We start from the raw sequence: 1153433 nt of genomic DNA on the forward strand, positions 1-1153433 counted from the left end.
ACCCTCATTGCCTATATTTTTTACTCAACATATTTAATGGGACTCCTTCAGGAAGATGAAACTGATGCAAGAGGGAAGCCCAACGATAAAGGAAAAATATTTGGAAGAGCAATATATGTGGAAGGCATAGGCAAACCTAAATGGATATTAACAGTATAAAGGAAATAAAATGTTTTAGGTTTAAAAATAACCTAGTATTTAAAGGTCACTGTAGGGTCTTGAAAATGTTAACAAATTAATTTATATCTGACTTTAATTAGCCAAAAAGCTGTGTGAAAATCTCTAGAGTAGATGTTGATATGTCAAGGAATGTTGTAATAGTAAAAATAGTGTAAGAATGTGTAACTAACAAACTAATGGATGTTGAGTTTAGTAAACACAAACACAAAAAGTCTAATTTAAATAAAAACAAACAGAAGAAAAAATACACAAAGAAGACTTGGAGAAAACAAGGTACAGAGAACAGATAGAAGAACTAGAAAACAAATCGAAAGATGGTAGATTTAAACACTAATATACAAATAAAATAAGTGTAAATGAACTAAAATTATAATTAATAAATGAAGATAAAATACTTTAAAGAAACTAAACTAAATAAATGTTACTTATAATAGACATACTCTCAGTATTAAAATTCAGAAAAGTTAAAAACAGAATACTAATTATTGAACAACACTAAAAGAAAGATTTTTTTAAAAAAGAATAATAATAAAAATTATTGAACAACACTAAAAGAAAGATTTTTTAAAAAAAGATTTTATTAATTTATTCATGAAAGACACAGAGAGGCATAGACACAGGGAAAGGGAGAAGCAGGCCCCATGCAGGGAGCCCGACGTGGGACTCTATCCCAGGACTCCAGGATCATGCCCTGAGCTGAAGGCAGATGCCCAACTGCTGAGCCACCCAGGCATCCCTAAAAGAAAGATTTTAAAACCACATTAATATCAGACAAAGCAGACACTAATGCAAGACACATTATTAAAGATCAAAGAGACATTTCATATTGATAAAAGGGTAAAACCCCCAGGAAAATATAATAGTTCTAAGTTTGTACACACCTTATAACATATCTTCAAAATGATGAAAAATTTTACAGAACTATAGGAAAAATAGTTTCACAATGATACTGAAAGACTTTATTTATTTATTTATTTATTTATTTATTTATTTATTTATTTATTTGAGAGAGAGTCAGAGAGCACAGGCATGCCAGCCGGGGAGGGGCAGAGGGAGAGGGAAAGAAAGGGAATCTCAAGCACACTCCCCACTCAATAAGAAGCCATTGTGGGTCTCTATCTTATGACCCTGAGATCAGGACCTGAGCCAGAACCAAGAGTTAGCTCGTCAATGGGCTGAGTCAGAGTCAGCAAGACACCCTTATATTGAAGGACTTGAAACAACTCTCAGCAACTGATAAAACAAGCAGATAAATCGGTAAGGTAAACATAATTAACCAACTTGACATAATGACAAATATAGAATATCCAACCCAACAATTTCAGAATACAAACTAATTTAAGCTAAAAGTAGAGGGAATTTATTGGCTTACTATTATTTATTATAACAGACAGGTATGTGCTCGTATCTTTGGGTTTCAGACATTGGACCCAGGGAGTTAAAAAATACCTTATAGATTTTAAATTTGTTTTCCTAGCTCAGTTCTGCTTTATTTTACATGTTTGATCTCCTTCTCTTCTGTTGCAAATAACCTGTCTTTCTCAGGCCTAGGAATATGGACCCAAGCAAGTCTAAATTTACATTTTAGCACTTAAATTCCAAAGGCAAGAGATGGTTATCCATATAGTAGCACTTGTTAAGATTTGGAGAATACTCTTATTGACCTGGCTTTGGTCTCATGCTAACGCCTGAATTAAACATTGAGGACAAGAAGATGGGTCCAGGATCTAATTCTACAGCAGCCTTATTAAAATCTCATGTCACAAGAGAGGAGTTTGGCAAATAAAAATGTTTCATGACTTCATAAGAACTCCTAAACTTCTGTTTACCAGAACTATGATCACCAAAGACAGTCTTTGATAATGTATCATAATGGAAAAATTACAAGAAGAATTCTAGTTGGTCCATTTTGGGTCACAAATGCCTCTTTGAATAATGTTAGCCAAGGGCATATAATATTTTTAATTTTTTCCTTTAACTTTTTATTTGGAAATAATTTCAAATTTAAAGAAAGTTAAAACAATACCATAAAGGATCCTCTTATTTCCTTACTCAAGTTAAATAACTTAATTAACATTTTGTCACACTTTTTAAATTATTATAATGTGTGTGTGTGCATATACATGCTTATGTTTCTAAACAATCCCAAAGTATGTTGCAAAAATCATGCCTTTACCCTTCTCAGCAATCATTTGCTAAGTACAAGGGCATTTTTTTGCTTATTAGAGTACAATTGTAAAAATCACAAAATTTAACATCAACACAATACTATTGTATAATATATAGTCCACATTCAATTTTGATTAATTGTCTCATTGTATTTAATCAATTTTACAATGTTGGATATTAAGGGTCCTCTTTTTATTACATACTAATTTTTTTAAAAGATTTATTTATTTATTCATGAGAGACACAGACTGAGAGAGAGAGAGGCAGAACACAGGCAGAGGAAGAAGCAGGCTCCACACAGGGAGCCCGATGTGGGACTCGATCCCGGATTCTGGGATCATGACCAGAGAAGAAGGCAGGCACCCAACCGCTGAGCCACCCAGGTGTCCCTCACATGCTAATTTTGATCCTATACCTTCTGTACCTCTGTATAGATAGTAGACTATTATTTTTCTGTGTCTCCTTTTCCTTATTGCCTTCTGCTATTTCCTTTTCTCATTTCTTCTCTGTGTTGCCTCCATGAGACCCAAATTGGTGTCTCCTCCTTTCTCCTACTATACATAGCTGCACCACTGTGTTTATGCCCTTCTGATGCCAACAGCTATACCTAGGTCTGCATGGACTTGGGGATTCTACGAGTCTACGGACATAAGATATTATTCACCCTAAGGAAAAAAAAATTTCCTTCAGAAGTAGAAAGGAAACTATGTTCCCAGGTCTTCACCAGTGTCCTCCTAAGCCCAGAGTATGTTTACATGTCCCTGTAGGTAGAAATAAGTCAATTACTTGAATATTCAATAAACCATCCTGAACTTGCACTTACCTTAACTGAAAAAACTTCATTGATTTGTTTTTGCATGGTTACCTTTTATTCAGGAATATGGCTTTGTTATTTTCTCTAAAATGACCTTGACATGATTTTTGCTTAAACTTCAGTAAAAGTTAAAATAATGGCACAACAGCATATCCTGTGACCCAGAACTTTCACTCCTGAGACTTTAAACCCACCCTCAAAAAACGATAAGATAAAAATACAAAGATAGTCTATCTGAAATTTATAATAATGTAAAAAAAATAGAAGCAACTAAATGTCGTTATTGGAAAAATAGTTAAATAAACCATAGAACATCTATACAATTAAGTATTATGTAACTTTTAAAAATCACAATGTAGGGCAGCCCCGGTGGCACAGCGTTTTAGCGCTGCCTGCAGCCTGGGGTGAGATCCTGGAGACCTGGGATCGAGTCCCAAGTCGGGCTCCCTACATGGAGCCTGCTTCTCCCTCCATCTGTGTCTCTGCCTCTCTCTCTCTCTCTCTCTCTCTGTGTCTCTATGAATAAATAAATTAGAATGTTTTTAAAAAAAGAAATTAAAAAAATAAAAATCACAATGTACAATAGTACTTAAGAACACAGAAAATTGTCCAGGTCAACAAATCAGGTAATAAACTATTATTCTAGAAAAACTCTATGTTAGGTAGCAAAAATTGGGATTAGATAGATTTCTTACTCTGGAGACAAAAGAAAAACAAAGCCTAAAGCAAAAATTAGAAACGTTCTTGAGGTAAACGATAAATGAAATATATGAAGTCCAAAAGCCTTCTGTTTTCTGTGCCAAAATCTGTCTTGATGCAGTGTCTTCTTCTATATTAATAATCTTCAATAATACTATACATTGATAAGAATGGCTCCCTCATGACTGCTTGTCTGTCAAATTCAGAACCTCCTTATATTTAGTCTCTGTGCCTGTCACACCAAGGATTTATCCCAGGACCATGCCAAGCTCAGTAGGAGAGCCAGATTCTCTCAGTAATGTATACAGTTTATATTCCTCTTCTCTAACCCAATACTATTGGTCAACTCAAACACTCTTGCTATCTGGCCTAAGCATAGTGGCGAAACAAGGAACATAACAAAACTCTCCCTTGCCCTTTCTCCAGCCCACAGGCAAAGTTGGGGTATATCTGACTCCGGAAATAAAATGACTAAGTTCTCAAAGCAGGAAACACTACATAGTATGGGCTCACAGCTGATTATCCTCAGCAAGGTAAAGAAGAGCAATCAGGTCTAAAGTACCCAGTCAACACAGTCCAGGATGATTTTGCATATGATCTTCATGATTTTTATATTTTGCTTCAAGATGATAAATGCAGAGAATAGTAACAGATTGGTTTAATGCCCTATTTGGGCCACTTGGAGAGGTAGCAAATGACTCCAGACTGCTTATCTCATTTTATCCCTGATCTTCTTCATGTTTATATACATAAGATACTTGGAATCCCATTGCCCCAATGTCCTCTTGCCATGTTTATCAAACTAGCAATAGAACATGATAATTTTTTTAAAAAAGGACATATTATTCAATGTTTGCTTAATGTTTTATAAGTACATCTTATAGAAGGTCAATGTTACACAAGTTATTATTTCAATTAGTTATGACATACTAATACAGAGTAGAGCTAGAACTCGAATTTCTGTAAATACTAGCAATATTTTTATCATAACATACTGTCTCCCTGAAGAGGAAAATTTGCCCATTCTGATCTGAAATATGGGAGGCATGACACGAAGGTTCCTTCCAGTGTTCCTGTGTTAACCTACATATGCATATGAATTGACTCTGGCTGGATCAAGCAAGCTTTAGGTCCTATTATGATCCTTCCTATTCCACTGGCTCTACTCACTTTGATGATGGGCCTTGGATAGTCACTCATTTTGTTTGGGCTATTCCATTCCTTGTCCAGCCCCCATCCACTCCTGTTCATGCTGCAATGCCGCCAAACCACTTATCTGGTTTCCACTGGCATCAATGATTTTCAGATATCCTTTTTTTCCCTCAATATCAGTTATTATAATATACCCTAGTTATTATAATAGAGATAATTTTGTTGTTTTAACATTCTGGTTCCAATCTCTTTATGACTTGTAATTGGGGCATTGGAAACAGAGGCCAGATTGATTCACTAACTAGCTGGCTAGAGATCTTCAAATATATGCAGATGCTCTATCAAATAACGTATAAAGGGTCATCTCTAAATATACTCAAAGACATTCTATTCAATAACAAATAAAAGAGTCATTTTTCTCAAGCTGGAAGCCCCCTAACCTCAACTCTGGAATCTTCTATTAGAGCAATTTGATGGACCGTGATGCGCAAAGAATTAAGGCACACTTTCAACTCCCAATCTGCAAGCCTGTGCAGTATTCTACAGTAAGTTGCAATGCTGAATAAGTGCTTAAATAGACCTGTCCATCTAAATCTCTTCTGTCATTTATAAATGAGCCAGGATGCTACCATTGAGCTGATTTGTGGGGCAGAATTTAAAAGACCTTCTGTCAGCTTGTTTCAGATCTGGGTACACTGATCTCTCCAGCATCATTGGTGATGTATTTAAAAGCAGTCTCTCCACACCAGGGTACCACTGCTCTTATTCTAGACCAACCCTGTACTCAGGACCTTCCCATACACATTTTCTTGATTTGTTTCTTTTTGTCTTGAGAAATGTCATATTTTAATATCCTTGAGAACAGAAATGAAGATGATACTTTTATATTCTCCACAATCAATTTCCTTGTGCTTTTAACATAGAAAGCAGACAATAACATTGGATTGGGGACAAGGAGGAGCCGAAACCTAGGGCCCTTCCTTCAGGCTTTTCCCAGAGGAACTCACAGCTCCTAGAAAATGAGGCTCCAGGGTCTAATTACAGTCCTCTTCTATCTCTTGTGTCAACTAATTGCATCCTAATTGATCAGCTTGCCTCCACTCTTGATAAGCCCCAATATAGCCTCCACATATCTACAAAGGAACATTTTTAAAACAAAAATATCACTCTTCACCCTTCTACTTAATAGTCTTTGATGACTCACCTTAGCCAAAAGCTGCATTTCTAAAATGTGCTTTATATTAAGAATCACTGGAGTCTTATTTTATTTTATGATTTCAATTAGCATACAGCAAAATTGACTTTTTTCTTTTGGTCTCCAGTCTATGAATTTTAACACATGTCATTGTAGGCAGAATAGTGGCCCCAGATTTATAGGCACCCTGAACCATTTTTCTTGCCAGAGAAGAACATCAAACTCTGGTTTCAGCCCCTCTCAAAAACCCTTAACCCCGACATACTTCCTCCTATCTTCCATCCCATATAAGGTCAGTGGATCACTTATAGCAGAATCGTATGGGATTAGGATTACTAGACCCAATCCCAGACCTACTGAATCTGAAACTTAGGCATCTTTATTTTAAAATAAAACCCCAAGTGATCTTACCTGACTGCTAAAGATCCTTGTTTTAGTAGATCAAAACATAGAAATGTTGTGGTGTTCATCTAGGTTGAAGGTACAATCATCTTGGAAGCTTTATAAGAAGGACGTGTCCCAGCTCTTTTGTGTGTTATTGGTAGTTGGAGATTGAAGCACATATCTTAAGAATGTTTCCCAGGAGGGGCAGCCCCAGTGGCTCAGCAGTTTAGCGCCACCTTTGGCCCAGGGCCTGATCTTGGAGACCCGGGATCGAGTCCCACGTCCGGCTCCCTGCATGGAGTCTGCTTCTCCCTCTGCCTGTGTCTCTGCCTCTCTCTCTGTGTGTCTGTCATGAATAAATAAATAAAATCTTAAAAAAAAAATTTTTTTTAAAGAATGTTTTTCAGGAGATTCTGACAATCCCAGGTTTTCTTTCTCTCTCTTTCTCTCACCTGCCAGTCCCTATTATCTACCTGAAATTGTCCACCAAATTTATATGCTAGCATAATATATCATTTCATCTATAAAGATGTCTCCATATCTATATTCAGGAAAGATTAACTGCTCTCATAACTGTACTCAAATACTTATTAGATATTTATAATACAAAATTTCACCTACTGAATTATAGTCAGTGATCTGTTTCTTTCTTCCTCCTGCACTGTGAGTTCATCAAGAGAAGGAGCCGAGTCGTCTGTACTTTGTCATCTCCAGAGCTGGTTCAATGAGTATGTGTTGAAGTAATTACAAATTATGCTTTATATTTTTTAAAGATTTGTTATTTGTTTGAGAGAGAGAGAGAGAGAGAGAGAGAGAGGGAGAGGGCACATGCACAAACAGGCAGGAGGGGTAGAGGGAGAAGCAGACTCCCTGCTGAGCAGGGAGCCCAATGTGGGGCTCAATCCCAGGACCCTAGGATCATGACCTGATGCTTAACTGACTGAGCCACCCAGATGCAAATTACATGTTTTGTAAACACGGCAAAGCAAATAGCTCAGTAACAGCAGCAGGAAAGTCACTGAGAGAGTTTCTAGCATGACAAGTCTAATTCTCCAGTCTCCAGAAAATAAAGCAGCTCTGTTCCATGTTTTCCTAAATTTCTTTGTTTTTTTTTTAAGATTTTTTTCATTTATTCATGAGAGATATACAGAGAGAAGCAGAAACATAGGCAGAGGGAGAAGCAGGCTCCCCACAGGTGGCCGGATGAGGGACTCAATCCCAGAACCCTGGGATCATGCCCTGAACCGAAGGCAGACACTCAACTGTTGAGCCACTCAGGAATCCCTTCCTAAATTTCGTATTATAAATATCAGTGTAATAAGTTTCATCTCCTTTAAAGATGTCATTTCCACTATGGGAAACTTTATGATAAATTTCAATATTATTTTCCTTGGAATTCAAAAAGGATAGTAAGGGCTGATGGTAATTTGTTTACTCATATTAAATACCCCTCCCTGCAGAAAGGTTATATATTCCCACTTTCTGGAACTCAAAAATGGGTAAGTCCATTCTTTGGCCATTGACTATTAAGTGCTAGTTAGTGTAAATTCAGAGCAGAAGCCAGGAGATGGTTACCGTGTTCTTTTTCCCGATGCCATAACAACCATCAGTGTTCCGGCTTGAGACTGTACTGTCAGTGGTAATTCTGACACAGCACTGCAATTGACTCATGGTGGGTATATATAGAGAGAAACATGGTTTGTGTAAAACACTTAACACAATCTGGAATAAACTGGCTGATACAAGGCTCTTGTGACGTTGTATCCTTGAACAATCACAGCATCTGTCTTTGAGTTCCCAAACGGGTATGACAATAAACCTGAATATTGGGGTTGCTATGGTGAGTGTGCTTAAAAATTTGTTGAGCTTTTTTGGGGTGGGGGTTACATTAGGGGCACTTAGAAATGTGTGCATGTGGGGGGGCTTGGCTGTTATAGTTACTGTAGTTCTCACTGGCATGTAGTGCCTTTGGGGTTCCAGAGGCTATACATCCTACAATGCATCAGAATCTTGCTCAAGAATTATCTAGCCCAAATATTCATTGTTCTGGTGGAAAACACTGGACCACACCAACTACTTAAAAACCTGCAAGTTAATTATATTGAAAAATAAAAGAAAGAGTGAAAGAGAGGAACGAAGGAAGGAAGGAAGGAAGGAAGGAAGGAAGGAAGGAAGGAAGGAAGGAAGGAAGGAGAGGGAGAGAGGGAGGGAAGGAACATGCAGATTCAATAGTTATGTTTATAATGGATAAATGAAAGGTGGGTTTATCAGAATTTGAATTTTTATTCAAGAAGATTATTGAATCTGTTTGTGAAGAATATTCTGTTGTTCCTGACAAATCCTTGTTCAGAAAGCTATTACATTTCCAATTTTATGGAATATTCTTGAATCAGTTCTTTAATCAAAGGCTGAAATTTGAGGACTATCTTTCAGACATATAGTGTCTCCCCCCTCAGGATTTCAATTTTTACTAATATGGTTATGAATTTATTTATTATCTTTTTTCCCCATCGAGTGTTTTTCCTGCCCTTTACAGAAGTATTTATTCTATTTTGCTACTCTCCTTAAGAGATATTATACATCTGAAGACAAATGTTATATATAGTTCTTTCGCCTTTGAACATACTGTACACACCTTGATCCTTCACCATGAGCACTTCATGGTCATTCTTTATTACTAGGCTATGATTTCCCTCTGTACCTTTTTGTTGTTCTAGAAAAGGATGTTTCCAAAGGGAATAAATTCAGTCAGAAGGGACTTTAGCATTGCATTCAGAAACTGATGAATCTTTTTCAACCTCATCTATTAGATCAAACATCATGTTACATCTCTCGGGTGATGGCTGACATTGTAAACTCATATGCGCGTTGCTGTTCCCTGTCACCTTGTTGCATCCTTTGGCATTACTGCTGAATTTCTCTCCTAGTCACTTCAGTGCTTTGCATTTGACACAAGCATTTCTCAGTTGTGCCAGGGCACCTCTGTCATTTTTTCTTTTTTTTTTCTTTTCTTTTCCTTTCCTTTTTTGTTTTTTTTGTTTTTGTTTTTGTTTTGTTTTTCATGATTTATCCATTTAAGCACCACCGTCATTTTACTGGCCTCACTGCTTTTAGCAGTACTTCCTAATTTAGTATCAGCTGTGAATTTCAGTGGAAAACATCTACTCCTTTCTATTTGTTTAACTAGGTATCGTATTTAACTTGCACCTTGCGGGCAGTTTCTATCATGAGGCCCATGCACCATAGTAGAATTCAAGTCTACCCAATGCTGAAGAGTCCGGCAACAAAGAGTCGTGTGCTATCTGGTCAATCTTTTGTTTAAAGCTAGGCAGATTAGATGATAAAGCATTGGCTTGTCCTGAGACTCAGAAAAAGATCAAATAACAGCATCAGGATAGAATCTTGGAACGCTAAGTGAATTAAATGATCCAGTGACATAAGTAACTATTTTCAAAAGCAACATAAATGTTTGAGGTCAAATCTATTTTCTCCTTCCCCTAAATCTGGATTTATTGTATACCTTGTCTGAAATCCTGGGGTGCATGCTGAATCTTTTATTCCATTTATTTTTATCAAGCCTGAGAAAGCTGTGTGAATGTTAATATGTACTGAATAAATCCTGTGATCACTGTAGCACCTTATAATGATGTGTTCCCAAGCTGCCATATCACGGTTGATTATTACTTCTTTTTCTTTGCAATCCTTCATTTAATTACCACTCCTTACATCGGTGTTAATATTCCTGACTATTTGAATTCATTTTTGAGTTCATGAGATGCTGTATCAAATATTTTGCTAAAATCCAAACGTATTACATCTCCCACATTGCATTCATCCACTAATCTTGTAATTTAATAAAAAAAGCAATCAGATTTGTTTGGCATGATTTGTTCTGTGTAAACCCATGCTGCTTATTGCTCAATGGTGCTTAAATGATAAGTAGTGCTCAACGCAAATTTCCTCATCTAACTTCTCATTTTAGCTCGGAAAAGTCTATAGTGTTTTTGTTCATAGATTTTCTCCTGGCACATAGTTAGTTTCTAGGTCCTAAACACCAGAGAACAGCAAGAACATATTAGTTTTATTACAGTACCATTTTTCTTTTTTCTTTTCTTTTTTTTTTTTTTTGCTTTTCCATTATTTGTTTTTCCCATTTATTACCCCTGCATTTCCTCATTAGATTTTCCTTAAATTTATTATGTGAGTAATCCCTTTATTCTCATTTGCCTATAGCATCTTTTGAGGAAGGTGGTAACTGGTGGAGGGATGAGGACACTGAGAATAAAATATATTTCAAACATCTTTGAGAATAAAGGTCAATGCCTTGGTTATATTTATGCAATGTCTTTATCCATTTTAGTCATGTAATATAAGAAAGACATAGCTGTCTTTTACCCCTTAAGTCTGAATCTCATACTTACCATATAATATTTATTTCATTTTAATGGATTCTTTCATCTTCATTTGACCATAATTTAAATACTTGTTATGGGTTGAATTGTATCCTCTCTCCAAAACAGAGGGCGGTGGCAAGCTAACTGCAGTGCTCTGGAATGTGATCTTATTCAGAGAAAGGGTCTTTACAGAGAGAAATTAAATTGAGGTCATTAAGGTGAGCCCTAATGGAATATGACTGACATCTTTCTGAAAAGGAGAACTTGGACCATGGGGCAGAATCAGAGGGAAGACAATGTGAAAGGCACAGGGGGAAAAGGCCAACCACAAGCCAAGGAGAGAGTCCTACAACAGATCCAGCCCTCAGAGGGTACCAACCCTGCTAGTACCTTAATTTTAAACTTCCAGGGCAGCTCCGGTGGCTCAGCGGTTTAGCACCGCCTTCAGTCCAGGGTGTGATCCTGGAGACCCAGGATTGAGTCCCGCATCAGGCTCCCTGCATGGAGCTTGCTCCTCCCTATGCCTGTGTCTCTGCCTCTCTCTCTTTCTCTCTGTGTGTGTCTCTCATGAATAAATAAAATCTTTAAAATTAAAAATAAAAATAAACTTCCAGTCTCCAGGACTTCCACCACATTTCTGCTGCTTGACCTACCTAGCCTGTTTGTGTGACTTTGTTATGGCAGCCCTAGCAAACGAATACAGTACCTGTCCTCTATGCATATTGGTTTGTTCTCATCATTATTCCTCTTAGATTATACTTTTCAAGAACCTGCTAAACATTTCCACTTCTTGCTAATCACTGCTTTTATGTCCATGTACTACATCAGCAGCCTTTAAGGGCCTGTAGGAATCAAAGAACTCTTGAAGGAATGGGAAGAACAAAAAGGACATTCTATCTTCAGCAGTTTCCCCATTTGGGAGATGAATGATAATATTATTATTTGGGACTGTGAAAAAGACTGGACAATTCTGTTTCTTTTTCAGTTGCCAATGACTTGGGAGAATTGCTTCTCATCAACTGTACAAGGGCATGATGGGGCTGGTGGAAGAAACCAAACTAAGGGCCAACTCTTGGGTTTTCTCCTCAGGGCTCTGAATCGTCAGTAAAGTGATGTTAGCATGGGAAGATAGTTGGTAAACATTTATTTCAGTAGTGGTGGCCTGCAAAGATTTATCATTATTTCTTGCTTTTGGGATTTTTTAAAAAAACGAAGTTCTTTATCATATCCATTAGTTTTGCCATCTTACTATCCTACTAAGCTTCTTTTCCACTTAAAACAGGTAGAGTCGCAGTGTATTCATTTTCATGGGGGTGTAGCTAAAATTCAGAAACCTTAAAATCTATCCGGCTCAGCCCCACAGATACTCATATAGATGCCTATGCCTCTCATACTTATAAACATCCACCATTCCCCGACTGATAAAATAGAAGATACAGGAATCTTTTATCTTGATAAACACCACAGATATGGAGGGGAGGGAGGTTAATTTTGTCAGGTCCAGGAAATAATCCCTCAAGTATATCTGTCCTGGAGGAACGGTATGATGCTTCAATCACAAAAAGTCATTCTGTGAGGCAACCCAAATGGAGCATCTTAATCATGCTTTCTGATCTAGAGTTCAGGTAGAGTGAATTTACTTTCCAAAGTTTGAGAGTGAGGAGTGGGCGCTGTTAATAACACACAGGGACAATAAGTGGATTGTCCCAGGCAAAAGGGGATTGATTATCTCAGTATCCCAGAGGTTCTTAGGTGGGTATCAACCTATGAGCTGTCTGCTACGAAATAGTCATTGCCACTGTGAATTTGAAACGGAATGTATCAAAGACTAGAAATAACTCCATCTCAGAAGATGCTTTTTTCATTTCTATTGACCTTTTTAAGCATCAACGGTAGGTTGGGAACAGGGGGGCACTTGTCAGGGCAGATAACAAGGAAAACTACAGCATCTATAAAATGGGACCTCTTTGACTTGAAAACCTTCAGTTATTGTTGCTTGGAACCATCAACCATAACTAATACAATAACCCCTTCATAACAAAGGGAGAAATCCTAGTATGTACACATACACAGCAAGTAGGCATTTGATTAATGCTTTTTTTTTTTGATTAATGCTTTTAATCAAGATGTTTGAGATCAAGGCAGTCCAGAAGTTAGAGTCAGCAGTCTTCCCTGCCCTGATTTATAAATTTTGACCATCCCCTGCATTATGGGCCACATTACACTTAGTGACTAATTAAATGCTTCATTTAATGGTAATAGGCATGATTGAACATATAAACTCATTATATATATATTTTTAAAAGTATTCTTGCTTCCTACTGTCACTAGCATTCTTAAGGCTACTTCTTTACCACACTCCATTTGCATAGAATCCATACACTAAAGGATGGATATATCACATCCACTAAGTGATACACCAAACCATATAATTATCTAAGTGTATGTTAGATTTACATGGGTTAGTCTTAGTTTAAGTGCGGGGATCACTTTTTATAAATCTGTTGTATATTCCATATGGCCTACCTATGGAATGGGGCATTTATTTTTTTCTAAAGATTTATTTATTTATTCATGAGAGACACACAGAGAGAGGAAGAGACAGGGAGCCCCACAGGGAGCCTGATGCTCACAAGACTCGATCCCAGATACCAGGATCATGCCTTGAACCGAAGGCAGATACTCAACTGCTGAGCCACCAGGCATTCCTGGAACAGGGCATTTAATTTGAATGCAGAAAATGCACAATCAGCTGATTTTTAAAGCAGTGTTTAATACCAATTTGTGGAAAATTCTTATTAAGGGACTCTGAGAGATTAAATCAATGGATTTCCCAAATTAGAGCAAATTGCAATGAATAATCTCAAGTCTGTTCTAATATGAATTAATATTTACTCAATGAATAAATTAGTGCACAATGTACTTTTCCTTTGGGATCTACATATCCAAACATTTATTTTAATTTTTTCACTTGCTTTGGTTTTAGAAATATTGCCTCGGGGTTTCTACATAATCACAAATTTTTGTGAAAAAAAGTAAACAGCAAGTTGTGGGGAAGAAGTCATTTTTCAGTTGGTTCTATTTCATAATTTTCTTGATACTGAATTTCAGAGGTAAGCAGGCAAAATAATCAGAAGGGCAATTATGTGTGTTATTTGTAACATTTACTATTTACAAGCTATTCACAATACAAGTAAAAATCAACAAACAAAATTGGAATGTATCACATTTGGGCCTGGTATTATATATCTGAGAAAAATTTAAATATAATAATAGAATCTTATCTCTTCACATGCTACCCTTTCAATAATGAAGTAAAAGTTTATTCCATAAGTGAATGATTCTAAACAAGCCACCCTAATCTATATATGATCGAGTACCACAATGCAAGAAATAGATTTTGAAAGGAATCTTTAAGAGACTTGGAGAATGCGAGAAAAATATTCTATTTCTTTTCACGTGGAAAGTTTTTAGTGCTTATACCTAAAAATATGGTGAGAGGACAGTGGAGAGATGCCCATTTTATCTTGATAGCCTACTTTAATTAAATATTGTTATTTAATTTAGGATGTTTGTGATTTTAAAAAAATTATCTGAAATTATCACTGTCTTAAAGAGTTTAATCATAGCTTCAGTATGTTTGTGTTTTTATGATGTTAATCAAATCTATCATTTCAAATTTAAAAACCATGACGGCAAAATAATTTACTGCTTGACATGGTTTGTGTAAAGGGATTGTTTTTACTTGTTAACCTACACCTAAATAACGGAGTTATTTTCAAAACAGCCAGTAAGCTTATTATCTAAATGAACTTTTCTCCCTGCAACAATAATTGGGGCTTTGTAGATACACTGTTTATACATGTTTATTTTTTTTCTTTAATAAAGCCATTAAATGACAGGGTAATACCAGAAACAATCTATTAATGAAGAAACTGCAATATGAATTATGAGAAAGCAGAAAAAAACTGCATTTTTACCTTTCAATTCTAATATATGATAAGGTATTTTAATACTTTAAGAATAGAAGGATCTAGATGTTTTGGAAATAGTGGTGATGGTTGTACAACATTCTGAATGTAATTAATGCCACTGAATCACACACTTAACATGGTTAAAACTACAAGTTCTATGTTATATATACTGTACATTTTTAAAACAAAACAAAGAATTTAATATTTATGATTATTTTTAAGTATAAAGTAAAATATTTCTGTAGTATTAAAAGTAGAATAGTATTTTAAATTACAGAGTAAAAAGCAGTGCCCCCTTTTTGTCTCCTTTTTTTTCTCCCTTTTTCCCCCCTTTTTTATTCTGCCATTTAAATTTGTTAAACTATAGGACAAGTACTTTTACTAGCTTTTCATAAAATTAAAATGTATATAAGATGTCACAGTCCCCTTTGTAGTAATGTGACATTAACAAAAAAAAAAATCAAGATTTCTTTATAAAATAGTTTCTATGCTTTCAGTTCTTTCTAATTTAAACATCTGTCTCTTGCTTCTTCTGAATCATGTAAATTCAAATTTACTGTGCCTTAAAAGTTTTCTGGAAAATCTATTACTTTCAGAAGTCATGTCTAATAGCATAAATCACAGGGGCAGTGTTTACAACTTTCTGACGAATTTGATCAGTACATCTGTCTCTTTTGGGAGCGTTAAGCTGTATCCTTCTCTAGTAGGGGGGAAAAACCCACCACCAACAAAGTGGTACTTCAATCATTTTGATTTCTAAATGCTTAAAGACTCAAAAAAAAAAAATCACGGTTTGATGTTGCTGTGTTTAAATAGCACTTGATTTCTTTGTCAGATTTTTCTATAAAGACTATTCAAGAATGGTTAAAGAAATGTTTTAAGTAAGACTGTGTTCAGCAAAATGTGAATCATTGTTACATACATTTTTAAGTATTAGAAATTTAAATCGAGAAAGTAGTTAGGTCCAAGTAACAGAAAAAAAGTACAGCTTATGAATTTGCCTGTGATCACATGACATCTTGACACAAGGACGTTTTTGTTTGCCACAAGCCTCACTAAGCTTCTCCTCGAGTGAAGCCAATCAGTGATAGAGGCAGTAGCATATGTCATGCATGGTTGCTGGCTGGCACATGGGAGTCACTGAAATAATTTGGGTAGCTCCCTTCTACAAATTTCTTTCCGATATAGTTGCTGAAAGGATTAAGTGAAATAATATATTAAAAGAAATTAGAGCTTACAACTAGAAAAAGATTTATCAGATATCCTGGGACCTAAGTTACTGGAAAGAGAATAATACATGGGAAGTGGTAGAAGGGTAGCAAAGACATTACTCAAGTGTCTTGGTCATAAACTAAATGATTAAAATGATTCAGATGATTAGGAGCAAGTCAAAAATTTAGACAACATTTCTCAGTTTTAGATGTGCCACCATTCAGAGTGATCACAATAATACTTTCAGTTTCTGGGCTTTTATTTCAGATTTAAGTTTTGAGCATATTTAATTTGCTATAATCACAAATTTCATAGTATGTATTTCCAAACCATAATTTCAATACATCCAAGTGGATTGAAAATGTCTTCTCCATAGAAATATTAAATATCATTTTAGAATGGAAGAATATTGGAGTCTACATGCAAAATAAAAACAAAAACAAAAAACTGTACCCAATATATGAATTCCTGAACCATAGCTATTCTATATATAATTTAGCATTCTAAAATCATTACTTCTATAAAGGTGTCTGTCCACTCTCAAACTCTATTTTTCCATATTTTTTTATAAATAAATCTTTCTAAATGAGTCTTACTTTAAAAAAAAAAAAAAGTTATAGTCAAGCCCTGAAAATACCAGTTCAGTTCTAAGTATTAGGCCAAATTCCTCAGGATCCCGTCCAACAGTGATATCTTAGGGAATCTTGTTATGAAATTCTTATCACAATTGCTTAATATGCTCAATAGGCTTTTTAATTCCCTTCTCTTATTTTGAACCAACTTTTTTTTTTGTACTACTCTATTTTTCTCATCTTCACATCAAACTGCAACTGGAAAATAGCTCATTCACTTATTTTTAAGTTTTACTTTTCCTCTTTTAAGATACCCAGTATGAAACATTCAAATGGCCTTCTCCTCTAATGTTTTGTCACTATAAGTTCTGAAAGTGTTGCTAGATAGACAAAGTAGCTTATTTTAGATACGCCCAAAATCTAGTTAAATGCTATTAACAGTGGGTAGTAGATTTCTGTCTTTGTCATATAGATGACTCATACTTTAGAACTAAATAGTAATCCCTTGCAGATGTTGAGATCGTATAGTAACAACTCATACTAGGACAAAAAGAAATTTATTTAAAAAATATAACTCTGGCTTGGACAACAGATTTAACTGAGCTACTACTCTGTAATTATCACACTTTTTTTTTTCTCTCATTACATAATATTTACATGAGCGGTTATTCAAATCATGTAAAAGCTTGATGCGATTACCAGATGCTTTAGTGGAATAGGTAAACTTGAATAGAATGCTTTCAGTACCATTTATGTGAACTAAAACTATTTCAATGGTAAACAAAAATGTTTTTCAATAACTTCCAATCCTATCTTCATCAATAAGACTTTTTGCCCATAGGTAAATCAATCCGTATTTTTACAAGTGTCTTCATCTACATGATAGGATGAATAACACACCCTCCCCACACCCCTCCATAGCCCAGTCCTGTGAATGATACTAACTTCAAAGATGTCATCAAGTTAAAGATCTTGAGATGAACAGATAATCCTGGGTGGACCCTAAATGCAATCACAAGTGTCCTTAGAAGAGACAGGCAGAGGAAGATAGTAGACAAAGGGATGTGACCACAGAAACAGACTGGAGTGATGAAGCCAGGAGCCAGGAGCTGGGAGCCAGAAATGTCAGCAGCCTCTAAAAGTGGAAGAAGTTAGAATGAGATTCTCCCCTGGAGCCTTCGAAAGGAACAAGCCCTATACACACCCTTTGATTTTAATAGCTTTTGACTCATTTTGGATTTCTGATCTCTAGGGCTACAAAAGGATAAATTTGTGTAGTTTCAAACCATTAACTTTGTTATAGTAGCTATAAGAAATTAAAACAATCTGTAAAAAGGAGGTTCAAATAAATGACCTCCAAAATCCTTCTAGGATTTGAGAGAACTGCTCTGCACTGTTAGCTTTGTGAATTTTTATTTTTCAGCATAACTTAAGAAAGATCATTTTTCATTAGTTATTTAGGATATAACATTCTTTGTTGTAATTAGTCTGTTGGGTAATAGGCAGCAAACTCTAGGAGGATATTTCTTTTAGTTTATTTTACCAAGTTGAAGAAAAAAATATTTTTAATTAATTTTCTATGAGTAGCCAATTAAATTAGAAATTCAAAACACAAGAATCTTGCAGAAATCAGCTGCCAGATTTATTAATCTATCTGAAAATAAAAACACAAGCAAACAAAAGGTAGGATAAAAACAGAACTTAAAAAAAAAAAAAAGAAAACTTTAGATACATTTCCCAAAAGAGTTTATAATGCAATGTTTTGAACCCTTCCGTATCGGAAATATCCTTAATGTTGGCCAATTACTTATTTTGTTTTGTGATTCACTACCTTAAGCAGAAAAATAATTTGTCCTTAAATATTATATAATTAATACTAGTTCTTCCTTTGATCCCTTAAGATAAACTCATAGTCCAATTCCTTCCCAACGGGAAATTAGAACTTGAAATTTGAAAAGAAAAAGAAAAAAAGAAAAAGAGGAAAATAAAAAAAAGGAATCCTCAATACAATTTCATTTAGATATTTTAAAGACCCACTTTTCATTTCTCCTTTAATTTCTCCAAATATGTTCTCTTTCCAATAAATCTTCAGCTGAATATGTTAAAATTTGTTTTTATTCTAAGTGCTGTAAATGGCCACATGAGCATAGTGAGGGGAAAAAGTTCTCATTTTTAAGGCATTATTAGCCCAAATGGGCCAAATGATATATAATGTATATGCAGAACAATCATTGAAATCACAGGTTACATATATATGTTGAAATTAAAATCGTTTTTTTTTTTTTTGTAGGATTAAATGTGAGTAGTATTGATTATGGTATGTAAGTTTCCCAATACCTGTTCAATTTAGATACAGAAGCTGTGACCTGTGTGTGCCATGTTGGAAAATCGGTTGCCAGGCAATCATCTTTCATCAGTCTTTCCTGTGCTTGTTAAGAAATGCTTTTTTAAGTTCATTTTGGCTTTGTGTTTAAGATATTTTTCTTAATATTTCATTATAGACTCTTAAAAATGTTGTTCCTCTGGGATATTGATGGATTGAACAAAACTCACGCTTCTTGTTTGAACGGTTTTAGCAAGCTATTCAAAGATATTATAACACCACTTACTTTTTTTTTCCCAAGGTGAATGAAACAACATATCCTGCTTTCAATATTTTCTCCAAATGCCAAACAAAAACAAAACAAAACCCTTTGAAACTTTAAATCTTTAAATCTTCTTTCAAACAATCCAATCACATTTACACAAGAGTCCCAAACAAGATGAGTATCTGTGCCAGCACTATGTCATACAACAACTTCCTCAGATTCTTCGACAGTTTGTAAATAATTTTCTATTTCACCAAAAGTTACAAAAGTTTCCACAGTTTCCCTTAGCAAGCTGAAGCTTACTCTTCATTTGTCAATGTGCATAAAAGCTGCTTATAGCATAGCATGGCATAAGCTATTTTTTAAGCAATAAATGGTTTGAGTCATCTATTTTGTCCTGAAATGCTATCTGTAGTTAACTGCATTGCTTATAAATGGTCATAGTAAATTCAGCATGAAAGAGAATATTACAGAAAAGACAGCAGCAGAAGCATTAGCATTATCTAATATTTATATATGTTATCAACATAACACAGCAGTAAAAGGTTTAAATGCATATCAACGGGTACCATGTCTAAAAATTACTATAGTACCTATTTAGTGTATTGGATATTTTTCTTAAGGAGTGCTTGCTGTATCTAGAACAGCATAATACGTGATTTAGTACAGTTAATTCTTATCGATTAAATAATGTTTCTTTATGTACTGAAGGAAGTGAGATAGATATTTTTTGCTTCATTGTGATCCCAGATTTAACATTTAAATGAAGATCTCAAAGGACCATGACATATCGTTATTTAACTGAAACGGGCTTCAAAATATTTAAACAAGAGTATGATGTGTGTCTAGACAGCAAGGTGGCACCAGGTACATGGGATGCTACTGGCCTGTGACTCGATTTGGAGCCAGAGTCCAAAACTGTGCCCCTCATTTACAGTCATGGTGATCATCACTCAACTTCAGAGAGAATGACCCATTTTATGGTTATCCTCTGTGAGTCATACAGAAAGCAAAACAAAACAAATAACAGCAAATGCGATCTCTAAATACCTTTTTACAACAGGAGCAAAACCAGTCATTTCTAACAATTAAACTGCCATTTACAGTAGGTTTTTTTTGTTGTTTTTTTTTTTGTTTGTTTTTTGTGGATTTTTTTTGTACACCTTGCAGAGACTCAGAAATGACAGGGGAAAATGCCCAAGGCAAATAGTCTCCAAGTGGATATTTACACAATGTGAATTAACTGTACCATAGATACCCAGAGAAAATGAACATTTTCTTATGTTGTTATGAAATCAAATAAACATGATATAGCTTCATCATACTTAAAACCTGTAGGACCCCATCCCAAGCCTAAGTAAAAAGTAATCCCCATATCCCCCCACCCATTCACCCATTATTTTCCTGTTACACAGAATAAATGTTTAGATTACTCCCACCCACCCTCAAATAAAGTGCGCAGTCCATGGCAGACCATAGAATAATGCAACAGGAAAGCCCCTTTTTGTGTATTATTATTTAAAAATAAAATACAAACAACGAAAATCAAACAAAGATTGAAGAGAACTCAGAGATTCTCTGCATCCTGCAAAAAGAGGAGAAGCGCGAGGAGGCCCTGCGTGACTGTCACTTGGGTTAATATACATAGCCTTCATTGTAGGGGTGGGGGTTGCAGCAGCCCCCTTCAGGCATGTAGGCCATGCTCTCGTCAAAGTGAGACAGAGGCACTGTGTCCTCTTCATTGATGTGACGTTCCATGTCTGTCTTCAGCAGTGGGCGCTGATTATCTGGAAAGGCCATGGAGAACAGGGCTTCTGGATCACACACAAATTTGTAGACATATCTCTCTCCGGCCACCTGATGAAAACACAGAAGAGAAAAATCGATCCTTACGTATAGTGTGGGATGTTAACTAACTAGCTTCCTGGGGTGATTATGTCATGATATATGCAAACAGTGAATCCCTATGCTGTACACCTGAAACTGACATAAAGCTATCTGTCACTTAACCTCAGGTGAGCCACAATCTTGACCATCCCCAAATGGTAAAGAGCAGAGAAAGAAAAGAACAAAAACATGGTTATACACCAGAAAGGATGCATAACAAAAGGAAAGTAACCAAGTGTTAGCAGGTATCCATAAAAGAAAAAAAAAAATCTTACTTTGTGGAATACACTTCAGTCCAATAGAGGGAAATGAGACCTTGAGCAATGATTGACCTTGAGTAATAATTACATTCATTCCAGGCACAGCTAGAAAGCTTAGCAGTTTGTTCATTTTAACATAAAGGTAAACTTACATTGTTATTTGGGGGGGGAAAAATCAATGATTTCATGCAAGCATCTCACAGTGAAATTTTTTTCCTTTGCCTTAGATAGTAGTATCTTTATTAAATAATTGGACCTTTACAACATAGTGTTTCCCTCTAAATATTAGATTTCTGAAATTCCTTAAAAGAAAAATGTGCTGTGTTCCTAATAAGACTAGACTAGTGACTCACTGATTCAAAAAAAGAACTGGTTCTTTTTTCTTTTCTTTTATTTGGGGGGTGGGGGGAATGACTGCATATTTCCATCTAAAAAAAAAAAAAAAGAAAGAAACGAAAACCATAAGATGCATAGCCTTATTTAAATGAAAGATGGATCAAGAGGACAGCATGATCCTGGGTACATCACTTTTAAAAATGAAGGCAAGATGCATTAGACAGAAGTTAAGGATGTGTGTAAAGTGTCAAATTGAAGTAAGAGGTGTAAAAAAGTGAAAGGAATTTAAAATATACAATGATAGGGAGGAAATGAGAAACAGAAATGTGACAGCTGCCTGAAATAAAGGAGAAGTAGCATAATTTGTAGGGAATGACATGTCCCAAACTTAAATTTTGAAGAATAATGTTTCTCTAGGAAATTATAAACAATTGAATGGAACAAATATGCACCCTCCTTCCCCATTAATAGACAAAACAGAGGTTCTCAAAAAACTGGGGCGGGTTGGAGATGGAGGGTGGGAGTAGGTGTGTGTATGAATACAATTCTTCGTATTGACATTGAGGTAACTCTTCATGTAGATGCAGAGATTAGTAATTTTAGAAAGGTGAAAATTATTCAGTGCCTCTGGGTTCCTAATGTATCAAAAAAAGGCACTGCTAGCTGCTTTGTGATGTAGGAGAATGCTAAGTTCATGGTTCACAAACTATCTGTATATGTTTGGAAAATAAGAATCAACTACCAAAGACTGCTACTGTTCTGGACTTAAGATTTATAACATTTTTTTGTCCTGGATTTTTTACCTTGGAACAGGAACCAATTTAGAGGATCCAAGTAATCTGAATAGTCTTAGGTTTGAAAACAGTGAGCATTTAGTTTTTATGAATTTGGATGTGTTTTTAACCGGGCCTCAGTTCCTCCTGTTCTGTGAAATAGAGGTGGGAACGGCTCCCTTTGGAAAGCCTTTTGTAAAACTGAGATGGACAGCTCTCCGGTACATTGCATGACAAACAGAAGAGTTGGCATAAATTTACTTACTTCAGCCCCTTATAAAAAGGAAATTAAGTTCATAAAGGTGAAATTGCCGTAAAAATAAAAATTGGCAATGTCAGAAACAAACCCAAGATATGAAATCCTGGTTTTCCATTTTTTCTTTATTCAAACCAATTTGAGAAAAAAAAATAAATGGCCTGCATATCTTAGAACATTTAATAACCTGCTTTGTTTTGTTTGGAGCTGCAAAGAAAGAGGTATTTGCTTTACGCTACTGGTAGCTTTTTTATCCAACCTGTTGCTATTGGTTATAATTAGAACTGATTTGAAAAATCACTATGGGGAATTAAATGTACAACATGCAATCAAGATTATAAAATCTCTTAAGGAGTCTGCCTTGACTCATTGCTTCCTACTATTTTTCTTATGAAAAAACATTTTTGGAACTACTACTATGTTAAATGTCAGAGTTTAGAACAAGGGCTGATAATTACCATGGGAAATAATGTCTTTCATTATTAGGAATACGATTACAATCTAGAAAATGCTGTACATTAAATATACCCAAAGTGCAATGCTGAGATAGATAAAACATGAATTTTATAGGAGAGATGAATCAGAAATTAACAAGGAAGTATCTTTTGAACTGTGTTTTGAAAGACTAGATATTCGAATTAGGTGTTAACTTTTTAAATATCAGAAGTAACAGAAAAACTGGAGGAAAATTAAAAATTACAGATCAAGCCAAAAGAAAATAATGATCTATCCTTATATTATCCAGAAATAACTACTGTTAAAATATTTGCATAGATTTTCCTGGGAATTCCTAGGTTTTGAAATAGAAGTGTGCACATATAGTCTAAAAGCCATATTCCAGGCACCTAGGTGGCTCGGTGGATAAGCATCTGCCTTTGGCTCAGGTCATGGTCCCGGGGTCCTGGGATTGAGTTCCATGGAGCCTGCTTCTCCCTCTGCTTATGTCTCTGCCTCTCTCTGTGTCTCTCATAAATAAATAAATAAAATCTTCAAAAAAATAAAAAGATAAAAAATAAATAAAAGCCATACTCCATCATTTTTTATCTCTTTCAGAGCTACTGAAATAATCAGGGTTTTTTTACATGTTTAGATTCATTTGATTATTTTTATTTCAATGTCTCATCTTTCCATTTAATTTTCCCTAACATACACCACATACATACATAATGTTAAGTTTATAAACAAGTGTGGTCATATAAACATTTTCCCCTACACACTGAAATATAAAATTCCACATCATAGATTTTTTTTTTTAAGGATAGCATAATTTTCCTCTGAATGGCTCTGTTAGAATTTATTTAAACATTAGATTGGTACAGATGTTAGGTAAAAATCAGAAGGTAAGATACTATAGAGAATCATAGAATCATAGCAGTGAAGCAATGAGGGAGTCACAAGCGTGTCACACAGTAGCAAGTAGAATGGCTCAACAAGTGAAGAAGAGTAAACATACTGTAAAAACTGTAAAAAGCCTTCCCTCCTTTTGTGCTAGTTACAAGTAGACTTCAATTTTATATGTTTCAATCATCAAACAACCTATGCTTTCTTATATTATGTAGCAATACCCCAAAAGGTCTGTCACATACAGACACTTTGCTATTCTATATTAGCTGATAAATAAATAGTTGCAAATAGTTTCTTTTACCTTATTTCATTTAATAATGACAACAACTTCATGAAGTAAGAACACCACCAGTTAGCAGGAGAGGAATCTGTTCAAAAAGTTGATTCCTTGAGAAGGCAGCATGTAAACTTAAATCATGACTGTGTTTTCTGTGACAGCACCTCAACACTGCCCAGGGAAACTGGTGAGCACCTACAGTGACAGCCCACCTGACTGCCAGAAGCATCTAGATGGTGAGGGAAATGGAAGGAATGGAATGCATCTGGAATGATGCACTGAAGGGGTTTGGCTGCAGATGGGAAAGGTGAATGAGAGGAAGGGAGGAATTAAAAACGACCCCAGTGTTGAGGTGGAGAAGACAGGGGAGCAAGTAAGAAACGGTTACACATCCTGAAGGTGAGATTCAGGGAAATAGGAAGGGAGAGACTAATTGAGACTTATCTTTCAAAGATTTTGAGCATTCTGACTTGTGAGCCAGCAAACTCCAGAGCATTGATTTCCTTTGGTCTAAAAACTCAATGATGCTGTTCCCTCTAGTCTAGTATGTTTCGTGTAGCAACTGGTCTAGTTTTTCTTGGCATAACTATAGTGGTATAAAAATATGCCAAATCTGCAATATATAACTATGTTTGTGTCCCCCAACTGAACAAAGGATGCACAATAAAAGAGTAATGTTCACAATGGATAGATCATAAACTTAGTTCACAATCTAGACGTTGGAATGAATACACATGCAAGGCTTAAAACATGTAATAATAACAAATATCCAATGTTTGATCTTTATTCATGTATTCATGACCTTATTCAAAATTTTATTTTGTTCTACGTGTACTTCATTTGTTTTATCTTATTCTTTTTAAAGCCACCTTCAAATATTAAAAGAAGCTCATTTGAAATAAAATAAAATACATTTAACTCAACTTCATTCACCAATGAAATAATATCAAATACCGATTTTGAATAAATGGTTTAGGTTTCTGAGCTGTCAAGCAGCAAAACTGGGCAAGATTTCAAACAAGAAAAGATTTTTCAGGAGAACAAAAAATGTTCTGAATGTTTTAAGCATCAAAACACGGAGGGGAAAAGTAAGAATTCAGTTAGTATCAGAATCTATAAACAAAGGCATTTCAAAATTATGTCATTGGGGAGAATACAGCAGACTACCAAAAACTTCTGGGAATATGTGGGAATATTAGTACTGAAACAACATTTTTTTACCAAATACGGTAGAGTTGGGACCTCCAGAAAGTCCACTAGTTTCTATATGACATTATTACATAGGACTATAATGCTCATGAATTTATAAATAGAAAGGCTTGTCATACCAAAACCAAGAGCTAAGCATATGTTAAAATGAGTGAAAACCTTGCTTCAGCAATGCGATGATATGTGGCTTTTAAAGTATGACATGCAGATTAATGTGCAACATTTCAATGAATTTTAATGCTGTTGTAGCTGCTCACCTTTTGCATGATTCCTTTCTCATAATAATAGCGAAGCGAACGGCTAAGTTTATCATAGTTCATAGCTGGCCTGTTTTTCTGAATGCCCCAACGCCGGGCCACCTGTCACCAAAACAGAATTACATTGTAGTGTTAAGCATTACCTCTTCGAGATATTTCCTAAAACATTAGTAAATTAATCAAGGACTTCCAAATCTTCCAAAAACACATCCAAATTAAAGACATAAGTAAAGAGGCAAAAGCTCTCATGATCTGAATTTTCCTGTGTCCTGGTTTGCTTTTAAACCAGGCGTGCAGTGATCATTCTGAAACTTCACAATAGAATTCTTTGTCACTATTGTTTTGGATACAAAATTAAATGGAAATAAGGGGATGTGTTTACAATGGGAATGAACAGGCTGCAATTCACTAAAATGAGGCAAGTTTCCCATTGTGAGATCTACTGCCTGTTGTTTCCTTCTATAGTTTTTCAGATAAAACCTATAGATCAAGCACAGCTTAGTGATTTGTGTAGGTGTTTTCTGAGGTTATGATAAACTAAAGAAAAAATACCCTGTTAGATACTCAATGAAAGAGTAAACAAGTGGCACTGTGTGTGTAGCAAAGGAAACAGTATACAAATTCATAATCTGAACTGCAAATAATTTTTATTGCCTGAAGCAGCACCAGAATAAAACTGTAACCAATACTGAACTGAGGAATTAAGCATTCATTTAGAGAACAGTAATTGGACACTAAAAATAAAAAGGAAGTGGAAAAGGTCACCATGTACATGAGTCCACAAACAAAAACTTCTAAAGCAGAATGTCCACTTTGTTGTTTAGTGAAAAATCTCAGAGTTTTTGAGAATGTGGCCTTGGAGGAGCAACCTCTCTGGCAAAGCAGAGCTCTTCAAGGAAACCTCCTTCTGCAATGTGTCTGTATCCCCGACCTCACCACCACCCTAGGCTGCCTGAAACGCTACATCCAACAGTGTAGCTTTGACTTTGCCTCTGCTACCCCAGTTAGAGACGTGTTCTCATTGATTTCCATATTTTATTACTCTGAGCAGAAACTGCAGCTGTCATGCATACCTAGGTGACCCCAAGAGGACGTTATCTAATAGGGTTAGGGTTTTCCTTCATTTCTATGAAATTCCAAGTTGCTGCTATGCCACATCCTATACTAAAAATAAAATGCTTTTCAGAGAGATCATTTCTGTCTCCTCTCCTCTTTATTAGCAATAACCTTTCCCCAGGGTTTGTTTTTTTTCTTTCAAAAATACTGATCCTTGCTATTTTCTCCCCCTGCTAATTTGTATTTCCTGAATGAAGATACAATGTAATTTAGCCACTTGCATCAGTAGACTTTTTTAAGAGCAGAGAGATGTGATGTAACAGGAACATGATTACATATCCAAGCAGTCAGCATGGCAGGTACATCTGAATTTTCCAAAGATAAACTTCATTTTAATGTAAGTGTTCTTAGCAATAGTGAAATAGGAGGGTGGCAATAAGAAATGAAAGCAGTACTTTCTAAATAAAATGTCTTTTAAAAACCTAACAATGGGGGTGGGGCACCTGGGTGGCTCAGTGGTTGAGCATCTATCTGCCTTTGGCTCACATCATGATCCCAGGGTCCTCAGATCCCACATTAGGTTCCCCACAGGGAGCCTGCTTCTCCTTCTGCCTATGTCTCTGCCTCTCTGTCTCTCATGAATAAAAAAATTAAAAAAAAACAAAAACAAACCATAAAACGTAACAATGGGCATCAGCAAATCTTTAATAGACTTGGCAACTGAACAGCACGCAAACATGGAAGGGACATAAAAATAAACTACTAATATTTCCTTAAATTAAACACCAGTTTCTGACTACCTTTTCATTTATAAATGATTCTCCTCTAGAGATTCACCAGGATGCATATAGGAAGTCAAATACTTGCAACCAACTTTGAGACAACCCAGTGGAAGTCTCTAGGGAGAGAAAGATAATTTTTTGATACCATCAGCAGAGTCTGATTTTTAGGATGCCAGTTAATTCTCAGCACAAGTGGGTGTTAGTAGACATTTTTAAACAAAAAATATATTCTTCGAGCTGTTTTTATTTGTTCAATGTCACATTTATCATAAAGGGAAGTGGGATACACCACTATGCCTATGGGATGGTCATGCAAGGTAAATTCTAGAGATCTGCTCTACCTCAGCATGCCCATCGTTAACAATACTATATGATACATTTAAAAATTTGATAAGAGGGCAAATCCCATGTTAAATGTTATTATCACAATAATAAAAATAAAAAAGATTGAAACTTAAAATCAATAGGTAATACAGATAATTTCCTAGATAGCTTAGACCACGTACCAACACAGAAAGCCCAGTCGGCCCTCATGTATGAGCCACCAATCACTGCTACCTCCAGCACCACTAAAAGCCAAGGCAGCATTCTCAACATGGAATGGGTGCAGTGATGGCAACACTTTCAGTAACTTCCTTATGATACTCCTTCAACTCCGACTATTAATAAGGAAACTGAAAAGGCAACTGAACTATAAAAATCACTCTAGGGATGCTGGAGTGGCACAGTCAACAGGGTCAGACTCTTGATTTCAGCTGAGGTCATGATCTCAGGATCTCGGGATCAAGCCCCACATTAGGCTCTGTGCTTAGCAAAAGTCTGTTTATCCTCTTCCTCTGCTCCTACCATCATTCATGCTCTCTCTCAAATAAATGAAGAAGGTCTTTGAAAAAAATCACTCATATTGTCAAATGAATTAGAAGAAAAATATAATAGCTCAAATATTAATTTATTTTTAAAAATCATGTTTGAATACCCAACAGTAAACCTGGAAACCATAACTAGGTCCTGGTTATCAGACTTCCTAGTAACTCATGTAGCTCAACAACTTTGAATATCTTTGAAAGACTTCACTGGGTCCTAGAGATGTTGTACTATGTGAACAACTGTTCTCTGAGACAATTCCCTCGGATCCATGATTAATTTGAAAATAACATCTCATTATCTCAAATATCTCAAAAAGAGAGCTGTTAAATAACATGTGCTTGCTTGAGTTACTCAAGCACACTGAGCAGATCATCAGCACAAGACAACAGGCTTCCTCAATATCATTTTAAAATGCAAAATGAACTAGAAAGAAATGAACCAATGAGTATTTCCTACAAGGATGGCTTCAGAGGCACCTTTCAGGAGCTGTATTGACACAGACACTCAAGGAGCTACTGTGTGGTTCAAGAAGGAGGGTGACCATGGGCCACAGAGGCTAAAGGGATTTCACAAATGCTTTCCAAAAAATAAATGTAAATGGTACAGCCATTGTCTAATGGGAGCGACTACAACAGTGAGCAATGCGGCATTAGAAACATGTTTTATTTTGAACAAAAGCCATAGGAGACTTAGTACTTACTGAACAACTATCATTGAGTCAGTTACTGTTTGGAAATGGTCTACTGCCTCTGAATTACTTGGCCTTTTTAGAAGCCATGAGTCTACTGCAGAAAAGGTATCTAAATGTTTATTGTATTGAACAGATGTAACTGTGTCTTTCTTGCAATTAAAAATCACTGAAATTTAGAATCTGATAGAAGTTAATGGTCATCTGTTCAAGTCTTCTTATTCATGATTAAAATGAAGTCAACAATTGCTAAATAAAAACCTTAATGATGTACGTAAGAACTTTATTCTTCAGAGATGAGTAATTACCAACATAATTCAGAAATTTTTCCACCTTAACAAATAATATGGCAGGAAAAAAGTTCTGTTTCTGCTCACTTTATTTTAGTCCTAGGTAGAGGAAAGAACTAATAGAAATTGCTGTTGGATATACTCAGGTCTAGGATAAACCACCTCTTGCAGCGATTATTAACATGTTTGATGAGGTGAGGAACACACACTCCCATCATGTTAAAGGGCTTTCAAGTTACTTTACATTAAGTGTTTCTAGACTCCATTTGTTAGTGCTTCACATTTTTATGGGTCTTTCACTTACATCATTTAAGTACATCTACATAAAAATGAATTTCCTTTGAGAGCCAAATTAAGCCTTAGACACACTATGAAATTCAAACACCCAAACACTTAGCTCATACTAGATAATGGATATTTTCAAAGTCTGATACTGAGCCCTCTGTGTGTTTGGTGGAGGGCAATGGAGATACAAAGCTAATCCCTCTAGACTACTAGTATATTCATGTCATCTGAAGTAGACATAATTATGCTAACTAGCTCCTCTTATTTCAAACTTCTTTTAATACAAATTTGAATCAGAGAATCTCTTAAATAAGGAAAGTAACTTATTTTCTGGCTATCAAATGAGGACATGTCATCTGATTATGCATGAATACACGGTTTCAGAGGGCAGAAAATTGAAGATGTAAAGTCCTATTAGCCTAGATTGCAGATGTCCAGTCTATACTAATCGAAAATAATCACTTTGGGTTCAAAATTAGCTGGATATCTTACTAAGTTTTACATGTTTCTGAGGCATTTAGACCCTACAGCCAATATGAGCCATTATAGGCATGCTAATTGAAAGTCGTCCATTGCTTTCTTGGCTAATGTAAACTAAAGTCAATTTTAATAGTAGCCGAGAAAGCACCTTTAGTAAGATACAAACATTTTACGTAAAAGTCACCTTTCTATAGAGGTCCAAAATGATATTAGTGGGTTATGCTGTAATAATGGTAGTAGTATTAAGCCTCAAGCTAGACCTGGGGAGAATAAAAATTGAACTGAGAAGATCTTCAGGAAAACTCCATTTGTACATGCATAGGGGTGGGGAGAAGGCAGCAGTAAGCCAGGTGAATAGTTAGTTGAAAGTGTGTTCCATTTATCCATATTCTCTCTCTCTCTAGAATTATCTCATTCTGGTAATTTCTTAGTTAATATGGCGATACTCTCTCCTTACCCTCCAATGGAGTGTAAACAGCCCAGCTGACTTGAAAAGATGTTACCAAAAATCAAAGAGAAACAGTGTTATTATTAGGTTGGCATTTCCTAAGAAATACTTCCTGACTGAGAATTGTCTACTGTGGCCTTTGTGTGCCTTTATCCCACAGCAATTTCTCCCCCACCTCCTCTTGTGCATGACTTTGGTCTCTAAATGTTCCTCTCTAATCCCTTGACAAAATCAAGATTATCCAAATAATAACTTTCTCATGAACAATTCCTTCATGTGCAAAACTAGCTGTCAACAGACAAACCCTCTCTTCTTCCAAGAATATCAAACATCCACAATTTAGATATTCTTTTAGAGACTTCCCAAGAATCATATTCTTGAATCAAGTCTAAAACCAAGTCTAGCTGGTTTTCTACAACATCAATCCTGTAGGATGTCATTCAACTGGAAAAATCGTGCAACATATTTATTGCTTATTTTAAATGTAGACATACTTTTCCTTTGCCCAACTTCTCATTCAGAAGGTTTCCCTAGAGTTTTAAAATTAAAAAAAAATAGGGGATCCCTGGGTGGCTCAGCTGTTTAGTGCCTGCCTTCCACTCTAGGCATGACCCTGGAGTCCCAGGATCAAGTCCCACGTCGGGGTCCTTGCATGGGGCCTGCTTCTCCCTCTGCCTGTGTCTCTGCCTCTCTCTCTTTGTCTCTCATGAATACATAAATAAAATCTTTAAAAAAATAAATAAATAAAATAAAATAAAATTTAAAAAATACATTTTGGCACATTAATCAATATGTTTCTTTATATTATAATATATCTGATTTTCCTAATGAAAATCTATTAGACCCACCTCTTCAGGCTCAATCAGTTTAAATTCCATGCCTCGCCCAGTCCACGCAATGAAATGAGAATTTGAAGGGTCATCCAGAAGAGCTACCAAAAACTGCCAGAGTTGAAGTGATCCCCGCCGCTGGTATGTGGGTCCTTCCCGATACATTCCTGGCTCCTGTTTGATGTCTCCTAAATTAAAAAACATTAAAGTTTCTATTACTAACACTATTATGGCATTTACGTAAAATTTTCATTAGACCAATCATTAAAATGGTTAAATCACAACCACTTTATGGGTTTCTATGAAATAAAATATTACCACTAAATAGGGCTTTAAAATAGTTAAAGGATTTCATGTAAACCAAGAATCTGTACAAACTTACAAACAACTATATATAACATATAAGGGTCAGAAAAAATGCACACAGATGCAGAATAAATTCACATATATAATTTACTCATTAAAATTTTGTGTAACTATCTGTTTGTTTTCACTTATTTATTTAAAAACCATACCATCTAATCACACTTCTTTTTGTTTTATTGTTAATGACATTATTCACTGCTCTAAGCAACTCTGAAGAAAAAGTATTCAATTTTAAGCTCTGGGCACTTTATTCATACAAATTCTGCAAACTATAATTTGTAATACTTCACTGGCATGCACACGAAAAATGCAAATTTTAATGCAAATATTTCAAAGCAAATTTGTTTATTCATCCATTCATTCATTCTAAAAGATTTATTTATTTGTGAGAGAGAGAAAGAGAGCAAGCAGGGGTAGCGGCAGAGGGAGAGAGAGAGAACCTCAAAAAGACTCCAGGCTGAGCACAGAGCCCAATGTGGAACTCAATCACATGACCCTGAGATCATGACATAAGCCAAAATCAAGAGTTGGAAACTCAACCAACTGAGCCACCCAGGTGTTCCATCTCAAAGGAATTTTAATAGCATCTTAAACTCTGAGTTAAGTAATCTGTACTTTATATAAATTAGGAAAATCTCATAAGTAAATCAGGGCATATTGGATTATCATCACACCATCTTTTTCCCACACCTTCATACTGGTACTACTACTTTCTTAACTGGGGGCAAATAAAAATTCCTTCGTTTTTCTTTGTCTTCTTTGCACTTCAATCACATGAATTTAATTTGCTAGTCTCTTTCTAAAAGTGCAATCTAAAAACACATATACAAGAGCTTTCTGTCGATCTATATTTTTAATCAAGAAATGTTGCTTTGTGTTACATTTATGTTATTTTTATATAGTATAAAAAACCTATTAAGTAGATTACAATAAGGGTGTTACTGTTCTAATTCTTCTGGTATAAATCTGGCCAGTTATCTTCCTTATACCAAACAAACAAAAATTCAGTCATAACTCCTGATTATTTACATCTGCCTCCAGCCAACCATCCCCAAAAGTATGTGGAATCGGTCACACTGGGGACTGAATGTCTAGGGCCCTACAAACATATCATTATTAATGCGCGAACTTCTCTATGCCATGATAGAAACAATTCAGAAAATATATTCACAGTGTATGTGTGAATTATAAAATGGACCAGATCAGAAGCTTCTTAAAACTTTCCTTTGGTTCGGGCATCCCCGGTGTCTCAGCAGTTAAGCGCCACCTGCAGCCCGGGGTGTGATCCTGGAGACCCGGGATCGAGTCTCACGTTAGGCTTCCTCCATGGAGCCTGCTTCTCCCTCTGCCTGTGTCTCTGCCTCTCTCTCTCTCTCTCTCTCTCTCTCTGAATAAATACATTTTAAAAGTCTTAAAATATATATATATATAAAACCTTTCCTTTGGTTAACAGACAGAAATGTGCATCTTAAAATAATTACAAAAAGAAAACACAACACTTTAAAAACCACAACCAAAATAAAATTATTCGGCCAATTGCTGCTAGAAATCATTATGTCATTTTGGTCTAAGCCAAATAATACAGAAGTGTCTCTTCATATTGATTTCAATGACAGTTTTATTTATCTCAGTTTTTCCTTCTGAGACTTACAAATTTTTTCATGGGGGTAACTGAGCAATTATGCAGAGTGAAGCACTATCAAATGTTTTAATCTCTAGATTGCTTCTGCCTATAAATGTGACAGGCTATCCTAGCCTTGTCAATGAAAAAATAACTCTGTGCTTTTCTAATCTCTTGCTCTCTATTCCTTATAAAATTTAAGACTATCTTCTAAAAAAATATTTTCTTAGTACAAAATTGAAGAATATTTAGTAGTCAAAGGGAATAAATAATCAAGATAGACAGCTCCCCTAAATATTAGTGTGACTTAGGCTTGTTAGATTATATCATAATCCAATTGGTAGTTTTGAGCTATTTTTTCTTCCTTAGATGCCCATTCTGGTCATCAAGAGTTTTTTTAAACGTTAAGCTCACTAAGAATGAAAAACAAAACAAAACAAAACAAAAAACTGATGAAGGTCATTCCAAAAAGTAAAGGCTTTATGCTTTGTCTTAAGAGAAAAGGCTGTATTTTAAGAATTGTGATGCTCTGCTAATGATGCTAAATAGCACATATCACACTGAAACTCGAAGCTTAAAAAACTAACATCTATTTAGAATAAGGCCAAAAAAGTGACTCCTAATGGAGCTTAACCCTGTGACCTTGAATGAATTTAGCCATTTAAAGGAAGACTAAGGAAACAGATCTTTCCCAAATTATCATTCTTTCTGAGAAGGACCAGAGTAGCAAAAGCCTTAGGAACAGAGTAGTCTTCAAGAAACTAATTAGAGATGGAGAAGCAATCTGAGCATGCACTTTGCTGTTTAAATAATGACAATTAAAAACTTCTGAGAGCTACCAAGTCATTACAGCCATGATCCCCAAAGTTTGTGCAATCAGCTAATCAGAGGGTCCCTGCTCATTTCCTGTTAAACAATCAAAGCAGGAAATATGGAGACCACTCTGAAGAACCACTAAATCAATTAACTGTTCACTTTTTACCCAAGCTTCCTCGTAGATGCTGACTTCTACCACCTTTGTCAAGGAAAAAAAATATTTTTTTCTAACTTGACACTCATTTCTAAAATCTGGGACTGTTTCACTGCAAGAGACAGTGATAAAAAAAAAAAAGTAATGCTTTCCTAACTCCATTTTAAGCAATTACAAAGTAATTGCACATTAGTAATGAACATCTTCCCAGGGAAAGAAAAGGAAAAACAAAAAAGAAGGACTAACAATCACTAACTAAATGGGCAGCTATGTTGTTCCTGTGTTCCATAATGCATCTTTTCATGAACAATAAAAGGAAAGAAGCTGCATTAGTCATCTGTGCATCCACAGTAGCATGCTTTCTGTTCTGCTTTGTTAATTATGGGATCAGCTTTCAATAAATCTCAAGCAACAAGCTGCATGTGCTCTGCAGGGCAAAGGAAAGACCCCTCTTACTCTACACAAAGCTCAGCAAGAATGATACTCTCTGGTCGGATCTTTAAAAATGAGACCTCTCATGGGACAAAAGAAAAAGCTTCTGAATAGGGGAAGGAAGAGAGAATTTATAAAAGGCAAAGTTTAGCAAGAGTTAAATGCATCGTAAATGATGTGCATAAAAATCGTTAGGGCGCGATGTCAACTGTTTTCAGGGGAGTCGAGGGTGATCTTTCCACTCCTTCTCAGAAAAATTCAAACTTGAAGCACAGTGAGAAACCTACCATCAAATTTCTCTGGGACAACACAGGTGTCATCATAAAACTGCCTGGGGCCCTTCTCAAACATACAGCCTGTGGGAGGAAAAGAGGATACATTTATTCATGATAGAAATGAAGCTCACAAGCAATTTAAAATATAGCCATTAGCACAAAACTTGGGGTAGAAAAGGACTCTGCCAGTTTTCAGCTCTGTGACCTTAGACACACTGTTTAGCCTCACTGTCTCTGTTCCCTCACCTATAGAATGGGAATAATGATAAATCACCTATCTCAAAGGGTTGTTGTGAGGAATAACTGGTTTAATATATGCAAGTTTAGAATAGTACCCAGCACACAGTGATACACGACAGATATTTATATTATTACCAACCCAAGCACAGAGCGGTTAACACTGGCAAGCCTAGAAATTATAAAGTATCATCTCCTTTTTCATTTTCTTCCAAGTTTTGTTATTTATGAGATAGTAGGAAAATCAAGATGAGTTACTCGTATTTACCTTGCACAATTACTTCCTGATAAACTGAAACACATTCTGTTTACCCCTTACTTCCCTGGAAAAATTTTTAGCCAGGTTAACCTCCTAATGTTTTCATCTTCAACAGACAAGATAGTTTTAATTTTCTTTTTTTTTTTTAGCTTTTTTTCCCTGTAATAAAACTAAGTCCATGGAAAAAAATGCAAAATAAATCAACAGCTTTTAGCAATCATTTTCTCCCCCATGTATTCATGACTGTGACCCTCACTGAATCATTGTCGTCCTTAATCACCAGTAAGAAATTTCATATACTTTAGCCACAGTTTTCTTTCTCAGATGTACTGGTCTCTACAGTGAGTGCATAATATTAACAACAGTAGTGACAATAATCGCACTGCATTTTTGCTAAATTTCTGGTCCCAAATATTTTGGACTTACCAGCTTATTATATACTCTTCTTTAAAGACAAGCATTTACTTCTATCGATACCACTTATACAAAATAACCAGTATTAGACCTAACCTAAAAAGATGCATCTGTGTCATCTTCCTGAGGACACAGAACGTTTATGTCATGAACTATGCACACATTTCCAGAAACTCCTTAATAGGGAATGTATCTAAAGAAGATTATTCATTACTTTGTAGGTTATCAAAGTCCGTTAGATCAAAGCTTTCCCACGTGATTACCATGAACACATCCACAAAAACTCCTTCTGTAGGTCTCTGATGTGAAATTCCATTCTAGCAATTACTTATATAAAAATGAAAAATCCAGGATATTTAAAAGCAAATATATTTAAAACTACTCTCTTTTATTTCAAAACACAGACTTGGGTCTGTAAAGCAAAACTGAAATTCCTCGAAGATACATTTCAGTAGAGAGTAGGAAGGTAGGCTAATCTATAAAGCACATGTTCTATTTTAAAAGAATGTGGTTGTTGGCCAAAAAAAAACCCCAAAAAACAAAACAAAAAAACCCCACAGAAATCCACTTTTCAGCTGTTTATACACACATGACTCCTGTTAACCAAATTCAAGATAACATGAACTGAAACATCTTCCTTTTACTTTAAAAAGATAAAGTTTTTTAATAGTGGTTTAGGGAACATAAAATATGATGATTAATCAAATGACTGCATCTTTGGTACATCTGATTATTCTGATCATATTTACAAGGAATTTCAGTAATAAAAACTTAACTTCTGTTCTGCTGGGATGAGCCAGGAAGCCTTCTTGCCTCATATAAATGGAGTGGCAGCTAGGCACTTCTGAAAGAAGAAACATCAGTTAAAGAGCAGTTTGGAGCTGAAAATGTTATCAATAGACAGAGCAGTGGGAAAATAAAAGAAACTGACATGAATCTCCATGAAGGGAACTTGTCAACACTCAGTTAACATTTCAGGCAGGGCCCACACAAGAAATGGAAACCTGAGGGGCGCCTGTGTGGCTCAGTCTGTTAAGCATCCAACTTGATTTCGGCTAAGGTCATGATCTCAGGGTTGTGGGATCGAGCCCCATGTGGGACTCCATGCTCAGCAGGGAGTCTGTCTGAGATTCTCTCTCCCTCTCCCTCTGCCCCTCCCCCACTCACATACTTGCACACATGCTCTCTCTCTCTCTCTCAAATAAATAAGTAAATTTTTTCTAAAAATTGGAAAAATGAGAAGCATATCATGGCAAACACTGATCCTCTCCAACAGGCATGTAAATTCAAAGTTTTACCCACATTTACTGAAGGGTGGCTCTCCTGTAACCCCATGTGAGTATGAGAGTGCCCTTAAAACAAACGGTGTCATGAGTTTAGATACGTTTGGGGGCATTTATGTGATACATTTGTATGTCCCATGGTATTCAAAGCAAAGATCAACAAAGACTCATTCATGGTTTATTTCATGAACACTGGCAGAAATTATTATGAAAAGATGAAAATTGCCCCATCTCTTGAAATTACTCTAGCCTTTAAAGGTGACTGCTATTTTTCACCCCCAGATAAAAGTATGACTGCTGTTTAAGCACACAGATCACATTCATAACGAATGAGGCTATAAAACAGAAACCCAACAATTTCATAGCAAACACCATTATTACAGCAGGAATGAGGCCTTGCCTACCTGACCAAGTTAACTCATCACTGAGAAAATAAACTTGGTTAATGGTTAAACTAGAGTCATAGTGACAGCTGTGTATTTAACATGTTTAGTAGCTTACATAAAGGGAAAAGGAAAGAAATATGGATGAGGAGGCAAAAGATTAAAATTCAAGTCCTTAATTTACTACTAATAAAGCTACATGACTTTAGATAAGTCATTCTGTATCTAAGATTATATAAAATAAAGGGTGGGATCAGGGTTATCTAAAATCTATTACAGGCTCCAGTTCTTTGATTCTGAAAATAAAATGTCATTCACAGGAACAGAGGTTGATTTCTGGTGAAGCCAATGCAATTCAGCTTTAGGCAGGACCCTCCACTTACAGGAATCCCTTCTGATGCCCTATACCTCATTTTGTATATGCTATTTCTTTTTCTTTCAGAAGGTTCCCCAAATTTTATGTTTTAGTTCCCACAAACCTGTATATTACATATATAACAGATCCTATAGGAATTTATAAATATATATGACTAAATTAATTCTATCCTCTTTATGTATACTCAAGATTTTGAAACTTTTAACACATACAAAACTTGTAAGATATATATGACAAATGTCCTATTTAATATAAAAGTATGTCCTCCATTCTGCCATTTGTAGTAAGCACATAATTTCTGAACAAGTAATAAAGAATATTTAAATGACTTGGGGTCTAAAGCCCCTTATCTCTTCTTAACTATCCAAACATAGATTTTCATGTTTAACAGATAATTAGTATTATTTCTTTGACCTAGAGGTCATTCTTTCTTGGTATGGAGTGTTCCATTTTTAAAGTCTACCTGATTTTTTCAAAATTTGCCTGGTGACTAATATCAATCAAAATATGAGATGATGTTTTCACAGAAAAAAAGTTTACGTGGTTTGAGTCAAAAATATCTTTTTTTTTAATTTTTATTTTTATTTATGATAGTCACACACACAGAGAGAGAGAGAGAGGCACAGACATAGGCAGAGGGAGAAACAGGCTCCATGCACAGGGAGCCCGACGTGGAACCCGATCCCAGGTCTCCAGGATCGCGCCCTGGGCCAAAGGCAGGCACTAAACCACTGCGTCACCCAGGGATCCCCCGGAGTCAAAAATATCTTAATTGTAATTCCTAATAGAAATAACACTTAAAAATATGTAGAAATCAATAGCTTATGAGTTGAAAACAATATCAAACTCATTATCAAACATTTTAGAACACCATATCTTTTTTATATAACATATTATCTAGTATGTAATTCTCACCCCGCAAAAGACAGAGTTAATCTTGTTTCCTGATATCAGGAAACTTAAAATGGGGTTGCAGAGTAGTTGAACTTCTGTTACCAAATTTAGCAATCCACTTTATCCATACTTTTTAACCAGTGGTACTTCAAATTAATTTTTAATGTTACGTTGATTTATTGCTAGGCAAGGACCCTCAAAGCAGCTGGGCCTAGAAGGGACAGTGTTAATGACTCTGCCATCAGCTCAGCAGCTGTTTAGAGGTAAGAATTTTGTTGTACCAATGTTGACACCCTGCCACAAAATACTTTTACTGACTGCAGCCCAGCTGGAGTATGGCTGTAAAAACAGCTGGCTGGCTCTGGAGGCAGCTAGAGGAAAACATATAGATTAAACTCTATTATATATAAGTGTGACTAAATGTAGTCTTTCCTCCCCAGAGAGGGAGAGAAAGAGGAGGAGAGGAAATGCAAGCTTTTGTAAGAAACCCACTATTCAAAGTCAAAGAATATCTTATAAAAGTACTCTAACATAATACAAAATAAGCATAATCTTGGACATTTGGTATCAAAGACAGAATTTGATGATCATTTCACTAATCCTCATGTATCTATTGACCTTGCTGATTTGTTATTTATTTTACTAATTCTGTAATATTTTTCATAAATTCCATTATCGATATGACATTTAAAGAATACGAATTTGAAATTCATAATAAATTAATGATTTACAATAAGGTTAAAGCCAGAACCTCCATTATGGTTCCAGAGGCCAAACTTTGATCTAAGTTCTAAGAAAAGCCATGAAGGAAGGGCAACTTAAGAAAAAAATTATATACATATATATACATATATGTATATAATTTTGTTTTTGCCATCCTTAATACTACTTATTGCACTCCAGAGTAAATAAGATTAACATCTAGCTCTTGAAATTGAAACACGTGGCTAGCATTGTTTAAATCCAGTCTAACCTCAAAATCGGTATCCTTTATACAGTCCAGAGAAGCCTGAAAAAATATGGCTAAGAGGAGTTTATTCCCCTAAAGTAACTAAAGTCATGTTATCCTAAAGTGGTATCAGTTAATTTATGACTATCAGAGTGGGTCAGACTCTAATCAAATTGTAGAAACATTTCCAAAGTGATTATTCAATCAAATGACTAACATGGTTAATTAGGAGCCATAAACATTGCTCTGAAGTTCATCAAAGTAATGACTTGCCCAGAAAAATTACTGCTAATTAAATTGCCTGCTGCTTTCATTTCTACCTTATCTAATAAAAAATCCAACCAATGAAGTTTGGCATTACATTTTAACTTTTGCTAAATGCTCAACTAAGATCCAAACTAGCTAAGTGGTGACTTCAAAGGCAAATGTTTTGTAGCAGGGAATGGAGGCACTGCATACATATGCATTTGTGTTTTTTTCATGGAATAAGCTCACAAATTCAGCAACGTTAATAAACTGCAGTTTAACTTATGCATAAATGTTACTATGACAGCATATTTATACTGTTCTATTATGTCCGCAGCTTATAATTTTAGGATTGTGAGCACAGCACTGTGATTACAAATGTGCACCTTGTCTTCTAACACACCTGGTTTTGAACCACAGTTCAGGTGTTTCCTGGGAGTATGACGTTTTGTTAGTTATTTGACATCTCCAACTCTCAACTTCTATATCTATAAAATGGGAATAATAAGGATTTCCTTCAAAGGGTTGTGGAGAGGGACCATAAGGGCAACATTTAACTCAATGCAAACAGTGAGGATTCAAGATATGGTGCTTCTCATTAATAACAGAAACTATTTTAAAGTGACCCTCACGGGACACCTGGGTAGCTCAGCAGTTGAGCCTCTGCCTCGGCTCAGGGTGTGATCCCAGGATCTGGGACCGAGTCCCACATCGGGCTCCCTGTGAGGAGCCTGCTTCTCCCTCTGCCTATGTCTCTACCTCTCTCTGTGTGTGTCTGTCATGAATAAATAAATAAATCTTAAAAAAAAAAAAAAAGTGGCCCTCACAAGTGAGTGAACCACAGGACTTAAAAATAATTACATATTTAAACTATTTTATATTGTAATTTGCTGTTCTTAAAACAATTATCTACTGAGAAAGATGAGTTGTTGCTTATTAGTGTACTTAGTGATATTCTTCACAAATCTATTAATCTATGATATTTAAAATATATTGTTTTAAAATTCATTATAAATTTATGATTTACCAGGTTTAAGTGAGAATCTCTATCACATTTTCAAACTATTTGGAGGTATCTCTTTTGAATTTCTATTTACAATGTCATACTTTGATATTTACTGCTAAAAGACTTTTGTTTACAAAGTTTTAAATTCAGGGGTGCCTGGATGGCTCAGTTGGATAAGCATCTGACTTTGGTTCAGGTCATGATCTCAGGGTCATGGACCGGAGCCTGGGATGGAGCCCCCTGCAGCCCCCATTGCACCGTGTGCTCAGTGGGGAATCTGCTTGCCCCTCTCCCTTTACCCCTCCCTCCCACTCGCGTTCTATCTCTCTCAAATAAAAATATAAATATAAAAAGTTTAAAAGTCAATCTATAAATTGCATTATGAAAATTTAAGACAAATGATTTTGTATCTTTTTGAAACTTAGGTAGGGATCAAAAAAGTACTACAATGTGACACTTAGCATGGGCCTAGTCAGCTTGCAGAAACTAAACTGCCTATAATTTGTCACACATGAATTCAGGGGATGCTTAGCCAATTCAATATGCTACAAAAATTCAAAGCAGTAAAGCACTGTTCTCATTGTAATGCACCCGTGAATGTAGGGGCAGTTAAGAAGAAGAGTAAACGAACACCCCAAACTATCTGATTTGATTAGTCTGCACCTTTAGAAGCAGGGTTAAAATTGCCTTTCAATTTGCAGGTATGAAACTAAAAAGTTGACTTTTCTGTCTCGAATTTTAAAGCCATAATGGGAAATACAGGGCTGACTTGGGGAACGTTACCAAAGGTTTGACCACAAAGCGGAGTTTTGAATTTGCACACCTTATATAGCCATACACTGCTCTGATTTGCAGATTCACATACTGCTGCCCAGAGGTACAGAAGGAACGATCACCTTCAGGGCATGGTTTGCCTAAACCTTCTAGGAGCTGTATTAGGCCAGATCAGAGACAAAATATTTGCCACGACCATCTGAACCATCCCTACAGTTGGCTGGAATTATTATCAAGTAGTGTGCAAACCTAGAAATATTTGATATTGTAAACTTTGAACAAGGAGGAAAAATGCCTCTCACTGGATGCTTTTGGTTAAATTGTTGTAGCAATAATCAGTGTGATAATATAATAATGCATTCAAGTCTCTGAGAGTAAATGAGAAATCCCTATAAAACAGGAATAAGTCCAATGTTGTATTTTAATGTGATTTTACTTTCATATGAATACACAATGGAAAAAGATCGATTTTCTGACCTCTTGAGGAGGTGATATGACAAAATCAAGTCTACCTAAACTTTTGTGTAATACACTAATGATGGTGGAAAACTTGGCACATTAAATGTCCAGGAGAAAATATGTTTGTGGACATACATCTGAAATTATGAGATATTTAGTGAAAAATGTGTGTGGATATGTATTAATTCAGTGCATACAGAAGAGTTCAAACAAGTTTTTCAAAAACATATATCTATTATCTTAAGAAATACTGAGTTGTACCATGAACTAACGACACTATTTGCATTCAAGAAAGATGAACATTGTGACATATCTTGCCAAAGTTTTAGCCATCTTAAATTTCATGTTTTACAGTTTTGTTTGTTTCTTCCCATTTCTTGGCACAGAGTTTAAAATCCAAAGCTTAATTAATTAATTAATTAATTAATTAAAATAAAATCCAAAGCTTTTCTAGAGTGCATAAATAAGTTTTATGAAGATGTATTTAAATGCAAATACATTCACATATACGGTAGTGTAGCATCCTTTTACTATGCATTTCCACTTGCCCCATGAATAGATTTCACGTATTTAATTGAGAAAATTATATATCGTAGAGTTTCTGAAAAGGATACTAAGGGGAAGGAATTATTCTTACAACCATATGATCTGTCCATGATAGAACAAATCTAAAAGCAATAAACTCTAAAAGTAAGGCCCAGGCTGAATATGGCTGAATTTGCTTGAGAAAGAAGGCAAGTGGGATGACACAAAGATGAAGTTTTGTAAGACTTGTTTGCCTTCAGTCACAAAAGCTCTACATGGATGTAATAACATCTTAGTCACTGGACCTTATTAAAAAAGGCAAAAAAGTTGGAGTTGGCTAAAATCTTAAGAAGAGAATGATGAATTTACTATGACCTCATTCACACTTAGATGGAATCTTTTACATTAGGATTTTTAGTCAACTGTGAATATAAATAATGTAAAATCTGCAGAGATATTCTCTTCCACCGCAGCTCAGAGATCTATTGTTGATACATTATGAGGACAGAATGATTACCATGTTAGTCTTTATATGCCTAGTGTACTGTTTGCAAAAAAAAAAAAAAAAAAAAGTAATGCTGTTATCTGCATTCAGGTACACATAAAGGCTACTTAACATGAACTAAACAGTATAGAAAAGTGTAGCTATGAGACCACAAACTTCTCTTGTAAGCATGTGGGTTTCGAGGGGGGACCGTATCCTCCACAAGTAATGGCCAGATTCAGGTTTCGCTCATATGATCTAGTAAGCTGACAATTTTACAAGTTTTAGAAGCCTGTGAAGGTTTTATTAAGTTAGAGTTAAAAGTAAAATTGAAGTGATAGGAAATATAAGAACAATTGTAACTGTTTATTAGGTATTATTGTACTCTGACAGTTCACCGAAGTTTATAAGAAAATATTGCCATTAGCTGTTAAAACAGGGCTACAAAAGAATTCTGAAGAAGGGAAGGTTGTAATGTTGAGTTTCAATACTGAATTGTTCCCCTTTGGAATCTATGTGATGTGAAGCAAACGCATCACGAATTGCTTTGTCCTCTCCCTTTCATCTCTCCTTGGATCACTGTAATATTCAGATATCTATTTTACTTGTTCTGAGCATGAATAATACTAGTGTGGAGTTCTGTGTGATGGCTTCACTCTGTTGCAGACACTGTAATAGTACAGTATCCTGTTGATCTTGCACAATAAGATGGTCTTCCCAGAAGAATCTCTCTCTCACTTTGTCTTATCCACTAGCCCCCAAGAGGGTATTGGTGAATGTTAGAAATAATAATGGCATCTTATTCAAGGACTGGCAGTCTTTCAGGAAATCTCTAGAAGTAGTCAAGATAAAATTACATCTACAGAAATCCCATACTATTACCTGGATTCCTGCTACTATACATCTTAGTAACTTTACAAACATAACCATATCCAGTCCTTACAAAAACAGAAAGGCATAGGAATCATCTGCCCCTTTTTTATAAATGAGGAAACGGAGGACAAAAGGTGCAACAACACATGCTTAGTATGACAAAGAGAGTAAACAGTCATCAGGCCCAGAATTTAGTATAATATTTCCAGTGTCATACAAAGTGGGTGGTTTTGTTTTTTTAATGCTAAGAATAACAAAAACATGTGGATGAAGCAGTACATGGTGGAGGCTCACATTGAAATGAAGGGTCACCAGAATGAAGTACTCAAACCTACTTCTCCAAATTCAAGAAAATGGTAAATAAATCACAATGGCACATGCTTGCCATCCTCTCGGTTTTGTTTTGGTTGATTTTCACATCTATCTTTGAATACCACTCTTTGTAAAATTTTCCAGACTTTATTCAAAACAATTAACTAAAAATCCTAACACACGATAAAAACAATTATCATCTATTTAATGTGACAACAATTTCTTGAGAATGTTTCAATTAAATGATCTATGTGTTAGTTAAAAATAGTTTATGGAAATAAAGTCTTCCTTTTCCTCTAAACTATTAAATAGTTAACTCACTTAAGTATACAAATCCTTTAAATGAAAAAAAATTCTGTAATGTTTTATACCTAAAAATGCATATTCAAATACTTTTAAAAAATAAATAACACTTATCTTACCTCTCTCGTTCTCATTCATATGAACACACACATGCATGCATGCTCACACACACACACACACGCACAGATCCAAATATGCATCCATAAACTGTTTCATTTAATTTCAAATCTCAGTTATACATATAAAAACAGTTGTCTGTTCATTCCATCTACTTGCAACAAGCAGTTCTAGGCCTAACCATCCTAATGGTCTTCTTTAAAAAGAAACTAAAAATCCTACACCACAGAAGTACTCTCCCCTCCCCCTTAAATTTCCTTTTTGACGCTAGTATAACTCACAAGCAGATTATCTCTCCCTTCCCCCTTTCCTGCCTGCAAAATCCAAGTTAGACAAACACTGTGTGGCTGAAATGACATATTTGAATGGAATTCAGACCCACCAGTTCCTGTTTATGTTTCTGATTTGAGAATGTTGTCTTCTCATTCACTATACATTAGGAACACTGCAAGGCCATAAATAGTGTTGGGTTACATGCAGGCAGGACCAATGAGCATTAATCATTACTTCCAGTCAACTGGCAAAAGCAGCAGCTGACGGAACACTACACCCTTCAGCTCCGTGTAAATGGACATTCCAGAGAGTAAGAGTGTGTGTGTGTGTGTGTGTTTCCTTTCAGTCTCCATTTTATGAATGAAACTCCAGGCTCTATAGAGTCCATTCATGTAAGACAAATGCTTACAGGGCTCTTCCCCCAGGGATCAATCAGTCATGGGTAAAACTGATATGATTGGTTTAAGACAGGCTTCAGCCTTCCATTACTGACTTAAAATGCAGTCCCTGTCCATTTGACCTGTGTTAATGCATAAAGAGTAAATCCAGACCATAGTCTCAATTCTCAAATCAAATCACTAGCCAGTGCCACTTACTGTAACTGTAGATTTAGAGCATATTTAAGTATTTCTTAGAAAAAGCGAGAGTGGACCTGAGTACTGTTTTGGGAGATTTGCTATTTTAACTCGGAAAACTGAGGAAAACCCGTATGTGGCATGCTGGACAATAAAAAGCAAAGTCAAGTTGTGAGGCCAATCCCTGACCTTTGTAATAACAAAATCAACTAGGAAGGCATCACTGTCACTTTTCACAATTGAAGCACCTAAAAATCTGAGATTAAATGATCTGCTCGTCCACAAATCACTGGCTGAGTAAAAGAAAATTATCTTTGGATGTTAGAGAAACAGAATGTTAACATTTTCTGAAGGATCAATAGCTCATTCCTTTAAATTCCCAAGTGATTCTCCAGTTGAATTTCTTGAAGCAATAGTTTTAAAGTTAGGATGGGGAGGAAAAAAAAAAAAAAAAAAAAAAAAAAGAGCTGCCATGTTTCAGGAGAAAATGTAACCATAAGCAAATGATGCTTGCTAATGGAATAGGGCCAAGCGTTGGCCTCTGGGAGTGTTGAGTATCAGGTACAAAAAGCCAAAGTTCATGAAACTGTAACCATCACTACACTGGAAATTACTAAAGATGGTAATGCTTAAAAATATCTAGAGTTTTTAGAAGGAAAAAAGCTATTCATGAGCAATTATGGGAATGATTTGTGATGAGTTAGCCATATACCAAACACTGTTATACACAAAATAGGTTTTATCAGCCATCCATCTGTAACTTGGACATTGACTCAAGAGGGTAGAGACCACTTCTCTCTTCCACTGACTTGAAGCCATCTCGGAAAACAGTTGTAGTCAACAATCTCTATATATATCTTTAAACAATTTCTCACAAAATCTTTACCATGCCTATTAAAGAAGGAATGAGGAGAAATGAAAAAGATGCCTCGTCTTTGGCTTTAAAACTGTGAAGGACTGTCTACTGTGGCCTAATGACTATTTAATACATATCTTTCAATTTCTAATATCTGATTAATAAAAGAGCAGAGAATATGTAAAGTTACCAAGATATTTTGGAATTCAAAATTGAAACACCTGGCAACATCAGGCAGGAAGATAATAAAGAATTCTATCATCTCCCAGCCGAGAAAACAGGGAGCAGAGGCAAGACCACTGAAGAGTGAACATATACTGAATTATTAATTTCTAAATAACACTCTTTATTCAAGGCTTTAATTTTTTTTCTTCTATTTCATGTAGTCAAAAGACATGTAAATAAATGATGAAATTAAGCTGAATAGTTTCAAAGGTAATATTTCATATTTAGAAATTTTAAAAGTATAATTATTGGCCATAGAACCTTCCATTTTGGAGATGAGGAAGCCTGCTGGTTTATGGCAAGCCCGGATGTTTAAAATAAGTATCAGGAGCCCTTACTCCCTCTGTTCCATCTGACTTTAATTAGCATTTTTCGACAGTTTCCTTTTGTAATCACTACATTCCTTGTGTTTCTGGAACAATATGTTTGGTTGTTTACTTATGTGTAACTCAATTGTTCAGAAAAAAATGTATAAAAATTTATTAGAAAATAATGCATGAGGTCAGTATCTCTAAAATGTATGTCTCCACTTGTAAATAAATAATAAAACATCATTTTAAAAAATAATAAGCACTGATGACAACACTTGGGAGATCCTACTCTCATAGTAGTAGTAGTAGTAACAATCATTCTAGTAATAATTTAGAGATAAACTACTAGGGAACTGTGGTCTTCTGAATTTTGTTCTTTTGTTTTCACTTTTTTGAAATTTTGTATAAGTTGAATCAATTGACTGAGGCCCTAACGAATTTTCTCTGAACTCATAAAGCAATATTTACTTATATTTCCATGTGGTTGCAGAAAATAATCATGTTCACCTTGCTCAGTTATCCACTTATTTCAACCTGTATCTTTAAAAAAAAAAAAAAAAAAGATTTTATTCATTTATTCATGAGAGACAGAAAGAGAGGCAGAGACACAGGCATCCCACAAGGAGCCGGATGCAGGACTCCATCCTGGAACCCAAGAATCACGCTCTGAGCTGAAGGAAGACGCTCAAGCACTGAGCCACTCAGGTGGCTCTCAACCTGTAACTTTCACTTTAAAACCTTATAAACGTTGCAAAGGGAATCCCAAACAAGCCTCTCTAGAAGCAGCATAAGGAATTACTTGACTACTCTTCCTATGATTGACTAAGATGCGTAGCCAGCCACCAACACAGAATAACAATGACAATCGAAAAATCTTCCTCCATTGCCATTTGAGAAACCAGAGAGTATTTATATTTAATTCTCTTGTCTAAAGTGCCAGCTTGGGCCCATATAAGTCCCAGATATATCTGTCAGCTCTGACAGCTGAAAGTTGAACGTATTCTTAGTTTTCACATACTAAACATGAAGTAAATATGTTTTCAGTACTTATTTCATCATTTCTATGCCTATATAATGTTTCTACATGCTAAAGACAGAAAATCTTTCTCTAAATTTAAAGATTTGTCTATTGGCCTTTGTCAAAGTCCTAAGGTGACAAAGAAGGATATAGGGAAACTCGGGAAGGCTGCTTGGGTAAAGAATGGGTTTAAAAACAGAGGATGGAAAAGTCCTACCTTATTTTTCCAAATGTAAGCTTTCCTTATATCTGTTTTATATAATGTGGTCCCTTATAAGCTTTCTGGTGAAATGTGGATTCAGCTGATCAAAGTTTGAAAAGACTGGTCTAGTTAAATTTTAAGCCTCTGAGAGCAATCAAAAAAAGTTTTTTTTTAAAGATTTTATTTTTAAGTAATCTCTGTACCCAACATGGGGCTGGAACCTGCAACCTCGTGATCAGTCCCATGCTCTATTGACTGAGCCAGACAGGATAGCCCTGAGCTATGAAAAATTTCAACAAAGTGGGCAGCCCTGGTGGCTTAGCGGTTTCGCGCTGCCTTTGGCCCGGGGCGTGATCCTGGAGACCCAGGATCGAGTCCCACGTTGGGCTCCCTGCATGGAACCTACTTCTCCCTCTGCCTGTGTCTCTGCCTCTCTCTCTCTCCCTCTGTGTCTCTCATGAATAAATAAATAAATTTTTTTAAAAAATTCAACAAAGTATGAGTGATACCCAATAAATAGGCCTATATAAGTCTAAGTCCATATATAATCCAAGCATTTTAGAGCTGGATGAGCTGTTAATTAGCTGACTTTTCCTTCCAATTATTACTAAGCTTTTTCCAGAAGGCCTACTATGAAAAGTCACTTCCTTGACAACCTCAACTCTTGACAATACTTCTATTTTTTTAAACAGGAAACAATGTATTTTAATCTCCTAAATGTCATTGGAGGCCCCATGTTTTCCTACCTTACAACAGTGAGCACTTAATAATTAGATATGAATTTCAGGATCAGCTAATGTAAAAAGTACACCCCCCAAATTAGGAAAAGCACACCTTTAGTCTCAAAGCAGATGCTTTCATTGCTCTGGATCAGGAAGAGCTTTTAAAAACCATATAGAAACTTGGTCTGGGGGAATCCCTGGTGGTTTAGTGCCTGTCTTCAGCCCAGGGAGTGATCCTGGAGTCCGGGGATCGAGTCCCACATCGGGCTCCCTGCATGGAGCTTGCTTCTATCTCTATGTCTCTGCCTCTCTGTGTGTGTCTCTCATGAATAAATAAATAAAATCTTAAAAAAAAAAAAAGAAACTTGGTCTGAAAATTAGAGCATAGGATCAATAATATATGTAAGAAATGGTGGATTAAAGTACCTTATTTTCTATAACTGTGTAGAAAAATGGTGGTGAACAGTGTACTAAACTAAGACTAAGAAAATGTTGTTTCTAGTTTTGTTTCATGAAATCCCTGTGTCCCTGGAGGTAAGTCAACAGGAGTGAACCCCAGGCATTTTATCTGAACAACTGAGGCATGGGGAAGGAATGTTAACTAAGTGACCTCCAAGAGCTTTCAGGAGTTTAAAAATTTCTAATTTTCTGAAACAACTATTTGTGTCAACTTCCTAATTTAAAATACTGTTAACAACCTTTACCACCACATACATGTTACATGCCTCCAAACTGAAGGAAGGCCTCATCAGTACCTGCAGATTGGCCCTAAAAAACACCATTAAAAAATATAAAGCACTTTCTTTGGGAGACACATGATGTCCACTTCCTCTACTACCCACTCCTTCTAATTCCTCCTTTCCTGAAGGTCAAGACTTAACTCCCATTTTTTGATGGGACACCTTTCTTTATGTCCTTAAAAGGTTCTCCTATTCCCCTCTCCATCTTGTAGATTAAACAGCTCCCCCACATGGCTGGGAGGCATCTTTTAAACTAATTAGAGTAATAGAATAGGCCCTATTCTACATAGAATAAGACTAAAAAAAAAATCTTATTCATGTGATTGCCCTCCAATCAACTCCTAGGTTGAGCTTTTTAGTGCACCCCAAAATGCAAAGGAACAAAGCACCAATCATGGATTGCAAACAACGTGCAGAAATGAACCAGAAACCCACTGAGTAGCGTATTAATTATGTTCCCACCTTTAAGGCAGTCCTGGACACAAACTAATAGCAAGCCAGCTGGGTTTGCAACATGTGGGACTTTAATATCCTTTACTTAGCACTTTTTTCACTTAAAGGACTGATGTAATTAATTTGGACACTTCTTCAACCTCAACTAGGTTGATATTTTAAACTATAGTCCTTATTCTATCTGATTAGAAAAGCAGTAGCTAAACTCTACCAAGTACTGTTAAAATGCAAAGCACTTTATAGACCTAATAAAATTGTTTAGACTATCACCACCCATATCGAGCCACAGTATATCCATACTGGGTCTTATTTTGCATGAGTCCTACCTTTTACGTGTCATATTCTTTTTTACTCAGGTCTCACTTCATTATTTTTTTTTAAAGATTTTAAGTAAACTTTACATCCAACATGGTGCTTGAATTCACAACCCTGAGATGAAGAGTCACAGGCTCTACCAACTGAGCCAGCCAGGTGCTCCTCATTCAATATTTTTTAAAAACCTGACTTCAAATGGCTGCATAATATTTCTCTTACGGAGGGCTATAACTCATTCTACCATTCAATACTATATATTTATAACACTTCTCTCTCACTCCAACACTCATTGTGCCCTCCACTGCTTAACATAATTTCCAGAGGAAAATGACCTGATCACAGTGTATGAGTGTATGAATATCATGTGCTGATACTTTCTTGAGTCAAACTTTAGTTTCATGTGCTCATCACTCCCTTAAAAATACTACCCTGTAAACTATCAAAAAAAAAGGAAAGGAAAGGAAAGGAAAGGAAAGGAAAGGAAAGGAAAGGAAAGGAAAGGAAAGGAAAGGAAGAAAAAAAGGAGAAGAGAAAAGAGAAGAGAAGAGAAAAAAGAAAAGAAAAGAGAAAAGAAAGAAAAGAAAAGAAAAGAAAAGAAAAGAAAAGAAAAGAAAAGAAAAGAAAAGAAAAGAAAAGGAACAACCACCAACCAATCAACTAACACAAAAAACTCCACAATGAAATATGTTGCTCTGGGTGTGGGTGCCTGGGTGGCTCAGCTGGTTTAAGTAGCTGGCTGCCTTCGGCTCAGGTCATGATCCTGGAGTCTGGAACTGAGCCCCACATCAAGCTCCCCGCTCAGTGGGGAGTCTGCTTCTCCCTCTCCCTCTGCCTGCTGCTGGTGTTCTCTCTCTCTCTCTCTCAAATAAATCAATTAAATCTTTAAAAAAATATGTTGTTTTGAATACATAAAGCACTTGCCTCATTGGGCATTGTGAATCTGCAACACCTCATATGCAAACATGAAAACGGGAAAATAACTATGATTCTATGAAAATGGGCCATTGCATACGGCACTCGCACTGACTCAACCCTTTTAATGTAGTCACCTGGCCATTAGGGCAAGAAAGAGAAAATCACGTTGGATTCAGGTGAAACTAACCAACTAACAAAAAACCTGTGCATTGCTTTGTGCAGTACTATTAGGCTAGAGAAGAGGAGAAAGAAAACAATAATAACAGATGTAATTGTTTAGAACTTAATATCCTAATAGAATCATGATTACACTGTACTGGGTCACCAAATTGGTCCTAAGTATCATTTTTTTTGAGTCTTCTTAGTGTCTTCTGATCCAGGTTTTCTTCTCTTTTCCCGAAGAAAAATTTCTACTCTACTAACATAATATTTTGCATTTTTTAGCTTGAATATTCGGCAATTGAAATTGCATTCCTGTAATTATAATTATAACTAATAGACCTTCCATTTCCCATGTCATAATTAATGTCAGGCTTTATTAGAGCATAATCATGCTGCCTTTTCACTTACAAAGCTTCTTTTATTTTCACAACATTTATGTTATATTGAATTAAGCAATAAAGAGTTCTAGAGGCCTCTTGAAATGAAAATCTCTGGATCACAGATGCCGAGTAAACTATGAAACGTTTTTGCATTGTTTTTAAATCACATAAACTATGTTCTAATGTCCCATTTGTTCAATGTTAGTAAGTGAACCAAGAAATCAATGATCCAGTGATAAATACATTAAATTCTCTAAAAAGGTTATTGAATGTGCTCTCAGCAAAGATGAAAGAACTAATGACCACAAAACAAAATATCTGGAGATCATACTTGCTGACTGCAGTGTATAAATGTATGACATATGCAGATGTGTCACTACTGAACTGCAGTGATTTGGTGGCCAGGAAAATACATTTTGATACTTGTATATTAATTTTTCACAGGCACTGGTTACAAACTGTTACTTAAGTTTTTTTAGACCACAACCAGAAGATACAACTTTGCAATTTAACTACTGAAACAAGGCAGCCCCGGTGGCGCTGCCTTCAGCCCAGGGCCTGATGCTGGGGTCCCAGGATGGAGTCCCACATCGGGCTCCCTGCATGGAGCCTGCTTCTCCCTCTGCCTGTGCCTCTGCCTCTCTCTCTCTCTGTGTCTCTATGAATAAAATAAATAAAATCTAAAAAAAAAAAAAATACTGAAACAAAACACAACTGTATCTTATTGGCAATACTGAAATTAGAATTCAAAGGTGCTATTCAACTACTTTAGTGGCCTGCAATAGAATTTAGCGAGAAGAAAGGAATATAAATTAACAGCTTCTCAAATATTAAACAACTATTCTACAAGTAATTTGCCAGATATATGGTACACCTAACAATAGACATACCCTATATACCTTTAAAACAGGATACTAGACAGTTACTGACAGAATGACTATGTCCCCCACAATTCATTACAGATGCCCTAATGCCCAGTATGACCAAATTTGGAGATGCAGCCTATGAGGGTTGAATTAGGTCATGAGGGTGGGACCCCCATGATAGAATCAGTGCTGTTATAAGAAGAGGGATCAGAGCTTGCTTACTCTCTCTCTCTCTGCCACATAAAAGGACACAGTGAGAAAGGAGCCATCTGCAAGCCAGAAAGAGGGCCCTTCCCAGGAATTAATTCTGCTGGCACGGTGATCTTAGGACACCCCAACCTGTAGAATTGTGAGAAATAAATATATGTTGTTTAAGCTTCCCGGTCAATGGTAATTTACTATTGCAGCCTGAGCTAAGACATGGACTATGCTTTTTTGGCTAGAGCTGTGCTTTTGAGGGTCAGACAGTGACCAGCTCTGAAGTTCATATTATGTATGACCCACAAATAATGCATCTTCTCAAGAAAAGTTACACATGCTCAACACCATGTTATACATAATTTTGCATGAAACATAAATGTAAGGCAAAGATACATATATATATTTATATATATTTATATATATGGAGCTAACTACAGAATCAAGAAAATGGTTTCAGTGTAAATCTTGCTATACATAAAAACATTTCTACAACACACAGAGATACTCTCTAAATGCTATGCTTTATAAGTCCTTTTGAACAAATTATTTTGGCTATTTTATATGATTTCCATGTAAAGATTCTTGAAATCATGGTGACTTCAAAAAAATGTGCAGCCAATAAAAATAGGGTTTTGGGGAAAAAAGAGAACATCAGTTAAAAGGATTTTATATTTACAGAGAAAAATGAATCCTATCTATAATAAAATCCATTATATTATAGGACTCTTACTTATGGACATAAACTATGGACAAATATAAGAAGTTCTAAACTGAAACTGCTATGGTACATTTCAGGTACATTTAGTCCCCAAATTACAGAGCATTACAGACAAGCATTCAAATGAAGGCTTCATGCCATATGTTTAAATTTTTTTAAATTGTAAACCAACCAACAGATAAGTAAATATGTCTTCTCCTCTGATGCCTTGGAAATATATCATTTACAACAACCTAGAAGGCCACATCAAATTTAGAATTTGAGGAAAACTCTAAGATTAGCGTTAGAATAGAATGGTATAGAACCAGTTTCTAGTCTTCAGAATCTAGCTCACCCTGTTTCCTTTCTCTTTTCCCATCCCTTAACCTCACATTGTGCCATATACCATGAGGGCCTCACACACAGTGACATGGGCACATCCAAGCTCCATCCTCATTCTACTACAAACAGCTACCCGGTGGACCTAGAAGTGAACACAAGAATGATGTGTTCTGCCTTCAGAAAACTGAGCCTGGGATGAAACTGTTCAGGCTCTGGAAGTGGACTTAGGGCCAATTAGGCAGGGGATTCAGGGGCCCTTGGTAGTTGGTGCTCTTTCTAGAAGTGGAAGTATGACCTCTGAGTAGGCAATTCCTCTTGCAAAGAAGAATAGTGGCCAAAGGAAGACTCTGAGTTGTAGGGCTCCTGCTTGCTGAGCTTCAAGGGCAGTTTATAATGAAGTAGGGAATAAATAAATAAATAAATAAATAAATAAATAAATAAAGCAGGTAACTTTATGCAAGTTAAAAACTCAAATTAGAGACAATTTTTTCCTCAAGTAGATATGATAGAAAAATCAGCAATTATTCCTAGAGAAGCAACAGTTTCCTCACAGAGAACATCCATAATGTTGCATCTAAATGAGAAAATTATGCCATTTTCAAGTATTTCCAAGTTCACAACCATCTATTACAATGTTAATAGTGTTTTGTAGGAGCATGGTACCCTTTTTATAAGCATTAGCTTTTATTTCATACTTTCTTTCAAAATTTCTGAGATGTCTGAAAAGCTGGCATCCTGATTTTGAGATTATAACAGGTAAAAATGAGGTGAGTTAAGTAATTCTTCTAAAGTCTCAAGGTCACATGTTGGTGAAGTTGGTCATCATACTTATAACCGACTTGCATTTCCTTACTTTCAGAAGACTCCTTTTCTCCATCTTGATATATTATTCTATGGGAGCTTTCTGGTTCAGTGAGACCAAAGCTAAGCTCTATGAATTAACCATTTTGAAACTCTTCTTCTAATATGTAAGAATCCTTACTTCTGGACCATTGGAATCTTGCCATCAATAAAGGAAAAAACAGTTATAAGCAATAAATTGAGCCAATACAAAAGAATATTACTTTCTGGAAGCATTGTCACTAAATAATGCTACAGTAGCAAAATGGAAAGAAAGCTCAAAATTAAGAGAAGAATTACAATGTTACTCTCTTGGACTGAGAGTGTGCCTAATTTTACAAATTACACTTCTCGTTGGACTGGATTCATATCTAGACACTATTTCAACCATTGGCTCAAGCCAAAATGGTTTAATAGTCCAACTTCATATAGAGAGGATTCAAAGAAAGGATAAAATCAGGAAGATTCCACACCAAATGGTCATGTGCTGCTTATTCTGATGCCAACACTAATCAAGTGACAAGCAAGTGTAAAGATGTTTTAAATGTCACTTAAAGCATGGGCCTACCTGAATCATATGCAAAGTCTCTGGGTTCCTGTTTAATCATCAGAGGAGGAGGGAAGCTTTGGCTGGCTGCACCACCAACCATGGTGTTGTGTTCGTACACTGGGTCGTGGTACTCCTGCTTAAAGCCTTGAGGTGGGAAGGGGATGTTTGGCTCAGACATCTGCCGTTGGTACATAGGACGTCCTTCCCTTGGCATTGTCGGCAAAGGAGGAAAAGAATTACAGGGTTCAGAAAGCTGGCGGCGAAATCTGGGAAATAAGAGAGCATGTTTTAAATAAAAAGGTAAAAACCCATACTGCTTAAAATACTGATACAATTTTCAACTGTTTGATTAATGAGCATGATACCAACTGTCCCGAAGTGCAAATCTTTAACAAGGACTAGATTTCTCCTTCCTAGGGGCACCATGTTTTAAAATCATAATATGACTTGTGTTCCTTGATAATCTGTCTCTTGAAGCACCATTTTAGTACACTACAGTGAATTAAAGGTGTGTTCTGAGTAGGGATAGGAGAACAGTGTACTGTTTTGAGGAAACACACATCCTAACAGCTAAAATTCTAAACAAACTGGATCATTTACTAAATTTCCATATTAATAGAGTCTCAAGTAATTATATACAGAAAAAACAAACCAGGAAAAACAGAATCTGATTCCAAATTGCATCCTTTGTCCCTTAGCTGTTACCAAGCTAATCAACAAACATACCAAAGATCAACCAGGTTTTTATTAACCTACTTATTGGTTTTCCTTCCCTTACCATCAGTTATTGAGGAAGCAAGAGAGGAATGACCTTCCTCTCAAATGGCAGGATTCTTAAATCACCAATAATGTTCTAAAAACATTGTATTCTGGTGAGAAATAAAATGGGAAATTTTACAGAGACTAAAATCTAAGCTGGTTTTTAAAAGACCACCTCTTTAGCATCAAACAACAGCATGGAATACATCAGCTTCCGATACCTTCAAAGAAGATATCGGATTGATAAAAAAAAAAATAAGCATCAAATATACAGCAGGCCTCCAAAGATGAAAACAAGATGTATGTGTTGAGTAGACTTAGGACAGGTTGCCCTGTAAGGTCATGAGAAAGTTCTGAGGCCTCACTAGAAGGCTGGCGGCGAATCCCCATCTTCCTTCCTTCTTGGTTATGCTGTGTAATGATTGGCTAATCACATAATCGTTTGGTTCTGTGTTTCTCATCCATAATATCATTGACCCACCACAAAGATGTGGATTAATTAAAGATTTAAAAGTACTCTAAAATGCCCCAAGAGTGCTTAAAAATAACCTACCCAACATTTCTCTGAGCAAATATAAACCTATTAACTGATCCCCTGCCCCCAACACTAAAAGCATTCCTGAGACTTTAATTTGGAAAGTTAACATTTAATTTTGGTAACATTAAATGAAAATAAGGTAAAAGCTAAAGAATGGCAAAGCAATCACTTCAGCATTTCTACAAACGCTCTTTCCTCTCTATCCTGTGATTTAACTCTAAGTTTACTGGCTGCCATAGAAAGCACTGAAATTCCACCTACACCTGCAGAAAACAAACTTAGAAACTCGGATATTGCAAAACAGGCTGACTGGCACTGCATTCATTTCCCTTCTCTTGCTTATTTCATTAGCCAAAAAAAGAAACAGAAATTATCATTAAGAACTGTCAAGGAGTGAATCAGAAAATTGTAACTTGAAGTTAAAATAAGAAACCAGCTCACTCGTGAAGCCTTAAATGGAAGTTAATAATACTTATATTGAAAGCTTTGTAAGGAATCAAGCCATTTGTTATTACGAGTCAACCCCATTCTGGTTGGTACCTGCTGAGGACTGCATATATATGTAACATGCATGCTGCATAGGAAGCTACAAGTGTCTCGTGCCATTCTTAGGAGACACTGGGCAATGATAAAGGTAAAGGGACTCAAGGAGCTTCTAGGAGAGAGTTAATGGGTAAGGAGAGCACACTGATGATTCTTGGATACAGAAAAACAGTGTATAAGTGGAGGGAAACACTGACAAAGAGAGACAGGGCTCCTGCACAGTGGGTTTAGGAACATGTGCCAAAGGGCTGGCCCAAGGAACAGAATGAGCCTGAGGAAAGGAAGCAGGGGTGCAGCCCAGTTGGCCATAAAGCATTCCCAGAGTGAGGTGGGGTGCCTGGGCTGGAGGGGGCTATTTGGAGAAAGGATCTGTTCCCAGAGCAAATTTGCTATTTATAACTGAGGGACTGTCATTTGTTGGCTAGAACCCTCCAAGAAATCCTCCTCAGAAACATACGGCTTCAGAGATTTTCCTGGGATTGGCCAGCTGGTTCTGTCCTCAAAACTCAGTAGGGGGCAGTGGGAAAAGACCCTGAGCTTCCCTCTTCTAGTTCCGGGCCGGCTGTTCTCAGTCTCAAATATTTGACTTCAAGTGGAGAAACTAAAATGGATTTGGCTAAAGCATTTCAAGTTAGGTCACCTAAACACAGGCATTCTGCTGGTTCAGCAGTCACCTTCCCTAAGAAATAAGTGCTCCACGCAAAGGGCCAACATCACAAGCTGTAATGCCTATGCTCACTGCAAGCCCAAGAGCCTCAAGAATTGGGGACTCTGGGAAGTCACCAGAAGTGGACAAAATAAAACTGGCTTTTCTTGTTTGGACTCCTTCTTCCTTCCAGTTCTGCACAATGTGCATCTGTTGAATGGCCCACCCTGCAATAAGATTTCTTTCATCTGTATTTACAAAACTGTTTACACAGATGCACATACCATCATGCGCTGACAAGGTCTCAAGTCTACGGAGTAAAAAGGGAAAGATCATAGGAGGCATTTCATAACCAAAGCACAAGAGGACTTAGTGATGGAAACAAAGGTAGAAAAAATCCGGCTTAGTTTCACATTATAAAGAATGCTTTTATCTTATCCATCATACCAAAAGAGATTTAACTGCATTTGAGATTGAATCACATTAAATAACCTATAAAAAAGTAGATCTGAGTATTTCTGTATTTTCAGAAAGTTGCTAGTGACACATCTTCTGGTTTCCTTTGCTGATCCAGAGGATTCCTTTGGCTGAGTTATTTTTACAATGGTGTGTCAGAGCCAGTTTGCACTGGCTTATTGTTAAATTTTCAGAAATACTGTGAGCCAATTGTTAAACACAGGATTATTAAGAATTAAATGATGTCAATGTATAACTTTCTAAAAATTATATTAAAAACAAAGACAATAAGTACTCAAAACTCACCGCTTACAAATTATTTTACTACATCTTACTACTAATTATGCTCTGGAGCTTAAGTCTATTTTATCTAAACAGCAGAAATACTAAATAAAGGTATCCTACTACAGATCTCTTTCTGACTCGACCTTCAGGGCTGTCACAAAGACAGCTTGGAATCGGAATATTTACATCACAGACTTATCAAATGCTACAGATGACGTCTTCTGGCTTTTGTCCCATCAAGCCCATTGTTAAACATTTCCCAGCACACCACTGGCTCTATATAATTACAAGGCAGAAGGGAAAGGAAGGATGCTGTATACAATCAACCTGTGTTTTAAGCTGTATTATTAAAAGTGCTAAAGGTACTCCAATATTTTATTTAAATATGAATTCATCTCTAGGAGTCCAGAATTATCCACTGCAGCAAACTCCTTAGCTCCACGTTCTGGCTCTTGCCTTCCTTCTAAGTAATAATAATTCAGTCCCTATCTCTTTACTTTATATTCGAAGTGTCCAGGGTCATGCATCTAGTGACATTAAATATTCATCACTTGGAAAGGATGGAAAATAGTTTTAATCAAGTAAGTTCTATTCTGCAAAACTATGTACAGCTAAACCATTCAATCTAAGGTAAAGAACCTAATTCCATAAGCCACCTACTAAAATTAGTCTCCTAACTTTATAGAACAAGTACACACATATGCTCATAAAAATGGGATGATCTGATTTAAAGTTTAAGTGAGGCAATTTAATTCAGGCAAAGCGAAAGGGAAATGTTCAAATGTCAGTATATAGATTAATTTTCCACTTTAGCAACCAATTTAAATGTTTATAAAAGGAATGTTTATAAATGACCTTCTCCACAAATTATTTATAACTACAGATAGAGCAAGCTCTTTCTAAAAATATTTTGCAAAGATGTGCAAAATTAATATGCTCACCTTAAATCTACCATAGGTCCTAAGAATTGGTAACAGGAATTTCTTTCAAGATGCTAAAAACATTAAAAAAAAAAAAAATAGTACTTGCAGTTTACCTGTGGTCCATGGGGTAGCTGCTGTCTTGTATGGGCTGCGAAGGAGGGAGGTGAGCTGGGAAGGTGCGGTCAGGCTTCGGAGTGTGAGTGGAGTTTGGAGATGCATGATGTAGTGGGGACACTGGGGTGCTGGACGGTGTTGGGGGATTGGAGGGCCTCATTCCCACTTGTGGCTTCTGATCATAGGCACTACCCGAGGAACAAAAGAGAAGAGCACATTTGTTTCTTTGGAACGATTAAACAATTTTTCTTCCAACCCAAGAAAAGCAAAAAATATTCCAGGCTCAAGTTATAAGAAAGTGAGAATTTTAAATCTAATGGTTTTTTTGTAATCCTAAAACACATAATCTTTAGAATCACCCAACACTTAAGCAGAGAAGAGGATAATCAATATATAACTCGGTATCAGCATGAAGAGAAAAATGTGTGTTTCAATTACTACACAAACAACTTTGCATATGGAAAATCACTAAGAGAGAAGTGGAACTATGGAAATAATTATTGATGTATCTATTCTTGATATGCCTTCTTAAGCAAGTTGGATAGAGCTTTCCTAAGTCATTAAATATTTCTGATATTATCATTGTTCCATATCACATAAGATTTTAGAACAAGACACTAACCTCAGTTTCATAAGATGGAGACCATTCCTGGCTTGCCTTTATTTGTGATATAATTTTAAGAAGGCATTCCTTTTGCCTTATTTTCATTTTTTTATATAAAATAAATGATGCCTGTCATTAACTTCCTCACATGGGATAATAAAGAGTAATGAGGCAAATTAAAATGTCTCTGATATAGTTAAATTTTCTTGGAGTATAAGAATAGGTACAAAATGAGGTTCTTAAAAATAAAATCCTATTATCATAGTCTAACTTCTAAACACAATTACCAAAGAATAAAACGAGTAAGCCTGTTTTTACATACACTATGAATTTAAGTTGCTTTCCTGTGTGTAGCTCTTGGGAATATGATTTAACGAATTTTCCTAATCTAAAAAACTAATTTACTGAGAATAAATTTTACTAATATTACTGAATAAGAAAGGTATTTCTAGGTTAAAATAATATATTTTCTTTCAAAATAAAAAGCAATTATCAATACATAGTTTTGCTTCTTAAAAAAGAAACATTCTTTTTGGATTAACTTATGTAATAATTTATTCAGTTGCCACATCTATACCACAGAATTACATCCAAGTGCAAAAATACTTCACAGAAGTGTAGGAGTGTGTGCTGGGTAAGTCAACTGTTGGTTTTAAAACAAAGTCAACAGTACTCATATTATGTTTGGTTCTACCTATTTCCCTTACCAATATTTCTGAATGAGAAACCACCTCTTCTACAAAATAGTTTGCCTGTCTCGTGCCCTATAAAGAAAAAAAAAAAAAGATCTATCTTCTGCCCTGGGACACTACTTTTTTTTCCTCTGTGAAATACTGTATTGAGTTATCTTGTTTGTATAGAGATGGAAGTACTAGAATTTAACCCATACATTGCTGTGGAAATTATCGGTCTCCAAGAAGAACCTCAAAATATTCAGGTGAGGAATGTCAGGTATGTCATCCAAAGCAGTAGCAATTTCACAGTTACACATCTGATCAGTACCGAAATGCAATGACAATTCTACATATCTGGTTCATTAACTTGAAATTTTTCAGTATGTTAAATAATTATTCTGTGAATATACTACTCTAAAAGAGAGAATGCAAAAATAAAAACACTATAAATAAAAGTCAGATTGATCAATATGATTTTTAACTGAACTCAGTATGCTTTATGCTTTAAGAGCTTCTACAAGAGATCTTTTTAAATAAAAGCTTTGCAGTTTTAAGTAAGCTGGCTCATAATTCCAGGCTCTGGTAATCTTCCTAAAAAAGCATATATAAAAGACAAGTTTATAAGAACAAATAGCAATAGAATATCCCAACACTGGTCAGCTGCCATGAAATTGCACCATTCTAAGTTTCTTGAATCTTATATATCTTGGATATAACACTACATGCTGCAAATAGATGAGAAAATAGAACACTTTTTGGATCATAATGTATTATGAACTTGAATCTATGTAACTTCTAAAACTGCAAATATTTGTAGTCATTTTTATAAGTTTCCAAATGAGGTCCTTTTAAGAACTAAGTTTCTACTGTAATTGAGAATAATGATGCTCAATATACAGAGCCAACTTCTCCTCATGCAATTAGAGGACAATATGAAAAGTAACAGAATGCAATTTACTATGAAGGGTTTTTAATGAACATATATGTTATCAAATCTTCTAACAAATGAACAAAGTAATTTTACTGCTCCACCCTTTATTATCATCAAAAGGAACAACTGGCTTTTTAATAGATAATAGCCTGTACTAAGCCTTATAAAATTCTAACTTTATTGCAATTCTCCAGGAACACATCTTATAGATCATCTGCAAAGCCTGTCAGATAACTAATGTACTGCTCAGACCTGCCAAATGTTTCATTTTTTTCTACAGACTCTATCTAAAGTGCATAATGCATTCATTCTAATGAGAACTTTCAATAGCTGTTCATGCCAAGGAAGACCCTCTTTTCAAATCCAGGATGCATTACTACAGTAGAAAAGCAACTAATGATTTGGATGAAAATTATTGCTTTAAAATGATTCTAAAAGGTACGATCAGATAGTGTACAGTTCTTCAGAGTTTGGCTGAACACATTACCTAATTAGCTTGTTATCTGCTAAAGATGTAATTCATATAAAATAGAACTTGAGAACTGATACTATTCTGGATTTTTAGTTCTAATTAAAACCACCACCCTCTATATCCACCTGATGGCTTTACCTGACATTATACAGGCACTTCTCTCCATAGCTGAATTTAAAGGGCTGCTCCTGACTGCAGGCAGACCCAAGTTCTGAACATGGACTGTGGGGTTCCTTCTTGATTTTCAGTGGTAGGCCATGAAAAGCCACTAGAAAACAAAACAAAAATATCCACACAAATTAAATGTAGTTAGAAATTAAGTAATCTGTTCGACTTCTCTTGGTTAAAATGTCACTAACATTTCATACTGAAAAAGAAAAATCACATTTAGTGAATTTCATGGAAGAAAGATTCTAGAGAATCTCTGTAACTACATTCTTTTTCTGCTTTTACTGTTTAACAAAACGCATGCTTGAACTCTCATTACTTAAAGTGAATTACTTATAATTTGCTTAGCTGTATTAACAAAATTAGAAGCTCAGTTTTCAGAAAGTTTTAAAAACATTTCCAAAAAATTCAGTGATTAAAGAAGAAAACTGATTATCTAAGAATTAAGTGAGGACTAAAACACAATTTTCAGTGTCTTTGAAAGGAAAATATCTCGAGCCCATCAATAGTAATGGTTTCATGGAATGGCAATTGAACTATAAGAAAGAAAATCAAAGTGCAGGTCCAGTGGTAACTGATGAAAGTTTGGGCAAACAATTCAATGTCTCTGAGGCCAATGCTCATTTATAAAATAACTCTGCTAACTCTACTTAGAAGAATTATGAGATAAAATGTGAGAAATATGTGAAAATGATATGTCAAATGTAATCTACCACAAAATAATTCTTCTGTATCAAAGGCTATTTTCTCCTTTTTCATATGACTTAATGGTTATACTTATATATATTAATGCTTAATATAATATAAAGATCATATAAAATATGAAGGCTAGAGGAATATATATGTTTGGGAAGAAACAGCTTTAAAGCCAATACATAACACTATATATATTTTCATTCTTCTTTATGAAATTGAAAACAATTCCTGTTAGAGATCCTATTAGAAGTTTTAGTATAAAAGGAAAATTAGTAAAAAGATACACATGAGAATGGATTTTATTTTCATGTATGATATACACAAATGATTAATCAAGAAAGAGACACAAGAAGAATAAACATTTGGGAGATTAATTCTAACTCCTTTAAGAATTGGAATTAAAACACAAAATACTAAGTCTGTATTCTATAAAGGACAGTATGACAAGAGAAACTTCATGGTTTATGATGCCATTCAATCTTGATTGTGACATAACAAGCATTATAAATTTGTACTCGTTTGAATGTCGTATATAATTTAACATCATAATTTGATATCAAGAACTACCAAGCTATAGGCAAATATATGCTACTTGTTAAAATACATGTATATGATTTTGAAAGAAATGTTCTATGGTATTCAAAAGCCATCTGAAACATTGTAGAGTATACGTTTGCCAAAGAAATAGGCACATTTCACCTAAATTAGTTATCTAAGAAAAATTTAACAAAAAGTAATAAAATAATTCCAGTGGATGGTCTATTTGAAAGTATTTTCTTGATATACTCTGAGTTTAACATGCCTACTTAAAATAGAGAGTAGAGGAACAGAAACAAAGGAGAAATTACATGTGTTTTCACATGTCAAGGGATTCATGCTCACTAACTTTAACAAGTCAGAAGTTATTGAGACAGAAGAGATATGAGAACATGAGGACTTGTTAGGATTCTAATTGGAAAAAAAAAACTATAAAAAGGCAATTTGGTAACAAGACATCTAAATATGGCCTGGATATTAGATATTTAAGAAATTACTGTTAATTTGTTGGATGTGATAACGGAATGGTAATTACACAAAAAAAGATTTAATGTTAGAGATTCATATAGTGTTTAGAGAAAATAATTAGATGTCTGAGATTTTCTTTAAAATAGTCTAGAGGGTGGCTGGGTGGCTCAATAATTGAGTATCTGCCTTTGGCTCAGAGCGTGATCCCAGAGTCCCGGGATGGAGTCCCATATCAGGCTTTCCTGTGTGGAGCCTGCTTCTCCCTCCGCCTATGTCTCTGTCTCTCTCTATCTGTGTGTCTCTCATAAATAAATAAATAAAATCTTTAAAAATAATAGTAAAATAAAATAGTCTAGAAAAATGTATGAAAGATGAATCAAATTAGAAAAATATTGATAAATGTTTAAAGCTGATTGATGGGTAGGTGGGAATTCATTACATTATTCTCTTTACCTTTAACTCTCAAATTTGCATGATAAAAACTTTTTAAAATGTGAAAAAATCCACAAAAGATTTAAAGTAGTATTGAATAAGAAAATTTTCTGCCTGTGTGGGTTTGTGTACTGCTTCTTAGAATGACAAATATTGTATGATGAAACCACTGACTATACATTTGTTGCTTTCTTAACAAATAGTTTTCAACTATTTACTACTTCTTTGAACATATACAGTAAAATGGTATGCCCAAGTTCAGCACTTTGGGTTACGTATTGGGTTTTACACTTTTCTTAAGAAAAAGCAGTAGCAACACATCAGGAACTCAATTTGTCATTCAAAGTAGTACCAAATCATTATACCTGAGAGACTGCATCTAACTTGTATGGATAAAATAGGTGAGACTTCAAGAATAAATATACAGTATGATATAAAGTGTATTATATTTATCAAAATACCAGATCTATCACAAACTACTATTATATCCAATAGTAGTGTATCTTAAAAGTCTTTGAGGCCTTGAGAGAGAATAGGGTTAGTGAATGGGACTCTAAAAGCACTAACCATAAAAGAGAATAACCTACAAATTATGCTTCACTGAGATTAAGAACGTCTCTTCATCAAAAACACTATTAAAAGACTACAGAGTAAGCCACAAACTCCAAGAAGATGTTTTCAATAGAGAGATGACAAAAAGTTCATATTCACCATAATAAGAATCACTACAAATTTAAGACAAAACAAATGACCCAATTAAAAATGGTCAAAAGCCTTGAACAGGCAGTTCATAAATCGTAAAACAAACAAATGAACAACAATAAAAAGCCTATGTAAAAAGGTATTCAACATCTTTACTTATCAGGAAAATGCAAATGAAACCACATAAGATTATCATTTTACACACACTGGAATGGCTAAGCTCCAAAAGACTGACATTACCAAGTTTTGAAGAAGACCTAGAGCCAACAGGAACTTTTATATATGTTGCTGAGAGTATAAATTGGTATTAGCACTTTGGCAAACTCTTTGGCAGCATCCACTAAGGCTGCAATATAAATGTACCCATGACCCAGTCATTTCACTATTAGGGACAGATCCAAGAGAAGGGACTGCATATGTTCACACAAAGCCATGTCTAAGAATGTTCATGGCAGCTTTATTCAAAATAGCAAAAACTGGACAAATTCAAATGTTCGTTAGCAGGAAAATGGGTAAATGATTCATGGCATATTCATACAATGAAATACTATGCAGGAACAACAATGAACAAATTACTGACTCATGTAGAAATATAGATGGTCTCATAGATGTGGAGTGGAGTAAAACAAGTCAAACACAAAAGAGTATGTAGGAGTAAAACAAGTCAAACACAAAAGAGTACGTAGTAAGTTCATTTCAAGAACAGACCAAACTGACAGTGAAAAAATTCCCTTCCATTGGTAGATGGGAATGTTAATCACTAAGAAAGGGCAATAGTAACCTGCTACAGTGCTGGGAATACTTATACCTTGCTCTGAGTGCCACTTCTATGAATGTACAAATATGTAAAATTCATCAAACTGTGCAGTTAAAAACTTACATAATAATGACAGCATATCCCAACTAAAATGCTAAAGAAAATATGAGGGCAACAAGCAATGCTACACAACTTAAAATACTTGAACATGTCTGGCCTCTTCTTCCAGCAGACCCATCTGAGAATGGATCTTAGAAGTGTGTTTTATTTTTAACTGGACAGGATAAATCATTCCAGATGAGTCAGGGGAGGAATGACAAATCTGGGGTGCCATCAGGAATGGTTGCTAGCATAACGGTAGACTCCTATCAAAGTATCTACTGATATCAGCTTAGAAGAAAAAGTACTATCCATCCTAGTGAATACACTGCCTGCAGCTCTACTGCTTTCAGACTGGTTCCATGAGCTTCCTCAATTGACTTAAGATGAAAGGATGTAAGGAACCCTCCAAAGCTATCAGAGGCAAGTTGATCCCAAATCTGACCAATCATAAAATTTAACCAGGTACTTTTGAGAAAAACAAAACAAAACAAGACAGAACTGGGACTCCCAGGCCTGAGATGTTATAGGTTGAATTAGGTCCCCTCCAAAATTCATGTTAAAGTCCTAATCCCAGTACAACTCATGATGTAACCTTCTGAGAAGATTAGTTAAGATCAGGTCATTAGGGTGGAATCTAATCCAATATGATTCAAGTCTTTATAAAACGGATTTAGGATATAGAGACCCTCACAAAGGACAATGCCACAGGAAATAAAGGCAGAGATGCTGTGATGCTTCTACAAGCCAAGGAGTGCCAAAGACTGCCAGCAAACCACCAGAAGCCAGGAGAGATGCATGGAATAGCTACTCTCTCACAGCACTCAGAACCACCCTACCAATACCCTCATCTTACACCTCAAGCCTCTGGAACTGCGAGGCAGTAAATGTCTGCTTTTTAAGCCTCTCAGTTTGTGGTACTTTGTTATGGCAGCCCTAAACAAACCAATACACCACTCTCAGAGGTGATGATTCATTAAGGCTGGGATATACATCAGGATTCTGTATCTTATAAAAATTTCTAGGTGATTCTCCTAACTGGGCTAATTTCAAATCCACTGTGATGCTTATCCCTACCTGGATCCAGTGTGTGTGGCACTGAAATAGATCCAGTACTTGCAAAGACTTAAAAAAAAATAAAAAAAAAATCTAACAACCTCTTTCTATTTAGTAGATGCGCACACTTGAGGATTTTCACAGGTTCTCCAAATCCAGAAGTTTGGGGCTCCCCTACTCCTAACATAACTCCACAACAGGAATGTGTCTCTAACACATGCAACGTGTGTGGGCCTCTTAATCATCCTGGGCCCTCGGAACTGTGATTTTTTTTTTTCCTAAATGTAAAACAAATAAGTAATCCAGTGAATTTAAGTTGGCTTGGGATTTTTAATTGCTGTGAGGGAAAAAAAAAAAAAAGGCGGGGGGGGGGGGAGAGCCAATCTGAAGATCTCCAGCACTCTGCACAAGAACCACATGTGACTTTATTCTCCCCATTTTCACTTTCCATCTCTTTCTTCCTAGAGATTCCAGATCACCAAAGTGACTTCTCCTATTTATTCTTAAGGGAGGATAGTAGGAGACTCCCCCCAGGGCTGAGCCGAGAACGGGTCGGGTGTTTCTTCACAGGGCTGAGAGGCTGAGCGTCTGCTAACAGGCAGTTTTCCAGCTCACTGGCACTGGCACAAGTGAACGCAGCACATTCATTTTGTGCAATTTGCTTTACCTTCCCACATGGAGTTGGTGCATGTAAAAGGCTGTTAAGTACTAAATTATTCCTTATCAAATCACCATCATCTGGAGTCATGATCAACACTAATTAAATTACTTTCACTGAACACGGCTCCAGCCTGCTGCCGGGCTGCTAGGTACATTTCATTTCGCTGACTGTACGGACCTTGCTGGGTCTGACACAGACAGTGCCACGCATCTGCATTGTTTGTAAGTTTTAATTAAAGTGAATCTTTCTGTCTTCCACCGTGTCAAATTGCGGGAGTTAACTCCTTCATTTCATTTACAAAGAAAAGATCATTCAAATAATAAATACCATGTTCTATCTTTACCCCTGACTTTGGACAGTTCGGAAAACACATCTGTCAAATCTGCAGCCTCCCTCAGGCATTCCTCAGGGGCGTTTCCAGGCAAACTTTTATGACCCCCGGCTCCTCCGGACAACCAGATCTTTAGGAGGAGGAGCCGCAGAAAGAGTTGCAAGAGCTGCATCTTGCATTTTTTTCTTTGATGGAGGCTTGACCTTTAAAACCACATCTTAAGGCTGACTAATGATGACTGGGTTCTTCTAATGGTTAAATTTAAGAGCTCCAAAATACCAGGACTTTTAAGAGTGTACTTCCAAAATAAACTTAACGACTTCTTAATTTTAAAGTTTACTTGGGGTTATGGTACTCATCATAAAGGATTGGTTAAATTAATAATGGTTTTCATTTTAGAACTATGAACTGCAAGGCATCATCTTGCTTCCATTTTTTTTTTTTTTCCTGTCTACATTCTAGACAGAGGCAAAATCTTGTCCTTGTTCTACTGGGGCGCAGAGATGCCCTCCACATTTCTAAGTGCCAACAATGCTTATATATAACCATGTCTTTGGTTCAAAGTACATTTGAACACCTTAAAACAGAGATGATGATAATGAATTTAAAAATTCACTCATAGGAGAATAATTTCCTAAACAATCGTGACACTGGAACATTTTTCTAGCATTAAATTGAAAACAGACCATGTTTGTTTTAATGGACTGGTTCATGTTAGTCTGGAGAATAAACAATTTAATCTATACATTGAGTTTCTGCTTATATTTCTAGAGTGAAGATGATGATGTCTTCTGATACATTTAAGAAAGATAATATGTTTAACTATAAGTAGTGACTTATTGAACTGTGCTTGAACTTAGAATCATGATAGAAAACTCTAGCTACAATGCTTTTTAAAACCTTCAAATTTATATAGTATTACAAAGTTTTCAAAGAATCTTCACCTACTGTATTTGATTCTCATCATTCAAGACAAGAAGGACCTTTATTATACCTCCCACTTTTGCAAACATTTTTCAAAAGGTATAAAAAAGCTAAGATTAATACCTATCCAAAGACCTAGGACTAACTTATAACAGGTTAAGAATAAAAAGCCCTAGACTTCTGATGACAACTCTTGAGCACATAATTCAAATGTATTTTGAATAAACACAATTATTATCCTTCACATACATAAGCCCCACTATAACCTCCTATCAGATGTTTATCCATTCATTCTTTCATTAGTTAATTCATTTACTATGGCCTAGATATGATGCCAGGTGCTGAGAGGAGGAAAGACGATAAAGCTGTAGAATAAGGATGAATGGTAAGACATTCTTACCTTCAAGAACTCAAAGAAGGCCAATCAGAGCTTTATTTTGTTTTTTAAAGTGTTTTCTCTAATAAAGGTATTAGCCAGTGTCCTTTAAGTTTGAGTAATTCATATGTGTGGAATGCATGTTTACATATATATGACTTTAATAATATATTCATGCCACTTGTATCTAAAACACTTCTCAGACTATTCATGCTTACTGCTAGGCATTCTGCTTTCTTTCAATTTATTACTGTGACCAAAAGCATTTAAAAATTCACACCACTCATATGGAACTAAGGAAAAATGCTGCTATCCAGCCCCTAAAGCTTCCCCTAGAGTCTGATAACCAAAATGTCACAAGTGATGGGTCCCCTTCTATATGTGGACAGTGAATATAATTACAGTGATAAGTTGCCTTGGCTCTGACCTTTCACTCTGCTTTCTTCACAATCCTTATCATAAGAGTGAAATAGTGGAGCAATTTCTGTGAGTACAAAACAATTTACTCTGAGAAGAGAAACCCATCACATTTTTAATTACTTCTTCACTAAATAGAACTAAGTCTTTGAATCCAATCTGTAGGTTTAAAAAATTTTTTTGAATGTGTAGTTCTTAAACAAAAATAACCTAGGAATACAGAGCCTTTTGATGTTGAGATTTCTGATCTGCTCAAAAATTCTGCTTTAGAATAATCTACTTTTCGATATTCCAGAACAGGGGTTGCCAAATTACAGCACACGGCTTCCCACCTGTTGTGGTAAATGAAGTTTTACTGGAATACTGTCCCATCCTTTCACTGAGGTGTAGTCTAGGGCTCCTTTGAAGCTACAACGCAGTATTTGTGACAGAAACCCCATGACTTGCAAAGTCTAAAATATTTACTTTCTAGGGGCACCTGGGTGGATCAGTTGAGTATCTGACTCTTGGTTTCAGCTCAAGTCATGATCCCATATATTTACCATCTGACTCTACAGAAAAAAAAGTTTGCTGACACTTGTTCTAGATTATGCTAGATTATGGTCTACAATGAAAGAGGAGAAAGAAAATGTAAAAGTGAATGGTTAGAATAGTGACACCTGCTACTGACAAGGTTTAGGTAAATTAGTTAACAAAGGCCCATTGATTTGCTTTATTAACTCTGTTTACACTGACTCTCAAAACCAAGTATGCAACCCTATGCAGCCAATTTATAGGAATATACATGAACAAGATGAAAAATGACATGTTGTTGAGTCTCTAAAACAATACAAATTTATGTTATTTGAGGAATTTTAAGGCATTTACATAGACCGTGGTTATGTATCATGTATAGTTTTTTACACTTGTCTACAAAATATAACTGAGAAAATCAAAACAAATCATCCCGTGGACACTAAAGTGCTTATAAAAAAAATACTTTCACTTGGCTAAGCAGCAAATTAAAAAAAAAAAAAAAAAAACAACACTGTAAAAGTGGGAAAAAAATCAATGGTATACATAAATTAGATTATTTAAGACCAGATACAAGCATGGCATGAAAAATGCATGCAGCCTTTTATACAAATATATGTAGTTGGGAATACACTCACTAGATGAAAAGCATTCACTTTAAGTTAATATCATTTCAATTTCAGGTGATAAATGGATGGCAATGACCTCAATTAGTACTCAGTTAAATTCCAGAAGCAAAGGGGAAGGCCTGTGTACAAATAAAGACAATAGTGTCACATGTTCCGTAAATCCATCTTCCAAGAGACACAGAAAAACAGAAGGCACTTCTGCTGCAACTGAGCCTCTCAAAGAATCTTTTCCAGTACATTTACCTCTTGCAGGCCCTCCCCGCCCCCACTGTGCACACATACCACTCACAAATACACGCACCAACATCCATTACTAACGGACCTAATCTCAGATATCAGCAGAGTGCCTTTATGGGGCCATTAAACCATTTCTCTTGTTTACAGTGCCTGAAGAAAGATGTGAATTACGTCTGTGACAAAACAAGCGATAACATTTCTAAACTGCTATCAAAATGCAAACTGAAACACATTTAAGGACAGGGACCCTGATTCGAGTTTTCATGATTTTCCATTATTTGCAGCTTCTGGAAATACATTCAACTATACTATTTCCAAGACAGGAATTTAGACTGTAGTGCAGCAAGGTGATATTTATTTTTTTTCTTAAATAATACTCTTGAAGTGTAGTGGTTATTTTAGAAAAGATGATATAATGTTTTTAAAGGAATATTACCAGCTGGCCTAGGTCCCAAATCTAGTTTGCCCTCTGATGTTATTTTGGCAATATACAAGATGTCACTTAGTTATAATCAAAAGGCAAAATAAGGGAAACTCTCATTCTTGTTATGAATCTAAGAATTTTTTAATTATAGAGCATATTAGGTAAGATCCAGTTTTAGGGATTAAGCTAGTGTTTGTACTTAGAAACCACTATACTAAAGAAATCACAAGTAGAAAATAGCTGATTGGGTAACAAGATTTTTTTAAAAAAGAGGAGCTATATTTATTAGAGGAAGACAAATGATCATGAATCTGTCCATATCTTGCTCCTGGAAATACATATTCAGCACCTGCAAGGAAATTTCTGGGCAGGCTGAAAACCAGAACTGAGCTCAGAGAAACGATGCATTTCTCAGAAGAAGGTATCAAACTATTTTTTTCCCTAATACCAAACTCTTCTATTGGTTTCAGTGACCACACATTCTATTGCAGATTCTTGAAGGGTCTCACCGGGGCTGCTTCTGAATAAAAAGAGATGTACTTGGACAAAGTCCGGGAAGTGCTCCTGCACCTCACGGCCCCATTCAGAATCAGCAATTCACAGACTTGGAAACCAGGGCTGCAGTTGGAAGCCACAAGTCCTCATAATCTACAGAATAAAACCTTCTGATGTTAGAGGTTCACAAGAAAGTTATTTCTTAAAAATACACTTAATTCGACTTTCTCTACATTATAGAGTGCCATTATGCCATCTTAATAGGCAGAAGAGAATGGACAAATCTTCTGGGTTTGGGCCTGTGTTGCTTCTCTTCAAAATATAGCATTGATACAGAGATGTGGCCAACTCTTACTCACCTGAAGGTCATTTATCTACCAGTCCTGATTATCTAAACCACAGATTGCCAATGTTTCCATCTGGCTCATGGAATGGTTTCAAGTAATTTCTTATTGCAATGCTTTTAAAATCACCTTCAAAATCTCTTTCTGGTTTAAAAATCCAAACTTCTGGCTTCTCTAGGGAAAAATACAACATCCAGCAATACTGAGTCTACTTTCCAGCCTGAAAAGCAGGACAGGACTTAGCTGAGCCCAGTATCAGTTGCCTCTTTGGACACGATCTGCATTTTCCTATTTGCTGCAGTCCCTATCATCCCCACTACTCCACATCCCATTATCTCTTGCATGAAATTTGCTTCAGTCACTTATATCCTTGGCATGCGAGTTTCCTACTTCTGGAGAACACATAGGAAAGAAACCAAATCACTTCTAAACAACAAAAATACTATAAAACTCACATCACTCTGTGTGTTAGATACTCAGGTTCTCATTCTCCAGCAATAAGGCATAGTGGAGGAGCCAACAGACACACCAAATCTTCCACTGTTGCTGACCAACTATAAGAAGGGGCAAACCAGTTAACTTCTGTGTTTCCCTTTCCTCATCTATTAAATTAAAAAATAAATTAAAAATAAAAAAGGAGATACTAATAGTATCTGCCTCACAGAGTTGCTGATATGATTAAATGAGCCACTATTGTAACAGGAAGTACTCAATACTGTGAGCCATCGGTGCTGTCATCATTCAAACCGATAAAATCAAGAATAGAGCATAGACATCATTCAGAAATAAAAGAACAGAGTGGTTAAGAGCATGAAGGCTTAATCTTGGCTTTGTTATGTACATGCTGAATGACTTCTGGTAAACTGAGTAACTGCTTACGTGACTCAGTTTCTCCCTATGTAACATGAGACCTTCCCCTTGGGGTTTGTGTCAGAATTGCCTTAGGTGAGGCACACGAAAACTTAGAAAAGGACCTGGAACATGGCAAATACTCAGTAAATGTCAGTCACTATGGTTATTAGTTCAACCACTTCCTTTCATGGAGGTTAAAACAAGACTCGAGGAAGTAAAGGGACATTCCAGAAATATGACTACCACCCATCCAACTAGTATGTTACTACTTCTTTTTCGTTTTAAGATTTTATTTTATTCATGAGAGAGACAGAGAAAGAGGCAGAGACATAGGCAGAGGGAGAAAAAGGCTCCTTGTGGAGATCCTGGTGCAGGACTCAATCCCAGGACTCCTAGATCATGACCGGAGCCGAAGGCAGACACTCAACCACTGAGCCACCCAGGTGTCCCTATGTCATCACTTCTATTTTGCCCTGTCCCCAATTTTATTTTGCGCTCATTACCCATACACCAAGAGCAAAAACAAATATTACATATGGAGAAAAGTCTGACAGAATGAAAGAGCAAACAGGGTGTCCTGGAAGAATGAGCACTAAGATCAGGAATCAAATACAGCTGACTCTTGAACAACACGTGTTTGCACTGTGTAGGTCCACTTATATGTGGATTTTTTGACAAATACAGGACAGTAGTGTATTCCCTGGTAATTTTCTTTAAAAAGTAAGATTTATACGACAAGAGAGAGAGTGTGCACACAAAGCAAGGGGAGTGATAGGCAGAGGGAGAGGGAGAAGCAGTCTTCCCGCGGAGCAGGGGCCTGATGCGGGGCTGGATCCCAGGACCCTGAGATTGTGATCTGAGCTGAAGGCAGATGCCGAACCAACTGAGCCACTCAGGCACCTCTCTTATAACTTTCCTAATAATGTTTCCTTTTTCTCTAGCTTTATTGTAAGATATAATACATAAAGCATAGAAAATATGTCTTAATCAACTAATAACAGAAGGTTTCCAATCAATAGGAGGCTATTCGTAGCTTTGGGGGAAGTCAAAATTTATATATGAATTTTCCACTGTGCTGAGGCTCAGCCTCCCTAACCCCTACGTTGTTCAAGAGTGAACTGCAATATCTACCTAGTTCCCACCTTACCCGTAATTAGCTGTGGGCTCATGGATAAACTGTACAGCCTTTCTGGGCTTCCATTCCTACCTATAAAATGAAGACACTAGGCTAAGCAATCTTTCCTTACAGCTTTAAAATTTAACATCTGGGTGTAAGTACCTGCTTACTTACTGTCAGAGTGAAGAGGGAAATGTAAAGACTTGATAGAAGAATTCAAAGGGCCTAACATTCTAAGTCCATATAGAACTCCACACACTTCATTAATAATTGAGGGCATTGCTGCATTTTAGCAAGTAGTAGTCAGTGAAATTTATAATCATGAGCCTTAATCATCACGAAAAAGCAAAATTAGGTGTAATCTACCATAGTCAGAAGGGAGGGTATGTAATGCATATTAGAAAGGTGTATAGGCGGTAAGACAGCATTTTAAAATGCTCAGTGCTTTAAAAGGTGTTTCATGGACCACCTACTTTCCAGCTGATGCAAGTAATATGTTATTATATTAATAAAACAAAAAGTAGAGTCAAAAGACAGAAAGTCATATTCCTAATTGTAAAAGCATCACAGCCACCATTAATTGAAAAATAAAGTGAGTACAGATCGTATTGATTCATTCCTCTAAATTTTAAAGCCCAATCGTATTCTAATAGGACTTTAGTAGTAGTGGCACTAAACGATCCTCATCTCCGCAGTCTAATTGCCAGGAGAAAGTGCTCTGGGGGGAAACTGGTCTTTCCATCTGGAAAAGGGTAGGAATGGGGAAAGGAAGGCCGAATGTATGAACAATCCAAATCTAATCAGTTTGCATTTTGCATTGGCTTCAAATCAGATCTTCCTACCCCTACTGGTCCAGTAGATGGAAAGCAGCACGACACTATTTTTTTGGAAACAAATTCTGTACAGTGAGCCCAAACATACAGCACTTCATATCCAACTGGCAGGAATAAAACCTGAACAAGCTGCAGCTATTTGAGAAACAGATCTAATAAAATGAAGTAAAGTTCTGAATCAAGATGCCTATCCAAATCCATACCTCTCAAAAATTGCTCCACTTAATAAATTACCTAATTATGACCTTTATGAATATGGAAAACACCTCTAGTGCAGAAACTGTTCCACTTCGCTTTAATATGGATACTCTTTAAGCCCTACAAAGTTATTAAAATAAATATTACTTCTCTGCCTAGCAATTCTGTAATTCCTTTCTAATAATGCAGAATGTTATTTGGAAAAGACTGGGCAGTACTTACTATTCCTAGCTGAGGAGAGGCTGAAAGAGCCCATCACTACCTGGTGTTTCTCGGTCTAGCATGAAGAAGTTCTGAGGAATGCTATGACAGATGGGCCCTGCATAATACCCAGACACCAAGAGTGCTTTGTCCGGTCACAGACCATGAAAACAGGTCCTTCCCATAGGAAGAACATGTTAAAAAACAAAACAAAACAATGGTAGGCATCCTCTATCTTGCATCCTCTGCCCTCTCCAGGACAAACCCCAGAGTGCCACCCTTTGTAGACTATCAATCTAGAACTCTAACAAATAGTTTAGGGAAAAAAAAAAATCCACTGATGAAAAAAGAAGAAGAAGAAGACAGGTAATAGCAAAGAAGAATCAGTGTGACTGGTAACATCCAGAGATATTTACTAAGATGTAAGAAGTGATAAATGTGATCTTTAATTTTCTCTTTTTATTACATCATAAACACAGGAGCTCTGACCTAAAATTTTACACTAATTACTCCAGAGTCCATAGTAACATAAAAAGACAAAATGAAGATAACGTTTCATTGCCAAAGAAGACTGCCAAATACTAATCTGCCTGTCATCACTTTGGAATAATAATTACTAAAAAGACCAGTAGTTTCTAGGGTTTGTAAGTTTCACTAAGAACAAGTATTCAAACAAGTAAGTTTTTTTTATGAAATAAAGTATAACTCTTGTATCCAATATTATTTTAAAAGCAATGAAGAATTAGTGAAGCAAATAGTTGCTTGAATCAATTTATTACTGTGTTCTTCAGAACTAAAACAATATAATTCTAAATTTAGAAATCATCTCACATGCCTCAGATGATCTGAAAGAGTCTTTAAATAAGCCCAGAGATAAGAAAAATGGTACACAGCCTTCAGAGTCCACCAAGCCAACTGAAACTCTAAACCTGCACACCTCCCTGACAAAGCTAATAAAATTCTATTATTGTTCCACTTCCTCAAATGTTTGTGGTTTACTTGTTTTAATATGTAAAACCCTAAAAAGGATATTTTCATTTTTAATTTGGTGAACCTGTACTGCTTGGAAAATTCTAGTTTCCTTCACGTTAGTGAATCTTCACATTTCATTCATAATTTCAACATATTTTTCTTCCAGGAGGTATGTGAAAAGAGCCTGTAATTTGCATGGTCTTAAGTTGACCACGTCAGTACTCCAGTACTAAAATAACACACTGGATAAGGAAGAAGCAACACTCAAGTGCTCAAGTACACCTGCAGCATTCTGATGTCACGCACTGAAGACATGATTGAGATCAATTCAGTTATTATTAGCCACTTGGCTCCTTGTTCAAAAAGATCCCACTGGTAGACAATCAAAGTTGAAAATATGTTCTGAATACCAGAGCTAGAAAAGTTTGCCCAAAAAAAGCAAGCCAGCTGGCTAGCACGAAAAAAAAAAAAAAAAAGTACCTTTTCAGTAAATGCCAATAAAACTTTACAGGCTGCCAAATAACAATGATAGAATAATTACAAAGGAAACTTTGCAATTTTCATGACAGTAAACACGTTCTTAAAAAGAAATTATCTGTCACCTGGCCTCAATTGTTAGAGCTGTTAATACTAGCTAAGGTAAATCCTACAAAAGCAATTTATTTGAACCAACTATGAATTTGTCACAAAAATTTTATAATGTCTTCCCTAAAATAAATTTTTGGATTTTCATTATTTTTTTAAAGATTAATTAATTTGAGGGAGAGAGAGACAGAGAGCGAGAGCATGAGTGGGGGAAGGGGAGCAAAGGGCGGGAGGCAGAGGGAGATGGAGAATCAGACTCCCAACTTAGCAGGCAGCTTGATGCAGGGCTTGATCCCAGGACCCGTGGCTCATGACCTGAGCCAAAAGTAGATGCTTAACCTACTGAGTCATCCAGGCGCCCCTTAGATTTTCTTTAAAAGTAACTTGTTATATTAATTTCAATGTATATTAGAGCTCTTCCCATGAGGAACCATCATTTCTACAGAAAAGCTTTTGCCCATCATAAAAAATGTTCATTTAAACCCCTCAGATTAAGAAGCCTCCCAAAAGGAAATGGGAGATAGAAGAGATGTAATAGTAAAGACTATGACTTAGAAGCCACATTTTAAACCCCAAAAGAGTTTATAAGAGATCATTGTGCAGGGGGAGAAAAGATTTATCGATATTACTTAAAACATTTAGAAAAGTGCATTTCATTCTTCATACAGCAGATAATATTGATATTGGCCAAATTTTCTTATAAAAGTCCATGAGACTTTCTTATAAAGACCCACCACTAAGTACCAGTGTTTGCTTCCTCAACTGTGACAACACCATCATCACCTTCAGACATCAAGCAAGCCCTTTTATTCATTTCTTAGCAATATTAACTTAAAAACATCTACAGCTCAAGAGTTATGTCAGAATAATGAACTGTGAGAAGTCTCTACTGACACAAGCTCAGCCTTCAACAATAAAACAAGAAACAACTGAATGGTTATAAAGAAAACCAACCCAGGGAGTTATGCATAGGCTTAACCACGGCCGTAAATCCCAAGAAAACTGTCACTGGGACAAAGAGTTTTCAAATTATATTTGCATTTGGTGAGTAATTTTTGAGATTTCTTAACATTCTTATTTCTTAATAGATTGTTTCCTTTGAATACAAGTTTGTTTTAAAAAATGTGTTATGTGTTAGATTAATTTTTTTTTCACCTAGTGGAACACATCTCTAATTTTTGACTGGCATAACAGCTGGGAGTTACAAATTACAAATGAATAAGTCAGGTAACAGTATTTCATAAGCAGTTGAAAAGATTGTTCTTGTCCACCTTTACAAACTTTACAACGAGCAGTTATTGAGAAGTACTCTAATCATGGATAAATACTTTAAGCTTGTTAAGTCTGATTTCTCTACCCTGAAGCCCAATTTATATTAAAACATATTTGGGGTACAACTGGGTGGCTCAGTGGTTGAGAGTCTGCCTTCAGCTCAGGTTGTGATCCCGGGGTCCTAGAAATGAGTTCTGCATCAGGTTCCCCGCAGGGAGCCTGCTTCTCTCTCTGCCCATGTCTCTGCCTCTCCATGTCTTTCATGGATAAATAAACAAAATCTTAGAAATATATATTTATAGAAAATTACAATTCTATTTGATTTAGTTGATATGGATCTAGGAATATGCAATTATTAGAACAGCTCAAAATATAAAATCAAGTTTTATGTCACTATTCTTTAATTATAGAGACTTGTAACTAAAGACATTTTCTTCATTTTCACTCTATTTATAGTATTCCAGAAAGGCGTCTTAAATGTGTAGAAAATGATCCTTAAATTTTTATTAAACTCTAGAGAGTTCTTGATGTAACTTCCTAGCTAGTAGTTCCAAAGATGCCTGTTTCTGTTCTGTCGACTCTAGAGCCTCTCTACTGCACTATCATACAAGTGCATTCTTGAGGCTTCAGAACAGGAGAAAACTCCTCATAATAAGATCATTGTGATCCTTCAGGAATCAAGCCCTGTCTGATGGCAATCAAGACAACTCACCAGTTACTAAATTTGGCTCCGTAACAATAGTGTCATGGCAACATTCCAATGTATATTTTTTTACTTTGAGTTGCCAACTGCAAATAAGGGGAAATCAGATTATCACATTAAACATAAAATAAAAAGCGTAACTAGGTAGCAGTGTTGTACAGGTGCTATTGGAAACAGAAAATCACAGTACGAAGGCAATAATATTTGAAGATTACAAATCTTTTTACTTCTGTCTTCAGCACAGCGTTTCATGGTGACATTAAAATACATACCAAATCCTACTCATTCTTACACAATGCAAGTCTTTATGTTATTCAAAATATACAAATGTACTAACTAGGATGGAAAGTTTACATGTGATTTGATTTTCACATAAATTTCACTTAAACAAATATTGCATCACTAATCCTTGTGGGTTTTTAAAATTTAGAGGTAAGGTATATATAAATGGATCTGTATTCTTCAATGAAGCATTGTATCCAAACACTCAATGTAGTCTCATATTTAACTGCTTTCGTCTAAATAGTCAAACCTGTATTTACTGCTGTCAACCTAAAGCACTATTTAAATTTCACCTTTTGAGACCCTCCAATGTTACCAGCATGCCTATGCGAATGAACAGGTATTACAAGGCCTGCTGTAGGTCATAGGTTATAAAAGAATAATCATGTTTCTGTAATTTAGTGATCAAAGAGGATGATAAGCAATGACAACAGAAATCTTCCAAACCCCTTAATGGTTTACCAACAGAACACAATGCAGTAAACTCATGAGTAGAATGGGTTTCTTTTTTACATTTCCCTTTAATTTCATATTCTAAAAAACACTCTAATTCTTCAGAACACAGACTTCTGCCTTCGGGTCTGCTGTTAACTCCGTGTATAAGGGGACCAGTAGGTGTGTCAAATACTGTAGCCAGATGATATATGCAACAGCTTATATTAGCACTTAAACACACAAAGAAGATTTATACAATCCTCCTTTGTAATTGATAGTTCCAAGAAATGAGAAAAATATGAAGATGAAAGAGTCCCTCTGCTCTCCTTCCATGTGTGCAAATAGAAATGAACTTTGGAGAAACACATGGATACCACCTGCAAAACGACTGTGTGATCACAAACATAATAGGCCTGGTTTGCATTCTCTTTCTTGCCCTTTGAAGTTAATAGAAGCTTTGTAAATTGAGGGTGTGCACAGGGCTAAAAATTAAATCAGATAAAGCATGATTCAAAAAGAGTCTTCCCTTACAGTGCATGCATAAATTCTTAGCCAGTAAACATTTGTTTGAATTACCACATTAGATTAAACAAACAGAATTATAAAATTTCTGATATATGTGCATTATGTTATTTGTTTTAAATATAGTTAACTACAGTGTGCCTATATGCTAAAACACATTTGCCCCCCTCCCAAATGTATTTTCCCCTTTGGGTTTTTTTTTCTCCACTTTCTCTTGCTCAATAATATGACATCAAATTTCATGCTTAGGAATTTCCAGGCTGGCCCATTTGTTCTTAGGATAAATCCAAAATACATCTGACTGACTTTTGCTGACCCATAAAAATTGACTTTCTCTGACCTATCAAACTTCATCTCCACCACTAGCCAACGCACATCTCTATCTCCAAACACTGCTGCATTCTCTCAAAGGACAGAGAATACACCTGCCTATTTCATAGCAATTAACACTTGGTCTTTATCCCACCTAATAGGTCCTCCCTTCATTACTGTATAAATCACACAAATAGTGAATGTGGTAAGCACAGATACATTGAAAATTAGACACTAAGGAGGATTAAATTAAGTTCCACTTCTATAACTAACTACTCAGGTACTAACTTTTTGTCACCTTGGGCAAACTAACCACCTTATTTTGGGCACACAGCTTTATCTGTAATAGTGGTTAGGAATGTAAACTCCAGAGTTGTATCTGCAACTTGGTTGCTGTGTGACAAGAGACAATCTATTTAACTACTCTGGGCCTCAATTTTTTCACCCTCCAAAAAACGTAGAATAACTCCCACTAATGGGGCTGTTGTGAAAAGCTTAGAAGGGTTTAACAGAGCATCCACCAAATAGTGAGCATTATACAAATAGGAGCTATTCTTACCCACCAAATACAGAGATACTGGGGGGATAATCTCTAGGTTCATTTCATTTTGAACCATTGATGAGTCTGGGTTTCCACTTCAGGCCATGTTTAATTTTCTTTATGAAGCCATTCTCAACTATTCCAATCTCTGTTGATCTCTTAAAACACACACACACACACACACACACACACAAACACACTATAGAAGTTACTGTCTATACCATTCATTTAATTTGTAGTCAATTTTTTTGTTAATATTATAATAACAATGGTATTAAGGAGCATCTGGGTGACTCAGTTGGTTAAGCACCTGCATTTAGCTCAGGTCATGATCCCAGGGAACTGTGATAAAAGCCCCACATAGGGCTCCCTGCTCAGCTGGGAGCTTGCTTCTCCCTCTCCCTGCCACTCCCCCTACTTGAGCTCTCTCAGTCAAATAAATAAATGAAATCTTAAAAAAACAAAAACAAACCACAATAGTCCTAATAATTTTGAATGTCCTGACTTATCCTATCCTTGTTTCACATCTATGGCATCCTTACTACTGTGAGCCTCTCAATAAGATGAGGAAATGGAAGTATTCAGAGATAAAGTGACTTACCAAGGTCTCAGAGCTAGAAAACAGTAGACAGGGGGCAACGGACTTCAGAACCTGCACTCTTAGCTGCTATGTTAACTCCTCCCTCTAATGTATCCCGCCTATCTCTATCATGTTTTCTCCTCTTCTCGAACTTCCCAGTATGCTTTTTGAAGTCAGAAATCATTTGTCTGGGAGAGGTTTTGTTTTGTTTTGTTTTTTAGTGTATATGAACTGTATCCTAATTTAATAAATATTGAAGTATTTGTCTATCTTTATCTTGGCATTCAAGTAATGTATACAATTATTTAAATGGAATGACTTAAAACATGGCTTAAAAATGGTTAGATCTGTCGGACCATTTTTTTTTTCTAATTGTGAGTTATGAATAGTCATGTGTGTTTTCTACAGGGCACTATGCAAAGACAAGCTACCATACAAACTAGAGAAAGAACTGGGTCTTTCACAAATTTGTAAAGTATATGCTGCCACAACTGTAGTGTTTCCTTTTTGGTTGGTAATGGAGCAAAATGGAAAGAAGGCTAATGATTACTTTTTGGAGAACAACTGACTCACTATAGTTATCTACATTATATATACTAGAAACATTTGGTAGGTAGACTAAATGACATTGCAAACCAAACTTTTTTCACTGCTAGATCAATCAATTGCAACCATTTTGATTCTTTTTAACTGTACTGTTGATTGTACTATTTTGAAACCTGTAACTTATGAAATCCTCTGGCCTCAAAATAATATGTTAAATATATACTGACAATGCCTTTCTTACTTCTATAGAACCACTGAGTTCTCAAATACTAAACTGTGTACCCAAATGTTGACATAAAATACCTCATTTAACCACATTGACCCATTTACTTTCCCTAACTTTTACTTAAGAGGCTCAACAGAGTTACATAATTAGCACAAAATCACAAAAATGGTAAATTGTAGAACTACGAAGTGAACCTATACAAGTTGGCCTGCAAATCCAACCGGTTGTCTCAGGAGGTTAGAGCAACTTCTGGATCTCTTCTACAGTGCTGAACAATGCTCTAATGTTGGTAATTCTAGGTACGGCTAGAATCTATTTTTCTTACATTTAGTGTGCAGAGGCCAACTGTTGAAACTCTCAAATTTGAATTTGTTTTCCCATGGATTTTGATTGTCTTTAGGAAACTTAAAATACAGGAATTTGTTATCCCAGAAGAATGAATACACTAATACCTGTAAAATGCCTTGAGTCAAACACATCCAGTCTCGTAGAAGCCAACCATTGTCTAATAGCTACTTCACTAGAGTAGCAGCTTATTTTATAAGAATGATCTTAGGTCATTTCACAATTTCATCAGCCAATTACTTTTATATGGGCTTCCAGAAGGCCATCTCTAAAGCCAAATATCATTTTATCACAAGTGGTGTTACAGCAAGGGACCCGTGGATTAATTTTTATTATTTAAATAAGAGATGATCATAAAATTAGAACTCTTCTAATACAGTTCTCATCTTGATTATTGCTATTTAACTAGTGAATTTTTTTCTTCAGTCTGAGTGAACACTATAATTATTTATTGCTTTGCATTGTAAAGGTTGCATCTTAATTGAAAAATCAACACTTTTTTCCCTTTCAGTGAATACATCAACTTCAAAATCACAAAAACATTGAAGATGCAAGCAATTTGCTAGACCCACAAATTAGAGTGTCCTCGATCAACCAAAATTCATAACCCATAATCTTAAACGTAAGTTGTTAACTAATCCTATAACCAGGCCAGTATTATAAGCATGGAATGTTTTCAGCTCAACTTTCTGGTTATAAATCCCTATGGTCAAAGCAACAGTAGATTTGACAAACACTTTTGAGTGTCTTCTGACAGTGTCACTATGGATAAGTACTGAACTGCACAGTAAAAGGTCAAGTTGTTCTTACAATTATTTTACAGTATGTGTAGAGAAAGCCTAGAAGTCAGTAACTATAGATATCATTTTTGAGTATGGCAAAAACAAATACAACACAGAAAAGTAAACTGATCAAAATGAAGGCATTTCATCATAAAAGTTATAATATAAATTGTAATTTCATATACATATTTGTATATGTATATGTAAATATAATAAAAGCTTATTCCATTGCCTTTTATGCCTAAACACATATGTTTAATACATATCATATGAACTCACAATGTTATGCATGTGTGTGTGTGAGAGAGAAAGAGAGAGAGAGATACTTATTTAATATTCAAGTTATGCGAGGGGAAGGTAATAATACTATTCCTGGTTTATGCAGGAAGGAGTTAAGGCACAATAACATGCCTTTATACAAGGTCACATACTATTAAATTGCAGAGATTTGAACTCCAATTCGCAAGGTCCAATACCTTGCTCATATGCAGTACACTTACTCAGTCCCCTGAGAGAATCCCATCACTTCATATTACACGACACTAGTGTTTACAGCAGTAATACCATATAAGAGCTTGAAGAGGTGTTTAAAAAGTACTATCAGACAAAATGCCAAATGTGATGTTCAGCGTAATAGTAGCACATCTTTCTGACCTACTTATGTGATGCTTGTTGATAAATAGTCTACCAACCAAAATTTAAAAATTCTCTTTGGAGAGCATCATTATTTTGTTAAGCAAACATTCAGGATTCCTGAAACTGAAGGCTTATGTCTACACAGAACTTAACCATACTCTACAATTCAAAGCATGAGGATGAAGATTTTCATAAAGTAATAGGGAACTAAGAGAGCTATCTACTCCACCCTTGCTTTCCATATATGTGTTACTTTGTACATTATGGTAGAAATTAGAAGAATTTATAAACATTTTATGTTTTTTATTTTTCCTTAATTTATATCATATAAACATGCAAGTTTATATATGGCAAAAATATCTATATGATTTTTTTTAACTTGTAAAATCATAGCATTTCAAAAAATGAGTGGTTGCCACATTTTGCTGTGCACTATCCTGTGTACAAGAACAAATGTTTCAAGATGAGTCTTGTTCTGCCATCCACTATTTATAAAACTTTGGATATTGTACTAAACCTGTAGGATCCTTGTCTGCTCTGCCTATGTCCCAGGGCCACTGTGAAAAGCAAATTAGATGACGGATGTGAAAATAATCTATGAATTCTAAACTGTAGAACCAAAAAGAAAGGAGAAAGAAAGAAGGAAGGAAGGAAAGAAGAAAAGAAGAAAGAAAGAAAGAAAGAAAGAAAGAAAGAAAGAAAGAAAGAAAGAAAGAAAGAAAGAAAGAAAAGAAAAAGAAAGAAAGAAAGAAAGAAAGAAAGAAAGAAAGAAAGAAAGAAAGAAAGAAAGAAAGAAAGAAAGAAAGAAAAAGAGAGAAGGATGCCTGGGTAGCTCAGTGGTTGAGTGGCTGCCTTTGGCTCAGGGCGTGATCCTGGAGTCCCAGAATCAAGTCCCACATGAGGATCCTTGCATGGAGCTTGCTTCTCCCTCTGCCTGTGTCTCTACCTCTCTCTCTGTGTCATACATACATACATACATACATAAATAAATAAATCTTAAAAAGGGAGAGAGAGAGATTGGTATCATCACTACTCTTGTTTTTATCTTTCATTCCATAGGATCTAGTACAATACCTGGCATTATGAATATTTGTTGTCCAAACTTATTTTTTCATTAGGAGGGAAAAAAGCCTTCTGCTTCTTAACCAAAAAAACATGCTACATTTTACCAAAATAAAGATGTCAGATCTCCATATTCTAAAATTGTTATCCACTTATGCAATTAATAATAATCAAGCATTTGTGTGTATTTTACTATGCTTACAATTATTTCAATTTTGTGTGAAGGGGTTAGGAGGCACTTTACACGAGTCCTAACAAAAAAGAAGTGTTATACATATTTAGAGAGAAAGGGGGGGGGGGGGTGGAAGTTGCTGATGAATAAAATTAGACAAAAACTTAAGAATGCAGTATTTTTTTAAAAAATACAGAAATTTGTATATGTGGGTCTCCTTATGTGTATATCACACATATATAAATTCATATGACAGCCTCAAAATAAACAGATAGGTCTATACATTCCATAAACACATTATCCAAACCTTCAGAAATTGCCATTTAAGAGCCAAGGGCCTAAATTTTCACTTTGATCAATGAGACAGCTCTATCGCAAAATGAAATGACTGAAGTTTATTGATTAGCTGATAACCTTCTAATGCACCAGCCTTTAATCTGCAATAGAACAGTGAATGTAAGGAAAGCTTTCAGAAAAGAATACAGGGTTTGATTATCCTAGAGGAAAACAACGTGGAGAGGCTCAGGATGGCAAAACATCCAGAAAAACAGAGCAATGACATCCAGTTACTTGGCTTGCCCAGCAGATCTGTGAGTTGAGACAACTGTGTCACCTGACATTCTAGCCCCAGTGCCAAGAACCAGAGTGAAATCAAATCAACATAATAAGGCTGTTGTGTCCATGAGGATAGAGAAAAACAACCTCAAACAGCAGTAAAAGTTCACTTCACAGCATGACTGCCATTTCAAAGGAAAAGCTAACACTATTGAAGTTAACATTTCAATATTATCCATACATCTTGATAGGACCGAGCCATTTTTAACAGAGTCCAGGGGCCTGAATAGTATTTTGACAGAATTTTTGCTGGCTACTCTGTGGCTCAAAGAAAATCTAAGATGAAGATCTTATGTTTGGGCCTTAAAAATCAAGACAGAAAGGTTCAGGGGGAAAAAGGGCAAAGGGGGGATATATTTCTTATCAAAATGTATCCAGAATTTGGTATTGGCTTATAGATCTTGATCATAATCAATGTGAAAAAACTAAATAATAGTAAACTGTGAATCATACACAAATACATTAAAATTGATAAAGTAGATTTTAAAAACTGGTATAAAGATATATTGAATGAAATTCATTCCCTCCTACAACAAAAATATATTTGTGTCACAGAAGTAGCAAAGTTTAAAGTACCTTCTGTAACAAGAAAATGGCTGAGAAAAATATTTCTTCTTCCAGTGTTATGGAGTATTTGATAAAGAAAAGGTCATCACTAAGTCAAAGAATCTAAGTTTGTATAATTCATATTTGCTATTTTCCCAACACACAGGTAAAGACATACAATCGTTCTTGTTTGAAAGTCACAAAACCAACTAAGCTTTCTGGATTTCACCTTTTCATTGTGAAAACAAGAGCTCTGATACCATTAATGTCTAATGTCCTCTTCAAGTTGCAGCTCTGGAATTTTTGTCGGTATTTACTACCTCTGTGGGAACTCCATGAATCCTACTACTCTGACTAGTACTAACACTATTACTTCTGCTATTGCCACTACTACATTTGCCCGAAAGGTTCTTCTCCCACAGTGGGGAAAATGTACCATGTCTGAAACATTCTTAGAACAAAAACTGCACAGAAGCAACAAATATATGATATACTGTAAATCTCTCTCAAATTCAAGATAAGAACCCTCGAGGCAGGGAAAAGTAAACACTATAGCCTAGATGAGAAGTGGAACAGTTCCAAGTACCAAGTCCTCCATAGCTATTAGCTCAAATATGTTCACCAAACATCTTCCTTTGGACAATCCCCTATGGGAAGGTTCTCTTGGTCTCTCTCAATCTATCATGCCTTGTTATGAAGAATTTTCAAACAATATCAATGACCTGTACGAAGAACATTCTCTGTAGTGATGAAGTTCTTTCTTTTTAAGAGTAGGAACAGTTGGTGCCCAAAGTTGAGGTCTTATATTTTCATCTTTTGGGGAGCCTGGCCAGCTCAAGTTGGTTAAATGCCTGACTCTTGATCCCAGCTCAGGTCTTGTTCTCAGGGTCAAGAGCTGGAGCCCCCATAGAGTTGAGCTCTGTGTTGGCCATGGAGCCTACTTAAGGGAGGGGTAAAAGAGCGCTACCAAAAAAAAAAAAAAAAAAAAGTAGTGAAATGTTTTGAAACCCTTACAAGCAGACTGAGTACTGGCCCTCAGGGAAGGGAGATGTCCCCAGACTACACAAGTACGAGCTGGGGATCTGACCTATAGAATTTCAATCATCCTAGGCCTTAGTTAGTTGATTACTTTATGCCCTAGGTTTCTCTCTATAAAAAAAATGGGGGGGGGGATCAAGTTATTTCAAAGTATTTGTGTTAAATAGAGATTACTGAGAAATGTGTTATGATATATAAGTATCAAAGAATATTTATTACAGAGGCCTAATCTGATAAAAAAAAAGACTGATCCCTGATAGTGTTACATAAATGCAAATGGCTTTCCATTCTCCCTCAAAGACAAAGCATGGGAAAATACAAGCAGAATAGTTGCATGAGATTTCAGACAACTTAAGCCATCTGTGCATGAATATGTTTTATGACATTTTTTAAAGACTCTAAATATCCAAGAAGCTATTCATTCAATTCACTGAATACCCACAACATGTGAATTATACAAAGATGTATAGGACATGATCCATCCTCTATAAGCCATATAAAATAATATTAAAATTGAGATACATCTCAATATATACTTGCCACTGGAGTTCATGATTTATTAAAAGACATAAGATCATCTTGGTCTCTACCACAGGAATTTAGGCATGGGCTAAGATAGACACTTATGGGAAACATAGACATTGACAGTAATCCAGTGGCCCTACCTTTGAAGAGTGCTTTTTGTGGAAATAAACATAAAATTAAAAAAAAAAAAAAACCCACCACCTAAGCACATCTTCTTCAGAATGTAATAGATCAGCGTCTGAATACACAATGACGATGCATACACACTGACCCCTGCAAAATTTCACATCCCTTGGCATGGGATGAATAAGACTATTTATCAGTTGCATGCAGATTGGAAGGTAAGTTCCATGAGAGCAGAGGTATTATTCTCATTTGTCCACCACTGTATTATCAGTGCCTAGACAGAACATGGCATATAATAAACTCAAAACATGTTCATTAAAAGAATAAACCTTTAGAGTCTTGTCAACCTACTTAGCATCCTCAATAAAAATATACAACTATGGGTATTTGTATCAATAAATAATTTAAACTAAAATCTCATTAAGTGAGAATTGTTATACTATTAAGGTTTATTATTCAAATTTTAAATAATAAAAATCAAAATAATGGATATGCTCACATTTCTAAGAATATAATCATTCCAACTTTGCAAACAATTATGAATATAAGATTTCCCTAGTAAGACATAAATAAAGGAGCAATCACAATTCAAGCCTCTTTCAGGGATCTAAAAAAATCACCCCTAACAGGATTGTAAAGCCAGAAACTAGGAGTAACTATGAAACAAACCTCTGACTGGTTTAACAATGTAGTAGCTACAGCAAAATGAAGTTCTTTGCTAAACCTTTGATTTAAATAAGAGTCAAAGATTGCATATAAAATCATTACACAGGGATGCCTGGGTGGCTCAGTGGTTGAACATCTGCCTTTGGCTCAGGGCGTGATCCTGGAGTCCTGGGATCAAGTCCCACATCAGGCTCCCTGCATGGAGTCTGCTTCTCCCTCTGCCTATGTCTCTGCCTCTCTCTGTGTCTCTCAGGAATAAATAAATAAAATCTTAAAAAAAAATAAAAAATAAAAAATAAAAATAAAATAAAATCATTACACAAAGGCACTCTTTCTACTTTACAGTTTAATCAGACATTGTATAAACAGGATTTTTAATCCAGTTGTTTCTGATATATTATCAATAATTGAGTTTTTGAGTTAACATTACCTTCAGCTTCTGTCAAGTGCAGGTAATGCTTGTTGGGTGTAATTCATTAAATTTTTAAAAAGCAACACAACTGGTTCATTACTGGGTTTTGGCAAAAAAAAAAAAAAGGCACCCAACCATTTTTACTTACTGAGTGAGACACAGCACAAACTCTTGTTAAGAAAAAATTTAATAACAGAAGCAAATAATAAGCACTGTGCATCTTAAGTAGATGTTTAGTGCTATAAGGGGAAAAGTAGAAAAATGATAAAAATAAAAACATAAAAACACTAATCATGTAAAAAAAACACTAACCATGTAATTATGACATACAGGTTCATATGTACTACTTTAGCTCAGATTACTTCTTCTTTAGGCCTGATTTCATAAAATTTACATGTTTTATGAAATGGTGGTCCAGAAATGTAGTTATTTTCATGACTGCTTTGGCCTTATTTGCAAATACTCGCAAATGTTGTCTTTGCAATTTGTAATCACCACTATACGTAAGTATATGCATACATATTAAAAATACAGGAACAAAGAATGTAATATTTGGTTCTGCAAATAATTTCCTGCCATCATCCCCTACCTAAGCTTTCCAACGAGTACTGTTTGGCTTTCAGCCTCATCAGTCCAGGACTTGCACAGCAATATGCTTATTTAATATTAAGCAAAGTTTAACCAAAGATGGCACAGATCACTTGCCTCTAAATAATTTGTTACTAATTATAGGCAGGGTAAGTGGAAAAGATTTGTTGGCATACTTCCTCTGATCATGTTTCTGAAGTCAATTTCTAGGATAACATATTAAACTAAAGGCAAAATTTAAGAGGATAAATAAAATAGGAAAGAAAAAGCTAAAACTTGGGGTGAAATATATCATTTTGGCTTTCAGCTATAATAAAGCTGCAAACTCCAGTTTTGTGAGGGGTTTGGCACTTCTTTGCTTTTTGGTTTTCACTTTGGCATTAAATCTTAATTGTCTACCTTAGGAAGAACAAGCTGCTAAAACTAAAAGTTTTGAAAAGGATCTACCTGAACAGACTTTACAAAAATTGATGCAATCTTCTAGCTATAAGTATATACTCACTTACAGGAATTTCTATTTATACGTATTTCCCCATTAATGGTGGGCTTTTTTCTAAAATCTACCTTTTTATATTTTGCAAGCATTCACCATCTTTAGATATTATCTTTTCTTTTTTTCCTTGAATGTGGAAGAAGTGCCACTAAATCATAATGTGTTCTGGGCCTGAGAGATTATTTCCTTGTCATTTTACAGATAAGTAAATAAAGGTTAACTGACATGCCTGAGGTGTGTGATTTAGAGTTTGTTTCTTCTATTGAACTTGATCAATTTTCCAGGATGTTACCTAAAACAAAATTTCTTCTGAGGTAGCTTTTTTTCCACTGGGTTTCTGTTTTCATTTTAAAAATATGTTCTTTGTCAAACAATCAAGCACCAAACTGTTTGTTTTGCTTAAAAGGTGGCCACTGGACTGTAACCTATGCCAAGCTTAGGTCAGGTGTATGCTACCAATGAAAGAGTAGATGGTCTGATGCCGGGAACCCCCAGTGGATACACCTGGAAGGGTAGGGCCACCGATGCTTGGTTCTCATTAACGCTAAGTGAGGATTGATTCCTTATAAACTAGAAATGATTCTAATATGATAGGAATCTAAAGTGAGCGATCACTTCCTCAAGGCAAAGGTAAGAAAAAATAAGCAAAAAAGAGTCTTTGGAATTGGGTAATACAAATAACTCTAACAAAGATAACAAAAATTAAGGAACTATTTTAACAATATCATGTCTACGTATACTTCATTTTTTAGTTACCTAGTATTCTTAAATAACAAAATGACAGTGTATTACTTACATAAAAATTTTCAGAAAGTCTATCACATAATGAATTCTATATGTGTATGAATAATAGAATCCATCCTACAACTTAACTGCCGAAGACTGATACAACTGTCATTGTTCCCCAAGTAAATAAATGACAAGATAAGCAATATATCTACATTTGTGTTGTATGGAAAGCCTGCATCAGAATCATCTAAGAGCTCATTAGAATTTTGGGGGCCCAATTCTAGACCTGAAAGTGAAATTCTCATACAATACGGAATATATGAAGCTGCATTTGAACAAGCTTTCCAAATGATCCCTGTTCATACTCAAATGTAAGATTACTGGACTCCTGTAGAATTACATAGCTGATTACTTTCAGTAAAATAGCTAAAACACATTTCCAATGCTTACTTTCCTGAAAAGGATGCCAGATAAAAATCTAAAACTGATATATCAAGAAGTTGCAGGGTAAGGATATTATTTAGTATGTGGGAAAAATGAAAGACATTTAAGAAAAAAAAAAGGTCGCCGTAGAGAATAAGAAAGACTGTGTTGAACAATCTTATTTGTGTTTTTTTTCCAACTCTGTGAACATGATGCTTTGATAAAGTATAAAAAAGAAAAAAACAAAACACAAAGAAACAAACAAACCCAAAACAACTGAAACAACAAAAAAACCCACACAAAGGAAACAGAACCTTCAAGAGCTAGCTGTAGCTTAGATCTCAAGCAATAATATCTAAGATGAGGAAGGCACCAGGCTATTGATCCTTGAAGTGGACAGTCTGAGGCTGACTACAATGGCAAGTTTAAACATGACTCAATTTTTTTAAAGAAAACAAAACACACTAACAAACTTATGTTCTCAAATCCCAGAAATGGACTTACTCTTTGAATGTATGTTCACTTTCTGGTAAAAGAAGCTGTAGGAATGAAAGACAAAGTCTTCCCAGCCAGTCATGACACCCACAAATTTCATCAGGCAAGGAAGGTTTCAAAATTAGTAATAAAAAGCAAACTTTTACCAAGGACTCACTATGTGCGTAAAAGGGAACTCAATGCAAGAAGGTAGCTTAGTAGAAAAGTAAGAAACACAAACCACAAATGGAACTTCCCAATCCAGGGCAAGGACAGGTTAATATAAAAGAAATATTTAGCCAGGTTCTGCATATAGACGTCTCTGACTTTGGTTTCTTAAAACATATTTGTAGTCGTAATCTGTTAAGGTGTCCCTCCCTACCCCTACCCAATGTTACTGCAGAAAGGACCAAGTACTACCATTTTTTTTTAAATTCCTAAGAAAATGAAGTACAGCTATGAGTTTTATTTACTTGAACAAAGAATCACCCATGTAATAGTGGCTTTAGACAGTTGAGATCCCACACACTGGTTTGCCCAGATTCTTTTCAATTGGGTCACCAGCACCATATATTGAATTTCAATTGAAGCATACAAACTTGAAAAGTTTTTAATATTTACTTTCTGACATATAAACATATCAGAGTCAAGGTTATTATTCCTTTAATGACACTATTCTGACTGACTTGCATTCCAGTGTTCTTTCTTGAATATAAGAGAAAGGAATAGAGTTTCAAAGACCTATTCTGCTGGGAATTTTTACATAACCTTGGTTATACCCCTGGGAATGTTCTGGAAGAGGTAAAAGGTAAATGTGAACATCATCTATCCTGTGAATCACTGTAGAGAAAACACTGAAAGAACTAATGTAACCAAATGGAAACAAATTAGTTGGAAAAATTATATTACTGTAATGAAAAAAAATGAGAGGTAGTGCTATGATTGCATTTAAAGTATGTGATTTAAAATAGAAGATTATTAATGTATTAAACTTAAAACACATAATTTACAAAAATTCAGTTTATATACAAATTTATATCTATTTTGGAACGATAAGGCTAATTTATATTCTAAGTACTCTTTAAATCCTCCTTTCTGAAAAGAGAATTCTACTTCCTCTAGACTAAAGCATATCTTAGAGTAATTCTGCTTTTTTTTCAGCAGAGTGTCTGAGTTCTGAAAAGATCTGTTTCTAAGAAATAAACAATTTGTTAGAGCCAAGTAATCTTTTCTTTTAGCCTCTACTCATTCCTAGGATGGACTCGGAGGGAGTATTTTGTTTTCATTTGGCTTCAATGACTACAGGTGCTTCAAAAGTCAGCACCCTTCAAAGGTTAGCAGCAAGCTATAGATCCTTAGATTCTAGATTTTCTACTGACATATTTTATAAGTAAAAATAAAGGATGTTTGGGAATATTTTTAGAGAATACCCAAGTGTTATGGTTTAATCTCATTTTTCACAATTCTGAATGCTCTGCTCTCTACTCTTCTACATAGATTTACACATTACAGTCAAATATATGTTCTATAATGCAGTGTTAAGCAGACTTAGGCTGTTCATTCTCCTTACCTACATTTACCAAAGAACTAAAGCAATAAAAAAGAGAAGCATTTTACTTGATTGAGGTATGTCAGGAAATCTGATTATGCTTGAAAAAAAATAGTCCCATAGAGTTTACAGACAGGCCATACAGAGGAGGTGGGGTTTCTTTCTATTCTTAGAGATAGCATCCCTCTGCTTCACTAACCATTCCCAGAGAAGAATCAAACATTTGTAAAGGCATTTAGCAAACAATCTAACCTTTCAGTTCCAATATTTGATAACCTCCTCTACCCAAAAAACTTAGAATTTAATCCATACACCCAATTTCTCTTTTTAAATCATTTCCCTTTGTTCTGTTCTCAATGAATGCTGAAATTAGATGTTCGCCATCTGCGAACAATAGTCTTTTATACGTCAAAGGAAACATGAAATAAAGCACACCTCCATTTTCTTTTTATTAGGCTATTTCAGATTTATTTTTACCTTTGTTTAGAGGTTTCCTTTAAAATTAGGTGTTGTATTCACAAGTCCCAGAGCCAGATTTGTTAAACTGTAAATATTCACTATTGGATAAAAATAAAACCTCAGCCTTCTGAAAATGTTTGGTTAAACATTCATGGTTTTAGCATGTTTTTCTAGAATGAGACTCTATCTAGTGTTTTAAGGCATGATCATGTATTTTCCACCTTAAGAAGGGAATTAGGGCTTTGAAAACACTTAAGAGGAAAGGAGCATTAAGAAGCTGACCACATTTATGTGATCCAAGTTTACTTACTGTGCTTCTATAACATGCTAGGACATGCTCCTAATCTTCCAGAAGTTTGCAGTCTTATTGAAGAAATATATGTGTCTAAAATGTTCTAAGTACAAGATACAAGATACTGTACAGTCTAACTCTGTAGGACAATAGGACAAGGATGGCAAGGAAAAGCCAAGAAAGACTTCAAGGTGGTGAAGTCTAAGCTGAGTCTGAAGTAGGAGGTCTACCAATACCACCAAGCAAAAGTAAAAGTTTATAAAGCAAAATGAACAACACATGCAAAGGCAGAGAGACATAAAACAGCTCCATCTGTTTGGATAACTGAAAAATTAGAAGGGCTCAAATTCAGGGTACAGGCATGGCAAGAGTTAAAACTGAAACAGCAAGTCAAGGCCCAGATGGTAGAATAATGTTCTGTAGAAGTTTACTCTGAAGGAAGTTTAAGGAGAAAATTAACAAGGTCAGACAGCGATGCATTAATGCCACTGCAGAGAATGGACCCAGAGGAGGGAAAATTGAAAAGAACATCACCAGTCAAAAGGCTTACTCACAGGATCAGTCAAGGTAGAATGCAGATGTGAACTCAGAGACTCAGAGACAATGAGAGACCACAAAATTAAGATATTTTTGAAAGGTAGAATTAACAACTTGGTAAGCAAGTAGAAGGGTATGCTAAAGAACCGGGAGGAATTGAAGACAAAGATTTTCAGCTTAGATAGTGATGCCATCAATGTGGAAAGGCAATAGAAGTGCAAAAGAGACGCTGATCAGGAAAAATAAAAATAATAATTTCCGCATCGGCCTGGCTGAGTGGGAATTGTCCATGGAGCATCATGCGTAATGGTGCTTTATGCCGACACTTAGCTAAGGGCTGAGGGTTGACTCCCAAGGTGTTGGTTTTTTCTGACTTGGCACAAGGATCACAGTGGATCAGGGGAAGATGTCCAATAGACAGGGGCAGGAGAACACCCAGGCCAGCAAGAACAACATTGGAGACACCCTACACAGAACTGTGCTGACCACTACAGCAACCAATAGCCACATGTATCTCTTTAAATTTAAAGTCACAGAAATTGGGCAGCCCCGGTGGCGCAGCGGTTTAGCGCTGCCTGCAGCCCGGGGTGTGATCCTGGAGACCTGGGATCGAGTCCCACATTGGGCTCCCTGCATGGGGCCTGCTTCTCCCTCTGCCTGTGTCTCTGCCTCTCTCTCTCTCGCTCTGTGTCTCTCATGAATAAATAAGAAATAAAATATTAAAAAAAAAATAAAGTCACAGAAATTAAATTTAAAAACTCATTTCTTCTGTCCCATTTACTACAATTCATGTGCTCAGCAAGCAACATGGTTAATGGCTACTATATTGAATGGTACAGAAACAGATTATTTCCATCATCATAGATAGTTCTATGGGACCATACAAGGATGGCCCAGGTTAAAGAACAAAGACTCAGGGACAGAACCCTGGGGAAAAAAGAGGGAAAGAAGATGAATGGAGTGAGAAGAAGTAATCCAAGTAATTAAAATAGAAAGGAAAATTCATCCCACTGTGGACCAAGAGAAGAAAGAGTTCAAGAAAACGAAAGAGTCAAATATGAAAAACTAAAGAGGTCAAATAAGAAAAAGAACAAAATTTTCTTTCTGGTAGTGATTTTACTCTGGCATTTGGTATGGTATTGGAATCATTACCAATTTCTTCAGATGTGAAATGACTCAATGAGAATAATTCTCCCACTCAGATGACAGGTTTAGCTTTTAGAAAGAACTCAAGTGTCCCACAGAAAGAGAAATGCTGGAAATGTGACCATTCCCTTCCCACACTTTAAAGAAGAAAGGAAGGCCCTGCCTAGCTGTCATCCTTGGCTGTCATCTTTCTAGAAATTTCTAAGGGTCTCTAACTAAGGTCTATATCATTGCCGAATAGGTGCCTTGACATCATGTAATAACTAGAGTCGACATCAAACAGCACACAGAATTCTCTTCTCTGATCAAAAATCAAGCTGATAGAAGAGCAGTTACCAGGGGCTCGAGGCAGTGAGGAGTTATTTTTTAGTTAGTACAGAGATCAGAATGAGATGATGAGAAAGTTCTTTAGGTGGGCAGTGCTGATGTTTCCACAATGTGAGTACCACTGAACTGCACACTTAAAAAATAGTTAAAATGGTAATTTTTCTGTTAGGTATATTTTACCCCAAGTGAACAAAAAAATTTTTAACAAAGCTGAACTAAAAACACAGGAGGGAATCTGGACATTACCTCTTACCACCCTTGACACTTGGTAAATTTAAAATAGCAAACGTAAAGGGGAAAGCATCGCTCACAGACCTCAGTTCCTCAAAGTCACGTATTTGTGTGAGATTCCATGTGAGATAAGGGTTTGATAAGCTTTATAAGGCACCAAGCATCTCTAGTTGCTGTTGAAACTGCCCCCTGTGAAACTGTCAATGGTCTGGAAAAATGAAACAAGTTAGAGCTCTAAATGGTACTATCAGAATGAAAACGTATCAGGTCACTTTCATCATCAAGATGGCATTTATAGGGATGCCTGGGTGGCTCAGTGGTTGAACGTCTGCCTTCGGCTCAGGGTGTGATCCCAGGGTCCTGGGATCAAGTCCCGCATCAGGCTCCCCCAAAGGAGCCTGCTTCTCCCTCTACCTGTGTCTCTGCCTTTCTCTCTGTGTCTCTCATAAATAAATAAATGAAATATTTTTTTAAGAAAGATGACATTTATACCCCCCTTCTTTACTATTTACACATCAGGTCAACAGCTGCAGTTAGTTGGTAGAAGGGAGAGCATAAATAGGTGGAGGAAAGCCCGAGATAGCCACGTTGGTAGATGCATTAATGCTCACTCAGGGATTACGGGGAGGCCACCGTCCCATGAATCATGACTCGCGTTGTCTGACAGGCCCTGGAACAAAGCTCAGGGAAAGAAACACCCAAGGGATCCTAAGAGAAGTCATGGGCTACTTCCATTTGTGTTACTGTAACCAGGAAGCAGAAAACGAAGCTAAAAATTACATCAAAGTAGGTGAAAGTTCATGAATATAAAACAGTACAAGCCAACAAATTTTTCAAAGTCATTCAATAAAGTCTCATGTGGATCTTTACTGGCTTTCTCCCATCAACATTCAGACTTTATCTCGTGAACATACCAAAAAACTGGAAGTAAACATTTGTGCATTCATCGATCACTGCCTATTTCTTCTCCAAAGGTATTAGCCAAATACAGAGAATCAAAATCAAAACGGTTTTCCTTAGCTACTATTTGGAGCTCCGCTCAGATCATACAGGGATTCTGCTAATGTCACTACCTGACACACAGAATCACCTCATGACTATAAGCTAAAAAGGTACCAACATAATACGAGAACAGACACTGGAGGTAGAAACCAACCAAAGAGAAAGAAGGAAAGAAGGAAACAAGGAAGACAGAGAGATTCAAGAGATGAGTCATACTATACTTACAACTTTCAGCCTGATAGTCTGGCACAAACTGCTCATCATTGTCAGGTACCTGAGCTGAAGAAAAAAAAAAAAAATTAAAAAAAAAATTAAGAGAGAAACTGCCAAGGCATAAGGAATGTCAAGCAAGATCTTTCAAAGTAAGATCTTTTTTCGGCTCAGACCAAACCTATGATTATTTGCCAATGAGCTCCCATTTAAAATGGTATTGACAGCAATACTTGGGAGGGAAAATAGAAGCAACCATTGATGTCAACTAGAAAACATAAGTGTCAGAAATCTAACTGTGGCAGTTGTGTCCCTCTGAATATCACTTGCCAGACAGAAATAAAAGAGACATGCAAAATAGAAGAAGCTACAGGATTTCTATTAGCTGCAGTGCTTCTTTGCAAGAATGGAGTAAGAAGTATTTCAATTCACCCACTGCCAGTGCTTCAGCAGCCCATCGAAATTAACTACAGCACTCTTTCAAATGATGTGTGCAGTTACACACATCCCTCTGCTTTTACAGAAATGCCTGCTTTTGGTATATTCGGTCAAGTGCAAATTAGACTACCATAATTAAAGGTGTTCCATCTAAACTTGGCCAAGACATGCTACAAAGATTTTTTTAATGAAAGCATGTCCATTGATTTTGCTCATATAGAAAATAAAATATTTTAGTGATTATGTCATAAGAATAAAATTATAAATAACAAAAATAAACTCCATCTTTTCATGCAAAATATTTTCCGGGCAACTATACAACACTAAAGAAAAGAGTATCACTATTTCATCAATCCTAATGTCAAGCAACTTCCCTATTTTTAGTAAAGGAAAAAAATACTGAATAGCAAGGACTTAATGCATTCGGCAGCAATCAAAACATAAGTACACTTTTTCGCTTCTAAAATATTTTCATCACGGCTGATTTACACATCAAAATAATCTATTTCGAATTGATAGGATATTAGTAAAATACATCTTCACATGCACACATAAGTATACACACTCTCACACACACACAAACCTCATAAAATAGAAGTTAGTTCCTTTTAATTTGGTGAAAATAGGAGTTAGCTCATTTAACTTTAGCTATGATCTGATGACTAGTATTACTTTACTAGTAATATTGAACACTGAAATGCTTTATCCAGTCAAATTATATTAAAATAGATTCAATTAATTTTTTAAAAACAGCCTACTGTGAATAGGGAATGTTTATGAAAATAATCATTCTCTATGGAAAAAGTTTCGGGTAGGTAGTTGAATGAGTTAAGAAAAATCACCTATAAAAAGAAATTCTATATTCAAAAGAAATACAACATAAATAGTATTAAACATCCTTTTGTATCAGCTTATGGAATCACATTTTTAAAAACAGAAATATGTGGCTGAATAAAACTTGTGTCCTATTATTAAGAGCAGAACAAATGATAACCTTGCAGATTGTTAAAATATACATAGTCTGACATTAAATTTTTTCCTAACGATCTATGTACACCCATACTTCAACTTATTAAAGACAAATTCTATCCTCTGTCACCAAAAATATTAAGAACCTTCTTCCAAGTTATAAATGATCAGCATATAATGGAAGAAAAATTTTTTTTCTCTTTATATTCCACTGACGTCTGCTACCATGGGTAACTAAAGCCATGCAAACTTCAAGTCATAGTTTTATGACTTTCTATCTGTAAACTGTGTACACTATTTAACCTATTTGAACTGTATTTCATTCATCAGTTTAATAATGATAATACAGGGGCTTTGTGACAATTAAATTAAATCCTCAATGTCACTTATCTTTTTCAAACTTTCACCTCCCACCCATTTCTTTCAATTTACATACACAAAACTACGTCAGTCATTACAGTAAAAGTTTAAAATCTTCACTTCTCCTAAATTATACTGGAAACAGATAAAAATAACAGCTAAAATTTGTACATTAGTACTCTCTTAACTATAAACATTTTTGACATTACAGCAAGCTTCATTTTTCTCACAGATTCATGTAAGTGGGGAAATACCCTTTAAAATAAGTCTTCACACCAAAAAAATACAAAAATGTTTTCAATATCTATTTAATAAATAACAGCAGGTAGACAGAACCAAATCCTACACATTTTTTCCATCAGACCCACATGTTTTGGTTTTCCTTCTAAATTAACAGCTAAACAGACATAACTATTGAGATGCAAAATTATCAACCACAGCAATTTACTATGCTTTTAAAAAGCCAACATTTACAAGAATCTAATAAAAATGTAATATCCCTTTACAGGAATAGTTAAAAATAGCTGGTGAGTAACAAAAATATATTTGTAACTAAATATGCTGGTATGAATGTCCTAAAAGCCAGACATTATTTTTTCCCTACTATCGTATCACAAGACAAAACTGCAACTCTGTGATATGTATCACTGCAAGAAAGACATAAAAATCACTGTGTTGGGATAGGTGTGAGGGGAGGAAAAAAAGCAAAATTTTAGAAGAAGCTGGAAGTCATACTTCACAAATATACAGAAAATAGGTCCATAACAATTTGTAAAAAGAATAAGAATTGCTATAAGAATTGCTATTTCTGTTCTAACTCCTTAACATACTGAATAAATACTTCACACTTATGCCTGAACATATTACAGCATTTTAACAAAAAACATATGACTCACATTTTCACAGAAGCTAATCTTAAGAAACGGAATAGACCAAATGAAGCAGCATGCTACTTAAATAGACAAAGGCTTAAGTATACTTCTAATTTCAAGTTAGGGTAAAGGGAAAGCAGTTAACGAAAAACACACGTTGGATCTGGGCAAGGAAAATATGACAAAGTATTGCCACACTCGTATCATTCGCTTCCTCTTTTCCTCAATTCACGGGAATTCTGTGAAGTAGCAAACTACAGCTGCCTGAAAATTTGTGGCAAGCCGTACCAACTCCAAAGTGGAAAATTAACAATAGAGGCCAACCTTTAAAAAACACAATTTCCACTGCTATCTCTTATAAACTAGGCTTGGAATAATCACCTTTGGGGAATGAAAATGTTTCCCCACACTATGTAATTAAAGAGGAAGGGGAAGAGTAAGAAAGGGCAAGGGGGAAAAGTACAGACCAAAAGACCAATAAAAGGCTTTCAAGAAGATGAAGCATGTGGATTTTATTGGTAATAGCTGGAGCGGCTCTATCAGTTCATTGCACATTAATAGACAAGTTGCCATCAAGTCTCAGGACTCCGGCTTTAAAAGGGTAGTATCTGCTCTCTCAGCTATTTGCTTTACCTAGATTATTATCCAAAGTTGTTGTGTTTTCTCTCTCTCTCTCTTTTTACTGCAAAGCAATATATATTATAAGAGACAAACACATGAAAATATTAATCATGATCTAGACATCACAGAATCACTAACCCTCGTTTTCAGCTTCAACATACTTTCTTAACACTTCTGGGGGTGGGGGCAATTTTTAAACAGGGTTCCTTGATTTTTATGCTTAAACTTCCAGAAAGAAATTATAATTACTTAAGAAAAGGTGGGAGTTTACATATTTTCCAAGCCTGGCTGCAGCCAAGTAAAAAGCCCCTGGTTCCTTACAAACCAGGGGTCTGCAGAGTTTTCTCCCAGAGGTAGGGGTGAAAAAAAGCAGAAAACTCACAAATGGAACACACGTCAAGTATAAAAGGGGTTAATATTTAATTAAAACCAGTTCTATCCACTGTAACAATGACCTGGAGCCAAACAAGGCGGAAGATGTATGAGTCATTCTTTCTGCCTGTGAATGAGACAGCTGATCTCCTCAGCAATTCCTCCAGACAAGCAGGCAGAACTGGAGTTCTGCCTCCATTCACAAAAACACAGTCCAGCATGAGCCATGTGGCCCAACCGCAATCTTTTCATGTCACACCCTTCCAGGGAGCTAAAGCAAGTCAACTTGAACTTGCAATAAACACAGCGATTTTACTGCTCTGTCTCCTATACAGCTCAGATCCATTAAGGTATATACATTTAAATAAATGACAAATTTACAAAATTAAATCAATCTATAGCTAGATAGACAGATATAGATAGACAGACAGAGAAATAACCCATCCTGCTTTATACAGTAACTTACAACAAAAACTTAAATGTATAAAACTAGGAAGGAAGGAGGAGAGGGAGGAAGGAAATAAGAGGGGGGGGGAATCATTAAAGAAATGTCTTATTTTTCTTGCCTATTATTCAGTTTCTTTAGCCTGAGATGATAATAGATTTTTGCTGACCTTTGTGGCATTTCTCTTTGAATCAAAGAATTAGAAACAAGTTTCTCTAAATAAACTTAAATTGTATTTTAAATAAAAGTAAAACAGCGAGAAAATCAACCTTTGCGTGGTATTCTATTTAATCATGAAATGAAGCTTCAGGCCATGGAACAAAATAATCATGAAGCCACGAAGCCTGGTTTTATACCACATCCGCTTTTAAAAATTAAAAATGATTGTCCTGCTGTATGAGCATTAATTAATACAGTAATATAAACATATTTAAAGAAACAAAAAATAAAGGGGGGGAGGGGGAGCTACTTCCCCATGACAGAAACATCTTTAATTCTTGATACTCTAGAAAAAAGAAAGCAGTAAGTTCCGGTTGTCTTCAGTCTCAGGGCAGCTTCAATGGTAATTCTACTCTGACCTGGAGTGACTTAGAAACAAGCATAGCTTACAAGCTGTTGTTTCTATTACCTAATACTACTACAGAGGCCTGACATTGTTATTATTATTATTGGTGGTGGTGGTGGTGGTGGTGGTATTATTATTATTATTATTTTAATCATAAGCTTGTACACAGGTCAAAGGAAATAAAATTATATTACCAAATTCAAGAAATGACACATTGCTTGTCACAGAACCAGAAAAGCAGTATTTCATGAATCCTGATTAGGACCCTCTGGAAAACATAGATCTAAGCTATACTACAACCAAGTTCTATTTTTAACCAACTTTTTATTTTTATTTTTTATTTTTTATTTTTTTAACCAACTTTTTAAATTTGCTAGTAGACCCTACATGAAAAGACATTTATATAATTCCAAAAATATTTTAAAATATAATATACTTACTCTACTTGCTATCTTTTAATCAAGTCCAAGTAATAAGCAGTCTTCCTTTCGTATTTTAGACTATTTCCTGGTGCAATAAAAAAAAAAGGAGTAGTAGCATGCCCCTCCCCCCCATACAAAATAATTCATACTGAGAAAGAGTATGGACTTCTGTAATTTAATCCTTAATTCTCATTTCATTTTTTATGTAAGCCACATAAAATAATGTAGTTTTTAAAGTCTTTAGCTCGTACCATATCACATAAAAAAATTAACAAGCACATATCCAACGTATGTGCGAGAAACAGTATAATTGTTGAAAAATAAAAATAAGTACATCAGGATTATGTGCATTGTGGATGACTAGTAACAACAGTACACGTTATTTAAATGAACTTCATAGTAAGCTCTTCTGAATGTAAATTTAGTATCAGCTACTGAAGTAAATGGAGAAGATACAATGACATCTCTACTGTTAAGTCAACCTTTATTTGAAGGTCACACAAAACAAAAGGAAAAAAAAAAAGCCTTATCTGCATGAAGTAATAACCTGTGGTGTAGGGGGGTTGTTCTTGGACATAAAACTTCGATTCAAGTGGGGAGGCTGCAGGAATCCTACTTGCTATATAACACCACTGAAAAACATCCTACCCTGTGGCAGCGAATCACTATGGACTTTTGTCCTTAATACTACTGGTGAAAGGGAACCTCAAGAACATCTAGCTCCACACCAAAAACAATGTTCAAAAGTTGCTGTGAGTTTGCATTAGACACGTATGAAATTTATTCTTTCTCTTCAAGCTGCGTTAGTAGGTAAGCTCTAGTCAGCAATTTTAGAAGAATGCAATCCTTTTTAAACTCAATTCTATATCCTTCTGTTTGTCTCCTTCACACACAAAAGAGTCCATTTTAACCATGAATTTCTAGGACACCATTCACTAAAGCACCACGTAAAACAGGTTGTTAAGAATAAGACGTTACCGTGATGCTGATAGGATTGCTATATGAACTCATTATTTCATGGGATCAAATAATTGAAATCGCCTTTCTGTCAGTAGCAATCTAACTCAAAAGACAAAAAAAAAATCAATAAAGAATTGTACATAGTAAAATAATGTAAAGTAGCTATGGCAAAATTTAAAATACACATATTTTTTAAGTGCTATGGTGGTCACTGAAAACCTCTTCATCAGGAGGAGGTGTGAATGGATTTCATCGTGGTAGATACGTTAAAAACATTTAAATTGCAGTGTTAGTACTTAGAAAGTGATACTAATACAAAGTTACATTCTTTGCAAACATATTTTATCTCTTCTTCAGGATGAGGTGTGAATAGATTTCATGGTAGTAGAGATGTTAAAAACATTTAAATTGCAGTGTTAGTACTCAGAAAGTGATACCAATACAAACATATTCTTTACAAACATACTTTTGGATCCCTGTTTGGAAATTAAAAATATACTTCCATGCTTCCCCTCCCAAATTAGAGGACTTTAGCAAATTGAAAATAGGGGCTCCTACCCTCACCCTCAAATATTCCTGCCTTATCTACCCTAATCTGTCCTTAGACATAAAACACGCTGCATAATCCACAATAATTTACCTATGACTAATCCATATGTTGCACTTTGAGTCTAATTTATCAAAAACTCTTATAGGAAAAAACAAACATCTTGGGACAGATCATTTCCCAAATATTCAGGGCTTTGATCACTTTTTAAAAACATGGTTTTCATATGACACAACTTGACTCTCATGTCTAATAAGATTTTTAGACCTGTTTAACTTCCCAGTGGGATGCTAACTCATGAGAGAAACTTGGTTAATTGCCAATGATCTTTTCTAAAAGGGTCAAGATGCCTTAAAATTCCACGGTCACTTTCTTGGCTACCAAGCATTATGAAAAGAAATATATAAACAGTCCATAGTCTGCCAATTTGGCAATGTTTTAATTTCTAGATGTCCAGAAGGACAGAAATGGACAAATCTAGCTACAAATAATCTAATGTAATTTTAAGATCTCTTAATTCAAGATGTGAGATAAGTCAATTAAAATGCTAAAACAAAAACATAATTATATAGAATTGCCAAAAATAAAAATAAATATGCAGTCTATTAACAAATAGTAAAAAAAAATCTCCATTATTAGATTTTAAAAATCATAATAACAACATTTTGCTTATATCATGATAGGATAAATTAATGTAAGCTATTTTGAAAACTGTTTACATTATCCTAAAATGCAGTCTTAACCATAGTTTGTAAACAGTCGCCCACCTGAGTATTCAATAAAACACCTCCAGGATTAATTCCTTAAAACTAATTTAAGCTTCTTAATTATTTTCTGAGTAAAAGCCCATGTTCCTCCAAATACATCAGTCATTTTCTAGATTTGTTTTATATAAAGTTAGATCTTCAGATCTGATTTACAGGTGCGTTAATAAACATGGGTAAAAATACATTCAGTGCAGTTTTCTTTTTTTCAGTGCAGAGTTTTAAAAGATTAACTTGGATAAGTTATTCAAATCACTTACCAAGCGACAAATAAACAAAACAAGTCAAAAGTAAGAGACTGTACTAAAACTGATTATAAAATGGCAAGAGTCTGTCACAGAATACACATTTTAAAATTCCAGAAACAGAGTTGCTATGCACATGCAAAATCTGCCAGCAAGTCCAATGACTTGGAATCAATGAGACTTAAACATCTAAGAACTAACAAACCTTCGAGAACAATTAAAATAGACATTTCAAGTTATTTTAGATAAGCGAATAAATGTCCTCATAAATGTAATGTCCTTACAACCTTCAACTTTGCAAAACTAACAGATCAAAGTTAACACCACAATCTCTGTGTAAATTTTTCTTGAAAAAGTTAGGTTTGGATATATAGTTTGTGTTGCAACAGTAAGTAACCTATTGCAATAAGTTTCATTTACAGAGACAAGCAAAATGACCTTTAAATATAACTAAAACTTTCATTAATACTTACCTTTTTTTGAACATGCAAATACAACCACCCTTTCAAAAGGCTACTGGGAAAGCTACTTAACTTAAAAGATTTATAAAGACTGCAAGAGCTTTTTGGAGAACCAGAATATCAGCAAAACAAAGAAACTTATTTTACATGCTAACAGCAACTTGATGAACTGCAAGCAAGACCACCGATCAAATACTGCAGTCTGTTTCAAAGTAGCAATAGCAACACTTGGGTTCCATTTAAAGAGACCCTCTCTCTTCTTTTAACAACCTTAAAAAATCTGTTCCAAAAATGCCATGTTTCCCATTTAACATACAGACAGAAATATAAATTATACTCAATGCTAAAATGTGTATAATTTTCTCTTTGTGTTTCCCATAAAACACATCCTCGGATAAAATTAATATTTCACATTTCTGACAAACCCAAAAGAAAAATCAAATTATGGACACCAAAAAGAGCCCCTCAAGATTAGGCATTTCTCAAGTTGTATCAAGCTGTATTGAAGCAATATCTCATTGTTCCTATAAAATAAAGTTCCAGCCAGTAAAAGATCCGATAGACTGTAACACAAAATTTTACTAAAAAGTAATTAAAAATAAGAGTAAAGCCTTTAGATGTCACATTGCTGTAGTAAATAAATCCTAATAAAAGTGACACAAAAGCAAAAATCAATTTCAGCAAATATCACATAATAGCAACAAATAGAAAACATTTTTTTAAATCCTCAAATCCCCCAAAGATTTCTTTTAAAGCCATAGATTTCCTAAGTATTGCATACACACCTAACGTTCTGTGTTGTGAGCAAGGTGGAAAGAAGACACTTGCACTTAAATCTTGAAGCATCCCGTCCTGATGAACCCAGAGAAACTAATTTCTGCCATCAGAAAAGTCCTCCACCAGAACACCAAATAATGATATGCGCTGCTCTAAAAGAAACAGCAAGCCGGGATCTGGCTCTAGTAGGTCTCTCGAGGTACAATAATATAAACCTGATCAATTGCAATTAAAATCTGAACAGAGGCTTAGAACTTGAAGTCTTGGTGCATTAGTTCTTGCCAAAAGCAGATGTGATTGTGAGCTGGAAGCAATTTCTCCTGGTAATTTGTGATGACACTGGGTAGTGCAGCCCCAGATTCCCCAAAGACAAACTCATCAGAGACTCTAATGTATGCATGACACATGAGGTGGCTCTTTTAGAGCTCAATTAATTGGGCTGAACATTAAGACAGCAACTTCAGGACTTTTTTCCCCCTTCTAGAGTTGCTTTTCCCCTCCTTTTAAAGCTTTATTTTTTTTTTTTTTTTGCCTTACCTTCTGCAAGCCATGTTTCCTGTAATTGACTTAGATCTTGAAAGAGTTCTAAAAAACAAGTCAGAGACATAAACAGAAGATTTGAAAAACCTTTAGGCTCCATTAAATGGAAATGTTTGTCATGAAATTGGTATTAAGTATCAATTTAATTTGGGGAGGGGAGTCAATACAAAAAGAAAATAAGATTCATGACTTAAATAGCTCAATAATCCTGCCCTGTTAATGGCTATTAAGCAATACTTCTTTAAGAGATTCTTTTAGTGAATTAAATAACGAAGGCAATATTTTCCCCCTTTTAACAACGTAATAATAAGCTCAGGGACACACATACACTAGGATTCAAAAAAGGCTGAGGTGAAGGTGTATCTGTCCATGTAAACCTTTCTTAAATAGAGTCAATTCTTGCAGAGGAAAGAGGAGAAAGGCTGACAATCACTTTCTTTTTATCTTCTGAACCTTATATAAAAGATGTAACAGTACCTGGTACAATTCTTAAAGCACCGTATGTTTTGAGTTTCAATGGCTCAAAATTAAAAGGGACAACTTTTAAACACAAGATCTTAGAGGAAAATTTCTACATGAATAGATTTACAAAAGTAAAAGTAAGATAATTCCCTGGCACCTGTTTATTATCAAGTCCCAAACTCTGAATTCTGTCATAGTAGGAGGGAGAGGGTGTCCAACATGTATGAAGATTTGAGTTAAGTTTCAGAATTCAATATGCCTCATCAAAATGGCAAACTGAACTTTGATAATTAAATCTCAGTATATTAAGTTCATTATGAATGCTCCTGTATGGCTGGAATAATTTATAAAATATTGACCTCCTAACCAACAGTGCCTTAAAAAAAAAAAAAAAAAAATCTGTAACCTAATTTCCCAAATAGGTATTATAATTATAAATTAGGCCTTAATTATGATTCAGTGAACACTCAAAGGCCTATAAACAAGATACTATGACCTCACCATGTAGTCATCAAAATTATCCATGAAAAGTTTGATAACAGTAAATGGTTTTAGTGTAAGAGGAATGGGAAATCAAACTACCATTCACATCGTTTAACTTCTAATAGAGTAGAAATGAGAAATTAAGTAGTATACCTAGCTGCTTACTTTGTCTCACTGTGTTGGATATTTTAAAATTGTGACCTCAGTGTATGGAATTAGTTATGTGCCATATGGACAAGAGTATTTAAACACAAAAGAACGATTAAGAGAAGGATGTCACTGTTAAGTTTTTATTTCCTTCTTTCATTAGTTTGTGACAGGGCCATAAAATATCCTCCAATGCAAACTGTCACATTATGTGAATTGCTCCAAGTAAAAGTCTCAGTTAAATGCAGTAATTTGAAAGATTGTTATTTTTAAGCTAAGACTGAAGTACTCCTCTGCTTTATGAAGGTGGGGAGGATAGGTGAAGAGGGAGGAATTCAGCCCAAAATCAAACCTCACCTTCTGAATCATGAGCCAGATCTCTGTTAATGAATTTTCTTTTCCTGACATTTGTTGGTTTCTCGTTACAATTTCTCCCACGCTGATTCTACAAAGGGAAAGATAAAATCCTTTTAAAAAATGTAAACCTCAGATGTCACACACAAAAAAACACATGCAACCATAAGCCTACCGGATCCTCTCTCTAAATAGAAAAATAAAAGTCCATAGTATCAATTCCAATATTCATTTTCTGCGTTCATCTGACAGTGAGAGCTTAGGCTGAGAATTCAACAACCAGGGAGAGTTGCTTCCCAGCGCCAAGCGTAACACACTACTACTTATCAGTCATATATTCATGGCATCTCAGCATCAAAACAACATTAAGCAATCACACTTAAAGTCGTTTTTAGCTGGATCAAAGCTGGACTAAAATACAGTGAATTTTATTCTCTCTGATACCACCCCCCCAAAACAAAAAAATAAAAATAGAGTGGTGAAATTAAAAACATGAGGAAAAAAAGGAGACGACAAAAAAAGAAACAAAAACACCCCATGTAAACAAAAAGTGTCAGCATTTGTCTCAACTTCATTCTTTTCAATGTGGCAGACAAACCCAGCCAAAAACTTTGAGTGCAGCAGCTGCTGCTGCCCTGCGTCTCCTCTTCCACTCATCTTGGGCACTTTAATCAGAAAAGAAAAGGGGGGGGGGGGTCTTAAAAACAAAACTATGCCTTATCCAAATCACTGAAAGGTAAGCTCATTTTGAAGATTGGGCTTCTAGAAGCAGAGTCGCCCTACAGTGGCAACAAAGCAGATAAAGTATCTGCAATCCCAACCCCCTTACCCCCTCCCTTCTCATTCTCTCCCTCCTCCTCCCCCCCCCCCCCCCCGTTGGAGTCAAGTTTATAAACAGCAACTTTCGAACTGATCACTCACATTGGTGACCATGTAAGGCACTTGCTGGTCATAAAATCCATCCATTCTGCTGCTCTTCGCAAATCTCAGCTGAGTGTTTTATATTTTGAGCATTTAGCTGGAGATTTCCTCGGGATCTGGACTTCTATCAACCTAGAGGGGAACAAGATGGCTTTTAGGCTAAAAAAAAAAAAAAAAAATCATGAATGAAGCTCTTGAATTTGCATAACTAATTACCCTCCGACAGTCCCATTCACAAAAATAACCCTCCCTACACCGCCTCCTTCACCTGGATCCAAAGAGAGCCAACAGAGTTCACAATTTACATATTTTCGGCAGTAGCAAAAATCCGAACCAGAGGCGATGTATTTATTTACACTCTCGATGTTTCCCTGCGCGGTCGGTGTACCCCGGGCAGCTCTGATTCGCAAACGTGTGCAAAACTAGCAATGGCGATCAACGAGACTTGCTTTGCACCTAACGGGACTAAAGAGACGGAGACACCTCTTTCATAAGGATAGTTTTTGCAACCCACAACCATGCAATTATCTGGAGAGACATAAAAAGTTGTTGGAAAGACCCACCTGAAGGCCACGCTAGGCGAACGGCTGCAAAAAATTCCCTCCAAATTTAATAAAAACATTAATTATTGCCCAGCACTTCCCCTTTGGAAGCCGAAAGCGCCTCTGACAGAGCTCAATTCGGTGGTTTTTCCTCTACTTCTCCTCCAGGGGCCTCCAATCCAAACTGATGGATCGCTGCCTCCCATTGGCTCCGCGTCTCTTTCACAAGATCAGATTTCGAGCTGTCAATCAGGCGGCTCGCGGCCCCTTCTCGAGGATCCCTCGCGCCCCTCTCCCGAGCCGATGCTCCGCGGGCGGGCGGGCGGGCGCCGGAGCCACCGCCTGCGAACGCCACCGAGGACATCAGCTGCCTCCCTACGGCGCTGCGGGCTGTCCGGGCGTCCGGGACACCGAAGCCATGTGTGTCGAGTCGCTAGTGTTCCTCGCCGGTGGTGTGTTTGGTCCACTACGGGGCTAATTGCCTACATCACTTTTGCTCGGTTCGGGTGTACACTCTCAAGTGCGACCCATCGAGCCCGTGCCTCCTTCCTCCCCCGAATCCGCTCCCTCAACATCTCCAGCACCCCCCACCCCCACCCCCTACTTTTAACCTGATGGGGAGCCCCCCTTGGCTCTGGCAGACTCGTTCCTACTAAGCTTTTGGCCCAAATTCTTTTCCCGTTTTCCCGGCATCCAGCACCACTTTTGAACCGCCAGCCGTCACGTAAAACGAGATCGTATCGCTCATGGGGCAGTAAAATAAAGAAAAAGCACCCGGGAACTGAGGGATTGCTTGTAAGGAGCGGCTGCGTTGGGAGGGAAATTTAGCAGGACCCCAGAGCAATCAATCTAGGCGAGGAAAAGTATAAAAAACAACACATGTGTCCCACGCGTGCACTGGGGCAAGGTGCTCCCAGCCCGCTGTGGAGGTGGGGAGGACCAGGGAGGGATGGGGTGGCTCGGATGTCCCGGGCACCCGCAAGTTTCCTGAGCTTTTGTTATGTACACACGGAGGCGGAGGGTGTCACTTACTGTACTTGACGCTCTCACTTCCTCTCCAGCTTTTAAACAGCCGGAGCCGGGGGCGAGCGGCCGTAGGGCTCGGGTTTCAAGGACCAGGATCTGGACGTTACCAAGTGGGGGCTGCAAGTCTGAAACCACTTGCCCTGGCGCGCCTCGGAGGCTCGGAGCGGCCAAAAGTCGCTCAGAAAGCAGCCTCGGCCCAGCAACAGTCGATGGGAGGCCGTGCGGATGGGACCAGGGACTTAGTGGTGTTGAAATTCACTTGTGATCCTGATGGCGTCCAGAGCTGGAGACCAAAGGACGTTTCCGGCAGCTGTTCCGCCCGTAGAGAAACGTGCTGCAGTTCTCAATTTCTATTGCAAAGTTTCCTGCCTTAAATGGAACGTGAGAGAGACGCATTTAAATGGGAGTGTGAGCCCACAAGACTCCATTCCGGACCCCATGGAGGGAACCTAGGAGGGTAATGTAAAAAAAAATAAAATAAAATAAAATAATTTTAAAAAGTGTTTTTTTTTCTTTCTTTCTTTCTTTCTTTTTTTAATAAGCAGCAACAGCAAAAGTATTACTGGGTAAACACCCAGTAACTGTGGACACCCACCGTGCATTCCCTGACACTAGTAAATGAGAGAGCCGGTGCACACGCGAGCACCCACAAGCATTTTGAGCGGGAACTGCACTTAAACCTCGGCCCCAGGGAAGGGTTCCCTGGCCCTCGAAGCGGAATAGTGAGGCTCTGGGGTACATTCTGAGGGTGTAGTCAGGCGGGGAGCCAAGAGCTAGGGTGCCCCGCCGCCCAGCATTCCCGGGATAAACCAGCCTCTGTAACGTGAGCAACAGTTTCCAAAGACCTTCTCGGCGGCCAGAGCCTGACGGGTATCCAGGGTAACCGGGAGGGGGCGGAGCTTCCCGCCTCAGCCAATCACGTGTCGTATGTTCCCAGCCCATTGTTGTTTATTGCTGACCCCGCAGCGCTCCGCTAGCAGATTGGCCGCTCCGGGGAAGGGGGCGGAGCTTCTCCCGCCCCTGCAGCCACCTTTCGGCTCCATTCACAAAATTCCGGCCTTTCTTGGTCACGTGGTTGGGGGCGTGGCGGGGCAGGGGAAATGACACCACAAAGGCCCAAGTTCCCCAAAGCCAAAAAAAAACTTTTTCCTACCCCGCTACCTCGTCTGTGATGCGTCCCTGAACAAATACTATCTGAGGAAAGGGAGGCTTAGGTCTGAGAACAAGAGGGGGAAAAAAAAAAAAAGTCGGAAATTCAAAGAAGGGCTCCCAGGGCGACAATCTCAGGGTGCACTGTCTACCAGAAAAGCTGCAAAAGAGGAGAGGGAGAGAGCTAAGGCGAGTGGGGAGAAAGCCCAAGGACAGACTAGTAACTCATTGCCAGCTTCAAGCCGCCGCTTTCAGAAGTGCCAACAGTTCAACTGCAGATAGATTTCAGTTTTCTCACCCAACTTTCCATTTTTACCTTTAATTTATCCCACAGTTGCTTGTGAGCTTCTTGAAGTTTCATGGAGGAACACTGCAGGGTTTTTCTGGCTGACAGTGTTAGTTTCCATTTCCCAAGTGCTCCCTGTTTTACAGGCTCCCCAAAGCACTCCCCCTCCTCCCCACCAGCGCTGGACTGGCAGACAGAAGCAGCGCCCTAATCCTCCCGATTTTACTCCGGAGTGAGGGGGGATCTGTATTTCCGCCTTTGGATTCTCCAAACGCACTCAGCTCTGAACTATTTGATCTTAACAGTAATTGAAAATGATGGTATGAGAATAAGCAGACAGTCAGTCTCACTACAGCTCAGTTTTGTTGAGACAGCACAATGTTTTTCTGAAATAAATGGACCCTTCTAAGCAAGTGAACTATTGGACCATGCTCCTCTCTCTCACTTTCTCTTCTGGCCTTTCTCTTTCCTTCTGTGCTGTGATACCTAGTGAAACACTAGAGCTTTTCGTTGGGCTCCTGTTTATTTTCTATGCTTGGCCCTGGCGGTGGGGAACCACCAATAGACCTAGTTGCTGAGGACACTGCAAGGACTGAAAATTCGTTTTTCAGAAAAAAGTGCCATTGTGGGAAATGTCCACAGAGGCAGCTGTTCTATCCACAGAGAGGAACGTCAAAAGTTGCACAGAATTTCCACTACTTTTGAAAGTGAGTCTTTAAAAAAAAAAAAAAAAAAAAAAATCAGCTTAGCAAATGCCAGTCCTTGAATGGAAAATTTCATTTTGGCAGGATTTCAGGCAAAGAATGGCAGAACAGAGGCCAAGAGGCTTTGACATTTATTTACTTGTATTTTGAAATCCCATCTGGGTTTTGAAATAGGAGCTCTTGAGAGAAAGCACCCCCCCCTTCAAAAAAAAAAAAAAATCCATTTCCGAGTTTGGAAAGTTTTTAACTTTCATATAAGCTACTTAAATCCTTATAGTTCCTTTGCTGATATTTAATAAAATAATATTCATTAGGGCTTTTCTGCAGTTTCTTATTATACCATTATACTGAAAATGCATGATGTTAAATAGAGTGAGTTTCTAAAAGCAGCAAAAAAAAAAGAGAGAGAAATGATACTGCCCGTTTTATATGATTAATATGATTAAAACGAAATAAAGTTTGTTCAAATTGGGTTGATTATTAACTAAGATAGTACCTTTTATAATTTGCTTCTTAAAAATATTGTATAAAGCAAATTGTTAATGGCCTAATTTGCACAGAGCTACATCAAATAGGTAAGGAAAAAATTGACTATTAAGTAGCCAAATGTGCAAAGGAAATAAACAAATGACTATAATTCCAAAAGAAAACTTAAAGACCTGCCAAAATGGTGAAAAATAATTAGTGGCTTAGTAGATTCCCTGTGAGAAGAAAAAGCAGGGATTTAATGGAAGGGTGGAGCCTAGGAAGAAGGGAAGGGTATCAAAGAAATTGACATTGTGTACAATGTCTTGGCTCCCACTTTCAAACCTGCCATTGTCAGCTTGAGGATATCTGCAAACTACCCAAGAAGAGGAATTGCAAACATGTGATTATAAAATTCTTAACTGCACCAGAAGTCACAACATTATACATTTAAAAAATAAAGAGCATTAAAAAAAATTTTAATACCTGGAGATGTCAGTGTTGGGATAAGGACACTCATATATATTGCTGGTCAGACTGTGACTTTATGCAACATTTTTAAAGTAATTTTACAGTATCTACTGGATCCTAAAATTTACAATATTTTTTAGATCCTAAAATTAGACCCTATAATCTGATTTGGGATCTACCCTATAAAAATAAAAGCAGTGTGCAAAAGAGCATTTATTGAAGTATTATTTATGAAGGAAAAAATTTAGAAGCAATTTTAATAGCTATCAATAAGGGAATGGTTTTTGTTTTTTAAGTTTTTATTTTTGCTCTCAATAGTTAATATACAGTGTTATATTAGTTTCACGTGTACAATATGGTGAATCAACACTTCCATCCAACAACCACTGTTCATCACAAGTGCACTTTTTAATTCCCATTACCTATTTAACTCATCCCTCCCCCCAACCCTCCCCTCTGGTAATAATCAGTTTGTTCTCTATAATTAAGAGTCTTTTCTTCTATTTCTGTCTCTCTTTCTTATTTCTCTTTGTTTGGTTTCTTAAATTCCACATGAGTGAAATCAAATGATGTTTGCCTTTCTCTGACTTATTTTGCTTAGCGTTATACTCTCTAGCTCTATCCATGTCATTGCAAATGGCAAGATTTCATTCTTTTTTATTGCTAAGTAATATTCCATTGTATAAAAAGCTTCTCCACAATGAAGGAAACAATCAACAAAACTAAAATGCAGCCTATGGAATGGGAGAAGATATTTGCAAATGACATTTCCAATAAAGGGTTAGTCCAAAATATATAAAGAACTTATAAAACTCAATACCCAGGCATCCCTGGGTGGCTCAGCTGTTTATCGCTGCCTTTGGCCCAGGGCATGAACCTGGAGTCCCAGGATCGAGTCCCACATCGGGCTCCCCTCATGGAGCCTGCTTCTCCCTCTGCCTGTGTCTCTGCCTCTCTCTCTCTCTCTGTCTCTCATGAATAAATAAATAAAATCTTAAAAAAAAAAAAACTCAATACCCAGAAAAAATCTAATTAAAAATGGCCAGAAGACATGAACAGACATTTCTCCAAAGAAGATATCAGATGGCCAACAGATACATGAAAAGATGCTCATTATCACTAACCATCAGGGAAATGCAAATCAAAACCACAATGAGATATCACCTTTTACCTGTCAGAATGGCTAAAATCAACAACACAAGAAACAACAAGTATTGGGAAAGATTTGGAGAAAAAGAAGCCCTGGTGCACTGTTGGTGGGACATAAGCTGATATATCACTGTGGAAAACAGTATGGAGTTTCCTCAAAAAGTTAAAAAGTGAATTACCTTATGATCCAGAAAAGAATCAAAGAATACAAGAATTCAAAGGGATAAATGCACCCCTATGTTTATAGCAACATTATTTACAGGAGCCAAAATATGGAAGTAGCCTAAGTGTCCATCAATTGATTGATGCATGGATAAAGATCCTGGTATAAACAAGGAAATGGTTTTAGCAAAGTATGATAGTTTCATGCTTTAGAATTCAATTCTGGTTGTGCAGCTGTTAAAAAGTATGCAATGTCCTTGGTTCTCAAACTTGAGATTACATAAGAAACTCCTTGTTAAAAATTCAGATTCCTGGGTAGATCCATAAACTTTCTAAATCAGTAGGCTTGAGCTGGGCCCAGCAAGTACATCACATGCAAATTCTGTTGCAGGGGATTTTATTGAAAGGGGTTTCAGAATCTTTCTTGAGAAATCCTGGGTTGGACTTTTACTAAAGCCCGAAGGAAGGCCTGTTATAGCGCTGCCTTCAGCCCAGGGCAAGATCCTGGAGACGGGGGATCAAGACCCACGTCGGGCTTCCTGCCTGGAGCCTGCTTCTCCCTCTGCCTGTGTCTCTGCCTCTCTGTGTCTCTCATGGGTAAATAAATAAAATCTTAAAAAAAAAAAAAAAAAAGTTGGCTCTAGAAAAAATATTGAAGATGTAAAATCTGGTATTTAAAAAAAATAGGCTAAATAAAAATAGACTAAATCCCTTCATGGCAACCATTAGCTAGAGCTAAACATTGCTATTCTTAAGGAGTAGAGGGTAAAGAGGCATGGGCTCTCAATTTTGCTATGGCTCACATTCTTCTCCAATCCCTATTTTTTTGTTTATGTTACCCATCTGACCCCTGTAAGCATTTGTATGTGCCAACCCATTATCATGTCAAGTGAAAAAATCTGGAGACAGAATATAGAGAATAATATAGAGAGAATTTATAGAGAATATTATATTCTGCTTTTGTTCAAAATAGAAAACAATGCATATAAAAGTGTACCTATATAGACATACACAAATATATATACACATATATATAAGGTGTTTCTCAACATTGTTTCATTATTTCCCCCTAAGGAACCTTTTCAGATATTTTTTATTCCTAACTGCCCTTCTCCCTTTAAATTTTAAAATCACAGATATACTGTAGGTTTGTTCATGTGCTGTATTCTTTGGAGAGTCACAAACTATTGTAATACCTAACATCCATTACTCCAAGATTCAATTTTCAACATGTGGGGGCAATATCATCCCCACTGAAACTGTATAATATAAATATATACTTCTTTTTTCTTTTTGTGAATACTATATTTACCTAAACTTGTTGATTTATCATCAAAAAGAAGGATATACCCATCTTTTATTTTTAGTCACATGTACCTTTAGTAGATCTGATTAATGTGAAGTAAAAGATAACTAAACTTTTCTCCTAGAACTCAGAATGGCTGGTTACAATACGCATGTATTATAGTCATTTTTTTAATCCATTGAAAGAATTAATGAATTAGTAGTTTAAATTAGAATTAGCTTTCTAAGAACCAAAAAAGTCTCCATTTCAAAAATAGCAATATATGTAGGTGGTCAGAGATCATAATTTCTAAGTGATACATAATTGGGAATAACTAATAAGCAAAGAACCAAATACAAATCCTTTACTTTCTTTTAGAAAGAGGAAAACTTGCATTTCTTTTACACCTGAAGGCATGTCACTGATAACTTTAAAATAAACAGCAAAAATAATAAAATAAAATAAAATAAATAAAATACAGCAACAAAGTTCACCAATCTCTACTCTTATAGTTCTTTTCTTTTTTTTTTTTAATTTTTATTTATGATAGTCACAGAGAGAGAGAGAGAGAGAGAGAGAGAGAGACAAGAGAAGCAGAGACATAGGCAGAGGGAGAAGCAGGCTCCATGCACCAGGAGCCCGACGTGGGATTCGATCCCGGGTCTCCAGGATCACGCCCTGAGCCAAAGGCAGGCGCTAAACCGCTGCGCCACCCAGGGATCTCTCTTATAGTTCTTTTTTGGACCATAGCAAGAAAATCAGGTGTGGTTGCTACACTTTCCTCAAATGTAAAAAGGGGTTAACTAACTAAGGCAAAAAGGGTTCTGAAGGTCCATTTTAGAAATGGAATTTTAGGGATGCCTGGGTGAGCACCTATTTCAGTTCCGGGTATGATCCTTGAGTCCCAGGATCAAGTCCCAGGATCAGGTCCCAGGATCAAGTCCCTGCACAGAGCCTGCTTCTCCCTCTGCCTATGTCTCTGCCTCTCTCTCGGTATCTCTTATGAATAAATAAATAAAATCTTAAAAAAAAAAAAAGAAAAAGAAAAAAGAAAAGAAACGGAATTTTATTCTCCTGAGACACAACTTGATTTAGAACAATCTAAATCACTAACAAGTTAACCTTTTTTGTGTATTAGACATTGAGAGGAATAATATTTCCAGGCTGGCTTCCCCAAATCCCTCCTCTAGAATGTCTTCCTGGAAAGAGTTTATTTTACCCAGTTATGATCCCCAAAGTAGAATTAGGAGAATTCCTCCTTGTGGGCTTTCAAAGCTGACATTTTTCCATAGCTCTAAAATTATGTGTAAAGGTTTCTTACTGTCCTTCATTTGATAAACTTCTTAGGATCTTGATTACAATTGTGTTCTTAGTCATTGGCATAGAGAAGGTGTTTAATGCTTGTTGCAGGATGAATGAATCAGTAAATGGATACCATGCTCCTGAACTGCCTTGCTCTACAAATATAAACAGATTATAAATATTTAAGCAATGTTATGAGCAATGACTTTCTGAAAGTAAATAAAAATTCACTGGACAATTGAAGAGGGCTAACTACTCGCGTACAAATGGCTTTTAGATAAAAGTTGGCTCTTAAAATTATTGTCAAAAAGAAAAAGCTGAATTCAACGATATATTTCTCATATTTGTAGGTTTTCTCATCTTTTTTTTTTTTTTTTAGATTTTATTTATTTATTCATGAGAGACAGAGAGAGAGGGGGTGGGGAGCAGAGAGAGAAGCAGGCTCCATGCAGGGAGCCGGACGAGGGACTCGATCCTGGGTCTCCAGGATCAGGCCCTGGGCTGAAGGCGGTGCTAAACCCCTGAGCCACCTGGACTGCCCAAGTTTTCTCATCTTAAAAAAAAATTATTTGTGACTTCTAAGGCTGCAACGTAAAGTATCCGAAATACATAATTCAGAATCATAGCTTATATGAATGTGACCTTTTTTAAAAAAATTATTAAATGAAAGGTTTGTACTTGATGCCCTTAGATCCCTTATGAAAGCAATCTCGATTTTCTTATTTTTAATCAGTAACTGTGTTGAACTCAACCCCAGGCAGGAGAGAAAATGAACAGTATAGTAGAAAGAAGATTTGGTATCAGAGAGTCATGGATTTGAATACTGGCTCCAACACAAGCCAAATCACTTTATCTCTCTAAGTCTCAGCTTCCACATCTATATAATGGATATAAAATCTATTTTTCTAAATTGCTGTGGGGAAGAAATGAGCTAATGTATTTAAGCTGCAGAATTGTTACTCTATAAAAGCCACCTTTCTCATCTGTTGGAACTTTTCTCTTGTGTAGGACGATAGATCTCAACTCTCAGTCCTCATTGTTGTCGTAGTTCTATCCCTCCAACCTTTTGGATGACTTTTAGAAATGTCCTTGACACCTGGGAACACCAGCCTGGCTTCCAACCCATGTTTAAAACAATTTTCTACCTTCCCATCTATGCGGAGGCCAATTTCTGGTCTCCAATACTTATCCTGCTCAGCGGGGGAACTGACACATCAGAATCCTCTCCCTGTCCTCTGGTGGTTGGCTGACTTGATGGTGACACAATGGACCAGGGATCTTGTCTTTAAGGTCTCATTACTGAGTTCAAAAAGTCTAGCAAAGTAGTTGAAGGAGAGAGAAAATGTTGCTTGATGAGAACGCACAACACAAGAATTCATCTCAAGAAATTAAAAAAGAACAGTTGTCCAAAACAGAGCAGTTCCTGAAAAGGGGGGCAAAAAATGGCCTTATGTCCATAACTTCCTTAAAACCTAGAAAGTCTTCCTTGAATGGGGGTCACCAAAGATACTTAAGTCAGCTTCTTGGTATTTGAAGAACAATGTGTCTTTGAACTCTGTAATAGTGATTTCACTTCTTTGTGATCTTCCTGAATTCCCTTTTATATTTAAAATGTTCCTTTTGTCCTGAATTCCTTCTCAAGTTTAAAAATAGCCTTTGACTACAGGCATTTCATGTAAGCACATCAAAGAAAGCTACAAATCTTCTTTGTATCTGTATGACACACTCTAAATAAAACTCAGGTTTTTATTCTTGGTTCACTTTTATATTCCAAACTGAAGTTACTCCCTGTTTCTCTTCTGTCAAATATTATCAATGCTTATTGGCTTATCAAATATATTTTGGGACAACATAGTCCACCCAGAAAATAAGTTATTTATGAATGAAAGCCTTACCTTTGTTAGGAAAGATGGGTACTTTGAGTCAGTAAAGTAAGTAAAGATGGGTACTTTGAGTCAGTAAACTTTGAGTCAGTAAAGAAAGGCATTATGAGAAAGGCATTCAGGAAGCAGAACCCCATTGCTTCAGGTATGCGTATGGATGAGACCTAAAAATAATTTTCCCATTTAGAGTTAAAACAGATATTTTTTCCTATACATATATACATTCTTACACCCCCTCCTACTCAGAATTCTTAAAATAAAAAGTGTTATCAATTAAAATAGAGGAAAAGGCCATGACATTCATTATAAATAGCTCTTGTTATTGTTATTTGACTCACTTGTGACGTAATTGGAAATACCAGTGCTTGGATTCTGGATAATTTAGTCTTACAGCAGGAAGAAGCATCCATAGCTCACCTAGTTTGTTATCAGTGCCATCCATAACTGGTCTTATCCTCCAACACACCAGCCATACTTATTAAGAATTTGTTAGTTCTTACTTAAGCCTTTGATAGCTAATATAATTGTCAAAAATGCTCCACACCATTGATTCTCAAACTAATTGCATTAAACCCTGCAGTGACCCTCATCAGTCGTCTGCAGTGAGTATCAAATGACCCCCAAATTTAGCAGCTTAAATCAAACTACAATTATTCTCTCCCAGTATCTATCAGTCAAGAATCTAGAAGTAACTCATTGAGTGTTTCTGGCTCAAGGTTGCTTTTGAGATTGTAGTCAAGCTGTGGGCTAGGGCTGCAGTCATCTGGAGGGAAATCTGCTTCTAAGCTTGCTCATGTGGTGGTTGGCAGTCTCAGTTCCTTATGACTACTGGCTCTACAGCTCAGGTTTTCACCATGTGGGTTTCTCCATAGGGCTGCTGCTGACATGACTTCCCAAGTGCAAATAGTCCAAAAGAGAGAAAGCTCAAGATGGAGGCCGCAATCTTTTATAACCTAATCTTGGAAGTGACAACCCATCAGCTCTGCCGTAAGCTATTGGCTACATAAACCAATACAACGTGAGGGAGGGATGGCACCGAGCTGTGAATATCAGGAGGCTGTGATCATTTGGGGATCATTTAGAGGCTGACTATAAGAATTATTATTTTTTTAAGATTTTATTTATTTATTAGAGACAGCACGAGTGGGGAGGGGGTGAGAGGAGAGGGAGGAGCAGACTCCCCACTAAGCAGGGACCTTGCCATGGGGCTTGATCCCTGGACCCTGAGATCATGATCTATCACAAAGTGAACAGATTTATCTGCCATTCTAATATATGCAAAAAGGCCTCCATAATTAGACCTAAGGCTCTAGGGCAACAGCGATTTGATCTTATTCATGGTTATATTTCTACACATAATTGATTGATGACTTGAAAGATTTAGTAAACACATACTATTCTTAAAGCTGCTAAAACAATGTTCTTGGCTAAACATTTATATCCCCCTCAAAATGTGTATGTTGGAGCCCTAACTGGCACGTGATAGCATTGGGAGATGAGGCCTTTGGGAGGTAATGAGTTAGATTAGGTCATGAGAGTGAGGCCCTCAAAACAGATTAGGCAGCTTTAAGAGAAAGAAAGAGAAAGGGATCTCTTTCCTATCACCCCTCTTCTCCACCTTCCCTCCCACAGACCCCTCACCTTTCTACCTTCTCTCCTCTCCCCTCCCCTCCCCCCTTTTCCTTCTCTCTCTCTCTCTCTCTCTCTCCCTCTCCCCACAATTAAGCCATGTGAACACACAGAGAACAGCCAAACCAGGAAGAGAGATCACCAGAACATGACCATGTTGGCACCATGATAGTGAATTTCCAGTATTAAGAACTGTGAGAAAATAAATTTTAGTCATTTAAGGCACCTATTCTGTAGCGTTTTGTAATAACACCCTGCGCTGCGCTGACTAGGACACAAAGGAAATCCAGAACTTCAAATGACAATACCATTTAGGGATTTAACATTTTAGGGTTGAGATATGTCTGGTAATAACTGAACTAAATCCCTCATGCTGAATTTAAATTTATTTCCTCCTATTAAATTCTCTACTCAGCATTCATTACCACAGCATACCAGGCATTGAATTATAGCAGAAATACACAGGTAATATTGCACCCCCAATCAAATGGAAAGCATAAACTAATGTAGAGATACAATAACAGCAAAACAGGGCCTTTGGAGGGGCCTTTCATGATATCCCCCATGTTTCTCCTAACTTACTCTCCTCTAGCATGTTAAGCTGTTTTATTTTCATTACAGGATTTAGCTTGTAAAAATTTTCCTACTTGGGTACGTATGTACCCCTAGTTTTTCTTTGCTTCCCTACCCCTCTTCTCTCCCCTTCTGCCGACTACAGATATAAGCTCTGGAAAGTGGGGTGGCTCCCAGTGGTCTTGACTGTTATTTTATTTACAGATCTACCTAGAAAGGGACTTGGCTTAAACTAAGCATGTACCACATACATGTTGAATAAATGCAGTTAACTAGAGGTATGTTCAAGGTGACAAGGAATCTTTTACTCTCTTCTATAAATCTTGTCTCAGAATGTCCATGACAGGGCCTTGAATTCTACTTTTTTTCATTTATGCTTTCACTTAAAGTCTTGCCTTTCAGTGTTTTGATCACAGACTTCTTTTGCCACTGAGTCCCCTTCTGCTAGCTTTTTCAGTTGTGAGGCCACACAGCATGAGCCCAATATTCTTGCTTCTGTGCAGTGATTCTGCTTTTATCATTTACATTACCTAATTTAGTTTGGAACTAAGTGATGTCAATGGGAGTTTTGCATGAATAAGGACAGCAAATGAATCTGTTCCAATTAAATGGAAATTAAAGAGACATTTTCGAGGACATTTATTCTAAAAATTTATCTGCTTTGCAATTAGTCTCATGTAAAATTATTTTTTTCGGTAGTCATGGAAATCACAGGTAGCCCACTAACCCAAGATGAGTAAATTAGATGAGTTCCTCAGAATTTATAAAAACTTGGATGGAAAAGTTGTTTTTTTTTTTTTTTAAATTAGAATTTTTTGTTGCTAATTTTTAACTGTTCACTTTTGAAATGTAGCAGGGTAAGGGATGGTTGGGAAGAAGCACTGAGTTCTGCTCTGGGCACTGGGCACTTTATATACTGCTTGATTTTCTCCTGGATCTTGAGAACAATACTGCCACAGCAACATTAGTGCCCCAGTTTATAGCCGAGAAACCAATACTCAAAAAAGTGAAAGGCATCACCTACAGCCACAGAGCCCACAAGTGGAGAAACAGGGCTATAAACCCCAGTTCATTGGACTCGCATTCACCTCAAGACCATGAATGAATGATCTCTGAATAATTGTTCAATCCTGATTTCAAGCACTTTCTAATGTGTCCTCTTGACCACTATGATTACACAATAAAGGTAAAACCAAAGTTTGCCCTGAGGGAAGGATATTATCTTGGAATACAAATAGCTGCTATCTGGGGCGGGAGGGGTGAAGCTGCTGGGGAAAGTTTGTGAAATGCTGAGCTGAATTCAATTAAGTCAATTTAAAATAAAACAAAACAAATAAACCTTTGGCACTTATCAGAGCTTTAAGATGCTAATGTTCCCAATGAAGTAAATCTCAATGGAGGTGGTTTAGTGTTGAGACAGAATAAACTTAACAAAAGTTTTTGAACATCTAATATTTTCCTCTGGCAGAACACTGTATAGGGCTAATGCTCCATGGATTAGAGTGTGTGAAATGCTCATGTAAATTATCCGAGCAAAAAACAAAGTAGCAAAGCAACATTTGAAGGAGTCAACCAGGAGGGTTACTAATTCTACTGACATTCTTTCCTAAAAAAAGGTTATAATAAGAATATGAGAAAATTGATTGGTATTGATGAACTGATTCCCTCCACCCACACTCCTGCCCTGTGCTTCTTTTCCCATCTCCATTTTTGTTTTATTCTTCCTTAGTGACCTCTTTCAAGTCTCCCAGGCATCTATTGCCTTAATGAGCTCATCACTCAGAAAAAGGAGAAATCGTTCCTCACCTAGAATACCAGAGCATCCTTTACGAAGAGTTGAAGGTTCTTGAGTAGTTCATCAGTTTGGTCTGATTGGGGATTGGTAAAATTAAAAAAAAAACTATATAAGGGTTAACATAAAGTTAACAGTCTTTATTTCACCAAATAAGAAAACAAGTATAACAGAAAAGGCAGGGGTGGGGGCAGGTGGATATCAGCGAAGAGGGAAAATACTTACCTTTGACTGTTAAATTCTCCATAAAGGAAGAATACATTTTAACAAAACACTTAAAAAGTACAAAGAGCATATACTTGAAAACATTCAATAAATTAACTACTACTATCTCTCACACCACCTATGTATCATATATATACATGTTTGTGTGTAGGGTGCCTTTGTCTATTCAAGCTGCTGTAACATACACTGGCTGACTTAAAAACATTAAGAATGTATTTCCCATCGTTCTGGGGGCTCCAAGTCCAAGATCAAGGGACCAACATGGCCATATTCCAGGGAGAGCCCTCTTCTGGATCACACACTCCCTACTTGTATTCGCACACAGCAGAGGGCGGAGACAGCATTCTTGCAACTTTTATAAGGATGTTAATCCTATTCATGAGGGCTTTACCCTCATGACTTCATCTAATTCTATTTATTTCCCAAAGGCCTGACCTCCTAATACCATCATATTGGTGGATAAAGTTTCAACATATGAATTTGAGGAGGACTAAATATGCAGTCCATAATAACTTGTGAAAAAATTTTACTCTATAGGCACTTGACTGTGAGCCAGAAGTAGGGGACTATTATCCCTACCTGAATCCCCAAACCAAAGCATGGGCTCTCAACCTCTTATTTGAAACCCTCATTATTTTTCAGAGCATAGAAAAGAAATATGCACTTCAGTACACTGCATGTTATATAACACTTCACAGGTAGAGAACTCTGGGATGTAATACAGCACTATTTCTCTAATAAAGCATGAATATTCGCAGAAATAATCAAGTGAATGTAGATTGTAACAAGGCTTGACGTCAGAACAGATCAGGATGCAACATTTCAACTACCTTTTAACTTTCAGAGTATTTTCAGACCTTTATCATCAATCCTCGACCCCCACCCCCAAATATGGCTTTCCACTGAACTAATGAAGCTCAGTGAAATAACGTACTTGATTTCAGTCTTCTGTTTTGTGAAATTGACCTCAGTTACATTTTATCGTCTACAAGCACTTTCTCTTCTGATTCTGAGTATGGGGTTTAGAAGTAATGAATGAAATCTACAGAGAAAGGAAGATTCATATTTCTTGAACCTTTTTGGTTGGGAAGAGTTGATGGAATGCTATTAGCTGGGAAATAGGAAGAGGGCTAAGTAATAAGTAGGTAACTATGAAAGAAAAGTATTCCCACAACTAAACTGAAGAATAGGTGCCTGTGAACTTTATTAATAAGAGGGAACATAGCACAGCATTTAAGAACATGGCTGTAGTTTGACATGTGGGGGCCACAAATGCATTTGCTTTCGTGGGCTGCTTTCATTGAAAAAAAGAAAAAATTTAAAAATATGTATATATAATTTTGTTATTGTATTTTAAGTCTGTGTTGGCATAAGGAATCATTACTAGACATCCAATGTTATTATATTCATAATATTTATTATATAATCAATGTTATTATATCAATTTTTTACTTCTGATTTTAGAAGAAATTAAACTTGAAACATTTTTTTGCCCCCCCCCCCCAAAAAAAAAATAAGGTAGGGCCTTAGCACTGCCTAACGGAGAAGTCGGCCCCTGTTAAGAACACAGATTCTGGAGCCAGACTGCCTTGGTGCCAATCATAGCTTCTCTGCTTAGCAGATGTGTGACCTGAGGTAAGTTACTTTACTTCTCTGCACCTTCGTTTATTCTGCAAAGTAGGGAAAATACAATACCTACATCACAGTGTTGATAAAAGGATAAAAGGAATTACCTTTTGTCAAGCAGTTAGATCAATGCTTGTCACATTCACTTTCTCTAAGATTATACACATTTATTTGATTATTAAAAAAAAATTTGCTATCACAACTGAAATTTTTCTGAATGGAAACAAGCTGCTTCTTGCCTAGGAAGACAAATAATAATAATAAAAAAGATATGTTGGATACAGCTGAGCAAAGATGAGAGGGGAGAAAGAAATTGAGAAGGGATACATTCCTGGGGTGAGATTGCCTGATTCCAGAGCTTGCTTCTGTCACTTAATAGCTGTGTGTGATCCTGCACAGGTTGTTTAATCTCTCTAAACCCTGTTTCCACACTTTTGAAATGTAGATTAAAAATAGCATCCCGTTTATAAGGTTACTGTTGGCTTAAATGACCATGTAATGATTTACTTAATAATAGAGGCTACATAATAAATAATAATAAAATCAACACTTATTTTTATTCTTAACTTTTCCACTTCTCCCTTATAACTGCCACCTTTTTTTGGAATCCAGCTCATAGTTCCAACTCTAAGGAGTGACAGCTGTCGATAGGAAGACTGCAGTGGTCTCCTGTTCCTCTTTTGATCCAATGTGTGTAAAGAAACATACACAAAGATAAACTCAAAATGGATGAAAGATCTAAATGTGAGACAAGATTCCATCAAAATCCTAGAGAAGAACACAGGCAACACCCTTTTTGAACTCGGCCATAGTAACTTCTTGCAAGATACATCCACGAAGGCAAAAGAAACAAAAGCAAAAATGAACTATTGGGACTTCATCAAGATAAGAAGCTTTTGCACAGCAAAGGATACAGTCAACAAAACTCAAAGACAACCTACAGAATGGGAGAAGATATTTGCAAATGACATATCAGACAAAGGGCTAGTTTCCAAGATCTATAAAGAACTTATTAAACTCAACACCAAAGAAACAAACAATCCAATCATGAAATGGGCAAAAGACATGAACAGAAATCTCACAGAGGAAGACATAGACATGGCCAACATGCATATGAGAAAATGCTCTGCATCACTTGCCATCAGGGAAATACAAATCAAAACCACAATGAGATACCACCTCACACCAGTGAGAATGGGGAAAATTAACAAGGCAGGAAACAACAAATGTTGGAGAGGATGCGGAGAAAAGGGAACCCTCATACACTGTTGGTGGGAATGTGAACTGGTGCAGCCACTCTGGAAAACTGTGTGGAGGTTCCTCAAACAGTTAAAAATAGACCTGCCCTACGACCCAGCAATTGCACTGTTGGGGATTTACCCCAAAGATACAGATGCAATGAAACGCCGGGACACCTGCACCCCGATGTTTATAGCAGCAATGTCCACAATAGCCAAACTGTGGAAGGAGCCTCGGTGTCCAACGAAAGATGAATGGATAAAGAAGATGTGGTTTATGTATACAATGGAATATTACTCAGCTATTAGAAATGACAAATACCCACCATTTGCTTCAACGTGGATGGAACTGGAGGGGATTATGCTGAGTGAAGTAAGTCAGTCGGAGAAGGACAAACATTATATGTTCTCATTCATTTGGGGAATATAAATAATAGTGAAAGGGAAAATAAGGGAAGGTAGAAGAAATGTGTGGGAAATATCAGAAAGGGAGACAGAACGTAAAGACTGCTAACTCTGGGAAACGAACTAGGGGTGGTAGAAGGGGAGGAGGGCGGGGGGTGGGAGTGAATGGGTGACGGGCACTGGGGGTTATTCTGTATGTTAGTAAATTGAACACCAATAAAAAAAAAAAAAAAAAAAAAAAAGAAATATGAAACCTGAACACTAAGGAAATCCTACAGTAATAAAAACTCGTTATCATTAAAATATTATCTTTGTCACCATTTTCTCACTAATCTCTACAAACACAAATCCTTTCTTAATATGTATTATCAATTTTGCCATTACTAAAAAACTGAAAAAGGGGAGCCAGGGAGGTAAGGAGAAAAAACAAGGATGTAGGAAAGAAAAGTTAAGTATAACTTCCAATTAATTTGCTGTATGTATCATTGGTTCTAAAGAAGAATCTTAGATAAATGACCATTGTCAAGAAGAACTGAAATATTTATATGCAAGCCAATCCCTAATATTTTCAAGATAAAATAATATTTTAGGAAAAAATTCCAAATGAAGGCCCATGTAAGTGTTGGGTCCTAGAAAGTGCTGAGTCCCCTCTTGTGTCAGGACAGGACTGCTTAGATGTTTCATAATTCTCTCCTGATCTCTTCTATTCTTCCACACTTTTAAGAACGAAAGGGGTAGGATGTATATGTATAGTTAGTATTCATAATCTCATTTTAATGGTTGGCTTGTGTTCAACAAAAGTCTCTAATTCAATGAAGTGGCATATCTTTAATGGAAGAATAACAAAGAAGGGGAATTTGCATTTCCTGTTTGGTAAAGTGAATACAATATATGGAACTTAGGAAGTGGCCACTAATATTGTCAGGAGGTGGTTTATGTACTACTACAAAAGATTTGCTTTCCAACTGAAGTCATATATACTGGCATCATTTTTAGGTCTGTAAAGCAAAGAGTTGAAAATTTTAAATCAGATTGAAAACATGCATACCTTAGGATAAACTTCTACGTATATGTAAATATATAAATACTTCTTTAAAATATTGGGCAGAGGAAAATATTTACAACATATTTGTCTATTCATAAGAGATTTTCCTACAGTTTGACTGGTTAGCTTATTTTCTGTGGGTTAAGGAAACCAAGGATGACTTCTGGTGATGTCAAGATTTCACAGACACTTTTTAAAGGCAGGCCGAATCCCAACACAGTATTATTTATTTGGGGTTACTTATATTTGTATTTAGCTATTTGTATTAATATTTCCTTAGGGAGTGGGTGAAAACTTACTTTATAGGCTAAAAATTCTTGTACTTTCCATAAGTACAAAGTGTACCCAGGAAGTTTTACTAAGAGGATTAATTCTTCTGACTTTATTTTCATAGACTGAAAAATAATGGCTTAAGATTCTTTATGTTCTAGACTTAACATTGCCTACTCTCTAACTTTGTGGAACTCACTTAATAATGTCTCAGCTTGGGGCACCTGGGTAGCTCAGTGGTTGACTATCTACCTTTGGCTCAGGTCCTGGTCCTGGGGTCTTGGGATCAAGTCCCGCATCAGGATCCCCACAGGGAGCCTGCTTTTCCCTCTGCCTATGTCTCTGTCTCTCTCTCTGTGTCCCTCATAAATAAATAAATACAATCTTAAAAAAAAAAATGATGTCTATTCTTTAGTTGTGCTAACTATAAAACAGAATTACTCCCCTTTTTTGCTTTCTTTCCTGCCCTCAAATCCTGTAGACAAATCTGAGGTGTTCAGAGTTTCAGCGAATGCCTTTATTTTAGTCTCATTAAAGGAATTGCAGGGCTCCCTGGGTGGCGCAGCGGTTTGGCGCCTGCCTTTGGCCCAGGGCGCGATCCTGGAGACCTGGGATCGAATCCCACGTCGGGCTCCCGGTGCATGGAGCCTGCTTCTCCCTCTGCCTGTGTCTCTGCCTCTCTCTCTCTCTCTCTGTGTGACTATCATAAATAAATAAAAATTAAAAAAAAAGGAATTGCAAACAATTCCTACTGATAAAAGCTAATGTGAAAAAAATGTATGCACATTGTAATTATACAGTTATTGAATTGATTTCCAGAAAACATCCCAAATCTTTAAATTAAAAAAAAAATGCTGGCCCTTTGATAATGTGGGGCTTTGGTTAGCAATGGGCACATGCCTAACAGACACCTCTTTAAAAGGGTATTTCTTGAAGAAAATCATAAATAAGGGTTCTGGCCAAGATGGTGATGTGGAGAGATCCTGAACTTACCTCCTTCACAGAACATACCGTATTATACCTATTTAGAGAGTAATTCCTCCTGAAGAACTGAAGGCTGACTGAATAGCTTCTGTACAACAAAAGATAGAAAGAATGACAACAGAGAGTAAGTAGCAAGAGAGACCCAATCCATTCCTTCAAGTATACAAGTAGATGTTCTATCTAATCTACACAAACACAGAACTCAAACAAACTGGGGAGGCAGAGAAATATGCTCCAAAAGAGAGATCAAGAAATATTGTGAATAAAAAGATATAAACTATATCAGCATATACATAAAATATGGAAGAGAGAATAAAAAACATTTTTTAAAGAATATGTTCAGGGACACCTGGGTGGCTCAGTGGTTGAGCGTCTGCCTTTGGCTCAGGGCATGATCCTGGGGTCCCGGGATCGAATCCCACATGGGGTTCCCCACAGGGAGCCTGCTTCTCCCTCTGCCTTTGTCTCTGCCTCTCTCTCGTGTCTCTCATGAATAAACAAAATCCTCTAAAAAAGAATATGTTCAAACTTAAATGACCATGTGATATGCTATATCAACAAAACCAAAACATAAAATTATGTGATCATCTCAGTAGATGCAGAAAAGGCATTTAGCAAAATTCAACATCTGTTCATGATAAAAACTCTCAACAATGTGGGGGAATAGGGAGAACGTACCTCAACATAATTAAAACCATATATGAAAAATCTGCAGCTAATGTTATACTCAGAGGTGAAAAACTAAGAGCTTTTCCTTTAAGATCAAGAACAAGACAACAATGTTCACTCTCTCCACTTTTAGTTAACATATTACTGGAAGTCCTAGCCACTGCAATTGGATAAGTAAAAGAAAAGGCATGTTGATAAGGAAGAAGTTAAACTGTCACTATTGGTACTATTATACATAGAAAGCACTAAAGACTTCGCCAGAAATCTGTTAGAAGTAACAAATGAATTTAGTAAAGTTGCAGGATTCACAACAATTACCCAGAAATCAATAGTGTTTCTATACACTAATAACAAAGTAGTAGTAAGAGAAATTCAGGAACTATTTTATTTATAATTGTACTAAAAATATTAAAATACCTAGGAATATATGTAATCAAGGAGGTGAAAGACCTATACTCTGAAAACTAAAAGATGTTGATGAAAGAAATTGAAGATTACCAAACACATGGAAAGATATTCCATGCTAAAGGGACTAGAAGAATTAATATTGTTAACATGTTTATACTACCCAAAGTAGTCTACAGATCCAACGTATCAAAATACCAATAGTATTTTTCACAGAACTAGAATAATACCAACATTTGTATGGTAAGCACATAAGATCCTAAATAGGCAAAGCAATCTTTCATTTTTTTTTAATTTTATTTATTTATTCATGAGAGACACACACACACAGAGGCAGAGACACAGGCAGAGGGAGAAGCAGGCTCCAAGCAGTGAGCCCGATGTGGGACCTGATCTCAGGTCTCCAGAATCACACCCTAGGCTGAAGGCAGCACTAAACCACTGAGCCACCCAGGCATCCATAGGCAAAGCAATCTTAAGAAAGAAGAACAAAGCTGGACCTACCACAATTCCAGACTTCAAGATATACTACAAAGCTATAGTAATTAAAACAGTATGGTACTGGCACCAAAATCTACAACAGAGATCTATAGACCAATAGAACCAAATAGAGAGCCCAGAAATATGCTTATATCATCAATTAATATATGACAAAAGAGGCAAGAATATATGATGGGGAAAAGACAATCTCTTTAATAAACTAGTCAGCAACACACAAGAAAATGGACTGGACCACTTTTTTTACACCATACACAAAAATAAACTCAAAATGGATTAAAGGCCTAAATGTTAGACCTGACACCACAAAAATCCTAGAAGAGAGCACAGGCTCTCTGACATCAGCCATAGCAACATTTTTCCAGGTATGTATCTTAAGGAAAGGGGAAAAAAGCAAAAATAAACTATCGGGTTTACATCAAAATAAAAGGATTTGCACAGTGAAGAAAATCATCAACAAAACAAAAAGGCAGCTTACTGAATGGGAGAAGGTAAATATATATACTATTTATTGTTATGTATAAGATATGTTATTACATATTATGTATTATATATATAAATATATATCATTGTAAAAATTATATATCAGATAATAGTTAATATCCAAAATTCATAAAGAACCTACAAAACTCAACACCAAAAAACCAAAACAATCCCATTAAAAAATGGGCAGAGGACCTGAAAAGATGTTTTCCAAAAACACACAGATGGCCAACAGATACTTGAAAAGATGTTCAACATCACTAATTATCAGGGAAATGCACATCAAAACCACAATGACATATCACCTTATATCTATCAGAATGGCTAAAATAAAAAAGATAAGCAATAACACATGTGGAAAAAATGTGGAGAAAAAGGAACTCTCCTGCACTGTTGGTGGGAATGTAAATTGGTGTAGCCACTGTGGAAAATAGTACAGAGGTTCCTCAAAAAATTAAAAATAGAAATACCATATGATGCAGTAATTCTACTACTGGGTATTTTCCCCCAAAAAACCCCACTAATTTGAAAAGATATATGCACCCTTATGTTTATTGAAACATTGTTTATATAATATCCAAGATATGAAAGCAACCTAAATGTCCATTAATAGACAAATGGATAAGGGAGAGATCACACACACACACACACGCACACACGCACACACACACTGGAATATTACATAGTCATAAAGAGGTTGAGATCATGCCATTTATGACAACATGGATGAGCCTAGATGGTATTAAGTGAAATAAGTCAGACCAAGGAAGACAAATACCATATGATTTCACTTATATGTGGACTCTAGAAAACAAAACAACAAGTAAACAAACAAAAAAGTAGAATCAAACCTATAAATACAGAGAACAAACTGATGGTTGCCAGAGGGAAGTAAGGATGTAAGTAAAGTGTGAGGATGAGCAAAATGGGTGAAGTAGAGTGGGAGATACGGGCTTCCAGTTATAGGATGAAAAAATCATGGGAATGAAAAGCACAGCAGAGGGTATGCAGTATTTATATTGCAATGGCATTATACTGGGACAGCTGGTAGCTACCCTTGTGGGGAGCAGAGCATAACACACAGAGATGTTGAATCACCATGCTGTATATCTGAAACTAATGTAACACATGTGTCAACTATATTCAAATTAAAAATTGAAAATATATACATGATTTTGCAGCTTCTCTGGTGCGTTTTATTGGTTTCAGTCATTATCTCTTCTAAGATCTAGATCTTTTCTAGAAATCCTTTTTTTAAAAAAAATTTATTTATTTATTCATGAGAGAGACACAGAGAAATAGAGGCAGAGACAGAGGCAGAGGGAGAAGCAGGCTCCATGCAGGAAGCCTGATGCGGGACTCGATCCTGGGACTCCGAGATCACACCCTGAGCCAAAGGCAGACACTCAACCACTGAGCCACCCAGACTTCCCCTTTTCTAGAAATCCTAATTGAAATTGGCATTTCCATAAATATTGGGATTTTTTTTGCTTACCATGTCTTCCTGTATACTTTGGTATATTGTTTATTGTCTTACTTGGAGTCTTGCAAGCTATATATATAGTTTTTTAGTTCTTCTAGTACTGCTGTTACAAATTTAATTAATATAAATGCATTTATATTTGTCATTTACTACTTATAAAGTAAAAATAAACAAAAGGAAAAATAAATAAAAGGAAAATATTTAATGTATTGAGAAAAAAAATTGGCTAGAACTGCTATTTTTCACTTTTTGATAAATTAGTTCAGAAATTCCAGATCAGTCTCCCTACATTTCTGAAGTATAATCTGTTCAGTTAAAAAATGTACGTATGCAGAAAAATGCAGTCTCTTTTGCTAAAAATTGATAGAAGTATGGTATCATTACTTTTGATTTTGAGGAAGAGCAAGTGACATAAGTATATACTTTTTCTGGCCTCAGGCTAATACTTTCTATAATTAATAAAACCTTCCTGATATTTCAAAAATAAAAAAATCCTAAATAAGGCAAAAATATATTCCTTACATTAAATGAAATGAATACAATATATAAGCTAAAGGTAGATACTTATTTCAAGACATTGTCATTGCCTAAAATACTTTCAGATTTCATCCTTTGAAGATGTCACCAATGTTGGCAACATATTTTTGTTGAATAGTTTTAATATAAGAGAGTCTTTGAGTGTGGGTTTTCTTTCAGACAACTTAAACCATTTAGAAGGCATCTTCTGAATAAAAAGAGGTGGGTAAAGTTGCCTTTGTTCAAATATTGGTGTGAGTTTAAAGTCATAGTATTGATACCTACTTTGTTGTAGAACTCAAATAGACTCTGAAAACAATAAGAAAAGGGAATTCTGAAATTGTTAGCTGATGTAAGAATCATAGAGAATTCTTTAATTGGTGATATTGATATATGAATGGCAGTGAAGATGGTAGATTTTAGGATATTTGACTAAAGCCCAGGAAAATAAGGTATTTGAAAATTTTTAATTATAATAAAAAATCTGGGATCCCTGGGTGGCGCAGCGTTTTGGCGCCTGCCTTTGGCCCAGGGCGCGATCCCGGAGACCCAGGATGGAGTCCCACATCGGGCTCCCGGTGCATGGAGCCTGCTTCTCCCTCTGCCTGTGTCTCTGCCTCTCTCTCTCTCTCTGTGTGACTATCATAAATAAATAAAAAAAAAATTTAAAAAATTATAATAAAAAATCTGAGTTAGCTAAAGCCTTGGCATCTCTCATAATCTTTCTAATTTGCACATGATACCACTGAGAATCAGAGAAGTTAGGCAATTTAACCACGTCAGCAGAGTTAAGATCAGAAACTGGGAAAAAAGTCAGGGTACCTGACACACAATAGAGTGTTTTTCCCACTACATCATGCTGACAAGTTCACTGAACTATCACTCAACGTAACTAAGCTTTGTAAAGGCAAATCTCTTGAATAGTAGTGATGTACACCCATTAAGTACTAAAAATGAATGAATGAATGAATGAATGAATTAATTAATTAATGAGTAGGGGATGCCTGGGTGGCTCAGTGTTAAGCATCTGCCATCTGCTCAGGGTCATGATCCTGGGTTCCTGGGATCTAGCCCCATATCTGGCATCCGGCTTTCTGCTCTGGGCGGGAGCCTGCCTCTCCCTCTCCCCTTGCTTGCACGCAAGCACTCTCTGTCAAATAAGTAAATAAAATATTTTCTTTTAAAAAAGGATGATTTAAAAATGTTTACCCCTTAGGTTTGTAAAAACAAATTTGAGAGCTTTACATTTTTCTGTGCACTACAAAATCCTAGAGAATTTATATCTGCAGTGATCCATTCTAACAAACAATAGCACTATTTTCACTCTCTAGTTTGAACTTTGCCTTTCGATGCTTAGAGGGAAGGAAAATAATTCTAATTTAATTATTCAGAGTTATGTTTATAATTCATTTTCAAGGAAATTTTTACTGCTCAATACTTGCTGCCGTTATAATTTTTGGTTCCTAAACTCACAAGCAATAAATGTCACATTATCTTTCTTGTCATTAAATCAAATTGAATCTGACTCCAAGCTCCTTCTTGCTTGGTTGGTGAGATTCAACTTCCAAGTAATTTTGGCAACATCTATCTACCTCTCTGGGACCACACAGGAATCCAGCAGTTTTACAGGATAACTGGAAAATGGTGCAAGACCTCATTTCTTCATGACTCTGAAGACATACTCAATATGCAAGCTTACTTCTTCTTAATGGTAGGTAGTAACCAGTCAAAGGAAGCTTTGTCAAGTATTTTAAGGCCAGCCTCCTTAGAAGACCCATGTCCTCAACCAACCTCTCCCAGCTTTTTCCACTCTTTTGGGTTTTGAGCAAGGAATGATGTATAGACCCCTGTAATCATGGGTCCAAGAGCCATCCATCACCTTCATAGTTGAGATAATCTTCTTACTCTACTTTGATGCTTCTGTCTCTCTGTATTTTCTTCCATTCCTCTCTCTCCAGCCTCTGGCATAACTCCTCAATAAACTGAGACTTTTAAAACAAATGCTGGGAGGGAAGTCTATCTTTAGGTAACAAAAGGAACACAAATTCTAGCTACTTTCTGGAATGAGGAAGGGAATAAGATAGAAATACCAAAATAAAAATAGTTCTTGTTTTTTCTGGTCCTTCAATAGCAATGAAAATGAAACACAAATTAATATCTCAATAAATTATTCTGTTACATGTTCTGTACTCAAGACCAACACAAATATGCTATTTTGACCATGATGCATACTGGTATATAAAAATAGTGACTAAACACAATTCTCCATCACTACAATATCCTATTATCAGAGGTAACCCTGGAGCGAATATAATTCTAATTCTTCATTTTATAAAAAATGAAATTAAGAACCAGAGTTTTAGTATCATCACATACATACCTGGGGAAAGGTAGTATTATCAGTCCAGCATTCTTTGTACTGAAAAATTCAAACACTCTTCCTTATGAGTATGAATAAACGATGGTAATAAAAGCCAGATAATGTTTTAAAGCACCAACCTTGTCAAAGTTGACTACGGTTTCAGGTAATTTGCACACAGCTCTTGCCTGATATAGATCTGAACCCTCATTAAAAATCCAATACGGGATGTCTGGGTGGCTCAGCAGTGAGTGTCTGCCTTTGGCTCAGGTTGTGGTCCTTGTGTCCGGGATCAAGGCCCACATCAGGCTCCTCGCGGGAAGCCTGCTTCTCCCTCTGCCTGTGTGTCTACCTTTCTCTCTGTGTCCCTCATGAATAAATATATAAAATCTTAAAAAAAAATCCAACAATGCAATATTGAGTAATCATATGGAAATAAATGACTTATTTTTATTACAAATTGCTTCAGGTTAGAACATATTGCCAGCCCCTCCATCCCACCTTATAAAGATAGCAGACAATAAAATGTTTAGACTTGGGTAAGTGAATTTTTTTTGTTCTCTCTTTAATGATAGAATAATAGTTTGGGGGTGGGAGGCTCCATCCAGTGGTATTTCTCTTATCTGTCTCTATTCATGGCAAGTGGGGGCAAACAACACATGTGATAAAAACATACTCTTCAGAATTCCTGGTAAAAAGAGAGAGAGAACTGGCAGTTATTAAACCTTATGTGGCAAAAGAAAAACAAAGGCTGAAATGCAAGGCTCATTTTGACATGAAATTAACAATAAAGCCAGGCTAAAGATTTTTGGTAGGTGATCTAAACAGATATAAAATAACTAAGAGTTAAAAAGACTTCAGTATTAGATCTTTAAATTTGCAGCAATAATACTTTTAAAACAACTTTTCATGTTAAATTTTCAGACTCAGGCTCTTAGTATAACTATTGTACTAGTTTCATATTAATTTTCAAGAAGAAAAAAGTGAAACTGTTCATTTAACACCCGAATTTTCATTCTAAAACTATTCTATCTTGTATACAAGAAACTAGAAAGGAATTCAAAGTTTTGACCATTCCAGAATTGTTAAGAAAATGTATAGCTAAATGCATAGTTATAGATCTTATTAAGTATCATAGCAAAGTAGTAAACTTTTTGAAATAAGATTGCATAATATAGCCTAACAAACAGTTGTATAATATTTTGCTTAGACTATAGACAATCACTGGTAAGCACTCAGGGAGGCAAAGGTTTGGTAAAACTGATAAATGTTGGATATTTTGTTCAATAATGTAATTTTCACATGGAAGTCCATTTAAATATGTAAAATATGCTGCAGTGTATTTTTTTAAAAAGATTTTACTTATTTATTTCAGAGAGAGGGAGAGAGTGAGAGTGTATGAGCATGAGCAGAGGGAGGGGCAGGGGGAGAGGGATAAGATGATTCCCCACTGAGCAGGGAGCCTGAGGCATGGCTCCATCCCAGCACCCTGGGATCGTGACCTGAGCTGAAGGCAGACCCTTAACAGACTGAGCCACCCAGGTGCCCCTGCAGTGTATTTATATATACATGCTCCATGAAATTTCCTTTAAGGAAGTGTTTACTGAAACTGATTTTAGGCCACATGCATTAGATTCAACCAGAGTAATTATTAAAAATTCATATGTTAAGCAATTTTCTCATGAATTTTATCATTGCAGATTAAAAATTATACCTTTATATTCTTCTGTTTAATGTTGCAAACAGGAAACAAAATCCAAATTCCTTAATATTTTTAAGTATAGTTTTACTCATTTAAATTGCTAGCATGAGGGAAATCATTGTAATTTCTCACACCGGTAGAATTATGAATAAGATAGAATGATTAGCACAGACCATTCTTACAAAACTTTTGTCAAGTATGAAGACAAAATTAAACATATATATTTTTTCCACTTTCATACTGGAGATACAGCAACTAAATTTCAACAGTGCTAAATTTTCACTTATTTTCAAGTTCCATTTGTTACAAGAAGTATCTATAATCATATCTTTAGAAATCAAATATTTTAACATACATTCCTATTTCAGATATGAACTATAAATGTAAACATAATAAAAACTAATCATAAAGACACATGTGGTGGGTAGATCACTGTTCTTTATTCTTCGTATTTTTCCTGTGCATCCATGAACTTTGCCATGTCACTATGGAGTTCTTCTCATTAGAGGCATTTATTTTGGGTTTTGTCAAATTACTTTCTTTGGCGAATGAAATGTGGGCATACATGATAGTGTGACAGTTCAGTTTCTTTCTTTTTTTTTTTTTTAAGATTTTATTTATTTATTCATGAGAGACACAGAGAAAGAGAGAGAGAGGCAGAGACATAGGCAGAGGGAGAAGCAGGCTCCATGCAGGGAGCCTGATGCGAGACTCAATCCCAGGACCCCAGGATCGCCCCAGGCTGAAGGCAGGTGCCAAACTGCTGAGCCACCCAGGGATCCCCAGTTTATTTCTTGATAACTAGTGATATATCAAGAAAGAAATGCCTTAAAGAAAGAAAGAAAGAAAGAAAGAAAGAAAGAAAGAAAGAAAGAAAGAAAGAAAGAAATGCCTTGAGTAGCTGCAGCCCCATTAGCTTGGCCCCCAAAAGAAGATGCATGAGGAAAACCTAAACCCAACAGTCAATCTATAGCTAAGCCTAGCTCAAATGCATCCTAAAGCAGAACTCAGTGTAGTTCAGCTGAAGCACAATCAACAACAGACTCATAAGCATGAGGATCAATGCTTCTTGTATACCAATACAAATTTGTGATTGCTGATGATACAGCATTATTGAAGCAATAGAATAAACTTATACAAGCTTATACAATATACTTACACAGAGTGAAAAATGATTATACTAACTCATGATAAAATAAATGTATAAATCATTTGGACAGAGAATTAGTCCAATATACTACTGGACGCAGTGTCATCCTTAACGGTATGATTTGGGCAAGTTATTGTTGCTCTCAGATAGCTCAACTGCACAGCTAGTTGGATGGATGATTTCTTTTCTTTTCTTTTTTAAAGATTTATTTATTTTAGAGAGATAGCACAAACTGGGTGAAGGTCAGAGGGCAAGGGAGAGAAGCAGATTCCTGCTGAGCATGGAGCCCACACAGAGCTCACAAACCTATCATGACCTGAGCCAAAACCAAGAGTCTGATGCCCAACTTACTGAGCCACCCCAGACACCCCTGGATGATTGATTTCTAAGGTCCATATACATTCAATAAAGCAAGAATGGCTTTGTATTCCAAGAGTAATTAAAAGTGCCAAGAGATAAATATTTTATAAGCTGGGTATCTCCAGAAAACCATTATGGCAAATGACATGTTACTATCATTCATTCATTCAGCGGTTACTGTAGAATAGCCATTTTAAGACCAGAATTATGTCAAGCACCACAAGGGATGAAGAAGAAGAGATGATGTGTTCTTTTGTAAGAAACAAAAAAACCTAACAGAGGACATAATACAAAACAAGAAGAATCCGAGTGTTAGAAGAGTGTTATTGACTAAGGCCTTCAAGAAGGTAATCTCATCCAGCTGGAGAGATTAGCAAAAACTCTTGGGAGGAAGTCGTGTTCAAGCTGGATCTTGGTGGACATGATTTCAACAGGAAGAAATTTAAAGTCATTTGTTGACTGAAGGAAGGGCACTGGAGCAGACAGAATTAGTTATTTGAAATAATGAATTTTCTCCTTTCAGTGGAATTCACTGTGTCAGAGACAAGATGGAGATATGGCTAAAAACAGGGGTAGGGGACATATTTTTGAGGATTTTAATTTCTACATTCAGAGGCTTAGAATTTACCACTTAGAGAATGATTAACAACTCAAATATTTTGAAAAGAGTGCCTATAATGAGTCCTTTAAAGAGATCGAAGTGGTCAAGTGTTGGGAGAAATGAGATAAGGGAGCCTCCAGGCAAGTTGGAAGAGATTTTGAGAGGGTCTGAGCTTGAGGGAGTAGGTGGGGAAGGGCATTTAAAGAGCAATGTGCTCTTCCCTGCAACATAGTATATTGAGGAGATCAAAAGATGGAATTACTAAAGAGTAAACTGTTATATGATGAGAAAAGAGCAATTAAAGAAAAAAAGGAAATTCTGAGATTAAGTAATATTTTTCGAACTTTATTGTGCAAAAGAATCACCTGGGGTTCTTCTGAAAAAATGCAGACTCCTGGGTCTCAAACCCAGAAATTGGGAAACAGTGCTGAGAGAGACCTAGAATTTGTGTTTTATTTTTATTTTTAAAAAATTTTATTTATTTATTTATTCGAGAGAGAGAGAGAGAGAAAGAGAGAGAGAGAGGGGCAGAGACACAGGCAGAGGAAGAAGCAGGCTCCATGCAGGGAGCCTGATGTGGGACTTGATCCTGGGACTCGATCCTGAGACTCCACGACCATGCCCTGGGCCAAAGGCAGGCGCTAAACCACTGAGCCAGGGATCCCCTAGAATTTGTATTTTAATAAGTACTTCAATTGATAATGATGCAAATGGTTGGTTTGTTAGGTCATTCTCTGACTCTGGTTGGAAAACGTAGTAATAACAAAAAAAGGAAATATTTATTGCCTACTTCCTATGTGGGGACACTTGGCTAAATGTATGCATATAATATCTCATTTTACCCTCATGATGAGCCTAAAATGTAGCTATTAATACTATTCTCCAACTTATAGAAACCAAGGACTACAGGGATTCCACAGCTCTCTGAAAGTCATAGAGCTAGTAAGCGATGAATTCAAGATATGATTCAAAGACTGTCCAACTTAAAAAATCACATGGAGAAGTTCATGACATTGAAGACTGGAGCTTTTGTCTTTTTTCTGATATTTTTTCTTCTTAAAACTTTCAAATGATTGGGACCAGTGCCACATTTAACAAGATTGTCTGATTAAATTTACTCTAGTAAAAAATTTCATTCCTAAGTAGAGAAAGACCAGCTGGAACATAATCAGTCATCATAGTGGGATGCCCTAGATATGAAGATGCCCATCCTACCAAGAATAATGCATATGCACATAGCAGTAATTCTAAAATAAATATAGAAAATTTCTACAGCATGTGTTATTATAACCATTTAAGCAGAAACACAAGAACTTTAAAGTGGGACATTATCATTGCCTTGAACATCTTTCCTTCACGATCTTAAAACTGACATCTCAAAATAAATCATGATTGTGAAGCCTAAGCATTAATTGTCTAAAGGAATAGGCCACAGTAAAACATGCTAAAAGTCAGATTTAACTTTATTCTTCTTAAATGCTTTGTGACTCAAACTCCTGTATTTTGTTTTCTTTTTTAAGATTGAAGGGCCTATCATTTATCTGTACTTCCTATAATAATGGAAGTAGTAGTAACTTACGTTGCTACAAGAAAAGGAAATGAATTAAATATGTTACATGACACAAAGTACAATGAACCTAGTACTGGCATTAATTCTCCCCACTTTAAGAAAGAAACCTAAAGAGGGAGCCAAATAGAGTTTTCCTCACAAAACTTAAGGAGAAATGAATATCAAAAGTTTCCAGAATTGGAGCAGAAATTGATATTTGCCATCAGTTGTAATTTTCCAGTTTTAAACCTAGTAACTGTTCAATGTTGTTATTTGTTCTGGAAGATATGACTGAAGAAAAGGTGGTGGTAATATATTATCACTATAAACTGATAATAGAATTTTTATTTGCTTTTCTTATCATTGATAGTCTTTCATTTAGTGACATTTCTCTTTTGCTCTGAGAGGTGAAGATGATAGTGTTAGAAGTTCTTTTTAATTTTAGACTTAGCAATCCAAGTCAATTTATTAAGTTATATTATTTTTCTAGGCCTTTTAGAGGTGGCCTTTATTTTATTCTTTTTATTTTATTTTATTTTATTTTAAGATTTTATTTATTTATTTATTTATTTATTTATTTATTTATTTATTTATTTATTTATTTATGGGAGACATGGAGAGAGAGGCAGAGACACAGGCAGAGGGAGAAGCAGGCTCCCTGCAGGAGCCTGATGTGGGACTCCATCCCAGGATCCCAGGATCACAACCTGAGCCAAAGGCAGATGCTCAACCACTGAGCCACCTAGGTGCCCCTTGAGGTGGTTTTTATTTAAAATTCATGTGAAACTGACTCTGTCCCAGACACTAAGCTAAACTCTATGCAGGACATGCATGGGGACTGATTTCTCTGCCTTCCATTCCAGCTTGCTCTGTATCTTTTTATATCCTTAAGGAATTTACTAAACCTTAAAGAATAAGGGGAAAAAAAAAAAGCCTACTCTGAACCAGAGCAGAAAGTTTCTTATAGATAAAGAATATATATTTGAACAATATTGACTTAGGATATGAATACTTATTGGGAAACCAAAGAGAATCAACTGAAATTATTTAAAACCAATGTATAAATGTAAAGAGTGCATACAAAATAAATATAGCTACATGAATAATATTCTTCCACTTAATAAAAAGTACTTTGAGAATAAAAATAATATCCCATTCCAATGTCCACCCTCACCACTGTTATTTAACATAGTACTTGAAGTCCTAGCCACAGCAATCAGACAACAAAAAAGAAATAAAAGGCATCCAAATTGTCAAGGAAGAAGTAAAACTTTCACTATTTGCAGATGACATGATACTCTATATAGAAAAACTGAAGGAAAAAAAAAAAAAAAAAAGAAAACCTGAAAGATTCCACCAAAAAACTGCTAGACCTGATTAATGAATTCAGCGAAGTTGCAGGATACAAAATCAATGGGCAGAAATCTGTTGTGTTTCTATCCATCAATAATGAGGCAGGGGAAAAAGAAATTAAGGAATCAATCCCATTTATATTGCACCAAAATCAATAAGATACCTAGAAATAAACCTAACCAAAGAGGTAAAAGACTTCTACTCTGAAAACTATAGAGCACTGATGAAAGAAATTGAAGAGCACAAAGAAATGGAAAGACATTCCATGCTCATGGATTGGAAGAACAAATATTGTTAAAATCTACACTACATTGTTATCTGTCACCCCATTGATCGCCAGGGTTGATTTGACTGATCTGGCTGGCTAGGCAGGTGTCCCCTTCCTACCTCACTGCTCCATGTAAGTCCCTCCTGAAGCTGCGCGCTTGGTGGAAGAGGACAACCATCCTCCATAGAGGAGGACCGTTCTAGGTCAAGGGTATACGAGTACCTGAACTCCCCTGTTAGAACCTCCAAACAAACTCTCAAAATCTACACTACACAAAGCAATCTACACATTTAATGCAATCTATATCGAAATACCACCAACATTTTTTTTTTTTTTTTTTAGAGAGCTGGAACAATTCTAACAGGGTTTTTTTTTTTTTTTTAAAGATTTATTTATTTATTCATGACAGACAGAGAGAGAGAGAGAGGCAGAGACACAGGCAGAGAGAGAAGCAGGCTCCAGGCAGAGAGCCTGATGTGGGACTCGATCCTGGGTCTCCAGGATCACACCCCAGGCTGAAGGTGGTGCTAAACTGCTGGGCCACCGGGGCTGCCTAGAGCTGGAACAATTCTAAAATCTGTGTGAAACCACAAAAGACCTGGATAGCCAAGGCAACCTTGAAAAAGGAAAGCAAATCCGTAGGCATTATAATTTCACACTTCAAGTTATATTACAAAGCTGTAGTGATCAAACAGTATGGTACTGGCACAAGAAAAGGTACAGAGAAGAAGGAAGGAAGGAAGGAAGGAAGGAAGGAAGGAAGGAAGGAAGGAAGGAAGGAAGGAAGGAAGGAAGGAAGGAAGGAAAGAAGAAAGAAAAGAAAGAAAGAAAGAAAGAAAGAAAGAAAGAAAGAAAGAAAGTTAGAAAACCCAGAAATGAACCTGCAACTATCTAGTCAATTAATCTTTGACAAACCAGAAAAGAATATCCAATGGAAAAAGAAAGTCTCTTCAACAAATGGTGCTGGAAAAACTGGGCAGCAACATGTGAAAGAATGAAACTGGACCACTTTCTTACACTATCTATAAAACCAAATTCAAAATGGATGAAAGACCTAAATGTGAGATAGGAAACCATCAAAATCCTGTAGAGGAAAACAAAGGCAGTAACCTCTTTGACATCAGCCATAGCAACTTCTTTCTAGATATATCTCCTGAGGCAAAGGAAAACAAAAGCAAAAATAAACTACTGGTACTACATAAAAATAAAAATCTTCTGCACAGCAAAGGAAACAATTAACAAATCTAAAAGGAAACTTATGGAATGGGAGAAGATATTTGAAAATGATACATCCAATAAAGGGTTAGAATAAAAAATATATAAAGAATTTTACGATTCAACACCCAAAAAAGGAATAATCCAATTAAAAAATGGGCAGAAGCCATGAATAGACATTTTTTCCAAAGAAAACATCCAGATAGGCAACAGACAGATGAAAAGATGCTCAACATCATGATTATCAGGGAAATGCAAATCAAAACTACAATGAGATATCATGTCATATCTGTCAGAATGGCTAAAATCAGCAACACAAGAAACAACAGACGTTTGTCAAGAATGTGGATGAAGGGAAACCCTCTTGTACTGTTGATGAGAATGCAAAACTGGTACAGCCACTCTAGAAAAACAGTATGGAGGTTCCTTAGAAAGTTAAAAATAGAACTACCATATGATCCAGCAACTCTACTATTAAGTATTTACTCAAAGGACACAAAAATATTAATTCAGAGGGATATATGAACCCTGATGTTTATAGCAGCATTATCTATAATAGCTATATTGTGGAAACAGCACAAGTGTCCATCAACTGGTGGATAAAGAAGTGTGCTATATATATTTGTTACATTTTATTTATACGCATTTACATATATACTATGAAATATTACTCAGCCACAAAAAGGAATGGTATCTTGCCATTTGCAAAGACATGGATAGAGCTAGAGAATATTATGCTAAGCAAAATAAGTCAGAGAAAGACAGATACTATATGATTTCACTCATTTGTAGAATTTAAGAAACAAAACAAGCAAATAAAGGGAAAAAAAGAGAGTGGTAAACTGAGAAACAGACACTTAACTATAGAAAACAAACTGATGATTATCAGAGGGAAGGTGGGTGAGGGGCTGAGTTACATAGGTGATGGGAATTAAGTAGTGTGCTTGGTGTGAGGAGCACTTGGTGCTGTGAAAAAGTATTGAATCAGTATATTGTACACCTGAAATTAAAATTGCACTCTATGTTAACTAATCGGGATTTAAATAAAAACAAACAAAAAAATCCCACTCCCAATAAAACCGAATAAAATACCCTATAGTAAACCTAAAAAAGGAACAGAATGTATGTGAAAGACCCGTAGAAAAGTAACACCTTTTTATACTACAACTTTGCATAAATGGAGATATGACAGATATGAATACTCAATGTTGCAAAGATGTTGATCTATTCCAAGCAAAGCTATACATTTAGCAAAGTTTCACTCAATATCCAATTATATTTTCCTATAAGAATAAACAAATAAGAAAATGTCCAGATATTTTGTCTTAAGAAGAGTATTTGAGGTATAACTTAAAATGCATTTAATATTATTTATGCAATGTGGTATGCACACAAGAATGAACAGATAAGTGGCATGTAAGAGAAAAATTTAGAATTATACCCTAACATATGTGACTCAGAATATAATGAAGTAGCACTTGAATTAGAAAGGATTAAAATTAAATATTTGGTATCAAGATAATGAGAAGGAACTGCAATTAAATATTTGGTACTAAGATAATCATTTAGAAAAAACATACATCTAGTAGTTCCCAACCTCATACCTTACCATAATAAATTAAAAATATATGAAGTAAAAATACAATGAATGTGATACTAGTTTTCTATGAATTGGATTTGACAAAAAGTAAAAACAAGGTTGGCAAATATAAATCAGTTGAGAAGTTTGAACAAGGAATTCGGTAACATGTACCAAAAGCTTTAAAAAATACACACTTAGACTAGCAATTCAAGTTTTAAGAATTTATGTTAGAAATAAAAATAGGCTACATATGAAAATGTTTAAAGATTTTATTTTATTTATTTATTCATGAGAGACACAGAGAGGCAAAGACATAGGCAGAGGGAGAAGCAGACTCTCCACAGGGAACCTGATGTGGGACTCAATCCCAGGAACCCGGGATCATGCCCTGAGCAGAAGGCACATGCTCAACCACTGAGCCACCCAGGCATCCCTGAAAATGTTTATATATAGGAATTTAATGTACTATTAAATTAAATTAAAATTTTAAAAGGTGTTATTTATTTATTCATGAGAGACACAGAGAGGGGCAGAGGGAGAACCAGGCTCCCTGTAAAGAGTCTGATGGGGACCCAGTCCCAAGACCCCAGGATCACAACCTGAGCAAAAGGCAGACGCTTAGACCACTTAGCCACCCAGGTGCCCCTAATGTACTTTTTTAAAAGGAGAGAATTAGAGCCGACTAAATGGTCAACAATAGAGAAATCCTTAGTTGAATAATGATACAACCATGCCACGGAATGTTATTGATGATATAGAATGATGATTGGAATGTTTATTTGATCATGTTTGTACGATGTGCCAACATTTTCATCTGTATGTAAATATAAATTTTAAAATATACTTGATCTCTGAACAATGTGGGGGTTAGGAGTGCCAACCCCTGTGCAGACAAAAGTCCACATACATCTTTGGACACCCACCAAAACTTAACCATCAATAGCCCACTGGTGACCAAAAACCTTACTGATAACTTAAACAGTTGGTTAAACCTATTTTATGTTATATGTATTATATACTATATTCCAACCATAAAGAAGCTAGAGAAAATAACTTTATGGTAGTGTACTATCAAAAATTCTGTAGAGACCTGCATAGTTCAAGCCTGTGTTGTTCAAGGGTCAACCGTGTTTACAAATAAACATTTCTTGAAGGAAATACATAGTTTAATAATGGCTATCTTGTTCGTACAAATACTAATAATGTTCCTCATTTTCATCATCCTGCTTCTCTGGATTTTTTTTTTATTTTCAAAAATAAATAGAGCATATTTTTATAAGTGAACAAAAAGGGCAGCCTGAGTGGCTCAGCGGTTTAGCGCCGCCTTTGGCCCAGGGGGCGATCCTGGAGACCCCGGATCGAGTCCCACGTCGGGCTCCCTGCATGGAGCTCCTCTGCCTGTGTCTCTGCCTGTGTCTCTCTCTCTGTCTTTGTCTCTCATGAATAAATAAATAAAATCTTTAAAAAAAAAGAAAATAATTTTTAAAAAGTGAACAAAATATTCATTATTCCCTTTGTTCTGAAAAATAGAGCAGAAGGAAAATTAGGGAAATAACTACCCTGTCATAGAAGCTAAAATTTTATTGCCCACTCTTACAGTCTTGCCTACCAAACCAGTCTTGGAGGAGTTAATTCCCAAGCTACCAGACTGGGACTCATTCACTGAGTTGTAAGTGCCACTTAGAGTATAACACAGAGGAAGTGAAGGCTGTTTGACTATAAAGATCTTAGAAAATTCTGTTAACTATGTTGTATAAATTTTGCCATGGGAGTTGAACAAGAATTGTGCACAGACAAACTTAGAGGGAGCATTCAAAAAGATTTTTAAAACAGCAATATATAATACCTTCTCCAGTCTCTCCCAAATTTAACTTTCTTTCATTATAACCCACAGAACAAAAGGGCAAGTGGAAAATTTACTGATATTTATCACATCACAGGCACTAGTTTCTCTTTGTTATGTCATGGCTAGTCACATGGACATCCCATGCCATGCATTTCAAATCCAAGATATCAGGTATAGCATCTCTGCAACCAGTATATCTGGATTGAAATTATGGCTTTGTCTGTTAACCATTTGTGCAAACTGGAGTACCTCATGCATCAGTTTTCTCTTTTGCAGTGAGGATCTTAGAATCATTATGAATTTTTCTGATTTTTAATGGTAACTCAAGTTTCTTTTGTAAATGTGGTATTGTTTAAAGCTAGCACATAGATCTGGTCCATAGACATCCACTTATGTGACCTCTTGGGATCTTCAGAATAAACTTGAGCTCCTTAGTTTGGCATAAGAAATCCATCTTTGGAGGTATCTGGGTGGCTCAGTCAGTTAAATATTTGCCTTCAGCTCATGTCATAATCTCAGGGTCCTGGGATCAAGCCCCACACTGGGGTCTCTGCTTGGTGGGGAGCCTGCTTCTCCCTCTCCCTCTGCAGCTCCCCAAATGTGCTTGCGTGCATGCTCGCTCTCTCTCACTGTGTGTGTCAAATACAATAAATAAATAAATAAATAAATAAATAAATAAATAAATAAATAAAATCTTTAAAAAAAGAGAAATCCATCTCTCTCTCTTTTTTTTTTTATAAAAAGGATTACTTATTTATTTATTCATGAGAGACACACAGAGAGAGAGAGAGAGAGAGAGAGGCAGAGACATAGTCAGAAGGAGAAGCAGGCTCCTCACAGAGAGCCTGATGTGGGACTCGATCCTGGGACTCCAGGATTACATACTCGGCTGAAGGCAGGTGCTCAACCACTGAGCCCCCCAGGAGTCCCTCCATCTTTGATCTGGACATTTATTTCAACCTCGTGCTGCTTTCAGATCTTCACACCCAGCACATACCTCAATGGCTGTGCATGTGATAGCCCTCAGTATATGTTCCATTCCAACTGTTTCCTTTCTGAGCAACTCTACATTCAGAACCCAGGATTACCTCACCCAGAAGTGTTTTCAACCCCTACCTTAGTCTAAACTAGATCCTCCTAGTTGCTCTCAGAACAACATATATATTACTGAATCATAGCACTTAGCAAATTATGTAGTAAACTCTTTGAAGACAGGCACTGTGTCTCATATTCTAAGTTTCTAGTGCAGTTCTTTGCCCACCAAAAACATCAATAATTTTATTTTCTTATGTCCTTTTGCACCTCGCAACAATGAACAAATTCACACTTTGGTGTGAATTTCTCGCAAGGCTTGAATGTTGCTCATTATAGGGTATTTGGATTTATCATGAGTCCCCACCTTCTATTCATGTATAACACTAATGGCCAAATTCTTGTTACCTCATTTTTTCTTCCAGACCAATTATTCCATGCTCTACAAACTTTATTACCCTTGAAGACACACAAAATATGAAGAATTCTGAATTTCTGATCACAGGCATTTTTTTTTTTCATGTTTGCCTTTTTTCTTCTTTTTGTTCTCTGGTAGGCTACCTGTTAGAATGCATGGAACCTACATAAAAAGGATAGAAGAGGAGCCACTTCTTAGGAATATGGGTCATTTATAAAGTGGATAAGCTGTTCTGAATCTAGGAAAATTGGCTACTCAACATTCCTGAATTAAGAGCCAATATTTGTAGTGGTATAAACTGCTTTATATGTCTATTGATATGTGTCACCCAGTCATTTTGGTATAAAATGAAGATCTATAAATAATTCTCTAAACTCATTCAAGACTAAACTATTCTTTTTGGTGTTCACAGGCGATAAGGAATGAATTCAAAGAACAAATAGTTAAAACATAAAATATGCCCATATTTTAATCTAGTAGTAGCCTGAAGCAGGAGAGCCAGGGAGCCTTCCTTGGATTCACCATTTTGCTCGTTATCTGGCCCCCAGCATTAGAGCAAACCTGACCCAACATCATAGCTCAACATCATCTCAAAAACCTGCTAGTATTCTCAATGTAAGTTCCAGAAGACAAGCAATTTGGAATCAGAGTCTTCTGTAACCTAATCTTGGAAGTAATGTCACATGATTTTTGGTATACTGTCTTCACTAGAAGCAAGTCACTAGGTCCAGTCCATTCTTAAGGATGAATACAGGATGCGTGTAGCACTGGGAGCCAACTTAAAAGCTGCCCACCATGAACAAACTGACCACCTCTTCCATTACACATCTGACTTTCTCTTTTGCAATTTTTTCCTTAGTCATTTTGTTTCAATTACCTGGGATCCTTTTCTGGTTCACAGGAGTTATACCCTCCCAGGCCATCTGGGCTAGAAACATGAAGTGATTTTTGATTTTTAAAGGTTGCATCCAAATTCTAAGAAGTTGTCTGGAGCAACAAGAATGATAGTGACCTCATATAAGCTCCACAGGAATCCATTGTCCTGAAATCAGTAGCATGTTTAGAGTCTAGCGCTGAGAGTCGGCTATATAATATATTGTCATGGATTTATAGTATTGTGCATGATGGAAAGCATCTGAGGAGTCACGTGGAGCTGGCTTTGAGAACTACAGGATTCTCTCTGACTAGTTAAAATTTCATCAGCAGGAAGGAAGTGAGTCTCAGTTATCCCAGAGTTTGTTCATTAGTTAAGATAAGAATGTCATGGTGGCTGCAATGCTCAGAATAATCAGAAGAGAAATATTATGTAAAAAGTCAAAGTACAAATTCAGATGGAAGATAAAAAACATAAGGCTAAACATTAAAAAAAATAGAAGAAAGAACTACTATGAAGATTAACCAGTTTAGCTTCACAGGAGCTTGAAGCTAAAACTACAGGCAACTGGCAGAGTATTCATAAATGAAAAGAGATCTTAGTATATAGAATATGGGTAAAATATACCATTATTATAGAAGCAAGACCAGAGCTAGGAACCTAAATTGTGATTATAAAACAATATACACCATTTATCTGCCTTGATGGAACAGTGATAGAATGTAAGAAAGCAAAAAGGACAAAAATATCATGGGAAGAAATCCATTTTGATAAAAACTTAGCCTTTGTTCCACTAGATCTTTCATTAGTAGCTCTTCACAAAGGTTGGCTTGTGTTAGCATACACCTCTACAGACAAAGATCAAGCTTTGTGGGTTTCCAGTGAACTTTATAGATACTTCATAAATATTAAATAATTTTGATTCAGTAAACAATGACAGGATCCTCAACAACAGCACTACATTTTCCTGACCATTATATTGCCCAAAGATAAACAAATCTGTAAAAAAAAACAAAACAAAAAAAACCCAAACTGAATAGTATATTTATTTAGAGTATTTCTTTTTTATTAATGTACTATCTCCCACAAGACATTTAGAACTAATTTAATATGAAATTATATTTTCTACTTAAATATCAAGATAAAATTTGAGTATTATAATTACTACTGTAAATATAAAATACTAAGAAAGAATATTTGAAAAGAAGTAATTTTACTGTTTGATTAAAAGGTACAGACCTTTTACAATTCCTATCCTGTAAAAAGTTAACTATAAGTTAGATTACTAAGGCAAACATTTCCAACTGCTACATAGTGCATAAACAGTAAGGTTTTTAATATTATATATAATAGGAAGAGGTCATGGTTTTGATTAAATGTATCTAATACTAACTAATCATATTCAGAGTTCTCTTTACCTAACACTGTTTACCTGACATTTAAAAATTAAATAGGAAGAAATGCATCTAAATCTATGCTACACATTTGAAATTGATAGTTTATATTTGGTATAAAAGGGATAAAATTTATAGTCCTGAGTGACAATTTTATGTAACAAGGCATGAGAATGTAAAATTCCATTCAAATTCCTTTCTTATCACTATTCATGAAAACAGCATTTCTCAGCTGGGAAAGCTAACAGTGATATTACATGGTGACATTATTTCAGAAGAGTTGTCTACGATGCAGAATATCTAATTTTTTCACACATGAGTAAGGACTATGTAAAATTTAGCATTTAATTTGCATTCTGTATGCAATATTTTAAAGGGCGAGGTTAAGTATTTTTTGAAATATTATAATAACCTAAAATTAATTTAAGAACAAGAATTTCATATTTATGTACCTCTTTCTTTCCAAATAGCTTTTTCAAAAAGAATAGTATATCTTGATATACTAAAGATACAAACACTATTATTGCTGTTTTAGTAAAAAGGAAACTGGAGCATGGAATTGCATAAATGATTTTTCTAAGGCAATCCAAATAAAGTATAAAAGTAGAGGAATCATAATATAGCCACAGCTTCGTATTCCTCATTTTAGTGCTTGATGCTTTTTCTTTTAAATATTAAAGCCAGTGGAACAGCCTAATAACAACATGTGCAAGGGACAAAGCTGTTAGCTGCCCTCTTTACACAACCTTACAGAAACAGTCAATGCAAGACCACACAATTTAATCCCTTGTCTTTATGGATAAGGAAACTTAAATCTAGTAGTATTGTGACTTGCCCAAGACCATAGAATATGTTAATACGCAGATGAGATTCAAACTCAGGTGTCCTTTATTCCCTGTGTAGTGCTGTGTCCACCATGATTAAAATGAAAGAATTTAATCAAGTTCCCAGACACTTTGTAATTAGATGGATGACAGAGTTTTGTTACAAGCAATTTTGACTTTGTTTCAAATATAATCTATAGAACAGGCATTGTTTTCACTTGCCTATTCTATTTAAGAGGCAACATAATTTTAATAATCTTAATTTGGAAATAAAATGTTGGTACTCTTTATATCTGATTCTCCACTTACTTCTTTTTTAACAAAATGGGCACGGACTCTTGTTCCTGCATCTTAGCTAACTAACTTAGGTGTCAGCAAATGTTTTCTATAGACAGCCAGGTAGTAAATGTTTTCGTAATAACTCGATTCTAGCGTAAACACCAGTGTTTGTACCACTGAAGCAGCCATAGATAATATGTGAATGAATGGAAGTGGCTGTGTTACAATCAACAAAACAGGTGACTGGCCAGGGGCTACAGTTTATCCACCCTGATTCCCACAGAATAAAGGGCCAAGATGGTGACATCCTGTGGCACTTCAATTATGGTATACACCCGAAACTAGCATAATATTACTGTCAACTATACTTCAACAAAAAAATATGACAGTGAATATAAATCAAAAAGAGAACTCTATCACAATCCTGTGTCCTGTCAATGGCTTTGTATCAGTGGGAACTGGAAGTTCACCTACAGAAACTGAGCCAGAGAATCTCAGGGCCCAGGGATAATCAGCTGACTTGGGAGTTGGAGAGGGGAATGGAATAGAAAGCAAGATCAAGGTACAGTCAGGATCGTGAATTTGAGATCCTTTATGCTTCTTTTTCTACCTTGCTCCCAGAATACCAGACAGAGAGCTTAAGGTGACTTCTCTTGAGAAACTAATAGTCCCGTAGAAAAAGTAGAAAACAAAAACCTCCCACAATTTATCGACAGAGGAGGATTCCCCATGACCCAATGTTAAGTACTCAAACCTCCTTTGTTCTTCCTGTCTCTTCTTTCCAATCTCCCTTCCCATCACTGTAGCTCCTATTAGCTTTTTAGCATCTTATTATTAGATGTGATTTGTCAGCTAATGAGCACCATTTTAAGAAAGTCTCTGATATGAGAGAAAAAGACACCAAACAACAAAAAAATTAAAACAAAACAAAATAAAACTCGAAATAGGAACCAAGAAGAAATAGACCCAATACAAAAAATAGGAGGAAACTAACATTTATATCATGAGAAAGATAGGAGTACTTATTACATCTCTAAAATGGGAATAGAATGCTATTACAAAGGAACAAGACAGAATAAAGAGAAATTTCTTAAAATTAAAAATATGGCTGAGAATTCAGAAATAGTAATTTGAAAAGATATATATATATACAGTCTGATATTTACTGCAGCATTATTTATAATAACCAAGATATGGAAGCAACCTAAATGTCTCTTGAGACATTGATAGATGAAGGGATAAAGAAGATGTGAGAGATAAACAAATAAACAAATAAATAATAAATAAATGTAATGGGATATTACTCAGCCATAAAAATAATGAAATTGTGTCATTTGTGACAACATGGATGGACCTAAATAATTGAGACTGAAAAAGACAAGTAAAACATTGTTCTTATGTAGAATCTAAAAAAAGAAAACAAATGAACAAAACAAAAAAATAGAAACAGAATCATCAATACAGAGAACTAGTAGTTGTCAGAGAGGAGAGGGTTGGGGGAATGGGTAAAATAGGTGGAGAGGATTAAGAGGTACAAACGTCCAGTTAAAAAACAAACTAGAGAGATGAAAAGTATAGCACATGGAATATAGTCAATAATAATATAATACTGTTGTATGGTGACAGATGGACATTGTGCTTACCATGGCGAGCATAGCATAATGTATGGACTTATGAAATCATTATGGTATACACCTGAAACTAGCACAATATTGTATGTCATCTATACTTTAATATAAAATATGACAGTGTATATAAATCAAAAAGAGAAAATCTCATAAATTAGAACAAAGAAAGAAGTATTTAAAATAAAGGAAAAAATAAACTTAGAGGATTGATGCTAAATGACCAATATCCAACTGATGGATTTTTCAGAAAGAGATGAGAAAAGAGAATGGAATAATTTATCAAGAAAACAATGAAATAAACTTTTTGAGAAATTATTAATATTTTGAAAGAAATCCACAAAGTGTCTTAAATATCCTTTAACACTTTCTAGCCTATAGTATATTAATACCTAAAGAATGTTGTAATAGAGATTAGAAAATGTGATACTATAAAATTTAGAGCAACTTTAACACTTTGGCAATAGAAATGAATTATTAATAATGTAGGAAAGGCTAATTTTGATCCATCCTAATTTAGTCAAATTGTAAATGGAAAAACTTCTTTCTGTATTGGGTGTCACACTCTCAAGGGAATAGATACTTCAAGGGATGGAGTAATGAAACGGGTAATGGACAATTTACTGTATCATTTTTTGCTGGGTAACAAACCACACCCAAACTACATGGTTTCAAACATCATTTCATTTGCTCAGGACTGTGGAGTTCAGCAATTTGAGCTGGTCTCAGCTGGGCAGTTCTTGTCCTGGTCTTCTCTGGGGTTATTCATATAACTATAGTCATCCAATAACTAGATTGGGACTGAGTACCTCCTTTGTGTGTCTGAGAATGGGTGGGGGTTGACAACTGAGCCATTCTCATCCTTGGGAAAACAAATCCAGACTTCTTCACATGGATGTGTCAGATTTCGAGAAAGTGAGAGTGGAAGCAACAGGGCCTTTTGAGCGTTACACTCAAAACTCCCATAACATAACTTCTGTCACACTTTACTGGTCAAAGCAGGCTGCAAGACAAACTCAAATTCAAAGTAGTGGAGAAACTATATCACCCTCTGGTGACAAGCTGCAAAAACATGTACATATAGGGGTGGGAAGAGTCTGTAACCATTATTTTGCAAGTTACTATATGTACCATAATCCATATCACATGAAGAATGGTTACAAATTTACACATGATTAGCCTGCAGTGTAGTAAAGTATATAGCCTGTCATTATTATATAGCCAGTAGATAATCTGTCATTATGTTTGGACATCTGAAGTATTGTCATGTGGAGAGATGTTACACTTCTTTTTAATGGACCCTGTGGATCGAATAAAATATGTACAAAGAAGTTCCAGATAGCCAGCTTTTGCCCAATACAAGGAAGAACTCTTCCTTTTTTAAAAGTTTATTTATTTATTTATTTAACTTGAGAGAGACAGAGACAGAGAGCATCAGTAGAGGGGGGTAGGGGCAGAGGGAGAAGGAGAGGTAAGCTCCCTGCTGAGTGGGGAGCCAGGTGTGGGGCTTTATCCCAGGATCCTGGGATCATGACCTGAGCCAAAGCCAAAGGCTTAACCAACTGAGTCACCAGGTGTCCCTCAAGGAAGAACTCACAAAAAAATGTGAAATGTCCTGTCCTGGGAAGGCTTTAGGTGTATGTTCAGCCATCATTTGTTTAGGATGTAGCAGAAGGAGTTTGTGTTATAGGACTTACAGTGTCTTTTCAGTTCCAGATCCTGACTCTCTTCACAATTTGTAGGGAATATAATGGAGTGGTTGGGACTAGATGTGATGTTTGCAAGCAGCCTGTGAACAAATGACTCACCTCAGTACCCTTAGTTTATAAATAGGGAGAAGAGCTAAGGAGAAGAGAAGCGAACCCTCGGGGGCTCCGAAACTCCAAGGGCAGGAAAAAGGAGTATCAGAGAAAGGAAACAAGCAAAAACTGAACCGAACCTGAATCACTGATTTCACATAGTTATGTCACCTCAGCCTTTATCTCCACGTGTAAAATGTACTCTGTTCAGAATATCTATTTCACCTTATTCCCCTCTGATACATAAATCTTTCCCATCTGAAATTCCTATTTGTGAAGTTATTACTTGGTTTCAGAGTTATTCAGATTCAAATGGCTCCCTCCCCTCAGAGTTGTCCATTTATAATAGCATCCTAACTAGTCTATCTTTCCTGCGAGGATAAATTACTACAGCTGCGGGTTTAAAATCTATGGTTACCTTCCAACCTCCTGCATTTTTAACTGAGTTTATATTCAGGCTCTTCAGAGAGAAATATGACTCAACAACCAGGAGAAGGTTGCATTACCTAATCCAATTGTACATTAGTGGCAGGATAAAGACACACACACTCTAGGTCCAAGAAGCAAGGCAGACGATTTCCTGGAGACTCTCATGTCTCTTCCTTCTGTATTCAGCTTTTACCTGGAACTACACTAGTATGAAAGTGGTGAATGTTATCGATAGAAAGACATCCACCTTTTTATGAATCCCTCCCGACTCCTATAGCAACAAGACCTCTATATTATAAATTTAGTAGACGGAAGACCACAGAAAGAAGAAACACAAAACTGTCAATAAAAGATTAGTTATAAGAAAGCATTTTCAAATGCAATCGTGAAGCCTGCAAGTAAACGAGGTCAATCTACAGCACTGAATTTAGTATGAGCAGGAAACATTGCGAACAAACAAGGTCTGAATGGGGTTCCTTCCACAATCGGACTTTGCACTGAATATCATTTGATGGGGGCCTGCCGCTTCGCTGAGGCCGGTTAAGCAAGAAGGGAATCACTGGGGCTAACGAAGCATCCCCGGCTCAGTCCCATTCATCTCTCCAGCTCGGCTGGGGAGCAGAACAGCGTGCATGTATGCCTGCCTGCCTGGGTTTTCCCACCTGAAAATCCCCTGGCTGGAACAACTGGTACTTATTTCCTTGAGGAATTTCTACTTATGCAGATGTATGTCCTAATATACCCATTACTGATATTTTCTGGTATTCTCCAAACTAGACAATCTGTCTATGGAGCTTAACATTCTTCTTTCCAAATTCTCCTAGATTCTTATTACAGCAATCTTTTGTGACAACATGACCCCCGCAGGGCTTTTTTTTTTTTTTAACTAGCTTTTTACATTTAGAACCTCTAATTTGAAACTTTACATATATAACAAAATAAATATTATGTGCATATTTTTCAGTTGTATCATACAGTATATAGAAGTATATATTAACCTGGTATAGAGACATATAGATGTGCTCACATGTATTTTCTAATATATATGTATATATTAGAAATATTATATATATATAATATATATAAACTATTATTTCTAATTTATTTTCCTACATCTCTTGAGGCCTTCAAAAATCAAAATAGGTTTTTTAGGATTCTCTAAATGCAGTTTCCTTCCTGGCTACTGTTGACTTTGGCATTTATCTTCAGTTATCAATAACCCAAATACTTAGCATTTTATTTATGTTCACAAAACAGAAAAAAATATTGGAATTAAGTTGATAACATTTCAGTAACTCCAGGCCCTATTGAGTGTATCTTTTTCCAACTCTTAAGCAAACCATGCTTCAAAAATTTACTTCAGAGTCCTCAGAATCATCAAGCACACTTGTTATTTTTGTTAGTCCATGTTTGTATATATTACTACTAATTAATAACTTTCCATAATGATAACCAAACTGGAGAAAATATATCAAGTAAAAAGTGAAAATTCCCTAACTTTTCCTCTACTCTAAGCCACAAAGATAATCACTGTAACTGTTTCATGTCTACCAGAATTTCCATCTCCCACCACTCTGTTCTTTTATTCATACCATTAACTGTCAGCGTGCTGTATATTTTGATTATTATAACTTTATATCACTGACATTGTTCCAGATTAACAGAAGTGGCTCTGTCTCGTTATTTTTAATAGCTTGTGGAATGTGTCTCTACTTGATTTAACGATTTCTTTATTAATAGACATATAGGATGTTTTTGTTTCATTTATCTGTTACAATTAACGGTAAAGTGAACACACATACACAGACACAAACATACTACTTTTGCCATGGAATATAGTTCTCTAAGTGGACATGCTGAATAAGAGAAAAATGTACCTGCCAAGAACAAGACTGTCAGTTCATAATTTCACCAAGAGTTATTGAGAGTATCTTTTCGCCAATAATCCATGCCAAGATATTTTTCAATTTTCTAACTCCGATGGGCAAAAAAAAAGTTCAATTGGCATTAAATTTTTAGTTTGAGTAACCATTGCTATGTAATCTTTGCCCATTTGTAAATTCAGTTGCCCTTTTTTTGTACTGATTTTGCATTTCTCGATTTGGCAATTTCCATATCTATATTTATGTCTTAATAGTAGATTCGTTATACTTCTTTTTTTTTTTTTCGTTATACTTCTTATAAGTATTTTCCACTTGTCTATTTTCCCATTTATTTTACTTATGAAAAAGCACTGCATGCTGTTTCCTAATTACATCCTCTTACCTGCTCCCACTTCAAAAAGATAATCATTTTATTTTGAATTTTTCTCATTCTTTGTCTTTTACAAAATAGAGCTTACCACATACTTTCCCAGGAAGTATGGTGCTGAATTTTGCATGTTTTTGAACTCTGTAGAGACAGAGTTCTACTGTTTGTATTCTTCTGTATCTTGCTTTTTTCAGTCAATGATATATTTCTAAAATTTAACTCATGTTGATATTTGTGGCTGTAGTTTATTTCTTTTTTAGCAATTACATGTTTAAAAAGTGCTGAATGCAATGTCCACAAAATGTTCCAAAACTATGGAAAGAGCCCAGATGTCCATTGACAGATGAATGCATAAAGAAGATGTGGTAAATACATACAATGGACTATTACCCATAAAAAAAAATAAAATATTTCCATTTGCAACGATATGGATGGAACTAGAAGATATTATGCTAAGTGAAATAAGTCAGAGAAAGACAATTGTCATATGATCTTACTCATACACGGAATTGAAAAAACAAAAGAGAGGGGCATAAGGGAAGGGAGGGAAAAATAAAAGAAGAAAACTCAGAAAGGGAGACAAACCATAAGAGACTCTTAATCATAGGAAACAAACTGAGGGGTGCTGGGGTTAAGGGGGGTGAGGGCACAAGGTAACTGGGTGATGAATATTAAGGAGGGCATGTGATACAATGAGCATTGGGTATTATGTAAGACTGACAAGTCAGTCACTGACCTCTACCTCTGAAACCAATAATACATTGGTTTCATGTTAATTAATTGAATTTAAATAAAATTTTAAAAAATAAACTTGAAAAAAAATTAAAAATGCTGAATTCTATTTTAAATTATAATAGATGGCCTATGTATCGGTTGTATTTTCTCTCTTGGCAATCATAACATTTTAAGTAATGTCTGTATTACCTCTTATGTCCCAATTGCTATTTCATTTCTTTCTTTTTCTTCTTTAACTGCTCTAACTTGGCCCTGCCTTCAATGGTATTCTGACAAACCAGTACCCTCCTACTCAATCCCCCTTTACCACTCCCATCCTTGATCTGTAGTTTGACAATTTCCATAATGCAACTAGTTCTGTGTGGGTAATTTCAAGCTACCAGCGGTATCTTGGAGTCGGAAAGAGTTGTGCATAATGCGCTCTTTGAGTTTGTATGAGCAGGCTCCATCAGGCCATTGGATTATAGCCACTCTAGTCTAGTTCCTAACTTTTTATCATTGAATCAGATGACTGCTGTGTTGTTTTTCAGAGATACCCTTGCTAAATTAGAGTTCTGTCCTCTTTCAAGTTCACTAAGGGATCTCATTATGGTTTTTGAATGTTCCAGCAGCTTTTTAATTTTTTTTTTTTTGCACCTAGTAAGAAGATATTTTAATTACTTCTTCATCTGTTAATGTGTAAATAAAATTTGGGACTTTTTTAGTGCCGATACTCTTTTATCCCTAGGGTAACCTAACTTGATATTTATCTATTATCTTCATTATTGACAGTAAGATTTAGTTTGCTAATATTTTGTTTGGGATATTGCATCGTATAAGTGTGGTAGTTGATTTTTTGTTTTTGTTTTTATTACAATTGCCATCTGACAATGTAATGCCCATAGTCTGAGCATAAATTGAGGTGCTTTTCTTCGTTATCTGAGTGAGTCTATGAATGTTCTAAGTTATATTTCAGAAATATTTGATAGAATTTGCCTAAAAACCTGATTGGGACTGGTGTCTCCTCTGTGAGAAAATTTTAATTAATAATTGACTTTTTAACTAATGGGCATAGGAGTATTCAAGGTTTTGTTTCATGCTTTGTGAGTCAATTCGGGTAAGATTATTTTTTTCTAGGAATTTTTTACTTTTTCCCTATTTTTAATATTAATGATGTATTTACTTATGTTTATTCACTAAGTTTATCCTTTATTATATCCCTGAAAATGTCCTGTTTCCAAAACTTTTTTTTCATCATTCTTCTTGGAAGACTACATTTAATCTACATTTAATCAGTTTTTTTTCAAAGAATGAACTTGATCTTGGTTGAGCTTCTATTTTTTTTATTTTTTATTTTATTATTTTATTTTTTTTAGCTTCTATTTTAATTTCAGTTTTCTTTCATTAAGTTCTGCTTATAGCTTTATTATTTTCTACATTTTTTGTTTTTTTGACTGCTTTTTGATAAATGTAATCATGGTGTATTTTATTGTACAGTTTATTTAATTTTTATCATATCAGCTGGCCAGACTGCCAGAGCTTTTTTTTTTTTTTTTTTTTTTTTTGCTGCTGAGGTGAGGATTTATTTAAGGGAGATAAGCACCTTGTCCGTGGATTTGCGCTGTATTACATGAAGGAAGGCATCATCGACCTTCTCCAGCTTAAAAACTGCTTCGATGTGTGGCTGGATGCGCCCTTGCTGGCAGTACTGAAGAGCCGAGGACAGGATTCTGGAGATGATGGGAAAGTTCTGCTTTTTGTATCGTCTCCAGTACAGCCCCATGGCAGAGACATTCTTCAGGAGCAGAAGGTTGGCGGGCACAGAAGCAATGGTTCCTCCAGCAAAACCCACCACCACTATCCTGCCCTCCCACACCAGGCTGCAGAGTGCCTCCAGGAAGACATCTCCTCCCTCTGAGTCAATGACCACATTCACCCCAGCACTGCCCACCAGCTTCCTCACAGCCTCCTTCAGGCTGCCCTGACTACAGTTCACAACAGATTGTGTGCCCTTCTGCATCACAAACTGGCACTTTCTGTCAATATTTCATTTTCTAATTTTTGAGTTTTATGTCATTCAAAGGAATCTATTTTACACACTTAGGGTAATAAAAGAGGTATATATTTTCTTCTAGTGCTTTTGTCTTTTTTGGTGTCCTTCATGTATTCAATCTACTTGGAATTCCCTTTAAAGTGTGTGCTATTTTCTTACAAACTGATAGCTAATGGTCCCAACAAAGTTTAATAAATAGTTTCAATTTTGATAGGCTTATTTGAAAATCATACACTAAATTCCCATCTCTACCTAGATTTATTTCTGAATTCTACCTAGCTAGTTGTCTACTTGTCTTATGGGAATATGCTATTTTGATTACAGTAGCTTTAGCAATTATTTGAACATTTAGTAATACATATCCCCTCTCATTTTTTTAAAAGATTTTATTTATTTATTCATGAGAGACACATGGGGGGGGGAGAGAGAGAGAGGCAGAGACACAGGCAGAGGGAGAAGTAGGCTCCATGCAGGGAGCCTGATGTGGGATTTGATCCCAGGTCTCCCGGATCACACCCTGGGCCAAAGGCAGGCACTTAACTGCTGAGCCACCCAGGGATTCCCATCCCCCCTCATTATTTTTGTGATTTTCCTACAATTTTCTTAGCTATTTCACATACTTTTCTTGATGAACTTCATTTCCTTTAAGATTTGGTAATATGTATTTGGTATGTGGTGCATGTATTACAAAATTTACAAAAGGAAATACAGATAAATGTAAGTAGATTCCTTTGCTGTAAATCTCACCTCTGCTCCTCAAACTTCTTACTGAAGACAATTTCTCTTGTCTGAGACAGTCAACTCAATAATGAACCATATTTACCTTTTATGCTCATAAAATAATAGCAGACATGTCCTTTCCCTTTTTTCACTTACTATCTTGGCCATTTAATTGTCAATATCAGATATAAGGAGCTATGCCCATGAACTTCAAATACAATTTGGCAAATTTTCAAATAAGTCTATATCACTGAAAACTCAAAAGTATGACTGTCATTTTTCAAATGCTATTTATAACAAGCTAAATCAAGGAAGCAATATTTTATCATATCATATGAGGTCAACTTTTTAATTCAATAATAAATTGAGTCAATTTGTGGATAATATTCTTTAAAAGATGAAATCTATCAGCTTTTGTGTCATCACATTGTAGTGAGGTATAACAAAATATATATTTCATAAATTTGGGCAAAGTATTTTCTCTATGCTTTAGTTTTCTCATCTTTAAAGGTATGAATGAGATAGCTAAGATCCTTTTCAGCTCTAAAAGTTTACAATTTTATTCTGTTCTCAAAGCAATTACTTCTTGCTAACTCAAACAGAGATTACAATATATTGGCAGATGATGTAATCTGTTTTGATTTCTTAGAAGAAGTGAACAACTGATATTTAAAAAGCTTTGTAATCATGGCAGCTTCAAGTGGCCTCCACAGTAGATGGCCATGGGCTGCTTAACAAAGTATTGCCATTAATATAATTCAAATCTCTATACTTTTCTTTCCATATCTCTGGGTTCAAAATTGCACATTCTTAGGCTAGAGTGTCCAGATTATCTTGCCTTGGGTCTCCAGCCACCTCCAGTACAAGACGCTGAAGGTAGCAAGATCTATAGAGTAGATCTCATTGCTGAAGCATTTCACTGTGAATTGAAAGTTTTCTGAAAAAGACGACGCTATTGTCGTGACCCTGGCATCTATACAAAGAGATATTCATGCTATATAAAGGGTACTTTGAATATAATTCTGAATACTAGGCATATTCTAGTTTTTGTGTTACACTAGGTGAGAAAGTACTGGATGCCATTATTAAGTAAATAGTTCAATTTCACAAAGGCAATCCAATAGTAAACACTGGATTTGCAATGCTTTTTTTCCTACATATATAAAATTCAAGGATTTTCTTTTGAGTTCAGCTCATTCTTGTTTTGTTGAGGGATTACTGCCAAGATGTTTGATTTCTTTAAAAGATATTGGAGTCTTATTGAAAATGGAGTAAGCAGTATTGATCTCACTAGGAAGTTGAAGAATATAATTTCTAAGATAATGCATTCATTTTTGTTATCATATAGCTCTTTATTTAATGGATATGGCAGTAGATTAAAAATGAAGGCATGCTACTTTTCTATGAATGGGGACTAATAATTTTGACCCACAGGGGGAGGAGAGGGGAATACTCTGAGGATTAAGTAATTTATTTAGAAGAATTTAGGAATAAAAAACTCAAAAAATATGACATTGTAAAAGTTTATTTGTGGGCTAGCTTTTCCTTAACAGTTTTACTGGATGATTGCTAGGTTGTAAGCTCCCTAAGGACAAGAATCAAATTCTTATCACTTATTATCCCTAGAAATTGTGGCAAATGATTAGTGTCTGTGTATTTGATAGAAAACAAAGTGTTCCCGGGGGAAAAGAAAAATGGAATTATAATACAAAATATACTTAAAATGAGACCAATAAAACCATAATTGCAAAGGTGAACTGGCATAGAACCTAAACAGGAATGTGCACACAGAGCAAAGGGAATAGGGGGAAATGGAGGTCAGAGCCAGGCTGGGGCAGGAAACAGGCACATGCATTAAGACTTGACCAGCCCTCAAACTCCACTACCCCAGGCAGCTGTCGCTTGTTCTCTTGTCCTTCTGCCAGTCTGTCACTCTCCTCTGATTCTTTGAAACCAAGTAGATTCTACCATAGTCCAAGGAACATTTTCCTTTTATGGCTTTTAATCTCTAAATCATATTTGGTTGATATCTGACATACTTGTTGACAGCCTAAGTGGATTTTTTAATAGTGTAACTTAGATAAATCTTTCTTCTGTTGTAGGAGAGCCAAAAATGTTTTTTTATGGCTAACTCTAGCTTAATAAGCAGCCAGAGTTCTAAAAAAAAAAAATGTAACCATTTAATTTTTAATATGGATGTGTTCTTTTTGGTAATTAAAAACAAACATTTTGTAAAACTGCCAACATATTAATCAAAATAATACAAGGTTATATGTGTCAGACATTTAAATATATTTTAAACCTTTCTGAGATGAAATCATGAAACAAAATTAAAACAGATTGAAATGACTTTTTATTGCTTATGCATGTTGTAGACCAAAGGTCATATATAAAGTTCAAGTAGGCCATATTAAATTTCAGTAGATTCTAAGGTTTACTTGGGGTAAGCCTTAAATGCATGTCTCACTACTACCATGTAGCACCAGAAAATAAAATAAGTATCACTTTGTTAGGTAGGCCTAAAAGTTTTTGCCACCAGCCATGTTTGATCAATGATGATCCAAATCTCTTCCATTTTTTTTTTCTTGTTAGTAGCAATGCTAAATGGTGATTTTAAGTCAGGATAGCAATGTAACCAGAACTTTCTTGGCCACTTAGAGCTAAAAACTCCCTTTTAGCCAGAGTCCAAATAAGAGAGCCCAAAAGGAGAGTTTTCTTCCTTTTTTTCTGTCTAGAAGGTTATGACATTAGTAATCATAAGGATTATAATGTATCATTATGTCAAGGCCCTTGAAATATTATGTTTTGTGTAGTTCTTAGCAGAGTGGTGGCATTTCATTTCCTTCTATTAATTCTGAACTGTAGACAGAGTCCAGAATTTCTTCTGCCATCTTAGCTAGTATATCAGTAAAATAAAAGTCAAATAGTGATTATTTTATACTGGTTTGAAATAAAAATCTACATGTTAACATTTTAATCTCAATATTAAATATCAAGTGTCTTACTATTTTACTAGTCTGTTACTAATTTTCCAACATCATATATATATATATGTGTATATATATATATTTAAACATATATATATGTTTATCGACATGTAAATTTGTATCTATCTTTGCCACTCTGGCTGGCACGTCCTCTGGCTTAATCAGAATCTTAGACTGTTAGAATATTAAGAATGACCAGACATTGTATGGGACCCAAGATCTTGAATACCCAAGCAATATTGAGAAGAACAAAGTTAGAGGCATCACATTTCCTGATTTAAAAGTATATTCAAAGATACGGTGATAAAAAAAGGGTGTTATTTTTACAAAAACAGACACATAGATCAATGGAACAAAATAGAGGTCCTGAAATAAATCCATGAACGTATGGTTAATTCGTTTTCAACAAATAAGCAAAGAATATACAACAGGGAACGGATAGACTCTTCCAGAAATGGTGATAGGAAAACTGGAACTCCAACTTACACTATACACAAATATCAACTCACTGTGTTTGATTAAAGACCACACAATAAGACTTAAAACCATAAAATTCCTAGAAGAAAACTGTGGATAAGCTCCTTGACATTGGTCCTGATGATGATTTTTTTGTATTTGTCACCAAAAACAAAAGGTGACCAAAAGCAAAACTAAACAAATGGGACTACATCAAACTGAAAAGCTCTGCACAGCAAAGGAAACCTTCAACAAAATGGAAAGGAAACCTACAGAATGAAAGGAAATATTTGCAAACCACACATCTGATAAGGGGTTAATACCTAAAATATACAATGAACTCATACAACTCAATAGCAAAAGAAACAAATAATCCAACTAAAAGTGGGCAAAGGACCTGAACAGATATTTTTCCAGAGAAGACATCCAAAGAGCCAACAGGTACATAACAATATCCTCAACCTCATTAATCATCGGGCAAATGTAGATCAAAACCGCAATGAGATATTACCTCACACCTGTTAGGATGCTATTAAAAAACATCAAGAGGAACAGCCCTGGTGGCTCAGCAGTTTAGCGCCGCCTTCAGCCCAGGGCTGATCCTGGAGATCTGGAATCGAGTCCCACGTCGGGCTCCCTGCGTGGAGCCTGCTTCTCCCTCTGCCTGTGTCTCTGCCTCTCTCTCTCTCTGTCTCTCATGAATAAATAAATAAAATCTTAAAAAAACATCAAGAGATAACAAATGCCAAGTGAGGATATGGAGGAAAGGGAACATTGGCACACTATTGGTGGGACTGTAAACTGCTGTGGCCATTATGAAAATCAGCATGGAGTTTCCTCATGAATCAAAAATAGAACTACTATATAATCCAGCAATTCCTATATATATCCAATATCTTGAAGAATACCTAAACATACACACACACATACACGAGTGCACACACACACACAGGAATATTATTAAGCCTTAAAAAAGAAAGAAATCCTGCCATTGTAGACAACATAGATGCAACTGGAGGACATCCAATGAAATAAGTCAGAGAAAGACAAATACTGTATATCACTCCTTTGTGAGACCAAAAAAAAAAAAAAAAAAAAAAAAGCCAAACTCTCATAGAAATACAGAGTAGAGTGCTCACTTTGGCAGCACATACACTAAAAAACACAGAATAGAATAGTGGTTGCAAGGAATTAGGGATTTGCCATAATAGGGATGGGATGGGAAAATAATGCAAATTTTCCATTATAAGATGTATAAGATCTCAGTATCCAACATATAACATGGGCACTATAGTTACTAACACTAACCTGAAATTTGCTAAGGAAGTAGAACTTGAACATTTTTTTCAAGGAAAAAAAAGTAGAAATGTCAAGTGATGTATATACTAATTAGCTCCAAAGTGGGAATCCTTTCATAATGTATATGTACATCAGGTCATCATGTTATATACTTCAAATATACAATGATTTTATTTGTCAAGTATAAGGCTGAATAAAAGAGGATTAAATGTATGTTGACTTCATCAATCCCATTCTTTCAAAAGGTTGAGCTTACAATGTGATAAAGTTCTTAGTTCTGAATTTAATTTTCCTCAGAAAGTAAAGCTTGCTTGATAATATTAAAGGACGGTCTTCAGTTAACGGATAAACTCAGTAAAGTGAGTTTAACAAACTGAATTCAAGAGAACATTCCCTCTACTCTAAACAATGCAGCACCATTAATTTTTAGAGAATAGGTTTCCAGCGTCCTACATAACGTTTAGAAGTTTAAAGTGCTTTGAAATTATATGAAAGCATATGTGGAGATGGAGTTTGGACTGAAACTTCAACTACGGTATAGATTTGTCTGCTACTTCGTGCCTGTAGTCTTTCCATATATTTCTGCAGTACTATGAAGGTGAAGATCACTAGACTCTTATTTTTTTTTATATTGATGGAGCCACTGAAAGCCCCAAACTACCACAAAGTCAGGAAATGCAAAGTGTGGTCACTTTCCACAACCTATTATGAAATAAAATTGCTTTGTATTCTTGCGTTATGTGAGGTTTCAGTTATTGATTTGGAGCATACATCATCAACAAGCAAATAAGTGAATGTGGCCCTCTTTCTCCCCTTTATTCTCGATAAAGAATCAGTGGGGTGTAACAGCCAGCCACAAAGTTCTCTCTGCTCTCTGAGATATTAGTGTAGGTGTGCTCCAAAAAGCAATCATTTATGTGTTTTTATTATTGTATATTATTAATGCATAGTTTATTTTTGTGATGGGATTCTAGAATTACTTTTTCAAAAAGGTTTTCATGTAGTTCCGTTTGGGAAACACAAGTACCAACAATAAGAAATGCTTCGACTGTAATACAATGTATTAAATTTTGGCCTTGAAAGTATAAGGCCACTTTATTGATGCCACTGAACTGAAATGGTCTTCAGCTACTCACTGGTCAAAAGATCAGGCTTACGGTTTGCCACTTACTTCTTCAGTTCTCCAAGTGACAATGTACAGACTGAGAGAAGCTAACATTTAAAATAAGTTTTCTCCACAGCATCAGTTGAGTATGTTCTTCAAACTTTTGATGTTTTCTTAAGAAATAGTTTGGCCAATTTTCCCCTCAACTAATCTGTCTCATTTGCAGCTATGAACCAATATTGTTAAGAAGCATGTGAAGATTTTTTAAGTTTCTTTAAGCCCTCCGAAAAGTCTATAAGGTAAATAATCTAGGATTTAAACTTGTTCCTTTAGAAGTACATTCTTTTAAAAATTTGTTCTGTTTTCCTCATCACTGCTTATTTTTACTAAATAAATAAATAAATAAATAAATAAATAAATAAATAAATAAATAAAACAAATACAAAACCCCGAAGTGGAAAAATTCTAAACAAATTCTGTGATTATAAAGTAGTTGTTGGGCATGTAGAATTTAGAACCAGGCATCTTGGATTTGAATGTCAGCTTTCTTGTATTACTTCAGACAAAATATTAGCTTTCCTAATCATAATTTCAGGTGTATAATTTCAGACAATGATGGTGTCAACCTTTCAGGATTCTATGACCTAGTCAGCTTGCAGAGCATCTGCCAACAGGAGATGGTAGTTATCAGGCAAATGCTTGTTAGGACTCTATCTACTGTGGATTATGGTCCCTCCCAAGTCTTCAGCTGAAGTTCTAGCCCTCATAACCTCACAATATAAATGTATTTGGAGATAGGGCCATTAGAGAGGTGACTAAAGTAAAATGAGGTCATACAGGTGGCTTCTGGTCTAGAATGACCCCCCCCACGAAGAGGGGATTTGGAGTCACTGCTGAGGGTACAGAGAAAAGCCTGAGAAGTCAGCTGTCCTCAAGCCAAGCTGGGAGACTTCAGAAGAAACCAAGCCTGATGGCACCTTGATCTTGGACTTCTCCCTTGCCCAGGTCCATAAGAAAATAAATGTCTGTTGTATAAGCCTGTAGTATTTTGTCATGGCAGTCCTAGAAAACTAATCATATGTCTCCCCAGGAAAACACTTCCCTTGTTTTGGAAACAGTTCTTACCACATTCGACAAAAGAGCTGGGCTCATGAACAGAGTTGGCCATGCTCAGAGCTCCTTTGAACAGCCACAGTCATTTGCAGGCCCCAAAGAGGGCCACTCAGAGTCCTCCTTTAGGCTTTTTCCTTTTGCCAAAGGAGGGGGGATGATTCTCTAATTCCTTACTTAAAATTATGATTCTAGAGCTTCTGACAACCATAGCTGGTGAGGCGAGGATTGCCTCAGGGGACACAGCGGGTACCCAGAGAGAAGCAAAGGTGAGAGGCAGAGAGGGAGATTCTCAGAGCTGCCTTTTGATTCAGGAACTCTTTTTAATATTGTGAGCTTCCCTGCAAAAATTTTTCTTTTTAAGTTGGGTTGCGGTTTCTTTTAGTTAAAAAATATTCTGACCATTCTTTTGATTTTTGTTATAAAATTGAGCACATGGTTCCATGAGGAAAAATAATTCTTAGATCAACAGACTTGATATGTTATGAGCTAAATTGTGTCTCCCACCACTAAAAAAGGAAAAAACAAAACAAAAACAAAGACATAAAAACGTTGACGTCCTCATCCCCACTACTTGAGAACATGACCTCACTGCAAATAGGGATTTTACAATTATGATTAGTTAAGATTAAGTTGTATTGCAGTAGGATAGGTCCCTAATCCAGTATGATTGGTGGTCTAAGAAGATAGCCCTAGGAAGACACAGAGACACAGAGCCACACAGGAAGAAAGCCACGTGAAGACGGAAGCTCAGATTGGAGTGATGCATCAATGAGTAAAGGGATGCCAAAGGCAGCTGGCAAACTGGCAGAAGCTCAGAAGAGGCAAGGAAGGATTCTGCTGAGTATTTTAGAAGAAACATGGCTTTGGCTCTCCTATCTGTGTGCCTCCACCCTTGCTTTTAGGCTTCTAGCATCCAGAACTCTTGAGACAATACATTACTGTTGTTTTCAACCTTACTGTCTGTGATAACTTGTTATAGAAACCCTAGGAAGCAAATACAGCCAATGAGAAAGAGGTTAAGATCCATAAGATCTCTGAATCTTTCCTTGAGTTCCCATGTTCTGAGCAAAAAGTACCTCTACTCATCTTCCCAGGTCCTTTATTTGTAGTCCTCATTTTTTAATAAATAATGATGCAATTTGTATTGCTATCTTAACATATATCCTCTTTCATGTAGTTGATAAACCTTTGAGATCAGGACATATATCTTTTAGCTCCCCGTAGCCCAGCACGGTGAACAAATATCCACATCCTGCTGTTGTTACTGTTCCCCGCCTCCTCATCACCATCAATCAACACTGTTAATACAGCTACCATTTACTGATCACCTATGGCACTGCTTTGCTTACAAGGCACATTCCATCCAGTACCCTATTTAATTTTCACAAGACTGGTGGAAATAGGGATTAGCCTATTTAAAGAAGATGAAACTGCTACTAAAAGAGAGGCATGGAGCCTCAAAGTTCTCATGGGCAGTGGGTGAGGGGAATTAAGCACATTTCTATGTGCCTCCAAAGTTAGAGCAGCCTTGTGGTAATGTGATTATTCTTTAGTGAAGCTTTTCTAATTTTGCAGCTGTTATACATTTTAAAATTTCATCTATGCTCTGAGTCACTCTGATGCCCTTATACTTCTTTGTGGAGGCTGTGTTATCCTATAAAATTATTTTAGTAATTAGCTTACTCATATCGATCTCTATCTCAATTTACCTAATCTCTTGCTCTTGTTGTAATTTAAGGTGAGGTGAAATGAAATTACCTTTCAATATCATATAGATTTAAAATTCTGAAAAACAAATTTTCATTGAAAGATACATGCATTAACTTTTTTTTTTTTTTAAGACTATTCATTAAGTGCAGTGGTGAGAAGGGGGGAAAGAGTAGAACAAGGAGTTTGATCTGTGACTGTGAACAATCAATTGAGACAACTTACTACTTTCAGACCAGCCAATATTAGGTATTCTTATAATTTCCAGGACAAAATGAGGGCTCCCTTAACCATTGGAGCAACCTTGACTTACCTTCAGTCTCAATTATGAACTATAATGATTCTACCTAAATGTATCTTTCCCTTGACACGATGCCCTTGTGCCTCCATGCTCTTCATCTCTCCTCTGGATTCTTGTCTTCTTCCCCAACTATTAAGTAGTGTGGGCATTTTCACAGCCTATTTCCCCCTTCCAACGTTTCCTATTGAACGATCACACCCAGGTGTCATCCTGACCTACCTTCTCACTCAATTTTTTCTCTAGTACCTGGTTTGCAGCCTGTACCAGGTGCAGATTTCCATTATGGCACTGGAATACTCCATAACAGACACTTGGCTCAGTGTGTCTGCTTACCTTCTCATGCTCCCTTAATTGATGGGAAGGATTTACATCCTCTTTGTTTTACCAAGTAGGATGCCTCACACAAATATTTGTGAAAGAATGACCAACAAAACGACTCCCTGCTCACAAGCCTCCAATTGTGTCCAACACACTTAGAATAAAATGCAAAGTCCTCCACATATTCATCAAGGCCTTACCCCGTTTCCCACATTTCTGCTCTCTCACTCAGTTCAAGCAAAAAATGGCCTTCTGGCTAATCCTTGGCACTCTAACCACATTGACATTTCAGGGCTCTTGACCTACTGCTCCTTTAGCTTTGAATCTATGGATAGATTTTTAAGGCATCTGTGAAGTTGTTTCTCTCAGACATTGCCATGGCTTTTCTCATTCAAGTCTCCACTCAAGAGTAGTTCTCTCGGAGACCTTTACTGATGACATTATCTAAAATAGCATTGTACTTTACTTTTTTATTTTAATATTTTATTTATTCACGAGAGACACACACAGAGAGAGAGACAGGGACACAGGCAGAGGAAAAAGCAGGCTCCACGTAGGGAGCCTGATGTGGGACTCAATCCCGGAACTCCAGGATCATGCCCTGAGCCAAAGGTAGACGCTCAATCACTGAGCCACCCAGGGGTCCCTGTACTTTACTTCCTATCCCATATCCTGCTTTACATATATTGCTTTTCATAGTTCTTACTGATGGCTACTATTATGTTTATTGCCTGTTTATTGTTTGTCTGTGTTACTAGAATGCAGGCTCTGAGGAAAAAGGGATGTTATCTACTTTACCCATTGCTCTGTATTCTCAGCATTAAGAAGAGTCACATAGCAGGTCTGCCACAACTGCTGAGTTAATGAGTCAAAAAATAGTCTCAAGCTTTTCAAAGGCAGCATCATGTCACATTCCTTTTTCATATCACCAATTAGCTGATACTCTGTCTTCAGTACAGGTTTCCAAAAAATACTTGTTTAAGCTATTTTCATGTGAAGGTCTCAATTCCAATGACAAGCAGTACGTCCTGTTTGAAAACTTGGATTACTACACTATTAGGTATTAGGAGAGCCTATATCTTGAATTGTTGATTCTGAATTTAGTCTTTACTTTTTGTACTATCACATTGTTTTTTAATATTTTATTTATTTATTCATGAGAGACACACAGAGAGAGTGGCAGAGACACAGGCAGAGAGAAGCAGGCTCCACGCAGGGAGCCTGATGTGGGACTTGATCTTGGGACTCCAGGATCACGCCCTGGGCCAAAGGCGGCGCTTAACCGCTGAGCCACCCAGGCTGCCAATATCACATTATTTTATTTCACTTTTCTATCTTATTTTTCATTTTATGTTATCACTTCCAACATGCTATAATATTAACCACATGAAACATCCTAACAAATGAGCACATTTTAGGCCTGTAGAAAAACAGGTTCTTAACTGGGACTTCTGTAGTACAGACAAAAATTACAAACATTTCCATGATTCTCTTAGAAACAGCCAGAGGAGATAAGTTACATATAATTAAGGAATAGAATGGAGTCTCTTATGTAATCATTTTGGCTAATCATTATAATTTTGTTCTTTATAGACAAATGGAAATCATGATATAGTAGACTTTTGATACCGTATAGATAACACATAGTGATCATTCTTGGGGAAGGAAGAAAACACAATTTCACTGAAATGTTTATAATTTGGGGAAATATTTTAGAAAATCTTTTACATAATACAAGCATGAGTCCCTAGATTGAATTTCAGAAAATCAGATTGAGATTTAACTGCATAATAATTATGATTTAGAACCAAATGATTTAAATTCTTAGCATCTTAGCTTTCTTCCTTACATACTGTCTTCAAAATAATTCATTATACTAAACGAAATGGGGAGCCTTATTTTTCTCTTCTTTTAACAAAGTGTTTATTCATAATTGCATGTGAGGATTTAGCCCTTTTTTTGAAGCAAAAATTCATGGCACAGCTAGTCTGTGGAAAATTATAAAACTTTGTAGAATGAAAAGTAAAACAGATGTGACTGGTACGCAGTAGGAATCCAAGCTATATAGTCTCCTCACTTAACTATTATGTGCTGCTCAGGCTATGTAAAGTGAAAAAAAATGAGACAATTTTTTTCCCCTTTCCAACTGGCCATTCAACCAGCATTCAGTTTTCCAGTTGAGTCAAACATATTACTAGCTGAAGGAATGAGAAGAGGAAAAAAAAAAAGGAAGGAATCAAAGCTGCATCTGCTATAAAAAGAAACTTAAAGACTAAATGATTTAGTGTAAGATACTCTAAATTGCAGCTATTACAAGGAAAGGCACTTTTTAATAAAATTCTACATCAGTGGTTCATAAGCTCACATCCACCAACCCCAGTATCCAAAAATAGATTTCAAGGGCTGTGTTAACTTGTATGGGGAAAATTATATCTTCACTTTCATTAGTCTCCTACTGAAATTTAGCATTTCCTCCAATTTTGAAGGTAGGCAACAATAGTGGTAGTAATACCTATAATTTAATCATTAATAGAAATCAGAGATGTTTTAAAACCACATTACAGTTGCTGATGTCACAAATTATTGTTTATGCTCATCACTGCTTTGGTAGATATTTTACATATTGCTAGGTCTTGTAAACTTAGTGTGTTGTTAAAGTCATGTAGCTTTAAGAAAATATTTAAGTTACCGAATTTCAATATAATAGATTCTGTTTATAATCCTCAATCTTTTGTTTCATGCACTTTGAAATATCATTCTGAGAATTTAGTCTTCAATTGACTACCAAAAAGGTCTATGGCACAAAAAGACTTATCTCTGATAGGTTGTTATTTTGTTTAGATTAGTATAATATGCTAAGATACCTCTTTTAAACCCATTCAAATGGTAAAATAAAAATAAACTGAGGGGAGAATGACCCCCCAATCATAAAAATTGTGTAGTGAGGTCAATTCAACAAAGCTGTAGTGAAATAATATAAATTAAACTTAAAAACATTGTATATTATAAAATGGTGGGAAAGTAACTATCCTACAATAAGGTATACCAATATAATTCTGAACACTGATCCTATGATTTCTTACAACACAAGTTCTATAGAATGGAGATGTGTCTGTTGACAACAGGTAGCAAGACTTTTCGTTAACACTGCCTTTGAGTTACATATGTGAAAATTCTCTCATGGATGATTGAATTTTTGATATGATTAACATTAAGCACTTGCACATTTTGCTAAGAAGTTTTGAGACAGCATTTTCCTCATGATAGAAACATAACACACCATAGATTTTCTTTCATAAATCTAAAAAAAGTTTTAAAAATAACATCAGATTTTGAATACCACAAATAGGATGGCTATCAATCTTGACGTTTAAGGGCATCTTGACTTTTGAAAGAGGTGAAAATTTTTCATTTTCTTTTTTTTAACTTCTGACAAATGAGTTATTGTTTCTTTCCTGGAGATTTTTTTTTCTTTTTCGAGTGGAGAGAGGTACAAGGCATTTTATGTTACCTTTGCATTTTAAAAAGCTTTATAGGCAGTGAAAAATCACCAGACAAGTTCTGAACCTGACAGAGTAGTACAGTGACAGAGAAAAATAAACCCCAACATCAATAACAAAAGTGATTGATAGGTCAAGGAATTACTAACCTACTAAAACAAAAACAAAAACAAAAACAAAAACAGGCTTAAAAATAGGGTAAATAAATATAATTTATTTTAGAAAAACAAGGTTTTGCTACTAAGTAATTTGCAGATTAGTCATGATTTGTACATGAATGTGACCCCGAGTTCCTCTAAATTTCTTTTTCTCTATGTTTATCTCTCTTGAATTTGTGGGATGGGGTAAAGAGATGGAGAGGGAAAATAATGAGATATTTTTAAAGTTCTCTTTAGTCCTGCATGAGAATTTTATGGCAGAGTGGATACCATCTCTTCTACCTATAATCTGTATATGAAAACCAGGTACTCTAATAACCTTCAGTCTCCTCATAGGATTTTTTTAAAGGTGCATTTTATGAGAGGTTAAACTACCAATAAATATTCCCTTTAAAAAATAGTGTAAATACATTTAGAAATTATGAAACTAAAGCCACATGTATTAAATAAATAACCAACAACCTATGAACCACAAGCTGACAGTAATATACAGGGTGCTCACTAAATGGGTTACTGTGTATGCGCAGTGAAAAGATGTCACCTTGAAGTATTACTAATTAATTCTTTTTCACCATATTACTTATTGCCGAAATGAAAAGAGTCTTACTATTGAATGATATCCAATATTCTAAAAATAACAGATTCCTGGGGGTACTTGGCTGGCTCAGTGAATAGAGCATGCAACTCTTGATGTCAGGGTGGTGAGTTCAAGCCCCATGTTGGGCATGGAGCCTACCTAATACATATATATATAATAAAACAGAATTAAGTGAAATTAGGCCCTTAGAGGGTGTTGGTCCTCCAATGGCGGGTCCTGTGCAGGGCAGCGGGGCAAGAACCCTGGACCTGCTCTGGGCCTTGCCCCGTGTGAGCTTGGCCAACCTAAAACCGAATCCAGGCTCCAGGAAACCGCTTCAGACACCAGTATCAGCCTTTGAGTCTCAATAGATTGCAATATCTTATTGATTTGGGTCGAGTGGATCCTACTCAACCTATTGACCTAACTCAACTTGTCAATGGGAGGGGTGTGACCATCCAGCCACTTAAAAGGGATTATGGTGTCCAGCTGGTAGAGGGGAAATTCTGTGCAAACCTGTTCCATTCTTTCTGCGTGGACAACCTATTCCAAAACGAATGCTTCCTCCTGAAGCACTGGAACCATATTATACCAATGCAAAGAATCGTGGTTACCTGGTGGATCCTGCCAAATTTCCTGAAGCAAGACTTGAACTTGCCAAGAAGTATGGCTATATTTTACCTGATATAACTAAAGACAAGCTCTTCAAAATGCTTAGTACTCGAAAGGATCCAAGGCAGATTTTCTTTGGTCTTGCCCCTGGATGGGTGGTGAATATGACAGATAAGAAAATCCTAAAACCTACAGATGAGAATCTCCTCAAGTATTATAGCTCATGAATTCTCTTTCAAGAAAGCAGAGTTGTAAAAGAGTTCTGGAAGAAAAGGGACTGAAACATACATATTTCTCATGGTCTCATCTTGATTTGTGATTCTCTAGATGTTGATGATAATTTCCCATGTAACCCTATTTCCATTTTTATCTAAAATTGAAATAAAAAATGTAATAAGCAATGGCTGCATAGAGGAACTGAATCTGTGCCTGTTCTCTCTGTTAAAGAAACAAAATCCCTGGCATTCTGCCAGAGGAAGATGATAACTTTTAGGGTATTTCTTGTTCGTTTTTTTCATAATCTTTTCATCCAAGTCTTGTGTTATCATTGTTGCAAATCAGAGTGATTGTGAAGGTGGAAAGAGATTGATTACTAGGCCTGTTCAGTCAAGGTTAAAACACTTACCAATGGTGGCCCATCTTAATAGCCCCAAGGAAGCTCTGCTATCCAGTGTAATGGTGGAAAGCCTTCAACTCTGGATTATTAAGATGTGGGATATGAATTGAAAGTTTAAGACCAGTGAATAAGTAGTACAATATTCGCTAGCAAAACAAGCAAAAATTCTAAGTGTATTCATATTCTCAACTCATCTGATAGGAATAGATAATGATTAAGCCATTAATCTTTTTCTTGAAGAAGGTAAATTTCGAACTGATATTTTGCTTATTTCGGAGATATTGGAGATCTTTGTTTTTCAGTCATTTTAAATGATTTTTGAAATATTGTTCAGTGATTATATAACCCATAAAAACAACTGGTAGTATGAAAATAAACTCAGTAAATGTAAAAAAAAAAATAAAGAATTAAGTGAAATTAGAAAGACAACTGACTCATAAAGGAATCTTTTAAACGTTTTCTAGCTTGTCCTTCTATCTACAAAGAAAAGCATATTTAAGCAGCAAGGTTACAAGACAGGAAGAGATTAGATTGATTAACTTTTTAAACCCTGAGTGAAAAAAAAGTTAAAATGTTCATTTTTATGGCCATAACATCTTTTCTCTGTCTTACCTACATGGAAATTCTACTTTTAATCAACTTTTCAATCATTCTCTTTTTGGTGACCTAGTAAATTCTAACACAAATAAGGCAGGAACTGTATCTTTTGCTTTTCTTTCTCTAAACACCTCAAAATAATAATGCTTGACATTTATATAGCTGTTTAACAAATTTAAACTCTCCTTCATACATTATTTAATTTAGCCCTTACTAAAACTTAGGAGTAGATGCAGTAATGTCCTAGAGCCACCTGTTTCAGCTCCAGAGAATTGACTGTCAGGTTTTCAGGGATACGTTTACTAAAATGAAATATTAAATTATGTAAACTTACAGTTACATAAATTATATTTTAAATAAAGGCACTAACTATTCAAGATGCATTTCCTAATTTCTTTACCACAGAGTCTATCAATAAGAGCTGTTTCCTTCTACCAAGTATCTACTACTAGCTTAATGTTACTAAGGAGAAAATTGAATCTTAATAGTGGTAGAGTGACTTACTTGACACAGTAGGGACTAGAGTCAGGTCTCTAATTCTTATCTACTCTCTTTTATCAGTTACAAAGTAAACAAATATCGAATACCTGCTAGGTGAGAGGCATTATGACTAGAAATATATAGTGAAAGCCTTAAACCTTCTCTCTCCTTACTCAACAGATGAATTTTCTTTCTGTTCCAAAAAGCAAACAGAAACTCTCAGTGCAGGGACACCTGAGTGGCTCAGTGATTGAGTGTCTGCCTTTGGCTGAGGTCATGATCACAGGGTCCTGGAATAGAGTTCCACATCAGGCTCCCCACAGGGAGCCTGCTTCTCCCTCTGCTTATGTCTCTGCCTCTCTCTGTGTATCTTATGAAAAAATAAATAAAATCTAAAAAAAAAAAAAAAAAAAAGGAAAAATAAAAAGTCTCAGGAGGGAGAACTTCAAGTTCCCTCAACTATGTTTGATCTACCTGTGTATTTGCCTTCCCCAATCTTAAGTGATTTATTAGCATTTTTTGATAGAGAGGGGTATTTTTCTATGAAACACTTTCTTCTCTGAGATTCCACAATGTCAATGTGGATTAGTTTGTCTTTCATACTACAATATCTCATTTGCTTTCTTTCTCATTTCACTGGCCTCTAAATGTTGGACTATGATTAGGGGATCTCATTATGTTTAACAGTATTATAATCTGTCCATCTGTCTGACTATCTGCTTTTCTGTTTATGTGTCATATTAGTGAATATCTGTTCCAGAAAGCTCCCCAGAACTCCAGATCTCTGTCATTGGCCTATTTGATATTTCTACTTAGAAGTCCAAAAAGCATCTCAAAGTTAACATGCCTTAAGCTTAACACTGAGCTCCTGATATACCTGCCGTCTACCTAATCCATACGGTTTTCCCATTCAGGCCCCAAATCCTGATTACTTTCCGTCATTCACATCCCAAATCCACCTAAAAGCAAATTCTTTCAATGCTATTTTCAAAACATATGCATAATTTGATTGCCTGCAAACACCCACGTTTCTACCACCTTGGTCTCAAGTGACCATTCAGAAGTTACCTCTATTACACCAGTCACTTTTTAAAAAACATGAACTAATATATCAAAACCATAACTGGCAGATATATGACTCAACCATTAGTGAGGTTTTAAGATTTATACCTTCTTTTAATTTTGTCATTAATACTTTGAAGTGTCCCAATTTGTATTTTTTAAAGATTCATTTACTTATTTGAGAGAGAGGGAGAAGGAGAGAGAGTCCCAAGTAGACTCTGCACCGAGCATGAAGCCTGACATGGGGCTTGGTTTCATGACCCTGAGATCATGACCTGTGCCAAATCCAAGAGTCAGATGCTTAGATGACTGCACCGCCTAGGTGCCCCTAACACATAGAAAATTTTAATTGCAGACAAAATAATATTCCATTGAGTTTCTCAACAGATCTCTATCCTAGGATTCATGACTGCTAGCAGCAACCTGGATTTAGAATTTTCCCCACAATGTCTTACTTTTATAAAATAATAACAGAAATGCTACTATGTCCTTTTATATAGTCCATATAACAGTATTAGGTTAATTCATTTAGCTAAAAATATTTACCAGTACTTATCCAAAGAGTTGAGATATCCTGAGGAATAAGACAACACTCTAAGGGCTCTCTAGCAGAGGCATTTAACAAGGCATGGTTACTTAAAGAGAATCACTGGCCAATTAGGACACTAAAACTACTGTATTCAGTACAATGTAATGACATAAGAAACATCACAATTACTTTAAATATATAATTATCACAATGCATACCTGAGTGTTCACTTAACACATATTCATTGAGCAACTTTTCCAGTTTTGTCGGGAAATGATTGATACGTATCACTGTGTAAGGTTAAGCTGTACAGTTTAATTTGATTTGTCTATATTGTGAAATGATTACACAATAAGTTCAGCTAACATCCACCTTCTCATATAAATAGACTAACAGGAAAAGAAAAAAGAAAAGAAAATCTTTTTATTCTCATGATAAGAACTCTTAGGTTTTATTTTCTTAACAACTTTCCTGTATGTCACACAGCAATGTCAGCTGTATGCTGTCATCATGTTATATATATTATAAATAGTCATCATGTCATACATTACATCCCTAGTGTTCATTAACTTATAAGTGGAAGTTTATACCTTTTCGCCACCTCCCTCTGATTACCTCTACCCACCCTCCACTTCTGTTAACCATAAGTCTTATCTCTTTTTCTGATTTCTTTTTTCTTTTCTTTTTTAAAGATTCTATACATGAGATTATACAGTATCTGTCTTTCTCTGACTTATTTTAGTTAAATTAATCCCTCAAGGGCCATCCATGTTGTTGAAAATGGTACAGATTCTTCTTTTTTAAAAAAGATTTTATTTATTTATTCATGTGAGACGCACCGAGAGAGGCAAAGACATAGGTGGAGGGAGAAGCTGGTTCCCATGGGAAGTCTGATGTGGAACTCAATCCAGGAACCCTAGGATCATGACCTGAGCCAAAGACAGAAGATATTCAACCACTGAGCCACCCAGGTGCCCAAGTTCTTCATTTTTTATGGCTGAATAATGTGTGTGTGTGTGTGTGTGTGTGTGTGTATGTGACCTGTAAATAATGCTCCTATGAACATAGGGGTGGCAAATGTCTCTTTCACAAAGTATTTCATATCCTTTGGATGTATTCTCAAAAGTGTAATTGCTAGATTACACCGCATTTCTATTTTTGTTATTTTCTGATGATCCTTCATATTGTTTTCCATAGTTGCACCAATTTATAATTCCACCAACTTTGCACAGGGTTCCCTTTTCTCCATATCCAAACCAGCATTTGTTATCATGAATAGACACTGAATTTACTCAAATGCTTTTTTGCATCTACTGAGGTGATAAGTTTCTTTTCTTTCATTCTGTTAAGCTTATGTATCACATTGATTGATTTGCATATTTTGAGTCTTCCTTGTAAGGATAAATCCTAAATAGTCATGGTCAATGATCCTTTCAATATGCTGAATTTGGGTTTATTGATAATTTTACATTCATATTCATCAGGATATTGACCTGTAGTTTGCTTTTCTAATACTTATTTTCTGGCTTTGGTAATAAGGATAATGCTTATCTTTTAAATGAATTTGAAAATGTTCTCTCCTTTTCATTTTTTGGAAGAGTGTGAGAAGGATTGGTGTTAATTCTTCTTTAAATGTTTGTTAAAATTTATCAGGGAAGTCATCTGGTGCTGGGCTTTCCTTTCCTGGGAAATTTTTGATTAGTTATTCAGTTTCCTTACTAGTAATTGGTTTATTCAAATGTTCTATTTCTTCCTGATTCAGTTTTGGTAAGTTGCATATTTCTAAGAATTTTTCTGTTTTTTTCCTCAGTTGTCCACTTTGTTGGTGTATTATTGTTCATAGTATCAAGTAATTTTTATCTCCACACATTGTTCTAGGCACTATGCTGTGGTAGTGAACAAAATAGACAAGATCCTTCATTGTATGATAATGCTGGAGGATGAGATGAACAGTACACAATTAAAGGAAGACAAGTTTTAAATTTTCTTTTTAAAGATTTTAGTTTTTGTTCATGAGAGACACAGAAAGAGAGAGGCAGAGACATAGGCAGAGGGAGAAACTGGCTCCATACAGGGAGCCCAATGTGGGACTCAATCCCAGGACTCCTAGGATTATGCCCTGAGCTGAAAGCAGATGCTTTAATGTTGAGCCACCTGGGAGTTCCAAAGACAAGTTTTAATTGCAGTAAATGCTATATAGAGAATCAAAATAAGGTTCCAGTTACTATTACAGATTGAGAAATAAAGTCTCTCTCAGAAGGGTGTTAAACTGAGTTATGAATGACACAATGATATGCCATATGAATATCAAGGGGATAACATTGCAGGTCAGTGTAATAAACTCAGTAAATTTGAGGAAAATTAATGATAGTGTGATTGGAGCATAATGATTGAGGTAAGTATAATGAGTATAAATGTTCCAGATAGGAACTTTTCAGTCTAGGTGGGATAGAAAAACCACAGAAAAAGTTCTTAAGGGCAATAGCATGATCTTTTTCACATTCTTAAAAGTCACTTTGGTTACATATATTGTAGGTAAACATGAGTGGAAGATGGACTAGAAATAAGTAGACTATTGAAATCAACAATTTTACAGGTGAGAGATGATGGAAGCCTAGTCAAGGAAGATGTCAGTGGAGATGGCAAAAAGAAGAGGCATAGTATAGTTTTAGAGATTCATTGATAGAACTTCCTGATGGATTGGATAAGAGTTGTATAGGAAAGGAATAAAGTCAATGGCAAACCAGAGAGTTTGGCTTGAACAACTAGATGTTTTATTCACCCAGTTAGCAAGACTGGAGAGTTAGGAGTTTGATTGTATCTTATTATTGTTTATTTTCTCAAAACCATCTCCACTCTTAAATTGTCCTGTGTACTGCAGTGACTGAAAACATTTTTCCGACTCACTTGTCAATAGTTACTGGTTTTGTTTTTGCCAGGGAAGCACTCTTGTGGGAGATATAAGGAAGATGAATAAGAAGGAGAAGGCATTTTCTTCCATGGGGACTGCAGATACCTGCATGGGCATTGGAGACAACAGATGAAGGATTTTTCCCAGTGCCTTCCAGATGTCCTCCTGAGGTCACCCACTTCAGCGCTGCAGGTAACTGAGACTATTAATTGTAGTTTCTGAGTTTCCTGCCTATCCATATTTATCCTTATTTGGGGTTTCCCAGACTTGCTAATAGTTGAACAATTCTCTGGTTCTTCAAACTAAGTCATTTGCTGTATGAAAAGCTTAGAATAGTTAATATTTTCTGGAACAAACTCTAATATAGGGAGACTAATTAATAGTTCTGCTTTCTGGCTTCAACAGAGAGAGTCAGAGCTGGAGATATAGATTTTGGAATCATTGGTGTTTAGATAATAAACACAGGACAGGATGAAGTTTCTTTGCAGATAAAATAAATGGGGCAGGAGAGAATCCTGTGGGTTCAACTCTTTTGAAGTTAAATAAAAAAGAAGTCAGAACAAAAGAATGAAACTGGACCACTTCCTTACACCATACACAAAAATAAACTCAAAATGGATTAAGGGCCTAAATGTGAGACCTGAAACCATAAAAAAAATCCTAGAAGAGAGCATAAGCAGTAATTTCTCTGACATTGGTTGTATCCTTCTAGATATGTCTCCTGAGGCAAGGGAAACAAAAGCAAAATAAACCAGTGGAAAAAGCATCAAAATAAAAAAAAAATGTTAGCACAGCAAAGGAAACAACCAATTAGACTAACAGACAACCTACCTAATGGGAGAAGATATGAGCAAATGATATATCTGATAAAGGGTTAGTATCTGAAATATATAAAGAACTTATACAACTCAATACCCCAAAAGCAAATAATCCAATTAAAAAGGAAGAAAAGATATGAACAGATATTTCTCCAAAGAAGACATTAAATGGTCAATTGGATACATGAGGAGATAATCAATATCACTCATCATCAGGGGAATGCAAATCAAAACCACAATAAGATATCACCTCACACCTGTCATAATGCCTAAAATAAAAAAAATACAAGAAACAAGTGTTGGTGAGGATGTGGAGAAAAAAGAAGCCTTGTGTGCTCTTGGTGGGAATGAAAACTGGTACAGTCACTGTGGAAGAAGACAGTATGGAGGTATCCTTCAAAATTAAAAATAGAACTGTCCTTCAATCCAGTAGTTGCCCTACTGGGTATTTACCCTTGAAGTGATATATGCACCCTTATGTTTATTGTAGCATCAATTATAGTAGCCAAACTATGGAAGCATTCCAAGCATATCTAAACATTCCATCAAAAGATGAATGAACAAAGATGTGATATGTATACACATGCACACACTCACAATGGAATATTATTTAGCCATAAAATAGAATGAAATCTTGTCATTACAAAACATGGATGGATCTAGGGAGTATAATGCAAAGCAAAATAAGTCGGAGAAAGACAAATACCATATGATTTCACTCATATGAGAATTTTTTAAATTTATTTTTTATTGGTGTTCAATTTACCAACATACAGAATAACCCCCAGTGCCCGTCACCCAATCACTCCCACCCCCCGCCCTCCTCCCCTTCTACCACCCCAGTTCGTTTCCCAGAGTTAGCAGTCTTTACGTTCTGTCTCCCTTTCTGATATTTCCCACACATTTCTTCTCCCTTCCCTTATATTCCCTTTCACTATTATTTATATTCCCCAAATGAATGAGAACATATAATGTTTGTCCTTCTCCGTATGACTTACTTCACTCAGCATAATACCCTCCAGTCATATGAGAATTTTAAAAACAAATGAATAAAGAAAAAAAAGAGACAAACCAAAAAACAGACTCTTAACAATAGAGAACAAATGATTACCAAAGGAGAGGTTGGTGGGGGAATGGGTGAAATGGGTTAAGAGGATTAAGAGTACATTTATCTTGATGAGCACTGAGTTATGTGTGGAACTGCTGAACAATTATTGTACACTTGAACCTAATATACCACTGTATGTTATCTACACTGGAATTTTTAAAAATCTGGAAAAAAAGAAGTCAGAAAAGAATACTAAGTAAGAGAAACCAATGTATTAGAAGTAATTTTATGTAGGTATGGCATTATCAATGATAAGTTAGTATAAGTGTTTCAACAAAGGTGGTCATTGTAGTCTAGAATGGCCAGGAAAGGTTTAACTGTGGATGAGGGGTCCTGAAAGGCGAACTTACTTCAGATTAAGAAGAAATGACTTTTTAGCTAGTTACAAAAACAGCAAGAATTAGAGCATGGCAACAGAAATGCTAATATATGGGGGTTTTGTAGATGGAGTATGGGGGAGGATGGTGGAAGACGGTATTAAAAAAAGGAGAGCCACTACAGATTTTGGAGTTTGTGAAAATTATTAAAAAGGCATGCCACTGAACAAATTAGGTGAGATAACCAAAATGACTTTAAAAAAATAACTTCTACTCCCAAGCAAAAAGACTTCAATGGAAGACATTTAGTAGACTGTGAGGACATTAAATATTGACATAAACTAGGATATTTTGGGCAGTTTTATGTTGAATTGATCACATTAACAAAAAGAGAGGTTAGGAAAGGAAACAGATTCTGCCTTTTATGTAAAGGTAGCATTTTTTAAAAAAGATTTTATTTATTTATTCATGAGAGACACAGAGAGAGGGGGGTACAGAGACACAGGCAGAGGGAGAAGCAGGCTCCATATGGGGAGCCTGATGTGGAACTCGATCCCAGGACCCCGGAATCACTCCCTGAGCCAAAGGCAGACGCTCAACTGCTGAGCTACCCAGGTGTCCAGGTGTCCCTTTTTTTTGTTTGTTTGTTTTTTTAAGCAGAGTGACCATCATTGTTTATTTCCTTTTTTCCTGTCCATAAATATTTTTGCCTGTGCCTAATTTTCCAGTATGAATAATTTCTATTTATATGAGAGAGAGAGAGAAAGTGCAAGAATGAGAGCTGAGGGGAGGAGCAGAGGTGAGGGACAAGCAGACTCAACTCTGAGGTACAGGCTCAATCCCGTGACCCTGAGATCACGACCTGAGCTGAAATCGAGTCAGAAAATCAACTGACTGAGGCACTCAGGCATCCCAAGGTAGCATTTTTTTCTTCCACAAAGAGAATAATGGTCACTTGATGGAATCTAAGAAGTAAGAGTCATTTAATAAAAATTTTATTTGGGGCTACTCGAGTGGCTCATCAGTTTAGTGCTTACCTTTGGCCCAGGGTGTGATCCTGGAGTCCCAGGATCAAGTCCCATGTCAGGCTCCCTGCATGGAGCCTGCTTCTCTCTCTGCCTGTGTCTCTGCCTCTCTCTCTGTGCCTCTCATGAATAAATAAAATCTTTAAAAAAAATAAAAATTTTATTTGGAAAGATGTTATTGTACTAATATGAAAATTCCCTACATATTCCGAATTAGAGCAAATCATATGATAAATCTTAAATGTCTTGCTTCACCACAATACCACCTGGATTATGTTGGTGCAAATCCCAGGCATTATATCACTAAGTCATTTGGATCATCATTTAATATGTAAATATTTTAGGGTATCTCTCCAAAAGAGAACTCTAAAAAGATAACCATAATACAATAGACACCTACAAAATTAACAATAAGCCCACTTACTGTTTAGTCAGAGTTCAAACTTCCCTGATGTTCTCATAACATTTTGTTACAGGTTATTTGAATATCCATATTGGGTGGGCAATTGTCTTTTAAAAGACAACATGTAATATTAATACTCACAAACTAACATAATATGACATATATGTAAAATATAAAGCAAGAAAAAGAAGCACTATGAATCCCAAATCCCAGCTCTAGAGCTTGAATTTATCAATACTAATTAATCTGTTTCCTCTGTGCTATTCAGCCCCTGTGCCATTTCATCAAAAGTTAGTACGATTCTGAATTTTCTATTACCTTGCTTTCTTTCCTTTTTTTAGGTTTTACTACATATATCTGTGTTCATGATATGTTGTTTATTTTTACTTGTTTTTAGTCTTTTGAAAAATATCATATACTATAATTTGATTTTTTCTCCCACTGAACATGTTTCTAAAGTTCCTCCATGTTGTTTTGTGCAACTGAAGTTCATTGTTTTTCTCTGCTGTATAATATTTCACAGAATGGCTGTTATTATTTCCTCTTTTCCTGTTTACAGACAATTTTGCCTGTGTCTAGTTTTCTAGTATGAACAATTTCTATGCACAGTATAGCTCCTATTACATGTGCACAAAAGATTTGCAATTAGAAGTAATGGAATTGTTAGATCTTTGCAAAATAATGCTGAATTGTTTTCCAAAGTAATCATACTGATTAACATTCTCACTAGCCATTTATTAGAATTCTTGTCACACAGGGATCCCTGGGTGGCTCAGCAGTTTAATGCCTGCCTTTGGCCCAGGGCGTGATCCTGGAGTCCTGGGATCAAGCCCCATGTCGGGCTCCTGGCGTGGAGCCTGCTTCTCCCTCTGCCTGTGTCTCTGCTTCTCTCTCTCTAACATGAATAAATAAATTTTAAAAAATCTTTAAAAAAAAGAATTTTTGTCATACATATTTACCAAATTAATAATTTTCAGACTTCTGGAAATTTACCAAATATCTGGTAAAGCAAGTATCAAGTCTTGGTTTAATATGTATTTTCCTGAGTACTAGTGAAGTTAAATATTGTTTTTGTGCAATAATTTACCATTAAACTCTTCCATGAAGAGGTTGATTTTCTATTTTTGTACTTATGAATTGACTTTTTGAAAGTATTAATGTAAATGTTTCCATATTATGGATAGTAATCCTTTACTATTAACATGATTTGAAATACTTCCAGGTTATGGCTCCTATTTTCAATTTATTTGTAGTATCTCTAGATGAACAGATAATTCTTTCATATAATCAAAAAAATCAATTATTTTAGTGTTAGTAATATTGGAGTTAAGAAATCCTTATTACCTCAAGTTTATAATAATTGTCTTAGGTTTCCTTATAAAAGTACTATTTTACTTTTCATATATACATTTTTATTTCATCCAGATTTTTCTGAGTAGTTCCAGAATAAATCAAATTTTAAAAATTTAATGTATTTTATATAAAATAAAACTTCTAATAATTATAAACTGAGTGATTACTGTGGGTCAGACTCCCTGGGAAGCAGACTCTTGAAATTCTGAGATTTTTGACAAGAGGTTTATTTTGGGAACAATACCTGTGAGGGGTGAGACTAGCTAGATTGGGCAAAGGGCAAGGTTGAGCTGTGATGAAATTATAACAGAAGACTCAGCTACTCCAAGAAGGAATTCTGGAAGCCAGGAGGCCATTCAGAATGCTCCCAGTTGAGGTGATGCCAAGGCCTTTGCCATATCCCATCAACCAGTACTAGCACAGCTGCTAGAGGAGCTCTAACTTTAAAAAAGCAGCCTCCTTAAACCAAAGGCAGTTTTTAGAGAGGGATTAAGGTTTGGGGCCTCAGTAAATAAAATTCCTGGAAGTTGTGGGTGGAATGATCACCCTGAGGGGTATCTGCAGCGGCACAAAAGACTACAACAATTATTTAACGACTATAATAGTTTACCAAATAAGGTGAGAAAACTATGTTCAGGGCTGTGTCACAGGTACCAATACTGGAATGTTAGAAACTTAGTAGGCAACCAATAAATATTTTCTGAGAGAATAAATGTAACATGAAGTAGACACAATGCAAAAAGATCTTTATTGCCCTCAAGTTGCTTTTAGCCATGTATTAAATAACTGAATATATCACATTGAATAGATTTTTGTCGAAGTCTAAGTTTTGATCATCTTAAATGGTAATTATGGTCTTCAGTAGGATTTACGCATAACAGAAGTTCAACTGGAACTAGCTTAAGTAACAGAAGGGACTTTAATTCCATTTATAATAAAAGTCCAACAGACATTTCAGGTATACTTAGTTCTAATGACTCACATGAAGTCAAAATGACTCTCTTCCTTCATCTTTTGGTTTTCCTTTCCTTTGTATTAGCTTTTCTTATTTAGTCTCTCTTCATATAGAAAAAGCCATGGTCATCAACAGCTCGCACTCAGATCCTACTATTATGACAACTGCCTAAAACTTGAACTCTTTCCTTAATAACATTAAAGGAGGTCTAAGGAAGACTTGAAGTGATATGGCTTGAGTCACATAGCCCACTTTTAATCACTCACTGTGACGGGCTGAATAGAATGCCTTGAATGATGAGACCTAAATCATGTGTCTCGTCAGGGAGCCTGGAGAACAGATATTCGGCTCATTGCAATTATACAGACAGAACAGCACTGTTTTCACCTCACTGTAATCATACAGATGAGAAGGCATAGTGTCTATCTCTCCCCAGCCACATGGGCTGAACATCACTGTGTCCACCACACTCCATCCATATGGACTGAACAGGATTCTTATGTCATGAGAGAGGAATGGTTCTTTACATTGATGCTAGAAAGATGTATAAAAATATTTAGGTACTTAGATTAACTCATTTGGAAAAGGTTAACTTATTTGTATAGTAAAGGAAACAAATATTCCTTACAAAAATCAGTGACATGCTATTATTAGTTCTTTGAGGGGTTATGCATGTTCAAAATAATATATTAATTGTTATACTTTTTCCAAATTGGGCACTTTATACACCTGCTCCAAAATAGTATATTAGTTAAGTGTGTATTTTCCTGTGATAATTTTTCATTTATTTTCTATTTCAAATAGAAATATGTTCATATGTTCTAAGTCAATTTTTGACAAATTGTCCAGAGCTTAGAGCTTACATAGATATTTATCTACCTTACTGTAGTCCCAACCTACTCACTCACTCAAGTCTACCTCTTACCAAGTGTCCTCCCCTGAATTGACTTGTGCCTTTATCATTATGTTAAACAGTCATAAGATTTAGATTGGAGGCTTTTCTTCCTTTCTAATAAAATTATATGATAATGATTATCATTAAGATAATTATCATCAAGATAATGATTGAAATATTTTACCTTTGGTACTTCCATTAGGCTTAATAGATGTCTGTGTCAATTAATATATACAGAACATGATACTTGTCTGAAATGTTTCTTTTCTATATGTGCTATTGATATAGCTGGGGGAGTTTTTACCATATAATTTTTCATTTTTTTTAATATATCAGCCAAGCTTATATCAATTTATAAAATTCTATATTGGAAAGAAAGTTCTTCTATAGTTGCTAATGAAGTTCTGTTTCAGAATTTGTGATAAGTTGGATAAATATAGCTAGATTGAACTTTATTTTTATTCTCCAAAGGAAAAAAAAAGACTTATTAAACAAGTGAGCAGTATGCATTATGTTACAGAGGAAAATACTTCAGAGTATTAACTGTCTTAAATTCCTGATAAATTTTCCAGTAATCTGAATTATATCTTTATTATAAACCATACAACTTTAGTCTTAGATGGGTACTGTGCAGTGTAGGCTGTTTTTTTTCCCATACACATTTCAAATTATTTTCTACCCACTATAGTAAAATAATGAAGTTACTTGGTTAAGATTGTGTTGTGCTTAAAATGATTGAATAGTCAACTATTCAGGTTTTATAGTAGTTCAAATAGGCCTTCTCCAATTAATTTGAATTCACAGAATATTTTTACACTTCTTAATTCTTTTGTATGTGGGAGGAGAAGGTAAAAAAGAGGTGATATACTGAGAAGAATAATTACCAAAGCTTTGTAAAGAGTATTTTTACCCAGGACAATCAGGTAGTTTTTTAGTCAAGTTCTAGTATACAGGGGTCTAAGGTACATATCATACAGAGAGAGGCACAGGCGAAGAGGGAGAGTAGATGGCATGATTACATAGAACAAGGCTTCTTAACCTCAGCACAGTTGACACTGTGAGCCAGAAATTTTTTTGTTGTAGGCTGCTATTTCCCTTGTAGGATGTTTAATATAATTTTAGTCTTTATCACTAGATTTTTGCAATCAATGGCAAAGTGGCAGTAAGTAAACCAGATAGTTTCCAACCCAATTTAGATGGTATAAAGTGTGCATCCAACTTATTGAAAGATTATACACAATGAATCTTTATTTATTAAATAACTAACTCCCCCTTCAGAGTAAAATAACTCCCCTTTCAGTTAAAAAGATGGCCACATATCTATATACAACCTAAAGAAATCCACATAAAATAAAGTGAGCAAAATATTTTATATTCTGCTTTTATATGGGCAATTTGACATTTGTCCTCCTAGGCTTCTACTGCTGACCACCATTCCTATTGGCAACAACCATTGCCTGTAATTGCTCTGACATCTGTTAAAAATGACAAAATTTTGTAGTGAAGGCCATCATATAAAATGAGACTATAGAGAATGAAGCCATTCATTCAGAGGAAGGAGGAGTTGGGAAAAATGGGTACCACTATCTGAGTGTGGGAATCCAGCAGTATTTTTCATATACATGAGATATTGAATTTTTTAAAAGATTTTATTTATTTATTTATTTATTTATTTATTTATTTATTTATTTATTTATGAGAGAGAGAGAGAGAGAGAGAGAGAGAGAGAATGGCAGAGACACAGACAGAGGGAGAAGCAGGCTCCATGCAGGGATCCCGACGTGGGACTTGATCCCCGGTCTCTAGGATCAGGCCCTGGGCTGAAGGCAGTGCTAAACCGTTGAGCCACCAGGGCTGCCCAGAATTTCTTTTTTTAAAATCTAAACTTAGTTGAGTTGGGCTTTCTTCTATACTCAACTGTAATGATCTTGAGCAATGCAGAAGGGTCTAACAAAGAATCGGGATATAATTCTTTTATTATAAATTCTGTTTTTAAGATCCAATTTGATTTCCTTTAGTTTCTAAGTTAAAAAAAAAAAAAGAATTTATGAAAAAACTGAAGGTGATCCAGTGAAGATGATCCAGTTCCAAAGAAACTGTTTTCTGTTTAGGCAAAAGGAATTATAAATAAGCATAAAATATAAAACTGCTTAGACATAATTGCTTCCTATGAAAAATTTTGTCATATATATGAATATCACCCAAATCCAATACAGACATTATCAGCCATTGTGTGTCAGAGTCCATGGTCCCACCACTTGCAGTGGGGAACTGTCTATGACTCCTGCTGAAGAGTCTTCCCTTGTTTTAGAACATGTGACCCAACTCCCAGGTACAAAACCATTTAGGCTAGAAGTAGTCTCAAGGACAGTTAATCTACACATTCAATGAAGTCTGTGCACAACAATGAACTTTGCTAAATAGATTCCCTTTTTCAAGACTTGGCACATTAAGTCCTGAAAGAATGCATGTGTTAGGAACGGGAGTTGAAGCTGAACACAGAACACAGTTACAGAGATTGTGACAACCATATACAAGTCAAAATGATAAAGAAGGAACCCAAGATGAGGAGAGAAGTGTAGACTTACTAAGAGATAACTTGAAGGAAGACAGTCAGGAAAAAGAGAGACAGAAGAAGGAAGACTGGTCCCCAAGTGCAGATTTGATTTCTTATGATTATCTAGTGGCAGTTATAAGATCATTCCATTCTCATTTGTGCCAACTACCACTTAACTGCCACTCAGATCCAAATTCACCCATCAGTACCTGCCCTGTAATAATGGTCTGGACCTCAAACATTTTTCTAAAACAGTGACACATTAAGTTGTGTCAGTAGAGGGGTGCAGGAGAGACACTGAGGGAGGAAGACGACTTCTGATTTTGGGGTGCTACATTGTACTTTGTATTTTCCTTTTTGCTTCTGTTGCACATTCTGTCAATAGTGGGTATATAGGGATATCCACTGGCACTGTGTCCAAGTGGTGCCCCCAGAACATGAAGTCCTTCAACCACTTTGAAGCTATGCACCCCCCCCCCCCCCGGTGACCACTTTTCGTGGACCTTCCTCCTGGAACACCATGCCCTAGGCTCTGGGCACCTGCCTCAGGCTCAGCTCATCTGTGCACATGGAAGACCAATATCCTAGTTCCCTCTCTTAATGGATACCACAGATTCCATTGCTCTAGAGAAAGCCCCTACCCACTTCCTCTGTATGCACCTGCTTACTAACCCTGGCCAGCTATGGCATTGGATCCTGCTTGCCCAGACACATGAACTAGCAAACTAGTTCAGGGTTTTGCAATGATACCTCCTTCAACCAAATCTAAGGCTCACCTTAGAATCCTTTCTTCCAACCCTGTCCTACAATGTATATACCTTCCCTCGTGTGACGGTTACCTGCAGAGTTCTCTTTCCAACCTTATAGTTACTCCCTACTCATAACTTTATAATTCTTTATCCTAAAATTTTCCTGTTCAAGTTTCTGTGACTTCTCCTTATTGTACTCAGATGGACACCCTCCTTTATAACAAATTCCATTTTTCTTGGACTAACTTGAATGGATTTCTGTTTCTTGTGATCACAAGAGCTGGATTCAAATAGCCAGGACACTCCAACTGATTTTTCTCTCTGAGATTCAGATGCTTCTGCCCTTGTTGTTTGATTCCCACAGAATTTCATGAAATTGACCATACAGCCTATATCTGACCATACATATGGTGCAGAACCCTCAGATCAGTTTTGATGAATACAAGGTTTGACATATTTGTCAATAGTACCAGGAATAGTTTTGCATACTATAGTATTTAACAGCCATGGGAGAAGGACAAACCAATATAATTAAGGTTAAGGGTATATAGAATAACTGACTCAGAGAAGCTTAATGTGTCCCTATTTCTATTTTAACTCTGTTCAGGCTTATGAATCAATGAGCTAGAGCAAAGATATGTAAAAAGAATAAATATCCAAACAGAATTTGCTTGAGTTTCCCCAAATGGATCGTTAGTCATGCAAGTTAATTTATCCTTTGAGAAAGCATGTCATTTCTCTGATATACCCATATGCTCTGGGGATGCAAGTCAATTCCTTCATTTAAGAAAAAAAGTCACAAAATATCTTCACTAGTTATTTAATGATTGATTTTGTTAAGATGCATGCCTAATACATTTTTGCAAAATTATTTTCACAGCTGCTGGTCCTCTTTGGCACAAAAAACTTTAAAAAAATGGAGAGTAGGAATGAGGCTCCTCAAATATCTCAACCCATTCTACATTTAAATGTGCTTAGTCATTAGTTACATCACTAATAGGCTACAAATTTGCTATATAATTTGTTTTTCTGATAAGCATTGATATAAAAATATTGAATGGAATTAAGAAAAAAATACTTAATGGATATAATGCAATCCTTTCTGGGATTTTTAACATAATAAGTATTTTTAAATGATGTAGTCTATACTAGCAAGAGAGAATTAAAAGCAGTCCAACAATCAATAATTACACAATAATACTGGAAAGAGCAAAGTACAATGATTTTCAGTATAGCTGACTCTTTAATTACAGATAAAACGTCTTACAGAATATGAAAAGATAAAGAGCATTTCTGCTTAGAAAAGCTGATTAAACATTCTAGTGTGCAATCAATATGGTATTTGCAGAACATCAAAAATTAGTACCTAAATATTAACCTCCTCCAGGAAAATTATGGCTAGGTCATGCCATGTTAGAGAGTGACATTGAAAGGAGACACTAAAAAATGTCTTTCTGAATAATTTACTTTTTTATAGTTGAAAATTACGAGAGTAGATTATAAATAAAAACATAAAATGTAAAGAAAAGCTTTTAAAATGCTTTAAGATACAGTCTTGAAATAGCATTCAGCTGAGATGAACACTTCTACTATTTTGAGGTGAAAAGAATAAAGATGTGAGTGTTTTTGGTGAGGAGAAGTAGAGAACCAATTTGGACTACCACAGAAATGAGTTCTCATGAATTAAGTACATAAATATTATTTAACTATGTACTTTATGTATAATGAATTACTAAAGGGAGTATTCTTATTCTAATAAACATGTTTTTAAATTTTGTGGGTTTTCCTAACCTAAACATATTATTTATAAGTAGAATTATATACTTATAGTATAAATCAAATATGTTCAGAAAATTTAAGAGTTCCACAAAATTAAACAGAAAATATTGTAAAAAATAATTCCCCAAGGAGTAAGCATTATAGATTGTTAAGTGAAAATTACGTGAAAGCAAAAAGAAAAAAAAATGTTAGGGGAAAATATTAAATATCTAACTCAGGCTCTATAGGAAAAGGAATTTGTGGAAAGAACACAATGAAAATATACACAGAAAAAAGAGAAGTTCTTATACCTTGTTTTTTATAATTGAAGTCCTGGAGAATATAGTTCAAGAGCTAATAGATGACATTTGGGAGAAAGAGCTCAGGTATTTCCTAAAGATGCTGAACTAGAATTTGAAGTATTCTGTATAAGAGTCCAAATGTTGTCCATTCCTGCTCTTTTGAAAACTCTTAAAACCCTTTTATTTCTACAGTACCATGGAAGGGTAGCACAAAGTATTGGTTAAGAGTAGAGTTCTCCTCAGCATTACATCCTACCACCTAAATAAACTTGGATAATTTCTTAGTTCTCTCTCTATACCTCAGTTACTGCCTATAAAATGGGAAAATAATACCCATCTCAAAAGGTTATGCAAGCATTACATGAGTACATATAAAGTACATAGAATAGTGTTAACCCCTAATAACAATTCCTATATTATTATTAGAATACAATCTGGGCGGGGACCAGGGGGGCACCTGGGTGGCTCAGTTAGTTAAGTGTCTGCCTTCTGCTCAGGTCATGATCCCAGCATCCTGGGATCAAGCCCCACAACCTCTCCCTGCTCGGCAGAGAGTCTGTTGCTCCCCCTGCCCCTGCCCCTGCCCTTGCCCTGACACTGCCCTTGCTCATGCTTGGGCGTGCACTCTCTCTCTCTCTGAAATAAACAAATACACAAATAAAATCTTTAAAAAATAAAGTACAATCTGGTTTATTTGGTATCCTTTCACCAATGTTAGTTTTTATCCCCTACGATGGGGATAATTAAAGACGGTAATTATCAATTTCATCAGTCTACTCTCTACAGAATAATTTTACTTAAATTCTTTTTATCATTTTACTTCATTGTTCAAGAACCAATAATGCTTCCCTATTGCCTAGGCCATCAGAGGTTAGGTTCTATCTGCATTCTAAGACTCTGTAATTGACACTGATTTTACTTCTTTAAACTTCCTTCCTTTTTACTCCACATTATTTCCCCTTCTGTCTCATGAGAGATTGCTCGCACTTCCGTACACATGCCATGCCTCTGTTCATCTGTCCTAGTGCCCTGAAACAGCTTTTCTCTTTTCCATTCCTTCAAAGACAATTCCGAAGCATTTTATGGAGGAGGCTTTGTGCTTGGGATTTCCTTCCCCTTCCTTCTTCTTCACTCAGAAATGTATTTGAGTATCTCATCTTTAGTAGGCTCAGCCAAATTAATAGCAAGGGGTTAGCCAGCAAGGTTGCTGACCTTGTTGACTTCACAGATTTGTACAGGAGATGGAGAATGAAATAAGCAACCACACCATACCTGGTCTGGCTAGATTGTTCCTTCCCAATCTCTTCACAAGCCCACTTTCTTCCCATTTACCTTCTCTGTTTTATCTAAAACAGCCTCTGCTCTACCTACAGTCAATATCACATTACCTGCTGAATATTCTTTACAGTATTTATTATTATCTGCAAGTACCTTTCCCACAGGTAGATTTACTTATGAATAACAAAGTTGTATAGTCCTCTCTTTCCTCTCCATTATCCAACGACATTAGTAACGTGATTATTTGGCACTGAACTCCTTAGATCCAGTGTAGGTCCTGATTGGCACAAATATATCAGATCCATTTCCCCATCCTTGCCAAAGTCAACTGTCCAGGAAAGAACAGTAACCTAGGTCTAAGCCATCAGTGCCATCATCCTCCTGACCACAACTGTACAACTCAGAGTCAAATATGTAAAAGGTGAAGAAAGATCTCTTGCTCTAGACAGTGTGATGTACACAAATGAAGTCTGGAAAGGCTACAGCCATTTGGCCACAAATAGGGCAGTTTTAATTTTTTATTTCAAAGTGCTATGCCTTCTGTATCCTTTTGGGACCTATTGTTAGTAACTGAGGCTTCCAGTAATGTTGAACCTGAGTGATGAGAGCAGATATTCTTGTATTATACCTGGTTTTAAGAGGAAAGGATCCAGTCTTTCATCATTAAGTGTGAGGTCAGCTGTAGGCTATTTTAAGGATGCTCTTCGGCAAACTGAGGTGATCATCCTGTAGTCTTAATTTGCTGAAAAATGTTATCCTGAAATGGTATTTGATTTTGTAAATTCTTCTTCTGGGCCAATTGATATGATCATATGATTTCTTTTTTAACCTACTGATATGATGGATTACATTGCTGTATTAAGTATTTAACCAATCTTGCATACCTGGAATAAATACCATCTGGTCATGGTAGATAGTTCTTTAAATACATTGCTGGATTGGGTTCACTAATACTTTTGTTCAGGATTTTTATGTGTAAATTCTTGGGAGATATTGGTCTGTAATTTTTTTTGTGCTGTCTGACTTCAGTACCAGAGTAATTCTGGCATGATAAAAAGAGCTGGGAAGTGTCCCTTCCTCTTCTATTTCTGAAATAGATAGTGTAAAATTTGTAAAAATTGGTGTTAATTTTTCTTTAAATGTTTGGTACAATTCTCCAGTGAAACCAGCTGGAGCTGGAGATTTCCATTTGGGGAGCTTTAAAAATATGGATTTGATTTATTTAATAGTTACAGGACTTGCTCAGATTATCTGTTTCATCTTAGTTCAGTTTAGGTATATGTTTTTAGTTTTTGAGGAATTGATCTATTTTTTTCTAGGTTGTCAAATTTAGGACTGAAAAGTTTTTTGTTATATTCTCTTATTATTATTTTTTCATGACTTCAGGATATGTGGTGATATACCCATTTCATTCCTCATACTGGTGATTTGTGCCTTTTGTTTTTACTATTGTCAATCTTGCTAGAGAGGTTTGTCAATTTTATTTATTTCTTTTGAAGAACAAACTTTGATTTTTCTCTATTGTTATTTTTTTATTTCATTGATCTCTGTTCTCTATTTTACTTATTTTTTTCTTTTTTCTGCTCTCTTTGGGGTTTTGTTTTTTCCCCAGTTTCTTCGTGTGGGAAACTAGATTGATTTGAGACCATTCCTCATTCCTAACATAGGATTTTGTCTAAAGATATTTTTCTCACACAGTTGTAGCTGCATCTCACATATTTTCCTATTTATATTTTTATTTTCATTCTTCTTTCATTCATGGATTTTTAAATATAATTTGTTGTTTAATTCCACATGTATAGGTACTTTACTGTTATCTTTCTGGTATTATCTTTCTAGCTAAACACCATTTTAGTCAGAGAACACGCTCTATGATTTCAATTCTTTTAAATTAGTCAAGGTTTGCTTTAAGGTCTAGGATATGGCTCATCTTGATAAATATATCATTGGTGTTTGAAAAAAAAATGTTCAGTAAGCTATTTTAGGTGGGGGGTTAAACTATATATGTAAATGTAAACTTCTTGATTGATTGTGTTATTTTTCCCTATCCTTGCTAATTTTATGTCTAGTAGTTCTATCAGTTGCTGAGAGGAGATGTTGAAGTCCTCAACAATGATCATGGATTTGGCTACTTCTCTTTTCAGCTTTATAGTTTCTGCTTCATGTATTTTGAGACATGGTTGTTTGATTCCTATGCATTTAGGATTATTTGTCTACCTATGATTTAACCTGATTTTTTAAATTGATATGTCTTGTCCCTATTTGTCTTCAGTATTTTTCTTTGTTCTGACCTCTATGTCACTGGCTATTTGTATATTCATTCTTCCTTGTTTTGGATAAATGTTTGCACAATATGTTTTCTTCCATGCTTTTAGTTTTAACTTACCGGTACCTATGAATTTCAAATCAGTTTCTTGTAAACAACATATATTCAGGCCATTTTAAAAAATACTTCCCATCAAACTCTCTTTTGGCTAACATTTCAGGTAATTATTAACATTTAAGTTAATTATTCCTATGTTAGGGCTGAAGTCTACTATTTTATTATTTGTTTTCTGGTTCTCATTCCTTTATTTCTCTTTTCTTTTCCTCCGATGGGTGCTTGAACATTTTTTAGTATTTCATCTTGATTTATTTGTAGTTGTTTGTTTCTTAGTGTTTTCTCTGTCTAGCTTTCATGGTGGTTATTTCAGGTATTACAATATACAAATGCTACTTATTATATCTACTAGTATAAACATTTACCACTTAGAGTGAAGTGTGGAATCTTCACTTCCTTTTAGGTTTCCTTACCTTCCTTACTTCAAATATCACTATCTAGAATATCAGATGGTTTTACAATTCTTGTTTCAATATTCCAATATAATTTATAGGATTCATAAGAAAAGGATAGTCTATTATATGTATTTATATTTTTGCTCTATTTTGCTTTCTTCAATTCTAAACCTCCAACATTTTCTCTTTCATCATTTCATTTGTTTGAAGGACTTATTTTTTAGACAATCTTTAAGGATAGGTATGCCAGTGAAAAATTCCTTTAGTTCTTTTTCATCTGAGAATGTTTTGTTTGCCTATAACTCCTGAAGGATGATTGTGTTAGACATAGAACTCATAGTTGACAGTTCTTTTCTCTTAGCGCTTGAAAAATTTGTGCCACTTATTTCTTCTTTGTGATTATAGCTGAGAAATCATTTGAATTGATATTTCCCATAGGTAATGTGTTGCTTCTGTTTGTTTTAAAAAATTACTTATGATATGCCTTGGTATCAATTTGTTTTTTTCCTCTTCAAGATTCATTTGAATTTTTAGATCTGTAGGTTCATGTCTTTTGCTGAGTTTGGAAAATTTTCAGCCATCATTTCTTTGAATATTCTTTAATTTCACTCTCTCCTCCCCTACTAGGAGTAGACTCCAATGATATTAATGTTGGATATTTATTATTATTGCCTAGGTCCCTGGGGCTCCATTATATATAATTTTATATAATATTATTATATTATATATATTTCTTTCCCTATTTTTCTGCCTGATATTCAGATTGTGTATTCTGTCCTTAAGTTCGTTGATTCTATTTTCTATAATCTCAACTAGTAATAAACAAATCCAGCAAGTATTTTTATTTCCGTTATTAAATTTTACTATTCTATATTTTACATTTGTTTCTACTGTTTTCTTTAACTTCTATTCCTCAATTTTCTGTATTTATTTAAGAGAATTTATAATTGATGTTGAAGTGTTTTTTATGATAGCTGCTTTAAAATAGGATCTTCAGTAATTCTAATATCTGACTTATCTCCATGTTACCATCAGTTGATTATTGTTTTTTCACTCAAGTTTTGATTTTCCTAGTTTTTAGTATGATGGGTGATTTTTAAAATTATATCCTGGAGGTTTAATATACTAAGAAATTCTGGTTCCTATTTAAATCTTTTATTTTATCAGTTTAGCTTTAGCCTGCAGGTCCTACCTCATTTTATCCTAGCCTATTCTTTCAAAGATAGCTTCATTCTGTGGTTTTTTGAGCCTGTATAGTTTTATTTTGATCTGCTTGGCTTATTGTGTGCCACTGGGGCTCTCACTACTCCTTGTTAGTACTGCCTGAAGAAATGGAAGGAGTTGGGATTTAAGTAGGCCAGTTCTGCCTGGTGTCAGTCATTGGGATAGGAAAGCCTCAGGCCCAAAGACCCCTGCTATTTGACTCTTCACTCCAATAGAAATGAATTCCCAAATGGTATACCTGTCCTCCATCCAGCTCATGATTATACTATAATAAAAACAATCTCATTAGTAAAGCACTGTAAATGACTTTGTTGTTGGGATCATGGGGGGTATAAAAGAAGCAGTCACAGATCTTTTATCCTAGCTTTCTCATAGGGGACTTCAAGATAATAAAAGAGGGCAACTATTCAGGATCTCATCAAATAGAAGTCTTAGGATGGTTAATTATAAATGTATAAAAAAGGAGAAGATTGACAGTGTGCTTATCAAAAGCTTGGTGGAACTTTATGGGAAATTCAGAAACTTACAAAGTATTTCTCCTCAAACTTCCTGGATATCAGAACACCTTAAGGCAGATATGCTCCATTTATGTGAGCTTAAACCAATTACAAACAAAGAAAAGTTTTGGTCAGTCTCCAGTATTGGGTGGCAAAATACCGTCTTTTAACATTATGTTTGTCATAGAATAAAATTGACATGAAATTCAGGGTCTCCTCTCTCAGTCTCAGGTAAGTTACCCCAATATGGATGAAATGACTTAGGGTTGAAGAGAAACTCTTTTAGATCTATTGGATAAAGGACCACAGCATATAGTACTGTCTAGAACAGTTAATAAGCCTCTTGGGGATGGTAGAATTAATTGACAAGGATATGGAAATACTACTGCAGTTGGGTAAAAATTAATGTCTGTTTAACTTTTGGAATGTGTGAGGAAAAAAAGTATGTCCTGATGGCAACTACTACCAGGTAGTTATGAATACTATTCATAATTAGCATGAATTTAATATGTGAATGGAAATTCTTCCTCTTAATCAGGTATAAATTTGTCAAATGCTAATTAGACAAGCAAAACTGAAGCCATTAGAGTTACTTAAGATTTCTCAAATGGTAAACTGAAACAATATCAGATACCTGGAAGACAAGAAATTATGCGTTAATTAAGGAAATGTTAGATTCAAGTATATTAGTGCTCATAAACTTATTGTTCAATAGCCTGGTGTGGACAATGGAGGCGGCTGGTGGAATTTAGAGGCAGACAGAAAATTATGAGACTCAGTACAACAGTATTCCCAATAGCCTCAGTTTGTGACGTTGATATATTATTCAACTAATACAATGAAATATAATAAGGGCTGGTATTCTGTAATTGATCTGGTTAATGTGTTTTTCTCAATATCGGTTACTATGAAGAATTAACAACGATTTAAATTTACGTGAAACTGTCTCTAGTATATATTTACTGTATTATTACAAGGATATTTGAACCCTCCTTTATATTGTCACAATCTAGTACAATTAGCAGTAATATAAACACTACAGGCATTATAAATTAACCCTATAAAAATGCAGAACCCCATATAGACTGTTAAAGTTTTGAGAATTATAAGAACTGAAGCAACCTGTGACTTATCATAGACCACTGAAAGCAAATTATTTTCACTGCCTATCTCTCAGTGTGAACAATACTTACTGAAATTTCTGGACTTTTGGAGAAATCCTTTCCTCACCTTGGGATACTGTTGACTAGAATCCTTAAAATAATTGAAAAAAGGCAATATTTGAGGGCTGGGTGACTCAGTCAGTAGAGCATCCGACTCTTGGTTTTGGCTCAGGTCATGATCTCAGGGTCGTGGAATCAAGCCCTGTGTCTGGCTCCGTGCTCAGCACGGAGTCTGCTTCTCTCCCTCTCTCTTTGCCCCTTTCTACTTGCTCTCTCACTCTCTCTAAAATAAATAAATAAATTTAAAAAAAATAAAAGAAAAAAGGCCATATTTAATTGGAGGCCTGAACAAAAATATGTCTTTTTAGAACTATAGAAGACTGTAACTCAAGCTATTCTTATACCACATAGTCCTAATGTTGAAATATTTTTTAAAAGGCTTAAAACATATTTTAATAAGCTGATGCTGCATTACTGCTCCATTTCTCAGAAAAACTCCAAAGGTATCAGGGACAAAGCAAACATGGTACACCAATAAAAAAAAAATGCACAGCAGAACTACTTAAGATAGGCAAGGCTAAGAGCTACTGTCTGACCTTCAGCATATAGCAACCCTGTTCCCAAGATTGTACTAGGCCTATCAAAAGCTGTTAACAGCATCATAGACATAAAAGGGCCATTTCTGGGTTGTCCTTACCCAGAAAAAAGATGGAGGCAACACAAGATTTTTTAAAGATACACTAAAATGAAAATCTCTAAGAGAAAGGTCTTCCTTAGGACATGAAGGGGTAATATACTGGATATACCAGAATTGTATGTATGTTGTCTGTGACCTCTGTGGACATTTGCCTGAATTCTCACCTGTGAGTGAATGGAATGGGGCTAAGGTCATTGGTGGATGTTTGTTTTTGTGGCCTATGTGGCAGTGTGTATGGAGTTGGAGGATATAAGAATGAGAAAGCAAAAAGAACAGGATGGACAAGAATGGAATGATCAAGATTAATGGGGGCTCTAACTGGATCCATTTTGCCATGGTTCCCCCACCCCCCAGACCCTCAACAATCACATAAGACTTCAGGAATGCACCACACAGAATCAATTAGTTAAATGATATACCACACAGAACTGATTTGTTAAATATCCTCCCCCCCCCCGCCCCCTGCCACCCCTTCCTTGCCTTCAGCCTCCAGTAAACTCCCTCTGAGTAGTACAGGCAAGGAAGACCTAATGGGAGGCATCCCTAACACTTTTCTAGGGCAGAATTCTGGCTAGTCCAAAAAGGGTCCTGCTTTTAAGGGTTTTTGGGAAACTAGACATTGACATTTTTATTAGTATCAGCGACGTTTGTTTGGAGCAAATTCAGCTCTAGGAGCTGCACGGTTGAATGCAGGAGGGGTTCCACCAATTGCCCCAATTCCTTCCATTGTAGCAGCCTGGCCAAAGCATTCAGTTGTTGGTGGGGTCAATCCCAAGGTTCCATCTGGCATCATAGTGGCAGGTCCTGGAGGAGCTGGGGTACCAGCTGGCACTGGAGCAGGGGGCATCGCACCTCTATTGTTTATGCCCACAGCACCTCCCTTAGCCATCTGCCCCATCCGTATCTCCCGTTCTCTCGCATCAGGGAATGTTCCCTTGAATCCTTCCTGCTGTTGCTGCATCATTTCTTCCTGTTGCTGTCACATCTCTTCCTCTCGGTGCCTGCGCTCCTCCTCTTGCCTAAGCACCAGTTGCTTTCGTTTTTGCACTTCTTGGTTGTGCAGCTCTTCCATCCTCCTAAGCTTTCTTGACGCCTCATCAAATCCTGTCTCATTAGCATGACCTGGTGCTCATGGCGAGCAGCCTCCATCTCCATCTCCTCCTCACGAGCTTCCTTGATGTTGTGGTCCACTCGGGCCTGCTGCTGCTTCTCCATCTCCATCAGTGCCTTCCAGCACATGGCATCCTCATACTCAAAGGAGCCAGGCTGTGCAAAGCTGGGTGGCTGCTCTCGCTCCTTGTGAAATTGCTGATTCTTTATAACCAGTTTCTCTGGAAGTCCCTCTTCATCATCCAACTGGTCCATGGGCTCCACAGTCACAGGCCGAGGAAACGTGGTTAGCAGGAAGGAGCCCTCCCTGCACTGTCCAGAGCTTTCCAAGCAGCTGGCTTCCCTGAGAATTCAACAATGCCTTTTCCTGAGGGCCTTCCTCGATCATCCATGATGACTACAGCCCTCTCCATCTGGCCAAACACGGAAAAGCTTCCTCCAGCAGTTCATTGGAAACATACTGAGGAAGGTTTCAGACTGTAAGGGATACACCATGGCAGGCAAAGCGCACACGCAGCTGCTTTCCACGAAGTGACATGTAGTCCAATTCTACCCTGGCAATCTCTGCTAAGGTTCGTGTTTCCAAGCAGGTAAAGCCAAAGCCCTTATCCTTATGAATGAAGATTTCACCTGCTTTCCCGTATTTCTCAGTTTCCTCATCTCTTCTTTAGTGACATCAGGAGGAAGATTGCCCACAAAGAGCCGGCTACATTGGGTGAAGGTCTTCTCTCCTGGTTTCCTAAAATTCTTCAGGTCAATAGTCAAGCCTTCATTTTGGCTGCTGGCTTGTTGCCCATTTGCAGGTATTGGTGGTGGTGGTGGCTGCTGCTGTTGTTGCTGGTGGTGCTGCTGGTGGTGATGCTGATGATGCTTCCTTGAAGTATAGTTTTGCTTCTCCAAGTTAAAGGTTTTATTGCTCTGCATTTTTGTACCCTGCTACTGACTGTTCTCTCCTCAGAGTAACAGCGATGCTACACGGCCTCTACCATCCCGAGAAAAACTTGAAATGATATTAGAAATGTTAGCAACCTACACTCATGGCAAGTGGAGTCTCTTACAAATTCTCAAACCTACTGTTACTTACTGGTGACTTCTAGTCTTTTGAAGTAGAAAATTATCAGATGAAACTCTCTGGTACACTGCTTTTGAGTAAAGCCAGTTACTGGCTTCTTCTTGGGTAGCTATGCAGACAGCCAAAGTAAGTAAAGCCTTTGGACTACATTAAGATGTGAAATGCCTATCACCATTGGTGGTTCTAGAACAACATTCTAAAAGACAGGGTGATGCTCAAATAGTTCCCTTGTGAAGTTAAATAGAAATGACATATTCAAGAACATCCAACCAGGGATTTACAAGAAAGGGTCCATTCTAAACAAATAATCTCTTCCTCCTCTGATCTACTGTAGACCTGCCCAAGGACTTGCCTGCTACTATTGCTTAATGGGCATGCTTCAGATCAAGTACCTGTAGAGGTTGGCATTTGGTCTGCTTTATAGAGGGTGATTATAGAAGTAAGGTCCAAGACTCAGTGTAAAACCAGGTACTTTGAATCTAGCAAGTAGTAACATTCTCATGGAACAGCTAAATTACAGGCTGTTTCTTGCAATAATAGAAGAAGAAGAACAACAACAAAAAAAGCCCTACAAAAAAAAAAAAAAAGCCCTACTGTTTGGGTATAGTAACTATTGGGCTTACAATGGACCAAATAGATCAGTAAAATGGACCAAATGGATCATGAAAAGATCCTTATATAAGATATTGCTCTTAAAAAAATCTTTCTGGAAATTCTGAGATAAAATCAAAGTAAGACATTTTGGATGCTTATCAAAACAGCCCTATTCTGGAGTTGAAGGCAATTGGAATCAAGCAGCTAATGCCCTACTTTGATCTTTTGAAGTGGCAACCTAGGTCCATGGCATGAATGGACACAAAAGAATTCCAACCATTCAATGATTTGCCAAATGGTGACATATACTGGTGACTCCTACCAAAGTCAAACTTTTAACAAAGCAGAAAAAGCAAAGTGTACAGTTTACTCTTTCCAGCAAGTAGTTGGCAAGTACATTAATTTGGCTCTTTATCTATTGCTGCCTGGAAAGGGAGGTACTTCAATGGACACTGACTGGACTTGATCTATAATCTGGGTTTGGATTGCCATACACAGTAACTGAAACCAGTGCTGCTAATACTATCAAAATACTAAGATAAAAAGAAGTCAGTTCTGCTAATACCAAAAAGAACCAGGACAAACAAAATACTGTACCAGTTTGGGCCTCCTAGTTAATTGGTCATCAGATCAAAGCCTTCACTTCTCCACTCACCTAGTGCAACAATGGGTTCAGAAACATAGGAATAGCACTCTCAATTGACTTTATATTTCTTATCACCCTTACGATAGTGGGTTAATAACTGATATGGTCAATTAAAATACCTGTTTAAAAGGATGGAGAGTGACAAAATATTGAAGGATGAATCTACAAACTTCCAACCTTATATTTTGCAAGTGAATATCAAGAGCACTAATGATATGTATCTCTTAGATAAATTGTTACATTTTTGTATTAAAATTGGGAAATACAGTATAAAGGATGATACGGAAGCTTATATACAAGTCTTCTCATGCATATAACCACAATTTTTTCTCTCAGTAGCAGATCCAGTGGTCCCTAGACTACAGCCACTGTCCCAGATCCTGGTAATATTCCAAAATAAGAAAGTATGTCTATTAATCAGAACCTAACTGAAAGAATTCCAAAAGAATTAATGGGATGGATTATTTTTTCCCTTTCCTTGCCAAGTTGGAATTGATGGTAGCAAATATTTTTTTGCCTAGTAAGTGTGATAGTACCATTTCTGTATATTTGTCCATTCCACTGGGAATGGAATACAAGAGGAAGTCCTGGTACATTTCACTTTGCTACTAGCAATATGGACTTGACTAGTGCCTGATCCTATCTCAGCAGGAAAGGTTTAGGTAAAAATTAATGATAAACTAAAGAAAGGTGAGATTGTTACTTAGGCAGAAGGGGTCAAGGAATGTTATATGTTACAACAAAAGGGAAATGCTAATATCATTTGGGTGCCTGGGAAAGACTTGGAGAAAAAGAATAATCACTCCCTTGGCTTTGACTCAGATGCACTTGGAGTGAAACATTCTGCTGAAGCCATCTTTTTACAAGAACCAGGAAGTGAGCTGGATGATAGCCATCCCAACCAACATACATTCAAGAGCTATCTATGTTCTCAAAATGAATAATGTGTTGGGAGCTCTATGACCATATGAAACATTATTAATACAGTTATGTACTTGACTCTTTTTCCAAGATATGTCTTTTATGATGGACCCATGAAATGAAGCAACTTACAGCGAATATTTACTGAATGGAATCTGGAAAACACAAATTCATACTAATCTCCATGAACACTGTGTGCTCATTAATTATGATGGTAAAAGTTTAAACCAGTTGCTGGGATTTGATCATATAAGATTATCTGCTGCATATTACATCTGTTATAATATTACATGTAAAGTAGCTATTTGTCATGTTTCATGGGTAAAAATTAATATTGTAAAACCTAATAAAATTATGATAAAACTGATATTAATGCAACACAATGACAAAAATAAGTAATCTGATCATAAAATGGGCAACAGACCAGAATAGACACTTCTCCAAAACAGATATACAAATGGCCATTAACTATATGAAAAGGTGCTCAATGTCTCTAATTCTTATGGTAATGCAAATCAAAACCACAATGAGGTATCATTTCCATCCATTATGACCACTATAAACAAGTGTTGATGAGTATGTGGAGAAATTGGCACTGCAGTACACTGTTGGTGAGAATGCAAAATTGTACAGCTGCTATGGAGAACTGTATGGAAGCGCCTCAAAAAACTAAAAAAAAAAAAAAGAAAGAAAGAAAGAAAGGAAAGAAAGAAAGGAAAGAAAAGGAGGAAGGAAGGAAGGAAGGAAGGAAGGAAGGAAGGAAGGAAGGAAGGAAGGAAGGAAGAAAGAAAGAGAAAGAAAGAAAGAAAGAAAGAAAGAAAGAAAGAAAGAAAGAAAGAAAGAAAAGAAATAAGAAAGAAAGAAAGAAAGAAAGAAAGAAAGAAAGAAAGAAAGAAAGAAAGAAAGAAAGAAAGAAAAAGAACTATCACATTATCCTGCAATTCTACTTCTGGGTATATATGTATATCAAAATTGATAGGATATCAAAGAGATATCTGTACACTTATGTTTACTGTAGCATTATTCATGATAGCCAAGAAATGGAAGCTGAAATATCCATTGACAGATGAATACAGAAAATGAAGTTTATACATACAATGGAATATTATATAGCCTTAAAAATAAGGAAATCCCATCAAGCTATAATATTGATGAATCTTGTTGCCAATGTGCTAAATTGAAATGAACCATTTCCTACAAAAGGACAAGTACTATATGATTCTGCTTATATCATATTTCTAGAGTAGTCAAAATCATGAACATAGAAAGTAAAATGGTGGCTTCCAGGGGCTGGGTAAGGGGGGGAAATTAGGACTTGTTGCTCAATGGATAGAGAGTTTCAGTTTTACAAGATGAAAAAGCTCTAGAGATCTGTTACACAACAATTGAATATAGTTAACATTACTGAACTGTACACTGAAAAATGGTTAGGAGGGTGAATTTTATATTATGTGTTTTTTAACCTCAATTGAAAGAATTTAAAATCTTGATATCGAGGTCAAATGTATTGGTAAATTAAAACGTCCTCAGGTCATTTCATGTACAGAAGAGAATTGGCCTGAAGAAGATTCAGACTTGATTACTGATGTATTTGTTAGACTTATTATAGTTCTTAGTCACTCAGACTCTGTATACCTTAAAGTACAGATAGCTGAAGATCAGAGATGCAAAAGAACTGTGAAGTTAGCACAAAAAATACAAGGAAATTTGTGCAGATGTTATTGGATAATCCAGCTGTTTCTTTAAATCCATATCAATCTCAAGTGGCTATTACAAAAGTACAAAATGTAATCTATATGGCATTTTGTTTATCCGATTAGCAATATTGTCAGACAGGTAAATGGTTAGTGACTAATGGAATCACTATCACCTCTAGATCTATTATTTCACTATAATAAATGCACATTTGAACCCAAATTGCATACTTTGTTTCCTAATACGAGGAAGTTTTGTGAAATGACATATACACAGGAATAACTGACATTTGTAATCCATTTTACTATACCAAACATATTTCTAATTTGTAGATCTATTTTTCCTCTTAAGGACAGTGGATACCGACTGATTTGCTAAGAAGTTTTCAGGTTTTAAGGAATAGAGGAGAAAGGTCCATTGTTTTTTTTTTTTTTTTTTTTATACTCAATGATTAACACTGGCATGATCATGATGTAAAAATCTGTAATTCTTCCCATCTTTTCATAATTTTTACAACATGAAAGGTAGAATTCCAGTAATCAAAAATCCTAGAGGAGAACACAGGCAACACCCTTTTCGAACTCAGCCACAGTAACTTCTTGCAAGATACATCCACGAAGGCAAAAGAAACAAAAGCAAAAATGAACTATTGGTACTTCATCAAGATAAGAAGCTTTTGCACAGCAAAGGATACAGTCTACAAAACTCAAAGACAACCTACAGAATAGGAGAAGATATTTGCAAATGACGTATCAGATAAAGGGCTAGTTTCTAAGATCTATAAAGAACTTATTAAACTCAACACCAAAGAAACAATCCAATCATGAAATGGGAAAAGACATGAAGAGAAATCTCACAGAGGAAGACATAGACATGGCCAACATGCATATGAAAAAATGCTCCGCATCACTTGCCATCAGGGAAATACAAATCAAAACCACAATAAGATACCAACTCACACCAGTGAGAATGGGGAAAATTAACAAGACAGGAAGCCACAAATGTTGGAGAGGATGTGGAGAAAGGGGAACCCTCTTACACTCTTGGTGGGAATGTGAACTGGTGCAGCCACTCTGGAAAACTGTGTGGAGGTTCCTCAAAGAGTTAAAAATAGACCTGCCCTACAACCCAGCAAATGCCCTGTTGGGGATTTACCCCAAAGATTCAGATGCAATGAAACGCTGGGACACCTGCACACCGATGTTTCCAGCAGCAATGGCCACAATAGCCAAACTGTGGAAGGAGCCTCGGTGTCCATCGAAAGATGAATGGATCAAGATGTGGTCTATGTATACAATAGAATATTACTCAGCCATTAGAAATGACAAATACCCACCATTTGCTTCAACGTGGATGGAACTGGAGGGTATTATGCTGAGTGAAGTAAGTCAGTCGGAGAAGGACAAACATTATATGTTCTCATTCATTTAGGGAATATAAATAATAGTGAAAGGGAATATAAGGGAAGGGAGAAGAAATGTGTGGGAAATATCAGAAATGGAGACAGAACATGAAAGACTCCTAACTCTGGGAAATGAACTAGGGGTGGTGGAAGGGGAGGAGGGCGGAGGGTGGGGGTGAATGGGTGACAGGCACTGAGGGGGGCACTTGACAGGATGAGCACTGGGTGTTATTCAGTATGTTGGTAAATTGAACACCAATAAAAAATAAATTTATTATAAAAAAATCAATTATCACCTTTTCTATAGTTCCACTGATCAGTTGCCTTTATGGTTTTGAGATCTTTATTCTAAGTTAGAATAACTAGTACCATATTGGATCATTAATATTGACTATAACATATTTTTTAAAAAACTGACAAAATGTTTATTGAACACATTAGGGATTCTCAGAGTGATTCTGAGAAAAACAGAAGTGCTGTAAGTATGTCTACCAGCTATCCTACTATCTCCCTACATATGTAATTAGCCAGTTCTTTTTTATATATAAATTTATTTTTTATTGGCGTTCAATTTGCCAACATATAGAATAACACCCAGTGCTCATCCCATCAAGTGCCCCCCTCAGTGCCCGTCACCCAGTCACCCCCACTCCCCCACCCACCTCCCTTTCTACCACCCCTAGTTCGTTTCCCAGAGTTAGGAGTCTTTATGTTCTGTCTCCATTTCTGATATTTCCCACTCATTTTTTCTCCTTTCCCCTTTATTCCCTTTCACTATTTTTTATATTCCCCAAATGAATGAGACCATATAATGTTTGTCCTTCTCCGATTGACTTACTTCACTCAGCATAATACCCTCCAGTTCCATCCATGTCAAAGCAAATGGTGGGTATTTGTCATTTCTAATGGCTGAGTAATATTCCATTGTATACATAGACCACATCTTCTTTATCCATTCATCAAGGGAAACACACACAGACATACTTCTAAAATTGAAACTATAGTTGTCTATAGTCATCAATCTTTTTCTCAAAAATTGAATATTTTATTAACGTCTCTGAAAATTCCTTATGAATTAAAATGATGGTATAAATGTAGTGCTTTTTTGTATTTCTTTAGATATTTGGATGCTTTCTCAGTTCTCTAGTTGGTCCATTTAAGGACTGTAAAATATAAAGTTAGGAGAAACTATCCTAATTCTCTCATGAATTAGATGTGTGTTAGCCTCTGAAAAAGACTTATCATCTCTAGGTCTCTTTAATCTCTAGAGTGAGTCATTGATAATGTCAATGACTTCAATTTTTTTTAAGCTCATGGGAAAGTTTATTCAAATCAAATCTTACAAAAAACCTTAACATGTAAAACAGATGAAAATCAAGCTTCTCTGATCATGGTGGGAAGGCCAGTAGGAACCTTACGTTTATTTATATTTTCAACACTCCCACACCCTCTTTTCCATCAAACACCCACCCAAAAGGACTCTGAAATTATCAGGAATCAACTTAGCTCAGTTTGAAAATGTACGGATTCAATTATAATCCAATTTCATTTATTGACCTACAAGCCTAAGTATACAACATAGTTCCATTTAAATGATTCACCTAAAAATCAGTCTAAAATGAGCAAATTCCTAATCATTTAAGGGAGTTAAATGCCATTTATATTTCATCCCTGCATGATTTCAAAACAAAGTAACATAAAAGAACAGAAATATGTTTTATATTTCTCTACTGAGAGTCAGAATTTGAGTTATAGCCTAAAGCCTCATAAATTAAAGTAGAACCTTTTTTTGTATGACAGCCAAGAGAAAGTATGAGATTCCTAAATCACTGCATTTAACTCAAGTCAAAACAAGACTAGATACACAAAAGAAATGTGTTGTTTTATTAAAATTCAGACTCATGTAAAGAACTCTAGTCCCATCAAAGCATTTAAATTTTAAAATATTGTTGAAAGGACATTGGTTCTCACTTTGTGTCAATGGCAATTCAGCAATATGGAGTAAAAATGCACTCAGCCCAAGAAAGGTAAAACAAACACGTAGGTGAAATAAGGTACAGGGATGCTTGGGGCGACCATGCCATGAGTATTCTGATGCTCAGTTTTAATTTCTGTTTCATTAGACCCAGATGGTGCCGCTTCTCTACATACCCAGTAGAAAGGCAAGAAGATGTTCACAAACTAACAGACTTCCAGTGATGAAAATGTGACTGTTAATTGCAAAGTTTTATTTCCAGATGTTCAGATAGCTGAGTGCTTTTCAGACAGCACAAAACGCTTGACAGAATAGCTCCAAGAAAGTAAAATAAGACAAGAGATCAAAAACTACTGTAGTTTGAGAAATATGATGCCACCATAAAGGAGTAAATATTCAAAAAATCTTGGTAATGGGAACATCTGGAAGATATGTAGAGGATGCACTAGAAAATAGAACAACCAGTTTAGGCACATTTTATGGACAATAAAGCCCATGATAATTTATTTGACTTGAATAGTAAAATATAATATCTTTCCTTTACTAGGCCATTAGTTGTGGACTTCAAGAATTCAACAAGAAGAAAATTAATTTTATATGTTGGTATTTCTTTAAATATGTAAAATGATTCTAAGTAAAAGGAAAGGTGGTCTTTTGTTTAAGTGCTTCTAAAGTTCATCATTCTTACAAAATAACTCCTCCAATGCAGATTATTGCTATACCTTTATTTAAGGACAGTTACAAATTTATGTAGATATAGACATCTCAAAAAAATTGGATTCTACATATTTATAAATATTTCTCAGTAAGAACCACTAAAAAGCATGATTTCATTTGCAGATTTGTGAACATGCTAAGAAATTAAACATGGGTATCTTTTGGAGCAGTGTAAGATAATCTTCATTAACTAGGATCTCCAAACACTGCTGATCATATACCAATATCTGCTAAACATTTTTCTGTATGTACGCTCAGTATAGGTGTATTAATTGTGGTAATGAAGAATTAGCTCATTGGGGGTCCCTGAGTGGCTCAGCGGTTGGGCGTCTGCCTTCGGCCCAGGGTGTGGTCCTGGAGACCTGGGATTGAGTCCCATGTCGGGCTCTCTGCATGGAGCCTGCTTCTCCCTCTGCCTCTCTCTCACTCTCTATGTGTCTCTCATGAATAAATAAATAAAATATAAAAAAGAATAAACTCATACTGCTATTCTAACATTTAAACTATATTGTAAAATATATTTTAAAAGGATGCTTTCTGTGTTGGATGTAAAACATTGTGGTAGACCAGTAGTCCTGCTGTAATAACTAAAAATAAGAAAAGATAGTACAAATATGATTGCCATTTTTAGAACACCAGAGTACTCTGGATTAGTGAAGAGGAGGTGAAAATTTTGGAAATGAAAGGATCCTTCTGGAGAGCTTCAGACCTCTAGTTGTTTTCTCCCTGAGGCATTTGCCAAAATGGATATAAGCTTGGTTTAGATAGAGGATCATTGCTGGGGGGGAAGGGCAATCAGTAGAACTTTTAAAAATTGTGCAGTCTTAATTATGAATTGATATTTGAGGAATCCCAAATGCATGGCCAACTTTCATTCTAGGATATTTGCTGATGTCTGGGGTGATATGGGAAGCTGGAGACTGGGATGGAAACATTTTAAAGTCAAATAAAATATGAGATAGCTTTGTGGTGCTTAAGAAACAAAGTTCTGCTACAGGGATTGCTTTAAACTCACAGTAATCTCTGTCTCAAGAACTGTCATATTTTGACAAAAAGTGGATGGTTAGATAACTAAGCTTAAAACCTAAAAATAGTGGAAATTAATCTTCCTATGTTTCAGGACCAAGGAAACAGAGATCTGCCAGGTTCTCAATCACACTTCAGATGAAAGTATCATTACAACTAAACTCAGTCAGACCTTTTTTTTTTTCTCTCTCAATGCTTAACAATTCACTCCCCTCTACTCTCGCTTGCATTGTTTTTGAGGAGTTTGATGTAATTCTCATCGTCTCTCTGTGTGTAGGGAAAGCAATATCTATCCCCTCCACATTCTTCAAGATTTTCTGTTTTTCTTTGGTCTGGAGTTTAAATATGATATGCCTAGGTGTTAATCATTTGATTTTTATTTTGCTTGGTATTTTGGTATTTTTTAAGCTTTTTATACTATAAATGTATAGTTTATTGTCTGTGATAAAGTTGAGAAAACATTCAGCCATCATTGTCTCAAATATTTTTTCTGCTTTTTTTTTCCTTCTGGTATTTCCACTGTATCTATATTACACCTTTTGTAGTTGTCCCACAGATTCTGCATCTTCTGTTATATTACTTTGTTGTTCTTTTTGTCCCTTGATTTTTCAGTTTGAAAACTTCCTATTGACATATCTTCAAGCTCATGGATTCATTCCATTGCTGTGTTCATTCTACTAAATAGGCATGAAAGACATTCTTCATTTCTCTTATAGTAATTTTTATTTCTATCATTCCATTTTGATTTTTGCTAGTGTTTCTAGCTCTCTGCTTACATTACCCATCTGTTCTCATGTATTGTCCATTTTTCCCCTAGTAGAGCCTTTAGCATATGAATCATAACTGTTTTAAATTCCTTGTCTGGTAATTCCAAAACCTCTGCCATACCTGCATCTGGTTCTAATGCTTATTCTGTTTCTCCAGACTGTTTTTCCCTGATTATTAACATGCCTTATAATTTTTTGTTTAAAGCCAGTCAAGATGTATCAGGTAATAGAAACTGAGATACAGTTTCTTTATTATGAGGTTTTGTCTTTATGGGGCTAGGTGTTGGGCTGTGTTTAATGTTTGCTGTAGGTGTCAAAGCTCCTTCTAGTGTTCTTGTTCTTGGGTTTCCATAGAAACTCCTTTTTAAATATGACATGTGTCTTTTACCTCTTAGTTTTTATATTGGGCTCTGTTGATGGTATGGTAGGCATGGGGAGACAAAACATTCTTATGATATTTTCTTTAAATCTCATGTTTTTAGGGGGCCTAATTCCTGGGATGTGGTCTTCAGAAGAGTTTGTTAAGCCTTTGTTTTACTTTTCTACCCTTATGTGAAACAGGAAGGCTACTGGGGCCAGAGCTATCTAATAGCTCTTCCCCCAGGTTGGAATAGGTTCTGAGAAAGTAGTTTACTTTGAAGGCGAGTCATTGATATGGAGACCTAAATGCTCTGGGCATATTTTGATCATGGTTACCTTTAACTTTGTTGAACTTTAAAATGATTACTTTCCTCCCTTCCCCTTTATGGAACAGAAGAGGACTTCTTTCTGATCTTTACCATGAGAAGCTGGTGGGGGTCTTAGAGGTACAACTCAGGAAAATGTGGCCAATGCCCCTAGGACTGTGCTCTTTTTAAAATATTTTTTTCATATTTGTCTATATAGTGAAATCATTCCTCTAGGAAAACACCTCCACATATTTGGAATAAAATACAAAATCCTCTTTTGGTCCCCATCAATTGCATCTTCTTAGAAGTAACCACAGATCAGAGTCTGATGTGCTTTAGATTTCTAAGTAGGCAATCATACATTCTGCAAACACTGTTAATTTTACCTCTTCCAAATATTTATACCACTTGCATTAGGCTTGATATGGTACTTTAGAGCCTGTTTTGCTCACCCATATCTAGTTTTGTTTAATGCTTCCACTGCTCACCCCATACTTCAGGCATCAGTGTTTCCTTCTTAATAATATGAAACACTGTCGATTCCTAAGAACGTGAAAACAAAAAGTTTGGGTATGTTAACTCCCTATGAGAGACCAAAAGAACATTGTTAAATTTTTATTCCATTTTCCTCCCAGACCAGATTTGTTGAAGATATCTCTATGAGACTGAGCAACTGGTTATGCTTGGCACAAAGTGGTGGCCAGCTCAATAATGCAATCTTGTATTGGCTACTTTTTCTTCTCTGCTTTGCCTCATTCCCGCTTTCCTGAGATTGTACTCCTAAAACAATTAGGAGCACAAGAACTTTTGCCTAGGTTCTTAGGCAACACAGGCAAGGACACCACATTTTCCCTTTTTTTACCATATCGTATCTAATAGAGCCTCCACAAATACACAAAAAAAGATGGTGATGATATAGATTTCATGTATGTTTGAAAAATCTTTATTTTGCCTATGAAACCTATTTAAGTAATAATTTTCATGTATAGATTTATAAATTGACTTATGTAACTGATAAATTTCTACACCAAAATGTGAAGAATAGGGATCCCTGGGTGGCTCAGCAGTTGAGCACCTGCCTTCAGCCCAGGGAGTGATCCTGGAGTCCAGGGATTGAGTCCCATGCGGGGCTCCCTGCATGGAGCCTGCTTCTCCCTCTGCCTGTTTCTCTCTCTCTCTCTCTCTCTCTCTCTCTGTGTCTCTCATGAATAAATGAATAATTTTTTTAAAAAATGTGAAGACTTTTTTTTCCCCAGTTTTCATCTAACTTCTTGCTTGTGATGAAAAACTCAATTTTACTTATGTATTTTTTGAAGGGATCATATGCTATTCATTTTTAAGATTTTAGAACCCTGTTCTTATGTTTTTTATCTTGTACCTCAATAGTATAGTACCCATATGTAAGTTTTTCCTATATTCTAATTTTTCCTCTGGTATGTTTTTCTACTTTAAGACCCAAGTCTTTCTTCAACTTGGGGAAATATTCTTCAATTTTTCTCTTTCCCTCTCTATTTTTCTCCCTTAGAATTTTTCCCTTTTGTTTTTTTCCCCTCTTCTCATTCTCTGGGATGAGATTCTGGAGTTTCTGGAAATATTCTTTATGTCTTTTAATTTGACACATAATTTGTTTTGTGTCTCTTGCTCTACATTCTAGAAATTTGATCAGCCTTCCATAGTGTGATTTATTTTTTGTCTATTTATTTTATAATTCCATTCTAGTAAATTTGTACTTTGGATATGTGATTTTTAACTGTTTCTTATTGTACATTGATTCTTTTTATAACTCTATTTTCTCTTTTATGTTTTTATCGTTGCAGTAACTTCTCAAACCATTTTGAAAACATAATTTTTAAATTATCTTTTATTTGTTGTATGATATACTTTTCTATGGGATTAATTGTCACATTTATTTGTTTTTGTCCTCTTTTCTACAAGTGATTTTCCATGACATAAATTTTAACCTACTTTTGCTTAAGCAATAAATGCAATATGTTGACATTCATAAAAGAAATGTCTAAGAGTGATCAGTCATTTTGAAACAAGATCTCTTTCTTCCATTTCTAATCTGCATTTTCTCATAGGTTCTTCTTAATTACAGGCAACAATTTTATAGTAGAGAGAGCCACAACAATTCTAGGGTAATATAATACCATCTGCAACCCCAAAACACCAGCCCTGCTTTTGAAAACTTCAGCAAATGCCCCAGAAAATAATCTCTTTTGCTTTATTTAGATCACATGCCATAAGTCCATTTTTGAAGAATTACCATGGAAGTATATGTTAATTATAACACATTTCAATCTTAAATCAAAAATAATATACTTTTTATAAATAGACTGCACTCTTATTTCAAACTATAAGATAGATTTTTTTCAAACTTTTGGGTTATACTAAGTTAATTTTTTTTCCCCAATGAGATTTGAAAGCAAATTCTTTTTTCAAATTGCTGTCACCGTTTTGCATGTAACTACAGGCTTTAAAATTCTTCCTTGTGATATATTATGAAATCATAAGGAAGCTTTGTATTCTTTTAGAAGAATATCAAGACATTAGACAGCTGTCTTGGCGGAACACAAATGAAATGGTGAGATCCCATGAAAATGCAAACATGTTAATGTTTATTTACATCTTTTAAACTTGGGAGTTCATTTCCAAATATATATGAAATATTGGAGCCAATATAGAATGCAAACTGTAAGCAGCATTTATTTTTTACTACAATTGGTTCATAAGTTCATTTTATTATGGGGTTTAGTTGGAGTCTTGTAAACTTAAAAAGATTGTATATAACTTATGAACTTGAAGAAAGGCTATCTATACAATGTACTCTATGTACTACCAAATCTTTAAATTCTCCAAAGTTCAAAAGACCAATCTAGTCATAGATTAAATTGTATTGATACAGGATAGGAGAACACTGGCCTATTGGAAAGAGGAATATTTTCAGTTCAAAGAGATCACTACCAACCAGTGAGAAGTAGAATAAAAAACCATGAAGATCAGCATGAACCTGAGACAATTGCATTGAAGACTGGTAACCCAGAGATAAAAAAGCCGATTTCAGAAAAGGATCAAAGCCCCCAACAACAGAGAGAATAACTGTAAAAGGAAAATTTTTGGAGGTGATCACAGAAATAAGCTCTCTCCTCTTGGAATGAACTTGCTGAAATTTTGTTGCATCATTCAAAAAAATACTTTGAATACATCATTAAAGGGTTTCTTCAGAGACTTAATCTAACAAGTAAAAGTTCTTTAGTTGAAAAAGGGAGAAGAAAGAGTTTTGTTATGTAATGTGCTATGCTTGATTTGGAAACTTTTGCAGGTCTCAAAATGTCTATTGTGTATATGTACAGATTAAGAAAGATATAGAGGGACACACTATATTATCAGACTTAATGCTAACTTAATTTTTACCTGTGAAATGGGGAAAACTGCACTTTCTGAGGTGTAGGCTACAAGATAGATAGAATAAAGATACAGGGTACTCTCATATTTATAGTATGTAAAACTCTAGTATGACAAAACTGTTTCTTTGTGAAAAAATGACTTGAAAGAAATCCAGCTGCTACTGGTTGAGATTCATTAAAAGTATTAATGTGTTTATCTAGAAATTCACATTTTAGGTAAATTATGAATTGTCAAGTTATACAGCAGCTTGGAAATTTGAAGTTGTCAAGGCCACCGTAAGTTCTATGTGAAAACAAGAAAAAGTGATTTGTGAATCTGATTCAGCAATGTTCTAAATAGTCCAAAATTTGTTCTTACTCTGAAAGAAAAAAAACTGTAGTAAAATCTGAAAAAGCAATTAACTCATAGTATGAAACATATAATGTTGGAAGGAAATATGCTTTGGAGCCATTTATTTCCATAGCTGTATAAACAAACTATAGTCCTGTGTTATAGATGCCTTAGTAACCTGAAGGTATTATTAGTATTTCCCAGTTATACTCTATTGTATTTAAAGGAACAGAATAGGTGTTTGGAGACATATTCTTGAATTTCAGATGGTCTCAGAAAGCATTTTACCAGAATATGAAGACTCCTCTATATTTCACTTATAATTATCAAGAAGAATTTATGATGTAGTGAAAATAAAACATGATTGGTTTCCAAAAAATTTGGATTCTAGCCTTGATTTTCATACCAGATAGATGTATGATTTTGTTCAGGCATTTGATCTTTCCAGGGTTTGGATGCTTTCTAGTTGAGAAGTGGAGTAGTAAACCCAGGTGAGTCACTTCCTTGATGTCCTTTCTCCACAAAACAAAACAAAACAAAGTCCCCAAGTGTCTGCAGATGACTTTAAGTCATTTCAGCTGCTTCTCACTTTACATGTTGGCAGCATTACAAGTAAAAAACAGCATTTCTACATGAAATGTGTGTGTGTGTGTGTGTGTGTATGTGTGTATGTGTGTATGCCACATCTTCTGTGTACATGTGTGTAGCACATCTTCTTTATTCATCAGTTGATGGAAACTTTGTTTCCATAATTTGGCAATTGCTAATTTGGATTTCAGAGGGAGGAGAGGAAGACAGTGGCAGAGTATGAGTACCTTATGCTTATCTTGTCCCAGGAACACAAGTAGGTAACTATCAAATCATCCTAAATACTTCAGAAATCAAGCTGAAAATTGACAGAACAGACTCCACAACTAATGGGAGAGAAGAGGCCACAGTGAAGAAGGCAGGAAGCATGATGTCTTTTAGGAGATGAACAGATAGTGGGTGCTGCAGTAGGGAAGGAGTTGTGGCAGTGGAGAAGAGGGAGGGATAGAAGAGCACACAGGGAAATGCACAAGGACACGGTCTTAAATTCTTTATGTATATTAACTAATTTAGTCCTTACTCAACCATGTGTGAAAGAAATCATTATTATTTCCATTTTACAGATGAGGCACAGAAAGGCTAAGTAATTTCATCTAAGTTCCACAGACATTGGCAGAACCAGGATTCAAAGCCATTCAGTCCTTTCAGTGTTCAAGTTCTTGACCATTATGCTATGATCCCTGGACTGTATTCCATTTTCAGTCATACAAAACTATATTTTTAAAATTGATAAACTGATTTGGTCAATTAGGATTGGAATACAGCAGCCAAGGGAATCCTTAATCAACTATACTAGTTAAAAATATTCCCTTTGGCATTGTTTTTATTATTTAAAAAGAAATAATTAGCTCTATAGGATAAACGTAAAGGACTGCCCAATTAGAGACTGATTTTTCAAAAATCTCTGGCCATTGACTTTGATTTTTTAAGTCTGAGAGAGTGTAGTACTTGGCTCTCTCACATAGTTCCATTTTAGCTAACTAAGTTGGTTGAACCAATGAGCAAACTTGAGGAAACTTCACAAATTTTTATATGGCTGGCTGCTTGTGATTTTTTATTTTTCACATTGCCTCATTGACCTTCCAATTCTTTATTGACTGTCTAATGATCCTTGCCAAAATAAGAACAGTAAAAGAATGATAATATAGGTTTCTGTGGTCAAAAAATTAAAACTAATCTGGAAAAACAGTCTTAAAAATCTGGTATCTGTGACTCCTTGTAAGCCACACAATCAGATCGTTCTATCACATTTCAGTAGGGAGATAAATATATTATAAATCTAAAGCTGAAATGGAAAAAAAAAAAAGTGGGGAGAAAAGTCTTAAAGTAGACACATACCTGGCATCAAGTCCTTTGTTGTAAAACAAATTTTGAATTTGCCGAGTCCAGAAGTCATTACAGTATGAGGCAAATAATGAATATGCATTTGTGCTGTAATTTTTGTTGGATCACAAAAGTCGTGTTAATAAAACTGTCAGACTTGAGAGAGGCATTTCCTAAATTGTCAAAGGATTTCCTGTGGCTTCAACTTCAGCTTCTCTTTGGTAAATTCTGATTATTGTAAACTATCTGAGGACAAAACAGGATCAACAGTAGTTTTGTTAAATCTTTTTTAGTGAATGAGTTAACATCTTCATTACTTTTACTGATACCTATTTTTAGCTTTTGAAAAAAATATAGTCACTTAAGGTACATTTATTGTTTATGTAATTATTTTCTAATAATAAATGAAAATTTATATTACTAATTCAAAAAGTCATGTAATAAATTCCCATAGATACTGTATTTCATAGAGGTGATGTGCTGCACAGTGATCATCTGTGATGGATTATTTTGCTTTATAAATTATTTCTCCACTATTGACGAGTAGAGTATACTCAAAAAATGGAACTGTATCTATACTGAAAATGGCATTTTCAGAGGCTGATATATTAGTTCTGATATTACTATAAAAATATCTGATAAGAGTATTTAAATTGCTATATCTCACACAAACAATATTTTAAAAATAGATTACATATACAATGGGGAATTAGTTACATTTGAATATCATGGAATGATTTTTTGGAAATCTAAAAATGTAGTAGGGTCTCATTTCAAAAAATTCTGGTCATCTACAGAAGTAGGAAATATGTATGTCTTCTATTACAGAAATCAGTTGACAATTTTAATCTTCTGCTTATTTACCTGTTGGCATTTTTTTCACCCAACTGATTTAACCGTACCTCTTATTGTATGGCTTTTATAATAAAGTCCCTGGTAATTTTACTTTTAAGTCTTTGGATGTTGCTTCTAAGTCTTTTTTGCCATAACCCTTCGATGATAATATTCTTCTTTATCTACAACCCAAACATCTCTCCTGAATTTCTTCACAGACATTTAACACAACACCTCCATCTTCAGTTGAATGACTAATACATCTTTTTCCTTTTTCAAAATCAAAAAGAGACTATGACATCTCTGCTCCTATGGTAGGGTTTCCTATATTGGATGATTACACCAATAGCTATTTTGTTGCTTAAACCAGTAATGAGGAAGTAATTTTTTAAATTTCTTTTCTCTTATTCCTTCTAATCAATCACCAATAGCTCTTACTCTTTCCTTCAAATATTCTCACACCTGTCCCATTTATTTTATTTCCTCTGTGTTCTCCCTCCATTCTAGGGGCAGTCTCCTTAGAGAAGAGTACAGAGTAATACTAAGAGTACTATTTTCATGCAAGCCTAAAAGTGTGTCATACTTTCTATTTCTGTTCACCCCAAGCACCACCAGGCGAGTGTGCTCCAGGGTGTCATTCTAGTCTCATTTCACACTACCCTTGACAGTCACTCATCCGACCTATGCACCCACACACCCTTCCTCACAAGCCCTCCCACAACAAATACTGGATCAGCCACTCTTAGATCAAAAAGCTCCTCAGTATCTGTAACCTCTTCTTAAAATATTCTCTTGGCCTTTGGTGAACCCCAGATATCTACCGGGGCAATTTCTTCCTTTTCCTAACTTGTAGTTGTTTCATTTCTCACTTACCACAGGTCTACATGGACTACTTAGAATTCCTTATTTCCCATTATTACTTACAACCCTTTACTTCAACCTCATTTTTTGAGAGTCATCCCTGTGGATAAAATACTTTTTCCACCATTCATGCTGTCATCTAACAATTTTCTTCTTACTCAACTTCCTCATTGAAAGCTAGAACTTACAGTTAATCGTTTCTCCTTACTGGTTATTTTTCTTTATGACTTCAATATGCACAAATCCTATCCCCTGGCTTTTCATTTTTCTGCTATCCCCCTTTCTAATGATCTTTTATCCATTATACTACTGCCATTCCTTTTTATGAATATATGTATAAACCCCGTTATTACCAGAAACTTTAAAAATAGATATTTAAAGCAATCTGAGATAAACACTTTCATTTTTATAGCATTTCCATCAAATATGTATATGGCTACAAATCTTTGACTTCTTTCATATCCCCAGTGTGTTAACTCCATTATTTTTTTCAATATCCACTTGCTTCTGAGATCAGCCTTGTTTCTATGGTCCATAGACAACATTTCTCATTTGTAAATATTTTCAGTTGGTCATTTGACTCTCCTACTATTTTACTTATTGGGGAAAATATATATGGATGAAATATATCATCCCTCTTTTCTGTATATAAACTGAACTAATAACTATATAGGAAATCACCCAAATGAAGCTAGGAGTTTTTGCTATGCATTTTTTAAATTAAAATTTCAACATTGATGTAAGATTTTTTGTGGCACTTAGCATGGCCCAACAATCATATTACATCTCAAATAGGCAGATTGCCCTACTACTTAAAATTATTTCATACCACTATTGAGGTAGAAATTGGTTAGCTGCCCTCCAAATAATTTTCTTTTTCTCCTAGACTCATAAGCTGACTACTTTCTCCAGCCTACTTTATTTTTTTTTATAAATTTATTTTTTATGGGTGTTCAATTTGTCAACATATAGAATAACACCCAGTGCTCATCCCGGCAAGTGCCCACCTCTGTGCCCGTCACCCAGTCACCCCCACACCACGCTCACCTCCCCTTCCACCACCCCTAGTTCGTTTCCCAGACTTAGGAGTCTTTCATGTTCTGTCTCCATTTCTGATATTTCCCACTCATTTTTTCTCCTTTCCCCTTTATTCCCTTTCACTATTTTTTATATTCCCCAAATGAATAAGAACACATAATGTTTGTCCTTCTCCGATTGACTTATTTCACTCAGCATAATACCCTCCAGTTCCATCCATGTCAAAGCAATGGTGGCTATCTGTCATTTCTAATGGCTGAGTAATATTCCATCGTATACATAGACCACATCTTCTTGATCCATTCATCTTTCGATGGACACCGAGGCTCCTTCCACAGTTTGGCTATTGTGGACATTGCTGCTAGAAACATCGGGGTGCAGGTGTCCCGGCGTTTCATTGCATCTGCATCTTTGGGGTAAATCCCCAGCAGGGCAATTGCTGGGTCGTAGGGCAGGTCTATTTTTAACTCCTTGAGGAACCTCCACACAGTTTTCCAGAGTGGCTGCACCAGTTCACATTCCCACCAACAGTGTAAGAGGGTTCCCCTTTCTCCACATCCACTCCATCATTTGTGGTTTCCTGCCTTGTTAATTTTCCCCATTCTCACTGGTGTGAGGTGGTACCTCATTGTGGTTTTTATTTGTATTTCCCTGATGACAAGTGATGGGGAGCATTTCTTCATGTGCTTGTTGGCCATGTCTATGTCTTCCTCTGTGAGATTTCTCTTCATGTCTTTTGTCCATTTCATGATTGGATTGTTTGTTTCTTTGCTGTTGAGTTTAAGAAGTTCTTTATAGATATTGGAAACTAGCCCTTTATCTGATATGTCATTTGCAAATATCTTCTCCCACTCTTTAGGTTGTCTTTTAGTTTTGTTGACTGTATCCTTTGCTGTGCAAAAGCTTCTTGTCTTGATGAAGTCCCAATTGTTGATTTTTGCTTTTGTTTCTTTTGCCTTCGTGGATCTATCTTGCAAGAAGTTACTGTGGCCAAGTTCAAAAAGGGTGTTGCCTGTGTTCTCCTCTAGGATTTTGATGGAATTTTGTCTCACATTTAGATCTTTCATCCATTTTGAGTTTATCTTTGTGTATGGTGCAAGAGAGTGGTCTAGTTTCATTCTTCTGCATGTGGATGTCCAATTTTCCCAGCACCATTTATTGAAGAGACTGTCTTTTTTCCAGTGGATAGTCTTTCCTTTGTCGAATATTAGTTGACCATAAAGTTGAGGGCCCACTTCTGGGTTCTCTATTCTGTTCCATTGATCTATGTGTCTGTTTTTGTGCCAGTACCACACTGTCTTGATGACCACAGCTTTGTAGCACAACCTGAAATCTGGCATTGTGATGCCCCCAGCTATGGTTTTCTTTTTCAAAATTCCCCTGGCTATTCGGGGTCTTTTCTGATTCCACACAAATCTTAAAATAATTTGTTCAAACACTCTGAAGAAAGTCCATGGTATTTTGATAGGGATTGCATTAAATGTGTAAATTGCCCTGGGTAACATTGACATTTTCACAATATTAATTCTGCCAATCCATGAGCATGGAATATATTTCCATCTCTTTGTGTCTTCCTCAATTTCCTTCAGAAGTGTTCTATAGTTTTTAGGGTATAGATCCTTTACCTCTTTGGTTAGGCTTATTCCTAGGTATCTTATGCTTTTGGGTGCAATTGTAAAAGGGATTGACTCCTTAATTTCTCTATCTTCAGTCTCATTGTAAGTGTATAGAAATGCCACTGACTTCTGTGCATTGATTTTGTATCCTGCCACACTGCCAAATTGCTGTATGAGTCCTAGCAATCTTGGGGTGGAGTCTTTTGGGTTTCCTATGTAGAGTATCATGTCATCGTCCAGCCTCCTTTCAGTTAGAAGTAATCATTTTCCCGAGTTCTGGCCAATGGAACTCAGGCAGAAGGTATAACTATCATTTTCAAGCCTGGCCCATAAAAAATCTCGTACCTGCTTCTCTTACCTGATCTTCTCACTGAATGGAAAAGTACTCTGAGGATCTAGCAGATGCTGAAGTCACAGCTGGAAAGAAAATGGATTAAGAGTGACTATGAAGAAGAGAGCTTAGCTATCAGGAATATTCACATTGATTGTGTATACATAACAATATATTTATCACTTTTAGCTGCTGAGAATTTGGGATTTGTTTTGTTACACTAATGCATATTACTTAACCAAAGCAAGAGTCTTTCCTTCTACTTTATTCTCAGATAATGACCTCCTGACATAATTTGTTAAGAAAATTGAAATGACTAGGATCAAATTCTCTCCATTTTCCATCCCGGAACATCTAATCTGCTTACATTCGTGCCCATATTTTTCCTTCTCTTTTGCTACAATGGAATAGAATGCTAAAATGGAATGACTGGCCCTCTTTAATGTACAAGGACAATCACTCAGCTAGTGCTCTGGGTTCTACCCTTTATAACCTCTTTAAAGAATGATGGTTCTTCACTTAGTTATCTCTGCCATCACCTACAGCATCAATTTTTCTGGCTACATAGGATCTTTCATATCAGCATAGAAAGATGTTCTACTTTCTGCTATTTTCATGAAAACCCTATTGTTAATCCACATTTCCTTCCAATTATGGCCTTTTCGAGGTCCCAATGGGCCAAACATTTTCAAATAGTTTTCTATATTTACTTTTTCTGTGTATATTTTATAATGTTTTTATGGTGAAATGGGGGTGAAGGAATTGTGACCCATCCGAAAAAACACAAAGAAGAATAATCATTCATATATCTATCATCCTTAATTAGTCTGGTTCACATTGCAAAATTATTGCTTTGGAGTTTTATTATGTTCTATTTTTTAAAAAAATCACTTTGTTTTGCAAAGTGATAAATATGAATTATAAATATTTTTAAATTTTGCAGAGAAATTATAAAGACAATAGTTTAATCTTTTTTTTTTTTTAAAGGTTTTATTTATTTATTCATGAGAGACACAGAGACAGAGAGAGGCAGAGACACAGGCAGAGGGAGAAACAGGCTCCATGCACCGGGAGCCCGACGTGGGATTCGATCCCGGGTCTCCAGGATCGCGCCCTGGGCCAAAGGCAGGCGCCAAACCGCTGCGCCACCCAGGGATCCCTAAAGACAATAGTTTAAAAAATCTCTAAATACCACTCCCCTAAAATTGTCTCAACACAAAGCAAAAGCATATATCATTGCACACATGTAAACAAATTCACAAGTGATATTTTTATAAAAATAGAATACTGTGTATTGTATTTTAAATAAAATGTTTTATTTGAATTTTACTATGAATAGTTTATACTGTATACACCTCTGCAAGCATATGACTTACTTCTATAAAAGGAAGAATTCCCACTGTTGTTTCCAACTGGTTTTGTTTCACTTGTTTAATGTTTACCACTAATTATTTTGTCCTTTTGTGTGTTTTTTTTTTTTAAGATTTTATTTATTTATTCATGAGAGACAGAGAGAGACACACACACACACACACAGGCAGAGGGAGAAGCCGGCTCCATGTGGGGAACCTGATGTGGGACTCCATCTGGGTCTCTAGGATCAGGTCCTGGGCTGAAGGCGGCCTAAACCGCTGAGCCACCCAGGCTGCCCAAATTCCTCGGTTTTATCTTCCTCCTATTTTGCTGAATTTCTTCATCAAACATTTTTCCTTGCAAAGAGGATTGTTTCTTTTCTGAAACTTCCCACATTTGAGGATATATCCCTGTTGCCTTTAATACTTGACTGATTTGGCTGGCCATGATATTACTGGGTCACACTTACCTAAGGACATTGTGGAAAGAACGTCATTGTATTCTGGCATTGAAGGTTACTGAGGAGAACTTTGATGTGAGCTTGATATTTCCCTGTTGTAGATGATTTGAATTCTGTATGTCCCAAAAAAGACTTCTTTAAAGTAACACTTAAATATCTGACTCAGCCTATAGTTTGTTCTTAAGGTTTCTGTATCAAAGTATCCTGGAATATAAGGCTTTCTTTCAATTTGCAGATTTAATTATTTATTTTAGGGAACTCTCTTATACTAAATTTTAAAATAATCTTCTGTTCTATTGTTAGGTTTTTCTACTTCAAGAACAAAAGTTATATTTACCTTGGCTTATCTTGCTCTACCATCCATGTCCAATTGTTTCATTCCGTTTCTTTAAGCTCTTTTATATCTACCGTGATTATTTCAAACACTTCCTCTAAGTCAGCAATTTTATTTTTAGTTGTGTCATTTTTGTTCTTTGCTTCTAATTAATATATTAATTCTATTATGATGATTTAATCCTCACTTCCCTTACAGTTGCAGTTATTTTCAAACTACTTCTTATCTTACGTTTGATCTTGGAGCTCTTATTTTACAGAAATAACATTTCTTAATTTGTTCTACAATGTGAAACAATTGTGAATAATTGCCTTTGTTCAAGTTATAATTTCCTATTGGATGAGCTCTTTTTCAGGCTTTAATATCTTAAGTTGTTTTGCCATATTATATTTGCTTAATTGCTGTGTTGGTTTTTTTTTCTTTCTTTCCCATTTCTGGTTGTCCCTGTCTAGACACTCCATTTGCTTAGATAATTGTGAGACTAACTGAGCTATCTTCCAACAGTATCAAAGCCAGTTTTGCTTTATTTTCTCCCAGAGATGTTGTGAAGACTGGATAAATGGTCTGTATGCATTTTTTGTGGGATAGGAAGCAGCACCTTTTGTGGACTTAGTGGTGTCATTTGTAGTGGAGTCTCTGCTTTTTCCTTTATGAATTTTTTATGTATACTACCAAGGTTTACTTTTCCTAGTTTTAGGCAAAGGTAGATTGAGGTTTAGTGAATTTACACAAATTGTAGGGCCTTGGTTAAAGAATACAAAATTATGAAAATGACATTAGGTGTAGTTCCTTAAAAGGGACTCAAGTAAGTGAGGAAAACCTGAGGTTTAATCTTTATTAGCTTCTACTACATCTGCCTTAATGAGGTGCATTTTGTAGCCATGCAATTCAAGATTATTTTTCTTATGAAATGTAAAGTTCTGATGTCTTCCTTTCTATCAGAGTTATCTTCTTTGTTTCTTCCCCACTTTACAGCACTCTTTTTAGATGTCATTTCCTTCACTTCATTGTCACAAGAAAAAGAGATTATGCCGCCTTGGGTTATCTAATCCATGCTTTGCTCAGGACTGTTTGTGCAAATACCACATGTACTGGTCAGGGTTCTCCAGAGAAACAAAACCGGTAAGATTATATTTATGCGTGACGCACGTATGTGTATATGTGTATAGAGAATGAGGAAAGAGTTCTATAATTCAGTCTGAATACAAAGGCTTGAGAACTGGGGAGGCCACTGTTTTAAGTTCTAGAATCTGAAGGCTGGAGAATCATGAGCCCCAAGGTCGGAAGATAGAAGATGGATGTCCCAGTCCAAGAAAAGACAAATTGATCCTTCTTTTACCTTTTTATTCTATTCCAGCCCTCAGTGGATTGGCTGATGCTGGTCTACATTGGTGAGGGTGGATCTTCTTTATTCTGTCTCCTGATTCGAATGCTAATCTCTTCCAGAAACACCGTCACATACCCTGAAATAATGTTTTACCAGATACCTGAGCATTCCTTGGCCCAAACTGACAGGGAAAACTAACAATTACAGGAAGGGATAGGACCCATGCCATACTCTTTCTCTTTTTACTCTGGTAAAATGTCCTATACTTTTTCCTTTTCCCAGTTTACTGATTAAAGTTAGTATTGCTTGTTTGGCTACTACTTATAAGTTTTGATGTGGGTTTTACTTTATTTGAGGAGACAAGATAAATTCTGTGAGGAATTTCTTATGGTAGATTTCTTCATTTACTTCTCAACTCTTCCAGCGGCTCCCATCACTTCCCTGCTCCTGTCAAGGCTACAATGACCTCCTTGTAGAACAAACAGTGCTTTAAATATGTCTTTCTTAGTCTCTCAACAGAATTTACTAAGATTTCCCATTGGCTTTTTCTTGAAAGATTATCCCCTCTGGGCTTCCTTGAAACAAACTTTTCTAATTCATTGGAAGCCATTTTTCTATCTCTTGGTTAGATTCTTCTATATTTCTGAAGGAAAGTTCTCAGTACAGTCTCAAGCCATCTTCTTTTTCTCCACAGTCTTTCATTCCCTGGCTTAAGTATAAATTACATGCTGAAGATTTCTAATATTATATCTACAGGATGAATTTCTACCTTGAGCTCCAGAAAGGAATGTATATCTGCACTTGGATACTTTACAGCTATTTGCAACTTAAGTGAAAAAAATGGAATTTTACTTTTTCCTTCTCAAATCTTTACCTTGCATTCTGTATGAGTTTTGCATATTAGTAAATTTAAATAAATACTTGTGCTCATCTAAAGTTGAAAAGTAAAGGATATGTATTAAAAAACAAAATATGCATAATGTAACAGCTATTAATAAACATATATGTACATGCTACTGACCCTAAGAAATAGGTCAAAATTAGTAGTTTTGAAATCCTTTGTGTGCTCATCTCAGATTCATTTCCTTCCTCCTTGTTGCATGTAATCACATTTGGATTTTTCTTGATTTTCCTTATGGTTATTGCATATATGTATGTACTACAATATAACTGTATAATATATGCATATATAAACAGTATATATGTATTTATATAATTTTATATATGTTTTTTAGAAAAAGTGATAAAAATACAATAGTGAGTTCTGAAGCTGCTTGATGTCTATACAGAAAGAGCATACATAACAGTATTAGAGATCATAGGGATAAGACTTTTGAATAAATGTCACTGAGACAATTAATTATGCAGATGTAAAATTTAGACCCCTATCTCTCTATACTAATACCAATTACTTGAAAGAGTAAATATAACAAGGCTTGGGAAATATAGGCAACATACACTAGAATAGGAAGATCAAAGAAAGCGGTCATCCTCTGACACATGGTGGCCACTCTCTTCATTGTTCAGCTATCATCAAGGTAAGTCACAAAAATAAATAAAGACCCAATAACCTTAAAAAGAGGACTATGGGTATTAAAAAAGGGAAACCTTAAATAGAAACTGAAGAAAAATTTTATGCCAAATAAAATTGATTTTTTTTTAAAGATTTATTTATTTATTCATTCAGAGAGAGCGAGAGAGAGGCAGAGACACAGGCAGAGGGAGAAGCAGGCTCCATGCAGGAAGCCCGACCTGGGACTCGATCCCTGGTCTCCAGGATCACACCCCGGGCTGCAGGCGGCGCCAAACCGCTGCGCCACCAGGGCTGCCATAAAATTGATTTAAATGAGAAAGACCAGAGACTAAAATTTGGAAAATTATAAGACTAAGCATTTAATAAGTTAGAACAAAACATTATTAAAGGTAAGATAAATACTAAAATATATTATTAAAATTTTTATTTTATTTATTTATTTTTAAGGTTTTATTTATTTATTCATTCATTCATGAGACACAGAGAGAGGCAGAGACATGAGCAGAGAGAGAGAAGTAGGCTCCCTGGGGAGCCCAATGTAGGACTGATCCTAGGACCCTGGGATCATGACCTGAGCCAAAGGCATGCTCAACCACTGAGTCACCCAGGTGTCCCAATAGTAAAAGCTTTTTTAAAAAGAGGAAAGTTTGAGATAACTTGGCTATCTGAAAAATAAAGCTTAACATTATAAGAATGGAGTTAAGAGCCAGCAGAAGGGCAGCCCGGGTGGCTCAACGGTTTAGCGCTGCCTTCAGCCCAGGGCCTGATCCTGGGGACTGGGGATTGAGTCCCATGTCAGGCTTCCTGCATGGAGCCTGCTTCTTCCTCTGCCTATGTCTCTGCCTGCCTCTCTCTCTCTCTCTCTCTCTCTCTCTCTCATGAATAAAATCTTAAAAAAAAGAAAGAGCTAGAAGAGGAGAATATAAAAAGTAACAAGCATTAGATAGCAACTGGAATGTGTATCATGGAAATATTTTTGAGGGCTATCTAGCTCCCTGGGGTGTAATATGACTTGCTATGTATTTCATTATTTCTATGTTTTCTTTGGCAATGTGAGGGACAAAGAATAATTTATTGTCTTTATTTTATCTTTTATTCTATGGCAGATCACAGAAATCTATTTTATTTCTGGTATACTTCCATTCTTATATTGTCATTTTACACTTCCTTTTCTAGAAAAGAAACTTTAGTACATTTGTTGACTTTGAATCTCCAAAGTTTCAAGATTATTTTCATGTACCAATGATGCCATACTCAGAAAACTTTTCCAGCATGCTAAACATAATTTGGAGTAAGTATTTTCTCCTCAACACTCAGGAGCAAGAAGCATCACATTATTATTTCAAAGCAAATTAAAGTAGACTCAGATTTCCAATTATAAGAGGTTTGGATCTCTCTGTCACTTCACAGAAGAATCCTTGAGGTTTACAAGGTGCTCAGAACACCTCCTTATGTCACGGGAAATCCCACTGTCGCTGATTCTCCTTCCAGTGCACAACCAATGGTGCCTTCCCTTCCTAATTCTGTCAAGTGGTGATGCTTCTCAGAGGCTCAGATATGAATCTCACTCTATAGCACACTTAGAAACAAAGAAACTTGCTCCTGCCATCAAGGGCTTATGTTTAGGAGCTAGACTTTATAAGCATCCTGTCTCCACCTCCCTTATGGCCTGGAGAGAATGACCACAGTCCGAAAAACTGTGCTAACCCTGTAAAACCTCTTCCCTTCCTAGTCTCAGTGAAGATTTAAAGTGCTGACTTTCAGGGGTGCTTGGGTGGCTCAGTCAGTTAAGGGTTTGTCTTTAGTTCAGGTCAGGATCCCAAGGTCTTGGATCCATTCCTATTTTGGGCTCCTTGCTCAGTGGGGAGTCAGCTTCCCTTTCCCTCCCCCTTTGTCCCTCCCCTTGCTTGTGTTATTTCTCTCTCATTCAAATAAATCAAAAAATCTTAAAAACAAATGCATTACTCTATGGGATATCTGGGTGGCTCAGTTGGTTAAGCACCTGTCTTGGGCTCCGGTCATGATCCCAGGCTCCTGGGATCAGGCCCTGATTTGGGCTCCCTGCTCAGTGAGGAGCCTGCTCTCCCTTTCCCCCTCTGCTTCTGTTGTGTTGTATTGTTTCTTGCTATTTCTCTGTTAGATAAATATATAAAATCTTTTTTTAAAAATAAAACAAACCTAAAGTGCTGTTTTTCAGGTCTACCACTCATGTTCTACAGATCACCCCCTATCCCCACAATTGAAATCTTGATGATGGAGAGTTGCTATCTCATAGGTAAAAGATATTCTGTCTGGATTCCTGAAACTTAAAAACTAACCCCCGAGAAAAGGACGGAAAATACCCAACAACAAAAATACCATACCCTTCCTTCTTTTAGTCTCTTACTGCAGTAAAATCAACATCCTAAGGAAGAATATCTATATAAACATGATTGATCACCTATCTGAATCTTTCTTTTATCTTGTCCCTGACTTTCAGACTATTGGTCAATCCGCTTATGTGGTTCTCAGTGTCAATATTCCAGGACATTTTATTTCTGCAATTGCTCAGATGTTGTCACCCATATTTCTATGGTTCTAGCTGCTCTGGACACTATTGGGATTAGTGACCACACATGCTCCTACATTGCACACTCTGCTTGACATTCTTCTGTTCTTTGGCCTTTGGCAAGTGTAAAGTTCTTTCTCTTTGCCTGCTTATGTCTTCACTTGGACTGTTTTCTTTGCTCTCTTCTATCTTCTTCTCCTTCTCAGGAAAAAAAAATGAGAGGACTAGTATGATTTGACCTGCCTTTTAGATGAAAGAAAGAAGTTTTCAGGTTGACTTTGACCTTAAGCCTTCTGTGATACTTCTTGAATCACATTATCAAACGGTATCTCCATTCTCCACTCCATCCGAAATAGCACAAAATTTGATAGCATAACTGTTTCTTGCCCGCTTCCCTGAGGGCTACACCGATAGATTCTAGCGTGCTTCCATATACAGCCAAATCATGAAAAGATGTTAATTAGAAACTCAGACTCATCAAGAAAGCTTGATTTCATTAGCTGATTCTCTTCTCTCAAGATGTATATAAAGAACTGATGGCAATGTTTCCTGTTAGCAATGAACTGAGCTCTTACTGAGTCTGACAAAACTCAGGTAGGGCTTCTATTTTCTGTCTTATGTCACCTATTCTTAGGTTTTTCATTCTTCCATGTTAGAAAAAAAAAATAGAGGAGAAAAAAAAAAACAATGGAATTTATCTCCTGGGATTTTAGGAATTATTTAAAACTTTGAAATTTTTGGTTTTATACAAGTAGTTTTCTAGGTGAGTAAATTCTCACTTAGTTCAGATAATATTTTCTTCCATAGAATTTTACACTGAAATCTGTCTTCTGACAAATGCTTAAATTTAAACTTAAATTTAAACTGACATACTCCTATCAATAGTCTGCTCCAGCCCTCTACTTGAAGGGGCTACTGTTCTTTTATTCTTTAGAAACATTTGTTTTTAAAAAATTATTTATTCATGAGAGACACACAGAGAGAAGCAGAGACATAGGCAGAGGGAGAAGCAGGCTCCCCAGGGGAAGCCTGATGCGAGACTCAATCCCAGGATCACGACCTGAGCCAAAGGCAGATGCTCAACCACTGAGCCACCAAGGCACTCCTCTTTAGAAACATTTAAATGAAGCTTTTCATTTCTCTATAATCCTTTAAAATCTAGAGCCCTAGAAGGGAGGATGAGTCTGCAAATCAATTATCAGCTGGTAAGTTCTGTAAGTCACAAAACTGTTATCTGAAACTATTTTATATTACAGTGCACTACCCCATAACACAAATTAGCACTGCTTTCATGCTCATAGGCCATTCCTATTTTTGTAATTGCATAGAACAAACAGTGACAATCATGTTGCTTTCCAGCACTCGAGATTGAAGTTATTTTTCATAAGAGACCACTAAAAATTCTTCCAATGCAAGCTGAGATGAGACTGTCTAGTGTATAACTAAACTTTGAGAAAATTATTTAGTTGTCTGGATGTACAGTAAACACATTCTTAGATAGCACCTTTGTGTTATTTCTTATTCTATCAGCACTATTTTCCAAGTTTCTGACCTTCAATGTCAGAGAAAGTTCTCTTGATGTCAGTCTTTGATCCATGAGCACTGAAATTCAGATGGAGAGTAGAGTACATATCTAGCTTGAGAGTAGCAAAGATATTTATAATTTTGAAAAGTTTTTCTATTCTTGGCTAAACATTTTAGCTTTCGAAATGTAATCCACTGGAAATTAAATACGAAATATGTTAGTTGTATATAGTATTGAAGGGTGACTATATTTGTATAGCTCAGCTATGATATTCTATGAAACTCTGAAGTGATATTATTTTCTTGCTCTATTTCATAATATACAGAGCATGACTTTCTTAAACCCTGTCTCTGCCCACTACATAACTTTACCTGCTTAACTCAAACAAACATGAAATGACTTCATCTCTTTGCATAAGACAACACTGTATCCTTTTGTTGTAGAGAGGTTCAAAAAGTTAGCCACACTAAATATGATTTTGGTTTTTATTATATAAGAAATGCCACAACCTATATTGACAGCAGAGTAACATCTCTGTTCTGCAGATAGAAAATGAGAGAATTGGAACTTGCTGTGCTAAACTGCTGAGATCATCATCATGCATTATTAATTAAAATAAATAAGAAATAAAAGAAAAAATGACTTTTGCTCCTGCTATTTGAAAGGTCTGTAGTACATTATCTACTCATCAATTCCTTTTACCACATCATGCACCCAGACTTATACTATGTGGGTGACAAAATTCTCTCTATGACCTTGTCACTTCAAGTTTTCATAAATTCCCCCCCACGCCAGTATCTGTCTCAGATTCACCAGGAACGCACTTCCCTGAATCTTAAATTCACAATCGCAAAGCCTTGGAATAAACGTAAAGCTGCTGTCATTAAGGGGTTATTTCAAAATAACTAAAAATAATATGAGTGACTCTGTCACTTGGAAAACTTAGATTGAGTCCTAGTTAGTTGGGTGACCTTGGAACAAACATTTAGGCTATGCCTACTGGATTCCAAAGTAGAAAACTGAGGTGATTGATTGAGCTACACAGCACATTTTAAAGGAAGGAGGGGAGAGGAGGGGAGGGGAGGGGAGGGGAGGGGAGGGGAGGGGAGGGGAGGGGAGGGGAGGGAGGGGAGGGAGGGGAGGGAGGGGAGGGAGGGGAGGGAGGGGAGGGAGGGGAGGGAGGGGAGGGAGGGGAGGGAGGGAGGGAGGGAGGGAGGGAGGCGGGAAAAAGATCAACGTACTGAAAAAGTATGTTTAGTGAATTAACTAGCTGTTAGACTAAAATTTACCTGCTTTTAGACTTAATTAAGAAACAGGCAAATTTTAATTTTCCATTTGGTCTTTGGTGATTCAAAAATATTTCTGAAAATTCACTGACATTTCTTTCTTTAAAAAGAGGAGCCTAATTTTCCTTCCTTTGAATGTAGGCTGGATTTATGACCCATTTTTAATGAATAGAATGTAATAAAAATCAAGGTTTGGCCATAGAAAGGATGGCTTTTGTCTGGCCCTAGCTCTTTTGTCACTCCTAAGTAAGCCAATTGTCATTTTGTGAGGACATTCAGGTAGCCCCGAGAAAAGTTATATGAAGAGGCTTCTCAACAACAGCCAGCATCAACTTGCCAGTCACGTAAGTAAGCCATCTTGGAATTGGGTACTTCTGCCTCAGTTAGGAATTCAGATGATTCCAAGCTTAACCAACATCACCTCACAGCATCATGAGAAATCTCAAGCCAGAACTGCCTACCCAAGCTGTTCTTAAATTCATGATTCACATAAACTGTGTGAGAGAAACAATGTTCATTGCTCTTTAAAGTCATTAAAATGTGGGAGAACCAGCCAAGGACATCAGAAGAAAAGAAAACGACACACCAATATCCCTGATGAACACAGATGAAAATTTTTCAATAAAATATTAGCAAACTGAATTCAAAAGTACATCAAAAGGAGCATATATTACTAAGATCAAATGGGATTTATTTTAGGAATGCAAAGAATACTCAACATCTGAGCAAGCAACGTGATCTACCATACTAACAAAATGAAGGGTAGAATGCATATGATCTCGATAGTTGAAGAAAAATATTTTTAAAAAATTAACATGATAAAAACTCTCAGCAAATGGTATGGGGAAATATATATCAAAATAACAAAGGCCATGACGACAAGCTTACAGCTAATCTCAAACTTAATGGTGAAAAGCTAAAAGCTTTACCTCTAACGTCAAGACAAGGATGTCCATTGACTCACAGAGCATTTATTCAACATAGTATGGAAATCATGGTAACAGCAATGGATAAGCAATGGATAAGAAGGCTCTTGGAAATGATGGACTAAGAAATCTCAAGAAGAGTGCTTTTTTATTTCATACCTGCCACATGTGGTGGATGAAAAATAAAATCCTGTAGCCACAATTTTTTCAAGAATGGTTTCTGGGGTTTTTCATTTTATTTAACATTATATCATTTTTCTTTCATTTATATAATCCATTATTTCTTCTATCATTCTTTCCTAAGATTTATATTGTTAAATATTAGGAAATCTGTTATAATTTTGATTATTAAATATCTTGAAAATGATTGGGAAAGAGAAATATCTAGAAGAAGGCCATTTTTTTTTGCCTGGCATTGGGAAAAGATCGTAAATTTTATCATTCTTTTATTTACTATCAGCTTTCATTTCATTGTTTCATTTGCTTTCTAAAACAAAAACAATATTTATATACTATTACTTGTTGGATTTTCCAATTTTCAACTACATAAACAAATGTAACGTTTGAATACCTCAATGCACAGTACGTATAAAGGAAAGATATTTAAATTTTTTTTATTATTTGCCTTGTCAGTAGATTAAGATATTAGAATTTGAGAGTCAAGATCTCAAGATTTATCTGGTCCTGACCCTCTTAGTTTCCATATAGGAAAGATCAAAACCCAACAGGTTTGAGTAAATAGCAGGGGAGTAACACTAGAACTCAAGTCTAGTAGAGTGTCCTTTCTACTTTATCTTTGCTTGCTCTGAATATATTTTTTACAACTTTCCAAATATGCATTTGATACCAGAACTGCTGTGCTCTCAAAATCTCATACCATTGTTTTACTTTCCATCTGACTAGGCTAATGGAACATAAGCTTTGCTCTATCATGAAGACATCCTGGAGCCACAGAAGTAAAAGTGGTTCATAAAGCCCAGAGGCTGTTCTGACCCTGTGCCCCTGAATCCATCACCTGGATCACTAGTACATAGTTCCAAGTGAGTCATTAATACAACTGAACTATGGTCTGGTTCAGTAATACCTGCAAGTATGCGGGTTATTTCTCCTCTACATCAATTTTCTTGGATATGTAATGCAATTACTAAAGCATGGAATATGAAAATATTTAATTGATTGTTCCATTCACAGTCCTCAGCAAAATTCACATTCTTCACACCATTGCACTATGTTGAAATCTGCCTCTTCCCTAAAGTTACTGCTTCCCCTGCCGTCACCTCATATGGCACAGGTCTGCTCCTTAACATGCTGTATATGCCTCTCTCATAAGTGTCTTAGGCCTTCTTGCTCCTCATTATGGTTTGCAGACAATTCCTGTTTCTTTCTCTTTAAAAAGTATCCAGTTTTTGCTCTTTGAATTCTATATGACTATCCTCTCTGATAACCCTGCTTCCTGCAGTTGGTATGTGGCTCTTCTGTCACTTTCTTTCCTTGAAAATTTTCCCTCCTGATTCATAGTCACTCTCTTATCACTACTTCTACCATAATTATAAGGAATTTTAATATCTACCTAGATGATATGATTCTTTCAATATTTTTGCCTGCAGTTCTCTGATCTCCTTCCCTCTAATGCCCATGTCCCCCCATACTCTCTCTCAAGGTCACATCCTACAATTGTCATTACCTGTAACTGTAGCCCCTCCAAATTTCATTTACAAGCATCCTCACCTCCAACAACTATATCTCAGTTTTCCATTTCACTTGATCTAAAATCCCAACTCCAAAAGCCTCTTTAACTCAGGGATTCTACAATCCATTGACTGCACCACCTCCTATTAACCCTCATCCACCTTCCTGTTTCTATTTCCCTCCTTATTCTGCTTGAATTCCATGTTGAGACAATCTAACCACTCCCTGATCCATATCTCTAACTCCCCTGCCTTTCACTCTCTTTGCTCTATTCTCTTGGCAATGCCTGCATGGATTCTGTTTACATTCAACTTGTCTCCCTTTCCACTCCTGCCCTGACAGTACAGCTGAACATACTGGAGAAAAACACACCACATCACTTTAAATATGACCACAAAGATCAAGTGAGCTTTTAACGATGCCTAGAATTCACGTTGTGTTAGCCCAATGTAGTTTCCTCCTCTTTTCCTTGATGACTATTTCAAATCATCTTATCACTTCTCAAATCTTCCACACCTATGGTTTCATGCTAATCAGTCTATGACCTACCATACTACTTTTCTGAGATTGTTGAAGCAATAAGAATTCCATTTTTTCCTCTTTTTCCCTATGATCCTCAGTTTTGTTTCTTATATTAAGCAAGATGAAATCAGAGAGGGAGACAAACCATAAGAGACTCTTAACTATAGGAAAATCAAACTGATGGTTGCTGGAGGGGAGGTATTGGGGGGATGGGGTAACAGGGTGATACACAGGATTTGAGCATTGAGTATCATATAAAACTGATGAATCACTGATCTCTACCTCTGAAGCCTATAATACGTTTTATGTTCATTAATTGAATTTAAATAAAATTCTTAAAATGCAAAAAAAGAAGATAATTTCAGAAAGTCCCAACAAATATACCCACTTACCTCCCTTCATGTATGCCTATGCAGTGACCAACTCTTCCACTTGTGTGCCAGTTTCTAAACCACCGAAGAACACTTTCCACAAATCTCCCTCTACTCCATCATTGTTTTTTTTTTTTTTTCCTTCTATATTGAGATTTTCTTATAAACATAAAAAAACTATCAAGTAGGGGCACCCAGGTGGCTCATTTGGTTGAGCATCTAACTCTCAGTTTTGGCTTATGTCATGATCTCAGGGTTGTGGGATCAAGCCCTGTGTGGGGCTCTATGCTCAGTGGGGAGTCTACTTGAGATTCTCTCCCTCTACCTTTGCCCCTTTCTCCGTGCTCCCTCTGTTTATAAATAAAATAAATCTTAAAAAAAATTTCTCAAATATCTCCTGTCCTGTAGTAATTCTCCTTGGGTTTCTCCTCTCTCCTGGTTACTACTTCAGATTTTTGTCTTTAAAGAAAAACTTCTCAAAACAGTTGTCCTCACTAGCCCTCTCCAAATTATTTTCCTTTATTCTACCTAGAAGATACCACAATGAGGTTTTTGTGCTTCTAACTTCATTGAAATTACTCTTTTCAATGTCACCCATGACCTCTGCCTTGCTGTTCTTAGTCCTCATCTACTGACCTATCAAAAGCATTTGATAACTAAAGGGTCTCTCATCCTGAGAGCACTGTTTTCACTTGGCTTCCAGGATGCTTCTGTGGCCTGGTTTTTCTTCTGAGTAACAAGTTGCTCACTCTCAAGCTTTATTTTTTGCTGCGATCTCCTTTACTTGCCTATTTCTAAAATTGAAGTGTTTAGAGCTCAATTTTGGATCCTCTACCTTTTATTCCATGCTTTTTAAAATTAAGTCTCAACTTTAAATATCATTTAAATCTTGACAAATTATAAGTTATTATCTCCAGCCCAGACCTTATCCCTGAACTCCTACTTTGAACAACTGTCTACTTGACATTTTTACCTGGTTAACTAATAGTCTAATGGGCACCTTAAATTTAGCATATTACAAAATGAACTCCTGATTTTCAATCTTCCCAAACTGGATTTTCTTGCCATTCTTCTTATCACTTGAAGACAATCTCATTGTTTCAGTTGCTCATGCCAAAATTCTTTAAGCAGCCTCTTTCTCTTCCACACTAATTCAATCAGTAAGTCCTTCCTTTAGCTTTACCTTCAAAATGTATCTGAAATCACCATTTTCTAATACTCCTTTAATTTTTTTTTTTTACCATCTTCGTCCCAGCCTCTATCATTACTTACAGAAATTAATGCTCAAGCACCCCTCACCAGTCACCCAGCATCTGTCATAGACTCCTCCACTCTATTTTTAATCAAAACTGGTAGAGTACTTCTTGTAAAACATAAATCAGGTTAGATCAACTAGCTTATGATCCCTCAGTGACTTCCCACATCATCCCATGCACAAACGACATTACTGGAAAATATCTGGACTCCTGTTAAAAACTCTGGCTTCACTTTTTAAATCCCCTTTTTTTTTGTTTCAGTCCCACTGACCTCTTTCTCTTTCCAAACAAATCACCGTGTTTCTTCAAGATGGCCTATGTGCAATGTTGCAGAGGATGTGGAGAAAAGGGAACCCTTTGCACTGTTGGTGGGAATGTGAACTGGTGCAGCCACTCTGGAAAACTGTGTGGAGGTTCCTCAAAGAGTGAAAAATAGACCTGCCCTACGACCCAGCAATTGCGCTGCTGGGGATTTACCCCAAAGATACAGATGCAGTGAAACGCCGGGACACCTGCACCCCGATGTTTATAGCAGCAATGGCCACAATAGCCAAACTGTGGAAGGAGCCTCGGTGTCCATCGAAAGATGAATGGATCAAGAAAATGTGGTCTATGTATACAATGGAATATTCCTCAGCCATTAGAAACGACAAATACCCACCATTTGCTTCGACATGGATGGAACTGGAGGGTATTATGCTGAGTGAAGTAAGTCAGTCGGAGAAGGACAAACGTTATATGGTCTCATTCATTTGGGGAATATAAAAAATAGTGAAAGGGAATAAGGGGAAAGGAGTGAAAATATCGGTGAGGGTGACATGAGGGACACCTAACTCTGGGAAATGAAAAGGAGTAGTGGAAGGGGAGGTGGGCAGGGGGTGAGGGTGACTGGATGGCGGGCACTGAGGTGGGCACTTGACGAGATGAGCACTGGGTGTTATTCTATATGTTGACAAATTGAACACCAATAAAAAAAAAAAAAAAAAAAAAAAAAAAAAAGATGGCCTATGTGCTAGCTCCTTCCTCTGATGGCAAAACTCTTCCTTGAGAACCACAGGTCACTTTCTACTTCCACCAAATCTTTGCCATTTGAAGGAAATCTTTGCCATCTCTACCAAATCGTAGAGTAGTGACATTTTAAAACTGCACCTTCAATGTACCCCCTTTAATCCTTTTTTTTGTTTTGTTTTGTTTTGTTTTCAATAGGATTGTCTATTTTACTATTTAATTTATACAGTTCATTTATGATCTGTATTCAGTCACTATAAATAAAAGCCCTGTAAAGTAGGGATTTTTACTTTGCTGACAACCATATTCCGAGCACCTGGAATCTGATACAAAATACAAATATTAGTGGTATTTATATTATTAATTATATTACATAAAGTAATAAAGTAGTTGAATTAATGTTGCAAACAGTTATATTTCTTTTGTATTCATGATGATATGAGCAATATATACTAAAAAAGAGTGTTCCTTTTATCCTTTAGGGGTGTTTAACGTGGGTGGTTCATAGCACAGAGTACAGATGAGTAAGAACAGGAAGTACAAGATCTTCTCAGACTGGATAAATATGGCAGGCCAGCATCAAAGTGGTTAAGAGGAGAAACATGAGGACAATTAATATTGGAAAAGAAAGTATCATTTCGGTGGCTTCAAAGTTAAAGCTGAGATTGAATAAATTCAAGGACTCAGTGGGAAGCACCAAGGAATGGAAGATTATTTTCTGAGCTACACATATGTCCAGTAATTCAGAATAAAAAGGACCGTCATATCAATATTTATAAATAAACAAGCAGGAATTGTTACTTTTTAAAATAAGGTGTCAAGGATTAGCAATTACTGATGGGGGCTACTTTCACTCTTTTCAAAAATATAATTACATGTGTTCCCTTACATAGTCCTCACAACACTTGGAAAAGGGCAAAGACTCATTTCACTTTTATAGAAGTGATGTTTAGAGGTTATGTGTCATGCCCAATGTCACATGGCTTCAAATGAGTAGAACTAGTCATCTTTGCCAGTCTTCTACTTCAAAACATTTCCCTTTGCATCATTCCAGGCATTTAGCCAGGCACTTTGGTTGGGCTGAATTTATGCTGAAGAGGGCCTCTATCTATGTTGCATGATGTTACTGTAAAGCCTTTGGGTTGGGACTTCCTGTTCCAAGGGGCCAAAGGCTAATTAATGTGGCAGATTCTTTCAGTGAGGCAGGGATCCACAGCTATTCAAGATGGGGTATGGCTGCTATAGTATTCATCCACTGTGCATGGCAAGGTCTTCCCAAATTAGTGGCTTAAAATGATAATATCAGTAATATCAGTATCCTTTTTTAGTTTCTGTTTCTCATGGATTTGGGAGCAGCATAATTGGGTGGTTCTGGCTTGAAGTCTTTCATGAGGTTCTAGTCAAAGTATCTGGAATTATCTGAAAACTTGATTGGAACTGAAAGATCTCCTAACTCACTTTAGATGACAGATTTTTGCTGACTCTTGCTAAGATGCCTCATTTCCTTGCCTCTCTACTTCTCCTTAGAGCTGCTTGTGTATCTTTCTATATTTACAAGTGGCTTCCCCTAACAGTGTGGAGTCTCAGAGAGCAAGGCAGGAGTCTTGTTGTCTTTTACCACTAGCCTTAGATACTCTATTCTTATAATTTCTGCAGTATTTTGTTAATGATACAAGTCAGCCCTACTCAATGAGGAGGGTACAAGACAAGGGTGTGAATACCATCCAATCAGGGGCCATTTGGGAAGCCGGCTGCTGCAGCTGTCCACCAGACATCCAGATTTCATATTTTTAGCAAAAGCATCTCATGTTTGAGAGAATCCATGTGAATGCTGAGTCCTAGATAAATGGACTTCTCTAATATTATAAAAATAGTCATTTTCACTTAGCTATTTATGCTAAAAAAATACTTTCCAATTCAGACTTTCTTCTCTGCATTCAAAATACACCTCAGCATTTAATTCTTCAGGAAGCTTGGGCAGATCAATCAGTATAAGAGCAAAAGAGAGAAGATAGATTCTCTTTCCTCACATGATAATAAAGCATCTGTTTACTGGCACTCCAAGAGTAGTAATGGTTACATACTCTCATTAATTTAACATTAAATATCTAGCAAACGTTACCTCATCATATAGATCCTATTGCTATAGCAATGTCACTTCTGCTTTCTAATCCATTTAAATGTATTTTTGAGTGGAAATAGCGGCAAAAGGCAAGTAATCTGCAGGTTTATAATGTAATTTTTTTTAGTTTGGAAGAAAAAACATTCATGACCCAGCTGAGAACTTATCACTGTCAGGGTTATTTACTAACAGGTAAGAATACAATTATCTACATTAGTAAAACAATTTGCTCAAAATGAAATAAAAATACACAATAATATAAAAGGACCATATAAAGAGCATTATAACCTAGTATAACATTTGACCCAGTAATCCCCATTCCACATGAGCAACAGGTGGTTATGTAGTTCTATTATTCAACAAGCTTTTTTTCTGTAAAGAGCACAATAGTAAATATTTTAGGTCTGTGAGCTAGTCTTTCAGTACTCCTCAAATTTTCTCTTGCAGTGTGAAAACAGCCATAACGAGCATGTTTGTGTTCAATACAACTTTATTTACAAAAAGACAAACAAAACAAAATAGGCAGCTAGCTGGATTTGACCAATGGGCCATAGTTTTCCAACCCCTGATTTAGACTATGAATGATATACTGAGAATCCAGGCCTAAATATGAACAAGACAGTAGTTTTCTTTCATTACTGTTGAATCCAGGTTTCCTGGTTGTTTTTTGTTGTTGTTGTTTTGGGTGGTTTTAAGACTGAAATGCATTAAGCAAACATGTTCTTAGAAATCTAACCATTTAGACTTTGTTTTAAATTCACTCAGCTTTTAAACAATTATGTTTAGTGTACATGTCCAAATGCATTTGAGTCCAATTCACTTTTGGCTTGAATGCCTTTCCTACCTGAGGTCTCAGTACTTCTCAAGGTAATTCGTTAACTAATTGGACATATTTAAATGAATTAATCACCACATTCTCTGTACTCCAATTGGACATTTTTAAATGAATTAATCACCACATTCTCTGTACTCCCTTAGTATAATGTATTACTTTACCATGTTATTAATTTTAATTTAATTTAATTTTAATTTTAATTATTAATTTTAATTTTGTAAATACTGGTTTCTTCTACCTGACTGAAACCCTTTGAGAATTGCTGTTGTCTTTCATGTGCTTTTGTATACTTGTATCTAGCACATTGTGTAGCATCTAATAAATGCTTAAGATATTTTTGCTGTTGTTGAATTAAGAGTGAAAGTTCCTTACATTCTCCCTCTTTAATTTCCTTATGTATGGGCCTCTCCTGCTTTTGGATGACTGATTCTAATTTCATATCCATATAAAATATCATGTAGTCATGTCATGTGTGATTATGTCACTTTCTTATTTTCTCTGAAGCTTAATAAATTCAGTTTCTGTGATTCTCACATGGCATGGTCTTTGGACTCTTCATAGTTTTGTCTATCAATATATGTGCTCCATTTGTTGGCATTCCTCTTGAGATGCCATGACCACAGTGGTATGATATTGTTCAGTCAATCTTTATCTAGCACTTCCTGCATGTGCTGGCCAGGGTACTAGTAAGCCCTGTGCCTAACTGGGGACAAGTACAGGTGGTGCTCTTTATTACTCTCTTCCTCTTTCCCTTATGCATGTCCACAGATTATTTTAAGTATTCTGCAATGTAAGTAGAGATATTAAGTACCTTTATCTACCATCACTTTTGGACACAATTCTCACCTTTTGGCCTCTCTGCTGATCTTCATACTGCCTCAAACATAATGATAGGGGCTCTCTAAAATTTGTTTAGAACCTTTGGACATTATGTTTCTGGACTACAGATGCAACTTTTTTTGGCTTCATGGAAATATAATGGACATGTATAACATTGTATAAGCTTCAGTATACATTGTATTGATTCGATACACTTACATATTACAAACCAGTTATATACCATAGTGTTGACTGACAACTTCATCACATCACCTAATTACTATTTCTTTTTTGTGGTGGGAACAATTAAGACTTAGTCTCTTGGCAACTTTGAAATATATAATACACGATTATTATAATCACCATTCCGTACATTAGATCCCCAGAATTTATTCATTTTATAACTGCAAGTTTGTACCCTTTGACCAGCAAGAGATAAAATTTCTTAAAATAGTGCCCCCTTTAAGGGTCCTTATCTATTTTTGACTCAAATTCAGCCTGGCAAATGAAGAGTGTCAGATGCTACTGAAACTCTTTTGGAATGCTAATGAAGTAAGACTCCTTCAACTGTAACTCATATAACTGACAGATTACTCTTCAGAATATGTTAAAATAATTTCTGCAGGTCCATAGAAAAGAACTAAGCATCAGATTGACTATTTGGCAATAAGGATAAGACTCTACAATTCAGAATAGAAATCTGTATGACCAATGTACCTTCTTAGTGATCAGGAAAGCCCTAGAACAACTATGTGGATATGTATAGTTACTTATGATAACATCTCATATTTAGCTTCTTTCTCACTCCTTTGGTATTTGTGCATAAGAATCTGATGCTAGGGATGCCTGGGTGGCTCAGCGGTTGAACATCTGCCTTCCGCTCAGGGCATGATCCCGGGATCCAGAATTGAGTCCCACATTGGGCTCCTTGTGGGGAGCCTGCTTATGTCTCTGCCTCTCTCTCTGTGCCTCTCATAAATAAAATCCTTTAAAAAAAACAATCTGGTGCTAAAATTTGTGTTGCTGACCCTCTTCTCAGCTTTTTGTGTTCTGGTTAGTCAGGTTTTTGTTTTTCTTCTTTTTTGCTTGTGTATTTCTTTTTCGATGATTTTTTATTTCAGCCACCAAATTTTATTTAAATCTCTTTTCTGATCATGAACACCCATTTCTAATTTCTCTATTTCCCTTCTAAATTCTTAATTTCCTTTAACAAAAAAGTTCGAAACTATTGGCTATGCCCACATAACTGCAATTAAAAAAAAAAAAAGATTTTGAGAGAGAGAGAGAGAGAACACGAGCAGGGAGAGGAGCAGAAGGAGAAGCAGACTCCCAATTGAGTGGGGAACCTGATACAGAGCTTGATCCCAGGACCCCAGGATCATGACTTGAGCTGAAGGCAGACGCTTAACTGACTGAGCCACCCATGTGTCCCATGACTGCAGTTTCTTAACACTGAAGGGTGTTAGATGTGTTTTGGCTCTCTTCTACAAATATTCCTGACTTTATCATTGTAGAAACTCAACAAATATTTGAGGAATTAAATTTAAATGTGTGATATACAGTCTATATTCTCATGAGATCACAAAAGGAGTCATCAGAGGGAGGGGTTGATATATACCAGAGAGAGACAATACTTTCTTATTAAACATATTACACTTGAACTCTTGAGTACCATTCATCATTGATCATTGGGCATTTCACAAGATTCTCAAATCTATATGAGAATTCTTTACTGCTACCGTCACCTGGGTTCCCTTGTTTCTCAAGGCTTAGATCACTGTTTTTCCAATTAATGTTAAAGGGTCATGAAACCAATTCATGGCCAGCCATGTTTTAATGAAGATATGATGTTAGTTTGGGTCTCTTCCCCACACGCAACATAACAACAACAACAAAAGTAAGTTCAAGTTAGAGTACATGAATAAGCAGTTTATTCGTAATTTGATCCCAAGGTATAGTAATCAGGGACTGAGAGTAATAAAATGGAGATAAAGAACAAACCAATCCACAGGAGTGTTATTCTGATCATTGCTATGGGCATCCAGGGCTAGATCCCTCTAGCATAGTTTTAGAACATTATGAGTCCTGTGCCTCAGAAGAAGAATAAAAGAGAAGGATTTTACCACTGGTTCCTGTTCCCTAATAGTCAAGGATTACTTAAAAAAATGTGTTACCTTATACGTTTTTTTTTTTTATATATAAGTTTTGTTGTTTTTGTTTGTTTGTTTGTTTGGGTATGTTTCTTGGAATGGTGGATGGCATTTCCATGTAGTCCCAAGCAGGGGTGGTTGAGAGGTCCCAAGGCAGAAACCAAGAAATACCTGATGCAGCTGAGGCACTTACTATCCTCTATAGATAGCAAGGATTATAGTTATATTTGAAGCACAAAACTTGCCCCAACACAAATGAAAAATAGGAAAACAGAGGCTATTGCCTAGGATAGGTTAGAAAAATACTAGAATATATTTCATTTAATATATTTGGAGGTACCAAAGGGTATTGTTTTATGAAAATTATATATCAATTCTTGCTCTTAATATACACAGGAGTATGTGTGTTCACACTTGTGTTAATAGATGATGAAGTAAAATATGCTTCTTGGCTTTGTTCTATGGTCAAAGCTCAAAAGTCACTTGAGCCATGTCCTTCCTTTGCACATACTGCTCTATTTTGACCTACTGCCTAGACTTATCTGTTTTTTCCCCTATTGCCTCATCATTTTGTGTTGAACCATAATAGTCTCCAATAAACAAAATCATACAGAACATTTCCTCAGCATTGTTCAGCTTTCTTCTATTATTTATAACTGAGTGTTTATAGTTTGAGGATCTTGAATTAAGTACAAATATTATTTGGACAGGAGTATAGTTTACCCAGGAGGTTAGTCAAAAGCTATATATTGTACTTTGTTTATTGCTGAGGAGCAATGGCTGCACTTTGAAATATACTTACAAAAAAACCTAATAGTGCATCCATCAGTTGTTAAAAAAAAATTAAACATCTGGAGTTTAAAATCCGTTTCTGCGAACAAATCCCATATTATGTACTTGTTTGATGCCCAAGGAGAAAACACAAGCAAAATAATGTTTAGAGGCCTACATATGAGGCACAATCTTTAAAAAAAAATTGAGTTTTGATTATTACATGATCTTCTCTAATATCCTTCATGCAATGGTTTTCGGCTGCAGCTAGGATATTTTCCAGAGGTAAAATGTTTGAGCCTACAGAAAACCAACGAGGCAGATCTTTTCACTATTATGGCATTCATGTTTAAAGACTGCATTATGGTATATGAATTGACCCCTTTGTATAAATAATTCAGAACCCCTCTATTTTTTTGGTTGAGGGGTATAAAGCCTTTTTCAGCAAGGTGTTCTTCACGGCCTTCCTCAGGGAAATGTCACAGATGTTGGGGGAAGTGTGCAGCACGGAATGGAAGTTTGTATTTCATGCTTAACATTTGATATTATTGGTAATGCAATCACTGTCAAGTAGCCTTAGAAGGTCATTTGTGAATTTAAAATTTTCAGCCTTAAAATATATACATTTATCTTTATTTTGTAAGTGTCACCTTGTCACCTCAGCTTTGCTTGGTTTAGAGCATTTGATTTGTTTTGAAAATCTTAAACTAGTGATGTCTAGATAGCTAAACATTTAAACTATAATTTCAAGTGCTCCAAGTCAAAGTTACATTGACAGAATTTTCTACTTTGGATTTCCACACTCATGTGTCATCAGTGGACATCTTAATATTGAGCATCACTAGATTTTAAATGAGGTACTATTTTCTTGCTTTTCATTTTCTATTAGTTTTAACAGCTTGAATGCTATTGAAGAATAACAGCCCTTTCTTCGGAAGAGGAGTTTCCATTCTTAAATAATTGCCAGCATTACTCATACACGGCTAACCACTAATATTCTAGCTTTGGGTATATGGCTTCTTTGGCCTCTTATTACATCAACTCACCAGGAAAAAGGGCCAGAAGTTTTGGTAATAAAATTCTCTCTGCTGGGAAAGAAATAATCACTTGAATATAGATATGTACACAGATGAACAGATGACGGAGAGGAAGGAGGGAACTGGGAGGTGGGAAGGGGAAAAGGAGTAGGGGAGGTGGTTAGAGGGACAGGAGGAGGGAGGGGGGACAGGGAAAGAAAAATAATGGCAATTGAAGTGCTGTGTGTAACTCAATAAGGGACCTCAACCTTCCATTTTCAGTAGTTTCCTGTTTAGGAAAGTGTAAAATAAAAAATGGTTTAGAGAAGTGTAAAATAAAAAAATGAAAAAAAAATAAAAAATGATATGAATAACTCCAAATCGCTATTTGTTCTTCCATCTTAGTTAAATAGGTTGGAACTCATGTGAACCAAGAAAATCTGTTTTGCTTCTTTAAGTCTCAAAGTCAAGCCCAACAGTCTACCTTATTTATTTTCCTGATCTTGGATTAGGTGCTTTACTGTCCCTGTATGTTGAGAAAACATGGAAGATTTAACTCATAGAAAAAGAATACCTATCTCCTTCAAAAACTTGTGTGCACAACCTACCACCTCTCCGACTTGTGACTCTGAAAACCATCTAGTCCTGCTTAGTCTTTTCAAAGGCAGAGAAGCACCTCTAGGTGTCTTTTACTATACTCTCCATCTGAGAGGGAACATAAAGACAGGAAGTGCTGTCCCAATTCATACAATAACCAATATGTTCTATAACTGATTATGCACCAGAGACTGTCCTAGGCTACTTATATTTAATATTTTATTCCTCATAATGTAATAACTATTTTGATACTCATTTATAAAAAGAACTGAGAGTATTATGAGTTGAGTACAATTGCAATGTCAAACAGCTAATAAGTGGAGGAGCTAGAGTTCAAAAGAGAAGTGTATAGAGGTACCAAAGGGTGAAATGTTTTATTCCCCTCTTTTTTCCCCCATCCAATGTCTTGTCGTCCAGCCATGTGTCCCATCATGCAGACTTCTTAGAAAGCCCCCCTCATCAGGGCATTGTAGAGACAGTCCAAGAATGTGGCCCACAGAAGGCAAGTCCTTAAATGTTTTATTTTAAATCTTTGGCGTCTATAATTATAGTACTTCTAACTACAGTCTCTCTAAGATTTCCAAGAAGGGAAACTCAGGTTTCTTGAGAACGAAATCTGTTGCATTATGTGTACCTACTGAGGTGGTTCTACAAACATTTAACTTCTGTTTGATACTGGTGTCAAAACATCCATGTATGCTCCCAGAATCATGCTCAGCTAATCATCTGAAATAGCTATTCAGAGCCTATGCAATTGAGAGTTAGTGTCCTATGGGATTGCCTTACTTAGGATGCAATTTTGAAGGTGAGAGATATTTTTACCAACTTTGTTTTTACATTTATTTCACTCTCCTGATGAACTTGCTTTTCCCAATATTCTCTAAGGACAGGATAAATTAATAGTAATGAGCTCATTTGGAAAGAAATGGGCTCGTGATCATTTTGGCTTTGTTCACTGTGCAGTAATGGCTCCTGCTCATTTTATTTTAAGGAATTTTGCTTAGGCAAGATGCTGAGTACAGCAAGGTGGTTTTCGCTAAAATAAACCTATTGAATTTTGGTGAGCCTTTGGGACAAAAAAGGAAAGACAATTGCCTATAAAATGTGGAATTGTTATCTTTTGGCGAAGAAGAACAGTAGGTGTGTGCAGCTTCTAAGTGATAAACATGTACGTTTCTAACTTCATTTGTACACCTGCCAAATCTCCCCAGCAGCTGTCTTCATTACAACCATCTGAGCACTAATAGAATGAGCCCAAAATTTCCCAAACAACATGCATCATAACTAAACTTAAAATAAGGTTTTTATATCATCAGTTGGAAAGCTTCTGACAGTATGTATAGCAAATTTTAGAGTGTAAGGTTTGTGGAGATTTTTATTCCCTTTGTTTTACATAAACATCATGATTTCAAAAGATAGCACATTTAATAAATGGGAAGGAAAATGCCAACAGAGTTTCTTTCATGAAACAAACTGCCTGGTGTGGCATAGAGAGACTACTAAGACTGTCTTGACCTAATAGTCTTAAGCAAATAATGAAGTCCTAGCACAGATTCCTATTTTCAATGTACCTGATTCCTTATTTCCTTGTTGGAGAAGTTTGGAGAACATGGAAAGAGGAAAATATTCCCTGTGTTTCTTGTGGAGATTCATCAAGCAGATGATGCTAGGCTTGTATCTGACCAGCTCAGCAGTTTGCTGACCTAATGTATGCTTTGTAAGGAAGCATCCCTACTAGTTTGGTTGTAATCCTTGATCTTCTATTAATGCTTCTGCTTTACCTTGGAGTCTACTCTTTTGAAAATAGGGATAAGGACTAGCATCTGTTGCATTCAGTTGTTGGAACTGTTAGATCATATAATGTGTGCAAAGTGCTTACCATATTACCTGGCATGGACTGCTAAAGGAAGGCGATTCATCATCCCACTCATGTGAAAGTTAAAGAAATTTCTTTATGAAATGATTTCAACATTTGGATATTAGGACTTATCTAAGCAGGGTTTATGAAAGTTCTGAGGAAGTGTCCTGAAGGCTGGCATGCATTCTGATGTCATCCTTTAAAGGGTCTTGGTGAGAGGGTAGGCCATGTTGCAGAGCGAGGTACGATTCTCATCATAGGAAGAAAGCTCTAGTCTCTCAAAAAGAGAACAAGGCAGATGATTCTGAGTGCATGCTTGTGTCTCTGCACATGTACACATGCGCAGTGTTTGCATCTGGCTCCTGATTGGGGGAAGAGTAGCTGACAAAACTCCGGAGTCCTACCTCTTATTTTGTAGTCCTGCAGATTTGGGATCAACATTTAAAAATTCTTAGTCTGTTGCTCATGGATGTTGGTGAATACATAAGGATGAACTAGTGTGTCATTTATACAAAATTAGTTTTTCTAGAATAAATGAAACATTTTTAAAATTTTAAAGTTACATGGTCTGTTGGAGTTTGAAGCTGTCTGATAGACTAGGAAACTGATGGGATTTAAAAGCAGATACAGTTAAGTTTGAATTCAGCTTTTCTCATATTGTTATGAGTTTTTGTGAGGTGTCTCCAAATCAAGTATCCATGCTTTGATAATCAAGTGGTAGGTAATTAATAACCTTATAGGGTTCTTAAGAACATTACAGTGAATAATGTAAGGAACACCTGCAATAGCACTGGGCTTAGCACAGAAATGGCGGAGAAATAATATAGGAGGCTATTTCCCTTTAATGACACTATCCTTGATAAACTAGGGAAATATGGTAGCTAAAAAGTTTACAGAGATGAACAAGAAAAGATGTTCCATGTAAGAGAGAATAAGTGAATCAGGTAATATTAGAATATCACGATTCAGTAAATCCAATCACTTAATAACACTAACTAAAAACCAGTTTATTGAACTCCTATGATGTGCCAGGTACTAAATTAATTTCTTACATGCATCATCACAGCCCTAGAACCTTAGTAATTCCCTCACAGAAGCCCTACCATGGCAGTAATTACCTGCATTTAATAAAGGAGCAAACAAGCAGAGGTTTTGCAATGCCGTTAAGTATCTCTCTTGTTACATGTAGAGGAAAAACAGAAAGTAACAAACCCATATATCTATATAAGTGAACAAGTTCTTCCTCAGTTTTTTAAACTTCTCCTGTAATTTCTAATTTAGACAAAAATTCAAGAATTCCTCATATTTGGGTTTCAAACGTATAGGACATTTAAATGACTGATAGGTTACTCTTTTTGAGTACTGTGCATTTTTAATCATTTACTAACATCTTTATCTTGTCAGTATTATATTTTTTGTGAGTTTTTTTTTCTTTTTAGAATTTCACACACCCTCTCTAAGGAGGCAGCAAAGTAGAAAGGCCAGAATGTGCTACCAGAACCCTGAGGATTTCTTTCCTGACCTGCTGAAATCTACTTTTTAACTTTGCAAAGTGAGAACTTTTTGAACTTCAATTTTCTCAATCATTAAAATGACATTATGGCTAGATTTTCTGCTATATCTTTATATCTCTATCTGAAAATGATTTCAAATTCATGTAAGTAAAACTAACAGAACTGTTTGAAATGTCTGCCATTTTAAAAAAAAAGGTTATTTTATTTGAGCTGGAGGAAGAGGGAGGGAGATGGGAGGGAGGAGGAGAGAGGGTACCCACACACGTGAATGGAGGGGAGGGGCAGGGGGAAGGAAGGAGAGAATTCTCAAGGTGACTCCCCATTGAGCACAGAGCCTGGGGACTCTATCCTAGCATGGTGAGATCATGACCTGAGCTTAAATCAAGAGTCAAACGCTTAGCTGACTGAGCCTCAAAAGGCTTGTTTTTGGCATTAAGAAATCACAGCAAAATAGCAAATTTTTTTCCATTAAAGTGAAAAATTCACTGTCTCACCTTCACCATCTACTGGAGTGAACATTTAGGATTATTCCCAAGACACTGTTGTAAGAAATATCCAATTAAAATTGCAGTTTTACTTTTTCAAGGTCTGTAGTTTGGTTATATACATATTGACTCAAAATGCATATACATTTTTAAAAATACATACAAATTTTAATTCTTTTACATTTTAGATGCTATTGTTGAGTAACCCATCAATAAAACCCTTTCTAAATCAATCCATATTGAGTTTTCATATTGTCATTTGTTCTGGTCATATTAAGCACAGATTTTCCTATATGAACTGCATCTAGCAAGAACATTATATTGTCACTAGTAATAATATATATAAAAAAGTATTTTATAATCAATCATACTGGATATTTAATTTATTCTTCTACCCCTGGCCAGAAGAATGCTTATAATAGCATTTTAGGAAGACTTTTGTTTATTAGAGGGCAAGTGGAATGATTTTAGATTTTGATTATATGAGAGAAACATTAACAAATAAAAGAAACGTGATTTGGAGCTTTCTAGCACTTAATGGCATAGTTCACTCTGAACTCTAAATTATTTATGGCACAGAAGGAGACACTTGGTAAATAACAGGAAAAGCACAGAAATCAAATACAGATTGCGGTATTTGCAGACTTTAACACTTGGGTGACCAAAATCCAAGACTAGTGATTTATTTAATCTAAACTACTTCCTAAAGGATAGTTACATTTCTGAAGGAAAAAATAAATTTGAACATTAGCAAAAGACTTAAAAAACTTCACAAATAATCCTTCTGATTGGTTGTTAAAGCCAATTGTATACAGCTGCCAGGAATCTGGAAATATTTTTTCTTAGACCTGCTGAACATTGAGAAATAGCCAATCTTATTTCAGTACAAATTAATGATGACCTGTGTTTGTGAAATGTAATATATCATCACCAAGGCAGTAAATAAACAATCACAGGAAAGTTGGAAATCTAGAGGTGTGTTTGTGTATACATGGGCACAAATATGTGTATAGGTATGTGGATTCACATGTATGCACGTATGTTTATGTCAAAAAATGTGAGAAGCTATTCTTTAGAAAAAAGAAGCAATGAGGGGCAGCCCGGGTGGCCCAGTGGTTTGGCGCCGCCTTCAGCCCAGGGCGTGATCCTGGAGACCCCGGATTGACTCTGGCATCAGGCTCCCTGCATGGAGCCTGCTTCTCCCTCTGCCTGTGTCTCTGCCTCTCTCTCTGTATGTCTCCCATGAATAAATTGATAAAATCTTAAAAAAAAAAAGCAATGAAAACCACACTTTTTGTAAACTATGATTAGAGTACCTACTCCAAACTAAGATATAGAAAAATTGAACTCCTGAATTATCTTTCATTTAATGCACTACAATCTTTTCTCTGATATGCAAATAATTATCCTTACTTTTTAAGCATTTTATTTTAGTACTTCTCAAGAGTTTTCCTTATGTTTAAACTGCTTCTACTTGTAGATTCACTTCAGACTCCAATGGCTTGTAACCCAAGTATCTGCTTGGCCTCTTTTTCACAGAGGGAAATGATCACAGAGAATGCTTCCTTCTATTGAATTCAGTAGCAAAACCCTTCACTGGCATCGGCTCTGGATGACATCTGGTTTATTTGTTATGTAACAGATTTACTTTTTAAAAAGGTTGAAATTGCAATACTTTTTTCCTGGAATTTCCCTTAGAATTTTACTGTGCATACCTTTTTAAAAATTCAATATTTCTACCACTCAAGTTCATGGCCTACTCCCATTAAATATAAAAGCCACATCATTCATTTCAATTTCTAAGTGGTAGAGTCCAAATAACCGTAAGCCCTAGTCCAGCTTTTACTTCTTTCCTCATTCATCATTGCACACTTTTTCTGTTCCTTCTTTTCCTTCTCTTGTAATTTTCTTTTTCTTGGGATTTTGGAATTGAATATTCAGACTGACCATAAATCCAGTGAGTTTCCTGCTATCCAAGTCTGTCACCCAAAGGAAGCACTTTGTAAAAACTAAACTCCTAAATGTCAAAGATCTGGTTAGGCCTCCCCTACAATAATGGATTACATTATCAATTTCTTTACCTCTGAGACAGTAAGATCTTTTCAGGAGGAAACATTAAGGACTTTTGGAAGAAGGCAACCATTGATAGTTGTCAAAGGGACCCTGAAAAAAGATGAAAAACATTGAAGGAAGGTAATCTTATTGAATTTGCAATTGTGACCAAGGCGAGCCCAGTATACACATAAAAGGTGCTTAATTAGGCAAGATGTATGCATATATGTATTTATTCTCCAAGAGAAGCATAGGTAAGTAGACACAAATTATGGGAGGAAGGGAGAGGGGCAGAAAACCTGTAAAAGCATTTGATAGAAACTTTGGTGACTTCACCATGACTGAGTTCTTGAAGTTCTTGCTCTTTCACACTAGTCACAGGAAATAACAAAGAAGCAATGGATATAATTGTAGGAGACTGTACAGAAATCTTAACCTCTGGTTCCCTGAGATTTAAAGGTAAAGAGACCAGAGACGAACAGAACGTTTTCACAAAGATCAACTAGCAGGGAAAAGAAACCAGATACCTAAAATAAAGTAACTGTGAGAAAAGGTAGATCTAAGCTGGTGTTTATGCTTAAGACAAAGGTCTAAACAGTCACGAAGGAGAGTTGATATGTGCACAACTTTAACCTGAAGGAAGAAGCCTATTCCAACAAAGCAAGTACAGCATGGAGTTATATTTTGGGGAGGAAAGGACAAACATCTTGAGTAATGGAAGAGAAATCTAACTCTAGGAGCTACATTCCTGGTGGAGTCACTCCATCAACATACTGGAGAATCTGCAACAGCAAAGTCATTATTACTTTGTTGACAACCTTCAATGGTGTCACCTAGTGGCTACAACAAATAACAGCATGATTTTCCGTGTCAAGACTCCTCTTGGCCTCTCTCTACAGCATCCAGTAACTTCCTCTAACTTCTCATAACTACAGGATCCTGGCGATTTCTTTACCAGAAGGAGATAGGAATTGGTTTCTGTGCTAAGAGGAAAGATTGAAAGCATCAGCCATCAATTGTAAAAATAATATGTAACTGTATTTGGGTCCTGAGTTGAAGAGAAGATCAAATATTAAACACGTGCCCACTGCCTTCTGCCAGAACAGGACTCTTAATCTACTGAAAACACATTAGCAGGTGGTCCAGACATAGCAGTAGAAGAGAAGTAGAGTAAGGAATAACCATGCAAACACAAGCAATGATGTAACAGACAAGAATATACTTTCCTGTCATTTCCATGCAAAACCAAAGGTGGAAGACAAGCATTGTGGATGACTCTTGACATTAATTTAAAATCCATGTTATGTTGGTAGAGGAGAGCTAAAAGTGAATGAATCTATTACAAAATATATCTGAGGTATTTACTCTCAAGTGTTGAACTATATACTTTATTGCTAAAAAAGACTTCAAATCAATAGTTTTTCCAAATCCATTTTAAAATACATTTATTTTTTGGTTAAAATAAAGGAAGAAAAAGTATGTTTCTGCCTAAAAAAAAAAAAAAAAAAAATCAAGTGGTGCTAAAATTATAGTCTTATTTTTTTCAGACCATTGTGGCTAGATAACATTACATCTTGTGTATGGTTTCTAAGTCAAGGATTTTAAACCAGAAAAATTTGAAGGACACTGAGAGCCTAAATTTTTAAAATAACAAATAATATTCCAATTAATGTAAGTATATGCATGATTTGGTTTTGTTATTGTTAGCTATTTCAGTTATAACTTTTAATCACTGATGTGACTTAGGGTATTGTATTTCATCCAAGACATATATTAAAATCTGAAAAAAAAATTTATCAACTCCTGTCAACCCCACTCCTTAATTATCCCTATTATCATCAGGCATTGTTTATTTAGGAGAAGAAAAATGATTCTAATATTTGCCTAATAAAACATAATTATGCAAAATGTGTCTAAAATTAAAGTATTCTCTAATATCAAGTATTTTGGAAATAACTATTCTATTATACACATACTTTTATTTTGTTGAATAGTTCAGATTTGACTATAGTTATTTAAAAAGTTACAGATTTTTTTCCCCAATCTGAACTATTTACAGATATCAGAGTAGTCCTGGAATACGTGGGTGTTCTATTCTTAGTTAACTGAGAGCATGTGGCCGAAGAACTTAAGCTATGCAGGTATAATGAAAAAAAAAAGAGAGGTTCTTATAGCTCTAAATATTTTTTGATTCTAAAATGTACAAAGTGTTACTAGAACTTAGAGAATTTAAACATATAGAAAATACTTCTATGCAGATACAGATACCAGAAAATGGACCATATTCAGATATATAAGATATGCATTCCCAAGACACAAAAAGGACTGAGGTAATTTAAAAATGAAATTGAGAATATATTTAAATTTTCCAAATTTGAAAAAGTCAAATTCTAAAATAGCTCTAAAATGAAATAGATATTCCAATAATTTAACAATAGTTACAAAATCAGAGGCTATTATGCTTTTCAAAAAATACACAGATTAGAAACCAGTGGAAGGGGCTGCTTGGTTGGTTAAGTGTCCAACTTTGGATCAAGTCATGATCTCAGGGCCCTGGGATCCAGCCCCACATGAGACTTCCTGCTCAGCGGGCAGTCTGCTTGTACCTTTGCCTCTCCTTTCCTGCTTATGTGTACTCTCTCTCGCTCATAAATAAATCAGAAAGAAAGAAAAGTAGAAAAAGAAAAAAGAAAAGGAAAAAGAAAAAGGAAAAAGAAAAAGGAAAAAGAAAAAGGAAAAAGAAAAAGGAAAAAGAAAAAGGAAAAAGAAAAAGGAAAAAGAAAAAGGAAAAAGAAAAAGGAAAAAGAAAAAAGAAAAAGAAAAAAAAAGAAAAAAGAAAAAGAAAGAAAAAAGAAAAAAGAAAAAATCAGTGGAAGATGGAGTTCTAGGTAGGAGAATGAGGAAGGCATTTTCTTTCTTTTTTTTTTTTTAATTTTTATTTATTTATGATAGTCTCACAGAGAGAGAGAGGTAGAGACACAGGCAGAGACACAGGCAGAGGGAGAAGCAGGCTCCATGCACCGGGAGCCCGACGTGGGATTCGATTCCGGGTCTCCAGGATCGCACCCTGGGCCAAAGGCAGGCGCCAAACCGCTGCACCACCCAGGGATCCCAGATATTTTCAAGTGCCTACTCTCTCTTCTCTAAACTTGACATGGGTTTTCAGTTTAGGAGCACTTATAAACTAGAAGAATAAAATCAATGTAAGAACAAAGACCTCAAAGTTTATTCTTGAGTTTACAAGTTTCCATGTTCTCAAATGTTAATACTATGTGCTTGATAGGAAACATAAAAGTTATTTGAAACCAAAGGCTCATTTAGAAACCTAGTTTATGCATTTATTAAGAAAACCTTTTTTACCTAAGAGTCACCAGTGATCTTTCAGCTTTGTGAACAATACAACTTCAATTTTGCCTGTGTTTTCTTGAATGAAAAGAAACAGTAACAATCAAATGAGCATTGCCCAATATGGGCTGTTCATGACTCTCCTATTCAATTAAGTTTACTTTCCCAAATTATGTGTGAGGCAGCATGTACATATTTGTCAATAAATGAGAGACAGAACTTGTCTCTTTTGCCAAAGGGTGTCTAAAAGGTAGAATATACATATTGAAAACAAGAAAAAAAAAAAACTATGATAGAACAACTTTAAAAGAAATACCAGATATTTAGAAGTACATATGTTAAGGTAATCTAAAACACTACAAGCCAAAACCCACCTAATTCTTCATGGATATGAAAATGGAGCTCACAGCATGTAGTTACTAGAGAGCATAGAAAAGTTACAAGCATCTATAAATATTTGAAAATATTATTTAGCCCATCTGCAGATTTTTATAGATGCTAAGTGCTTCAAACTACTATTTTATCCATTATTTTTTATACCAACAAGATTATAAGTAACAATTTGTTTAATGATTTGATGCAGTGAAATAAGCTTTGAATGCATCAAGTTCTCTATTAAACAATGAGATATTTGAAGCCATATATTTTTCTAAGATTGCAAGGATATTGGAGGAGAAAGGAAATATAAGGGCAGAGGCCTTGGAAATCCTTGGAGAAGACATGGGCTAAAAGTCTTCTAGGTCTGTTATCATTCAGCATCTTTCTCCATCAATTTGATAGTAAAGGTCCATGCAGCACTACCATATGCTTAACTCAACTCTGGACTGTGTAGTTTGTTTGTTTTTAGGTAGCCTGGCTCCCTGCTCAGTGTGGAACCCAACATAGAACTTGAACTCACGACCCTGAGATCAAGACCTGAGCTGAGATCAAGAGTGAGACACTTAACTGACTCAGCCACCTAGGCATCCCTGGACTGGGGTCTTTGATAAGATATTCTTAAGTGGACTTCTACTATTCTTGTCCTTTCTTTCCTTACTCAAAGTAGCTTATTTTAATGCAAGAGAGCAAAGACACATTCTTATGTAAGAATTTTGAAGCTATTCATACCCGTAGGAAAAATAATTCACTTTATTCAGTATACACTGTAATTTCTCAGTATATGTTTAGTATATTAATAATATCTTTGTGTTTTAGAATTTTTTTTTTTTTACAACATGTGGTAAGATCAAGTCAAAGTAGACCAAACTAAAAGCAGATAGGTTACTGAAAAAGTTCAAATGATAGCTAATATTTTGTCTCAGTGTTTTGGAATATTTAATTGTAGTTGAAACAACTCACATCAACAGGATAGATCCAGAATGGAGTCACTTATGCTAAGCCCACATCACCAAATGAGACTTACAGTTTCAGCTCTCCTGGAAATGGAATCTTAAATGAGTCCATCAGTAATTGCCTGACCAGCACTAGTTAGGGAATCTGTCTGACAGATTCCTGACATCCTCCTCTAAAGTAAAGTAGCCATGCCATAACCACCTACTCTTATGCCTCATGTAATTTCCCCTTTTGTTTCTGCTCCCTTATGCCTATAAAAGTCTTTCATGTTGTACAGCTCCTCAAGCTTCTATCTGCTGGATTGGATGTGACCCAATTCTAATCAATTTTGATTCAAATAAAGTTTTTAATGAGTCTCAGTAGGTCTTTAACAGCCTCTTGCCCTCTTTAGGCATTTGGTTTGCAACTTTTTCTTTGACACAGGTCTCTTTGAAAGAACAAGTGTAGGTGGGTTGCTAATACTGTCTTTGGGGTCAAACAAGACTTCCTCAGAACAAAACTTCCTCAAAAGCTGAGCCTGAGACAAAGATTTGGCTGTTGGTAGTTTCTTTGGAAGACAATGCCAGGAGGCAAAAGGGAGACAGAGACACCAAACAAGTCAGTAAAGGTCACAATAAGCATGGGCTACTGCATCTCAGTCCTACCAAGAAGCCTTTAAAAGATTCAGTGGACCATACTTCTGAATTGTCAAATCTCTAAGAACAAGGGAAACTGGGACATTTATCAGTGGATTCCCATCCCCAATTGGTTGAGGGTTGAACTGGGGGTATTTACTCTGCCATATTTCAGTGTTCAGCCTAGACAAGGAAGCAAACATACTGGGGAATGCAAGAGTTTTCTCAGGTAGAGGTACTCTGTGTGCAGCAAACTTTCTAAAACTGCAGGTAAATTCAAGGTAGGATCTGGGACAATATGGCTCTCTTACAACCAACTTTGTTATGGAATTGCAAATCAATTTTTTAAAGCTTCACACGGGCAATAGTAATTATTATTACATTCTGATTTTTTAAAAATTACTTTTTTGGTTTTTAATTTGTATCAATTGGAATGCAAGGTAAAGTCCTTTAAGAGAATTTTCTTTTTTATGATTGGAATTTTGAAGCAGTCCTTAACCTCTGATAATATGCTGCCCTTATACTGATTTCCTTTTATACCAAAAACTAACATTAAAGAAAAATTCGTCAATGACACTTGTTAAAGCATGGTGAGAAAGACTTTATTCAAGTGGGGGAGGGGTGCTATCAGAGCAGCTTTAGGGACTACTGAAATGGAATTTGACAATAGAATAGAAAGATTGTTTCAACTCTAAACACAGCATGGGCAAGTGGGAACTAATAGCTAAGGTGCAAGGAGGGCTCAGTGGATAGAAAATTACTAAGAGAAACATCAGGGGCAAAGGTAATCAGTTATCACCTAGAGAAGGTGGAGGCTGAGAAGCCTGGTTAGATAGACCCTAAAGGTGATCAGATATGGAGGATGGGGGACTCCAACTAAATTGACTTAGGATTCCTGCTTAAATTGGACAGTACACAGACAAAGAAGTCCAGAAGTTGAAGCCGAGATGAAACAGAGTTCAAGAGAGCCTGATAGAATGAAATCAAAGAATCTTTGAGACTCAACTGTACTGAAAATACCACTGAATTAGTTAATTTCTCCCACATGTGTGGATGGTAATGGAGTCTCTAATAGATTTAAGGTTTAAGGTCTGGAATAGGAAAAGGACTCGAGTTAAGTGTCTGAAAGACAGGCTAAGTTTTAATGTGGCTGGCAACCTTTCAATGATTCAGAAAATTCTATCCTATAAACAAAATAAAAGACCCAGAAAATTGTTTACACTGTAAAATATTTGCAAAGTACTTTAATTTTCCCCTCCTAACACCTAGTAATTTACACATAAGCCAGTTTAAACTCATTAGCATTTGCCAAGCACACTCCTCTTCAAAAGCTTCAAATGGGGATGGCAATCCAAATAGCAAAGTAGGGCTTTGACCCAGCAGGTAGGGGTGGCTTCATTAGCTGACTGTTCGGCTTTTTTTCCAGCTGAAGCTCAACTTGTGAAACGAATGTGCAGGAAAATGTGGGGCAGACATATATAAATAATTTAACTTGAGAAGAGTACTCTAAACCTCTCATTTATAGTCACCTTTTATTATTTTCTTATTCCTACAGACCAGAGTAGAAAGTGTCTTAAGAGTCCCAAGAAGGGTAAAAAGCATTAATACAAGCAAATGTCCAAATAACTAAAACCAGGATTAAGCATATAATCTGAAAAAAATAAATTATTGAGATTGTTGTCTTCAGTGGCATACATCTCATACGTCAGACGCTTTTGGTTTTCTCTTTTCCCTTATTAGAGTGCTACCAATCAAAAACTAATGAACTAGGAAATAAAATTTCTCTCCCTTTCCCCACCCCCCATCAGTTTATCTGCACAGAGCCAAAGGTGAGGTATGTGTACTGGATTCTCACAATTCAAATGCATTTAAGGAAGGATTAAACAATTCAAATGCATTAAAGATTAAGCAACAGCACTTTTATTCTATTTTAAAAGGCATCAGTATTTTAGCAACAGCTCTGAACATGGTATTGTACCCATCTTCCTCTCTATGTTAGTTTCCTACTGCTGCTGTAACACAAATTACCACCAATTCAGCAGTTTGAAAAAACGCGAATTTATTATCTCAGTACCCTAGCTCAGAAGTACAAAATGGGTCCCACTAGGTCAAAATGAGTCCCACTAGGTCAAAATGAAAGCTTTTTGCTCCTTCTGGAAGCCCTGAACTAAAATCCTTTTCCTTACCTTCTGCAGAGGCCCCTCACATTCTGTGGCTTGTGGTCACCCCTTCTCCATCTTCAAACAAGATGGTGTTAACACCCTCCAATCTCTGGCTCTGATCTCTTCCACGTCTCTCTTCTCTTTAAAGGATCCTTGAGATTACATTGAGCACACCTGGACAATCCAGGCTACCTTTTATCTTAAAGGCAGCTGATTAGCATCCTTAATTCTATCTGTAACCTTAATTCCCTGTGGTTATGTAACATAACATATTCAAAGGTTCCAAATATCAGGGTGCAGACATCTTTTGGGGGCCATTAACCTACATACTACCTCTCCAGCATTCCTTGGTGAAGACAGCTATCCACATTCCCAGCCCCACAAGGCATGCAGACCCTGCACCGGACCAATGATAACCACTTGCCAGTTAAATTGTGTATCATATTGTTAAAGTGTGTGCCATGTTGGCTATGAATTAACCGAAAAGTTGGAAATGCTGTACTACTGGATATGGGAAAATGACAAGAGAAGGACATAAGAATGAAATGTGTTTATTCAGCCAAAGTTTATAAGGGATAATAAAATCGTAAAAAAAAAATAAAGGTCATATTTTAGTGATTTATTGAATACAGACTATTTTTATATAATATCTTCTAAAAGAAATTAATACCTGTTATGGAAACTTGGGAGTTTTGGTAGCTGTGATTTATCTATTCAAAGATTATTGGATATCTTATAGGGATGGCCCCAGGGGAACATCAGGGACTAGAATCCGGGGTTGGCTTTCAAATAACTCACCAATTTGTAAGACAATCAGACAAGGAACCATTTAGAAACAGAATGAAAAACTTTAGCATAGGTCTTAGAGCGTTAAAGGGGCACAGCAGAGACTCACTGGAACCACTCTGATGCAGAAATTCTCCAAAACAGAAGTGAACCAACCTTTGAGAAAGGGAATGTGCCAGGGAGTATAAAATTTGCCGAAGTACATCACCAGGAAAAAAAAAAAATCAATAAACATGGCATATGCGGTGAAATCCAGGTAGAACAATGTGGCTGCAAGTCAGTTTGCACAGGGGATTAGGAGGAATGTGGGTAGAGGAAAGGTTAAGAAGATCCAGCTCATGAAAGCCCTTGTTTGCCTGAGGATTTTGGACTATTATCATGTAGAACAGGGTGATGTGATGAGGAATATCATCCATTTCTAGAAAACTGCAGATGGTATTATAAAGGAAGGACCAAAATGGGGGCGAAAAGGATTATCCTGCTTCTTCCTTTGCTACTATGGCTACTACGTTAAAATTGCAGCCAGAAAAAAATGTTCTGAATGTTTGCTGATAGAAAATTAGTTAGAAAATCATCTCTACTTAATCCTCACTCACAACATCCCAGACACAGATCCCATGTCTCTGTCCATTGTACAGACAAGAAGACTGAGGTTTAGAGAGATTAAGTAACTTTCCTCTGAACTCTATTCTGTCAAATGTGCATCTAGGATTAAAGTTGACACCTCTGCTCTCAGAAGCTTCTTAGAGCTCCCAGAGGCGGATTTACCTTGAGGTTCTCAAGCTGAATCTTCTAGTTATCTTACTGGCATGGGCCCATTGTAAAATTTGACAGATGCAAGGAGGAAGCAGAAGCCTGGTCAGGGACATGACACAGTTATAGAGTGCTGTCCCAGCTCTGGGGGCCACCACATCCATGGGGACACAGCAGAACACCCAAGGTCGCCAACCTCAAGTAGAAGGAACCCGAAGAACTGCTGCCCTTTAACTGCTGAAACTCCTTTGTAAGATATCTTGTACAAGTTAGTGCCCATGAAAGATGTACTGAAGTCTGTTACATAAAATGAAATTACAAATGGGTTTCATCCAGAGAATTCAGTGTAAGTCCTCACAGAACCCCTGACCTACTCTTTCAGGCTCCACGGGTCTATCATCCAGTCTGTTGGTGTTCCTGGGATCTCTGAAACTGTTGGAATAATGTTCACAGCAGCAAGTCAGGGCCAAAGCAGCACAAAATAGAATGGTTCAGCTCTTACTGATAGAATTCAGTTCCTCAAAGCCCAGACTCCTTCCTCTCTGACAGGAGACCGAATGGCTGGCTTGGTATTCGCCAGAGATTTGGTGGGGTAGACTGATGGCAACTGCTTCAAAAAGTTCAAGTACAGACAAAATCTGCCCAAAATGGCAGGAAGGAATGACACTTAACTGAGAGGTTAACATTTTTATTTCAAAAAGCACGATACTGTATATAACACCTTCTAAAAAATAATAAGGTACTGTAACGAAGTGAATTCCTTTTTTTTTTAAAACCACAATAAGGATGTATAGAATCCTTCAACGTGAGTTTGTTCAAATTTTACCTAAATAGAATGTAATATAGTTGGGAGACAAAAGGGGTGATTTCTGCCTGTCACAAAATAAAAGCTCTTTTGCGGGTTTTATTTGTTTATTTATTTATTTAAATTTTACATCCTTAACATATATTACAAGGGCTTCATTGTTTAGTTTAGAATATACATACTGTATTTGAATAATTGTTTGGGGGTTATATGTGCCATGAAAGGTACATTTTCCTTTTTATAAACAATAAACAACAAACTGACACAAAAAGGAATGGAACCATTTAAAAGTTTTGTCTCATTCAAAATAGAATACAGTCTGAGATTCAACACAGATTCTTCCTTGAAAGCTGCAATTATTTCCCATCCCCCTAAAAAAGAAAAAAAGAACAAAATGCAGAAACATATACACAATTCATCGGATTTAAATTTCTACCTGCAGTAGACTACACTAAACATCTGAGCCTTCTGCTTTGTTATGGCTATAATCACATAGATAGTTTAAACATGAAAACTGTTTTAAAAGTTTGCTTTTATTCACCTTCTACAAGATGCCTCCTTTCTCCACAAATAATCTGACCAGCACTTTTTGCTTCAAATACTCATGGTATACATATGTATGTGGAAAAATACATTTATGTCCTTTAAAATTTCTGGGTCCATATAGACATGTCCATTCCTATTGGAAGCATGGCTGATCCACCCAAGATTCTTCTGGAGTGTGTATCAACTTGGTGTATTGCACTGTTTAGCAAAAAGCCTATCTCTTTTCCCCTGTTCCTCTGTCCCCTGCAAGTCCAGTGTTAATTTTTTACTTTAGAGTTTCATCTACTTAAAACTTTATACTACAATTTCTACTATATTTAAAAGAGGTTGACTCAACAACGCACCCACACACAGAGAAGAAAAAATTCCATCTTGAAAAGCTAACATTCATTATTCAATATTTTAATATACCATAGAACTTTCCTTTGAGAATTTTCCTTAAAATATATATTCTTCACTTGAAGCTGTCATAAAAATGGAAAGAATATCTTCTCTGATTTTTAAAACCATCAAAGTCAGGTTTTTAAAAACTACTTTCCAAACCCCAGGAGTAGTGTATTTGGAGGGCAAGCACATCAGTATCTTTAGAAAATGAGTTGAAGACAGTAACATTTGATTCCTATTTGAACATTTATTATTTGTACCAATGAATTCTGACTGAAAAATGTAACTACTATTATCACTAATTATAGTTACGTAGCTACACTGAAGTAAAGCTGCATCCCTTTATTTCAACTATGGAAATCTGATAGGCAGGGTGTTTGATTTGTCCCATCCCACTGTCTCTTCAACAGCTTTCTACTGCACAGATTGTTAAGAATGATTCACAAACTGTTGCTGCCTTCACACTACATACTATAAAAGGTAGCCAAGACATAATTGTATGTGTACTGAACATAAAATAATTTGTGGCTTCAGAATATGTTTTGATACAAAGCCTGCCGGCCCATTGTAGAAAATTTTGTCAATTTATGTAAAAATATTTATTACCTGTAACCATAGATACACAAAATCAATGTGTGTGTTATGTAACATTATGTCAGTAATGCATTTGTTACTGTTTAGAGATTTCTTTTGCTCCAGATTACTGTGCTGCCAAATAACTTTTTTTTTTTTTTTATTATACTAGGGCAAGTGATTGCTGTGCTACATTTGCAATTGTAATGATAATTTTCCTGGGAATGCTAAATTATGTCTTAATTTTATTCAAAAGCTTTTATTTTCAAAGCAATTAAACTTATTGTTGATTGATATTTACCATCTAATGTTCCTGGAACACTAAAATAATACGCTTTATACAAAATCTTCCATTATAGTACATTGCTTGAGAGTAGCTATTTGATATAACAGCATTCAGTTGAGTTTTCAAACCAAAGAACAAAAATTATAGCAATTTCACTTGAAATCCATAAATCCATGCACAGGACTGTGTTCAACAGAATCACTAAATGCTATTTGTTATTCAAAGATGAATGAATCAATAGAAAAACAGAACTGATAAATCATTAGTACTTTAATGCAGAGTGGAGGGAAAAACTAATAAATCATGCATTTCAAGCACTTGTTTTCCTTATGGCATGTTTAAAAACATAAAACATGCAATGATGAGATGCAGGTCAATATGAGTGAACAATACTCAAACTGCCAAGAATAGCATTTCATCTTATCACATAAATTTAATGAAACACTAAGAAAAGTACATATTCCATGATTTCTTTCAACAGAGACTCCAACCATACCATGAATACTGTAAACAATGATCTGGACCAACATTTCCAAATAAACATTCGAAATGTCGTAGAGATGGGAGTGGTATAGACATGGGAGAGTACTAAATGCATGCATGATTGGCTTCAGTGAGCTTAATAGTCCTTAGAGGTATCAATTTATACTAGAACAAAACTGATACAATCATTTACTTTCTCAAGTGCACTTAACTGACCCATTAAAAATTACAGATACCTATATTTATAAAAGACCCAAAAAAAGCAAGAAATCAGCGATTGAGCTTTGATTGTGTTGTATGGCCTATTGTCTGCATAAGGTGACAATTTTAGTTATAATGCGTAATTCACTCTCTTCCAGAGTTTAAGTCATTAAAAAATTAATCATGAGAACAATACATTTTCTCCACAATGCTAATTAATTATACATTAACCCATTTCTCTCAAACATCTTGTTCTGAATCTTTGGTGGGAAATAGTATATTAGGCACATAGTTTCAAAAATATATTTGGTTACTGGTGTGGTTATGAATTTTCTTCTAGATCTACATGCAGAAAGGAATAAGGCTTGTCATATTACCACACTTTGCTGCCAAGTAACTTGTTTCTGTTTTCACTTATTTCAGGAATGAGAAACAAAATGAAACAAAATAAAAATCACTTTCTATTTTTTAGCACAAGAAAACTTTATACCTGATATTTTAAATTCCACTCAGAAGCATTAAGATGTTGAAGAAAAACTATTTAGATACAGCAAGGTGTTGTAGTCAACTATTTAATAAAGCCTTCCTAGTAAAAGTTTCTCTTCAAGTCATAGTTCAAAGATCACTGATACACTGAATTTAAAAGGGAAAAGTATCACAATCTGTGGTTATGATCATTGTAGCAATACTGATTAGTGCTTATCAATAATTGGAATCACACAGAGAATTAGCTTTCCCATGGTATTTCCTTTATGTTTCACAGATTTCTCTCATAGGGTAGCAAATGGAAACTGAGGGAGGAATGAGTGGGAGACATAAAAATCTATGGGAATGCATGCAACAAAAATATGCAGTACCACTTCATGTAAACTTCTGCCTTCTTCATGCAAAGATGCCTATAAAAACTGAGACAAATTTTCTAATAGCTGAATTGTACATTAGCTCAGTAACAAAAACTGTTAAACCAATTTTATGATTTTGCGTGAGCAAGAGAATTGAAATGGTTCAAAGATTTCCAGCATAAGTTTCCATGGCCCAATTATGCTAATTAGATCTCTAAGAATAAAATGAGACAGGTTTATTCCTTGCTTCGGTTTCTTGTCCTTTTGACGAGGGAGCAGAACAACCCGGTTTTTGGAGGAGGACCCATCAGCATTGGGGCTTGGTTCTTGTGTGTAATTTTTATCTAGGGAAAGAAAGAGAAAGAGAGTAATCTCCAAACATAACACCAATTTCAGAGAATCTCTGTTAAGGCTAATAATATTCCATGAACTACTGGAACATCACAAATATAAAATGCAGTTTCAGAGCTTTTTTTACTTCAAAAATATTTTTTTTAAAAGATTTCATTCATTTATTCATGAGAGACACAGGGAAAGAGGCAGAGAGATAGGCAGAGGGAGAAGCAGGCTCCCTATGGGGAAGCTGATGTGATTCTCTATCCCAGGACCCCGGGATCATGACCTGAGACAAAAGCAGATGCTCAACCACAGAGCCACCCAGATGCCCCACTTCAAAAAGTATTTTTAAGGGAGACAAGAATTTGCATTTAAACCATATTCTGATGCTCAGGGTATTAAGAAAAATAAAAATTAACTGAAATCACATTTTAAATATCATGTTATCTCTAACCTCATTTGTAACAGCCCAAACTCTCTTTCAGCCACATGTTATCTAGGATAATTCACTGACCATTTAAGCAGGAAAGGACCCACCATTACAGTATTCAGAATCCCAGTTACAGTCCAACATCAAGATGTACTGGAGATCAAGCCAAGCCTTATTTATCTTGCTAATCAGATTGTTTCTTTCTTTCAACATGAACTGCAAGGTTCAATTTCAAAACAATCATTAGGAATAAAAGTCAAAAGTTAACGTGCATAAAAGGTCAGAAATGATGAACTAGCTTTCTAATTTGTTAATTAATTGGTAATAGAATAGAATCAAATATTGAAAAGCCTGCTTAAAACACTTTGGGAAACTGTTCTGAAGCTACTCGTTTTGATTTCTTTGATATAAAACTACGAATCACCTTAAATGAGACAACCTTAAAGTAGATTATGTCTGCAATTTTCTCTAATTCAAGTCTAAATTAGAGAAGACATTTTATGAATATATGCTATGCTCAAAGCTAATTGAAAGCAATTATCAAAGTGGCATTTTGTCTGTGACTTTAAGATACATTGTAAGATAATAAATGATTCTCATTATGTAATAAAAAGGTCACATCTTGCCTTTGGGCTAGTGACGCTAAGAGTTTTTCAAAAGCAATCTGAGACATTTTCTTTAGAGAACTGCGACTAATACAAGAACCATCGCTTATTAAATATCAGTTGTCACCTGCACAGCACCCGCATCAGAGATGAGTATTTCTTTCAAAAAGAAACACCACCTCATTAAAAGCTGCAAAAATATATCTCTTAAAGTGCATCCCTGACATTTTCAAGTTAAAATGAATATCCTTCACTTGTCATTCACTAATAGCAATAAAACACATGCAAAAAAATGTATGTCACGTGGACTGGATCATAAAAATCGGCACTGGGGCTTTTGGGAAATGGAGATTCACTTCACAGTCTAGAAAGACAGAAGTATGTCAAAAACCTGGAAAAATGAACAACTTTATTTAAGTCTGTTGGAATCAGGTTATTCTGGGAAGATGCAGTGTTCTTTTTACTGTAAAAAGAAATTGCACCTGTAAAAGGCCAGTAGGCTAAGCTAGCCCCAAATGCTCTGGATGTATGGTTTTGTTTTATTTTTATTATCTTATGAACTGTGGATTTGTTAGCCAGATAAGATCCCAGAATGTAGGCATCTATGTGGATTAAAAAAGATCTCTGCCAGATTTTCTTTCTTTTTTCTCTTTTTTTCTGCCAGATTTTCTCTCTTAATAATTCAGCTTTAGATTATGCCATTGATTTTTTTTTAAAGATTTTATTTTTTATTTACTCATGAGAGATACAGAGCAGGAGAGAGAGAGGCAGAGACACAGGCAGAGGGAGAAGCAGGCTCCATGCAGGGAGCCTGACGTGGGACTGGATCCCGGATCTCCAGTGTCATGCCCTGGGCTGCAGCGGTGCTAAACCGCTGCACCACCCGGGCTGCCCTATGCCATTGATTTTTAAATCCCCCTGAATCCCAATTTGTACAGTATCTAACACAGTATCATCCATTCATTTATTAATTTCACAAATTTATGGCGCCTCTACAATGCTTCAGACACTGTATAAGAACTTTTAATGAATAATGCACAATCTGTGTTCCCAAGAAATTCTAGTCAAGTAAGAAAAAGTAATTTAACAGGCAAGTTCAACATATCGTAGAAACTGAAATTAAGCAGAAAGGCTCTATTTTTTTTAATGCTGAAAATGAAAGTGATTTTTTTTACACAAAAACACTAAGTTTAAATGAATTCCTGGGGAAGCACTTATATGATCACCTTAGTATCAAAAAGAACATTAACAGGCTAAAGTAAGAAGATACGTATTTCTGACTCACAGTTGCTGAACTAAATTCTTTGGAGGGTAAGGTAATATTAAGACATTTTGGAAAATAAGTTAATTATTGTTAAGACTTTGGGAGAAATATTTCATCTAGTTATTTATATAAGCTTAGTACCAATTTATGATGAAGTGTAACCATAATATCATAAATTATTGGGTATGAAATTTTGTTCATTCTTCACATTATCTTGGCATTTGAAATTTTTTTAATCACGGCTATCTTTCTACTGGCAATTTTTTTTTTTTAAGAAATAACTTGTTGTTATTCCTTTGTTCAGTGCTTTTGATACAATGGGATCCTTAATCCATGTTCTAGTTTTCAGTTTCTAAGACAGATGGTGGCCACTCCTATTTTTAAAACGATCTAAAACCTGTCCTTTAGGTTGTTTGATCATTCCTATGATCTAAGTATACAACTCTTTCTTTAACCTAACATTATTTCCACAAAAATTCAATCTATATATTCATTGTCGATTGTTTATGGAAATGAAAAGACTGGCTCTGTTTTCCTCTTAGGAGAGAGAACATGAAGTAAACTAGCATTCATGAAATGCCTATTATGTATCTGGACACTTTGCATAGGTAATCTTATTGGATAATTAAATGTCCTTGTGTATTTGAGCAGAAGCAAAAAGTACTCTATTAAGAATAATTCCAGTTCAGGTGAGATGATGGTGTGGTCACCGAAAGTCAATGGAGGCTCCAGAAAGCTGTAGAGACATGAGTATGTTTAGGTTCAGATTGCCCAGTAGGGTAACCTGGTTAAAAGATCCTCCCCAGGAATGAAATAATGATTCAGATGCCTATTTTGTATATATTCCATACTTTTTGTTTTAAAGATTTTATTTATTTATTTGTTGTTTGTTTATTTGAGAGAGCATTTGCGCACACAAGTGGGGGAGCGGTGGTGGGCAGAGGCAGAGAGAGAGAATCTCAAGTAGATTCCATGCTAACTGTGATGCCCAACCTGGGCCTTAATCCCACGATCCCAATATCAGGACCTGAGCCAAAATCAAGAGTCAGATGCTCAATGACTGAGCCATCCAAGTGCCCCTACATTCCATACCCTAGTCTTATTATTTTTATTTATTTATTTTTGAGAACCTGATAGCTACCAGAAAAACAATGAGTAAGGAGCAGATTTTATGCCTAAAAACTTTAAAATATACTAAATTTCAGCAATCTGAAGACATAAGCCAAATATTCAGCAATCTTTGCTTCCATCTTTCAGCAATCAGGAGGTTGCTTCTTAGCTGTTGCTTAACTACATCAAATATTTATTGAGCACTGGCTATAAAGAATTTGCAACTTGATTTTGATTGATTTAAAGATACTTTATAATTGAGAGAGAATTGTAGGCACTCATAAGCAATGGTGATGGGGCTTCCACAAGTTGGGATGGCTGCATGAAGGCAGAACATTGCTTTAAGAATGCAAGATAAATATTGTTGGTCATACAATAGTGTCCTCCTATAAAAACTTTTCATTTCTGCATATTATTTATTCCTTTGCAAAGCAATAGTGGCAAAAGAGAGGCACTTCTGTTGCATGACTTTTTCTACTTCTATCATCCTATTACATATTAAGATTGGCTATCTCTAAAAATGAAAAAATTTGATTGCAGTTTCTGTTTTATAAGGATTCAATACAAAATAAAGATGCACACATGGATACCAAATCAAGGATTACAAGACACAGTTTTCTTGTTTCTAGTGTATAATCAGTATTACATCCTGTGATAGCTTCACTTCATAATTATAATATTGAGAGTAATAACAAGATAAAAAAATAAGATTTGACTTTATGTGCTGAACATTATGCTAAGTGCTTTACATAAGTAATTCAGATGCTACCTGTTTCGTATTTTTGACTTTCCCTCACCAAAAGTCTATTCCCATAAAAGTATTATTATTTAGATTTGTAGAATTGAAGTATAATTTCATAAGTGATAAATAGGAGGTTAATATCTCATAGAAGTAAACAGTATTTACTCCCATTAGATATTTATGTTCTCTATGAAGCACTTCCTTTAGCCTAATTAAAACTGAGGTAAGAGATGACTCATTCTCCAGGCAAGTTTCATACGACTCATTGGTATTTTCCTTCCTAGGTCCCCATTCCCTAGTATCGAATATTCTCACTACCCTTTATTATAACGGGCAATGTTTCTTTTCCTCAGGTCATCTGAACATCTTGTTCAATATCCAGTTTCTAGGGGCTTTGGCTACCCATCTAAAGGCTTACCAGACTTTCTGATAAGAGAAGTATCCAGGATGGCAGTGTAGGAAGATTCTGAACTCACCTTCTCCGATGGACATACCAAATTTGCCACTACATATGGATCATTTCCCTCTGAAAAACATTTGAAAAATAGATGAACTGCTCTCCACAACAAAGGATAAAAGAACTATATTGGGATAGGTAGTAAAAGCCCCACCCTGGCACAGCAACACAGTCAGAAGGGATATCACCAGACAAATACTTCTCCCAGAAAAGCAGGAGGCAGGGATTGGTTCCCCATATTGGATACCCAGCTCCTGGGATATGCACTGGAGAGATGATCCCCAGAAAGTCTGGCTTGGAAAACATTTTGGGTTTTCCAAGTGGGGCTGACATTTTGGGTTCCCAAAGTGGTACAGGAAATTGAGATTTCCCTCCTGGAATGCTTACATGCTATCTTGCTTGCCCTGAGACCCAGCAAAAAAAAAAAAAAAAAAAAAAAAAACAGCTATTTGGAAAGCAGCTAGACTATATGTAAGGAGATTCATTTGTTGATCTGGGGACATTGGCTGGAAGGGCACAGAACATTTGAGGTGCTCTCTGGAGACAGAGGCACTGGAGAATGACATTGTTGCACTCTCCACATTGCCTACCAGCCTGGGTGGATGAGGCTGGATTTGGCACCCTCCTTTTGTCTTGTTGGGAGGATAGGGGCAGGTGGTTGAGGTAATTGCTGAGGCAGAAGGGCATGGGTGGTTTCAGTGCTCCCCGTCTCCCTGACTGAGAGAGGCAAACATGAATGGCTACAAAATTCTCCTGCTCACTAGCTAAAGTCTGCAATAATCCTCTGCCCTTTGGCTGGGATTGGTGAGTATAAGTGATCTCAGAATTCTCTCATTTCCAGCCTAAAGCTGGTGTCCATGCACAGACAACACACTCTCCAGCTGCCTTGTTAAAACCAGTGGGCACATGCAATGCACAGATTTGGGACCACCCTGTGATTGGCTGGCCCTGATGGCCAAGAGGCCTGGTATTCCAGAGCTCCACAGGACTGTAACAACCGGAAAGACAATTCTTGGCAGTTCACCATCCCTGGGCACTGCACAGACAGTAGACTGAAACACAACCCCAGTCTTCCTGTTAAAAAGGCCTATTCATTTAGATTGGAGTTTCAGCTTTAAACCTTCAGGCTTTAGATTTCCCATATATCTAGAGGCTAAAAAGCACTTTCAGGAAATATAAGTGGAGAGATACTATCCTTAAGCACCCCACTGACCTTGCTACAGCTCCACAAAACTTTCCAGAAAGGAGCTACACACAGGCTCATCAGAAGCCTCAGTTTTTGCAGCTGTTGCCCAGGGGACACCTCCAAATCTCCTGGTCTACAGACTAGCAATGATTACAAATGCAGCCCCATAGACTAAATATTAGCATCCTTTAAAAGCTGTTGCCTGAAAGTTGATGCTAAATGAGATTCCTCCTCTTAGATTACTGATAGATCTTGGCATACACTTAACAATAGAGATATATTAAGAACGAATTATGTGGCTTAGAAAATAAAAAAGGTTCAAGAGACAACCAAAATTTAGAAAAAGTTTCAATGAGAAGGATCTTCAAGTACACAAGGCCAACCCTCCAAGACTGAGAGAGGTAGCTAAATAGCTATTTAGGCGAAATCACCTAAAACACAGAAATAAACACAGAGTTAAACAAAATGGGAAAACAGAGATATATGTTTCAAATGAAAGAACAAGAGAAAACCTCAAGATAAAAACCTTAATGATACAAAGGTAAGTAATTTACCTGATAAATAATTCAAAGGAATGATCACAAAGATGTTGATGGAACTTGAGGAACAAAAGGTGAACAGATAAAAATTTTAACAAAGAGATAAGAACATATGGAAAAAAGTAACAAATGGAAGTCACAGAGATAAAGGATACAATGATTGAACTGAAACATACATTAGAGGGGTTCAAAGGATTGAGTGGGGTAGAAGAATACATCAGCAAGCTGGAAGATAAAGCAATGGAACTTAGAGCCACAAAAAGAAAAAATAATTTTACAAAGTGAAGATAGCTTAAGGGACCTATGGAACCACATCAAGTGGAATAACATTTGCATTATAGGGGTTCCAAAGGAAAGGGGCAGAAAACTTATTTGAAGAAAAAATGGCTGAAAACTCCCCTAATGTAAAAAAGAAACAGGGATCCCTGGGTGGCGCAGCGGTTTGGCGCCTGCCTTTGGCCTGGGGCACGATCCTGGAGACCCAGGATCGAATCCCACGTCGGGCTCCCTGCATGGAGCCTGCTTCTCCCTCTACCTGTGTCTCTGCCTCTCTGTCTCTCTCTGTGTAACTATCATGAATAAATAAATAAAATCTTTAAAAAAAAAAAAAAAAAAAAGAAACAGACATCAATTCCAGGAAGAACAGGAAATTTCACATAAGATTAATTCCAAAAGAGCCAAGATAAGACACATTATAACTAAAATGTTAAAGGTTAGAGAAAAAATTTAAAACCAGCAAGAGAAAACAACAACAACAATTTGTTATATACAAAGGAAATCCCATAAGACCATTAGCAACTTTGCAAGCCAGAAGGTGGCATGACATATTCAAAGTGCTAGAAGGAAAAACCTTCCAACTGAGAATACTCAGCAAGATAATCATTCAGATTTGCGGGAGAGGCAAACATGAATGGCTTGCCTCAAAATGAAGATTTTTCCAGACAAGCAAAACCTAATGTTGTTTATCAATATTAAAGTGGCCTTATGGGATGCCTGGGTGGCTCAGTGGTTTAGCATCTGCCTTCAGCTCAGTGCATAATCCTGGGATCCAGGATCAAATCCTGCATCCGGCTCCCTGCAGGGAGCCTGCTTCTCCTTCTGCCTGTCTCACTCTCTCTCTCTCTCTCTCTCTGTCTCTGTCTCTCATGAATAAATAAATAAATCTTTAAAAAAATAAACAAAAAATAAACTGGCCTTATAAGAAATATTAAAGGACTTCTTTAAGCTGAAAGGAAACAGCAGGAAAACATACAAAAGTAAAATTCTCACTGGAAAAAGTAAATACATTGTAAAGGTAGTGGATTAATTAGTTATAAAACTACTAAGAAGGTTAAAAAGACTTAAGTCATAAAATTAAGACTATAGTAATTAATTATATCAAAGAAAAAAATGTAAAACATGACATAAAAAACATAAAATGTGGGTAGAGTAACAATGTAAAGTCTTCAAATGTGTTCAAATTTAAGTTGCTATAACTTAAAAATAAACTGTTATATAAATAGAATGATATATATGTGAATCTTATGGTAACCACAAAGGAAAGACTTATAGTAAGTACACAAATGTACATAAGAAAGGAATCTAAACAACACTAAAATCATCAAATCACAAAGAGAGAGAGAGTAAGAGAAGAAGCAGACAGGATCCACAAAAACAACCAGAAAATAATGAACAAAATAGGCAGTAAGTAAATACCATCAATAATTACTTTAAATGTAAATTGATTAAATTCCCTAATAAAATGATACAGAGTGGCTGAATGGATTAAAAAGCAAACAAACAAACAAACAAACAAACAAAAAACCCCAAGATACACTTATCAACGGTCTGAAAGAGACTTCAGAAGTATGGACACAACTACACCCACAAAGACTGAAACAAAGACGTTAGCAAACTGCATAATGATATAGGAGTCAATCCAGCAAGAAAATATAGCATTTATGAATGTATATGCATATAACATAGAAACACCCAAATATATAAAGCAATATTAAAAGACCTAAAGGGAGAAATTGATAGCAATACAATAATTTTAGGGGATTTTATACCCTACTTACATCAATGGATAGATCCTCCAGACAGAAAGAGACTTTGGTTTTAAAAGACCCACTGGACCAGATGGACTTAATAGATATATACAGAATAGACCATCAAAAACAGCTAAATACATATTCTTCTCAAGTGCACACAGAGTATCCTCCAGAATAGATGACATAATAGGCCATAAAACAAGTCTCAATAAATTCAGAAAAAATGAAATCATATTAAGTATATTTTCAGAACACAATGGTATAGAACTAGGTATCAATTCAAAAAGAAAACTGGAAAAAAAAAAAAAAAACTACTTCCAAATGGAGATTAAACATGTTACTAAACAACTATTTGGCCAAAGAAGAACTCAAAGAAGAAATAAAACAATACCTAGAGACAAAAACAGAAATATGACATAACTAAATCTAAGAGATGCTGCAAAAGTGGTTCTAAGAGGGGGAAGTTCATAGTAATTCAGGCCTACCTCAACACACAAGAAAAATCTCAAATAAACAATTTATACCAAAATGAATTAGAAAAAGAAGTGCAAATGAAGCCTAAAGTTAGAAGAAGGAAGGAAATAATAAATATCAGACTGGAAATAAATGAAATATAGACGTAAGGCAATAGAAAAATATCAATGAAATTAAGAGCTGCTTATCAAATAAACAAAATTCACAAACCTTTAGCTACACTTACCAAGAAAAAAAAGAGAGAAGACTCAAAAGAACCAGAAGTAAAAGAGAAGTTACAACTGTTACCATAGAAATACAAAGGATCATTAAGAGATTACTTTGAACAATTATATACCAACAAATTGGGCAACTTAGAAAAAACAGGTATATTTCTAGAAATTTGCAATCTTCCAAAATGAATCTTGAAGGAATAGAAAATCTGAATAGACTGATTACAGTAGAACTGAATTGGCAATTAAAATTTTCACAAGAAACAACAGTCCAGGACCAAGCAGCTTCACTGGTGAATTCTACCAAATATTAGAAGACTTAATACCTATGTTTCTTAAACACTTCTAAAAACTGAAGAAGGGTATGCTTCCAAATTCATTTTATGAGGCTAGAATTACCCTGATAACAAAACCAATGACACCAAACACAATTTACACTAAATTCAATACTATATTAAGAAGATCATACACCAAGGTCAAGTGGGATCCAGAAATGCAAGGATGGTTCAACATCTGCAAATAAATCAGTGGGATATACCACATGAACAAAATGATTAATATGTGATTACTTCAATAGATGCAAAAGGCCATTTGACATAATTCAACATCCATTTATAATAAAAGCTTTCACTTAACTGGGTATAGAGGGAACATACCTCAACATAAGAGAGGCTGCATATGAGAAGCCCACAGCTAACATCATATTCAGTGTAAAAAGCTGAAATCTTTCTTCTAAAAGCAAGAATGATACAAGGATCTCCACTATTTCCATTTTTATTCAACAAAGTATTAGAAGTCCTAGGCAGAGCAATTAGGCAAGAGAAAGAAATAAAAGGTATCCAAATTGACAATGAAAAAGTAAAATGGTCACTATTTGCAGATAAGATGATACCAAAAATAGAAAACCCTAAATATTCCAACAAGAAAACAGTTAGTACTAAAGAAATGAATTCAGTAAGGTAGCAGGATACAAATTAATATACAAAAATTTTTCTGTGTTTCTATACACTAATTATGAACTACCAAAAAAAAAAAAAAAGAAATTGAGAAAATAATCCCATTTACAATTGTATCAAAAAAAAAAAAAAAAACCTTGGAATAAATTTAACCAACTGGATGAAAGACCTGAACACTAAAAACTGTAAGACACTAATGAAAGAAATTGAAGAAAACACAATGAAAAGATATTTCATGCTTATGGATTGGAAGAATTAATATTGTTAAGATATCCATACTACCTGAAGCAATCTATAGATTCAGTGCAAACCCTATCACTATTCCATGACATTTTTCACAGAACTAGAGTAAATAATTCTAAGATATGTTTGGAATCACAAATAGTAAAAAAATAATCCTGAGAAATAAGAACAAAGCCAGACGAACTTCACTCCCTGATCTCAAAGTATATTACAAAGCTGAAGTATAACAAACATTACGGTAGAAAAACTGACAACTGACACAAAGGGTCAATGAAACAGAATAAAGTGTCCATAAATAAGCTCACATATATAAAATATGTGAAACAGAATAAAGTGTCCATAAATAAGCTCACATATATATGGTCAACAAATTTACAACAAAGGAGGCAATAATACACAATGGGGAAAGGACAGTCTGTTCCATGAGCAGACATTTCTCCAAAGAATGGCCACAGACACATGAAAAATGGCCAGCAGACACATGAAAAAAATGCTCAACACCACTTGGCATCAGGGAAATACAAATCAAAACCACAATGAGAGAAACCTGGGTGGCTCAGGGGTAGAGTGCATTCAGCTCAGAGTGTGATCCCGGTCTGGGGATCAAGTGCTGCATCAGGCTCCCTACGAGGAGCCTGCTTCTCCCTCTGCCTGTGTCTCTGACTCTCACTCTGTGTCTTTCATGAATAAATAAATAAAATCTTAAAAAAAAAAAAAACAAGCACAATGAGATACCACCTCACACCAATTAGAATGGCTAAAATGAGCAAGTCAGGAAATGACAGATATTGAGGAGGATGCAAAGAAAAGGGAACAATTGTACACTTTTGTTGAGAATGCAAGATGGTGCAACCACTCTGGAAAACAGTATGGAGGGTCCTCAAAAAGTTGAAAATAGAGCTACCCTATGACCCAACAATTGCACTACTGGGTATTTACCACAAAGATGGAAATGTAGTGTTATGAAGGGGCACCCGCACCCCAGTGTTATAGCTGCAATGTCCACAATAGCCAAACTATGGAAAGAGCCCAGAAATTCATCATCAACAGATGAATGGATAAAGAAGATGTGGTATATATAATATATACAATGGACTACCATCAGCCATCAAAAAAAAAAAATGAAATCTTGCCATTTGCAATGATGTGGTTGGAACTAGAGGATATTATGCTAAGTGAAATAAGTCAATCAGAGAAAGATAATTATCATATGATCTAACTCATATGTGGAACTTAAGAAACAAAACAGAGGATCATAAGCAGAGAGAGGAAAAAATAAAATAAGACAAAATCAGAGAGGGAGACAAACCATAAGAGTTTTTTTTTTTTTTTGTAAATATTTTATTTATTTATTCATGAGAGATACAGAGAAAGAGACAGAGAGAGAGACAGACAGACAGAGACAGAGGCACAGGCAGAGGGAGAAGCAGGCTCCACGTAGGGAGCCCCACACAGGACTCAATCCCGGGTCTCCAGGATCAGGCTCTGGGCTGAAGGCAGTGCTAAACTGCTGAACCACCCAGGCTGCCCAAGAGATTCTTAATCATAGGAAACAAACTGAGGTCACTGGAAGGGAGAGGTTTAGGAAGACAGGATAACTGGCTGATGAACATTAAGGAGGGCACAGGATGTAATAAGCACTTGATATTATATAAGACTGATGAATCACTGACCTCTACCTCTGAAACCAAAAATACATTATATGTTAATTAATTGAATTTAAATAAAATTTAAAAAAAAAAGAAAAAAAGAGGACAGTCTGTTAAATACATGCTACTGGGAAAACTGGACTGCCACATACAAAAGAATAAAACTGGGCCACTGTCTTATAACACATACAAAAATAAATTTAAAAAATAGTGGATTAAAAACCTGAATGTAAAATCTGAAACCATAAAATGCCTAGAAGAAAACTTAAGAAACAAACTCCCTGATATTAGTTTTAGCAATGCTGTTTTTGGATTTGACTCCAAGGCAAGGGAAACAAAAGTAAACAAAATTAAACAAGTGGATGACATCAAACTAAAAAGCTTCTGCCTAGCAAAACAAAAAGACAACCTAAATGGTAGAAGATATTTGCAAATCATACATCTGACAAAGAGCTTATATCCAAAATATACAAAGAACTTATAAAACTCAGTAACAAAGAACAATCTGGTTAAAAAATGAGCAGAGGATCTGAATAGGCATTTTTCCAAAGAAGAAATACAAATGGCCAATAGGCTGATCAAACGATGCTCAATATCACTAATTATCAGGGAAATGGAAATCAAAACCACAATGAGATATCACCTCACACCTGTCAGAATGACTATTACCAAAAGATAAAAAATAACAAAGGTTGGTGAGGTTATGGAGAAAGGGAACCCTTGTGCACTACAGGTGGGATTGTAGATTGGTGCAGCCATTCTGAAAAACAGGATGGAAGTTCCTCAAAAATTTAAAAATAGAATTACCATGTGATCCAGAAATTTCACTACTGGGTATCTATTTATCTGAAGAAGGTGAAAACACTAACTTACAAAGATATATGCAGCCCTATATTTATTGCTGTATTATTTACAATAGGCAAGAAATAGGAACAACCTAAGTGTCCACTGATGAATGGATGGACAAAAATTATGTGCTATATATGTACAAGGGGATGATACACAGCATTAAAAAGAATAAAATCTAGCATTTGTGACAACACAGATGTATTTTGAAAATATTATGTGAGGTGAAATAAGTTAGAGAAAGACAAATACGATATGATTTCACTTATATGTGTAATATAAAAAACCTCACAACTAACAAAAATATTCCAGGATTCATATATATAGAGAGAATAGATTGGTGGTTGCCAGATTGGAGAGGGCTTAGTTGGGTGGCAAAATGTGTGAAGAGGATCAAAAAGTATAAGACCTCAAGTTATAAAATAAATAATTTAGAGGGATGTAATGTGTATAGTCCATAATATTGTATTAACTTTGAAAAGAGACAGATGTTAACTAGATATTGCGGTGACCATTTTGCAATATATACAAATGTCTTATCATTGTTGTACATTTGAAACTAATATAATGCTGTATGTCAATTATACCTCAATAAATAAAAAAACAAAGAGCAGAAAAGCATTCTATTATAATTAAAACAGAAGTGGATCTGTTCTCTCCTCAAGGAGTTCTCAGACTTGCTAGAAAAGGTATAATTTTTTTCATAACTTTTAAATTATTTAATTTTATCTTCCACAGCCCTTGGAGGGTCTGTGTCAATATCCTTAGTTTTCAATATATGGCACAAGTTTGGGTTCTGTAACTTGTGTTACACAGCTCATGTTGGTGAGTAAAGAACTGAGTTTGAGAATTGACACTCCAACCTCCCAGCACTCCTCCTGAACTCCCACCTCAGTGCCTAGTGCCAGCTATTGCCCTGGAGAACTTTCCCTCTTTTTCTGCTAATGAAACATTGATTCCCATCCAGTTCAAAACATGTATTATTGTGAAATTTCAAAGCACAGGGATAAAAAGAAGATTCTTAAATGCCCTCTGAAAGGAAAAACTGATGACTTACCAAAAAAATAAAAGTCAGCATGGCATCAGGTTTCTCAAAAACATTAGTGCTAAAAGAAAATGGAGATACACCTCCAAACCCCAGAGGAAAAGTTAATTTTATCATAGAATTCTATACTTAGTTAATGTATTGATTAAAGACCAAGGGTACAATGGAGACATTTTCAGTCATAAAACAATTGACTTTACCTTCTGTATGCCCTTTAAAACATATTTGAGCAAAACAAATGCATGAGCTAAGAAAGAGATTAAAAACAAAACAAAACAAAACAAACAAAAACAGGGGATCACATTGCCAACACCAAATGCTGGCAAGGGGGATCCCTGGGTGGCGCAGCGGTTTGGCGCCTGCCTTTGGCCCAGGGCGCGATCCTGGAGACCCGGGATCGAATCCCACGTCAGGCTCCCAGTGCATGGAGCCTGCTTCTCCCTCTGCCTATGTCTCTGCCTCTCTCTCTCTCTCTCTCTCTCTCTCTCCTCTATGTGACTATCATTAAAAAAAAAAGAAAAAAGGAAAGACCTCTCCAAATGCTGGCAAGGATGTGGAACAATGGGAACTCTCATACATTACTGGTGGGAAGACAATGTGGTACAGCCACTTAGGAAGGCAGTTTGGTAGTTTCTTATAAAACTAAACATACTCTTAGCATAGGACTCAGAGATTACACTCCTCAGTATTAATCAAATGATTTGAAAACATGTTTGCACAGAAAACTGCACATGGATGTTTATAGCAGCTTTATTCATTATCACTAAAACATTGAAGCAACCAACATGTCCTTCAGTAGATGAATGGATACATCAACTATGGTAGTTCCCGACAATGGAGTATTATTGAATGCTAAAAAAGAAATCAGCCATCAAGCCATGAAAAGACATGGAAGAGCCTTAAGTATATATTACTAAGTGAAAGAAGCCAATGTGGAAAGGCTGCATACTGTTTGATTTCAACCTACTTTATTCTGGAAAAGGCAAAACTATGGGGAAGTAAAAAATTAGTGGTTGCCAGGGGTTATAGCAGAAGAAGGATGAAAAGATGGACCATACAGAATTTTTAGGGCAGTGAAAATATTCTGTATGATATTGATAGACACATGTGTCCAAACCCACAGACTGTACAACAGTAAGAGGGAACCCTAATGTCAACTATGGACTTTGGGAGACTATTTATCAATGTAGGTTCAGTGATCATAACAAAGGTACCACTTCGGTGAAGGAGGTTATGCACATGTGTAGGCAGGTGGTATATGGGAAATCTTTGTAACTTCTCAATTTTGCTGTGAACCTAAAAGTACTCTAAAAAACCAAGTCTATTAACAATAATAACAACAAGAACAACAATAAACCAAGGGATCCAACTGAGAACCAGGATGATAGATTTGCAAAAAACCTAGAAAGAAACTCCCAGAGAAAAGGCTTTTGCCATATAAAGAACAAGGAGGTGGGTAGCACTGGGGTAGTTCAGTAGGTTAAGAGTCCTGACTCCTGATTTCAGTTCAGATCATGATCTCAGGGCTGTGAGATGGAGCCCTGTGTCAGGCTCTGTGCTGGGTATGGAGCCTACCTAAGATTCTTTCTTTCCCTCTGTGCCCCTCCCCTGCTCTAAAACAAAATAAATAAAAAATAAAGGACAAGAGTGGGCTCAATAAATAAACTGATATCTATTTTTAAAAATGAGAATTATTATGATGATGACTTTAAAAAGAGGAGAAAAAGAGATTCCAAAATCTTTATAGAAAAGAAAATGTAATTGTGTGTGTTTGGTTCTGCAGTTGACAATATACTCATAATCTCAATGACTATATATTTTGTTTCGATTTAAATAAAATCATTAATTTTTTTGTTCAGAAGCAGAACAGCATAATGGTTAAAAATCAGACTGACTGGGCCCACCACTTCCTATCTGCAGAGACTTTGGCCAAGTGACTATGATTCACTTCCCTCATTGGTAATATAGAGACTTTAAAACAGTATCTGTTTCATTGGTTTCTTGTTAGGACTAAATGAGTCAATGCACACAAAATGCTCAGAATGTTACCTAGCACATAAAATCACTCAGTGCATATTCACTATTAGTAAAAAAGTTAAACGGAGTAATGTAAGTGTTAAAAACTGCCTTTCTATACATGAAGTAAATAGAATACAACTAAAACTAATAGGTGGAAAAAAAAAAGATCCAAGCATATTTTTTAAAGATTTTTAAAAAATTTCTTTACTCATGCAGATGTACAGAGAGAGAGAGAGAGGCAGAGACACAGGCAGAGGGAGAAGCAGGCCCCACGCAGGGAGCCCGATGCGGGACTCCATCCCGGGTCCCCAGGATTGCACCCCGGGCCAAAGGCAGGCGTCAAACCGCTGAGCCACCCAGGGATCCCCCCAAGCATATTTTTTAGATATAGAGTAAGCAACAAGAAAAAAGCCAAATAATTCAAAGAACAAACCCAGTGCCAAAGAAATAAGGGGATAGTAGCTTTCTATTTTTCTTGCAAGTCTACACGTTCTAATTTTTTTCAGTATGCATTTATTATTTTGGTATAAACATTTAAAAAATTAACAAAAACAAAAATCCCTCTGCAGGTAATTATCTTGCATTCTAGTGTTCTGGTTTTCCAAATGTGGTCCACAAACCAAGAGAACTGTCTTCATTGTTAGTAATGCAAACTCCTGGATCACAACTCAGACTTTCTGAATCAGCTTCTACTGTGTAGCAGGATCCCCCAGGTGATTCTTATGCACTTTTAAATTTGAGAAGCCTTGCCTATTTACTCTTGTCACTTTACTTCTCTTCCTAAGGCTCAAAGCTAATAACAGTCTGTTGACTATTCTGACAGACTGGACGGCACCTTCTTATCTTCACTCCCAAAACCTATGGCTAAAAAATAACCTAATTTATCCAACTTTAATTAGCTCTGTTGTTAATCCGCTAGGTACTAGCTTATTTCAGTTTAGCGCTTGGGCTTCCAAGTTGAAAAGACATTTTTAAACATAATTAAGGTGCTTATATTCTAATGATGATAGCACACACAATGGTAGAATGTGATATGCACTGTGTCAGAGATATTCTCAGGGTGCAAAGGGAGCACGAAACAATGCCATTTATATCATGGTGGAAAGACAGGATATATTTAAACTCAGGTCTTAGCAATGTTACTCTGGAAACATAGATTAAGGGCTAGGTGTCACATGAAAGGCAGGGAGATCAGATGGGAAGTTAATATAATAATCTAGGAAAGAATTAAAATGTATTTTAATTGTGGCAGTGGAATGGGAATGGAGCAGGGGGTAGATCTCAAGAGATAGAAAGGAGGCACAATCTATAGGACATGACTGAATGTTTGGAGTATTGGAAAATGAAGATTCTAGTATGACCTCTGTGCTTTTAGCTTTGTTTGTTATGTGCATGGTGATGCTTTTTAAGAGAAGGGGATGCATTTTGGCAGGAGCGGGGACCAAGAAGTTGGTAAACTCTGTGTTAAGTGTTACATTCTGAAGGTGGTTTTCAGTATCTTTTGGATATGTAGGTCTAGTGTTCGGAAGGGAGAACAGGTCTCGAGACAAATTTGGGTGTGATGAACCTATAGTAATAAAATAATAATAAAATTCCATCCAGAATAGATTACTGAAGGCCAATGTGGCAAATACAAATATCAGATATTAGATATTTGTCTTCCTCTGCCAGTGTCTCTGAGGAATGTTGACATTTAAGGGTGAATCAGGAGAATGATATCCTGTGAAGGAATATGAATACAAAGGGCCTGAGAGGTAGGAGAAAGACTAGAAAGAAGCACCGTGATATAAACATTCCCAGTCAATCTTCAGTGTGGCCTATTCCTCTTCTATTAATGAGGGCAAGACCTTCAAATTATGTGTATTTAGGCTAGTCATGGCTCAGGTTATCACAAGAGTTTTCATGTAAGTGGTATAAGCTACTGAACTTTTATACTAGTTCTAAATCCAGAAATGATCATATTTGAGAGTTATATACTGTAGGCTATTTAGGTAGTGCTCATTTAATTTAGGGGTTGGCAAACATTTCCCGTACAGCATCTTCTGTTAGATAGCAAATATTTTAGGTTTTGTAGGCTGTGGGTTCTCTGTAACTACTCATCCCTGCCACTGTAGCACAGAAGTGTCCATCAACTACATGTAGATAAACAGGTGTGTATTCCAGTAAAACTTTATGTTTGACAACTAAAATTTGGATTTCATATAATTTTAACACTATGAAATATTATCCTTCTTTTGATTTTTCAACCATTTAAAAATGTAAAAAAAAAAAATCTTAACTCTCTCACTATACAAAAAACGGCAGCTGTCTGATTTAGCCCAAAGGTCATAACTTGTTGACCCCTGATATAATTATAGTCTATATAATTACATCTAGAATTATGAGGCATAAAGTAGAAGAAAGAAATTTTAATTTAAAGTCATGATGTAATGGATCGATAGCTGGAAGATGGATAAAAGTGAAAATAATTTCATATGGTGTATCTTTGATATACTAAGTGACACCATTCAGAAATCATTCTACAAAAGTTCTAAATTATAATATATATGAACTTTCTCAATTTGGGTAATGTATCAACTGATCACGTTTGGCTCAGCTCACATGTATAATCTCTATTGCTTTGAACCAAGGTAGACTTAGTAATACTGTAATTCTTAGAAAGTACCTCAGCAGGTAGTATTTTCCTTTTAATATTTTCTCCCTGTATCTAGCCAACAAAATGCTCTTTTCCTGCTTCTTTTCTTTAAGAGTTTACTATCACTGGATTTATTCAGCTACCTTAGAAATGAATGGAGTTTTCAGAGCAAAATAAATGCCATAAAATATCTGTGGGGAAAGCTTAATTTTGAAGTTATCTGGAACATTAAAAGCTACCTAGCTTGGTTCTGGAATAAGATGGTGGTGTCCTTCCAATAATGGAAACCATTTTGAATTCATGCATGTAGCTGAGCCATATGACAGCGGGAATAAGGAGCATGCTAAATTTTTCAGGTCGGTAACTGCCAAAAAGCAAAGCAATGGAAACATAACAATTTTCTAAAATCTCTATGCCAGCTTCTTTATGATTCCAGTCATTATTTTCTGGAATGATAGTAATAGCCAAGTTTAATGTTAAAGTCTTTGATCTAACAACAAATTCAGAAAAATTGTTGTAAAGATTTACAATAAAATCTTTAAAAAATGGGTTTAAGACATTTACTCACTGATGAAATTCACAGCAATTTTAAATATGCATAGTAATGAGAAAAGAGAAACTTTTTCTTGCAAGTGACAGGCTCTTTGGCTACATTAGGAAGGAAATACTTATACCTGGATTTGAAATCTCTTTTAAGATATAAATTTGGCTGTCCTTTCCAAAATATTTTATGGTTATAAATTGGTTGTCAGGGAAGGTCAGCAGCATTTTAAAAAACCTTTTTATGATTTCCATATCTCTATAGAGAGATTATACCCCACAACCTTAACCTATTAACTGTTTTTCTTTTCCCAGGACCTCTCCAAACCTTTGGTCATGTGGAAAAAAAACAAAAAAAAAACAAAATAGCAAACAAAAAATAAACAAAAATAAAAACAGAACATAACAACAGAAAAAAATTCCCCTCAGGGCAGCCAGGGTGGCTCAGTGGTTTAGCGCCACCTTCCGCCCAGGGCCTGATCCTGGAGACCTGGGATAGAGGCCCACGTCTGGCTCCCTGCATGGAGCCTGCTTCCCCTTCTGCCGGTGTCTCTGCCTCTCTCTCTCTCTCTCTCTCTCTGTGTCTCTCATGAATGAATGAATAAAATCTTAAAAAAAAAATTTCCTTCATTGACTATAGCCAGAGAATATTCATAATATTCACAACTTGTGACTATATTTTTCTTAATAAATAATATTTTGTATGTCCTTTCCTATGTGGTTTTTTCACACAGCTAAAGGGTTAAAATCATGGACTTGGGACAGGAGGCAAGAGTTTGAGTGTCAGCCTAGCCACCGGCAAGAGGATCTCTTTTTTTTTTTTTTTTTAAAGAGAGAGGGAGAGAGAGAGAAAGAGAGAGAGAGAGAGAAGAGAGAAGAGAGGAGGGGCAGAGGCAGAGGAAGAGAGAATCTTAAGCAGACTTCATGCCTAGTGCAGAGCTGGACATGGGGTTCGATCTCACAGCCCTGAGATCATGACCAGAGATGAAATCAAGAGTGGAATGCTAACCAACTGAGCTACCCAAGTGCCCTAAGATCTCACATTTTTGAGCCTCAGTATCTATTTATTAAAAGAGGAGAACAGTACACCTACTTTATAGGACCACTACAAGTAACAAATGAGGCTGTGCATTACATATAAGTGCTTAATAAATATTATCCGTTATTTTTAGTGTAATTATATATAGAACAGTGGAAAACACATTTTCTTCACCCCCTTCTGAAATAACAATGCTTTCAGGATTCCTTGGGTGGCATTATGAGATCGCATATTACGGCCATCTGCCTTCTCTCTGAGGAGGCCAGAAGCACCTGGGAGGATTCCAGTGACATTCCAGGCTCCATTTCCACCCAAAGAAAATACCAGAAAAAAAATCCATGTGAGGCATTTACTAGCCCACAGAATTTTTTTTTTTTTTAAACCAAGGGAGACCAATAAGCTCATACTGATGATATGTAAGATCAAACCTCTTTAATGACCCAATTCCCAGATGCAGCTGTACCCTTTGACTATTTGGAGCATCATGGCATTGATCTGAAAGAGTTTCTCATCAATGTTAAACTATTTCAAGGTAATCCAATGAGCATTTTGACATCCATAAAAAATTGCCATCCTAGGGATGCCTGGATGTCTCAGTGGTTGAGCATCTGCCTTCAGTTTAGGGTGTGATCCCAGAGTCCTGGGATTGAGTCTCCCATTGGGCTCCCAGATGGAAGCCTGTTTTTCCCTCTACTACCCATGTCTCTGCCTCTATCTGTGTCTCTCATGAAAAAATAAATAAAATCTTCAAAAAAAATTGCTGTCCCACAGTGTAATAATAATTGACATTCATAACAATGTCCTAGGCCATTGATTAGGGGGCATAATTTAGTTGAGTTAAATTGGATAGAGAGGAAATAACTTGATTGTTTCCAGATTCTCCTATTTTAATGAATTGTTCCATCATTCATTCAGTTGTTCAGGCCAGCTATCTGGATCACCTGTGGTATCTTCTTAACACCCATAACCAATCCATTACTAATTCTGATCAATATTATCCCTAAAATATTTTCTGTATCTCTTAACTTTTTGTCTTTCTACCTCCACCACTTTAAGGCCTAAGCAATTGCAGAAGTTTCCTCACTGGTTATTGCCTTCCCTTCCAATCCATTTCCCACCCAGAATGATCTTATCAGCATGCACATCTGATCACATTGTTCTCTTGCTTAAACTCTATTTATAGTTCCACTTGATTCTTAGACTAAAGCTAACTATCCTTCCTGTGAGTGTCAAGGTCCTGCAGATCTGACTCCCACTGAATATCCAGCCTTGATTCACACCTCCTTTCCTTCTGTTCCACATCCATCATGTCATCTTTCAGATCCCTGTACACATGCTCCCTCCTTCCTTATGTAGTTCCCTCTGCATAGGACACTCTTCCTTCTTTTTATGCTTAGCTATATACTCCCCGTCCTTTAGGCCTATTTTGAGCTTCTTTGAAAGTCTTCTTAGACCTCCTTTGATGAGGTCAAATCCCTCTATGATACCCTCTAATAATATCATAGTATCACAGCTGATAGTACCACAAACCTTTCACTCACAGACCTCCTCATCATTACTGAAGTTTTGTGTGAAGCCATGGTCTTGTATGTTTTATTTTGTTTTGTCTCCATTTTAACACTAGGACAAAATATCAGAAACTTCATAGAGAAGGAATTCAATAAATATTTGTTGAAGAAATGGAAAAATGATTTGCTAATATTCTTGATTTGGCTTAGATGAAATAGTTGTATTCTTTTATTTAAATCATCTTTAATAATATCCATTTAATTCAACCCATGGAATTGTGTCATGTGTATAAACAACGTGATATGTTAACATTTTTTTTTTTTAATTTTTAAAGTCTTGGTTTCATTCGTTTGGGGAATATAAAAAATAGTGAAAGGGATTATAAGAGAAAGGAGAGAAAATGAGTGGGAAATATCAGAGAGGGTGACAGAACAGGAGAGACTCCTAATTCTGGGAACGAACAAGGAGTAGTGGAAGTGGAAGTGGGTTGGGGGTTGGGATGACTGGGTGACGGGCACTGAGGGAGGCACTTGATGAGATGAACACTGGGTGTTATACTATATGTTGGCAAATCAAACTCCAATTAAAACAATATACAAAAATTTTTTTTAAAGTCTTCTCAAATGAAATATGTGCGATTATGTTCTAGATATCCAAGAAAATAAACAAATACTATTACATTATACTTAGTGTATGTTTATTATGAATTTTTTTATATTCAAATTTCTGTTTGAAATGGGTAAGCCATCCAGTGACTATCTCTATGAAACACTGGACCCTGTTCTCTGTTCATTACTCTTAAAACTTTCAACACTACAGTATGTTTCCTAAAAAACTTAGAATATGTTAGCTATATTTTTAAATTTTAATAATAAAGTCAAAGGAAATGAACAGCTGGATAAGATATGAACCCAAGGCAAATGTGGGAGACAAAGTAGGCCTTGTGATTCCATAGTTTGTATCTACCAGAAGGGAGACCTCTAAGTGTTCTGGAAAGAAGTCAAGTCTGTGTATTAGTTTGATGATGCCCATCAACTAGGAGACACTAATAATTACCCATTCTAAATGATGTCTTCAATTTTGAACTAGATGTATATATAAATAAAATAACTATTAGTCCTCTTAAAATCTAATGACAAAAGTCTAAGTGCATACAATTTGACCATTTTTAGCATGTTTAACAATCCTGGATCACATCAATAGACATGTGTAAGGTATTGCATTCTTAGTATATTTCTTATTTCAACTTTTCTTCCTTTATGTTTTTGGACATTGTATCCAATTTGGGTTTTGGACATTGTGTCCAATTTTGGGTTTGAGTTATTATCAAAGCATATGAATATGAGAGACATTATCAACTGAAGTGAAACAAACTTTTCTAAGTTTAAACTAAAAACTAGATTAATTCAGATTTCAATATGAAAAAAAGAAAGAACAATTTATGATTATTTCATAGTATTTAGGTAGAATGTAGATAGAAAAGTACAAAAAAGCTAAGTCCAACCATAAACATAATATTTAATATTTGGGTAACTTTTAAAAAATATAATATGGTAAGAAAAAATTGTTTAAAATATTTTAGTGCAAAATGCAATCAAATCTAATCAGTTTGGCATTAATTAAGCTCTAATAATGTACTTCAGTATCTCTCCTAAGTAGTGTGATCCGTTTCCCCTTCACCCAGGTCGATTTGTGCACCTTATGGTGTCATCATAATTTTAAAACATACTGAGAAAATGACAGAGCTGCAAAATTAAAATAAATGATTAATGGTATTTTTTTTCATGTTTTGTACTAATAGGTATTACTGAGCCTTTAAATTAATAGAGCTGTCAAGCTCATGGGTGTTACAGATCCAGCAATGAACCAAAATGGAAATTATATATTCCACAGACACCCAAAGATGACACTTTGGAATATTTTAAAATTTAATTAGTAGGTACAATTGTTTTGTTCCCCATAACCACTGCAAATTAATTGGAAATTAGTCACAACCAATCCTTTTTTTTTAACAATCTGAAATGAAGAGATTGGTGCTTTACACCTTAACATTCTTGTTTGGGGGCCAGAATGCACACATGCAGTAAATTGCATTGTCAATTACAAAAACAACAACTGTTGTGAAATTAGGAAAAATTATGCACAGGTAAACAAAACTAATTAATGCATAAGTAACAGGGGAACACACAAAATAATGCCCAACTAAACATTAACATGCCAGTCTTTGAAAAAAAAAATAAAGGCTTGGAAATGCAAATTTATGCAAAAGCAGTTACCATTGAAATCTTAAGTAAAAGATGCTTTTAGTTTATGTTTTATTTAACTGCATTTGGAGTCTCACTATCACACCTTAAAAAATATATCTTCTACAAAAGCAGTCTGCTTACTCAAATATATTTTAAGATGGTATGATATTGTTAGTTAATTTTCTATTCTTCAAAGTATCTACATTTAGACTCATTAAATAACAAATGATGGTATTTCCTTCTTTAACACTCCTATTGTGTATTTAAATACTAGACAAAATGCAATTTCCAGGCACACTAAGAAAATATTCAATATCTATGTATACTGGTTAAGCATTTTCCTACTAATAATTAATAGGTTACCCCTTTTCTCCTATCACTAAAACTATGCATGTTCTTTCATCACTATGCTTTGCCCATCCCTTTCTAAACAAAGCCATTAGAGCAGTTTAAGATTACTTTAAAACAGTGTGTTTACAAAGTCAGCAAGCGTCGAGTTACAATAGCTGCATCATTTTTAATGAGAAAGTATTTTATTAAATTTTCAAAACAAGAATAATTTCTAAAAAAAGTCAACCTGGTGCGTTAAATATTATTTAATACTATTTAAAGTTAATCTATTTAACGCATGAGTCTTGGGAGATTCAAGAGTTACGTAAATCTGCAGATAACTTTCATAGCACCATTCTATTTGGATGAGTTTTAATATAATTTTCCTTTTAGATCATAATTAAAGATGCTAAATGTTATGGGGAAATGATATCTTTTTCCGATATAAGTTTATCAATAAATGATTATGGGAAAATAAAAAAAAGTGTTTGCTACATTTTCTATAACACTACGGCCAAATCTCAAAAAGATATCAAATTTTGTCCCATCATAAAATAACATTGGTTTAACTTTTTTCCCTGTATGGCTTAAGATAACATGGAAGCTAGTTTAAACAATAAAAAAGAAGTAAATCCAAGTGCATTATTAAATATAACAATACTTAATATACACCATAAAATAATTAATACTGTTGCAAAATATGATGTACAGTAATTTTTAACAACTCTTCAATACTACCTTGAGATTTGTAGATAGCTGATTTTAGGAATAAGGAAATAGTTTCAAGAAAATTAAGTAATTGTCTGAAGTGTAGTGGTCACTAATATAACAAATATGAAACCTTGGACTCTGGCCTTTATTCTTGTTTTCTAACCATTGGCATATACTTATTTTGCATGGGTAATCTTCCTAAGTAGTTTTTTTTTTTTTTTCCCTTTCCCTCCTTTTAGAAATCCCATATAACATTGCTTTTAAGGAGTGAAAAATATTTTTAACCCTAGACTACACTGAATTCCTGCTAAGGTGCTAGAAAAGTTTACTATTTCAGTTGTAGATATTAGCTTGTTCAAAATAACCTTTAACATATTAATCTTTAGAATGGGTTTCAGATAGAAAGCTAATATAAAGAAGTTTTAATAAGATGGTTGTGATTCTATAATAAAGAATGGTAAAACTATTTCACCTCTAATCAATTTTTTTGTTTCCAGGTCTGTGATAAGTTAATTTAGGTGGTAGGTATAAGGGGATCCATCTACCATAGAGATAAGTAGGTTTCAGCTATTTTCCTACTTCCTAAATTTGCCCCATTCTCTTCATAAGTATTCTCATGTACTGTTTATAGTTAGGCTTTAGTACATTCTGGTCAGGAAATCCAGGTCCATGCACAGTTTGCCTATACCCATATTTGTTATATCTGTAGCAATCAAGAGAGGTATAAGCATATAAACTATAGAGAAGAGCATTCCCTCCAATACCATTACATTTTCTTTTTTTTTTAATTTTTATTTATTTATGATAGTCACAGAGAGAGAGAGAGAGAGAGAGAGGCAGAGACACAGGCAGAGGGAGAAGCAGGCTTCATGCACCGGGAGCCCGATGTGGGATTCGATCCAGGGTCTCCAGGATCGCGCCCTGGGCCAAAGGCAGGCGCCAAACCGCTGTGCCACCCAGGGATCCGCCATTACATTTTCTAATATAACATTATGTGAAATGCTCCTTTAAATAGTATTCCCACATAGAAAAGATTGTCATGGTATTTAACTTTATGAGTAGGTTGAAAGAGCCATTAAACAATCTTTTCTTAAAAAGGTTTATTTTGCTTCTCAAAACAAGTGTCCTACACTGTTTGCTGTGGTTACAGCTGCTAGAGAAAGTCAAAGTGTCAAGAAATCTTATTGCCTAGCTGCTTGTTTTACACTTAGACTCCTTTACTCAATATTATGCATTACAGAAAGCTTCAGAGACATTGTATTTCTTCTCTGAACTTTTTATCCTTAGGCAGACAAGCTTAATCACCTTATGACCAGTTTGGGAGTAGAAAAACAAGTTAGGAACAGACCCAATCTTATAACTTTTTTGCTTGGTGACCTTAGTTAGACATTTAACCAATCACATCTCCATAGTCTCCATAGCCTCCCATACAGCCACATAACTCCCATACAGCCACATAACTTATTTGCAGTAGTCTTAATATATGTTCTCCTACAAAGTAATCTAAAAAAATTAACTCATGTAGTCATCCACATCATTCCTAGCCTAGAGAAACACCTAAAACTTTATCCTTACCTTTAAGTAGAAAACTGTAACTTTTTGATCCAATATTTTCAATCAGACAAGGTAAATGCTTTCTTAACTACTTAATGCAGGACACAAGAATGGAAAAAATAATTTATGAAGTTTTCTCAATAAATAAGATTTAAGACTCAAGGTTTAGTGCATTTCTTAGACTTAACATTTTTTTGTGTGGAAGGAATATGGAAATGGAGATTATGCTGGGAAGTTTCCATGTTGGCAGATAAACAATCTGACCAATAACATGCCAACCTGATGAGGACAATTCAGATGGATTTTATTTATTTCATTTAAAATTTTTTTTTTCAGATGAATTTTAAAATAGCCATACACAATAACACCTAAGGAGAGTGGTGACAGTTTAAGTTCTAGTCAAGAAGTAAGCAAACTCCACCCTGTCTCTTCCCTTAATGGCAACTATAAATCCTACATAGGACACATAGAACAGCTATCTGAGGATGCTGAAAGCAGATGGTAGTAGGTAGACTGGAGAAGAAAGTTAAGAGCAGAATGTGCCAAGGAACCAAGATGAGTTCCCCCCCTCCCCTCACATATCCTAGCCAAAGATCTTGGAGGAGAGGGAGAGCACAAAAAAGCTATTCCTTAAAGTTTCATACAACCTCCTGCGTACACACAGATTTGTCCTTAAGAAGCATACTGACAACCTAAAGAAAAAAACTGGGGGTAGACCACCATCCAGGTTCCATACCAGCCTATGGATCTTGTACACGTAGAATGAATCTGAATAACACTGTGAAGACCTAGAAAGTTGAACTAACATTGGAAACAAAACTCACAGGAAGCAGCTCAGGATTTGTGATCTGAACCTAACTGAATCAATGACCTGCTAAAATAGCAACAACAATGACAAATCAACATTCTCCATAAGAATTAAGCAAAACCCAGAATTTCATAACATGATATTTCAAATGTTCAATATACAATTCTAAATTTCTCAACATATGATGATCCAGGAAAATCTCAAAAATGCGCAAGGGGAAAGACAGCCAAAGATGCAAAACCTGAGATGATCCAAGTGTTAGAGTTGTCACATAAGTCCGTAGAGGAGCTCATAAACCATTCTTCAAGAAGTAATGATTGATACTCCTGAAATGAAAGCTAGAAACTATTGGCTGAGAAATATAGGATATTAAAAAGAGGAACCAGTTTGAAATTTGTGACTGAAAAATACAATGACTGAAGTAAAACAAAGATTACTTTATTGGGCTCAAGAACAGAATGGAGATAAAAGAGGAAAAAGTCAGTGAACTTGAATATAGGTAAATAAACTTTATCCAGTATGAAAAACAGAAAGAACAATGAGGAAATAAAACAATATATCAGACTCAGAGATCTACAATTAATACATAAAGTATCATAAACAAGTCATCAGAATTTCAGAAGGAAAAGAGAGAGTGTGGTGCTTAAACTAATATCTGAAGAAATAATGGCTGAAAACTCTAACTTGGCAAAGCCATAAACTTAAAGGTTCATGAAGCTCAGAGAAACTAAAACAGAATAAATACAAATAAATCCATGCCCAAACTCATCAAAATCAAAGTACTGAAAAATAAAGACAAAGACAAAAAAAAAAAAAAAGCAGCCTGAGAAAATGATGCATTACATATTGTGAAGCAATGATTCAAATGACTGTGGATATCTCATCAGAAACCACATTATGTAAAAGACACTATGTGAGATATGAAGGGGAACTAAGGATGAATCTTAAAATACTTACAATTAAGTCAGAAGAGTGGGATACATACATGCATAGCCGAAATACAAGGCTGTGCATTGCCATGGCATTAAGAAGATATCAACAGAGAGCCACAGAAGTACAAAGGATAAGACAAATATTTCAGACAGATGGGGAGTTAAAAAGGCTTCATGAGGAAATTGCTGCTAGGCTTGGCTTTGAAGAAGGAATTTTATTTTATTTTTAGTTTATATGTATTTATATCTCATTGCCTTTCAGAAAGAATTTGTAGTAAATTATAAAAATACATATATCCCAACAGGACAGAATAATTAATTCAGGCAATCTGAATAAAATGGAAAAGTAAGTATATCAAAATAATAAACCATAAGTTGACTGAAAGAAATGCCAACCATGGGTCCATCCTACAGAAGTGCTGGAAGAAACCACAGATTTGTTGGAGGCCAGAAGAATGAGTTTATTACTAAAACATAAAATAGGAAATGGGGATTTTAGGCTCAAAATTAATAGGTAGGAGTAGAAAGCTCCTAAGAGATGGTCCCTATGAAGCATGGCAGCCTTGGGAGAATTATTTAATGCCACTGCAAGGATTCTGAACTTTATTCTGTGTGAGATAAGGAGGCACTGAACACTGACATCCAGGAGTAAAATGATCATTGTCATTCAGTAGACATCTTGGTAGCGATGTGATGGATGGCCTTGGCTACACTGGGAAGCAAAAGATAATATATTAAGAGAAAAATGTAAATAAGCTGAAAACAATTTGAATTCTGTTATAAATGATAGAGTTGTCATTGATTACTAATATTAGAGCTACATTAAGGGCCAAAAGAGTGAATGAGCGAGGCAGCAAAGCATCATAATTAAGAAAAAAGGCATTTGAGCCCAATGACCTGCTCTACCTCTTACTGTGTGGCCTTGGAAAACTGGCTTGATTTATCTGGATCGTTTGTGTTTATTTGTTTGTGTTTAATGTATCATATGGGGATTGTAATAACCTTACTAACTTCTTAGGACTTTTGTGAGGATTAAATAAATAATAAATATAAACATACAGAACAGAAACTGGTTGGTGGTAAGCATTTAATACATGTTAGGCATTGTTAACATGGTTTCCTCCAAACTTCCAAACGTCGTTTCCAGGACATCCAAATGTCTTCTATCAGCCTTCATCTAGTTGACACTAAATTTCTAGAACTGGAAAAATTTTAGTTTAAAAAATTTTTCATTTTCTATCTTAATCGTCTGAGATTAATGTGTATTTAGCAAATAATTTCAGACTAAATAATACTCTTAAATTATGATTATTTTTAATAATTACAACAACAGACAACATACAAAATAAAAATTTAATGGACAAAAGAACACTGTTCTGCTTTTTAAAGACTTTGCATTTAAAGTTGTGCTGGATATATTCTCTTAGCAAAAACAAGTCAAAATTAAAATAAGCTTCAGATAACTGCAGCATCTAGAGCAATAGGAAAAAGATAGTCTTCCTAAAGGAGGGTTAAAGCAAAGGCTAGGCAAGTAGCCAGTGTCTGAATCAAGTAGATGCTAGTGCCAGGGGAGAAAACTGACATTCAAGTAAAAAAAATAGCATCTCAAAGAATGGCCTACCCAGTAGAAATGGGACAGGGGGAGATAATTGCTCTTAGGACACTAGATGGCCAAGTGTCTGCCTCAGAAATACTAGGGATCAAGCTGAAGGCAACAAGACAACCAGATTTGGTGGGAATTGGCTGAGGACCGGGTCAGAGCTGAGTTGTGTGTTGAAGGTATTCAACTTTGGAAGATGAGATTGGGCAAGTGGGTTTAGGGTGCTGAGAGGTAAGTAAAAAAAAAAAAAAAAAAAAAAAGCAAAGAAAGACTAAAATACATGTAAATGCTTTCCAGAAGTTGCTTTGACTTCAGCTACCCTTTTGAGAAGTCTTCATGTTTTATCCATGGTCATTTCACCATTTAGCTTATGATCTGTTCATGACTTCCTTCCCGTTCTGTACCACACAGAAGAGAATTTCAAGAATTCCTTCATCTCAATCATAGGTGAAGCCCCCGAAGTGATATAGCATTACAACCTCTTTGGCATTATTTTCATAAAAGTATCACAAGTAATGACTCACATGACTATTCATATTTCAAAGTATTAACAGAATACAATCTTTATAATATGTAAAATAAATACATAATTGATAATGCAGAGAGAAGTGGCCCAAAGAATCTTAACTATACCATAACAAGAAACAGAAAGATTAAAGTTTTGAAGGTTAAGGATGTATTTCTTCTTTGATACATTAAAATTCTTTGCTTTGAGAATGTAGTGAATAAAGATAACTCAAAATAACTTTTACATGTATTTATATATGAAAAATATGTGAATGAATTGCTAGCCAACCTACATTATGTTCAGTGAAAGAAGGTTTAGTAGAAAGCATTTTTTAAAATTGTTATACTACCTCAAGAAGTATTTAAGAAATTCACAAACTCAAAATGCACTTGGCATTGGCAGTGTAATTATGTGTAAGGCACAGTGCTATGCTTCCAGGGGTATAAAGATCATCAAAATCATGGCACATGACCTCAATAACCCTATGCCTATCAAGGAGATGGCAGATAAGCTCATAATTTCAATGCAATATCATTAGTGCTTTGATACAAGTATGATGCACTGAGGCTGGGCTTTCAGACTAGCTGGGGTTAGAGATGGGGTAGGGGAAGTGGCATTGCTCAGGAAAGGCTTTATTAGAGAGGACAGACAGCATGAAATGAGTCCCAGGCTAGGTTGTGTGACTCAACTAAAGAAGAAGAAAAGCTTATTTGGACATGAGGGAAGTGTATGAAGAGATTAAAAAGAAGTAAAGGATGATATTGGTGAAATAGGAAGCCTGATTCAGATTATATTTTATCAGAAAGAAATTAAGTGATTTTAAGTAGAAGAATATCATGGTGAGCTTAGTATTTTATCATGATCCTTCTAGTAGAAAGGTAAAGGAAGGATTTAAAGGGGAAAAAATGGAGATGGGGCAGGACTGATATGGTTATTGCCAAGAGTGTGAGAGAAATGAAGTGGGTGAAATCTAGGAAAGTGGTAGTGGGAATGAAAGAAAGGAAAATATTCCAGAAAGATGTTGTATTGGTAGGTGGACATGGCATTTGAATTTGAGAGTTTTGAGAGAAGTTTAGAATGCCTCTCAGATTCCTAGCTTAGGAAATGGGCACATACTGGTTTCACTAAGTCAGTATGGCAAAGGGAGGAGCAAGAATTTTGGAATGTTAAGAAGTCAGTATTTGTTAGCAAGGAGGAAAAAGAGGGAGGCAGGTGATGAATCCATTTCAGGTATATTGAATTTGAGGCTTAGTAAGGTTACTCCTAACTGAGCAGAACTTTATTGGGCACCAATCACTTGTAATGAATGGATACAAAATGAAATGTGACCTGGTCTATTGTCTCTCATATTTAACTGTTCTCTCCTCTTCCTTCCTTCCCAAGCTGCTCTTTTTTTTCCATCCCCATGATAGAAACATATTGATAACAGAATCAGTATGCTTGACATGCTCAAGAAGAAGAATTATGGAAGGAAGAAGACAAAAAGGGAAAAATAGGCTCTGGAATCTAGCCTAAAGAAAGGTCTTCTTGAACTATTTCAATATAAAGTCTTCTGCAATTAATTGTCTCTATTTGATGCACTTGTTAACATGGCCAATAGTTATATGGCTAAAATAGTCTCAGTGACTATTATGAAAATGTGAACATAAGAGTACTTACACATTTCTATTGGCTACTTTACAGTGAGCTAATTTAAAAAGTCATAAATATAATTATTAAGTATATATTGGAAGTTTTAAGCTCTTTGGTTTGGCTTTTCGTGATATCTTAACTCTGGATTTGTAAAATTTCTAAGTAAATATAACCTTAGTTTTTTTCAATTTTCTTTTTATTGTGGTAAAATATATGTAACAGAAAATTTAACATTTTCACCATTTTTAAAGTATACAGTTTCACGGTATTAAGTACATTAACTGTTGTGTAGCCATTACCACTGTTGATCTCCATCCAGTACTTACATTACGTTATTTTTAAAAATTATTAATTGATGTAAGAATCAAGACCCACTTATCATCTGCCTTTCTATTTAATATATTATACTTAAAGAAAAACAAAACTTCTGCTGTGTTCTAACATTATATCTAAAGCAATTCCTTCATAAATTGGATATCAGCTAATGGATATTTAAATTCAGCAAAGAATTTTAACATTCTATCAGTTCTTATGTTCTGTGTGAAAAAACATTTTGCTATTCAATTGAAACAAAGAACATTCTTTAGTTAAACCATACCAATGCTATGAAGACTAAATACTCTCTTCATTTAACGTGAAATTTAAAGTTCAGAACTCCATGTGGTTCTAGAAAAAGTAGAGTATGCCAGAATGTGAAATGACAATAATGAGCCATAGTCTAGTACAGCTCTTGGCCCACTATAGACTGGAATAAATGTTTTAAAGGAATAAGAGAGTTTAAAGGAGATAAAATGAAATATAAGTTATATAAAGTTATTATTCATTTAAATTTTTATAGATCATGATCATCAGTAGCCAAATATCCTGTTACTAATTGAAAGATAAGTTAACAAAACTATCTTCAGAAGTGCTTGTGTAAAATAGGCTAAAAATTATTCTAAAATACTAATTCGATTTTCATAGACATAGACTCTTTAAAGTTGGAGGAAGGCAGTAAGTGATTTACCAGAAGTCACTCCAGCAGGAACATCACAAGGATGGCCCGGACGTTTTCTGGTTGAGATACATGGTGGGGAGTAATCATGAAGAGTGCAGATTGCTTGCATTTTAACTTCTACCTTACCACTTTTCATCAGTGTAGAATCAGGCAAACTATTTGACAACCATTGTCACCACCACCACAACCACCATCACTACATCATTGATAGCACCTCCACCAGTTCATCCCAACCACCGTCACCACCACCATCACCACTACCATCATCACTACCAACACTTATAGCAACAACAAAAATTTTTCATAACTCTTGTAGTCTGAAGTTACATTTATGATACATCTGCTTTTATTTATATATGTAATCTCTTATCTGAATAGGAGTTCCTTGAAAACAATTACAATATTGATCATGTTCTATTACCTGTTCTATTATTGATCATGATGTATACATTGCTGATCACGTTTCTATTCTTGGTGCCAAGTACAGTGCCTAGCATATTTTTGAAATATAATAATATTCACTACAAAAATGGAAATTGGAATTTTGGGGGTTCTAAATGTCTGACTTAAATGATATCTCATTCTGGAGAAAACAATGGCAGGAAGTTTCCTACAGAGAAGGACGCCCTCAAATCCCCAAATGGAGGTAAAAGAACAGATGGGAAAAACACAACAAACAAACAAACAAACAAACAAACAAACAAACAGATGGGTAATGATTCAGGGGGATTTATGTCTGAAGGCCCCATAAATAAATTTCTCATAAGGAGTTCTGAAACAAGTACAAAAAAGATTTAAAAATCCTTATTAATTTTGTCTAGTTTCAGAGTTTATATTATGGCATCTAAAAGTTGTACTTAGACTAACACAAACATTCAAAAGTTAAATCATTGCCAAGGGCATATAATGCCCCAAACCTGAATGCAATAGCTCTGTCACATTAATAATAAAAAGAAAAAGGTACTTGGTGATAGATCAAAAGCTTAGATGTTGTGGTTATTTAGTTATGGGAGTATGTTATTAGTTAATTATAAAAGTACATGATATCTGGAAAGCAAAAATGAAGTGACATAGCCTTTCAAATATTCTGTACTCACTGTGCATGGGGTCTGCATCCATGGTTCTCCATCGATCTGCATTGGCAGAGACTTGCTAGTCCTGGAGGAAAATATTTCATTTTAAGTATAATACTGAAATACATTATATAAGATAATGAGACCAGGGAATGCAAATATGGTAAGAGCTGGCTTTAAATTGATCTTTTCTGAAAGGGACTTCAATTCTTGACTATTAATGAGTACCCTGAAAGTACCTTGGTCACAGGACTATTTAGAGCTTCCTGGTAAATATGACGGTGTTAAAAAATTATGGATGGCAAATGAAAAATGTACGGTTTATGTTTTTTTTTTTAATTTTAATTGTTATTTATTTTGAGGTAGTGTATGTTTAATGATGTAGTCAGAATTCTTATAGACAAAAGAGCCTCCTTGTTTTCATGGAAGCCTACATTACAAACCTGAAGGGAAGATGTTTGATGTCTCAGATTTTCCAGTACCAACATTTTCACACAAATAACACCAATTATATCTGTTATATAACCCATGGTTTCACTTTGGGGTCAAAGTAGACCTTTTTTTTCCCAAAGGTAAAATTCTGGGAAAATGTTTCTTGAAAAGGTTTAAATGTGATATATATATATATATAAAACCTTACTTTACAATAAATTGATTATTTGATTTTATAGAAACAATGGTGCACTTTAGTATGAAAGAATTTACGTTAATGGTGCCTCAACAGTGTTTTCATTGGGTAATATGCCCAGTAGATACCCTCCACGCCTCAGCAAACTAAGCTTTATGGGAACCATTTTAGAGGGGCTGAAGTTCATATGTTAGAATTGTATCTATGGTCTGAACAAGAGAATATCAAATTTCAATAAACCTGCTAAGTAATAGCTAACCACAACTTTGTAAAATCTGCCAATTCCCATTATTTGGAACTATATCAATATTAATTACTGATAATTTGAGCCACAAATGGGATAAATGTTATCAGAGCCCTGCATAGTTTTAATTAGCTTGTACTTATATCATATCACCCTCCCCTTTCTCAACTGTACAAAAACAACTACCTGATGAGCACAGAGGAGCACTGAGCCAGCCGCCTCCCAGCACTTTTCAGACCTGTGTATATTTGTCCCATCTCCATGGCTCCTTCCAAGCCGACCACCTCCAGCAGCTGATCACTCAGATCTGAAAGAAAACAGAAGCCTTGTAAGTTGCAGTGTAGATCCATATGTGCACAATTTAATGCCATTAGTTATTATGAAGATGAAAAATGAAAGCTACTTGACAAAGAAAGCTTGTCTTGGATTCTGAAAGTAATGAAAAGATGGCCCACGTCTAAAGCTCTCAGTTTAACTAAACCTCGAGGTGCTGTGGGAAAAGATCTGCTGTCAGCTTGATCTAAAACAAAATGGGAAGAATGAATTCAGAGCCAAATAATGCCAAAAAATATACCAGTAGTTTTTTAACATCAACAAACTTAATGTTATTCCACATGTATATATGGAACGCTTATACATTTGGCAGCAAATACACATTTCAACACTATAAATAAAGAATGAAAATATGCTGTCAAACATGATTTTTTAAATTACTCGAACAAAAGACCCTAGAGCTCATGGAATTAAAGTTTCTCATTTTAGAGATAAGAAGATTGAGTCTCTAAATCATTGAGTGACTTGTCCATAGTCATAGGCAACTTTGTGCAGAAGTTCAAGAAAAAATATTAGTTTCTTGAGATGTTTTTCTGATGATAAGAAATAGGGACTGAAATACTATTTGGGAGCCACCTAGATAATTAGCATAGTGCAATTATTTTTTTTTAACAGAGGACAGTAGAAAGAGGCTAATAATAATAGCTCTTGCTTGATCAGTGTTTACCCTGTCACTGGACTAATCACTTTACATCATCTCATTTGCTTCCCTTTAAAACCGATTGAAGGTAAATATGATTATTCCCTTTTACAGAATAGAGAATCTGAGCCCTAGAGAAATATGAATTTATTCATATTAACATACTTAGGAAATCACAGAGCCAAAATTTGAACCCAATGGCTTTGGCACAAAACTGCTACATTATGTTTGATAAATCAACCATATAAAAAAGAGATACTTAAACATCATATAAATGCTTCTTGTACAGGGAAAGAGGTTGGTTTGTATGAGCTTCAAGGTTCCTTCCCAACTTGAAGACTTTTGCTCAGCCAGAAGCAGAAGTTGTGCTCACACCAGAGGAATTCCACAGAGCCCAGCCCTGACACACAGCCCCTACACAGCTTACCTATTTAACTCAGAGTGCCTGGATCCTTGAGAGGGAGGCAAAATTCTAGGTGTATATATATGGTCCCTTTATATTTTAGCATTCCCACGTATTTTCAAGTGCAAATAAATAGTTTATATTATTTTAGTAGCAGAAAGAGCTGGAGATTTTAGCACATAGTGGGAGGGCATGATGATTTTACAAGATAATAACCCAATAGCTGGTCATAGCTGAGGCTGGAATTGCAGAAAAACAAGCAAGTATGTATGTTTTGTATAGACTCCATTTTGTATGGAAAACCCTCATTCCCCACTAATGAATCTATTTTAGCATGGAGCTCACAAATGTGTATGATCCATTTTTAATGTAGTTCAAGTGTATGGTAAATAAGCACTCTGAAATCTCGAAGTTTGTTAGGCTTATGATCATTGGCAAATATAAGCCCTTAAAGCAGAAAGTGTGACCAAGCCACTGTATTTCTTTTTAATGAGCTGCTTTTGAAAAACCCCAACTATTATTTTTTTAAACTTTAAGCTATAGCTGTAGCATGAGATTTCTCCAACAGAACATTCTAGCTACAAAATCAGATGTTAACAAGTCATAATAACTTAGAGCATTCACCTTGCTGTTCTAAACCCTATTTAGACTTATTTCTCATGAAACTTATTCTGTGTTTCTAGTTTAAATTTATGTTGCCAAGAACAGATGGACAAGGAATGGAAACATATTCTTTCAGCTGTAGCCCACACTAAAATGTACTTGGCTCTATAGCCTGGGTGTTAATATACGCATTTCTTAGATATATGTCAACCAGAAAACTACTCTGTGGCAAGCACTAAAACCCCAGATGTGTGTCTGGTGATATTTATAAAGCAACAACAACAACAACAACATTGAAGTTCATATGAAGTATTACATATTTTGCAACTGCATGATTCCTAAATAGGAGAAATTTTGGGCTAATCTTGTAATGATCTGGTTGATGGGAACTATTCTACAAGATATAAAACACTTTTTCATGACAGTTAATCTGTGAGCCCGAACTTTTCCATGAATCACAGGGATTGTCTATACCCACACCATATTGCTGCTGTCTACCACCCTCCTCCTGATTTTTTTCTTTCTTTTAATTTGTCTTTGTTTTTCTCCCTGCAAAAATGCCCCGAAAATCAATTCTACCATTAATACTAATGAATATATTTCTTACAGATTTAGAAGACAGGTTTTCAAATTTTCACGTTCTTGATAACACAAAGAAATAGTGGAATATTTTCTAACTCCAGTAAAGGTATATTAATGCCGTATTCCTTTAATTAGGTATTATGGGAAATTTTTTTAAAAACCTCTAAATTTGTGTTGCACAAATTTGCTTCCATAACATATCCACATTTTAAAATATAATATTTTCCAATGTTTGTGTAAAATTTATGCTTCTTACATATTGCCCTTGAGAGCTAGATCCTGATTGATTTCAAAGATAATTTCCATCTATATAATTTTGAATTTTGTTTCTATATGTAGTATCATCTAAAAACATCAAAGACTTCCTCACTTCATATTCTAGCTGAAATTATTTTACATGCAGGTCCCACTGGGATGTCATAACCAATCAGATAAACCTACTTAATTGGTTTGCTACCTGGCTACAGATTTCATACATAAGAATTGAAGTAGCAAGCTACAGCCCACGGACCAAGTCTGGTTGGCTGCTTGTTTTTGTATGGATTGTTAGTTAAGAATGGTTTTTACACATTTACAAAGTGGAAAGAATTTAAAAAGAATAATAGACTGTGACATCTGAAGATTATATGAAATTAAAATTTTAGTGTTCATAATTTAGTTTTGATGGGAGCACAGCCACATTCGGTTAGGTTTTATCTGTGCTTTCACACTACAGGGGCAGAGTAGTTGGAACAGAGACCATATAGCCCACAAAGCCTAAAATATATACTATCTGGACCTTTAAAGTGCCAACATCTGCTTAAGAGAAACAATTAATTAGGCCATTGAAATTTTCATGTTAGTACTGTCACTATAAATGCTAAATGGCATCACAGTGACCTGAAAGGCATGATGTTCTTCATTCTTCAGCATATGTATCCCCGAGGAAAACAGTGTTCTCAACCATAGAGCCTCACCACCTTTGTGTACTGTAACATTATCATCAACAGCTTGTTATTAATCCTGAAGTACTGAAGTTTCCAAATAATCTTATCATAAAAGAAATGAGCATTTAACAGATTAATATTATGTGCAGTCATTGCATCCTGGTTGGACTTTTTGAATATTAAGGGGGAAAAAAAGGAGAGTAATACATAGGAATGCACAAATTGCAACCAGACCTGTAGATCCAGGTCAGAAATAGCTCTATCTGTGAGAGTTATCCATAGATGGTACTGAGACCTCCTAACATCCTGGTATTCAGAAGTATGCATCTATCCTGAGGAAGAGATTGATTTTGTTCAGGGGAAAAAACATACATTTTTGAAAGAGTTAATACGTCTTTCCAAATGACTCTATGGGGGTAAGAGAGGCAAGAGAATCTGCCATATTTGATATTCTCATATTTAAAATAGCACAGAAGAGATACTTCAGAGGGAAGAAATTGAATGAAATAACCCAAATTGAGTCGTATTAGGGCAACATTCTTAACACGGGTCAGTGACTCTTTAACAGTATTTCAATATAATTGGTGTCCTTCAGTACCCTACATATTTTATTTTTATGAATTTTAAAACATGTTCTGAATAGTCAGTAGATTTTACCAGACTACGGCACAAATATGATAAGAAACACTACTTTAAAGTTTAATTTGCCTTTGACTTTATAAATCTTTTTCTGAACATTATTAGTGCTGTATCATTTTGTTATACAGGCAATTGGGGGGGGATGAATGTAAAATCTGAAAGTCAGGAGTAAGGTATAGATTCAAGAATACAGGAGCAGCATGGCTAATAAGTGGGTAATATGTATTCACAGCTCAGTCTCTTCATTTTTGACAGTTATGCCCTGATAATATGTCTCATTATGTAATTGTTTCAGCCTACCATATGTGAGGGAACAGAAGAGGATGCATTACAAACACAGACTGAATGTGGGTTGTAGCATTTTAGCATTTCGTAGAATAGAATGTGTACTGGAGTGAAGGGAAGGAGGGGCAGGGCAGGGCATACTTCTTCATGCATGGTGTCCAGCAACATGCTGTACTGTGGAGGGGGGAGGCCATGTCCTGGGGTACACTCACAGACTCAGCAGGGACATTTTGTAATCACCATAAATTGCTAATTATATCAACACCTATTAAGTCCTTATTTGGCCAGGGCGAGTCCAGGATATCTATGGAATGGAGTTGTACCTTCTGAGTGTGGGTAGACTGTATGCCTTCTAGTGATGCTTCATAAATCTAGCAACTATTTGAGACATGCCTGAAGATCCAGAATATACTTTTTAAAAACCAAGGTATATATGAAATTCATCCACCTAAGTGAATGCTTTGAGGTTTTTTCTTTAACATGTCCATCTATTGTCCCATTGAGATGGCTCCTCCCAAATATAAGTAGCTGTTTTCCCTGACCTCCACAAATTAGAAAATGCAAGTAAGAAAAGAGGGTGATGAGAGAGAACTAAAGCAACAGTTTATTAATATGGATTTTGTTTCACAGCACAAGTATGTAAGCATTAAAGAAGACTTTTAGCACCTAAGGTGATATATCATGTAATTACAGGTCCATCAAGGAGATGGGGAGAGTTACCATATACACTCTATGCCCACTGTGGGTAGGCTTTCTGCTCAGGAATTTGCAGGCATGTTTTCATTTAAGACTCCCAACAATCCTTAGAGGCTGATACTATTCTCCTCATTTTATTGATGAGAAAATTCTGTTACTTGTCCAAGTCTTCATGAATTTGGTTTTGAGCTAGATATACATGACCCAAATTCCATGTTACTGTAAACAATACTGTACAATACTGTTACTGTACTGTATTATGTTACAACAGTAGGAACTAACCATTCAATGTTATCAGTGATGGGAGAGAAAAAAATCAACACCTGATAGTACCATCAATAATCCTCCCACTAAATCATTTCAGATGTTGTCACTAAATTAAAATACAGCATAAAGGGGTGCCTGGGTGGCTCAGTCAGTTAAGTGGCTGTGTTTGGCTCAGGTCATGATCTCAGGGTACTGGGATGGAGCCCAGCATCAGGTTCCTTGCTCAACAGGGAGTCTGGTTTTCCCTCTTTGTCTGCCCCTCCCCCTGTTTGTGCTCTCTCTCTCTCTCAAATGAATAAATAAAATCTTAAAAAAAAATAAAATACAGTATAAAACTCTCATTCACAAAGACTATTTCAGGTCATGTGTGAATTACACTCTAAAGAATCTTGTAAGAAGCCTATGAAATGCAAAATGCTTTTTGGAATAATTTCCATCCAAAATGGTTAAAATGAAATTAAAAAAACCCTAGAAAATTACAGTCTGGTACATAAATGGATTAACTAGAGTTATTTGGAAAATCTAGCAGTATGAAATACCCATTCCCTTTAAAAAAATCTGAAAAATAAGGGGTTAAGGTACACATACAGAATATATATATATATATATATATATATATATATATAGTGGAATCACATGCCTGCTTTTTAAAAATGACTTTTAAAGAATGGATTTGATCATCTCTTTTAAAGCCATCTGGTTTTTGAAAACAACCAGCCAGAGCTGACTATAACTTTATGTATTTTCATTCTAAAATTCTGAACTTCCCTAAATGGATCCAAAAAAAGTAAAGACCAGAAATCACAGTGTGGCATATTGTCAACAACCTCCCTTACTGGGACCAAAGTGATTCTGGGCCTGCAAATCACTTTGTTACATGGCACACTTGAAAAGTGATCTTCACCCCGGGGCACACACAACCCAAGAAATAGTAAGCATTTCATTCACAAGGCCCAGAGAGAATCAGCTTAAAGACTTCCCTTGGCAATCTATTGCTGCAATTGACAATGTGTATCCTGAGTAAATGTAAGCAGAGAGTTTGTGTGAACAAGCTAGCAGTGATTCTGAACGCTGCTGCTTCTGGGTCCTTGAGTCAGTTTGTTCTCGTTAAGCTTTGTGGAGGGACTGAAGGCTGTTGCTTGTTTTCTGTGTGAATGAGCCATTAGTGTGTGGGGGATGTTTTCACAGCACCATGCCTCCACTGCCCTCTTCCATAAACCAAGCTACTTCACGTGTCTCTTCATATTAGCACCATCACTAAACAAAGCAAGTGCTCATGAATGATGGCTGATGTCAGCAAGTTCTGAATAGCTTCTGGAGGGGCATTCTGCGCCCCAACAATGATGCCTGCTAAAAAGGTGAAGTCACCACGGAGATGGCCAACTGCTGTTCTTCTAAGAATTAAGCAGCTCTGATAATTAAAAAAGAAACCACCCCAATTACAATTCAATTTATTAGAAGGCAGTGCCAATATGATTTTACATATGACTATGTGGTTTTTACATTCAATTTCCAGAAGCACTAGGAAAATGTTATTTTCTTGACATATATTATAAAATATAACGGCATGTTTTATTGACCTTTATTTTAGCTTCAATGGAGCATGAAATCATTTGTGAAAAACAATAACATTTTAAGAACATGGTCATACCTGTGACCTCACTTATAAACTTAATGCTGAAAATTGAAATATGGACAAAATATAGTGATGAAACACAGTTATTTACTATATGACAGAGCTGGCTTTTACGTTTAGTTTATCCTGGTCACATATTAATATTGTGTTCTTAACAAGAGATTCAAAGATTCCATTATACTGGGGTTACTGTGTGTTCTCTGACCATTTGCATAAAACCCTGCTGGTCAGAAGCAAATCTTACTCCCTCAGCAGTATGTCTTCAGAAAAGAGGTTACATGACTAAATAGAATTAAATCCTAGTAATCCTCACTTGGAAATTTTTGGTATTGGTAAAATATAGGATTATCTCCTGAAATTTGATGTCCTGCCAGAGAATCCTTGAAAACCTGCTGACTTCGGGACTCTGCACAACAGGCATACTACAGTTGCTGGTTAGAACAGTGTGTGTGTTTAAGGAGTTTTGCTCTTCTGCAGGACTGAGGAATCCTCTCAACTGAAAACAGGACATGAGAGCAGAACTGAATCAGGAACTCTCATGGTCTCAAGTTCTACCAACATATTTTATATTATCATTGCCTCACTATTTAAAGATGAGCCGCTCTGGACTCATCAGTGCTTCTAGGAAAGAATGATTCACGTCAGAGAAGAGTCTGCTTAATTTGTTTTTTCATTTTTTTAAACTTATAATGGACTGTAGACAGACCATCAGATCTAAGAGATTACCTTTGACAAGTTAGTGTAGCTTAGTGTATACCTAGATTCTTATATTTTGTATATATCCTTCCTTTTTTCTTTCTTCTGTCTTATAAGATAATCTTATTTTATAACCTCATGCTACAGAAAAAGAATATTATGTCTTGGATTACTAAATTGAATTAATGTTGACCTAAGTAGTTTTATTTGGATGGGATTTTAAAATTAATCCCATTTGTAAATACTTGTAAGAAATACCCTCTGTCATGTCAATTACAAAGTTAGCAAAGAGATCCTTTCAACACATGAAATCACTTAGAAGACAGAATTTGCAATCAACTACTGTATAGGAGATTTTCAGTATCCAATCACCTCATGATAGCTTATTAATCATGTACTGACAAGTTTCCAAAGAGCTTGAATTTAAAAAAAAATAAAGAATAAGCCCTTGTATGTGGACATGTTGAGGGATTCAGATAAGTACAAAAGGTCTCTGTGAGAAAGTTTTCCTTTACATTTTAAGAAGCATGTCATTTTATCTTTATAAAAGAACTGCACTGATATTAATCCAACTCTTAGAAAATACAGCAACATTCATGACTAATAGTTATGTGAAAAGTAGAAATGGAACATTCAAAGTACCTTTGCCCCTAACAACCTTTGAGTACATAGGAGAAGTTTAAAAGCAAACTTACAGATTTTCAACACTGAAAAAACTAAGGACTTTATCTCTCCTTTCAAGGAGTTGCTTTGTGGGTAGGGAAAGCCAAAACCTCTTTTACGGTCCGAAGTTTCTTAATATAATTCATTCTTTGCCTACCTCTCCTTGTAAGAGATATATTCTTTTTTAAAATAGTTTAAAATGCTTTTGCATTGATACTCTTGGTACAAAGAAAAATTATTCTATTTAGTTGTATTCTTTTAAAAGTTATTTGTTTAAAAGGGCTTCACTGTATTGGTCTTGTAGCCCTTCATACAACAGAACAAAAGCAGTTCTATGAAAGAAGTCTAAACTTGGACAAACCGTAAAAAAAAAAGCAAAGTTCCTCTCTGTTTTTATCAAATTTGATTGCTGCAGCTGTTCCCAGTTTCTGTATTTTAAAAATAGCCTTATTCAGTGCCTTGTTGGCTAAAGGCCAGAGTGCCATTAGAACATGCTGTACGGAAAACCTCTATTCAGTTACAGATACAGAAATATATTTAAGATCAGTGGGGGTCATCTGCAGCAAACACTTGTAAAAGAAAATAGAATTTTAATGTGTTTAGACTGATCGCCACTTTTGCTACATAGTTTAAAGCTCCTGTGCAGAATCTTCCTATTAACTTTTTTAAAATTTTAGTCAGGTAAAAATGCAGAATGAGTATCAAGTTCATTGGAAAATATTATTAGAAAGGCCTTGTTTCTCAAATAGTAGTTGGATAGCTGAGATACACATTTCAAAGGATGTTACCAGTGGTTTCTGTTCAACAAGTTCACAGGTATGCATTGATCCAGTGTATTACTGAGCAAATGCTATGAATGGAATCGCAACTTCTCTCTGATGTAGGCCACCTAATCAAGACTACCACATATGAAACAAACCAAGGTGCCCAAGGAGAATGGGTCTAGAAACTAATTTTGGAATGAAAAATTTATACCTTTGGCTCCAAGTGTAGGGGGACAGGGTCAAAGAACTGAATTATTAGTAGAGTTTCAGAGCCCAACTCTACATCTATTCAATTCTTTCCTTTTTTCCTCAATAAATCACTGAAACTAACATTTGGGACTAAACAGATTCATAAAAAATATTAATTTGAGTTGTAAGTAAAAAGAATCTGTTCTTCATGGATCATTAATAAAAAAGAAGAGATTTTTTTTAAGCATGGAATTGAGAACAGTAAGAAAGAATTAGAAAGCAGGGGTCTAGGGAGAACATGGGTGAGAAGAGATTTCATTAGGGAAGCATACATTATTGTCAAGAGGTGAAACCTTTCTTGAAAACCAAAATGTTAGCCTTCCATAATTTTGGGAGGGCTGGTACAAGACAGAAATCTCTGGAGTCAGAGACCTAAGACTTCATAACCTACAACATTTACATCAGTCTTCTGAACTTCAATTTCCACAGGGTGAAGCAAAGAGCATTTATATCATGGAATCAAAGGGGCATAGAGAAACTAGGTCAGCATTCTTCAGGCTTCTTGGGGCAGGAAAAGACTCACTGTGAACCTTTGGGCAGAAATAAGACATGGACTGCTCTTATTTCCACAAGGAAAGGGGATGAAGAGACAGTGCTCAGGTATTCTAGGTGTAAAGAATAGTAGAACCAAAATTCAGTGAGATTGAATTGGAAAGGATAATAAAGTTGCACTATAACTGGACAGGTGGCAGCTCACTATAATAAAGATCTTTATTAGGTTTTTAAATTAATACAATTATTTTACTATGTCATTGCTTTATAGTTTCTGCTATAAAAGCAGTAGTGATGACAAAGTATATAGCATCTTAGAACTCTGGATAGCAATATTACCAAAAAGACATTTGCAATTTACCACATCCTTATTATAATCTCAAAAATAACAAAAACAAATATGTCAAAACAAAAAGAAAAATATTAAAATCATATATATCAGTTGCTAGGCTTGATGTTGAGTATATATATCCAATATATATACATATTTGGTGGCAAGCAAGACTAAACAGAGACTCTTAATACAATCATCAGAATGGAGAAGTTCACATTTTATACATTCAGAACTGGGCATACATCCGGAGCTCCTGGAAGGCAAGTTGCTACTGCACGGGAGGAGCCATTCTGGTTTGTAAATTGTTTGAGCACTTGGATTCAGCCATTTCCAAACATAGTCATGGATTTTTCCATTACATGAGCAAATACATCCACTTTGTCTCTCTTAAAATCACTTTAAATTTAAACATATAAAATAAAGACAGACCAGTTTTGTTTAGTCATTCGATCTGGTTTTCTCTTACAGCTAAATGACACCTGAGTGACATGACTTCTAGTTCTAACTACTGCCTGATTCATTGTCCTCAATATACTTTGGTAGTGTCATTCTCCTTCACTGTCACCTTTAATTGATTTGAATTCCTTAAAGAGCAAGAACCTTGACATTCTGTGACCCATAATCTTAACTTTATTTTCAATTCTCTTTTATGCAAATTCTCATACCTTGTCCAAACTACTATTTTTCTATTCCCTTAAGTGGGTCTGATTGCCACTACTCTGTTGCCTTCGAATATGGAAGCTTTTTCATTCCCTCCTATTTAAACCCTGTCAGTCCTTTAAGGCTTAGTTAATAACATCTCTTCTGTAATGCTTTATCTTATGTCATCAACCCACTGCTAAATGTTACAAAAACATAGTATCAGTATTACCCTTTTGGCCCTCAGCTTACTTGGGAAGGCAATGATCACAAAATAAAAGATTCAGAGAGTGTGAATCTTTTCACACTTTTCACTTTTCACTTTGGTGCCCCCAAAGTGTGACACCTAGTAGTTAAAAAATGATACATATCACTTTGCACTTTGATCATCTCATTGTCTAGTGGTCTACATGAGATTCTTTACTGTTGGGCTTAACCATTATCAATATTTTAGTCCAAATCTGGTTTTTCCTCCACATCACTCACAAAAGTAGTCCCCATTTTGACATAGCTTTATGAATCTCCAATTATCTCATTTTGTTTCATCATGATTAGGGATTTTGGCAAGAATTTTTATTTTCCTGGCTTAAATTTGATCTCCATATTTATTTTGTTATATCATACATATTGTTTCATAATATTACCTAACTTCCGTTTGTTCATTTATACATTTACTTCATACAACATAGTTACATGGTGCACAAAGTAGATGCTCAGTAGATCAATATATGCCAGATAGTGTAGAAGGTGAGACAGGTGAATGAATTTATAGTTCCTATTCTCAAAGAGTGTATTATCCCTAAGAGAACGGACTTGCAAAAAAAAAAAAAAAAATGTACCGTAGTATAACTTGTGCTATAAAAGACATATTCAAAGTATGAACTGTGAAAAATAGAATTTAGCTCTACAGATGGTGACTGAGGGTAGGAAGAATTGGGGTAGGAAGAGTTTAGGGAAAGTCTTTCTGGAATTGATAATATTGAAGGTCAATTTTAGTTATCTGATGTTGGAGTGCGTGAAGCTCTCCCAAGATGAGAAACATGTATGAAAATAAAATGATGTTGCAATCACATGATATATCCAGTAATTTATAAAAAAAAAAATCTCATTTTTTTCTGGCTTATAAATAACAAGGGAAAGAATTGTGAGAAATTAGATAATGAAGACTCAGTCATAAAGGACCTTAAAACTTTTGCTTAGTTGCTTAAATTTTCGTTGTAGTTGACTGGGGACCAGTTAAGATTTCTAAGTGAAGTAGAGAAGTGATTGGATTGCATTTTTAAAAAGAACATCTAGGGAGTCACATGGAAGGTGGATTGTAAGGAAATGAGGGTAAGAAGCAAGATAGTCACTTTGAGAGAAAAGCACTGAAGTAATACAGGTGAGAGATGACAAGAAATTAAGTAAGGCTGAGGCCATGTGCAGGAGAGGGAAAGTTGTTTATGAGGCAGAACCGGCAGTACCAGGTGTCTGGGAAGTGGGGAATGTTAGAAGGCAAGATGGTGTCTAGATTCAGGCTTTGGAGACAAGCCAATGACAAAGCAACCAATTAATACGGGGAGGGGAGGGGGCTGGGGGAGGGGCAGGCAGTTGAATTAGAGGACAAGTGGGGAAGTAGAAAACATAATGAGTTTGATTTAGGATGTGCTTATATCATGAGCTCTGTGGGACATTAATACAGAGCTCTCTGAAACTCTATAGAGAGGATTGCTTGGAGAAAACATATCTGTACATATGAACACTATTTCCAAATTCACTTAGAATTTTTAAGGGTAAGAATCATATATTGTGTTGCTTTACAGTTTGTTGTTGGTTTGTTTGTTTCTAGATCCCCAAATGCACAAACCTGGCATAGAATGATCAATAAGCAAATGTTGAATTAGTAATAATGTACTGTATTAAGTACACTTGAAGCTTTCCTGATAGACTTCTTTAACTGTTGCCAAAAGATAGATTCACCTTTGAATTTGTTTTACAATGAGTACTAGCTGGGAACAAAAATGGCTCATGACTTCAGAGACAATTTCTTGAAGTGACAAATGTATTCCTTTTGATTAAAGGTAAACATTGATGGGTTATTTTTTTTTTAAGATTTAATTTATTTATTAGAGAGAGAGAGAGAGCAACAAGTAAGCAGAGCTGCAGGCAGAGGTAAAGGGAGAAGCAGACTCCTGGGATCAAGACACGAGCTAAATGTAGATGCTTAACTGACTCAGCCACCTGGGCACCCCTGAATTATCTTTTATATGGAATAATTTCTTTCATTTTTTAAAAAAAGATTATTTATTTATTCATGAGACAGAGAGAGAGAGAGAGAGAGAGAGGCAAGACACAGGCAGAGGGAGAAGCAGGCTCCATGCAGGGAGCCTGATGTGGGATTCGATCCCGGGTTTACAGGATCAGGTCCTAGGCTGAAGGCAGCGCTAAACCGCTGAGCCACCCAGGCTGCCCTATGGAATGATTTCTTATATTAATGTGGCTCTATTTAGTTTCCTGAATTTTTTTCCCCAAGATTTACTATTAAGGTAAAATTTAAAGGCAAAACTGTTGTCATCTAGCCCTACTGTTTGTTGGAAACTCCTTTGTCATTATTAAGTCTTCCCTATTCTCACCCTGATTCAAGAATGTTGATAATTTTGTTGCTGTGAAATGAAACAGTTGCTGTGAAAATTGACACCAATTTGCTTCATTCTTTGTTATCATCACAATAGTGTAAAGAAGTAAGGATTTTGTCTGTACCAATAAAGTATTATATAACTACCTACTAAATATTTTATTTTCAAATATTTCCAAAAATAATTACAATTTGATAGCATGTTAATATTTAAAAATTATTTAAATCAGATGTTTATGATTATTTAACACACATTGCGGGTTACTTATTGTCATAAGATGCTAATCAGACCATCACATTGTTAGTTGTTAGAAGTATTTTATGAATTTTGAATTCTATTAAATTGATGATTTATTTTTTCCAGATAAGTCACCATGCAAGAGGCACTTACTTATTACACGTTTTTCAGCATATGTTGCAAGTTTATTTTAATGCTGAAGAGGCACATTATGATCAAAGCAGAATTCTGCCCAATTTAAACTGTTCCAAGCTATTTTCATACATTCACTCATGTAATACTGTAAAATTTACATTAAAATGAATGCTCCTCTACAATTAAGTGATTCAGTCAACATTAAAAAAAAAGGTGCAAATGTGTGCAACGTGAAAAAAATCAACAGATGTGCGAATAATCTCTGCTTGGGGATTAGTATCAAAAAGAACAGTAGCCAAAAAAAAAAAAAAAAGTTCCAACATTTATTCTCTCTATACTCTGAAGTTTTTCTGCACCCATGTTAAAGGACATACACAGAAGTCTTAAGATTTTCCCCTATGATGATAACTATTGACTAATCAATAACAAATTGGAGTGAGGAGCAAACAATAACCTACAAAATCAACAATAGCTCTTAAAGATGGATATATATTTTGATTTTGCCTCTTTCTTATTTTCCTCTATCCTAATAGTGGATACATTTCAAAAGTAGCAATGATTCATCCACATCTAGAGAAAGTTCATATGTATAACCAGAATATTTAGCATTAAAGCATTTAAATAGGGATTACTTAGCTAGGATACAGTAACAAAGAGAAAAGCTTGTCGTCCTGGAAGATCTGGCCAATCCATGCAGTTGTCCAGATTGTATACTACATAACTGTAAGGTGATAATTCACATTCTAGCGACATGAATGGCATCTCCTTAAATTCTACAGAGCGTACCCTCCGCATTCACATACACTAGGGCCCTGGCAAATATGATAATGCAATAGGAAATGTGAAGAGATTTCTTTTTATAGGATAAATGAGATCAAATTGCATCATAAAGCTTCATTTATGTTTTCAGAAGGTGTATTATAGTGATCATGAAGAATGTCCAGTATTCATCTACTTCAGGTGTGGGACAAAGAATAACTTGATGTGTCAATTGACAATCTGAAGTATTTAGACAATTTGAAGCTTCTTGTCAAATAACATTGATAAAAGTTACTTAAGTGTCATCCTTATTTTCTTCTCCCCCTGGGAAATGCCAGATATTTATCCCTCCATCATTTTAACTGAGCTCCCTCATGCTATTTATTTGAGAAAATAAAAAACTGAAAATGGCACTGACAAGGATATTCCCAAACAGGAGGAAAATGAGTTGATGTAATTGTATTTAAAATATTGTCCATCAATGGTTTTTCAACTAATTAACGTTTACAGAAATCACTGATATAAATCATATTAAATCACATACTCTAAAACAAGGGCACTGCTCTTGTTCACAAATTTCAACATGTTCTATTAGAGTAGATGAAATTTTAACACATGGAAACTTGTATATTGAAGCTTAATAAAGGCATCCATGTTCAATTCTAACTCCACTCAAAGTTTCAACTGTTCTGATTCCTTGAAATTCTTCTACACAGTTCTAACAAGTAGCACGGGTGAACAGGACCTTCTAAATATGTCTGTATATGTGTCTATCTAGATAAATATGAATGAGGAAATGATTAGCCTGAGGTCTCTGGTTAAGCCACTGACCATACTTCAATCCATTACATATGACTGACTCTACGTAGATTTTAAGTTGGGAAATAGAAAACTGCTGAGAAAATACAGGGCTTATAATATGGTGAGGAGTTAACATGACTTAAATCGTCTCAAAAATCTTCATTGGCTCTTTGCCCATGAGAACTAAAAGGATCAAGTTCTTAGTCAACTGGCTAAAAGGAAGTTAGATTTTTTCTGGAACATTATGAAACATCCAAGATCCAAGTTATGCCATCAGGACAGTGATTATTTTTACAAACACACACACACACACACACACACACACACACACACACACACATATATATAAAAGGATGTTAATAGTAGGGTCATGGACATGGGAGGGGAACATATGCTCAGGTGGATCAAGTCAAGGAGAAAAGGAAATGTATTACTATGAATGGGTTCTGTTCTTTATCTCTGATAGTTATGTGCATGCAATTCTTTGAATTTGGGGAATTTTTATTTAGAAAAAGTTTAAGCACTTGAATAAGTTTTTATAGTATGTGCATATGTATATCAGCCCACATTAGGTGTTCAACAAAAATAACATAATTTTAATTTCCTGCTAACCAATGTAATTCTGCTTCTCTATTCTCATTACTCTATCTTATCAGCAAATTCTATCTCAGATATTTTAAAGGCCAATTTCCTCTCTGAAGCTTGTAAAATAGCCAGGAAAATTTAAAAACAGCCTCTCATTCTTAGTGTGTTACATTGCCACTGTTATTTATGTCATATAAGCTGGCTTTCTGATGCCATGCACCAGTGGCTCCATCAGTGTACATTCCCACCAATAGAGTACAAGGATTCCATTGCCTACACATTCTTGCCAACACTTTTGTTTATAGCCATTCTACCAGGGTGAGATGATATCTCATTCAGTTTTGATTTGTATTCCCTTGATTATGTAATATTGAGCACCTTGTCATATATCTATTGGTCATTGGTCTTTGCTGGAGAAATGTTTATTCAAGTCCTTTTTTCAAGATTTATTTATTTATTTCAGAGAGAGAGAGGAGAGAAAGAGAGCATGTGAGTGGGGAGAGAGGCACAGGGAAAGGGAAAGAATCTCAATCAAATACCCCACTGAGCACAGAGCCCGACGTGGGGCTCAATCTCATGATCCGGAGATCTTGACCTGAGCCAAAATCAAGAATCAGACGCTCAACTGACTGAACCACTCAGGTACCCCTCAAGCTCTTTATTAATCAGGTTATATCTGGGTTTGTTTGTTTGTGCAAACAAAGGAGTTGCAGGAGTTTCTTATAAATTTTAGATATTAATTGCTTATCGGGTATATAGTTTACAAGTGTTCTCTCTCATTCTAGCTAACATATTAAAAACTAAGTAGATTCAACATAAACATGTAATTCTGAGACTCCTGAAAGATTGCAGGATCTTGCAACATTGAGCCATTTTGCTCTCCTTGCAAATCTCCTCATCTTTGGGCAAGGCAATGCCCTTTCCAATTCAACAAAGTCCCTACCTAGAATACTTCACTTCTGGCCACATCAAGCATTTCTGATTTTGTCTTTTGAGCTTGGAATACTAACTGCACAAAGTCCCAGAGCCAGAACGTGGTAGAGCCTTACTACACCCATAAAACTTAGAATGGCAGAATATAGGCAAACTAAATCATAATAAGATGTACATCTACATATTATAGAGATGCAGACAGATGGACAGATAGATAGATAAGGCAAGGAAATCTATAGACTGAATAAGATCATTTCTGATATATAACACTAATCAGATGATAATTTAATAGTGCACATACTCAAAAGAAAAAATTAAGTGCTAACTATAGGCGGCCAATTCCTTAAAGAATTGACATTACTGAGATGAATTAGAAAGACATGGTATGTATCATAGAGACTCTAGTGTCATAAAAAGAGTAGGGGGTGTATAGAATACTTATAGGCAAGCAGTTCATTAAAACACCAACTGAAGGGATACCTGAGTGGCTCAGTGGTTGAGCATCTGCCTTCAGCTCAGGGCGTGATCCCACGGTCCTGGGGTCGAGTCCCACGTTCAGCTCCCTACATGGAGCCTGCTTCTCCCTCTGCTTATGTCTCTGCCTGTCACTCTCTCTGTGTCTCTCATGAATAAATAAATAAAATCTTAAAAAAAAACCCACCAACTGAAAAACGTGATGTGGGTTATAACAATGCCAAGTTCAAGATGCTAGGTTGGGGAAGTTCAAGATGCTAGGGAAGGAAATTGACCAACCTCATGGAAAAAATTCTCAGAGGAAGTTACCTGTCAGCAGCAACCTAAAAATTGGATCTCAGCCAGGTCAACAGGTAGGTGAAGGTGGTTTCAGGCAGCAGAGTGGTGTATGCAAAAGAACTCTGAAAGGTAAGATAAATGCTGACGCTTAAAATGACTTAGAAATTTTGAATTTGGCTGCAACACGGAATTTCATGGCATATGAAGGAAAGGGCAGGTAGTCAAAGAGTAAGTGCATGAATACATAATTTTATAAACCGTTAAAAAGTTTGGATGTAGGTGAAGGGCTGTTGGTTCCCCACTAAAATATTGTATGCAGTGGAAAATACAATCAGATTTTTGGTGTTGAGAAATCATACGATCCCTCCAAAATCTAGTTTATTTGTAAAGTGGAAATAATTTCGTATATTCTGCTTGCCCCTTGGATTATCACAAAGATCAAATAATATGATATATGCTAAAGATTGGCAAACTCTGAGATATAAGTAAGCCTTATAGTGAATAGCATTTAGTTAATGTTTTAAATGTATTTGTAGAAGGGAAGTGAGCAGGATCTCTAATAGATAAATTTTATTATGTGGAACAATTGTAGTAAAGTATAATGTATATAAGTTACTAGCAAATAATAATACAAGTACAAAGTATGTAAGTTAGTAGCAAATATTCAATTAAGAGAGGGACAGATATGATACAGATAAGATGAAGATTAGAGTAAAAAGATGAGATGGAGGCTATAGATGATGCAAATAATTTTTAACTAACCTTTTCTCTTATATGGCTTCTCTTACTAAGTGTTGAAGACATTTGCCCTTTCTTTCTGCCTAATACTCTTTTAAGCTTTTATTTAAATTCCAGTTAGTTATGTAATAAGCACTGGATATTATATAAGACTGATGAATCACTGACCTCTACCTCTGAAACTAATAATACATTACATGTTAATTAATCAAATTTAAATAAAAATAAAAAATAAATTCCAGTTAGTATAATATTAGTTTCAAGTGTAAAATACAGTGATTCTATGCTTCCATACATCACCTGGTGCTCATCAGAATGAGTGAGCTCCTTAAACCCTATCCCTCCACCGACCTCCCTTGCTGGTAACCATCAGTTTATTCTCTATAGTTAAGTCTATTTCTTGGTTTCTCTCTCTCTCTCTCTCTCTCTCTCTCTCTCTTTTCCCCCTTGATCATTTGTTTTGTTTCTCAAGCTCCACATATGAATGAAATCATATGGTACTTGTCTTTCTCTGACTGACTTACTTCGCTTAGCATAATACTCTCCAGCTCTATCCATGTCCTTATAAATTCTGCCCAATACTTTTTAAGCAACCTCTCTATGTTTCATGAATATAAATTCTGCCTTCAATAGACCTCTTTCGGGGTCAACATGTGAACTATCAGCATGTGATCCATCAGTGTGTAACCCATCAGAGTGTGACCCATTAGATTGTAATCCACCGGCATATGACCTATGCTTTGCCAATCAAATGCACTAATGTGAGACTTTAGTTTGGAAGTCAATTGCTTGAAAGAGGAGGTGCCAGGAAGAAATTATTCTGGCCAGGGCGGCCTGGAGACATTCTATTCTCTGAAGGAGTAGTGTCAGAAGTCCTAGGGGTTGCATCCTGTTTCTGATGTCTCTATGCTAAAGTGTTATACTCGTGCACAGAAGCAGTGACAGTGAAGTTCCCTATGGATCAGTCAGGTGATGTACTTTGTGTGTGGTTTCTGGCTGAGTGGCTTTTAAGCCTGATCTTCCATCACTTGAAGAGACCCTGGGGCTAGTAATAGTATATATGTTTCTCTTCTTCTTACACGTGAGACATGATTCCGTTGTTTGCAACTAAAAACTCTGGCTGATATCTGTGTCAAAGTAAAACTATGATATTTATCCTGAAATGGAAAACTTTTTAGTTCTATTCCCTTATTGTATTGAGAACTAGGACATGAACACAGTGAGGGTGACGATATAAATGTGGAACAAAAGAAAGAGATGGATTCTAATACTATAACCTCAAAGTAAAATGGATTTTTTAAAAACTAACAACGTTGAAACTTAATATGACTTATCATCATAATTTCTCATGTGATCTTTGGATGCTTCTACAACATTTTGTAAAGCTCTACTCTATAATCTTCTCAGTAAAGTTTTACAGTGATTAAACATGCAAGTTTTATAATAGGAGTCTGGGTCCAGATTGTTACTCCTTAAGTTGTTAATTGTGTGATCTTGAAAAGATATTTAATCTTTGCAAGCACCTGTCCCTTTGCCTGTAAAATGAAATAAAAATACCCAGTGAGAATATTTTCAACACTCTTAGCACTGTGCTTAGTATAGGACCAGTACTCAATAGTTGCTTGTTAACATAAATAATAATGACATTGTGTTGAACTAGAAAAGTAGTCCAAAGGTGAAACAGGAATAGTGAGTACTGGTGCTCTGGGTTCTTGACCTGTGATGGGAGTGCAGTATTAGAACTCCTTAAAAACTTGAAGAGAACATAGACTAGTCTAAGAAGCATATTCTATTTAACTCTCACATTTTACATAGAAGACAGGAACAATTCATGAGAGTTCAAGTTCTATTTGAAATAGCTCTCACCCATTTTTTTTGGATGCCAGGGATTACCAGACAGCCCCAATTTCTCCCTTTTTATAAATTTCCTTCTTCCCTCTTCCTTCTAAGTTATAGATTGATGTTTCTTTGTGTCTGTGTGTACACAAATGCTAGTATTTCTGTACTGAACACAAAAGTTCAAAATGAAGAGTTCAAATAGTCGCATTAATTTAGAATATCTTAAGAAACTGGCTTTTATTTGCTTCTTTTTCTGCATTCAAGCCTTATGCATTTAATTTTGGAATACAAGAATAGTTGATAGTCTCAGCAGCTAGTTACATTCTCTACATACTCACTGAATTCCCTGCTAATGTGTGCTCAGTCCTATCCCAGTGCTCCAAGAATCATCAGAAATAAACAAAAGGACATTCAGAACCACCTGGATATGGCTAGTTTTTACTTTTTTCATTTACCTCTTTGCTTCTTCATTCTTTTTTATATTCTCTTCTTTCCGTTCCATCCCTTGATTAGGTGGCTTCTTGGTAGCCTATATATTCTACAGCATGTATTAATAAATTACCAGAGTAATACTTATATAATGGCATATTCTCTTTTCCCTGATGGGTGCATGTGTAACTCCCAAACAGAATACAACTGTGGCTATATGCAGAATGGAAAACAAGAGGACATGAGTATAAACCTGAGAAACTATTACTACTGATGAAAAAAAAAAACATTAAAAAACAATAACCACTCATCAATTTTTAAAATGTAGCTCATGTTTAAACATTTATTTGTTTCAAATGAATAATGAAAGACAGTTCCATCTCCCCCAAACCAAAATTAAGTAGAACTGAAATTCCTTTTCATAGAGCAATATATTTCAAAATGAGGTATTTGGAAAGACACAGACACTGCTTGCAACTATAAAAACAAGATCAAAACGTTTTGATGCCCTTTCTCCACTTCAGTAGGACAGCAACTACACAAGGCTATTCTCTAGAGTAATGATCTTCCCTCCCTCCACAGGTTTTTTTTTATCCCATATTCAGGAGGTCATATCCAGTCTTCAGCTGCACAAAGCTCCACTCCTATTAATTTAAAATGGGGGTTTCAGAGGTTCACATACAGGAAGACCTGCTTCTTAAGAGGTAAGCTCTGTCAAAATCCCATTTGAAGAAAAAAATGAGAATATAGCTTTGAGAAAAATAATCTATTTATATAATCTATCTTCTTCACTAATAAGAAAGAAAAGCTTAAAACAGAAGTTAATATATCTTTTGCTTAAACAAAGTTCAGTTTATCTCCATGTTTTAGTAACATTGTTTTGTTTTGCTTTTTTGGTGATTTTTGTATTTTGGATCTGGTATTATTTTGATCATCATCATCATCATTCTGTTAAGCTATCTGACAGATACAAAAGGTTATTCACCCTATGACTGTCTCATTTTAAAAAAATGTTGCACATTCATCGAAAAGAATGAAAGAAATCTGGTTGAAGATGCAGGTGCAGTAATAAATGGGTGGTCTTTGGATTATAGTATTTATGTGTACTATGGCAAAGCTGAACAGAAACCTAAATGTTACACATACAAAGTGGTACAACAAGAACATCTGTGTTGGGGGGATTGAACTGGCATGGCTAACACCTCCAGTGCCAGGTGCAAAGGAAATTTCAATACAGCTTGAGTAATCTTGACTGCTAGCATCTGCCTGCATCAGATTATCTCCTCTGTTCCTAGTCCACCACTATCCATTAGAGTATTTATATGATACATCTGGTGGTGCAATGGCCAAGCAAGAAGTAGCAATGCTTCCATTACTGGGGGCAAATGCCTGACTCTTTAACTCAACATAAAGGCAAACAGGAATTCTTTTCAGGTCCAAGGGCAGCCAGCCAATTCTACAAGACTGATTAGCAGACAGCACTCCAAAAAGATGGCTGCTCTGTCTTTTCATTATTAGCTAGATACATATCCATGTGCATAATGTGGAAAAGGTTAATTCTGTAGTCTAAAATTATGTCTTTAAGTATTATTGCCAGGAAAATAACAGAGGTTTAATGTGTTGCTAGAATCATTACTGAGTTTTAATGTGACTTGGCTCAAACCAAAGTCCCAACATACATTTGATTTTCTGAATCAGTGTGGTAGGGTGAGGAAGATGGAGATCCTCCATCCAGTAGTCTCTACATGAAGCTTCACATAACCAACAGACCATTCTACACAAGAATTATGCCTTTTTCTTCAAATCTGCAAATCACCCTCACCTTCAATATATGCCTGTAACACCTACTGCAGAGAGTGTAAAAGTCACCAGATGGGCCTGACTTCAACATTCTACTGTCTTAGAGCCTACACAAATCAGCACGTACCCATCCCCCTTTGCTTCTGCTTCCTGCTAGAAAAGATTTACGGATCCCTTTATCTTTGTAAAGCAACCCCATCACCTCCTGACTTATATCCTCACCTTTTTCTGATTTTTTATGCACTCTTCCGCTCCCCTGGATCCTTCCCATCTGAATTTTAAGCTGCTTAGGATTCTCTCCCTAGAAGAAAATCCCTGAATGGCCTATTCCCTATAATAGTCACCTTCACCATTGCTCTCTTCTTTCTCAAACATCTTTCCAAGTTCCTTATCTTGTTCCCCTTCTATTCACCTCCCACACCATTCAATTCTGGCTACTTCCCTCAAAACTCCATTAAAATTCGTCACTCATAAGTCATGTCCCTTCATGCTGCTAAAATCAAAGGAGCTCATTATCCTTCTAGATATTTCAGCAGCATTTGGCCTGTGTGAACACTACTTCTTCATGCAGTTTCTTTCCTTAGCCTCTGCTTTTGTGACACTCCCATGTGTTGTTTGGTTTCACTCATTCCTACATCCCTGGCCACCTACTCTTGATTTCCTTTTATCTCCCCTTTTCTTTAACAATTAAAGGATAAAAGGCTGAAGAGCTCTGTCTTGGGTCCTTTTTCCACTATATCTTTAGAAATTCTCGTTCACCTGCGTGGCTTCAGTTACCACCGTTTTGCAGTTGACCTACACATTTTAGTCTCCAATCTTCTAAAATTCAGTCTCTAACAATAAACTGTTCATCTAGCATCTGAATTTGGATGACTCAGAAGTACTTCAAATCCAACACTTCTGAAGTTCACTCCTCATTTCCACTCTCCCCAAAATATCTGTTCATTTTCTAAAGTTCTCAATCCTTCCAAATTTCACTACCATCCACCCAATTGATAAAGCCACCTTGACATTTTTCTTTCTCTTTTCCCAAATCTATCAATATCCAGGAATTTCCAATTTTAGAAAGCAAACAAGTTTTACGTGAATATGTACTTTACACAAAATGGCAAATTTCACCGTATCCCAATCCCTATCCATCTTTTTCTTTCTCTACCCAAGGGGTAAAGTTAGCTATGAATTTGGTATATATTCACCCAAATATCTTGTCTATTCTTACATGTACTCACATACATACCAGTCCAATTTCAAATATATAGATTAGTTTGCATGTCAGTTTTTACAACAAAACAAAACAAAACAAAACAAGGTAACATACACTGCAATATGGTTTAGTCATACAAAAACATGTCCTGGGGAGCTATTTTTGCATATATAGATCTGCTTCACTTTAATGCAGAAAATGCCACAGTGTGAACATTACACTATTAGACTTCTATGTAAGTCAGACTTTCTCTTTTTTTCTATTAAAAATGCTGCAATGAATATCTTTATATAGAGCTTTCTCTATGAGTGTTTCTCAGGATTGAAGAATAGTTTTAAAAGATACTGCCAGGTTATGCCCTCAAGTTGTATTGGAAAATTATTCTCCCTGGATTTGTCACATTTTTGTATGTTTGGCAAGTAAGGCTTTGTCCTTTGTCTGCACTATCTTTCCAAAGATGAATAGTGAAGAGCCTTGAAAAATAACATGTCTCCTTCTGGAGCACAAAGGAGGCATGCTTACTCCACAATATGATAATGTTTCCTCCAATCTCAGTAAAATTCTCCTGCAGTACAACCCAATCCATTGGCAGATGTTCTCTGGCACTCTGTGTTGCCCTGTGGGAATCAGAGTTTGGGGAACCAGTGCATAAAGGCAGATATTCTGGTTACTGCTATTGTTGTGAGTAATATACTATACTTCATCTCTAACTCAGAATTTGTGGGTCTTCTACCAGCATTAATGAAACTGTGGCAGTGGCCATACAGTTTATATTCTCACCATAAGGGTATGGAGAATATAATATTCTTCACATTATAACCAATAACTGATAGGAATAAACTTTTCTTTTTTTATGTCCAGTAAAATAGAAAAAAGATGATATCTCACTGTTTTAGTTTGCATTTCCCTGGTTATTAGTATAGTGGTGTTACACATGTTTCTCTCTTTCCCTTCCTCATACTTATTTACTTTTGTTCATCTCTGATACCACCATACTACACCAAAGTAATTGTAATAGCTTCCCAAATGGTTGCCTCACATCTGCTGTCTCCCTCCAAATGCAGATCTGATCACATTACTTCACACCTTAATAACACTTAGTTTTTTAGAGTACCTTTAGGGTAAAATCCCACACCTCTGACAGGGTCTACACAACCCTAGATTATCTTCCTCCTGTTCACCTCTTCTGCTCTGTCTGTTGCCATTCTTGTCTTCATTTTCAACAGTAAATGGAAGTGCTTAAATATGCCTTACTCTTATTTTGGGGATGTTCACTTATTTATCTTTTTAAAGGTTTTATTTATGTATTCATGAGAGACACAGAAAGAGAGAGACAGAGACACAGACAGAGGGAGAAGCAGGCTCCCCGTGGGGAGCCTGATGCAGGACTTAATCCCAGAACCCCGGGATCACGACCTGATCCGAAGGCAGATGTTCAACCGCTGAGTCATCTAAGTGTCCCTGTTCACTCATTTACAAAATCACATTTCATGTGCCATTTTGCGTTCATGTTTTCCACAAATTTGTTATAATTTCATGTTTTGGAAAGAAATTTTTAAGAACCAATGTGTTTTGGTTGTGCACTGCAACACAGATAGAAGAAAAAGTATAGGAAGAAAATATACAGAAATGTTATCTGGCAGTTATTTCTGGGTAGTAGTGAATGTATTTATTTCTCATTTTAGTTTATATTCTTCCCTTTTATGCAACAAACATATTTCATTCTATTACTTAGAAATTTTTTTTCTAAAAACTTACTTCTTGTCTTTTGCTCTCTTCTATCACATAATTATAACAAAACAAACAATAAAGTTTCAGAGGTGGTACCTGATTCTTCCCATAAGAAGGTAGCACAATTTTGAAAATATCAAGAGAAGACTAAGTGCATGAACTGCTTTGCCCTCACTTAAATTAGTTCTGTATCAGTAAGTTGTAAGGAAATATGGCACTGAATTGAGAGGAAATTCCACTGATGGCTTTTTGGATTGTAGAGTCACATAGTATTTTCTTGGCTTCCATTTATGTCTCCCTCCCTCTCACATTCCTTTGCTCTTCCTCCCACTCAACATATAATAACCACTATCTGCCTGCCGAGATACTGCTAAACAAGTCAAAGGAGTTCATGGTGAAATGGAGGAGTGGATCTATAAAGACCTACCCATATCATGATGGCAACTGATAAGAGAAAACATGAAGACAATAATTATAACTAGAGGTAGCATGTGAGTGGAATCTTGAGGAAAACATGGACACTTGCTTGGTGGTTGAGGGATGTAATGAGGTAAACATCCTCATTATGGAGGGTTCAAACAGGGTAAACAAGAATATTTCAAATTATGAAAATATAAACAATTTCACAAGACAGTTAATAGCAGTATTGGTGTGCATGCACAACAAAGTGGTTAATGACAAACCTTGGAGAAAATTAAAGTTGTGAGCCACATTTTCCTCAATGGTAAAATAGGAGTAATATGTTAAAACCACCTCAAAAAGTACAGGGGCCTGTAGCAAGAATATTTATTAGTCATTTTTCCTCTTCCATCTCTTATATGAAAATTGCCTTTCTCTCAGATTTTCTACCAGTCTATTTGTGCAGATGAGCCCAGACTAATAATAAGGATGGCAATAATAACAATAATTATCCTAATATTTTGAACATGTAATAAATGCAGTTATACAACTGTTTTACATGTTTTATCTCATTTAATCCTCAAATAATCCCATAAAGTGGGTATTCATATATCTCCTTTTTTACAGAGGAGACACAGAGTTAACTAACTGGCTTAATTAATTAATTAATGGTGCTATTAGGATTTGCAAGGAGGAATTCTGATTTTAAATTCAAGCTCTTATTTAATAAGATTACTACCAATGTTATTTCTCTGTGCACTAAAATAATATGGATATGAAAAAAAAAAACACTTGAAAGGCATTCATGTTATTCACAAAAGTCAAACATTTTCAAACATATTTGTTTATACAATTTTAGCCTTGTTTCCCTCTATATGTGTGCCACAGTGTACATATGGCCTGGATATTATTTCTTTAAGCAGATTGATGTGCAGATTCACTTACCACTAATAACCAAGCTCTTCCTGTGTCAAGTCTTGTGCTAGAACTTTAAAGGGTTGAAATGGTAGATACCATTCTTGCCTTCCTGGAGTTTGCTATTTAATAACGATTACCTATTTAAAACAGAACCTAAGATATACAACTATAAATTAGAATACTCTGAAGGAAATGAAAAAATAATGCCATGATAAGAAAAAATAATAAAGGAAGAGAATTTTGATACAACTTCTTTCTTAAACTTGTTAACCTTATTAGAAGTTGGAGATAAAGGGATGTGTTTCAGAAGAAGTAAAATGACACTGGTATGATATCATAAAATACTTAAATCTCAGTCATGCCCAATTTTTTTGGGCTTCTTAAGTCCATACTAGTGATAGCATGAGTAATAAATCTGGTTTAAAACAGATTATAAAACCAAATTATAGAAGGAAAAACATGGATATGAAAATACATATGGTAAGTTACCACTTCTGTCAATGAATATGTGGGGAAGGGGTTTAGGGAGGGAGATGTGTATGTTCAGCAAATAAAGTCAAAGACCTGTATCTTGAAAGATGTGCTGAGCATGGTTGGTTATCCCTGAAATATGGAGTCATGAATGATATTTTGTTCTTTTGCAGCACTATATGTTTTCTATCTATTTAATCAGTTTCATATATTATATTTACTAAAACATAAAAATGTATTGTTTTAAAAAAAATTCTTTTGCAGCTCTAACCTAGCTTATTGCACTTGCTCATTGAATGAGAACTTAAACGGACAGATAGAGTTGCTTTTTCTTTACATTCCAACCTATACATCAAATGATGAGGAAGGGCTAGAGGGTTTCTCAGATTCTAAAATGACTTTTTATTAAGATGCAAGATTTTTTGCCACTTTGATATGATACTGAATATTATATAATCAATACATTTCTCCTAAATATAAACCTGTAAAAAAATTCATGATATGGACCCATGTTCTCCATTAGCACAGGTTATTGAGGGGCTGGATAATGGGTATGATAATGCCTTATTTTCAGACTGTAAGTCTTTAGGAGAGGAAACCTTTTTTATTTATTATTTTTTATTTTATTTTTTATTTATTTATTTTTTTGGAAAACTTTTTTTAAATCGAAGTATAATTAACAAAGTATTATATTAGTTTCAGGTATACAATATAATGATTCAAAAATTCTGTACATTTCTCAGTGCTCATCAACGTAAGTGTACTCCTAATACCCTTTATGTATTTCACACATTCCCCCCACCCCTCTAAACACCAGTTTGTTGTCTGTATTTAAGAGTCTGGGTTTTTTTTGTTTATCTCTTTTTTTCTTTGTTCATTTGCTTTGCTTTTGCATGAGTGAAATCATATGGTATGTGTTTTTCTCTGACAGACTTATTTCACTTAACATTATATCCTCTACATTTATCCATATTATATCAAATGGCAAGATTTCATTCATTTTATAGCTAAGTATTATTCCATTGCATAATATATATATATAGATATATATATCTTCATCTATAGATGGACACTTGGGTTGCCTCTATATCTTGTCTACTGTAAATAATGCTGCAAACATAGGGATGCATATATCTTTCTGAATTAGTGTTTTTGTTTCGTGTAAATACCCAGTAGTAAAATTACTAGATCTTATGGTATTTCTGTTTTTAATTTTTTGAGGAATCTCCATATGGCTTTCCACAATAGCTGCACCAATTCACATTCCCATCAACAGTGCCAAGGGTTCCTTTATCACCACATCCTCACCAACACTTGTTATTTCTTGTCTTTTTTATTTCAGCCATTTTGACAGATGTAAGGTTATATTGTGGTTTTGATTTGTATTTCCTTGATGGTTAGCAATGTTGAGCATCTTTTAATGCATGGCCATCTGTATGTCTTCTTTGGAAAGATACATATTTAGGTCCCTCTGTCTTTTTTTTAAAGATTTATTTATTTATTTTAAGGGGGACGGGGAAGGGAAGAGGGAGACGGAGAGGGAGAAGGAGAGAGAGAGATTCTTAAGCAGACTCCATGCTGAGTGTGGATCCTGATGTGGTGCTGGATTTCAGGATCCTGAGATCATGACCTGAGCCGAAACAAAGAGTCAGAAGCTTAAATGAATGCCCCACCCAGGTGCCCCAACTTCTGCCTGTCTTTAATAGAATTATTATTAGTTTTTGGTGTTTAGTTAATACATAAAGTTTTATGTATTTTATGTATGTATAATATTTTATATTAACTCCTTACTGGATATATCATCTGCAAATATCTTCTCCCATTCAGTGGGCTTTTTATTTTGTTGGTTATTTCCTTCACTGTACAAAAACTGAATTTTGGTGTAGTCGCAATAGTTTAGTTTGCTTTTGTTTCCCTTGCCAGAGGAGACATATGTAGAAATGTTTTTCTACAGCCAGTGTCAAATAAATTATTGCCTGTGTTCTCTTCTAGAAATTTTATGGTTTCAGGTGTCACATTTAGGTCTTTAATCCATTTTGAGTTTGTTATTATTTTTTTGTATTGTGTAAGAAAGTGATGCAGTATCATTCCTTTGCATGCTGCTGTCCATTATAATCACCATTTGTTGAAGAGTCTGTCTTTTTTCCATTGTATATTATTGCCTCTGTTGTTGTAAGTTAATTGACTTCATATGTACGGGTTTATTTCTGGGATCTCTGTTCCATTGATCTATTGTTGTATCAGTACCATACTGATTTGATTACTATAGATTTTTGGTATACCTTAAAAAACTGGGATTGTGATACCTCCAGCTTTGTTCTCCTTTATTTAATTTATTTTTTTGAGATTGTTTTGGTTACTTGGGGTCTTTTGTGGTCCATGAAATTTTAGGATTATTTGGTGCACTTCTATGAAGAATGTTGTTGGAATTTGAAAGAGATTGCATTATATTTGGAGATTGCTTTGGGTGGTTTACATGTTTTAACAATAATGATTCTTCCAATCCATGAGCATGTGATATTTTTCCATTTGTGTCATGAATTTCTTTCATCAATGCTTTAGTTTTTGGAGTATAGGTCTTTTACCTCCTTGGTTAAATTTATTCCTAGGTATTTCATTATTTTTGTTGCAATTATAAATGAGATTCTTAATTTATCTTTCTGCTACTTCATTACTAGTCTATAGAAATGCAACCAGTTTCTGTACATGAATTTTGTATCTTACAACTTTCCTGAATTCATTTGTCAGTTCTAGTGGAGTCTTTTGGGTTTTCTATACAGAGTATCATGTCATCTGCAAATAATGAAAATTTTATTTCTTCCTCACCAATTTGCATACCTTTTATTTCTTTTTCCTGACAGCTGTGACTAGGACTTCCATTACTATGTTGAATAAAACTGGTGAGAGTAGACATCCTTGTTTTGTTCCTGATCTTAGAGGAAAAGCTCTTAGTTTTTCTTCATTGAGTATGATGTTAACTGTGGTTTTTTCATATATGACCTTTATTATGTTGATGCATGTTTTTTTGAAACCTACTTTGTTGAGAGCTTTTTATCAAGAATATATGTTGTACTTTTTCAAGTGCTTTTTCTGTATCGATTGAGATGATTTTATAGTTTTCATCTTTTCTCTTGTTAATGTGATATATCACATTGATTGATCTGTGAATACTGAACCACCTTTGCATCCTGGAAATAAATCTCATTTGATGGTAGTGAATGATTTTTTTAATGTATTGTTGAATTTGGTTTGCTAATATTTTGTTGAGGATTTTTGCCTCTATGTTCAAGAGAGATATTGGCCTGGAGTTTTTGTTTCTTTTGTTTGTTTGTTTGTTTTGTAGTGTATTTGTTTTTGATATCAGGGTAATGCTGGTCTCGTAGAATGAATTTGGAAGCTTTTTTCTCCTCTTCTATTTTTTGGAATAGTTTGAGGAGAATATGTATTAACTTTTCCTTAAAGGTTTGGTAGAATTCACCTGTGAAGTCATCTAGTACTGGACTTTTGTTTTTGCAAGTTTTTTGATTACTGATTCAATTCCATTTCTAGTAATGAGTCTGTTCAAAGTTTTCTATTTCTTTCTAATTCATTTTTGAAGTTTATACGTTTTTAGGAATTTATCCACTTCTAGGCTGTCCAATTCATTAGTGCATAATTTTTTCATAATATTTTCTTATAATCCTTTGTATTTCCAAAGTGTTGGTATTATTTCTCCTCTTTTATTTCTATTTTATTCATTTTAGTCCTCTCTTTTTTTCTTGATGAGTCTGACTAAATGAAACCAGGAGCTCGTTCTTTGAAAAGATAAGCAAAATTGATAAATTTGGGGCACCTGGGTGGCTCAGTGATTGAACATCTGCCTTTGGCTCAGGGCGTGATCCTGGGGTCCTAGGGTCGAGTGCCAAATCGAGTTCCCTACACAGAGCCTGCTTTTCCTTCTGCCTATGTCTCTGTCTCTCTTTCTGTGTCTCTCATGAATAAATAAATTAATAAAATATTTAAAAAATTGATAAATCTAAAGTAGTATTTGGATATTGAATTTTAAAAGGTGAAAATAATTGTAAGTTTTATTTATAACTAATATTAACTTTTCCAGTAATAATTTAAATAATTGTAACTGTCAACTAATTTTCTCTGCCTTTAATTGAATTTACTGATTATATTTTTGTGCACTTCCTTGATACATGGATATTTTCTAGAAGCCATATCTCTGAAGCTAGTACTCTAGTGTATTCTCATAATTTCATCTTTTACCATTTTCATCAACCCTTAAGAAAAGAAATTATCAACAATATTCTTTGTGGTTAATCTGAACCAGCATTCTAAAGTATTACAAACTTTTCTGACCACTGTCAATGATTAATCATATCAGATTTATATAAAAGTCTATTTAAAACATAAATGGAAAACAGCAGAAGAGATCTCAAAACAAGCTGACAGCTTGAGAGATGCAAATAAAAAAATGATGGCATCACTCTTCCACATATAGACTTGTATGAAATGTTCCACATAGGGCTCAGGCTATCTATATCCTCCTTTTCTCCTTGTGAAAAATCCCCCCTTTCCCATAGTTTTGCTAGGCCCTTGATGGAAAGTTATACATCTTTCAAGGCAGCTGATTCTCTACCATTCTTTTTTTTTTTTTTTTTTTTTAATTTTCCTTTTCTCTTTGTCTTCCTTCATCCATTGAAGTAAGGGGGTGACAACTCTACTACATATGACTCCATGTTCCTGCCCATATTCTGTAATAGGTCTCTTTGTAAGTAAACTCCCCTCAAGAGAACCTAACTTGAGTGTTTATCCTGTTTTCTATTAAGACTTTTACTAATAAGCAAATAATAGATTTTATTTGGCTTTGAAACAAAGTTTTATTTGGTAGGGTAGATTCATATAAACACACAGATACACCTATGAAACAGTTTCAATTTCATGTTATAAGACTTCAGCCTTCAAGACCAATTAGAGTAAAAAGAATAATCATTTTCAATATGAGGTATTCTAATATTAATATGTTCCAGATAGATAACAGAAAAACAAATGTACTGGTTTATTTAAAGGAAATATTGAAAGAATTTAAAATAGTTTCCAAATAGATAATAAATTTAAGATCTAGCCTAAATTAGCTGTGACAAAGTTTTATTTACAAGGTCACAAATTTATAAAGTTATAATTCTTCATCAAGATTACTCAGTGGGGCTCAATGCTAAATCCATCTTGCAAAAGTACTTGATACTTAAGTAAAAATATCACTCTAAGAAAAAAATAGTAAAAACCACATGGTATTTGCTTAACTTCATAGGTGAATTTGTTGGTGGTCTAAGATGTCTGCCAACAAAGTATTTTTTTTGTGCTGTGAAGTGATCAAAGGCCAAATGCTAATGGAAATAAATACTTGATCTGTTTGGAAGTACTTCTTGCTGATAATGAATAAGAGATGGCTTGAAGGATGATAAGGGGAAGTTAATCATGCTTTTGTCCATTTATGGACTTTCTAGACTAATACATTACATTATATCCTTTTAAGAAGAAGTTTACCCACTATTCCTGGGACAGAGACCTTTTTTGCAGCCTTATTGTAATGTAATTCACATATTATACAATTCACACATTTTACAACTCAAAGTTTCTCAGTTTATTCAACATATGTGCATCAAAAAAAACACATAATTTTGTAACATTTTTATTGCCTCAAAGAGATTCCCCCTATCATTTAGATATTATCTCTTTATTACTCTCCAACCCCCAGTCCTATTATCTTCCCAGAAACTACTAGTCTACTTTCCATTTGTATAGATTTGCTTGTTCTGGACATTTAAGTATAAATAGAATCATATAATATGTGGTCTTTTGTGACTTGCTTGTTTCACTTAATATAATGCTAATAAGTTTCATCTATGTTGTAGTACATATAACACTTTATTCCTTTTTATGGCTAAATGATATTCCTTTACATGATTATACTAAATTATATTTTATTTATTCATTGATGGACATTTTGGTTGTTTCCATCTTTTGGTTATTATAAATAATGTTGGTATACACATTAATGTACATGTCTTTGTGTGGACATATGCTTTCTTTACTCTGGTACATTTGCCTAAAAGTAGAAATGCTGGGTCATATACTAACTCTATGTCTAATCATCTGAGGAACTGCCAGATTGTTTTTCAAAGTGGCAGAACCATTTTAAAATCCAGCTGTTGGGAACCCTGGGTGGTGCAGCGGTTTAGCGCCTGCCTTTGGCCCAGGGCGCGATCCTGGAGACCCGGGATCGAATCCCACGTCGGGCTCCCGGTGCATGGAGCCTGCTTCTCCCTCTGCCTGTGTCTCTGCCTCTCTGTCTCTCTCTGTGTGACTATCATAAATAAAACATTAAAAAAAAAAAAAAGACTTAAAAAAAATAAAGTTTAAAATCCAGCTGTTGGGGCGGGGCAAGATGGCAGAGGAGTAGGGATCCTCAGCTCACCTGGTCCCACCAATTTACCTAGATAACTTTCAAAACATCCTGAACACCCGTGAATTCGACCTGGGATTTAAAGAGAGAACAGCTGGAATGCTACAGGGAGAAAATTTCTTCTAACAAGGTAGGAAGGCAGAAAATAATAAATAAATAAATAAGAAAGAATAAAATGTGGGAGGGGCACCTCAAGTAGCAGGGCTAAAGTGGAGCAGCAAGAGCTTCTAGGACAGGAAAGCTCAGCCCTAGAGAAGTGGGAACTTTAAAAATCTGTCCCGGATTTTTCCCAGATGGAAAAGTGCTTAGCAGGGAAATTGGGCAAAATCCCAGGAGTGCCAGTGAAGCCTCAAGATTCCCGGAGTTATGATTAGAGAAGGTGCGCCTGGGGGAAAGCTCACTACAAACTGAGGTCCCATATCGGTAAAGGCCTGAAGGGCCAAAGCCCTCCGGGGCATTTATTAGAAGCCAGTTGGTTAGGCCAGCTGGAGCCAGACAGAGGTGGCTGTGCCCCTTTCGCTTTGGGAGAGGTGGCACCTGGGAGCCTGGTTCCAGCAGCACAGGGCCCCGATCCCAGGGCGCCCAAGCCGATAAAGCTGGCAATCCTGCACTACCGCCGGGACAGGCGGAATCGGGGAGGGCACAGCACAGCGAGGACGCTCCTGCCCCCAAACTGTGCAGATCAGCACCCCGCCGCCTGGGAGCCTCTAGGCCAGTGTGGACTGGGAGACTGCCATAGTTAATGGTGGGGAGCTGACTCCAGGGCTGGAGACCTGGCCGCTGTCATTGTTGTTTTCCTTTGTTTCACCAAATGCTTGGGAGAGGCGAGGCCACCAGGTAACACGGGCCTCATGGGGTAAAAAGCTCCCACTGAGCCTGGCACCCAGAAGAGGGCGGGGCAGCTCCCCCAGGTGCTCACACCTGAAAGTCAGCACAACAGCCCCTCCCCCAGAAGACCAGCTGGAAGAACAGGGGAAGAGCAAGTTCTTGATCAAGCAGTGCTGGAAAGCTCCAGGACCAAGGGAAAATCGAGGGAATATGGTACATAAAACTAGAGGGTCTCCCTCCTTCTTATTTTTTTTCCTTTTTCCATTACAACTCTTTTTTATATCACACTAAATATTTCCAATATTTTTTCTCTCTTTTCCGAACTTAACTACAATATTTTACCAGCTCTTAATTTTAAGTTTTTTGCTTTTTGACTTTCATATTTCTACAATTACATGTCTTAGATATATTTTTCACTTCTGGGTTCCCTTCAACATACTCAATTTAATTTTGGGACATATATGAGATACGGGTTTTTGTTTTGTGTTTTTTTCTCTGCCTCATTTTGTTCTACAATGGTGGAAGTTGATACCTTCTAAAACATGACCAACATGCACCCAGAACCAAGTGGAATACCATGCTGGTCCACTCTGTGAGATTGTATTCTCTCTTCCTTCCCATTCTGCCCCCTTCTTTTACCTTGTTTGTGTTTTGGTGGTCAGTGTTGGGGCCCTCTACAAGTACTGCTGATTTACATAAATTTGGAATTGAGCATCTTCTAACATATAGAACTTAATACACTCAGAAACAAGATGATCACCCTCTAGGACCCCTCAGGTGGACTACATTCTCTCTCCAGTACAACTCCTTCACTACCACCATCCCTCAGGTCCCCCTCCTTTTTTTCTTTGTTCTCTTTTTCCTCTTTACTTTTTTTTTCTTTTATTCTTTTTCTTTTTTCTTCTTCTTTGGGATTTTTGGGCTTTTATTTTTTACTACTTTGTTTTAAAATTTGTTTTTCACATTAGTGGCCCTTTTGTTGTATTTTGTTCCGATCTTCTTTTTCATTTTCTGGCCTCTGACCTGTCAGAATCATCTGGGGTGGAATTTACTTAGGTTGTGGTTGATATTTTTGACTCAGCCCACTCATATGGCCACTTTGCACTGCACAAAATGACTAGGAGGAAGAATTTACCACGAAAGAATCAAAAATAGTACTCTCTGCCACAGAGTTACAGAATATGGATTTAAATTTGATGTCAGAAAGCCAATTCAAAAACACAATTATAAAGCTACTGGTGACTCTAGGAAAAAAAAGTATAAAGGACTCTAGAGGCTTTGTTACTGCAGAATTGATATCTAATCAGGTTGAAATAAAAAATATATTAAATGTGATGCAATCCAAACTGGATGTCCTAAATACTAGGGCTAATGAGGTGAGAGAAAGAGTGAGTGACATAGAAGACAAGTTGATGGTAAGGAAGGAAGCTGAAAAAAAGAAAAACAATTAAGAGACCATGAGGAAAGGCTAAGGGAAATAAATGATAGCCTGACAAGGAAGAATCTACATATAATTGGGGTTCCAGAAGACGCCAAGAGGGAGAGAAGGTCACAAAGTATATTTGAACAAATCATAGCTGAGAAATTCCCTAATTTGGGGAGGGAAACAGGCATTCGGATCCAGGAGATAGAGAAGTCCTCCCCCCAAAAATTAAAAAAAAAACATTCAACACCTCGACGTTTAATAATGAAACTTGTAAATTCCAAAGATAAAGAGAAAATCCTTAAAGCAGCAAGAGACAAGAGATCCCTAACTGATATGGGGAGAAATATTAGATTAACAGCAGACCTCTCCACAGAGACCTGACAGGCCAAAAAGGGCTGGCAGGATATATTCAGGGTCCTAAATGAGAAGAACATGCAGCCAAGAATACTTTATCCAGCAAGGCTCTCATTCAGAATAGAAGGAGAGATAAAAAGCTTCCAGGATAGGCAGAAACTGAAAGAATATATGGCCACCAAACCAGCTCAGCAAGAGATATTAAAGTGGACCCTGTAAAAGAAAGAGGAAGCCCAAAGAAACAATTAAAAAAAACAAAAAAAACAAAAAAAAACAGGGACTGAATAGGTATTAGTTGACACTAAATTCATACCTTTCAATAGTTATTCTGAATGTGAATAGGCTAAATGATCCTATCAAAAGAAGGAGGGTTTTGGACTGGATAAAAAAGCAAGACCCATCTATTTGCTGTCTACAAGAGACTCATTTTAGACCTAAGGACCTACAGCCTTAAAATGAAAGGTTGGAGAACCATTTACCATTCAAATGGTCCTCAAAAGAAAGCTGGGGTAGCAATTCTCACATCAGATCAGTTAAAGTTTATCCCAAAGATTGTAGTAAGAGATGAAGAGGGACACTATATCAAACTTAAAGGGTCTATCCAACAAGAAGACCTAACAATCATGAATATTTATGCCTGTAATGTGGGGGCTGCCAAGTATATCAATCAATTAATAACCAAAGTAAAGACATACTTAGATAATAATACACTAATACTGGGAGACTACAACATGGCACTTTCTGCAAATGACAGATCTTCAAGCAGAACATCACCAAAGAAACGAGGGCCTTAAATGATACACTGAGCCAGATAGATTTCACAGATATATACAGAACTTTCCATCCAAATGCAACTGAATACACATTCTTCTCAAGTGTACATGGAACTTTCTCCAGAATAGACCACACACTTGGTCACAAATCAGATCTTAATGGATACCAAAAGATTGAGATTGTCTCCTGTATATTTTCAGACCATAATGCTTTGAAACTAGAACTCAATCACAAGAAGAAACTTGGAAGAAACTCAAACACATGGAGGTTAAAGACCAGCCTACTAAAAAGATGAATGGGCCAACCAGGAAATTAGAAATGAATTAAAAAGATTTATGGAAACTAAAGAAAATGAAGATACAACCATTCAAAATCATTGGGAGACAGCAAAAGCATTCTTTTTTTTTTTTTTTTAGCAAAAGCATTCCTAAGAGGGAAATGCATCGCAATACAAGCCTCCCTCAAAAAATTGGAAAAAAAAAAAAAACCCTCAAATACACAAGCTAACCTCGCACCTAAAGGAACTGGAGAAAGAGCAATTAAAACTGCATCACAGAAGAAAGGAGATAATAAAGATTCAAGCAGAACTCAATGAAATAGAGACCAGAAGAACTGTTTTGTTGAACAGATCAACAAAACCAGGAGCTGGTTCTTTGAAAGAATTAACAAGACAGATAAACCATTAGCCTGCCTTATTACAAAGAAAAGAGAAAAAGACTCTAATTAATGAAATCATGAATGAAAGAGGAGAGATCACAACCAATACCAAAGAAATACAAATGATTTTTAAAATGTATTATGAACAACTATATGTCAACAAATTAGGCAGTCTAGAAGAAATGGATGCATTTATGGAAACCCAGAAATAACCAAAATTGGAACAAGAAGAAACAGAGAACCTGAACAGGCCAATAACCAGGGAGGAAATCAAAACCTCCCAAGATACAAAAACCATCAAAAACCTCCCAAGATACAAAAGTCCAGGGCCAGATGGCTTCTCAGGGGAATTCTATCAAACATTTAAAAAAGAAATAATACCTATTTTACTAAAGCTGTTCAGAACAATAGAAAGGGATGGAATACTTCCAAACTCCTTTTATGAGGCTAGCATCACCTTAATTCCGAAACCAAAGACCCCACCAAAAAGGAGAATTATAGACCAATATTCCCGATGAACACAGATGCAAAAATTCTCAACAAGATACTAGCCAATAGGATCCAACAATACATTAAGAGGATTATTCACCATGACCAAGTGGGATTTATCCCCGGGATGCAAAGGTAGTTCAACACTTGTAAAATAATCAACGTGATAGATCAAATCAACAAGAGAACAAACAAGAACCATATGATCCACTCAATAGATTAAGGGAAAGCATTTGACAAAATACAGCATCCATTCCTGATCAAAACTCTTCAGAGTGTACGGATAGAGGGAACATTCCTCAGTATCTTAAAATCCATCTATGAAAATCCCACAGCCAATATCATTCTCAATCGGGAAAAACTAAGAGCCTTTCCCCCAAGATCAGGAACATGACAGGGATGTCCACTCTCACCACTGCCATTCAACATAGTACTAGAAGTCCTAGCCTCAGCAATCAGACAACAAAAAGAAATAAAAGGATTCAAATGGGCAAATAAGAAGTCAAATTCTCCACCTTTGCAGATGACATGATATCTATATATATAACTCAAAAGACTCCACCCCCAGATTGCTAGAACATACAGCAATTCGGCAGTGTGGCAGGATACAAAATCAATGCACAGAAGTCAGTGGCATTTCTATACACTAACAATAAGACTGAAGAAAGAGAAATTAAGGAATCAGTTCCATTTACAATTGCACCCCAAACCATAACGCACCTAGGAATAAACCTAACCAAAGAGGTAAAGGATCTATACCCTAAAAACTATAGAACACTTCTGAAAGAAATTAAGGAAGACACAAAGAGATGGAAAAATATTCCATGCTTATGGATTGGAAGAATTAATATTGTGAAAATGTCAATGCTACCCAAGGCAATTTACACATACAATGCAATCCCTATCAAAATACCATGGACTTTCTTCAGAGAGTTGGAACAAATCATCTTAAGATTTGTGTGGAATCAGAAAAGACCCTGAATATCCAGGGGAATATTGAAACAGAAAACCATAGCTGGGGGCATCACAATGTCAGATTTCAGGTTGTACTACCAAGCTATGATGATCAAGACAGTGTGGTACCGGCACAAAAACAGACACATAGATCAGTGGAACAGAATAGAGAACCCAGAAATGGGCCCTCAACTCTATGATCAACGAATATTTGACAAAGCAGGAAAGACTATCCACTGGAAAAAGGACAGTTTCTTCAATAACTAGTGCTAGGAAAATTGGACAGCCACGTGCAGAAGAATGAAACTGGACCATACACAAAGATAAACTCAAAATGGACGAAAGATCTAATGTGAGACAAGAATCCATCAAAATCCTAGAGGAGAACACAGGCAACACCCTTTTTTTAACTTGGCCACAGTAAATTATTGCAAGATACAATTATGAAGGCAAAGGAAACAAAAACAAAAATGAACTACTGGGATTTAATCAGGATAAGAAGCTTCTGCACAGAAAAACAGTCAACAAAACTAAAAGACAACCTACAGAATGGGAGAAGATATTTGCAAATGACATATCAGATAAAGCTAGTATCCAAGATTTATAAAGAACTTATTAAACTCAACACCCAAGAAACAAACAATCCAATCATGAAATGGGTAAAAGACATGAACAGAAATTTCACCAAGGAAGACCTACACATGGCCCCAACAAACACATGAGAAAATGCTCCGCATCACTTGCCATCAGGGAAATACAAATCAAAACCGCAATGAGATACCACCTCACACCAGTGAGAATGGGGAAAATTAACAAGGCAGGAAACCACAAATGTTGGAGAGGATGTGGAGAAAGGGGAACCCTCTTGCACTGTTGGTGGGAATGTGGACTGGTGTAGCCACTCTGGAAAACTGTGTGGAGGTTCCTCAAAGAGTTAAAAAATAGACCTGCCCTACGACCCAGCAATTGCACTGCTGGGGATTTGTCCCAAAGATACAGATGCAGCGAAATGCTGGGACAACTGTACCCCAATATTTATAGAAGCAATGTCCACAACAGCCAAACTGTGGAAGGAGTCTTGATATCCTTCGACAGATGAATGGATAAAGAGATATATGTATATATATACACACATACACACACACAATGGAATGTTACTCAGCCATCAGAAAGGCCGAATACCCACCATTTGCTTCAATGTGGATGGAACTGGAGGTATGCTGAGTGAAGTAAGTCAATTGGAGAAGGACAATCATCATATGGTTTCACTCATACAGGGAATATGAGAAATTGTGAAAGGGATTATAAGGGAAAGGAGGGAAAATGAGTGGGAAAAATTAGAGGGTGGCAGAACATGAGAGACTCCTAATTCTGAGAAACGAGCAAAGAGTAGTGGAAGGAGAGGCGGGGGGGGGAGGGTAACTGGGCGATGGGCACTGAGGAGGGCACTTTATGGGATGAGCACTGGGTGTTCTACTTTATGTTGGCAAATCGAACTTTAATTTAAAAAATAAATAAAACCCAGCTAGGAAGATAGAAGGGCTATTAGGTTTCTCCACATCCTCATCAACACTTGTGATTATCTGACTTTTTGATTCCAACTATCATAGTGACTATGGAATGGTATTTCATCGTAGTTTTGATTTGCATTTCCTTGATGAGTAATGATGTTGAACAGCTTTGTGTGTGCTTTTTGGCTATTTGCACATCTTCTCTGGTGAAATATCTATTCAAAACCTTTGTCTATTTTTGAATTGGGTTATTTATCTTTTTGTTATTGAGATATAAGAATTCTTTGTATGTTGTACATATAAATCCCTTATTAGATATATGAGTGACAATTATTCTTTCTCATCTATGTGTTGGCTTTTCATTTTCTTGATAGTGTCCCTTGAAGCACAAGTTTGTAAGTTTGATGAATTCCAACTTATGTATTTCTTTTGTTGCTCATGCTATTGGTACCATATATAAGAATCCACTGCTGAATCAAGGAATCAAGATTTACCACTATGTTTTCTTCTAAAAGTCTATGGTTTTAGATCTTACATTTAGCCTTTGGTTCAAGTTAATTTTGATGTGTGGTATGAGGTATGGGGTCCAACATCACTGTTTGTATACTGCTGTCCAGTTGTTCCATCACTCTGTTGAAATTACTTTCATTTCCTATTAACTGGTCTTGGCACTCTTGTCAAAATCAGTTCAACTTAGACACATAGGTTTATTTCTCAACTCTCATTTCTAGTGCATTAATCTATGTCTATCCTTATTTGAATTCCACAGTGTCTTGACTACTAGTGCTTTGTACTAAGCTTTGAAATTGTGAAGTGTGAGTTTTCCAATTTTATTCATCTTTTACTTGACAGCTTTGGCCACCCTGGATCTTGTACAATTTGCTATGAATTTGAGAATCAGCTTGTAAATTTCCACCAGGAAGCCATCTGGGAATTGGATAGTGATTACATTGAATCTGTAGATAAATTTGGGGAGTGTTGCCATCTTAATAATTTTAAATTTTATAATCCATGTATGTGAAATGTTTATTTGTTTAGATCTCCTTTAATTTCGTTCAACAATGCTTTACAGTTTTCAGAGTGTGAGTTTTGAATTTTGCTAATTTTTCCTATTTTATTATTTTCTGATGCTATTATAAATGAAAATATTTTTAAATTTCATTTTTTATTATTAATTGTGTGTAGAAATACAACTGTCTTTTATATATTGATCTTATATCTATGCTGAACTCATTTATTGATTTTAATAGTATAATAAAATATTTCACTAATTTCTGTTCTATTTACTTTTTTCCTTACTTTTGCTTACTTTAAGTTTAGCAGGCTCTTCTTTTTTCCACCATCTTAAGATGGAAGGTTAGCTTGTTGATGTGATATCTTTCTTCTTATTTTAAATATGTATTCAGTGCTACAAATTTCTTTCTAAGCATTGCATCCAATAAATTTCATATTTTGTATTTTTATTTTCATTCATCTAAATTTCCCTATTGATTTCTTCTGACCCACTGGTCATTTTTTTAAGATAGATTTATTTATTTATTTATTTATTTATTTATTTATTTATTTATTTATTTCAGAGAAACAGAGATAGAGCGAGAGCAAGAGAGCACACAGAGGAAGAGAAAGAGACAGAAGCAGACTCCCTGCTCAGCAGATGCAGGGAGATGTGGGGCTCCATCCAAAGATCCTGGGTGCAGGTGGGGATCCTGGGGTGATGACCTGAGCCAAAGGCAGATGCCCAACTGATTGAGTCACCCAGGTGCCCCTCAACCCCCACTGATTATTTTGAAGTGTGTTGCTTAACTCATATATTAGTGACTTTTCAAATTTCTTTTGGTATTGATTTCTAATTTTGTTCCATTGTAGTCATAGAATATACTTTGTATTCTTTCTTTTTTAAAAAAACTTTGTATAATTTCTTTCTTTTAAAACTTACCAAGGTTTATTTTATGGACTACTATGTGGTTTATAATGAAGAATGTTCCATGTGTTCTTGAGAAAAATGTATAGTGTACTGTTATTGCATGTAGTTTTGTATAGATATTATATAGATGTTCTATAGATATTTGTTAAGTAGGCTTTTGTTCAGATGTTATACAGTGGCTTATAGTGTTGTTCAAATTTTCTATTTCCTTGTTGATCTTCAGCCTAGTTCTACCATTATTTAAATTGACACATAGAACTCTCTATTAGCGAATTATCTAGTTCTCCCTTAATCTGTTAGTTTCTGCTTTATGTACTTTGGTATTTTGCTGTTAGTGTATATATGCTTATAATACAGCCTATTGATGGGTTAACACTTTATCATTATAAAATATCCCTCTTTACTGCTAGTGGTATTTTTTGTTTTAAAGTCTGTTTTTGGTGCGACACTAGTACAGCCACTCTAGCTTTCTTGTGATTGCTGTTTGTATAAAATGTCCTTTCTCAGTCTCTTACTTTCAATATATTCTCATCTTTGACTCTAAAGTGTTTCTCCTATAGACAGAATATAGTTGGATCTTGTTTTGTTTTGCTTGTTCCAATCTTATAATCTCTGACTTTTGATTCAGTTGTCTTATTCATACACATTTCATGACTTTTTTTATACAATTGAATTTATGATTGTCATTTCATTGTTTGTTTTCTGTAGTCCATCTTTGGTACCTCTTTTTCTGAGTGGGGAGGGGTAGAGAGAGAAGTGGAGAAAATCTTAAGCAGGCTCCATGTCCAGTGCAGAGCCTGATGAGGGGCTCGATCCCACAACCCTGAGATCATGACCTGAGCCAAAATCAAGAATGTGATGCTTAATTGACTGAGCCACCCAGGTGCTTCGATGTTTTAGTGACTCTTTGATGCTTTTTTTAGTGATTGAATGTTTTTATAATACAGCATTTTAATTACTTTAATGATCTTTTCATTATATTTTTGTGAGCAATGTCAGTGTTTGCTCTAAAGCCTACCAAATACACCTTAATTTATCAGAATCAGCTTCAGAATTATACTAACTTAATTCTAGTGAGATATAGAAATGTTATTAATACAACTATTCTGTTTTCTATATTTTGTTATATTATTTTTATAATTATTATATATGTAAATGTTAAAAACACTGCATTTATAATTTTTACTTTATATAATTTTATATTTTTAAGGAAGCCAAGAGAAGAAAGGAGAGGAAGTAAGAACAGCTTTTGTCAATTAACCATATTTATCATAGCTGGATCTCTTCATTTGTTCCTGTGGATCTAGTCACTATTTGGAGTCAGCTCCTTAGCTAAAACAGTTTATATCTCTACTCACTTCCTTTGTGTTGTTATTGCCAAATATATTATGTATCGATATGTTATAGGCCAAATAATACATTATATGTATAACATTTTATCTAATAACTTTTTAAATCAGTTAAGAGAAAAAGGAGGAGAAATATGCACTTATATCATATTATATAGCTACATTATTATTAGCTTTATCATTGCTCCTTGTAATTTCATATGGATTCAAGTTACTGTCTGGGGTCAATCGCTGTTAGCCTGAAGATTTTTCTTTAGTTTGTATGTAAAGTGGGTTTGTTAGCAGCAAATTTTCATGGTTTTCCTTATTTGGGAATATGTTTAAATTTTGTCTTTATTTATGAAATAGAATTTCTTGATTGTCATTTATATTTCTTTGAACACTTTCGGTGTTTTATCTTACTTCTTTCCAGCCTCCAGTGTTTCCAAGTCGGAGGTACCTATTAATCTTATTTGAATTCCCTTGAATTAATAGGTACCTATTAATCTTGCTGCTTGCAAGATTTTCTCCTGGTATTTGGCTTTCAACATTTTTTTCTGTGTTGTGTCTGATTGTAAATCCCCTTGTGTTTATTCTACTTGGAGTTTGTTGAGCTTCCTGGATGTGCAGATTAAAGTTTTCAACAAATTTGGAGAGGTTTTAGACATTAAAATCATAAAAATCATTTTCTAATCCTTTCTCTCTCTCTTTTCCTTATGGTATTATGCATATCTTGGTGCACTTGACAATGTCTCATATTTCTCTGCCCATTGCATTTTTCTTTATTCCGTTTTCTCTTAATTCTTCAGATTGCATGTTTATCAACTAATTTTCAAGTCACTAATTTATTTCAAACCTACTGACTTTTTCACTTTGGCTATTGTACTTTTCCACTCCAGGATTTAAATTTGGTTCTTTTTTTATAATTTCAATTTCTTTTAAGATATTATATCGGAATTGTTTATATAATGTAATATTGTCATCACACCTTCCTTTCCTTCTTTGGTTATGGTTTCTTTACTTCTTTGAATGTATTTATAATGGTTCTTTGAAGACTTTCTTGAATCCTGCATCTGGCTGCAATCATAGGCAGATTCTATTGTTCACTTTTTACCCTTTGTATATAGGCCATATTTTTCTGTTTTTTTGCAGTTCTTATTTTTTTTTTTTAATTTGAAACTTGACACTTTAGATCATATATTTTTAGCTACTCTGTGTACTTCTTCCCACCCTAAAGGCTGGTTACTGTTATTATTTGTTTATTTGCTTAGTGATAATTTTAGTGAGGTCTATTTTACTATAGTTATCAACCTCTCACTCCTACTCCCTGTAGCAAGAAACCTTTGATGTTCAGACAACACAGTCTTGGATAAGCCCACAGTCACTCTGAGATGACAATGGATTTTGCAGGGCTTTCTTTGTATCCTACCCTTAACCACAATCAGGTCCAGTAATTATTTTCAACAATGCTCTGGGTAAATTGTTTGACAGACAAATAAAATCAAATTTGGGATCTTTGGAAGATATAGTTCCTGAAATCCAGGTCTGAAATTTGTTCTCATCCCAGTTGTGTACTTCCCAGAAGCACACATGCCTGGTTCTCTCCAGCAAAGTAGCTAATTTTCAGGTTAGAGTGTGTCTCCAATGAATCTACCAATCTCCTACCAATTTCCTTTCACCATAACCAACACTGTTTTTTGAGGCCATCCTTCACCTTGTACTTCTCCACATGCTATTGCAAATGTAATCAGTTCTTATTGAAAGAAATATGAAACTCTCTATGTTACAGTCTATTTTTCCCTATTGCAAAACATGTCAGCTACAGCTTTGGAGCAAGGGGTGGGAATAAGATTACATTTTTTCTCTGAGTCACGCCTCCAATTTAGGAGTTGAATGTTCAATTGATGGGGGAGGGCATGGTAGTTTTAGCAAGTTTCCTGGAATCGTTCTTAATTTATTCATTATATGATCAATATTTGCCTTCCTTGGAAATATTTCAGAGACTTTGAATGTTTCCCTAGGACCATTCCTAGAAACTTGATTTTTTTTTTTTTTTTGACAGTTTGAACCAGTTTCACTAGGGAGTGGGTCCACAGAACTTATATTATCATGCTGAAAGTAAAACTTCAACTTTTCTTTCTTTCTTTGGCTGAGTGTTGGAGGCTGGATTTACATAATTCAGCCACATGTATTACTTGAAATGTCTGTCTTCTTTTTTAAAGCTTGGAAGCAGTTAAGGCCACAGAACCAAGTAATTATTATATAATAAAGACATTAAAAAGAGACTGACTAGTAGAAAACTGTAATAAATTAGTTTGGATCAAGTGAGCTAATGAAATCATTATCACATGATCTATTAAGAGAAAGTGAAAGAAATCAAGACAATAATAACAAGGAGTGAATTAAAAAAAGATTACTGTCCTCCATACTTAATAGAATTTCTATTTATATTCCCCCTCATCAGTTGTTGATTTTTTACCTTCTAGATTAGTTACTAACTTGGAGTCTGTAATATCTGAAGGTCAAATTATTACCTGACTACAGAGATCCAAGGATTGAGAAAATGTCTAATCCTATCATAAATAACCTTTCAGAATCCCAATAAGGTATAATAGAAATGAAATAAGTAAAAATAAATCCACACACAGAGACAGGAGCATATCAAAAATTATTACAAATGGTTGAATTTCAGGGAAAAATGCTATTACAAATACATAATCCCTAGTTACTCATTTTCCCCCAGATTCTTAGATTTAAAGCCAGATTCCTTCATTATTTCTGACCTGATATGAAACACCATCTGGCATGTGCATGTTAAGAGGATTATATGTAAGCAGAATAGATATTTTCTCCCTTTCTGACTATAAGACTTTTTAAAGGCATGCAGATCATTTATCTTTGAAATGTGAATTAACAAAACTGATGAAAAGAAAAGATGGTTTTTAGTTTCTATTTTTTAATTAAAGCAATTATACATTTAACTATTTTAATTGGCATTCTGTAATTTCACTAAAATTTTAGCATCATGATTATTTTCTTGAACAAAGAGTTTAAAGAGATTCCATAGGGCAAATGGTAAAGTAAATATTTTTATACTTATCTTATGATGTCATGCCCGTGTCAAACTGAATCACATAGTTCAGCAAATCTGTTGGCTAAATTCTCCAGATAATTAGTAAATATTTATCAATACCTAGTATTTTACTTTTAATGCATGAAGGGAATCATATGTGAAAAATATAAGATGGCATTGGATTACTTTTTTTTAGATGACTCATTTTTGCCATTTTTAACATTTACTTAGAATCATAAATTTTTAAAGCCAGTAGCTACTAGGTCTGGCAGTTAAAAACTATAATGTTAAAGATAAGAAAGCTGAAGTCTAGAAAGTTTACTGAACTTAGCTAAGGGCCTATAGTTCTTTAGTGAGACATCCAGGGTTAGACTATAAATTGCCAAACTCTTGGTCTATTGTACTATGGGCCCTACTGTTCTTCTTTTATAAATCTGATGAACTACTGCTGTCCAGCAAATGTCATTTTGTAAGGTCTTAGGTATACAGAGTTACCCCATCCTCAGGCATACCACACTGGAAATTGTAACTAGAGTCACAGTTTCAAAAGTTTTCTTAAATTTTTATTCAAACATTGTTGATAAGTGTTTGAGTTTCAAAACATTTCCCAAATGTGCAAGCTACTAGAGAAATCTATGAGCAAATAGCCAAACAAAACTAGCCAATTCAAATATAACAAGAATAGGCTGTAACTTATGTAACCAAAAAGGATTTCCTAAGGTCAATTCATCAGGAAATAAGCATCAATTAAATTTCCATTTCAAATATGGAAGAACTAAGGCTCATTGGGTCTACCTTGATAAAATTACACAAGAAGAAGAGGAGAGAAGGAAGGGGGCAAGTAGCAAACTTGTTATCAGTCCAATCCTTTATGCTGGAATATATAAGAAAGAATACGCAAACATCAGAAGCATGGAACAAGGGTATATAATTATGTATACATTTCACATATACCTATGTAATATATATATTCATCATTTTATTAAGCAAAGCAAAAGAAAAAATAATAGGACACTTAAAAACTTGAAGTCCTATTAGAGTTTGGTCTACTCTTCCACCTTTTTTAATTTTTTTAAAGATTTTATTTATTTATTTATGAGAGACACAGAGAAAGAGAGAGAGGCAGAGACACAGGCAGAGGGAGAAGCAGGCTCCATGCTGGTAGCCTGATGTGGGACTCCATCCCAGGTCTACAGGATCATGCCCTGGGCTAAAGGCAGTGCCAAACTGCTGAGCCATTCTGGCTGCCCCACCTTTTACATACAAGATCATATCTCTTCAGAATTCTGGACAACTATGTGTGCTATTGGAAAATATTAAATAAAATAGTTTCACAAAGTTCATTTGTTACTGTTAGGGTGTGTCTGCCAATAATATGATCAACTGAGAACATTTATTAAGTCATTGTTGATGCTAAACTACCTACAGCACAGGGTGATTTAATCATTCTCATTCCTTAGGCTTGGAGAACTCAAATTAAGCATAATAGAGAATTTCTGGCTTTGAAGACAAAGGTTATTATATCATCAGCTTCTGTGGCTCACTAATCCTGTGACAACATGGTTCTTTGTAATTTATTTTTATTTTATTTTACAACCAGTGCCTGTTTGCCTTGTAGACCGTAGGATAGAAACAATTGCAGTGCATGCTACTGATTATTTCCTCAATTTGAAGTAACTAAAAGATAGAGGCTGACAACAATGAAGGATAAAGACTAAGTTGTTGCTGGACATGCTCTGGCACACAGGCCAATTCCTACTGCAACATGCTCTAAGTTAATGCCTAAATGATTTTATATTATTGTTATTTTAATTCAATAACCTTCTGAAGTGACCCATATGTTGTAATTAGAAGTTTCACTTCCTTTTTATTTTTGTAAAACCAAAGACTCTAATTTGAAAAGACATTACATTTAGTATGAATAGTCTGCAAACATCTTTAGGCATATGTTGATAGCATGAATGTGCATGTGCACAAATACAAACACACACACACACACACACACGCACACACAGAGTTCACTACTACACTGGGTGCATCATGATGATGGCCATCCAGAGAATACTACCCACAAAGCAAGTGGTTTTGCCCATAACAGTGGATGTGAGAAAACATGAAACTAGCAGATGATTTTGCCCTTTGGGGCAGTCAGAGAAATCATAAGAGAAAAACGAACACTCAACTTGTGTCACTGTACAAAATATGTCAAACATTTTTAAAACTTGTCTTCTGTTTCAAAACTCATTACTCTGTCACCACCAAAGAGGACTAAAATTTAAAACTACTTGGCATGAGGGTTTTTTTTTTTTCTTTTCTGTTTATATGTGTGTTATTTTCCTATGAATCATGGCAATGATTTAAAAAGAAAAGGATTTAAGGTTACTTATTAAATTTGATGATTAAAATTTCATTAAGAATATGATCAGATGGTACTGAAATCATATATACATATATAATCTGATTACATATATATATATATATACACATGCACACATTTTACTATAATAATTAAGTTTTGAAAGAAGCCTTAGAGATCATCTAGACTTATCCTTATATTTTATAAAGGAGAAAACCAAGATGTATAGTATAAAAGTAAAAGTTCATACTGTATATTCCACAAAACAGGGGCATAATGCATTTTATATTACACCATACATTTAATCTTCCATAAAAATGAAATTTGATTAATTAATAAAGATATTCTCCAGTTTTAATCATTCTACATTATTTTACTTGTTTACAAATTTTTCATCATTACTGATACATATATAAGGATATGTATACATATATGTATATACATCTCATTCATTCCTTTTATTCTGTGGAATTTATACCATAATAGAAATTCAGGAAAATTAAGCCATCCAAGATTCTTTAGGTTAAATTTTAGGGAATATTTCTTTATTAGTAACTACAAAATTCTTCTGTCTTTTATTCAGTGACTGTCATTCATTCCTGAGAAAACAGTCTCTACCTGAAAAGCTGCTAAAAAAATTTTAAGAATTAATTGTAGTGGAATAAATCATGATGCATTCCACCCCAAGCCAAGATAATTAAATAATTTTATTAGAAGAAAATAAAATAATAGAAAAAGAATTTAATGTAATAAACGATAATTCAAAAGTAATAAGTATAGTCTGCATATAAAATGCAATGTACTGAGATTTTATTTTCTTTGCCAAAAAACGAAATAACTTCATAGTGAAAGATGGTTGGTGGAGGAAGGAAAAAAAGAGAGTTGATTCTTGAAAATTCATTCTTACTGAAATTAAGTCATACAGGTTGGAGGTTTTTTAGTTCCATATGTGAGGAGCTTGGAAGTCACCACTCTGTTCTAATAAGTAAAAAGCTGAACACATTGAAAAGTCAACAACTCTTCTTGGATCCATGAGAGAGGAAACACAGGGTAAAACATGGCCTTCAAGACTAGAGAGAGACAGGCAAATACAGGGAATCTTACCTAGGCAGGCTCAACTTACATGCAAAAACTGCTCTTGTAACCAATACTGGGGTAGAAAAGCCTGGACTGTATGTAATTGATGAGCTGCTGCAGACTCAATGCAGACAAGGCTCAGAGTCAAAGCTTCAAGGGGAGACAGTCAGAGGGGACCACCACAATATTGTGAGGTTTACCTCTAGGTGCTTGATCAGATCCCACAGTAAATATCAGAGAAAAATCCCCTCAGTCTTCTTGCATGGAGAAAGGGGAAAGGAACCATTTATAAATATACTAGGGTATTCCATTCTTTTTAACAAGGCCTGCCTTCAGGAGAAGACAACTACAGCCTAACTTGCTACAGTATTATCAGAGCCTGACAGCCCCAGGGAAGGGAAATACCCAATTTTAGTCCATTCTAGCCATTCTGATCCCCTAAAAAGGAGGAGGAGGAGAAGAAGAAGGAGGAGGGATGGAGGGGGAGGAGAAGGAGGGGGAAGAGGAGGAAGAAGACAGAAGAAGAAGAAAGAAGAAAGAAGAAGAAGAAGAAGAAGAAGAAGAAGAAGAAGAAGACAGAAGAAGAAGAAGAAGAAGAAGAAGAAGAAGAAGAAGAAGAAGAAGAATAGTAGGAGGAGGAAGAAGAGGAGGAGAAGGAGAAAGCAGCAGAAGGAGCAGAAGGAAAAGAAGAAAACAACTAATACTCTTGAAGGTCACAGTACTTCAGAGGCACAGGCTCTTTATAAGACCAAGACCTAATTGTAGGACTATAATAGAATGCTCCCTTCCCCCTACCCTCATCACCACATGACTAAAAGCCTATTTGTTGCAGTTCCTTTTACTTGGTACATCATGTCTTGCTATCAAGAAAAAATTACAAAGCATAGAAAAAAGCAGAAAACAAACTTGGAAGGGACAGAGCAAGCATCAGAACATCAGGGATGTTGAAATGATCAGAATAGGAACTTAAAACAACTATGATTAATATGTTAGTACTCGAAGGCAGACAATATGCAAGAACCAAGAATGTAAGCAGAAAAATGAAAATCCTAACAAAGAACAAAAAAGAAATACTAGAGATTAAACAAAACAACACCACTGTAACAGACATGAAGAGTGCTTTTCATGAGGTTATTAGCAGACTGGATATAGTTGAGAAGAGAATCTCTGAGAAAAGACTGGAAAACATAGAATAATATATACAAGGACTACAGGGAAAACTAACAGAAAGGTATAACTTAAGTGTAATGGTAATGTCAGAAGAAGAAAGGGAGAAAGGAACATAAGAAATATTTGAAGATTGAGAATTTTCCCAATTAATGCCAGACACCATCAAAGAAACAGAAAACTCGAGAATGCTAAGTAGGATATATACCAAAGAAACTATACCAAGGGATATCATTTTTAGAAAATCAAAGACAAAAAATCCTGAAAGAAGGCACAGGAAAAAAATCTTACCTATAGAGAAGCAAATATAAGAATCATATCTGACTTTTGCTCAGAAACCATGCGAGCAAAAAGAGGTGAGTAAAATATTTAATATGCTGATAGAAGAAAACAATACAAAGAAACCACCAAGCTAGGATTCTGCAACCTGAAAAATTACCCTTTAGAAATAAGGGGAAAAACGACTTTCTTAAACAAACAAAAATTAAGGGAATTCGTTGCCAGTATACCTGCTGTGTAAAAATGTTAAGAGAAGTTCTTTAGAGAAAAGGAAAATAATATAGGTCAGAAACTGAGATCTACGTAAAGGAAGATCATCAAAGAAGCAATAAGTAAATATAAAAGAAAAACTTTACTTTTAATCTAATAGATAAATTTATTCAAAATAATGCTAGTAATAATATATTTGAACACACACACTTATATATGTGAAATCAATAACAGCAATGCCACAAAGGACGGGGGGGGGAGGATTAAGATTATTTTTGCTATTTTAAGGTATTCACTCTTCCCATGAAGTGGAAAGGTATCATTTGAAAGTGGACTTACAGCAACCACTAAAAAAGTAAAACAAGAAGAATATCTGCTATGCTAAGGAGAGAAAAAGGAATCATAAAAACTGCTCAATTAAAAAATGCTCAATTAAACCCACTGGAGGTGGACAAAGAGTGGAAGAATAATTTAGCAACAAAGAAAAAGGGCAAAAGATAAAAAGCAGTAACATATATGGTAGGTGTTAATCCAACTGCATCAACAATCACTTTGAATGTCAAAGATCTACATGCACTAGCTAAAAAACAGAAATGATCAGAATAGGAAAGTACAACCCAGCTATGTGTTGTCTATAAGAAAACCCCTTCAAATATGAAGACATATAAATTAAAAGTAAGTGGGGGAGAAAAATATGCCATGCTAACACTAAATAAAAGAAACCAAGAGTAGTTATATTAATATCAGACAAAAGATACTTCAAAGCCAGGAAAGTTTTCTGGGATAAAAGTATATTACATAATGATAAAAGGATCAATTCTCTAAGAAGGCATAATAATTTTTAACTCATATGCACCTAAGAAAGCGTCAAACTACATGAAGCAACAATTGATAGATTAGGAAGGGAAAATAGATGAATCCACTATCATAGCTGCAGACGTCAACACTACTCTCTCTGAAGTGAACAAATATAGCAGGCAGAAAATCAGTATTGACATAATTGAACTCAACAATACCATCAATCAACTGGATATATATACAGTACTTCATTTAACAAAGGCAGAATACATATTTTTCTCAAGCTCACATTCACCAAAACACACAATATTCTAGGCAATAAAACATACCTTAATAATTAAAAAAATCTTAAACACACCATGTCTGCTCTCAGATCGTAAAAGAATTAAGATAGAAATTAATAACTGGGAGATAACTAGAAATTACAAAATACACGGAGATTAAACAATATTCTTTTAAATAACACATATGTCAAAAGAGAACTGAATGAAAATATAAATATAAGTTATAATTTGTGGAATTCAGCAAAAATGGTGTTTAGAGGGAAATTTCTAGCGCTGAATTCATATATTAAAAAATAATTATCTAAAATCAATAACATAGTGTTCCACTTTAGAAAACTAGAAAAAGAAGAGCAAAATAACTTTAAAGTAAGCAGAAGAAAACAACTAATAAGAGTTGAAGTAAAAAATTGAAATTGAATACAGAAAATCAACAGAAAAATCAATGAAATCATAAGCTGTTTTTTTGAAATATCAATAATAAAAATAAGCTTCTAGCCAGGTTAACTAAGAAAAAAAGAAGAGAGAATACAAATTACTAATATTAGAAAATGAAAAAGAGGTATCCTACAGATGCTATAGAAATTAAAAGGATAATAAAGGAATACTATAAACAACTCTATACTCACAAATTTGGTAACATAGGTGAAATGGATCAATTTCTTTAAAGACACAATCTGTCAAAACTCACACAAGAAGAAATAGATGATCTGAAGAGGACTATATCTAATAAATACATTGAATCTACAATTAATAATCTTCTAAGACAGAAAGGTTCAGATCATTTCAGCAGTGAATTTTACCAAACATTTAAGAGAGAAATTATACCAATTCCCTATAATTTCTTTCAGAAGAAAGAAGCAGAGAGAATATTTCGTAACTTATTCTGAGGCCAGCATTATTCTAATACCAAAGCTAGACAAAGATAATTCAAGAAAACTACAGACCATGATCCTTCAAGAACTTAGATTACAAGAAAAAAAATCTGAAAAAATATACATTATGACCAACTGAAATTTATCCCAGTTATGCAAGGCTGGTTTAACATTTGAAAAATCAACTAATGTATTCAAGAATATCAACAGAAAAAAAAACCTACATGATCAAATTAATACATGCAGAAAAAACATTTGACAAACTCCAACACTTATTCTTGATAGGAATGTTCAGTACACTAGGATTGGAAAGCAATTTTCTCAATTTGATAAAGATGATCTACTAAAAACCTACAGCTAAATTTAATTGTAGGAAATTCAAAACTTTCACTCTAAGATCAGGTACAAGGCAGGGATATCTATTTTCATCACTCCTTGTCAACATCATACTTAGTCTTTACAAATGAAGTAAGACAGGAAAAGGAAAATAAATAATATACAGATAGGAAGGGAAGATATAAAACTGTCTTTGTTTTCAGATGATATGATCATCTATAGAGAAAATCTGAAAGACTTTACAAAAACAAACAAACACTCCAAAACTCCTGGAGCTAATAAGCAATTATAGTAAAAGCGCAGGACACAGTGTTAATATACAACAGTAAGTTGCCTTCCTATATACCAACAAATGGTATATGAAATTGAAAACACAATACAGGATGTTTAGGTGCCTCAGTTGGTTAAGTGTCTGCCTTCGCTTCAGTTCATGATCTTAGGATCCTGGGATCGAGTCCCACACTGGGTTCTCCACCCAGCAGGGAATCTGCTTCTCCCTCTTCCTTTGCCCCTCTCCCCTGTTCATGCACTCTCTTACTCTCTCTCTCTCAAATAAATAAATAAATAAACAAATAAATAAATAAAATCTTTTAAAAAATGCAATACAATTTACATTAGCACCCCCAAAATGAAATATTTAGGTATAAATCTAACAAAACATCTATATAATCTATATGAGGAAAAACACGACATTCTGATGAATGAAATTAAAGAACACATAAATAAATTGAGAGATGTTCTATGTTTACAGATAGGAAGACTCAGTATTGTCAAGGTACTAACTCTTCCCAATTTGATTTGTAGTTACAATGAAATTCCAATAAAATTACTAACAAGTTATTTAATGGATACTGACAAACTGGTTCTAAAGTTTATGTGGAGAGACAAAAGACTCAGAATAGCTAAACCAATATTGAAAGAGAAGAACAAAGTTAGAAGACCAATCTGCCTTTGGGATTTTTTTTATAAATCTACATTAACCAATAGAGGGATATTAGGGAAGAAATAAACAAATAAATATAACAGTAAAACAGATTAGGGAGCCCAAAGACAGACTCTTTCCTCCAATAAATATAGTCAATTGATATTGGACAATGGAGCAAAGACAACGAAGTGAAGCATAGAAGGTCTTTTTAAAAAATAGTGCTGGAACACATGGACATCTACCCCCCCACACACACACACACAAATAAAGATCATATACTCTTCATGACAATTGACTCAAAATGGATCAAAAACCTAAATGTAAATTGTACCCTTATAAAACAACTCGAAGATAACATGGGAAAAAAACCTAGATGACCTGGGAGTGGTGGTGCCTTTTTAGACACAATTCCAAAGACATGATCCACGAATTAAGCAACTGAAAAGCTGGACTTCACTAAAATGAAAAAAAAAAAAAACTTTTGCTGTGCAAAACACAATATTAAGAATATTGGAACACAACCACAGACTGGGAGAATCTATTTGCAGAAGATATATCTGATAAAGGACCATTATACGAAATGAATCAAAAACTCTTAAAACTCAATAATAAGACACAAATGATTATGAAATGGGCCAAAGATCATTTATAAAACATCTCTTTATTAATTTATGAGGAGGAGAGGGGCAGAGAAACAGAAACCTCAAGCTAACTCCCAGTTGAGCCGGTAGCCCAATGTGGGGCTAGATCCCAGAACCCCAAGATCATGACCTGAGCCGAAATCAAGAGTGAGACACTTAAATGACTGAGCCACCTAGGCACCCCTTGGCTAAGGATCTTAATGAACACCTTAAGAAAATAATACACAGATGATAAATAAGCCTATGAGAAGATCCTCCACATCTTCTTATGTCATCTTCAACTTCATCTTATGTCATCAGGCAACTGAAAATTAAAACAATGAGATACCACTGCACACTTATTAGAATAGCCAAAATCTGAAACAATGACAACATAAATGCTGATAAGTAAGTAGAACAATAACCGTAACTCATTGTTGGTGGGAAGACAAAATGGTACAGCCATGTTGGAAGACAGTTTGACAGTTTCCTCTAAAACTAAACATACTCTTACCATACAACCATACAATGCATCAATAATGATCCTTGGCATTTATTCATTGACAACTTATGTCTGCACATGGATGTTTGTAGCAGCCTTAATCATAATTGCCAAAACTTGGAAGCAACCAAGATGTTCTTCAGTAGGTGAGTGGATAAACAGTGGTACCTCCAGACAATGGATAACTATTCATGTTAAAAATAAATGAGCTGTCAAGCCATGAAATGACATAGGAGAAACATAAATGGGTATTACTAGGTGAAAGAAGACAATCTGAAAAGGCTACATACTATAAGATTCAAACTAGTATATTATAGAAAAGGCAAAACTATGGTGACAGTAAGAACATCCATGAAAATAACTGTACAATATTGTAATGGTGAAGACATGTCATTACACACTTATCTGAACCCATCTCATTATACACTTATCTGAACCTACAATATGAAGGTGAACCCTAAGGTACGTCATGGACTTTGAATATTCATGATATGTCAGTGTAGGTTCATCTATTTTATAAACCAAACCATTTTAATGGGGGATATTGGCAAAGGGAGAGGTTCTGCATGTGTAGAGATTAAGGAGATATGGAAAATCTCTGTATCTTCCTCTCAATTTTGCTGTAAACTTCCACTAAAACTGTATTAAGTGTTAAAAAAATAAAGTCATAGACCAAAAGCCAGAAAACATTATTAGGACAAAACGAATACATAACACAAGACTGCCTTGAAACTGGAAGACTAAATTGAAGTGTTGTAAAAGATGCTTCCTCTTCAACTCTTCACCTGGCAAATTCATACAATTCAAATTAATTTATGCTTTATTAGGAAACGTGACTTCCCATAAATTGGTAAATGCACGTTTGCCTAAAACACTAATGTCAATGTAATACTTCTTTTGTTCTATTATTTGATCAACTTTTTGGGAAAAGGTCATTTCCCTGGGAAAAATGGAAATCCTGTCTGAAAAATGGAATATATTTTCAAAAGCTGGTAAAAAGTCATTAATTGAAGAATTATTATGTGATGTAATCTGTAAAGTCAAAAGTCCTCCACAAATTAAGAAAAAGGAATAGAAATTAATGACATCAATTTAAAACAGAACAATAACGGAATGATTTCAAATGAAAAACTGATATAACCTGAGAATTGCTGTAACATTAACAACTTTGCCACATTTTATTATAGCAACAGACTCACAAGTATTTTAAAATGTTAACTTAAATTTCAGAATAAATTTGTCACATCAGTACATCACCCTCACTAATATTATCTCTTTCCATTCTCTTTTATGTTTACTTTCCTTACTTCAGTTCCTATAAAGAACCAATCTCCTATATGCAGTGTAGCTCACATATACTATTATATCTGTCTGGAATATGACCGTCTCCATAATTACTGCTATATCCAAAAACCTCAGGGCAGTTTCCTTTCCTTCCGTATCAGATGAGATATGTATCTAAGATGTAGTCTCTCACAGAATCTTTACAGCAGTTAGGGCAGCCCGGGGGGCTCAGCGGTTTAGCACCGCCTTCAGCCCAGGGCCTGATCCTGGAGACCTGGGATCAGGTCCCACATCAGGCTCCTTGTATGGAGCCTGCTTCTCCCTCTGCCTGTGTCTCTGCCTCTCTCTCTCTGTGTGTCTCTCATGAATAAATAAATAAAATCTTTAAAAAAATCTTTACAGCAGTTAGATAATTACTATATAATTATTTATATCTTCATTACTATGCTGTAATCCTCCTAGAGGACAACTCCCCAGTCTCTGTTGTTCATTTTCAGTTGACAAATTGAATTAAGTAGGAATCTACCTTTGAATGACTATTTAGGTAATGCTATATTTCTTGATAAAGTTCTATTTAAAAAACTATTCAATAAAAAGTACTTAATTAGCACATTGAAGAAGTAATTATATCAGAAGTTCATCAAAAAACTTCTGTAGAATAGTTTGGTATACTGTAAAATCAATTAAATTTTGTTATGTGTATATGCATGTGTGTGTTTGCATATGCACAGAGTATGTTGGTATGGGATGGAAGGTAATTTTCTGCTATCCAGAAAAAATTGCTTAAAATTAATTACTGCATCATATTCCCTGACAATTTCCGAAGGTTCACTATATTGTGATTCTGATTGAGGACAATCATGTGTACTGGTTTTGAAAGGGGAAAAGGAAAAGACTAGCTGATGTGCAATTGAGACATTTCTAAGGAAAAGGGTATATAGTGTTGGAAGTATATCAATATTATTCAAATATCCCAAATTTATCAAGTCTTGTATAATGTTCAATTCAGCCTAAGCCCCATCTTATGAGTTTTGAGAGAAGTTGATGGAGTTTTATTGAATTTTCTATTAATGCTTCCAATTTAAGAATTCCTGGGATTGTTTCATGTCACACAAATCTGCCAGGTGCTTATTTTCTGTACACTGCCCCAATTCATCTGCTAGTCTGCTCAGTAGCTCTGGACCACTTACTAAGACTGTTGTACTCTTTGTGCCTCCTTCTGTCTTTCCTTGGATTCCTCCCGTACATGATAAAATTAAATAAAGATTTAAGAGAAGGGAATTAGATGAAGAAAAGTAAAAGTTTAAAATGGATATAGATATTCCCTCAGGAGTCTTGCCTTCTCAGGGACCCCTTATCTATTGGCCTCCTTCATGCCCAATGCTTCAGTGTTTGGGAGTTTTATGAGTCATGTGTCCTCAGTAGGTGAATGACTGCTCAAAATTCCTTCCCTTCAAAGTTCAGAGCAAGCTTGGGAGAAAAAAATATGAGAGAGTTCTTCCCCTCAGCAGTCCAAGGCTAACTTCTCATTTTTCTGTGAATTTGGGATAATTGACAGAATGACTATGCATGTGTTACAGGAGAAAGTTCTCATCCTACCATATTGGGTGATCTGGACCCTGGACACAAAGGCAAGATAATCTTTTAAGTAGACCAGATGCTTTTTAATATCTGTGATTCAGTCTTACCTTACCTGGCATGGAGCATGCATTAAGACAGGACCAGCTCAACTTCCTAATTTGGAAAGCATAAAACTAGCTTATTTAAGGGCATAGTCCAGCTAAGGAAGCAGCCAAGATACATTAAGAAAACTTAATATTTTTTATAAATTGTCCGATATTTTACCAGTTCAAAGCCATAAAGAGGTAATTCTAAGCACTTTCATTGAAATGGCAACTCCCAGAATGATGAATGTGTCTGCTTTAAGGATCAATTCCAGGCTCTATCTTATAAGCAAAAGTTCTTTAGAAGCCCTAAGAGATCAGTTTCCAACCTCCAACAATTTTAAGATCTAGACTATATCCAGAGCAACAGGAAGAATCTGCTAGCCACTTTAAAATAGCATTTTGTCCTTGCTACACAAAGACAACTCAAGCTTATTATTCATGATTGATAAAGTGCCTTAGTGGTTGCAAAAAGGAGGAGTGATTTCTTGAGGTGTTTTGGCTAGAATTGGAAGACAGGGAGTGTACATGAAGAACACTCAAGACAATGCAAGCCTGTGTATGAAAAAAAGGCTTGCCTTAAGCTATGTGCAGGCAAAGAAAGAAGATAAAGGACATAAAAAGGAAGTAATGGGGAAATGATTTTTTCAGACAATTCTCCACCCTAGTCTGGTTAGCCAGTGACAAGTGGAGCTAACTGAAGAGACTGAGTATGGAGCTGTGTAAGTCACTCTGTATCCTTTTTTCTTTGGACTTTATATCTGAGCCAACGAGGATGTTCACATTTGCTATTTTGTAAAGCAAGAATTTGGTCTAATGTGGTTTCTTCTTTCACATAAATTGAGTCCCTTTGATCCCCAGGCCTCATTTTTCACCCACTCTGAGTTCCAAACTTCGCAAGGTAAATGCTTTCATTTGCTCCTTCTGTTTTCTTAGCAGGTGTGAGAGGGTGTGACTGGTGAAAATCTTCCCCTAACGGAGGCCCATACTGCTTGATACTAACTATTCTTAGAGGAACTGTGCCCAAATTTCTGAGGTGAAGGTAATTAAGTAGGAATGCATTTGTATTCCCTGAAATAACTGTTCTATGCTACTCTATAAATCATCTAAAGATGATGATCATTATCTAAGAATACTAAGCCAAAGCTACGGTGAGGTGGGAGGAGGGCAGGTAGTCCCATAGAAAAATTATCTATAGAATTAAGAACTAAATGCCAAGAAATAGGAACCAGAGTGTGGGGAGAGTAAGCAGGGTGAATCTACAAATAGATGGAGAGACAGTGCCTGCCACCCACTCCTTATCATCTCCACTACTACCTCTCAGGAAGGGAAAGAGAGTTGAAAATAAAGCTTTTGTTTGTCACTCCCCACATCACAATAGAAGAAAGGCCTGGCTAGGCCAATTTTAACTGTGAAATCCAGGATGTAATGCACACCTATTTAGAATTTAAGAAACCCAACATGCCTAGAAGGCATAGTATCTTCATGGTGCTCCTCAGCCCTTGTGAACTATACAGATCTCTGCCTCTGTGTTTGTCACTCTATGTCTTCTTGGGGTGAAAGTGTCCAATGTGGAGAAAAACTAGCAAACCTTATGATGGACTTTGAAATTCAACATACTACATAAATAGTAAAGAAAAAAAATGATCTTCTACCTCCCTCCCACAAACATAGTTATATATACTTTTGTTGCTAATTGGGAAATGAAGGTAAGGTATTAACTACAGATTTAAAAGGAAAAGAAATATCATATACTATTCTCCAAAAGTAAGTGTGACTTCTGAAATATGCAAACACCCATATTATTTTATGCTTCTTAAATTATTTGTCCCTATCTTATCACTATCTCCCCTGCTAAAATAGCCTTTTCCTGCAAACATGAGCCACACAATGCTAAGTGAAATACTTATTGTAAATATTTTTCTCCACTGGTATAAATGTTCCAAATGCCAAATATGTTTCTAGGAAGGAAGATAATATTTTTGAAAATAGTTTCATGTGAACTGATTGTTTACGCCAGCATAGATTTAATAATCTGAATCCAAACAAAAAAAAAATCAGTCCAATATCTTCTTTATGTATTACCACCCTATTCAGTTTTTATCAACACTTATAACCATGGAAAGTTACTTTCTATTAACACTTTTCCACTAGCAACAGTAAAATCCAAAAGGACTCAGAAAAGGTGATGGAGGGGGTGTATGCTCAATCTTATATCACTGCAGTATTCACTTTAAAGCAATGTAATCCATTTCTGTTTCTGCCCCAACATTTCATAATTATGTCATTTTACAAGAATTGTGTAATTTACATAACCACCTAAATTGTCATAATTGCTAGAAAGTGCTGAAAAAGCATACGTTAGGCATTTCAGATTCATTTCTGCTCTGTGTTTTAAACTCATTCGAAATGCTTTTTGCATAAAAATTCTTTTGGTCAACAAAAAAAGTAGCTTGGGTGTGATTTGGGAGAACCATGTCTTCTTGGGCTCAAGCCCTTTTCTCCTCTTCTTCCAGGAGCCCTTGGCCAGGTAGATGCTGAGGTTCTGGCTGAGTACTCAGGGGCCACTAGAGGAAATAAGCCCCTCCTCTTGATTTTACAGGAGAAACTGAGACCTTAGAAGTCAGTGGACTTGATTGGAGCCACACAGGCCATCTCTACAGAATCAAGGGTAGCACCCTTGTTTTGTTTTTGTTGTTGTTGTTTTTTTTACTTGCATATTTTGTTTACTGTCCCATTGCATTTAGAAAGAGGAAAAAGGAAAGAGAAGAATGGAATGGTCTCTCCACAGTTTTCTCAGCATGCCATTTCCATTATAATTATCTTAACCATCTGTTTTGCTTGGAACAGGCAAAAGAATTTGATATTAAGAAACTAAACTGTCATGCTGTACAACAGAGAAGAGCTTCAGGAATGAGACTCTATTTCAGGATGCAGGAGTGAATATCAATTTTATCAGAGGTTTCACCAGCATTGGTAAAGTACAATGCCAGTATTAAGTTATTCCTTCTGAAAAATTAGTGGCTCATAATTTTACAAATACGATTTTATAACTAAAAATCATTGCAGCATATTATAGTTGCTAAAAGTGTAATCAGGAAACATGTGAAGTAAAGCACCACTAGGCAGTTAAGCCAACTAATTTTTTTAATCTAACTCTGCTTCAACTTCTCTAAAAAGCAAATCTATCCTTGCGTACTTAAAAGACAATGTACTAATATTTATCTTCCTGTACTAATTTGGCTGTTATATTAAGCTATAAAGTTTTGTGGGGATATAAGTGAAAGGTAGAAATAGCAAACCAGCATGTTTACTTCTTGCACACATATGTGCACAACACACACACAGAATTTATGATACTACTAATTCATGCTGATGTATGAAATGGAATACATAAAAAAGCTCATTTATTTATTTTATGATTTTTGGTCAAAAGTTACTGCAAAATATGCATTTTAATTCTTATTTTAAAATAAAATTTTAGGGATCCCTGGGTGGCTCATTGGTTTAGCGCCTGCCTTCAGCCCAGGGCGTGATCCTGGAGTCCTGGGATCAAGTCCCACATCAGGCTCCCTGCATGGAGCCTGCTTCTCCCTCTGCCTGTGTCTCTACCTCTCTCTTTCTCTCTCTCTCTTTCTCTCTCTCTCTCTCTCTCAGTGTCTCTTATGAATAAAGAAATAAAATCTTTAAAATAAAATAAAATTTTAAAGAGTAATGTATCTATTTTGTAGTTACAGCCTTAGAGTTCAAATTATAGATTATATGAAAGAACCAATAATACTTCATGTTCATTATTTAGAGTGAATTAGAACTGTTACAAACTAATTGAGCATCAGAACAAGTAACTATCAAAAAAAAAAACAAGTAACTATCAACAAAACAGACAGCTTATCATTTCTCAAATAAGTACAGAAGACAGAGCAATTTTCTAGAAAAATGAAGAAAGTATTCAACTCAATTAAGAAAGAAAAGGAATAATAAATTATTATTTATGCCCCCCAAACAAAATTAATAGGAAACAGAGACTCTTTGAATAGCAGTATCTTTCAGAACATATAACTTATCATAAAGACACAAAGAAGAAAAAAAGAAAAAATATATACATTTAGACAAAAGACAATTTTGGGTGTTCAATAAAAACTAAATTAAGAAGCAAATTTTATATAGCTGATAGATAAAATACAGTCCTGTAATTTTAGCCAAATAGTTTTAGAGATGATGGAAAATGTTCATCTGAAAGAAACAAAATTTCCTAAAAATCAAAGCAATTAAACTTTTCCCAACTATTAATTACATACGAGAAAGAAACAATTCCAAATTTCTCCTTTCTGACAGTTACCAAAAGATGTATCAACCATTGACTTGAAACACTTAAGCCAATTCAGTTCTTACACCAGCAATACTAGTAGCTTGATTAAATCTCAAAAATTAAAATTAAATGGGAAATTTTTTAGGGAAAGCAAGCGTGTATAACATGAAACATTTTCAGAATTTAACATTTTTTTTTCCCTCCTGGCCTCTGTTCTCTTTTTCTTTCCTAATTCTTAATGTAATATTTATCTTCCATTTTCTTAATTTTTTGGCAATATGATGGAAAACCAATAAATCAATCTGGTGTGCTAACCCTAGGAGTACAGAAAAACATCTTTCTGAGATTTCTTACATTTATTTTCTTCTTGTAAATTACATTCATTTTTAAAGCCACAGGGCATATCCTACAGTTTAGCATTATACTTGCTTAACATTCTCCTATGTTAATAACTGATAATAACCTGTTGCTCTGTTTCAAATATATATATATATATTTATATTTATATGTAACTGTTATATATGTGTAGATATGTAACTTATATATAAACTTAAAAATAAGTTGAAATTGATACCAATGGAACAAGAAACATGGATATGAATCATGTGCTCAATTTGTTCACACTTTTCTTCTTTCTTCCTTCCTACTATCGTTCTTTCCTATTATTTTTGATTTCTGGTTTACGTATTGTCTTATAAGTGCCTAGCTGTGAATGTGCTAATAAATGAGGCACTATTATTTTTTTTCTTTGGGGGGGTAAGTTTTTATTTATTTATTTGAGAGAGAGAGAGAGAGAGAAGAGAGCTTGTGAGCCAGCGAGTGGGGGTGGGTGCAGAGGGGTAGGAGAAGACAAGCATATGCCCCACTGAGCATGGCTCGATCTCAGGACCCTGAGACCCAGGTGCCCCAATGTGGTACTTATTCTTTAAGATAGTTTGTTTAAACTACTAATGTGCCTATATAGCCTCCAAATAGCCACTACCATGAGAAAATGTTGTCTTGACTATGCATAAATAATACACACTTTGGGGATCCCTGAGTGGCTCAGCAGTTTGGCACCTGCCTTCAGCCCAGGGCATGATTCTGGAGACCCGGGATCGAGTCCCGTACTGGGCTCCCTGCATGGAGCCTGCTTCTCTCTCTGGCTGCGTCTCTGCCTCTCTATCTCTCTCTGTCTTTCATGAATAAATATTTTTTTAAAAAATCTTGAAAAAATAATATATACTTAAATTTTCCTACTATTTTATAATTATTCAAGATAATTTTTAAAAATTCCAGTTGAGGGGTGCCTTGGGTAGCTCAGTTAGTTAAGTCTTCAACTCTTGATTTTGGCTTAGGTTGTGATCTCAGGGTCATGAGAATGAGCCCCATGTTGGGGTCAGCACTGAGCATGGGCTCAGCTTGATTCTTTCTTTCCCTCTGCCTCTCCCTCCCCATTGATCTCCCTCTAAAATAAATAAATAAATAGATAAATAAATAAATATATATTTAAAAATTTCATTTGAATTTTAATTCATATAAGGTTCATGAAATTTACCTAAGATATTTTGAATTAAAGTCAGAAACAGGGCAGCCCCGGTGGCGGAGCCGTTTAGCGCCTCCTGCAGCTCAGGGCGTGATCCTGGAGACTCTGGATCAAGTCCCACCTCAGGCTCCCTGCATGGAGCCTGCTTCTCCCTCTGCCTGTGTCTCTGCCTCTCATTCTCTCTCTGTGTCTCCATGAATAAATAAATAAAAAATCTTAAAAAAAAAAAAAAGTCAGAAACAGGTCTGATGGCAACAAAATCGTTTGTAGGGAGGAATCAACAAGGTGGTTATCTGATATATGGAACAAGCCATTATTAAATGCATCTTTAACTTGTTAACAAAGATTAGAAATTATCATCATCTTAATTTCACCTTTTTAAGATGATATAAAAACAAGTTTGTTTTTAATCATATACATGTATTTCTTGATAGTTTTCTTTGTGGAGTTGAGTGAATCTTAATGATTCATTCAAAATCAATCAAAACAAACAAAAACAAAACAAAACAAAAACAAAAACACGAAATCAATTAAAACACAAACATAACCAAGAATCCTGTAGTCCCTAGTAGAGTTTATAAGTATTAAAGACTATTTTAATTACTACATATGCCACTGAAACCTAACAAAATAATTCTGATGTTAAAACATTTTGAACATATCTATTACATTGATTAGTATCCTCCATAGACAAGCATATCATAAGTACATCTCAGAGGTCTGGTAAAAGAAAAAGTTTCTCTTAAATCCATGACCTTCTTTTTATAAAAAATAAGCTTAAAAATTGTGTTACTTTTGCCTTGTTTTCCAGAAATCCCAGGGCTAAATTGTGGCTTACTTACAATAACTTTTCTTGGAGTGCATTTTCTGATTTAGTAAGAATGAAACTTAGCAATGCTATCACAAGTTATTCTCAAAATAGTACAGGACAAAAGGCTAAAGTTTTATCTCCTGGGGGAGCAGAGAAGTAGGGGGTGAACTTGAATCCAGGCAGAAAAGTTATAGGCAACATTCTCTATGTTGGGTGTCTGGATAGTGGTGGGCTGGTCCTCATTCCTCCGCAGCCTCCTTGCCTAGATTAGCTTGGTGGGTGGAAACATTCCTATCATTACTACCACTGGCTAGGAGTCCTCATGAACCACAAGACTTGTACCACCTATGCTGATATTTAAACCAAAGGATATAAGTGTCTTCATGTGCCAATTCATCACATTATGGTGGGAATTGACAAAGTTTATTTTTTTATTTTATTTTTTTTATTTGTGATAGTCACAGAGAGAGAGAGAGAGAATGAGGCAGAGACACAGGCAGAGGGAGAAGCAGGCTCCATGCACCGGGAGCCTGACGTGGGATTCGATCCCGGGTCTCCAGGATCGCGCCCTGGGCCAAAGGCAGGCGCCAAACCAATGCGCCACCCAGGGATCCCAACATTATGGTGGGAATTGACAAAGTTTATTTCCCTCCTCCACAATCTATCATTTTATCTTTCATTTTGGTCCTCTTTCTTCATACTTTAAAGATTTTCAATTGTATTGCACCTGTATATTTTACTGTAAATCCCAAAAATCTTATGGAAATGGGTATAGTCTAAATTCAGGTATGATAATAAGCTTAAAATAATAAGCTTAACAGCTCCTGAACTATTATGTGTGTCAGAGACCTTGCAGAAGATGAGAAGGAGAAAATCCAAATGAAGGGCACATAGTAGGTTTTCAGGAAATGATTATTATGGCTATTATTAATCTGACTAAAATAAGAATTATCTAAATTTATGAAAAATTGTACACAGGGTGAATTCAGTTAATCAAGACAGGTAATTACTAGTAACAACATACATCAGAGCAGGATTTGAGTACCATGTGAAGAAAATATAAGTTGATATACTACATGTCTACATATATACAGTTTAATTTTTAGAAGCTTGTTGAAGTATCACAGGAATATAGCCTAAGAAAGTTACATGCTTTGTTTTGTCTAATTTTTTTTCTTTTTCCCCCTCACTTGTCAAAAGGAGATAGAGACATATAAAGCAATGATTATATTACAGTGAAGAAGGATTTTGTTTTGTCAGCAATAGAGCATCTTCCAAGGGAGACAGATGAATGCCCACTCCCCAAACGTAACTTTGTAACTGCTTTTGCTGTTTGTTTCCTCTCATTCATTTTGCATCCGAGTTAGGCTTGCATCTGTTTATGCACTTGTCTATTATTCATCTACAGGATAACTGCTCAGCAGTCGCTACTTCCTTTCATATCTTTTCTGCATCTTTTGTTTCCATGGGTTGTTTTGGCAATAAAACCAAGGAAAGGGTACAAAGCTTATAAAAAAAAAGTGCAGTTGGAACATCATGTTTTTACAGCTCTAGGAACATTATTGCTGATTTCAAAAAGTTTTAAAAAAATGTTAAAGTGTATTCAGCAAAGTTTAAAGCTCATAGGTATGATAAATTTGAAAATTTGAGAAAATGGAATTTAAAGAGTGTTTTCTAAAATAGCTCACTACTGTTTGATCTTTACATGGCAAACTGCCTTGTGCAATTTTCTATAGATTGTACATTTTAATACCAAAATCTCAAGCAATGCAGTCACAGTAATTCCTTATATAGCATGTCATAATTTTATTATGTGTTTAGTCATTCATTATGTCCTCTGATCTTCCCAGGTAGATAATTAGCATTTTCATTTTAAGAGTAAAGAAAGGAAAGTGGCTATGTTAAATGATTTGCTCCTGTCAAAAGGTCGATGGATTTCTGAGCCTACACTAGAATCTACATTTGCTTGACACCCACTCAGCCTGGTGTGGGCTAGAAGAATCCTCACAATATAGATTTGCCCCAGACTTTCTGTGGGCACAAGGAGGCAAAATATAAATTGGGAATCTGTATGTGATTTTTAATTATGATTGTGCTTATAAGTCCAGTAAGACTTTGTTGTTACTTAAAGTCCATTACCCCAGAATACAACAATTTTGTCTGCTATATCAGAGGGTTCATGGATTCTCTGAAGCCCTTCCAAAAAACCCGAGGATAAAAACTTCAACTCTGTATGAATAATTTGGTCTTCTCAAACTATATTATTTCTTAAGTATCCAGCCGAAACATGCTAGGTTTCGGCTGAGAGAATACTTCTTAATGTTATTTTCAGAAAAAAAAAAATGAAGATATGTAAAACTAATTCAAAGAATCAAAAGCAAGACATTTGCATTAGCCCATGCATTGAGAATATGCTTATATTTGTTTCTTGGTGAAATCTTAACATAAGATGATTTGTAGACTTTGGGAATAATTGCTTTTTCATCATTCAAATACTTGTTAATTTGTTAGGTAAGTTTTCATAACTATGAAAAACATAAAGGACCATCAAAAACAACCACAATGTCATTCCTTCAAATGCAAGGCATGTGAATCATGAAAATAAAAAATTCTTTAAATTTTGATAAGCACAATAAAAGAAACAATAAGAATCATAATAAAGTTCTTGTGTACTATTTAGGCTTGGTTGAGTTTAAAATGTTGAAAATGAGCAGCAGAATTGGTTCAGGTTAGAATGGGGACTTTTATCTGAACAGTGCAAAATATTTCATGGCTTGGGAAGCCTAAAGAGACTTTTCAGATTTAAAGCAATGCTGATTCTTTTGTTAAATGCCGAAGACTTCCATTGAAGCCTATTAATATATGCTATAATTTCCAAAATAATGCTAAGTTAGGGTCTCTAGTGAGAAGGCCATCCCTCCAGGTGGCCTGATTATTAAGAGATTGGGGTTTAATTAGCATAGAGGATTAATATGGAATTGGTGTTTAAAGATAAATCTATAGAGATATATGTACTTTACCTATGACTATTTATAGACCCTGTAGAACACATTTTAAGTTTAAATGTTGACATTAGATATAATTTAAAAACAATTTGATCCTATTATCTACGGGACTGTACAATAAGTTTTGTTGACAACAAAAGAAAAAGTGAGGACATAGCACACAAGTGAAGAGGTAACAATATTAGGTACACATATGTCCTAAATCCTGCTTAACCAATTACATATTGCCAATTAACCAGAAAACATGTTTCTACTACAGAGATTTCATTATTAACTTATTAAACTTATTAACTTATTAAATTATTTCAACATCCTAGATCCCATAGTTGTAAAAGAACATCAAAGCAATCCTCTAAAGCCTAGCTTCCATTTAAAAGAAATTTTCTTTGAAATATATCTAGTATTTGTGAAAAATCACAGAACTGTTACCCAAAATAACAAGAAGTGCCAATGTTTAAACAATTGTGTAATTATTTTAAAAGTTATTACCTTTGGAGGGATTAATGATAAATGGCAAAATAATTTTATCTTGACCTATGCCATCCAGGATTCTCCAAAGAAACCTGTGTACATCCTTCCTTATCATCAGAACTGTCACTGTGGCATAACATGACTCATAAGGGAAAATAAACTACCTCCCTCTTTCAATCCCCTCAAGCAGAAATGTTAAAAAGTGCCCCCTTACCTTTTTTTTTCCCTCCCCAAAAGAAAGCTCTTTGGTGAAAGGGCTTAGCTTCTGCCATTTGGGTCTCCTATTTACTTACAGCAATAAGGAGAGGAAAAAAAACACGCAGCTAGAAGAGACTGCCTCTCTGCTCTAACATCTTGCTCTCCATTGCTTTCATTCACTGAGTAATTAACTCTTAATACGCTAACTGACATTTTCAGTAAATTGTTACAGTATGGGAAGATTCACAGAACAAGCTATTAAGAAACAACTTAATAAGGTCTCTGAAAATTTTTACATGTGCCCCTTATTGAATTTGCAGAATCTGTGAGTTAATCATTTCATAATCATTTTTGGGAGGGTCTCTCCAACTCTCTTTCAAGTAGTTATGGTCATAGATATGATCTTAATGTCTATCTTTCAAGTAGTTATGGTCATCAATACAGCCTTAATGTCTATGTGACCTTTGTTCTCCTCTTTGACTCTTGCTAATAAATGCCTACTAGTGGTTAGAAACTCAAACACCATCAAGAAATGGTTTGGGAAGTGGGACTTAACTGTATTCTGACTTAGTCTTTCAAAACATTAATTAAATATATACATCTTCTAACCTAGCTCCATGGTCATTTAATTAAATCATTATTATTATTTTCATAAATCATAATATCAATAGTACCTATGCATACTGTATGTAAGATAAAAGTTCATGATATAAAAATAATCAGTAGCTTTATTTCATTTAGTAGTTTGAACATACATTTTCTCCTAAGATTTTCATCTTAGCATTTCTTTCCATGGCAATCCATAATTCTATAAAGGTTATCAAAATTCTGACTACACTGACCATCCGAAGAAGGGTCCGGGATAAATTCTGATATATTAAATTAAAGATGTGAGTGTTATGCTCCTAAACCCAATTCATACAGCTTATGAAAAATGTCATATAGGTAATATTCTATAGCACTTATGTGTGTCCTAGAACTGTCCTTAAGAAATTAGCTCACTTTTAAGCAGCTTATTCACATTTAACAAGAAATAGCCAAAATTAAAGGCTTTTAAAATTTAATTGAATTTAAAAATATTTTGCTTGAACTGGTTGGCTTTTATACAAAAGTAGGAAAACAAAGTAAAATGGACAAGTAAAACTGATTTACCTGAACTCCAAGAAATTTATATCATGAGAACACTTATGTAGACATAAGAACAGAAAGGAGGTGAGTCTTAGGTAATATGTAGAGCCCAGGGGAAATTATTCAGAACAATAAACAATTTTACCAATATGATAAAGTGAGTGCAAACTAATGTTTAAACTATAAAATATAGAGAAAACTCCTTGTAATAAATTACTTTTAGAAATAACATTTATAAAATAACTAGTTGAAATAATAGGATAAATTGCATTAGGCTACTGACCTGCAGTAATTTATATATTTCAACACATCTATATAAAAAGGCAAATGTGAAGTGAATTGACATTCTTTCGTCTGTATTTATTAGGCAAATGATGCCCAATGAATGAGAAAACCCAAGCCAATTTCATTTGATCCCATCAGTCCCTGACCTGCCTGCAGGCTGACATAATTTTCCTTCACAGAAACCAGTCTCTGGTGGTTACCAGTCTTGATCTCATCCACTGTGGGATGAGTTCTCTTTGAATTACTGGAGCAGGGTGTTTGCTAGGATGGATAAATCAGCCAAACAGAAAGGCCCAACAGGGCAAAAATATCAGTAGGGCAACTGTCCTTGTATTGTCCTGAAGGTGACCTCAAGAGTGACTTTCTGCGAGGTAAGAGGTAATTCTGTCTCTACTTTGGCTTAGCTTATATCACTCACAGTAAAGGTCACAAATCGTGACAGTTTTCTGTGCTTGAGAATCAGATTACTGTTTGTCTGAGAAGGAGCAGAGAGCTGTGAGGCCTGCTTCTCTCAGGAATCTAGGTCAGAATTCATCCAGTAATGCCACCCAGGCCCTTCAAAGCAATATCTTACATTGTGGAAATACTTTGAGCAAATCCTGATGGTTGTTCATAAATTATATTACAACCTGAAGGGAGAAAAAGTTATTCTGTCCCTTTTTTTGACTCCAGCTTTTCATAAGATAAGTCATAAAATTTAATTGGTGACCTCAGAGAAAGGTCATAGTCCTTAAATTCAACCATACCCTTCATAACTTCCAAGTCAATAATAAGTGAAGATGATGTTAGTGCTTCTAAATTCAATAGAAGTGTCAGCAGCAGTAAATATACAAGAACCACATCCAAATATATGAAAGCTTTTGTAAAAAAAAAACAGTGTTTAAAGCTTTCCGGGTGTACCTGAAATACTGCATATGTTTAGAATTTGGACTTCATGCAAATAGGGAGTATATGCACACTTCTTAACAGAGGTGATAATATAAAGACTGGAGATTGGAAGAAGAGAGAGGGAGAGAATTGTTGTAATAGAAGATTTTTTTTTAAAGCAGCTTTAGATATTAAGTATAAAAAATGAGAAAGTCCATAAGCAAATGCAATAAGAGAGATGAAAAAGAAAAAACACACTAAAATAGAAACGTAAGACATGGGGAAATTTGCTTATTGCTCTGGGGTTGCCAAAGCTATACCCATGGCCTACTAGAGTGTAGGAAACACAATTGGCACTTAACAGTATTTTTGCAAATGCAATTCCAAAGTCTGGAAGGCCACTGCTTACAACTTTTAGTTCCCTCCAGGAGCAGGCGAATCAAGGAAGGTGAATAAGTGATGATAGAAATTGGTGGTGAGAAACAAGCAATTCAGGGACATTTTAAAATTCCTATAACCATATGGGTGCTAATTATTAGCTTTTAATATTGAGTAACTAACTCAAATATACAATTTTATATTTAAAAGTCAAAGTCATATGTCAAAATCCCCAACATTTCATACACCTAAGACAGTATTCAAAATAGAAGAACCACACTTTAGACCCTGGTATGACATTTCAGTTTCTAAAACAAATATATTCAGGAATGCCTTTTGAAGCATTAGTTTATCAAAGCACACTACTATTCAAATATTGCATTTAGGGATAAAATATTAATGTTACTATTTGCTTAGCACACTGTAACTGATAAATAAAAATTCCCTCTCTTAATATTACCACAATTCTCCCAATAAAGCTGAAACTACAATCGCCTTTGAGTAAAGCCTCTTGCTCAAATTACTCCATGACATTCTTATCAGTTCTTCCTTCAAAATGACTCTCACTTCATCTTTTTTATTTCTACCACTACTGCGAAAATTTGAAACTAAAATGGGATCGTAATAACTAATTTCTGGCCCCATTTTTATTATCCTCTCCCTTTATTCTCTAATTGTTAAATGCTAAATCTAATGTTCTATTACTGATATTTTTCTTCTAAATGCATAAGATATTATGAGTGATTGTGTGTATGGGTGGGAGGGTACTTTTCAGGTGCTTATTATCATATAAGGAGAATAAAGTGACCTCTGGCAAAATGAGAATGATTGGGGAAGACATAAAGAGGAGATGGAGCATGGCTCAAACCTTAAATAATGAGAAAGATGTTTAAAAAAAACTAGAGGAGAGGAGGAAAAGAATGAATTTATCTATCATTTCTGTTCTTAATAGTTTTCTCAAAATTTGTTTTTTTTTTTTTTTTCATAAAATCCAGCACCAGGTCACTAAATACCAGCCACTCTTACACTTATGATTCTTATGCCTTTACTTTTTATACCTCATCTGCAGAGAGAGAAACGTGTATGAAGTAATTTTTGAGTGAAAAGAGGAATAAGATTCATGGAGATGTTATAGAAGAGTCTTCCCCAAATTTGAAACAAAGTTAGCCCTCAAATTTACTTATACTAGAGAAATACACATAAACAGATATTCATACATACACATACACATACGTTCACACACACTGGGATGAACTGGGGATAATAGAACAAACAATCGTCTGCTATAGTAGCTATCTACTGAAAAGTTTACTTGTTAAGACCTTGATTTCTAAGTATGATTATATGATTATTCAGGGGGAAATGTCAGATGAAGAAGATGGAAATTTGACTACAATTGATTACTCTGAAACATAGAAAACATGCCTGTGTAGTTATATTCCTGTTGGGAAAAAGACCTCACAAACTAAAAGAAGGAAGTTGAATAAGTTAGGTAAATTAGGAAAATGGGAATCCTAGAAGTAGGTGCTGCCCAAAAGGTGAGGAGCCTGTCTAGTGGCCTCAACCTTCCAAATATGGGGGTTCCCTTGGCAAGACTAATGGTATAATGAGCAAGAGTGCCCCAAGCCATTTTAACAAAGGGACAAAGTGCACCAACAAAAATTATAATAATTTTACCCTCCTTTTAACATGTCTTCATGAGGGACGCCTTGATGGCTTAGTGGTTGGGCATCTGCCTTCGGCTCAGGGCATGATCCCAGGATGCCTGGATCAAGTCCCACATAGGGCTCCCTGCGTAGAGCCTGTTTCTCCCTCTGCCTGTATCTTAGCCTTTCTCTCTGTGTCTCTCATGAATAAATAAATAATTAAAAAAAAAAAAAACATGTCTTCATGAAGAGACCATGTTGGCTAGATCAAAGTGAAAATAGATTTATTTGTCAATTATATCTCATCACAAACAAGAACTAGCATTGTGCTTACAAATTGGATTTCGACATTAAAAAAAAAAGATTTAAGGGACTTTTTAAAAAAGATTTTTATTTATTCATGAAAGGCAAAGAGAGAGAGAGAGACAGACAGCTAGAGAGAGAGAGAAAGAGAGAGAGAGGCAGAGACATAGACCAAGGGAGAAGCAGGCTCCATTCAGGGAGCCCAACATAGAACTCAATCCCAGGTCTCCAGGATCAGGCCCTGGGCTGAGGGCAGCGCTAAACCGCTGAGCCACCCAGGCTGCCAAGGGACATTTCTTAGCTAATTTGTTTATATGTTCATGAAGACTTCAATCAGCCCAGGGATCTATGTGTAACACTGCATGATTTTTAAAATGTATATATCCACATATAATAAAAAATTTCATTCTAAGTGTCATGACTAATATTTATTGGATGGTGATCACTTGCCAGGTACTACTCTAAGTGTGTCACATATAATCTTGACAATAACTTTATGTTATGATGAGGGGACTGAGGGGTGGGAATGTGAAGTATCTTGCCCAGGATCACACAGCCTGCATATAGGAGCCATAACTCAAAAGCAGATAGTCTAGTTCCTGTGGCCATGTTCTTAATGACCATGCCAAACTGTCTGTCAGATTGTACTGAAAATGCTTAAATCCATCTTCTGTGCTAAGAAGGGTATACAATTCACTATAAAGTGCTACAACAAATTATACAATATCTAGTAGCTTCTGAAATCAAGCTGTATGGTTTTTTGACTAAGGAGCTGGGAGTAACTTTAAGAAGGCTGACACACACTCTTAAGAGTGACACAATGCCACCTGGGTGGCTCAGTCGGCTGAGCATCTGCCTTCAGCTAGACCCATGATCCCAGGGTCCTGGGATTGAACCTCTTGTTGGGCTCCCTGCTCAGTGGGCAGCCTGTTTCTCTTGCTCCTGTTCCCCTGCCTGTGCTCTCTCTCCCCGCCCCTCCCCCATCAAATAAATAAATAAAAATCTTAAAAAAAATTAAAAAAAGAGTGGCACAGAGATCAGTTCCCTCATTCTTGGGTCTGTGCCCCTCTGGTTCTCCATCTGTCTGGACCCAGGCTATTGGAACTGGATTGTCTACCATTTTTTTTAAGAGCCATAGTACCTAGTTTTAATAATAGATTATTAGATACTGAAATAGCTATAGCTCTCTCTCTATCCTTAATACTCTGAGGTCTGAAGTCTCTTTGGTAACCAATGTTTTCTCTCTTGTGTGGACAAGAGTTTTGAATACTGTGATAAGGACAAAAATTTTTAACACCTTTGATAAAATCTTCTTCTCTTTGGAGTTATAAATTAAAATAACTCTCCCTTCCCTTTGTTTTCTCATTGTGCTCATCAACTCTATAGAGGCAATCTGACACTACCACACTCAGGACTCAATTTCTCTAGCTTTCCTTTGTCTGTCATTCCTCTTCATCCTCCTTTTCAGATTCCACAAAGCAAAGATCCAATTGGGTCAATGAGTCACCTACTGAAGTGTAACCTCTGTTAGGCAGTATCTTGTGTTAGGTTGCGTCTAGGTCCACTCTTCTCTCAAATGCACTGTACAGATATGTGACTTTGGCTTAAGAACTAATGCTCATCCAATACTAGTTCTGAATAATGTAACAGGATTATATGAAGAAAAAAAAAAGACATTTTATGCTCAGAGAGCAACACAGCTGCTTAACTCCTGAGGGTTATGGGCATAAAGTTCTTGAGTTACATATGGCTATTCAATGTAACTATTAAACATTTCCCTAACAACAAGCTGTTTAGACTCAATAGCATGTGAGTTTTACTTTAATTTATGAAAGAGAAGGAGGAAGCAGAGGAGGAGAAAAAGAACAACATTTTACAGATGCAAAATCTGAAATAGAGAGGGAATGAGTAACTTTTATTAGGATATGGAAGAACCAAAATTTGAGCTGAAAGCATGATGCTTGCCTTACATTATCATGCTGAATTCTAGAGTAGATTTCAGGTTCTTTAATGATAAAATTTATGGACAACACAAGAGCATAGAGAGGAAATTTTATAGAGTTCTTTATAAAGACCTTTTTTTTAAAGAAGATTCATTTTTTAGAGAGAGAAAGAGAAACAGCAGGTGGGGGGAGGGATAGGGGGAGAGGTAGAGAAGCAGACTTCCCGCTGAGCACAGAGACCCACGTGGGGCTTAATCCCAGGACCCTGAGATTATGACCTGAGCTGAAATCAAAAGTTGGTTGCTTAATCAAATGAGCCACCCAGGCACCCGAAGAACTTTTGTTTTTGAAGATTTATTTAATTGAGAGAGACAGAGTGCACACACTAGCACACAAATAAGGAAGGGACAGAGGATGAGGGAGAGAGAATCTCAAGCAGACTCCTCACTGAACACAGAACCCTACCTAGGCCTCAATCTGACCATCCTGAGATCATAACCCTGAGATCATGACCTGAGCTGAAATCAAGAGTGAGATCCTTAACGGACTGAGCCACCCAGCATCCCCTTGTAAAGAATTTTTATAAAGCCTCAAGTTCTTCTCTACATGCTTTTGTATTCTCCATGTTTTACCTTCTCTATCCCTCTCTCTATTTTGATCTCTGTCTCTCTCCCATGCATGCACATACACATAGAGTATATATATCATTTATTATTATTTTAAGCTACTTTTAGACATTTTATTTTTTAAAAGGTTTTATTTATTTATTCATGAGAGACGCACACACATAGAGAGAGAGATTGAGAGGCAGAGACATAGGCAGAGGGAGAAGCAGGCTCCATGTAGGAAGCCCAATGTGGGACTTGATCCTAGGACTTCGGGATCATGCCCTGAGCCAAACGCAGATGCTCAACCACTGAGCCATCCAGGCATCCCTACTTTTAGACATTTTAAAACCTCTTCTAAATATCCAGAATTGTTTTTCTTTTTTTGTTTTCCTTTTTCTTCAAGGCAAACACAACGAATGGTGTGTTAGCAAGTTTATCCTAAAAGATAAGAAATTAAAAAAAAACCTAATAGAATAGGATAATGGAATAAAGTAGAAAATATAGAAAAATAGAATCTTCTTTTTTACCCCATCCCAAACTTTGCCCTAATACCTCATAAAGAATTCTTCCTACAATAGGTATTTAGAAATACTGATGATTTCCCTGGAATGAAAAATGTTTCTTAGCACCTGCAAGTATAAACAACAGGGCTTTGCTTTTCTACTTGGCAGGGCAGCCAATGGAAGCTGAAGGAAGTCCCGTATTTCATTCATTATATAAACTTAACACAAAAAATTCAAAACTTTTTTCAGGCAAAGAATGAGTTACACCAGGAAAGAAGGTTACAAAAGAAAAGACAGATGTGGAGGACAATGTGATGAAGTTTAAGTGTGGTGTCAAACCAATTAAATTAGCCTTCTGTTAACACTGCTCCCCATTGCCTGTCTAAGAATTATTTGCAATCAACAAACTTGAAAAAGATAGATGTAAACGTTGCAACAAAAATGAAAACATTCCCATATTAAGCCGTGGAAAAAATAAAATAATTTAATTAGAGGTGTTTTAATGATTACAATATTTTAATATTCATCACCCTCCTATTGCTACTACACATAATGCAATCAGCAGAGTCAATACGTGTATACTCATGATGATAAAGACCAAGACACAGAATTCAATTACAGACATTTCACTCTACTCAAAGCATCTCCCTTGGCCCTTAATTAAGTGAGAAGAAAGAAAAAAATATAGACTTCTTAAAATAATTTCACTGAACAGTAAAACAGGAAGCATATCCAGAGCTTACTTGGAGACCTTTATACTGTTGCAAAGGTAAGAGTGAAAAAAAACAAAACAAAAAACAAACAAACAAAAAAAACAGAGATATAAAATAATGTCCTTGACAAAAACTTTCACACACATGATAATACTATCAGTACCTACTCCTAGCTCTGGAACTTCTCTCCCAACAATTCTTTCACTGTAGTTTGTGAAAAGTCCTTCATCGTCATTGTATCATTCTCCCAGGGTTTTTTCCTGCTTCCTCTCTTCGCAGCTCAGCTTTTAGCACAGTTACTTGCATTTTATTTGCTACACGTCTTCAACTGCCATTCACTCTTCTGTAAACTGCATCCAAGCTTTGACTGTGTTGAACAGTACCGGCAATGATCACTGAGGGCCTTCTAGTGTGAGACGTGATGTACCTATCAGTCAGTCCCTCTTCTCTTCTCTTATTTAAGTATCTTTATCATAATGGTCTCTTATGATTCTCCTCATTCCTCAATGAATATTCTATTTAAATCTTTGCAGCATTTTGTATTTTATTAATTTCAAAAATCAGTTTATTTGCTTATCTATTGGGATCCCTGGGTGGCGCAGCGGTTTGGCGCCTGCCTTTGGCCCAGGGCGCGATCCTGGAGACCCGGGATCGAATCCCACGTCGGGCTCCCGTGCATGGAGCCTGCTTCTCCCTCTGCCTGTGTCTCTGCCTCTCTCTCTCTCTCTCTCTCTCTCTCTGTGACTATCATAAATAAATAAAAATAAAATATTTGCTTATCTATTGAATCTTTGCTATTAATTTATTTCTTTCTTTCATAATATTTCTCATTCTTCTTTCTTTCTTTCTTTCTTTCTTTCTTTCTTTCTTCTTCTTTTTTTCTTTCTTTCTTTCTTTCTCTTTCTTTTTTTGCATTTGTTCTATTTCCCTAGCTTTGTTTTTGTTCTTTTAGGGATTTTTAATTATTTATTTGAGAGAGAGAGAGAGAACAAGGAAAGGAAGGGTCAGAAGGAGAGGGAGAAGCAGACTCCCCACTGAGCAGGGAGCTCAATATAGGGCTTGAGCCCCAGACTCCAGGATTATGGCCTGGGCCAAAGGCAGACACTAAACAGACTGAGCCACCCTGGACCCTAAGGTCATGATCCAAGTCCAAGTCAGATGCTTAACCATCTGAGCCACCCAGGTGCCCCCTATTTCCCTAGCTTTGTGAGTTGATTTTTTAGCTCATTAATTTTCAATCTTTATTTTTTTCCTAGTATTTTTATATTAGAGGTAGATATTTTTTTTCTCTCTACATACCACTGAAGCAGGTAGTCTTAAACTCAGCCTACAGTATTTTATATTTAATTCCATTCTAATATTTTCTTAATTTCATTTTGGTGTTTTAAATTTTCAAATGTATAGATATGTGAAGTGCAACTTTTTGTATTTTATGCAAAAATACTTTAAGTTGCAGAATGGAAATAATCTGCTTTATGCACTTTAAAAGATTACTCTGGCTTTTGCAGTGACAGTAAATGGAATATAGCCAAAGTGGGGATTGGGAGGTAAACTGGAGATTACTGCAGTAGTTTGAGAGGGAATGAAGGTTTTATTAGATACTCATAGTGAAGATAAAGAAGTGGATTGATAAAAAATTGAAGGTAGAATGGAACAAGATAATGAAAATATAAGAAATTTTCACATAATGAAAAGCATTAAGAAAAAGTGAATGAAGAATAATCAAGGGCCAAGAGTAACCTTCTTTCTGCTTTGTCTATGTGTGTCCCTTCTAATTAAATAAGAGGAAAACTCATATTGGGTCTAGGCTTTAAGTTATCTGAGCAGTAACTGCACTCATGATTTCTGCCATTAACAAAAGCACAGATATGATATTTACTATGAACTTAATAAACATACATTAAATGATGTCAATACAAAATAATGACATTTCCTTATTTGGAAGGGTTTCTGAGTAGAATAAACAAATGAAATAATGGAATATGATAAACAAAAGTTGACAGATATGATAGTAAGAAAACTTTCATTTAACTGTGGAAAGGCTTAATAAAACCCTTTTTAACATTTACTTTTTTTGTAGACTAAACAAGATTTTGTGATACCATTTACTCAATATATTTTGTTGCACTTATTTCTTAATGGACACCTAGAATAAGAAGACTTTGTGTGTGTGTGTGTGTTAGGAGTAGGGAGGATTATGCTTGGAGAAGTTATTTCAGATAAGAAGAGGAATACAAATTCTTTTTGTTGGAGCATTAAGATTTTTTTCCATAGGCAAGAATCAATTACTAGTCTGAATTAAATAATATTTTGGTTTTGTTGCCTAGAGAAACAATATATTTCCAAAAATCCCAGATAAAATTTACGGGCAGTTGAAATTAGAGTGAAATGCATTAGGGCATTTACTACAACTTTGTCCTATAGCTTCCTTGCATAATCCAAGAACATTTAATCAGTTCAAATTTGCCTGAATGGAAGAGAACAAAAATTGCTGGAGGGTGAAAGGGATGGGAGGGAACAGCCCAGAGATGGTGACTGCAGCTGTAGCTCTCCAATGGCAACAAGTGTTATGGAAATACACATAAGCACAATCAAGTCTATGTACAGCAGGAACTTGGTCTTTGGGGCAAGGAGGAATAGACTTTTCACAGTTGATTTAATTTGCTCATGTTACAAAATGGAATAATGACCATATAAAGGAATAAAAAAAAAGAATTTGTAGCTCTAGGGTAAGTATCTTGCTTCAACTAGGGCCCATTCTTTTAAAAATATGTGATAGTCTCAGGAAAATCTGCAGCTTTTAGATTGTTATTGGGAGGCATTTATTTTAAACCAAGAAAATTTTGATTCTTAAAGCTTTGTTCAAATCTTGCCCTAATTTGTAATGTGGACATCTGAGGTATTTGTCTATGAAATTTGTTCAAGACGTTTGAAGCAACTATCCTATAGCACAACTTCCTTTGTAAAAAAATGTTTTTAACTCTATACCATTGCCTGTTGAACATGGTTTTAAAAATCCCTAGGACACAACTTCTTTCCTACCTGAAGTCAAATATAGATTCACTAATGTGCATTGACTGTCTCTGTCCTAATGTTTCATTGAAAGACAAAAGTTAAATATAAGCCCCAAAGAGGAAAATGCAACTATGTGCAGTAATTTTTGACTCAGAAGGACCATTTTATATATTTATCAACAAGAATTATTTTTAAAAATGCAATGTTGGCAATGTAACTAGGTCTGTCAGTTAACCTCAATGAGATTTTTTGCATTTGCTCAAAAAAATAGTAAATGTTCTTCTAGTGAAGTGAATATATATTAAAATGTTCATTACTGTCATTGCATTTCACTTATAACTGTAGAGCATGTGCAATTGCCAATGGATTAACTATAGTTTATCTTTTTTGGTAACTAATAGGAATTTCTGATATTGTCAGTGAAACATTAAAATTACAAAAATTCCTCATTGTGTTGTTTCCTATATTTCACCTTTGATCTAATGTTAAATGGTTTTTTAATTTCATAAGCATCCTATTATGGAAAATAAACACATTTCAAATTGTTGAACACTTTTATCTTCTAGGTTTGTAATTATGCATGTCCTGACTTTGAAACTTTACTGCAGATTAAAAACAGATTAACACACACACACACACAACCTTGAATTTGCTTAGGAAAGAAATCCATCAAAATAAATAATTCATGTTGGGATGGACTGAAATCTAGTCTTTTAGAAGGTGCCAACAGATGGTTTACATTTATAGAATGCACACTTGCTGACTTCCAAACAGAAATTAAAATTCATAAAGTATATCATTAGTACTCCTTATAAGCAGCATTATGTTTATGATATGAATTTGGATTTTCCCAGGTGAACAGTTTTCCATCATAATTTTACTAAGAAAAAAAAGTGAAACAAAATGCTTTCCAGTTACTATTTTGTGTTAGCAAGTTTAAAATTAAACTCTGCTGGTGATCATCCAGCAACATAAGCCAATGGGCTCAGAGCTAGATGAGGCTGTTGTTTTCATGATATTCAAGATTTTATAAGAACCCTTAGACATTTTCATCCTTAAAACAATAGGCATTATTACAACTAATAAAATAAGGCAGCCTCTCTAGCTTCCATTTCTATTACATCAGTTAGGTTAGGAACTTTCAACCAATATAATTAAGCATGAGGTTTCGGCTCATTAAAGTTCAGGCAACTAGGCAGTTTAGTTAATTTTAGCAACTCTTTGGCTTAAGTGTGGCCACTTAATACAAAGAATTACAGTAACATTTCATTTTTAGTGAAACTTGCTACCAACCAAAATGTTAACATTTAACTTGGGTAAGGTTATGGTTAAAACTTGCTTTAAGATCACAAAAGAAGATGATTCATTGCTCATTAAGATTTTGTCTACATAGAAGAAAGGAGAATACTGACAATTATACAATTATATATTTAATAAAAAATCAAGAAAACAATTTTAAAAATTTAAAAAGCCTAGACTTTATTTACTAAGTATAGCTAGTGGCTTCCTTGATCAAATTAACTAAACGAATGACAAAGCCTCTTTAGAATGGCTATATTTATACATGTAGAATATAAGAAAATTAAGTGAATTGAACAATTGCTGGATGTTCTTAACCATGTTTTAAATGCTTTAAATTATGCATGCAATTACTTTCATTCTCTTTTCAACATGTTGGGCTGCACAATGCCAAAGTAATTAAGAAACTATGATAGTGGTAAAAATCTGTCATTTTAGTAAAACATTAAAAAATAAAAAATAAAGTAAAATATAGCTGTTTTCTTATCACAGAAATAACGTGCTTAAGCTTTTAAGATTTGTTGCTTTTCAAGCAGTAGTTTTAATAATGTATAGTTCCGTTCCTATTTCCTATTTTTATGCAGAAATATCTAAGTGCTGGCATGAATCATCCTGAGAAAATATAATATTTTCCCACTGTAAACTTTAGATATCATATACCCTATGGTGAATGATGAAGGACAGAAGTTTTGGATATATCTATTCAAAAGCACCTAGAGTTGAGCTGATATTTTTGCCTTTTCAGTGATTGATTTGATATGCTCCACCAGGGATAAAAACAGACGTCATATTTAGATTCAATTAATCCAATAATAATTTAGCATATAGTATACACATGGCCAAATGCAAAATAAGTTTAAGTAAGATCTTCTTCCTTAAACTGGGTAAAGGAAAAAAAAACAAAACATATTTTATATTTTATACTTAGGATGAAATTTAGAATATAATTTTGATACTTTAAAAGGAATATGATGAGGGCATCTGGGTGGCTCAGTGGTTGAGCATCTGCCTTTGGCTCAGATCACGATTCCGGGGTCCTGGGATCGAGTCCTGCATCTGGCTACCCACAGGGAGCCTGGTTCTCCTTCTGCCTATGTCTCTGGCTCTCTTTCTGTGTCTCTCATAAATAAATAAATAATATCTTTTTTAAAAAAAGAAGGGATATGATCTGGTGGCATATTTAAAATTTTACATACCAAAATTTAATTTTTATCAGTCTGATTCTTTTTCAATTAGGTATACAATATCCCAAAATACATTCTATATTCTTCTTTTTTTTAAAAAAAGATTTTATTTATTTATTCACGAGAGACACAGAGAGAGAGAGAGAGAGAGGCAGAGGGAGAAGCAAGCTCCATGCAGGGAGCCTGACATGGGACTTGATCCTAGGTCTCCAGGATCACACCCTGGGCTGAAGGTGGTGCTAAACCACTGAGCCACTGGGGCTGCCCCCCCTATATTCTCTTTGAAAGCAACTAGCATTTAATGACCTTAGGAACACAAAAAGTAGAAATAAATTCTCCATGTAGAGCTTCCTAATTAAACAAGTTAAGAACAAACTATGAGAATGAGATTAAGCTTAGTGAAATGTATTTTATACATTACAGAAGATCTTGAATAAGTCCTGGGTTCTCTGATGAATAATTAATAAAATGGATTTATCATCTCTGACTTTATGTTAGGAAAGGGTACACTGAGGGCAGAGGGAACCCTCTGGAGAGTAAGAACTCCCCAGATAATAATATAGCAGTTGAATTTTCAGCCTAGCAAAACTCAGAAGTCCAATGGTGTTGGGTAGTAAGAGTTTACATTTTTTTAGCTATATCTTTTACCCTACTGTGGCCTGTGTAGAACTCAGATATACTCACTGTGCCTGGTGGAATGGCTTGGAAGATTCTGGGGTTCAGAGTCAGGGACCTGCCACTGGGCCATGGGAAAGGACAGGCCAAGCAGATTAAGATAAAACACTCAGATAGGGAGTGGATATGGAATGACAGACTCAGACTTCTGGACAAACCATCAGTCTTACCAGTCAAACCACATTAAAGTGAATCACAGCACAGAACAAACTGGGTAAGCAGCAATTAACTAGACAAAGGTCGTGGTCCCAGGAACCAAGGGAGACAAAGAATATCTTATCCAAAAAGTTAAATTTTCCATTCCCAGAATGAAGTGACTTAGACCATACCCCCATCATACGGTAAGATGACATACTGGAATAAATATGAGGCAGGGGCCAGGTGGCTAAAAACCCTGAGAGGCTACACATTTTATCTTAGAATGACTGACTGAGCACTACATAAAATCACATTTTAAAACAGATAGGACTATACTATGTTTTTCTTTCCTGCTACATAGCAGATGGTGATAAATTGGACTCGATTAATTATTGATAAAATGTTTTCTGTATACCTGAGTAACTGGAGTAAGTGGCAACCTGCAAAAACAGGTAGTAGTATTACAGTTTTATGGTCTTTATTGTATGATGTCATATCCTACATCCAGGTGATAGAGGGGACCATGAAAAGACTGACTTTTTAGTATTTATGTATTTTATCAGAAATACTTCTGAAATACACATATCACATGCTCTAGGGCTGGGTTTTCTCCATTAAATACTGGATGCTAAATGAAAACACCTGCTTCTGGAGATCTCTATGGTCTGATTGGGAGGCATCTAAGGATGCTTCAGGTGCTTTGTTTTCCAGGCAGGGATCCTAAGAAAATGTTCTTCTATTCCAATCATAATTAAGGATCTCACTCAGAGTATAGGCTCAACTTTCATGAGCAGTAGGAATCCTCAATGAACAGGCTCTAAATCTTTAAAAAGCCTAGTAGTTACTATTTTTGCACTTTTTGGAACTCTGAGTCACTTTCTGGAACTCTGGCTATTCTTCTAGAGTGGCCATTAAAGAGGACATATGGAGAATAAGTCTCTGAGATAACTTGGAAAGAGAGCCCAAGGTGTCCAAGTATCCCAGCATGGGTGAACTGTGTGAGTGCGCCATCTTGGACATTTCAGCCCATTTGTACAAGAAGTTGTTTTAGCACCAGCCTACATCATGAGGAGCAGAAAAATTGCCAAGCAGCTCAGTAAATGCACAGAATCATGAGGGAAAAAAAAAAAAAAAAAAGGTCTGTTGTTTTAAGCCACTGAAATTTGGGATGATTTATCATACAGCAGTAACTACACCTGAAACTTCATCAGAAGTAGGGTTTTGCTGAAACCTAAAGCAAACATAACTGGCACTGGCTTTGTGATAAGGACTGGGGAGAATCTGGGAGAATTTTGAGGAGGCTGTTAGTAAGAACTCGAAAGGCTCAGGTTTTCAGCTTTTCATCAATCACCTAATTGAATTTATGCAGCAATCTTATGATCTTCTCATCTCCAATCCACTTTTTCCAAGTTAGAGATCATTCTAAAACCAAATCTGATCAGGTCAAATTTGAAAACCTTCAAAGAAAAAAAAAAACCTTCAAAGATCCTCTACTAAGCATTGCATAATATTTTTCATTTTCATACTGAGGGTTTCATGATCTGGTTCACATTTACCCCTCTGGTCCTCATGGTTAGCATATACTTTTTGGATTTAGAAACATTTCTCTGTTTCAAATGCTTCCCTTTCTCTTGCATTCTCTCTTTTAAAAAAATTTTTGCTTAGTAGTGTCAGTTCAGATGTTACTCATTTTACCACTTAAATCTCCATACGCCTCTGCTACCCTCCCCATACTGTGCTAATTGCTCCAACTAACACATTTTTTTTTTCTAATCTCCTGACATTTTCATATTCCTTTCTTTCTATTCTGCCTTCCATATCTTTTCTTGGCCAATCTAATTCTCAAATGTCTTGCTGGTACTTCTTTTGGGAAATATCTCCCCATTTTCCCAACATTGAGTTAGATATTCCACCTATGGATCCCATGGTGTCCCATCCTTATCCCAGTAATTGTGTTTTTCAAACTATGTTGTAATTACCTGTTTACATCTATCTTTCCCTTCAGATTCTCAGTATATGGAAGGCAAGAACTATGTATACTAAATCTCTACCCCCAGGATTAAAAAAGTATCTGACACAAAGTAGGCTCTCTCTCTCTCTCTCTGTCTCTCTCTCTCTCTCTCTATATATATATAGAGAGAGATAGGTAGATAGATACAGATATAGATATAGATATATTCTCTTTCTCTCTATATATATTCTCTCTCTCTCTCTCTCTCTATATATATATATATATATACTGAATAAATGAATGCATAAAAACTAAATAAATGATTGGGTCAAGTACTTTTACCTAAATTCATTTTTATTCTGGCAAAATAAATATATATAAAATATCTTCCAATCTGAGGTGTTTATGTGAGTTTTAGTTCGCTTTTTGCTTTTACTGCAAGGGGATTATATAGTGAGAATGATGGTAAATAGGGAGTCTGGGTTTTTATTGAAGTACCCTCTTGCCCTTGGCCCAGCCTACATAGGTAAATGCTATTGAGTGCATGTTAGTAAAAAGGCAACCTTTTCTATGGTAGTCTATTCTCTGTGCTCATTCAATTGTTATTTTTACAAGGCAAATAGCTATCAGTGTATAAAGAAGCCATCAAGCTCTTATAGATGGTTTTAAAATACTGTTTTTAGTTTGTATGCCTTCAAATTGCGCCTAAATAACACAGTTATTTTTGACTGATTGATTCTAAGAATTTTGCTATTACAGCCAAACTATGACATTTTGCATCATATATTTTTAGCATTTTTGAAGAATGAAATGCTTTTCTATTTTTTAAAATGATTTTTCATTTTGAGTTTCAGCCAAATATCTGAAAAATCCATAGCTCCTAGAACTCAGAGAATATTAGCAAGGCCAAATAAAATATATGTGGCTTGTTGCTGCAGTTGTATATTTTAAAGAAAGTTAATATATTGACTAATTCTTAGAAGAGCATCCATAAATTGCTGTCATTGAAAAATGTTTGTAGCTATAAAGGCTACAGATGATGTCATTTTGCTGCTACAGGTAAAGAGGCTTCTGTGTGTTTGACCTTTTAAGTACTTCTATTGAGATTCTAAATACCAATGTACCAAAATATATCCACCACTATTTATCCAACAAGACTCAAAATAAAAAGACAACATTCCACCGTATCAATTTATATCCTTATATATTTTTACTCTCCAATTATTTTAAGGGTTCAATCGCTTTTTAATACACAAAGGAATATACATTGGTTTAACTAAAAGGACTATACTGTTCATTTTAATACAGCCTCATAATTTAAAATGACTGCCGATTGTCTAATCAATTTCCTTGATATTAATGGTCACTACTGACATTAAGATACCTTAATACTTAAGCAAACAGATTTGCTTCAGTGTAACTGAAGTTTTTTTGTTCTAATTTCTTTGTCATGTGAACATTACCTTACGTTTCATTTGAAATATAGATGGTGGATAATTTTAGTTTTTCTCTAGTGATATCTGTGATATATGAGCCATTTTGGTATGTAAATGTGTATCTTTGTATGTCATTTAGGGTGTGGCAGGTTAAAGATGTCATACTTTTTTGGATGATTTTTTATCAAGTCTCAGAAGTTTCTATAACAGTTTTAACCAAAAGACAATGGCAGAAGTACTACTGTAGGAATTTCTGGGCCAGCCCTTAAAAGGGATTGGCAGCTTTCATCTCCTGTCTCTTGTAACTACACAGAGAACTAAATGGATTCATATAAATCCATCCTTTCAGCCCTCCATGCTAAGGTGTCAAGATGAACACCACCAAGTGATGCCAGTCATTCCACATGGGCCCAAGAGTTACCTGCCAAATTACTGACCCATCAAACCATGAGTTATAATAAATCATTGCTGTTTTGAACCACTACTTTTTGAATGGTTTGTTATACAATAATAGATAACCATAACATAGGGTAAACGGCAGATTCTCTCAGCTGATGCTTTATTTTGTGATTCCCTTTCATCAGAGTATTTCAGAACCATTCTCCTACCAGAGGTACAACAAGACAATCAGAAAATGATTCACAAGGGTACATGGAAATATTGAAACTAGTAAGTCTGCAATCCTAAGGCTAAAGAAGAAAATCAGGGGTACTAGCCACATATTACCTAATTATTATATATGTTTTAGAGCTAAGTCAGGTCAGGTAGGTTCTAGCCCACTGATAAAAGCACTGAGTAGAACTATCTGACTCTATCTTACACATTCACACACATACATGCAAACACACATACACTCTCAAAATCTTTCTTTTACATCATCAGATTATAAAGTGCTTTATAAGTCATCTTAAAAAGAGTCTATGAGATAAGCAGTGAATTTACCCACCACCCACAGGCAGCTGCTTCTGGGGAGGAATTAATCTACAACAGCAATAAATAAATAAATAAAATAAAAGTGTAATGAAAAATATATGCATTTTAGTATCCATATATATGTACATAAATACAGAGAGATACTTCAAGCGTGTGCAAGGTTATTGATTTAGAATTCAGCATGAAGAGGGGCCCAAAGAATTCTCAGAATAACAATGTAGAAATGTGTAAGAAATTCTTCCATTTGCTTTCTTTTAAATTTAAAATTGAAACTAGTGCAATTTAAGAAATGAAGAAAAAAATGTTAGAGGATGTAGAATCTTTGGGGATTCCTAGCGTTACTAATCAGTTTTGGAGAAAGTTAATTTTGCTTTTCCTTTAAGAAAAACATGTAAATCTTCTGTTGATTGAACAATTTAATCCATTTAGCCTCTACAAAGCATAACACAGAATACACACTAAGCATTTTGAGAATAAGTTATTTTATGTGTAACTTATGATAGAGAAGGAGTTAGTATAAAATAATTTGAATATTAGAACTTTAAGTGACTTTCACTTTGATGGTGTCTGTGTCTGTCAGGATAGTATATTAACTATTTTGGGTAACAAACGACCTTTAAATTTAGCACCTTAAAACAGCAAATATGTATTAGCTCACAGTTTCTGTAGGTCAGGAATTTGGGTGTGGCTTCACAGGGTGATTGTGGCTTAGAGTCTTATGAGATTGCAGTGAAGTCATCACCAAGTATCTAAAGGTTTAACCAGGGGCTGATCTTCTTCTGTGATGACTCATAAACATGGTTATTGGCTAGAGGCCTTGTTCCCTCACTGGCTATTGGCAGAGGCCTTAGTTCCTTCCCATGTGGATCTCTCTGTAGGACTGAGTGCCCGGGTGTCATGGTAGAGTGAGGAATCCGAGAGAAAGGAGAAAGCTATCATGTTTTTATGACCTATTTTTTGTGATCACACACCACCACTAACACCTTATCAGAAGTTAGCCACTGAGTCCACCCCTATTCAAGAAGAGAAGAATTAGGCTCCACCTTCTAATGGGAGCAACATCAAAGAATTTCTGGATATATTTTAAAATCTCCACTGGCAGGCTCAAAGACTCAGTAAGAATGAACATCTTTGGTCTCAAGTTAGAGGTGACAGTCTAACTACTATACATTTCACGGATGTGGACAATAGTTCATGTATATTTCTGAAGATTATTTTTTTTTAGGAAGCTTTTTCTGAATTCACCATTTCTCTAACTCCACCTCTGAGTCTCACAGAAATCAAATATATTCTCTCAAAATGCAACTTCATATTCTGGCAGCATGGGAGCAATCCAGGTCAAGGTATTAGCTAGATCAGAGGAAAAATAGTACATGGTTAAAAAAAACCAGCACTGAAATGCAGTTCATGGGTTTAGAAACTTCCTATTTAGATGCAATCCATTTGACTTCTTTACTTTATTTGTTAGAGTAACTTTATTTATAGTACTGAGAAATACTGTAACACAATTTGAATCCAAAATAAATCCTAAAATCAACTAGATAGAGAAGATTCCATAATACATCTTTAAATAGGTGACAAATATTTAATTATCTGTGCCAAAAGTCCTGTAACACTCCATAAGATGGAGAATTAATACTTAGGCATGTGGAATAATGAAAATATACTAACTTTTCTGAGTCAGAGGACATGAATTCCTAGCCTTTTACTAGCTTTATTAGTATTATCATCACAAGAGAAGGATATTCCTCAATTTACCCCACGAGAAAGGAGTTTAATTTTCAAGATGCATGTGGATAGTTGTGGAAACAAAAAAGTAAAGCTGTCAAAAGTGATGCTGCTCCAGCTTCAGGCTTGTTCTCACAGTTTCTCTCTCATATAGGCTTCATACTCTGTCTCTCATGGCATTTCCACTTTTTCCTGCATTGATTCTCCTCTCCTTCTTCCTAACTAGGTTCCTCTGTCTGCTCATAGATTCTACACTCTCCCAGCATTAGATGGTGCTTGGCCTATTGTCTCTCCCACCCCTCTGTATATCATGCTTCTTAGCTTCTAAGTCACTGGTCAGCCTATGTCCAACTCCATGTAATTTGAGTTGGGGGGCCTGCCCATCCTTTCAACCTATCAGCTCTGATTGGAGAAGACAGGGGCACGGGGGTTGCAAAACAAGGCTTCTTCAGGACTAGCTATGACAGAGCTGTTCCTCTCAGAGTGGATTGTTGGTAATATAGGCATTCTGAGTCCTTGCCCAGGTAGTATAGTGTTAAATAAATGAATACGATATTTTAGTTCTATTTCTTCTAATGCCTATATGACCTTGAGAAAATATTTCTATATGTACATTTTCTTATCTGTCAAAGAGAAATTCATTTATTTATTTACTAAATAGACACATGAAGGCCTATTTCTGTGAAGCCATGTGTTAGAACTTGTGGGGTCTTGAAAGATGCTTAAGAAGTTTCCTTATCTTAGGGGCCTCTGGATGGCTTAGCTGGTTAAGTGCCTGACTCGATTTCAGCTCAGATCATGATCTCAGGATCCTGAGCTGAAACCCCAAGTGAGGCTCCACCCTGGATCTACCCTTCAGTGTAGATCCTACCTAAGATCCTTTCTCCCTCTCCCTTAGGTAATTCTCTTCTTTTCTCTCTCCCTCTCTAAAAACAAACAAAAAGAAGGTTCCTTACCTTCAAAAGCTTTTAGTAATTAATAGAAGGGATGAAGCATGTAAGCAAATAAGTAAAATATGAGATGGAAAGTAATTTTTAAAAATAAGAGTTTAAACATAGCTATTGGGGTTCAGATTAGGTAAACCAGAGATAATAATATTGTCTTTCACTACTTTAGAGAACTGATAATGTATTATCTGATATAAATGGGTACAAACTTTGAAGGTAAAAATTCATAGGGACAAGTTTTGAAAAGAGAGTCCTGTAGGAACACAGGCTCTCTTATGCATAAGCAATCATTTACAAATTGATAACTGACCAAACATTTTTAAAAGCTGCCTCAAATTATTTAAAATATTTTAATAAGGGGATCCCTGGGTGGCGCAGCGGTTTGGTGCCTGCCTTTGGCCCAGGGCGCGATCCTGGAGACCCGGGATCGAATCCCACATCGGGCTCCCGGTGCATGGAGCCTGCTTCTCCCTCTGCCTGTGTCTCTGCCTCTCTCTCTCTGTGACTATCATAAATAAATTAAAAAAAAATATTTTAATAAGACTCTCAGACCTTTTTCAAAAATGTTTGTGGCCAAATTTAAACTCATTTTCTTTACTATCTCAGTAGATATCAGAGATTCTATTCAAAGAGAAATAACATGGGAAACAGAATGTTCTGTGGTCAAAATGATGTTACTTGCTGTTTTTATGTTCTTATGCAAGTCTTTTAATTGGTAAGGCCTCAGTCTTCCTTGAAAACATGAGTTGAGCAAGACCAAAGAATGTGAAGATCTCTGTAGCTCTGTGATTCTCTTCAGTCTGGTCCAATTAGTCAAACAGTTACCTGTCATTACAGAGGCTGCGGTGTATACATTTTAGCACCAAACCACAATTTAATAACAGGGCACAGGAGCCGCAAAGCCTCCTATTCTGTTCCATTACTAATTTATCAGACTAAAAGCAACCAAACTGAGGAAACCAGTCAGACAATGGTGCCTTTGAGGGGCGAAGGAAGCATCATTTAAAAAGAAAGCATTACCATTCTAAAATAATGGCAAAGCGCATGGCCTGAGTGCTTTGAAAGAGAGCACTACAAAAAAGGTATTCTTGGCTTAAATGCCCCAAACATAAAAGCTTTTGGTTGGGACTTTTCAGGGAAAAAGAAAATAGCTCCTAATAAATTGGTTTCACCAGGATCCTCTTGTGTGTGTGCTGGTGCCAAGGGGGCGGAGGTAAAGGCAGAGTATGATTTTCCCCAATTTAACAATATTATGTTTCTTATTTGGAACAAAAACTCAACAGTTTGCTAAGGAGGATAAAGAAAGCAGAAGAGATATTCTTGTGTTTTTGCCTGTTTTGGTTATTGAAAGATCATGCCTACAACCTTATTTGTTCAGTGCATTAGCAATATAGTTACATGTTTTTTGCCTTTTACTTTCCTTGATACTTTGATTTAAGCAAATAAGCATACAGTACTATATGTGCATGTGATTTAATCTGATCTGGTTTGAAGGACAGCAATAAGACTACAAACCAATTAACTTGCTAATTTTGTCATTTATGTGTTACTTCTCATAAACAATATATAATGATAAATTGCTTATTTGTAGAATTAGCTGAATTAATGGTTTGTAAATTTAAAGAAATATGAAAGATATATGCGAAAATAACCTTTTAGTAACCTGATCAGTTTGGAAAGGTAGTTGTTCATAGATACTCAATACTAAAGTTGTTTAATTGTGAAAAATTCTATACATATGCCAAATATTATTATTACTATACACATATATGCAAAACTGTAAGTTGAAAGAAAAATCTCTTATGATAAAAAAGGAATGTGTTTTCTAAATCTGTACAAACTATGAAAGAACGTTTAAAGATTTAGATCAGAGGGGTGCCTGGGTGGCTCAGCTGGTTAAGCAATTGACTTGTTTTTAGCTCAGGTCATTATCTTAGGGTCATGAGATTGAGCCCGTAGTCGAGCTCCATGCTTAGCATAGTCTGCTTGAGATTCTCTGTCACTCCCTCCCCACTCCCTCTGCTTACACACTCTGTTTCTCTTTCAAATGAATAATTAAAAATCTTTAAAGACTTAGATCAGAAGAATATATTTTCCAATCATTTTTCTGTTGAAATTTATGTCACTGAAGAAGCTATGCACTCAATTACTCGACAATTACATTGTACAAGAGTTAGCTTTATCTACCATCTTGTTAGAACCTCCTTAACTATACTTTTTGTCACTGTCACTCTGCTTCTGTTACTTAAGCCAGATGTCATCCATGACTAAAAACATTTTCTGTCTGACCCATTAGTGTCTTCAAATAACAAAATTAATCCCAGAAGAACCAGGAGATGTTCATAATGTACACTGCTGATTTTTAACTATTTAACATCTTGAATTATTTTGCAGAAGCTGTGCTAGCATCCTTAAATGAAAGATAGATTCCAACTGCAAATCCCTTCTGAATAATCAAAGATTTAAAAAGGAAAGGATTGTAGATTGTAGAAAAGTTTGTAGATTTTGATATTAAGGGAGCCTATTGGGGGGGGGCAGTAAATGGAAAAGTTGAATGAAAGAATGTTTCTGATAAATCAGGATATCTGTAACCCAATATGTTTGTCCCACTATGGGTTCTATATCTGTAAGAAGGGTCACAGTTTTCCTCAAAAGGACATGTAATAATGTATTGGCATCATTTTAGATGTAACAATAGAGTAAGGGCATGAAACTGATATGCATGCGTAGTTTATGTATTCAGATTGATTGCCTTACCCTCATAGCCAATATATGTATATTGAGCACTGTGTGTTCTGCAGTTTACCATATTGTTGTAATGACAGTAAGGCTGGAGTACTAGGTTTACAGTTGATTTAGAATCCTACTATTTTGGTTAGCATGGTTTAATGGTGGGTCTTCATGTGATGGTTCAGAGAACAGATTTTAACTGAATGACAACTATATACAAATGCTGTGGATATATCCATTGGCTAAGCCCATTCCTCTTGTTTTGAAGAGGCATGTTCTGAAACTATAAAGACATGATATCTCTCAGTTGTTCCTAGTAAGCAGCTCTAACTTCATCCTTTCTTTCCTTCTTGCTTTCACTATCTTTCATATGTTCATGTTGAGGTGTGTGTATGCATTCCAAAAATATTAGAAATTTCTCAATATGCCCACTCAAAATCAATATGATAATATCCAGAATTATTTAAAAATTTTTACTTTCAGAATTATTTTTCAGTATGATTTAAATTATTGAAAACATATTTATATTTCACTGTTTTGTGGAAGACTGTACTAGACTTGAGCAGCCATGTCTCTTTTGGATGGACTTAAGCAATGAACTTCAGCTAATATGAGACATAGTATCATGGCTTGCATACTCAGTTGCAGTAAGAATCCAGGATTTGAAGTAGACTGACTATGTGGTTACTGACTACCTGCTTGCTCTAGAACAGCTCCTCAAAACAATGTGACAGTCCCATTCTTCCTTTGGACTTTGTCACTGTATCCAGAATTTCCCTGCAGGTGGTATGTGGTGATTAGTTCTGTTTGGCAACAACCTCCAAATTTTATTTTACTTTTTTTCTTGACAACAACTAATTCTACCTTTATAGACCTGATCAGAATTTTCCTACTACAATGAAAAACTCAAGTCACTTTTACCAAAAAATCTTCAATGATTCCTACTTATCCAAAATTCAGATTTGTTGCATGGCATAAAGATTCTTTCAACTGACTTGTCTCTACCTGCCTTTTATTGTCTTTATTACTTAATACCTTTGGTCATTACCTCAGACTAATAGTTTCTATCTCAATTCTGTTTCTACCTGTGTGTGTATGTGTGTGTGTGTGTGACAAATGTAGTTCCTTCTACTTCAAATGGCCATCTCCACTGGCTTAGATAAATTCCTCATCATTATTTAAAATTCAGATTAAACATCACTACCTCTGAAGCATCCCTCTATCAACATTGGGCAGAAGTAATTAACACTTTTTAATGTTATGGTGCTTTGATTATACTTAACTTCTATGTTAACCTGCATTGGATTATAGACTTGGTGCTGTTTTTCAATGTGTTTGTCTTCTTAAATCTTGAGGCAGGTACCGTATCTCATACCTCTTTACAGTTCAATTCCTACCACAGGCCTTGATATAGGGTTGCCACTCAAAGAAAAGTCTTTGTATGAAAACTTATTGAAGTAATATTTAATTATGAGCATTTTTTCCCTATGGATGGATAGAATACAAAGTCCTAGGTTATAATTCAACATGAATCTATTTCTTCAGCTAAGCCAGTCTTACACTTTAATCTTTCCACATTTTCCCCTCAAATTACTTTTCATTCAGAGAGGAAAGCAACATTTAGTGAGCACTTAATTGCAGCATGTATAGAATGAGTCAAATGGCGTCCATGTGTGGAAATTTTAATAGCTTCCCTTTACACAGGGTCTCTGCCAGCTGCAATGGCCAAGGTTTCCTGGCCTTAGATATTTGACAGAAGACAAGAAACAGCTAAAACAAATGTCTTAACAAAAATCAACTAGCAATTCTTAATAGCCCTTAACAAATCTAAAATGTCAGTGATGCCCTACCAGTAACAGATTAGAAAAATTCAATAAGTTTGAAAACACATGTCCAAAGCTAGTTCAGATGATGAAGCTAATTAAATTTTAGGACAATATAAATTTCAGTAACAAAATAAGTTGTCATTTAGTTATGTCTTTTATAGCATGTGAATATTTATATAATTCTTAATTCATAAAAAGTAATTTATTTTTATGAATATAAATACAAGAGGTTCTGAAATATTCACAATTTTAGTTGCTAGCTTCATCTGCACTGCTATAACTATTAGTATGCAAAATATTCGTTGTCTTTTTTCAAATTTTCAAAAATTAGATGGTAAAAATTCATATTACTCTAAAATTAATAGTTGAAACTATTAGCACTGTTATATGAGATCTATCTCTGCTAAGAATTACAGCTTATTTAGTGATTTTTTTTTAATTTTTATTTATTTATGATAGTCACAGAGAGAGAGAGAGAGAGAGAGAGGCCAGAGACACAGGCAGAGGGAGAAGCAGGCTCCATGCACCGGGAGCCCGATGTGGGATTCGATCCCGGGTCTCCAAGATCGCGCCCTGGGCCAAAGGCAGGCACCAAACCGCTGCGCCACCCAGGGATCCCTGATTTTTTTTTTTTTGATCAATGGTACCACAGAGCTCCCCCACTCCCCATAATAAAGGTAAGTAAACCTATTCATCATTCTTGTTGAATCGTAGAATTACACATTTTCTTATATCCCTTCCACTCTCATCCCAGGAACATCTTTAATAGGCACCATTTCTAGACATTCTATTTTTTTCAAAATTATTTCTTAGTTGATAAAGACATAATAAAACATGAGGTGAATCAATTATAGAAGATCCATATGATACAAATTTAAGAACCACTGAAATACTATCTTAAACACATATTTATGGTATGAGGTAAATACTCAAGGTACATTTTAGTGCAAATCTTAGTTTTTCAATATTATATCCAAGTTATCATTCCAAATTTGTGCCATATGTATATGTGTATATCATAAACTAATTAGAAACATTACTGTAAAACACATACTAAATTATTAGAGGGTTTATGTCCAGATCATCTTTAGTATGAAGTGTTTATAATTTTTTGGTGCTTTCCAGTATTATAAAAGTATTAATCATTTACATTCAGAAAATATTATATGCTGACCACTTCGTTAAAATCTTTCCTGATTATCTCAGTTGATACAACAACTAAATGTAGTAGGCACTATTATAATCTCCATTCTACAGATGAAGAAATAGAATATTTACATTTTTTAATGTTTATTATTTTGAAAAACTAAATTGGAAAGTTCTACTCCTAAACATTACTTAGCTATACTTTCTCATTCTGCACCCACACAGATGATTATTGTTTTATACTGAATAAAAAAAAAAAAAAAACTTGATTTAATCCTAGTTCCTAATATATATATTTTATCAATTTACCCATATATGTATACCCTACCCTAAATGAGCTCCTAAAATGTATTGCCATTGTATGGGTGCTACAAAATTGAACAAGACATGGAACTTGCTTGTTTGTCAAGAGGCAAGTTACCGATTGATTGTACCACAATTACTGTCATAAAAGAGGGGTTAAAAAGTGCTAATGGAGCAAACTAGTGGGAGGGATATAGTAAGTACATGTTTCAGTCTTTTCTACTGAGTGTTTAAGCTGCTCATCCTATTCATCTTTCTTGTAGGCATTCTAAGTACAACAGACTGAATAAGAATGAGAACTAAAATTAAATATACAATGAGTTAGCAGGGACTAGGCAAATGTTATTTTCAGACAAGAAAGTCTCACAGACCACTCTGTGGATGACATATCAGTTGGCTGTCCTCACTGATGGTTATACCACATTGCATCTTATAATTCACATTGTATATTAAGTAGACATCAATAAGTGCCAAAGGACAAATATTAAATGCTCTTTTATTTTAGGAACCAATTGTGATACATATTTTTGGAAGGTACATTTATATATGTGGGAAGATGTTATATAAATAATTTAGAGAAACAAAGAACACATACATTTATGAGACAACTTCACATTTAGCATGTTTGAGAAATCTTTGACCTTAACAGCCCTAATAGTTTTCAGCCTTTCTGGAGCAGCTTCAAATACTTAAATATCACATTTTCTTTGTGTTTAAAAAGACTTAAAAAGGAGACTTATGTTTGAAACTTCCTTTTCTGTATTACTAGTAATTGTATGCATCAATGGACTAATATAGGTCTTTGCATTTTTTCAAATTCCCCTTAGAGGGTGACAGCAATTAGATGCTAGAGACCTTCTTGCCTACTGACCCACAAAGTTTGCAATGTCAGAAATCATTATTTATAATTAGTGCCAGTGCACAGCCAAGTATTCTCTACAACCACTGTGGGAAGCTCTTCATGAAATCTATCTTACATAACACACAATACCTGTGAGCCAGCTTTTCCCAGAGCTGTGTGGTATTGCTTCCTACCTATCCAAAAAGTGTACTTCACTGAGCACTGAGGCATAATACTTTGGAAAGGCGGAGTACAGGGCAAACTTAGGAAACAACATAGTCTCACATGCTGGCATGGTGATGATACAAACTTTATGGGATCTGGATTTTGACAAATTAAAGAATAATGAGAACGTATTACTTGAGCACTAATGTCTTGCACTAAAGGTATAAGAGCAATCAGGATTTGGAATTGGATTTCAGAATCTCCTATGATACTACTGATCTTCAAAAAAGGGAAAGATATCTGAATTGGGACTTGGGCAAATGTTCATACATGAAAAAGCTGACTTAATCACTTGAACATTTCATTGCCCTAAATTCTCATTCTTGCAGTCCTTTAAGTATGTTTAAGACAACTCTTTTTTTCCAGGTTTTTCTGGTAAGAACCGTTCATAAGTTCACTTAACATTAGATGTCTGGATAATTTCTAAGATTCCAGACTGTGTTTCAATAACTGCAGTTATAAATACATAAGCATATTATAATTTAACATATTTTAGTTATTATTAGAATATAAAATGTGCCAAAGCCTAAGACAATGTTAGAAAAATGTTCTAATGGACAAAAAGATACCAACAACATAAGTTTTTCTTCACCTGCAGCCAGTATTTCAGTCATTTAGAACCTTATATTATTTTTATTTGTCACATCTTTGCATATAAAGTGATAAGTACCCATATGAACGTCTTAAAAACATGTTTATTTTTGGTGTGGGAGGTGGAAGAAAAATAGGGCCAGGTGACTCTACCATCTCCTTCAGCACTAAGTTTCTGTGGCTGTGGTCTGAAATATGTTATTTTTATCCATTAAAAAATAGATTTTGGATACAAAAACAGATACGAATGGAACAGAACAGAGACCACAAAAATACACCCACATTTATATGGTTAGTTAATCTATGACAAAGGAGGCAAGGATATAAAATGCGGAAAAGACAATCGCTTCAGTGCATGGTGCTGGGATGAAAGAACAAAACTGTACCACTTTCTAAAACTATACAAAAAAAAAAAAAAAAAAAAAAGAAAAGAAAAAGAAAAAAACAAAACAAAACACAAAAACAACCAAACCTCAAAATAGATTAAGGACCTAAAAGTGAGACCTGAAACCATAAAAAAAATCCCAGAAGAGAGAACAGTGATTTCTCTGACATTGGCCATAGCAACATCTTTAAAAATATGCCTCCTAAAGCAAGGAAAGCAAAAGTAAAAATAAAATATTAGGACTACATCAAAATAAAAAGCTTTTGCACAGCAAAAGAAACTACCAACAAAAAAAAAAGGCCTACTGAATGGGAGAAGTTATTCGCAAATGACATATCTTATAAAGGGTTAATATCTAAAATACATAAAGAATTTATACAACTCAACACCAAAACTGCCCCAAACAATCTGATTGAAAAATGAGCAGAGTGCTTGAATAGGCATTTTTCCAAAAAATATATACTGATGGCCAACATATCCATGAAAAGATGCTCAACATCACTTATCATCAAGGAAATGCAAATTTAAAAGCTACAATGAAGTATTACCTTACACCAGTTAAAATGGCTGTAATCAAACTGATAAGAAATAAGTGATGGTGAGACTGAGGAGAAAAAGGAACCCTTATGTGCTATTAGCAGGAATGCAAATTGGTATAGCTACTGTTAAAAAACAGTATGAAAGTTTCTCAAAAAAATTAAGAATTGAAATTCCATATGATTCAGTAATTCTACTACTATACATATTTACCCCCCAAAAAAGAAAAGCTAATTTGAAAAGATATATGCACCCCTATGTTTATTGCAGCATTATTTACAATAGTCAAGATAAGGAAGCAACCTGTGTCCATCAGTAGACAAATGGATAAGGAAAATGTAGTGTACACACACACACAATATTTACATATATACACACACACTGGAATATTATATAGCTGCATAAAAGGATGAAATCATATCATTTGAGATAGCATGAATGTACTTAGAGCATATAATGCTAAGTGAAATAAGTCATACTGAGGAAGACAAATACAATATGATTTCACTCATGTGAAATCTAAAAAAAAATAAATAAACAAAAAGCAGAATCAGACCTATATAGAAAACAAACTGGTGTTTGTCAAGGGAAGGAGGTGGAGGATTGAACAAAATAGGTGAAGGGAAATGGGAGATATAGGCTTCTAGTTATGGAATGAGAAAGTCATGAGAATATTAGGCACAGAATAAGGAATACAGTCAATTATATTGTAACAGCGATGTAACTAGACAGATGGTAGTTTCACTTATGATGAACAGCATGATATATAAATTTACCAAGTCACTAAGTTATACAACTGAAACTAATATAATATTGTGTGTCAACTATACTCAAATTTTTAAAAATTAGAAAAGCAAAAGGTGAACAGATAAACAAATTTTGATATGTCCATACATTGGGATCATCATACCCCAATAAAATAAACTACTGATGCATGCACGACATCAACATATTTCAACATAATTATGTTGAATAACAAAAAATGAACTATTGGGACTTTAACAGGATAAAAAGCTTTTGAGCAGCAAAGGAAACAAAACTAATAGGCAACCTATACAATGGGGGAAGATATTTGCAAATGACATATCAGATAAAGGGCTAGTATCATAATCTATAAAGAATTTACTAACTCAACACTCAAAAAATTAAAAATCCAGTCAAGAAATTGGCAGGAGACATAAACAGACGTTACTTTTAAGACCTATAAATGGCTAACAGACATATGAAAAAACGTTCAACATCACTCATCATCAGGGAAATACAAATTCACTTAACAGTGAATCTCATTGGTCAGAATGAATAAAATTACCAACTCAGGAAACAACAGATGTTGGTGAAGATGTGGAGAAAGGGAAACCCTCTTACACTGTTGGTGAGAATGCAAACTGGTGCAGCCACTCTGGAAAATAGTGTGGAGGTTCCTCAAAAAAGTTAAAAATATATCTACTCTTTGACCCAGCAACTGAACTACTAGGTATTTATCCAGAGGATACAAAACTAGTGATTTGAAAGGTCACACCCCCCCAATGTTTATAGCAGCAATGTCCATAATAGACAAAACATGGAAAGAGCTCAGATATCCATTGAGAGATGAATGGATAAAGATGAATGGATAAGAACAGAGAGAGGAGGCAAACCATAAGAGACTCTTAACTATAGGAAACAAACTGAGGGTTGCTCGAGGGCAGGTGGGAATGGAGGAGGTAACTGGGTGATGGGCATTAAGGAGGGCACATGATGCAATGAGCACTGGTTGTTATATGCAACTGATGAGTCGCTAAATTCTACCCCTGAAACTAATAGTATACTATATGTTAACTAACTTGAATTTAAATAAGAAATATGGTGAATGAAATAAGCCATTCGGAAAAGAGTATATAAAAACAGATTTTATTAACTTCTCATTATGGTAGAATGCATTGTTCAGAATCTACAGGTTCTGAAACTCAAATATGGCATAAAATAAAGGTAGATTTTGAGTATGTTATGTTGAAAAGATCTAACAAAATACAAAAGGGAAAGTATAGGTTTTAAGACTATATTGGCTTCTTGTTTTTTTAAATGCTTTAATGGTTTCTGGAGTCTACATTTCAATATTTCTCATCTGTTGAGGTTGGGTTAAACCTAACAAAGTAGGGTTTGTGATGCCACCTTTACTTACATTTTTAACGGAAATTTTCAGTGAAAATCTATAGGAACTTCGAAGTTGTTCTAAATGTCTGTCACCGAGGTTGGTATTTAGTAGATGCACAGGGGGAATTTGTTGAACTAATATTTATTTACCTGTTGTGTTACTTTTTATCTACTTCTATTGCATGGTTTATAAATTTTAGTGTCATATCTATGATTTATACATTGAGTTCATATACAAATTCAAATTCCTAATTTGAAAAGAACTCAGTCAGGTATTGATTGCAAGTATACATTTTAGTATTTAGGCTTAATTGATAATGTTGTTATTTACTTTTGACCAGTTATATATTCCCAGGAATAAAATGCCCTCTGCATTTTTAACCACTATGATCTCCTGTCTTCTTCCTTGTAACTTTTTTCCTGCTTTTCTGTGTTTTCCTTTTCTGCATCCACCTCATTCACACCCTTCTTTCTATTCTCTTAACCTTCATCATTTTGTCCTTGTAGAGCAGCCAAAGTCAGCCTTTGGTTGTTAGTCAGACTCCATGGGCAATTCCCTCAATGTTTTCATTGTTTACACAAGAGCATGCAAATGTATAGCAAATACACCAGCTGGAAACCTCTCCATAGACAGATGCATCCAAATAGGAGGTTTCTTGATGTGTTATGGTAGGTCAGTTTGGTTCTGCTACCAGAAAGAACAGCCTACACCCATATGCACTTTTGTTCCTGAATGCAAGGACTGCGTTAGCATCCACATGGGCTGGGCCTCAGCCAAACCTTAGCCCTTAGCTCATACAGTGATATCAAAAGATGTGACAATGACAGAGTTTTGGAATACTGTTTGTTGCATGCTGTTCTTTGGCATAGTTCTTCAGAATCTAAGAACAGATTTCTCCTAATTATCCCAAGTCACATTGTTTATTATAGAATCAGACTTTTAAAATGACTATAGATTTGAAGGCGGTTGATCAATTTAATAGTAAACTCAATATTTATTGTAGGTATTTTGGAAATTGTTTTGAAATGTTGCAACAGAGACTCATGCTTGAAAACACCACCTAATTTTTAGATTTTTTTTTCAGAACAGGACAAAAGGAGAACTAATAATGGGACAAATACAATAATCTTTGACTCTAATTAGGAAAATGCAGTGAAGATTTATCAATAAAAGCAAGTTGCTTAAAAACTGAAGAAAATATACTTAAATACAGTTCACAAACATAGGCAGTTCCTGAGCAAAAATATTTGTGTATAAGTATGTATTTATATTACTCAGGATACTAAAATTCTGTTAAAAATTAAACACTTCATGCCATTTTGATAATAATAAATACAGGCAAATAACACATCAAATCAGTAAATATTTTTTTGTTGTACGTGATTTAAAAGAGTAATCACTCACAAATTTCTAAGTCATAGTAATATGCCCTAACAAAGAGATAGAAATATCCCTTCCTATGTCTAATACTATACTTTGAAAATAAAATGAAGCAAAAAAAACCCATGAAAATGTCTAAAAAAAACCCTCAATGAAAGCAATTCTGTAAGCATAGTGTGGTTAGAGAAACAGATCTCTAGTTTCTTCTAAGCAAATGCCTTACAGAGAGACAATGAGATTTTGCTTACCTGATATGATTACTGTCAAGGAAAACACAGCTGTATTTTTCTGTTCTTTATTTTGTTACTCGAGGATGGATAACCCGAACCACAAACTCAATAAGGGACACTGAAGAAATGTACAAAATCAAATGCTATATCCATGTCCAAAATGTATGTAACACTTTTATAAATTTGGCATAAATTGCAACCAACATGGAACTACCAGTGTGGATGATTTGGAACTACCTCCTTGCTCATGCTCACAGGCACACTGTAGGAAAGGGAGGCCCTGGCCCAACCTCAAAGCCCATAAAGGGGTCTGGGTAAAAAGCTGTGTTCCTTCTTCCAAGCAGCCTCAGATTTTCAATGTGTTGCATTCCAGGAAAGAGTTTTGGAAAATATAAGAGTGAAAATTAAATAGTCCTCTTTGTGAAAGACATGAAAATGAATCCCACAGACTAACTGAAAGTTAATTATTTAATGTGCAATTTGAATATCTAGTATAAGGGTGACTCCTCAGACTTTACTTTTGGCCTCAGAAAACCTATAAACTGTGGGATGAATGTTCTATCAGTCAAGGAAGGCTAGGCTACTTCTGTTTGACAAACAACTCAATGTCTCAGAGGCTTATAAGCATAAAGTTTTATTTTTCATTCATGTATGTATCTGAGATGACTTGTAAGTTGGCTATATATTTACTTCAATCTATCTGGAACATTGCTAGTTCTTTTCACAAAGGGAAAAAGAGACTCATCAACTACACAGATTCTGCCCAAAGGAGATGCCAATGCTTCTGCTCACATGCTATTAGGCAAAGAAAGTCTTCATGGCACATTGGAGGTCAGTACGTTAAATGAGGAAATATAATCCTTTCTCCTATCAGGAGAAAGTCTTTATGAACAATAGTCCAGTTTACCAGAGATAGCATCAGGGGACATAATGCCCAAGGGTAACATGGAGGAATTGCCTTCTACTGTGGATTAAAGTAGAGAATGTTGAATGAATAGGCACTTGGATGGACTGTGACCTCCTGACTAAGCAAAATGACCACAAAAAACCAGATTCATTATAACACCCCTAAAGTATTGGGGAGGAAGTGCCAAAATAACATGCTATCTAAAAGTAGACGAATGCTGTTCATTGTTAGGCATAGGGCAATGGAACATTAAGCAATTTCCTAACTTGTAAATTCAAGAAATTTCCTTAGTACTGGCCTAGGTATAGAAAAGAATTTATGTCCCAAATAGCCATGAGTTAAAAATGAAATGCATGTTCTAAAATGTATCTTCTCAGATTTACGTCCTTTCCCTGCTAATCTCATAATTGGTTTGGTTCAGGAATCCTGAATCTTCCTCAGAGTGAATTCTCCAAGTACTTTTATAAGGAATCCATAGTTTTGGGGACCTGAAGAACTAAGCCTAATGGAAGCTTGAAACTCTTTCTCTGAGTTTTTTGTTTTAATGAGAAAATACTTCAGTGTAATCACTTTCATGGGGCCCAAATAAAACTTCCAATTCAAAAATTTTATTATCAGAAAATTTTTATAGATTTTGAAAATAGTAAATAACAGTAATAAATCCAGGTGAATTATTCAATGTAAGCAGAAAATTCTGCCATTACTAGTAAAAATCACAAACCCTAAAAATAGGCAACAAAGATCTTGTTGCCCTAAACATTTTGCTTCTCTAAGCAGCAGACCATAATGTCATTTTAGACAACAAAGCAAACATTGGCATAGAAAAGCAAGAGCTAATCTCAGGAGTTTCAGATAGAGTAACTTCTGGAAATTGTTAGTGGCATCTAGTATTTACCTCCTTTTCAATTTTCTCACAAAAGAGGCATAATCTCTGAGGGACAAGTGCTCACTTTTGAAGTTTGAATGTTATGTTTATCAGTGCTACAGAAGGTAGTGGAAATTATGACAACTTGTTTGTCCTGTTTCTGAAAAGTCATTTTGGTCTAGCATTTTTTGTTTTAAAGAAATAATTGTGAGTATCTGTTGGGAAGATATTGCAGTGTGTAAATACAAGAGTGCCTCTCTGTGAGAGTTCTCATTCACTGCATTTTCATCTATGGTGGATACAACATGATTCATTTATGTTGTCTTTTCTCCCTCCTGCTGGGTCTTCCCTCTCAAAATGGCGCTGCATCGTCAGCACTGACTCAGAATGAGGAATGTGGTGAGGCTGCCTTTCTCACAGCATTTATGTGTTCAAGCTGTGAAAAGTGTCGCAGCAATACTCCCATTCTGTGTCAGCTGAACTCTGTTTGCTCATATTCATATCTTGGATTGACTACAATTCAAACCTGTTTATTTGTTTTTTTGGTGTTGTTGGTTTTTTGCGTTTTTTTTTTTTTTAATTGTCACAAAATACAGTTGATCTTAGCCAAAAGGCCGAGAAGCGATATAAATTGTCACAAAATAAAAGGCATATTTCAGGCATATTTCAACATTGTTGGGGACCCCTAAATAGGAAACCAATTTTTAGACAGATCTATACCATTCCCTCTTAGGGAGTATCAATCCTTAAACCAGCAGGTGAGAGCACATTTTATTAAAGGGCTCATTCTAATTCAGGTCCTGAGTGGTCTTACTTATGGATGAATAGTGCTGCCATCCCAAGAAAGGAATCTAATCTTTCAGAAATGAGACGCTTCTGGTTTTGAAATCAGGTTTCTCAGAGGTGCTGATTTTGACACTGGCTACTACTTCATTAAAGAAAGAACAAGATAAATACACAGAGCTTTGACCACTTTTTATGCCGCATTAGGCCATTTCTACAAGACACAAAATGCCTGATCATAATGAATCATCCAAGTGTTCTGCACTTTCTGGATGGCCAACCAAACTAGAGAATGAAAAAAACTTAAATAATTTGCATAAATCATTCTTATGATGAGAAGGAGAAAATAAACAGAAAAAGAAAAAGAAAACCTTCATTGGATACCTATTAACATGTCCTTTATTTTATTTTTTAAAACTTCCTGCCAGGACTACTTGTTTTTTGTTTTAAAGATTCTATTCGTTTATTCATGAGGGAGAGAGAGAGAGAGAGAGAGGGAGAGAGAGAGAGGGATAGAGAAAGAGAGAAGCAGGCTCCACACAGGGAGCCCGATGCGGGACTCGATCCCAGGGACTCCAGAATCACGCCCTGGGCCTGAAGGCAGGTGCTAAACTGCTGAGCCACCCAGGGATCCCGGCATGCCCTTTATATGTATGTTTAAAAATAATGTTCTTTATATTTTACTAGAGATATTGGTATATATTGAATATGTACATTATAGTTAATACATTATGCTTAGCAAAATAGCAATTATTGAATAGTCTGGAAATAAAGCTTCTTGTATAAATTTGCTCACACAAAAATAGGAAAACTCTTCAGAAATCATGTCAAGAAAAACAGTTTACCTGAATCTGCAGGTGCATGATAAAAATATCTCAGTGCCCAGCTTCTATTTGTACCTGCCAAGATGAAGGCAAACAGGTAAAACTGTGAAATCTTCTCATGGTTTCTGTGTTTTATTCCATCTTCAATCACCCAATGTATTCTTTCTTCACAGAATAGAAACTAATATCTTATACCTGGGGCTGATTTATTCTCCATGTGGTAGGGCCACTGTTTGTTATTTTTTTAAAAAATTACTATTTAAAATGTGCTCAACAAAGAAACTTGTGGAATAGAAAGAAATAATAAAAAAGAGAACGCATAAATTATCTGTCATGTCACCACCCAAAATAGCTGATGGTAACATATGGTTTGGCCTTCCAGTAATTTTTATAAGTCTATTCCTCATCTCTTCCTGGGCTCCCTTCTTTTTTCTGCGTACTTCTAGGTGATATCCTCCTGGCATGCTTATAATCCATCCTCCACAGAGCAGACCGAGTTTACTTTTAAAAACTCCCAGTTTAAAACCTTCTATGGCTTCCTACGGCACTTTGAATAAATATCAAAGTCCTTATGCTGTTCTTGTGGAGTCTTTACAACTTTCCTCTATGACTTTGTACAGTCTGGTTTGTCTTCTCTTTCCCCTGTTATCAGTCTTCTATTGCTAAAACAATTTGTTTCAACAATAATTTAGCAGGGACTTAGTGACTTAACAACACAATTTTTTTTTTTTAATCTTTCAGTTCTGGAGGGCAAAAGTCCAAAATGGGTCTCACTAAACTAAAATCAAAGAGTTGGCAGGCTAAGTTCCTTTCTGGAGGCCCTAAGGGAGAATCCATTCCCTGCCTTTTCCAGTTTCTAGACACCATCTGCATTGCTTGGCTTGGGCCTCCTTCAAAGCCAGCAATGTTGGGCCAAACTTTCTCAGGCTATCATCTCTCTGATTTTCTCTCTTCTACTTACTAATTCCAATTATAAGGACACTTGGAATTGCATTGGACCCACTCAGATAACCCAAGACAATCTCTTTAAAATCAGTTGATTAGCAACCTTAATTCCACCTATAACCATAATTCTCCTTTGCTATGTTAGGACATATTCACAGATTATGAAGATCAGAATATGGAAATTTTGGATAGAGGAGATGGAGTGTGGTGTTCTGTTTACTATACTCCCAAACATTTCTTGGATGGGTGAATATGGCTAATCGATACCTCCAATGTCATCAAGCATGCAGACCCTGATAGCCCAGTGATAGACACTATGATGTGAAGAGTACCATACTGTATCTAATGAATAAAACTGAGGAGTTAGAAATGTTGTACTACTACAAAAGAGAAAATACAAGAGGTAAGAAGAACATTCAGCTAAGGATTATACAGGATATAAAAATACTGCTTCAGCAAACCAACATCCATTTGTTTTGATTTACCAAATAAACGCTGCTTATTTTTCTTTTCTTTTCATATAATTTCTTTGAAAACAAGTAATATATTTTGTTTCCACTTGGGAAGTGATTTGGTGGCTATCTAAGATTATTGAAAATCTATTATGCAATGGTCCTGGGAATGCCGTATTGAATAAAACCCAGGACTAGCTTTCACCAGTTTGAGAGAATCATACAAGTGATCAGAAAGTAAGAACTTTAGCATAGGTTTCAAAGTTTCTTATTGGAATTCAAGCGTTTAACCAGGAAGAGTCACCTAACCTTTGGATTGGGGAGGTTCCAGATACCTTTCCAAATGGAGACGACCACCTGTTGAGGGAGGGGATTTGTCAAAGGGTCTCAAATTTCTTTCGTTGTTGCCATTTTCTTCCCATGAGCTTCATGAGAGAAATAGTCTTATTTCTCTTGACCATCACTGTTTCCTCAGCATGTAGACTAGTTCCTGGTACACAGTAGGTTCTGTACACATATCTAATGAATATAAGAATCACCAAATGCTGGTAAAATATGCCATTTTATTTATTAGAAAAACAACATACTGAATGAACTACTGGGTAGCATGTTTTGCTTTCAGTTATAAGCATATGACTATCATTGTCTGTTCACTATTTTGACAAAGATTCAATTCCAAATAAATGCTTCTTTAACTAGGCCTTTTTATATTAGGGATGCTTTTACGCCTGTCACCTCCCTTATATTTTGTCATACATTCCCATGCGGCACGCTTTCCACTCCTCATTCCAGAAGTATTTTCTATTGAGCTACTATGTGTATTATATTTGGGAAGATTACTGAGCCAACAGAAAAACAAAATGAAAACAAAACACCAAAAAAGTCCCTATGGTTGGAACTATAGGAGCAAAATATTTGAAAATGGCATGGTCCTCTATAATATAGGACATATGGTCACTATAGTAGTATAACAGCTACTTCCAAACACAGGTAGAAGAGTGTGTAATTGCACTTTTATGATTGCTGAAAGAAATCTACCAAGAACTATAAAATAGCTCTACTCTAATTTCCAAAGTCCACCAATATTTTTAAATCCTACGTGATATAAATACTTCCTAGCAAAATTTACTCAACAAATGTTTGTTCCTATTTTAGATGTTAACATTGTTTTAAGTATTGCCGTGTAACAGCAAAGTATACTTCCTTCTTCCTATTTCACTTCTTTCTCCACTAATGATTCTTATGTCATTTCTTAAATGGCTAATGATTCATGAGTTATTATATAGAATGATACTATTATAATCAATCAGTATATCACTTACTCTACATTTAAAATGTCTGCATGAAAATGATCACTTATTTTTATTAGTAATTAATAATTACAAGCCCATCTGATGAAGTTAATTATTCTATAAATCTCTGAATACTTTCAGTCAAGTCTATAATATTCTCTTAACTTTATATTTCCTTCCTTATTTATTTGAAGTTTTTATTTAAGTTCCAGTTAGCTAACATACAGTGTAATATTAGTTTCAGATATGCAATATAGTCCTTTAATTACTTCCATAGAATACCCAGGGCTCATCGCAATTTCCCTCTGTAATTCCCAGCACCTATTTAACCCATCCACCCATCCACAAGAAGGTATATATAATACAATATTACTCAATCTTAAAGAGCAATGAAATCTTGCCATTTGCAATGCAGCGGATGGAGGTAGAGAGTATTAGCTAAGTGAAATCAGTCTACCATATGATTTCACTCATGTGAACTTTAAGAAACAAACCAAACAAAAAAAGGGGAAAAAAAGAGAAAAGGAAACTAAGAAACAGACCCTTACCTATTTTTTTTTTTTTTTTTTTTTTAGGAGTTGCCATTCTGGATTTTAAACTTAAGCATATTGACTTTATGAAAGACATCCAGAATCTAGTTTTAACAAACATACCATCCATAAAAATATTTTCTCTATGGCTCTACTCTGTCAGTTTCCTAGTATTTAACAGTTTTATTTCTATCATCAACAATGAGCTTTAAGGTACTTCATTTCAACTAGAGCAAATGGTTGTTAAATTCAATGAGTCATTCAGCAGAGAAATTCATTAGACATTGGTTTATCAGTCAAAGATGACATTTGTTTTGAGCCAGCTGGGTTTTCTTGAGGAAATCCTTTAACGGGAGGCAGATTTGATTGGATTTTAACTTTCCTACACTATTAGGCAGCAGTTTCATATGGCACACACAGCCTGCAATACATTTGTATACAGTTGAAATGATTAAAATAGCGAAGGTTTTAAAAATAAAAGATTGTACTTTTCCTTAAGTCTATCTGTGGTATTTGACATTTTAGTTGTTTAAACACATGCATCATCTTATAAATGTATTTTGTAAACCTAAAATTTGAGAATATATTTTATTTTATTTATTTATTTTTAAGATTTTATTTATTTATTCTGGAGAGACACAGAGAGAGACAGGCAACATAGGCAGAGGGAGAAGCAGGCTCCCTATGGGGAGCCAGATGCTGGACTCGATTCCAGGACCCCTGGATCATGACCTGAGCCAAAGGCAGACACTCGACTACTGAGCCACCCAGGCATCCCTGAGAATATATTTTAAAGTCAAATATTAAACAATAAAAACAAAGAACAAATATCATTTGGCTGGGCTACTTAGTAATGAAATAGGAATAGTTGATTCTGAAAATTCCTGGATAATTTTCCCTTGGATAATTATCCTCTACTTCCCACATCTTACATATATATCCTAACAATCAGCAACTCCTGACATTTATATCAAAAGAAGGGAAAAAAAATCTGTTCATAGTTATCATACTCAAAGACATCTCTATCTATAATGAAGACAACAGTGGTATTGATATGATTTACATTCTGTCTTCAAGTCTTACCACTTAACTCCATTCTCCTCCAGGCAGCGAGTAATCTTTTTAAAAACATAAAATGGGAAGACTATGTACTGTAACAAGAATTAGGTAATTTGAGCCAACCCACAAAAAAACCCCACTATATAAGCGCATATACATAAACACATACATGTACTTATATGTACACATATACAGATAGATGTGTATATATATGTGTGTGTGTGCGCATGTGTACAAATGTATATATCCATCTATTTGAAGGTTTATAAAGTTAATAAGAGAGTAAAAAGAAAAAAACTGGGCCACTATCTAAGAGTGGAGATTTCTCAGGGAGGTGGACTACTTTTGCCCTGTGGGCTTTCATTCACTCTAGAAAGTGTGGCTGATAAAGTGGAGTGTAGTTGTCAGACTCGCAGGACTGAGTTTAGGGCCACCAAAGTAGATGACTTGGGAAATACCCCTTGTCTTGGGTTAAGACCCTAAATGGCGGTACCTTGGCAATCAGAGTAAACCAAAATTAAGCAGACACACAGTGACTACAGTTCTGTTTGATTCAGTTTCTCTTACATGATATAGCAAAAAACTATAGCCAAAAACAACTAAATAAGCAAGTTCCACAAATAGTTGAGTAAAGGAATGCAAATACAAAAAAAAAAAGTACTGAACAATTCTATTTATTTTAACACACAAATTACAGTACTTAGAAATGCATTCTTAGGTGCTAAAATCAGATGGAAAAATCAAGAAACCATTTATTATCAAAGCCAGGATAACGTTTCCTATGGTGGACAAAGAATTGCAATTGACTATAGGGTGTTAAGAAATTTTCTTTGGTGCTGCCAATGTTCTATTTTTGGTTGATATTTACACAGGTGATCATTTTATCTGTACTATATTTTATTCTAAAACTATTAAAAGTGTTTAATAGGTCATGTTGCTCTCTACTGAAAACCTTCAATAACCTGCCATTGTCTGTCTTCTACTCTCATCTGGAAATAGCCTGCTTTCCCCCTGCTCATTTCACTTTAGGCACATAGTTTTTTGCTCCTGCCCAAAATGACCAAAAAAAAAAAAAAAAAATCTTGCCTACTTTAGAATCTGTGTTTGAACTTCCTTCTTGTCTTGCAATACAGTTTTTTTGGGTTGTCACAAAAAAGTTTTTTTTTTCTTTGGCCTCAAAATAGTTGTAGCTTTCTCTCAGATGCATTCCTTGACCACTCATTCTAAATTGAAAGCCATCCATCAATTATTCTTTCTCACTTTGTTTATTTTCTTCAGATTGGGAAGCTCCAAATGATTAACTGAATTTGTAAAATTTTGCATACATTTTTACTTAATGTAAAATATTCATTATACTGTAAGATCCATGAGGGTGAGTATATTTTTGGTCTTTGTTGTCAGCACTGAATGGATCAGTGTCCAAGAAAATTATTTTCAGAAGGGATTTTGTCGAAATTCTAAAGATTAATCTATTATACTATGGATGGAAGGAGAAACCTAAGATTTAATTATATAATCTGGTTATTGTAGTTATGCTGCTAGGCAATAAGGAAACACTTATTTGTCTCAACTATCTAGAATTATCTTAGATAAATTTTCATATGTATCCAGTTCTAATTTTCAAAATCCTCTCACCTCCCTTTTTTTTTGCTACACTTGAATGAAGTATTTCTTTCAGAGACATTATGAAAACGAGAAAAGGAAATGCCTTACTTTAGTTAGTAGTGACAACTATTTTTCTTAATGATGATGCTCATTCATTTATAATGTAATATAATGAAAATATTATTTTATTTCATTTTATTTCAAAATTCCATATGCCCTTTAAGAAAGTTAGCCTTATGTGGTTATAACCATTTTGCCACTCCCTATTTAGCTTTTATTTTAGAATGTTTCACATGAAAGTCTTCACACAATACTATTCACCCTTCTACAATACTAAATGGATATTAGCCTTGAATTGAGAATTTATGGTTTTCTTATCAATTATTGATCATTTGAAACTGTGCCTCTTTATATGTCAGTCAATAACTTACCTGCCATATTTATTAATTGAACACTAGTTTATTTTCCCACTTAAATTGTCTCTTGCTATTTGATATTTCTTTGCTCAGATCAAATCCAGTCTTGAACCAGCTGCACTCTGCTTGTGTTCCTGTTCAAATACACCCACTGAATCATGGCAGCACTTCCTGTTAAATTACAAGCATCAAAAAAAGTCATCCAGAATAGAGATAAAAATTTCAAAGGTCAATTGCCACTTATGTAGGACCCAGGCTCCAGGTAAACACTTAGTCATTTCTGTAGTCATGAAGAGCGACATGGCCCAGGAATCTTTACAATGCAGGTGGCTTAGTGCAGCAAGTGCTTTCGTAGCACTTTGCTTGCAAATGCTACTTTGCCACCCTGAAAGACATCTGAGGATTGAAAAATCTATCAAGTATTAGAAGAGGTAGTCTATTAGGTAATCAGATAATTTCATGTTTTAATAAAGCCCTGGCTTGGAAAAAAGGCTTCTTCACTCTCATTTTGTCTCATTTTTTATATTACCAGCTTGCTATTCTACACAACTTCCTCTTGGAGAACATCACACACATGCACACACGCACACATCCTCATGCACACATAAGCCTCAGGCAAATGAGGTGGTTGCAAATTTCTTTTTCAACAATAACAAATGAACCTGTAATTCTTCATGTGTAAGATATGGTTTCTATATTTGCTTCAAGTTAAAATGACTACCTTTCGAATGAATTATCTTTTTATTTTTATGTATTTTTTTTTGAGACCCACCTAGGCTGTCAAGGTTCTACATTGGCATCATTACACTCAGTTAATGTAAGACAGCTTATTTTTATACTGCGGTGTTTTATAGATTTTTTTCTTATTACACCATTAAGAGCATTTTGATTTCTGCAATATTCCCAGATTTTCTTGTCATAATACACAACATTCTACAGTGCCACTTTGTGCTAAGCTGCACAACATTCATTTACATTTGGTTTTCTGCCTCAGAGGTCAGGTAATAAGATGAGTTTCGAAAAAAGAAATTGCTGGTTCAGTTTTTTACATTAGAACCTGTGCAGATTATTTTCTCTTCAATTGCTAGCCAAAGTTCAGTTCACAATTATTTCCCCTGGTAAGTAATCATTGCCAGTTTAGTGTCTAGTAGTGAGCTTACAGTTTATCAATGTCATTTGATTTTCAATTTTTAAACTGAGAAATAAAATGTCTATTTCAATATTCTGTGAATCTGAATAGAAATTTTGCGGAATTTTTCAATTTCTCAATAAAGTAAAAAATTGTCCATTTATGACATGGTAGGTTGGTCTATTTTAAGCCTAATGAAACCCTTTAAGGGATTTATATTATTAATGTTGATTAGTTTGGGCAGTATTACAGAACTATTTCAATGATGGGCAGCTTCCAGTTTTGAAGTTTACAGTTTATCACTGTCTTATCTGTGGCTTTTCACTCAAAGTGCATATATAATTCAAAAAATACCATTTGAGATTTTTACCTCTAATTTCTTTCTTTCTTTTTTTTTTTTTTTTGGTTACTATTATTTATTAATGTACTGAGTTTGGTTTGTTTGGGGGGATTGGTTTTTTATTGTTATTGTCATCTTTTTCTTATCTTTTTTGGGGAGCGGTTTAGAGAAAGAGAGGGAGAGAGGGAGAGCGGGAGGAGGGACAGAAGGAGAAGGAGAAAGAATCTCAAGTAGGCTCAAGTAGTGCAAATCCCCATGCGGGGCTTGGAATCATGACCCTAAGTCATGATCTGAGCCAAAATCAAGAATCGGACACTTCACTAAGTGGGCCACCCTGGTGTCCCTCTTAACTTATTGCTGGTACTATTACACAGAGGTCTAATCTCTGGCAGTCAGGTTTCACATTGACTTGCCAAGGATCTTACAGTGGTAATCACTGTAGTCTTTTCGATTTCTTGTTTTATAACATGAGCAAAAAGCAGAAGGTTCTATAGTATTTGCCCTAGTTTGAGCAGTTCTTAATAGATGAGATGACTAGACTGCTAACCTGCTGGACTGTTATTCCAGAGGTTCATATTTAAACTTTTACTCAAATGATTAGTGTCAGTTTGCATGAAAAGATGAACTTCCAAGGATTAAAAAATAGATGAGACATAGTTTAGAACTTAATTTTGAAGATCAGATGTATTCATCTATTTGGTTTGAAATCTAAGTGATTTCCTACCTTCCTTCCTTCCTTTCTTCCTTTTCTTTCTTTTTCAACTGATTGATAGTCCTAAGTAGGATTTTTAAATTAATTCTAAGGAAGTTAAAAATTTTGATAAACAGTTAACTTATTTGGAATCATTCAGTTTTATCCCAGGGACACTAAGTCTCAATAGATGACAGACAGAGAGACATACAAACAGGCAGATGGAAATGAATATTGTCAGTAAAGCAAGATAATGAAGTTAAATAGATTGGAATTTTTAAAAAGGCTTAATAATAATGTATAAAACTAAAATGAAGTGAGCAAGAAGGTAATAGAATAAAGTATATTAGGGGAAAAGCAGAAAAGTGAGTGAAGAAATTAATAATTCTACCTTTGGTGTCTAAGAAACAGCTGCTAATTAATGTTGTAAGACTTTGGGTTTTGAACACTGTTTTTTTTGCTTTTTGTTTTTGGCCGATATTAATAACAATATAGACACTGGTAGAATATTAGCCATTAAATGGTTATTCTGTGTTCACACTTGGGCCTTCATCAGTGATGTCTTTTCTCAGAATGTGTGAATAGCTTGGTTGAAAGGTTAGAGAATTGAATGAAATGTTCCCCGGATCTTTTGGGTTCTGTACATCAGCACTAGACCTATGGTTTTTCTTTTAAGAGTTGTCATATATTTCCTGGGAAACAGACTGAGGTGAAGAAAAAGAAAAAAAAAAAGAGTTATCATAATGTATTGGAAACCACACTGGCTTTGGTTCTTATCCCTACTTTCTATATATCCACTTTGTGAGTTTCAGCACTGTTTTAAAAGCTGAGTCAGTTTCCTCACCTATAATAGGATGTTTTTTTTTAAATATTAGCATGAATATCTCCCTGTGATGTGCACAAAGTTTGTCCTCAGGCTGTCCAGTTGTCCATTTGTTTTTTTCACAGATAAGCGTTAGGCTACCACTGTGTGCCAGAAACCAAGTTCAGGCCTGGGAACACAAAAGGAAATAAAACAGATGCATTTCCTACCCTCATGGCATTTACAGTTAAGTAGGAGAGAAAGGAATAAAATCCAAGCATTCAGTTCAATAATTAGCTAAAACCATGTTGATTTCATACTAAGATGGCTTTGACTCTTCAATGTGTCCCCTTGTCCTACCAGAAACCTGGAAAAATATGAATATCTCTCTCTGTCTTTGTGTACCTAATTCATTCTCATTCTATAATTCTCAACTTAATCTCACTTATTTTCTAACTTCCTAATGTCCTCAATAAGATTTGGTGTTCCTAGTATGTATTTCTGTCTCCAGTACTTCCCTATCATAGCAGTGACTATACTTATAACATTACTGGTTTAATTTTATTTTCTACCTTCTTTCTATTTGAATCTACCACATTGCTGGCACATAATACTGTTACGATAATATTAGTGGAAAAGTAGATATACAATTGTGTAATATGCATGATTTTGTATTTGGAGCATAACAGGTATCCAATACCTAACGACTATTATCAGTATCTCAAACTGTACCTCTCTCTAATTTCTAAAACAGGAGACTTTTGTTAATATAAAAAATGCTTATAGTCATTTAATATTTTCAGACTTCAATTAATTAAAGTCTTTTTTAGAAAATGATGTGGCATTATAAGCTTTCATTCAAGACATTTAATTCTAGTTTTAACATATTTCTAATGTATGACTGGGAATATTAATTGAATAGTCAAATAACAGTAAAGGTTAAAGACTGGAGGATGTTCCAAATGAAAGATGAGCAGTTGGTTGTTCTATATGCATATAGGAAAAGAAAGCTGGAATTCCTTAGGAATAAAGAAATGTGGTCATATGTTTATAAATAAAATACAAATCTTTTCCAGGTACCTTATTGAATTCTAACTTATAAATAAACTAATCTGTGGACAAAAACTCAAAATCAGTAGTTAATATGAATAACAGCAATCTTGGCAGATTTAAAGCAAGTGACTTATTTCACTTAACATGTTGCTAACTATATCTATCGTGCTTTTCCCTAAATATTGTATTATTGACCTAGCTTTTCTTTTTCTTTTAAAATCATAATATATCACTCATAATTTTATTTAAGATCATTAGTTTCTTTCAAAGCCATTCAAATACTCCCCAAATGACATTCTTAAATTATATGAAAGCTTTCCTCATTTCAGTTCAAATATATCAATAAACTCATCTAATGATGGTACTGTCTTAAGACTTTAGGGATAAATATCAGTAAGAATTTTTTTTAATGGTTTTTGAAATAACACATTTTCCTGATTTGAAAAGTACCACAAATTACTTTTAGAAAATCTAGGAAAATAAAAATAATCTACACTATATGTTAACCAACTTGAATTTATTTTATTTTATTTTTTTAAGATTTTATTTATTTATTCATGAGAGACACACAGAAAGAGAGAGGAGCAGAGACATGGGCAGAGGGAGAAGCAGGCTTCCTGCAAGGAGCCCGATATGGGACTCCATCTCAGATCCCATGATCATGCCCTGAGGGGAAGGCAGATGTTCAACCACTGAGCCACTCAGGCATCCCAACTAACTTGAATTTAAATAAAAAGTAAATAAATAAAAATAATCTATTATTTCATTGTATGAAATAATTACTTTTTATAAACCTCATATTTATGTATATACTAAAAATGAAATAATAATAATATTGCCTATGTAGTTTAATGATAGTCTTTCTTAATGTAATTCTATATCATAAACATTCTCAAAAGTTATTAAAATTCTTCAATCACATTGCTATATATAAATGTATCAAATCAACATGTTTTATAGTTTAAACTTACAAAATGGTATGTGTCAATTATATCTCAATAAATAAGATGAAACAGGGCAGCCCTGGTGGCTCAGCAGTTTAGCGCTGCCTTCAGCCCAGGGCGTGATCCTGGGGTCCCGGGATCGAGTCCCACATCGGGCTCCCTGCATGGAGCCTGCTTCTCCCTCTGCCTGTGTCTCTGCCTCTCTCTCTCTCTCTCTCTCTCTCTCTCTGTGTCTCTCATAATAAATAAAATCTTAAAATAAAATAAAATAAAACCTTTAAAAAATAAAATGAAACAAAACAGATGATCACAGAGGAAGAGAGGAAAAATAAAACAAATTGAAATCAGAGAGGAAGACAAACCATAAAAGACTCTTAATCATGGGAAACAAACTGAGGGTAGCTGAAAAGGTTGGGGGTGAGGGGCTGGGGTAACTGGGTGACAGGCATTAAGGAGGATCCGTGATACAATGAGCACTGGGTATTATATGAGACTGATAAACCGCTAACCTCTACCCTTGAAGCTAATAATACATTTTATGTTAATTAACTGGATTTTTTGAAAAGATTTTATTTATTTATTCATGAGAGACAGAGAGATGCAGAGACTCAGGCAGAGGGAGAATCAGGCTCCCCACAGGGACCCGGATATGGGACTCCATCCCGGGACGTCAGGACCCTGGGACTAGCCTTGAGCCAAAGGCAGGCGCTCAACCACTGAGCCATCCAGGCATCCCTAAATGATTGCATTTAAATAAAAAAGTAAGTAAGGTGAAAACAGATGTTAAAAAAAACAAACAAAAAAAAAAAACAAAAATAAAACAGTAATTTAACCTATACTTTTTAATGACTATGCCACAATTAATTTAATAATTCTAAACTTGGAAACTAACACAATTTATCTTGATGTGATGAATATTTTGATATAAATAGTTTTTATATTTACTGACTAGTAATTTATTTCTTTACCAATTTTTACTAAATCATAAGACCTGAATTTTCTTATATGTCTAATATTAAAATACTATTTAAAGGAGCAAAGATATATACTCAAAAGGATAGCCAAATTAAATATAATTTATCTTTTAATTACAAATATCTTTGCCAAATCTTAAAACCAAAAGGGAGGTAATATTGAGGCATAAGTATCTGCTTTAACATATGATATGACCAGGTGAGGATACAGAATTAGTTGCAGATCACAAGCATTAGTTAAAAAGGTATCATGTACATCTAGAACCAAGTGTGAAACTCTAAGACTTACATGGAGGGGGAATGTATGGGCTACATTAGGTCATGAGAGAGGGTCTGGAGACCATTAAATGTTGTAGAAAGCTTAAGGTAAGAAAACTGTTAGAAGATTGTGCTAGAGTAGAATGAGGTCTTGTCTATCGACTACAGTAGAAATGTGGGACACATTTTCTTCAGTTCCACAAGCAGGTCTCTAACAGTCTTGATGCTCTTTGTTCTACTATTTGAAATAAATGTTCTGAGGTTTTTTTCTCCTTAAAATTGGCAAAATATTGCTGTCTTTGCAGGACTGTTGTTTAGATTAAAGGAAATAAACTGCTAGAAGTAGAGCACCATCTCTCTTATTCACTGTGTATTTTCAGGGGCTAACACATAGTAGATCTTCAATACAATTTGAGGATTCTTTTTGTTTAATGGCTGGATGTGAAAGCAAATACAGCATTGATAAATCACCAATTCCAGGCAAAAAGTGGAAGCTAAAGGGCTTCTTTTTTAAGATATAAGGAAATCTAATCTTCTACAGTCAGAGAATAAGAAGAACAAAGAACGAGGCCATGTACTTAATGATAAAAGCAGCAGACTTCAGAGAAGTCTGGTCTCCTATTCTAAGATCAGAACCTGAGAGTTACAATAGTGATAAGTGGATATCTGGATAAATGCAATTCAGAAATAAAATTGCCTAGATTTTCTCTGGGTCTGCAGAAATGACCCAATCCCTCCATTTACATGATATTACCCTCCCTATCCACTCTTGAAGATCATGGAGAAACCTAGAAAGAGGCAGATTTCTCAAAGATAATCCTTGCTTTTTATCAGTATTTGTTGCCATCACTTCCCTTGACAATCAAACAAATATTCAAGCTCAAATACCAGTAAACCAGAACAGTGATGCTATGAGACAAATAAGAGAGAAGTGGTGTTACCTCTTGAAGTTGCTAAAGGATGCTGGGAGATGATACATATGTAGATGCTAAGGATCTTTAACAACCAATGTCAGAATATATATTTTGATATAGTAATTATTGATATGGAGCACTCTCCTGTGTTTTGGGATATAAAACCCTGCCATATACCCTGAGAGATAATGTTAATAGCTGGTAAGAAGCTTGGAAAATTTTTTAGTCATGCTAAGTAAGGTAGAAATTCCAGAACTGCCATGGAAGATAAAGGAAGAAAGGATCAAAAGACTCAGTGTACTGGGTATGCATGAGAAAAAATACACACAGAAGACTAGATATCCACCCAGCTAGCTATAATTTATAGGATAAACCATGTAGCACTCCACTTACCAAACATTAAGGAATATTCTTTGAGGAGGGATTCAGTATCATTGAGAAGCTCAGTAGTAGCCACTTCTATACGCAGGGCAAGAGATGATATTACAGAACTGGAATTGTTGATAAAAATGGGAATGATAGTCTCTAAATAATAGACACCAAAAGATAGCACTTACTGATCAGGAGAAAAATTAGTGTGATTCTTACAATGTACAGGAAGACAAAAGCAAAAAACTTGGGGCTTAAACTTCAGAAAAAAAGATAAGAGTAAATAAATAGAATATAGAGCTTTTCTAGGCAACACAGATGGGCAAGGGATTTATACAATGAAAATAATTTAGAATGCAACCTAAGGGCAGGTTTCCCTCCTCTCTTTCCTCTCTTCCCAACCAAAAGACACCATCTTTTGCCCAGTTTCCAGACCTGAGCTGATATTCAGACTTTTGATTGAAGACTCTTGATTAAAGGCTAGAGAAGATCTCAAAGAGGAAGCACCCAGTTATACTATGAGAGTATGAAAGCAGTAATTTCTCAGTCCTTTTCCAAAGGGACCTTAAGTCATTAACTCAAGTGACTATGCATGAAATAAAGGAGAACATACACAGCTTTTTAAGGATTGTTGAATTCAGAGTCAAAACTGAAATTGAGACTTTGAGACCCAAACTGATCGAATAATCCCCCTAGTAAAATGAAGGTATATGGGAGCCAGATAATGAATGGAATTTTGGCCTGCAATTAACTCATGGTAGTCCACAGATCCACCAGGTGGACTTCTTTTTTAAGATAGCTCAAGGTATATCACCATGATATGGGTGTGCATTACCTTGATATAGGCAGTTTCCTCATACTTGTTTCTCATCCTATATACAAAAGCTATCAATTCTTGCCATCCATAATGATTTAAAGAAGGGAGAGGTGACAGTCTATTGTATACCCTATTTATAGCACTAGTCTTGCACCTATCTAAAAAATGGATGGATTATGGTATATGACTGGATAACTGCAAACTTTACCAAATAATAACTCCGATTGCATTTGCTTTATTAGATGTGTTTTTTTTTTTCTGGAACCGAATAAGATGGTATGCAATACACAGCCACTGAAGTGGAGATGCATTCATTTCTATTCCTTTAACAAAGGAGAAGAAAAATAAGTTTAGATCCATGTGGAACATATATAGTCAGCAACATACAGAGGCTTAGGCTGGGGGTTCTATAACTCTTTGACTGGAAATCAGAAAAGGAAAAAAATCTGAGCATAATTCAAGATGGTTTGTCCTGTTATGTTTATGTGCCTCAAAAATGGGCTACTATTCTACTACAAGGCCTCTCAGGGATGTCAGTAAAAGAAAATTCTCTGAATGAGCAGAGCTCTGCAAAGCATGTCTGCTCTTCCTTCATGTGAAAAGAGGAGTACCTTAAGGTGAAAAAATACACGAACTTACATATATCTGGACATCATGTTCCAAAGAAGATCCTAGTGCATAGATTTTTTAAAAGATTTTATTTATTTATTCATGAGAGGCACAGAAAGAGAGAGGCAGAGACACAGGCAGAGGGAGAAGCAGGCTCCATGCAGGGAGCTTGATACGGGACTCTATCCTGGGACTCCAGGATCACATCCTGGACCCAAGGCAGGTGCCAAACCACTGACCCACCCAGGGATCCCCCCTAGTGCATGGATTTAAAAGAATGGGAACAATGTCTGAAGATCTCTGTATCATAGATGAATACCCACCACAGAGCTTCCTCCACAATATATATAAATAAATAATAAATAAATATATATAATATATATATTTAAAGATTATTTATCTATTTATTCATGAGAGACACAGAGAATGAAGATACATAGGCAGAGGGAGAAGCAGGCTCCCTGTAGAGGAACTTGATCTCAGGATTCTGGGATCATGTCCTGAGCCAAAGGCAGAGAGACACTCAACCACTGAGCCACCCAGGTGCCCCTAATAATACATATCTATATTGGATATAGACATTGTAGACTCTTCAATGTGTAGGTTTCTGACTCCCATCATTTCATTTTCTATTTATATCATTTAATTTTTTTATTCTATTACCATCTTCAGAAATGAAGATGAACCAAGATAATTTCGGCTAGAGATATGTTCTAGGAAGAAAAACCAGGATGATGGACAGTGTGATTGTCACATAGTAGATCAAGAAAAACTTCAGTATTTTTTACTGAAGTCAAAAAAAATTTCCTATTAAATTGAATTTAATGACCTAAAGAAGCCATTCATCCAACTCTTCTTTCTTTGTCACAGTTCACATAGAATACTTCAGAAAATTCTGCTGAGTATTTATGAAAGTAAATTTAAAAACACATCTTGAATCAGATCACTTCTCACCACCTTCACTGCTACCACCCTAGACAAAGGTGCCTTTCTCTCTTAGGTCTTTCTGCTTCTACTCTTGTGCCTACTTTTCTGAGTCTACTTCTCTCTAGCATCCACAGTAACTTCTGAAAAATTAGTTTGCACTACAGCCTTGCATAAAACCCTACAATGGCCTCCTATGACAGAGAGTATTTTAGGTAGGCACAATTCTCAGTCTTTCTTGGAGCCAGTTTTGACCACCTATCCAAATTCTGGCCTATGGGATAAGAACAAAGGTAATATGAAGATTTCTAGGATTATGCTCACAACAAGAAAAGAGGTGTCCTCACTTTCTCTTTTCTCCTAGTTCTGTTGGCTGACATGTGGACCCATGTGGTCCATCTACCTTCTGCCATATAAAAGATGGCAAACTCTAGGGGATAATGAAATAATAATAAGAAATGTGGCTCCTAATACTGTGGATGCTCTTAGGCTGCTTACCCTCAGGCTGTTACATGAAAGAGAAATAAACTTCCATATTATTTAGATCATTGCTATTTTGGGGACATGAGCAAAAATGATGTATAGCACTCCTGGATTACATCATTAAAAGAAGAGATCATCTTGTCTTTCCCTGACTTTGCTGTCTAGGATGCAAACACAGTGTTAACAAAGGAAATAGCTATCTTGAACTCAGAAATGGAAGCACCATCTTGAGGATGACAAAGCCACCTACTAATCTTAAACTGCCCACTTATGGACAGTTACATGAGAGAGAAATAAACTTCTAATCTGCAGGAACCCTATACTTTGGGGACCTCATTGTTATAGCATCTCATATCCTATCTAACTGATATTTTTCCTTTCACACTTAAATTTAATCTAAAGTCCTTAAGATGAAGATGGATATGTCTATCTTATAGGAAGGATAATACCTAGCACAGCATTTGAAACTAAGTAAATATTAAAAATATATCTGCACTTCTCCTCCCCTCAGTTTATTCAGTACATCAATTTAATGCCTGGAAGGCCTAAGATCTGTGTAACTACATTTAATAGGAAATTAAACATCTGTAACTAGAAAAGGTTACTCAGCCTGGGTGGCTCAGTGGTTGAGTGTATACCTTTGGCTCAGGTTGTGATCCCAAGGTCCTGGGATCGAGTCCCACATCAGGATCCCCACAGGGAACCTGCTTTTCAGTCTGCCTATGTCTCTGCCTCTCTCTGTGTGTTTTTCATGAATAAATAAACATAATTTTTTTTTAAAAAAGTAGAAAAGGTTGTTCTTAAGAGTAAAGCATCACAGAGTAGGGATGGGGGTGGGGAAAAACGAGGAAAAAAAAGGAAATACTCAAAAGCCCAGTCATCTTGAATCAATTTGGGACAACTCTAAAGGGTTGTCTCAGGTTCAGGAGGATCACTTTGCAGCTTCAGCTGCAATGCCTTTGTGGATTTGCTTCTCTATCTTTCCAAACTTGGTTTCCTCACTTCTTGAAGGTGTTACTTCTGAAACTCTTCCCCAATAAACTTTCTGCATGAAACTCTGTCTCAAAGTGTCCAAGGAAGACAATCTAAGACACCGTACATCTGAATTCCAGGAAATATGTTGATAAAAGTATAGGGAGATTGATGATAATAATAATAGTGTTTTATGATATGTGAATAATTAAACATGACAAAAATATCATACAAGTCAGTAGTAAAAAAATACTAATATATTTTAGACTTCTATAAATCAAGGATATCAATGTTGCCATAGAATGTATCATTAAAAAGACAAAAGAGGAAAATGGAATAATTAAAATAATGTATTAATCCAAATGAAGAGGAAATAAAAGAGAAAAAGTAACATAAAACAGATAAAAACAATGAAAAAAACCAAATATTAAAATATAGTGGATATATCAATAATTACATTAAATATGAATGGATTAAATACTTCATAATAGTATTGTCAGTCTCATTGGAAAAATGATGCCTATAACAGACATACCTTAACATGATATAAAAAACAATAAGAATAAAGATAGAAAAGGATTTACAATGCAAGGATAATCAAATAAAGCTGGTCTCACTATGCCAATATGAGATAAAATAGTCTTAAGGAAAGCAAGATTACTATAGTTAAAGATGGATATATCATAATGATAAAAGGATTATGCCAACAAAAAAGCAACCATTCTAAGTATGCATATCCAAAATATCTATGCATGTAAAACATAGCATTGGCATAAATAAAACAAAAATTGACAGAACTAAAAGGAAAAATATATTAAGACAGTATCATAATGAGAAAATGCTTCCAGACATAACTGATCAAAATTAGTATAGATAAAAAAAGCTTTGGTGAGCACCAACATTATATACTGAATAATCATGTGCTGGACTATAAAACAAGCTTTATCACATTTTGAAAGACTGAAATCACTAACAGCCATTCCTCACCACAGTGATGTTAAGCCAGACATCAATGACAAATGGCAAAAAGTTCTCCAAATTATTAGAAACAAAGCAATGTTATAGTTAGCAATTCATGGATCAAAAGAGAAGTCAAATTACAATAAGATAATAGAATAATGATAAAACAATTTCAAAATCTGAGGGATCACACTAAAGCCATGTTTAGAAGGCAATGCAGAGCCATCACAGCATATATTTAAAGAGAAAAATAGCTAAAATCAATGAGCTAAGTATCCAACTCAAGAAGTTAGAAAAAGAAGAGCAAACTAAAACCAAAGAAAATGGAAGGAAGAAAAACAAATTAAAAACATAAGTAATAAAAAGGGGTGCCTGGCTTGCTCAGGTGGTTAAGCATCTGCCTTAGGCTCAGGTCATGATCCCAGGTCCTGGTATCGAGCCCCCACATGGATGTCCCTGCTCTGTGGGAAGCTTGCTTTTCCCTCTTCCTCTGCATGCCCCTCCCCGTGCTTCTTCTCTTTCTTCTGTCAAATAAATAAAACATTTTTTAAAAAGTGCATCAATAAACATAATACAGGTATTAATGGGAAAATAAGAGGATACCAGGAACAGTTTTATGCAATAGATTTGAAAATGCACATAGTACAAATTCCCAGAAAAACAATGCTTTCCAAAAGTGACACAGGAGAAAATATGGAAATTTATACAGTTTTAAAGATATATTTTGAATAACTGACTTTTTATACAGTGTTAAATATATTTTTTAAATAACTGTTTAAACCTTCCCAAAAGGAAAACTTTGAGTGTAAATGGCTTCAGAGAATCCAGAGGGATTGTATACTCCCTAACTTGTATTTTGAAGCCAGCACAATAACTTTAGCTAACCTTGTTAACTAAACCTAATGATGATACTATAAGGAAAACAATTACTGACAATTCTCATGAACATTGATGAAAAATTCTAAATTTATTATTAGTAAATTCAATCTGGTGCTGTATAAGGAAGGTAATACCTTATGCCAAGTTAGATTTATTTAAGGAATACACAGTTGCCTTAAAATCTATAAATAAATAAATAAATAAATAAATAAATAAATAAATATTAATAAGCAAGGTAATTCAGCACAGAATGGAAAAGAAAATTTATGGAGTTCTTTCAATAGATATAAAACAAGAATTTGATAAAATCCAACATCCATTTATAATAGAACCTCGTAAACTTAAAGGGAAAATCTTTAGTCTGCTAAGGTGTATCTATAAAAGTACATGGGAAACAGCAGATGAATGGTGAAATATTGAAATCTACCCTCCCACCTTCCAATGTAAATGTCTACTATCACCACTTATATTCAGTGTTGTATGGAAACTTTAGGGAAACAAGAAAAAGAAAAATGATGACAAGATGCAATAGTAGAAAAAGAAAAAAAGTAAAACTTTCATCACTCTTTTAGGACATGATTACCTATATTTAAAATCCACCGTAATCTACAGACTTTTTGTTAGAACTGATAACTGGCTTTAGAAAGTTCTGTATCTGTATAACAGCAAAAGAAAATTACAAAATAAATGGTGAAAAAATATTATCTAGAATAACACACAAAAATATAAAATATCAAGGCAGGACTACTACATAGAAGACTAAAAACCACTATCATGAGAAATTAAGACCTAAATAAATGCAAAGATACAGCATATCCTGAACTGAAAAACACAAAGTGTAAAGATGTCAATTTTTCCTAAATCATCATGCAGTTCCAGTAAAATTTCTGTTATTATTTATTTTTTTTAGAGGGGAGGAAATAACAAGCTAGTTCTAAAATGTGTCAGAAAAAGATAAAGTAAATGTTCTAGAGGAATAAAACATTAATTAGGACAGTGCTGATTGGCATAAGAATTGACAAATAGACCAATGATGTTGGACAGATTCAGCAAACTGTGGCCTTGGGCCAAATCTGCTCTGCTTTCTGTTTCTGTAAGTAAAATTTTATTGGAATACATCCATGCCCATTCATTTAGGTATTGTCTCTGACTACTTTTCTGCTAATGTGACAGAGTAGAGTAGATACAATAGAGATCATATGATCTCAAAAGTTAAGATATTTACTATCTGACATTATAGAAAAAGTTTGCTTAATGTTAGTGTGAAATACAGAATCCAGAAAAAATCAACACACAAATGGACATGTGAATCAAGATTATGTTACCAGTGATAAGTGAGGTAGGAACTTTTTCAGTAATCAGTACTCTGTAAATTGAATGATCTTAAACCATGTACAAAAATCAATTTCATTTAAATGTTAAAGTTAAACAAATAAAGCATCTCTAAAATAACACAGGAGATGTTAAAAAATTAAAAAAGAACTAACCACAGATTTAAAAGTAATAATCTCCAAAGAGTAAATCAATACACTGAACTTCAATAAAATTAAGATGTAATTTTCTTTTTTTTCTTTTTTTTTAAAGATTTTATTTATTTATTCATTCATGAGAGAGAGAGAGAGGCATAGAGACACAGGCAAAGGGAGAAGCAGGCTCCATGCTGGGAGCCTGACATGGGACTTGATCTTGGGACCCCAGGATCAGGCCCTGGGCTGAAGGCGGTGCTAAACTGCTGAGCCACCGGGGCTGCCCAAGATGTAATTTTCAAAAGATGCCAATAACAAAGTAAATAGGCAAGCCCAAGTGGGAGAATATAGTTTCAACCCACAGAGCCAATAAAGACTCTAGTTCTTTCAAGTACAAATAGATAAATAGGGAAATGCCAATTTAAAAAAATGGGCAAAAGATTTTGACATACATTTCAAAAAAGAGAACATCCAATAACCTGGTCATGTAATATGGTACTCCACATCATTAGCCATCAGTAGCATGCATATTTAAAAGACAATACACTAGAATGGCTAAATTTAAAAGACTCGTCATCCAAAGTGTTGCTGAGGATATGGAGCATCTGGAAGTACATATACCACTGATTGGAGTGTAAATCTGTACAACCACTTTTAGTATATCTAAGAAAATTGAACATATATATATACTCCATGGCCCAGAAATTTTCTTTCTTCAGTCCATACCAAGAAGAAATATATATACACATCCAAAGACCTGTACAATAATGTTCACAGTGATAGAATTTAAAATAGCTCCATGCGGGAAAAACCCCCAACAACTGGACATTCATATAATGGATACTATCAAGTAATGAAAATATTAAACTAAAGAAGCCGGACATAAATGAATATATGCTATATGATTTTGTTTATATAAAATTCAAAAACCAGCAGAACTTATTCATAGTAACAGAACTTAGAAGTAGGACACGTGTAGGGGAGAGGTGCTTCTGTGGTCTTGGTATTATTCTATTTCTCAATCTGGGAGAGTGGTTAAATAAATGTGTTCACTTTGTCAAAATGCATCAACTATACATGTATGACACTTTTCTGTGCAAATATTAGAGTATTATTCTCAGATGGCAAAATAATATGAACAATGATTAAACTTTCTATATTTTATGAGAATGTAGACATTCCACACTCTAACTCTGTGAGTTTTTTTCCTTTTTAATTTAAAAGTAGTAGCATCAATGTTACCATCAACAATAAAACAGAACATGCAAGAACAATTCAAAAATTCAAAGTCTTGAGACTATGCAAAAGGCTTCCCTGAGAATTGTGAATGACCCGCAATGAAACTGCAGCCCTGTAGCCTAGAAAGAGTTGTTCCAAAGCAGGATACACTGAACTCTAAACAAAATCACAGAAGTCCTTCAACCTTCCCTTCTTACTGAGTCTATGTGAAAGGGCCATAAATCTCGTTGACAGTTATTGCCACATCTACTGGCACACAGTCAGCACCAGTTTGAAAAGAGTTTTGCAGCCTTGCTAGGGCCCATTACCTATCCCCTGTCCTCCCTTACAATTGATTTTCACCCCAGCAGGCAGCACCTCACAAGGTCATTAATTTGTTAGGCAGTTTGTGCTTTCCAGTACAGCCTACTTAGAAAGGGCTCTTAGAAACATCTTGGTGAATCACAAGTAATGCTTTGTACCACCAAGAGGTAAGCAGAAATTTAAGAGCAGCAAGCACAGTCTGAACTGGTTGCTAAGGTGACTTGGTCTTTACTGCAAAATCAATGGGGAGTGGTCATGAGCAATTGGCTTATGAGGCTCCCAAGGAATCAGTACTATGGTCACCACAATTTTACAATCTCTATAAGAAAGTGAGAGATGAAAGACCTACAATCAAAGGCAATGCAGAAAGTAAACACTGTGTTCCATGATTCACCAGGAGGTAGAAAGTAACAAATGAGGAGACAGAAAGAGACTAAACTAACAGGCATAAACTAAATATTTCAATCATTCTAACACACAGGGGAAAGAGTCAACTGTATTTTAATCAACTTCCATTGGTATAAACATTCTAATAGGAATTGTGCCTTTCTTGGAAAGGGATGATAACTTTTTAAAATATTTTATTTATTTATTCATGAGAGACACACAGAGAGAGGCAGAGACATAGGCAGAGGGAGAAGCAGGCTCCCCACAGGAGCCTTATGGGAGACTTGATCCCAGGACCCCAGGATCACGACCTGAGCCAAAGGCAGATGCTCAACCACTGAGCCACTCAGGTGTCCAGATAAACAACTTTTAATTCAAAGGAGGCTCAGAACGCAGTCAGTACCTTACTTCCACAACAGAGCTCATTTAAAGATTTCAAGTATTGAGAACTCTGCTGCTTAATCATAATGCAGTTTTTCAGAAAAGGAAACATTTGTCATGATCTGAAATAAAGAACCTATTTATTTGTAATTTAGTGGGATCAGGAGTCATTCTTAGAAAGGTTACCGTTCCATAGATGGAGAAATGACCTCTTAACCTTTGCCACCTCTCTCACAAATGCAGGCCAAGTGTTAGAAGTACTTCACACTAAATCTAGTGATAGTCTTCTGCATATTTTTAAGTTGATAAAATAATAATAAGGCCATCTTAGATTTCTACAGTAAATTATTTGAAATGTATTGAAATGTACAAATCACCCTATAAGGTAAAAAAAAAATCAGAAACGATTATCTCCATTTATACAGGTTAGGAAACAGACTTGCCCAAGTTAATAACTAGTCTGAGATCACGAATTTCTTTCTCTTTTTTACCATAGAACTTATTATGGCCATGCACTTATTGAATTGAAAACCAGAAACTAAAGCCAGTCTGTAAGAAATTCACTAGCCTTCAACCTCCATGTCAAAAGTCTTTTCTTTCAGAGGCTTCTGACTTGAAAAGAATATAGAAAGAAGACAGCCCAGATGAAAATGAGAATTCTTTGTAAGACCAACAACTGGTGTAATATTAATTCTTGTTTCTTTTCTTCTCATGGAACATAACTTCTTTTTATCACAGGAAGACAGAAAACAAAAAGGAAGAAAAATCTGTATAGCATAGTCCACAGTATTGCCCTATAAACTTCAAAGTTACTAAGAGACTGGATCTTAATCATTTACTGTGATAGAAGTGTTAGCTAACTCTACAGTGGTAATCATATTGTAATACATAAATGTATCAAATCAACAAGTGTTATAACTTAAACTTACAGAATACTGTGTGTCAAGTATATCTCAATTTTAAAAATACAAAAAAAAAAGTTATCACACACAAAGTCATCACAGTATTAGATTAAAATAAGTCTGTAGGAATACAGACCTTCAGAAGCTACTGTCATCTGATCCATGAATAGGTGTAAATTTGCTAAAAGGACCAATCAAGGGAGTAAGTTGGTTAGCTACCAGGGCAGGATACTTCTAGGATGGGCCTTCTCATATTGAGGGAGAAGAAGGATGAAATATGAAGAGTACATTATTCTCCAAGGATGACAAGTAGTAGAAGAAAAGAAAAGGAAGACAAAAAAAAAGAGAATTCCCTTCTACCTATTTTCATCCTCATTTTCCCTTGGTATAATGATTTCTATTTTCCCTGGGAAAATGTTTAGAGAATATTTTGTACTACCACTCTCTCTTCCTCTATTCAAACAAAATAAAACTTATCTTCCTTCGTTTGGTTCCCTAATTTTGATTGGCACTTCCAAAACCATTCGTGTTCCAGTGATGTTCTTCTACCATGCATCATTTTGTAATCCATCTGCCCATTATTCTTTCTCCATAAGTGAATTCAGTATATATGCACATGCATACACACACGCACACACACACCACGCAAACATGCATGCATGCCCTTACACACACAAACTGTGTCACAGCACTTAACTGATAAAGGCTTTGTGGGTACTCACTAGTAAATATCCTGATTTATTAAATTCCATCAGAGAGATTTAAAATGTCATACTAGGGTAGCCCTGGTGGCGCAGCGGTTTAGTGCCGCCTGCAGCCCAGGGTGTGATCCTGGAGACCCGGGATCGAGTCCCACATCGGGCTTCCTGCATGGAGCCTGCTTCTCCCTCTGCCTGTGTCTCTGTCTCTCTCTCGCTCTCTCTGAATGGATAAATAAATAAATCTTTAAAAAAAAATGTCATACTATTTCTTTTGGTTTAATTCAAGTTTTATGCCAAAACTAATGAATTTATTTTATTTTGTTTGTTTGCAATATTTTGGAAAACTGAATAGTTTCTTGATTTGTACAGGAAGTTAAGTTTCAGGATCTACCATAAATACCATAAATTTCAGGGTCTACCATAAACCTACCTTACCATATTCATGCCTTTCTTCAAGAATGAAATCAACTGAATAGTTTCTTTTTAACTGCTGACTTCTGTATGAACATTTGGATGAAAAGTTTGCAAATGTAACATTTATAAAACATTCAGAAACCAAACAGCAAAAATGAAAAACAAAAATGCAATAGAGATCTAACTGATCCATTTTATCAAGACAAATAAGATAAAGACCTTATAGAATTCCCGTAGAGGAAACAGTTTTCATTAATAAAAAGAAAACACATGAATGAAGAATTTAGAAATAACACCTAACTACAAAATGTACAAAATCTCAGATTCAACCTCTGACTCAAAGCAGCACTGCCAATATGTCAGCATATTTTAGTTACACACTTTTAAAATGATACAGTTAATGCATTCTGTATCTCTGAGAGCTCTTCAAATCTAACACATTCAAAATTACTATTTAAATTTGATACAATTACTGTCTTTTAAAAATCAAATAATATTTTTTATACTTTTATACTGGGTAAAAGATGGGTTGACTCCTTTCCTTGCTTCTCACCATGCACACCAGATATCCTCGGCACTTCTATTTTTGTGAGCTGGCAGGGCAATGCTAAGAAAAGACTATAATGCAAGGACTCTTAGGGAAGAAAGTGCTTATGATCAAACACACAAAGCTTGGCAAAACCATTAATGATTAATATATTATTTCATTACTGCTTAATTATTTGCCAGAGAACTTTAAGAGTTAGGGTATTTACTTGCATGTGACCATGGATAGCTTTTTTTTTTTTTTTTTTTTACAACACCAACATGTTTCAATATGAAGTGACTTCTGTCAAATCTAATTTTTATTGAAGTCACATATTTGTGCACATGACTCTTTTTAATTTTGAAAAGACATTTAATTACAAATCCCATGAACCTTTCTTACAGTAAATTTAAAAACTATATGTTTGTTGATATTGGTTGATTTTCTATCTCTTACTATTCATTTAACAAGATACTCTGAAAATTTGAATGCTACATAGTTAGAAAATGTCTTCTGTAGTTTTTTGGATGGAGAAGTACATATCCTCAGGCATCATAGGTTGGGAAAAAGTATGTTAAGGGCTTTAGGTATCAGAAAAGACATGAATTTAAATCATTGTGCATAAAAAAGATAGTTAAATATATTTTGTTATTCAATATTTTGAAAACACTGTGTTTTTCTCAGCCACAGAAATTGAGTTCTACAAATAGCAGCTGATTCTTTCATTAAATCAGAACCAAATTACTAATTTCAGTATTAATGGTTAGCTTTGACATGTTTAAAAAGGGTAGAAGGTACTTAATAGACCTGTCTTCCACCTTGAAATGAACAACTGTTCAGGGAAATGGAATTGTTCAAAGATACATTTTCTTTCAGCCAATCTGTGAAATATAATATAATTATTCTCTTTTAATGAATCTCTCAAGGAGGAACAATCTTTCAGAGCTTGAACAGGTAAAATATAATGATAATGGGAGCAGCTTTGTAAATAAAAGGATGAAATGAGATTGTTATTTTATGCCATATTACAGGATAATTAGAATAACAGTGTAGCATTCATCAGGCATTTGAACTTTCTAAAAAAAAAAATTCCCTAGGGCTCATTTAAATTAGTCATGTTTATCCATGGAGATTATTACTCTTATTTCAAATGACTGTCACCTTATAACATTCAGGCATCAATTTTTACCTTACTCTGATTAATAGTTGTACTCTACAGCAGCCAACAGACACTAACTGTCTAAAAAAGACATCAAAAACCGCTGAGTTGGGCAGCCCCAGTGGCCCAGCGGCCACCTTCAGCCCACAACGTGATCCTGGAGACCTGGGATGGAGTCCCACATCGGGCTTCCTGCATGGAGCCTGATTCTCCCTCTGCCTGTGTCTCTGCCTCTCTCTCTCTCTCTCTCTGTGTCTGTCATGAATAAATAAATAAAATCTTAAAAAAAAACAAAAAACAAAAAACAACAAACCCTTAGTTTATAAATCCACAGGTTACCAAAAGAAGAACAACAGAACATTAAGCCAGGAGAATACTTATCCACAATGGAGGGAAAGATGATCTATACGAATCTTTATTAATTTCCACGAAAATAGTTGCCTGGATGTTGTCCAACAAACTACTATTGATATGTTAACTAGCTCTATACAATAAAGGACTTTATTTATATAAACTAAATTCATGGCAATGGAACTTCTTTTTTTTTTTTTAATATTTTATTTATTTATTTAGGATAGTCACAGAGAGAGAGAGAGAGAGAGAGAGAGAGAGAGGCAGAGACACAGGCAGAGGGAGAAGCAGGCTCCATGCACCAGGAGCCCGACGTGGGATTCGATCCCAGGTCTCCAGGATCGCGCCCTGGGCCAAAGGCAGGCGCCAAACCGCTGCGCCACCCAGGGATCCCTGGCAATGGAACTTCTAAGGTTAGCTGCTTTGGTTAACTCAAATCCATACAGCTCAAAGATAATTAAGTAGGTGGTGGAATTTGACTCTTTTTAAGAAAGAAGTCTCTTTGCTCCCTAATGGACCCCCTAATGGACCTCCTTCCAAAGGCCACCCTTAGGAAGTTCAAGGAACTAGTGCAAGAAGGACCAGGTGATAGATTGTTGTGGTTTCCTCACATCCATTAAGGCAATTAGAAAAACACCCAACAGCTTATAAATAAAGAGAGGCAAATACAAGTCTAATACTTCTCCCTGAATGACTTGAAATCTTTAAATAAGGTGTCATTCCACAAGATGGTGCAATTGAAATTCCAATCTCAGTGAGATTAGTTTTTTTGTTTTTTGGTAATTATTTTCTATCATGACAGAAAAGAAAACATGATTTTTAAAATACCAATGGAAAAAAAAAAGAACTATGACTCATGTTTAACAATTTTTGTAGTTGGTTTTATATCTTGTTGATAGTTCTTTCATACTTAACTATTTTTTTTAATTCTCCCTTATTGCTATATATCCTGATTATAGGAAAAATTATTTCAAGTTCGCTGGGGTACATCTATTACATGAGCTTTAAATTATCATTGTCAAATAGCAAGATTACTGTAGAGCTTTATATTTAGGAAACTTCTAAGAATGGCCTCATATTTGGGAACTTTATGTCACTACTATTTGAAAGCAAGCTCTACAAGTGTTATTTAATTAGTTGAGGCTTATGTAATCAGTCAATATTTATTTAACTTGGAAATGTACTTTATATTTCCAACACTGCATAAGTTAAATTTATTTGAAATTATAATGCATCCTCAGCCTGGGTAGATGACCTGCTATTGTTTTCAACAGACTCAGGATTGGATACTATGTCACAGAAACAAGTAAGATGGTCCTTTTATCACTGATATTAGACATCAACATCGTAGAGAAAATGACCCATTAGAGCATTTATATTTTCCATCTTTCTCTGAAATTACAATTAAAATCAATAGCTAGAAATGTAGAAGGGTATCAGTATAGCATTAGCATTTGAAAGTAAAGGAGGTATTCTGCCTCAGAAGTCAGAGAAGGTAACAGCTGAGCTTTAATTTAAAACCTCAAATAAACAAATCCCTTTCCTTCTTTTGCATTTACTAGATTGAGTGCCAGGTCATATATTTTTCTAAATGCAACTGCTACAAAAATCTAATTTGTTTCAAGTTTTCCCAGATTCATTAGGTGGAAGCTATGTGCTCCTTGTTCTGCCTTTTCCTACCTACCTGTTATTCGGATTTTCTCCATTTTCTTATTTCAATTTGTTTTCCAGAATAAACTCTTAATAGCAATTATCTAATTTATGTATTAGAAAATACCATTTCATGTTTAAATGATTACTTGTCTGCTTATATTGAAATAATTTTGTGGACTTACCAATTTCAGTATAAGAAGTTCTAGAATTATGCTGCATGTTAGATTTTGTTCCCAGAATTATACTACACATCAGACTTTGTTTCTAGAATCCTGCATGTCAGATTTTGAAAATTTCACTGTTGAACATGAGGAAAAAGGGCAATGATGCTAATTCTAAAGACTGCCATCTGATGCTTCAAATGTTCATAAATAATAACTTACTCATACTTATGATTTCTTTTTTCCAAATTTCTAGGAGGCTAGCAGTTTCTCTGCAGTCTTATAGTGCTGTGACAAATAGGAAGTTCATAAATGCTTCTTCATAATATATATACTTTTATAGGACAGCTAGAGCAAAGATAAGAGTAGACAGACTTATATTTCAAAAATACATATCTATTTTTACATACAATATGTTTTATATCCTTTAATTCTTTATTACTGTTTTATAAACTTTAGAAGCATGCCTTTTGTAAAATAGAGCTATCACATTAAGACATTCAAGTGTATGATTCAATATTCAACTGCAAACAGAAACTTTGATATTTAGATAGTTAAGTATGTGATATTATTTGCATTAGCCATTGTGGGAAATTTTTAAAGGAGTTAGTTTAAAAACATACAATTAGGAACTCATTTGAGATATCTCCTTAAAGGTTACTAGATAGCAAATGTTTGGATCCATTTTCAACCAATAAAAATTATCAAGGTATTAGTGTATGCATATATTTTTGTGAAATGTAAGATCTCAAATGCTCTAATCTTTTTTCAACAATTTTAAGATCCAGGTATAATAATGCAGCATGAAATCCTTTCCTTGTTTCTAAATTTAATTGATTTAATCACTGAATTTAAATGCTTGGAAATTGTTCTGCTTGCCGGTGTTTGAATGCCAAATACATCATCTACAGTTCTAAAATGAATATTGCAGTTTATATTTAGACAACTTAAAACACTGCCTTCTAAATCACCCCAAATAACCCATAGAAATGTCTAGAAAAATTGATAATAATGGATGACAATATTCCTTACAACAACTTTTAGAGAAGTATAACTTCTATAAGGCATAAAAAGTGTCAGGGTCTTACTATTTAAATGCTATTTGTGCACTTATCCAGGCAATACAATGCACAGCACACATAGATTAATCTCAACTCTTCCAGAACTCACCATCCCTGTTTTAAAGACAGACACGAAAAAGCCAGTAACCTCATTTATCTTCAGAGGCAAAGAAATTCACATTTTGCCAAGTTTTCACAAATACCAACTCATTTATTCTCTTTGATCAGTCTTGTTTGGACTGACTTGTTCTTCCCATTTCCTCAGAGTTTAAAAAAAAATAATAAAGTCATTTGATGAGGAGAGACTCCTTGTCAGCCAGTCAGATGCATAGTCCCTTTCCTTTGGCTTCTAAGAAGAATCAAAGATTTAGTCTTCCCCAGCACAACTCAAGAACATCAGAGAGGAAGGGAGAGGAGCATTAAGCCCAGAGAAAAGCTTCTTCTTGGGGAACTGAGACACAGTAATTTTATGCAAGATGATGAAGAAGAATGTTCACGATAAATATTCAAAATTAGGGCTATGTGAATGATAGGAAGTGGTGAGAGCTGTCATGTTAGCTTAGTGTGACTTTCTAAACTACTCTTTCCTATCTCACCTTTGCAATCTTTGCCTTATTCAAATACCTCCTGTATCATTCAGATTTGTTTTTTACCACATTTTTGCTTAAATAGATTTATTTCAAAACTAAAATTGAGGATACAATTACAAATTAAAAAACAAACAACAACCCAGCATCCCCTACAACAACTATAATAGTACATATTAAAACTACTAAACTTTAAAATATCCATCTGTGTACTGCTTAAAGCATTTCAATTTTCCCAGTGGAGTCTATGTCTCACTTCTGGGAAGTTCTCCCCAAATAAAATAATTAGCATTGGTAAATGGGAATGAAATCATTGAGAATTTCATGGTTAATATCATATGTAAATTAGTTTTTAAAATAAACTTTTGTGGTACCTGGCTAGTAGTATCCATGTGTGTGGTGGACAGCCATCTAGCTAATGAGGTTTCAAGCAGGAGGTCCAGCTGCTTCCACATAGTGTCTCCAATAGCTCCTGGCAAATATCTGAACCTCTTTTGTTTGAATATCATTACTTTTGCTTAGTGGTTTCAAACTTTTTAGAGTAGTTAACTTTTTTTTTTCAAATAATGTAACATTTAAAAATCAGTAAATGAAAGAAAATGTAGATTTTATTTGTACAAATAAATTTTCAAGGTTCAATCTGCTGATACTTTTAGTATACTCAATCCATGAGAATAACAGAGTTTTTCTGATCAACAGTTGCAGTGTCACTTTTTATCCTATTTTCATAAATTTCTGCATTTTATTTTGGATGTGCGACTTAAGAATATACTGATCCAGAGAAGTATGTGATTGTAAATGCTATGATATTATTCCATCTCATGTGGCTGTCTTAGACCATTCTGCTTTCGTTTCTGGAAAGTGGAATAGTTGGACTTGTATCTTCAAAGCTAAAACCATTAGAATAACTGTAAACTGTTCATATTACTTGAGAGGTTTTCACTGTTTGGTTAAAAGATACTTTTTAAAGGTCTTTTTAGAATACATGCATCCTTATGTTTATAGCAGCATTAGTTACAACAGCCAAGATATAGAAGCAGCCCAAGTATCCTCGATTAATGAATGGATAAAGCGAATATACAATGGAATATTATTCAGCCATAAAAAGGGCTCTTTAGCTGCAGCTGGAAGTGTGTTTATACCACATATCTCTAATAAAAGTACACTTGATGTATAAGCTAATACAAGCCTATTTTTGTGAGGTAGTTAGCTAATGCAATTTCTCTATGAGCAAAAATTTTTCTAAAAAGTCATTTCCATTTTCATTTAAAATACTAATTATTATAACTTTGTTTTCACTTCCACTGATTGTTATGTACTATTTATTACTTATTCCAAACAGACATATTTGAGCTCACGGGCCTTTTAATTGTGTGTGATTCACATGCACTGTGGTGGTAATGTACCCATCTGTACAATGATCCTCATGAAATACGCAAAGATATATATTTTAAAAATGATGATTGCAGAGCTACAGACTTTCTAATTAATGATATTTTTTACTCACTTTATTTATGTTTTCATTTACATGTAAATGTGTATGTCCAGCTATGAATATCTATCTTTTTATCTATCTATGGAGAATGAAGAAGATGAGGAGCAAGAGGCAGACAGGAAGCTCTCTTTATTTGGTAGCAGAATTTAATGATGTTAGAGTCATTAATACAACAAAATGTTTTTATAAAGCACACCTTAGTGTGTTTTTATTATAGTTTTTTCTATATTTCCCAAGTATAGCAATAATTAGTTTGAGCCAAGTTTTTACAGAACCTCTGAAGAACTGCAGTTATAACTCAGTGAAACAAAGTTCAAAAAATAATGGTTTGAAAAAAAATAATAATGGTTTGGCTGAAGGCCTTTATTTCTTTTAAAATGCAAATACCTCTACTTTGATCTGCAATCAGTCACTTATATATTAATGTGACTGACTTTATTAGATATCTTTCCAAGTCCTACATTTATTTTAGAAGAGGGGGAAGCAAAGATAAGCTCAGCAACCAAAAATCACGAGCAACCCTGAGTGTGAATAACTACTTGGCCTACTTTACGATTGTGCTTAAAGACCATGCTGACTATAGAGATCACACTTATTTGTATTTCCAAAAGCAAAAATGAAACAAAACACAAAAGATAAATCTACAAAGAAAATATCTACTGAATTAGATGAATCTGAATATGTTTCAGAATTGCATCCAACGGTTTCAGAATATTCTGCTAGAATGATACTGCAATTAAATGAATTACTTATAATTTTGGTCAACTTGAATTAAACCAAGCACAACATTTCCAACCAGTGAAGTTGTTAACTGAAGATACTCTGATCTTATGCTGTGAGTGTCCTCAAAAATTTCAAGCAAATTAATTGTGCTGGAATCCCAGAACATGTAGAGCATCATATAGACGAAGATTTAATTCTCTAAAACCTGATCCTGAATCTTTGGTCTACAATATGTTTTTAAATCGGAAAAAAAAAATTGTAAACCTTTTTTTAATTTAAATTCTTCTACTAAATAAAATGATTTATCTTTGTTATAAGAATCTAGTCATGGGTGCTTTCCCTATTCTTTGCTACCCACCTGAAGCTTTTTAAAGTTTATGAAAACAAGCATCCATTTCAATACAGTAAATATTTAGTTTAAACTTCAATTTTTTTGCAGTGGTATACCAGAAAAGCTGTTAATATTTCAAGAAAGTACTTCTTGAAAAGGAAATTATATCATAAAGTTTTTTGTATTTCTTTACATATTTTTAAGAGTGAAAAATATTAACGTGAATTTGGGCTAATAAACATGTTGAACTAGAATAGTATTTTTCATAATTCATTCTAAAGTCAATACTCATAATCATTTTATGTAAGTTTGAAAGTTTGAAAGGACATTTAAATTTGAAATACTGATAAAAGAAGAAATATTGATTGACTCTCACTTTTAATACTATTGTTTTTGTGTCAAGATACTGAAGACAAAATCAAAAGATAGAAATATGTACCATTTAGGAAAGGGATTTATGCAGATATTTTAAGTAGTAAATTTCACTTATTAAGTATGACATTTATGAGTTAACAAAATAAATCTGCAATCAAATCTTCAAAGGATTTTGAGTTACTTCTGCTTATTTTGTTGCCAAATATATCGAAATGAAAAAGAAAAAATCTACATAAAATTAATAAAAAAGAAATACTGGTTAATATATTATAGTCTATTTTTTATATCCAGCTGATAAGGTCATTTTTAGAGATAAAATTGTCCTTATCTTGGAATAAAACTACACTCAAACTACTACCATCGTTGTTTTCAAGAGAAGGAGCAAAAAGTTGAGCCAAATCAGTTATGAACATACACATCTGTTATTGCTCATACAATGACCTTCAAAAACTCTGATTTCCATTGTTTTCCCCCATGTTTGTACTGAGAAAAAATATATACCTGTCACAAATCCTACTGGTTCCCACTTTATTCTTTACCAACTCTATGGAGATATAGCCCTAATAGTTCCACAACATTAAGTAAGAAGACAAAATGGGAAGAGAGGTCTTTTCATACAGTTAAAGGCAATGACAGTCTATGACAATACTTCTGGTTGATTTGTCTATGCTGTTTTTCAAATGTGTATTCCTGAAAAAAGCATACAGAGGGCCATGAGTGAAGCAGCAAAGAGCAAACCTGCAGTAGCTCCATAGGGGTTGTATAGAATAGACACTTGTCCTGGTTGAGCATAATCATGAGTCTTATAAACTTCAATGGCTCAAAAGGTGAATGCAGTTGGCAGATGAACATTGAGAATAATTTAGATTTATATATGGAATATCAACATGCAAAGGACGTGCCAACTATTGGTATCTAGTAACCACATAAAATTGGAAATTGTTTTATATATATAGAAATTATATGGATTATTTTACTAGGTTTTACTAATCTTCATAGAAAACTATTAATGTTATATCTAAATATGAATATAACATTGATGTCAATAACCCCTGTGAAATGATAACTATGTCTCATTTTCTTCCTTTAAAATTCATATGGCACAAACCTACTCATTTCTTCTATGTACTTCTCCTTCAGAAAAAAAAAATTTCTTCATGTTTCCATATAGTTATACTCATTCTGAGTATGAAGCATTTTAATTAAGTTAATATAAATTTGCTTGTACTAAATTACATGACTCTTCAGAATTTACTTCTTTAGGATTACCTATATATTTAAGGGGCTTCAAAAGCTTCTGTCTTTGACAGCCTATAATAAGCACTTATTTCAAGACAATAATAACTAATACTTTCTCTATCAATCCTATCAATCTTTGTTACCCTCATGATCACCATATTCCATATAACAGAAGTAACTGCCCGCTATGGGAACTTGAATCAGATACCTGAAGACACCAAAAGATAAAGCTGTTTCCACCACCATGGAGCCTACCAACCATCTTCGCATTTTATTTTGCTATTTATTTTTAAAATATTTGTATTTATTTTTCTTGGGCCCATAAGGAGGCTAACCTCTCCATATTTTGTCTTTGTTACACTGAGCGGGCCAATATGCTTTCTTGGCTGTCTGAATGCCATTGATAGTATTAACTAGGTATACTCTGAAAAATAAAAGAAATATACATAAATTATTGGAAAATGACCAATTATTAGAATAGTACCAATTTGATGTCTTTGTCTATAAAATCTATCAACAAGAATTAGTTGTCATGCCTGAGTGTGACCTAAATTACAATGAAATTGAAAATTTGGATCCATAGCTATTCTATCCCATTTTATTAGTCTTTTATGATCTGTTTCCCAGGTCTCTCAATTGTTGTTATAAAATTTCTGGAAAAATAGCCTCAGATAACCAAAATTTCTTGTGGGGGTATTGAAACCTGTCATTATACGTGGTACCTAGAACAACAGCTTTATGTAAGATAACTTTGATGTCACAGCCTGAGTGAACAAAGCCAGGAATAAAAAATCTTGCAACACAACATTAGAAAAGCTTTAGCTTTAACAGGCCCTTGTTACAACAACGCAAACATCCTGACCAAGATGATCAGATTTCAGAACTTCTTGTGCAATATATTCCATATTATTATCCACTAAATACCCAGACGTATTCTCTTTTCTGTGTGAAGAAGAGTGAATAGAGTGAGATCCAAAGAAGGAGAATAAAGGGAAAAGAATCCATGAAAAATATAGCCAATTTATATATAATTTTAGAATATATTATGATCTCATTTAACCACATACACATATCTAATATTATGAAAAATATAACTGCATAAATATATAGACTACAGTGCAATGGAAAACTCTTTAATTTTAAAGCAGCCTTAGAAAGTGTATTAGAAGCAAGCTAACACAATTAAATTTGAGAAAAACTTACCCTGACTTGCAAACTTCAACTCTTTCGCATCTGTGAGTGTGGTCCTTTTGTCAGACCCTTTTTTCTCTATTCGGCGATGGCTTCGTCTTTTCTTAGACTCTCCCCAAAGATTGGATCCACCATGCATACTTGGTATATTCAAAATAGCAATTCCTTCCAGGGAGATATTTATTAAATCTATTTGTACTCCATCACACTAATCAGTAAAAAGGAAAAAAAAAAAAAAAGAAACAATAGGATGTTTGATCATTCCTTCCTTGATTTCCTCTTTTGCATTTCCTTATCTTTCAATTAGAGTTTTTAAGTCCAAGATCCTTTCATATTTAAATAAGCCTTTTGAGAACACTCAAATAACTACTCTAAATGTCAGTATAAAAGATAAAGTAGCCATGAACATTAATCAGTTATCGTTTAAACATGATCAAATTAAATCATGAGTCTATCATTGTTTACAGAAAACCATTGGTAAGGATACACATTAGTGTCTGTATAACCAGCTACAAATTTCCCATGTGTTACAAAGAGGTGGAGTCTAGGAAGTCTAGTCAATGTTCAGGCAGAAATTTTAATAACTGCCTCCTGATTAGAACACACTGCAACCCACTAATGGGGCAAAGTAAGGAAACAGAATTCATATTTCATGGTCTCACTTGCTTGGGCAGAGAAAGAAGTAGTTTAATAGTCTTTGAAGAAAAAAAAAAATAAAGTGAAAATCACTAGTTCAAAGAGACCTGAATTACATCAGGGTGGCTAAGGATGCTTTCTTGTACTAGATTAAGTTCTAAGCACAGTGTTAAAGGCAATGAGAGGCACCATTGTCTAAACGGATATGGAGAACTAGTGAGGCTGAGTGAGAGAAATGCCAAGAACAACAGTAAAAGCAATCTCTAATCCACCATTACTCCATAGCTACTGTAACAATAGATTGAGAAATAAAAAATAATTATTCAGCCAGATTTTATTTGTTTGCATGGTGACAAAACACCTTTTTGATTATGAGAAAAATGAAACTTGCAAACAGACAATGCTTTGTGATATTCAGAGTGGCCACTTTTTAATTTTTTGAATTTTCTGTTTGATTCCACTGATGCACCTGGGTGAAGAGTGGTAAGGCCATACTGTATTTTTGGAATTATTATTTATTTATTCATTTGCTTTGAGGTTTCTAAAGTGGTACTTATTATAAATTTATCCCAGATATCATTCTCCCTTTGTCAGTTGTAAGTAAGCTGATATGAGAAGCAATGCAAACACATAACACTTTGTTTTACAGAGAACTTTGTTAGTGAGGGATATACATTTCATAGATGAAAGTATATTTGTTGTGGGACTGTTTTATTTGCCATATCTTATTTCAGAAAAAAAAATCAAAACACTGATAATGACTTCATCTTTCTCTTTCTCATGGCAGCGATGATTTTTGGACCTAGAAGAGATAATGCTCCACCAGAATGAAATAACAAAAAACAAACAAAAAACATCTCTTTTTCCATATTTGCCTCTTCATACTAAATCTAATACTGCATCTTGTTCACTAAAATATAAAAACTGTGAAATAAAGCAAGACATCTTGAGTCTACTTGGCAGGGCTAGAAACAAATCTAGAGAAGGTGCCAAGTTTTCATTCAATTTGTTTCAAAGGGGGTGAAACCAAGGTCTGGATGATGCCTTTTTTTTCCCTAGAAACAAGTGATTTTTTCCTCCTTTTCATGTATTAAATTAAGATGATTTCTTTTTACTAAAGAATTCTGCTCATGTGTATACTCACTTACCGCTATATATACTAGATAAACAGATATTAATTTCATAATTAAAAGTAATCTTGTGTAAATACCCTGCAGGCCTCAATGAATCAAACACATACTGTGTGTCAGGCCTCCCACTGTCTTCAAGTGGAATGTACTGGCTGGATAATTAGATAGTACATATTTTTTAACCTTATTTGCATGCATATTATATCTTTTGCACACTGACAAGCAGCAGTAACAACAAAAGTCAGATTACCACAGGGAATTCCCACAAAGAAGTCTTCATTCCTTATAATTTGCAGCCTAAATTAAAATAATTTGATCTTTGACAAGGATGAAATGTCAAGCAGAAGGGGGTCCTCTACAAGCCACGGCCTGTGGCTTCTGAAATCTGCCTAATTTATGTCAGTCACTTCTTAATACATATTTAAGTATTACACGAAAAAGATGATAAATATGCAATCTGACACCTTTGGTATTTCCCTGCTGTTAATTTATAAAGGTCTGGCTTTCCCCAAACTGACTAAAATCATTTAAATAACAGAAGAATTGTGAAATAAGCTAGAGTTAGGGCCTGGCTTCCATTTTCACTCAATATTGAACACAGCAGGTAGTACACTAAGACAATTATTTGACTAGGCCTTAGAACCCCACTGTGACAAGTTACTTTCAGAATTAGTGAAGGAGTATTCCTTTGTTCATCTGCAGCAAAGGAGAGCAGTTGCAAATAGGCTTTTTGTTTTAATTGAACTAGGGGAGTTACATGCGACAACTGAAAAACATCAGTGTATACTATTATTCATGTTTTCACTCTTCAGAGTCTTATCACGTGTAGTTTCAAGGAAACAGAGTGAGTAGCTTTAGGAAAAATGAAAAAAAAAAAAAAAGTCCTTAAGTTCCCAAAGAAGGACTGATGAACAGTGAGGTTCCAAGGAGAGCAGGACAATGTACTTACATAAATTGCTATTTATTAATGATTTGTTTCCACTAGTTCTTGACCCCAGGTTACCTTCCTCTGTTTGCTTTAACATTATGTTCATTAGTCTGGAAAATTTCAGAGCTAGCTGTGATGGAGAGCAGGAATTGTAGCACACCAATTGAGTGCATGGAAATAAAAGCTGAGGTGAAGGCTATGAACTATAAACAAGTTATAATACTATGTCAGATAATATTTTCACCCGCTTTGAAGATTTATGATTTTTAAAAAGGTAGCTACAGAGGAAAAGAATATAAAAGCTTAAAAGCTAACGGCCTCAGTTAGTCAATAAATCCTGAATATTTTTATTATGTAGAAAAAAGGTCGTTAACATATAGTACTATGGGAGCTATTTGAAGAGGGCAATGTTGTGAGGCCATTGTCCATTCTTTTCAGTATTAAAATGGAAGATCTTATTCCAGACACAAATTCGCTTAAAATAAATGAAAATGGTTTAAATTCTTCTGCCAGTGTATTTAATCTGCATTTACAAACATTGCATCATACTTTTTAGAGGTGTTAAAGACAAACTTTGAAAAATAAGTGCATTGTTTCAGGTTCAGTTAATATGTTATTTGATAGAAAAATTCAAATTGTGAAGAACTTTGGACAGCTGTTAAGCATGGATAAATTTGATGAGGTTCAATTAATGATACACTGTAAATATTTTTTTCCATAGCAAGTCTAATTCTATGCTCAGGTCAAATAAAAGTTATACACAATTTTATTTAATTAAACATAAAAACATTGCTTTGTTCATTACATAAAGTAGCATGGAGTAAAATGACTTACATAAGCCCACTCTTAGAAGAGTTTCTGCAAATTCATTTGTAATTCTTAAGGCAAAATTATGTATGTGTTTGCAGAAAACAACAGTAGCAAATCTACAGATTAAAATAAACATGTACACATAAGTGGCCTCAAAGTTTCTCTTCTGATATTTGAAGGCTGTGTGGTGCTCTGTATCTTCCCATGAGTAAGCTTGATGTTTTCTGAAATGCATTTTATAAGTTTTATCTACAAAACACAGTCTGATACAGGGGCTCAGGATATGCCTTTTAGGTCAATTTACTCTGAGCTGGCAGTCCAGGGGTGGTGATGGAAGGATTAATTGTAGGTAAACAAGATATCTTTCAGAGCAGAAGGGAAGCCAGTAGGTGCTTATAAGCAAGAGAAAGATGGAAGCAAACCCATAAAACAAAAAATTGAGGACTGAACACAGTTGTTGAACACATTGATAATAATAAAATACTGCTGGCTCAAGATATCCAGTATTAGCCTTAAGTATTAGCAGAAACTAGTTTAGTTTAACATGTTTTTCTTTTGTAGTATACGCTGTGAAGACTAAAAACTATTGCTAGGATATTAGAATTCTTACCAGAAATTATCTTATTAAAAATAACTTCTGGGCGGCTCAGTGGTTGAGCATCTGCCTACAGCTCAGGGCGTGATCCTGGGTCCTGGGATTGAGTCCCCCATCGGGCTTCCCGCAGGGAGCCTCCTTTCCCTCTGCCTGTGTCTCTGCCTCTCTCTCTGTGTCTCTCATGAATAAACAAATAAAATCTAAAAACAAACAAAACAAAACAAACAAAAAACTGGTAAACACAGAACGGAATATTCACTTTTTGGTCATTCAGCCCCTTTTAACTTGTTTCATTTCTCCCTCATTCTCCTAAGAAATATTATGATGATTTTATCATAGTAAAATAAACTATGCTCTACCCTCACTACATTTCTTATTTTTTTCTGAAATAAGAAGTTATATTTTGTTTTGGATTTAATGGGTTGACTCCTGTTTTTATTGACCAACTTTGTGAGGTCCACATTTTTACTGTTTGCTTTCATTATTGCTTCTATAATTTCACTGACAAAAAAAAAAAAAAAAATCACCTGAGAAGCTTTAAGTGTTCTTATCAAACACACACACCAAGAGGGTATGATGGTTATACTGATGGCACTTATTGTGGTGATGGTTTCATGGGTACATACATATCCTCAAACTCATCAAGCTGTACCAATTAAATATGTAGAGCCCTTTGTATGTCAACCATGCCTCAACAAAGTGATTTAAAAAAAAATACCCATTCTCAGTTTCATCGCCCTCTGTCTCCCCACTCCCCATTTCAGACTGTGGTTTGGTACTGCTATGACCAGACGGAGGGGCTCTAAACATGTGTTGAAAGAGTATCCAGGGTAATTGTGATACACATAGAGCAGGGACTGAGCTGTGGAAGTCTGCTCCCGGTTTTCCAGATTACTGGGCAGTAACAGTCTTAATTGTAGAATTCTCCTAATTTATTTTGTAACCTGATGCTTTTTGCCCTTTGTTAATTCATGAGATCATTTTGGTTTTATAGAAGTAATTAGTCATTAAAACAAATCTTAGTATCTTGGAAAGGAAATTCTAAATCTTAAAATATTCCATCTTTCCCAGACTAATTGACAACCAAAAGACTGGAATACTTTGGAAAGTGGGCTGTTTTATTCTCTCATGAATTTTGCCTTGTCCATGGAACAAATTATAAGTTCACAAACTTTATTGATGTTGTGAACCAGATGTTGACCTTAGTTTCTTAGGTGTACATCTATGCCCCAAATAGTGTAATACAAACTGCTTTTAACATATTATCTGGTAATTTTAAAGCTTTTCATTTTATATTTCTTTTTCTTCTTTAACAAAGTTAGAGAATAATTGAAATTTTTAATTCTGAAAATTTCAACTTTGCTAATCTCTCTTTCATACCATATATATGTATTCATATATGTTATATATCATATATATCTTCCCATATTATATATCTGTATATATATTATAGATATGTACATATAATTTCCAATTTATTTGTTTCCTTAGATTTTAACATTTTGGCAGTAATGCAATTCTTGTTACTCTTAAATTATTAAATAAAATGCTCATCTGCTTATCTCTATAGTGGAGATATATTAGGAACTCTGATAGGATTTTGACAAAGACTTAAATCAGATAATGTACATACATTGCTTATACCAAGAACAAGGTATAGTTAATAATAGATGGAACATTAGGTATTATTATTATCAACTACTTTCCTATGATATTCAATTTTTTCCAAAAATGCACCCTTCTGGAAATAGTTTTCTATATGAAAGAAGAAAGTGAAACAAAGGATGACATGGCAAATAGTTTGTTTTGAAGAAGCTGCTGATAAAACATACATCTACTTGAAGTACTCTCATACTTTTATTCTCTGTTATATTTTTTCAAATAATAGTTGGTATAATTTTAGGCCAAGTAGGGAACAACAGCAAACAGAATCAAATTTCCAAATTGATGTTTTTGCTATATTTAATTATAAAGTAACCTTGAGGGCAGAAAGGCATATTTTGCTAATATGATAGACTGGATTCATTAAAAAATGAGTAGAGGAGCAGGTTTTTGCATTACTATCTATTCTATACACACAAACACACATACACTGCCACCCACAAGTTTTAGAATTGATATAAATATGTAAAAATTACAACAGTATTTATAAGATACACAACAATAAAGTGAGGAGGGCACAGTGCTAGTTCTGATTTATAAATGCTATTGTGCTGGACGCCAGAATAAGCCAGCAAATGCAGAGCTGGGAAGCCAGATTTGGAGGGCTTATAGAAGCATGATCCTAGGAAGAATAACTTATTCTAGTTGCCCAGATTACTTGGAGAAGCATTCTAAATAGTTTTTCTATAAAATGTAAAAAGCTCTGGGGAACAAAACCACTCAATTTTATCATTATAACTTTTTTTTTTTTTTTCTGAGAGAAAGAGAGTGTGTGTGTGCATGCAAGAAGAGGGGGGAGGGGTACAAGAAGAGACGAGAGAGAATCTTAAGAGAAGAGAGAGAATCCATGGCCAGCATGAAGCCGGACCAGAGACTAGATCTCACACTCCTGAGATCATGACCTGAACCAAGGTCAAGAGTTGGATGCTTAAAAAAAAAAAAAAAAAAGAGTAAGACACTTAATGGAGTAAGCCACCCAGGTGCCCCAAAACTTTTTATTTTCATAAAAATGTCCTTTTATTTTCATTCAAATGTCCTTGGCTATATTTCCTTAATCTGTTTAAAATTTTTTTTGACATACATAATATTATACTGTAGATCTAGACTTTATTATTATTTTTTAAAGATCTTATTTATTTATTCATGAGAGACACAGATTGAGAGAGAGAGAGAGAGACAGGCAGAGACACAGGTAGAGGGAGAAGAAGACAGGCCCCACGCAGGGAGCCCAACATGGGACTTGATCCTGGGACTCCAGGATCACACCCTGGGCCGAAGGCAGGTGCTCAACCACTGAGACACCCAGGGATCCCTCTAGACTTTATTATTTTAGAGCAGGTTCAGATTCACTGCAGAATTGAAGGGAAGGTACAGAATTTCCCGTCTAATCCCTGCCTCTACACATGCACAACCTCTCCATTTATCACCATCCCAACTGAGTGGCCCATTTGTTACAACTGATAAACCTATAATGACACATGACAACCAACTAAAGTCCATGGTTTATTTATGGTTCACTCTTGCTGTTCATTCTTTGGGTTTGAACAAATGTATAATGACATTTATCCACTATCACTGTATTTTACAGAGTATTAGAATTGCCCTAAAATCTTCTTCACTCTGCTTATTCATCTAACCCTCCCTCCACAACCCCTGGCAATCACTGATTTTTGTACTGTTTTACAGTTTCACCTTTTCTGAATGTCATATGTTGGTATTATACAGTATGCAATTTTTTTCAGATTGGTTTCTTTCACTTAGGAAAATGCATTTCAGATTCCTGCATGTCTTTTCAAGGCTTGATAGCTAATTTCTTTTTAGCATTGAATAATATTCCATTGTCTGGATGTACCATAGTTTATGTATCTACTCACCCACTGAAGGACCTCTTGTTTGTTCCAAATTTTGTCAATTATTAAACTGTTATAAACATCCATGTGCAGGTTTTTGTGTTGATGTTAAGTTTCTAGCTCCTTTGGGTAAATACCAAGGAACGCGACTGTTGGATCATATGATGAGAGTATATTTAGTTTTGTCAGCAAACCACCAAACTGTCTTCCAAAGAGGTTGTACCAGTCTGTTTCCCATTAGAAATAAATGAGAGTTACCAGCATTCAGTGTTTTCAGGAGCCTAATAGGTGTAGAGTTGTATCTCATTACTGTCTTAATTGCATTTTTCTGATGACATGATGTGGAACATCATTTCATATGTTTATCTGCCATCTGTATATCCTTTTTGGAGAGGTATGTTGAAATGTTTTGCCCATTTTTTCAATGGGGTTGTTTATTTCCTTAGTAAGTTTTAAGAGTCTGTATATTTTGGATTAACAGGCTCTTATCAGAAATATCTTTTGCAATTATTTCCTGTCTGTGGCTTGTTTTCTGATTCTCTTGACACTGTCTTTCACAGAGCAGGTTTTTTTTTTTTTTTTTAAATTTCAGTGAAGTCCAGCTTATCAATTATTTCTTTCAATGATCATGCCTTTGGTGTTTTGTCTAAAAAGGCATCACCATACCCAAGGCTATCTAGGTTTCCTCCTATGTTACCTTCTAAAAGTTTTACAATTGCACATTTCACATTTAGATCTGTGATTGATTTTCAACTCATTTTTCTTAAGAGAGAATTCATTTTTGCAGTTTTTTTTGGGGTCCATGGATGTCCAGTTGTTTTATCACCATTAGTTAAAAAGACTTCCTTTGCTCTGTTGCATTGTCTTTCTTCCTTTGTCAAAGACAGCTGAGTAAATTTATGAAGGGGGTCTATTTGTAGGTTCTCTATTCCATTCCATTGATCTATTTATCTGTTCTCTCAATGATACTGCATTGTCTTGATTGTGATAGCTTTCATAGGATGTCTTGAAGTCTGGTAGTGTGAGCCCTCCAGCTTTATTTTCCTTCAGCATTGTATTGCAATTCTGAGTCTCCTGACTCTCCATATACACTTTAGAATCAGTTTGTTGATATATACACAAAAAATTGCTGGTATTTTGACTGAAATTGTATTGAATCAACTGATCAAAGTGGGAAGAACTGACATCTTGACAATACTGAGTTTTCCTATCCATGGAATATCCATTTCTCCTAGCTAATTTTTTTTCAATCTATATTCATTGGTAGGGTAAGGAAAGGAGAGGTGCAAGAGGTTTCAGAGTATTTACCCTACATTCAACCAGAAGCCATATTTTTTTTTTTTTTTTTGCCTTCTGCTACAGATTGTCTTTGAGCATAGGTTTCTGAAGGTAAGAAATGATCAAAATCCACTATGTTAAGAATTTTTTTAAAGTTTGTTTTGTTTTTAATTTTTATTTATTTATGATAGTCACAGAGAGAGAGAGAGAGGCAGAGACATAGGCAGAGAGAGAAGCAGGCTCCATGCACTGGGAGCCCGACGTGGATTCGATCCCGGGTCTCCAGGATCACGCCCTGGGCCAAAGGCAGGCGCTAAACCGCTGCGCCACCCAGGGATCCCGTAAAGTAATGATTTTGAATGTAAGGAGATATTTTTATTTTTTATAAATATATATGCACATATGTAACTATCTAAATATATCACTCTCTACAGATGTATATAAATATATACATATATAAATCTTGATAAATAGTAATCACAGAAAGTCCGTGTTCATCCCAAGTCCTTCACTTTTGTGATCATATTCCTTTTCAGCATTATGATCGGATTCAGTCATGAAGGTTATTTTCCATTCCATGATCATCCATTCTACTTCTAAGACTTCAATTTATCCACTACAAAAGTCCAAAAAATGTTACATTTTGAAGTACTATCACTTTTGCCTTCATTATAATTAACAGGAAATTAGAAAGTCAGAATGAAAAACTTAGCCAGGCCATTATGATCCAATAGGTCCATACTACTTTTGTTTACCAAACTTATTAGCTGAATATATGCCACTAATGATTTAGGTCTCAGCCGACAAGTTATACATTTATTTTTAAAATAAAAAATATTGAAGCCAATATTTCACAATTCATATCAGCTAGTCATTAGGTGTTCTGGTTTCATAATTCTGTTCCAAGGGTTTATCTTTGCCACTCATCAAGACATAACTTTTCCTTTTCCTTTATCCCCTAAAATCTCTCAATAAAACTAAGTTATTTTCTATTATAACTCATCTCCAAAAATTTTAGTCCTACTGTATCTGTATTTTTTGGTAGACCTATTTGCTCCAAATCTTTTCAAAGTGTGTCTTTTCTTGCTTTCTTTGCTCTCTTTTTGTAGCTTTTCCACTTCCTACAAATGTAATGGGAAAATGGCAACCTCAGGAACTGAGAAAAATCTAGTTAATGAATGGGAATGGAATGGAAAAGTATATTTTTTTAACCTTTATTCATGAAAGGAAGTACAATTTCAGTGAACTGTGTTTTAAAGGTTATAAGATATTGAGACCCCAAAATAAAGACTTTTTAATGTATCTTGCAAATTTTTTCTCTTCAAATACTTTCCTTTATTTTACATTTTTCTATGCACACTATGTCTAGTAACTTCCCCATTGATTTCTAAAGTTGTGTTCCACCTCCATCCTTTTATAGTGTATTAAAACAACTCCTACTCAAAACTTAACTTTATACTAATAATTCAGAGAATGCTAGAATCCCAATGAGCGACAGTAATGAAATTTTAGAATTGTGAGGTAAAGCTATGTGGATTTCTCAAAGTATAACTCTATAACATATTGATAATCAAAGTCAAACCATTTCATTGTATTGTAAAATATAACTCATTTTTCTTACTTCTATTTCTACAGATTCATGTAGCTTCTTGCAGGTGGCTGAGAAAGTTTCAGATGTGCCAAACTCAAAATACCAAAATTTGTTCTTCATTCTGAAAAAGGAAAGGAAGAAGCAGCTTAGGCAATTATCAATAGCAGAAAGGATTTTTTTAAATGAAGTTGCCCTGTCTTATATTATATGTCATAAAAAAGGTTTGAGGACATATAACATCATTCATAATGTAATAGATGGTCACATAATTTTCGAAGCTTAAATGTTGGTGTCAAATTGTATGATTGCCCCTGAGGAAAGTACAGGAATGTGTTGATCTGACAAGTTCAAGTATATCTTTGACTTTTCTATATATTGGTCGCTCAGATTTTAAATATGATTTTAGTTCATATAATTCTTAGCTTGTTCTTATACAACTTGATTTAGACCAGCCATTCTGTAATCATAAAGAGAAAAAAACCTGATTGGCGCTTTTTATGAGAAAAATGAGACTAAGCTAACTATGCTAAATTTTTCCAGATGGTTATGTATTCATTAGAAATTGGTAAGATTGAATAGCATATTAAAAAGAAAAAAATAGTGATTATCCCTAAAGCTAAAATTTAGTAACTTTGGGATAACTATTCATTATTTTTTTAAGATAAGGTCCTCCTTTCTGTGAATAATAGTGGGAAATTATGATACAAGATGGAAAAGCTAAAGAAGCACTAATAGTATTTATTAATATAACAAGAGTTACAAAGAAAATACAGTTTAAAATATTTCAGTATCAAAACTTATTGTCTCCCTTGACCCAGTAACCATATCTTTCTTTGTACCAGGTGAATAAGTTTATGATGATATAATGTAATTTTACAAAGACTGACTAGATTTTTATATTACCCAATACTGGATTTAAAAATTAATTTTCATGAAAAAATGCAGTTTTTAATTATACATATTTTAACAAGGTTTTATGCCCTCAATTAGAAGAAAATACAGGTATAAAGAGATACATACTTTCACACATAAAGGCAAAACAAAAATTTTTGTCATACTCAAATATACTTCTCTCATCAAATTAATCTTTTTGACTTACAAATGATGACATGTGCTTTTCACAATAGAATGTAAAACAGTTCAACAACTTAAAATACATGTGGTAAGGACCTTACTACTTAATTCAGCCCTATGATTAGTTATGGAAAACAACATGGAACCCAATACAGTGTTTATTATTATACTGTGTTGAATAGAGTTCTCTGATATGAAATTACAAATTATAAAAATAATCTCATCTACTTAGATATATTCAGTAATATAGTCTCATACAAGATCTTGTTTCTTTACAAAATTTTCACTAGCTTTTCTTTCCTTTTTTCTTTAAGATATTATTTATTTATTCATGAGAGACACACACACACAGAGAGAGGCAGAGATATAGGCAGAGGGAGAAGCAGGCTCCATGCAGGGATTCTGAAGTGGGACTCGATCCCAGGACTCCAGGATCAGGCCCTGAGCTGAAGGCAGATGCTTAACCGCTGAGCCATCCAGGCATCCCTTCACTAGCTTTTCTTGTATCAATTGCCATAATTGTGCCAGTAGTCTGAAAGTTTCCTATTCCTAGTATTCTAGTACCATGAATCCTCATTCTTTTCTAGAGAATATTTTCCTTGAGTTATGAATGAGTAGTTAAAAATAGATGATAGCTAATTAGATAAAACAAGGGTAAACATTTAACACCAAGATCTGTGGGCCTGAGCCTACATACAAATTTATATTAAATTAATGCAAATATCTACTTCAGAGAATACATGTAATTTTGCAAATTTACTCGCTGTCTGAAGTTACAAAAATTAAAAGTATTTTCCTTTTGACTCACTCTGATGAAAACATGTCATTCAATAAATTAAGAGGGAAATATTGGTCATATGCAGTAGTTTCGAGACAATCTTAGGATAATAAGAGGATGTTTTATGATTATTTGGAATTGTCTTTCTACGTCCAGCAAGTTTTCTAATAACATTTTTGTGTTAGTTTTATCCAGACCTTCCTGGATTCATATATTCATCCACTCATTAATTCAACAAATATTTAATAAGGATATCAACTTCCATATGCTACTGTGATAAATTCTAAATATATAAATATGAATACAATTATCTTTATCACCAAGGAGCTCGGAATGCTGTAAGATTATGGGCATACAAAATCATTAAAAAGTTAATGCTCTTCAAAAATATGAGCCAAGTGTTATGGGGAAGTATTTCAGTGAGTCAACTACTTTTACTCAGGAGAGTGCAGAAAGCTTTAGGAAAGAAGGCAACATTTTAATAAGTAAGCAGAAGTAGGCCCTCAAACGAGAAAGACAAGTTCTGGGAAGTTTTAGGAGTGCAGAGTAACTTAAGAGAACACAGGGTATGATATAATAAGGGTCTGTTTCAGGATATGTATGTCAAGTTAAGGGGTTTGGATGTGATATTCTAGATTAATAGGATGCTGACAGAAGTTTATTACCAGTCGAGTGGCATGGCCAGCTCTGTTATATGAGCAATAAGTTTAGCAGAAATGAATAAAACGGCTAAAATGTTGAATGCTAATAGTGAACAGAAATGTGGCTGTTGGAATAGAACAAATGAAACATAATTGAAGGCCTCAACCAAGTAGTGATGGAAACTGAGAAGAGAGATTCAATCTGAAGAGCATACGTGAGGCAGCATCAATAGGAACCTAATTGTAATATTAAGATTGTACTAATTTCTGCCATACCAAAGTTATTTCTGGTGTACATGTCGGAATTTCAGAGCATTATCCCAGCAAAAGAAGAACTTTGGATTTATATGATGGTAGGTTCTGTGACCTAATGTATACTGTGCTGCAGTTAGAAAACTGAATACACATGCACACACTTATACACACATGTATATGTATGCACACAAGACTTTTTATTGCACATAATGATTACTCTCTATTTTTTTCCATTCTGTCCATCAAAATTCTTCAGTTTAATTAAGATGATGGGGAAGTTGTATCAGCTAACCAAAATATACCAACTTTAGTAAATACATAAAAAAAGAATTCTGAGAATTTACATTCAGCCTTTATTCACCATATTAGTTAGCATTACTGCTCATGTGCAAAAGCTGCTTTAAATTCTCCATTATTACAACATTTTATGTTTCACTTAGATAAATATATGGAGGTAATAAAAAACACATAGAATCAGATTCCACATGACAAATTAAGAGCTGTTAAATTTTATTTTTTCAACCAAACTGGTCTTTAGGTTGTAGAAATGCAAAAAAGCACATTTAAACATGTATGCTATTTATTTTTATGGCTCACATTAGAAAATGTTCCAAATAATTCAAACTCAAATTTGTCAGAGAAAACCTATCTATAGCTTTGGACTTTAAGAATAAGGAACTGGACATTTAACACACTATGAAATATCCCACACCAAAGTCAAATATATTGTATTCTTAGACAGGTTTTGTGATCGCAGGTATGATGACAAATGTCCCACAAAAAGTTATTCATATTATTGTAATCTTTTTCATTAATATATTAAACTCTATTTCAATGAATTTAATTGTAAGTCTACAGGCTTCAGTTTAATATTTAAAGTGTTTGGCTACCAGATGTTCAGGTAAAAATTTAGAAAAAATTAGCTCACCTTTATCAAGATTTTCTTACTAATAGTAACTTTGCCACTTTTACATATCCTCAGGGAAATCAGAGATTTTACTCAAGCAAAAGATCACTCTCTTCATTATGAAATTTAGTTCTAAACTTGGTAATTTAATTTCTAGCAATATACTTTCCTTAGAATTTTTCTTCCTGGTACACATCTCTTGATTTGGTTTTTGTCTGCTAAGTATCGTAAATGCAGCAAACATAAAACAAACAAACGGAACATGAATTGCTAGTGCATTTCCCAAAAAGAATAACAAAGAGCCTAATTAGATATTAAGTTCATTGCTAATGAAGATGCAACATAAAGAGAGGGGTCAAACTGCCTCATTTATCTTACTGTAGAAAACTCAAGTCATAAATACACAGAAAGTTTTAATTCAGTAAAATTACTCAAATTAAAGGTCAACTTTTTTTCTCACAGATGTCTTTTTTATTTTTATTATATTATAAATATATATTATTAATATATTACTACTTAATGTGTATAAAACTGAAAAGGCTTCTATTAGACACATGAATCCTTTTTTCAAGCACCCTTAACTAAGCTATTCTATCCACATTGTATGGAAAACATGCTCATCAGATAAGAAAATAAACCCCTTTTGAGCATTGCTTTTCTTATGAAAGCAAACACATAAGGTCTTAAGTAGCTAGTTAAAAAGGATTTAAAGCCAATATGCTTTTCTACTCATTAAGGATGTTTCAAAAAATGTCATCTTTTTCATTAGCTTTCTTTCACTTTTGTCCTGTTCTGAAAACATTTCAACAGTTACTTCAAATCTGGTTTGAAAATTGTTGTCTTGTGAAGAATAGTGTTTCTAACAACTCACTAACTTTAATGTTAAAATTCAGTCTCCTAATTCTATGGAATATGGTAGGAACAGAACAGGAATTGTAAACTTGTCTAACATATCCGTGATAAGACATGCAGCACTGGTGGCTCGTGGCAACAGGGTCAGTGCCAAAAGTGGTACATTTAGGTCATAGAATCAATTCACTTTTGTTTTTCATTATCAAAAGACATTACACTAAACATTGGTTATAAAGTTACTCATTTATTCCAAAACACAGTGAGGTATTATTTTTAAAAAGAAACCACAAACCAAGTGGTTGGGCCCCAGTGGGACTTGGTTTCATGGGTGGACCAGCAGCCATCTGAGAGCTGCAACTCCAGCAGAGAGAAGCACTCATGGGATAAGGGCAGCGAACAGAAGGGTGGCAGGGCAGCAGGGACTTGTCCGTGCCACAACCATAGATTAACAATGGGGTAAAAGCTGGAGAAACTTGCAGTTACTTTGTCACCTCTTGAAGGCTGTAAACCATCATCTGTATGGACTACAGTAATAGGTATTTGTTCATAACGAATGCCATAGCCAACCAAATGAAATGAGAGATTTAATTTTTGCTTTTGACCGGTAACTCTAAATACACTAATACATGGTTATGAAAAAGGTTGTTCAAAGTTTGAGATTTTGGAATAAATGGCAAATTTTACTCCAGTTTATAAAAAATCATAGTATCAAGCATTTAAGTATGTAAATAATTATATTTGCTTATAGCAATTTGAAACTATAATTTTATGGCAATTACTATCCTTAGGAACATACTAGTAGCAGAAGTGACCCTATATTCTGTGTCATCAAATACTACATATTTTACTGATACCCTGAAATTCATGTTATTTTTTAAAATAGCAATTTATACTCCTTTCATAGCAAGTGAATACTGTTGATAATATTATTTCATAAGGAAGAAACAGCTGTAATGACTACAGTGGGGATATTTTATATTCATACCAAAGAGAGCAGATATTTTACACATCTCCAAACAACAGGTAAAGCTATAATTTTTTTTAATGACATATAAAAATGCTTGTATCTAATGCTGATTCGTAAGATATGCTTGGTAAGTCCTCAGGAGATGATGAAACAAGCTATAGAAACCTCAGACAGAATCATATAATACTCCATCTTAGTTTGTGAAAAAAGATGGATATTTTAAAAATACAATTTTTAACCTGAAGTACTCTTACATAAGAAAAGAAATCTCTCATACAAAAGGACGCCTCTAAGGATAAAAAAATTGTATGATTTTTCAATTTTTTTTTCAATTCTCTATATAAAAGAGAAACAATATGTGGTCTAAATGAGCAGTTTCGTCTATAAGAATTTCTATTGTGATGCTGGTAATTTCTTTCCTAAATGTTTTCTCTGTTTTTTCTTTTACCAGAAATAATTAGGAATGTAAGAATGGAAAAGTATAAAAGGAGTAGTGATGCCACATTGCAAAATCTATACTAAAGAAGTATGTATACACACAGTAAGTTTCCAAAGAGCTGTGATAAATTAATAATCATACAAAATGTAAAACTAAACCTATAAAATGTTTAAATTATGTCCAAGCATGTTTACAATGCAATCTTTCAGTAATAGTTAGATCTTTACTATTAAATGTTTCATAATCATAAAAGTTACCCTAAGAAAATTGTTAGAAAGATTAAATGAAATTTGTAAAAAAAAAAAAAAAAAAAAAGAAATTTGTGATAGCAATAATTGCTACTCTTATTGAGCATGGCACTGTCACAGGTGAACCCAATGAGGCTGAGAACTTCTCCCCACATCATATGGAAGGAGCATAACCTAACTCAAGAAATTCAAGGTTTTTTCCTATACTGTCTCTCATTAAATAAAATAATGAATGCAGCATCACCTGAAACTTTTTTTTCTAAGCCAAAAGGGAAATGTTAGAGTTCAGATAGGTCATCATTAGATGACTCCTTTGTTCATATTTCTGTTTTAAAAGAGCTTTTATTCCTCTCTCCTGAAATCAGCAAACTAAAGATAACAATGTAATCTAGAGTTGACCGATGGGACCTGAGGGTAGTATACTATGGGCTTCCATGAAAGATTTTCCACTCTGGTAAAGAGGCACACGCAAAATAAAAGCTCTGTCCCTCCTTTCCTGTTTTTGCATGTTGCCAAATAAGGAGATTATAATTGGAGATGGAGCAGCCAATTTGCCAGTGTGAAGGAAAAGGCATGGGAAATCCAGAGATGCTAACCCAGATCCCTGACAGAGTTAAATGCCTTATCAGCCAACTCTGAAAACAGTCTGTCTCTGTATTTTACTCTTGTGAGATTTATAAATAAGCTTTTATTTATCTTGTGTATTTTGTTACTTTCTGTATTCTGAACACAGCTCATTATTGTTTATTAGATAATTTTCACACAAATTATTATGAATGAGATATTTGGAAAATCTAAATGAGGTGATCTATTTGTCATACAATACTATTTTTCTAGATGTGAAACTCTGTGGGAACAGATAAAGGAGTTAACATGGAGGATATCTATTCAACATAATTACTTGTGCTCATCATTTGACTAGACTTGACACTACCACTAAATTTGATTTTGTCATCAGACTTGGTGTCCTCTTGAATTTTCTAAAAATTATTTCCATGTATATATATTTGAAATAATCTTTGAAAAAATTCATAAAACAATCCTTTTTGAAGTATCTCTAATTTGCATCTTATGCTTTGATTGTCAATGAAGTCTGTAATGACTATTAAGCAGCTCAGAAGTCCGTATGTCTTTCCTTCACCCATCCCACTTATCAAATAATTTAAAAACAGTCATCTGTTGATATGTGAATTGATGAAATACACCATGAGATCACTGGAGAAATATTTAAGATACAGTATTTCTCACTAATATGAACAGGAAAATGTAGAGCATAGCCGAAATTGATAGTGAAAATGTAATTATGCTTTGTGTGCCTTAATATAAAAGAAAGCTATATCTTATTTAAATGGATTATTTTATTCATAACTAGAAAGCATCTATTACATGAACATTGCCTTCCATATGTTTAAAAACAAAAAGAGGAAGGCACTACAAATATGAGAATTAGCATATCTCCATGCCTAACTCTGGAAGCTAAACTGTTCTTCTCTGGTGGGATAGGAATTCATTTATTCCATACCAAGCACCTACGCTGGCCATGGTGCTACAAAAGGCATTGTAATTACATTTGTACATAAAATTAAAGAAGTCTGTGCTTGCACAATACTTAATCTCTATCAGGAAAATATCTTAAATGATTTCATATTAATTGTTGTAAGAGTTAAAACAAAGGTTTACAGGTTGCCATGAGCACGTACATAATAAAAGGGAAGAGCAAGACTTCCTTAAGGAAGGAAATGACAGTTCCTCAACCCATCCCTTTGCCTTATTTTAATTCATGATTACCAAGCAATCTGGGAGTTAATTTAGTTTTCGTGCATTTTGATACTACGGATAGGATATCTTGAATAATGGAACCGTATTCTAATTCCTGGAAAGGAATTACCACCTCCTCCCCTCTATTTTAAGTGATATATAGATTTTATTACTTAGTAAACTTGAACAAATGAGTAAGAGCCTGATCACTTCTGAGAGCCATGATACAATTATGTTTTTGCATTTACCAAAATGAGGATGAGACTATCATCACAGGCTTAAAATACTGCCCCCTGGGAGGGCTACTTGCAAGCCCAAAGAGCCTTCAGAGGCAGCAGGGACAACTAGTGGGATGAAATGAATTGAGTATGTTGAGCTAGATGGTGAAAGAATTGCTTGCTCATCCCCTCTCTTTCTACCTCTCACCAACTGACTTTTCTTCCTTCTCTTTCATTTTTTTCTGTCTCTCTCTGTCACCCTCTCTCTTTAATGTTCTAAACCAATCAAATATTTAAACACCAGTTATAAGAATATAGAGTTAATATAAGAATATAGTGTTAATATAGTTCAACAGATATTTAAAAAGTCCCTACTTAGTTTCAGGGAAATTAATTAAATGCAAGAGTTTCAGCAGACTTACAGTAAAAACAGTTCCTGTATTCTGTCCTGACACATGGACAACTCTCTACAACTAGAATATAAATTGAACGGTAACTTCAAACGCTTAAGAACTACAAGGAGTTCACATTATTAAATAACTCTGAATAATGACATTTAAAATATGTTTGCATATTAAAATATGAATGACATCTCAAATCACTAGACAAAGCAGTTTCATAATACAACATAAGGAGTTCATCTTGAGGAAAAAGATATTATACAAATATTTTTGAAAACACATTTACTTTCCATCACTAAAAGGCCAATTAATACTTCTCTATTGCTATCCTCAGTATTATAAAATAATTTTAAATTACTAATTATGTTCATTAGAACATATTATACCTTGCTGCATTTTACTGTTTCTCTTAACCAATTTTTAGGTGCTATATTTTGAAAAACTTGCAAAAATAAGAAAAAAATTACACCTTTCTAGCTCCTTCACACATTATTTCCCTTACTTTTATTCTGTGAAGACTACCACAGTTTCACAAGTTAAAAAAAATACTTCTAATAAAACTTGTTTCTATTCTTTTAAAATTAGTTAAGTGTTTACCTTTTGTTTTTCTTGACACATCAGCAGTCCTTTTCTAATTCCGTGACAAGAAGCATAACTTTGCATTTTTAAAACGCTGTTCACCTTAAAACTTCTCTCACACTACAACTAAAAAAAAGGGACAAGTTTCCCTTTTCCCAGTGTTACTGAGGAGTGGTTTAACAAACACATTACTTATTGTGTATAAAAATGATACAGATAGGAATCAGATACTTGAGATATATTGAAAATATTGGTATTTTTAATCAAATTGAAGAATTATCTAGTCTTAACACCTGAGTCAGTAAATCTATTCTTATTTAGATTGCATTTTTTTTTGTCACTGATTTATATCTTAAGGGACCCAGATGACTCCCTGAAATATCATGATCTATTTTTGTTTATAGTAAATATGCTATAATTTATATAAAATATTCAGGCTGACTTGTACATAAACTAATTGACAGAAGTAGGCATTATAATTTGGGGATTAATCATTGTGCTGGTATATTCAAGTACATGTTGAAAAATCCCAAGACAGATTTGAAAGAAACATTTCCTCTCTTTTTCTCTCTAGTATTATCTGCAGTTTTATTTTAAAAATATGCCCAGTCCATATACTATTTCCTTCTATTTGAAATCATGCTCGTATTAACAGATAATAAATGAAGATGAAATCCTCTTGGAAATATTTTATAAAATAAAACTATTTTCAATTTATATTACCATAAACAAATCAATAAATCACCAATTTTTGCTATGTTGAAATACTTTGGAATATGTTGCATTTAAATAAAACGTCATCTGTACTTTTTCAATTGAGGCAAAACATGTCCACAAAAATAGTACTAAAATCTGAACTTACATATAGGGTTGAAGTGATTACATTCTGAATATTATTGGATATTTATAGTCACTCATTTAGGTTAATGACTCATTTAGAGATGTCTCTTATTCTCAACAGATTATACAGATTAGAGAGAATATCTCATTGTCATTTTGTATCCATCAGTATGAAAAGAAAATTTCTGGGAGGCACTTTTTAGTGAATGGTCAAATACTCATAAAATAATCATAAGATTATTCATAATTATATAATATGTTTCAGTGTCACTAAATCTTAGCCAGAGTTCATTATTATGGATTCATGAAATCACATATGTGAGTAGGAACTCTATTTCCTATTCAGCTATTTCCCTAAAAGTTTAGAACCTAATCATTTGAGATAGATGAAAACAAAAACCAACTTCCCGAGGAACGAAGGAAAAGAGCAAAGAAAGGAATGTCTCTTAGTTGTGTTCACTCATTCATTTAACCAATACTTACTGAAAATCTCTTATGTTCCAAGTACTGTTCTAGTTACTGAATATTCATCAATGATTAAAATAAAGTTTCTATTCTCATATTGCTCATAGTCATTATTTGTCTAAATGTGAGATTAGATTGCTTATTATCCCTTAGAATTAATAAACCACTCTCTGCCTCTCTTCTCATTCTTAGAGCAGAGTATATATGAAATAAAAGCCCAAAACAAATATAACAAAATAGAAACATTTTAATCAGCCAATTTCTGGACTTCCAAATTGAATTACAATTGTATTAATAATTAAAGTATTACTGAACACAATGGTAGATTATTTAACTGGACACGAATTTTTCCCAGTCCTTTATGTATGCCCCTATGCAGTGGGGCTATGCCACTTTTCCCTTCTACAGACAAATCTCTTTCTCCAACCCCTTGAATCTGGGCATCACTAGCTTTAGGGAATCACTGTGACCAAAAGAAATGTAGCAGAAGTGGTAGTGTGCAAGTTCCAGAGCTCAGGCCACAAGGGGCTTGTAAATGCCACTTTTCCCTCCTCTTGGAGCACTGTGCCAAAGACTCCATGTTGTGAAGAAGCCCAGGATGGAAGATGATGTGAAGAGGAAGATCCAATCAAAGAGTTGAGCCCTGCTCATTCATTGGTTTACTGCAGCTGAAGAGCTTCCCAGTCAATCCACAGAAACAGAAGACATACTTAATTGCTCTTGTTTTAAGCCACAAAGTTTGGTGTGTTGCTAACCAGAAATGGAGAAGACACCCCAAAACATGCTGTATATCTTATAATATGCTAAGCACAACTTATACAAAAGTCAGTAAAACTTTCCATTGCTCTGTCTATAGTCCTTGCCATATAGTGTAGTAGGAAAGATAGGAATTCCTCAAATACACAAATACTGTGAAATTGCTATGATAAGACAGAAGGAAAACTAAAGATACCTCATGAGAGGTTATAACTACTGGGAGGGAAACACATTTCTGGCACAAGTGATTATAAGTACAAAGGGCCTGTGGTAGAAAGCAGATACCTAAAACAAAATGAAATGAAAGAAGGCTAAAGAGTTAAAAGGCAGAAAGTTAGCTCAATATAAGATTGTACTAGCATGTTAGGGGCAGGTATTTAGCTTCACAGCCTATGTGTCTTATGATGTATGTTGTTAGTTGCAGTACACATACAAAATTTATATTTCTTTGGTATGTGGATGTTCTTTTGATAAAATTGTAGGGTATATGAACATTCAGGAAATGGCAGCAAAACATGTTATGAAAAGATCACCAAAGTGACAGCTGAATTTCATTCTTCAGAATTCTTGTGTAGTCAAACCTTCAGAGTTGAAACTAAGTAACCTAAATAAATGTAATAATGGAAATGAATGAGAGAGAAAAGAGCTCTAGTGATTGTGCTTGTATTTGTCTTTCAATTGAACAACTAGACTTTTACTTTGAAGAAAAAGAATATGATAGGGCAAATAAATATAGTAATAATCAGGGAAATCAACAAGTTTCTCTTATATTTGTTGGCTTTATACTATGTGGTCATCAACTTTATTAATTCAGTATAATATAAAGAATATGCAAAATTCTTAAAGTGTGATAAAATTTCCAAACTACTGCACTGTTTTCACAAAATGAAAGTGTCTTGTGAAAAAAGTAAAAATTATTTTTGAGCAGATAAAACTAGTAAAATATTTCTGTTAAAAACAAAGTTCTGCTTTCCTCCTAGTTAAAAAAATATAGATTTTGCCATTAACAACCCTGGAGTTCCCTTCCTTTGCTTTCTAGACTCGCAATAATATTAATGTCCAAAGTAGAAGCAAGTGACCATGATGAGGAGGCATTTTGAGGGATTATTGATTTAAGCAATAACTCCATAAAGAAAGGCAAACAAAAAGAAAAAAAGAAAGGAAAGAAAAATTCTGAATTCCTTTTGTTACATTCAATAGTCACAATAGAGTAATTTTCTCTCATCATCCATAAATCTATCATCTTGCTAATACTTCAGTAAAATCATTTCATTGTAGCATATAATATATATTAATAAGCTACTAGACTTTTTCTAATAATCTACTTTCCTTTCCACTTTAGATTTAAAAATCATATAATAATCACTGTTCTGCTTGCAAATGAATCATACGCAATAGTAAGGAAATAGCTACGAGAGAGATGCAGCCCAGGAGAGATTTAATCATAGGAAATGGCTGACTTTTTATTTCCAATAACCATCTGCACTCATGGTAAATCAGGTGCTAATGAAGCTCAGGACCAGACTGCACGGGAGCATAAATCTCAAGAACCAAAAGTCGTGGAGCAACAGACTTAAGAAAAACAGAATTTTCTAAGGAAATGCACCAAGATTATCATATAGAAGGTCACCATCTGTACATGTGTCACATAAGTGAATATATTTGGTAGTCCTAACACCACTTTATGACACTGACTGTAAACATTAAATATATATCTTTCTTTTGAAACTCACCACTTTAAAATATTATGAACATTTATGGGTTTCCTCTCAGACAGTCAACATCTTGAGGGTAGGGGCTCTCCCTGCCAGTTTCGTTGTAATCTTCACAGTGCCTTAGAGTTATAAGCAGTCAATACTTGAAAAATAAATGATGGGAATGAAATTATTAATTGTGGACTTCCACTTTTAGAACAGAGAAATATTGCAGTTTTTTTTTTTCTAGTGGACGAGGAAGCTAAATCTAAATTTGTTGGAAGTTATGCCAGAGATGAGATTGGACTCCAGACTTCTAAGCATTAGTCAATATGACTATGTTTTTTAAGATTTTTGTCTGTTATTGTAATCCTCAGTGTCATGCCTTAGTCATTGTTGGAGTGATATCGAAAATATGAATTAGGATAGAAGTATAGTGGCACAGGCTAACCCAGAACTACTAGTATAATTCAAATTCTGTGTCACAGAAAAAGATTCAAGTCTGAGGACTTGACAAAACATTGACCTTTTTCTGTATGCTAGTGTAAAACATGGACCATAACTGTTCCCATGATTATTAATGATTGCATCTTTAACTATCTGCAAATAATACAAAAGCAAGGGGCCTGGAATCACAGGTAAAGATGAGGTATGGGATTTCTATTATCACTTGAATCAACCTGAATTCCCATCATTTAGGACTTAATATGACTTCAACATTCTCACGTGTTTACTATGTATGTAGAAATCCTAGTGAACTGCTAAAAAGTCCTTTCTCTCACTTTTGTAAAAATAATCCTGTAAAACACCAAAAAAAAGAAAATCTAGACACTTGAGCCAATTAGTCTGTAATTACTTTATGAATTACATGAGGTAAATAGAGCAGCAGTTCTTAATTTCCAGTGGATCATGATACTTTGAGAATTTGATGAGAGTCAAGAACCTTCTTTTCTAAAATATACACATGATGCATATGTAAAGGATCATGCCTAAAATTTCAGAAGTTTAACAGTCTCCTTGAAATCTATTGATAGCGCCCAGAACTATGTAAATCAAGTTAAAAGTCTTGACTATGGTCATATTTGCAAACTCGAGAATTAATAAAAAGCCTCAAGGTGGTATGGGTAATAAATGACAGATCTTGAATGTAAATTACTTTTATCTCCTTTTCAAAGTTATTTGGTAGCCAGAATGTATCATGGTAGATCACAAATGCAATTTTCAACTTGTGTTCATATATCTCCATGAAATCCATGTGAAATAAAATTATTGTTCTCATTTAAATTGAGAAGACAGGCACAGTTTACCATCTAATGGATGCGACAGATTGAGAACAAAATATATAGATGTATAGACATATATTTATTTTGCTATTCTAACAAGAATTCATAAAATTAGAGTTGATTACATTTTATGCATGGGTTTTAGCTCTCAGTCTGTACTCCTGCATCCAGTGAATTTATATTGCTGTATCCCCAATATGTTGCCATATTACTTACTGAAATCTAATTTGCTGTTAGGAAGAGGAACATTTGTATATACCCTACAATACATTATTTTCACATTTACTGTTTTTCTCTCTCATTTTTCTTCATACATGGAAAAAAATGACTAACCTTTGTCTCATAATACAAAGTATTTTACCTGAAGCCAATTCCTAGTCTTTCCTCAATTCCACAAATAATATAAACTGAAGAAGGATTTCATGGTGTCTCATATTGTTTTTAGGCATATTTTAAAATAATGAATTATTATTAAAGATAGATTTGAAAGCTAAATATTAAATTTAAACTTCAAATTTCCTTCAAAGACTTCCTCTATAATGGAAATTATACTTTCATAATTATATCCCTATTGGGTTAAAAAAGTAATAGAAATACCTTAAAAACAAAATGTGAAGGAACATACAATTAGCAATATAGTCTGTAATGCAAATACCTTGTAACTTGTGGTAACAAGCAGCAAATGAGTCAAAGAAACACATGCTAAGGCACTGTAGTCATAATTACTTGCATCCTTGTGACTTTGTTTTTACTTGTTTTGTGATATTGTTACCATTACGAGGATTGTATATAATAGGAGGATTTACAGATAATGATGATACCTTAGAGCATTCCCTTGAACAATCAGCAGGTACCAAATCATGTTTATATGTATTAATCTATCACTTTACATATTCACGTTATTTAAGGACTCATATACTTTCTTAGAAAACAAATAAATGGTGCATATTTTTAACTCTGAATATTATTCAGCCATAAAAAGAATGGAATCTTACCATTTGCTAAGTGAAGTCGAAGGGAGACAAATACCATATGATTTCACTCATATGTGGCATTTGACAAAGAAATGAGCAAAAGGAGAGCCAAACCAAGAAACAGAGGACAAATGATTATGAGAGGAGACGCAAGCGGAGAGATGGGTTAAATAGGTGATGGTGATTAAGGAGTCAACTTGTGATGACTATCGTATATTGTATGGAATTTTTGAATCGCTACATTATACACCTGAAACTAATATTATACTGTGTGTTAACTATATTGGCATTTAAAGTTTTTAAAAAATGACTAAGATAATTTAATAAAGCATATCTTTTGAATCTACCCATTTAGTTTTGTCCATATCTATTTATACTACATTAATCCAAGTTATTATCACTTGTTTTGATTATTATATGAACACAATTTGACAAAATTGTCATCTTTTTGGGAACTATATGGGATTATACCTGCTTCCCCTCTTTTGCTGGGATGGGGCCATGTGGCTACTTTTGACAAATGAGATGTTAGTTAATAAACATGATGTGAGTCATTTTAGGACTGGAACATTTAATTGCCAAACTCAGCTCTTCTGAAATTCTCTTCTTAATAGCAAGGTTCAAATATGTGGCTATTCTATCAACTTGGATTTTTAAAATATTTATTTATTTATTTGAAAGAGAGAAAGAGAGAGGCAGGAGAGAGAGGGGCAGAGGGAGAGAATCTTAAACAGACTTCCCACTGAGCCCATGTGGGGGCTCTACCTGGGGCTGGATGTCAGAGATCATGACCTGAGCCGAAATCAGGAGTTGGACACTCAACTGACTGATTCACCTAGGTGCTCTTCAATTAAGATTCATGATTAGTAAACAATGCTGCCCTACCCCTGCAAAGAACTTGGAACATAATAGAGATATTTTGTGATTTTCAATCACCCTTATTTTGGGGTTATTATCTTGGTATAACACTTTCTATCATTGTTGCTCCATTTCTAGTCTCCAAAGAGGAGCCATGTTTTGTCCATTGTTTCAATTTGTGAAAGTTACTGTTATATTTAATTAAATTGATGGAAGCAATGTTATAATATACTAAATTATTTTTGAAATTTTTCTTTAAATGTATTCTACAGAATTAGTTTTTTGCTCAAAATAAAGTTTGAGTTCATAAATTAAAATGTTAGTTGCATCAAAATTCCTAACCTAAGGTTGAAATGTCTTTCCTGTCCTAGCTCATGACTGATGAAAGAAGAAAATTGATAATAAGGAAGAGGGGAAGGTTCTTCACTCATTTCTCATGCAGGACTTCTTCTCTTTCTGCTCCATCTTATTATCCATGTTCTCTGACTTTTCCAATTTTGACCACCAGGTAGGATAAGAGATAAGGAGATAGTTCTTACTTGATTTGTACCACAGCAGAAAGCTTCAACTAGTACATTCTAGTTTTGTCATACTTTTAACATTGTGCACCTGAGTCCCCGCTTTCATTTTTTTTTAAGAGATTCCTCCCTGTACTGTCCTCCATCCTTCACCTCTAGTGGTGAAGATATTTCTGCTGCAATTCTTGACATGGTCAAGTGCTTTATCACTCCTCATTTTGAGCTCCTCCACATCCTCTGGATGGCTGGCCATCTAACTTCCTCTTCCTTATGCTGAGGCAACTTTGTTCTTTCTGGAAGATTTAAAACAATCCCAAAGCAGCTCATGGTCTCCCCTTTCCTCCCTGCAGAACTCACACATCTAGCCTTCAGGCTACATGTTTTCCTATCAAACTCAGAGACCACACACTGCAATCTTCTGCTCTACTATCAATAGCCACTTTAGTCAGCTTCCCATCCTTTACCTCACTCAGATCTGACTCATACACGATGTCCACATATAAAGATTTCTAAATGAACTTCCTAAACCTTTTCTCCCAATTTTGGTTTAGGTGGACTTAGCAGGGATTGACTTTACTGAGAGGAGAGGAGTGAAGTGCACCTGACAGGGTATCTCCCTCCAAAAGAAATCCTCTTTGAAACTCTTCCAATCTCTACCCATTCTCTGTCTTATATCTTTGGTGTGGTGGAGTGCTTTAACTGTCTTAAAACTGGTTCTGTTCTTAAAACTACACCTGTATTTGGAATTTACCTCAACTGAAACTCCCATTATAATAATCTCTTCCAAATATAAATCAAGTTTTACCAACTCCACCTATCCTCTAAACTCTCACCGACACCTTATTAAAATTCTCCAGTGACTTTATGTGAATTTAGGATACAATCAAATTAAGTCTATATAACTCCTTTATGATCAAGATCCGATCTGGGTTTTTAATTTTTTTTATTTAAATTCAATTAATTTAGATCCTACCTGTTTTAACAATTCTGTGATAATAAGAGCTAGTCACAGGGGTCTTCTTCGATTCTTATATGAAAGCACTTTTTTGCCTTAAAACAAGGTTTCTCAATCTCAAGACTACTGGTATTTCACTGTCTGTTAATTCTTTATTGTGAAACTATCCTATGCATTGTAGGATGCTTAGTGGCAGACCAGTCCTATCCATACTATATGCCTATTGCACTTCTCTGCCTCATGACAATCAAAAATGCTTCCACACACTGCCAAAAATGTCCCTTGAGGAGAGAGCAAATAATCCACCTATTACCTTAGAAACTTCACGTGATACTCCCTCTTCCTAAAAGTTTCTCTTTCTCATTCTTCACTTAGAAAAGACTACTTATCTTTAGCCCTGGATGATCAAGACTAAATTTTCTTATTATAAAGCATCCTATACTGCACTTTTTCTTTGTGACCAGACAGGTTTTTAATAATCCCCTGATCCTTTCCAAAGAGATAATTTTTTTAAAAAGATTTTATTTATTCATTCATTCATTCATTCATTCATTCATTTAAGAGAGAGAGAGAGAGGCAGAGACATAGGCAGAGAGAGAAGCTAGCTCCTCTCAGTGAGCCCAATGTGGGACTTGATCTTGGATCCCAGGATTATGCCCTGAGCCGAAGGTAGATGCTCAACCACTGAGCCACCCAGGTATCCCATAAAGAGATACTTTTTGAATGTTGGTACCTGGCACATGGCACACACCAAGGCCAGAACAACAAAATGAAGCCATTGATCATATAATTGAAGGGTGAGGAAAAGCCAAGTCTCTGTTGGGAGAACTTTCCAGGTAGTGTAACAGTTTTTATTTTATTTTAAATTTGCAATCTGTTGAATCCAAAGCCTTCACTGATGTTTCCTCTGAGAGCGGAATAGATACAACTGAAGGAGTAACCAGAGCTAACATTTATTGAACTATATGGTTTACACAAAATGACAGGTTCATTCCTCACAATGAATTTATGACTAGTATTACCTTTATTTTTACAAAAGACAAAACTAGAGACTGAGAAAAAATAAATTATTAGTTAAAAGTCAGGTATTGGCTTCACTACGGACCTCACTTTGCCCAGGCCAGGCATAAACCTGCCTTCAGTCTTTATACTTGCTCTTCTCTCTGCCTGCAATTTTCTTCCCTTAAATAACCGCATGCCTTTCAGCTCTCTATTCAAATGCTACCTTCTCAGAGAGGACTTCTTGACTATTGTGTTTAAAATTCAACCCCTGGGATCCCTGGGTAGTGCAGCAGTTTAGCGCCTGCCTTTGGCCCAGGGCGCGATCCTGGAGACCTGGGATCGGATCCCACGTCGGGCTCCCAGTGCATGGAGCCTGCTTCTCTCTCTGCCTGTATCTCTGCCTCTCTCTGTCTCTCTCTATCTCTCTGTGTGACTATCATAAATAAATAAAAATTAAAAATAAAATTAAAAAAATAAAATTCAACCCCTGTTGAATTCTGGCATTCCCTGCCATGTTTTTTTTTTTTTTTTTCCATAGAACTTCCTACTTTCCCAAATACTGATGCTTTAGTTGTCGATTATCTGTCTCTCCCAAAAGACTAGAAATTCCTTGAAGAAAATGATCTTGTTTAATGGCTATATCTTCAGTGCCTACAACATGTTTTAAATTTGGTAAGTTGTCCATAATATCTGCTGAGTAAATTTAATACATTTCCAGCCTCAACATGGGGTCTTAGTATTTGATTCAAACCACATAGTATAGAGACCTGGATTGAAATGTTCTCTCAAACTTGTCTTAAGCATGCTTTAATTTTAGTTTTCCACAAATAAGGATACCAACAGTGAAAATGTTATACAGATAATACAGGATACAAAAGTATAGAAGTGGCCTTCTCCCGCCTCTCTAGTTTCTGTTCAGAAAGTAAAGCCCAGAGGCAGAAAGCAAGTGGACACCCAGCTTGCACTTGAAGGAAGCTGCCAACATGAGCTGTGGCTGAAATCAGAGGTAGCCTGAGAGGATTCTTCATGAGGCACCAAAATCACCTGCTATGATAATCCACCATAGTAACCTTTTATATTTCTCAAAACCCTCTTTAATTTCATAACTAACCTAATTCATCATGTAATATTTTAAATATATTTTCTATCCTTCTTGTCAGAGAGACTGTGAAAACAGATGCTTACTCTTATCACAAAAATAACCTTATATCAGATGAAGATTTTACAGCTCCCCCCACCAAAAATTAACGAAGTTACTAACTATGCAATTTTTCATTTTAAATTAAATCATAGGAATAATTTTCCTCTCTCCCTAAACCCATTAAAAGTCCAGTACTTTATAGCAGAGATGACATTGAATGATTCACAAATTAATGAAACCATTGTTACAGTGCTCTAAACTTTAGGGAATAGAGTTATAAAAGCCTTATAAAATCCTGACTGCCCCCCTCCTCTGCCCCTTCAGCAGCACGTGTGTTGCTTATTTAAATACTAAACCTATGTAAAGCCACTTTACGAACACTTTTGCACCAATTTTCTAAAGTGAATACCCAGATATTTCCAGGCAGGCAGATTGTCAAGCTTGATCAGTCAGATTGTAATCTTGTTTCCTGAAGCAAAAGTAGGGCTTTCAATAAATGGCCAAACTTGGAAATTTCTCAGATAGTGTGAGAGTATGGAGTCCTTTCCTTGCTCCCAAAGCCATGGGGAAAATTTCCAGGAAACCCATCGCATAAGGCTACATGTGGCCTTTGAAATTTAAGGCAATACTTAGAATGTGTTAAAACAGGACTGTTTTGCAGTCCATGTTGTGATGTTACAGCAACCAGACTGTAGGAGAGGGGGTTCAGAACCGTGAGAACCCCTAAATTTGAGATACTTTGTGTCATGATAGTCTGACTTCTGTCTCAAGGGATTTTATCCTTTGACCCATTGTGCAGAATTGTTTCCTGATTAGGCTGTTTCAAGGCTAAAGGGACAAAAATAGGGTTGAGCAGCCAGCCAGCCAAATGTACCTTTTATAAATCTATCTCTAAACTTGTAGAGAACTCTAACAATGGTTTCATTAATTTAGCAATCATTCAATGTCATATCTATTATAATGTACTAAGCTCTTAAGAGAGAAAGAAAAAAGAAAATTGTTTTATTCTCATGATTTAATTTAAAATGAAAAATTGCATTGATGGTAGTCTTGTTAAACTTTTTTGATTTGCTTTATGATTAAAGTATAGACTTTCTTTTCTTGAGGCCCGTACTTTTGTCTACTATTCTAAAACTCCTCAGTGAACATTCTTATCTTTCTAGGACAGGTATGAAAACACTTAAGTGATTTTAATAAAACTGGTAATATGTACTTAAAACTTGGTAACAAATGCAGTCCCAAAAGATACTTGTACTAAAATAGTATATATAAAAACAATATACCTAGACAGGACCCCAAGTTATCTGTGGTAACAATAAAGCACTGTATTCTCCATCAATAATCATGCACTTTATCTTGTCTGGGCTCCTCTCCTAATCCCTAAGGCTTCCTGGGGACATCTGCCAGAACCAGTTCCTAGCTCCCAGAGTGACCTGTGTTCCCCTTGGCTGTGTGCAAAATTGTTCACAGCTGAGGCTTGGGATTTTCCCTCTGAAGTATCTTCATAGACAGGCTAGTATTGTTCCTTCCTCAAAGAAATATGATGGTCTAAACCATCTAATGATGGTCTAAAATTTCTGTCTGATTTCTAAACAAAAGGTTTTCCTAGAAAGGAAATTCCTTGGATCTGCCGGCCTACTAAGTGTCCCCTACGAATCCACAGAGCAGTTGAAGTATATAAAAGTCAATCAGACACTCTTGGCATAGCTTAGACTTTACCCAGGCTGGCCCAGCAAAAACTGTGTAAATTGCGTGGCTTCAGGAGAAAGATTCTACTGAAAGTAAGAAATAGTGAAAAACAAATGAATTTAATTCTGGCTTATGAGGCCTCTACTAAATTTGAAGCTGTCCTCTTTATGAACATGGATTCTCTTTAGAGGTTCAGTCATTTTTATGGGAAGAGAAGATGACATTCTAATCCATCGGCCTATATAAGCAGACTCAAAAGTATAAAATTGTTAATTTTGTAGTTTTGAATGTTCATTTCTTAGTATGATAAATGTATCATAACTATGTAAGATTAACTTAAGGGGAAATAGATAAAGGTATATAGATATTTTCTATACCATCTTTGTAAAATTTCTGTGAATATAAAATTATTCCAAAATAAAAGTTGTATTTAAAAAATCAGTCGTAGAGGAGATCTCTAGTAATTCAAAAAGTCAAACATACAGTAGGGAATGGTGTAATCAATCTTTATAAAGCATGGAAAATTACCTGATATCTATTCTAGAACCACTGACTATTTTCATTAAAGACTAACATTAAATGCTTTTAACCAATTTGTTTCTTTATAAAAGATTCATAGATTTAGGAAAATGTATATGGTAGGATATGTACTGAAAACTTAAAAACTCAAAGGGACCATAAAGATCCCTTATTTTAAATAAATGATATACTTGAAAGCATTTACATTTATTTTCTTTAGACCTCCTTTTACTAGGTGATATATAAGCAAATAGAATTAAGAAGGGAAAACAAAAGAAACCAATCTATATTTTTGCTCTTGTTCATTATAAATATTTACACATTGTGATGAAGTATGAAAGTGGTTGTTAGGAAAACTAATTTGGGAGGATAGGAGGATATTTTTATTAAAAATAAGGTAAGACATAATGAGCTTGGGGAAAATGTCAACTGAAGAAAAAATTTTATACATATGTGTATATTTATATTAGTTTATACACGTGTATTGTTTATATATTAGTTTTTATATATATTAGTTTTTACTAACATCCTTTTTAAAAAATACATTTTTTTAAATTGTAGACAATTATGCCACATAAACATTTTAAGACTTTTTCCTATTACACCAGATTTCTTCATTTTCTAAATTTAGTATTTATAAATCCAATTCATTTCTCTGGCTTCATTTTCTTGTCACATTTTGCTGAATTCAGTGAGTATTTGTTTTCAAATCCTCTTTAAATAAGAGTTTCCATTCCTTTTCTTCATCTGTAAGTCCTTATCCATGTACAAAATCATTTTTGTTGAACCAACTCTCCAGTTCACATACCACTGTCACCAAAAATTCTACAATGAAATCCATCATTAGATGCCTCAAAGAAATTGTAGATTCATTTTTTCCCACTTTCTGTATCTAGTCTGTACTTAAGCTTATAGGGAAAGAAGAAAGAGGGTGGCAGGAGTCCTGATTAATGTCAGGTGTTGGGGAGTTCAATTGGCTTTAAATAATTGCTTCTAATATAATAATTCCTCCTTTAAACTCTGCTCAAATAGGCCCCTATCTACTTCTAGAGCCTGGAAAGTCCTCTTTTCTGATGACAAAATATACTAGTGTGTACCCTGGGTAGGTCCTAGATTGGCAAAGGGGCTGCAATGCACAGGAGATATGCACAGACTGTGCTGTAGATGAAAGTGAAGTCCCTTTGATAGAGCTAGGGGTGGAAAAGAGTAAAAGGCCATCGCTTATTGCTGAGGCCAGGGGCTCATTCCCTCTGTGCTATCACCTCCACATAAGAAACTCCAAAGGGTTAGAATCTGGCTTTCTCTGTTGTGGCACCAAGGTAATCAGAGAGTCTATTTACTTAACATCAATAAGCAAGCTGGTTAGAGTGATTTAAAACTTTTAAATATTTGACATATAGTGTATGGACCACCATTTGTACTTTTGCTCCAGGTCCTAAAAACCTCAGGATAAGAATTCTAGTGATTAAGATTTATGGAATGACTTCTCTATGTCAGATACTATGTAAAAAGCTTTACATGTACTATTTAGTTCATGTAATAATCTTTTGATGTAGAAATAATTCATATACACATCCTGCAGATGAGAAAATAGGAATTAGGAGAGAAGAGTGATCTCACTAATAGATTCTCCTTTTAGTCACAGAGTTTTCAAGAATGTTCTCTCTTCAACATTCAGGAAGTGGGCATCCATACAATTTCTTCCTGTTTTTGGCAGTGTCCTAATCACACTTTTTTTCCTAAATTATATTGGTCTTAGAGGAATGGTGATGATGTTTGCCAGTTTCGGTTTCTATCTGTGCTTAAAGTGGAATAGCACCCAAACTCAGCAATCCATGGCTTTGGTTATTGATTTTGCCAAATCTTGGTAATAATGCAATATTTTCAATATGTCAGGGTGATTTCTTTTTGGATCCTGAGGTGTGTGTTTCATATGAGCTCAAATTATCCATCTTTCTTCTCCATCTTATTTTTACAAAACAGTTTATTCTAAGGACTGGAAGAGTCTTCATCTCTGATTTCGCCCCTGATAGGCTGGTAACAATTGCCTGGATGGTTCTGCCAAGAAGGATCATGGGGCTGCATGTGCATGCAGCAGAAATGAGCAACTTAGAAACGCGGAGTGAGAGTACACCTTCTGTAAATTTCTTATCCACAATTAACAGAGTTCCTTTGCACAGATATACAAAAGGTAGCATTTTTGTCCACCAAAGTGTTATTCAATGAGGCACAAACAAAAGTACAGAAGAAAATGCCATGTATTCTTCATAGGTACTTTTCTTTTGCATTTCTCATCATCCACTCCCAATGATCTCTTTAGTACTTGCATACATGTGCACGTGTATGCATTCCTGCACACATCACAAAGTCTGTAAGACATAAAGTGTAGGTGGTTTTATAGAAGGAAAAGCCTTGATCCTGCTCACAAGAGTGTTCCTATAGATCCTACTGATAGGCATGACTAATTAAGAGAACTTACTAAGGGAGAATCAAAGACCAGAATAGCAACTCTTAGGAAATTAAGCATTCCATTTTAAAAGATAACTTTTAAAAGATGAGTGTTTACAATATGAACTTCCATAAAGTGTATGAGTTTTTATTGCCATGGGCTTTTCCCTGTAGCTACAGATCAAGAGGAAATAACAGAAGGTTCCTAAGGGATAAAATGACAACTTGGTTGGAACAACATTGAGTCTTGGAATGCCCAGTGGTGGTGAGTCTCAGTGAGGCCAACTGTGAAGCAGCAATGGAGCATGGTGGGCAGTGACAGCAGAATAGAGACTGAGGAAGGTCTAAGAGGGGACCCTTTAGGAAGCTGAAAATATGAAAAATATGATAACAATGTGCTGATCAGGCCAAAAGAAAACCCAAATACATCATTCCTCTCCTGATTGTCGATTTGGTCATATTTTGATAATTCTGAGCAAGAACTACTTCCTTCTCCTTTTTTTTTTTTTTTTTTTTTTTTTTGAGTAGAATGAAGAGGAAGATCTGTGATAAAAACATAATTCAACAGGAACTTTTTTTTCAGTAACAGTTCCTATTTATAATGACTCCTCTCATGTCATATGAGGAGTATCTGAGGAGAACAAGGGGTCTCTAAATACCATTCCATGTCTCTTCACCTCTTCTTTGGAACTGTACCTCAGGATTTTATTTTAGATATAGCAGTTCCTGAAGAATACTTAGGAACTTTACGTTTCATATGATCATCAAATGAGTATTAGAATAACTTTGAATCTTATAGCTAATTTAACCAAATATGATATTTTATAGTATATAACATCAAATCCCAAATCACATAAGCTTAAAGAAGATGGGAGTTTCCTCATTTTTCCATTTAGATGGCAACAGGAGGCACACAGTCCTATGTGCTGGCCTCTTGGACACTGATTCCTATCTTTTGCTCACCCATCCTCAGTGTGTAGTTTCTATGTTCATGGTCTGAAATGGCCCCTGTTTCTTCAGTCCTCATATGTTAATGTGCCAGGCTAGCAGAATGAAGGAGCAAAGAGGCTCTTCTCGAATCAACATTTTTTTAAAGCATCCTTCATGTTTGTCCCACACAACACATTTGCTGATGTCTCATAGGACATAGGCTCTCCTATTCACATAACCACATGGAATTTCAGAAGAAGCAAGAAAGTATAGTCTTTTGACTGAATGTACTATCACCCTAATTAAAGCCACTGTTCTAATTCTAAAGAAGAGGAACATGGCTATTGAGTTGTGTCATTTAACACAGGCATTTATACTGGTGTTTTAATAAAGCATGTAGTTTGTGTATAAGAAACCAAGACTGACTACCGTTTGTGGCTGTCTTTGGTCATCATCAATCATGAACTGAGAGGCTTTTATTTATTTTTTATTTATTTAATTTTTTTGAGAGGCTTTTAAAGATGAGGTATGCACTGCCTAGCGTTTCTATAAAAACCCACTTAGTCATTTCAATGGTAATTTCAGACACAAGATATCAAAATGTTAACAAATTTGTGAGGAATAGGCCAACCAATTCATTAATTTATGTAAACAAACTCTTAGATAAAAGGCAATGCCAATTTTGATAATTAGTATGTTTTAGTGATTAATTAAATGTATATCAAATACATAAAATCATATTTTCTTAGAAAACATCTTTCCTTATTCTAAACCTAAAATTAACTAATAGTATTTAAGGCTACGGTTAGCAAATACAGGTTGCTGGCCAAATTTGGCTTGCCATGATGTTGTGTAAATAAAGTTTTATTAAAATGCAACCACTCTTGGGCACCTGGGTGGCTCATGGTTGCATGTCTGCCTTTTGCTCAGGGCATGATCCTGGGGTCCTGGGATCGAGTCTCATAGAGCCTGCTTCTCCTTCTGCCTGTGTCTCTGCCTTTTTCTTTGTGTTTCTCATGAATAAATAAGTAAACTCTTTAAAAACAAACAGCACTCTTAAATGCTTGCATATGATCAGTGGCAGCTTTCACTATATAATGGCAAATTCAGATAGCTGATCAGATTGTCTACCCACAAAACCTAAAATACTTACGGTCTAGATTCATACCAAAAAAATTTGCTGATACCTAGCATAGGTATAACAAAATAAATACAAGACATATTAAATTTTCCTCATATTTAAAGGACCCACAAAACTTTATTGAAAAATATTATAGCTATATTTTTAAATTATATAACAAATTAATCAGTTTTTATTTTGGTTCTGACTTGTTCCTGGAGAATGGAAAATCCCTTCCTCTTAATAAACTAAACATTTGGGCAGCGCTGGTGGCTCAGAGGTTTAGCACCGCCTTCAGCCCAGGGCCTGATCCTGGAGACCCAGGATCGAGTCCCATGTCAGGCTCCCCACATGGAGCCTGCTTCTCCCTCTGCCTGTGTCTCTGCCTCTCTCTCTCTCTCTCATTCTCTCTCATGAATAAATAAATAAAATCTTTAAAAAAATAAAATAAACATTTATTCTAATGGTTCTCTATTGGGGGACATTTTTCCTACCAGTGGACATTTGGCAATATCCGGAGACACTTCTAATTGTCACAACCAAGGCAAGAAGGAGGATAAGCAGCTGCCACTAGCATCTAGTGGGTAGAGGCCAAGAGAGCTAACCATCCTACAAGACCCAGCACAGCTGCCCACCATAAAGAATTCTCTGGCTCAAAATGTCAACAGTGCCAATGCTCAAAAACCCCCTGGCAATCAAGAACTCCCCAGACTGAACAGGTGGTTGCCATTAACCAACCATTTTCTTTGAAAGAAAAGTGTCTTACAGTTTTCCACCTCAGGGGTAATATCTTTGCCATATCCCCTCATCTTTTTTCTCTAAATGAAACACTACTTTTATCTGCACTTAGCAATTCAAATTTTTTATCACTCAAAATGTACTGACACTGATGAATTAATGAACTCTAATTCTGAAATTAATGATGTGCTATGTTGGCTAACTGAATTTAAATAAAAAAATAAAATACATTGACACAGTATTTCACACATGAGTGTCACACTAAAGGCTAGCTACTGAGCTCTGTTCTGAAAGAGAAAAGGGTTCCATGGACAAAGAACAGGGGGAAGGATGCCTATAATATCATCTTGGAGATTCACTGTGAACAAGGCTATTAAAGGTCTGGTGGTGAAGACACCTGTGAACTTCAGGCTTGTTGATTCTGTTAAGGAAGCCAGTTATAGACAAAGTTCTAGGGCAAATCCATTAGATCAGTGGAGTAAAAATACTGCCAAAATTTTCCAAACAGTATTCCCTAGATGACTCATTCAAACATGGTCATTAAAAAAAAAAAAAAAAAAAAAAAAAAAAAAAAAAAACATGGTCATTAGTGGGAAAAATACAAGGATTCCTAGATAAAGAGGTTTGAAGATTACTAGGTTGGACAAAGTTTAATGAGTTTACTTATAGCAAGGGCTTTTGACTATTTTTTTTCGTGAAGATAGATCCTTTGACAGTCATAGTTCCCTTCTCAGAATAATGTTATTAAATACATAAAACAAAATGTAAAGGGTTTTAAAGGAAATTAATGGTAAGGAAGTACAATTATCAAAATAGAAAAATAAATTTGTGGCAAATTAATGGAAGTATTTCTTTTTTAAATATTTTATTTATTTAAACAAATGATAGGGAGGAGGAGGGAGAGAGAGAAGCGGAGGAGGGGGAAAAAGAGAAGTAGATTCTCCGCTGAGCAGGAAGCCCAATGCAGGGCTTGATCCCAGGATCCAGAGATCATGATTTGAGCGGAAGGCAGATGCTTAACCAACTAAACCACCCAGATGCCCCAATGCAAGTATTTTTTTTACTAACACACTAAAAACAGATCTGGTAAAAGGCGAAAGATTTATACGATCTGAAGAGAAACCGGAGTATGTGCCCCGATGTTTCTAGCAGCAAAGTCCACAATAGCCAAACTGTGGAAGGAGCCTCGGTATCCATCGAAAGATGAATGGATAAAGAAGATGTGGTTTATGTATACAATGGAATATTACTCAGCTATTATAAATGACAAATACCCACCATTTGCTTCAACGTGGATGGAACTGGAGGGTATTATGCTGAGTGAAGTAAGTCAATCAGAGAAGGACAAACATTATATGGTCTCATTCATTTGGGGAATATAAATAATAGTGAAAGGGAATGGGGGGAAGGGAGAAGAAATGGGTAGGAAATATCAGAAAGGGAGACAGAACGTGGAAGACTCCTAACTCTGGGAAACGAACAAGGGGTGGTGGAAGGGGAGGAGGGCGGGTGGTGGGGGTGACTGGGTGGCAGGCACTGAGGTGGGCACTTGACAGGATGAGCACTGGGTGTTATTCTTTATGTTGGCAAATTGAACACCAATAAACAATAAATTTATTATTAAAAAAACAGATCGACAATAACTACCATAATTTTGGAATAGTAATGAGTATAAACAATATTTCACAATAGTTAAAATGACAGTAATGATAATGAAAAGGTGTGATTTTTAACAGGGACAAAGTCTCAGGTACTGCTATTATTACTGGTGCTTGTCTCCATTCAAACTGAAGGAAATAATGCCATGGAAAGGTTATTAAAAACTAAGATGGAAAACATCACAGAGCCTTTAAAAATGTCATGTTGATGGTGAATTTGCAAGAGTGATGGTTGTGGGACTTATTTGAACTTGCTTGAAGATAGGAACTATTAATTTATTTTAAAAATACAGTTTCACATGGCATGTGGGAGATTATGCTCTGAACTAGGACTTTAGGCCTGGAAGCTTCTGTTGCATTTATAATCATTGTCTTAAGCTAGCATTTTCAAATCCAGTTCAGCTCCATGATAACAGCTGTTGTTTTCTTTACTGATGTATTTCACTTTCAGAAGGGACTTTTTTTTTTTTTTTCCTTTGAGCTTCATACTTGTTCCTAGCAAGTATCTCCACTTACATTCCAAGGATGAAAGGAAAAATGAATTGTCTCACACCTCTACACTTAGGAAATCTAGGCTGTTTGTGAACTTTTACCCTGACACGTGACTCAGTATCCAGTGTAATCCCCTTCTCATTAAGTAACCTCATTTGTCAAGAAAGATCTGTGGTGACGAGGTATTTTTTGACACAGGAATCATGATACAACCATGTGCCAGTTGCTGAAATAGTTGCACAGATTTTAGTGAAAAGCAAGAGATAAGTGAGAAAGAAAGTGTAAATTGTCAGCCCATAAATTACTGTTGCCCTCGGTCTACAGTAATTACAGCAAAGCTGTGGCTAACTGTCCCTCTGGTGAACTCCAGCAAACATGGTCTTTCAAGCTTATCAGCATATACACGTACAGCTCCTTTCCCAGGAGGGCTGGCCTCTTCTAAGTGATCAAACATTTTGATGGAGGAAATAAAGGGCAAAGAGGGGTAGGGGAAGAGAGACAGAGAAAGAGACACAGAGAGAAAGATTAATTAATTAATTTTTACATTTATTTAAACAGTCCTTCTCTTAGGAAACTTCTATCTATTTTATGGTTTCTCTAAGTGGTGCTTACCATTTTAATGACAATTAATAGGCATGACAAAAAACAGAAAGCTAGATTTTATACTGTGGAAGCAAAATATATGAGACTCATGTAAACACTTTCTGAACTACAAACTAAAATGACTGATCACTATTCCAATTATTTCTTTTTACACTTTTGTCCTCTCAAAAGTCACATGGAGGTGCTCTACTATGATTCCCATTTTACAGATTAGTATTGTCAATTGAAGAAGTGTCCTTTTCAAGCTCCCATTGCTAGGAAACAGTGGAACTATGATTTGAAGGAAGACTATTACTGATTATGTAAAATGCTCCTGAAGCAGCATTAAGTAAAACAATATGCAGTTGTGCCATCTTTTCTTTAACATTGAGCAAAAATGCATAAATACCTGAGCAAAAAAAAAAAGAAAGAAAGAAAGAAAAAAAAAGAAAAGAAAAAAGAAGAAGAAAAAAAAAGAGAACAGTGTTTACTGCAGCCTGAAGGGATTTTGGGTGTTCTTCTCAATATTTAAAATTTTATGTATTCTCTAAATTTTCTACGATACTCAATTATAGTTTAATTGTCAAAAATATTATGAAATAGAAGTGACTGTATCTTTGCAAAATGTAAGAATAGGTAAACTGATAAATGTAAAGTTGCAAAGTGATTTTTATGGATGACATGATTTTTAAAATTCTTTCTTCTTTAAGGTGAAGCCAATTAACAATAGTGACAACTTTCCCAAACAACACTATTTCATGAAATTTACAAAATGGTGGATGCAGGGATGACAACACAAAAGAGCAGAGATGAAATCAGAAGCTTACCACACTCCCTTGTCCCTCTCTTGCCAACATGGAATAGACAGCTTTTACAAAGAGTTTCAAGTGCTGTCCTTTACTCCTTTGTTAACTCATTCTAAACATGAAGGCAAACACTCTTGGAAAGATTATTTAAAACACTAACTGACCTTTCATCAAAGCCTCTTCACATCTTGCTAGCATGAAGAATAAATCACAAATCATTTTCTATTGTTATTGTTGAAGCATATCTTTCCATATTATCACTGATTTAAGAGTTGATGTCTTTTTGAAAGTCAGACTAACATGGTAGCATTTGGGATGAGCCTTCTTTTGTGTGTCTGCTTCATTCCTTTGTTGGAGTTCTACATTTTACGTGTGTGGGATTGAGGAATCATGGAAAATTGCCACTTGTGTGATAAATTACTGTTTTCACCCATCAAACATCGAAAATGCTCCATACGAGCCTTGCACACCATTATGTTGTCCCATCTAGGACCCTTTGAAAGTCAGCAGGGTGCATCTGGCTGAAATTCAGTCAGGCGATTAAATTTATTCAAGCTTGGTGAACTTGAGAGCTTTCAAAAGGAGAGTAGCTGAAGGGATGAGATTATAGTCCTGACAGGGCTCTGGAAAGGTGTCTGACATCTGACTGCTCATAGTGAGGCATGATACCTGTTCCCATTGATTTGCAACAAAGTCTTTCTCAATAAGTATTTCCACTTAACATTTCCTCTCAGGGAACCTGTGCAGTTGAAGATATTTACGAGTTGCTTTCAGCTTAAAAATAAATCACCTCTAATTCCTCTAAGCGAAATCAATCAAAAACCTGTAAAAAATGGACTGGTTGTTTGGTCGATTCTGGCAGAAAAGTAAACAGCACTTCAGCTTTTCTCCGCCATTAAGGCCTAAATGGCCTAGAAAGTAAATCAATATTTCTAGTCAGCCTTCTGGCTATTGTTTAGCCAGTAGATATAGATTTGCTCTGGCTTACTGCACTCCTTTGGGACTAACCTATAATCCTCCGAGAGGAATAATAAGTTCGTTATCTAGTTCAGCCCTCTGTTGTACATTTAAATGGACCACATCCATCAGCGGTCCTTGTTAAAGGTAAAAGATGAGGGCATCTCATTCAAGCCCCTTTAGAGTGAAACACTTCCAACAGAGTGAGGGGGCATTATAACTCAAAGTTGTACTGATTGGCAAATAACTGAAAAACCCTAAGTGGGGGTGCAGGCAGCAATCTGAGTGGGAAGAGGCATATATCACTGTTGTTTCAAGACAGGAGATACTACTTATCCATTTCTGAGCAAACTATGATACATTCATAAAGCTATAGGCTACAGAATCTTTCATTCTGCCTTCTAATCCTTCTTTACTATTTCTGTTCAAACACTGGTGTGATTCCAAACAGTAAAGCTAGTCAGAACTTCCTTCTCTTCTGATGTGGCAGACCAAAATGTCTCCCTATCTTCATGACAGCAAATCAAAGACTCTCGCACTCTTATGAATTTCACATTAATAATTTGTTCTAATAACCTAATAATAAAGGTCTTGGGAATTTTGGAAGAGAATTTTGGAGGAAAAAGGTAATTGTTTAAAGGAATTAATTTTTACTTGGTTTTTCAACTTTCTTCTTTCAAGGCCATCCATGTTTCCTGGATTTCCTGGCTTAATATGAGAATGTTATCATGAAGGAATAATGTGTCTTTGAAGTATTTTAAACACTTAATCCTTGTGTCACTTTGCTGATTTCCAGATAAGAACCACAAAGAAGATGAATTCTGAACAACTGACATTGTCAAATGCAGATATTTACAAAGTCACATGACCTGTCTTCAACAAAACAACTACCACCACAACAACAAAACAGAAGACATTGGAGTTATTTTTCATTGAACCAAGAGTCACGGGTATCTGTTACTATGCCTTGGTCTGGTTTCATTCACAGATCTTTTTCACAATTTTAATTAAATAAAAGCATTACAGCAGATCAAGAAGAGGAAATACAATTATTTAAGTAAAATATCATGACAGAATTGACAAGATGGAATATGTTCCAAAATACACTCATTAGGAAAGGAAGTGCATTAATGAATGAATATTTAGAGTAGGTAAAATCTAAATTTATGGAGAGACTTTTGATGCTTAGGGAAAATATTTGATTCTTTGGAAATTTACTTTGGGAAAAAATTAAATTCAAGAAAAATCAACATAAAACTAGTATATATTCAATTTGTATGGAATTGTACCGCTTTATCTATTTTGTTTTTCACTGTATTTTGAGTAAGTGTATGGTGAGAGTATGTGTCAAAACTTGCTACTTGCAAGCCAAGCCAACTTTCTCTCTCCCCAGCCTATCATGTTTTCCAATCCTACTCTAATCTGGTGTGAGGGTCTAAGGAGGAGCAAAGGTAACCTGAAAGATAATGCAAAAGGGGTATTTTGTGCCTTTCAGATAAAATATATGAAAACTTGAAATTCATACTTCTAATTCTTCAGCAATGTACACGTTAAAGATAAAATGATTGCAGAATGTTAACTGTATTCTCATTGCATCATTGGATTAGAAACATAATATTGAGAGACTCTACTAATCATATAAATGAGGATCAGGCAAATACTTGAATTTATTTAGAAAACTGAGTTTTTATCTTTGATTTTATTTGAACATCCCCCCATTAGAAGAATCTTAACTAAAATTTTCCTGAAAATTAGCATAAGAGAAATCACTCCTAGCATATTTATAATATAAAGTAACATGCTTCCCCAAGGAATAGGGTATGAAGAGCCTGACAGAACCAAAGGCCACCTGATTATTTTTTGTCTATCAAGAAACTTTTACTTATACTTCTGATATTGACTGATATGGAAATGTTAATCATATAAATTTGCTGTTATATTTATTTGTTTCATTTTTATCTTGATGTTTGAAAAAACAATAATTGATATAAAAATATTTTCATGTCAATAGGGTTGAATTTGCCAGTCAAAACTCTTTAAGATTATAGACTTTATCTGGAAATTGTCACAGCTAGAAGACAGCTAAAAAAAAAGTGGCAAGAGCCTAGTTTACCTTGATATCCAGTTAATATCATGGTAAAATCTCCTGTTTATGAAAAATATTAATAAAATATTTCTGTACCCTCAAAATTATCAGTGAGTGGAACATAGCATGTATTGATTGTTGAGTAAATGTATATTTAAATTAATAAGTTAATGAACATGTATGAATATAAATTTACATTATTATTTTGTTTCCACAGCATAAGTTTAGACTGTTTATCAGCAGATCCCTCAGATCTCAACAGGGTTTCAAAAGGCACCTGTCAGAATGAATTCATCCAGTGAAGCAGACTTGGTAATGCTATCTGCACTCAGAAAGTGAAGAATGGTTGAAAATAAATGAGTTTGGTCAAATCCTATCAGAAGGAAATTCCAAATTCCACTGGCAAAAAGCAGTTCTCAATGGCAATTACAGCTAAAAAGCACAAGTCAAGGCTATTTGATTAGTCAGATTTAATTGATCAGAAAAGCTTTATTTTATACTTTGGGGGTACAGACATACTTTGGCATATAGATACCAATACTCTAGATAACTTGGGGTATGAATTTCCCTAATATACAGGAGGATAAAACCTCTGCAGAAATAACTCTACCCCATGTCAAAAGTGTTTTGAGACAGGACTTGGCAAATTATGGCCAAAACAGCTCTGCTTCTGTATAGCCTTTGCTTATGCAATTGGCTTGATGACATAGAACACCACCTTTGAACCCCAATCAAGCAAAATGTTATGGCTTTTGCACAGAAATCCATTATTTGCATTAGTAAACATATATCACCAAAAAAGCATCCAATTAGTCTTTTATTTTAATGTTATCAATAAAATATATGGAAATTTGTTTTCCTTTCTGTTGTATAATAATCTATATAATATCCTTAATTTTGCATGTTGGCCTGCAAATATTAAGTATTCACTCTTTGGCCTTTACAAAAAAAAAAAAAAAAAAAGTCTGTCAACCCCTGTTGCAGGGTCTTGCACTGCTCTCTAAAAATCATAGAACATTTATATTGCTAATTCAGCTGAGAAAAACATCTTTGGGTCTTTCTATTTTTTCCCTTCCCCTCACCATTTATTTACTTATCTTTTTGGTCCACCACTTGCTATGGAGTAGCCAAGGATAATGCTTTCATAATTTCTAACAACTTACTTGTTTCTAAACCAGGACAAGAAACCCTGTGTCTACTATTTTATTCTAGAAATACTATAAGCAAGCTCTCTGACCTGATTTACTTAATATGAACAGTGTGTCCACCAACTCAGGGCCACACGACTAGGAACAATGAGTCTGATGTCACAGGCAAAAAGAGAAAGGAGACTGTAGACACAGCCTGATGCTGAATTTAAGAGAAAAAAAAAGTAAGCATTTATAAGTTCAGTTCATTTCTTTTTATCTTAAACAGCAAAAAATTAACCTTTTTTCATTTAATTCATACTAGTATCTAAAATCGGTGATGGAAAAGAAGATCAATTAGGTCATTTAGTTCCTTTCCTAAGGTTTCAATTTTCTCATTCAGCATAATAACTTTGGCCTGTCCAAATTTAAGTGACTGAAGAGATGAGTTTCCACAACTTAACTTGGGAGATATTTCTAAATCAAATTCATCTGTACCAAAGCATCATTAAAGACTTTGCTATTAGAATTATACTAAATTGTTCTCTGCTTAATTGCATCTCATTTGTCCTCTATTCCCCTTGGCTAGCCAAAGCAAACTTTTTTTCTCACACTAGATTTATTTTAGACCAGATAGTCCACATATATTATTGATAAAGAATATATCATTAATGGTTTCTGTTTACTGGATATATTATTTCTAAATGTTTGTGTTCCTTTGCTTAAACTGGAGTGGAAAGGAGAATCTTTTATTAAAAATTAATACATTTCATAGGAAAATTTCTGAAATTAGCAAGGATTCCAGTGGCTTATGCACAACCCCTCTTAGCTTCATTTTTCAACACATCAAACCATGAACACCCATATAATTTGCTATTATATGTGCACTTTCTTCCTGCTATCCATTTCCCCATCAATTCTCGCATTTTGATTTTCTGAAACCTCAATCACATTAAGCTTTTCTTTTTTTGCAATAAAGCATAGCTCCCCTACCCCTCATTGATTAAGACTAACTCAAGAAATTGTAAGGATGTTAGGTTCAACAGCATATTGTTTGCTCTTCCTGCCCAATTGATGGATATCCTGTAACACAATCTTGAATCCAAAAATGAGCTGATTAAAGAAGTATTAAGAAAATCCATATATACGACTAAGTCAATCCATCAGTGTTTTGCTCAGTAAGGTCAACTTTTTCTGTATGTACAAAATACCACTGCCAGGAGATAGTAATGAACTACAACCTTTGAGAGTGTTGCAACAGGAACTAACGACAAGGAAACATTTGCTATTAGAGCAAATAGACTCCTAATCAACATATTATTGATCCTTCATTTTTGTCAAGGTCATTTTGTGCTTTAAAAAATGATCCTACGGTATGGCTTTAATAGGAAAAGTGGACTAATTTGATTTAAAGAGTAAATGCTATTAATTATGAAAGACAGTCAATAAAAAGCTTGTTCTTCCAAACATAAAGGCAAATCTTGTACTGCCTTTGATTTATGGTAATGAATACAATGATGAAATATTTTCACTAGTATCCCTTACTCACTTCCATCCCACTTTTTGCTCTTTTTCTTGATCACACATTAGAAAAATCTCATCTTGGTAATTCAAAATGAATTTTGGTTAATTTTATTAGCAGGCATTTTATTTTCAATAGATAAATCTGTTATTCAGGAGTTTGAAATTATTTGTGCAACAAATGTGTGAAAAAGAAAAAAGTCCCATTTTATAATTAAAGTTAGGTAAAAATTTTAAAGTAGCTTATTATAAATTGTTGACATCTAAACTTACCATATAGTGATAAGATTTAAGAATCCTAGCATTCTAAAATCTAGGAAGTATAGAGTTTAGAGAACAATATGTGTAAATAATATCTTGCATATATACAAATATGTACCTTACCATATGTATAAATATGTACAAATACTAATTATGCAATATTTTAGATTTTTGGACCTATTAAAGTCATTCTATTTTCAATTAACTTATTGTTCATAATATTTCACCCCAAAGAAACTAATATATAAATTACTTAACTGGTAATAAAATAAACTAAATGAATTTATGATAAGTAAAATCCTTTTAACACCTAGGCCTAAACTATTGAGAATTACTGTTTTCTCCAAGAAGGGTAAATAGTTTTCTTCTGAAAATTACTTCATTGTAAGCAACACAGGCTCCTCTATACACCACTTCAATAACATACAATTTCTTTGTTATAAAATATGCATTTGAAAAAATGCCTTCAATAAGTTTTCCCATTGTGGGTCATCAATATGTGAATTACAGTTTGCCCTCGTGGAATGTAGTTACGTGACTGTGTCACCAGAGAATGATAGGGCACATTTAACCTTACCTATATGTAATGATGCTATTTTCTTCTTCTTTTTATACAAAAGTAAGCTGATTGATTGGGAAATAACACATTTTAAATATGACTGAAAATAAGTAAATGCAAATTCCCAGAATCTGCTTTGCTTGTAAAGTGTTACCTGAGAACTCCCAAATGTTATCCTAAATTTTACTGCAGATTTACTTATTGAAAAAAGCAATTAGCAGCAAAGTGGAAATACAATCGTTTATCTTGTAGGAAAACAAAAGGCACAGAAGTCTAGCTTTGCATGGTGATTAAATGATCAAAACTTTACATAGAATAAATATTTTAGGCCACTTACCTAAATTGTTAGAAGAGTTTATGTTCAAGAAACACAAAGTATGTGGGTTTACCATTAGTTATAAATTCATAGACATTATTAGTCAAACTTTACGTAGTGAGATTTATGGCAAAGACAATACTCAAACTCACGTCAAAGCAGGAAGAACCCCAGCTTTATGTGGCCATGGACCCAAAAGCTGTTGTGAGCTTTTGTTTGTTGATGGAGCTTCTTCAAATAGCATAATATTTAACAATTCTGGGACATGTAGGTCAAAGCAAATAACATATTTAAACAGAATCAGTATTTTATTTTTAAAAATGCTACATGCCTTGTGTTTTATTGTGTTTCTGGTTATATTTCATACTAGGGTGACAATATACTTCAATCACACCCAGTTCTTGCCACAGCTGAATCTGCCATGCAGTGCAAATATCTATTAAGTTTATAGAGTCATAAAACTCTAAAGACCAGGACCAGAATGAAAACATATAGGTTTTCAGTGAATGAAAGAAGCAGAATATGTTGCCCTCTATCTGACTGATTTAGAGAAGGGAGAATTCCCAACTCTGAACTGGACTTAGAAATTATCTAATTGATTACCATGCTTCTTATTATAAAAATTATGTTATACATAAATATTGAAGGGATAAAATATTCTGGACAAGGTACTTTTCAAGAATCCTGAGAGAGTTCTGTGTTTTGTTTTGTTTTTACTGCACAGACTAGAACATGGAAATCTCAGTAAGAGTTATAGTTTTCCTTGCAAGTTCACATAGCAAGACAGAACATGATTTGAATTTTTTTTTTGATTTGAATTTCTTAATGACAGAAGATGAACATTAATACTTGGGCTTTACTATATGAAAAGTTGAAGTTACAAATGTCAGTGTTATTGGTAAACAATGGTCCCAGCACTGAGCTGTGGATGTTTACTGACTTAGACTACTGAACCACACAGAGGTTATTTGGGGGATATAGTAATATCAGTGCTTATTCACCTCTTTCCCCTTTTCTATAAACTCAGTCACTGGAAATATTCTTAGTAGATCTTCAAGTTTCACTATGGTTAGTTAGCTCTTTCCTTCTTTTCTCCTGTTAAGGTAGTAATGATCACCTCTAGTATATGGTTTCTGCAAGTTTTGTAGTCAGAACCATTGAATCCTTCTACTAACATAGCTGCTTTTCCTACTACACTTCTTCATTGTTTATTTTCTTCAGCATTACAGGCTCATTCACTCTTTCCATCATTACCGTTGACCTGCATCATTACCATCATGGTCCAATGGATCTTTCCTTGCTGTATTCTCTCTCTTCATTACACATTTTCCCTTCTGTTTGGTTATATTTTATTTAATGTTGCTGCTCTTATGCTCTCTAGCTTTCATATGAAAAACTGACTTGTTCTTGTCGGCTACCCAGAGCACTTATTATTTGGCTGCTTTCTTAAATGTAATCTTTGGATCTTGAGGATCTTCCATTTCTTTTAGAGAAATTAACTGTTCCTGGGTGCCCAACAACTAGACATTGCTTTAAAAAAATTGGGAGGCTTCTTTGTGTTTATATATGTTTAAGATGAATGGAGGTGCAAGAAGCCTGATTTTAGATAGCCAAAATTTTACTGCAATCTCTGAACACTTAACATTGATATAAATATTGGATTCACTTCAAAGAATGCTTTACACATTGGGGAAAATGTGACGTAGGGACCATAAATGCTTACCTACTGCAACTACCTAAATATCTACTTTGATCTCATCCTCCTGAATGATTTTGATCAATGATAATGACCGGTTGAAAAGATTAAAGATGGTAAAAATAAAAAATGCCAAGTTTTATGGTACTCATTGTGAAACATTATGCTAAACCACATTTACCAATAAATAGTCTCCTATGTTTCCTATGAGCTGAGGCCTTGAAGATGTCCTTGTAAACACAAAATGAGTAATTAGGAAAACAGAAAGGAAACTTTATAATGAACATCAGTATGATTAGTACATGATTCTAAAGGACATAATTCATTCAAAAGGCTGAGAAACTGACAATCAGTGCTTTAGGGACAAATTCACATTATAATATTGACAAATCTACACTATTATTTTGAAAATGAATAGTGTGGCAAAACTATGACCACTTTTATAAAATGGAAAACTAATTGAAATGTGTGAAGGTAAAGTCTTAGTCTGCTTATTATTTTGTTGTTCTCAGATGAGTAAATCATCTACACAAGTAAAGACTTAGTAGTAATTTATTTCCAATGAGCTAGAATGAGGGTGTAGCCAGAATAGTGTTCAAAAACACATCATGGGAGTGGAATTAAAGTAAAAAGTGGTTGATGGCTTATTATCTGGAGTTATCTATAAAGTAATGTGAACTCTGACTCTAACCCATAGAATATGACTAAAAAAGTACAGGAACAAAGATAAAGCAAGGTATTTGTCTATGGAAGGCCCTGATTTTGAAAGTTATTTAAGGTTTTAAGTTGGTTATCAGTGGTGGACCCAGTCTGAGGCTCAGGAACAAGATCTGAGATCTACTTCAGTGAATCTTCAGCAAGTCATCTGAGATGAGACATGTCTGCAAATCCTGCATATCTGGAAATCCTACTCAAATTTATACTCGGTGGACATGGAGGAATGGTATGGTGAAATCAGTAAAAAATTTGTAATCAAGAGATATGAATCCATGAGTTTGCTCTGAAACATGTGAAACAAGAATCTGAATGAATATTTGAACTTCTTTATGCTTTGTTTTCTCACTGGTAAAATAGTACTATCATTCCTTAAAAAGTTGGTCTCAAGCTTTTGAGAATAGAGAATATATCTGAAAGCACTTTAGTATACAAAACTATATTATTATAAATAAATAAGAATAAATCTATATCCACAATGTTTTTGGATATGGATCTAATTATCAAAAAATTAACACTCAAGTAACACTCAGTTATCCAAGAATTACGTATAACTATTTATTGTCATAAACATAAATATTAATTAGACAAAATATTTAACTTACCTGACACTAGTTAAAATCAGAATAATTATATTTTATCACTAATACAAGATTACTCATGTATTTTCAATTATGAAGAAAAGATATTTCTATAATATTAAACAAAGATGAACATTTAGAATCCATATTGAACCACATTATAACCTTTAATTCTATAGCCAAGCATTAAGGTTTGAGGAAAAAAGTGAATTGATTATCATGTAAGTGATTGTCCTATATATTTGTTTCCATGAGAAAGTATCTTTGATTTTGGCCTAAGAAAAAAGAAAGCTTAAAGTTGATCAGGCTTTAATTGAGTCAGACTATGGGATGACATCCAAAATATGTGTTTCTAGAATGGCAAAGAAAATCACTTCAACAGGGCATTCTTTGAAAAAGCCATTTCTCTTGAAGTTCTCAAAAGAGGCAGAACAGGGAACAGACTCTTCTGAGGCCTTTGAAAATAATAAAATGAAAAAAATTAACAATCCTCAGACTGCCAGATTTTTTCCCCTTTGATAGAAGAGATATATAAAGACAATAATAACAAAAATTTTAGATTATTAAAGAAGCCACCATGATTTTTGACAAAAACAATAGAATTTCTTTTCAAAGTTTTCTAAGGAAGTTCTACACAGTATTTAACAGACTCAAAAAAAGTGCATTTGTAAACTCAAGTCTGTGTAAAAATATTTTTTTCTAAAAATCCATTTTGAAGTACCATATAAATCTCTTCAATTAAATTGGGAGTCTAAGATAAAAACATCCTTAAGGTTGGCCTCAGAGTCAGGACCATGATATTACTTCCTTCCAACACTCAGTAATGCCAAACATAATGCATATTCAATAAATAGTAAGAATAACCCACATATTTCCTTGCATTATGTTTAATAATTTGTGACTCTCAGAAAAGGTAAGCAGCAATTCCTTAGAGAAATCACCCAAGTAATCCAATCAAAAATTTTATTATATCAAGACTCTTCTGCTGTTTCTGCAGTGGCCAAATACAAGCATATATCTTGGCATTTGGACAAATACCGGTGCCTATAGAGAAAGCACCATATTCTCCAGAGATCTGGCAAGTAACAGACTCTATCTTGCCAGTGTAGAAATAGCATTAGAGCAAGACTAATTGCTGGAAAGCTTGTTAAGAAAGATTTGTCATTCAGGATGATAAAAATAATCCCACTTTTCAGAGTACATTCAAACTTTTTTTTAAAATTTCCAGTATTTAATACAGATCAAAACATTTCCATTTCTACAAGCGAATGCATTTTATGTAATACAGTTATTTCCTTTGATTTGAGTTCAAGCAGGGAAGCTGAAATGAAAAAAAAAAAATTCTGTCTAGACGTACCATGTTTGTTCCTTGTATAAGATGAAATTTATTAAGCCTGAAATGTGGCTTAAAGAAGTATTCATGTGTTCCATAAATATCTTATTGAAAAGTAGTAATTCCAAGAGGAATACTTATATATATATGTGTATAAATATAAGTGTATATAAGTATACACACACACACACACACACACACACTTAAAAATACAGTAGAGTGTAAGCAGTTTAGATTGCAATGATGAGTCTAGAAGTTTATAGTGAAGGAAGAGTTCCCAGGAACCACGTTCTAAGCTATCCTCAATTGCTTTTCAGTGCAATGTGCTGCCCTGAACCAGAGGTAACGTCTTCTAATTTATAAAATGTTTGTAGCAGCAGCAGCCAGCACCTCTCATGACCTTAGTAACCTGATTCCATCAGGGACAACATCTCTAAAAAATCCACTGCCTTTGACTATTTTAACTTTTGGTTCAAAGTTCTGATTTTTAAAAAATGTTCTTCCCTTAAGTTAGAGTCATAATAAAAATGTATTCCATTGTGCAGGGCCAAATTGCTAGTCTTACCCAAACAAAGTCTAGTTAAGCCAATTTCTCCACTCTCAAACTTTAATAGTAATGTCAATATAGTTGTTGGATTTCCAGCATCTAGTTTCCTTAGCTACCCTCCCATGAGCCCAAGAAAGCGTATCTGTAACACAAGAGAGCCAACATAACCACAGTAAATAAAAGAGAAACATGTTATGATGTTAAGCCATGTGCACTGCTTGGCATTCATTCAGTTCACTGTAGCTGAAAAAATAACTGTGAGGCTCCATATCCCATTAACACAGTGTTAATTATTGTCATTGTCTCATCAGTGGTGTGTTTATGACAGCTCTGGCTGACAGGAATAGTGGGATGTTCTGTCAAGGCCATCACCTGATGAGATTTTTATTGGCAAAAGATCTTTCTGTCCTTTACTCAACTATGTTAGGGGAATCAGGGCTTCATTAACTCCAAACATAATCGCTTGCATTAGGCCAGTTTTTAAATGTTTCAAATAACTGGTATAATAGCCCCTTTCTAGCATTATTAGTTAACCAACTCACTCTCTAAAAATGAAAGAGACTTTTCAATCTTTCTCAGCTCAAAAGGATTCCATTTGATGGTGGCGAAAGGGAAATCCTGCCTCACTGGGGGAGACTTTTTAAATACTAAGAGGAATTTTAATTCCCTTATGTGTGACACCTGTGAGTAAGAGTGATTCCACAGGGGGAAGAATTTACATCAAGAAAAAAAAAAAGCACAATAATTTGTACACACACACACACACATCCTATTCAACTAATATGAATCCCTGCCCTGCTGCTTTTTTAAGATGTGGGGAAAAAACTTTTGAATTTTTCTCAATTAAAGGGGTACTTCACATTCTTTGGCAGAAACTAATATTTACCACTCTCTACCTCTGTCTCTCTAGACATAAAGATTATATGAGAAAAGTACATCTGTTTCATTTCTTATATGATTTTAATTTTTAAATAAAAAAGAGTATCATTCATACCATTTAAATTGCTTTATCACAATTTACCTATTTCTATAGGTGAAAATATCTCAAGCTAAAGGAAAGTTACTTATAATTTCAAATTATTATCATAATTCTAATTTAATGATAAAGATGACACTCCTACCCACATCAAATAATGCCTAATTTTAATCCCAAGAACATATTGCTTTTCATTTTTTCTTTTACTGGTTGCTAGTTTATGTGGTTGGGGGAGTACTCACAGTATAATAAATGGCTTATGTGAATAAGTTCACTTGGTCATGATCGTGTATTCACTGAATATTGGTAGAATGGGGGTGGGGCAGGAAGTGTTCATATGTGCTGTATAGGTATGGTGAAAGAGTAAAACCCTCAATTCCTCTAGTAAAAGTGAGGAGATAATATCTCACATAAAAAATCAAGAAGTAGCAATATGAACATATTATCTGGAGATCTGGGGAGACATACCAAGGAATAAACTGAGGTGGTAGAGGTGACTGCCTCTGACAAATATGAAATGAAGGAAAAACAGGAACCTGATCTTTTTCTAAAGCCTATTATTTCTTAAAGCTCTTTAAATTTTTATTTATAAGTACATACTTATACATATGTATGTATGTATTCTTTTACAAAATAAAACTAAAAAAAAACTATATATTTTTAATGATTCTGTTTTCTCATTTATGTCACAGGAGTCAAATTTGCTGCCTTGCTTAACCTGCAATTCCATCATGAGAATGTGAAATTTATGACTATGACAGTGTGTAAAGACAATTACCAAAATATGAGATTATTATCAATAGTACAGAGCTAGGTGATAGGTACAATAACTGCAATAGCTAATTTTTTGTATCAATTTGGCTAGTCTATGATACCCAGCTATGTGACCAAACACTAGTCTATATACTGCTATGAAGGCATTTTTTAGATGTGATCAACATTTAAATCAGTATACTTTGAATAAAGCAGATAATTCTCCATAATGTGGGTGGGCTTCACCCAATCAGTTGAAGACCTTAAGAAAAGACAGAGGTCCCTATAAAAGAAGGAATTCTGCTCTGCAGATTGCAACATAGAAATTCTGCCTTAGTTTCTAGTCTTTGGATTCATTATTGCAACACTAATTTTAACCAAAATTTCCAGACATCTAGCTTCCCCTGTAGATTTCAGATGCACTATTAGAACCCACAATTCAATTGCATAAGCAACTCCTTAAAAAAAATCCCCCTCCCTCTCTCTGTGTGTATATATATGTATATATATTAATATATATTATAATATATTATTTTACTATATGTGTGTGTATACAGACACACAACTACCCTATTGGTTCTGTTTCTTTGAAGAATAATATATATTATAATATATTATTTTACTATATGTGTGTGTATACAGACACACAACTACCCTATTGGTTCTGTTTCTTTGAAGAACCCTAATATGCTATTTTCAGAAGAAATTGCATACATTTACAAACCCTTTTTATAGAGCAAATTCAGAATATCTCCCTTAAATAACAAAATGCCATATACTCTAGAGTAAGGTCTCTTATTGTGTCATAATCATTTTATGCTCCTAGAGAGCAGTACATTTCTGCCAAGAGATGCCACCTCCTCCTTCCTCTAGCATTATGCAAGCATGAAAGTAATTAATTCTCATGCTTACTTGAGTTTGGTTTGGCTTTGGCACAGCATGCTTTCCCTAGCAAACCATAATTGATTCTAAATAATTGATCAGTGACGAACATTCAATTTTCTTTATCTTCTCTTCCTCTCATTCTTTTATGATATATGTTTCCATTGGGGAACCATTTTCACTTGAAAAGAAGCCCCAAATGCAAGGCCTTTTAGTGATCAAATCAATTTATGCTGCTCTCTGCCAATTCACATCAACTCCACTGCGACTCCTCTTGGAGAACTCTTAGGGAACACTAATGAGTATCCCACAGTATGCACTAGTTTTCAATAAGGAAGTAAACTTCTCATGTAAAGACCTTGGTAACTATTTACATATGACTGCTCTGCCATCTATCTAACCACCACGCTGATTTGCTCTTTTCAAATATCCTTTGATAAGGATTGTTATTGAAACCACTAAACCCTATGTGAGTCATGGTACCTGGCAGGATAAAGATACCTAAAATCAGGACCTAAGATACTCATCTAAGCATTGTTAATTTGCCCTGTGATTATGCTCTTCAGTTTTCTCTTATGTAAAACTAAGATTACATTATAATAGTGCCCCACTTACCTAATTATTACAATTCCTTAGCTAGCAGAATGAAACCCCTTTCTCCCAGAGAAGTAATAGATTCCTTTGAGGAAAGCAGTTTTCAGGAAGTCCATATATTTTATCATGTCAGAGAGAAATGGGTGGCTTTGCAACCAAAGGCATGCTTAGTGAATTATGCAAAGTTGATTTAGAAAGGCTGAGTTTCTACATTCCTCTTATAGTCAAACACAGTAGATCAAAAGAAAGAGTGTGGTAGGTTAGAAACTGCTGAATGCTGACAGTGTGAGATGTATCACACATTTTCTCAGATATCTCCTTTTAACCTAGTGTTTCCTTCAGATGCAATGCCCTTCCTTCCTCCTTAAACTTCTGAAACAAGAATGTCCTCTGTACCTTCCTTTTATTGAATGCTACGCTTGCTATGCTATGTCATCCACATTTCCCAATTCATTGGAACCAAATGTTAAAAGGGCAAATCCATAAATGGACTTTTTTCACTGTTCATTCACCCTAAGAGCAAATTAGTATGTACACTCAACTGCTCACTCTGCTGTAATTCCTCAAATCAAATTTTAATTCGATATTCAATTCAATCTTGTGTGAAATCAACATTTGCTGGGTAGGTACTATGTGCCAGAAACTGAGCCTAGTGATGAAAACAGAGCTGGAGCTTTATTGTGTGACAGAACTTCCCAATTCAGTGGTCTCAAGTCACTTTTTCTATGACCTCACCCCAATTCTCACTCAATTTTGTCCCTTCAGTAGAACTTCTCTAGTATGCCAAAGTGTTCTTTTCTGCTCTGCTCTTATCTTGCCTTGCCTTCATCAAAATCTATTTTTCTTGAATCACTCCTTCCTGTTCATGTCTATGAATCTATACCTCCATTATTTTCCTTTTACTTTGCTGGCTGTTCCCTCTTGGTTCCCTCTGTTCACTCCCCCTTTTCACTTCAGCCACCAAATGCTAGTCCTCCAGTTTCAGTCGAGTGTTCCAGGGCCACATTCTCTCCCTGGATGGTCTCTGGATGATCTCATACAGCTCTGAGGCTTATGAAGCATCAGGAAGAAGTTGATCATTCTCAGATTCATATCTAAAGCCCCAAACTCCAACAGATTACTTGGTATCACCATTCAGATCTCATATCTAATGTATCTAGGCCTAGATTCTTAATTTTTACATTTTAAATCAATTCCATCTCTAGCTTCTCAAAATCAGTAATTGTATTCATTATGGCACATCTAGATAGCTAAGACATTATATATGAAAAAAAGGAGAAAAATTATTTTACATCGCCTTGTCAATATCTTTATTTTAGATGATTTTTCAAAAAATTAATTCTGGTGAAGAGTACGAGTTAGGGAATCACAAAAATCTGTCCTTCAATACAGAATCCACCATTTATTAGCTTCTTAATAAGTTACTTAATCTTATGACTTCTGAAATAACTCATGACAAGCTATTTAATCTCTATAAATGTCAGTGTCCTCACTTGTTAAATTGGATAATAATAGTAATTATGACATTGGCTTGCAGTAAGAATTAAATAAAATAGGCTTCCTAACGTCCATAATCAGATTTTATTTATTCATTTGTTCTTTTGACTCATTCAAGAAATATGTAGTCTAATTTACTATGTGCCATTCTAGGTGTTAAAGACAGATAATCAAGACAGACAGGTTTCAGCCATCATGGAGCTATAATCAAGTTGAAGAAGTCAACATTCAAGTTAAACAATAATCATGTAAGTTATACAGATTGTGACACACGGAATGAAAGGATTGCATGTGACAGAGAAAAATAAAAGCCAGGTACAGCTTTGCAAGGATAATATACTTGGGATGAAACCTAAAGGAGAAGCAGCTCTCCACTCGAAAAGTGAAAAAAAAAAAAAAAAAAAAAAAAAAAAGCCATTCTACATCATGAGCACTAGAAAGGACAAAGGAACTATGGGAAGAAAGAGCTTGGTGTCCTTTTAGAAATTGATGTGACTTTAAATGGGGGCTGGGAAGCAAAGCAAGATTAGCAAGAGCAGGAAGCTACTACTACCTCCAATCTGCTGGAGCAAAAAAGGAAGGTAGTCCAATCAGAGCCCAGAACAGTCACTCGGAATAGGATGAAATTTTAGGTGGTCTGCCCATGGGAATTTGGAACCAATGAGGAGATATAGCCACTCCTAGAGATGCTGGCCCAGAGAGGGGAAAGGAGAAATAAGTTTAAAATTCTCCTTGTCCTCCCTCCATTATCCCATTATCAATGAAAGTCTGCATTATCAATGACATTCAGCAGCTGAACCAAATCAGATGCCAGAGGACAAAACTGGCCTGGCAAACACAATCCAAGAATTCAGCCTCCTTTATGTCAGGAGAAAAAGCAAAGGACAAGGAATTGATCTGAGAGCAAGTTGGCTCAGAACTAGAAGATCCTTCAGATTATTAAAGGTTACTTTCTTTAACACTTTGGGAAAACTCAGAAATGTTATTTTTTAGGGATATAAAGAAAAATTATGCCTGGGCCTGATATAAAGAAATGAGGAACTAAGGCGAAAGATTTGGGTCTATAAGTTGGTATCCTCCTACTCAAGACCACACTTACTGATCCTATCGGGTTCACATCAAGAAAGATGGCTATGTATATAAAACCAAAAAGAAAATTTTTCAGTGACTATAATTTTTTATAAACCAAAACAAATTAGCAAGCAAACAAAACAAAATAAATGACTCTTAGGTTGAAGAGAACTGACTCATTTTGGGAATATCTATACCTAGGGATCTTAGAAAATACACAGAGTGAGAGAAATCTGTGAAAGATTCTAAAGTTTCTGATATTAACCCACTATTATTTCTGCTAAGTGAAATCTTGAATGATTAATTTGTATGGTATGACATATAACCATTTTCACATCTCATTTTGTGGAATAATTTAAGTTATACACAATTTTCCCAAGTGCTATTACTAGTCTGAAGGAGTAAAGAGCATAAAATGTGGGATGGATCCATGCTTGCAGTTTTCAGGTAAGCTATAGCCAATGAAAGAATAATGAATTGGTTGAGGATATAATCAAGTGAGGAACTATAGGTTCTGTATTGAGCAGAAAATCCAGTTCAAGAAGATGCTGATACTTATGAAACAAACATGTAGGAAATTTGGAAAATCCTTCTAAATTCATGGAACAAATACTATTTCTGACTTATTTTATAATTCTATTCCGGTTCACTATTTTTTTCCATTTTATTTTTCAAAATTTCATCTTTCTTGTTCATTATAGTAATAGTCATTGGATTTCCATAAATAAAACTGTGTACCACAATTAACAAAGTCTCTATTCATACTCAGATCTCTTAGATATTCTTCCATCAATCTTTATGAACTTTTAATCACACTAATGCTGTTTACACCAATAATGTATATATATATATATATATATATATATATATATATACTTTTTAAAAAATAATCTTCCAGCAGAAGCTTTTAACATATTTTAAAATTTATAATGTAGCTGTATATTTTTATAAAGTCTGGTTCTGGGTAATTTTCTTATCATTTTGCTCCCAATTCATCTTATGTGTATACTCATTCTATTTCTAAAACGCTTTGCTATTCCTATCTCTAAGACATTTTTATTCAGAAAGACACATCTAAAATAGATTTCATCTAAATTCACTTATATAACCAACCATATTTATAATTTATATTACCAAGCCCTTTTTTTTTGAGAATTATTTAACCTTTATCCATCATTAAGACATTTTCAAAAGTCAAATCTTGAGTATGGTAAAAGATTACGGCTATACAAAAGATTTAAAATGACTGTCATTGAAAGTATACACACAAATGCACATACATACCCTATAAAGAAAACCAAAAGCTAATTGGCAAAATGGGAAAATATTTGCAATATATGAGGTACACAGTTGATGTCCTTAATATAGAAAGAGCTCTGGTGAATCAATTATATTAAAAAGTATACCAATAAAAATGATAAAAGGTAAAACCAGACAAAGCACAGAAAGACACAAATGTATTAAGCCTTACTCATATTTAAACATATAAGGTATTAAAAATGAATTCCTATATTTTTAAATGTCAAAACATTCTTCCTTATAGAACAATAATACTTGAAGCAATAATAGTGATGGCACAGATAGAGATGTACAGACTATAGGTTAATAAACCTCTGGAAGGCATCTGACAATAAAATCAAGAAATTCAAATGGGTAAAGTTCAATACATTCCACAAGTGAAATGATATTGTATTTATCTTTCCCTGATGCATTTTGCTTAGCCTAGTACTCTCTAGCCCTATTCATGTTGTTGTAAATGGCAAGGGATTATTCTTTTTTATGGCTGAGTAATATTCCATTATAGATATATAGATAGATAGATGATAGATAAATAGATAGATAGATGATAGATAGATAGATAGATAGAAGATAGATAGATAGATAGATAGATAGATAGATAGATAATATAGATATAGATGGATAGATCCCACATCTTTATCCATTCATCACTCAATGGACACTAACAAATGAGCAAAGAAAAAACAAAAAGACAGAGTGGCAGACCAAGAAGCAGAATCTTAACTATAGAGAACAACCTGATGGTTACCATAGGGGAGGATAATGGAGGGATGGGTTAAATAGGTGATGAGGATTAAGGACTGCACTTGTGATGAGCACCAGGTATTGTATGGAAGGGTTTAATTACTATATTATACACCTGAAACTAATGCTACACTGTATGTTAACAAATTAGTATTTAGAGGATCCCTGAGTGGCTCAGTGATTTAGTGCCTACCTTCTGCCCAGGGCATGGTCCTGGAGTCGCAGATCAAGTCCCACATCAGGCTCCCTGTATGGAGCCTGCTTCTTCCTCTGCCTGCATCTCTGCCTCTGTCTCTCTATATATCTCTCATGAATAAGTAAAATCTTTAAAAAATCAATTAGAATTTAAATACAAACTTAAAAAATAAAACTATCTCACAGTACGATCACAGTTTTGTCCAAAATAAAGATTACATTTTAGTGCATGAAAAATATTGGAAAGAAATATATATATGAATGTTAACAGATTACATTTGGATGGTAGAATAGTAAAAGTGAAATGTGAACAAGTACTTTGTAAACAATAAATCACTATACAAAAGTAAAGAAAAAAATAACATAAATGAGTGCAGTTTATTAAGTCTAGTGCAATCATATAATCCAGGGATCAAGTTGTTGTTGGTCTTCCACTTGCTTGTTACATAATCTTAGTAATTTACCTCATTCTCTGAGTCTTAAACTATGATCCTGTATAATGGGGATCATAATAACCATTTTAGAAGGTGGTTGTAAAATAATAATACATATGTAGATCTTAGCACATTTTCTAGCAAATGATATTCTTCCAATGAAAATGCTAGTACCTTATCATTCTCCTCTACCTTCTTATTCTCCTCTGGAAATAATTACAGCTAGAAACAAAGTTTAATATACAAAGATTTTTTTAAAGATTTTATCTATCTATCTATCTATCTATCTATCTATCTATCTATCTATCTATTCATGAGAGACACAGAGAGAGAGGTAGAGACACAGGCAGAGGCAGAAGTAAGATCCCAGGACTCTGGGATCACGACCTGAGCCAAAGGCAGACACTCAACCACTGAACCACCCAGGTGCCCCAAATATACAAAGATATTAACCAAGTTATCATCTCTAACAGTTAAATAGAGCATTGATTTAACATATCTTGTCACAATTCCTACAGTGCAAAAATATGTGGCCACTTAAGCATTATTATAGAAAAAATAATGAAATCATTTAGTGAAAATTGTCAGGCCATATTGATATAACAAAAATTCAACTGTATAAATTATATGTTTTATTATCACAATTTTGTTTACATGCATATATGAAGTATGCATTATGGCAGATATCTATGTATACAGATCACATGTGAACATAATATATATATATGCATGTATAATGGTATGTATGTATGTGTGAACATAGAGAAAGACCAGAAGTCTATGAACACTCATCCATTCAAAAATATATAATGAATTCCTGCTACAAAGTAGATATTTTACTAATTTTTGGTGATAAAATTCTCAGAAGATAAATACAAAACACAAAGTCAAGCCTGTTTAATGAACAATATATTGAGGAAACATACTGTTAGAAAATCTCACAAATAGATTTCAAATTGCAAGTGGAATAATGCTACAAAGGGAATATGTGTGGGGAAACATAAAAGGAGGATTAATTTCTAAAAGGAAGTCAGAGCAGGCTTCCCTCCTAAAGACACAATTGAAAACTGAAATTTCAAGGAAGAGCGGGAAGAGAGACAGTAAATACTGAAGAAAAGATAGTTCAAGGAATGCCTTAGTGGAAAGGAGCAAAGGAATTAGGTTTTAATACATGAACATGGTACCCAGTGAGGCTGGAGAGTCAGGTGGGTGCCAGATCCCACATAGTTTATAGGGCGCTATTAAGGAGATTTAAGGAGGTGGTCATATAGGTGATATAATGAGAGACCTGTTCAAAAAACATCACTCTGGCTACAGATTAAAGATCAGCAAAAAACGATGAAGCATACTTAAAAGTTATGTGCATGATGCAAGTAAGAGATTACAGAAGCCTGAATTTGAAAAAAAAAACGTTGGTAGAAATAAAACGATGATATATGAGCTACTTACAAAACTAAAAACTAAAATGATGTAATAATGAATTGGATATAGAGAGGACAATGAGGAGACAATATTAATATCTTCCTCATATGGTTATGAGAGTTAAAAAAAGTAAATCACTTAAGCAGTCACTATAGGTCCAGACACCTTCTGATGGGTATTAAGTGAGAAGGTAGTTTACGGGATCCTAACTGGTACAATGAGATGAGCAGCACTTCATTCATGAGATGGAAAAATGATAGAACAGAATTGAGTTTGAGGAGTGAGTATAAGGAATCTAAAAGGGAGTGAGAAGTTTATCTTCTAAAGGAGAAAGGAACAGGTTTGGAAAGATTTAAAAACATACTTGGACAATTAAAAATAAAAGGCATGAAAAGAATACCGTAATATCAAGAAGACCATTTCACTATTATGAGACATACAAATTGTTCTGCAGAGGTACAGTACGGTAGAAAAGGCCCTTTCCTAGAATTCAGGTACAAGGGTTTGCTCTTGTTTCTGCCAATAATAAAGAGAGGTACTTTGGATTAAGTCATTTAATAAATCCAAGCCCTAGTTTCTTAACACGTGTAATTAATGAATTTCCCTCTATTATGTCTAATACTCTTACAACATTCAAATTCTTTACTTCTGTTAGTAAAAGAAGAGGAAAGGTATGCTAAAAGAAAAAATGCATCTGTGTAGCATATTATCAGAATTTTATTATAAATTCCCATGCAAATGAAGATAAAAGCTCTACACATTCCTTGAGTTAATTCTAATAGGTTGGCAGGGGTGTGAAACGACATTCTCCAGCCTTGGGGATGTGTAAGGGTACTTCACATTTCTGACAAGCTGAATCATTTGACATTATTCACTATTCAACTTATTCATTAAAATCCTATCTCTTGTGCACATAATTTTTAGCTACATAAAATTTAAATACTCTGAATAAAGCAGCTACTCATTTTTGAGACTTTTTTTATGTGATCTATATTGAAACAAATAAATCAAAAAAACGTAGAAGAGGATCAGAATAAACTTAAAAGTAAAAACAGATTTCTAGAAGTAAACATATTAAATAAGTAAACATATTAAACAAGCATATAAAATAATGATTTGTAATATATAAAGTGATTACGTGTAAATTTATTCCTTTCAGAATTTGTATTTTCCAGTGAATATTACAATAGGTTTGGCTTAATGCATCAAACTAATGATTAAAATTGAATTAAATTATATTTATATATCTTTTAAATAGGATTTTGGTTTAATTATATCTACGAATAAAATTCTATGGTGTCTCTTTTCAGCTATGTTTTATAACTTTAGATAAGTTCTGAAATTTTGGAAGATAAGAGGAACTCACTTCCATTCTTAACCAGTACTGACCTTCTAACTTTGTAAAAATATATGCTGTTTAAAAATACATACTTTAAAATTTTTCTACATTATGGATCAGAACCAAAATCTTACTCTTGGCCTCAAATTCTTTCCTGAAGGGTTTAAATTAGTTTCCAATGACTCTAAGTAATTTTTTAAAAAGATTTTAATTTTAATTCTTACTGTTGCCAATAGTAGGATTCTATTCCTTTTTTATGGCTGAATAATACCCCATTATATATACATATATATGTGTATATATACCACATCTTCTTTATCCACTTTTCTACTGACAGATACTTGGGCTACTTCCATAATTTAGCTGTTGTAAATAATGCTGCAATAAACATAGGGGTGCATATATCCTTTTAAATTAATGCTTTGCATTTTTTTGGTAAATAAGCAGTAGTGTGATTACTGAAACATATGGTAGGTCTATTTTTAATTTTTTGAGGCACCTTCATGCTGACTTGCACAGTGACTATGCCAGTTTACATTCCCACCAACAATGTATAAAGGTTAGTTTTACTCCATACCCTTGCCAAGACTTGTTTCTTGAATTTTTGATTTTAGCCATTCTGACAGGTGTGAACTGATATCCCATTGCAGTTTTGATCTGCATTTCCCTGATGATGAGTGATGTTGAGCATCTTTTATTTATCTCTTGACCATCTGTATGCTGTCTTTGGGAAATATCTATTCATGGCTTCTGCTCATTTTTTAATTGGATTATATGATTTTTTTGGTGTTGACTTCTGTGAGTTCTTTATATATTTTGAATACTAACCCTTGGTCAGATATTTCATTTACAAACACCATTAAATAGGCTTTTAGTTTTGTTGGTTGTCTCCTGTGCTATGCTGAAGTTTTTTATTTTGATATGGCCTCAATCATTTATTTTTGCTTTTGTTTCCCCTGCCTCAGGAGACATATCTAGAAAAACACTGTTGTAGCTGATATCAGAGAAATTTCTGCCCGTGCTCTCTTCTAGGATTTTTTAGTTTCTGGTCTCACACTTAGGTCCTAAATTGTTTTGAGTCTATTTTTGTGTATAATGTAAGAAATTGTTCCAGGTTCATTCTTTTGCCTGTAGAGCTCCAGTTTTCCCAACATCATTTGTTGAAGAGACTTTTTCTATTGCATATTTTGCCTCCTTTGTCAAAGATTAATTGACCATAACCCTGTAGGTTTATTTCTGGGCTTTCTATTATGTTCCATTGATCTATGTGTCTATTTTTTGCTAGTATGATAACATTTTGATGACTACAGCTTCATAATACAACTTGAAATCTGGAATTGTGATACCTCCAGCTTTGTTTTTCTCATTCAAAATGGCTTTGGCTACTAAGGGTTTTTTTTCAGTTTCATACAAATTTTAGGTTGGGTTGTTCTAGCCCTGTGAAAAATGCTGTTGGTATTTTCATAGGGATTGTATTAAATCTTTAGATTGCTTTGGGTAATAAGGACATTTTGATAAATGGGTTCTTCCAATCCATGAGCATGGAATGTCCTTCTATTTCTTTGTGTCATTTCTTTCATAAGTTTTATAATTTCCAGAGTACAGGTCTTCATTTCTTTGGTTAGGTTCATTCCTAGGTATTTTACTATTTTTGGTGCAAAAAAAATAAATAGGACTGTTTTCTTAATTTCCGTTTCTGCTGCCTCATTATTTGCCTATAGACATGCAACCGCTTTCTGTATACTGATATTGTATTCTGCAACATTACTAAATTCATTTATCCATTCTGGTAGTTTTTTTGGTGGGGTCTTTAGGGTTTTTTACATATAATATGTCACCTGCAAATAATGAAAATTTTACTTCTTCCTTACCAATTTAGATGCCTTTTATTTCTTTTTGTTGTCTGATTGCTATGGCTAGGACTTCTAATATTATGTTGAAAAAGCTGCAGAGAGTGTACATCCTTGTCTTTTTCCTGACCTTAGGGTAAAAGCTTTGTTTTTCTCCTCTGAGCATGATGTTAGCTGAGTGTTTTTCACATATGGCCTTCATTATGTTGAAGTCTGTTCCTGCTATACCAACTTTGTTGAGGAGTTTTATCATGAATGGATGTTGTTTGTCAAATGCTTCTTCTGAATTTACTGAAATGATCATATGGCTTTTACCCTTTCCCTGATTGATGTGAGGTATCAATCACATTGATTGATTTCCAAATACTGAGTCATCTTAGGATTAAATCCCGATAGATCAGGGTGAATGATTTTCTTTAATGGATAGTTGGTTTTCTAATATTTTGTTGAGGATTTTTGCATCTATCTTCATCAGGGATAATTGGCCTGTAGTTCGCTTTAGTGTGGTGCCTTTATCTGGTTTTGGTATCAGAGTTATACTGGCCTCAGAGAATGAGTTGGGAAATTTTCCTTCCTATTTTATTTTTTAGAATAGTTTGAGAAGAATAGTTATTAACTCTAAATGTTTGGTAGAATTCACCTGTGAAACTGCCTGGTCCTGGAGTTTTGTCATTGGATTTTATTTATTTGAGTCCTTTCTCTCTCTCTCTTTTCCTTTTTTATTTTGTCTTAATAAATATGGAAAAGGTTTATTAATTTTGTTGATTTTTTTCAAAGAACAAGCTCTGATTGCATTGATCTGTTCTATTGGTTTGCTTTTTTTGTTTGTTTATTTTGTTTTTGTTCTATCTATAACTCCAAGTAAATTTACTTAACATTTCCTTTGCTGATTGATTCACTCAAAACTTTTCGAAGTTGTAATCCATGTCTTCAGTTGACAAGACTGGACTCTGTTCACCAGGCATCACTTCCTGGATAATTTTCTTTATTTGTATAAATATTCCTATAATATCACATTCTAAGTTATCATGAATATCAGTGATTTTAAGGATACACATTTCTAATGGGAAGAACTAGTATCATACGGAGAAATATATGTTCGTTTTTCCATTAACTCACTCTTTGACCTTGGGGAAAACTGTTAAGTTCTCTGCTTCTCTATTCTTTTAGTATAGATTCAATGTTTTCTAAAATCCCTTTCCCTATCAAGTTCTAGGGTTCTACATTTTTTAGTATATTGTAATTATGATGACTGATTAGATGATATCAAAGATTTCAGTATTTATTTTGATACTGTTCATACTGTTAATTATAGATACTACATTGGAATAAAACAAAAACTGAAATCACCAACTTCAATGTTCCTATAAAATACTTCAAGAAACATAGCAAAGGTGGGGTTATCATGGTTCAGTAAGCTAAGCTATAAAATTTTTGAGTAGTAAGTACTGTTGGAATTATGACACAACCATTAATTCAGAATATAAAATATATAATATGCTTTCTGAATAGTTTCTTTACTTCACCTGGGAAAAATTATTCTCTAACTTAAACAGAAAGATTTGATAAATATATTAAAAATACTTAAAAATCATTTATCCAATTTAAGGAGCTTTGTAAATAATGATCTATAATTCATTTGTGCTTAAAGTTTTATACTGAAATGTGAAAACTGGAAAATATTATAAATTACTTCTGGTAATTATTTTTCTTCTTTTATTTGCAAACTATACATTTATCCTACTAAAAATGCCAGGAAGTAATTAAAAATAAATTTCATTAAAGTCATCTTCCCCAGAATTGTGGATGAGAAGGAAGTTTGAATAGCTATGTCTTCTATATATTTGAAAGTATGTAACATTCAACAACAAAGGAGAGAAAACAAAAGCTTTTCACTTAGTTTGAATAGAAACATGAATGTATCATGTTTAGTATTTTTAGAAAAAATCAGTGAATCTCAAACATAAGTAAATTGGGGTTTGTTTATGCCAAGTCTTTATTTGTTTATGAATGGCATAAGCTGTCTGCATCACAGAAGTGTTTGTGGGACTCTGGAGAACTTGATCATCATTAAGTAGCCTCAGATTATAATGCTTCTAGATTTTCCCCTGAAATATATCTATATTATATATGTCATATATATATAACACTGTATAGATCTACACAAATCTATACAAATAGATACTTTTCCTTTACAGTACAGTGTATAATATCAATTCTTCTAATTAAAACAAACAAGCATACAAGGCAAAATGAAAGTATCTGGTACATAGTAACTACTCTATAAATGTTATCATTACTACTAACTACAGAAAGCTTGACAGTTTATATCAATCCATTTATTTGTTTTTAATATACTATTGTTCTGTTGTAAAAAATAAATAAGCAAACAATCTTGAACTATCTACGTTAAAAAACAATCTGGTTTGAAGTAAAAAAAAATCTTGGGTTTAAGATGTTGCTTAATTGCTGTGTTAATTTCATTAGCTTTGCTATCTCTCTGAGCTTCTTGTCTTACATTATCAAGTAGGAGCAATAATATTTACCTCAAATATTTGTTATAAGAAGTAAAATAGGGATGCCTGGGTGGCTCAGCAGTTGAGCGTCTGCCTTTGGCTCAGGGCATGATCCTGGAGCCCCGGGATCAAGTCCCACATCGGGCTCCCTTCTGCCTGGGTCTCTGCCTCTCTCTCCCTCTGTGTTTCTCATGAATAAATAAGTAAAATCTTAACCAAAAAGAAGTAAAATAAAAATCAATTTGAAAGCAATAAAAATTGGAGAACAAATTGATGTTTACCAGAGAGAAGGTGGGTGGGGAAGGGAGGGAAGGAAGAGATGGGGAATAAAGAGAACACTTAACATGATGAAAAAAATAAAAATAAAATGAAAAACTCAATTTGATAAAATATGTGAATTGGCCTATCATATATATGGCATTAAATAAGAGCTAGCTGAATCTGAAATAAAGAAATAAGGTTGCTTCTAGAAATGCAAACATCTGTAAACATTTGTGATAATCCAGGCCATATGTTCTATATAGCTCATCATAGAAAGAAGACCCATTTCCACTAAGAAGCCCATCATTGAATATGTTTATTGCAATTTAGAAAACAGAATAGAGGGTATGTTAGAATCTTTACTCTGAGGCAGGAGAAGTATCATGTATATTAAAAAAAACTCAACAAAATTATAATAAATTATTATATTTGAAAAAATAAATTCATTATAGTCAATAAAGTACACAGAAAATAAACCTCTACAAAATTATCTTTCTTATGGGAAAAGGAAAAGAATATAGAGTGAGAAAGGAGTTTGAATAAATTCTACAGTTAATATGATACATAACACATTTCTTAGTTCAGAATCTGTTAAAAATATGAATAAAGTTATGCTCTGATCAAAACTTTACTAGGAATACATATGGAAAGACATTCCAAAATATTTTTTATCCAATTCTCATAAATTACGAAACTACTGAGTTTCTTACAAACTGGTTTTTCAAAAGCTCAAATCATCATTCCTTTTTTGGCTTTTAGTTACACTGAAGGAAATTATGATCATCTGTTTGTTGCTACTGGCTATGTGGCTAAAGGCAATGTAAAAAAAAATGTCATTTTGGCATGTCTTGGTGATTATCACTGAATTCAATGTTCTCTTTGAAGAACATTGTTGAGATTATGCAAAATAAAGTCACTTAATTTGAAAAAAAAATTATGTGACATTGATGGTATTCCAGTGAGGCTGAATGAAATTATGAGCAAAAAAACTGTTCACTAAAAATTGAATTAGATTTAGACTCCCAATAAGCTGTAAAAAATGCCCCCCTTCCTTATTAAGACGTAATGTATGTGGAAAATTAATGTTAAATACCAAATTACAGGGCCCAAAGACCCTGCATTTCATACTTTGGTCCATGGGGTGCCAACAAGAAATATGCTTGGCCAGACCAAAGAGCAAAACGGGTAATGTATCTGGTATTTGGGACCTGAGATAGGAGGGGAAAGTGAGGAGATCAGTCAAGTTCTTAAATAATGTCAACCTGTAGTGTAGCACTATCACTTGGCAATATATTTGACACGTTAAATATATCCAACCTGAAATGTCAAGGGACAAACAACAATATTTTTGTTTATTTTATATAATTTAAAAATTCAAAGATGCAGTGTTTGGCAGGGAAAACTAGTTTTTAAAAGGTTTGTCTTTTAGACTTGCCAAATGAGAATAAAGCCCCTAAAAATTATTTCATGAGAAAAAAGGGGGGGGATCAAATATTACCCAGTCTATATTAAAGATGAATTTAGGTAGCAATATTTTCATTGTGATAAGACTGAAAGATATTTGAGTCTTGTGAGGAAATCCTTTTCTCAATGATCTTCAGGCTTTAAAAATAATCTGCAGGAGGGCTTTCAGATTTCAGTTTCAATTCATGTGCCAATATAACTTCTAGAAAATCACTTTAGAGAAAATCCGGGTAAAATGTCTCTCTGCTTACTATAAATTCAGTGAGCAGACTTTTTGGGTCTCTGCCTATTTATATCAATATAGCTTTCAGAATCTGTTCTTTTTCCTCTATACTTCTGAACTGAGAAATGAATCATCATGGTAGATTTACATGTAAAAGGGCCTACACTGTCCTTAACCTTCTGCCTGACCCATGATATAAACTCAGAAGACTCCTTTCATTTGGAATCCTTGAAGGCAACAACTACTATACATACTCAACTTCATTTACCTGAAACTTGAAATTTAAGTTTCAACTATATATGGCTGAGAAGATGATTTATTGCAAGTCAAAATCTACCTAACTAAATCATTATCTAGGCGATAAGAAAGAAACTCACGAACATAGAGGGAGATTAAATAAAAAAGAGAGGTAGGACAGGCCAGGTAGCTCAGGGGTTAAGCACCTGCCTTCAGCCCAGGGTGTGATCCTGGAGGCCCAGGATCGAGTCCCACATTGGGCTCCCTGCATGGAGCCTGCTTCTCTTTCCGCCTGTGTCTCTGCATCACTCTCTACCAGCCCCCCCCAACCCCGCCCGTGTCTCTCATAAATAAATAAAATCTCAAAAAAAATAAAATAAAAAATAAAAAAAGAGAGGTAAACCTAGAAACAGACTCTTAACTATAGAAAACAAATGAGGGGTGCTGAAGGGGTGGTAGGCAGAGAGGATGGGTTAAATAGGTGATGGGATTAAGGAGTGCATTTGTAGAGATGAGCACTGGGTATTGTATGTGAGTGATGAATCACTAAATTATACATCTGAAACTAATATTATACTGCGTGTTAACTGACTGGAACTTACACATATATATATACACTCGTTTTAATTTTTAAAACGATTCCATGGAATTCATGTACTCAGTCAATGAAAAGTCCCACAGTATTTTGGAAATATTAACACAACTCTGAAGAATAGGGACTCTCATGCCCAAAGAGTTTCAGTTAAGTCTTATATCTGCCATTAATAGCTGTTTGACCATCAACAAATAACTTTCATCATTTCATCAACTGACAAACAAATAATGATAATAAAAAGATATCTCACAGGATTTTGCTCAGGTTTAAAGTAATTTACTGTAAAAGTACTTAGTAAACTATAAACTATTATGTAATGTATCAGGTGTGATCATTTTTTCTAGTCAGATAAAGTAGAAGGTAGATATTTGATCTAGAATAAGTTTTTCAAATGACATTGCTCAATTGGCTCTTGAATTTTTAATTAAAAAAGAAGGAAACATTTTGCCTTTCAACCTTTATCAATGGAAAATATTTCACTCAATCTCAAAATACAATTTCACAGTTGTTTTATTGGGTAGAATACTTTTTAAAAGCTCTAAAATAAGAATATGGTGATAATGGAAAACAATGTTTAGTATCAACATTGAATAGGAATAGAGCAATTCTGTAATTAGATACACTTAGACATGTAGCTAAAGAAAATATACCTCTGGGAGAAACTCTAACTACTGTTACTATTTTCAAACAAATATGGGACTTAAAATATCTATTTCAGTGCTGATATTAAATGTCTCACCATGTTTCCATTATAAACCCTTCTTTTAGGAGTTTATAACTTGGCCATAAAAATTCACTTCAGGCACTCCTTAGCATCCAAAAAAGCTATTACAGTCTCCTGAGAAAATAATAAGCATATTTATAGAATATATATAAAAATATTGATATATTGTGTTTAGCTATTTTTAAAAATGGACTTGTGACAAGTAATCTCCTTTATCAATTTGCTGAATCATATTACCTTCTTCAGTTCCATTAACCTAAAAGGAAAAATACAATTAAATTCAGTGTCCTTTCAATTGTTTCTAAATATGATTAATCTCATGTCAACAAAGTATCACTGCAATTCAGAGTTTGGTTGCTGCTGGCCTCTAAAAAAAAAATCAAGAGAAGAGCCAATCCCTTCAAAAATAATAAATTCATATTTATTTTCCTCAGGTTTACTTTATGGTATTATTGTTGAGAACTGCTATTGCAAAAATTGTGTGCAACCAGAAACGCTGTTATATTAAAGAAATTTAGACTTGATAAGAAGTACATATGTTGCCTTTGGATGATTTCTTTAGAATCGAGAAAGCTTGAAAACCATGAATAGTTTTTTCAGGGTAAAAGACCATTCAATTTTTCCACAGTTAATCACATATAGCACCAAGAAGACACAAACTTCTTAGGCTTTATTTCAAATATCAAAAGGCCCTCTTGAAAAGAAAATGTTTTTATTATATTTTACTTGATAGTGTAATCTTTAGATTCTATGTCTCTCACAAGATATTTTTAATCTTAACTGCTGAAAAGTTCTCCCCATTAAGACATTTTAAAGTGCTTTATCCTGTGATGTTCATGCATGAGTCTGTGTCATTAAATATGCTATAAATATAACTGTCCTCAAAATAGAAGAAGAGGGAGGAGAAGAAGAAGGAGGAGGAGGAGGAGGAGGAGGAGAGAAGAAGAAGAAGAAGAAGAAGAAGAAGAAGAAGAAGAAGAAGAAGAAGAAGAAGAAGAAGAAGAAGAAGAAGAGAAAGAAGAATCATTATCAGCAGAAGCAGTAATAATAGTAGTAATATTATAAAGAATATTAGCAGGAAGCACCCAGTACTGATTACTTTCTCTATATCTGACAGGGTATTAGGTTCTTTGTAGGCATTATGCCACTAAATTCTCCAAATTACTCCATGAGATCAGTCATATTTTTTTAAGATTGATTTAATGATTGATTGATTGATTGATTGATTAATTGATTGACTTAATTGATTAATTGATTGATTGATGATTGATTGACTTGATTGATTAATGAGTCACACAGAGAGAGGCAGAGACACAGGCAGAGGGAGAAGCAGGCTCCTCACAGGGAGCCTGATGCGGGACTCAATCCTGATCCTGGGATCACACCCAGGCCTGAGCCAAAGTCAAACGCTCGGCCGCTGAGCCACCCAGGTGTTCCAGATCAGTGATATTTTGATGGGTTTACTCTCTAAAGAACAAAATGACTTATATTATATAGCTAATCACTGACAATGCTGGAATGCAAGTTTTATTCTGAGGATAAAACCTATGTTTGATGATAATGCTCTACATATTTCTCTACACTAGAAGTATACCATTATGATTTGGTACATTAAGTGTTCTAACAACAGAAACAATATAGCTGACCTAAGTAAAAGATGAATAACTAGATGGCAAGATAGCCAGATGGCTTGATAGTAAATAAAACTATCGGATCTCTCTCTTTTTTTAAAATTCAGAATACATTTTTGCCACCCTAGTAATTAGTCTCTAAACCTACTACAAACCTTGTTATTCTAGTCTGAAATGTAAGATTAAAAAAAGGCCTCTCTTTAAAATAACTGTCAAAAAGAATAATGCTATTTATTTTTTGAAATCAGCAATGGAATATTAATTATATAAAAATGATAAAATTATCTGACATTTAAAAAGTTGTAAATGGCTTTATAACTCTCACACTTTTAGTCTTTACCAAATAGGTGCTCAAATATCATCTGGTCTATAATTAGTATATAAAAGCCAATGAATCTAGTTATGCATAACTTTTTTATGTAACTGTGTAATTACTCCTTAGCAGTTCATAAAATTGGCTTGGAAATATTTTAAAAGACTTAGAAATAGCTCTATATATCTTTTAACTCCTGAGACTGAGATTCTATATAAAGTTGGACTAAAATTCATAAAAGAGTATTTCTGAAAAAAAGTTAACAGAAATCATTGATATTCCACACAATAATGGTTACATTAAAACCACTGACATACTTTTAACATTTATAACTGCTCCAATCTTTGAAATTCGTACATGGAAATATATTGAATAAAAGTCTTGATGTCCTCCTTATCAATCTGTCTGTCCTACAACATTTTCTTCTTAATAAATGGTAACATTATTCTCTTAGTTGCTCAGGCTCAACTATTTAAATTTATTTCTTATTTCTCTTTCACATCCCATTTAGTCAATTAGCAAATAGTTAATATCACCTTTAAAATATTCCAGAATCTAGTCGCATCTCACCCACTTCACTAATCACCATCACTGCAGTCCAACCAATGTCACTCCCTGCCTGTCCTTTGGCAGTACTCTTCTAACAGGTCTTGCCACTTAGATCCTTTTACCCCCCCTTCAGTCTTCCATGCAGAAATCAGTTGCCCCCATAAAACTTGCCAAACCCCACAATTAAGTAAAACTTAATCCTCATTACTATCTGCAAGTCCACATGTGGCCTGGACTTCTGCTCTTTTGTCATTCTCCCCGGTCCTCACTTTTCCATTTGCTCACTCTGCTCCTACCACATTGTCTTCTCATTTTGATTACACTTAAGCCTGGATTTGTTCCTGGGCCTTCGTGTCAGTTCTCTTCTATGCTTAAAACACTCTTCCTAAAACAAACAAAACAAAACAAAACAAAACAAAACAAAACAAAACAAAACAAAACAAAACAAAAAAACCACTCTTCCTACAGATTTCTGCATGTCACACTCCCTCCCTTTTTCTAAATCTCTGTTCAAATGTCATTTGGCTAAAAGCTTTCTCTGACCTCCCTTAGACAAAAGAGTTGGCTGCATCACTTTCTGAAAGCTTTATTATATTAATATTCTAGGCACTCTGTTACATGTATTATATACACTACCTTATAATCTTTAAAATAATTCTAAGAAGGTTTTAAATTTTCTCATTTATACTGGAGATAGAGAACTTAAATAACTCACTAAAATTTACCCAACACATCTAGACACATGGCTAAGATTTGAATGGGTCTCAGATTCTTCAGTCCTTATTCTTTATCACATATCTAATCCCATTTATTCATTATTCATTATTCATTAGGACCCTCCCAATTTTACAAACAGGGGTGTGAGGGTCAAGGGTTTAATATAATTGTCCAAGATCACATAGTTAGTAAATGATAGAATAGAGACTAAATGCAGGTCAATCAAATCTGGTGATTACTCCCCTGCATCACACTGTCTTCCTAATAAAGACACAATGTCACTGTTGCCAATCAAGTGCCAAAGATAAAGCATTTGTTCACCATGCGTGTATTTTGGGCTTTGTTTTTAGTCACTTACTCAAGCTCTCACATGAACAAATGTTCACTTCATATCTACAATTTGGTGTAGAAATACAAGTTTACACATGATATAGAATATTATCAATACTGACATTATACCAGAAATTATTTACATGGAGATTTATGATTTCCATTGATCATCTTTTCTTTGATTTACTAACATTCTATCCTCTTAGTAACATAACTGCAAAGCTTCTCATTTTTCAAAGTTCATGCTAACCTATTAAATTAAAATCCCTCTTAAATAATAGCTTGGATATCCTTTACATATACTTTTAATTATCATATAAAGCACTTTTTTTTAGAATCTTTGTAATGAACCCTTGTACTAACACCAAAATAAAAATTCCCTTTTATTGTTTGTGTATTCAGGGGAAGATAGAGATCAATTGTCATATATTCATTTGTACATGTAAATCACTCTTTACATATTTAACTGCATGTAATAATGGTCACGGGTTAAAAATGCTCTTTACATGCTGGAATCAAATATAACCTAACACAAAAGGCATAAATCTACAAATTTATGCAAAGGTATACTGAGCTACTCCTGGTATATCTATATCCAGCACATAGAACAAATCAACCACAAGCAGTAATCTGACAGTAAGTATTAGATATAGTCATTGAAATAGAACTTGGTTATAAGATTAATGTTTCCAACTCTGAGTATAAACATTTCTAGTTTATCTCAGCATTTATCCAATAGCAGGAAAAAGAACAAGTTGTCTTTTGATGACACTCTGCAGTATCATTGATATTACTCTATAATCAGACTTGCATTAAAGATGATTAGGAGTGTCTTTGGGGTCTAATCAGTGTAGTCCCATGTCAGTGTATACAAAATGGAATATTTTACATAATTTTAAGCCAATATTAGTAATGGCAGTTTTATTCCATTCCCCTCAAAGCCATCTCAATTTTAGATAACAACAAAGCATTTTCATGAACATTTTTTTGCAATAGTTTGAGAGGAAATGCGACAAGTATTTAGTATTACTGAGGTTTGACTTTTACTAATTAACTTCAAATTCCTGTAGTTTTTAAAAAATCCAGATTTGGGGGCACTGGATGGCTCAATGGTTGAACATCTACTTTTGTCTCAGGTCATGATTCTGGGGCCCTGGGATTGAGCTCCCCTTGGGGAACTTGCTTCTTCTTCTGCCTATGTCTTTTCCTCTCTGTGTCTCTCAGGAATAAATAAATAAAATCTTTAAAAAAATCCAGATTTAATTACTATTGCAACACAGATACTATTTATGAGTTAACAGAAAAAGGGATATGTACTTGAAATATACCACAGACTAGTTTTATGTGTAGTCTACATAGTTTCATGAATTTCCTAATCCAAGTTATCTGTTGGCATGGGAATGTGGTTCAGTCTACTACTGACAATACAAACCCAATGCAGTAGCAATTTGTTATCTGCGTATTTAAAGAATAAGATTGGAATTATAACTTCGTAAACTAGCTAGGCTAAGTGATTTAAAATCATGCAATCTGCATCTGAGAGATATGAAATCAAAACCAATGCTTTGTTGTAATGTAAAATTGCTGAGGAAGTAACATTCATGTTTGCCTAGTATACAGTGGAGAATCCATAAGTGGTGTTCGAATGAATTCATGAATGGAGGGACTGGCTTCACTGCACATGAAAGCCATGCATCACAAAAGTTAAGGGGTACTGAGAGAAATAACAAGCTTTTACAAGGTGACTGGACTTAAAGATCTTTAATCTCACCTACTATCCATCAGCTCTGCTTGAGATTTAAGTGATTTCTTGATAATGAAGTATTCCAGTCATCTCCGCTAAAATTATGAGTAGAAGAAAAATAAACTCTTAAGCAGGCTACAGATTCTCATGAAGGCTATCACTGAGCCTTGAGTTTGAAGTTTGTTGAATCTATTACATTTAGTTCCACTAACTCTGTATTAAGCAATACTACTACTATAACATTTTTTCTTTTTCTTTTTTAATCAAAAAGACTGCCCTATTTCCATTATTGATATACTGATCAATAACTGAAAATTAAAGTAACATTTTTTAAAGGTTTATTTATTTATTCATGAGAGACATAGAGAGAGAGAGAGAGAAGCAGAGACACAGGCAGAGGGAGAAGCAGACTCTTCGCAGGAGCCGGATGAGGCACTAGATCCCAGATCCAAGGATCATGACCTGACCTGAAGGCAGCCGCCCAACTGCTGAGCCACCCAGGCATCCCAAGTAACATTTTTAAAAGTGATTAGAAAAAGTCTATCTACAGGAAAAATGTAAGGATTCAAAGCCTAAATAATTAAATATTTCTTAACTCACTAAAAAGTATCACTTAAGTATCTTCTCAATTTAATGTATTTAAGTCTTTTCCTTATTCTATTTATTTTACTTGATTTAAATTTTTTAAAAAATATGTTCAAGTTAATTTACTTGTATTTGTTTCTTCCTTAATTCAGTTTTATAATATTTTATTTCTATTTGGCTGTTCGGTTTGAAAAACTCACATTTCTTCAATGTGAAAATTAAAACTGACCATAATGTTCGTATAAATGCTAAAACAATGGTGACATAAATAAATGGTCATTTGGATGTTTCTAAAGATAAATTTGTTATTCTACTTTATTTTATTAATGATATTTATGTGAATATCTTGATGTTCTACATCCAATTCCTCTCTATTCAATATAGAGTAAATGAAGCTGGGCTAGCCAGATAAAGGAGGCTCAGTGCTCTGGTTTCTCAAAGCACTTATTTGAACAGTGTTACTGAAATGTCTGTATATTTTTCTGACTTGCTTATGATTTCAAGCAAACTTTTAACTAAAGTAAACTAAAATAGTTAAGCTTAAAAGAAATATATTTATAAAAATCATTTTGTAAATTATTAAATATATTTTGACCTTTATTTCTTATTTTAAAGATTATCTATTAATTGTGCAACTTGTATTCATTTTTATTCATGCTTTTTTGTTGTTGCTGTTAAACAGTATGTACAGAATTTCATAGGAAATTTTTATTCTTAGGCTATGGTTAAATTATTTGAAGTAACTTGCAACTCTTTCATTGTAGCATCTCTAGTAATGCTTTTTTGCATATTCAAAAATATTTGTTTAATATTGATAGATTTGTGTCCAAATGACATTCTGGCTGGTTAAAAATTTTGGGGTTCACCCTTTATATATCTAATAATTTTGTAGCTAAATTTATATATCTAATAATTTTGTAGGTAAATTTTTCTTACTACCTGTTAAAATTGTTTGTGAAAAGTCTGAGGCCAAACAAATATTTTTCTTTCTTTCTTTCTTTCTTTCTTTCTTTCTTTCTTTCTTTCTTTCTTTCTTTCTTCTTCTTTCTTTCTTTCTTCTTTTTCTTTCTCTCTTAAGATTTTATTTATTTATTCATGAGAGACACAGAGACAGAGAGGCAGAGGGAGAAGCAGGCTCCATGCAGGGAGCCCGACGTGTCGATCCCGGGTCTCCAGGATCAGGCCCTGGGCTGAAGGCAGCGCTAAACCGCTGAGCCACCCGGGCTGCCCCGAAATATTTTTCTTTAGAATCAACTTGAAAATTTTGGCCCAGACTTTTTTTTTTTTTCCAGATTCTTATTTTTTATATATTTCAAATCCATTTAATGTAACATATGTTTCAGTGTTGGTCATTTCATTTTAATCTTTGAACACATTGGCTCTATAAAACTATAAATTCAAGTCTGCATTCATTTCTGGGAAGTTTTCTTGAAGTATATTTTTGTGTTATTTTTTTCTATCTGTGCAGTTGTTTTTTCCAGAACATCAACTTTGTATAGGTCTATTCCTTTGTTCAACTAGCAATTGGCAATAATAGGCAATTATTTGATGTTAATAAGAACCATGCATGTTCTAGGTTGTATGTTTTATAAAGTTTTCATACATATATATGAAGAGAGTGTATATATATATATATATATATATATATATATATATATAGTGTTATTCAGTTTCATTTTCCTTTCAATTTGCTTTGCTTACTTTATCAACTCCATTCTCTGCATCTCTTACTTCTTCTCTATCAGTGCCTTTTTGTGTTGCTCCCATTTTGGGGTTTAATTTCTGTAATTGTTTTATACCCACATCATTCTTAATCTCTCCTCTCATTCAGGTTTTGTCTTTGTCTCTCATTGTACATTCTGAGGTACTGAAATTTTATTTGATCTGTTGCTCTGAGGCTTTTGGCGGGCCTGAGGGAGTAAATGGTTCATGATAATAAGACAGGTGTGATTACCTTCTGCTCATGGTGATATTTTTTTAGTGGGTTTTTTCTGCCTGCCACTTTTTCCTTCTTTCTTTTCCTTCTTTTGCTATATTGTTGTGTACAGTTTGTACTGGTTTATTTTCTTCATTATTACTCTTAAATGACATAAGTACTTCTTTGACCCTCAGGATAAGTGGGGAATGCTAGTGCAAGATAGCAGAAGATTTTCTGTACCTAGAGAAAGCTAAATGTTAAGACAGAAACAGATGTTTGTAAAGTGTGTGTGTGTCTGTTTGTATGCTATATTGTAAAGCCCCTCCTCATTTAACCTTGACAATTACTGATTTAGTTTAAGCAAAGACCTAAGAGCAAAGTAAAGGGTGCCCTGAAGCCAGATGCCTTTATAAAATTACTAACCCGGGCAGTTATGTTGGGAAGGGAAAATTATATTTTGAGGGGGGACATAGGAATTTTTGTGTTCCTGACAGTACTCACTTATGAATCTTTTGGATATCTTTAGTCCTTGAAGTCTCATTAGGATCTATCCTAGAGGGTCTAATCTCCACTTCACCCTGGGCCCTTTCTACTACCTTACAGGTTCCAGAATACATATAAAATATCATTTGGGAAAAATCCCTGCAAGCCTGGGAATACCTATTGGTCTAGCCTCACTTGGTAACTTATTGTTTTTTTTTTTTTTTTTTTTTTCGCCTTTTCTAGACTTCTTACTTTTATTCTTTCACAGGAACTATGTTGAGTTGGAGGAAACTTATTGTTGTTAATGCATCCCTGCAAAGTTCCTTTTTTGGTCCACTTTAGGTCCTGGCAAAATGATGGTTGGCTTGCACTTCGACAGACCAATGGCACCTTTCTGAGCAAAATAAAGTAAAACTTAGACAAAAATACATGGTTTCATCGAACTATAAATTAATCTTTCAAAATATTATTTCAAATCATAATTCCATCTTAATGGCTAATAATTTGTGTAAAACTTCCATTACATTTTGAGATTTGTGTGACTTACATATATATTTTTGAACCATTAAAATAAATCACTACATAATTAGGTATCAAATGTCTTAATCTATCAATTTATCATTCTTTCAATGACATCCAAAATCAAAATCCATGATTATTTCCATGTGCTGTGGTTCCATTTACCTTATTCAGAATAAAGTATCAGAAGCCACATCCATAGCTTTAAATCTAAAATTTTATAGTTCTCTTTAAAAAAAAAGATTGTATTTATTTTGAGAGTGAGCAAGAGCACGAGAGCATGGGGGAGAGAGGCAGAGGGAGAGACTGATTTCAAGTAGACTCCTCCCTGAGTGAGGAGACTGACTTGGAGCTTGATCTCATGGCCCTGAGATCATGACCTGAGCTGAAATCAAGAATCAGATGCTTAATCAACTGAATCAACAAGATGTCCCTAAAATTTCTCTAATTATTTATAAGTCACTCGAAACAATCTGTAAGACATTGAATCAGAAAATGTTTATTAAAGTTATTTCCAATACTAAGACACTATTAGGCTGTACTTCAAATGAGTATAATATAAATTGAACTAGTGATTAAATATTTATTGCATAGAGTATTAAAATGTTCAGGTAACTCTATTCAGACATATAAATTTTATATACATCAATGCCTCAACAATTCTGAGTGACTTTATTTGCACATTTCCATGCTTCAAAGAAACTCTTTATAATTTGATGAAAATAATAATTATCTAATTTTATTCATACTATGCCATACCATACATAAGAATCTGCATTTATTTTCTATAACAGCCTCCCTGTGGATAATTCTACCTCTAGATTTATTTTCAATTCTACCGAGAAATATGTACATGCACTTGCCCAGCTCAGAAAGGAATTTCTTCTAAAGCATCAATTCTTTGGAGATGATTCTGCCCATCCCCCATCTCTTTTTTAAAATTCGTCAGTTGACAAAACTTTCATAGCTATAGTTGATTTCCTGGATCTCTAATCATCTCACAACATAAAAGGTTCCTTCTCTTTTGTACCACTTCCTGGATTTCTACTTCATTTTTATGTGTCCTCTGATTTCTCCTTTCTTGATTGGTTGAATTTCTTCCCTGCCCCATCTGAGTCAGGTGTCTGTTTTCTTGGACTCTTACATGGCATGTAACCATTATTATCTGTTCTATAACCTCTACTACCTTTTGGGGTCCCTTAACTTCACATTTTTATCTGCCTCTAGTGTGATGCCACTTTAAACTTAATGTTTTTTTCAGGTTTTATTTATTATTTATTTGAGAGAGAGAAAGCACATGAGATGGGAGAAGGGACAGAGGGACAGGGAGAGGGAGAAAGAATTTCAAGCTGACTTGGCACTGAACATGGAACCCAACTTGGGGCTTAATCTCAGGACTCCAAGAGGTCATAACCTGAGCTTAAACCAAGAGTCGGATGCTCGAATGACTGAGCCTCCTAGGCAACCCTGGAATTTTAATATTATAGCTTGTACTATTTACTTGAAACAGAAATTATCTGCTTGCACAAGTGAAAAAGTGGTTGAATAACAGCAATTTACTTGGATCAACCCAATACTAAGAGTAGGCATAAATTATGGTGCTGCTTGTGTTTGGAAATTCAAACTCTCTACTAAGTTCTGACATAATTTCATGAACCAAAGGAACAATTCAGTATCTCTTACATATTAAACTTTTAACTTATCATCAAATAACATTAAGTGCTTACTTTCTTTAAGGCAATGTTTTAGGGGCTTTAATTGTTAAAACTTTATCTGTAATTAAATACTAAACAAGAATTTTCTAACAATATTTAAATAGTTTTGCATTTAATTCAAAAATTAAATTAAGTTATACCTATACTACTAAAGAATTGACAAATTCTTGAGAAAAAAGATGTACACATTGATTTACACAAAACTTCTCATAAAATTATATTAAAGCAAAAGAAAATATTTGTATGTAATAATAGGAAAGCCACACAATTAGCTATGGCATAAGAGATCATGTGCTTTTTATCATCTTCACTTACACATTTATATGATTACATATAAATGTACCTTTTGCAATGTCTTGACATTTGTTAGCCATGAAATTATGCCAGATATGCTTCAGTGGAAAATGAAAGTGCTTGCTAAGAAATATCAAAATTATGATGTCTCTTCTCTTAGTACTTACCCATTTTTATTTCTGTTGATAAATATACAGCTCAATATGCTTTCATCTATATATGCAAAATTTCTGACTTATAAAATCTCTCATAATTATTGGTTTCTCATTGGTAAGTATAGAAACTGCTACTACCATCAAATAAAAATGTATCCCTTTGGACTTTCTGTCCTTCTGTTGCCTTATCATCCATCCCTATAAAGGGTCATCCTTGTCACTCTAAGAACTGATCCAATTTGCAGGAAAGTAATGAGAAGGAATACACAACCTCCCTATAGCCAGGCACTTGTGTACCACCACTATCTTCTTTTGGTGGAAAAAAAAATAAGATGCTAACACCACCAATGTCTGTAGCTGCTTTTCCCAAGATCTTTGCTCTTTCAAGATATATTCCTAGATTGACTCAGCCCCAAACTATTTCTAATTCTTCTGATTCTACTTCTACTTCCCTATCTACTTCCCTAGGTTTGGTCTATGGTTCTAATTCCTCTGTATAGTGACTTTTAAGTTACTTTTTGTGGCCTCTGACTTGAATTTGACCCACTGGATTCCCTGGATTGCCACTACTTTTTAAAATTTATACATAGAAATTGACTCTAACAACCAATCCACTAATCATAATCCCAAGAAGGACATTTGAGGGGTGGTTCTTATTTATGTCTCCACCTCTGCCTGCATTCTGACTTCTTTAGCCTTGTTCCAGTCCTGATTTCATTTCTTCCATTCCCCTCACTTCATATGTCCCTCTATTCCTCCTCCTCTCTTCTAGCTACTGTAGAGTCATTGTTCTTTCTCAAATGACATGTTCTACATGTGTCACCTGGAAGTAGTAACTATTAAGCCCAGAAATCACATCTTAGAGAATAAAAATTAAGTGCAATAAATGAAAGGAATTCTAACAAGCATTCATGGATAGAGTACAGATGTAGTGAACACTTTAGTGATCTTCCCAGACCTCTCCTTGGAAACTACTGTACTCATTCCTCTAGCTGCTGAAAACATTGATAGTTGACAACAGCTGGGCAGGGAAGTGCCTCTGTGAGGTCACAGTCTCTCCCAAGGAGCCGCTCATATCCACTAAATGGCCAAATGAGGATAAAAGACTTGGTCCTTTGGTTTAAGGGCCATTTACGGTTCCCAAGGGATAGGGTGAAAGCCTTTTTTTGAGATTTTATTAAAATTCAAATATACCCTATCCAATTTCCTTTGGTGGCTCACTGATGCTGATACCCATAAACTTTCTGCATGAAAATCTCCACTCAGGATCCCCCCCACCCCCCCAGGGAACTTTATGTGAAAAAAATAGGCTTTGGGGCCACACAGATCTGGGTTTGAAGTCGATCACTTTAACTTGCTGTGTAACCCTGAATTCTTTAGTTTCTTCAGTGTCTGTTGCCAAAAAAATGGTACTCTGTGGACAACAATGTTGTGTTCTATGTGAATGACATCACTGAAGTTGTGCAACATGATTCCCTAAAACAGTTACTTAACTGGAAAATTAAATATTTATTTGTGTATAGAGAGGTTAAAAAATAACAGAACTGAGATTAAATGACCAGGTAAGTACTGCATATATATACATAGTCTTTTAATTTAATTTAATTTATTTTTTTATCTTTTAATTTCAATAGACATTCTTTATTATATAATGGTGATCTAGAGCTACAAATAGAGCCTTTTTAAGGTTATTTATGATCCTTTAAACCAGCAATAGAATTTTATATTATCAATAATCTAACTACAAAAATTAGCTAAATATTTAAAGACAAAACTAATCTCACTTGAAGATAATATATTTTAAATACCTCAATTTGCAGAATAGATGCTCAATCAATTTTATTTTTCATTTTTTAACTCTGAGAAGATTGAGCCAAATGAGAAGGTAATTAAGAACAAATAGTTAACTAAAAAATCTAATTACCACGTTAGAGTATTATATAAGCTAGTCATCTCAAAATCAAAAAGATCCTTACTTACTTTAATTGGACCAAAAAATTAAAGCTAAACAAGCAAACCATTTCACACTACTGGGTTATATTATTTTACCCTGCAAATCTTAAATGCTTTGTACTGGGCAGAATAATACCTACCTTTTCCAAACATATCTTACTTTTTTTTTTGGTCCTAACCTTCCAGAACTTATGAATGTGTTACTCTATAAAGGGAGCATTGCAGATTTGATTAAATCTAGGTCTTTGAAATGGGGAGATTATCCTGGATACCTGGAGGAGTCTAATGTGATCATAGATGTTCTTAAAAGTAGGAGGCAGAAGAGAATTAGAGGGGCACAGGACTACAAAAGAAGTTGGACTGGGGTACCTGAGTGGCTCAGTGGTTGAGCATCTGCCTTTGGCTCAGGCTGTGATCCTGGGGTCCTAGGATTGAGTCCTGCATCAGGCTCCCTACCGAGACCCTGGTCTTCCTCTGCCTATGTTTCTGCCTCTCTCTCTGTCTCTCACGAATAAATAATATTTAAAAAAAAAAAAAAAAGATTAGACTGATGTAATGTGTGAAGAACTCAGCCTGTCTTAGCTGGCTTCGAAGACAGAGAAAAGGGGGCTATGCTGCCAAAGACCTAGAAATGGATTCACCTGTAGAACCCACATTCCCAGAGTCTCTAGGAAGGAATGTATTTCTGTCAATATCTTGTTTTTAACCCAGTTGTCAAGTTTCTGACCTAAAGAACTGTAAGATAATACATTATATTTTTTTTGTGTTGTTTTAGGCTACTACATTTGAGGTGATTTGTTATAGTACCAAATAAAATAAATACCTCTGTGATTCATGGAAAGGCCCACAAGTAGACCTGGTATAAGTTTGTGTGCAGGGACCAAAAGGCCTCAACCATGTGGAAAGAAGTGCATTCTAGTGAATGGATGTCACTTTCACAAAAAGTCAAAAAATCCTAAATCAAAGCTCCTGCCCTTCCAGTGTGCCCTCTCTTCCTGACCTCTCCTCAAATTCAGAAAAGTATGTTGTTTCCAGTGTATAAAACTATCACATCAGAAAAGTTTATTTCTCTAGTTTTACACTATTATTGCATTTTTTGGCTTAATATTAACACCTACTTAATTCAAACTAGCTCCCTGTTTAGATCTTTAACTCTTTTCAACCTCTACCTAACTTAACCTATCTTTTCTTACTTCTTGAGACATAAGTACTGCTCTTGCTTTTTTTTACTGTTTACCTATTCCACAAAGAAAAACTAAAATCATGATTAATCGTATGTTGATTCATCAAAATAAAAGAAAGAAAATCTCTGAATTTATGTGATTTGGGTATAAACAAAGTTCAAGATAAAGGGGCAATATGTTGAGAACTAAATGAAGTCACAGAAACTTGAGTTCAGCCTCTGTTCCCCATTCATTTTCAATGTGATGTCAAGAACATTTAAGTGTCTAAAGTACAATTATCTCCTCTGAAAAAATGGGTTGTGCTGATCCAACAGGGTGGTTTTGAGTAAATACACATAAAGCACTGTAGCAAGTAAATAGAAAAATAAGCTTTCAGTAAATGTTACTGATTATTTTTATTTCAAGAATCAATGGCATTAATAAATAATGCCCTGACAAAGTTTTCAACATCATATTCAACGTCATATTGTCTTCAGTGGTCTATTTGCTCATGTCCACGCATTCTTCTAACTTACATTTTTCCCACATGTAAGAGATAGGTGAAATTAGTTGATTTTACCAATTTGAAAATTCATCCTTGCAAATACTATATAATTTTCTATTGTAAACAATGACAGAAAGCAACTTAGTTTACTTATGAAAGCTATCTCTGGAAATATGTTCTGAGCTCCCAGCAATTATATATAGTTGCTGAATTTTTGTATATATTGTACTAATATCTCTTTTATGGAAATATAGGACAAATGAATACTGTAACGGAGTATGATTTATAATAATATCAAAGTAAAGAGCAACAGAAATCATCATTGTTGTCTAGTCAGCAAATATTTCGAGTGGAATTTAATGCCTTATTTTCCAATTATATAAGTATTAGCGTGTGTGTGTGTGTTTTAATTTATTCATGAGAGACAGAGAGAGAGAGATAGAGAGAGAGAGAGAGAGACACAGGCAGAGGGAGAAGCAGGCTCCAAGCAGGGAGCCTGACAAGGGACTCGATCCCGGGGCTCCAGGATTACACCCTGGGCTGAAAGCAGTGCTAAACTGCTGAGCCACCCAGGCAGCCCTAGTATTAGCATGTTAATTTAGAAACTGTTGAATCAAAAAAAATTAATTCCCAATACTAATGACTGTTTTCTATTTATTTTAATAGTACTATTTAGCTCTTTGAGGAAATATCATTGATTAAATAAAAGCTAGATATTAAATTCAATAAACTAATATTAATTATAAGAGTTGGATTCATTTTTTAACACTATCAATATTCCACCTCCTGTAGGCTGTGGCTGAGGATAGAGAATTCTTATTTACTATTTTTTGTTTGTTTGTTTTTTAAGATTTTTAACTATTTGAGAGAGAGAAATAGAGCATGAGAGAGAGAGAGAGATAGAGAGATCTCAGCAGGAGGGTAGGATAGAGGGAAAAGCCGACTCTGCTGAGCAGGGAGCCTGATGCAGGACTCAATCCAACGACACAGAGATCATGACCTGAGCTGAAGGCAGACACCTAACCAACTGACCCATTAGGTGCCCTGTTTTTTTTTTCTTTTCTTTCTTAAAGATTTATTTATTTGTTTGTATGTGTGTACGTGTGTGTGTGTGACAGAGAGAGAGAGAAAGAGAGATTGAGAACACAAGCAAGGGGAGGAGCAAAGGGAGTGGGAATGAATCTCAAACAGATTCCCTACAGATTGCAGAGTCCAATGTGGGGATCAATCTCCTTGACCATGGCCTGAGCCAAAATCAAGAGTGGGCTGTTTAACCAACTGAGCCATCCAGACACTCTGCTCCCTCTCTTTAAAAGTATTTCTGACTCCCTGGACAGTTGTCTCCGCATGCTATCCACTTGGGGACAGGTTGCTAGAGCCCTGCCTAATCTCTGGCCTTCTGTCAAAGAAGCCACTCTTCAAAAATGTAGTATTTTGTTTTTAACACACAATCAGTAATTAGATACTTAAATGCTATTAGATGTTCTTTTGGTTTTTTATTTCACTCTTAGTGACTTCCCAGCAATTCATAGTTTTGCACCTATTTCTATCATAAATTCATTCAAGATAGTCTAGCCGTACCTCAAATTCTAGAAGCTTTATCACTTAGAGTTTGCAGAATCATATTACTAGAAGCACTGGAATCAAAAAGGCAAGCATAACTTTTGAAAATATTTTTTTAAAGATTTTATTTATTTTAGAGATAGAATGAGAGAGAGAGAATAAGCACAGAGAGGCAGAGGGAGAGAGAAAAACAGACTCTTGCTGACCAAGCAGCCTGAGCAGGGCTGGATCCCAGGACCCTGGAATCATAATCTGAACCAAAGGCAGACACTTAATTGACTGAGCCACACAGTGTCCCCATTATAATATTTTAATGAACCTCAAAGTAAAATTACCTAGGTGAACTATTAAAGATTATATTATTGTTAAAATGCTTTCACAGTGTTTACTAATTAAGATAATTAATTTCACCTTTCAAAATGAACTGAACTCATTTAGCATTTTGGCTTTTCTTTCTCTTTTTTGGAATTTATTGGGGGGTCTTATTTGTGTGTTTAGTAGTAAGGAACTGCAACTTTAGCAAATCATAAATTTTATTTTTTATATACAAAATATTTTTCTGGGAATCAAGACTTATTGACTTATGGAGATACATTTCATTTTCAAATATATAAAAGAGATGGAATAATGACAACAATAGAAAAAACCCTCATATCAGACCCAGAAAAAGTGATTATAATTAAAAATTAAACTGGAGTTGATTGATTCAATAACCAATCCATAAGCATAGAGATTCAAGTTTTAGATTACTTACAAATACAGAATTAACATAAATTAGTTTATGACTTTAGTTATGACTTTGATAATTTTAATCTATTCATGCTTTTGTGTTTATTTGAGTTTCCTACATATTTACTTATTACTTTATTAGTTCCTGGATTAGAAAAAATAAAATTTAGCATGAAGTGAGGAGCAATACTGACTCTACAGAAAATATGCTCCACTCTTAAAAGTATGCTAAACATATTCCTTAAAGTTTCTCATTAAAATTATTTACTTACCAAATGTGATTGCACATGCCAGCTTTATTTAACTGATTTATTATTTTGATTACATACCTCCTAAATATGTTTTCAGCTAAGATAATTGTGTTAATTTGCATCTTGAAAATGAACCTTTCAAAACAGAGAATTGTCTTTAAGATAATCTCTGGAGAGTAAAAAAAAAAAATTTCCCATAATTTGTCATGAGATTTTTTAAAATTAATTCCCCACTTATTCTCTAACCCCAAGATTATCCCCTCGAGTTCTTTTTTAAACCTTCTCAGAAAATAACTGTAAGATTGTGCCTTAGAGAATTCTAGAGAAAGTATTTTAAAGGCAGAACTTAATGGTCTTTAAGTAAATGAAATACAAGACAAAGAAACGGAAGCTGAGAGTTTATTTTGTTTCCCGTCAGCATGGAAAAGATGAAATTAACCAAAAAAAAAAATGGATCTTTTTTGCAAGATTACAAAATGACAAAAACTATTGATATGTCATAGTATCTAGATGACAAAGCCCTTGTAATCAAGCCTGAGGTGTGGAATGTTTCAAAGTTTTCAAACAAAAATTTTTCTACTCTCAAGTAGCTATCTGAATCAAATAAAAACTCAGGGATACTAGAACAAATTAATTCAGACTTGACAGGCTGCTCATGCAATTTGTCAGGATAACACTAGACTAGCCAGGATTAAGAAAATGAGGCTCAAGCTCTGCCTTGTTAGCAGATTGTGTTGTCACTCTTTAGTGAGGCTGATGGAGTTGTATTAGTAGGTCAAGAGAGACAAGCTAGTCATTTAAAAAACAAAAAGTCTAACCAAACATGGAACATTTGAAAGAGGACTTAGTAAGGAAATTTCAGAAACATTTTGTTATTTTTATACTCATGTTCTAAAAAAGAAAAGTAAATGTGGATTCTCTCTTTAAAAGGATACTATCAATCAGAACTTTTATCTATTTATTGAGAACAATTTACTGCTCAAACCCTCTACATGGTTAACAAAATAAGTTAAATTAAAAAAAAAGATATAAAAGTGCAACAAATCTTGCTTGCTGGAATGACAAAGTTTGGAGCACTGGCGAGATTTCAATGAACTATGCTATGAGTAGCCATGAATTACAGATGACAGCATAGTTAGACCCATTGTTTTATTTCAAATTAGAACTAACAATGTAAAGCAAGATGTCCTTCTAGCAATCTTAATAAGTGTTGGCAGCAAGAATAGGTTTCAATCAAGCAATACAGTCCTTAAAGAAACAGACAATAAGTATCTCCTAATTATCTTCTCTGTAACTTTTTTTTTCTCTGTAACTTTTGAAAGGAAAGGCTAACACTTCTATGTTTTAAAATCTAATAAGAAAAAAAATATTCACATACAGTGACTTGAATATATTCTTTAACCTTTATTTCTAGAATGCTTTTTAACATTTCAAGTCCTATAATAATTGAGAAATTATATAATAATGGAAAAAATCTTCCAAGTTTTAACTCCAGTCTCTTTCTAAAAATGCCTTGTATTTTATGGAAAGATAGCAGAGTAAAATGTGTTTAAGGGAAACAAATAAATATGAAAAGGAGAGATGTGGTTTTCTTATGGGGGATTTGCTTTATAACATGTATTTATATCCAAACTTTCTCTTTACATTTTTTCGTCATACACATCCCTGAGTACCGGCTGATGTATTGTCAATGACTTCTATTTCAGTAGAAGGGAAAACAGGGCATCTTCTAAAATTTGAAAATATGTGTTTCAGCAGAATTTCCATATAAAGAAATTAAAATGTTTTTATTTCTAGTGAAATATCATTACAAAGGATTTTAGATATACAATGATGAATAAAAATACAAGAAAAACCTGTTTCCTTCACATATTGAAAAAATAAAATATAACATGTGTGAGTGAAGCTCTCCATGACCTCCTCTTCACTCTTACTCCCCACCTCTCTCCACAGATATAACCACTTTCTTCACTTTGAGATTATATGAATTTGTTTTCGTGGATTTCTAAAATATATAACAATTTTTGCAAGTTTTAGAACTTTATAAAAATGGTATCAAAGACATATTTTTTTCTCAATTTTCTCTTTTAAAACCCATCATTGGAGTTTGTGAGATATATTGAGTTTGATAGACATAAATTAAACTCATCACTGTGGAATGGTAATTTTATTGTTTGAATTTGCTAACATGGTCTATTCTACTGTTGATGGCACAGTAGGTTGACTCCAATCTGTAAGTATAAACAAAGAGCATTTAATGTTTTTGATCAGGTTTCCTGATACACATGTGAGAATCTCTACAATGTATACCTAGGAACAGAAGTTCTGGTTCTTAGTATATGCATATCCTTACATTTGTATGATTAACTGGTTCTTAGTGTATGCACATCATACATGTGTATGATTTGGTGCTCTTCAAAGTGTTCCTATCAATATTTATGATCTGCCTTTGTTCCTCAATGCTTGCCAACACTTAGTACTGTCAGAATTTTAAATTTAATGATTTTCATAGCTGTGAAATGGCAGCTTTTCATTTGCTTTTTCTTAACAGAATGTAGTTAAACAGCTTTTCTTCTGTTTATTATGCATTCATTTTCTTCCTCTTTAAGAATTGCTTTCTTCCATATCTTTTTGCCCACTTTAATACAAAGTGGCTCATTTTTTCTCTTTAAAATCACAGAAGTCCTTTTCATATTCTAAATAATCATCCTTTGTCAGTTACAGACATAACACTGATTCTCTCCCTAGCTGTGGTTTATCTTTTATTTTGCTGATGCTTGATATACAGAAGTTTTTCACTTTTAGGAAGACAATTTTTTTAACCTTAAAATAATATATAAAGTTTTGTTTATTTTTATAAATATTTTATTTATTTATTTATTTATTTTTTTAAAGATTTTATTTATTTATTCATGATAGTCACAGAGAGAGAGAGAGAGAGAGAGAGAGAGAGAGAGAGAGAGAGAGAGGCAGAGGGAGAAGCAGGCTCCATGCAGGGAGCCCGACGCGGGACTCGATTCCCGGTCTCCAGGATCGCGCCCTGGGCCAAAGGCAGGCGCCAAACCGCTGCGCCACTCAGGGATCCCCTTATTTATTTATTAATGAGAGACACAGAGAGAGAGGGAGAGAGAGAGGCATAGGCAGAGGGACTTGATTCTGGGACTCCAAGATCATGCCCTGGGCTGAAGGCAGGTGCTAAACCGCTGAGCCACCCAGAGACCCCCTAAAGTTTTTGTTTATTATATTACATTACATCGTCAGTGCAGTAAGAATTATTGTGCGTGTGTGTGTCTCTGCATGTGTAGCATTAAACAGAGAACCAATTTAATCTTTTTTTTTTTTTTTTCTAAATGGATAATTCATCTCCCATTACAATTTAAATAATCTCCTTTGTGGGGCACCTGGGTGGCTCAGTGGTTGAGCACCTGTCTTTGGCTCAGGTTGTGATCCCAGGATCCAGGGACTGAATCCCGCATCAAGCTCTTCTGGGGAACCTGCTTCTCCCTTTATGTCTCTGCCTCTCTCTGTGTCTCTCATGAATAAATAAATTAATTAATTAGTTAATTATCTCCTCTAATTTGCAATGCCACCTCTCTCATATAACCTTCTTTCCTATGCATGTAGGCATGGTTCCAGCATTCCTCTGTAATGCACCAGTATTTCTGTACTTGCACCAGTACCACATTCCATGTTGGCTTAATTATCATCGATTCATAATAAATATTGGTATTCAGTAAGGTAAACTTGGCTTTGTGTTGATTTTTATTAAACATTTGCCTTCCATACGCATTTTAAGATAAGCCTATCTAGTTCCTTTAAAAATTTCTCTTTTAAGATTATGAATGGAATTAGGATGAGGAGAAGTGACATTTTTATGATACATAGTCTTCTGATAGGGTTTCACACTCCATTTATTTAATTCTACTTAATGCCTTTCCACAAAAGCATCATTTATTTTTTTGTCCTTGACGGTTTTGTGCAACTTTGTTAAATTTATTCCAATGTAATTTGTACTTTTTTTGACATATTTGTAAATAGGATCTAGCTTCTTATTCAACTATATTTCATAATTACCTGTTAAGTATCAGATTGGGGCAGGAGGTCAGGGAGACCAGGGAGACAAGTTGACTGAAGTAAAGCTATTTTTGGTTTTAGACTGACCCTTAACCTACAGGTCAGCAGGTCCTATAAAGAGTTACAAGATCTGCCTCATGGAAAATCACAAGACCCCATTCCCTTTGGCAGTCACAAAGGCTGGACATTCTTAAAATTGCTCCCTGTGGGTAATTCCGCAACCTTAAGACAATGGAAAAACTAATTGCCCAATGTGAATGATAAACCCAAAGTTAAAGAATAAGCCACTCCTTACACAGTTAGCTAATAATTTTTTTTTTTAAAGCTTAAAAAAACCCATTAGAGGCAAAAGGGTTGGTCCTCTTTCTCATTGGAGAAGAGAGACTGCTACTTTGTGAAGTAGCTCCTTTCTTACTTCTATACTTAATAAATCTCTGTTCCTTTCTCTAAATGGTTTGCTCATGAATTCTTTCCTGCACAAAGCCAAGAAAACTCTTGGCAGTGGGCCTGAGGCCCTCCCTCTTGGGGACTCAACCTGCCTGGCATCAAGAGACTTATGCTATTTCCAGTAATTTGAATGTAGATTATTTAGTGTTATCAATATAATCACGTAGATGACAAATAAAGATAATCTAGTTTCCTTCTGAATTTTATTTTATTTTGTTTCACTTGATGTTTTTTACTTCTATTCTGGTGATAACTTCCAGTACATAATTTTTAGAGAAATAATAATTGTATGCATCTTCATTTTTATTGACAGTATGTTAAGAATTTTAATTATGAGTAGATATTTAATTTCATTTACTGCCTTTTTTATTTCAATGAGGAATTTAATAAACTATTTCTAAACATATTCTCTTTTGGTATATCTCTTCTATAATAAATATGCTAATTTTGAGCTATCTTGTATTAATGGGATAATCCAACTTGGTTGTGAGGCAATAGATATTTTTAAACTTACATGTCTCAGGATTTGATTTCCTAGGATTTCCTTAGAATTTTGCATCTATGTTAACACTTGAAATTAGATTTAATTTTTCTCATTCTGTTTTGGAATATTTTTATCAATTCAAACTTGATAAAATGAGTGGGAAGGGTTTCCTCTTTTATTTTTTTGTTCAAAGATTTTATTTATTTATTCATGAGAGACACAGAGAGAGAGAGGCAGAGACACAGGCAGAGGGAGAAGCAGGCTCCATGCAGGGAGCCCGATGTGGGACTTGATCCCAGGACTCCAGGATCACACCCTGGGCCAAAGGCAGGCACTCAACTGCTGAGCCACCCAGGGATCCCCCGGGTTTCCTCTCTTATAACCTCTGTTTAAGTTAACTCTTCCTTTAGTATTTGCTCCAAGTTATCTTTAAAAAATTAGTGAATAAAGGAATGTATTAATTTTTAACTACTAACTCAATGTCTTCAATAATTTTTGCCCAATAAATTTTTCATTTCTTTTTTTAGTCTTATACATTGCATTTTTAAATATTTATTTATTTATTTATTTGTTTATGAGAGAACTGCATAAGCAGGGAGGAAGAGGAAAGAGGAAAGAATCTCTTGTAGACTCCTCACTGAGCACAGAGCCCCAGGTAGGGATCAATCTCACAACCCAGAGATCATGACCTGAGCAAAAACCAAGAATTGGAGACTTAACTATCAGAGCCACCCAGGCACCTCTAAATTATTTTTTCTTGAAAATTGTTCTAGTTTTCAAATGTATTGAAATAAAGTTCTTTATTATATTCTTTTTTATTGTTTTGATTTCTGCATTATAATTTGCAAATTATATTCATAAAATTCTTTATCATATTTGTTGTGACCTATCTTGCTGGAATTTCTATCATTTCAATAAGCAAATATTTAATTTTGTTTATCCTCTCAAATTTAGGTTTTATTATGTTGCTTTAGTATTATTGCTTACAAGTATTTTAAAATCTCTTCAAATTTCTTTTATTTTAATCTTTAAGTTAAATAATTGGCTTACTAATATTTTAGCATTTCCTTTCCCTAAAATTCATGTTTAGAGCTCTATTTATCAACTCTATCATAAAATTTATATAGTGTTTTTTTACATTTTATTTATGTATTTTTAAAATTTCTTATTTATTTATTTGAGAGAGAAAGAGAGAGAGAGCATAAGCACGGGAAGGGGAGAGGGGGAAGCAGACTCTCCGCTCAGAGGGGAGCTCAAAATGGGGCTTGATCATGGGACTCCAGAATTATGACCTGAGCAAAAACTGACTGAGCCACCCAAGCACCCCATTACACTTTATTTCTAAGTATTTTCTTTCTAACATACATATGACTTTTTTCTTTGATCTGTAAATTTTATCTATGATTCTGAACTTCTAAATAAGGGTTTTATATTTTTTCTGTCTATTACTCAGAATAATTAATATTGATATTTGTTGATTTTTGGCATAAAAATATCACATGATAATAATTCTTGAAAATATAGCATCATTTACATATTGTCAATTTTATAACTATAAACAAATCATCTGTTTTCTACCTGTCAAATTTAATCCAAAATGATATGCTGGATATGCTTCATTTTGTGCTTCCCCTATTTATTGTCTTTCCTATAGACCTTTTACAAATCCTGCCTTATTTTCCTTTGCCTCACTTGAGATTTATTGCCTTATTTTTCCCTTCAGTGGTTTGAAAGTAGGGTCCTAGTCCTGAGGCATACAATCAACTTAGAACCTGTGAATTGCATCATTTCTCTTTCAACTAACGTTTGAATTATACTTTATTGTCTACCTCTTAATTAGGCATTATTTATTTATTCAGCTCGCTTATTTTAATGTATCTACTTTTAAACACATTTCTTATATGTTATTTTTTTTATTCTGAGAAGAAATAAATTTTAGGATGTCCCAAAGTGAAGGTTTAATGCAGGTAAGCTCTCTTACTTTTCATAAGAACATATTTTCTTTTGCTTTTTGGTCCCCAAATTTTAAATTAGCTCATTTTCAAATTACGAGCTGACAAATGCTTCTCAGAACTTTGAGGATACATTCTCTAGCACTTGGACTTCTGTTGTTGATGCTGAATAATTCAATTGTTTTTGTTGTGCTCTTTTGAAGGTTATCTATCCTTTCTCTCTGACTCCCAACCTTTCTCTTTAACTTGCTCTCTCTAGTCCTCTGTAGTTTTACTAAAACGAGTCTAGAAGTTTTGCTTGTTTCTTTGTTTCTTCGTTGTTGTGTTCCTGCATAGGATTTATTATGATTACTTGATTCAGAATTTATGTTGTCAATTCTATAAAATTTTTATACACATATTTCCAATATGAGCTCTCTCACTTTTTGTTTATTATCTACTTCTGGAATCCAATCACATATTTCTGTACTCTGCTTTTCTTATCATTTTTAAAATCTCTTTTTTCTTATGTGTTGCTTTACCATTTCACTAACACTCATTTCAGTTGTGTTCTAATATTTTATTAATCCTTAGATTTGGGTGTTTTCCAGCCTGATTAGTACTTTTCTAAATAATCATGTTCTTTTCTCAAATTTTTATTTTTCTTACACTTAACCTTCTAAAAACATTAATTTTATATATTTGCTTCCAGCTAAATTTACATCTTTAGCTTTCCTCTTCTTCTTAGTTTATGGGGACTAGGAAATTCCATCTAATTTGCAACATAGCCATGATTCAGATTTTATATTTTACCATTTCACCATAGCCATGCATTTATATTTTATCCAACATTTTTATATGTTTTATATATGTTTGCTTTCACGTTTGTCATAATACCTGTCCACCATAATGTCAAACAATAAAAGACCACATTTAATTATTTGCATTTTTGACTTTGGAAAAGTTTACATGTAAACAATGGATTTTATATGAAAATAATACTTTATACTTAAAATATATCTTAAAAATTGTCACTTTCATTGCAAATACATTTTCCACATACATACATGTTGGATGATGTTGCCAACATTACCTGAATTCTATAAATCCCTCTTATATCTACAACTGCAGTAATTTTATAATAATGGTTGTTAACAATAATGATTGGTCATCTGTAAAATAAGTCGTATGAGTATTATTTATTTTTCTTCCCTAAAACTTCTAATTTTTGCATGTCAAATTTTGATTGTATATGATATTTACCAGTTTTAGTATTACTCAGTATACTTAATAGTGGCATATTATTCTTCTTAGGACAATCATAATTTAATGTTATAGCAATGGTATGTGTGACAAAAAGAGACGCTGTGTGTTCATTAACGTTATAGCATAGTTGCCAAATGCAGGGACTTTGAGGGTACACAGATAAAAATTCAAATGTGGTATCCAACAATTACAAGTTTTAGAAATGATTTGACACCTCATCTTCAGTTTCTTAATCTGGAATATTTGGATAGTAGATACTGTAGCATTAAGTGCTAAAATAACGTTGATGATGATGATGACAACAACAAAACAGGTAACTTTGGACATTCATTAAACATGGCTTTAGGCATTTGGTATTGATCAAACATTTTCATCATTACAGGAGAGTATAAAGGAGGTCTATTATTACCCCCACTTTACAAATACATGTGATGCATGCAAAGGTCTTGATATAGTACATATTAGGTTGTAAAATGCCTTAAATAATTATAGGTAATATTATTAAACTTGAAACCCTGTAATTTCAAGATGAACTTATGAATATTGTGTTCTTAAGAATGGCATGACAAAGGCATAAAAATAATAAATAATATACTATCATAACTGAAATGCCCTGAACCACTAATGAATATATTTGCTTATCCCTGTGGCCAGTTGAGAAATACTACACTTATTTGATTGCTAAATTAAAAATGCTTCTTTTCCAATTAATGAGTGATAGAGGCATGGCAATAATTCTTAATATATTTTAGATTGTCTACCAGTATCACTACGGTTCCTCACCTCTGTCATTTGTATATTTTTAATTCTTCTTTTAGTAGCTATCATGATGGTTCCTTTATTTGCATATAGAATCCAAAGCTGAATATTTTCTGGTCATTATGGTTACCTTATACAAAAATCCTAGCTTTTATTACCGTGTTAAAAAAAACGCATAGTGGTGTATTTTTTAGGATCAAAATAATAAAAATCAAGAAGAGAAGTTAATTTTATTTTTCTAAATTATAGTTTCTATAAATGATGTTTTTTTTATGAAAGATCTTGTCCCATATTTTCTATGTTATAGATGGAAAGGACTGCATCTATCTTTTTTTCTCCTCTGAATGAGTTTAAAATATTATAAAGTAAAAAAAAATATTATAAAGTACATCAAAATGCATACATACATATTGGTTGTAAAATGGAGACATAGAAATTATAAAACACAAAGACAAAATAAATTTTAATTTAGAAGACTAACATATAGGATCATACATCTGAATAATTTCAATATCCAAAACATACTATCATAGAAAACAAAAGTAACTACCAACAGTCATTCATGTCAGTCCCTAAATGATTCCTTACTTTGCATTCATACAACCATGTAAACGACATTGGATCTTCATTAAGAAGATTATTTGCAAGTAATTATTCAAAGATAAATGAGGATTTAAAGGTTATTATGATCAAGTTAATAACAAAAATTGATTAAACATTCAAATGAAAAATTTGTGAGGGCAAATTTTAGCAACATCCTTTAGAAGACAACCATTGTGTAGAGATACTTAGTGAAAAAGAAATTTGGGTAAATGTGCTAATGCCTCAGGTATATGCAAAAATCAGTTTAAGTTCAAATCAACTCATTAAACACTTTAAAAATATTTCAGAGAAAAGAATTGTAAGAAATTAAATTAAACTTTTCCCTATCTTGTTTCATTATTCTTGCTGTTTCTTTTCTTTGTGGCCCCTTGTCATGATATATAATTCAAAACTACCATATTGTCTAAGATGACAAATACTGAAGAAAGTAAAGAAGTAAAGGCTCTGTCTGACCTTTTGATTTGTTCTATTTTCATATTTTAGATATTTCACCTCAAAGACTGCCCACATTCCATTGCATTATTTTGTGCAAAATCAAACTAATAATCATTATCAAGCCAAAGTCAATCAATACTTAGAAAAAAATACAAATAGAAATATTCTCCAAAATTTGCAATAGACTTTATTACGAATTTGTCGATTCTATTTCCTTTTACTTTCCCAAATTATATAAAAATGTTTACTAGGACATATAAATTCTTATTCTATACTTGAATAAGAACTAGAAGAAAGGAGATAATGGAAAGATGGCCATAACAATGGAGCCCAAAATAAAGCTAAAATGCATAAGGTGAACTTTGGCTGTAATTAATCATGACTATAAGATTAATTAAACCCTTTCTGATCTTAACGAGTAAAAACTGTTTCCAAGGATCATAAAAAGAACCTTGTATCTTAAAAAGAAATGTGTCCCTAATGACATGCATATGCTAAACCCAGCCACAAGTTTCACATTTCTTAGAAACAATGGCATCTATGAAAATGCTATTTACTTTTCTCCAAAAAAATCATCATTTGCCAAAAGCAAATCCTAAAGTGCTGTCTTCCATGAAACTCAACTAATTTTGCTGAAGTAATTCTCTAGAACTCCAAATCCCACCAGAAGAAAATATCTATACAGAATTGTTCAGAGGTGTTGTTTTGCTGATGAGTTAAACTTCAATCACTATAATTTGTAACATGAGGAAAACTTGTTTCATTGGCTTCCTTGGCCATTTAGTCTCTCTTTCGTTCACATTACGACCAGTTTCTCCAAACACTTCTTGCAATCTTCTGTTTATGCAATGTATAGAGTTTCCCCGTATTTTACGAAAGCAATTCCCTTTGAAATCAATTTGTGCTCTAAAAGGCATGTAGGAAGTCCCATCAATAATGGACCTAAGAACCATACAAATTTTTGTGTGTGTTTTGAAAAGCAGCTACTTAACTAAAGTTACGTTCAAGTAGAATGTGTCTTCTTTTAGAATGGTTATTTGCAAATCCTTATAAACTCTTTTAGGAATCTTATTAAACCTTCCTGAGAACTTAGATAAATTATTTTACTTTTAGTTTTTTATCCCATTGTTGTATAACTCCTTAAAAGTGATATAATAGGATAAAAGGGTATAGTTTGCTTCAACTGAAACTTGCCTCCTTAGCTTTTACACATTCCACATATTACTTTAATACATGCCATGCAGCCAGAAATTGAATGCTATCATAAATGGCAAGTTAAAAAAATGATTCAACTATATATTGACAAATGATCAAACTTTCAAAAATAATGAATCCTACAAAATATAATAAAAAAAATTGTATGCCATGCATTGAGATCTCTGAATGTCTCTCTTAGCCAGATCAATATTTGCTCTATTTGTATTTAGGGACATGTTTAAAGTAGTTGGCTTAGGGTACTGGTAAGAGTTTTGTCTTTGAACACAGAGGCTCATATAAAAACAAGCTCATAAATTTGGCACCATTAATGCCATGCTTGGTTCCAACAGCTTCCAAAATGCAGATCATGGGTGGATAGGAGACATCAATATATTATAATGGGCCTGCAAATTCGTATATGCAGAAAGATAACTGTAGAAATACTGTTTTGCATTTATATACACTAATAATTTTCAAAACCACTTATTTTTGAGTAAGATTATAAAACGCACTTATTTTGAAGCATTGGTAGATTCATATTACTTTGTATCATTTTATATTTTCTCAGTCACTGAATACTAAAAGTATAACTACCAACATGTGTAAATCTCAGATCTGAAACACTGAAAACTCTTTTAGATACCTACTTTGACAATCACATAATGGCTACCATAGCTGCCTCTCCATAGCACACCCATTAGGTATCAGAAAGTTATAACCCACCAGTTGTTCATAAGCTTCTTTGTATATTAGAACATTTTCCTAACTTTGGTGATCTCAGGAGACAAATATTTGGCGCTTTCATTGGGAATTTTAGACTATTTATCCAATTTTTAGAGGTATCACCTAAAACCTGACAGAGTGACATTGGTATTCCAAGAACTTTAGACCTTTCAGTCTCTTTAAACCACTATAAATCCCTCCCCCCCCAAACAAAACAAAAAACCCACAATAAATCTCTTTGATGGATAGTCCAGTTTATTCATGCATTTACTTATGTGCTCATTAATTTTCTCATTCATCATATACTTATTCTTGAACACTTCTTGTGTTCAAGTCCATATACTGGGTGCTGGTGCTTGGTGCTGCTATGTTTGCTAAGAATTTAGCACCTTGGGAGAGATATTATGAATTACTGAAACAATAACATAATGTTACATACATGGCTTAAGCTCATAGTGTTGGAGGAATCGAAGTAGGAAAAATTTGAAAAAGGAAAACATTGCATGGAAGGAGAGATTAAAGGAGGACTCTGAAAGTTGTGCATGATCGAATGTATAGGCTGGGGGTTCAGAGATGGAACGTCAATCAGCATCCTAGTTTGCAGAATGTGAAGGGTTAAAGACGCAAGCAAGAAAGCACAAAACAAATAGAATACTGACTGAACTGAACACGTGCCTCTAGACATAAAGTAGGGTAAGACTCTAAAATGGGAGGCAGATGGTTGAAAAGATTGAATGACTAAGAATTCTGAACTTTCTGTTATGTAACAGGGAGTCCTAAAGTCTCCTGAGTATGATCAAGACCATTACTTAAACACTTAGAGCTCACCTGCATGCGTCCACCACTGCTTAAATATTTTGCAAATAATAACTAATTTATTCTTCATAACAACATTCTAAGGTAGATAATTTTATTACTCAAGCCTTTTATACTTGGAGAGCTGAGAAACTGAGAAGTAAAATAAGCTGCCCAAGGTCACAACAAGGAAGTAGCAAAGCTGGGAATCAAATGTAAGCAGTCTGCTTCCAGATTCTGTGTTCTTACTCATGACACTATCAAGTGAATGAGCGAAATCAAATTTTAAGAAAATCAAACTGAGAACATATGTATGTGTTTAAAGAACTGAAAAGACTGGGAAAGGAATTCAATTAGAAGAATTTTCAGCAGTATGACCATGAGGTAATGTTATTTAAACCAGAACGGTGGCTGAAAGAAATAGATTGGATAGGTTAGACTCAGGAGTCCTTCCTGAACTTAAAACTAACTATAGTGACTATGCAATAAGTTCAACCACATCATTTTTAAAGAATCTATGCCTACCAATATACATATAAAATATTAGGGTTTAAGGCACATCTTTTAAACACGTGATGAAATTTATTCTTTTAAAAATCAGAAGTAGTTTTAGTATAGTTTTTCTTAATTAGGAAATTATTGTTTTTTTTTTTTTTTTGTGGTTGAGCAGTAGACAATTGCTAAATGTGAAAATATTGGCCATGGTTGGCTTAGTTCTATTTTATGTGGTGTTAGCTCTCTGTTTGTATAATTTTGCATTTTACTGATTCCTTACAGACAAAACTCTGTCTTTGTGAATTGTCTGTAAGCTTTTGGAGATAAAAATTCCAGGTTATTTTGAAGTTATGCCTGTTTGTATCATTCGCCCACTCAAGACATCACACATTCTTCCAACCACCCCCTACACTTGGAACAGGCACTAAGTTAATATACGCCAGGCAGGCCACCTTGCTCTTCTCCTTCAAAAACTCCTATAAAACCATCTGCTCTGGGAGTCATTCCAACTACAATAACCACCTACTACTTTCAATTGCCTATAATATCTACATCCACTTTCTTGAGCACTACTGACATATTTTATCATTAAAAAATCCATAAGATTAGATATTTTCTAAATATCTTATAGTAATATTTAACCTCCCATAAAATATCTACATTTCCTAAATGTAACAGCATACTCTTGTAAGCTTTTTGACAGATTAAGAAAATACCAGCTTCAAAAGAGTAAGAGAATTAACATTTAATTTGTATGTGACTTTTGGATCAAAATGTTTAGCCAACCCAGTTAGTTATCCTGATTTGGGTTTTGTGCCAAACTCTCATGGAGAATGTTCAGTGAAACTATCTAATTAGATACTTTATGAACATACTATAATGTAGAAAGTAAATAATGTAGTGAATTGTTTTTAAATTAGTAGACTCTGATTTTCAAAGTTCATTATAGATTACTTTCTAGGCCACAACTAATTTTGATCTTATGATATTTTAAAGATTTTTATTTGTTTGAAACAGAGAGAGAGAGAGAGAGCATGAGTGGGGGGAAGGAGAACACAGGAAGAGGGAGAAGAAGACTTCTCAATTAGCAGGGAGCCTGACACAAGGCTCAATCCCACGACCCCAAGATCATGACTTGAGCCAAAGGTAGATGCTTAGCTGACTGAGCCACTCAGGTACCCCTGATCTTATGATACTTTGATAAACTATTTCATGTAATAATAAAATGTAATGAAACACATTTTATCATTATGCAAAATAGATATGACAGAGATAATTTCTTTTGATTTTTGAGATAATAAACCTATGTATTCTCATCCTGCTTAATATCAGAATCCTGTTGCTCATGAAACCCATACTAATTATATCAACAACATGCATATCATCATTGGGATGACATTAGCCAGGTAATAATCTGAAAACATGCATTTTGACTTTTGCAAAAGTCCAGCCTCGCTGAAAAATAAAGGGCCTTTCTTTATATTTCCACAGCAAGCATCTACAGATCAAGAGACAGGTACCAGAAGACTGAGAACAGAAGAATTAATACACTGAAGCTATAGCTATAGAATAAGGAAGCACAGTGGGGGATTTCTCCCAAACTAAAAGGGCAAATCCCTGCTGTTTCTGGGTGGAGGTGGTGGGTGGGAAGATATGAACCATAATACTGGAAACAGGAAGACACGGTATTAGATATATTGGCCTCCTCATTCTTCTGTTGGAAAAGGAAAATATCCAAACAGGGCAATGCAATCAAAGAATCCTAGGAGTAACCTCTGGTAGACCCTATCTGTGACTGAGAAGAACAAAGCTGTCTTCATAATTCTGTGTCTTATATGGCATGGGAGCAGTGAAGTAACAATGGCTGAAGGAGATGTCCAGTCAAGTGGATCTGAAAAAAGCCCTTGCAGGGACACATAGACCTAATTATGGTGAAAAAGGCACTCAGAATTACAGAATTACAACAGGGACTCAAGATAGGATGAAATAGGCTCAGGACAAGTAGGTGGTTGAGTGTGGAACACTAAGAATAAACACAATTAAATGGTCCACAATCATTGGAACCAAGTATAAGAGAGATGCCCAAAATATCAGGTGGGTATCCGCAGTGGGTACCAGTGGAAGATGCCCAATGACCATGCGACTCCTGTCACACTTCAGCAGAGACAGCAGAGACAGTGTCTTCCTCTATGTTAAAGGAAAATGTACCATCCCCTTTGTACACAAAGATTTTCTGTGAAAGAGAGTAAAGGCAAAGCCAATGAGTAGATAAAGATACACGGAAACACTGGTAGTTAAATGAAATAAAAAGATTTTTAAATCGGAAAAGATGCAAGTAAAAAAAAAAAAAAAAGGAAAAGATGCAAGTATTTTAAATGACAAAACCAGTTGTTTATTCCATCAGTGAGAGTGGTAACTCCAGAACAAGAAAAGATCAACCATAGAAATTAAAGCACACCTTTGCAAAGTTTGACTTTTAATTATCTTATATTTTACTGCTTGTATTAATGTGTTTCTTACCAAGGCTAGTAAGTTTTATGTAGTAAGTGGAATTAACTTAGCTACTCTTACCATTACTCTAGCCCACAAACAGTAGATAAAAAATGAAAGAGATAATTTAAACTTCCATCAAAAGACAACTAGAGAAGTTTAAAATGCCTTTCATGTGATACGTATTGAATGTCTACTGTGTTTTGGGTTCTTGTGAGTAATGAAGGCACAAAGATGAATAAAGTACAATTCTTATCGTTAAAAATTTAACATAATAATTATTTCTAACAATATTCCTAATCTGAAGCTTTTCAAGACAATTTCTACTTTATTTTTTGAGTTCTTTTCGAAGTCATTCAACAAGTTTGTTTTGAAATTTATGTGGATTTATTTGGAAAGGTACACCTGTTTTTTGACTGTTTAGAAAATATTAATTATCATCATCAATATGCTTGCAATATTTCCTGCCAAATAGAAAAGAGCATGCATGGCATACATTTCAGTGCTTACACATCTCAAGACCACATAAAATAATGTACATAAAAGCATTAGTACTTAGTACCCAGATATTTAGGCTTTACTTTATCTATTAAAACCTCAAAGAAATATTTATATAGCAACTAACATTTGGATAAGTACTATTTACAAATAATTCTATAATACAATTTCTTGACTTAAAGATTCCATTTGTCCAAAAGAGAAATCTGTTTGAAGGTAAATTTAAATCAGAGCCCTATAAAGACAAAAATGAATCAAATGAGACTGACTAAACTCACACTATATGCTAAAGCTATTATAATATATAAATGAAACAGCTAATATAAGCTAAATTATGTGGAAATTGAAGTAACAAAGACACATAATATGATTACTACAGGTCAGGAACTATTCTTTGAGCTTTACATGTATTAATTCATATATCCCTTTATACACTTTAGGGTAGGAATTACTGCTATGCCATTTTACACGGAAGGAAACTGAGGCATAGGCAGAGTTAAGTCACTTGCTCAGGGTCACCAGGTTGGATTTAGATTGAGATGATCAGGTTTCAGAAAGTGATCTCATCATTCCTACAGCCATTTCAAAGATCAGATTACATAGTTCTGGTGTGTGTCACCTTTCCTAACAAACAAGTAAGAAAAGCTGACACAGCTACAAGAGTGTCTACTCAAGAATTTCTATTTAACATATTGTCCTGGTTCACTGTTTTGTGTAGCACATTATGAGTCTGAACTAGAATGCATTACATTTTGCAGAGAAGCTCAGTTTCTTCACATTACTCAGGATTCACACACGTGAGATTAGATTTTTCCTAAAATTCCTGATCCACTGTATTTCTCAATTATATCTATTGTATACGTCCCTATATTACAGAACTTGAAGTTTCTACTCCTTTCATATGCTCTGAAATCTATCTACACTCTTCTAAATACTTTCTCTCATAGTTACAGATTTCCATCTGTAGCAGGGGTAAACTTTCTATATAAAAATACAGAGAGTAAATACCTTAGACTATGTAGATCATATATGGTCTCTGTCACAGCTTAACTCTGCCCTTGTAGTTAAAAGGCAGGCAAAGAGAGCAGAAAAGCCAACAAGCTTGGCTGTGTTCCAAAGAATCTTTACTGACTGACTGATTGTACAAAGGAAGCATAAGATTGGAGTTGGTGTGTGTGCATCATGGTTTTCAAACCCCTTATCTCTCTTGTTATACAACACTGGGAAATGTTTATACTTTGCTGTACCTTTTGGAAGTGAAGTATGATTTAAAAACTCTCTCATTTAAAAAATTCACTTAACTCTACGACAATCTCTGGGTGTCTCTATCAAACCTGTATTTTCTTCCTGACCACGATTTTGACTGGAAAACGGTCTTGAGCCAATTCTTGGGCAGCCTGTGTCTTTACAAACATTATCATACTCATTAGCCATAATAACCCTGTGAGTTATCTGACTAAAATCATTCCAATTTATAGAAGATGTAACTTCCACAACCAGTAATTATAAGATGGCTTCCTAATCAAAATCCTGTGCCCTTTTTACTAATAACACACCTTTTGCATTACATGGAAGAAGCATAACAATTATTATCAGACACGCATTACCTCTTAAATAGTAAAATTTTCAAAAACTTCCAATTCCATTTCCCATTTTCTACAAATTATTTAATATTTCTGACCTGCCTTCCTAATAAATTCCAGAGAATTTCTGAACCCCTGCATCATGACATCAATGTTCCTCATGAACATGAGTCAGATGATAGTTTTGATAGTAAATTCTGATGGGGATAAAAACGAAAGGAAATGGTATTAAATTAGCTACATTATATGCATTATTAAATTTAACTTAATCTTATAACAACCCTGAGAACTAGTCTAGTAATTTGTAGTTACTATTCTGTTGTTATAGGTAATGAAACAGAGGATCATAAATTCTAAATAATTTACCCAAAGTTTTAGAGCTGGTAAGAAGCAGAATCAGAACTCAGACATAAATAGAACTGAAAATTTGTATATTTTGTATGACATATTGTGTTTCATGGTTGAGTTATTTACGGAACCCAATATAAGATCCAAACTTCCAAATCATCAGTGTACTTTTTCTTGTGTAAACTCGGCTTAGAATTCTCTACATTTCTTAATGAGGACCAGAAAAACTTGCTTGTATCATTTGAACAGTAAAGTTAAAAATCACAGAAATAACTTCAATATGAGTTTTATTACTGTTTATGTCCTAGAGAGCTTGGAACATTCTGAATGAAATTAAAATGCATTTCACTGGTGTGGAATCATGAACATTTGTCAAAATAGTTTTGTACAAAACTCCCTAGGTTTTCACAGCTGTATAAAAGCTTCTTCAAAGAAATAAGTGCAGAATGAATAAAAACAGATGTGCCTTTTTTGCATATTATCAACAAAAATTTCTTTTTTATCTCACCAATGTCTTACCATAACTTCATTTATGTCATAATTCTGTACACAACATGTGCAAAGAAAGTACATGACATTTTCAATTCATATAATGGTCTTCGATGAGATTTCTTGGTTACGTATATTTCTCTAGAGATTACCTTTGCACAGGAACTAATTTTGTATGTTTTCTAACTAAAACCCAACCATTCATGCTGTGCACTCAAATTTACACCAAACATTCTCCATTCTGTTAAACGTAATTGAGTCTGAACATTTAAAGATATTTTAAATGAATGTGCACTGAACATTCTCCAACTTGGTTCAGGAAATAGATTCGGGGAAGTTTTAATACTCTGCAAACCTGAAGAAGAGGAAATTACCTTTGGTTATTTAAAGCTAGAGAAGATTGGGCTTTATAACTTTAAGACAATGTGCTACCATCAACCCCAAGGCAATGAAAGAGTCTTTTTAAAAAGTCAGTTACTGGTTTGTTTTTACAAACAATGCTTCCACTGTTGGAAATTCAAACACTATAGAATACTTTTTTAGGCTTTCAGATGTAGGATCTAGTTAATATTGTTAATATAAGGCTAAAATTGAAATGTAATAATTTTAGTATCTAACAATAATTTAGGCTCGCCACAATATTAGAAATTGAGGGTGTGAATATACATGCACAAAATGATTTTATGTGACTTTTCAAAGATTAAATTGCACACTCTGTATAGACAAAATAAGAAATTAAATCAGTATATGAATGAGTACTATTTTATTAGGTAGATGTTCTAGCACAGCCTAATACCACTGCTTTACTTGACAGGATAATCACTTTTTATATTTCTCAATCACTTTTTATTTTTCAAATTGTTACCTTTTCAGAGTCACACTGTCTTAAAATTAAGTTGGTGTATAAGCTGTGCTCACCTAAAAGTTCACATAGAAAAATATTTTACAGCTTTTAATTGTTTCAAGTTTATATAGAAGATTAAATATATTTTAACAAGCATCTACATAAGTGACATGATTATTTTATTATAATCTGAAAACCTAATTATCACCTTTTTATGGAGGACAAGGAACAGCTTTAGAGGCAAATTAATGTATCCTATCAGTGGGACAGTTTGTCACTTTATTAAATAATCATCATTCTGGCAAATAAAATTGTTATAAGCTTCATCGAATGAAGACAAGAGATGGGACCCCCTCACACTATTACACATTAAAATTAACTTCCCACAGGTTTTTAAACAGTTTACTACACTTTCACTGTGTTGGATCATAAAGTAGAAATGACAGCATTAATATCTCTTTAAAACATAAAAAGCAAATATATTTCATATCAACTTTTAAACGTAAACATTTCTGAAATTACATAGATATATATTTAATTGTAAATAAGTTTAAAACATGCTATGTGTTACAAGAACAAGAAATTATGGTGTGATTATAAAGATATATATAAAAGGGTGTCCATCATTAAAAACAAGTCAATATTAAGTGATTGCCTAAAATATACAGTTGCCAATTATTTCTGCACATTAAAGAGCCACTCTGTGCTTTAAAAATTAATGTATTCTTTATCTGCCTTAGCTAAATGAGAAATATGAGAAAAATTATAACCATAAATGTAAATGTATGTAAATATAAATGTATGTAAAATATGAGGTTTGTTAAAATGGTTTTAAAAGAAATATGGCATTCCTTGAAAATCTGAGATATCTATAGAATTTTTTAAAAGATCATTAAATACTTCTAAGCCAGATACATATATAGAAAACGAATACTTTAAATAATCTATGCATTATACCATAGTAACACTATTAGTACTAAATTATCTAAGAATTTTTCTTAATAAGAATTTTTTCTTAGAATGCCCTCAGTTCCAATTAGATAATTGTTTCGGACATTTTGGCATTTATTTAATTAGTAATGCTACAATTACAAAGGAGCTCAACACTTTGACTTTTAGTTTCACTGAAGTAAAGTCCCTTCCACATCAGATTAAAACTGGTCTTGTTCATCAGATGTGATCGAAAGCTCCTTAATTAGTCAGCAGGACTAAGGTAACAGATGGCCTTTGACCTCCCACTACAGACTGCTCAGATTTTGGCATTTTATTTTAGACTCTCAAGTGTGCTGTGGCTGGCCCTCAAATACAATTCAAAGTACACTTTGCTAAAAGACATGCAAACTTCCACAAAAGAAGGACTACTGGCATAAATATCTGAGTTCTGACACTAACACAACACTCAACCAGAACAATTGCTCTGCCAGTGTGCTTGTTAAGAAAGGACTCTTCCCCTGTTTTCTTGATAACAAGGAACTTCGCGAAGACTGAGTGCATGTGCGCTAGCGCCCTCTGCTGGTTGGATTCTTCAACTTCATTAAATTAGAAAATCTTTTCAAGCCTTCCTGATAAAAAGGATGCCCTAAAGCTTCTTTCTCTCTGGAATTAAGAATGTATGGAAACTTCATGTAAGAAAATACATTTTGACCTGAATTGTAGGCATTCTAACAACATGAATTTTCTGTGTGGGACACCAAAATTAAAGGAACAATTTGATAAATTAATATGCCTAAATAATCATATACCTCTAATAGTCTAAATAAATAAAATGCTAAAGAAATATTTCTGATAAAACCCATAATTAACAATATCTATGTAGTTATAATACATTATATGTGATATATTTATAAATCATAATATATGAAAATATAATTCACCATTGATTTTAAGTCACTGTCTTCGAAAATCGTAACTAGTGTTTATTATAACAAGTATAGTTCAAATCCAGTCAAATAACCCGGTTATCACTACTCTGGATTTTATCGGTGCCCCAGTTTACAGACGATGGAGCAAGAATGGCTCCTTTATTCTACTAGCTCTTCATCTCCATCTCAGACATCTCACCTAAATCCTAGGCTAGTAAAATGATCTACTGTCTATGTAACTGACCTGGCTATCCCACAGATACCTCCCATTCAATAGACACAGAAGCAAATTCATTCCTTCCACACACCATCTCTTATTCTTTTTTAAAAAAGATTTTATTTATTTATTCATGAGAGACACAGAAAGAGAGAGGCAGAGACATAGGCAGAGGGAGAAGCAGGCTCCATGCAGGGAGCCTGATGTAAGACTCGATCCCAGAGCTCCAGGATCACGCCCTGAGCAAAAGGCAGACACTCAACCTCTGAGCCATCCAGGGGTCCCCGATCTCTTATTCCTAAGGTCACCTCTTAATTAGTATTGCTATCATTCTGCTTTCCTTCACATTCACATTTATACCCATATCAATTACTAAACCTGGGAACCTTAACCATTTTTCTATTCTAAAAGTACATTTGCGGGATCCCTGGGTGGCGCAGCGGTTTGGCGCCTGCCTTTGGCCCAGGGCGCGATCCTGGAGACCCGGGATTGAATCCCACGTCGGGCTCCCGGTGCATGGAGCCTGCTTCTCCCTCTGCCTGTGTCTCTGCCTCTCTCTCTCTCTGTGACTATCATAAATAAATAAAAATTTAAAAAATAAAAAAAATACATTTGCTTAGTCTTACATTGTTTAAAACCTGTAATTATTTCATATTAACTCAAACATAAAGTACATGTTTCCCATAGGACTACCCAAGATCTCTGTGATATGAGTATTATCAAAAAATCCCCTTCAATCTTCCATTTCTCACATTTCAAACTGATTTTCCTTTCTTCCTTCCTTCCTTCCTTCTTTCCTTCCTTCCTTCCTTCCATCCCTCTCTCCTTCCTTTCTTCCTTCTTGGTCCCTACCACTTATTGATAAGTTTTCTGTCACTTTAACATGATATTCCTTCTATTGACTCCAGTTGTTTGTAAAGTAACTACTCATCTTTTAGAATCATATCCAGGTATTATGTCTTCTATAAAGCCTTCCTAGCACCAAACATAAGAATTATTTTATCCTTTGTATCTTTATGTGTGATAACTGTGAGTATTGCATTCATCTCACAATACTATATGCATATGATTGCATGCACCTTTCCCCATAATAAGCCATAAACTCAGAGACTGAAATGGTATCAAACTCATCTTTTACGCTGAACAATAAAAATCTTTTTTGGTTAGCAGATATGCATTAACTGATTTTTTACCTGGACCATTTTTGGTTACAGAAGGGCAAGTTACTTATACTTCTGATTTCTAATATGTAAAGAAAGGATAATAATGGTCAACGATTTCCTAAGTTTGTGCATTGATTAAATAAAATAATACAGCAGAACCATCTGGAATACTATCTGAACACTATCTAGAATATGATCGAGCTTTTGGGAATTATTAATGATAAATTTTAGTATAATATGCTGGTATAACAAAAGGTGACTATTAGATCTATAACTATGTACATGGCTACAAGAATTCACAATAAAAATAAGATAGGTACTAAGTATTGTGGCATTATCGTTAGTCTTCATGGTAACCCAAGTCCTTTTTTTCTGTCCAAAATAATTTTTAATTACAAAATGGCAATTATTAGATACAGAGAAAGTAATACAAAGCTTTTTTTTAAATACAAACCTTTTATAAGACTGTGCATTTCCTTTATGTTATTACATAATAGTTTCAATTAGTTTAAATATATTTGAATATAACTTAGATAATTGGGTGAATATAAAACAGACTAAAACATCAAGTTTGAAATGTAAAAAAGCCAATAAAATTAAAGTAACTGAGTACAAACAGATTTCATATTCATAAATTCATAGATTACATGAATCATAGTATATGAATGTTTCTGTGCCTTAGACATTATTATTAAAGTTCTGAATGACCTTCTTAATTTGAACATGCCTTAAAAATTAAAACAGAATGAAGAAAAATGTTAATGATAGTAAGATGAAAATATTTAAAAAACTACATGTAAATAATTGAATACATCTATGTGTAGAAATAAAACACAACAAATTATGCCATCACAGTGAATAATAAACCTATCAGCAAGTTTGAAGGGTAGCAGAAGTGGTATGTGCCCTGTTCAGAGATACATGGACCTGTAAAGACTAAAACTTACAAAGCATATAAATGCGGGACTGAAAAAAAAAAAAAAAGATACAGATGCAGTGAAACGCCGGGACACCTGCACCCCAGTGTTTACAGCAGCAATGTCCACAATAGCCAAACTGTGGAAGGAGCCTCGGTGTCCATCGAAAGATGAATGGATAAAGAAGATGTGGTTTATGTATACAATGGAATATTACTCAGCCATTAGAAATGACAAATACCCACCGTTTGCTTCAAGGTGGATAGAACTGGAGGGTATTATGCTGAGTGAAGTAAGTCAATCGGAGAAGGACAAACATATGGTCTCATTCATTTGGGAAATATAAAAATTAGTGAAAGGGAATAAAGGGAAAGGAGAGAAAATGAGTGAAACTGTCAGTGAGGGTGACAAAACATGAGAGACACCTAACTCTGGGAAATGAACAAGGGGTAGTGGAAGGGGAGATGGGCAGGGAGTTGGGGTGACTGGGTGATGGGCACTGAGGGGGGGCACTTGGCGGGATGAGCACTGGGTGTTATGCTATATGTTGGTAAATTGAACTCCAATAAAAAAATAAAGAAAAATAAAAAAATAAATAAATGCGGGGCTGTTTATGCTACAAACAGGATTTATTACATATGGTGTTCTCATTCTACCTATAAGTAATTTTATTACATTATTAAACAGATCCATTCAATCTCATCTCAGTTGAAGATGAGGGCCTTAGAAATTTATGTGACTTGATTAAAGCTGAGAAAATGAATTAAGAAACCTGAAGTCTAGGAAAAGCCCAACTCATTTTTATAAAATATGAAAGTTTTGGTAGACATTGCTGACTGGCCCCTATTGTCCATTTTTCTTTCTTTCTGTGAATACTAATACTTCCCAGGCTTTAGGTGGGCACATAACCACCCCCCCTGAAAAAAAAAAAAAAGGAAATGACATTTTCCTGAACTCCTTCTGCATGTAGGGTGGGTGCCTCACAGTGTGAGGCATTATGTGTGCAGAAGTGACATGTGTGACTCTGGTGGAAGAACTTGGTGACAATGTTTTAAGTAGAAGATAGAGGTACAAGAACACTTTTTGGAGGGATGTCTTCTCTCCTTCATACTTCAGACAGAAATAGACACTTCTCCTGGCAACACATCGCACTCAATTTTGCACTTAACCTCAGTGACAGTCTTTACCACAGTTTATTGTGATTACATGTTTGGTTTGTCTTCCCCACTGGCCTACAGACTTTTCAAGGGCAGGGAGAATATTTAATTATTAACCTGACTTATTTTCCAAACACTTTCATATGATAATAAATATTTCTCAAGTTACACATTAAAGGTAATGGAAAATAATATAAAATGGCATTATGGATGCATGTGTTAAAGTTGTGGGCTTTGTTTTTGTTTTCCAAAATTTAGCAGTAATCATTTTGTTTTCAAAATGAAAAGAATATAAATATGTAAATCTTTAATTCTTTACTGAATAAATGATGTGTAAATGAGTATTCTTAGAATATTTGAACATTAAGCCATAAAATGAGAAGTAATTAATTTCTTATGAGTCAATATTTATCTAAGAAAATTATATATTTTTTATGTATGTACATAAAACATTTACATTTTGGGTATGGGGTACATCTCCTTGTGATTATTTATATCTTGAATACTTAAACCCAGTTTTCTCTCAGCATTTATAAAAATATTCAGAGAAGAGCAGTGGCCTAGTTTTAAAAGACACATTACATAGCAAGTTTAAGAAATACTAAAATAAGGTAAGAGGCCCATATAGACTACAAAGAAATATCAGTGTTGAACAAATACTTCTCTTTCTGTTATACTCCAAAGATGGGAGAGAGAAGGGGAGACAGAGAGGGAGAGAGAGAGAGAGAGAGAGAGAAAGGAGGTTGAAATGAATAAAGAAAGGAAGGAAAGAAGGAAGGAAGGAATAAAATCCATAAAACACAGAATTATTTGATTATTGAAGCACCCACACGTCCTAGACCCTATCTAATGTCCTTTCTGGAATAAAATTATTTTAATGTAGATTGTAACTCTTTTTAAACTTGATTTTCAAAGAGTTTAAAATGCCTTTAAAAATTAGCTTAGGAGGACAGCCTGGGTGGCTCCATGGTTTAGCGACGCCTTCAGCCCAGGGTGTGATCCTGGAGACTTGGGATTGAGTCCCACATCGCGCTACCTGCATGGAGCCTGCTTCTCCTTCTGCCTGTGTCTCTGCCTCTCTCTCTCTCTCTGTTTCTCTCTCTCTCTCTATCATGAATGTACATACAACAGAACATTATTCAGCCTTAGAAAGGCAGGGAGAAATTGTGACACATGCTACAAAATGGACTAAACTTGAAGATTCTATGTGAAATGAAAGAAGCCAAAAAAAAAAAAAAAAAAAAAAGGACAAATATTTCTGGTTCCATTTACAGGAGGTATCTAGTGTAGTCAAATTTATAGATATATAAAGTAGAATAGTGGTTGCTAGGGGCTGGGAGCAGGGCAAGGAGTGGTAATGGTTGCACAACACTGTGAATATACTTAATGCCATGGAAACCTATTCATAAAAATAATTAAAGTGAAACATTGTGTTATATATGTTTCCTACAATAAAAAAGAAAATATAGTTTACTAAACATCAAATTGCAAAGAAACAAAAAAAAAAAACAAATTGCAAAGAAACTTCTAAAACAAAATAAACATCTGAATCCATTACTTTAATTTTAATAAAAGCCATATATGTGTGTCTACACCAACAAAAACAAACTATTTTGCATAAAGAATTCTATAAACTTGCTAGCCTTCATATTGTAATGAAGCCTATATGACATTGAGAATTTTGAGAATCTGAAAGTCTGACAAAACCATAATTAGATTTTTAAAAATAAAAATGAAATACTCGGGAAGCCTGGGTGGCTCAGCGGTTTAGCGCCGTCTTCAGCCCAGGGCCTGATCCTGGAGACCTGGGATCGAGTCCCATGTCGGGTACCCTGCATGGAGCCTGCCTCTCCCTCTGCCTGTGTCTCTGCCTCTCTCTCTCTCTCTGTTTCTCTCTCTCTCTCTATCATGAATAAATAAATAAAATCTTAAGAAAAAAAAGAAATACTTTAACAATTAGAAACAATATCAGAAATAGCAATCAGGAAAATCCTCCTTTATTTGTAATATTTGCATGGCCTACTTCCACTATCATTCTTTCCTGTGTACCACCAGTTTCAAAGTAATTTCCTAACTAGGTACTACTTAACCTTTATTGCCAAATTCCTTGGAGGTGCCATAAAAAATAAATAAAGCTTGTCTATTCTTTCAGATAGCCTCAAGGATTTTTGATATTAGAATCATAATTTTAACACAAGAGTCCTTCAGGCCTCTACTTTTTATATTTATAAGCCAGAATTATGATATTTCCAAATTTCCAAAACTATTCTCAAACTTTTGTCCCTGACATGAATTTTAAGTCTCTTGAAATTGAATAACTGAGGACTGTGATCTCTTTCTCCCTAACCCAATCATGAAGTGGTAAATACATGAAAGCATAGTTTGGAAAAGGATGCACTGTATAATTAAATCAAAGTACATGAAGGAGTGAATCTAAGACAACATACCACGTAATTTCCAATTATTAATCCTCTACAAATTCTACCAAAAAAAAAAAAAAATAAAGGAAGTACAGGGTGGTTTGGGAGCCTGATGTAATCTGGTGGAACAAGGGAATACTATCCTTAGGAAATAGCATCTAAGCAAGTATCATCAGTCTAATGAATAGCAACAATTTAAAAGGCTGGGAGGGGCAGATATAAGACAGAGAAAAGGTCAAAAAGTTCAGTCCAGGAACCAGATTGTGGAGGGCCTAGGAAGGGTTTGAGAAATTAATGGATTTAATAAAAGAAAGTAGGTTAGCATTTTAAAAAGATCACTCTTGATGAAGTTTAAAGAGATGTGAGAAAAGAGGGTAAACTGAGGAAAGGGTATCTCAAAATTCCAAGGACCACTAACAAGTATAGATTCACTAGACAGAACAAGTCATAAATAAACTCAAATTGAGTAGGAACCGTTAAAATGATGTATTTTATAACAATAAATAAATGACAAATTCAAATACAATTTCTGTAGAGGCCAAAAAAATCATATATATATATATATATATATATATATATATATATATATATATAATTTAGTGACTTAGAGATATTTTCTGACCTTAATGTGAACAGTTTAACTTACATGTAAAGAGAATCTGATTGAAATGGTTTTCAGAAGGGAATGAATGAGCAATGGGACAGTACTGAAAATTTATTCAGAATTTGTGAAGAGGCTAGGGTACAAGAGGTGAAATACCAAAAAGCAAGATCAGGAGACTTTTTTTTTAAACAATGAAGAGAAAAGCTACATAGGGCTTGTTTGGAAGTTGATAAAAGAACTAAATGAACCTATAATAGTAGAGTAGGAAAGATCTAGGAAAGAGGGTAAAAGTCTGCTTGAAGATCAGGAAGCAAAGCGGGGTGGTGGTACAGAACAGATATGGGTCACAAGGTAAAGTGGCCCTAGACTAACAGATGGCTACCTTATCTGCCCTGTTAGAAGGATGAGGGAAGAATGGAAGTGGATACAACACATTGTTGCTTTGGTATTAAGAGTTAAGTTAACCATTTTCTATTGGATGTTTTTAATTTTTTCTTATTGAAGTAGAAGAGTCATCTCTAAGAGTAAATAAGGAATCTTGAACAGAATGGGGAATGTTGGAAATGGGTGTTGTGAGGATGGAGAGAGGAATGTGATAAGAAAATATAGGCAGGATTAATTTTCAATGCTGAATAGTCTAAGTTTGGTGATCATGAAAATCTATAAATTAAAGTACAGTGTGGGTAGCCCGGTGGCTCAGTGGTTTAGCGCCACCTTTGGCCCAGGGTGTGATCCTAGGGCTCCCTGCATGGAGATGGAGCTTGCTTCTCCCTCTACCTGTGTCTCTGCCTCTCTCTCTCTCTCTCCCGTCTGCCTGTGTCTCTGCCTCTCTCTTTCTCTCTCTTTTTCTTCCGGTGTCTCTCATGAATATATAAATAAAATCAAAAGAAAAAGAAAGAAAGAAAAAGAAGAAAGAAAGAAAGAAAGAAAGAAAGAAAGAAAGAAAGAAAGAACAGTGAATGTGAAACTAAGACTTTCAAAGAAAGTGAAGAAAAGCACACATAACGAAAGACCTCCTGTTTTCTTGAGACACTGATTTGTGGAGGCCTGAGCTGTCATTTACACTTAATGGCTCTCTTAGGCTATCACACTGTGAGAAAGCCCAGGTGACATAAAGAAGTCATCTGTAGGTGCTGTGATAGTTAATATTATGTGACAACTTGACTGACTACAAGGTGCTCAGACTAAACATTCTCTCTCTCTCTCTCTCTCTCTCTGTGAGAAAGTTTCTGAAAGATACTAGCCTTAAGTTGGTGGATTCAGTAAAGTAGATGAACCTCCTTGGTGTGGGTAGGTGTCATCTAAACTTTTAAGGGCCTGATTGGAACAAAAGACAGAGAAAGGGGAGGACACTGACTAGCACAATGCTCCAGGTATGGTCTCAATCAACAACCAGTCTCAGCCACCAGACATGAGAGTAACCATGCCTCCGGCCAAGTCCATCTCCCAGATAATCCAATCACTTCTAATCCTGTCTCCCCAGCTGAGGGCCTGGACATGAAAGACACAAACCAATTCTGCTTTGAACTGTTTGAATTGCTGACCCACGGAAACTATGCATATAATAAAATGGCTACTTTATACTGCCAAGTTTTCGGGTAGTTTGTTATGTAGCCAGAGCAAACAGAAGAGTATTTGATATATGTGGAAGTGGAATATTGCCACAACAAAAACAGAAAACATTTGGAGCTCAAGGATGAACAGAATCTAGAAAGGACAGGTGGACAACAACATGCCTTAGGAAGCCATTACTGAGGATGTGGACAACATGGGAACAATGTTAACGGGCAAAGGAAGCTGAACCCTAGTTATATGGTGGCGAATGGCTTGTTATGAAACAATAGTAACAGGGATGCCTTAACAATTCTTAGCATATTTCTGGCCCCTTACAAGTGCTTGTCAAATAAAGTCTTAAAAAAATACAATAAAACTATATAGAGTTTCTGGTATTTTTCTTGCTAGAAGCAGAGATGGGAAGAGAGAAAATTCAGAGAAATTAGAATTAAAAGGCTTAATAAGTCAAGATGTTATACTTCTATTTTCTCATTCTCTTTAGAAATTTTACCCATTAAGGAAATTTCTTCATATCTTGGGATGTGTGTGTGTGTGTGTGCGTGTGTGTGTGTGTGTGTGTGTGTGTACAGAAGGGTTGTTTCAGTAACATTCTCTACTTTGTGAAAGCACCAGTCATATAGACACATAAAACAGGATATGCAAACTTCAAAATGTTGCTTAAGTGAGAATAGTATTTTTCTTTTCAAAGAAAATTTATATCAATGAACTCTTTTTTTTCAGTGTATCAGCCATTTTAGGTTAATATATTAAGATTAATCATGCTCAGTTAGGAAATAATGCTGATCATATCTACATAAGAGTATCTATTCCAAAAGGAAAGGCATTAGTAACTAATGCTCAGGTAGAGCAAGAGGCAATGCAGAGCACCAAATTAGCTTCAATTAGCCATGCCAGAGGATTATTTTAGGTAAAATTACCTTATAATGAGGTGATTAACCTCTTTGGAAAGAGTTCAAGATAGGCTTACTTTATACTTAATATGTCCTATAAAAAGGTGATATAACAAGGGTTCTCAAAATTGTTCCCAGGAATATCGTCTACCAAGAATCAACAGATTTTATTCTATAACAACCAAAAAACACTTTTATTATGTTATTGATATAGTAAATTTTAGAGCATATGGATATTAAAAATTAGAAATTTAAACTTCCTATTAACTAACTTATATGGCACTATCTGTATTTATACTAAATAATATAACAATTAAGTGATACTCAATTCTAAATATCTATGAATATAAAAGGAAAAATTTCTGTCATTGACATTAGTCAATGTCAAGGCTCATTCCCAAAGTCGGCTGGCTGTTGTCTAATTAGTGTAGTGGATCCCCTCAGTCCCCAGAGCACTAATGGTGCTTGTTAAAGTTCAACAGACTTATCTGAAAAAGAGAGTAGGCATGAACACAAAGGAAATGGGAACTTCAGTGTTTTTAACACAAAAGCACTTCGTAAACTGGGATAAGGTTCCCAGAAATAGCAGCTTTAACTGCTGGCTAAGCTTATCTTTGGTTTTTGACTAAAAATTGATCATTTATTTTCTATGCACTAATTGAAATTTATATATACATATATTTATATATGTATACTTATACACATATAAATCTAAAAATGTAAATAAAAAGTAAATATTGAAATCTAAAAAATAAAACTCATGCACAAATATATATATGTGTGTGTATATATACTGTCATCTTGTAACAGACAAGAAATAATTTACTTAAGTGTTTTAAATTTTTTTTTAAATTTTTTTATTTATTTATGATAGTCACAGAGAGAGAGAGAGAGAGAGAGAGGCAGAGACACAGGCAGAGGGAGAAGCAGGCTCCATGCACCAGGAGCCCGATGTGGGATTCGATCCCGGATCTCCAGGATCGCGCCCTGGGCCAAAGGCAGGCGCCAAACCGCTGCGCCACCGAGGGATCCCTACTTAAGTGTTTTAATTTCACAAATATTTCCCAGAAATTTCCATGTAAGCACTGAATCTGTAATAATGGGTAGAAATGTTTTCCCTAAACTCCTTTCTTACTATTTAGTGCTCTTTCCCTATAAGAAAATATACTGTATCTTGGGTTAATCAATTGTGATTTTGTAGACATCTTTGAATTAACTACTGTTACTTTACAAATCTCTTTTCTTAATTTGCTCTCCTAGGAAGTGACTGTGTGATTGTGTGTGTGTGTGTGTGTGTATGAAACTTTTGCATAGAACACATGCAAATTCATGTAAAGCAAAAACACAAATCCTAGGGAAAAAAGGCAAAATCAAACAAGAAAGTTTTTAGAATATTTGCATGAAAATGATACCAATAAAACAAGTATCTCACAGAAACTAGAAACAAATATTTCTTCTTCAGCTAAATCAGAGAGCATTTAAGCAACCCCTACTTCAATATATATCCTTTAGAGCTCAGTGGTCACCTTAACTTGGGAGCCCTGGGAAATATCCTCCCTTTTCTATTAATACAATGTAACTTTTTCTTCTTGTATATATTTTTCTGCAGAACCTATCACTATCTAGGTTTTCTATGTAACCCCAAATTCATTTTCCTCCTTTGCTTGAAAGATTTAGTGTCTAGCTGGATGCCATCATATAAAAACAGCTCCTTTAAGTGTCTGCAGAATAAATAATAAACCAAATCAAAGCAGATGAGCACCTATTTTATCCAGACGTCAGGACATTCATTGATATTTTTATTATCCCACTGAAGTGACAAAAATAAATAAATAAGAGAGAGAGAGCAGAAATAATAACTTTAAAGAGTAAGTGGCAAAAAAGGAAGGAAGAAAATCGTTGGATCTCTTCCTTATTTATTTACCTTTAAGTTCTCACTCCATTCCAAAGAACTATCTTACACACATGATTTTGAACAGCCTGGACACATAAGTGAGTATTCTGGTTTAATGAGATCAGGAAATAATGCAGGAAGATTCAGGTAAATTGAATCCCCTGCATCAGTGTGCACACAACCCTTACTTATTTAACCATTCATATTTCTACCTGTTCAGATGAAATATTCAAATGCGTTTCAACATACAAATGAAAATATATGAATAGAATGACACATCTACTAGTAAATTATTTTAAAAGCCTTATATTATAAATACATGTATAACAAGAATACATATAATTATGAAAAGTTTACATAATACAGTAAAGTGAAACTCAGAAAATATATATGTACACATATATAAATCTATGCATCACAAATATATATGTATACATATACATATGTCTATATATTACCAATCTACCTATTTACCTATGCACTAAATGGCTTATACATAGATCATAGTTTAGTCATCTGGAAATACTGATTTAGTAATACTGCTGACAAAAAATTTCAAGAAATGTTATTTAAAAGGTATAATTGAGTAGTCCTTTGAAGTCAGAATGAAAGGTGAGTATGTTTCTACTTTTATAGAAGACCAAAACTGGTTAGGAATACAGAAAATGAAAACATAAAAGATGATTTAGGATATGGAATTCTCATGAACATATAATTTTGTCCAAAAATCCCTGCATAACACTAACCTTTCTAATGAATACAGATTTTATTTAACATACTAAAAATGAAAATGTTTAACTTTTAATATCAGCAGTACTATTTCCTAAGCTTATAAAAGATGGTACCACTTACATAAAGTGGAAGTTTACTTTAAAACATAATTATGTGCATTCTTAAATGTTAATGTGATAAAATGTTTGACTATACACCGATGAAGCTGTGTTGACTGATGGCTACAAAAGTGAGGTCAAAAGCCTAAAAGACAATGCAGACTTACATTGTTTTTTGTTTGTTTGTTTGTTTTTTACTTACATTGTTTTTGATGGAGTGTTAATATGTCAATAATTTAAAAATCAATTATTCTACAGATTTAAAAATACCAATAAGTTCTTATGTAAAAAAACTAATTTCTATAATTTCAAACTGTAAGAAGATTAATTCCTACAAATGAAGTTATATACATATATATGTATATATGTATATATACTAAATATATATACTAAATACACACACACACACACACACACACACACATATATTAAAAACCTCCAAAGAGAAAAGAGAAGGACTATCTTCTTTGTTTTATTTGTCATATTGTGATTGACTCAAAATATCTGTAAGATACATTTGTAAGACACTATATCATGAAATTCATTGAAATATCTTTTTAATTGGCTTTTATTAAACACACATTAAAATATTTACAATATAGGAAGAAAACTATATATATGAATATATCATTAGGATATAAGACAGAATTTGAGCACTGCTCTTAAAGATTTGAAAAACTAACTTTACTGAATTCAGAAAAACAACTGCTCAATGGTCTTTAAAAAATAAATAGAAATAGCTGGTTATGATATAACATTTTTCCATCACTACTGAAATATTATTTTATTCTTAACTCCACATTTTATTTTAGAACTTTAGCTAGATCTTCTCTGTCTAGATAATAATCAATAATTTTATTTCATTATTCTTGTCTGTCTGCCTTGTCTCTACAATACCAAGTTAGAAGTTTAAAAAAAAAAAAGATTCAGAGGTTTGATTTCTTTATTAACTTGCACATTATAGTATCTCCCATATAATGAAGTATGAAATATATGGTAAAATATACTTTTCAAGTTAAGAAAAGATATACATATACACAGTTTAAAATAAATAATAGGTATAAAATTGGCATTGCAAGAATAAGAATATTTTATGAGTTATTTTGACCAATAACAATATTTGCCTCAGGAAAATACCTTTTCTTATCATTTATGCAAAATTTATTTTACTGCTTTTAGGTGAATATCAGATGATATGCAACTTACAAAATTACTACAGAGACAGAGAGAAAGAGAGGGAGTGGCTTTTTTATACTCAATCTTCAGTTCACCATCATCAGGAAAATATTAATAATTGGCTGATAATCACGTCTTGCTGACATACAAAATTGATGATAACAAATGCTGAACAAATCTACAAAGCTTGTATTATTCATTAGTAAGACACAGTGCTCAGAGGTTTATACTGTAGAATTTTTACTTATTAATTAATATTGCTGGGGTCTTTGGAAATTCAGTACATGAATATTGCACTGAAAAAACAAAAATGCATTATTAGTACCTAAAAGAATAGTTATTTAGAATGCACTCATTTTAAACATATTTCAACTTTATTTTTTTCTATTACATTTTTTGGCACTATAGAAAAAGTAAACTATAAAAGAAGTTAGGTATTTAAAGATACTGAGTGAAAAATATCAGTGAGGGTGACAAAACATGAGAGATACCTAACTCTGGGAAATGAACAAGGAGTGGTGGAAGGGGAAGAGGGCGGGGGGTTGGGGTGACTGAGTGATGGGCACTGAGGGGGGCACTTGGCAGGATGAGCACTGGGTGTTATGCTAAATGTTGGCAAATTGAACTCCAATAAAAACATTTAAAAAATAAAAATTGTTAAAAAATAAAATAAAGATAAATATACCACTCAATAATAAATAATTTAGTAAATAAATTTAGCAAATATCTACAAAGTGCTCATTATGTCCTACGCTCTGTATAGATACTAAAGTCCCAGAGTCTCGTCCCATGATCCCATCAAGCCTACTGTCAGGGGACAAAAAAAAAAAAAAAAGACAGAGAATCACTCTACAGAAAGTGATTTTAAAGGCACAGGCAATTTTTCTAAATTCATGACTGCTCTTAAATTTTGGGGGTAATTTGGAGAGTCTAGTTTCTTTTATATACTAGGGTTTACTAATATAGTGATGAAGTTAAGTCTGGAATACCAATTAGTCAGTTTTGTTTCTGCCCTTCACAAATGTTCAGGGTAAGACCCTTTGACATATCTGATACCACTATGCAGATTATAAATTATACCTGTTTTAATTCACACACCAATTTCAGTTTTCTAGTTGTAGGATTCCTTATAAAAAGCAGAAAGTAGAACAGGAATGAAGTATATTCCTCCAAAAAGGCAAAGAAAATGATCTTTGTCTCATTCAGGGTATTTGAGACCAGATACTTTTTTAAAATTTTTATTTATTTATTTATTTATTTATTTATTTATTTATTTATTATTTATTTATTTATTTTTTTGAGACCAGATACTTTTAAGTAAGTACTTACTTGTGGACTTTGTGAAATAGTAACGCTGTGGAGTATTGCTGGCCATCAGTATTTGCTAGCAAATCGTATCAAGTGTTATTAAAAGCCTGAATTAGTTCTTTGAAAATAAGCTATAACTACAATATTAATAAAACTTGTAAGATCACCAATAATTTTCTTATAATTCCATTTTGCATATTACTTGTAAGTTCTTGTCAGTGTTGCAAGATTTTACTCATGGAATTAAACAGCTTTTTTTTTCAAAATTATTACAAGCCTTCATAATTATCATTTTAATGGGTACATATTTTAGTGTCAATATACAATTGTTACATTTTTTAAAAAATATTTTATTTATTCATGAGAGAGAGAGAGAGAGAGAGAGAGAGAGAGAGGCAGAGACTGTAGGCAGAGGGAGAAGCAGGCTCCATGCGGGGTGCCAGACCTGGGACTCGATCCTGGGCCTCCAGGATCACACCCTGGGCCGAAGGCGGGCGCTAAACCTCTGAGCCACCCAGGGATCCCCTTATTACATTTTTTTAAAGTAAGAACTTACAATGCTGTATTCTACATTTAATCTTAGCCAAAAGGATGAGAAATGATACAATTCTCTATTTTCAATAAACCAGGAAAAACAGTAATATATGTGAATCATAAGAACATAAATGTGATTGTTAATAATACTAGTCAAGTTAATGTCAATACTGATATTTTATAATAAATGGTTTTAAATAATAATATTATAAGGATTATTTCAATCTAAAATAATAAAAAAGATTTCATTTTGAAGAATATCTTAAAGTTTAGAAAGTTAAACAGCATATTTCCTTTTAAGAGTTAACTTAGATTTACATAAAAATTTGGAAAGGAATATGATATAAACCTCCCAACTAGCACTTTCTTAAGCACCGGAAAAATCATTATCTTTCCCAGTTCTTTCAATTTCTGTCAGAAGAAGCATAGAGAGAACTATATATTTTGGTAATTAATTTCCTTAAGATAATGTTAGAAACATCAGGTTCTTTAAAATATAAATGAATTTCAAGGTGAGCATGCTAGAGGATAATATTAATGGCATATGATTTATTGTGACAAGAGATCTGATCTGAAACACCATTATTAGGAGTATTTAAAAAAATCCATTTGCCAATTCCTCAAAATATGAAACAGTGCTTTGGCTGAATGTGTCTCAAAGTTGAAATCTGAAAAGCTGTCCTTGTAAGTATGAAATTGCTTGTGCACAATATGCGGCCTAAAGATTTACTAGAAAATGTTCATATTCTGAATATGTTGCATTATAGTTTAGAGAATTATGTAAATGCCTGTAATTCTGAGTGAAGACAGTTTACAAAAGTATAAATTGAACTGTATATGCCAAATGACTTGGTAAGACATGCAATTTTAGAGCTGTTAGCTGAAAAATAGATAATACACTGAGCATCTACTATATACCTGACATTCTTTGAACTCACAACAGAAATCTGACCTGTGTCAATCTAGAAGGTATTTTCTGTTATTATTGTACCAAATGAAATATTCCTTTAGACTATGAAATATTTATTTATCTCTCAGATTTATACATAAACTTCAAGAGGATTTACATTTTACAAATACATTGGGGTATACAAACACATTGGTGTACATATTTAACCACATATTAGGCAGTGAAGAATGCCATAAATTAGTACTCCAATCAATAATAAAAAATTAAGTAGGTATATGTGAATAATAGAAGTCTTATTAAGAAGAATTAAAATTATTCTGGAGAACAGATTGCATTAGCCTTTGACACTTGAAAGAGGATCATAAATTTTGGCATTCTTTTATATAGTATGTCAGTTTGATTATCACATAAATGTATTGATACACTTTCTCTCTACTTTTGATTATCCTTTCTTCCCTCCACCTCTGGTCTTTTACGTTTCTCTCTCTCTCTCTTTCTCTTTCTCTGTTTTTGTTAAGTTTGGGACAAAAATCCTTTAAACATCATCAATTTTCCCCATGTATTTCTTAAAGCCTTCAGTGGACTTTTAAATTGTGAAGCTCCTGAATGGTGGCAATGCATGTCCCATTCTCAAACTGAATTTATTTTTTTCTTGAAATCTGTTTTAATATATAAATATCAACATACAAATGCTTCATGGAATGGCATATGAGTAAGCACAGGCTAGCTATATTTTTTTAAAGATTTTATTTATTTATTCATGAGAGAGAGAGAGAGAGAGAGAGAGAGGGAGGCGCAGAGGGAGAAGCAGGCTCCGTGCAGGGAGCCTGATGTGAGACTTGATCCCGGGTCTTCATGATCAGGCAGGCCCTGGGCTGAAGGCGGTGCTAAACCGCTGAGCCACCCAGGCTGCCCACAGGCTAGATATTTTAATATGGTTTTGTGTACATTAATAAATATATTCATTTACAGGACATTCAAGGTATATATATTATCATGTGTTGAAATCTACTATAAAGTGAATATAATTACATTGCTATACCAATTTATATTCATATATTTCATGAAATAAAATTAAATCTTATAAAATGAAAATATTCTACATTTATAGAAAATTAATAGGTGCAAAATTTTAATGAGATTTTGACTAAATTTTATAATACACATGGCACAAAATTCACATAAAAAAGTATACAGTAAAAATTTAGTCTCCACCCCCAACCACTTAGGTCCCTTTTGCAGGAGGAACAAAAGTTAGGAGATTTTTGTGAATCTCTCTAAAGATAGTATGTGCACAAGAACATACTCGTATATACACTTATTACATTTTCTGAAAAACAAAAATTGTGCCTGGCTGAACTATGAGAAAAAGACAAAACATAGTATCATGATTTATGATTTCTAGACTTGTTAAACTAACCAAATACAGGGAGCACAGAGCCTTGGGCTTTGAGCATTAATATATAAATCATTTAAATATATTCATAGCAATGCTGTTTATTATTTTGAAACTTTCTGAAATGAACACAGTAGAAATTGGTATAATTGAAGCAAAAATGATTCATTTCTTCAGTCCCATTTTTTCTAGGGAGTGTAGTGAAGATAGTCTTATTTCTGTCTAGAAATGGGAAAGCTACAAAATCAAAGTTTTCCCTATGTCCCTGAATGTCCAAAAAAAGTCAACATCTACATTTGGAAGGGAAAAATGTGTATTATTAGCTACAGTAGCAAAACTAATTCTGATCAGCAAGACCTTCTCCTTGAAGAAAAAATCTTTAAAATTAGTTTATGTTAGCATTGATAATTCCCCAGTTTATTTTCCATTTAGCTGAGGCCAATACTGGATAGACAGTAAAAAAAAAAAAAAAAAAGAAAGAAAAATGAGAGACGTTACTTGATATCTCTGTAATACTCAGTTACTCAGTGTTATCAAATCACAGTTCCATATTTTTCTTTGGGACTTAGGATGATCACCCCTCATATCCTTAGCCATGTAAAGACCTTCCCATATCTATTGTCTATCTATCTATCTATCTATCTATCTATCTATCTATCTATCATCTATCTATCTATCTATCTATCATCTATCATCTATCTATAGATAGATATAAATATAGATATAGATAGATAGATAATATTATTTTCACCTTATACTTGAAATTCTTCTTTTCAACACATAAGAATGGATAAGAAATAACCACTGTACTCCTCATAATAGTCTTTTTTAAAAACAAAGAGGAAAAATTAAATGCATTTACACTTTTGTCTCAATACTTAAACACACACCCAATTTTATTCAGCCATAATATGTAAAATGTTTTATACCACATAGTGATCCTTCTCATGACATAATCCATCAACAGCAACCACAATTTATAATTTCATCATTGAGTACCTTACCTACTGTTGAATTTTTCTGGGTGTTTTTCTCTCATGATGTGGAATCTGTGTGCAATGGAAGCATCCTAAGGACAGAAATAAAAAAGAAAAAATGAGACAGTTTTTGGTCCTACTATCTTACTGAAATAAAGATTAAGAAATAAAATTAATAAGTAATATTTTAAATTAATTCTTTCTTAACAATATTGTTCCCAAGAAGATATTCTAAAATTAAGAAAAAAATGAGTAATCTAACATAAATTCAGTGCAAGTGTGATCCATGTCATTATTTCACCACTGGTTACTTGTCATATTGGCTTCTAGGAACTGATTTCTATTTAACTTATATATCTCCTTTATTAAATGGTTTTGATCTCATGGCCAAAGTATGTTTATGGTGGTATATATGAACATAAATGTTAAAAAAGTAGTTGAAAATATTGTTACATGTAGCTGGAAGGATGGCCTAAGTAGAGCAATAATCAGGTGGAGTAGTTTCTAGTCCTTTGAAATTAATTATGAGTAAAAAGATAGTGTGAGGGTGCATATATAATAAAGGTAAGTATAATACAGGACTTCAAAGTTTGTTAAGAGTGTCTTGAATGTGTTAATTATCAACTATTCACTCCATAAGCTACTTTCAGACATATCTTGCTTATGGAGAAAAAGAGGCAACAAAGAGAAAAAAAATATTTTTGGAGAATTGGTGACAAGTACAACTAGGCTCTGAGACTCCAAATGTACCAGTTCTGAAGCCTAATGGATTTCTTTATTTTAAGAAACCCACTCAGAGTTTCTATGAGACAGAATCACACTCAGCATGTGAGATTGGTAGAATATTGTGATTCAAGCTTTTCAAACACAGACTGTTCTTGCTGACTTTAAACAGTTGCCCCTGTTATATTCCAAGCAAGAAGATATTTTCCCATTCTTCATTGACACATGATTAATCACTCCAATGAGAAACTAATATATTTACCAGTCATCTCAATAGAAACAGGGCTATTGTTGCAATTAACTGTTAATTTTGTTTCATAGTGCAGATGAAAAAAAGAAAAGAAAAACTAAACACAAAAGAAATAAAGAAGTTGTGTATTTGAGAGAATCAAGAAAACACTAATCAAGGATTAAAAGTCTAATGAATGAAATGAAAAGGCTAATGTGCTTACTCATGCATAACAAAGCATGAAGCACAACAAGAGAGGGACCAATGCCCACTGCAGATGGCAGACCTAGTTGCTTTTCCCTACAAGATAAAGCTGTAATAGCACTGCATTTTTTTCTGCACATTTTAACATCTAAAAATCATTAAGTAATTGAATTAATCCACAAGAGAAAAGGATACAAAGATACAGGTGTACAGAGAAACACTTATTAAAAAGTTACCCTCAAAACCCTGTACAGTTTGATATTCTAAGATATCTTTACTATATCTACATGGTCAACTTACAGGTTTGCTAAGAAATAGGAATATCAAGATGGTTCACTTTTATTGGTTCAACAACTCTCAAATCCAGTCACAGAGTTTCTTTTTTTTTTAAATTCTCACTAGTAAGTCATAAATATATTTTATATTGGAATATTGCCTTATTGTGGTATGAAATTATAGATAAAAGAGTGAGCTGGGCTATTTATGATATATTATGTGACTTGATCATTAATTTTTAAAAATAATTTATTTTGACGTTTTCCTTAATCTGGTTCAAATCAATTTGTAATACCTCGTAATGAAATGCATACATCCAGTAGGCCAGTTGAACAAAACGCAAAGGAATATGATTCAAGTACAAAGAATGTATGATCAATATTGGTTATCCATAGGGAGATTATCATTGAATTTACTTCTGCTTGAATTATTTGCTCCTGCTAATGTAGAGAACTGAGACTTTTAACAATATATTGTGTAGCATAATTTGCTTCACAAGCTTATATTTTTGCAATAATACATCTCTTCTTTATGTTTCCAAAGCAACATAAAAAGGACAGAAGGGAGAGAAGAAACAAGAGAATAGGGGATGCAAAGAGAGAGGATATCTAAAGAAGATCATTTAATTAGACTGGACTATAAACAAGTAAACTACTAGAAATATAGAACACCAAATAGCCAAGGATAAATTGAATGTTAGCTCTATCTCCAAGATACTTGGGCAATGGATTATGTAGTAAAAAAGGGGATAAATAAAAACTAGTGAGGAACACTGGCATGTCTTTTCCATGTGTTGAATGGGTTTCACCACAAAAAGAGTTGGCATTGCTAACTACAGGATTGATAAGACACAATGACAGCAGGTGTTCATTTGGATGAGAATTCAGACCAAATTCCCATGGGACCCTGTCCCTTTGGCATAACCCCAAGAGGCTTAAAAGAGAAATGCCAGACACTGTAAACGTATCCAGCAGCCATATTTCAGAGACATTTAGGGCTCTCTAACAGGAGGCCAAATTTTAAAGAGCTAAAATAGTGTCATTTTTTAAACACAAATTTTGCCCTTTCTGTCTCTATATACAGCACTCTTTTTTTTTATTCAACAAGTTATTTAATCTAAGTTTCATTATACATTAAAAAAACAACACTGATCTCACAGGATGAATCTGAAGGTTGATATAATTATGCATATAAATTTCCCTATGTATAGCACTCTTAAGGAACATAAATTAATCAACATTTCTTCCATACCTTACAATGGACAAACTTTAAATTTAGACAGACTTTTACTTCCAAGACTTGTAACTTTGAGAAAAATTACTTATTTACTGTAAGTCACAGCTTCTATATCTTTAAAAGAGGTAACTGATACTCCATTATAGTATTTTGGTGAATATTTTTTGAGGTTATTTTGTATAGCTGAGGTGTTCATATATTTTATATCCACATCAGAATTTTATTGAAAGTAAAAGGGGATGCTAAAACATAGTTGAAGTGCATAATTTTGAAATATATATTTACTGACTCTCAAATTGGTTTTATTATTTCCTGAAATTATAAAATACTTTTATCTTAAGTTAATTTAAAACTTAAAATCAGATCTAAGAATTAAAAATATATATATCCATCTTTATTAAAGCAAAACGAATTTAAATATCACATTAATTTTCTATGCAGCAGAAAGTAGTAATTTATAAATATATATACACACAGAGTACATACAAATATTCATATATCAGAGAATCAGCTTCTTAGTCATATCTGTCTCTAATACTCTGTCACTAGTATTTTCCTGATGAGTGATTTTTCTATTCCTGTAGGGCTTATTATTTTAATTTAAAAAAATAAAGTCATTCTAAATCTTGCATTTTTAAGTCATTAATTTAAAATTTTGACTTTCTGTCAATCATAACATTTTAAATTGAGAAAATATAAGTGCTGAGATACCTGAGCCTATAACAAACTACATATTTCCAATTGATTTTTTTGAGGTATTATTTACATATTACAAAATTCATTATTTTAACTGTGCCATTCAGTGAGTTTGAACAAAGGTATACAATAGCCACTTTCACAAACATTATATAGAATATTTCTATCACCCCAGAAAGTTCCCTAATGCCGTCTGCATTTATGTACTTTTACACTTACACATATCCCCACCACCCCTTTTAAAGGACACTGACCTGCTTTCTATTACTGAGATTCCCTTTTATAAAATTTCCTATCAATGGATTTAAAAGTACTCTTTTATGTCTGGATTTCTTCACTTATTGTAATACTTTCAAGATTCAGCCATTTGTTCCAGTATCAGTGGTTTGTCACATTTTATTGCTAAACAGTATTCAATTGAATAGATATACCACATTTACTTGCCGGCATTTGACTATTTATAAATAAAGCTGCTATAAACTTTTGAGCATAATTATTTTCATAAACATGTGTGATTATATCTTTTGAGTAAATACCTAGGACTGAGACTGCCCAGATGTATAATAAAGTTTATATTTAACTTAAAAAAAAAAAACCCTACCACATTGTTTTTCAGAGTAATTGTACCATTTTGCATTTCTACCAGTAATTTTCGAGAGCTCCAATCACTCCACATCCACAACAACCCCTGGCAATCTTTTTATCATTCTAATAAATATGCAATGGCATCCTTGCTTATTAGCCTTAGCCATTTGAGCCAGCGCCAACTGCTTCATTAGAGGGATCTGTCAATTCTGATGAAAATATAAGATTTGAAAGTTCTAGTGTAGACTTAATGGATGTTTCCAGTACTACCACATCTGTTCATCCTTGTAGCTCTTATACATTCTCAGCCAATGAGCACTCTCTGAAATCCCACTTGTGGTTTCTATCCCATGATCACCCCACATATGGCCTCAAGGGTTTTAAATAATTATTTTTCTATTAAATTTCTCCAAGAGATATTCAGACACTATATGCTTAGAGTCTCCCTTAAATAATTTTAATCTGTCAAACTGATATGATCTTTTTCATTGATTAAACTATAAATAAAAGAAAAAAGTTAAAAAAATTCATCATACCATTACTGTTTAAATACATTTTCCTTATTGTTGATTGAAACTGATTATCTTTTCATATGCTTTTGTCTATATTTATTTTTGTGTGGAGTATCTATTCAAATCTTTTTTTCATTTTGTTCGTGATCACTAAAAATATTTATATTAATAATCATAATGATGGTAAATAGTAATAAGTACATATTTACTACTCTTAAGGCACTATTTTAAGCTTTACATGTAGTATTTCTTTTAATTTTCATAAAAAATTAATGAACTAGCTACTGTTATCTACATTTTATGAATAAGAAAGCTGAGGATTATGGAGTTTAGAATCCTTCTGACCATACAGGAAGAAGCTGTGGAATTAACAGGTGAATACATGTATTGTTTGCTAGCGTTGAGAAAGCCACGCAATTGCAACTATTTTCTTTCTTTTTTTTTTTTTTTTTTTACTTTTTTTTTTGGTTTACCTTGTAGAGTTTTAAATTTTTATATTTCAGAACATATCAATCTTTTATTTGAATTTTGATTCATTATTAAATTCTTTTCAACATAATTAAGTAGAATACTTTTTGTTTTTGCTCTTATAACTTCATATTTTCCACTGTATTATTTGAATCATTTCAGGTTTAAAATATTATATATATATATGTATATATATATATATATAGAATTTGTTTAATAATAATCTACTTTTACCTCTTTGTTTGAATACACAGCTAATTCTATAATAAATTTCCATCTCTATCTCTGTATATGTTACCTCTGAGCTATACCAAATTATTTTAATTATTCTAGTTTTGTAATACATTTTCATACTTGGTTGGGCTAGAATCACCTTAAGTGATTCTAATCATTGGAACTTGGCAAAGTTTCTGCAAATGTGATCAAGTTAAAGATTAATATTGCTTGAGTGATTCCTTTCTGCCTTACACTTTCTTTCTTTTGGAAAAGGAATGTCTAACTATTCTACTGTTATTTTGAAAGCAGATAACTTGTTTTCTAGTTTCACAGGCCCACAACAGAGAAGTTTGCCCAGTATGAACCCTGCTGAGTCTCACCTATAACAGATTTCAATGATTTAAATGATAAGATTTGGGACTTGGAACTGATGATATTGACATAGACCTTTTGATTTGAGTTGATGATACAACAGATTGAGACATTTGGAGATACTGAAATGAAGTGAAAGTATTTTGCACGTGGGACAGAATAAATCTCTGAGGGCCAGTGGGAAGATAGTAGTGGAATGGACGGCAATCCCTTAAATATATCTGTCCCTAAGCTTAAACCTTGGAACCTGGAAATATCACCTTACATGGTAAACTCTTTACGAATGTGATTAAAGATCTTGAAATGAGGAGATTGTTCTGAATTACTTAAGTAAGACCTGAATGCCTTTACAAGTGTCCTTAAAAGAGAAAGACACAGGGAAATTTGACAGAAGAGGAGGATGCAATGTGACTATATACCATATAGGTAGAGATTACAGTGATGCAATCAGACATCCAGCAATACTGGCAGCCACCAGAAGTCCAAAGTGGCAAAGAACAGATTCTCCCCTATAGCCTCTCAAGAACCATGAAACTGTTGACACCATGATTTCTGCCCAGGCATATGAAATTTGGACTTCCAGACCCTTGAACTGTGAGAAAATACACTTCTATTGTTTTAGGCGACCAAGTTTGTGGTAATTTGTTACAAGAGACAAAGGAAATCTGTACACCACCTATTCCTATAGTTTCTTTCAGGAAAGCATTATCTTAATTTTGTCTGAATACTTAGTTCATTTATTCTCTCAATTTTTATTGCATTATTTTTTGTATTTAGCATGTTTAGAGTTAGTAATTTAACAAAAGCAATATAAGAAGATAAAAACAGGCATCACAAATTCTATATGTCAACTACATAAAGTGGACATGAAACAAATAGCAAAAGCTTAGAAAGGTAGAACTTCTTGCTTTTCTGGAAAGACTTAATTCAACCCCAAATACTCCCACTGAGTATCTATTTAACATGGCATTAGAGGTCTTTAGAAATACAACAGATAAAAAAGAGGTATACGTATTACAAAGAAAGAGAAAAACTATCATTATTTATAAATAACATCATAAACTCTATAGAAAACCCAAAGGAGCAGCCCAGATGCCTTAGCAGCTTAGCGACGCCTTCAGCCCGGGGCATGATCCTGGAGACCCCAGGATTGAGTCCCACGTCAGGCTCCCTGCATGGAGCCTGCTTCTCCCTCTGCCTGTGTCTTTGCCTCTCTCTCTCTCTCTCTCTGTGTGTGTGTCTCTCATGAATAAATAAATAAAATATTTAAAATAAAAAATAAAAATAAATTAAAAAAAAGAAAACCCAAAGAAATCAAATGAAATCCACATAACAAGCATTTAAGGAGCTACCCAGATATACTAATAGCATATAAAATTAGTAGAAGTAAACAAATTAAAACAAAGTAATAGAAAATTATCACTTTCATAATAACAAGAACAATTACAAACATCAGGGGAAACTACCAATGTGAGTCCTACAGAAGCAAATGATAATTACTAAAGACACAGATGCATGTCATCCTTGAGTTGCAATGATTTAAAGAGGTGGGAGTTCAAGGACATGAGAAATGGTAGTTTCTTCTAAACTTGAGTTCAATGGAAGCGCATGAACTTTTCTCTATTACAGGGCATTTACTGTCTCTTGGGATTGGTTTTTGAGGTGTGTGTGTGTATCATTCCACAGGAACTCTGAGGCATCAAGTTGCACATCTGCAACTTAACCTGCTATGAAAACCTCAGATGCAACCCATTGTGGACTTCTGTTAGTTAGCTTTTGATTATATTCCTGGGACAACCAGGGCATTTTTCTAGAATTAAAAATTTAGACATAGAGAAATACATTACTGAAAGAAAGATGACAGGTGTTAGTCATTTAGAACCAGTCTCTGGAGTAGGAGATGAGATTTGCTGAATGGTAGATGCAGGCTCAAAAGCAGAGCTTTCAATGAGGAGACTTTTGCAAAGAAGTAGCTTCACTGTGAGCAGACTTTTCATGAATTTCTTAAATATAAAAATTTCTTTAAATTACCTTCTCTTGGATGATGGCAAAAGTTATAGTTAAGTTTCAGTTTAAACTATTGCTCTCAAATTTTATAATTGTCTTTTGCTTTGTTTTGTTTTTTTCTCCAATTATTCAGTGAAGTTGGAGAGAACAGTGCCTTTCTCTCTGTCTGTCCATGTTCTAAAGGGAAGTGTGACTTGGGGTTCTATGTGAGATGAGGCCTGTCTCCACGTCAGCATCTTCCCACTCTCCTTTTCATTTATCAAGAGACCCTTTAGGAAGTTGGCAGTTTTACACTGAGAGAAGCTGTGTCATCAGTGTCCCTTATAAACCGATGACACACTCTAATCTGAGGAAGTGCATTATTCTAAAGGGAAAGAAGTTTATTCCTGTTAAAAGACTCTCAAAAAGTCTTTGAGAAGCCGATATGGTCATGCAGAATACTGAAATAAGTAAATTGAAGCTTTTACAACACCTAAGTCCTTCTGGATAATGTGATAAGATAGTTGCCAGACCCAAAAGGATAGGGTGACCTGTAGAAGATGGCCTTGGGAGAAAAAGACATCCAGTCGCAACACTTTTCATTGAGGTAGCCAGGGATATAATTACCCTAACCCACTTTTCTCCTTCCCATCTCTAACTGGGGCTCTCAACTGGCAAAGTCAATGAGAAGCAAAAGGACAAGAACAATCTGATACTATACAGGATATTGCCCAGTCAGACAATACAATGTAGAAGGGTAGAGAGGGGATCCAGACAGGCAAACAGAAGTAATCCAGAATAGAGGAATTACAGTCCTTAAGATTCAATACTCATATCAGACTAAAAATCTTTATGTAAAAACATAGAATTCTAAGAAGCATAGCATCAAATATATGGAAAAGGATTGATAGTTAAGGTGACTATTGCTATATCACCAAAGTATCAACTATGATACACAAATATGTATGTATACATATGAATATAAAGTATGCATTTAAAAGTTTTAATTAAATAAAATAGTTATTACATGCTACTTGGAGATAAATACTAAACTTTCTCATTTTAAAAAGCAAAACACCTTAAATAATTTGAGTTATTATTTCAGAAAATAAAACCAAAACCAAATTTGCCATTATTACCTGAAAGCTCCTTATAAGTTTAGATGTATGTATTAAGAATGAAGTGTATACAGGGTTGCCTGGGTGGCTCAGTTGGTTAAGTGCCTACCTCCTGCTTTTGTCTCAGATCACGATCTCAGGGTCGTCAGATTGAGCCCCACATCAGGTTCCATGTCCAGTGTTTAGCTTGCTTGGGATTCTCTCTCTCCCTCTCTTCCACTCTACCCCCACCTCCCAACCCCAGCATGCAATCACTCCCTCTCTCTTAATTAATTAAGTGTATTCACAGAAACTTTTCCAGCTTTATCAGAGTGATGTATCCCACATAAATATATTTCCACTATATGTTGCACACTAAACTTTTACATTTTATTAATTTGGGCTAAAAACTATTTTTTATGTATGTAGATTTAACCTAATTAAGCTTAGTTAATAGATTAATCCCTTTTCTCAATAAAATTGATAAATAGCATCAATTTTAAGCTCCTCTTAATGGCTAGGGTTATCTCGTTAGGTATCACAGACCTTGCACAACAACACACATGACCCTCAGTGTGCGAAGGGCTGTTCGCTCTATGCTCAATCACTTCAGACTATTATGTTGTGCTTTCTGGTTTTCTTAAGACGTTTTTACTCCTTTTCTCTTCTATCAGATCAAACTCGTAACTTTTACTTTTTGCTATAAAGAGCATGTCTTTCCTTAGCAGTTTCCTCTTGTTTCACTGATTCTAATTTTCATATTTTGAAAATAATGGAACCTTAAAATCTAAAAACTAGAATTGACCATAAATATCGTTCATAGCCTTCATGAGCGAAGTGGATTAAACAAAACCAATACAGGTCTGGAATATGGCCAGTAAGCACAAAAGACATATAGTCTATATGTTCTTCAACAAGTGAATCTCAGAAATTTTGTGCATAAACTTTGAGATAATCATTATAACCTAAGTATTTTATTATACATAATTCCTAATTGGCCATTTTAATCCAAAAGTCACAACTGATAGAACAATTATCTTTGATAAATAAATATTATTGAGATGTAAGCATTATATTTTCATCTGTAAAAATTTGTTAAAACTGTAAGAGATTATGGCAAGAGTGAAAAGAAATGTACAAAATATTAGAGCTTCAATTGGGAAACAGAAAACCCATACTTAAAATTACAAAGTAAAATGAAAAGATTTTACTTAAACCTTAATAATCTCATTAAACATTTCTTTTTCTTAAATATATTTTATACAGAAGATATCATGAAACCAAGCCGACTAGTTCAAGTTATTAGGAAAAAATATCTGATCTTGGAGAATCTAGAGAGACATGCCAAGAGGAGAACCTCTATCATAAATCCCACTCTTGCTCTATAGAATATAACACATGGAGTTAGTGCTAACAAAAAAACTTCTAAAACAGTTTCTTCCCTTATCCTTAAACTTTGTGAACAAAATTGTCAAAAGAATAAACTTAGTATACTTGTACTATTATCAGAACTATATAATTTCTATGATCAAAATGCTCCTTTAAATACAAATTTTGTTCTCCTAAGCAAATTGCTAACTTGTTTTCACTGAATTAAAAACAACTACATTCCTCTCAAAGTGCTTCTTTCAATTAAAGTAGATTTGGAGGCCTAGAAATCTCAAACGAACCAAACAGTATAGACTACATAATTAGTGACTAAAGTGCGATTCAAATAAATTGCTTTATAATTTTAGTTTTATTCCTAATGTGGAACAATCTAAGAAGATCTTAATTACATGAAAACCTATGAAAGTTAAATTTATAACAGTTTTACTAACAGTAAATCTTTAGATCAGAAGCTCCCTTTTTATAGAGCCTAAGGTTAAAACCAAAGAAGTGTGCAGTAATACAGGCAGATTGGCTAATATTTAAATCAAAATTATTATTTTTAAAAGACTGTACAATAAGATTTAAAATTTTTTACATTTCACAGTTTTGGTGAGGCAGTGATTAAATTGGTCTATAGTAAAACTCTCTACATAGTACAGCTCAACTCAAACCACAAGGTAAACCTGAAATTCTGGAGAAAGACTAGTGTTACAGTGTAGTCCTGGAAAGGGAAACTAATCATTCCTCTTCAAAGGGTACAGATGGAATCCAACCCATAAGAAAATGTTCTGTTTTGGGTCTACAGAGGAGGATATAGGTCAGTATGAAAAGATACTCTTCTCATGCCTAACAAGAGAGAATCTACACCCTTCTGACATTTAAGGTCTAGGATAGGCCGAAAGTCAATGAAAACAAGTCAGGGCTCCAGGGAATGAGGGATTGGAATGCTACAATGATGTTAAGGCATAAGGACATAAAACAGTGTCCAATTTACTGAAACTTCTAAGAAAGGCAGTGGCTTGCTCCTAGCCAGGCAACACAGTAATTAAAAGCACATGTTCTACAATCTGACCAACAGCTCCTATACTCATGCATCACTACATTGATGTTTTTTCATCTAAAAAAATGAAATAACCCATATCTACCTCATCAGTTTAATACTAAGATCATTTTTCAAGGATCATTTTTATAGGGATTTCTATACCTTGGCATAAAGCCTAATAGTGAAAAAAAAAAAAGAAAAAAACAAGAAAGGTATTATTCCATTGCTCAGGTACTGGGCAAAAACAAACAAACAAACAAACAAAACTACTAGTCTAAGAGAAGAAGAAACAAATTGATAGCACCGTAACAAAGAACCAATCCAATTCTTTATATATCACCTGACTAGAAAATATTTACAAAAGACAACTTTGCAAAAATAAGCAAATGCCTAGAATATTTCACAAATCCTGCTAGTGTCCACTGAATATTGAATAATGCGTTGGTTGTTATTTTTTAAAAACTCTCCACAGTAGAATTGTTATAATTTGCACTCTTCTTTACCAATTTGGAAAAAATAACAAGTATATGAATTTCAATAATAAAATATTTATTATAAACTTTTTTGAAATACTGAATTGAGAAAAATCAAGTCAGTATCATATATTTCTTTCTGTTCACAGTAAACTAGATTCTTAGCTCTGTTTTCGTTTTTAGAAATCTTAAGTATTTTGCTATTATCTATTATCATCAATAATCATGATTTTTTCAGTTAAAACAGAAAGATTGGATTTGTCAACTACATTATGTCTGAGGTTGATTTGGTCATTACAGTACTCATTCAATCTGATAAAAGCTGCAAATGTGTTAACTGCTTTGATGTAATTTCAGCAAATGCAGAAAGAAAGTCTTGGTGTCTTTGAATACTCAGGGGTTTCGAATGCATGTAGCATTTTTCGTAATATCTGAAACTAGGCATAATTCTTGCATTTGCAAAATAAAGTTGGCACCTGCTGTGTGATTACCAGTCATTATACTGGCTTGGTAATGACAAAGGTGGTATGAGTGCCACCAGTAAATTGAGGGAGATGGGATGAAGGAAGAGTGGTGAAACAAGTAGGAATGAGGGCTGAGGTAGAGCAGAGGGGGCAGAGAACTGAGATTGAAGAAAATAAAAGAATTTCTGTTTACTCTCTGTAGGTAGAAATGGGAGTAGGTCTCAAAGGTGAGGGTGAAAATAATCCTGGGGTGTGGGAGGATACTGGAATACCACATTGGGGCAGGGACATGGACAGTTTATCAGAACCCAAAATAGGATAATTTGTATGGGAAAAATATAAAAATAAGGCTCTCTATAGAATACTCATAAAGCCAATGAATGCCAACAGGCTGATGACTGGTGCAATTGCACTTGTCTGGTGCAATTATATCATCTTTATCCCATTTAAATCTGCAAAGTAAGTACTACTGTAAAGAAAAAATGGAAAGGTCATTGATTTACACACTCTACATAACTCATCAAGTTGGAGTAGCCAAAACATAAACCAGAATATCTATGTCTGTATGTAAATAGCTTATAGTCATGTAGTTCATTGTTCTAAAGGCCTTATCTTAACAACTGCTTCAAAAATGACTCTAACTTTATTGCAGGAATGGTTTCCAAATAGGACTATATTCTTTGTGTCTGAAACACAATTGATAGCAATAGTTTGGTTGATTTCAAAAGATATCTAAAAGTGACACCATATGATCTATTTATTATATTTATTAGCTTCATCTGAGGGAAGAAATTCATGGAGTATTAGACCACACTTCATTCTCTTGTTCCTTCTTCTACTTCCATCACTCCACCTTCTCCTTCCTATCTGTCTTCATTCTCCGTCTTCCCAAGTATATACCAAGGAAAGTCCCTTCGGAAGAGTTCATCATTTTTCTCGAAAATATTCCTTTCCTAGAAAGGTATACCTACTAAAGGCATTTACAGGGTAAAACTGGGCTGTGGCAGGTGCTGCTTGTTACCTTCCAATACCTATTTCCTCGTCTTTCTAACCAAGAACTCTTACTTCATCTGGGTTGCCATATACCAAGCTGAGAAACAATCAAGCAACCAAACCCTAAATTCTGGGTTCTTTCGTAGCTAGGAATGGTGATCTATAAATTCCCTTTTCATCTTCTACCTCCATCATCACTACCATACTCATAAGCATATGGATATAATACCTAAAAGCTAGAACAGATAACTCAAAAAAAAATGATAAAGGGAAAAAAAAATAGAAGAAGAAGTATGGTCCTATCAAACATCTTGATGGCCAAGATGACTTCCTCTAGAAGAAGAAAGCCATATAAGAAGCCCCTGACTTGTAACTCATGGTTATTTATGAGTTAGAACTTATTGTTCCACGCAGCCAAACACAATCTTAACAGAAACATAAGTGACTACTTAATGCCCTAGCAACTCATTCCTCTGAAAACATAAAGATACAGAGTCTGTAATGGTGATTTCTGAGAAATATTTCACCCGATTACTTTTCTTCTTTGGCTAAAATTACAAAACTTTGTATTTTTGTACAGACCTCTGTGATTTCTAAAGTGTGTCTTGCAAATTATATATGTTGACCTCATTTCTAAAGTGTGTCTTGCAAATTATATATGTTGACCTCATTACTTTTACTAAATTAGATATTTAACCTTTTTCGACAGAAACAAGGCAGAGAAAATATCTTTATTTTAGAAAAAAAAAAAAGTCTTTCTGGGTTTAATGGCTTTCCCGAGGTTACGTGGCTTGCCTAAAGGGCACATGAGTTTGTCTTTGATACCTCAATCCATAACACAGGCTGTGACTTCCTTGTTTATCCCTGTAATATAGACAGTTGACTTGACATTCATTTGGTTGATGGTCTTGTCTCTAAGGTATCCCAATATTAATTGCTGTCAATGCCATTAATAGCCCATCTTTTCTAAAACAACTAATATTATTAAAAAATAATAAGAAGAAGCTGCTTGTGTCCATGATTCTATTCACAATCTAATGATAGGTTTCATTTAATTAGTGATGTATTTCATAGATAGTATCAGAAAACAAAATAATGTTGAATGGTTCTCACTAAATAATAAGAAGTCGTACTTATTCTCTGTTTTCCAGAATAAATATGACTTTAAGTGTCCTTTCCTGTAATCATAGTCCTTAAAGAAAATGAAATCAGTAAGTCAGTAGTTTGACCATAATCGGACTCCTAATTTAAGTTAGAACTTAGGTTCAAATTTCTTCAGCAAAAAATAACCTCATGCCTCAATGCTACAAAGAACATCATACAAAGTGACCACAGAAAACACCCACATCAGTAAACTAGTACTTTAAAGAGGATAAAGAGCTATGATATCATACTCATGAATGAATAATATTGGTAAGTGAATTTGCAGCAGACTCCAGATATAAAATTATATTGCTTCTAATGTAATATAAAATTAAAATCTACTCAACAGCTAGAAAAAATTAAACTTATAAGGAAAACTTGTTCCTGTTAGCCTACTTTTACTATCCCCAAACAAGGCTATAACTAGTCTATTAAGAATCTTCCTATGGGCAGCAGAAAAAGAAACAATCACTTCAAAAGGTTTTATGTACTGGACAAGGGAGCAGTCCTAATGGGGAGTGAAAGGTGAGCAAAAGTCTGAGATAGAGGTGATGGCTCTAGCTCAAAGACTTGGGGGGAAACCCATAAATAACAATGAAAGAGGGGCCCTGGGAGGCTCAGTGGTTGAGTGTCTGCCTTCAGCTCAGGGCATGATCCTGGGGTCCTGGGATGGAGTCCCACATTGAGCTCTCCACAGGGAACCTGCTTCTCCCTCTGCCTATAGTCTCTGCCTTGCTCTGTGTCTCTCATGAGTGAATAAATATAATCTTAAAAAAATGAAAGAGGATATATCAAGCAATCCTTCAGTAACATTTAAACTACTTAGTCATTGAAGAAAGAGAAATTAAGGAGTCAATCCCATTTATAATTGCACCCAAAAGCACAAGATACCTAGGAATAAACCTAACCAAAGAGGTAAAGGATCTATACCCTCAAAACTATAGAACACTTCTGAAAGAAATTGAGGAAGACACAAAGAGATGGAAAAATATTCCATGCTCATGGATTGGAAGAATTAATATTGTGAAAATGTCAATATTACCCAGGGCAATATACACGTTTAATGCAATCCCTATCAAAATACCATGGACTTTCTTCAGAGAGTTGGAACAAATTATTTTAAGATTTGTATGGAATCAGAAAAGACTCCGAATAGCCAGGGGAATTTTAAAAAAGAAAACCATATCTGGGGGCATCACAATGCCAGATTTCAGGTTGTACTACAAAGCTGTGGTCATCAAGACAGCGTGGTACTGGCACAAAAACAGACACATAGATCAATGGAAGAGAATAGAGAATCCAGAAGTGGACCCTCAACTTTATGGTCAACTAATATTCAACAAAGAAGGAAAGACTCTGCACTGGAAAAAAAACAGTCTCTTTGATAAATGGTGCTGGGAAAATTGGACATCCACATGCAGAAGAATGAAACTAGACCACTCTCTGGCACCATACACAAAGATAAACTCAAAATGGATGAAAGATCTTTTTTTTTTTAAATTTTTATTTATTTATGATAGTCACACACAAACACACAGAGAGAGAGAGAGAGAGAGAGGCAGAGACACAGGCAGAGGGAGAAGCAGGTTCCATGCACCGGGAGCCCGATGTGGGATTCGATCCCGGGTCTCCAGGATTGCGCCCTGGGCCAAAGGCAGGCGCCAAACCACTGCGCCACCCAGGGATCCCTGGATGAAAGATCTTAATGTGAGATAAGATTCCATCAAAATCCTAGAGGAGAACACAGACAACACCCTTTTTGAACTTGGCCACAGTAACTTCTTGCAAGATTCATCCATGAAGGCAAGAGAAAGAAAAGCAAAAATGAACTATTGGGATTTCATCAAGATAAGAAGCTTTTGCACAGCAAAGGATACAGTCAACAAAACTAGAAGACAACCTACAGAATGGGAGAAGATATTTGCAAATGACATATCAGATAAAGGGCTAGTTTCCAAGATCTATAAAGAGCTTATTAAACTCAACAGCAAAGAAACAAACAATCTAATCATGAAATGGGCAAAAGACATGAAGAGAAATCTCACAGAGGAAGACATAGACATGGCCAACATGCACATGAGAAAATGCTCCGCATCACTTGCCGTCAGGGAAATACAAATCAAAACCACAATGAGATACCACCTCACACCAGTGAGAATGGGGAAAATTAACAAGGCAGGAAACCACAAATGTTGGAGAGGATGCGGAGAAAAGGGAACCCTCTTACACTGTTGGTGGGAATGTGAACTGGTGCAGCCACTCTGGAAAACTGTGTGGAGTTTCCTCAAAGAGTTAAAAATAAATCTGCCCTATGACCCAGCAATTGCACTGCTGGGGATTTACCCCAAAGATACAGATGCAATGAAACGCCGGGACACCTGCACCCGATGTTTATAGCAGCAATGTCCAGTATAGCCAAACTGTGGAAGGAGCCTCGGTGTCCATCGAAAGATGAATGGATAAAGAAGATGTGGTTTATGTATACAATGGAATATTCCTCAGCCATTAGAAACGACAAATACCCACCATTTGCTTTGACGTGGATGGAACTGGAGGGTATTACGCTGAGTGAAATAAATCCATCGGAGAAGGACAGACATTATATGGTCTCATTCATTTGGGGAATATAAAAAATAGTGAAAAGGAATAAAGGGGAAAGGAGAAAAAATGAGTGGGAAATATCAGAAAGGGAGACAGAACATGAAAGACTCCTAAGTCTGGAAAACGAACTAGGGGTGGTGGAAGGGGAGGTTGGTGGGGGTGGGGGGGTGGGGGTGAATAGGGGACGGGCATTGAGGTGGGCACTTGATGGGATGAGCACTAGGTGTTATTCTGTATGTTGGCAAATTGAACACCAATAAAAAATAAATTTATAAAAAAAAATAAACTACTTAGTCATGTTTCCCAACTTAAAAGTAAAGGCTTAATCCTTATGAAGGAAAAGCATCTTGTATTGTGGTTCAATTGAAGTAAATACAGTGGCCACACCTATTAACACAGATTACACAGATCCACAGAAGTAATGGACATTAGGAACATTACTTTCTGCCTTATACAAATCATGAACCCCTGTGAAGTGTCCTTGCAAAGTCCATAATAGGAAGAGTAACAAAGTCTTAAACTCCTAAATGTCACAAAATTACAAATATCAAATTACACATGATTCAGAACTCTGTGTACTACAAACGATTTGTCATGGTGGCAAGTTGTTAAGACATGTAACATTTAGGGATGCCTGGGTGGTTCAGCGGTTGAGCGTCTGCCTTTGGCCCAAGGCGTGATCCTGGAGTCCCAGGATTGAGTCCCATGTCGGGCTCCTTGCATGGAGCCTGCTTCTCCCTCTGCCTGTGTCTCTGCCTCTCTCTCTCTCTCTCTCTCTCTCTCTTTCTCTCTGTCTCTCTCTCTCCTCTCTGTGTAGTCTCATGAATAAATAAAAGAATCTTAAAAAAAAAAGAAAGCCAGGACTCATAGCTCCTTCCTCCTCTATTTGCCCATTTTCCTTATCTTCTCTTGTTTGCTGTGAAAACAAAGTTCAGATGCCTTTGATCTGATTTTTCTGGAGAAAAGCACTATAAGAGAAGGATTTATATACCTCTTATATGAGGTATCTAAAAAAGACAAATTCACAGAATCCAAAAGTAGAATGGTGGTTGCCAAAGGCTGGGGGAAAGGGGGAAAAGGGGATGTGGGGAGTAAGTAATCAAAGGAGATAAAGTTTCAGTCGAGTAAGATGAATGAACTCTAGATACCTGCTATACAACATTCTACCTATAGTCAATAATATATTGTACACTTAAAATTTTGTTAAGAGGCTAGCTCTGATGTTACTGTTTTTTACACAATATAAAACAAAACAAAACAAAATAAAATTTAAGAAAGGATTACAATCCCTAAAGGGCTACTTATTGAAAGAGAATATAATTTATCCAGAGAACTCTTGGTTGGGCTGTGTCATTAAAAAGAGAGAAAAGATCATGATGTTACCATAGTCGAAGGGAAACTAGTGAGTTCTGTTTATGGTGAAGAGTTTAGAGGTGCTAGGGATTAAGAGCAGACAGACAATGTTTGCAGGATTTGCTGTGTTCGAGGCAAATATGACTACAGATGAAAGACTGTTTGGGCCACCCTTTAAATTCAACTCTGTTCCAAAACAAGACTTCAGAGGTTATTTCTTTATAAGCAATTTGGGCATTTTAGCTTTTAAGTAGTTTTGAAATACTTAAAACTGTTGTTCTGTAAACTTTCTTCCATGACCACTTATTTTTCATGATGAAAATTCCTAGAAGGAAAAGATTATAAGAAGATTCTCCTTAGAACAGAACTGAGTATTTATAACCTTATGGTTTTGGAATGCTAATCAAACCTGTGCTTGACAGATACTTGGGCCAACTCTCTGAGCTGAAAGTACAATTTTCCACAGTTGTTGTAAACCTGATGTCTTTCCAGGTCTGATCTTTGATTGATGGCATTTTACTGGATTCTGATTTGGGCTTGCAATCTGCTCAAACCCTCTACACACTAGTTGGCCAAGAGAGTTTCACATACGGACTTTGACCTTTTGGACATAATAGACATTCTCACTCTTCTCACATCTGTGCAGGTGGCCTCATCTCCTACACACACACACACACACACACACACACGAATGCACACACACACAAAGTTAAATCAAGGGACTTGCCAATATCCTGTCACCAAACCTAACACATAACTGTTTCCAAACACACTCTGTTCTTTCATTTGTTACAACAGAGGTTCCTTTCCTTCATTCTAAGACCAATCTCCTGACCTGTGCTTGGATCCTATTCCTTCTAAATCTCTCAGGAACCATAATATACTAGGAGTTTATGTCCTCTCTTGCACCTCATTCTCTCTCTCTCTCTCCCTCCCTCTCTCAATAGAAACTGCTTAGGTATCAGTAAGTATATATATATATATGTGTATATATATATATATATATATATACATATATATATTTGTTTTGTTTTGTTTTAATCTCTTGTGCCTGAAAAAAATTGGCACTTTGCTTTCCAACTTTTACCCAAACTTCTTAAAAATACTGACTAGAATCTCAAACCTTACTTCTACCTCTGACTCTAACCCACTGCAGTCAGGCTTTCTACTTTACTACTTAAAAGGATGAGCTATGTCTCTTCACTTCCTCTACGAACTTTTACTCCTTACCTACTGTAGTCTGGAGTGTAATTTATCAGCCCATTATAAATTGCATCCCTGACTTGTTGGCAATTTTTACTCTATTTCTTTTGCTTCCTTCCTATACTCTTTTGCCTTGATTTGAATCAGACCAAGTCTTGGTTTTTCTCCTATTTTCCAGGCCATCTATCTCAGTTTAGTTGGCAGGCTACTCCTCTGTCTGTATCGTCAATAATGGTTTTTCTTGGGATTCTGTCCTCATACTCTTTTTTTCTAACACTACACAAGTGGGCCTGAAAAGGAAATACCTGGAATCATATGAGGGAGATGAAGCTTCATTCAAAAAGCAAGAAACCACATATATGTTTTAAACAAGGAATCAGGGGCTTCTGGGCGGCTCAGTGGTTCAGTGTCTACCTTTGGCTCAGGTCATGATTCTGGGGTCCTGGGATCAAGTCTCGCAACAGGCTTCCCACAGGGAGCCTGCTTCTCCCTCTGCCTCTGTCTCTGTCTCTCTCTCTGTGTTTCTCATGAATAAATAAATAAAATCTTTCAAAAAAAGTAAATGAATAAGGAATCATATTTGCATGTTAGAATAATCACATGGTGATTTATTTGGTAGGCTCAATTTTGGGGAGCAATAAAATAATTGCTGAATTAGAACAGTAGTAAAAGTATGGATAGAAAGGAAAGTTCTTGTTCATTAAATATTTAAGTGGTAAGTATTGAACTTGATTATTGATTATGCATTGAATGATTGACTTGTAAGAGGGAGGAAAGGATGAGAAATGACTCTGATCTTGGCTTGGCTAACTAGATTATTATGGTACCTCCAAATGAGATCGAAAAAGAATAGCAGAGATGACAGTCTCCTTAGACACACTAAAGGTCTTTATATTGATATTTAATATCTAATTTTAGATATTTAGTTTTAGGAAGTACACACAATGAATAAATGGATATAACTGCTAACCACATCCAGAATTAAAAAAAAAAAAAAAAAGAGTACATTTGTATGGTCTCCAAAAGCCCAGTTCCCATAATAAGAAGTTTTAATCTTTTCCTAATTAGCCTTGACTTTGACTCAAGTGTAGATCATATATAAAAATTATACACACAGAATAATTGCCTTCAGCCAAATATTATGGTAAACATGACATTTGACTATAGTCACTGTCTATGTCTTTAAAAGGTTGGATGACTAAAGACGTATCTAAAGCTATTTCTGGTGTCCATAAACTTACTTGTTGTACAATTATGTGATGACATGTGTTAATAACTTTCAACTAATTAACCAAATAGTAGAAGAGATTGATGGTTATGAGAATACTTAAAAAGACTGTGATAATAAAAAATATTTAGAACATTAGAATCTCTAATAAAAACTTATGTGATATGTTGCTAGAATATTAACATTTCTTTCCAGAATATATCTTTCCTTAGAAAATTATCAATAATTATCAATACTTAGATAAAAACTTAAGAATAGATGAACAAATTTATGGAATGTTTACATATGACGATGAATGATTCGGATTATGCTACTTCATTTTTCAACAATGCTGATTTCTTACTTTATTTGGTATAATTTGAAACAACCATTCAATCCTTCAGTATGAAACAATCACATAAATTAGAGATTTTGAATCAAATAGTCCTTATTTTGAATTTTTTTTCGGTCACTTGTAAGCAATGGGATTCTGGGAAAACTGTTTTCTGTCTTTGAGGTTATGATAAGGAATAAGTAAGAAAAGAGTTTGGTAAAAAAGTCAAACCAATACCTGTCAGATAGAAAGAATTCAACAATGACAATTATTCTTTTTTTCAAAGTATTTGGATTTGCTAATGTAATGTGTGTCATCACTGGAAATTTATTATAAAAAAAAGTATCAGATTTCTGACTTCATAAATTGTGATATTTTCATATACCTACCTATATTATCTTTTATTTTTATTTAACTTTTAAGATCTTACTTATTTATTTTAACGAGAGAGAGCAAGCAGGGGGAAGAGCAGAGGGTGGAAGAGAGAGAGAGGGCAAAATAATCTCAAGCAGACTCTACAGAGTGCAGAGCCCAATGCAGAGCTCAATCTCATGACCCTGAGATCATGTCCTGAGCAGAAACCAAGAGTCAATTGCTTAACCAAATGAGTCACCCTTTTGTCCCAATATTATCTTTTAAATATATCAATCAAGAAAACTGTTTTTGCTTGTATGTTGCATACAGTCTATTGATCTAATTAAAAAAATAAGAACTAGAACATTTTCTTTAGTACAAGATGAAAATTCGATACAATTATTGGTTTTGTCCCTGGATTTTCTTTATCTTTCCAATAATTCTTAAAATTTCAGCATTTAAAAACATGTCATACATTTGTTTCAAGACCTTTTTGATTAATACTGGGACATTTCATTGACAGTTCACAGCATGAGAAAATGACCCAAATCACTAAACTCTAAAAGGCTTTTTTAGAATTGTTCTCTGGATCCGTGCAACATTCAGCACTGCCTTCCATTTCTTCCAAACTCATAATCTTTAAATCTCCACATTTTTGGTGACATTCACTTCTATCGATTTCAACTGTTTTGATAAAATCTAGTTAATTCTTTGCAGCCTGACTGCTCTTTTGATATTCAGTTCCATTTTTTCAAATCTATGTTTTATGTCACTATGCAGATATCATGCTGATAATTCAAACTCAGTATTATCTTTACCCAAAAGTGGATCTTCTTCTCAAAACCATTACTTCTTAAAAAAAAAAAAAAAAGATTTTATTTATTTGACAAAGAGTGAGCACAAGCAGGCAGAGCAGCAGGAGAGGGAGAAGCAGACTCCCCACTGAGCAGGGAGCCAGATCCTACCCAGCTCCCTAGGGTCATGACCTGAGCCAAGGCAGATGCTTAACCTAATGAGCCCCCCAGGTGTCCCAAAACTGTTATTTCTAACAGTCATGCCATCATCTTACTCCTGGTGATCCAGATTCAAGGTTAGACTTATTTGAATCTTCCCTTTTTTCCAACGACTTGTCTATAACCAGTCCTATCAATCCACTTACATCTTTTCATTTCATGCCCATGACTTAACCCAGGTTTGATCACATCACAGCTAAACAGCCACAGAGGTGCTCCAAATGCTTTTTCCTGCTACTAATACAATCCATTCTAAGTGATAATTACTCTGGGCCAAAAAAATTTCAAATTTCAGAACCAGCTTTCAAGGTCCTTCTGCTTCTACCCTCTGGTTACTCTCCATTCAAAAGTTATCTGCCTCTAGAATTCTATTCAGATATTTACAGATATTTAAAATATAATCTGTATATTTCTACCTCATAATTCATCTGTTTTTATGTAACAAGTATTTAAATCTAATCTACCATTAAAGTAATTTCACAAACACAAAACTCTTTTGAACATCCCATATAATTACTGAACCTGTAAAATGAAGATACATGGGTCACCTCAAAAATAATAGGTTGAAGAAATTTCAATCATTTTCATGTTTCCCATTCACTAGCCGTAAAAAAACAAAAAAGACATATTTATGGTATACAGAAATAAAATAAACTATTATAGTAGTTATATAGTAATAACCATAGTCAAATTTTGCAAAAGATAAAACTATCCACATTTACTTACATAAACATAACCATTTTTCAATACATCTACTTTGAATGCTAAACCTATGCAAACTCTTTTAGAGGTATATTTGTGTAGCATTGCTATTTCTGATAAAATAGTCTTATATTAATGTTTTTAGCAAAATGGTTCTATGATTGGGTACAAAATAAGTTCAAGTATGATTATTTGAATAAATTATGTTAAAAATGGAATTTCATGTCCCCATTGCTATCTTAAGGCTATAAAAAAAAGAGACACTAATGCTGGATAAACTCACAGTAGCCTTCTAAGACTCTGTATTTATATACCAGGAAAACCTCTCACAAACAAAACTATTACTTTTAAATCTAAGAAGAAAAAAAACTGTCATAGAATTACATAATATTAATATGTACGCAACAGAGTAATTAAACAAATACAAGTTTAATCAAATGCTATAATCTAATATATGATCTATAAACACATAAATTTCACTTATTTTGGTGCCAGCATATCAGTTTCAATCTTTAAGGGCTCTGGGGATTTAAAATGTATAATAATGCTCTTCAAATAAGATTATAAAGTTCCTCTGCTTAGAACAGATATATAACTACAATGTATTGTCTTATGGACATTTTCCTTTAAAAAAGTGTATTTTCTATTACATTAGGTTAGTATTTTATCACATTTACCATTTGCCTTTTCATTGTATATGTTAATGTAATATTTTAGTTTAATGTTTTATAATATGACCAGATTTTAGATGTCGAACTCAAAATGTATGAACAGCTTGAGACAAGTTATATTTAGTATTTCAAGTGGGATAATTTGTTTCTGTTTTATGCTGATCTTAATTCAGGACCCCACTCTCCAAAAGGGGTACAAAATCACTTTGTTTTTGCAAATATAAAAATATAAATTTAATCTAAACTTTGGTCCAACTCTTTTCAAATAAGCAACATTTATAAAAATGATTTTCACTTGTTAAGAATTAGAACCAACTTAGTCTCACAAATAAAATATTATGGTGTACCTTGGATTGAAATGTTTTGCTAGGCAAAACATCACTGACTCTCTCACATTGAACATGCAAAGTGAATACAAGGATGAAAGCTCATATGACTTTTTAAAGATATTCAAAATTTTACATTTGTAAAACACTACTTTGTTTCCATGATTTAGTTAAATCATTCTATGTATGTCAAATTATAAGCCATTCTTTTGCTGTAATGTGAAATAAAAAAAATATACATAGACACTAAACCAGTATCTAGTACTATCAGTGTTTTCAAGCCTAGTGAATGTATGTGATATGGCTTCATGATAAACAGTTAACCTCCTATGATTAACAATCCTGGTTAAAAAAAGGGGGGGGGGAGGGATCTTGAGAAAGGCACAGGAATGAAAAGATAATATAAGTCAAATTTGAAAGTATTATTGTATTATTCCAATCTAATTATTTATTTTCATTGTTTAAATGAAAAGTGCAAACACATTCCTATTATATTTCGGGTTGACCCTTGAGTCTGTAAATGTAGTCACCACTAATTAGCGGCACCATGGAATTCAGAGACAAATCCTTCCTGATACACACAATGGAAAAGACTTTAATAAGTGAACACCTAAGAATCTATAATACCATTACACAAAGAGACCTATAATAATGGTCAACAAATGGCTTTTTAAAAATGTACTATTTGTCACTAAATACACTGCCATTGTAACAAGAAACCTTTTGTGCTTTAAAAGGGTATGTTTCTCTCAGTAAAATATTTATGTTTTTAGAAATTACCAGACTATATAGCTCATCCACAACAATTTCACTGTTATTGCATAAAATTGTAAATTATTTCTTTTAAATTATTAATGCAATAGAAAAAATCTTCAGGCTTATAGTCTTTTGAAAGGACAGCAGAATAGATGAAACAAAACTAAGATGACAATTTCAGCATTTTAAATCTACTCATGATAATTCAAACAAATGTTATGACATTTAAGATAATGAAACCCTTCATTTATTCTACTATCTGGTATGAGTTTTATTTCACATATAAGGAGTCAGAACAGATGTCCAAATATTGTAATGCCAAAAGAAAGTTAGGGCATATCTTGATTAATACCCTCAAAGCAGCCTGTAGTGTCTCTTTAAAACTGGCATGCATTACCTCAAAACAACTATTCAAAATCCATTCTAGGAAATAAAGCTAGACAAAGCATTCCCAAGACAAAAGGAAAACAATAAAGCTCAGTATAACCCTTTTAGCAATGTGAGTTGCATATTATTGACAGACCATTCATTGCAATCAGCAAATGATTAATTGCAAATTTGTTGCTAAATTGACCACAAAAGAAAGAAAAAAAAAGAGACAAGCTTCAGGCTACTGTTAAAGAGGAAAAACTTATGTTAAAAATGATTGGAGACTTTTTGTAGTGAATTAATTCTAATCAATATGCTTGTTGACTACACAGTGGAATAATGACTTCCTTAAATAGCAGAAGTACCCATTATTGTAGACATTCAAATTAATATTTAACCTACGGACTTGAATTTTTGAAGTAGTATTTTCTTGCCTTACCTTTAATAAATAAATAGTCCATGTTTTATCAAATATGTGCATAAGATGTGTTTTTTCCATTTCAAATGTAGATCGCAGAAGCAATGCCCATATGGTCAAACTTACAATGATGGCCTGAAGCAATTTGTTCTTCGATTTTTAAAGATAAACCTCACTGGAATATTACAAATATATAAGGTGATAACATAGTAAGGTGGATGAGTATTTTTTTTTTTTAGCTACAAATGGCTGTTATTTCTTTACAAACATAGCACCTTTCAGGTCCTTTTACTCAGAGCAGTGATTCAAACAAAAAAAGAAAGGTACAGTGGGATATTATGATACTTTGTTCAACATGACCATTTTCATCCAATTAACTTTCAAGGTAATTTCCTGAATAAAGATTTACCGAGAACCTACCATGTGCCAAAAACTGTGCTGAGTTCCAAATTGACAAAATTAAATAAAACAAAGACTTGCACTTAGGAAAATTTACTATTTGTAAATCTTTTCTTCCCAGTCCTACTTCTCCTTGAATGTTACTAGCTATGCATTAATGATAAAGAGGCAAAAATAATATTCTGAAGTTCCTGAAAACAGGAGAAGCAGATTTTTTTTCAGTAAAGCTAAAAGTAGGAGAGAATAGAGTGTTTTAGATATTTCTAATAATTTAGTTACTACTAAAATTATATTGGTGAGTATGTAGTCTCATTTTCAAGTAAGATATCAAAATCATAATATCTAATAGGAATATGTTTCTAAAAATATGTGAGGGTGCTTCAGGGTGCAGATTGTACATGGAGGAAGAGTGGTCGAAAAGTCAGTATTCACTTTTCGTTTTCAACACTAGCCTTCCATAACACTGCATTATACTTTTGGAGAAACTACACCAAGCTCTCAACTCCATTCCCCACATCACAGAGAGTATCCTTTTAGGTTCTTCATCAGAGCACTATATAGAATGTGTCACTATATTCCTTAGTACATATCCAGTCATGTACAAGGGAGCATAAAGAACCTCTGCTAAATCACCTAGAAAACACCAAATGACCAGGAGCTAGTAGGCAAGAATCAAAACTAAGCTGAATCATTTGGAATTATAACTTATTGAAGTTATCAAAGTTTAGATGTTTTTACATATAGAACGGAGCAAGCTGAGGTTCACCAATATTTGGTAAGTTGGGTAATATTACAAAAGCATATCTGGTTTCAATTGATACTTAATTAAACCCAGTTCAAATGCCTCTCTCTGTCCCAAGAGATGACTTTCTATCTTATTTACGCAATATTACTGAATGGTGCTTCAAGAACCACTGTGTATCACCAAGTGCCACTCAAAAAAAGACTACTGATATTTCAGCACTAATAAAACTCAAATGCTGTTGTACATTTAACAAATGCATACACTAAATATGTCTTTACTTATTTTAGATTTTTATTTTTTATTTGTATTGAGTTAAATTCTTATACTCTTAAAACACGTGGAGTAAATAATCATGCTTTATTCTTTCTATAGACTGTAAGTCAAGAATGGGAATATTTTCGCATTTTAAAAGTATTTTTGAAGAAGTATGTAATTTATATCTATTCCTTTTAATTTGCGATAAATGTCTTTTAAAGCAAACAAACATTGTCTTAGTGAAGCAAATTTGCCACCTTATACATTCTCCTTAGCAACATTTGTTAAAGATGCTTACCTTGCTTAAATGTTTTTAAATCTCATTAAAATATATTCACAAACTAAGTTCTCCATGTTTTAAAATTGCTAAGGATACATTAATACAGCCAACTTGCCAACTTAATTAACACACAGTATCATAAAGTCATAGCAACATAAATTTAAACAGCACAGGTAACAAGCCATGGAGTTTTAAAAACCTGGAACAGTTTTGGAGATTCAAGCTCAGAGATTCAAGAGTAAAATAGCCTAAATGTCAGTGCTGAACCAGGAGAAAAAGTCTTTCATTTTCAAAAGTCTTGAAAATTAAAATGCAGGTGTCTTTTTCATTTTATGATAAAGCGTCCAAATTAAGGTCTATTGAAAATAATTTCGGGGAGTCACCAATTTTGTTAGTTTTTTGGTGGTGGTGTTGTTTTTGCCTCAAAATGTGTACGATTACGTCAATGAGCACTAGGATATTTATCCATAAGCACTTCTCAGATTTTTGTTAGCAAGGACAAATAGGATCAAACTAATCTGGATTTTATCATGATAAAATATTCATCTTAACAGACTGAAAATGCTAAAAGTAATTACCTTTACAGGGATACAGTTTACTTACTTGCCTTAAATTTACTAATTGTTTGCATGTGGAAAGTAGGTCATAATTGGTAGGGAAGTGGAATCATCACCTGGAGACAGAGCTAAAAGAAAAGTAGGTTTTGAAGAGGACAAAAAGACACTGTGTGTAAACATGAAAGCCTTAATAATGTAAAAGTAAAGGGTTTTAATTTGATGTGATTGACCACTGAATCCTCATCATAAATTCTGGAGCAGGGGGAGGGAAAGTGTATTTCTTAGAGATGGGCCTCATTCTAAAAAGGTAACTGTGATTCTGCTTTAGAGACCTTACATTATTACTACATAAGAGAAAAGTTCTTACACAGGTTTTTGAAGTGGTAAAATGTAGCAAATAATGCCGCAAACATATTTATGCTCAAAGTTATTTTCTGTCCTTTCTACCAGTTTTTAGCCAGAAATATAACTCTGTTCTGGGTTGGCATCTTGGAGTTGTTTGGAGAGAATTACCAAATTTGGTGGGAAGCAAGGCTTCATTTTATTAAAAAAAATATATAGATGGTTTGATTTTTCAGTATGCTTTCCTCATTTGGAACTCTTCAAAACAAATGTAGAGAAGTTCTTTGCTATCCTAATCTATAAATACATAATCTATAATTTTTACAGACTATCACTCTCCAGAAGATTCATTTTGGTCTGACCACTCTCTCTTCTGCTCTGTGTTCTCGAATGCCAAAAATGAAAATGAAGACATCTCTGATCAGGGATAGACTAACAGAATCACAAAATCATAAATTTCAAATATCCCAAGTCTTCCTGTTTGGAAACTTCTCTGATAAGCAAGAAAACTGAAGTAAACATCTTAAGAGGAATGATTTGCAAATAGTGTGCTGTCTCTCTTGATTCCCGTTGTATATCCTTTATACTATATAAATCTAAATTGAATGCCAAGTAATAAAGAAATGACATACTTTCTGGAAAGTGAATGGCAGAAGTTGCTCAAACATGGCCTTCTGTAGTAAAATAAAGGCTAGAACGATTAAATGTTTTTCTACATACTGAAAAGAGAAAATCTAATAACTGTCATAAGTGGGTCAGACTCAATATTTTCTCTCTGGCAGTGGCAATGAGAAGAGGTCATATTTCCTCTCCCAGGTCAACCTCAAAAGTTAGAAATTAAAGTAAGTTGAATCAAGACTAACTCAACATCTTACTTACCCCTGTCGGGTTATTATTAACAAATTTTGTGGCTTTAAAAAAATTTTTATATATCTTTCTGTTCCCCAATTTTATGATTCACAAAAATATTATTTTTTTAAAATTTTTTAAATTAATTTATTTATTTATGATAGTCATCAGAGAGTGAGAGAGAGAGAGAGAGAGGCAGAGACACAGGCAGAGGGAGAAGCAGGCTCCATGCACCGGGAGCCCGATATGGGATTCGATCCCAGGTCTCCAGGATCACGCCCTGGGCCAAAGGCAGGCGCTAAACCGCTGCGCCACCCAGGGATCCCCACAAAAATATTCTTGATTAAGTTTTCATTTGCTGTAAACTAACTTAAACTTTTAAAAATCAAACATTGGTCCTTTTTCTTATATTTTTAATTTGTTTAACATCTTGCCTGTATAACTATTGACCTAGACTATAAGTTATCTTAAGCTTCATCCTTTTGAATGAAAATATCCAAAAGTTTTCATATTATTTTTATTGAAAAGCCTTTCAAATAAAATTATTTAAACTTCCTCTGCATTTAAAATTGCTAATATTTTGCTATTAATTAATGAATTTATTCATTGAATCCTTAATATATGTTTGATACTGGAGTAAGAGCTTAAGAAAAAAGACATAACTGAAAAGGTCCTTGTTTTCTTTCACTGTTATAACTTTTCTAAATAAGTATACAAGTAGTATCTCTAGCAACATTAGCGGCATTTCCATACACTCTGTAAAATCATGTTAACAATAATACATATAAATCATAAATGATATATACAACTCCTAAACATAAGCAATCTAGTGGTATTGTAAGCATGATACCTGGAAGTGGGGTATGATGTTAGTTTTGGAACTGACTGATGAGCAGAAGCTCAAAGGGCTTCAGGGAGTCTACTGGGAGGATTTGAACCACAGTGGGGAAAATGCTACTGGGAGCTGGAGAAAAGGGGCCCTTGTTACACAGTGGTGAAATGCTTAGTGATACTTCTTCTTGTCAAATGGAAGACAGAAATAGGATATAATGAACTTATGAATATGGCTTCAAAAATTTCTAGGCAAAAGGTAGAAGAGTACCTACTCACCATATCTTCTAGATGTCTATAATAAAATAAAGGAGATTAAATAACAAACTTAGCAAGCTTTAAAGAAAAATTTAAGAAAAGAATTAAGCCAGGCCTTAAGTGATTTAAAAATAAAACTTCTTTATTCAGTCCTTCTCATCAAAAAATTCTCCAAAACTGACTGTCTTCAGGGAAGAGATCAACTCTGGGCACTATGAATTACACATGGGATCAGAGTTAAGATCACGAGGTTGTGACTAAGATTTTTTGTTATGACCTCAAAGATGTAGGGGTGCCTGGCTGGCTCAGTCCAGAGACCTCACTACTCTGATCTTGGGGTCATGAGTTCAAGCTCCAAGTTAGGTACAAACCTATCTTTAAAAACAGAACAAAACAGAACATCTAAAAAAATGCTTAAGGTCTTGCCTGGAAGAACTTCTAAGGCTCTTAAAAGTATACTTTATGGACTCTTTCAGTTAATAGGGTTTCTAAGAATCTTAAGGGCATTGTCCCACAGCTTCCTCTAAAGCAACCCAAGTTAGAGAAAAGTCTATCAGGAAAAGACATATGTGAAGAACTGTTGTCTAATGGAATAGATTTATAGTTTGACACACGGGAAGCACGCAAAGCTTTTAAAGGAACTCTTCCAGTTGGGCTCAAAGGGAAAGAAACCATACAAATTGAAAAAGGTTGCTGAAGCCCCAACCTACTATGGGAAGGTAGTAGGTGGAGTAAATTATTTAAAAGAATACATGGATTGCCTTTTTCTGATAAAGAAACAGTGATTCTGATGGCAGAACCAAGAGCTCTGAGAATCATCTCCAAGAAGCTGAACTGGGTACCAACCAAAAAATGGGTAATACATGTTCTGCTGGATTTCAGAACTGCCATGAATCAAGTAACTGCTCTGTAGTTTTCATTCCCTCCTTTTTTGTATGAAAGCATATACTGCTGTTATCCTAGCTCTGGTTATGTTGGGTGTGCTGACAGAGCATAGATAACTTGTCTCTACAGTTAACAGGTTTTTATTTCAAGATAAATCATACTCAAGAAGCTGGACCTGAGGAAGTATACCCAGGAACCCCATCTATAACTAGACCTAATACAAATATGAAGTTCTGGACTTTGAGCTGGTGCTATAGTAGAATAAGACTTTTGAGATCTTGGGAGACAGTGATTATATTTTGTATTGGGATGACCACAAATTTGGGGGTCAAAAGAGTAGATGCTGTAGTTTATCTCAATAATTGTCATTAACTCTATTCATATCTAATCAAATATATCATACCCTTAGTGAAAGGTACAACCTATTTCTCTCTTCTTGAATCTGGGTCTAACTAACAGAATACAGTGAAAGTAACACTTTAGGTTATAAGGCTGCCTCCTGTGCCTATTGGACAGCTTGCTTTTAAAATGTTTGCTTTGGGGATTCCCTGGGTGGCGCAGCGGTTTGGCACCTGCCTTTGGCCCAGGGCGTGATCCTGGAGACCCGGGATTGAGTCCCACGTCGGGCTCCTGGTGCATGGAGCCTGCTTCTCCCTCTGCCCGTGTCTCTGCCTCTCTCTCTCTCTCTCTCTCTCTCTCTGTGACTATTTATCATAAATAAATAAATAAATAAATAAATAAATAAATAAATAAATAAAAATGAAAATGTTTGCTTTGGAAGGAGTCAGGCTCCATGTAAGAAGCCCAAGTAACGAAAGACCTCCATGCTGTGATAAGAGAGAAAGGTTTTCACATATTGGAGACAGAGAAAAGACCAAGGAGAACCAAGGTATCTTGTGGCTGAAACTATATTGCAATTATCTCCAGCTTCAGTTGCCAAAGCCCAAGTCAGAAATAAGTCACCACTTACCAATTTCCAAATTTCTGCCCCAAAAAACTGTGAGCTAAAGAAAATGGTTACTTTAAACCATTATATTTTGAAGCAGTGTGTTTATACAGTGCAAGCCAAACACACATATACTGTCATTTCAGTATTCATTTATGATTTCAAATACTTTTGGAATAGTCATCTTTCTGGTACTAAATTGTAATTTACAGAAGTCAGAGCCTTAAATTACAACACAAATTTTGAGATTAGGCTGAAATCTTAATTCAAAGTTTGGTTTGATCATCTTGGGTTTTATAATTTCAGTTAAAATGTCAATACATAGTCTTTGAACATATGATATAATCTATACCACTGCTCTCATCATAGTGTATCTCAACTGCAAAATCCCACCATCTTAGACTTCCTTACTCCTCTCCTCTACCTAAGAGCTTTATATTACCTCCAACGTTAACTCTTTCCAATCTTCCCTTTAAGGATTAGTTTACATATAGAAAACTGGAATCAATGAAAGCACCATTAGACCACTTAATACTAGAAAGGCCTTGCTCTGTCCTTCTTTGACTTTTTACCTTCACTCTTGTAGTTAAGTTCTTAACTCATGTGATTACATGCCTCTCCAGGATCTAATTTATGTTAAGTAACAATATTTTGTTAAGAGTTCTTGCTTTAGAAAAAGCAGCACACCGGTCCTCTTCCATTTTTAGCAGCTCAACTTCTCAAAAGCAACAATAAAAACTTCTTATGTACTTCAACATCTGTGTAAGATCTCCTGCTGAACCTACCTGATATTAATTGTTCTTATGAAAAAAAATTCTTCGTAAAATTCGTTGCAAAAATAAGGCCCTGAATATGTGACTATCTTTTCCAGAATCTTGTCAATCCTTGTCTATTGCATTGTGCTGAAGAGGAGATAGTGTTTTTAACAAACTGCTTTTGCTCTCCTATAATACTGCATGGATTACTTATAGAATCTGATTTTTCATGTTTTTAACTTATATCATGAACCATATTTTGGCTTATTTTAAATAAAATTGTTAATAATTTTATTAAATTGGGAGTACCTTCAAGGCAAGAATTAGATTCTTATCTGTGGCATCCTTATTATAGAAGTAATTTTCGGAGATTCATATAAATAAAATTAACTCAGACTAATTCAGTGGGTCTGGAATGGAGCTAAAAATCTGCCTTCCAGTTACTTCTGGATTCCAGCCGATTCTTCTCGTGCAGATGTCTTGAGACCAAAATATAAAACACAGGTGTATGCAATGGAGATGTGATTTAAGACAATTTTCTGATAGTAATGTAGGGTAGTGAGACACTAGAGGAACAGGTCCAGTTAGAAAACCTACAAAAGTACAAAGGAGAGCTAACAGAGGCCATATCTAGACAGTGAGTGGCATTGGGAATAGAAAGGAGGGGACAGATGGAAACTAAACTAGCTATTAACAAGTTCCTGAAACTGTTTTCTATTAAAGCTGCCTTAGAAAATGAAAATGCACTGTTGTAAGCACTAAAACAAACACAACCAAAAAGATGTTTTCTTAACTGGGAAATTATGATGTGCAGTTATGTTTGGTATCTAAATGCAAATTTTGCATGTAGGCTGCATTTATGGAAGAACCGAAAACAACCACAATATACTATATCATAGTAGAAACAAAACAAACTAGCTGTACTTGGCATAGTAATGATAAGCCCTTTAAATTAAATCTTTATGCAGATTCTATTTTATACTCCAAACTTTTCATGGAGACTTGTGTAATTCTGATGTGTAAACCAACAAATAGATATGCTCTGTGTATTGAGTAGCCGGTTTGGGTACCAGCTGGCTTGGCTGTATGCCTTTCTAATGGTAATGAAGTCACACAGCTGCTAGGACAATCAGCTGGAGTTCAGATTATCACTAGCTAAATGGATATCCATTGACTAGCTTCTTATCCGGACTCATTAAAGTTCAGTATTGACAAATGAAGAGTGGCTAGAGGTTTACAGCTAAGAGGCATCTAGAAATGAACTTGTTGACTTTTTTTTCCTATAGCTCTCTCCTTGTGATTCACACAGTATCATTCATCTATTTGAGATGTGAGATTACTAATGTACTGTAAAATTTTAAGCACTCTTCCATTTACGGTTTTTAAAGTAAACAAATGCTCTGAAGCAAGTAGTCCCATGCATCACTAGAAGCTATCAATATCTGAAAACAAAAGAATTACCAAAAAGCACTCTTTTTCTTTAAAACAAACTGAAAAAGACACGATTCTACAAAAAAGTCTAAAGTTAACTTGAAATTTATTTATGTTTCAGAGACTCACTTATAGGCATTTGAGCGGATAATTTCCAAGATTTGACTCCATCTATCGTGGTCAATAGGTCACTAAAAACTAAATTTTCTCTCAACTAATCAATTACATAAAGTGCAATCAGTGATAAGTTACTTAATCCTATAATCATTCACTGAACAAGCTACAACTCTTCGAAATCCTCAAACTAATAAGGACTAGAATTCAATGCCTATTACTCTCTGAAGGTTGGAAACAGAGAACAAGTCTTCCAATTATGGTAATGCTCTTCATGTATCCCATTCTGCAAAGTAGACAGCTTAAATATGATGTTCATTCTCTGCACTCATATCCTATTTATCCTATTTAATTGTTTAACAAAAACATTATTTTTGTTTTATTTTGTTTCAAAATTTCCTAACCTTATTTCCCATTCTCATCCTTATCCTCCCATATATTGTAGATGACTTTCTACCTGTCACAAATATACTGCCTAGTGAAGGTTTTGAAAATGCATAGCCCATGTTATCCAACTTTTGCCTTCAAAAATCAATTAAAAATTGTCTCCTGACTGAATACCTATTATTTGCCTTAGCATTTGATTAAATACTTTTTAGACACTTCCTCTTCTTGAAACAGAAAACACATTTTAACAGGTCTTCCTCAAAAAAATATGTAAGTCAAAAGGCTGACACATTACAAATGTGACTGTCGCTCAAAAGCACAGGGTATAGACTTTTGTACAATGTCTTCATGAAAATTCTCCATCCCCTCTCTCAATCTGCAATAGACTTGTTTAATTTCCAAGTCTCTTTACTGGTGATAATAAAGACAGAGAAACATTCTTCCTTTGTCAGTAATGAGATTCAGATGCCTTCAACTCTTGGCTATGCCAGGTATTTCTGTAGATCGCCTAATATTTTCAACTGTTCCTTCTTTTCAGCAGAAGGAACATCAGCAATGTTAGACTAAGAGTGATAAGACAAATATTTTACAGGCAATAAATATGGCAAATCTTTATTTAACAACATGGTAGTGGTTTAGTCCCTTTGAATCCATATCACTCCTGGCTTTGGTGATTCTACCATATATTTTGCCTCTTAAAATCATCAGAATCTCATTATCTGACCCATACTCTACCCGCTAGTAACATACTCTCCACGGAACCAGTAGCTGAACAGGCTCCCATTTTGCACGAGCCACAATGATAAGTTCCACTACTCAGATATGCAACCTGAATTTGCTTGTTGTAGGTAGATCCAGATCCTATGAAACACAGGATTTATGGGGTTATTAAATACATATTCTCTAGCTCACAATGTGCATTACACTATGACTAACCACACTTCTTGGTAACGCAGACTGAAGATTTTGGCAGAATCCTCTTATTAGAGAAGAACGAAATTCTAGTCCTCCTACAAACCCATAAATGTAATCTCACCCACATGAAGGATGTTGTCGGGACTCTATAGAGCATGTTCACAGCAAGTCTAGAGCATCATATAAAGTACATTTTGGGGGAGACAAAATGACAAGTTCCTATGGTCAAGAACTACTTCCTAATCAGTATTTAAAATTTCTTAAAGGGAGCAACTAGGTTGTCTAGATTTAAAACGCTTATGTGAAAAAGGTAGACAATATGTAAATGAAGTGTTCCAAGATTGGCAAAGAGCTGCACAGAGTCAGATGATCTAGATAACTCTGGGAATTTATGAGAGTCATTTAATCTTTTTTGATCTCATATGTAAAATTGGAGTTTAGATTATATTCATTCATTCACAAAACAAAGATGTGCCATAGACTTAGCAAGGCACCATGAACACAAAAGTAGAAAGCCATGCACAGATTCCTGAGGAGATTGTATCCAGCATCCCCAGAATCCCTGATGATGAAGATTCTGTAAGTAGGTGAATGGGTGGAGATACCATAACTTCCTTGGATTTTCCACACACAAAAAAGATTTATTGCTGACAGTCTCGGCTACAGGGAATGCTGTTGTCAGCCACCGATAATCTGTGCCTAGCTGTATTTCCCAACAGGTTTGCCATTGACCAGCTCTAGTCAGTAGACTCTAAGTGTCCAGGATTCCTTCTTTTTGCCCTTTTTCCCATTCCATTTTTGGCTGGATGATGCCAAAGGTGACACTGTACTTATAATATGACAGAAGTACTAGCTGCAAGTGTCGGTGCTTGGATTACTTAAAGGATAATTTAAGCTGCCTGACCCTAGGATAAGATATAACAGCTATTGTGTTAAGCCCTAGAGATTTTGAGTCTTGCTTGTTGTTGCAGCATAACCTAGCACAGCATGCCTAATTCAAACAACTGTAATTATTAAGTCTCACTCACTGAAATAAAAAACTAAGATCAATGTATTTTCAGTGCTTTTCTAGACAATTCCAAAACCTAGCATCTCATTCACCTCAAAATGTAATAGTAGCTTTTAACCTCTGTTATTTTCTCTAAGGAATAGTGTCAATTTTAATGAAATATTTAATTCCCCAGAGCATACCGTCAGGGATGTTCCTAAAATATTAAGTAAGCCATGTAAAAATCTTAATGATCTCTTACTAATCATTTTCATGGAGAATCCATATATAATTTAATGTTAAATATGTCAAGCCATAAGGTGTGTGAGGATGTTTTCATTTTGTACTTTGCACAGAGATTTTCACAGTGTTCTTATTTTTGTTGCCATTTGGAAGTATCTGTAGATTCCATGTCTTTGTTCACCCTTTCTCCTCAGGTATCCATAGAAGGCCATATGTTGAACCAATGTGGTGCCCCCTGAAGCAGGTTTTCCTTTTTAATATGCTATATTTGCAGCATTCTATGTACCATCCATCGACATTCCATTATGTTGGCACAGGTCTGCCCAACTTGCTAGCAGGCATAGTGCCAAACACGCAGATGGCATGAGGGGAAAGAGCCAAAAAAAACATGTGAATCAACTGTGGGTACTGATGGCATAATTCCCAGACATGGAGGTCCAAACACTTGTCCATCCTAAGCTTATAGTACATACTTACAGATACACAGATTTGTCAACAATATTCTAGTACTGACAGATTAATTTTTTAAAAATATTTTTAAAAAGCTACCTTTGGCTACAGAGGATAATTACAGGGTAATAATTTGACAAAGGTTAATGTTTGAGCTTTTGCATTTACCCAGGTGACTCTTCAAAAGACAACCAGGCAGCATATTTTAAAAATATTTATTTCTAACTAACTTAGTGAAATGGGGTATTTTGGCTTTATTCATGTAAACTGTACAATAAAAAACTGAAGACTAATGTCAAAAAAACTGTATGCTAGGGCCAAAGACAGTTTGCACAGCAGGCTTCAAATTGTGGCTCTATTAAATATTCATCTTTGACCCTTCTGCCTGTATGTTCAAAAAAATATATAAACTAGTAAACTTTATTATCAGGATTGGACCTCTGAGCACATAAAATGGATAATATATGATATGAGGATCTTTAAAAGGATCATCCACTTAAAGAATCCCCTCCTAGCTCTTCTGGAAATTTGCCTGAAATTTCTTAAATTATTGAGCCACTTTAGTTAGGCTAAGCTATTATATCTACGGAAAGTACCTATGAGAAGAAAAATATTTTACTAGGGAAAGGAAAATAAGTAGATTTAGGATTCTTGGGAAAGATGATGTGAGATTATTCAGAAAAGGTCCTTTGGACCTAAAAGACCTCTAAAAGATGAAGATGTCTTCATCTTACTCATGGGCTTTACTATTAAATTAATTTTAGGAATAATATCTATTAGAGAAGTTGGCACTGGCCTTCTCAAGGAGGAAAATACTTATAAAATTAATTTGGGACCTAAATAATCAAATTAATATGTCCAGTGAGTCATATATTTAACCCAGGTTCTTGACCCCAAATCAGGCACTACTGTGATTATCCTATCATCTTGCCATTTTAAAGTTGAACTAGTTCATTTATATAACTTTTAAAGTTTAAGATGTGAGCAAGAATATTACATTCAATTTTCAAGTGAGCACCCATTACATGACCACTGGCATATAAGCTCAGGATTTCAATCTAGCATGGAGAAAATAGTTACCCTTTCTAAGTGGGTGGTTAAATCAAGTTACATTCTGTAATTTACCTAAATTCCATAGCATTTAGTACACACAGACATCTTGTCTCTTCTATGATCAGAGAGCACACCACCACTTTAGTCTTGATTCCTGGTCAATTTATGACCATTTCCTATGCATTTACCTATCCTGCTCATCAAATGCTGAATACATATTTCCAAAACAACATATTCATGTTTGCAGAACATCAAACACAAGCATAGAAACTGGTTTTGGGGAAGTCCACTTTATCCTTATTATAAGATGGAATATCTGGCTTGCTTTGATTACAAAGAAAGATTTTAATAACTGTTGCATATATTCAAAGGCTACCCGTAGAGATAAATTTCTCTATCATATCTATTTTTTTTCCCTGAAAGACACCAAAATGTTAAAAGGCTTACTCTTGAAGTTTAAGTTGGATATAAGACATACCTGTTAGCTTACTGGAACCTTCTTTCTAAAATCTCATCCTGATGGGACACCTGGGTGGCTCAGCAGTTTAGCGTCTCTGCCTTTGGTGCAGGGTATGATCCTGTGGTCCTGGTATCAAGTCCCACATCAGGCTCCCCACATGGAGCCTGCCTTCTCCCTCTGCCTATGTCTCTGCCTCTCCCTTGTGAATAAATAAATAAAATCTTAAAAAAAATTAAAAAATAAAATATCATCCTGAATAAAATCTCATCTCACTCTCTTTTATTTTTAATTTGTCTTAAAACTGTCAGCTCAGGTTTTGGAAAGCGACTAGAGCCATTCCTAAAACAAAGAAGTGAGTACAGTACTATATGGTTTTCTCAAATTATAATTAGGATATACAACTTGTAAAAATTTACTATTTTATCAATTCTCCCTTACAAAATGAAACTGAGAAATTCTCTACCAATATATTACAGAACTCAATTATGACACAAGTCATCGTTACACAGGTTTTTAAACACCACAAATCATAAAATCTCCCTGACAGCAAAACTTTAAACACCAAAACCTGAAACAGCCTATTTGAACTAAATACAGAAGTTTTGCTCTATGTCAACTCATGTATTCATTTTATCCCTTCCTTCAATCATGTGGTCACTTACTTATTTACAAATAATTGTTGAACATGTATTACACATCAAGAACCAGGGCAGATATAAAGAAGATATGGCATGTAGTACAAAAAAAATCCTTTGGTACAAGATTCGGAATTGAAAAGATTATATAACTTCTGCAGTGAATACATGAAAGGAGATGAGGTTTTCATTCAAGGTAGAAAATGACATCCATTATAAAAGTGCTATTAATAACAGCCCTTTAATATTTAATAGAGCAGAGTGATTAAGACGGAATCCATACTTTATTATTCTATCTTCTACATGTATTAAGTAGGTTTAACCACATTTGGGGGTATTACATATAATTAAGAATAAAACTAAAAAGTTTTTTTCTTTTTTTAAATGCTTATGAGACATAGTAGATGGTCGTGTCCATTTAAAACAATCCTATTTATACCAATAGCTTTTTGTGCTTTTATTGAATGTAAATTCATTGTGGAATTTCCAGTTTCTTAAAATAAATAAATAAATAAATAAATAAATAAATAAATAAATAAAATGAATTAGCCATGTGATCAAGAGCATGGGAGATCTGAGAGTTTATTCACCTGACATAAAGACAGAGTCAAACTTACCTTAATTATAGCAGTAATTAACTCATAACTATTACCTATATCTTCATATTACACTAACGAATAATTTTTATTAAAACAAGACATTTTGCTACAAATACAGGATTTTAAATACTATCCTTGAAGGTATTTTTTATTACATCATAAATATTTTATATTGAAATACAAATGAAAGACAATGCTTTCCTAGATTATATATGTTTTTACATAGAGCTATATGTTGTTCATCTTGTATACCTCCCTGGACTTGGTATAATGTTTCATTTAATGAAAGAGTTAGAAGTAAATGAAAATGGTGAACATATGGATGGTTTTCTAAATATAAAAGTATTCTATGTAGTTACTATGTTCTTCTGGTTACTAGTGGCTAAAATGTTCTACCTGCTATTTTGTACCTAAATTTGCTGGCATTGCTTTTGGTCTACAGACATTTCTAGGCAGTTAATTACTGAAAAAAGTACTATGATTCTCTTTTTAAAGTTCCATTTCTTTTCAATGTAAATTTAAACCTTTAAATCCATGATAAATGTTAAGCATGTATAAAATGCCAATGAAAATCCTACTAATTAACTGAGAACTGATTGTATTTTGGGTACTACTTAAATCACAAGGTTTTAATAGTTCTAGTAAAAGAAATTCTTTCTATAGTAGCTTTTAACTTACGATGTAAATAATAAACTGGAGGGATGGGGTGACTGGGTGATGGGCACTGAGGGGGTGCTTGACGGGAAGAGCATTGGGTGTTATGCTATATGTTGGCAAATCAAACTCCAATTAAAAATATATAAAAAATAAATAAATATATATATACAAAAAATAAAAAAATAAAAAATAATATACCAAACTTGGATCTTATTGAATTGTGCAGGTCCTCTCTCACCCCATGTACAAAAATGAATAAAGGTTGCTTCCCAAAATTCAAAAATTTTAATTCAGCATTGATAAATGGAAATGTATATATGAGGGTCATATTCCCACCTCAAAATAACTTTTAAAAATAGTCTATAAGTTAATAGTTAAAAGTTAAGTTAAAAGCTACACACAGGGATCCCTGGGTGGCGCAGCGGTTTGGCGCCTGCCTTTGGCCCAGGGCGTGATCCTGGAGACCCGGGATCGAATCCCACGTCGGGCTCCCAGTGCATGGAGCCTGCTTCTCCCTCTGCCTATGTCACTGCTTCTCCCTCTGCCTATGTCTCTGCCTCTCTCTCTCTCTCTCTCTGTGACTATCATAAATAAATAAAAAATTAAAAAAAAAAAAGCTACACACAAGTAGAACTCTAGATATATCAACTGCATTATATGGAAAATGTGTGCAGATTTCCAATTATTACTTGTACTTTGTAAAACTTGACTGTAACTGCAAATAATCCCTTATCTAAATATTTGAATATAAAATTTACTGTGGGTTAGTAATCTAATTATAAAACAAATGATTAAGTGTTTCTGCATTTAGCAGAACAGAAGCCTATCAGAATCATAAAGACATTATTCAACATGTATTTAGATAATATTTTATATCAAGTGAACATAATTTTAATCTTGCCCTGTATCAAATATAGTATAAAATGAATTTTCTCAACTTTTACCACAACATTAGAGAAAGGTACTATGAATTTTCCATTTAAAAGATAAGTAGAGTAAGAATTAGTGGCCTCAAGATCCCCCATTCAGAGCTGAGACATTCTTTCAATAATAAAAATGTCTTATGTAACAATTCTCATGTTTTGAGCATTAGACAGCAAACATTAAAATCAAATAAGAAAATAAAAAGCGGAAATACTCATCACCACATAAATATATACTTTCAATATTTCTATACCATTAGTAACTGCAGGAAAATTATTCAATACCTTTGAGGATACTGATTATAGCAGATTTTGTAATTATTTGCCAGGAAAATAATGAAATCAGTGATGGCAGTGTTCAAGATTCCATAATAAGAAAAGAAGTTGTTTGCTTTCAGATAGATTGTCTCTTAGGTGTTCCTGACAGGCGGACCAAACACTTTCCCCCCCCCTCACTATTATGAATAAATCAAAAACTGATTCAAACAATCTAGTTTAATAATTTAAAGTTATTAAAGTATTTTTTCATTTATCTATTAACTTGCATATCAACTGGTTTCAAAAAGGATTTGAGCACCCTGTCCAAAAATGTATGAATCAGGGAGAGAAAAAAATCAATAAAGTTCACATTTCAAGTGTCTAATAACAAAGTATTCACATAGCATTGCTACAATCTAAACAACATACTCAACATTCTGCTTTTTCATCTGGAAATGAGAACTTATCACTAAATTATTTGAATAATAACCTTGGCCATTTTTGCTAAAGCTACTTGGATTGTAAATTAAGTGACATGGTTATTACAAAAATGCAAGAAGACTTCTAATTCTAAATTGCTGGATTTTTCTTAGAAGAAAACAATTGTTTCACAAGAGAAGTAAACAAAATAATCTATTACTCTAGAATGAAGAGACTATTGATGGAATTCCCAGCAGATGAAACAGAAGTGTAATCACAAAAGTGAACAAAAAGTAGATGAAGAAGTGCACCATTTGAACAAATTGAACTAATTAAAACTATGGTTATAAAATCAAACTCTATATATACTTTTGCTAAGTACCATTATAGCAATACTATTTTAAAATATTTTCTCACATATTTTTTGATGAATTAAATGTTCTTTACAAGTTCTGTAATTTGCAATCAAATAGTTCAGAATTGTATTAAGGATCAGGGTAAATAAATTAGAGCTAGAAGGTCCATATAAATAGTCGAGATGAGTGAAGAAAGCTGTATACACAGAGGCACACTGAAGAGCCCATGCCACCTCAAGGGCTACCTAGATCATCCTTTGGCTCAATATTGCTATGGAAGGGAAGATGGGAAAACTATCACCTCATCTTGTGATTTTTCAAAAGAAACATGAAATTTAGAATTTTATAGATAATACTTCTATTTAAAAATATTTGCCTAGAGGAGAACATAGGCAGCAAATTCTTTGACATCTTCTGTAACAGCTTCTTAATAGACATGTCTCTGGAGGGAAGGGAAACCAAAGCAAACACAAACTATGGGGACTTTGTCAATATAAAATCTTCTGCACAGCAAAGGAAGCAACCAACAAAGCTAAATGGCAACCTTCAGAATGGGAGAAGATATTTGCAAGTGGCATATCTGATAAAGGGTTAGTATTCAAAATCTATAAAGCACTTATCAAACTCAATAGCCCAGAAACAAACAATCCAGTTAAGAAATGAACCAAAGACACGAACAGACATTTTTCCAAAGAAGAGATACAGATGCCTAACAGACACAGGAAAAGATGCTCCACATCACTCAGCGTCAGGGAAATATAAAACAAAACCACCATAAAATACCACCTCACACCTGTCAAAATACCTAAAAATAACAACACTGGAAATGACAGATGTTGGTGAGGATGTGGAGAAAGGGGAACCTTCTTACACTATTGGTGGAAATGCAAACTGGTGCAGCCACTCTGGATGACAGTATGAAAGTTCCTCAGAAACTTGAAAAAAGAACCACCCCACAACCCAGCAACTGCACTACTAGGGGTTTACCCAAAGAATACAAAAATACTAATTGAAAGAGACACATGGACACCAATGTTTATAGTAGCATTATAAACAACAGCCAAATTAAGGAAAGATCCCAAATGTCCATCATCTGATGAATGGATAAAAAAGCTGTGGTATATACACACAATGGAATATTACTCAGCCATAAAAAAGATTGAAATCTTGCCATTTGTAATGACATGAAAGGAGTTAAGAGTGTATTTTGCTAAAGGAATTAAGGTAGAAAAAAAAAGGAATTAAGGTAGAGAAAGACAAATATCATATGATTTCACTCATATGTGGAATTTAAGAAGTAGAACAGATGAACATATAGGAAAAAAGAGTGGGAGTCAAACCACAAAACAGACTCTTAACTACAGAGAAGAAACTAAGGATTACTGGAGGGAAGGTGGGGGGTGGCTATGGACTAAATGAGTAATAGGTATGAAGGAGAGCACTTGTGATGAGCACTGGATGGTGTGTGTAAGTAATGAATCATTCAATTCTACTCCTGAGACTAGTATTATACTATATGATACTGGAATTTAAATAAAAACTTGAAATAAAAAATAAGAATAAAAATACTTGTCTATTCACTTAAAAAATGTTAAAGCATTTTGTTTGTGGGGATATAGGAGACACAAACTTTTTCTCAAAAAGAGAGAGAACCATACTACTACAAGAATCTGAAAATAGGTGGCTCTCAAATTTTAGCATGTACCAGAATCACTTAGATGACTTGTTGAGAGACAGATTGTTGGACTCCACACCAAGAGTTTATGTTTCAGTAGGTCTGGGTTAGAGTTTGAGAACTAGCATTTCCACATTCCTCAGTGCTGCTGCACATGTTGGGTCTTCTCTTTTAATGAAAAGGAATAAATCAGGGTCCCTTGATGGCTCAGTTAAGTGACCAATTGATTCTTGATTTTGGCTCAGGTCATGATCTCAGGGTTATGAGATCAAACACTGTGTGGGGCTCTGCACTGGACACGGAGCCTACTTAAGACTCTCATTCTCCCTCTCCCACTGTCCCTTCCCGCCAACCACCAATCACTGCTATCTCCTCCCGCCCCCCCCCAAAAAAAACACAAGAAAAGAAACAAATAAATCATGAGACTCCATTAACTTTTTAAACACTATTTAGGTATAAATATACACACAAATATTTGCTTAGACATGAATTTTCATGTTCTTTGTATGTATTTGTAGGTGTGGAATTAATTTTCCAAGAAACCACAAACTGTTCTTCAAAGTGGCTATTTTACTTAACCTATCAGAAATTAATGAGAGTTCCAGGTTTTCCACATTGTTTCCATTATTTAATATTTTATCTGGCTTTTGATTATACTTTTCTTAGTGGGTAAGTAGTGGTATCTCATGCTAATTTTAATTTGTATTCTCCTAATGATTAATAATGATGTGTTCTTTATATGCTTATTAGCATTTTAACAATATTTTTGGTGAAATGTCCATTCAAGTCATTTTTCCATTTTTTAATTTGGCTTTTCTTATATTCCTGGATCAGATTTATTTCTATAATCTGGATACAAATCATTTATCAGATATATGGTTTGCAAATATGTTTCTTACTTTAGCTTGTCTTTTCATTTTCTTAATGCTGTCTTTTAAAGGGCAAACATTTTAAATTTTACTGGAGTCCAATTTATCATTTTTTTTAACATATGGGTTATGCTTTCACTATTGTGTAGAAGCACAGTGTGTTTAACCCAAAGTTAGATTTCACCTGTTTTCTTCTATAAGTTTAGAGTTTTTGTTTTTATTATTCTGGATTTTGGTAACTTGTACCATAATTATCATAATTTCTTGGTCAGTCTAGCTAAGTTTTGTCGGTTTTGTTCATATTTTCTCAGAACAAATCTTTAGTTTCATATTTTTTCCGATTTTCTATTTCATTGATATTTGTTCTAATATTTATTATTTCATTCCTTCTGTTTACTTTGAATTTGCTTTCTTTCCCCCCCTGATTTCCTAAGGTGGAAACTTAGATTATTGATTTGAGACCTTTCTTCTCTTCTCACACAGATGTTTAAATCTATAAATTTCCTTATAAACACTACTTTAACAGCATAAATTTGTATCTGTTAATTTTCATTTTAAAATATTTAAAAAAATAAATAAAATAAAGTATTTTCAATTTCCTTTGTGATTTCTTTTTTTGATCATGGGTGATTATATGTGTGTTGTTTAATTTCCACTATTTAAGATTTCCCCAGATTCCTTCCTATTGTGAATTTTTAATGTAATTTTGCTGTAGTCAAATCAAGACCTTGTATCCGTCAGTATTTTTACATTCATTGAGACTTATTTTCTGGTCCAGCAAATGATTTCTATTGAAAAATATCCCCTGATTATAAATCTTTAAACAGAATGTGTATTCTATGGTCATTTGGTCAAAAGTTTTATATAGCTCAATTAAATCAAGTTGGTTGATAGCACTGTTCAAGATTTCTATATATTTGATATTTTCCTACACATTTCTAAGAGTGAAATACTGAAAACTCCAGGAAATACTGCCAATTTTTTCATTTCTTTTTTTTAATCTTTCAGTTCTCACATTACATAGTTTAAGGACTATACATTCAGAAATACATATATTTTTATAACTTATACTCCATAGACTATATACATTTATAACTATTATATTTTCCTGATGCACTGACATTTGTTATTTTGAAACATTCCTCTTTTCAGTATATCTCATTTATAAGCACTGTAGTTCTCTTATGGTTATTGTATGCATGGTATTTCTTTTACCATTAGCCAATTTACACATTTGAATTTAATATGAGTATCCTATATACAACATATACTTGAATTTTTTTTAGTTGATTTTTTAACTTTAGTCTGACAAATCTCTGCTTTTTGTGTTGGGTATTTAATCCATTCCTATTTAATGTAAGTATTGATATGTTGGATTTATGCCTGCATTTTGTTATTGTTTCCTATTGTCTCATGAATTTTTGTTCTTCTGTTTCTTCCATACTGCTTTCCCTTGTGATATTCTTAAGTGTATCCATTTAATCTCCGCTGATTTTTAAAATTAGGGCTCTCCTCTTAATGATTTTGCTAGTTATAATACTATGTATCTCAATTCTTACCAAGAGCTAATTCAACTTAATTCCAATAAAGTATAGAAACTTTGCTCCAATTTATCTTTTCCTCCCTCAGTTTTATATTATTATTGCTACATATCTTTATATATTTTAATGAATGTTACAATATTTATTTACACTGTGTTATATTCATTGCCATAAAGCATACTATGTATTTTAAGAGGAAAAAAAAAGAAAAAAATTAAAGAATATTTTATATTTACACATATATTTACCATTTCCAATAATTTCTTTCAGTGAATTTGAATTATTAGCTGGTATTACTTTCTTCTACCCTGAAAGACTTCCTGTAGTATCTCTTGTATGGAAAGGAATCCTATATGAAATATATCAGCTTTGTTTATCTGAGATCTTTATTTACCTTCATTATTAAAATACAACTTTGCTGAATATACTATTCTTGTTCGACAGGATTTTTTCTTGTAGCACTTTTAATGTTATTCCACTACCTTTGCACTTTCACTGTCTGATGACATGTTAACTATTTCCCGGAATATCATTCCGTGCTACATGAATAGCTGTTTCTCTCATACTACTTTCAGTATTCTCACTTTGTTTTTCAAAGGTTTGACTATGGTCTCTATATGGACCACTTAGTATTCATCTTACTTGCACTTTGTTAATTTCTGTCATCTGTAGACTTACATACAGTTTTTCATCAAGTTCAAGGAGTGATCAATGGTTATGTCTCACACTTTTCTACCTTTTCACTCGCTTCTCCTGGGACTCTCATTAACCTGTATGTTGGTGTCCATGATTTCATCCCAGAAGTTTTGTACTCTAAATTGATCTTCAAGTCTTTTTTTTCCATGTGTTCTTCTAATTAAGACATTTCTACTTATCTGTGTTCATATTCACTGGTTCTTTTTGTGTTGCATAGAACAACACATACCAGTGCATTTTTCTTTCATTTTTTAGTTATTGTACCTATCACTTCCACAGTTTCCATTTATTTTTAATACTCTTTTTCTTTTTTTGAGATTATTCACTGATACACTGTTTTCATATATGCTCTTATTTAAACAAGATTTTTTTTAATTTTTTATTTATTTATGATAGTCACACAGAGAGAGAGAGAGGCAGAGACACAGGCAGAGGGAGAAGCAGGCTCCATGCACCGGGAGCCCGATGTGGGATTCGATCCCGGATCTCCAGGATCGCACCCTGGGCCAAAGGCAGGCGCTAAACCGCTGCACCACCCAGGGATCCCCAACAAGATTTATTTTTAACATATTTACAATAGCTGCTTCGAAAATTTTTTCTACTACTTTCAAAATCTGGAAAAGAAAGTTTCTACTGATTACTTTTTTCCTGAATAAGTCACGCTTTCTTATTTCTTTGCCTATCTCACCATGTTGGAATATTGGAGATTTTAGATATTATAGTAATTCTAGATTATGACTCTGCCTGTTTAGGACTGCTGCTTTGCTGTCTTTGCCTGGACCACTCCTGTTAAGTCTATCTCTCTAGCAATACAATGTGTAACTCTGCTTAGTTTCTTTGTTTGTTTTTATTTTTAAGTCTGACATCCTGGAGGATGCCTGTGTGACCATAGAGCTTAGTGTTCCATCAAATACTGGTCAGAGTCTGTGCTCATCTATCAGCCAGTAAGTGTTTTATTTTCTGCTGATGGATCTCTTTGTGACCCAGACAGTACTTTCAAACTTTAAACTGTGTTTTCAAGACTGTGTTTTACTTTCTATACAGGTCTCTGTGTCTGCAACACAGACATAGGCTTTATAGTCCACGAAGGTGTGAATTCCAAACTCTTGTCTGATCACTGTACCCACACCTGTCCTTGCTCAGACACATCTGTGTGGGGTGGTGGTGGGACAGGGGAGTTCCTGCTTCTCGTATCAGTTAGCAGTATTATTAAATCGATTTATTTAAAAAAAGTTTATCAAGCCTTCTATGAGTATCTGATCTCCCATTATTCTTTATAAAGTTCTTGGTTCTAACACAGTTTCTTAGGAGATACATTAACAGTTTAAATTTAAACTTGAAAAAAAAATCCAATGTTTCAGGGAAATAGCATTCCCAGTGAACTGGTTACAGTCCCTTTCTCTGAGTTTAGGTAACTGCTCTCACTCCTCACTGAATTCACGCCAGGGGAGTGTAGGAAGCAACACTCTCTTCCTCCAGATACAAGCCAGGCTACTGAATTATCCTGTCCTTTTGTTATCCTCTAAAGCCTGCCTACAGCTTCTGAAATAGTTCATTACTAAACTCTGCTTTAAAGGATCCCATCTTCAATGTGGGATCCTATTGGGACTTTGAAAATATTAGGGGTTATTAAATTTGTTAAATATGATAAAATCATGTAGCTATATAATAAATAAAATGTCTATAAGTTAAACATACATACTAAAATATTTATAGATAAATGAAGATTGGCAAGATGTTGGGAATTATTGAAGCTGCCTAGTAAGTACATCACCTTTATTATATCCTTTTCTCCATTTTGTAGTATAGTTGAAGATTTACATTGCAAGAAGTTAATTTTATTTACTTTGAATCCCTTTGAATCCCTTTGATTAAGTTATAAGTTAGTCTTAATTATTATCTCTGGTTTAGTGGCCCTGCCATGAATACAAAGAGAACAAGCATTTCTAAGACAAACAGGTCTAGGTAACACTCTCACTTAGTTAAAATTTTGTTTGTACATGATCCCAACCTTCAGTTTCATTTGTTCCAGGGCAACTCTAAGATGTACATGTGTCCCAGATGATAAAGAGGATGTTCTATGTGGTTCAAGTTAGATTTTTTTGGAAATGAGAATGACTGTTCTGGAAATTATACTCTTTTGCTCCATTTATATCATGTATTGAGAAGAGTGTTATCAAGTTGTCTTCATTAAGCAGCAGAGGAAAAATCATTCTGTCCAACAGGGAATTCTCTCTCATTTGGCTAATGATTGGGTACACGTCCTTGGTAGGTCACTTAAGTGACTTAGTCTAATGACCTTTAAATTAGAGTCATAACATTGCAGATTGTGGGCAAGACAAGATCCAATCACTGTAATGGATTTAGAGGCCTTGATAATTCAAAAGAAATATAGAGCAAAATAGTTTGATTTGTAAAAAAAATATATATATTTTAGGTTTTTTATTATTTATTAAGCTAACTATCTCATCTTATTCTAGGACTTATTAATCTATATTAGTAGCATCATACAGTTAGGTCCACAGTTGAGTTATGAAGTAAAAATTAATGAAAAAGAAAATACCATTAAGGGTGAAATTTTGGAATTTTCAAGTCATTGAAAATAATGATTTAGTATAGCTTTTTACATATACTGGAAAATATGTGCTCACTCTTAAATAGCTAGACAAACTAGGTTTTATTTCATATTTTATTTAAAATATTTTTCAAACTCAATTGCAAGGAAATATTTTCTCTTCACTTTTGTATGTTTTAATTAATTTTGAGGAAAGACAAACATTCTGCTAAAATTCCCTATAATTAATTATAAACTATCAAGGTCCATATATCTTCATTACTTTAAAGCTAAATCTTCATTACTTTAAAGCTAGGTTTTCCAACTTCTGCCCAATGGAAATTTGCTGGGAGGGCTATACTGTATACTGTAGGATATTTGGCAATATTATTGGTCTCTACTTAATAGAAGACACTAATATCCCCTTTACCAAGCTGTGACATTGCCAGATGTCCCCAGGGAGGCAAAATCAACCTCCCATCCCAATTACAAACCTATGTTTTAAAGTGAATTTTGCTTTACATCTGCCTAAATTCCAATTACTCCCAAATGACTGCAATACAAATAATGGGAAGAGTCAAACAAGAAACAGAAATGATGACACTGGGAAAGGGAGCATGTTAAGAGACAGCTTTTCAATTACAAACATTTTTTTAAACTAAATAATTTCAGGTAGCATGTGCTGAATATGAGGATGTGAGAGCACTACAAGGAGCTGCTGCTTAAAAAAATCAAGTTGCTTGTTAAGTCTGGGGAAGTGGTAGGATGGCAAACAAAGCAGTTTTCATCAAATTGCTCTGATCTTTCTTCATGTATAGCAGTACACCATAGAAAGAAAACATTTTAAACTGTCTTAAATGCAATCCAAAATTGGTCAGATGTACACACACACACACACACAGAGTTTGATGCAAATGAACACTTTTTATTTACCAGTTCACCTAGTTCTCTCTCTCCCCACTCCTTAAAAAAAAAAAAAAAAAAAAAAATCAAATGATAAATGGGTTACTTGAAGACCTAATTAACCTTTTTCTTATGTAATTACAAAACTTACAAGTAATAATATATTCATTATTTTTTCTAGCTTTCAAGGATTTTTATCTCTTTGTAAATATTCTCATCATTCATGTTCAAAGATGGTATAAAATTACACTGAATTTGTTTGCCTATCTTAACATTGATCTCTGGTTGATTTATTTCCTCTCTACAACCACATATACATAGGAAGCTCCCTTTTAGCATTGCCCACTGTAAACAGAAAGGCACTGGGGATAGACTAAAACCTGAATAAATATTTGAAGACTTAAATTGAGGGATTTTTTTTTCTGTTCTGTGGTCATCTTAGCTTTAGCATCTCCATCAGACAAGCCAAAATTAAAAAACAAAAACAAAAACAAAAACAACAAAACAAAACAAAACAGTAAAATCAAACAGCCAAATTGCTGGCAAACCAGCAACTGCAAATTTTGGCACTACAGAAAGCACTAAAAAAATTGAAGTTAGAATTATTTAAATTCAAAGTTGTCTGGGGACTCATATATCCTTAACTCTATTTAAATCACCTTTGGAAGTTTCTGACACAGTCCAGGAAAATATTACCATAAAGTATTATAACTCTGGTTGGCTCTAAGGTGTATCTGTCCCTGTTAACACAAATAATTCTAATTTCATTTAATAAAATTGGATTGTAATGAAGACAAACATGTAGAAAATAAAACATGAGAGAATTAAATAAATTACATAGTTCAGTAGGAAAACTACAATCATAGAAAACTATTTCTAGAGCAACAACTTTTATTGAACTCTTCTAGTGGAAAATTATCAATTCTTGTCATGCAACAACTCAATAAAAAGAAAATGTGCTATGATCTTTTGTTGAGGTGCCGGGTGCCGGCACTTTAAACTTCTTGCTAGATGGAAGAGAAGTAGAAATTTTTAGTGTGAACCTTCTACTGTATAATTTTAAATGGTCTGTTAGTAGCCGCTTCCAAAAAGTAACTTTGGGTAAAGTGAAAAGAGATACTTTAGAGAAAATGACTTACTGAAAAGAGCAAGTTGATAGATTTTTTTTTTGAAATGTCAACAGTTAGTATAAACTCTGGACTTTCTCGTTTTGTACATCTTTTGTATTTATTAACCACACAAATATATCTTAAAACCCAGTTAGCACTACTCTCCTTTAAAAGGCTTTTCCACTGCCCTGCCACATACTCTTACCTTTACAAAATGGCCCTCTTTCTCAGGCAATTTCCCCAATACAGCCTGCAGTGACCTTTCTATGACTGAGTCATAAATCCCTAAACATAGGGGATGAAATCACTGACAGTGCCTTACATATGGTGGTGTGAATGCACTACAATAATTGCTTCGTAATTACATGGTAATCATTGACCATTTAAGTACATTTAAGAACAGGGTGAGTACTATATAATCAAAGACTAATTATCTGATTATTTCTGTCTTTTAAACTACAGGCTTACAAGATATAAAAATTGCAAGTAACATGGTGATTAGTCATTGAACTACGTGGTAACTTGAAGTGTAATTATGAAGTAATCCGTAGAAATTGTATTTGTATTGTGGTCCTTCTGAACAGTAATTGCAGAGTAGTTATATTGTAATACACATTCTATGAAGTGATAACAGAAAAAAAATCATCAATACATTACACTAATAGAGTATAAGTATATAAATACCAAAAATATTACACAATTCATTAGAGAAAAATATGAATGAGTATATTTATTTTGCACCACAGGTAAATGATATCTTAAATAGGGACAATGACAGTATGCATATAAAATATACTCCTTTGTAATTTCTGTGTACATTCCTTAAAAAAAAAAAAAACTATGACAAGGCAAATACATGAGACAAGGATAGGGAAGTAGAATTAATACTGTAAGGTCAAAAGAGATGAAGTTCAGAAATTGGTCAACTGCACTGGTTTAGTGGTTATATTCAGACCAAGACTGTAATTTAACTTCATTAATAACTGGTGGGACCCAGGTCAGAGTCATTTACAAACCCTTACTCTATTCTTTCTGAAATTATTTTTTAAAGATTTTATTTATTTATTCATGAGAGACGCAGAGAAAGAAGCAGAGACATAGACATATGGAGAGGCAGGCTCCTTGCAAGTAGTCCGATGTGGTACTCAATCCCAGGACCAGGATCACGCCCTGAGCCAAAGGCAGAGGCTCAACCACTGAGCCACCCAGGCATCCCTTCTTTCTGAAATTATTAAGTCACATGAGAACTGTTTGGATAACTATTTACAATAATGCTAAAATACTCTAAAGACATTAAAATTATTTTCAGGGACACCTGGATAGCTCAGCAGTTTAGAGCCTGCCTTCGGCCCAGGGCGTGGTCCTGGAGTCACGGGATCAAGTCCCACATTGGGCTCCCTGCACGAAGCCTACTTCTCCCTCTGCCTGTGTCTCTGCCTCTCTCTCTCTGTGTCTCATGAATAAATTAAAAAAATATTTTCAAAACTTCTTAAGCTTGAAAGTTAATAAAGAATTCTTTCCTAAAATTTTACCTGATATAGGCTGAATGTAGATACTTCCCAAACAAAACCAAAATTGCAGAGTGGTAAGATGGGCACCAGGACAAGGACTGAGGTGGAGGAGGGTGGGAACACTACAGTTAACACATGTGTTTGTTATAAAAGGTGATGATCAACAATTTTGATGGGTAATAATGCTAAAGTTAATAATCCGTAAAGTCTATTTAAACGAGTAACCATTTATTTGGTAATATTGAAAACACTAATAATATGAGCCGTGAAATAAAGATCTTATTGATTTCACCACAAAATAATTATTATGATATTTTGTAAATAATCATGGCATAGAACTCTGGAGCATGTTATTATCATCCCTCTCCACCAAAAAAAAAATGTCTTTGAACAATATATAAATACTCCTTACCTAAGGAATAAGTGATTTGACAGCATCCAAAGAAATGATAATGCTCAAAATACAAATTGGTAACTTTCAAATTCTTTCCAATATTTTTCAACATAAGCTTAATGTAGTTATTTTTAGCATTTGTCTATTTTCGCCCACAGGGCTATGCAACACAATATAATTTCAAGGATTTTTTGCATGTTTTATTTTAGATTAAGCCTTGATTTATATCATCTTGCTTGCTATGTTCCTTCTCCATGATATTCTACACTACAATAAATTGCAATCTGAAGTACTTTCAAATACTATCTTGTACAATTAGCTGGATACAAATGCATAGTCAAGTGGAATGCTATTAGTAGTCACTTATGAACTTGTTAATCTTTTGACCTGAGCGCTACTCATAAAGAGAAATCCAAAATGGACTGGAGTAGATTTATATGATCACCATCGATTAATTCATGTATCATTACTGAAGTATTTCTTTTGATTGAGATCTCATTAAAGGTCTTTGCCTTATATCAAAAAGTCAATAATCTTTCTAAGACAGGAATACCATTTTATTAAGACTATATTTTCTAATGTAGTAACTAAAAATTATTTATAATTGCTTTCCTGAAAGTGAATCTTTACATTTTTAACTTTTAAATAAATTACTATACACTGTCTTGTGAAGTATAAAAATTAGGAAGTAATGATTAAAGATCATGTATTGAGCAATGCCTTTGGTCAGCCTGAGGAAAGGAGTTAGTAAGTATTTAACATGGCCTGCCATTCTGTAAGAACAATAACTCAACTTAAATTGGCTCCTCCTTTGATCACTTCTTCATTGATATAGCTCCTGTATTCATTGATTAAAACTCCTGTCTCCTTTATAGATGGATGAAAGTTGAAAAGTGGCTGGCATATATATGAAACATGAAAGATGCTTAAAGTGATTTTGTCATACAATTTTGGATGTTTCATGAAAATTTACATGAGATCAACCTACCTATTATATTAAGTTCCTAAGGAGAAATGTGCCATCATACGAGATACAGCAAGGTGGTTCAAACTGTCTTAACAATCTCACCATGAATCATTTATAGAATTTACCATTAAACCTAATATCTCCTTTTTCTTTCTTCCCTACTAATTGTCCTTGTATATAATATTACTCATACAATAAAGAAGCTAGTCAAAAGTATCATAAATAAATATAAACTAAGCTTCCCAGTTAATTTTGCCTAGGTTTTTCCTCTATAAAATAACTAAAAATATATAGTATAGTTAAATAATCTAAATCTAAAGCATAACTTATAAAAACTTGTTATATAATAGAGATTAAAAGAAAGTAATTTTAGGCTATTTTATAATATTACTAGTGCTATCACAAATATTTCCCAATAGTTTCTACATCTTTATATTGACAAGCATATAAAGAGAAACATATGTCTCCCAGATATGCTTGAATCTATCCCTTGAAAGACTGCTTGGACCTGGTGTGGTGCAATGGCATCAGCCGAAAGAAGTGTTGGGTCTTTGTCCCTAAAGGTTAAAGACTGAGTGATGCACCTCAAAAGTTGACGGAGAATAGGGTCATATCCTGGCATGACTGGGCCTCGGCTTTGGGTCAGCAATGGGTTGAATTTCAGGCACTGCTGAAGGAAGGGAAGAGACGTCAAGGGTCGGCAAGTACCCTTTTAGGGACAAGTACACTAAAATTGGGGAGAAGGGAATTGCACTGGGAGAAAATGACCATGAGAAAAGAGAGTAGGCTCTGAACAATGCAGAGATGCTTTTGCTCCTGAGCTTCTGGCCTAGTCTGGGAGCCCAGGCAAACGCTGCAGTTTGGGAACCAGTGGGAACCTTAGAGGCCCAGAGACCATGAAGCATCTACATATCAGACGAAGGAGGGAAAAAAAAAAAAAAAAAAAAAAAAAGATCAAACCCTCCCCTTCCCCCAGACTCCCTACTCAGTGGGGAGCCTGCTTCTCCCTGTCCTCCCTCTGCTTCACCCCTGCTTATGCTCTCTCTTGTTCTCTCTCAAATAAATAAATATAATATTTTAAATAAATAAATAAATTCAGAGACACATATAGGCTGAAACAAAAAGAAGGAAAACAACTATACCAGGTATAGAGCAACTGTAAGACAGCTCGAGGAGATACAGTAAAATATAAGAAAATGAACTTTAAAACATGAAATCTTGTCAGAGACAGAGAATGAGGTTCCATACTAATAAATGGCTAAACATAAAGAAAATATAATAATCATAAATGTATACACACATAAAAGTCGATCCCAAGATAGAAGTAAAAAGTGACAAAAGTGAAAGAAAAAATGAAGACAACTTAAAAATTACATTTGGAGATTTAAATACCCCACTCTTAATATTTGACAAAACAATTAGAAAAATCAGTAAAGACATGAACAACTAAAACACACTACCAACAATATGAGCTAGGCAGAGGTTTTGTGAACACCTAACTACAGGAGCTACACATTCTTTCAATAGAGAATTGAATTCAATAGAGAATTATCCAGGATAGACCTTACATTAGACCATTAAAAGTATCAATAGTTAAAATTTACTGTAATCATCTACAGAATGTACTTCAAACCACAACAAAGTGAAGCATTAAATCAACCACAGGGAAAAAAAAAATTGAAAATTCCGCAAATATTTGCTGAATACTTCACTTCTAAATACCCGCTGATCATAAAGGAAATCATGAAGAAAACTAGAAAATTCCTGAACTGCATGCATATCAAAACTTAACAAAATGTATGGATTGTAGTTAAAGCAGTGCATAAAGGGGCACTGCTAACTTTAAAATGCTATCATTTCAGTATACACGGAAATACCATTTAATAAATCTAATAAAACTCATCATGATAAAACAATATTAGCAATCTAGTGTTAAAAGTGAATTTCCTCAGCTTTACAAAAGATACTCCTAAAAAGCTAACCTCACATTTGATGGTGAAAGACTGAATACTTTTCCCTTAACAGTGCTAAAGGCAAGTACTCCTGTCCACTGGCATTTCCAGCCAGTGCAAAAGGTAAAGAAAGGAAAGAGACAAAATGAAGACTGGTGGCCTGTCTAATGTTGGAGGTAGAGGCAGGGACTGACTGCTAAGGATCATGGAGGAACTTTTTGGGATGATGAAAAGGTTCTAAAACTGTTTTATGGAGATGGATGCACACCTGTTTAAGTTTACCCCCCAAAAATCACTGATTATATTCTTATGAGTTAATTTTATGGTATGTAAATTATTCATCTGAATTCTATTCTAAAAATATTGCTGAGGGGTGCCTGGGTGGCTCAATTGGTCAAGGGTCTGACTCTTGATTTCGGCTCAGGTCATGATCTCAGGGTGGTGAGGCTGAGCTTCATATTAAACTCCACATAGAGTCTGCTTGTCTCTCTACCTTCCTCCCACCTCTTCCCCTACTGATGTGCACTCTCTCCCTCAAATAAATATAGTCTACTAAAATATTTCTGAGATACAAAACTTTGAGCAAGTTACAACTTTCATCTGCAAGAATTTTTAAAATTTTCAATTTTAAATGGGCAGCTACATGCAAAAAATTGAAACTAGTTTCTAACACCACACACAAAATTGAACTCAAAGCTAAAGACCTAGTTTGAGACCTGAAACCATTAAAATCCCAGAAGAAAACATAGCCAGTAATTTCTTTGACAATGACCACAGCAAAATTTTTCTAGATAGGTCTTCCAAGGCAAGGGAGACAGGCAAAAATAAGCTATTGGGACTACATCAAAAGAAAAAGCTTCTATACAGCAAAGGGAACAATTAATAAAACAATAAGGCAATGTACTGAATAGGAAAAGATATTTGCAAATGATATATCCAGTAAGGAATCAATATCCAAAATACATAAAGAACTATGCAACTTAACACCAAAAAAACAATCCAGTTAAAAATATGTAGAGGATCTGATTAGACATTTTTATAAAGAAGACATACAAAATGGCCAAAAGGTATATAAAAAGATTCTCAATATCACTAACCACCAGGGAAATGCAAATCAGAACCATAATCAGAACCCGTCAGAATGGCTAAAATTAAAAAAGAAAAGAAATAAGTGTTGGTGAGAATGTGAGGGGAAAAAAAAAAAAGAACTCTTGTGCACTGTTGGTGGGAATAGAAATTGGTATGCCACTAAGGAATAGTCTGGAGTTTCCTCAAAAAATTAAAAACAGAAATACCCTGTGATCCATATTTCCACTATTGGGTATTTACCTAAAGAAAACAAAAAGACTAATTTGAAAAGATAGATGCACCCCTATGTTTAATGCAGCACTATTTACAATCTCCAAGATATGGAAGCAATCCAAGATAGATGAATGGATAAACACACACAATGGAAAGTTAGGCAGTCATAAAAAGGCAATGAGATCTTGTCATTTGTGACAACTTGGATTGGCCTAGAGGGTATCATGCTAAGTGAAATAAGTCATATTGAGAAAGATAAATACTATGTGATTTCACTTGTATGTGGATTCTAAAACTAAAACAAATGACTAAACAAAATCAGAATCAGACTTATAAATACAAAGAACAAAGGACTGGTTGCCAGGGAAAGAGGGTAGAGAAATGGGCAAAGTGGGTGGAGTAGAAGACTAAAGCTTCCAGTGATGGAATGCATAACTCACAGGGAAAGGTACAGAATAGGGAATATAGTCAATGATACTGTAAATAGGATTGTATAGTGACAAATGGTAATTATACTTGTGGTGAGCACAGTATAGCATATAGAGATATGAACTACTAGGTTGTACCCCTGAAACTAATGTGATATTGTGACTCAACTCGATTCAAATTTAATTTAAAAATAAAATTTTCATTTTTAATTTCAAAAGCTCATGCAAAGAACATTCTTCATGAAAGCCATAGTAGTTCAGTAATAAAAGCACAATACTAGAGTTGGATCCAATTCTTCAATCAGCACGCTAAAAAGGTTTATGCTTAGTATATATCTTTTGCACAATTTCACACTACTGATTTGCTTCATTACTTAATCAAGATGCAGAGAATCCATGTGGATCAACTTTCAGGGGTAAACACTTCAGGATATAATATTCAGACCTTTTCATTGCTGATCACAATATACCTTGTTATTTCTCTATAATACTTTGCAAAATAATGTTGACTCCTCTCGTAACATGAATTTTCATGTGACAAACCAAAAAAACATCATCCGGCCCATTTCCCTCAGTTACCACCCATTTGTGGACCTACCACTGAGTGGTTTCACTTAAGTGAAATATTTGATAGTATGAACACATCCTATATTTGCTCTTCCAAGGTGTGGGACAATGATATTATGCCAGAATCAGTAGTGTTATCTGATAAAGATTCCCATACATCATTTTTGGGGTTATAATATTTGTTATTAAACTTGCAGTTGTTATGATACTCTCAGCAACCATGGGACATACTTACTATGAAAATGTGACTTTAATGATGCTTTTGAAGTGCTGGTCTCTTCCTTGCCTTTGGCAAAAATAACAGTAATCAGTTTTGTAGATGCTCTATTATGATTGTTCTGAAATAACTCAATTGGTTTACCAAAGAGGTTATTGTGCTTTGCTTAAAAACTAAGCAAAAGTTCATGACCCAAATTAGCAGAGATCTCTAACCTGAAAAGCTCTAGGATAAGGTAAAAATATTTTTCAAATCAAATAAAATCTAATTTTAAAGATTTTTATCTTCATACTTCCCATCATATCACTTTCTGTTGTGGCTACTTGTGCAAAGTCATTACACTTGCTAATTTGTTTCCCTGTGAATATAGAGCATTATGTGCCACACTTGTAATATAGTCTGGTTCACAATTTGAATTACAACTTCATGACTGATTTTATCATTACATTTATATTTCAATGGTTTATTTCAAGGCTTTGGTTCATTTTCAATAAACTGTGGATAAAACAATAATAGTAACAATGGAAAATGCATATTTAAAACACAAAGGCAATAAATGAAAATAGTATGAAAATATTAGGTGAGAGGAAACAGCCCATTGTCTGAACATGGTCTGAGACAAACTAATCAATACTGTCTTTTTAATATGGATATAATCATGAGAATGTAGTGATGATTAACAGTATCATATAGTATGTATAAATATAGTACTTAAATCTACTTTTCAAGTTTGTGCAATATATGTGAAAAAATACTTTATTGTGGTTTCATCTGAAGCCATCAGACAGCTTATTGACATTTGATAGAATATAAAGATACACTAAAAGTCCATGGTTTACAGTTTAAGAAACAACACATTAAAAGGTTGTCTTTCTTTTTTTTTTTCCCCAGACACCCTCATATGACAATTGATGTCCTATCCATACATTTGTCATAGTCCTTCCCTCAATGGGATTGCCAAGTAATAGGAGCTACAGTAGTATGATGATGACTAGGATTAAAATGAAAATCATTCATAAACATAGCTCATTTATAGTGTCATTTCATATGTGAGGCACACTAAAGTGCTTCTACACTTGATAAAAATATTTGGCAATGCCATAGAGCCCAAATGGAAATAGAATCATAAGCAATATATCCTGCCACTTAATATGAAACAGGAATGAACTGAGTCCACTGAGGATATACAATAAAGGATAAAATATTACTGAGATTTCTCCATAAATACGTGTATAGAATAACATTTTAAGTAATTATTTGTGGTTTGGATGTCTTATTAAGAAACAATAGACTGACATATTTGTAGAGAGCTATAAAGAAGTAGCCTACTATAAAAATATACTTTTAATTTCCCAAAGCATATAACTGATATTCTCTTACTCAGTGTCAGACTTTTACAATCTATAGGATTTTTCCAGTAATCATATCTACATCAATCTACTCTCAAATTTTTCTCACCATATCCTCTTTTCTGTGTTACAAACCTAAAAGAGTTTTAAACTGGACATAAGTATGTCAGAAAATGTTTCTGATGTCATAAATTTTTTAATGGACATATTAAACTCAATGTATTATCAAATTCTATCAATTGTTAATTTTGCCCTTAGCACATTTTGACAATATACCCATTCTAATAATTCTATTCTAGTTTATTATATTATCATCTCGCACCGTGGATACTGTGCTAGCCTATAAACTTGTTTTTGGCTGCCCTGCCTCCATTTTAAAATACATTCTCTTGGCTATAGTCATATTGTTCTTCCTAAAACACCATTCTTTTCATATGACCAACTGTTTCTTCAAAATCTTCCAATGGTTCCTTATAGACCACATCTTAACCTCCAGCTTCACATCAATTTTTGAAGGCACCATACTGCTATATTTGAAGTCTTTTATGATCACTTACTTCTCCCCTGCAAGAACCTCATCCCAGTCACAGCAATCATTCTCCCCTAAACATGGCTTATACTAACTGGATTCTTGACTTCAAAACTTTGCTGGTATCATTCCTCTTATTCAGAAAACTTCTGCATATTTTATTTTCCTATTTAATTCCTACACTCCCTGAAATGATCCTTGAGAAGATTTTCTCGGTTTTAAATTTCACTACTTTGCCTGGTCACCTAAACCAATCTGAAGTGCCTCTCCTGGAAGAAGCAAAGGATTCAGATATCCAAATATGAATATAACACTTCCGCTTGCCAGTGATCCAAGCACAAAATTCAAGGGTTCTCTTAGGGGAGGACTCTGCATAGGAATGTCTTCCTGAGACTTCAACCATGCCTCTTCTCTCCCCGCAGATAGCCAGCTCAGTTACCACCATGGCCAGAGGACTTTAGGCAATTTTGGTGCACAAAGAAATGCCCTGTATCTATAACCATACTACTCCCAAATTTATGTTTACAGAGCCCCTAAAGAATAGTGTTTTAGCTTACTTTACTATAATGACTTTGAAAAAAAGTAAATATGTCCATCAAGGTCATTTAAGGATTTTTTTTTAAGATTTTATTTATTTATTCATGAGAGACACACAGAGAGAGGCAGAGACACAGGAAGAGCAATAAACAGGCTCCATGCAGGGAGCCTGACATGGGACTCGATCCCGGGTCTCCAGGATCTCACCCTGGGCTGAAGGTGGCCCTAAACTGCTGAGCCACCCGGGCTGCCCAGGATTTTGATATAGATTTATTTGTAGTTTCACATTGTAACACATTGCTGGTCCTGTCATGTTTTATTCTGTCTTAAAAATGTCAGAAATTAAAATAATTTGTAAATATACAATGATGAATTTATTTCCACTTTATCAGTGCTAGTCTATAAAAAGCATGTTTATAAAGAAATAACTAATTATAATAGAGTTAGAAGAGCTACCTGAAACAACTCAAAAAAAAGTCTGAATTTTTGTACCATCCTCCCTCTTATGCTAGCTGCATGAACTTGGGAAAATTTGCCTAACTGAACCTCAGTTTTCTCATAAATGGAATGAGACCCAAATAATAGTCACCAGCTCACAGTGTTATGAAAATTATTAAGTAAAACCACATTTGTAGTGCATCCAGTACAAAGTAACTCTACACATAGCAGAAACTCAATAACTGATAGCTCACTGCTACAACCATAAATTTTAAAATCAAGACTTACTAGCTCAGAAGGTACTGATTGGCTATAAATTCTAAAGAAGCAGATCCATAAATCTTTTCTAGACACCTACATACACCTTAGGATTTTCTAGGAAAGGAACATGTTATTATTTTTTTAAGATTTATTTATTTATTTGAGACAGAGACAGAGACAGACAGAGAGAGAGAGAGAGAGAGAGTGCTTGTGCATGTGCACAAGCAGGAGAGGCGGAGGGAGAGGGAATCTCAAGCAGACTCCATGCTGGAGATAGAGCCCAAAGCAGGGCTTCATCTCACAACCCAAGATCATGACTTATGCCCAAACCAAGAGTTGGCCGCTTAACCAACCACACCACCCTGAAGCCCCAAGGAACGTTTTAAAGTGTAGGATATCATGCGAATCTTAAAAAATAATTTCATTGTGATAAAAATGAAAACATTAAAATTTTATTTTTATATAGTATCAAACATATTATATGGCTTTTAGGATACAATTTTTATTTCTCTATAATCCAGTCATTATTTTGAAATTTCAAATGACCTTAAGATAATTAAAAATATTCTTTGGTTACAATTGTAAGACAATTATTAGATGCGTGCAAATCACATATATTTAGGGCATTTCAACAGTACATCAAAAGAAAGCCTTTGAGATGATGCAGGTTGTAATAATGAAACAAAAAAAATATCTGTATTTAATTGCTTAAAATTGAACTAGGTGCAGTCACTGAGAATAAGAACTAACTGAACCCATGGAATAAAAAATTACACAATGTGTTTTTTGTGATTTTGTATTTGTAAATCATTAGTTGGTGGGAATATAAATCAGTGCAGTCGCTAAAGGAAAACAATATGTAAGTTCCTGAAGAAGTTACAAGTGAACTATCATATGATCCAGCAATTCCATTTTGGGGTATATATCCAAAGGAAATGAAAACTGTATCTCGAAGAGATATCTAGACTCCCACACTCACTGCAGCATCATTCACAATAGCCAGAATATGAAAATAACCCCAATTCCTATCTATGGATGAATGGATAAACATGTAGTATATACTTGTACATACATAAATATACAATGGAATTTTATTCAACCATCAGAAATATGAATATCTTGCTGCTCGTGACAACTTGGATGGATCTTGAGAGCATTGTGCTAAGTGAAAGAAGTCCAAGAAAGACAAATCCTGTATGATATAACTTATATTTGATATCTAAAAAGCTGAGCTCATAGAAACCGGGGCTAGCATGATAGTTACCAGGAGCTGTGGGTGAAATGGAGGGAGATATTTGACAAAGAGTATACACTTTCAGCTATAAGATGGGTAAGTTCTGGGGATGTAATATATAGCATAAGGCTTATAGTTAATAATACTGTATTGTATACTCACAGATTGCAAAAAGAGTAGATTTTGAATTTTCTCACCACAAAAAAAAAAATGGTAATTATATAATGCAGTGCAGGTGTTAGCTAACACTATAGTGATAACCAAATGCATCAAATTAACATGCTGTACATCTTAAATGTATACAGTATTATAGATCAATTGCATCTCAATAAATCTGGGGAGAAACCTATGATTTTGTATTTGGAGATGTCCAGAGAAAGTGCAGTGGTTTTAATCAGTCTTGAATTGGTGGGAATGTGAACCGGTACAGCAACTCTGGAAAACTGTGTGGAGATTCCTCAAAGAGTTAAAAATAGAGCTGCCCTACGACCCAGCAATTGCACTGCTGGGGATTTACCCCAAAGATACAGATGCAGTGAAAAACCGAGACACCTGCACCACAATGTTTATAGCAGCAATGGCCACGATAGCCAAACTGTGGAAGAAGCCTTGGTGTCCATCGAAAGATTCACTTATTTTTGTGCATAAATGTCAACCTTTTATTCTCATCAATCTCTAACAGTTTCTAATATGCAAGTCAAATTTTTGTCTCTAATGAAAAACAATCCAGGTTATTTTTCAAAGAAAGAATATCTAAATTAAAGAAAGATGAATGGATCAAGAAGATGTGGTCTATGTATACAATGGAATATTACTCAGCCATTAAATGACGAGTGCCCACCATTTGCTTCGATGTGGATGGAAGTGGAGGGTATTATGCTGAGTGAAATAAGTCAATTGGAGAAGGACAAACATTATATGGTCTCATTCATTGGGGAATATAAAAAATAGTGAAAGGGAATAAAGGGGAAAGGAGAGAGAATGAGTGAAAATATCAGAGAGAGAGACAGAACATGAGAGACAACTAACTCTGGGAAAAGAACAAGGGTTAGTGGAAAGGCAGGTGGGTGGGGGGATGGGATGACTGGGTGACTGGCACTGAGGGGGGCACTTGACGGGATGAGCACTGGGTGATATGCTATATGTTGGCAAATTGAACTCCAATAAAAAATTAATTAATCAGTCTTGAAGATATTTATCAAGATATAGATAGATCACAAAGTAAATAAACCTAAAATTCAAGAATCATTCAAATAATAAAAAATCTTCAGTATAGGAATTTAAAAATCATTAACATATTTCTGAAGATTCACTTATTTTTGTGCATAAATGGCAATCTTTTATTCTCATCAATCTCTAACATTTCTAATATGCAAGTCAAATTTTTGTCTCTAATGAAAAACAATCCAGGTTATTTTTCAAAGAAAGAATATCTAAATTAAATCAGGCACATTTATAATATGGCTAATCAAAAATACTGGGGCATGAATAATAGTAAAGATAAAAGCTTTACATAATGTTTTGTGTCAGGAGAATTCTTTTAGTACAAGGTGTTTTAACAAATTCCTTAGTGGTGTTGTTTTCTCTTATAGAAATCTGTTTTTGCCTTTCAATCCCAGCACACTGGGTTTTTTCCCCCATAAGTCAGTTATTTCTCTGCTTTCTAGGCGTGCTCCCAAATGTCAATTTTCCCTCTCATTCACTCCCACTTGTATTTTTCTACTATCAGATGCTTCATGGAGATGCCAAAATATCTTTTTTTTTTTTTAATTTAGCTTTTGAAAATCTCTCATTTCCTTTATACCTGCTCCTATTTTATCCCTTCTATCACCATCCTTTCCAACTTCCATCCATTGCTAAATGTTTTATCTCTGGTCAGATTTTTCTAAAATTGCATTTACTGCTTCTCCTTCTACTGCTTCTCCTTCTCTGTGCATCCATGCTAGGATAATCATTACAGCCATTTAGTTTGTCCAAATTTCATTTCATATTTCAGTTCTCTTCTCTCTGGGCACTTTCAGATTAGGAGTGGCTTTGTGATTTGCTTTAGGAAAAACAAAAAAAAAAAAAAATGAACCAGAGTGATACATGTCATTGTCAGTCTGATGCTTGAAGAGCCAGAGTGTGATTCACAATACATCCTTTTCTGCTGCCAAGACAACCATCAACTTTCCAAGTTGTGGAGACAACATCCAAATGTGGATCCATGAATAAGGATGATATGGATCAGAGAATCTTGGTAACACCTACTGGACACATAGCATGAATGAAAAACTAAACTTTAATTCACTAAAATCTAGAGTGTTTTTGGTTTCCACATCCCAGAGGAAATTGTTATCTTATACGGGATGCTGCTATCATTTAAAAAAAGAAGTAAAAAGAAAACATATGACATTGGCTTAGCCATTTGGTCTAGAATGGTCCATAGTGAGGAATCTACCATCATAGGCAGTAGTAAAGAAATAGATGATTCACTTTATGCCTTGGTGAAACAGAAGTGGACTTTGTGCTTAAATATCTTGAGTTCTAGGAGAAAACATATATATATGTGAAAAAAATATATATATGTAGTATGTCTTCATTGCCAGTGGTGGTATTTGGCTACGTATTTCAAAAAAGAAGTGAACAAAGAAAGAGGTGAGCACACTAAAGAGTGCCATTAGGAATTTAAAAAAAGTGAATTTATTAGAGCTGGAAGAAGAAACTTCTCCTTAGCCCCATGAAATACAAGATAAAGTCTAGACAGCTTTAGGGAAACAAAAGTAGATTAAAACTCAGCTCTTATAAAGAAAAAAGTATTAATTCATACTTGTTATTAAAAACTTCAATTTATTAAACTGCCTCGGGATAAGGATGTGATTAAATTTGTGGCCTTCATTTCCATTGTTAGAACCTTGAAGGATTAAGATGCATTGGAGAAAAGTTAAGCTAATGTGGCCCATAGTAAATTCTTTTAATGGTAAAAGATGACTCAAGGAAAAAAAAAAAAAAGATTAAGTGTGAATGTCTCCAGTTTAAGTTTCTATAATTGAAGTATCCTCAATTAAAAGGAATTATGGATGTGGGTATTGGATCATGTCGCTGAATGGCATCAAACAGTTAACTAGCCAAATAAGTAGTCAAAATATACTTCCAAAAGCATGACCTAGGGGATGCCTGGGTGGCTCAGCAGTTTGGCGCCTGCCTTTGGCCCAGAGCGTGATCCTGGAGTCCCGGGATCGAGTCTAACATCGGGCTCCCTGCGTGGAGCCTGCTTCTCCCTCTGCCTGTGTCTCTGCCTTTCTTTCTCTCTCTCTGTCTCTCATGGATAAATAAATAAAACCTTTAAAAAAAACCAAAAACAAAACAAAAGCATGACCTACAACAGACTAAGTATACAAGACTTGAGATTACCCATGTGGTCCCAACAATCTATGAGCAGAAAGCACGCTGAAAAAAACCTCTCTCAAAAAAAGACATATCACCAAATGTCTACATCAGATGTGGCCAAAGAGGATAATAAAGACTAGAACAAAGGAACTATGAACAATGTGCAATGGGCACTCTAGCAGGGGAAAAAAGGCTTAATTATTTTCCATTACACCTTTCCAGAGTTGGGACACGCTCACAGTTGTATGTTTAGCAGTCTTTAAGAATTGCTACAAACCATCAGTCACATTACTCCCATTCCATTCCTTCCTGGGAGCAGGTATTTTTAGTTATCCTATTCCTGATCCATCTTAACTATCAAGTGAGAAAGAGGGCAGAAAACTGTTACTTTTAATTCTAGATCTTTAGCTCAAAAGAGGCCGCACCAAGAACTGAGATAGACTATTTTCCTCACCTTCTGAAGAGACTAGTATGATTAATGCAGATTCTGAACTTTTGAAATGTCTGGCTGTGAGTGTCTAGGACTATCACGCAGCTTCCTTTATCAGGGCATGAGCATAGTGTGTGTTGGGCAGAGATTAAACAAAATTTTCTAACAAGAAGAGCTCATTCTGAAAGTCATTTGATGTGTTCCTCAATATTCTGGTTCTTCTCATGGGTACATAGAAAAAGTAAACTTTCCTGGTGCCCTGAAATTATCTGTGGCTGTAGACTTCTTTAACTAACAAAATGTAAGAAGTCATTGGTGTCAACTTTGGGTAAAAGCCTTTAAATACAGTGGTGAGTTCACTATTTCTTCATCCCCCTGCCATTGTGAATGGTGTTCCAGATGGGAAAGTTCTATCAGCCTGAGTCCCCAAATTAGCACACCCAGAATATAGTCCCTTCTGGACTGTGATGAATGAATATTACCAAGAAATAGACCTTTTTTTTAAAGCTCTAAAATCCTGAGAATCTATTACCTTAGCGTAACCTAGCCCATTCTGATCAATGAACATATTACTTTAACTTGTCTCTCTGTCTTTTATCTAGTAACTGTATCTGTACAAATACTAACAAGTCAAAAATTACTTTTTTTTAAGTTTTTAAATCTTCTCCACTAGATGACAAGCTTCTTCACAGGAAATATCATTTATTATGGTACTTAGGAAATACAGCAACAAAAACATTTACTTGCATATATATAGAACCCAACTATTTGAATTAAATTTTACTTGAATTAATCTTTCAGTTTCTTTCTTAAGTGACTTCCCAAAGTCTGAAATGACTTTGGTTGGGGATCTTTCTGGCTTGCCTGTCAAGTACTCCTTTTCTCCCTTTTCATAACAAAATCTCTCTCTACAAGGAACTTATTCTTTGTGGCTGAAGTAGAAATAACTCAGCATCATCAGCAGTACTCTTCTGCATTGTGATCATTGCTCAGAACATAATGATTACCTCAGGAATGAGTCTATGCAGGACTGGCTTCAGGGACATAGAACTTGCATAGTCAAAGAGAACCTCAGTCTTAACTCGAAAGGCTTTTAAATAAATTTAATGTTCAGGGATGCCTGGGTGTCTCAGGTGGTTAAGCATCTGCCTTAACCAATTCAGCTTGGGTCATGATCCCTGGGTCCTGGGATTGAACCCTCCCCCTCTGTCTGTCGCCCCCCCCCTGCTTGTGCTCTCTCTCTGTCAAATAAATAAAATCTTAAAAAAATAAGTCTAAAATCTTTTAAAAAATAAAAATAAGTCTAATGCTCTACTGCTACATTCTTGAAACTCTTAATAATTCTGAGCAAGAGAGTCTTCCCTTTGACTTTTCAATGGGCCCTGTAAATTATGTAGCCTGTTCTGAGTGCATATACAAAACTTTTTAAAAAAATATTTTATTTATTTATTCATGACACACAGAGAGAGAAAGAGAGAGTGAGAGAGAGAGGCAGAGACACAGGCAGAGGGAGAAGCAGGCTCCATGCAGGGAGCCCGACGTGGGACTGGATCTCAGGTCAGCCCTGGGCTGAAGGTGGCACTAAACCACTGAGCCACCGGAGCTGCCCCTATCCAAAACATTTGAACCAATTATCTCTTTAGAATTTGCTGCTAGAAATATGGGGTAAGACCGTGTTTTTGCGCTATGGATCCAGAATTTCAGGAAGTGATTTTCTCCCACTAATGACAGGAGTCTGAGGTAAGCAAACCCAAAAATGAAGAGAGAAACTATCCATAAATTGAATCCAAATTAGATTCAACTAGAAAAGAAGTCAAATATTAACAGAACCAAAAGACAGAATGAGTAATATGGTATTGATAAGGCTGTCAAGCCTCTAATTCCAGCCTAAAGCCTGAAACACTACTGAATCAGTTATGTGAGTCAATACACTTCCATTTTAGCTTAAACTAGCATGAGCAGAGTTTTGGCCATGTGTATCCCAAGCAGTTCTCACCAAAACATGTTTTATTTTTGTGCTAAGTCTCATTTGTTTTCCTACTTCTCTAAAGTGTTCTTGGCTATGTCTAGAAAAGCATCACACTTTGCATTAAATAACCTCCTTTTCTGCTTAACTAATACCCATAGCAATCACTGAATGCCTAAACCTGTTACAGATTCAGCACTCAATAAGGAATGATCAGTATGGTACAAAAACTTAGATATAAATGCCAAAGGTCAAAAGTTCCTTATGGTATTTCTTGGTATTTTTCTTACAAACACGTACTCAATGCAGACCAAATGTGATACCTCTTTATTTTGAAGTAATATCTATTATATACACCTTCACATTCTCAGAGAATCAAACCTGCTAAATCAAGTAGCAGTGAGAAACTAACCTAAACACAAGAAATCAGGCTATATCTTTAAGGTAATCATTTCTGTACATCCTACGTAAAGAATACAAATTTACTTCCGATTTTCAAATAGAAACGGTAAATGGAATTAAATGAAAATATATGACAATTTTATTTTATTTTTTTTTTTTATATGACAATTTTATTATGATAATATGACTAAAGTACTAAGATGAATTGTTAATCATTACTTAGCAAATTACAACTTTCATATGGGGAAAATAATACCTTACATATATAATGAATAATATTACACTTGGACTAATACGGTTGTAAGTTAATTATAGACTACACAGCTGATTTAGTTTCATTTACCTAAGGAGCTGTTCTGACCCTGTTGCAGATTAATTACATCTTCAGGAATACACTCTCATTTATCATTGTCACTTGCAGCATTCTAGCTCTTAGCAAGAGTGGAGTGTTTTGTTTTTTTTTTAATGTAAAAAAAAATTCCTTAGCTGTGATACATTTTGTAAGTTTACTCATTAAAAGCACATGACAGGTAAAACCAGGTAAGATTAAATTAGCTATGGAACATTAGGAAAGTTCATGTCGCAGAAATTAAATGACTATAAGAAAATCAAAATTCTGTTAAAAAATCATTCAAGTCAGACAAAGGCTTCTCCTATATTATACAGCTTTTTTTTTTAGAAGATCTTATCTTTTGAAATGTATGTATAGAAAATGCATGGCACAGTAGGAGTCCCTTTATGCTTAGGTAGCTTTTTAATATTCCCATTTTCTAAAATTGTTAGAAATATTCAAGAGAATAACATGCTTACCTTTATATACCTAAGGAATGTTATTAATTATGATGGGAATTCTATACTATTTGCTGTTCTCCAACAATGAGAATGTCATTAATTAAATATGAGTAAGAGAAAGAACCAAAGACATCTGTCTGTAGGTTGGAATAGACTAGAACATTTATTCATGCATAATAAATGATCATTTAATATCTGCTGAGAACTGCTATATGCTGATGTATGTGCAGAGACTAAGCATACTTGAAAACTTACACTCCTGATCTCAAGGAGCTCAGATGTTAGGGGAAAAAATACAAACAGATTACTATAAAGTGGAAATGTGATTAACATGAAATAAAGATATGTGAAGAGCAATATGAGGTACCAAAGAGGTTTGGCAAACCCAATTTGGTAGATTAGGAAAGACTTTTTTTGTAAAGAAGAGCAGCCAGAGTTAATTACTCAAATATGGACAGCAGCTAACCTTATAATTTGTGAACAAGAATGAGTGAATATATTTGGGTAAAATTAGAGGAGGGGAAGATGACAGTGGTCAGTTTCATCCAGAGTTGATGACATGAGCAAGCAACAGAGTCAAGAAAAAGATTTTGGAAACTAAAAGCAGAATTCAAAATGGAGAGGAAGAAAGGCTGGAACATGGTAAAGACTTTGGAATTCATCTGTATCAAACAGTGGGCCAGTAGAAGCAAGGCTGTCTAGGCGTCTGAGGGAGCCCAAGGAAGACAAGAAATGGAGGAAATAGAAAACAATGCAAGGTTAAGTGCAGCAAAATATTGAGAGATTGTGTTACTGGAATGGTAAATTTGAAGATCAAGAGTGAGAATAGTCAGAGAAGATTTAGCAAAGTGGTATGGGAGAGAGTAAGTACAGCCAGTTTGCATTGGTTCAGCAAAAGGGTGATGAAGCAGTGGCAACTAAATATAATTGTTTAATACTCAAAATTAGATAGGAATCAAGATTAAAAAAATATTTGATATGTTTTCCATTTTAGTATTTCTCTAAATATTTTATATATTTTAAGAGTCTAATATTTTGTATTTCATTTTAATTAAACCTTGCATTATGTCATCTTCAAAAATCAGATATTCTTGTTAATAATCAAAACCCACCATAAACTTTTTTGAGTGACAAAGAAAATAGAGGAAAAATAACTCCAAAGTATTGAGTCTGAACATTTAAAAAAGTTTTTACCTGGTGAGGAAAAAGAGGCAAAGGAAAAATATAACAATCAACTGCTTAATAAAGGAACAATATTTTGCAATTTTATTAATAAAATATCAACAACAATTTTGTTTCAGCCTCTGATTTGATAATCTAGTTTTGGGTTTTTAGTTTATAGGGTAAAATCAAATTCTAGTATCCACTATTGGTTTTTATTTATTTTTTTTAAATATTGTATTTATTTATTCATGATAGAGAGGCAGAGACATAGGCAGAGGGAGAAGCAGGCTCCCTGTGGGGATCCTGATGTGGGACTCAATCCCATGACCCCGGGATCTTGACCAGAGCCAAAGGCAGACACTCAACCACTGAGCCACCGAGGTGCCCTCCACTATTGGTTTTTAAATGATGGAGCTGTTTGAAAAAAAATCCCAATGTTTTCTATCTGATGCTTAGTGAATAATTTATCATTCAGTAAAGCAGTTACGTATTTTTCTAAAAATAATTTACTAAGCAGTTTAATGTGGCCTGGCCAGCAAAAGAGAAACACTATTGTAATTGTAAGAAAATGGTTGGAATTATTTGCATTAAAATTCCGTAAGTAAAATAAACTGTTTTAAGGTAAAATTATCAAGTATTTTTTTTAATTTTTTATTTATGATAGTCACACAGAGAGAGAGAGAGAGAGAGAGAGAGGCAGAGACATAGGCAGAGGTAGAAGCAGGCCCCATGCACCGGGAGCCCGACGTGGGATTCGATCCCGGGACTCCAGGATTGCGCCCTGGACCAAAGGCAGTCGCTAAACCACTGCGCCACACAGGGATCCCAAAATTATCAAGTATTTGAGATTACTAATCTTTCTGTGATTGACCATTCAAAGAACATTAAACTCTCTTGATATAAATAACCTATTTCAGTAGCAAATGTCCTAGGAGACAGCAACTTTCAACAGAAATATGAAGTTGACTTTACAGGAAAAACACTTTATACAAGTATAGCATTAAAGTCATTCTAAATTTCTTCTTGTCACAAAATGGGGAAAAATGCATTTCAAAACAACGTCTTTCTACAATGAGAGTTATAATCTTTATTTGATTAACTTTTAATTTCTCAAATACATAATCCAAGTTCCTCATTTAGAAATCACATAATTATTCTTGTCTGTATTGCAATGGAATTATCTTTAGACCAACAGAATTAGCCAAAAAAATTTAAAGGTGGTAGCTTTGAAATTATATAATGTTTATAATAAAGAGGTAGATGAAGTGGACAAATCAAAGAAAATAAGATTGAAAAAAACAGATTTTGATCATGTTCAAACCCAATTTTATTGATTTCAGGACCAGACAAAGAACTCTATGTTCCTATCCAGCCTGTGATCATAACTAAATTTCTACAGTTATTTCCTTTGTATTTTCAATAAAGGCATAAGAAAATATATAATGTAAGAAAGGGCTGATGCTAAAGGAATTCTGATTGGTAACTATTCCACTAACTTGAAATTTATGGTTATGAGAATTAAGCAGTCATATTTTTCCTACACTGGCGGAATAAGAGGCTCTTAGTGACTGAGTAAGGCTGAAGGATATTAAATCATAACCATGCAAATATCTATTTGATAGAACATTTGGGTGGTGATGTATAGGGTGCACTAAAAGTCCACTTGTCTTTGTCAGATTTCTTCCAGACGCGGAGAGTAATTCCACAGTGAGTATAGACCCATTTTCATTTTCAGATGTACTGATGTGGATAAGGTTTTCATTTTCATGTTGGCTTTCACTTTTTACACAGTGTGTGATACTAATTTGTTTCTGGATATGTTCTACAAAAATCGGAGGACCCTTCCAGAAGCCTTTGAAATTCTTATTGCCTTGCTTGTTTCTGCTCACAGTGCTGACTTCTGTGTTGAAGAGTGTCCAAATTGGAACTTACTGGGATGATTAACAGCTGCTACAAAATCAATACTCTATGTAAGGAAAACAGAATTGGGCTAAGATGGTCTTACATGAGCACTATTCTGTGGCAGAGTATCTATCTATGTCAGCAAGCCAAATATAATTTATGTTGGTGGAAGCATTTCCATGGATATTATCCATGGGCTTTTCAGACTCAACCTCAGAGACCTAGGCGGTGAGAAAGATAATTCATAGGTTTTAATTACGCATAATTATGCATATTCTCGGGTGCAAAAATGATCTTCTTACAGTTACACTCTGTAAGAAATCAGTTTACTTAAATTTTTCATTATTTTAACATTTATTATGGTTGAAACACTAAGTCGTACTATTATTGTTACGCTTCAAATAGAGTCTTATATTTTTTCTTCACAAATTAATTTGAAAGGTAATACAGATGTTTGTGTTTTGGTTTATGATACCTTGATGCTCTAATTACAGAACAGTAAGGAAGTTGTTGACATATGCCCTAAAAATCCTTTATATTTCTGTAGGACGAAATAAATTTTTACAATAAATAATTACAGTATTTACAATAACTTAATATTATAACTTTACAATAACAGGATAAATATGCTAATAGTTTAAGGGAAAAAATTCCCTGAACAATTACTTTTTTTTTTAAAGTTCACCTTCAAGCAAAGATACATTTGTCTAATATTTTGCCTCCAATATACTGGAATTAACACTTCTTTCTGGCATAATGTTCATCTTTGTATCTACTATAATGCTTATCCCAGGAGTCAGATCAGGCAGGCAGGCAGTATTTGTGGAATGAACTAATGGATAAACTCCTTTGGGACTAAAATACTAAGTAGCACTAAACCATAACTCAGTATTTTAGAAGGTAATACCTTCCTTACTTCAATACTGCATGTGTTGCCTAGGTGAACGATATATCATAGGGCAGGAAAAAAAATGATGCATGAAGGGGCTTAAAATACTTTGTGTGTTGTCTAGGAGGCATCTGTTATTAATTTGAACTATACTTCTTGCATATTAAATATGTAATATCTCTTGCTTTTTGTGCTGTTGGGAAAGTGAATACTTTTGAACAGAAAGCAAGCATGGAGCATGGATTCTATTGTTACCAGATGTGTGGGATTCCCATCAGCATTTTATCCAGAAATTGACACTCCAGTCCAAAGCCAAAATGACAAAAGCATGAGAAGTCAGGGTCAATGTTTTAATGAACTGGGAAAACCAGCTATCAACAAAAGCAGAAAGCTGGAAAATTAAATTAATGTGCCAGTGGTCTTAAGGCTAATACTGAGGGCCTTGAGACCCTTGGGATGTATAAGGCCCAATCCCCAAAGGGCATTGAAGGGCATGAAGAGAATGTGGCAGATTAAGAAGTAAATGTAATAAAACACTAATTCAAAAAGACACATGTACCCCCGTGTTCACTGCAGTGTTATTTACAATAGCCAAGATATGAAAACAACCTAAGTGTCCATCAATGGGTGAACGGATAAAAAAAAAAAAATGTATATACACACACACGCGCGCACGCACGGATAATGAAATACTATTCAGTGATGAAGAAGAATGGAATCTTGCCATTTGCAAAAACAAATGGACCTTGACATTGTGCTATGTGAAATAAGTCAAACAGATTAAAACAAATACATATGATCTCACTTATATGTGGAACCTAAAAAAAAAAAAAAAAAAAGACAAAACCAAACAAAAAACAAGCTCATAAATCCAGAGAACAGATTGATGGTTGCTGGAGGAGCAAATGGGTGAAGGCGTTCAAAAAGTATAAACTTCCGGCTATAAAATAGATGTGGCAAGGTAAAATAAAGATGCTATGTGACTCTCTAAGTCACTTTCGATCACAGTATCTGATCTTTTCTTTCATAACATGTATCACTATTGGAAAATAACACCTTTTGTCTCACTCCTTAGGAAAATGGTGACTAAATGAGAACTCAAGTTTTGCCTGCCCTATTTTCCAATACTGATTTCCATGTTATCATCATAGAATGTTTAGAAGAGTGTTCACAACACAATGGCTATTCACATAAACAAAATGAAATTGCTGTACAATGAATGAGACATAACAATGTGCAAAGTAAAAAAAAAAATCAATAGAATAGCAATTATAGTAGGATCTATCCACTTAAAATGTGACCTAAGCAAATAAAATCACACCAAATCTCAAATAATTATTAAATTCTATAAGAGGTGAAGATAGAAAGCAGGTCAGAAGTGAATTTGAATGAGAATTTAAGTATCATTGTAGTAGGTTTGAAAACACTTAAATGCATGTTAATAATCCTGTGAAATTTTAAATAACTTATTTTTATTATTTATTTTTAAAGAGATTTTTAAAATTTATTTATTTATTTGACAGAGAGAGAGTGAGAGAGCACCAAAGGGGGAGCTGCAGAGGGAGAGGAAGAAACAAACTCTCCACTGAGCAGGGAGCCCAATGTGAGCTCAATCCGAGGACCCTGGGATCACAACCTGAGCCTAAGACAGCCGCTCAACTGACTGAGCCACCCAGCCGCTCCTAAAGAATTTTATTTATTTACTTATTTGATAGAGAGAGAGAGAGCAAGAGCATGTGCACAAGCTGGTAGAAGGGCAGAGGGAGAAGGAAAGGGAGAAACAAACTCACTGCTGGGCAGGGAGCCTGTCTTGGGGCTCGATCCCATTACCCTGAGATCATGACCTGAACTGAAAGCACACACTTAATGGCCTGCGCCGCCCAGGTGCCTCCATCCTGTGAGATTCTAATGATTACCCATTGTCCCATGATATTTTTGAATTATATTAAGAAGAGAAAGTTTCATTTCCCTTTCCATACCTCCACACTCCAGAAGTTAATATTTTGAACATATATTTACTTACTCTTTTTAAAATATTTATTTATTTATTTGAGATAGAGACACAGAGGGAGGGACAGAGGGAGAGAATCTCAAGCAGATTCCCTGCTGAGCAAGAAGCTTTATCTCATAACCTTGAGATTATAACCTGAGCAGAAATCAAGAGTTGGATGTTTGACTGATCCACACAGGTGTTCCTATTTACTGACTCTTATAAGCTCTTAGACCCAGAGCTATATAAAACCATTCATATTTTGTCACCATCATCATTACTAATTATTAAGTACTGGTGCTATGTATTGTTGTGAGAGCTCTTGGAGTCCATAACTCAATCTCACAACCTCCTTAAGGAAACCTCTAAATCATCCCCATCACAAAAGAAAAATAAAAGAAACAGTTCTTACTTATGGACAATTTGCTTTTGTGATTTAACATTTTACTTTTGGGACCTCTTTTCCTGTTGTATAATATCTAAAAATTGATAGACTTGTAGGTTGTTCACAATTGTATGTCATTATATATAATTGATGTAGCTTAGGCTTTTGTATCATTCATTTCTGTAGAATGGATTCTTAGAAATGGGATTGATGCTTCAAAAGTTATTCTCATTTTTAATTTTAACAAATGCAATCAAATTATTCTCCAAAGATTAAATTTACCAATCACAAAATTCCAAATGTGCCTATTTTTTGTACATACTATCAACATCATATATTATCAATCTTTGTGAATTTTAATAGTCTGAAAGACAAAATATGATACCTACTGCATAACTTTGCATTTCCTTGTAAACTAATAACATTTGGAATCTTTTCATCTGACTATTCTTATAATGCTCACAATCTTAGTAGATTTTTTATTAGATGCTTATTTTTTAGTAAGAATTCCTATTTTTGTTTAACCCCATCTTTATTGCTTGTGCTGAAAATACTTTCATTGACGTTTAACTGTTAATGAATTTTAACTTTTTTTTTAAATGAAAGGTTATGAAAAGTAATTGTAATTTCCTTTGCTTTTATGGGTTTTAAGTTTCCTGTTTGCCTGAGACAGTTTTCTCTTATCCTAAGCAGTACACTTCCATATTTTCTTCTAATATCCATTAAGAGTATTACATCAATTTATAATTTATCTATTTGACGTATATTTCACATGGATATGAAGAGGAATATAATTTATCTTCATTCAGTTAGTAAGCAGTTATGCAACCTAAGTTATTATGCATTTAATTCTTACCCAATGATCTGAAAATTCAACACAAAACAAATATTAAAACCCCTGCAATGTAGCGATATAATTTTTTGATCTAATTTTTTATATTGCCTTGTATTTATCTGTTTTTTGCCACTATATTTTAGTTACAGTAACTTGGTAGTATTTTGTACACAGCAAGAAAACTGGCCATTATAGGATATTAATTGTTATTCAAAAAAATTTATAAAGACAGTATTTCCAATTGTATATTACCATTTATCAAAACAACTTCTAGTAATCTATAAGAATTCTCAGTAGCAATAGACTAAATGTATAAATTAATTAAGGAGACTTGATCTCTTAATAGTATTAAATATTCCCAGGTAGGAACATGAGGTGAATTTTTATTATTCAGGTCTTAGTTTATAATTTTGAATAAAATTAGTTTTCTCCATATAGGCTGGATACTTTTCTTATTAAATATAAATTTTGCAAAAATAAAAAATAAAATAAAATATAAATTTTGCTATTTTATAGTTATCTGATATTTTAAACTAAATTATGTTTTTGACTAAATTGTATTTATATTAATATATTAACTGGTAATTTCCTAAAGGACAGCTACATGGTCATATTTTTGTACCTTTATCTAGTATTTGGCACCCTATATTGATTTACTAATTTTTAGTTTATGCATGTCTACTATATCACCATATAACTTTTAAATAATAGTAATCTTGTCTCTTACTTTTCAACATGTATAACTTTTTAAAATTTGTTTACATTAAATTAGCTCACTTTTCTAAAAGTGTTAACTAAGTAGTGATAGAAAAATTCCTAAAGTGCACCTGGGTGGCTTAGTCAGTTAAGTGTCTGCCTACAGCTCAGGTCATGATCCCAGGGTCCCGAGAGGGGGTCCCAAGTTGGGTTTCCCACTCGGGGAGACTGCTTCTCCCTCTCCGTCCTGTACTACTCGTGTTCTTTCTCTCTCAAATAAATAAATATGAAATCTTTAAAAGGAAAAAAAAAGGAAAAATCCTGTATTCTTCTTGATTTTATTTGGAATGCCTTTAGTATGCCCCTATTAATATGATATTAACTATTAATCTGTAGAAAAGGTTTTACATATTGTCAAGTTTTTAATCATGAAAAATGACAAACCTGGTTTTTCCTTAAATTAAATAATTATGCTAATATTTATCCATTTGGCTTTCTTAAAATCTTAGTCAATAGATTTTAGTCATTAAATATAATACTTAAATTTATTTGCTAATTATGTTGTTTGTAACTGTAGCATTTATATTCACATGTATATTTTCTTTTTTGGGGTTGTTTATGAAGTACTGATATTGAGATTTGCAAGCTATGTAAAATGAATGAGAAAATATTCCATTTTAATATCTTTATTTTTTTAAGATTTTAATTTAGTTATTTGAGAGAGAAAGCATGTGAATGGAGGGGAGGAAGAGGGAAAGAATCTCAAGCTGACTCCCTGCTGAGCATGGAGTCCTACCACAGGGCTTTTGTTGTCACCACCCTGAGATCATGACCTCAGCCAAAACCAAGAGTCGGATGTTTAACCAACTGAGCCACCTAGACATCCTCATTTTAGTATATATTCTGAAATAACTTATAACTTATAATAATTGTTTCCTGTGCAAGATCATCTTAAATGGCAACAGTACTACTAAAGCAGTTATTTTACTACATTTTACTTTTTTGTCTTTGTCTACATTTTTAGAGCTGGGGGTTTCTCAAAGCATGATCCTAGAAATGCAATACTGGGAACATCTGGGAACCTGTTAGAACCATAAATTCTTGGGCTCCATCTCAGACCTAATGAAATAGAAAGACAGGGTATAATGCTCATAGCTCAAAGCAAGCCTTTCAGCTGATTCTAATATATACTTAAGTTTGACAACTACTAACTAGCTTAGATTTGCTACTCTTTTCAGCAAATTTCAGATATTTGTATTTGAATGCAAAATATTCAATTTCTTGCATATGATAAAGTTTAATGACATAAAGATGAAAATCACATACTCTTACAATTATTTAAATATTTTCCATAGTTGTAGTTATATCTTCAAACTTTTATGCTGTGTATTTAATTTCTTTCTGTTAAAAAAAAAAAAAACAAAAAAAAAAAACATCAACATATTCTTGGAGAGTAATAGCATCAAGAGACAGAATAAGAGTTTTCAGTTATCAGCCCCCAGCCCCACACCTGCCCCCAGAACACTGAAAATGACAACCACTGATAGAGGAGTACCTTTGTGGGAGTCAGTCCAGTGAAGTTTTGGCACAACAGCAGAGCAAAAAATCCGAAAATAGAGGGAGGAGGGCAAGAAGAACAATTGACTTCATCCGCACTCCCCTCCCCCAAGAACCAACAGCGAGGACCCTCAGCAGGGAGATTTCTCTCACCAGAGAGTGTTGTGAGGGTGCAGTTTCCCCAGCCTTGCCCCCACTGCAGGACACGCCACTTCTTTTTTGCCTCACCCAGAATACTGAGAGCATTGGCCCAGCTGGCTGGTGATGGAGGCTGGGAGCAGGAAGGAGAGGCAAGGCCTCAGAGCCAAAATGCACTTGGAACTCAGCAGAAAAGTATGGAACCTTCAAAGCACGGACACATCAGGCCTGCCCACAAGCAGTTTGTTAAACCTCAACTGGGGAAACCCCAAGTGGCCCAAGGCGCACCCACAACACCTTGTCCCAACAGCACTCCCCCCGGGAGCTTGCTCTTGTGTGGGGACTGGATGGGGGCCGGGGCGGAGGCGGGGTAGGGAGCCTGGCCCACCAGTCCCTGAGCATGTGCAGACTGCCAGGTCAACTCTGCAGTATTACAGGAAGGCACACAAATTTCAGGATTCCAGGGCACTGCTCTAGGGAAAACACACAGAAGCCTCTCAATAGCCAGCCAGGATTTGCAGATGGAGAGAAGGCCTACAATCAAGAATTAGCTCCCTCTCCCCACCCCAACATGTGGGGACTGGGCCATCTATAGAAAAGCTCTGAGAGAGTCTTAGACTCCCTAACTGGGGTGCCTGAAGACAGTGAGTAGAGAGTGGAGCTGACTTCTTCAAGTGTAGTCTGGGGTTTGGGAAGCAGCCATGTATACTCTTAGCAGAGGTCTGGGAGTGGCCCTGCCTGCTCCGGACACTGAGGGGGACATGCCCATCCAGTCCACAGGCCCACAGGCCAGCATGCCAACATCCCTCAACTGAGGATACTGAAAAGCAGCCCTGTAATTCAGTTCTAGTCCCTCTCAGCTATGACTTTTTGGTAAACCTGCATGTTTGTAGTTCCACATTTTGAGGTTTACACTTACCAAGAATGATTTTTGTTGTTTCCAACACTGTTTATACCAATTTTCGTTTTTTATTATAATTACATAATTTAATCGCATGCTATATAAAAGGCAAAATATGATTACAGGCAGAAAATGATTTTGTTCTATATAAAAATGAAGATGTGGGTAGATTTGATATAAATGCAATGCTGAAACTGCTGTAGAATTATATAATCTTTGCTAGAAAATTACCTGCAAGAAAAATCATTAAAAAGCATTTAACTATTGTAAAAATCTAGACGGATCTTATACTCAGATTGCATTTTAAGTGTCTTTTGGATTTTTATTCCACATAAAAGAAACTACAAATGGAAATTTTGGATGGATTAGTATGGAATGTGACTTACAAAGGACCGACGTTGTAGAACTCCAGATCCATATTCAAAGAAATGATATTAGCCTGGCCTATGAGGGAAGATTGGCTAATTCAATCATATTTATTATAAGTTTTAAGTTAAAATATTTAAAATACTATGCATCATTTTTATGACACTTTACCTTTCTGTTAAATGTGTAGAAGAGCTCCTGTTGTACTTAAATTGGACTACTTCATTTCCTCATTATAATTATTAAATCACTTAATGGTCCCTTTTGGTTCCAAGACAAACACCACACTTTGGCTTCCAAGAGTCTTCAAGACATGGCAGCAGCCACCTCTGCTACAGCCCTTTTTTGTCATTCACCTCTACCTTCCTCACTATGTTTTGGCACACAGACCTTTCAGGTCTTTGAACACATCAAGTTTTTCTCACCTCAATCTCTTCACTTATAGTTACACCTGCTTGCTGCTCTGTCCATCTCTTTAGTGGCCAGCTCACTTGAGTATTCCTCAGATGTTTTCTTAAATGCATCTTCTTTTCTAGTCTTTCCCTGGCCATGAGATCTAAAGTTGTCCTTATTCTAGCTCATAATAACTTAGTTTTCTTTCACTGAATTTATCATAATTCTGAAAACAAAATCTGTATTTGTGCATTTGTTTTTTAAGGCTTCTCTCTACCGTTAAACTCTCAAGTTCTAATAATGAAGTGATCTCTTCAACTCATTCCTGTAATTCCTGACCAAAAAAAAGGGGTGGGGGGCTTAGTTTTGTTTATTAATTAAACAAATGAAGAATCAACTATGAGGATAAAAGTAATGGCATATGTGATATGGTGGTGATGCAGCGTGTGGACAGTTTTCTTCCTGGGATTTTTGAGATTATCTATAGTTTTTTCAAGTGCAAAATCAGGATGGTTTTTATTAATACCAGTTGCTTTTTATTAATTTCTATAATCTGTGCTTCTAATTTCCAGCTATTCGGCCTTTCGTGACAATTCTCTCTCACCTTACTATTAATGCAAAGTTAGCGATTACAAAGATTTCTTCTATCTAGTTCACTGCCAATCCTCAAACAGTATTTGGCACATAGTAGGTGCTTTAAAATTATGCTGTTATTGAAGGACAACCACTGTACAAGAATATCTATTTTCAGAGTTAATTATGATTTGAAGATTATTTCCAATTGTTTTGGCTAATATTGAAAAGTATTACACAAAAGGAATTAGCAGAAATGGGCTGGTTATTTACCAATTTCCCTTTTCTTCCTAGCCAGACAGAGTTCCTTCCCCAGCTTCCTTAAAATCAGGCACAGCTAAATGATTAAAATATAACCAAGGGGTTATGAATGGAACATTTTCCAGACCTGGCCCATAAATATCCTCTTCCTACAACCTACTCTTTCTTTGTCACTCAGTTTTTGACTAGATAGGGTGCTGAGTAGTTACAGTGTGGTGCCACAAGATGGAAGGAGCCTGGGTCACTGACTGGCCAAATGGACTAGAACCTCGCCCCAAATATTAACCTGTGCTGTTGTATTATGTAAGGGAAGAACTAATTTTTAATTGTCAGACCACTGATATTTTGGGATTGTTTGTGCCAATACTCAACCCACTCTAATACAAGGGGTATATAATAATGTATATGAAGAAAATATTTATGTCTTTCCATCATAGGTTTTTCTAAAAATTTGAAGCAGTGTGTAAAGTGTAAAACACTTAAATAATAAATAAATAAATGGAGGGAATAAATGGAGGGTCAATAAATGGAGGGAAATAGTTGAAATAATGGAAACCATGACAGTATTGTCAAACTTTGAGATCACCTTGTAACTATCAGGTAGTGAGGTTCCAAGAGCTAATTTCAAGTACAAAGTGTATGCCATCTTAATCTTTCCCATTCTGGCAATAACAAAAAGTTGAAATGTCCCCTCATCTTTCCATACTCTAATTCCACACTTCTTATATATTCAGGAATAGCTTGAGATAAATAATTCATTTCATTTTATTGTTTTTTGGATTTACTGATTGAGGCAGAAATACAAGTTGCTAAATAGAAGGAGGCCTTACTGAATGGCAGCCAACACTTGAACTCTTTGATTGCTCTGATTGTAACCCTGAGTGTTGAGTCTTTGGCCCACTGGGAAGCCAGTCCCAGGGAGGGATGACTAAATACCCCTCCTTCTGATGTTTTACTCACTGAAAGAGTCTCCAAATCAAATGAAACAAGACCATTTTAAAATAAGCTCAATTAAAATCCACTATTATTTATTTAGTTCTGGTTTACTTCAAAATCATAAATATATTTTATTATATATTATTTTATTAGGTTCTAAAGTTTGCATTTCAAATTTAATACTTTAATATATCTTGTGATTACGTATGTAATGTAAAGTAGAGTTCTAACAAAATTTTCTCTTCCTGGGAAACTAATTTTTAAACATTAAGCAATTTGCAATCTAAACTAAGCAATCTATGATTTTTCCAGTGAATCTTGTGCCACATTTATACTGATTTCAGTTATGTGTCTCTCTACTCTAATTCATTCATCTCTTCATTTCATGATACCATTCTATTTTCATTTCCAATCCACTTGTGACATGTCTAATTTGGTAAAACAGTTCTCCAACTTCTTTTTATTAAAATTGACTTTCTTTGTCATATGCATTTAGAGTAAGTTTTTCAAGTTTGTCATAAAATCCAGCTCTACATTAGTTATAGGTTAAATGTGTAAATTAATTTATATATTATATTAAGCTATCTCACCTAAGAATAGGAAATGTCTCTGTTCTGATCCCTTATGTCTCTGTAGAGAGTTATAACATTTTGTATATGTAGCTCTTGGATATTCTTTATTAATTCTTAGATATTTTAAGTTTTTTATTGCTGTTTTTAGAAATCCATTGATTATTATTGCAATAATGGGATACCATTGAATATTTAAGCTGTCTTTATATTTGGCATTTTTGCTATTCTTCATATGTAATCCTAATATATTTTAAATTAGGATATCACATTTTGTATTTATGGGTTTTATCTTTTGTTTTTCTGGTGTTTTTCACTCTACATTGTTTGTTTGCAATTCTTTTTACAATAATTTTATGAAATCAATTTTGCAATAGACCTGGATCAAGTCTTTTCAATAACCCAGTATTTGGTTTTGCCAACATTCTCTATTTTTTCTTATTCTTTGCTATATTTCCCACCTTATTTTTATTAGTTACCCCTCTCATTTCTTTGGGTTTTAGCTATTTCTCCTTTTTCAACAACTTGAGTTCTGCATTTATTACATCTCTTTCTTTATATCAGTTTCTCAACTCAGCACTATTGAAATTTTGAGCTATATAATTTTTTCTTGTGTGTTTAGGGGCTTGCTTTGTGTACTGGGAGTGTTAGCAGCCTCTATCCACGAGCTGCCAGTAGCAATCCCCTTTCAGTCATGACAATCAAATGTATGTGCAAACATTGCAAGTATCTCCTGTGAGGGGGGAAGAATTATCTGCTGTGGGGACCACTGGAAACTGACTAAAAGCTTACAAAATTTGAAGTGTTCAATCAAGAAAATCTACGAAACCTCAGGGTTGGACAAGCCATGAAAGCAAGCACCTTCACTGTCAGGGAAACTGATTTGATTTGGAGTGGAAAGTAGAAAAACTCCATGACCCAGAGAGTTATCTAAAACAAGAGCAATCTCAGTGGCAAATGGATAAGGAAAGCCAGTGTCACAGCTTGCCTGAGTCTGCAAAACTGATTAAGGCAAACAACTAACTTTCCAACTAGCCAGAAATTCCATAGATCTTGGGAATGAGATAGCCATAATGGGCCTTGATAATTTACTACATATTCCTGGCTGTCTAAAAGGTTATATGTGTGTGCAAGGCTGCACACCTGTTCAGAAAAGACCAAAATGGGTCCTAATAGTCTATACATGTTTGGCTTAAGTGTGAATTCTTATACATGGGCAAAAGAGACAAAATAAGGGTCAGCTCATATTAAAAGCTGAATGCTTAAAGTTTTTGGGTATTCAACAATGAACACACAGATCCAGTGGCAAAGGGAGGAAGACGTACTGGCTCAAACTTACTGAGCACAAACTGATCAATCATGCTAACACAGGGGTGATCCCTAGGAGGCCAGGATTAAGATAAAAACAAGAATTAAAAAGACAAAAAAAAGCAAAACTGAGTTAACAGTACCCATATACTCCAGGAGAGAAAGGCTCCACATAATTAGTGTCCACAAGTCACTTAGCAAACACAGAGACGACCATAACCACTGTAAGTGGATCCAAATCCAAATTCTTACAATAAATTATATAAAATATCTAGTTCTCAACAAAAAAATTAGCAGACATACAGAGGGATTCCAAACTGTGGCACATACATTGCAGAAAAATTGTCTTAGATGTGGTTCAGATATTATTAAACTCTCTGACAAGTTTCAGATGTTGAACTTAGCAGACAAAAACTTCACAAAAGCTATTTTAAACATGTCAAAAGAACTAGAGTATGAACAAAGGAAAATATAATAATAATGGCTCTTTAAATAGAAAATACTAATTAAAAATCTAGAAATTATAAAAAGAGGACCAACTGGAAATTATGGAGTTAAAAAGTATATTAACCAAAACAAACACACATTAAATACACTAAAGGGACCCAAGAGAATGGCATTATTTATAATATTCAAAGACTCAAAACAATCTAAATGTCCATTAACCAGTGAATGGCTAAACAATATGTGATATGTCCACATAGTGGGATACTACTTATCATTAAAAGAGAATACAGTATTCACACAGTTCATATGGGTGACTTCAAAAATATTATGTGAAGTGAAATAAGCCAGATGTAAAAGACTATATGATATACGTATAATTTCTTATATGAAATATCCACAAAAGGTAGAACTTAGAAGAAAGATTAGTTGTTGCTAAGAGCTGAGGGAAGAAGCCAGAATCGACTACAGATGGGCATGAGTATTCTTGTTTAGGTAATGAAAATCCTCTGAAATTGGCTGTATTTAGTAAAATTGTTGAAAGGTTTACTTTAAAGGGTGAATTAGGTTGTATGTAAGTTACATGACAGTAAAGCTGTTAAAAACATTATTATGCATATTTATATAAAAAATAATAGGAGGGCTTTTATAGATCAAATACATTACATTTTTCTTGAAAATAATAGTAACTGTCATAGTACTCGTAATGACTGTATATTTAGCCTGAATTTTGTATGATTATTTAAGGCTCTTTAAATATATAAACACATTATTTATAGCAATGAGAGAAAAAATTATACCATCATGATACGGATAAGTAAATGGACACTTAGAAAAAATACTGCTAAAGGATCATTGCTCAGGTAGCTTGACATCCTAAATTCATGGATTCACTCAATGCCTTTTATAATCTACTAGTGGTGTGTGTGTGTGTGCATGATAGAGAAAGAGATGAGATTAATATTGACTGCTTCTGTTAAATGGAATATAATTTTTTACACAATATATTTTAAGAATTCATAACTACCAGGTAATATACGTACACGTATATACACATATATATGTATGCACATGTATAAAATCACTGTTAAAATAGTTAATTACTTAAGGATTAAAACTACAGTAACTATTTTAATTGCCAAATGATATTTTGCTTGCAGTCTAAGATTTTTCAAGAAATTAAGTAAAAAAGTTAGCCCTTTAACTTATTAACCACTTGAAAGTCAGAGTAGCATTTTTCATAGACTTCAGACCTAAGCATAAATTATAAAATAATGTCTATTTGTAAAAACCTACTAGGTTATAATATTTTAACACATATCTCAAAATAATATAAAATTTGATGCATCAATTTCACATTTTAGCTAATGTGGAGCTTTAGCCTATACTCTAACACATAACTATCTTACAAACCACTCTACCCTTTATTTTAGTAACATGAATAGTCAAATCAATTACAAAGAAAAAGTTTCTTTCCTTTGTTTAACACATGAAAAATTTATCTATTGCTGATTCTCTGACTTTGAATAAATTCATAAGCTTTATTATTGCCCATTAGAAGAGATGTTTGCTGACACAAAAGTCAAATAAATTATTTATAATCAGTAAATCTTCATAGCATAAGAGTTTAAACACAGTGATTATTCTGGACTGGTTAAAAGAACAGTTAGTGTAAAATCTTACCACGCCAATGGAAAAGTAATTATTGATGATACTGTAAGGCACTGGGTCTCCCTTCTCATCTTTGTCATTAGGTATGACTTCAAACTTCCACCTGTCCAACATGATTTCTGTGCTGTTTTCAATGTCTTTTAGGATTTTCATCAGATTCTCACCTTCATAACCTAATTGAAAAAAAATATCTTGAGAAAAAATGTAACAAAATAACAAAAGCTGTATTTATATACATTTTAGAGTGTGTGTATGTCTCATTCTAAAGCCAAACAATGCATTTTAAAACAAACTAACACAGATAAAGAACTATAATCATAAGATCATACAAATATTTTAGTTATAGCTTTAATGCGCAACTCATACCCCTCTCCTGTAGTGCAAATTCTCAGTATAGTCAAATGCCAAATCAGCATCTCCACTGCATATCCCTACAAAACTTTATATCTATGTATTCAAAATGAAATTAATGATCTACTTCCATATCTTCTTCCTGTTAACTCCCTTTCAGACAGGCAACACCCTCTACCTAGTTGCAGAAGTAAAAAGCCTGGATGTGATTTCAGACTTTTCCCTCTTCATCTCTCCCTGGTCCTCACACTTTGCCCTCTAGTGATACAGAAAAATGTTCAGGTTAAGTAGAAGGTCCTTCTCTTTTTCATTTTATGTCATATCATCTCTTATTCTATATCCAGAGTATCTCTTTTCTTTTGGCTGACTTGTTTCTGCTCCTGCTGCAAATTTTATATTTGATAGTACTTTTTTCCAGAAGCCACCCTTCCTACAGTTCCACAGCACGCAGTTCTACAAACTAGCCCTACCTTACAACTAGTACCCTGCCTTAGAGTTTTGTTTTGTTTTGCTTTTATTCATGAGAGACACAGGTGGAAGGAGAATAGGATCCCCACAGGGAGCCTGATGTAGGACTCGATCCCAGGACCCTGGGATCATGCCCTGAGCCAAAGGCAGACATCCAACCACTAAGCCCCCCAGGTGCCCTGCTTAAAGTTATTTGCATCTTTCTCACTACAAGTTTCTTTTCCCAAGTCTGCCCTAGAGTAAATGCTTAACAAATCTAGTTTTAATGAATCTACTGCAGATCATCAACATGGCCTGAAAATAAAGTTATTCCTTAATATTATATTTTCTCTTAAATGTATCTATCTATATAACATTATAATTCAGACTATAGCTTAATCCTGGTTGTGTTATTTAATTTCGCTTTTACCCTCCCTAAATAATGCCTTCCTCTGTAAAAATTTCTGTTTATTGTGAAAATTAAATGAGAAAATGCATAAAAGTTCTCAGTACATGAAGCATAAGAATAGAAAGTTTTCAACCATATAATGATGACATAATTCGAAATACTGTACGAAGTTAAATAATATCTCTTACTCTACACACAGATACATACACAGATTCTTGAATTGATATTTTAAGTTGGGACAATATTTTCATAGATTTTTTTTCTGTGTCCAACTTTGGTCGATATTTTAATAATGTATTCGTTGAACGAGTAAATGCCAGAGGCTATGAGTCCTCATTAGAGGTGTTAGCACACATAACACTGTAAAACTAATTGGGTTAAAAGAAAAAAAAAAAAAAAGAAGAGGCACTGTACTATGCCAACATTCTCTAAGGATAAATAAATTACTTAATGGTGTATTTGTTGAATTAACTATTAGAAGTTCAAGGCACCCAGAATACAGGAGTGCCTATTTAGGCACCCACTATTATCTTTTATCTTACACAGGTAAAATAATTATGTACTAGCTAATACATACAGCAGAGCACAACAAACAATGACTAGACAGATAAAAGTATTAAAAGCACCAAATATTATTTTTTAAAGATGTCATATTGTATTTTTGTAGCATAATTCAAAAACAATGAATATACACAATAATGTGTATAACTATACTCAGTACAAACACTGAATTACTTAAAGTATGAGATTATAACAAAACTTACAAATATCTCACATTTTTAATAGTTCTACCCTCATTCTCAAAGTTTAATTTCTTCTAAGTTTTTAATTTCTTTTAAAAATAATAAATTTTAGCCTCCAAATAAATTTTATATATATTTTCCCCATTGAACTGAATAAAAAGTTAAGTATATTCCCCTCTTTTGCAAATTCTACTAATTAGAAAATAAGTATGATGATTTTCAGACATAAATGAATTTACATATATTAACAGAACAGTATAATATAGCATGGAAGTATGCTACAATATATAACAAAATATAATATGATATCAATATATATACACTCAGCATATACACAAGCAAATAACAGTATTTAAATAAAATTTTAAGTTTGTCCCCAGCTACATCAAGTTAATAGCAGCATAGTTCAGTATAACACTAGAAAAATGTAGGAACAGCAACTGACTGGGAGAGAATAAAGCAGGAATGGATTTAGTGAAAATTAATTACCACAGCTAGATTCTAGTAGTGCCACTCACCTTAAAATCTTTAGCACTGGTTATGTTCTCAAAGTTTTTATGGATTAGCATGAAAGAGGCTAATATCAATCAGCCTTCTAGCCAAATAGAAATGGAAAGAAGTAAGCCATAAATCTATTTTGAGTATCACAACATCTGCAGTTCAGAGCTAATTTCCAAAGGTGACAAATTCCAAATTGCAGTCTCCAATTTAACAAATATTTACACCCTACCTGTTTGCATTTATCTATGTTCAAGTTTGTTAAATACCGATTCATAACTGTAAATAGTATTCCAAAACTCAAGATCATGTATTTTTTTTAAAAGACATGTTAAACTAACTAAATATACAAGTAAAAGCTTATGCCCAGAAAAAAAAAAAATGATGGTGTTTTGCTTCCATTATTTTGATTTAAACCTCTAATCCCTCTAGGCTAAGAAACAAAATAAAAACATAATTAATATTTATTTTCTATGGGATGCCTGGGTGGCTCAGTGGTTGAGCATCTGTCTGCCTTCAGCTCAGGACATGATCCTGGGATCCGGGATGGAGTTCTGCATGGGGGTCTCTGCGGAGAACCTGCTTCTCCCTCTACCTCTGTCTCTTTCTGTGTGCACATCTCATGAATAAATAAATTTAAAAAAAATAATTTCTGTGTAAAGGTATGACGTTATTACCAAATCTATATAAAACGTCATAGAAATTTTTAAAAAGGAAAGCAAGTCACATAAAGGAAAGCAACAATCTAGATTTGTCAATGTATGCTTACACCCTTACTCTTCATGACACATTTTTCCTGCAATAATCTTAAATTTTAGAGAGATTAATTACTGCTAGAAAAATTGAAAAGATCATGTAAATTAAGTATTTGCAAATGCCTTAGGACTTCCTACATTCTTACAGTCTTATATTTTCCCAAACATATCCTTGTAAAAAATAAATTTCAATATATTCCAGTGAATTAAATGATTATTGGTTGAATCAAGACCTTTATAAGCATGATGATAATAGCTACAACTACATAAAGTACTCAGCACAAACACTAGGTAAACAATGTGATCGTTTGGTATAAGAACCTACAAAATAGGCACTATCATTTTTTCAAACTCTAATGAGGAATCTGAAGCACACAGTAAGTAAGCAACTTGCTCAAAGATAGTTGCACACCTGGCAAGAAATAATCACACTTCACAGCATGTTAATTTTTAATAAACTTTACCACATCGCATCTCCATTTTCCTAATCACTAGACTTAAGCATTTTGCAGTCCCCCTTAATACCTTGGTTTCCCCAAAGCCCCTATTCAATCTACCAACAGGATCTACCAGTCCTTCCTTAAAAATAGAACCCCACTTTATCTACCTGCCCCATTCCATTATCACTACCCTGGTCCAGCAACTTTATTCTCTAATCACAAAAACTATAACACAAGTTCTGAGTTGGAAAAGCATGATTCTCTACATTTTCACAATTTCTTAATTTTCTTCAGTTTTTTTATACCTCCCAATTAATTTATTTTTGAAGACATTAATGTCATTGTATCATGCTGTTTTGAAATGCTTTCCATACTTCACTTTTTGCTTCAAATTCAATAAAATAAAATTCTTAACAAGACCACCAAGACCCTGCATTATTTGGCTCTTGATTGTCTCTCCAATCTCACACTAATCACTGTCTCCTCCACCCCCCCTCCATTCCAACCCACTGCCTCACAGATGATTCAAAAGATAATTCAAGAGTCATCAGCCTTGCTTCAGCCCTTTCAATTTCAGAAGCTATTTTCCTGCCTTATATTATAAATATAGCTTATATATTACCTCCTCAGAGTGGCCCTCAACTATGTAGCTGAATAGTTTCCCTCCATTATTTACTAAATATGTTTGAGACTTTCATAGCTTTTATCTAATTTTGTTATTGTATATTTTATTGTTCCTTGATTTATTGTCTGTGTACTCAATGAAAATATAATCTCCAAAAGGTAGGAACTTTTCATTTATTTTTTTTTTCACTCTAAATCCAGCACCTAAAACAGTATCAACATATGCAAGGCAAGCACAGGAGTTTATTATTAATATATAATTTGGCATATGCCACAATTCATATGTCATTGACTACTGATAATAATATATTTTAATTGTTTTATAAGGAAATCATGAGAAGATGCCTTGAATGGAACTTTTATGTCAATTTTGAGATTGAAGCCCTTTATGAGTTTGGAATTTAAATGAAATGAATAATTTTAATATCAAAAATATTTTTCAAAGAATATACAAGAAACCACATGTGTGATTCTCTTCCTTTTAATTAATATAGATATGTAAGCACTGGCATACAAGCATATATACAAGCATCTTATAAGCAATGTTTCTATGTATCTGTCTGTCTTTAGATTCTATGAGATTTAACTCCGTGTTTCAAGTTATTCTTTTACTAAATTATATTCTTTTTTAAAAGATTTTATTTAGGGGGATCCCTGGGTGGCTCAGAGGTTTAGTGCCTGCCTTTGGCCCGGGGCCTGATCCTGGAGTCCCGGAATCGAGTCCCACGTTGGGCTCCCAGCATGGAGCCTGCTTCTCCCTCCTCCTGTGTCTCTGCCTCGCTCTCTTTCTCTATGTCTATCATGAATAAATAAATAAATAAATCTTAAAAAAATAAATATTTTATTTATTTATTAATGAGAGACACACAGAGACAGAGAGGCAGAGACACAGGCAGAGGAAGAAGCAGGCTCCATGAAGGGAGCCTGACGTGGGACTTGATCCCAGGTCTCCAGGATCACGCCCTGGGCTGAAGGGGGCGCTAAACTGCTGAGCCACCTGGCTCTCCTACTAAATTATATTCTTAATGAAAATTATAAATATATCATTTATCAAGTTTGTAATTTAGGCCCCAATTCTGCCTGTCGTATACACATATACACATATACATAGAAATATACACAGCTTAAAGTTTACCAGTTGTCCAAATACTCATGGAAAAACTGTTTTCAAATTTTTGTTGTTGTTCTCAAATTTTTATTGTAAATCAGAGTTACTCATGGAGTTTGTTTAAAAAGAAAATCATCTGCCCAGTTCCCACCCCAGAGATTTCCATTCAGCATATTTGGGGTGAGGTCAGGCCACTGTATTTTTAACAAGCTCCCCAAGGGCTTCTCATTCACACTTAATAGACACTTTTTAAACTTCTCTAAGTAGAGACTTTTTAAACTCTAAGTTAAAGTTACTTAGTTTCATTTCTGACTTCTTTAGCAAAATCTGGTTTTCTTTTCTTTGGCATCTTCAAGTAGAGCCTATTAATGAAATTTCAAATTATTTTAAGACCTTTTGATATATTCCCCTCTTACCCTATTTCATCCACACTATTCTATTTTGAGTTCCTTGAGTATGTCAAGTCCCTTCCTACCTCTGGGCCTCTTACTTGAAATCGTTTCTGCCTATTAAGTCTAGTCTCAGTTCTGTATGGCTATTATTTTTCCATCTATTAGGATTCTCCCGATGTTATCTTGTCATTTCCTCAATGAGGCCTTCACTATATTGGTTATAGGTTATCTTGTTAGTAGGATGTCTCACAACTTACTTATGACTTATTTGCCACTAGAATCCAAGGCCTCTTTGAAGGTAGACCTTGTTTTGCATCCTTACTCTATATCCCAAGAACAGAACATACCAATTGATATAAAGTGGGTCTCAAAAAGTAAGTGTTCCTTAATGTATTTATTCCTGGACAAGTTATTCATTAGTCTTTCAATTTTTCCTTTGTTCATGATTTTGTTACACAACTCAGAGACTAAAAATCTTAAAATAATAAATAAATAAATAAATAAATAAATAAATAAATAAATAAATAAATAAATAAAAAATAAATAAAAATCTTAACAGGGCAGCCTGGGTGGCTCAGCGGTTTAGCGCCGCCTTTAGTCCAAGTCGTAATCCTGGAGTCCCAAGATAGAGTTCCACGTCAGACTCCCTGCATGGAGCCTGCTTCTCCCTCTGCCTGTGTCTCTGCCTCTCTCTCTCTGTGTGTGTCTCTCATGAATAAATAAATAAAATCTTTTAAAAATATCTGAACACTACTTAAGAGTCAGCCCATGTTTATCTCATTTCTTAAGCCAGAAACCCCAAACCAAAGAGGTTTAGAAGCTTGCCTTGCCCCATCAAGTCTATAATTAACATCAGAATAAAAGCCAGCACTCACACAGTCTAGCTCCTGGGCCACTATTTCTTTCTCTACCCTGGACGATTGTTCAAAATTATATACTGCATTTTTCAAAGCAATTATATTTGCTAAATTCACTTGGCAGTTGTCATGTATTAAAAATGATGGGTTTAGGATTATTTTTAAGGAGGGGATGCTGTCCACTGTATTTCTTTCTTTTTTTTTTTTTTTTTTTTAGTATTTTCATTATTATGTTAGCTGTTTTACCTCCTCCCCATCGCAGGCATCTTGCTAGATCATTGCCGGTCCCAAGAGGCAGAATAGCAACTGGAGGATGCTTGACAACATTAGCCTTTTCTGTGGAATCAAAAATTAAAATAAAATAAAATTTTGATCACAGATGGAACAACAGTATAAAAGACAGCTTGGCATAAAATGAAGGCATTCCACTAGGTACTTATAACCAGAAAATGTTACATTTTATAGCTATATAAAATTATAAACTAAGATTAATTCATATGTATTTGTTGCAATTTATAAAACACAAATAAATACCACAATACACAAAGCAAAAGGAAATTTCAAGACCCATGTCTGAAGAAAGACTTTTAAAATCTTAACTCAGTTAAAAATGGTGGTGGGTATGATTTAACATTATTGAAATCTCAGAGATGCAGGTATATGTGTCAGTCATATAATGTACTAGAGAGGCATTACCAAAGTGGAGGTGTGGGTTCCTATAAAAAGTTATTTTGCAACACCAACTCCAGATACATTTCACTTTAAGGAATAAAATATTTTGAAAAATCAAACTCTAAAAGCTAGTAAAATGCTAAAACAGTTTTATTTTGTTGTTCCTACCCATGGTGGATCAGAGTAAGCAACATAAGAACCGGGTAACTCTGAGATCATCAGGTTTTCTTTGAGATTAAGCTTTACACAACGTAATGCGTTGGGCTCAGAGCAGTAAAGATCTCTGCATCGAAATTCCACATAGTTTCTTTTTTTTTTAAGATTTTATTTAGTTATTTGAGAGAGAGAGCATGAGCAGGGGGCAAGAGGAGCAGAGGGAGAGGGAGAAGCTGACTCTCCACTGAGCAGGAAGCTTGCCACACCAGGATCCATCTCAAGACCCCAGGATCATGATCTGAGCTGAAGGCAAATGCTTAACCCATTGAGTCACCCTGGCACTCCAAAATTCCACATGGTATGGAATTTATTTATTTATTTATTTATTTATTTATTTATTTATTTATTATGCACTTGAATGAGATGTGGAGCCTGACATGAGGCTAGATCTTACCACCCTGACATCATTACCTGAGCCAAAACCAAGAGTCCATGCTTAACCAACTGAGCCACTCAGGTGTTCCAACATAGTTTTGTTTAAACCATCATATGCCTTCAATGACTCTCACAAACATATATTACCTTTCTTCATTTTTTTTTCTATTTTCTCAGCATCTTAAAGTGATTATGTGTTTGTGTGGAAGAATGGGAAGGGAATTGATTATTTTGGGATGGATGTGTTATGGTGTAGTAGATAAGGCTTGGATTTGAGCTAAAATTAACTCATAATATCCTATTGTTTTCACTAAAATTCTCAAGTCCTGAGACTTTGTTGAAGCAACTAATTTCTGCAGTTCTCAAATTCTGTTTTTCTTCTTAAATATTGCATATTTACATCTTTTGTTGGAAGGCCAAGGAACACGATTTTCACTGTTTCTTAAAAAAAGGGGGGGGGGAATCCCTGGGTGGCTCAGCGGTTTAGCACCTGCCTTTGGCCAAGAGCATGATCCTGGAGACCCAGGATCAAGTCCCACATCAGGCTCCTCTTGCATGGAGCCTGCTTCTCTCTCTCTGCCTCTCTCTCTCTCTCTATCTCTCTGTGTGTGTGTGTGTCCCTCATGAATAAATAAATAAAATCTTTGAAAAAGAAAACAGACTAGAGTCATAAGATGCTCACCAAAAGCTCAGCATAGGATGCTGACAATATGCACTCACTTTTAATTGAGTACTTTTATGTGCATGAAAAGATAGAATATGTTCACCTGCATTTACTAAATATAAGTGTTTTAATTTATATAGATAGTAAAATCTTTTTTTGAACCAATTCTTTCCCTTTTCTGAAAAGGCCCATTTAAAAAAAAAAAAAGATTTATTAGAGAGAGAGGGAGAGAGAGAGAGAGCACCAGCATGAGAGGCAGAGACAGAGGGAGAGAGAATCTTAAGCAGACTCTGTACTGAGTGCAGAGCTCAACACAGGGCTTGACCCTGACATCATGACCTCAGCTGAAACCAAGAGTCGGATGCTCAGCCAACTGCCCCCTCAGGCACCCCTGAAATGGCCATTTTTAACAAAGAATTGGTCCAAAAAATGGATATTTGTTTGAGATATCTCCTAATGAAGGTCAATTAATGATCACTCTACTGATAGTAATCAGTTTTGACAACTGTCTCTGAAAAACCAGATAATTTTTCTCAATCATCAAGCTTTTGTGATACATGTCTACATTTTATCTTCAATCATATATCTTATAAAACTAAAGTTGTAAAAACTTAATCAGAAAAACAAGCTAGGTTAAGGGTAAATGGTGAGCTCTAATCCCAGTTCTATCAACTCACAGCTCTCAGATTCCACTCTAATTATTTAACTTTTCCACACCTTAACAGCTTCTTTCTAAAATGGGATTATCAACACTGTGTTACAGTGTTGTGAGAATTAAGATGAATGCGGTAAAAAAACCTTAGTACAATGGCTATGAAAATAAAATAAGTACATCTATTTGACACAAATTTTATCACAAATGCTAAGAATCTCTTTGGCTCCCTCCCCAGGGCACTTAAACAAATGGAATTTATAGAGCCTGATCTCAAAATAGCTCTGAGGGTTTATTAAATTCCATGAGAAATGGATTAAAAAAGAAGTATCTCTAGATACTTGCAAATTATTTTGTCAATTATAACTTTAAAATATAGAAAACATATTAAACCAGTAAATAATCTGCAACAACGCCAGATATCCCATTGCATCACTGTAGCATCCAAAGATATCAATGCACTCATAAAACAAATAAAACATACAGAATTTTAGGTTTCCACTTGCATCCCAGCCATGTTTAAGTATGTGTCTTCATTACCTATGCAGTCCAAAATCCACCCCACGGTTCCATCTCCACCACAGGCTAACACTCTGAAATCAGGAACATCACGGAAAAAGTTTAACCTGAAAAACAAGCACGTTTTAGCACATAATTGATATTTTAAAATTCGGATTTTTAAAGTTTTGTATTCTTAGCATTTTATCTAATAAAAGACATTTTTATATTACGGAAATTATAGGATAATCTCAATGATTTTATTGAAAAATATTAAATTCTTATCTAGAATACAATTCTAAAATTAAAGAATTTACATCTTGATTTAAACATATTTTAAATATATAATAAATATATTTTATTTTTTATCAACTCTAAAGTTTAAAAAACAAAACTAATACAATATAATAATTTTTATTAAAATCTCTCACGTGATCAGCATTTCACATATAATGCAAAGTGACATATACTACAATATTTCATTTAATAATTTTTATTAAGCAAAAATTCTCTTTTGAATAATTGTGTAAGTATAACTATTATGCCAGCAAATATGTCTTTGAGAGTTTTCAACCTTTTCCATTACTGGAAAAAACTGATTACACCACTTCTGGGGTGTTTCAGTGTTTCCTTTGACTTAGAATTGGCAAATGAGAGCCAGCCTTTCCCTTGTGTTTTGACATGGCCCTCAGTGTTTTTACCTAGGAATACTCAAACCTAATTGCTAAGTGGGCTGTAATAAATGCCCATAGCTTCTGTTGCTACTGCAAACAGCGCTGTACTTATTAATGCAACCTACCTTAGGAGAAAGTTAAAAAGGCAGGTAATATAACCAGTTACACAATAGCACATGCCTATTTTCTTGCAATAAAAATTTAAAACAAAACAGAAACATGTGGCGTGTGTCTGTTCACCTCTCTTGCCCAAGGATAACCACTGGTCGTAATGTAATATGCAACCATCCAAGAAATGTTTCTATACATTTACATATGTGAATATATACATATGAATGTTATTATACACATATTTTTAACATGAATGTGATTATGCTATACATTTTGTTAATTTGTGTGCACTTTTTAATTTAAAAATATCTAAGAGGGATCCCTGAGTGGCTCAGCGGTTTGGTGCCTGCCTTTGGCCCAGGGCGTGATCCTGGAGTCCCGGAATCGAGTCCCGCATCGGGGTCCCGGCGTGGAACCTGCTTCTCCCTCTGCCTGTGTCTCTGCCTCTCTCTCTCTCTCTGTGTCTATCATAAATAAATAAATAAATCTTAAAAAAAAATAAAAATAAAAATGTCTAAGAGAGCTTTCTGTGTCAGCTCATATAGTGTTGCATCATCATTTATAAGTGAATGTATTACATAGGGTATAATTCTGTGATCAAATAAACCATTTCTCTTCAGGTACTTTTAAGCTATTTCTAGTATTTTACTGTTACAAAAAATAAGTATTGTAGTTAACACTATTCAAAGGACATTTATGGGAACATATACATATGTTTTGAAGGCTAATTTTCTAGAAGGGAAGTGTTCCACTGTATCACCATGCTACTCTCTGAAGAGCTCCCACTATAAAAGATGTGTCAATTTCCTTCAACTCCAAAACACTACATGTAAACAGCTTTATGATATTTCTTCAACAATAATGAAAACTCAAATTATTGTAAAATCACACATTCTTGTTTGGCTAGTGGTTTAAGCTTATTTTTGTAGGTTTACAGGTGTGTGATCTCTTCTGTGAACTGCATCTTCAAACTCTTGCCCATCTTTTCCACTGAGTTGTCTTTTGTTATTACTATCTTATAAATTCTACATGTTATGAATGTTTTTCATTTAAATTAGCATTTTTAGAAAAACATCTTGTTAAAGTAATACAAACAATGCATAAATAGAAACATATAAAAATTAACTAAAACCTCACCACTTGATAATAGGAACCATGAGTATCTAGAATATCAAACTTCCATGTATTTCCCAAGGTTTTATATTGTGAATATTTACCTTCTGTTAGACATGCTACAATATTTTCTTTGAGACTATTTCCCATTTGTTTACCTATATTATGCATCATATAAGATGATACATAATTTAATTACCTATGTACCAATTGCCCACCCCCAGGGGAGAACATTCCCAATAACCTCTGTGCTCTTTCCCTATAGCAGCCTTCTTCCTCAACCACAAATGTGAGCACTATTTTCAATCTTCAGTTATCATGCGTATGCCATAGACAACACATTGTTCACTTTTTGCTTTTTCCACTTAGTATTGTTACTAAGACTCATTCATGTGATAGCTGAAGCTCTCTCCACATATAGTGAACTTATTTAATTTCTATTGCTAAATATCATTTATGTGAATGTACCTTTTTAAATCCATATCAATGGACATTTGGATTGGTTGGTTTACATTCTTACAAAATCTGCATTATTTGACATTCTTCCTTAGTGCTCATGAACAGTGGCTACTTTTAGAGGATGATATGTGCAACTTTTTGCTTCCCAAAGAAGTTCTACCAATGTATGCATTCATTAACAATACAGATATTTGGCTGAAGTCATTCTCTGTAACACTTTTAATGTCACACTTCTCAATTTCATGTGTTTCCTCTTTTGTGAAATGGCTGTTCATGGCTTTTGTTTCCTTTACTCCTTTTTCTCTTGCTGATTTGTAAAAACTTCTTTACTTGTTCTTAACTTTAATGCTTTTCTGCAAATATCTTCTACAAACTGAATTTTTTAACTTTAATTGACTTCTATTTCAATAAACAAAATTTGGTTTTAATGTATTCAAATGTATCAATCTTTTCATAAGTGGTTAGCACTTTGGCCTGTATTATGTAAGAATAAGTTTGCCTACTCAGAGGTCAGAAGATAACTCATATCTACTCTTTTTAAAATTTCAATTTTACTTTTGACAATTCTATGTGGTGGTGTGAGGTAAGGATACCTTTATTTGTTCCTTTCCCTTCCTACCTCCCTCCATTTCTCTCTTTCCTTTTCCTTCTTTCTTTTTTCCCTTCCTGCCTGCTTTCTTTCCTTGTGAATGCTATACACCAACATTTTCTTGTCTTTAATCCATCTTTTTATTTATTGGATAACTTCTACTTCCTACCATGCATCATAACTCAGATTTCCATATATGAGTACATTTCTTTTTGAACTGTTTAATTTTATTCATATTTTGTCCATCCCTTTGCCAGTCTCACATTCTTATAATTCTTTGAGTAGTTTTATAGTAAGTCATTATCTCACAGAGCATGAAGAATCTAAGCTATATTCCTTCTGTGATTTTCCAAATATATTTTAAAGCTAACCAGCCCACAAAAATAAAAATAAAAACCAATTATGATTTTGATCTATTAAGCCTATAGATCAATTTTGGTAGAAATAAAATCTGTATAATGTTAATTAGGTTTTCTCACCCATGACTATAGGATATTAATAATAATGGTACTATTACTGATCTTCAATATTTATAATTATTATTTCTAATTTTGTTGTCTAGAGCTCCAATATGTTGCTGAATTCGGATATTCATAGGTAATGTCCCTATCTTGTTTCTAAATTTAAATGGGATATTTCTATATTTTCTCCATTTAATATGATGTTTTTGTACAGATTTTCCTTTTCTTTTTTGACTGACACCTTTTTATGGTAGTAAAGTTTCCTTTTATTTCTGATACAGTAAGGATTTTTACTATGAATCTGTTAAAAAGGTTTCCACATCTTTTGAGATGTTGATATATTATATCTCATTTAAACAGTACTGTGGGAAAATATATTTACATATTTTTGTATTATTAAAGTAACCTTATGATACTTTTATATACCGAAATTGGACACTTGAAATTTTTATAGAGAACTGGACTTGGTTTGCTAATATTTTGTTTACATATTTTGAATCTATATTCATGAATCCAACAGCCTTACTATTTTTCTTCCTGATACCATCTCTAATTTTTTTGTCTAAATTAGTCTGTCTCATAAAGTGAGTTGCAGAATATGCCTTCATCGTACATTTTTGGAAGCATCTGTACAATTCTGGAAGTTCCTTAAAACTGGTAGCACTTGCATATAAACTATTCTATTTCTGGTGAGTCTTTGACTTCTTTCTTTTTTAAATAACAATTCAATTCCTTTAATGATTATTAAGCAAAATTTATATTTTGTAATTCTCTCTAACTCAGTTTTTGCCGGTTGCATATCCTATTAATTTGTCTATCCTAAGTTTCAAATATTGTCTTATTGAAGCCTAGAAAAGCTTTTCAAAATATGCTGGCAGCTGGAAAGTTTACCATAGAGCTAATTGTTTTTGGTGAAAGCCTAACCATCCATTTGACTCACCATTGTTCTTCTACTCCATGATGATGTTTCATCTGTTATTCATTCTTGTTTCTTTTAAAATTGTCATCATTGGTTCTTCAGCAGCATCCTACCCCCAAACATAAACCCCATGTGACTATCAGACCAGCTTACTCTCTGCAAATTGATTGCTAAATGGATTGAAAAATTGACCTCTCTATCTCAGCCTCATAATGCACTCAATCCATCCTGTTTTCCCTAGAGATTCATTCTTTCTTTATTTCATTCATTCACTGAATTGTAGTCTTGGAAAATTATTTAATCATTGAGCCTTGGTTCTTTATCTTTAAGGAATACCTTAAAGATAATACCTTTTGCTGCTTTGGACTATTTTAAGAAATAATTTTTGTATGTAAATTAAATTGTACTATCCACAGATTATTACTAATTCAATTATTTTCCCTTCGTTAAAAGTAGCATATATGCTTTATAGGTCAGAGTGCCACTCCTCTATTTTCACCCCTCTTCCCTAGTGTTCTGGCAAAATAATCACAAAGAGAACTTCCTATCAAGCAAAGATAGATGGACACTGAGTTTTCCTACCCTCAATCTGAAAGTGTAGCCAGTGAACTACTGGGAGATCTGCTTATGGCATTGCATTAAGGACAGAAAATGCAGAGGAAAACAGGACTGATAGAGAACAAACAAATCCAAGGAACTTGGCAAGAACCAAAATGCAGGGTCCTGCAAGGGTACTAACTTTTTACTCTTAAGCTATAAAGACCAGCAGATGAGAGGCTCCCACTTCAAATGACATCCTAACAATGAGAAAGATGAGGGAATAAGGAGTGTCTGGAAAGATGCCTATTTGTGGAAACTTTAGTACTCTGAACTATACTTTCACCTACCAATTTCAGAGGTTCATTTGCAAAATTAACATGTATAAACATTTTGCAATGAAGTAATCATCCATGGCTCCAGATTTACTAGACTATTTCTATGGAAATTTATGAAATTAAAACTTAAAATGACTTATGAGGTAGATTAATAGTTTTTGAGTTACCAGTGTTGGTCATTAATGGTCTTCTGGAGCAATAACTATTTATCTACAATAGCTATATTTGAAAGAGATCTTATATTTATGTACAGGTTTCACAGCTCTGTGTCAGATGCTTTCCTATCACATTTGCTCAACAGCCACCCCCTACAGCACACCCTACAGTGAGTGGTGAGATTTTGAACCACTAAAAGCAAATCAAGGTATTTCATCTAAGATTTAGAAGTCCCCTTCCATTTCTAAAAAGTGAAGAGTTAAAACTAATATAGAGGGATGTCTGGGTGGCTCAGTGGTTGAGCATCTGCCTTGGGCTCAGGTCATGATCCCTGGGTCCTGGGATTGAGTCCCGCATCAGGCTCCCCACGGGACTGTCTCTGCTTTTCTCTCTGTGTCTCTCATGAATAAAAAAAATTAAAAAAAAGAAAACTAATATAGAAATTTTAGGAAGTTTTAATTAGTACCTAACAGTAGTATTTAAAAACTATTTATGGGGAATCCCTGGTTGACTCAGCGGTTTGGCGCCTGCCTTTGGCCCGGGGCGCGATCCTGGAGTCCTGGGATCGAGTCCTGCGTCAGGCTCCTGGTGTGGAGCCTGCTTCTCCCTCTGCCTGTGTCTCTGCCTCTCTCTCTCTCTCTCTCTCTCTCTCTCTCTCTGTGTCTATCAATGAATAAGTAAATAAATAAATCTTTAAAAAAACAACTATTTTTAAGAAGTTTTAAAACATTTTTAAAATGGGAAAACATTTTTAAAAAGAAGAAAGAAAACCTACAGTCTTGATTCCAGAATCTTAGAAAGTGTCTTATAACTAGATTTCTCAAATGATGATATGTGGGGATTCCTTCTTATTCTAATCTCATACTTTATCATCCAAAGAAAATGAATGATCCAGCCAGTCATTTATACATGATTGGGCAATATCAGAAATGAGAATGAACATATAAAAATAAATAAATTAACTATCAAACAATGTACATATTATAAAACTATTTTGTGATATTTAGAAGAAACCAGTATGAGACTCATAAATATTATTATCATAATAGCATAGAATGAATGTTCATTAATTGTACCTATTCATATTTGTTTGTATTAAAGAAATACAAGGTTGAAGGATTGAAAATGACTTTATTATACATCTTCAACTTTCCTTTTCCTCTTCTTTGTTTAGAAAAATATCATTTATATCTAGAGCTTCTCTTAAGAAAGATCTGCATTCTGACTTAAGCATTTTGAGCCAGAAACAAACATACTTAACTCTTATTACTCAGCTCAGTTCATATTGATACCTGAATGTACATAGTTACATATTACTCTACAGTTACAAGATTAAATGGCTTCACCATTGTCTCACTGAAATCAGGTTGAAATTTCTGGTTTGTGATGTTGTTATTGTTTTCAAAACCAAATTTAACCAATTATTCCTAATACCTTCCACCTTATTTCCTAATACCCAAACTGCATCTGTCACTGGATCACTGGTATCACTGGATAATATTATTGGTATCACTGGATACTATTATTGCGTCTGCAGTCAGATTTAAAAATCTATGCATGGAAAAAAAAAAATCTATGCATGGGGAATCCCTGGATGGCTCAGCGGCTTAGCGCCTGCCTTGGGCCCAGGGCGTGATCCTGGAAGCCCAGGATCGAGTCCCATGTCGGGCTCCCTGCATGGAGCCTGCTTCTCCCTCTGCCTGTGTCTCTGCCTCTCTCTGTCTCTCATGAATAAATAAATAAAATCTTTAAAAAAATAAAAAAATAAAAAATCTATGCATGAAGCCATTATGGCCTCCCAAATTTTCCTCCATACTATATATTACTAAATTAAGAGAATGTTTTATTTGATCTTTTCCTGTGGATCTTGATAATGCCAGCTTCAAAGTGATACTCAATTGTAATGTGCCTCCCCCAACATTTCAGCTTGCTTTCTCTTTCTTTCTTTCTTTCTTTCTTTCTTTCTTTCTTTCTTTCTTTCTTTCTTTCTTTCTTTCTTTCTTTCTTTCTTTCTTTCTTTCTTTCTTTCTTTCTTTCTTTCTTCTTTCTTTCTTTCTTTCTTTCTTTCTTTCTTTTTTTCTTTTCTTTCTTTCTTTTTTTTCTTTCTTTCCTTCTTCTTTTTTAAGATTTTATTTATTTATTCATGGGAGATACAGAGAAAAAGAGAGGCAGAGACACAGGCAGAGGGAGAAGCAGGTTCCATGCAGGAAGCCCAATGTGGGACTCAATCCCAGGACTCCAGGATCACGCCCCTGGTGGAAAGAAAGTGCTAAACCATTGAGCCACCCAGGGATCCCCAACATTTCAGCTTAAAGTAAAACTAATTATAACAATGTCCTCTTCACTTGTGTCTTAGTTATTCTATTTTACTAATAAGTTGTAAAGGTTAGGCAAACTAAAAACTGCACCTGTTTTTAACAAATTTGGCTATTCTTTTGAGGATATTATATGAAAGATAAACTTACACTGTGTTAGGCAACGGGACATTTCATGTAGATAAGTTGGTCAGTCATAAAAAATATAATTTGGACTTGGGCAGTCCTGGTGGCTCAGCGGTTTAGTGCCACCTTACGCCCAGGGTGTGATCCCGGAGACCCAGGATCAAGTCCCACGTCGGGCTCCCTGCATGGAGCCTGCTTCTCCCTCTGCCTGTGCCTCTCCCTCTCTGTGTCTCTCATGAATAAATAAATAGAAATCTTTATATATATATAATTTTGACTTATTCATATGAACTCAGTATGACTTAATGCTGTTACCACCACAGCCAGAAATAACTTCCAGAGTACTTGAGAAAATATATATTCCAGTGTACGATTAATAACTGAAACATTAATTTCATTATCTCTGGAAATATCAAAAACATATTTTATGTCTATGTGCATTTTTACAAGAGAAGGAGAGAGAAAGAGTAAGGGAGAAAGCCAGTGAGAAAAGTCAAAATGATAATAAGAGAAAGAAAATGAGAGAATATTTGTTCCTGGGAAACCTCTGTTATCTTATTAAATAGCTTTAATGTTCTTCTTGGCATAAAATCAGTTAGGAGAAATCAGGAAATAATAGGCTCCACAGTGTTCCTTCTTGATTAGTGTACATAATTCTTGGAAAATTAATGTGTTAAAAAATATCAAACTCTCTCAAATCATTTGTGAATTAATAAAGACAAAGTAATACTTAGCTAAAGCAGTCTAACCTTTTATTGAAATGATTCATGATTTCATTTGTGTAGTAAAATGCTTTTATAAAGATGTTACTTTAAGATACAAATGTATGCTGGTATGTAGAAAGTAGCAACCCTTTCAGGATGTCTTAATATTAACATAAATTAATATTTAAGGACCAAGTAACCAAAGAACATAAAATACCTTTTTTTTAGACATTTTCTCTCATCTATACATGTTAAGAGTTTTTTTGTTTTTTTTTTTAAGAGTTTATTTATTTTTTTGAGACAGAGAAAGAGAGAAAGAGAGCAGAAGCAGGGAGGAGGGTCAGAAAGAGGGAGTAGCAAGCTGCTTACCAAGCAAGGAGTGTGATCTGGGGCTCCATCCCAGGACCTGGGGATCAAGACCTGAGCTGAAGGCAGATGCTTAACCAACCGAGCCACCAAGGCACCCCAGAAGGGGGTTAATTTGACTCAATATTTACATAACCATATTTAGCACTACAAATATGCAATCAAGTTTGTGACCATATACATGTGTCTTCATCCCTTAAAGTTCTAAAGTATATGTATAGAGTTTGGATACCAACATATATGTATATACATGAAAATGCAATTTAGATATTTCTCCAAAATCCATAAATTATATGACTACATAAGTAAAAAGATTTAAAATTCTGAAGTGAAGAATGAAAAGAAATATATGATAAAGAGTTTTAATTAAACTAGAAGCCACACATACTTCCTGATCATTCAAACAAGAATTCATTCTTAATATTTACATTTGGAAAATACAAAGACATCATCTGGCCAATGGACACTATCTAAAATTAACTCCTAAAATGTAATAGCAAAGCGATTAGGTTGCTTAGTTCTTTTTGGCACATGTACGCAAATCTATTTTGTCATCCTAATGATTTTATTGTTAGTAATTAGAATGAGTTTTTATTTTATATTAGACAGATCATTCCACCAAGTTAATTTCATAGTGTGAAGCTTTGTGAATTAGTAAATAGATATGAACTTCTATAGAGAAAAAAAATACTTTCACAGGGATCAAATATAACATAATACCTATAAATGCCTAAGAAATAGCATTACATTTAATATTTATATACTTAGAAAAGTAACTTTATAAATGATATAGCACCCACATCAGTTCATTTATTTAATATGCATTTATTAACTATAACTTTTTACCAGAAACTGGGCTAAATTCAGAGATTGAGAAGTAAGAATAGAGTCCTTGCCTTCAATATCTCAATGGTTAAATTGAGAAAGCAAACAAAATAACACACAGTTCATGTCACAACAGAATGTTCTTTGGAAGCAGTTGATGCAGATTAAATAAAGAATATATCAAGATTGGCTTAATAAAGGTGGAGACAGACACCTGAGTTGAATTGTGAAACTGTAGTAAGTTCATCCTCTGATGAACTGGAACGTGAGGAAAAGGAGGAAGTGAATGAAGGTTTAATATATAAGAAAACAGGTGAATATAGAAAACCAGGAAAGTGATTAGATGAGGAATTCTGGACAGTGTGAAATAATGCATTTTGTCAGGAGAAAGGGGAAGGTGAATGATCTTTCCCTTCATTATATTATGAGCTATAAATTAGTGAATAAGTTTGGGAAAGGGCAAAAAAAATCAGTTTCATATTAGACATATAAAATTTTAGACACCTATGGGACATTATTAATCTGGAAATGTTGCTTCATAGTTAAATAAATCTATATGCAGCTGCAGAGAGAAATCTGAGATGGAAGGCAATATTCAGAAGCAATCCAAATGTATTTGATGATCAAAATCAGGAAAGGAAGTAAGAAGGAACAGAACAGAAGTTAAAATGGTCATGATGGAATGCAGCAAAGATTTGTTCTTTTATGGGATTAAAATCTTGAGCAAATTATTTAAACTGTCTAATCATGAACTTCCTCATCTGCAAATGGAGAAAATGCCTAACTCATAAGGTTGCTATAATTTGGCTAACACTTGACCTATGCCCTACAAATCTCTATTATTTTATTATTATATAATTAAGGAAGTGTGTGTGCAGGAAATAGAGTTCTGGGTATGACATTCTAGGAAAATATGACCTTTGAGGGACTTACCAAGAAGGATGTGTCCAATTATATAAGAAGAAACAACTCTAGAGATAGGAAACAATTATTTCCTAATATCCAAGGGAGAAGAAGGTGGTTGGGTGGCTCAGTCAGTGGAGCATCTGACTCTTGATTTGACTCAGGTCATGATCTCATGATCAGTCATGAAATGAATACCTCAGTTAAGCTCTGCACTCTGCAAGGAGTCTATTTGAGATTCTTTCCCTCTGCTCCTCCCCCTGTTCTCACTCTGTCTCTCTAAAGATAAATAAATAAAACTTATAAAAATAATTTCCAAGGGAGAAGAGACTTTCAAGAAATATAAAAATAAACAGGACTTTAATTATCACACAGAGGTTTACTACTGGCAATAGCAATCTCAATGGAGAGTAGAGTCAAAATCCCAACTACACTGAAGAGGAAATGAAAAATGGAAAAATACCTCATTTTATTAAAAAATTAGTTGTGAAGAAAACAAATGAATGGGAAGGTAAGTAGATTTACATTTGCACAAAAATTCTTCAAATTAAATATAGCAGCTTCATCAGTTTTATATGTTGCTCATTTTTTTGCAACATTGCAATAACCTAGGAATCATTTCCTTTGGCCTTAAATCTATCCATTCCTATTGTAATTTATAATAACATTTTATTCATTGCATGTTTTTGTAAACTAAATCAAATCACTTTAATACAGAGTGGGTTTATATTAAGAGGACTTACATAGGGGCACTTGGGCGGCACAGATGGTTAATCATCTGACTCCATTTCAGCTCAGATCCTTATCTCAGGGTTGTGAGACCTAGCCTCAAGTAGGGCTCCACACCCTGCATGGAATTTGCTTGAGGTTCTCTCCCTCTCCCTCCACTCGAGCTCTTTTTCTCTCTCTCTCAAATAAATAAATAAAATATTTTTAAAAGGGGCTTACAAAAAAAAGGGGGTTACATAGTTAAGGTAAAAAGGCAGTTGAAGAGAACTGCTCAAGATGTAATAGCAAAGGGGTAGGATAATGAATGAAGCGTCAAAGAAGCAAGAGGAGCAGGAATCCAGAGAAAAGTTGAATACACTTTATTTAGTATAGATGCCACATCTGATTATAAAAAGAGGGGAGGGAATCAAGATAGATATGACTATTGGGGGGTTCATAATGGTAGGAATAATAAACATAACTTGAAGTAATTTGCTTTTCATGATCTCTCATTCATAATTAGGAGCAAAGAAGAATAATGGTTTTGTGGGATGTGATATTTATAAAATTTGATGCCCTCTTTGAAAAAAATATGTAAAAATCAGGTTTTATAAATTATACATAAATGTGTATGCATATTTATTTAGACTAAGAAAAGAAAATAGATTAAGAAGCAGACAGACACTACATCATAAGGTTGAAAACTGCCTGATAGACTTAAAAGTTTTTAATATCTGATTGGCTTTTCATATGACAATAATTTTGAATAGTATGTTTTATGAAGAGATGACAAGATGAAATTAAATTGTAGATTTCTATAGGCTGATTACCTCTATGTTAAATTATTTTAAACTTCACCCTTCTTCAGTGATAGAGTTTTAAATGAAAGTAAAGTTTATAACCTGAAAAAGATTTTCTGTAGTAGTATTATCCAGACTTTAAGGACTTCATTACTTAAATGACCTGATATTTGAGTGTTACTTATTTTTTCCAGAAGGTTCATTAGAGATTATAGAATCAGTAGCAGAATAACGAGTTATTTGTGTGTGTTTGTGTGTATTTTCATGTGCATATATGCATACACACAGAATTTGACAATTAAGGCCTATATTTTAATTAATAAAATATAAAAATTCCTTTGGATGCAATTATGATTTATGTGTATACCAGAATCAACTCAGAGCATATGGTTTTATCTACTATTTTTTCCTTTAGTCAAAACCATATTATTGCCATGATTATTTGCTTCAAACAAAATCTGTATTCAAATTATCACCACAAGAGCAAGTAAAATCATTAGTGCTTTACCTTTTTATGGATTATCTGTTTAAAGCATTCTGATTACTCTGATATAAAAATGGCATTGCTTAATCTTTTTAAAGTTCTTTAGCCAATGAAGGTAAAATATTAACAGTTAATCACTTCACTTATAACACACATAAGAAAACTTGGAATTGAACACGAACACTAACTTAGAACATTTGATCTAAATAAAAAGTCATGCTTCAAAGAGTGATATGCAAAGAGATTTTCTGCAGTTTAAATGGTTGCTTTGATCAGATACTTAGCTATTAATTTTGAAGTAGATCCTGATGTTTCTACAGCATATTTGTGCTTATTAGTTTCAATAAGGTCAATGATATCACTAGAGCTCCCATTTTTGGTGCTACATGTTGATAAGAACTCCATAAAATCATGTATTCATCATCAATTAATTCTAATTAAATAGAAACTAAGAACGGAATTTTTCATTTAATATGCATTTTTATTTTTTGCCTAATTTTTGCTGAAAAGTTTTACTGCAACACAAAAGTGTTATAAAACACAAGTATTTATAGATTTAAACTACATGTCTAGTTTTTAAAAAACACCGAATAAGAATATTCAAAGTAGGGGGATCCCTGGGTGGCTCAGCGGTTTGGTGCTTGCCTTTGGTCCAGGGCGTGATCCTGGAGTCCAAGGATCGAGTCCCGTGTCGGGCTCCCTGCATGGAGCCAGCTTCTCATCTATCTGTGTCTCTGCTTCTTGCTCTCTATCTGTCTCTCATGAATAAATAAAGTCTTTTTAAAAAAAGAATATTCAAAGTATTCATTAAAAATTATTGGGAGGACTGCTCATCTTCTTTTCCTCACATTTATTTAACATACATCTAATGTATGATTTCCCCCCAATCTCCACGGACATTGCTGATTGGTATGTTTGTTCTCCTGTGCATTTCACAAGGAGATGAGAGTCAGTGGCCAAGGCATAATGGGCTGCTATACCAGTTAGCCATTAGGAGTTTTAATGCATATTTAATGTTTTCTTTCAACTCACTATATACTGTACTTCAGAAGAAACTGTTGCTTGTCTTTGTGTGTGGGAATGGTTGGGAAAAGACAGTTAAATTTTCTGATAATGTTTCAGATCTAATGATTATATGTTAAAGTGAGAACACCATTCATTGAACAGATGTGTCTTAACATCCTATTAGAGGGTAACATAGCAGAGACTGGATATACACACTGGAGAGATCCGAAACCCATCATCATCAGAACTTATTATAATGCACCCATTAATAACAATACCTAAATTAAAAATACAAAATTCCTGGCTAAATACTAAACTGGTATAGATGCCAGAAAGTCAAGAAGAGACCAGAAGACTCAAGAATAAATGTGATTCTTATACTCATGGGAATCATAAAACTCTATGTGATTGGGCCCCTCAGTACCATTTTCATATGCTACTTCTAACCATTCTTCTTCAGCCACCTGGCCATCTTGCTAATGTCCCCCAATCATGTCAAATATTGTCCTGTCATGATGCTTAATTTCTGTTCCTCTCTCTGCCTCAAATGCTCTTCTATGAGATGGCCAAATGGTGTGCTCACTAATCCTTCATGTCTATACTCAGGAAGTTCTTCCCTACTCAGCCTATATAGAAAAACAACAGAGCATTCACTACCAACGTATATTCTATTTACCTTCTCCACTGACATAATGTATCTTTTATTAGTTTAATCTGTCTTGAAACTGAAAACATAAGGCCATGTGAGCAGAAAATGTTACCGGTTTTGTTCAAAGTGGACTGAAGTTCTAAAATTTATCCCTAACAGCTGTTAGCCATTTAATAAATATATGCTTAATCAATTTATGTTACTATTATGGTGGTTATTATTAAGCTATCATTTACTTATACTTAGTTGTTGCATTGTTATTCTATTTGTTTGTAAATTAAAATGTCCACTTTTATTCTTTTTAATTAATTTAATTTAATTAATTTTAATTAGGAGTAAGCTACATGATCATCATTCTTAAACGATTCTGAGGTAATCATCTACTATGAGTTTTCTTATATTCATTCATTAGTAAGGACATGTCCTTTAACTGCCTGGGGCAGATGGAAAGATGTGCCAGGGAAAGATGCTGGGCAAGCTTAGCAAACGGTGAATATTCAAATAAAATAGTTTATTTATTAGAAACTTGACTTTTGTAGAATAAAATAAGAAACAGGTGAAATCATATAGACAAATGAATTGGTTATTTCTAGCAGCCAATTCAGGTGAAATTATTCTTTTCAGAGTGTTCAGGGAATTTAGGTAAGTAATAATCTCTAAATAATAACAGAGATGTCTAGTCTAACTGCTATTTGGCTAGCTACTATTGCTTTATTTGTGAGATGAATAAAAAAATTCCAGATTTTTCAACATCTTTAAAGTCATAATGAGTTGTAATTATGACTTCTACGGAAAGTTCTTCTACAGGGTAGGCGATTATGTGACTTTGTTGATTATAGCAACATGTTAATGTTTTTGTGTCATTTACTAACCTATAAATCTTTAATATAAAAACAAAAAATGATTTTCTAATTCAATTGCTCTAGTGATAAAAACAGAATTATGGTCATCCATTTAGTTGCATTTGGGTAGCTCAGTCAGTTAAGCATCCAACTCTTGATTTCAGCTCAGAGCATGATCTCAGTGGGGAGTCTACTGTAGATTTTCTCTATCTCCCTTGACCATACCCCTTAAAAAATAAATAAATCTTTAAAAAAAACCCACAGAATTATGCTTACACATTTCATTGAGGGGTTGTGGCTCACAAAATTATCATAAAATATGATTAATCATAAGGATTGAAAGGGTGAGCTGACTGCTTTATTTTTACATTACCAACAATTTTTACAACTAACATTTTTTTTCTGGAAATTTCCAGTAAAGCTATATTGAATTTTGATAAACTTTTTCTAAGTCTTCTGAGGATTTTTTTTTAGCTCTCTGACATAACAATATTCCATAACAGGAGACATTATGTAGGAGGTCATAAGTTCTGATTCAAGATGGCTTTTATTTACATAAAATATGGTAGAAACTTTGTTATATAAAATAATATCTTAAATTAAGAAAGTAATAAAATCTGTGAAATCTGTTATATCTTTCCTAAGTTACACATTTATCATAATAGAACATATTAAAAGATTTCCCTATGCAAATATATATGATACTTAGAATATGTGAATTTAAAGGCTGTTAAATTTTATTTTTAATATTATATATGTTTTGCACTTAGTTCAGTTAGATGAAACCAAAGATTTCTATAAAGCACCTTTCATGAAAAATTCATTATACCTAATTATGCTACCAATATGGAAAATAATTTACATGATTTGAAAAGATTTATTTTACATTTTGTTTCAGTTCAATAAATACCTGATATTTTTTCTGAATATTTTAGGGATGATATGAGAATAAAATAAACCATGTGTATTTTCACAAAGCATCAAGTTAGAAATGAAAAAGCTATCTCACAAGTACACAAAAACTTGATATTGACTTTTCATAGGCCACATTAGCATACCCAGTTGTTACAGCTAGATATGTGCATGTTTACTTTAATGTTCTGAAAGAAAAAAAAATACATTGTTCTCTAACCAGAAAACAATGCATATTTTATATTTCATCTTTTCCAAAAAGCTTATACCTCCAAATAATTTATTCAGTTAGATCACAATATGCATTATCAGGAAGAAACCAATTTTATGACATAGATATTAGTTTTAGAGATCACAAAAGAGAATAGAATCAGAGAGAATCTATTTAAGGAGATACAATGGAAGCAAACAAACTAGCCATTTCTGCCTTGAAAACAAAGACAAAATGCTCAGAGAATATGGTATTTACTAAATAATTCACACTAAGGATTAGCATAGTTTCAATACACTAAGAAAAGTTTCTACTCTATAAACAAAGTGTCAGAAAAGAAATAAATAAATAAAGATAGGATAAGAGAAGACATGCATACAAAAAGATTAAAAATTTGGTGTCCTAAAAAGGAAAAATGGGAAAAAAAGGATATTAAAATAAGGAATAATTGCAGGCTCATGTTGGCAGATAAAACACATATATTTTTAAAGTACACCTATTGTAGCAGTGAGAAAGTAATATACCAGAAACAAATATGAAACTAAATCACAATGAATATTACAGTAGTAGAGACCTTACAGAATGGAACAGTTTCCAAAGCAAAACACTAAAAGGGAACCACTACAAAAGTAGCTCTATCAACAAAGCTTAATTAGAGTTAGCACAGCCAGAAATAGGTATGGCAAGAGTCATGACAAGCAAGCAGGTCAGCCATGGGACTAAGTGGAGGCTTAGAGCATAGCCTGGCTACAGTCCCCATTAAAAGCCACCTGTGGCATTCGCCTCCAAGATAACAAGGAACAGCTTTCCATAGAAGCACAGGTCTACCACTTGTGACACAGTGCAATAGTATCAGAAACAGGGCATTCACATAGTGATCCAACTGAAACTAGAAATTCAGTGCGATTCCATTCAAACTCATTTTTTTTTTGAAACTTGAGACATGAACAAACAAGGGAGGATACATGTCATTAAATCACTAGAATCAACAAACAAATCAACAAAGCAAAGGGTAGCAATACTCTAGCATATATATTATTTATTCATATATGAAATATGTCAATTCAGTGGAGAAACAGTGAACTAATGAATAGCTTTTGTTGGGACAATTACATTTTTTTAATTATTTTTTTAAAGAGAGCAGGTGAGGGACAGATGGTGGGAGGAGAGAGAATCTTAAGCAGGGCTCCACATCCAGCATGAAATCCAACATGGGCTCAATCTCACAACCCTGAGATCATGTGACCTGAGTTGAAATCAAGTCAGACACTAAATGAACTGAGCCACACAGGTGCCCTGGACAATTACATTTAAATGTAAGGGGGAAACTGTGCTCCATCTCTACTTAATCTGTATCTTTCAGTGAATTTCTAAGAGAAAATGTAATCTTTAAAGATGAAACATCAGAAATTTAAAACAAAATATAAAAGTAACAAAAGATATACAGGAACATTTCATAATCTTGGCTTGAGGAAAGATTTTCTAAAACATATAAAATAGAGAAATCATCTTTCATAAAATTAGTAATTGAAAATTTTCAATGTTTATGTGGATAAAAAAGAAGAAAATATATACATTTAAGGTATACAGAACAAACTAGAAGAAAACATTTGCAAGGTATAGAAAATGATGGTGTTAATATTTATGAAATGAGATCCATAAATGAACATTAAGAAGGACAAATAAAAGGAAAATGGGCAAATAAAAGAGCATATGCTTTACATAAGAAATATAAAAGTTTAGTATAATAAGAAAAAAAATACTTGTTTGGAGCATCTGTACTTTCGGCCTTATTTGATTATGGGAAAACAGTGCTGAGAACGTTCTTGATAGATCTATTAAACAAGTAAACCTACTGTATTGACCCAAATAATAGGGTAAGCATATGGCCAAAGTGAGGACAATGAGACAGTTTTTCTCTGAAATTTGAATATGAACTTTGATCTAAGAGATAATTATGAGTTGCTGATTCATCCATATGTGACAACCTGTAAAAATGGTAGTGCAAAAGACTGACGATTTCCAAGAATTTACAATGATTAGTAGAAATGTTATTGGGAAGTTACCATATTTGTACCATATCAATATGGCCTATAATACCTTAATATCTATTATATCTATTATATGCAATCAACCTATTTATTCTGTAATTCTCCATGCTGACTGGATAGAATCGCCTGGGGAGGTTTTAAGATATTCAAATGCTTGGTACCACCCCTAGATATTCAGAATCTGCCTATATTCTGCACCACTGCTTCAACCCATACCTATGTCCTCACAGAGATTTTTTTTTATTCTCACTCCGTAAGGAAAAAAAAAATGGTTTACCATTGCCCCTCTATGACATACGAGAAGTAGCAGACTGCTGTGCCAGCACAGCTATACTGGGAGTATATAGGGAGGACAGGAAAGAAGACCAATTGACCAGGGGGCAGGATTTTAACCAGTAAAACTTGTTGTCTACTTGATGTTCAGAGTTTATGAAATACACCAATGCAACAGTACTGGCTAATAATATAGCTTATACTTTGAGGGACTCGGAAAGAACAAGAATGGATAATTAGTGCTAAAAGAAAAGCTTATATAAGCGAACTGCTCAGGATGAACCCATAGTTGGGACTATAAATGACCCAAAGGAATCCCCATCAGCATTTTTTCTTAGTTACTCCTAGTGAGCATGCAAAAAAAAAAAAAAAAAAAAAAAGGCTCTAGTTCATATTGGTAGGAAGAGAGGCTATGGAGGATGCTTGGGTGGCTCAGTGGTTAAGGATCTGCCTTTGGCCAAGGGCGTGATCCTGGAGTCCCAGGATCAAGTCCCTCATCGGGCTCCCTGCAAGGAGCCTGCTTCTCCCTCTGCCTCTCTCTGTGTGTCTCCCATGAATAAATAAATAAAATCTAAAACAAAGTTATTTTAAAAAAGAGAGAGGCTATGGAAGAAATAACACTAATTTATTTTCAACAAGAAGGGTAGTTACTGACTCTGGAGTGCTCAGTTGTCATCAAAGAAACCAATAAGTAAACTCCAATATGTTGATTTACTTTAGGGACTCAGCCAACTATTTAGGGACAGTCTAAATAACCTGATCCTTTTCATAACTGCAACTGAAGCCTTTTGTCTCACTGCACTAGACATTTATTCTAGTAATTGGATTTACTTTTCCTTCCCATTATATCTTGTCAATGTCATAGCAATTGATTTATTGAATGATTTAGACACTATCATAATGTCTCACACTGTTGTCTCCTTTCAAAAAGTTTCTTTCACTGAGAAGGAAGAAAGACAGTGGGTCGATCCTCCCAAGACTTAAAAGTCTTCTCTTGTGTTTTATCAGGCAGAGGCAGTTAGTCAGTATAACTGAAATAGCCTACTAAGGATTCAGTCACTGAATCAGTGGTAATACTTAAATGGTGTTCTACAAGCCACGTAGCATGTGCTCTAAACTATATGATGCTGCTTACTCGTGTCAGGAAAAAACATGGTTCTGGGGCCAAAAGGTAAAGTTTGGGTGATGGAAATTACAATTACATTTAATACACATTGTGATTGTTAATTTTATGTGTCAACGTGGTTGGTCCATGAGGTGACCAGATAATTGACCAAACATTATTCTGTGTGTTTCTGTGATGGTATATTTAGATGAGATTTACACTTAATTTGGTAAACCATGTAAAGGAGATTGCCCTCCAATATGTGGGTGGGCCCCATCCAATCAGCTGAAGGTCAAAATAGAATAAAAGACTTACCCCACTCCATAAAGAGAGAACTCTTTAGCTTGATGCCTTCAAACTAGGACATTGGCTCTTTCTGGTTCTAAAATAGCTTGCCAACCTTTAGATTCAAACTGAAACATTGATTCTATAGATTTTGTACTTGCCGGTCCCCAGTAACATATAAGCCAATTCCTTATAATACATCTCTCTATATATGACCTATTGGTTCTGCTTCTCTGAAGAACACTGACTAATACATCTACTTTCAAAATTTTGCTTCCCACCTCCTTGATTTTTAGTTACTATGGTTTACATGATTTAACACCAAAGTGAAGAATGCTGCCATATGAGACAATAAAGTTTTCATTGAGTTAGTAGCTAAAACTGACACCAAGACATTTTTCAGGCTTTTCAAAGCACTAGGTAAACAAGCAAAAAAAAAAAAAAAAAAAAAGGAAAGAAAAAAGATTAGGTTTGCTGCTATACAATGGGAATAGAGAATTGTAATAGGATCTCTCCTTCTAGCATTGGTTTACCATGAAAGCCTAGGTTAATATATAACAACAAAAATCATAGGGGCCTAACCTTACAGAGGTTTATTTAGCCCTCATTCTTTGGGGATCATGGGTATAGTGGTGTGTGGGAAGAGGAGGCCTTTCTACCTCTCTTCACTCTGTGATCCCAGTTAACAAAAGAGGCAATCTCTGAATTACTGCTGGTTACTGCGGCAAAAGATAAAACACGGAAAATCTACTTTCTGCCTATAGTTTATTGTGAGAGAGCCATATAAACACTCTAAATTGCTACAGTTAAAGGAAGTTAAATAAAATCAAGTGCCTGGGAGGAGACCTGGAAATATTTGATAATAACTCTAATACTGCCATGTACCACCATGCCTTTCAGTAAAGGTAAATGAGGGACTAATTCAGCCCTAGGCAAATAATACTACCAAAGTCTCAGGACGATCAGTTATAAACAGGTCACTGCACTGGGTAAAAATGTTTAGGCAGCAGAAATATTTTAAGTTTCAGCTACAACTTCCAACCAGTTGTAAAACCAAGGCCACAGACTTTACACGTGTTTCATTCATAAAGAATGAATTAAAATCATCAATCAATTAAATTCATATTTGCAGTTAAATCTTTAATTTTCTCATTACATTTCTGTATCTTAAGCCCAAATGTATGGAGACTGAGGAGAAAATAGTCATCTCCACAGATGTTTCCAGCAAACCCGGACTTGGAACTGGATATAGTAACTGTATGAAAATTTAGGGTGTCTACAATTTAGGAGACTGTGTGTTTTCAGTTGTACATTTGGTAGTAGCAATATAATGACTAGTATAATTCTGTTTTTCAATTGTTATGATCAGAAAAGAAGAGATATTGGACATCCCTATGGCTGGATTATGCTGAACACCTATTGTTTATTTCCTTCAAGAATTCATCCTTGGATTTTAGCACCTTTGTATATCTTTGAGGGAACAAACCTTGCCAGGACTATCAGTCAAGATCCCTCATCCTAAATAAGCAAAGGCTGTGGTGTGGGAAATAAGAGAAACCAGTAAATATACTTCTCCCTGCGATCTGAGTGCTGAGCAGAGAAATAAGAATACCAAAAGCAACTGGAATCAATTCCTCTCAGCAAAAACTACCATGGACTTTGTCCTTTTATTCCTACTACTCCATTTCCTCATATTGTCCTGATCCTATCCTTACTGAAATAGTTCTTTATTTTTCTACTAAATCTAGGAGTAACTTCATAATGGTACTTTATATTGGATACTAAGCCAGAGCAGATTTCTGTTGTTTATAGAAAAGCATATCTAATTAATGCCATGTTATGCTTTATAATTGATCAAAGACATGTGAATACAAATATATTTATTTTTTTATTCTCAAGTATATTTTCACCTATCACATTAAAAAATTGAAATTACTGAAGATAATCGAGTTAAAGAATACTGGGGGGAAATAAGCCTTATATGCTATTTCTGGGATTATAATTCAACTCAAAATTTTTTTTATTAGAACTTTGGCAGAACCTTACACAATTAAAATGGAAAATATTCTCAATCAAGCAATCCTACCTATATCAACCTATTTGATGAAAACATTTGAACATGCTTTTGAGAAACAAATACATTGATAAACATTAACTTTGAATATTTGATAATAATTTAAAAGTACAGACTATCTCAATGCTTATCAATAATTCAATAGCTAACAAAACTATGGAATATAGTGCAGCTCTTAAAAATAATCAAACTGATCAATATCTGGACTCAAAAAATATCCATCATACACTTTTGAGTTAAAAAAAAAAAACAAGATGCAGAGCAATAAAAGATCGATACTTCAAATTATATAAAAAACTACTTATTTATATAATATACATATGCATGTGTGTATGAATGCATTATACACATGAATACATTATATTTAAAAATATCACATATACACAGGAGGTTTTATGTTCATATAAGGAGTTCTGGTATAATAAACACAAACAATTTGCAGTGCTATTATCTGAGGAGTGTTAGTGCTTCAAGGGAGGCCTTTAACTTACTTACTAAATGATACTTATTGTAGTGTGGATTTTCTCAAGTACATATATATCACTTTTATTTTTTCAATGTATTAAAATAGAGTACAGGATAATAGGATGCCTAAAATTGAGAGAGTGTAAGCAACCATGTGATACATATTTATAGAGTGGGAAAAAATGAAATGGTGAAAACAAGGCTAAAGTCAATATTATTGCAGTATATTTACATAGAGCTATAAACATGTAATTATCAACTGATATTACTATAAATAGTATTGATAATAATGAACATTAATTTAGGACATATGTAATAAGCATATTTTATATGCTTCATAGGAATGATCCCATTTAACTTCACAACTATCCTATAAAATAGGTAATATTTTTCTCATTTTACAGAAAAAGACCAAGAAGACACATAGGCTTATAATAAAGTTCAGTAGGCATTGCATTTAATTATGAAATATGGGAAAATCCTGGATTTATTGGTCTGAATAGAACTACAGAGGTCCTGGAATAGCTAAACTTTTGAATACATCATTGCTTAAACAGAATAAGAGCTACTGCTTTGAAATTCAGAGAATATTGAAGAATAAGAAAAAGAGCCATCCTGACTAAGTTTCTGTGTTAACATAAAGGTTTTACTTTTGCTTTATCTAGATTGGGACTTTTTTGGTTTTTGCTTTATCTAGATTGGGACTTTCTGCGTGTGGCTCAATAGCCAATAATCTGATCATGATCCTTTAGATTCTGGGGTCTGGAACTTGACAAAGACATTGTTCTGAACTAACTGCTTATGATGATCCTGCCTTGTACAGCAAGGGTGTACTACAGATAGCTGCTCTGCTGGCACTGGCCAGCAGGTAGCAGGGAGTGAAAGAAAGAGATGAATATATGAGAGCCTGTGCTAATTAATTGTATTTTATTTACATTTATTTAACATTAGACACAATGGTATACATTTTGTTCTGAGCATTTAAAAGAATCCAATTTCAATATCTGGCTTCTAGTTTCTGAGAATAACCTAGAAAACTTATTTTAATTACACTGATTTTTTTTTTTTGCTGTTTTTGTTGTTGTTGTTTATAAAGAAGCTCATGTAAGCACTTTAGAGCTTCTTTCTACTTCATCTGATCTAATGTTTATTCGAGTTGACAGAAAACAGGTCAGTGGAAGATGATATTGGTTAGTTAACGAGGCTAAATTAATGACGATTGATTTCAGTATATACTTGTGATATTAAAAGTACATTGTTTCTGCTGGAAAGAATAAATTTATTTTGCTATGTCTTGCCTATTAATAAAATATCTTGTAAAAGAGTGATGGTCACTAGATTTTGTGAGTAGTAAATGAAAAAATACTATGATTTCTATTCTTTGTTAACCAGCTTTTCCTCTATAGTAGATCCTCATTCTGTATTTAAAAAAAAAAAAAAAGAGGGAGTGGTTCTGCAAACAGTTGGTTTGGATGTTTAAGTACACAGCGAGTGTGTTTGTGTGAGTAGTAGTAGTAGTAGAAGTAATAGCATAGTAGCAGTACTTCACGATACTTAGAAGGGAAAAACATCTGGTTGAAACAGGCTATTCTGAAATATAGCATCTGCACTGGTTACTTTTATATGGTTGATGCTCAATGTTTTTATGTATAATAATCTGGCTGTTGTATTCAAATAACATTATTTCTAGGTACATCAAGCTGCTTATTTTATTAATTAATATTAAATGAGTCGATGTAATGATATTATGATTATGCTTGGACTTACCCTGGCATTGGTCCATTCCCAGAAAGACTGTAAACCTGACGAGGATTTAGTAGATATTGGAATTTTCTATAAATTCTATAAAGATGAAAACATGGGAAGACAAGAAAAAGAAATTTAGTGATACTCCCCAATTTTTAAATAAGTAGCACCTCTTAATCTTTTAATTATATGCATGGTTGTAACTAAATATATTTGATAAAATTTAGACTGGTAATATTAGAAGTATTCAATAAGAACTTATGGTTCTTTGAAAAAGAGGCTTAGTAGCCATTATAAAAGGCAATAAAGCTTAGAAATTAGAAATAATGATATTTGCATTCTAAACATGCATACGCATTTAGAATATTCTTTATCATGCTTTTGAATATTATTTAGCTAATTAGATTTCAAATATATTTTTTAAAAATATCAGAATTAAATTACTTACATACCTTCTCCTAATTGATCCTTGTGAAGTTAACAGGTTATTGGGTCAATCTAATCAAGATGAAAACTATCCCACATATAAAATGGAACTGTGCATGTTGTATGTATGTATGCAATCAGAGACTGTGACCTCATCTGCTTAATTATTTCACATAAGCAATCATCTGATAAGTCAGTTCACACAATTGCTAAACTATTTCAACAAGCACATATTAAATAATTCATTTTTTTCTAAAAGAAATCAATCATTGTACAACAAATGCAACACAAATATTTCTAAGTAGATACACATCCTATATTGGTATTCTTAGACGAGATATTAAAAATGAAGGAATATATTTAGTTTTTAAAAGTTAGTTTTTAATCAATGTAAAAATATTACCATATATTTTACAAGTACATTCATACTATCTTTACTGATAGAAACTGCCCAAATTTACTACATAGTATCTGTTATATCACCTGACTCCCAAAACTGCAATAACCTCACATTCTAGGTTTCTATTAACTATATGAGCTACTGTCTCAAGAAAGTTCATGAGTCATGCTCAGTACTTCTTTTTCCGCAGCACCTGACCCTGATTGGAGAACAGTCCTGCCACCTTCTAACAGTAATGTCTATTAAACTTGGCAATTATATCTCACTGCCTTTGCTCAGGCTTTCAAGCTCTCTCATTAGCTCCATAAAATTCTTACCTATCCAGCACTCTTACATAGTGCTGGTTAAGTTATTTATCCTAAAAGATGTTTTATTATATTTAAAATAGGTTATACCTTGTCTTTTCACCTTCTTTTTCCTTAAACTTTAAGCTCAGGGATTATTTCCTGGTTCCCTAAAAAACACTACACCCTTTCACAAATCCTTCTTTCCTTCAGCTGGAAAACATCTACTTACATCAACTCAAAAGCTACCTCTTGTCCAAAGACTTCTCAGTCTTCAGATAGCCATTTCTTCTTCTGAACTTCCACAGCACCTTTATTTTAAACATTTCTAGTTTAGCATTCACCTTGTGATTTGTGGTATATCTGCTTGTGAGTTTGGATTCATTCAGATGTTGCTGTTTGAATGAATGAACACTACGTGAACATGTTTACACCTATTGACCAGTATGGGAAACTTGGTGTGAATATATAATTTTGTAACCTTTTGCTACTTATCTAACATATCAACGTCAGGAAACACAAATATTTTCAAAGGAAATCTTGAATGGAATATCATTTTTTGTGAAAGATGACTTTTACTCATTCAGAAAGATTTACATTGCACTCTTAATAGATTTCCTTCACAAGTATACATATTTACATTTCCTTTGATTGGTCCCTATTTATGTATAAAGAACAAAACATATATGGGTGTACATATAAAAGTACTCAAGTATCATCCCTCCCCCCCATTAAGTTTAATTTACTTATGACTTTAGTGTTTCTATGTTTGTTTGTTTTTTTTTTTTCTTAATGGGAGGAGGGAAAGTCAGATATTCGGTATGGGTCATCCTGCATGATCCATGTTCTTATTCAAAGGGAATGTTTTCCTTTTGAAAATATACCTTTTCTTTCTTTCTCTTGATACTTCATTTGTCTCTAAATTCCAACATGAATTTAATTCTTATCTAATTCTGTGTGAAGACTTTACTTTTTTCCTAAATATCCATAACATATAAAGTGGACAGACTATACATAGTAAAGGAGAAAATAATTTTAGCATTATTATGAAATTACTATTTTTGTATCTGTAAAAGTGAAGCAACTATTCCCTTAAATAAAACAATATAAATATTTCTAATTAAGCCACTAATTATTTAAAATAATTTCTATCAAAAAATAAAAAATAAAAAAAATAAAAATAAAATAATTTCTATCATGTTTAGCACAATAAAAAATATGCAACTCTATGTTAATAAAGGAAAAAAATTCTAAGCAGAAATAATATTTTGTTTATTGGAAAATGAATAGTAATATTCATTTCATTGAAAAAGCTGTGAAGTTAGATAGTAGGGAAGGAAATTATAAAATTCCACTTATCATGAAAACATTTCAACTTTCAATTTCATTATTTGATGAACCACAATGGAAATTTCTGCTTTATTATCATAGTGTTTATATGAATGCTTTTATTTGTTCATTTTTGGAATGAGATTAGTAAAGATTTCTAGAAATTATTAAAGCAAGTGCAACTGCATTTTTCTGACACCTCTTTTAAAAAGGACATAAAATTTACTCTTCAGTGTTGCGATTTTCTAATTTTTTTAAATCTTATGATTTAATCACTAATTTACTACAAAAATGGAAATTTTGTGTTGTCTGCCAATATATTGTGATACCTGATAATACAGCTCATTATAATTCAGATTAAATATATTGTGCTTCTCCAGGATATACAGCATCATATACTCCAAAAACACACATGCAGAAAATCATTATAATGTAATTTGTCTAGAAGCTGGACATAAATTCTGTTCCTCACTACTGAATGATGAATTACTTGAAGTCACCATGTTGACCATTTAGAGAACCAATTTTAATGCAACAGTATTTATGGAGCCATGTTGTATGCAAAGCTCTTTGCTAAGGTCTAGGTGCAATAGGTAGGGTAAAGAGAATTCAGATACCCAAGCTATGATAATACAAAGGCCATTATTATATTAATATTTGAACAGTAAAAATAAGGAGAGATCCTATCAATATATTACATATAGATGTAGAATTATTTATTTCACATTAAAATTGTAAACCATAGGGAAAAATGTTTTAAAATGTTTTTATCTTGTAATTTTAGTTTATCTTTTTACATACAGATGACACGGAAAATACACTGATTTCTAAAAACATACCGCTCTCCTTGCTTCCCACCACTTTTGGGGTTCACGAAAACTAAAAGCGGATGAGTACCAGGAACAGGAGTAATCTAGAAGAAAAGTTGGATAGATGGACACATTATTCCCATTATGTCTGAAGAGAACGCTTGTTATTTATAATTCATGAAATACCAATTAACTTCAAGAATATGTCTCTTAAATTCTGTAATATGGATGGATAGACAGATCTATTTAGCAACTCAATCCCTATGCTTTGACTATGTACATTAATAGGCATACTCATTCCACAAAGAGAGGTAGGGTCTAGTTAGGTATAGGGCAGATAGGAAGGCAGCTATAAAGACAGATTGGTGTTTGAATAGCCATGAGACAAAAACAAAAGGTACGATTTGTGGGGCAGCCAGAATAAAGCAGAATATGGTGGGGAGAAAAAGATTAGAAGAAAGAGATAAGATGATAGAGGCCCTGACTTTACAGATGACACCTACTTTAGAGCTTTGTGACAATTGTGGAATCCATCTACCCAATGACTTGTCAATTAGAATCTCAATAATATGGTTTGAAGTCTCTTTCAGCCTAACTGTCCCCCTCTGCACAATGTTTCCTCAATGTATTCTTTCCCTGCATGGAGAGTAGAGGACAAGTTATTTGAGTCTCTTTGCTAAACAGGAATTCATAAATTGACTGTGCTCCTACTCTGAGTCATGCACTGCTTTTGTCACTACTGATTTCTTGATTGAACAAGAAAAAAATGTCTGTCCTAGTGGAGCTTATATTCTAGTAGAGAAATAGTCAAAAAAACAAACACATATACAGTTAGCAGTGAAACATGCCATGAAAGGAAATAAATTTTTTAAATGATAGCTCTTTATTGGTGTGAGGAGGAAAAGTTGGTTTTGATAGGATGGTAGGGAAGAACTCTGACATTTTACCTGAATTTAATGTTAATAGATAGACTCTTAAATACAAGTGTTCCTATTCAATCTACCACCATCTAAAAACAGTTTGACAAAAAATATTTAGTAACAAAGTATACAACTACTGGAGCCCTCTTAAGATTAAGTTGAAAAGTTCTATATCAGTTTGTTTTTTAAATGTAGATTAAAGGTATCCTTTATTGCTATGATTTTTTCTCTTTGAAAGTACTCTTAAATATGTAATTAAAAACAACCATTTAACCATATGATGTCCTTTCTTCCTGTTTGTTTAAACAACATAAAATATTCTTCTAATATATTTTCCTCCAATCTTAGGTGAAATGTAATTTTTCTAATAAGAATATAGGCACTAGGGAAATATTAAAATCTTCATATTAGTTATAGAAGAAACCTTAGTAAAATATTCTTAATTTTTCTACTCTTATTCTACTTGTCATTATAGCCTATTGTCTGTTTTACCTTCCTCTGTAAAGAGAACAAAGGTTCCTTGTTCCTAGTTTGGTTCTAATTCAGTTAGGAAGTAAGACAGATTTGTGTTAACATCCCAGTTCTCTCCGGAACCAAATGTGCTCAGTCAATTAATATATAGAAAGTACCTACTAGGTTAAGCTACTGACTTGTAATGTCTGCCCTTCTCCCCTCATTTAAAAGCTAAAATAAAGAAACACCAAAACATAACTTGATCTAAAGACTTGTAATTCAAATTTCTTTATTTTTTCATATAATTATAAAATCAGATAGAACGCCTGAAGTTTGCACTTGCAAAAAGAGTTATGTTAACACATGTGGATTTTAGTTGATTTTTGCACTTAAATAAGGAATTGTTATTCCTTATTTTTAAAGAAAGGTAAGAATCTCAAGGTAAGTAAAGGTTTCTGAGGAAAACATTAAATCTGAACCCAAACTCACATTAGGATGATCTTCCCTAAACTCAACATTCAGCTTATCATTCAATTAAAATAGATTATATTAAATTCACACTGGGTTCAATATTTACAATTTATTTGAAAATATGCTTTGGAATGCCTTTCAGAAATACATATTTACTAGAATATTTAAAGGCATAATAATTATTTATCAAATAAAGGCCAATCCATGGAGCCCCTGGGTGACTCAGTCAGTTAAGCATCTGCCTTTGGCTCAGGTTATGGTCTCAGCGTCCTGGGATCAAGCCCCACATCTGGCTCCTTGATTGTCCTTCGCCTTCTGCTCCTTTCCTGGCTCCTGTTCTATTTCTCTAAATAAATAAATAAAATATTGAAAAAAAAAGGAAGAAAAGAGGAAAGAAAGAAGAAAGAAAGAAGAAAGAAAGAAAGAAAGAAAGAAAGAAAGAAAGAAAGAAAGAAAAAAAGAAAGAAAGAAAGAAAGAAATCCAGCCAGCCAACCAGCCAGCCAATCCAGCAGAGTAAATTTGGGAGCCATAAGGCCAAAGATGGAATTTTTTTAATTTGACAGCATGAAACCTGCAGTATCACATAGTCATTTTCAAGTCTGTCAACCTAAAAATAAACAGCTACTCTGTGCGCCAATACTCCTGAAGGAAGGAGAAACGACTTATTGTTGAAGACTGCTACTATCACTTACTCTTCATATTCCTCTTTACAGTTAGTAAAAGAACCCTGAGCAAAGGGTAACTTTGAAAGATTGGCCCCTCCCATCACAACTGTATTTTGGAAGCTGTTGCTATTCTTTGCAGAATTTAAATACGGATTTCTTTTAAATACCTTTAAGAAGGTGTGACTTTTGGTGTCTTGCCATATAAAAATGCAAATAAATAGTCTAAGTAGAAAAAAATGTGTCTATATTTTGTCTATTTGTCTATAATTGGAAATTTCTATGGACTGAATTGTGTTTCCCCAAATTTTATGTTGAAATCCTATTCCCCAGTGTGATAGTATTTGAAGACAGGGAAGCAAGGAATGTTAGATGAAGTCATGAGAGTGGGAGCTTCAGATAGTAGTAGTGCCCTTATAAAGAAAGATCTATCCCTGCATCTGTGCACCACAAAAAGAAGGTCATGTGAGAGATGACTGCCACCTGTAAGCCAAGAGAATAGAACTCATAAGAAAATTTAACCCGTCACCTTGATCTTGAGCTTTCCAGCCTTGAGAACTGTGATAAATAAATACCTGTTGTTTAAGCCACCCATCTATAATAATTTATGCTTATAGCCCAATTTGACTACTACAGAGGTGTTTTATGAAAACTCAAGATATGCTCTTTAAACAGGAAGAGTGAGAACTTCTAGTCATCTTCTGGATACCAGCATGAAATTCAATATTTTAAGGACCAGCCATCATCTTTGATAATGAGGTGGCCTTGAAGATACCACAAATGGAGGACAGGAAAGAGCACCAACCCTGATAAAAATCTGGAACTGTCTTATTAGCCCTATTTCTAGAGATCTACTTCTGGACTTTATTTAAATGAGAGAAAAATTTATGGCTATCTTGTCTAAACCAATGTTATGTTTTGTTTTTGTTGTTTCCCTGTTACATGCTGCAGAACCTAATTGTAACTGGTATGAAGCTCAAGACCCACAAGGGCACAGAATTGAACACAGATGGAACCAGGCATAGAAATTTTATACTTCATCAAACTGGAAAATAATTCTAGACCCTGAGTGAAGAACAAAAACTTAATACCAAAATCCCCAAAGAGAATCTGTATTTCATTTTATTTTACTTTATGTTATTCTCCTTACTGAGTAGGGGCATAATCATTTTCAGTTAATCCTTTTGTAACCTAAAGAGTCTGAGATAAGGGAAAAATACATAGGCATTACTAGATGTGATATTTCAATTATTTAATTCAATCTATTTAATTCTAGATTTTGTTTTTCAGAGAGGTCAAAACCAGGTAAGAACTAACTTACAGAACTCAGTCTAGCAGAGCTAATTTTTATTATAATGTAAATCACATATATCTAAAATAACAAGTAGGTTAAAAGAATACAAATTTTTCTTGGTTTCTTAAATTTGGTATATCTGATTTTGATGAATAAAGTTTTATGGAAATATCCAACAATATTTGTTTATATTCTGAAGTGATATTTTTATTTGTATAATTTAAAACAATTTCAAATTTACAGAGAAAGTTAAAAGGACTGTTCAGATAACATTTTTTCCCTGAACCTCTTGAAACTAAGATGCCAAAATGTCATTTTTTATCACTCCTGTTTACTTTAGGATAGCCTATATATAGGAACATTCTCTTACATAAACACAGCACAACTATCAAAACCAGAAAGTTAACACGATTCTGTACTCCCTGCTCTTGTTATAAGTCATTACTGGGACAACTAGTAAAACTTGCATAGGACCCAGTAATTAAATAACAGTAATAAATCAATCATATGTTCAAGTTTACTAATTCTCTTTGAACTATATCTAATGTAGTCTTTACTGTGATGAATTTTCTATTTTTATTTCATATAAAATTTTGAAATAAGATGTAAAATCCTGTCATTTTGAACATGACTTACTGCCATCCTTAAATATTATACCCTTTTTGTTACAGCTTTTGGTGGAATGGAAGGGAAAGCTAAAACATACATAAAAACATTTGTCTGCCTAAACCTATTTGTATTTGGAAGTAAATATCTACACAGCTTTTGAAATAATCTGAAGTGGAACAGTATATAAGACAGATGAAGAGCAAGTTGCTCTGCTTGAGGCATAAAAAAACTGGCTTTGGGTCTCAGTTTAACAATCCTTAATCTATACATTCTCTCTCGGTAATCTCATTTTATCTGATAGTTTTAAGTGCTGCCAATATGCCTTTCACGTCCAAATTTATATCTATCCTTTGCCCTGAATTCTAGATTCACATATCTGTCTGTCTACCTAAAATCTCCATTTAGATGTCTAACAGCAACAGAAATTTCTCTCCAAAACCTATTTGTCCAGACCCTTCTTTATCTTCATCAATGGCAACTTCATCATTTCAGGTGAATGGGCCAAATATCTTTAGAGATGTCCCTAGTTTCTCTCTTTCTAATAAACCCTATCTCCAATCTATCAGCACATCCTGTTGGTTCTGTCTTCAAAATATGTGGATAATCCATCTCTTTACCTCCCTTTCTCTACACTGAATATGCCCCCATCCTATAAACCCTAAATAACTGGGGGCCATTACCAGACTTGACTCTATGCTCCCTAACAATCTAACCTCAACAAGGGTAAGCCTTTCAACATTTAAGTCGGGATCATGTTGTATCTCACCATCTCTCTCAGATGGAAAATAAGAGTTCTTATATAGGCCTTGAACGCTCTGTAGTATCTAGTTCCCATTACTTCTCTAAAGTACTCTTCCTCATGCTTCAACCATGCAGTTGTTCTTGCTGATCCAAGAACTTACTAGGCATGCCCCTATCTCAGTGCTGCCCATCACCTAGATATCCATAGACCAAAGGCCTCAACTAAGTCTTTAATCAAATATCACATTATAATGAGGCCCAATCTGACCATGTTACTTAAAATTAGAGACAACTCTCTCAGTCCTGCCACTTACTACTGAGCTTCAAAAAAATGAGCTCCATTTTTTTCCTTATTATTTACAATCTAGCACATCATAAGTTGGTAACGGGAACTCAGTTTAAAGGTTGTTATATTAAAGTGTAGAATAATAACTATGGACTTAGAGAGTTAAAATGACAATGAAGAGCTTATTATGGAAGAGCTAAGCTGCTTGAGGATCCTAAAGTCATCAAGGGGCACACACATGTACACACATATACTCGCACACACACATACATCAATCAAATAAAAGGAATTAATTGTATACAGATATTATATAGTTGTATATAGTACACATGGTGACATACAGAGATAGAGATATAGATAGATGATAGATAGATAGATAGATAGATAGATAGATAGATAGATAGATTTAAAGTCTTGGTGAGCATTAGAATGAGATATTGCAAATAAGTAAGACAATAAGAATAGGGAGAAGCAGCTGTGGTAGGGGATGGCACTGGCTCAGTTTTATGTGTTTAAGTATAAAGGCTCCTTCTTTTTTCTAGTGTAAAGAGTACTACAAACTAGACTTTTTTGATCGTCAAGTGACCCTTTTATTTGTAAATCCTTCTCAGAGAATAATTAGGGACAAGGTAACTTCAGTTTAATACAGTTTACACGATGGTTCTATTTCACTTGTTTTTTCACATGTGAATAGTCATCTTCATTTTTACATCTTGTACATGTTAGAAACTGTAGTTTCAATTACATTTGATCATATGTATTAAGTGTAAACCTATGGTGCGAGCAGTGACAAAGACAGAGTGCCTAACCACCTCTATTTGAAGTCCCTTAGGACCTGGGTTAATTAATGAGACTCATCCTAAGGTTATACATGATCTATTACTTCCTCTAATTAGAAATAATAATCCTGATCATTATGCTGGTTAGCTGGAAAGAAGTAAGATGAATGTGCTTAACTATGATTAATAGTCTTAAGCAGTGTAGATCTCCTCTGTCACGGACTTATATGCAAACCAGGCTGCAACTCAATGCTTTTCATGGTATACATTTTTTAAAACACACAAAAAAATTAATTTTATGGCATATCTTTTTACCTTTCCTGATAAAGAATGACCACTTTATTATTTTAAAGTTGATTATTACCACAAAATTTATTTATTTTTGTACTTTGTATTAGTTATCCAATAATTTATTCTCTTACCATTTTTACATTTTCCTCAAAACTATGTGAATACATATGGGTATCATATTTCAGTCCATTCTGCTGAGGTGAAACAGATTATTGCACATGACTATAAACCAATATTTAAAATTCAAAAAAATGATGATGATAATAATCAGAGTATTTCTTTACTGCTCTTTTATAAGGGCTGATGTCTATCCTGTGCTTACTAACAACTTTACCAGATAAATTCATATGCAAAAGGAAGTTACAAAAAAGTTATTATCTTCTTTGAGAGATATAATACATTTACAGAGAAAAGCAAGCGGTCAGAACAAAGTGATCAGAAAGTTAGGTTTTTATGCCTGTTAAACTTTTTTTAACCAAAAAGACCCAGTATTGTAGGAGTAAAACCCATACACTCAGAGTTAGATGGTCATCACTAAACTTTGGCTTTACCACGGACTTCACTGTGAGGCTCTGGGAATAACTTTACCTATGAACATTTCGAAAGTGGTGACAATAATGCTATTTATTATAATTTATTGAGAGAAGTAAGAATATTTATCTCGCTTGTTGAGAAGATTCACTTATTTAATAGGCATAAAATACTACCATGGTGTCTAGCATATACTATTTAACAAATAGTACATGTTTCCCTTCCATTTCATACATGGCTCGAGAAGTGTTGAGCCATGTGTGAAGTGTACCTGGATTTTAAAATTCAATGGAATGCAGAGTGACTAAAGATTTAACTAATCAATATTTGCAACTGAAGTACTAAATTTATAAATGTTGATTTTTTTCTCTAAAAATTTTATAGGATCACTTAATTTGTGCCATCATTTCAAAAATATTTCTATTCGCAATGTGTTTTATTAGATCAAAACAAATAAGTAATCTGGTTATCAATATTTAAGAAATTATTATTAAACTTTCAATAAGATACTCAAAACAATAAAGAAACATGCATTTAGGCAACTGCTATGTGCTCTGAACTCTGCTTCCAAATTAAGGGAGATAAGACACATAATCCATAGTATCATAGGTAAAATAATAAATGAAAATGAAATATAAAGTTATGTATATTAAAGGTAAGTATGTGACAAAATATATTTTTCTTTGATAAGTGGTTGGTAAATTTCCTGGAGAACATGAAACTTGAAGCATATTGTTAAAGAAGGAAAGGAAAATTAGAAGAGAGAAATGTAAAAGTTAAAAACACAAAAATAAAATCAAACACAATTTCATTGATTCAGGCAACTTCACTGATTGTTTTTATGTTGGAGTGAAGAACAGATGCAAATCAAAGCAATACACACAATCTACAGTGTGTCTTAAAATGCAGACTGAAAAAATCTTACTCCTGATGTCAGAGATTCTAGGTATATTGTAGAGAATTTTAAAGTACTGCAAATATGATTTTGAGCTACCTATGTTTATTTAAAGTAGAAACATATACGGGGTTTCAATTTTGAATTAAAACTTCAGAAGATATGGATAAATCCTAATAAATCCTTTATTTTACTATTTACGTAGGAACAAAGGTATCCACAACATGAAATTCATTTTATTTTTTCTAGACATTTTTTTACAACTAAATTGACTCTTCTAAGTATATAAACAACATATATGGAGAAAATAAAATATAAATAAATAATATATATGCACATAACAAATGTGTATATTTAGTGATTTTGCAAAACCTTTAGATTGGCAAAAGATTTCTTACCAATTTGAGTTCAAATGCACATAACATCAGAAGTGATTAATGTAATTGGAGTGTCACTCTGTCAATCACATATAAAACTGACATCTTGATAAATTAATAAGGATCTTTCTGGAGTCCTCTGCTGAGCTAATCTCCACATTAAATAAATATGTTGATAGCTGAACATAGAAGAGCATAAAAGTAAGAAATATGAAAGCTACTCAAATTTGGATTTAAAAAGTCATACCTGTAAGCCTTGCCCATCCACCGTCACAGAGTTGGCTCTTTGCATTTTGTTCTTATCTATCACTTTGTTTGACTGCTGGGAACCACCTTTTTCCTTTTTCACTGTTGCTTGTCTTTCCTGTGAGGAGGAAATCTTTTTTAAGAATGTTGTTTTACTAAAAAGGGCAACACATAGAAAACTTTTGTGGCTATAAACTAGGGCCCACATTCCTAATTTGGAGTTCCTATTGAATACTAAGAAAGCTATTGCTTTCAACTGGCTTAGTCCATGTGATAGATGCATAATAAAAATATCAATTAAAGAGACTATGAGAAAGAAAACCAGATGGCATTCCCCCTTTGTGCCCAATTAGGACTGTTCATCATACATTATCAAGAACCACTAAAGCTAATTATTTTCATAAGGAGTGGCACAAATAAATAATATGGAGCTATAAAAGATTTGGTATTGAGCACTAAAAATAATGCTTATAAATACAGGTAATATTGAAAATGCACACATCATGAACTTTTAAACTGCTATTTATATCCAGGATGACATACAACTTAAAATACATGTTCCATCCCAGTTAATTCTTTTGTTCACAGTGGAAACACTTCATACAGTTGTCTCCTTCTTGTTTCTGGTTTCCTCTCCTCTCACTCTCCCTTCCATCCAACCCAATGAACTTTTTTCACCATTTATCCACCAAATCTGCTCTTCTTAAAATCATCAATGATCTTTTCATGGGTTGGCCTTCCTCTTTTCCACTTTTTTAGCAGAATTTGACAGAATTGACCTCTGTCTTCCCTCTTAAACACTGGCCTCAGTAGGCTTCTGGACACAGCTTTGTCTCACTCATAACTCTCTTCTTATGTCACTAACTGCTTCCTCAGAGGCTCTTCCATTGGTTCTTCCTCCAGATGTATGGTCCATAACATTTAACCTCTTCCTTGAACACTTCATCTTCACTCTCTACACTCAGTCCCTAGGTACCTTCATGAAATCTCCAGACTCTGAATTTCAACTTCATGAGGAGGACTTCTAAATTTATAGTTTCTGCTCATGTTTCTCCCTTGAAATTTAACTCCTATACACAAATGCCCTTTCTATCTTTCCACGAGTGTCTAAAATACACATTCATCCTAAAACCGCCAATTTTTTTTTTTAACATTTCCTGCCCACCCTTCTTAAAAACAATCCCAAACTGAATGATGACTCACCATCTCCATCATTACATACTTTAGGCCTATCTTCTTCTTTGCTGGGATTATCATAACCATCAGGTAATGGGTCAATCTGCTTTGATCTTTGTCTCCCTATAGTCAGGTCTCTATACAACAGCCACATTTGTGGATGTATGTCCAGCTACCCCTCTATACAACAGCCACTATTTGTGGATGTATGTCCAGCTACCCCTACCTCCTCATTAATCCTTGATCACAACAAGCATGCTCTTAATTCAGAGCTTTTGCAATCACTCTTCACTCTGCTGGAAAGCTCTTTCCTGTATATTTGTTGAGCTTGCTCCTCACTTTAGGCTCCTGTTCAAATGTCAGGTAGATTTCTCGATTCTCTTTAGCCTCTTTTTATAGAAACATAAATAAATAAATAAATAAATAAACAAATAAATAAATAAATAAATAAATAAATAAATAAATAAATAATAAAATGTTATGTATAATTTCCTACAACTTGAAATGTTTTCTATTTAATTAGTTTAATGCTGGTCTTTCCCCACTTTAGTCAAAACTCCACACAAGAAAGTACTTTGTTTGCTTCACTGTTCTACATCAGATCCTAAAGTACCTGACAAAAGTCAGGATAAGTGAATAGAGAAGTAAATGAATTAACATAAAAAATTAAGTTCCTGAAGTATTGTATTGAGAGGGATTCTTGGGTCATGTCTAGATTTGGTATGAAAAGTTATTCTGATCCAATAACACTCTCTGCCATGTGTGCTTAAATACTTGTGTGACATATTTTCTGGTCCCTATATTTGCTTTATAGAGCATCATTTCAACTTCTGTAATTTTGGAACATATTTTAAGTGGACTTAAAACCAAAGTCGGTGGGGTTTTTTTGTTGTTGTTGTTGTTTTGGTTGTTGTTGTTGTTGTTGTTGTTTTGTCTTTTTAGTAGGCTCAATGCCCAGAATGGAGCCTAACACGGGATTTAAACTCACACCATGAAATAGTATCAGACACCTAACTGACTGAGCCACCCAGGTGCCCCCAATGTAAAGTTCTTTTTAAGGACCAGATGAATCAGAAAACTTCTCAGACCAAAAATGATGCTAATAAATATAGTCCGTTCACCTTGAAATTTCATGGTGTAAAATCACTGAATATATTTTTGTGTGGCTAAAAATGGATGGTGTAATAAGATTCCTGAAATTCACTTTCTTTGGAGAACGACATACTTTCATTTAAGCATAATTTCTGGCAAAAATATTGATTTTTTTAAAGATAGATCATTCTTTCTAAACTTGCAAATTATAATTTTGTCCAAAGAGTGTTAAGAGTATAATGCATAGAATAAGTGGATTATAGGCTGAGGTTTGGAGTCAGAAAGCCTGAGCTGAATCCCATCTCTGCTATTTAAATATTATGTAACCTTAGAGAACTTAACTCTTATTCAAAAATGGAGATAGCAATACCTATTTCTCATAGTTGTGTAAAGTTTATGAAAAAAATACATTAATTCCTAACATTGTGCCTATATTAGAATATGTGCTCAATAAATGAAAGTTATTATGAATAATGAAGTGTGGCTCTCCCATTAGGGTGCTCATTAGTATTACAATTATGCAAAGTGTTCATTATATTTCTAAGTGCATATACATGAAAAAATTACACTTAGTTATACTTAAGTATATGTTTAAATAAATAAGGCTCAATATTTACAAGTAAAAATCCATAACTTGTATTAACCATTCAAAAATGTAATACTTGTGGAAAGTATGGGAATAATTTCTTTCTAGATTCTTGGATGCAGGAATATAAGACATGGTAACAATATTCCATAAAAATCTACAGTGTAGAAGATAAACATTATCTCAGGTATCTTATATTCCATCATACGTTATATACCTTGTATAATGCCATATAATCCAACAATCGCTATTTGGAATTTAATTCCTAAAATGTTTAGGTTACAAGAATTAAGTAAATATAAGTTGGCTGGTAACATTAAAACTGGATATTTATGACCAAATTATTTATATATATAGTGCTGGAAATTTAAGACATGTAAGTATATGTCTGTAAAGAGCTACCAAATCATCTGTTAACATGATTGTATTCTTTGCTATGCTCATAGCTAGGAGAATTCCTTTGCTGGTAAGAATCTCCAACTAGCAGAAAGCAGTTGATTAAGTAGCTTCATGACTCTCATGGGAGTCATCTTCCTGAGTAAATTGGAGTAAACAAATGGTTTATAGAAACCTTTATAAAATGTAAAAACAAAATTTTAAAACCTAAATTGAATGTTCAACCTAGGTTTTATTTTTGATATCTAAAATTATAAGAGAGAAGTATATAACAAGTTAATAGAAAAAATCCTGAATACATCCTGAAGTTATTGAAAAGTTTCGGGAAGAGATCACCAACCTGAGTTTGCATCATTATTAAAACTAAAGTTGCTCCCTGGTCAACAGAGGGGTAGTGCTTACACCCTCACTTTTTGTTTCATTTTTTTGTTTGTTTTTGGACTCTAAACCACAAAATAAATGTGTGAATTGTATCATATGATATAGATAATAATAATAAATGTTTGTTTAAACACACACACACACACAAAGAAAACCAGGTGGTTCTTTGGCTGGGGGAAGTATGTCTACTGGGTGGAATTCGTGGAATTAATCAAGGCTGACAATTTTAAATAGGAGAAACATGTAGGTATTTAGTTTTTCCCAGAGTTTTCTTTTTATTACACGCATTTGTTTTATTTTTATTTCAAAATTGAATAGAGGTCTCTCTAGATATTTACTATACTTAAGCATCATAAGCTCACAGGATAGTTGGATATTTTTTTCCTATTTCAAGAAGAAAGTCTTTATGTCTTTCATATTTTACATGAAGGACAGGAAGGCGGAAGCAGCTGCATCCTTGGAAGATCTGCGGTCCGCAAAAATTTCACTAGCCTGTTTGGGGGGTTAATTAGCTGCTTGGCAGAGCTCTATGATGATATTTAAGAGACTCATTCCCAGTGTTGGTGTTATTGAAAAGTTTTAGGAAGAGATCATCAACTTGATTTTGCATCATTATTAAGGATAAAATTGCTCTCTGGTAATAGGGGGCAGTGTTCACCACTTCACCTTCCACTTTTTTTTTAAGTTTTTGGATTCTAAACCACATAATAAATTACCTTATTATAATTAAGGCAAATTTTGTTCTGCCAGATAAATTATCCCAGATATAAAAAGAGTTGGAAAATTATTGCTATAATCAATAAGAATTATTCAAACACTGAAAAGAGCTACTCTAACCAAAATTAAAAAAAAATTGAAAATCTAACTATGAAATATAAAATATAGTTATTGATATTTCAGCATTTTCAAATATCAGCCATTTGTGTTTGCTGTGCAGACATTTTAAATATATAATTTAATGTTTTGTGATCCTTAGACTTTATAAGTAGCACAACATATCTTAACTGGGGAATACATTGTAGCAGAATTCCAAAAGCATAATCACCATAATTAAAGAAGAAGAAAAGCTGAAAAGGCCATTCACAGAAAACAGAAAGATGAAATAAATGACACAAAAAAAACCTCACTTTAAATATGTGCTCCAAAAATAATTTTTTTTAATATCATGCTGATTCTCAAAGGTAGGGTATTTGTGCATTGCTGAAAACTGCTTTCACAAAAGGGATGTTTACCACAATACTTCAGCCTGCTGTTATCGATCACTCGCAAATGACAAGCAGCAAGTGATGATTACCTCAAGCACAGGGTTTTCTTTTTTGTGTCCAATCTCAGCATGAGAGATAAGCAGCAGCAAAGCATTTTGATTGGTACAAGGCCACAAAAGGATGGGGAGGGGCTGCATTGCTGTGAAGTATCCTTCACTTGAGTCCTGGAACTCGCTTTATCTGCTCCAGCACCACTTACTTGCCTGAATGGAGACTTAGCACTTTCTTGCCACTGGAGCTACACCACAAGAAGTTCCCAGAAACTCTACATTTTGAACCCACGGTAACACTTGGGTATTCCTAGTATAAAAGATCTTACTGAAGCAGAAGTGTCACCAAATTCATAATGTTTATAAGGGTTATGGGCTCTAAGAAAGCAAGGCTGACAGTTGCAAAGCTGCACTTTTAATTATTGTGACCTTATTGGGAAATTGGAGTAGTTTCCTGCTGGGAGAAACTAATTCATTTGGGAAAGAGCAAAGGCTCTAAGTCTACTAGAAATCCTCGGAAGTTGCAGCAAAATTCATTATTGCTGAGGAGCAAAGTAGTCTTGATTAATATATATATATATAAATATATATATATATGTATTTTTTAACATAAATAATTGATATAAAGATTTTCATTTCTCTTTTATTTTTTTATTTTATTTTTTTTTCATTTCTCTTTTAATTTAGTTAAGTAAGTGCTTACTAAAAACAAATTACTTTGGACAAAGTCATGAGTATGGGCTTAGAGGCCAAATCCCAGCTTTGTCTCTTATCTGCCGAGCAAACTTGGGCAAGTTATTTATTAGCTCCAAGACTCCACTTAATTCATCCATAAAATGAGAAGATCTGTGTGATGATAAACTGCGAAAATGTAGATAAAGATACCAGCATAAAATAAGCACTCAGTAAATGGCAGGGATTCTTAAAATATAAAATAGATACTTTGTTATATTTTATTAAGTTTCATATGTATGCAGCTTAGATCACAGTAGTTAAAGATGGGTGTTATGAAGAAGTACTTAACTTACTTTGTAGTACTTTATGTGTCTACTGCATCACCGTAACTGGGGATAAGTGGTGCAATCAATGATCCAGGTTGGGTCTTTTGGGGCAGATGGGAAGCAAAAAATGAGACAGAATGAAAGCTAGTCTAAAGTATCTGGAAGCACTACTCAGCCCCTAAATTTAGAGGTACAATTTGCAACTTAATCCACAAGTCCTGAGGTTCACACATCACAACTGATGTGAATATTTTCTCTTAGGATAATTTCATACTGGGTATAAACCACTTACAAGATTTCTGTTCAAGAAATCCTGATTGGAATAAATGAAATTTAGGAATGTGAAGGCCCTTGTCAAAATCTTTTACTTTGGGCTGTTTACCAGTATTATGGTAGTGACTTTATAAAAGTATGTGTGTGCATAGGTACCTCATCTTCACTCACTCTTCATTCCCTTTGTAATCACCATCACTGACACAGTAAGCCAAAGGTTAAAAGCAAAGAGGTAGATCTCTTATATATACATACTCATCATGTCTTTTGATCAGTTGAGTTAAATGCTCAACATAGTGATTTCTATGAGTCCCCCATCAGTTTATGCTAGTTCCAAGTAAAATTTGTTATCTTATTATTATATTATGTATTTTTATTATTACTCAAACCATTGAACTGTGAGTGTAAAATGAGTTGTCTCCATGAAAATTAACTTGCATGTTTTGGAAAGACACAATAATACAAGATATGTGTGTGTGTGTGTGTGTGTGTTTGTAAATGCATGGATTTGTGTGTGTGTGTCTTTATGTAGGAGTAGTCAAGTTGGGTTTGGACGTGACAACTATAAAAGCTTTGAAAATTAATAAAAACTGAGAGTTACTTTACACTCAAATTGTTTTACACATGACCTTGAGTTTCTGTTATAATTTTTAAAAATTGACTTTATACTCAAGTTGTTTTACATATGGCCTTGAGTTTCTGTTATAGTTTTTAAAAATTGAAAGTAATTGAAGACAATTATTTTCATTAATAAATGAATATCTTTTCATGAAATAAGGAATGCTATCCTTATACCTTAAAATAAAATTGTAACTGAAAATTTTCATGGGTGTTAAGACTGTTATATATGAAAAAACGGCTATATACTATTTCCAAACAGTACATGCATATGTCCTCATAGAAAAGCCTTGAAACCTATGTCAGGAGTGTAACCCATAAATATATGTTTACATATTTTAAGTAAAATGTTTACATATCTCTATATCTTTCTATAAGTTCCCTCACATACATATTAACTACATGTTCAATTAACTAACAAGCCATAGTTCCTAATGATGGAACATAGGATTCTTGTGCATGCACTCATATGTATATATGTGTTTGTGTGTGTGTGTGTGTGTGTTCACACACTTACCAGTGTATATATTCATACATGGGCTTAAGAAAAATTTTGGAACAATGTAGCTGAAGAAAACTTACATGATGATTTCAGAGGATGGTGACAAGTCTAAGTTAATATAAACCAATATATCTTGCCAGAAAAAGTTTAAAAAGCAGTGTAGGAAGACTTTTAATTACTTTATAGGAGAAGAAATATTTTTTTTAACAAATCAGAAAAGTGTATTATTAAAACTGCAATTTTGGTCTCTTTATTCTATCTATATGATACAGATTTTACAGTTGGATATGGGAAACCTATGGAGACTAACAAATCTAATGAGAAAAGTTTAAATCTCAAATACAGCTTCACACAATGGGCTATGATAGGGGCAAACATAAACTCTGATGCCTGAATATACAAAATCAATTCTATTAAAGTTAAACAATTAAAATAGGTGATAAACTTTTTAAGTACCTTTGTTGCTTGAGTGTGTAATTCAACTTCTATTTTATAATAACTACCAAAATAATGGTATCAGTGACCTTAAAACATACAAAAATAATTAAATATTTCTCTTAGATTAGATATCTCCAGTGTATTTTTAAGTATATCTCTGGTTACAAAATGCAATTTTAAAAAGTTTCATGAGGCAGTCTACACTAATTGGAAAACTTTTTTAGGGGGGAGGGGAGAGAGGTTATTATATTTTTGTGGAATTACGTTTTCCTTTAAATAAATCATATTCTAATATAGTATTCATATGTTATAAATAATTTTCCCGAAGCAAGCAGATTCAGATTATAAATTTAAGGGAAACAATACCATCTGAGCATATCCTTTTTATCTTTAGATAAAAACAACTGAATAGGATAGGGCCACAGAAAAATTGGAGGAGTTGTTTCGTTAATGCAAAGGTAAAGCTATAGCTTTAGTGAAAATAAATGGTGTGGCAATGCCTATATTTATTTTTGAAATAGAAGTCATTTATTCTGTCACTATGTTTTATTCCAATGACTTTCTATATAATGTCATATGCTAAGTGATAAATGCAGATACACTCTTTTTAAAGTGATGGGCATTTGAAATTGATCAAGTGTTTCTCAACCTACTATCACTGAAAACTACATTTTAATGGTACAGAGGATTTAACTGTTTGGGCTTTTTGTAAGGTATCTACATTTTAACTTGAAAAACAGGAATGATGCTCTTCTGATACACAGGGCAAAACTCTTTGCAAAGTAACTTTTATTTTTCTCTGTATACTTGGTTTACATAACTTTTTGCTTTCCTAATGTTTTACAAAGGTAGGCTGGAACCGTTTCAAGGCTATCTCATTATGAAAAGAAAAAGGTTCCAATTTCAAATATCAAATATGAGATTAAATAAACTATGCAAACTGATATTAGTAGGTCACTGATATAGCCCCAAATGTTCTTTGTAAAAATATAAGACCTATAATTCCAAGGGTGAAAACCTTTTTTGCTTACGCACCTCAGGGACTGAAACTCCTGAAGTGGGCAGAGTCTGCTGAAAAAAGAGAAGTTCATATTAAAGCTGAAAAAACCAAAGTCAAACTGAAAACAAATGCCAGTGAAGGTTCTTATATCACTATTCTCCTGTGAAGTAAGTGATTAAATAAAAAATGCATTTCTCTGTCATATTTTTTCTGCTTAATTTCATTAGATGCATGAATAAATATATTTTCACAAAATAAGTAATTGGTCCAATGCAATGAGTGGGTTCGATTGTGAATTACTTATCCAAATTGCAATTTCATCCACCCAAAGCTGATTGATCAACATCCTTGGTTGGCTTCACAGACCTCTCTGAAACAACACAAATCTATTACATTTATATTTTGCAGTAAGACCTCATCTCCAAGTTCCATTATCTTTCATCAACCATTCCTACTAATTTATTAAGTTGCCCATTTACCAGGCCCACTTTTCCATTTTCCAGTCCAACTCTCATTCCTTCCTAAAAATACTCAGTGTCTTTTTGATGGAGACATAGCTTATGGTGTTGGTTTTATTTTGTGTTTTTTTCTGGAAATAAGAAAAAAAATATTCCATTAGTATCAGTAAAAAGTAAAATATTATTAAATAAGTAGAAAAATTTTACTGGAGAGTAATTAGGAAAAAATGAGGAAGTTAAATACACTGAAGCTGGTCTTCATGACAGTGCATCTTCAATAATTCACCACCCCTCCTTTCCTGAGCCACAGTGGAAAGCTTTTTTTCTAGCAAAAAACAGAAAAAAAAGGTTACCAAATTCCAAAAGTCTATGTCCTATGGGTCTCAGAACAAATTTGGAAAATTTTTGACGACTCACACGCATAATACCAGACAAAGTTTTCCTATTGTGGGGTGTGTGTGTGGTGAAGGGAGGTTCGAAAATTGGATATGAAACTAAGAATTTTAGACATTTATGTGTCTCTGAAAAGGAGGGAGTGGCCAGCATTTCATTTCCTCCCCAGGACTGAGCTATGTGAAGGCAACTCTAAATGGATCTCCAAGGTGGGTCTGAACAATCTGAGAACACAGATATAGTTCACTCCCATATATACTGTATATAGTTATTGAAGAAGCAGGCAATTTCACAGCTACTCAGCACAGAGATGGACTAAAAGGATCCAATGCACCCAAAAGTGGATCGGAAGAAGGGTCTAGGGCACCACTAGAGAAAATTAAAATGTCCGAGAATACACCTCTATTTAGAAGATATTTTTATAATATAAGTAAAAAAAATGTTGCAGCTGCAGATTTTTCATCAAAAGAAGTCATCAAGTCTGGGAGGATGAACTTGGGTTAACTATCCCATTAACAGGAGAACCCTATGGAAGTAATTGCTACTTCTCAGATGGATTGAAAATAGATTTAATAGAACTTTCACTGAAGCTTTCTGAGTTCAGTAATATTCTTGACTTTTGAATCAAAGTCAGTCTACATAAAACCTGGGGCAATGGAGTGGTGGGAAAAACATGCTAGCCTCAGTCTAGCTCACCTCAAAAATTTTTTTCAGCTTTCCTATTTTTCTTTCTCATATCTTCATCTAAGTTTATATCTGAATAAACATTTGAAGGCATGAATGCAGTTCTTCTATCTTTATTATAACAGATAAAGGTTTGCTCTCCTTCCAATCCAAATTAAGTGACTTATCCTATGATCCCCTATCCTATCCTATGCCGTGGCCCCAGGAAGATCCCAGAGACTCTCAAGCAAGCATACTAGGATGCCCATCAAGCTGTCTCCAAAGCATGAGACAGCTTCCAGATGCCTTCCACTGTGACAAGAATCTATGTTCACTGTACTTATGTCCATACAGAGCAAAGCAATGGAAAGCCAAGTGAAAAGATCATAGTTGTCAAAATGGTTCATAATAATAGCCAAATGTGATGTAATATCTTGAATAGATACTGTCCACCTCACCTTAACCACCAAAAAAATCTATAAAAGGCATTTTTACATGCTTTTAAGCATTTGAATATAGACAGGATAATGACTAGTATTATGGAATTACTGTTAATATTCCTAGATGTGATAATAATATGGTAATTTTGTAGAAAACTGCCTTAATCTTAGAAGATGCCTGCTGACATATTTAGAGATATAGTATCATACTACCTGCTATTTATTTGCAAAAGGTTCAACTTAATAAAATATGTATTTCTCTATGTATGATGGCAAAATAATAACAGAGGCTGGGGATATATTGAATTCATGTGGCCTGATGTCACAAAAAGCAGAAACCATGTCAACTCAGATAATAAAAACAAAACCCTTTTCAGGCATTCTCCCCTCCCTCCTCAAAAGACATAGTAGGATGAAATTAAACCTTGGCTGGCACTTTGCTACCACTTGTATGGAGAACTGAGAATATATAGACATTCATGCTTGTAAGCTTCTTCCTTTGTAAGGTAGTAGGAATATTGGGCATCGAGTGAGAATGAGCAATGTTGGCAGTGAGGTAGTGACCAGAAGAAAGTAAGGGAATAGAGTAGAGAGAAAGTAGAGAATTTGTGTCTACCTCTCTGAGAATGGGAGAGCAGATGACATAGAATGAGTAACAGAATCAAGCAAAATTCAGAATGCAGTGAGGCTAGAAGTCATAAATATGTAAGAGAGTAAGCCACCAGCTCAGAGAATTTTCTCCAGTAACACTCAGGCATCTTGAGAGCAACACTAAAAATTCACTCCAGGAATAGGAGTGATGAAACAATGTATATATAAGCTTACTCATAATCAAGATGTGCAGACAAAGAGTATATATTAAATTAACAAGCCCATCAGTGGCTTACCCTCAAGTCATAATAAGAAAACTATGGTACCTCGAAAGGAGATAAGCAAGCAATTCATTACAGAACAAATTGAGATATTATATTACTTCAATTATACTCTTTTGTATATGATTTTTAAACATCAAGGATGAACAGAGTAAATGTTTTAGTTTTTTGAAAATTATCATGAGTGTATAATTCTAAATGTAATATATTTTTAATCAAAATTAATACAGGAACTGTATATTTGTATTTAATCAAATGTGAGGTGTGACTGCAGAGGAATGTGATTGATTTTATTTAATCAGTATCATTTTAATATTAAATAGAATACACAGTACAGATAATTAGTTTAAAAGATGCATTTGTCTTCAGGGCACTTATTAAGTTCAACCGAATACCAAAGAATTTTTGAAAATCCTATTATTCTAAAATACTGAGATATTTCTTGTCTTTATAGTTTCTAACATGTAATCATTTTAAATTGACAATTTAATCCAAATTGTCACAGGACAAAGAAAACCCTTTAGTGGAGAGATTGCTGGAGGTTTGAGGTAAAAATATAATAAGAGCATAGTATTCACATTAAAAGGGTCATTAGTTATTTCAAGACTAAAGCAAAATTAACAGAATTACACGCTATAACTATATAGGAATGTTTATGTTTTTGAAGAATTACTTTTATGTCTATTGTCTCATTTAATCCTCCCCCTAAACCAAGATATTCCACTTCTCAGACTGAGAAACTAAAAATCTGAAAGATTAGATTACTATCCTAGGAAAAATAAGTATTACTAACAGAATCCTACTATAGTATTTCCCTGTCCCAGGCTCCATTTATTCAAACAAGTTCAATAAGAATTATTTCAGGCTTCTTTTTAGCCACATCTCTATTTTTTAGGTGATTTGAAAATCAAATTATTTTAAAACTGGGAAGTATTGAGAGACCACAATATATATCTGTTTTGCCTGAAAGAAGTGGCTTGAATATCAATAAGGGTTAATTTAACATAATAACGTCTAGTACCCTGGTAAATTAGAGTACCCATATAAAACAATTTTAAATAGCTGCCTTCTTTATATACAGTTAGATCTCTGGGATCAAAAAAGAAGTGAGAGAAAGAAAAGCAAGTTAGGGAAAAGGACAATTTTCTTCCTAAAATAGTACACTGACAGGTTTAAGGGCAGAAGTTTTTCTCTCACACTTGCTAATAAAGTGTATCAAGGGCATCTCTACCAAATAGAAAGTAACCAAGTTTGGTTTTGGTGAATTTTACTGTCACATTCCAGATTCATAACTTGTTTACCCTATTACAATTTTGTAGTTCCTAAGTGTGTATGCCAGACATTTGAACACAACACAATTTTTTTAAAGTGAGAATGAAGTAATTTTTATGCTACAAATAATTTTTATAGCCTATGATTACTTCAATGTATGGCAAGTATGTCAGTTAGAAGGATCATTAATTATTTTTTCCAGCAGCACTTTGACATATCTAATTATAACCATCAAAAATAAAATATTTTAGAAGTCACACGTTATAATCTTACTTAGGGTCCCTTGAATAACCACTTCTCACTTAAGCCAAATTTTTAAGCTTGCACCAACATAAATTTAATGGTAAGAATATGTTTAATTGAGACAATTTCATTACCTTTATAATTTTAAGTGCTCACAGAAGTGCCCATTCCTATTATTGGATTGTTTACACATATTTGCAGAGTTTAGTTCAGAAGATTTTGCACAGAAGGGATTGTGAAGCTCCCTCCTTAATGGAGGTATTCCTGTATGCTTGTATCTAGAAAGGAAACATCCTGAGCCTTCGGGGAAAGTACACCTAGTGCAACGGATATTTGGAAAATTAAGGGGCACCAAATGTTTTCAATAAGAATGTTAAAAATTTATCTTTATAGAGATATCCAAGTTTCAAAAATGGATATCTACATATAAAAGCAATCAGCAACAGTGAAACTGTTTCTAATGTTATTTTTATTGTTGTTGTCTTGCCTACTTGACCAGCGAGTGAAATAAAACCATTAGAAATATTATCCTACTTAGCTAGGTCTCATAAAATCTTCAGAAGCCCATACGGTTGAAGAGAGTTCTTCAATTTATTTTTAACTCTGTTCCATAGTAAAAATATGTGTATATTTACATAATTGTAAAATAATTTCACAAAGACCACCTACCTTATATGCCCTACTCTCTGATATGTTCTATTGTCTTCTCCACTTCTATTCCCTTCTATTTCAGTAATGGCTATTTTTTTCCATTCCTTTTTGAAATGCTGATCTAAATCCCCTAAATAAAATCATGCTTCACTAATTGTTAGGGAATTCAGCATGGAAACTAAAAATGGGTTTAGAACATTGAATTTGGGGAGGGCTTGTATTGCTTGTGCCATCTGCATGTTGTGTGATTTTAGGTAAATTTCTTAAATCTCTCTATGCTTCACTTTCCTCATATGTCTAGTAGGCATGATAACTATAGCTGCTTTCAAGATTAAAAGGGCATCTAACAAATTTAAGTTTCCAATAAATAGTAACTGTCTTATTAACTTTAGAACCTAAAAGACTCTCCTAATTTCCAATGCCTGCCTAGAGCTCAGCAAAAAAGGACTAATCACATTTCCTTCATCTCAAACTGTATTTGTTGCTCATAAATAGATGGAAACAACAGATTTCTTTTTTTTTTTATGAAATGTATATGTTAGGGCTGTTACAGGACAGAGAAAGAAGGAAAGATGCAGAAAGGGAGAGAAGAGATCAGAGAGACAGCAACACAGAAAAAGGGAGAGGGAGACAAGAGAACCTAAGAAAAAGGAAAGAACAAAGTCTTCCTTGCAATACTCCTCAGTCCTCAAATGGACCACAGGTATCATAACTATGCCTATCATTTTGGAAATGAATGTCCTTTCATTCAAAGAAAATAATTACATTGAGCAAAGGAAGGATGGGAGCTGATATTTAGAGAATGACTCTAGTTTTTGTGTTTTTTTTTAAGGTTTATTTATTTATTTGAGAGAGAGAACGTGTGTACGTCCTCTCATGCTCCCCTGAGTGGGGGGAGGGACAGAATCCTCAAACGGACTTCCTGCTGAGTGCAGAGCCTGATGCAGGACTCAACCCCAGGACCCTGAGATCATGTCCTGAGCTGAAATCAAGAGATGGCCGCTTAACCACTGAATCACCCAGGCACCCATGGCTTTAATTTTTGTTTGAAATATTGCAAAATCCTTAAACATCAGATTCAACTATCTTCAAAATATATTTCAAGAAGAAATGCACATGTCTTACTGATTATTTGTGTCAGATAATTCTTCAGAATTCTTACTTTACATAAAGATAATTAATACCTACCTATTTATGAGTACATACCTATGATTCTGTTTGGGATGTTTGGGATAGGAATATGAGTGCAGTTGGTGGTTTTAAATAAAAAAAAACACCCTCAAAAAACCACATGTTTCAGTGTGGCTTTCTAAAATATGGAAAAAATCACTGTGGGTAGCGAAAGAATATTGATAAAAATATTTAGAATTAAGGCATTAGGCTGTTAAGTTTTCCTTTTCATCAATCTTGGAAAAGACCTCAAATTAAAAAACAAATAAGTTATAATGAAATTTGTTCTTATCCTTTGCCCCTCTAAATATCCACTGATCTCACACCAAAGCATTTTCTAACCAGGTTAAAGTCCAATTCTGCACTCACATTAGAGTAAGATTCAATTGAGTTAAAATTTTACACTGACTGCCAGTCAACCTTATCATGAACTTTCATTATGTGCATGTAATTAATTGGGTCCAACGAACAATATCAGTACTGAGTTATAGACTCTTTTCCCCCGACCATATAATTAGAATATAATTACCCACAGGATATCAGAATGATGCAAAACCTTTCCTCTAAATGCGCCCTCATTAGGAAACAAGTCTCAATGTACATTTATTCAATCAGTGTGAATTAATTAAAATGTTACTGAAATAAAAGAGGGCAGCAATAAAGAGTATCTGACATCTATTAAGAGACTATCACTTGAGATCTGCATGCACAGTTTATATTTAAACCCATTTAGCTCAAGTAGGAACTTGGCCATGTAATGTTATATACATCCAGCATACTAGGAAATCTGAGTAAATGAATCAGTGTGTGTTAGTGTTTTTGAAAAGAACATAATATGTAATGCACACAAAATCTTAAAGGGCCTGAGTAGGATTCTACTTTATTCCTTGATGAGTCCATAAAGATGTTATCATTACACAGGACAAATCATGTTTAACTCCCAAGTATCCAGGAAAGTAGTTGTTCATCCCATACTTTCTATTACAAATCTAGCATCTCTATTTTGCTATGGCTTAGGAGAAATTGATCAGAAAAGCCTAGATTTACCAAAGAATTAATTATTATTCTTTTTAATAAAAAAATAACCTCCATTACTTAAACTAGCTCAAAGCATTTCAATAGCATATTTTCTTTAGGCAGAATATTCATATCTACCTAAGACTATATTCTTTTTAAGAGGATGCATAATATAATATATTCAGATTATATAAAACATGGAAAAAAACAGTAAATGCATAAAGAAACCAAAGGGGATATGCTGCATATCCCATAAGACGCTGCTGGTTCATGGAAAAAAATTCTTCCTAAAAGCTATTTTTCTTGGTTTCTCTAGTACTTGGCATACTGTCATATGCAATCAAAGATTACTGAATAAACTAACAAATAAATAACCCTAACACAAAAGAATATGTACCAATATTCAAGAACAATATCATAAAGAATAGCAAAAATTTTAAAAAGCTACATGTAATATTTAAAGTAAGATATGCAGAGATCTTCAAGTTTTCTGTTATTATATAATTCCTCAGTTTTAGGTTGTGTAAAACAGTGCTGATAATAAATATTGGGCATTCATTCTTACATATAAACAAGCACCACTTTAAAATGGAAATACCGATGAGCACCAAGTTATATAAGGATATTTACAAATTGCTACTTTTCATATGCTCTTCAGGAACAAACTCTAATAACCAGTTTTTAAATTATTAATTAAAATTTTTAATTATTAATTAAAATAATTAAATTATTCTTTTAATTTTTAAAAAAAATCTAAATTAATTAATTTTTAATTATTAACTAAAATGACTCCATAAGATCATTTTTAAATGTTCTGAATGTATGTTATACTTTTACATTCAGGTATTAGACTGGTTTTGATAGAAACCAACATATGAAAGAAATAATGAACTCATTCTAACTAAGAAGGAGATTGTCTCACACAGGTCTGCTTTATTTTTACATAAAATTTTCTGTAGAATTTCAGTGACAAAGACATGTCGCTCTAATTTTTTTCTGAAGATGCTGTGATTTGAGTAACATTAACTAACGGTAAGCATCACATACACAAAAAATACTACTAATAGAATATGAACAAATTTAGAGTTACATTTAGTAGGAAACATCAATTTTCATTTTCTGAGCTAGACTAAGAATGAATATTTATGATACTTTACATAGACTACTGTATTGCTTAAGCTATCTTTTTTAAAAATCAGATTTTGAATATAATTTGATATCCAAAGAAAAATGTCTTGATTATCCTTAGAATTCTGAAATATTTCCTTTAAGCTTTCTACCTGCAGTGCCACTTTATTTTAAAAATTAGGCATTTTACAGTACCATCTATTGGATATTTTATATAACTACAATAACTTAACAATCTCAGGTTTTCTGAAATTTAGTAATGATTATAAAATACTTCAAGTGCCACTCCAGAAACACAATGCTCATTAGATGTCCACTAATATTACCTCATCTTCACATACTTTAGACTCAATTTTATTAGCTTGTAAGAATAAGATTTATTTACCATGTATTATGAATGATTTTTTAAAATAAGCCTCCCTGCCACATACTCATTTTAATTTGTTATATGCTACTCATGTCACTGTCTAATGTATTTTCTTCTTGACTCAAGAGAAAGTAATAACTGATGGGGATAAAAAGAGACATGTAATTGTAATTTATTAATTCAGTAAATATTTGTTGAGCATCTACTATTCATCACACTGAATTAGGTGCTAGAGATAAAGAGATTTACCCTTTTTGTGTGAGTGGTGAGAGTGGAGGCAGCATTGGTCATTGAGCAGAGAAAAGAGCTTCACAAGAAATATTTTAAGTTCAGCTCCTAGTGTGATGTTGAAGCCTCTATGGGATATCCAGAGGAAATTCACAAGGTGAAGCTGAGTATTTGGATCTTGAGGGGTCAGAGAGAACAAGGTTACACAGATGTATTCAAAAGTGGTGGTTGTACTCATGGAATCAAATGAGCTAATTTGTAGAGAGCATAACGACATAAGAATATAGTTAAAAATGGAAAGAGACCCATATTTAAGAATTAAAGGACTAGGAATTTAGCAATATGGATCAAGTGTGGCTAGCAAGGTAGAATAAAACCTAGATGAAACATGTTGGGTGAATGCCACGGTATGAGAACGGAGCCCTTAAAATACGCTGCAGGGGATTCAAAAAGAGGATTCTTGAAAAGGGGGTCTAGTGGATATTGTTGGTAGCCCAAAGCGGAATCCTTTGTCACCTCGCCAGAGTACCTATCTCTAATTGCTATGAGTGTGGACTGCTGAGAACTCCTAATTGTTCCATTTTCTGAAGAATTATTCTTTATTCCAGGAGTGGCTCTCCAGGGAGCAAGCACCCACTACTCTGGAGGAAGTCACAGCTAATGAATGAGTGATAGGGGTTAGAAAAAGCCAGCCCCTTGTTTTAAGAACAACCCCTTGTCTTCAGGCCCCTTGTCTTACGGCCTTTTATAGGCCATACCCCATGGTATGATTTTATGCCAGAGCTCTCAAAGTTCAGGCCAAGGCTTACATTCTCCCTGTGACCTCTTCCTTGCTTAAAGCCCCTTTTCTTTCCTGCTTCCTCCCTCTCTTGCAGATGGTTTTATAAAGAAACATTCCTACCTCTATAAGTCACAAACAGCTAAATCCCTGGTTCATGCTCTACTCCTTGGGAGTCCAACCAAAGAGTGCTTCTGGATTTGTGATGAATAACAAGAACAGTTTCCCACCCATTTTATAGTCAGGAATTGGAAGAAGTAAGGAAGGAGGAAAGTAAGTTGAGGTAGAAGGAGAAGGAAAATTTGACACAGTGAGTGTACCTTCACAGCTGCACATACTTATGGCTACATTAAGAAGTAGACAAAGACCACATCCGTTTACAAATATAGAAAAATAGCAGAAAGGAACAGCTAAATCTTTAATATGGGTTTAAGGGCAAACATACTACCAAGAGTAGAAACAAAGTAGTTCCAGTACTGGACTCAAATTGTGCTGTCCAGTGCTGTCTAGTGCTATCTAGTGCTATCTATCACAAGCAGGTTAGGTTACACCTTATTTAAGAGTTTCAATTGTAAATCAGTGAGTCGATATATTATTACATATTATGGCAAATGCCATGAAAGGAGAAAAATGGGGAGAGATGCAGAAAGTGCCACAATTTAAGAACTGGAGGGATACAGGCCTTTGTGACTCAAGGATGGTGGAATAATGGTAACTAAATGGAAGAATTCAAGAATAGTTGAGGTTGGGGTGAAATAGGAATATTATAGGGAATAGAAAATGCAGGGTGAGCTGTATTACTCCAGGACTTGGGTTTCTGTGGGCAAATGAGGCCAAATTGGTTAAAGCTTCTGTGAGTATTAGCAACAGAATTTGAAACAATGTATTTTATCATCTAGACTGGGAGGTGAGGAGTGAGTATGGCAGCCTCAAAAGAACTAAACAATCCTTAGTCTACAAAAAAGGGAAACAGAGTTGAACTAAGGGAAAAAAAAAAGTGAGTCAAAAATCACTGCACTGTGCATGAAATTGGTATATAGATCAAAAGTTTTAAATGAATCAATTTTTTGTTCAGGTTTCAGGTTGAAAGTGGAGAACAGTAAATTATATTTAATAGTAAAACAGAGAAAGGCATGCATATAAATACTTCATGATCACCACCACTTCATCTGGAATCATTAAAACCACAGGTTACCTTTACAAGGTGGAATTTGTCCTTAAATACCTAGTGGTGAAGGGACCTGATTTTTATTGCACTCGAAATTTAAAAGTTAGAAGACAGACAAGATATAAAGTATTTATTTCTACTGTGATATAGTTAGTTCTGAATATATGCCCCTCCCTAACCCCAATCTTCCTCTGGAGGAAACAAGCAGAAATATGAATACAGAGGTTCCCATATTTGGGAGCATTTATGCCAATTTCTGGCAATTGTTTTCTGGCAATTGTGTCTCACCAGATAGAAAAAGTATGATGTCTGACTTGTTTTAATTTGTTTTTCTCAATTATTGATAAGAGTTAAGGTTTTAAGTTACTTTATGGTTATTTGCATTCATTTTACAAAACAAGGCATTTTGTTATGATGCTTATGTTTGCCTTGATTTATGAATTTTGGTCTTTATCATTTTAAAAATAATTTTTGGATTGGTCAAGTCTATCAACATTTTCTTTAATCTTTTCCTTTTAGAAAAAAGGTAAAAGGCAAGAAAAAAATATTTTTAGGCCAAAAATAAACATTCAATCCATGTTTGATTTATTTTGGAATAGGTATAAAGTGGAGTTTATCTTAATTTAGTTTCCCATATGGCTATGCAGTAATATCAAACCACTGATCTCCATCAGATTTAATAGGTGACCTTCGTCATATACTGCATTACTACATATAATTTACTATGTTATAGACTTTTTACAGGGTCCTTATATTTTCTAGAGGCGCTTACATTATTTTGATCACTGTAACTTTAATAAGCATAATCCTAATATTTGTTAAAAACAGGTACTTCCTGGGATGCCTGAGTGGCTTAGCAGTTGAGCATCTGCCTTTGGCCCAGTGCGTAATCCTGGGGTCCCGGGATTGAGTCCCACTTCAGGCTCCCTGCATGGAGCCTACTTCTCCCTCTGCCTATGTTTTTCCTCTGTTTCTGTGTCTCTTATAAATAAATAAATAATATATTTCTTTAAAAAACGAGTCCTTCCTTATTGGTATTCTTTATAGTTCTAGGAATTTATATTTGTACATATTTATTCATCCAGGGAAAATGTGGGATCGCATTATGTAATATATATATTACATGGGAATCATACTAAATAGATGAGTGAATTTGAAGAGATGTAGGTTCTTTTTAGCTTAATTTTATTTTCTTCATTATACTTAGACTTTAAAAAAAAATCTTAATTTTTTGTTTAAGGATAGCACCTTATTGCCATTCTCCTTTCACTAAAGGAGATTTTCTTAATCTTCTCTTTCAAATTACTGATTCAGTGTCCTCAAAGTTGATTCTCTCCTATATAGACACTGATATACTTCAGTTTCTGCTAAAATATTATTTTTTTCTCTGCATCTTTTCTTAACCTTGTAGTTATTCCTTTTAAGTCAGTATTTATAAAGTAGATTTTTCTTTAGTATTCTTGATCATGTAAAACAATTGCTATTAACATTTTCTTCTGCTCAATACAATAAATCTTCACGTATGAGACCCATCTAACTTAACTACAATGCTTGTTTCTTTTTCTTGTGGCAGAATTATTACTATTTTATTTTGGCAACAGGTAGACTTCTTTATACTAAAATGCACTTTGGCCATAAGCCATCAGTCTGCATTGACAGTTGTTATAAAAAAGAAAAACCAAAGGAAACAAACACTACTATGATTACAGCAATATTGTTGAGCCGTAGTGCCTTCCCGATACAATTTGGTATGGAAGAAATTAATCTGAGATCTCAGTAACAACAATAACAATAAAAAGTCTTTCCGCTAAATGAATGATTTGTTTTTATGTTGTCAAGACTGTCAAGACTGTATTTCCCCTCTTTTCATATGGATACTAAGAAACTCAGGAACAAATCTGCAAACTACCTCTGTCAATTGTTTTAGAATATTAGTGAATTTTTAAGTCTAATTTGATTTTGGTATAAATTTATTGTTTTAGATTGCTGCTTAGTTATACAAGCTGCTTTTATTGTTATTGGTAATAAATTGTAGAATAATTTAATTCATTAATGGATAATCACATATTCTTACTTTTGAATCAGGTACATAGAGGGTATTCTTTACTTTATTTTATCCTATTTCCTAGATTTTAGCTTTCAAGTATTTTTTATCCTTCTTTAGATAAAGCTCATTTTTGCCTATATGTTTTAGACTTCCATCAGATTTTCAATTAATTAAACTTCCAGTTTATGTCATATCAGGCTTTGTTTTTGCTTTTCCATAAATCATGACAAATTAACAGAGTACAGGTTTGTTTCCTTAAAATAGTGATATAGAAATATTATAGAAATGTATTATCTTTGCAGCTCTATTTAAAAAAAACTAAAAATAATATTTTAGAATCCTAAAAATAACTCTACCATATTCATTTAGGTAGAAACAAATATAATTTGCCACAATATAATTATTTTTTTCTTCTAGATTAGATCTTATTTATAACTATACATATTCTATATTACAGCCTAAGCTACTACAAAGACAGGTTCTTCAGAAACCCCTGAAATCAATCTAACTAAGACAATGTAACAGATAAATGGTTCATCTCACAAGTGTAGATGACGGAGTCATAACTTAGTGATGCAGGTTCCTTTTCCCATTTCTTATACTATGTACATTTAAAATATAAATACATGAATACTCTGCCCAATTAAAATGGATATACACATATTTTATAAACATTATAGGGCTTTAGTGCTTAACTGTGTTCCTCACTGGAATTTGAGTCAGAAAACCATTGGCAAAAAATATAGGAAGGTTCAGAATTTAATTCTACACATTTTTAAAAATAAATAAATAAAAAGCAGCCATCTTTTATGAATAATACCATAAAAATGAGTCTGAGTTAGATTTTCAAAGTATGGAAAAATTAGATTCTTTTTTGCCTATCATTACTATGATGACAATTATGAATTGATCTATAATGAATATTAATTAAATGAATATTAAGTAATGACATTGATGAAACATTTATTGAGCACTGACAATGGGCTTTGTCCCCACTCTTTAGACAAAAAAGAAAATTGCACAGGCACAAACCCATGGTACATTACATAAAGAATTTCAAGAAAATAGATGACTTCAGTAACTGTGGTTAAAGGTTAAAGAGGTAAATGCAAAGAAGGGAAATGATGTTAAATAAAAACTGAAGCTCAGTGCAGCAAGTCACATCCTTAGCCAACTGTTCACACCTCTCCACCAGACTTCTGGGAGCTCTACAACTAGTATAGGAAGTAAGGTTACAGAGCATTCAAAATTCAAATTTCAGAATCACACAGAATTCAAACATTTCCCTCTCTCCTTTAATTGGCTAATGTTTACTACTGAAATTGTCATTATTAACTATTTCTGGTTACAGTTAAGGGATAGATAGAGAGTACAGAAAGAGCCCATAGTAACTGGACTGTGAGGAAAACTCACACACCCATACTTCCACTCTCTAACAGAACTTTTGACATCGCTAAAGAGTAATGACTTGATTAAATACATACTTTAAGGAAAGACTTAACATATTCAATGCTATGCAAGACTTAATCACCATATCTACAATGCATAATTTAGTAGAATTCTTATAATTGTAGAAGAGCAAGCAAAGATTGGAAGAAGAGAAGGTAATATAGACATATGGTTCCCCAAGGGTGTTATATGTAGAGATGTGTGGACTGGTATTTCAGCAACACAACTTTGTCCAAGTTTTCAGTCACAGTAAAGAAGAGAGGTAGTCGGAAAAATGTGAATCAAGTCTAAGAATATGTCTAGAATTTATATTTTCCAAATAGTTTTATTTTCCTTTCTCTCAGCTAATAGCTTCATTCTTGATTTTGTTGAGATTCTTTAAGGTTTATTTAAGGTAATATAGAATATTATAGAATATTATAACAAGAATATTATAACAAGACTATAAAGTATTCTGGGGAGAAGACACCACAATTGGTCCAAAAGGGGCACAATAATGAACATATACTTTATTTTATATCACTTTCTGCCAATAGATACTATTTTGACTGTATATTCTGATAATACTGTATTTGTTGAAATATAAGATAAAATTATCATCTAAAATTAGTTATTTAAGTATTTAATAGTTTATTCTAAAAATTATTTTGGTTTTAGGAAACATTCCAAACATTATGTTCCTGATTTAGAAATATGTTTATAGTGCAGAAAGAACTAAACAACTGTGAAGTGTGATTCATGCAGAGAACAAAATAATACAGTATGAGTGAAAAAGGATACTTTGCAATATCTATTACAGAGTAAACAGGAAAAGTCACTCTTCTTAAAGATGTTCACTGAATAAGAACAAAATAAATAATTGGAAACATGCTAGACGTAAATATTGTTTCAACTAAATTATGTTATCTTCATTTCATAAGATATTATGTGGCCATGAATAACAATGTTCCATAGTATATAGAAACACATACATTTAATGATATTAGTTTAAGTGTAAAAATAAGGTGTCACATGATATATCAAGTTTAGTTACAAAAATGTAAAAAATATGCACCTAAGAATCAAGAGGAAAATTTTAATAGTGCTTCCATTTATATATTAATAACTGCTCTTATATAACTTATTACAAATTTTTAATTTCTTTCTCATTTTTATGTATTTTTTATAAATTTTATTTTATAATAAAAAGTTAAAATTTACTTTTTAAATTCCACATAATATTTAAAATAACAGTAATATTAGGTGACATACACTGAACACTCACTATATGCTGGGCATATTTCTAAGCAATTTTCATGAATTAACTCATTTAATTCCATTTTACAAACTGAGTACAGATGTATGAAATATGAATATGAATAATTTGCCTCATGTCACAAAATCAGTGAAAAGGCCAGGATCCAAATACAGAGAGTATATTATCAAACCTTATCCTAACATGGCTGAGCCGATTTATCCTCCCACCTGCAATAAATGCAGTAAATGAACACTCTAGTTGCTTCCTGTCCTTTCCATAGCTTAGGATTTTTAATTGTCTTAATAATTTTGAGGGGTATATAATGTTATCTAGCAAGATTTAAACATGTATTTTCCTGATGAGTAAAGATGGTGTCATGAATTTATATGTTTATAGGTGATATATATATTTTATTCAAAGGCTATTCAGGTCTTTTGCCTTTTTGGATTGGGTTGTTTGTTACTTATTATTTATTTACATAAATTACTTTTATATTCTGGACACTAGTCATTTGTTACCATTCTGTAACCCTCTGAAGGAAACAACTTGCCCAAAGATCCAGAGTTCATGTGAAACTTAAGTTTTTAGTTTCTATCCTTTCTGGTTATCAGGATCCCAAACTTATTTCTGCTTTCTTTCTTCTAAATTGATCTTCCATATTTCACTTCATTTTTAAAACTTTTCATTGAGCTTTCTGAACCTTTGCTTAAAATAAACAAATGATAATTTTGCTTTCTAAGTCACTGCCACTTTCTCTAGTATGTTTCTAAAAAGAGGTTGCTCATTTTCTCAACTAATACTTGTTCTATAGTTTTTATGGACATCTCTTGGCTTTCCAACCAAATCATCATTCCTGTGGATCCAGAGTAGAATATCTCTCACTCTGTCCTCTCTTGCTGCTGAGACTACTCATTCACTTTACATTTGGCAGCCAAATCCCCACATGTTCTTCAAAATTCAGGCATCATTTCTTCAATAAAGTTTACATTTACTCTTTGAATTACCCTCAGGATGAATTAAGGGTTTGTCCTCTAGAGCCTCTGTAAGTTAATATTTATCTCACTATAATATGTAATCTGCTTGCCTGTTTTAATCAATAGTCCAATTTGTAGGAAATAAGATAAATGTTCTCATCTGAATTTTTAGCTCCAATAACTTGAAAAGACAATGGAAAGAAGAAGAAGGGAAGAAGTAGAGAGAAGATAATAAAACCTAAAAAAATCCAGCATTGCAGATATCGTATATAAGAAAAATGCACATAGTTTATCAGTAATGATCTTAAAATAAAGACATTGTCATTATGGTATGTAAACCATAGGTACTTATCTCTAACATAAACTCCAGTATAGGGGCACATGCATGGCTCAGTCAGTTAAGCATCTGACTCGCAGTTTCAATGCAGGTCATGATCTCAGGGTGGTGAGATCAAGCCCTGCTTCAGGCTCTGTACCCAGTGCAGAGTCTGCTTGGGATTCCTTCCTTCTTTCTCTCCTACCCTGTCTTCTCCTCTCCCTGCTCGCATGTGCACCTTCTTTCTCTCTCTCTCTCTCTCTCACACACACACACACAAATAAATAAATAAAATCTTTAAAAAATAAACTCTAATTTAAAGTAATCAACATTATATCATCCCTATATTTTAACTTATTAGCTTTACTAATATATATTGATACAGAAAAGGACTAATCAATCCCTTACTTAGAAAGTAAAAATCTTGCTTTTAAATAGTAATGTACAATAAGCATTCTATGCATGGAGAATACTAAATTAAATCATGGAGCTAAATATAATAAAAATTATTTTTATGAGGATCTGCTTCATTTTACTGTTCAAACATAAAGTTTAAAATGCCACTTCCTCATGAGACATCTCAAGTTCTCTTTTGTTGATAGTGAAAGAATCAATGTAATAAAAGCTTCCTCAAACTGAAGAATCATTATGAAAACATGTATACTCCTAGAGACCCAATTTGACTGATCATAAAAAATATATATATATAAAACCTGGAATGAATGTACGGATGAAACTACAGTTCTAGAGAAGCTGATCAAATTTATAGCTCTATGAGATTACTCTAAGAATCAGAGACTCTATCTAGCCTATTGCATTGATTTCTTTTGATCTAACAAATTTATGTACTATTAAAAATAATTTTAAAATTTCTAATTGAAGCCATTATAATGAAGAGAGATTTATGGAAAGGATAGTAAGAAAGTTATGGATTTGCACATAGAAATAAACAACATAAATACATGCATCATTGTCAAATGTGGCATGCATTTACCTCCGTGCATCCTAAGGATAGAAGACAGAACGTGACAGTAACAGATCCAGGGATCGTGTTTTATCCTAAACACATATATGGAATCTTCTTTTTATTCTTTTAAATATTTTATTTATTTATTCGTGAGAGACACAGAGAGACACGCAGACATAGGCAGAGGATGAAGCAGGTTCCCTACGAGGACCCCGATGGGGACTCGATCCCAGGACCCCAAGATTACGACCTGAGCCAAAGGCAGATGCTCAACCACTGAGCAACCCAGGTGCCCCTTATTTTTATTTTTTAATTTAATTTAAACACAATGCTTGGATCTATTGTATTCAGCCTTTCTGGGGAGAGAGGCTAACATTTATGTGTACATATATGTTAAGGTATAAATAATAAATACATAATATAATAATAATAATAATTAATAATAATAATAATAATAACAACAGTATTTGGACTAATAGGGTCCAAAAGATAATGAATCATGATAAAGAGAACTAAGAGGAATTTCTTTTAGGTAATTAGAACATCTCAAAAAATAAAAAAAAATAAAAAAATAAAACATCTCTAAAAACAGGGTTTTTGTTTTTTTTTTGTTTTTTGTTTGTTTTTTGTTTGTTTGTTTTTTTTTTTTTTGCTGCCATTGTTACAATAAATAAGGAGTCTTACATGAGTTTTAAAATGTCTTTCAATATAGGTTAATGACATAAAAGTAAGTCCGAAGTTAATTAAACCAATTCAATAAGAGACTAAAACAAATGGACCAAGTCTGTCTTTGGTTGGGGGTAAAATTTAGGACATAAAAGAACATAAAAGATGGCTCTCATGCTTATCAGGCCATGTCCTACATAAATTATTACAATTTTTTTGCATTGTGACTTTGAGATTAGATGGCAAAATTTCTGAGTTCAATCTATATAGAGAATCAAGAACATATTTTTAATGGATTCCATTCAAAGGAGTATTCATTTTAACAATCAGTTGGGAAGGATTAACGGCCTTTTTTGAAAATTACTTTGCTTATCAAGAGTCCCCTCTGAATGGGCAGGAATCACTTTACATTTATTTGGAGGTAGGATGAGGGAAGGCCTTCAAGTAGTCTGCCTTTGTAAGCAGTTCTGAATTTTCTTCAATATGGCAGTAAATGGACCATGAATGTCATCATTTTTGCTGGAAGATTTTTCAAAGAAAGCATTATAAGTATGCAAACACAGTCAGAGAAGTAGCTTAATGGAATCTTTAAATTACATAAATGTTAAGCAATATGGCGTTTTGATAATATTCTCAAAACATGCTGGATACCAATTGTAATCCCAGAAAACAGTGATTTCATCTGATGTATAGACAGACTCACTGGTCACCTTTCAGTTTTAATTTCAGAGTAGTTGGTTTTAACCCGTTTTTATGGCAATAGGCACTATCAAGACCAATTATGTGTGGAAGCCCTTTATAGTATATGCTAATGAAAGCATGTCATCAGTGCAAAGAAGGTGCTTACCTTGCTAATCTCCATAACAGGTAAGTACATAGCTACTGAATCATTAACTTAAAGTTAATAACAAGTGTTGGGGAGCAATTGGGAGGCTGAGAAATGTGGTGTACAACTTTTTAAAAGATAAATAACACCTAAAAAGAGGTTCTAAAATATCAAAAGACTGCCGCTAGGGATCTTGACCTTATAGTACTTTATTTAGATGCTTCAACCAGGAGTTAAGCTCCATGTTAAGTTTATATCACTCATTCAATAATCAATTCCTGACTATACAGTCAAGGTAAAGGAAAAAAATCCTCAATAAAAACAGACATCTTAAATTCTTCATTTTGTATTTCCTAGAATGTGATAGAGAATCTTCTATTCATGGCCATCTTGCAGTTTCTGAACCTCACCTGCTCTTCTTCAAGAACATTAGCACAAGCAACGGGACTCATAATTTTTAAGAAGGAAATAGTTGTTGAAAATTTAAAAAAACAAGATGATATCATTTGTGAAAACTAACGATTTTCTTTAAACAGAAGTTAAAATTTTATTATGGGTGATGTGCTGTGGAATTATTCCTGAGATGTCAAGTGAGAGTTCACAAATTAAAAAGTCTTAGACCCCAGAGTAAGCAATTTTGTGGGCAGAACAAGAACTGCATAATTTATTTACAGTAGTAGTTTTTAAATGGTTAATGGGTTTAATAGTAGTATGTGTATTTTCTTCATGATAAGAAGGTAACCTTTAATTTCTACTTAGCAAAGAAGGGGAAATTTTAAAGTAAAATGATTCAGGCTGATTTATTAACATATACAAAACTCCAAAAGCTTTAGAGAGTAGGTTTACTTGCTATAGTAGTTCAAATTATCCTTGATTTCTAGTGTGTAATTGGCATATGAGGGATTGCGTGAATTGATTTAGTTAGAGACTTGCTTACCATGCTGGATAGTTTGGAATTCAAATAGAGAATTACCAAATATGTACTTATTTTAAATATTTTAAAATATTTAAGCAGGAAAATATAATTGCATTTGAGCAAGTGGATCCAGAAAGCAGAATGAAGAATGTATAGAATGGAGGTAATTCAGTAGGATGCCATTAGGACATTCCTGGAGAACAATTTGTGATGGCGACATGTGAGGCGATTACTGTTGAGGTGAAGGAAAGAAAAAGGATTGAGACCATTAGAATAGGTTACTCAGTGATTAATCTGATACTCAAGATGAGGCATCAATGATAATTCCTAGGCTTTTGTGTTGGGACAGCTGTGATATGAATGTTCACATCACCAAGATAAGATAAATAGGATAGGGCCTGTTTTGGGATTTGGAGAAAGGGTGAGAATGATGAGTTCAGTGCACGAGTTCTGGAGTGGTACTCCTTGGGTTCCAATTCTCGTTTGCCACTTCATAGCCATGTGACACAGGAAATTTACTTAACCTCTCTGTTTCTTAGTTTCCTCAGATATAAAATGGAGATAGTTATAATATTTATCTTATGGTGCCACGGTGAGGATTAAATAAATTCACACACATCATTACCAGTAACCCCAACCCATCAAACTCTCTATGTGCTACCCCACTCACTCTCACAACCTGACACTAATAACCTTAATTTCAACAATCTTGGATTCAACTCTAATCCAAAACATATCCTTCCTAACACCAATTATTGTACCTCCCTCTTCATGTCATTACTTCCTGCACCTCCCAGCTTAAACTCCATGGTCACTCCTTATACTCACTCTATTGCATATACTCTCAACTCCATAGCAACTCTCTTTTTAAAATATATTTAGCAAAACAGACTCCTCATGGGTAGGGTATGCCTATTCTAGTCCTAGAGCTAGAATGAAACTGGAGAAATAAGATTGAATGTGACCAAATATATTCATCTAGGCTTACTGGTCTTATTCTAAATTTATGGTGATTAACAGGTGGCTGCTCATTACTCCCTGCAAATCAAATGGTGTTTCCTTGATCCATTAAGCTCACACTTTCCTCAGTGTCTGTTGTGCAACTTCTTCCCAATATTCAAAGGTCTCATACAGTTCATACCACACTTGCTCTCAGCAATGACCTCAGGTAACTAATTCTCTGAGAAAGAGAAGTAAGCATCACATATAATTTTGCTCACTGCTGCCTCCTCAACAGTTACATTGTTCTTTTTAAAATATAAGTCAGGTCTTTCCCTTTTCTGGTCAAAATCCTCTAATGGCTTCCAACCTCACTCAGAATAAAAGCTAAAGATCTTACAGTGGCCTAAATCGCCCTACAGGATATGAAAATTTTATGACATCTTGGACCTTCTCCTCTCTTCTTCTTCTTCCTTCTCACTTACTCTCAGCCACTAATCTCCTTGATGGACTGCAGATAAGACATTTTTGTCCTGACTCTGAGTCTTTTCTTGTCCTTCCTTGGTGACTTGTCTGTGCAGTTCCATCCCTACATAGTCGTGTGGGTAACTCCCACACATTCCTCAACTCTTCATTCAACTATCCCCTTAGACATCTCTTTCTTGACTATCCTTTTCATAACTACAACCCCAACATTCCTTCTCTTCTTTTCCTGCTTCAATTTTGTATGAACCATGTACAAAATAATTTTCTTATTTCATTGTTTATTGCTGGAATGAAAACTCTACAAAAAAAAAAGATTTAATTTAGCTTTTACCATTTTACCCCACCACCTATAATACTATTTGGCATCAACTAGACACTCAATAAATACTTGATGAATTAATGAATAAATATGCCTAGCACAGTAGCTGGTAGGGTATATGTGCTCTCTATAAATGAGCTACCATTATTACATTAAATAAATATAATAATACATTAGGCATGTAAGACAACATGGCCCTTCAAGTTGCAGCTTTATAGGTTTGCGATTCAAACCTATGGATGAAGGATGCACTGAGTATAAATTAACATGATAATGAAGTCAACGAAATAAATAAGATCCCACTGGGAAGAATGTTAACAGTGAAAAGCTGTGACATATGAGGGTTGAGCAAAGGGATGCACCAACATGGAGCAGGATGAAGTCATGAAAGCCAGGAAAGATAAAAAGGAAGCATCCAGAGAAACAGAAGAAAGCCCAGGAGAGTGTGGTATAATGGAAGTCAGTAAAAAGTAGGCATTCATGAAGGATGAAGTGGTCAATAGTGCCAAATATTTTAGTATAGGTAGTACTAAGGATATGATAAAATAGCAAATGTTGAGATGCAAATCATGATTAAAGCTGTAGGAAGATTTAATGATTGAAAATAAATCTTCAGAATCAAGATTATTTAAAAAAATAATGAGAAGGTTTTGTAAGATTGTTAGAAGACAAGCATATTCATGTAACACATGTTCTTTACCTTTGATTCTCTCCAAGAAAGAAAAGATAGGATAATAAAAAGAATGCATCTCATGCTTGACTTTATCTGACCAGAGGTTGACATAAATGGACCAAGGAAGTAGTCCCCTGGTTCAATGAACTGGATAGGGTTTAACCTTGGCAGCTAGATGGTAGGGTGACATAATGAATTTCTTTCTAGGGTTAAAATCTGAGATCAAGTTTGCATAAAACTAGTAAAATTATGATAATTTTAAACAGAATGTAAATATGTAAAACTTGTACAAGTCCTTTCTCTTTAAGACAACACTATGAAAGAATAAAATAACACCCAAATTCATCTAAAATGTAAAGTATTTTTATGCAGCATTCATTATTTTTAATTAATTTTACTTAGTGCAGGATGTCTAATGAATCTCACATGAAGAAAGGAGATTTAGAATTAGTTATTGCTATCCTCAGCAATGTGGAGGTATTTTCTTTTGCTCTATATTTGTAGTTCAAGAAAATGAAGAGTTTGAAATAATTTTTTAAATAAAGACATTTAAAATACAACCAGTATTTTACAGATAATTACAAAATGAATCACAAGTGGGTGCAAATTGAGTAATTTGATTAATTTCTAGGTTGACCTTTAGAAAAGTATTTGTCTAACATTTCTTAGCTGTTGTATTTTTATTATATCAAGCTAAAGTTCCAGGCACTTAATTTCCATGTCGTTTTAAAAATGCGAACTGCATTTGGATATAAAATAGTTTGTTTTGTAAAACAAGTGTTCACTTTAGAAACAATTTGGATTTCAAAATGTAATATGAATATTACCTTTGAATATTTACTTCTCTTTCTATCAAGGTTTGTTCTTTAGTGGGTTACTTCAGTTATTAATTTACCACGTACATATTTATTTAATCATTTTGCAGGAAGTTAAATTTATTGTTCACTAATAAAAAATAAAATACACCTAATGGCAGTGCATAACTTTCTTCAGCATATGTGTCCTCATTCTAGGTGGCCTCTGACCTAGATAAGAGAACTCAACATTGCAGATATATAATGTGCATCCCCAGCAAAATCACCCATAAGAATAACTTCATTATTCTGGGAAGCGAGATCTATAAAACATGTAAAATGTAGAAGTGTTCTGCCTATATAATTTCTGGTAAGTACAGCCTGACTAAGTGGTAAAGCCTGAGTCAGCTTCAGTTAGAGCATACCTTACTAAAACGTTTATTGTGCCACGAAGAAGAAAAAGGAAATATTGTGGGCAAAGGTGTCTACTCCGCAGTAATGAGGTATTTTAGATCTATAGAGCTCTACCTTGATCAATGGAAAATCAGCCCTGGAAGTATTTAGTGGTATAGCATACCAGTGAGTCATAGAAACCCCAAGTTATAGCAGAATGAAGAGAAGGAAAAACTCACCAGCACTACTGGACAGATTGTGGTGGGTGGCAAAATATGGTCCTTCAAAGGTCCGCAGTCACATTCAGGTTTGAGATGAGAAGCACATTTATTATGCAGCTAGGGAAAGAGAAAGAAGACACTATCATTTGGCATGCTAACAGCAACTATGGAGCAGGTATTTCAACTGAGATAGAGCAAATGCATTAAAAATACATCAAAAACAATTCCAAGAACAATTAAGAGGATCATAAAGGGACTGATGTTACATTTGCCCTTATATATCTACCTTAAATACACCATTTAGCAACTTCTGTGACCCAGCCAACATATTTTCAAATTCTGAGAAATGTTTATATTCAAAATGTACTTTAGATTTTACACCAGTAAAAGCCTGATTTCTTTGACAAATGCAAATTATTGTATCTTCCTTTGCTTATCTGTTAGCATAATCTTGAAACCACTGTGCACTGTGGATGCTTTTTTTTTTTTTTTTTTTGACCCTCCTGTTTTCTCAAAGTCATTCCAAAGTGCACAGCTCAGTATGGGGCATAATTGATCCCATCATTAGTTTTAACTTTGTAATTCAATATGTAAATGCAACCAGAGATTCATCGCAGTAGGAGCAGGATATAAATATAAGAAGATGATTATGATTATAAAAATTTATCTTTATATTGTATTTATCAGCTCTACATTAAGTTAGTGTATAATCACATAATGTGTTATTTACTTTTCAACATGTATGAACCTAAACTGGTATTTTTATCCGTCTTGGCCATAAGTTTAAATTAAGGTTGTTATAGCATAGTACATTAAATAGTGATTTTCATTTAACTGAGGTGGTAGTTATTATTGGAATCATACAAATTTGCTAAAGGCATCTAGGGATTTCTCCCTCTCCTACTTCATATTGATTTAATATAAAATTTAATATAAAATTTTAAGACTTTAGAACAATTATACATGTTAATAAAATAACATGTTTTATTCAAAACAAAAATAGAGCCACAACATGTTTCAGTTGTGAACAAAAGTCACTCCATTTAAGTCATGCCTACATTAATTTCCTTATGGTTACCTTAGTAGGCACTTAATATGGTTACCTTAGTAAGCACTTAATTAGGAATCAAACATAAACACTTAACTAAAGAGTGTTGATTTATTATTGGTGATAGAATTCTATGGAAGGGATTTTTCTGTTGTCTTTCCATCTAAAAGAGCTGTCATTACTAACTTCTTGCCCTGAGCTAAGGCTACTTGGGCTATGATGACTGCACATTAGGCTACATTACATGAAATGAAAGAAACTTCTACATATTCATCCATAGTTATCAGTTGCTTCTCAGTGACATGTAAACTCTTTCTAAACCAGTGGTTTATATCTTATCAGGCACTGCTGATCTCTGTCGAAGGCAAGAGGCATTGAAGATAAAGAAGTTCAAGCCACATGTGAAAAAAGAACTAAATAAGTGGATATTCTGATTTGGCAAGTGAAAATTTGGTGATGAAATATATCATTGATTTATTGGACTTAGTTTCCTCAGAATAAATCACAGCTCTGGATTATTGGATTTAGACATAGTGGACAATGTACTCCTCAGAAAGGATGGTGAAGTCCTAACTCTTGGCACCTGTGTATGTGAACTTATTTGGAAATAAGATCTCTGTATCAAGATGTGTTCAAGTTCAGATGAAGTTTTACTGGATTAAGAGGAGCCCTGATCCAATGCCTGGTGTTCTCATAAGAAGAGAAAAATCTGGACATAGAGGGACAGAGATGAAGGGAAGAGGGCACATGGCAACAGAGACAGAGATTTGGTGATGCAACTACAAACCAAGGAGCACCAAGGTTTGCTGGCAACCACCAGAAGCTAGGAAGACCCAAGGAAGCTTTGTCCCAGACAGCCTTCAGAGGGACTATGATCCTACTGACATCTTAATTTCAAATTTCTGGCCTCCACAGGTCAAGGAGAATAAACTTCTATTGTTTTAAGCTACTAATTTTTGTGGCATTTTGTTATGGCAGTCCTAGGAAACTTATATCTCAATCATAAAGAAAATGAACCAAACAATAAGTCTTGAACCTCTTCTGTACCAAGGTGTCACAGGAAAAACAACAACAACAACAACAACAACAACAACAAAAAACAAACAAAAAGACTTCTGCTTTTTGATCCTGTACAACTTCTTTAAAACTCAGGATACAGATTCCAAGAAGCCTCTAATTTTTAGAGGCAAGTTCTACAATAAAAATCCTCAAAAAAAAAAAAATCCTCATGTGCACAGATTGAGAAAGTACTGATTTTTTTCTCTTGATTGAAGTTAGTGAAGCCTCACATATGGCTCTGGAAAGGACAGAGGAGCAGGGCACTCTGACTGCCAGCACTGACCACAGATACACCATCTGAGGGCCTCAGCCTCTTTCACATCTCCTTCCATATGTTTCCAACAACTTGTAACTGATATGGTAAATGACAACTCCCCTTTCTGTGTAGTTATTTGAGGGTTACCAGATGTAAGAAGAGATGGCCAACATAAAATGAACTTAATGACAGCTTCTTTCTTTCTTTTTCTTTTTTTTTTTTTTTTAAAGACCTGTTTTCCAGCCAAAAGGAAAGAACTAATGACTCCAATTGAATCACACTTGATGAGCTGAACAGAGTATGTGTATCGGGGGTCACTCTTCAGATTTGGCTTTGAGGATTTCAGAGTATAAGTACCAAATAAAACTAGAATTGGCCTTTTTAGTTTATCTGTCTTGTTGCCTCTATCCCTGAGGTTTGTCCAGGCAGCTGAAAGACAGAATCCTGCAGGACCATGGGCAACGAGCAACATCTGTAAGAAAGTCAGTAAATAAGATGATCTGATGATCTTCAGTAAAACAGAGACACAGGCTGCAAGAAACATCTCCTACCCAAAAGTCTATATTAACTAATAATGTACAATGATATCTTATACTTTTTTAAAGACTAGAATCTGACAGCTATAAATATATTCGGGTGGCCATCAACACTATGACATTGTATGAAGCCCGAAGTGTCAAAACTGAGGACACCAGGAACTATTGATCATTCTAACCATTCTAAAAGCTGTAAGTCAAATTTGTATAGTAGGTCTAGTTTATTCACCAAAATGCCTAGAGACACTTGAAGAAAAAGTGCAGAATGTGAAAGCAAAGAGTAACTTAAATTTCCCAGTACTATTTATCAAGATTAAAAGTGACTATCATTTGGGGCACCTGGATGATTCAGTCAGTTGAGTGACCAACTCTCAGTGTCTGCTCAGGTCATGACCTCAGGGTCACAGGATCAAGCCAAGTGTCACTTAGAGACTTCCTTGGGCTCCCTGCTCAAAGCCCAGACTGCTGGAGTTTCTCTCTCTCTCTTTCTCCCTCCGCCTCTGTCCCGCCCCCACTCGTGTTCTACCTCTTTCATAAATAAATAAATAAATAAATAAATAAATAAATAAATAAATAAATTCCTTTTTTTAAAAAGGTGAGGATCAGTTTTTGCTGTGAACCCCAAACTGCTCTAAAATCAAGTCTATTAAAAAAAAAACTGAATATCAAAAAATACAAGCCATATGATAGAATTTAAAAGCTCCTTCCCTCCTCCCCCCCACCACAATCTTAGACTACTGGTAATGTTTTATTTCTTAATCAGATGTCTTCTTTATGAGGTGTTCATTTATGCAAAATTCATTCAGCTCTACCCATAGGATATTTATATTCTCTGCATGTACGTTATTTTCCAATACAATTTTAAAAAAGAAAAAAAAGTGAACATAATCCGCAATAAAAACAATTTGCTTAAACCTGTCACCATGGCATTTTACAGACAAGCGTATAAGAAAAAGATACAGCTGAGTCCTTTTCAGTGTCAATAAGATGCTGAAGACTGAAAATTGCCTTAAAGATAACCCAGATCCCAAATCAGCAAAAGTGTAAATGCAAAAATCTTCATCAAGAATAGTAATAAACTAGAGCATTGATGAATCCTGCCTCTTCAATAAAATGGCCAATGGAGTCCCGGAGATAAGAAATCGTTACCTTCTTTTAAGTGTTTTTACTTTCATTCATGGCTGTCTGCATTTTTTAAGAGTAAGGAAGAGAAATCCTTAGGCCATTTTATTATATGTACAGAAATTCTCTTTTGTATTAAAAGAATCAATCCTATATCTAGAAAATTCATAAAATATGAACCAGCTTTTCCTGGAAGTGAATTAAACACTTGGAGATAATTTCAGAGTTTATGACAATTTCCAACAGCACCTAATTTACAGCCAGATCTATGTTTATTGGAAAATGCTGTCTCAAGTTAGGATGAAAAAGAAAATATGTGAGAGTATATATGTATGTGAATACGTGTGCGTGTGTGTATATTTACAGGGTGGAGTTGCAAAAAGAGTTGGGGTACTATATTGAGAGGAAAGCACTGGAATCTAACAAGTCAAAGGAGGAAAAAATAGAAAATAAATTTTCATATGTATTTGGATTAAAAGACACAGAAGTCATTCTTCTGAAGAAAAACTAAGTGGCCTGATTTAAAGGAATACTGTTGGCTTATACATTCTTTCATTTCTAACATTTTGCAATTTCAGGGTGCTGCTTTAATGCAGGCATTTGCTAAAGCATGAAATTGCTATTGGAAAAGCATTGGAAATCTTTAAAAACTACTACTCGTAGCCTAGTATTTTAGTAGCCCTACATGATACCAAACATAAATAACTCAGAACCATATTAGGCTTTCTTTTGTCAACTTCAAATGAAATGTATCACCCTCCTATCCTGATGATTCCTACCTCATCAGGGACATTTTACTACAACCAGGAGCAAATTATAATTTGTTTTAAATAGAATGTCAAGAAAATACACTCTCATCAGAAAAAGGCTCATGTAAACAGTGGCATTTTAGGATCAGAGAATATAAGGAAGAGAGAACCAATGAAGATATTTAGCCTGGCTGATTGAATTATAAAACACAAGAAAATGGTTGCATAAGTGCTAGCAGATAGCTCACAGCCTTCTTAAAAGTTTTCTGTTTTTATTTTTTTAAGTGGTTAGATTTGCAACAGGAGATAAAGCTGTTTCCTAAGAGCTTAACTTTATATCTACAGGATAGCAGATTAGTATAATTTCAAAAAGCACAAGTGCTAACTAAAAATGGGGTGTTAAAATGAGTTCTTATCTTTAATATTTGTCTAAACTTACTTGTATACTTGATGCAGATATAGGTATTACAGGATATCTTTTAAAAAATGGAATTTAGGGCACCTGGGTGGCTCAGTAGTTGAACGTCTGCCTTTGGCTCAGGGCATGATCCCAAGGTCCTGGGATCGAGTCCTACACTAGGTTCCCCACAGGGAGTCTGCTTCTTCCTCTGCCTATATCTCTGCCCCTCTTTCTCTGTGTCTTTCATGAATAAATAGATAAAATATTTTTTAAAAAACTCAGATTTTATGATATTCATCTAAATTTAATATTTAACATTAAGAAGACTAGTATAACAGTCATTAAAGTGAACTTATTGAGGACCTCCCCTAACCTCTATACTCTCTTAAGCATTTTAGGTGATTAGGAAAAAAAAAAAAAAGGCTATTTTTGACCAGGATCTTGATCATATTGTAATCTAAAAGTGTGCACAACTTTGATATGCAGACATGAAACCACTGGAGAGAATTCACTCTTTCCTTCTGGTGTGGAACAAAAGTACAGATAGTATTCAAAAGAAAAAGAGAAATATTCATGTCAAGGAAAATTTAAAGGCAGATACAGAAGTTAATTTGGTTTTGGGGGTGTAGTTAGAATTTAAGGTGGGTATACTCAAGGGTATAGAGTAAGCAAAGTAACAGGTAAGGGGGAAGTATGGCCTTCCCAAGGGAGTGCCAACAGCTCTACACAGCTCCAGCAGGCTGTGTGTAGAAAGGAATAACATAGACGTCATGTGCTTAGGTTTGGTCTGATATTTGAGGAACTGAAAACCAGGTCGGGTAGGAGGAAGTGAGGGCTGCATTTATTATCACAGAACTATTATAGGGTGCTGAAGGTGGCATATGATAACAAACTCATATTTTCAGAAGATGATTCTGGAGGTGGTTTGCAGCCTGCATTATAGGAAAAGTACCTTCTGTTAGGGAGATAAGCCAAGAGATTCTGACTCTAATCTAGTTAAGAGGTGCTAAGAGTTTGCACTTGGGCTGTGAATGATGGATACAAAAACTCAAATCCAAGAGAGATATTTTAAGGAGAAAATGTCAAGGCTCAGTGATAGGTTGAATATATGAGAGAAAGGTGAAAGACAAGAATAAAAGAAATTGACTTCTAACTTTATTTCCAATGACTGCAAGCATGATGATACCATGTCTGATAGAAAAGAGAGAGCTGGAATACTTTCTTTTTGTGAATATAAATAAATCAGCTTAGTCTAGGATTTAGTGAGATTCAAGACCACATGGTTCTGGATGATTTTAGAATGTACAGATGCTATTCTATTCTGACTTAAACTGGGCAACTAGATCCTTCCAGAGGTGAAAGAGAAAGGGCATGAATAATATTCATGGAGTTCCTCTGTGAGCCAGGGTTTGGATTTTTGTGCCCCTATGATATTTTACCTTGTTTTCACTATGATAATAATTGTCAATTACTGAACACTTATTATGTGTAAGGTTTTGCCCTAAACCACCTACATAGATTTTTCTTTTTTACTCATTTAATTCTTATAACAATCTTAAAAGATAGGTGTGGTTAGCTCCATTTTACAAATTAGGAAACTGGGACGCCTGGGTGGCTCAGAGGTTGAGCGTCTAACTTCGGGTCAGGTCATGATTCTGGAGTCCCGAGATCAAGTCCCGTATTGGGCTCCCTTCATGGGGCCTGCTTCTCCCTCTGCCTCAGTCTCTGCCTCTCTCTCTCTGTGTCTCTCATGAATAAATAAAGAAAATCTTAAAAAAAAATTTAGGAAACTGCCCAAAACTTCTTATATACTTGGCCCAAGATTACACAACCACTATTCTTAGTTGTTGGACAGTGAACATATTAAGAATCTGGTCAGGCCGACTTATAAGACTTAACCCATTTCCAAAAGTAATACATAAAAGAAAGCAGTGACATTGGAAAAAAACCTATGAAATGAAGCCACGTTTCATTCTCTTCGTTTCCCTCTGCAATCTATTCCCCACACATTCCATTCAGATAGGTCTTCCTAAATCTCAGCATTGCTGGTGCCACAGCCCATCTCTTTCACAACTTCTGCTAGATACTTGCTATATTAATAGAACCTTCTGCGAAGTATGAAGACATAAGAAAGTAGATTCAGTCTGTTTAGGCAATCAGTAGTAGTAGGTAAGTACTGGGATGGAGAACAGATCAGTTTATACTAAAGTATTCATATAATGGTTTAAGAAGAAACTATATATTATACTAAATCGATAAATATTCTGAGGTAAATGTATTCCATCTAACCTAGGTACAAAATCATTAAATTAATAAATGTGTTCTTAAAATAGCTACAGTTAATAAACCAAAAGTGCATAGAGGATGAATTTATTTTTGAGAGAACTACATATTTTTCTGGATATACAAGAACTTCTTTAAAAAAATTATGCAAGTCTTGTTTCATGAACCAAAAACCCATAGGACTTCTATAGATCATGGTTTGCGAAAAATAAGGCTGAAGCTCACCAGAAAGCTCTGAACTTTGCAGAGCTTAGTAAGAGGGTATCCTTTTTTTTTTTTTAACTCTTCCTTAAACCCCTCAGTGCTCCTTTGTTTCCTAAGCAGAACTAAAAGATTTAAAGACATTTATAGTTTATATTGTGCTCTGCCATAGTAACAAATAAAATCATCTTCATGTATACATTGAACTTTACTTAAGAATGTGAGGGTCATGTTGTCTGAATTGATTTGGGTGTGAAATATTGAAATTTTTTAAAGTACAGTTTATTCAGAGGTAACACCCTGTTTCCTACCAAAGAAAGGCCCAATTTCTTTTGAAATTGGTGGTGGAGCAGAAGGAGAAGGACAGGGAGACTTCGTGCTGAGTGAGATTCATGATCTGAACCAAAACCAAGAGTCTGATGCTTAAACAACTGAGCCACCTGGTGCCCCAGGAAGGCCCAATTTCTTTCAAGGTTGAGGCTAAGATTAAGATCAAATGTAAATGTACAACTGCTAAGTGGTCAAGGTAGCAATGCAGATTTATGGTATCACACATAGAGGATCATTAAAATATAAGAAAGAAAACTAGGAAAACAAGATGGAATATAAAACAAAAAAAGAATTTCAAGATTCCTTAAATATCAATAACATTCCTAGCAATGATAACTTCAAGTATAGTCATTTCCATAGAATGGAAAAGGCAAAAAACACACTTCGTGGAGATTTAAAAAAAGAAGAGATCAGTCAAATAAAATTCTAGGGGTGGCTCATTTAGTTAAGCATCGCCTTCAGCTCAGGTCATGATCCCTAGGTCCTAGGATTGAGCCCCACGTTAGGCTCTATACTTTGTGGGGAGCCTTCTACTCTCTATGCTTGCTTCCCGCTCTGCCTGCCACTCTGCCTGCTTGTGCTCATGCTCTCTTTCTCTCATAAATAAAATATTTAAAAAAAGAAAATTCTAAAAGCTCAAAAGCTTTTGTATTAGGAGAGGTAGCAATGCATATTAAGAGTATTCAAAATGAATACACATTTGGGACACCTGGGTGGCTCAGTAGTTGAGCATCTGTGTTTGATTCAAGGGGTGATCCCAGGTCTTGGGATCAAGTCCTGCGTCAGGCTTCTCACAGGGAGAAGAAGCCTCTGCCTATGTCTCTGCCTTTCTCTGTATGTCTCTCAGGAATAAATATATAAAATCTTTTTAAAAAACAAGTACACATTTAAAACACATTTATTTTTTGAGAAATAAAAAAAGAAAAGAAAAATAATAAAGCTAAGACATTACATTTGAAATTTTTGAAGAACCGGAAAATAATTTGAAATAACAAAGAAGAAATAAATTCTGATAGTCTTCAAATTCAGCTTATGCTAAAGTAAAGACAGAACTAATTAAAGATGCACTATATGAAAAATAAGGGAAACAGGCTTTTACAAGATCTGAAACAAAAAATTATTTTTTTTTAGATGTTTATGGTATCACACATAAGAGGATCATTAAAATGTAAGAAAGAAGACTAGGAAAACAAGATGGAATATAAAACAAGAAAATAATTTCAAGATTCCTTAAATATCAATAACAGATTCCTAGCAATGGTAACTTCAAGGATTCTTTATAGATGTTTAGCAAAAATACATATTTTTATAGATGTTTAGCAAAAAAAAAAACAGACTAATATAATGTGCACAAAGTTTCTAAAAAATTAAATAGTTGTGGTCTTCCTAAAACTGAGGACTCAACATGTTTAAGTAATCCATATGTGTAATTTAAATCATTGTTAGACATTTTATTATAACAACCAAACACTTCAAAAAATAAAACTGTTTTTCATAATTGAGGAAATTTCAAATGTAAATGTAATTTAACCAAGAAGTAGCTGAAAATGATTGAATAAAATGTGTTCATTTAAAAAAATATGTAATCGTATTTTTGAAATGCAAGTCATAGTTTGTTTTTCTCATTATTCTGTGTGTATGTATATGTGTGTTTAAGTAAAATTGTAAATGGTTTATGCGGAATGGGGTTGAGGGGCACTACAGAAAAACTTACTTAACTGAAACACTGCTCCCTACTGTTTTGATTCCACAAAAGCAAGAACAATTTCTCCTATAACAAGAGTGCTGACACACTAGCTGGAAAAATAAAACAAAATTAATGTGTGTGTGTGTGTGTGTAAGGGGAAACAATCCCCTAAATATTTTTGTACTATATTGTAAAAATGGCATTGTAATTAACTAATTAACTTCCAGAAGTTAAACACAAATAACTAGCATTACCATCTAACAACTGCATTTATTCCAGAAGTTATTTGAACCAGGCATTGATAATTTTGCAAACTAAGCAAAGTGCTAAAATTTCCCAGAAAAGACCTATTCATCTCTTCTTTCTCAATTGTCAACATCACTATAAAGACTACAGTTTACATCTATAAACACTATATGTAAATACCATATGTAAAACCTTACCCCTCAACTTATGACATAAGTGAACAAGCAAAGCAACAACATGTCATGAAGAAGGGCAAAATAAGTCCTTAGAAGCATCAAGAACTAAAATATGGACCCACTTGCATGTCCACCTAATCATGTGGTCAATAATAATTTGCTCTGTTTCTCTTGGTCATAGTGTCTTCACTATATAATTAAGTCTTTGGATCACATTATTCATCCAAATAATTTTGTGATTAAAATAAATTTACAACATATAAAATAGAAATTTCTTCCAAAATAGCATTAGGGATAGAGGGAGAGTTGAATTCTACTCAGAATGTGTCCCATGCATGTCACCCACCCCTAGCCATGGCTTCTCATCACCTTCCTGATAACTCCTAGAGCTCCGTGGAACATAAGTGGAATTTGCATGATGGTATAATCTCTAAGGCTGTCACTAGCTCTAAAAGTCTGGATTCTGTGAAGACAGATCTGACTCTAGCTCTTATCCCTTTGAGAGATACATGGTTTTATGCTGATGTAGTCTAAAATTCAGGATGATCATCCAGGGTAAAACTCTTGTAGAGTATGGGATACACAGTCTCCATTGTGCGTGAATGCTAGAGATTTGTTTTCCGATGTTACTCACTGTGATCTGACACCAAACACAATGCAGTCCTGTCAGGCCCTGGTAACATTTAACCGTTTTGTGGCACTTATCACATTTGGTTGGGCAGTTACCTTCAACCCAGTAATGATGCATGACCTAAAATAAAATAAGAGCATTGTGATAAGAAGAAGCATCCATAAACACCACCCTAAGAAAGCAAGCAGAACCACACACTTACATCAGTGTTCTTCTTGGACTTCACATAAGTCTTGATGCAAGAAGGAGGCGCTCTAGCCACACAGCGCTCATGGACTGTGTACTTGCAAACTGAAAAGAAACATGTACACACATTCAGAGCTAATCCTGGGCCTGATTGCAATTTTATAGGGAAAGAATGACATTAACAGAACCTCATTTCATATCCACTGGTCCCTAATCAATCCAATCAGCTACATCAAGAAAAAGTCTAAGTTGACTGTTTTTACCATGGAATACAAAAGGCCAATTAGTACAGGAAATATTATGCATGTGAAAAACCAAGACTCTTCTATCATGGCATAGCAGGAAATGCTTAATTAAATCAGGCCTCACTCAAATTTTTCACAATAATTCCCAGATGACAGAAATATTAAAGACAAATTGATGACTGCCAAATGGCTTGGTATCATTTGCTAGAAGGAAGAAATCTATATTTTACAAAGTATAGGCATGAGAGCAGCTGGAGGGCATGGAAATAAAAGCCCACGAGTTTATGCTATTTTCTCTATTGATTTATCTAAACCTTAAATGGCTGATTAGTCCATTTCCAGAGAGTAGATTTCATCATGCATGCCAGGCCTTCAGTATAAGTTTATCCCCCATTTTGCCATCATGGTACTGTTTGTCCAAAAGGAACAGCCTTTTCTGAAAGACTTCTAAATGTATAAATATACATAAATCAAAAACTAAAGAAAAAATGATCATGTAGCTTTCTCAATAAAACAAAAACAAACCACACTATAGAAATAGAATGAAAAATACTAAATCCACATACTATTCATATTGTAAAACTGTTCCAAAATATCCACATTTATAATTTCCTTTAGTGACACTGAGAAAGAAATCATACTTTTTCTTCTTTTCCATATTGGTGATAATATCGAGTATTGCATTTGTCACACTTGTCAGTTAAAATTTGTGAACAAAATTCTCACACTCTATATGACATCATTCACATTATTTGAGTTATCATTTTGTTTCATATGCTCCTATCAATAGAATCTACCATGAAAAAATCCTTTATCTTAAAAACAACAAAACTTTAAAAACAAGTTACTTCTTTTATATGTAAAGAATGTTCTAGCATAACTAGCCTTTCAAATGTGGCCACCAGAAACTGCTCTCTGAATTGACATATTGTGATTTCATATAACTTTATTAATGTCACCTAACCATGGTTAATTAATATCACTAAAACATGGTTTTAATGTCAAATAATACATCTGAAAGGAATTGAAATCTCAGATATACTTCCAAAGAAGCTGCTACCTAAAAATAATATCAAAAAACTATATACTATATGGAAGCCATGTAAGAAATTCGATTTAATACAAATGCACAAAAATGGGATGTGTCTAATAAATGATAGTTTCAGTAACTCCACACATAGCAGAAAAGGTGATGAGAGGACAAATTGCTGGGCGAAGAGAATGTCCTACTTTAGTGAGGAGGTCACAATATCCCCTCTGCTTTAACAAGGGCATTAGAGAATGTAAGATTTCTCAGGCATAAATCTTGTTTATTTAAAAATACTTTAGTGATTTCTATAAATTAGTTGTTACATAACCTAGCAGAAATTTCTAGGGGGCAGTATTCACTCAACAGAATACAAAGAAAATTGCAAAGATAAGTGTACTTAAGTCAAAATAATGGTCACAACTCATGAGCAATCTTTTGGGTTCCAATATCCACTAATCTTATAAGAAGGCTTTCCTCATGATAGCATTAAAAATCATGTAGCTGAGGTGTAAGATTAGTTTGTATTCTTAATCTGAATGCAAATTAATAATCCTTAATTCAATGGTTTCTTAAAAGACCTAGAAGAATTGGCTCATTATAGAAAGACAATGTGAATAAAGTACTTGAAGAGGAAAGAAGAAATATGAGTAAGATATAAATATAAGAAACTGGTGGCAATTTTCATAATAATTCCAGAAAAAAATGAGGCTCATATGACAATGGACACTATAATAGAAAGAAAATGGCTAATGAATTGGAAAATGTCCCTAGCTTTGTTCCAAGGGGAGGGTTTCCTAAAACTGAAGAAAGTTAAAGCTAGAGTGACCTAAACATTTAGGAACATACTGCAGGGAAACATAAATTCTAGGCACAGGAAGGGTCAGAATGATTTCTTAGGTCTCCATCTACAAATAGGACTATTCCATGAAATCAACCTTTTCCCACTGGAGGTGATGACATCCAGACAAAGCGAGTGTACTCACAGGAACAGCAGAGGCCCTGCTTCCCCACGCCGATCAGCATGTTCAGGCAAAGATTGCAGTAGGCAGGTTTGTTAAAGTGCTTGAGTCGCCACACATGCTGTCCATCATCTTTCACGTTCTGCACAGGACGTAAGAGAAACAGATTTCACTTAATGAAATAAACAGTGGAATATGCAAGTGCCAATAAAACTCAGAGCTGGACTGAGGCATTTGAAGACAATCTGTTATTTCATCCCTGACTTTCTCCAAGATCGCCAAAGAGTCTAGAAAAACACATGTGCTCTAGTGGAATGAGATCCTGCTAACAAATCTCGGATACTATAGCAACGCATGCATTCTTGTCTAATGTCAACAGTCCAACAGCATGTCCCAAACCATCATCATGACCTGCCAAACTGAGCACTCCCTAAGAATGGGGGCATGTCTGCCTCCCCTTTGAATATTTTATCCTTAGCACAATTCCAGAAGCAAATAAATGAATAAAGAGAGAGAAAACACTCTTCAGTGGAAAAGCCCGACAAATAAAAAGTTGGAAAGGATATTAACCCTTGCTTAGTAGTAGGAATGTGCAAATTTCATGATGGTGGGGTCTTAAAGGAGGCAGAGAAATGGGACCGAATGGCATGGGAAAGAACAATACTTAAAAGTAAGTTATTGGCGATATTTTAAGACATCAGTTGGGGATTACTTACAGCTTATAATTTACAATGGTATATTTTTGTAGGTCACAAATTGCAAGTTTTAAAAGATAAACTTTTTAGGGATCTAATTATATTATCATGTTACTTGTTCCTCTTTTGTAAAATGTGATTTTAATCTCATAGAAAGGTGCTAAAATATTAGAACTGTATCACTGTATTTACTTATAACAATTACTATGGTTATTTGCTGCAATAAAACCTTAGGTTTAAATTAATTCATGTTTTAGCATAGCAACTATAATTATGATTTATTTTTCTAAGTAAAACTATATAATATCATAATAGCTACTTCTCTAATAGGTATTTAATTACATCTATATTGTTCAGATTGAAGTAAAATGAAATAATATGATGCTCATGAGTCTCTTGAATTCCTTGCAAGAAGGTCAAGATACTAAATGAAGTTATTATATATCATTTTCTGCATTAACATGTAGCCCTTGTATACCATCACCAAGCTGTATCAAACTCAGATTAATTGAGACATCACTTACTCTATAGAAACCATTATAGGGCGTGATTTTTCAAGTTAGCCTAGTTGTCATATTTTTCAGAATACATTCACCTAATAAAACTGTTTGATCACCTACTGTGTGCTGAGACACTAATACAATTTCTGTAGTAGTGGGACAGCATAAACATGTCCAGATAATTTAATTTCCCTTCATACTAAAATATTAATAATAATGCATCCTGGCCAGCTTTTCCTATTTCTAGTCAAGAGATAAAACACCAAATCTGAAGTACTTGATTAAATCCATAGTAACTAATTCTTACATTAGAACTAGAAATGTCAAATTTGCATCATAATATGAAACATTAATGAAAATGCTTCCTGGGACATAATTCTCCATGGGTGTCTTGAATTTCTGCACATTTTGTAAGCACAAGAACTGTCATTTTTTCCAGGCTATCTTTTCAAAGATATTTGAAAAACAAACAGCCTTGAGCAATAGAGATGTACCTCCCTCCAGAGGAGAGGACAGGTTTACTTACTGTCTGGCATAATAAAAATAAACTGTCCTTTCTAGGAAAAAGTTAAGCAGGTTTCTTTACTGCACATTATAAGAGAGTTAATTTCTCAAAGCCAAGGGTTTCAAGCTCTGATGCTGTGCACAGTGATTCTTTGGGCAATACTCCTGATCATCCTTGTGAGACTCTATATACCAGGAGAACCGGCTCAGACATGCAGCTCCTACATCTTACTTTGCTATAAATAAAGAAGTCCTTTGCTTCTGTCCTAGGTGTCTCCTGTCCTCTGCCATTACTCATGAAATGTTAGCAAGCAAGCTTGTTATCTTACAAGTAGGGTGACTCTCAGACTCTTCACAGTTCTTGACAATGCTCAGATTTTTTTTTTTTTTTTTTTTTTGGATGAAAGACTAACAAGCTCTCAACAAAAGCAGTTATGTAGAGAGTGTCATGGAGAGGACATCAGAAGACAGTGGTGTTTCAATTTTCTTCCACAACTTAAGAAATAGGTTTTATAGTAATTTCTGAATCCATTTCTGGTTTGTTTGAATCACAAGATTTCTAATATCATTATTATGTGAATGGACCGTTTTACATATTTGTTTAGCATTGCTCTATTTTTCAAACTGCCAATATTTTAAAATTTCTATTCCTTCGGCTAAAAATAAAACATCCTGAGTGAAAAGTTTAAGTAATGGGGTTGTCAATTTAATATACAGATAGGGAGATAGATATAATATATAGATACAGGTAGATAAAATCAGCTTAAACTAACATTCCTAAGTGAAAAGAGGGAAGGGAAAAAATCTAATTTTCATATGTATTACTGTTCTTATAATCCTTGTCATTTTATTTTTAAATGAGTGTCCATTACATGTGAATAAGCCTCATCCTGTTGAAGAGCACATATGGACTAAGTTAGCTGGCATTTTCCTTATCAAAAAATAAACAAGTCGGAACGTGGGTGTTCTGTCAATCAGAACACTTAGCCATGTTACAGGCTGCAACTGAAGTACAAATCCATTACCCAGACATAAAATACTTTACCAAAAAACAAATTAAATAGCTTTATAGCTCTTAACCGGATACATTGCCAAAATATGCAAAGGATGAAATATGTATGTGACTTCGAGAGAAGAAATTGAAACCAGGAGCCAACTATTTCTCAGCAGTGCAAATTATACCCCAGCTCTCTGTATTTTCATGTCTTGTCTTGTTTGTCTTATTTAGATGGTAAACTTAGTGGGGGGTGGGGAGAATCTGTCCCTTACTATATTCTATCAGCCAGTAAAGCGTATTCCTATTAGTACTTCTACTGCAAATAAATATTTATTGCCATCAAAAAGAATTCATTTTTTTAAACAAGAAATGATGAAGAAATCCAGAAGGTTTGATTCTTGGCCTACTATGAAAATGTGGATAAGACATTTCACCTCTCTTCTTATTTTCCTCTCTAATAAAATGAAAGCACCCACTTTCCCCTCCCAGGCCATGGTGTGAGGTTTCATTATACAATACCTGTGAAGTCAATTTAGCTCCTCAGAAGACTGGTGTTATATAAACAGCAAATATGATTACCATCATTGGGTTGAGTTGTGTAACATCCCAACATTTCGGCCAAGGTTTGAGAAGAGTGTTTGCAGGTTTACTATACTTTGTTTCTTAAAAATTTTGTTCTCACTTTATCATTATTACTAGACATCACTCTTAGTAGAAATTTATTCCTGGTATTAGTAAAACACTATGTTTCAAATTTAAAGCAGTTCTGTTCTGCGAACCAATTACGACAGGGAAGTACTTTATGAAACGTAGGCAAGTTCGCGCGGAGAAGAAGCTCCAGGTTCTTCCTCCCTTTTATTCCCCTAGAAGTCAAAAGGAGGTTTCGAAGGCAAGAATGCCTTTTGGAACTTTTTGGAACCTACTTCGTTATCCTAGAAATTTCTAAAGTTTTAGTTTTTCCCTAAATGCATCCAAGATCACAGATCATGTTCAAGTGAACTAGAGCTATTATAAATAATGTCATTTTTTCAAAAGACCTCAAGGAAAAATTTCACTAATGTCATGGCCAAAATGCTCTTAATGCCCATACTTGGCCACATCCCTGTTTCAACTGACTTCACTTAAAACACATTTAAGGGCTAATGTTTCAAATTAATTCCAACACATTAAATAATAAGGACCATTAAATCACCTTACTTTTCTGCTCAAGGTCTCTAAAAAATTACAACAATGTGAAAGAAACTGCTCTTTTAGACAGAAAGATGAGCCACATCAGGTCTAGGCAAAGAGAATACACAGAGACATTTTAAAATTCTGAGTGCAGTTGTAATCAATGGCATATCTCCAGACTTTCTGAAGTTAGGCTCAGGCCCTGCCATTCTTGGGTTCAAATGCAAACTCAACAGCATGGCACATCACATAGTCATTTTCCTGGAATGACCCAACCTGGAATCTCAAGAATTGTTGCATTTATCCAGCTTCCTAATTTCTTTCTAGATTGAGCAATATATAAACAGCAAAACAACATCTCAACAAAATTAAATTTTAAAAAATAGAGTGTGAAACATTAGTCTTCCAAATATAGCTTAGTCTATTAAGAATGCATCATCTTCAGCTCTCCATTATACTCAGAAATTTCATCAGGAAATAGATTCCATCAGAAATCAGGAGGCATACCAAAAGATTACTTTTACTTTGCTGAGTCAGGTGAAAAAAAATATGTCCTGAAACATTTTGATCAACAGCAAAGTTTAAATTACATATAGTGTTTAAAGTCTAGGAATCTGAGAGCACATATAGAGAAATCAAAACATATATCCATTCAAAAACCATACATGCCAGATGTGGGGACTACAATCTAAGATTAAGAAGCTAAGGTATTCTTATATTAAGCCAAGCTCCTACTAAAATGTGTATTTCTGTTTTTATGATAATATGAATTCAGGAATTTTCCTGGAAAAATCTAATAATGATCCAAGATTACAAATACTAGGAATTGGGACATTATTAATTATCTTGTTCATCTAAGAAAAGGAATGGCTAAACCAATATTAGAAAAGGAAAAGGATATTCTTGCCTAGCTTCTTCCTGTGTGTCCAGAGAGGATGACTGGCTAGCACAAAATGACCTACTTAGTTTATAACAGAGCCAAGGTAAAGATACCGACTTGATGAAGTTCACTGCTACCGTACTATCTCTTCATTCATCTACATGTCTTGCTGGGGTTGTCTAAGTGAGTGAAATAAAGAGTACTAGATTCCTTTCTCCTAAATGACTAAAAATAAATTGAAACTCTTTCTGTTTGTAATAGGATTAGTGACAGAATAAATTAGAAGTCAGAAAACTATGGCCCTTGGGTCAAAGTGGGCAACCTACTTTTGTAAATAAAGTTTTATTGGACCACAGCCTTGTTCTTTCCTTAGTTTAGTGTCTGTGATTCCTTTTGTGCCACCATAACAGTGGAATTGAGCAGTTGCAATAAAGACCTTACGGTTCACAAAGCCTAACTTACTCTCTGTTCCTTTATAGAGACTACTAATTACTAAAGCAGAGTTTAGTGCTAGATATAATTACTTTAAAATGAAATATTTTCATTCAAAATTGAATTTAATTTTTCAGTGACATGAAAGGAAGAATAAGTCTCCCGTATAAATGACTATGCCTCAGGTATGATCAAAATCACAAGTGCCATCCAAACTCTCAGTATTCCTTAGATGTAAGACAGTGTACCATTTCATGTTGGGTATGCTAAGTTTGATAGACTTCTTTTTTTTTTTTTTTTTTTAAAGTTTTTTTTTTTTGTTTTTTATTTATTTATGATAGTCACACAGAGAGAGAGAGAGAGAGAGGCAGAGAGAGAAGCAGGCTCCATGCACCGGGAGCCCGACGTGGGATTCGATCCCGGGTCTCCAGGATCGCGCCCCGGGCCAAAGGCAGGCGCTAAACCGCTGCGCCACCCAGGGATCCCAGTTTGATAGACTTCTTATAAGAGAAATGAAATGACTCTTATTCTCTAGCATTTGATATAGAATCAGGTTCTGATAAACTACATTTCCGATTTTGGTGCCAAAACAGATAACATTTAAAATAGAATAGCTCTTAAAATTCTGTTGATAGAGAAAAATAAACTACACTGAAATCACAACCATTCTGCTTTGTTTTAGAAGTAAGGATTACTCTCTCAGGACAATGTTCTTATCTGTGTAATTTGGCTGGTACACCATAGTCACTTTCAAATACACCATGGTATTTAACTTGCACTATCAATTAGAATCTACTCCCTGAGCTCATAATTGACAGAAGACAAGAATATATAGGACAACATAACAAGATAGGCTGCACAATAAATGGCTGGATTCAACCTAAAGCTTCTAGATTTCCAATTTGATTAGCAAAAATGGGGTGGGGAGGGTTGGGGGGATTGAGGGGGGAATGGCATCATGAATCAAATTCTCTACAGGTAATAACATAACACATTAACTGCCTACAGAAAAGGAAATAAATCTCAATTACTAAAAAAAGGCCCTCATCACTCAGTTGTCATTGTGTCATTCTTGCTTTGTAAAACACTTTCCATGCCTTGGAATTAAAAATCTGTTTCTAACAAATAAATGCTCTGTTTTGTGATCATAATTACATGGCTTATACATTTTATTAAAAGACAATTGCAATGATTATTGGCTTATTCTTAAAAAAAAAAAAAAAGCAGAGGAAAGGGATTTAACTCTGAATTCTTCACAAGGGAAAAAAAAAATCCCATCTCATAGTTCAGCTGATCTGTAAATGTTAAACGATGTCGCCCTGCCATCTAGTGGCCTTCTCTGGAAACACAGCTTCAAAACTACTGGTTACTACTTTGAAACCCTGAATTGATTTTTCCTGTTAAGCCCAAAAGCAATCTCGTATCACTAAAAACACAAACTGTAAATTTAAGAATATTTATAAAGTAAATTAGATATATTTACTATAAATCCATGACAAACACGTAAATTTATGACAGAGAATTCTCAGTCAGTTGAAATAGTTACTACTACACCAGAAACTGATGAGGTATTGTTTCTTTAAGAGTTTGAATTAAATCCGTAAAGATCGGTGGAATATATTTACCCATGCTATTTTCATAACTTTACAAATACCTACATTTATTAATTTAATTATTTTAAAAATCTAAACAATAGCTTCGAAAGATGAACATCATTTCAAAATCTTTCTGTAATATTTTAAATACAGATGACTGAGTCTTCACTTCTGCGTTTTGCTGTCTAGCACCCCAACTACCAAATTGTTTACTTACTCATTCCCGCATATTCTTTCACACTAAAATTCCCACAAATATTTAGAATAAGCACACCTTTAGCTTTAAAAATATAAAATTCTCTTTGAGAGAACTATTATCAGAACCTCCTTGATGAACATTTGACAGCTTTTTCTGTTTAGAGTGTACATGGAACCTTAAAATGTTAACATTTTCTTTATGTTTGTCTCCTGACTGACTTACATATACTTTTATCAGAAGGTGTATTAAACAATTAAACATTAAATATTTATAAAAATTAAATATTTATAATATAGAGATATATAACAGATTATTACAAAAGATAACAGGTTACATATAGTATGAGAACATCATATGCAAGGAAATGCTGCTTCATTTATTTTCAAAATGTAGAAATATACATCTATTAACAATAAGATCTATATTATCTTTGTTTTAATATTTACTTGAAGGAACCATCCTGTATATCATCTACTAGTAATTTTTCTCCTCCTTCCTCTGGCCATGTCTAAAATCCTACGCGCCTCATGAAGGGTAAGATTAATATGGATGGAAAAGGATTTGAAGATTCAGGTGAAAAAGAAACAAATGTTACTTTCCTGAAGCCCACTTATATATTCTCAAACTCATATGTAAATATGTACAAACATATTTGTATATAGTCTCACATGTTTTACAAACACAGACTGCAAGATTTCTTGAGGGCTTTTAAAAATCTGGTCTCTTAAGTAATTGTGGTATAGTCTTGAATCTGCAAAATTGCTATCTCTGGTAACAAGAAGTATGAAAAGTATTGGAGTCAGCAGCAAAGAGGTGGACATTATATTCTTGCATCTCAAAATTCTAAATATTGTAGGTGTGCTTTCCATCAGTAATGCTCTTTGAATCTTAGTATACATTTTACTGCATGGATGTTATGGTTAATTCTTGTTCATTAAGGCTAAATACAAAAATTCAGTAGTGACTCACTGAGTTTGAAATTAACAATTACTGAAATTTACATCAAGGCTGAGCAGCAAGATTTGGTTTCTTTTTATTTTATTTAATTTTATTTAATTTTATTTTGTTTATTCATGAGAGACACAGAGAGAGTGGCAGAGACACAGGCAGATGGAGAAGCAGACTCCATGCAGGAAGCCCAATGCGGGACTCGATCCCAGAACTCCAGGATCACGCCCTGAACTGAAGGCAGACGCTCAACTGTTGAGCCACCCAGGCGTCTGAAGATTTGGTTTCAAAGTCACTCATATATATTCTAAACTTAGGTTAATTTCTTTTCCCCAAACCACTATTTAATTACCACTGGAGGCACTGATACAAGAAAACTCTTGACAAGCTAGAATGTAAGGCTAGCTGACTTGATATGTAAGAAAAAATTATGTGTCATTTATATATAGTATATATATATATATTCTCAAATACCTCAATATATAATCGGCTTCTCCAAGTACTGGTTATCAATAAAACAGATTTTTTTTCATGGGGAGGGTGATTATGGAATGAGATGAAGTACCACAAGAGGCACAGAATACAATAATATTAGGGAGTTTCTTACAATAAGTAAAATAATGAGAAGGTCAATTTTTTTAACTAGATCCTAACTTTAAATAGAGAAATTATGTATTAAATAAAAAGGTAATGCCTAAAATGAATCAATGTGTTTGTGGCAAATATTACTACATGACTTATGAACTCGCATTGTGGCATGCTTATTAAAAGGTCCAGGCACTCACTACATGCTTAATGACAGAAAATGGCCAGATCAATTTATGATCAAAATGTGTAATAGAGAACCCCACTGACTTACCACCAGGCCACCCTCTTTGTGTAAATGCTTACATTTTCCAAGCCTAGCAGGACAAGAAGTGGAATTGTTGTCATTCCTCCTTGGATCCATTCCTCCAGAGAAACTGTTCCGTCATGATCATAGTCAATTTCTTCCATCATTTCATGGAGGATCTAGAGTAGAGAAGATGAGGAAAAACTTGCAATGAATCAATAAAATAAATTTCATATGAGAGAATAAAGCATTTAATGTAATTGGTTACAACAAACTGGCAGCTAAGCATGGTATACAAATAAATATCTAGGTAACCTGGTACAGTGTCAATCCAATAACTGAGTATATAGTGGCTTCGTAATGATTTCTAGAACCTGACTTCTTATACTATTCAACTTTTAGAAATAATTGCTTAACTTTTTAATACTTTCTCACTGAATGGTACAGCTAAAATGAGAAGGTATACTTTAAGGGTGAAAGTGGTCTTTAATTGCTTTTTCTAGATTTTTTTAAATTCATATATATGCCAGATAATGTCTGAACAAATTAACTTCATGCCAAAGAGCTGAAATGATTCTTTGCTAAGTGGTAAGGGGTGAGGAAATTAAGTTGCTTTTAATTGCCTATCAGAACTTAATAAAGCCAAGAAGTTAAACCATCAAGTCATTTTTGATTAGATTTCTTTTCTAAAGAGGACTTGTACAAAGTGCCCCAAAATGTTCTCCACAGTATTCCTTAGTAATACATTTGTCTCTCAGTTTGATAGCGGTAATATCCGTATCGAATCCAAGGGATTGTCATGAGGCTTAAACGTGTTAATATACTGTAAATGTCTTCAAAGAGTAACTAATATGTAAGGTAAGTGTCATATAGATGTTGTTAATGTTATAGTAGCAGAAACTATATGTGAGTTGTGAACATATTACCCTTGGTTGCTGGGAAGGTGAAATGCTTCCATTCAACAGCACCAAAATGGAAACATGGTACAGCCCCTATAAAGAAAGTATTTCACCACCCTTATCTAATACAGAGATTTTAATAAATTCAGGGAAAAAAAGAAATACAAAGAACAGTAAGACAAAAATGTGAAAGGTGCAATAAATGGAATACTTGACATGTTGACAGAAGTGCTGTTTGCTTAAAAACTCCTGAACTTAGTAGGTTGGTGTCTTTCTTCATGAAGTATTTGAAAATCAGGTTATTTTCCTTCATACAAATTTAAATATAGGTAATGAAAAGGAAGAGACTTTTTGGAACAAAGTGGTACTGAAATATTTTATTATTCCCAAAATGAAAAATGAGAAATTATTTAAAATTTGGAAAACTGGTATAGGATCTTGTTAAAGGGCTGTCTGGATGGCTCAGTTAGTTACCATCTGGCCTTCAGCTGGGGTCATGATCTCAGGGTTCTGGGATGGAGTCCCACATTGGGCTCCCTGCTCAGCGGGGAGCCAACTTCACCTTCTCCCTCTGCTGCTCCCCCTGCTGTGCTCTCTGTCATATAAATAAATAAAATCTTTTTTTTAAAGTTCTTGTTAAAATGTCCTGCCCCTTGAACACGTTCTGATGAACTAGTAGAAATGAATAAACGAAAATGAAAACACAGAGCATTGTTTCAGATGGTTGATGCTTTCATTTGGTACCCAATAAATCTAATGTAAGAGCTTGGGTTTGTTTTTTTAAAGATCTCTTCCAAGGACATCTCAATCTTCCCTATTGACTGCCATGGACCTTAAATGTTCAATTATCTTTATTCACATATGCAAATTGATCAGGTCTCTAACAACATGTACAAAGGTACACACTGGTTTAAAATGGGCCTTAGGCAGGATGAGGCAGTCGCTATGAAAGCAAACATACTGCCCAAGGTAAGTCTTTTTATCTTCACTTTCTACAATTTATACTACTCATAGAAGTGGCAGATTTATCAGTGTGTGCCACAAGTGACAAATAATGCTATGTAATTTATGATTTGTATTTTCCCGTAAGTACTTGTCATAATTCGACTGCCTAGCCAACAACTGTTCCCTTCTTCAAATCATCCAAATCCCCTATTTTCTCAAGCGAGAGTCCCCTGGTATTTTTCGTGGGGAAGCGCTGGTGCCCCCTTCTGTTTTGAAAAGTGATAGAAAAACATCTTACTTCCTCCATCCCTCCAGGAAGACAAGAGACTTGCCTAAGTTGGACAATATTCACAGGTATTAGGGTGAGTAGGTGGAAAAAGCTGTTTTGGATGAACATAACCTTAAAGGATAACAGAACTTAAAAGAAGCCCCTTGATTTCAGTGAAAATAGTATTAAGATGATTCAAGCGGTATTCTTAGAATGAAATACATGTTACCACTACTTTATTATTTCATAGATAAACAACAACTCTGTGAGCAATATCTGCATTATGCACACAGGATATCTATTTCCACATCCCCTCAAAAGCAAAACCAGTTGAATTAAAACTTGGAAAACCCCAATCCCGTAAGAATGGTGTTCCTCCCTTCGGCACAATATTGCATATGTTTGTTGTACTTTATTGGCACTAGTTTCCAAAGCAAAGGAAATGCTATCACAGTTCTCTTATCATACAGTCATGCCACTGTCATGCTGTTATAAGGCTTTTAAAATTCATATAAAATGTAAATATAAGTAATTTCTATTTGCTTAATTCATTTACAATTTACTCAACTTGGTTGGTTTCAAGAATAAAGTAGTCAATAATGTACTTACCAACTCTCCCCAAAATATTACTTGTAACTAAAGTCAAAGTTTCTCCTAACCAAGCATCTTTTAATATACATTTGAATAATGTTGTACCTCTGGAATAAATCTATTAAAAATAAGAAGTTTTTTTTTATGTTTTTATAAGCCTCTTGGATACTATTTCTTCAAACAAATTATTACAATTTTCTAGCTCTATCTTTAGCTGAAGAGCTATCGGGAAGTTACTTTAACATTCTGGAGGCCCAATTTCTCTATCTGTAAAATAAACAAAACAGTAGTCTATGTCTCAGAGAGTTGCAAGCACTGAATAACACAAATATAGGAACCAACACAGTGTACTGTACCCACTAAACTGTCATCATCTTCTTAATTGACTTCATCTTCCTATAGAATGAATCTTTAGCTATTTCCATAAAAGGAAAATCATAGAAGATCATGAATAACATATATTAATTCTAACTAGTTTATTGCATGGCATAACCTTGGCAGTATCCATCAGCAGCTTTTGTTACCTAAAGATATGTGAGACCACCATTCAAATAAATTTCCATGAAAAAGAAAAGCCAAAGTTACTGCTAAGAACACCACATATATCTTTTCTTGTTCAGAAGACACTTTCGCTATTGAATGTAAATAGTCACTTAGGGTCATAAAAGAAAATATGAAAGGGCCTTCTAGAATATAGCCAACAGTTAAAATATCCATATACCTACTGGATTAAGTTCAGTGACATCCCACTCCAGGTACTCTGCCACATGCATCATCTGACTGATGATATTTTCTAGCTCCTGGAGAGGAGAAAGAGAGAGAAGAGGGAGGGTGAGAGAAAGAGAGAATGGATACAGGGTCTTTGTAAGTCTTTCAAACTTTGACTTGTAAGAATTGTTTTAACATGTAGCTAAAAAACTAAAAGTTACAAGATTTATTAATATATTATATAGAATTTATATATATAAATTAATTCATATATATAATATATCCTTTTAACAGTCTGATTAACTCTACATGAAAGAAGCACTTGAATATAAATTTATTTTGTATTTTGTCTAGAAATTTTCACCAGGAGAGGGCGCAACTACACAAAAAAAAGATTTTCTTTCAGTAGAAGATTTCTTTAAAGAAGAAAATCTGTCTTTGGAAATAAACATCTGATGAAAGTAGAAGCAGGCATATTTTCACAAGATGTGATGTTTAAGTCACTGAGTGTCCTGACCCTTTGGTTTGGAAACAGGTGTGGAAGGATGGAAGGAAGTGTTTGAGGGTAACTGAGAGGTTTATTTTTATTCTGACACAGTGAAAACGTATATTGACTGTTCTAGCCATTAATTGGTATAATTTGCTCTGCTAGAGGCGTGTTCAGGGTCAAGGTTTGGAGGGTAAGTACATGTAGAGTTTATTTTATGAGGAAATAGAATTTTAGTTGGAATTTTCATATTAGTGTGCTCAAGTGTCAACTCTTTGAAGAATGATTAGTTAATACATATGCCTTGACTAAATAAATTAAGACATTTGCTCATACCTATTTATTTAATACTTTAGTTTTCCCCTATCTCCAGAAAAGATTAAACATACTTTTGTACAAGATAGTAATTTAAAATATAATCCCTGACATAATTAAAAGTGGTGTCTTACAGTATAATAACTTAAAATACAAAAAGTATAAAAGAATAAGGTTTGAGAGCATATTAATAAAAAATTATTCTACTCAAACCTCTAAATTAATACATATAGTTAATATTCATAGAGTGAGGAAGGAAATATCGTAAAAAGAGGTTTTCTTCTGAGGGACAATGGATCCATCTGAGAAACGGGTGAAAAAAATGTAATCATGGGAATAGTGCTTACATAAACAGATTGCCCCAGAAAAAAATATGAATATAAATATGTTTACTTATAACAGTTAAGAAAATTTTTAAACTAAAATACCTGGAATTGTAGGTTAGAATTGTGTGTGTGTGTTACTCTTTTTCTTGCCTGTTTATGCCTTGGTGGTTTGGAGTAGTGAAAGTCCCTGGACATGTTTTTATGAATGGAAACTCTTTTAGTCGACTATTATGTAAGAATGTGACATTAAATAAGTCATTTAACCTAAGACTCCGCTTTCTCATCAGTAAAATGACTATTCCAATCTTACCTAGTCCGTAGAGTTGCTACAGAGTAAAAAAACTATAATATGAAATACACTTATACTGCTTGGTATACTGCAAGGGATCAATAAACATTAACTAGTATTATTACACATAGTGGTCAATTTTCAAAATGCCAATTTTCCTTTGTTTTGCCTCCAATATGTAAAGGGTTACACCTTTAAATTTCCAAGATAAATGACATCAGAATGTGCAATTTCAACCTGATAGTGAAGGAAATATACTGGAGTGGTAAGTTGTCTGGAAAAAAAACATAGAAATGAAATTCAGGCTTTTAATTACATAACAGATTAGTTTGATCCTAAATAAATTTATTTATGCCCAACTTATTGTTTAATATTAGGGGCATAGTTTTCAATATTGCAATATACTATATGTTAACAATAATAACAAAAAATGGCCAGAGACCAAAAAAGCATTTGACTGAATTTTCCAATCAGTTGTCAACCCATGGCTAAAAGCCTAATAAAGAAACATCCTTTTAATTTAATTAAAAAGAAACATTAAATAAAACAAATTTGCATTTAAATATAATTTGCATCAGTATAGTCAGAAGTGCTACAATAAGCATATGGAAATATATAGAAAGTCTAAACTCTTAGCTGTGAAATGCCACCAGAAAATGAGCAATATCATGTAGCCTAATATTCCTAAATGGATAACCGGACACTACAAGGCACTTAAAAATGATAGCATTTGAAAAATTGAAGAGACTTAAACATAAGGAATTCCACAATCACAGTATCAATTTAGATTGGTGGCCATTTCCTAAAGTAGGAATTATATATTTTTCTCTCTCTCTGGAGAAGCTAATGTGCCATTATCCTACTCAGTGTTACATAAATATGTATCTGACTTCATCGCTTTGCTTATAGAATTCTGTTTGGCTTCTGACGAGGGAGGTATATTCGATGGGAAGGGAAACGCACTCATTATCAGAAGTAATCTTCACTTTAATCAATTTAAAAATATCAAAATGTGTTATTTAATGTACCTGTGTACTTCAAAATTTCCATAACCTGACTACTATTTTTTTTAGTTTTATTCTATTTCCTTTATAGAAAAGTCAATAATATGAAAAAGATGTCATTAACAAATATAAAATACATAATTGGATGGAAACTGAAATGGATTTATATTTGAAGCAGTGATTTGTGCAGTAAAACTAAGAATCTAAGTACTCCTCTGAAAACTATCAATGATTTGTGTATATTACAAATACAATAAATATTTAATTATTCCTTTCATTTAAATCACATGGAGATGGTATTTTTCTATTGCTTTTTATGACTAAAATGATAAAGAGTACAAGTTGCATTTAAATTGGATGAGACATTTTAAAAAGTGGAGTTTGTTAAAGCAATTTGTAAATATATATACTTTAACAGCATAAATGACTAAAAGACTTTTAAAATGTGGAAAATGATAAAATGATTAAATAGAATAAATAGATTTTTATAATTCCTTTCAATTTTACTGGTATTCTGGTTATTTTTCTTAGTATCAAACCTCAGATTTTTTTTTTCTTTCTAGATCAATGGTCTCAACTTTCTCATGTATTATTCAAACAAGGTTGGAGTCTTTTTTATCTTTCCATGCATTAAAAAAATCACTTTTTTTTCTAGTAAAATTATTCAATAGGACAACTGTAATCCTAACAGTTTTTTTTTTTTTTTCAGCTCACTCTTTCAAAGAGTCAGATGAGCAAAATGCTGTGTGAGTGCATGGACATTATATTAAGTCTGTCTTCTGTGGTAATAGCTATAAATTTATTCATTGCATTTTTCAGAACAAACTCCTTTGAAATTTTCACAGAAAATTTGAAGAGAAAAATTACCGAGCTGTCCAGGAAGCCATTCCCATCTGTATCATAGAGACGAAACATAACTAGAAATAAAAGAATTGTTGAAAAAAAAATTAGAGGCGAGTAAGAATAATGTTAGTATAAGACATATTCTTTACAATTTCTATTGTGTTGACAGCAAACATCCAATCCTCTCCTATTTGGAGAAATTGATTTATAGGATCATTTCTCAAGTTAATTTGAGGATAAATTAGTTAATAAAAATATTAAATATATATGTCTATCAATGTTATATATCTAGAAAATGAAAATAGGTATTATTGCTCTATTTTTTAATTATAAGATCTTTAAATGACAACTCAAGAATAAAAGAAGAGAAGGAATTTTAAATATTCAGAGTCTGGATATGTAAGGGCAGAGAGTAAGAAAAAACAAACTGATTCAGAGGTCTGGGAACCAAATTTGGAATCTGTTATCCACTAGTACATGAGCGTAGCTGAACACTATCTTATCTGTAAAATGATTTTCTTATCTGTAAAACCTGTCATAGGACACACTTGGGAAAGTTAAGGGAGGTGATACACACAAATGCATATCCAAAGCTGTAGATCACTACACAAATATGAGCCATTGTTTTGATTGATCCCTAAGCAGCATAGGAAAGGATTTGTGCAAAATAAGGGGATTTTCCTGATAGAGGACAGCAAGACATAAAATGCATTATTATCATGGTTATAAGGGTGTACTTGTTGCAATCTGAGGTGTACATTCATAAGGTAACCACTCTTTGAACTAAAGAAGGAAGAAAAAGAAGAGTGTTGCCTCTGTCATAGTGAGCACAGGAAAGCAGGAGGATGGAGGGCCTCACTAGCCTGAGGATTCCCTCATAAATTCACACACCACCAGGAGACTACAGAAGAGGCTGCAGGTGCCATTTTAAGATAAACAGAAGAATGACACAGCTGTTAAAACAGAGGAGTGGAAGTGAGAGTTTTTGTTGGGTTTGTATAATTTCTGGGAGAATCTTGATGTCTGGGGTCTGGAATATAAAATAAAGACATTGATAACAAGGAGGAATAATTATGCAATAACCCTGATCATATATCTGTTAACTAATTATTATCTTTGTATTTAAAAATAATTATTATATCTCACCAGTCTAAGATATGACTATTTATTTATAAGATGCCATAGCGAGTCTGCATACAATTAATAGGAAAAAAATGCTTACAATCTAATCATCATGTTCTATTTATTGTAAAATGCAAGAAGACTTTAAAGATGTTAAAATGTAAGGGGAAAATGTGTACCTATCAAATTAAGGGACATAATGTTATGCTGGCTAATGACATAAATATCTTCATTTGCAAACCATAATGATTACCATTTCTCATATACCCAATAAATAACAAAAATTCATGAAAAAAAAAAACAAGAAAACTATCAGAACATGGGTACTAAGTAAGCACTTCAAGATTTTCTAGTAAAGCAGAATAGTAAAAATCACTTTATAAGCGACAAGAATTCACACATCACTCAAAGAATGGATTCAGTACCAGGAACAAGGCAAGTACTTTAAAAAAGTCTAACTGTATTGTAGAATGAGGGGCACTGGTGACTCTATAACTTCTCATTGTAATAAATGACTGCTAAACCATTTTTAGATGATTAGATATATGGAAACCCTATTGGTAAACCTTCTTGGAAACATGAGCTCAAAGACATACACACTAGTGGACTCTGTGTGGGGGTATGTGCCATTCACTTTTGGCAGCATCTGAAGCTTCCTCCTATGCTCTTAAAGCCACACTTTACAAAATACAGTGACAGATGAAACACCAGAAACCCTTTTTTACTAGCCTGACTTGAAGGTAGAGTTTGCACATAACCCAGGCCCCATTAATCAGAAGAAAAACCCAATTGATCAATCAGCTGCTAGTGACCCAAGAAAAAAAGAGGCTACAAAAATTCATGTGAGTAGCAGTAGTAACAGTGATCAGAGAGAGAGCAACCAGGGTCCTGGTTGTGTCACAGGTGTTGGCAATGAAGTGTTCTGCTCATACACAGAGAGGCAGCAGGGGGGTTTTCCCCAGTCCAAGTTTGTACTTAATTTCATCACTGATTCTAGAGAAGCATCCTCCAGATCTGGTTCTCTGACTCTCCTGATGATTCTCAGATTTTCTCAATATGATTTAAAAAATAATAACCTGGGGGGCCCCTAGGGGGCTCAGTGGATCAAGCTTCTGATTCTTGACTTCGGCTCAGGTCAGGATCTCCAGGTTGTGAGATCAAGCCCCCCCATCAAACTCCATGCTGGGCATGGAGTCTGCTTAAGATTTTCTCTCCCCTCTCCCTCTGCCACACATCCCTCTCTAAAAAATAGAATAAAAATAAAAAACAATAGCTTTACTAAAAATAAAATTAACTAAAACTACACTGATTTTCTGACCCCCTAGTGATACTGTGCACTCAACATTGGCACTTGTTTCACATCAAACATAAAGATTAGGTCAAAATAAATTTTAAGTTTAAACTAAATTTAAGTTAAACTTAAGTTAAACTTTAAGTTTAAACTTTAACATTAAACTATAAGAGTTCTAGAAGAAAATATAGGAAAATATCTTGGCAACCTTAAGATAAGCCAACATGAACCATAAATGATTTTTAAAAGAAAAAGGTAAATTAAGCTTCATCAGGGTTGGAACTTCAACTCATCAAAAAATAAATACATAAATAAGTGAAAGAAAAGAATTAAAAGAAAAAGAAAAAAATAAGCCAGCCACAGACTTGAGAACTTTCCAGAACACATGTATCTGACAAAGGGCTTATTTCTTGAATCTATGAATAAACTCTGTAACTCAGTAATAAAATGAAAAACCACCCAAATAGAAAAGGCAAAAAAAAATGGAATAGATATTTCAAAAAGTGAAGATACAGGAATGGGGAGTCAGAATAAAGTGCTCAACATCACCAATAAAATAAAAATTTAAACCACAGAGACCATCATATTCTATTAGAAAAAGGGCCTGGAATTCAAGTTTGTTTGTATTTTTCCCCCTCAAGACCAGCTCCTCAAACCACTTAGCTTCCCAGCTTTAATTATTTAGAAATAGTGGCAAAGTCCAGGCTCTCCTCTCTCAGAAATTTGACTCACATATACAATATGCCTTGACAATTCCCTGAAGTTTTCAAACACTTAAAAAAAATACTATGTCCAAACTTTCTAGTTGTTCCAGTAGGGATGTTGGTCTGAAAACACTTTGTTATTATCTGAAGTAGAAGTCCATATATTGAACACTAAATATAATGTACTCTAAATCTGACCAAGTCAAAATCAAGAATAAAAGTTTTCTTTGGTCCTGAATAAGAAAGAGAAATTCTAGGATTTTGATTTTCAGAGATAGGTCTATTTTCCTATTTTAAAACTGTAGTGGAGTCATGCAAAATAGGAAGTATTGAACATGCCGATCCACCTTGGCTTTTCATTGAAATGTCATTATAGTAAGGTACAGGATCGGCCTAAATCAACAAGCACAAAAAAAAAAATGTGAGAGGAAAAAACCATCAAGTTTAAGAAACTGGGAAACAAATGATGACTGATTAGAAACCGTAAGCTGGTAATGAAATAGCAAAGACTTGCCCAGAAAGGGTGATGAAATGGAAAACGAAGTGATATTCTTCACAGAAAGAAGACAGACCCTCCAATACCACTCTTCACACCTTACAGCTCACAGTTTGCCAGCTCCCTACCCCAGCAGAAGACTGGATGCCTGGGCTCAACAGCACTCAAACCAAGGGATGCTGAGCTCAGGATGCCCAGGACTTTTGAAGGCAGGGGTACTATACCAAAAACAAGGTATTCTGTGAAAGTCTAAATATTGAATATTGAGAGTAAAAGTCCACTCTTCCTTATCTCCAGGGAGCCCCACTTAACCCTCACCCATACACCCACCTACAACTCCACACCAACCAAGGAGTCCTTTCAAAACAACTCATTTGGGGAAAAACAACAGCAACACAGCAGAGAGGAAGAAAAAAATCCTGTAAGAGGAAAGTTGCAATCCCCAAAACAAGAAGAGGAGCACATCAGAATCACGCTGAGAACAAAATGAATCCTCTGTGAAGATAAAAGCATAATAGAAAAAGTAAAACAAAAAATTATCACAGTTGTTGAAGATGTCCCAGATATAAACAAACAAACAAAAAAGATACAGGAGAAGATAAGTTGGAAAATAAGAAAATAAAGAAAAAGGGATGCCTGGGTGGCTCAGCGGTTGAGTGTCTGCCTTTGGATCAGGTCATGATCCCAGGCCCCAGGATCGAGCCCCACATCAAGCTCCTTGCAGGGATCCTGCTTCTCCCTCTGCCCATGTCTCTGCCTATGTCTCTCTCTCTCTCTCTCTCTCTGTCTCTCATGAATAAATAAATAAAACCTTCATAAAAAAAAGAAAGACAAAATAATTCAAATTCCTGTCTTGAAGTGTCAACATCCACAAATAATGGTTCCGGGAAGACAGAACAAGTAAAATAAATGAGAAAATAAAAACGAAAAGAAAAGAACAAAGGAAAGGCATAAATTACTAAACCAGAATTTATGGTGGAGGATTTGGAAATTGATTAATTAAATAGAAATAAAGAAACTAAAAAAAAAAAAAAAAAGAAATAAAGAAACTAATGAAATAAAGAAAAAAGTTATCAGCACCATGGAAAATACCTATCTTCAAATATTATTATAAGATTATTTCTTCTGAGAATTTCAAAGTGAAGTTAGGCTCCAAGGCCAAATGAAACATTGAACAAATAGTTCTTATTCTTAAAACTAAAGTTACAAGGATATAGATTTTTAGGTGCAAAAATATTTTAAGCTCAATATTAAAATTACTCTGTCAACATGATAGCTTCCAAATGTGGGTACCTTTTTTAAAGTTCCAAGCTAGTTTAACCCACTTTTTTTCTATTTTTATATTCATGTAATTTCCCTTTATATTGGAACAATTATGCACCCACACATGAATTTGGTTAAAAGATCAGGGCAAAGGCATATTATGCAATATAAGGTTCATTCTTTATATCTAGAACTTCTTCTCTTCCAAAAGATTTGTAAGTTTTCAATCTGTCTATTTTCTCCTTGAATATCCTACTAAATACACTCTGGTGTTTTTATACTTGGCATAATATATTACTGACAATAAAGATATTAATATTGACTTTGCTATTAAACATTAAAAAGTGTATTTTTAAAGGCATTTAAGCTGGAATTTTTTAATTCACAATTTTTTATATACTTTAAGACCAATCGAATAAGTATTCTGGGCAGAGGTGAAAAAAATTAGCTGCTTGAGTTTGTGACATCTAATGTAATGAAGCAATATTTTCTCCTTTGTTTCCTTCAGAGAAATGATAATAAAGATAAGGACAGGAAGCTTTTCAAAATAAAAAGGGCACTTATACAGTAAAGCAGAAATCTCAGGTATTAGTCATAGCCAGCTAACCTAATGCTATAATTAATAACCAGTCTCTCTGGGCTTTAGTTTTTTCATTGACACTATAGGGTGACTGACGACCTGATCTTTAGGATTTCTTCAGTGTTAAACCTAACGGTTCTACAATTAATACTATACATAACAGTAACTTTAACATAAAGATTAGTCTTCATTATCTGTGAGTCAATTATCTATTTTTGGGTTATTTTCCAATCTATTTCTCTAGTGATACATTTTCATTAAATGTAAGCTAACAAAAATTATTCTTTTTAAGTCACTAATAACTTATAAACACCAATCCGAATGTGAACAGTATATATTGTAAAGTCACAGTTTAGGGGCCTGGATGGCTCAGTTGTTTAAGTGTCTGTCTTCAGCTCAGGTCATGATCCCAGGGTCCTGTGATCCTGCTTTGTGTCAGTAGGCTCCCTACTCAGCAGGGAGTCTGCTTCTCCCTCTCTCTCTGCCCTTCCTCCCGCCTTGTTCTCTTTCTATCTGTCTCTCAAAAAAATAAATAAAAACTTTTTAAAAAAGTCACAGTATAAATTAATTTAGTATTATTTCATGCCTTAAATAATTCACATTATTTTTCTCTTCTCAAGCACCCATTGATTTCAATACAATTCTATTTAAGTATCATTTACTGAACATCTGTCTATTGAAATATACACACACGTGGTAGGTGCTAGGGTGGGAAGTTAGACACAGTGCAAGGGTGTAAGAAAATGTAAAATGAATTTGATTAGGAGGTTGCAAGAGGATTCATGACATGAGCTGGGCCTCAAGTGTATACTGGACTGGGCCTGATATATACTGAGAAAGAACACCCCCAGCAAAAGGACATTAGAAGCAAAGGTATAAAGATTGAAAAGTTCGGGGTTTGTCTGATGATTGACAAGTAGATCCATGTGATGGGGACACTGCCCATGGTTATGTGTGCAGGTCAAAGCCAAATGCAAGATTGGCAAAGTAGATGGGGGTCAAGTTAAGGGCTCCAGTTTATGTCTTATTCAACAGGGAACTATCAAAGAGATTGCATTCACCCTGAGTCAGAAGACAAAGAGGAAAGAACATGTCTGGAAATTGACAAGTTTTAGGTAATTTGAAAGGAAGTTAGAAGAATTCACACCTAATGAAAGAGATGATGATTAATAGGTAGGTGTTGGAAAAATGAAGCATCTGGATTAACTTTTACCTAGAAGAAGTTGACGACTACAGAAATACTGAAGGCACTGTGGGCCAGCTGAGGTCTTGAGCATTCTACCACCCACAGAATTATCTTATTTTACTAAAGCTCTGCCACCTTGGCATACAAGCAAAGAAACTGGGTGCCTAAAACTAAAGTGTCAAAGAATGATTGGCATCATGGATTATAGGGTCAGTCTACAGTTGGAAGGATGAGGGTCAAAATAGCACCAGGCAAATTCAGGAGGAAGGGAAATGGTTAAGAGACAAGAATACTTATTTATATTTCACTGAAAAATCATTTATATGAATTAGTAAATGTGAAGGAATTTATGTGAGCGAATATATTGCTTTATTTAATCTTCATAGTAAACATATGAGATAGATATTACTATGATTCCCATTTTACTGTTGGAGAAACTGAAGCCTACAGAGTTTGCTTGTTTGTTTTTAATGTGTCCCAGTTCCTCATAAGTATCAAAGCGAGGATGCATTCAATTAGTGAAACCAAGAGTCTAGGCTCTTAAGTACTGCCTATGCTATATTTAAATTAAAAGTAAGAGAGGGAAAAGTTAAGTGACCATAGTCTGTGGTCAAAGTAAAACATCAGAGTTTAAGATTTTAGAATGAAGGCAGTCTATGGAAATTACAAGGCATGGGGTATTGTAGCAGAAGTGGGTGGCTAAAATAAAATGGGAGTGAGGTCACAGAATTTGAGGATTGCAAGGAAAGTAAAAAAAGAGAGCTACTGAATGGCTCTCAACAAAGTATTATAGCAGGTGTAATGTGAAGAGGGCAAGTCAGCCTTGGTAGAGTGTTCTCATCCATGCATCAGGATAGTTGGTAACTGACACCAACAAGGACAGAGAAAAAATGGAATCCTCCACAACCTCAACACATACACACAAAAACACGCATGTGCATGCACACATGCCTAAACACTCTATGAGGTTCCATGGCAGCAGGTGAATAAACACCACCTACTTGATAGGGCCTCAACAGAAGCAACGTTCTCAGTGAGAAAGTATGATTGGAGGAAGCAAAGTAATGTGAAGAAACGGCATACTATCAGTGGAAAGTTCAAGAGCTTTTGTTTGTTTCTTTTCATTGAAAAAAAAAAAAAAAAAGATCTTTATTCTAAACATTGTGTAAATGCCTGGCAGAAAAGACAAGTGGGAAGAGGAGAGGTGACAGTTAAGTGACGAATTGATTTACAAGACATTATTTTGGGGGGAAAAGTATTCCTTTTATAAATATTTACAACAATACCATTATTTTACTGAATAACCCAGGTAAAAGAACCTACCAAATTCAGCAATTCTGAGAAACAATCGTCCTTTCACAGAAATTGTGTGTGTGTCTGTTTTCATGGAACAGAGGAATGACAGAAACCAGTGCTCCTCAAAATGTGGTCCCTGGAGCAGCAACATTAGCATTACTTGGAAACCTGTTATAAATGAAAATTCTAAGGGCCTCCCTCTAGGCTTGCAGAATTGCCTATTTGGGGACCAGAATAAGCTGTGTGTTCATAAGCCCTGCAAGTGATCTTATATATGATAAAGTTTAAGAACTTCTGCCTAAGCCAATGTGCAAGCATTCTTTTCTATTTAGGTACCTAGAAATTAAGATCCAAATTTAGCGTTCGCCAGCCAAAGTTAATTACATTAGGCACTTGCTTATATTTATTTCTGTGTTAATTTTAATTACTTTATCCTATTTTTTCTTTCCTCTGGTTTATATTGGGTTTAATAAGTCACAACCCTTTCGGAAATAGGCATATATTAAATTAACCACAAACATTAAAATTCTTTAAAGTATTACTGAAAATGAATTTAAGGTTTAAAATATAAAAATCTAGGACTCTAGAAGAATTCTTTGATGTTCAGAGTTTGTAAATGTTTTATTGTATAAGAGGAACAGTGTCCGGTTCATTGACAAGAGAGCGGGTGAGAAGAATGGATTCTGATTTTACTGACGCAGAAAAAAGCCAGGTAAAAAAGCCATTTAAAAAACAGACAAAAAAAAAAAAAACCCTCTAGAGAATTAAAGATCAGTTTAAGTGCCTCCAAATCGGAGGACAGGAGAGATGAAAACTAGAGCAGAGCAGGGACAGAGGCACAGTCTTCATGTGTTCTAAAGCTGACATTCATCTACTTCGAAGACTCTGATGAAAATCATAGTGATGGTGCCAGGCCCTAATAATTCTACCTATGACAAGAGTCTGAAGCAACAGTTAAGGAAACGGGCAAACATGCATGGATCTGATGCAGGCTTGAAAAGGAGCTGGAAACTTTAAAGACAGAGCAGAGGGAAAGGGGTTGAAAACAATGAAGAAATATAAGTGGCACATCGGGTTTAATCAAGTGTTTTTTGGTTTGTTTGTTTGTTTTAAAGATAGATTTATTTATTTATTTATTTATTTATTTATTATTTTTTATTTTTATTTATTTATTTATTTTTTTATTTATTTGAGACACACACACAGAGAGGCAGAGGCATAGGCAGAGGGAGAAGCAGGCTCCTCGCAGGTAGCCCGATGTGGGACTTGATCCCGGGACCCCAGGATCACGCCCTGGGTCGAAGGCAGACGCTCAACAACTGAGCCACCCAGGTGCCCCTCATCAAGTTTTTTTAAATGATTTGTGGGTTAATATTCTGCCTGCAGTTGTGGACAAAGGTTATTGACTCATAAACTGAAAACTTAAATGCATGCCTCTTAGGAATCCTACCTTAAAAATAAAACACAGTTGACATAAAAATAATTAAACTGCAAAATAAAGAGCATGTCAAAGAAGACATGCCTTCATTCGGTCTCAGACATGGAAAAAAAAAGTGCCTTTGTATTTTTAAAATCATCCCAAACATGGACCTGATAACACCTGAACAAACGTTCTCCTTGGCTGTCGCTTCAATACAAATTCCCTGAAAATTAATATTTATTTTGGAACGAGAGAGATTTCTGTATGTCCTTAGGAATACAAATAAATCTTGAAGTGCAAATATTCAACATTTAAGAATAATAAATATGTATTTTAAGAATGATGTTAAAAGGTTTATTCATAACTTACATAGGTATGACTTAGTCATAGCAAATTCTTTATTATTAAGAGGAATATGATAAACATGTTGCTATTAGATTTAACTAAATATGCTTTCAAATCATAATTCTGAGATTTCACAGTGTTCCACTTTTGCTTGAAAATATCAGATTTAGGATTTACTATCTCCACTATCATTTCAATAGCAAGATTTTTAATTCATTTTAATGACATCCAATATAATCAAGTTAATCAGATTATTGAACAAGCCACCAGCTCTATGGTTAGCAGGGGCTTTGGAGACAGATGAGATTATTAAATGTTCAGGCTTAGAGTAAATATTTGAGAAATATTTTCCTGCATTGCAATGAGTATAGCTTGCCACCAGAGAGAGCTCAGACACTATACTTTATTAAAGACAGCAATTATTTCCTTTTGACTAGATAGAAATTCTTATTTGAAGTACCTGCTATATTGAAAAAACACAGAGCTATTGTTTATTTATAATATCCAGAGTCACCTCCTATACATGAAACTCGTTTTGGCATGTGAGAAGTCATTTATCCTTGGCAAAGAAAGCATTAGTGTTAAAGTTTTCAAGGAAGATTTCCAATAGAGACTCACGTGTGTGTGCATACAGTGAACCCTCTTGTTAACTAAGGGGACAACCTGCTCATATACTAGAAATAAAGCGTTTTTCAAGACAACTCAAATGTTCAACTCAAAACAACTCAAATAGTTTCCAATATCATTGTGTTACCAGTCAAGAAAAAATCATTTGACAGACCAACATGCTCAAAAACCACTCCATAGTCAAACAGAACTTGAATGAAACCTGAAATGGATAGATTCATAATATCATGTGTCTGATTTCCAATTGAAGGAATTTTTATTTTGTAAACAAAGTCACTTTATTTAATGGAAATTTAGACAACTATAGTAGATACAGTTTTAATTCATCAATATCTAGTCCCTTCCCAGCCCCCTGTCATGATAAGTAAACTAAATAAAGAAACACATACACTCGAGTTTATCCTCAGGTCTTCCTCTTTCAAGGAGAGACAGATAACAGACAATGTCCTTCAGATGGATTACTTCTGGGGAACACGTATTTGCAGGAGAAGTACGGGGAGGGGTGATGGCACCTTTATTCATTCTCAGACCTGGAAGAAAAATTTGCTTTTATATTCTTAAAAATATCTACAGTGTTTTCAAAGAAAAAGACAACTAAGAAAATAAGGTAACACATAGACCATGTAGGGAGCTATATATATTTTAGGTATATAATAACTGAATTCTCTGGAACTAGTATATACTCTAGGATAGCAGAGTCAGACATATTCTATGATTAGTGTAAATAATTCAGAATTTTTGGGTATTCAGGGACATGGAGATTGCTCTGCCTGCCTATAAGAGTGTGTTAGGGTCAGAATCCTTTTGTCCAGGGTGAGTTGGTAGACAGATTTGAATGCATGAAAAACCACTTTCCTCTTCCACCTTTCTCTGCTTTAGGAAGTAACAACTATAAATCAGCTAAGAAGATATTTAAAAATTGGCCTTTAATGAAACAGTGAAGAAGAGATTTGAGTCTGTCACAATATGATTTATATGTTGATAATCAGGAGTCATTCATTCATAAAAGCATATATTTATGTCAAATATTTGCAGGCACCACGAATAAAAAAATATATCCTTTTTCCCATCAAGAAATCTGCCCATGAGTAAAAAAGAGAACATAAACAAAAATCTGCTTGAACATGAGAAGCATTTACTTAGAAAGGTAAGAACATATGACTATACTTTAGTTTTAATATGGTCATAACTTTATTTCTGAAACCCATTCACTGTGCTTATTCCAAGACAAGTGTAGAGAACTCTGATGATTGTAGATTATCCGGCCAGATACTGATGGAACTGAAACTCGTTTACAATACATGGTTAATTCCATCTAACAGAGAAGCCTGTGTACCTGACAAAACTTGAAGGCAAACCCCGATTATCCTTTAAGATTCATTTGGCAACAGGAGATGTTTGGGTGAAATGGCTAACGGGCTGAAGTGGCTGCTAGATTCCTAATCACCCGGGAGTAACTAGAATGGAGGGAATAATCCCAACCAAATAGAGTTCTACAAGCCTATCAGTCCATAGCATGCCTCTATGTAAGCCACATCTCTCGCTCTTGTCTATGTCCTTTGATGAATAACTGATGGAATACCTGGCATCTCCTCCAGCCGTATCAAGATAGCCAGCATATAATTTAATGGATTGTGAAATTACTTTCATTGTTCGCAGTGGTAGTAATCAAAGGTACCATTTATTGAGTGTCAAATATGTGGCAGGCACCGGGCTGGAAGCTTAAAATGGATCATCTCACTTAATTCCCATTAATTATGTGAGGTAGATTGCAATATTCCCATTTTCCAGTCTTAGAGTTCCACAGCTCCTAAATCCATCCTTTTTATTTTACACTAATGGATTACACACAATTTTTGTTCAAGATCAAGAGTAAGAAAAACAATTAAGTTAATCCAGCAGAATCCTTTTATCTTCCCTCCCTCCCACCCCCTCTCCTCTGTCTCTCAACATTAGTAGGTTCCATACCAGGCCCCAAACTGTATTTTCTATGTTAACCTATTCTCTTTTCTTCTATTTCATTCTTAAAATTCTGTCAAAGAGCCTCTCAACTGAATTCACCACTCCTTATTGGGTCACAACCCTCATTTTGAAAAACACTGCTTTACATCTTTCAGTTTTTTGTTTTGTTTTGTTTTTTGTTTTTAAGATTTTATTTATTTATTCATGAGAGAGAGAGATAGATAGAGAGAGAGAGGCAGAGACACAGGCAGAGGGAGAAGCAGGCTCCCTGCAGGGAGCCCGACATGGGACTCGAATCGGGCCTCCAGGATCATGCCCTGGGCTGAAGGCGGCGCTAAACCGCTGAGCCACCCAGCGTTCCTCCCCCCCCACCCCCCGTTTTTTTAACCAGAGTTGTACTTATTTCAAATACAGCTCTATGCTTCACATTAATTCTACTTCTGTTTATAACTATTAAAAAAGGGATGTAATTATAAATTGATTTTTCTTAACAAAAATGTCACTATCTAGTACAAACTAATATAGATATTTTTAAAAACAAAAGAAGGCAGAGAATTGAAGACAATTCTGAGTTTAAAAAAAAATATATATATATATATGTATATATATAACCAATTCTACCTAACCAACTAAAGCTTGGCCAGCTGCAGGAATAAGCAGTTTTGACTCATGGTAAAAGACATTCTGGCGCTGACCTTTGACATGACCATAACTTCCAGACTTGGAAAACACAGCACTTGAATTATGATCGGATAAACTATGACCTAACTCATCCTGCCTGATGAGCTAATCCTCTCTTCTCTCCTTTCCTCCCCCTTATGGTACTGAAATGATTTAATCAGCTTGATTTAACTCTTATACAAAACCTCAGAACAAAACAAGAAAGAGGGAAAAGAACATGTTATGACATTCATTTGAAAGAATGCCAACCACATTATATATTTTCACTGATTTAGAACACCTCATGATCATTTGTTTGTATAAAACTAAAGTGTATGGTATTCCTTTATCAGCTTTCATAATATTGAATATAAACAGTTTGGAGACTGTGAGGACCACAGAATTTTCTGTTTGCCTTTCTTGTAAGTAATATACATATTGAACAGAAGCATACAAATATAATTTATATTTAGCCACACCTTTTTGAAAAAGCGTATTATCATACTAAAATGATTTTTGTTTGATAAAATGAGTAAGCATTTTTCATTTTCTGTTCATGACATGTTGTAAACTAAAAGCTGGATCATATCCACATCACAGTTTTGTATTTAAAAGAATTTAAACTATATATTTCTTTAAAATCATGGGCTTATATGGCAACACACATTGAAGAACTAATCAACTCTTCCTCAAATCCAGACAAGGTGTCCGTTTTGGTTCCATATTAAGTGATAAAATATAGAATTTTTGCAAGGATGTATAGGGTGCACCAAGGGAAAAAATGGCCAAAGACCTTTTTCTCAAATAGGTCATATCAAAAAATTTCACAGAGCGGGATTTGATTAAATCTTGCAGTGTTGAACTGGGGAAAAATCTCCCAGGTTTGTTCCTGTTCCTACTCTTGTCCCCAAAATCAGCTCACTTTCTCTCATGTGGTGAAAATGTTTCTTCATATTTTCATTTAATTTTCTGAAAGCCTGGGGCCTTAACCTGTCTTCATAGAGACATTTTCTACCCTACTCTACCATTTATATATATTTTTTTTTTCCTTTCCTGAAATCTGGCTGGAAATCTTTTCCACTACTTATCCCCTCCATTGTTCTAGAAAAGTTCTTTTTTGTTCAAGCAGACTGCACTAAGTTTTATGTGGAAAACACAGGAAACAACACAAGTGGCAAACAAGAAATTGAAAGCCCCATTTCTTGACTATAGCTTTTCAAGAAGATACTCAATGGAACTCTACATTCCTCTTTAGCAGTAGTAGCCTCTGATGAAGAGGCTCAATGTTCTATGTTCCACTAAGGAAGGCCATTTTAATCCATCCTATCTTTGATGAAACTTTTTAGAATTGTGACCAAACACAAAGCTAAGCAAAACTTTTGCCTCAAGTGGTCAATTTTAGTTTTAAAGAAAATGAAATTAATTGACACTCAATAAGCAGGTTCACTGACTTGCCCAAGGTTTTGCTTTTTTGAATATTTTCTTATAAAAGTGAAGCAAGTGAGGGCCCCTGAGTGGCTCGGTGGTTGAGTGTCTGCCTTTGGCTCATAGTGTGATGACAGGGTCCTAGGATCGAGTCCCACATCGGGCTCCCTGCAGGGAGACTGCTTCTCCCTCTGCCTATGTCTCTGCCTCTCTCTGTGTCTTTTATGAATAAAAAAATAAAACCTTTTAATAAAAAGTGAAGCAAATGTATACATACACACACACCATTTATGTCCACACACAAATATAGATCTATAATGCATACCACAATGAACAAAGCACAAAATAAAGTGAAAAAATAAGCATTTTAATTAGAGTATATTAGTGTTATTAGGAAAATTATCTTGTACTTTGAAAGCATTTATGTCTTATGATGATTTTAGAGTGTGTTTGCACACCTTCTTACATAGTATAAACATTCTTCTAAGTTTTAACCACAAAAATAGTTATCATTAGTCAAGTTGAGCATTGCCTACTATGATCACATTTCTCAAACACATGATTTTCATTATACTTCAATCTAGACACTCCATTTCTTGAAACAAAAACCTAAAAAGTTTGTTTTAATAGATACTTTTAATTCTAGTTTCAAGGTTCAATTATTAGCAAATATATTTTAGGTACATGTTTAATTACTGCCTCTGCTCCAGTTTGTTTTATTTTCAAACACATGTAGCTTAGATAATGGAAAGGGTATTGTTACATCCTTTGTTTCCCTTTACCTATTAAAATGGAATATTCAAAACTAATACATTAATTACAAAAAAAGGCAAAAAAATCACTCTAGCAATTTGGCTTTCCCACTTTTTAATACTAGTTCAATTTTCAGAAATTTATCAGGCTTAAAAACAATTTGTCTCATATAATCAAATTTCCAATATCCGTATTAATAGTCACAGAAAGTAGCACAGACAATCAAGAGTAAAAATAATTGTCTGGTATTGTCAGACATTTCATGATTTTCAGAGTTAACCTTCCAACTATGCTTGTCTTAGGATAGAATTATAATTATTATTATTTTTTTATTTTTTATGCATATACAAACTGGCAGCAAATAGAAATAGACTGGGTTACAAATCTACAAAGAACATAAAATATGCATAAAGTGAGGACAGGCAGTGGGATACCTTCCCTGACAAGACACTGAGGTCAGCAAAGTATCTGTAAGAACATTCTCTGGATTTCATCTGTTTGGACATTGGCAAAAACCCCAAACAAGCAATCATAAGGAATAGGGTTTGAAGCACACGTTTTTGAGAGTGATATCCTAGAAGCAGAGCAACCTCTCTGAAGAAATAGTAATAATAGCATCCCTGACTGTGTGCCAAGAACACTTAAACACAGTGGTCTGATGTGACCCCACGATTCTATTTTAGAGACAAGAGGGTGGAAAATAAGAGAGTAAAGTAAACCTCTGATCATCATGTAGCAATCTGGAGAGTCAAGAGTTGAAGACAGGATATCTAATTCCAAACTTTAGGGTCTTTCAAAGCAGTAAAATCAAGATCTGTCTACATCAATTATCTCCAGTAAAATCTTCTGCAATGACAGAAATATGCTATATATGTACTGTTGAATATGGTACCATTAACCACATATGGCTGTTAAGCACATGAAATTTGATTGGTGTGGCTGACAAATTGAATTTTTATCTTATTTACTTGCCAACTAATTTAAATTTAAATTAAATAGGTACACTGGGCTAAGGGCTACCATATTAGACAGTGCTGGCAACAGGTAGACTAGTGAAAGTGGGTTGAATTTCTCTGTTCCGTAAATATACCTAAATATGAGAGAATAAACCTACCGTACAGTTTTTAAAAGTCATGATAACAATTTTAGTTTTTGTCACATTAAAAATAAATTAAAATACCACCAATCAGCATTTACCCAAAGAAAATAAAAACAGTAATTTGAAAAGATATATGCATCCTTATGTGTATTACAGCGTTATTTACAATAGCCAAGACATGGAAGGAACCCAAGTGTCCATCCATAGATGAATGGATAAAGGAGCAGTGGCTTTTACATACAATGGGATATTATGCAGTCATACAAAAGGGTTGGGATCTTGTCATTTGTGACAACATGAACAGACCTGAAGGATATTATGCTAAGTGGAATAAGTCAATCAGAAATACCATATGATTTCACTCATATGTGCAATATAAGAAATCAAACAAGCAAACAAAAAAGCAGAAGCAGACTTATAAATAAAACAAACATATGGTTGCCAGAAGAAAAAGGGCTGATGAGAAGGTGGCAAAACAGATGAAGAGGAGTGAGAGCTCCAGGCTTCCAGTTCTGGAATGAATTTGTCACAGGAGTAAAAGGTACAGCGTAGGGAATATAGTCAATGGTATTTTAACAGCATTGTATGGTGACAGACGGTAGCTACGCTTATGGGTAAACATAGATAGCATAACCTGTAAACTTGTTGAATCACCTTGTTATATACCTAAAACTAATAAAATGCTGTATGTCAACTATGCTTCAACAGAAGAAAAGTACAAATCATGGGGATGAGGTAGAGGGAGGGGAATTGCAGAAACATGGTTAAAAGATACAAACTTCTAGTTATAAGATAAAAAGTACTAGGGACTTAATATACAACATGATGACTCTAGTTAACACTACTGTATGGTGTAACTATATATGCTAGTTAAGAGAGTTGATCCTAAGAGTTCTCATCATAAGGAAAAAAAATTCTGTTTTTGCTTTTGCTTTTTATTGAATCTGTATAAGATTATGGATAGTACGTAAACTTATTGTGCAATCATTTCACGATATATGTAAATCAAACCACTAAGCTGTACAGCTTAAACTTACAGTTACATATGTCAATTATATCTTAATAAAACAAAAACAAACAAAAAGAAATCCAATAATACTCCATAATTTTTAGTGTACTCTTTCAGAATGATGACATCTTAGGTAAGTAAAACCTACATTGAATTTGATCTTTCCTTTGTCTGCAAACTAAAATGCTGGAAAGTAATCTGTTTAATGAAAAATGGTAATAGCTGACATTCATTGAACACTCATATTGTACCTAGTACATTATGTTTTTGAGTCCCACAGCACCCAGTAAGATGCATGCATCTATTATTTCTATTTTACATTTGCCAGAACAGAGACAAAGTCAAGTGGTATAGTCATAATTCAAAAGGCAATCTGAATTGAGATTTTATGCTAATTCTGTGGGGCTAGAGAGAAAACCAAATCAGAGGAATTTGTCTCTTGTCTCTTAATAAATGACCTTTTGTTTTTGGAGTCTGGTTTTCAAGACTCTTAAGAGTATGTACATTGATTATTTCATAAACCTTTGGAATGAAATTAGAAATCCTAGTCATAGCTGAGAGCTCTAAATGTCAATGTTCCACTTAGGCCATTCCTTGGGCCATCTATAATAAATAATATACATATGAAATATATATTTATAAATAAATAATTTATATAATAAATATATAGTTGAATATAAAATTTATTAATATATTGCTATATATTAAATATCAATGTATATTTAATATACATGTTAAATATAAAATATGTTTTATGTTTGCATGTATAAAAATAAACATACACACACACATCCCAAATCTTTACCATCATTTTGTTATAGGGAAATGGATTATGGATACTTTTTCTTTTTGCTTATGTATTTCCTAAAGTATACAACTAGAATCCCCTTTATAAATATAAACCCAGAAGATATTAAGAGCTTTTTTAAAAAATATTTTATTTATTTATTTGAGAGACAGAGTGAGTGAGAGAGAGAGACAACATACGAGCAAGAACAGAGGGAGAGGGAGAAGCGCACTCCCCTGATGAACAGGGAGCCCAATGTGGGACTTGATCCCAGAACCCTGTGATCATGACCTGGTCCGAAGGTAGATGCTTAACCAAGTGAGCCACCCAGGTGCCCTGATATTAAGAATTTTTAATATTAGTTGTGTAGAAGTTCTAGGATAAAGCAGATAGCAGCAGATAAAAAGAAAAATACCATTTTTATAAGGGCTTTCATTCTAATGGATCAAAGCCAGTGTTCAGTACCATTACATTTTTTCTAGCTATTACTAGGTATTTTAGAGCATATCACAAGTTAAATTAAGTTATGACTGATTTGGGGGCACCTCGGTGGCTCGATGAGTTAAATATCTGACTCTTGATTTAGGGTCAGGTCATGATCTCAGGGCTGTGAGATCGAGTCCTGCATCGAACTCTGCACTGGGCAGAAAAAGCTATGATTGATTTTGGACCCTGAAAAGTACTAAATATCATATTTGCCTTTATTGAAATAAAAAAACTATAAATAATATTCATGAACACTACAGTGCAATAGTCTTAAGGTAATGCTATCATTTAATATGCAATCATTAACATGTAACTGAAAATACAAAAATCCCTTTATACTAGATGAATAAACCTAATGGTAAAGATGGTAAATTTGAAGACCAACATTTTACTTAGAATATTCAGATAGAAAAATAAAGAAACCAGTATAATCAAGTCCAATATATTCAAACCCATTTAACAATTAAAGGGGAGGTTTTGGGGGAACTTTTCCTTCACTAAGTTTATCATGAATAGGGCCTTGAAATGTAGATTTTTCTTTGGTTTTGGTGAACAGTTTTCAGAGTTTCAGGATAATAGATTTATTGAAGTAAAATAATTTGTGGATTACTACTACTAATAAAAATAATTGAAAGAGTGAATTTGGTACTATAAAAGCATACAAAATGTAATAGTTGATGTAAATAAATGCTAATTGGCCAATATATAGGATTTGTCTTTATTTCTAGAACACTTTTATGTAGGTATGTAAGTATATCAACATTAACAAATGTACAAACGTATTTTAGATGCCTACTATGTGACAAGAAGTTCCCTATCTCAAAGTCACACAAGCCTTGAACTCTGTCCAGTTTGTGTTTGGAAGACCTTGTCTGCTCTTTGTTGCATTGTGGAAACTTTAGAAGTTTATTAGACACAAAAGACCAATAAGCTACCTATGGTAAAAATATGCATTCACATACACACACACACACACACACATGCAAACACATATTTTTAATAACCTCAAGACACTCCTGATAAGAATAATAATTTCGGGGCAGCCCGGGTGGCTCAGCGGTTTAGCGCTGCCTTCAACCCAGGGCGTGATCCTGGAGACCCGGGATCGAGTCCCATGTTGGGCTCCCTGCATGGAGCCTGGTTCTCCCTCTGCCTGTATCTCTGCCTCTGTCTCTCTGTCTCTCTCTCTGTCTCTCATGAATAAATAAATAAAATCTTAAAAAAAAAAAGAGTAATTCTTCTCAGCACAATTAATGAAGTGTGTCTTTTGGCAAGAACATCCAATAAGGGCATTTGGCAAAACATTTTCCCAAAGGTTCAAATACCTCATTTTCGTTGTACAATTTTCTATTCTTAATTTGATTAACTTCCTCATGGACAAAAAGAAATCCTCCTTTTCTGCCTAAAAATATTGCCTATGGTATGACTCTCTGGTTGTAGCAAAAACATAAAAAGAATTATATTCACTAAAGGTATTGTGGCTTAATAGCATACATCAATTAACCATTGCTATATTGGATGGACAATGAGAGAGATCAAAGACAAAGGCATTAACCCTTTCAAAAGTGGCTGTTATTATTCTCAATTCTAAATATCTTCTTGACTCTTTTGCACCTTTAGTCTCATGCCCTTTCATGATAGCTTCCACACCACTAACTTAAAACCATGTAACAGCTCTCCAATTTCCAATTTCACCACTTGGCCTTGGCTCCCTCCTTGGCCTTTTCTCCAGCCACTCTCTTCCTGTCACTTCATCTACCCCAGTGCAAGGATTCAAGGCATAGACCCAGATCTCTCGGCACTCACCAAATCTACTTCCCTCTAACTCTTAAGACCATAGGACTCTGATTCTGCCATTACCACTCCCCCAACCCTTCCTTCAAAAGTGCTGACACTTCCAAGGTCATGACTACCATCTGAGACCATCAAAAATGATATTTGGGGCACCTGGGTGGCTAAGTTGGTTAAGTGTCTGCCTTTGGCTCAGATCATGATCACAGGGTCCTGGGATGGTGCATGCTTTGGGCTTTCTGCTCAGCAGGGATTCTGCTTCTCCCTCTCCCCTTCCCCACCACTTGTACACTCTCTCTCTCTCTGTCTCAAGTAAATAATAATAAAATCTTTAGAAAAAAATGCTCTCCTTGTGATCCTTATCCCAGTTTCAGTCATTTGTGAGAAATTTGGGGTTCCTAGTCATTCTCAGTTTCAGCCTGCACTTTCTATCTAACCAATGTTTGCTAATAGCATTCCTTATCTTACCTTCTGACATGCTATGTACATTTTTACTTATTTACTAAAATGTAATTGACTATAGGGGAAGGGAAGTAGTTCCATTTTCCTCACTGAAATTTGAATTGTGTGTGTGTGTGTGTGACACATTGTAAGTGATCAATAAATATTTGTGACTAACATAAAATATTACTCAGCCATTAAAAAGAATGAAATCTTGCCAACTGAAACAACATAGATGGATCTGGAGAGTATAATGCTAAGTAAAATAAGTCAGTCAGAGAAGGACAAATAACATGATTTTACTCATATGCGATTTAAGAAATAAAACAAGCAAAGGGGAAAAAAGAGAGAGACAAACCAAGAGACAGATTCTTAACTATAGTGAACAAACTGATGGTTACCAGAGTGGAGGTGGGTGGGTGAGGGGGTGAAATAGGTGATGGGGATTAAGGAGTGCACTCATTGTCATGAGCACTGAGTAATACCCATGTACTGTCAAATCACTATATTGTACACCTGAAACTAATATAACACCGTATGTAAACTATACTAGATTTAAAATTGATTTAAAAATAAGTAACCAGCCTTGCACATCCTGCACTGGAGGAGACACACGCAGCTAACCTTGTCTCTTCACACAACTCTTACAGCCGGTGGTCTCAGGACACAATGGCAACTCTTAAGGAAAAAACTGATTGCACCATTTGCAGAAGAGGCAGCGATCCCAAACAACACGATCACTGTAGTGGGTGTTGGACAAGTTGGTATGGCATGTGCCATCAGCATTCTGGGAAAGTCTCTGGTTGATGAACTTGCCCTGGTGGATGTTTTAGAAGATAAATTCAAAGGAGAAATGATGGATCTACAGCATGAGAGCTTATTTCTACAGACACCTAAAATTGTGGCAGATAAAGATTACTCTGTGACTGCCATTTCTAAGATTGTGGTGGTGACTGCAGGAGTCCACCAGCAGGAGGGAGAGAGCCGCCTCAGTCTGGCGCAAAGGAATGTTATTGTCTCAAATTCATTATTCCTCAGATAGTCAAGTACAGTCCTGATTGTATCATAATTGTGGTTTCCAACCCAGTGGATATTCTTACATATGTTACCTGGAAACTAAGTGGACTACCCAAGCACTGTGTGATTGGAAGTGGGTGTAATCTGGACTCTGCTAGATTTCGCTATTTTATGGCTGAAAAACTTGGCATTCATCCCAGCAGCTGCCATGGATGGATTTTGGGAGAACATGGCGACTCAAGTGTGGCTGTGTGGAGTGGAGTGAATGTGGCAGGTGTTTCTCTTCAGGAACTGAATCCAGAAATGGGAACAGACAACGGCAGTGAAAATTGGAAGGAAGTGCATAAGATGGTGGTTGAAAGTGCCTATGAGGTCATCAAGCTAAAAGGATATACCAACTGGGTTATTGGATTAAGTGTGGCTAATCTCATTGAATCAATGTTGAAAAATCTCTCCAGGATTCATCCAATGTCAACAATGGTGAAGGGCATGTATGGTATTGAGAATGAAGTCTTCCTGAGTCTTCCCTGTATCCTGAATGCTCGGGGCTTAACCAGTGTGATCAATCAGAAGCTAAAGGATGATGAGGTTGCCCAGCTCAAGAAAAGTGCAGGTACCTTGTGGGACATCCAGAAAGACCTAAAAGATCTGTGACTTCTGGCTTCTAAGCTATAGGAACTTAAAACCATGATGTGATTAACTGTGAGCCTTTAATTTCTCATCCATATACATGGATCACAGTTTGCTTTTATCTTCCTAAATATGTGAATCTGGGCTCACAGAATCAAAGCCCATGCTTGGTTTAATGCTTGCAACATGAGCCTTGAACAAATAAAATTAACTATTGTAGTGTGCTTCTATAAATAAATAAATAAATAAATAAATAAATAAATATTTATGAATGAAATAATACTGAATGTCTTACAGTTCACACACTATCCTTTCATTGGACTTTTTTAATTTGAGTAGAAATGTACATGTTTTCTTTTTTTGAAACTCCCTTCCATCCTCTCCTACATGTACCTGTCCCTACCTCTACTTAAACTAGATAATTTTAGTTTATGGTTAAAATCTCACTCAGATTAACTTGATAAATAGATGATAACTTTTATTTTAGTGTAATATAATTCATAACCTACTTGTCTGTTGTCTGCCTGGCTCTAAAGGATACTCAGCTTTCTGGTGGAATTTCTGGCACATAAGGTGTTTAAAAAAAAAAAAAAAAAAAGAATGGTGGAGGGGTACCTGGGTGGCTCAGTAGGTTAAATGTCTAACTCTTGATTTGGCTCAGGTCATGATCTTAGGGTTGTAAGATTGAGTCCTGCATCTCTCTCTTTCTCTCTCCCTATGCTCTTTCCCCAGGTCTCTCTCTCCCTCTCTTTAAAAAAAAAAAAGATAGTGGAATGCACGAAAGAAAGAAAGAAAGAATTAAATGTTACAACTGGCCAACTCTCTACATGATATGATATAAAAGGTGCTAGGAAAATATTCTTTTTCTGTTTCTGTCCTATAAAACTAACAATAACAACAACAACAAGAAAACTTACCCTAACCTATAGCTAATAACAGGCATTTACTATTATAACGTCAACATTTTAAATATTGTGGAGTCAAACAGAAATATAGTATGTTTCTGAACCAGTTAACAAATCAATTACATTCTCTATATTATCAGAGAATGTAGAAGTTACTAATAACTACTGTTAACTGCTATCCTGTACAATAAGAATAATAATTTAGCTGAAGGTAGTTAATTCCTAGAGTTGCTATGAAGAGTTGGTCTAGGTGAGAGTTGGGAAGAAGCACGGATGCACCAGCTATTCTACAAGAGGCAGAAAGTGTGACTTTGACAACAGTGCCTTGGTTGCTTCCCAGTTGCACAAAGTATCTCATGCCAGCATGTGCTATGCAATTAGAGCAACACATTAGCCAAGACTTGAAGGAGTTGGCTTTTGCTGTGAGATAAGGAACCACAGAAGACTTAAATCACAGCAGACAATTTGTTATGTAAAGGATCTGGGCCACATGGGGCAAGAGGCAGAGAGAATTGAGCCTGGAGGCAGATCTGCAGGTTACATGGCATTGTGCTTACTGCTATGAAACTCAGATTTTTTTTAAAAGATTTTATTTATTTATTCATGAGAGACACATAGAGAGGCAGAGACATAGGCAGAGAAGCAGGCTCCCTGCAGGGAGCCTGATGTGGGACTCAATCCCAGGACCCCGGGCTCACAACCCAAGCCAAAGGCAGATGCTCAATCACTGAGCTACTCAGGTGTCCCAACATAGTGTTATATTAGTTTCAGGCACGTTTGTGGGGAGCAGGGAGGTGAGTTTGGGTGTGGGAAGGCCAGTGACTAGAACTTCCTGTACTTAATCTGTCCTGCACTCTCTCCCTTCACCAAAGCAACTCTGCTTTCATCTGCTTTAAATATTTTTTTAAAGACTTTATTTATTTATTCATGATAGACACAGAGACAGGCAGAGAGAGAGAGGCAGAGACAGAAGGCTCCTGCAAGAGCCCCCTATGGGACTGAATTCTGAGACTCTGGGATCATGCCCTGAGCCGAGGGGAGACACTCAACTGCTGAGCCACCCCAGCGTCCCCTCATCTGCTTTAAGTACTAAGGATTTAAGTTTACATGAAAAATAAAAATTTAAAGAACTTGCCACAAGGTGATAGTGAAGGCCTGAAACTTAGAAACCGAAGAATAATCGAATCAGGTTTCAGCATTAGAAAGTACAGCATTGGGATCCCTGGGTGGCGCAGCGGTTTAGCGCCTGCCTTTGGCCCAGGGCGCGATCCTGGAGACCCGGGATCGAATCCCACGTTGGGCTCCTGGTGCATGGAGCCTGCTTCTCCCTCTGCCTATGTCTCCGCCTCTGTGTGTGTGTGTGTGTGTGTGACTATCATAAATAAATAAAAATTAAAAAAAAAAGAAAAAGAAAATACAGCATTGAGATAGGAAGTCAGGGCCCAGCCAGGAGCCATGCTAATGGGCAGTCTATAACACAAACAATGATAGATCAAACTGACAGTAGCAGAATGTTTGAGAAGTTATAATGAGCAATGGAGAGCATTTTGTGACTAACTAAACATGAGGCATGAGGCAGTGCCGAGTGGGAGAGTCCAAGATTTTACAATTGGAAAAATGATAGATACTTGGGTTCCCTTCACCAAGAGACAAGATAGAAATAGAAGCAGGTGTGGGTAGATTATAATTATTTGACTTTCAAACACATTTAGTTCAATTCCTTATGGGACATCCAGATGAAGAGTTCTATCTGGAATAGAGTTAATATATATTCTCTGTGAGCTGAAGAAACAGTTCTGGGTTGTATGGGGAATAATGGAGGCATTTTATGTTAGACAGTGCTTGGGTTTTTTTGTTTTGTTTTGTTTTTGGTTTTTTGTGTTTTTGTTTTTGTAGGATGTGAAAAAAATTCACCTGTTGAGGATGAGGGGAAAGATTTGAATAAAGAAGTTTGAGGGGGATCCTGGGGTGGCTCAGCAGTTTGGCGCCTGTCTTTGGCCCAGGGCACGATCCTGGAGTCCCCGGATGGAGTCCCGCGTCAGGCTCCTGGCATGGAGCCTGCTTCTCCCTCTGCCTGTGTCTCTGCCTCTCTCTCTCTCTCTCTCTCTCTCATGAATAAATAAATAAAATCTTAAAAAAAAAGAAGTTTGAAAAATTTAACCTAATTGATCTAGGAGACAGTATTAAGAATAAATATGGTAAATAAATATGAAAATTTTATGGTAGATTTTTTAAAAAACTGAAGAGGTCTTAAGGCCATGTTAATATTGTATGTTATAAACATGTAGAGGCAACAATCTGCATATTTATGAAATTTCTCTTTGGTTATATTCAGTGTTCAAGTTGTAGGAACTGAAATGTGAAATCATAATATTGATTCGTGGTCAAGGGTATATGAGCCACTTGCAAAAAAAGAAGGTTCCAAATGATTGAACCATTCTGTAAAGAAAGTAGTTCAAGTGATAGATTCTGGGGATGAAAGTAAAATCAGAAGTTAGTCGCTGAGCTGGCAAACATATGAGGCATTAGGGACCTGACATTTACAAGGAAGCAAAAGAGGTTATGAGAGAGCTGGAAAGATAGAGCATTAGGGATATCTTCAAAAACTAAAAGTCCAACTTGGGAACAGTAGAAAGAATCATATTACATATTAAGGAGGCGATAAGAGGCACTTTCATGCAACAAAATATTCCAAAAAAAAAAAAAAAATTCACTACACAAAATACCAGATGGATCAGTAGCTACTACAAGTTCCAACAAAAGCCAACTATAAACATACACATACTCAACATTTATGCCTCTTTATAGCTATTTAAAATTTTTATTCTATAAAAACTAAATGTTTTGCATTTATTTTATCTCCAATAATTGAATATTGTTCATTAACAAGAATAACATTTTTCCCAATTTAGTTTTGCTTTTTACTGAGAAACCATTATTCAGTTGATATACAGAGTCAAGAACAGCTATCATATCCATATTGATACTGTAGTAATGAAATATGGTGAACTTTTGGGGGGGGTGGTAAACAAAACATTATATAGCTCCTTTCTCTTCAAAATTTATTTGTGATTTTTCAGCCACAAATATGTATTGTGTAGATAATCTAGATTATACAGAAGGATCCTGAAAATAAAAATGCATTTATATTTTTTATTAACAAAAGTAAGTTTGAAAGAATATGCAGTTGAAAACAGTCCTACAAAGGACACCATGCACTTATGTTTTAAAATGTGGATCAAGGTTTGAAAGAAATTCCAGTTTAAATCATTTTTTGCTGCATGAGAGCTACACAGCCCATCTTGCAACTCCTTTCAAGTAGATCTGTGCAGAATATGTGGCTGTCCCAAACAAAGTACAAGCTGTTACCCTTTAATTTTTTTTTTTTTCCATTTTGGAACCTGATTTGATTTCTACTCCTTGTAAATTTGGCATCTTATATGTAATACTTACTACATGCTATTTGAAGACAAGAGAGTTTGAGATTTTAATTTCTTACGAATCTAATTAATTAGAATCTCTCTTCCCTCTAAGTCTGACATAATTACTCAGACAGGAAACCTATAAAAAAAAATGTCTCCCCTTCTTTCTCCATACACAAGAATAATACTGCTTCATATAAAATGAAAGAAGAGACAATTTTACTATTTTATTCAGTCTATGTGCAATCCATTTATAGCATGAAATGGAGAACAGGGACGTTTTAATTTCTAGATCAAAGTAAGGAATTGTCCCATTTTTAAATGTTCAGCCCAGGACACCAGTAAGCTCTGATAGCACACTGTAAGAACAGACTAAACAAGACTCACCTGGGGAAAAACCAAGTGGGGTGAATCCTTTCAATTCATGATATAGGGGAATTATTTAAGGAACTAAAAACATTTTAAGGGTAGTTAAAGACTATGATAAACATATTGTTATGTATTTTGAAAGGATCAAAATATATCATGTGGAAGGTATACACTTGTTTTAAAAAAGCTTGCATCAACATGTGATTGCTCTTGGAAAGATCATCATTTCATTAACAGAAGGAGAAACAGCACAACATAAAGCATATGTCTATGGACCCTCATCAGATTGCCTAAACCTTGTTTATGGTTCAACTATTTCTTAATTAGATGTTTTATTTTTAATTAATTAACTAAAGTATATTTAATTAATGTTTTAATTTTCTTAATTAGTTAATTTTTAAATTTTAAATTAATTAATTAAAGTGAGTTTAATTTATTAATTTAAAAATTAAAAATTAATTAATTAGTACCGGTTTTAAACATCTTCTATACCTTTATTCACATTTTGGTATTCTATTTCATAATGCTAGAGCTGGAAGTCTCTAGGCCAGTGTCTCCCCTGAGATCCCAGGTCCCTTTGCAGAGAATTTCTAGGTCAAATGATTATTAATGATAATTCTGAGATATCATTTGCTTTTTTAACTCTAATTCTCTCATGAGTGTAGAGTTTTTAAGAGGATGCATAATATATGATACAGCAACAGGAACACAGAAGCAGTTAGGAAGCCAGAGGTTAAAGAGATTGGCAATGATATCAAGCAATGCCACTCTTCTCATGAATTGTTTTTAGTTTTGAAGTTATTTTTCAGAAAAAATGTTATTTTTCTTAACATGTAATGGATTGATTGTTGTTTATTTCTACAATATCTCTTCTTTAGTATGGATATAATAGGTATTACCCCAGCTCTTTGGGCCCTAAATAATTTTAAGAGCCCAAAAAAGTCTTGTGATCAGAAAGAGTTTGAGAAATGCTGCCTTAGACCATATTTCTCCATTATGAGCTGGATTCCTATTAACAGGCGCACTAGAGACATGACAAGGAAGGAAGGGGTAGGGGCTGGTTCCTGCTAGTCTGTCTTTACTTCCTATTAGATCTCTCCAGCGCTTGTTTCCCAGAGCAACAGGCTCTAGTCTCTAGCTCATTTCTACACTGAGAAAGGCACAGTCTGGCCCAAGCCATTCCTAAAATGTATCACTGCCAGGCAGCAGGCCCCTCTTGAGCTCTGGTACTACCTACCAAACCCAGAAGGAAGTATCCCCTCCACAGAAATTCCAGGGTGAGAGATCTGCCAGGCAACACCTTCCCCACAGAACCCTACCTCCTAGTTCAAAGGAATCCTTCTTCCAGTTTTGATTACTCCAACCTAGGAGTGGCACATGACTCCTGCAGTTCTACCTCTCCATCATCTTGGTATTTCTCTTTGATTTTTCAACCCTCCAACACTGTTTAACCAATCACCTATTTTATATTCTCTAAGGTAATACAGTGGGATTTTTGTTTTCCTGACTGGATAGAGCTAGACACAATTAACAATGGATTCATTAGACATCTCTGAAAAGCTACCCATAATGACAGAACCAATCATCTCCATGGTGATATCAAATTTTTAAAATGTGTCTAAAAGAAAAATCAAAACTGTTCTATGAAAATATGTTAGAAATTTACACAAGTGATATAAATATTATGTTCTACACATAACTGCTTTGTGACTACATTTTCATATATAAAGTTATCTATATTTAACTATTCATTTAGAAGAGCACTTTTCCATATTTGATGGAAGTATCTCTTAAAATTATTACCTAAACGTAGACTTCTAAGACTTTGAATGACAAGTGATGGATAATGATAAAGTATATTTTCTGTAATGTTTAGCTATTACTATATTGGAGACACTTTAAATATTTTGCACAATCTTAGTATGAAAGTATAAATCCTGAAAGAAAGATATTTCTTAAGCAAATCATCTCTTCTCTTATAGAGAACTTGATACCGATTTTCCTTTGGAGGTTTGCATATTTAAAGTAAATAATTAGACTTACCTCCTGAAAGGAGAGCAGGTTTACTTTTTACCATTGGACTAGAATGAGGAAATTTGTTGCTAAATGACATGAAAAGGTGTGCTGTGAAATCATCGGGAAGTTCTGCTTCCAAGAATGTCTTCATAAATAGCTTGAAACCTTCAAAATCTATTGTCTGAAAAAAATTAAACATATATTTTAAGTGTCAGCCAATGTTAAGATTATGTGCTATGTCCAAAATCAACAGTAGTAGAAATGACCTCAAACATTTCTATATCCAAGTCTATAAAAGGATGATAACTATTTGAGAAATACATGGAGCAGTCCTTGGCTAATTGTGGTGGTTAGGTATGTATACATCTTACCTGTAGTGGGACAACAGGAAAGGAGAAGCTTTCCAGTCAGACATTTCTATTTCCACAGTATATGTATCACCATAAAAAAATATAGTCTTTGAAACTCGGTTACCTTCCCTGTGAATTGGGAGTAATATTCCCAATCCTGCAGAGTTGTTGTTATAACTAAATTAGGCAACTAACGTGAACATGCTAAGGCAGAGTCATGAACACAGCATTAATACTCTGAAATAAAGAATTTCTCTCATCTCCTGTCTTTGTTTCTCATAGTTAGTCTTGTTTTTGACCCCTGGAGAAAGGGGCTAATGTAAAAGTCTCACCCTGACACCAATATCAATTGATGTGAAATTCCAAAGTGAAATTCTAAAACTTCCCATGCAAACTTCCAAAGAAATCTTTTTCAAGATCCTTGTCGACTCATAGTCACTGCAGGACTATAAAAAATAAACAATCAGACATTTGTTTGGAAAGAACCCTTGCTACATTGAGAGACTCCATCTCTGGAGTTTGTTTCCTCTGTTTCCAACAGGGAAAGGGTGATGGAAATCACCGTCTATTCTCCATTTAAGTAGAGAATTTCACCAGAGCCACCTGGAGAGCTTGCTTTCTCTGAGCAGAGGACAGTGGACCAGAATCTGACTCTTGCCTGGAAAATTGAAGACAAGGGTGCAGGTACTTTGAGACAAAGGCAAGTAAATGGTACTGTACTGGGCTTGGCCATCACCCTCATGACTATAGGGACAATGATGCATAAATGTTTCCTGAGAAATCAATGTAGATCACATGGAAGAGGCCAGTGTGGTTGTATTAGGTCCTATCCAGGTGGCCATTTGAAAGAACAAGGATATCTATAGAGAAGAAGCTGGGATAAAGCCACACCTGTCCAGATCAAGAAAGTCCAAGGTTGATGGGTCTCATAGGAAGCCCTTGAAGGGCTTTTTTTTTTTTTTTTCTTTCTTACCCAGTTCAATGTAACTAAGATAAAACTAAAAATAGGGCAAAAATGAAATTTGGTAGACGTATGCTCTTAATTTTGGTCAAACTTCTGGTAAATGAGAATAAAATCAATTCCTTAAACTGCTATTTTGAATAGAAAAGTATTTGTTCCATGTAATTATACTTGGGGTAAGGTGGTACAGAATGACCAATTTAATTTTAATATTGTTTTGAATAAATCCTAAAATGGAATAGGACATATAAGGATATTACTAGAGAAAGTAAATTTTTATAGATTAGATTATGTGCCAATTAAGAATATGTACCATGTATGCTTCTGTACCTAATAGAATCTCAAGCCAATTAAAAACCAAAGCAAAAAAATAAAAAATAAAAAATAAATAAAAATAAAAATAAAAAAAAGAAAAAGAAAATAAAACTTCACTTTGTTTATTTCTGATTGCAAAACTCTACACCATATTCTGACATTTTTAGGTAGTTTAATCTTGTTTTGGTTATTCATGAAAGGCACTTCAGACATTTACATTGGTGGCAGTAAAAAGAGTCCACTTTCTTACATATATAAGAAATCACCACCACCATAAAATATTATAAATTCTACTAGTGGAGTGAACCACATAATTAAAAACCATGAATAACATAAAAATATACGAATAGCCTCAGGTAGCAGAAGTACTTATGAAAAGCAATTTGCCACCATGAATGAAACCGAGGTTTCAAAATATGCAGATAAGGCCAACAGCCAGACCACTGTATCCAAAGGCACTTTCTTGAGCAGAGACACCTACTCTTACTAATAGGGTTCCTTAGTCCTGGCCTGTGGCAAGAGAAGTAATCTGCACTCAGTTGGATGAGTAACCAACTTCGACAGAAAATCCTCAAATGTGTGAAGCCTCATGGGACACTAGAAGTTAATTTTATTAAAAACTATAGGAACTTTGTGTAACAAACATAGTCATAGGCATTGAGATTAGAGGTGGTTATTAATATTCACTCTTGCTTCTGAGCCCTAAGCCTTCTGTAGTCAGTATTGTGTTTGCCAACATAACCAATGACAGGAACATGGTTTTGAAGTTAGAGTACCTGGATCTACTCTCAGATCCAACACTTTCTAGTTATATCCAGGTGGACAGTTTATTAATCTCTCTGTGCCTTAATTTCTCCATCTACAGGTAAGAATAACAATACCTACCTCTGGGTCTGTTAGAAATTTCAAACAATTTTTGAAGAATAAGCCTCAAACCACGTTACCTTAAAATGTTTTTATATGCATTTAACAAGTCATTACATGGTTCATCCTTTTTGGTTATTATTATTATTTTTTTTTAGAAAGCTGGTAGCAAAATATGAACAAAGGACTAGAATTGTTGACAGTTTTTCTCTGGATCTTCTGTTGGAACATGATTATCTTTTAAAACAGAACAATTTCAAGGCAAGAGTTTAACATGATAACAAAGGAAAACAATAACAACCAACCAGCAAATGAAAACAAAACAGAGACTTGAGAATAAAAAAATATTTTGTGTCATATTCTATATCTTCACTTGCCATCTGAGTGATTTGGGGCAAGGAATTTATCTCTTCTTTTAAAGAAAAAAATCTGCCACATCCCAAGTGTGTGCTCTTTATAGAGCCTTACATAACCTAAATAGAATCTCTTTGAAATCTGTGCCTGTAATTTAATGAAGAAACCAGAAAAATAAACAACCAAAAAGGAAAAAAAAAATGTATGGCATCCCTGTTAATAAGGACTGCATTACTCCTTGACTGTTCTTTTTCAGTGGTCAGGAAAACTTTCTGAAATTAAATGCTGCAGCTTTGCCTTGCTCACTAAGCAAAAGGCAGCTTAGTTATATTCTCTGACAGCTCTAAGCCTTAATTTTTTTCATATAAAGTGCTATATAAGATCAACCATTCAGGGTTGTCATCTAAATGTAATAATAAATCAATATAAAGCACTTAACATGCCCTTGGGCTCACAGCATGTAAAATAAATGAAATAATAAAATAATAAAAGGAAGTGCTGGTTTGAGGTTTAATGGATTTTTTATTATCTTAATTTGCCCTCCTCTTTATTAGTCCAGAAAACCAGAAAACTCACTGCATCTTCCTGAATCAAGCCTGCAGTTTTTGTGTTTTAGACATTTTGCAATTATTGTTCTGTACCAGGCAACACTGACAAAACACTGCTTTTAGAATGTGAGCATTTATACAGATATCTTATTTAAAAAAAAAAAGTCTATTAACAAAATAAGAATGACGCTTTCTATGCAATGATGTTATCCTATTTATTAAGTTTTACCGATGATGTAAATAAACTTCCCTTTCAAACTTCTTCACCGTTTGGGTTGGAACAAAATTTGCCTCCCTTACATTTCAGTCATTAAACATAGCTTACAAAGTTGTAAAACTCAAACTTCTCTGAAGCCTAAATTTAGCCATTTCTGTGTTTCCAATTCACAGAGGAATTATTCTTTAATATCTTCTGGTTAACTCATCTCCTGCTTTTCTTCTTGGTAAAAGATTTTCAAATTTCTTTTAAAATTCTATGTTGTCCAAAATATCAGACATTTCTATGAGTGAATACTATCTTCCATCTATACATTTTCCTTATTTCATGATTCAGTAGAACATTGCCAAATTTAAGTATCTTGCTTTCTACTGCTGTCCTGTAGCAGCATTAAAATTGGTTTTTGAAGATTGTGACCTTTAAACAGAATGAGATCACTTATATGCACATCAATGGAAACACTAATGAACAAAGTTGGGTTGGACTTAAGTGAATGAGTGTTCAAAAATCAAACTGGCTCAGAGACACACACACCACACAATGTTTAAAATTTTGAGAACTGTTTTTTTTTTCATTTTTTTTTCTTAAGGAGCAGCCACAGACTATTTAGGGAGATAACATAGAGAATCTGCAAAGAATTCAGACTGAGGGAGCTGTTCAGATGTTGCTGCCAAACTGGCATGAATTCAAAACACATTTCTATATGCCTTTCATTATTATATCTGACCATCTGGATCCTTTGTTTTTAAATCCCTGTTAATACTAAAGAAATAACACTAGTATTCATCCAAGTAGACTCAAAGTGAATGAAAATAAATGTCATCACTCTATCATTAATTTATTCTGGTGGTTTCAGGATGGAGATTTTCTCATATTCAGCAAATGTTCATGGTATATCCATTTTGTACTAGTCTCTGTCCTAGCTGTTGGGGTAGAGATGCTATTGGAACATGCAAAAATCCTTCCACCAGAGGCTTATTTTCTAACAAGGGGAATAAGAAAATAGAAAAATAAATAGGCCTAAATGTACAAGGTTTGACAGTATTAAGTGTTGTAGGGGAAAAAAAAGATAGAAAATATTTATACATTTTGGGGGAGGGTACCTGCTTTAAATCTGATGATCAGTAAAAGAAAATCTGTTCTTTGAATAAAGATTTAAAGGGGATGAAGGAGAAAGCTTTGCACATATTTGGAGAAAGAACACCTCAGATAGACAAAACAGATAGTGCAAATGTCCTTTCTGAGGCATAAAAATGCTCCTGTTTTAGAGGCATTTCTATAAAAACCAGTGAGGAGGAGTAGGAGAACAGAGCAGGAGTGAAGGCAGACAAGGGTAGTAGGAAATACACTTCTGAATATTTGTTACAGAAGGTTAGGGGAGAAATATATCAACTGTGAGAGATATCACCTAGCCACTCGAAACAGCCAAATCATTAACTTTTCAATTTAGGACACAATATTGCAGATGGTCCATTCTCAAATTCTACATGTTGTCATAGATACAAGACAGTATTTTTTTGGCAATATCGAGATTGGATCCCTAGTGCAGTTACAAGAAACCTGTAAGACGCTATTCAAATTGATGTGTTTAACTATCATAAGATGTAGCTAATTAAACTCATCAGTATCTATGTAAATTTCTTCTCAGACTGTTTTTACATGGTTCCATTCTAACTGCGGTCACATAATGAAAAGAAAGTTACTATATATTTCAACAATATTTAATACAGAGTCAATATAGGTCACTGATACAGAATTATAGAAGGCACTTTATTATTCAGTTTGGTGGTATGCTTTCAAAACTGTGCTCTGGTTGTAGGTTTGATAAGATGAGGAAAATGACAGAATTTATGTTGAGAGTAATGGGGAAGAGAAGCACAAATACTGGTTAACATGGGACTTCCATTCCTTGCTAACTCAGTGCCCTGGCATTTATGCAGTTGTGGGAGGTAGAACAGATACAACACAATAACTCTGATACCAGGACAGCATTCTGGATTGTGGCCAGGCTTGGCAGGGGAAACAAATCACATCTGATGTCCTCCACTCATACCTCGTGGTAGAAAGAAATCAATTTAGAGTTGGAAAGACATCCGAGTTATATTTTCTCACTTTAAAGTTGAGAAAAGTGAGTCTCAGAAAATAAAGGTGACAGGATTGGTTGGTGGTGTATCTCAGATATTCCCACTTTTACTTTTCATAGATATTCTAGAACTTTTGTATGAAACCATGTTAGTCATTGAAGTATGACCAATGGCCACTGCCTTTAAATGTCAATGGAACACCTCTACATCAGGCACAGAGATAATTATTTTATATACACTTTGAATTTAACCCTTTAAACAAGCCACTAAGGCCAATATTCTTTTCATTTGATAGCTTTACAAACTGAGGCTGGTAACTTGTCCAAGATCTGCTAATATGTGGCAGATGTGGGATTTGAACTCAGTTCAGTTGGACTGCTAAGATCACGTTTTCTCTGTTATACTTTCCAGATGCTTTCTTTAATGGAAAAGGTTGAATTTGGTTCTGGAAGGACAATTATAGCTTACAATAAAAGGTGTTTATATCATTGCTAATAATTATATCAGTGTCAATATCCTTGTTAAAGACACTTAAAATATTACATTAGGCAGCAGCACTACCAAATGTAGGTTATGGATTCCCAGGTTTCTTATTAAGGGAATGAAGCAACTCACTTGTCTAAATGTAAAGGGTATACACATTAGCAGAATCTACAGTACAGAGCACCAACTGCAAAGATAAGGGAGGCCCAGGGAATTATGAAATGTAACTCAACCTTGGGCCAAGGATCAGCTACTAACAGGAAATGTAAAGAGAAAATCCTACACTGATAGACCAGGAACAGTATAGAGCAATAAATAGGCATGCGCTTCCCCACCGCCCCGCCCCCCACCACCACCCCTTTGGCTAACCGCAGCTTTCCTTGTTCTTTCTATTCTGCAACTGACATTGCTTGCCTACTAAACATTTCCATATGGAACAAAGACTGAGCAAGGAAAAGGAAGAAACTCATTCTGCTGACGAGGAAAAAGGCAGGGCTAATTGACACCAGTTTTCAGACAGCCTCTAGTAGGGATGAGGTGATGCAGAAAGGTGTGTCTATGGACCAAGGTGTTCAATAAATGTCTTATAATAGCTAAATCCTGCTGCACAGAAGCAGCCATTTACTCCGAAGGTCTGCTTCCTAAAACCAAAAAGCCCATGTAGTCTGTCCTTAGGGGAACTGGTAGGTTTCCATAGAGGTCCGGGATAAGATCAGGGAAGTGTCATCCTCTGAAAGAGATTCGTAAAAGTCATCACAGTCAATGAGTTGCCATCAGTCCTGCCTCATCATTGGAGACTGTAATATGTATGTATGACCTGTGTCTAAGTCAGTCAAGATCATTCTGGGGTAACCAACTGTACTTTAACATGCTGGTGATGAGATCCCAGTGCTTGCTGTCATTGAAACCACAAGGAAATTTGTGAATAAAGAGCTGCTAGTACATATCCATTACTGTCCAAGGGAGACAATATCATGATTTTAAGTATCTCATGCATTTTGGTAAGAGATATTCCTAATATGATAGAAAAATTCATTTAGAGATCCCCCAAATGTGTTGTAATTGTATGCACCCAGCTGAACAAAGTCCCAAAACTTGCTTTATAAAATGGGCTTTACTGGGAGATAGTGACTGAAGCAACAGATGGGTTTCTCTTTTTCCCAGAAAGGTAAAGATTAGTGGCTTTTCAGTTCTATTTCCCTCACAAATTCTAATATCAGCGTAGATACATACTTCCCCCCAAGCAAAAGAAATCCCTATCAATTGCATTTAAATGCAATTATAGATCTCCCATTGTAAATTAATAAATTAAGAGTTTCATTAAATGAATTATTTTGTCATTTTGTTGAAGTCTGATCATGTTTTGGTGAAATTAAAAAATTAGATTCAAGAGTTTACAAAACTAAAGCCTACCCTCTATATCCTCTTCAATTCCATTATGGTATTAGCCCTCATTTGAGACTGATTTGAACAAATATCAGTCAATTACAACTTTATAAGTATTACAGATAGCCTTGCATAGTATACAAATCTTAATGGTACAGAAATACAGGTCAATGACAGGGATGAGAAATTCATAGATTACATCAGAATAAAGAAAGAAGACAGATTTTAATAGAAAAGAAAATGTCTTACTTGGTTAAGAATGTCTTGTTTCTGTGCATGCAAGGAAAGAAAGAATACATGTGTTAATGTAAGATAATTTATACTCATTATCTCATATTGCTGATAACTAAAAGGTCGGTTTTACAGATTGATTTTAAAACATACCCTAGATCCATGAGTCTCAGAATGTGGTCCTGAACAGCATTATTATCATCAACTGGGAAACTAATAAAAATATATACTTTTTTGAATCTCGTCCTAGAAACACAGAAACTAAGGAGAGGGCAGGGGGGTAGGCAGCAATCTGTGTTTTAAGGAGACCCCCAGGTGATTCTGATAGAAGTTAAAATTTGAGAATCATTTAGATCAATCATGGAGTGTAATCAGCAAACAGCTCTAAACGGATAAGAGATAAATATAATGAATGACACATATAAGATGATTAAAATCTTCCAGAGAAGATTATGAAAACACAACAGTATATATAAATATATATTAGGTTACAAATGTTTATTTCCCACTCCTAATGCTTCTTTTAGAATAACATGCCAGCCCATTACCATACCTTTAAATATAAATATTTCCCAAACATATACCACTTCTTAATTTCTTCCCACATCTTTAGATATCAATGGAACTATTTAGAGTTGAATTTGAAATTCAGGGGTGAAAACATATAAATAGCTATAGTAATATAGCAATATATTAATATCATTAATTAATACTAAATAATATTATTATATTAATATGTATTTACTTATACTATAACATACTATATTTTACATATATAAAATGCAATGCCAAACTGGTTCTTTCTCATGCTATCAAATTTCATTAATTTCATGAATTATTTATATTTGAGATATCCGGACTATATTTTACTATAAACCATCTCACTGAGATTAGATGGGTACTACAAACTAGCTATAATCATACTCTTAACATTGTATCATTCATATAAGATTAGCTGGAGACAAGTAAGAATCTCTTACCTTTTTGGGCACGACTTAGTAGTAATTACATGTACTAGAATATGCCATACTCATTACATAAGAAATGCCATTCAATTCATGTGAAATACATATCTCTTCCCCTTACTCTCATCTCCCACCACCTTGCCTTTCAATCTAAGACCCAGTCAATGAAGTGAAGAGGAGAAGGCATCATTCTTAAACTGGGATTCCAGACAATTAGGTTTTAATTATGACTCTTGTTATAAAACTAACTGGTTAATCTTGGGAAAGTAATTTTACTTTTCCTACAATGACTTTCTTCATTTAAAACTTTATAAACCCATCTGTTTGGCAACCTCAAGACCTTTTAAAAGTTCTTATCCTTAAGGAATCTTTAAAGATATTGTTTAGGCTTATATTTCTTTTTGATTCTGGGTTTTTTTTTTTCAAAGAAAGATTATTAAATGATCTTTAAAAGATACAAATTAAAAATAAAAATGATTTATCCATATAATGCACTTAATATTTCTTCTCCATTAAAATAGACTTAAGCGGTCACATATTCATTGTATTAAGTTTTTATACAGAGAGCTTTTAGAACTCAGTAATTCAAGTAAGTGATAAGAAACACAATGCATCTACTTCTTTTTAAGATTTTATTTATTTATTCATGAGAGACACAGAGAGAGAGAAGCAGATACATAGGCAGAGGGAGAAGCAGGCTCCATGCAAGAAACCGGAGGTGGGACTCAATCCCCAATTCCGGGATCAGGCCCTGAGCCAAAGGCAGATGCTCAACCGCTGAGCCACCCAGGCGTCCCAGCATCTACTGTTTCTAAGAGGAGAAGCAAATAAGAGATGTTTAGCCTGTTCTTTCTTTGCAAGAACATTTTATATGGATGATAATGTTTATTTTAGAAAACAAAGGATTATTTATTCTAAAAGTAGTATAGATTAAACATTTTCCTAAGTTTTCTTGTATAATAGAACATTAATTAAGTAGTCATCTCTGCCAACAACTTGAGGATTACCTGACCAGCCAACAGAGACTGAGAATTTCTCAAATGAACGAATGGACAGTATGAATTCTGTCAGTGTCAAAGTAACCTTTTATAAACTACATGAAGTCATGTACTGAAGAGGACCTCAACGCATTAAAGATTTCTTTCTCAACATTGAATATTCCTAATTACTTCCTATTGGCTTTTGTAAAATACATACTAGTATTTAAGAGTCATGTAAGCTTTAGTTTAGTTTTGTTTTGTTTTGTTTTGTTTTTCCTGAAGCAAAAGGACCTATCAGTGTTTGAGAGTGATTTGACTCTTAAATTAGAATTACTTTGGGGTTATAATGAGATCTAACTTTTTTTGTTTTTCAACTGTTCATTATTTTAATAATGCATTTCAAGAGGAGATCTGTGCATTTATGGAGTTATTACAGTATTGAAAAGACTGACATCATATGTGTGTCTTAGAACGAATCTAGTAATTACCTCAATAAATCCAGTATACAGTGACTGATAATCCTCATGAAATATATAATATCAGTAAGACTAAGTCTTGAGTCTTTTAAATAAGAAATCATCAAAGGAAGCAAAAAGGCTACTTTGCAAACAATATCACACTCCAATTTATAGCCAGTAGCTATCTTTAGGGAGAAAAAAATAAAACTGGTCTTAGCTCTGTGTATAGATTATATAACATGCACATTTCCAAATTCATTGGGTTATGAATGTATATATTAATGGCATTTTGGGGTCTTACAACAATTCCATAAAGTTGTGATGTTTAGCTTTCCTGCTCTGCTTCCTTGGTCTTTGAGATTTTCAGTTCTACAAATTTATCTGGCAAAATTTTCTTCTCTCACACTATGGTATCTAGGAAAATAAAATATGAGGGAAATCTGGCCAGGCCAGATATCTGCTTTTGTTCCTGATATAGGAAAATGGGAATGGCTTTAAATTGCTTTGTTTCCCCCATCATTTGTAAGTTTTAAATATTTACTTGAAAAAGGAAATAAATCTTAGGTTAAAGACTTTTACAAGGTATAGTAATATATCAGAATAAAGATAGAATGAGAAAATATGGCAGGAAAATAGATATTAGAAATACTGGGAGGAAATCATAAAACAATATGAATGTTTTAAGGTTAGAATTGGAGATTTACTTTTGACTAAAATATAAATTCTATAAGTATCCAAGAAATATAATATTGAAGGGTAGCCAGTAACTATGCTCTTATAAACAATCAAAACCATAATGACAATGTTAATAAAAAAAAAACAAATCACTTTTTAATCAGTAAACAAACTAGCTGGTTAGATAATATATTCAGGGGAAAAATTATTTTGCAAAGGACAATTTGTTTTAACAAATTGATGTGAAACTGCCAAAGGACTCACAGCTAAGATGCTCACTTAAAATGTAACATCTCTCAGCTAACATTAAATGGAAGGTGATTTAACAAATAATTAGGATAGATACTCATTCAAGCAAGGTGTTCAAAAGCCATCAACAGGACAAGAAGGTTTTTATAAGGAAGGAATTTCAGGGACTTGTTGGCTTACTGGTACTAGGTTAAAACAAGATGGTGAAAGAAGTCCCTCACTTTTTTTTTTTTTCGTATTCTTTTTTTTTTTTAATTTTTATTTATTTATTTATGATAGTCACAGAGAGAGAGAGAGAGGCAGAGACACAGGCAGAGGGAGAAGCAGGCTCCATGCACCGGGAGCCCGACGTGGGATTCGATCCCGGGTCTCCAGGATCGCGCCCTGGGCCAAAGGCAGGCGCCAAACCGCTGCACCACCCAGGGATCCCTCACTTTTTAAACAAAGCTGTTTTTTTTTTTTTAATTATAGGCCAGTTATATCCATAGCAGAATCCTTCTTTAGTCAAGGGAATAATTCTCTGAAAGGAGTAACCCTCCTGCCACCACCAGTGTTCATTTGGGGTTAAAATTGTTAGGTCACTGAGTGAGCAGCAGGCACACTTGGTTTTCTCTTCCATCAATCTTGTTTCCTGATTATACCTGACCAAGCAATCTCAGAATTACAATACATTCAACATCTAGGAAAAGAACCTAAGGCTATATTACAGATGATCTGTACTCTTTCAAGCACATAACAGAGAAATATTATTTTCATTAGCAGACGGTTTTTGAATGAAAAAGGTAGTACATTATTTTATGTGTTTTCCAGAATAGCATTTCATTATGAATTCCATTTTGTTTATGATATGGTATATGGTATATATATTTTCAAGGACCCTTCATTAAGAAATCCCTCCTCCAAGCATATATATAAAAGCAACATTAAAAAAAAAAAAAAAAAAAAAAAGCTTTACCCCTTCAGGATTATACTTTGCAAGCACGCCGTTACCATGGAATTCTTCAAGAACATCCTTTAATTTCTTTGTGGAATCTAGAAAGAAATAGAGAACACACAAGTTGTTTACATATGACTACTGTGGCTAAATAACCCAGTTTGGAAACAAAGATCTATTAAAATATAATCAACAGATATTAAAATTAAAAAACAAAGTTTAGGGGGAAAAAAGAAACAAAGTTAAGGAAGGATCTCTACTTTATAGAAGTGATGCTGCCCAATCCATGAACCACTTAATAAAGCCATTTATGTCTCCAAATTTAAAAAAAAAAAAAAAAAAAGTTTAGATGTGTTACCAAAAGATCTTTTAAATTACTTTTTCAATTATGAAAGATTTTAAAATATTTTTAGGACACTCATCATATTAAGATTGTAACAAAGAATCTATTGATTAATAGGAGAAATAATGTCATGAAGGAACATAAATATTATTAGAATAATATATATAAATAGAATACAAATATATGCATTCAACCTAGCATTCAATCAATGCTCTCAGTTATCAAAATATAATTTGATTAAGCAATCCCATATTTATAACATATTTAAGTTAGAGAAAAACAACTGATAAATACTGATAAGTCATCTAAAAGACTGATAAGTAATCTAAAGCTTCAAGGAGTTTGACTAACAGTGATAAAACAAGATTGAAACTGGGAAATAAACAGAAGATTCTTAGTTTTCCATTAGGAAACAAGGCATAGATATTATTTCCTAGCATTTGATTATCATCCTCCCTGCCTTTCCCCATGATTCAGTGATATTTGTGCCACCATAAAATATTTCCCAGCTCCAAAAATACTAATTTACAAGTCAGCTTTCGAGGCATCCTGTTAGAAAGTTAACTCCTAGGTGCCCATCCAGTGCATCATGCCTATATTTTGTAAATTATACTTTGATTTTGTTTCTTCATGTTGTAACTTCTGTTGAGGGTTTTGTGTGTGTGTTGTTTTTATTGCATTAAAATTCCCATAACATAGATTCATTACTTTAACTATTTTAAAGTATACAATTCAGTGGGTTTTCTTAGTATATGCACACTGCTGTCCAAACACCACAACTATATTCACCTCAAAAAGAACTCCTTATTCTGAGCATTCCATACAACTGGAATCCTATAATTTGGTTTAGTTTCTTTCACTTCAAGGTCCATAGATGTTGTATCATGTATCATTCCTTTTTATAGCTAAAAAAATATTCCATTTTATGGATATACCACATTTTGTTTATCTACTCATCAGCTCATGTACATTTGAGTTGTTTCCATATTTTGGTTATTATTAATAATGCTGCTATGAACATTCAAATATGCATAATTTTGTGCAAATTTATGTTTTAATTCTCATGGGTACATACTTAAAAGGAGAATTACTAGGTCATAATGAAAACTCTACATTTAACATTCTGAGGAACTGCCAAACAGATTTTCACAGAGCTACATATTATTTCACATACCTACCAGCAATATATGTGAATTCCAATTTCTAAAATCTTTGTCATACTTGTTATTCCCTATTTTTTTTAATTACAGCCATTTCAGTGGGCATGAAATGGTTTTGATTTGTATTTCATTATATATTTGTTAATAACCGATATTGAATATCTTTTCAAATGCTTATTGGCCATTGTGTATATTCTTTGAAGAGATGTCTATTCGAGTCTTTTGACTATTTTTTAATTGGATTGTTTATCTTTTTGCTGTTGAGATTGGTGTGTGTGTGAGTATGCTATAATATGTTTGAAGACTGTACAGTTTCCTATATATTTCTTTTTCAATATATATTTTGCTAGTATTTTCCATACTATGATCAGAGTTAATTTGTTATCCTTGTCTCTTGCTCAATTGTATGTTGCTCTGGGGAAGGAAATGGTACATTTTCATTTTTGCATAGCATTCAAATTTATAACAAAGATGAAATAATAAAATAATAATAAGTATAGTAATTCAATTGATCAGAGCTATTCCTAAACCACAACAAATTACAATAATTGCTTTGACATTTATATTGGCAGAAGTATAAGCTACGTTAGAAACTACGTTCTATATTAAAGAGAGATATGATGCTGATTCTTTATTCCTGAAACCCTTGTCGATAATAAGGTCTTATTCTAACTTAGTAGAACATCTTTTACTTCTTCTCATTGATAGATGTAGAGACAGACCCCTCTGTACATACCCATATAAACATATACATATCTAGATGTACAAATTCTGGAATAACATATCCCAAAGACTATGTTTATTTTAACCATATCTGAGCCCCATGAAAAAATGGAAGAGGGAAAAGAAAATTTGCTTTCTGATATCATAAAATTTGCCTTCCAACGAATGTTAGAAACACTGCCTAAAGACAGGCTTTTCATTTCAGGCTTCCAGAGGGTAAAAAAACACATTCAGTAATCACTTATAAATGTTCCAGAGAAGGCAATAGTCCTTAAAATTATTCATGTCATTTTTTAATGTTTTCTTTGACACAGTTTATATTAGCATATTCTTAGTGGGGATGCCACTAGGAATAAATTAATAAATTAAGATAAAATTCTCTGGGTCTCAATGACAATCTTGGTCTGGGACAATTTAAGAAGTGCTAATTCATATTTAGATGGAACACCATTAACTCAATTTACTATTTTTTCAATTCTCAAGTCCTATTTTAATATCCTGGTATCTGAACTTTATTCATTACCCAATCTCCACTTTATACCCTAGTTTAGAAACTGGAAAATTATATTATTCTTCTGTTCCTGCCCCGATAACCTTTCCTGGGCCCAGTTTCTCAAAGACTGAGGACTTGACTTATTCATCCAATCCTCTCTAGATTAATATTTTAGTGTGAAACACCACAAGAAAAAAAAAAAAAGAAAGAAAAAGAAGAAAGAAAGAGAAAGAAAGAAAGAAAGAAAGAAAGAAAGAAAGAAGAAAGAAAGAAAGAAAGAAAGAAAGAAAGAAAGAAAGAAAGAAAGAGAAAGAAAGAAAGAAAGAAAGAAAGAAAGAAAGAAAGAAAGAAAGAAAGAAAAAGAAAGAAAGAAAGAAAGAAAGAAAGAAAGAAAGAAAGAAAGAAAGAAAGAAAGACAGACCACAGCATTCCAGATATCCTGCCTGGTTCCCCTAACCTTTAATCAGAATTCCCTTATGCCAATAGTCTACATATCTGCATGGATTCCCAAACTGTACTAGATGGTGAAGTAAGTTCCTGCTGTCGTGTTCAACCTACCTTCAAAGAATAGTAATTTATTCATTTTATAATTCAGCCATTTTTCTGGATTGGTTCATATTACCTATCACCATAAACATTCCTATCAGTTTGATTATGTCAACTTTGGATCATGTCTGTTCGGATAACACTGGGGTAGTGGAGAAGAGGAAGGATATATGCCTGAATCTGACCTACCCTCTAGTAAAAGAGAGATACCAAGGAAGTCATGCCTGAATGAACAGATAGTAGGTAAGTGTAAGATATAATCTCAATCGTATTTCAACTAATACTGGAGCTTCAAGTACGAGAGCACAGTGACAAATTCTCGGCTGAGCAATGCTAAGAAATCCAGGCAGCCAGCCAGCCAGCCAGCCAGGCAGCTGTGAACTGAGAGATCAATTCACAGGTAATACATATCTGTAAGGGAACAAAGGTCTGGCATCAAAGAAGATTGGCAACTAAAGTGCTAGGCAGCCAGCTTCTAAAATCTGGTTTAATCCTTGGAAAAGGGATCAGGACAGATGCTCAGTACAAAGTATTGGGTCTCCTAGAAAGCAAAGGAGGGTCATGACATGAGATACATGTCTAATTCCAGAGGAAGTGATGCTTACAAGGCTTGGCTAATAAGTCAGGAGACTTGGAGAAGAACACTAAATACCAATTACTGCCCATGGCTATAGCATATTCGTCTTACTGGAAAGTAATTTAATATTAATAGCCATAACAAAGGCAATGGGGTTATTTTAGGTTGCTCTGCCACCATCAGAATCACCTAAGAACTAAGGTGGTACTGAATTTAAAAAAGAGAAGAATCATTTGTTCAGCGAAAACCTTGGTTACATGCAAGGACAGAGGAAATGTATATAGGGACTGACAGAGTAGATTTCATCTTATGGCTTGTCTTTCTAGCACCTGCTCAAGCATATGAGTCATTCTAGAGGCCCCCTACAGTGCTCACTCTCTATGAATCCTCTCCTGTTTGGCTGAGTCATGTACCATATAATGCCATGAGTGTTAAACTAGCTACACTTTAGGAATGTACGGTTAGGAATATTTTGAATTTTTACATGACTATTAAGGAAAATTTAAATTCATTCTACTAATTTTGAAATAAAAATAAATCTACAAGAGCATCAGCAATGTTTAGAAAATAGAAGAATCAAGCTTATGGGTGTGTCCTAAAAAATGTTACAAAAAAAAAAAAAGAAAATGCTTTTGGCTTCCCTCCCATCTCCTTAGGTGTCTGCTACATCTTGAATGAACTTCCTTTGTGATTTCACAGCCTCTTTGCCTCTTTATCCCAAAAACCGCAACACACATTTGTCTGATTAATGACAAAGGTCTCATGGAGTAATGGAAAGATTTAAAGCCAGAGAGTCTTAGATTTAAGTCCTGGCTCCAGGATTCTTGGCTGAATATCCCTGGGCATATTTTTTTAAAAGATTTTATTTATTCATGAGAGGCAGAGAGAGAGAGAGAGAGAGAGAGGCAGAGACACAGGCAGAGGGAGAAGCAGGCTCCATGCAGGGAGCCCAATGTGGGGACTTGATCCCGGGACTCCAGGATGATGCCCTGGGCTGAAGGCAGGAGCTAAATCACTGAGCCACCCAGGGATCCCCCCTGGGCATATTTTTAATGTCTCTATGGCTCAGTTTTTTAATATGTAAAATAAAAATAATGAAATGGACCTTGCAGTACTGTGTCTAGCAAAGTATCTGGTGCCTAATAAATTCCTATTCCTTTGTTCCACCCTCAACATCACTTCAAACATATCATCACCCTTCAACAGTTTCCTATTGTCTTTAAATTGCACCACAAACCCCTCTTTTTGGCATGATAGATGTGTCAAAATATAATCCAGACCCTATCTACCAATAATTATTTTTGATGCCTTCCTTATTTAGAGTTCAACATCCATCGCAGTATGTCTCATGATTTTATAACCCTTCCTTTGCTCGTGATGTCTTCATTGCTGGGGATTCTCCACACTGTCAAATGAAGTTCAAACATAATGCATGCCAGAGTTTACTGATCACCTTGCTCACAAAACCTCTCAGGACTTCCTTCAACCACTTAAGATAGCAACTAACCTTCTACAGAGCTCCCTATAATAACACTCTTAGAATCTACACCTGATTGATGCATTGAGTACTATTAACACTGTTAAAATTTGCATGGGTAGATTCTTTTAGTAGTTAGAAAGTGTTTTATCTTGTTGTTTAGTGTTGTCTCTTATTATTTCACTTAAAACTCATGATTACCTTACGGTTCTTTTCAAACTCCTTCCCCATTAAACACATGAAGAAATCAAGATTAAAGGGAGCATTATTTATTCAAACTCACACAACCCAAAGAGAGTGAAGTAGTGATCCAAACTTTTGTATATGGCCCAAATCTGTTTTCTTTACTTTGTAAACAAACAAACAATAGAAGTTTCCATTAGAGCCAAGGCATCTACTTTGGAGTCCACAATTTCTGTTCATTTAGTTCAGGGAATTTTGTTACCTTTTACTAGTACATTCTAATTCTTTTTTTTTTTTTTTTACCAACTTAAATTAACATATGAAAAATATCTTCTAAATATACAACAAATATAAGCAAAAGTAAAGCAAAAATGTCATATGGATATTTTAAGTGTTTATAGCATTTTATTTTAGTTTAGAATTATGTTTCTGTTGATAATGGAATTAGAATATATATGTACAATTCTTGTCAAAAACTTGCAATATATGTAAGTTCTACATGATATATATATTTCATAGTTATGATTAAAAATCATCTTAAAGAATAAATATTAAAATTGCTTGTGCTGTATTATAAAGGGGAAGTACATAGAAAAGATAACTATTGGAATAAAATTATAAGAATGTTTTGCAGATAACACATTCTCATTATGCCTCATAAGAAAATCTTTTTTGTTTGTTCTAAAGTCTATTCTTCAAGTCAAGGCCAAAAGCTTTAACATCCACATAGTAGTCCTAGCTCCTGTGACAAGGTGATCATACTCCACTGTTACCACCAAGACTTTCTACCTTATGAAGTGCATTTGTCCTTTTTATAAATAACAAATAACCTCCTGTAGATTAATCATCTAGTCCTTTATTTGCCAGAGTAGACGGAACCATGGGTCCCTGTTTCAGTGAGGACATTAGTTTTCCAGGAAAAAAATGCAGCTCTGACATTTTGAGAGAGGCAGTCAATGCTGTAATCTCAATGTGGGATCCTGGAAAAGTCCTTTTTTGCTCCTCCCTATTCAGTGCTTCAAAAGTTTTCTTCAAAATTTAAGCTTCCAGACATAGTTTTTTTCCCTCTCATCACAGAGGATATTTGTGGCCTAGAAATCTCTTTCTGCACTCCGCCAAAGGCATCTTTGCAGTGGCTATTTTAACCTTGTAATATATAAGATTCATAGCTCCAACTGTCTAAAAAAGAAAACTTTCGGGCAGCCCGGGTGGCTCAGTGGTTTAGTGTCGCCTTCGGCCCAGGGCCTGATCCTGGAGACACGGGATTGAGTCCCACATTGGGCTCCCTGCATGGAGCCTGCTTCTCCCTCTGCCCATGTCTCTGCCTCTTTGTCTCTCTCTCTCTCTCTCTCATGAATAAATAATTTTTTTTTAAAAGAAAGCTTCCTAGTCTAATATTGAGCTAGCATTAATGTACACATATTAGTATTTAGTAAAAGTTAAATATGATGATTAAAGTTTCCCTTAGCTATCTAGTATTTCAAATTAGCAAAAGAGCTTTATCTTTGTCTAAGCCAGTTTTGTGTCTAACCCAGTGGTACTCAAATTGGAATTCATATTAGGATCATCCAGGTAGCTTTTAAAATACATTGATGACAGGCTCAAAGCACAGTGGTGATGAATGAATCTACTAGAGCGGACCCCACCAGACAAGGGGATTTTTTTTTTTTTAAGATTTTATTTATTGAGAGAGAGAGCACAGATCCGCAGATGAGCACGGGGAACAGCCGACGGAGAGGGAGAGAGAATCTCAAGCAGACCACATGGCAAGCACAGAGCCCACGAGGGGTTCCTTCTCAAGACCCTGTGATCCTGACTTGAGCCATAATAAGGAGTCAGCTACTTAATCAACCAGGCCACCCAGGCACTCCAAGACATGGGGTTTTTTTTGAAAGTTCCTCACATGATTCTTATATGCAGCTAAAGTTGAGTTAACCACTGCTCTTATCCTTAAAGAGATGCTTTAAGAAACTGAGATATAATTAGCAAAATTTTTGCTGCTACATTTTCTGACATGGGTCCCTGTTTAGGTGAGAACATTGGGGTTTCAGGGGGAAAAAAAAAAAAAAAACCTCTGACGACACCAAGAGGCTGCCAACGACTTTAATCTGACTGAATACATATTTAATCTGGTTGTAAAGATACATTCAATTTTTAATAAATATATATTGAGGTTGGCTGTTGCTCATGGGGGTTCTACTGGGAAAAAAACAGAGCATTTTATTTAAAAATGACTTACCCTCATCTAAGGTCACAATAGCCAAAAATAGTATTTTAGATATTAAGAAGATCCAGAAATGGATATTGCTCTTAATGTAATTTCCCGTGATACTAAAAATGTCCTATTTAAGTTGTAGTTAGCAGCAATAAATAAATACCTATAGCATTATAAAGTAAAATATTTGGAGAACTAGGTCCCTAAAAAAGACATTCATATCTACATGTGTTAGAATTATAATAAATGTACAAAATATTGAAAAAAATAATGGAACTATTGTTAAAAATAAGCCACATTGTAGCAGTTTATATGCTAACTAAAAACTATATACCTGTATTTTTAAAAATATCCCAAGAATACTTTAGAGATACAGCTACACTAGGAAGAGTTGTTAAAAAACAAAGAAAGTAAGAAAGCTATTAAGCAGTTCTGAGTGCAAGTGCCCTCTGTACATGTGTCTGCTAAGCTCTTGGGATCATTAACTTGAAAAGATGAAGGCCAAATATTTTAGAGAAAACTGTTATGTGCATTGCAGTAACTGTTTCTATTTATCTGGAAAGACAACTATCTAACTTCAAAATTACTGCTGATGTGAGACTATGAAGAAAATTTCCTTTCTTCTTTTGATATTCATTATTTACTGATAATACTCTTATATAACCAATTCTTAAAAAAAATTCTGAAAAAAAAGAAAAAAATTCTGCATTTGCTATTCTTTTTCTCCCTTATTCAATCCATCTATACTTAGCTTTTTGATATGTGCATTAATCCAACGCCTTGGACAAAATATTTGTAAGAGCAATTCCTTGGATAGACAACATATCTGGTAATTTATCTTCCAGCCGGACACTGTCCTAGACACGTATGAGATAATTAACATTTTGTACAGATTTTCTTGTGTAGAAAATTCATTAAGAAATTACATACTTTCATTAGAAACATTCATCTATAAAACAACAAAAGATTAATACTGAAAACATAATTTACTTAATAATTAAGAATTATAATCAGTGCCTAAATATAATCAGTGGTATGCTGGTAAATATTTAATAACTGTTGAGGATGCAGAGTGCTGGCTTATAGTGTTTGCTGTTTACCTATTGTAAACATCTTCCCAATTTGGCGATTTCAAGCCTCCAACATGCCATCAAGAGTGTGGAGTTGGGAAGAAACATTAACATTTGACTCACATGAATGTTAATTAATTAGTTAATCAACATAGAATTTTATATAATTTAGGGAGAATGAACAAGTCTTTTGGAACAAACAGAGATCAAGAGCAGAAACGAAAGGCCAGTTGTAGGGGCACCTGCCTGTCTCAGTCAGTAGAGCATGCGCAATTTGTGATCTCAGGGTCAGGAGTTCGAGCCTCATGTTGGGTATACTGATTACTTAAAACAAAAGGTCCAGTTGTGATCAATCATTCATGTAAATAGTTGAGAGGCATGTATCGACTTTAGAACAAACATTGTTCCAAGCTTATATTGGAATATATCGATGCACAAAACAGAAAATATTCTTGGCTCATGTAGTTTGTAGTCTAGTGCAAGATAGAAAATAAAAATAATAAGTAAGTATAGTATATTAGAATATGTAAAATGCTATGGAAAAATAATAAATGATAAGGAAAAATATCAACTTGTAGGACAGTTTGCAATTTTAAATAGTAAGAGTTGATTTCTGTGAAAAGGTGACATTTGGGCAAAAGTTTGAACCTTAGAAGGACTCTGTTCGTGTAAAACTGGTGATATCTCAATAAACTCTGGATTATAGCAACATCTACTTTCTATTTTGATGGTATTTTATAAACTGTAGTTACGCAATTTGTAACCATCTGTTACCAGTTTGCGGGGCCTCCTCATACATATTTTTTGTTAGCTCCTGTGAATCTATCATTCTTTCAAAATGTTTTTTAAAAGGAGTGCTCTGGCTATGGTATTGAAAACAGACCATACAGGACAAAGGTTAAACTAGGGAAATAATTATGGATTTATTACATTAACTCAGTGTAGAGATTTGATAACTTTATATGAATGCTTTAGCATGGTGGAGTAGGAAACCAGATTATTTTGAAAGTGGAGCCAAAAGGATATCCTGATGGATTGGATATGCGTTTTGAAATTGGAAAAAAAAAAAGAAATTGAAAAATCAAGAGTGTTCCTAAGGTTTATGTTTCAGTAAGTGGTGAGATTAAGTTGCCACAAAGAGAAATGGGGCACACTGAAGATGGTGCAGATTTGTGATGGTAAGTTCTCGATTTTAGTTTTAGGCAATTTGTAAATGAGAATTCTATCAGACATCCAAGTATAGCCAATAAGAAAGCAGTTATAATGGGAAAGAAAAGTACAACATAGGGAATATGTTTAATAATATTGTCATGCACTTGCTGTGATGAGCATGTTGTATGTAATTGTTGAATCATTATGTTATGCATCTGAAATTAATTTAATGTTATATATTAACTATATTTCAAATAGATTTTATAATTAAAAGATAAGGCAGTTATAAATGAGTGTAGAATTCAAGAGAAGATCTAGGCTAAAGAATCGAATTTCAGTGTCATTTGTATAAATGATATTTAAAGATACAGAACTCAGTCTTACATGGAAAGTGACATAGAGAAGATAACAAGGACTGAGATCTCGAGCACTCTGAAGTTCAGATGTTAGGAAAAGATGAAGAATCTGCAAGGAGACTAAGAATGAGTATCTAGTGAAATAGCAAGAAAACCAGAAGCAATAGGTCATGGAAGAAAGTGTCACACAATGCCAAGTAAGATGAAGAGCAGAAACTGATCACTCAATTTAGCAAGAAGATAGTCATTCATATCCCTGTCAAGAACTGGTTCACTTTCGTGGCTGGGACAAAAACCCAGAGTCAGTTAAGAGAAAATAAAATGGAAGGAATAAAAAGCAGCAAATAATAGGCAATTCATTCAAAGAGATTTGCTGCAATGGAAGCAAAGAATGTGTGCAGTAGCTGAACTGCAAGAAGTGGACTCAAGATGACTTTTCAAATAGAAGAAAAAAAAAACAGCACTCTGACAAAAATGATCCAGTGGAGAAGGAAAAATTAAAAATGAAGGAAAGAGAAGAGAAAGCCACTAGAATGATGCCTTTTTAAATGGGTAGGAAAGAAAACAGGCTTGTTCAGAGCAGAAGGTCTGTATTAGGACAGGGGCATGGACAGGTCTCCCCAGCAAGAAGGCAGAGTATACAGGTTCAAATGTGAGGGGCAAGTCAATGTCCAGTTGGTGTGTGTAAACTTCTCTTGTGATAGCTTTGGTCAGTGAAGGAGGAAGAGAGACTATCAGCTGAGAAAAGATGAGAAGTAATAGCAATTTGAGGAGAGTCCTGAAGTGTTAAAAAGCCATCCAGGACCAGGGAATGTGATTGGTTGCCAGGCCACATTAAAGGCCAGTCAGCTATAATGTAAATGCAGAGTTAACATTAAACATTGTTATGGGGGCACCTGGGTGGCTCAGTTGGTAAAACACCTGCCTTCAGCTCAGGTCATTATCCCAGGGTTCTGGGTTGGAGCCACACATCAGGCTCCATGCTCCTCCCTGCTCATCAGGGAGCCTGCTTCTCCCTCTCCCTCTGCCGCTCCCCCTGCTTATGCATTCTCTGTGTGTGTCTGTGTGTGTGTTTCTGTCAAATAAATAAATAAAATATTTTACATATTATATATATATATATATATATATATATATATATATATATATATATATATAATGCTGTTATGGTTCGTTCATCCAAGTGCTTTGCAGTGAGACGAGGGCAAGGAAGTTGAGGTAGGAAGCAAGGGGATGGTTTTAATGACTTTTCATGGGGGATTATACTCAGGTTTTAGATTATGATTTCAACTCAGGAAGCGTCCATTGTGTGACTCGCTGGTCATTCTCTCTCATTTGTGAGAGAAACTCCTCTGGTAGTTATTGTACTTTTCTGAACTTTATGTCACTCCTCAGATACCAGCCTCCTCTGTACCACCCATAAGGGGATGTGGAAAAAGAAAACTCTATAATTCACTTTGTTTTATATGTGTGTTTCCCAAGAGTTAATAGTACCTCAGTAATTCTTGTTTTTCTTTTTCTTACTGCCTCCTTCATTTTCCTCTCCATTCCGTAAAGCACCTAATTATACTTGGACACATTTAGTTCTGGTTAATAATTGTCTTTCCAGCCTTCTTCCTTGTGGAAAGGATAAAACAGAAAGCCCAAATAGTTTAGCTCTATGTGGAGCCATCATTATTAGTAGTGAAAAAGTTACTTCTCTAGAGAGACATCCTAAGCTCATGTCCCCACTTCACTGCTTCTGCTCCTCCCTTCCAGTCTGATGATGCTCTCACCATCTTCAGCATATACCCACTTAACTCATTTTGGAGAGGTTGAAAAATAACAGTGAGATTATTCTGGAGACTTTCTGCCCTTTGACAACACTTTCTAACTTATATGGTTTAAGTTACATGTTTTTTCCAGCTCCTTTGGCTTAAAGATGGCTGATTTATTCTCCATATTTTTTCTTTCTTTTTAAAAGTGATTTTGAATCATTTGTTAGGTTTGGTGAGGGAAAGCTCTACAAATTGTACTCTTTGCATTTTCCTAGAAAGACTAGATTAAAAAGTATATATTAACACAAGAAATTCCATCTTATACAGTATTATTCAAGCAGATCCCTCACAAATATCATGCAGATTCTCCAATATAATGAGCTCATTTTCAATGAAATACCCAGATTTTAGAATGACATATGCTACTTAGCTACCGACTACTTGTGGTGATATTACTGCTATGGGTAAATGGGGATAATAATAATAATAATATCTTCTTTGGATTTATTTTTTTTTTCTTCTTTGGATTTATGATGGAATTAGTACCTGATGCATTAATAAATATTCATCAACTGTGAGTGCCTATCATCCATCCTGTCAGATTTACACTGTACTCTGGGTATTTTTTCTTTCATTACCCTTTTTATTTTTTTAAAGATATATATACATTTTTAGAGAGAGAGAGCATAAGCAGGAGAGGCAGAGAGAGAGGAGAGAGAAAATCTCAAGCAGACTTACACTGAACACAGAGCCCAACATGGGGCTCAATCCCAGGACCCTGAGATTATGACCTGAGCTGAAACCAAGAGTCAAGCATTTAATTGACTGCACCAGCCAGGTGGCCCTCTTCCATAACCTTATTTCAGATTATTCTCAATTTTCTTCATTTTCTTTAGCATTTTCATTTGTTGCTTTAAATTTCCTCTATATAACCAATAACTAGGATGTAATACAAAATGTTTTAAATTAAAGTTAATTAAATTATCAATCTGAAATGTTTTGTTATGAGTAATTCAATTTCATAGAGAATAGAATTAAGTACAGCCATTATATGTCCTTCAATCAAATAATTAATGAAATGCAACTATGAGTTAACAATTTTGAATCTGTACATTATTTAAAAATTTTAAACCCACACTAGTTCAGAAGATGAAAGTTTTATTTATTTATTTTTTTAAAGTTCTTGTGTGGGTTGCAAAACACTTAACTGAGAAACCAGACATTCTGGCAACAACAGTGTTTTCTCTAGTGGCAATGCTAATAACATCCTGTTTTAAGACAATACAAAACTACTGAAATTTTCAATTCATTTCTGACCATAAAAATTTTCAGCTTTCTGTATATTTACCAACAAGCACAGTATTAGGCAATCTGAAAAAAACAAAGTCTATTTATTTTGCTGGCATACATATTTCAAAGACTACAATTTGCTCACATACATATTTTAAAGAACATAAAACTCTAAAATTTTGTCCCCAAGTTTTAAATTCAAAACAGAAGTCAGGGAAATGTGTTATATTTATCTTGTGGCTGTATGTATCTCATCTCTGCCATGCCTCTGGGGGACTGTGAAAGCTTTATTGTGAAAAAGTAATCTCTGGCTCTACATGAAATTAAAAGTAGTTGAAAGATTTGCTTCCAGACCTTGGCTCTTAGATGATCTATAACTTAGTCCTCTCATAAAATGGACTTGCATCTTCTCTCTCTAACACTCAGGAAACCAGAAGAAACAGTATTGAAAAACTCTTCCAGTCATGACATTCTGTGATCCAAATGATAAAAACATCTCCAGATATCATAGAAGGATAATTAGACCCATATTCCCTAAATACTCCCCTACTAATACCCACTACTCTAATTCTTACGTCCTTTAATTCTTACCTAACTTTCGAACAGAAACCTCAGATTGAGGAAATTGGAAATTTCTTTTTTAAAATTTTATTTATTTATTTGAGAGAGAGAGAGAGAGTGCCCATGTGCACAAGTTGGGGGAGGGGCAGAGGGGAAAAAATCTTCAAGCAGACTCCCTGTTGAACACAGAGCACCATGCAGGGCTGGATCCCATGAACCATGAGATCATGACGTGAGCCGAAACCAAGAGTTCCCAAGCACCAGAAATTGGAAATTTCTAATCCCACTACCAGATAAACTGAAAAGGAGTAATAATTCCAGTTCAGAAAGGCACAGGTTTCCTGGCGTGTCAAATTCCCGAGTGATATTGGAACCTCTAGTAACATTACTGCTAGTATTATTTTTGAGACATATATTTAAATTTATACTTACTACTCTGAAAAGTCATAAACTTTGATTAAGATCCCTTAAAGCTTAACTTGACAATTTTAAATGGAAAATTTTACCTACAATATAATAATCAGTCTTTATATTTTCAAAAATTATCAAGTGAAGAGTAGACTGGAGATGAAACACTATGAGCATGGATATTGTCACTTAGTTCTTCTAAATGTCCCTGTTGTGAGGTATTGAGAAAGGAAATTAATGGCGTTTTTTAATTAAATAATATTTCTCACAATCTACATTCTTACATCAGAATATTTGCTACAACAACTTCCAAGAGACTTTGCTATAATGTGCTGTAAAATAAAATGACCTCCTAATATGCTAGCAAAATGCACTGGCTATTCTGAGAGTTAAGATTTTCCAATGCACCTTTGCTGTATTTCAGCCATCCATCTATCAGGATAAAGGCTAATCACATGCTGTTTAAACATTTTTGAAGTTCTAAAAATGAAGGGAATAATTAAGGGTGATGATTTTGTAAAGGAATTTAGTTACAAAGCAAGTCTGAGATGATTTGGGGGATTTAAGGCTCATTGACATAGCCCAATATAAAAATCAGGAATGAGGAGATTCCAATGAGTGAGGCTATAGCAGCCTCCCCAGTGAATTACAGAATTCCACTGACCAATGCACTTCTCCTACAGAGGAAATTTTCCATCATGATGAAAAACAAAAAACAAAAAACAAAAACTTATAAGGAACATAAAAGCTCCAAAAGTAAGCTAACACTGTTCATTAGTTTCTTATAGCTGCTGTAAAAATCACCACAAACCTGATGGCTTAAAACAACAGAAAATTTTGGTCACCTGGGTCACACAGTCAGTTAAAAGCTCCCAACTCTTGGTTTTGGTTCAAGTCCTGATCTTATGGTCATGGGATCTAGCCCCATGCGGGGCTCTGTGCTTAGTGAGAAATCTGCTTGAGATTCTCTCTCCCTCTCCTTCTCCCTGCCCCTCCCATTTGTGATCTCTCTCTCTCTCTCTCTCAAAATGAATAAATCCTTAAAAAAAATTAAAAAGAAGACAAAACAAAACAAAACAAAACAAAACAAAAAAAACAGAAATTTATTTTTCCATAGCTCTGTCGGCCAGAGGCCTAAAACCAAGGTATCGCAGGGTTAGTCTCTTCTGGAAGCTTTAAGGAAGAATCATTTTCCTGCATCTCCTTTAAGCTTCTGGAGGCTACTGGAAATCCTTGGCAATCCCTGGCTTGTCGACTCATCACATTAATCTCTGCCACTGTCATCACATGGTCTTCTCCCCTGTTTCTCTGTGTGTTCTCCCCTTCTGTCTTTTATAAGGACACTGGCCACCAGATTTAGAATCACCCTAAAACCAGGATGAGCTCATCTTAAGATACTTACCTATTTTGAAAAATCCTTTCCACAAATAAAGTCACCTCCACAGGTTCTAGGGATTAAGACTCAGATATATTTTAGGGGCTGTGGCCACTATTCATCAACAATACACTGGCTTTAGGCCAGAAATTTTAAAGGTGGGTGTTCAGCCAAGACTTTTACTAGTCTATTACTCTGAAAAACCTAGGAATCTTAATGAAATTTTGTGAAGTTTATTTTTTGTTGAATGGTATACTAGCTCAGGTCCCGTGAGGAGCACATGCAAGAAACCGGAGAGACATCTGTGAGGGTCAAAGGGGAACAGGAGTAGGCAGAGAGAAGCATCAGTCAGTGAAGCACATCTAACATTTGGTAAAGGGGACAAGAAGAAAGACAACTGGGTAGCAAGGCCTCAGATTAGGTGCAGCTCTGAGAAAGTATCTACCAGGTCAATGAGGAGCTCCTGAGCAAACACTGCCCATCGGAAGAGCACTATATTAGAACTTGGATTTAGCACCTGCACTGTGCTTCTTCATTGCCTACCAGCAGTCCAGGAAGAGCATGGCCTCAAGCATTAATACTGTATTAAGTCCAAAGTGTAATGCCTAAGTGATGAGGAGCTGGTCAAGGCTCAGACGAAAAGCTTTCTGTCACCATTCATCGAAGTTCCAAGAAGAATTCAAGAAGAAAAATTTTGTAAACACAGCTGTTTGGCTTATGTCTAGGGCATGTGCTGCTCTAAGGCATCTTATAGTTGTTGAATATGAGATAATGCTCAAGTGATCTTTATGTTTCCCAATACCACTATTATTACTACAGCCAAGGGAATGAACATCCTTGAGGACATATCATATTATGGTGATGCAGTATCTGGAGTGGAATGCTGGTGCAGATGACTTTGCTCTAATGAAGGACAAACTGAATGGTCACAATAGCAAGGAGGTACTCAAATTGATGAAGTGGGCTGCAAAAGAGACCTCATGGCTAATAACAAGAGAAGTATGAAAAAATACACCATCCTATACTTTCTTACTAAACTTGCAAAATTTTTATGAAGAGAGCTAACCAAACAGACATCTTAGATCTAGTACAAAAACCAAATTTGCTACTGTGGACAGTTAATAGTTCAGCAAAGGATTTTTTCATTTAATTATTGTGGTGAATTGGAAGAAGAAAAAGCATAAATGCCTGATGCAAATCGTCCAAAACATTTTGGATTATACAGGTCAAAATCACTTGGCAAGCGTATGTGATCATGACATGAATAAGAGCATCACATATTATCATTTTATCACCAATCCTACTGGCACAATCAATGTGAATGGAAATAGATGTGGAATTTGAGTTTTATGGAACCTATTACTGTTGTCTATGACATCAGTTGATAGTTCACAGCCATCTGTTTCCAGAGTCAACGAGCCAGCAGCAGAAACCGTCCACTGCTTCCATGTACTTGGACATGACCTTGTGCTGAACATGGCCAAACCTCAGGCATTTATTCTTGCCTCTTTTGCCCCTTTATCTGTTTCCCTTCTCCTCATTCTTCTCTTCAGTCAGCAGCAGTGTTGACTAAATCTCCCATCTCTCTTTTCGCCACTAACCCTCAACCGGGAAGTCTGCAAGTATTTAATTTTTAAAACTGCCCTGTTTCTTTGCTGTTTTTGTTTTGTTTAATGTTGTTTCTATTCACCGCATCTTCAACGTATTATTCATTCTTCAAGTTTTTGCTTAGAAGGAAAAGTTTATTTGTCTCTAATACTGAATATAGCAATATTATTGTATACTGTACACATATGCACCAAGAAGCTCATAAAGTGCTAAATAATTAAGTGATTAATGACTAAGTCATTGGTGCTTTAGTGTTTTATATTACACAAAAGTCTCTGTTTAGTTTTATGTAAGTCTTTCAGTATTTATTATTACTTGGAAAAATTTGCTTGGGTATTTTCATAAGCAGGAAATGCATTCCTATTTTCCCTATTAAAAATAATGCCATAGAGGACTCTATGATTAAAAACAATCCATAGTCAACATATTTTCAATAATAGATTAGATTCAGATTATAAGGGACAGTTGCATTAAACTTACTAGGTAGGGAAAGAATGTATATAGTTAGTGAATTTAGGCAAACTAACTGAAGAATAACAAAGATAATGTAGAAGAGACAAGAGAAAAGCCTAAAATAGCACTGGAATTGAACTGAGCACATCAGAGGATTCAAATAAATCTGAAGAGTACAGTCCTCAACAACAGCTGCTGTAAATAAGGCTCATACCCTTAGGTTTATTCTGAAAAAAAGGTGAAATAACCAATAATAAAGAGCAAAGAAACACATAATCAAAATGCCTACTAAAAGTCCTGGAAAAGAGTATGGGGGAGCTTTTTGCAGTAGACAAAAGATGAGATCATCCGGAGATGTAAGTGGACCATAAATAGAAATGATTATACTGGCCAACATCTATCAAGAACTCTTTTATTTTGTGACTTGTCAACATCATGATTAAAGTGTGTTAATATTAGTTACATTTTCATGAACTTGTACTGCCTCACAAGTTTTTTGTAGCATCCAGGGCGAAGGCCAAGGGGGGAGAGGCCTAGACAATACATTCATTCTCCTGAGGATGTAACTTTGGTACATTAGCTTAAGCTATTAGATTGTGAGACAGCCAGTTGCCTCAAGGGTTTTGTGGCTCTTACATGCAGGAGTGTTATTTGCTCTCACCTACAGAAGAGGGGAGAGTACACAGAAGAGTTAAAAGTGTGTCTGAGGGGTGCCTGGGTGGCTGAGTCGGTTAAGTGTCTGCCTTAGGCTCAGGTTGTGATCCCAGGATCCTGGGATGGAGTCCACATCAGGCTCCCTGCTCAGTGGGTTGTCTGCTTCTCCTGCTCCCTCTGTAGCTCCCCTGCCTGTTCTATCTCAAATAAATAAATAAAATATTTCTAAAATAATAATAAAAATAAACAAATAAAAGTGTGTCTCAATCCCTGGACAGAAAAGATTTACAAGCTTTGGAGAAATCATTTTTGTTATTGTTGTGATAGAAAGAGACCAAGAAAGACTAGGAAAGTATCTCCTCCAAAGTTAAATTTGGTCTGGGGAAAAGAAACTTTAAATAAAGAGAATCCCAAGTAATTAAAATAAATTCCAGTTATCACCTAGCAAGAGCTTTGCCTAAGGCACATCATCCAAGCATATGCAAAATTATAAAGGAGATTCAAGGTGATTCGATATTTGTTCCACTTAAAATCTGAAAGTAAAGAAAAGCCAAGAAGAGGTAGCATGTAACAAAAATCGTAGATTTCAAACTCTATTCATGCCTTAGTACACTGGTTTTGCTTGAATGTTGTTCTGAATTAGATTATCTTATTAACGACTTTTTAAACAACTGGTCCTTTGCAAATGTTATTTAAATCTTAATCAGATTATAATTGGATATCAATCATCTCCTTTTCAACCTAAGTATCTGTATAGTCATACACAACAGTCTTCTTCAAATTATTAGATTTTTCTAAGAAAGTCTGAATTAATTAAGACAGATGGCCAACTAAGTAAAATTGGCAGAAATTTATTTAAATTTGTGAGATTAAAAAAAAAGATAATTTGTTGTTGCTTTAGAATTCTCCAATTTCTCTCCTTTCCTAAGCCTTCTTCTCATCACAGATTGCTTTATATGTCTGGCTCTCATTGTCCAGATTGACATTTAAGTGGCATGTGTTCCTCTACTGTTAAGATGGAAGTGAAAAGATAATTGTATTTTTTAATGTCCATGAGAATTAGAACCCTAAAGACAGAAGTTGCCTAAATATAAAAGATAGAACTATCCTTAATTTCTCTACCTGGAAATGACTACTATTGCCACTGTAGTGATATCTTCGCAGAATTTTTGAAATATGTGTGTATAAATGCAAATTTATAAAACTAGAATCAGAAGTCATGAAAAATGAGAGAGATGACATGACATTTTTAAGGTGCTTTTGCACTTAACTTTTTTTAAGTTTCTATATTAATAAACATACATCTATCTTAGCATTAGTATTGATTGAATAATGTTTCCTTGCATAGTTGTACTATAATTTTATTTGCTAGTCTATTTGATTATTTAAATTACTGTTAAATTTTTATTAATATTAAAAGTAAAATAAATATGATATATATACATCCTTGGAACATGTTCGATTCTATTCTTAGATAAATTTCTAAAGGCAGCGTGGATGGGTCAAAGGTTTTCATACATTTTAAGACAATTTTTACATTACGCCACTTGCACTTTACACTTTAAATCAACTTAATTTGTCTTACATTGTATAAGAGGAAAGTATTTGCTGTGCATAGAATCTGAACATAATTCAAATATGATGCAAATACATTTACAGTCTAGCTTCAATTATCATTTGCTAAAGTAAAAATTGCCACATTAATTCATATTTCATATAGCTGTGAATAAATTAATTAGACATAGGTATCACTAGTGGATTCTCTGTTTCTCCTGCTTTGTAATAGAGTGATTAATAAGCATCATGCTTTTAACTATTATCAAGATAAAGAGATTGAAGAAGAAACATGCTCTGAAGAAGAAACAGGAGAAGATTCAGTTAGGCAAACTGTATTACTAGAACAAATACATTCCTTGCACCTAATTTTTTTAATCCGTAAATAAAGATGACAGATTGGGCAATTTCTAAGCCTTTTCCAGTTGCGAAGCACTATATATGCTATACTGCAAGCTTCATTAGGCTAATGACTGTGACTTATTTTCCTAGTTTTTTCCATAGCACCTAGCACATAAAGTACTTTGCATAAAATAGTCATTTTTATGTGCTACACAAATCATATTAAAATCTATTTTTAAATGAGTATGCTAGGCTGCTTATTAATCAAATTGAATTTCATAGGATTATATAAAAATAAAGTAAAAATTGGTTTTCCAGTATTAATTACTCTATAACCCTTTGCAAATGAAACCATTCTTCCATTTCCTGGAACTTTTTAGAAAGTAAAGAGAAAAAAGTTAATTGAGGTCTCATACAAAGTTTACTAATACGAAATATTCAGTCAACTAAGGAAGACTTTGTTTTATATTTCTTATCTTCAGCTACACTAGAGTTGAAGGAGTTGACTTTTAACTTTTGCTCTTCTATAGTTCTGAATTTTAATTGTACATATTCATTTTTAGGACTTTTAAATACAATATGAATTATTTAGTGGAGAAAAAATGAAAACATGTTCTTATTTTTAATGCCAATTGCTTAAATTAACAAAGGGAAATTGAGAAAGATTTCCCATCTTTAATTAACAGACATAGCTGTCCTGTTTTAACATTATTCCATTTTTAATTATAAAAGTACCATGATCATAATCATCACTTAAAAGTAATATGGTTGAAGTAACTTAATTAAAGTATTCCATCAGTACCAAAGAATATAAAATGAAAAATAAAGGCTCCCATAAACTCCAAAATTATTTTAGCCATTTCTGTTCTGTTTAGTGATTCCTGTTGTTTGTTATTTATTTATTACCTAATATAAAGGAAGGTAAATATGCTGTACATATACTTCCTCCCAAAATACACAGAGACAGTCAATATTTTACCGGTTATATTACCATGTATAGTTCTTGTGACTGGCATTTTATAACTGTAAATATTTTACAAAAAATCCTATGCCTTAATCCTTTAATTTCAGAGTATCTATTGCCTGTTCTCATCTTTATGGAGCCTGAAAAATTATTTGACCTACTTCTCTTTACTTCATTACCTCTTCCTTCCAACTTTTCTTAACTACATCTTTACTTCTACATTTTTACCCTGTGATGTAGATGCTTCTCTTTCTACAGTTTGTATTGTAGCTGGGCAAATGTAGATGTAAAAACAGGGCATGGAACCAAAAAAAAGAAAAGATCTGTACTAAGTTGGGACACTTAAGTGGTGATATGTCTTCTCCGTATCCTTTCTCTTTCTTGTTTTTGCCAACTGTAAAATGACAAGGACCAATACACAGCCTGGAGTATGCAGGAAAAGGCAGGGCAGCAAAGTAAAAGCAAATAACCCTATAATATAGAGCCATCCACAAATCTGGAACGTTCCCCAGCTATTTTGTGCAGGAAAGATACAAACTTTGTTCTTTTCATTTTGGAAATTCTGGTCTATCTATTTTAGCATCTTAGCCCACGTTAACAAATACACTTTAGTAATTTGTCTATCTGTTGATTTCTAAAATTTCAAAACCATGTGGCAGCAGTTACAACAGGCATTTATTTAATAGTATAATTTACTTCTTAACCAAATAGTGTGATGGGTCCCTAAGGGACAGAGCTTGAAACCTAGATTAGTCCTGTGTCATTTGAGAAGAATGTTAGATTCTATTTTCTTATATTCAACCCACTGTTCAAACCATGCCATACTTTGGTTTGCATAGTATTTTGAGCATATTCTTTTTTTTTAAGGTTTTATTTATTTATTCATGAAAGACACACAGAGAGGCAGAGACATAGGCAGAGGGGGAAGCAGGCTTCCTGAGGAGAACCCTATGTGGGACTCGATCCCAGGACTCCAGGGTCATGCCTTGAGCCAAAGGTGGACCCTCAACCACTGAGCCACCCAGGTGCCCCTTGAGCATATTCTTTTTTTCTTTTTTTAAGATTTTATTTATTTATTCTTGAGAGACAGAGAGAGAGAGAGAGAGAGGCAGAAACACAGACAGAGGGAGAAGCAGGCTCCATGCAAGGAGCCTGACGTGGGAATCCACCCCGGGGTCTCCAGGATCATGCCCTGGGCCGAAGGCAGTGCTAAACCGCTGAGCCACCCAGGCTATCCTTGAGCATATTCTTACAGAGATTTTTTTTCACAATACCTAAATGCCTTTTTTTTTTTTTTTTACTTTTTCTGAGACACTTACTAAATGAATACTAAACCTAATATCTCTGTTATTCTGCTCTATGTTCAAAATGGATCCTTTGTTTATGGTCAGATCATTACCTTCAGCTATATATATTGTATTAACTTTTCTTTAATGCTAGCATTATAATTTTAATTTTGAAGAAATCTTGCTAATCTCTTTTATTTCATCACAAACATGAATATGACAGCATTCTCTGTACATATTTTGTTAGATTTATTGTCAGAGTATACTTTTGTTGTATTTTGAATAATATCCTTTTTTTTTTCTTTGTAATTACATTTTCTAGTTCTTACTTTTGGAATACAGAAGACAGAATTTTGTTTTTCTGTATTGGTCTTATATCAGCAACTGGTTACTTCAACTATTAATTATCAAAATGTATCCATAAAATCTTTGAATTTTAAAAAATAGATAATCATACTATCCATATTAATATGTTCCTTCTATTCCTATCCTTATATTTTTTTTCTTTTCGTATTGTACTGACAGGAATTTCTATTAAAATGTTCAATATAAATAGTGACATTTGAGCATCTATACTGATTTCCTAATTTTAAAGGGAATACTTGAACTGTTTTGCCACTGAAAATGATATTTATTATACTTTCCTGTTAAATACTTTCAATCAAGTTAAGGATTTTTTCCTGTTCTCCTCATTTACAAATAATTTTTAATCATGAATATATGCTGACATTTATTGAATGCCTCTTTTTAAACATGAACCTTTTATTGTAAATTGCATTAATTGCAGGGCACCTGAGTAGCTCAGTCAGTTAAGCTTCTGCCTTCAGCTCGGGTCACGATCCCAGGATCCTGCAATCAAGCCCTGCATCTGCCTGCCAGCTCAATGTGGAGTCTGCTTCTACTTCTCTGCCCCCTGCATCTGCCTCCTTGTGCATTCTCTCTCTCTCTCTCTCTTTCTCTTTCTAATAAATAAATAAAATCTTTTAAAAAGATTATATTAGTTGCATTTTAAGTTTTAAAAACTCTTTCACTCCTGGAGTAAATGCAATGAGGTTAAGATACATTGTATTTTTTCAATTGTTAATACTTACTGATTAGTCCCTCTTAGCCCATGTTCTTTTTTGTATCACATGCTTTCTATGTAGTATTCTGTATCTATTACTTGAATGGTTACACTAGAGATAAGACTTTGATAACATAACTTAGTAAAGCCTAATCTTAATAAAATTTTAACCATCAAAGAGCCACTGAACATTTTAACAAGATTCATTCACCTCCTTCCCAAATTATATGCTGTTTAATTAGGATTTTATAGCTATCTTTTTTTTTTGTCATCACAATAACTCATTACTATTATTTACATAGTTAAGATTGGTTCAGTTTTCTGTCATTAGCCTTTTCCTCAGGACAACCTGGCTTCTCTGTTTCTTTACCCTTCCTATGTTAGCTTCTATTTTTTTTCTATTATGCCTTTTGGGAATTTTCCATACTTCTGGTGAATTCAACAACTATATATTTTAATGTATATTTACTTTTGAAAGACTTTTCAATATAGCTAGTCTGCCACACTAAAGAGAAAGAAAGTCTCTCAAAAAAAAAAAAAAAGCCTATTAAAAAAAAAGAGTTGCTTGGCTGGCTCAGTCCATAGAGTATGCAATTCTTGATCTTGAAGTCCTGAGTTCAAACTCTACATTGGGTGTAGAGCCTTACATAATATAAATATTTTAAAAAAGGAAGTCTTTCATTCTTCTACCAGAGCATGGCTATCAAAAACTAAGGTTCTGGTTGCATCACACTAACATGTCTATCCCTATGGCTCGTACAATGAATCTAGCAATGTACATTCCATGGGGAAAAAAAGCAAGAAAGAGTCAGCTAAGTACTATGAGTGACTTTTATCTATATTTTCCATTTTCTCTTGGCAGTTTACAATTACCATGTGACTTTCAAAGTCTCAGAAAAAAATTATGAAGTAAAAAGTAATATGATATAAAAATATGACACTTCAAAGGGCTAGAAATAGCTACATGGCTCTTTAAAATCATTTTTGAGGTATTTTATTACCAGTGTTTTAAGAAAAGTATAGAAAATGGCTGGGAAATTCACTCACTCTAATAAATGTCTTCACTCTTTCCTTTTCTAACCTTGCCTTTCATTCAATTTATTTTTAAGTAAAACATTTTGGCTCTAAATATTGACTCCTTCCATCTAGCTCATTGAAAGCATATCTATAAAGAGAGAGAGAAAGCACACATGCAAAAATTTTATTGCAATTCATAATTAAGTTACATTAAATTCATTCACTGCTGTACTTTTGTCAGCAGATCAGAAAGAGGACAGAGGTCACCTTAGAACTGAACTAGAAATCTAAGGCCACCTGCATCAAAAACATATGGGAAAAAGCACATAATAGGAAGACTGGGACACAAAAAACTTAAGCCTGCTCTTCCTAGCTGAAATTCTGAAATAGAAAATCAAATATTAAATCATAACCTCAAAATATATAGCTATTGTACACTCCACAGTCATGAATAAGACTATTTCTGAAACAGCAAATTGTTAAACACTTATTTTACATTCCAAAATTTAGGATTACTCAAATTTATCTAAATATTATTGGAAAGTCCAATACTCAGATATGCAAGGAAGAAGAATTTTCCTTTTTTTGCAACAGCTGAAAGATCTAAGGGTAAAAGAAAGCTACATTACAGTTCTTTATCCCACAAGCTCAAAAATTATTTACAAAACAGTTTTTGAACTCTGCAGCAAAAAATCATTTGTGGGAGTCATCTTCCTTTCTTTTTTTTCTCTTCTTTGTGATATTTGTAAGCAATTGTACAAAGATCTCCTGTGTTATAAACTTCAGAGGAAGCAAAGGTCAGGAAATTTCTAGGAAAATGCACGCACCCATTTGTATGCACACACACATACTTAAAATATTATAAACCTGGCAAAAGTTGATGGCTAAGACTGGAGCTAGAGACAAAGAATGAAGACATGCCCTGGGCCTTTAGAAGCACGGCACTAAGTAATAAACCCTTCCGGACACTGTTGGGAAAGAGAAAGTACCCCGATCCCCTGCAAAGGCTTGCTGCTATTAGAAGAGGAGCAGATAAAGTTCTAATGACCAGATAATTTTCTTGACACAAAACAGAGGTCTGTGACCTCTGGAGGAAGGACAGGAGCACTGAGAACAACCTCAGCCCTGAGGACCAGTTCTGTAGAAACTGTCTCAGTTTGAGGATGCAGCAGATGGTATAAAACCCTCCACTGCCATCTCCATCTCACCAAAAGCCATGTATTTTAACCACATTTTTTATATTTCATAATCTGATATTTTGGTATCTTGGGGCCTTGCTCAACCAGAACGGCCTGTCCTTTCTTTCAAGGGTTAGCTAATTCCTAGAGATAGCAAAAATCTTGCCTGTGAGCATACCTTTCATACACAAACTAATCAATCCAAACCTTGTACCCCAGTCACCTTTATCAGGTTCTTACACACTGGGCCACGATCTACGCATCCTAATTATTTGAGACCCAGGTACCAAAAAGTAGGGACAGTCCCCATGACTTCTGAAATTTCTCAAATTAAGCTTAAATTCCGCTTACCCTGCCTCATCCATTCTTTCAAACAGACCTCATAATAAAAGTCCTTGTCCATGTTTTCTTGTCACTTACCCTGCCTCCTGACTGGTTGTGGGGCTTCCCCTCTGGCAGGGTGAGCCACTTAGAATCTGTGAGTACAACAAAGTACCTTCTCGAGGGCAATCATTCCCTGATCTGTGGACCTTGCCATATGTAAATAATAATAGAACCTATTTTTAAAAACACTTTATATCAAGTAATATACAATACCCTACTTTTGAAGGCTACAACACAGAGAATCTTCTCTATGGTGCAGGATTGAGGATCTGCTGAGAAAAAATCCTTCAGTATTCCAGATCTGATTGACCTTTAACACAATAAAGCTTCTTACCACTGGAATATTTTTTTTTTAATTAAGCACTTAAATTTGGGATAATTATGGGTTTCATATGTAATTCGAAGACAGAGACCTCTCATTGTCTTTGGTTTTCCTCAATGATAATATCTCGCAAAAACATAGTACAGTATCTAACGGGAGCAGTGACACTGACACAGTCAAGATACAGAACAGTTCTGTCACCACAAGGATTCCTTATGCCCTTATATAGCCATATCCAATTTCTTCCAGCTCCCATCTCCTCCTTAGCCTCTGACAAGCACACATCTGTTCTTCATGCCCATAGTTTTGTCATTTCAAAAAATACTGTATACATGGAATCACACAGTATATAACATTTTTGGATGGACTTTTTTCTATCAGCAATATTTCTAGGAGATTCACCCAGGTTGTTACATGATTCAATAATTCATTTATTTTTATTGCTGAATACTATTCTTATGGTATGGAGCTACCACAATTTGTTTAACCATTCAACAGTTGAAAGACAATCGGTTGGTTTCCAGTGTTTGGCTATAATAAATAACACTGTTATGATTTTTTATGTACAGATTTTTACAGGAACATAGCTTCATTTCTCTCAGATAAATGCCCAGGATTACATCTGCTGTGTCATATGGCAGTCATAGGTATAGTTTATTACAAAACCACCAGACTATTTGCTAGAGTAGTTGTACAGTTTGAATTCCTACCAGCAACAGATGAACACTTTCTCTACATCTTCCCCAGCATGTGGTGATGTCACTAATTTTTGTTTAGCTATTCTAAAAGGTGAGCAGTGATATCTTGTTTTGAGTTTGATTTGCATTTCCCTAATGGGCAATGATGTTAATAGTGCTTCTTTTCCAACTGTACTTCCTCTTTAGGGAATGCTTATTTATGTCTTTTGCTTATGTTATAATTGGGATATTTGTTTTGTTTTTCACTGTTTAATTTTGAGAGGTCATTATTTATTTTAGATTCTAGTCCTTCATTGAATGTGTTTTGAAAATATTTTCTCCCAGTGTATAGCTTATCCTTTCTTCCTCTTAACGGGGTCTATGGCACATCATAAGTTATTTTGATAGTGCCTATTTTATCTAGTTTTCCTTTTATGAATTGGGCTTTTAGTATTAAGCCTAAGAAATTGTTGCTTAGTACCATATCCCAAAGATTATTTTATATTTTCTATTTGCTGATAAGGATTTTACATCATATTTATGGGAGATATTGTCAGTAGTTTTCTGCTTTTTGTTTATTGGAAGAGAATATGTATAATTGGTTTTACTTCTTTAAATTTAAGTATGATAGAATTCTGCAGCAAAACTGTCTGGGCCTAGAGATTTCTTTGGGGGAGCTATAAAGTATAAATTTAATTTATTTAATATTATAGAGCTATTCAAATTATCCATTTCACATTGATTATATTATGACATTTTCTGGTTTTTGAGGAAATGGTCTAAGTTATTAAACTTAGGTGTGTAGAATTGTTCATGGCATTCTCTTATTATCCCTTTGATGTATACAGGATTTACAGTGGTATCCCCTGTTTCCTTCCTGATATTGCCAATTTGTATCCCCTCATTTCTTTGTCACTCTTCCTAGAAGTTTCTGAATTTTATTAATCTTTTCAAAGAACCAGTTCCTTATTTCATGTATTTTTTCTACTGTTTTTGTTTCAATTTCATTGATTTCTACTATCTCTAGTATTTCATTCCCACCATTTGCTTTGGATATACTTTGCTCTTGTTTTCCTAGTCTTGTGAGGTTGAAGATGAGAGTATTGACTTGGATTTTTTCTTTTTTCTAATATATGCCTTTAATGTTGTAAATTTCCCTCTCAGTCTTTATTAGCTATGTTCCATAAATATTGATATATTTGCATTTTCATTAAGTTCAAACTAATTTTTTTCTTTCCCATGAGAGTTTTTCTCATACCCAATGTTTATTTAAAAGTGTTTTGTTAAGTTTCCAAATATTTTGAAGTTTCCTTTTATCTTCCTGTTATGGATCTCTAGTTTGATTCCACCATAGTCAAAAAATATATACTCTATTTGATTTCAATTATTTGTTAAAGATTGGCTAAGTTTTGTTTTATGGCCTAGGATATTATCCACCTTGGTGTATATTTTACAGGCACCTGAAAAGTGACATATAGCTATTTTACTGTCATTGCATAGAAAATTAAATAAATAATGATTGGATCCAGGGCACCTGGGTGGCTCACTGGTAGAGCGTCTGCTTTTGGCTCAGGTCATGATCCCAGAGTCCCAAGAACGAGTCCTGCATCAGGCTCCCCATGGGAGCTTCAGTCTGCTTTTTGGCTTTATTCTGTTTTTTATTTGTTCTATTTTTTATTCTCTTTTTTTGTGTGTGTTTTTGAGAGTTTCTTGAATATTTTTATAATTTGATTTTGATTTATTGTTAGTGTTTTTGTGTGTATCTCCCTAAGAGAATAATGGTTGCTCTATGTAAAAAGCTACATACATATAAGTTATTATACTTCACTATTTTACAAGGCAAGTGAAATATAGAAAACCTACCTCCTTTTACATTCATTTACCCTCCTTTACCCATAATATAATTGTTTTAAATATTCTTCTATACACATTTAATTACTTGCCAAGAAAAAGGAAAATATTTATGGATAAAAAGACTTGTACTTAAATATAAGAAGCAGGATCATTCACAATTGCTGTAAGCTGATAACATTCAGCTCAACAGGTAAACTGATAAATTTTGGTACATGGTACAATAAACTGTGGGAATAATAAGAACAAACCACTGATACACGCAATAAGGACGCATTGCAAAGTATTATGCTAAGTGAAAGGAGCCAGGAAAAAGAAAAACATGAAACAACAAGAAAATAAAAACCAAAAAAATATATACTATATGACTCGATTTTTATGACGTTCTTGCCAAGATAAAACTGTAATGACAAAAATTAAATCCATAGTTGCCAGGGGCTAGGTGTGGTAGGAGTGAATTGACTGAAAATGGGCTAGAGGCAACTCTCTAAGATAATATGAGTTGCAAATTAAAATTTTTTAAAAAGATTTTATTTATTTATTCATGAAAGATACACAGAGAGAGAGAGAGAGAGACAGGCAGAGGGCGAAGCAGGCTCCATCCATGCAGGGAGCCCAATGTGGAACTCGATCCTGGGACTCCAGGATCACACCCTGGGCCAAAGGCAGGTGCTTAAACCACTGAGCCACCCAGGGAATCCCTGATTGTTTCCTACTGATTAGATTCAGGTTAAATATTCTTAGCAAGAGTATTACCTAAGTGATATTTTAAAGCAATACATTACTACATGTCTCATGTACTTTGCAGAATGTTTTCATACATTATCTCATTTAATTGTCATATGAACTGATGAGTGCAGCCAGCTGTGCTAAACTTAATGAGATTGAAGCTTCCCAAGAACCCAGTTTCCCTAAGACCATGTAGAAAAGATGCAGTAAAAAGCAGCAACCAGACTGATTAATCTATATGCTTTCCACATTTGCTACTATATTCCTTATACAAATACACTATGTTATGCTAATATAGGATTTTTACGACTTTACCCTTCAAGCAGAGCAGGTGTTGCACACAAGTAAAAAAACGCAACCACGTGTTTTAAAGGATGACCTTCATAGGGTTGGTTATGAGAGCACAAGGGTAAGAGAATTAACACTAAGGAGCCTAGGAAGGTGCAAAACAAGTCCTTGGAGACCAGGGAAACACAATACAGGTAGAATGGTTAGCTTTATTTTGCTGATATCAATGAATAAATTTTAAATAAATAGAAAAACTATTTTGGCATCCTAAAAATTAAGTCTTTAATCTGCTTCTCAGAAAGGTTCACAGTAGTTGTTTTCAGCTTACATAAAACATTTGATGGTTTCCATTAGAAATTAGATTTGAGCACACCTGTCTTCTTATTGGCTATTCCTCTGTCAAATGTTCCAAAGTAATAAAAAAAGAACAAAAAGATGAATCACAGATCAGAGGGCATCTTGCCAGTCTAAAGAATATTCTGACAGTTTTCAGTACTGTATTACTTAAAATAGCCAACTAGATGGGTGGGGTTGTTATTACTGTTCAGGAATAGATTTAATTACAAATGGCAGGAAGCCTTGACAGAATTCTGATTGATAGTTGTTCAGTCATTTACCTTGTTTCAGACCTATCATTTGCTTTGCCTTCCCGGAGCAAAATGTTCTAACAGTCACCAAATATGAGAATGAAGAAGTGCCTTGGCTTATTCATGCCACTCTAATCCTCAAATCCAATTAGCATTCAGACTTGTCATGCAGCTACCTTTCTAATACTTTTTCAGCTACATGCAGTTCTGTGGCTCTGATTAAAAACAGTGGGTGGCCTTGATCACTTAAGATGCTTCTTATAAAATCATTGGGAGCCTAGCAGAGAAAGAGAATGAGACCCAACAGAAGAATGGAGGTTCCATAATAATCCAAAAGAAAACCACAGTGATATATATATGCCAAGAAAGGCATTTTCATCCTAAATCATCCATTAACAAGATTAGGTGAGGAAAATGGAAAACCTGATAATATTTTCATTTTTACAATATTAACTTGAACAATACAATATGGAGAAGCAAGAAAACATAATTATTGTGCCTACTATATGCCATATACTCCTCAGATTTATATTAATTACCTCATTCATCTTCTTAATTATCTTCTGAGGTACATGTCATTTTCCTCAATTTACAAAGGAGGGAAATGAAGATTAGAGACGCTATACAGCTTACCCACATGCACAGGTCTGGTCAGCAGCAGAGAACACTTCAAACGCAGGTCTCCCTCATCCTGAGGCCAAGTTATATTTTCCCTCCCAAACCTATCATTATATAACTCTATTTTTTAAATTTATCAATTACTTTCTCAGCTGTTCATTAACTACACCTTCTTTTAGTCATCCTGCTGTATCTTTGGTTATCTATCTAAATGACTTTGTTTCTATTATGAATAAATGAGGTGAAGTAGATTAACTACCAGGGGGATCCCTGGGTGGCGCAGCGGTTTAGCGCCTGCCTTTGGCCCAGGGCGCAATCCTGGAGACCCGGGATTGGATCCCACATCGGGCTCCCAGTGCATGGAGCCTGCTTCTCTCTCTGCCTGTATCTCTGCCTCTCCCTGTCTCTCTCTATCTCTCTGTGTGACTATCATAAATAAATAAAAAATAAAATTTAAAAAAAAAAAGATTAACTACCAGGAGTGAAAGAAGGATACTGACCAATTAATAAAACAAATATCAATAGCTTTGGTGTTTGTCAACAAAAGATGGTTTGAAGTTTCATTAGGTAATAAAGAATACAATGTAGCTATAAAGAAATAATGAGAAAGGTCTTTATACATACTAAAAACCAGTTACAGGATTTAAGTAAAAAGGCAGAGTGCAAGAGACGCTGTAGAGACGCCTGGGTGGTCTGTACCTCTCTACCTCTGAGCCACCCAGGCATCCTGAATATAATAAAAATAAAATAAAATAATGAACACAAGGTACTTGGATATAGGAAGTGTTTGATGAGAATTAAGAATTTCCATCATTCGCACCACTATTCTCATCATAGAAGCAGGAAGGAAATGGGTGGACAATAACTCTTGGAAGCCACCCAAAGAAGGATACTGAGACTAGGAAAGTCTCAGATCAGGTAGTTGGACAAGGATAATGATAGACAGAACTAAAGAAAGGGTTCATGTTCTGAGCAAAATCACCTTTTCCTAGTGTTTCCATAAATGACAACACTGGTGGCTTGAGTTATCTTCATAATTACTGAAAAAAATAGGCTGTCAAAAGAGGGTCACTGAGTTTAACAAACAAAAGCCTGTTGATCAAATTTTGAAAGCTACTGTAAATGTAGTATTAAGATACTCTTGGGGGGATCCCTGGGTGGCTCAGCAGTTTAGCGCCTGCCTTCGGCCCAGGGCGTGATTCTGGAGTCCCGGGATCGAGTCCCACGTCGGGCTCCCTGCATGGAACCTGCTTCTCCCTCTGCCTGTGTCTCTGCCTCTCGCTCTTTCTGTGTCTCTCATGAATAAATAAATAAAATTAAAAAAAATAATAAAATAAATAAAATAAAATATTCTTGGGCCCTTTCACGAAGATGGCACCTAAGGTGAAGAAGGAAGCCCCTGCCCCTCCCAAAGCCAAAGCCAAAGCAAAGGCTTTGAAAGCTAAGAAAGTGGTGCTGAAAGGTGTGCACAGTCACACAAAAAAAGATCTGCACGTCACCTACATTCCGACGACCCAAGACCCTGTGTCTCCAAAGGCAGCCTAAATATCCTCGAAAGAGCGCCCCCAGTAGAAACCAGCCTGATATCTATGCCATCATCAAGTTCCCCCTACTACTGAGTCAGCCATGAAGAAAATAGAAGACAACAACACACTTGTGTTCATTGTGGATGTCAAGGCCAATAAGCACCAGATCAAACAGGCTGTGAAGAAGCTCTATGACATTGATGTGGCCAAGGTCAACACCTTGCTCAGGCCTGATGGAGAGAAGAAAGCATAATATGTTCGACTGTCTCCTGACTATGATGCTTTGGATGTTGCCAACAAAATTGGGATCATCTAAACTGAGTCCAGCCGGCTATAAATCTAAATATAAATTTTTTCACCATAAATAAGATAAATAAAATAAAATAATAATAAAATAAAATAAAATAAAATAATAAAATAAAATAAAATAAAACAAAATAAAATAAAATACTCTTGGTTTGTTTAATATAGTCACACCTCATTTTTTTACAAAACAGCTTTAAGGAAAAAGCACCATACCTATAGTATTATCATTAATCCCTTCATACTTTTTCTATTGAAATACTTTTAATTCAATCCACTAGAGAAACTTCCCCTATAGGAATATAATACTAATCTTACAAAAAGAAATTTTATAGACAATCCATTCCACTTTAAGCAAAATTTCCTGAATTCATCAATTAAGAATATACAGAATAAGTCTGAAGAAAAATGTTCTTTCAGAAGAAGTACTAACATTCTAATTAAGGAAAAAATGAAAACACGGGTATATGAAAATATACATAGACATAAAAGTCATATGAGACAAAAATCCCCATCTGAGATTCTTGAAAAAAGACTGTACATTCCAACCATACTTGTATATAATATATGTTTTAGAGGAAAGAGGAAGGTAAAAACATTAAGAGACAAGAGCTAGAGAAGCTTCTCAGTTTTTCTAGAGGAAAAGGAGCATTGGCTATTTATTGTGCATGAACATTATAGTGAATCTTAAGAAAAATAACAAGTCATTCTAGCAAAGGGCTATTGGAAATGCATTCTGTAAGAAATGTTACATGAGACAGATTCAGAAAAGACAGAATTATGAGAATCAGATTCCTCTCCTCATTTTATTTTATCAGGACGTGGCATTCCACCACTAATGTCCCAAGAGAACATTCCTGCTTTTTTCTCCACATTTGCCACTTGTGACACTCAGATACTATATTTCCCTTCTGCTTTCCAGATGCATGGACCTGTTTTGCCCTTTCTGTCTGGGTTTTTGAGCCTCATTAGGATATTCGCCTTTGAGAAAAAAATCAAGGAAGATTATACACTTTTAAAAGTATTCTCATATATTTTGTCTAATTAGTACTTAAGAGTTTTATGAAGATGATTAATATTTTTGCCAAAAGCAAAGAAATGTACAAATATCTCAGTTTTTACAGAAAGTGTATGTGTGTTTATTTTTAAATGAAAAATTAAGATTAACTATCTTCATGAGAAATTCTTATATTACAGAGTCACAATTACTGTCAAAGTCCAGGATTTCACCCCTAATTTATAGTTCTTTTAAATCAAGAATTTGCTATTTCATTACAAATTAAAAGTATTAAGATGATTTTAATTGTTTCTATACTTGACTTAATTTCCAATTTACAAAATCATTACCATTTCTGTAACTGCAATCTAATTTTATTTTTTTTATTTTTTATTTTTAGTGAGAGAGTGAGTGTGCATGCAGGGGTGGGGAGGAGCAGAAGGAGAGAAAGAATCTTAAGCAGGCTCCATATCCAACGCAGAGCCCAATTTGGGGCTCAATCTCACACTCTGAGATCATTACCTTAAGATCATGACCTGAGCTGAAATTGAGAGTCACAAGCTACCTGACTGAGCCATCCAGGGCCCCATAACTATCTTAATTTTATAGAAGCAATCATTTCTACCTGTTTTTTTTTTTTTTTTTTTTTGCTTTTCTCATTTTCTTTTTTGTTATTAACTTCACAAATGCAATCATTTCTCTGCAAAAGTCCATTACCATCAGTAGGAATATAGGGCTATTTCATTTATGTTGGGAGACATCTTAAAATCTAGCCAGCTAAATATTAATAAGGTCAAAAATATTATGTGGCTTCTCTTAGCCTTTTTTGTGAAAATTTCATAAAATATTATATTTTTAAATTTCTGTGAATTTTTTAAAGATTTTATTTATTTATTTGACAAACAGAACAAGGAAGTACAAGTAGGGGGAGCAGCAGAGGGAGAGGGACAAGCAGTCTCCCAGCTGAGCAGAGAGCCTGATGTTGGGCTCAATCTCAGGACCCTGAGACCATGACCTAAGCTGAAGGCAGATGTTAACTGATTGAGCCACTCAGGCATCCCTATTTCTCTGAATTTCTAGGAATATTTCTTAAAAATTTTTACTTAACATTTTAATACAATTAATTTATAAAACAATGTTGTTTTTTTACCAAATTATGATGGATGAAATTATCATTCTATTAGAAATATTTCAAATATGCACAGAAGTTTAGAGAATAAAATCATGAGCATCTGTGCAAACCACCATGTAGATTTAACAACTGTTAAAATGTCATATTTTTCTTCAGTTCATTTATATAAATTAGCATAGAAATTATAGATTTACTAAAATCTACATATATATCGCTCTCAATCCTACCTGGAAATAACCACAATCCTGAAACTGAAGTAGGTCTTCATCATTCTGATTTTTCATACACTCGGTGCATATTTCTGCATCCATAAACATATAGAGAGAATATTTCTTTTTCTAATATCTGCATAAAAGCTTTCATTTTCATAAGCATTTTCTGCAGTTTATCTTCATAAAACAAAAAATAAACTATAAACAATGAAAAAACGTAGAAGTTACTGTGCTAAAAAAATAAGGCAGATATCACCTAGTGTGTGTTTCTTTACTCATTTAGTCTTTCCAGCTTCTAAGTGTACAGTTTTTTTTAACATTTACTATGATCTTTGAAACTATATATAACACTTTTATTTTTTTTAATTTTTATTTATTTATGATAGTCACAGAGAGAGAGAGAGAGAGAGAGAGGCAGAGACACAGGCAGAGGGAGAAGCAGGCTCCATGCACCGGGAGCCCGATGTGGGATTCCATCCCGGGTCTCCAGGATCGCGCCCTGGGCCAAAGGCAGGTGCTAAACCGCTGCGCCACCCAGGGATCCCTATATAACACTTTTAAAAGTGAATACTCATATATTCAATATAATCAATATAATATTCTAACAATGTCTAAAATAGTTCAATAACTATTATTGTTCCAGAAATGGTTCTTAGCATAGTCACAAGTATACATTCCCCTCACTTTCCTTCTAACTAGAGTCTAGAATTTTAGTATTCTTTTGAAACATAAAAATATCACTAATTATTATTTATTCTACTAAATAATGCATTATATTAACATGCATTACACAAGGTTATAACTTCCCAGTGACCGTATTCTCTTCCCAGAGACTTATTTTCCTCTTTTCGGGTACACCTGCCTTAGTTTCACTTTTATTTAATTTATTATGGCTTGTTGCTGCTGTTTATCAATTTATTTTTTCTCTCTTTTAGAATATTCAGTCGTTATAAAATTATTATTAATTCTTCTCTCAAAGCTGATTTTTTGTGCTCATTTTCCTTTTGATTGTTTTTTCTTATTGGTTACCATTCTTTGATATTTTTTAGGTGGATTTTGAATAGAAGATTTTCTTCCTTGTTTTATGCTCACTGCTTTCTTTAGAGAAGTTTATAGTTACCTCCATTCCGTCCTAAAGCTCGCTGCCCTAGAACAAGATTTAGGTTGGTGAATTGCCAGCAGAGAGGTATCACTATGCTACTCCAGTGGACTCATTTATTTGGATACACCTTGATAATTGCGTAATAAACCATCTACAACTATAGACTGCTGCCTTGGGAAACACCATCTGACAGTGGGAATGAGAATATTACAGAACAAATTACAAGCCAGTAGTTGGAATCATTCTAAGATACCAACTTCTTTGTTCTCCTTCCCTGTTATATGCTGCTCCAGGCAGCTAGTCCACCATTTTCAAGCTTCTTCTCACTAACTCACCATAGCACTTGGTTTCTAACTTAAAATACTTGGTTTCTAACTTAAAATACTTCTAATCACTTAATTTTTGTGGAATTCTCTTAGTTCCCATTGATACACAGGTACTGAAATCTCAGCTCTTAAGTTTAAGTCTAAAGGCAAAGTCCAGCACTCGTGCAGATTTATTTACATACACTATTTTATGTTTCCTTCCAGTTTTAGTCCATGATGATGTATATCTTACATGTTAGATAAACTATGATTTGGTTTTCAGTTTTGAAATATCTAATTTAGCAACACTAGTAATTGTTCATAATAAAAGGGTGTGAAGTTACAATTCCATCCTGAGAAGAATTCCAAGGAAATGTTCCACATGATTCTGATTCTCAAACATTATAAACCTATAACTCTCCCTCCCACAGTTATTTTACCAAAAGTTCATGAAATTTGAATCTAAAGTATATTGATATATTTTTAACTAAATTGGATTTAAAAAAAAATAAAAAATAAATAAATAAATTGGATTTTATATTTGTAATTTATTTCAGAAAATATCTTTATACCAACTCAAATCATTTCAGCCTATTCAAACTTTCAGTCTTTTTCCTTTTCATGTAATAAGTTCATTATTTTTATATATAGTAGGACATTAAGATTAATGGCTTCTCATATTTTACTTTAAAAATAGTTGACATGATTTTTTTTTACAAATTTATATTACAAAATATACATTCCCTACATAGCATTCCCTACTGCCCCATGGCAGGTGTGCAGAGCAGCTTTTAGTTTCCATTCTTAAAACTGTAGCTTAATTTGCAGTCTTCCTGAGAGCTAACGTAACATGAAACACTATATTGTGAGGTTCAGAAAGATCATAATGTATTCTTGAGGTACCTGGGTGGCTCAGTCAGTTAAGCATCTAACTCTTGATTTGGGCTCAGGTCACGATTTCAGAGTCATGACACTGAGTCCCACCTCAGTCTCTACACTCAACCGGGAGTCTGTTCCTCGCCCTTTACTCTCTGTCTATCTCTCCCTCTCTCTCTGCCTCTCCTCTGTCCATGTTTGTATTCTCTCACTATCAAAAATAAATATATATATATATTCTTTATGCAGTTTATATTGGGATAATTTTAAGTAATATTCCTTCATATATATAATACATATATATATAATTATTGCCTATCATATACACTGATTTACAGTTATAGATACTACACTAAGTTCTTGAGAATAATCTGGGTGCTTTAGTTAAGATCATGACACAGTATCTAGTTCTTCATTACTAGTTATGTAAATATGTGCTTCCAAACAAAGGGAATAGTAAACACAAATGGAAAGTTGAAAATTGTTTTCTGCCTTATAAAAATACGTCAATGGCACCTATATTGCTATAGTTTGTAAAGTGAAAACTTTAAAATATGGTATTGTATTCATATTCTTCTTATTTAGAGAGAGAGCACACAAAAGCATGGAGGAGAGTGGTGGTGGGGAAGAGGGCAGAGGGAGAGAGAGAATCTTAAGAGATTCCATGCAGCATAGAGCCAGTTGCAGGGGCTTGATCTCATGACCCTTAGATCATGACCTGAGCCAAAAGCAAGAATTGGACACTTACCAACTGAGCCATCCAAGGCCCCCTGTACTCACATTCTTAATTCACATAGCATCTCCATTGTTAGTGTATTGTGTCCCTCATGCTTTCCCACAGTAATGGCTATCCAGTATATTTGCATCCTTAGTATTCATAAGCTACCTTCTTTTTTTCTGATAAAATACCAATTTCCTTCAAAAATCTCTCTGCTCCTATTCTCAGATGGTGTTATACCAGAGGTCCTTCCTATCCCATGACTATTAGAAGAACAATAACTTCTAGGCCCAGATAATTGTTGCAGCAATGAGAAATTGAGCTAAGACAGCATTTAGCATCAGCAGCTCTAGAATTTTCTCTAAACAATTGGAAACAATGGTAGCTCATTCTTCCAGGTTTGTACACTAGTAAGCTTCTTATCCATCACTGCCGGAGTCGCTCTGCTACCAGAAGGAAAACAATGAAGTTCTTGGAAAGAAAAAATCAGAACTGAGAGATGGAAATAAACTTCTCGGAGCATAAAGCTATGCCTAAAGCCAAAGGAGTCCTGAAAATCTTCAGTTAAGCCCATAATTTTTTTTCTCTCTCTCATAGTAGCCAATTAGTGTAGTTTCTCTCTAACTGCAGGAGTTTTATCTCATAGATCATATATTATAATTGTCCACTCTCTTCTCTGTGTCACCTACTATATTGTGTTCCTTGAGAACAGAGATGATGTCTTGTCAACCATTTTAGATTTAGTTCCTATCAAATTGCGCAACTCAAATATTTAATAAAGAAAAAAATGAATAAACAAATGAGTAAGTACTAGTTTTCATAGTTTATTACTATAGTTATCATTAATTTAAAATAATTGAAGGACAATTTTGCCTATAATTCTGAGATAAATAACTGGAAAGGGCACAAAATAAATATTTTCCTTCTACTCTGCCTCATGGGAGATCATTATGAAGAAATGGAGCATGAGATTAGAAAAAAGTTATAAACTATGATGTCAAATAATATGGATAAGATCAGTATTGATATGTATCAGAAATGACATAAATGGCATAAAAAGGGATGGAATTTAAAGTCCTAGAAATACCTCATAACACGTATTCTCTTATCTCTGCCATAGAGGCTCCTACTTTCTATAATTACATCATCAAATAAATATGTTAGGAAAAGTTTGAGGGCTACTTCTTAGAACAACATAGATTATTAGTCCTTTTTTAGTTATGAAAGTCATGAAAAATTTCACTTTATGAAAAATATGACCTCAAACTAATATTAACAGTAATATTTTAGTGTATTTGTTTTTCTTTCATATATCTGGGTATATACATATTCTGGCATCACTTTAAATAAATATAACATCATGATGTCTAATTTATACATTCTTCATTATGAAACACCCAGGAGTAGGATTATCTCTTACAAAGCCACCATGCCATTATGTCACCTAAAATAATTGACAAAAATTCCTAATCTAGTATCTAAACCATATTCAAATGTCCCAAATTATCACAGGAATACCCTTTAGAGCTCCCTTTTTTAAACTAGGTTCATGTATTGCAAATGATTGTTTAACCTCTTTATTCTAGACTAACAAGATTTCTTATGGTTCTATGGTTACATAAACAAATAGATCAGATTTTCATTTCCTGAATATTCCTCAAATACTAAGGCCAAAAAGTGTTGATATTTACCACAAGGAAAACAGTATTATGAAGTAAATAATTTCTTAAGGAAGAGTACTATACAAAAGTAGTAAGTACTTAGCAATATGAAGAGGGCACACTGGTTAGAAAGTTGGGTAGTTATCAAAAAAATTCTGTACTATTCAAGAAGCATACATTAATACTTACTAAACATCCTTCATCCTCCACCAGAACTTTATATAAAGAATCCAAAAGAAATGTAGTAAGATTGAATAGAAAAAGAGAGATTGTACTTTAAAGCATTTCAAGGATAGTAAAAGGACATGAGCTTAAATCAGTAGTCGGTGTCAGAGTTTTACACAGAATAAATAAAGGCTTGATGAAAATGATAACTGAGGAAAAAATGAATAGAGCACAAGTGATTCCAAAAAAGGAAGTAGAACATAGATATAGGTTCTTACAGTAACCCAGGTGAAAACTGATGAATGTAGAATATTTGTTTTAAATTCATAGGTTTATTTTACTGAAAAGGTCAAGATACTTTTTAGAAACAGTAAAACTACCTGGGCTACAGGTATTCCGGGTCCTTACCACAGACCTGTTACTAATTAGTTACATGACCTTAGATAAGTGGGGAAACATACTCAACTCTTAAAATCCTCAACTTTAAATCAAAGGGGCAAAATAGAGGACAACTAAGGCCCAGCTCCACATTCCTGTTCACTGGGGAATGGCCCTGCTACCTACCAGCTATTCCCCACTTGCACTTACAGTTTCTTAAAGTTTTCAAATTCTGCAGATATAAACACACTTATTTTTTAACGGAGGTTAAATAAAACTTTAGAAACAAAACTTAAAGTAATAATTTTAATGTAGGCCAAATTTTCTCCTAGCATTCTGTTTTGGACTATTGTGGACAAATATAATAAAACAACCTTAAGAGGTAAATATATTATCTGAGTATCTCATAAGAAAGTCTATCTAAAAATTAAGGATTCTGGCTAAATTATTTATATGAGACATTTAAGTATATTTTTTCACATGTACAACTTTAATTGTGATTTAATTTATAATAGTATTAACTAATCACCTAAAAACACTATTTCTTGTTATAAGCCAATGGTTCTCACTTTTTTTTTTTTTAATTTTTATTTATTTATGATAGTCACAGAGAGAGAGAGAGAGAGGCAGAGACACAGGCAGAGGGAGAAGCAGGCTCCATGCACCGGGAGCCTGATGTGGGATTCGATCCCGGGTCTCCAGGATCGCGCCCTGGGCCAAAGGCAGGCGCCAAACCGCTGCGCCACCCAGGGATCCCGGTTCTCACTTTTGATATTAAAGATCAAATACTAACAGAGACCATGTTTTCAAGGTCAAATCGAAAGAAGTAAATAAAATATCAAGTTTAAGACTTCAAGTTCAACTGAAGCTGAAACCAAGGAGTCTGAATTACATCAGAGAAGTTTCGTCCTTAGAAACACGAAGGTAATATTTTATCTTACATCCATGTAATTTATGTAGAGTTTTTTGAAAAAATATCCTAAAACATTTTGAATCTTCTAATAAGTATTCATTAATAAAGAATGAACAACACTGGTTTGGTTTTTTTTTTGCTTTTGTTTTTTTTTTTTTTTTGGCAAAAAAAAGTATTTTGTTATTTGATTTTTAAGTTAATACTTTTTCAAAGTCAACTTGAATATATGCCTGATCTTATTAAAAATATACAATAATGTAATGCCAAAGATACAGCAATATTTTAGATAATAAAGGAGTAGGGATTAGGGAACATTAGAAGTAGCCACTGCAGTTCTTTCCTCAAGAAAAGTATAGTCTTGTCGTTTTCACCATGTGTATGAAAGTGAGCAGGAGATACTTTATTCAACATCCCCTGGCACATTTTAGGAATGCGAGGATGCTAACATGAAAACATGAGAAATATATCCCTGCAGATTTCCAGTCCAAAATTTCTTGGATTGTGTTTACTTCCTTGTTTTCCACTAAATCTGGTGCATAAGCAAATCACTGTTAAACATGTTAAAATCCCATGTTACCTCCTTCAGATCACTGAATTCTACTTCCTCTAGTCCTATATTTAAGTTTTTCCTAGAGACTTGACAGAATGTATCCATATTGCAAATATGAATTCTTTTTTATATTTAGAAACAGGTCTGAAACTAGGAAAGACGGTTGTCTAAGGGTAGACTCCGAGATCAATGGTAGAAGCAGCCACATGGCCACTTTCAAGATACACAATGAAGTCAGAACAAAGCAAATGCGCTGTGGTCTGCTTTCTGGTACTCCAGTAAAGCCAAGTCACATCCTGGCAGTTAATATGCATTCTGAGTGAACGTATCTCATCCTGAACTTGTACTCTTATTGTTGGTCTCAGTACTATTTACGTTATAACATTCTAGGACAGCACTCGTAGTCATTTCAATATAATGCAAGCCACAAATGTGTGCTACAAAAGTTAGTTAAATTTTTGTAGATGCCACATTTTAAAAAGTAAAAAGAAAGAGGTCAAATTAATTTTAATAATTTACTTAATTCAATATTTCTAAAATATTAACATTTCAGCACCTAACACATTTTAAAATATTAATGAATACCTTTATCTTACTAAGTCTTGGAAATTCAGGGTTCATTTTATCTTCATGGCACATCTCAATTTGGAGTAGCCATATTTCACACAGCCAATAACTGCGTACGACTAGTGGCAAGCATATTGGACAATGCAGTTCAAAGAAATGTTATGGTTTCAAATGCGTTAAGCATTCCCAAGCAAAGTACCATGAGGTTGAAGATTATTAAAATGTTCTTTGACTATAATGGTTTAATGAAAAGGTGGAACTCTGAAGGACCAGTGGAGACTCGTGGAAATAAGCCAGATTTCTCAGTTTCTAGTACTACAAGATTGTGTTGCTTCAAAACCAAGCATTAAAGGCAATAGTAACATTTAAATTGTTCTTAGTAGTTAATAATAAAGAATTATAACTAAAAGCTATAGAATAAGGAATAGTACATACTTTTAAACATTGGCTTTTGCAGCTCAAAATGCATACTTCTTACAAAATTCTTATTATTCAAAATTTTAATATTTTATTTATTCCAAATTAATTATAGTGGAAATGGAGAATGAATAAGTCATATATATTTTGAGGAGAGAATATTTAAAATATTTGTGTAATCTGTTAAAATACTCTAAAATCAGTGTTCCCTGAATTGAGCATTTTCTCCCTGCTACCATTTCTAAAATTAGGCCTTTTCTTTTTTTGTTATTGTTGTCTCTGATAAAATATATATAAGCTAAAATTACATTTTAACCATTTTTAGTGCACACTTTTGTGGCATTAAGTACATTCACACTGTTGTACAACCATCACCTGCATCCATCTCTAGACCTTTCTCTTTCTTCCTCAAATGACACACTGCACCTATTAAATATTAACTTCCTATTCCCCTCTCCCCCAGTCCCTGGCAACCACCATTCTACTCTCTGTTCCTATGAATTTGACTACTCTGGCTACCTCATATAGCTGGAATCAGACAGTATTTACACCTTGAAGACTTGCCTTATTTCACTTACAATAATCTCTTCAGGGTTCATCCAAGTAGCAACAGGTGTCAGAACTTTCTTCTTTTTAAGGCTCATTTTTCTTCCTATGTATAAACTACACTTAGCTTCTATACGCATCCTTTACTGGACATTTATTTGCGTTGCTTCTACCTTTTGGCTATTGTTAACAATGCTGCTAAGAACATGGTGTAAAAATACCTGCTTGAGTCATAGGCTTTCACTTTTATTATGTGTCCTAAGTCTGAAAAGCACTTATCTTCCCTATTTTTTTTTTCATTAAATTGGTGGCAGATTTCTCTTTCATTTTGAATGAAATAAAATCTTTCTTTTTTTTTTTGTTTTGTGCTGGTGGTATATACAGTCTTCCTTTTAGCAGAACAAATGTATTTCCCTGACCATTTTATTTTTCCCTTATTTCCTAGTTCTTATTCCACTATATTCTTCCCAGGCTATCGTTCTGTGATATTAAATTATTTTACAGGTAGAATTATTAGCTTACTGAATTCTGAAATTAAAAATGTCTGTAGAATATTCTCAGCTTCAGCTCCCTGGGTCTCAGATAAATTATCCCAGTTTCACATTTTTGTTGGAATTTATCTTGTCACATACTCCAGGCTTCAATCTTTCAACTCTCCTCACTCTATTAGTATTTCTCTCAGCTCCCACATGTGAACTATTCTTGGTATTAAAAACTCATTTTTAAAGCAATACAATTTCAACAACTAAAATACCATGTGTGCTTGGTTAGGTTAAATTTAGCCTTGTGAAATTGCACCTTAGCAATTTTGCAGCATCAGTAAGTGCTTCTATCTCTAGTCCTCTTTATCCTCCGTCCACAACTCACCTCACATTCAATTGTAATTTTTTCCTCTCTAGTAAATATGGCTTTGAGGACACAAGATCCAAACTAAGGAGAAAAATAAACACAGTGATGTGCCAAGTATGATCTAAAAATAAGAAAACAAAGTTCATGAAATACTGAGAATTGATGCTTCTTGCAAAAGTAGACCATTCTCTAACTTTTTCAATGCCATATTTAGAGTATTCAAAGACTTGTGAGAAGCAGATGATAATTTTATTAATAACCAGAACTATTCCACAGATCTTCATTGTCTGAATTTCTAAAGTATTCAATGCTCCTTATTTCTAGCTATTTCCTTTAACAAGTCTTAGTAGGAAAGGAAAAGAAATATAGATGAGCAGATGTAAATAATGCAACACTTAATTTTCCCTTCAAGTGCAATAGAAGAACTACTCTCATATTTAGGATACCTACAGGCATGTTTCTCCCACTTGCCCCAAGTAGCACTGCTCTTGGGAGCATCAAGCTATCACATAAATGAATAGCAGTGATAAAAAGATGACATGGGGGAAAAATAGACATATATAGAGTGTAGCCACTTTAAGTCAAAATTTCTATTACTGTGGCTGTGAATACACATCACAGTAAGATTTTTTTTCAAGTAATACCTTTTTATTAAAAAGGACTATTTTATCTTCAAGATCACAAACTCTGATATAAATGTTTGAGTATTATTCTCTGTTGTATTCATTTATGAATGGAAATGTGGTTGGGTTTGGAATTTTAGAGTCATTTCCACCCCTCATTTCACTAACATAACTTCATTTTCCTCTAAAATTAGTTTTGAAGAGATAAATACTGAAAATAGACCAAATTTTCTTACTTAGAGATTATCTGCTTAAGTGCTTTTAAATGTTTATTGTTCAAGTTTTAAAATATTGTGACAGTACTTTACATGAGTGTTTGGGTTTTCTTATTAGTTCTATTTAATTAACTATTTTGGTCAACAGACTCATACTCTTCAGCTCAGAAAATCTATTCCAGTATATAATTAACTGATGTGTATGATTGATTTCTTCTGTTCCCTTATTCCGGCATCTCAATTACACTACTTTATAAATTCTCTAATCTGCCTATTTACCCTCTTTTTTTCTCATAATTAACAATTTTGTCACTGTTCTATATTATTATAAATGTAATATTACATAATTGAAATATTACAAACTACAGATTAATACAGAGGGGTAGAAAGAGAAAATGTAGGGATTAGAAAAGCAGATCAAATTCTGGTTTGATTTGTTTGTTTGCTTCTTTGCTGTTTCCTTGTTTCCACCTTGACCATGACTGCCTACCTGACTAGGACAACTGGTTGTCGTTATTCACTGTGGGGCAGGCATCAGAGGCCAGCAGTGTGATGGGCAGGTCTGAAATCTTCCATCAGTGCCTCCCACTGAGCATTCCTTTTATAACAGAAATACGGCTCCAGCTCATCTTCTCTTCTAGATTCTAAGCTAGTGGGCCTCTTGCTCCATGGTTCCCTTAGCCTGAGCAGGTCTCTCTTGAAGGCATGATGCTTGTAGAAGAGTTCAAGCCTGCCCAGCTATCACTGAATCCATGTAACCTATGGCAGACTCACTCATCCTTGCTATGACAAAAAATAACATATACGTCTGCCCACATTTTTCCAGCCACTCAAACTTCACATGATTGTTCTTTCCCTTGCTTATAGGTAGGTATATGGCACATTGCCAAGCCTACTGTCTAAGCCAAGATCCTCAAAGAGAAATAGGTTATGTTCTCTGTCACTGCCCATCCAGATCTCTGGAAGTAGTTGCCTTGGAGACCCTGCCCCTGGCTTTACTGTTGACAAATGGAGGACTTCAAACCACACAACTACTCACCAGGCAGGTTCAACATTCCCTTTCCCCACCTCTTATTTATTTTGTTATATCAACAACAGCACAAAAAGCAGTCATAAGATCACAGGCTGCATACAATCATGAAAAGAAAGGAAGCTATTAGGAACATATAGTGAAAGACAATTCCCTGGACCAGACATTGGGCACTAGGGGATGATAAAACATAACCTCAGGTTACACTGAAGGAGAGAGGCACCTGGATGGTTCAGTTGGTTAAGTGTCTAACTTCAGCTCAGGTCATGATCCTGGGACTGTGCCCCATATTGGTTGGGCCCCCTGCTCAGTGGGGAATGTGATCGTCCCTCCGCCCCTCCAAACGACCCCACCTCTGTTCATGCACTTTCTCTCTCTTTCTCTCTTCAGATAAATTCTTTCAAAATAAAATAAAATAATATAAAATACAATATGGGCACCTGGGTGTCTCAGTGGTTGAATGTCTGTCTTTGGCTCCAGGGCATGTTCCTAGGATCTTGGAATCAATTCTACATCTACATCTCCTTCTGCTTATGTCTCTGCCTCTCTCTGTCTCTCATGAATAAATAAAATCTTTTAAAAAATAAAATAACATAAAATAAACTGAAGGAGAAAGATCAGATTTTAAATATAAAAGACTTATGCTGCAGGCTGTTAAAATAACTTATATTCTGTATCTGTAGAGAATAGCTACAAAGTCCCTCTGCATGTTTATTAGCAATTTTATCTTTGTGTTCCCTTTCACTCTCCACTAAGTTGCCATTTTGCCTTAAGTTTTTTTGATCTGTTATCTATTGTTGCCTGGCAGTAATTGAAACCATCATCGATCACTGTTACTAGTCTCTAGATGTTGTAAAGCTGGAGGAACTATGATCACTGGTCAGAACAGCAAGTGAATAAAGAACTTGGACTATGGAATCAGACACACACAAGTCCCATTTCTGAGTGCATGTTATAGCTGTGCCACATCTCTAAATCTTAATTTTATTGGTCTAAAGAATAGCATAAATAATACTATCTCATAATTTTGGTGTAAAGATTAAATGAGGTAATGCAAGCAAACGATATAGCACATTATATGTGTGGATGAATATCTACTATTATTATAGGATAACACATACATTCTTCAGGAATGATTTTATTGGAATAGCAAAAAATAAACAAAGAAATCTGAACCAGCATACACTGATAATAACAATTACTTCCTCTAGGTACCCAACATACTGTGCAAATATCATTCAAGCTTGAACTCCTGGTGAGGAGTTTGCTTTTATGTTGTATGTTACTGATGGGGCATACTTAACACTTAAAAGCCCCAAGACTATTGACACAGTTTTTTGTATGTAAGATTCTCTTTCCCATAACATACATCAGTATTTGTCTCTTTTAATTTCCTCACTTCAAATCTTTGCTAAAGTTCATACTCAGTTCCAGTTTGAGATTTCAGGAAATAACTAACAGCTAAGGGTATCATGAAGTTCATCTCCAAGTTACAGTAATTTGCTTATAATTTCTCAGGGATCTTGACCTTCATTTCTGATGTGATTACGGCTGCATCTACCATGCACATATATGTGACTAAATGCCATTTAGATAGTTATCTGTCCCCAAACAGTGCAACTTACAGTCTGGTAAATGTAAGTTTTAAATTGTCAATCATAATACTAACATGTTTAGTTACACTGTAATAAGAGTTAAATTTTAAAAAGCTTAGGTACAAAATTTGGCTTTCATTGAAATGCAAATAACGAAATCTAGTCAGACATGATTATATTTTTAAAAATCAAACAAACAACCAAATAGAAATAAAAGTATCAAAGCTTCTAAAGGATTAACTATGGCAAAAATGATCAAGGGGAAGCTAAATAGTAATAAAAAACTGAGTAAACATCAGATTTTGATTTGAAAAGTTTAAAAAACGTATTATTTTTGAGGTGTCTAATATCTATGCTTCTGCAGTAATTTACACGTTTTTAGAATTTGAATCAGACTTAGATATTTTAATTAACATACATTTTTTCCTTCTTACCAGGGAAATGCATGTTTTCATCTAAAATAAGCACAAATGACACAATGTTTATATTATATTGTCAAAACCAATTGTCTGCTTAGTGTCTGTTCCCATATCCCTGCCATAGATATTGACAATAATAATCTATTACAAAGTAAGTCTATTTTAATCACTTCCCAGTGAAATATAATAATATGAATGTACATGTGCATGCAGAAGCACACAAATTATGGCATGATGCTGATAGCAAGAATCAATTCTGGTAACAATGACAACAAAAAAATCAGTAGGCGTCTCATGTATCTGCCAAGTCTAATTCTGAATTTCTCTACTATGTGCTAATATAAGAGAAAGCAACCCAGACACCAACTGGGAAAAACTCCAGATTTTCTCTTGGGTATACAAATCGTGACTTCTGCTCGGAAACTGTGATAATACCAATGTTCCAGAAGATTAGAACATGGATTCTTAAGAAACTTAAACCACCGCAGGCTCATTGAAGGGGGGCCCTTAACAACTAAGAACATTTGTTTCAAAAATATCAAGGGAAAGTGGGCCATTGTCACAATCCTCCTACAAGGCACTACTGACAGTCGTTTAAAGGTGTTTTCCAGAAATGTAAATAAAATGGCTAAATCAGGGGTGGTCCAATTTCTATTCTTTATTAATCCAAACACTTAACTCTGCCCCCGCTAATGCATGCAGTTCTACAATCTTGAACCAGCAGGCTATGATGAGAATTCCAACCTGCATACCTAAAAGGAAAGCAATAAATAGCTGGGCAGGGTGGCCTGCTATGTTCCCCCAGCAGCATCTAGAAACTTAGCCCATTAGACACCTGCAGTTACTCCTTTCCCTTCTGCCTCCTGCCATCTTGACTCGGAATCAGAAAACTTCTGAGTAAGGTTCTAAGTAGAGGTCATGAAGGAACCATAAAATAACTGTAACATAAAGGAAATGGAAGCAGAGTAAAGGGCTCTTTGGAAAAGAAAAAGAAAAAGTAAAGAATACAACTACCTCTAAATGATATTATCAGTCAGGGTTCTAGATTCAACTTTTAGTTGTCAAGTGGAAGTTTCTACTTTGCAAGTGAGGAGAGGAGAATGATGATTAAGACAGTAATATGTTAATTATTATTGAACCTATATTGGACTACTATATGCTCAAAATCTATATATTAGAGAGGGTAATATTTGAGAGAGAAAACAACTAGATATGATGATATTTAGAAGCGAGTAAAGAGACACAAAGTCAGACATAAGTGCCTACTACAAAAATAGACATAGGTCATAAGCAATTTAAATAAAAATATAAAGTAGCCAATATTTCATATTTCATCAAAAGAAATGATTGCACCTAGTCTTTAGACTACTGGTTTTTTCCTTTATGCTACTCCTCTGTCTACTTTACTCTTCCTCTTGGTTTCTCTTCGTTTATGCCCTAATCATTCCCAGAGAGTCACTCAATTTCTATATTCAATTTCTTTTCCCCACTATCTTCCACTTTTTAAATACACACAGAGAATCTGCTGTGTATATTACTGAGGGATAAATGGATACAGGGGTCTTGCCTTTTCAGTTATTCGTATTCTATTTGGATAAATTAATTGTTCTATTGACCAATAACAATAGTAATGTTCCCAAGGTTACCTCCTATCCCACTGAGCAGAAGCCAGCCCTATCTCTTTTTTTCTTCTCATTTTTTCTTTCTCAAGGTGAAACAAGAACTAGCCATAACTCTTTGGATCCAAGATGGCAGTAGGAAACTCAGGGGAACTCAGTCATAGTTGTCTAGATTATGCCAATAGACTAGACTACAAAAAAACACCACACCTGATTACAGGCTGGTTATATAATACATTAGCATGCTAGATGATATACCTACCAATGCCATTATAGTTCCAACCTAAGCCAACCACATAAGGAGAAAAAAAACATAGCACCCCTAGTCTGAGAAAAATACTGACTCATTCAAAGACAACTTATGCATATCCCTCCCCTTTATTACCCCAGGTCCATAGACCCTTCATGAGATGCACCCCATTGAAGTTGATTTGTAAACTTAGTTCCCCCTTCTACATCCTTTGGTCACTGAATAAAGCTTGTGCTGTCCAAAGTGTAGCTTCAGTTTAGTGTTTGGTTTTGTGACACTGAACAGAAAAAGGACTCTCCATGAGAGGCAGAAGGGTTCCCCCAGGGGTCCCAACCGTTTTTTGGGGGGGAAAGGGAAAAAAATCAAACAGCAACAGTAATCATAATAATTACTGGCATATATATATATATATATATTTCTTGACCAGTAACCATATGCCTTAAGAGTTAAAAAAATACATAATAATACATAATACTAAGTTAAATCATAAAACTAAATGAAGAGTCAAATGAATAATATAACCAATAAATATAATAAAGTCTAAAAAGATAGAGATTAGCATAGGTTGAAATATTCAGAGAAATCTTTATAACACCCTCTCCCCTCACCCATGTGTTTTGGCAGCTTGTGGGGAAGGAAGACTCATGAAAAAAGAGAAGATAGAAAAACAAGAGGTAGAAGTTATCCTTTTTTTTTTCATTCTTTCAATACATTGTCTGGTATCAGTTCATTGTAGGAATTATCTAGTGACAGTCGATCATCAGTTATCTGATGATTCTCCATGTTTTAAGAACTGCTTAATCATCTTCTATATAAACAACAGAGACTCTAGATCAACAAAAAATTGCCTAAACCATTTTAAATTTACCCTTTTTTTTAACACTATCTAGAAAATCCTCCTCCTTTATTATAATAATATGTAATAAATAATAAATAATGAATTCATAAATAAATATGTATATGTTCTATATAATAGCAAGATACCCTAGTGTTTGTTTTCCAAAATTGTTTATACCATACTTTATTTCAACATAGGGTTGACTACTTATATCTATAATCTATTTCAGTAAGTGCTAAAAAAAAGTCCTTAAACAAACAAACAAACTTGGCAGTGGTGTTTTGTAGTGCCTGATATTATGACACTTGCAAAATTTTCCTTGGGTTGGCATTTTAAAGCATTTCAAACTTTTGATTGCACATATGATTAGGAAATGGTGTTTATCATTTATAGTTTGTAATTAGCTGAAGTATTATAATACATAAGCTTGTTGAAAAACTTATTATTTCAATTTAACAAAGATAAGCACAAGAAAGAAGCAAATGTTCTTAATGCACTTACAATTGATCAATGAATAGATAATTGGAGAGGGGATACTGTGAGGAGATTGTAAATGAAATGCTATGGAGAATATAGTACTCTTCCCTTTATATTACTTTTCTATTGAGTTTAAGGCAAGAAATTCTAATAGAGTTAACCTAAAATTATCACAGAGATTTCTCTCAGAACTAGAACTTTGCAAAGTCTGGAGCAAAGTGTGTCTCTGTACACCTGGACAACTGCAGGGGGTTCACTGAATACTTTTTGACCCAAATTCCATAGTTATACTCTCAGACCAGGCTTTTTGGAAATATCTCAGATATTTACAGTAAGTATGTGGAGTTGTCTATTTTCTCTATGAATAGTTTCACCTAGATTCCAGAAGGGTCTTTGTCTCTGCTTTATAGTCAATTGATAACAAAAATATTAAAAAAAAAAATAAAAAGGCCATTCACATCTAAGTCAATAATATACCATGACTAGGAGAAGTGAAATCTTCAAGTTAGAAAAGTTCATTTCTGTATTAGAGCCCCTTTGAACAGCTTAACATGTCACTTTCTATATACACAGGCTAGGACCATTTTCATTATTTGCTTTAAGTTTCATTGATTCATTAGATTATTATTGAGTATCCATTGTGTGTTAAATGCTATGTTTACAACTTGGCTATATATTTGTGAATAACTAAACTACCTTCAGAAACCAGAGATAATACAAACAAATCATTAAAAAACAAATGAAGGGCACCTGGCTGGTTCAGCTGGTAGAGTCTGTGACTCTTGATCTCAAGGTCATGAGTTCAAGCCCCATGTTGGGCAAGAAGCCTACATTAAAAAATAAAAATAAAAATAAAAGTTTTAAAAAATGAATAAACCCAAATCACAGTAACTGTGATACAGGATATGAACAGAGTATAAAGGTAAATAATATCAGGGAAGAAGAATTTCAAGTGATCAGAGGAGGCCTCTTAGAGGTATTGACATTTAGACTGAGAACTAAAAAATGAAAAGGAAGAAACATGGAAAAAAAGCAAAAAAGAGGTGCACCTGGGTGGCTGAGTGGTTAAGCATCTGCCTTTCGCTCAGGTTGTGATTCTGGAGTCCTGGAAATTGAGTCCTACCTCATGCTTCCCACAGGGAGGCTGTGTCTCCCTCTGCCTATGTCTCGGTCTCTCTCTCTGTCTCTCATGAGTAGATAAGTAAAATCTTAAAAAGAAAGGAAGAAAGAAAGAAAGAAAGAAAGAAGGAAAGAAAGAAAGAAAGAAAGAAAGAAAGAAAGAAAGAAAGAAAGAAAGAAAGAAAGAAAAAAAGGAAGGAAGGAAGGAAGGAAGGAAGGAAGGAAGGAAGGAAGGAAGGACGAAGAAAGGAAGGAAGGAAGGAAGGAAGGAAGGAAGGAAGGAAGGAAGGAAGGAAGGAAAGAAGGAAGGAAGGAAAGAGAAAGAAAGAAAGAAAGAAAGAAAGAAAGAAAGAAAGAAAGAAAGAAAGAAAGAAAGAGGAAAGAAAGAAAGAAAGAAAGAACAGCCTATGACAATATAGTGTAACTAAGCATAGTGGTCAAAAGAGAGTGGTGTCATATGGTTTAGTAAATTGGATGATGGCTGCCCATCCAAGCCTTAGACTGAATGGTAAGGAATTTGGGTCTTACTCTATGTACAATTGGGCACCATTTCAAAGTTTTAAGCAGGAGAATGGCATGGTTATATTTTCCAAAGATTACTCTGGCTTCTCTATTGAGAATATTTTTAAGAGGGACTTGGGGGGATGCAGGAAGACAAAGAAGGAAGGTACCGTGGTAATCCAGGAGAGAAATGCTGGTGACTGGGTTTACGGCAGATGCAACATAATTAAAAGAAATGAAGAAATTATTTTAGAGGTAGACTTGCTGACAGTTTGAGAGAGGGAAAAATGAATATGTTGAGTTTGAATATTAACTCTTTTTCCAAAGTTAGAGAATGATAACAGCACACTTCAACATGCATAACCTAAGAAAGGAACAGAGTTGTGTTTTAATTTTGGTTTTATTTGGATGGAGCAGAAGGGAATCAATGGTTCAGTTTTGGATCTGTCAAATGTGAAATGTCAATGAGCATCCAATTGAAGATGTCAACTAGACAGTTGCATATTTAGCGCTGAAGTTGAGAGGAGAGAATTGGATTAGAAATATACTTTTGGAAGTCATCACCACATACATAATATTTAAAGCCTTGGAACAGATTATCACAAAAGAAATGAAAGTTGAACTTTCATAAAGGAAATATAATCTAGAAACCAGCATACATTTAGAGGTGAGATTTAGAAGAATTGACAAAGACTGAGTAGGACACTCCAGAGATGGTCAAAGAAAGAGGAAATCACAGATCTGGAAGCAAGAGATACGAGTTTTAGAAAGAAATGATGGTTATCTAAATGAGTTAATTTGAAAAGTTCAGGTAAAATAAACAATGACTACTGACCCTGAAAACCTTAGCTTTCCAAATTGATGAGGACAAAAGTCAACAGATAAATGGAATATTATGCACAGAAGTTTAGTAAAGCTCTTCTAGAATGGACAATTCTAGAATACATTTGTGGGTTGACAAAAAAAGGTGTAGAGGAGGAAAAGACAGTTCTACCTGTATTTTTCTAGATTCTGGAATAAAAGACTAACAGGAAAAAACAATCACTTTAATAACATGTACATCTTCCCTGTATACATGAGAGACACCCAAGCAAACTGAATAACTTTCCAAAATGACCCAAGCCACCACCTTATATGCCATTTCCAACTGGGGACAAAAAAAAAAAAAAAAAAAGATGTGGTGGGGGAGGCCAATGAATGGGAGATTACCAGGAAATGTGTATAAAACAAGGGCATATGGCTGTTATGCACATTTACAACCAGTGTCTTTTCCACAGATAAGCTTCTAGAGATTTGGTCATCCACACACTTACAAATGGAGATTTCTGTTATGAATGAAAATGTCCTCAAAAGAACGCTTTTACTGGTTTTTCGGAGCTTCTCTGGTGTCTTCAGTTTTTTAAAAAATAACTAGCTCACAATAATCCTTAGGCCAAAGATGTATATTTGGGGATGGTGAATTCTCCTCCCCTTCAGAGTAAAGAAGTTGGTGAGAGAATATGGAATGAGAGAAGTCCTTGAGATCAATGAACAAGTGAGCTAGTGAGCTTATGAAAACATAAACCTCCAAACAACAGTTAAAGCAGTCCTTGCATAACTGTTCTACAAGACACAAAAGCAATATTAAAGACTTAAAGATCAGATTATAAATCTCTATTTCTAGAAATTTTTTTTTTCTTCTCAGAAATTAGGGATGTCTTCAACTACAGTATTTTTCGGCTTAATGTTTCAGGCACAGTTGGATGAGGTCATTTATTTTCAAATGAATTCAACAAAGATTTCAACAAATTTTTATATATCTTTATTGTACACAAAAGATTTTATAATTTAAGAATTAATTTTATATTTACTTATGTCACTTCATACAATTATAGAAAACCCAAGATATCTTTGCACATTAAAAGAAAACAAACTTAAAAATTGTTAAAAACTATAATTGAGGAATAAGTGAGATCTCAGAACAGGCTAAAATTTAATTAAATAGGATACAAAAATGACTAAATTTTAACAGGTAAAATATTAAAATATGTGGATGAGCTACAACATATAATTTTTTTATTAGAGTTCAATTTGCCAAAATATAGCATAACACCCAGTGCTCATCCAGCCAAGTGCCCCCCTCAGTGCCCATCACACTGCTCACCCACTTCCCTTTCCCCTTCCACTACCCCTTGTTCATTTCCCAGAGTTAGGTGTCTCTCATACAACATATAATTTTTAATTAATTGTCATTTCTTGTGTCTTCAATTACTACTTTTTATTCCTAAAGTGAGAATCTATTTAAAATATTTTCTCAATTTTAAAAATTTATGTCTGTGGTCTACTAGATATAGGATATTTTTGCTATATTAGAAGTCTGTCTTGGGTTGGGGAACATGGTTATTATAGCATCTTATTAGAAGTAAAAATTACAAGGACATAATGTGGAAATATTGGGGTTTGGAGCAAACAATTAAGAATTTTTGAGACATTTTCCATAAAAAAGGGGCTTTATTAAAGTACTGGGATAGGACCCGTGGGCAGAAATAGCTGCAGTAAGGTTGAGGGGTGGCTGATTATATGCTTTCAAGTTGGGCGGGGGTTAGGGATAGTGTAGGTCTCTAAGGAACTTTGGAAGCAAAATTTCCAGGAACTTGAAATGGTTAGTCATGGGTTAGAAAAAGGTCATTTATTACTGTCTAATAAAACCTTAGTCATGAGACGCTTCAAATGTAGATCAGTGGGCCATATGCTTAGAGGCTGATTGCTAACATATTATCTTGGGGGATAGAGATAAAAGAAGTTTCCAAAGGAATTTTTACATGTTAAGGTAGACTTTCAGAATCCTGAGGTCATGGTAATGCTAAGCTAAGATTGCCTTTTACCCTTAGAAAAGTATTAAGAGCGAGGCCTCTGAATTCCTAAAGGAAGGTCACTCGGCCTGTTTCAAGGACTTGCCAATGGGCTGTAAGTAGTAAAGAAATTTAATTTTTTTATTTTCTTTCCCACATCAATAGATTTTATATTTTAGTTAATTTCAACTGAGAGAACTTAAGGTTGACTATGTTTTATGATGTTAGATCTTAAAATTTATTTCTCTTCTAAAAATATTACATTTTAGCTGAGAAAAACAAACCAAAAAACTAATTTTAAAAAAGTAATTACCTGCCTGGGGTGCCAGGGTGGCTCAGTTGGTTGGGCATCTGACTCTTGATTTCATATCGGGTCATTGATATCTCAGGGTTATGAAACTGAGACCATGTCAGGTTCCATGCTGGTCATGGAACATGCTTGGGATTCTCTTTCTTCCTCTCCTTCTGCCCTCCTAACTCTTCCCCTCAAAAAAAAAAAAAAAAAGTCCCCAAGCAACTCTCACCAAAATAACTTGAATAGCAAAAACAATTGTTAAAAGGAAATGATAGACCTAAAACGGAGTCAGTTGTGCTCAACACCAAGACTTAATCCTAACCTAATCGCAGTTTCAACCCCCAAGAATGTAAACTTTAACCAGTCTGCCTGAAATGACCTGGTGGGCACTAGTAAAATAATCTTCCAGACTGATCCTTCCATTCCCCTTAAAAGGGAGAATTTACCTAAAATGATGTATTCTTTGCTAATAATTTCCTTTCCTTTTTTTTTTTTTTTTTTTTTTTTTTTTTTTTTGCTCTCTTTCCCACTTTAAAATCTTTCCTTATCTAGACTCCATGGAGGTCCTTTCTATTTGTTAGATGAGATGCTTCCCAATTCATGAAATGTAAATAAAGTCAATTTGATCTTTAAATTCACGCAATTGACTTTTTGTTATTTAACACAATAAAACCATGATTAATAATGAAGAATAAAGTGAAACTAAGAGTAATAATTTTTCCAGCTTCTCCACATTTTGCAGATTACCTGCAATAAATATACATGGCTTCTAAAAATAAAATTTAATTTCTTTAATTGCTGTTACCCATAACCTATATTGACACAACCTGTATCATCACTGATATTTCCTTTAAATGCATGATCTTTTTCTCATTGCTTTTTCTTTCTAATAAATAGCAATAGATAAATAGTTTTTATGTTAAAAAAATTATAACAATTTTGTTCTTGCCAATTAGGATATGGACTATGACACAGAAAGGAAATAGAGGGTTTCAGAGAAGAAAATAGGAAAGAAATAGAATGATGACAGGTACAGATTGAGAGTGAGAGATGGATCAAATTTAGTCATTTTGAAGAAGGAAATTAGTAGTAAAGTATCTTTATTTCTGATCAGAACTCAGAAAGCTACATATAATATATAGCTGAGAATTTATTAAGATTCCCAAAAGTTCCTTTGTTAGTCTAGACTTGGAGAATATATATATATATATATATTTATATATCTTTATTGTACACAAAAGATTTTATAATTTAAGAATTAATTTTATATTTATATCTCTTTATATATACAAATTTATATATATATATACACGAAGGTAGGTTGCATGACAGATTAGAAGACATACTGTTTATTTACACTTACCCTTTTAAAAATTTACTAAATTAACCTTGTCTTTGTCATTTAAGATTATATGGCAAAGTTATATAAAACATCATTTAAACATATATTTTTATTAATTATAGAATATAGAATATATTCTATAGAATATATAGAAAATATTCTATAGAATATATAGAATATATAGAATATATATATATATAGAAAAATATAGAATTTTTGACTTTTGGTTCTCATCATAAATGATCTGTTCCATATAGATTAGTCCCCCCAAAAAACATCATTTTTAATGGAAGTATAAATTAGCAACAAAGAAAATTATAGGCCAAGTAAGCAGAGATACTAAAATGCATTCTTTTAGCTGTTTTATTTGTTTTCCTGATTTGTATGAAATGTGTGGCCCCCAACAGCTTGAACTGAGAACTCCTCTCTAGGGCAGGATTGTGTTTCATGTGGGCTAAGCTGTTGAGCTGGCTACCTGCTAAAACAAGGCAATGCCACCATTTTCCAAAAATACATTTTTAAAGATTCACAATTTAAACAAATGACCAATTTCCTCTTTCCATAAAATTAACTCTGTATTTAAAACAAAAATACAACTGAATCCTTACCCATTGAAAACAAAAATGTAACTGAACTTCTACCCCTAGGTTATATTAACAAAGGATATATTGTGATGCTGAAAACTAAAGGAACACAAATACAGAGGTAACTTGGGCTTTCTGACCAATTCATTTCAGTTTTATCAATCGCATTAACTATCCAATTGCAAACTTCCGTTTGCCCACTTAGTGCATCATACCTTCAGCATTTCTTGCTGCTGCTGCCCTGAGGCAGCCTATTTGATTTCGCCTATGCTGCTCAGGGCTTGCACACAGCAGCAGTGTTAAACTTGCAGTAAAAATGAGACAAGCCTTTAACTGCTTACTCTTGACAACTTGGCTGACCTCATCATGCTTCTTCCTACAAAAGCCTGGAAATGGATTCTGCCTGAAAGAAATGTATCCCTTCATCACAGCCTCTGCCCATAATCTCTGATTTTTTCATGAGTCTCACGGCTTTCAAAGTGACTGTAAACTCCCTGCCCATCAGAACTATCTCAAAGCCGCTTTAAAGGATAAACTAAAAACACTTGGAAAATCATCCATTTCTCAGCCCAGCAACTTCCAAGAAATCTCATGCTTTATATTTTGTCTTCTTAGTCATAAAAAACATTTGTATCCTTTGTGAATAATTTGAACTTTGGCAGAATGGACTTTCCTGGTCCCTTTATTCATTTTCTTCCTTATTATTCTCATTCCTGTTTGGGAGCAATTTTTGTTGCCTTTGCTTTGTTTTTAAACTAATGATCACCCAAAGGATAACGAAAAGAGTCAGTAGAGTAGTGATTAAGTGCATGGACACCAGACACAGTCCACTGGATTTGAACTACAGTTCTATAATTTAATATCTCTGTGATCATATGCATGTTCATTTAAATTCTCTGGGCTTCAATTTCCTCATCTGTGAAATGACAATAATAATAATTGCTGACCTCATAGGGTTGCTATGATTAAATATGTCAATACAGTTAAAGCACAGATACTTAGGAAAATGTGAGCTATAATAAATTCATGATAATCTCCTTATAAGTGTTAGATATTATACTATATTTTCTATCCAAGATATGTTCTGAGTGATCATAAATATCAGCATGCAAACATTTGGCTTGCCTGAAAAGTACACCACTCTGAACTCTTTAATATAGGCCCAAATTCTTCAATGAGCCATCTTTTGCCCTCATGGGATGAATCCATGAATAATAGCTGACCTAGACTATGCAGGATACCAAAATAATGGTCTTGTGAGCTTTAACCTTGTAAGACTCAGGCAGGATGGAGCCAAGACACTGTAAAAGGCTACAAAAAGAAAGAGAAAGGCAAACAGGAAAAGAAAGGGCATAGAACAAATGAACAAATCTTTTGCTCCATCTTTTATACTCTAGATATGTTTTTTATCAGCTACTCATAGTATTACATTCTTTATGAAAGATGGACTGTATTGGAACCCCTTTAAAACACTGTATGGAGTAAGAGCATAAAAATAGTCAGAGAAGACATTGCTTAGGATTCTTGACCCATTTAATGGCCACATCTAAATACAAGCATACTGTAGCCAAGTTCCAGAAGCTTACTACTGTAGCCTTTAAACTGGCAATAGAGGGACACCTGGGTGGCTCAGCAGTTGGGCATCTGCCTTTGGCTCAGGGAATGATCCCGGTGGTGGGATCGAGTTCCACATCGGGCTCCCTGCGTGGAGCCTGCTTCTCCTCTGCCTGTGTCTCTGCGTCTCTGTATGTCTCTCATGAATAAATAAATAAAATCTTTAAAAATAAATAAACAAATAAATAAACTGGCAATAGAGAGGGGTAGAGCATTTTGAAAGAGAGACATTGACAAAATGGAGACATAAGACTCTGTAGTGAATCCGCTGAAGAAAGATAAGCTTTGACAATGTGTTTATACTTCAAAGGAGGGAGGGCCAAGCTACATATGTGTCTTAATCAAAATGGTCTCTCAAAGAAATTTCCTGCAGAAAACATTTGGTAAAAGAACCTACTATAGAATGACTTATCTCCTATCTGTCAGAGAAGGTTTAGAAAGAGAGTTGGGGATTCTTTCTGGAAATGAAATGCCCATGAGGAATATGGTATAGCTGAGGGAGTCAGTTACCATCCACACTGAGACCCTGTGTGAACAAAAACAAATGAGTTACACAGCTTCTGCAAGATATCACTAGGCACTAAATCTCAAAATACTTAAGAGACTGTTAGGAAAGTTCCAAGGAAAGACACTTTGAACTGCCAATTAAAGAAGTCATAGTTATAAAACAGGAAAACAAACTCTGAAATACAAGCAAAATATGAGGAAGTTGGAATATTATCTTCTAAGTGGCTTATGGAGGAGAATATGTAAAAATGTGGATAAAGGTAGTACCTCTGTTCTGAGTACTGTGCTAAGAGTAGTTTAGAAAGCAAATCTTCTTTAGGTTAGGAAGTGCCAAAATATATATGCTAAGTTCTTGACCATCTGGAGAAAAGAATATAAAATAAAGGCAATTTTGTGATGTACCCAAAAGTTTTTACAAAAGATTCTAGATAGGAGAGCTTAGGAAAAGATGGCTCATTCAGACTCAGAGACCTTATAGGAGCAATATATATCCCAGTGCCAACTTCTGCCAGCCATCAGTCTCCCCATCTGAGAACCCTTGTGGTTTTGATTAATTTAAGTAGGGTCAAGACAAACCAGATGTTATGGAGAACCAAGAAAAAAATAGAAAAATAGTTGCAGATGCAAGGTTCAAATACCAACTCAAAAAAATACATCTGATAGAAAACTAAGATCTTGGTAGACACTTTAGATCATTTGAATGAGAACTTCCAGTCTTCACTTTTGAGTAGAGGTGATGTCATGGATGAACTATAGGATTCCCCTCAAAAGGATACTCTACCTGCTCCTACTAGTGCAGTCTGGGAGAGTGTACATTATTTTAATACATCTCTGGATATTACTGTCCACAATTCCCTAGAAAGAATATTGACATAAATCTCCATGGTCTGAATGTACAAAGTTACTTGAGCTGGCAATGGTGTGGAATTCTTGCAGTTGCCAGGAGAGAATGAGGGAGTCAGAAAAATAATGTATGTGGACCCACCACCTGTAACTAGACTAATGTTGTGCTTTATTTTTTTTTTTTTAAGATTTTATTTATTTATTCATGAGAGACATACAGAGAGGCAGAGACTTAGAGAGAGAGCCTGATGCAGGACTCGATCCTGGACCCCAGAATCATGCCCTGAGCCAAAGGCAGATGCTCAACCACTGAGCCTCCCAGGCATTCCTAATGTTGCAATTTCAATCTCTTTTTGGTACGGAACTATTCTTTACATCATACAGGAGAGATGGACTGGCATCTTATCATGCTCTCCTTACATGTCTTTGTTCCAACTTGTTTGGTCAGAGGTCAAAAGTATCATGAGAGCATTTCTAGATGTCTCAGCCTACAGGCTATGATGAAAAGGAACTGCACAAAAAGTATTAACTTTTTTGATACTGCAAATTTTCAGATACCCAAGGATCTGAAAAAGTGGATGATGGAGGTGGGGAGGGGCACCTGGGAAGCTCAATAGGTTAAGTGTCTGCCTTTGGCTCAGGTCATGATTCCAGGGTCCTGGGATTGAGCCCCATGTCTGGCTTCCTGCTCAGCAGGGAGTGTCCTCCCTCTCCTTCTGTCCCTCTCACTGCTCAAGCTCGCCCTCTCTCTCACTCAATCTCTCTCAAATAAATGAATAAAAATCTATTAAAAAATTAGTTTGAGAGTGGGTGACAGGAAAATTGCAAAGTAGAAGAAGGGTTTTCTTATTTTATATAGAATGTGGATCAGGGGGATCCCTGGGTGGCGCAGTGGTTTAGCGCCTGCCTTTGGCCCAGGGCGCGATCCTGGAGACCCGGGATCGAATCCCACGTCGGGCTCCCGGTGCTTGGAGCCTGCTTCTCCCTCTGCCTATGTCTCTGCCTCTCTCTCTCTCTCTCTCTGTGTGACTATCATAAGTAAATAAAAATTAAAAAAAAAAAAAAAAAGAATGTGGATCAGGGGCAACCTGGGTGGCTCAGTGGTTTAGCGCCTCCTTCAGCCCAGGGCATGATCCTGGAGACCCAGGATCGAGTCCCACTCCAGGCTCCCTGCAATGGAGCCTGCTTCTCCCTCTGCCTCTTCTCTACCTCTCTCTGTCTCTCTCTCTCTCTCATGAATAAATAAATAAAATCTTAAAAAAAAAAAAGGAATGTGAATTAGGAACAGTGGAGCAATATGCAATTATAGGACACATGGAATTTAATCAGTGATCTTTTGAAGTATATCTATTATCTGTTTCTCCAAGATGGATTATTGAAGGGATTACATTAAGAAACTCTTAAGTTAACGGTATTGTTTTTTACTTCTCAGATCTATGCTTTTTGATCATACTGTGAGATAAGCCAACAAAAAGAAAATTACCACAGAACTCAATGTAACAATCATGAATCATGTCAGCCATTTGTGGAAGAATTCTACAAGGTGCTTTCAGAAAGCATCTTTGGAAATGGCAGAAATTATCATTACATGGAGGACTTCCATATGAGTTCCACCTAACTGCTCTGTGAAAGCAGTTATTGCTGTTTTAGAAATACCTCCCAGAGATGCTGAGAGCAATACCTGAAGTCTTTGACACCTAGGAAAAGAGAAGAGATTGCATATCATTAGGATGCAGTTTTTGTGATCCAAAAGAGTTCAAGATGTTTAAAATGTTATTTTTTGTTTTAAATTCTGGTTCTTGTTCAGTGAGTATGAGGGAAGTAGAAGGGAAAATGTGCCCTTTCAGACAGGTTTATTTAGAATGATTCTGACTCCCAAGTCCTCAAAAAAAGATTATATGCACTGATTTTATTTTCCATCCTAACCACCGAACCTGATATTGGTAATAGACTATTCAGTAGTCACATCAAATCATATTTTACCAATAACCAAAATGTATCTCCTCTGTTCTGTGAATCTGTAGGATTCTTTTCATTATAGACTATCTTCCTTGAATATCTTCTAACTGAGGCAAAGCTTTTAAGACTCAGTTTCTAGCAGTACCTGGGTGGCTCCATGGTTGAGCATCTGCCTCCAACTCAGGGCATGATCTGAGGGTCCTGGGATTGAGTCCTGCATGGAGCTTCCCACAGGGAGCCTGCTTCTCCCTCTGCCTATGTCTCTGCTTCTCTGAGTCTTTCATGAATAAATAAACACAATCTTTAACAAAAAAAAAAAAAAAAAAGTCCATTTCTAGAGAAAGACTTTCGTTTGGCAGGGGGAAAAATGACTAATCTCTGATATCCACGGAGAAACTACAAATCAGCCATAGTTGGCAGAATTTTGTAAACATCTGGGAGACCCTCCTGTCCAAGTCAAATCTGTAGCTACCAGCATTTTACTCTTTTCTTGATTTTTTTCCTTTTTTTTTCTTTTTTCTTTTTTCTTTTTTTTCTTTTCTTGATTTTTAATGTAAGAGTGTTTGTTCTTCACTGACTTCAGTTTGAGGGTAAATTTCAAGGGACAGTGGACTACCCTAATCTAGTAAGAAACTAACATAAAAAATGGTCTAGAAGTCACTTCTCATTTGGCAGCTATAGCAGCTCAAATAGTAACACATTCTGCTTCAAAGGCACTTATGATATCAAGCAGAAAGTCAATCGCATCTTCAACATTTACTCAATTCCAAGGAGTTCTTAAACCATTCTGCAAAAGGGAAGACTATCTAGTCAATGTGTCCCTTTTTCCCAAATCCTTCCTTTCTTTGTTCATTCTACAAAAGCACTAAAAAAATAAGTCAATGTGATTGATACTTGTGTGGGAGCCCAGGGCAGACTGCCCCGAAATATGACACTTTGGCATATTGATTATGCTACATTAAAGTTACTTAAGAAAAAGCCAGTATAAGAAAAACACTCTGACCCCTCTTTCTCTCTAGAAAGAGGGAAATAAATCTCCCACGTGAAAGATACCCTCCCTGTACTAGGAGGTAAAGAGACATTCTTATCATCAGAGATAGGGAACTGAGAGCTGAGAAGGCTGTATAAATACACTTTGTTGCTTTCACTAACTACTCCAGCCCAAATCCTGTTTAGAATTCCTCATAAATTTAAAGCTCTCAAATATAAGTTTTGTCTTGTCAAGTCCTCACATATATTTTTTAAATATTTTATTTATTTATTCGTGATAGACACAGAGAGAGAGAGAGAGAGGCAGAGACACAGACAGAGGGAGAAGCAGGCTCCCAGCAAGGAGCCTGATGTGGGACTCGATCCTGGACCCCAGGATCATACCCTGCCAAAGGCAGATAGATGCTCAACCACTGAGCCATCCAGGCATCCCAAAGTCCTCACATATTTATGTTTCTTTGTCTAAAGTGTATAAAAACTGCCTGCTTTGGTCATTTCTCTTTTTTTTTAAAGTTTTCATTTAAATTCTAGTTAGTTAACATACAGTGTAATATTAGTTTCAGGTGTACAAAAAGTGATTCAACACTTTCATACAACACTCAGTGCTCATGGCAAGTGCACTCCTTAATCCCCAACTTATTTAACACATCTTCCCCACTCACCTCCCCTCTGGTAGCTTTAGTCCTTTCTTTAGGTTTTTATTTATTATTGGGCCTTTGTGTACATATAATTAAAGTTTGGGGGTTTGTCTCCTGTAGTTAATTGGTCTTATGTCAATTTAATTCTTAGACTAGCTAAAGGAACATTAAAAGGTGTAAGAACTGGGCAGCCTGGTGGCTCAGCAGTTTAGCACCGCCTTCAGCCCAGGGCCTGATCCTGGGGACCTGGAATCGAGTCCCACGTCGGGCTCCCTGCATGCAGCCTGGTTCTCCCTCTGCCTGTGTCTCTGCCTCTCTCTCTGTGTGTGTGTGTCTCTCATGAGTAAATAAATAAAATCTTAAAAAAAAAAAAGGTGTAAGAACAATTTTCCTCCCAAACACTTCAAAGAAAAAGGTGTGTGTGTGTGTGTGTGTGTGTGTGTGTGTGTCAGAGAGAGAGAAAGAGAGAGAAAGAATATGTTTGTGTTTTAAGAGGTTTACTTCTTAAACCTTAAGGGAAGAATTAAGCCTATTTTTCATGAATAAATTCTAAAATACTAGCAACTAAATAGATTCCCCTTCATTTCTCCTGGATGAATATAGACAAGTGGTGAGTATAACTCTAACCTGAAAATGTAGAACACAGATAGGATGAACCTGAAAACCTAGAAGTAGAGTGAAGGGAAAGAAAGAGTCAGACACCAAGCCAAAGAGACTTCTGAGCACAAATCTGAAGCTACCTATATATGAACTAAAAGGCAACCTGGTAGGAAAACATGTTTTCATCAACCTCTGGAATGATTATGGTGGTAATGATTATAATAAGGTTAGTTTTCTGAGGGATAATTCTCAATGTTTCTTTCATGTTTCTGTGGGTCCTAACAAACAGAGGCATAGATGAGTTTTATTCCAAATCATCATTTCATAGATATTTTTGTAGTGAAAACCCTTGGGAGATATAGCTGTGACCTTCTCTTGAGCAAAAGGTAAATGTGTTTCTCACCCATTATAAAAGATTTAGGTTCCCTAAACTTAGAATGGCTTTTCTTTAACTCAACTCACTGCTTGTGCAGAGGTCACCCAGCCTTATCATGTTTCCCTATGAGAACTAAAGTGGAGATAACAATGAAAACACGAGGTGAATGCTATTTGCTGTGACATGGTTAATAATGTTCTTTGCCTATGATCATGTCTTCTAGCATCATAAACCTATGGCAGATTAAATTGCTACCATGTGAGTGGGGTAAGATCTCAGGCCCACCACAGTCTTGGCAATGTTCTCCCTCCCAATTGGTAAAAGTGAAAAATTGAGGCACAGTGAGCAGGTGGGTATTTCTCACATAATCCACTGAAACAAATTGTAAAATTCAATAAATAGTAAAATTATAAATGTGTATTTGGGAGAAGCAGGGATATTATTATACTGCAGAAGAAGAAAAGAAATGGTATAAAGATAACTTAGAACATTCTAATGGTAACTACAACAAAAGCAGTAATTTACTTACATATGGTGGTTTGCAGTTTACAAAGCATTTCCACACATATTATTTTATTTGAGTCTTACAGGGATCTTATAAGATAGGCTTTATTATTTTCCTAATTACACAGTTGAGAAAATTAAAGTTTAGAAAGATTATGTAACTTGCTAAAGGCTAAAACTAATGTGTTAAAAAATAAACTGTAGAGGTGAACTTAAAAAAAATGAATGAAACCAAAACAAAAATTAAGATTTGGCCAATGGCTCAGAATCTTTCAACACAAGTTATTCCCTTTATATAATGCTCCTTTTGCCCCTGCATGTCTTCTCTCCTATGTGAAGGAACAAAACCCTTCTTTTTACTGTATTCATTTTAGCCAATATTTTTTTCGTTTCCTTTTCATGGCTAAGACTCTATTTTTAAAAAGTAGTGTGTATGTATTCTCTCTGCCTCTCTTATTTTCCACTCATCCTACTGGATCTACTATTCTAAGAAAAAAAAATCTTTGTTAAAATCACCAGTAACACTGTGAATGATGAAAACACTGGGTACATTTGGTTATTACATCTCACCTTCTGAAAACACTTTTCTTTAGATTTTAGAATACTAGTCATTCACTTCTTTCTTTCTTCCTTTCTAGGTACTATCTTCCAATTGCTTTCATGGTTACCTCATCTCTTGTCTTATGAATACAATGATCTCCAGCACTCTTCCATCCCTCTCTCCTTGCTCAATTTTTTTCTGCTGGGTCACTTACTTTATTCTCACAATATGATTACAACCCACAATGCAAAAGCACACACATTCTATAACTCCAGTTCTGATTTCTTTCTTGAGCTCCAGATCTGTAGGCCAAAGAATCTAATATATAACTTCAATCACTAGATGGATAGAAAACTATTGTTCAATATATCCTAAATCAAGCCCTTTTTCTCTAAACCTGTACTTAATTAATCAGTTAATTAATTAATTAGTTTGGGTTTTTTTGTTTGTATTCCTTTCCTAGATTAAGTCAACCACACTGTTTCCAAGCTGGAGTACCCCATCCCCCTTAGCCCTCATATTATAATGGTGATTGCACCTGATTTATTCTATCTCTAGATGTTCCCCTTAATATGTAATTATACCTCTCTGTTAACAATGTCTTAAACTTCCTTCAACCCTCCATATTCAACAACTTGTACTAGAAAAATATTCTCCTTATTGCTTTTAGTCTCCCTTTAATCAAAGTTATTCTATACGTACATCTTTCTGAAATTAAAATCTTATAATTCACTAACCCTGCTACTACACTTCTACCTTCAATGTGTCCCAATAAATGTATGTTAATATACAATCTTTTATTATGGCATTCACAGACCCATCTTTTATGACTATTACTGATAAGCCTTGTCTTAAGCACTTATATGCATGTAGGTGCACACACATCATATATGCTCCTACACAAATATGTACATACATCAACACATACTTCCAACTGTCCTCTAATGTGTCATAGTACATCATGTCTCAGAACATGCTCTGATAACTGCTTAGGATTCCTCCTCTACTTTTCTTATCCCTATTCAATACTTTCAATTAATATTAAAATCCCATTCCGCTCTCAACTCCTATTCACATGAACAGAATTAAAAGCTTTCCAAGTGTCTTACACAGATTCCAATTCAAGATGGCAATGCAAGATGCTCCTGAACTCATCTCTATCCATGGACATACCAAATCTACAGTTACATATAGAACAATTTCATATGAAAGAAATCCATAAACTAGAATGACTTTGACACATCAGGCAAATGAGAAAATGCACACTAAAACAAGTAGAGGGGACTGAGGCACAATCTTGCTGTAAACCCCACCCCCATCATGGTGACTCAGAATCAGAAGGAAACAAAACTGCCAACTTCATTCTGAGGAGCCAAAGGAGGTTGAACCTGAGAGGTTGAAACCCACATCTGGTTTCCCAACTCTTATAACCTCCTTTTGAGAAATGAACACCCAAAACATCAAGCTTTGAAATCCAGGACACAGGCTATAGTGAAACAGTTCTTAACATACTCACCCAAACTCACTAGAGCTAACCCCAGGTCTAGCACAGAGGCAGCAGACTAAAGTCTTCAATCTTTCTGTGAGAAAGGCCTATTTTCTTATCTTAAAAGCTGTGCCCTATTGACCATAAATTTCCTGAAAAAGAAATAAAGAAATCGATCTCATTTACAATAATATTGAAGCTATAAAATAATTAGGATTAAATTTAACTTAAGAGGTAAACAGTCTCTACTCTGAAAACTGTAAGACACTGATAAAAGAAAGCAAAGAAGACACACATAAGTGAAAACGTATCTAGGGTTTATGGACTGGAAGGTAATTATCAAAATATCAACACTACCAAAAGCTATTTATAGATTCAATGAAATGCCTATCAAGATTCCAATGGCATTTTTTATAGAAGCAGAAAAATACTCCTAAAATTTATAAGGAACCACAAAGACCCTGAATAGCTAAAAAAAAATTTAAAAAAAGAGAAAAAATACTCCAACACAAAACAAGAGGTACTGCACTTCCTGACTGTGAGCTACACTATAAAATTATATAATTCAAAACAGTATGGTAATGACTTAAAAACAGACAAATAGACCAATAGAACAGTATCAAGAGTCCATAAATAAACCCAACATATATAGTCAACTAATATTTGGCAAAAAAGCCAAGACCACTCAATGGAGAAAAGGCAATTTTTAAAATAAATAATGCTAGGATAATTGGATATTCACATGTAAAAAAAAAAAAAAAAAAGACGAAACCAGATCCATAACAACACCACTCACAAACATTAACAAAAAAGGGCAGTCCGGGTGGCTTAGTGATTTAGCGCTGCCTTGGGCCCAGGGCATGATTCTGGAGACCCAGGATTGAGTCCCCCCTCAGGCTCCCTACATGGAGCCTGCTTCTCCCTTTGCCTGTGTCTCTGCCTCTCTCTCTCTCTCTCTCTCTCTCTCTGTGTGTGTGTCTCTCATGAATAAATAAATAAAATATTTGAAAAAAAAAAACTTCATAAAAAAAGAGATAAGCTTATGGTTACCAAGGATGGAGTAGGTCTTATAGTTTCTCCCCATAAGAAAAAAACATTGTAACTGGGTGGTGACAGATAACTTATATTGGTGATCATTTCAGTGATCATTTCAATTACATATTAAATCATTATGTTGTACACCTAAAATTAAAACAATCTTATGCTTGACTACATCTCACTAAAAATAGTCATATATATATATACATATATATGACTATATATAACAGAGAATGTATTTAATTGCTTTATCATCATCTGCCACATTATTTGTCTCTCTGAATATACTAAGCTCTTTGATGGAAAGCACCACAATATTCATTTCTGTATTAAGCAAAGCCAAACATATTAAAGAATAGAAGGTTCTAAGTAATGTTGGCTGAATAATGACCATTGAGTAAAATTAAGTCCCTCTAATCTGTGTACTCCCATCTGTGTGTGTGTATAGCACTTATGCTATAATGGGGATGGTGGCAACGAAGGAAACTTTTGGCAAATAACAACCTTAATCACTAAATTAAGGATGAAGTATATGATTCAATATGCATTATTCTTAGTGATAACTTTTGTTATAAGTTTATCATATTAATATTAGTGATAAAATAATAGTTGTTATTTTTTGATGAGGAGTGTCATCCTCATTTTATAGGAAAGGAAACAGAAGCCTAAAGAGATTATGATGCTTAAGGTTCCAAAGTCAATGGTAGGTTATATTTTACTTGCATGATACTAGCCGCATTAGTAGTTTTCACCAAATATTTTAGTGCTCCCCTGACACTAGGCAGACAGAAATAAGGCATTTGTCTACTCACTTGGAATTAGATGTATTCATGTAGATTGCTTAAGCAAAATAAATCTAAGCATATCATTGCCAGGGAGTAGCCTTAAGAGCCAACACCCAATTCTCAAGCGCTCTGTTTGTCTCTGCCATACCATATGCCTGCCAATTTTTGAAGCTGATGACTGTTCCATCTAACTGGGACTTGACAGAGGACAAAGTGAAATTAACCATTTGCTGACTCAGATTTAGAAATAAAATACGAGCAAGAAATCAGCTCTGATTTCATTAAGCCACTGAAATTTTGTGAATTTTTCAGTCATAATATAATTTGATTCACTTTGACCGACACTTCATATAAGTCCTAACTTCAATATTAAAGTTTATTTGATCGGAAGCTTTATTAATAAAACTGTTTCTTAAAAACAACAACAACAACAAAAAAAAACGTTTCTGGGGTTTTGCTTTTTGGTTTGTTTTTTTTTTTTGGTAGGTTTGAAAAGTTGGAAAAATAGTTAAAAACTCATTGGAAATTTGTTGTATTTAGGACACTGAAATAATGGAAATTTAGACATTCATAGTTATTACCTTCTTTTACCATTGCAAATTTCATGTATTAAAAGATTTAAGACATATATGTACCCAGAGAAGCTACCAAGGAGAAATTCAGTCTGAAACAGTACAACAAATAGGAAACAGAGCCAGAAATGAGGCAAAAGAGATTATGCAGCCAACATACATTCCAGAAATAAAATCTGGGTCAAAGCCAGGAACTGCTGAGTTAATCAATGTGAATCAGAAGAAACAGGGTCGGAAATGAGAGACATGTATTATCTAAAATAGAGTTGCAGATTCCAATTTCAGGCCAAGTACCAGGGCAAAGTCAAGACATTTCACGTAAGTAGTATAAGTGAATAAGCCTAAAAAGATTTTTATTAAAAATCTCTTTTTAGATACTAAACTATCTCAGTCATTGCCATCATGATCCTCATCATAACAATAACATATTGAGTCCTGAGCATTTTACATGCATTTTTACATATAACCATCATCACAATCTTTGGACATGGGTGAGGAAATTGAGGGTATATCACAGCACTAGAACTCACCTCAGTTTATAAAACTTCAAATTATGTGTTCTCTGTCACTCTCTTAAATGACCCTGTGCCATTTATTCTTTTGTCTTATGCAAAGAAAGTAATTATAATTAAGTGGTTTGGCCTCCCAAAATAGAGCCGATCTATCACAGGGCACAGGCCAAATGCAAAAGCAAACTGCATCATGACAAATTAGAAAGAAGGCTAATATGTGACCTAAATTTGCTTAACAATAAATTGAATACCCACAGGGGAAGAGATCAAGTCTCTTTCCCTCCATTCTCTTTGTCCCATCTTGTATAGATCAAGCACAAAACATATTTCAAAGACATATTAAAAAGAAAAAAGACACATTAGATCATCATGCTAGAGGGTGGAGTTTCTCAGGAGAGTACAACTACTTAAAATGGAAAAGGATTTTACCATATTTCTATTAAACTGCTTCATTATTTTCTTCTCATCTCTCTTTCTCCTCCCATGCTTTTCATAAAGGAAGAGTGAGGGAGGTCCTAGGCACTGGCAGAATGAATGCAAGAGAAACTCTGAAACCTGCCTCTCATTTAGGTAGAGCTTCACTGAGGTTCATACATGATCCAATCCAATCTACCATGATGAGACCAGAAAGGCACTGTAAGGCCAAAGCCGTAGTTAGCAGGTTTGCCTCTCTGATTTGTTCTGTATGTAAAAACCTTTGAGAGATGGTTGTGGCTGGTAGAGATATGAGGACCTAAATCCCAGATTCCAGCATTTCTTATTTTGGAAACATGATTAATAACCCATTTATTAACATATTGATCTTCATAAAAAGAATATGTGAATTTATACTGTTTTGACCTTCATTTATTGTGCCATTGCTATGTGCTGAGTAAACTGAAAGAGATCATTTGCCTCCCTCTGAGGTGTATTGTATTAAATGAGTTAATACTTGTACATTGTTTAGATTATGGCACTAAAAATCTACTATTTATTATGATGATATTTATTGTCTCATTAAATCCTACAACAATACTTTGAGATGGATTTACTTTTCCAGGTGAGAAGCTGAGGTTCAAGTAGTTTATGTAACACTCTAAAACATGACTAAATGTACAAAATTGGGCTGGAGCTCACCACTATCAAATACTAGTCTGCCTGCAAAGCCTGTTCTCTTTTCACTAAGCCGTGCTGCATGCCTCTCTCCATGGAAGTAATTTTATACTAGGTCCAAACATTAGGCATATTGGTCCCTTATTGAAAAGAATAAGTTCATCATAATTTTGCAACTCTTCACAATGCCAGCTGCTATAAACAGTATAAAATTTATGAAAATTTGGAAGTGCTCCCACCATAATAACACAGTATTTTTCAAAAATAATTTGCATGCTATATAACACACTTTATATATAGCAAATAAAAAGCTAATCCTAAGTGACAATATGTGGGCAGATAATGAATCACTTGGAAATATTGTGTGGATTTTACATTGAAAATATTGTCATCCATGAAAAGACTTGGAGTATCTTAACCCTTTGCTATGCCATGAAACCACAGCAGGAAGCTCTGGCAAACTAATAATGTGATAAGCTCAATTCTCTACACGGCAGGAGTGAGAGCTCTCTATCTTGTAACAACAGTTTGGATGACTTTTTATAAAGAGTGGGAAAGAAAATTATACTCCTCTCCCACATATCAATGGAAATGTTTCCCATGGAGTGACTCAGCCTAAAATCCTAAACAGGAGCATGGTCTCAGCATGCTGTAGGCAGCCACAGCAGGCTTCACATTAGCTGCCTTCAGCATTTGTGGGGACAACACAGCACTGAGGCTGCCAATAGCACCAGAAGTTTCTACCTTGTGGGAAGAATGTAGTCTTACAGAAGGGGGGGTGGGGTGGGGAAGACACTGACTGTGCTCCAAAATGTGGCACTTTTCTATTGATCATCAACAATACATCCAAACAGCTAACAATAACACACTCACTCCCTTCCTATTAAAATAACAATTGTAAACAGTGATATCACTTACAACTTGCCAGGCACTACTATCATTATTTGGCATATATGAACTCGTTTGATTTAATATTCACAACACTTGACATATTTATTGTTTTCTGCACTTTACAAGTACAAAAAATGGGACACAGAGATGTTAAGTAAATTTCCCCAAACGAGAAATCTAAAATATGGGGGCTCAAGATTTGAATACAAGCTGTCTGATGTGCTAGCTGCCTAACTAGGAATGTTGTGCCAATATCACTCTATTTTTCCCTAACTGATCACAAGAAAAGCCTTGAAGATGAGAGAACATTTCTAGTTGCAGGGTGTAACGGACTGAAATGTGTCCCCACCAAATACATATGTTGATATACTATCCTCTAATATGAGAGGCCTTTGGGAAGTAATTAGAACTGGCTGAAGTCATGAGGCTGGGGCCCCAATTGGATTAGTATCCTTATAAGAGTCCCTGGGAAGCTTACTGCTCTTACTCTATCCACCCTGTGAGGATACAAGAAGTGGCAGTTTCCAAACCAGAAAAGTGCCCCTATAGAATGTGACCATGCTAAAACCCTGATCTTGGGCTTCCAGCCTACACAACTGTGAGAATTTCTGTTATGTTGAAGTCATACCCTCTTTGGGACTTTGTTTTAGCAACCCAAATGGAATAAGACACAGAGTAGGGACTCCCGAGTGGCTCAGTGGTTGGGCATTTGCCTTCCGCCCAGGGTGTGATCCTGGAATCCTAGGATGGGAGTCCCACATCAGGCTCCTGGCATGGAGCCTGCTTCTTTCTGTGCCTATGTCTCTGCTTCTCTCTCTGTGTCTCTCATCAACAAATAAGTAAAATCTTAAAAAAAAAAAAAAAAAAAAAAAAAGAATAAGACACAGGGTATATTGTGGCAGTAGTGGAGAAAACCCAAAATCATATAATTCGAGGAAATGATCTTTATGGTCTTCTCTAGGTCCCACACTGAGTAATTTGGTTTTACTGGTGTAGGGGTTCCATTAATTCTTTGATATTGATCAAGAGTTTTACAGCCCCACTCCATCCCCCAAAAGCATATGAAACACTTATTTGATATATAGCCCATATAATCTTAGTATGCTGCAAATTTAACCTTAAAACAATAACTTGTCTTTTAAATTTAATATAATGCATATAAACACCTTCTTATTGAAAGCTACAAAACAAAGTCAAGAAAGTGAATCCAATATACCATTTGCTAATAGACGGTGGAGGAATGTCACTTTGAGTTGCTATTTTTAATCCAGTTTGAAAAAATAGAAAATTGTGATTAAATAACTCAGCCAAAATCACAACTAGTAAGTATTAAAGTCAGGATTTAAACTAGGCAGTCCCTAATCACTGTAGTCCACAGAATGGTAGGTTAAGAAAAATCTACAGGTTTTGTTTTTGTTTTTGTTTTGGGTGAACACCAGGCCAAGGTGTATCTACAGCTTATTTAGAAGTAATCAGGCAGCCCGGGTGGCTCAGCGGTTTAGCGTCGCCTTCAGCCCCAGAGTGATCCTGGAGACCCGGGATTGAGTCACACGTCAGGCTCCCTGCATGGAGCCTGCTTCTCCCTTTGCTTCTGTCTCTGCCTCTCTCTCTCTCTCTCTCTCTGTCTCTTATGAATAAATAAATTAAAAATCTTAAAAAAAAAAAAAGAGTAGCAAGTCTAATGATCATGGAACGTGCACTATTTTTTTAACTCTCAGTTAATCAGTTAATTTGTGTCCTCATGAAATCAATTTAAAAATGTTCTTATACTCAATGTATCACTTCTTACTACCAATTTATTGAATACTCATTAATCTTTTGCCTCAGTATGCTACAGCTTTTACATTTATGAGAATTTTTATTACCACTTGTTTTAGGTATTTCCACAAGTTGATTACTAAATCAAGTATTTTTATGATATCATTAAATGAACGTCATACTCCTTAGGAAAATGAAAATAGCAGTATATAACATATTTGATACTTAGGTATTAAATTCTGTTTATCAATTCAAATGGAATTTTAATATCTGAGTAAAGTCATTATAAATGATAATTTATCTACTATGGCAATAATCTACCTATTTTATTTTATTGCTTTCTTAAACATTAAAGTATATTTTAATTATCCAGCTAAATTCAACATAAGCTAAACCAAATTCCATGTTTTCTTTACTTGGGCGATTATGTCACCAAACTCCCCCATTCTTCACATCAAATCTTTGGAACTCAATTTTCACTTTTTCTCTATCATTCCCCAAACTCTCTGTTAGTTTTAATGCTATAATATCTGAACCTATACTTTTCTAATCATCTTTCATCATCCACATTATTTAGTCTATTCCGGTAGCCCACTGGCATGATGCTAGTCTCTTTCCATTACCATATACCATCCTTGTTTTTCCCAAGTTACACTCTTTGCTTATGTTGTTCTACCCTTAAAACCCTACAATTACCACTCACTGCTTAACTCAAGTTTACCATTGTATGTTTCAATTCCATCTCATTTTTACATCCTTAACTGCACTTACAGCCTTAATTTATGGTATGGCTAAATATGACTTCTCTCCCTCAAATACAGGCTCAATTTTCCTTCTCATCTATATTATTTTCTTCTCTGTTTACCTTAAACCTATTCTGTAAGATTCCTCTCAGATCCTACTTGTTCCATGAAGACTTCTCTTTCCCTATCTCCAGCTGCATACTGTCATACAGAATCCCAAACTCTGTGGCACTTAAAATATTCTTCCTAGATACATAGTCATTTACCCATTAGTTTCTAGCCTTCCTTAAACATCCTTGAAGGGAGGATCCATATCTGTTCATATCTGTGGTTCCTTCAGTGCCAAGCAGACTACTCTCCCTAAAGAAAATGCTCAGAAATATTTACTTAACTATTGGATATAACAAAACAGCAAAGAGCATATAGAAATTGGAAAACTTAGGCAAATCATTTTTAAATCAATTTAGAAATTATCAAATATAAAAATGCAGACAGGAATTTTGTACCAAATATTTGTAATAGGATAAGAGGATTAAATGTGCTTTCAGATGCTCAAAACAGTTTTTGAATACAAGGAGCACATTTTGATGGCAGAAATTTCTGCCCCCCAGCAGCAATAGCAGTTGTAATTTTTATTATTGACTAAGAACATGGACATGTTCTTATGGCTTTGCATCTTCATTGCAAATACCCAGCAGCAGCCTCACAACTTCATCCAGAACACTTCAGCACTCTAGTGAGGAAGACTCTAGAAAACCTGTGAAATTGGCCTTTTCAGATAAGTGTTTATTTTTCACTATTATCATCATACCTATTACTTATTATTTCAAATTCTTCTCCTGCCTCTCCCTCATAGTCTTACTCCATCCATTCCTTCCCTCCTATACGCCACCCTCTTCTCTACATAAGCAACCCTGCTGCTTCAATTTTTGCCTCTTCCATTCTTGTGCACTATCAGTTGTTCTCCTCTTTCTAAAGCTTCTTCCATTCCCTTCTTATAGGCACCATGTTATTCCCCCCACTCTTGCCAAGATTGTTACATTCTCGGTGTGTTATTTTTTCTCTACTCATAATCTTCCCAACTTTTAGGTGCTTCCGATTTTTCAGTTACTTCCTTTCCTCTCTTTAACACCTTGACCCAGCTGTTACTCATATTTATAGTTGAAACTCATTTCGTGAAACAGACATATTCCTGAAAATCTGTGTTAAAAATAAAATTCTTTATAAATAAAATCACACTGTTTATGTGTAAAGAAAGTTAATATTTAAAAATAGCCTACTATAAGTTGAATTGCCATGGCCTACCTTTTGTATAAATACACACGCTTGAAAAAGTTGGCTGAGAACCTAATATCTTCTAACAACCTCTAATTCCAACTCCACAATGTATCCATAACTCCTTGTTCCCAGTCCTTTTTCTTTTTTTTTCCAGTCCTTTTTCTAATGCTATGCTAACAAACAGAAAAACAACAACCACACAAACCCCTCACTCTCCCCCCTTCTGTTTGTCCTTCTTCTCAGTTGCAATATCAACAATTTCCTTTTACCCAAATTGTCTGATCTTTTGCTTTAGTTCTGTTACAACTGGAATGTTTCCAGGCTGTTTTGCAACTAACAACATTCCTTTTTTTTCTAGATTTTATACTAGGTTTAAATTTACCTTTTGCTAAAAAAAAAAAAAAAAAAAGTTTAACTTTTTTTGCCAAAAGGTAGTCTCAAGTAGACCTACCCGCAAACACAAAAGACATACCTACATCTATCCCAATGCTGAACAGGAACTGTAATCTGTTCTCATAAATAATTAGTATCTTGTTTAATGCAAATGCCAAATCAAGCACATGAATAATATGAATACTTACACTCAGCATATTTCTGAAGTTGGGAAAATTCTGAGGGGCTGAGGTGGACCCACTTCTCCTGGTTTGTCATGGTGGTAGTGAGAAGTCTCTTACATACCAGGTGAGGAATTCTTTATTCAGGTGTTTGGCAGGATTCTATGCTTCAAAGTTTCCACATGGCATGTTTCATTATAAAATATCTCAAGCTCTCAAAATATGCAATCTGTCAACATGAAACCACTGTGGATGGGAGTTTGTAGTTTCAATAATACATTAAAGACCTGCAGAAAAAGAAACATAAAAATAAAAAGATCAGCACTATTGCACAAAGAAAAAATTGACAAGTTATAGAATGTTAAGAATTTTTAAATTTCTAACAATATTTGTCTTCCAATCCATGAGCATGGAATGTTTTCCCATTTCTTTGTGTCTTCTTCAGTTTCTTTCATGAGTGTTCTATAGCTTTCTGAGTAAAGATTCTTTGTCTCTTTGGTTAGGTTTATTCCTAGGTATGCTATGGTTTTGGGTGCAAGTATAAATGGGATCAACTCCTTAATTCCTCTTTCTTCTGTCTCATTGTTAGTATATAGAAATGCCACTGATTTCTGCACATTGATTTTAAATCCTGCCACTTTGCTGAATTCATCTATGAGTTCTAGTAATTTTGGGGTGGAAGGTTTTGGGTTTTCTCCAGAGCAGATCATGTCATCTGCAAAGAGTGAGAGTTTGACTTCTTCTTTGCTGGTTCGCATGCCTTTTATTTTTTGTTTTGTTTTGTTTTGTTTTCAAATTGCTGAGGCTAGGATTTCTAGTACTATGTTGAACATCAATGATGATAGTGGACATCCTTGCCATCTTCCTGACCTCAGTGGTAAAGCTCTCAGTTTTTCCTCATGGAAAATTATATTTGCTGTGGGCTTTTCACATATGGCATTTATGACACTGAGGTATGTTCCCTCTATCCCTATATTGTGAAGAATTTTAATCAAGAAAGTATGCTGCATTTTGTCAATTTTTTTCTGCATCTATTGAGAGGATCATATGGTTCTTGTCCTTTCTTTTATTAATGTAGTGTATCATATTGATTTGTGTATGTTGAACCACCCTTGGAGCTCAGGAATAAATCCCACTTGCTGGTGGTGAATAATCCTTTTAATGTACTATTGGATTCAATTGGATAGTATTTTGGTGAGAATTTTTGCATCCTTGTTCATCAGTGTTATTGGTCTATAATTCTCTTTTTTGGTGGGATCTTTGTCTGTTTCTGGGATCAAGGTAATGCTGGCCTCATAGAAAGAGTTTAGAAGCTTTCCTTCCATTTCAGAACAAATATTGTTAAAATGTGTATGCTACCAGTGCACCTGGGTGGCTCAGTCATTGAGCATCTGACTTCGGCTCAGGTCATGATCCAGGGGTCCTGCAATCAAGTCCCACATTGGGCTCCCCATGGGAGCCTGCTTCTCCCTCTGCCTAAGTCTCTGACTCTCTCTCAGTCTCTCATGAATAAATAAATAAAATCTTTTTTTTTTAATGTCTATGCTACCTAGAACAATCTATACATTCAATACGATCCCTATCAAAATATCATCATTTTTTTTTCACTCAGTTGGAACAAAAAATCCTAAAATTTGTATGGAACCAGAAAAGACTCCACATGGCCCAAGAAATGTTGAAAAGAAAACCAAAGATGGTAGCATCACAATTATAGACTTCAAGCTCTATTACGAAGCTGTGCTCATCAAGACAGTATGGTACTAGCAAAAAATAGGCACATAGATCAATGGAACAGAATAGAGAGCTCAAAAATATACCCTCAATTCTGTGGTCATATAATCTTTGACAAAGCAGGAAAGAATATCCAAGGGAAGAAAAAACAGTCTCTTCAACAAATGGTGCTGGGAAAATTGAACAGCCACAAACAGAAGAATGAAACTGGATTATTTTCTTATGCCATACACAAAAATAGACTCAAAATGGATGAAAGACCTAAATGTGAGACAGGAATTAATCAAAATCCTAAAGAAGATCACAGGCAGCAACCTCTGTGACTTCAGCTACAGCAACTTCTTGTTAAACATGTCTCCAAAGGCAATGGAAACAAAGGCAAAAATGAATTATTGGGACTTCCATCAAGATAAAAGCTTTTGCACAGCAAAGAAAACAGTTGACAGGGCAGCCCAGGTGGCTCAGTGGTTTGGCGCCACCTTTGGCCCAGGGCGTGATCCTGGAGATCCGGGATCGAGTCCCACGTTGGGCTCCCTGCATGGAGCCTGCTTCTCCCTCTGCTTGTGCCTGTGCCTGTGTCTCTGCCTCTCTCTGTGTGTCTCTCATGAATAAATAAATAAATCTTAAAAAAAAAAAATAAAGGAAAAGAGTTGACAAAACCAAAAGACAATCAACAGAATGGGAGAAGATATTTGCAAATGTCTTATCAGATAAAGGGCTAGTATCCAAAATCTATAAAGAATTACTCAAATTCAACACCCAAAGAACACATAATCCAATCAAGAAATGGGCATTACTCAAATTCAACACCCAAAGTACACATAATCCAATCAAGAAATGGGCAGAAGACATGAACAGACATTTCTCCAAAGATGTACAAATGGCCAACAGACATAAAAAATTCTCCACATCTCCCAGCATCAGGGCAATACAAATCAAAACCACAATGAAATATCATCTCACATTGATCAGAACAGCTAAAATTAACAAGTCAGGAAATGGACAGATGTGGTTAAGGATGCAGAGAAAGGGGAACCGTCTTACACTGTTGGTGGGATTGCAAGCTGGTTACAGGCACTCTGGAAAAGAGTATGGAGGTTCCTCAAAAAGCTGAAAAGAGATTTACCCTACAATCCAGCAATTTCACTACTAGGGATTTACTCCAAAGATACAAATGTAGTTATCCAAAGAGGCACCTGCACCCCAATGTTTATAATAGCAATGCCCACAATAGCCAAACTATGGAAAGAGCTCAGATTCCATTAATAGATGAATGGATAAAGAAGATGTGATATAGATAGATAGATAGATAGATAGATATACATAATAGAATGGAATACTATTCAGCCCTCAAAAAATGAACTGTCATTTGCAACAACATGGATGGAACTAGAGGTTATTATGCTAAGTGAAATAATTCAATCAGAGAAAGACAATTATCATACGATCTCACTCCTATGTGGAATTTAAGAAACAAAACAGAGGAACATAGGGGAAGGGAGGGAAAAATAAAATGACAAAATCAGAGATGGAGACAAACCGTAAGACTCTTAATCATAGGAAACCAACTAAGGGTTGCTGGAGGGGAGGGCATGGGGGGATGGGGGCTGGACATTAAGGAGGGCACATGATGTAATGAGCACTGAATATTACATAAGACTGATGAATCACTGAACTCTACCTTGAAAACTAGTAATATAGCATATGTTAATTAATTGAATATAAATGAACAAATAAATATAAAGAATGACTAATTTCGAAATAATGTATTTCAAAGTTCTTCTATTTTGTGTAATATTCAATTTTTAATTGTCCATGCACTCTTTTTTTAAGATTTATTTATTTATTCATGAGAGACACAGACTGAGAGAGAGAGGCAGAGACATAAGCAGAGGGAAAAGCAGACTCCTTGCTGGGAGCCCGATGTGGGACTCGATCCTGGATCCCGGGATCATGACCTGAGCCAAAGGCAGGCACCCAACCGCTGAGCCATCCAGGCACCCCTGTTCACGCACTCTTTAACATTTTCATATATATTTCTAATGCCAGATCACAGAAATAAATATGATTAAAATACAAAATGAAGAAAATTTCATAAAGTCCATTTCATAAAACATTTTTGTTATTGTTCAATTATTCAAGTTTCACTTTTCAAGAACAAACAAGGATGTCATTTTTATCAATCTGAACTTATCAATGCTGTAAAATCTAAACAATTACTATTTAAAAATCTAGATCAAATCATTAAAAGAGGCTAAATAGGGGATCCCTGGGTGGCGCAGCGGTTTGGCGCCTGCCTTTGGCCCAGGGCGCGATCCTGTAGACCCGGGATCGAATCCCACATCGGGCTCCCGGTGCATGTAGCCTGCTTCTCCCTGTGCCTATGTCTCTGTCTCTCTCTCTCTCTCTCTCTGTGACTATCATAAATAAATTAAAAAAAAAAAAGAAGAAATACTTTAAAAAAATAAAAATAAATAAAAAAATAAAAGAGGCTAAATAAGCTCTATACGTCCCTACACATAAAATCAGCTAGTATACCTGATTTCTGACAATGGTTTGAAATGGCCCTCAGTAGTAGTACCTATATTTGAAATCAGACAAATCAATTCTGGGGGTCAGATAAATTGTGTTTTCTTTTTTCTAGCTATAAAATAAAGAGAATAGTTTTAATTTTATAATTTGTAAAAATTCCAATATAATTTACCAAATTAACACAATTCCAAATGTCTGACAGACTTGCATAATGATAGTAGAAAAACTACTATGATTCATGCTTAAAAATAAATCCCTCGGTTGTCATGGACCTACATTCACTGCTACATCTATAAAAGCAAACAAAATGAAAAACCATCTGGTCTCAACTTTTTATTAGAGACAGTAATCAATTGCTCAAAACCAGACTGGCACTGTGATCCTTATAGAAAATGAAATATTTAGCAATAATGACTTAAGTTTATGAAATTGTATGACTGAAAAGTTTATTTATGCAGATGTCATTATCTCAAGCCAAAGTACCTATATTTGGCACTAGTGCATAACCTTTCTTCAGCATCTCAATATCAGCCCCAGGACCTCACTGTCACATCCTGTCGTCTCCGCTTTTAAAAAAGATTCCTGTTGGTCTCATATGTTCAGAGACCCCGCACTCAATTTTACAAGAAGATAGTTTGGTATTTAATTGGGAAAAATGAAGATACCGATGTGTTAATAAAAGCCAAATTGCGAGGTCTCTTTTTCCTCCCAGGGAATGCTGTTAAATCACAACCATAACTTTGTGAAAATAACGCAAACCAAAAGGAATGGGAACATTTGATGAAAATTTGTGTCTTCCACCTAGTGTCTTCCAGCTGATTTCATCCTTCTCATTGATTTTATCCTAATTCTTTACTTCTCTAGGCTACATGCAGTTTTGATGGGACTAATAAAACAAGGTGTGCTATTCTTTCCTATCCAAAGAGAGACAGATGATTCAGTAACTTGGCACATGAGAGTGTCTCATAGGGCTTTAAATGTTGGTTGGAGTTATTCAAGGACGAGATGAAAATAGTTGTACCTAAATGATTACACCAATTAATTGGATGCCTGTCCACATATGAGCCTGGCTGTCCAGCTATTTTCTCACTTCTAGAAACAAATATCATTTTTTTCAATTAAGAATTAAATGGGCTTGGGGTGCCTGGGTGGCTCAGTTGGTTAAGCATGAGCTTCAGCCTTCTGCTCAGGTCATGATCCTGGGGTCAAGCCTGGCATCAGGCTCCCTACTCAGTGGTGAGCCACTCCCTCTGCTTGTGCTCTCAATCTGTGTCAAATAAATGGATAAAAATCTTTTTTTTAAATTTTTTTTGATAAAAATCTTTAATTAAAAAAAAATTAAGTGGGCCAGAATCAATTTCTGTTGCCTACAACCCCCAAATCTTAACTGATCATAATGGAAGTTCATTTATTCATTCAAAAAAAAAAGTTTATTTATCCCCTCTGTGTGCCAGAAAGCATTCTAGGCACTAGAAATACAAAAAAGATCAATAGATATAAAAAAATGCAAATAGGGGCATCCCTGGGTGGCGCAGCGGTTTAGCGCCTGTCTTTGGCCCAGGGCGCGATCCTGGAGAGCCGGGATCGAATCCCACATCAGGCTCCCGGTGCATGGAGCCTGCTTCTCCCTCTGCCTAAGTCTCTGCCTCTCTCTCTGTGTGTGTGACTATCATAAATAAATGAAATTAAAAAAAAATGCAAATAATCCTAATTACAACAACCTATCAGCTTTACTGGGAGCTTATAGTATGCATGGCAATCTCCTCACAGTATTTGTGTGTTAGATCACTGAATCTTTAGAAAATAACTTTGTGAAGAACCAAGAGTTTCTGATTTCAGAAAAATAAAGAAACTGGTACCAGATTAAAATTTGGTAAAACATGACGGATACTGCTACAAACCCAAACAATGGCCGCTCTCCCCTTCTTCCCTGGTAACAGAATTCTAATCTTTTTGAATGAAAATTTATCCACCTAAAGAACTACATTCTTCAGATTATTTGCATAATAAAGTGGTCAATGTGGTATAAATAGATGTTGGGTAAGGTATACAGAAAGGTTCTATTTTGCAAGTGCTCTTTTAACCTTTTTTCCTCTTCCTATAACTTTCTGCCTGGAATATTAACATGTTGGCTGCAAATCGAGCAGTTTTTATATACTTTTGAGATAACTTTTAGAATGGAAGGCATATGTGAGAATAGCAAAATCTCATAAAGTAGACCAGGTAGGCAAACAGCTAACTGACGAAAAATTTGGCCTATCACCTCTTTTTCTGAATAAAGTTTTGTTGGAACCAGAAAGAGGCCACTTTTTAAAAGTGATTTCAATGTTAAATAATGTCTGGGGAATTACTCTGAAGGCTGTCATGAATAATAGGTGAAAAATTAAAAAGACCAGAAAAATTATCATTTTGGAAAAATGTCAATGTCTTTGTTTTGTTTCTTGCTCAAAGAGCAAGCTTTGTTTCTGCTCACTTGTCTTGCTGCAATAGCTTAACTGGCCCCCTGAGCTCCCTCCTTTCCTTAATGTGCCTTATTTCTTGACATCCATGGATAGTCATGAATTAAGGTGATTCCAGAGTCCTGTCTGATAAATTACCAATAAAAGGTTAATTAATATATGAGAATAGTAATAAATTGATTAATTAATTATAGCTTTATACCTTGCTAGTTGCTCTTAGATTTATTGAACTTCCCCAGTTACCTAATTAACTCAAATTTAAAACTCAAATTTAAAATGACTGGTTAACTAACATCTTTCAGATCTCTATATGAATCCTATCTTCTCAGTAAAGTGGCACCTGGACATTCAATTTAAAATTGCACATTCATGCACACTATCCCTCCATCATGCTTTTATTTGTTTTGAATATAATATCTTATCAAATATTTAACTTACTTATATTATTTAAAACTTGTTTCCTCATGTTACAAATTAGAGGTAGCATGACTGGTTTTGAGCCCTGGTAGGATTCCACAAAAAGGATAAAGCAAATAAACATATTTATTGCATTTTCCTTTGATTATCATCCAGATGCATGTATAAGGGCTTAGGGCAGGCCACTCCAAGATGAGCCATTTTGGCATAAAGATTATTCTGAGCTGAAGGCAATAGAAACTATAGGATGAAGAGATACTTTTGTCCCTCAGGTAAATATATAGAAGAATCTGGACTGGGGCTCTTTCTAAGAATAAGAGATATTATTAGGAATACTTTTTGTCTGAGTGACCCATCTTTATGTTTGGGCAAATATCTAATTACCAAACAACTGTCTTTTTCTTATCACCCTGTGAATTGCATCCTGTTCCACTTAAACCCCAGAGCCCTACCCCCTTTTCCTTTGTTCAGTATGACATATACACCTTATTTGTCTGTCTTTGGAATTTCCATATCTATGTAGATTCCCTATACATACCCTGTTATTTCTGATTTTCTCCTGTTAATCTGACTCATGTCAATTGGATTCTAAGTCTAGCTAAAAGGACCTTGGAGGGGGCAGGACATTCTGTCTCCCCAATATGTGCATTAGATTCTATATCATCAAAAAAAAAAAAAGATTCTATGTCATCATATCCTCTCCTGTGCTCTAAGAAGGGCATGGATTATTGTTTTTTTTCTTCATTGCTGTTTTCCTACAGCTTAAAAGAATGCTTTGTATACAGTAGCTGGTTAATAAATAATTTCAGTATAAATTCTCACTTATATGCTCTTTTTGTAAAGAAAAACCTGGGTAGGGGTGCCTGGGTGGCTCCAGTCGGCAAAGTGTCTGCCTTGGGCTCAGGTCATGATCTTGGGGTCCTGGGATCGAGACCCCATCGAGCTCCACACTTGGCAGGGAGTCTGCTTCTCCCTCTCCCTCTGCCCCTCCCCCTGCTCATGCTTGCTTTCTCTCTCTCTCTCTTTCTCTCTCTCTCTCAAATAAATAAAATCTAGGAAGGAAGGAAGGAAGGAAGGAAGGAAGGAAGGAAGGAAGGAAGGAAGGAAGGAAGGAAGATAGACATGGGTAGCAGAGGTTGAAGGAACCTCTCAAATTGAGAAAGAGAAAATGGTGTAAAAAGGGGTCAGGAACAGCAATCTCTACAGGTTTCACTTTTCCTAGGGGCCATCAATTTTGTTCAACTCAATAGAAATAAACAAAAGAAGTTGTAGTTAGAGGCACAAAAGTTTTGCAGTTAAAAAAAAAAAAAGACTTAAAAGGCATCCAACTCTTGGTTTCAGCTCAGGTAATGATCTCAGAGTCCTCTGCAACCCCTCCTCCCCAATAAGTTTTTTTAAAAAAACCTTATTTTACATAGTTTTTAAGTACTTCTTTTTTTTTTTTTTTTTTTTTTTTTTATTTATGATAGTCACAGAGAGAGAGAGAGAGGCAGAGACACAGGCAGAGGGAGAAGCAGGCTCCATGCACTGGGAGCCTGATGTGGGATTCGATCCCGGGTCTCCAGGATCGCGCCCTGGGCCAAAGGCAGGCGCCAAACCACTGTGCCACCCAGGGATCCCAAGTACTTCTTTTTTTGTTAAATATAACTAGCTCCATATAAATGAGCAACATTCCCAAGCAATGCTTTCAATTATATGTTAACCAATTTATAATAGCATATGAGCATCAGGACTATCTTTAAATTATTTTTCTATATCTGACAAAACATTACATCACTTTCTTTAATTTAGTATGATCCTGTCAACACAAGTCCTAGCTTTTTGTATCAAAAATAGCTTCTGTGAATTAATCTAATGCAATTTGCATTTTAATAAGAGATATTTTAAAAATAATGGCAACCCTGAAGGACTCAAAGTAAATTCTCTTTGGTTCTTGGATTTGGTTTATTTTGACACTAATACAGTTTTTGAATAAAACTTACTTATAATCCTTCTCCTAGTGGAAGCCTTTGGTTTTATAATCCTGGTATTGGCCAACTCTTATGATGTGATATGACATGTAGTCAATTAGGAAAAAATAAGGGTGGGGTGCAAATGGGGCTTTCCTACTCAAATATTTTAAACTAGTTGAACATAACACAATTCTGTATAAAGAGAAAAGTTGTGTGTATAATATTAAATCAAGAGGAACAGCTATTCTTCATGCCTCAGAAAGAGATGGGAATGATGGCAACACTTTATCATTTCTGCCCCTTTATAAACGTGTGGAAAGAGAGACAATATTCAGTAGATTCCTGATGGTACATTCACAGATTTCCTGTTCCTAGGCAAGTGGTTTCTTCAGGTGGGTAAAATGAAGCCCAGGAAAGACCCACTTTGTTGGCTGTTGGAAAGCAGTCTAATGCTGGCATTCTCATCTAGTCAATGAATGTGCCATTTTGCTTAGTTGTTAGTAGGAAATAACTATGTTGCAGTAATTGAAAAAGGTTCTTTGGCCTATTGTACTTGGGCTAAAAAAGATTCTCCACAATTAGGGAAGGAAATAAATCTCCTATGAAGAAGTTACAGGCAGTATCAAGATGAATGAATCTGATAGACTGGATTTATGATTTGTTAGTCACATTAAACATAGATTTCTAAATAATTATTAAAAGTCAACATCTCATGACTACAATCATTGAATAAAGTTAATACACATTAAAGCTTACTGAAAACTATATATGTGTACAAATTTAATTTTATTTCAATTTAATGATTGAAATTTTTTAGTGGGTCTGAAATGTAATAAACTCTAAATCATTAAGTAACCAATGGATAAATCATAGGAAAAAAGGTGGGAACCAAAATATCAATCATAAAATTTCTGAAAGAAAAGTAGGATTATCCTAAATAGAATATTAATGCTATCATGTAATTTATAATTGTTTCATTTATTCATGAAAAGAACAACATGCTAGGCACTTTGCCTATAGTGAAAAGCAAAAAAGATATAATATCTGAGTTCTTGGATCTTGTTTGGGGAAAGATGTACATTAAAGAAAGCAAGTACACAAATAATCATCCCAAACTATAATAAATTACTTTAAAATGCAATGGAATTCTGTGAGAGAGTACAACGGTGTCATAATTTAGAGATTTAAAGAGCAACTAATAAACAAAGTTTACTTTAAACTGAATGATAAAAGTTGAGTAACAGTTAAAAACTTGAGTGAGAAAACATGAGCTGAAGCCTAAAAGTGAGATTAAAAAAAAGAAAGAAAGAAAGAAAATTAGAAGATCTCCAAAGAAAGTAGATGTGATTGAAGCCTAATGGGCAAGAGGGAAAGGGGCACAAGGTTAGACTGGAAAAACAGATAAAAAGTACAGCATGAAGATTCTTAGAGGCCATATTGAAGATTTATCATAACTGAATTATGAAGCCATTGGCATATTGACCAGAGATAAACATGATCCATTTATCTTTTAAGAAGTCCATTCTAATCAGGCAGCCCACGTGGCTCAGCAGTTTAGTGCCACCTTCAGCCCAGGGCCTGATCCTGGAGACCCAAGATAGAGCTCCATATCAGGCTCCCTGCATAGAACCTGCTTCTCCCTCTGCCTGTGTCTCTGTGTCTCTGTATCTCTCTCTCTCTCTCTCTCTCTCTCTGTGTCTCATGAATAAATAAAAATCTTAATAAAAAAAAAAAAGAAGTCCATTCTAATAAATGGATGAGAAGGTGACAAGAATGGTAATGGAAAGGCCAATTAGGATGCTGTTTCAGTACCGGATAGGGCTGGTGATGGCTTCCAATATGGAAATGATAGTAAAATGAAGTAAAAGGCCAAACTCAAGATATATTTTAGAAGCACAATTTTACAATGAATGGGATATATTTTGTGTAGGATAAGGGGATGAAGAATGACTCCTATAGTTTTGGCTTGAGCAAACCATACAGAAAAGGTGGCATTTAAAGAATTACTATTGGGTGCATGGGTGGCTCATTAGGTTAAGCGTCTGCCTTCAGCTCAGGACATGATCCTATTGTCCCAGGATGTAGCCCTGCTTCTCCCTCTCCTGCTCCTCCCCCTCACTTGTGCTCTCTCTCTCTCTCTCTCACTCACTCTCTCTCTCTCAAATAAATAAATAAAACCTTAAAAAAAAAGAATTATTATTTACTGAAACAGTATCAGGTATAAGACAAATCAGTATTTTGTTTGGGAATGTGTTAAATTTGAGAAGGAATATCTATATTGATAGGGCTAGTAGATAATGAGATAAGCCTAGGGTTAATAAAAGAGAGATAGAGGTCAGATTTTGTGAGTTGTCTGGTATACATAGTATTTTTAAAGATTTGGGCATGCATACATTTGCCTGATAGGGCTCCCATAAAGCTGTGTCTCTAAGCTCTAACTTTAAGAAAGAATGTGCATTCAGTTACAAAGATTTTATGTAGTAGCTGACTGCCTCTACTCTTGTTGTTTTCAGAATACAGTCAGCTTTTCAACCACGGTCACAGTCTTCAAAGGCAGAGGTCAAAGACTAAAGATGATGGATGTACTTATGACCATGTCAGTTTGTGTCCAATGGAGGACATTATTTGCTTGAGAATGACCCACTGGACTGGCTGTTATATCTGCATTGCGATGTGAAGCTATTCATGTCCAACTCAGCATCTCCTACACCGCCTTTCTTCTCTCGCGTATCAAAGGCGCATCATTGTTTGAAGGCTGTCTCAGACTCCTGGGTGGCTCAGCAGCTGAGTGTCTGCCTTTGGCTCGGGGTGTGATCTTGGGGTTCCAGGATCGAGTCCCCACATCAGGCTCCCTACATGGAGCCTGATCCTCCCTCTGCCTGTGTCTTTGCCTCTTTCTCTGTTTCTCTCATGAATAAATAAATAATCTTTTTAACAAATTTTAAAAAATGAAGGCTGTCCCTGATCCTGATTTTCCTCCCTTTATTTTTCACAGGAATAATTTCCTGGTAAGCCTTTGTAATTCTAATGCCATTTTAGTGTTTGCTTCCTTGTGAAGGACCCATGTGTCAGGATTCCTTTTTTTTTTTTTTTTTTAAGATTTTTATTTATTTATTCATGAGAGATAGAGAGGAGAGAAGCAGAGACACAGGCAGAGGGAGAAGCAGGCTCCATGCAGGGAGCTCAATGTGGAATTCCATCCCGGATCTCCAGGATCACGCCCTGGGCCCAAGGCAGGCACTAAACCGCTGAGCGGCTGAGACCCCCGGGGCCTGCCCCAGATTCCTAATAGGAAACAGTACACTTAAACTGGTCAAGTAGGAGTTTATTTTTTTATTTTTTTTTAATTTTTATTTATTTATGATAGTCACAGAGAGAGAGAGAGAGAGAGAGAGAGAGAGGCAGAGACACAGGCAGAGGGAGAAGCAGGCTCCATGCACCGGGAGCCCGACGTGGGATTCGATCCCGGGTCTCCAGGATCGCGCCCTGGGCCAAAGGCAGGCGCTAAACCGCTGCGCCACCAGGGATCCCGCAAGTAGGAGTTTAATAAAAGGATTATCGAAAAAGGGATTAGGTAGTTATTAAAGGCTGGTCCAGTATACTGGTCTAGCAAAAGTTGGGAATTTATTGATCCTAAACCTGAAGGTACTAGCAATGATGCAACTAAGAAACCTCAGAATAGCTGTATACACAGGGTCATCCTATGGGAGCCATTGTCTTAGGTAGCAGGATTCACCCATTTTCAAAGAACTTAGCTGGGGAGGAGGTCAGGAGAAATGACCCCCCCCCCCCCCGACCTTGTACTCTTCCAACTCTCCAATTTCCCCCTGTGCCTCACACTAACCAAACCCAATCATAAGTCATAGGGCAAAGACAACCACTAATGTTATCTGTAGAAATAGACTCAGGAGGCACCAAGCAAAATGGAAGATAAAGAGGGAATCTGAAGGGGCAAATTTGAAATATTAAGCACAACTGGGGAAAGAGTATGATGTGAGAAAGGGGGCCCAGCACAAACCTCCAAAGAGTTCCCATATTTAGAGATTGTAAGTAGAAAAAGACCACCATTCCCCCAAAATAGAATATGGTATCACAAAGACAACAACAAAAAAAGAAAAGAATCTTTCAAGGAGAGGATAGAGGGCACTTACCAAAAGGTTCTGGGCAGTTAATGAGACAAAAATTAAAACATCCAATGGTAACATGATGGTCACCGAGGACCTTAGCAAAACAATTTCTCTGAGGCTAGGCAAGTCAAATTGGAACAGGTTGCAGAGTAGAACTGAATTTGGGAGGGCTGTGAATACCATCAACTCTCAGTGAAGTGTGATTGTGAGGAGGAGTGGAAAGCTAAAAGTAGCTATCCAAAAAGAATATGGAATCAAGGAATTTTGCTTGCTTTTTTTGTTTGTTTGTTTGTAGGAATCGCTGGAACAAATTTTAACATTGAAGAGAAAGGTTTATAGTGAGAATGGTTCAAGTTTGGGAGAGAAAGGAAGTGATTAGTATTTCAAAAACCTTAAAAAGGCCTTTTAAAGTCCTTGTTAGCAAGAGGAGATAAGTTCCAGAAAATATGTGAGGGCCAAAATTAATCTTAACAATAAGAACAGATGCAAGTAGTTTTGTAGATTTGGCGTTTAGAAAATGGAAGATTTAAGGCTGATAACTTCTATTTTCTCAAAGATATAGTTATTAACAGATGGTTTGATTAGGAAATGATGGGGAAAGAGAGAAATAAGATTGGGAAGATATGAAAAAAACACAAATGTGGGGCTCCTGGCTGTCAGTAGAGCATGCAACTCTTGATATCAGGGTGTAAGTTCAAGAAAGTATCAAGAAATCTTTATACATTAGGTATAAAGATTACTTAAAGGGATGCCTGGGTAGTTCAGAGGTTGAGCATCTGCCTTTGGCTCAGAGCACGATCCCAGAGTCCTGGGATCAGTCCTGCATCAGTCTCCCTGCATGAAGTCTGCTTCTCCCTCTGCCTATGTCTCTGCCTCTCTCATTCTCTGTGTTTCTCATGAATAAATAAATAAATAAAATCTTTATTTAAAAAAAGATTACTTAGAAATAAGTAAATAAATACAAATGTGGTAAAGTGAGCTCACTAAAGGCATGTAGTAAGAACAGCATTCAGAGTTAAAAGCCAATGGGATATTGCTATTCATAAATTTGAACTAAAACAGCCTGTTTTTAAATTATTAATTTATAGACTAAAGCATCTAAAGGACAATTAGTCATATTCTTAATCTACCACTTTTGAATCAGATAGATCTGTATTCTCATTCAAATTCTGAACTGTCTGTCTTCCCTATGTAAAGTGAATCATTTAACCTGAGTTTCAGTTCCTTTCTCATGAAAAGTCGATAATACCACCCACTCCCTGGAGGTATTAGCAGTTAATGAAATAACATGTGCATAATACATAAGAAATAAAAGTTATTCTCTCTCCTTGCTTTGGTTAAATAAGGATTTAAGCTATATTTGCAGTATGGAATGTGAACAAACATACAGTATGCATATATAGGGGAAATAGACTAAAAGTCTGCAAACCTTTCAGAAGACCATGTAGGTGGCTTAATATAAGATTCATAATTGTGTTATTTTTGACTCTGCTGACACATAAAAATCTAAGACAAAAAAATCCAAGGGAATCTTTGGATGATGTAAAACAGGGAACTCTATGAAGCTTTGTATTATCTGTATTTTGTAGTCATAATTTCAAAGTTGGATTATCAATTTATTTTTTTTCTTTTTAAGAACATAGTTAATTTTCATTTCTCTTTCTTTTTGACATAGTTTTAAGGAGAATACCCTTTAGAATAGAGACTGGAGGATTAGGTAAAAATGGTGATCATGTATGGAGGTAGAACGTTTCTCAATATGAAATACTAAATGTAAAAAATGTTTGGCCTAAGATTCTACTTTCCAACCACAACAACATCGGTTCATCTCACATGCAATTGGAGAACCCTGTTGTACTGGTTCTAAGGTAGGACACATAGGCAGAGGAAAAATTATTAAATTTCCTTACTACTTGCAGCCTACTGACAAGTCCTTGAGGTGGGCAGAGTGACTTTCCTCTAGGGACTGGATGCTGACACTTTGCTAAGGACAAAAGGCAATCTTAGCTCAACCCCCAGGATCCTGTAAGTCTACTTTAACATATAAAAATTACTTTGGAAACTTCATTTCTTATCACTACCCCCCCACACACACACACACACAAGATACAGGTTGTGAACCATCCCCAAGTATATGACCCACTGATACTAGTCTGAAAGGCCTCATTGACTAAGGGACAGGTAGGGCTAGGTAGGGAGAAATAGGTAGGAGGCTATGTGATCAGGCTCACAGAAATCACAGAAATGATGAGGCATAGGGAAGCCAGAAATAAGAGAACAAATCAGACCACCCTCCTCTAAGTGGCGGCGGGGGGGGGGGGGGGGGGGGGGGGGGGGATCTTTTTTATGACAGTCACATGGTGACCACAAAGAATGACCTGATCTCAAAGAGGAAGTAAGCCATTAAAGATGTTATCACCAGAATGCCTGGGTGGCTCAGGTCATGATCTCAGGGTCCTGGGATTGAGTCCTACATTGGGCTCCTTGCTTGGCAGGGAGCTTGCTTCTCCCTCTGCCTCCTGCTCCCCCTGCTTTCATGCACACACTCTCTCTCTCCGACGAATAAATCTTAAAAAAAAAAAACGTTATCACCAGTCCTTACTCAAACCAAGACATCACAAGAATGATAAGGCCACAAGTTCCCTGGTCAGTTCTAAATAAAAGACTGTTGGTGGAGACCCATCTTGGCAACCCTGTCAGGATCCTTCTCACTCCTGAGAGTTTTTTCTGTATCCTTGCTGAATAAAACTCTATCACTTTACTCATTCCCCGTTGTCCACAAGATTCAATCTTTGGCTCCATGAGACAAGAACTTCACTTTCTTGTTACACTTCAACAAATGTTGTGTATTTTTCCTCCCCTTGTACTTGTGAGTACCTTTGTGGCTAACTTTTAATTAAGAGATTACAGCAGAAGTGATGCCGTATGACGTCTGTGGCTAGATCATAAAAATATCACACACTTCAGTGTTGCTTTTTCTTAAGACACTTGCTCTTAGAAGCTAAAACCAACATATTTTAAGAAAGTCCAAACTGGCCTATGCGAAGAGACCACTTGGAGACTCCATGCATATGTGCACCAGCCACCAGCCCAGCTGAAGTGCCAGTGAACAACCAGCATCATCCCCCAAATATGTGAGTGAAGATGCCTTCAGATTCCACCCCAAACTGTCAAGTAGCCCTATCTCCAAGCTAGAAGTTTTTTCAGAGGAAGCAACAAATAAAGACAGAGACACAATCCAACCTATTCTGCCCATTCTAAAGGCTGACCCCTGAATCCATCAGCCCAATAAAATGATTGTGTTATAATTCTGAGTATTTTTTTTAATTTGTTATGAAAGAGTAAAAAGAAAAACTAACTTAGAACAATATTTGACACAAATAAAAAGTACCAAGAATATTATTTTACGGTTATTATTATTACATTTTTGCATATGCTGAATGAATTGTGTGTGTGTTTGTAACTCTTAATTTACCCTTCCTACATTACATGGTCTGATTCATATTGCTATGAATTTTCCATCTTCCTCTGAAGTGTGGAATAAAGTCTTTGGGAGTTGAGTATAAATATTTAGCATAGGTTTTCTTCTAAATTTGGACTTCATAGTGATGGATTGCTGAAAGATTGAGAATCATGGTATAAAAAATAAGAACCTAGCAGAATACCTTAGAAAAAGGTAAAGATCTCAAAGCCAGAATGATAAAAAGATCCATTTTGTGGGCCATTGTTCTGTTATGGTTTACTAGGGAACAAGGCCCGTTTGTGTCTTTTACAAAGATTTTCCAAACACAAATATAATCCCATATGAAGAAGAGAAAATGCGAAAGGATAAAAGATAACCCACAGATACTGAATACTGATTAAAGAAAAATGCTGTTGAATGTTTTTGTTTGTTTTTCCAATCTATTTGACCTGGGACTTTTTCAACAGAAATATGTTTCCTAGAATGCTAATTATTTCAAGTTGATACATTTATCATTACTGTATCTCATGCCCAACTCAAAAAGCAGAAATTCACTAAATTGACTGGATATTGACACTTAATTCTCCAGCTCTTTGCCAAAGAGCCTCGGATAAAATACATTCAGACTTTGTATTAAGAATGCATGTGTTTACAATTTTTTCCTATTAATTAAAAAATAATAAATTCAGTCTCAGTCACTTCCTGGAATTTTATGATTGCTGGTAAGGAACTAATATCTTCCAAACCTTTAATCCCTAGAAAATAATCAACTCTAATGCTATTATTCAACTTCAAGTTGGAGTATATAACTGCCTAAGGAAAATCATTATTGCAGTCCGCTGGGGACCTTTTTACCAAATGAAATTTGATGTCTGCTCTGAGAAACAAGTAATGCTTGCAGTAAATCCACAGCATAAAACCAGAGAGCTGTATTCAATTTACAGACACAGAGATAGATGTCAGTAATAGAAAAATACATATTATGGCCATACTAGTTTTGCTTCTTTCTTAAAAAACCCACTAATCTTAAGTTTTCCATGTACATCATAGTTTACAAAAAAAATACCACTAAAAAACACAATATAATTTGCTCATTTGATTTCTTTTTTTGTTGCTAGCTTTGAAATATAAAATGATACTGTTCTCTCTTTGAGAAAAATATTAAACTTTTCTGAAAACTACCAAGAGTTCTGGAGTGCCTGGGTGGCTCAGTCAGTTAAGTGTTCAATTTTTGATTTAGGCTCAGGTCACAATCTCAGGATTGTGAGACTGAGCCCTGCGTTGGGCTCTGTGCTGAGCATGGAGACTGCTTAACATTCTCTCTCTGCCCCTCCTCTCTTGTTAAAGAAAAAAAAAAAAAAAGTTATCAAGGATTCAGGATTAGTGATATTTTAACCATAAACGGTAGAAATTTTTAGAAGTGAGCTTGAAAAACTTTTGGAATATAACTATTCTTCTCAGATATGTATGTAAAAAAATGGTAATTATTTGAAATTTCACATGACACTCTGAAAGCAAATATACAGTCCCCCATCCCCCTGGTCATTGTATTACTGAACACCTTTACCACATCTCCCCTAACTCATCAACAGGACACACTCTTTATTCCATTATCAGCACAACAATCAAAGTACTCTTTCTAAAAGTCCATCTGCATTAGTGATTTCCACATTTGGCATCTTGTAATAGTTCTTTATTACCTATAAGATAATATCCAAGTATAGTTAAACATATACCATTCAACCATAAACTCTAAACTAGTTAAGAACATGCCATTTTATTACAGTAACTTTAGAACTGTGCACATGCTAAGACTTTAAACAATATTTAACATCTCTAATCTTTTATTCACATTTGAATGAAATGATAACACAAATGATCTTAGGACTAACTCTGTTGCTAAAGGCGCCATATTTATTATAAGAGATGAGCGAGCTGAAAAAAATATATATATTTTTTTTTACAAATTAAGCTTTTATTCTTATCCTGTAGAATATTATCTATAGAATTAAAATAAAACTGACTAATGAAATTAGTCTGCAGTGTTTATTACTTGACATATAGAAAACAACAACATTTAAAAGTTTTTATAATCAAATTAGTATAAAAAATGACTCAAATTCTCAACTGGAATAATCGCTGGGTAAAAGCATAATGGGGTGTAATGCATTCAAGAAAGCCTGCAGGACACTTAAAGAAAAAAAAGCAAAACAGAAATGTTGACAAATGAAACAGTATTACAAAGGTTTTAATGTAGGTTTCTAAAAAAAAGTTATTGAAATTAAAGTACTCTTTTTAAGAAGAATTCAAGGTGTGAAATGAGGTTGTAATATTTTAAATCAGGTCTACATCAAAAAAGATTGGTGAGAGCAGCAGCTGTTTGGAGATCAGCAGAGAAATAGCACGCCTCAGCCTCTCCTGGTTAGAATGGCCTAAATTTAGCAGCACTTGGAATTCCAGGGAGAGCCTAAATCACCCTGTGAGATCTACTTTGAACTAACAAATTTCTTTCTTCAAGGTTCTTTCAGAGACAGAATATATATCCCTTCCACTTAGTGGTACAGTTTTAATCTTGAGATACTTGTTACAAATATGTGTCTATGTCACATTAGAAAAGGATTAAGAACTGAAAATTTGATTATGTAAACCTGCATTTCCATTGACCAACAAACATAGCTGACTCTCAACACAAATAAACACACATACATGCATACAAACACACAAACATCCACCCCAAAACACATATGGACACATTTTGTCAGAGATCAATTGAGCATTTTGCCTTCCTAGGTCATAAATGATCAAGCTCTTTAAAATTTCAGACATTAACCAAAAGACTTTTTGAATGAAATGTTTTTGAAAAGCTCAGATTCTTTCTATACTGAATTTGTTGTCCTTGGTTTTGTTTCTAAATATTAATACCTTATCTGATGTTGATTAGATATGAATTTTTTATATAATTTCCCTTCTATTCTTTTGAAGAGCAGATCCTGTGTATTCTAAAATATATTTTTTAACTGAGAATAAGGCATAAACAATAAGAACATAAAGTACAGTATATAGAAGATAATATATAAAATATTGTTTTGTAGTAATAGTAATGATATTTAATGTCAATATGGTAGGTAGAAGCTAGATGTGAGCAATGGAAGGAAGGTCCTGAGGCAGAGTCCCACATCCTTGAGAGACACTAGCTGGAGGCAAAGACCGTGATAAATAGCACACATTAGAAGCCCAAGGGAATAACATCCTGGCCTTGTGACTTCCAAGACCTTGGGGGCTAATAGACCAAAAACCGTAAGTTCAGAGCACTGAAGTTCTCTTCCACCTTGGCCCCAGTCATCCCTAGACTCATCATAATGCTTTTGCATTGAGGCTATAACTTCTCCCCCAGAGAAAGGCTGCCATGCTGATTCTGGTAAAAAACCTTGTGGGGGGCAGCCGGGGTGGCTCAGCAGTTTAGCACCACCTTCAGCCCAGGGATCAGGTCCCACATCAGGCTCCCTGTGAGGAGCCTGCTTCTCCCTCTGCCTGTCTTCTTTGTCTCTCTCTCTCTCTCTCTCTCTCTCTGTCTCTCATGAATAAATAAAAATTTTAATTAAAAAAAAAAAAAAAAAAACCTTGTTGGGTCAACAACCAGTCCCAACCTGGAGAAGTAGTCTCCCAAATAATTGGAAGCAGCCTCCATTAGCAACTGTACACCACAGTTGCTCCCAGCCCAGAGAGACCAAACAAATAAATACCCAATCCCCAAACAACCCAGGGGCTCACTCTCCCACCTTGGGAGTGTACTTTCTGCTTTAATAAACTGCTTTGTGCTTGCTACTTTCCTTCTGGCTGACTTTATTCCAGCAGGGATCTTCAGTAAATCTTTTTGTGGGGAATTTAAGAACTGAAACTTCTATTCATATAATATGGACTCTCCTGTCAGTAACAAATATACTAATTTAGAAAATATATGCATTAGTAATTAACATTTCCCTAAACTTGTAGTGTGCACTTGAATCTCTGAAGCACATATTTCTATTTTAATGATAAAAATGATGCTTCAATAAAATGTAAATTCTGATAGCATTCAAGACACTTTTTATATAGGAACTCATAAGTAAATAACTTTCAATTTATAAATTCATCCTTATTTCCTTATTATCCTCCTGAGGTTTATTTCCACGAGTTGCAAAATCCCAGATTAAAATTTGAAAACTATCAGCTGTACATAATACAAAGATCCCAACCTATCCTTTGAAAAAAAAAAAATATTCCTATTGAAATGCCAAATATAAAAGTTACAATTGATCTTTACAATTGATCTTTTTTTCTGATTGGTAAGCATATATATTTTTGACTCATACACACATGAGTTAGGGACAAATGGGGCTAGGCAGGGCTAGCTAGGGGGTCACAGAATCAGCCTCACAAAAATCCCAAAAATGCTGAGGTGTATGGAAACCAGAGATAAGGGAACAAGCCAGACCACCCTGCCTTAGGTGTGGGTGGGGAGAGTGTCTTTTTTATGACAGTCATCTGTGATCAACAAAGAATAACCAGACCTCAAAAAAGTAAGCCATTAAAGATGTTATCACCAGGCCTGACTCAATGATGATATCAATAGACATGTTCAAAGGATTTAGGTTCCCTGGTTGGCTTTCAATAAAAGACTAATCCTACAATCCCTCAGTGCCAATCCTATCAGGAACCCCTCTCACTTCTAAGAACTTTCTCTGTACCCTCACTTAATAAACTTCTATCGCTTTTCTCACTTGCCTTTGTCCACGAGATTCATTCTTTGACTCCGTGAGAAAAGAACCAAGCTCTCCCGTGTCATACACACATTTTTTTAGAGTCTAGACGTTAATACTGCTACAATTTATTTCCATGCTTCTTTTATTCTTTTACTGCATATGCAATATATATATAATGAATATATATATTCATATGGAATTATATATAATATATTTATTATGAATACTACATTGTACTATTTTATGTTTTGAAACTTTATATAATCCATACCATGCTACCTTTTTTTCTGCAACTTCCATTTTTCACTAAGTTTTTTACAGATGTATAGCATATGTAAAAAAAAAAAAAAAAACATATAGCATATGTGGCTCTGATTCATTCATTGTCACTGCTATGGAATAAAAGTTTGTATAAATACACCAAATTTATTCATCTAGTCTCATTCATGGAACTTGGGTTTTATGTGTAATTTTTCATTATTAAAAATAATAATGCAAGTGACACTTGCATATGTTTCTTGGGCACATAACTACACATAGAATTGCTGGATTTAGAGTAACTGCTCTCTGCTACCAAACTCTCCTACATAATGTAGTAATTTTAGTCAGTTTCTTAAGCTTTTGCCCATTAGATGAATGTGGAGGACACACTCTTAGGGTGTACCCCAGTGAGTCACACTCTTGGGTAATCCTTTTCCCCTAAATGTAGGTGAGACCTGTGACTTGCTGTGAATATAGCAATGGTCACTCCCTTGATTAGATTACATTATATGACAAAAGTACAGGGATTTTGCAGATAATGAAAGTTCCTAATTAGATGACTTTTAGTTAATTAAAATAAGATCACCCTGGTAAGATTGATCTAGTCAGATGAGCAAGTTTTTTAAAAGTGGGTCTGTGAGTGGAGGAATGGGTGAAAAGGGTGACAGGGATTAAGGAGTGCATTTGTCCCAATCAGCACCTGGTGGTGCATGGGAGTGTTGAATCACTGGATTGTACACCTGAAACTAATGTAACACTGGATGGCAACTATACAAGAATTAAAAATTTTTAAAAAGTGGGTCTAGATGTCAGAGACTTGAAGTAGCAAAGTGTCCCTCCCAATCTGACTTTCCCCTTCCCGGATTTGAAGAGGCAAGCTTCCATGAAGTCTACAGTCTCAGGAAAATAAATTCCGCCAAAAGCCAAAGGGAGCTCAAAAGTACACCCTTCCTTAGTTAAGCCTTCATATAGGAAAACAGCTAGCTTTGCAGATATCTTGGTTTCAGTTTTGTGAAACCATGAGCAGATAATTCAGCTAAGCAGAAATTCAGCAAAGCCACACCAGATTCTTTTTCTACAGAAAATAAGGTGCAATAAATGGATGTTGTTTAAACCCACAAAATCTGTGATGATTTGTTAAGGAAGTATAGAAAACTAAAACAATGGTTATGAGATGCTATCTTGTTTTTGTTTTAATTTATGCATTTTAGGTTCTAGGACACAGAGCACCTTTTCACATATACCTTGGCCATTCAGATATCCTTTTCAATACACTGCCCACTGATATCTTTTTTCTATGTTTCTATGGGGTTATTTTCCTTTTTCTCTTCCATATATAGGCATTCTTTGTATACAAATTTATTTGCTTTAAGCATATTTCAGTTGTTAATGGTATTTTTGTTTTCAGAAAATTTTAAATTTTACCTCGTTTAAATGTACTAATTTTTATGATTTTTAAAAAGATTTCATTTATTTATTCACAAGAGACAGAGAGAGAGAGAGAGAGAGAGAGAGAGAGAGAGGCAGAGACATAGGAAGAGGGATGGAGGGAGGAGAAGCAGGCTCCATTCAGGGAGCCCTATGCGGGACTTGATCCCGGGACTCCAGGATCGTGGCCCGAGCTGAAGGCAGATAGCTCAATTACTGAACCACCTAGGCATCCTTAATTTTTATAATTTATTGTAGACTTTTAAATACTATTCCCATTTCTAGTATCTCAAGAGACAGAAAGTCTAGAAAATATAAACATCCAAAGTAAATGAATCTTCTACTACATGGATAATGTTTTTCTTGACCTGGGACCTATTAGAATTAATATTCAAGGGATACTAGTTCTTAGTTATTAATAAGAATCATACTCCATTACCTAAAAGAGCATTTTTCAATGTAATGCAAACAAATCAAGACTAAGGTGAGGAATGAGTATGTGAATATTGGCCAACACTGGCCTACAACACGTGAAACATACCCAGAAACTATGTATTAGCATTTATCTTTCATTTCCAATTTTCTCAATAAGATAGATGCTGCTTCACTGGAAACAACCAATATTTCAGTATGGTTATGTTCTTGGGTCTAATTGCCACTGCCAGATTGCCTACAGCAGATCTCTATGTTCAAAAATGACTACAATTAAAAGGATTTTGAAGACCAGCAGTAATATAGCGCCAAAGAATCAGTATGACTATACTCTTCTCATCTTCATTTTAAAATATGAATGTATTTCTTCTGAGAAAAATAAAAACAGAAAATATGTAGAGACATAGAAATATATATAAAAATGATGGAAGATGCATGTAAGAGAGAATAAACTCCACATTAAATTCAGATCCTGCTCTGTGAAACACAAATAAGATTTAAGGGAGGTGGCAGCTTTGCAGGAAATATAATTACTTGGCCTGCAAGATGTGTATTATTGTTATGTGGCAGAGCATCACAAGGGATATTAAGTCCTCATGGTGTCAGCTGGCAGCAGATCAAGGAGTCGGGGAAGAGAAGGAATCACCAGAATAGCAGAAAGCCAAGTGATAGGACTAGGAACCTCAGTAATTGACCAAGAGATAGAGACAAAATAGATCAGCAAGGAACCTGATAAAAAAGTAGCCAGAGTAGATAAGGTAGAGATATTCAAATCAGTCATTGGCTCGCCTGGGTGGCTCAGCGGTTTAGCACCTGCCTTCAGCCCAGGGTGTGATCCCGGAGTCCTGGGATCGAGTCCTACATCAGGCTCCCTGCGTGGAGCCTGCTTCTCCCTCTGCCTGTGTCTCTGCCTCTCTCTGTCTCTCTGTCTCTCATGAATAAATAAATAAAATCTTAAAAAAAATAAATCAAACAGTCATCAAGTGGTCATAGTTTCTGGGGGAAAATAAACAAGACTAGCCTGTGGTCTCAGAGCTCAGTGATCTCAGACTATTTGGAACAATGGATTTACATATATTTGTCTTTATATCAGGCAGCTTGGTGAATAACAGAATGCTTCAGAGGCACAGAGGTACAAGTGTGATTCTGACTGGGAAGATTAGGGAAAGCAACAAAGAAGTGTACGATCCAAGTTTGGCCTTGAGTTATATGTTCACTGGGAAGAGAAAACATGAGAGAGGGCATTCCAGGCAACAGAAACACTGTGATCAGCAATCAGGAAATGATCCAGGCAGAGAATACAGGTTGTGGGTGGATGTCAAGAACAGAAACCATAATCTGTGCAAAAAAAAGGTTGTACTTGGACTAGGGATCTGAATATCAAGGAAAAAAGGTAAGGGAAAGCCCAGGTGAGTCTACTCAATTCTCCTTACTAGTCTTGGTAATGAGTTGTGATTCCTCAGTCATATATGAAAAAAATATAACATACTATCAGTATTTCATTAAATATATATTTATTCAGAATCAGGAACAGATTATTAAGAAAGCCAGAAAGAAGATAGCAAAGCTGGACTTAGAAAGGTGAGCCAAGGGAGCTGAAGTACATGCCACTGCTTCTTTTAATCCTCAAAATATGTGAGAATAGGTAAAAAGGTAGAGAAAGGTAGAGAAAAAGACACATTTTCAGAGCTCTTTTTTCATTATTAAGAGTTTACAAATTTCCTCTCCATTCTCCTCCTGCCAAACAACTGAAGATTACTGCCATACTTTCTTGCAGCAACATATACTTTGGACCTTTAGTTATGCAATCTTTATGTCGTTTAATAGATGTTTTCCTTTCTCCCCTTACCCTCTTTCCTGACTAAATGTAAACACTAGGAAGGAATAAATGCACCTCTTAAAACAATTGTGTTAGATCCAAGGACCCCAACTACCTTATAATGTCACTTACAATACAGTAAGGGACCTGATTCGACACAGCATATAGCCAAAGTTAACACAGAGGTCTAGTAGTAAAGACTTATTAGATGATTTCCATAAACAGCCATATAATGGGAACATTGCACCAAGAAATAAAAAAATAACTTGGTAACATCTACTTATTTATTTTCTCTGTCACAAACAGAATGACAACAAGAAACAATATTATTAGCTATAGAAATAATGGAAAAAACAGCTCTACATTTTCATATTTAAAATGATATATTTTAACAATAATGTGCCAGGTATTTTCTTTGTTAAACATCTTTGACTGAAAAGGATGGCATAATATATGCTTAAAATATAATCTATCATTACTGTCACCTTAAATACTGTGAATTTTTATGACAGCACGTATTCAAAAATGCTTTACAGTTCAAATCTATAAAGGAATACGTACTTTCTTTCAAAGGACAAATATCATTCATTCTTGATAATTCATTGCCTCTCATACCAAAAGTGTTCCTGGGACAAAATTTGAAATCTGGGGACAATCATATTTATCTATATCTGTCCCTGATTGTTTCGTTGTTTTTTTTTTTTTTTTATATTTGTACCTAATGCCTAATAAGCTGGTTCTCGGTAAATTATTTTTTGAAAGGCAGGCTAAATCTCAGTTGGCAAGAAAAAGAAGATGATTGTAAATTGTTTTTTGGGGGTGTCATTTTCCAAAGGCCGATACTCTGTTCTCACTGCATTAGAAAACCGGATGGCATGTAAGCACTAAGAGATGATTTGTTTAGTGACATAATATTACTGCACAGAAAATTTTAATTCATGCTTTTACACTTAGTTATCAGTTTTCTACTTTTAAATGGCACAGCTATATATTTTTTACATTTATATGATTGTGTAAAACAACCTCCTTCCTTGAGTTCCTCCTCCCCCCACCCCCCTGCCCGCTCTACCTCAAGATAGTAAATTATCTCTATACAGTGTCAGGAGCTCTTTGAGCATTCTGTTACTACATGTAAAACTGCATGAACATGTGGGTGTACTTGGGAGAGAAAATTTATGAATTTTTGAGAATCTTTAAAGGTTACATGATTCCAAATATCGAGATCATAGATTTTTCTGGGAATTTAAAATGATGCCATATACTTCCCTCATAAACAGTGAATGACAAATTATATCCCTATATTTATCTATATCCTGGCAAGAAAATCATTAGTAGCAGTGATATAAAACCTCATTGGAGGGGAAATTCAAACTTCGGAATTCAAATTCAGGAAGATTTCACAAAAATGCATTTTATTTCAAGGTAGCTGGCATTGTGTATAATAAATCCACACCACTGAAATTCTTTGACCAGCGTATTGAGTACATGAATCATATAAATTGATTGGGTTTTTCACTATATTTTTATATATTTCTTAGACACTGAGGCATCTAATAAAATGTACAAAGTTATTTCTGCTCAATTATACTTTCAAAAAGGAAATGTGTGACTAAGATTCTATAACATAAAAATATGTATTAAAATATTTGACTTTCAGGGTGACCCATATGGTGCATCAGTTAAGCCTCTGACTCTTGGTTTCAGCTCAGATCATGATCTCAGAGTTGTGAGATCAAGGCCCCAAGTTAAGCTTTGCACTCAGTGCAGAGTTGACTTGTGACTCTCTCTCTGTCTCCCTCTGCCCCCTATACCACTCATGCACATGCTAGGCACTCTCTCTCTCCAATAAATAATAAATCTTTAAAATGTTTGGCTTTTAGTATGATTCATATTTAAGACGTGTGATAGGTTTTTTTTTTTTTAAGATGTTATTTATTTATTCATGAGACACACAGAGAGAGAGGCAGAGACATAGGCAGAGGGAGAAGCAGGCTCCCTGTGGGAAACCTGATGCAGGGCTCAATCCCAGGACCCCGGTATCACAACCTGAGCCAAAGGCAGACACTCAACCACTGAATCACCCAGGTGCCCCTGTGTGATAGGATTTAAAAAGTAAAAGCAGGGGTACCTGGGTGGCTCACTTGGTTAAGCACGGACTCTTGGTTTCTGCCCAGGTCATGATCTCAGGGTCATGAGATCAAGCCCCATGTGGCGCTCTGCTCTTATCCTGGACTCTGGGATTCCCTCCCTCTCTCTTAGCCCCTCTCCCAGCCCATTCTCTCTCTCTCTCTCTCTTCTCTCTTTCTCTCTTTCTCTCTTTCTCTCTCAAATAAAGTAAATAAATAAAATCTTTTTTTAATATTTTATTTATTTATTTATGAGAGACACAGAGAGAAAGAGGCAGAGACATAAGCAGAGACAGAAGCAGGCTCCACGCAGGTAGCCCAAAGTGGGACTTGATCCCTGAACTCCAGGATCATGCCCTGGGCCGAAGACAGGCGCTCAACCACTGAGCCACCCAGGAGTCCCAATAAAATACTAAAAAAAAAAAAAGAAAGAAAAGCAAATTTTTATTAATAATTAGAAAAACCAGTATCAACTAAGTGCTCACTATAACCTAGGTATATTTTTAACTCCTTATATTTTCTTAGAGGTCATAAGAACTTCGTGAGTGAGGTAATACTATTATTTGCATATTACACATAAGAAAACAAATGCAGAGTTTAAGTTATTTGCCCCAAATCCCGCTGTTAGTAAGTGATAGATCCAGGATTAAAACTTATGGAGTCTAATGGAGGAAACTACTCTTAGCCAACTGTAACCACTATATTCTGTTGCTTCCCTAAAAAATCTTCCCATAAGAGATGACTAGGTGGCTCAGTGGTTCAAACATCTGCCTCTGGCTCAGGTCATGATCCCCAGGTCCTGGGATTGAGTCCCACATCAGCCTCCCCCAGGGAGCCTGCTTCTCCCTCTACCTATGTCTCTACCCCTCTCCCTGTGTCTCTCATGGATAAATAAATAAAATCGTAAAAAAAAAATCTTCCCATAAAAGATTAAACCTTTTATGTTAATATTTTTTAGTCTAAGATTCAGTGGGAAAAGACTAAAAGGCTTTAACACTTCTCTTTACAAAGTGTTCTCTCCCCCTCCTTTTTTTATGAACACATAAAGCACTGTATCTCCTCATTTGCCTTTATAATTTTTTGTATATTTGTGTTTTATTTCAATCACTTTGGGTCAATTGCATTAAATCTATTTTATACAAGTCACAAAAATCATTAAATCTACTTCTGATTTTTTTCTTAAACTTTCCGCAGAAGTGATTATTTAAAATAATTTTCAATAGAACTCATTTTACATTAGGCACTGATAAGAACATGAATACAGAGACAGAAAAATATAGTCCTGCCATGGCAGAGCCCTAAAGAAATGCTTGAATTATTTTTAACAATATTATTTTTAATTTATTTTTATTTGATGCTCCAGAAATGGCAAACCATTTTAAATTGCACTTCTTTCAGTGCTGGTGAAGCTGTGAAACTTCTATATATATTAGGCATTTATAATCTTTTGTGTTTATGTGAATTTCCTCTTCAAATCATTTTATCGATTTTTCTACTTCTTTTACTTTTTTTATTTTTTTATTTTTTTCTCTACTTCTTTTAAAACTTATTTTGTTAATATAATATTTTATACTATGCATTAATCAAACAGGTCTTACGTATCTTTTTTAAGGATTTTATTTATTTATTAATGAGAAACACAGAGAGAAAGACAAAGACAGAGACAGAAGGAGAAGCAGGCTCCATGCAAAGAGCCTGATGTGGGACTTGATCCCAGGACCACGAGATCATGCCCTGAGCCAGAGACAGATGTTCAACTGCTGAGCCACCCAGGCATCTCAAGTTTTATGTATTATAAATATCCTCTCTCGTTTAAACTCTAAAAGACATTGGGCATAGTTTGTAATTATGTTTAAAAAATCTAATAAATTTATATTAAAGTTATATAGTTTATAATTAAATATAAAACTACAGGATGCCTGGGTGGCTTCAGCTCAGGGTGTGATCCCAGGGTCACGGGATAGAGTCCCACATAGGGGTCCCTCAGGGAGCCTACTTCTCCCTCTCCCTATGTCTCTGCCTCTCTCTCTGTGTCTCTCATGAATACATAGGCAAAATCTTTACATATATATATATAAAACTACAAAATTACAACATGCTATTTTGTATAAAAAATTAGAAAATCAGGACACCTGGGTAGCTCAGTAGGTTAAGTATCTGACTTTGGCTCAGGTCATGATCTCAGGGTCCTGGGACTGAGCCAGTCTCAATCATCGAGCTCACCGAGGAGTCTGATTGTCCCTCTCCCTCTGCTCTTCCCCCTTCCTTGTGCTCATACTCTCTCTCTCTCTCTCTCTCTCTCTCAAATAAATAAATAAAATCTTTTTTAAAAAAAGAAATTGAAAAAATCACTTCAAACCCAAGAGGAATGGACACCTACTACATATAGTTGTATAAATAAGAATGCTGCAATATGATTAAAATATAGTTTAAATTTTGGGCAGTATATGTTAAAATTAAATACATACTAAATTAAAAGTGGGGCACTGACTTTGCAAAATTAAAATTATTTAAGAATTTTTGTCTCAATTTAATTTGCCTCCAGAAATTATATAACAATTATAATTATTTCTATTTTACACAATAGTTTTATGTAGATAACTTTCTGTATATATCCCTACTTGTTCTTATATCACTTAAATGACAGTCTGTATGTCAAATATTTACCAAAAAAAAATGAACACACACATACACTTGCACACCAATGCACACAATTAGAGCAAAACTGTTTTAATGGACCATGAAGAGCACTAGAACCGTGCTCCATTCAAGGAGCACTTATGTAGAATCTGCAACAGGCCCAGCATGTTTCCATAAAACATAATACTTGCCCTTGAGAAGTACGTAGTCTGGTTAAAATGCATGAAGGTAAATATAAATAGATTTAAGTTCGGGCACAGTGATAGGAAAACAACTGAGTCTGGATAAAAGGTTTCAGAGAAAAGGTTTCACAGAAAAGGAAATAAGGGAACAAAATCCTATAGAAGCACTAGGAATTAGCCAGGCAGAGGAAACAATGTATATAAAGATAGAGAAATGTGTTACAGTCAAAGGTGTTATGAGTCATTTAATAAGATTGAGCAGAGGCAGACAAACCTGGGAAACAAAGGGTTGTAGAAGGGGAGGTGGGTGGGGGGATGGGGTAACTGGGTGACAGGCATTAAGGAGGGCACATGATGAGATGAACACTGGGTGTTATACTATATGTTAGCAAACTGAGTTTAAATAAAATATTAAAAATAAAAAAGACTGAGCAGAGGCTGTGGACAAAAGGATGATAATTGATGATGGGGAAAAAATGGAATCAGAAACCATATCATGCTGCCAGTCTGAGGCCTTAAGATTTTTATTCTTGAGATGATGGATAACTTAAAACACATACACACACATATATTTATAATATAAATATATTTATAATAGATACATGTGTGTATATATGTGTGTATACGTATATATGAGAATCTCATGGTTTCATTCATACTTCAGATGGAATTCTGCTGGCATTTATGGAAAGACTGGTGGCAGAGCTGCTAGTGAGAAGGCCTGGCAAGAATGCAAGTAGAGATTCATTAAGGACAGGCACAAAGTCATAGCAGTGGGGATGGAGAGGACATGGCAAATTCTAGAGATACTCCAGAGTTAAAATTGTGAAGAACTAATGACCTTTTGATGAACTAAGGGATAATAAAAAAAAAAAAAAAATTAGCCAGGTAATGTTAATTCCATAATGGGACTCTAAAAGAGCAATGGATTTGTGTTAGGATTAAGGAAAATGACTTTAATGAAATTATGTTGCATTTCTGATACCTGTGAGTTCCAGTCCTTGCTTATTTAATTCAGATCTATTTCCTGTTTCCCTTACTGCATTTCTCCACCTCCCTTGTTAAATGGCTTCAGCAAGCCAGGACAAAAGGAAGGAAGGTAAGAAGAGAGGAATGGGGTGGATATGGGGGATGCTACTAACATCTGGTAGGTAGAGGGCAGGGAGGGTGCTACATATCCAGCACATGACAAGCCCCAAAGAATTATCTGACCAAAAAGGGCTAACATTGTCAAAGTTGAGAAATCCTGCTACAGAGCACTGCAATGCCAACTGGCATTTTTTTAGATATTGCTATGCATAGTGACTAGGTGGCTCAAGGGTTGAGCATCTGCCTTTGGCTCAGGGCCTGGTCCCTGAGTCCAAAGATCAAGTCCCACAGCAGGCTTCTTGCACTGGAGCCTGCTTCTCCCTCTGTCTATATCTCTGTCTCTCTCTCTGTCTTTCATAAAAAAATAAATAAAATCTTTTTAAAAAGATATTGTTATGCATAAGCTTTGGTGGAATAGATTTTTATGATGCTGGTGACTATTTTATGTCATCCAATTATCTGAAGATAGCAGTCCTGTTTCTTAATACATCCACATAAATTAAGTAGTGTGTAGAAAATGCTGATTTACTAACTAAGCCTTTTTTCTGAAATATACATTTTGTGTTTCAAGTGCTTTAAATAAGAACTAATTTCTTAATGCAGCATATAAAATATATTAAGGTCAAAATTTTATTTGTTTACATGCTTTTATAATAAATTCTTGAAATGTTTTATTTCTTTTCACTGAGATGACACTTGTTACATTACTCTTTAAATTTAAAAACTCTGTTTCGAAGGATAGAAAGGGATAGAATACTTCCAAACTCGTTTTATGAGGCCAGCATCACCTTAATTCCAAAACTAGACAAAGACCCCACCAAAATGGAAAATTATAGAGCGATATCCCTGATGAACACAGATGCAAAAATTCTCACAAGATACAAGCCAATAAGATCCAACAGTACATTAAGAAGATTATTCACCATGACCAAGTGGGATTTATCCCCAGGGATGCAAGGTTGGTTCAACACTCATAAAACAATCAACATGATAGATCACATCAACAAGAGAAAAAACAAGAATCATATGATTCTCTCAATAGATGCAGAGAAAGCATTTGACAAAATACAGCATCCATTCCTGATCAAAACTTCTCAGAGTGTAGGGATAGAGGGAACATTCCTCAGCATCTTAAAAGCCATCTACAAAAAGCCCACAGCAAATATCATTCTCAATGGGGAAGCACTGGGAGCCTTTCCCCTAAGACCAGGAACACGACAGGGATGTCCACTCTCACCACTGCTATTCAACATAGTACTAGAAGTCCTAGCCTCAGCAATCAGAAAACAAAAAGAAATAAAAGGCATTTAAATTGGCAAAGAAGTCAAATTCTCCATCTTTGCAGATGACATGATACTGTACATAGAAAACCCAAAAGACTCTACCCCAAGATTGCTAGAACTGATACAGCAATTTAGCAATGTGGCAGGACACAAAATCAATGCCCAGAAATCAGTGGCATTTCTATACACTAACAATGAGACTGAAGAGAGAGAAATTAAGACATCAATCCCATTTACAATTGCACCCAAAAGCATAAGATACCTAGGAATAACCAAAGAGGTAAAGGATCTATACCCTAAAAACTACAGAACACTTCTGAAAGAAATAGAGGAAGACACAAAGAGATGGAAGAATATTCCATGCTCATGTATTGGAATAATTAATATTGTGAAAATGTCTATGCTACCCAGGGCAATTTACACAGTTTAAAGCAATCCCTATCAAAATACTATGGACTTTCTTCAGAGAGTTGGAACAAATCATCTTAAGCTTTGTGTGGAATCAGAAAAGACCCCAAATAGCCAGGGGAATATTGAAAAAGAAAACCAGAGCCAGGGGCATCACAATGCCGGATTTCAAGTTGTACTACAAAGCTGTGATCATCAAGACAGTGTGGTACTGGCACAAAAACTGACACATAGATCAATGGAACAGAATACAGAACCCAGAAATGGGCCTTTAACTCTATGGTCAATGAACATTCGACAAAGCAGGAAAGACTATGCACTGGAAAAAGGACAGTCTCTTCAATAAGTGGTGCTGGAAAATTGGACATCCACAGGCAGAAGAATGAAACTGGACCATTCTCTTACATCATACAGAAAGATAGACTCAAAATGGATGGAAGATCTAAATGTGAAACAAGAATCCATCAAAATCCTAGAGGAGAACACAGGCAACACCCTTTTTGAACTTGGCTACAGCAACTTCTTGCAAGATATGAAGGCAAGGGAAACAAAAGTAAAAATGAACTACTGGGACTTAATCAAGATAAAAAGCTTCTGCACAGCAAAAGAAACAGTCAACAAAACTAAAGAATGGGAGAATATATTTGCAAATGACATATCAGATAAAGGGCTAGTATCCAAGATCTATAAAGAATCTGTTAATCTCAACAGCAAAGAAACAAACAATCCAATCATGAAATGGATTCTTCTTTCACCAAAGAAGACATAGATATGGCCAAAAAGCACATGAGAAAGTGCTCTGCATCACTTGCCATCAGGGAAATACAAATCAAAACCACAATGAGATACCACCTCACACCAGTGAGAATGGGGCAAATTAACAAGGCAGGAAACAACAAATGTTGGAAAGGATGTGGAGAAAGGGGAACCCTCTTGCACTGTTGGTGGGAATGTGAACTGGTACAGCCACTCTGGAAAACTGTGTGGAGGTTCCTCAAAGAGTTAAAAATAGAACTATCCTCTGGCCTAGCAATTGCACTGCTGGGGATTTACTCCAAAGATACAGATGCAGTGAAAAACCGAGATACCTGCACCCCAATGTTTATTGCAGCGATGTCCACAATAACCAAACTGTGGAAGGAGCCTCGGTGTCCATCAAAAGATGAATGGATAAAGAAGATGTGTTTTATGTATACAATGGAATATTACTCAGCCATTAGAAAGGATGAATACCCACCATTTGCTTCAACATGGATGGAACTGGAGGGTATTATGCTGAGTGAAGTAAGTCAATTGGAGAAGGACAAACATTATATGGTTTCATTCATACAGAGAATATAAAAAAATAGTGAAAGGGATTAAAGGGGAAAGGAGAGAAAATGAATGGGAAATATCAGAGAGGGCGACAGAACATGAGAGATTCCTAACTCTGAGAAACGATCAAAGGGTGGTGGAAGGGGAAGTGGGCAGGGGGTTGGGATGAGTGGGTGATGGGCAGGGTTGGGATGACTGGGTGACAGGCACTAAGGGGGGCACTTGATGGGATGAGCAGTGGGTGTTATACTACATGTTGGCAAATCAAACTCCAATAAAAAAATATACAAAAATAAATAAATTTAAGAACTGTTTTCTGAAATTGGAGCACTAAATTTTCAAACTCATTTGCTTAACAGTATTTGTGGAAAACAATAATAAATCTCTAAATATTTATAAATTATTAAAAGCAAACATAATTAACTCCTATAAATATCTCAAATGAATCATATTTCCTCCTTTACATTTAATAGAGTGTGAAACTAATTTAGACTTCTGTTCACTCCTTTGAGAATCATCTTTATAAATATTACTAGCAGAGTGGAGGTAATACAGTTTCTTATGATATTTGTGTAAGAACTAGTATGATTTCTTGACTGATGTCTAATTCTAACAGATATCTGCCAAAGCAAGCAAATCAGCTGTCCAGTCAGACACTGTTAACAGAATACCACCGAAGGTATAATCACCAAAACCATAGCAGTGTGCTGGCATTTAGAACTCATTTCAATAAGTCAATCGGAGAAGGACAAACATTATATGGTCTCATTCATTTGGGGAATATAAAAAATAGTGAAAGGGAATAAAGGGGAAAGGAGAAAAAATGAGTGGGAAATACCAGAAAGGGAGACAGAACATGAGAGACTCCTAACTCTGGGAAACAAACAAGGGGTGGTGGAAAGGGAGGTGGGCAGGGGGTGGGGGTGACTGGGTGATGGGCACTGACAGGGGCACTTGATGGGATGAGCACTGGGTGTTATGCTATATGTTGGCAAGTTGAACTCCAATTAAAAAAAAAAACTCATTTCAAATAGTATGGGAAGTGAAGTAGTAACAGAAGTAGGAGATTTGGAGTCAGACCTAGATTAGATTCCATTTTTAAACCAAATTAACATCTCTATCTGTGTGTCATTGTTATCAGGTAATCCCCACGTAACATTTTTTTTTTCTTTATTCATGAGAGACACAGACAGAGAGGCAGAGACACAGGTAGAGGGAGAAGCAGGCTCCCCATGGGAAGCTTGATAGGGAACTTGAATCCCAGGACCCAGGAACTACACCCTGAGCCAGAGGCAGACACTCAACCACTGAGCCACCCAGGCGCCCCTCGGGGTAACTTCTTATTCTGGCTCTGATCTAACCAAGATCTGTACCCTCTTGGCTTCCCGCAGGAGTCAGTCTTTCATTGAAAATAATGTGACTAGGGCACCTGGGTGGCTCAGTGGTTGAGCGTCTGCCTTTGGTCAGGTCATGATCTAGGGGTCCTGGGCTGGAATCCCACATTAGACTCCCCACAGGGAGGCTCCTTCTCCCTTGCCTATGTCTCTGCCTCTCTTTCTGTGCCTTTCATGAATAAATAAATAAATATCTTAAAAAAAAAAAAAAGAAAGAAAAGAATGTGGATTACATGGAAAGTTTTGTGGTAAAATACAGGAGAAAGATCTATTGCCCACATTTTCCAAAGCAAAACACCCCTTAATTCTTTTATTCTTAATAATTATGAACATTTATTAAGCACCGAGAGTATACTGCAATGGTTGCTATATAAAAACATTTTTAACAATATAGCGTCCCTGCCATCGAGCTTACAATCTAAAATGAAATACAACAACAATGCTGCAAGACTACCTCAAAATTTCCTTAACTTAGAAATGGCTATTTTGGCAAGTAAGTGAGGCAAAATGGCCTATCATTTTACAAAACACCTCTTAAAAATCTACTTGATCCCTGCTCCTTTCAGTAGCTTCCTCATGTGGTTGCCTCTTTCATCTCTCCTACAGACTCTCACTTCAGAGACTTTTTAAGGGCAGTAGCCCTGGCTCCACTCCCCCACCTCCTCCCTTACCACCTTATTTCCTTGAACTCCATCCCTTAACACCATTTTGCCTTTGATGAACAATTTCTCTTCCTTCCAGCCTCTCTAATTTTTTTCACTTTCCAGCTGCCCTCTGTAGAAGTGGAAAAGGCTGAATTTTCTCCCTTAAATATAATGTGAGACAAGGGTACCTACGTCAAGGGGCTATTGTGAAATTAAAGGCCTAAGGAAAAAAGCACACTCTCTGTTGTATATTTAAACATTCAATCAATGTTAGTAAGTTGTTAGTTTCTTGTTTCCTTGTATAAGCGCAAATTTTAAATTTCTCAGGGAAGATGAAGACATAAAACAGCCCCATGAAGAAACTAGAAAAAAGAAATCCTCATCATTGTTTGCCTTAGAGGTAAAGATAGAACATTTTTATCAAACTGCAAAGACAGTCCTTCTAGATATTATAATCTAAATACTCTCAGAATTCTTCAGAACTAAATGTTATAAATTCTACATTGAGATGGCAATCACTAAAATAACCAAGTCCATAGAGATTGAGCAATGGCATTTTGTCAAAGAGAATATTATATACAAAAAAGTCATGTTCCTCACCAAAATGAGTAATGAAAAACTAAAAACAATTTATCTAAATTCTTGGAAAATTAAATTCAATTAAAAATTTAGTGTTGATTTTTTACTTCACATGGGGCCCATCTTGGAGACTTTGAGACTCTATTATGTTTTGACAAGATTTTGTGCCTAAGGTGTAACTGGGTCCATAATTTTCAATACATTTTTAAAGTCTAAAAGGCTTTTTTTAAATAATATGTTTTATTATAAATTTGTAATTAAGCAAGCATTCCTCTAAAATGGGAATATTCTTTAAAAATGGGAATATTCTTTCCATTTGTAGGAAAATGTTTAAGCTGACTCGCTATATCATAGTATTGCTTTAATGCCCATTCTTTTTTTTTTAATGCCCATTCTTAAATTAATTCAAATCAAATATTAAGCACTTCAGTTAAATAAAATACAATCAATTTATCTAAATAAAAGCTTTTCTATTTCCTTTATCTAGTTTTCTTTCTTTATACAACACCTTGATCCAGAGTTGTATCTCACAAATGGTCCTACACGTCTTTAAGTGATCTCACTCACATCTTTGGATTCCACTGTTAATCAGGTGAAAATATCTCAACTCATCTGTGCCCATAATTCTCACCTAACATCCAAACCCACAGAGTCATCTACTAACTAGAGATCTTCATCTAGGTATCCTGTAGATAACTTATGTAATGTGCTCTCTTTCCTCCCCTACTTGGAGCTTCCTATACCCACATTATACGTGCACCAGCAATTTCTTTTATGACATTAAGTAAATGAGTGAAATCAAATGAAAGAACTTGTGAATTAACTGAGCTAATTCTTTAGAAAATATCTTGGCCTTCATTGCAGAATACTTTTGCTACTGCCTGAAAAATTTTTTTTTCATTTTCTCTCATTATAAAAATTCTGACCTTGAAAAAGTCTGACCTTGAGAATATTCATCTCTAGCTAAGAGTCACCCTACTCTGATCTCTCTCCTTAAGGTCAGTCCCATACAGCTTATCATTTATTTATAACATGCTTGTTGTTCCCTGTTTTTGGTAATATTAATATGCCTAGATGTTTAGTATGTTAACATTTCCTAGAATTCGGACTGAGAAGAATTAGGCCTCTTGTTTCTTACAAAACATGCATAGCACAATGCTGACAAAAACTTCTTGGCACATACACATCACTTATCTACCAAATCACTAATACGCATTTAGTGAGGCTTTACTAAGCACCTGGCACTGTTTAGATTCTGTAAAATATTAACATATTTATTATGTTAATTGCTATCTATGGAGAGATATAAAGATAGATGGCATGATGCAGATATTAGCTGATCTTTATCAAGATGAATTTTAATGTTTACCCATTTAGTTTTCATACTTTCATCTTAAACAACCTTTAGAAGTTTGAAATGTAAGCACTCTCTAATGCTTTTTGCTAAAACTTCTATCATCAATATGGCACTTTGCCCAAAATAAAGCTATCTTTGAGACAGACCTGAGAGTCTCAAGAACATTAACCTCCCCAAGCTCTTTGTGAAGCAAAGGGCAAAATGGTGATTCATTAGATCTAAAAATAAATATGAGTTTGTAAAGGATGAAAATCTGAGCATCGCAAGTCATTTCTACAGTTTAATATAAGAATCTATCATATACTAACCTGCTTATATTGTTATATAACTATGCTACCTTTAAAGTGCATCTATTTTTCTAATGAAATGCTGTTTCTAAATAAGAAAATGGCAAAACAGGGAAACAGGTATATAATATATATATAACAAAAATAGACTTGCTACCTGCCACTAAACACTGCCCTCCCAACACTCAAACAGCTACGGTCATAAATAAATGACTCAAATAGTTTACTTTTGAGCCCAGAAGCAGTCTCAGAATCCCTCTCTACATAACACTAGAGGCAAATACTACCAGTTGATTAATTTTAGCATATGTAATGATATCTATTTCTCACCTGCTCTAGAATCAAAATTTACACAAAGTAGCCCAACAAAGTATCTGTCTTATATTATCTTATGCTTCAAATGCCTAGCACAGCTCCTGATTTAGGACAGATACTAAATAAATTGTATATTCTTTATATACACATACATGTATATGCACATGCTTTAAATGACAAGTAAATGCACAACTTAGAACTAACTCTGAGCTCCACTATTTCTAGGAAGCTACCCTTACAGTCCAACATTATAGATTCATTGTTGAAGGTCTCTAAATTGAAACTGTTTAACTGTCATGTGGTCGTTTTAAAGAAATATAATCAATAGAATTCAATTGTTATACTACTAATGCATTCTATTAGTAACATACATAAAATATTCCAAAGGCATTTAGTACAAAATTATGGAATGGGAGAAGATATTTGCAAATAATATATCCAATAAGGGGTTAATATCTAAAATAAAGAACTTAAACAGCTCAATGCCAAAAACATCCACAAATAATCTGATTAAAAATGTGCAGAGGACTTGAAGAGATGTTTTTCCAAAGAAGACATACAAATGGCTCTTGTGAAAAGATTCTCAATATCACTCATCATAAGGGAAATGCAAATCGAAATCACCATGAGATATCACCTCACACTGGTCAGAATGGCTAAAATCAAAAAGATACAAAATGAGAAGTATTGGTGAGGATGTGGGGAAAAGGCAACCCCTGTACACTACTGATAGAGAAACTGGTGCAACTATTTGGAAAACAGTGTGATTCTTTTTCAATAAAATTAGAACTATTATGTGATCCACCATACCAGTATTGGGTATTTACTCAAAGAAAATGGAAACACTAATTTGAAAAGGTATATGCATCCTTATGTTTATTGCAACATTATTTACAATAGCCAAGATATGGAAGCAACATAAATGTCCATCCATAAATGAATGGATAAAGAAGATGTGGCATAGATAGATAGATAGATAGATAGATAGATAGATACACAAGCATACACAATATGACGTTATTCAGCCATTCAGCCATAAAAAATTAAATCTCGCCATCTACAGCAACATAAGTGTATCTAAAGGGTATTATGCTAATTAGAGAAAGAGAAATACCATAGGATTTCACTTACATGTGGACATGTAGAATCTTTTTTTCTTTTTTTTTTTTTTTTAGATTTTTATTTATTTATTCTTGAGAGACACAGAGACAGAGAGAGGCAGAGGCACAGGCAGAGGGAGAAGCAGGCTCCATGCAGGGAGCCTGACGTGGGACTCAATCCTGAGTCTCCAGGATCATGCCCTGGGCTGAAGGCAGCACTAAACCACTGAGCCACTCGGGCTGCCCTACATATGGAATCTAAAAAACAAAACAAATAAACAAATAAACAAAAAAACAGAATCAGACCCATAAATATAGAAAACTAACTGGTGGTTGTCAGAGCAGAAGAAGATAGGGGGATGGGCAAAATGGATGAAGGAGAAGAGGAGATGCAGGCTTTCAGTTATGGAATGACTAAGTCACAGAGATACAAGGTACAGCATAGGGGACATGGTCAATGGTATTATGATAGTGTTGTATGGTGGCAGATGATAGCTATACTCTAGTGAGCATAGCATAACAGATAGAGATGAAACACTATGATATACACCTGAAACCAATGCAATGCTGTGTCAACTATACTTCAAGTAAAAAAAAGCTATTCAGTCTCTTCAAGAAAATGTAATTGGTAGCATTCAATAACAGCACTATTTATGTATTCTATTAATAACTTATTTATAAAATATCACATAGTTATTACAAAAATATGGAACAAAAATTCTATTACTCAAAATACAAAAAAAAATGGAATGCTGAGTTACTATGAAATTTTGAAATGAAAATATACAGTAGTGAGTCTTAAACATTTTTTAATGGATTTAGTAAGACTCACCTCTTGAGACTAGGTGTTTTTTGTTTTTTGTTACTAACTAAGCTCTAGGCCATGTATGGGGCTTGAACTCAGGACTCCTAGATTAAAAGTCACATGCTCTACCAACCCCAATTTTTAAACATTTTAGGAACAGTATTCTTTGAATAAAATTTTACTAGTCCAGCCAACGTATCAGAAATCAAATTCAATAGTTTTTCTAGTTGAAGATGAAGAGGTGTACCTAGTTAATCTTGTTGTACCACTTAAACACACACACAAACCTATACTCAAGAAACCTGTTTTGAAAATGCTCAGAAAATTAGGACCTGAGTTTTCCTGCTCTGTAATAGTCTTTAGTTGTCTCACCCCCTTTCCTTTAATTAGGATTTATTTTATCACAATTGAACTCATGGATAATTTCAGTAGATACACATTTACTATGAGGCATCTTTTGTGAAGGCAAATTAGTTGACATAGCTTAGCACTGGAAATATATTTTTCATATTTCAAATTAAATCTATTATGTTAAATAATATAAATATTTTGTTTTCATTCCTTATATTAATGTAGGAGATGTCTTAATGTACGAGAATCCCAATTTTTTCATCTATAAAATCTCATCATGAAGTTATGAGAAAAATATTATACTATTTTACAGTACAGTAAAATACAATATTATTAATATATCATACTAAATATTAATAGATAATAAATAATACTACATATACATGACAAAAAAGTGAGGGAGCATTACCACAAATGACTAAAGTCAACTGAAATACTGCTTTTTTAAACTGTTACCAAAAAAAACAACAACTGCAGCAAAATTCATTGAGCTCCCAAGCACTATTCAAGATCAATCCTCACAAAGATTTATTATTAGATACAATATAAGTCTTAAATTGCATAGTCCCCTGCATGTAAATTTTTAAGTGGTTTCTCCAAAGTAAGTAGGAGGGAAAATAGCTTTGCAATATCTTCCCTTCCCAAACTCTTTTTTTTTTCATCTTGCTAAGCTTAATGAAAAAACAGATTTCTCTTCCGCGTTAAAAAATAATATCCATTTTCTACAGAGGAATTTGGCGTGTCATTAAGAAGTTAAGTAGATACAATGGAGTTAAGATGAATATCCCTGAAAGCCAGGGACAGCATACAAAGAATAACATAATTTACCAATAGTTGACCAACATCATATTAAAAGGATTATGGAGAAATGAAGCTGTCTCTACAAGCCACAAACAAAATAAACGTCATTCCTCTAAAGCTATTTGCCATCTAGGACCATCTATTCTTTTCAAACATCTTCACTGGATGCCAAATATTACTCTTTTATTTTGTAAGAAGAATTCTGTTTCCTGTATCTGCTTGTAGCTTAAAATCTAGGAAAACATTAACCATTCACTTTTTAGAAGTTATAATACTTTTTTTTAATTAAACCACATAGATAATTTAACAGTATGTACCTAAAATATATCAATTTACATACTAAATATTTTAAATTTGTGTGTGCATATACACACATGTGCACACCATCTTATTTCAAAATGACCAGCACTGGGCAAAAGAAAATATCTTTCCTAATACACTATTAAGCATCATTTGAGTAAATAATAAGACTCATAATGATCAGGTCCTCATCTTTGCCTTGCCTACTAAAAAGAGTAAAGCTAGAACTCAATAAACTTTCCTAACTCATTTTACTTGTATTTCTTAGGTTTTAATGTTTATTTAGTATCAGTGTCACCATATCAGTTCTATATTGTGGATGTTATATAAGTTGTAATGTAGTACATTCAGTGTAAATATACATAAGCAAGTGAATCACACCATAAAAAAATTAACCTATATGTCAAACCAAATATTTTATATACTGTACATTATTTAGTTTACATTAGTAACAACCACCAAATTTTGTTTTCAGGGGATAAAAATTAGTCAATGTCTGCAATTTCAGTATCTCCATGCTTTTTACTTACTAAGAACTGGGAATATAATTATAAAGACATTAATATTTTTATACTTGCATGTGAAAAACTTAAATATTAAAGGACCAAAATTCATTAAAAGTTTTTTCTTTCATGTACCAATCCTAGAATACTTGGGGGGAAGTTTTATAACTATGTACCACATACGGTCACTGAAGTCTTTGAGGATTCACATGTGTAATTTACCCTCTATAATATTATTGCTGAAATTCAGCCAAATTCTTGGTCTCATTCCTACCAAAATATTCTTTTGAAACAATCTGTTTTGGGCAATAACTCTGGCATTGCATTTCTGCCACCCTTATGGCACAGCTTTGTATGTCAGTACTTTATAACTTACATATACCTTTGTTTTGAAATGTTCTCCGCAAAGCCGAGCTTGTGATAGATGCTTAATAAATGTTTATTTCCTGAGGTAACTTTACATTATAAACTTCTTCCAAGAAATAATAAAATAATTCTCCACAGTGCAAGTTCTCCAAACAACAGGGCTTTGAAAGCTTTTGAAAATATGCTGATTTGTTTTGGGGGGAAATCATGTATAGGAGAATTAAATCAAACCCCTAAATTTGATGATTGATTATCATTTTATGACTTTTTGACTCTGTAGTGACTAGTCTGTAGGAATATGTACTCAAACAAGAGTTCATATTTGTGCCTTATAGAAGAGCAAAAATAGATTTTTCATTCTGACTAACAGCGATTTTGGGAATGCCCAATAAGAGTGGAAAAAAGACAGTAATATTTTATCCATGAAATACGCACATATGCAAATACAATCTGTCAACAAAAATTCTTTATATCTGACCCTTACACATATTAATCTATAAGTCAGGCAAACCAGAAAAGATCATGCCAATAACAATTCAGAAATTACCACTTCCACCTGTTTCTTTATTTCATCTGCACTCATAAATGGTGATTTAGAGCAAAACTTTTGTCAGTTGCTTCATCTTTCTCTTTTGCAATTGCATTAATGTTCCTTCACTGAAGCTTTAAAAGATTATGACAGAGTAGTTACATGACTGCACATTTTACTAAATAATTTGCAAGTTGATAAAGAGTCCTTATGAACTATATTTTATTGGGTAAAAAATTTGAAAGGAATCGATATTTATGGTTTATCTCATGTGATCTATTAAAATATCTCACAAACTAACTTTCCTTTCCTCCCATTGAATTCATTATGAATCTTGCATAGGTTTTAGTTTATGGGCTATAATACTAGCCCCCAGGCCATTCAACTTTGTATCAAAAGCCAACAAGATCTATTTAAACACTACCATCAAAATATATGCTACAGCTCTATAAATTGTTATATTTCAGTGTTCAAAAATCCATTCTTTTATTTGATAATAATAAATGATATGCTTACAGCCTCATGTTACCAGACAGAACAAAATGTCATACAGATTCCTGATATATTGTTTTATTAAAGAAGTACTGTGCATCAAGACACACCGCAGCTCAAGGTAATGTAACTCTTACCAAATAATGACAAACAAAAGTGATCTATATTAATGTATTTCAAAATATTCATGACCTGAGGTAAAGGATATCCTGTTTAGATGCCTGATTTGTTTCTGTTAGCTAGCCAAGTCTAATTTTGAAACAATTTAATATGGTAAACTTTCACTCTGCATTCAGTTAAGGAATGTGCTTAGATATATCACTTGAAAGAGATAGACCATTTCTATCACTTCAGATGGGAGCTTGCTCCCTAAATATAAAGCACTTAGCTCTTCTTCCAAGTTATTTGGATAGTTCATACTTTATCTTGTCAGAACCTCCTTGCAGTCTATCTAAATATTTATGTCTTCAGAAAGTTCTAATCCAAGAAGCCAAAATCTTTTTTTTTTTTATTTGAAAAGACTTAGGGCTATAAAGTCCAAAGAAAATGCTTATGATTCTAAATAGGTATGTTACTAAACAAATTTGTGAAACTCCTTTCTTATGTCAAATAAAAACCTTCATAGTAACAGCTCCTACAGCTGGGATGAAAAATCAAGGAAGAATGTTCATTTTGTCCATGGTAAATTAACCCTATGTTGAAATAATCTTACCACATAAGACTTGTGTGACAAGTTGAAATTCTTTTAATATGAAATAATCCAGAAGCTTTCATGTAAGTAATAAATGACAATTGTATGCAAGATCCTTGTTTACTCTAGTAACAGGATTCTATTTTTAAAAAAATTGCATTTGCTGAATATTTATCTAGCTCATTTTGCACAGCATACTCAAAATCTTCATTTAGTAATTCTGAGAGTCATAAGGCATCAACTTGGTTTCTTTTTTTTTTTTTTCAACTTGGTTTCTATTTAGAAAAACACCTACATTCCTCAGAATCTTCATGCTAATAACTGGAGGACATAATTTTTATTGAAGGATCAAAGTGGCAATTTTAGGGAAGTGACATTTAAACTTAATAAACCAGAGTATGGGAAAGGTGGTTCCAGCCAGAAGGTATAGTGGTGAGTGGGAGAGGCTTTAAGGTAAGAAAGAACCAGAACTTTGTAAAATAAACTAAAAGTCAGCTCTTGTTGCTAGATGCAGCTAAGGAGTGCTTGAGTTGCTCAATCAAGTTGGAATAATAATGAGAACTCAAAAAAAAAAAAAAAATGAGAACTCAACCACAGGAGACTTATAGATGGGAGTAAGAGGTTTGGATTACATTCTAATTCCATAAAAAGCCCCTGAGAGATTTTGAGAATATGGGCAGAATTATATATATTATAATAGAATAAAATATATGTATAATAGTAAAATTAATTTTCTTTTTAACAAAATGGTGAAGTATCAAAGTTAACTATGTCTTTAGGAGCCTCATATCAACTCATCACCTAATCTACACATTGGTAAAGCTTTGTGTATAACTTCTCTCTACTTTTACAACCTCTTCATATACAGGGAATACTGCTTTGCTATTAGATTTTATTTTTTAAAGATATGATCATATGCTACACATTCTATAATTTAACTATTTTTAAATGGAATGGACACATAGAAAATAACTCATTCCTTATGAAAGCCAGAGCATTACACAATATTAAAGTATAGTTTACTCAACCATATCCCTACTGATGTCATTTGCTCTTATTTTTCAAGTTTTATGCTATAATAAATAATGATGCAATAAAAAAATCTCTACCATATATCTTTATATTATAGTACCTTTATTGAATAAATAAAAAATAATAATGTCAGGTCAAAAATGATGGGGAATTTGTATTTTAAAAAGTTATAGCAACCTGCTTTCCAAATATTCCACAGCATTTGCAGAATTTTTGATAGTTAGACAGCAATTTCCTTATACCCTTGTCAATACTAGGTACTGTTAAATGCTTTTAAATTTTGCCAGTCTGATGAGCAACTGTTGAATTATATGACTATGGGTGGCAGTGGTGTGTGGTCATCATTTTATTTCAGGGACAATAATTGAGATTGGGTGTCTTTTCACAGGATTGCCCATTAAAATCACTTCTCTAAATTGATTGTTCTTGCCCTGCTGAATTATTTTTATGACTCTGAAATCTTTAAAATTATTTTTTGTATATCTTTGAACACTGAAGGAACTAACCTTTTACCTATTATATAAATAAAAAGTATTTTCTCCCCCCAAATTGCTCATGTTTGATTTTGATTAAGATACTTTCTTTATGAAGTCGTTTTAAATTTCTACATAATAACACTGTCAAAAGAACATTATTTTTTATAGAATACATTAATAATTAAGAGTGTGTGCAGAAAAATTAAGACATAAACCTGGGTCTGCATTTGGGATTTGGCAAAAGGATTACTAGTGTCATTTCAATTTAATGGCTGGGTATTGTATACCAGACATAACCTGACTGGAGATTTTTCTGCTTTTCTAGGGTTACACACTTCTGTTCAACTTCTTATTTACTATTTATCAGAAAGTGTTGCAACTGAGACGCCTGGCTGGCTTAGTGGTTGAGCATCTGCCTTTGGCTCAGGGCCTGATCCTACCATCGCAGAATCGCGTCCCACATCGGGCTCCCTGCATGGAGCCTGCTTCTCCCTCTGCCTCTGTCCCTGCCTGTTTCTCTGTGTGCTCGTCATGAATAAATAAATAAAATCTTTTTTAAAAAATAAGACTAGGAAATTAAAAAAAAAAAAAACATGTTGCAACTATCTCAGAATAAAGGTTAGAACTGAGTGAAATTCCAATGATCATTCTCTGAGAAAATTTTTATTTTTTTGTTCAAGAGAAATGACTGCAATGACTTCTATACCATAACCAAAATATTACTTATTGCCTTGTATAACTTTGACTATTTTTTTAAATATTTTATTTATTTGAGAGAGAGAGAGAGAGAGAGAGATCAAGCACAAGCAGGAGGAGGGGCAGAGGGAGAAGGAGAAGCAGACTCCTGACTGAGCGGGGAGCCCAATGAAGGTGATCTCAGGACCCAGAGACCATGACCTGAGCTAAAGGCAGATGCTTAACTGACTGAGCCACCCAGGTGCCCCAACTTTAACTACTTTTATATCTTTTATTTTATTGTATTTTTTTCATTTTTAATGCAATCTCTACCTTCAATGTCGGCCTTGAACTCATGAGATGAAGAGTCATATGCTCTACCAATTCAGCCAGCCAGGTGCCACAACTACTTTGGTATCTTTTAGAAAATTCATTTATTTATTCCTTTAACTAAATGGCCCTATAAATCTCACATATTCTAAATCTGTTTTGAATCATTTCTGACATTTTACTAGTTCTTTCACTAATTAATGAGTTGAATAAAGTCACTGAAATGTGTCCATTTATATTTCTATGAAAGTCAGTTTTTAATTTGAGTGTAGTTGACACACAGCATTAAATTCATTTCAGGTGTACAACACAGTGATTCTACAAGTTTATACAGTTTGCTCTGTTCATCACTAGTCAGCTCCCATCTGTCTCCATACACCACCATCATGATACCACTGACTATATCCTCATACTGTGCCTTTTATTCCCATAATTTATTCATTCCATGATTTAGCTGTAACTTTAGCAGATATTTCCTAGGCAAGAGGTTTTGGTGGTCTCAGATGGGAATGATGAAAAGAGAGAGTAGTGGGTTTTGGAGGTAAAAAGACAGAAATTAAATATGAGTATATTGGAGAGTATGAGGGAGAAAGAAGAATCATGGGTGCACAGTAAGAGCAAGAATGGAATGGATAACTGATAAGCTAGCCTGAAAAGGGGGTGTTGGATGGTCAGAGTATACACTAAGGTCCTAGATTCCACCCAAGAACCAAAAATTCTTCCACAAAAACAGAAAGAAGGTGGCGGGGGGGGGGGGCAGTTTTAGAGTGATAGGCAGCATTGAATTTCCCATTTTAAGGTTTTTATAATATATGATTCCTTTTATATGTTTCTATATGAAATATGGGTGATGGCAATCTGAGAATTCAATAAAAGGTGATAGCTGAAATTTTTAAAATGGGAAAGTTAAATGTCAAACTTTTGAGTATATAAAAATGGAGGAAAGAAAATCAATTGATAAAATTGTTAAAGTGAAGTACTTAGTGTACTTATGAATGTGTAAAAATATGTTCCTGGGATATGTTTTTGCCTCTCCTCTTGTCTTTGCCTAACTTCTCACTTTTTGTCTTAGCTAAATTGTTATTCTATTAGGGGAAGCTTCTGGGACTCTTCTATCCAAATCATGGCCCCCTGCAATAAACTGTTTTGGGGCACTTTGGGTGGCTTAATCAGTTAAGCCCCTGACTCTTGATTTCAGCTCATTACCTCAGGGTCATGGGATTGAACTTCATGTTGGCTCCATGCTCAGTGGGGAGTCTGCTTGAGATTTCTCTCTCTTCCCCTCGGCCCCAACCCCCTCACTCACATGCAGTCACAAGTGCTCTCTCTCTAAAATAAGTAAATACATCTTAAAAAACAAAAAAACTCTTTTTATCTTCTGTATATGGAACATGTTAAATTTGTATGTGCTTTAATCTGTATGTGTTAAATAAATAAGTACAACAAAAGGAATATACATAATATCTATATAATTATATATAAAAATTACATGTACTATAACACTAGCTTGTACAAAAGCCTCAGAGTGGACAAAAATACAAAGACACTGAAATTGGGATCAAGAGATGGAAAAAGGCAAGTGTTGCAAGCTCTTTTACCAGTGGACAGGCCAGTAACAAAAAACAAAGTGATCCAAGTGGGTCTGCAAACCACATCCTCCCTTTGGGACAACTAGCTGTCCTGCTTCAGCAGGCCCCTGCCTGGAGGGAGTGCACATGCTCAGGATCACCACAAATGATTTCTCTCAAAGAAGGGCAAATTTCCCCATCTATAAATATCAGAAACTCAATGTTTTAGAAACTTCAGCTTTGAATCTCTGAAGTCAGGCCATGTTTTTCTTGGAAAGTGGGGCCAAGGAGGAACACCAACAGGATTGGGGGGCATGTTCTGCACCTTGGTCTGAACTGTTTACATGTGTGTGCAATCTGTGAACATTTCATGGAGCCTTATACTTATTTATGCCTTTATTCTCAGATAAAAAGGTTAAAAAAAAAAGATACAGGTATGTAATTTGTTTGTACTGTATGAAATGTCTATCTTCCCCAAATATGAAATTTTGATGAAGTTAGGAAACATGCCTTTTTGCTCCCCTTTAGCACCTAGCACACTGCTAATATTTGATTAAATGAATATTAATGAGTGCTAGTGAACAACAAATGCATAACTAGAACACCAAAACTGTAGATACATGAAATATATAATAAATTCAGATTCTCCAGTTTCTTTAAGAAATATTTAAGATAGATGAATATGCACACACACATTTCACACAGAGATAGAGTTAGAAGTAACAGATAAAGATAAAATCTAAAAAAAAAATAAATAAATAAAATCTGCACAGTTTTTCCTAGGAGTCTACATTCAAAGCCATAAAGTTTACATTAACCACTGTCACTATTCATATTGCTGAACAAATTGGAGAGTAACTTTTTGGAAACCTCTTATAAGAGAGTATCTGAACCTAGAGGTTTAATGGATATTTTGCTCACATAAGTAGACTCAGGAGCTCTGCAAACAATACCTAAATCTGTGATATTCAATTAAGACCCTAATAAATACTTCAGCTGGATGAGGCAGATATTAGTCTTTTCCTTTTTGTCCTATTCTAAATCCAACTATATCCAACAAACAAATACATCTGTAGAGTAAGACATCCAATTAATAAACAGATGCCCCATTACAATCCTGTCATCTCTCACAATGAAAGCAAACTTCTTATTAATGTCATTAGAGAAAAGAGTAGAATCTTCCTTTGTGACAAAATTTCCTTCTGGGCCAGGAAACAAACTTTTTCTTCAAGAATTAGAGAGTAAGCATCTGACTCTTGACTTCGGCTCAGGTCATGATCCCAGAGGTCCTGAGACTGAGCCTCCTGTCAAGCTCCCCCACTGGGAGTGGAACCTGCTTAAGATCTCTTTCTCTCTGCCCCTCCCCTATAACTGCTCAAGCATGCATGCTCTCATCCTCTCTATCTCTCTGATAATAATAATAATAATAATAATATAATATAATTAATAATAATAAAAAGAACCAGAGAGTAACTATGTTAGGCTTTGTGACCCAAAAGGTCTGTATTTCAACTACACAACTCTGCTAGTTGTAGTGAAAAAGCAGCCAAAAGTAATATGCAAACAAAGTACTTCATCCATGTTCCAATAATATATTATTTACAAAAATAGGCAGACTTCTACTTTAGGCAAACCTAGGAAAATATTTCTTAAATAAAATTATTTATTTCTCTTATACCATTATATCTCTTCTTGAAACAGAATGAAACAGAACCACTTAACTATCACGTTTTCCTCAGTACTGCATTACTACAGGAAAAAATAATGTTCACCTTCAAATGATCGTGGATTTTTGAGTATTCTTTACATCCATGTAGCCCATAAATTATAAAGTGGATATAAAGCCATGTCAGACTGATCTCCCTTACCTTAAAAAGTTTCCACGCAGGTTTTTAAAAGGTCTGTACTTATTTTGCTCTGCTTCCCAAATGTGGAGATAAATATGTTCCCTGACAGCCTGACTTTCTGAGGCAGCACTCAATTTATTATTGCTCCCGGAGCACATTTTCCAAAACCTGACAAAAACATCCCTGAAACCTTCAGAGGGGAAAAATAAAACCTCGTCTCAGGCTGTGTAAGTTACCACCAAGTATAGCGATGGATAAAATAAGAATCAATCCTGATTCATGATTTTGGAACATCCTAAAAAGAGGCAGCTCATAATCCAAAGGCCATGGCTCGGCAGAACTTAGACCACAGGAAATTAGTCAGGAAACAGAAAAGATATTAAATATTCTTTTTTTATGTCACACTTTTTTTTTTTTATTTTTAAAGAAACCAATTACTGGAGATCTCTGAGTAGAACAGTATTAAGCTGGTTCTCAGGTACCTCTCCTAAAATTACTTTCTTCAAATTATGTATAACTGGGAAAAACAAAGCAAAACAAAACTAACAACTTGGAACATAAAAGCAGAGCCATTGTTGCCAGAAGGGCTTAGTTAAATGCACTTAAAGTTCCTGAGAGCACTGAAAGCACATTAGCCCTGATGGGTTTAGCAGATTGCTGACTTGAAAGCTCCTGTCCTTAAGGAAAAGATCTGGGACAGGTAACTTGATGTTTCTCGATGAGGAATAGAGCCAAAACCAGTCTGTGTGGGAAGGAAAATAGAATATCCACAGGCAACTGAGGGAATTGCCCACTAACACTGCAATCTTTTGTTCACTAATACTGCAAAAATTATAGACAATGCACAAATAAACTCCTTCTACTCAAGGACCACCCTTAGTAGATGCAAGAAAGTTACATACCTAACTATATACAAGGAGCTGATAAGACAGATGTCAACATACATAAAAATATTGGGTAACCACACCTGGGATCGGGGAGAAGTCAGGCTGGGGAAAATAAGAATGTTTCCTGGGGAGAGAAAAGATCTGATCCTTGAAGAGATGAACAGATTTAGACAGGAAGAAATTATGTTGTGGGGAGAGACTGCCAAGAAAGGAAGAAAGCCTTCTAGGCAGAAGAATACAAGGAGTATAAAATGGCACAAAAGAGAAATAAATGGCATGCTCACGAAGTGGTTAAATGTGCCTGCATACATAGAGAGGACATAGTGGGAGGCTAACAGAATAATAATAGAAGCTGCATTAATTGAGTGCGAGCTTTGTGCCAGGGACTGTGCTAAGAGAATTTAATGGATTTAGACTTTAAAACAACCATGTAAATGAGTTGCTATTTTTAATCCAGTTTGAAAAAATAGAAAATTGTGATTAAATAACTCAGCCAAAATCACAACTAGTAAGTATTAAAGTCAGGATTTAAACTAGGCAGTCCCTAATCACTGTAGTCCACAGAATGGCAGGTTAAGAAAAATCTACAGGTTTTGTTTTTGTTTTTCTTTTGGGTGAAGACCAGGCCAAGGTGTATCTACAGCTTATTTAGAAGTAATCAAGCAGCCCGGGTGGCTCAGCGGTTTAGCGTTGCCTTCAGCCCAGGGAGTGATCCTGGAGACCCGGGATTGAGTCACACGTCAGGCTCCCTGCATGGAGCCTGCTTCTCCCTCTGGTTGTGTCTCTGCCTCTCTCTCTGTGTCTCTGTCTCTCATGAATAAATAAATAAAATCTTAAAAAAAAAAAAAAGGAAGTAATAGAGGAGAGACTGAATTATTTTGAGAAAGGGCATGGAAAAATCAGAATCTTATATATGGAAACTGATAAAAGTATCAAGCAAGGAAGAATTAAAAAGACCACATAGCAGGTTAAGAGTATAGTCAAGTGAAAGTAAGGAGTTTGAAATTGCTTAGTATGGGTAAAAAGAAGGCCAAATGTGACAGAGAACAATCAGGAAAGATCAAGAGATGGAATTTGAATCTGCTGATACAGAAACTGAGAGTGCACTTGGAAGAGAAGACATTTCAAGATGACTGAGTCTGGGATTCTGGGCAAGAGAAATTTTAGAGGGATGACGATAGACTCAGTTTTAATAATATTTTTGAGTAGTCAGTGGGATATATACATAGAAAAGTCTAGTTGGCAGATGAAAATGGTTCGTCTTTCTAATTCAATATGTATAAACTAAATCCACCAAGACCTACAAAAATAACAGCAAAGCAGTGGAATTCTCTCCCAGTTAATGCCAAGACACTGCCTCTCTACTGCAAATGCCAGAAGTTTAGGGGTCATGCTTGAGTTCTCTATTACATTTCCTCATATACGCATATTCAGACTGTCATAAGCATTATCAATTTCACTTCATAAATATCACTAAGAGTTATCTTTTTCTCCATTTACACCTTTATTGCTGTGATGTAGGCTAAAATTATCACTCACCTTTATTACTAAGATGGCCTGCTAATGGGTTACCCAACTTCCATCTGGCCAACCTACCACTCACCCTATACACAGTAGAGGTAGAGCAATCTCATCAAAAGACAATGTGGTCCACATATCCCCACCTCCCTTTAATCATTATGCACAATGCTCTAAGGCTAAAAATAAAACATTCTTGTGCTACCTGACTCCTCTTTAGATTCATATACATTTAGACATACCTACTCCAACCTGTATGAACTTCTTTGAGTCCTCAAGTCTGCCTTGCAATAATAGTCTTTTTTCAAGCCTTTCTACTTTTGCTTTATTCTCTAATTAATATCAAGTCATACTTCTAACCTCAGTTTACAATAATTTCTTCATTTGGCTTTTCAAACCCTCTTGACAAGGACAAATAATAGTTATATTTGGACCATTAATTTCAGTTGCAATTTCCAGTTGATTTGTACCGTTACCTGATTTCTTCTTCATTCACTTCAACACCAACAATTCTCACTTTAATTGGCCTCAGTCTAACTTGTGCTCCACCATTCAACTGAAATTTCAACTGAAATTTTAGAGATCAATAAAGACCTAACATGGGATACCTGGGTGGCTCAGTGGTTAAGTGTCTGCTTTCAGCTCAGGTCATGATCCCAGGGTCCTGGGATGGAGTCCCACATCGGGTTCCCCTCAGGGAGCCTGCTTTTCCCTCTGCCTGTCCCTGCCTCTCTCTGTGTCTCTCATGAATAAATAAATAAAATCTTTAAAAGAAGAAAAAAGACCTAATGTTCCCATCCCTATGGTCAAGCCATGGTCATCTTGCTCATCCTCTCAGGAACAAGTAACATTTATTTCTTATTGACTACTTACTTGGCATCCAGGGAAGTGTACATTCTCCTGGCTTTCTCCTGCTGTTCCCTCTTGCTTATGTTTGTAGACTCTTCTACCTCTTCTCTATCCCACAAAATGTCAGTTTTCCCCAAGGCTCAGAATTGGACCTTCTTCTCTATCTCCTCTTGATCCTTACATGATGATCTCTCCTGACCCCAGGTCTATGCACAACTCTCACATTTTTGTCTGCAACAACTTCTTTTGCATTTCAGCCTCATGTGTCCAACTACCTATTTATCAACACCTCACAGATATTTTCAAGGCATTTCAAATGTAATATATTCATGGATGAATGGGACATATTTAATAAATCTAAAATAGAACATTATTTAAAATAGCACCCACTCTCTATTACTTCCTTTCCTTTTGTCCCGATTTACTCTTCTTCATGGCATGTATACATAAAATTACGCTAAATATTTGTTGCTTTCTCACTCCTCCATGAAAATATAAGTTTTTCCATGAACTCTTTTTACATTGCATTTCTTTCTTTCTTTTTTTAAGATTTTATTTATTTATTCATGAGAGACACAGAGAGAGAGTCATAGGCATAGGCAGAAGGAGAAGCAGGCTCTCTGCAAAGAGCCTGATGGGGAACTTGATCCCAGGACCCAGGGATCACGACCTGTGCCAAAGGCAGATGCTCAACCACTGAGCCACCCAGGTGCCCTACACTGCATTTTTAGAATAGAACCTGGCACCAGGTATGTGGCTCAAAATATATTTATTAAATCAAATAATAAATTATTAATATCAATTACTTACATTAAACTATAAAGTCACCGGAGACAGAAATTATGTGTTTAATTAGCACCGTTTCCAAGTGCCTGGCAAATGGAATTCATCAAATAACTTTTGACTGCTTGAATAAGTAGAAATAACATAGTACTGCAGTCTTAACAATGACAAAGAATAGAGTTGCAACAGTGAGTGAAGGTATTTAAATATGGCAAATTCTAAAAAGAGGCTAAAGATAGCAAAAACTGATAAAAAGTAAATGCACTTGGTAATTAGGAAATTATTAATGAATTTTAAGACCGATTTAAGTACAGGTGTATATTGATGGCAGAGTATAATTGGCTAAGGAATTAGTGGGAGGAAGAGAGGCTCCAAAGGTAAGCATGATAGCGTGGATACTATTCCTAACACCTGGCTTACCTTTGTTCCATATGCCAGTGTTGAAATTTTCTGCACCATTATATCAATTCAGACTTCAATATTTACCTGCCATCCCCTTAAAGAGTCTACTTCTGAATGGAGTATCTTAAACCCAAAAGAACTGACCCTCTTTATTTTTATGTCTGAGTAAAGAGCCGTACACCTGAAAGTTACAAGGATAGGCCATTACTTAGAATGCAGAACATTGCTATGAAGTTTAGTTTCAAGGTTGGCTACATGTAGGTAGTGTTTGAGTCCTTTTATTTAAATACTTAAATCAGGAAGAAAAGTAAATAAGAGCTGGTAACTGTAATATTTACTGACCTGTTAGAATTTTTCTAAGCTTAATGATTTTTAAAACACTTAATAAGACTATATAGCTTATACTCTGGTAGGTAGGATTTGGACAAAAAGGAACATCCTCCAGTTGTAGAAACCAGGAAGTATTGATGCTGCACAGGAAGTAGCCATGAGTCTATAAACTAGTCCAGTAAAATCATTTTTATCTCCATTGAGTCTAAGCTGGTTAGAACAAAAAAGCTTGTTCAGGATCTAGAAATGGCAAGAATTAGGGTCATGACTCAACTATGTTTGGCTTTCACTTTGATTTACAATTATATTGGCAAATGATCCTTGCAAAGAATAAACACAAGATTAAGAATGCAAGTGAGTAGATGCTCCCTGAGGCTTTGTTTTATTCCATACAAGGTCAAAGCCAAAGTTCAATATAACCAGAATACCATGCAGAGGAAGGAATCCTCCCAGTCAGCACAGTACAAGATGTGGGATTTCGGTCTTTTACAACCATCTGGGTGTGGGGCCACCCCAGCACACCAATCTTCCTCCTTTTAGTGACAGCCTTGCTGCACCACAGATGTATTCACACATTTGTGTTCTATTTCTTGTGCTTCATCAAGGCAACCCAGCTTCCGGTGCAACAAGCTTGACCATAGCCTAGCAAGAATCCCATTTGGAAAATCTTCCCCACCCTCTAAGTAGATGGGAGAGGAAGCTCATTTTATAAATCAATACTCATTTGAAGAAACAGAAGTGAAGGGGCACTTGGGTGGCTTAGTCAGTTAAGCAAGTGCCTTCAGCTCAGGTCAGGATTTTGGGGTCCTGGGGTCCTGGGATTGAGCCCTATGTCGGGCTCCCTGCTCAGTAGGGAGTCTGCTTCTCTCTCTCTCTGTCGCTCTCCCCACCAACCCACTCTTTCTCTCAAATAAATAAATAAAATCTAGAAAGAAAGAAAGAAAGAAAGAAAGAAAGAAAGAAAGAAAGAAAGAAAAAAAGAAGAAAGAACAAGAAAGAAAGAAAGAAAGAAAGAAAGAAAGAAAGAAGAAAGAAAGAAAGAAAAGAAAGAAGAAAGAAAGAAAGAGAAAGAAGAAAGAAAGGAAAGAAAGAAAGAAAAGAAAGAAAGAAATAGAAGAAGAAAGAAAGAGAAAGAAACAAAGAAATGAAGAGAAAGAAGAAAGAAAGAAAGAAAGAAAGAAAGAAAGAAAGAAAGAAAGAAAAGAAAGAAAGAAAGAAGAAAGAAAAAGAAAGAAAGACAGCAGTGCATATTAGCTTATAGAGAATGAGCATTCTTTGGGTAGTAGTAGGTCACCAATGTTTTGTTCATTTTAATTAACTGACAACCCAAGTCTTCACAGGAATCAATGAATTGTTTATATATACTTAGTTTCTTGGCAATTAAAAGTAGAAAGTAGAAAGAAAAGAGTCCTAAAATAAGAATATAAAATCTCGCCCTGAACCTACAAAAACAAAAAGTGTGGAATGAGTGGAATCTGTACAACATAAGGCAAAAGGAAACTTGATCTCCAATTTCTTCAACTCAAACCTATCAAAGAAATCATTTCTACAAACTGAAAATTATTTTTTCAATTTATTTTTCCTGTTTGACCTGTAATAAATATCATAGATACAATACCTCTTTCAGTAATGGCTAAAACCAATAAAAAAGAGGAAAAAAATCAAATATATGTACATTAAAAATATATCAGCTTATCAGAATTTACCTAGCCATAAGCTCTAAGGGGGATCCCAGTCTGAAAGTCCTCTCTTTCCATTTGGAAAATGCTGCTTTCATTTCCTTGTGAAGTTATACTTTTTAATATCCCACAAATAAAATTAATTAGGGCACATACCATATTGTGTTCTTAGCAAAATGACCGAGTATACTATTTTTAGGTCACAGCTAGCCTTATTTATATTACTTAGGCAAAACTATATAGAAAAGAAATATTAGAAATCCAAAAGCTATTTCAAACTAATTCTATAATTTCTAAAGCTACACATAAGTGAAAAACATAAACTTGCAAAGTAGACTAGTGTACTGTGTGAACAAATCCACTTTGAAACTAAGGTTTGATATGTCATGCTTTTCTCCTAAAAATGCCTTCATTTATTTCATTTTTTTTTAAGATTTTATTTATTTATTCATGATAGTCACACAGAGAGAGACAGAGAGGCAGAGACACAGGCAGAGGGAGAAGCAGGCTCCATGAACCGGGAGCCTGACGTGGGATTCGATCCCGGGTCTCCAGGATCGCGCCCTGGGCCAAAGGCAGGCGCCAAACCGCTGCGCCACCCAGGGATCCCTTCATTTATTTTATTAATTGATATCTGGTTCTGTGGAGAGAATGCAGGGAGGGTAGGGCTATGAGAAAGCAAGGATCTGAGCAAATGACCACCCACTCATGAATTATACCCAGAAATCATGATAAACATTTTCTGTAAGTATTCATTCACACTTATAATAAGTATTTCGTGTGACTGAGAAAATATTTTCTTTCTGTTATTGGTACGTCATCACTTAAATGGGACTCTGAAAAAAAGGACATAGCAGTGGGGAAAATCGACTAGATTGTTTTCTATTCTCTCCCCATGCGTGACCTCTTAGCCTACTGTTTACTTCCGATAAGCCCTCAAAGTCTCCATGTTTGTTATTGTCAGATACTGAAAACAACTCTGATCCTTCCACTTCTTTATGCCCAGGTTGACAAGTGAATGTAGAATATCAATTCATGGATTGTGTCACAAATAAAACAAATGCCTAAATCTAGCTTAAACTGCTAATATTGTAGAAATAAAGCACCAATTACTACAGTTTGTCAAATTAAGAGGAATCTCATTCTCAAAACTGAATAACATGATTGAATATTATTTCTAGAATAAGCAAATGTATTTATTACTACTCTACATAAATAAATATATTTATTACCACTACATACCAAGGGGAAAACATGCTGAAGGATAGGCACTTGTTCGGAATCAATGCAAACTATACTATAAAACGGATAGAGAGGAGGCAAGAAACAGTATATTTCAGAGAACATAGATGGTCATTTAGCACTCTATTTAGAGTAAACTGAAAGAGAAAAACAATGTTGACCCAGGGAAATGCTTCATGAGATGATTCATCACCCTCAATCGAGAAAGAGGCATTTTCAAAGTGCACTTACTCATTCAGGGTTTGTTTGTTTTTTGATACCTGTTTTGTGCCAGGTACTGTTGAAATCACAGAGAAAACAAAGAATCAGAGACACAATGAGAATGTAAGTAAAGTAAGAAAGGAGCACTGGCAGAAAGGATATTCTATGTAGCTCAATGTCAAAGAAATATTGGATGGGAAAAGAATACAGTGGCAATAGACATTCTTGAAAAGATAAAGAGAGGCCATGTTATGAAACTTTGTCTAAAAGCTAGTGTATGGGAAGGGGGGGCAGTGGGGAGAAGGGTAGATGTAATTGTGGATATTAATAATTTTTAATTAAAATCTAAATTTAATTTAAATGTTTAAATGTCCACACCAAAAATAAAAGTAAATGGTACAAAGAGGAAGAGGGAAATGAAACCTTTTCTTTTCTTTTTTTTTTTTTTTTAATTTTTATTTATTTATGATATATATATAGAGAGAGACACACACACATAGGCAGAAGGAGAAACAGGCCCCATGCACCGGGAGCCCGACGTGGGATTCGATCCCGGGTCTCCAGGATCGCGCCCTGGGCCAAAGGCAGGCGCTAAACCGCTGCGCCACCCAGGGATCCCCGAAACCTTTTCTTTTCTTAAGGAAACACCAAGTACATGTGTGGGAGAGCTTTACAAGAAGTCAGCTATGGACAATGGAAAGGTAAATAAAACATAGGCACTACGAAGTATTTTCAGGGTCACACTGAGATGAGAGATCACAAATTTATTATGACATCAGTTTTCTCAGTTTTGGGATTTTCAATAGCATTGAAAAAGTGAAAGGGAAAGCCAAACTGCTCAATTAAGAAAGGGTAAGGATTTTTCCAGGTGTGAAATGGAAGGAACAGTACAAAGAAATGAAGAATTGGGCAAATGAATTATTTAAGTTGTACACTAGGTCTTGCCTGGATAGCAAGAAGATGGTAAAATGAATAGAGAGTCACGAAGAAAACAAGGTGTGTCAAGACACTGGAGAGTGGTGGGAGGTGGAGAGAATGAAGTGGTTATTGTTTTGTAATTCATGATTTTAAAGATGAGAACTTTCAGATATCAAGATTCAGAAGGGTCATTGACCAATGGTTAGTGTGGAATGGAATAGGATGCCAATGAAGGTAAGGTAGTTAAGAATTTCTGTAGGCTACTAGCTGACTTGCCAACCTATCTACTTTAATTAATCATAATGATAACAGGAGGGATCCCTGGGTGGCGCAGCGGTTTAGCGCCTGCCTTTGGCCCACGGCGCGATCCTGGAGACCCAGGATCGAATCCCACGTCGGGCTCCCGGTGCATGGAGCCTGCTTCTCCCTCTGCCTGTGTCTCTGTCTCTCTCTCTCTCTCTGTATGTGACTATCGTAAATAAATAAAAATTTAAAAAAAAAAAAAAAAAATAATGATAACAGGAGATAAGACAAAGGAAAATCAACACCCGAATTTCTAAATCTGAAGAAGTGATAAAGAAGATGACAGATGATAATGAGACGGTAGGTGATAACAATATAAAAGGCAAAAGGAGGGCACCTGGGTTGCTCAGCATTTGAGAGTGCCTTTGGCTCAGGTCATGATCCTGGGGTCTGCCTCTCCCTCTGCTTATGTTTCTGCTTCTCTCTCTGTGTCTCTCATGAATAAATAAATAAAATATTTTCAAAAAGCAAGCAACAGAAATCATTTAAAAATAATAATAAAAATAAAAATAAGAGGCAAAATGAAATAAAACAATACATCTTGGATGAGCTCTATATTTTCTAATGCACATCCCCAGTTAAAAGGAATCACATACTGATGTTAAGTGTTATCTTTGTAAAGTCAGGACCATCTACTCAAACACCCTTTCCCCCAATATTACCCAGATCCTAGCAGATGACTCTGGTCAATAATTTCTCCAACCTTGTCCAAAAACTTCAAACTTTCTCCACTTTGTTCAAATTCTGCCAAGGGAATTTGAATTCCAAAATTATCCTCAATTTAGCACTACAAAGCCTATCTACCTATTCAGATTTCTCCCTTCTCTCCTCTTTCTCTATAGATTTATTATGGCTGGTCAAAGTCAACTCAAACTCCATGTCTTGGAACCTATTCAAATCCACATTTTTAGGTTTCCATCAAACGTCCCTTTACTGGAACACCTGGGTGGCTTAGTCGTTGAGTGTCTGCCTTCGGCTCAGGGTGTGATCCTGGAGTCCCGGGATTGAATCCCACATTGGGCTTCCCGAGGGGAGCCTACTTCTCCCTCTGCCTACGTCTCTGCTTCTCTCTCTGTGTTGCTCATGAATAAATAAAATCTTAAGGGTAGCCCAGGTGGCTCAGCGGTTTAGCGCTGCCTTACAGCCCAGGGCATGATCCTGGGGACCCGGATTTGAGTTCCACATCGGGCTCCCTGCATGGAGCCTGCTTCTCCCTCTGCCTGTGCCTCTGCCTCTCTCTCTTTCTCTGTCTCTCATGAATAAATAAATAAAATCTTTATAAAAAATAAAATAAAATAAAATAAAATAAAATCTTTTTAAAAATCTCTTTACTTTTCTGAATCTTATGTTTTTGTAACCTGTGTCCTGGTACTTGAGGATATAACTGGTGGACTGAAATCCATAGGTACCAAAGACTTGGTACAGAGGGATCCTTTCTCCCTACCTCAATACATTATGGGGGCAGGGATCACATACCCAATCCCAATCAAAAAGAGGAGAGTACACTTTTACTTTTCTTTTTCTTTCTTTCTTTCTTCTTTCTTTCTTTCTTTCTTTCTTTCTTTCTTTCTCTTTCTTTCTTTCTTCCTTCCTTCCTTCCTTCCTTCCTTCCTTCCTTCCTTCCTTTCTCTCTCTCTCTCTCTTCTTTCTTTCTTTCTTTCTTTCTTTCTTTCTTTCTTTCTTTCTTTCTTTCTTCTTTCCTTTCTTCTTTCTTTCTTTTAGAGGAGTGTGAGACGAGGGAAGGGGCAGAGGAAAAAGTAAAGAGAGCATTTTAGCAGGCTCCATGCCCAGCACAGAGCCCCAAACCCCACACAGGCTAGATCTCATGACCCTGAGATCATGACATGAACCAAAATCAAGAGCCTACACTTAACTGATTGAGCCACTCAGGCAACCCAAGGAGAGCACACTTTTTAATCACTTAGACTTCTCATAGATATCTAAACGTGCTCAAAAACTGCCATCTGGGCAGCCCGGGTGGTTTAGCGCCATCTCCAGGGCCTGATCCTGGAGACCTGGCATAGTGTCCCACATCAGGTTCCCTGCATGGAGCCTGCTTCTCCCTCTGCCTGTGTCTCTGGCTCTCTCTTCCTCTCTGTATCTTTCATGAATAAATAAATAAAATCTTAAAAAAAAAAAACCTGCCATCTTAGAAAAGCTCCTTTAAACTTCCGTTAATCTCCAGAAACAACTCTATTTTTTTTTTTTTTCAAACCTTCATACACAAACTTTTTCAATGAGTCACTCCCGGCCTCCTTTTCCTGAGCTCCTACTCACTCCTTAACACATTTTCACCTGGGTTTCACCCCAATCACCATGGCAACACATCTTTAGCTGAAATCACCAATGATCTCCCTGTGTTCAAATCCAATGGTTATTTTTTATTCCTGATCGCAACCTCTCAGCAACATCTGGCAGTGATGATTACTTTATCTTTCTTACAGGATGTTTTCCCTAGTCTTTGGAAGATCACAGATTTCTGCTATTGTCTTCCTCCTCTGTGACAACTCATTTTCACTTTTGATATTGTATCTATTCTGATACTCTAAAACTGTTAAAATTCATCAAGATTTGTTCCTAAAGTTATCTTTTTCTCACCCTACATTGTTTTCACAGGGATTTGTATCTACCTCAAAGAAATCAATTACTATCCATATCACCAAATTTATATCTTTTTCCCAGTTTGCTCTCCAATTTCTTTATTCATGTTAGCCACCTATTCACTCAAGAGTTATGCTTGGATGAATGAAAAGAGTACTAGTTTTCACATAAGAGTAAGAGAATCATGATCTCTGAATATATCTTTATAAGTGCTTTTATTGTCTTTACAAAAAAAAATTTCTACTTTCCCTCAAGACCCAACTCAAATTCTAAATTATCTGTAACGAATTTCTTATTCTCTTACTTTTATCTTCTATAGCAGCCTACTAGGTACTTCCTGCTCATCTATCTTCTAGAACGGTGTTATAATTTCTACACCCATGTGTCTTCCCTTAATCCCCAAATTAGAAGCTACTTAATGTCAGGCCCAGGTTCTATTCATAATCTTTTTTCCAGAACTTACTTCTCTTATGTACAAGAGATGCTTAAAACTTTTTTAAATGAATAATTGAATGTCAATAGGCCAGTAAACTACACTCTGAGGTTTTCAAAGAGATATTAATAGATGCTCCCAAAAGGAGGGATTCTGTGATTAAAATCAGGGAAATTTGTACTGAATCCTACTCCTAGAGATTCCAGCACACACTTGAATTTGAAGAACTATAAGAAGTCCTTAAAATAGAAAAGTATTTAACTTTGTTTAATGTTTAGATAAGGAAAGCTTTCTTGCTCTTTTCTTCTTTTAACACACATAATAGCATTCACCAAACAATTTTTCCTTATGTCTTAACATAGTTTGGATTTTAACTAATTAGGATCAGCAAAACAAATGTTAAAGAAACAGAGGGTGTGCTTACTCTCTTTTTCCAGGACTCTCCCCTAAGGTAAGACACAGGTGTTAATTCCTTCAATACAGCTTTGAAACTTCATAGTGCAGAAAAAAATTTTGATCAATACAGTACTCCCATACTATTGACTTATATGCTAAATCCAACAGAATCTTATTGTTTTCTCTTTTATAATGTTTCTAATTTTAAGAATTAGAAAACACCATCTAACCATAAAGAATAGCAATATTATTATAGTCTCATTGAAATCATTGTTTTGTTTTGTTTTCCTTTGAAAGTATTCTAACAAAGATAATATAGTTACCTGAACACTCAAAGTACCAGCAAGAAGTTATGCAAGTAGCTTGAATGATAGAAGCATTAGAAGTTCTGAAGTAAAATTTCCACGTGAAGATCAAAAACCTTTACCACTTCACCTTCACTATGTAGTCTGATAAAGTTTAGAGTACATTCAAAACCAGGAACCCAAACACAACAATACTTCTGCCCTGAATAGCTGTTATGCTATGCTTTCTTCAGTGGGCGACAGGGAAGGAAACTCTATTTGCCAAATAGAAAGTTCTGACATATGGGGTGGCAAATAACATTATGTAACGATAAAGCACCCATCCTGGTAACCAGAACTCTTATTAAGAACAACAGGATAGCAAAGTGACTCATCAGCTTGTGTGCTCTTTCTCAATTCTAGTAATTTGGGACAAGTGTGGGGAAGTTACAAGTTGTTTATGTGCAACCCAAAATGACAGGCGACACAAGTTACTAAGCAACATTAAGTCCTTGCATTTTTCTAATCTTTAAAAGCTGCCACAAGCGTAATAATCCTGTAATAGAAAGGTAAAGGGAAAAGCAATGTGGGAGTCATGTTTCTTACTGAATGAAAATGTTTTGCTCAATAATTCTAAAATTCTGATTCACCATGAGTTCATCTGTCTTGGTTTTAGGATTACTTCAGGTGTATAATCCTCTTCTGCTCACTGTCAACACCAGAAACTTGTTCTATAATGAAAAAAAGGATAATGGAGGGGAGGTGTGTGGAAGTGGTTCTCATGAGTTTTGAAACCGGTTTGTTCCCTAGTAAACAGGACCTCTGTTCTCTATTTCAGTTCTTTGTTTCTTTCATAATACTTAATATAACAACAATAAATCATGTATTTGCTTCCTTGTTTAGGTGTGTCTGCTTCTGTCTTTCTCTTTCACTGAGGTACCTTCAGTACAGTAGGAGTCTGTCCCTTATTTTACTCTTTCCTTTCCTGAGCCTGGCATGTTGCCCGAAACAAAGTAGCCTATCCAGGACTAAAGAATGAAATAAAATAAAGCACTGTATCATGGTGTCAGTAATTCCATTTCTTAAGATAGTTTTAATAACTGTGTTTATTCATATGAACCTTAAAATTTCCCAGGAGTAGCTGAGCATTACTTACAATCCCTAAAATACAACACTAAGAAAGGCAGGCGACTAAGAATTCCCCAGTCTTTATTTTTTTCATTAAATAACCAGTGAAGGGATTCCTTGGTCAAAAGCCCAGGAAAAAACATTTTCTTACATTCTCTGTCTCAGCAAAACAAGTCGCTGAGTAAACTACAAACTCATCTCTTGTGCTTGAAGTTCTGTTTTCAGGTCAAGAATCCTGTAATGCTCTTCCATAGTACCTCTATTTCTTCCTCCTTTCCAGTTCATATGACTCATATGACTCAAAAAAGGAGTCAATCTAGGTAATAACAGATTTCCTCACATAAGAGGTCCTATTTTTCCAATCTGCATAAGTACAAATGGGAAAAGAGTCTATATAGATGAAAATCGAATATCAGTTTGTACACTGAATGGATGATAGCTATCACCTCTTAGGAGTGACTACCTCTAAGATTGTCAGAGGAAGAAAAAGAAAAGCCTAGCATTATGGTGATAGCTAAAGGGACAAGAATTAAAATTTCTTAGATTGATTGTATGCCAGCCATTCTCCTGGAAGTATTTGCATGTGTTATCTAATTTATCTTTGTTACCACTTACCCTTTTTTTAATAATTCAATAAAAACCATTTGGGCAAAATTGTAAGTAAGGCTGACCCTTTAAAGAGGGTGTTTTCTATAACATTTGGTAGATTTTATGAGTTTCATATTTTATTAATATAAAACTAAAATGAAAACAGCTTTTTAGATTTCTATTTTATTTAGCACATTTGCTTTGCTATTAGTTCTTTACTTTTTACCTGAGACAATATCAACCAGAAAATAGTAATAGCTAATATTTTTTAGTATTTATTATGTTCCTTCCATTCTAAGCCTGTTACACACATGATTAAATCATATAATTCCATGAAGTGGATATTATTTTCATTATCCCTATTTTACAAAGAGAAATATAAACCATAGAATTTAAGTTACTTGCTTAAGGTCATCCAAGTAGTAAAGATTTGAGGCCAAGCCATTTGAATGCAAAGAATAAATGTTAACCCCTATATCACAGTGCCTAAGAAGGAAATGATGAAATTCAAATGAGCATCTTTGCATATCGAAAAATGTTACATGGAGTTGATTTCTCCACACCTTTAACCACAATTCCATCATCACAAATAATCAAAATATGATATAAGCCAAGTTACTATAAAGAAAAAGAAATGTTATAATGGAAGACCCAGCTATTTCACTGGGGTATTCTCATCCTCAGATAACTTTTTTGATGGAACTCCAAAGGGATCTTAAATCGCTATCATACATCTCCACATCTCATCAAATATGTTCTTCCCTGGTTACAACTGTATATTTGACAACCGATTTGTGTGGATTAGAAAGAGAGTAAAGTAAGAAAAAAAAGAATAAAATAGAATTATTTGACCTAAGATGATACTTTAAAAAAACAGTACTATGCTTGGAAAGCCCTATGGCTATGCCCATCCAGTTCACATTGTTATAATGTTTAAATACTTAATGAAAGAAATTTACAAATCATTAGTAAGATCCAAATTATCCCATAAACTGAAAATGCTTCCTTGCGGGAGGGAGAGTAGGAATTGATTTTCCCACTATTCATTTTTTTCATGTTTCTCTACCAGTAGTCAGCTTTCTAATGTCTGTTCCTGATATGACTTAATATTTATTAGCTATGACTAAATCAAAATCTTCTCAGGACTTTTCCTCAAGGAAAATGAGAATTCAAGAAACAATTTTTCAAAAGCACCTTTTTACAATTTCATTCTATTGGTTGAAAAAAGCAAAATATCTTTGATGAATCATTTATTCTAATAATATTTGTTTTTTCCCTCCTCAAGATACATTAGTACCAGAAATTAGGTATCATTACAAATGTCAATATTGTGGTCTTGAATAAGCACTGTGTCATATTCCAACATATTGTCTCCTGTATTCTAAATATGCACTACCACAGGGGGCGGTAAATGCCTTTTGAGTAATTTTATGCAAATTATGAGTTCAACTAATTAAAATTTGCTATCTGGCTCAGACCTGTAACTTGGGATTTGAAAGACCATTCTCTAGTCATTTTAGGGGCAAAGACTGTGGAATTGGAACTTTGGATCCCTTCAGGGAATTAGATTAGAGCTTTGAATTCCATTGTCTTTTGAGTTTTAATATTATATTAGACATAATGCTCAGCACTTACATTCCGAAGTTAAGTAAGGCTTGGTTTCCTCCCTCAAAGTAGATAATAGATTATTCCAACCCTTGTGACCTACTCAACGATAAAAGAAAGCACCAGTCTCAGTGGAACAACAGAAAAGGACAGCTGAGCTAGTGGTAGCATCCAAACAGAATCCTGGAAGTTTGGGATGCTAGAGCAAAAGCTTAAAGACCAATCATGAGGTGAAGTACTAATGGAGTAAGGATAGCAGAATATGAGTGTCAAGAAAGAAATCGTAGAGACAGGTGTAAACAGAGACTAAGGAGGTAAAAAAATGGCATGAATTGCAGAGGGTTATAAAAAGTCAATAACACTTAATAAGTGGACATGGAGCCCTTGGGTTAAAAGCATGGGCTCTCGAGCCAGATTTCTGGTTCATATCCTAGCTCCATAACTACTAATTCCTAACTGTAAGTATGTCTTTTATCCCTCTTGTGCCTCAGTTTTTCTTTTATAAAATGGGAATGAAGATGATAATAGGATTATCCTATAAGGGTATTGTCAAGATTAAATGCGCAAGAGGCTTATACAAGCAACTGGTATGTGGCAAGCATGCAACAACAGCTCCTGTCATTATTTTTGGACTATAAGGGGAAGAGAGCCAAAGCACCACGTTCAAAAATCAACCTTCGATGATGATTTTCCCAACTCTATTCCTAACCTAAAACTGCAGCATCACAAGTGACAAGAGACAAGACAAAGAATCCGGGCTGACAATGTAAATGTATTTGCAGAGCTCCATCAAAGTTCGTCAACTTTCCTTACGGAGCAGATATATTTATACTCCAATTTTGAAGGTAATAATTTTTGTGCTCCTTGCTCTGGAGTGATTGGCATATTGCCAACAAAAAATAACTGAGTCAAGGACATTGTGTTTCAAACTTACAATGCAATACAGATTCCCTGTTCAAGGCAAATCCTTCATTTCAAATTGTTGACTCAGATAATACTTAAAAAAGAATTTCAGCTGTTTAAATTTAGCATGCTGAGAAAGACCAATCTTAAAATATTGTTTGGCGTTATGCCCATAACATTTTCATTTTATTCTTTCCTTGTTAGTGTTTGTCTTTTGTGATAAGAAGACAAGTGACAGTAATCACGGTATTCTCCTTAACACTTCAGATTTTACCTAAATGAACCATTTTGTTTTTATCCTCATCAGTTAAAGATGGCCTTTCATTTCCTGGCAAATTTTCAGAAAGTGATTATGCAAGAATCCATGATATTCCCACACACTGTTTTACCTCTTTGGTCATCATCAGGCATTTCTCCTCACTTTCCTTTGAATCCTCATTTTTACTCTTAAAAAAAAAAATGTGTAAAGATTATCTGAAGACAAGCCTAATCTGATTTTTATAATCAGACCTTACAGCTACTTAAAGAGATGTTTTAAATTTGTGCTTTATCTATCTACCCCCCATGCAGTCCAAAGAGTTTGTTTTTTAGCCTCCCTCAGGACACAGTGTCTGGAAAATTTCTCATACCAGTCTTCTACCATGATAAGCCTCCTCTTATTTTCTTTTTCTCCACCTGGTTTTTAGGTCTTCCAACTTCTCTCCTCCCATATTAAGTCTATCATTTTCCTTCCTGGCAAAGATGTCCCCAACTTCATTCCCATGGTTTATGAAGCCAGAGCAGAACACTGAAATTAGAATGATTGAATACACCTTGTTTGGATTTGGGGTCAGTTCAGGTTTTAATTTGGGTAGCTCCAATCTTGGTTATCAGTAGAGTAGGGAGTTCTCTCCTGATTGTTATAATTTCTCAAACACTCTCAACAAGCTCACTCCACTAGAACATGGTAGAGTACCATTATAATAAAACAAAGGGACAAAGTGATTAAGAGCTAATCATTAGCCCACCATTTATTAAATATGCTCCTTTAGGTAATTTGCTTATTTGTTCTGTGGTTTAGTTTCTTATAAGAGGGAGAAAATGCCATCTCTACTGTAGCTGTTATCCCAAAAATGAGAAGACATTTTCAAAGTACTTAATCTAGTACCTGCCATTTGTGTACTTATAATAATTGTGAGCTATTCATGTGCTATATGGTGAATAAATCATACATGCAAATAAATCAAGGAGCTATAAAGAGATTGATTGATTATTCATAATCAATACCTAAGGGTGCACAAATACATAGGATTCTTACTTGAGGTCAGATTTTGTGTTGGTGTTTTAAGAGAGAAAATGTCATGAATGGGAAAGGAGCAATATGAAGTGGGTTCAAATTCTTGCCTAGATCCTCCTCCAGGCAGATGCTCCTAGGCTAGAAGTATTACCCTTAAGAGAATATTGCAACAACATCATGCGTACATAAGTACAATTCTGTTCCTGAGGCCAGCCTGGGAGGGGGGTGGAGTGTGTGGGGGGAAGCATCTAGTAAAGAATACTCTCAATATGTCATTTCAAGCCTATATCAACATCACAGTCATTATTAGCAGGCCAAACTAGACTGAGGGACAAGAAGCTATCTTTGGCTTGTCTGGCTACAACTCTTCCTTCTTTCTGTAGTGTGCAAGGAAAGCATGAGTCATAGGATACGTGCCTAGTTCAGACACTTTTCTCAGCAAAACTCACCAATGGTTTAAACCTTAAAATGATTGCTTTATCTCAAAATTACTTTTGAAAATCTTCTCAGACATAACATGAGCTGTCCATTGTGTATAAACATGAGGTTTATAGTGAGGTCAACCAAATTATTAAGCAAAGGTATTCCCAAAACTCGACTTTGTCTATCTATGTTTCCATCTTAAAAGATATTCCGACAAATCCCTATTCAGTTCAATTCCATTTAGACTCTCAGTCTGATTTTTCTTCTCTTTAGCTAATACTTGAAGTTCAAGTAACGACCTATTCTAGAGTTGCTTACACTGTGGCTCCAATCATATTAGTCTTTGTATAGACACTTCCTTTTCTTTTTTATGGCTGTCTAAAGTTTTCAACCACACTCATGCATGCACTATCATCACAATATATCTTCCTGATTATATCTTACTCAGTGATTTACAAACTCATGCATAGAGTTTGGCACCAAGAAATATGCGAGTATGGAATAGGTTACCTCCAATAATTGGGTATTTCCATAATAACAAAAATATTTTATCTGGACATCCCTGAGATGAGTAGGTAAAGTAGTACAAATTACATTCAGGATATGTTTTATTTCTTAATAAAATAATGAAGATTAGGTGGATTCGAGAAGGAGTAACACAATTAAAAACTGAAATAACTGGATAAGAGTGATTCTTAGTTTCCTCTTTTCTACTGATGGAGAATTTCAGAATTATTTTGCATTTCACAATAGTTGTTTCACAAGTTTTGATACCTTTGTCCTATAGAATTTATGCAGCATATGGAAGAGTCCAGCTTAAAAATTCTGGATTCTGTTTTGAGTACTCTCTGTTTTTTCATTAATCTTTCTTGGAGAAAACGAGAGTAATACAATAATTTTTCCGGTGATCCTGCAACTAAGTCTAATATGTTTGTGCAACATATCCTTTCTGCTTGAGAAATTCCTTCTTTTTTTCTTCATTAAAAAAAAAAAATCCTGCTCAGTGTAAAGGAGGACCTGGTTAGACATATATTAAGGTTCTTAGACTAATTATTTCTGGATTCCCTCTAAAAGAGGCCTTTAGTTATTCTGCCTGCATTCACATTTATTTGGTCATTTGCTTTACAATGGACTGCCGGGTCGCTGACCTGTTTTCACCTCCTCTTAAGAGTTGGTTATCTACAATTTGAGCAACCGGTTGAAGTAGTTTTTCAAAAGTTTTTTAGCCTTCATTTTTTTTTTTTTTTTTTTTTTTTTGCCAGGGACCACAATGCTGCTTGGTTCTAAGTATAAAGCCATCTCTGTTAAACACACAAACAAACCCACTCTGAAATCACAAGGAAGGGACTGCTTAGCAAGTGGAGAAGATGATTGCAGTAGTAAGAGACTGGGGGAATCCAGAACTTCCACCCACTAAAGAGTATTTGAATGTTTATCATATCATCAGTGTCGCCTAGGCGGTTGCCTAGAGTCATCTAGAGACCTACAGCACATTTTATTTTAATAAAGTAAATCAAAGACCTTCGTTTTTGTTTGTTGGATTGCTTCTTTGTTTTGCAGATTAGGAATAAATCTGCAAGGAAACTTGTAACAATTAGCTGGGCATTTGCAAGTCTAAGCTGACCTCTACATGAATTTTCTTTTGCAAAGGCAAACTGCCATCCGTCACCAACTTTCAGGAGCTCCTTCTTGTAATTAAATGTAGGACACATTTACCAGTTTTGTTGCCTAAGATCACAACGGACAAAGCGCCTTCTGCATACCTAACCGACGAGGGGCATCCATCGGTCAGCAAATAACCCAGAGGACACCAACTATAGCGTAACTAGGACGGGAGTCAGAGACACAAACCGATTTGGCATCTCAAGGAGAGAATTCCAAGCTCTGCTTTTTCTAACTTTCCTCGCCATTTCTTCTCAGTCTCCCTTCCCCCGCAGCACAAACCCAGAAGCCACTCGAACTGCCAACCGTGTCGAGTTGAACTTACTGCAGTGTGATGCAGGCGAAGGCTGGGCGCATCTCCGAAGCGAGGGCAGCCGCTTTTCCGGAGGGGACCTGGGACCAGCCAGCTCTCAGGATCCCTTCCAGCTCACACGCTCCCTGCTCGGGAGGAAGGCGGCCACACGGCTCGGCTTCCCGGAGGAGTGGAGCGTCAAGAACTCCGCTCGCAGCATCTCCTCCCCTCGACTTCCACCCCCTTCCACCACGCACGGCCCATTCTAACTAGTGTCTGAAAGATGGAAATCGACTCCCAGGCAGCAGCACAGGCTGCCTGCAGCCCACCAGTCCCCGACAATTTGCAACTCAAAAACAGCGGAGGCTGGAGAGATGTAGGTTTCCGGAGCCTGAAAGTCATCCCTGGCATCCTCGTTCCCCACCTCGCACTCCCGTCTCCCCTCCTCTGCGCGGCCACCTCCAGTCTCCCCCCCCGGGCTACAGGCATCACAAATGGTTATCGTATTACCCATACCAGTAAGCATCAGAAGGAAACGGGCTTTGTCAGGGATAAAATACCTGTTGTCCATGACTCATGCTCCTCTCTCATCTCTTTGAGTCCTTCATTTATACCAAGATGCGCTGGTATTGGAAATCTGTGCAGTGCGTGTGTGTATGTGTGTGCGTGTGGTGAGGAGGAGGCAATCTGCGCGGCTGCAAGCAACAGCCCTGCCTATCTCTAGCTGCCGCTTCTACAGCTGCTGTTGCTACTATTGCTGTTGGAGCTCTGGGAGAAGGACGCGGAGAGAGACAGTGTGTTACAGCTATTTAACTGCTGGACCAGTTATAGGACGAGGGTGGAGACTGTGCAGGTATGAGTGGCTGATGTTGAGACATTAAGCTTGATTCACCGCAATTACTACCATTCAGGACACATTTCCCCTTCAACGGGAAACTTGAGACCTGTCTCCCCACCCTCTTGCTAACTATAGTCCTTGATGGGTCATTGTTCACCAACCACTTGCCTAACCCACTTCTAGCAATTCTAAAAGCTGCACACTCTATTTCTGCATTCTAACTTGGTAACCTGGGAGCAGGTGACTGGAGGATGGAGGAGGATAAAGTAAGAAGGGAAGGGGGAAAGCCCGTGAATATTAAAAGGGAAATCATTCGTATGTGTAACCCATCGGAACACAGATAAAAATGATAGTTTTGAGCCATGTGTGTAAGATAATGCATTGGGGCGATACAAATGTAAGCCAGTAAATAATCATGTCTACTTTATAAAATGTGTGCAAAAGCAAAAAGCTATTAAGGAGTGTGTTTATAAGCTTAAATGCAGGGTATCTTGATATACACATGGCCCTTGTGGCTCTTGTCTTCCATGCATAGTATCCACTGTGATGTCAAGCATCGGTATTTCTGTCAGCTAGAAATTCTGGTGAAACCTACTGGTTACTGCTGTCTGTGGACTCTCCCTTTCTCTCCTTATTGGTTGTTCATTCTCTGCCCTGATTTATTTCCAGCTTATTCTCACATAAGTTGAAGGTGTGCTGAATTTAGAACTTAACGAAGTTCTCAAAACCTCTAAAGACAAGAATACTTCTTAATAACTAACTTAATTTGCTCTAGCAATAGCTTGTATTCATGTTCTTGTTTTGTAATAGACTAGATAACCATGAACAACCCCTCTTAAATAGACCCATGTGTGTATATGTACACACATATGTACATGTGCACGACACTTAATTGATAGTACTATAAATCTACTTTCAGCATTCAGTTGTCTAAGCTGAAAATAAACTTAATTCCTTTTGATTGTAATTGTGATGCACACCATTCATTATTTCTGCTCTGATCTGAGCAATTTTTATATTTGCCATATATTTTCCCATTTGTTGGGGCTTGTGTAACTAAGGGTTAATTTGGACACATATTGATACAAAAAGAAGGACGTGTAACAGAAATATAACAGAGGACCCAGAAGGAGGAAAGAAACCCAAAAGGATTAAATAATACATCTTCTCCTGATCTGGTTATATTAGAAAATCACTGATTTTAGCTAACCAAAGGCCAGTTAATGTGCAAAGCATTTATCAATCATCAAATAAGTATCAATTTACCAAGACCAAACTTACTACAATTATAACAGAAAATACATTGATTAATGTTTTGTTTTAAGATTGAATTCAGAGTATACAGATTTTTTAAATATCACAATCCTAAGAAAACATAATGCCAAATAGTCACGTTTTTTGCCTCTCCAATTTCTGTTGTTTATTAAGTAACTCCCATGAACACATTATTAACATTATTAAAAACCTGGAGAAGGGATCCCTGGGTGGCGCAGCGGTTTAGCGCCTGCCTTTGGTCCAGGGCGTGATCCTGGAGACCCGGGATCGAATCCCACATCGGGCTCACGGTGCATGGAACCTGCTCCTCCCTCTGCCTGTGTCTCTGCCTCTCTCTCTCTCTCTCTGTGACTATCATAAATAAATAAAAATTAAAAAAAAAACCTGGAGTAATTTCATATTTCCATACTCATATTCAATGCATTGTAAAGAAGTAGGCAAAGATTATCCATACTATTTAGAAATATATTTGATACAAAAGGTCAAATATATCCATAAATGCCATCAGTGTATTTCAAAAACTTCATGAGGATATTTGTATAATTAATCAATCTCAAAAAAAATTAGTGGCAAAAAATAAACTTGTTCTATAAATTCCCATTAATCAATAAAATCAACGATTTATGAGTATATAGAAATAAGTAACATCTTAATTTCCAGCTAAATTTCTTTTATCATCAAAACATGTATTTCCAAACTAAATTCTGTAATGTAATTCATATTTGTTCACTGTAGAAAAGCTCAAAGATGACAAGCTCTGCAGCAGCAGAAGCCATGTCTATTTAGTTTATTCATGTGTCTCTAGCATCTAACGAAGTGCTTAGAATGTGCTATGTGTACAGTAGGTAGTTTATAATAAACAGGTGAATGAATAAAAAATTAATTTCTGGATGCAAGATATTGGGAAGATAAGTGAACTAGTAATAAGGATGTTTAAATTCTTCCAGTCTTCACTCTGCTGCTAAATAACTGTGACACTTTTGACTCACTTCTTGTTGTCTCAAAGTAACCTTTCACAGACCCTACAAAACTTCCTAGTATCTGTCCCCAATACTTTTCCAAAATGATTTTTCTACTAAATGAATCTAATCAACATGACTTTCCTAAAATCTCATTTCCTGACAACTTTGCAAACCAGTAACACCAGTAACCACTATTCATCCCTAAGAAGTGTGCAGTTTCCTCCACTTTCACTTCCAAATCTGTTCCTAGTCTAGTTGGTAGTAGGCTAGGTGTTTAAGAGAATAGATTGTTCACAGGAAACAATAGGTGTTGGGGAGGTTGTGGAGAAAGGGGAACCCTCTTACACTGTTAGTAGGAATGCAAACTGGTCTGGCCACTCTGGAAAACAGGATGGAGGTTCCCAAGTCAAAAATAGAACTACCCTTCAATCCAGCAATTACACTATAGGTATTTACCCAAAGGATACACAAATGCTATTTCAAAGAGATACATGTACCCCGATATTTATGGCAGGGTTATCAACAATAGCCAGATTATGGAAAGAGCCCAAATGTCTATCAACTGATGAATGGATAAAGAAGATGTCCAGTTCCAGATGTCTAGAAGAGTTCTCACATTTTATAAAATAGCAAATAACACAGCAGGTCACCCTGGCTTATTGCTGAGAAGGTCATTTACCAATCTCCGCTAGACTATCTGGCTAGGAATCGCAATGTTAGACATGTAAGCATTGGCCAAAAAAAGGCATGTTTTAATTCCTAGGTGTGTCAATGACTAGCTATATGACCTTGGAAAAGTTGTCTTTCCACACATCAATTTTCACATTAAAAAGTAAGGATTTTTTCCATTTTATTAGAATATAATTGGCAAAACTGGAATATATTCAAAATGTACAATGTGATGATTTGATTTAAATATAGTATGTGAAAAGATTCTCATAGTAAGTTAATATGTCCATTATCTCACATATTTGATTTTTTTTTTTTTGCTGAAACACTTAAGTTCTGCTCTCTCTTACTATATCTCATAATTATATAATACAGTATTATCAAATGCATTCACTATGTTATTTATTAGATCTTTTATTCATCTTATAACTCAAAGTTCATATCATTTTACCAGTATCTCCCCATTTTCCCTACCCCTAGCTCATGGCAACAGCCATTCTAATTCTCTATTATAAGTTCGACCTTTTTTTTTTTTTATTTCACATGTAAGTACAACCATGTAGTATTTGTTTCTCTCTGTTTCATTTCATTTAGCAATAAGGCACTCCAGATTCATTCATATTGTTGCAAACGGCAAATGGTAGAATTTCCTTCTCTTTTAAGGTGGAATAATATTCCACTATATATATATGAGGGTATATATGTGTGTGTGTGTGTGTACCTTCACACATGTTAGGATATTTATTATCAAAAATACAAAAGATAAATGTTGCTGAGGTTGTAGAGAAAAGAGAACCCTTATATACTATTGGTCTGAATGTAAAGTGGTACAGCCACTATGAAAAACAGTATGGGGGATCCCTGGGTGGCTCAGCAGTTTAGCACCTGCCTTGGCCTCAGGGCGTGATCCTGGAGACCCGGGATCAAGTCCCACATCGGGCTCCCTGCACAGGAGCCTGCTTCTCCCTCTGCCTGTGTCTCTGCCTCTCTCTCTCTCTCTCTCTCTCTCTCTATGTATGTGTCTCTCATGAATAAATAAAATCTTAAAAAAAAACAGTATGAAGTTTCATCAAGAAATTATAAATAGAACTACAATATAGTCCAATATTCCTACTTCTGCATATACATCCAAAGGAAATGGAATCAGAATCTTGAAGAGGTATCCACACTTTCGTGTTGTTTGCAGCATTAATTCTCAATAGTTAAGATAGAGTAACAACCTGTCAATGGATAGATGAATATGAATCTATAAAGAATATATGATATATATTAAGCGAGACAAGCCAGAGAAGGCCAATTACTGCATAGTGTCACTTATATGTGAAACCTGATAAACAAAAACAAAATTTCATAGAAAGAGAGAATAGAAAATTGATCATAGGAGATTGAAGTAGGATAAATAGCGAAAGGTTGGGAAAACTTTCAACTTCAAGGTGAATAAGATCTGAAGTTCTTATGTAAAACATGGTGAATACAATTGACAAAAACTACATTGTATAATTGAAATTTGCTGAGAGTAGAACAGAAATGTTGTCAATAAATAAATAAATGAGGCGATGGATGCATTAGTTAACTAGATGGGGACATCTTTCACAATGGATACATATACCAAATCACCATAATGTACACTTAAAGTATCTTAACATTACATGCCATTTATACTTCAATAAAGCTATAAATAGTAATATTTTAATTAAAGATTTATTTATTTATTTTAGAGAGAGGAGAGGGAGGGGAGGAGGGAAAAAATCCCAAGCAGACTCCCTGCTGAGCACAGAGCTCAGCCCCATGACCCTGGGATCATGACCCAAGCCAAAATCAAGAGCCAGATGCTTAATCGACTGAGCCTCCAGGCACCCCTGTAATTAGTAGAATTTTAAAAAATAAAACGACTTCTTCATTTGCTATAATCCTGTTGGAATCATGAAAACAAGACCTGTTGACTATGAGAGCCAGGTGCTCTGGGGTCCCATTTCTCAGGTGGCAGCCAGTAAAAGCTGGGGCACCAGTCATGTACACAAACTTCTTCCAGAGAGATGTTGGCCACTTAGTTTTATTTTTAAAGCATGCCAGAGAAAGAAGGCAATGTAATCGCAAGTATCTCAAAATGAAGCTAATAGCATCCACCCCACAGAATGGTTTAGAGAATCAAAGGATATGGTACATGTAAAGTACACAACACAGTGCCTGCCAGAGCTCTGCATGTGTGGACATTGGGCATGCCTATGCCAGCGCATGCACAACAGCCATGTGCAAATGCACCTGCAAACACACACTCACACACACACACACACACAAAGTGATGATTACATCTTCCCTTCATTAGAGCCACCATTTCTGGGGTTAATGTTTCTGTACTTGACCTTCCAGTTATTTAATTTTTTAAACTGAATGACGAAGGCAGACTCTGCATGATTCTCCTGGGGGCAGGAAGCATGCTGCTGACCCTAAGAGACAATCTTTTAAATCGGAGAGAATTCTCCCTCTACTTCAAAGAAGGTAACTCATGTTGTAAAGAGGTCTGACTAAATAGTGATAAATCACATGAGTTACTGAAGAAGCTGTTCAAACTTTCTTAAGCACCCGTAACATGTGAAGTCCACAGCTACATACATACTTAAGGAACCAAAGAAAATACAGCAAAACATGATTTAAAGCACAAAATAGAAAGCTTGTGACAGAGAAATTGTAGTTTTGAAATTGAAGTTTTATGTGGGAAATTAGCAGACTCTAATATAGCCTAGCCACTTATTTGGCTGTCTCCATGATGGATGCAGATTACAGTATAATTGATTTAAGCAGTGGTCATCCACTCAGTGAATTTCAAGACAAATTCCTAAAAATGGCCAGATTTTATATTGCATGACCTCACTATTATTTAGACCAATGTTTTTTGTTTGTTTGTTTTAAAGACACAGCATACATATTCTGTTATGACTTTTTTCTTTTTTCTTTTTTTTTAAGAAATCAGATAGGTAGATTTAATTATTTTTCTGGGCCTTCTCTAACCCTAGATGACATCCCATCAGTCTCCCTAACACTTTGGAGGCCATTTCTTTGTCTTTTCACTGTACTTACAAGCCAATTTATATTTATATTTGCACAAAGCCCTAAAAACATAAGGCATTCAAATATTTTAAAACTGTATTCATATGGAGTTGTAGCAAAAATCATTTTAAATGTCATTTTTTAAAAGAGAGAAGATAGCTTTAATTAAACAGCTAAATATTTAAAATAGCAGACTATAAATTTCAAGCAAATACTTTAAGCTATTTAACTGGTTAAATAAGGTTTATCTTGTCTACATTTTAGACAAGACTATCTTAAGATGAAGGATAGGGGTTTTCTTTGTTTTGTTTTTATTTGGGTGAGGGCTATATGGGAGCTTAAATAGCTTTCTATACTACCTTATATAATTTAACTTTAAAGTAATTTTTTATTAAATTGAAACTTAGATTTCTAAAACTTCTATAATGCCAAGGACCTGAAAAGAAGAATCTGTATTAAAATCTGAAACAGGAACCGTAGCACTATTCATTAAAAATGCATATACACAGAGATTGATTTGGGGTGGATTTAACAGAGCATTTTACTAAAAAGGCAAATGTATGAGATTATGGAAATTTAATAAAAAGATTCATGATCTTTGCATTCACTGTTGTGAAGCTAACAATCTGTGTGGTATTTGTCTTTGAAGTTAGTTTGAGAAACTGAGGATGCATTTCTTCAGTTAACCTTTTTAGTCTATACTAAAAGATAAATATAAATGTTAAAATAATAAAATGTGTTTGCAAATAGAGAAGCATATTCTAAGCCTCAATCAATGTTTCTTAAAAATTGAACTCCTATGTTTTTTGTGGGGGCTTCTGATTTTTCAGCATGAAGAGCATGAAGGAGGAAAAGTTTGATCCTATATGTAACCTTGTATAGTCCCCAAACACATATGTCTATTGAAACCAATTCATTTCACCATACAGTGAATAATTTTTTGTCTTTCTATTTTAACCATATTTTAAAATGTTAGCTTTTCAAAGAACTCAGCATAAAGAAAGGTCTCCTGAAAGAGGGGGTGTTTTGCATGATGTTTTCTTTTTCTAAACATTTTTATATGCTTTTCCTAGCTTCATCATTCTTATTTATACCAATATCATGTATACATTACATTATTAAGATTCAGCTTCATATTCTAGAGTATTATGAAGAGAAATTTTAATAATTTGTAGAAATGGAAAAAAAATAATTTTCATTGGATATTTTCTAAATAGTTATAACTATACCCAGGTAGAGTTTTCTTAGACACTATGAAAAATTTATTTTGCAAATGGATTTCATTACATGTCGGCTTGCAAATTAAAAATAAATCGCATAATTAAAACAGACAATGACAAATATATTTTTAAAAAAGCAGTCACTTTTTTCTCAGTTGGCATGACCTGAATTCAGAGATCATATTTGCCCTGGATGATTTATCTAAAAATGGCTTTTGAGGTTGAATAGTTCCATTGAAACACTGGCACATAAGCAATTTTACATCAATCGGAATTGACGTCAAAACTGTTAGGCAAAAATTGCTACTCATTGTGATAATCCTGGGAAGCTGTGATGTCATGATACTTTATACAAACAAAATACATATTATTTAAAAGGCAGGAAAACTAGCACATATAGTAAACAATTTTTTTTCTTGGAAAGATTTATTCCAAAATAGAAAAAAAAACACGAAAACTTGGAAGAATGTATGCTCTTTATGTTAACTTTATGTTTCCCTTTTTGGTCCACCAAATATGTTTACTTTCATTAAGAGCAAATATTATTATGTTAGCCACTAACCTAAGAGCATATACTAAATAATGGCACCACATTTAATTATCACAACTATTTTATGAAGCAGATACTGTTGTTATTTCCAATTTTCAGAGGAAGAAACAGAAATACAGAAAACTCAATTTATACAAGGACCAAAATCTCTGATGAGCAGCAAAAGGCACTGGATCTTTATAAGCTGATTCTAGACTTCATATTGTTAATAACTCCACTATAATGCCTCTCTACTTCTAATAGGTAAATATCAATTAAGATCTGAAATTAGAATGCTTAAGGCAATATGACAGATAATTGCTTAATCTATGTTTAATCAGTAATGATGTACCTAAAATTTGAAATGTCAATAATTTATATTAACTTTAAATCATGTGGAAGTAGAATTCTTGACAATTTAATATCCTCATTAAACTACAAATTCAAGATGCCTTACATTTTCTCATGTTATAATCTATTTCAAGCATTTGCATACTTATTGTAACTAATGGTTTGTAGCAGATATACTTCATTCCAGGGTAAAGAATAATTAATACAGCCATTAATTTATGCATTTTAATAACTATGTTAACTTCACAATGTATACATGTATTGAAACATGATATTATAGTTAGTTTTTCTGTGGCTCTCCCTCATTACACCATAATGTAATGAAGGATAGATTTTATCTTATTTGCCTTTGTAGTTTTAGTTCTTTGAAAAATGTTTGGAATAAGAAACATTGCCAAAATTATCACAGCATCAATAAATGTGTTTGTGTAGGGATCTGTCCAAATGCTGAAAATACTTTAAACAGTTGATCTTACAATATGTAAACTTTATAGTCTGGTGTTGAAGAGTGAATATTTATGGTTTGCTTTCATATGACTTAGGATAATCATTAATTATACATATATATGTTGTTTATTTGCTTAATATTTTGTCAATATCACTAATTTGTAAGCTCTATGAGGGTCAAAATGCTGGCATTTTTATTTTGCCACTATAGTTCCAACACTTAGCCCAATGCTTGGCAGATGGGCACTCAAGTTTAATGATCTATTAATTATCCACATCCACATAAAATTAATAAATTCAGGAAGAGTTGGCAAATCGCTCTCTCTCTTTTTGTTTTTGTTTTGGTTTTTGTTTTTGTTTTTGTTTCCCTTCAAAACACATATTGGCTTTTCCAAGTCTAAATCATCTGGGAAAGATATGCATGTTCACCTGAGGCTCTGATGAGTGCCTTAAGCTATAGAGTAAGCATCTGGGTATCATGACCCAGAAGAGTCAAACTGCAGCAACACTATGCTTCATTTAACCTAAGATACGAAACCAAAGACATAAAAATTTTTAAAAAAGGAAGGCAGTTAATTAAATTAACAGGACTTTTTTTTTTGTTATGCATTTCTGACTTTGTTTATACAACGATAAATTTGGCATTTTTTTTTTTTTAATTTGGCATTTTTTATGGCACTAAAAGAGCATATAGAAACCAGAAAGAAAAAAAATAAAAATAAAAAGAAGTTGCCTATGCGGCTAAGATACTTGGGCTATGTTCAAAGCCCATCTGAGTTTTGATTGCTCTGGACTTGTTTTAGTTTCTATTTACTCCTACTCTGTCCAGTTCCCTATCTTTTAGTAAGGAACTCTGATTTTTCTTTGGATACAATTTTGTTGAAATGTAAATAAAAATACCCTATTCCCAAGAGATCTAAGTTAAGCTAACCAGATTTTCTCCCTAGAAATTTGAGGTTCCCAAACCAAGTGAAGCTATTGGAGCTGACAAATTCCAAGAAAAACACTCTCAAATATTTCTATCCAGATATTCAAACAAATCTGTTTTCTAATCTTTCTAAGCTTGGTGATATAGTGGTTTATTTTAGCCTGTGAACTGCTTTATACTTGTTGAATGGTATTATCTTGCATCAAGTTAGCCAGAGTCAGTTTAACTTGCCTGCAACAAGAACATCAGCAGCTAGATCAAACAATGATGAAACATTGTGAGTTTCCATTAGTGGGGTGAATTCGTTGTGGGAGTGGTTAGGTTGATTCATCTGCTAGTAATGATTGCAATGTATTAGAATAAAAGGACAAAAGTACCAAAAAGGATCAAAGAGGAGGCTGTTGAAAAGATTGCATAAGAAGCCAGGATTGTCTCAGGGAGTTAAAATGAAATGTATTTAATGTTATATAGTTTCAGCCATAAAATTCATCATGGCTTCTTTACCCTAGCTACCAATGAGTAAGATAAGTGAATGCCAATGCCAAAGCTAAATATTGAAGTAGAAGCCTATTAAGTTCATCACATTTCATCACTATTGTCTTTCTCATGATTTCAGTGGTCACTCAAGGCTCTACTATTGTAGGGTGCTGCATGCCCCCATACATATGATTGCCCCACATATATCCACCTTTTCCCTACTTACAGACTATCTCTGATATAGCCTTTTACAAGAAACTCTTCTCTGTTCCACCATGATGCCTCTCCTTGTTTTAAACCAATGTCCCCTATTTAATATGTCAAAAGTCATTATTCTAATTTTGAAAAAAATGAGTATATTTGACACACTATGTTACACTAGTTTCAGGCATACAACAAAGTGATTCAACATTTCTACATGTTATGTTCATCACAAGTGTAGCTACCATCTGTCACAACACTATTATAATATCATTGACTATATTCCTTATGCTGTACCTTTTATTACTGTAATTTACTTCATAATTGGAAACCTGCATCTCCCCCTCCCCTTCATCCATTTTGCTCATCCCCCTACTCCCTTCCCTCTGGCAACTAACAGTTTGTTCTCTGTATTTATCGATCTTATTCTGCTTTTTGCTTGTTTATTCATTGGTTTTGATTTTTGGATTCCACATATGAGTGAAATCATATGGTATTTGTCTTTCTTAGTCTGACTTATTTCGCTTAGTGTAATAACCTCTAGGCCTACTTGTGTTGTCACAAATGGCAAGATATCATCCTTTATATAGCTGCATAATATTCCATTATATATCTACACCACCTCTTCCTTATTTGTCTATGGGTGGGCCCCGAGACTGCTTCCATATCTTGGCTATTGTAAATAATGCTATAATAAACATATGGATGCATATATCTTTTTGAATTAGCATTTTTTAGGGTGGATGCCTACTAAGAGAATTACTAGATCATATGATAATCCTATTTTTAAGTTTTGGCAAAATCTCCATACCATTTTCTACAGTACCTTTACCAGTTTACATTCCCATGAACAGTCTATGAGGGTTCCTTTTTTCCTGCCTCTTCATCAACACTTGTTATTTCTTGTCTTTTTCATTCTAGCCATTCTGACAGTTGTAAGGTATTATCTCATTGTGGTTCTGATTTGCACTTTCCTGATGATTACTGATGATGAACATACATCTTTTTATGTATCTGTATGTCTTCTTTGGAAAAATGTCTATTCAGGTCTTCTGCCTATTTTTAAAACAGATTTTTTTTTTTATATTGAGCTACATTAAGTTCTTTATTTTGGATGTTAACTCCTTATGGGATATATCATTTGCCTTTTTGTTTTGTTGATGGTTCTTTTTTTGTATAAAAATGTTACTATTACTCTATGTTTTTAATATACTATTAAAATATTTAATACTTTAATATTTTAAATACTTTTAATAAAGTATTTTAATATACTATTAAATATTAAATACTCCATGTATTTAATATACTATTTCAGACTTCATGGTCCTCTACTTTGCTCAGTCTTCTCACTCAGCAAATGATGTGGTCTTCCACTTCATTAAGAAATATGATGCTATCAGCATTATGCTCAGCATCAGCCAGCACATGGATCAGTGAGTCTTTACCCCACCATACTGTCACTTACTTCATGCTCTTATTCAAGATATCCTCTCTTATTCGCTTGTGACTGGTCTTTACTTTGCTTGTCTCACAGCAGCTCTTTCTTTCACAGGAGGTCTCCTCTTCTCTGGAAAACACACAATTTCACCTCTTGTTGACCCTCATACACCCATGCTCTCAATAATTATTGTACTTTTCACATTGCATATAAAATTCCTATTAGTGTTCCTGATATTCCTACTAAAGCATGTGACTTCTTAAGGTTGGGCATTATATTCATCATGATATCCATTATCCTTGAACAAGAAAGTCATGTTCTATGTGCTGGATATGGTGCTAGGCACTATAAATACATAAATGGAAAACACACATTTCCTCAAGATCAAGAATTTTAAACTAGGTGAATCTCACAAATCTATTTAAAGATTACAGATGAAAATGATAGTTTAACAGAAGTAAGGATAAGAGAATAAAGAAGAGCGTGATGTAAATCATGTAAAAGTGGGAAGTAAATGACATGGAAGGTTTTTTTTAAGTTTTATTTATTCATGAGAGAGAGAGAGAGAGAGAGAGAGAGGCAGAGACACAGGCAGAGGGAGAAGCAAGCTCCATGCAGGGAGACTGATATGGGACTCAATCCCGGGTCTCCAGGATCACACCGTGGGCTGAAGGTGGAGCCAAACCACTGGGCCACCGGGGCTGCTTGGAAGTTTGGTTTTTTTTTTTTTTTTTTTTTTTGGGGGCTAGTTGACATTTGAGAATTTTCATGAGTGACTTGTTAGTTGGAAAAATAAGGTAGTTTTTTTACTTAAAGTCTCAACTCTGACATATAAAGTTCTTAGAAGTCATCACTGCCATTCTCACATTTTAAAAAAATGATTGAACAAACTGAAAATCAAGGATTTTTCAGATCAATCAGGAATTTGAAGGCACAGGGCAACTGTCACCGAAAAGCTGAAGAGGCAAGCAAACCCAGAGAATCACAGCTGAGTCTAGCCTAATGTTAATAGAAGCCATTGGACCAAATGATAACTGGTGGTAACAGTTAAATGAAGGTATGCATATTTAGGAGCCAGGTTTTTTGTTTGTTTGTTTGTTTGTTGTTTTTTTGTTGTTGTTTTGTTTTGTTTTCTTTTTAGGAGCCAGTTTTTGTATGAACATGCATTTCATTGCTTTAGGACCTTTTTTTCTTTTTTTTTTTTTAAGGCTTTATTTATGTATTCATGACAGACAGACAGAGAGGCAGAGACATAGGCAAAGGGAGAAGCAGGCTCCCCTTGGGGAGCCTGATGTGGGACTCAATTCTGGAACTCCACAATTACATCCTGAGCCCTAAGCCAAAGGCAGATGCTCAACCGCTGAGCCACCCAGGTGCCCTCATTGCTTTAGGATTAATTTCCATGTCATACAGTAATTGCCACTGGTGCTTCTTCCTTGGTGAAATGTCTGTCATGTCTTTTGCATATCTTCCTAATAAGTTTTTAAATTTCTTATTTTTGAGTTTTGAAAGTTGTTTATATACTCCAGGTATAAGGAATCACCTGGATTTTGGTAGGAATATCATTAATCTGATATATTAATCTGTGGAGAATTTATAACTTTATTATGTTGAACTGTAAAATTCATGAACTTGGTAGATGTATTTATTTAGGTGTATATTTTATTTATTTCATCAACATTTTTATGTTTCAGCCTACATACATAGCCTATTTTATGAGATTTATACATAAGCATTTCATTTTTTGAGCAATTATAAATTGCACTGTGTTTTTATTTATTTATTTATTTGTTAAAAGATTTATTTATTTATTCATGAGAGACACAGAGAGAGAGAGGCAAAGACATAGGCAGAGGGAGAAGCAGGCTCTTTGCAGGAGCCCAATGAGAGACTCGATCCCAGATCCCAGGATCACAACCTGAGCCGAAGGCAGCCGCCCAACCATTGAGCCACCCAGGTGTCCCATGCACTGTATTTTAATTTTAGATTCCATATATTAATTGTTAATATGTAGACATGTAATTTTTTTGGTGTTTTGATCTTGTATCCTGCAACCTTGGAAAACCTCATTATTTAAGGTGATTATTTTCTTAAATTTTTTTTTAATTTTTTTTCTTAAATGTTTTTAATAAAAAAATTTAGATTCTTTGGAATTTTCTTTATAAATAATCTTGTTAACTCAAATAGGGATAGTTTTAGGATTTCTTTCCAATATATATTATTTTATTTCATTTTCTTGTCTTATTACAGTGGCTAGAAATTCTGGTATTTTGCTGAATGCAGGTGGAAACAACAGACATTATTATTTCTCAACATTTAGTCTTTCACCATTAAGATAGATATTAGCTGTAGGTTTTTGTGGACATTCTTTATCAAGTTGAGGAAGTTCCCTGATATTCCTTAAAGTAAACTCCTTATAGATGCATATTGTTAGATTATGCATTAATTAATTAATTTATTTATTTATTTATTTTTAAAGACTTTATTTATTAATGAGAGACAAAGAGAGAGAGAGAGGCAGAGACACACACAGAGGGAGAAGCAGGCTCCATGCAGGGAGTCTGACGTGGAACTTGATCCCAGGTCTCTAGGATCAGGCCCTGGGCTGAAGGCACCCAGGCTGCCCAAATTATGCTTATTTTTAATCCTCTCTGCCAATCTCTGTCTTTTAATTGGTCTATTTGACCGTTTATATTTTTTAGCATTGATTTATTAAATACGACATTTTATTTTCTGTATTTCATTTGTTTCCTCATTTTTTTCTTTTCTTACATTCCCGTAAGTGACTTGAATTTTTTTGTAGGATTGCCTCTTGACTTATTCAGGTTTTTTGTTTGTTTAGTATATTGCTTTGTATGTGTTTCTTAGTGGTTGTTCTACATATTACAATATATACATGTAACTTAGCCCAGTCTACTAATATTGATGTTTTACTGATTCAACTGAAATCTTCCCTTTAAAATGCTTTACCTTCTTTAACTTTAAAGAGAAATTTCCTAGGGTATAAGTTTACTGGCAACAGATTTTCTCAGTTTCCCTTTGTCTGAGACCGTCTTTATTTCCCCCTCTGTTCTTGATATTTATTTTCACTGGATAAAGACTTTATGGTTACATTTTTCTTCCAGTACCTGTAAATTGTCATGTACATCCTTCTAGTCCCTATAAATTTCAGATAAGAAATCTGCTCTAATTCAAATTGGTGTTCTATTATTAGAGGGCTTTCTCTGATCTCTTTAGAGAATTTTGTGTTTGTCTTTAGGTTTCAGAAGTTTAATTATAATGTGTCCTGGCATGGATTTCTCTGAATTTATCCTTTTTAGAGTTCATTCACCTTCTTTAGCTTTTAGATTTATGTCTTTAACCAAATTTGGGAAGTTTCAGCCATTATTTCTTTGAATAGCTCTCTCCTCTCTGCTTCTGGGATTCAAATGATAAGAACATTAATTTATATTGTAAATTTTAAAAGTTCATGTTTTCCAGATGCCTCAACATCTCCACAAACAGGCTATAAGCATTTCACCCATGTGATTAGCACTAGTGTGATAAAGTTTGCCACTGCCACAAGTTCTCCTTGCTCTCCCCTATGACCCAGTGACATCCAAATGTACCAGTGACATTCTCTCACACTGAATCCTCCACCCTGGTTCCCAGTGAAGGCACTTGTCCACAAGTCCTCCGTCTGTTTCAGCTTGCAATTGTTTGGCTGAGCTAACTCCCTTGGTTCTATCCCCAGGCCTCCTCATGGCTTGCAGTGACTCTTTCTCTAAGACCTATACATATAATAAACTTTGTTTTCCTATACCCCTCTTATGTTTCCTTTTATGGCCATACTGGAGTGGCCATTTCATGAAAGAGTACAGAATATAACTCTTAGAGCACCTGAGTGGCTCATTCAATTAAGTGTCTGCCTTCAGCTTGTCATGATCCCCAGGTCCTGGAATGGAACCCCCATTCAGGTTCCCTGCTCAGTGGGGAGTCTGCTTCTCTCTGCCCCTGCTCCTCTCCCCACTTACGCTCTCTCTCTTTCTCTCTCAAACGAATAAATAATATCTTTTAAAAACCCATAACTCTTTTGCTATTGGTCCACAGATTACTAAGACTATGCTAATTTTGTTGTTGTTTTTGTTATTCAAACTATGTTCTCTCTGTTTTTCAGACTGAGTAAATCCTACTGATCTGTCATTAAGTTCAAGGAATCTATCTTCTGGCATATCTGCTCTACTACTGAAACCATCCCAAATTTTATTCTGTTTTTGGTGATTTTATTTTTTTTGTCAGTTCTTTTTTTTTTTTTAATTTATTTATTTATGATAGTCACACACAGAGAGAGAGAGAGAGAGAGAGGCAGAGACACAGGCAGAGGGAGGAGCAGGCTCCATGCACCGGGAGCCCGATGTGGGATTCGATCCCGGGTCTCCAGGATCGCGCCCTGGGCCAAAGACAGGCGCTAAACCGCTGCACCACCCAGGGATCCCCTTTTTTGTCAGTTCTATAATTAACATTGGATTATTTGTATAATTTCTATTTTTTTGCTGGATTTACCATCTTTTCTGTTGCTTCAAAAGACTATGCAATTACTTCCTGAATTTCATATATATTATGCGTACTTTAAAATTCTCGTCAGATAACTACACCATCTGATTCATTTTGCTGTTGGCATCTGCTGACTTTCTCATTTATGATTTCCCTTGTTCTTAGTATGAGTGGTTTTCAATTGTATGCTTGCATGTTTTATTTTTCAAGTCCTACAGTGTCTAAACAGTCTGAATTCTTTTTTTCCACCTATCAGAATCTTTCTATTTTTTGTTGTTTTTGTTGCATTATGTTTAGGATTTTTTTTTTTTTAGTTGCAATTAGGCATATTTGAGAAGAATAGAGTTACTCTAACTCTATGGAATACAAAAAAATTCCATATTTCTAGATTATTTCATGTTTTTGTTTTGACAAATCTGATTGGTTACTTTTTATGTCTTGAGCTTCATTCTTATAACTTTAATCCTTAATTCTTTAATATTTATTATATTATATTATTTATTTATTTATTTATTTATTTATTTAATTATTTAAGAGAGAGAATGGTGTGGTGGAGGGACACAAGAAAAGGGAATCTTAAGCAGATGTAAGTGGAGCCCAACCCAGGACTCAATGTATAACCCTTAGATCACAACAGATGTAAGTGGAGCCCAACCCAGGACTCAATGTATAACCCTTAGATCACAACTTGAGTTGAAACCAAGAGTCAAACACTCAACTGACTATGCCACCCACACACCCCTTCTTTAAATATATTTAATATATGTATTTTATTTTTTATGTTTGTCATAGCCAATATTTAATGTCTCTGAATATGATATCTATTATTTCTTCTGATTCTTGCTGGTCCTGCCTGCTTCTGCTTATGTTTTGTAAGTTTCAGAAATCAGCTTATTTCCCCTAAAATTTACCACAGGAATGCTTTGATACCTTTCTGACTGTGATTTTCTATAGGATATTTGCATTTGCTCCCATCTGTTTGGAAGGGTACTGGAGAATCTTCCAACCCAGGATCATTCTGAGCTGTAGGTTTTAAATCTTTCATTTAGTAAAAATTTGGTTATAAACTCATGAAGGATTCTATTTATCATTACAAATATACAGTAGGCTTTTTTTTCTACTTCAAACATCAAGTTTCAGATTGGCATTTTTTTCTTAGAGTTCCCCACTCCTGGAGTCATTGGGAGGAGAACACTTCTAGTTTCCTGTTTTAATGATGATTTAGATTTTGTGGATTCTGATTTTATGCAGGGTTGGGGGGATACTGGTCTCTTAGAGTAGTCTCTTCCACAATGACAGGGTCCTGGGCCTTTTTCTTCTCCTGTATTCCTCTGAAACTGAAATTTGTTTTAAAGATTTTATTTATTTATTAGAGAGAGAGAGAGAGAGAGAGAGAGATGCAGAGACACAGGCAGGAGGAGAAGCAGGCTCCATGCAGGGAGCCTGACGTGGGACTCTATCCTGGATCTCCAGTATCAGGCCCTGGGTGGAAGGCGGCACTAAACCGCTGAGCCACCCATACTGCCCTGAAACTGAAAATTATGTTCATCTGTTTTGGTTAATGCTGTCAGGATAGAGAAAGCTCTTGTCAGTGTTCTACTTACCTTTTTGGTCCTTGTCTTCTCTTAGTTTGTACCTTTTAAATATTAATTTTATTTCTTGTTCATTGATGTCTTTAAATAAAATTTTAAACATTCTCCTTTTTTGTTGTTTTCTGAAGATGAGTATGGTATGACATCTGTTTACCATACACTGTACTTATAATTTAAAAAAATATGTGTGCTGACATAGGAGGATGAATGCTAGGTTTTGGTGTTTTTGATATCATCTCTGTAAATAAGTTTTAAAGGCATAAAAGAATTCTTTGCAAACTCCTACATAAATCCTGCAGTATTGTACACAGAAGTAATGGTTAAGACATATTAAGATAAGGGATAACATAACAACAGGATTGTATCTACTTGGGAAAAGTATATTGTTTCTTGCTCCCTATGAAGAAAAGCAACATCCTTTTCAACAATAATTTCCCTCAATTTCTCCTCAAGCTATATTCTGTGTTAGAGAGTCAAGCAGAGAAAAGAGAGCAAACTCAGATGAATTAAGAAAAAATTTTCAAAAGTTTTAACCAGTTCTACTAAGTAGCAGCACGTTTACATTTTGCATTTTCTTCTTTCCTAAATATTCACATCTAAAATCAACCTCTAAGATCCCTGATTTTAAAATCTCAATACAGAATTAATTCATAGAAAGTACATTGTTGACTAGGTTGTTTAGATGGCAATTCATAATGAATTTTGAGCTAGTCTGTGAAAGGGCAAAATTGTTACTATAAATCTATCCCTCATAGTACTATGTCTAGTTAATATGACAAGAGTAATAACTAGAGTAGCCTGGGAATTTGAGAAATGTAAGTAAATAAAATTTTCTTACAGAAGACCTTTGAATTTTAAAACAAAAATCTATTTTAAAATATTTGTTTTATTAAAGGTTTTATTATTTATTTGAGAGAAAGCAAGAGAGCACAAGCAGGGGGAACAGCGAGCAGAGGGAGAAGGAGAAGCAAGTTCCCCACAGAGCAGGGAGCCCAACATGGCGCTTGATCCCAGCACCCCAGTCAAAGGCAGATGCTTAACTGATGGAGCCACCCAGGTGCCCCACAAAAAACTATTTTAAATTAGATTTATATATGAGTTAAATAAAAATAGATACACTAAAATATAGAATAATCATTTTAACAAATATTTAGTAGTGAGTAGCTATTATTTACAAGGCAATTCAAAGTGAACATAAGGCTTTGAACTCATGGGAACTGCATCCTAGTGGGTGAGTTTATAGAAATTTATCTAGTAGCGATTATATCAAGAAAAAGATTTATCAAATGCATAAAAATGTTAAACCCTGTTAAATGTATAAATACCTAGTTTTCCAAGTAACACTCTATGTCAAAATTTTCTCAAAAAAATTTCTCAGAATTTTACTTAAGCCATTAGCATCTCAAAATAATAAATACATGAGTGTATTATTTTCTCTGTCAGAATAAAAAAATCTCTAGATCGTGCATATTTTTTTAATGTTATGGAATTTCTGTGTTCTTTTAAGGCCAAATATTTTTTAATAGTGAGGTATATGTGCTAGATTAACTTCCTTAGAGCTTCAACATGCTACTATCTGTATTCTTTAGTCAATATGTTACTGAAACTGCTCTTAACAGCATCACTACTGACCTCTCTTCTGTCAAAATCAAATTACACAGTTTTCCCTTTACCTGAATTACTAATAGTCTTCTCAAATGATTGCCATACTTCCAGTTAGTGCACATTCTATTAATCCTGCAAACTATAAAATTACATTTTTAAAAGCACAGACTGGTTATGCCACCTCCATGGACAAAATCTTTCAATGCTTTCTATATAAATTAAGTAAGATACATTAAAGAAATAGAAAGCAAGTTTGGCATGTCAAACACAGATCATTTAATATAGATAACTGGTTACTCGGATATGAAAAGGATAAAGCAAAAATGAGATCCACAAGAAGCATCATGGCCACTAAGCCTTTGAGAAACAAAGGGCCAGAAGTGTCACCAGTAACTAGATGTTCAACAAAGGTACTGTGCTGACTGTCAGGGGGATTTTAGATGGCATGTTGGCACATGGCTAGGGTCCTGGGGGAAGAAAGAGGAGGTGGAGGAGTGTGGTGAGAACTTTATAGCTAATTCTTAGGCCACTCTGGAAAGTGTAATCAAATGGCATTGGAGCTGCTTCTGTTGATGCTGAAATGAGTGAGAGAGGCTGGAGGCTGAGAGTCCCTTCTCTGATCCTCTAAACTTTGAATCATACGCCATTGCCTCCCAGACAATAAGGAAATCACAGGAATGATTCTCATCCCCAGTATAATAGAGCATATTATAAAATTGGTAGCCTGGCACTGAGAGACAGTAAGTACCACAGTTTATTCCACTCATGATAAACCCTTGCTTCCATATTAATCTACTACTAATGTATCACTACTTATTCTTTATTAGATTATTCCCTATCACCCTGAACACACTATACTTGCCATTACACATTTTAAAACATAACAATTTTGTATCCCTAGAGTACATTTCCTCTTTCTCCATCACTGGAAATTGTATCTATCAATCCTCTAGTTCCTCTCTTAAATTTGATTTCCTTATAAAGATTTTTCTTAGCATCGTGTTTGGCATATAGTCTATGTGAACTTTGTGTGTTTAATGAATAAAGTACATTTTCCATCTATTTTTGTATCTCTCTCAAGGACTAGACCCTAGCTTTTTAAAACAAAATAAATATTGTTGTGAAAATTGTATAACTTCACAAGTTCCTTCAGGATAGAAATGATTTCTTAGTCACATCTGCAGTCCCCAGATGTTAAGTGCTCAGCAATTGATGGAATTTCCAAAATTGATGCATACAAAAACAGAAAAGCAATCAGTCTTTTTTTTTAATTAAAGATATTTATTTATTTATGTATTTATTTATGAGGGACACAAAGAGAGAGAGAGGCAGAGACACAGGCAGAGAGAGAAGCAGGCTCCATGCAGAGAGCCGGATGTGGGACTCTATCCTGGATCTCCAGGATTATGCCCTGGGCTGAAGGTAGCGCTAAACTGCTGAGCCACCCAGGCTGTCTGCAATCAAATTCTTATGAATAAAAAAAAAATTCTTATGAATATATGAACTTTAATTTTGGGAGGGCAAAAAGTTTAGCTTTTTCAGAATCCAAATTTATTTAGTTTTTCTACTTTATGCTTTGCTACTCTTTATTTATGATTAATATTTAAGAGATTAAAACATACTTTATTTTTAACTGCCCAGAAGTTTTTCTATTAGGTTGATGTTTGAAAATTACAAGGCATTACTTTATTATTTTTTCCTTTATCAATTATGGCAATAAGTCAAGAAATGTGAAAAGTTGTCTACCTAACCATGTGACATCTTAATATGTTCCTCTCTAGAAACATCTCCTGACTTTAAAAAAAAGGATGCACTGTCAGTAGTAATTTTTCTTCATGACATAGCAAAAAATGATACCTTTCTGAATACCCTTTCATTGTTTTATATCTGCAGATAATCAATGTCTTCAGGAAAAAGTGAGCATTTGAATAACTTGTTAGCTCTGAGTTCGATAAACAAGGTTTCAGTGAGTGCTTCAATATCAAAAGTAATTTCAACTTATATTTGATCAACAGAAAAATAATTTAAGTTATTTTTCTTTTTTGACATCACTAACTTCAAAATTACTATTTTAATAGATTGCTCAGAGGAGAGAAAATAACTTTTTTAATTTCAACGACAAATCTTATTTATTTGTATATCAATATTCTAAATAAGCATGTATAATAAGAATAAAAATTATGCTATATGTAAAAGCAAACAATTATCCAAGAATCTGCTGAATTGTCAATTTTTTCAGTGCAAGAGTGTTTGACAGGAGTGTTTGACATATAAATTTCAGTCATTGATCTTATGAGTTAAAAATTCATTTTCATTTATCAATGTTTTGTCATTGTCATGATGTCAAGGCATTGCTTTCTGAATGTGCTTGTTGAGGACTCCAAAGTATGGAAGAAGTAAGCAATAAAAAACCATTAGACGCTAATTTTAAAAATAATCAAGAGTGAATCTATTTAAATATATTCCACCATAATTTGTTCCTGTTTATATCTCTAAAAATATATTATGCTTAATATATTTTATTGTGCAAAAACAATGCAAAATTGATATATTTCAAAATGAATGCTCATTTAGCAGATGAAAGACAAACAAAGCCAAACAATTAAAATAAGTTATTGTTACCACCTTCTTAGCAAATGGGGCAGCACATCATAAAATAAGGAACTGTTAGCTAGGATGTGGTAGAAAATTACTCAGATCAGAGAGCTGAAAGCTATTAGCACAAAGGAAGAAGGATAAGGCAACAAAAGTAGGGAAAGAATGTGTCTGTTCTGCAGAACAAGCAGCTCCTACTAAGGAGATGTATGGCCACGTGTTCCACCAGATACCCCCTTGGGTGAACTGGTTTCAGCAAGATTGGAGCTAAGCATCTGTGCAGAAGCCCCCTGAATTTCCCTAAAGTTACCTTTAGTTCATTATAATACTAAGATTTCCTCATAGAGGTGGGGTTTTTGGCCATTTTTTTTAAACATACAATGTATGCACTATAATGTTGACGTGCTAGGCATGCTCAGTTGAATCTAAGTGCCTAAGTAATGAAATATGTGTAAGTTCCTCAATGTATCAAGCTGCCTGGCTTTACCCTTCTAGCACAGTGAGTAAAAACTTCCTTCGTTAACCCCAAAGGGGGACAGTGCTTGGAGAACTATTTCCTTGTCTCTTTACTTGTTGCAAGTAATAAAAAAAATTTTTTTTTGCTCAAAACAAAAGACTTGGGCTGGTCTGTTGGCTGACACACACTAAGCAAAGGACCTTTGTGTTTGGTCTCAATCAGTCCCTTTAATTTGATTTAAACCTCTATGTGAAATATTGATCTGTACTTGACATCTGCCCAATTTTTTAATGTAATGATTTTTATCACTGGCTGAAACAAATAAAAGTAAACCCACATAACTGAATTTCTTTGCAGTCATAATTTTACCTACAGCCTAATGTTACATTTGGAATCCTGTGGTCCTAAAAGCATGCTATTAATGCTGAGACAAGCTTTAGAGCCAATTTGAGTATTATTGGACAAGAAAGCATTCAAGGGCTGCTTTTTTCTGAACGTATCAGCTAACAAATCAGCGATGACCAGGACCTGTCTCATTGTAGGCTTTAATGAGTCTGCAAATGAGATTCAATTTAAAGTGGCTTTGGCAGCCTTAGAGGTCTGTGAAATCTCATTTTTTACAGGGAATTTCCAAAAGGAAGACAATGTTTATTATGAAAATGTGCAAGAAAGGTGGGTGTGCTGCACTGAGGTTTGTTTGTTTATCAAGGAGAAAAATTAAATTTCTCTTTTAGAAACAGCAGAATGAACTCTATAGGTTTTGAATGGATAGCAAAACCCTCACCAAGACTCAATAACACACTTCAAATATAAGAATGACTACTAAGGATTTTTTTTTCCCCACCAGACAATTCCTGAGGAAAAAAAAAAAAAAGTTTATATAAAAACAATATAGTGAAACCATTACATGCATTTTGACTAAAAGCATTCATATGAATCTTTTGTTTTTTGTGTGTTTTTTTGTTTGTTTAAAGAATTTTATTTATTTATGAGAGGCACAGAGAGAGAAGCAGAGACATAGGCAGAGGGAGAAGCAGGCTCCTCAAAAGGAGCCCAATGTGGGACTCGATCCCGAATCCCGGAATCACGCCCTGAGCCGAAAGCAGATGCTCAACCCCGAGCCACCTAGGCGTCCTCAAACGAATCTTTTGTTTGTTTGCCATAGGGTTATGGTAACCATAAATCATACCAGTAATTTCATATAAAATTTTTTATATGAGGAAATCAGTGAGTGTAGAACAGATATTATGTCTATAATGCTCTTTACAAGATCTTTCATATATATTGCATGCAGAACATTCCTTATTTTCACTATAAAGCTTTATTTTTTACATTCATTTATTATTTTTTTAAGATTTTATTTATTTATTCATGAGAGACAGAGAGAGAGAGGCAGGGACACAGGCAGAAGAAGAAGTGGACTCAATCCTGGGACTCTGGGATCACATCCTGGGCCAAAGGCAGATGCTCAACCACTGAGCCACCCAGGCGTCCCAACATTTTTTTCATTTAAATTCAATTTGCCGGGCGGCCCTGGTGGCACAGCGGTTTAGCGCCGCCTGCAGCCCAGGCGTGATCCAGGAGACTCTGGATCGGGTCCGGTCCAGCTCTCTGCATGGAGCCTGCTTCTCCCTCTGCCTGTGTCTCTGCGTCCCTCTCTCTGCATCTCTATGAATGAATAAACACAAATCTTTAAAAAATAATATTTAAAAAACATACATTCAATTTGCCAACATATAGTTTAACACCAGTGTTCATCCCATTAAGTGCCCTCCTCAGTGCCTGTCACCCAGGTACCCATCCCCCACCTACCTTCCCTCATGCAACCCTTTGTTCGTTTCCCAGAGTTAGGAACCTCTCATGGTTTGTCTCCCTCTGTAATTTTTCGTACTCAGTTCCCCTCCTCTCTCCTATAATCCCTTCCACTATTTCTTATATTCCACATATAAGTGAAACCATATGATGATTGTCCTTCTCCAATTGACTTATTTCACTCAGCATAATACCCTCCAGTTCCATCCACGTTGAAGCAAATGGTGGGTATTCGTCTCTTCTGATGGCTGAGTAATATTCCATTGTGTGTGTGTATATATATATATATATATATATATATATATATATATTATCTTTGTGAATGGTATAAGAGAATGGTACAGTTTCATTCTTCGGCATGTGGCTGTCCAATTTTCCCAGCACCATTTATTGAAGGGACTGTTCTTTTTCCAGGGGATATTCTTTCCTGCTTTGTCAAATATTAGTTGACCATAGAATTGAGGGCCCATATCTGGGTTCTCTATTCTGTTCCATTGATCTGTGTGTCTGTTTTTGTGCCTGTACCACACTGTCTTGATGATCATTGCTTTGTAATACAGCTTGAAATCTGCCATTGTTATTCCCATGGCATTGGTTTCCTTTTTCAATATTCCTCTAGCTATTCGGGGTCTTTTCTTTTTCTTTCTTTTTTTTTTTCCTTCTTTTTTTTTGTCTTCTTTTTCTTCTTTTTTTTTTCTTTTTTCTCGAGGTCTTTTCAGATTCCACACAAATCTTAAGGTTCCAATCTTAAATCAATGGTATTTTACCATCAAAAGTCCATAGTATTTTGATAGGGATTGCATTGAACATGTAAATTGCCCTGGGTAGTATAGACATTTTCACAATGTTAACTCTTCCAGTCCATGAGCATGGAATATTTTCCATCTCTTTGTGTCTTCCTCAATTTCTTTCAGAAGTGTCCTGTAGTTTTTAGGGTATAGATCCTTTATCTCTTTGGTTAGGTTTATTCCTAGGTACAGGTTTATTCCTAGGTATCTTACGCTTTTGGGTGCAATTGTAAATGGGATTGATTCCTTAATTTCTCTCTCTTCAGTCTCATTGTTAGTGTAAGAAATGCCACTGATTTCTGGGCATTGATTTTGTATCCTGCCACATTGCTAAATTGCTGTATGAGTTCTAGCAATCTTGGGGTGGTTTTTCGGGTTTTCTATGTACAGTATCATGTCATCAGCAAAGAGGGAGAGTTTGATGTCTTCTTTGCCAATTTGAATGACATTTATTTCTTTTTGTTGTCTGATTGCTGAGGCTAGGACTTCTAGTACTATGTTGAATAACAGTGGTGACAGTGGACATCCCTGTCGTGTTCCTGATCTTAGGGGAAAGGCTCTCATTTTTTCCACATTGAGGATGATAGTCGCTGTGGGCTTTTGGTAGATGGCTTTTAAGATGCTGAGGAATGTTCCTTCTATCCCTATACTTTGAAGAGTTTTAATCAGGAATGGATTCGTTTGTTATTTTATTAGAGTCTTCTCTCTTTTCTTTTTAATAAGGCTGACTAGGAGTTTATCTATCTTATTAATTCTTTCAAAGAACCGCTTCCTGGTTTTGTTGATCTGTTTTACAGTTCTTTTGGTCTCTATTTCATTGAATTCTGCTTGAATATTTATTATCTCTCTTCTTCTGCTTGGTTTAGGCTTTATTTGCTGTTCTTTCTCCAATTCCTTTAGGTGTGAGGTTAGGTTGTGTATTTTTTTTCCCAATTTTTTGAGGGTGCTTGGATTGTGATGTATTTTCCTCTTAGGACTGCTTTTGCTGTATCCCAAAGATTTTGAATGGTTCTATTTTCATGTTCATTAGTTTCCATGAATCTTTTTAATTCTCTAATTTCCTGGTTGACCCATTCATCTTTTAGTAGGATGCTCTTTAACCTCCATGTGTTTGAGTTTCTTCCAAATTTCTTCTTGTGATTGAGTTCTACTTTCAAAGCATTGTGGTCTGAAAACATTCAGGGGACAATCCCAGTCTTTTGGTATTGATTGAGACCTTATTTGTGACCCAGTATGTGGTCTATTCTGGAGAATGTTCCATGTGCACTTGAGAAGAATGTGTATTCAGTTGCATTAGGATGGAATGTCCTATATATATCTGTGAAATCTATTTGGTCCAGTGTATCATTCAAGGCCCTTGTTTTTTTGATGATGTTCTCCTAAGATCTGTTTTTTTGTTTTTTTGTTTTTGTTTTTTTTTTTAGTATCCTACTATTAATGTATTATTATTGATGTATCTCTTTACTATGGTTATTAATTGATATACTTGGCGGCTTCCACATTAGGGGCATAAATATTCATAATTGTTAGGTCTTCTTGTTGGATAGACCCTTTAAGTATAATATAGTGTCTCTTTTCATCTCTTATTACAGTGTTTGGTGTAAACTCTAATTTATCTGATATGAGGATTGCTACCCCACCTTTCTTTTGAGGACCATTTGAATGGTAAATGGTTCTCCAGCCCTTCATTTTCAGGCTGAAGGTGTCCTAGAATCTAAAAATGAATCTCTTGTAGACAGCATATTGATGGGTCTTGCTTTTTCTATCTAGCTACCCTGCATCTTTTGATGGGATCAATTAGCCCATTCACATTTAGAGTAACTATTGAAAGATATGAATGTACTGTCATCGTATTACCTATTCAGTCTCTATTTTTGTGGATTGTTTCTTTGGGCTCCATCTTTCTTTTACAGGGTTCCCCTTAATATTTCTTGCAGAGCTGGTTTGGTGGTCACATATTCTTTCAATTTCTGTCTATCCTGGAAGCTCTTTATCTCTCCTTCTATTCTGAATGACAGCCTTGCTGGATAAAGTATTCTTGGATGCATGTTTTTCTCATTTACTACACTGTATATATCATGCCAGCCCTTTCTAGCCTACCATATGTCTATGCAGAGGTCTGCTGTTAATCAGATATTTCTCCCCATATAAGTTAAGAATCTCTTGTCTTGAGCTGTTTTAAGAATTTTCTCTTTATCTTTGAAATTTGCAAGTTTCACTATTAAATGTCAAGGTGTTGAAAGTTTTTTATTGAATATAACATATTTTGGAGGTAGGTAATAAGTGCCTCTTAGAAGACATTGAGAGGAGCTATCAGAAATAGAAGGATAACCGATACTAAGTGCCTGAAAAGTGAGAGAAAAATCTTTTACAAAGCAATTTATGAAGAGTTCAGGATCAGACACCAAAGTATAGGTAAGAAATAGGAAATGTAAATAAACCTACTGGATACAGAGTAATTTTTTAAATAAAAAGCAACAAGAAAGGGGCTGAGAGCATAACAAGGCTAAAGAAAATATTCATTTTGTTTTGCTTTATCAGCAAGCTTGAAAGTATTGTTAGAGTCTGGTGAGGTCTCTAGATAGTAGAGACTACACAGACAGGAATAAAGAAAGTTGCACAACAGTTTTCAATGTATAATTGTTCCTTTGAAAATTTCCTATATTGGACCAAAATCACAAGTGTAAATGTTGCACTTGAAAAAAGAGAAATCCTTATTTCAAGAGAAGAATTGAAAGGAGGATGAGGGTGAAGACAGTCTCTGGAAGATTCTCAACCATACAATTAGAGGGACTAGCACTCAGCTCTTCATTTTTTTTCCCCCCTCTCATCATGTGAATATTCAACTTGACTCTGATTCTAATTTTTTTCTTCTTTTTAAAAATATTTTATTTATTTATTTATTTGAGATAGAGAGCATGAGTGGGGGTGGGGGTGGGGGAGAAGCAGCTTCCCGCTGAGCAGGGAGCCCTACGCAGGGTTCAACCCCAGGACCCTGGGATCATGACCTGAACTGAATGCAGATGCTTAATGGACTGAGCCACCCAGGTGTCCCTAATTTTCTCCTATTCTATTTTTCACCCACAATTTTTTCTAAGTAAGTTGGACAAAATTGGTTTCACAACTAAAGGACCTCTATTAATGTATTAAATATTAGAGGTGACAATTTGACTTATTTGGCAGTTTTTTACAAGCAACAACCAGAGAGACATTTGATATAGAGAAATTTACTTTATTCATTCTTTTGGGAAAGATAATTTCAAGTCTCCAGACACAGTTAAATGTCTTTCTTGCATGTCCTTCTAGCATGGTGGGTACATATATCATATCTAATTTTAATGGGTACATATATCATATCTAATTTTAATATTTATCTCCTCCACCCGATTTTAAGCTTTTCAAAGCTGGACTAGGTCCAATTTTATTTCCGTTCTGTGTATTTAATTGAGTCAATCACCAAGTAGTTGCTCAATAAAGATATATTTTTATACGTGAAAGAGATTATAGGACAGCCCTGGTGGCCCAGGGGTTTAGTGCCACCTTCAGCTTGGGGTGTGATCCCAGAGGCCCGGGATCGAGTCCCACATTAGGCTTCCTGCATGGAGCCTGCCTCTCTCTCTCTCTCTCTCTCCCTGTGTGTGTCTGTCATGAAAAAATAATAAAATCTTTTTTTAAAAAAGAGATTGTAATAGATCAGACCTTTTTCTGTATGTTGTAAAGAATCAGTCTCAAAATTAAAATCACTTATGCTTATTTTTTATATAAATGTTTAATATTTTGTGAAATGTTCAAGGATTCCATAAGGCATTTTATTTTTAAATTTGGTAGTAAAATTTTTGCCTCTATTCAAATTCTTCTGCTCAAATCCGGAAAAAGGTATGAAAACAGAAGCCCCTAAAAGAATGACAAAGCTGATATATTCAGAATTTCCTTCCCCCCCCCCTTTTTTTTTTTAGATTTTATTTTTTGAGAAAGAGAGAAATAGCAAGAGCGAGCACAAGCAGGAGGGAGGAGTAGGGTCCCCATTGAGCAGAGAGCCCGATGTGGAGCTCAATTTCAGGACCCTGGGATCATGACCTGAGCCAAAGCAGATGCTTAACCAATTGAGCCACCCAGGCATCCCATATTCAGAATTTTCAAGAAAATTTTAGCACAATTAATATTCCCAATATCTCAGAAATCTTTGGCTGGTAATATGACTGTAAAATAAAGGTAATATACATGGTTAGTTATTTTCTTAAATTAGGAACAATATTCATTAATGAACCATAAGAGTAAGAGGAATGATGGCTTCCTGTGTTAGTTTGCCAAAATTCATGACTTGATGCTGAACTTTGTCTTTCAGGTATTTTCAGAAGACTATTTGACAAAATAGAATTTTATTTATATATAAATTCATCCTTGAGGATTAAATATCCCTTTAGAATGACTTTCTGCTTAAACATTATAAAAACTTTTGATCTGATTCATTGTTTTTCATACCCAATCAGCTTGCCTTGACTTCTTCCTTATTGAGTGTCATGGTAATGACATGATTATATCCCTATGATTAGATTTACAATTATTCTTAATTTTTCACATTTTAATTTTTTTCAGGTAATACGTCTATCCACACCTTTCACAGTGTACCTATTTCAATGCTGGATGCTTGAACTCTGTTAATAACACAATTGAGTTATATCAACATCTTAGAGAGGAACATGGAACAGATAAAACACAAAATGGAAAAGCCAGTAGGCAGTGGAGAGTGAACTGGGCAACTAAATTTAGTGTATCATATGAATATTTTGGGCAGAATTGATATAAGTACTTTTAAAAAAGATTTTATTGGGATGCTGGGTAGCCCAGTCGTTGAACATCTGCCTTCAGCTCAGGGCATGATCCCGGGATCGAGTCTCTCATTGGGCTCCCTCTGAGGAGCCTGCTTCTCCCTCTATCTATGTCTCTGCTTCTCTTTCTCTGTGTCTCTCATGAATAAATAAATAAAATATTTGTTTTAAGTTTTTGTTAAGATTTTATTTATATATTAGAGATTTATTCTTTTTTTTTTTAAGATTTTATTTACTTATTCGAGAGAGAGAGAGCAAGCAAGCATGAGAAGGGGGGTGGGGAGCAGAGAGAAAGGGACAGCAGAATTCCTTCTGAGCCAGGAGTCTGACGTGGAACTCTGTGTGGGGTTCCATCCCAGGACCCTGGGATCATGACCTGAGCTGAAGACAGACACTTAACCAACTGAGCCACACAGGCACTCTGTTATTTATTTTCTTTTATAAAATTCCTATATGTGTGTATTTTTATATGTACATATTATATATAAAATCTAATTTGTTATCTCATTTGTAAAATGAGAAAAGTGTTGCTTTGCAACAATGCTTCATAACATTGCTGCAAAGACTAAATGAAATAATGTATATAAAATGCCTGGATAGTACTGACACATACTAAACAATAAATATTTGTTCATTATCTTTCCTTTTCTTTATTATTTTTGTAGTCTTCCTCCCTGCCCAGCACTAATATATATGAACATGCACATACAAACACACGGTACTTAAACATCTCATATGTTTGTACACACACAAATACAAAGAGTGACTTAGAAAACTATGGACATACTGCATGTTGTTTTGAACTCTGTAGAAGACAAAAAGTTTCTTAAATTGCTTAAAAAATTGCTTAAAAAATATACATGTGTTGCCCATTTTCAGAAGGTTCTGAAGGACTTCTAAATGTAAAGATGATATATAAGAGATAAAATAGAGTAAGAAAAATCTCTAGAATAGACATTATTAGACATTTGAGATGGGATGATTATAATAGGTGAGCACATCATGAGGCTGGAGTTTTTCTCATAATAAAAAGGAATAAGTAAAATTTTCATTCCATTTTTTGTGTGTTATAAAAATATATAAACAAGAGTGTAGAGATAAAGATGAATATTTTTTCTAGAACTACACAAATATTTTTCTGCAAGGCACATTTATTTCTCTGGGACCATATTTTGTCAAGAATATAAAATCACTATTCAAAATCTAACATTTTCTGTGTCATTTTCCTATAAAGACTAAGGATATCAATAAATCCTATTTCAGTTTAGGTATATATATTTGGACAATAAGATGAGTTCCAGGTATTTTGTGTTCTCGTAGCCAGATATTAACCAGTTTCTAATAATTCCTTAAGACTTTTTTTAAGTAACATATGTCTAAATTAAGACTATGATTTAGGAGAGAATATTAATTTATTATTGAATACTCAAAATTATATGGATCATACTTCTTGTTAAGTTAGGGGTCATGATTTAAATACTAGATGTGAGGAAGACATATTTTTTAATGAAAATTTATGAGGTGAATTACTTATTCTTGCTCAAAGTAAAGGTCAAGTAACTTCAGTAGGGCATTGACATTAGGCCACATTATAAATGAAACTGATTTATTAAAAAATTGCATCCTTTCAAGCTTTTGCAAAAAAAAAAATCAATTATTTAAACAGTAGTGTTCTGTTAATGAAAAATAATCTTAGTCTGAGATTGTATGGGGCAGGTCTTAGGAAGAGACTGCCTTACCCATAAAAGAATTCACCATGTGATTTGGGATACAACTATATCATAAGGGGATCCAGCTACTCAAAATTAGCTGAATGAATTGAATAAGAAATAGATTATTTTTTAAAATGTTAATTTAAATATTAACCTGTGGTCCACAGATTTATGGGTTACTTAAATGAATTTTATGGAGAGTGTTTACTTTAGAAATTTTATGGATAATTTGTAAATATACAGTATTATCCATGGAGATAATTTATAGTTTACCCAAAATTCTTGAAGTGCTCCTAAAACAATTAATAATAATGATTCAAATACAAACTTAGAGGTTTTTACTACTTACTCTGAAAAACCTCTGCAAGACTAGTAAGAAGGTTAAAGCCCTAATCACTTACAATAAAAATCACATAGAAATTTATTTATTTTTTATTTTTTTATTTATTTATTTTTTAAATCACATAGAAATTTAAAGATTATACTTGATTCCAGATTTGTCTATAAAGGAAAGATACTGAAAGATTATACTTAAAGTTAAGAGACTCTTTAAGGGATGCTTGGAAACAGTATAGATACAAAAAGATATAATTTCATAGTTCCTTGAATTGTTATTTCCAACTCAACTTTAGTAACAGTCAGTTTTAGAATCCAATTAGTAATAGTTTCTTTGGAGCCATGTTCATTTATGCTAATTTAGTTCACAGATTTGTCTTTGCAATTGAATGAAAAACTTAACAGTTCAAATACATTGAGGAATAAAAAGTGACAGATATCATTGTTTGCCCACTCAATAGTTATTTTGTTCAACCTCTTCCTTATTAACAAAATCAAAGATTTATTTTTTAAAAAATTTAGACTCGGCAGAGCCATTTGTTTAAGTATTGTGGGCCCTTTGCTCCTTTTACCCCAACTCAGATTCTGTATTAAGGATGTTCAGAATGGGTAATTCTGTCCTTCTTTGGCAGTGACTAATTTCCTACTGGGACTTTCATAGAGGTCTTTTATCCTAATTCAAAAAAGAAGAGATGAGGAAATGAGGCATACTTTGACAGCCTCTTAGAGACTGGTCAAAGACAGGATACATAAAACAGCAAAAGTGATCCTTGGGCCATCAGAAAGAGTAGAACATTGTGTGGTAATTCATGCTGTTTTGAATTGTTGAGCCTTTGAACCCATCCTAGAGCCGCCTAACTCCAGACTTCTTGATTGAGAAAAATAAATTAGTAAATAAATACACCTATTTTTGAGATATTTTGAGGAGATATTTCTATTCTTTGCAACTAAAAGCATCCCAAATAAGTGCCATGACATCCCATCTTCAGGGTGTCATATGGAAACATTAACAAAACGGAACTCTAAGTTGTAGCCATAATAACGTTTTAAAGACACATGAGCAATATTTTTTTTAAAGATTTTATTTATTTATTCATGAGAGACACACAGAGAGTCAGAGACACAGGCAGAGGGAGAAGCAGGCCCCATGCGGGGAGCCCGACGTGGGACTTGATCCCGGGACTCCAGGATCACGCCCTGGACCAAAGGCAGGCGCTAAACCACTGAACCACCCAGAGATCCCCGCAGTATTTCAATAATAGTCTATCAACTACGAATGCAGAAGCATTTATTGTAAGCATATGAGTTCTAAAAAATCAGATATAATATTGACAGAATTGTATATCTGATGAATTTAGAAGTATGTTAGAGGGCTAGAACGCCAAGAGATTATAAAAATCTCTTTGTTATAATTTGAAATATACAATTTAATGTATAATCGGGATGCCTGGGTGGCTCAGTGGGGTTGAGCATCTGCCTTCCACTCAATGATAATATAATTTTATAAAAACCATTGAGAACACAAAATATTTTTATTATACTTTTAAAATCACACTTTTAACCTCTTATTCCTACAAAAGATTCTGACACAAAATAATATAAATAAATATTTGGTAAATAAATAATAAAAATTTCCCAAGATATCTTAGTGTAATAAAAGTACATAGAATGTTGAGATACAACATACATTTCCTTTCCTGTTCATTTGTATTATTACATAATGTTTATATTTTTAATAACTTAATCTGATTTTCTAAAAAAAGATTTTTATTTATTTATTTGACAGAGAGATAGCAAGAGAGCACAAGCACAGGGAGCAGCAGAGGGAGAGGGAGAAGTAGGCTCACCCCTGAGCAGGGAGCTTGATGTGGGGCTGATCCTAGGACCCTGGGATCATGACCTGAGCCAAAGGCAGACACTCAACCAACTGAGCCACCCAGGTGCCCCCTTAATCTGATTTTAAACTTCTTCAATGTTTATATTTTTTATAAATTGAGGATAGTCTCCTGATGCTTAGTTTAATCCTGGGGTACAGCCTACCTAATAGGGCTTGGAAAATTATAGCTTCAGCCTATGATCTTATCCCTGGCTATCTCTTTGATTTGCCATCTTCCCAAACTTTTTTCTAGCTAACATTCAAACATTCCAAACATTCTTCTGCCCTAGGGCCATATTCTCTGCCTGGAATTCTCTTCCTCCAGAAACATGCATTTTATTTCCTTATTTAGTTCATTATGTTATGTAGGTCTCAACCTAAATGTCAGCTTTTCAAACTCTTCCTTTACAACTTTACCTAAAATACATTCTCCATTTCACTTGTTATTCTCTTAACAGGAATTATATTATTTTCATAGCAATTACTTAACTTGTTTCAAAACTAGCATTATATATGATTTTTTCCCCATTGGTTCATTGTCTGTCTTTTCAAAGAACAAATGTACCCCCTTCCATCTGGCAACCTTCAGTTTGTTTTCTATATTTACAAGTCTGATGAAGCTTTTTGTTTATTTATTTGTTTTGTTTTTTAGATTCCACACATAAATGAAATCACATGGTATTTATTTTTCTCAGTCTTTTTGCCCTTGGTATAATACCCTCTAGGTCCATCCACATTGTTGCAAATTGCAAGAGCTCATTCTTCTTATGATTGCATAATATTCTATTTTGTGTGTGTCTGTGACCTCTTCTTTATCCATTCATCTACCTATAGACACTTAGGTTGCTTCCATATCTTGGCTACTATAAATAATGCTGCACTATACAGAGATGCAGAGGTCTTTTTTTTTTACTTTTTATTTATTTATTTTTAAGATTCTATTTATGTATTCATGAGAGAGAGAGAGAGAGGAGAGGCAGAGACACAGGCAGAGGGAGAAGCAGGCGCCATGCAGGGAGCCCTATGTGGGACTCGATCCCGGGTCTCCAGGACTGAAGGCAGTAGCTAAACCCCTGAGCCACCCAGGGATCCCTCCGCAGAGGTCTTTTTTGAATTAGTGTTTTTATTTTCTTTGGGTGCTGGAATTACTGAATTATATAATAATTCTATTTTTAAGGTTATTTTTTAAACTTTTTTAGGAACTACCTTACTGATTTCGACAGTGGCTATACCAATTTACATTCCCACCAACAGAACACAAAGGTTCACTTTCTTTCACATTGACACCGACACTTATTATTTCCTGTGTTTTATTTTAGCCATTCTGAAAGGTGTAAGGTGATATTTTATGGTGGTTTTGATTTGCATTTCCATGATAAATAGTGATGTTGAGCATCTTTTGAAGTGTCAATCATCTGTATGGGTTTTTTTTTTTTTTTTTTTTTTTTTTGGAAAAAATGTCTATTCAGGTCCTCTGCCCGTCTTTAAATCAGATTGTTTTGGTATTGAGTAGTCTTAGTTTAAAAATGGAAAAAAACGTGCTTAGTACACCAATTAGTTTCTTTACTGAATTCTAATACTACATGTCATAAAGAAAAATTCACAATGAAAGTCAGACTAACACAATAAATCATCACTTGTAGCCTACAATACATAACAATGAATACTGCTAGATGGTTATTTTATAGAAGCATTTTGTGTTCATGGAACGCTTGAGCTCAAAAGCTAGAAGAAATTATCCACATTATTTTTACTGCTATGGAATGATGAAATTGAATCTTGGGTGTATGGATACTTTGATAATACAGAGATAGTTTTGGTCAAACGTTTGTTGAAAAGAACTTTGATTTGCAATGCCTGCTTTCAAGAAAACAAAGCCCATTTTATGTAGTACTCATCTATTTTCATAGTGTTCATCAGTGATTGGCTGAAGGCAGTTTGTACCAACTCATAGGAGCCAACTGTTGAATTTTCAAGAGCTTTGTCATTTAGTTGTTAAATACAGTTATTATTATTAAAACCAAGTTAACTTAGAGTTAAAGAAGTTACATTAAATACAAAGATAATAAATACTCAAGGTTCATCACCTCTTCATTGCTTTACTAGGTTTTATCATTATTAGGTCAAATTTGCTCTTTCCTGTCCCCCATTACTCTTTATTTTCATTCACAGTGTTACCTGATTTCTCTTTAGCAGTGGATGGCTCTTCACCCATTATTACCCTGCAAGGTGTCTGTCCTTCATTCCCTGAACAAATATATACATCAAAGTTTATTGCCACAGGGTTTTTCTGAGAGCTGAGGAAGAACAGAAGCTCATTGTCAATGGCATCTTAATTATATTTCATTGCATTATCTAATAAATTTGTTAGTGGTATATGTTTAATTATTCCAGTGGTTTACATACTTTACATACAGAACCACATTTAGATCTCATAGTAAGTGTAGGTACTAAAGACAATAGCCATTCTAAAGATGATAGGATTGAAAAATAGGGTGATTAACAAGCTCATCCTTTAATGTAAAATCAGTAAATGTATCAAGACTCCAAATTTATTTGGTTAATTAACTATAATATAATAGTATGCATTAGAATTGCTCTGTGGTGGGGGCACCTAGGTGGCTCAGTCAGTTAAGTGCCTTCAGCTCAGGTCATGATCCTGGAGTCCTGGGATCAAGCCTCACATTGGGCTCCCTGCTCAGTGGCGAGTTTGTTTCTCCTTCTCCCTTTGCCCCTTCCTCCACTCACGCTCTCTCTTTCTCTCTCAAATAAATAAATAAAATCTTTAAAAAATTACTCTGTGGTGTAATTAGCTAATAAAATAGAGAATCTGTGATATTTATGAAGAGACACAGAGGCAATAACTGGTGATGATAAAAGAAAACAGAATCTGGGATAAATCAACATTATTCTTAAAAGTAATTTTTTTTTCAAAAATGGGAGCTTCATATTCAAATTTGTCTTTAGGATGAAATTTTAAGAACCTTTTTTAAGAGCTTTTGTTTATAAATTTTTTTGAGGAGCAAATCATGTTATTTTCTGTAATACACATAATCAACAGTTATTAATTTTTCTGGAAATTCCATCTCAGTGACTGTAAACCCAGGATGATTTCTTCCCTTTCCCCTTCCCTTTCCCCTTCCCCTTGGATATTTGGCAATGTCTGGACAAAGTGTTGATTATGACTGTGTTGGGGCCACTACTGTTATTTCATGTGTAAAGATGAGAGATACCACTAAATATCCTAAAGTACCCAGGACAGATCCCCACAACCACTAACTTTCCCATGCAAAAATGTCAATTAGCTAAGATTGGAATAACTTAAATTAAATCTGCCTCTTACTTTGTTTGTATAAACAAATGGATTTATCAGAAATTAACATGTCAAGTATAAACTTTAGGAAGTATGGGCATAACCTATTTTTTCCAGATGTTGTGGCTATAATCTGGAAAAAAGACCTAGTAATAACATAACTGTTGGGGTACATACATAACAGAATTATTTTATGTTAATATTAATTTGGTGCTGTAGAATTAAATAATTTTCTTACAGATATATCAGCATGAAGATGTATTATGCATCTAATTTAAGATTGTGCTACTAATAAAGTATGATTGATATATGGGTATTCTTAACTTCTCATTTTGATTTGTTGATAATGTATGTACTGACTATTAATGTTTTTCTTGCCAAGTTTTCATATTTTTACCCAGTTGATTTTTTTTTCAAAGATTTTATTTATTAATCATGAAAGACTGAGAGAGAGGCAGAGTCACAGGCAGAGGGAGAAGCAGGCCCCATTCAGGGAACCCGATGTGGGACTCAATCCTAGAAGTCCAGTTTCATGCCCTAAGCCAAAGGCAAATGCTCAACTGCTGAGCCACCCAGGCGTCCCTACCCAGTTGATTTTTATAGTTTAGTTCCATATAGGTTGTACAGCATTTTTGCTTTTGTTTTTTATGATCTACTCAGCATCTCCAGGAGAACTTAATTTGACATTGACACAGTTTTAAGAAGAAAAAAGAACAACAAAAATGGAATAATTCTTACAGAGAAAAATCAAAAAACCCACCATTTCCTTAACTACCACCTTTATTTAGACCAAACTCCCCACTTGCTTTTACATTGGCTTCTTAATTTCTCTCCCTCCAGATCGTGATAATCTTTCCTTTCAACTCACACATGTAATGCATATAAAATAAAAATTACATTTCAGGGATCCCTGGGTGGCTCAGCAGTTTAACGCCTGCCTTCAGCCCAGGGTATGATCCTGGAGTTCCGGGATCGAGTCTCGCATCGGGCTCCCTGCATGGAGCCTGCTTCTCTCTCTGTCTCTGTCTCTCATGAATAAATAAATACAATCTTAAAAAAACTACATTTCATACTTTGGTATTTAATTCTATATCTTTTGTGTGATTGAGTTAAATACCAACATCTATACTTCCTCTTTAAACTACACATATACACACTCAGGCCCTCATGTTCCTGAAAGTTTTGCATCCAAAAGAAGTCTTTGATGTAATATAAGGGGGAAAACTGAGAAGTCTCAAAAGGAGACATGACTTTTACACAATTACACAGTCAATGAGTAATCAAAAAGGGAATATCATTCAGTCTTCTGAAAGTCCAGTTCCAAGCTCCTTTCTCAATATTGTTTACCATTGTGTATCTACATTACTTGGCAAGATTCTTCTAACATTTGAATCACATTCCTTCAGTTTAATCCACTTTTATTATACCAGATTGGTTGTATGCTCATAAAAAACCATCCATGTTATATTTATTTTCAGATAGAAATAATTGGAAAATGTTTCAAAATAAAATACCTATTTACAACAACTAGGAAATAATAAACTATAATCTAAAAAATATTTCAAGGATATTATATTTTTAAAAATAGATTAATTCATATATCCAGGTTGTTGTCAAGATAAACATAAAAAGGAGAAATGGGAGAAAAATCTAAAAAGAACTTAATATCTGTTGTACACAATGTCAAGGACTTCTAGTGGGAAAGAGAAATTCTAATTTTTGTAATGAGTCACCTCCCTATTTTACTAAGCATCTTTATTATGCTACAGTTTGTTATGTTTAAACCTAAAAAGTGTAAGGTCTGTTTAGGTATCTAAGAGCCTAGCAACAAGAAGATTGTTTTAAGCCATTTGTTACTTTGCTTGTAAAACAAACGCCTTTATATAGAAATGGAAAAACAAAACTGTTCTGTAATGAATCTTTTCAGTTATGTTTCTGGCATTCCACTTGTTTCTAGATGAATTATTGTTTAAATGTAAATTTTTACTGCATAAGATTTATTCTTGCATTCTTAACTTTTAAAAACTATATAGAAATTATTTACATATTTAACTGGAATTTTTAAGCTTAAGTAATGAGACTGTACTCAACACAATGGAGTCAAGTTAATGTAATTATATGATCATATAATAATGAGTACTGAATAATACCCATAGAAGAAAAACACTCCTCTAAGTTTATATAGATGAAGAGCTTTAAAAACAAACCTGAAAACATATGTGCATCTTAATTTGTATAATATATATTTTATTTATTTTTTAAAGATTTTATTTATTTATTCATAAGAGTCACACAGAGAGAGAGAGGCAGAGACATAGGCAGAGAGAGAAGCAGGCTCCATGCAGGGAGCCCAATGTGGGATTCAGTCCTGGGACTCCAGGATCAAGCCCTGGGCTGGAGGCAGGTGCTAAATCGTGAGCCACCCAGGGATACCCATAATATATATTTTATAATGTAAGTTCAGTGAGAAGTTGGGGATAATCAAATGTTGAAAGAGGTATACTAGATAGAGCTCCATATACTTAGTTCTCCAAAATCCTTTATGTCTAAGTATTTGCTATTTGTCTCTGTATCAATGGACTCAATAATCTTACTCAGTCCATTCTGATTTTTTTTTCCAGTCCATTATCCTGAATCTACTGCTTTCTTTGCAGACCTTCTTTTCATATCCATTTTGACTATTTTCCATTTATTTGGTTTGACTTAAAGCAAATATATTATGAGGATTAAAAAAATTCCACTCCTCCGCCTCAGGTTAAAAGAATAAAGGTTAAAAAGTCATTTGTTCAACCAACACACCTGAAGCTATACTCTTTAAGTAGGTATCTTACAAATCTAAGTATAATAGTATTGGCAATCGTGTTTTCCTTAACCGAAAAGGAAATTCATCAAGAAGAGAATTAATTTTTATGGAACCTAGAAAATGAGATTTAGGAACAAGAATATATCAGAACTTCTGAAACAGAGTAACACAATTGAGATTACAAACACTCTAATCTTACCCCTTAATATCTTCACTATTTTCTTTTTCTAATTTCAACTAAAAGATTTTTTATTTTAAATGTATTTTTTATGAAAATCCTTTTTTAAAATATTGTATTTATTTGAGAGAGAGAGAGCACAAGCAGGGGGAGGTTCAGAGGGAGAGAGAGAGGCTGACTCCCCACTGATCAGGGAGCCCACCTCAGAGTGCTCAAATCCAAGACCTCAGGATCATGACCCAAGCTGAGGGTAGACACCTAATCAGCTGAGTCACCTAGGTGCCCCAATTTATTATGATGATTCTTTTTTATTTATTTATTATTTATTTATGTATTTATGTATTTATGTATTTATGTATTTATTTATTTATTTATTTATGATAGTCACACAGACAGAGAGAAAGAGAGAGGCAGAGACACAGGCAGAGGGAGAAGCAGGCTCCATGCACCGGGAGCCCGACGTGGGATTCGATCCCGGGTCTCCAGGATCGCGCCCTGGGCCAAAGGCAGGCGCCAAACCGCTGCGCCACCCAGGGATCCCTATTATGATGATTCTTAACAACTTTTCCCTCTTGTGTTTCTATGGAAATTTGTCTTGTAAAATTTCAAACTTAGCAGTATGGTATTTAAAATAGTGTCTTGAGAGATCCTACCTCTAGGGCTCCCCTCCCCCTACTGAAATATCTGGAACTTCTGTATTAACTACAACATACATGAAATTTAATGCACTGGTAAATTCACTAGAATGTAAAGGACATTTCCAAATTGTAAAACAATCACAGAAATACAGAGTTTAAATTTAGCAGAGATAAGAGATAAGGAAAATATAAAACATAAAATGTTTTTACCTTAAGATCTCAGCAACCAGAGATTAGTAAGTCCCTCAGGAAACTGAAGAGGCTGAAGCTAAACCTTCCGCATTAATCTCAGAACCATTAGAAAAGTCCCAGAGTTTTTTATTTTTAAGATTTTATTTGAGAGAGAGAGAGAGAAAGAGAGCAAGCATGCACAAGAACATCAACGGGGGTGAATTTTTACCAGCTTACAGGTGAGGTGGGTCTCCGATGGAGAGGGAAAGAGAGGAGAAGATTCCCCACTGAGCAGCAAGCCTGATGCAGGTCTCTATTCCAGGACCCTGAGATCATGACCTGAGCCAAAGTCTTGCGCTTAACCAACTGAGCCACCCAGGCACCCCTAGAAAGGTAACAGAAATTTTGATTTAATTGGCTTACTGTGTGGTGTGTGATATGAGCATCAGAGTTTAAAGAAAAAAACAAAAAAAACCAAAAAACAAAAAAACCCTCCAGGAGATTCTACTATGCAGCTAAAGTTGAGAATTACTTATCAGAGCCATGGTTCTTAAAGGGTGGTCCCTAAACCTGCAGCATCAGTGTCACCTGAGAACTTACTACACAGGTAAAATTCACCCCTTTCTCAGCAGTCCTACTAAATAAGAAATATTTGTGGTGGGGCCCGGCAGCATGTGATTTACTACCCTTCACATGACTTTAATGCTGATCTAATTTGAGAATCTCTTTATAAGGGGATCAAAGAAGGATTCTCTAAAATAATTTTTTATCTATTTTAAGACCTCAAATTTAAGTAGGTGTGGGGAGGGAGGAAGATGTAGTCTCTACTTGCTTAAGTCAGAAACCTGAGAGTCATCTCTGACTTCCCCACCTCCAAGTTGAATTGTTCACTTGGTGCTGAGATTCTGCATTTCTGAAAGGCTGCAAACTGATGTCCATGGTGCTGACCGTGAGAAAAGTCTATTTGTATGGGGTGGGGAGCATTTCAGGCAGATGTGCACTGAGGATGAAAGAGTTTGGAGAGACAGACTAAATGTCGAGTAGATTGTTATGAGATGAACATAAAAAATACACAAAAATCATGCAAAGCCATGTAAGCCTTGTAGGGAACACCAAGCTCATGAATTCTATCCTTAAAGGAAAGTTATTAATGACTGAAGCAATGCAGAGATGTAATTAGATTTGCATTTTATATTTTTTAAGATTTTATTTATTTATTCATGAGAGATAAAGAGAAGAAGAGAGAGAGGGAAAGAGAGAGAGAAAGAAGCATGCTGCATGCTGGGAGCCCAATGTGGGACTAGATCCTGGGACTCCAGGATCAGGCCCTGAGGCAAAGACAGATCCTCAACCCCTGAGCCACCCAGGGACCCCTAGATTTGCATTTAAAAAAAAAACCACTCCACTCACTGAATTGAAAATCAATTGCAAGAAAAGCAAAAGTACAAGTGAGAATATTATGAGGAGGGTATTAGAGTCATCTAGGTAGATGTGGTGATTTTTTAAATTCTAGATATGGTGGCAAAATAAATATTTGAGGTATATTCTGGAGGAAGAATGAAAAATTCTTTATATATTACATATGAGATAAAAACAAGAGGAAATATGAATAACAAGATATATGTATAATGAAATACATACAATTTTAGATGCCTACTAGATAAACAAGTGGAGATGACAAGTAGATAGTTGGCTATATAGGTGTGGGGCTCTGAAGGGAAGCTTAGGTTCAAGTTCAAATTTGAGTGTTGCTCGGGTATGCAGATATTTTTCCAAATCCATGACAAGCTGTGAAGAGAGTATACAAAAAGAAATTGGCTGACAATTTAGCCTGAAAAAAATGTTAACATTAAAAGATTTGGTGGAATAGTGGCCATCAGAGGAGACTAAAGAGAAGCACCTAAGGAGTTAGGAAGAACTCCTAGAAGACCTTGGGGTTGTGAAAGGGGAAAAAAATTCCAAAATAAGGTAAGACCAACACTGAGAAGTTACTGAGATGTCAAATAAAAATAGGATTTGGCAGTGCACATTTGACTTAGCACAAATATCACTTGCAAGAGCAAGTTCAATAGAGAATTTTGGGCAGAAACCAGATTTTTTTTCAGTGTGATGTAGAAGAGAAGTCAAGAAAATGTAGGTGAATCAGTTCTCATCAAACATTGGTGATGTTTAATTTCTTTTGTAAGCATCTCATTCTCTTTTAATTTTATAAATGCTGTGATTCCTCTCTTTGACTCTAATTCTACACACTTTTCAAAAATTATCTGAACTATATCCTTTCCTCTAAACAAAACTTTGTCTTCAGGGATAGTTCCATATGTAACTTCCTTCTGGAAATGGAATTATAGTTTGAAATGCTCTCTGGTGCTTCAGCTTCATCTCATTCCCAAACAAACACATATATTTCCTAATTATCCTGCTCTCCTTTCTATTTTGTTATGGTATGAATATCAACAAAGTTGCTCAAGTCAAGAATCTGTAAGTTATTTTTGATTTTCTAGTCTTCTCAGTAGCTAAATCCAACTGTTCAGATGTTCTGTTGATTTTTGTTTCACTTACCACTCTGTCAAGTATTATATTCCTACATCACTCCTTTAAAATTTTTTGTTAATTTGTTTCTTTAATCCATTTGATTGCAGTTTCTTACTCAAATTTTTCTTTTTCCAATCTCACACTCCTCTTCCTCTTGTAATCTCTTCTCCATAGTACAAGACCAATGCTGTAACTCTTGAGCTACGGAACCTTCTTATTCTCCACATTAAATGCATGTCTTGAATCAAATTTGATCATCTTACTCCCTTTATTAAAATATTTCAAGGCTCCTCATTGTAACCAGGAGGAAATTCATAATTTCATAGCAAAATGTGCAACTTTTTAAGTACCACTACCCCTTAACGATGTTCAGAACGTATCCTGCCATTTCCATTGTCGTGTCCAATTTGTAAACCATAGAATGCTCATTTTCTGAAGGCACAATGTTATTTCTCTCTGCTTTTACATGAATTGATAGCTTTATCTTAGGCCAGTTTTCAAAACCCAGTTTAATATGATTCTTCATATTAGCTGAGTTTTTGGTCCATCTCCCCTTGCCGAGCTCTGCTGGTTAAGTGTCCTCCCTAAGCTTGCATGGCTTCTTTCAGCAAGATGTAATTGTGTGTTAGCTTCTTTGTCCCCTTGACCAGACTGTGAGTTCCTATTCTTTGTAACTCTAGTACTTGTTATATAGGAGTAGTAGTTCCATTAATACTTCTTAAGTAAATGGGTGAATAATACATGTGACCAAAAAAATGACTGCTTTGCAGTTGTATTAAGAGTCAAAGGAATGTTGATGGGATTAGAGAATTCTGCAGTTATATGAACATTAAACATAATTTAATAAATACATTGTTTTAAATGTGGAATAAAATTATTGAGCAATACAGAATGGTATACAAAAGAAAAAATATAGCTGGAGACAGATGATTTTGATGAGAAATCTAACTGCAATTTAATAGTTCATGTCCTTGAATAAGCCATTTAATCTGCCTAAACTTACCAGTTAGAAGATATTTAATAACCTCATAGGATGGTTGTTCTGAACTGAATGTTTGTGTCTCCCTCAAGCTCATATGTTGAAGGCCGAACTCCCAGTGTGATGATACTTGGAGGGGGGCCTTTAACTAGGTTTAGATGAGATCATGAAAGTGGAACTCCCATGATAGGATTGCATTCTTATAAGAACAAGAGACCAGAGCTTTCCCTCTATTACTGGCATTAGAAAATATAAGGAGAAGGTGGCTATCTACAAGCCAGGAAAAGGATGTTCATCAATAAACAAATCTGTTAACACTTAGATTGTATGAATTCCTGGCATCTGGAACTGTGAGAAATAAATGTCTATTGTTTAAGCCACCCAGTTTACCGGATTTTGATAGAATAGCCTGAATGATCAAGACAATGGTCAGCCTCATGGAATAGTCAAGTTTTTAAATAACATACTATACAAGAGGATCTGCATTGCTTTCATTAAATATTGGTTATAATTTTGAAGATCCAGGTCATGAGACTATTGAAGAGGCAGAACCAGCACTCTAAATCTGAGTTTATTTACTCTCAGTTCTATAGGTTTGCCTAGGGCATGGCATTTGATCGCCTAGGTTTCCTGTGGGGTCAGGTGGGCCTAGAGCTTCTCTTCTCTGGCTGCAATTTTCCTTTTTCATTGCCTCAGTGTACTATAAAATTTATAACTTTCATTATTTGTGCAGTGACCAGATCAAAGTGAAAAATCACTAATTTGTTAAACCATCCCCTCTCCTCCAGCTCTATGGATGGTCTGTCTTGGATTTCAGGTATGGCTTGGTTTTTTTTTTTTTTTTTTTTAATTTATTTATTATAGTCACAGAGAGAGAGAGAGAGAGGCAGAGACACAGGCAGAGGGAGAAGCAGGCTCCATGCACCGGGAGCCCGATGTGGGACTCGATCCCGGGTCTCCAGGATCGCGCCCTGGGCCAAAGGCAGGCGCCAAACCGCTGCGCCAACCAGGGATCCCTTGGTTTTGATGTAGAACACTCACACAGTTGTGGGAAGGCAGCTATAACCTATAAGCAGCTGGCCAGAGGCAGAACTGTAGTGTCCTTGGGAGGCAAGGTGGGCCTGCTGATGACCACAAAGATGTTATCTTTCTAGCTAACCTTGTGGCAGCTCTGTGGTACTTTGATGATGCTGTCAGGATTATGGATACAGGCTAAATTCTTTTTGAGTTCCCCTTGGAAATTTTCATATGTATACAGCTTTGATGTTTGTATGGTAAGAAGTTGACATACTTTTGGAAATAAGCTAGTAAAAAGATTTGCTACTTGAGTAGAAAAGTATCACGGAATTAGTGAGAAGAACAGGTTCATTAAAGAAGGCTTCAGGAGCCCTGAAGTCATCTGTGGTGGAGAGTAGTCCTCAGGCGTTAAAAACTTTGTATTTGGCAGAACTTAAAGGTGTGAACATGTCTAACTTTTCCCTGAAGGATAGGGAAAGAAAGAACAGAAAAACTAGTCCCATAAAATCTCACTTCATGGAGTGATGATGGCTTATTTAGAAGGATAGTCAAGGTCACTCAGAGAGGCATCAAAATCTCACCAGTCCCAAGTAATTGTCCAAAAACATGTTAACATTTCAGAGGAATGTAGAATATTAAAGTAGTTAATGATATTCGTGTAAATGTTTGGCTTTAGTAAACCCCAAAGCTGCTTGTCCAAGAGACTACCTGGGAGGAAAGAAGACAGGGGCTGAAGGAACAGAAAAAAATGCTTGACAATTTTAATGCATAATGGGAACAAGACAGCAATGATAAAGAGAGCTAGTCAAAATGTCTCACTGAAACTGTGCTACAATGATAAATTTACCTACTCTCTTTAAAGTGTATACAATAGATAATAAATATCATAAATGTATAGGTGGTAACCATGTAATTAGTGTTTGTTGCTACAAAGAATATAAACAGAACAAATATCTGACCTGTGGGCATATCCTAGTTTGGTTTTAGGCCATTAGAGTTTAACTATTTAGAAAGAACTGCTAGAAGTTATACTAAAGAGGCAAGTATGACATATGTGTATTTTGAAAGAGTGTAAAACCTATAATGGAGGCAAAGTGATCATTTTAAGAGAAATATGAAAAATTAGGTTGGCAAAATTCAAGTGAAAATAAGATGTATCAAAATATGGGAAAAAATTCAAAGGATGCTAACAACCGTGTACCCAGTTTCTTAAAGTTAACTTTAAGAAAGATAACTCCTGGGCAGCCCGGGTGGCTCAGTGGTTTAATGCCACCTTCAGCTCAGGGCCTGATCCTGGAGACCCAGGATTGAGTCCCATGTCGGCCTCCCTGCATGGAGCCTGCTTCTCCCTCTGCCTGTGTCTCTGCCTCTCTCTCTCTGTGTCTCTCGTGAATAAATAAATAAAATCTTAAAAAAAAAAAAAGAAAGATGACTCCTTTGACAGAGCTACAAACTGAATAGAGATTGAGATGTTAACTAAAATAACGGCCTTTGCCATTCATGTGTAGGATACTCGACATTTTTCAAAGAATTTAGAACACAGTTCTTTATGTAGCAAGATCTTCCCTGAACCAGAATAAGTCGTGCCCCCAAAATAACTCTGATGTCTACACAGAGACTGAGTAAGAGTATTCAGTAAAGTTGATTACCAGCATACCTAAGTGCAGTGATTTAAATAGATGAAAATATTCCCTATATCTGGTAAAGGTTTTGGGAAGCCTTTGTTAAAATTCAAAATCTGCTACAGGGTAGTAACACATTAAAGGCACCCATGTTTTTAAAAATTGATACAGAAAAAAAAAAAAAAAAAAAAAAAAAAATAAAAATAAAAATTGATACATATTCTATCTATACCAAAGAGGCTACATGAATAAGACAGCTTCTTAGCTTCTAGCAACATTCCAGTATCTATACAAGAGATATTATCATAATGTCATGGACCAATGCAGTTGCATAAAAATTATATAGGCTCTTAGAGAAGAAAAAGAGAAACATACCCATTTGTGCAGCAAAACACATGTAGAAATTAATAAAATATCAGTATTAAGAATTTTTGGCTGTGTCTGAAACATTTTTTGGTTAAGTAAAAAAAGGGGGGGGACTGGGAGAGAAAGGCATTTCATGGAAAAAATAAAAAATGGTATTAAAAAGTTCAATAAGTAGTTAACATGAAATTAAACATCCTTGTAGCCTTCTTTCCTGTCCTCCTGACTTCCTCAATCTAATACAACCTTCATGATTCCTTTGCAAAGAAATGAAATTTCTAATATTTGATTGGCTACAGCTTAAGTAACTGACTTGTTTGAGGAAATGGGTTGACTGTTTATGGTTGGTTGTTCTCAGGTTTCATTTTCTCAGACGCACTTTCACTGACCCGTGCTTATGCTTTCATCTGCTTAGGAGACTACCAAGGCATTAGAGCCACCACTCTTCCATCAATGCCTCTAAACACACACACACACACACACACACACACACACACCCCTCTTCCAGGATATGTGGATAAAATAGCCACAAAAAAAAAAAGGAAAGAAAAAAAGAAAAAAGAAAGTATAAGCTTTAGAAAGTTTTAAGTATTGGAAGCCCAAAACACCTGATTTTCTTCCTTCTTGACCAACTATTTCGAAGATGTCATTTCCCCTTTTATTTAAGAGAGAGAGAATGTGTACATACAAGCAGGGTAGTAGAGGCAGGAGGAGAAGGGGCAGATGGACATGGAGAGAATCTTAAGCAGATTCCATACCCAGCTCAAATCATAAAGCCTGATGTGATGCAGGGCTTGATCTCAGGACTTTGAAATCATGACCTGAGCTGAAACCAAGAAACCAAGAACCAGACACTTAACTGAGTGAACCACCTAGGCACTCCTCATTTCCCTTTTGTTAAAGTAACCTACTTTTCATTATATCAAGGTTTTCAACTCCAATCTCTTTGTACAATCTCTTCATAAAAGTACTATGCATACCCTTGGCTATATTTTATTTTTATTTTTTATATGAGAGATCTTAATTTGACAAATGAATGCAATATAAAAGATTGATCTGAAAAGTTAAAAAAATAAAGGTAAAAATAATTATACTTACAAATTATTGTAGAATACAAAAGAGGGTTAAAATTCTTAAGGAGAAGATAACAAAATATACCCAATTGTATAAACACTCTTACCTTGCAAGAAATGGGAATAGAGCTGAAGACCCAGTGTGAATTCTCTGTTGAAAAATGTACAAAGTAATAGAACAACTAGTAGAGGTCAAATGTTGTGAGCTTACTACTTGTACCAGCCTACTCTTGATGTGAGGAAGGTTGAAAACCCCAGTGCAAGGAAGAGCTTTCATGAACATTCCTACCATCTGGTGGGCACACAGTTGAATTCTGTGACCACATGTTGTGCTGTGGTACCTCCCTCCTCCACGGGAGCTTCTCTTGGGAAGGTTATTTTTGGTTGGTTAAAAGTCTAGGCATAAAGAAATGTCCCAGTTCATATCTAAATAATATAGATTTTTATGTCAGATGCCAAAAAAGAAACTAACCACATAATTCCAAAGTTTCATTCTGGATATTGTTTCTGTCAAATTCATCTCTGTCATTTTGTTGAAAAATCACTGATGTTAATTTGGTATTTTGTTTGGGATTGCATGGAGTTATAGATCAATGGGATGGGGAGCTGGATGAAACTTGAAATTTGTATGAATATGTCTTCACATTTAAAAATATTGAATATGTTTCCACGTACTCAATCCTTTTATATTCTTTAGTAAAATATTATAAACTTCCTCACAGAATCAGTAAATCTCTACATTGAACATGGCGAGTTTTTCTGGCCAGTGGCTGAGGTTGCAAATGGCAAGAAGCTTTGGACCTGTGTGTACTCCTGCTGTGAGCCTCTCCCTCTGCCAGTAGGGCTCCAGATACCTAGTAACCAGCAAAGAAAGGGCACTTTGGGGGGAAAATAACTTTTTTTCTAATATAATGTTGCTTGGGAAAGCCCAAATATTAGGTTCCATGTCTTTATTGTAATTTCTGGGAAAAGTTCACTCAGACCTCCCAGAATTGAGAAGTGTAAGTTTGGAGGGAAATTTGACAAAGCCTTCATTTGAGGGAATGGATGAGAGTGTGTCAATTTCACTGGTGGTAGCAAGAAACTGATTTCCTTGTATTAAGTGCACTTCATATTTTTCTAAAGAGATGACTTTTCAGAGTGAAATTTGTTATGTTCTAGAATCAGTGTATATTTGTTGATAGGTTTATTTCTAGGTATTTATATATATTTTTATCAGTTACATTTTTCTGACTGATCATATATGTCTGGTTTATATGAAAGCTATTAATTTTGACAAACTGATTTTATACCTCATTTATGACTGTCTCACTTGCCAGTATAGTAAATATTTTTTTAAGCATATTCTCCATTCTTTTAAGGCATTTTAGGTGGATGAAGAGTTATATGCCTTTATTCATTCAATCTGTTATCATGATCCAGTTCCTTGAGCTTAATATTTTTAAATTTCGGGGGAAGAAACTAATTTGGGTATTCATAGCTCTACAGTTCACTAAGGACAACATAACTCATTTGTAACCTAGTAACCATATTTGTCACTACATTACATATTTGCCAGGTTGGCTGACTAAGTAACTGCTCCAGTGTGTCAACCTGAAAGAGGTCACTGGAAATCTCAGTAATTTAAACATTTTAGGTCTGGAGAAGAAAATGTAATTCCTCCACAATCATTGCTGTTAGGAAAAATGGAAAGCTCTATATTAGATTTTTTTCACTGAAAGTGAAAAACAGAGTCATTTTCTCTAGTAGTTCCTCTTCATTTTAAATTAATGTGCCCCCAAATTTTTATCTCACTTCATGAAAATAGCTATATGCATAGAGATATCTCTATCATCTATCTAACTATTTATCTACCAATCATCTATCCATCTATATATAAATTTATTCTTTCCTAAGAAAGAATAAGAAATATCCATATTTTTCTTTAAGCAGAATGATTTTGATATTTAATCCTGAGTGAAAGCATAATATTTTTCTTCATGGCTTATCAATAAAGTGGTGATATATGGTGATATTTTTAAGTGAAGACACTCTATCATCAGTTATTTTGTGACCACAGGCAGGAGTTACAGGTTGGAAATATACTTCATCCTGTCTTTTGGAGACTAGGTTATCTTCAAAATTATAAATATGTGATAATTAAGATCAATCTCTTTTTTAAGATTTTATTTATTTATTCATAAGAGACATAGAGAGAGGCAGAGACACAGGCAGAGGGAGAAGCAGGCTCCATGCAGGGAGCCCAACATGGGACTCGACCCCAAGAATCTGGGATCACGCCCTGAGCCCAAGGCAGAGGCTCAGCCACTGAGCCACCCAGGCATCCCAAGATCAATCTCTTAACTGTTATCTGTTACTCTTACAGACTCCAATGATCAATTTGTGAAAGACTTAGATTCAAGTTCTGTGGTGTGGTAAATGCATTTGATTAATTTAATGGAATATTATCCTACCACTCAAAATAGCACTCAAAGGAATATATAGCAGTTGAAACACTGTGATATAGTAACAGGAAAAAGAAACTCAAATTTTTATGTACTACTTAAAAAGAATATTTGGATTGGAGTGACTGGGCAGCTCAGTTGGTTAAACACCTGACTCTTGATTTTGGCTCAGGTCATGATCTCAGGGTCCTAAGATTGAGCCTTGCATTGGGCTCCAAGTTCAGTGGAGAGTCTGCTTGAGGTTCTCTCTTTTACTCTCTCACTTTGCCCCTTCCCCATTTTTCTTCCTTTTTTCCTCTCTAAAATAAACAAATCTTTTAAAAAAGCAATATTTGTCTAGAATTTAAAAATGAAAGAAAATATGAGTAGTGCTTATATTTACATACTAAAACTATAAGTAATCTCCTGAGTTCCTTTTTTTCTTGTTTTATAAAACTGTCCTTAAAACTCTGTTATTTTAGTTAAAACATTTCAAAAGTATTATCAATAAAAACATATTATGATAAAGGTAAATAAAAGTAGAAAGAATATAAGCTTGTTTATATTTTAATATGAGAACATGTATTCTACAAATACCATTTTATATAATAAAGTCAGAGCAAATCCAGTCAAAGAATGAAAATGACAATGACAATGATAATTTTCCCTCAAAACTTAATTGTCAATGTCAAATCACATACTTTTTTGATCCATTCTAAAGTTGATGTGAGGGGCACTTTGGTGGCTCAATGGTTGAGCATCTGCCTTTGGCTCAGGTTGTGATCCAGGGGTCTTGGAATGAGTCCCACATCAGGCTCCCCACAGGGAGCCTGCTTCTTCCTCTGCCTGTGTCTCTGCCTCTCTCTGTGTGTCTCTCATGAATAAATAAATAAAATATTTTTAAAAAATTAAAAACAAGTTGATGTGAATACTGTGTACTCAGTACTGTGAATCCATTTATTTTCTCCTTTCAGATTTTACAAGTTATACCAACAAATACTTCTCTTGCTGTCAAATCAAATTAAATGTAAGCCACTAATACATTTTTCATTACCCAGAATCTCAGGCAGAAGCACAGGACAAATACCAGAGAACATCACATTCCAATTTAAGGATATAATGTACCTTATAATATCACAAATTCCCTTGTACATTCTGGCAATCTCATTTTGTAGATGGTAGTTAGGGCAGGGGTTGGACTAGGTACAGCCACTGTCTGAGAGAAATGCAGAATGGAGGTCTCTAAAGATTATACAGCTTATTTTAATATGTATACCACTTTGGAATTTATTTTTTTAGACTCTTCTTTTATTCTATTTTTTAATAGCATATGTTTAGTTGAATTACTTTTCTATTTCTCTTTATTTCTTAATTTGTTTACATATTTCGAAAATAGACTTGTGTTTTGTTTGTTTTGGCGATTTGTGTACATGCAAATTGGCTATTTTTCACTTTTTATATAATAAAGTTTTATTGAATAAAACATTTACTTAATTTCTCCATTTTCCCCCTCTATTTATTTTCCACTCAAGCACTCCCTATTAATAAGCCCAAGATTCTTTAATCAGTAAAACCTTTCTAATTTAAAAATACACAATTTGGAATTTTAGACAATAGTCCTATCTCTCAATGAATTGTGTTTACTCAGTTGATTAAAAGATACTCTTTTTATTTCGCTTTATGTATTTCTTTCTTTTTTCCTTTTTAAAACTTTAATTCTAGTATAATTAACATAGTGTTATATCATTATTATTATTATTTAAATATTTTATTTATTTATTCATGAGAGACTCAGAGAAGGGCAGAGACACAGGAAGAGGGAAAAGCAGATTCCCTGTGGTGAGCCTGATGTGGAACTCCATCCCAGGACCCTGAGATCACACCTGAGCCAAAGGCAGCTGCTCAACCACTGAGCCACCCAGGTGTCCCAACATAGTGTTATATTAGTTTCAGGTGTATAATACAGGTGATTCAACAATTCTATATATTACTCAATGGTCATCACAATATAGCTTTAAGTCTTTCCTATGTGGCCATCATGGAGATACTCTATGAAGATGAAGATGGTTTCCCTGCCCTGCTCTGAAGAGTGTGGTTGGGATGACAGCTTCTTTCTAGCTGTTAACTTTCTAGTTCATCACAGCTTTTGAACCAAGGTCACTCTTTTGACACAGCAGATAACTGAGCAAACTGTGGTACTTTAGTTAAGCCATTTCTGCTTAACATGGGACTCTTCAAATAGGCAATCTTTCTTTCAGAACTCCTGTTGGGTTGGCAGATTTTACCAAATCCAGACCATGGTCTGAAAGTTCTTCCTGCACAATCTTACTTCTTCCTTCCCCCTACTATCCACTCCCCTTTTTTGTAACAGGTTTTACTCCACAATAAACTTTTGTAGGCTTTCTGAACTTAAATCTCAGAATCTGCTTCTCATAGGATCCAAATTTCATATAATATAAAAATTATAATATGCTAAAAAATTATTACAGGCTTATTAGTTATCATATCTATCCAAGTAAAAACACTAACCCTAACCTAAATTATCCTATTTTTCCAATTTTAGAATTAAAAAAAGCACTTTTCAATTTGAGAATACCTATATTCACTGACATTTTTTACTTTGGTTGCAGAATTTTAGAGGACATTACACTTTTTCCTTAAAACAAGAGCAGCAATGCCAGCAAAAGCATCACAATGACTTTTTCAAAGATCAAAAGCATATTATTTTATTTTTTGAATAAAATTGCTTATTCTGAGATAGTACAGGTTTACATTAGAAAACACAAATCTTTTATCATGATCCTGGCAAATTAAGATTTTGTCTTTTTTTCACTCATTCAAAATATAATCAAACACCTCTTGCACTTCCTCAGAATACTTTAATGTTTTTGAAATTCTTCATAAGTAGATAAAGGACTGTATGTGTTCAACTTGGTTATCAACTCAAGATGACTAAATTTACATCTATTAGTAAATTTATAATTTGTTTCAATATGAAATAGGGCTGAGTAACAATAACATTTATAGCATTATTCATGCCCTGTTAAGTTTACAAAAGCCCAACATCAGAAGAATATACATTATGAGAAAATATTCTTATCAGTTCTTTTTTCTAAGATTTTATTTATTTATTTGAAAGAGAGAGAGACAGAGATAGCCACAGAGATAGTGAGAGAGAGTAGAAGTAGGGAGGAGACAGAGAACCAGGCTCCCTGCTAGAGCTCCATGCTGGAGACGGAGACCCAAGGATCATGACCTGAACTGAAGGCTGATGCTTAATTGACTGATTCACCCAGGTGCCCCTTTATCAGTTCTAAAATCACATATTTGACTTTTCAAAGCTTTCCATTACTTGGCAGCACTCCTACTCATTGAGAACCATTTCCACCTCACACATATCAGGCACATTCCAAAATAACCATTCTCTTTTCTCTCTCTGTGATACTCCTGACTCCATACTTCCCGTTATATTTTCTTCCATCATGACAATGCCTTGCATTCTTCTGTCAACAAAACTATATTCTCCCAAATTCTTAAGGCCGGGCTGGAGTCATTCTTGTATGGCAATTTTGCTACAACAGCCTAGGCTAATAATGTTCTTCTCTTATTTCCTGCGAGTGAAAGAGCAAGTACAATTTGGCTTTAAAATTTGTCTCCAGAGGCACCTGGCTCAGTTGGTGAAGCATCTTTGGTTTGGGTCATGGTCCCAAGGTCCTGAGGATCATGCCCTGCTTTGGGCTCCCTTTCTCAGTCGGGAGCCTGCTTCTCCCTCTCCTGCTCCTCCTGTTTATGCATGCTCTCTCTCTGTCATAGGAATGAATAAAATCTTATTAAATAAATAAATAAACAAACTTGTCTCTATAACTAGACATATAGTGCCTTGATGGAAGAACTAGGTTTTATTTTATTTTATTTTTTTATTTTTTATTGGTGTTCAATTAAGAACTAGGTTTTAAAAGGCTTTTTTATATTTCACATAGCACAGCACTGAAAACATAATAAAAGTTCACTAAATAACTTTTTAGTGATTCATGTTGGTAATACCAGACATCAGTTTTCCTTATTCAAGGAAAAATCCTTATTAGATAGGAATAGTAGACTTTTTAAAGGGGACATTCAATCATTGTTGTTTACTGCCTGGGCTTATGTGGCTTTTATTACACCAGACTGACAGGATGAGAGATCTAGCTGGAGTTTTTCCTTGGCTCCATTCCATGATTACCTTAGGCAGTCTAATTAATTGTTAATTTTATTTTTTGTCAACTCAAGTGTAGAGATGTTAAAAGGCAACTGAGAATTGGAGAAGTGAATACTTACGTTAAAAAAAATGGTTAAAATATACTTTATAAAAGCCACATTGTAGAAAGTTAAATATAAAATGATAGGTGATTCTTAATATCTAAAATCCTTTAAAATTTTATCTTAAGGAGGCAATATGCACAAATTATAGATTCTGACATGTTTTATTAATTTTACATGGAATGCAAACCTTTCCAATGAGCCAGTTATTTGAAATGAATCTATTTAGTGATATGCCTAATGACAATTATTGGTTCAGTTAAACTACTGAATTAATATTAATTTTATTTTTAGATTGAAAATTTGGCTGGTTAGTTGCAGATTTTTTTACATGAAAGACAGAAAAAAAAATTTTAGATGAAAAAATTAATCCAGATGTTCTAGGAAAACTGTATTTCATGCACAGCACACCCCAAACAACAAATGCTTTCTAACTTTATAAGTACATGGTTGACTCTTTCAAGAAGAATGTCTTTCATAATTAAAAACAAAAATTAAAAAAGCTCTCTGACATTATTTCAGATTTTATTTTTGGGATAAATATAATTGTAGAGCTTAAACGATTTGAATTATCCTTGCTAGTGAACGATCTTGTTTAAAATGCTAGTGAAAAAAATAAAAATAAAATGCTAGTGAACAAGCTTGTTTAAAAGTCAGTAAAGTATATAAGACTAATGAATTCCGCTGGAGAATTTTAGCCAGAAAAATAACTAGAGCAAAAAGTATTAAAGAATCTGAGAAAGGGAGAGAAGGAGGGAGATCTAAGTCTGATCCAAAGCAATAACCTCCTTGAATAACTTCTGGGGATCAGTAAGTATTCCTTTTTCTGACAAAGCCATGGAGAGAGTGTGATAGCCCACTCAGCCACATTCCATGTATTAGAGAAATTCAGAACTGAAATACCTTTCTGCTTAATACCACTTTCTGCTTAATGTTACTGGTAGCAGAGAAGTCATAAATATTTATATTATCCTCCTTATATCTTTCTATCTTAGACAAGTTTGATCCTTTTTTCTCCCTTCTTTCCCCACCCCCCACTAAACACTAAAGTATTAGGATGATAAAAATAATCTTCCATTGACTTTACTGTCATATTAGCCAAGAAACATTAAATATCACAAGCTTGTTCTTGGTTGATAAGCAACAATTAGAGCAGAACATTTTTAAAAAGAGTTCTTAACTTGAGGCTTTAGAACATTTTATTTGATAGATATTTATTTATTGTGTTTGTGTGTGGCTAAATGAATCAAGATAAATGTATAACTGTTGTTATCATAGTGAAAAAAGTGATAATAAATTACCCATTTTTAGCTCTTTTCAAGATACCAGATAAAATTAAAATCATAGATTATCAAGAGAGCTCTTTACAAAAATAATCTATTCTACTCCTGATGACTGGAAATATAAGTCTTGACTCTTTTCCCCTTCACTTTTCTGTTTTTGTGTTTGTTTGTTTGTCTTTTGGCCTTGAATAATTAACCCCATAATCAAATCTCAGATCTGGAAGGAACATATCATCCATCACTTTGTACCATCCATTGCACAGATTCTCCCTACAACTGAAGGAAAGACAGTCATTCTTGACCCAAACACTTACTGGCAAAGTTCAGGCCTCACTGCCCTGTACCATGTTATGCTGTTTGTAAAAGAGTTAACAAAACACCACCACCACCAACTAGGCCAGAAGCAGATGATGTCAGAGACACATTGAAGGTAGAATTTTGGTGTTACCATCAGTTCTTCTTAAGGATTCTTTACTCTCTCTCTCTTTTTAAGATTTTATTTATTTATTTTTGACACACAGAGAGGAAGAGAGCCCAATCAGGGGGAGCTACAGAGAAGGAGAAGCAGGCTCCCCATAGAGCAGAGATTCCAACGCTGGGGCTCAATCCCAGAACCCTGGAATCATGACCTGAGCTGAAGGCAGATGCTTAACTGACTGAGCCACCCAGGCACCCCTCTTTTCTTTCTTTCTTGTTTTTTTTTTTATTTATTTATTATTATTATTTATTTATTTATTTATTTAAAAGAGAAAGAAAGAGAGAATAGGGAAGGGGCAGAGGAAGAGAATCTCAAGCAGATTCCCTGCTGAGTGCACAGCCCACTGTGGGGCTCGATCCCATGTTCCTGAGATCATGACCTGAGCTGAAAACAAGAGTTGGATGCTCAACCAACTGAGCCACCCAAGTGCCCCTCTCCTTAAAAATTCTCGTGTCATAACCAAATGTAAGAACATTTAGGGGCCCACTACTGAAGCAAATATCATTTACTACTTTAAGATCTTAAGTAAATATCCATTTAATACTTTATCCAGATATCACAAAAAAATGCCATTCTAATTCTTCTCAAACCCAAGTATGCCTGGAGGATAATAGTGACTTTATTATCACCCTCTGACTTCAGAAAACTGTGTCATTTGAAAGTGAAGATTTATGAGGGTAATAGTTCATTAAGTACAGTAACATAATTTGGGCCTCACTAATCTTAATGACTCCTAAGATATTACTTCCTTCATTCTTTCATTTAACAAGCAAACATTTTAAGATTTTAGCAAAAGTTAGCTGCTATTGATCATAATGATGATGATTACTAGCATTTACTATCAACACTAGATACCAGGCAAGCCCCTAGATCTGGAAAAATCAGCACTGAACAACACATAGAATTTCTTTTTCTCAGGAAGCTTACACTTGATGAGAGAGAAATAGACAATGTAGCAAAAAAACGAATAAGATGGTTTCAAGCAGTGACAAATTCTTTGAAGAAATTAAAGAGGATAATAGAAAAATGTAAAGTCTGGAGGTAGGAAAAAGTTTGGCCAATAGAGTAAAAAACTAAGTAGCTCATAATGCTACAATATTCACTAAATAGTAGTTGAATAAATAAAAGAAAAATAACTGACACAAAGGAAAAAGGAAATGAATGATTTGAAGAAGAAAAAACCAAATAGATATAAATCATCCTTAAAATGTACACCATCTCATCAATGACACCCACACATAAAGCAGGTAAAATTATCCCTCAGATTTTCCAGCCCATTCTCCAAAGCTGCATGACTGATTGTTTTTTTTTGTAATCTGTCCTCCTTGAAAGGCTATATTTTCATTTGATCTTATTTTAACAGGGATATAAATCTTGTTGATAACATACTGTGTGGTATTCCTAGACTCTCCTTCCAAAAGGTAGCCCTAAACCCTCCCTGCCATGAAGACCATTTCCAGAACTGTCTGGAGTGCAGATCAACCATATATCCTAGGATGACATAGACAAGGGATTAGAGGTGTTACGGGGCTCTTGAATCATTTTTGTGTAAAGACTTAAAGTGAAGTTTTAAATGCAAATCTCAATGAAAAATAATTAGCATTTTCTTTCTTTATCCCAAGGAGTCAAATAAGGTAAGCTATTATATCACCATGAAAAGAAATATAAACCTATCCTCCCTAAATGATGATTTCAATTGTTGGGATTAGTTTCTCAGTTGAGCAGCATTTGCAGGTGGGATTATTCTTTTGCTGCTTCTGTTCAACTCAAAATATTTTCTGGCAGATGGTAAAAGCAAGTAAATAAGGCCTGTGTATTTCAGAGACTGGAGAAAGCCTGGACTCATGAAAAAAATGTAATCATAAATAAATATATTGCAAGGTGTCCCTATGTTTGCTGAATTCTGAGATAATAGAGGGGAAAAAATCTCATTTATATTGAGGAACATAAAGTTTCCCACCTTCTTTCTCACTTCTGTATAATAGTAACAAAGGCTTGTGGTATATTTTGGATGGAAAATTGTGGCCACAGAACATATCTTTGTGAACACTAAATATAGTACTTTTATTTTTATTTTGTTTTTAAAGATTTTATTTATTTATTCATGACAGACACACAGAGAGGCAGAAACACAGGCAAAGGGAGAAGCAGGCTCCCTGCAGTGAGCCTGATGTGGGACTCAATTCCAGGACCCGGGATCACGACCTGAGCCAAAGGCAGCTGCTCAACCACTGAGCCACGCAGGTCCCCCAAACTTTTTAAATGTTATTTGATTTAAGATTTGTAGGTGAGTATAAATATCTAGCTTATTTTTCATAGCTTAACTGCAAGACAGAATTAGCAGAATATAAAACAAACATTTGTAAAATCAATCAGGCTTATTAGTAAAAAGAAAGGAAAGATAGTTCATTAGCATTAAGCTTATCAAATGCAATACTATCTGAGTAAAAATTCTTGGTTTGAGGAAAAACTGTATGTGTGTATGTATGTATGTATGTCACAGCCTTGCCTAAATTTACCTATAAAAGAATACTAAGTATAATTTTAAGGCAAATCAAGATGATATTGCTTTAGTAAAATAATGCCAGGCTATTTTGCCTTGGGATCTGAATATGATAAAAATCAGTGTCTAGGATTTCTGCCATCCTACTCACAAATGCCATTTTTACCATGCTTTCCAATAAGCTAAGGGTTGGTATATACTCTTTAATATACATACTACAAAAAGTTTTCTATTTTATATTAAATATCTTTTGAAATGTCAGAATTTCTTATGCACCATAAAAGCTATCTCAGTTTATTTACTCTGACAAACTAGAATAACTTGGACTCTAGGTATAACACAGATATTTTGCTGACCTTTTGTCCTACATTTATAAGCAGCAGTTTTTATTTATTTCCTGGTCAATTAACCAAAACCTTTGCTTTCTAAATCCAAAAGAAAAAAAAAAAAAGATTACCTTGCTGCCTTCTATTTCTGATTGCTATAAAATCACTAAAATTGTTATAAATTCACTAATCAGTGAATTCAAAACACAGAATGAGGGAGGAATCATCACATTAAAGTGATTAACTTAATATCTGACTAATATTCTATTAGATCTGAACTATTTCTTAAGATGTGAACTCCTTTTGTAAGAATATGATTTTGATGTCCTAGTTCTCTGAAAGACGAAAAAATTAACTGTTGCTTAATGTTCAAATAAAAAATTGTTTTGGGGGAATTGAGTTTTGAACTTGTTTACTTCTACAAGAATTTTAAAGGAGAGTTGTAAAAAAATAAAATTATGGTGAAACATATCATTTGAATTACAGAGACAAACAAACACAGAAGCACGTGAGTGTATGTTTGTGTATGTATGGTGGTGGGGGACTTGTAGAAAGTAGGTTAACTTTATATAGGATCTAGGAAATCTAATGCTTGTCTTATTATATGATAAAAATAGGTTAGATGGATGGTGTCGAGCAGACTTTTTTAGTGATACGCAATATGCTCAGCTAAAGGCTTACTTTAAAATAGAAACTACAATTTGCAAGGGAATTATGCCTCATGAAAACAAATCTCTTAAAGCAATCAATTTTGAAGTTTTTTCATTAAAATACAAGTTGAAATCCTCTCCTCTTGAAGTTTCTTTTTGATTGTATTTCTTCTTTTTATATCTATGCTTATCTATGCTTATTTTTTGTTTAAAATGTTAATGAGGCATATTCAAAATGTCTTCCACTGAAATGAATTTTTTTTTCTTTGTTTTGGTGGTGTAAAACACATCTATGGTCAGTATAATTTGAAAAATAAAGTCATTTAGTAAAAAAAGTATAATCAGAATATGTACATCTGAGTTCTAATAGAGATTGAGACACCAAAATATGAATTAAATTTTAAGTTAATCATATAATTTCTCAGAGAAACTTCAAGTTGCTTATAATAAATATTATCCATCTTTAATTTTTTAGAACTTTTAGTTTTTCTCAATTGCTCTAGATAGATACTTGAGTAACACAAGAAATATACTTGAGTTTTTGTATCAGATAATATATTCAGAATAGCACACCCTGAACCAAGAAAGTTTCTACTTTTCTTTCAGTGTCTCTGGCACCAAATGATGCACTACAAAAAAAGAAATAGCCTTTCCAGTCGTATTCATTAAGAATTTTGTAAAAAAAAAAAAAAAAAAAAAAGAATTTTGTAATTAAGAAGTTATAAAAGAACACATTGTCCATCTTTATGCTTACAGCCCATATTTGTATATGATGCCTAATAGTCATATTTCTTAATAATTCAAAATGAAAAGTAGGCTTTTAAGAGAAAGACAGATTATACCTTTTTTTTTTTTTATAAATCTACAAAATCTTATAAAGAAGGAATTCCTCTAAAGAGTTTCAGATTTGGCTCATATCAAATAAAAAGGCAAACATTACTGGGAAAATTGCCATTTGTCAACTGTTCCATGTCATATCATGTGGTGATACAGTTCTCTAAACAGCAAATGTCAGAATGCTGACACTCTACTGTACAAACTAAAACAAGTACAAAATTGAGCATAAACGATCCAAAAATATTGGCGGCAGTGCATTTCTAGATGAATGGTATTTGTGATGACTAATATTTTCTTCCTAAGGTTCTAGCACATCTTTATTTATTTTCTATAGGACATCCCTGGGGGAGGGGGACAGAGAACACATTAGAGTTGAGTTATTTTTAAAGTTAACAATGAAAAAATGATTTTGAATCCTTGTGTAATTAAAAATGGAACTGTACAGAAGGGTGACTCACTCCTATCATAAGAAGCTGAAAGTTAAAAATTATGCAATATCCTGAAAGTAGAAAGATTGATTCTAATATTGCTTCGTACAAAAACCCTTCAAATCCATTCCAAAGTTCACCTATTTAGACTATTTGTTGGTATCACTGCATTGTGCTTTTGTAAATGCAAAAATACAGCAAAGCATGAAAAAAGGTCATTTATTGCACCAAATAGTATCTTATAATGATCAAACAATTGCTTTCATTGACTGAAAAGTTAAAGTATATATTCTTCAAATATTCAAATCTTACCTTTAGAGAGACATTAATTTGAATTCTTTTCTCATCCAATTGTGATTTCAACATACCCTAACCATTAAGGTATACAAATTTATGTAAGAAAGCAGAGGTCCTAATATGTGCTACATTTTATTCAGAAATAGGGATGACAGTTCCCTTTACTAGGTAGCCTTAGAGTGACTAGTTCTTGTCATAATGTTGTCATAGTGATGGTGACATCAATGTACTTCATGGTAATCACTGCAGCAATTTATCTGAGAAAAATATCAGTGCTGATTCCTGGTGCATTTTACATTTCAAAATGCTATAAAATGTACTATTTAATATATTACAGGTAAATGGATTTTACTTAAGTAAAGCATGCAAAAATAAAGACTAACACACACACACACACACACACACACATATATATATATCTGTGAAATGTAGATAAAAACACAAGTTTCTGAATGGATGATAGTGAACATAGCCAAGAGATCACGATTAACTGGTTGCTAAGGAAGATTCTGCTCTCAAGTGTCTTTGCCAAATACAAAAGCTCCTCAAGTCATGAGCTCAGTTTAATTATTTTGTTAAATCCTTTTTAATTTTTTTGGACTCCCAGGAGTGATATGGTGGTGATAGTCCTGAATTCTGGATTGCATCTCTCACAGTCTTGGCAAAACACTTTCAGGGATCACCTTTCATGCCAAAGGGATGTTACTGAAACTTCAGATGTTACATGTTGTGGTTCAATTATCTCTTACTCCATTGCTTTGCAGATTGACATCACAATAAGCAATGAGAACAACACTGTGAGAGGATCTTAGAGATGGACAGAGAATCCCCATTTTTAGGTCACTAGCTCATTAAAAATGAAAATTGTATACATGAAAAGGTTACTTTTTGTATATTTAAATGTATTCTTTTAATAAATAAATATTTGAATACAAAACTAAGATATAATAATTGAGCTTTTCCCACAAGATCATAGGATTTATTTTTAAAATAATAACTCATAATGAACCATAGATGTTGACCGTTAATGGATCCCATGCTGAATTTTGGAAGAAAATTACTCCCTCCTCCAATCCAGGAAACATGTCTCTGTAATTGATTATACAGCTTAAATTTGAGAAGACCTTAATGTCCTTCATGAATCTGTCAATCTGGCCAGTCATCAATTCTTTATCTAAAAGTAATTAATTCTAATTAAAATAAAGCCTCTCTGGGCATAGTGGAGCTTACTGATTTGTGTAAATTCTATAAGTTTGTGGAGGATAAACTATGAAAACCACAACCAGATTACTTTCAGTCAAAAATTTGCTTCATTTATCATTCTTATCAGTTAGACACTGAAAAGTAGCACTGCTATTTTGTCACCATGTAATTTTACTTCAAAAATGTCAACTTAGATGTAGTAAAAGATAATGACCTATCTTCCATGAAAGGACAATCTTTTAATTGATTAAAAAATAATGTACTTACTGAGGGCTCTATATTTAAATGGGTTGAAAACAAGTATCCCCAAACTGCCTTTGTCATGTGTACTAATCAACCTCCTCCCCTTGGAAACCACAGGCCCCCTTCTCATTCCTTAGCTCAAAATGGGAATAAAATCATCCATTGCCCAGCTTGTCCTTTGGTCTTATATCCTTATGAGACACCAATACATACAGCATTAAATGTGTTCTTATCCTGCTAATCTGTTTAATGTTAATTTGATTATTATACCAGCAAAGAACTTAAAAGGTAGAAGAATCTTTTCCTCCCCAACAATAGCTTTCATGGAGCTAATTTTGATTCAGTATTATTTATAAAGGATTTTTTTCCATTTAGGAAATTTTCACAAGCCACTGAGTTGACATTTGAAATTCTGAATATTTACTTTATGCCATATAATTTCAGACTGGTTTCGTGGACTGGAGACCAAAAGCAGTATTGAATGCATGCTGTCAGTAGCACAGTTTGTATTTACATCTATAGAAACATATATATGAACACATTTATACTGTTCAATAAAATGTACATTTTTGTTGCATCATTTAGCTTTAGTCATTATCAGTGCCTTTGCAATCCCAAATGATAAATTATCATAGACCACTGCTTCCTAAATGTAGGCTACTTTGTGCATGGGAGATTTTTGTCAATATCTGGAGACACAGTTTGTCACAAATGCATATGAGGAAGTGCTACTGTACCTAGTAGTTGGAGACAATAGATCACAGCTAAACATTCTGCAATGCATGGGATATCCTTCATAAAAAAGGCTTACACAGTCTCAGATACCTCAAATGCCAAAAGCCTCAAGGTCTGCCAAAGACACAAACACAGATACACACACACACACACACACACACACACACACATATCGAGGCTATATAAAACCAACTGATATTGATGACCACATTCTATTGATCTGGAGAGCAGATCAAATCATTTGCATCTTATAAAGATGTTAATTTTTCAAGGTTTAATCTCAAGCATGATATGTAGTATACTATCCCAATTTTCAGACACCTCCTCAGGCTACTTCAATATTAGTACCAGTTTTGAACACTAATTCTCATAAGTTGTAAATAAGCATGTAGTTTGCTGAATTAAAATGAATATGTCCTGCTACAATGCATATATACACCTGGGAAAGTAAGCATACTTCAATTCAGCAAGACGTGCTAGAAAGTACTGTCCTAAAAAATGCATAATAATTTACATTGTGCATATGTTCTGTCTAGAGCGCTAACCATATTATCAGAAAAGTCTTTCCAATGTTGTGGAAAAGTACATGCTTGGTTTTATTTCATATTACTGAACACATGTTAAAGAAAACATTTACCACCCAGGAGAGTACAGATCGAGTCCAAGATAATAAAGTATTTCTTGTTAAAAGAGAGAGGAAAAATATTACTCAGCCATCAGAAAGGATGAATACCTACCATTTATTTTGACATGGATGGAACTGGAGGGTATTATTCTGAGTGAAATAAGTCAATTGGAGAGACAATTATCATGGTGTTTCACTCATATGTGGAAGATAAGAAATAGTGAAAGGGAGCATAAAGGAAAGGAGGGAAACTGAGTGGGGGAAAATTAGGGAGGAAGACAAATCATGAGAGACTCCTAAATCTGGGAAGCAAACAAAGGGTTGTAGAAGGGGAGGTAGGTGGGGGAAGGGGGTAACTGGGAGATGGGCATTATAAGGGCACATGAGATGAGCACTGAGTGGTATATCATATGTTGGCAAATTGAATTTAAATAAAATATAAAAAAAATTTAAAAAGAGAGAGAGACAGGGATCCCTGGGTGGCGCAGCGGTTTGGCGCCTGCCTTTGGCCCAGGGCGCGATCCTGGAGACCCAGGATCGAATCCCACGTCGGGCTCCCGGTGCATGGAGCCTGCTTCTCCCTCTGCCTATGATCTGCCTCTCTCTCTCTCTCTCTCTGTGACTATCATAAATAAATAAAAATTAAAAATTAAATAAAAAAAAGAGAGACAGAGACTAACAAATATCAAGATTGCATAGAATCTTTTACATAATTGGTTTAGATTTGTCTTCATTAGCTTAAAAATGAGGTTTTTTTTTAAGATTTTATTTTTAAGTCATCTTCATACCCATTGGAGCTCAAACACAGTCACAAGATCAAGAGTCATATGTTCTACTGACTAAGCCAGCCTGGTGCCCTCAGATGGGTTTTCTTTACTGAATGTTTTGTTTCCTACTTTCTGTCACTTTTTCCCCCAGACAGCCCTATTTTATTCTTCAGTTAACAAATAGTCCCAAAAACATATGACATAACCTCTAAAGCTACTCCTACTTTATGCTGAAATGCTGAAATGTAGATGAGAAAATTATCAGGCACTCGTATTCTAGAAGAGAGCTGTATTCTGAAGAAAATGCACTCCTGTATGGACCAAAATAGTCAGACCCTGTTACTTGTGCCAACCAAGACCGTGAAACGTGGCTAGCATGACTCAGAAATGGATTTTCAATTTAATTTAATTTAAAAATTATTTTTAATTAAGTTTTCTAAAATGTTGAAATTTTACTTAATTTTGACTAGTAGCTCCTGTACTGAAGAGTTCAGTTCTAGAATACCAAGGACTCAAAGAACCTGAGATGAAAAGTAACAGATAAAATCGATTTGAACAGGACAGCAGAGATATTAAGACAAAATGGAAAAAGTTTACAATGAATCGACTCTTATAAAAGTTTAATCTTCTTTCAACATTTAGGTTCTTTTGAGATTTAGGTAACAAGGCCTTACTGAAGGTGGAAATATGTTATCTTTTTTTAAATGATGTGACTTTTTATGTTTTGGGGCAATTCTAAGAATTTAGAAAACTTAAGAATAAGGTGGACCATTCCTGTAATTGCTTTAGAATGAAAGAAAATAATATACATGTTTTCTAAGATTTAAAGACTTTTTTGATGGCATACTGACACTTGGGTAAATGAAAGTCAGAACTCTGTTATTTAGAGCTCCAAGGAAGGGATGGCTGCCAGGCAGGGCTACACAAAGATTTCCCTCCTCACCTCCCACTATTGCTTCCGTGGCATTAGCTTAGTCTAGAGGACTCCTTGTGGATTCACTAATTTGAATGATTTTTCAGGCTCAGGGCCTAGTTGTCTGGTTCCTCACCCTGAAACAATTAAGGTGGTTGGATGATGGTGATCCTGAATGTGAGAGCCTGATAAGGGAAGTAGTTGTGGCTTGGATTTGCTTAGCTATTCAAGAAGGGGAATCAACCAGCTTTTAGGCAGGTCCTTAAGACAGAGTCAAGACAGCGCAAACACAAAACAAAACAGAATTATATTACAACTGATTTCATATTGTCTTAACATCAGTTTTGACCACAATTATTTGGAGAATGCTAGTAGCTCAAGCAGTAGATGATACTCTTAGAGAGGAGAGAGTACATGTTCTTCTAAACTATGTAGAAAAACATTTTTTAACGAGAGTCAAAGGGAGGGACGTAGAAATATACATAGGTCAACCTGTAACCAAATTATCCATTTATATGGCAAGAACAGATCTGAAATTTTTGGGTTTCTAACATACCATGGTAGAATTGTAAAGTATGTTATAGTATGATTTATATATTTTTATGACCATAATATCTTGGTGTATTCCTTGAGTCAAGATAGTATGTAGAAGAGTTTTGTTTTTGGAGGTTATACACTGAGAGTTTAGTATAATATGTGTAAAGGTTAATGGTATTTGTAACTTAGGTAAAAGGGTGGTTGTGGTGCATGGGAGGTTCTGGGAGCAGGCTAAAGGGAGAGAAGTACGAAGGAGAAAGCTCTGGAGAGTAGGAGGTCCACTGGAGGGGTGAGGCAGTTACTTACCAGGGGGGACCAATAATCTGTATTAATCTTTAGAATGGCACAGATAGTAGTAATCTCTATAAGATTTACCTTTAGGTACAAAAATATAGAGAGCAAGGAACATACCATGGACTAAGCAAACAGCAACTCTGGGAACATAATATGATTTCTAATAATAGTTTAAAAAGCAATAAATGTTCCATGTCCAATTTACCACCATCTTACAAGATAGGAGAGGCAACCCATGGGTATTGCTAGTATGGTAGTCTGTCTGGGTAGAAGTTGTTTCTGGCACAGGGTGAAAAGTCTTTTCCAATGGTGAGGACTTTGTGCCATGCAATGTCATCTGAGATGATATCTTCTCCAAGAGCTAACTCCTGGGCCAGGGCAATGTGGTCTGGATATGGGACTGGGATATCCTTTTTTAAATGAATATCCACTTGTGTTGATATGGGCCTTATTTTTATGGCTTAATAGTATTATAGCAAGACTGAGTGTCTTGTAAAATATAAAGGCAATTTTGAGCTTGAAAACTTGACTTATAAATATCTTTTAAGTCAAGACCTTGTGGGTACACAGCTAGTCTTTGTACCAAGGATGTTGTCATAATTGGACTGAAGTTCCAGAAACTGACTAGTACAATTAAATCTCTAAATAAGTGTTCAAGGTTTGATCTAGATGGGTGATGAGGGAGATTCTGCTGCAGATAGGTTATAAATCATATGACCAGGTTTGGGTACATGTTTTTAATATGATGTGATGTTTTTCAATTAAAATATCTGTGGCTGCATTTGAAGCTGCAACATTTTCTTGTAGGTATGTATCCAATTTAGCCAATGAGTATGGATCCTTTGCCTTAGTTGATTTGGTTGGTGATGGATAAGCCAGTGAAGACTTTGGGTTTTAGTCTTCAGCATCTGCCATGTTTGGTTGAGACAATGGCTTACCTAGAGGGTTTGTGCTTCTGGATTGCAAACCTATAAAAGCATCCAGACCAATAGCAATGAGACCAACAGTCAACAGAATGGTGTGTAGCTGCACTTGACAACCTTTGCCATCTGATGTTGACTTTCCCCTGGACTGATTATTACCCATGAGGGATTGTCCGGTGGAGTCATTATGTGATATGGTGTTGATTTTATAATCTCTGAGTGTCATTTTTATTTTCTTTATTAAGTCTAGTTTTATATCTTCCTTTTGTTAGTCTACAGTGTCTATTAGAATTGCCCTGAAAAAGTAATTTTAATTTTCTGGCAGGAATCAGAGTACTACAGGAATTAAGGATCCACCCCCTTATAATCTGAATATTGACAAAGATTTTTAGAGTGGTGGAAATTTAGGTTCAAATGAGTCCTATATTAGATGAGCAGGGTCCTAGCCCATGGGACAACTTACAATTAGTGGGTCCCAGGAGAGTATACCCTAGATCTGGCCTCCAAATCTACGGGATGTGGGCAGAATTGAAAATCCATAAAGATAGTTGGAGACACCATTAAAGAGCATCATATATAAGGTATGTTTATACACATGTAGGTCAGACATACTCTGCCTTTAAATACAGGAGAGGTCTATAGGAAGGTTTTTTTTAAAGTTAGTGTGTGGTGTGAGTTGGCTAGAGGGCCTTGAGTTAAGAGAGATTAATGTCTGGGGCAAGAACACCAGTTAGTGGTTTATTTTGTAACTGAAAGGAGAGTTCTTTGAGGAGCCCATTAGGCTTCTCAGTTAAACCACCGGGTATAGGCATACGTTGGAGATATTGCAAATTTGATTCCAGATCACAGCAATAAAGTGAGTATCACAATAAAGCAAAGTCAAATGAGTTTTTTGGTTCCCCAGTGCATATAAAAGTTATGTTTATACACTACCATAGTCTATTATGTAATAGCATTATATCTAAAAACACTGTATATACTTTAAAAATCTTTTATTGCTAAAAAAGGCTAATTCTCATGTGAGCTTTCATTTCAGCAAATTGTAATCTTTGTGCGGGTGGAGGTTTTGACTGGATGTTGATGGCTGCTGACTGATCAGGGTGGTGGTTGATAAAAGGATTTTATGAGGTTTGCCACATGGATTAACTCTTGCTTTCACTTCAACACTTAGAGGCCATTGTAGGGTTATTAATTGGCCTAATTTCCATATTGTTGTGTCTCAGGGAACAGAGAGTCTGGAGAGAGGGAGAGAGATGGGGAAATGGCCAGTCAGTGGAACAGTCAGAACACAGACATCTGCTGATTAAATTTGCCACCTTACATGGATGTGGTTTGTGGCACGCCAAAACAATTTCAATAGTAATATCAAAGATGTTAATGTCAACAATGGAAAGGTTTGATATATTGTAAGAATTACCAAAATGTGACAGAGACAGTGTGAGCAAATGTTGGAAAAATAGCTCTAATAGACTTGCTTGACACAGAGTTGCCACAAATCTTAAAAATAAATAAATAAAATATAGGCAAAGTACAATAAAACAAAGTACAATAAAATGAGGTAGGCCTGTATTGTATATTCTGAGAAAGGTCTGAACATCCAAAGGGGATAAGGAGTGTTTTGATGAGTGTTTAAGGAGTGTTTTGATGATATTGTAACCTCAGAATATGCAGAGATGCAGGTGACTTTGATTTAAACTTTGGCTATTTGTGAGATAAAGAGTTCATAGAGTTCTGAACAAAGGGGACAACTCATAGGCAATGACTCAAGGATTTATTTTTTTTAAAATGTATCAATAAGGTATTTTGCTGACCAGGACATCCAGTGTTAAGATGGCTATCTGAAGTTTGGCAAATTGGCTAACTTTTGGACAGTATACTTTATCTAGGACACACCAGCTAGGGGATGGAAAGCAACACCATACAACTGAGCTCCATCGCTTTGATGGTGGCAATGCCATCCATATAGAATATGAACTCCCATTGCTTCATTCATTTGATCCCATGGGACTCTTAGGTGTCAAAGGTGTCTGGGGGAATGGCAACTTTATCCAGCACCCTGGCTCTGGCAAGGTACTGAGGACAAGAAAGACCATACCCTCTTCAAGGTAGGATGTGCCAGAAAGCCCAGATTTGACTGTCCTGTATCAAGGATGCCTCTGTAAAGGTGTTGACTTTAAGAGGTGCTTCATTCATAGTCTAGGCATAATGCGTAACTAGGTGTAGAGAGTCACAGGTTCAGGGATCTGTGAGAGTCACTATTTTTTAAAAGATTTTATTTATTTATTCATGACACACACACACACACACACACAGAGAGAGAGAGAGAGAGAGGCAGAGACAGGCAGAGGGAGAAGCAGGCTCCACGCAGGAAGCCCAATGCGGGACTTGATACAGGGCCCTCAGGATCACGCCCTGAGCCAAAGGCAGACGCTGAACCACTGAGTCACCCAGGCGTCCTGAGAGCCACTATTTTTTAAAAGGGCCAGTAAGTGGTCAATAATTTTTGCTCAAATGGTGTATAGCACAGAGTTAAGGTCAGACTCTAGCATCCAAAAGCCAAGGGCAACCTATGGCTGTCATAGGTGTCATATTTCATTGTTTAGGTACTAGGGAGGCCTGAGAAGAGGCTGATTAAGCCTCTATGGTAATTGAGTCTCTGAGGGCATTTAGGAGAGTGACAGCCATTTTGATTCTTCTAAATCAGGATTACAATGAAGAGAAATGTGCTTCTGAGAGAAAATATGAGCTTGTCAGTGTGTTGTCCTCTAAACAGTATAATCTGATATTTAGCTGACAGTGAGTATTGCTACTATTGAGATCAATACCATTCAGTATCTCCATCTTGTAGGCAAAGATAAGCCTTATTTGTATTTCCTTTCAGAAGGCATATATTCACTAAGATGAGAGTTCAAACTCAATTCTTCACGAGATGTTTTTACTTTGATCTTCATTTTCTTCTTGTCATAATCAAGCAGAAAAGGCATGCTTCATGAGACTGTGTTTTTTTGTTGCAAATCATTTGCAAGAGCCAGCATGTTCACACTTAAACAGGTGTGTTTCCTCACGAAAAAGAAAATATGGCTCTGGAGACTAAGCACAGCTGTGTAGCTTATACCACAGTCTTCTCTTGGACGTTGACACACCTCTTTTCTGCAGCATGCGTTTTTGTATGTTGCTTACCTTTACCTTTGTGTTTGGATGTTTTCCACCATACTTCCATATTATTTCATTTTTCATGGGTTTCTCTCACATATTTTTGCTGCAGTGGAACATCCCTTTTGACAAACGCAACCCTTGTGGACCATCCCAGGCCCTTTCAGACTACTGAGTGAAGCAGAGTGTTCTGCACATATTTCATTGTTTCACTTGAATTCCTTTATTATAAAATTCATTTTTGTGCCTGATGGAATTGTAGCTACTGATGTTTCTTAAAGGCTTTCTTACAAACTTCACAATGGCATACATATTGTTTTTGCTGATTTTTATGTTTGTATTCATAATGTTTCTTCAGGTTTGATTTTGTGTTAAATCTTTTTCATAGCCACTAACTGTGAAGATAAACAACTTTTCTCCAGTGTGGATCAGGATGTGGCAACTAAGATGGCAGTCCCTGATGAAGGCTTGGCCTCTCTTCATTGTCAAAAATAAGTTTGTCTATGAGCTTGCATGGTGCATATCTAGCTTTTGGGTCTTGTAATCAGCTCTGCAGTCTGCTAAGGTGAGGAAAACCTCTTGAGGGCCATGGGGAGTAGCAGAATGAGTGAGGGCAGTTAGGGCAGGGCTGAACTGGGCTATTTCCTATCCCAGTGAACAGCATCTGCAGTTAAATGCATCTGTGATAATCAGGGAAGGCAGGCCTGGGCATCCCCGTCCAGGTCTAGGAGGGCAATCATATATGTGGCCACTTGAGGCAATCAAGTGTAGACAGCCACAGCTTCTCCCAGAGTGAACCATTTTGGACCAACCCCATGTACTACACAATTGCACTTTATAGAGTGGTCCTCTGTGGGGCCTGTCAATTTTAATTTGGACAGATTTTAGAGCTTTTTGTTGATTAGGACCCTATTTAAGGTAGGCTGATTTGTAAGTGCAGTATTAGAGAAATTAAGTAGAATATCTGAATGAGCCATATGTTGCTTCCAGAACACAAAAAAGACTAAACTAAAGCATGTTGAACTTTTATGTCCTTAATGAGTGTGTTAAATAAAATTCCTTCGAGGAGGATGTCATCATTGTAATGTCATACTTGTGCTGATGGAGAAAGGTAGATCCAGTTAAGATATTGTCTGGAAATATTGTGCATAGTGGCAAAGCTGTTGTAGTACTCTGGAGGGTGGCCTGGAAAAGGGATATTGCTTTCCTTAAAAACTGCCACTAAGAAGCTGTTGTAATAGGCACAAAAGACAACGTATTAGCCAAATCTCTTCTACCAAAATATTTACTGGTTGTTGATCTCATGTGGTCAGTAATTTTAATAGTATTGGGTATTGGGTATGGGGACTTTCACAAATGGAATCACAGCATTAAAGTTACAGTAATTCACTGTGAGGTAATATTCATTTTTCTCTCTTTTCTTTAATTTTTGAAAATTTAAGAGTAGGCAATATTTAACTGTAATGGAGGATGAATGGGCATAATCACTCCTTTATTAATTAGGTCTTGGATAATAAACTTGAGTTCTTAAAGGTGCTATTTTACTTATATGGGACCATCTTAATTATTTTAACTGGGATGTCAATGGGGTCCATTTTTGTTAAGCCAATTTATAAGTACCAAATATTTTATTTAGTTTCAAATAATTTCTCATGATCTTAGTATCTTTGTCCAATACAGAATATTTAGGATAATGGATATTATAGCTATGGGAAATTTAGGCAAGGCTATAGTTAAAGTAAGGAATACCTATTTTTCCCTCTATTTTATATTTACTTTCTTAAGTTTATAGGGGTGCCATGTTTAAATTCAGTGAGATCTTCTGGCAAAACTGAAATTTGAGACCCAGTATGACTAAGTTCCTGCACTTTGTCAACTGGTGCATTTAGTAGTTGTTAATTTAGAGCCTGTGGTGTAGAGGCAAAAAAAGGCAATCAGCATCTTTTTAATCTTTTTGTTACAACAATTCTTTTAGTAAATTTTGGATTTCTATCTGGGTCAAATTATGCATCTTTGTTTGAATTAAGCTACATATGTATAGTTTATTTTTATTTTTCTCATTGCATCTACATTTATTTTTTCCCCCTTTCATTCTTTTATTTTTAGAGTTTTGGGCTTCTAGCTACCTAAGTTTGCATCTGATAATTCATAGTGTGAAACTTCCAGTTGGTTATAGAAAAGGAGGGGAGAAAGATCCAGCGGCCTGCCTTGTAGGCAGTTGGCTCTTGCTCCAGCCTGCCTAGTTCACCTGTAAAGGGTTGCATTTGCACTTGAGAGGTAGAGCAGCCTCTCCTTGGGACGTGTAGTAAGTAAGCAACAGTGTCAGAAGATACCAACCCCATCATATATTATGTTGGGGCATTTACAAAGGCCCAAGCATACTGGCTAGGGATCTTGCATTGCTTCAGTAATGGAGTAACTGGTAGGTGTTCTAATTAGGGATGTGATATTAGTTTCTTTGCCCCAGAGACCTCCTTTGGATTATACATCGGGAGGCTACTCTCCAAGGATGCACCTATGATGCTCTTGAGGGTCTAGAAAGTACAAAGTTTCCTGGTGACAGCAACAAAGTATATAGCAGCAAAGAAGCAAGTAGGGGTTACCCCTGCCCAAGCAAAAGCAATGGCAGACACAGGTGCCATTTCTCTACCATGGGGAGCCCAATCAACATCTCTTTGCTTTGGAGCTGATGAAACACATAGGCAAATGAGAATTCTGCCCCAAAGAATGAAAAAAGATCAATGTCAAAGAAGCGACAGACCACTGGAATAGGCCTCTGCCAAACACAGACTGTGACTAGAAGAACACCAGAACACAGACCCAAGAAAGCACAGCTCAAGTGGCCTATCACTCCTATCTGTATGATGTGTCCCCTCCTGGTCTACTAGCTAGCCCCCAGAGGTGAGTCAATTAGCACTGCTCATTTTGAACATTCTGAGACATGGAAACCACCAACAGACATAGCAGTGAGCCACAAGTCTAAAGCGCAAGCTTAAATTTCATCCCAAATGACCCTCGCTGTGGTCTGGAACCAATTAGTAAGGCAAGAGCAGTCTCCTAAGAAGTTATCCAAAAGTCAGTGGTTATGACTACAGCGTCAATTGTTTTTTAAGACTTTAAGTATTCTTTTGATGGTGGGATACAACCCAGTGACACTCATGTAGATTAAAGGATGATTTTTGTTATTGTTGTTACTTACATCTACTAAGTAAAGAGAGATGCTAGGCAAGGCCAAACAGGGAATTGCACCCAGGGAGGGATAAAAGCAAACTAGTGTTCTAGGGGGCAGCTATATAGGGGTGCTATGGAGAGCAGGGTGGGATTAGTAAGATTTTGCAGCCTCACTGAAGATTGGCTAATTTGAATAATTAGTGTAGGGGTTATCCCTAGTTTGTCTGGCACTTGGGCACCTGGGTTCAAAGAGCCCAGGGTGTAAAATCCATTAAGGGCAGTTAACTTTTCAGAGCAACATGATAGGCTTTAGTAATGTGCACACTAACACTCAGATCCTCAAACAGCCAGACTACAAGGGTGGAAGCATGTCATTGGATAAACATTCAGGTCATTCCAATGTATAGGTACCTTGAGATTTCATTAAAAAATATATTTAATTTTTAAGAAATACCCATTTCCCCCCTCATTTCTGGATATATAAAGTGAATGTGAAACAAGGCACTCAATTTTCTTAATTACTTTTTTATAAACATGAAGCACTGGTTCATTTGGTAAGATTCTTTTCAGATTTTCTAAAATTCCAATAAAGAATAAAGAAATGATGTCAACTTTTTAAAACTTCTTATATGAATGTTCATTGTGAAGCCTTGAGAGAATTATTGAATTTCACAAAGTGCTATATTTGTAATAAACTCACTGGCTAGGGAATTCTCTCTCTCTCTTTTTAAGATTTTATTTATTTATTCGATAGGAGGGCAGGGGGAGCGCAGAGACACAGGCAGAGGGAGAAGCAGGCTCCATATAGGGAGCCCGATGTGGAACTCCATCCCGGGTCTCCAGGATGACTCCCTGGGCTGACGGTCCAGGCAGCGCTAAACCGCTGAGCCCCCCGGGCTGCCCGGGAATTCTCAACACAGGTTAATTAAGCAGGATAAGGCAAAAATAAAATATCATAGTTTTTATACTATTATCTAGTTTCAAAATGTTTTTAAAAAGAAAAAAATTAAAACAGTACTAATAAATGTGATTTTTAGGACTTATTACAATCTAAATAATATGTCAAACCAATGTAACATTAACACGCTGTTACAATGATTTTATGTAGATTTGTGCAGTGACTTCAAATAGGTCTCTAATACTGCTTAGCAATCCATTTATATTACTCTAGAAACTTCCTCTCTCAATTTCCCCAAATGATTACTTCAATTTTCTCCTCTTTCCCTATACATCTCCTTCTTTCCTGCATTAGAGGGATTTTCTTTCTTCTTTTAACAAATGTCCCCCTTCCCATCTGTACTTTTGTTTTTTTTGTTTGTTTGTTTGTTTGTTTTTCCATCTGTACTTTTGGACATTAACCCTCGTCAGATATTCACTCAACCTCCCTTTCCTGAATATTCAAGCACACTTTCTCAACCAGATCTTTTCCACCATTATGTAATAATTCCTAGGCCTCCATCCCATATCATCCTTCACTTAACAGCCCTATCTCTCCACCACTCCATAGTCCATCTTTTTTTAAACAGCTATTTATATTTTGCTGTCTTCATGTTCTCATCTTCTATACATTTACTAACATACTCTACACCAACACAGCTTCTGTACCATTATTTTATGGAACCGTCCTTCCTAAGGTCATCAATGGCTTCCACTGTGCCAAATCTGGGGGACACTTTTAGTGCTCATTTCATTGAATACTCAGCAACATGTGACACCGTAAACTGTTCAATCTCTCTTGAATTACCCTATTACTTTAGCTTCCATTATGTACTACTCTAATATAATGCCAGAATTAAAGTGCCTGACTGAAAGCAACATCAATAGAAATGTAAGGAAAAGGAAAGATAAAACACATCACTAGTAAACCTGATTGTCCAAAGACAATTACATAATTGTTGCACAGACTATCAGATGCCCCCCCTTTTCCTTCTTTTGTAGGGAAAAGGACATATTATGAGTCAGCTATATTATACCTCTCAGCCTTCCTTGCAATTGCCTATGACCATGTGCTGAAATTCCCTTGAAAAGTACATAAGAAGCACTATAATTGCCCTATGAAGCTTTCCACATGCCCTATTCTATGCATTCACCCTCTTCATGTGGGTATACTGAGAATGACAGAAATATAGTCAGCTAGGGTCTTTGAAGGGCTAAGTGGAGCAGAGGCACCCCCTCTTACGAGCACATACATACATCTCTCTGGGTTGGAAAATTGCCCCACAGACTTCAAACTTTAGTGAGTATCAGAAAGACTTGAAAGATTTGTTTAAACATGGGTTGATGGCCAGTTTCTGCTTCAGGAGACCTAGACTCAGACTCTAGAATCTTCTTTTCTAGCAGTTCTCACACTTTGGGAAGTACTGTGTAGAAAGAAACAAACGAAAAAAAACAACAAAACAAACAAAGGCCTTTTTTTTTTGTCTTGTATTGCATTTTCAGTCTACTGCTAAAGCACTCTAACCTCTTTTATCTAATTGAGAAACAATATGGAAACTTGATCAGAATTATCCTATTTTCATGCCAGTATGAATACATAATTTGATATAAAATACAACAAAACTCTGTAACCACACTGAATGATTAGGAAATGGACCAAACTAAGTTCTCTGGTTTGTATACAGATTGTCCTATTTCTCCTAAAATTGACCCCTAGCTCCTACCCACAGTAACCTGCCCAAAGATGCTCAAATACATGAAAAATTACAGAATCAAGCTTAGAGTGAAAGAAAGAAATAGACCAAATAAAAAAAAATAAAGAGGGAAAGGTACTTCACAAAGCAGTATGACTTTAGATTTTGGAAATAAGAAATAGAAAAATAAAATTCATCCCAAAGTTTATGTTGTATCATTGAGTGGGGAAGCTAAGGATGGGGAAGGGAATGAGTGTATGTGCTATTTGGAGCCAAGAGAAAAATTACAAATCTACTCAGAGAGAATGAGTACACTGGATAGAGTCAGAAGAAATGGCAACTAATTAAAACTCTGTGCCTGATTAAATGAGAAACCTTGTAAAACTGAGTTCACCTATGAGGGGAGTCATTTAGATGAGCCCTAAGACCCCAACTAGATGTGACACTCTATGACTCTGTTATTGAACTGCTTGTTTTATAACAGTGCAAAAAATAGACCTTTATTGTTCTGTAATGATGTATATGTTGTAAGTTCAAAACATTTTGATGGATCATATATTTTTTATGATATTTAATTAGAATAGAGAGAGATATCAGCCCTAAACTAGACATAGTTCAACTTAAATGCCTTGGATTATTATTTTTTAATAAGTTCTAAGATATGAAATTGAAAATTGAGTAATGCTAGTTCTTAGCAATTTCTAAGTGACACAGGACAAAAAAGTGCTTTCTCTCTTTGAAGACAATTTTGTGTAACAACTTTACTAATATTTAGTGTTCCAAGTGTAACAACTTTACTAATATTTAGTGTTTCAATTTGTCTTGGGTTTAGGAGATGCTTTTATTTATGTTCTAAAATGTCTTTAGGCCATTTAAGGACTGAATTTAGGTTTTTCCTTTCCCATTATTATTCTCAACGATTTCCTATAAAGGACTTCATTATATAAATTGACAGTCTTTATTGGTTGACATTCAAGACACTGAATTTTTCAAGAAACCATTTAGACAAAGTAATGATCTTCATCTTTCCTCCTTCTCTCCTTTATTTCAAATCATAAACCCTAAAGACCACAAACATATAATCCCTAGGTTATCAAAGATACCCTAAATTGACTCCTGGAAGTGTAACTTTTAACATACTATCTTCTCAAGTCTCGCTTCCACTTGCCTATTACATGAAAAAGAAAGGAAAAATTTCCAAGCAAGAACAAAATGTGGCAAGCTAGGCAAACCAAAAATTCAGAGAATAAATTGAAAAATATTCATTAAGGAAGTATAAGATTAATCTGATTTTGTAAGGCAGGCAAATTTTGTAGAGAATTTGTCAATTCTAATTGGCAAATGACCACTGAAATCAATGCATTGTATAATGTATTATAAAGGAATATTCACAGCAAATAAAAAGACATTGGAGACTAAATTCTAATGTTAGGGTGATTTCTAAGGATTTTAGACCCTGATATGCTGTCATATGAAGAAAACATCACAGCAATATGGGAGGTCTAGTCCCAAGCTCCAGCTGCTCCATCCCACATCTGTGCGGCCAACTAGTATATTGAATGAACTAAATTTGATGGAAGTATGTTTTGGAAGCCTCTTTATTTTTCATCACCTATTCCTCTTAAACATTCGTTTTGGATCAACCTTCTCTGCCCCCGATCATACATTATACAAATCTCATAAACTCCAAGTCACTTCTATTTCCTGTTCAATCATTATGACTCACTCTCATTTATTCAAGGTCCAATCCAGTCAAAGTCAGAGCTCCAATTTCTAATTCCATTCAAAGCGTCTTTCTTCTCTGCAATTCAAGACTGACCCTTAGCTCAAAAGCTTCTGTGAGAAAGGATATTTTGACTTTTCTTTTGCTTTCCCTCATTCTTCTCCCTCCTTCTTTTCTTGCTTCCTCTTCGAGTGAGGAGAAAAAGAGGGAATTATGGAGAAGGTGCAAAATCTTCTCTTCTATTTTTGTAGAATGGCCTTTGTTGTCTTTGCATGACAAGATTCATACTTGCGTACTCTTTTGAGTCATGTATGTGAATTTGTTCAGTGGGCTAATGAAGATGTCCACAATGCATAATACTATAATGGGGGTGTTAAGCTGCGGAGACTCTTCTTGGCAGACTTTCCTCTTTGTGGGACACATTGAAGAAAACTTTAGCTGGGCTACTCTGTCCTGCATATACTGGTCCATGAGTCTTTGCTATATCCAATGGAAGGAGTGCAAGCTACTTCACTCCCTTAGGTCTCTTTACAGTGCGAATCTTTCTAGCTATACTCCCCCCCCACCCCCCCGCCCCACAGAAGACTACTTGCAATGAACAGCCCTAAGCCTTCATGAATGCTTTCAACCTGCAGGGACTCAGTTAAGTACTGTCTTGTGCTCTACTCAAAGGGAAGCTGCAGGATGAGACTGTGAGGTTCTATAGCTCCTAAGCATTCAATCATGGTATGAGAGGCATTCTACCTTTTGTAAAAGAATTGCCAGTCTCTGCATGCTTTTCCTATATCACCTTGCATTAGGAGGGAAAGAGCCTCTGTGCCCCAGTTTTCTCTTCTGAGATCACAGCTCAGCAGCCCAAATAAATTATCTATCTTCATAAAGTCCTCTAGAGCTTCTCCAGGATGAATGGGATATGAGTATGAGGCACCAAAGACCTGTGTTAAGTGAAATACAAAAAAGCATATGGTACAGCTCCTTCTGTTGTTTTATAGCAATCAAGTCTAGGTTCAGCACCAAAGAAAACAAAAGGCAATAAGAGAGACTCACAGGAGAGGTAAGTTCATCTTAGACAAAGAGTTCAATTTCAAGATGACACACCAAATGACCTGGACGATGGTCATGGCCTCACTTACCTCTGGACATGAAGACTGGGTGCTGTGTACCTGCTTGATAGCCTCCTCACAGTGGGGGAGGGTCTTTCGTCTTGAGATCAGGTCTCCCAAACGGAGAGTGTTGGATGGCAGGGCAATGAGGCCATGGTGAACACAGGAGGAACACAAGTTAGCTCTGGGCAGTCAGCTTCTCCTGTTCTGGGTAGGCTCAGCTCTGCTGCTTCTCACATTCAGCCAAATCATGGAATTCCTAAGCAGGTGAGGTTTATGACCTAAGTAAGACCTATGTGGCTGACAGCAGTGACGGGCCATCTGGTATGAGAAGGGACATCTTCAGTGGGATAACAGCTGAGCTGCCCCTTAACAATTATTGTTATGGTATTTTCAGCTATTTCACTACTACTCAGTAATTCCAAGCCTAAAGTATGAGGCTTTGCAATGATTTTGTACCTCAGCTAGTGTTGTGACTGCTGTACAATCACTGCAGGATTATCTTGTTAGAAGTGTTAGGTCAGGGATCCCTGGGTGGCGCAGTGGTTTGGCGCCTGCCTTTGGCCCAAGGGCGCGATCCTGGAGACCTGGGATCGAATCCCACATCGGGCTCCCAGTGCATGGAGCCTGCTTCTCCTTCTGCCTGTGTCTCTGCCTCTCTCTCTCTCTGTGACTATCATAAATAAATAAAAATTAAAAAAAAATTTAAAAAAAGAAGTGTTAGGTCAGTCTGGCAGAGAGAGCAGTACAGCATTTCTGGGTTGAAGAATGCTACTGGATGTCTCATTAATATAGGGCTGCTGGACCACTGGAGCAGGTGGTCTCTGCTATGGAAGAGCCATATTTGAGGCCAAGTTTGTGAAAATGTGTAATGATTAAATATTTCCCCATCAAAGCCAAACTGAACAAATACAACAACAAAACAAAAATAAAAATTTGCCCCGCCATCTTTTGTTAAGAGCTATTAAGAAAGTTTTTTACAGCCAGTTGACATTCTATTTAAAACATGGGACCAATTTCTGCCTTTGATTCTAAGTTTTGAAATATTGGCTGCGAGTATAGGAAGAGAACATTTAACTTTTGGTTACAGAGGTGTTGTGATATTGAACAAGTTACCTAACCCACACTTGAATTCCCCATTGGGCTGCTGTATGAACTTCTTTTATAACAAATTTCCACAAATTTGACGGCTCTATTTTTTAAAATATTTATTTATTTATTTATTCATGAGAGACACACACACATACAGAGGCAGAGACATAGACAGAGGGAGAAGCAGGCTCCCCACAGGGAGCCTGATGTGGAACTCAATCCCGGATCACAGGATCACACCCTGAGCTGAAGGTCTAAGCCACCCAGGCGCCCCCCCAATGGCTTTAAAACAACATAAATTTATTATTTTATTATAGTTCTGGAGGCCAGAAGTCTCAAGTCAGTTTCATTGGGCTAAAGTCATTGATAAGACTGGTTTCTTCTCAAGGTTATAGGGGTGTTATCCACTTCCTTGCCTTTTCTAGCTCCTAGAGGCTACATGCATTTATTCATTCACACCTCTTCCTCACACCACTTCCACCACTTGTTTCCAATCTCACATTTGCTTCCTCCCTGATCTCCTGCTTCCCTCTTATGAGAACCCCTGTGATTACATAGGTCTACCTGGACTCATCTCAAGATCCTTAAGCTAAATTACATCTGCACAGTCTCTTTTTATGATCAGGTATCATTTAGGAGTTCCAAGGATTAGGATGTAGATACTGTGGGGGCCAATATTCAGCCTATTACAGTTGCTTTAAAAATTAAATTAGCTAATATATATATATGAAGTACCAATCATGACATCTGGCATATATTAATATTCAGTTTATGTTCATTTTCTTCTTTCTACCTTCTCATCTTATTAACTAGATTGTATGATTTTGGTTAAGACACTTGACCACTGAAAGGCCTTTGCTATCTCATCTGTAAAACTAGATATATTTATAATATTCCTTCTAGGTATATAATGATGAACAAAACTGACCATATATATAATATATATGATATTAATTAGAGCCATGAAACAATTTAGTTAAGGAAGTAGAGTTAGAATGATGGGAAGCAGGCAGGATCATGTCTGGTCCACTCTCCCCATTTATTTAGCACCTGTCAAATGTCACCTCCATATCAGTGATTTGACTGACTATATGAGCTAAGTGTCCCTATCCATTTTACCCATTAGTTTTTCTCTTTTTCAATGACAAATTTTTTTCTGGAACTGATGACTACCTCATTTACATTTATGTACTTTATTTACTATTGTATTGTGTGTTTTCTCTAATACAATGAAAACTTTAAGATACTGAGGGTTAAGTTGGCATTGTTCATCATAATACACCTAGAAGAAGCTGACAAGAGTAGGAGCTCAGTTAATGCTTATCAATGAATGAAGGGGTTTTAAAAATCTCATTAAATACTAATACTAAAATTCTATATACTTCTTTTAAGACACAGTGGTAGATAAATAGTTCTCATATTTAACTGGTAAAATTCATACGAATAAATACATTTTTGAGTATGTATGACATCTACCCAAAGATTGTAGTAAAACTCAGTGGTGAACTTGTGTTACTATTTATCAGAAATTTATACTTTTCTTTTTTACAACTTTTGTGCCAGAAAATAAATGAACTGAGAAAAACTCATCCATAAATAAAATGTGAGAAGATAATCTATATACATAATTTATTTTAAAAACCTCATACACATAACTTGTCTATACTTGAAAAAAGTTGTTAAAAATGTTTCTTTCATAATCTTTTTCTGAAGATCGAATAATTATAGAATGCATACAAGAGAGAATTTTACCATAGATAGGGTAGGAAGCATATAGTATCATAAACATGTATGTAGACCTATAATAATTATGAAAATAGGAAAATATTCCAATTCTAGTTGGCTAACTAGGTTAATCTGTGGCATTTTTAGGTCTAATCAGTGTAGATAATTCATTAAAATATAGGCTTATTAAAATAAGAGGAAATGATAATCTTTAAACAAAATTTATTCTAGCTGAAATTCAATTCCAATTACACAGGTTATAATTGACAATTTAACTTGGTGATATGACTAGCAACTCTTAGTTTACAGTTTTCAAGATGTTGGTCATTTAAACTACTGTCCTTATTAATAAACTGTTGATTGAAAATAAGAACATATGATATTTACCTGTCAGTTAAATTAGTCACCTTCCACATATCATTTTGTTTATGTGTGCACATTAGTTAATAAAGAGATTCTGGATTTGGAAATATGTTTAAGTAAACAATATTCAACAGGAAAATACTGCTTGTTTTAAATTCTTATTCAAGAATCTAATTTATTTTCAAAATTGAAGTTGGCATGTTATCTAAATAAAATTCAAACAGTTTTCCTAAAATATATGTTGGTTACCTGATCTATAAAAATTAAAGCAGAGTTTAGATGTTACTATTCCAGGCATTTCTACTAGTTCCAACAGTCTACATTATAACTCAACTTGGTTGTTTTGAGAATTGGTGAATATGAGCCCTCCAAATTCTTTACAAGATATATTTTTTCCATGATAAGGTAAAAAAATATATTTTAAATATTTTATTTATTTATTTATTTGTTTGTTTATTTATTTATTTATCTGTTTGTTTAGAGAGCTCAAACAGGGGGAACAGTAAAGGGAGAGAGAGAGCATTTCAAGCAGACTCCACTCTGGGCATGGAGTCCAGCACGGGGCTTGATCGCATGACCCTGAGATCATGAGATCATGGCCTGAGCTGAAATCAAGAGTCAGATACTAAACCGACTGAGCCACTCAGGCACCCCCAAAAAATATTTTTACCAAAATATACTAGAGGGCATCAGGGTGGGTGATAGCATTTCAAGTATCACTAGTTCCTTTAGGGTTGATATACTCAGAAGATGGTGAACAGATTCTGCTTATGTAGGGTAAGGTCCTGTCAGGTTATAAGCAGTGGGTAGAGGCATCACTTAACTTCTCACTCTCCTATGGCAAATTAAATGACCACAAATGCTTTGGCACTCTTCCCATTAAGAATTAGGTTTTCTGGGATGCCTGGGTGGCTCAGTGGTTGAGCACCTGCCTTCAGCCCAGGGCATGATTCTGGAGTACAAGGATCAAGTCCCACATCAGGCTCCCTCCATGGAGACTGATTCTCTCTTTGCCTATATCTCTGCCTCCTTCTGTGTGTGTCTCTCATGAATAAATAAATAAAATCTTTAAAAAAAAAAGAATTGGGTTTCCTGGCCCTCTATTTTAATTTGGCTGGCCTATGACAACTTTGAACAATACAGTTTGCAATCAGTGAAACTCTTCCAGTTTGAGGCTTAGATTTTAGTCATATGGTTGGCTTCCACTTTTGTTTTTGGGAGCCCTGAGCTTGCAGCTAAGTAGTCCAGTTACCTTGCTGTTGAGATCATATGGTGAGGCCCTGAGACCACATGAAAAAAGAAAAGAAGAGCAATCCCCACCAAGGCACAAAACATGTGAGTGAGGCAGTCTCCAACCTTCCAAATCAGGTTGGCCCCCAACTGAATACCATCTAGTGATCCTCATAATTTTCCTGTAAAGCAAAAGGATTGCCTAGCTGAGTACTGCCTAAATTTCTGACCGTAAAATCACTAGATATATTAAGGTAGGTATTATTTTAAGCCACTAACTTTTGGGGCAGCAATAAGGTAACCAAAACAATTCCTAAATAAGTCCATCATGTAGAAACTTTAGCATAGCTACTTTATATGTTTGAAAATAGTCCCTGTCAAGCCACATCAACAGATTCAACTCCAGAAATGGATGGAGTATCTTTATAGCACCCGTGCCATCCTTCTGCAGTGACTACAATGATGAATTGTGGAGATGGAGATGAATATTTCACACTTGCATAGTAAATCAAAACTGTGTAATGTTATAATGAGCATGCAAAATCATTCATGTTCTGCTTTACAAGGTCTAAGAGAAACTGAGAAGGACAGATCTGTTAGTACATACATACTTGAAAATCAGTTGGTCTAAAGCAGATCAACTTGATTTTCCTCTTTAGAAAGAGCTAAGTGGTCAATCAGTGAGATTCAAGATAATGGAAACATCTTTAACTATTGCCCAAATAAAATTAATATCAAAGCATTTTCTGTTGTCTATGCCCAAATTCACTTTTTTTCCCTTCAAAATGGTGGTCAGCAGCAACTGCACTACTGGGGATTCACTCCAAAGATACAGATGCAATGAAAAACCAAGACACTTGCACCCCAATGTTTATAGCAGCAATGTCCACAACAGCCAAACTGGAAGGAGCCTCAGAGTCCATCAAAAGATGAATGGATAAAGAAGATGTGGTCTATATATACAATGGGATATTACTCAGCCATTAGAAAGGATGAATACCCACCATTTGCTTCAATGTGGATGGAACTGGAGGGAATTATGTTGAGTGAAGTAAGTCAATTGGAGAAAGACAATCATTATATGGTTTCACTCATACGGGGAATATAAAAAAATAGTGAAAGAGATTATAGGGGAAAGGAGAGAAAATGAGTGGGAAAAATCAGAGAAGGTGACAAAACATGAGAGACTCCTAACTCTAGGAAATGAACAAAGGGTAGTGGAAGGGGAGGTGGGTGGGGGATGAGGTGACTGCGTGATGGGTGATTCCACTTGATGGAATGAGCACTGGGTGTTATACTATATGTTGGCAAATCGAACTCCAATAAAAAATACACACATAAAAATTTTTTTTAAAAATTAAGAAATGAGCCATTAAAAAAAAAAATGGTGGTCAGTAGATCTAACTGTATTCAAATCCAATCCAGAAAAGGAAAGCAAAAAATGGGGGAAAAAGAGTTCATTCTTATCTGGTTAAAGAGAAAACTCATGGTGAGGCTTGTACTGACAGACATAAATTATTCTAAATGAAGTTTTGAATGTAAAGTAAACATTCTAGGGGTGACTGGGTGGCTCAGTTGGTTGAGCATCTGACTCTTGATTTCAGCTAAGGTCATGATCTCAGGTTTGAGAAATTGAGCCCCAGGTGCTCAGCATGCAATCTGCTTGAGATTCTCTCTCTCTCTCTCTCCCCTCTCTCCTTCTCCCTCACCCTCTGCCTATAAAATCTTTAAAAAAAAAAGAAAGAAAGAAAAAAAGAAGAAAGAAAGAAAGAAAGAAAGAAAGAAAGAAAGAAAGAAAGAAAGAAAAAGAAAGAAAGAAAGAAAGAAAAAGAAAGAAAAAGAAAAGAAAGCATTCTAATCCATCCATATTCTAGAATTTTTGCCCTGGTTAAATGCAGCATAATAGAGTTTAATAGGTAAATGCACTCAGGTCCAAATATTTAGAGGCTTTTAGATCATAGCAATGGGGTTTAAAATCCATTGAGAAAAAGCTTGATGGACCCTTTTAAAGGTATTAACTCATAAATCACAATAGTAGACAATGAAAATGACCAATGAAAATGACAAGAAACATTTCTCCTTGATATGCCAATCGGCATATATCTTCAGCTTCTATCAATTTACCAATCTTAAATTATACTGGTTTTGTACCTTAAAACCACTCAAACTAAGGCCCCAAACTGTATAAAAGGCAGTCATAACATTCCAGGCTTGAGAAACTCCTAAGGCTTGCTTGTGGAGTTTATTCCTTTACTACACCAAGCTAAATAAACTTAACATTGTGTGACTTCATTGTGTGTCTCTGGAGCCTTTGGCCAATGGGCTTCAAAACTACTACTAATTAAATACGTGGTCTTGGCCTAGTAAAACAATTGTGAACCTCGTGAACCTTGTAATTATGAATCTCAATCAATTTCTTTTTCCTTGTTTAATAGTCCTAATACCTGTCTTGTAGTATACTGTGAGGTTTAGGGACAATGTATGGAAAGTGCCTAATGTGATGTATAGCAGAGAGTAAGCATCAGTAAATAGTGGGTAATTTTTTATTAGTGTATTTAAATTGTTTTTTTTTTTCATAAGCACTGCCCCTAATAGAAATTTGACAATGTTCCTGATATAACTCCTGATTTATTTCTTTTAAACTTCACTTTTAGAGTAGCCCAAGTCTGGGAATAAAATCTGAATGAACTGTCAGACAGGGATGTCTCAAATAGAGATGACTAATGCTAATTTGGAGGACTGAATAGAATGTTCATAGTCTGTTGACTTTTGAAACTATAACTAAAACTGGATTCAATGACCTTTCAAAATTTTCTGTCCTTATTAAACCATGCATCTAGAAAAGAAAAGTCAATGTCTTGTATTCCTGATGTGATCAGAATTTGATGAAGAATATAGGAGAAGAAAAAGAGGAGAGCATTATAAGAATTTTTGAGACAAATAAGTAACATATTTTAATAAAATGACAGTAGAGTAATAATGAAATGCAGAGTATTTCCAATTTCCTATTATAGTTTATGCAGCTTCAAAATATAATTAATTAGGGAGGAAGCCAATGCCAAGGTTAGTTTCCCTCGGAGGTAGACTCTAAGACACATTTGTGGGAACATGGTTTACTTGGTAGAGCTCTTTAGAATAACACCTGAGAGTTACAGAAGCAGGCATGACTGGGCAGTGGGCAACAGTAAACTACAATAGGGTCTACACAGAAGACTTAGTTGGTCCCTTGGGAGGTCTGAAATTGGTGTTCCCGTTCTGAGATTTCCTAAATTGAAGTAGATGGGTTCAACTCTGCACCCTTTTCCACTTTAACCAGTCAGTGGAGAGATACCTCCCTTTGTCAGAAAGCAATTCTTGAAGACAGTCTTAGTTGTGAGCCAGACAACACTCCCAGGTACTGGAAAACTGGTGTGTTGGTCCTAACAGGGGATCAGTGTAGTTCAGTATCCATTACAGTGAATTTACAATCTTATCTCCTTTGTTAGGACATATTATCTGCTTATCTTCTCTTTGACCTTTGAGAAAACAAAGTAAATTAATTTAAGATTTATTTAGGAAAGAAATTTTAATTAGTCTGTATTATTAAATCCAATATTAAGACTTTCCTAAAATGATCACCTTGGTGCACGTAAATCACCTCCCCACCTTGGTGCTGCATTTTGACAACTATTTTCACCTCACTTTTCTTGTGTGTATTTATTCCTTGAAATATTGGCATAGGCTTTTGTGTGCTGGAGATGAATGTGCTCAGCACTGGGCTGCTCATGTCTTTGTTATTTCATTATATTTGGGGTAGGGGGATTTCTTATTTATTGTTTTGCTAATGGCATAACAATTTAGTTCCAATTTTGCTCTTTTTCTTACTCAAAACTGGTGGGAAGCTACATGAGACAAGTGGTGCACCAAGTGTAGCACAGCTATTCAATTATTTCCATTGAATATTTGATTGCTATGGTATGGAAAAAAGGGAAACCTTAGAGGCCTTTATATAAGGCATACATTGCATACCAATTTATGAGCTGAAACTTTCCCCAAATGCATTTGTTTAATGTACAAGACTGTTACTACATGATTAATTTATTTAAATGGTGATAGAACATAATGTAAGTCAACCACTTATATTTTTATCTGTTTTTGTTTTTCCTCTGTTCAATTTTTGAATGTCAACTAAACATTGATGTATGTTAGTCTATTTCCTGCTGCAATTCCCAGATCTATAAAGGCTACGTACTTCATCAAGCAAGCATGGGAATTTGGTGAATTATTTTCTGATATGGATCACATGACTAGGCACCAAATTCTTCAAGAAGAAATGCTAGTTAATAATGTACTCCAGCATATTTATATATTTTTCTTTTTTCAGGTATCAGTTTCTGTAATATCATCCTGAAGTCTTAAGCCATTTATGAGGAATGCTAAATAAGTAAAGATAAAATTCTTCCCTGTAAACATTTTTAGAATGTATTTTAAAAGAAAACACTTTCCTTAGCAAGCCACTAGAATAGGATGTTATTGGAGACAGAGAGAGTAAAATATGAGGGTAACATTCAGCTAGAAATGATGGCTTGTTCTGCTTGAGAAGAGTGATATGCACTTAGTAATTAACCTATGCTTCATTCTACACTGGGCATAGTCATTATTTATGTTCTGCCCATTGGAGTCCTTGAATTGATTATGGGAGGTTAAAAGACCATTTTAACTTATCTGTAGGAATAGACTTTTTGTTAGTGCTGTTCATTTTCCATTCTCTATTGAGACTTTAAAATCTCTCAGTGGGTACCTTATTTTATTATCTCATTGATCAATTAATCAATAGTACCTGTGGAACACCTTAGTCACCTTTAGTAAATTTCTGAAGGGTGTAATAATCCTAAAAATGAGAGAAAAAATGTGCTCATAAGTCATTTTTGTTGTTTGGGATACATAAAACTCTCATTTTAAAATGAATTATCCTTGCTTATCCTTTTTGAGATAAACAGAGCTAAACACATTTTCATTTCTGTCACACTCTGTTTTGAGTGTGCTATTCTGATTTGCCAGCATCAAGCTGAAGAAAGTAGAATTGAATTGATACAGTTTTAGGACTTCTCTTACCTGATATGTTTGATGAATGAAGTAATGTGATGATTACAATTTTCAAATTAATTAGATGCTGTGTATCTTTTTTTAAAGATTTTATTTATTTATTCATTAGAGAGACACACACACAGAGGCAGAGACATAGGCAGAGGGAGAAACGGGCTCCCTCTGTGGAGCCCAATATGGGACTTGATCCCAGGACCCTGGGAGTATGACCTAAGCCAAAGCAGACTCTCAACCACTGAGCCACCCAGGTGCCATGATGTAGTGTATCTTTTTACCATCTTTAATGTGTATGTATAATGTTTTAGGTCTATAACAAATTTGTTTGCTATTTTTAAAACTAAGAATTAGTGTTTTAGACTTTAGCATGATAGGATGCCCTTTTAGAGTTTAGAATAATATGATACTCTATTTCACCAGAGCCCTAAGAAACCTCAAAAGACACTCTCATTCATAGGCTCCATTTCACAAATGAGCCCTCAGCTCAGACAAATTACTATCTTGCCTGAGTCCATAATACATGACAGAGCTGGAGCTGGAGCTTTGATTTCCAATTCAATTTCTTTATTCCAAACCATGGTATCTCTGTTTATTGGAATGCACAAATAAGATCCATTGGTCTAGCTGAAAAACCATTTGCCTGTGAAAAATTAATAAAAAATTTCAGTTTACTTAGCAGGGCTAGGCCAGACCAGCAGTTAAAGAATGACACATGAAAAATAGTATTTAATAATTATGTTTAAACATATGAAGCAACATTTGCCTATGAATTACATTTATAAAGCCTTTAGACAAGATATTACCCTAGTTTCTTCTTTAGTGAGTCCATCTGACATGTAACAGGTGAACATGAAGTAGACCATAAGCAAATTCCACAGGACTGGGGACTTTATTTGTAGTTCTGTCCTCAACATGTAAAATAACGCCTAACACATAGTAGGCCCATACATGTATAGTGAGTGGATGAAAGAATTAATAGCTCACCTATAAGAATAATTTATAAAAAGTAGTTTCTTGGGAAATATGTAACTAGATTCCTGAGTAGGAGGATAAAAAAAAAAGATTACTATTTAAAAATTACTCATTCAGAAATGACTTTGACCACAGAATAATACATCCTTTATGTTCACAAAATTTAAGTCTTTTGATAATTAAAAAATTAATAATATAGAACTAAGTTAATAAAAATTAATATTATAGAACTAAGTTAATGGCTGATGCAAATGGGAATCTGCCAATGATTAAATTATTTGATGTGATGTTTTATTCAACTCCTACTCAGACATACTGAAACAAAGCAAAATAAAACAAAACACTAATGATTTACCTTATAGTTTACAATTAGGTCAAAAACAACCAACAGAAATATCTTTCCTTGGGGAAAGCAAACATTGCAGTTTATTTGAACTTACAAAACACATTATCGATGTTATCTTATTTGTAAATATTGATATTATCTTATTTCTATGGCTCAAAATTCAGACCTTCAGAAATGTCTACCATTTATGGACTAGTAATGCTTTAAAATAATCCTGCTTACCTTTCTGAAATAAAATGGTTCTTAAGCTCATTTTGACAGAAAGCTATTTGATAATCTTCTATGTGACATGTTTATAATCATTCTCAATTACATATAAAAAGACAACTGTTTGATTCATCAGATAACACACACAAAGAATTATAAAGTGTTGAACCTGAAATGTACTTCAGGTAATTTGGTAAAGCCACTTTCACACATGAAACAGAATGAGCTCTAGAAAGGTGATGTGACTTGCCCAAGGCAACAAAATTAGATACTAGTAGAACCCCGCCCCATTTTGCAGTAGAAAACTCAATCAATATAGAACCACAGTGCTTAAAAAATTACGGAATACCTTGTCTCTATATATAACCCATTTTTGACACTTTGCAGGCAGCACTATGCTGCTAAGTACTGACTAACCATAATCAAGAAAGTATGAAACCCTGTTTTCTCTTTTAATAGAATACTCCATACTCTGCAGTCATCTCTGGCTCCTCTTTCTTTCAAGTGCCACATTCATCCAGTAACTGGTTTCCTTGGGGCTACATATACATGTCTACGCAGAATCCATCCTTGTTACCCCTCTTTTCTACCACCTTGATCCAAACTGTGATCATTGTCCATATGCCTATTGCCAAAGCCCGACTCTAGTTGGTCTCTCTGCTTCTCATCTTACCTTCCTATGTCCATTCTCCAAAAGAAGATCTGTCAATACAGGTCTCTACTATGGTGATAACATTCTGCTGATTCAATCTCTCTCTCTGAATCTAAACTCAAATCCCAACCATGACCTCTGAGTTCCCATTCCCCAGCTTTCTACCTACCTCTGTCTCTTACCCTCTTTCACTCCACTCTAGCTTCACTGCTGCTCTTCTGGGATAATAGCTTCCTCACACTACCAGGGTCTATGAACCTGTTTCTTTTCTCTGGAAAGCTCTTCCATGTTTGCATGCCTTACTCCCTCACCTCTTTCAAGTCTTTTCACAAATGTTATTTCTCAGTGAGGTTACTCCTGACTACCCTGTAACTATAACTTCCTGGCCATTCCTATTATTCCTTTCCTGCTTGATTCATTCATAAGGCTATGACCCATCATGTGCTAAATGATTTACTTATTTATTTTGATTTTTAGTGTTTCTCTCCCCAAAAGCTCAACTAAAATATAAGCTCTGTGAATGTGAAATATTGTTTGGTTTTGTTCAATGATATATTCTTAGGACCTAGAAAAATGACTACTTGCTAGAAGCTCAGGTAAAATTTGTTGAATGAACAAATGAATCTTTTTAGAATACTGCAGCAGAGAGTCTGCACTTGGGGAAGGGCAGATGTATCTCACAGTCCCAACTCCTGGTCCCAGATTCTTCTTTCCCATGTGGATCTTACTAAGTATAGCTTCCAAAACATTGCTGGCTTCAGGTTATGCTGTTCTCCCCCTTACCACTCTGGTTCAGGTATGGCTACAGAGCTTACCTGTAAGGCCTACAGCAAAATGAGATGAGGTTATCAGGAATACCTCAAGGTCCAGGGATAACAGGAGATACAGAAAAGAGAGAATTTATAATTAGTTTCCTAGGTTGTCTTTGAATTGGCTCAGTGATTCCTGCCTAGATGTCGGCTGCTATTCCCCTACTTCTTCCTTACTAATGGAATCCCTCTGATGACAATTGTCTCAAGTTAATCCAGGGGTGGATCCATTTCCATCAAGGTACTGCTATTTTTCTTGACAGTGACTAATTGAGAAACAGGAATATGAATCTGGTTAATGGAAGGCTAGAGGAAGTGGATTGAAGTAACTTCTGGGAAGATTCCTGGGCTCTTCAGAAGGTATACAAGGAGGTTAAATGCTTCTCCCCTTGCTTTGAGACAACCGTTCCTTGCTTTGAGACACTGGGTGTTGTACTTTGAAGATGTAATTCTTGGGAGTATAGGATCATATTGCATTCACAAAAGGACAAAACCCCAAGGATGTAAGCCAATGTTGTGAGGCTGGCCAAAGGGAGTGACAACCATGACAGTGAGAACTTATCCCTGCATACACTGTTGATTCTCTGATTCAGCCCACCCTGGGACTGGCTGATCTCCAGGCTCCTCATAAGGTAAAATAATATATCATTAATTGTTTGAGACACTTTAAATTGGATTTTTCTTTTAGGTAAAGCCAAAGTTATTCTCATTGACAGGAAGCCTCTAGGCACAGCCTCTCCCTTTTTGCTGATGTTTCCTAATAGCAGAGCGGAGATACCTTTCCTTTAGGAATGTTAATATTCCCTGAACATGCAAGCCAAAGAGACAGACACCAGTGTGTGTGTGTGTGTGTGTGTGTGTGTGTGTGTGTGTGTCAGAAAGGAGATTCTCTTCTAAATTCAAAAGTTGCACTCCCCCAAATTTGTTCTCAGGGAGTTGTCAAACCCTATGGCCTCAACAGACCAGCTGAAACATATAAACAAATTCACTTTCTAAACAAGAAGCACCATCAAATTTTGTTGTTGTTTTTGTTTCTTTAGTGTTTAACAAGTTGTAGCCTGAATATTGCTCAAGGAAAGTTTTAGATTCTTGTGGACTGGAAGCATGCATTCTTGCCAGTGAATTGATACGGGTCTATGCTGAACTAATAATTGATATATAGAATCTATTTATTCTATATAGAATATAGAATAGCTATATTCTAAAACTACAGTCTAAAACTATATTCTAAAACTACATCAAATACTGATCCTTAGCTGTTGGCTGCCAGATACTGAATGGTGAAGCCCAGATAATGTGGGTATTTCTAGCTGACTGCAAAATCCTAAGTTTCTTTACTAGACCAAAGTCAAGTTGACATGAAGGTTAATTATGTTCAGTGTTGTCAAGCTGCCTTCTTTTCCTTTGTTCTTTGTCTTTCCTTTTTTTTTTGTCATAAACAAATCATACCAACACATAATTTTGAAAATGAAAGGCAGTATAGCATGGTAGTTTATAGTGCTAAGTAATCTTGGCCAAGTTGTCTGTATTCCTCAGTTCCCTCATCTGAAACAAAAAATGAGATAAAAATGCTTATATCCTAGGGTTGTTGTGAGAATCAAATGAGTGCTTAGAATACTGCCTGGCATACAGAGAGTGTTCAGTAGAAGTTGTGCTATTACTGGAGATATTTGCTTCACTTAAATTCTCTATTTTTTTCAACTGATCAGAATGTCTTTATCTTCAAATAACTTTAAAAATTGGGGGGTTAGTTTTGTATTTTTAGAAGTATTATCTATTTGTTTAATGCAATAAGAAGCAAAACTGTTTAAGTCAGAAAATTAAAGTGCCCACCTTCTTCCTTTAATACTACTTCTCAGATGTTACGAACACATTTTCCTGAATTGTTACCTTGCTCCTCACAACTTCTGGCTCTCAATGACCATGAAATGAAATAGAAATGTTGCTTATTTTATAGTAAACAAGCTCTAATAACAGATTTAAGTGTGCAAAAGGTACACTTAGAGCACACAGTGAAGTGCTTGGGTGCACATCTCTCCATCTGCAAACTCCCATGTTGAGGAGAAAAGAAAGATATGTTTCATGCCAGCTGATACGCAATCGTGTTGATCACAAACAGGAACAAAATATCCCCCAAACGGCACAGGCTATATCCTGAAAAGAGTGTGAACTGACAACAAAAAATCTCAACTGCAATGCTTAGGCCCTCATTCTCCCCTCACGTTTTTTCATTTCTCCACCCCCAGACACATGTTAACCCAGGTGCACTCTGTTTAACATCAACTCCAAGGGCAGAGGCAGTTAGTGAGAAGGGCGGGGAGACTGGGGTTTCTGGAATTGGAGGAGGTGGGAAAAGAGGAGGCTGCCTAGGTTGCCTTGGCAATACAAAGGAGAATGTCAAGGGGGAGGGATTTATATGCTGATGCTAATCGTATTCACTAATTGCATCTATTGTGCTGACCTGCCTGCTTCCCCAGTTCATCATTCTGAGTCATTAAACTGTTCCCTAAGCCTAAGCTTTGGGTCCCCTTTCCATCTAATTTTATCCCCTCTTGCAGTCCCCAGGCTCAGTTACCAGAGGGCTACCTTTGGCAAGGCACTGGGGAAGGCTCTGTTGTAACTGATTATGCAAGGTTTTAGAAATCCTGTAGGAAAATATTTTCCTGCTGGAGTTTGCTGGAATATTGCTTTACTGCTCAACCACAGCATGGATTTACAACTAAAAAAAGCAGCTGAAAAACCAGAGAAAATAAATCTGAAGGAAACTTCCCACAGTGAAATGCAGGCTGCAAATGATTCACCAGGAAAAAAAAGTACTGAGCAGTTCCCTGTGGAATCCAGTGTACCTTCAGTTGGAAAGGTGCCTGGACTTAGGGCTTTGAGATTTATTCCCTTACTCCCCCTGGTGGGAGTTTGATTTAATTACAAAAATCAGAAGGAACACATCTGAATACAGACACCTGAATACAGACACCTACTGTGAATAATGCCTCCTGATAACCCCCTCATCATTGGCATGAAGTATTAGCTTCCATCACTTCGTGTACATGGTAAAAGTGAATAAAGACATTACAAAAGTATTCACAAAATTGTGATGTGGACACATTCATAAATCATGCAATGTATTTAAATATTTTAAAAGTAATATATATGAAATATGTGCTAGAGGAAGTTGTTCACAGTAATGCTTTTTGTTTCTAGTCATATTCATCTTTCCCTTGATCTTTCTTTACAAGCATGGCCTAAGAAATGGCAAAGTCTCTTCAGTCTATTTTTGCTTCTCTTAATTATTTTTATTCCTCTTGATTTAAACCTTTGCTCTCTCAGGTTGTTCTGTATCTACCAATTTTCTAAGAGTAAAATTTCTGTTTTGTTCCAACTCTTGTATTTCAACAACAGACTTCTGAATTCTCACCTGGTGTTTCTGTATTTCTCAAGCACTGACGCATTTCACTGCTCAGAGCTCAAATTGGCTCCTAGAAGGCAGTAAAAGGCAGGTCAGGCCGTCTCTAGGCTGCTTGGTGTCTATCATCCTGTTTTGCATTTGGTCATAAAATATGGCAGATTTATCTGAGTGGAAATTTTTTTCTATGGAAAAGTTTAGTCACTACACATTGAAAAAACATTCCCTGGAAAAGAGCAGACTCCATACCATTCCTTGTCTTTGGTCTCACATCAGTATTTTTCCCTTTCATAAGCATATGGCATTCCTTGCAATCATCAGTGATGGTATGGGAAAAGAGAGAAGGAAGAAGGCTTTGGCTGGGATCCCTGAATAATATGATGGATTTTCTATAAATATATCTGAAATCTAGGCCCTTTAAGAGCTCTGTGATGCTGAAACCATATTAATTATTTTGCCTTTGTACAGTGTCACAATACATAATGGTACCGGGTGGTTCATCATGCCACATTGTAAAGGGGAGCTGAATTTGTCACCTCAAAATATACTCATTTGGCATAAGGATTATTTTAGGCTGATTACCTTTTTTAAAAGATTTATTTATTTATTTTGAGAGAGAGAGCGAGAGCATGCTTGAGCAGGGGGAGGGCAGAGAGAATCCTCATACAGACTCCCCCTGAGCACAGAGCCACAGGGGTCCTGATGCCATCATCCATGTGATCATAACCTGAGCTGAGACCAAGAGTCCTAGGCTCAACCAAAAAAGCCAACCAGGTGCCCCTCGGGGTGATTATTTTTAAGAAACATTAGACATAGGAAAACTTCTGAAAACTGAGTAGAAGTTACACTTTTGTAGAGACATTTACATTCACAAGGGGAAAAAAATCTCCATTTGTAAGGGTGTCTGTCTCTCTGTACCAGAAAGAGAAGGCTGACTCTAAATCTCTAGAAACTCTTATCAATAGTGATGGCATGGACTTAAATCTGCATAAAAATCTTAACATTGTTTACTGTGCTTTTCCTAGTAACCTTCCCATCTCTAACATCTTTGTCTTTAGCTTAAGATGTTATTTAAGGTGGTGGCTTGGGCCATTTCTGGGAGTTATTCAGTTTTCCTAGACATCTCCCATGTATACAGGAAGTATGCATGTTATTAGATTTCTGTTTATTTTTCTCCTGTTAATCTGCCTTTTATTACTAGTCAAGAACCTAGATAGGTGCACAAAAAAATTATTTTGCTTGCTTGCAATTGCAAAGCATTTTCCATTAGACTTCAAAACCAGTCTCAAATCTGCCTGGCTTCTATGTTTGTTTGTTTTCTTACTGAAACAAAATTTGAAGAGTGTGAGGATCTTCAACTGTATTCTAAGTCTGTGAAATGCATGCGACACATTCTTCTGGCATCTATGTGTGTAAGTGATGCAAAAAGACCCTCCTGTGTGAGAGATGTGTTTCAACTACATCAAAGCCTCAATTATCAGAAGGTTAGAGTGAGAAAATCATGGAACTGTCACTGAATCTCATTTGGGCTTCTTGGATCTGTGCCTGAATCCTAAGAGAGGTGGCCATCTCTATTTGTAAAAAGCATAAATAAATAAATAATAGAACATAGTCTTCTCTAAAAAATCTGCAGAGCACTGGAATACAAGATGTTATTGTTCCATGGTGTAAGTCAAGAGAGAATGCAGATCCTTTGCTCTTTTCTGGATATAACTTAATGGAGTGGGTCTGTACAGAATGTTTTAAAACACTTAACACTTCCAGAGCCACAGTAGCATGTAGGGAGGCAGAGACTGGCATGGCAGTGAAAGGTGACATATGGAAGTCTACCTTGCTGAGAGTGTGGGGGACAGCGTCAGAGTACCTTCACACAGCTCCTCTGATAGCAAACATTAACAGAGCTGTGGGTCAGGGTGGAGGAGAGAGAGTAGCAGACTTCCTGTGGGCTAATAGGAGTGGCTCATGAGCAGACAAGCAAATCCCTTCAGATTTTCCCAAAATAATGGAGAAGGACTTTTTTAGGGATGAAGTCCCTGTATTAGTTATTTAGGGTGATAAGTTAATTAATTTCTGTTCATGTTAGTTAATTTGTACTCTGAGGGAACAGGGACAGCAGAAAAGTGAGTTCTATATTTTCGTTTGCCATTCATTGACAAATGTTTGTTAAGGAATATTTATTTAGTTGCAACTCTGCTCTAGGAAGTTTGTAAAAAGCTATTGATATTGCAGCAAACAATACTGACTTGGTCCTTACAGGTGGTAGATAATAAGAAAATTGGATGATTACAGTTGGGATAAGGGATACAAATGAGAAGTACATGAACGCATAGTTTTTTTGGGGGGAAAACTATGTACATCTCAGGTGGTGGGATGTGAGGTAGGTAAGGAAATCTTCACCGTAAAACAGGTCAATTGGGATTTGAGGACCAAGAGAGTAAGAATTAGCTAGCTAAAAGGAATATGAGTTGAAAGATCATCCTGGTCAGAAGAAACAGTATCTATAATGATAAGAAGTGAGGAAATATGTGGCTGGTTCACAGGGAGTTAGAAAAGCTGGTGGTGAATGTAGGTAGATCCAGGTAACACAGGACATGTTAAGAATTTGAGGGTTTTTCTAAAATAGTGGTATCTTTTTTTTCTAAATGGTGATATGCTAAATGTGTCTCTATAGGTATTCATGCCACTTATTCCCTCAAATATTTATTTGGAAAGTGCCAGGTTAGCCACTATGGCTACTAAAGCAAACAAGATAGATAAGATGTCTGCCTTCATAGAGTTTACATTCCAGTAGGGAAGTTACAGCTAGTGAAGAAATATGTAAAATTACAAGATAATAGTAGTGTATCAATGAAGAAGATAAATTAGGTGATGTGATATGTAGAAACTGAGGAGAGGGGGCTACTATAGATAAGATGGTCAGGAAATATCTCTGAGGAGATATTTGAGCTGTTACATGAAATTGAGAAGGAGCCAACTATTCAAAGCAGCAGGAGAAAAGCAAACACTCTGATCCTGAGATGGATAAGAGCTGGATGACATTGGGAAGATTAATATGGCCCAAGAACAGTGAGTGACGTAGGGTGTCATAAAGAAGTAGGACATGGAAAAGATTATGGCTTTTATTCCAATTACAATGGGAAGTCACTGAAAGATTCTAGGAATAAATAAATAGTGGAGGAATAAATATTTTTATTGTTGTTATGTGATATTTCTCCAGTACCGATAGAGTATAGATTTAAAAGGGAGAAGGATAGAAGCAGAGAGACCAATTTAAAGGCTATTATGTTGTCCAGCAATGTGAAATTGAGCAAAGATTAAGAAAGTGGTAGTGAACATGGAAATAAGTAGATGTGTTCTAGTTATATTTTGCAGGTTAGAAACAATATAACTTGTTTTTGAACTGGGTTCTGAGGAAGAATAGAAAGAAGATGATTAAGGTAGATTGCTAAACTGATAATGGTGTTTTCCTAAGATAGGAAAATTTGAGGGACAAATAGTAAGAATTCTGACTTGAATATGTTAATGCATGAAAAATTTTAGATACTTGATAAAAGATGTCATAAGAGTAGCTGGGTAAGAATTTAGAGCCCAAGAGAAAGATAAGAGCCAAGGGCCAAGAATAGATTTATAAACTAGTGGACCATAGCTGGCTCACAGATATGTTTTCTTGGTCTATACAGAATTGTATTTTGTCTTTAAATAGTCATCACAACTTAAAAATCAAGAGAATTTACATAAATTAGATCTGGTAATGATAGTTCTGTATTTTCATATGTCTCCAGTGACCTGAAGTTACTAAGTAAGGCCTTTCTCTCTTCTATAGAGCTTTTGTCCTTCCATTTGCCTGCCGCACTCCACTGTTCCTTATCATTTCTTCCACAGTAAATCTGAGTGTCAGTTGCCACTGATGAAACTTTCTTAGAATAGAAAATATTTCTGTTTACTTATGTCTGAACCAAATAGAAGGGAGAAAAAAGATAACCCTGAAGACTCTATTGTATTTGCATCCAGCCTGTATTATCCATCTTATTCATCTATGTTTACTGTAAATTACTCACAGGCATTTGATGTTGTGACACCCCCCTCATATAAATTTGATTTCACAGCATAGAAGAGAATGGGCATGTAGACAGAAAGAAAAGGGGGCCCCATAACACAGTTCAAGTTCCTGACACTGTCATATGATGTGAATTTTACTGTACTGAATGATCAGAGCCTATCAAGAAGGGAGTCAGCAGAAGATGAGAGAAGAAAGCTAGAGAAACGGACATTAAGAAGGCAAAACTAAGGATAGAAAAGGAAAACTGATACTGAAATTTCCCCAGAATGGATGGAAAAGGACAAGGTAAACACAAACACACACACACACACACACACACATGCACACGCACATGCACACACACACACACACACACACACAGAACAAATGGTCCTTCAATGTCTACTAAGAATATTGAAGGACCGCCACAGTGAGATCTTGTCATAGATACTAAACTCATTGTGGAGCTCATGCTATTACAGCTGTGGGCATTAAGAGGCCAACTCATGGGGAAAAAAATCCTCTCTTTTCTGATGTAATGAAGGAATGTGATATTCTAGTTAGTCAACTATTCTAAGGAATAAAGTGGTCATATCACCCACATTGATATATCATATATACCATAAATGTATTTCCACACTTCCAACTTATGAAAAGGATGACTAGTCTTATGCAGAGGAGGTAGCTGCTTCCATAGTACCCATGTCTTAAAATATTTTCATCACCAGGCTGCCTAAGACATCAAACTCTATTACTCCTCAGACTTAGAGTGCTTAGCCAATATAAATATTCCACCTTGTCATTCTATACACTTTCAGCACTTGAGGGTGATGATACAACTTTCAATTGTCAATGTAATGAAAACAAGAACAAATGTGAAGTGAATGGTATATCTAGGCGTTAATGTAATAGCTGCCTTTGCCTATAATGTTTTGTGTGTATAATATGTATTTGTGTGCCGTGTAAGAAGCTGTGTTCACTTATTAAATGCAAATTTAAAAAACATAAACAGTAGAAGACAATGGGTCGGATGTGATTCAAAATGCAGCTGACCTGGCCATTACCCTATCAAGGGATAGAGTCTGTCTTTCCTCTCCTTTGCACCTGTGCAGTCCTTTTGAAGGCTTTGACCAGTAGAATATGTGGAGATGATGCTATGCCAGTTCTGGGCACAGCCCTTAGCTGGATTTCATAGCTCCTCTCTCTTGGAAGCCAGCCACTACATAAGAAGAGTGCCAACCGTGATATAATCATGCTGTGAGAAGTCAAAATCACATGGAGAGGCTCTAAAGGATGTGATGCCAGGTGGAGAGAGAGAGAAGCTAGGGAGCACTGAGACATCAGATCTGAGAGTGAAGAAGCCATATTGGAAGTGGATCCTCTGGTCCTAGCTGCTCCAGCTGGTACCACAGTGGTTCAGAGACACCCTTCTTAGCCAAAACTTTTCAAAATCCTGATGCACAAAACTATGTGAAAAGACTTCAGCTATTCATGTAAAATGGTTTGCTTTGTAGCAATTGATAACAAGAACACTACTCGATTGAGTTATTTAGCAAAGAAAACAAAGTAAGATAAAGGAAGCACCACATATTTTACAACTTGTATATCCTTTATAAATTGCAGTAAAAAATAGTAGCAGACAATTATTTGCATAGTCCATTACAATTACAAGGGATTTTAAAAATGTAATCCTTAAAATCCTTCTATGAGGTAAAATTATTACCTTCATTTTACAAATAAGGGTTTAGAGAGTCAGAGAAGATAAATGATGGGACCAAGACACCACATGAGTGTGCCAGAAACAACACCTGGTTTTCTAATTCTAAGCCAGGTGCCCATCCACAGCTGTCCAAAAGAAAAAAATAATGTTCTCTTCTCAACATTGATTAGACTATAGGACTGTGTACACAATGAGACAAACAGCTAATCATAACTCTTATCTTGTGTACAGTATCTGATTCTACATTGTAGGGAAAGGATTTCTAAGGAACATCCCTCTGATTAATTCATGAAGCTCCTAAACTACTACCTATTTCCACAATAAATAGGCAAATCAAAGATAATTTCTTCTTGGACCCTTTGTGGCACAACGAGTATGATTTAAAACAAGTCTAGGTTCTAATTAGGACCAATGATGCCTAAATTGTAAAAAAAAAAAAAAAAAAAAAAAAAAAAAAAAGTAAATAGATTTATAAGCACATGTATCTATATCCATTTAAGTTTTTCAAGAATAAATTACCCTTTTTCTCCTTGAGCATTTATTAAACTGTAGCATTCAGTCTTGTTCTAAAACTTTTGGAAAGTTTTGCCTAATAATTATTTGAGAGTCAGATAACATAGATGTGGGCGAAAGCAGTTCTTCATTGGGTCCTTCACCCAAAAATACTCAAATACATATTCATGGTGGCACTTGCTCGGATTTACTATAGTCGTGACTTGCATGATACTACCACTACTAAATAATAGCATCACAAGTTGTTGCTGCTGAAGATACTTCTATGTGACTCAAAGCAATAGGTATTACTCTGTTCAAATACTAAGAGTAAACATGACCTTTCTTTGGCATGAAGTTATCATGCAATTAGGGAAAGGAGATGGAGGAGACATTTAGCATTAGTATGGCCTCTAAGATTAACAATTTGAAAAGATTGTAATGCTTTGTTTTAAGGATACATAAGTTATAGTTACTTGATCACTGTGTTTAAACAAAATAATGTATTTTACAACCTCACTATATTAAATTGGGCTAATACAACCCATATGCTGCCCTCTAAATTATTATATTTCACCCAGTACTTTAAAAAATATATTACCTTTTTAACAAAATATTTTCCTTCTTTGGGAAAGTTTTCTTTATCCACCCTTCTCCCCTCCAACCCACACACATGCACAGCCAGAAGGAGAACTGAGATATTTTACCATTCCTCGGCTTTCCCACTGCTTTCCTATCTCTCTTTGGTATCTTTTCCATTCTTCCAGTTTCTAGTATTCTTTAAATCTGAAGATCTCTGATTTGTTTACTTAGTTGTGATCTCATTCTCTAGAACTTCAATGTAAGTAAAGGGGATTTAAAAATTACTATGTGGAAGGCATGTTTTTTTGGTTCTCATGCACTATATATATGTGTGTATATATATGTATAATTTTATATACAATAGAATGATATATTATTAGTAATATATACATATATATTATAGAAATGTACAATATATCACTTGTAATATATTAATATATATTTTAATATGTTACATATAAAAATGTATATACACACACATATATAGAACATGAATAAAACTAAGTTTCTTATAGTCAAGGAGACCAGGCTCCCATTAGTTTGTAGCTGTATTATCCTTAACACAAATGAGAATAGGAAGAATTAAGATTATTCTTAATATATACTTATACTTATATATTATTATTATTATATTATTATTATTATTTTATATATTATTATGTTTGTAGTCCTTTTTTTTAAAGATTTTATTTATTTATTCATGAGAGACACAGAGACAGAGACATAGGCAGAGGAAGAAGCAGGCTCCAAGCAGGAAGCCTGTTGTGGGACTCAATCCTGGGAGTCCTGGACCATGCCCTGAGCCAAAGGCAGCTGCTCAACCGCTGAGCCACCTTTAGGCATGCCAGTATGTTTGTACTCCTATTCACTCTGTCTTTGGTATAGCAGAGTGCTGGAGACTGATGGCCACTAAGCCCAACCTATCATCCATCTACAGAAAAATAAACCAAATCCTGAAGTATATGGAGTGAATACATATTCTATTGGGAAGTTAAACATAACAAAAGAGAAGTAATTTTAGGTCAAATTACTAGTGCCAATTGTCTTTCTAACATCTGTAGATACGATTACATTATACTGTGCATAGATTGCTATGGTCTCATTCAAAAGAAAGAGCCAGTTGATCCTAGCTTAGAGCATCACTTGGCATCTGTCTCCTATTCAGCTGATGTACATCTATGATCACTGAGACTATATTAGTTTTGGCTGGAATTAATCTTAGCTGGAAATGAGAGTTGCCTAACGATCATTTAACATTTACCAATGCCTAAGGCCCATCCTAGACCAGTTAAATCAGAAGCTCTGATGGTGAGATCTCTATGGTGAAAAAACTTCCCCAAAGATTTAGTGCTAGATCTGCTGAAGCATTTTCATCCCATTATTGAGAGGCCAGTTATTGCCAAGGCCCCACATTTTGACATTCCAGCCCTCTGGATTCATTATATAAAACCCAGTGATTTGTCCCTCAGCTGCAATAGCGAATGCTCTATAGTTTCATAAGGATTATAAACCTGAAACAAAACCATGGAACAAAGATAATCCTTTGAGCTTATTAAGCCAGGAAACCTAAGTCTAGATTTCATCTGGCAGGCTGCTTCAAACCAGTTATGGAGGCACCAAAGGTTAAGCAGCCATGGAGAACCACTCTAGCCTCATATATGGGTTCAACAAAGCAATCACAATGAATAGAATTGAAGAGAAAAATGAATTCTGTCAATCAAAAGATCCTATTTTAAGATAAATCATGATCACACTTGATGATGATAGCTTAGTCTTAATGGATTTTGAAGGGTAGCCAAACCGCAAATGCAGAGGTTCAGGCATCTAAGAATAACTAGGCAAAGGAACCAAGAACATGGAGATTCAGTTTTCATTAAAATGATTTCTCTACATTAACATTTTTTCTAAGTTTATTTTTATATGCTGGAATGGCAAATCATTAATTATTGGGAGTCCAGAATGAGCATCTATGATTTGCCTGGTTACAGATTTGCCTTTAATGTGTTCAGCTTTTTGACCTAATTATAGTTCTCTAAAGTTATCTTAGCTCAGGAAGAAAAATATAACCTTAAATAAAAATGTAGTCAATCAAGACAAATTAATTTGTCTACCCCAAATTCTTTTTCTAGCAGGGATAATAATATTTGGTTCCATTAAGATTCAACTGTGAAAAAAAATTTTTGCACCTAGTTACAAATGTTCTAAATGGCCTGGAACAACTTATTCTTCTATTTTTGGTTCAGTTAATGAGCTTTCTCAAAGGAAATGATTGCAATGAATTAAAAGAAATCAAATAAAATGTTTTCCCACATCAAATTAACTGTAATCTGTTGGAGCTTAAATAAATTTGCGATAATATCAATAGTTCCTATATACTAAAATGCAATAAGCACTATTCTTCCTGTACTTTCCTGAGAATTTCTTACCACTTGCATCTTCTCTGTTTAGTAGTTATCAAAATGTATTCTTTGATGAGAATGTCCTGCTTTAGAAACCAGGACACTTGGGTCCTGCCTCTGCTTTTGCTATAATCCGTTCTATAACTTCTGGTAAATCATTAAACTGCAACCTTTTAAACTTCTCCAGCTTTTAAAAGGGAGCAATACACCTTATCTCCTTCTGAAGATTTTTGTGAGACTAGTAAACTCTAATGAAATAACACAAAAGCAGAGGTAGTCAAGGGTGATAGACCTTTGTCAAGTGGTACCACCCTGATTCATAAAGAGAAGAGAGATTGAAAATGATGATGATTGCCTCCTCTCCCCCACCCCCATTTTAAAAGGGTAAACGTGTAGGAGGCAGAATGAGAAAGACCCACCAACAAGGTCAGACTCAAAGCAAAAGTGACTCTGAAGAGGGCCTGAAGGTGGTTAGTGAAATGGAACAGATCTTATGGTTGTTTCTAAGGACAAGATTTTCCTTCCCTCCAATTACTGAGGGCCAACCCTATTCTAATGTTTTCTTCTTTAACTCATGTTAGTGGATGGTTCATAAATACTGCTGAATGCTGTCAAATAATTTCAACCTATTTTCTTCACTCAATTGAAAAAATAAACACATTTTTAGAGTCAGAACTAGGTTTTCAGTTTTTGTCTGAAAAAGATAAGAAATTAAACTTCACCAAGAGAGAAAAATTATATTTCATGTTTAAAGATTGTTTATACTATCATAAAATGGCATGTATATTCCAATTTTTTATTTAAAATTCCATTTATAAATCTCTAGTTACCTATCCATGTAGTCTTCTATTAACATGTACAAGAGAAATGCCTGGAATGTGATTAATCTTATTTTTAACAGTACTTACATATGTCTAAGATACTAAGTAATCTTTTACTTTTTTTCCTTTGGATTTCATGTATTTTTTAGATTTATTTATTTATTTTAAAGAGAGTGGAGGAGGAGAGGAGGGAAAGAGAAACTGAAGCTGACTCCGTGCTGAGCTCAGAGCCCATGGGCAGGGATGGCGGTGGGGGCTCAGTCTCAGGACTCTGAGATCATGACCTATGCTGAAACTAAGAACTGGATGCTTAACCGACTGAGCCACTTAGGCACACCTGGATTTCATTTATCTTTAAAAAATAATAAGCACTCATTGTTTTTAGAAAATAATAAATTTGTCTTGAAACGTGTTTTCATCTTGAAAACACTGTTCAAATATTTAAATACAGACATAAAAATTATAGTAGAAATTCTCAAGGACTTACTAATGTATGGTAGTTTGATTGTTTCAGTCACAGTGAGAAAAAATGGGAATGCAGACTTTATAAATGACAATCATATATGGTCTCTGTCATGGTAGTCTACACATCTATAAGCACATTTACAATTGGTGACAGTGCTGGAAACTGAATGGAATAAATTCACAAATGAGTGTGGTTGGTATCAAATTCAAGATAGCAGAACAAATTATGTAAATGCTAGTTTGAAGGTATACATATTATTTCAGTTGGCATAAACGATATAATCAGTATTGTTAGTCATTATGCTATCCGATTGTTAAAGCGATGTTTTTCCAATTTTTGCAAATCACTCTGCTCGAAGATGTTTAAATTGCAAAAAACCCTCAGCTGTAAGGTGGTTGAAAGTAGATATCATGTCTCATTCAATTTTATGTTTTTTCTTACTATAGCACTGATGCCCCCTAAAGTATAGTAGGGAATAAATAAGTGTTTTGAAAAAGGAAGGAAGGAAGGAAGGAAGGAAGGAAGGACTGATAGGAGGGAGGGAAGAATGGGAAAAGCATGGGTCTCATTTCCTTAAGTGTCTAGTAATATGAGAAAAGCAATAAATGATTCTACTGACTTTTTATATGATAGAGTAAGGTCTTTTGAGTCAGGCAAACCTGGCCTTGACTTTTCCTTTGATCATTTAATAATATCTAATTTCTCTGTGCTAGTGTTTTTCATCCACCAAGGGCTCAGTAACTTTCTTTGTGTGTAGGATTGCTGCGAAGAGAAAATCAAACTGAGATGCAACTCCCAAATAGCTTCTGGCACAAAAATTGGCAGATGGATTTTTTTTTCTTTTGGTTAAGCTAGAAGAATAAAGAAGGACTAAATGATTTGTGAGACTACATAAATGTGGACAATATGAATAAATTCATGGAATACAGGAAGACTCAGGTGAAGGTAGAGATGGGGAAGGGGAAGAGTGAGTCCTGACTGAGATGAATTGACTAACTGAATGGTCTAGTTCAGAAGAGAAGTCTTTCTTGAAGAAAAGATTTGAGGATCATGTGTATCTTGATTACTGAAGTCTTAGAAGTGATGTGCTTACCCAAAGCTTTCTTAACCTTTTCTGTGTTATTCTCCCCTTTGATAGACTGGAAAAGTCTATGAAAGCCTTCTTGGATAAGTCATTTGAATCTGTAGAATTAAATATATAGGGTAAACGATTTATTAAAATAGCTATCAAAATATAAAGCGCATTTGAGTTATGGCCACACATTTGCTTATTTACTAACAAATCAAAAACAAGCTCTGGTGGAAAACCTAATAGCTACTGTAATTGCAAACTAGTGGTGGGTATAAATGATATATTGTAATATCCATAATATCTGTCATGTGATATAAAATACTCAATTTCTATTAGTCACAGGTATATAGGTACTATTCCCAATATTGTGGTTTGGGGCTTACATTCAAAATTTAGGTTAAAGAGGGCAGCCCGGGGGGCTCAGCGGTTTAGCGCCGCCTTCTGCCCAGGGCGTGATCCTGGAGACCCGGAATCGAGTCCCATGTCGGGCTCCCTGCGTGGAGCCTGCTTCTCCCTCTGCCTGCGTCTCGGCCTCTCTGTGTGTGTCTCTCATGAATAAATAAAAATAAAAATAAAAATAAAAATAAAAATAAAAATAAAATTTAGGTTAAACATAAATAAAAATTAATTTTAGTTCTTTTTCTTATTCAGATTCAAAGATTCCCTCTGAATTCTAAGAACAACTTTGAGGTTTGTAAATCTCAAGTTAAGAATGCCTGACTTAGAGTGACAGAACCCTGGGGACAACTAATCCTTAAGGAGGGCACATAGGATAAAAGGCTCCCAGCTAAAGAATTTAGGGGAAAATTAGGGGGAAAAAAAAGAATAAGGAGAAAAAAAAATCAAGACAGGGTAGTCATCTTGAGGATGTAGTCAAGGAGGAATGCGTCATCTATCAGTAGGTGGCCAATGCAACATAATGCTTGAAGGAAATGAAATTGAATCAAGTTGCAAAAACCAAGTTGAATCATTAATTTAACAATTGGGAAGTCATTGATGTTCCAGTGCTTCAGTCTCTATTAAATTTACAAGAACTCATTGCTTATTTTGAATATAAAACAGAACTTGAGATATCAAATAAAACAATTATTCAGGTAATTTTGACTACATATGTTAAATACTAGATATTTCAGAATAAATTAAGATTAAGACGATTAAAAAGTTAACAGATGGACTTAAAGATTAACATGATCCATAGTAGGTCATATGACCTCTCTGGAATGGTCAAATTTTGTATTTTTAATTAAACTGATTAAATATGTTACATATGTTATTAAAATAAATTCCTGCACTGCAAAATACATCAAACATAGTGATCTCCTCTGAGGTAACACATACTCCTCACAAATGCTGTGTCTGTTAAGCATTTATGTACTCTTCAAGAAATTTTCTAAGCATATAGAACTATATATACATATATATATCAATACATATGTAAATCATTTTTATGCTAAAAGAATACATTACAAACATTTTTCTCTTTCACTTTTTATTAAAGAATATATCTTAGAAAGGCTCCTGGGTGGCTCAGTCGGTTGAGTGTCTGCCTTTGGCTCAGGTCATGATCCTGGAGTCTTGGGGACCAAGCGCTGAGTAGTGCTCGCTGTTCAGTGGGGAGTCTGCTTTGCCCCTTCTCTCTGTCCCTCTGGCCTGTTTATGCTGTCTTTCTCTCTCTCTCAAATAAATATAATCTTTTTTAAAAACGAATATATCTTAGAGGTAAATGTAATTTTTTATTTTTTTGATGTACTTTTTAAAGGTTATTCCATAGTAATATATTAAATGGGTAAACAGAGACTAGATGAGTGATTTATTCAACCAATGACTAATGGGCAATTAGGTCACTATCAATGTTTTGTTATTGTAAAAAAAAAAAAACCTATTATATCATGTGAAACATCTGAAAATCTATGGGCTAAATTTTGAGCAGTGTAATTTCTTTCTTTTTTTAATATTTTATTTATTTATACATGAGAGACACAGAGAGAGAGGCAAAGACATAGGTAGAGGGAGAAGTAGGTTCCATGCAGGGAGCCCATTGTGGGACTTGATCCTAGTTTCCAGGACCCTGGGATCATGCCCTGAGCTGAAGGCAGACACTCAACCGCTGAGCCACCCAGGTGTCCCATTGAGCAGTGTAATTTCTGATTAAGAGCTAGATATTAATTTCTTTAAAAAAAAAGATTTTATTTATTTATGCATGAGAGACACACAGAGAGAGGCAGATACATAGGCAGAGGGAGAAGCAGGCTCTATGCAGGAAGCTTGATGTGTGACTCGATCCTGGGACTCCAGAATCATGCCCTGAGCCGAAGGCAGATGCTTAACCACTGAGCCACCCAGGCGTCCCTAGATATTAATTTCTAAATTTCATGGATACTTCCATATCACATCCCTCATAGTCCTACCAAAATATTCTTCCGCATTCATACAGTATATGAAATCCCTACTTTCCCATACCCTTACCACTCTGGGTACTATCAAACTTTTTGCTTCTGCCAAAGTAATGGGAGAAAAATACCTTAATTGCATTTATTTAACTATAAGTGAGCATAAGCACCCTTTCAATATTTTAGGACACTATTTACTCCACGTCTAGAGAGCCAAAATAAATCTGACTGAATGCAGTTAATCTAATTCTTTAGGATATTTTCACAACAGGTTCACAAACAATCCTATTAGAGCTGGTTCAGTAGAGTCTTTGAGGCACATGAAATAACAATACTGGAGTCAATCTTGATCTCCCTCTTTCTATCATACTCTACATCCTTTCAATCAATATGTTTTTATGTAGCATCTAAACTCTTTCCACCACATCCATAGCTATGCTTTAGTCCAATAATCAACTTCTGCCTCATTTCTTATGGTAAATCCTATTAATAGATTTCACTTACTCTACCCTTTCTATGTTTGTCTCTAATCTCAATACCCTGCAAAGGGATCCTGTCAAAATGTAATCCACATCAAATCCACCCAAATAAAAGCAAAAATCATTATCAAAAGAAAAAAATGCCTAAAAATCCTACATGAGCAGGGCCTCTATGGGCTATGAGGTTTTACCTGCTGCTATGTCTGCTGCTCTTCTACTTAAGATAAGGTCCAGCTATGCTGACCTCTTTGCTGTACAGTAAACATGCCCATTAGTTCAGAAATTTAACATTTCTTGAAGTTTCTTTTCAGAGACAACAACAACAAAAAAAACTGTACATGGAAGAGACTGAGAGGAGTAGATTACTGTTGGTGGTAGTGATTTTATTCAGACATTTGGTTTTGCAATCAGGAGTTTGAAATACCTATAAATTCATAATAGCATCATATCTGTATATGGATAGAAATGGAAAGTTCATCTTGATTTTATAAAATATAATCAAAGAATAAATAAAAGAGAGCTTATGTTATTTATAAAGGGAGTATACCTTTTCATTAAGGAATTTTAGCTATGCCATTAGATGCTCAGCTCTAGTTTGGGAAATTCTGATTCTTATCAGAATTCTTATCACAGACTCATATGCAGACCTAAGAAGGAAGTGTTAACAAAGGTCTCACATAGCTATTATACAGAGATAGCCTGTTAGATGCTATCTATGCCAAAGATTGTCTTGAAAATCCATAAACAATTAAAATTGTTTCCTTTGATACCCATTGAACTGCCAAGGGCAGAACACCCTAACTGGCTTCTTTGTTTGCTGCTTGCTAATATGAATGAAAAAAATTACTCTTATCAAAATGATCTGTATGTCTTTCTTCTCTCTCTCATCTTTTTGCCCTTTTTTCCTTTGTTAAATGAAAACAATCTTATCTTTTATACAAGTGAAAAAATTTCCAAAAATTAACTATATGTTTTTGAATTATTTTTTGGAAGTGATTATAAAAACACAAATCTAATCTCCAGATGCAAAACTTGGGTTTATTTTTTAAAAGAAGATATCTTTGTACTTGTTCAAAGTACAAAGTACAAAAGGCATCTATAACATCTTTTTTTGTCAACAACATCAAAATTTATTTTGAAAGGCTAACATGAGCACAGAGCTCTGATGGTCATGGTGATATATTACATCTCCTACTTTGTTTTCTTATAGGAGTTTTAAGTCCAGTGGGAAACAGACAATGAACTAAATCTATATATAATTTAACTATATAGTTCAATTTCTGCTAGCATTGAGGAGAAACCCTTTCCATCCCTATTCCTCTACCTTCCAACTTTATACATATTGGTGGATAGAAAGAGTAGATGAACATGAAGATGGTGATATGATAAACACTTCTTAGACTCTGCTTCTGTAAGAAAGAAGACTGGAAATTAATAGAACTATTTCTTCATGAGACAGTGAGGTTCTCATTGATGGATCAATGATTGAAGGCACACAGAAGTCACCATTTTGAAGATATTCAGGTACAACTGGAGGGTAACATTAACCAATGTGGTGTGATGGCAAAACTTAACAACTAGTATTGAAATTATTTTTGATGTGAAGCTATATATAATATGCCTAGGATCATGAACTGTTTTTTTTTCCCCAAACTTTCAATGTGCTTGAGATTTCATATTGAACTTTCAGGAGAACTTTCACAGATATAGAAAATTTGAATTTAGAAGAAAAAAAAAGCACTGTAATATATTAATCAGCAGAACATGATTGCCAACCTAAAAATCTGGATTATTTTTAAGTGAGTAGAGAGTCTAAGTGTCTGTAAAGACTGGGAGTGTGTGCAGAACAAATAGTAAGAAATACAGGAGAAAGAAAAGAGAGGCTCAGGTGGAAGAACATGGAAGAGACAGACAATTTGGGAATAATAAACAAAAGTGGATGTCTGGGAGAAATGAAATAGAAAAACATGGAAAGGAAAATATACTCCAAACGTTATTATTAAATTTGCCTTTAGTACCAGCATATTTGGAAGAACTGAGTAATGCTACAATAACTAAGTAGGGTAGTAGTCATTCTGTGCATTATAGTATAGAAAAGCTTGTAAAAAGATCATTGTAATAATTCTAAAAACCGTATGTTCAGGAAATTGATCCTCTTTGGAAAACAAAAGTCTTTTTTTTAGACTTTTAAATGAAGTAGTCCTATAACCAGGTATTTAAAATAAGAAAGTGGTCATAAGTGATATTTGAATAATTATAGTTTCTTGAAAGAATTAACTGTTAAATTATAAAATATTTCATTTTTATTTTCATTGTTCATTAGGAGTTAATTTTCTCTTTAATTTTATCTCATGAGTAATAGCTTCAGAGTTTTAAAAACAGTTTAAAATATTTTATTAAATAAATGTGAATATAACACTGTGCAATTAAGGTGTACAGCATGTTTCTTTGATACATTTATACCTTTGACTATGATTGCCAATGTAACAGTATTCATCACCGTTATGAGGTCTAGGTTAAATCCTCCAATGTCAAAGAGCTCTCAGAAAACCAAGAAAAAGAGATGGAATTACAAGATCCTTTTGAAGGTCTCTTTAATCCCTTTTTTCTAATGCATTATACTTTTTTTTTTAAGTTTCTATTACAAGTCTTTTTAATAGCACATTCCTATAGCAATGAATTTTGGAATGAATCATTCAGCAGTGTGTTTGGAAATGTCCTGTTTACTGTCTATTCTCATTCAATGATTGCACATTCCTAAATAATGTTGGAATATAGGTATCATTGAGAGACTTGTTATATGTGTATGCCATCCGGAATAACATTTTCACTTAAAAAAAAAAAAACTACTATGTACCAGAGTTATTTTCTACATTAACAGGAAAGGAGTCTATCCCTTGAATATTTTCACCTATGTGACAGGGTCAAGGAAACATAACAACAAACATAATGCATAATGAAAAAGAAATAAAATATTATGGGCTTTTATATGGTATTCAACAATACATGCTGAAGAGAAATAGAATATCCAGAGTTGAAAGTTAAAAAAGATTTATATGTCCACATATTTCCGGAATTCTTTACTAATTTAGTAGATTACCTTGCATGTGTTGTTAGGGGAACTAAAAGAAGTCTTAGAGGGAAACTTAGATAGTCAGAATAAATGAGATGAGAATGTCAAATAGGTGGACCAAACACAAAATGTGACAGGGACATTAGGAAGAATAGAAAATCAAAGAAAATTAAAAAGGAGATTGAGTTTGAGGATTCAAGGATAGTCTGAAGATACACAATGAGATTACACTGGAGTAATTTAGAACTGATAGATAAAAATCAATAGATGATCAATGTATGCAGAAAGCATGACAGACCTCTTTTTCCCTTCTCAAATTTTGCTTTAAGAGGATCAAGACCAAATAATGTGTGGGGCACCTGGGTGGTTCAGTGGCTGAGCGTCTGCCTTTGGTTAAGATCATGATCCCACAGTCCTGGGATGGAGTCCTGCATCGGGCTCCTGGCAGGGAGCCTGCTTCTCCTCCCTCTGCCTATGTCTCTGCCTTTCTCTCTGTATCTCTCATGAATGGATAAATAAAATCTTAAAAAAAATAATGTGAATTCTTAAATCTCTGTTTCCTTATATCATCCCTTGTCAATCTGCAAATCAAAGTGTTCTAAATCTCAAAAAAAATAATGTGAATTCTTAAATATCTGTTTCCTTATATCATCCCTTGTCAATTTGCATATAAAAGTTTTCTATATCTTAAATTTTCTCATCAGTTACTCTGACAGTAATAGCTAAAGCACTGAGGTTTCTCTTTCTTTAAAACAGTGTAATCAATAAATGATAAAACTTATTTTATCTATCAACTTCCAAAGACTATTCAATAATTTTTTTTCTGTGTATGATTGAATTTAAAATTTAACTATTAGGGGCATCTTGGTGGGTCAATAGGTTAAGCATCAACTCCTGGTTTCAGCTCAGGTCATGATTTCAGGGTCCCCATGTGGGCTCTGCACTCAGTATGGAGCCTGCCTGTCCCTCTCCCTCTGCTCCTCCCCGAACATGCTCTCTATTTCTCAAATAAATAAAAAATCTTAATAAAAAAGTAAAAATTTACTATTAAGTTCTAAAGTGCATAAAAGCACATTATACAAAATTCAACAAGCTAAGAAAAATAACAAAAAATAAGTTCAAAAATATAAGTACATTTAAGAAGACCGTTTAAAAATAGAAGAAATTTTAAAATTTCATTCAAAATTCTGTGTATAGTTAGCAGCTTAGTAAAATTATTCTAACTGCCTTTTAGAGAAGATTATTGATTGATTTCAAATTAATTTAAGTTTTTTTTTCTTTTTTAACTACATTGGCCTTTACTGACCACTAATTGTTCAAAGGGCAGAACTCACTTCTTGGTGTTACTTTAAGCAGTTTTTGATATAGAGCACTAGGGAGGGCACCTGGGTGGCTCAATCATTTAAGCGTCTGACTCTTGGTTCTCACTCGGGTCTTCACTCAGGTCCTGATCTCAGGAGTCAAGAGATGGAGCTCAGGTACAGTCTCTGGGCTCATCGGGGAGCCAGCCTGACTCTGCCCCTCTTCCCACGTGTGTGCGCCCACTCTCCTCCCTTTCTCTCAAGTCTTCTTGTTTTTTGTTTTTGCTTTTTAAGCAGTAGGTATCATATGAATTTGATTGGAAAAATAAACTAATGAACAATTCACAGGAGAGAAGAGAGCAAAATATTTAGTAGAAGAAATCACAAGTTAATCCTTTTGTGAGAAAGAAGTAGAGAAGGGCCCAGAGAGAACCAAGGGGTTAATGTGTACCTTCTACTCAGTGCATGGTAAAACCTATCATCTACTAAGATGAAAATGAACTTAAAATTTTAAGTTTACCATAACTTCTCTCTTAAAATATGTCTTCTTGGAGAATTTGTATATGTATTCCTATTCTTCCAGCCAATATTCTGGAGACTTTAAAGATACTTCCAAGAGTAACTGTAAAACACAGTATCAATAAATCATCAAATCTCAAGACACTATTCTTTGGCTATACAAAAGAACTTTGTATATGAAAAGAACTTTACATGTGTGTATGCTTTTAAGTTCCTCAAGGGGATCCCTGTGTGGCTCAGCGGTTTAGCGCCTCCTTCAGCCCTTGGGTGTGATCCTGGAAACCCGGGATCGAATCCCACGTCGGGCTCCCGGTGCATGGAGCCTGCTTCTCCCTCTGCCTGTGTCTCTGCCTCTCTCTCTCTCTGTGTGTCTTTCATGAATAAGTAAATAAAATCTTAAAAAAGTAACTTCCCCAAAATACCACAAATTTTAAGGAAATTCTTTAGCTTTGAAGAAATTGTATTGTAAATAGTTCCTGGTGACGGGGTTTATTTATTTATTTATTTATTTATGGCATGCATACAGATACAAAGATTGGGCATGATGTCAGTCTGTTAAGAGACAGAATTGGCTGGTTAAAATTAAGGTGTTACTGATATTTTAGGAATTATGCTAGTCCTGCTTTCTGAAAAGCTGCTTGCCACTATTTTGGCTTTTAGTCTTTAAAACTCTACTGTTTTAATACGTTGAATAATAGACTATATATATCGTTTTAAAATAAACTTTTGAAAATGAGATATAATATACCCAGAGTGGAAAATACAGTAGATTATAGATCAGGTGACACTTAATAAAGGTACACAGCAGCTTTAGGTAGTCCAGACCCCTCTCAAGATATAGAAAAATTTTATCACCCAGAAAGATTCCTCATTCCTCATTTCTCTTCCCAGAAATCTCTACCCATTCTCCCTCTACTCCCTACAACCCTATTGTCACAAGACAACTGTATTTTTATCAGTTCTAAAACTTTATATAGATGGAATCATACCATATGCATATATTGGATCTACTATATATTTTTATCCAGTATGGCCTCATCTTAACTAACTACATTTACGAAGAACCTATTTCCCAGTAAGGTGACATTGTGAAGTTCCAGATGAATATGAATTTTGGAATATGAATTTTGAATTTCACTACTGAAACCAATACACCCTCCATGCTTGATGGTTCAGAAGTATCTTTAGGCAGGAATCATGGTGATTATGGAGCATACTATTTTTATTTACCCTCTATAAGAAATATTCTTGCTCTGTCTATTGTCCCGATATTCAAAATTTCCCTTTTTTCTTTTAATATATTTTATCTATATTTTTTAGAAATATTTATTTATTTGAGAAAAAAAGAAAGAGCATGGTGGGGAGTAGAGGAAGAGGGAGAGAAGCAGACTCCTGCTGAACACAGAGCCCAATGTGAGGCTAAACCTGGGGCTCGATCTCATGACCCTTGGATCATGACTCTAGCCAAAACAAAGACTTAACTGACTGGGCCACCCAGGTACCCTTTATCTACATTTTTAATTGTTTAGTGCAGAAGGGTGAGTCTGACACTAGTTACTACATCATAGCCAGAACTCTAAATAGATACAGTTTTAAAAGTTTCAAGTAGAGTGGTGCCTGGGTGGCTCAGTCAGTCAAATGTCCAACTCTTGATTTTGGCTCAGGTCATGATCTCATGGTCATGAGATCGAGCCCCACTTTGAGTCCTACCTCGGGCTCTGCACTCAGCTAGGAGTCTGCTTGAGATTCTTTCTCTCTTTCTCCCTTTGCCCCTTACCTACTCCCTATGCTCTCTCTCTCTCAAATACATAAATAAGTCTTTAAAAATAATTTCAAGTAGAAATTCCAAGTGTAATTAATATTCATGTTTAAGTAGGTCGGTGTTTTTTTTTGTTTTCCTTTGTTTTAGGTTTTAGCTGTGAAACCAACGTAAACTCAGAAAAACACCAAAACATGGGGTACCTGGGTCATTCAGTTAAGCACCTGCCTTTGGCTCCGGTCATGATTTCAGGGTCCTGGGATAGAGCCCCATGTGGGGTTCTGTGCTCAGCAAGGAATCTGTTTCTCCATCTCCTGTGCCCCTTCCCCTGCTTGTGTGCTCTCTCACTCTCTCTCTGAATCTCCCTCTGTCAAATAAATAAAATCTTTTAAAAAAGAAAAAACAAAAACCACCAAATCTTGATTTTCCTTCTCAGCCATTTTGGGTACTTTATATTAAAAAAAAAAAAAAAAAAAACTATTGGCATTGGGTCGTTTGTGAAGCATATCCTGAGACAGGAATACAACAGGTTTAAAGTTGGAAGAGTAATACCAAGGAATGGTAATACCAGTCCTTGCAGCCATCCAATGAGTCCTTTCCAGAAGAAAGTCAAGCAGCACACCTCTATACCTGTCACCATCCACTCCTTGAACCATGTGAGTCCACTTGTCCATATACATTTGGGGATCCTTTCTACAGAATTTGAGTAGGTCTGCCTACTAAGTGCCACTAAGTGCGGGGACACTTAAAGGAATGATGTTAATGTAGACAAAATATAGTCACTCTCATAGTTTTTCCCTCACTTGCTATTTGTCCTCTCCTTTTTTCACTTTCAAGTCTAAATTCCTTTTAACTTTCATCTCACTTGCCCTGGTTGTTTACATGAAAATAGATGAAACCTTTGTTCCTAGAGTCCTGCGCCACTAGTAACATCTTCTCAGTGGCTGCATTTAATTATTCCATGTGAATGTAAATTGAATTTCTTTCCTGAATGGGATAGGACATAACTCACTCAACAAATTAAAGGCTATATACCACACACTTGAGGCCTCTAGCAATAGTACCACATGAGAATGATAGGTGCAACTTTATTACTTGAAGAAACTTTGGTAGTCTATTTATACTTTAGGATCTATTCAGTTTCTGCAGGAGCCATTTTGCTAATATAATGGACACATGAGAGAGATTACCACCACTGCATAGCTTATGTCTCTGCTATTATCTTCTAGAAATAATGGTTGTAGGGGTAATTCACAGACTACTTGTCTTAACCTTCTATGATATTTTATAGGCTAAAGACCCACTATAGTGGTAGTTACTCCAACTATAATATACATATGTAGCAATTATACATTCCAAAGCTGTGGAAATGGCCACTAATTGGGTTTATGGATCCAATGCATCCATCATATGCCCAACTTTGTTCAGGATCCCTTTATTACCTAACCACTCTATACCCTCACTGTTAAAATAGTTTCAGCTAGATAGAGTTCTTGCTTAAAGAGGGACCTTAGTAGTACATTTCAATGTCTCCCATAAGCAGAAATAACCAATAACTGAATGAACAAATGAATAACTAAAACAAATAAAATAAATATTCTAGCAGCCATAATAATTTCACTAGTAAATCAGCATGTTCTGGGTAAGCTCATGACGCGCTGATAATCAAAAGTCAATTCAGGTTTAACTTCCAGGTCATGCCATACAGACTTTGGGCAATGATGAGCAGCACATCTTCTAATGTTAATTTAAGAATTCTGGTTTGTATTATGAATCAGAAGCCATTTTCAGAGTGATCCATTAAGGACAAACACATCATTGATTTTGTTGAATATGAATGATCCACATGTAATTCAATACCACAAATGTTTTTTCCAATGCTGCAGTTTATTAAAAGTACCACCTTTTGTACAAATGCTATTGCCTTTTATGGGAAATATTTATTGTGTTATGTATATAAACCAGATTCCAACTTTTCACAGTCATAGGACAAGGCAACTGGGGAGATTAGTAGAGAAGATAATAAACTCATCTAGAGAGAATGCATCAGGAACATGTAAAAACAGTTTTAAAGTAGAATTGGCAGTGAGTGGGCTGTTGAGAGTTTTCTGAAATAATAAACTTATGGTAGGTGGAGAAAAAGTGAGGACTATTATTAAGACTGTACAAAATGCAATTTCAGAGAGTAAACCCAGAAATTCAGAGAGTGTCACAGATTGGAAGCTTACCATTAAGAAAAAAAAATATCAATTAGATATTAGAGGATATGAACTAGCTTTTAGAGAAGCAAGAATGAGTTCAAGATAGATTTTTTTAAAATATTTTATTTATTTATTCATGAGAGACACAGAGAGAGAGAGGCAGAGACACAGGCAGAGGGCTCCCATGCAGAGAGCCCGATGTGGGACTAGATCCTGGGACTCCAGGTCCACACCCGGAGCCAAAGGCAGACACTCACTGCTGAGCCACCCAAGCATCCCAGGTTGAAATCTTGAATATCCTATGTTATATTTGCTAAGGCAGGTCGACTAGAAAGTAATAAAGACAATGGAATTAAGTAAAGCAGAGACAAGCACATTTTCTGTATCTTTTCCCCTTACTTATTCCAGGTAGATAGATCTGAGGGAAGGGCAATGAGAAGACTGAGACATAATGTTTCTAATTAGACAAAGAGCTCTTTTGAGGTTCAGCCATGGAGGAATAAGCATGTTTCTGTTTGTTTATCTGTATGTATATTTAGAGTGATATCAGAGAAGGCAAGAAAATTTGCATAAAAATTTGGAGCTAGGCACTTCATAGAAGGCTGATTTAGCAGACTTTTTTCCAATTTGATATTGCAAACATTTGAAATCTCTTTTTAACTCTCATGTTGTAATTTTATGCTCTGAAAGCAATCTTCTGATTATAGATTGGCTTTCCTAGATTTTGTTCACAGAGAAAGAATGTATACAGGAGCTTAGTCCCTGTATAGCTGGCTTTATAGATTTTAGTGTAGGTCAGTGAATCAGTGCTTTTGTTATAGACATTGCTGTCTGTGAAGTTAATTGAATTCTACCTGTGATAGATGCAGCACCATTTGGTATATACTCAATGTCAATGTTCTTTAGGGAAGTGGATAAGGGTAGCGTATGAAATGAGCTGATTTCTCCAAGATAAAGGCCAATTTGTAGAGGCCTGTTTGATGGGCACACCATCACAGGTCCCTTATTCATTGTGAGATATCTGAAATTTTCACATAACTGTGAATATAAATGATTTTTAAAATCTTCTAGAAGATAAACTCAGTGACTACAGGCAACTTTGCGGCATTCACCAATATACCTTAAGTGTCTTAGAACAAAGCCTAGCATAGAGTAAGTGCTCATTAAATATGTGTTGTTAATAACTCACTCCCATTAAAATGAAATTGTTGCTATGTACAGTTTAAGTTTCAGATAAACATATTACTATAGATAATTTGGGGTTATGGATTTATATTCTTTGTACCCTTGAATAATTCTCAGAGATCCTGAAGCAAAGAGCAAAATATCACTGTCTTTATTCCAGAATTTATTATAAGCAACCTAGATTGGCAACTTTTTTTTTAATCTACTTAGATTGTGTAGGCAGGGAAGGAGGGTGCGGGGAGGGGCAGAGAGAGAGGGAGAGACAATTCAGGCAGACTCTCTCGAGTGCAGATCCTGATGTGGGTGGGGCTGGATCTCACAACCCTGAGATCACAACTCAAAGATCACGACCTGAGCCAAAATCAAGAGTCAGTCGCTTAACTGACTGCATCACCCTGGAGCCCCAGATTGGCTGCTTTTATAGTAACACAGTTAATATTCCAATGTGCCTAAAATTATCTAGTTTACTATAAACTGTTTATTTTCTTCATTTGCATTTTCATCCATATTATATTTTGTTGAGAATATTTTCATATTTGATATATTTCTTTTCTCTAGGGAGGAATTTGATAAGTGTTGAGAGATATTATAAATGAAATTATAATTTCCAAAATAAATGGGAAAATTAATATAATCAGTTCTTATCTTACAAGTGAGTACAGACAAATGTTCAGTCCGTATAAAAGCTAGAAAAGCTGGCTTACAATTTTCTGTTTTTCTTGCAGGTATAAAATGCTTTTGAATTCTAACATGCAATATGATTTCAAGTATTCCACTGTAACAAACTTGAAATTAAGTTAAAAATGTTTATAGTAGTCACACTGTAAATGTATTCTTTGAGTTTTGTTAAGTGTGGTATTTTTCTAAATGTTTAAAAAAGACTGAACCACCTTTCAAAATGAAGTACTCTCAAGGAATTGTGTAAAGCATAGAGTTAAAACATGAAAATAGTGCTGGACTGTCATGGTGATTACTTCTGATTGTGCAAAATGCTTTTCTCTCATGCACTTTTTTTCTGGCAACGGACCTTGACCCTGGGAACAGAGTGAGCACAGTACAGAAGCATACTCCACAATAACGCCCAGGCACATAACCCAGTAGCACCAATCAATATCCTATGAACATTTTAATGAGTGTAGGGGAAGAAAATTTCTGCTCTAGATGTTAATATGAATAAAGTAAATATGAACAGACTTCTCCCCAAGCCACAATATAGAAGTCTGTTCATGGAAGGAGGCAACACAAAAAGGAAAACTGAACTGAGCAATAGAGAAGATCAAGGGAAGAGCGGGTTGCAGTAAAACTAGTTTACAGAGGCACATTCATGTAGTCTGGGGCATCATCAAGGACATCCATCAGTTGATTAGACTGACTGGGTTGCCATAACAAAATACCACAGACTGGGTGGCTTAACCAAGAGAAATGTATGTCTCACAGTCCTGGAAGCTGGGAAGCCCAAGATCAAGGTGCTGGCAGATTCGTTTCTGATGAGAGCTTTCTTCCTGGCTTGCAAACAGCCATCTTCTTGTTCATGTCCTTTCCCTGTCTTTCACTTCCTCTTCTCATATGGCCCACCAATCCTATCAGATTAGGATCCCACACCTATCACTTCATGTAACCTAAACTACCTCCTGAAAGCCCTGTTTCCAAAGAAAATCACACTGGGTATTAGGGCTTCAACATACAGAGTTTGGGAGGACACAGGTCACTTCAGGGCAATCAGAAAGTAAAGTTCACTTCTTTACTATTGCTTGATCACTTTAGTGCCTTTATGCTGTTCCCTTTTGCCCAGTTAGCTGTTATTCATTCACAGCTCAGCTAATCATCATTTCCCTGTGAAAACTTTCTCTGACCTCTATGATTGGGTGAAATCTCTTTATTATACGCCTATTATAAGCTCTCATATTGCCAAAATATTTTCTTTCAAAGTCCTTTCATACTTGTCAGATTATTTTTGTAAGTATTTGCTCCATGTCTATTTTCCTATTGGACTCTAATATACCCAAGGACAAAGGCTGTGTCTAATGTTAACAGCTCATTATTTTATCTATAATATTACAGTACATTGTAAGTAGAAGTTTCTTGAATGAATAAAAGGATAAAATATAAATATGAGGCTAACCTGGTTATAAAATAAAGGACCAAGTATTTTCCAAGCAGAGGTAATAGGATATGCAAAAAGTCTGAATATGTCAGAAATTTATCTTCATGAAGGAGCTATATAGAAGAAAAGCATGGGATATCAAGGTTGTGAGACAGAGCCCTGAACTGGGCTTCAAGGTTGGCAAGGAGTCTGCTTGGATTTTCTCTTCCTCTCCCTCCATCCCTCCCCCCTTTGTGCATGCATGGGCACTCTTATGTTCTCTCAAATAAATAATTTTTTTTTAAAGTGCAATAAGTGGAAGAGGGAGAGTGAGCAGGGCAGAAAGCTTGGAAGAGATTTGATTCTACAGGTTGTTGTCTTTGATGTCAGAGAATGTTGTCTTTTTTGCTAAGAGAAATGAGCAAATACTGAATAATTTAAAGCAGGAAAATGAAATTATTTATTTTGCACATTATCAGAATCTCTCCAGCTCCTACATGGAAAATGGCTGGACAAGAGCAAGGTAGATACAAGTAGGAGAGATGGGAGACCTTGCTAAGAATCTAGCAAGGAGATACCAAGCTGAATTAAGGTAGTGACCATCGAGGCAAGGAACTAAGAATATTAAAAGATGTTTGAATTAGGACATACAATAAATTACATTTAACTTGTAGTAATAGAATCCAATATTTTTTATTATAACTGGCTAATGCTCCCTTTTTGCAAACAATATGTCGATTTTCCATTTATGTCAAAACTACACAATACATGCTATTATGGTTAAGATTATTTAGAGCCAAAAATATAGAAATGAGGAGTGGTAATAAATGAATGGAAAGTCAATGATTTGGTATTAAAATCCTTCAGGCACTCAATTTTATGGAGGCTCTGCAACCAGCTAAGAAAGAAACCAATTCATAAAAATGCATAAATATACTTCATAATGTTCAGGATATGCTCACTTGCATTTGGCTGTATTAATAATAAATTCCAGAGATTAAATCTATAGGTACACAGTCATAAAATATTTTTGTAACGTATGAAGTATTTGATTCCATTAAACAGGAAAAACTTTCAATGTGAGGCTTATAAAAACTCAATAATCACAAAACATTAGTAAAGTTTTTGAAGGATGTAGGCTGTTTTGCTCTTTCTTTTGTTCTCCCATTGACTGCAGTCAATAGTTGAGTGTCGTAACTTGCTTATTATTCTTAAATTAGTTTGAGCAGTCGTTAAAGCTCTGGTAGAAAACAGCTACATATTAATGAAATACCTAGGTCAAAATGGGTGATTGAAAACTCTTATTTTTCCCTTTTCCTTTCAAAAAACCTCTTGAAATGCCAAAAATAAATACTAAAAGAATACTTGTGCTAGCGACCTCAAAGGATTGCAGAGACTTAGCAAACAAGAGGACTGAGAAGTTTATAGAATTGACAATGAGCTAAACAGGTCCAACATCATTGTGAGGTTTAAGGTAACTAAAGAGGTGGTCATTTTAAGACACTTAAAAAAAAACAGGAACTACCTTCAAAGGTGAGTTTTCATAACAGAATCTGGGAATCGGCATTCGGAGAGGTCTGAAGACAATAACCTTTAGGGTCTGTCAAAGAGTGACAAAACAACTATTATTTTCTTTCTCTAAGAGCTGCTTTGCCATGGCTTCAGGAGTGGAATAGAGCTCTCCATGTGTAGGTTCTGATGTCTAAAAAAAAAAAAAAAAAGACTACACAATGAAAATTCATCTGGTCTTGGTCCTAACAGTCTCATTCTACGTTTCCATTTTAGAAACATTTTTATTAATTTCCACAAAAATAATCTGCTAGGATTTTGATATGGATTGTATTAAATATAATAGGAATTGGGGGAGAAATCACACCTTTATGCTACAAGCCTTCCAACTTGGAGCATAGTATCCCCTGACACCTATTTAGGTTTTCTCTGATTTATCTCTGTAATATTTTATAGATTTCCACTCTAAAGTTCTTGCACATATTTTTCATATTCATTCCAAAATATTGTCTATTTGTGAAATTAATTTAAATATTGTCATTTAAAAACATTTACTGTTACTCGCTGTTATTTGGAAATGTAATAGGATTTTATATACTGATTGATTATATGTTTAGCAATCTTGGTAAATTAACAGATTATATAACCTGTAGATTATTTTATATTTTCTACATACACATATTTCCTACATATTATAATGACAGTTTTTCCCCCTTTATTTCTTATTTGTACATATTTTATTTTCTGGATTTGTTGAACGAATTAGGACCCCTAGAGATGATTGATGGAAAGGGTGAACGTGAGCATTTTTCGACTCTTCTAGATCTGGAGGGAAAAGTTTTTAAAATTTCACTAGTATGTGAAATAATATAAACTGTAGAAATTTTTGGATATGCTGTATTGGACTAAGTTATTTTTTCTTTGCTTAAGATGACTTAAAAATGTTTCAATGTTTAATTTTATCAAGTGTTTGTTCTATGTTTATTAATAGAGTGATATGAAATTTTCTCTTTTTTATCCTACTAAAATGTAAGGTACTTTAATTAACTTTCAACTGTTATACATGGCTTTATTCCTGAAATAAACCCAACTTATATTTGACATATCATACCTTTTATATGTTGTTGGATTGGTTTATATATTTGGATTTTATGTTCACGAGAAATATTAGCTTGCAAATTTCTTTCTTTTTAAGATTTTATTTCTTTATTTGACAGAGAGAGAGAGAGCCCAAGCAAGGGGAGCAGCAGGTAGAGGGAGAGGGAGGAGAAGGCAGAGGGAGAGAGAAACAGGCTCCCTGCGGGAGGCAGACACTTAACCAACTGAGCCACCCAGATGCCCCCAAATTTCCTTTCTTTTAAAGTCTTTTTAGGTTTCAATATCAGTATTATGCTGGCCATATAAAATAAATTGGGAGGTACTCCATTTTTTTTTCTATCTTGTGTCAATTTCATAGAAATTATTTCTTGAATTCACCAATGAAGACTTTCAATCTGCTATTTTCTTTGTATTATGTCTTTTTAAAAATAATATAGCTTGGGGCACATGGTGGGCACAGTCAGTTAAATGCCAACTCTTGGTTATGGCTCAGGTCATGATCTCAGGGTACTGAGATTCAGCCCTGTGTGGGGCTACATGCTGAGCTCCTTGGAGTCAGCTTAAAATTCTCTTCCCCTCTCCCTCTGTTCTTACGACTCTCTCTCTCTCCTTCTCTCTAAAATACATAAATAAATATTTAAAAAAATCTATGGAAACAAAAACTCACACTCCACAATTCATGCATTTAAAATGCACATTCAACATTTTTAGTATATTCACAGAGAAGTATAATCATCACTTTAATCAATTTTAGAATATATTTATCATCCTAAACAGAAACCCCATACACATTAGTTAGTAGTCACTCCCCATTTATTCTCAACCATCCAGACCGAAACAATCACTAATCTACTTTCCAACCATATGGATTTGCCTATTCTAGACTTTTCATATAAATAAAATCATAAAATATATGATCTTTTATGACTGCTTCTTACATATAATATAATGTTTGTAAGGTTCATGAATGTTGTGGCATGCATCAGTACCTTGTTTCTTTTTATTGACAAATATTATTTATTGTATGGATATATCACATGTTATTTAAACATTCATCAGTTGATAAATATCTGAGTTGCCTCTGATTTTTGATTAACACTGCTGCTATTAACATTCACGTATAAGTTTTTGTTTGGACATATGTTTCCAATTCTCGAGTATATGCCTACATATGATAACTCTATGCTTAACCTTTTGAGTAACTGCCAAAATGTTTCCCAAAGCAGCTGCACCATTCTGTATCCTCACCAACAATGTATGAGGCTTCCACCTTCTCCACCTTTGATTATAGTCATCTTAGAATGTAAAATGATATGTAATTGTAGATTTGATTTGTAATTGTTCAGTGAATACTGATGGTGATCATCATTTCATGTGCTTATTGGCCACTTTTTGGAGCAATGTCTATTTGAATCCTTTGTTCCTTTTTAAATTTGGTTGTCTTTCTTGTTGAGTTGTAAGGGTTCTGAATATATTCTGGATATAAGACCTAATCAAATACATGATTTGCTCATGTTATGATAAAAGGATCCATGCTCAAAGAAGAGGCAGCATAACTAAATGTTAATATACCTAACAACAGAGTTTCAAAATACATTAAGCAAAAAAAGACGGAATCCATGTAGGTTGTAATGCATAAAAATGAAGACTGATATTATGTGCTACCTTAATAAGTGGTGAATTTGAAAGGGCCATGAATGGCCAAACTGTAAGTTTTCCTCCTGACTCTGTTTCCATGTACAAGGTCCCCTATCCAAGAGGACCAACTACAGTTCCTGCTTATCTCTGAAGAGCTTCCTTAGTTCTCTGCCTGGTCATGGAATTATTCAACAAGCCAATTACATCATTCATCAGAACAAAGAGTTATCCTACTTTCTTGGTATACAAAGTTTGCTTCTCCTAATCCCTGCTTATTTTCTCCATGCCTGACTATAAGCTCTCTGTGGTCCCACATGGCATGCATGAGTGTTCTCCCTCAATAGCTGTCAGTATGGTGACTTAAATAAACTGCTGTTGATTCCATCTGTCCAGTGTCAAGTGTCCTGTAGTGAGCCACCTCCTTATTGTGGGGTAGAACCCTTTCTTCACCAATGAGGTGAGCAGGAGGCAAACAGGAGTTGGCATAGGAAGTAGCATGGTCTAACCACAACCTTGGACCCCGAGTCAGCTTGAATTAACTGCTCTGGACTCACTGACTGTTCTGGGATATAGTGCAGGCCACCTGAGACACTTGTTGGAGGCTTTGCACTTCTGCCTGCATACACTTTATCTTTCTTGAGTGTTGTCATTTCTTCCGACGCTAAAACACTCTCATCTCTATGATGAGAACTGTTGTTAATTGACTATATCCTAGCATGAAGTGCTATCAAGTCCACTCTGGGAGGTCATTTCCAAAGTTCCCACCATAAAAGTAATGACATAGTGTCTTTAACCATTTAACGCTTGGGTCCTGCTTACCAAGCATCGGGATGTAGCTCTGTGGTCACTGTTGCTAGCCTGGTGACTGTCACTGGCATCCTGGGGCAGCTATAAGGACATTTATTGGTTAGTGTGCATGGGGAGATGGGCCAGGGATGGCTCTCTCTGGAGTCTGAAAATGCAGAAGACCGCCAGCCTAGGGCAAATTAAGCATGGCACCAGTTTGCCTGATAGGTCATGTTGTTCAGGCAACACGAGTGGCCCTGTGCATCTTCTATACTGCTGCTTCTCTTGATGCTGTCATGAGCACTGTGAAAAAATAGTGCTAATAGACCTTAAACACCTATGGGAATTTGATATCTGATAAATGTGACATTTTAAATAATTAGAAAGTTGGGGTTATCTCATAAGCCCTATGGGAAAACTGCAAAGGGATTTGGGGGAAAATGATGTGAAACTTCTAATCCTTCCTTATGCAAAGGAAAGTGGGATCAACATTTACAGTAAAGATCTGTAATCATAAAATCTGGGACACCTTGGTGGCTCAGTGGTTGAGCATCTGCCTTCGGCTCAGGGCATGATCCTGGGCCCAGGGATGTAGTCCTGCATCAGGCTTCCTGTGAGGAGCCTGCTTCTCCCTCTGTCTATGTCTCTGCCTTTCTCTCTGTGTCTCTCATGAATAAATAAGTTTAAAAAATCTAAAAAAAAAGATCTGTAATCATAAAATTCACAGAGAGGAAGAGAAAATTTAAATGATATTGAGGAGACTTGTTTCCAAGTCAAAAATGAAACCCAGAAGCCACAGAAGCAAATTTTATTTTAACTCTATAAAATTTAGAATGTTTCAACAGTAAATGATACAATACACAAAACACAAAATTCTTATAAAGAAAAAATAAAAACAAACAGTTGCCAAATGTTAACTTCCCAAAAGTAATATATGGAATAAATAGAGGATGTGGTTGTATTTGATTTGTTCTGTTTTCTTGTAGTGTTTCAAGCCAATCAACATTTATTGAGGTAAAAATTAAGTTACTTTTACAGATGTGTTATCTCACAGCATGTAGAAATGATTTTTACGTTTTCAAAAGTTAGTCAAGTTTAACTTCAGTGACAGCTTAAGTAATAGTATACTAATTAAACAAATTAAAATACAATAGTTATATGACCTAATTTTGGAGGCTCCAGTGAAATAAAATTATATACTCTTAAAAATAATGGAAAGAAAATGAGTGGAAACATCAGTGAGGATGACAGAACATGAGAGACTCATAACTCTGGGAAACGAACAAGGGGTAGTGGAAAGGAAGGTGGGTGGGCGGTTGGAGTGACTGGATGATGGGCGCTGAGGGGGGCACTTGACGGGATGGGCACTGGGTGATATGCTATATGTTGGCAAATTGAACTCCAATAAAAAATGGTTACAACTGTCTATATTCTGGGAGCCAATATCTTGGAGTTTATAATTGCTTGAAACTTCAAGAGAATATATGCAGCATCATTTACGTAACAAATTAAACCAAAAGGCATCCATCAGAATTAATCTAAGAAGAGAAAACAAATCAGATATCCTGCTGAGCATGTAGATATTTGGCAGCTGGCTACTGCAAGCCTCAGTCAAACGTGCACATCACCCTGGATCCTTTAGCCTGGCCCCCTTACCCTGCCTGCTCTTCCAGGCTGCTGATAAGAGAGGAGATGCCAGAACTTGCTAGGACCACTGTCTTGCTAGGGGATAGGAGGCAGAAAGGGGCCATTTGGAAAAAGTTAGATTTCAAACTCTAATTCAGTCAATTTTTGCCTGTTGTGACCGTCTTCTTTCTTTAGATCAACAAGTTTTCTCTTGGTTGAAATCACAACCAGCAATCTTTTTTGAGCTATTTTCTCATAGGAATTGATCCATCTTGGATTGAAGGAAATGGAATCCAAATGTTTCTCTAGGACTTTGGCCATCTCTCTGTAGAAGTCAAGATTCTAATGTAGAAGACTAATGTCTTCATATACTTTGTGAAGTATCTCCTCTGTTCCTAAGCAGTAAATTCCCTCCCCCAGTGATATTCTGCAAAATCGCATTTCATGTTCTTGTTTTAGCTCAGGCAGTCTGGAGATTCAGAGGAAGCTTTTGAATCTCACTTCCAAACTGTGCATTTTCTCACTGCATAGAAAGATGCCTGCTCTGTTTGGGAACTTTTAAAATATTCTTTGTTTCTCTTTTTCAAGTTTTTTAAAGGAAACACGTATATTAACAGCATCAATAAGCTTCTCCAAATTGACCTCTGCAACACTTAATTTCCATTTATTTTTTGGCATACTTTTTGTATAATGCCAACTTGTCACCATCAGGATAATCATCTCTAAAGATAATAGGTAAGTTCATCATCTTCAGCACAGATTCAGTCAGAAATTGTAACTGGTTCTCTTTATAACTGACCTTCTATTCCCTTTATGTGTGACCATTTCCGATCCTCTGTTTTTTTTTGTTTTTTTTGTTTTTTTTGTTTTTTTCTTGCTTTTTTTTTTTTTTTTTTTTCCTGTTCTTACAACTCTTGCACTCTTTTCATTTCAGCATCTTCTTGGGCAAGTAGCCTTAAGCTTTTCTGCAACTAAACATTTTAATCAAAGCATGAACTGTTTCCCTCTGACTTTGCTCTATATTCTTTTGAAATTATGATATTTTCGGCCTCAGTCACTTGGGACAATAGATTTTGATGCTGCATTTGAGTGACCATGTCTGTCCTGCAAGACCAACCATCATTATATCATGAAATGAAATATTAGGGGACTAATTTGTCTACTCTGTTCCCCACTAAAAAAGTGGACCGGTTTACATCTTTACCAAGTACTGCTTAACATAGAGCTTGTAACTTCAGAAGATTGGCCTCTCTATGACTAAGTGCAATGGTATGGCTTCAAATATGTCTGTAATGAGTGCAATCTTCTCACTGACCTTATATGACTCTTCGGTTTAGACAGTAAGTCTCTTGGCTAGATCTTTTCCCCTTAAAATGTACTGTCTTTTTACAATAAAATCAATCAAAACAAGATCTCAGCCTTGTGTCTATAATTCAGACCACCATGAGAGTGCTGCACATCTGCCACAGGATTAGCCAGAAAGAGCTTTTTATGGCCATTAGCAAGTCAGGCCCTCCATGGCTCCCGTGGTCTGTGTAGCTCTGCCTCTGGCTAGCACCCTATGGGATATAACTTCCTGCATAGAACTCTGTGAGTTTTCACCCTTAAAGCAAAACAAGTCTCTATCAGGAAAGGGTTATCAGTGGGGCTGTGGGGGGGAAGGGTGTGGGCAAGTTTATAAAGTAGCACTCCTTAACTTTGCTCTGGTCGCTACACAAGTAGAAAGGGTTATTATTTATAGTACATTGGGGGAAATGGAAAAGACTTGATTACAGCCAGAGAAAACCAACTAGTCCACAGGTTGTGAACCACTGGAAATCAGGAGGATCCAAGCAGAAGTATGCCATAACCAAACTTATAGACTAAAAGTGAATTATGATGAGTTTCCATTTCTATTTCTGATTGTTCCTTAACTTCATGACCCAGGACTTCAAAATCACAACTAATACAATGAAAACAATGGAGATCATGAACCATCATCCTACAGAAAGCCTTTCACAAGCCTGCGTTAGCAATCCCATGAAGTTAAAAATCCTATCAAGTTGTTAAATTTCTTTTAAAGGATAAGCTTAAGCTTAGGTTAAGCAGCTTGTTCAAAGAAATTTTAAGATGCAGGATTAGATTTTGAATAAGAATCATTTGACTTCATGTTTAGTGTTTTATAAGAAATATTTTTATATTCCTTCATGTGGACAACCTGCTCACCATCCTCCATTCTTTTTTGTTTGTTTGTTTATTTTTAAAGATTTATTTATTCATGAGAGACACAGAGAGGCAGTGATATAGGCAGTGGGAGAAGCAGGCTCCCTATGGGGAGCCTGACACGGGATTGGATGTCAGGACCCTGGAATCCTGCCCTAAACTGAAGGCAGATAGCTCAACCACTGAGCCACCCAGGTACCCCATCCTCCTCTTAAAATAAAGGATTTGGTAAACAATATCTACAGACCATGAAGCTCAAAATTTCAAGTTCCATCATTATGCTTTTTGTCTTTTTAATGCAATAGTAAAATGTCTATTTTTGTTCCATGTGTTATTTATCAATTTATTTAACAATTAGTGATGAAACAACAAGTACTGGTGTTACAAAAACAGTCTGGCCAGGAGACAAGCAAGTTAAAAGACATTTGCAACATAGTGTGAAAGTGCTTTGGAGAAGCTAGCTCAAGCCTAGGGAAGATACATAACCAGGAGGAGTTGAGGAGTGGAGATGGACCAAAAGCTCATTACCATGGGAGAATTACAATAAAGTGAATTTTGAAAGAAAAGTAAGAGGTAATTCCAATGCTATGGCCAGAGCATAGAGTTTTCAAGATGAAGGAAATAATACATATAAAAACAGACAAAAATAAAACTAATTTCATAATGACAAGCAGCTTGATACTTAAAGCACTGGGTATGGCAAATGAAATGACAGAATATCATCTGAATACATTGTCACAAAGCAATTGTATTTAAAAGTTGGCAAGAATTTGGAATGCCTGGGTGGCTCAGTGGTTGAGCATCTGCCTTTGGCTCAGGGCATGATCCCAGGGTCCTGGGATCGAGACCTGCATCAGGTTCTCCAGAGGGAGCCTGCTTCTCCCTCTGCCTATGTGTCTCTGCCTCTCTCTCTCTCTCTGTCTCTCATAAATGAATAAATAAAATCTTAAAAAAAAACTTGGCAAGAATTTGCAATGACACAGATGGAACTAGTGGATACTATGTTAAGTGACATAAGTCAATCAGAGAAAGACACTTATCATATGATCTCACTCATATGTGGAATTTAAGAAACAAAACAGGATTATAGGGGAAGGGAGGGAAAAATAAAAGAAGACAAAATCAGAGAAGTAGACAAACCATAAGAGACTCTTAATCACAAGAAACAAAGTGTGGACTGCTGAAGGAGAATGGGGCCATAGGATAACTGAGTGATACACTACATGTTAATTAATTGAATTTAAATTTTAAAAAAAGAAAAAAAAACTCAGCAAGGACTTCTGGTTTTGAGTCCAACATATAAGGAGTTGGAAAGTTGTCACACCCATCGTCACACCAGGAGAAAAATTGAAAAAATGGAAAAAGTATGTTTTGAAATATGCCCAGAGCTCTTTCTGTTTTTTAACAAAACCTGCCCTCAAGGGAATGTATTTTACCAGAGCCTAACTGACTGTAGTTTTACCAAGCCCAAGCCTCCCTTACCTTGAGGAAGGGAGACACACTAATCTAAGAGAAATACCCAACTCAGGGTCATTAAAAGACTAAGACCTAATCATAGGATTATAGAATGCTTCACCTTCTCCCACACCTTAATACTGCATCTATAGGGCTTCCATATAAGAACAAGGAATAAAAACAAACAAACAAAAAAACCCCTATAAGTTTCAACTCTATTTGATTCTCCAGGGGCACCCAAAGACAATATGGGATATAAGAGCAGGATATTAAAGGAAATTTTAGCCTCTGATACCATAGCTACAGCAAAGAATAAACACAACCTAACTCATAGCCCACTAAACATAAAGCCATACACTAACAGCCTATCTACTGTAGTTCCTTTTACCTGATACAGCATGTGTGACTTTTGACAAAAGAATTTATAAGACATGCTATAACACAATATTAAGAAACAGAACGAACATCAGATTAAGACTCCCATCTCTTATGGCAAGTGGACATAAGAGACAACACATGGACAAAATACAAGAACAAATAGGTAGTGTAAGGAGAGATGAAAACTCTAGGAAAAAAATAAATGCAAATGCTAGATATCAAAAATACTGTAACAGAAATGGATGAAGAATGCCTTTAATGGGCTCATCAGTAAACTGGACACATACAAGGAAAGATTTGGTAAGCTTGAAAATAGGTCATGGAAATTGCCAAAACTGAAATACAAAGAGAAAAACAAAATGAAAAAGAGGGGAAGATCCAAGAACTATGGGACAATTACAAAAGGTCTAACACATGCATTGTGAAGTTAACTTTATTTATCAACTTGACTGGGCGATGGGATGTCAGATATCTGTTCAAACATTATTCTGAGTGTTTCTGAGAAGGTGTTTTGGGATGAGTTTAGCATTTACATTAATGGATTGGGTGAAGTAGGATTTCTCTTCCTAATGTCGGTGGGCCTCACCCAATCTATTGAAGGCCTGAATAGAAAAAAAAAAGGGGGGGAGCTGATCCTCCTCAGAATAAAAAGGGAATTTCTCTTTGCCTATCTTTGTGCTGAGATATTAGCTTTTTCCTTGCCTTTGGACTCAGACTGAAACCACATTGTCCTGTGTTTTGAGCATGCCAATCTTTAGAATTCTAAAGAGAAGTTTAAAAATTATTTCAAATTAGGGGATCCTTGGTGGCTCAGCAGTTTAGCACCTGCCTTCAACTGAGGGTGTGATCCTGGAGTCCTGGGATCAGGCTCCCTGCATGGAGCCTGCTTCTTCCTCTGCCTGTGTCTCTGCCTGTGTCTCTGCCTCTCTCTCTCTCTCTCTGTCTGTCTCTCATGAATAAATAAAATCTTTGAAAAACAATTATTTCAAATTAAATAAAATGTAATTTATAAAAATTTGAATCATGTAGAAAAAGCAGTGCTAGGTGGAAACTAATAGTACTGATGACATATATTAGAAAAGGAAGAAAAATCAAGAATCGAAAATCAATAATCAATAATTTGATAATCAATAATAAAAATCAATAAATAGAAAAAGAAAAGCAAATGGAACCCAAAGTAAGCAGAAGAAATGATAAAAATTAGAGTAAAAATCAGATCAAGAAATTGAAAATAGGAAAATAATAGGAAAAAAGTACATCAAAAGCTAGTTATTTGAAAAAATCAATACAGTTGATAAAACACTAGAGAGGCCAACCATGAAAAAAAATATAGAGAGAAAGAAGACACATGCAAATTTGATAATTTAGAGGAAATTCACCTATTGCTTGAAAGATGCAATCAACCAAAAGATGCACAGGAGAAGAGACAATCTCAATACAGTCAATATGGATTAAAGAAACCAAAAATAACTTTCCAAATATAAAGTACCATGCCCAGATAGATTCACTGATGAATTCTACCAAATATTTAAAGAAGAAATTATACTCATTCTCTACAATCTATTCCAGGTAAAAAAAAGCAGAGAGAACATCTCCTAACTCATTCTGTGAGCCAAAGCATTACCCTAATACTGAAACCAGACAAAGACATTACAAGAAAGGAAAACTACAAAACAATAGCTCTCATGAACATGGATACAAAAATCCTCAACAAAACATTAACAAATGAGAGCCAACGATCTATGAAAAGAATTATACATCATGAACATATCAGATTTATTCCAAGTATTCAAATAACTATTCAATTAACTCAATATCTGAAAATTATTTATATACCTTGAGACTATTTTTCTACACACAAAAATATCTAAAATTGTTATAAATTCCATTTTATCATCATGAAATATTCCTCTTACGATCCACAGATGCCTTGAGCAGAAAATAGAGTGTGGCTTTGAGTAATAAGAATATTTTTTCATATATATATTAGAAATACAGTTGAGTCATTTAAAATAAATTACTCAATTTTGCCTATTATTATACCAGAAGTCTTTATTGTACACATTTATTGACATATCTGAAATCTTTGAGTCATCTTATAATTAATGCTTATCTTGAAATTTCAGAGACTTATGCATCCTGTATGGGTGACTAGCTAATATCAGGCCAATTTCTTGTCAAGAACAATTAACAAAGCTGAATAAAGGAAATATAACCACATGTTTGAAGGCATCAGAAAGTTACCAAGACTAAAGGACTTGAGGAGCTAATGTTTTATAGAGGAAATAAGTAATGAGAAGAAAATTTCTACTTTCACTTCCAAAATTTTTAAAACATGAACGAGACTTATTTGCTTTATTCTATAACTTTAAGACTTCAAAAATATTTCAAAATTATCTTTCTTATACTTCTAGAAATAGTCCTCAAATTTTCATACTTGTGTCCTTAATTATAGATAAGAGTCTCTAGGAGTCTAAAATCTGGCCATAGCAAATCCATCACAAATACGCATCTAAACAATAAGAGTTTTATTTATTTTTAAGATTTACTTATTTATTTTAGAGAAAGAGAGTGAGCATGGGGAGGGGCATAGGAGAGAGAAAATTTAGCAGATTAATGCTGAGTGTGGAGCCCCATTTAGGGCTCGATCACAGGACCCTGATCTTGACCTCAGCCAAAACCAAGTGTCTGACATTTAACTGACTGTGCCACCCAGGGGCCCCAACAATAGGAATTTTAAATATTTAGAGTGAGCATATAATCTTTTCTACATATAGGCTTCATTTTAATAAATAAATCTAATCAAAGATAATGCTTCTTACTGAGATAAATTATAAATTTGGAGAAATAAATTATAATCATATCTAGGGGTGTCTGAGTGGCTCAGCTGGTTAAGTGTCTGCCTTTGGCTCAGGTCTTGATTCCAGGGTGTTGGGATTGAGCCCCACGTCAGGCTCCCTACTTTATGGAGAGCCTGCTTCTCCCTCTCCCTCTGCCTGCTACTCCCCAGGCTTGTGCTCTCTCTCTCTAATAAATAAACAAAATCCTTATTAAAAAATTGTAATCATATCTAAAACTTTGGTGAATGCAAGTTTGTACACTTCCTAATTGGCTCATATGGAACTGCTCTGCACTGAGGAGGCAGGAGGATTAACTTGCTCTCAAACAGGAATGAAAACTAATCCTTGTTGACAACATATATGTGTTGTGAATGAAGCTGATGACGCTTTCTTCTAAACACTCAATTTTCCAAATGTTCCTTATCCAAATGTTGTATTTTTTAAGAAAAATATTTCATATAGATAATTTCTCAGTAACTAATGTTTTAAAAAATCTGATAAAGATAAGCCAGTATGGTGCCTCAATTTGTATATGATTTGCTTATATTATTATGGCATATTGATTTGTTTGTTTAGTTAAAAAAATGCAAGTGGAGAAATATAAGATATTCACATCTACATTTTTATAAGAGACACTTTTTTCTAAGCTTTGGAAGAGTGCTACTCTAAAATGGTGCACCTTTCTAAGCATATTTAAAGTATCTAACTTAATCTGACTTGTCATGTAACAGTATGTCAGGCTAAGAGTATTTTGAAAAGAAATATTTCTGTCCAAAAGACTAGCAATTCAAGATATTGAAAATATAAACTTTGCAAGATTTCAGGACTTTTAATCTCAAATTTGGAACAAAAACAAATGTCTATAGTTTTGGCATATTAGTTTTCATAAATAAATGATTTACCTTGCTTCTTGGTTGAGAGACAGCATTTTTAGATAAAGTCAACTGATTTTTAGGCTAATTACACATTTCAAGATATTCTCCGTCATATTTACGTGCTATGATTTTACAAGTGTTTTTCCCCTTTGAGGCCTCCCATCTGAGATTTACCATTCTATTAAGTACACCTTAGACATTTATCTGCAGAGCAAAACATACAGAAATAAAGAGTAGGCCATAAGGGACTATGACTAGGAGTCTCCTTTTTGACAAGTAAGAATCATCATTTTGCTGCCAAGTTCAATTTTGTAGTAGAGTAACAACCAGTTTATAGAACAGAATAATCTGGCTGCAATGGAATTGAACAAACATTTAGCTGAACAATTTTTCACTTTATAGAGTACTGGAACCAGAGGCATTGACACTTGTCTAATTATATTAGCGTGAAAAAATATCAAATCTGAAATTTGGACTCCCACATCTCTTTACACTATATACCACACTTAGCCCCTCAAGCAGGCCAATGTCCTCTGAACTGGGAAGAAAGAGGCCAGTGATGGTGAAGAAGGGAACAGGGTGTGGGCATCGACCAGCAGTTTCATTTTCAGCATAAACAATTTAGTGCTGAAAAAGCAAGTAAAGTCATGGTGAAAAAAGACTTGAATTTGGAGTTGAAAGTCAAAAGCAGGTTCAAATGCACTTGTTATTTTGGTTTAGGTCCCAAACAAATCACTTTACAACCCTAGCAATGAGATATCACCTTACTCTTGTCAGAATGGCTAATCAAAAAGACAAGAAATAACAAGTATTGGTCAGGATATAAAGCAAAAGGTACTCTCACATGTTGTTGATGAGAATGCAAATTCATGCTGCTACTATGGAAAACAATTAAAAAAATAGAATTACCATGTGATTCAGTAACTCTACTACTGGGTATTAACCCAAATAAAATGAAAACACTACTTTGAAAAGATATATGCACCCTTGGGGCTCCTGGGTGGCTCAGTCTGTTAAGTGTCTGACCCTTGATTTCAGCAGCTCAGGTCATGATCTCATGGTCATGGGATTGAGCCCTGTGTTGGGCTCCATGCTCTCAGCAAGGAGTCTGCTTCTCTCTCCTCTCCTTCTACCCCTCTCCCTGCTCTGTCTTTCTCTATCTCTCTAATAAATAAGTCTTAGAAAAAGAGATATATGCACCCTTATCCTATATTTATTGCAGCATAATTTATAATAGCCAAGATATGGAAGCAACCTGTTTCTATCCATAGATGATTGGGTAAAAATGTGATGTGATGTGATATGATGTGTATGTGTGTGTGTGTGTGTGTGTGTACGTATTACTAGCCACAAAAAGAATGAGATCTTGCCATTTGCAACAATGTGGATGGACCTAGAGGGTATAATACTAAGTGAAATAAGTCACACAGACAGACAAATATTATATCATTTCATGCATATGTGGAATTTAAGAAATCAAACAACGAAAAAAAAGACAAACAAACAAACAAAAATCCACTCTTAAATACACAGAGCAAGTTGGTGGTTGCCAGAGAGTAGGTGGGTAGGGAAATGAATGAAATAGTTAAAGGGGAGTAATAGACACTTATTGCCTGGAGTGAAGATGATGTGAGCTTCAAGATGTCTATCATTTTCAAATAAACAGTATGTTGCAATGAAAAAAATGTACATTTATTATGATCACGATGAGCACTGAATGATGTGTAGAATTGTTGAATCATCCTTTGTACACCTGAAACTAATATGGCATGTATGTTAATTATAATGCAATTAAAAATTTTCAAAAATATGTATTGCTCAAATTTTAAAAAGCTATTTTATATAATGTATTTGTTAATGATAAATTGTTCAGTTAAGTTGCTCCTGAAGTTAGTGAGCACATAAAAAGTATTTAGTAATCAGTTTAGGTTTCCAGATATTAATTATTTAGGTCTTTTTAATAATATGAATCAAATTTGTAATTTGTTGCATTCCATGCAATACATTGTGAAGAGACTGGTATTTTATTTCAAGAAGAAATATGGAAACTTTTATATGTTTCTATTTTTACTAACAACATATTAAGCAATATCCCAGAACATAGCATGTAAAGTTAATAACACTAAAATCCAAAAACTTGAATTATATTATTTTATAGCAACATGTAGCAATGTACTAATTTTAGGTGAGAGCTGAGAGGGAATACACTTAAAAGGTAAACTTACAAGTCTTGAATTGTGTACAATGCCTCTGGAACTCCTTGGGGTAAAATTTTTAAATTAAATACACAATTGACATTAGGACATTATATACAGATACATTTGGTAGATTTGAAGGAACAAATGGAAACCAAATTTTAGGAAATCAGTGAGGTATATGATAAATTTCACCATAATGGAAAATGGCATAGAAAGTCCAACTTAGTATCACGATATGTTTTATTTTATTTTTTAAGATTTTATTTATTTATTCATGAGAAACACAGAGAGAGAAGCAGAGATACAGGCAAAGGGAGAAGCAGGCTCTCTGCAGTCAGCCTGATGCAGGACTCGATCCCAAACTCCAGGATCACAACCTGAGCCAAAGGCAGACACTCAACTGCTGAGCCACCCAGGTGCCCCTAAACTTTTTTTCTATGTATTAAAATTTTTTGTAGGGCTCACAAAACAAAACTGCAATAAACTCATAATAAATTTATTGAAGTGGGGATGATGGTATGTATACAGATTTACTTCCTTCTGAGGTTTTACTATACGAAGCAGTGTTTTTTCTTTTTCCTTCATTCCTTCCCATTTTCTACCTCTCCATCCCAGATCTTTTGTAACATTTCGAAGTTTCCTTGTTTGTTTCAAGAACTCTAGTTAGGGACACCTGGGTCGCTCAGTAGCTGAGCATCTACCTTCAGCTCAGGGCATGAACCCTGTCCGGTGATCAGGTCCCTCATCCAGCTCCCTGTGAGGAGCTTGTTTCTCTCTCTATGTCTCTGTGTCCCTTATGAATGAATAAATAAAATCTTAAAAAAGAAAGAACTCTAGTTAATTCACATTACTGGTAGTCTTCAGGATTTCTTTAAGGGAAACCAGATAGAATGCACAGAATCTTTGTAGAGAATAACACAATTTCATAGGCATGACTTTTCTTGATTGATTGAGGAAACAACCTAAAGAGGAAAGAAATATATGTGATGACTGAGAAACCACTTGACACAAATGTTTTTCATTTCCCTCTAAAATGATAAATAGAATGAATGTGGTTCAAAGACTCATGAATTGGGACGCCTTGGTGGCTCAGCCGTTGAGCATCTGTCTTTGACTCAGGGCAAGATCCCGGAGTCCAAGAATCGAGTTCTGCATCGGGCTCCCTGCATGGAGCCTGCTTCTCCCTCTGCCTGTGTCTCTGCCTCTCTCTTTCTGTGTCTCTCATGAATAAATAAATAAAATCTAAAAAAATAAAAGACTCATGAATAAACAAATCATTCACTCATTGACCACTGAGACAGATGTCTCAACTAAAAGCAGCACAAAGCTAATATTACACTGTGCATTAACTAACTGGAATTTAAATAAAAACTTTAAAAAATGAAAAAAAAACATGAATTAAAAACAGTACCTCCCAATCACTTTACTACTACTAAAATTTTGAAATATTTATGTTCTAAATTATTTCCCTTAAGATTTAAATTATTAAGAATTTAAAAATTTACTGTATATATCTGATGTGATTACTTAATATAATGGAGACATACATTAGGATGAAATGCAAATATGTAAAATTATTTGGCCATTTTAATAAATCAGGCAATCTAAAATGAAATAGGCAGTTTATATCTCACCATGAAAAGGGTGAAGCTGATAAGCTACATGTTATAGGATCCCACACAAAGTTCCCAAGTATATATATAAAAAAAATAAACCTATATATCACACAGTTATCTCCAGATATTAATTATAAGGTACTAATGATAGCATACAGACTTGCAAATAAGAAAACAGACAAATCCAGAAAACAGTATTCCCTTTTAATGTCACCATATGGATCATTCATTTTCTAGATTCCAGGAGAATTTGTCTGTTTTATACTTTGCTATTCATTACTTAATTGTAGCCTCCACACTTGGATAATATACATTAACTTGTAGATTTCTGTCTGGTAGAGAAGACTAGCCCAAAGGCTTAGATTTATTGCCATGTAAGACATTAAGCAGGATTATACCTAATTAACAATCTCATCCTTACATCATTCTTCTACTCTTCCTGCTACTTCTTCTTCTCTTCTATAACTGTAAATTCCCAGTTTTTCAAATGCTCCTGAAATCAACTTTAACCATTTTCATGATTTCCTCATTAATGGGTGATAAAGCTGACCTTTTATTGAGGTATGGGGTAGGTACCTGGAGTTCTTTCTAAATGCCAATAGGATTTTAGTTTCTTTCAATCTCTCTCTTTCTTAATTCTGTTTTGGTTTTGTTTCAGGTTTTTAAGGAGGTTTGGTTCTGGTTCTGGTTTGTATACAGCCAATATCTTTTTCTTCATTGGCTGGCAACATGGTTGGGATTCTGGTTTTATCATCTGAACATTTGGTGATCTCTATTGAGATGATGGAGGTCTATTTGGGGGGGTGGGTGTCAGGTAAGAGATGATCAAAATCTGGCTATTTAGGTCTTTATTTTGTGTGCTTTTTTTGATTTGTGAGCTTAACTCAGTGAAGAAAACATTTATTGCCCACTGGAAAAGAATCCTTTGAGATCTGCAACAGTGATTTCTTTATTGTTATTTTGTATTTATTTTTAACTTGTGGCTGTGACTGCACAGCTGAACCTGCCAGCTCTTTATAAATCTGTGTGTTTTTGTTTGGGAAACACCTGTAGTTCTTGTTAGTTCAAAATCTTTTCTTCATAGTACATCGATACATTGAATTATAAAATAACTTCAGTTTTAGAGAATCCAAGAATTAAGGATTTTAGGGGAACAAAACAATTGAATTTCTAAAACTTTAAATATACTAGTATTTTAAGTATTTAGAAGTAGTAATTATTAATTAAGAATTCATAAGTATTCTGTACCATTTGGGCATGTGAACTTAAAAAAATTTCCAATATCCTTCCTTAGCTTAAAGACTTAGACTAATTAAATCAAGTATTTAGTAAATAATATTTAGAAACTTGGTAAAATATTAAGGAACATTGGGATGCCTGAGTGGCTCAGCTGTTGGGCACCTGCCTTCGGCTCAGTTCATGATCCCGAAATCTGGGATCAAGTCCCGCATTGGGCTCCCTGAGGGGAGCCTGCTTCTCCCTCTGCCTGTGTCTCTGCCTCTATCTCCCAGTATATATCTCTCGTGAATAAATAAATAAATCTTTTTAAAAAATTAAGTAACACTGAATTATATATATATATATATATATATATATATATATATATATATATATATATATACATGTCAGTTTAGTATGTTACAAAGTGGCCACATTTTGGGTCAATTAATGAACATGTCTAATCACGTTAAGAATGAACAAAATGAATGTGGGTATTAATAGGTGGTCACTATTTTGCTCATGAGACTTTGCTGTCTGTCAACTGATTGGCATTGACAGCAATCAATCACTACATTCCAATTTGTCCCTTGCAATAGAGCTTTCATGATTAAAAGTCATAATTAATATTGGTGTTTGCAATTATAGTAGGAATGCTAATGACTTAGAAAAACAAGTCTGTATACTAAGGTTTCGATTTTAAGAGAAAATAAAACAGTAGTTTTGTCCTAAAGTAAATGTCAGGTCACTTCAGAATATACAAAAGTAAAGTAAAGGGAAACACTTGATTGCATATAGCAAGTTTTAGAAGATTTGAGAGAGACAAATTTTATTTACCTCAGAAATACTCTACCAGCAAATAATACATGTTAAAAGAAGCAAATAAATATGTTTAAGATTTGGTATAATTTTAATATTGATGGCCTTAACATATTTTAAAATGAACTTATCTTTTGTTGACACATATTAATTATTAATTATTGAACTTATTTTAATTAGTTCAATTAATAATTATTGAACTTATTTTTATTGAACTTTATTTTTATTGACACATTAATGAAAAACTGAATTTGCTTATTCACTAGGGTGATAATAAACATATTTAGTCATGTCTTAATGAGATGTTATAAAAATGGTATGCCCAAACAGCTGAGTGTTCATACTTTATCAGAATAACTGAGTAATTTTCTGTGCTTTGTATTGACTTTATCACTTACTTTAGTGAAAAGGTATTTCCGTATCTGAAGGCGCTGAGATCTCTTCTCTTATGATTATTTAAAATATTATGTTACCACACTGATTAATTTTCCTAAGAGCCCAGGATCCTGTTTTAATCAAGTGACCAAAGATTTGCTAACCTTTTTTAATTTTGCCTTCCTCTAAATAAGGCTTTAAATTTAGTGGGGAGAAAACTGCATATCTTTCACATTTAAAACCAAAGTTTAGAGATCTCAGAGGGATTTTTGGAAATCATAGAGGTTGTTCTTTCACCTGAGCCACAGAGAAATATGAGAAGAAATTAGATTCATTTGATATGCTTTATATTTCTTGACTAGCTTAACACTAACATAAAAGATACATGGAAAGCGATTTCAAACTAAAGGATAATTTTATCCAAGTTGACTGTGAATAATAGAAATATTTCAGATTCTACAATTTGCAAAATGGATTTGACAAATCCTGAAGATTTGTCAATGCCCTCATTGTCTTTGATAGGTTCTCAGAGGCAACACTGATAAAATTCTTATGAAAGAGTTATTCATTTTATCCTAGTAAAGAACATCAGTCCTCTCCACACTGATATCATTAGTTCTGTGATAAACTAAGCACAGCCATTCAGTTTCATCAACAGATGTGTTCTGCTATTATCTCATGCTTGCCTGAAGTCTCTTAATAGGCTATAAAGTTTTGTCTTCAACAAAGAAAGACATGATCACAGAAAGCAATATACCAAGTACTTTTAACTACGGATAACTTCAAAAAGTAGACTTGCAGTTAGAGTTTGAAGCTCAGAGTTGACATCATTTAGACAACTGCCAGACTGTCCAGGAGAGTCAGTTAGAAAATCCGGCAGATTTGTTTTTGTTTAGGGATCCAGAAGTAGAGAAATTTATGTGAAAACAGACAACTGACTTAAGACTCAGTAAAATAATTAATCCCTCGGACAGAACTAATGAGGAAATTAAATTGTGGTTATTTGTTTACAATACTGTTGATTTGATTTCATTGTTATATTTTCTGATGGATATATTAGGAAATTCATTATCTTCCTCTTAATCTATGTCAAAAGTCAATTTACTAGCCTCTTTTACCCCTCATGCTTCAGAAACAAATATTTTTACTGAGTCTGCACTTCATATGAAAATACAGTTACTTGCAGAGGTTAAATTAAAATTTGTTTTCTTTTGGGACACCTGGGTGGCTCAGCAGTTGTGCATCTGCCTTTGGCTCAGAGTATGATTCCAGGCCTGGGATCAAGTCCCACATCAGGCTTCTTACACGGAGCCTGCTTCTCCCTCTGCCTATGTCTCTGCCTCTGTGTGTCTCCCATGAATGAAAAATAAATAAGATCTTAAAAAAATAAAATTTGTTTTCTTTTTACTAAGATATAGAGATATCAATATTGAATCCAAGAGTATACCTAAAGTGTGAAAATGAGAATGCTATTCATTAATCAGAGTATGCCAAATCCAGTCTTAAGGAGTGAGTTTCCATGTGGTACCTACGCTAACAGATGCCTCTCAGGTAACCTGACTTACATACCTGCTACATATTTATAGCTTCTTCAATAGGGAAGGTCCTTTCTGACAGACTAGAGACCTCAACAGCTTTTATATATTTTCTAAAAAAGAAATTCCCCCAAATTTATAGGGGAGACTTTCTTAGTCTTTGTTTCCTGGACTTGATATAAAAGCACGAATAATATGATCTTGTAAGAATCCAAACTGAATGTCTTGATGAAAATTTCTAGAGAGTTAACTCTGGTAGATGCTCAGTAGTTGTTCAAAACTGTGTGTATATTGTTAATCAACAGTGTTAACTGTAAGTATATAAATAAGCAACCCAACCGTAATGTGGTCAATCTTTGTGACAAACAATACTATTTATCAAGATGGGGAGGACTGTAACAAAAACTTCAAAATCTGGAAAAAAGGCAAAGGAAATTATATGATTTTTTTTTGATATTATAGTGGATTCACAGGGTCAGTCAAGGGTTATTCACTTCTCTAGAAGAATATGCTTGCATTTGACATTGTGTTTTACTATTAGATTAAAGGTCAAGAAAGTATAAATTGGTATAGTAACTTGCAGATTTTTGTCCAGGAGAAAAGATAAGCCCAATTTGATTTTATTGTCCCATAAAACATTAACAAATTTTATATCTAAAATAGAATTCTTATTCTAACATATCCTTTTAAAAAATGATTATAAAAAAAATAAAAAAAAAGGATTATAAATACCTAGTTGCAAGTGGCAACCATGTTTAATATCCTACTTGTTACTTCACTAAGGAATCAAAAAAACCACTGAAATGTTCATTCCATATATATACATATATATATGTATATATATGTCAAGTTTTTATATTTTGGAAAAATAATTTTTGAGGAGGTAAATTTTACATTCTAATTTTTTGTATATATATATTTTAAAAATTTACATTGATTTTATATTACTCTTATTAGAAAAAAGTTACAAAGAATTGAAATCAATTATAGCAAATCAAAAATAGCAAAACTACTTTGGATGGTATATTTAATTATTGTTTGCAATATTTTAAGACAAGGAAATTCAATTTTTTTGTTCTTTCATATCCCAAAAAATGCCACAGCTATTTGGTATTGAGCACCAAGTCCACCCAAAGTATATCAAAAAAATCTAAGATACAGAGCCAAGATACGGTGGAAGTAAGCAATCATTCAGGTACATGCTCCAGGGCACTACTGTTCTCTTGCATTGATCGTAAGTATTTTTACCCTCCCTGACACTGTTGGTGCTGCCCTCTTTCTAAGTTATGTGAACTGGGTCTGTCAGATAGTAGCAGTCTGCAAGTGAGTGATGGAGAAGAGCAGACAGTCTAATACATGGCAAAACTTCTGAAAATAGAAACTCAGCACCATTCATCTATCTTTTCCAACCCACACCCTGAAATTCTCTTGAAGGAAATAACTGCATACCCTTGTCCTACGAAATACTGTATTACAATGGCAGCCCAGTTGCATAAAATCAATCAAAATTTGCCTAGAAAGAAATTTTCGTAAGTTATTTTGATATTATTTGGGTGAGGCAGGATAAAGTAAAACTATGAATAAAACCAGTTCATCAAAATTTTATTTCGCGGAATAGATTTACTAAATGCAAAATAAACCTCATCCTTTGCTACATTCCTGTTGGGTGTGTGAGTGTAAGACTGAAGAGAACATTTTTATATGAATTCTCTGGGGTAAAAAAGTTTTTTTTCAGCTACAATAAAGAGAATTTAATTTTGAATAAGAGACTGTATAGGAGGTTGCTTTTTTTTTTTTTTTTTTTTTTTTTTTTTTGAGGAGTTTCTAATTCTTTCTGCTGATTCCTTTTTCCTGGCTGATTTTTGTAGAATATTAGAGAAATTTTAAGGATTTACGCCAAAATGTCGTTCGGGGCCCAGCAGTCTTTTATGGAAGAGTCTTTATGTAGCACTTAAAAGTTTGAAGAAAAACACAAAAAAATTGTGTATCCTAACTTCATAGGAAAGAAAAGTAGGCTGTGCTAAACAATAAAATTATAATAAATTGATGCTGTTTTTGGAACTGTACATTTGTTCTGATATTTCAAAGATGTCAGTGTCATCTAGAGGCTTAGCCTAGCTCTAAAGGGATACAAGTATCTGAAATACACCTTTATTTATTTATTTATTTATTTTTATTTTATTATTTTTTTTTTTGAAATACACCTTTAAATGCAGAAATTCATGTTTGGAACTTTCAAGAGGGAAGGTATTAAACTAAAAAGATTGATTTAAATATGTTACTCCATTAATCAAATGACTACAACCAACTGTATTTATTGTACCAGAATTACCAATTGAAGTATTCAAAAAATATTTAGGTATAAAATTATCAATATTGGTATAATCATTTGGACATCTAAATCTTTGCTCTTCCTGTCAGGACACTATTGACATTTTATGTTGCAAAAATCAAGAAATATCCACCCCCAACAACACCAAATAGCTGACTGGAAGCCCTGCAGCAATCTCCTATAAAAAGAGGGATAACAAGTGCCCAAACTCGCCTCCAGAGGGCGCCACCCATTAGAATTTCTCACTTTTTTTTTTTCTTTCCATTACTTGGTTACATAAATCCTAGATAATTCTTTCCCTTCACTTCCCTTCCTCTTGATGACTGTTGGCTGTGTTTAGTCATTTCACTTGAATGAATTTGACAATAAATAAGCTGTATATTTTCTGCAATCCATTTACTTCCAGCTGGATTTTCTTTATTTTTGGAAACAAGAAAATATATGTCTCATGTGACTTATTTAGCTGATTTTTGTTCATGAGTATGTTTATATATAACAAGAGTTTTATTTGAAAGGACTGCTTCTTCAATTTAAAGAAGTATCTGAATGTTAGACAATGCTAAAAAATATATTGTGTATCCATTCTTTAATGACTTTGTCATACCCATCTAAGCAAATTCAAGAACACAGGGGGAAAATATGTTTCTAATGTATCAGAGATTATATTTGGCCTTAGATTACAAACTTCCAATTCAAACAACAGAGATAGAAAAAAGATGTCTCCTAAGGAATGAATTAAAACTGAAAATTCATTCAAAGAAATGTTTATTTTTGTTCTTAAATCACTTAGTCATTAAAAAAAGTCAAACCAGAAGAAAATAATATCTACAACTACTTCAAAGCAATCTGAAGAAAATATTAGGCTATTTTGAAATACTATATGAATATTAAAGTAGCAAAATCATAATACTGATATTACTTTTTCCCTATTCTGTTTTATTCTCACTCCTACTTATGAACTAATGATTTCTTTTAAAAATGATTGTTTTTAAGGCTACTTTAAAAAATGGTGCTTTAAAGTATTTAATAACAAATAACTCTAGTTGGCCCTTCTTACACTTTTCCAGCCTATTTTGTCAAGGGGAAAATAGCTACATGTGTATGTGTAGAAGAAGTTATGCGTCTTAAAATCAATGCCTTTGCTTAGAAGAAATTTAACATCCTTATATGTTAACCCTACATGCTTGTGCAAATCATAGTAATAAATGTTGTCAAACTCATGCCTATAACTAAATATTCTTCAGCCCAGAAATATTGTCTTTTCCTATAGTAAATCACTATTTTAAATTATGTGTATGTATCTTTGTTATTACATGATACACATATATGTACATGTATTTATTCATAAAAAGAGAATTGATATCTATTAAAAAGATGGGAAGAAACAATTAAAATAACTTGATTATTCGTTGGAAAAACTAAATTTAAATTGGTATAAATCCTGATTACAAAATCAACAATATGCTGGTTTAGTGAAAATGGATACATCTGGACTTTTCACTATTTGCTACTTAGTATCTGAATGGTCTTCCTTAAAACAAAACCAAAACCAAATGCTCTCTCTTTTTTTTTCTCACTTTATTTTTTAAATTATTTTTAATAATAAATTTATTTTTATTGGTGTTCAATTTGCCAACATACAGAATAACACCCAGTGCTCATCCCATCAAGTGCCCCCACTCAGTGCCTGCCACCCAGTCACCCCCACCCCCCGCAAATGCTCTCTTAAGCAAAACAGTCTGGTCTGATAATTCATATAATGGAAACTCAGTGGTAGAAAAATTTTTAAAAAGAAATTGGACAATAGCCAAACTGTGGAAGGAGCCTACAATAGCCAAACTGTGGAAGGAGCCTCGGTGTCCATTGAAAGATGAATGGATAAAGAAGATGTGGTCTATGTATACAATAGAATATTACTCAGCCATTAGAAACGACAAATACCCACCATTTGCTTCAACGTGGATGGAACTGGAGGGTATTATGCTGAGTGAAGTAAGTCAGTCGGAGAAGGACAAACATTATATGTTCTCATTCATTTGGGGAATATAAATAATAGTGAAAGGGAATATAAGGGAAGGGAGAAGAAATGTGTGGGAAATATCAGAAAGGGAGACAGAACATAAAGACTCCTAACTCTGGGAAACGAACTGGGGGTGGTGGAAGGGGAGGAGGGCGGGGGGTGGGAGTGAATGGGTGACGGGCACTGAGGGGGGCACTTGACGGGATGAGCACTGGGTGTTATTCTGTATGGTGGTAAAGTGAACACCAATAAAAAATAAATTTATTTTAAAAAATTGGTAAAAAGTATGTGTTCATAATATCAAGGAATAAAATCATTCTTTAAGAAAATAAATAGGGTAGGATGGAATACCTATAAATACCCTTTTTAGGGTTTCACTCTTTTTTTTGTATATTTTTTTTATCAGAGTTCAATTTACCAGCATATTATAGTATAACACCCAGTGCTCATCCCATCAAGCGCCGATCCCCCCAGTTCCCATCACCCAGTCACCCCATCCCCCGCCCACCTCCCCTTCCACTACCCCTTGTTCATTTCCCAGAGTTGGGAGTCTCTCATCTTCTCTCACCCTCTCTGATATTTTCCACTTATTTTCTCTCCTTTCCCCTTTAATACCTTTCACTATTTTTTATATTCCTGAAATGAATGAAACCATATAATGTTTGTTCTCTTCCAATTGACTTACTTCACTCAGCATAATACCCTCCAGTTCTATCCACATTTAAGCAAATGGTGGGTATTCCTCGTTTCTAATGGCTGAGTAATATTCCATTGTATAAAAAGACCACATCTTCTTTATCCATTCATCTTTCAATGGACAAGGAGGCTCCTTCCACAGTTTGGCTATTGTGGACATTGCTGCTATAAGCATTGGGGTGCATGTGTCTCAGTTTTTCACTGCATCTGTATCTTTGGGGTAAATCCCCAGCAGTGCAATTGCTGGGCCTTAGGGTAGCTCTATTTTTAACTCTTTGAGGAACCTACACACAGTTTTCTAGAGTGGCTGCACCAGTTCACATTCCCACCAACAGTACAAGAGGGTTCCTTAGGGTTTCACTCTTAATCAAACTTTTATTAACATCTTAATATTTGACAAAATACACCAATAATAGAGTACGAAAGCAAACTATAGAATAGAGAAAATATTGCCAGTATATACATTAAACAAAGGAATGATATTCAAAATAAAATTATTATAAAAGACAGAAAATCGAACAGAATATGCAAAAAGGACTTGCTCAGACATTTCACTGATGTCAGTTATTTAAAAAGCCAATAAATATTTGAAAAGTTATTCAACTTCACTTATAAATCACAAGAATGACTAAAGTAGAATATCCTCACAATGGGATACTAAATAATAAGAATAAATGATCTGCAATTACATGCAATAGATTGATAAATGTAAGAAGTAAAATTTGAGACAAAAAAGGCAGATATAAAAATGCACATAATGCATGATTCTATTTATATTGATAACAAAATAAGGCAGAAGTAATCTATGCTCTTAGAAATCAGATAGTGGTTATCCTCATGGGGCGGGCAGTACTAAGTACAATGAGGTAGTTAAGGGACATTCCTGGTATTCTGGTAATATTCTAACTCTTGACCTGGCTGCTAATCACATCATTGTGTTCAATTTTGTGAATACTTATTGAGTTTGACACTTGAATGTGTTTTTTGCTGATAATATATTACATTTGACAAAGGTTTAAAAAATGAAAGCTTATCCTCTGAACACCTTCATGAGATGAAAGATGAAATATTTTGAAAAAAAAAAGAAATATTTTGAAAAGAATTATGTTTGTGAAAAATTAATGTATAAAATAATTTGTTTATAATTCTTATTATTTCAGAGATATCTGTATGACAAACTTCTTGAGCCACAAGGTATTTTTTCCAAGTAACTATCCTTCATAGCTAAAATAAAAATCAGTTTTATTGTGCCTGCATTTTGTTTTGCTTATAAAATATGTCAATATATAACACAGTAATTAGTAGTCACCCACATAAAAAAGATTGAAGAATGGTGGTAGGTACTATTCAGGGTGGTAGGTACTATTACATCCCCTTCCGTTCGTTAATATGGTCTGTAGCTAAAACCTTATGGATCATTGTAGATAATGATGGTCTCTATTATACTTATTGAAATGGTAATCTCACTTGAAACTGCCATACCTGATATGGAATGACTCAAATAAACACAGTCACTGGCACTTAGTATGAAGCAAGTGATTTGCAAAAATAATTTTTAAGCCCTATGATGGGGAGCCAATAGCACTTTGCCTTTATACATTAAGGCCAGCAGTACAACTTCAACATAGAAGTCAAGTTAATTTTATTCTGTCATAAGATATCCAAAAAGACCAATATTCCTTGATATTCCAAAAAACAGCACACATGACGTAGTATACATGGTCTACAGATTATCACACACAATCTACTATCAATAACACCATACTGAGTCTCATGAGCAGAATGCTGCAAGTACCCTAGATATCCTAGTAATTCTTTGTCAGAATATAAAAGATATTTGTTGGAGCTGGCACACAACAGCTTGTGACATCCAAATGTGCATATCTCTTCCTAAGTACAGCTTTAGGGATGCTCCACTGATATAGTTTGAAATCAGCTGTAGTGGGAGTATTTACATGGAAGAAAATGAAATGACAAAGCTAAACAATCAGTACTTTTTAAAAAACACTCCTTGGAAACTATAGATATTGAGGGGTTTATGGCATTGGTAAAATTTGGGGGTCTGGATATAATGGTTTGGGATGTTCTGAGATATCACTTCTAAGATAAAGAGCAAGTTTTTGTACCCTGTACTTCTTACATGGTAAGAAGCACAACAGTTTTAGGCTTTTTTAGTTTAGAAATAGCATATAATACACTTGAGAATCATGTTCTGCCTCATTTAACACAAATTGTGGAAGGTTGTCAGCTGTGAGAAAATCCCAGTGGAAAAGAGGGCTCTGAATCAAGACCAAACTGTGGGTTGTTTCCCTGCCAATCAAGCTATATTATCCAGTACTTTTGACAGGGCTGAAGTTTTCCTTGGGGAATTGGGATGCTGAATGGAGTCTCTGGTAATCCCCTTTAGATGAGTTGCAATGAAGATCCTTAGGAATCTGGAGCAAAAACATGCTTATTATAATAGAAAAAAAAAGATTCTACTTGGAAAAATATCCCTAAGTATACTAATGAGCCTTTTTAGAAGGAGATAATATGACTATAGGATGATGAGTAACTATGAGTCTAAACTGCCATCTATGAGCTGCATGTCATTATGTGACTAAGTCATGGGTGTTTAAAGAATCATCATGCAATAGCAATCACACAATTAGGGCAGGATACAAGTCAAAAAGCGTGAGTAAATTATACCAATAACCACTGTTTCATAAAGGCACATGTCCATTGACTCAGCCAAAATGTACAGTTTTATGCAAGTTGTCCTTCAGAAAATTACCCTGGGAGGCATGGAAAGGGTAGTTTATCTTCTTTGCAATCTGACCCCAACTCCTGTTAGTCAAACTTCACATCATGGGAAGTTAGTAGCCCTGACTTCCAAGTTGTATTATGTGGTCCTTTGACAACCACTGAGAAAGTCAATTTCTTGCCATATGGTGTGCTATTTCATATGGAAGTGGTGGAAGGATCATAAGACTCTGGGCATCAGCCTCAAATACGTAGAACATGACCCCATGGAGCTGGTTGCTAGGTCTTTTAGCGAGATGAGGTGTCAAGTGAGGGTGAAAGAATCTGGCACCCACCATGGATGAGCTGTGTCCAGTTTACATCCATAACAAAATTCAAAAGTCTCACAAACAGGGACGCCTGGGTGGCTCAGCGGTTGGGCTCCTGCCTTCGGCTCAGGGCGTGATCCCAGGACCCAGGATCCAGTCCCGCATGGGGCCCCCTGCAGGGAGCCTGCTTCTCCCTCTGCCTGTGTCTCTGCCTCTCTCTTTCTCTCTCTCTCTCTCTCTCTGTCTCTTATGAATAAATAAATACATCTTAAAAAAAACTCACAAATTTAACAAATTTTAAAAATCTCACAAATTTAACAAATTTTAAAAATCTAATTATATTTTGCCTACTGGAAATAACATAACAACATACAGCACTTATGTGTTAGTTGTTAAGTGATTTCTCTCATACTCTCTCTCTCTATATATATATATATACTAAATAGTTTAATTCCCATCAAACTTTATAAAATTGGTATTCTGACCTAGACAGTTCAAAACTAAAAGGAGAGAAAAAGCTATATTAGAAAACCATGAAAAATAAAAATGATGAAATGATTAAAAAATAATGCAATTATTACTAATTGTACTTCTATTTATTCAAAAGTGTTAGATAATACTGATTAGAGAGCAAGGTAAGAGCTAAAATACTTAAACAATGTAGATATTATCAAAGTATCACAAAGTAAATGATTCTAGAACTTTTCACAAGTCAGTCTCCTTTGGGAATCTAATAATTAATATTCTCCCATGGGGGAATAAATGAGTATATAGTCCTCAAAGTCACAAAATTTTTCATGGAACATTATAATCTTTTGAAACTCACTTATTATTTGTATATAATATAGAAATAGCATTACAAAGGCTTACTTTTCCTATACTTAATTTAAATAAAAAAGTCGATTACCATTTCAGAAAAAAGGGAAATTAATACAAGTTATACAATAAAGCAAATTTTAATTATACTCAAAAGTGGTTTTCTTTTCTTTTTTTAAGTTTATTTATTTATTTATTTATTCATTCATTCATTCAGAGAGAGAAAGAGAGAGAGAAGCAGAAACAGGCAGAGGGAGAAGCAGGCTCCCTGTGGGAAGCCAAATGTAGGACTCTATCCAGGAACCCCGGGGAACCAAGGGCAGACGCTCAACCACTGAGCCACCCAGGTGTCCCTCAAAAGTGGTTTTCAAAAAGACTATGCTAAAATGAAGTTCAATAAAGTTCATTACTTTTTATTTTTATGGCCATATGTGCTGAAAATTAAAACTCAGAAATATAAAAAACAAAACAAAATAAAATCAGATCATTTTGCCAAACTGTTGAGGAACATCAGGATTCTCTAATACTCTTCAAGGTGAATTTATGCCATAATTGCCTTTGTACTTATGCCAATTATATAATATCTGTCTGGGTCTGTATCAAAGTGCTATTTATATCTGAAAGAAACAACTGAGAAACCACCCTCACATTTGAGGTAATCTGAGCAGGTAACCTTTCAAAAGAATTTTTTTTTTGTGCAATCTTTCCAGGTGATTGAATATTTTAACTTTCAGAGACAATAAAAACTATTGTCACTCAATTTCCACTCCTTATAAAACTTTAATTTAGAAGAATACATGGTTGAACATTTCCAAAATGTATGAAGGAAATTCAGAATATATTAAGGAAATACTATGCTTACATCAAGGCTATTTGAAATCTCAATAAGTTGATGATTCTTTCTGCACATATAGATGTATAAAATTGAGTTGAGAAATAAAATATGAATAAATCAAAGACTATACAAAATGTTGAAAAATTCAAAGATCACATCTAAAAGTTCTGGGATAAAGTAACTTAACAGTGATTTCTTTCAAGCTTTCAAAAAATATACCATTGCACCTTATATGATCTGTGCATGCATTTTAAAATTTCTTTGATTTGCTTGACATCTAAGACCTAATTCAGACAATAGAAATTTATTATTTGAATATATGAGGAAGTTAAAAAATGAAAGAGCTGAACAATCAAACCTCATAATAAAATAAGAACTGGTAATCAACATAAAATTCAGCTCTATTGGCCAATTTACCTTAACCTATCCATAGCAGATGTTTATTGTTACCTAATCTAGCGTGTTTTATTCACACCAACTGCTTTTGTTTTTTAAAATCTACTTTTTTGTCATTGACTTTGGCTCTCTTTGTAAATTTTGAATTCAAATGCCTCTTGGGAAGAAGTGACAAAAATCAAAAGAAATATAAAAATACTTTGGTAAGCCAATATCCAGTATTGGTCATCTAGATCAAATAGAATTAGTATTTTTTTCCCCATAAGCTCCATATGGAAGGGGCATAGATTCAATTAACCAATAATAAAAGTGTATGTATGTGTATATAAACTTAAAATATACGTTTACTTACGTATAGCTTAAAAGTTACATATATATCAAAGTTTATAAACAAAAAGATTACATAGCAACAATAAGATAAATAAGATGTTAAAATACTAAATAAATTCTAGGCAACTGAAATAAAAAACATCATGATGAACTAGATTTAGCCTGTCCATTAAAAAATAATTTATTCTTATAAAATCACTACATTACATCCCAGACAACTAGGAAAACTGTTTACAATTATTTTAATAGATGTTATTAGGGAATTCAATCATGCTGTTCATAATTAAGTTATTTGGAGATAATAAAAAAGAAATCTCCTTAAACTAAGAGCTAATGTGATAGATTTGTTCATATTAAAATTAGAAGGTGATCACCAATATTATTATTTAGTCCTTTATATGGAACATTTGGCCAATAAGTAAATAAGTAAGTAAATAAATAAATTCATACATACATACTAATGGAAAAGAAGAACCTAAAGTTTTGTTTTGTTTCTGCAAATAATGTATCTAAGTTATTCTGCCTAGAAATCCAAAGGAATGATTTGGAATATAATAAAAATTAATGACTGATTTTGTAAAGTGGATGTGGATCATGATTAAGGTTGGCAAATACTGCCAGCAGACCAAATAAGTCCACTGACCATTTTTGTAAGTGAAGTTTTACTGGAACACATCCATGCACATTAATTTAGGTGTAAGGTATGACTGCTTTTATGGATGGAGTTTAGTAGTTGTGCCAAGGATTCCATGGTCTGCCAAACACTAAAATATCTAATATCTGGCCCTTTGCAGAAAATGTTTGTTGACCTCTGATAAAGATAAATATTTCATAATCAAAATATTTCACCAGAAATTAAGAATTCCAGAAAGAGATAACAGAGATACTTTGAGAAAAATTTCTCAGACCTGAAGGAGATGGGTTTCCAGATTATATGGGCTCATTGATTACTCAGTTTAATGCAAGAAGAAAATCAGCATAGCAAGTCAGACATGATCATAGTAATACTCGAGACCCAACTTCAGATCCTAGAAATTTCCGGAGAAGAAAAAAGATTGCATACAAAATTTGCATCTTATTTCTCAAGATCAACCTAGGAAACTGAGAGCTACTAAAATAATTTTCATCCCATATATTCAGTATAAGTCAAGTCCTGCTTAGACATAGAAGGTGTTTAAATCTTTTACTTCTAAGAACTTTGAGAATATACTCGGGGAATAAAGACTAAAAAAGAAGACATGAGATAAAGAGGATCCAACAGAGATGAGAGAGGAAGGATATTCCCAGGATGGTGAAAACATGGTAATTTCCCAAAGCCGTATGTAGAGTAGGCTTTCTGAATAAACAGGCCAGATGGGAGGAGGGGATAGAAAGGTCTAGTAGGGACATATCAAGGGAGAAGTAATGAAACTTATAAATATATATGAAGAATCTGACCATATTGAAAATCATTTTACAGTTCTGTCAGAACATTTGGGTTCTTGAATTAGTGATAAATATACAGAAAAAAAAAAAAAAAGCAATTGAAGAGAATGAGGTAACTCCAGGACAAAGAAAAACTCATACAAACAATGAAGTGTTAGTGTCTTTAGTATAGAAATGAAGTGTGAGAGTTCTGACAATGGCCCAACTGAGAGCAATATCTGCAAAACCATAAAAATGTAAACACTGAAATTTGACTTAACCAGGAAACTGGATATTCATGTTTTAAAAGAATGGCTATAGAAGTGGAGTCACAAAGGGCAGAAGAATGTATGACCCAAATCTCCTCTAATTCAGTAAGTAATGCCTAACAGTAAAAGATTAAGAAATAGCTCCATAAATTATATTAGAAATGTGGAGATAATTTATTTTAAGAAAGAGGAAGATGGGGATAAAAGAGAAGCAGTAATTAGTGATGGCAAAAAGGGCTTTTTTACTTAGTGGCTTTGTAGCACTGTTGGATATCTAAAAACAAGAAAGAATTGGTCAATTATAGCAAAGCAGGTTCTTTCTTTCTCCCTTTATCTTTCTTTCTTTTCTTCTTTCTTCTTTCCTTCCTTTTTTCCTCCCTTCTTTTTCTTTCCTCTCTCTTTCTTTGTAGACAGACAATACTTTATTCAAATCCATCAGAGAAATGGAGACAGCTTAGGTCTGTAACATAGTGTTGTGTTTTAAAGTATAGGTCAGTAATTGCATATGAAAGTATGAACTACCACATAGAAATTAAATGATCATGCAAACTTTCCATGTTTTTTTTTTTAAGATTTTATTTATTTATTCATGAGAGACACAGAGCACGCGCGCGAGAGGCAGAGATACAGGCAGAGGGAGAAGCAGGCTCCATGCAGGGAGCCCAACGTGTGACTCGATCCTAAGTCTCCAGGATCAGGCCCTGGGCTGAAGGCGGCGCTAAACCGCTGAGCCACCCGGGCTGCCCCAACCTTTCCATGTTTAAAACAAAATGAGCTTCCATATAAAAACAGCACCTTTGTGACATTTCTAACTTTAGTATTCCTCTCTTTCACCCTCACCCTCTCCTTCAATAGGATCCACACCATGTCTTCATGGCCTCAGAAAACTTTCCTTCCTCCATACTCTTACCCACATACTAGTGAACAAAGGCATGTTTGGTATACATCAGGTCAAACTTGTGGTCCAGGGGATTCCAGGCCTCAGCAATGGCTGTGATTGCTTGGCATGCACACTCTCATTGTACTTCAGTCAGATGTCCACCAGGTATCATGGTGGAAGACTGGTAATTAATGTCAACTTTGACCCCAAGAAAGCATCAGTCCACAGACTAGATGGTGTGTTTGGTCCTGATGGTGGCAATGACATCTTTGGGAACCAAGTTATCATGGTACAATAGGCAGCAAACCATGTAATTACCATGGTGAGGGTCACACTTCATCGCCTGTTTGGCTGGCCCAATGCAGTCATTAGTGATCTCTGTTACAGAAAGCGGTTCACAGTAAGCTTTATCAGCTGAGATAACAGGGGCGTATGCAGCCAGAGAGAAGTGGATGTAGTGATAGGGCCCCAGGTTGGTGATGGGTTGCTTCCATATCTTGGCTATTATAAGTAATGCTGCAATATACATAAAAGCGCATATATCTTTTTGAATTAGTGTTTTTTTTTTCTTTGGATAAATGCCCAGTAGTGGAAGTACTGGTTTATATGGTAATTCTATTTTTAATTTTAAAATAAACCTTCATATTGTTCTCACAGTGATTGTACCAACTGATCTTCTCATCACCAGTACTCAAAGATTCCCTTTTCTCCACTCTTTATGAACTTGTTATTTCTTGTCTTTTTGATATTAGCCATTCTGATGGATGTGAGATAAGATCACATTGTAGCTTTGATTTGCATTTCCCGGATTATTAGCGATATTGGGCATCTTTTCAAGTGTCCATTGTTCATGTATGTCTTTGGAAAAAATGTCTATTCAGGTCCTTTGCCCATTTTTCAATTGGATTGTGCTTTGGTGTCGATTTGTAGTTCTTTTTTTAAAAAAAATTTGAATATAGCTGACACAATACTGCATTAATTTCAAGCATACAACATAGTGATTCAACAAGTTTGTACATCATGCTATGTTCACTATGAGTGTAGTTACCATTTGTTGTCATACAACAGTATTATAATACCATTGACTATATTCCTGATGCTATGTCTTTTATTCCTGTGACTTATTCATTCCGCAACAGGATGGCTGTACCTCCCACTCCCCATCACTCATTTTGCCCATCCTCCTGCCCTCTGGCAACCATCAATTTGTTTTCTGTATTTATGGGTCTGATTCTGCTTTTGTTTTTGTTTCTTTTTTAAATTCCACACAAGGGAAATCATATGGTATTTGTCTTTCTCAGTCTGACTTATTTCATTCAGCATAATACTCTCTAGGTCCATCCACATTGCCACAAATGGCATGATCTCATCTTTTTCTATAGCTACATAACATTCCATTGTATGTACACACCATATCCTCCATATCCATTCACCTCTTGATGGACTCTTAGGTTGCTTACATATCTCTGCTCTGGTAAAAATGCTGTAACAAATATAGGTATATATATATATATATATCTTTTTAAATTAGTGTTTTTGTTTTCTTTGGTTACTCACCAGTACTGGATTATTGGATCATATGGTATTTCTCCTCTCATTTTTTTGAGGAATCTCCATACTGTTTTCCACACAGCTGTACTAATTTACGTTACCACCAACAGTGTAACAGGGTTACAGTGTAACAGGGTTCCTTCTTCTCCATATACTTGCCCACATTTGTTATTTCTTGTCTTTCGATACTGTTATTCTGAATGATGTGAGGTGATATCTCATTGTAATTTTGATTTGCATTTCCCTGATGATTAATGATGTTGAGCATCGGATTTTGTTTTTGGCTTTTGAGCATCTTGTCATGTGTCCATTGGTCATCTATATGTCTTCTTTGGGAAAAAATGTGTATTCAGTTCTTCTACCTCTTTTTAATTGGATTTTTTTTGGTATTGAATTGTATGATTCCTTTATATATTTGGGGAATTAACCCTTTATCAGATATATCATTTGCAAATATCTTCTCCCAATCAGTAGGTTGTGTTTTTGTTTTGTTGATGGAGCAAGTGCAAATTTTTAAAGTGATATAACATATCAGAAAAGGGTCTTCTCACAATATATTTACAAAGAAATAATCTGTATTAGTAGTGTATAAAACCTATACAAAGTGTTTAGAAAGTTGATAGAGAAAGTTTTGAAAAATATTGAATATGAAATAAGCCCATTGAAAATTGTTATTAACTCTAATAATAAAAGTTATGTTTTCTATGTTAAAGCAGACTCTTATTTGGAGATGAATGCACACAAAGTATTTATGAAGACAAGCACAGTAATTTTCATAAAATTTTATTGAATTTTAGAAGACCACTGGCTTAGATACTTTCTCTTAGGGAAAAAAAAAGTTAAACTCACATATAAAAGAAAGAGGTACTGAGAACATCAGAATTTTGAGTTATTTTAGCAATGTTTCTAAGGACCTACTTTTTCCAATTCAGCCTTTTAAATAGACTTCATATTTTCTTTCACTGCCTATTTATATCGTTGTCTATTTGAAGCTATCAGTTATGATTCCCATTGTACCATTAATATTTATGAATAATTCCTGGTTATTCAAACACTAATATTCTTTTGATGAAACAGGGAGGGAGTACATCTTTAAAAATGTATATATACACCTAAAAGCTTGGCCCAGAGATAACACGTAAAAGTATATGAAATAGTCTGAACTCTAAAGAAGGCAAAAATTTGTAGACCTCCTCTTCTCCAAAGAGAATAAAATATCATGAATATGAACTGACCTCAAAACAACCATTAACTTTTCTTATAAATTGAGGAATTTGACTATTCAGTGTGTGATATCAGTGGAATTTACAATCACAAAGTAACTTGCCTGAATATTTACCCCTCAGACACATACACACTCACACATACACACACAAGATTTGCACTTATGAAAGTGTCCTGCAATAGTGGATAAAAAGTCTAGAGGAATATACAATGTACTTTGCTGGTTCAATCTTGCCCTCATTATTACTATGTACAAAAAAGGTTAGTTATGAACTTTTCCCTGGCTTAACTAGAAAACCTTCCTACTTTTCTAAGGGACCTGATAAATTTTAGGATCTTCTGGGGAAAAGAGTGATATACAATTTCAGCACATTTTTCCACACAGGTGGTCCTTTAACGGGGACATAGAATGTACCTATTTGTATGGTATATTTAAATAATTTCCAAATGTTTCTTTTTCAAAGTGTTTCCATGATCAAGTAGAGGCATAATGTAGGGATAATTTAGTAGTTCCTTGCCAGAGAAAAAAGGACAGTGAAAAATGACATAAACACATTTTGCAGGGACACTCGGCAGAAATGTACATTACAGGTAATTTCTGGGGTAGATAAGCCATGGAGAGATGGTTATAATTGGTAGGACAAAAGTGGAGCAGCAGAGGCACCACAGGGCAGTAGAGGAAGCATATCGTAGTACATACAAGCCTAGTCTGGAACCCTAATATATGGATTTCAATCACATATCTGTCACTTACTAGCTATGTTCTGGACAACTGATTTACCTACTGTGTGTCTTAGTTATGTCATCTGTCAAATAGAGACAATGATAGTACTCATTTCCTAGGATTAGAGTGGAGAATAAATTCATTCCAGTATGTATTCAAAATAGTTCCAATAGATAGTGATACCTGTGTGTTTCTGAAAGTGCTAAGAAGGAGCATCCAGCTGGCAACCAAAGATATAAATTACATGCCCTTCAATTTTGTCCAAGTCTGTATCTGATTATTACTTTGTTGCCAGACATTTGCCACATGACAGCCTTTTGGAGATCACTTCACCTCTGTGTGAAATACTACATATGAAAATTCAAGCAGAGGGCTGACCTCCCTCAAAAGAGGATTAACTGGTAAATGATTGCCAAGCACTAGGAATATGTGAAGAGCTCCAAAAATGTTTCTTGCTAATTCTCCTCATCCTGAGAAGGGCCAGCTGAGGACAATTCTAGGCTGAAGCATCTCCTGTCATAGAAATACTCAAGCCAAAGTTGTTGTGAAATTTCCAGTTTGCAAGTGGCCGGAGGGCATACTAAGAACCCGTTCACTGAAGAGCAGCACATTCTGCACCTGGCACAAGATTACTGACTACTTAAAGAAAATGTGATTTCCGGCTTTTGGTTTCCAGTTCAGTTTACTTTTTCACATTTTCACATCTGACTCATTAAGGAAGCTTTGCACAGCAATCTTCCTGTCATATAGAAGATGATCATATGCTGAAAGACCACATTATTGAGAAAAATCTGCTAGATTGAGACTGTGGAAATAAATTAAATTTCTTGTGTGTTTAGTAAGGTCTGCAGATGACATTTACATTCACAATTTTTATTGTATCATAATCCTCTAGGAAAGATACTTAATGGTCCCAAAGGCATTTTCAGCAAAAGTACATGATGAAATCTAAAAGGAAACAGTTTTCATGGAATTATGAATTGCACAGGAGTTCCATCTAGAGATAAATATTCATAAGTCATTAACAAATTCCAGATCAGTTCATGATTATTCATCATTAGAGCACATGTACTCGATTTCATATGAATTATTCATTGGCTTTGTTTATGAACATCTTTAACTGATTAATGGCAAATCTTGACAAATATTCCTGGATCGTTGAAACTGAAGCATAGATCATAATGAATGAAGTCATGCGTTGCTTTTCAGGGGTGCGAGATGAATAACCGATACAGAAAGAAATATAAGAAATTGCAATGGTTTTTGCAAATATGTCTGGTTTAGAAATCTGAGGGCTTAACTTTTTATTAATAACACATTGACAATCAACATCCCACTCTTGAAGCTATGACTCTTGGCTTAAGAGTCTGAAAAGGTGATGTAACACAGGGCCAGGAAACATGCCCCAAGCATTTCTCTGGCCCAGATTTCTGAAATCAGGCCTCACCTCTTAAATAGGTAGATCATGCATTTAAACAGATTCCTCAAATGTATTCACTCTAATTTATTCAATAAAATGCTTTCTGCTTTTTATTTTATTGTGATGACATTTAACATGAGAACTAGATTTTAATTCGTCTTGGATTACTGAAACTTTATTTATTTATTTATTTATTTATTTATTTATTTATTTATGATTTTCTTTATTTATTCATGAGAGACACAGAGAGAGGCAGAGACATAGACAGAGGGAGAAGCAGGTTCCCCGATGCAGAACTCGATCCCAGGACCCTGGGAACATGATCTGAGCCAAAAGCAGATGCTCAACCACTGAGCCACCCAGGTGCCCTGGATTACTGAAACTTCAAAAAATGTTTTAACAGTTATTTCTATTTTTTTTTATTTATTGAAGTATAGTTGACATGCATTACATTAAATTTAGGTGTATAACATAGTGATTTGACAATTACAAACTTACAATACACTCACCACAAGTGTAGTTACCGTCTGTCAGCATACAAAGTCATTACAATAATACTGATTATATTTCTTATGCTGTACTTTTTGTCCTTGTGACTTATTTTATAACTGCAAGTTTGTACCTTTGAATCCTCTTCACCTTTTTTGTCCAACATTACTGAAACCTTTTACCCATTGATTAGCAGTTTTCCATTTTCCCTTCCCTGCTACCCCTGGCAATACTTTTCTGCTCTCTACGTGTAGTAGTTTGACTATTTTAGATACCTCATAAAGTGGAATCACACAGTATTTGCCCTCCTGTGAATAACTTATTTCATTTAACATGATGTACTTAAAGTCCATCCATGTTTTCACATATTGCAGGATTTCCTTCTTGGTTAAGGCTGAAAAATAGTCCACTGTGTGTGTACTTATATTTATACACATCTACTATATCTATATATAATATATATATATGTTATATATATAATATATATATACACACACTATATTTCCTTTATCTATTCATCTACTGATGGATATTTAGGTTGTTTCTACATCTGCAAATAGTGCTGCAATGAACATGAGAGCTCATTTCTCTTTGAGATCCTAATTTTAATTATTTTATTTTAAAATTTTAATTATTTATTCATGAGAGACAGATTGAGAGAGAGAGAGAAAGAGAGAGAGACAGGCAGAGGGAGAAGCATGCTCCCTGTGGGAAGCCTGATGGGGGACTCCATCCCAGGATATTGGGATCACAACTTGAGCCAAAGGCAGATGCTCAACTGCTGAGCCACCCAGGTGCCCCCTAATTTCAATTATTTTAAATATATATCTAGAATTAGAATGGCTAGATCACATGGCACTTTCATTTAAAATTTTTTTAGTAATCTCCATATTGCTTTTCTTAGTGGTTTCACCATTTTTGCGTTCCCACAGGGTACAAGGGTTCCAATTTCTCCATAACCTTGACAATACAACATTTTTTAAAAAAAATATGCATCCTTATAGATGTTAAGTAACACATCATTGTAGTTTTGATTTACATTTTCCTGATGACTAGTGATGTTTGGTATCTTTTCAAAAACCTGTCAGTTATTTGTACATCTTTGGAGAAAGGTTTATTCAAGTCCTTAGCTCATTTTTATTTTATTTCTTTAAAGATTTTATTTATTTATTCATGAGGCACACACACACATACAGAGAGAGAGAGGCAGAGGTAGAGACACAGGCAGAGGAAGATGCAGGCCCCCTGCAAAGAGCCCGACATGAGACTTGATCCTGGATACCGGGATCATGCCCTGAGCTGAAGGTAGACACTCAACCGCTGAGCCACCTAGGTGTCCCACCCTTAGCTCATTTTTTAATAGGGTTGTTATTATTATTTTTTTTACTATTGAGTTATAAGAGTTGCTTATATATTTTGGAAAGTAATCCATGTTTGGATATATGGCTTGTAAATATTTCCCCCTATTCTGTGTGCTGTCTTTCCACTCTATTGATTGTTTCCTTTGTTGAGGAGAGCTTATTTTTTTTGACTGGAAGATTAATATTGTTAAAATGTTCATACTACTCAATGGGATCTACAGATTCAGTGCAATCCCCATCAAAATCCCAATGGCATTTTTTACAGAGTAGAAAAAACAATTCTAAAATTCATGTGGAATCACAAAGGACCTCAAATAGTCAAAACAATCTTGAGAAGGAAGGAAAAATCTGGAGGTACTGCACTTTCTGATTTCAAAATATATTACAGCTACAGCAATTAAAACAGTAAGGTATTGGCATAAAAACAGACTTTTAGACTAATGGAACAGAATAGAGAGAATGTGGAAATAAATTCACACATTATGCAAGTCAACCGATCTTCGACTAGGATGCCAAGGATGGTCTCATCAACAACTAGGGATGGTAAAAATGGATACCTCGTGAAGTGGAATCATGCAGTATTTGCTCTCCTGTGAATAACTTATTTCACTTAACATGATGTACTTAAAGTCCATCCATGTTTTCACATATTGCAGGATTTCCTTCTTTGATATGTAATAAAGATGCATAAAAATTAAATTAAATTCTGACCTTACACCATACATAGAAATCAACTCAAAACTGATTAGAGACTTAAACTTAATCCCTGAAACTGTAAAGCTGAAGATAGGGAAGAAAGCTTCATTTCATTATCCTTTGCAATGATTTCGTAGAACACCAAAACTGCAGCAATGAAAGCAAAATCAGACAAATGGGACTATACCACGAATATTCCTGACCCCCCCGCAAAATGAATTTACTATTTCATAAGAATTAAAGTTTCTGTATGAGAAATTATTTTAAAGCCAGTCAATAAAGCACACTGAAAATGGAGAAAAAGAAAAAGATAGACCATATTTTTGCCTATGTTAAAACTCAGTAGAGTCTTGGTATGTATTTGTTTCTTTCCATGAATCAATTTTCATAGATATTTTCTTATATTTATACTTAACTTTGATTGGTGGTAATCCAAGATATTTATACTAAAGTAAAATCCCATGATGAAACTGGAAAATCATGCTCTCATATTATTAATTAGAATACTTTAAGACTAAAAACAAAAAATAATTTAGTGGCACAAGCTTTAGAGTTTATTACTAAGTTATTATTACAATGATCCACTGAGTCAGAGCAAGTCACAGATTGAAGTTAGAGCCTTTGTGAAGTCTGGATAAAGGGGGAGAACTGTATTATAAAATGAAGTAGGTAGTAAAAGCAAGTGAAAGCATGAAACAGGGTATCTAAGAGGAACATTTTATTGAAGTCAGATATATTACTGTTCTTGATTTTTACATTCTGGAAAGTAAACACAAGGGAGATAAATCACAAGACCTAAAGAATAAAGTTTCCCTTTTGTTCATGGCTTGCCTCTCCCAAATTTTTATGGATGCCTTGAAACTGGTAAACATTTTTGACAATCCTAAATATAAGTTTACTCTGCTTAGACCAATTAAATTGCCACGTCATATCTTTCATTAGACTAGTGATTATAATAATTGATAATAATTTCATTAGACTAGTGATTCTCAATCAGGTTACAAATTTCAGTCATCTATATGGATTTTTGAACACATATATACTTTCAATGAGAATTTTTAAGGGAAAGAGGCTCTGGATGGAAAGATAAATATGCTCCACAGATGATTATGACCCCTTATAGTAGCATTTAATGTGTGTATACTAATGTAATAGAACAATTTCTTTATTGATCCTTATTTTACCCCTCACCTAGTACCCATGTTCTTTGACCTAACGCAAAGTAGTACTCTCCCACTCTTACTCTGGATTTGGGCATGTGATTTGCTCTGGCCAATAAAACAGAGGTGAGAATTTTATAAACAGAGGCTTAAAAAGTACTTTCAAGCTTTCATTTGTGCCCTTGAATCTCTGCCATCACTACGAGAATATGCACATTCTAGGCAGTAAAAGACACATGGAGCGAAGAGGGTTGCCTCAGTCTTCCTATCTCAGCCTGCACCCAGGCAATTCACAGACCCAAGAGTAAGCCCAAACACAATGAGCAGAACTGATTAGCCATGTCCAGCTTATACTACTGAACTGTAGGCCCATAGGCTAAAAATGCTTATTGTTTTAAGGCATTACATTTTCACGAATTTCCCCCTCCCCTCAGGAGTTTTGTTATGCAAATATTAGTGTCAAAAAAAGTTGATATGCCATATTAAGTAATAAATTCTTGAGATTTGATCCCAATTTATAGTTCCAATTTATAATTCTTTGGAAAAGTCAAAAGTAGTGTAGAAGAGTTATGAAAAATATACTTGGATGGATGGATTAGTTTATTTAGTGAGAAGAAAACAATACCTTAAAGTTAGTAATTTTGATCATCTGAACCACCCAATACAACTAACACACAATATATATATGGTAAAAATTTTAATCTCTTATGTTTCCATCATAAATATCATAATTATGTTCATTGAGACTAATAGCTTTTTAAAACATATAAGCAAATATGTATATAGAGATGCATTATGTATAAATATATATATAGAGAAAATATGCTGTCAAGTATACATTTTTATGTATATAGAAAATTTTTAAAAAATAAAGTAAAAAATAGAAGATCCAAAATATAGCCAAATACATTAGTTTATGTAGATTGGAAGGTAAAGTGAGGAACAACAGCCAGCAAAGGAAATGCAGAAGTAAAAGAGAAGAAAAGAAAGAAGAAAATTAGGAAAATATAATGTCCTGCAAGTTAGAGAAGTCAATGCTGAAAAAGGAGGGTCTGTACAATCATGTCTTCTCTTGCTGAAAGTCATTAACCTTCATGGGAGCCATACCCAGGAGGAGGTGGTACTCACTTCTCCACTTTGAGAAATAGAATATAGAAGCTATGAGGGGAAATGAGGAGAAGGTGAAACATAAAACATGGTGGAACACATAGAAACTTGCCATAGATAACTGCCTCTATCTCTGATACATCAACCAAATATCCAATGTCTTGGTCTATGTAAAGTGGAGTTGTTCAATGGGTACTGAATGACTGATTGGCAGTCACAGGGAGATTTTAAATTCTGTGAGATTCTAGAAATACAGGATGAATGGAGACACCAAAATGTGTAGTCAATATCAAAGAAGAAAAAAAAAGACCTTACAGGTAAATATCAGTAACCTTACTCTGTCTTCCAAGTTAAAGATGTTAGGTGTCTACTATATAATGTGTGATGTTATAATCATGGAAAGCAGAGGAGGGATAGGGGTGTGACTAAGTAAGATCTTGAAAATTTGCTCAGTTTTTTAAAATAAAACTTAAAGTAGAATCTAACCTACTTCTACAGTTTCTTTCCTTGCACAGCAAAAGCAAATATAATATTCAGTGAGCTAGCTATGCCTATAATTTTTTCTTTGGACTACCATAAAACATAGAGCTCTAATTCCAATAACGAAGAGTATGGAGTAAGTGAAGTATTTTGCGGGGAATATATGTGGCAGCAGGGAAGACAGATGATGGAAGTGAAAAGAAAAACATGCTTGACAAAGTATAGAGAACTCAAGTACAGTTAACTAGAATGTACTTTTCTATAGAAATTATGAGCTCCATGCTTGAAGTTTGATTTCTTGTGTTATTTCAAATCTTTCTAATATATCATTCAGTTCTATAGCCTTCCTTATCTAAAGTGATATCTGAAAGCACCTGTATTTAAGAATTTAAGTTATGTCAACTTTTTCTCATGGCAGTGTAAAAGAATAAAAAGAAAAAGAGAAGAATGGAAAAATATATATTATAACTGAGTGGTATTAAAGATTAAAATGTCAGTTCTCTTTCAATGCTCATCTACCCCACTGTAATAATGCTGGGAGATTCTGAGAATACTAGTCAGTGTTAGTAGGTTAAAAAAAAAAAACCTGAAACATCAAATTGAGGCAATGATCTTTTAGATCAAAAAGAGGGTCATTTTGCCATCAATGCAAATAAACAGAGAGACCATACCCTGGGCAAAGTGTTCTGTTCTGTATCTTAGAATAATTAAGCTGTTTTCTCTTTTCTTTTGTCACTTTAATCTAGATTTTTAAATCAAACTTTTTAAAGACAGGCTGCTACCTTCATTACATTTAGACTGAGGCATTTCAAATATTAAGAGCCTTATTTCCTTGATGGCATCATTCTCCTAGTGTTTTATTTCATTTCAGGATCGTCTCCTCAGGGCCAGACATTCTAGACATCAACAACTATCGCAAATTGCATCAGGAAGGTTAAGAGGCAAGAGAAAAAATAAAATGTAGAATGAAGTATAAAAACAAATTGTGGCAGGGCAATTACACCCAAAGCTATCAGGTTCATGGTCAGAAAACTATTTATTCAGCACATAATCACTTATTCACCAGGCTATGTATAAAGGTAGGCAATTAACTACTGTTAACTGTCTCCCAGAACAAAAGATGATAGAATTTAGGAAAATAACACTTGTTTTTCTAAATTTTGATTTTTTTTAAATGTTCATTTCAAGGTTAGTAAAGAATAATGTTTCAAATAACTGTATTTATATTTGTGGGCAGATTACCTAGTCATAGGCAAATTTAAGTCATTTTAATGGCAAAGTTGAGTTATTACAGTATAAACGTCATATTTTTTAAAAATATTTTATTTATTTAAAGAGATTATTTATTATTTACTTGAGAGAGAGAGAGAGAGAGAATGAGAGAGAAAGTGCACAGAAGTAGGCTAAGCAGCAGGCAGAGGGAAAGAGAGAAGCAGGCTCCCCACTGAGCAGAAAGCCTGATGTGGGGCTCAACCTAGGACTCCAGGATCATGACCTGAGCCCAAGGCAGATGCTTAACTGACTGAGCCACCCACGCACCCCTAAACTTTTATATTTTAATGATGTCAGTTGATTCAAGAAATCTGGAAGTTTCTAAATTGGCTGGGCTAATACCACTTTGTTCATGATATACATAATGCTCAAAAGTTCCCATATTGCTATAAATCTTTGCTTGCATCCAATGGGGTCATACAAACATGATCTTCATGTTTTACTTGATTCGTCTTTTAGGATAATTAGATATTCTTGCAGCCTATTTTAAATAGGCAATTTATTTTAAATAATTGTCTTGCTAAAATCTTTTATAAGGAACAGAGCCATATCTGAAACTTAGAGGACAGGATTAGGGTGAAAGCATAATGTTCATGGGACTCAAGAATGCTTGCTTAAATTTTACAATTTGTATAGATCTGGATGATATAAAATTTTACATTTGGGAGAAAGTTGTGATTTATTGAATTTTTCATATAATTGGATACAGGTTCTTCTATCTTGAAAATAATTTACTGGAAAAAGGGAAAATCTTTTGAAGCAAAATAATGTAGCCTGTCTTTAAATAACTATCCAAAGCTCTGGGGCTCCTGGATGCTCAGTCTGTTGTGCCTGCCTTTGGCTAAGGTCATGATCCTGGAGTCCTGGGATCGAGTCCCTTACTGGGTTCCCCATTTGGTGGAGAGCCTGCTTCTCCCTCTCCTCCTCACTTGTGCTCTCTCTCTCTCTCACACATAAATAAATCTTGAAAAAGAAAACAAAAAAAGCTCTTACAAAACAAAACCAAAATTCCATAAAGTGGTTGATGAGAAGGGAAATGAAATTATTACTTTTATAAGTACTTTATATGTAGATTATGCTTTTATTTTTTTTATTTTTTTTTTTTCCATTCTATTTTTTTTTTATTGGTGTTCAATTTACTAACATACAGAATAACACCCAGTGCCCATCACCCATTCACTCCCACCCCCCGCCCTCCTCCCCTTCTACCACCCCTAGTTCGTTTCCCAGAGTTAGCAGTCTTTACGTTCTGTCTCCCTTTCTGATATTTCCCACACATTTCTTCCCCCTTCCCTTCTTTTTCCTTTCACTATTATTTATATTCCCCAAATGAATGAGAACATATAATGTTTGTCCTTCTCCGACTGACTTACTTCACTCAGCATAATACCCTCCAGTTCCATCCACGTTGAAGCAAATGGTGGGTATTTGTCATTTCTAATAGCTGAGTAATATTCCATTGTATACATAAACCACATCTTCTTTATCCATTCATCTTTCGTTGGACACCGAGGCTCCTTCCACAGTTTGGCTATCGTGGCCATTGCTGCTAGAAACATCGGGGTGCAGGTGTCCCGGCGTTTCATTGCATTTGTATCTTTGGGGTAAATCCCCAACAGTGCAATTGCTGGGTCGTAGGGCAGGTATATTTTTAACTGTTTGAGGAACCTCCACACAGTTTTCCAGAGTGGCTGCACCAGTTCACATTCCCACCAACAGTGTAAGAGGGTTCCCTTTTCTCCGCATCCTCTCCAACATTTGTTGTTTCCTGCCTTGTTAATTTTCCCCATTCTCACTGGTGTGAGGTGGTATCTCATTGTAGTTTTGATTTGTATTTCCCTGATGGCAAGTGATGCAGAGCATTTTCTCATATGCATGTTGGCCATGTCTATGTCTTCCTCTGTGAGATTTCTGTTCATGTCTTTTGCCCATTTCATGATTGGATTGTTTGTTTCTTTGGTGTTGAGTTTAATAAGTTCTTTATAGATCTTGGAAACTAGCCCTTTATCTGATATGTCATTTGCAAATATCTTCTCCCATTCTGTAGGTTGTCTTTGAGTTTTGTTGACTGTATCCTTTGCTGTGCAAAAGCTTCTTATCTTGATGAAGTCCCAATAGTTCATTTTTGCTTTTGTTTCTTTTGCCTTCGTGGATGTATCTTGCAAGAAGTTACTATGGCCGAGTTCAAAAAGGGTGTTGCCTGTGTTCTTCTCTAGGATTTTGATGGAATCTTGTCTCACATTTAGATCTTTCATCCATTTTGAGTTTATCTTTGTGTATGGTGAAAGAGAGTGGTCTAGTTTCATTCTTCTGCATGTGGATGTCCAATTTTCCCAGCACCATTTATTGAAGAGACTGTCTTTCTTCCAATGGATAGTCTTTCCTCCTTTATCGAATATTAGTTGCCCATAAAGTTCAGGGTCCACTTCTGGATTCTCTATTCTGTTCCACTGATCTATGTGTCTGTTTTTGTGCCAGTACCACACTGTCTTGATGACCACAGCTTTGTAATACAACCTGAAATCTGGCATTGTGATGCCCCCAGATATGGTTTTCTTTTTTAAAATTCCCCTGGCTATTCGGGGTCTTTTCTGATTCCACACAAATCTTAAAATAATTTGTTCTAACTCTCTGAAGAAAGTCCATGGTATTTTGATAGGGATTGCATTAAACGTGTATATTGCCCTGGGTAACATTGACATTTTCACAATATTAATTCTGCCAATCCATGAGCATGGAATATTTTTCCATCTCTTTGTGTCTTCCTCAATTTCTTTCAGAAGTGTTCTATAGTTTTGAGGGTATAGATCCTTTACATCTTTGGTTAGGTTTATTCCTAGGTATCTTATGCTTTTGGGTGCAATTGTAAATGGGATTGACTCCTTAATTTCTCTTTCTTCAGTCTCATTGTTAGTGTATAGAAATGCCACTGACTTCTGGGCATTGATTTTGTATCCTGCCACGCTACCGAATTGCTGTATGAGTTCTAGCAATCTTGGGGTGGAGACTTTTGGGTTTTCTATGTAGAGTATCATGTCATCGGCGAAGAGGGAGAGTTTGACTTCTTCTTTGCCAATTTGAATGCCTTTAATGTCTTTTTGTTGTCTGATTGCTGAGGCTAGGACTTCCAGTACTAAGATTATGCTTTTAAACACTTGAAGGATATGTTATTTAAAACCATGAATCTTCTCAGTTCTATCACTCATAAGTTAGATACCCTCAGAAAGCTACCTGGTCCTTTTCTTCATCTCTAATATGGGGAAAAGATTAGTCCTTAAATTAAGTTATGCAAATGAAAACATGTAAAGTTCTTAGCACAGTGCATGAGCTAAATAAACAATGACAAAGAGAGCTATTTTATGCTATTAGGGTCAAAAAAGCTAATGGTACATCTATTATCAATGACATTCAAACAATATGGGAGGCTTATGAATATGGTTGATTGTATTTCTTAACATGTGACTTATGATAATGTTGTCAAAATTTTTATCAATTTTGTTTGCCTACTGTTTTTTGTTATTGTTGTTATTTTTACCACCCATTCAGAGAAAGTGATTTTTTTAGGTATGCTCCACAACCAGCATGGAGCCCAATGTGAGGCTTGAACTTACAACCTTGAGATCAAGACCTGAACTGAGATCAAGAGTCAGATGCTTAATTGACTGAGACACCAGATGTCCTCAGAGAAAGTGGTATTTTAACCAATACTAGAAGGAGGTGAGCGAGTCCAGACACATCTGGGGAAAAAAGTTAACTAAGGAGGGGAAATAATTAGAGCTAAGACTATAAGTTGGAGCATTCTGGGTTTATCAGGAATAGCAAGAAGGTAATTGTGGCTGGAACAAGAAAAAGAGGAGGCAATTAGGTCATGAAAGAGGTTATGGAGGACTAGATCACACAGTGCCTCAAAGACTTCGGTAAGGACATTGCTATACTGAGGAAAGTATCCCCCTTCATTATAACTTAACTCAGATAGTAGTAAGTGATGTCCCTATGAGATGCCAATGTATATGTGAAAAAAAAAAAAAATATATTAAATCCACAAGTTCTAAATCAGCGTTGGGACCTTCTAAGAGAGATCAATCATGTGATTATTATATTATCCTGTTATATTTTCAAACTACTCTACTACACACCATATAGAATTTAATGTATTAAAAAAGACACTCATCTAAATAATTACCAGAATAATAAAGAAATAAGGAAAATTCTAGAATCTTAATTTCAAGGCAAATATAATGAATATGTTATTTTTAAAATGAGCAAAAACTAGTATATAAACTTTATTTAAATGATACCATGGAAATATGACTGTCTACTATCAAAAAGTAAGAGTCAAATGATAATTAGAAATGTCTTTTTAGTGCTATAGCACCATGGACAGTGACTCACCAATACCAATTGTTAGGCCATCTGTTTGTTTTAATCTGGAAAATTCATAGATACCACCAGTTTTATAAAGGAAGGTCAACTGCATAACAAAGTTCGGAGGCAATAATTAAAATCAGATATCTAAAAAATAATAATAATAAAAAAATAAAAAAAATAAAATAAAATCAGATATCTGATTTAGTATCTATGTTTCTAGGAAAATCACAGTATAATGGAAAGAAAAATAGACTAGGAATCAAATCAAGTGTTTTACATATAACTTTAAATAAAGCTTCAAAATATAGATAGCAATGCTATCTTTGGTAAGCCAATTAACATTTCTTTCTTTTTCCAATTAACATTTCTGGAGTTCATTGTATTCTTTGTAAAATGGTGAGGTATAAAGAAAATGTGGAGAAAGTTACCTAAGGTCCTCTCCTGCTCTAAATTTGAATAATATTATCTAAAAGTAGTCTGACAAATTTAGATAAATGAAATCCTAACCTATATATCCATGTCATTAATTGAGACTCAATTCTCTTAAATCCACTCAGATGGAAATATTGTCTTATACAAATAAGTTCTTCAATGTAATGGAATACTCAGGCATCAATTATGATGCAGGTGAGAGAAAACCAAATAAAAATAACTTGGCAATGTAGAAATTCAATACTGCATGTAAATAGTTCATAAAATGATTAGTTAACTTAGTGGATAAATTACATCATAATGACTTGTTCTTTCTAAGTCTTTTTTTTTTTTTGCCTGCATGTGTGTTTACTAATTCTCGTACATTGGCTTTACTCATGTTCCCAAAATGACTGCCAAATTTTCACTTCTCACAACAGAATCCAAAAGGGAAGACTTTTATTTTGCTTCTATGTTTCCTTGTTATTAGTGAGAATAATGGTCTTTTCCAGAATCCACTTTGCAGATTTTCCCTCATGTCTATAGGGCCAGAATTCAATCACATGTTTATACTTATACCAGCCATTGTAATTTAGTCAAAACTGAATTACAATAATAGGTTTAGCTAAATAAAATTAGCTACTGGTATGTACACTGTAAAACATACGACCTTCTCTTTAGTATAAAGCTATCCAATAGGTGAACAGAACTGGGGTTCTCTTAAAAAATGAGAAATAGCTATTAGGTCTACCTTACTTTTCTTAAAAAGAAACGTAGGTTCTATCTCATTGTGCATTCTTCCATGTAAGCTGGCACTGGAAGGCATGTGCAACTGCTTTGCAATAATGTAACATTAGGAAATTAACCTTCTTTTAATAGGAAGTCTCTTCATCTGTGGCTTTTCAAACTCTTTGCTGTTTTATCTGTTATGAGCATCATAATTATATGATTTAGATTAACACATAGTAATTAATATCTTCTTAGTACAGGGCTTAGAACTCTAGTTCAATTGATAGTTTGTCGACAATATCATTACCCACCTTGTTTTACACATTTATCCCAAAAACTTATAATCAACCCCGACATTTCCTGTCACCGTCATTTGCAATTAGATGCTAACTTATATCCACAATTTGCTAAATTACCTTTTACAAAGTGTAATGCAACATTCTTTTACCTAAAACCAGATCTTCTCTCTGAAATTCCTTGTTATCATTTTCCCTCCAATCCTAATATGCCTCTAATAACTGCATTTTAACTTTTACCTAATAAAATGCTAATAACTCTAAATGCTATGATATAAAGGTGATATGTAATTTACTTAAAATATTAATACAATTATTCAATTAAAATCTTCCTCAAATCATCATAAGAGAGTATGCCTTAGTTTTCTTTGCCAGGGAGAGCCATTCACATCTGAATAATATAAAAATTTTCAAGTAACACGCAAAATGTGAAATCACTTTCCAAAGCCCTGAGCCAATAAGGAGGTATTATGCATTATTATCCTTACTTTGCCAATGACACAATGTGCAGACAGGTCAACAGATTTGCCACACCAAAACTGGAGACTGAGAACGAGGTCATCATGAGTCTAATAAGCAACTCTACTCTTAATTCTCTTAGTCACAAGAATATGATTAATGCAGCAAATGTAGGCTTGTTACCTGATTATTATCCCCTCTGGGTATGACATAATTCTGTCTGTCTCTTTACAAATATATTCCATGTGTGATGTTGATCCAGTGCTCTGCAAAACACACCAGGAAGGCATTAAAGTCTCTGCTCAAGAGAAAAAAAAATCATCAGATTTATGCAAGCACTGAAAATAGAGATTTATATTTTTAAATGCCATATGCCATTTTAGAGAGGGCTCTGGTTTTTCCACATGTGACATCGTAATCGTCCTGTGAGGAAGATGAGAAATACTAAAAGTGGAACCTTCAAAGTGTAACAGCTTTTGTATCTTAAAATAGATTAGTCAAATATTAATTTTCTGGTGATACGTTATGAGTTTATTTAGTTGAACATAAATGATGTGAAAGGTCATAGTCTACAAGCACAAGCTAAGTTTCATCCTTAGTGTCAACATCTAAAGTCGAGAGCAATGGTTGTGAGAACACTGCTCATGATATCTCCATCACAGGATGTATTTAATATGCTACAGTTATGGAAGAGGGGGAACAAAGTAGAGCAAGCAAAAAAAAATCTGAAGATCTTCTAGATCAGTAGGTGTGCATTATCCATTCATTTATGCCACTTAATATATAAGAGTTGCATTTTTTAAGAAGCTCAAGTGCCCCATGAATGACAAACTTGCCACAGATAACAACATCCCTATAGAACTTATTGCTCGAAGACAAGTAATATGTATTGGTGGCATGATACACATGGGTGGAATATTATCATATGGAATCATTTCTCAGAGGCTCAAAGACAGGATGTCTTGCTTTGTGAAATCTGCTCTGGTGGAAGAATTACCATTAAAACTTTTCAGCTGGAGCAGCCAGGTGGCTCGTGCTTGAGCATCTGCCTTTGGTTCAGGTTGTGATCCCTGGGTCCAGGGATGGAGCCCCGCACTGGGCTCCCCATAGGGAGCCTGCTTCTCCCCCTACCTATGTCTCTGCCTCTGTGTGTGCGTGTGTCTCTTATAAATAAATCAATAAAATCCTTTAAAAAAAACTCTGCATGTAAAAAAATATTTATTAGAATTTGGGAAAAAAGTTCCTCAGTAAAATGATGGAATCAAATTGTACTTTATAATAAGTAAATGCTTTATTATTGCATAATTAAGTATAAATAAGTTATTTTCAGGAAAATATTTATCAAAAAGTATAAATATGGATATAAAGTGATATTTATATTTCTGCAATGAATTAAAGTTCACAAGGCCCACAGCTATTCTAAAAAGGCAATTTGAGTTCAACAAAATCCACCAAAATTTCACAGCAGTTGTCCTTCCAAATTTGAGTTAGCAGATAACTGAATGATGAGTATAAGAACATAAAATGTAATTGTTGATGTATGCAAGTAAAATGAAGATCCAAAAAAAGAATAACAATTTAAAATGAGGCAATAAACAAATAAGACAAACATAATACCTACGAACATTGATATAATACAGTATATGAGCGCTATCATCCATGGGTTTTATTTATAGGACATTTTTTTCCAAGGCCCTGGAAGTTTTGTATAGAAATTTCTCAGGGTCTATAAATCAAAGGTTTTGATTTTTAAAAATATTTATTTATTTATTCATGAGATATACGGGGGGGGGCAGAGACACAGGCAGAGGGAGAAGCAGGCTCCATGCAGGGAGCCCGATGTGGGACTCAATCCTGGGATTCCAGGATCATGCCCTGGGCTGAAGGCAGATGCTCAACCGCTGAGCCACCCAGGCATCCCAAAGGTTCTGATTTTTTAACTGTATTTTTCCTGTAGAAATAGCTTTAATTTTGCTTTTGTTTTAAAAATACTTTCCCTTCATTTTTCAAAACATAGAAGTTATAAATCAATGGGAGAAAGAAAAAAATGCAACACATAAGTGATGGATGAAAATATGTTTTTTTCCCTAATTATCTTGATTATCTTGATAGGTAACTAACAGATTCACTAGGAAAAATGTACTGGTATTAAAAATACTATTTTTGTTTGGGCAAATACTGGCCTGTCAAACCATGTTTCATTTCAATATTTTCTTTGGTAGATTTTGTAGGGTTTGGAAGACCTTAATAGTCAATAGACTGAGTTCATTTAATTTACATTAATCAATCCAGGTACTTCACCTCTTCATCTGTTGAATTGCAATCTGAGGTTTCTCTCATCAAAAGAGATATAAGAGAATTGATTACCAAAGAAAAAAAGCTGAAATACATGACTCCAAAAGACACACTGTGTTAATATTTTGTTTTCTAAACTAATATGCTTATAATTTGTTATGAGATTTTTTAAATTAAAATTACTGCTCCAAATGGAAAGGAAACACTATAAATGAGAATCAATAGGTGGTAACCTTCAAAAATAGCTGGAAATTAAAGAATTATTTATCCTCTAATGTAAAATGGTATTTACTTGAGCTATTTCAGATTTATCATACTAAGGAAAGCAAATGAAAAACTTTTATGCATTTGTTTTTAGATCTTTGCAATTTAAAAAATTGTTTTTTGTATCATACTGTGGAAGATGTAGCTACCATATTTATGTAATTGTATGAGTTTTTACATTCATGGCAAAGCCACAGTATAGTTATTACTGTATACTTTTATTAAAATTGAGAAAAACACTAAAATATTAACTAGTACTTATTACTACTATAATATATATTACTATATATAATTATATAATATACAATATACATTACTATTTATATATTATCATATATTACATATATAATAATATATTACTAGCAATAATAATGACTAGGTATTGAGCATACTTTATGATAGACTATACCAGCCACTCCATATACAGTTGAAGTCACAACAAACCAAAGACGTAAATAATATAAGAGGAAATTAGAGCTCAGAGAAGTAAAGTAATAACTCAAAGTCACTCAGTTAATTAGTAACAGAATGAAGATTAAACCCAAGTCTCTTGGTCTCAATTTTGAACTCTCAATAATAATTACAAATTACCTTGCCAGCTACTATCCTTGCCAAGCAGTGAGAATGATTACAAAAGAAAAAAAGTACGCTAGAAATCTCTTTCAAATGCTCTCCTTAAATTTCATTCAAAATATTTTTTTGACATAACTGAAGCTACATTCTCAAATTATTCATAAAGATTTTATATGGGAGAATCAGTTATAGAGAGCTAATATTTCTATCATTTATTTTATTTTATTTTTTATAACAATCTTTTCTAATTTATATTTTAAAGGTTTATTTATTCATGAGAGACACAGAGACACAGGCAGAGAGACAAGCAAGCTCCATGGAGGGAGCCCGATTTGGGACTCGATCTCGGGACTTCAGGATCATGCTCTGAGCCAAAGGCAGGCGCTCAACCACTGACTGAGCCATCTGGGGGTCCCTCATTTATTATTTATATGTTACTTCCTCCCCAAATGAGTTGAAGCATTTCCAGAATTGACAATGCTAAAACATTTATAACAGTTCCTATCCTCTTGAATAAAGTAGCAGAATAAAGACTAGCTGACAATGGCATTTCCTATCTTAAAAACTAACAAATTAATGAATATATCAGGGTCATGTGTTTTCCGGAAGCAAACTGGTCTAAATGTACCAGGGAAAAATTCAAAGCTCAAGAATACCTCAAAATATGGTACCACATATTCCAATAAGGTGGGTGAGACTCTGTAACATAACGGACTAATTGCCAATTTCCAAACTGAATGTAGTTCTAACTTTGCACTTTCCATCCTAACCCACTCCCAACTCTCCCTCCAAACCTACACAAATACAAGTACATTCTCAGACTCTTAGAAAAACAAAGCATATATAGTTTATATTTCACAGGTAAAATCTCAGATATGGAGAAAAAACATGTATTAGATAATGTAGTAAAAGAATCAAGGGAAAATTAACTACACAATATAAGAAAAACAAAGTTATGAATGTTTTTGAGTTAGAATGGCTTGAGTCATGGGGACACCTGGGGGTCTCATTTGTTTAAGCGTCTGCCTTTGGCTCAGGTCATGATCTCAGGGTCCTTCATCTTGAGCTCCTTGCTCAGCAGGGAGTCTGCTTCGGTCTCTCCCTCTGCCAAACCCCTCTGCTTGTTCTCTCTCTCTCTTTCTTTGTCTTAAAGAAATAAAATATTTTTAAAAATTGAGTCAGAAATAAATAAAATGAAAAGAGTCATAATGGCATATATCTACAATAGTCTAAGAAAGTAAACTAAAGATGTAAAAATCACAAAATCATGAACGGTTCAATTCTGAGATTAAATGAAACTGAAGACACAGAAAAATAACTGCACTAATGTTTGGTTGTTTCTGTAGAAGAATTTAATTTAATGAAATCAGATACTAAATATGAAATGACAAAACTGCATGAACAGGAAGATTGCAGACTTAAAGAAACAAAATCATGAATTGAGCAACAATGTTATAAAAGCAATGGGTTTGAAACAAAAAGAACAAAATGGCTGAAATAAGTAATGGGGTAGATAAGGGGTTTAAAAAATTACTGTGAAAACCAAATACAGGAAAAATATTACAACTTAAAAGAATATGGTAGAACAAAGATGAACATAGGTGAACAAAAATGGTCAAACATCACCATAATTTGTGTCTATTTCAACACACAGAATAGAAAAAATATTGAATGACCTAGTAGAAGAAAATGAAGGAATAATTAAATTAGTGTATTTTTAAAAATATTTATTTATTTGAGAGAGAGAGAGACTGCAAGAGAGCAAAAGCAGAGGGATCAGCAGAGGGAGAGGGAGAGGGAGAAGCAGGCTCCCCACTGAGCAGGAAGCCCAATGTAGGGCTTAATCCCAGGACCCTGAGATCATAACCTGAACTGAAGGCAGATGCTTAACTGTCTGAAACACTCAGGTGCCCCTAAATTAGTGTATTAAAAAGTCATATGTATTACTAAAAATCTGTATTGAATTATTTTGGGAAAAAAATGCATACTGGGACCTTCCCTGGTTAAAACACTACGTTTTTGAGATAATCATTTTTCAGGGTAATATGTGCAGAAGTAAGAGGGAGAGACTTTGGGGGGGTTAGAAAATGAGACTAGCCTCAGATCTTTCATATCAGTTTTCAATATAATAAAAAATTACTATGAATATCAAATATTAAGAAAAAATTAAGGCAACTAAAAAAAAATAAAGGAGACAATAACAGAAACTAACTTCCTCCAGAAACTCCTCACGGACACAAACAGAATCAATGTTTAATCTGGGTATCCCTTTTTTTGTGCAGAGAAATTGACATAAAATTAGCCATGACAATCCTTGTGCTGAAATTAGGTAAGATAAAGGATAAAATCTTTAAGTCATCTTTTTAAATTACTTTAATTTGTCCAATAGTAAGGAGAAAACAAAGATCCTAAAGGTGAGGTAAAATATTAGGACTGGTGTGAGCATACTGTCATTCTTTTAGTCATTGTAAATAGTCCAGTTTTCTTCATCAATATAATCTTCAGTAGAGGTTACAATTTGTAAATTACTATTTTTTTAGGTAACCTATGATTCCCAGCTATAAACTGTAAGTCATGATTTTTTTTTAGTTACCTAAAATATAGCACAGTGACAGTTAAGCTACATGGCAATGTGTTGAAGAAAATTTGAAGTCACTGAAATTTTCATTTATTCTGTCATTAATAATTTCCTACTACACTGGAACATATATTATGTGGCAAATATGGTAAATATTCTTTTACTGACTAGTTAGGGAGCAATGTAGTATATTTAAGTGGGCTTGCAAATGTAATTGTTTTACTACTATTTTTATATCTTTTCATTTTAGATTGGCTTCAGAGGCTCTATAATTAACTCAGTTTTTTTCAGGGTTTTTGTATGAATCTAAGTCTTTATCTTAGAACTTACATGAAAAATTATACTGAAAATATCTGTTTAACTGTCAGTTTCCATTCAATTCATTATAAATTCCTCCAGGATCAGCAAGTGTGACTTTCCTATTTACACCATTAAGTTTTTCTCACAGTTCCCCATTTAAAAGACATGTGTGTACTGAACTATACTGATTTCCTACTAGGAGTGTTGATATCATTGCCTACTCTCATCTTAATTAGCTCCCTTCTCAAACACAAGATTACATATTGTATAAATATGTGCTTCAGATTTAATTTGTGTTTTTGCTTATAGGAAATGGAAGTGGAGAATCAATGTTGTTATTAAGAAAAGTTGACAAAAACATTTTGATTTAGTCTGGCTAGTGAGAAAAAAAAATCCCTCCTTAAATGCCTGATTCTTCACTTGCTTCCTGTGTCTAGCCATAGCTAAATGACATATAAATGAGATGGACGGTCATGGTAATATTAAGGACATGTGGTTTTGTATTTATTTATTTCTTCAGGGGAAATTACTGACATTCAGAATTGGTTGCAATGTAAACAACATTAGCAAAGCAATTAGTATTAAATTAATTATTTAAAAAATCAAGCAGGAGATCCTCAATATTACTGATGGAGGCTGCTAATTCTGATACTCCCTCTGGGAACTTTCACCAAATAAGATGTGTTCAATATGTCTTCAATCATTCCATGCCACAACAACAGTGAAAAATATTACACATCTAAGACATCTCCATAAACAAATCAATGAACTGGAGGCTTCAAACAAATTTGTATAGACCTTGTAGCAGTAATACATTTCACTGGATGTGCTTTTAATGTTTCATTAGCTGTCCATTTAGAATAAGACATTCTCTTCCCCTTTTCCTCCCAGGGGTTCACCTGTGTGATCTCTGGTGATATAATGTCACTATCAAGCTTACAGGGATTCACAGTTCTTTATCTGCAATGCCAAAAAAGAACAATTTCTGAGAATGCAAGAAGCCATTCAAGTAAAACTTCAGCGATATTGGTTTTCCTGTGGAAGTTTTTAATCAAAATTATTAGTCTTCCAATATTCTTAACATGGTGTAAGGATTACCAGAAAAAGCACTGACTTCTCCTTTTATAAAGTAATCACCATGTTTTAATAGTAAATTATCATAATCTATAAATATGTTACAAGGAAAAGCGTATATACTCCAGGTATTTTTCAAGGGATATTCTCAGGGTTTTTTTTTTTTTTTAACCTGAAAAGTACTGCTTATGAAAGAAGCAAAATAGAATAGCAATTACCAGACCAGATGCTCTTACATGCGAGTTAATAAAGATGTAAAAACTAGAGATGGCACAATTACTACACTTCATCAGTAATAAGAGCAGGGATGAGCATCTTAAGTAGATGAGAAGGGACAGAGCTCTTGTATTTCAAGTGCAACTGTGGAATGAATACACATTATTGTCATTATACTGACAAAATTTTCTTCAGTATATTTGTTCTTTGAAGACATTTGTCTCTGTGATTCAGATAACATTTTATTCTTAACTCTGCAGCTACTCATAAAACAATGTTAAGTTTCTTTAGATTATTTAAAAATGAAGTTACCGAAAGCATCAGAAACTCATGTGGTATTCAAAATAACAATGGTATATTTGTGGTCCTAGTATGCCTATCTGCAAAATACTTTTCTTTACCTTATAATTTCTCTTTAGAAAATCTATTTCGGTTACCTCTCTAGGCAGCTATATTGAGATATAGTTTCAGCTTTGTTCTCACTGGACCACTCTTAGTTCCCAAACTAATACTATGCTAGCAAATCTGTTCTAGGTTAATCTTTACCAATTTTGTTAGTCTTAATAAATGGGACTACTATTATCTTATTTATCTAAATTAGCATGTTGGGTGAAATTCTAGATTTTTCTCTAATTCAATTTATCCTCTACAATCCAGCTAACCATTTTAACTCCTAAGTATTTGCTGAGATGCAAAATAATAAAGTGGACCTCACACAGGGGCTCCAGATTGCCTGGTTTAAAAATTTATCTTCAATTTTTAGTATCTCTACAATCTTTAAGAAGTTCCTAAAACTTTTTAAGGATTTACTCTTTTTTCAAATGCACATAAAAATAGGTCTAAACTTCTAGGGCTATCATAAGGATCATGCAATATAATTTATGTAATAAACTTTCCACAGTACATGTCAAATAGTAAGTGCTTAAAACTGTTACCTGTAATTATCATCAGCAGCAACAGCAGCAATAACAGCATCACCATCCTCATCAGCACCAGTATTACATCGTCAGCACCATCATCATTATCATAATCATCATTTTGAATCTATTCTTGCCCCTCTATTCATACTTCCTCTGCCTTAATCAGGTCTCCAGCTCATGACCTTTGGCTGATATGATACATCCCTAACTGGTCTTCTTACTTTCAACTTATCCCTCTTTGAAAAGTAGTCTTTTTAAATGAAAACTGAGGACGTCTCTCTTCTGCTTGAAGTATGTATAGAGCAAACTCCATCTCTGTAGTTGAATGCAGAAGTTTTGGTCATTTATTTCACCTGACCCATGACACAGAATTCGTCTATTTAGAAAACTAAACTTTGGATGTTTCAGAAGTGCAAGCATTGCTTAAAACAAAATTCCCTAGGACCACAACCCCATCTTTATCTGGATAATGCCTACCATTTTTTCCCCTGGGAAATTTTCTGATTCTCCCAGTCTAGATGTGTGCTTCTGTACATCCAAAGGACATCCTTCATGTTGCGGTCATTCGTGTCATTGTCTCACAGTTGTTTGTCCACCTTTCTAAGATATTATAACTGCAGAGACTATACATTATACTTACCTCTGGATCTCCAGTCCCTGCATAGTGTCTCATACATAGTGAGCCATATATGGATGGAAAAGCTATCTATTATCTTTTTTATTCAGCACTCCTTTCTTTTTTTTTTTTTAATTTTTATTTATTTATGATAGTCACAGAGAGAGAGAGAGGCAGAGACATAGGCAGAGGGAGGAGCAGGCTCCATGCACCGGAAGCCCGACGTGGGATTCGATCCCGGGTCTCCAGAATCGTGCCCTGGGCCAAAGGCAGGCGCCAAACCGCTGCGCCACCCAGGGATCCCTCAGCACTCCTTTCATAAAGACTTCTTACTGTCCTTAATCTTATTGTCTCCAACAAATTCCATCCAATTGTTACAAAAACCTATAGAGGTATCTTTCTCTGACTTACACATCCAATCGCAATTCCTCTGACTGCTGTTAGCTAATATGCATTAGCTTCCAATTTGTTTATTCTCTTTTTTCCCCTTTATCTCATGACCCTCTACATTACCTTACATTTTCCAAAGGGAGAGGGGAAACTCATTTACTTTCAAATCAGGCTCAGACTCACCATCTCATCAGTGTCCCCCCGCCTTCCCTCACATTTGCTTCAATATACGTTTCTATTTGAATTTCCATTGCCCACTCATACACAATACCTTCCAGCTAAGCCTCCTTCCCCTTCTCTTTTCTAAATCTCCCTCTCCCTCCCCCCTCCCCATCTCTCTCTCATCTATGTAATTATTCACTGTTTCTTTAGATTGCAATGCTCTTATCCCCCCTACTGGACTGATAAAAACAAGACCCACAGCTCATAAATTTATATGCCCCCTTGCAACAACAACGACAATTCCCATGATGATTACATAATGTATCTTTTTTGGGGTTCCTCATAGGACTCCTGTTATTCTCTTAAGACACTGAATATGTTCTATGTTTTACATTAACTTTTTAGCTTAAATGAGCTATCTGCTTAATCTAGCTCTACTTCAAAAAGAAGGCTGAAAATGTTAATTTAGCTTTAGGCTAAATAAATTAAACCCTGTATGGTTTTTAATTATGTATTTTATTGAAAGCCTGGGATAAACAATTTTGCTTATTACTCGAAAGTTGATGTAAATATTTCAGGTATTATTAGGGTTCTATTCATAGTAGTGGGATGTTTTCTTGCCTTTTTTTTCTTGCCTTTTCTTTTGGCATTGTGGGTATCATTGACTTTTTTTCTAATAATGCTATAATCTTATTTTTCTGTTGTTAGTGGTAGTTTTTCATCAAGAGTATCAGGATAAAATTATTGCAGCCAGGTTATCATTTACTACTCATAGATCATGATTGAACTTTCCATCTGCCTTCCAACTAGATTACTGATTTTATTTAAGTAGTTGGTTGATCTCTAAGACAAGGATTCATGCTTCACCAGAATGAATGCAACCTGATGCTATGTATCCAAGCTATAAGATAATAGTATCACACTTGTTAGCATGTATTAGAATGCTCTAGGACTGGGAGTTAGAAAGCCTGAGACCATTTGTAAATAGGGGCTCATCAAGATGGAAGCTTTCTTGATTCTAGAATGCTATAAAAAGGAGTCTTATATACTATTTGAATCAACTTGAACATTTTGGCCTACAAGGTAAAAAATCATACTACTTCTTGATGACACTTAATCTAGGATTTCAAATTTTTTGATACTTGTGAAATATACCTTTTGTTTTAAAAAATTACCTTTCTTCTTTTAACTACTATATGCCATGAATATCTCTTGAATAATGATATAAACTTAAATAATTTGATTTGAGTGATCTAAGAATTTATTTTTTTGAGAAGGGTAAAATTTTACCCTAAAATGAGGGCTGGGAATCAATAATTTCTAGGCATAAAAAGTAAATTTTCACAGATGTAATCTTACTAAGAATGATTATTCTGTTTTTTTTTTTTCTTGATGAATACCTATTTCTTTCCAAAAAGTATTTTGAAGTTACTTGATCACATTGAAGCCACATCTGCTAACTTAACTTGCACTCTAGGTATGTTTTTGAGGAAACTCATTTTAATATTTTCTTTGGGGTAAATACAATTTTTCACATACACTATGGATAGCATGCATTCATCCTTTTATGTACCACATGCCTTCCATATGCCAGGCATATATTACATGCTGTGTCACTAAATGGCTGAGTCTATGAAGTGAGACACTGGCTAAAGGATATACTCTTTGAAATGTTCAGAGCAAAATGTGACACTGGCATGTGGACTACTTTAAGCTGAAAGGCCCTGCAGGCTAAACAGAAAATTTTGCTTCTCTTGTAACTATAGAGAAGAATCTAAATTAGGACTCTTTCTCAGAATTGGAGTTATTACAAGAGATACACTGTATCTGAATGACCTACCTGCAAGACAGGGCAAACATCTAGTTACCACCAATCATCTTTCTTATTACCCTATGAATTACTCTCCTCCCCTTTGAAGCCCTAGGCCCCTATTGTATTCTTTAGCTCAGGATGGCATATGTACCTCATTTTACCCTCCTGTCTTTGAATCTCTCAGGTATGTGTACATACAAAATTAAATTTGATTTTCTCTTGCTAATCTATCTTGTGTCAATTCAAATCTTAGACCAAAGAAAAGAATCTTTGAAGAGAAGAGAGAAAAAAAATTTTTTCTCCCTTACATCTTCTATTGTACATTTTATCTAAAGGAACTCTATTATGTGGATCTTTCCTAAAATGTATTTCCTTAGGAATTCTTAAGAAATTTTCTTAGGAAACTTGGGACCATTTCTAATATCAGCCAAAACCCTATATGGAACAATTATTTATTTATATGGTAAAATTTCAGGGATATTGGTACAGGTCACCTAAAATCCAAAACTAAAAACTAAACAAGCAAAACTACCCAATCCTATTGGATAATGCTTGAATTTCCAATAATAAAGAATCTTTCATTTTGCTTTATTAAGGTTTAGGTCTTGTTTTAAAAATATATTTTATAAGAGATCCTCTGAAATGTGAAGTCATGCTGGGTTCTGTTACATTTCATTTATGTGTATATTATTAGCTAATATTTATGCAAGATTTTCTCACCATAGAAGACAAACATGTTTCAGAAATTTCCTCAAGGAAAACTTTGAGAGAGCCTATGTTTGGTAAATACATGGTCTCTGGCCTACTGGGAGATTATCATCATGGTGGGCAAGGAGAAATTGAGGACATTTTTCACACTTCACAATTTGGTCTTGTGAGGATTAAAAAAAGTAAATCCCATTTAGAGGAGTTGGGAAGCCAGAATGGGGATCTTCCATTCCTAGTAGACCCAAAACAAAGAAAGGAATCTTGCAGGTAGACACTGCTTTACTATCTCAGCAGGAGGAAGAATGTTTCTCCCCCATCCTCCCTCTACCCAATAACAGCCCAGCCAATTAAAGACCCTCTCAACTCATGGAATGAAAGCCCACCATACTTAGAACTCCTCCTCCCAACATCTTCCCTCTCCTGTATAAAAAGCGTATCTCCTCTGTTTTGCAGACTTGCCTATGATTTTGTTGAAGCTTGCTTGTTTCAGATTGCAATTTGTTGATATTCCTGAATAAACCCTTTCTTGCTGGTAAAATAGCTGACAATTTTATTTTAATGCTAATAATCTAGACCTGTATTTGGCTTACTAACCTGTTTCTACAGACATCTCAGAAATTTTCATACAGATTCATTCCCTAAATTAAACCAATTAACTTCCCTGATAAGGCCATTGGAAAAGAGATTCTCTTTTAAGCCTAAGGATCATGTTCAAATGTTTACTGACATTCAAACACATTCACCAAATGAAATGCAAATAAAATTAACAAAAATACCAAATGTTTGCAAAGCTATGTTAAATAGTGACAGTCATCCACATATTTGAATATTCTATTTAAGCCAGAGTGAAGTCTGTTTCATACTCAAGAAAATTACTATGGTGATAAATGTGAAACAATTCAAGTCCACTTTTGATTAGATTTCCCCTCTTTATATCAGTGTAATATTTTTGTCTCATGTTTTTGTGTTTACTATGTAACTTCTTTATATTCTATTTTTCTTCTAATTTGTCCTACTTTCAACTTCTTCAGTAGGCTTTATGTCACTTTTTTACTTTGTTTATGTATCCTCTTTTTGTAGTTATTTTTAAGCATAAAGATAGCAATTGGTTTGGAGAGTATGGGATGTTGTAAAATTTGCTATATTGGGGCAATGTTAAAATTGTGTATTTGGTAATTCAGTTTTATTAAAGGGAGATATTTTAAAACATAACTTTTGAGTTATTTTAGCTCCACCTATAAAATTCAAAATAAAGTTGTATATAACTTCATTCTTTTCAATTTTACTATGTTTTGAAAATATACCAGAGAAACATGAGAATATATTCGATAATCATTAATACTGTTAAACTTGCTTATTAGACTATCTCTACTACTCACTCTACTTGATATAGAGGAATTTAGTTCAGTTTTTAACTATTTACAAATTAAATATTCTGGAATTCTGCTAGAGATGGCATCACTAATGAAAAGGCAGTGATTTCACAACCTCTGCTTCACAGATACAGACAATACGAGGCAGACAGAAGAAAATAAAAATTACAACCAATTAACCAACCAACAAACAACCAGCTAACAGCACTGCCCTTTGCTTACTGGTGGCTGACCAGCTTTTTCTCCTACTCCGTCTTTTACATGAGCCATTTATCTTTGTAGTAGCCTTGGTGTCTCCTTGGTAACATTCTTTTTTTGTGTGTAATACAATATACACAATCCAGATCTTTCCCATAGCCTGTTTGGTTTGTCAGTTATCATGACAAAAGAATTTTCCAGCAGTGTTGTTTTTTGCCTAACATGATCCAGGATATAGGAGGATCTTTGACAAAGACTAGAGCAATTTACAGTTTTCAGTCCAGAGTCACTTAACTTGAATCAGATAAAGCATTTTCCTGCTTATAAAATGTTCAATTCATTTATCTTTAAAAGAGAACCAGAGATGACATTGTCTTCCTCTCCATCTCTTTAACATTCATGTGATTTCTTACATATAACTAAAGTTAGACATTTTTCAACAATGTTAGAGTATTTACCAGATTTTACATTAGACTCCAGGATAATAACCACTTCTTAAGACATTATGCAAATGCTAGAACTGTTTGTAATTTGATTCATACTCTGTGAATGTTCTAAGTGTAGTGCCTCCTACAAAATCTGAAGTCATGGCAGCACTTAAGTCATGAAAGTCAGTAAAATACAGTAAAGTTGCTGTTAGGGAGAATAATAATGAAATGGGTAACGATGAACAGAAAAGAGCATAGAAATCAATCATAACAATAGGGTTTAATAAGTTTTATAATAAAATTGTTAAATACTATAGAAATCTAAAAAATGGAGAGAGGACTATTTTTGAAATAGGATGGTTTCAGAAAACAAGTGACAATTGAGCTGGGAACCACCTACTAGGAATATTTTCATTACATCAAGACCAAAATATTTCCATGTCCAAGCTTGATTCTGTTTTCCAATCTATAAAAATAGTATCCTGTAGTTTGTATATCCTTGAAAATACATTGAGTAGCTTCTTACCTTGTTGGGAAGTTGAGTTTGTCCTCAGAAGACAAGGGCCAGAACATTGCCTTCCCTCCACTCTCCTTCTGTACCTTACTCACAGAGTAACCAATGTGGGGAAGGGCACTGAGTGTTTTCTGCATGTTGGGGCTACAAACACACTAGAGGTAGATTTGTATTACCCGACTATTGTCAAGAGACCTATGACTTATTGCTAAGAAGCGATTGATTTTGATATAAAGAACCATACATAGAGGAGGGCCCCTAGATATACAGCTACTAGATCTCTCCCTGCCATTATTATCTTTTGTTTCAGCCTCAACTCGGGAATGCTTTATCTATTGTTAATCTCTTCTTTTGACAATGCTATCTTTCTTAAACACTCTTGCAATAATGTTCATGTTTATCAGGTGTCTTATGTTTCTCTTCCAGACAGTGCATATATATAAACAATAGCCTACAGAAATCGACAGGCTACATAAATTAACCAAGTGGTAGGCCCTTGGGAAACCAAATAAGAAGACTTAACAATAGAGTGACATAAAAATAAAGAGGCATTTTCTTTCTAATGGAACAGGAAATCCTAGAAGCATAAAATCAAATAAACATGGGTATGAATTCTCTCAACTGAATGACCTCAGATATGTTATTTAATCTCTGAATCTAAATTTTCTTATCTCAAAATGGAGATAATTACCTTTTAAAATTATTGTAAGCATTAAAGAGAATATCTGCAAATCACTAAATATAGTATCTAGCATTTAATAGGCTTTCTATAATATATTAAGTAGTAATGAATGTGCTGCAAATGCTATGATTGTGTGTAACAAGGCTCAAGCATTCACTGAAGTTATATATTCTATAATATATAAGAGCTGGGAACCAGCCTACATGAGCCCCCTTCTAGTGAGATATAAATAGCATAATGGAAATGATAATCAGTTTGAAATTAGAAGACATGGGTTCTGGTTTAGACAATATTCACCTTTTCCATGAAAATACTTAAACTCTTAGAGCCTAAGTGTTCCTTATATGAAGCCATTACTAATAAACCTTAGTAATACTGTAAATGTCAAAGAGATGTTTGTAAAATGAGTGTACACTGTGAAGCGCAAGAAAGATATAAGATATGCAATATCTAGATTTATATGAATCATAAGGCATACCGTTGGCTAAGCAGATGTATAGAATCTATTAAATTCTTATAATAGCTTCTTATTGTGATCTACTGCTGCATGTAATCATGGGAAATAAAAGAATGTGTACTCCTGCTAAATACTACATGAAAACAAAATTCAAGAGATCAAATTTGAAAATGAAATACAAACACATAAATATATGATTCTAAGATATATTCTTTTCCAAAATACCCTTTTCATAATGTGGCATTGTTGTGGCCTTTTAGGCTGATGGATTTTTCTCAACCTTGGGAATGACTCTGAGTAATATGCAAATAAATCCCCTAACAAAACTTTCTCCTGTATATGCAGCAGGGTCTTCAGGGTCTCTTCACACTGAGAAGAATTACATTAAATCAGCTATAATGGGAGATACTGACAGAACTATGTTGTGAATTAATGACTGGAACCTAAATCTCCTTTTTAAAGACTGAGTGGTAAGAATCCACTTGTGTTGGTCTAGAGGCAAAATAAAATTGCTTAAGTAAAACTGAAGGCTTAATTTTAAGCCATTCCAAAGGAGAGTTTGTTTTAATATTCATAACGTGGCTTGATATTTATACTTAAGTATTTGTTTTAAAAATCATTATTTTTTTATTTTTTAGATTTATTTTTTATGGGTGTTCAATTTACTAACATACAGAATAACCCCCAGTGCCCGTACCCATTCACTCCCACCCCCCGCCCTCCTCCCCTTCTACCACCCCTAGTTCGTTTCCCAGAGTTAGCAGTCTTTACGTTCTGTCTCCCTTTCTGATATTTTCCACACATTTCTTCTCCCTTCCCTTATATTCCCTTTCACTATTATTTATATTCCCCAAATGAATGAGAACATATAATGTTTGTCCTTCTCCGACTGACTTACTTCACTCAGCATAATACCCTCCAGTTCCATCCACATTGATGCAAATGGTGGGTATTTGTCATTTCTAATAGCTGAGTAATATTCCACTGTATAC

At 34.8% G+C, this 1153433-nt stretch overlaps 4 protein-coding genes, 1 long non-coding RNA gene, 1 other non-coding gene and 3 pseudogenes across 23 annotated transcripts; 3 read left to right on the forward strand and 6 right to left on the reverse strand.

The window, feature by feature from the left end:
- Positions 1-779: 779 nt before the first annotated feature.
- LOC118350635 (uncharacterized) lies at positions 780-8176 on the reverse strand. Its single transcript, XR_004804832.2, has 4 exons — positions 7857-8176; positions 7215-7309; positions 6621-6939; positions 780-916 (listed from the first exon to the last, which is right to left on the reverse strand). It is a non-coding gene; the product is annotated as an uncharacterized LOC118350635 (long non-coding RNA).
- Positions 8177-16414: 8238 nt separating this feature from the next.
- Positions 16415-112073, reverse strand: ETV1 (ETS variant transcription factor 1). Of its 11 annotated transcripts, none has more exons than XM_035698672.2 (14): positions 111932-112073; positions 110626-110822; positions 110358-110489; positions 109440-109527; positions 107988-108035; positions 98648-98701; positions 62943-63072; positions 60123-60311; positions 55878-56125; positions 37008-37076; positions 35335-35403; positions 31677-31846; positions 25933-26034; positions 16415-21190 (listed from the first exon to the last, which is right to left on the reverse strand). In XM_035698672.2, the coding sequence occupies exons 3-14, from the start codon at positions 110400-110402 to the stop codon at positions 20969-20971; spliced, it is 1434 nt and encodes a 477-aa protein (XP_035554565.1). In that variant the 5' UTR covers positions 110403-110489; positions 110626-110822; positions 111932-112073; the 3' UTR covers positions 16415-20968. The 11 variants fall into 11 exon arrangements, with proteins under 11 accessions (XP_035554565.1, XP_025320015.1, XP_025320018.1 ...); XM_025464230.3 differs by lacking the exon at positions 111932-112073 and adding an exon at positions 110921-111068; XM_025464233.3 differs by lacking the exon at positions 111932-112073 and adding an exon at positions 110921-111068 and having other exon boundaries at positions 110358-110516.
- Positions 111072-112299, forward strand: LOC112670499 (uncharacterized). The gene is made up of 3 exons (XM_025464242.3): positions 111072-111351; positions 111597-111694; positions 111961-112299. Exons 1-3 carry the CDS (start codon positions 111087-111089, stop codon positions 112297-112299), a joined length of 702 nt encoding a protein of 233 aa, XP_025320027.3. The 5' UTR covers positions 111072-111086.
- A 49528-nt stretch (positions 112300-161827) lies between these two features.
- LOC125752431 (quinone oxidoreductase-like protein 2) lies at positions 161828-173228 on the reverse strand. The gene is made up of 3 exons (XM_049093400.1): positions 173103-173228; positions 163046-163086; positions 161828-162281 (listed from the first exon to the last, which is right to left on the reverse strand). The coding sequence occupies exons 1-3, from the start codon at positions 173226-173228 to the stop codon at positions 161828-161830; spliced, it is 621 nt and encodes a 206-aa protein (XP_048949357.1).
- A 3538-nt stretch (positions 173229-176766) lies between these two features.
- Positions 176767-177566, forward strand: LOC112670858 (39S ribosomal protein L15, mitochondrial-like; annotated as a pseudogene).
- A 26213-nt stretch (positions 177567-203779) lies between these two features.
- On the reverse strand, positions 203780-205258 carry LOC112670859 (non-POU domain-containing octamer-binding protein-like; annotated as a pseudogene).
- Positions 205259-266164: 60906 nt separating this feature from the next.
- On the reverse strand, positions 266165-961514 carry DGKB (diacylglycerol kinase beta). Of its 8 annotated transcripts, none has more exons than XM_025464245.3 (26): positions 961285-961512; positions 889202-889461; positions 811699-811775; positions 807435-807455; positions 799651-799804; positions 781241-781381; positions 770546-770595; positions 767275-767349; positions 763906-764025; positions 755119-755236; positions 752877-752965; positions 752678-752794; positions 741969-742067; positions 717915-717947; positions 709163-709279; positions 700636-700709; positions 697379-697453; positions 673194-673279; positions 670321-670410; positions 663463-663623; positions 576124-576188; positions 458360-458450; positions 447862-448057; positions 304928-305048; positions 303894-303954; positions 266165-269956 (listed from the first exon to the last, which is right to left on the reverse strand). In XM_025464245.3, the coding sequence occupies exons 2-26, from the start codon at positions 889269-889271 to the stop codon at positions 269849-269851; spliced, it is 2409 nt and encodes an 802-aa protein (XP_025320030.1). In that variant the 5' UTR covers positions 889272-889461; positions 961285-961512; the 3' UTR covers positions 266165-269848. The 8 variants fall into 8 exon arrangements, with proteins under 8 accessions (XP_025320030.1, XP_025320028.1, XP_025320029.1 ...); XM_025464243.3 differs by having other exon boundaries at positions 717915-717950; XM_025464244.3 differs by lacking the exon at positions 961285-961512 and adding an exon at positions 960758-961121 and having other exon boundaries at positions 717915-717950.
- On the forward strand, positions 789375-793135 carry LOC112670911 (L-lactate dehydrogenase B chain-like; annotated as a pseudogene).
- LOC112670937 (small nucleolar RNA SNORA57) lies at positions 950492-950633 on the reverse strand. Its single transcript, XR_003143312.1, has one exon. It is a non-coding gene; the product is annotated as a small nucleolar RNA SNORA57 (small nucleolar RNA).
- Positions 961515-1153433: the final 191919 nt, after the last annotated feature.

Source organism: Canis lupus, chromosome 14 (genome assembly GCF_003254725.2).
Source record: "Canis lupus dingo isolate Sandy chromosome 14, ASM325472v2, whole genome shotgun sequence".
NCBI lineage: Eukaryota > Metazoa > Chordata > Mammalia > Carnivora > Canidae > Canis > Canis lupus.

What these genes read in the sequence shown, in the direction of transcription:
- ETV1 (XM_025464229.2), bottom strand. Translation starts at nt 110,093, where the DNA reads ATGAGTGGAAGAGGAGACGCAGGGCAGCAGCAGCTGCTGCACTCAAAG. An exon ending in AGACTATCAGGCTGAAAGTT is followed by an intron (nt 63,073 to 98,647) that starts GTAAGTATAGTA and finishes TTTGTTTTCTAG; the next exon opens with TGGCTTTTCATGGCCTACCA. An exon ending in TGTCCCAGAGAAATTTGATG is followed by an intron (nt 31,847 to 35,334) that starts GTAGGTTTCTCA and finishes TTTTTAATTTAG; the next exon opens with GAGACATCAAACAGGAGCCA.
- LOC112670499 (XM_025464242.3), top strand. Translation starts at nt 111,087, where the DNA reads ATGGATCGCTGCCTCCCATTGGCTCCGCGTCTCTTTCACAAGATCAGA. An exon ending in GCTAGTGTTCCTCGCCGGTG is followed by an intron (nt 111,352 to 111,596) that starts GTGTGTTTGGTC and finishes CCCGGCATCCAG; the next exon opens with CACCACTTTTGAACCGCCAG. An exon ending in CGGGAACTGAGGGATTGCTT is followed by an intron (nt 111,695 to 111,960) that starts GTAAGGAGCGGC and finishes CTTCCTCTCCAG; the next exon opens with CTTTTAAACAGCCGGAGCCG.
- LOC125752431 (XM_049093400.1), bottom strand. Translation starts at nt 173,228, where the DNA reads ATGAAAAAGGAATGTGACATGATGCTGCCTTTGAAAAGCTTGAGACTA. An exon ending in CTGAGAATACAGAGCAATGG is followed by an intron (nt 163,087 to 173,102) that starts GTAAAGTAGATA and finishes TGACTGTCTCAG; the next exon opens with ACAAGAGAAATTGTCTTCAG. An exon ending in AAGAAGTTTGAGGAGCAGAG is followed by an intron (nt 162,282 to 163,045) that starts GTGAGATTTACA and finishes AAATATTGACAG; the next exon opens with AAAGTGCCAGTTTGTGATGC.
- DGKB (XM_025464243.3), bottom strand. Translation starts at nt 889,271, where the DNA reads ATGACAAACCAGGAGAAGTGGGTCCACCTCAGCCCCTCAGAATTTTCC. An exon ending in AACAAGACATTCTTAACCAA is followed by an intron (nt 799,805 to 807,434) that starts GTAAGACATTTT and finishes AATTTTTTTCAG; the next exon opens with ACAATAGATTTTGAAGGTTT. An exon ending in TGCTCCTCTGTGCTCATCAG is followed by an intron (nt 303,955 to 304,927) that starts GTAGTTGTTTTT and finishes ATTTTCCTCCAG; the next exon opens with GACTAGCAAGTCTCTGCCAA.